General features: G+C 46.2%; 5 protein-coding genes across 21 annotated transcripts in view; 1 reads left to right on the top strand and 4 right to left on the bottom strand.

Annotated features, from left to right (window-relative positions):
- LOC140421095 (synaptojanin-2-like) overlaps positions 1-12,086 on the bottom strand; it is a 287,869-nt gene extending 275,783 nt beyond the window's left edge. The window contains 1 exon segment of the mRNA XM_072505504.1: positions 11,605-12,086. Coding sequence (XP_072361605.1) covers positions 11,605-11,728 — 124 coding nt within the window. The 5' untranslated portion in view covers positions 11,729-12,086.
- A 127,143-nt stretch (positions 12,087-139,229) lies between these two features.
- Positions 139,230-627,696, bottom strand: zdhhc14 (zDHHC palmitoyltransferase 14). Of its 11 annotated transcripts, XM_072507589.1 has the most exons (27): positions 626,350-626,497; positions 603,018-603,217; positions 602,252-602,924; positions 562,089-562,249; positions 518,327-518,482; positions 490,307-490,444; positions 486,900-486,948; positions 477,633-477,735; positions 476,433-476,542; positions 469,790-469,892; positions 296,556-296,642; positions 284,331-284,405; positions 281,338-281,490; positions 260,750-260,954; positions 242,110-242,257; positions 233,665-233,749; positions 219,687-219,812; positions 214,287-214,404; positions 208,461-208,591; positions 186,696-186,799; positions 186,380-186,483; positions 167,683-167,760; positions 166,617-166,693; positions 165,955-166,044; positions 157,282-157,396; positions 154,530-154,621; positions 139,230-140,996 (listed from the first exon to the last, which is right to left on the bottom strand). In XM_072507589.1, the coding sequence occupies exons 4-27, from the start codon at positions 562,177-562,179 to the stop codon at positions 140,946-140,948; spliced, it is 2,589 nt and encodes an 862-aa protein (XP_072363690.1). In that variant the 5' UTR covers positions 562,180-562,249; positions 602,252-602,924; positions 603,018-603,217; positions 626,350-626,497; the 3' UTR covers positions 139,230-140,945. The 11 variants fall into 11 exon arrangements, 10 of the variants coding, with proteins under 10 accessions (XP_072363690.1, XP_072363680.1, XP_072363683.1 ...); XM_072507579.1 differs by lacking the exons at positions 602,252-602,924; positions 603,018-603,217 and having other exon boundaries at positions 626,350-627,693; XM_072507582.1 differs by lacking the exons at positions 602,252-602,924; positions 603,018-603,217 and having other exon boundaries at positions 260,882-260,954; positions 626,350-627,692.
- Positions 627,697-627,866: 170 nt separating this feature from the next.
- tmem242 (transmembrane protein 242) lies at positions 627,867-679,205 on the top strand. The gene is made up of 4 exons (XM_072507641.1): positions 627,867-628,304; positions 657,106-657,206; positions 670,896-671,033; positions 679,017-679,205. Exons 1-4 carry the CDS (start codon positions 628,175-628,177, stop codon positions 679,128-679,130), a joined length of 483 nt encoding a protein of 160 aa, XP_072363742.1. The 5' UTR covers positions 627,867-628,174; the 3' UTR covers positions 679,131-679,205.
- LOC140422552 (uncharacterized) lies at positions 632,308-634,893 on the bottom strand. Its single transcript, XM_072507571.1, has 2 exons — positions 633,407-634,893; positions 632,308-632,982 (listed from the first exon to the last, which is right to left on the bottom strand). The coding sequence occupies exon 1, from the start codon at positions 634,732-634,734 to the stop codon at positions 633,517-633,519; it is 1,218 nt and encodes a 405-aa protein (XP_072363672.1). The 5' UTR covers positions 634,735-634,893; the 3' UTR covers positions 632,308-632,982; positions 633,407-633,516.
- Positions 679,206-839,288: 160,083 nt separating the features above from the next.
- The window catches only part of arid1b (AT-rich interactive domain 1B), a 717,990-nt gene continuing 403,845 nt past the window's right edge, over positions 839,289-1,153,433 (bottom strand). For 2 of the 7 annotated variants that reach the window (XM_072507646.1, XM_072507643.1), the window contains 19 exons: positions 1,078,325-1,078,565; positions 1,058,682-1,058,771; positions 1,022,573-1,022,752; positions 1,013,603-1,013,710; positions 986,816-987,155; positions 980,375-980,503; positions 925,123-925,268; positions 898,234-898,346; positions 897,544-897,702; positions 893,048-893,254; positions 890,170-890,374; positions 885,200-885,332; positions 873,510-873,682; positions 872,831-872,981; positions 868,003-868,122; positions 867,232-867,328; positions 857,133-857,916; positions 847,414-847,544; positions 839,289-842,971 (listed from right to left, as the gene is read on the bottom strand). In XM_072507646.1, coding sequence (XP_072363747.1) covers positions 841,199-842,971; positions 847,414-847,544; positions 857,133-857,916; positions 867,232-867,328; positions 868,003-868,122; positions 872,831-872,981; positions 873,510-873,682; positions 885,200-885,332; positions 890,170-890,374; positions 893,048-893,254; positions 897,544-897,702; positions 898,234-898,346; positions 925,123-925,268; positions 980,375-980,503; positions 986,816-987,155; positions 1,013,603-1,013,710; positions 1,022,573-1,022,752; positions 1,058,682-1,058,771; positions 1,078,325-1,078,565 — 5,280 coding nt within the window. In that variant the 3' untranslated portion in view covers positions 839,289-841,198. The remainder of the gene's footprint in view (positions 842,972-847,413; positions 847,545-857,132; positions 857,917-867,231; positions 867,329-868,002; positions 868,123-872,830; positions 872,982-873,509; positions 873,683-885,199; positions 885,333-890,169; positions 890,375-893,047; positions 893,255-897,543; positions 897,703-898,233; positions 898,347-925,122; positions 925,269-980,374; positions 980,504-986,815; positions 987,156-1,013,602; positions 1,013,711-1,022,572; positions 1,022,753-1,058,681; positions 1,058,772-1,078,324; positions 1,078,566-1,153,433) is intronic. The other 5 variants (XM_072507644.1, XM_072507648.1, XM_072507653.1 and 2 more) reach the window with 5 other exon arrangements.

The raw sequence follows: 1,153,433 nt of genomic DNA on the forward strand, positions 1-1,153,433 counted from the left end.
TGTCTGCTGACAGGAAGAGGAGGCCTCCCAGCCAGACCAAAGCAGCCTGGACAGAGGTCGCAAGGGGAGTGAATATCTGTAGAAGCACCTCCAGGACACGGCTGCAAGTGCTGTAAAAGGCTCAATGATCTCTTACACAGTCTGCCAGACTGAGCATACAACCATTTTTAGAAGACTGTGACATGTGTTGAGTGCGGTCAAGTACAGGATTGCCAAGTGTCTTGGCCAAGTGTCCAAGGTGGCATGAAGCGGAGATGCCATACTGCATAATAGCAGGGGAATCAGGGGCGGCATATGAATTACATCCTTGAGAATTGTTTGCCACTGACGATAAAGAATATGTGGCACACAAACTGAAAGGCTGATTCATTACAATGTCCCTTTTAATTTGCAAGAAAAAAAATTTTGATTTTAGATTTGTCACGTGTACTGAGGTACAGTGAAAAGCATTGTTCTGCATACAGTGCATAAACATAGGACATACGATAAATACACAATAAAAATACATAGACATCGGGTGAGCAGTGCTACAACAGTAGAGTAGATGGGTGGAGAGAACAGTTCAGTCCATAAGAGGGTCATTCAGGAGTCTAGTAACAGCGGGGAAGAAGCTGTTTTTGAACCCGTTAGTGCGTGTTCTCAGACTTTGTATCTTCTGTCCGATGGAAGAAGTTGGAAGAGAGAATAAGCTGGGTGGACGGGGTCTTTGATTATGCTGCCCGCTTTCCAAAGGCAGCGGGAGGTGTAGACAGAGTCAACGGGTGGGAGGCGGGTACGCGTGATCGACTGGGTTGTGTTCACAACTCTCTGTAGTTTCTTCTGGTTGTGAGCCGAGCAGTTGCCATACCAGGCTGTGACGTAGCCAGATAGGATGCTTTCTATCGTGCATCTGTAAAAATTAGTAAGAATCAATGTGAACATGTCGAATTTCCTTAGTTTTCTGAGGACGTATAGGTGCTGTTGCTTTCTTGGTCGTAGCGCAATGTGGGTGGACCAGGAGAGATTGTTGATGATATGCACACCTAGGAATTTGAAGCTGTCAATCATCTCCACCTCAATTGATGCAGGCAGGGGTGTGTACGACACTTTGCTTCCTGAAGTCAATGACCAGTTCCTTAGTTTTGATGACGTTGAGGGAGAGATTGTTGTCGTTACACCACTCCACTAGGTTCTCTATCTCCCTCCTTTGGCTCATCATTGTTCGAGATCTGATCCACTACGGTTGTCTCATCAGCAAACTTGTAGATGGACTTGGAGCCACATTTTGCCGCACAATTGTGTGGGAGAGATCTTCGATTATGCTGCCTGCTTTCCCAACACATCAGGTGGTGTAGACAGAGTCAATGGATGGGAGGCGGGTTTGCATGATGGACTGGACTGTGTTCATGACTCTCTAGTTTCTTACGGTCTTGGGCTGATGATGGAATTCGACAGAAAGAGTCCAGTCAGCCCATTGAGTCTGCACTGACCCGCTGAAAGAGCACGCTCCCTAGGCACACTTCCCCACCCTATCCTCGTAATTGATCACGGTCAATCCACCAAACCTGTGCATCTTTGGACACATAATGCCCAAGAGGGGGCCATGACAGGAGGTGGTCAATTCAACTTGGTCATTTTCACCCCTCTATAGGAGCAAGTGTTGGGGTTAGCAGCAAACCAGAGGAGTTGAACCATTAGGCAGACGACCCCGCGGTGGCAAGATTCCAAGAAACATCAGCAGCTGTAGCCACCAATGTTAACCTTGGAGAAGGACATCAAAAGTCTCACAGGGTGCACTATCACATCCTTGCTCTGCGCTTAGTGCCAGCATAGATACATGCACTTCGGTGAGGATGCGCAAGTCAACTGAAAGGGCAGCACGGTAGCATTGTGGATAGCACAATTGCTTCACAGCTCCAGGGTCCTAGGTTCGATTCCGGCTTGGGTCACTGTCTGTGCGGAGTCTGCACATCCTCCCCGTGTGTGCGTGGGTTTTCTCCGGGTGCTCCGGTTTCCTCCCACTGTCCAAAGATGTGCAGGTTAGGTGGATTGGCCATGATAAATTGCCCTTAGTGTCCAAAATTGCCCTTAGTGTTGGGTGGGGTTACTGGGTTATGGGGATAGGGTGGAGGTGTTGACCTTGGGTAGGGTGCTCTTTCCAAGAGCTGGTGCAGACTCGATGGGCCGAATGGCCTCCTCCTGCACTGTAAATTCTATGAAAGGCTTCCACATACTTATGTGAGCACATCACAGTCAAAAGCCCAGCTGTCAGAGGCCGAGATAGTGCAGGCCTCTGGCCTCTGGCAATCAGGCCTCTGGCAATCAGAGGAGTATTGGACGTGAGCTAGATACTGAGCCCTCGGCTGATGACAAGCCTCTGTAGTCATCCATCAGGCGGCACACACTGGCACATACTTTAGTCATTTGGGTAATTGCACAGTTTTATAAAATTTGATTTCTTTTACTAAAAATTTAATCTCAACTTAGGACTCCAGCTACGTTAGTGTTTCAAGTTTGTGATGTGCCGGTGTTGATTTAGATTGACTGCATGCTCTTTAGGGAGTTTGTGTTCCTGTGGGATCCTCTGATTGGTCTCATATGGTACCTCTACATTGGCACATGCACAGGCTGATGATTGGGAGATACCAAGAGAAAGTGAGAGGGGATGGTCTCGAAGATCAAATTACAGATTGCTAGTTAAGTCTTTGCCTTCGGCATTGGAAGGGTTCTGGAGAGGAGTGGCGGGAGTAATATCCCAGGTGGTGAAAGTCCGGGTCAAGCCAAGCTGGGGGCTAGCAATATTTGGAGTAGTGGGCGAGCCGGGAGCGCAGGAGGCGAAAGAGGCCGGAATTCTGGCCTTTGCGTCCCTAGTAGCCCGGCGAAGGGTCTTGCTCTTGTGGAAGGAGGCAAAGCCCCCCAGCCTGGAGGCCTGGATAAACGACATGGCGGGGTTCATAAAATTGGAGAGAATTAAGTTTGCTTTGAGAGGGTCTGCACAGGGGTTTTACAGGCGGTGGCAACCGTTCCTAGAATACCTTGTGTTGCGTTATTTTGTTACCCGGGGGGGGGGGGGGTTATTGTTTGTAAGGGGAAAAAATTGTGTTGTTAAAAAACCTTAATAAAAATATATATATATTTTTTTAAAGTCTTTGCCTTCTGGTGAACCTCATATCTCCCGAACATAAATAGCATCCTGCACAGCTAGCTGGCATTGCGCAATCTCATCATCCGAACCATTAGAGGACAGGGCTAACTCCATTATATCCTCCTCTGTCAGGCCTTTTCTTCTGTGGAGAATCGGGTTGTGCAAGATACAGTGTACCCCGATCATAAATGAGACTCAAGCAGAAGAGTATTGAAGAGTGACAGCCAACCGCTCCAAACATTAAAATTTCATTTTGAGCAGACCAATTGTCAAAGACCAATTAAGAAATGTTTTTGGCTTATCACATGGCTTCAGTGATGTAATTGTGTGGGTGGAGCTGGGCTGTGGCTCTGCGAGTTTATACTTTCGTTTTTGAGTTGGGAGCTGGCTGTGGCTCTGAGTTTTACTTTCGCTTTGAGTTTGAACTGGGTTCGTGATGCACATGTTGAAAAATAAGTATCTCTCTATCTTTATTTTAAAAGCTGTTTCCAGACTACTTGACAACTTGAAAAGAGATAATTGCTTTCTGGAAGGAATTCAAACCTGCTGTTTTGAAAAGGAACAAAGAATATCCATACCAGGTCTTGAGTGCGGTGTGTTGGGCCACACCTTTGAAATGGGGTTTCTGATTTATGGGATCTTGTTATTAAATTGGAACAGTTAAAGGGGGAAATTTTTAACGGGTGATACATATATTACTGTAGCTGCGTGGGGTATTTATGTTTGTAGTTGATAAAAATGCTTACTGTGTGTGCTTATAAATATGTAACTAAATTCGTAGAATAAAGCTCGTTTTTGATTAAAAGTGCTTAAGGCCTCTGTTGAATAACACTTGAAAGGCAGGCCCTTATGCTCATCGTAACCAAAATCTATAAACAGTTAGAGGTCTGGTGAACTCCATGATATACTTTGGAGTTTTCTAAACCCTGGCCCGTAACACAATGATCTAGCCAATGATGGCCCTGTTGGAAGAGTGGCTCTTGTTCTACCTCCCTGCATGGATTTTAAAGTGGAGTCATGAGCCGTCTCTTCAGGATATTCTTTATCACCCAGAAATCTAGCCATGGTTCTAAAGCCTCTGGCTCTCTCAGTTTGATTGCCTGTGACACAGGTAAAGGAGATAGAGTCATGGGTGTGTCTGAATATGGCATGTATAAAATTCTTGAGACAGTGATGGGCCCCAGGCTGAAAAGTCCCTGCTAAAGGTCTTCATATGATGTCTGGAATGAGTAGAAGTGAAAAAATTCAAGGTCACAGTTACTGTTAACATCACAGGCATTGGGTGGCCACCCATACAATTGGAGGCAATCTTCCTACACAGCATGTCACAGCCCTGTGGCTGTCTCCCTTGGGAGACGCAGCATTGTAAGGCATTGTCATTTGGACATCTGGAGGTACATCATCCCCACTCTGGAGACACGGTTGGCAGGGTAGTGACCTCGGCCTTCCTGTCTGACCTCCACAGCCCCTTTTGTCCAGCAGCAGATTGCCACCTTGCTGGACCATAAGGCATACCGATCCCAGGCCAGGTACTTGCCCTCCTGCTCACTGGAGGAGGAGCTTCCTATAGAATGAACAATTCCCATGGGGCACAGCGATGTCAAGCTCAAATGTTGGGATGCACAAAGGCCCCCTTCCCTGAGCAAAGCAGGCTGAAAACTATGAAAAATAAAAGCAAAATCACTATGAAACTCTCCCAACTTTAGCATCAGAGTCTTTTGCTGAATGCAGCCACAGTCCTTTGTATCCACCTCTATAACACGTCGTGATGCCTGGCATGATTCCCTCCCAATGGTTTTCACATGTGCCCAACAAAGTATGAAGCGGGAATGTAAAAGCTTAAAGACTGGTTAAAATGGCAGGCAGCTGATTTCGATCAACTTCCATATTATTGGAAGCCAGCGTGATGATGGCAGATTTGCAACCTGAAACATCACACTGGGTTTTTTTTACATACGTGGGACAGCAGCAGTCCTGATTTCTCAATGTGAAATTCACCCCCACATTTCAATTATATCCAGAACTGCTGTGTAATTATTCATTCTGTTCTGAATACACTGTACATTGGTGTACAAACTTTTCAAGTTTCAAGAAATGGCCGAGCGAGCCATTCAGTTCAAGGGTAATTAGGGATGGGTAATAAATGTTGGCCTCGTCAGCCTCATGAATGAATTTTTTTAAGTTGTTTTTTTCATTCCTCACTCATTTTTAGTAGTTATTTTTACCTCAATGTTCAATGAAATCCAATCTCTGGCCAGTCATGATATCTTTATTCCTTCTTTTACTCATTCTTAGGTTTCTGTCATTTATAGCAGATCCCTCTTCCACATTCTTAGTTTAAAGTCTTATTTAGAGCCCTAGTTATCCTTTCCATCAGGACTTTGTTCCCAGCTCTTCAGGTTCAGCCCATCCCAGCTCTACAACTCCTTACTGTTTCAAGACCGGTGCCACAAACACATTAAATGGGACTCCTCCCCACACCCCTCTTAATTACACATTGACTTTCCTAATGTTTGTCCCTACGCCAGTTTTCATGTAGATCAAATATTATCCATGATATTCTGCGTTTGAATTTACCTTCCAGCTCCTGGTACATCCAGAGCAGGACCTCTACCCCTGGACCATGGCAACTGCATCCTCTCCCTCCCAAATGTATGCATGCTGAATATTTAAAACAGCTTTTAATGTAACAAAACAGCCCAAGGCACTTTGGAAGATCATTATAAATCTAAAATTTCAAACCATAAGAAGATTTTTAAGGAATGCCATGGAGGAAAGGAAAGCAAGAGTTTAGGGATGTCAATGGCACTAATCTCACTTCACCTCTTATGTTCAGCTCTCTTGTCTCCGCTGAAATAAAACGTGAAGCTGAGCGATCGTGCCAAAAACCAAATTCAGCATCAGTTAACAGGTTGCTGCTGAGTAATTATCACTTGAAAGTACTGTTGTAGACACCTTCCGTTACTTTGCTGATGATTGAGAGTAGATTGATAGGGCAGCAATTGGCCAGATTGAATTTGTCCTGCTCACTGGGCACTTTTGCACTGCACGTTGACCCTGCACTGGAACAGCTTTGCTAGGGACACATTTAGTTATGGAGACGTTTTCAATACTACAGCCAGAATGTTGTCAGGACCCCCATAGTCCTTGCTGTATACAACACGTCTATTACACAGAGTGAATCAAATTAGCTGAAGACTGGCTTCACTGATGCAGGGGATCTCACAAGGAGGGCTAAATGGATCAACCACCAGGCATTTCTGGATGAGGACGGTTCTAAAAGCTTCAGCCTCATCTTCTACTTTGACGTACTGGGCTCCTCCAGCCAAGAGGATGAGGATAGTTGTGGAGTTAATTGTCCACACAATTTATAGCTGAATGTGGCAGGAATACAGAGCTTTGATGTGACCTATTGGTTGTGCGATCACTTGTTCTGTCCATTATATGCTGCTTCCACTGTTGAGAATAAATATGGTAGTTTTACCAGGTTTGGCAACTTGTTTTAGGAGTATGCCTGGTGGTGCTCCTGGCATGCTCCCCTGCACCCTTCATTGAACCAGTTTTGGCAATGGGAGACTGAAGCCCTGAGGTTACAGATTGTGATGAAACACAATTCGGCTGCTGCTGCTGATCCACAGCACCTCGTGAGTGCTCAGGTTAGACAGATGGTACATCTGCTCAGAATCTACTCCAGTTAGTGCCTTGGCAGTTCAGATTCTCAATGGGGAGCGACCAACAAAATAACTGCAAAAATGTACTTCATTTAATTTTCAGCCACAGTCACTGAATCCTATAACAGATACAGTGGAAAAGATCTTATTAATTGTTTAGACTCCTTGATATGAATCAGTGGATTGTCCATGTAATGAAAAACATTTCCTCCCTTCCATCACATAAATCAGGAGTATTTAGATGTATTTTTGTACACCCTTCAGTAACCGTCTCTTAATAGATTACAGGCAATTTTTAAAATAATAATAATCATTATTAGTGTCACATGTAGGCTTACATTAACACTGCAATGACGTTACTGTGAAAATCCCCTAGTCGCCACACTGCGGCGCCTGTTTGGGTACACAGAGAGAATTCAGAATGTCCAATTCACCTAACAACCACGTCTTTCAGGAATTGTGGGACAAAACTGGAGCACCCGGAGGAAACCCACGCAGACATGGGGAGAACGTGCAGACTCCGTACAGACAGTGACCCAAGCCAGGAATCGAACCCGGGTCCCTGGTGCTGTGAAGCAACAGTACTAACCACGGTGCTACAGTGCCACCCATTCTTCACTGGTTAGCACTGCTGCCTCACAGCACCAGGGACCCGGATTCAATCCCACATCAGGTGACTGGGGGGGGGGGGGGGTGGAGTTTGCACGTTCTCCCAGTGTCTGCATGGGTTTCCTGCGGGTGCTCCAGTTTCCTCCCCAGTTCAAAATGTGCAGGTTAGGTGAATTGGCCATGCTAAAGTGCCCCTTAGTGTCCAAAAGTTAGGTGGGTTCACGGGGATAGGGTGGGGATTGGGCCTAGGTAGGGTCTGTTTCGGAGGGTCGGTGCAGACTTGATGGGCCCTTTGGCCTCCTTCTGCATTGTCGGGATTTTAGGATGCTATGCCTGGTGATATTATAACACAACAAACACTGGAAATTTGGGATAGCAGGAATATATTCCATTAAAGGGAGCATGCTCAATTTTGCTTTTAAATGATTAGAGTAGCAGGCAGGTTTCCTTACAGGTAGGTTTTCCACTGCCCCTCCTCTCCTCCCCCCCTCCAAACCCCCCTCTTCTCCAACTTCTCCCACCATTCGTGAAGGGTAAAGTCTTGCCTCACAAATTTGATTCAATTCTTTGAGGAGGTAACTAAGTGTGTTGATGAAGGTAGAGCAGTTGATGTCGTATACATGGATTTTAGTAAGGCGTTCGATAAGGTTCCCCATGGTCGGCTTATGAAGAAAGTAAGGAGGTGTGGGATAGAGGGAAATTTGGCCAATTGGATAAGTAACTGGCTATTACAAAGAAGACAGAGGGTGGTGGTGGATGGAAAATTTTCAGACTGGAGACCAGTTTCCAGCAGTGCACCACAGGGATCAGTGCTGGGTCCTCTGCTATTTGTGATTTTTATAAATGACTTGGAGGAGGGGGCTGAAGGGTGGGTCAGTAAATTTGCTGATGACACCAAGGTTGGTGGAGTAGTGGATGAGGTGGAGGGCTGTTGTAGGCTGCAAAGAGACATTGATAGAATGCAGAGCTGGGCCGAAAAATGGCAGATGACATTTAACCCTGATAAGTGCGAGGTGATTCATTTTTGTAGAAAAAATTTGAATGCGGATTAGAGGTTCACCAGCAGGGTTACGAGGAATGCGGAGGACAGGGAGATATTGGGGTTCATGTCCACAGATCTTTGAAGGTTGCCACTCAAGTGGGTAGAGCCGTGAAGAAGGCCTATAGTGTGCTGGTGTTTATTAACAGGGGGTTTGAGTTTAAGAGCCATGGGGTTATGCTGCAACAGTACATGACCCTGGTAAAACCACATTTGGAGTATTGTGTGCAGTTCTGGTCACCTCACTATAGGATGTGGAGGCATTGGAAAGGGTGTAAAGGAGATTTACCAGGATGCTGCTTGGTTTGCAGGATAGGTCTTATGAGGAAAGGTTGAGGGAGCTAGGGCTTTTCTCTTTGGAGCAGAGGAGGATGAGAGGCGACTTAATAGAGGTTTATAAGATGATGAGGGGGATAGATAGAGTGGACGTTCAGAGACTATTTCCTCGGGTGGATGTAGCTGTTACAAGGGGGCATAACTAAAAGGTTCAGGGTGGGAGATATAGGAGGGATGTCCGAGATCGGTTCTTTACTCAGGGAGTAGTTAGTGTGTGGAATGGACTGCCTGCTGTGATAGTGGAGTCGGACACTTTAGGAGCTTTCAAGTGGTTATTGGATAGGCACATGGAGCACACCAGAATGACAGGGAGTGGGATAGCTTGATCTTGGCTTCGGACAAAGCTCGGCACAACATCGAGGGTCGAAGGGCCTGTTCTGTGCTGTACTGTTCGATGTTCTATGTTCTAACTCCTCACAATGCTGAGAACAGATACGTAACATTTGACCCCTTGAACCTGCTCCGTCATTCACTATCATCATGGCTGAGACTGATATAACCTCAACTCCATGTTCCCACCTATCCCTATAACCCTCCTTGTTTATCAAGAATATACCCACCTCGGCCATGAAAACATTCAAAGACTCTGCTTCCACTGCCTTTTGAGGAAGTGAGTTCCGAAGATTCTAGATTCTACCACAAGAGGAAACTTCCTCTCCACATCCACCCTGTCAATACCTTTCAGGATTTTATATGTTTCAATCAAGTTGTCTCTTACAACTAGGGTGGGGGGGGGGGGGGGGGGGGAAGTGGAGGAGCGCACACCGATTGTTGGGGAGGGGAGGTTCCCACACGGGGGGGGGGGTCAATGGGACGGCGGGGGAAGCCGGGGTCAGCAGGAGTCAGCTGACTTACAGGAGTGTTATGGGGGGAGCAAAAGAGCTAGACTCGGGTCTAGCGGGGGGGGGGGGGGGTGAAGGGGGGGGAAAATAGGGTTGCTGCTAGAAGGGCAAGGGCTGCAGATACCTGGGAACCCCACTACCTGGAGATTTCCCTCCAAGTCACTCCGACTTGGAGATAGATCACCTTTCCTTCACTGTCGCTGGAACAGCATTGTGGATGTACCTACTCCTCAGGGACTGCAGTGGTTGAAGTAGGCAGCTCATCACCACCTCTGGAGGGCAACTCGGGATGGGCAATAAATGCTGGCCTAACCAGCGATGCCCACATCCCATAAATGAATATAAAGAAAAAAAAAGGTCCCTTCATCCAAATCATTTATATCAATTGTAAAAAGTTGAGGCCCCAGCACTGAACACTGTAGCTCACCACTTGCCAACCAGAAAAAGACCGATTTATGCCAAATGTTTTCTGTTAGATAGTCAATCTTCTCTCCATGCCAATATATTGCCATGATATTTTATTTTCCACTATAATCTTTGGTGAGGCACCTTATCGAATGTCTTCTCGAAATGCAAGTACAGTATATCCACCGGTTCCCCTTTATCCACAGCAAATGTGATTCCTTCAAAGAAAGCCAATAAATTGGCTAAGCATAATTACCCTTTCACAAAACCATGTTTACTCTGCCTGATGGTCTTGAATTTTTCCAAGTGCCCTGCCATAATATCTTTAATCATGGCTTCTATCGGTTTTGCTATGTCACATTTCAAGGTAACTGGCCTGCTTTCTGTCTCCCTCCCTTCTTAAATAAAGGAGTTACATTTGCTAATTCCCAATCCAATGGCACCTTCCAGCTGCAGGTCCAGGTAAAGTTACAGATACAGCCAAATCCAAGGATATGAGTAAAGCTGCAGGTACGGTTGTGGATATGAGTCAAGCTGTGGGTGCAGGTAAAGCTGCAGATCCAGATAAAGCTGAGATTAAAGTTGTAGATGGGCATAAAGTGCAAATAGGGGTAAACTGTACAGTTGCAGGTACGAGTAAAGCTTTGGGTAAAGTTGCAGATATGGGTGAAGTTCTGGGTACAGTTATGGTGGAATAAAGCTGTGGATACAGTTGCTGGTACATGCAAGGCTATGTATATGGATAAAATTGCGGGTACAGTTGCAGGTACGGGAGTAGTTAGGGGCACGGGTACAATTGGGGGTAGAGTTACAGATAAAGTTGCACGTACGGGGCTACAGTTGCACACACAATTGTGGGGTACGGGGCTACAGTTGCACATACAGTTGGGGGTACGGGGTTACAGGTGCACATACAGGGGTACGGTTGCAGGTGTGGAACTACAGTCTGCGGGTATGCGAAGCTACAGTCCGCGGGCACGCAGGGGTACAGTGCGGGTACGCAGGGGTACAGCCGCAGGCATACGGGGGATACAGCCACAAGCACACGGGGGTTATAGTTGCAGGCACGCGGGAGGGTACAGTTGTGGGTACATGGGAGGGTACAGTTGTGGGGGTACGCACGGGTACAGTTGGGGGTACGCACGGGTACAGTTGGGGGTACGCACGGGTACAGTTGGGGGTACGCACGGGTACAGTTGGGGGTACGCACGGGTACAGTTGGGGGTACGCACGGGTACAGTTGGGGGTACGCACGGGTACAGTTGGGGGTACGCACGGGTACAGTTGGGGGTACGCACGGGTACAGTTGGGGGTACGCACGGGTACAGTTGGGGGTACGCACGGGTACAGTTGGGGGTACGCACGGGTACAGTTGGGGGTACGCACGGGTACAGTTGGGGGTACGCACGGGTACAGTTGGGGGTACGCACGGGTACAGTTGGGGGTACGCACGGGTACAGTTGGGGGTACGCACGGGTACAGTTGGGGGTACGCACGGGTACAGTTGGGGGTACGCACGGGTACAGTTGGGGGAGGCTGTACCCACGCTGGAACAATGATGTTTCTGACTATACTCACAGAGAATGGCCACAGCCCCAGCCTGGAAGAGGAGACAATCTTGCCGATTCCGGGACTCCAGCAGCACACTACAACAGCCAGGCTTCTGTTTTTCAAACACTCGGAATCCTTTCGTCAGAGCCATGCCTGAACACCAAAATTAACACCACTTAACACGGGGTTGTTGTTTTTAAATCAGGCGTTTCACTTTCAGCTGTCGGCGCCTTTCTTCATTTAGTGTAGCCGCTTCCCAAATCCGATCCAAAGTTTTGCCATTCCCCAGCCCACATCAACTTGCTCGAAACTTTCCAAAGTTATTCCATGTCGGGAAAGCTTCTGTACGCGGAGCCAACCGCGCAACTCCCAACCTCTCCTTAGGCCACCTTCCCACCCACTCTCAGGTGAAGCCAGTCCTGCTCTGAGTAACCAATAGGCAATTCAGTTTGATCCTCATTTCAATCTTGGTCCATTTACAATCAACTTGGAGCGCCATCGACAGGTCACAGCAAAACCAACAATGCTGCTCACTAACTCCAAAACCCAGGCTTTTCACTCTTCTAGGTGGAGCCAAGTAGGGCTGACACATTTTACAACATGAGTCAGGGAACTAAGTTTCAAAATACCTACCAAAATTTAAACATTTTTCCTCATGTTACTGGTATACTGTGGAAATCATCGATTCAGTTAAAATGGAGCTGCTCCAATTCCTGTTGCATTATCATCCATTTTATCACTGTTGGTTGACATGGTTGATGACGATCCCCAGCAGCCTCATTAGTAAGTGTAATTCAGGGCACCGTAACTTACACAGAACCTTTTAGTCCATTTCTGAGCTGATGTTATGTAAAGATATAAAAGCAGTAAATGCTGGCTGAACCCAGCGGGTCTGGCAGCATCTGTGGAGTGAGGTAATGTTTCGAGTCCACATGACCCTTTTACAGAACTGAGGAGGGATAGGCCTGTAAATAAGTCAGACTAGGTGACTGAAGATAATTTTTAAATTAAATCCTTAGTGATGTCCTCGGGGGTGGCATAGCGCCAGACACCCGGGTTCGATTCCAACATTGGGTGACTGTGTCAAGTTTGCACATTTTCCCCATGTCTTCATGGGTTTCCTCCAGGTGCTCTGGTTTCCTCCCACAGTCCAGGTCAGGTTGTTTGGCCATTCTAAATTGTCCCTTGGTGTCCAAAGGTTACAGGGATAAGATGGGGGAGTGGGCCTAGGTAGGATGCTCTTTCAAAGGGTCAGTGTAGACACGTTGGGTGAAATGGCCTCCTTCTGCACTGTAGGTATTCTATGATTCAATGGCTAGCAGGTTTGCCATTCCAGACCCACAAATAACGTTTGAACCTCTCCTGCCCTCGTCTTCCTGATCCACTGCTGTAAGACCCTTGCTTCCCTTCCCCCAGTCCTCCATGACATTCTGGATGCCTTCTATCATGTGAGGAAAATGCAGCAGTCAACCAGAACCATCTACTAGCCGATGGTCCAAATTGAGTGGACAATAAAGGTGCAGCATCAAATGAGGTGTCGCAGTTAAAATCTGTCAGGCTCTCTGACCCAAATGCCAGAGCAAGATTGTCATCCATTCCCACTTGCTTCCCACCACTGGTAAAAATTGGTTTCATACAAAACATTTCTGGGTCTCTCTGATTGTGGACTTTAGGATACCCATTGAAATTAATGTACCTTCCTTTCTATTCAACACCAACTCTACCGCCAGGGTCCCAGGTTCGATTCCCGGCTTGGGTCACTGCCTATGCGGAGTCTGCACATTCCCCCTGTGTCTCCGTGGGTTTCCTCCGGGTGCTCCGGTTTCCTTTGACAAGTCCTGAAAGATGTGCTGTTAGGTGAATTGGACATTCTGAATTCTTCCTCTGTGTACCCGAACAGGCGCCAGAATGGGGCGACTAGCGGCTTTTCACAGTAACTATTAAAAGATTGTATGACTGTTTATTGTTCCTATTTAGTGATGTTTTCTGACTATGAGCCAAAGGTTGCAGCTCTGTCTCCGTCTTGTTGGGCTTCTACCCATATTTTGACATTTAACATGCAAGCTGTTCGGGTTTCCCTTAAATCTAACGGTACAGGTTCATCATATAAATACTCACCATATTAGCGAAGCAGAAGTTTTCTGCTCAAAAATTGAATCAGTTGCAACAGAAGCTTGTGCAATATAATGCTCAAGTTTTCACATTAGTTCATCAAATAGCAACTTATATTGATACAGAACATTTCACAAAATAAATTCTTCCAAGGCTCTGGAGCATTATAAAGCAAAATGTGACACTGAACCACATAAAGTGAGATTAGGTCAGTGACTTAGAGCTTCGTCAAAGGGGTAGATTTTGGAGAGAGAGGTGCAGGGAGAGAATTCAGCTGAATACACAGAAACCCCCGGGCTGAAGTGGAAATGTTCAAGCAGCCAACTTGAACAGTGATGCAACAACACTGCTTTGATGTGAATTGTTTATCTTTTCAGATGAATAACCTGTTTTGCAAAACATTTTCACCAAATGGCATTTCCCCTTTAAAATCATTGCTGTGTGTAGCAACTAACATTCAAGATATACGCAACTGAATGTGTCACTTGTTGCGCAATTTACGAATGCTGTGGATGTGAGGCAATTATCGATGCAATTCGTTTGCTTTAGTTCTCTAATCCACCACTACTTTGTTGTGTGTTTTATTTTACAATTAAGTCATTAGTTGGCTATGTTAGACAAAATATTTTTGTGGTGAAATATATTGCCCAGAAGCAGAATAAAAGGTAGATCAGCATCTCTGATGCTGCACTACATTCGGCTTAGCTTAAGCCTGTGATGACAGGCCCATCACTGTAGTGGGTTCTGTAAAGCAGTGTTTTCATTTGCCAGTGCTTCTCTGCTTATCGCACACATGAACTTTGCATCCTGATTTGCATTGGCACAATTAATAAACCCATACCTCAAGTAATCATCTTGATGCTGCTTTGTTCCTCTTTTCAGCATCTTCTTCATGGGTCGTTCACCAGAGGCCCTGGAGTTCACAACAGCACTGCTGGCAGCTACAAAATGGAGGAATCTCTCTCGCGCCCAGAACACGTGACATCAGCGCACGGGGCACGTGACCTGCTCTCTGCCGCCGCTTCTGGTGGGAGGACTCTGTCTTTTGCTGGATAGAAACTGGCCCTGGTCAGCGCGCTGACGTCAGGAGAAGGTGGTCCACTCCACTGGGCTCCCGGCCTGCGCACTGCTTGATACGGCACGTGTGCGCAGGATGGCCGGCAATCTCAAAAGTCCGTCGCGGACGGCATTTTTAAAAGCCGGTCACGCCGTTTGGCGTTCGGCCCGCAATCAGATCACGTCGCGACTCTCCCGAAACCCACCCGCGACTGCTGAAAAGTGAAAATAAAATGTTGATGCATTGATACACCTTGTAATAGCTGTGTGATAACATCTATCTAAACACATTAATAATTCCGCATTTTTTATGTGAAAAGATATTGGTAATCTGCAATTAATCATTAGGAAATAGTACAATCAGTGTTTTTTTAATAATTACTGAATGAAATATACACATTTAATTCAACAATTGAAAGGGTTGGAATATGGGGCAGAATTTAATAAGGAGCACACAGCTCCTGATCGTGAAACCGGAAAAATGTGTCACTCCTACTTGTGGTGGGCATGAGAGACACATGAGACTATGCATTGAGGGCAGGTATTCACAGGTGGATCCTGCTGTCAGCTCACAATGCAGCAGGCACGGGCAGCTTATAAAAGAGCCTCCTGGACAAATGGGGTGACTTTGCATCATGGCCATGACTTTGCTGTCTATCACCATTCAATCTGTACTTACATTTCTTGTTGCAACCCGTTACCACCCTCACCCCTCGCCCTTAAAACATCTTCCCCCAACAAGGGCCCCTTATTATTCTCATGTTCTGGGCATCTCCCAAACACATCCAAACTGTACCTTTTTCTGAACCTAGACAGAGACCGGCTCCACAATTCAGCATCATCTCTTTGCAGATTCTCCTCCAGGCTCTCAGAGAACAGCAGGAGGTGCTCTTCCCCACAGTTGGGAAAGTCTGACCAATGACGATTGCATGGAGATTGCAGAAGAGAGACAGAGGTAAGAAACCGCGGCAAGGTAGCACAGTGGTTAGCACTGCTGCCTCACAGTGCCAGGGACCCGGGTTCGATTTCAGTCTTGGGTGACAATCTGTGGGGAGTTGCACTTGCCCCCCGTGACTGTGTGGGTTTCCTCTAGGTGCCCCAATCTAAACATGTGGAGATTTAGGTTTATTGGCCATGGTAAATTGTCCATCAGTGTCAAACGGTCGGATGGGGTTACAGGGATAGGGAGTAGTGTGGGCCTAGGTAGAGTGCTCTTTCGGAGCGTTGATACAGACCCAATGAGCTAAATGGCCTCTTTCTGCACTATACTGATTCTATGATTCCATGGATCAGCAAACTACTGACAGGGAATGTGTGAGACAAGGAGGTTAAGTGTCACCTGACATGTCACTAACTCTGCACGTTGTCATGCAGAAGAAGCAGACCCACAATTCGAGGGGGAGGGAAAGGGCCAGAGATGGAGTGCCTGACCTGAAGGTGCTCATCCCTACAGAGGAAGAGGCTCTGCAGATAGCAGGAGAGGTGGGTGGTCATGCGATCGCAGACAGTGAGGCTGAAATAGCTAGGCATAAGCATGAGAATGCATCGATGCTGTACTGGCATAAAGGCACACATAAGGCATGTGAGGAAATGTGATGGGATTATAGGCTGTGCCAATCCATAGTGTGGCTCTTTATACTCTCAATGCAGGTCCTCGCAATCCCTCCTCTGATCCGGAGGATGCACTGTCACCTGCCTCTTCCAAATTCTTCACCAGCGAAGTTACACCCTCACAGGTCACAGAGGATCTGTGTTTAAAATCAGAAGGACAATCTGGACAATCTATGTCCCAGATACTGGTGGAGGATGTGACAGGCAGGACTCCTGGCACTGGGAGGACTGCCAGGGACCATACTCCTGCTGAGCTCCAAGCTAATGACAGACCGCTGGTCACAGCCACAGGAAGCCTGCTGGGGATGCAACCAAAGTCAGGGGAACTTATAGGAGAGATACCAGAGGTCATGCGCAGTTTTGTACAGCTGTTCAGGAATCCATGCAAGTCATGAGTTCTGCCATGTCTCAGGTATATGAGCACCTGGCTTCCTCCATGGGGAGGTTGGTGACCGCCATGGAGATCCAGGTCCAGTTGTGCTAACTTGCATTCCTTCACTCTAGCCAAGCATGGGCTCTGTACAGCAATGACTAGGCATGAGGGGGATGAGGAACCTAGACCACCCTACAGGTGAGTGTATTTGGAATCACGAGCTTTCGGAGCGTAGCTCCTTCATCACCTGAGCTGTACTCCAAAAGCTCGTGATTCCAAATAAACCTGTTGGACTTTAACCTGGTTTTGTAAGACTTCTTATCGCTGGGAGTGTTCTGCAGGCTCCCTAACAATCCAAGAGAAATAGAAGAGCCGATATGTAGGTGTATTTCGGAAAAGTGTAAAAATAATAGGGTAGTAATAGTGGGGGATTACAACTTCCCCAACATGAATTGGGGTAGTCATAGTGTGAAAGGTTCAGAGTGAGCGGAATTCTTAAAATGCATCCAGGAGAACTTTTTAAACCAGTACTTAGAAGAGAGGTGGCAGTCCTGGACTTAATTTTCAGTAACCAAGTCAGGCAAGTGGTTGAAGTATCAGTGGGGGGCATTTTGCAGACAAAAATCGTAACTCCATTAGGTTCAATATTGATATGGCAAAGGATGGGCCGGAGACCAACGTTCTAAACTGGGGGAAGGCCGGTTTTAATTAGATCAGGAGACAAATGGAGGTTTATCGCAGAAACCGAGGGCTCAAAACAGAAGAAGCCTTATTGACGTATAGAATGTGCAAGAGGGAACTTGAAAAGCAAATTAGGAGAACGAAAAGGGGCCATGAAAGGATACTGGCAGGTAAAATAAAGGAAAATCCTAAGTTGATTTACAAATACATTAAGGGTAAAAGGATAACTAGGGAAAGATTAGGACCCATGAAGAACCACAGTGGTAATTTGTGTGTGGAGTCGGAGGAAATATGTAGGATTCTAAATGAATACTTTGTGTCGGTGTTCACTCGTGAGAGGGACGATGTGGGTATAGAAATCGGGGAAATGGACTGAGATAAAATTAAAGAAATTAACATGGAAAGAGAGAAAGTTCTGAGTGATCTGGCAGGCTTAAAAGTAGATAGATCTCCAGGGCCGGATGAAATGTATCCCAGGCTGCTGTGTGAGGCAAGGGAGGAAATAGCAGGGACACTGGCAATAATTTTCAATTCCTCTTTGGCCATAGGAGAGGTGCCGGAGGACTGGGGGATAGCCAATGTGGTACCTTTATTCAACAAAGGAGGAAGGGAGAAACCAGGAAGCTACAGGCCAGTCAGTCTGACCTCGGTGCTGGGGAAACTATTGGAAACAACTCTGAGGGAAAGATTTAATTTGCATTTGGAGAGGCAGGGATTAATCAAGAACAGTCAGCATGGTTTTGTTAAGGGGAGGTCACATCTGACCAACTTGATTGAAATTTTTGAAGAGGTAACCAGGTGTGTCGATGAGGGCAATGCATTTGACGTAGTCTACTTGTCTACAAGTACAAGGTGTTTGATAAGGTCCCACATGGGAGACTGATAGCGAAGGTAAGAGCCCATGGAATCCAAGGAAATTTGGCAAATTGGATCCAGAATTGGCTGAGTGGCAGGAAGCAGAGGGTGATGGTCGAGGGGTGTTGTTCTGCCTGGAAGACTGCATCGAGTGGGGTCCCACAGGGATCAGTGTTGGGGCCCTTGCTGTTTGTGGTTTATATAAATGATTTAGATATTAATGTAGGAGGGTTCGCGGATGATACAAAAATTGGTGGGTTGATAAATAGTGAGAAGGATATCCTTAGCTTACAGGCTGGTCAATTGGGCTGATCAGTGGCTAATGGAAATCAATCTGGTTAAGTGTGAGGTGATGCCCTTGGGCAGGACAAACAAGGCAAGGCAATATATGATGAACAGCAGGACCCTGGGAAGCACCAAGGATCAGAAGGACATTGGTGTGCACCGGTCCTTTACCTTAGCCACTGTAGATACAGTGGTTAAGGAGGCATGTGGTATACTTGCCTTTATTAGCTGAAGCATTCAGGTAAGGGGCAGGAGGCTTAGAGGGGATGTGAGGAAAATCTTTATCACCCAGAGAGTTGTCGGAATCTGGAACTCGCTGCCTGAAAGGGTGGTGAACGCAGACACCCTCATAACATTTAAGAAGTGTTTAGATGTGTAGTCAAGGCTAGTGCTGGAAAGTGGAATTAGAATAGTTAAGTGGTTATTTTTGACCGGGGGAGACACAATAGACCGAAGGGACTTTTCTGTGCTGTAGACCCCGATGACTCTATTGTCTGAGATCACATTCTTTTTTAAAAAATATATATTTATTCAAGTTTTTCAACAAAACCCTCCCCCCCCCAACAAAAAGAAAGAAACAAGAACCCAACAATCAGAAATTATACATTGGATTTCCCCCATATAACTGATAACAATAACCCCCCACATAACATTTAAAAACACAAATAGGGAAAAAAAAACACCTTCACCCAAATGCCACCCCAAAAGAACCCCCGCCCCTGGGCTGCAGCTGCTGCTGACCTCCTCCTAACGCTCCGCGAGATAGTCTAGGAATGTTTGCCACCGCCTGAGGAACCTTTGCACAGACCCTCGCAAGGCAAACTTTATCCTCTCCAGCTTGATGAACCCTGCCATGTCATTGATCCAAGCTTCCACACTAGAGGGCTTTGCATCTTTCCATAGCAGCAAAATCCTCCGCCGGGCTACCAGGGACGCAAAGGCCAGAATACTGGCCTCTATCGCCTCCTGCACTCCCGGCTCGTCCGATACCCCAAATAATGCCAATCTCCAGCTCAGCTTGACCCGGGCGTTCACCACCTTGGACATAGTCCTCGCAAAACCCCTCCAAAACTCATCCAGCGGCGGGCACGACCAGAACATATGGACGTGATTTGCCGGGCTCCCCGAGCACCTCCCACATCTGTCCTCCACCCCAAAGAACCTACTCAACCTCGCCCCTGTCATATGCACTCTGTGAGTAACTTTGAACTGTATTAGGCTGAGCCTGGCGCAAGAGGAGGAAGAATTAACCCTACTCAGGGCATCAGCCCAAGACCCTCATCTAGCTCCTCCCCAAGCTCCTCCTCCCACTTGCCCTTTAACTCCTCCACCGAGGCCTCCTCCTCTTCCTTCAGCTCCTGGTAAATCGCCGAAACGTTGCCTTCTCCAACCCATACACCCAAAATCACCCTGTCCAGAATCCCACGTGCCGGAAGCAGCGGGAATTCCCTCACCTGCCGCCTCACAAGCGCCCTCACTTGCATGTACCTGAAAGCATTTCCCGGGGGTAGTCCAAACTTCTCCTCCAGCGCCCCGAGGCTCGCAAACGTTCCATTGATGAACAGGTCCCCCATTCTTCTTATCCCTGCCGATGCCAGCTCCGAAACCCCCCATCCGTCCTTCCCGGGATGAACCGATGATTCTCCCGAATCGGGGACCAAACCGAGACTCCCACCTCGCCCCTGTGTCGCCTCCACTGCCCCCAGATCTTCAGCGTCGCCGCCACCACCAGACTCGTGGTGTATCTTGTCGGCGAGAGCGGCAGCGGTGCCGTCACCAGTGCCCTCAGGCTCGTTCCCACACAGGACGCCATCTCTAGCCTCTTCCACGCCACCCCCTCTCGCTCCATTACCCACTTACGGATCATCGCCACATTGGCTGCCCAATAATAGCCACACAAATGCGGCAGCGCCAGCCCCCCCCCCCCCCCCCCCTGTCCCTGCTATGCTCCAGAAACACTCTCTTCACCCTTGGGGTCACACAAATCCCATGATGCTCCTGCTTACCCAGTTGAAAAAGGCCTTGGGGATCATAATGGGAAGGCACTGGAACACAAAGAGAAACCTCGGGACGACTGTCATTTTGACCGAGTGCACCCTACCCGCTAGTGAGAGTGGCAGGATATCCCATCTTTTAAAATCCTCCTCCATCTGCTCCACCAACCGCACCAAATTGAGCTTGTGCAGGGCCCCCCAACTCCTAGATACTTGGATCCCCAGGTACCAAAAGCTCCTTTCTGCCCTCTTCAGCGGTAGCTCGTCTATCCCCCTCCCCTGGGTCCCTGAATGCACCACAAAGAGCTCACTCTTCCCTATGTTGAGTTTATACCCCGAAAAGACCCCAAACTCTCTAAGGATCCGCATGACCTCCGCCATCCCCTCCACTGGATCCGCAACATACAACAACAGGTCGTCAGCATACAACGACACCCGGTGTTCTCCTCCCCCCCCCGACCAGTCCCCTCCATTTCCTGGACTCCCTCAATGCCATGGCCAGCGGCTCAATAGCCAGTGCAAACAATAAGGGGGGTAAGGGGCACCCCTGCCTCGTCCCCCGGTACAGCCGAAAGTACTCCGACCTCCGCCGGTTCGTAGCCACACTCGCCACTGGGGTTCTATGTAGCAACCTGACCCAACTGATGAACCCCTCCCCGAACCCAAACCTCCGCAACACTTCCCAAAGATACTCCCACTCCACCCGTTCAAAGGCCTTCTCCGCGGCCATAGCAGCCACTAGCTCCGCGTCCCCCTCCACCGAGGGCATCATAATCACATTGAGGAGCCTCCACACATTTGTGTTTAGCTGCCTACCCTTCACAAATCCCGTCTGGTCCTCATGAATCACCCCCAGGACACAGTCCTCAATTCTCGTAGCCAGAACCTTCGCCAGCAACCTAGCATCAACATTGAGGAGCGAGATCGATCTATAAAACCCACATTCAATGGATCCTTGTCCTGCTTCAAGATCAAAGAAATCAGCGCCCTGGACATTGTCGGGGGCAAGGTCCCCCCCTCCCTCGCCTTATTAAAAGTCCTCAATAGCAACGGGCCCAGCAGGTCCACGTATTTCCTGTAGAGTCCAACCGGGAACCCATCCGGCCCCGGGGCCTTCCCCGCCTGCATGCTCCCCAATCCTTTAACCGGCTCCTCCAGCCCAATCGGCGCCCCCAAACCAGCCACCTCCTCCTCCTCCACCCTCGGGAACCTCAGATGATCCAGGAATCGTCGCATCCCCTCCTCCCCCGCTGGGTGCTCAAACCCGAACAGATCCACATAGAAGTCCCTAAATACCTCGTTTATTCTCACCGCACTCCGCACCGTATTCCCCCCTCTATCCTTAACTCCACCAATCTCCCTCGCTGCCTCCCTCTTACGAAGCTGATGTGCCAGCATCCGACTCGCCTTCTCCCCATACTCATACGTCGCCCCCTGCCCTTTCCTCCACTGTGCCTCTGCTTTCCCCATGGTCAACAGGTCAAATTCCGTCTGGAGGTTCCGTCGCTCCCCAAGTAGCCCCTCCTCGGGGGCCTCTGCATACCTCCTGTCCACCCTTAAAATCTCCCCCACCAGGGATGTTAGTGTATAAGTATAATATGTATAGGTTGTTGTTATAGGTAATTGTATACTGGACGGCTGAATTGTATTTTTTGGAGGGTATTTATTTGGGACAAGGCAGTTGCCATTTAGTTTTTTTTATAATTTTGATGTTGTTTATATATTATTTATTTCTTGTTTAAAAAACTGGCCATTGTTATTTATATTGTTATATTACTGTGTGAAAGATCACAATGTACTGTTATGGTTGGCCAAAAATTTTGAATAAAATATATATATATTTTTTAAAAATCTCCCCCACCAACCTCTCCCTCTCCCTCCCCTCTCTCTTCTCCCTGTGAGCCCTAATGGAGATTAGCTCTCCCCTGACCACCGCTTTCAACGCCTCCCAGACTACCCCCACTTGCACCTCCCCGTTGTCGTTGGCCTCCAAATATCTTTCAATGCACCCCCGCACACGCCCACACACACCCTCATCCGCCAACAGTCCCACATCAAGCCGCCACAGCGGGCGCTGGTCCCTCTCTTCCCCCAACTCCAGCACCACCCAATGTGGGACGTGGTCTGAGATGGCTATGGCCGAATATTCCGTTCCCTCCACTTTCAGGATTAGCGCCCCACTTAAAATGAAAAAATCTATCCAGCGGCCTGGAAAACCTCCATGGATCCACTTCTCCCATCTGGTCCATAAACCCCCTGAGCACCTTGGCCGCAGCCGGCCTCTTACCCGTCCTGGACCTAGAACGGTCCAGTGCTGGGTCCAACACCGTGTTGAAATCCCCCCCCATTATCAAGCTTCCTACCTCCAGATCCAGAATCCGACGCAGCATGCGTTTCATAAATCCGGCATCAGTATCAGTTCACCAGTACCACCCGCACCCCCTGCAACCTACCACTCACCATCACATATCGACCTCCATTATCCACTACAATATTCAGTGCCTCGAACGACACCCGCTTCCCCACCAGTATTGCGACCCCTCTGTTCTTCGCATCCAGCCCTGAATGAAAGACCTGCCCTACCCATCCCTTTCTCTACTCCCCCCCCCCCCCCCCGGCCAACTAGCCATCTCCTTTTCTAGGCCAGCCACGTGCCCGCGCCTCCCGCACCCTTTAGTCCTCCAGGCGGCGGACCCCCGCCCCGACTACCTCTCCTACCTCCAGCTCCCCTTTGGCCAATGCAGCAGCAACCCTATCCCCCCCCCCCCCGCTAGATCATCTAGCCATTTTGCTCCCCCCATGACAATCCCATAAATCAGCTGACTCCTGCTGACCCCGGCCTCTCCCGCCATTCCATCGACCCCCCAGTGTGAGAATCCCCCCACCCCTTGGTAGTCAGTATGCGCTCCTCTCCAGCATCGCACCCCCCCCCCCCCCCCCCCCCCGGCCCCACCCCCATCCTTGTCTGAGATCACATTCAGCGGGATCATTGAACTGCTGTCGGTGAACAAAGCCTTGTAACAGTGCTGCAGGATCTGAATTCTAGGCCATGCTAAACTGATTGATGCATGTCTAAATGTGAAACACATCATCTGGAGCAGTGTTCACTGAGAGGTTTGTGTAACAAAGGGGAGGCTGGCATTGGTTGGCAAACATCCTGAGCAGGCAATTGAGTTCTGGTGATGTAGGTGCCTCACTCTTGGGTGAATCGGGTGGTATATTAGGTTGTCCTTGGTATCCTGTGTACGTCTCTTCATTGCCCTGGCATCCAGTAAAGGCTCATTTATGTTAATGGCCTCCTCCTCAGGCACAGCAAATTCATTCTCAGCTGAGAAGGCATGCTGATCCCCCCTCTTGTCCTGTTGCCATGGTTCTCTGAACTGCGTGGCCATGTTGTGCAGCAAACGATGACGATTTGTGACTTGCTCTGTGGTGCATACTTCGGAGTCCCTCCAACCCAGTCAAGGCAGCGGAAGTGCATTTTCAGCAGGCTTTGCTCAATGGTAGAGGCATGAGCTTCATTGTATCGTTTGTTCGTTGCACAGTGGGAATGCCTCAACCATGTCCGGTCGGAATAGTTATTATCATCAGGATGCAACCGTTAACTGAGTTGAGGCCTCAAAAAGCTCTGAGACCTGTTAGTTGCGCAGAATATATGAGCTACAAGAGTTCCCTGGAAAACAAGAATAAACTTAAACGTTGTTGCAATACCAGTTGTTGTTGCAGTGACAATACCACTATGCCACCATTTCTTTAAGGGGAGTTGGCAGTGTAGTGTTGTTGTCACAGGACTCGTTATCCAGAGACCCAGGGTAATGCTCTCGGAACCCGGGTTTGAAACCCGGCAAATGGTGAAATTTGAATTCAATAAAAATCTGGAATGAAAAGTCTAATAATGACCATAAAACCATTGTCGGTTGTTGTAAAAATCCATCTGGTTCACGAGTGTCCTTTAGGGAAGAAAATCTGACATCAGTACCTGGTCTGATCCAAAATGTGACTCCAGATCTACAGCTGTGTGGTTGAGTCTTAAGTGTCCTCAAGTTCAAGGGCAATTATGGATGGGCGGAAAATGCAGGCTTTGCCAGTAACACCCATATCCCAAGACAGAATAAAGAAAGGAATATATATTCTAGCGAAGATTGGAGAGATTGGGTGGCACGGTGGCACAGTTATACGCACTGCTACCTCAGTGCCAGGAACCCGGGTTCAATTCCAGCCTCTGTTCATCGTCTGCTTGGGGTTCTCCCCGTGTGTGCGTGGGTTTCCTCCAGGTGCTCCAGTTTCCTCCCACAGCCCAAAGATGTGCAGGTTAGGTGGATTGGCCATGCTAAAATTGTCTCTTGGCGTCCAAAGGTTAGGGGGTATAATGGGTATAGGGTGGTGGAGTGGGCCTAGATGAGGTGCTCTTTCAAAGGGTCGGTGCAGACTCGATGGGCCAAATGTCCTCTGTCTATGATTCTATTCTGTGATTCTAAAGACCCCTGGGGCGGGATTCTCTGAACCCCCCCCCCCCCCCGGGCCGGGTCGGAGAATCGCCGGGGGGCGGCGTGAATTCCGACCTCGCCAGCCGCCGAATTCTCCGGCACCGGATATTCAGCGGGGGCGGGAATCACGGCGCGCCGGTCGGCGGGCCCCCCCCCCGGCGATGCTCCGGCCCGCAATGGGCCGAAGTCCCGCTGCTGTCATGCCAGTCCCGCCAGCGTGAATCATACCACCTACCTTACCGGCGGGACTGGTGGCGTGGGCGGGGCTCCGGGGTCGCGCGGGGCGATCTGGCCCCGGCTGGTGCCCCCACGGTGGCCTGGCCCGCGTCGAGGCCCACCGATCCGTGGGCGTGCCTGTGCCATGGGGGCACTCTTTTCCCTCGCCTCGGCCATAGCCTTCACCATGGCCGACGCGGAAGAGACCCCACCCCCTGCGCATGCGCGGGGATGACGTCAGCAGCCGCTGACACACCCGTGCATGCGCGGACTTCCGCCGGGCAGCGAAGTCCTTTCGGCCCCGGCTGGCATGGCGCCAAAGGCCTTCCACGCCAGCCGGTGGAGTGGAAACATTCCGGCGGGGGCCTAGCCCCTCACGGTGAAGGCTTGGCCCATAAAGGTGCAGAGAAATCCGCGTCTTTGGGGCGGCCCGACGTCGGCGTGGTTCCCGCCACTCCATCCCGCCGGGACCCCCCCGGGGTAGGGGAGAATCCCGGTCCTGGTGTCATCTAAGCCATTGGCAGTGGAAATTTGACAAAGGCCGAACCTGAGACTAAATTCCTCCTACAGCCCAAAGTGCGAGTCAAAAAGAAACTGAAAGTTTGCCAGTGTTAAAGAATGCACTGGGAGAGAGAGCACAGTGAGTCAGGGAGCGAGATTTTCCACCCTGTGATGCCGGAGAATCGGGCGTCGGCCAAAATTGAAAGAAATTACAGTTGTAACACTCACCTGGAAACATCACGTGTCCATTCCTGGAAAGAGAACAGGTGTGACCTGTGTTTAAACCCCTCAGATCCATTAGCTGCAAACCATTCTTGTTGTGGGCTGTGATTGACAGTTTCCACAAATCAGCTGTGAGCTTTGCTACATTCATCTTCTTCATGGATGAATAAGTCCAAGTGCTTAAACCACAATGTTTACAAACATCAACTACATCAGAGTGCTGTCAATTTCCATCTCAGCACTTCAAAATCACTTAAGCGTGAAGCAGCATGATTGGAATGCACTTGGTTCTCTTTGAAGTGGTTGATGATTAAAGTGGTCTATGATGTTTATAAACATCAAGCTTTGATTAACTGTTCCTGGACCACTTCAAACAGAATTAAGTGCTTTCAAATCATCTCCCTTCAAGGTTGAGTGACTTTGAAGTGACCAGCTAGAAACTGACAGCACATAACTCTGAAGTGGTCCAGGAGCTGTGTGAGGGTCAGGGTCTGGAAGGGAAGGATTGGGTTGGTGGTACATTTTGGAAGGAGGATGGCCTCCGATGGACTTTAGGGGCAACTCCCTTAATGAGTTACCACCTTGGCCCACCGTGAGATTCACTGCATTAGGGCCACGTTTGTCAGGACCAGTAGTACTTCTTGCCCACGTGATTATAGGCCCAAAGGACGGGAGAATCATGTGGGTCCGGAGAATATGTTGCCTGGCTTATGGGTCTTAATGATCCATTTGCATCCTCTGCTGGTGTGGGGCACAAATTTTGATCCCGATACATCTGGGAGCCGCAGCATAGAATCATAGAATCATAGAATTTACAGTGCAGAAGGAGGCCATTCGGCCCATTGACTCTGCACCCCACTTAAGCACACGTCCCCGTAACACCACCTAACCTAAAGGGAATTTAGCATGGCCAATCCACCTAATCTGCACATCTTTGGACTGTGGGACGAAACCGGAGCACCGGAGGAAACCCAAACAGACACAGGGCGAATGTGCAGATTCCGCACAGACTGCGTCCCAAGCCGGGATCGAACCCGGGACCCTCTAGCTGCGAAGTAACTGTGTGCTAACCACTGTGATACCGTACTATCCAGCATCGGAAATGGAAGCACTGATCCCTTCTTCTCTACCTCCTCAGTAACTCCGCGACCAGCGGCACGTCGCGGAGAATCCAGCCCAGGATTTGTATTCCTTTTTTAGCTTCTTGTGAGTGTTAATGGTTTAACCATTCACAATTTCAATAGAGGTTTCATGGTCCATTGTCCAAGCAGACTGGCAATCTCCATTAGCCAGGCATGATTTAAGTAATGTAATTGGCCCTTCTTTAATTCCCTTTAAAGTTGATCTGCAGTTCACCGTGCCATTCGCGAATCTTCAGAGATGAAGCAGTGGTCAGCATCTCTGAATGCCAGAGAGTTCAATTTGGTTAAAGTTATAACCAGCCTTGGCTTCCATCATTTTAAAGTCACTGTCCAATTTCGATCATTTTATAAATTAGTCATGGTATATATATGTATGATATAAGATAAAAATATAGAATTTACCCTCAACCCCTGACAATAGGCAAAAAGGAAAAGGAGATGGAGAGAGAGAATCAGTTTGGGTGCAGCTAGGAGAGAGCTAGGCCTCGCACACAGTGGCAGGATTTATACATGGGCCATAAAACTGTCGTGCTAATGTTTGGCACAGTATTAACCAGGAAATTACAGCTGCATGTAACCAAGGTAACAGCAATAATGGGTGACTTCAATGTACATGTAGGCTGGGTAAGCATAAGTGCCGTTCAATCTGCTAAGGGTGAGTTACTGGAATGTCTAAGAGGTGGACTTCCGGAGCAGTAGACTGAAGAATCAACTAGGGATCGGCTATTTTAAATCTAGTATTATGTAATGAGAAAGGGCTAATTAATAATCTCACTGTAAAGTAGCCTTTCGGAAAGAGTGACCAGAATATGATAGAATTTTACATTAAGTTTGAAAGTGATATAGTACATTCTGAAGCTAGGGTCTTAAATCAGAACAAAGGATACTATGAAGGCATGAGGGGGCAAGTTGGCCATGGTGCATTGGCAAAGTCACTAAATAATTTGATGGTAGACAAGCAATTGTTAGTATTTATAGACGTATTATATGGTCTACAACTAGCATAAATTCCTCTAAGAGTTAAAAACCCAACAGGAAAGGTAAATCAACTGTGGCTAACAAACGCTCAAGATTGCATCAGATCAAAGGAAGTGGCTTATAAGGTTGTGAGAAAAAAGTGGTAAGTCCAAGGGTTGGGAGTTATTTAGAATCCGGCAAAGGAGGATGTTGTAATTCTCTGTACTGCTCTTAAAGGGGCAATCACCACAGAGGACAAAGAAACTGATAAAGAAAGGGGAAAGAGAATATGAATGCGAGCTCATGGGAAACGTAAAGGCGGACTGCAAATGCTTCTTTAGGTATGTGAAACGGAAAAGATTAGCAAGGAAAAATGCATGTCCAATGCAGATGGAGACAGGGTAATTTATAATGGAGAGTAGGTAAATGGGGAGAAACCAAACAATTACTTTTGGCGCGATCTCCGCCACGCTGCGCCGGAAAAGCATCTTGCCGTAGCGCAGCGTGGCCGGTGAAAGCCAGGAGACCTCACTCCCGGGATCTACCCAGCTCGCAATGCCTCAGGAGATTCAACACAATCTTGCTAGACATTGCAAGGGGAATCCCGCCCACAATGGGCGGGATCATTTTTTAGCAATCATGCATATTAGAGCAAGGCAGTAAGCCTTACGCTAATGTGCAGATTCCTGAGGTATTGAGGCTTTGGGACTCAATCCCTTCACCTCGGAGACCTCAGGCGAGCGCTATTTGATACTGGCCCCCACAAGCAGAGACAAGACGGAACGGCACTTCAAGGTGATTGGAGGCCCCCAGCTGCAGGCCTTTTGGGCAGGATGGTGCCCTAGCACTGCTGGTGCCAGCTGGGTACCCTGGCATGCTAATCTGGTACACTGGCACTGCCAACCTGCCACCCTGGCAGTGCCAAAGTGCCTGGGTGGCACTGCCCTGGTGCCGAGCTGGCATTTTTTGTGCATGCATGATCGGGCCAATGTTGCCCACCATGGGTGCTTGGGAGGCGGTGGGACTGTCCCATGTTGCCTTCGGCTGGGGCTGAGGTCAGGGATTCTTTTTGGGGCCTCGGAGATCGGGACACCATTTAAAAATGGCATCCCGATCTCTCGCTACAATTGGGAATTCCGGAGAGCGGAGCTCCCCACTGTACAAAACGGGGCTGTGTGCGGCCTCGGCCGCCCTCTTCCCATTGAGGCACCTTATTCAAAGCGAGTCGCATTGAATAGCCACTTGCTTCTAGGTACTGTGAGTGCCGGGAAACATGTGGCTAAACGTGCTCGCTCAGGGAATTATCATAGAATGTACAGTGCAGAAGGAGGCCATTCGGCCCATCGAGTCTGCACTGGCTCTTGGAAAGGGCACCTTACCCAAGGTCCACACCTCCACCCTATCCCCATAGCCCAGTAACCCCACCCAACACGAAGGGCAATTTTGGACACTAAGGGCAATTTATCACGGCCAATCCACCTTACCTGCACATCTTTGGACTGTGGGAGGAAACCGGAGCACCCGGAGGAAACCCACGCACACATGGGGAGGACGTGCAGACTCCGCACAGACAGTGACCCAAGCCGGAATCGAACCTGGGACCCTGGAGCTGTGAAGCAATTGTGCTATCCACAATGCTACCGTGCTGCCCTAACTTTGTTCCCTTTTGGGAAGATTGCGTCCTTTGTGTCAGTCTTCACAGAGGAAGATACAGAAAATCTCCCAGAAATACTAAAGAATCAAGGGATTGTGAAAATGAAGAACTGAAAAAAATTAGTGTTAATGAAGAGGTAGAACTTGAAAATTGATTGGATTGAAGATTGATAAATTCCCTGGACCAGATGACTTTCAACCCAGAGTGTTGAAGGAGGTGGTTTTAGAGATAGTGGATATATTTGTGATCATCGTTCAATATTCTACAGATTCTAGAAAGGTTCTTGCAGACTGGATAGTAGCAAATGTAACCCCGCTATTTAAAAATGGTGGGGAGAAGAAACAGAGAACTATAGACCTGTTAGTTTGAAGTCGGTATCAGGGAAAATGTTAGAATCTATTATGAAGAGTTATGAACAGGAAAGCATTTAATTTAAAGCATCCATGAATTCACCCCAAACCTCCTGTGGGTAAACAGAAAGATGATTTTGATTTTTGATTTTCCCCTTTATAAGGTAGCCCGGCTAGCTCAATTGGTAGCTCCATGGCGAAGAATCACTGAAACGACTACACGGTGACATCAATAAGTTCCATTCAACCATCAGACTCCCCATGGACTACGCTCCAAAATCGGTTGCATTCTTGGACACACTCATCTCCGTCAAGGACGGTCACCTCAGCACTTCGCTTTACCGCAAACCCACGGATAACCGCACAATCCTCCACTTCTCCAGCTTCCACCCTAAACACATTAAAGAAGCCATCCCCTATGGACAAGCCCTCCATATACACAGGATCTGCTCAGACGAGGAGGAGCGTTACAGACATCTACAGACGCTGAAAGATGCCCTCGTACGAACGGGATATGGCGCTCGACTCATCGATCGACAGTTCCAACGCGCCACACCAAAAAACCGCACCGAGATCCTCAGAAGACAAACACGGGACACAACCAACAGAGTACCCTTCGTCGTCCAGTACTTCCCCGGAGCGGAGAAACTACGTCATCTTCTTCGCAGCCTTCAACACGTCATTGATGAAGACAAACATCTTGCCAAGGTCATGATCCCCACACCCCCACTACTTGCCTTCAAACAACCGTGCAACCTCAAACAAACCATTGTTTGCAGCAAACTACCCAGCCTTCAGAACAGCGACCACGACACCACACAACCCTGCAATGGCAATCTCTGCCAGGTCATCGATATTACACATGAGAACACCACCCACCAGGTACGCGGTACATACTCGTGTGACTCAGCCAACGTTGTCTACCTCATACGTTGCAGGAAAGGATGTCCCGAAGCATGGTACATTGGTGAGACCATGCAGACGCTGCGACAACGGATGAACGGACATCGCGTGACAATCGCCAGGCAGGAATGTTCCCTTCCAGTCGGGGACACTTCAGCAGTCAAGAGCATTCAGCCTCTGATCTCCGGGTAAGCATTCTCCAAGGCTGCCTTCAGGGCGCGCGACAATGCAGAATCGCCGAACAGAAACCTATAGCCAAGTTCCGCACACATGAGTGCGGCCTCAACCGTGACCTTGGATTCATGTCGCATTACATTCACCCACCACCATCTGGCCTGGGCTAGCAAAATCATGCAAATTACCCCTCTCTCTGAATCTGTAAAGACTTAATTACCTGCAAATGCTCGCATTCAATGCATTGTCTTGCATCTTTGACTTTGTCTATATATATGTTTCCAGAACCTATCTCTTCATTCACCTGAGGAAGGAGCAGTGCTCCGAAAGCTAGTGATTTGAAACAAACCTGTTGGATTTTCATCTGGTGTTGTAAGACTTCTTACTGTGCTCACCCCAGTCCAACACCGGCATCTCCACATCAATCGGTAGAGCTTGGGACTCTTAATCCCAGGGTTGAGGGTTTGAACCCCACGTTGGGTGCTTCAGTTTCTTTTCTTTTAGGATGGGTATAGAGGGTTACGGCACAAGGAAGTGCTGAGGGTTTTGGCCAAGGTAGGTATCAGGATCGGTACAGGCTTGGAGGGCCAAAGGGCCTGTTCCTGTGCTTTATTGTTCTTTGTTATTAGAAGTGGTGGTATACGTTTTCCAACCCTTCAGTTTTGGAGTGATCCAATTCTCCATTAATAACCCACACCAAACTTACTTGAGATAGCATAAAATCAGAGGGTTAGTTTATTTTACACACACGCAATGTGAGAGGTGGTGTCGCTGCATATCCCTCAATACAATCATGCAATAAAAGAGGATGTGGATATGGACCGTAGACAAAATAAGACTTGTTGTTTCATTGAGTCCAGAATCAAAAGTCCAATGGTGTATTCCTTCAAAGAGGTTAGCAGGTTGAAGCTAATGCAGGGTATTCCACTTTTCCAGTGGTAGTGATTTCCACAATTGGAGAAGCATGTAGAGATGAATTAGTCTTATTATAGAATCCCTACAGTGCAGAAGGAGGCCATTCAGCCCATCGAGTCTGCACCGACCCTCCAAAAGATCACCCTGCCTAGGTCTAATCCCCATTATATTCCTGTAACCCTGTTGTTGGGAAATTGTTAGAATCCATTATTGAGGACATTTGGAAAGTCAAAACGCTGTCCATCAGAGTTAGTATGGTTTAATGAAGGGCAAATCATGTTTGACTAATTTGATTGAGTTCATCGAAGATGTAACAAGCAAAATGGATAATGGGGATCCTGTAGATGTAGTGTATCTGGACTTCCGGAAAGCGTTTGATAAGGTGCCGTTAATTCACAAGGTGAGATCACATGGGATTAGGGGTAATTTATTAGCTTGGATAGAAGACTGGCTAACCGACAGAAGACAGAGAGTCAGGACAAATTGGTCTTTTTCTGATGACAAGATGTAACTAGTGGGGTGCCACAGGGTTCAGCCCTATTTACAATCTATATAAATGACTTGGATACAAGGATAGAAGGTTCTCTAGCCAAATTCGCAGACGACAAGAAAATAGGTGGGACAGTAAATTGCAATGAGGAAATACAAACCTTACAAATGGATATAGATAGGTTAGGAGAGGGGGCCAAAATGTGGCAGATAGGGTTTAACATGGATAAGTGTGAGGTCATGTATTCTGGTCGGAAAAATGGGAAGACAACTTTAATATCTAAATGGGGAGAGACTTTGGGATGCTCCATTGCAGAGTGACCTGGGTGTCCTCGTGCATGAGTCACAGAAAATTGGCACGCAGGTACAGCGGGTAATACAGAAAGCAAATGGAATGCTGGCATTTATAGCTAAAGGAATAGAGTTTAAAGGTAAGGAAGTGTTGTTGGAACTATTACACCAAGGAGCCTTGCCCCTCAAAAAAGAGGAGGTAAGATATTCCACAATAAGAATGAGTACTAAATATCCTTTCTGCATTCTAACCTCTCCCAGTAAGACTTTAACTCAAGTCCCTGCAATGGTGCTCCTCATATTTATCATGATTAAAGCACAGACCAGGGCCTTGGCTGATTGTCCAACATCTTTACAGAGTTCTCAGATATCCCATTCAGCATAGCGGGATTCAGCAGGGCATATTGCACTCCGATAGCTTTCAGCTGGTTTCTACCTTCATGGAAACCCTTGCGCCTCTGTTGTGTCGCCGCTGAGAAATCTTGGAAGGAAGAGACATTCACTCCATCATAGAGCAAGGCCCTATTATTTTTAGCTGCCTTCAAAACTCTTTGATGATCTCTGAAGTTATGAAACCGCATAATTATGGGCAGGGATGCTGATTGTCTCTAGGCCTCAAAGACAGGATACGATGTGCCCTTTCTCACTTAATACTCCCAGCTTCCATATCCATTAAAAAAAACATGGTAGGCAGCTCTCAAAGACTGGGAGCTTACCCTCAACTCCTTTTGGTAAACCGGCAACCTGGACATTTTCCGTCTGGCCTCGGTTTTCCAGATCATCCAGGAATTGTGATGTATCATGCAACTGCTTTTCCAAGGATTGCAAATGGGCCTCAACTGAGGAAGTTGCATTCTCAGCATTAAGGATTCTCTCCTCTGCTTCATTGTACCTTTTACCAGTACTCTGCAGTTCTATCGCATGAGCACTGATATTCTGCACTAACAAGCTGAGTTTCTCATCCATTGCTTTAATATATTAGCAGTCTTCAACTGTAATGCCTTCGAGAGTACCGGATCAGGAGCCTGTTCAAGGATTAAGTCGCCACGTTGAGGAGTTGGCTCCCCCCCAGTCGCTTCTGACTACTCTCTTTTGTTAATGATTATCTTAGGATTTGTTGGCACTTTGTCATCAACATTTAGCCAGAAATCTTCCAGGGTCATAACAGGGAGTTCATATTCCTGGATTAGGTAAGTATGGGCTGCATGAGCATGAATAAATGAGGGGATTAAAGAGTGAGTGGCACCAGTGCTCATGAAACAGAGCTATTCCCATGCTTGCTTCAGGTGACCGACCCTCTGCTGCTATTTTTGTTGATAGAAGGGTGCCATGTGACATATTTCCCACTTCTTCCCCTTGGTTTTGACAATGGATGTGTATTCCTGGTCTTGATTCATACGACGGTTAATGTTTCAACCATTAATAAATTGACTAGAGGTTAACTTCCGGAGGCGACATGCAGGTGGAGGTCGCACATTAGCTGGCTACTTCTAGAGCATTCATTGTTTGGCCTTTTTCACCAAGATTTTGGGGAGAGTTTTATGTGATTGATTGTTAGAAAAGTTATGGCTACCAAATAATGTTGAAATACCAGAAGAGGACTACTGGAAGAAAGGGTGCAAGCGATAGTGCGCTAGCGGACTTGAGTTCTGTGGGGAGTGCTGTGGGAGGAAAGATGGTGGGAGCAAGCTCGCCGGGTGAAGCTGCACCCATTACAGTGGATACACTGGACGAAGTGATGGCGGTTGAATTTGATCGGAAGTTTTCCAAGCATTTTGATAGGCATCAAAAGGAGCTGGTTGCCTCGCTCAAGGAGTTGGTGGATGACACACTTTCCTCAATAAAGGAGGCCTTGGGTGGTGCAGAAGCAAGCAGAGGTGTTGAAGGGGGTGGAAGAGACATTGTCGTGGCACAGCGATCAGTTCACCTCGATGCGTGAGGAGCTGCGGAAGGTGCAGGAGAGTAACAAAGGGCTGAGAGCTAATGTGGAGAACCTGGAGAACACGCCACAAAGACAGAACTTGAGGACCATCAGTTTGCCCAAGGGGCTGGAGGGCCAGAAGCAGATGGAATATTTTGTGGAGATGTTCGTCAGATTGTTGGGGTAAGTGGGGGAAGGGTTCACTGGTCGCTCTGGCCGAAGCCAAAAGTGAATGAACCATCAGGAGCTGTGCTAGTATGCTTCCACAGCTATCAGGTGAAGGAAAAGGTGCTGAGATGGGCGAAGCTGAATTGAGAGGTGACTGTGGTGTTCTTATGTTGCTAATTTTAAGATGGTTGTGTAGTGTTCACAAAGACCACAAAATAACTTTATAGTGAACAAAGCTATAAATTTATTAACACTACTTAATTGGATTTGACACTTACTCCTATATAATACACAATTGATAATAAACATATAGGGGGCGATTGTCCGATATGGAGGCAAGTGTTCGCGCCGTCGTGAACGCCGTTGCGTTTCACGACGGCGCGAATAAGGCCCGGGCACGACCTATTCTGGCCCCCACAGGGGCCAGCACTGCGCTGGAATGGTTCATGCTGCTCCAGCGTCCTTACGTGGCGCCAAATGGGCACCGCGCCAACCCGTGCATGCGCAATCGGGACAGCCCAATCCTGTGCATGCGCAGTTGGGCCGTGCCATCCTGCGCATGCGTGAGGAACGTCTCACGCATGCCGGCCCCTCACCAACATGGGGGCAGTGTTCTGGGGCCACGCGCGGAAGGAGGTTGGCCTGGGGGGGGAGGGGCCGGCCCACCGATTGGTGGGCCCCGATCGCGGGCCAGACCCCATCGGAGGCCACCCCGGTGAAGGAGCCCCCCTCCCTCCCCCACAGGCCGCCCTCCCAGCATTCCCGCAGAGTTCCCGCCGGCAGCGACCAGGGGTGGACGGCGCCGTCGGGAACCTGTCGTGTCGTAGCGGCTGCTCGGCCCATCCAGGCCGGAGAATCGCAGCTCGCCGGTTCTCTGAGCGGCCCAGTGCGAATCGCGCGCCGCTGGTTTCTGGGGGTGGGTGGGAGAATCGCGTGCGGTGGTCGGGGCGGCGTGGCGCGATCCACGCGGTGCCCCGGCGATTCTCCCACCCGGCGTGGGGGGGGGGAGAATAGCGTCCCTGATCTTCACTCATCTACTACTGATCTCTACATTATTACATTAACTATGATCTGCTCTCACTCACATTATCTTTCCTTTAATCTGTTCTTTAGCTTTCTCCTTAACCTCTCCCCACAAAGCTTAGCATCAATATCTTATATAGTTGTACATGTAGCTCCCTATAGTGGTTGATTTAGACATTACATTAACCCTTGTAGTTCTTTACATTTATGATAATGTCACTTCCACCTTTCTTTGGAACAAAAGGTTATAAATTTTGTAACATTTTTTCTTTGAACATTATAGTAGCGAGCATGAATCATTAACTTGTTTTTACATTCAGTTGCAAAACTAACTGTTAAGTCACATTGGTGATGACAGATGAATAGTTATTACAGTCATTACAAATTTAATTTGTTCTGTGGTCTCCTCGTTCTAGTGATCTTCTCAGTGGTTTTGTCAGCATGCAAGTTATCTTCCAAACTGTCTTGACACATTGGCGATAATGATGGATTAGGAAAGTCAATGTCTTTGAAGATGTCATCCTGAGCAATAATGTTCTGAGTTTGAGATGGAACATGGTTTTTTATTTGCAGTAATGCTCTTCTGTTTCTTCTAAACATTAAACCTTGTTCTGCCTGGACCAAGTACGATCTGGGCGCAACTTGTCTTAAAACTTTCGCTATGTGCTGCCATCCACCATCAAGGTTTTATATACATACGTAGTTTCCTTCTTTTAATTTTGATAAAGGTTTTGTCTGCTTGTCATAGTTCTCTTTTTGTTTCTGTTTTTGTAACCTTAGGCGGTGATGTATTTCTTGATGATCCATATTTTGAACATTGATCTCTGCTAACGTGGTGCGAAGTTTTCTTCCCATCATTTGGATTTGTTTATTGTCACGTGTACCAAGGTACAGTGAAAAGTATTTTTCTGCGAGCAGCTCAACAGATCATTAAGTACATGAAATGAAAAGGAAATAAAAGAAAATACATAATAGGGCAACACAAGGTACACAATGTAACTAGATAACACCGGCATCGGGTGAAGCATACAGGGGTGTAGTGTTAAAGAGGTCAGTACATAAGAGGGTCATTTAGGAGTCTGGTAACAGTGGGGAAGAAGCTGTTTTTGAGTCTGTTCATGTGTGTTCTCAGACTTTTGTATCTCCTGCCCGATGGAAGAAGTTGAAAGAGTGAGTAGGCCGGGTGGGAGGGGTCTTTGATTATACTGCCCGCTTTCCCCAGGCAGCGAGAGGTGTAGATGGAGTCAATGGATGGCAGGCAGGTTTGTGTGATGGACTGGGGTGTGTTCTCTGAAGTTTCCTGCGGTCCTGGGCCGAGCAGTTGCCATACCAGGCTGTGATGCAGCCCGATAGGGTGCTTTCTATGGTGCATCTGTAAAAGTTGGTAAGAGTTAATATGGACATGCCGAATTTCCTTAGTTTCCTGAGGATGTATAGGCGCTGTTGTGTTTTCTTGGTGGTAGCGTCGACATGGGTGGACCAGGACAAATTTCTGGAGATGTGTACCCCTAGGAATTTGAAACTGCTAACCATCTCCACCTTGGCCCCGTTGATGCTGACAGAGGTGTGTATAGTACTTTGCTTCCTGACGTTAATGACTAGCTCTGTAGTTCTGCTGGCATTGAGGGATAGATTGTTGTCGCTGCACCACTCCCATAGATTCTCTATCTCCCTCCTGTATTCTGACTTGTCGTTATTCGCGATCCGGCCCACTATAGCCGTATCATCCCCAAACCTGTAGATGGAGTTGGAACAAATTTTGCCACTCAGCCGTGTGTGTACACGCAGTATAGTAGGGGGCTAAGTACGCAGCCTTGCGGGGCCCCGGTATTGAGTTCTATTGTGGAGGAGGTGTTGTTCATTCTTACTGATTGTGGTCTGTGGGTTAGGCAGTCGAGGATCCAGTTGCAGAGTGAGGAGCCAAGACCTAGGTTTTGGAGCTTTGATATGAGCTTGGCTGGGATTATGGTGTTGAAGGCAGAGCTGTAGTCAATAAATAGGAGTCATGTAGGAGTCCTTCTTGGACTCTAGAGGTGAGATGTACGGCCAGGGAGATGGCGTCTGTTGTGGACTAGTTGCGACGGTTTTCTCTCGCTCCCAGCAGTTATGGATGGCCTTCTCCTGGAAGGAGGCTGCGGGGAACAGAAAATCACAGTATTAGACAGTCTGACTGGGGGGCAGGCGAATCTACCTATTATTGGAAAGAGTCAATATGGATTTATGAAAGGGAATGTTTGACAAACCTGTTGGAGTTTTTTGAGGATGTAGGATGTAGCGTAAAGGAGAACCAGTAGATGTACTGTATTTGGAATTTCAAAAGGCTATTGATCACGCTCCACACATGAGGTTAATAAAGAAAATTAGAGCACATAGAATTGCAGATGGCTGTCTTGAGAACTGGTTAACAGACAGAAAATAGAGTGTAGAAATACACGGGCTATTCTCAGGATGGCAAGCTGTTATGAGTGGGCACTGCGAGGATTGGTTCTGGGGTCACAGCCGTTCACAATCCAGATACATGATTTGGATGTGAGGATCGCATAGGGCGTGATTCAGCGAGCGTGTTGTGCCCAGCTTGGATCCGGGCGCGGTGGCTGAATAGCGGGAAAGGCTCAAATCGAGATTTGCGGCAGGTACGAAACATTTTGCAATTCACCCGGACCACTCCGGATGGTGAGTTCTGGATCTCTCCCAAAAATGGCGAGAATATCATTAACCCGCATTTGCATTAATTTCCATCTCATTAACGCAAATGAAGTTGAATGCAGCTGCCTCCCGGAATGACCAGACTCCCCAGCGAGAGGTCACGCGGGCATTGTTTAGTACTCCTTTTCAAAAATGTGAAGCTAGCGCAGAGGGGAAGTGAGGAGGTGAGTAGCCATTTCCATTTTCCGGCATGCAGCTCAAGAGCATTGGAGCTGCTGCCTAAGAGTTCGTGGGAGGGGGGGGGGGGGCAGCGGGGAACCCCTTTGGGGGGGTGAGGCTTGGTTGGGAGGCTGAAGCGTTCCAGGTCGGAGGTCGCCCTTGGGCCGGGGGGTGGGGTGAGGGGTTTTGTGTCTGTGAGGCCTTCAAGTCATTTTTAAATATTGTGGAGACCCATAACAGGGGAACCACAGCAGCAGCCTGTCTGTCCTACCAAACACTTCCAGGACAGAGCCTTGCTGGGGCTTCAATGCTGAAAGTCACTTTCACTCCCTTTGACTGTGACCAGTCTCTAACTTCACAGCTAAAGGCGATTGCAAATACTGAATTAGCCTTGTTATTTGTGAGAGCACTTCACGCTCCTCAACTCTCAAGTGCCTCCTTGAGGATGATCAGTGCATTGCATGTCCAGCAAACTGGGGCGAAATTCTCCGTTATCGGCGGAAAGTCCGCCGATCGGCGCAAAAAACGGCGCAAATCCCACTTGCGTCACGTCGGAAAAATGGGTCGATAGTCTCCGGCCCGAAATGGGCTAGCAGCGACGTAACGGGATCCGCGCTTGCGCAGTGGTTCACGCCGTGCAGCGGCATACCCGCTGCACGGCGTGACGGCTCATAAGGACGCGCTGCTCCCCCCCACCCGACCGGAACACCCGACCGCAACACCCGACTGGATGGCTGGCCGTCGCTCAGCCCCGAGGTTCGAGTCACGCGATGTGGAGGCGCTCCTGGACGCGGTGGAGCAGAGGAGGGACGCCCTGTATCCCGGGAACGGCCGCAGAATTGCCCCACGCCACAGCCGGCGTCTGTGGAGGGAAGTGGCAGAGGCCGTCACCGCTGCGGCCCTGACACCACGGACAGGCACCCAGTGCCACAAGAAGGTGAACGACCTCGTCAGAGCAGCCAGGGTGAGCCTCCCCATATCCCCACCTCCCCCATATCCCCCTCCCCCATATCCCCCATATCCCCCCTCCCCCATATCCCCCCCTCCCCCATATCCCCCCTCCCCATATCCCCCATATCCCCCCTCCCCCATATCCCCCTCCCCATATCCCCCCTCCCCCATATCCCCCCTCCCCCATATCCCCATATCCCCCCTTCCCCCATATCCCCCCTCCCCCATATCCCCCCTCCCCCATATCCCCCATGTCCCCCCTCCCCATATCCCCCCTCCCCCAAATCCCCCCTCCCCCATATCCCCCATATCCCCCCTCCCCCATATCCCCCATATCCCCCCTATCCCCCCTCCCACATATACCCCTCCCCCAAATCCCCCCCTCCCCCATATCCCCCCTTCCCCCATATCCCCCCTCCCCCATATCCCCCATATCCCCCCTCCCCCATATCCCCCTCCCCCATATCCCCCATATCCCCCCTCCCCCATATCCCCCTGCCCCATATCCCCCATATCCCCCCTCCCCCATATCCCCCCTTCCCCCATATCCCCCCTCCCCCATATCCCCCCTCCCCCATATCCCCCTCCCCCATATCCCCCATACCCCCCCTCCCCATATCCCCCCTCCCCCATATCCCCCCTCCCCATATCCCCCTCCCCATATCCCCCCTCCCCCATATCCCCCCTCCCCCATATCCCCCATATCCCCCCTCCCCATATCCCCCCTCCCCCATATCCCCCCCTCCCCATATCCCCCCTCCCCATATCCCCCCTCCCCCATATCCCCCCTCCCCCATATCCCCCATACCCCCTCCCCATATCCCCCCTCCCCCATATCCCCCATATCCCCCCTCCCCATATCCCCCTCCCCATATCCCCCATATCCCCCCTCCCCCATATCCCCCCTCCCCCATATCCCCCATATCCCCCCTCCCCATATCCCCCATATCCCCCCTCCCCCATATCCCCCCTCCCCCATATCCCCCCTCCCCCATATCCCCCCTCCCCCATATCCCCCATATCCCCAAGTGAATCCAGCCCTAACCTTAACCTCTGCAATGCACACGCAACCGATGGCGTGCATTCATATACCTGCCTAACACTGTTGCCTTTTACCCCGGCCCCCCCCCTCCCACAGGAGAAGCGCGCACACAACAATAGGGAGCATGTGAGGACTGGAGGAGGGCCCGCTGATGAGAGGCCACTGACCGTACACGAGGAAAGGGCCCTGGAACTGGCTGGCGGACCTGACGACCTGGAGGTTGCTGATGCAGAGGTCGGGGGCGTACTAGCGAGTGAGCCACCGACAGCCCGTCCCCATATCCCCCCTCCCCTATATCCCCCTCCCCGTATCACCTGATCACTGCCTGATGTCTAACCATGCATGCTTCATTGTGTATCGCAGGACCAAACGTCCAGGCACCCATCCCCGCAGATGCAGACCGCCCGCAGGATGCCCCTCGGAGACCACAGGAGACGGAGAGACCCGCACCCTCCAGCATGCGACGCCCGCAGGATGCCCCTCGGAGACCACGGGAGACGGAGAGACCCGCACCCTCCAGCATGCGACGCCCGCAGGATGCCCCTCGGAGACCACGGGAGACGGAGAGACCCGCACCCTCCAGCATGCGACGCCCGCAGGATGCCCCTCGGAGACCACGGGAGACGGAGAGACCCGCACCCTCCAGCATGCGACGCCCGCAGGATGCCCCTCGGAGACCACGGGAGACGGAGAGACCCGGACCCTCCAGCATGCGACGCCCGCAGGATGCCCCTCAGAGACCACGGGAGACGGAGAGACCCGGACCCTCCAACATGCGACGCCCGCAGGATGCCCCTCGCACACCACGGGAGACGGAGAGACCTGGAGCAACAGGGAGACGACACCCCCGTCACGTGCGGGAGCGACCACCCAGCGACGAGGGGGGCAGCCACAGGCCCCCGTCACATCCGAGCCAGGACACCACTACCCAGGACACCACTACCCAGGACACCACTACCCAGGACACCACTACCCGGGACACCACTACCCAGGACACCCCTACCCGGGACACCACTACCCAGGACACCCCTACCCGGGACAGCACTACCCAGGACACCCCTACCCGGGACAGCACTACCCAGGACACCCCTACCCGGGACAGCACTACCCAGGACACCCCTACCCGGGACAGCACTACCCAGGACACCCCTACCCGGGACAGCACTACCCAGGAAGACGAAATACCGGACAGTGACTCAGAGTGGATGGGTGGAGACGAACCCCCACCCCAAAGTGCCATGGATTCAGAGTGGGACGAAGAGCACGACACAACGCCACTGCTGTCACCAACACCCTCCACCATCGCAGAAACACTCACCACGGTTGGGCACTTTAGTGATGAGGCGTCTGGTACATTCACTGGTGCGCACAACACAGCCGTCCCGGTACAGCAGGTGGAGGTAGGAGCAGCAGAGGGACCGGGCGGTCGGAGGGCAGCCCAGCCCAAGCGAACATCTGCCGCCCAGATGGATCCCGGGTTCCTGCAGTTACCACACCCACACATAGATCCGATGCAACCACCGACCCGGAGACGAGCGAAGAGGGTGACGGGCGGCTTGCGGCGGCTGCGGTGGCAGGTGGAGGAGTCCACCCGCGTCCAGGAGCTGGGAGTGGTGCCGGTCATGCGTGCCACCCAGGCTGACACCGCACGGGTGGCGTCCGCGGTGGAGGCAATGGGTGCGACGGTGTCAGACATGGGGAACGGTTTGCAAGGCCTGAGGCCTTCCGTGCAGGCGGCGTCTGTGGCCCAGGAAATGGCTGCCCTCTCACAGGAGGCCATGAGCCAGTGCCAGCGCCAGATGGCAGAGGCGCTCAACGCCATAGCCCAGTCTCAGCAGGCCATGGCCCAGTCTCTGCAGGCCATGGCCCAGTCTCAGCAGGCCATGGCCCAGTCTCAGCAGGCCATGGCCCAGTCTCTGCAGGCCATCGCTGAGGGCATCGGCGCCAGTGGCCATGTGCGAGCCGGCGTCGCACTGTCACAGATAGGGTATGCCAACCCCTTGGGCTCCATGGCTGCAAACCTGCAGACCCCTGTCGATACCAGCACGGGCCTCCAGGACTGGCAGCGCCAGATGTCGGGGGGCGTCGGATGGCCAGTCCGTTCGCATCCCCCACCCATGTAGAGGCCTGGGGGCCATCGGGCACCCCGAGGGAGGAGGAGGTGGTGTGGTCCGTCCCGGCTCCCTCTGTAGGGGAGGTCCCGGTACACCGCGACACCTCGGACTCCCCCCCTTCCGTCCCAGGTGCATCGGGTGGGCAACGGGGAGGACAGGCTGGCAGCTCGCCATCCCAGTCACCCGGGCCGCAGCCTGGCCCATCTAGGCCAGGACGCCCCAGGAAACGGCCGCCAAAGGGATCCCGTGTCAGAGGGCAGGAATCACAGGAGTCCACCTCCAGTTCTGCTGTACCATCTGGGGAACCACGTAGACGTAGTCAAAGGGCCCGTAAGGCCAAACAATTAGACACTGAGTAAGTTGGCACGGGTGCAGGGCACAGATGAGTTTTAGGGGCTAGGGCACGTGCATGAACTCCTTTGGTTATTAAAGTCAATGTTACACCTACCGAAGCTGCCTTTGTGCTCTGTCCAAAGTGTGCGGGGGTGTCATGTACGTTGAGCGCAAGTGTGTGTGTGAGGGGTGGTCTTACCTCAGCCCCAGGTGAGTCTGCCCCCTTCCCCCTGGGCCGCCATCAACATCCCCCGGGCAGAGGACAGGACCGTGCGCTGCAGTGTCACAGCCGCATGCAGGGATGGTCCGGGTGTGTTGATTCCCAAATTTCTTTCTCTGTCAGTCTGGCCTCAATAAAAGTTGAGATGGATTCGCACGTAAAAAGAAGTTATTTATTTAGCTTGCAAGCTTAATTCATCTTACAGAAACATAAGAGACATCCAGTCTCTTACACTCCAGAAAGCGACTGAACAAAGAGACAAAAGGATCTCTGCAAAATCAATTCAAATGGTATCAAGTTTCACACACTCGACGCCCATAGGTCAGCCTATGTCCCTCCTGACCTGTTTGATCTATTCTGATTGGCTCACTTCCAATCCCTTTCTCTGGCCCCTATCAATGCAGCATCACTCTCATAGACACACCTCTTCCTGCTTTTTCCATGCGGTCTCAAATCCCTTTGTCCCTAACTGCCAGAATCAAAGTGGCTTATTTCTACATTACATTAACTAGTATCTCTAAAGTAACTATTTTATATCACATTCGTCAGGTGGATGGTGGTACTGTGGCCATGGGTCAGACATAGTCCAACGATGTAGAGCCAGGAGCTCATCGCAGGGCGGGTTGTCATCATCCTCCATGGCCTGCGATAGACACGCGTCCACCCGCAACTGTGTGAGCCCGGCCCGTTGTGCCGCAGGTGGATCGCCAATGGGGGGGAGGGGGGGGGTGGTGTGCATGCGGGTGGGGTGGGTGGGGTTGGGGAGGGGGGTGAGGGTGCTGGGTGGGTGGATGGGTGGAGGGTGTGGGTGGTCGGCTGTTGCCATGGTGTGCGGTCTGTGGCCATACTACCCGATTCCCACGCCCATCTAGTCAGTGAAGCGGGCGTCTATCAGTCTGTCCCGTGCCCGCTGGGCCAGCCGGTAACGGTGGACAGCCACCCGCCTGTGTCTACCCCGTCTGCCCTGACCATTGCCCCCATCCCCCTCATCTGGGGAGGACTGGGCCTCTTCCTGCTGCTCCTCCACTCCGCCCTCCTCTGCCTGCGGCACATCGCCCCTCTGCTGGGCTATGTTGTGCAGGACGCAGCACACCACAATGATGCGGCCGACCCTATCTGACCGATACTGGAGGGCGCCCCCAGAGAGGTCCAGGCACCTGAAACGCATCTTCAGCACACCAAAGCACCTCTCGATCACTCCCCTTGTCGCTACATTGGCATCATTGTAGCGGTTCTCCGCCTCATTGCGTGGCCTCCGTATAGGCGTCATCAGCCACGATCGCAATGGGTAGCCCCTGTCGCCCAGCAACCAGCCCCTCAGCTGGGGATGGCGTCCCTCGTACATGCCGGGGATGGATGACCGCGACAACACGAATGAGTCGTGTACACTGCCTGGGTGACGGGCGCAGACGTGCAGGATTATCATGCGGTGGTCGCAGACCACCTGTACGTTCATCGAATAGGTCCCCTTCCTATTAGTGAACACGGCCCTGTTATCTGCAGGTGGCCGCACGGCGACGTGCATCCCATCGATCGCGCCCTGGACCATGGGGAACCCGGCCACGGCAGAGAAGCCCACGGCCCGGGCATCTTGGCTGGCCCGGTCCACGGGGAAGCGGATGTAGCGGTGCGCCATGGCATATAGGGCATCTGTCACTGCCCGGATGCACCGGTGCACCGATGTCTGCGATATACCGGACAGGTCCCCACTCGGTGCCTGGAATGACCCCGTTGCATAAAAGTTCAGGGCCACCGTAACCTTGACGGACACGGGGAGAGGGTGTCCCCCGCCAGTGCCACGCGGTGACAGGTGTGCCAGCAGGTGGCAGATGTGTGCCACGGTTTCCCGGCTCATCCGGAGTCTCCTCCTGCATTCCCGGTTCGTGAGGTCCTGGTATGACTGCCGGGGCCGGTACACACGGGGCGCCCTCGGGTGCCTCCGTTGCCGTGGGGCCGCGACGTCCTCCTCCCCCTCTTCGTCCTGTCGGTCAGGTGTCCCTCCAGCCTGGGCGGCTGCCGCCTGCCCCTCTGCGGCAGCCTGCGCCGCCTCTCTGGCACGCTCCTCCTCCTCCTCCTCCTCCTCCTCCTCCTCCTCCTCCTCCTCCTCCTCCTCCTCCTCCTCCTCCTCATCCAGGGCAACATAGACATGAGCGGCTGCCACCACGGCGGCCAACATCGCTGGATGATCTGAAAACATGACGGCCTGGTGGGGGGGAGGGGAACGACGACATGTCATCATTGCCCATATCCCCTCCTCCCCCCAGCCAGGTGGCATGGACCGCATGGGTCCAACTGTTGGAGGCTGGCACCTTGCCAGGTGGACCAACTCACTTGCCCTCCCATCCCCCTCCTCGGCACGGACCCCCCCCCCAACCTCCACCCCAGCACGGACCCCCCCCCCAACCCCCAACCCCCAACCTCCACCCCGGCACGGCACGGACCCCCCCCAACCTCCACCCCGGCACGGCACGGACCCCCCCAACCTCCACCCCGGCAAGGCACGGACCCCCCCCAACCTCCACCCCAGCACAGACCCCCCCCCCAACCCCCAACCTCCACCCCGGCACGGACACCCCCCAACCGCCACCCCGGCACGGCACGGACCCCCCCCCAACCTCCACCCCGGCATGGCACGGACCCCCCCCAACCTCCACCCCAGCACAGACCCTCCCCTCACGCATTCAGACTGCGGCCACGCCATTGCCTGCCCAGAGCCAACCCCCCAGGCCGTCACTCACCTCCACGCTGGTCGGCGTGAGCCTGGAACACCGGGTCACGCCGATGAAAAGGAGGTTTGATTCACGTCGACGTGAACGGTCATCACGTCGACGGGACTTTGGCCCATCCGGAGGGAGAATATCGGCAGGCCGAAAATCGGCTGCCTTGCGCAGACCCGTGACATTCTCCGCGGCAGCGGCGCCATTAACGCCCCGCCGACTTTTCTCCCTTCGGAGACTTCGGCGGGGGCGGGGGCGGGATTCACGGCGGCCAACGGCCATTCTCCGACCCGCTGGGGGGTCGGAGAATGACGCCCCTGATTCCTGAACATTTTTCCTGTACTCTAGGAGCGTCAGCACCACAGAACCAGCTGCTAACAATCAAACAGTAAAGAGCAGGGCTTCACCACTGAGGATCCTCTTCTGGCCAAAGGGTAAGTGTGTGGATAAGTGGAGGGCAACTGAGCACAAGCTCCCTCATGTTTCCGGCCGGGGTCTTGGGCCTAGGAGCTCCTGATGTGGCCGGGGTCAGAGTGCAGAGCGAGGTTTGCCAGCACAGCTGGCTCGCTGGATGGCACTCTGAGAGAATATGAGACAGTCGTGGTAAGGGTGGGGGAGACTTGGGGGGATTTTAGGGTCCAGGGATGGAAGCCCGAACTAATTGTTGGTCTCTCTCCTTCTCCAATTCCTTCCTGATGAAACAATGTTTGCTGGTGTGGATCCCGCTGAGGCTGCCCTCGCTGTGTTGGTGGCAGTCGAGGTGGGCAGATGCCAGAGAAGGCAGCAGTGCCAGCACAGGCTGGAGGCGGCACCCCATGTTCAGGGGGCTGCCGCACACCCGGAAGACCAGGCCGCCGATCAGGCTGAGGAGAAACCCAGAAGTGCAGGCCAGCGACGGCCCAAGGTGTACAGGCGTCATTGGTCATTCCATGAGCTGATGGACGGCATATGCCTCAGAAGACTTCGTCTCAACAGAGAGACAGTGTGGCATCTGTGCCCCGCCCTGGCAGAAAAGGCACCCGTGGGGGAGGAAAATATCTGCTCCCATGAGCCATGAAGGTCACTGCAGCCCTAAGGTTTTGTGCCACGAGTCATTCCAGGTCTCAAGTGGGGACCTGTGTGGCATATCACAGTCATCCAGCCACAGGTGCATCCGGAAGGTGATGGATGCTCTATATGCCCGGACATCCAATAATATCACCTTCCAGCTGGACCAGGCCCACCAAGATTTGCCACATTGCCGGGTTGCCACAGCTCCAGGGGGTAATTGATGGCACGCATATTGTCCTGCGAGCACTGGGGCATCAGGGAGTGCCCTATATTAACAGGAAATGGTTCCAATCCCTGAATGTTCAGATCGTGTGTGAGCACTGCCTGAGGATCATGCACGTGTGTGCCCACTACCCTTGGAGCGTGCATTACAGCTACATCCTGGGGCACTTGGAGATCCCAGTGTCTTCGAGGACCACCCCAGAATGACGGGTTGACTCTTTGGGACAAGGGATACCCACTGAGGTCATGGCTGATGATGCCGGTGCAGAGGCCTGAGACCCAGGTGGAGACCTGAAACAATGATGTCCACGTTGCCACCTGTGCTGTCATTGAGCGGTGCATCGGGCTGCTGGAAATGCAGTTTCGATGCCTTGACCACTCTGGCGGTGCCCTGCAGTACACCCCCAAGAGGGTCTCCCACTTTGTGGAGGTCTGCTGGGCCCTTCACAATCTGGCACAGCAGCAAGACGACTTGATGGAGGAGGAGGAGGAGCAGAGGGGGGAGGGACATTTGGCCTTGTGAGGAGGATGAGTCGGCCCAGGAGGGGAGGGAGGATGAACCCGAGGAGGAGCTGGACGGTGGAGGACAGGCAGTGCCAAGCAGACCAGGGAGGCCCTCATCATCTCCAGATTCGCCGAGGATAAAGCTGTGTCTGTCAGCCCAACCCCACCCCCCATTTCCTTCCCCCTCATTTCCCTCCCCCACCCATTTCCCTTCCCCATTCCCCTCCCCCATTCCCCCCACCTTGCCACCATTTCCCAATTTCCCTCCCTCTCCCATTCCCACCCTCCCCCATTCCCATCCCCCCATTTCCTTCACCTGCATTTCCCTCCTATCCAATCCCAACCCCCTCCCCCGTCACACCACCCCCTCCCCGACCACCCTGTTCCACCTTCCAAGGGCCTCCAGGATGATGAGCCTGTGTCACTGTCAGCTGGTCACCATACAAGGCAGGAGAGTAATGATAGCTCACTGTGAGGAAAGATCTGGTGCTCCTCAGTTTCTGCAAAGATATGACTCCTGCCTTTGTGCTGATAGCGCACTCGCACCAATCCTCTGAACGGGTCTGCATCGGGACCTTTGATCTCGTGCCCAAGGGCAGCTAGTGGGGGGAGTGAAGGGCAACAGGGGGTGGGTGTGCGGGCAGGCCAGCTATGAAGATTAATATGACAGAGGCTTCACATGTATGAGGTGTGACATGTTTTAATTGTGAACATTTCACTGTGACAGATTTGCATTGATCCTAGTGACCCCCATCCTCAGTTCCCACTCAGTGCTCCTCATTCTTCTTGATCTTTTGTGGTCTACTGCCACGTCTAGTGTTTTATCAGGATGTACATCAGAGGTGGAGGCAGCTGCTTTCCGTGACCTGAGGCCTTTGGTGTTCTTGGCAGACATCCTCTGGAGGGCCTGGATCCGGGGGGCCCCAGCAAACTTACTGATGTAACTGGCATCACCATGCCACCATGTTCCGCCCACTGCCCTTGAGATGCACCAGTGTCAGGAAGAGGGGATTCGGAAAAATTGGAGACTGCTGTCATCTCCTTGATGGCAGGCCCTGGGTTGACCTCCAGCGCTTCCTCCTCCCTGACCATTCCCCTTGGGCTCTTGGGGATTCCATGGGATGGGGGGGGGGGCAGCTGGAGTGAGCTCCAGAGGCCTCTGAGTCATCTGGTTCTGCCAGTCCTTGTGGTTCCCCATTGTCTGCACTATGGTGTTGACGCCTTCAGCAATGTGCCTCAGTGACTGGGCCATGCTCTGCAGTGCCTCGGCAATGTCCACCTGCGTCTGGGACATGTCCCTCATCAACCGGGTCAAAATGTCAAGGCCCTCAGCCATGGTTGTCACAGACTCAGCCATGCCTTGGGGACCACCACTCAAGACACCGACGTCGTGCTCCAGGATTTCCACTGTGGTCATCACCCCAGCAGCGTTAACCTCAGTGCCACGCATTGTCGGCACCACATCCTGTCTGCGGCCTTTGGGGATTTGGACAGGTTAAGTGAATGGGAAATAACATTACAGATGGAATGTAATGTGAATAAGCATGAAGTTAACCACTTTGATAAAAAAATAAATGGGGCGAGGTTGGGAAGTGTTGATGTCTAAAGGGACCTGGGTGTCTCTGTCCCTGAGTCACTGAAAGCTGGCATTCCCGCGCAGCCAGATATTCGCAAGGCAAATGGAATGTTAGCCTTCGTTATCAGGGGATTTGAGTTCAGGAATAAGATGTCATGGTACAACTGTACAGAGCCTTGGTGAGACTGATTCTTAAGCCGTGTGTACAGTTTTAGTCTCCGTATCTGAGGAGGGATTTACTTGCTGTAGAGGGAGTGCAACAGAGACTGGCCAGACTAATTCCTGACATGCGAGATTGTCTTATGAGGAGAGATTTAGGAACCTAAGCCTGTATTCTCTAGAGTTTTGAAGAATGAGAGAATGTAGATAGGGGCGGGATTCTCAGTTGACCGATGCCAAAATCGGGAAGGACGATTGGGCAGAGAATCGGTTCTGAGGCCGAAATCGTTGGCGGGAGTCAGGTTCAGGCCAAATCGCAATTCTCCACTGCCTCGACAGCAGCGTCAATGTGCTCCACTCCGCACGTACAGTAAATGCCGTTGGCATATCATTAGTGGGTCTGAGCCAATATTCTCTGGGGCCTCCGCGATTCTCCGCCTCCACCGGGGGACTTCCCAACGGCAAGGTTCACGCGTGCTTTCAAAAATCGTGAAACAGGTGCTATGGCTGATGAGGGAGAGAGAGGGTGTACAGAAAGTGTCTAAAATCGCCACAGTGTTCTGACAGTTGTGCTGCTGGCCTGGGGGGGGGGGGGCTTCTGCCAGGGCCAGGGGCGTAGTGGGGGATGGCCAGGAGGTGGGCTGTGGGGTTGTGGTGAACGGGCACGAATCACCGTTGCCACAGCCAGCAAGGCAACCATGCAGCTGCGCACGCCACTAACTGCCCACTGTGAACTTAGTGCCACAGGTGGTATGGGGTCCCCCCCCACCCCCCCACCCCCACCCACCCACACCCACCCCCCCCACCCCCCACCCACCCCCCCACACCCACCACCCACCCCCCCCACCCCCCCACCCCCCCCCACCCCCCCACCCCCCCCACCCCCCCACCCCCCCCACCCCCCCACCCCCCCCCCACCCCCCCCCACCCCCCCCACCCCCCCACCCCCCCCACCCCCCCCCACCCCCCCCACCCCCCCCACCCCCCCACCCCCCCCACCCCCCCCACCCCCACCCCCTCACCCACCCCCCACCCCCCCCACCCCCCCCCCAACCCCCCCCCACCCCCCCCCCCCCACCCCCCCCCCAGGCCCTCCCCAGGTGCCCTCTGGCCCCAGCCGACCCATCAACGTGATGGACATGCTCCAGCCCAAACCAGCGCCATTTTGTTGGCCGAGGGTCCAGGAGGGTTAGCCATAGGGCAGCCGGTGTGGCAGCTGTGAGCTTGGGGAGTGTGACCAGGACTGGCCTCCAGAGCTGGAGGAAGGTCAATGACCTACACCGGGCAGCATGAGTCACCAACGCCCCCCACCCCCCCAACCCCCACCCCCACCCTCACCCCCCTCCCGAGACCTGTCCACCCCACGGGAGCATCTACCTCCAACTCTCCGTGCGACCCCAACCCCCCCTCCCCCTTCAACCCACCCCAACTCTCTCTCACACCGCCCCTCCCACCACTGTGAACCACGCGCGTGGCTAACGATGCCCTCTCTGTGCCGCCTCAGGAAAAGCTCTCCATAATCATCGGGGCATAAGAATCTTTATCTCCTTTGAGGAGCATGCCCTGGAGGTGACTGGTGTGGCGGGAGACAGAGCGGTCCCCGATGTGGAGGCTGGCGGATGCCATAGAGGTGAGGAACGACCGGGCTCCACCAGGGGGGGCCTGTCAAACGTGAGTTGTTATTGCCTTACTGACCGACTGACCAATCTCTCCCACTGATCACATGTCCATTCTCCCGCAGGACCTCCAGCCGATGGTGCCGGCCCATCCCGGGCGCACTCTCTCCTGCTCCCAGGAGACCACCTCAGAGGAGAGCTCCGAGGATGCAACCGTTATAGTCGCAGCACAGCTGTCATCCCCACCAGGGGCTGGTTTAGCACACCGGGCTAAATCGCTGGCTTTTAAAGCAGACCAAGGCAGGCCAGCAGCACGGGTTCAATTCCCGTAACAGCCTCCCCGAACAGGCGCCAGAATGTGGCGACTAGGGGCTTTTCACAGTAACTTCATTTGAAGCCTACTTGTGACAATAACCGATTTTAATTTCATTTCATTTCACCCTCCACCAGCGCAGAGACACACACCTCGGTGCGATATGTTAGTGGTCGGACTTCTGGGGCACAATCTGGTGAGCATCACACAGCTGCTGATGCACATCAGGCGGGGGCGGGAACCCCCAGGCGAGGCAGCAATCTAGATCCAATGGACACAGTCTCTGAATAAGGGACAGGCCATTTAAGAGAGATGAGGAGGAATTTCCTCACTCAAATGTTGTGTTTTATTCTGTTGTCTTGCTGTTGCAGTGATACATACAGAACTGTTGATGACTTACTTAGAATGATGCTTTATTAGTTAACACAGGGAAGGGTAACATACAAAATCCATGCAGATTGGGTTTCCCTGGAACTACCCGATGTGCGACTGTCCTTGTGTACGCTTTACTACCAACTGCCGGTAGCCGGATGTCACATGACTGATGTCTGACTCCACCTGCTGGAGGCCGCATTGCTGAGTGCATGCAATATTATTCACAGGCATAGCACCGCAAGATGGTGGTAAATATTTGGAATTCTCTACCCCAGAGGGCTGCAGATGCTCAATCATTGAGCATGTTCAAGACAGATATTGATAGATATCTGAATGCTAATGACATCAAGGGATATGAGGGTAGCGGAGGAAAGTGGGCATTAAGGCAGATGATCTGCCATGATGTAATTGAACGGGGTAACAGGCTCAACGGGCCAAATGTGCTACTTCTGCTCCTATGTTCCTCCCTCAGGTTTGAGCCCATCACCTTTGACTTTCCCCCCGAACATCAATAATAATCTTTATTAGTGTCACAAGCAGGCTTACATTAACAGTGCAATGAAGTGACTATGAAAATTTCCTAGTTGCCACACTCCGGTGCCTGTTCGGGTAAACAGAGGGAGAATTCAGAATGTCCAATCCACCTAACCTGCACATCTTTGGACTGTGGGAGGAAACCGGAGCACCCGGAGGAAACCCACGCGCACACGGGGAGAATGTGCAGACTCCGCACAGACAGTGACCCAAACGGGAATCGAATCTGGGACGCTGGCGCTGTGAAGCAACAGTGCTAACCACTGTGCTACCCTCATTGAGCGCCTTCCCTCTGTCATGCTTGAACTTCTCATCATCACCCCTGGCCCTTTGACAGTGGACATGCTACCTCTCCCCCTTGACACTAGCCCCTCCCCAGATCACCATAGTTATTCCTCCTAGAGTCTCTCTCTATCGACTACGTATCATTACTTGTCCTCTGAGACCTTCCATTATCCCTACCTCTGACTGGATCTGTCCTGATACTGTAATGGCCTCCCCTTATAACTGTGGACCTTTCTCATGCCACTCAGCTTCCTGACCGACATACAGGACCCAACGCTGGACAGTACAGAAATACCGTTTAAGCCGGTCATTTTGGATTTCCTGACTGCTTCCGACACCCTCGACCAGACCCAAGACTTTCCTGTTGCAAACCTCCACAGCCCAAACCACCTTCACACTTCAAAGCCCTCTTGCTCCCCTTCCTGGCCTGACCTGATCTGCTTAAAGTTCTAGACGTAACACATTCTCAGGCTTCCCCTCCATTTCTGTTGAGGAACCATCGAGGACTGATACCATGGAACGGCAAGGTTTCTTTGTTGTTTGATGGTTAGTGTGATATGTGGAATGTTACATAGTTTATTTTCAAATCTCCGTTACTGTTGACCGTTTAATAAACAACATATTCCCCTTCCCCGAAGATCTCTGACATCAAGAGATAGCTCCCCACTCCCAAATCTCTCTTGCCCCTTCTGACCCACTATCCAGGCTGCCAGTCTCCTGTTCCCTTCTTTTCACAAAACAAGTGCTCCCATCAGATCCAAATTGAGAAAGTTGACTGATACAGATACTCTATAAAGAACCGTGAAACTGGTGCCTTGATTTTCTCTTGCGTCTCTGAGTCGATCTCGAAAGTAGGACTGAATTCGAAAAATAATTTACGATCATGAGTATTCATGTTATATACTGTTATGGACCAAGGTTTAGAGAACCCCAAAGTGTATCATGGAGTTCACCTGACCCACAACTTTTAATAGATTGCGGTATGGGGAGCACACGGCCCACCCTACAGGTGTGGTACAGCAGAAATGGAAAACGTATTTTTTAAAGCAAAACAATGTTTATTCTTTGAACTCACGTTAACCTTTTTAAAACATGCAGTGAACATCTTAGCAACCATTAATTCAAATACAACCCCCAAAGAATACAACACTACGTAATCCTTTAAGCTTTCCTTTTAACATCCATAAGACTTAAAAACATAACCTTTAACAGAAACACATCAGGTTAAAGTCACTGCTGAGAGCAGTTATTAGTTTTAAATCACCAAAGGATCGATTTACAGTTTTTAGATTACAGAGAGAGACTCATACACCTTCTGGTTGTGACTGCAGCTATCCAGCTCTGAAAATGAAACTAAAAGACACACTGCAGCACACAGCCTAAAACGAAAGTAAAAAGCTGACAGACAGCCCAGGTCCACCAACACTCTGATATCACTGCAGTAATAAACACGCATTTCTTAAAGGTACATTTCTTAAATACCCATTTCTTAAAGGCACTCTCACATGACAATACAAATATAACAAAAATGGGATTCTGCCAGCAGACAGCATGAGGCCTGAGCCACCACTGCAATGACCTAGGCCTGGGGTTTCGCTTTGAAGTAGGCAGCTCGACTTGGGGTATTTCCCGACTCTCTGGAATTGCCTCAATTGAAAGACCCTGAATGGCGCCATCTTCACTCTGAGAGAATGGGTGTGGATTAGAGTTGGACTCACAATCCCCAGAAGCAGAGCTCAGGTGCCCATAGGGGCAGCCAAGTGCCACGGTGGGCTGGTTAAAAGGCCGACTTCCATTCTCCAGGACTTTGTCTCAGCTACATTGTGACATTTCATTTTTTCTTTTTAAATTTAGAGTACCCAATTCATTTTTCCAATTAAGGGGCAATCTATCAAGGCCAATCCACCTAGCCTGCACATCTTTGGGTTGTGGGGGCGAAACCCATGCAAACACAGGGAGAATGTGCAAACTCCACATGGACAGTGACCCAGGATCGAACCTGGGACCTCGATGCCGTGAGGCAGTAGGGCTAACCCAGTGCGCTATTGTGACATTTTAGCCCTCTAGGCCTCACCCTCCCCACCACCACTCACTCCCCATACCACCTCCGTGCCAGTGCATGCCAACCTAAATCCATTTCATGTCCATTCACCCAATGCACACCTTGTACAGACCATTTCTGAGCAGTTCCTCATGACATTATTACTATATGGCTCAATGATTCTGTATATAGTGTACATTGGGTGAATGGGAATGGATGGGCGAGAATTTGGAGTGAAAGCTATAAGGCACCATGGGAATGGGTGGCACTGAGTTGGAATGGGGGGGGGGGGATGGAAGGGACATGAGGGACATGACTAAGGTCTTTTGACCTTACCTTTCAAAAGGTTCCCAAATACGGATTGTGTTTCATGGCTCCTCTGAGAGGCCAAGAACCACAAGTCATGAGAAAGCTGGTCCGATTCTATGAAAATTACACGTGCTCAGAGATGCCCAACATAATGCAGCTGGCCAGCTAACTGCGCCCTTATCCCACCCAACTGAAAATTGGGTGCACCAGGAATGGAGACTGGCATCCTAAAACTGGGTCCCACCTGCCCTTTGCAAATGGCTCTAGAATCAAATCTGGGCCTTAAACTCCACATTCAACTCACCGGGAAACAAAGGTTTTGACTCCGACCTAATGAAGTTCCCGCACCCGCCAAGCTTCCCACTCTTACAGGCCCTACTAGATTCTGTACATTGTTTCTTTAGCTCATGGCACAACAGCAGGAATTATTTACACAGAGGAGAAACTTCCTTATTCGTGTAAGTACTTCCTCTGTACAAACTGTACAGGAGAAATGTTATATTCTGTGTTAAGGGCAGGAGGAGGATTAATTTAAAACAGTGCTGAGTTTTCCTCTCATTGCCCATGCATACACAGAAGGTATTTTGCATTTCCCCCTTTATAAGTGGTGGTGTATTTTACTCAACGCGCCAGTTTTGGTGTGATCCAATCCTCAATGAATAACTCCACAGCAAACGTGTGATTAGGTAAAATAAAAAGGGTTGGTTTATTTTACACATACACAAGACGTGGCAGGAAGGGATTTCACAATGTGCACATCTTTTTCACTCATACATTAAGAGGGATAAGGGAGAGAAAGGTACAGGGCAAGACCCCGATAAAAAGAAGAGTTATGGTTTCACGTGAGTCCAGAATCATAGCCTAATGGTGTATTCCTTCAGTGGTTAGCAGGCTGACTGTTGCAGGGTGATCTATCTATCCAGAAGTGAAGACTCGCACAATGGGAAAAGCCACGTAGAGATGATAGATCCCGATGCAGGACTTCCGATATTTCCAGTAGTACAGCATTTACATGAGTGCCAGGCAATTTACCTGCCTCACAGCAGGGTTCCGGCCTTGGGTGACTGTCTGTGTGGAGTTTGTACGTTCTCCCCTTGTCTGCCTGAGTTTCCTCCGGCTGACCCGTTTTCCTCCCACAGTCTAAAGATGTTCAGGTTGGGCCATGGATTGGGCATGCTAAACTGCCCCTTAGTTGTCCAGGGATGTGCAGGTTAGGTTATAGGGATAGGGAGGGTGGAGGGGGGAGTGGATCTTCGGAGGGTCGGTGCAGACTCAATAAGCCGAATGGCCTCCTTCTGCACTGTAGGATTCTATGATACTACGAGTATGTTTCCGAAAAAATAAGAATGCTGCCAACTGAGACAAATAATTGCTGACCTGCTTCTCAGGAATGGTCATACCCAAACCTTCCACACAGTCAGAAATAAACACATTCACTGCAGGTTGCAGTCAAGTGTTCGATTTCTATCAATTTAACTTACCCATTCCCCCACCTCCCAATGCTGTCCCACCTGTCATGGTTGGGGATTAAAATTACCCCCAATGTTAATAATAATAATAATAATCTTTATTATCACAAGTAAGCTTACATTAACACTGCAATGAAGTTACTGTGAAAAACCCCTCGTTGTCACCCCCCTGCTTCCCCAGCTACCTGTATATATCCCCAATCCTATCCTCCCCTTCCACATCCGGGAGCAGCAACCGCTCCAATAAGGTATACTCCAGCAGCTTAGGAAACCCTCCCCATACCTTCCGTGCAAAGTCCCTCACTTGTATATACCTTAACTCGCTTCCCTTAGGCAGCTTCACCCTCTCCCGCAACTCTTGCAGACTTGCAAACCTCTCCTCCAGACATAGATCCCTCTATATAAGAACATAAGAACTAGGAGCAGGAGTAGGCCATCTGGCCCCTCGAGCCTGCTCCGCCATTCAATGAGATCATGGCTGACCTTTTGTGGACTCAGCTCCACTTTCCGGCCCGAACACCATAACCCTTAATCCCACCATATCTGGGTGGAGTGCTCTTTCGGAGGGTTGGTGCAGACTCGACGGGTCAAATGACCTCCTTGTGCACGGTAGGGGTCCTATGACATTCTCCATGACATGTTGGTCTGTGGCCTTCATAGTGAAACAATCTAGGAATTCTTCCTGGCAGAGACTAAGCTCACTTTGCAGAAAGCAATGGAGATTGCAGTCTCCATGGAGCCGGGTGTAAACGAAACACAGCAGCTGAAAGGGTCAACCTGACTACCTAACGTGACTGTTGCGTATGTGCACAAGATAGCAAGCTGCTGGAAGTATCATTCCTCCATCCGAATGTTGGCGCAGACACCTTGAATGCCACCAGAGTGGCAAGAAGGGACACACTGTGCCTGTAAAAACAAAAGAGAAACCGGAGAAAAAGCCATCTGCAGTCAGGCGTAACAAAAATAATCTGCATACAGCAGGGACGGGAGGACCAGAGTGACACTGAGTCCAAGGAAGAAGGGCCCCTCTACATCAGTGGCAGGTAGTGTCATAATGTACACCAGTATATCATGGTGCAGACACACACACACACACACACTGGTGGACATGCAGTGGGACCAATCAGCATACACAACACCGCAGCCAATCACCAGTGAGAGCACACGCACTATAAAGACAGGGGACAGGAGAGTTCCCGCTCATTCTAGTAGCAGCCAGCTCGGAGCACAGAGCTCACAGCCTGCAACACAGACATTCACCATGTGCTGAGTGCATCACCTGGTTAGGACTAGGCAAGGGTCAACAGTTAAAGCTGGCATTGCATTTACCCACAGTTCAAGTATGTTAATATAGTTAACCTTATAATAAAATAGAGTTGCCCCACTTCCAGTGTTGGTGACCTGTTTGTGATCCAGAACACCCAACACATCATGGTACAAGGAATGGTTGCATACTCGCACTTCTGAGACCCACCTGCAACTAATCAGCATTCCGGCATCCTGAAGTATGGAGAACATCAACCCGCCGCCGCCGCTCCGCATCGCCGGCAATCTCGGGGTCAATTGGAAGATTTTTAAACAGCGCTTCCAACTCTTCCTTGAAGCCACGGACAGGGAGAACGCCTCGGACACCAGGAAGATTGTTCTGCTCCTTTCCACGGCCGGGCAACACGCCATCCACATCTTCAACTCTCTCACATTCGCAGACGACGAGGACAAGACAAAGTACAAGACGGTTCTCCTCAAATTCGATACCCACTTCAGCATAGAGGTCAATGAAAGCTTCGAAAGAGACCTGTTCCAGCAGCGCTTGCAGGGTAAGGATTAGCCTTTCCAATACTTTTTAACACACCTCCGCATCCTTGTGCAGTCCTGCGGCTACGGGCCCACCTCCGACTCCATGATACGCGACCAGATCGTATTTGGTGTTCTGTCGGAACCCCTGCGTCAGCAGCTCCTCAAAGTTAAGCAACTCACCCTAGCGACTGCCATTGAGACCTGTGTCCTGCATGAAAATGCCACCAGCCGGTACTCCCACATACAGGCAGCTGAAACGGCGCGGCAAGGTCCCCACAAGGCGGAACGGGTCCAAACAATTGAGCACCTCCAAGGCTGCAGCCTGGATGAGGGCGGCCATTTCGCGCGCTTTTCGCGGCCTCCCGCGCTTGTACGCGCCAAACAAGGGGACGGTGCCGTCTAGGGCAGCACGGTAGCATTGTGGATAGCACAATTACTTCACAGCTCCAGGGTCCCATGTTCGATTACGGCTTGGGTCACTGTCTGTGCGGAGTCTGCACATCCTCCCCGTGTGTGCGTGGATTTCCTCCGGGTGCTCCGGTTTCCTCCCACAGTCCAAAGATGTGCAGGTTAGGTGGATTGGCCATGATAAATTGCCCTTAGTGTCCAAAATTGCCCTTAGTGTTGGGTAGGGTTACTGGGTTATGGGGATAGGGTGGAGGTGTTGACCTTGGGTAGGGTGCTCTTTCCAAGAGCCGGTGTAGACCCGATGGGGCGAATGGCCTCCTTCTGCACTGTAAATTCTATGATTCTATGACTTGGAGGAACGCGATGCGCAGGCACGCACCACGCAGGACCGCACCGCGCATGCGCAGTGGCGCAACGAGCGTACTGACATCACGACGGGCGGCAAGTGTGGCTCCGCCCATTTAAAGCAGCAATGTCCTGCAAAATCGCGACAATGCCTATGGTGTGGCAGACTTGGCCATTATGCTGCCTGCTGTCGAGCAGCTCAGCCTGCCAATTTGCACCGCTTCAGCCAGCCTCGCGGGAACGTTCGGGCAATTCAACCCACGTTCACGGAGTCCGATTCCGACTTCCCGCATGAGGCACGATAAATTTGGCTGGAGACGAAGTTGAATTCAAACTGAGGCTTTATTAGTATCTGAAGTGTGGCCTCCTACAGCAGCTGACGAAATGGCTGCGAGCTGAAGGCCACGCATATTTATAACCCGGCTCCTGGGCGGAGCTAGCATGCAGGGGCCCAGGTGAACCTGTAGTGCAGGTTCTACCGTACAACCCTTAATATAGGAACACAGTGGTTTACCACATTCACCCCCTGTTAAAATTGAGCCCGGCGGGAGTGGTGGATAACTATATACAATTCGCAATGTTTAATATTTACAGAACAGTGAGAAAAAAAATGTCTCTGGTCATCCGGTGGGCTGGTCAGAGGTTCAGCCGGTCCAGCGCCTTGATCGTCCTCTGGGATCGATGAAGTGGAGCCGGCGGTGTTGATGCTGTCGTGGTCGAAGTTGACTCCGGGAGCATGCCAAAATCCTCTTCATCAACGGGGGTGGGCAGGGGGCGGACGAACAGTCCTAGTGGGGGGTGATGGGGGTGTAGCACAACAATTGCTCACTCAAGTCGAGAAGAGATTAAATCAATCGAGGCTTTATTAAGCAAGTTCCCCAGCAGCTCAGTTACAGAATGCGGCTGCGGGGAGAACTCGAGCTCTTATACTCCGCCTTCAGGGCGGAGCCAGCAGGCGGCAGATCCAACCAGGACCCGGGACCTGTCAGCCAATAGCCTCTCGGCTTCACAGGTACCATACTACCCCTAATACATACCACCACATTCACCCCTTGTTAAAAAAGAACCCGGCGGGGTGGTGGTTCCCATGGTGGTAGGAGTTTACAAGGCTGGTCCTGGAACTGATTTCGCACAGTGGCTACACATTTAGCCCAACAATTAATTATGTACAGGTTGTCAGAATTATTTACAAGCTCATTTTCCTTTTATTGTTGTGTCATGCGGATTCCATGAGTCGAGCGGGTGCCCTGGTCGTTCTTGTCGATCGCCTCAGCCCCGGTGGTGGTGCAGGTGCTGGCTCGGGCACTGTCGTCTCTGGGAGCGGTGCGCTGTTCGTCCCTGTTTCTTTACTCCTGGGCGGGCACGGGAGGAGGACCGATTCACCCGGGAAGGGAGCGGTCGCGGGGTGCGCCGGTGGCAGGGAGGGGGTGATCGGTGTTGGGAGTGTGTGTGTGTTTCCGGCGGGCGCCAGGTCCCGCAGGGAGACCATGTCCTGTCGGCCGTCGGGGTACGCCACGTAGGCGTACTGGGGGTTTGCGTGGAGAAGGTCAACCCTCTCGACCAACGGGTCCGATTTGTGCCCCCGCACATGTTTTCGGAGCAAGATGGGTCCTGTGGCTCCAGCCAGGTCGGCAGCGACGTTCCGGAGGAAGACGTCCTAGGGAAGACAAGGAGGCGCTCGTGGGGCGTTTGGTTAGTTGTGGTACACAGCAGCGATCGGATGGAGTGGAGGGCATCCGGGAGGACTGCCTGCCACCGGGAAACTGGGAGATGTCTGGACCGTAGGGCCAGTAGGACGGTCTTCCAGACCATACCGTTCTCCCTCTCTACCTGACCGTTCCCCTGGGGGTTCCCGCGAGGCTGGCTGAAGCGGTGCAAAGCTGGTCGTCCTGCTTGAGGCAATGCCCTTGCTGAGCAGGAACTGAGCAGGAACTGACGCAGCTCGTCACTCATGAAGGAGGACCCCCTATCGCTATGGATGTACGCGGGGAAACCGAAAAATGTAAAGATGGTGCTGAGGGCTTTAATGACTGTGGCCGCTGTCATGTCGGGGCAGGGGATGGCGAAGGGGAAACGGGAGGACTCGTCCACCACGTTCAGGAAGTATGCGTTGCTGTCGGTGGAGGGGAGGGAGCCTTTGAAATCCAAACTGAGGCGTTCAAAGGGACGGGAAGCCTTTATCAGGTGCGCTCTATCCAGCCTGAAAAAGTGCAGTTTGCACTCTGCGCAGATTTCGCCGTTCCTGGTGGCTGTTCGGACCTCCTCAACGGAGTAGGGGAGGTTGCGGGACTTCACAAAATGGTAGAATCGAATGACCCCCGGGTCGCAGAGGTCCTCGTGGAGGGCTTGGAGGCGGTCTACTTGCGCGTTGGCACATGTGCCGCGGGATAGGGCATCGGACGGCTCGTTCAGCTTTCCGGGACGGTACAAGATCTCATAGTTATAGGTGGCGAGCTCAATCCTCCACCTCAAGATCTTGTCATTCTTGATTTTGCCCCGCTGTGCATTATCGAACATAAAGGCTACCGACCGTTGGTCAGTGAGGAGAGTGAATCTCCTGCCGGCCAGGTAATGCCTCCAATGTCGCACAGCTTCCACTATGGCTTGGGCTTCCTTTTCCACTGAGGAGTGGCGGATTTCTGAGGCGTGGAGGGTCCGGGAGAAAAAGGCCACGGGTCTGCCCGCTTGGTTGAGAGTGACCGCCAGAGCTACATCGGATGCGTCGCTCTCGACCTGGAAGGGGAGGGACTCGTCGATGGCGCGCATCATGGCCTTTGCAATATCCGCTTTCATGCGGCTGAAGGCCTGTCGGGCCTCTGTCGACAGGGGGAAGGTAGTAGACTGGATTAGTGGGCGGGCCTTGTCCGCGTACTGGGGAACCCACTGGGCGTAATACGAAAAGAAGCCCAGGCAGCGTTTCAGGGCTTTGGAGCAGTGGGGAAGGGGAAATTCCATGAGGGGGCGCATGCGCTGGGGCTCGGGGCCTATAACTCCATTGCGCAATACGTATCCCAGGATGGCCAGATGGTTGGTGCTAAAAACGCATTTTTCCTCATTATAGGTTAGGTTCAGGGCGTTAGCGGTCTGGAGGAATTTGCGGAGGTTGGCGTCGTGGTCCTGCTGGTCATGGCCGCAGATGGTTACGTTGTCGAGATACGGGAACGTGGCCCGCAACCCATGCTGATCAACCATTCGGTCCATCTCCCGTTGGAAGACTGAGACCCCGTTTGTGACGCCGAATGGGACCCTTAAGAAGTGGTAGAGCCGCCCGTCTGCCTCGAAGGCCGTGTACTTGCGGTCACTCGGGCGGATGGGGAGCTGGTGGTATGCGGACTTGAGGTCCACGGTGGAAAAGACCTTGTACTGTGCAATCCGATTGACCATGTCGGATATGCGGGGGAGAGGGTACGCATCTAGCTGCGTGTACCTATTGATGGTCTGACTATAGTCTACGACCATCCTCTGCTTCTCCCCGGTCTTCACAACTACCACCTGGGCTCTCCAGGGACTATTGCTGGCCTGGATTATGCCTTCCTTCAGCAGCCGCTGGACTTCGGACCGGGTAAACGTCCGGTCCTGGGCGCTGTATCGTCTGCTCCTAGTGGCGACGGGTTTGCAATCCGGGGTGAGGTTCGCAAACAAGGAAGGCGGTTCAACCTTGAGGGTCGCGAGGCTGCAGATAGTGAGTGGGAGTATTGGGCCGCCGAATTGTAACGTTAGGCTCTGGAGGTTACACTGGAAATCTAACCCCAAGAGAGTGGGAGCGCAGAGTTGGGGAAGGACATAAAGCCGATAATTCTTAAACTCCCTCCCTTGCACTGTTAGGTTCACGATGCAGAACCCTTTGATCTCTACAGAATGGGACCCCGCAGCCAGGAAAATCTTTTGGGTACTCGGACGAATAGAGAGAAAACAGCGTCTTACCGTGTCCGGGTGGATAAAACATTCCGTGCTCCCAGAGTCGATTAGGCATGGTGGCTCGTACCTGTTGACCAGCACCGTTGTCGTTGCCGTTTGGAGCGTCCGGGGCCGCGATTGGTCCAGGGTCACCGAAGCCAGTCTAGGTTGCTGCACTGTGGCGTTTTCTTCCGGCCCCGTGGAGCCCTCTATGCTGGGGTCCTTGGCTATCAGCCAAGATGGCGGCGTCCATGGATCGCACGCGGTGGGTGGTGGACAAAATGGCCACCCCCATGGATCGCACGTGGCCGGGGGGGTCACAAGATGGCGTCGCCCATCCTTCCCTCGTGCTGTCCAGGGCCCAAAATGGCGGCGCCCGCGGGCCGCACATGGAGCGCTGGGGGGTTGAGTCTGCTGTCCCAGTTCTCCCCCGGGGATTGCGGTGACCCCCCGGGACTGGCACACCGCTGCGTAATGCCCCTTTTTGCCGCAGCTTTTACAAATAGCTGCGCGGGCCGGGCAGCGCTGCCGGAGGTGTTTCACCTGCCCGCAAAAATAGCAGCGGGGCCCACCGGGATGGTCTGGTGCTCTAGCCGGGCAGGCTTGCGGGGGGGGTGGGGGGTGCCGGGGAGTCGGTCGCAACGGGGGTCCACGGAGCCCAAGGGGCTGCCGCGCGGTCGGGGCCGTAGGCGCGGGCATTTTGTGAGGCCACGTCGAGGGAGGCCGCAAGGGCCCGTGCCTCTGCGAGTCCTAATGAGTCTCTTTCTAACAGTCTTTGACGAATTTGAGAAGAAGACATGCCTGCCACAAAAGCATCCCTGATTAGGAGCTCCGTGTACTCGTTTGCGCTCACCGACGGGCAGTTGCAGTTCCTTCCCAGAATCAAGAGCCCACTGTAGAACTCGTTGAGCGATTCTCCGTGGATTTGCCGTCTCGTCGCGAGTTGGTGGCTGTGGTGTTGGGTGCTCTGAGGTACAGACAAACCAACACGGTTGCGATTGGTACAACGCAGTTTTATTCCAACTAGTTATTTACACATCTGACTTGGTACTCAGCACGTGGTGACGGTGTGAGTGTCTTGTTAATGAGGTCCTGGCCTTGTCCTGTCTCCAGATGGACTGGCCAGCAGGTGTCGTGTTTCTTGTCTTATACTGTGTCTGCTCTTGTCTGTGATTGGCTGTCGTGTTATGTGTGCTAATTGGTCTGTTGGTCTGTCTATCATGATGTGTGTGTTGTGATGTGTGTTTGAATATCATAACATCCCCCCTTTTTTACAAGATTATGTGCCTACGTGGTTATAAATATAAATGTGTCCTGAGTGCAGCTAAAGGTGTGTGTGCGTGATATTTACAGCATGTACATGTGGCATAACTATATACAAGGGGCGATGTCAGGTGTGACATGCTAACGAGGTTGTACCATAACAAAAGAAGAACGTTGAAATTTGGACCGATCAAACGACGCCTGGAACGATAAAACAGTGACATGTTACAATACAGTAGTTGCTAAAAATAACGTGTGAACAGTCTCATAAGTCCAGTCTCGTAGGTGGGCGACGAATTCGGGTTGACCGCCTCAAGGGTGGGTCGTGAACCACCGGTTGAGGTGCGAGCCTGGCCACGGGCGGCGACAGAAGAGGCATTGTTTCTGGCAGCTCCACGAAGTCGCTATCAGGAACCAGTGGAGGACACGGCGTCTGTGTATGGTTCCGTTGCGAGCGTGGAAGTAGGCGAAGGGCTCGGCGATTGCGCCTACACACGGATCCATCCGGCATGCGTACCAGGAACGAGCGGGGAGCCACGCGTCGGAGAACTTCGGCAGGTGCTGACCAGCCACCGTCTGGTAGGTGAATGCAGGCGTTGTCTCCAGGGGCCAGGGAGGGAAGATCAGTTGCCCTTGTGTCGTACGATCTCGTCTGGCGATCGCGCTGCAGTTGCATCCTATGCAGTACCGGAGCATGGTCTATTGTTGGTGCCAGGATGGAAGGCACAGTGGTTCTGAGGGCACGACCCATCAGCAGCTGTGCTGGCGAGAGACCCGTGGCTAGTGGGGCCGAGCGATAGGCCAGCAGGGCGAGGTAGTAGTCCGACCCGGCAGCAGCAGCCTTGCAGAGGAGCCGCTTGGCAATGTGAACGCCCTTCTCCGCCTTTCCATTGGACTGGGGATGCAGAGGGCTGGACATCACGTGTGTGAAGCCGTACGAGGCTGCAAAGGACGACCATTCATGGCTGGCAAAACAGGGCCCATTGTCCGACATGACAGTCATCGGAATGCCGTGGCGAGCAAAGGTGTCTTTGCAGGCCCTGATGACAGCAGACGACGTCAAATCGTGCAGGCGTATGACTTCTGGGTAATTGGAGAAGTAGTCCACTATGATAACATAATCCATGCCAAGCGCGTGAAATAGGTCGACACCCACCTTCGCCCAGGGGGCGTCACCAGCTCATGGGGCAGAAGCGTCTCAGGAGGTTGCGCCGGCTGAAACCTTTGGCAGGTTGTACAGTTGATCACCATGTTGGCAATATCGTCATTGATGCCCGGCCAGGATACCGCCTCTCGGGCCCTCCGTCTGCACTTCTCGACCCCCAAGTGGCCTTCGTGTATTTGATCGAGAACCAGCTGGCACATACTGTGCGGAATCACAATCCGGTCCAGCTTCAGAAGGACACCATCAATGATGGCTAGGTCGTCTCGTACATTATAGAACTGCGGGCACTGCCCTTTGAGCCATCCTCCCGTCATGTGGCGCATCACTCGCTGTAAAAGGGGGTCGGCCGCTGTCTCTCGGCGGATGCGGGCCAGACTGGAGTCGTCAGCCAGCAGATTTGCCGCTGTCAAGGCCACCTGTGCCTCGACCTGACATACGAACCCCTCCGCATCTGGCGGCGTGCTCACTGCTCTGGATAGGGCATCCGCCATGATGAGGTCCTTCCCTGGCGTGTAGATCAGTTGGAAGTCGTACCTCCTGAGTTTAAGTAGGATGCGCTTGAGGCGAGGGGTCATCTCGTTCAGGTCCTTGTTTATTATGCTGACCAGGGGGCGGTGGTCAGTTTCGACCGTGAACCCTGGAAGACCATAGACGTAATCGTGGAACTTGTCTAAACCGGTTAGCAAGCCCAGGCATTCTTTTTCGATTTGCGCATAGCGCTGCTCTGTGTGAGTCATGGCCCGCGATCCATAGGCAACCGGGGCCCATGACGACGTGTCATCCCTCTGCAGGAGCACTGCTCCAATGCCGGATTGGCTGGCATCAGTTGAGATTTTGGTGGGACGAGACGTGTCGAAGAACGCCAACACTGGTGCCGTGGTGAGTTTGCGTTTGAGCTCCTCCCATTCCAGCTGGTGTCTGTGTTGCCATTGGACCTCTGTAGATTTTTTGACGAGGTGGCGCAGAGTCGTTGTGTGGGAGGCAAGGTTGGGAATGAATTTCCCCAGGAAGTTGACCATTCCAAGGAAGCGTAGGACAGCCTTCTTGTCGGCCGGCTGCGGTATGGCTGTGATGGCGCTCACCTTGTCTGCATCCGGACGGACCCCTGACCGGGAGATATGGTCCCCCAGGAACTTCAATTCGGTCTGGCCAAAGGCGCACTTGGCTCGGTTGAGGCGCAGGCCGTTTTCCCCGTATGCGGGCAAAAACGCGTTGGAGACGATGTATGTGCTCCTGCGGTGTGGTGGACCAGATGATGACATCGTCCACATATACGCGCATCCCTTCAATGCCTTCCATCATCTGCTCCATTATTCTGTGGAAGACCTCAGATGCCGAGATGATGCCAAATGGCATCCGGTTGTAGCAGAATCTGCCGAAAGGGGTGTTGAAGGTACTTAGCTTTCGGCTGGACGGGTCCAGTTGGATCTGCCAAAATCCTTTAGAAGCATCCAGTTTCGTGAATATCTTCGCTTGGGCCATTTCACTGGTGATCTCCTCCCGTTTGGGTATGGGTTCCCCATAATATTATTATTGAGGTCTTTGGGGTCTATACAGATGCGGAGCTCGCCGGAGGGCTTCTTGACACACACCGTGGAGCTGACCCATGGCGTGGGCTCCGTGACCCTGGATAGGACCCCTTGGTCCTGGAGATCCTGCAGCTGCAGCTTGAGGCGGTCTTTAAGTGGCGCAGGAACCCTGCGAGGTGCGTGAACGACTGGAATGGCGTCCGGTTTGAGGCGAATTCGGTAGGTGTATGGCAGTGTTCCCATGCCTTCGAATGCCTCCTGGTTGTGGGCGAGGAGCGATTGGAGCTGTGCGTTGAACTCTGCATCCGGGAAGTCAGACGTGCCGTCTGGAGAGAGAGAGAGAATTCATCGCACAAGGTGGAGAGCCTTACATGCCTGTGCGCCCAGCACGGAGTCCTTCGATGAGCAAACTATCTCGAATGAGAGTGTGGCCGTGTGTGTTTTGTGTGTCACCTGGAGCTGGCAGGATCCCATGGCCGGGATAACGTTCCCGTTGTAGTCGACCATCTTGCACCGGGATGGCTGGATTGGTGGTCTGACCTTCATGGCATAGAATGCTGACCATCCTATGAGGTTGGCGGAGGCGCCAGTGTCCAGGCGGAAAGTGATCGGCGATTGGTTGACCGTCAGGGTGGCACTCCATTCATCGGCCGGATTGATGGTGTTGACCCGGTTCACATCAATGACCGCAACCCGGAAGGCGTCTTGGTCATCTGTGTCGTCAGTTTGGATGTCGTGATGTGGAGGCTGGATGGTCCGCACGTGTCTGCGAGGTTGTCGGAGATGTGGAAGATCCACAGGTTGAGCCGCTCGACAGTAGGCAGCGTAGTGGCCCATCTTGCCACAGCGTAGGCATTGTCGGGTTTTTGCAGGACATTGCCCTTTTAAATGTGCAGCTCCACAGTTGCCGCACGTCATGACGTCATGGCGTTCGTTACGCCACTGCGCATGCGCAGTTCGGTCTTGCGTCAGTGGCGCCTGCGCAGCACGTCCCTCAGTGTTGCCGCGCACAAACGCGGGAGGCCTCAAAAAGCGCGCGAAAGGGCTGCCCTCGTCCGGGCCGCGGGCCGGAAGAAACTCGATTGCCTGGATGCGTTCGGCCTCGTGGGCGGCCTGGCTTGCCGATTCGATCGCTTGGGACCCCCTCCGTGCCGATTCGGTCGCCTGAAATTGGGCGTAGCGGCTGGTCGCATTTTCATGCAGGACACAGGCTTCAACTGCAGATGCTAAGGTCAGGCCTTTAATTTTTGGAAGCTGCTGGCGTAGGCCACTGGAGGCAACGCCAAAAACGATCTGGTCCCGGATCATGGACTCTGAGGTGGTGCCGTAACCGCAGGACTGCGCAAGTATGCGGAGGTGCGTCAGGAAGGACTGAAAGAGCTCATCCTTACCTTGTAGGCGCTGCTGAAAGATATACCTCTCAAAGCTTTCATTGACCTCAACGTTGAAGTGCTTGTCGAGCTTGAGGAGGACCGTGTCATATTTAGATTTGTTCTCGCCTTCCACGAACACCAAGGAGTTGTATACATCGATGGCGTGCTGACCTGCGGTAGTGAGGAGCATGGCAATCTTTGTTTCGTCCGAGGCGCCCTGTTTTTCGTTGGCTCGCATGAACAGTTCGAATCGCTGCTTGAAGAGCTTCCAATTGGTGCCCAGGTTCCCAGCGACTTGCAATGGCTGCGGTTTGTTGTGGGTGTCCATGGCTCAGGATGGCAGATTTGCCGGTAAGTATCGATTCACTCACTGGTACCATGTGGTGTTGGGTGCTCTGAGGTACAGACGAACCAACACGGTTGCGATTGGTACAACGCAGTTTTATTCCAACTAGTTATTTACACATCTGACTTGGTACTCAGCACGTGGTGACGGTGTGAGTGTCTTGTTGATGAGGTCCTGGCCTTGTCCTGTCTCCAGATGGACTGGCCAGCAGGTGTCGTGTTTCTTGTCTTATACTGTGTCTGCTCTTGTCTGTGATTGGCTGTCGTGTTATGTGTGCTAATTGGTCTGTTGGTCTGTTGGTCTGTCTATCATGATGTGTGTGTTGTGATGTGTGTTTGAATATCATGACAGTGGCGTGCGTAGACCTGGTTTACGGGCCGAATGTAGACAGCTTTCAGCATGGCGAGCGCCATCGGGAAATCCTCCGCGTCTTCGATGAGCGTGTAGATCTCCGGGCTCACCTTGGAATGCAGGACCTGCATTTTCTGATCTTCCGTGGTCCAGCCGGGGGCCGTTCGGAGGTAACCTTCGAAGCATGCTAGCCAGTGTTTAAACACGGCTGCCGAGTTTGCTGCATGGGGGCTGATTCGCAGACACTCCTGGGCGATCCGGAGCTCCATAGTCTTTTAAGCTCGCTTAATAAATTGTAGCGCAACAATTACTCACTCAAGTCGAAAAGAGATGAAATCAATCGAGGCTTTATTAAGCAAGACTTGTTCCCCAGCAGCTCAGTTACAGAATGCAGCTGCTGGGAGAACCCGGGCTCTTATACTCCGCCTTCAGGGTGGAGCCAGCAGGCGGCAGATCCAACCAGGACCCGGGACCTGTCAGCCAATAGCCTCTCGGCTTCACATGTACCATATTACCCCTAATACATATCACCACAGGGGGCAGGCGGGGGGGGGGGGGGGGGGGGGGAGGGTGGCAACGGAGGCGACGGGGGTGGTGTGGGGGTGGAACCTGCTGGTGCCAGGTCCCTGAGGGAGACGGTATCCTGGCGGCCGTCGGGGAACGCCATGTAGGCATACTGTGGGTTTGTGTGCAGCAGGTGCACCCTTTCCACCAATGGATCCGCCTTGTGGAGCCGCACATGTTTCCGGAGAAGCACGGTTCCCGGAGCTGTGAGCCAAGTTGGGAGTGATACCCCGGATGTGGACTTCCTGGGGAAGGCAAAAAGGCGTTCATGCGGTGTACGGTTCGTAGCAGTGCAGAGTAATGAGTGAATGGAATATAGTGCATCAGGGAGGGCCTCTTGCCAGTGGGAGGCCGGGGGATTTCTGGACCGTAGGGCCAGCTGGACAGCCCTCCATACCGTCCCATTCTCCCTTTCTACCTGTCCGTTTCCCCGGGGGTTGTAGCTCGTCGTTCTGCTGGAGGCGATACCCCTGCTGAGCAGGAACTGGCGCAGCTCATCACTCATGAATGAGGATCCCCTGTCACTGTGGATGTAGGCGGGGAAGCCGAACAGAGTGAAGATAGAATTAAGGGCTTTAATGATGGTGGCAGACGTCGTCAGGGCATGGGATGGTGAAGGGAAAACGGGAGTATTCATCGATCACACTGAGGAAATACGTGTGTCGGTCGGAGGAGGGGAGGGGGCCTTTGAAATCCACGCTGAGGCGTTCAAAGGGGCGGGAGGCCTTTACCAGGTGCGCGCGGTCCGGCTGGTAGAAGTCCAGTTTGCACTCCGCACAGACCTGGTTGTCCTTGGTGATCGTCCTTACTTCCTCGACGGAGTAGGGCAAACTTTGTGCCTTAATGAAGTGGTACAGCCGAGTGGCCCCTGGGTGACAAAGGCTGTCGTGCAGGGTCCGGAGTCGGTCTATTTGTGCGCTGGCACATGTACCTCGGGATAGCGCGTCTGGGGGCTCGTTGAGTTTGCCAGGGCGATACTTAATCTCGTAGTTGCAGGTGGAGAGCTCTATTCTCCACCGCAAGATTCTGTCATTTTTGATCTTGCCCCGCTGTGTGTTGTTGAACGTGAAGACGACAAACCATTGGTCAGTGAAGAAAGTGAATCTCCTGCCGGCCAGGTAATGCCTCCAATGTCGCACAGCCTCAACGATAGCCTGGGCCTCCTTTTCGACGGATGAGTGCCGAATTTCGGAGGCATGGAGGCTGCGGGAAAAGAATGCCATGGGCCTGCCTGCCTGGTTGAGGGTGGCGGCAAGGGCGACGGCCGATGCGTCGCTTTCTACTTGGAAAGGAAGTGTTTCGTCTGCAGCGTGCATTCCAGCTGCGTCGGGGTCCTGAAACGTCATTGGTCTCCATGTGCTGCGGGGTGGACAAGATGGCGCCGCCCAGAGGTCCTGGGGGTCACAAAATGGCGGCGCCCATGGAACGCACATTGCGGGGGTGGAGCAAGATGGCGACGCCCATGAAACGCACGTGTTGTGCGGGGGAGAATATGGCGGCGCCCGTTGCTTGGACATGGCCTGGGGAGGAGGGGTGGATAGCGCCGCCCATTGTCCATGACCGGGAGGGGGGGGGGGGTGTAGGCGTCCTAACTCAGGAGTTTTTGGGGGTGGAGACGGTCACACTCAGTACCTTACAGCCAGAGACTAAAAGCAGACTGTTAGATTTGGCAAAAACATTGCAGTTAACATTACCTGACAAAATGCGAAAAGATGAGGTAATTATGGCGGTGGCTAAGCATTTAAAGTTGCCTGAGATACAGTCTGACTCAATAGAAATGGCAAAGATCCAGTTGCAGATTAAGCAACTTGAACATGAAAAAGAATTAAAGCAGCTTGAATATGCAATGAGAGAAAAAGAAAAGGAGAGAGAGGACAGAAACAAAGAAAGAATAGCCCAAGCAGAACAAAAAGAAAAAGAAAGGGAGCTACAGATCAGGGAAAAAGATAAAGAGAGAGAGTTTGAACTTCAGGAAATGGCCATGAAACATGACAGTCAGTTAAAATTGGCAGACATAAAGGGAAACGTACAGTTGGATGATAGTGATGAGGTTAGTGAGAAAGCGGTCACAGTCGAAGGCATTGTGGGGATCTATTTAAATATGTCCAAGCATTGCCATGGTTTGACGAGAAGGAGGTGGAAGCCTTTTTCATTTCATTTGAGAAGGTAGCTAAACAAATGAAATGGCCACAGGACATGTGGGTATTACTGATTCAAACAAAGCTGGTAGGTCGGGCTAGTGAAGTGTTTGCATCACTACCGGAGGAGGTATCTAGGACGTATGAGGAGGTGAAAAAATCCATCTTGGGTGCCTGATGCCTACAGACAAAGATTTAGAAATTTAAGGAAAGAATTTGGTCAAACATACATGGAGTTTGAAAGGCTCAAACAGAGTAATTTTGATAGGTGGATAAGGGCTGTGAAAATAGACTAAACGTATGAAGCTCTCAGAGAAATTATACTTTTGGAGGAGTTTAAAAATTCAACTCCTGGTGTAGTGAGAACTCATGTAGAAGAGCAGAGGATTAAAATTGTGAGATCAGCAGCAGAAATGGCAGATGATTATGAATTAGTTCATAAATCAAAGCTTGGTTTCCGACATCAGTTTCAGCCTATGAGGGATAGAAACTGGGGACATGAGAAATACCCAAGTGGTAAAGGTAAAGGCGATCTGATGGGAGACAATAAAGAGAGTGTACCTCAGATTAAAAAGAAATCCAGGAGGGTGGAAAAGAAATGAAAAGTTTCAGATGTTTCACTGTAATAAACTAGGCCATGCAAAGCCAGTGTTGGTGGTTGAAGAAAAGCACTGGGAAGGCTGATGTGGTAAAGCAGGATAAGACAGTGGGGTTTGTTAAAGTGGTAAAGGAAAGCCCAAGTGAAGCGAAGGAGGTGCAAAAGATCATACAGCCTGATCAAGAGGTGATTGATAAGAAGGTGCCAGATCTCTTTAAAGAATTTACTTGTGTGGGTAAAGTTTACTCATGTGTCACAATTTTAAGAGTTACGGGGGCTAGTCAATCTTTAATGGTAAGCGATGAGGAGTTATGTAGTTTGGGAAGAATATTGCCAGAAAAGGTGGTAATATGTGGAATTCAGGGTGAGAGGAGTAGCGTTCCGTGATATAAGGTAAGGTTGGAAAGTCCAGTGAAGAGTGGTGAAGATGTAGTAGGAGTAATAGAGAAACTATCTTGTCCAGGAATACAGTTTATCCTGCGTAATGATATAGCTGGATCGCAGTGGGAGTGATGCCTACTGTGGTTGATAAGCCAGTGGAAAATCAGACAACTGAAGTGTCGAAGAACGAATATCCTGGGATTTTTCCGGATTCTGTGGCAACAAGGTCGTAAAGTCACAGTTTAAGACAAGAGGCAATTATCAGAAACAATATTTGATCAGATGGTTGAAAAAGAATAAGGACAGGTGGAGGATGAAGCGGATATTTTTAGTTCAGGAAAATTGGCGGAGTTACAACAGAAAGATGTAGAAATAAAACACATGTATCAGAAAGCATACATGGAAGAGGAATCTGCGTGTATACCAGAGTGTTATTGCCATACAAGTGAAGTATTGATGAGAAAATGGAGACCTTTACATATGCAGGCGGATGAAAAATGGGCAGAAGTTCATCAAGTAGTATTGCCGGTAGGGTATAGAAAGGAGGTGTTGCGAGTTGCACATGAGGTACCTGTGGGAGGCCATTTTGGGATAAGGAAAATTCAAGCTAAAGTACAAAAACATTTTTATTGGCCTGGACTACATAAAGATGTAGTTAAATTTTGTCAATCATGTCACACATGTCAAGTGATATGGAAACCTCAAGCAGTGATAAAACCAGCGTCCTTAATACTCATTCCAGCATTTGAGGAACCTTTTACAAGGGTCCTAATTCATTGCATAGGACCGCTTCCTAAAACAAAAAGTGGGAATCAATATCTTTTGACAATAATGGATATGTCTACTAGGTTTCCAGAAGCCATTCCAGTACGTAATATTACAGCTAAAAAGATTGTGGAGGAGTTACTTAAATTCTTTACTAGTTATGGACTACCCACAGAAATACAATTGGATCAAGGATCAGATTTTACCTCAAAGTTATTCAAAGAAGTTATGGATAGCTTAGGAAGAAAACAATTTAAATCAACTGCGTATCATCCAGAATCGCAGGGAGCATTAGAAAAGTGGCATCAGACATTAAAGACAATGTTGAGGGCTTATTGTCAAGATTATCCAGAGGATTGGGATAAAGGAATTCCATTCGTACTGTTTGCAATTAAGGTTGCACCTGATGAGTCTACCAAATTTAGTCCTTTTGAACTAATTTTTGGTCATGAGGTAAGATGACCACTTAAATTGATTAAGGAAAAATTGGTGGGTGAGAAATCGGAAATTACATTATTGGATTACATGTCAAATTTTAGGGAACGATTAAATAGAGCAGGTGAATTGGCGAGACAACATTTGAAAGTTGCAGAAAATGTGATGAAATGGGTCACGGACAAGAAATCCAAAGTTCGTAGTTTTGCCAGTGGGGATAAGTTTTAGTATTGTTACCAGTGGTAGGTGAACCTTTAAAAGCTAGGTTTTGTGGACCTTATCAGACTGAAAGGAAATTAAGTGAGGTGAATTATGTGGTTAAAAACACCAGATAGAAGGAAGACTCACCGAGTGTGTCATGTGAATATGCTTAAAAGGTACTTTGAAAGGGAAGGAGAGAAAAAGGAGGAGGTTTTAATGATTCTAACTCAAAGTGGCGAACCAAATCCAGATGACTGTGAATTTGATATACCTCAAATTAAATTGGATAATGAAGATGTTCTTAGAATTGGGATAGATTGTTGAGTTACCTTCCAGAGGAAAAACAAACTGACCTGAAAGAGTTATTGATATTACATGTGCAAGTTTGTGGAGATGAATTGGGAAGTACTAAAATGGCTATACATGATGTAGATGTGGGAAATGCTGTTCCAATCAAACAACATCCATATAGACTTAATTCTTTCAAATTGGCACAGGTTAACAAAGAGATTGAGAGTATGCTTAAAAATGGCATAATTGACTTGGGTTGCAGCCAATGGAGCTCACCCATAGTGATGGTACCTAAAGTATTTTTTTAAACAAAACAATGTTTATTCTGTGAACTCTTTTAAAACAAACAGTGAATATCTTAGCAACCATTAATTCAAAGATAACCCCCAAAGAATACAACACTAAGTAATCCTTTAAGCTGTCCTTTTAACATCCAAAAGACTTAACAACCTTTAAACAGAAGCACATCAGGGTTTACATTCAATACTGAAAACATTTAAATTTCTGAGTTGACCAAATGATCAAGAGATAGTCCTTCATGGCAGAGAGATCAACAGTACAGCTGCTTTGGCTGACTTCAGCTGCAACACACTGCAAAGCGAAACCAAAAAGACAGAGCCACACCCAAGCTTTTCTCAAAGTGAAACTAAAAAGCAGAACCAGAGCTCAGCTCCACCCACACTCTGACATCACTGCAGTAACATGAGCAGCTAGCCATTTAAAATTTTTAAAAAAAAATTTATTAAAATTTTCACAAAATATCAACAACAAAATGTAAAAGGAACACAGTAGAATTAAGTGCAAAACCAAACAAAACAAACCCGTACGTACCCCCCTATAAATAATAAATTAACACCCCGAATTAGCACATAGCAAACATAGCAAATATATAAACCCCCTCAGATCCCCCAGTATAGACAAACAATAATAAAATAGAACCCCCCCCCCCCCCCGGGTTGCTGCTGCTGCGGACCATTGTCTACCGTTCTGCCAGGAAGTCCAAGAACGGTTGCCACCGCCTGAAAAACCTTTGCACCGATCCCCTTAAGGCAGATTTCACCCTCTCCAATTTAATAAACCCCGCCATATCGTTGATCCAGGATTCCACGCTTGGGGGCCGCGCATCCTTTCACTGAAGAAGAATCCTTCGCCGGGCTACCAGGGACGCAAATGCCAGAATACTGGCCTCTTTTGCCTCCTGCACTCCCGGCTCCTCTGCCATCCCAAATATTGCGAGCCCCCAGCCCGGTTTGACTCTGGATCCTACCACCCTCGACACCGTCCTCGCTACACCCTTCCAAAATTCCTCCAGCGCTGGGCATGCCCAGAACATATGGGTGTGGTTTGCTGGGCTCCCTCAGCACCTAACACACCTGTCCTCACCCCGAAAAAACCGGCTCATCCTTGTCCCGGTCATGTGTGCCCTCTGCAGCACCTTAAACTGTATGAGTCTGAGCCTCGCACATGAAGAAGAATTCACCCTCCCAAGGGCATCTGCCCACATCCCCTCCTCGATCTCCTCGCCCAACTCCTCCTCCCACTTACCTTTCAGCTCCTCCACCGAGGCCTCCTCCTCCTCCTCCTGCATCACCTGGTAAGTTTCCGAGATCTTCCCCACTCCCCCCCCTCCCCGAGAGCACCCTGTCCTGTACTGTGCGTGGCAGTAGCCGTGGGAATTCCACCACCTGCCGCCAGGCAAACGCCCTTACCTGTAAGTACCTAAAGGTGTTCCCCGGGGGGGAGCCCGTACCTCTCCTCCAGCTCACCCAAGCTCGCGAACTTCCCGTCCACAAACAGGTCCCCCAACCTTCTTATCCCTGCCCTGTGCCAACCCGAAAACCCTCCATCTATTTTCCCTGGGACAAACCGGTGGTTCCCCCGTATCGGGGTCCACACCGAGGCCCCCACTTCCTCCCTGTGCCGCCTCCATTGCCCCCAGATTTTGAGGGTAGCTGCCACCACCGGGCTCGTGGTATACCGCATAGGAGGGAGTGGCAGCGGCGCCATTGCCAGTGCCTCCAGACTCGTACCCTCACAAGATGCCGTCTCCAGCCTCTTCCATGCAGCCCCCTCCCCCTCCATCACCCACTTGCGCATCATCGCCGCATTGGCGGCCCAGTAGTACCCGCAGAGGTTGGGCAGCGCCAGCCCCCCCATCCCTACTCCGCTCCAGGAACATCCTTCTCACCCTCGGAGTCCCTCGCACCCACACAAACCCAGTTATGCTCCTGTTGACCCGCCTAAAGAAGGCCTTTGGGATAAGAATGGGGAGGCACTGGAACAGGAACGAAAACCTTGGGAGCACAGTCATCTTAACTGACTGCACCTTACCCGCCAGGGACAGCGGCAACGCGTCCCACCTCTTGAACTACTCCTCCATTTGCTCCACCAGCCTCGTGAAATTAAGTCTATGCAGGGGCCCCCCAGCTCCTGGGCACCTGGGCCCCCAAATACCTGAAGGTCCTCTCCGCCCTTTTTAGTGGGAGCTCGCCAATCCTCCTCTCCTGGTCCCTGGGTGAACCATGAACAACTCGCTCTACCCATGTTGAGCTTGTACCCTGAGAAATCCCTGAACTCCCTAAGGATCCTCATTACCTCCAGCATTCCCCCCACTGGGTCCGCCACATACAGCAGCAAGTCGTCCACATAGAGTGACACCCTATGCTCCTCCCCACCCCGCACTAACCCTCTCCATTTCCTCAACTCCCTCAGTGCCATAGCCAGGGGTTCAATTGCCAGTGCGAAGAGCAGGGGGGACAGGGGACACCCCTGCCTCGTCCCTCGATGCAACTGAAAGTACTCAGACCTCCCTCCTCTAGTTCGTCGCCACAGTCACCATCGGGACCTCGTACAACAGCCTAACCCACCTGGCGAACCCCTCCCCAAACCCCCACTCTACCCTATCGAAGGCCTTCTCAGCATCCATCGCCACCACTATCTCCGCCTCCCATTCGCTCGTCGGCATCATAATAACTTTCAGGAGCCTCCGCACATTCACGTTCAACTGCCTCCCCTTCACGAACCCCGTCTGGTCTTCGTGGATAACCTGCGGCACCCAATCCTCAACTCTCGTGGCTAAGACCTTCGCCAGCACCTTGGCATCTACATTTAACAGCGAAATTGGCCTGTAAGACCCACACTGCAGGGGATCCTTGTCCCGCTTCAGGATCAAGGAGATCAGTGCCCGGGACATCGTCAGGGGCAAGGCCCGCCCCTCCCTTGCCTCCCTTGCCTCATTGAAGGTCCTAACCAGCAACGGGCCCAACAGGTCCACATATTGTTTGTAGAATTCGACCGGGAAACCATCCGGCCCCGGTGCATTCCCCGCCTGCATGCTCCCTATCCCTTTGGCCAGCTCCTCCAGCCCAATCGGGCTGGCTCCTGCTGACCACAGCCACTCCCACCTCTCCTTCGACTCCTCCCATTGTGGGACTTCCCCTCCCCCTCCATTACCCGCCAGCAGGCTCTCCGCCTCCCCCTGCCATCCTAAGCGCGGGAAAACAACCCGCGCTTCCCCGCCCCGGCCCCTCCCCCTCCAGCCTTCAGCGCGAGAAAAAGCCCGCGCTTTCCACCTGCCCGGCCCCGCCTCCTCTGGCGCAGCTCCTTTTACAGGCCCAGTCCCCTCACCCCCGACTCAGGCCTCACCCTCCCCCCCGGGCCCCAGCCCCCCTACCGGCCATCCACCCCCTACTCCGTTTACTTGCCCCCCTCCAAGAGCCCTCCCGACAGACCCAACCAAAACAGTGTCCAACCCACCCTAACCACCCACACCGAACCAAAACTAAACAAGAACAAAGAACCCCCCCCTCAAAATGTAACACAACAACAGCAATCCCCGACCATCCCCACGCCCGAAACCCCATCCCGACCCTCAGTTTGTGTCCAGCATCTCGGCCTGAACCAAGGCCCACGCCTCCTCCGGGGACTCAAAATAATGGTGTCGGTCCTTGTAGGTGACCCACAGTCGCGCCGGCTGCAGCATGCCAGACTTCACCCCCTTCCTGTGCAGCACCCCCTTCGCCCGGTTGTACCCGGCCCTCTTCTTCGCCATCTCCGCGCTCCAGTCCTGATATATTCGAACCTCCGCGTTCTCCCACCTGCTGCTCCTCTCTTTCTTGGCCCACCCGAGTACGCACTCCCGATCAGCGAATCGATGAAACCGCACCAGCACCGCCCGCGGTGGCTCGTTAGCCTTGGGCCCCCTCACCAGCACTCTATGGGCCTCTTCCAGCTTCAGGGGCCCCTGGAAGGACCCCACTCCCATCAGCGAGTTTAACATGGTGACCACATAGGCCCCCATGTCCGACCCCTCCAGCCCCTCCGGGAGGCCCAGGATCCGCAGATTCTTCTGCCTCGACCGCTTCTCCATCTCCTCGAACCGTTCCTGCCATTTCTTGTGGAGCACCTTTATCGCTAGGCCCAAGATCTCATCCTCGTTATCAGAGATCTTTTGTCGGACCGCGCGGATCACCACCCCCTGGGCTGTCTGGGTCTCCAGCAGCTTATCAATAGAAGCCTTCATCGGCTCCAGCAGGTCCGCTTTGAGCTCCCTGAAGCAGAGCTGATAACCTCCTGCTGCTCCTGCGCCCACTGAATCCACACTGCCTGGTCCCCGCCCGCCGCCACCTTGCTCTTCTTCCCTCGCACTTTCTTCGGGTTCACCACCACTTTTTTAGTCGCCCCGCTCCTGGTCAAAGCCATACACTGTCGGGGAAATGTTGCAATCTTCTTCCCACACCGGGAAATGTCTAAGAAATTCCGTTGGGGTCCCTGAAAAGAGCCCAAAAGTCCGTTCCAAGCGGGAGCTGCTGTACGTGCGACTCAGCTGTGCATAGCCGCAATCGGAAGTCAGCTAGCCATTTCTTAAAGCGACATTCTCATGACAACTGCATATTACATTATAGCTCATGTTATAAATAAACAGTAATCACGAATGGCCTCCTTCTGCACTGTAAATTCCATGAAATATGTTTACATTTACAAACCTGGTGACTGTAATTACTGGGCAGCCAAGGGCCAAAGACTTTGGGTATTTTTATAAGAATTGTTGGTTAATTCACTTCTGCTGTGACTCCAGGGCATGTGGGGCTGGAATTGACTGCGCACTAGCCCAGGGTGTCATAACAGGCCATAAAACAGGACTAGAGACTGTAACTTGAATGTATATCAGACAATGAAATAAATACCTGTTGCTCTTTTTAGCTTTAGTCTATTTGCTCTGTTTAGGTCACCTTTGCTCATGAGTCGCCAGGTATCTTTATGATACCGCCACGTGGTTCAAGTTCAGGTTATGATTAATAACACAGCACACCGCTTAGTAAGGATTAAAACAACGATCATTTATTATATACAACAAGCAATATTAATACCCTAATACTACTTTCTATATAACAAACCTATCACTACTGGCCAATACTTAACTTAGGAAGAGCCCACCAGGTCAGTGAAATGAATGGCTTGTCCAATCAAATCTGGCCCGCGGGATTCAAAAGGCTGCTACAGGTCGGTGGCTAGGTGTCTCTACCGGATAGCGATCGTTGGATTCAAACTTACTGCTACCGGTGGCTGGTGTTGCGAAGGTCTCGAGCAGGCGAAGATGAGAGAGAGAGAGATCTGAACTTGGACCTTTACTTTTATAGGGCCCAGGGGCTTCCCGCCTCCCGGGGCGGCCCTTGACCCTGAGTCCCAAGTGATTGGATTCTGTCCCTAGTCTCTGGGGTCGATGTGTCCAATGATGAGGCGATTCCTTGATCGGGGGGTGGTCGCTCACCTGTCTTTGTTTCGGCCACTGCAGGCGCCGACAGGTCTGGCCCGGTATTCAATTGCTAATATGTTGCAATTGTTCCCGGGGATAGCCGATTTAACTGTGGATGTCTGAGTTGATTAGGTGTAAACAGTCCTGAATGAAACTGCGGATATCTGGGTTGAAGGGCTGTTGATAGCCCTGAGTATCGATCTGGGCTACATTCCCAGAGCTGAATATGCGAACCTGTCTGCAGCTGCCTGCTTGTGTCTTCTTGGCTGCTTTTCCCAGCAGTCTTTCAGGTTAGCCATTTTAAACTGGGTTTTGGCCAGATTAATCGGAACGCAGCCATTTTACATGGCTACATACCACAGAGCAGTCATGTTACAGAATTAAAATTAGATGTTTTTATGATCAAGACGCTTTGGTGACCAAGAGTTCATGATGTAGCAGGTGCTGTGGAGCAGATTATTAGACAAAATAATCTCAGGACACTCAGGTATAGGAATATCATTCCTTTTCCAACCTGTTGGGAGAGCACATCTTCAAAGTATGGCTCTGAAGGAGGACCCCACCTAACTGAGAAATCCTCAGACATTTATACATGGGGAAGCATGTAGGCAGTCCATTGCTTAAATTCCAACATTGCCTGTTTTAGGTTTATATTAAACAAATACATCTGTTTGCAGATTTTCACAAGAACGGTGTCTGTATTCTCAAGCATTATTTGTTCCCCCTATCTTCCAGAGGCTCCTCCTAATCTCTTCCTTGATGCTTGCTGCTACCAGGGCCTGGCCTTGTACTGCTAAGTCAGGTCTTTGAGGAGTACAGAGGTCACCAGGCATTCAAGCTACTGATATGAGCCTTGAAGATATCTGAGGTTTATTGATGCTAGCTGGCTGTTTAACCACAAAAGCATCCAGCTAGCGGTGCCTGTGTGTCCTGAGTGTGGAATTTACTTAACCTTCCTAATACAACTACATAGTTTTAAAATCCCTCTAAAAGTCCCTGTAGTAAGTTACATAGATTCCCTAGTGCTGTTTGACGTAATCATTTAACCCCTATAAAGATCCCTTAATAAACCATACAATAATAATAATCTTTAATAATCGTTACTATTGTCACAAGTAGGCTTGCATTAACACTGCAATGAAGATACTGTGAAAATCCCCTCGTCGCCATTCTCCGGCGCCTGTTCGGGTACACAGAGGGAGAATTCAGAATGTCCAAATTACCTAACAGCTCGTCTTTCGGGACTTGTGGGAGGAAACCGGAGCACCCGGAGGAAACCCATGCAGACACGGGGAGAACATGCAGACTCTGCACAGACAATGACCCAAGCCGGGAATCGAACCTGGGACCCTGGCACTGTGAAGCAACAGTGCTAACCACTGTGCTACCATGCCGCCCGGAATCTCACCATCTGCCTAATAAATTGTAATCCATATTCATATATTCATTATTTCCCTTTAACACAGGCAACATATTTGCATTGGTACAGGATTGGTTAGCCAACAGGAATGGGTCATTTTCGGGTTGCCAAGATGTAATAGGTGGAGTTCCTCAGGGATCAGTGCTGGGCCTCAACTATTTACAATCTAGATCAATGATTTGGATAACAAGACCAAATGTGTGGTTACTAAATTTGCTGATGACACAAAGGTAGGTCGGAAAGAAAGTTGTGAAGAGGACATAGGAGTCTGCAAAGGGAAATAGATAAGCTAAGTGAGTGGGGAAAAATTGGCAGATGGAGTCTAATGTGGGAAAATGTGAACTTATCCACTTTGGCAGAAAAGCAGCATATTATTGAAATGGAGGGAGATTGCAGAATGCTTGAGGTGCTGAGAGATATGGGTGTCCTGATGCGTGAATCACCAAAAAATAACATGTGGGTGCAGGAAGCGATTAGGAAGGCAAATGGAATGTTGCCATTTATTGCAACTAGGGGTGTTTTGATACAGCTATACAGGATATTGGTAAGACCACATCCAGAGCACTGTGTCCAGTTTTGGTTTCCTTTTTAAGAAAGGACGTAATGGCATTAAAGGCAGTTCAGAGAAGGTTCACTCAACTTGATTTCAGCAAGCATGGCAAGGAAGGGGGAGGGGTGTCTAGTTGAGGAGGAGAAAAGGATGCTGGGTAACAAGAGGCCAGGGTTAAGGAATGAGAAGTGAGCCAATTAGGATGTATGGCCAGGTCAGGAGGGGTATAGGATGACCTATGGGAATCGTTTATGTGAAACTTGATGCCATTTGAATGTATTTGTAGAGATTCCTTTGTCTCCAATAGCACTCGATTCTGAAGACCCAGGAGGCAGCTTGTGTTCTGGGTTTTTGTGAAGCGAGTCAGACTTGCAAGTCGGGTAAAAATAAATAATACTATGCCTACAAATCCATCTCGAGCTTTATTGAGGCCAGTCACTGCTCCCCAGATTCAAATCATGCCAGCCTCTCCAACCCCTTCGATTGATAGCTTGTGTCCGATTACAGCATCTTCACTGTCTGTTAGAGAAGAGGAGCTCTGTTCAACAAGCCCAGTTGGCTCTAGGACCCGATCTCGGACAATGAGAGAGGGGCCTGATCCTGTCCAGAAACAATCACGCATACCACCTGGATCCCTTCAGACCGATATGGTAGGACAGAAAAGTATGAGAACGAAGAAAGAGGATGGGAATGGTTCTGAGGAGCTGGAGCTCCCCCTAGTGGCAGGGAAGGACGTCAAAGTCTTTGAAGAGCCAGAGGAATTCGCTAGAGCGCCCCCTCGTGAGACTCTGAGACAGTTGCCGATTAGGAAAATACCAAATCCTGACGCGGTAACGGCGGCTGCCCAGCCCACGATAGACGTTTATTTCCCATGGAGACCCAGTGAGATGATGGCTATTCTGGCTGCAATCCCAGACAGGAAGAAATCTGCTGCTTTTGTGGATTATCTGAGAACTACCATCTCAGTTTATCGAGCTGATTCGAGGGACCTCTGGGCCTTAGTCCAGCAGGTTTTAACCCCAGCAGAGTACAGCAATCATCTCAATCACTTGAATTATGATAGTCACACCGCACTCCAGCAAGCACATGCTTTGGACGATGATAGAGGGGCACAAATCCTGAATGCGTTGAATGTCACACTTCAAAAGTCCATAAACATTTCTGCTATCTTAGACCTCAAACCTAAAAAGACTGAAGAGCCAGAGGAATTTCTGGAACGTTTTAATGAAATCTACCGTGGGCAGTCAGGCGACTTGTCATACCAAAATGGTCAGAATTCCCCTCAATATTGTGCTATGTTAATGCATTGCCTACCACCTTCCGTGGCTACTGCTGTGAAATGAAATAACATGAATTGGACAGAGAACGACCCTTCCCAAATGGCCCGGGCAGTCAGATTTTATTGGAAGGAGGGTGTAGGCCAGGAAGGAGGCTCAGTTACAAAGATTAAGACTGAGTATGTAATGAAAAAGGATGATCTGAGACCCCAACCAGCGGCAGAAACGGTGGCTTGCCAGCTGGAACCCCAATATTGTGACCTTGGGTGGGTGGATCAACATGGGGTAGGATATCAAACCCACCCAAATGGACCTTCAGCTCCTCGTTATGGCCCACCGTATGCATCAACAGCTTCACAACTGCCGCCCCCTCTGAGGGGCCATTGGTCTACTGGGAAAAGAGGACGGGGCAGATATAGAGGGAACAATGCATGTTTTAATTGTGGCCGTACAGATCACTGGCATCAGGAATGCCCCTTTAAAAGACGGGCAGCAGAAGGAGACAACCCGACCCAAAGGAGGGGGTACCCACCAAGGGGAGGACAGACGAGATACACTGACTTCTCCCAGGCAAACCCTTTCCCAACACAGGATTGACTAGCTAATTTAGTCATAAGGACTTTCCAATCGGACAGGGAACCTATTATTTCTCTGCAGATAGGAGATCAACGCTGCCCATTTGTAATCGACACTGGAGCAGCCATGTCTTCGGTGCAATCAGAACTTCGACTGCCACTATCCAACCACACTCAGCAATTGTCGGGGTTCCAAGGACAGGTGCGTGAGTATCCTATTTCTGAACCTGTGACAGACACTTACGAGAATAAGTCTGCGGATCATCAGTTTGTGGTGACTACTGGATTGGACTGTAACTTGTTGGCCCGAGATTTACTGTGTATCTTCCAGCTACAGCTGGAGTGCAGAGACGAAGGGGTAACGGATCAATCATGGAGGATGAGACAACAGTGCTATATTTCTATCACTCCCCAGTGGTGGACGTTAGACATTGAACATTCACTGCATCACGTTACCCTGGCCTATGACAGAACCGGACAAAACAGGGAGTTGGAGGACAAATACCGGCCATTAATTGGGACCGAATGGCCAGTCAAGGTTACAGCCACAGTCACGGGAAAAGAAGGTACAGCCGATTTTGTTACAATACCACCACATTTATGGCCACAGTCAGCTTCTGTAGGCCCTCATATTACACGTCAGGTCCACGACCAGTACCATGCCAAGGATCTGGGGCCTATGGTAAGGAGGGCAGTGGATCATTCAGATCCAACAGAGTACGCACTTCAAGTCACGGCAGACGGCACTTCCTTAAAATATTTTGAGGTAGCTGAAACGATTAACACTCGACTTCAGCCAACCTACAGCTCTGGAAGAATAGGGGATTCCTTATCTCGGCCGGGCCGGAAATATCCCACCGGGGTTTAGTTAATGACCTACTGCAGGCCCCCCTTATGCCCGCGCAGATTTCCGACCCCAGTTGACGTTGGTAATGAACAAGCAGATTGTGCAGCACGGAATGCCGCGCAAATTCAGCAAGTGATGGTGCCTAAAATGTTAAGTCAGACTAAATGATCTACTATAAATATGTCTGCTTCTGACAAGCCAATGCCAACCATCTAAGATGTCATAAGGTTACAGGAGGACGTTCCTGAGAGTGATAAACAAATGTGGAAACGGTTAGGTTGTACATATGATTCTGTTTCCTCTTTATGGACCACACCAGCACATCAGACTTGTATGTCTGATGTACTGGCTTTATGGGTCACTGAATGTGTACACTTTGCAACTCATTGTGGGGCTCGGGGGACTAGTGATTTGTTGCTGGACACTTGGTGGCACCCTAAAATGCAGGGGTTGGCTCAGAGTATCAGTAATCGGTGTTTGATTTGTCAGCAATATAACACCGGAAAAGGTATCCCTTGTGGTATGGGGCAAACCCCGTTGCCCAATGGTCCCTTTGAGACGCTCCAAATGGATTACATTGAGTTAGAAAGGTGTCAATGTTATAAATATGTTTTGGTCATTGTGGATGTGTTCAGCAGATGGGTCGAGGCGTATCCGACTACCGATAATAAAGCTGCTACTGTGGTTAAAGTTCTGATGCGGGAAATCATTCCCCGGTACGGTATACCAGCTCAGTTAAGTTCTGATAACAGGCCTCATTATATTGGACAGATTAACAAGGAGTTCTGCTCCCAGTTGGACATACGCCAGCAGTTACATTGTGCGTACAGACCGCAGGCAGCCGGGTTGGTTGAGAGACACAATCAGACCCTCAAAACTAAATTGGCTAAATTAAGAGCAGACACGGGACTGACATGGCTTAAGTTGCTCCCCGTTGCCCTCTTCCAGCTGCGGGTTACACCTGCGGGACCGGCCCGGCTCTCTCCTGCCGAGGTCCTTTATGGCAGGCCACTTAGAACTCCCTGGAGCCTGCATGTTCCCAGACTGGTTCAGTTTCACCATATGACTGAAGAAATGATCACCTATGTTCTAGCCCTCACTAAGGTCCTCAAAGAGCTCCATGGCCAGGTCCGCGCGGCTCACCCGCCACCGCCCCCATTACCTAGCTCACTTTCAGTGCAGCCGGTAGTTATGACATGGTCAAAAATTGGACTCGGAAAGGGTCGGAGCCTCGATGGGAGGGGCCCTTCCAAGTTCTCCTTACCACCCCCACTGCAGTTAAAGTGGAGGGCGGAGTGCTTGGGTCCACCTCCACCACTGTAAATTGGGTCCATCTCTACCACTGTAAAAAGGTCGGGTACTAAACTGCCTCCCTTCCCCAGCGCTGTTTTACAGGTGTGAAGCATGATGGGGTGGCTGCGCACCACCTGTATATCATCTACATCTGTAACCCCAACCAAACTACAAGGACATTTCGTTTATGCAGAGGTGATGTCCTTCGCTGCCCCCATATACGAGGACATGGTATCGACTCATGGAAGGTCATCAGGTTAACGGACAATGCAGGACTCATGAAGCAACTGCACCGGTCCCGGCGATGGGAAGGGAACATTACATGGACATTGCCTTGTTTTTGGAGTACATGTAAATTTGATTTTGGATGTGTTAAGATTGGTGCCATAAAGGTAAAATCAGACCGTCAGGAGAGGGTAGGAAGAGGTTGAGAGAGAGAGAGGGGGACTAGAGAGACGACGGGGCGTGTAAGGAGGGGAGCACAACTAGAACGTAGGTTATCAGGAGATACACTTAATTCATTTAGGGCCCAGACTGAGGAAAACCCGGGTAGTATGAATCTCTTCTACCAGATTTACCACCGTTGTATGGCCAGGGACGGGTTGTCTGCTACCCGAACCCCGCAGCGGTGTCTAGGTTATTTTCTGTTTCACCGCTTTGGGGCACTCCTCAAACGGTGGTTCATTGTCAGCATTCCGAGCCACCGCCCGAGCAAGTCACTCTTCCTTACGATCCGGGTTCAGCACCACCGGCTATTTGCCTTCCCCTTCCTCGGGATAATTCCCACTCACAGTATGATAAGTTGCAATGGTGGAGGGCATACATACCTAGCCACTTCACTCCCAATAGAGACCCCCGGTCGTACGAGAATTGTTTCAGAAGTGACGGGCATGGCTATTTGCTGGTAGAGGTGGAAACAAATATAACATGTCTGTTCCCCACCTGTACGGACAGGAGGTGTCATATCACCCAGGCGTCTGGCCAATGCGTTTGTTACAACACCACCTGCGTTCCATTGAACGCCGGCCTCCAGTTCCTTTGTGGCTGGGCGAATGCCTCTCATATCACTGTTGGGACTAGGGCTTTCCACATTGCTGGGAGGCCCGAATGGGCGTTCCAAAGCTGGATAAACTGGGCTACTGGGGGATCCCTACGCAACCAATATACTGATTGTGATGCTAGCCTGTACACGGAGCAAGGATACTACTTTTTTTTAATGGCACAGCGACCAATGTTTTGTCACCCCCATTTCCCTGCCAAATTGCTATCGGGACTCTAGTCCCTACCACAGTCCCCTGCCCCTCGGCGTGGATGCTGCATAATCAGTTAGCACGCCGGGCAGTCTCAGCTGAATTCTGCGAGGACTGGAAAAAAACTCAGGTTCTCGCACCCAACCGGGGCCACTCAGCCGGGTGGGGAATTCTGAGCGTCTTGACACTGTGAGATGTGGGGGGTTCCTTGGCGGTCAGCGATAGAAATTATTTTATTTGTGGCCTTACCATCCTGGGAAACGAAACCTTGTAGCCCTCGGGGCAATAACCAAGGAATTGTCTCAGCTACGGTTGTTTGCAATGCAGAACCGGTATGCTCTTGACTATCTTCTGGCCCGTGAGGGTGGGGTATGCGCCATAGTAAAGGGCAAGTGTATCATGGGAGTTCAAGACCTAACCGCTAGCATCACTAAATTTATGGATCGCATACGGGATCACCTGGACGGAATGCAGGATCCTGGCTCTTGGGGTAACTGGGGATTTGGAGGTTGGAAGGACTGGTTGATAAATATGGCCATTATTTAGCAGTGGCACTCAGCTGCATCTTTGTGGGCCTGGCCATCCTTAAATGCGTGATGGGTAGAATGCGGGGTGCACTGGAACAGATAGACGCCCCTAGAATCTTGGCTGTTAGGATCCACGAGGGTGCAGCAGATGAAGGGGGGCTACAACAGGAATTGGAAATGCAGCGATGAATCTTTTTAGATGAGGGGCCGTAGCTATGGATTGAATAGGTAGGTTATCATGAAATGATAAAAGGAGGGAATGACGAATGTGATATAAGATAGTTAGTTTAAATATATTAGTTACAGTAATGTAGATGTAGGCCGGTCCAATTCTAGTGAGTTCACAGACAAAGGATTTCAGCAAGCATGGCAAGGAAGGGGGAGGGGTGTCTAGTTGAGGAGGAGAAAAGGATGCTGGGTAACAAGAGGCCAGGGTTAAGGAATGAGAAGTGAGCCAATTAGGATGTATGGCCAGGTCAGGAGGGGTATAGGATGACCCATGGGAATCGTGTATGTGAAACTTGGTGCCATTTGAATGTATTTGTAGAGATTCCTTTGTCTCCAAAAGCACTCAATTCTGAAGACCCAGTAGGCAGCTTGTGTTCTGGGTTTTTGTGAAGCGAGTCAAACTTGCAAGTCGGGTAAAAATAAATAATACTATGCCTACAAATCCATCTCGAGTTTTATTGAGGCCAGACTGACGGGTAAAGAATTCAACATTTGTCAGTCAAACATGATTCCCATTCATAAATCCATGTCAACTATGCCCAGTCATATCATCATTGTCCAAGTGTTTAGTTATCCTATCCCTTATTATAGATTCCAACATTTTCCCTCCACTGATGTAAGGCTAACAGGTTTGTGGTTCCCTGTTTTCTCTCTCTCCCTCCCTTCTTAAATAGTGGGGTGACATTTGTTACCTTCCAAATTTCAGGAACCATTCTAACATCTATAGAAGATGATCATCAATGCATCCACTACCTCTATAGCAACCACTTTCAACACCATGGGATGCATATCAGGTCCCGGGGACATCAACTTTCAGTTTCATTACTGTCTCCAAAATACCCTTCATATACTAATTTCCTTCAACTCTGCATTCTCCTTAATCTCTTGAGTTCACAGGGGCCCACACACCGCTCACAGATATCCTCTACCCCCTCAAACATCCGGCTCATCCTTGACTTCGTCAGATGTGCCCTGTGCATCACTTTCAGCTGTATCAGCCACAGCCTCACATCACCTCACACCACAATCCCTCTAATGCTGTCCCCAACTCCTCTTCCCACTTGACCTCAATCCCCTCCACAGACACTTTATCCTCTTCCAAAATCCTCCCATTCGTCACTGAGAAAACCTCCCCTTCCAGCCACCCCCTCCAACAAGGAGGAGGCGGGCGCTATCGGAAAAGTCAGAACAACCTTCTTCACAAAGTCCCGCACCTGCATGTACCAAATACTCACATCCCACGCCACTCCAAACTTCTCATTCGATTCCTCCAAGCTCGCAAACCACCCTCCCAGAAACAGATCCTTCATCTCCCTACCTCTCTCTCCTCCCAGCCCCAGAGCCCGCATCCATCCTTCCCCGGCTCGAATCTGCCATTTCCCCTGATCAGCATCACCCTTGACCCCCCTCCTAACCTAAAGTGCTGTCGGAATTGCCTCCAAATCCTCAGCGTGGCCACCAGCACAGGACTTCCCGAATACGTCCCTGGAGCCAACGGGAGCGGCACCATTGCCAGCGCTCACAACCCAACCCCCCGAAACGTGCCCACCTCCATCATTACCCACAAAAGCATCCCTATTCACACCCCGTATCTTCTCTGCATTCGCTGCCCAGTAACAATACATCAGATTCGGGAGGCCTAAACCTCCCCCCGCCCCCCCCCACCCCCGCTCTGACAGCCATCCCTTCTGAAGTACCACCTTCCTTATTCTGGCCACCTTCCCTGCCCAAATGACTGAATAAACCAGCCTATCCACCCCCTTGAAAAACGCCTGAGTCAAAAAGACCAGCAGAAATAGAATCAAGAACCGCAGCAAAATGTTCATCAAAATTGCCTGCACCTGACCTGCTAACGGCAGGGGACGATTCTCCCACCTCAACAAATCCGCTTTCAACATTCCCACCGAAAAATTAAAGTTCCGAAGACCTGCCCAATCCCATGCCACCTGTACCCCCAGATACCTAAAATGAGAAGCTGCCACACGGAGTGGCAACCGCGCCCCCCCCCCACGTCCCCTGGTTCTGCAGAGTGACACCGGCCGTACCGAGTCCCGGGAGTCCCCGGCACAGGCCCCATCATCTCCTCCTCCCTCTGGGTGCCCGGTGGCTACCGGACTACTCTATGGGATGGGGGTGCAAGTGGAGTCATCCGCTGAGGCTGCCCCGCCACCTGGCACTGCCAGTCCTGGAGGCCTGCTGCTGTCTCGACCAGGGAGTGCATGGAGCATGGGGAGTGGACCACCGGTGTCTGCGACTGCGCCGCACCTCACCCCTCGCACCCCACCCTCTGCTATACCCTCACCACCCAACTGGTCACCACACGGGCATCAGGCAGCCCACCCAGGGCAACACCCACAGTAGCCCCTATGGGGGCACCGGGCTGTGCCAGCCAACAGTACCCCTGGCAGCAGGGACGGTGCCAGGGTCAGAGACCCCACGGTGGCGGGCACCACGGGGCCAGTGATGCGGGATGGGGGGGGGGCGAACATGTGGGGGCGTAGAGCCCGCAGAGCCCGCAGTGCCAACATGTAGCCTGGTGGACCTGGTTGGGCACGGGGGTACACACCATGTTAACATGTTGGCCTTTCACCGCCTGTAGACAATGGATATTGGAATACAACCAGCAAAGGTGGCCTTCCTGCTATTCGCCGCAGCCCCGGTGTTTAACTTTCTGTTAACGCTACATCTAGGTGGATCCCCAGGTGGTACATCGGAAGTGGAGGCTGCCTGCTGCGATTCCTGCCCTGTGAACTAGGTGCCCTTTGGTGACCATCTTCTGGGGCGACTGGGCCTGGATGGGCCTGGCTGCTGCTCGAGTGTCCCAGGTGGTGTGGTGCCGCCCTGTTCTGCCTGTTGCCCACGAGGTGTTCCAGGGACAGGAGGGAGGGAGTCCAGGGTACTGCGGTGTTCAAGGACCTCCCATGCGGGAGTCCCCGGCACAGGCCCCATCATCTCCTCCTCCCTCTGGGTGCCCGGTGGCTACCGGACTACTCTATGGGATGGGGGTGCAAGTGGAGTAATCCGCTGAGGCTGCCCCGCCACCTGGCACTGCCAGTCCTGGAGGCCTGCTGCTGTCTCGACCAGGGAGTGCATGGAGCATGGGGAGTGGACCACCGGTGTCTGCGACTGCGCCGCACCATGCTGCGACTGTGCCACCTTCCTCTGTGTCTGTGCCTCGTTGACCAGCCCCTGGGCAATACCGCCGACATTCCCAGCCATGGCCTGCTATGACTGGCCACGCTCAGGAGCGCCGCTGCGATTTCCAGGTAGCTTGGCACATGGCTACCTGAAAGGCGGCAACCCTGTCCTGGGTCTCGGCCTGCGCCGGCATAGAAAACCCCAGGCCTTGGACATGCTGATCCATAGCCAAAACCCTTGCCCACAAGGCCTCCACTGCGGGTGCCACCTGTGCGATGTTGGCCCGGGTGGCATGCATGGTCAGCACCACCTCCCGCTCCTACACGTGGTTGGACTCCTCCAACTGCATCTGCAGGTGCTGGGTGCTCGCCGACAACCCCTCATGTAGTCCCTGGCTCTGTTACTGCATATCCACGATCGATGGGACCGTCCGTTCCAGAAGCCTGAAACCCATCTTGACGGCAGTTAGTCCCTGGGGTCGGCCCACCCGCCGAACGTCCGCCCCCTCGGGAGTTCCTATCGCCAACCTGCTGTACCAGATCAGCTGTGTGGTGCACATCAGAGAGTGCCTCTTCACTAAAGTGCCCAACCGAGGTGTCTCTGGGATGGTGGAGGATGTTGGAGGCAGCTGTTCTGGGAAGTCTGTGTCATCCTCAGACTCGAGTTCCGGGGTGTTTTGGGTCACTTATCGGGACTGCTGTCCGTGCTGTTCTGATCATCGATGGTCGGCACATGGTGGGGCTCCGGCTGTGGCACTGGCTCCGGGTGGATCACAGGTGTGTGGGACGGGGTTAGTGCTGGGGCCACAGTGCTGCCTACTCACCCTGACAGCCCTGAGGAGGTTGTGCAATTTTTTACGGCACTGCAGGCCAGTCCGGATAGTGTTGCTCGTGGCGCTGACGGCCTCTGTCACCTGTGCCCAGGCACAGCGATCGCTGGCAGCCTCCTTCCTGGGCCTGTGTACAGGGTGGTCCACCTCGCCTCCACTGCGTCTTGAACACAAACAATGTTTTCGTTTCAACTATTTCCTGTGGCACAGAATTCCACAGGCGACCACTCTCTGGGTGAAGACATTTCTCCTCAACTCTGTGCTAAATGGTCTACCCCGTACCCTCAGACTGTGGCCCCTGGTTCTGGACACACCTACCCTCAGGAACATCCTTTCTGCATCTAACCTGTCTAGTCATGTTAGAATTTTATATGTTTCTGAGATCCCCGCTCATTCTTCTGAACTCCCGCAAATAGAATCCTAACCGATTCAATTTCTCCACATACGTCAGTCCCTCCATCCCAGATATCTGTCTGGCAAACTTTCGCTGCACTCCTCGAGAGCAAGAGAGAGACGGGACAGTGAAAACAGCGTGGGAGCTGAGTGAGCCGGGACATTGAAAACAGCGCGAGAGGTGAGTGAGCCGGGACAGTGAAAACAGCGCGGGAGCTGAGTGAGCCGGGACAGTGAAAACAGCGCGGGAGCTGAGTGAGCCGGGACATTGAAAACAGCGCGAGAGGTGAGTGAGCCGGGATAGTGAAAACAGCGCGGGAGGAGAGAGAGCCGGGACAGTGAAAACAGCGCGGGAGCTGAGTGAGCCGGGACAGTGAAAACAGCGCGGGAGCTGAGTGAGCCGGGACAGTGAAAACAGCGCGGGAGCTGAGTGAGCCGGGACAGTGAAAACAGCGCGGGAGCTGAGTGAGCCGGGTCAGTGAAAACAGCGCGGGAGCTGAGTGAGCCGGGACAGTGAAAACAGCGCGGGAGCTGAGTGAGCCGGGACAGTGAAAACAGCGCGAGAGGTGAGTGATCTGGGACTTTGAAAACAGCGCGGGAGCTGAGTGAGCCGGGACTTTGAAAACAGCGCGGGAGCTGAGTGAGCCGGGACAGTGAAAACAGCGCGGGAGCTGAGTGAGCCGGGACAGTGAAAACAGCACAGGAGCTGACTGAGCCGGGACAGTGAAAACAGCGCGAGAGGTGAGTGAGCCGGGACTTTGAAAACAGTGCGAGAGGTGAGTGAGCCGGGACATTGAAAACAGCGCGCGAGATTTAAAAAGTGCAGGAGCTGCGAGTCGGAGCGGAGATTTTAAAAGATCGCGGCCTAGTTTCGGGAGCCGTTCAGAGGAGGAGGAGCAGTCTCTGTCAGGGAGAAAACCTGAGAACATCTAAGACACTCAGAAGGTAAGAAGGTAAGTAAGTGATTTTTACTCATTTTTACTTTTATACCTTTTTCAAATTGTGTGTGTCGGGGGGAAACTGAAGTGACATCACAGAAAAGCTGTGGCCTGAGTGGCTGGTTGGGAATCTACACTAAATTAAAAAATTAAGCATTGGTAACTAATTAAACATAATTACTTAATTATAATTTAGAGGGGTATCTAAGCCAGAGATCGGAGAGTACTATATTTAGCTTTCGCATTTCTATTAGAAATCTAGTGCTAGGAAACAGATAGTTAACAGTAACTTTGAAATTTAAAAAAATATATATTAAAAAACTTTAATTTTTTTATTTTTTAAATTTTAATTAATTGACGCAATGTCAATTAGAGGGGTGCAGTGCTCTGACTGTGAGATGTGGCAGGTCCGGGAGGCTTCCAGCGTCCCGGATGGCTTCATCTGCAGAAAGTGCACCCAACTGGAGCTCCTCACAGACCGCATGGTTCGGTTGGAGCAGCAATTGGATGCACTTAGGAGCATGCAGGTGGCGGAAAGCGTCATAGATCGCAGTTATGTAAATGTGATCACACCCAAGGTGCAGGCAGAGAAATGGGTGACCACCAGAAAGGGCAGGCAGTCAGTGCAGGAATCCCCTGTGGTTGTCCCCCCTCTCGAACAGGTATACCCCTTTGGATACTGTCGGGGGGGATAGCCTATCAGGGGAAAACAGCAGCAGCCAGAGCAGTGGCACCACGGCTGGCTCTGATGTTCAGAAGGGAGGGTCAAAGCGCAGAAGAGCAATAGTAATAGGGGACTCTATAGTCAGGGGCACAGATAGGCACTTCTGTGGACGTGAAAGAGACTCCAGGATGGTATGTTGACTCCCTGGTGCCAGGGTCCAGGATGTCTCCGAACGGGTAGAGGGCATCCTGAAGGGGGAGGGCAAACAGGCAGAGGTCGTTGTACATATTGGTACTAACGATATAGGCAGGAAGGGGCATGAGGTCCTGCAGCAAGAGTTCAGGGAGCTAGGCAGAAAGTTAAAAGACAGGACCTCGAGGGTTGTAATCTCGGGATTACTCCCTGTGCCACGTGCCAGTGAGGCTAGAAATAGGAAGATAGAGCAGCTAAACACGTGGCTAAACAGCTGGTGTAGGAGGGAGGGTTTCCGTTATCTGGACCACTGGGAGCTCTTCCGGGGCAGGTGTGACCTATATAAGAAGGACGGGTTGCATCTAAACCGGAGAGGCATAAATATCCTGGCCGCGAGGTTTGCTAGTGTCACAGGGGAGGGTTTAAACTAGTATGGCAGGGGGGTGGACACGGGAGCAATAGGTCAGAAGGTGAGAGCATTGAGGGAGAACTAGGGAATAGGGACAGTGGGGCTCTGAGGCAGAGCAGACAGGGAGAAGTTGCTGAACACAGCGGGTCTGGTGGCCTGAAGTGCATATGTTTTAATGCAAGAAGTATTACGGGTAAGGCAGATGAACTTAGAGCTTGGATTAGTACTTGGAACTATGATGTTGTTGCCATTACAGAGACCTGGTTGAGGGAAGGGCAGGATTGGCAGCTAAAAGTTCCAGGATTTAGATGTTTCAGGCGGGATAGAGGGGGATGTAAAAGGGGAGGCGGAGTTGCGCTACTGGTTCGGGAGAATATCACAGCTGTACTGCGAGAGGACACCTCAGAGGGCAGTGAGGCTATATGGGTAGAGATCAGGAATAAGAAGGGTGCAGTCACAATGTTGGGGGTTTACTACAGGCCTCCCAACAGCCAGCGGGAGATAGAGGAGCAGGTAGGTAGACAGATTTTGGAAAAGAGTAAAAACAACAGGGTTGTGGTGATGGGAGACTTCAACTTCCCCAATATTGACTGGGACTCACTTAGTGCCAGGGGCTTAGACGGGGCGGAGTTTGTAAGGAGCATCCAGAAGGGCTTCTTAAAACAATATGTAGACAGTCCAACTAGGGAAGGGGCGGTACTGGGCCTGGTATTGGGGAATGAGCCCTGCCAGGTGGTAGATGTTTCAGTAGGGGAGCATTTCGGTAACAGTGACCACAATTCAGTAAGTTTTAAAGTACTGGTGGACAAGGATAAGAGTGGTCCTAGGATGAATGTGCTAAACTGGGGGAAGGCTAATTATAACAATATTAGGCGGGAACTGAAGAACATAGATTGGGGGCGGATGTTTGAGGGCAAATCAACATCTGACATGTGGGAGGCTTTCAAGTGTCAGTTGAAAGGAATTCAGGACCGGCATGTTCCTGTGAGGAAGAAGGATAAATACGGCAATTTTCGGGAACCTTGGATAATGAGAGATATTGTAGGCCTCGTCAAAAAGAAAAAGGAGGCATTTGTCAGGGCTAAAAGGCTGGGAACAGACGAAGCCTGCGTGGAATATAAGGAAAGTAGGAAGGAACTTAAGCAAGGAGTCAGGAGGGCTAGAAGGGGTCACAAAAAGTCATTGGCAAATAGGGTTAAGGAAAATCCCAAGGCTTTTTACACGTACATAAAAAGCAAGAGGGTAGCCAGGGAAAGGGTTGGCCCACTGAAGGATAGGCAAGGGAATCTATGTGTGGAGCCAGAGGAAATGGGCGAGGTACTAAATGAATACTTTGCATCAGTATTCACCAAAGAGAAGAAATTGGTAGATGTTGAGTTTGGAGAAGGGTGTGTAGATAGCCTGGGTCACATTGAGATCCAAAAAGACGAGGTGTTGGGTGTCTTAAAAAATATTAAGGTAGATAAGTCCCCAGGGCCTGATGGGATCTACCGCAGAATACTGAAGGAGGCTGGAGAGGAAATTGCTGAGGCCTTGACAGAAATCTTTGGATCCTCACTGTCATCAGGGGATGTCCCGGAGGACTGGAGAATAGCCAATGTTGTTCCTCTGTTTAAGAAGGGTAGCAAGGATAATCCCGGGAACTAGAGGCCGGTAAGCCTTACTTCAGTGGTAGGGAAATTACTGGAGAGAATTCTTCGAGACAGGATCTACTCCCATTTGGAAGCAAATGGACGTATTAGTGAGAGGCAGCACGGTTTTGTGAAGGGAAGGTCGTGTCTCACTAACTTGATAGAGTTTTTCGAGGAGGTCACTAAGATGATTGATGCAGGTAGGGCAGTGGATGTTGTCTATATGGACTTCAGTAAGGCCTTTGACAAGGTCCCTCATGGTAGACTAGTACAAAAGCTGAAGTCACACGGGATCAGGGGTGAGCTGGCAAGGTGGATACAGAACTGGCTAGGTCATAGAAGGCAGAGAGTAGCAATGGAAGGATGCTTTTCTAATTGGAGGGCAGTGACCAGTGGTGTTCCACAGGGATCAGTGCTGGGACCTTTGCTGTTTGGAGTATATATAAATGATTTGGAGGAAAATGTAACTGGTCTGATTAGTAAGTTTGCAGTCGACACAAAGGTTGGTGGAATTGCGGATAGCGATGAGGACTGTCAGAGGATACAGCAGGATTTAGATTGTTTGGAGACTTGGGCAGAGAGATGGCAGATGGAGTTTAATCTGGACAAATGTGAGGTAATGCATTTTGGAAGGTCTAATGCAGCTAGGGAATATACAGTGAATGGTAGAACCCTCAAGAGTATTGAAAGTCAAAGAGATCTAGGAGTACAGGTCCACAGGTCATTGAAAGGGGCAACACAGATGGAGAAGGTAGTCAAGAAGGCATACGGCATGCTTGCCTTCATTGGCCGGGGCATTGAGTATAAGAATTGGCAAGTCATGTTGCAGCTGTACAGAATCTTAGTTAGGCCACACTTGGAGTATATTGTTCAATTCTGGTCGCCACACTACCAGAAGGATGTGGTGGCTTTAGAGAGGGTGCAGAAGAGATTTACCAGAATGTTGCCTGGTATGGAGGGCATTAGCTATGAGGAGCGGTTGAATAAACTCGGTTTGTTCTCACTGGAACGAAGGAGGTCGAGGGGAGACCTGATAGAGGTCTACAAAATTATGAGGGGCATAGACAGAGTGGATAGTCAGAGGCTTTTCCCCAGGGTAGAGGGGTCAATTACTAGGGGGCATAGGTTTAAGGTGAGAGGGGCAAGGTTTAGAGTAGATGTACGAGGCAAGTTTTTTACGCAGAGGGTAGTGGGTGCCTGGAACTCGCTACCGGAGGAGGTGGTGGAAGCAGGGACGATAGTGACATTTAAGGGGCATCTTGACAAATACATGAATAGGATGGGAATAGAGGGATACGGACCCAGGAAGTGTAGAAGATTGTAGTTTAGTCGGGCAGCATGGTCGGCCCGGGCTTGGAGGGCCGAAGGGCCTGTTCCTGTGCTGTACATTTCTTTCTTTCTTTCTTTCTTTCAAGAACATTCTTCCTCAGATAAGGAGACCAAAACTGCACACAATATTCCAGGTGTTGCCTCACCAAGGGATATAATTGTATATTGCTGTATAATTGCAGCAAGACATCCCTGCTCCTGTACTGGAATCCTCGCGCTATGAAGGCCAACATACCATTTTTTTCTTTGCTGCCTGCTGTATCTGCATGCTTATCTTCACTGACTGGTGTACGAGGACATCCAGGTCTCGTTCTTCTCTTCTCATTTATGACCATTCAGATAATAGTCTGCCGACTCGATTTTGCTACCAAAGTGAACAAACCTCGCATTTCTCCAAATTATACTGCATCTGTTATTCATTTGCCCATTCGCTCAACTTGTCCAAATCACACTGAAGGATCTCTGCATCCTCCTCACAGCTCACCCTCCCACCCAACTTGGTGTCACCTGCAAATTTGGAGATATTACATTTTGTTCCCTCATCTAAATCATTCATTTATATTGTGAATAGCTGGGGCCCTAGAACCAACTGATCTCTGCGGTACCCCACTAGTCACTGCCTGCCAATTTGAAAAAGACCCTTAATTCCTACTCTTTGTTTCCTGTCTGCGAAACAGTTTTCTATCCATCTCAACACACTACCCCTAATCCTATGCGCTTTAATTTTACACACTAATCTCTTATGGGCACTTTGTCAAAGGCTTTCTGAAAGTCCAAATAGACCACATCCATTGCCTCCCCCTCGTAAACTCTACTAGTTACATCCTTGAAGAATCCCAGTAGTTTCGTCAAGCATGATTTCCCTTTGTAAATACATTTTGATTCTGTCTGATCCTGCCACTATTTTCTAACTGCTCTACTATAAATTCTTTGATAATGGATTCTAGAATTCTCCCCACTACTGATGTCAAGCTTACTGGTCTATAGTTCCCTGTTCCCTCTCTATCTCCCTTTTTAAGTAGTGAAGTTACATTAGCTATTCTCCAATCTACAGGAATTGTTCCAGAGTCTATAGAATCCTGGAAGATGACCACCAATGCATCCGCTATTTCTAGAGCCACATCCTTAAGTACTCTTGAATGTAAATTATCAGTTCCTAGGGATTTATCAGCTTTCAATCCCTTCAATTTCCCCAACACAATTTCTCTACCAATATTGACCTCCTTCAGTTCCTCCCTCTCACTATACCCTGCATTCCCCAACATTTCTGGTACCTTACTTGTGCCCTCATTTGTGAAGACAGAACCAAAGTATGTATTTAGTTGCTCAGCCATTTCTTTATACAGACTCTAAGGGACCTACATTTGTCTTCACCAATCTTTTTCTCTTCACGTACCTCTATAAACTTTTAGTTATTTTATGTTCCCTGCAAGCTTACTCTCATACCCTATTTTCCCTTTCTTAATCAATCCCTTGGTCTTTCTTTGCTGAATTCTGAACAGCTCCCAACCCTCAGACCTGTTGTTTTTCTTGGCCAATTTGTATGCTTCTTCCTTGGATCAAATACTATCTCCAATTTCCCTTGTAAATTATGGATTAGCCACCTTTCCGGTTTACTTTTGTGCCAGGCAGGAATAAACATTTGTTCCCTCATGTGCTCCTTGAATGTTTGCCATTGCCCATCCACTGTCATCCCTTTAAGTAATGTTCTCCAATCGATCAAAGCCAACTCACACCTCATATCATCATAGTTTCCTTTATTAAGTTTCAGGTCTATAGTCTCAGAATCAACTACTTCACTCTCCATCTTGATGAAAAATTCTGTCACATTATGGTCGCTCATCCCCAAGGGGTCTCGCACAACTAATTAATAATAATGTTTGTTGTCATAAGTAGGCTTACATTAACACTGCAATGAAATTACTGTGAAAAGCCCCTGGTCGCCACATTCCAGCACCTGTTCGGGTACATGGAGGGAGAATTCAGAATGTCCAAATTACCTAACAGTACGTCTTTCAGGACTTGTGGGAGGAAACCGGAGCACCAGGAGGAAACCCACGCAGACACGGGGAGAATATGCAGACTCTGCACAGACAGTGACCCAAGCCGGGAATCGAACCCGGGACCCTGGCGCTGTGAAGCGACAGTGCTCCATGATTGACAATGATTCTGGTCTCATTACACAGTACCCAGTCTAGAATGGCCTGCTCTCTAGTTGGTTCCTCAACCAGCCAACCAATCAAACCAAGCCCCACCCCATCTCTCGGGTGGCGAAAGGTCTGGGTCTTACTGTCCAAAACTAGCAGCACCGTATACCATGCTGCAACTTTTTGAAGTCCTCATTCACTCTACTGCTTGAGTTTTTTTTAAATGTCCATTAAGCATCCATGGATCTACACATTCTCCCTGTGTCTGTGTGGATACCACACCCACAACCCAAAAGATGTGCAGGGAAGATGGTTTGGCCACGTTAAATTGCCCCTTAATTGGAAAAAAAATAACTGGATATTCTAAAATTATTTTAAAAAACATCTATGGATCAAAAATGATAATGGCAAAAATAAAAAAAAGGGGAAATAAGGGAATCAGCAGGAGGGGGACCCTTACACTATCTCCTCCTTATATCTACTCAAAAGTCCTGGCAATCACTCCACTCTGGGGTAGTGAATTCCACACATTCAAGACCCTTTGAGAGAAGTAATTTCTCCTCATCTCTGCTTTAAATCTGCTATCCCTTATCCTAAAACTAAAAATGACCTCTCATTCCAGATTTCCTCAAAAGAGGAAGCATCTGCTCTACATCTACTTTGTCAAGACATTTTTAATCATCTTATATACCGCAATCAGATCTCATTTCATTCTTCTAAACCCGAGAGAGTATAGGCCAAAACTGCTGAATTTTTCTTCATGAGGCAAACCCCTCGAGCGGGATTCTCTTTTCCCAGTCGGTCAATGGGTTTTCCCATTGTGGCCACCCCCACGCCGTCGGAAAACCTGCGGCGTGGGTACGCTGCCGGCAGACCGGAGGATCCCGCCGACGGAGAATTCCACAGCTCATCCCTGGAATCAATCTAGTGAACCTCTCCTGAACTGCCTCTAATGCAACCTCCTCAAGTAAGGGGATCAAAACTGTACACAGTACTCCAGGTGTGGCCTCACCAATGCCACAGTTGTAGAAACACTTCCCTACTTTTATATTCTATCTCTTTAGCTATAAACGCCCAAATTCCATTTGCCTTCCTTAAGGAAGTGTTGGAGATAGACCGTGTGAAGGTGAGAGAGGGGTGGAAATTAGAAGCAAAAATAGATACATTTTTCCAGGCCCAGATGAAAGCATGAAGCAGCACAGTCATTGATGTAGCGAAAAAAGAGTTGCAGGAGAGGGCCCAAGAAAAACTGGAATAAGAAATGTTCCACATACCCCACAAAAAGACAGGCATAACTGGGGCCCATGCAGGTATCCATAGCCACACCTTTTATTTGCAGGCAGTGAGACAAGTTAAAGGAGAAATTGTTGAGTAGAAAAACAAGTTCAGCTAGGCGGAGGAGAGTCGTGGTGGACAGTGATTGTTTGGACCTCTGCTCAAGAAAGAAACAGAGAGCCCTCAAACAACCCTGGTGGCGATGAGGGTGTAAAAGGAATGGATATCCATGGTGAAGAGGAGCCAGTTAGGGGAAGGGAACTGGAAATTGTTGATGTGACGAATCTCAAGATGGGGAGAGACTGGACAAGTAGAGAAAGAATGGAGTCAGGATAGGAAGAAATGAATGGGACAGGAACAGGCTGATACAATAGGTCTACTAGACCAGTCCTGTTTGTGGATTGTGGAAGGAAGTAGAAGCGGGCCGTGTGGGGTTGAGGGGGGCTGAGGTTGGAGGTTGTAGAGAGAAGATCACCACAGGAGATGAGGTCAGTGATAGTCCTGGGTTTATATGTTAGCCAATCCCTTATGCATGGTTGGTGCAACGCAATACTTTGATGAAGAACTCCAAAGTAGAGAATGTTTGAAGGGCAAAAAATATTATAAATATTACATGTTAAGTTGCTTAAGTTCCCATCCTCAAGTGATCCAAAGAACACACAGTTTGAGTGATACTTCACTGATGGGGATTCTACTGCAGCTAATTTCACAGGATTTTTGATGGATGAGAATTGGAAATTTTGTCCTTTGGCCTGAGAAGCTAAGAAAATAAAAAGGATTGTTAGAAGAACTCTAGTTGCTGAAATACCGGTTCTTGAGAAGATGCATGATATGCAATGCATCTTTGTAAATAATAGCATGTAAATGTATAATTCTTCACCTGGTTATTTGAGTTCAACCAGTGCTGAACAAAATTGCACTTAAACCTTTATGATCTTTGCTGGTGGTAATGCTGATCTTGGCCAAATTGTGTCAAAACGTACCAACATAATCAAGTAGACCATCATGCCTGTACATTTCCGATTTTGATTCCTAACGGTTAGCATCCGGATTAAAACTCCACTTTTAGCTAATAATCTTAAAATCTGATATGTGAATTAAAAGTTAAGTAAATAATAAAAGCAGGGCGGCACGGTGGTGCCCCACGGCGTCGAGGACCCGGGTTCGATCTCGGCTCCAGGTCACTGCCCAGGGGGAGTTTGTACATTCTCCCTGTGTCTATGTGGATCTCACCCTCACAACCCAAAAATATACAGGGTAGGTGGATTGGCCACGCTATATTGCCCCTTAATTGGAAAATTTAAAAAAATAAAGCTGCTAATAAGCAGATTCAAAGAGTGGGTATGAGAGCAATTTAAAAAGAACCCCTAATTTAAATTGAATAAAAGGGTGTACATGGTGTGAACAAAGAGTAATAAATTAGTACATGATAACCATAATGGGTTTGGAACTAGTGATAATTTATCAAAATTCACTAGACTCTGGGGTGGTCCCAGAGGATTGGAAAGTAGCAAACGTGACACCACTGTTTAAAAAAGGAGGTCGGCAGAAAGCGGGTAATTATAGGCCGGTAAGCTTAACTTCGGTTGTAGGGTTTGTCTTTCATTGCTAGAAGGATGGAGTTCAAGACTAGTGAGGTTATGCTGCAATTGTATAGGGTGTTGGTGAGGCCGCATCTGGAGTATTGTGTTCAGTTTTGGTCTCCTTACCTGAGAAAGGACATATTGGCACTGGAGGGAGTGCAGAGGAGATTCACTAGGTTGATCCCAGAGTTGAGGGGATTAGATTATGACGAGAGGTTGAGTAGACTGGGACTGTACTCATTGGAGTTTAGAAGGATGCGGGGGGGATCTTATTGAGACATATAAAATTATGAAGGGAATAGATAGGATAGATGCGGGCAGGTTGTTTCCATTGGTCGGGGAAAGCAGAACCAGGGGGCATAGCCTCAAAATAAGGGGAGGTAGATTTAGGACAGAGTGTAGGAGGAACTTCTTCACCCAAAGGGTTGTGAATCTCTGGAATTCCTTGCCCAGTGAAGCAGTTGAGGCTCCTTCTTTAAACGTTTTTAAGAAAAAGATAGATGCCTTTCTAAAGAATAAAGGGATTCGGGGATATGGTGTACGGGCCGGAGAGTGGAGCTGAGTCCACAAAGATCAGCCATGATCTCATTGAATGGCGGAGCAGGCTCGAAGGGCCAGATGGCCTACTCCTGTTCCTAGTTCTTGTGTTCTTGACGAATTCCAAAATTGACATCAAGAGCCTCCCACCCACCCCTGACCTGTCTGCAATTTTACAGGAGGCATGTTGGGCAGTCCGCCCACCTTAGGCCCATTGAGGCCCTTAAATGGCAAATTAGTGGCCACTTAAAGGGCTCATCCCACCCTGCCAGTATCTTACACGCAGCAGGGGGACCTCATACCATGCCAGAATGTCCAGCAGTTTTGTCTGTGAAGGCAGATATTGGGTAAGTGAGGGGGTCAAACTCCTTGAGTCTTCAGGGCCAATCAGAAACACCACCACCGCCCCCCCCCCCCCCCCCGCCCCCCCCCCCCCCCCCTTCGCGGGAGGAGAGAGCCGGGACAGTGCTGGGAGAGGTGAGTGCACAAAAGGTGTGGCAGGAGTGCCTTTAGTCACGGAGTGCTGATTGGAACAGAGTGCATCTGAGTTTAGGTGAGTGACTGAGTGCTGATTGGAACAGAGTGCATCTGACTTTAGGCGAGTGACTGAGTGCTGATTGGAACAGAGTGCATCTGAGTTTAGGTGAGTGACTGAGTTCGGGTGAGTGGCGAGAGAGGGCTGTGTTTTTGTTGGTGTTCGGGTTTATCCTTGAGGTTCTATAAATAATTTTTTTTTTTAAATATTTAAATTAATTAACTAGTTGCATATGGCTGGACAGGTGATGTGCTGTTGCTGTATGATGATGGAACTGGTGGATCCCATTGAGACCGTCAGTGACCACATCTGCAGCAAGTGTTGGCTGCTCGAGGAACTTCGGCTCAGAATTGATGAGCTGGAGACCGAGCTGCACACACTGCGGCACATCAGAGAGGGGGAACATTACCTGGACGCTTTGTTTCAGGAGGCAGTCACACCCGGTAGAATAAGTACTGTTAATTCGGACAGTGGTCAGGGACAGAGTGGTGTGACTGCAAGGGAGGCAGGTAGGGGGATCCTGAGTTTAGGAGTTGAGGAGCCTCAGCCCTTGACCTTGTCCAACAGGTATGAGGTACTTGCTCCCTGTGTGGATGAGGAAGAGGGCTGTAGGGAGGATGCGTTGACTGACCACTGCACCGTGGTACAGGAAGCCATTCAAGAGGGGGGAGCAAAAAGACAAGTGGTAGTTGTAGGGGATTCTATAATTAGGGGGATTGATGGCATCCTTTGTAAGCCAGATCGAGAGTCCCGCATGGTACGTTGCCTGCCCGGTGCCAGGGTGAGGGACATCTCTGATCGGCTTGAAAGGATTTTGGAGAGGGAGGGGGAGGATCCAGTTGTTGTGGTCCACGTTGGGACTAACAACATAGGTAAGACTAGGAAAGAGGACCTGTTTGGGGATTATCAAACACTAGGGACTAAATTAAAGAACAGGTCCTCCAGGGTTATAATCTCTGGATTACTACCCGAGCCACGTGCCAATTGGCATAGGGTTGAGAAAATTAGAGAAGTTAACTCGTGGCTAAAGGAGTGGTGCGGGAAAGAGGGATTCCATTTCATGGGGCATTGGCATCAGTACTGGGGCAGAAGGGACCTGTACCGTTGGGACGGTCTTCACCTGAACCATTCTGGGACCAGTGTTCTAGCGAATAGGATAAATAGGTTGGTCACAAGGACTTTAAACTAGCAAGTTGGGGGGAAGGGAAATGTAAAGCTATGGACAGTATAATGGTTAATGAAGATCAAGGCAGCAGGTTACGTGACAGGTTATTATGTAGAGATATGGGTTCAAAGACAAGGAAAATTAGGAGAAAGGGTAAGAGGAAAAATAAATTGCGAAAAGTTACTGATCAAGGTGTTAGGATTCATAACAAAGACATAAAAAACAGCATAAGTGTACTTTACCTGAATGCTCGTAGTATACGAAATAAGGTAAATGAGTTGATGGCGCAAATCATCGTGAATGACTATGATTTAGTGGCCATTACTGAAACATGGTTAAAAGATGGTCACGACTGGGAGTTAAATATCCAAGGGTATCAGACTATACGAAAGGATAGAATGGACGGTAAGGGCGGTGGTGTAGCTTTGTTGTTTAAGGATGGCATCCGGGCAATAGTAAGGGATGATATTGGTGCTATGGAGGACAAGGTTGAATCAATTTGGGTGGAAATCAGGAATAGTAAGGCGAAAAGGTCACTGATAGGAGTAGTCTATAGGCCACCAAATAGTAACAGGATGGTAGGGCAGTCAATAAGCAAAGAAATAACGGATGCATGTAGAAATGGTACAGCGGTTATCATGGGAGGTTTTAATCTGCATATCGATTGGTTTAACCAGGTTGGTAAAGGCAGCCTTCAGGAGGAGTTTATAGAATGTGCCCGGGATAATTTCCTGGAACAGTATGTAATGGAACCTACAAGGGAACAAGCGGCCCTAGATCTGGTCCTGTGTAATGAGGCAGGATTGATTAATGATCTCATAGTTCGGGATCCTCTTGGAAGGAGCGACCACAATATGGTGGAATTTAAAATACAGTTGGAGGATGACAAGGTAAAATCAAACACAAGTGTTTTGTGCTTAAACAAAGGCGATTACAATGGGATGAGAGAAAAACTAGCTAAGGTAGACTGGGAGCAAAGACTTCATGGTGAAGCAGTTGAGGAACAGTGGAGAACCTTCCGAGCGATCTTTCACAGTGTTCAGAAAAGGTTCATACCGACAAAAAAGAAAGACTGTATAAAGGGGAAAAATCGACCGTGGATATCTAAGGAGGTGAGGGAGAGCATCAAATTGAAGGAAAAAACATACGAAGTGGCAAAAATTAGTGGGAGACTAGAGGACTGGAAAGTCTTTAGGGGACAACAGAAAGCTACTAAAAAAGCCGTAAAGAAGAGTAAGCCCAAGGTGGAAGAGCAGGAAAGGGTGGGACTGGGAGCACAGATCGAGGTAGAAGAAGTGGTGAAAGGAATTAGGAGCATGCAGGCGGGAAAGGCCCCGGGACCGGATGGATTCCCAGTCGAATTCTATAGAAAATATGTGGACTTGCTCGCCCCGGTATTGACGAGGACCTTTAATGAGGCAAAGGAAAGGGGACAACTGCCCCCGACTATGTCTGAAGCAACGATATCGCTTCTCTTAAAGAAGGAAAAGGACCCGCTACAATGCGGATCCTATAGACCTATTTCCCTCCTAAATGTAGATGCCAAGATCCTGGCCAAGGTAATGGCAATGAGAATAGAGGAATGTGTCCCGGGGGTGGTCCACGAGGACCAAACTGGGTTTGTGAAGGGGAGACAGCTGAACACGAATATACGGAGGCTGTTAGGGGTAATGATGATGCCCCCACCAGAGGGGGAAACGGAGATAGTAGTGGCGATGGATGCCGAGAAAGCATTTGATAGAGTGGAGTGGGATTATTTGTGGGAGGTGTTGAGGAGATTTGGTTTTGGAGAGGGGTATGTTAGATGGTTGCAGCTGTTGTATAGGGCCCCGATGGCGAGCGTGGTCACGAATGGACGGGGATCTGTATATTTTCGGCTCCATAGAGGGACAAGGCAGGGATGCCCTCTGTCCCCATTATTGTTTGCACTGGCGATTGAGCCCCTGGCGATAGCGTTGAGGGGTTCCAAGAAGTGGAGGGGAGTACTTAGAGGAGGAGAAGAACACCGGGTATCTTTGTATGCGGACGATTTGCTACTATACGTGGCAGACCCGGCGGAGGGGATGCCAGAAATAATGCGGATACTTGGGGAGTTTGGGGATTTTTCAGGGTATAAATTGAACATGGGGAAAAGTGAGTTGTTTGTGGTGCATCCAGGGGAGCAGAGTAGAGAAATAGAGGACCTACCGTTGAGGAAGGTAACAAGGGACTTTTGTTACCTGGGGATCCAGATAGCCAAGAATTGGGGCACATTGCATAGGTTAAATTTAACGCGGTTGGTGGAACAAATGGAGGAGGATTTCAAGAGATGGGATATGGTATCCCTGTCACTGGCAGGGAGGGTGCAGGCGGTTAAGATGGTGGTCCTCCCGAGATTCCTCTTTATGTTTCAGTGCCTCCCGGTGGTGATCACGAAGGCTTTTTTTAAAAGGATTGAAAAGAGCATCATGGGTTTTGTGTGGGCCGGGAAGACCCCGAGAGTGAGGAAGGGATTCTTACAGCGTAGCAGGGATAGGGGGGGCTGGCACTACCGAGCCTAAGTGAGTATTATTGGGCCGCTAATATTTCAATGGTGAGTAAGTGGATGGGAGAGGAGGAGGGAGCGGCGTGGAAGAGATTAGAGAGGGCGTCCTGTAGGGGAACTAGCCTACAGGCTATGGTGACAACCCCATTGCCGTTCTCACCGAGGAACTACACCACAAGCCCGGTGGTGGTGGCTACACTGAAGATTTGGAGACAGTGGAGACAGCATAGAGGAAAGACTGGAGCCTTGGGGGGGTCCCCGATAAGAAACAACCATAGGTTTGCCCCGGGGGGAATGGATGGGGGATATGGAATGTGGCAAAGAGCAGGAATAACGCAACTGAAAGATCTGTTTGTGGATGGGAAGTTCGCGAGTCTGGGAGCGCTGACCGAGAAATATGGGTTGCCCCAAGGGAATGCATTCAGGTATATGCAATTGAGGGCTTTTGCGAGGCAACAGGTGAGGGAATTCCCGCAGCTCCCGACACAAGAGGTGCAGGACAGAGTGATCTCAAAGACATGGGTGGGGGATGGTAAGGTGTCAGATATATATAGGGAAATGAGGGACGAAGGGGAGACTATGGTAGATGAACTAAAAGGGAAATGGGAAGAAGAGCTGGGGGAGGAGATCGAGGAGGGGCTGTGGGCAGATGCCCTAAGCAGGGTAAACTCGTCGTCCTCGTGTACCAGGCTAAGCCTGATTCAGTTTAAGTTATTACACTGGGCGCATATGACTGGAGCACGGCTCAGTAAATTTTTTGGGGTGGAGGATAGGTGTGCGAGGTGCTCGAGAAGCCCAGCGAATCATACCCATATGTTTTGGTCATGCCCGGCACTACAGGGGTTTTGGAGGGGGGTGACAAAGGTGCTTTCAAAAGTAGTGGGGGTGCGGGTCGAACCAAGCTGGGGGTTGGCTATATTTGGGGTTGCACAAGAGCCGGGAGTGCAGGAGGCGAGAGAGGCCGATGTTTTGGCCTTTGCGTCCCTAGTAGCCCGGCGCAGGATATTGTTAATGTGGAAAGAAGCCAAGCCCCCGGGGGTGGAAACCTGGATAAATGACATGGCAGGGTTTATAAAGCTAGAGCGGATTAAGTTCGTTCTAAGGGGGTCGGCTCACGGGTTTACCAGGCGGTGGCAACCGTTCGTCGAATACCTCGCAGAAAGATAGATGGAATGGAAAAAGAAGGCAGCAGCAGCAGCCCAGGATCGGGGGGGGGGGGGGGGGCGGGAGGAGGAACCAGAAGGACTCTCAGGGTTGTTAATATATACTGTATAATATGTATAGGTCGTTGCTACAGATAATTATATATTGGACTGTTAAATTATATTTTGAGAGTGTTACTTGTGATAAGGCAGTTGCCAATTAGGGTTAGTTTTCATTTTTGTTATTTATTATTTATTCATTTTCTGTTTATAAAATAGGTCATTGTTATTTGTGTTGTTATAATATTGTGTAAAGGATGCACAATGTACTGTGTTGGTTGACCAAAAATTTTCAATAAAATATTTTTTTTTAAAAAGAAGAGTAAGGTAGACTATGAAAGTAAACTGGCTCAGAACATAAAAGCAGATAGTAAAAGCTTCCACAAATATATAAGACAAAAAAGAGTGGCTAAGGTAAATATTGGTCCTTTGGAAGATGAGAAGGGAGATTTAATAATAGGAGACGGGGAAATGGCTGAGGAGCTGAACAGGTTTTTTGGGTCAGTCTTCACAGTGGTGGACACAAATAACATGCCAGTGACTGATGGAAATAAAGATATGATAGGTGAGGACCTTGAGACGATTGTGATCACTAAGGAGGCAGTATTGGGCAAACTAATGGGGCTAAAGGTAGACAAGTCTCCTGGCCCTGATGGGATTAAAAGAGATGGCTAGGGAAATTGTAAACACACTAGTGATAATTTATCAAAATTCACTAGACTCTGGGGTGGTCCCAGAGGATTGGAAAGTAGCAAACGTGACACCACTGTTTAAAAAAGGAGGTCGGCAGAAAGCGGGTAATTATAGGCCGGTAAGCTTAACTTCGGTTGTAGGGAAAATGCTGGAATCTATCATTAAGGAGGAAATAGCGGGGCACCTGGAGGGAAATTGTCCCATTGGGCAGACGCAGCATGGGTTCACAAAGGGTAGGTCTTGTCTGACTAACTTGGTAGAATTCTTTGAGGACGTTACCAGTGCAGTAGATAACGGGGAGCCAATGGATGTGGTATATCTGGATTTCCAGAAAGCTTTTGACAAGGTGCCATACAAAAGGTTGCTGCATAAACTAAAGATGCATGGCATTGAGGGTAAAGTGGTAGCATGGATAGAGGATTGGTTAACTAACAGAAAGCAGAGAGTGAGGATAAATGGGTGTTTCTCTGGTTGGCAACCTGTAACTAGTGGGGTCCCTCAAGGATCAGTGTTGGGCCCGCAGTTGTTCACAATTTACATAGACGATTTGGAGTTGGGGACCAAGTGCAATGTGTCAAAGTTTGCAGACGACACTAAGATGAGTGGTAAAGCAAAAAGTGCAAAGGATACCGGAAGTCTGCAGAAGGATTTGGATAGGTTAGGTGAATGGGCTAGGGTCTGGCAGATGGAATTCAATATTGCCAAGTGTGAGGCTATCTATTTTGGGAGGAATAACAGCAGAATGGATTATTATTTAAACGGTAAGATGTTAAAACATGCTGCTGTGCAGAGGGACCTGGGTGTGCTGGTGCACGAGTCGCAAAAAGTTGGTGTGCAGGTGCAACAGGTGATTAAGAAGGCTAATCGAGTTTTGTCTTTCATTATTAGAGGGATGGAGTTCAAGACTAGTGAGGTTATGCTGCAATTGTATAGGGTGTTGGTGAGGCCGCATCTGGAGTATTGTGTTCAGTTTTGGTCTCCTTACCTGAGAAAGGACATATGGGCACTGGAGGGAGTGCAGAGGAGATTCACTAGGTTGATCCCAGAGTTGAGGGGATTAGATTATGAAGAGAGGTTGAGTAGACTGGGACTGTACTCATTGGAGTTTAGAAGGATGCGGGGGGGGTCTTATTGAGACATATAAAATTATGAAGGGAATAGATGCGGGCAGGTTGTTTCCACTGGTCGGGGAAAGCAGAACTAGGGTGCATAGCCTCAAAATAAGGGGAGGTAGATTTAGGACGGAGTGTAGGAGGAACTTCTTCACCCAAAGGGTTGTGAATCTCTGGAATTCCTTGCCCAGTGAAGCAGTTGAGGCTCCTTCTTTAAACGTTTTTAAGAAAAAGATAGATGCCTTTCTAAAGAATAAAGGGATTCGGGGATATGGTGTACGGGCCGGAGAGTGGAGCTGAGTCCACAAAGATCAGCCATGATCTCATTAAATGGTGGAGCAGGCTCGAGGGGCCAGATGGCCTACTCCTGTTCCTAGTTCTTATGTTCTTATGTTCCCCCGGTCATATTTCCCCCTTAACCTTCCCCAGCCCTCTCAAACTCAGCAGCCTCACTTCCTTTCTCCTCCTCCCCCCCCGCCCCGCCCCCACTTTCTGCGATTCTCGGCTCCTCTTTGTGAGGACTGGCTGTAGTCCCAGCTGTTGCCAACATTCCCACTTGGTGCTGCTGAGACTACAGAGACTACATCTAACTGGCTCGTGCCCTAAGGCAGGTGATAAGGGCAAAGGTCTCATTTTAAAGCAATTAATGCTGCTCCCAGCATTCAATTGCTTTTGGGAAGTTATCATCGGGAGTTTTTAATACTCATAGGAATTTAGATTAAGAGGTGGTCTTTTTGAAGCATATCAGATTCTGAGGGGTTTTGATAATATAGATGCTGGATGTTTGCTCTTGTGGGGAAACTTAAATTAGGAGGCAGAGTTTAAAAATAAGGAATCTTCCATTTCAGACAGAGCTAAGGATAGATTCTTTCTCTTAGAGGGTCACTGGTCTTTGATATTCTTTTCCACACAGAACAGTGGAGGCTGGGCCATTTAATATATTCCAAGGTCAAATTACACATATTTCTGATTGATAAGGGTTATGAGGGACAATTAAAGCCACAATCAGGAGAGTTATCATTTTATTGAATAGCGGAGCAGGCAAAAAGGGCCAAATGACTGCTCCTATTTCCTATGATCTACTATAATATTTCAATAATGTTCACTGCAAGGCCCAGTGAAATTTGCCACTCTTATAAATTGGCACGCATATTTTGGTGTGCATTGTTTAATATCCATCTCTGCGCATTTTTCAATACCACATACAACTCATCAAAATAGATATGAAATAGGCGCAGAGGTCTTTCAAGCCTGTCCCACCATTCAATAATGGATTATCTGTTTATAAGATAAGACGTAGAGGCAGAAGTAAGCCATTCAGCCCATCATCTCTGCTCCATCATTCAATGAGATCATGACTGACCTAATAATTCTCAACTCCACTTTCCCACCTTATCCCCATAACCCTCGATTCCCTTTCTGGTTAAAAATCTCTGAGCCTTGAATAGACTTAACGGCCCAGCTTCTGCAGCTCTCTGAATTCCACAACTGCACTACCCTCTGAGAGAAGAAATTCCTCCTCATCTGTCTTAAATGTGCGACCTCTTACTCTGGTCCTAGACACACCCAGAAGAGGAAACATCAAGGTGAATTCTCCACTGGCGGAATTCTCTATTCCGCCGACAGCACACCCCCACCCGGTGTGTTTCCCAGCGGTGTGGGGTGGCTACAATGGGAAATCCCATTGGCCAGCCATGGGGAACTGAGAATCCCGCTGCCAGCGATGGTGCACCGTAGAGAAACACGTGGCTGGGGAGGTGGAAAATTCAACCCATCATCTCAGTATCTACCCTGTCAAGACCCCTGAGAATTATATGTTTCAATAAGGTCACCTCTCATTCTTCTAAACTCCAATGGGCACAGGCCCAACTTACTCTATCTCTCCTTATAAGAAAGTCCCTCCATAACCGGGATCAACCTTGTGATCCTTCTCTGGACAACCTCCAAGGCAAGCATATTTTTCCTTAATCAAGGGGACCAAAAATGTTCACAGTATTGCAGGTGTGATCTAACTAGTGCCTTGTATAGTTTCAGCAAGACTTCCCTACTTTTATACTCTATTCCCTTTGAAATAAACGGTAACATTCCAGTTGACTTCCCAATTACCCCATGGTGTTGGGGATAGCAGTTACCTGAACTTGCATGCTAGCCTTTTGTAATTCATGCACGAGAACCCCCAAATCCGTCGGTGTTGCAGCTTTCTCCATTTAGTTCATATTCAGCTCCTTTATTCATCCTGCCAAAGTGTATAACTTCACATTTTCCTATATTATATTCCATCTGCCAAGTTTTGCCCACTCACTGAACTTGTCTATATCCCGCTATAGTCTCTTTGTGTCATCGACACCACATGCGTCCCCCCCTATTTTTGAGTCATCTGCAAACTTGGCAATAGAGCATTCGCTTCCCTTGACGGAGTCATTAATATATTTTGTAAACAATTGTGGCCCCAGCATTGATCCCTGAGGCATTCCACTGGTTGCAGATTGCCATCCTGAAAATACCCCTTGGATCTCAATTCTCCATCTTCAAACCTCGATCCATGTAAATATGCTATCCCCTACACCATGGGCTCTTCTTAAGTAGCATTTTGTGCAGTACATTATGCAATGCTTTTTGGAAATCCAAGTACATTATATTTACTGGTTCCTCTTTACCATCTCAAACAAATTTTAATAAATTTGTCAGGCATGATTTCCCCTTCATGAAGCCTTGCTGACTCTTTGTGATTAAATTATGTATTTCTAAATGCTCTGCCATTACACCCTACATAATGGACTCTTAACATTTTCCCAATGACAGATGTCAAGCTAACTGGCCTATAGCCACCTGTTTTTTTTCCCTCCTTCCTTTTTGAGTAAAGGTGTTACATTGGCAGTTTTCCAATCCTCTGGTACTTGATTACTACCAGTGCATCCACTATTTTCATAGCTACTTCCTTTAATATCCTAGGATGCAACCCATCAGGTCCAGGGGGCTTATCAAACTTTAGCCCCATTAGTTCCCCTAGTACTTTCTCTCTCGTGATAGCTATTGACTTTATTTCCTCTCCCTATTCCCCTTGATTATTTAGTATTTTTGGAATGCTATTAGTGTCTTCATTTGTTTAGATCTAAAGAGGCTCTTACTGTCCATTTTTATATTAATTGCTAGTTTACTCTCGTAGAACCATCGAAAAGATACAGCACAGAAGGGGGCCATTCCGCCATCCCAAAGACACTCAGGTGCCCTTTCTAATCCTCCTGCAGATGGCCAATAGCTTTGTAGCTCGTAGCACTTAAGGTGCAGGTCCAGGTACTTTTTAAACAGAGTTTAAGGTTTCTGTCTACACCAATAACTCAGACACCGAATTCCAGACCCCCACCACCCTCTGCGTAAGAAAGTCTGTCTTCATGTCCCCTCTAATCCTTCTACCATTTAGCTTGAATCTATTTTTCCCCCCTTTTTAAAAAAATGTAGAGTACCCAATTCATTTTTTCCAATTAAGGGGCAATTTTAGCATGGCCAATCTACCTAGCCTGCACATCTTTGGGTTGAGGGGGCGAAACCCACGCAAACACGGGGAGAATGTGCAAACTCCACATGGACAGTGACCCAGAGCCGGGATCGAACCTGGGACCTCGGCGCCGTGAGGCAGCAGGGCTAACCTACTGCGTCACTGTGCTGCCCTTAGCTTGAATCTATGACCCCTGGTTTTTGAACTCTTTGCCAAGTGAAACAGGTTCCTCCTGTCGACTCTATCGCTACCTCACAATTTTGTATACCTCAATCATGTCACGCCTCAGCCTTCTCTGTTCCAAGGAAAACAATCCCAACCTCTCCTCTTAACTACAATTCTCCAGCCCTGGCAACATTCCAGTAAATCTTCTCTGCACTTTCTCCAGAGCAATTACATCCTTCCTGTAATGTGGTGACCAGAACTGCACACAATACTCCAGTTGTGGCCTCACCAATATCTCATACAGTTCCATCATTATATACCTACCTTTGTATTCTATACCTCTGCCAATGAAGGAGATCATTTCATCTGCCTTCTTTACAACCATATCTACCTGAACTTCTGCCTTTCAGGACCTGTGCACTTGCACACCAAGATCTCTCACTTCATCTAACTGTTTCAGTATATTCCCATTTATTGTGTATTCCCTTTATTGTTTGACCTCCCTAAATGCATTACCTCACACTTATCAGAGTTGAACTCCATCTGCCACTTTCCTGCCCACTCCACCAACAAATCTCTATCATTTTGAAGCTTACAGCTATCCTCTACACTATCCACTACATGGCCAATTTTTGCATCATCTGCAAATTTCCCAATCATTCCCCCATGTTCAAGTCTAAATCATTAATATATCAAACAAACTCCAGCGCTAAGGACTCGGGTTCAAATCCCGGCCCTGGGTCACTGTCCGTGTCATTCTCCTCCTGTCTGGGTCATCCTCCTCGTCTCGGCATGGGTTTCACCCTCACATCCCAAAGATGTGCAGGATAAGTGAATTGGCCACACTAAATTGCTCCTTAATTGGAAAAAAATAATTGGGTATTTTAATTTATTTTAAAAATATATAAAACAGCAGGGATCCCAATACAGAGCCCTGCGGAATACCATTTGAAACAACTTTCCATTAGCAAGGGCAGCCATTGACTATTACCCTTTGTTTCCTGTTACTAAGCTAATTGTGGATCCAATTCGCCACATTATCCTGTGTCCCATGGGCTTTTACTTTTTGAGCCAGTCTGCCCTGTGGGACCTTGTCAAATGCCTTGTTAAAATCCATGGAGATGGCATCCACTGCACCACCCTCATTGATCCTACTGAGGGTCAATTAAGAATTCAATTAAATTTGTAAGGCATGACCTTCCCTTAACAAAGCTATGCTGATGTCGCCATGGATGCGGAGGCCTTCGACCGAGTGGAGTGGGAATATTTGTGGGTGGTTCTGGGGCAGTTTGGATTTGGGCAGGGGGTTGTGGATTGGGTCCGGTTATTGTACCGGGCACCAGTAGCGAGTGTGCGAACGAACAGGATGAGCTCGGAATTTTTCAGACTGCATTGGGGAACGAGCAGGGATGTCCACTCTCCCCATTGCTCTTTGCCTTGGCTATAGAGCCATTGGCAATAGCACTGAGAGCGTCAAAGGACTGGCATAGGATGTTGTTGTACGCAGACAACTTGCTGCTTTATATTTCAAATCCGTTGGAAGGTATTGGGAGGAATTATGAGTGTTTTGGAGGAATTCGGCCAGTTGTCAGGGTACAAATTGAATATGGGGAAGAGTGAGGTCTTTCCGATCCAAGATAGGGGGCAGGAGAAGAGGCTGGGGGTGTTGCCATTTAGGGTAGTGGGGCGAGCTTTCGGTATTTGGGCATTCAGGTGGCATGGGGGTGGAACAGCTGCACAAGCTGAATTTGGCTCTGTTGGTGGAACAGATGAAGGGGGATTTCACCAGGTCGGACGTACTCCCATTCTCGTTGGCGGGACGGGTGCAGTCGGTGAACGTGACGGTTCTCTCGAGGTTCTAGTTTGTATTTCCCGATCTTCTTTCCTGAGGCTTTTTTCAGGAGAGTGAATGCACAGATATCGGGGTTTGTTTGGGCAGGTAAAGCTTCGCGGGTGAAGGAGGTGCTGCTGGGGCAGGGGGGTTTTAGCTCTCCCAAATTTAATGAACTACTATTGCGTGGCGAATATAGCTATGGTTAGTGGGTAGTGGGGAGGGGCCGTTTTGGGAGCGGTTGGAGGTAGCCTCTTGTAAGGATCTGAGTTTTGGGGCACTGTTGACAGTGCCTTTGCCGTTCTCGCCAGCCAGCTTCTCCACAAGCCCGGTGGTGGTGGCGGCTCTGAGGGTGTGGGGACAGTGGCGGCAGCACCCAAGGCTTTAGGGGGCCTCACTTTGGGCACCGATCCATGGGAACTACCGGTTTGTTACGGAGAGGGTTTTTTTCGGGGATAGCAATGAGCATTGACGGCAGCTTTCCGAGCTTGGAGGCGGAATTTGAGTTGCCCGCCGGGAATGGGTTCCGGTATTTGCAGGTGAGGGATTTTGTCTGGAAGCAAGTACCGTGCTTTTCTCACCTGCCGCCCCATGGGCTACAGGACAAAGTGGTGTCAAGAACAGGGGTAGGGGAGGGACAAGTGTCAGAAATTTACAAGGAGTTGATGGATTGGGAGGGAGCCCCGATAGGGGCAGTGAAACGCAAGTGGGAGGAAGAGTTGGAGGCTGGGCTGTGGGAGGAGTCTCTGAGGAGGTTGTTTGTAATACTCGTTGCATTGAAGTATAAACAGTTCAACCCCATCAATTTACTTTGCTGGACGCTTTTTAACCCTTGTTTCTTTAGTCTTTCCGATCGCTGGCTATATCATTAACTAATGTTCTACCTCCTGTTTCCTGATCTGATCCTAATGCATTTAAGCCTATCCTTGAGTTTCCATCCACCTGCTATGCTAGTTTAAAACCTCCCCAAAAGCATTAGTAAGCGCCACCCTGAGGATATTGGTGGTTTATCTCTTCCCTCTGTATTGTGTTTTGGTCATCATTTGTTGGTTTTTACAACTTTCCCAATCCTCTGTCTTACCACTAATCTTTGCCACATTGTAGGTTTTATCTTTCAGTATAATTCTATCCTTAACTTCCTTGATTAACCATGATTGATTTATCTCCTTCCTAGAATTCTTCTTTCTATCTGTGATATATCTTTGTTGTGAGCCATGAGCAATTTTCAGAAACATCTGCCATTGCTGATGCACCGTCTTTTCTGCTAAACTCCTTTCCCAGTCCATTCCAGCCAACTCAGCCCTCATTCCTTTATAATTACCCTTATTTAAGTTTACCACAGTTGTTTCTGACCCAAGTTTCTCACTCTCAAGCTAAATTGTATGTTATGAATTCCACATTCACTTCCGGTTGTGGCTATGCGGAGCTAAGTCGCACATTCGGCAGCTCCCGCTAAAAACGGACTTTTGGGCTCTTTTCAGGGCCCCCAACGGCACTTTTTCAACATTTCCCGGTGTGGGAAGGAGATTTCAATAGTTCCCTGACAGTGTATGGCTTGGACCAGGAGCGGGGCGACTAAAAAAGTGGTGGTGAACCCAAAGAAGGTGCGAAGGAAGAAGAGCAAAATGGCGGCGGGCGGGGACCAGGCAGCGTGGATGCAGTGGGCCCAGGAGCAGCAGGAGGTTATCCAGTGTTGCTTCAGGGAGATTAAAGCGGACCTGCTGGAGCCGATGAAGGCTTCTATAGACAAGCTGCTGGAGACCCAGACAGCCCGGGGGTGGTGATCCGCGAGGTCCAACAAAAGGTCTCCGACTACGAGGACGAGATCTTAGGTTTTGCGGTAAAGGTGGAGGCGCACTAGGCGATCCACAAGGAATGGCAGGAACGGTTCGAGGAGATGGAGAATCGGTCGAGGCGGAAGAATTTGCGGATTCTGGGCGTCGCGGAAGGGCAGGAGGGGTCGGACGTGGGGGCCTATGTGGTCACCATGCTAAACTCGCTGATGGGAGCGGGGTCCTTCCAGGGGCCCCTGGAGCTGGAAGGTGCCCATAGAGTGCTGGCGAGGAGGCCCAAGGCTAACGAGCCACTGCGGGCGGTGCTGCTGCGGTTTCATTGGTTTGTTGATAATGTAGCCACCTAAAGTGGCCAACTCCCGATTTAAAATGGCGAACGGCAAAGGCTGATGGGAAAGTCAGCCAACAAGACAGAAACCAGCGGCTGCAGGTTTGCTGTGTATTTACCTCTGCAAAAAACCAGACAACATCGATAACAGCGGCCATCAGCATAACAAAGTAGCAGCCATCTGCATACTGATGAGAAATCCCCGGGAACAATAAGTAACATTTTGGACACACAGAGCAAAGCCAGACTCCTCGGCACCAGCAGGAGCCAACACAAAGGAGGTGAACGAGCACCTCAAGACCTCCCATCGATCAGGGAACCGCTCCAGTATTGGAGAAGATCGAACCAAGCGATTGGGACAAAGTCCAATCACTTGGGACCAGGTACAGGGTCCGCCCCGAAAGGCGGGAAGCCCCTGGGGACTATAAGAGTTAAGCCCCAAGTTCAAATCACTCTCTTCAGCAGCTCCTCTTCGCTCTCTTCTTCCTGCCCAGGTCACCCAGCAACACAAACCAACATTGACCATGACCGGTGCAGTGAACATCGACTGATGTAAGTCTTAATTCAACGCTCGCTACGAGATAGGCGCTCCTAGCTACCAATCCGTACCAACTTCGAAACCCGCAGACTCAGAACCCGAACGATAGGCCATTTGTTCCCCTGACCTGGTGGGCCAGTCCAAAGTTAAGTATAGGCCTGTTAGTTATAGAAGTAGCTTAGACGTAGAATTTGTGCATGAGTAGCGATTACTGTGTATAATAAATGTGCTTTGATTTAAATCTTACTAATCGGTGTATTGGGTTATTGATCATTACTCGGACTTGAACCTCGTGGCGGTATCATAAAGATACCTGGCGACTCGAGAGCAAAGGTAATAGAAACAGAGCAATTGAACCAAGGAGAAAATGAGCAACATTATTTGGCGACATCCTGATGGGACCCGATCTAGAAGTGGAAAACCACTCCGGGAGAACCCAGAATTTGAATTCGAGATCCAATTGGAAACAGAAAACCACAAGTGTTCAAGCAGTTCTGATCAATACTCATAAATTTGGAAGTGTGTGTATGCATGCGTAACTAACAGGGAAATAAGGTAAAACTGATAGATTTTGTGTTGCGACAAAACTGTCGGGAATTTGTACATCGGAAAGTAGCGAAAGCCGTACCCGTATTTACAGCACCGCCTTAATACCCCTGTCCCAAATTTGAAGAGCAGCATTTGGATAGGAAAGATGGCAATGCAGGCAATGCAGCGCCTCATGAACGCAGAGGAATTTGCGGTCGCAGCGACCAGCAGCAGTAGAGTGGGACAATGTCCCATTTGGGAGGAAGGGATCAGGAAATATCTCAAAGGGAAAGGATGGCCCCTTTGGACGGAATTCTGTGACAACGAGGAATCAGGCCCCGGGAGTATAGGACATACTTGGTGGGAGAACCGGAGCGAGATCCACAAAAAGAGCTTAGGGAAAGCTCGCAAGCCGATGACAATCGTGTCCTGTTTGGCACAATTGTGAGGCACAGAGGAGGACGTTAGGACGCTCCGGAAAGAAGTAGAGGGCATACATCGAATGAGTAAGGTCGATGTAAGCGAGGTAGAAAAGGAGAATTTGGAATTGAGAAGGAAGTTGGCAGCAAAAGATGGAGAGGTGGAGGATGCCAAAAGGGCACACCAGTCTTGTCTTGCGCACTTAAGCAGCTTCCAGTCTCAATATGAAAAGGCCTATCAGGACACGCAACGTGCAGTCCTGGTACGTGAAGGTACAGAAAAACAGGTAGAAGCATTACAGAGACAGTGTAGCAATCTAAAGGCAGCATTAAGAGCACTCCATGCAGCTACCACAGAACAAAGACAAAGCACATTAGATCACGCAAAGTGCCGGAAGCAGATTGCAGAGCTGCAATCGCTGCTTTCAGTTCAGAAAGCCTTCCAGGAAACCTTTGGAGCAAAATTAGATCAGGAAGACGGCCCTGATTGGGAAGAATTGAATGAAACAGCGCAGAGATATGTTCAGGGAACATGTGCGCAGGGAAAGCCACAAAAGAGGAAAGTGCCCCAACCCCCCACAGAGCAGATAGTTCAGGCTCCAATGAACCCAGTCACCACCTGCCGCACAGCCATAGTGGACGACGTGGAATTTCTATACTCCACCCCCTTAACAGTGACCCAATTACGGGACGCGTGCGATAAGATCACACCGTTCCTCCCCACCTCAGACCCCCACCATTTCTTTGCCACAGTAAAGCACCAGGCGACCATATACGGCCTGGATGGGCGAGAGCATGTAAAGCTCACCATTTTAAGTTTAGACCCTTCAGTAGCAGCAGCCCTTCCCGACCCACAGAATGTAGGAGGAGGCACCCTTGCAGAAATGCATACCGCGATCCTGGATGCGATCAGGTATAACCGGGGTGACCCCGTAGATGGCCTCAACAAATGCAGGCAAAAGAAATCCGAGCACCCCACAGCGTTTGCTGGACGCCTGTGGATCCACTTTGCAGCAGTCTTTGGAGACTTAGACCGCGCCCATTTGTCCCCAGACAACATGGCCAAATGGACCCGCACCCTTATCTCCCATGCCACAGAAACAGGACAGAAAGCTTGCGCGAGTTATGATCCTCAGAGGAGGCCCATAATGAGAAGTGGGTAGTGAAAAGATTGTCCCGCGCTTAACAAACCCGCAGTCAAGGGTTTACGGTTTTGGATATCAGTAATGGATTCTGGTCCATTCCATTGGTAAAGGCGTGCCAGTACAAATTTGCCTTCACTTTTAAAAATCATCAGTACACGTGGACATGCCTGCCACAAGGCTTCCACAACTCCCCTCCATTTTCCACCGACAGCTGGCAAATGGTTTAGCCAAATTCTCTCGCCCCGAACGTCTGGTTCAGTACGTAGACGACCTACTACTGCAGACAGACACCAAGGAAGAGCACATTGAGCTTCTGTCCGAACTCCTGGAACTCATACACTCAATTGGTTGTAAAGTCAACCCCAAAAAGGCCCAGATTTTGGAAGATATGGTGATATATTTGGGAACAATTATCACACATGGTAAAAGCAAGATCGAGCATAAAAGGATTGACTCGATTGCTAAATTGCCCCTTCCCCAGAACGTTTCAGCCCTCCGGTCGTTTTTAGGACGGGTTAGCTACTGCCGAAACCACATTGACGGTTTCGCCAACAAGGCAGCACCCCTCTCAGACCTCCTAAAGAAAGGAGCCCCCTGGGAATTGCTTCCGCAGCATACTGATGCTGTGGACTCGTTAAAACAGGCACTCATAGCCGCCCCCACACTACACGTTCCAGACCCGCTTTCCCCTTACGCCATAGAGGTAGCGACCACAGACCGCACCCTTTCGGCTGTACTCCTGCAGGAACGGCGCAACCAGTTAAGGCCCGTAGCTTACGCCTCCAGAATTTTAGATGCTGTGGAGCAGGGATTTTTAGCCTGCGAGAGGCACCTGCTCACAGTATTTTGGGCAGTCCAGTATTTTTCGTACATTACCGGACTGAACCCCATCACAATTCTCACCGAACACCCCCCTCACCCAACGTTTACTGGACGGACGACTCAAGGACGGTACAGTAAGCCAGATTAGAGCAGCTAGATGGACCCTTCTCTTCCGGGGACGGGACATCACTGTTAAAAGGACAAAGACGCACACCTTTTTAGCCGACAATTTACAGTATCCCGGAACCCCCCATGAATGTGAAATTATCTCTCCACACCACAACACAGGCCCCGTTATTGCTAAAACACCCCCCAGAAAGATAGGTAGTTCAACCCAGAGCCCCCAGCACACAGACACGTGTGAGCCCATAAAGATCTATGTGGATGGATCTACCACAGTCTTGGATGGGAAGCGCATAACAGGTTGCGGTATCTATGTCGAGAACGCGCGGGGACGCGGCCTCGAGGAAATATCGTTAAAACGTCCAGGCCACTTAAGCGCGCAGGCAGCAGAGCTTGCGGCCATCGCATATATAGTTGAGTACCCAAATTCCTTTCCCCAGCCCAGCAGACATATACTCGGACAGCCTCTATGTCTGCAACAGCCTCACGGAATTTCTGCCCCTGTGGAAAGCAAGAGGATTTGTTTCCGCAGACGGAAAACCCCTCCCCTCAGCCGCATTGCTCCATCATATTTTAGAGAGAGCCCAGAACAGGACTTTTGGGATAGTCAAGATTCGTAGTCACCATCGTTCCTCTCCTCCTGGAAATGTGAAAGCCGACGCACTGGCTAAAGCAGGTTCCAGGCATGGATATTTTTGGACACCCCCCGAAAGCGCACCAGTGAGTGCAGTTCAGGTCTCGCAGACAAAGATCGAGGATCTAGTGGAGGCCCAGAAGCAGGACAGCAATCTCAGGGAGATTGTAAAAGGAAAATATCCAGCACCCTATGAGAGGTTCAAAAATGCACTGACCACACATGACGGTGTGGACCACACCGTCATGTGGTTCCTGAACAGGACAGGAATCAACTGATTTGTTTGTTCCATGACGGCCATGGACATCAGGGAATCGATCCCACTACAGCCCATCTCAAGCAGCTTTGTTGGTGGCCGAATTTAAAGGATGATGTAAATCACTACATCGTGAATTGTCTTATCTGTGCCTAGAATAATCCGGACAGATATGCCAAAAAGACTCAACTCAGCCACACCCGACCCGTTAATGGCCCCTGGACAATCCTTCAGATCGATTTTATAGGACCATTGCCCCCTTGCAGGAATGGCTATAAATATGTACTCGTGGTGATTGACAGATTTACGAGATGGGTGGAAGCATTTCCAGCCCGCACAAACACTGCAAAAACCACAGCACAACCAAGATTCTGACCCACCACATCTTTACAAGATGGGGACTCCCCCGCAGCATTGAATCAGACCAAGGTTCCCATTTTACGGGATGTGTCATGCAGAATGTCCTCACAATATTTGGCATCACCCAAAAATTCCACATAGCATACCACAGTCAAGTGGTATTGTGGAGCTCAAGAATCGGACCCTAAAATCCACCCTCAGAAAAATGGTCCAGCAGAACAACACCACTTGGGACTCAGTCCTCCCTTTTGCGCTGATGTTTTTGCGTAATACAATTTCTACTTCCACAGGTTACACCCCACACCACCTCATGACCGGACGCCCCATGAAAGGCACAGAATTTTTATTAGGTTTAGACTTGACCAGCCCCGAGATGACAGCCCTCACACACGAGAACGCAGTACAGCAATTAGTGGAAAATGTTAAAACGGCTCAGCTAGCAGCCGCAGTAAAATTGGGCACCAGAAAGAAACAGAGCAAGGCTTGTTTCGACAAGACAGTGCATGCGACTGAATACAGTACAGGACAAGCAAGTCATGCTCTCCGTATATAACCCCAGCACATTCCTGTCACCAAAATACTCGGGTCCGTACTCCATTGCGGACAAAGTAAGCCCTTCCGTATATAAAATAAAGTATCCCAACGGTAAGACTGCGTGGTTCCATATCAACCAGCTGAAGGCATATGGAACACAGTCTAAACACGCACACCACGTCATGCTCGACGCAGCACACCACGCCCCGCCCACAACCAACATAACCCTACCATCCCACAACACGTCCAGCCCAGCCACGGACTCGACCTCGACTCCACCCCTGAAATATACACTCCGCCCCGGAACGCCCACCGACTGCAGCAGCAGAGACAGCGACTGTGACTTGGACGATAGCCACAGCACGTCTCCCTACTATCCCCATGCAACAGGACCCACACCCAGCGATTCGGACTACGATCCAAGTGATCGCTTCATGATCATTTTCCTAAACAAACTCCACCACCGACCACCGAACTACACTGACGACCCCGATTCTGTCCCCACACAACTAGACACCAACTACTGGCACCGAGATAACTCGGTCTGACACGTCGGCAATGACGAGAGCAACCCCACCTCACACCATGCAGCCCTGATACACTCAAGAGTTTGGCACCCGGTAGGAGATGACGACCTTGGGTCTGACTCCCAAACCGAGAACCCCTTTGCGACCCTGTTGGCAATCGAAAACTGAGGTGTCCAGATGATGTTTTAAAAGGAACCGCTTGGGAGAAGTGGTGTCCTTTCGGATGGAACCTGCCGCATGTTTAATGTTGTTTGTAAGTTTTGTTAAATGTTGTATGTCAGGCAGAATTTTTTTTTTCACGGCCCCACGCCTTTTCGGCCGAAACCTCTGAGGACTTGCCCACAGAGACTCACTATTGCCAGACACTAGTTCAGCGGAACTAGCTTGTCTGCAGAGACTTGTTCAGGTACCAGACGCCCGTTCATAACTGCCCTTCTGGTTCAAGGAAGAACCACTACGGCAGCCCCCCACGATTACTCCATTTCTTGCCCGTTCTTGGCGGTTGCTCAGGCAGTGGAGAAACGGCTTGGGACCCGCCCTGCCTGGGAACCCCCCCTCTGGTCAACTATGCTCGGGTAGGGGAGACACGGCATTGGTAGCCGTCCTACCTGGGGACTCCATCCAACTCTTACCCGTCGCGGCCCATACGCACCTCATTTTGGAAATTTTAGTTCAAAAAGTTTTGTTTTGTTTCAGGTAACCCTTAGGTTGCCAACCACATGCTATTTACATCCTGAAACATTTGGATGGTAAATTGCACAGTCTGCGAGACGGCTCGCACTGGTTCAGTAGTTGGAAGTGTGTCTTGTCCTAAAATTCGGTTTTTGAAAAAGAAATTTGGTTTCTGGAGAAAAAAAAATGAGGGAGTCACACATAGTGACCAATTATAAAGGAAGTAATTGGCACTAAAGGACAGACAGGCTATCGTACGAGATGTTAAACCAAGATAGTTACAGACACTATACTTGTTTCCACAGAACTCCAGAAGCTCCAGGACCGGAGAAGGGAAGAAAAGAAAAGAGAAGAGACATGAGGACTTCCTTCACATGGTTCATCATCATAATAATGGACATTTGGTTGCGAGTGAATGCGAACCCCATGACTTCAAGCCCCCCCAGCCGTTAATGTTTCACTTCCCCACAGTACCCAGAGCCCAGTCACCAGCGACACCGCACCATCTTGGTGTGCCAGGATTATAACCTGGTACTCCCTGTCATATGTAATAGAAACCTTACTGGTATTGGCGATACTCTGCTGCATCGTGCAGACTATGCACCTAAGAAAATGGAGAAGGAGAGCCTACCGCGCTCGCACCCCGGTATATAGGATCAGATCCCCTATTTTCGGATACGACCAGACGCCCGCGATCTATAATAAAGAGCATTAATTTGCGATTTTATTGTAAATAAAGAAATGTAAAGAACTGCTCATGAGCAAATTGTACGGTCCTGAGCTTGACTGCCAAGCCAGGAAAAATGTGTATAAACTGCTATGATTTTATTTGTATGGTTGAGGAAGGTAGAATGATGAAATGTTTAAGTGAGTGTAGTGTATTAAGAATAGTTAGCGGTTCCCATTTTATTGTTTTGTAATGCATGTCCCTGTTTGACATAGCACCCCTTAGAATTGTCAGTTAACATTTTTTTTTCATAGTTATGGTCAGTGTAGAGGCCATGAAAGAAGTGCCCCCCAGGTCAGGGAATGGAAAGCAACATAGTTATGTGATCCTTCACGCTTCACGTTAGGATCACAAGGAGGGAATGTAGCCACCTAAAGTGGCCAACTCCCGATTTAAAATGGCGAACGACAAAGGCTGATGGGGAAGTCAGCCAACAAGACAGAAACCAGCGACTGCAGGTTTGCTGTGTATTTACCTCTGCAAAAAACCAGACAACATCGATACCAGCAGCCATCAGCATAACAAAGTAGCAGTCATCTGCATACTGATGAGCAACCCCCAGGAACAATAAGTAACATTTTGGACACACACAGCAAAGCCAGACTCCTTGGCGCCAGCAGGAGCTAACACAAAGGAGGTGAACGAGCACCTCAAGACCGCCCATCGATCAGGGAACTGCTCCAGTATTGGAGAAAATCGAACCAAGCGATTGGGACAAAGTCCAATCACTTGGGACAGGTACAGGGTCCGCCCCGAAAGGCAGGAAGCCCCTGGGGACTATAAGAGTTAAGCCCCAAGTTCAAATCGCTCTCTTCAGCAGCTCCTCTTCGCTCTCTTCTTCCTGCCCGGGTCACCCAGCAACATGAACCAACATTGACCGTGACCGGTGCAGTGAACATCGACTGATGTAAGTCTTAATTCAACGCTCGCTACGAGATAGGCGCTCCTAGCTACCAATCCGTACCAACTTCGAATCCCGCAGATTCAGAACCCGAACGAAAGGCCATTTGTTCCCCTGACCTGGTGGGCCAGTCCAAGGTTAAGTATAGGCCTGTTAGTTGTAGAAGTAGCTTAGACGTAGAATTTGTGCATGAGTAGCGATTACTGCATATAATAAATGTGCTTTGATTTAAATCTTACTAATCGGTGTACTGGGTTATTGATCATTACACGGACTTGAACCTCGTGGCGGTGTCATAAAGATACCTGGCGACTCGAGAGCAAAGGTAATAAAACAGAGCAATTGAACCAAGGAGAAAATCAGCAACAGGTTCGAGGAGATGGAGAATCGGTCAAGGCGGAAGAATTTGCAGATTCTGGGCCTCCCGGAAGGGCTGGAGGGGTCGGATGTGGGGGCCTATGGGGTCACCATGCTAAACTCACTGATGGGAGCGGGGTCCTTCCAGGGGCCCCTGGAGCTGAAGGGTCCCATAGAGTGCTGGCGAGGAGGCCCAAGGCTAACGAGCCACCGCGGCGGTGCTGGTGCGGTTTCATCGGTTTGTTGATCGGGAGTGTGTGCTCAGGTGGGCCAAGAAGGAGAGGAGCAGCAGGTGGGAGAACGCAGAGGTTTGGATATACCAGGACTGGAGTGCGGAGGTGGCGAAGAAGAGGGCCGGGTACAATCGGGCGAAGGCGGTGCTGCACAGGAAGGGGGTGAAGTTTGGCATGTTGCAGCCGGCACGACGGTGGGTCACCTACAAGGACCGGCACCATTATTCTGAGTCTCCGGAGGAGGCGTGGGCCTTTATTCAGGCCGAGAAACTGGACACAAACTGAGGGTCAGGATGAGTGGTCGGGGATTGTTGTTGGGGTGTTATACTTTGAGGGGGGGGTTCTTTGCCCTTATTTCTGTTTGGTTCGATGAAGGTGGTTAGGGTGGGTTGGGCACTGATTTGGTTGGGTCTGTCGGGAGGGCTCTTGGAGGGGGGTAAGTAAATGGAGTAGGGGCAATGGCTGGTAGGGGGGTGGGGCCCCGCGGGGGAGGGTGAGGCCAGAGTCGGGGGTGAGGGGACTGGACCTGTAAAAGGAACGGCGACAGGGGTGGCGGGGCCGGGCAGGTGAAAAGCGAGGGCTTTTTCCCGTGCTGGAAGGGGAGGGGCCGGGGCGGGGAAACGAGGGTTGTTTCCCGCGCTTGGGATGGAAGGGGGAGGCGGAGAGCCTGTGGATGGGTAATGGAGGAGGAGGGTATGTTCCACAATGGGAGGAGTCGAAGGAGAGGTGGGAGTAGCTGGGGTCAGCTGACTTGCGGGAGTGCAATGGGGGGGGGAGTAAAGCAGCTAGGAGGGATCCTAGCTGGGGAGGGTGGGGGGAACCGGGTTGCTGCTGCTATGGTCAAGGGGGAGCTGGAGCGAATAGAGGGGGTTGGGAAGGGGGTCTGCCGGCGTGGGGAACGGGCCGGGTGTAGGGTGCGGGCGTGTGGCTGGCCAAGGAGGGGTTATGGCTAGTCAGCGGGGGAGGGGGCGGGTGGCCCCCCGATCCGGCTGATAACCTGGAATGTAAGGGGACTGATCGGGCCGATCAAGTAGGCCCGGGTGTTCGCGCACCTGAAGGGGCTGAAGGCGGATGTGTTCATGCTCCAGGACACACACCTGAAGGTGGCAGACCAGGTAAGATTGAGGAAAAAGGGTGGGTAGGTCAGGTGTTTCACTCAGGGTTGGATGCCAAAAATCGGGGGGTGGCGATCTTGGTGGGAAAGAGGGTGTCGTTCGAGGCGTCAAGCATTGTGACAGGCAATGGCGGCAGGTACGTAATGGTAAGTGTACGCCCCGAACTGGGATGATGCGGGTTTTATGCGGCGCATGTTGGGTCGGATCCCGGACTTGGAAGTGGGGGGCCTGATAATGGTGGGGGGAAACTTTAACACGGTGTTGGATCCGGCACTGGATCGCTCCAGGTCTAGGATGGATACGAAGCCGGTGGCGGCTAAGGTGCTGAGGGGGTTTATGGACCTGATGGGAGGGGTGGACCCTTGGAGATTTGCAAGGCCGGGGGCTAGGGAATTTTAATTCTTCTCGCATGCCCATAAGGCTTACTCTCGGATCGACTTCTTTATTATGAGTCGGGCGCTGATTGCGAAAGTAGAGGATACCGAGTACTCAGCGATAGCCATTTCGGATCACGCCCCGCATTGGGTAGACCTAGAGCTGGGGGAGGAGGGACCAGCGGCCGTTGTGGCGCTTGGAGGTGGGGTTGTTGGCGGACGAGGAGGTGAGTGAGCGGGTCCGAGGAAGCACAGAGAGATACCTGGAGGCCAATGATAACGGGGAGGTCCGAGTGGCAGGCACTGAAGGCGGTGGTTAGGGGATAGCTGATTTCCATTAGGGCCCACAAGAGAGGAGAGAGCAAAGGGAGAGGGAGAGGCTGGTGGGGGAGATGGTGAGGGTAGACAGGAGGTATGCGGAGGTGCCGGAGGAGGGACTGCTGAGGAAGAGGCGTAGCCTCCAGGCCGAATTCGACCTGTTGACCACCAGGAAGGCGGAGGTGCAGTGGAGGAAGGCCCAGGGGGCAGTCTACGAGTATGGGGAAAAGGCAAGCCGGATGCTGGCGCATCAGCTTCGGAAGCGGGACGCAGCTAGGGAGATCGGGGGAGTTAAGGACAGGGGAGGAAGTGTGGTATGGAGTGGGGTTGACATCAATGGAGTCATCAGGGACTTTTATGAGGAATTGTATCGGTCTGAGCCCCCACGGGAGGAGGGAGGGATGGGCCCCTTTCTGGACCAAGTGAGGTTTCCGAAGGTGGAGGAGGGACTGGTATCAGGATTGGGGGCCCTGAATGGGCTGGAGGAGCTGGTCAAAGAGATAAGGAGCATGCAGGCGGGGAAGGCACCAGGGTCGGACAGTTTAACAGTCAAATTCTACAAAAAATATGTGGAAAGGTTGGGCCCGTTGCTAGTTAGGACCTTCAACGAGGCAAGGGAGCGGGGGGGGGGGGGGGGGGGGGGGGGCTTTGCCCACGACGATGTCCCGGGCACTGATCTCCTTGATCCTGAAGCGGGACAAGGATCTCCTGCAGTGTGGGTCTCACAGGCCGATTTCACTGTTAAATGTAGATGCCAAGGTGCTGGCGAAGGTCTTAGCCACGGAAATTGAGGATTGTGTGCCGCAGGTGATCCACGAAGACCAGGCGGGATTCGTGAAGGGGAGGCAGTTGATCGCGAATGTGCGGAGGCTCCTGAACGTGAGTATGATGCCGGCGAGGGAGGGGGAGATAGTGGTGCCGATGGAGGCTGAGAAGGTCTTCGATAGGGTAGAGTGGGGGTACTTGTGGGAGGTGCTGAAGAGGTTCGGGTTTGGGGAGGGGTTTGTTAGGTGGGTTAGGTTGAGTACGAGGTCCCGATGGAGAGTGTGGCCACGAACAAGGAGGTCTGAGTACTTTCTGTTGCATCGAGGGACGAGGCAGGGGTGTCCCCTGTCCCCCCTGCTCTTCGCACTGGCGATTGAACCCCTGGCTATGGCACTGAGGGAGTCGAGGAACTGGAGGGGGTTGGTGCGGGGCGGGGAGGAACATAGGGTGCCACTCTATGCGGACGACTTGCTGCTATATGTGGCGGACCCGGTGGGGGGAATGCCGGAGGTAATGAGGATCCACAGGGAGTTCGGGGATTTCTCAGGGTACAAGCTCAACATGGGGAAGAGCGAGTTGTTCGTGGTTCACCCAGGGGACCAGGAGAGGGGGATTGGCGAGCTCCCACTAATAAGGGCGGAGAGGAGCTTCAGGTACTTGGGGGTCCAGGTGGCCAGGACCTGGGAGGCCCTGCATAGACTCAATTTCACGAGGCTAGTGGTGCAAATGGAGGAGGAGTTCAAGAGGTGGGACGCGCTGCCGCTGTCCCTGGCGGGTAGGGTGCAGTCAATTAAGATGACGGTGCTCCCAAGGTTTTTGTTCCTGTTCCAGTGCCTCCCCATTCTTATCCCGAGGGCCTTCTTTGGGCGGGTCAACAGGAGCATAACGGGGTTTGTGTGGGCGCGAGGGACTCCAAGGGTGAGAAGGGTGTTCCTGGAATGGAGTAGGGATGGGGCGGGGGGCTGGCGCTGCCCAACCTGTGTACACTACCGGGCCGCCAATGCGGCGATGGTGCGTAAGTGGGTGATGGAGGGGGAGGGGCTGCATGGAAGAGGCTGGAGATGGCGTCTTGTGAGGGTACGAGTCTGGAGGCGCTGGCAACGGCGCCGCTGCCGTTCCCTCCAATGAGGTATACCACGAGCCCGGTTGTGGTGGCTACCCTCAAAATCTGGGGGCAGTGGAGGCGGCACAGGGCGGAAAGTTGGGGCCTCGGTGTGGACCCCAATAAGGGGGAACCACCGGTTTGTCCCAGGGAAAATAGATGGAGGGTTTTCAGGGTGGCACAGGGCAGGGATAAGAAGGTTGGAGGACCAGTTTGAGGACGGGAAGTTCCCGAGCCTGGGTGAACTGGAGAAGTATGGGCTCCCCCCCGGGGAACGCCTTCAGATATTTACAGGTAAGGGCGTTTGCCAGGTGGCAAGTGGTGGAAGTCCCACGGCTGCTGCCACGCAGTACAGGACAGGGTGCTCTCGGGGGGGTGTGGGTTGGATTGGGGAAGATCTCGGAAATTTACCAGGTGATGCAGGAGGAGGAGGCCTTGGTGGCGAGTTGAAAGGTAAGTGGGAGGAGGAGTTGGGAGAGGAGATCGAAGAGGGGACGTGGGCAGATGCCCTAGGGCGGGTGAACTCTTCCTCTTTGTGAGCGATGCTCAGCCTCATACAGTTTAAGGTACTGCACAGGGCACACATGACCGGGACAAGGATGAGCTGGTTCTTTGGGGGGAGAGGACAGGTGTGTTAGGTGCTCAGGGAGCCCAGCAAATCACACCCATATGTTCTGGGCATGCCCAGTGCTGGAGGAATTTTGGAAGGGCGTAGCAAGGACGGTGTCGAGGGTGGTAGGATCCAGGGTCAAACCAGGCTGGGGGCTCACAATATTTGGGGTTGCAGGGGAGCCGGGAGTGCAGGAGGCGAAAGAGGCCGGTATTCCAGCCTTTGCATCCCTGGTAGCCCGGCGAATGATTCTTCTTCAGTGGAGGGATGCGAGGCCCCCAAGGGTGGAATCCTGGATCAACAATATGGCGGGGTTCATTAAATTAGAGAGGGTGAAATTCGCCTTAAGGGGATTGGTACAAGGGTTCTTTAGGCGGTGGCAACCGTTCTTATACCTCCAGGCAGAACGATAGACAATGGTCAGCAGCAGCAGCAACCCGGGGGGGGGGGGGGGGGGGGGGGGGGGGGGGTTCAACTTTATTTTTGTTTTTTTGCCCTGGGGGAATCTGAGGGGGTGTATATATTTGCTATGTTTGCTTTGTGTTAAACTCGGGGTGTTAATTTATTATTTATATGTAGGGGGGGGGGGGGGCTGTATTTAATTTTATTGGGTTTCTTTTCCATTGTGTTGTTGATATTTTGAGAAAACCCAAATAAAAATTATTTTAAAAAATAAAATAAAAAATGAATTCCACATTCCCATCTCTTCCCCCGATAACCTTTTGATACCCTTGCCTAACAAGAATCTATCTACCTCTGCCTTTAAAATATTTAATGACACCATCTCCACCGGTTGCACAACCCTCAGGGAAAATTTCTCATCTCGGTCCGAAATGGGCACCTCTAATTTTAAAACAGTGCCCCTAGTTCTGGACTTAAAAACATCCTTTCCATGTCCACCTTGTCAAGACCGTTCAGGATGTTGTCTATTGCAATCAAATCACCCCTCCCTCTTCTGAATTCAAGAGGAAACAAGCCCAATTCATCCAATCTTTCAAAAATCCTTTTCAAAATAGGTTGGCAAGATATTCCAGCCATTTGCCAAAGGTACTCTGCTACCCTAGTCAACGATTACTCATCTTTGAGAGCACGTCTTACCTTTGCTCGTCATCCTTTCAATGGTGCTGCCTGAGCGACTTGTTAACATTCAAAAAGACAGCCTTGGCTGAGCTTTATCTCAATAGTTAAAGCATGTTGAAGCAAATAGTGGTTCTCATACTGTGACCGTAGCACAACCAGACTTAACCTGGAACCTTCCTGGTCAGGTTGGTTCAATATTGTATCACATTATAGAGAGGAAGGGAGGGATGTGGACCATGATTTTTTAAAAAATAAACATTTTATTGAGGTATTTTCGGTATAGTAACAACAACAAAATAAACAATATACATGAAACCATAAACACAGTGCAAAAGCCATTTACCTCTCGTACAGGTCCAACCCATTTTGACCCCCTACTCTAATCCAAACTACTCCCCCCCCCCCCCCCCCCCCCCCCCCACCCCCACCCCATTTGCTGACGATTAATTTCCCACAAAGAAGTCGACGAAGGTTGCCACCACCGGGTGAACCCCAACAGTGACCCTCTCAAGGTGAACTTGATTTTCTCCAAACAGAGAAAGCTAGCCATGTCTGGTGTCCAACTTTGAGGGTTTGAGTCCCTCCATGCTAATAGTATCCGTCTCCGGGCTACCAGGGAAGTGATGTCCAGAACGTCTGCCTTTTTCTCCTCCTGGATTCCCAGGTCTTCTGACACCCCTAAAATCACCACCTCTGGACTCAGCGCCACCCTTGTCTTTAACACCGTGGACATGACATCTGCAAACCCCTGCCAAAATCCCCTCGACATGTCCAAAACATGTGGACATGGTTCGCCGATTCTCCCGCACATTTTGCGCACCTGTCCTCAACCCCAAACAATCTGCTCATCCAGGCGACTGTCATGTGAGCCCGGTGAACAACCTTAAATTGTATCAGGCTGAGCCTGGCACATGTTGCGGACACGTTGACTCTACTCAGCGCGTCTGCCCATTGACCATCCTCTACCTCATCTCCCAGCTCCTACTCCCACTTGCACTTCAGCCCCCCAGTCTGTGTCTCCTCAGACTCCATAAGTTCCTTGTAAATGTCCGAGACGCTCCCTTCTCCTACCCACCCTCTGGAAACTACCCTGTCCTGAATCTCCCTTAGCGGTAGGAGCGGAAAGGTTGACACCTGTTTACGGAGGAAGTCCCGTACCTGCAGATACCCGAATTTGTTTCCCCTCACCAACCCAAACTTTTCCTCCAACACCCTCACACTCGGAAAGATCCCCTCTATGAACATATCCCACATCCTCCAATCCCCTCTCTCCGCCATAACCGGAACCTCCCGTCCATACCGGTGATTATCACAGATTGGGGCCCAAACCGATGATCCCACTGCCGCCTCCACTGGCCCCAAACTCTCAGGGCCGCCACCACCCTCTCAGGGCCGCCGCCACCACTGGACTGGTGGAGTACCGTGCCAGCGGAAATGGCAGAGGCGCAGTTACCAACGCCCCCAAACTGGTGCCCTTACATGAAACCGCCTCCATGCGCACCCATGCCGACTCCTCCCCCACCACCCACTTCCTGATCATGGCTATTATTAGCCGCCCAGTAATAGTTGCTAATACTTGGCAGCACCAGCCTGCCCTCTCCCCGACTCCGCTCAATCATTACCTTCCTTACTCGCAGGGTCTTGCCCGCCCAGACAAAGCCCATGATCACTGTTGACCCGCTTAAAAAAGGACCGCGGAATACAAATAGGAATCTCGGGAGGACCGTCATCTTCACCGTTTGCATCCTCCCAGCCAAAGACAACGGAAGCGTGCCCCCTCCGAAAATCGTCCTTCACTTGGTCCACCAGCCGGGCCAGATTCAATTTGTGCAGCTGGTCCCATTCCCGCGCCACTTGGATACTGTTGCTAACTTTTGGTTGGCTCTTAATTTGGTTCTGTTTAATCACAATTGCTCAAGAGTCGGCAGGTATCTTTCGACACCGCCACAAGGTTCAGAACCGAATACTGATCAATGACTCGATACACCAGTTAGTAAGTTCAAAAACAATGCTCATTTATTTACACAGTCAAATCTACTCATGCATAAACTCTACAAACTAAACTACCACTATTACTAAAGCCTATACTTAGCTTCGGGCACCCACTCAGTCAGAGGAACAATGGCTGTTGCTCGGTTCTGAGACTGCTGGGTTGAGCTGTTTACAGGGTAGCAACTAGGAGCGTCGATCTCGTAGCGTGCGTTGACTTGGGACTTGGTCTGATGCAGCTGCTAGGCAGGTCTCGCTTCGGTGATAGCCAAAACCAAAGGCGAGCATTTCTCCTTTGGGGGATACCTTTTATACGGAAAAGGGCTTCGCGCGCTTTTGGGTGGGCCTTGAACTTGGCCTCAACTAATTGGGTCTTTCCCAATCATCTGTATAGTTTTCCTTCCAATAGAGGGGTGGTTCCCTGATCGCTGGGCGTGTCCTGGTGACTGTCAATCTGCTTTGTCTTAGCTTCTTCTGGCGCCGGGGAGTCTGCCTTAACATTGTGTATCTAAATGTTTCCCTTTTGTCCCCGGAGATGGCTCATTAGTATGTAGATTATTTGGTAGTTTCTGTCCTGTCTGAGAGTTTAAGGTTCTAATCAACAGACAGAGCTTGCACCCGCTTGTTTCTTAGCATTGTCCAATTTTCCCTGCATTCTTTGCAGGTGTCCATTTAGTAATCGGGACGTGGCCATCCCAGATGGCTACAATACCTAGGTACCTAAAGCTTCCCTTTACTAACCTAAACGGCAGCTCTCCAAGTCGCCTCTCCTGTCCCCACGCCTGGACCACAAACATCTCACTCTTTCCCATATTAAGCTCATACCCCGAACAACGGCCAAATTCCCCTAAAGCCCTCATGATTTCTTCAATCCCCTCTATTGGGTCCGAAACGTACAGAAGGAGGTCATCCGCATAGAGCTAAACCCTGTGCTCCACCCACCCCAGGACCAGTCCTCTCCAACGGCTCTATAGCCAGCGCAAACAACAGTGGGGAGAGGGGGCATCCCTGTCTCGTCCCCTGGTGCAGTCTAAAAGTCTGAAGTAGTCCTATTCTCCGTACACTTGCCACAGGAGCCTGATACAGCAACCTGACCCAGTCGAGAAAGCCCTGCCCGAATCTGAACCGTCCCAGTACCTCCTACAGGTAGTCCCATTCTACCCGATCAAAAGCCTTTTCTGCATCCATTGCGATCACTACCTCTACCTCCCTACCTTCCGGGGGCATCATGATCACATTTAACAGCCTTCTTACATTGGCCTGCCCTTCACAAATCCCATCTTATCCTCCCCAATAATGTCCAGAACACAATCCTCAATCCTGGAGGACAAGATTTTGGCCAGCAACTTGGCATCCAAATTTAACAGGGAGATCGGCCTGTAGGACCCACATATCTCCGGGTTCTTGTCCCGCTTAAGAATCAGCTAAATCATTGCCTGTCACATCGTCGGGGGCAGCACCCCTCTTTCCCTTGCCTCATTGAACATCCTCATCAACACAAGCCCCAATATCCCAGAGAACTTTTTATAGAACTCCACTGGGTACCCATCCGGCATTGGGGCTTTGCCCGACTGCATGGCCTTCAGACCCTCCACTATCTCTTCCAGCCCAATCGGAGCCCCCAGCCCTTCTACCCGCTCCCCGTCTACCTTTGGAAAATTCAGCCCCTCCAAGGAGTGCCTCATCCTCTCCGGCCCCGTAGGGAGTTCCGACCTGTACAGCCTGCTACAGAAATCCCTAAATGCCTTATTCAACCAGACTGAATCACCAACCAGGTTCGCATCTCCGTCCTTTATTTTCCCTACCTCACTAGCTGCCTCCCGCTTCCTAAGCTGCTGTGCAAGCATTCTGCTGGCCTTCTCTCCATGTTCATAGATCACCCCCCCTCGCCTTTCTCAGCTGCTCCACCGCCCTCCCGGTGATCAGCAAGATAAACTCCGCCTGTAACCTCCACCATTCCATGAAAAGCCCTGCCTCTGGGGTCCCTGCATACCTCCTATCAATCTGTAGTATCTCCTTTACCAGTCGGTCCGTCTCTGCCCTGTCAACCTTCTCCCTATGAGCCCGGATCGAAATCAGCTCCCCCGACCACCGCATTCAGTGCTTCCCACACCACGGCTGCTGAAATTTCCCCCATGTCATTGACCGGCAGGTAGCTCTGAATACATTTCCTCAGCCGCTCGCACACCCCTTCATCCGCCAAAAGTCCCACATCCAACCTCCAGTGCGGGCGCTGATTACTGTCTTTACTAACCTGCAGGTCAACCCAGTGCGGAGCGTGGTCTGAGATTGTAACCGCCGAGCACCCTATGTCCACCACCTCAGCCAGTAAGGCCCTGTTCAAAATAAAGAAATCAATCCGGGAGTACATTTTATGCACATGTGAGTAGATGGAGAACTCCTTCACCCTCGGCTGCCCAAACCTCCATGGATCCACCGCCCCCATCAGCTCCATGAACCCTCTTATTCCTTTGCCATTGCTGGCACCCTGCCGGTTTTCGAGCTTGACCAGTCCAAGCCAGGGTCCATAATTGTGTTGAAGTCCCCTCCCATGACCAACCTGTGAGAGTCCAGGTCCAGTATCTTCCCCAGCATCCTCTTTATAAACTCCACATCATCCCAATTTGGCACATATATATTTACTAATACCACCTGCTCCCCCTCTAGCTTCCCACTGATCATAATGTACCAACCTCCCACATCCAAGACTATTCTACCCACCTCAAACACCACCCGCTTATTGATCAGGATCGTGACCCCTCTAGTCTTTGGATCTAATCCCGAGTGAAAGATCTGACTGACCCAGCCTTTCCTTAGTCTAACCTGGTCCGTTACTCTAAGGTGCGTCTCCTGCAACATTACCATGTCCGCCTTCAATCCCCTAAGATGCGCGAACATACGTGCGCTTTTGACCGGCCCATTTAACCCTCGAACATTCCAGGTGATCAGCCTAGTTGGGGGGCTTATTGCCCTCCCCACTCAGCCGATCAGCCATCCCCTTTTTTAGGCCCGTGCTCCGCGCCTCCACCGGTCCATCCCCAGGCAGCCCCCGCTCAAGTTCCTCCCTCTTCAGCAGAACATTCGCCCCCCTCACCCCCCTAGAAACAACACCCTGTAACCCAACCCCTTTACTAAACCAAACATATGCACACCCCCCACTGCGCTTCTGTGAGCTAGTTCGCCCAGCTAGCTTGGTGGCTCCCATCCCCGGTGCCAGATAGTCTCCCACCTATTGTTCCCTCCCCCCTCTGTCTCCCACCTATTGTTCCCTCCCCCCTCTGTCTCCCACCTATTGTTCCCTCCCCACCCTCCCCCCCCACTCAGACAGACTCCAGCATCAAACCAATCCCCGCACAATTGCCCAACAGAAAAAACACCAAGATCAAAAACAAGCACACTTCCATTCCCCAACAGTGCAAATGAAAACTTTAACTCACTCAGAACTACCGCTGGTTCCAAATCAATGCAAACGGCATCACAAACATCTTTCATGAAACGCAAAACGAGAAACGTTTTACAAACACAGAGAAACAAAAAGAAGAAAAACCCCAAAACATGAACGTTGCAGCCAAGTTCAAAAGATCGCAGTCCTATGCCAGCCCTTTTTTTTTTGCAAAGTCCAACGCGTCCTCAGGCGACTCGAAGTAGAAGTGCTGATCCTCATGCGTGAGCCAGAAACGGGCTGGGTATAACAGTCCAAACTTCACCTTTTTCTTAAAAAGGATCGACCTAATCTGGTTGAAGCCTGCTCTCCTCCTGGCCACCGCAGGATGCAATTGTCCCACTTACAGCTCCGTGTCTGCTTGACCCACTGTAAAATGCGCTCCTTGCCCGAGAACCTGTGGAATCTCACCATCATTGCCCTCGGGAGGTCTCCCATTCGCGGCTTCCTCGCGAGTGCTCTGTGAGCCCTCTCCACCTCCGAGGGCCGGGAGAATGCCCCATCCCCCAGCAGCTTCACAAACATGTCTACAATGTATGCCCCATAGACTGCTCGGTCGACAAGCCCGAGGTCCGAACCTCCGCCATGCTGTCTTCTGTTGCAGCTACAGCCCAAGCCTTCTCTGTCTTTTTGTTTCTGCCCTTACGAACACTTCTAGTCCTTCTCTCCATGCACCGAAGTGGGAATTCAGTACACAATTGCCTCTGTCTTCAGTTTTACAGTTCAAGTCCAGTAGAAAATCGGGGGGAAAGGTCCAAAAGTCTGACCCGAGCAGGAGCCACCAAATGTGCGACTTACTCCTTCATAGACGCCACTGGAAGTCATGGACCATGATTAATATTAGTAAAACAATGCTCATGCTGACTTTGCTATTTGTTTACACACTGCTGTCTTGCAGTTCCAAGTCATAGCAGAACTGGTTCATTTGCTGAACTGAAGTCTGATGCTCGTTCGTGATGAAGTCAGTCATTAAAAACTAGCGCAACAGCTAACAAAATACTAGAATGCTTCAATGAAATAAAACTTTTTGAAAAGCAAAATGGTTGAAAAGAAACCAAAAGAGAAAGAAGGCACATGGTTTTAATGGCCAGTCACTAATGAGAGGGTGCTTTATACCTGTTGAAACCTTGCTTTTACAGAAAGGTAGAAGATGCTTTCTAGCCATCAAAACTTTTTGCAGGAGTGCTATTTTACCCATTTTATACATTTTCTTGTCAACTTAAATTAATCCACACTGAGAATTAAGATATGAGTGCCAACTGATGCAAAAAGAGTTCATGAAGCTACTTAAGATTGTTTAGATAACATTTTATTCCCTTTTTCTTATGCATTGAAGTGTTACGTCCAATCTCATTCCAGTTTGGCCCGTCTGCACACCCTCAGTTCCATAAAATTATTTCTTTGCCAAACTATTTCATTATCTGAAAGGAGAAGTTTGATGAAAAGATTTTCCCTCCTCGGAATTGTATTTTAACGGGCCACAGCAGAAATATGAATCCTTTCATAGCAGGAGTTCTGTACTCAAATGGAAGGGTCAAGAAGATAAATCTGATTTTTAATTTCAGCAAAACTTCCTTACATGGCATTTAACAAAAAATACATTAGTGATAATTTACATTATATTTTATATACATTGTGTACAGTTAGCACGCCAGAAAATATATTTCATAACCAATTAGGAAGAATTAAAGTTCACATATATCTCAATGATTTAAGATTTCCATTTTAGTGCAATTTTCATGTATCTTAACCCACGCACTGGAGGCAAATACAGTTAATGAAAGCATTTATATTTCTAAAATATCCCAGTTTAATTACTTTATGTACAGAAGTTTCTTTATCTCATCCAATGCAAATGTGTTCTCTCTTCTCCCATTACAATACATTTTCCATAGAATTTAAATTTCTTTTTCTCAAGCTTACTGCTTGTATAATATGAAGTCAAATTTCAAAATTGTATAAGCATATAACATTTATTAGTTCATAATCCAAAAATAATGAAAATACAAAATTAAATACTTATCTTTGGTGCAAACATGCTCTTATATTCCTCCTAGATTCATAAATGTATCTGTATAATTACAGAGTATCTTTGTATATTAAATTTAAATATAAGCAAAGCTATAGGCAACCAAAAAAAATACTTCTATTCAGAATGGTTTGCATATTTTTGGCAACTGCATAGAGCTCAAAGTCCCTGAAGTTCTGGGGCTAGACTCTGAAAAGAACTGGTAACCATTTGATAACAGCAATCATTCTGCCTGCAACGTTATTAACATTTAACCCTCCAAATAGCAATTTCCTCTGGCAGCTTGATAACCTAAGCAATAATAATAAGGAAGCAGTCAAAAATAATTGGGGATGTTGCAAAAAATAAAGAAATCTCACATGTACTTCAAAACAAAATACAAATTTCAAACCAACAATTTCTCAGAATGTCACCCGAGTGTAACCGTTGACACGATTTTATGAAAGCTGGCACGAAAAGGGGACAAGTGAGGTTTTGTAAGTTTAAAATTTGGTCAAGCATAAATGGAAAAGCTCAATGTTGGAATGCTTAAGACATATTTTGCGAGGGTCTGGTGCATTCTTGGTATCTTATTACAAAAATGATAACTCAGAGCAATGAGGAGTTTATGCACAATGTGAGGTTTCCCATCCAAATGTCTTCATTTTTGTGCTGGACTTCTTATATGACTGTCAGTCGACTGTGTTGATGTTTGGGAATCCTTTCTGAAATGGTCTTTTCTTCGTAATCGCCTCAATTTGGTTTTAAGATTAATCTCCTCCTTGCCCAAATCATTCACAGAATGCATCACAGACAGAATTCTTTTTACAAATTGCACAAAATAAAAGGTAGAAAAGCAAACTGAAATCACATGTCAATGTCTTCCACAAAGACTTTTCCTCAGAGAACAGAGTCATGTATCACAAAAATAAGGAACAGAAAAGGAAGGATTACAAAAATAGAAATAAATGGGTAAAGTAACAAAAAAAAGTTCACTTAGTTTATGCTCGCAGAGAGTTACAGAAGAACTTTACTAAAAGTTTCACACCATTTGCACAGAAGTAGAAAAATAACCCTTATGGTCCAAACAACTGCTTTGCAGGTTTAACATTATCTCAAACAAAACCTGATTTTGAGATGTCTTTGCTAGGCTTTTCTTTCCTGGTCATAAACACACTTCAGAGCATTGGATCCCTCCACCAAGTAGTCAGTTAAGGCTAATTGTGTTGGCATGGTTTACTGTTGTACTGTAAAATGGGTCAATGCTTGCTTCAGCTTTCCTGCAATCTAGTAGGAAACAAAAAAAACATTGGTAATTGAAACACATTTCAACACACTTGCCCTCTTTCAGAAGATCTTTCAACATGTGGGGTAATCGTTTAAATATTTCACTTGCAACCTTATTGAAAAGGTTGGTTTTCTTTTTTAAAACAGTACTTTGTACATTTCCCTCTCCCCATTCTTCACAATGATGTGCTATATAGTCAGCAGCAATCCAACATATAAATATCTACCAATACCACTTCTCTGGGTGCTAGGTTTGCAGGATGCAGGAAGGGATTTCTTCTGAGATTATTATATAGCATTACAATCACCTCCATCAAATTAGCCCTTAAATTGCCTCGGCTGCAAATGATACTGCATAAGGGTTGGGGCTGGAGAGGTGCAATTAGCAATCAATTTTCCCAACCAACGAATGTGAAACACAATCTAAATGGTGGAATTTGGAATGAAAGAAAACAGAGCATTTATCAGGCTAGCCCATGGAAATGCTGTCTCTAGTAATGGGAAAGGAACCAAACAGAATAATGCAGTAAAGGTAAAGAACACCTGTGATAGAGATCACAATATTGGAGTGAATAAGAACAGAACTAGGGAAAATAAACTGTAAAATACCCCCTCCTCTTTTACCTCCTTACCGATCTCGTCTGAAGATTCTGTATCCTGGATTATTGAGCCGACAATACTGCCCCTTTTTCAGTCATGTCTCAGTGACTGCAATGACATTATACCCCATTTATGCACTCAATTCATCTGCCTTGTTCATAAGACTCCTCACATTAAAATAAATACCATCCAATCTTGCCAAACTCCTTTGTGAGTCAACTGGTCTAGACATTCTATGCCTTCCTGACACACTTGATAGCACCTCTAATTTTGGCTATGCATTTAACCCTGCTGAACCTTCTCTCAGGGTCCCAGGCCCCTGCTAAGTTACTTTAAAACCTCCCCAACAGCACTACCAAACCTCCCTGCAAGACACTGGTCCCATTTTGGTTCAGGTACAAACTGTCCGCCTTGTACAGGTCCCACCGTCACCAAAAGCGGTCTCAATGTCCCAGAAATCTAAAGCCCTCCCTCCTGCACCATTTTTCCAGCCACGCATTCATCTGGACAAATCTCCTGTTTCTATACTCACTAGCACGTGGCACCGGAAGTAATCCAGAGATTACCACCTTCTGGGTCCTGTTTTTCAAAATCTGCTTCCGAGCTCCCTAAATTCTGCTTTCAGACCCTCATCCCTTTTTATGCCTATATCACTGGTACCAATGTGTACCATGATATCTGTCTGTTTGCCCTCACCCTTCAGTATGCCCTGTAGCCAGTGACATCCCTGACCCTGGCACCAGGGAGGCAACATACCATCCTGGAGTCTTTTTTGTGACCAGAGAAATGCCTGTTGGTTCCCCTTACAATGGAACCCGGATCACTACAGCCCTGCCATTCTTACTTCTCCCCTCATGTGCAGCAGGTCCATCCATGGTGCCATGAAGTTGGCTGTCACTGCATTCCCCTCCACAGTCATCTTCCCCAACAGTGTCCAGAACGTATATCTGTTAGAAAGGGGGATGGCCACAGAGGATTCCTGCACTATCTGCCTTCCTCCACTCTGCCTAATGGTCAACCGTGCCCTTTCTGCCTGTTCAATCTTCACCTGCAGTGTGACTACCTCACTGGACATGCTATTCACGACTTGCTCAGCATCGCGGATGCTCCACAGCGAATCCACCCTCAGCTCCAGCTCCGAAATGCGGTTAGCCATTAGCTGCAGTTGGACACGTGGTCACCAGAGAGAACTGAAGCTTCCATGATTTGCCCCGAGCACAGGAGGAGGATACGACTGGTGCAAGCCCTCGTCATGACTACTCTGAAGCCCCTTATTTCCTCGCTTTTAACAAAAGATTAAACTACATAAGAATATTATTTACTTACCTCCCTTACGCTAACTTTAACTCCTTTACCCTTTGTTTACTTGTATTACTTTATTAAAATGACCCTGACTTATTTGTGCTGTTTCCCAATTATTCCCCTGCTCCAAAAAAAAAAACACTTTTTATACTTGTGACTGTTTCACTGTGATGCTGACTGCGAAGTCAATGAGAATAGGAATCCGACCTTGATGTTTATGAAACACAGCTGTGCTCCGCTCCTGCTCAGACTGAGCTCCGCATTTAGTCTTTTCACTGAACTCCCTGTTTTCACCCAACTCCAAAAGCTCTCTTCAGTTCAGCCAAGCACGCACTGATTAGCATCTCCTTTTATAGGCCTCAAATTACAATGCTTTGGAAACTGGATTAAACCAGCTACTTGAGTGTGACTCAGCTAACTCCTGTTTCAGGATATTGCAGCTAAACTGCAATAATCAAAAGAGCAGCTTTTAATTACTCGATTAAAGAACTAATCTAATTTGCAATTAACCCGGAAAATAAGTTTAATTACTACTTACCCCAGATCCTGCCTTTATACATGTGCCAAAGGTAGCTGGATAGATGTTGAGAATAGGACCACTGGCTCTTTCTCACATGCCTGGTCTATGCAGGCTGAAATTAACTACAGCAACCGTACAGCCTCTCAGGCCAACATCATCCTACTTTTGAATTCTGATTTCGAATCCTACGAGACTGATTCATCTCTCCATGTGCCCCATCATCAACATTGTGCCCCTCCTTGTGCGGAATGTGTGTAAATAAAGTAATCGTTTGAGTTCATCCTGACGAATGTGATATAAAATAGTTACTTTAGAGATATTAGTTAATGTAATGTAGAGGTAGGCCAGTCTAATTCTGGTGAGTTCACAGACAAAGGATTTCAGACCACATGGCAAAGCAAAGGAAGAGGTGTGTCCACCAAAGGAGGAGAAAAGGATGCTGGGTAATAGGGGCCAGAGGAAGGGATTGGAAGTGAGCCAATCAGAATGTATTACCAGGTCAGCAGGGGTATAGGATGACCGATGGGAATCGTGTTTGTGAAACTTGATGCCATTTGAATGTATCAGTAGAGACTTCTTTGTTCTACAGACTCACTTGATTCCAGAGGTGTACGAAGCAAGATGTGCTTTGTGCCGCTGTGAACTGAGTAAAGCTTGCAAGCTAAATAAAATAACTAATGCTGTACCTGCAAATCCATCTCGACTTTTATTGAGGCCAGATTGACGGGTAAAGAAATTTGGGATTTGACATTTGGTGCCGAAAACCCGGGATTTCTCAAGACGGTTCTGACCAACTGCGAAATCAGAATTAGACTGATTATGACCAGGAGGATGGGAAAAAGGGCCCCACAATGTACAGCTGGAAAATGACCGCGCATTGATTTTTCCCCTCTTCTTATCGTCTGATTAGTCTGGTTACTCGCGGTTGGTACGGAAAGATCGTCTCGACGAAACCAAAGGTCAGTCTGGGGATTAGAAATTTAATTGATGGGATTTCATATTGTTGATTCGGCTTGGGTTAGGTTTTGGGCTGATGGGACTTCAGTAGTGAAGGTTCAGTCAAGTATAAGTGTTTTTAAATCTGAAGATGATTCAATTCCATGTGTGAGTGTTTTAAATCTATAGTTGATTAAGCTAAAAAATTGTACCCTTGGACTGTAGTGGCGAAAAACGCAGTTCTGAGGACTAGTTGAGATTATGGGGAATTCCTTGGATAGCACAAATGATCCAGGCATGCCACTGCAAATATTATGCGATATGTATCCGGATAAAGCAAAAGATTTCAGGAAAATGTCAGCAATGTTAAGAAGTAAAATGGGGGATGAATGGCCACTAGGGGGCACCAAAGACCTAGAGATTATTAAGAAAATTCAGGGACACATCTGGAAAAAGAGTCAAAGTATGAAAGCAAAAGAATTAATTGGATTATGGAGACAATATTGTCAAGAGGAAAGAGATAAGATCATGTTATCAAGTTGGCAGGACAATGCCCTTAAAATGAGAATTCCAATTAGTGAACAGGGTAACCAAAAAACATTACAGGTCTTGAAAAAGGAATGTGCATTCAAAAAACGCGCAAGTAGAGACAGGAAAGGCTCGGGTCAAACAAAAGATGAGCTACGTAGTTCAATGGCTGGCCTTGAATTGACAGAAAATGATCAATTTGATAATTTAAAAATGTCAGTAAAAGTTCCGACTGCACCTGTAGCACTGTCTGCACTAATTCCAGAAGCACCAGAGTATAATAATTTATATCCAGTCACTGCTCCCCAGATTCCAATCATGCCAGTAACTCCAGCCCTTTTGGTTGATAGTGTGGGTCCCGATTTACCATCTTCACGATCAGTAGAGAAAGAGGAGCTCTGTTCCGCAAGCCCAGTTAGCTCTAGGACCAGATCTCGAACAGCGAGAGAAGGGCTTGATCCTAACCAGAAACAATTAAGCATACCACCTAAATCCCTCCAGACCAAGGGGAAACCGCAAATTTCGAGAACAAAGGGAGATGCAACAGATGATTTTGAAGAGAAAGAACTCCCTCTAGTGACAGGGAGGGACGTCGAAGTCTTGGAAGAACCAGAGGAAATAGCTAGAGTGCCCCCTGGTGAGATTCGGAGACAGTTGCCGATTAGGAAGATACCAAACCCGGACGCGGTGACTGCCGGGGCGCAACCCACGATAGACGTTTACTTCCCATGGACACCCAGTGAGATGATGGCTATTATGGCTACAATCACAGATAGAAAAAAATCTCCTGCTGCTTTTGTGGATTCCTTGAGAACTACCATCTCAATTTATCACGCTGATTCTAGGGACCTCTGGGCCCTAGTCCAGCAGGTTTTAACCCCAGCAGAGTACCGCAATTATCTTAATCACTTGAATTATGCTAGCCACGCGGCACTTCAGCAAGCCCATGCGTTAGACGACGATAGACGGACACAGATCCTGAATGTGTTGAATAGCACATTTCAAAAGCCCATAAATATTTCTGCTATCTTAGACCTAAAACCTAAGAAGAGCCAGAGGAATTTCTGGAGCGTTTTAATGAAATCTACCGTGGGCAGTCAGGCGACTTGCCATATCAAAATGGTCAGAATTCCCCTCAATATTGTGCTATGTTAGTGCATTGCCTACCACCTTCTGTGGCTACTGCTGTGAAATGTAATAACATGAATTGGACAGAGAACGACCCTTCCCAGATGGCAAGGGCAGTCAGATTTTATTGGAAGGAGGGTATAGGCCAGGAAGGAGGCTCAGTTACAAAGGTTAAGACTGAGTATGTAATGAAAAAGGATGATCTGCGACCCCAACAAGCGGCAGAAATGGTAGTTTACCAGCAGGAGCCCCAATATTGTGACTTTGGGTGGGTGGATCAGCGAGGGGGAGGATATCAAACCCACCCAAAGGGACCCTCAGCTCCTTTTTATGGCCCACCGTATGCATCAACAGCTTTACAACCGCCGCCCCCTCTGAGGGGCCATTGGTCTACTGGGAGACGAGGACGGGGCAGATATAGAGGGAGCAATGCATGTTTTAATTGCGGCCGTGAAGATCACTGGCAATAGGAATGCCCCTTTAAAAGACGGGCAGCAGAAGGAGACAACCCGACCCAAAGGAGGGGGTACCCACCAAGGGAAGGACAGACGAGATACACTGACTTCTCCCAGGCAAACCCTTTCCCAACACAGGATTGACTAGCTAATTTAGTCATAAGGACTTTCCAATCGGACAGGGAACCTATTATCTCTCTGCAGATAGGAGATCAACATCACTCATTTGTAATCGACACTGGAGCAGCCATGTCTTCTGTGCAATCAGAACTTCGACTACCATTATCCGACCACACGCAGCAATTGTCGGGGTTCCAAGGACAGGTATGTGAGTATCCTATTTCTGAACCTGTGACAGTCACTTACGAGAATAAGTCTGCAGATCATCAGTTTGTAGTGACTACTGGATTGGACTGTAACTTGTTGGCTCGAGATTTACTGTGTATCTTCCAGCTACAGCTAGAGTGCGGAGACGAGGGGGTAACGGTTAAATCATGGAGGATGAGACAACAGTGCTATATTTCTATCACCCCCCAGTGGTGGACGTTAGACATTGAACATTCACTGCATCACGTTACCCTGGCCTATGACAGAACCGGACAAAACAGGGAGTTGGAGGACAAATACCGGCCATTAATTGGGACCGAATGGCCAGTCAAGGTTATAGCCACAGTCACGGGAAAAGAAGGTACAGCCGATTTTGTTACAATACCACCACATTTATGGCCACAGTCAGCTTCGGTAAGCCCTCATATTACACGTCAGGTCCACGACCAGTACCATGCCAGGGATCTGGGGCAAATGGTAAGGAGGGCAGTGGATCATTCGGATCCAATAGAGTACGCACTTCAAGTCATGCTGGACGGCACTGCCATAAAATATTTTGAGGTCCCTGAAACAATTAACACTCGACTGCAGCATCACTGGGGACATGATGTTTTGGAATAGGTCAATCCACAGGTCTGGGCGGAATACCCATCACAAGTGGGAAAGACAAATGTTACACCTATTAAGGTAACGATTAAGGATCATGTAAAGCTACCTTCCATTCGGCAATACCCCCTGAAATCCCAAGCTGCTCCGTCTATAGACAAATTAATTCAAGAGCTGTTGCAACAGGGTATTTTGGTCCCTTGCCAATCAGAATGTAACACCCCCATACTTGCTGTGCCTAAACCAGACTAGTACCGATTAGTACAGGATTTACATTCAATCAATGCCATTGTACAGCCGTTACATGCTCTCGTCCCTAACCCTGCCCACATACTGGCTCAAATTCCAGCTCAAGCCCGGGTCTTCGCCATAATTGACCTTCAGCACGCCTTCTTTGCCCTCCCACTTGCAACTGAAAGCCAATATTTGTTTGCCTTCACTTACAATGGGCAGCAGTATACCTGGACCCGACTGCCACAGGGGTTCGTCAACTCACCTACACTCTTCTCCAGATGTCTGCAGACCCAACTCCAGGCCTTGACATTGGAGCATGGTTCCACTCTAGTGCAGTATGTAGATGACATATTGGTAGCAAGTCCTGACGAGCCCAGTAATAGGGATGATGTGATCCAATTATTAAACCACCTATCCTCGTTGGGTTATGTTGTCTCACAAGCAAAGGTCTTGGTGGCTCAGAGAAAGGTTAAGTTCTTAGGAGTTTTACTTACAGCCACAGAAAGAAGTCTCGAACCCAGTAGGATTGAACCAATATGCCAATTCCCCGCCCCTACAATAGCCAAGGAGGTTCGTCATTGGCTGGGTATGGTGAATTATTGTCGGCAGTGGATACCAAACATCGCTGTCTATACAAAGCTGCTGACGCCTTACACTAGTGAAGAGGGGAACTTTACTCTCACCACCGAGGCCTTCCGTTGCCTGAAGCAGGCCTTGTTACAAGCACCGGCCCTCGGGAGGCCCTTGTACGACCGACCATTCCAGATATACTGTACTGTTCTGGAAGGATGTTCAACAGTGGTACTCACCCAGCAACATGGGGACAAGCTACCGGCCCGTAGCATATTACTCTTCCAAACTCGACCCAGTGGCGTTGGGCCACCCTGTTTGCACCCAGATCTTGGCAGCGATATACAATAGTTTGCAGGCTGCTGCCAATATCACTCTCCAACAGGATATTACGGTGTATAGCTCCCACTCGGTCATCGCACTATTGGGGCAACTGCAAACTCAGCATCTTACCGCAGCTCGTCAGAATAGGTATGAGATATACCTTTTGAACAATCCACGTCTGACATTTAAATATTGTACCACTATCAATCCAGCCTGTTTTCTTAGCGGTCCCCCTGTCCATGAGGACGCACCTGGTCACGACTGTTTAGCCTTGATTCAGGAAACTACCACAATAAGGGACGATCTGAGTGATATTCCGTTAGAACAACCTGACATGATTATGTATGTTGATGGCAGTGCATTAGTAAGCCCCACTGGCCGGAGATTGTCCGGTTATGCAATTGTAGAACAAGATGGTCTGATTCTAGAAGCGGCAGCTTTCCAGAGCCCTTATTCAGCTCAACAAGCCAAACTTTTTGCCCTCACCCGTGCATGTATACTTGGGGTAGATCGTCGGGTAAATATTTACACTGACTCCCGATATGCTTTCGGGGTAGATCATGACTTCGGATAACTCTGGAAGAATAGGGGATTCCTTACCTCGGCAGGCACGGAAATATCCCACCGGGGTTTAGTTAATGACCTACTGCAGGCCCTTCTTATGCCCACGCAGATTTCCGTTATTAAATGCGCTGCCCACACAAATGGTAAGACCCCAGTTGACGTTGGTAATGAACGAGCAGATTGTGCAGCGCGGACAGCCGCGCAAATTCAGCAAGTGATGGTGCCTAAAATGTTAAGTCAGACTAAACGATCTACTATAAATATCTCTGCTTCTGACAAGTCAATGCCAACCATCCAAGACGTCATAAGGTTACAGGAGGACGCTCCTGAAAGTGATAAACAAATGTGGAAACGGTTAGGTTGTACATATGATTCTGTTTCCTCTTTATGGACCACGCCAGCACATCAGACTTGTATGTCTGATGTACTGGCTTTATGGGTCATCGAATGTGTACACTTTGCAACTCATTGTGGGGCTCGGGGGACTAGTGATTTGTTGCTGGACACTTGGTGGCACCCTAAAATGCAGGGGTTGGCCCAGAGTATCAGTAATCGGTGTTTGATTTGTCAGCAATATAACACTGGAAAAGGTATCCCTTGTGGGATGGGGCAAACCCCGTTGCCCAGTGGTCCCTTTGAGACGCTCCAAATGGATTACATTGAGTTGGAAAGGTGTCAATGTTATAAATATGTTTTGGTCATTGTGGATGTGTTCAGCAGATAGGTCGAGGCGTATCCGACTATCGATAATAAAGCTGCTACTGTGGTTAAAGTTTTGATGCGGGAAATCATTCCCCGGTACGGTATACCAGCTCAGTTAAGTTCTGATAATGGGCCTCATTTTATTGGACAAATTAACAAGGAGTTTTGCTCCCAGTTGGGCATACGCCAGCAGTTACACTGTGCTTACAGACCGCAGACGGCCGGGTTGGTTGAGAGACACAATCAGACCCTCAAAACTAAATTGGCTAAATTAAGAGCAGACACGGGACTGACATGGCTTAAGTTGCTCCCCGTTGCCCTCTTCCAGCTGCGGGTTACACCTGCGGGACTGGCCCGGCTCTCTCCTGCCGAGATCCTTTATGGCAGGCCCCTTAGAACTCGCTGGAGCCTGCAGGTTCCCAGACTGGTTCAGTTTCACCATATGACTGAAGAGATGACCACCTATGTTCTAGCCCTCACGCAGGTGCTCAAGGAGCTCCATGGCCAGGTCCGCGCGGCTCACCAGCCATCACCCCCAGTACCAAGCTCACTTTCAGTCCAGCCCAGCAGTTATGTCATGGTCAAAAATTGGACTAGGAAGGGGTCGGAGCCGCGATGGGACGGGCCCTTCCAAGTTCTCCTTACCACCCCCACAGCAGTTAAAGTGGAGGGGCGAAGTGCTTGGGTCCACCTTCATCACTGTAAATTGGGTCCATCTCCACTACTGTAAAAGGTCGGTTACTAACCTGCCTCCCTTCTCCAGTGCTATTTTACAGGTGTGGAGCATGATGGGGTGGCTACGCACCGTCTGTGAGATATTTGGCCTCACCTCGCTTGGAGTGTTATTGGCGACGGACATGGAAAAGGGGAAGATTATCTACATTTGTAACCCCAACCAATCTACAAGGATATATCACCTTTGCAAAGGTGATGTTCTTCGCTGCCCCCATATACGAGGACATGGTATCGACTCATGGAAGGTCGTCAAAGTTAAGGAGAATGCAGGACTCATGAAGCATTTGCACCGGTCCCTACGATGGGAAGGGAACATTATATGGACATTGCCTTGTTTTTGGAATACATGTAAATTTGATTTTGGATGTGTTAAGATTGGTGCAATAAAGGTAACATCAGGCCGTCAGGAGAGCGTAGGAAGAGGCTGTGAGAGAGAGAGAGGGACTAGAGAGAGGACGGGGCATGTGAGAAGGGAAGTACAGCTAGAACGTAGGTTACCGGGAGATACACTTAATTTAGTTAAAGGCCAAACTGAGTAAAACCTGGGTAGTATGAATCTCTTCTACCAGATTTACCACCGCTTGTATGGCCACGGACGGGTTGTCTGCTACCCGAACCCCGCAGCGGTGTCTCGGTTATTTTCTGTTTCACCGCTTTGGGGCACTCCCCAAAACGGTGGTTCATTGTCAGCGTTCCGAGCCACCGCCCGAGCAAGTCACTCTTCCTTACGATCCAGGTTCAGCACCACCGGCTATTTGCCTTCCCCTTCCTCGGGATAATTCCCATTCACAGTATGATAGGCTGCAACGGTGGAGGGCGTATATACCTAGCCACTTCACTCCCAATAGGGATTCCTGGTCGTACGAGAATTGTTTCAGCAGTGAAGGATACGGCTGTTTGCTGGTAGAGGTGGACACGAATATAACATGTCTGTTCTCCACCTGTACGAACAGGAGGTGCCATATCACCCAGGCGTCTGGCCAATGCGTTTGTTACAACACCACTTGCGTTCCATTGAACGCCGGCCTCCAGCCTCCAGCTCCTATGTGGCTGGGCAAATGTCTCCCATATCACTGTTGGGACTAGGGCTTTCCGCATTGCTAGGCGGCCCGAATATGCGTTTCGAAGCTGGATAAACTGGGCTACTGGGGGGTCCTTATGCAACCGATATACTGATTGTGATGCTAGCCTGCGCACGGAGCAAGGATACTACTTTTTATTTAATGGCACAGCGACCAATGTTTTGTCACCCCCATTTCCCCGCCAAATTGCTATTAGGACTCTAGTCCCTACCACAGTCCCCTGCCCTTCGGCGTGGAAGCTGCATAATCAGTTAGCACGCCGGCAGTCTCGGCTGAATTTTGCGAGAACTGGAAAAAACCTCAGGTTCTCGCACCCAACCGGGGTCACTCAGCCAGATGGGGGATTCTGAGCGTCTTGACACTGGGAGGTGTGGGGGGTTCCTTGGCTGTCAGCAATAGGAATTATTTTATTTGTGGCCTTACCATCTTGGGAAATGAAACCTTGGGAGCCCTCGGGGCAATAACCAAGGAATTGTCTCAGCTACGGTTGTTTGCAATGCAGAACCGGTATGCTCTTGACTATCTTCTGGCCCGTGAGGGTGGGGTATGCGCCATAGTGCAGGGCAAGTGTATCATGGGAGTTCAGGACTTGACCGCTAACATCACTAAATTTATGGGTCACATACGGGATCACCTGGACGGAATGCAGGATCCTGGCTCTTGGGGTAACTGGGGATTTGGCGGTTGGAAGGACTGGTTGATAAATATGGCCATGTATTTAGTGGTGGCTATCGGCTGCATCTTTGTGGGCCTAGCCATCCTTAAATGTGTGATGGGTAGAATGCGGGGTGCACTGGAACAGATCAACGCCCCTAAAATCTTAGCTGTCAAAATCCATGAGGGTGCAGCAGGTGAAGGGGGGCTACGCCAGGAATTGGAAATGCAGCGACGGATCTTTTTAGATGAGGAACCGTAGCTATGGATTGGATAGTTAGGTTATCATGGAATGATAATAGGAGGGAATGACGAATGTGATATAAAATAGTTACTTTAGAGATATTAGTTAATGTAATGTAGAGGTAGGCCAGTCTAATTCTGGTGAGTTCACAGACAAAGGATTTCAGACCACATGGCAAAGCAAAGGAAGAGGTGTGTCCACCAAAGGAGGAGAAAAGGATGCTGGGTAATAGGGGCCAGAGGAAGGGATTGGAAGTGAGCCAATCAGAATGTATTACCAGGTCAGGAGGGGTATAGGATGACCTATGGGAATCGTGTTTGTGAAACTTGATGCCATTTGAATGTATCAGTAGAGACTTCTTTGTTCTACAGACTCACTTGATTCCAGAGGTGTACGAAGCAAGATGTGCTTTGTGCCGCTGTGAACTGAGTAAAGCTTGCAAGCTAAATAAAATAACTAATGCTGTACCTGCAAATCCATCTCGATTTTTATTGAGGCCAGACTGACGGGTAAAGACATTTGGGATTTGACAATCCTACCTCAATTTTGCTGGGGGTTATTAGGAGAAAACTGGGTCAGATCAAAACACCATTCTGGGTACGGACAGATGGCGAGAGGAGAAATTTGTGCTGTTTAACTTACCCCTCCCCCTCCTGTGCAGGACATCATGCACGAATAGTAAAAATAATAAGTATCTGCATAACAGCAATATAAAGGGCCCCTTTGATATTCAATTACGATGCTGTTCTGCAAACTTAAATAGGATGTGAAGCAAATAAATACTATTGCTCAAAAGGAGAGAAGAGGAGGGGGGTGGGGGGCAGGCCAAGAGCACATGTGAGAAGAAGACTGGCAGAAAATGTCTGGCAGAATTTTATACAAGAAAGGCCAGATATCAGGTCAGCTCTTGCTCTGTGGGTATGAACTACACAAACTCTGGAAGTGTGATTTTTACAAAAATATATATAAATTAATTAGAATTAAATATTGGTTGCTTTATAGCTTATTACTTCAAAAACATTTTCCCTCCAGTTTTTAATGCTGTATTTCAAAAAAAAAGTAACAAAGGGTCTTTTGGAAAAAGATCTATCCAGCACTGACATTCCCACATTTTGTAACTGAGTCCAGAGGAGAGGAAATGGATTGGAGAAGTTATATACAGTAAAAATTAAAAAAGGAAACACATCTCATTGGGGAGCTGAAGTACAGTCTAGCAGAAACAGAAGCAAGTGGTAAAAACAACTGACATGCACAATAATGATGAACAATATTAAGCATGTGGCGTTGCTCTGGTTAATAATTTTGACAATCAAGAAAAGACTATCACTTTACAAAACTGTTAAGAAGTTACATTTAAAAGACTCGACTTGTTCAGTTTGCAAAAATGAACCAAAATCATTTGGAGCAAAGGATAGACAGCCACGGGCAGGTATTTCCATGTAACCCACTGCGCGGAGGCAGCCACCATTTGGCTGGCGGCGGGATCTTTTGATTGTCAACCCTGTTGTCAACCGGGTTTCCCACTGAGTGCACTGTACCCATTGCCACCATGAAACCCGCAGTCGGTGATGCGCTGTTGGCGGGACTGGAAGATTCCACCGGTGTGAACGTCCGGAAAATTCCAGCCCACGTTTAGAACTAGTCTGACAGCATGCTCAGTTGATACAGTTTTTAAAATAATCCGTCAAGTTTTTATCCAATTCCCCTTTGAAAGCTACTATTTAATCTGTTTCCACCACCCCATCAGGCAATACATTACAAATCCTAGCCACGCATTGTGTAAAAAGGTTTTCCCTTATGTAACTTCTGTTTTTTGGTCAATCACTTTAATTTTGTCCCTCTAGTCAACCTTTCAGTCATTGCAAATAGTTTCTCTTTACTTACTCTGTCTAAGTCCTTCATGGATTTTAAACACCTCTAATAGATTAAATTAAATCATGTGGAGATAACAAAACATTTAATTTATATGCCTTTTGTCCCAACAGCATGTTAAAAGAAAAGCTAATCTGTTAAACAACCTACCGTTTCATAAAACTCAACTTGCTGCTGTAGGTAGTGTTGCATTACCGTATTGTAATCATAAATCCGATTACTGTGGAAGTGATTCATTTCCGCTGTAATAAAATTATAAAGTTTGAATTAATAACCCTCGTACAACTATCTTTACTCACTGAAACTTAAATTCAAAATGATAAAATAAAGCAAAGTATAGTAAAATATTCTCAATTCTCTACACTATAATCAATTTCTTTTATACCCACCTTTTCTGCTTTCAGATTTCTCCCATTCCAGGAAGATAGTGCAACCTAGACTGTGAAGGGATATGGAGCAGAAGCGGATAAATGGAATTGAGGTACAGATTACCCATAATCTAACAGAATGGTGGAACAGGTTAAAGCGGCTCCTACTCCTGTTCCTATGTTGGCTTCCTGTCAATGCACAGCAATCAGCAGCAAGGTAGCTTCTGCACAACAGGCACACTCAGATTTGCTTTTGCCTCCCAGGCTGCCATGTTTGGTGGTGTAAGGACTATCAGAATAACAATAGCAAATAAGAATATCAGAAACTCCTGGAACTGAGAGTTCTAGTTACCTTTTAACGTTGTTGGAGGTTTGGCTTAAGTGTCCAGGACAGGAAATGCTTATCTACAGGAAATATTCATTTAGGAGAGTGAATACTTCAGATTTTAAAAATCTTTCCCTTCTATCTCACACTACGCATCCCATTAAATTAGGTTATTACTGTCAGATGGAAAGTTGGCAACACAAGATGAAGTGAAGCAAATGATTTCGCACTTCAGAATAAAAAAATAAACTTAAATAAATAAATCTGCTGTTTTAAATATGAATCAAGACTTTTTTTTATTTGTGCCTATTTCGGAGGACCTGTAAAACAATTGGGTTCTTGGTCATCCTAGAATAACCGGGTGTTTTTGGAGATACGACATCTCTAAGAATGTTGCTTCCAGCTGGGAATTCAGTGATTTAAATTTCCTACCACAATGCACTGGCAACTCCAACGCCCTACACCCACCGCCATTCGCCCCTCACATCAGTCACATCACTCGTTGCAGTTAAAGCCTTAGGCTCGGTGATATCACGCGACCACCAACGCAGGGAGCCAGAACTTTGCGGCGTGCAGTGGGTAGGGAGTTAGAGTTGGGAATTAAGAGGTTAAGAAATCCATTTAAGGAATCTCTGAACTCATGAGCATGAACTCATAGGGAAGGTGGAACTGAAGAGTTGTTTATCAAGGGAGGGAGGGGAATGGCGGTTTGGGATTGAAACTAGGAACTGGGGTAAGACAGAGGCTGGGGATCAGAGATTATGGGAGAGAAGGGGGTCTTGTGTTCGGGAACTCTTGTTCAGCATGGGGGACCAGCATTTTCCACAGGGCCGGGAACAGCTGCAAGGTATTAAGTGTCAGCAGCACTGAGGGGAGTAGCCTGTGAAACATGGAGACCCTACTGTGGGTAAATTGTGAAAGATTACTTTCGCTGGTGGTGAACACAAAGATTCTCTCTAGAAGGAACAAAGGGGAAGGGAGGAGAAAAATCTTTGGATGAAGGGCTATGACAGGATGGAATACTTCCCTTCAGTGATAGAACATAGAACATAGAACGATACAGCGCAGTACAGGCCCTTCGGCCCACGATGTTGCACCGAAACAAAAGCCATCTAACCTACACTATGCCATTATCATCCATATGTTTATCCAATAAACTTTTAAATGCCCTCAATGTTGGATTAAGGTAAAGCCTAAAATTTCACTTCAAAATATTTTGGGGTGTAGTGGATTGGGTTACAGGAGAGTTGCAGCATAGCGGAATGAATGGCGATCTTATGGCTGTAATTTCTATTATATGATTGACTATTTATTTTATGGAATGCAAGATTAGGAAATGGTTTAGAATGGTTAGTCCTGAGCTGAGTTTTGGGCAATGTGTCCTGTGTCAAGTGCCCCATGTGCATCTTCCAGTTTGATGTGATTTATGACAACCAAGTAAAGACCAGCTCTGACCGAGGTTCTAAGTTCAGAGTTGTCACCTTCTCACAAACCAGAGTATAAGGCGAGTAGGGAAAGAGATGAGCGCCATTAAAATGGCTGCCCCTGGAGCCTGACCAAATCTTGGTAGAGGTTTCATGGTAAAGTCTCAGGGTGATTCTTACTACTTATTACAGGTAGGATAACAGAACATTACAACCATTGTGAGTTAAATATAGTGGCACATTTTATTGCTGTTGGTTATGAGGAAAATCTGTATGTTACCATTTACTATTATTGTTTTTAGATATCAGTGCAATTTCAGTGAATTACCATTAGCCCTGGAAGAATCAAAGTTACTTTGATTTCCCTTCTGATACTCAATCCACCATCCTCAGTTTTCTCTGGCCCGCCAGTGTCCTCCTGGTTTTTTGAACAACTGGGACAATGGGTGCTAATGTGAGACCACAAGGAGCATTACTCAGCAAAAGGGAATGCAAGCTACATAAAGTAAATGCAGAAACATCGTTAGAAGGCATGTGGTCAGAATGATGTGATCAAATGTCTAAAAATGTCTACAAATGGAGTTGGAAAACCTAACCAACAGTGGGCAAGTAGATAGGCAATCCCAAATTTCCACCAATATCTCTATGAAGCAGCTTTAAAAACATCACAGGGTTAACTGTCCTTCCAAACTGTTCTATTTCTCCATAAGAAAGAAAGAGGGTAGGACAGCATATACGAATTTAAAGTAAACAAAGTCACTTTCAAATTTTGTTTGTATGTCTACCTTGGAATGTGTAGGACATTGTTCCAATTCGATTCACCATGGTGTTCTTTTCCTGTGCTGTTACTTTATTTAAAGCAACCAACTTGTCACCTTCTTTTGCTTTCTCTATAGCTCCCTATTATGATAAAGAAATGGTAATATACATCAATCCACAACATGATCAATATAAACTATCAAAAACATTATTTCGCTTTCAATCTAAATATTATTCTTTCAGAGTTCCAGTCACTAAGTTATTACTGACTAAAATTCTGCATTCACTGATTATGAACTTAGGATCTCTGTACAAAATAGTACATCAAAAATAGAATCACATTTTAAAAGAAAATGTGTAGCTATATCTCCTTTTTATGGGCTTCCAACAAGGTTATCTATATTACATTCACAATACTTATAGGCCCTTGAGTTTCTTCTCCATTCAATACCAGTTACATGCTGAATGAAACCACGTCAACAGGAGGAAATATTAAACCAGGTACACGTACTTCCAGCATTAGATGTCACTATCATCAGATGAATATTATAGCAGAACCCAAGATATGCAAGAAGAATTCACTTTGATGTTTCACATATTTACATTTCCTGCAGTTAAGACTGCTGAATTGAGCGCAAATACAAAGCTGTTTTGGTCACAGGTTCAACTATAGTGGACCCATCAACCCATTCCATGTGGGGAAAACCATAAACAAAATTGATCAAATGTACTGAATGACCCCCAAATGAAGAAATTATTAACAAGATTTCACTTCTTGTAACTTTTAATTTCACATGAATCATAACCCAAGTAGATTAAACATGAATCAACAGGCAAAAGCTACTTCAAATGGAAAGATACATGCGCTGTTTTTTCAGGTAGAGTAGGTCAGAAGTCCTCAGTTTCACAGTTGTAATGGTCATCAGCATGGCACTCTTTTGTGTACGGTCTCTCCCTCAGGTCACAACAGTCCTGATCGCGCAGCTTTCCAACTAACCAACCAATAACAACCTGGCTCACAGTTTGGACAATTCTGGGCAAACAATCAGTTTTCTAGCCATTCACATATCTTTCCAGGGTTTAGATCATTTTAGTCACCTTGTTCTGGTCTCCTTTTCTGCCAAACAGAAAACCTGACCTCCTCCGATGAAGGATTTGTTTCATCTCCTGATAATAATTGGATGCGTCCCTCTTTCTGTCTCGGTTTGCTTTCTCTTTGTTTCTGCATCTGTGTGCTGATGACCTTCTTCCTCCAACTCACCCATCTTCTTTACAACAGTAGTTTCTTTGTCTGTCTTTCTGCCAGCCACAGCTTTCATATGTTAACTTCCTTCCTGTTGCTACTGCTTTCAGGTTACCCAGATCAAAGGTCGCCAGATCACACGGACCAGTATTTTTTATTATCCAAGAAAATTACGATCGATCCATTTTACAATTGATGCAAACTCTTAGTCTTTTTCAAACATGCTTAAAAACAATTACAGATTTCCGAGGCATTTTCAAGAAATCACAAATTTTCCTTACTCTACTGTTTCTGGATCAGAGCTTGTCACAAACCAATTTTGTTATCTGTCATCTAGTTTTCACAGGACAAACCCTTGCGAAAGGGAAACAATTTTTGATCTTTATGGGGCTGAATTCTCTGCCACCCACCACTGGTAGCAGAGTTCCCAACGTGCGGAGATTTGCACGTCAAGCAACAAATGGGCTCAGCACATCGATCCGATGCTCTGGTCCCCCAAAGGCAACGAGCTATGTACCCTGCAACAGCAGGAGGGTGCAAATGGGCCATTTGAACCTATTTTCATAGAATTAATGGGCTGGACAACAGATTATCCAAGCCTCCATGATGCTCCACCCTCATGGCTGTGATTGAAGCAATTATTTTCCAGTGTGACCCTGGCACGAAGGACCTCACAGTGGATCAAAGGGGTAGGTAGGTGCCCCCAAAGCCCACTGGAGTGCCCCTCCCACCACAATGCAAATCCTACCCACCCCTCCCCCCATCAGACCCCCATAACAGAGGCTTCCCCATCAGACACGTCCCATATCAGAGACCCCCGTATACCAAAGAGCCTCCCCTCCCTCCCCAACAGTCACCTCTGCCTGGAAGCTAAAGAGCAGTCCAGGCAGAAACAGTGAAAAACGACTGCCGTTTCACTTTTCTGTCCCTTACACCCGCTGCCTCAGACAGATATAGAAAGTAGCAGCTGTTATTTCATAGAAAGCCAAAACCTCATTATAAGGCTTTAGACCCCCTCCAATCCTTTGATCTGTGAGGCTTCAATTTACTTTCAAAGGGTAATAGCTTTCAGACAGCCAGGTATCTGGATTGTTCATTTCCGTTTTCCTTCATGCTTGAATGCATCTTAGGTACCCTGCTGTGTATCTAACCACAATGCTTATAAACATCGAGGAAATAAGTGCTTACACACTTCCACTGTTTCTCAGCAGAAAACACTTAACTGCTTTTGATGTGGTGATGACCTGTCAACAGCTAGATGTTTATCACTGCTTCCGCCTGGACTGCTCCAGGCAGGGCTAACTGATGGGGAGGGGGGTGGTTTGATATGTGGAGGAGTCTTTGATATGAGGATCTGATGGGGGGAGTCTTGTCAGCAAGGCGTGGGGGGTGCAGGATTTGTGTTGTGGGAGGGAGGGGGTGACCTGTTGTCAGATCTCAGTTTCGGCCCGCCCGCTCAAAATGACAGCCCGATTGCGGGATAACCGGGAGCTCCCCGCCATGCATAAATTTGCACGGCAAAGGAGAGGGAATCCCTCCTGGACACCGCTCTTACCGCCAATGCAGACCAGAAGTGATCTTACTCCAGCGAGAGAATATAGTCTCCAAAACGGAGAATTCTAGCTGTGACAATTGGAAGATTTTAGGAAATTGGATTATAAATGCAGTGGGAACAGACATATATGTATAATGATCCTGGTTTGTTTGAATCGTTTTTGCGTTCTTCTTTGGCTTATCTCTCACTTGTCATTTTTAATTTTTCTTTGGTTGCTTTGCTCAATACTTTGTGCGGTGATGAAACTTGTAAACTTAAAGTACATCGATACATACATAGAAGATAGGAACAGGAGGAGGCCTTTTGGCTCTTCGAGCCTGCTCCGCCATTTTATTACGATCATGGCTGATCATCCAACTCAATCGCCTAATCCTACTTTCTCCCCATAGCCTTTGATCCCATTCTCCCCAAGTGCTATATCTAGCCGCCTCTTGAATATATTCAATGTTTTAGCATCAACTACTTCCTGTGGTAATGAATTCCACAGGCTCACCACTCTTTGGGTGAAGAAATGCCTCCTCATCTCTGTCCGAAATGGTTTACCCTGAATCCTCAGTCAAAAATGTGAAAGCTAACAGAAACATTTGTTTCAATGTAGTGAGCAATTTAAGGGTTAAAAGCCTGGGGTTAGTGTGGTTTGATTGGGGGAAGTCGCTATAGAGTGAATGATTTGCAATCTTCCTGCAGAGGTATACATTTTTTTTATTCTAAGAGGTTAGATCAATGATGGACGGAGCTCAGAGAGATACAGGGCCATTTTGTGAGACGCTGTGGAGATAGGCAGTTTTGAGAAAACTGTTAGAGACAGGGTTTTGGTGAAAGGCTTTTGGAAGAGAAGTCTGATCTCTTATCTGGCAATCCTTGTTTTTCTTGAGAACACAAGTGAAGACAGAGCGGCAGTAAGTTTGGGGAAGCTTTCAGAGAAAGAGAAGCCGAGTTCCCATCTGCCTGACTCGGAGTCCACAAGTCTTTTCCAAATACGATAGTTTATGATATTATTTTAAAGGCAGAGCAAGCAACCGTGACTGGAGACAAAGGAAAGACTGAAACAAATCAAGAGAAGCAGCCATATGAAGACCTTCACATAGAGTAGGAAAGGGTTCCCATACGAGGCAAAATCTGCTTTGTTATGCACATATTACTTTAGGCCTTGCCTGTTTAAGCTGGATTGAGAGCTGTACATGTATTTTCTTGCTTTTTAATGGGAAATTGTTTTAAGTAGTTTTAAGGTGTACGTGTAAGCGGTTCTTTTCGGGTTTGAAGTTAAAAGTTTAAGATTGCAGTTATAATAAAGTTTTATTTTAAAATAACCAAGCCCTATTTGTTCATGCAATTACTCTTCAAGCAAATCGATCCTTCCACACAGTCAGTAAAATAAAATATTGGGGTTTTTGGTCCAGTGTCCTAGTCACTGTCGGGGATCGTAATACGCCCTATATTTCAGTTTCCTTTTTAGAATAATATAGAACAGAGGGAGGCCATTCAGTCAGCATGACTGCGCTGGTATTTAAAAATGCTAAATAATTAAGACTACTTCCCTGTTCTTCCTCTACAGATAATTTATTCGTCAATAAGTATTTATCCAATTCTCTTTTCAAATTTATTACCGAATCTGCTTGCACCACACTGTCAGGCAACTCATTGATACCATAACAAATTACTCCAAAACAGTTCTCAATCTGCCTGTTTTTTTTTTAAATTACTTTACTCTTCATCCCTGGTACCATTCTAGTTAATCTCCTCTTCACTCTCGCCATAACATTAATGTCCTTTTCAAAGTATGGTGTCCAGAACTGGGAGCATCACCAAATCTTATAAAGTTTAAGGATAACTTCCTTGCTTTTAATCTTTATGCCTCTATTTTGTAAACCAAGCATTCCGTATGCCTTTTTAAACAGCTTTCTCAGCTTGCCTTCAAAGAATTGTGTATGTGGGGTCCCAGTTTTCTCTCCCTGCAGCTGCTTTAAAATTGTAATGTTTAGGTTATGTTACTTACCCTCCCCCATTCTTCCTACTTAAATTAATAATTTCACCCTTGCTGGCATTAAATTTCATCTCTCAAGTGTCTGCCCATTTCACCAGTTTGCCTATGCGCTCCTGAAATGTATCGCTTTTCTCTTCATTGTCACCTGCAAACTTCAAAACCATGCCCTACACATGGGAATCCGGGCGATTAATAAATATTAAAAAGAGCAGTGATTCCACACAGACGCTGGGGATTACCACTGCAGAATCTCCCCCAGTCTGAAAAACAATCAGTTACTCTCTGCTTTCTGTCATTTGTATCCAAACTGTTACTGTCCTTTTAACCAATTTTACTAACAAACCTATAATGTGGTACTTTATCAAACACCTTTTGAAAGTTCATATATACATCAACTGTACTCATCATTTGCTTTCAACAAATATGTGCAGTTATTGGTTACCATGTTTTCCTAAATAGCAATCAATGTTGTCCTGATTATTGTCTCTAAAATTTTCACCACCGGCCTATAATTTCCACATTTCCTCTCTCTTCTTTTCTCAACATGGTGTAACATTTGTAATCCTCAGGAGCTGAAAGAAGAGGAGGCGGCCTCGGTAGAGGAGTTAAAGGGCAAGTGGGAGGAGGAGCTTGGGGAGGAGATAGATGAGGGTATGTGGGCTGGTGCCCTGAGTAGGGTTAATTCTTCCTCCTCTTGCGCCAGGCTCAGCCTAATACAATTCAAGGTTATTCACAGAGCGCATATGACAGGGGCGAGGTTGAGTAGGTTCTTTGGGGTGGAGGATAGATGTGGGAGGTGCTCAGGAAGCCTGGCGAATCTTGTCCACATGTTCTGGTCGTGCCCGGTACTGGATGGGTTTTGGAGGGGTTTCGCGAGGAAGTCCAGGTCAAGCCGAGTTGGGGGTTGGCACTATTTGGGGTAACGGACGAGCCGGGAGTGCAAGAGGCGAAAGAGGCCGGTATCCTGGCATTTGCGTCCCTGGTAGCCCGGCGGAGGATCTTGCTATTATGGAAGGATGCGAAGCCCCCCAGTGTGGAAGCCTGGATAAATGACATGGCAGGGTTCATTAAGCTGGAGAGGATAAAGTTTGCCTTATGAGGGTCTGTGCAGGGGTTCTTCAGGCGGTGGCAACCGTTCCTAGACTACCTCGCGGAGCATTAGGAGGCGGTCAGCAGCAGCAGCAACCCAAGGGGGAAGGGGGGGAGGGGGGTGGGAGAGTCTCTTTCAGGGGGGGGGGGGAAATTCGGGTGGGTGGGGGGGGGGGGCTTCCCTGCGGGTACCTTTGAATGTCATATGGGGGGGTTACTGTATATGGGGAAACCCAATGTAAAAGTTTTGTATAATTTTTGACTGTTGTGTTTGCGTTTCTTTCTTTTTGTTATGGGGGGGTGGGGGGGTGGTGGGGGTTTGGAAAATTTGAATAAACACATTTGTAACCCTCTGGTACTGTTCCTTTATTTCAGAAGGATTGGGTATTGTGGCAGTGCCTCTGTAATTTTTAACCTCACTTCCTCACAAACCTAATACCCATCTTGCCTAGACTGAGTGACTTTGCTACTTTGAATACTTCTAAGTACACCCTCTTTATCCTTATCCTATCTACTGCCTCCTTGTTCAGAGCTACATTAGCAGAATCCCTTTCTCTCGTGAAGTACTCATTTTAGTACCTCAACCATGCCCACAAGGTGATCTCATTGGTCCCTAATCAGCCCTCCCTTCCTTTCAGCTCCCTTTTGCCAATTCTGTTTATAAGAGACGTTTGGGTTCCCCTTTATGTTGGTCGCTAATCTAGACTTACACACTCACTCGTTGCCCTTTTATTCATCTTTTTAGATCCCTTCTGTACATTCTCTATTTGGTTTGGTTCACTACTGCATCATGAACCTTATAATTGTCATTGGTTTCCTTTTTCTGCCTCGTTTTGACCTCCATATCTTTTCACATGCAGGGAACACTAGCTCTGAATGTCTCTCCTTTGCCTTATTAATGTTTCTAGGCTCTATGCAATCTATGCCTCTTTGAAGGCCTCCCATTGCCCATTTACTGTTTTACCAGCAATCTTTGATTCCAATTCACCTGGGCCTGATTCTTTTCAACTCAAATAAATTAACCCTCCATGCCAGTTGGATAAACTCACATTTTCCCATATCCTTTTCTGTGAAAGAAACAAAAAGAACATGTCCATGTTATAACTAAACAAAAGGTTGGGGGGGGGGGGGGGGGGGGCAGTCATTCCCTGGTTCATTTCCCATGGCAATGCCTTGACCAATCAGAGTCAACGTGCCTGGTTTGCATTTGAACAAAAGCTTGCCAGTTAACTGATTCCTGATGCATTCTCTATGGCAAAGCCTCTACTAATCAAAATTTACTTGTCAACTAATCAGCACCTTCTTTTCAAGCAGTACAATCCCTTGAGATTTGGTTTCTTGTGAATCTATTCTGATGATTACAAGATAAAATGTTTCCACAGCATGTCTCTTTTTTCCACAATACCGAAGTTTTGTACTACCAAGCAACTATTCATTTACTAACAGTGGCCTCAGTTTTTAAAAATTTGTTTTTGGGATGTGTGCATCACAGGCTGGGCCAGCATTTGTAGCCCATCCTTAATTGCCCTTGAATTGAGTGGCTTGCTCAGCCATTTTAGTGGGGCAGTCAAGAGTCACAGCATCGCAGTGTGGGTTTGGAGTCACATGTAAGCCAGACCGAGTATGGAGGGCAGATTTCTTCCCTGAAGGACATTAGTGAACCAGATGGGTATTTCCGACAATCGGCAATGGTTTCATGGTTACCATTAGACTTTGTTTTAAGACTTCTTACTGTGTCCACCCCAGTCCAACGCCGGCATCTCCACATCATCATTGTACTTTTAATTCCAGATTTTTATTGAATTCAAATTTCACCATCTGCCTTGGTGGGATTCGAGCCCAGGACCCCAGAGCTTTACCCTGGGTCTCTGGATTACTAGTTCAGTGACAATCCCACTACACTACTGCCTCCCCTAATCAATGCTTTGTACCAGTTTCCCCATTAACTGTGATTAGGTAATCCAGGAACTCAATGTTTTAAAAATGGCTTGTTCTTCCACTTACCAATACTGGTGAATCTGAAACTATGGGTCAGAATTTCAGCCCCCGCCAAGGCATCAGTCTCTCAACCCAGGGAGGCCAGCAGTGGCTAAAAAGAAAATTGGACAGCATGCAAATTCCTTGGCTTCATCCTGGCCTTGCAAGTTGGAAAGTCTCTGAATGGCCTTCCAGCTTCAAAGGTTTGCTGCCTTCCTCATTGGATGGCAAGCCTGATTCCAGGCCAATTAAGGGAGCATCCCAGCAAAAGTCACAATCAGTGACTGCTTCCCCCCACTGGGTGCAGGACCCAGAAACAGTGCAAACCTCCAATTTCCACTCCAGGAGGAAACTTTTTTCCCCACAAGTGCCTCTGTCCCTCTACTCTGAAATATGCGTGCAGTCATGAAGTAATTCAAATTTAATCTGTGCATCATTATAAATTAATGAATCCATGATCTATTTAGATGCTGGTCTATACTGAAAAGAAACTTGTGCAAGAGAATGAGTGGTATGGTGGGCAGGCACATTAATCTGTTTTCTTTGAAACCCAGGTTCAAATCCAGCCCACAATGACTGGATAAGCATTTGTTACGTTTTCCTGCTGTCCATACATCTTTGGTCTCCTTTCCCCCCTCTATCAGCTGAGTGATCCTATGTGAATTAGTTTGGACAGTACTAATCCACAGGACACAAACCATCTGGACAGCTTTCAGATCTTTTACATAATCACTTTCAAATAATCTACATTTTGCTTTAGATTTTTCTTTGGCTTTTATTACCAAATCAAATACAAACAAATGTGTAATGGAATATTTTGATTTCACATGAAAGAGATGCTTATTTTGTACCTTGTGGACACCAATGATATCAGGGAAACATCCCAGTAATCCTTTGTACTCTTGGTTGGTTTCCATCAGATATTGCAGGTCTTTTTTGGGCTGTTGAAAACACAAGTTTATATAACATTTCTACATAACTGTACCATGCCATTATTAAAAGCAGCCTTTTCACTCTGTTTTCATCATTTAAGCTGTTATTGTAATATGATAAAGAACAATGTAAAAAAGACACACATTGTTGAAGGCAACTTCCTTTTTCAAGCCTTATTTTTCTTCCCTGATCTTTGTGTCATGCACCATCTATGGCACAAATGCAGCCAGAAATAAGTTGTTTCCCGAGACAGAAACTTGCTTCAAAGCAGTATTACCAATGTCTCAGCAGTACAGTATGCACAAGAACTGCAAATTTAAACCGCTATTCCCCCATTCATTCCTTTCACTGCTTTTTCAGTAGGCATACCTCTAATAAGCTTCACTCCCACACTCCATACAATAAAGCATGTGTCACAAGCACTGTACCCACTGCAACTTTCCCTCCTTAAATAACACACATTAAAAAAAATGATTGTTAAGTTTTAATATCACAGTTTACAGCCCCATATATTTTTTTAATGTCAGAAAGCAATTTTAAATTTTCAATAGAGCTAACCAAATTAAAAACATCTTGGCACCTGTTCTGCAAAGAGGTTCGCAATTTCTTCATATGTCTTTCCTGCTTCGGTTAAAGGATCTGTCAAAATGGATTCACCTGAAACACAAATCAATGATTGAGAATCTTTTGGCTGATTATATTGCAAATATTATGACAGATACCTTTTATTGTGAAATAATTTCTCTACAAGAAGACAACTCTCAGATGACACAGATAGAATGGATGTATTTGTTTAAAGTTTGAAAGATGCACTGGGATGATTAAAACACTATGATAGTAATGACTCCTGTGCCTTTAATTGCAGCAGGATTAAATAAATGGTGGGCAATGGTTTGCCATTTGTGTGATGTACTGTATCTTACAATAAGATTAGAGATATCCATTATTATCCAGGACCATGCGTAGCTATTCAAATATTGCTTTGCTAGGATTTTAAAAGAAATTCTAAATGGGATCTTTTCCCCTCAAAATCTGACCTTGCAGTTTTAAGAAATAACAGCCATACACAGTATCTATAAAGGAATTACAGTAATGTATGTATGTTAACAATATCACTTTCATGACTATGTGTCAAGACTATGATAGATCTATCTCTTCAAATATATGCTCATATGAGACAATACAAATCCAATGTATTTATGTGTAACTAGGAAACTGTCAGACAAAGAGCAATCTACTACTAAATCAGAGGCATTCTGCATATCAAGGAAGTTAAAGCCGCCATGGACATGCAGTACGAACCAACAGCAATATCATTTAGGCCTTCACTCTGTCCTAAATGCAGTCCAGCTACATTCATACTATTTATCCGTTCAGAGAACCATCATTAGAGAATTGGGATATGTCGTATGCCAACCATTTCAGTCAAGGAATATTGTGTAAAATAGTATTAACCAAATATGGCTCAGGGAGGGGTAGGCTGAGGACAAAATCAATGGTTTTCCAACCATCTTGATGTCAGTAGTAATTCAATCATTTTAAAAATGGGTAATTTTACTTCATAGCAGATTGCCATTATTTTCATTTGGATCTCTAACAGACTGCACCTAGAAAATGTGCACCCTGAAACATTAATAAGACATTACCTTCATAACCACTGGTTGTAAAAACCTGCGAAAGGTTTTGCAAAGCTTTTCCTATCTTCTGATACTCCTTAGGCAGTGCTTTAAGAGAACGTAGAACACAATCAGCACAGACCATCTTCATTCCTGCATCGTTAAATTAGTCAAAACCAATTGTACATAAGTGTCTCCAGTCCTTCAGGAACACAGGAACAGAAGTAGGTTATTCAGCTTCTTCAACCATTCGGTTAGATCGTAGCGGATCTGTATCTTTACTTCATCTACTCGCCCAACTCTGAATATCTTTGCCCAACAAAAATCAATCAAACTCAGTTTTGAAATTGATCCAGCCTAAACAAAGGTCTTTTGGGGAAATGTGTTCCAGACTCCACCATCCTTCGTGTGAAGAAGTACTTTCTAACTTCACCCCTGAACAGTCTAATTCTAAGGTTATGGCACCTTGGTCTGGATTTCTCCAACAGAGGAAATAGTTTCTCCTTTGATCATCATAAATACCTCAATTAGACTAGCCCTTAATCTCTAGTGAATACAAACCTAGTATATGCAACCTCTCCTCACAATTAAAACCATTTCATATTATTCTGGTGAATCTGCATTGCATCCCCTCTAAGACCAAGTTATCCTTAATGAGGTGCATTGCCCAACGGAATACAATGCTCCAGGATGGGATCCAGCCAGGCCTCCAAACATTCCATAGAATCCCTACAGTGCAGAAGGTGGCCATTTGGCCCATCAAGTCTGCACCGCCCCAGGGAAAGAGCACCCTAACCAGGCCGACACCTCCACCCTATCCCCATAAACCAACCTAAACTTTTGGACACTAAAGGGCAATTTTAGAATAGTCAATCCACCTAACCTTCACATCTTTGGACTGTGGGAGAAAACCGGAGTACCCAGAGGACACCCTCGCAAACACGGGGAGAAAGTGCAAACTCCACACAGTCACCCGAAGCCAGGACTGAACCCGGGTCCCTAGCACTCTGAGGCAGTAGTGCTAACCACTGTGCCACGTGCTACCCTTCATAGACTTGTTTGAAGTGTAGTCACTGCTCTACTGCAGGATTATTACAATCCCAGGCCAGACCCCAACAGTGGCTAGGATACTGGCAGAAACCCCAATATTTAATTTTAATTTTGTCAGACTGTGAGGAAAGGATACTTCGCCTCAGGAGTGATTTCATGAAAAATAGGGATATGGTATCATAAACAAACTTTATTACTAACACGGTATTAAAATATCTTCAACATCACACAAGAAAAGCTTACAGTTACCCCTTAAAGAATGCTGATCAATACAGTGACACAATAACCCTTAACTGCTATCTTTATTCCCACTCAAACAACAAAAACATCTCAGATCTCAATCAACTGTTAAATAGCTAGCAGACCCAGGTGCGCTTGCTTAAAAGATGTTCTTTGGAGAATGTTTTCGACCTGAATCCTGTCAGAACAATGCAAGATCTCTAGCTTAAGCCATCAGAATCTGCCTTCATAGTTTGACTTCCAGAACTAACTGCAAGCTCCTCTGTAACATAATCTTCACCCGTCTGTCTTGAATCTATCCACTAGCACTTAGCGATTTCTGTACTCGGACCCCACAATTTTTCTACTCAAACAATGTTTTTAGCTCTTTACCGGTTAGAAAACGGTCTGATCCAACTTTCCTAAAGAGATTCAAATACCGTAGGATGGACTTGGGTCAGATACACAAAACCCCCCCTTAAAACTTATAGCCTTAAATAAGTTGTATATCGATGACTGTATATCAATCAACAACCATAGAATAGTTGCGATAGAATATGAAACAGATAGTTTTAGTGCATTACCCAGATTCCATCTATCTAACTTTGGTCCTGGTCTTTATATATTACAAAGAGGAAGTGAGATTTGTTAAAATGCATTTGATCCAAGGTACAGAAGAAACTACTTGTATCAAAAGTTAGCATACAAAACTACACCTAGCAATACTTTCACAATTCATTTAACTTCAAAAAATATGAGCAAACCCTATGCATTATTTAATATGTTTTTTCTAAAATTAAAAATAACAGGTTGGCTTTGGGACGCACCCACACATTGTAAATCTCTGATTCTGACACTTTCCATTGTTCTACAGAAAATGATGAGCCAAAGGGGATGACAGTTGAGACTAATCTCTACAGCATCTACTCATGATGACAAAAATTGGCAGAAAATGGCATTATGCTCATATTCTCCCAGGAATTCAATTCCCAACCTTATTTTACATCAAAGGCAGCTGTAGAGTAGAAGTCCCAGCCGAGTAGTATCCCATCCAAAGCCACTCGTTCACCTTCCAGTAGCTGGTTTTGCAGCAGAGGATGGCAAAAGAACAAATGAACAACAAGAAGCAAAATTGGAAATAGATAAAGGTGAAGATAAATGAATGCAAAGAGAGATAAAACAGAATTAAAACATAATTATAAAAACGAAACAGACATACATCGGTATATAGGTCACAACACTGCACTCTATATGTAGTGTCTGTACTTTCGTTGTCACAAGTGCCAAGGGTGGGGATAATGCAAAGAACAGGAGATGGGAAGATCAAAAGCGATGGTGGCGAGTGGCAGCAGAGAACAGGGTAGCAACAGTGGGGGCAATGGTCAGAAGGAGGGGGAAGAGGGAGGGGGGGGAAGGCAGGGTGGATGGTGAGGGGAAAGGGTAGTGGGAAGGGCGAGATGGGGGGGGCGGGGAATAGAGGGTGGGTGAGGGTGCTGCTGGGAGGAGGTATGGCCGGGAGTCAGGTAGGCGCAATGCAGGTGGTCGGGGCAGACGGCTGTGGGGAAGGACAGCCGGAGGCAGCTGTTATATCCATGCTCCGTGAATCGTTCATTCAACTCCAGTTTGTTTGATTACAATCACAACGCTAACCTTATTCCACCTTTGTCTAATTATGGACAAAAGACTGAACAAGAGGTGAGTTGAGAGTGAATGTGCTTAACATCAAGGTAGTACTTGATCGAGCGTGGCATCAAGGACTCTAGCAAAACTGAAGTCAATGGGAACGGAGATAACTCACCACTGGCCGGAGTCATACCTCACATAGAGGAAAATAGTTGCGATTGCTGAAACCCCAGCCCCAGGAGGGTGGTGTCCTAGTCCCAGCCACTTCAGCTGCTTCAATTACCTCCCTTTCATCACAAGGCCAGGAGTGGCGATGTTCGCTCACGATTGCAAAATATTCATTCAGCCCCATTTACGACTCCTCAGATACCAAAGCTGTCCCTGTCCAATTAGAGCAAGACCTGAACAACATTCAGGCTGATAAGTGGCAATTAACATTTTTGCCTCACGAGTGCCAGGCAATGTCCAACTTCAACAAGAGAGAATCTAACCATCTCCCCATGACATTCAAGGGCATTACCGTTGCTGAAGCTCCCAATATCAATATCCTACGGGGTTGCCATTGAGCAGAAACTGAACTGGATTAGGTATATAATAACTGCAGCTGAAAAAGGTCAGAGGCTAGACTCCCCAAAGCTTGACCACCATCGAAAAACCATGAGTCGTATAATGGAATTCGCTCTACTTTCCTGGAAATGTGGCTCAACCCTATCAAGGACAAAGCAACCCACTTGATGTGCACCACAACCACCCCCTTAAACATTCACTCCCTTCATCACTGATGCAGTGGCAGCAGTACATACAATATGTACTGGGCAGGCTTCTTCAATTGCACCTCTAAACATATGACCTCCAGCATCTCGACGGATTAAGGGCAGCAGATGCATTGGAACACCATTGCCTTAAAGTTCCCATACAAGTCGCATGCCAATCTGACTTGGGATTATAATTGCCGTTCCATCACTCTCGCTGGGTCAAAATCCCGGAACTCCTTTCCTGACAGCACTCAACTCAATAATCCTCAACTCCACTTTCCGGCCTTATCCCCATAACCCTGGATTCCCTTATTGATTAAAAATCTGTCTATCTTAGCCTTGAACATATTTAACAACCTAGCCTCTACGGGGAGTAAAGAATTCCACAGATTCACTCCCCTCAGAAGATATTCTTCCGGTTTTAAATGGGCGGCCCCTTGCACTGAGATTATGCCCTCTGGTCCTGTACTCTCCCATAAGGGGAAACAACATCTCAGCATCTACCCTGTCAAGTCCCCTGAGATTCCCGAGAGTCGGCCACCACTTTCCTGTTGGAAAAGCTGGGTTCCAAGTCCTTTACTAAGTTGGAGCAAGACTCCACTATATTTAAAAACAGGCTTGCTGAATGATTAGTTAATGCACTAAGCACTTCAATGACCATACCCATGAGCTTTCTTCGGTACACCTCATGAGGACTCTGCAGCAGAATGTGCACATAACCTGTTTATGGAGCATGCACCCGGGCTATCTTTTCCCGCAGTCTGGCTACAAGTCATTCATGCCCAGTGGCTCACCACGTGCAGATCCTGCTGTTATGCCATCCTCTGAAGTACCAGTGTCAGAACTGGTGACTGCAAGTGTGGGTTTGTGTTTGTTTCGTCTCCTTTTCATATTGGTCTTACTGCTCCCAAAACTACCACGTGGGCAGGTTCTTGGGGAACTGAATGTAGAAAGGTACATTGGGTTGGGTTGTGGTGATTGGAGGGGGAGGGGAGGGGGGGGTTGAGTAAGAGGCACATGCTGATACCATTGCAGCTTGGATATCAGAAGTGTTTGGGAGGTGTGAGATGGTAGATTAGGTTGGAACATAGTATAATATTCTATATTCTCTGCCCCAGCGGTGGCCACAACCTCATTGACAGTCACTCCAATGGTGACAATCACTATCTCCATCATGGGGCTGAGGACATATAGCTGTGCTGTCCCATGTCGCTTAGTTTTTGCTGCCTCTAATTGTACGTCATCTTGACCTGCAAGAGAGACTGAAATATGTCAGTCAGTACACTGCAATCTGTTTGGGTGATGTGTCTTTCTCAATTGAATAGCAAGTAGCATGTATAAGGTCTGACGCGTCCTACATTGCTCAGTGTTTAAGGGCCAGAGGCATCAACGGATATTAGTTGTGCTTTGTAGACAAAATCTGTCGATGAGTAATGGAGGTGTGGGTGCATTCAATAAATGTGCAAGGAAACTTGCTCAAACACTGCCAGGCCATTGCCTTACTATCCTGCTATATGGATAGAATCTCCGAAAGATGCTACGTCAAAACTCTGGAATGCTTCCACCAAAGGCAACCAAGGTCCATCATGAGAATTCTCCCATCATGCTGGGCTCACCAGCATGGAGACCAACATCCAGAAAAATAAATTAGATGGGCAGGCTATATCAGTATGATGACTAGAGAATCCCCACGCTGATGTACTATGCCTTTAAGAGGTGCAGTCTGGCTTTACGAATGAAGGCTAGTGCTACTTGCACAAACTTGGGTATCGCTTGAGGGGTTCAGCCACTCCACAGCACGCTTAGTGTTGGGATGTATGCCACTATCATTCAAATGAGCAGATAGCGCAAAGTTTGCAAGTTGTCTACTTTACTTTGCACAGGCACATTACAATCTCCTTACCTGATTTCAAGTGCCAGCAAATGTTTAGCCCATTCACTTTAAAAGGGTAGTCACCCAGGCAAGAAAAACAATTTGTCTGTATCTAACACTTCTTCAGCTGCGGTTCAATTATTTTCATTGTGCTTTGTTCACACTCTCTTTGAATTGTACTTTTTTCCCTTAGGTACATTCGCTCCCAGGAGATAGATATAAGGTGTTACTGACTGAACAATAAAACAAGAACACAGACAGGGTACAGCATTGTGCCATGCTATTTGTCCGTTTGTCAGCTGTGCAAAACAGTACTGTCAAAAGTCCAAGAGCAGGTTATCAAACCACCCAAACAATGGCATATGCCATCAGCAAAACTAAAGGAACAGAGGTAAGTACTCATTGAAAGTTGAAATAAAGAACCACTTCCAATTTAATGAGCAAATAAACACCAAATTGATTACTTTTCATTTGATAAATTAAGACTGTAAAGCTTCACTTACTTTCTTGGTAGCCCCATCCTTTCTGCATCTAGCATGGCCTCATTCTACCAAGAGAACATCAATCAGTTCAACAATCCTCAGTGCTGCATGAGGACACATCAGTGGCGTCATATGTTAGAATGTGATTGTATACAGTCTTGTACACAGAAGATAATGGTAAAAAGAACCCCCTGGCCCATTAAACTGCGAGTTCCACAAGATCCTGCACAAACTAATTTCTTAGCTCTACCCCCACACACTTAACCACTTGAGTTAAGTTTTTCCTCAGTTATGCATGCATTCAAACAGTTTCTGGCCTTTAAATAAATGGCTGATACAGACAAGAATAATCTACATAACCTTTGGAAATGTTTTAATTTGCAGATGTTCTGTTACACTCTGGTATTTAATAAATATAGAAGCGACTTCCGTGTGCGGCTATGCAGAGCTAGGTCGCATGTTCGGTAGCTCCCGCTTGGAACGGACTTTTGGGCTCTTTACAGGGCCCCCACGGCATTTGTTTGACATTTCCCGGTGTGGGAAGAAGACTGCAACATTCCCCCGACAGTGTCCCCCAGGAATGGTATGTCTCTTGGTTACCAGACCCGGAAGAAACAGTAAAAGATTTGGCTGTAACTGCAGGATAAACAGAGCCTCTTCCAGCATGCAGGCAGGGGAAGGGCAAGCTTAAAGCTGCAAGCTGACTTGAGGGCCTTTATTAAAGGTGAATTCTAGCAGCAGAGGGAACAACTGTGAAAAGATCTACCAAGGCCACTGAAGAAGTGGGGACGAGGCTTCTGGTGGCAGCCATGGAAGAGTAGGTCGCGCATTCGGCAGCTCCCGTCTGGAACGGACTCTCAGACCTTTTTCAGGAGTTTCCACAGACTTTTTGGAGCAGATTGGTGAAGCGAACACTGCCAAAAGGATTCCCTCTCGAGACTTCCAGTTGCGGCTATGCGGAGCTAAGTCGCACATTCGGCGGCTCCCGCAAAAACAGACTTTTGGGCTCTTTTCAGGGCCCCCAAGGGCACTTTTCCGACGTTTCCCAGTTTGGGAAGGAGTTAATAATAGCTCTCCGTCAGTATATGGCGTTAATTAGGAGCGGGGCGACAAAAAAGGTGGTGGTGGACCAGAAGAAGGGAGGGAAGGACAAAATGGCGGCGGGCGGAGACCAGGCAGCGTGGAGGCAGTGGGCGGAGGAGCAAGAGGGTATCCAGCGCTGCCTCAGAGAGATTAAAACGGACCTGCTAGAGCCGATGAAGGCTTCTATTGATAAGCTGCTGGAGACACAGACGGCCCAGGGGGTGGCGATCCGAGAGGCTCGACAAAAGATCACTGACAATGAGGACGAGATCTTAGGCCTGGCGGTAAAGGTGGAGGCGCACGAGGCGCTCCACAAGAAATGGCAGGAGCGGTTAGAGGAGATGGAAAATTGGTCGAGGTGGAAGAATCTACGGATTCTGGGCCTCCTCCCGGAGGGTCTGGAGGGGCCGGATATGGGGGCCTATGTGGTCACCATGTTGAACTCGCTGATGGGAGCGGGGTCCTTCCAGGGGCCCCTGGAGCTGGAAGGGGCCCATAGAGTGTTGGCGAGGAGGCCCAAGGCTAACGAGCCTTCGCGGGCGGTGCTGGTGCGGTTCCATCGGTTCGTCAATCGGGAGTGTGTGCTCAGGTGGGCCAAGAAGGAGAGGAGCAGCAGGTGGGAGAACGTGGAAGTTCGGATATATCAGGACTGGAGTGCGGAGGTGGCGAAGAGGAGGGCCGGGTACAATCGAGCGAAGGGGGTGCTGCACAGGAAGGGGGTGAAGTTTGGCATGTTGCAACCGGCGACTGTGGGTTACCTATAAGGACAGGCACCATTATTTTGAGTCTCCGGAGGAGGAGTGGGCCTTTGTTCAGGCCGAGAAACTGGACACAGACTGAGGGTCGTGATGGGCGATTGGGGACTGCGTTGGATATGTTATGCCTATTTTTGGTTCGGGGCGGGGGGGGGGCCTTTGCATTGTTTTGGGTTTCTTTTTCTCTGTGTTTTTCTCTTTCGGGTTGGGGAGGGTGGATGTGGCGGGTTGGGCACTGTTTTGGTTGGTGGCGGGGCCTGGTAGGTGGAGAGCGCGGGCTTCTTTCCCGTCCTGAAGACTGGGGGAGGCAGGGCCGGGGAAGTGAGGATTGTATCCCACGCTTAGAACGGAGGGGGGTGGGGGAGAGCCTGTGGATGGGGAGCGGGAGAGGAGGGTGTGCCACACAATGGGAGGAGTTGAAGGGGAGGCGGGAGTGGCCGGGGTCAGCAGGAGTCAGCTGACTTGCGGAATTGCAATGGGGGGAGTAAACCAGCTAGGATGGGTCCTAGCCGGGGGTGGGTGGGGGAATCGAGTTGCTGATGCTAAGGTCAAGGAGGAGCTGGAGCGAGTGGGGGGGGGGGGGTCGAGACGGGGGTATGCCGCTGTGGGGAACGGGCCGGGTGTGGGGTGCGGGCGCTTGGCTGGCCGAGGAGGGGTCATGGCTAGTTGGCGGGGGAGGGGGGCTGGTAGCCCCCTAATCTGGCTGATAACCTGGAATGTAAGGGGACTGAATGGGCCGGTTAAGCGGGCCCGCGTGTTCGCGCACCTGAAGGGGCTCAAGGCAGATGTGGTTATGCTCCAGGAGACACACCTGAAGGTGGCAGACCAGGTGAGACTGAGGAAAGGGTGGGTAGGTCAGGTGTTTCATTCGGGGCTAGATGCCAAAAATCGAGGGGTGCCGATCTTGGTGGGAAAGAAGGTGTCATTCGAGGCGTCGAGCATTGTGACAGATAATGGCGGTAGGTACATAATGGTAAGTGGCAATTTGCAGGGAGAGAGGGTGGTACTGGTCAATGTGTATGCTCCAAACTGGGACGATGCGGGTTTTATGCGGCGTATGTTGGGTCGGATTCCAGACTTGGAAGTGGGGGGCCTGATAATGGGGGGAGGCTTTAACACGGTGTTGGATCCGGCACTGGATCGCTCCAGGTCTAGGACGGGTAGGAAGCCGGCGGCGGCTAGAGTGTTGAGGGGATTTATGGACTAAATGGGAGGGGTGGACCCTTGGAGATTTGCAAGGCCGGGGGCTAGGGAATTTTCATTCTTCTCACATGTCCATAAGGCTTATTCCCAAATTGACTTTTTCATTTTGAGTAGGGCGCTGATAGCGAGAGTAGAGGATACAGAGTATTCGGCAATAGCCATTTCGGACCACGCCCCGCATTGGGTGGACTTGGAGATGGGGGAGGAGAGGGACCAGCGCCCGCTGTGGCGCTAGGAGGTGAGCGAGCGGGTCCGAGGAAGTATAGAGAGGTACTTGGAGACCAACGACAACGGGGAGGTCCGAGTGGGGATGGTATGGGAGGCACTGAAGGCGGTGGTGAGGGGAGAGCTGATCTCCATTAGGGCCCACAAGGAGCGGAGGGAGCGGGGGGAGAGGCTGGTGGGGGAGATGGTGAGGGTAGACAGGAGGTATGTGGAAGAGCCCGAGGAAGGATTGTTGAGGAAGAGGCGCAACCTCCTGGCCGAATTCGACCTGGTGACCACCAGGAAGGCGGAGGTGCAGTTGAGGAAGGCCCAGGGGGCGGTCTACGACTTTGGGGAAAAGGCAAGCCGGATGCTGGCTCATCAGCTTCGGAAGCGGGACACAGCTAGGGAGATCGGGGGAGTTAAGGACAGGGGAGGAAGCGTGGTGCGGAGTGGGGTTGGCATTAATGGGGTCTTCAGGGACTTCTACGAGGAATTGTATCTATCCGAGCCCCCACGGGAGGAGGGAGGGATGGGCCGTTTCCTGGACCAATTGAGATTTCCAAAGGTGGAAAAGGGACTGGTGGCGTGATTGGGCTGGAGGAGCTGATCAAAGGAATAGGAAGCATGCAGGCGGGGAAGGCACCGGGGCCGGACGGTTTCCCGGTCGAGTTCTATAAAAAGTATATGGACCTGTTGGGCCCGCTGTTAGTCAGGACCTTTAATGAGGCAAGGGAGGGGGGGGGGGGGGGGGGCTTTACCCCCGACGATGTCCCGGGCACTGATCTCTTTGATCCTGAAGCGGGACAAGGATCCCCTGCAATGTGGGTCTTACAGACCGATTTCCTTGCTAAATGTAGATGCCAAGGTGCTGGCGAAGGTCTTAGCCACGAGGATTGAGGATTGTGTGCCACAGATCATCCATGAAGACCAGACGGGGTTTGTGAAGGGGAGACCGTTGAACGCGAATGTGCGGAGGCTTTTGAACGTTATCATGATGCCGGCGAGGGAGGGGGAGGCGGAGATAGTGGTGGCGATGGACGCTGAGAAAGCCTTCGATAGGGTAGAGTGGGGGTACCTGTGGGAGGTGCTGAAGAGGTTCGGGTTTGGGGAGGGGTTTGTCAGGTGGGTTAGGCTGTTGTATGAGGTCCCGATGGAGAGTGTGCCCACAAATAGGAGGAGGTCCGAGTACTTCCGGTTGCACCGAGGGACGAGACAGGGGTGTCCCCTGTCCCCCCTGCTCTTCGCACTGGCGATTGAACCCCTGGCTATGGCACTGAGAGGGTCGAGGAACTGGAGGGGGTTGGTGCGGGGTGGGGAGGAGCAGAGGGTGTCGCTTCGTGCGGACGATCTGCTGCTGTCGGTGGCGGACCCGGTGGGAGGAATGCCAGAGGTAATGAGAATCCTTAGGGAATTTGGGGACTTTTCGGGGTACAAGCTCAATATGGGGAAGAGAGAGCTGTTCGTAGTTCAGCTAGGGGACCAGGCGAGGGGGATTGGCGAGCTCCCACTAAAAAGGGCGGAGAGGAGCTTCAGATATTTGGGGGTCCAGGTGGCCAGGAGCTGGGGGGCCCTGCATAGGCTTAACTTTACAAGGCTGGTGGAACAAATGGAGGAGGAGTTCAAGAGGTGGGACGCCTTGCCGCTGTCCTTGGCAGGTAGGGTGCAGTCAATCAAAATGACGGTGCTCCCAAGGTTTTTGTTCCTGTTCCAGTGCCTCCCCATGTTTATCCCAAAGGCTTTTTTCAGGCGGGTTTCATAGAATTTACAATGCAGAAGGAGGCCATTCGGCCCATCGAGTCTGCACCGGCTCTTGGAAAGAGCACCCTATCCCCATAACCCAGCAACCCCACCCAACACTATGGCCAATTTTGGACACTAAGGGCAATTTAGCATGGCCAATCCACCTAACCTGCACATCTTTGGACTGTGGGAGGAAACCGGAGCACCCGGAGGAAACCCACGCACACACGGGGAGGATGTGCAGACTCCGCACAGACAGTGACCCAAGCTGGAATCGAACCTGGGACCCTGGAGCTGTGAAGCAATTGTGCTATCCACAAGGCTACCGTGCTGCCCCAGGCTACCGTGCTGCCCTGTTATGGCAGATGGCACAGAAACTGGAATGATAAGAGTCACTATTGAACAGAGCGGCATGGTGGCACACTGCTGACTCACAACACCATGGACCGGTCCCATTCCGGCCTTGGGTGACTGTCTTGTGGCGTTTTCACGTTTTCCCCATATTTGTGTGGGTTTCCTCTGGGTGCTCCAGTTTCCTCCAACAGTCCAAAGATGTGTAGGTTAGGTGGATTGGCCATGCTAAATTGTCCCTTAGTGTCCAAAAGGTATGGTGGGGTTACAGGGTTACGGGGATAGGGTGGGAGCGTGGGCCTGGGTAGAGTTCTCTTTCAGAGGGTCGGCGCAAACCCGATGGGCCAAATGACCTCCTTCTACATTATAGGAATTCACTGAAGGTCGCTAATTATCATGAGGGGGATAACATTGTGTGATTCATGTACCAGGAGTTCCAGATCGCTCTGTACCACAGATTTCTGCAATTTAAATGAGACTGAAGGATTTCTCCAGCTCTGTCTGGAGCAAGAAATTTCCAATGTAATCCTCACCATAAAAGCCAGATCAGCGATTAGAAGTTATCTGGTTGGAAAAGGAAAAGAAGGGAAAGCAAGACTTCGGGAACTAAGAATCACTTTGGATTGGTGCTGGGAGAATTGAGAGTCTACTTTAGGGACGAGGTAAAGTACAGCGATGGAGGTAGATTTTCAGGTGTTTTAAAAATTAGCAAGGGCTAATTTCTTTTTGACTTTTGACCCAACCCATCACACATCCACTCGTGTCAAAAACTCTCTCCACTTTATTTCTTAAATATCTTTCAGCAAGACCTTATAAACACCAGCTGTGGCTCAGTTGGTAGCCTCTGGCCTTTCAATCAGGTGTGGATTCAAGCCCCAATCCAGAATTTGAGCATAAAAATCAAGGCTGTAACTCCAGTGCAGTTTTGAAGGGAAGCAGCATAATTAAATAAATCATTTTTGGCTTGAGACGTTAAACCGGGGCCCTGTCTTCTCTCTCAGGTAGACACAAAGGATTCCATGACGACTTCCGGTAGCGGCCATGACCTGCTCCGTCACGCGAATGGCAGCTCCCGCCGGGATCGGTGTTTCGGGCCGCTAAAAGGAATGGCGGCGGCAGTTAACAGGAGGGACCAGCGTGGAAACAGACGTGGGTGAGCCGCCCGCAACCCCCCCCCCCCCCCCCCCCACTGGTGCATGGAGAGGACCAGGAAGACGCGCGAACCCGGGGAAGAAGGTCGAGAAGGTCCGGGAGGACAAAATGGCAGCCGGAGAGGATCGGGAGGTGTGGGCCCATTGGAGACAACAGCAGGAGCTCCTTAAAAACTGCTTCATGGAGCTGAAAACGGAGATGCTGGCCTCCATGGAGAGAATTGTGGTGACCCAGAAGGCGCAGGAGAAGGAGATCAAGGAGGCGAGGAGGAATGTGGCGGAGAACGAGGACGAGATCCTGGGCCTGGCGGTGAAAGTGGAGGCGCACCATAAGAGATGGCAGGAGAGGCTGGATGACCTTGAGTGCAGGTCTCGGAGCCACAATCTGTGGATCCTGGGGCTTTCTGAAGGAGCAGAGGGGGCGGACGCGAGCACGTACGTGGCCACAATGTTGGGGACGCTGATGGGCGCGGGGGCCTTCCCACGGCCCTTGGAGCTGGATGGGGTGCACCGGGTTCTCGCCAGAAAGCCGAGGGTAAGTGAGCCACCGAGGGCGATGGTGATATGATTTCAGCGCTTGGCAGACCGGGGGTGAGTCCTGCGGTGGGCAAAGAAAGAGCGAGCGGAGCAGTAAGTGGGAGAATGGAGAGATCCAAACTTACCAGGACCTGGGAGGAGCTGGCGAGGAGGCGTGCAGGTTTTAACCGGGCGAAGGCGGTCCTCCACGGTAAAGGGGTGAAGTTTGGGCTCCTGCACCCGGCGAGACTGTGGGTAACATACCAGGACAGGCACCACTATTTTGATACCTCAGACGAGGCGTGGTCGTTCATCAGGCAGGAGAAGCTGGATCTGAACTAAGGGACTGTTGTACGGGGGTGAAATGTGTGGATGGGGAGGGACCGAGGGGAGGACGGCGGGTAAAGCATAAGTTTATGGGCATGTCTGCTCGAGTTTGGTTGGGGGTTTAGTTGTTTGTTTTGCTTGTTTTCCAGGTGTTCAGTGCTAGGGGGTGGGAAACGCCCGGGACATGCTGTCCGGCGCACGGGGAGGTCCCAGATGGCGCTTGCCCTCCTACCCTGCGGGGGAGGGGGTGGGGTAGGGCGGCCCGAAGGAGGCAACAAGTTAAGGGTTGGTATATAGAGACGGGAGCGGCCGGGGTCAGCATGGGTGAGCTGACTCACGGAAGCACAATGGGGGGGAAGCTAGGCGGATGCTTGGCGGGGGGGGGGGGGTGCTGCTTTGCTGACTGAAGGGGAGCCAGGTGAGGGGTATGGATGGAGAGTCAGGCGAGGGAGCCGCCGGGGGGGGAAGAGCTGGAGGGGGAGGCGGTGGAACACAGTTGGCCGAAAAAGGGAGATGGCTAGTCGGCGGGATGGGGGTGGTTACCCCCCTGACCAGGCTGATCACGTGGAGCGTGAGGGGCCTGAATGGGCCAGTCAAGCGGTCCCGCGTGTTCTCACATTTAAAGGGGTTGAAGGCGAACGTGGCCATGTTGCAAGAGACGCACTTAAAGCTCGCGGACCAGACGAGGCTAAGGAAAGGATGTTGGCGCACCAGCTGCGCAGAAGGGAGGCGGCCAGAGAGATTGGGGGAGTGCGGGATAGGGAAGGCAACATGGTGCTCAGCCCAGAGACGGTCAATGAAGTCTTCAGTGAGTTCTACGGAAGGTTATAAGAGTCGGAACCCCCCGGGGAGGGGGAAGGGATGAAGCGGTTCATGGACCGGTTGAGGTTCCCAAGGGTGGAAGCAGAGCGGATGCAGGGACTGGGGGCCCCGACTGGGTTGGAGGAGGTAGTCAGGGGGCTGGCAGGCATGCAGACGGGCAAGACCCCGGGCCCGGACGGCTTCCCCGTAGAATTTTATAAGAAGTTCTCGGAGCTGTTGAGCCCGCTCCTGATCAGGACCTTCAATGAGGCAAAGGAGAAAGGGATCCTCCCTCCGACAATGTCACAGGCATTGATCTCGCTTATCCTGAAGAAGGAGAAGGATCCTCTTCAGTGTGGGTCCTACAGGCAGATATCGCTCCTGAACGTGGATGCCAAGCTTTTGGCAAAAATTCTGGCCACCAGAATAGAGGACTGTGTCCCGGGAGTGATTGGAGAGGACCAGACGGGTTTTGTTAACAGGGTGGAGTGGGAGTATCTGTGGGAGGCGCTAGGCAGGTTTGGATTTGGGGAGGGATTTATAGGGTGGGTCAAGCTACTGTATCAGGCCCCTGTAGCGAGTGTGTCCACAAACCGGCTAAGATCGGAATATTTCAGGCTGCATCGGGGGACGAGACAGGGGTGTCCCCTGTCCCCGTTGCTGTTTGCCCTGGCAATTAAGCCGTTGGCCATTGCGCTCAGGACTTTGGGGGATTGGAGGGGACTGGTGCGCGGAGGGGAGGAGCACCGGGTCTCCCTCTACGCGGATGACCTGCTGTTGTATATTGCGGACCCGTTAGTGGGGATGGGGGATGTCATGCGGATCCTGGGGGACTTCGGGAGGGGGGGGGGGGGGGGGGGGGGGGGGGGAAAGAGAGAGAGAGAGAAGAGGACTGGCTCTGCCGAACTTCTGCAGTTATTACTGGGCGGCCAATGTGGCCATGATCAGGAAATGGATGATGGAGGAGGGGGCGGTGTGGGGGCGGTTGGAGGCGTCGTCGTGTAGAGGCACCAGTCTAGGGGCACTTGTTACAGCTCCGCTGCCGTTCTCGCCGGCGCGATACACCACTAGTCCGGTGGTGACGGCGGCACTGAGGATCTGGGGGAAGTGGAGGAGAGGAGGGGGCCTCGGTGTGGACCCCGAAACGGAATAACCAGAGATTTGCTCCGGGTAGGTTGGACGGGGGATACCAAGGCTGGTATAGGGCAGGTATTAGGAGGATGGGGGACCTGTTTATAGACGGGACTTTCCCTAGCATGCAGGCGCTGGAGGAGAAGTTCGGCCTACCCCCGGGGAATGCGTTCAGGTACCTCCAGGTTCGGGACTTTCGTAGAAAACAGGTGGGGACATTTCCGCTGCTGCGCCCGCGTAGGATCCAGGACAGGGTGGTGTCTGGCATCTGGGTAGGGGAGCGGAAGGTGTCGGACATATATCAGGAGCTGCAGGAGGTGGAGGAAGCCTCAGTGGAGGAGTTGAAGGGCAAGTGGGAGGAGGAGCTGGGTGAGGAGCTGGATGAGGGCCTGTGAGCCGACGCCCTGGGCAGGGTGAACTCCTCCTCATCAAGTGCCCCTCAGTTTAATTCAGTTTGAGGTGGTGCATCAGGCGCATATAACGGCGGCAAGAATGTGTAGGTTTTCTGGGGTGGAGGACAGTTGCCAGAGATGTGCAGGGAGTCCGGCGAACCATGCCCATATGTTTTGGGCATGCCCGGCGCTTAAAGAATTCTGGCAGGGGTTTGCGAGGGTGATGTCTAGGATTTTGGACACTCGGGTGAAGGCGAGTCCAACAGTAGCGATATTTGGGGTGTCGGAGGATCCGGGAGTGCAGGAGGCGAAAGAGGCCGAGGTACTGGCCTTTGCCTCCCGGGTAGCCCAGAGACGGATCTTGCTAATGTGGAGGGACTCAAAGCCCTCGGGTGTGGAGACCTAGGTTAGCGATATGGCGGGGTTCCTCAGCCTGGAGCGAATAAAGTTCGCCTTGAGAGGGTCCTTGATAGGGTTCTCCCGGCGGTGGCAACCTTTCCTTGACTTTCTAGGGGGAGCAGTAAGTATCAGCAGCAGCAGCATTATAGGAGGGGGGGGGGGGGTTTAGGTGGGGGTACTGTTGATATAATGTGAGTTGGGCATGGAGACAAAACCCACCTTGTTCTGTTTTTAAAAAAAATTCTGTTGTGTAAGTAGTTTCACTGTAAGTTTTGGGATATGTTTACTGTTATTTTTTTATTACTATCTGTATTTCTATTTTTGTTATGTAAAAACACTCATTGGAAAAACTTTAATAAAACATTTATTTTTAAAAAAACAAAGGATTCCATGACACTACTTCAAAGAAGAACAAGGGAGATAGACTCTGTATATTGCCAATATTTATCCCTCAATTAACATCAGAAAATCAGTTACCCGTCATTATCACTTTGGTTTGTGGGATCTTATTCATTAGACATGCATCCGTCTTTTCTATATCCTTCATTTAATCACATTGCTTAATGCTCAGCTACCTATGTCTTATCAGCACCAATTCCATTCATCCAGTACTCCCATCTCTGCTGAATGACACTGCGCCTGGTCCTCTGATGCACTTGAAATTCTCATCCTGATCTCCAATGGTCACTGACCTGAAATGTTAACCCAGTTTTCTCACTTAACAGCTGCTTCCTGGCCAGAGTATTTCCAGCAACTTTTTGATTTCAGACTTTCCAGCATCATATGTAATTTGCTTTTGTAGTTAATAGAGCATATGGGATCCGAGACTTTATGAATGAGAATACAAAAAAAAAAACATGCTGAACGTTTGTAAATCACTGGTTAGGCCTCAGCATGAGTTAAAACATATAAATAGTAAAATGATAGTTAAAGGAAAGATGGGGAAAATTAGGGATTTAAGAGGAGACTGTCTTGTGGAGGCAGAAGACATGGGTTGAAATACAGAATGAATATTTCACATCTGTCTTCACAACAGATGAGGATGCTGCCAATGTCACAGTGAAGGAGAAAATCGATAAAGAGGTAATTTAAAGGTTGGTGTCACTTAATTGAAAAAGTCTAGATAAGATGCATCCTAAATTACTGAGCAAAGCAATGTTAGAAATACTTCTTAGATATGGGTAGATGTTGGCAGAGGTTTGAAGGAATTAAAAATTTTCAAAAAAGGAGAGGAATAAAAGTGCCAATTGAAGGCCAGTTAGTTTAACGCTATTGTGGAAAAATCAGACAATAATCTAAAACAAAATGAATTGTCACATGAAAAAACATACACAATAGGAGTAGGAGTAGACCATTCAGCTCCTTGAGCCTGCTCCACCATTCAAAAAGATGGTTACAGACCTGTTGGCGTTTCGAATTCCAAATTCTCATCTACCCCAATAGCCTTGATTCCCTTGCCCAACAAGAATCTATCTACCTCCACCTTAAAAATATTCAATGATCCTGCTTGTACCACCTTCCGAGGCAGAGATTCCAAAGTTGCACAACCCTTAATTTTCTTCATCTCGGTCCTAAAAGGGCGACCCTTCATTTTAAAAACAATTCTGGATGCACCTACAAGAGGAAACATCCTTTCCACATCCACCTCGTCAATACCGTTCAAGATCTTATATACTTCAAACAAGTCACCTCTCATGGATTAATTAATGACAACCAGAGTGGATTTGTTACAGGCAAATTGTATTGACCAATTTGATTAAGTACCTTCAGGAAAAAATAGGGGAGGTGGATAAAGGTTGTGCAGTTGGTGTTGTGTAAATTAGTTTTGAAAAGGTAAAGGAACACACAATAGCAAAATAGTCCATGAGATCAAAGATTGTGTCGGCATTATTTTGTCTAAGAAACAAAAGTAAAGTGTTGTGACGAGTGTGGTTTTTAAGCTTGGAGGCAAGTCTTTAAAACATAGAAGGACAAGTTAAAAAGCCTGTTTGAAAAGGAATTTGAGTGCTTGGTTTTTTCAATAGAGGGATAGAGAATAAAAGAAAAAACATTATGTTAAACCTTTATGAAATGCTGGTTATGTCCAGGTGGCGTACTGTGACATGTTTTAGGTACCGGTCTTCAAGGCCTAAGAAAGCACAGAGGAGGTTCCAAAGATGAAAGACTGGAATTATGTGGAGAGACCACCGAATCTGATGCTGTTCTCCTTAGCACAGCGAAAGTTAAGAAAAAATTGAATGGAAGCGGTCAAAATCTTGAAGGGTTTACTGGAACGTCCAAGAATAAATTATTTCCATTAGTGGAAGAATCGGTAATCAGAGGATACAGAATGAAGGTAACTGGCAAAAGAACCAGATAAGGAGAAACTGTTATAAACAGCAAGTGATGTTATGAAATGGAAAGCACTGCATTAAAGGGTGGCAAAACAGATTCAATGGCAACTTTCAAAAAATAATTGAATGTATACCTGGAAAGGAAAAAGATTACAGAGCTGAAGGGAAAGAACAGAAGGGGACTAATTGGATCATTTTCTAAGACATGCTGGGCCAAATGGCCTTTATTTCTGCGTACAATACTAAGTATTCTAAGGCTGGACAAAGCATTTTGCCACAGTAACTATTCAGAGGCTTTTAAAACAGTTCCGATATAAGCAAGCTTTTCATACCCACCTCCTGTGCACCTTTTCCAATGTTCCTGTCCCACATTCAGCAGCTCTTTAACGCCATCATCCATGGTCTTTGTAAACTTACTAAACAATTCAACCTTCTGTTCTCTGCAGGGTAAAAGGCACAATAAAAGTGACTTCATTCCTTTCCAAAGATGAATTTAAATTAACTAAAGAAAAGGCTGAGCATAGAGAAGGAAACTCAAATCAAAAGAAGCATTGGTGATGCGGAAAGGCAGATTATGGAAATTGATACTTATTGTTTTTTGCCCTGATTTTAAGTTTATTGACACTTGTAGTTTCATAAAATTAATACATACGCTTCCAGTAGGCCAATATCCTCTGCTGGTGGCTCCACTGTTGAAAAGACCATGACACCAACAATATCATCCTTTTCAGTTTTCCGCTTGCCTAATTTCCATTCCTTCAGTGAATAAAGACAGAAATTCAAATAAAAATTAAATGGGGAAGAAAATCTGAAATCCTCTCAATTGATTTCCCTTCCCCTAGCTGTGTTTAATAGCAGCTCATTCACAACACAGAGCATAGTTTGGCATTCTTCCTTCTAATCCTTGTATGTTGCAGCTGTGTAGATAGAAAATGGGCAAGGAATACAAAAATTGCAGCACTTGGTCAAAGAGATAAAGATACTCTTCAGTGAAGGCTGCCAGTAGGAATGGATGGATCAGCTTTCTAGATACAATTAGTTACTCAAAGTGCATACAGTTCTCAGCTGGCACAGTGCCATAGATCCAGTGCATTTGGCTCCCAATAATTCAAATTTCGGTTTTATACAGGAAGCACAGAAGGAACAATAAAAGGGATGTCATCATAGGCAAGTGGCCTGATAGACATAAAATCCACCTTCAGCTACTCTCATACTCAGTAATTTGTTCATTCTGAATTCAAACTTCAGATCTGAACTTTTCATTTATACACATATTTCTTCTATAACTATCTGAAAACAGTTCCGGGTGCGGCTATGCAGAGCTAGGTCGCATATTCGGTAGCTCCTGCTTGGAACGGACTTTTGGGCTCGTTACAGGGCCCCCACGGCATTTGTTTGCCATTTCCCGGTGTGGGAAGAAGGCTGCAACATTCCCCCAACAGTGTCCCCCAGGAAGGGTATGTCTCTTGGTTGCCAGACACGGCAGAAACAGTAAAAGATTTGGCTGCAACTGCAGGATAAACAAGGCCTCTTCCAGCATGCAGGCGGGGGAAGGGCAAGCTTAAAGCTGCAAGCTGACCTGAGGGCCTGTATCAAAGGTGAATTCTAGCAGCAGAGGGAACAACTATGAAAAGATCTCATCAAGGCCACTGAAGGGACTTCCGGTTGCGGTGATGCCTAGCTAGCCGCACGTTTCGGCGGCTCCAGCTCCGACGGACCTTCGGGCTCTTTTAAGAGCCCCAACGGGGAATTTTTCGACGCCGCAACCCGGTGTGGGGTGTGTGAGAAGGGAGTCCCCCCCAAACGAAGGAGGAAAAAACTGGCGGCGGCGGCTGCAGCGCGAGGAATCGTCGACCAAAGGGTCAGAAAGAGAGAAGTACAAGATGGCGGCGGAGAAAGCGCAGGCGACATGGGGGCCTGAGCAGGATGAAATTGTGAGACGGTGCGTGGAGTTGCTGAAGAGGGAGGTGCTGACCCCGATGCTACAGGCAATTGAGGGGCTCAAGGAGACACTAAAGACCCAGGAGACAGAGATCCGCGAGGTGGCGCAGAAGGTGACAGATATTGAGGACGGGATCCTGGGCCTGGCGGTTAAGACACAGACGCACGAGGCACTTCATAAAAAGTGTACTGAAAGGATCGAGGCCCTAGAAAACGGAGCGCGAAGGAAGAACCTTCGGATACTGGGTCTCCCTGAGGGTGTGGAAGGAGTGGACTGTGGAGCGTATGCAAGTACGATGCTGAGCTCACTGATGGGTGCTGAGGCCCCTACGGGCCCCTTGGAGGTGGAGTGGGCAAATCGGATTCCGGCGAGAAGACCAAAAGCGGGAGAACCACCCAGGGCGATAATCGTGCTATTTAACCGCCTTCAGGATAGAGAAGAGGCCCTGAGATGGGCTAAAAAGGTGCGGAGTAGCAGATGGGAGAATGCAGTGGTACGGGTATACCAGGATTGGAGTGCGGAGGTGGCGAGAAGGAGGGCGAGCTTCAACCAAGCCAAAGAGGTGTTGCATAAAAGGAAGGTGAAGTTCGGGATGCTGCAGCCGGCAAGACTATGGGTCACGTATCAGGAGAGACACCATTATTTCGAGACGGCGGAGGAAGCATGGACCTTCATCAAAGAAGAGAAATTGGATGGGAACTGAGGGACTGATGCTGCAGGAAATGTTATTGTTAATGTTATGGTTGAAGTTAATTGAGAAGTAAATTGGGAAGGGGGGAGACATTGGGGAAATGTGGGCGCCGGTGAGGGGGGAAAGACGGGACATAGTTGGAGAATGGGGAAGGGGAGGGGGAGGGGAAAGGGAGCTGCGCCATAAGAGGCGGGTCAGGTAAAGGGATGTTCCCACGCCAGAAAGAATAAGGCAGGAAGACAGGCGCAAGGCGGATGGGAGTTCCCCACACGGGGGGGTCGAGGAGTGAGCAGGAGTAGCTGGGGTCAGTTGAAGTCAGCTGACTTACGGAAGTAATATGGGGGGAGCAATCATGCTAGAAAGAGATCTAGCGGGGGGGGGAGACAACTGGGTTGCTGCTGCGGAAATCCAAAAGGAAATGGCTAAAGAGTGGGTGGGCGGGGATGGTGTACGACACTGGGGGAGCGAGCGGGAGCGCGGAGGCGGGATATGGGACTGGCCTAGAGAAGTAATGGCTAGTCGACACGGGAGGGGGGCAGGTAGCCCCCTAGTGAGGCTGATCACGTGGAACGTGAGAGGCCTGAACGGACCGATAAAAAGGGCCCGAGTGCTCGCGCATTTGAAAGGACTAAGGGCAGACGTGGTTATGCTCCAAGAGACGCACCTAAAGGTGGCGGACCAAGTTAGGTTAAGGAAAGGATGGGTGGGACAGGTGTTCCACTCAGGACTGGACGCAAAGAATAGAGGGGTGGCCATTTTGGTGGGGAAACGGGTAGCATTTGAAGCAAAGAACATCGTAGCAGATAGCGGAGGTAGATATGTAATGGTGAGTGGCAGGCTGGAGGGAATGGAGGTCGTGTTGGTTAATGTGTATGCCCCAAACTGGGACGATGCGGGATTTATGAGACGGATGCTGGGGCGTATACCGGACCTGGAGGTAGGAAACTTGATTTTAGGAGGGGACTCTAATACGGTGCTGGACCCGGGGCTAGATAGATCCAGCTCAAGGACCGGAAGAAGGCCGGCAGCGGCCAAGGTACTTAAGGGGTTTATGGACCAAATGGGGGGAGTGGATCCATGGCGATTTCTTAGACCTAGGGCTAGGGAGTTTTCCTTCTTCTCCCATGTCCATAAAGTGTACTCCCGGATAGATTTTTTTGTTTTGGGAAGGTCGTTCATCTCTAGGGTGGAAGAAGCTGAGTACTCCGCCATAGCGGTTTCGGATCATGCCCCACATTGGGTGGACCTGGAATTAGGAGAGGAAAGGGAGCAGAGAACACTCTGGCGATTAGATGTGGGACTGATGGCGGATGAGGGAGCGTGTGCAAGAGTGCGGGGGTGTATTGAGAGATACCTGGAGGTCAATGACGACGGCGAGGTCCCTGTGGGAGTGGTATGGGAAGCACTAAAAGCGGTGGTCAGAGGAGAGCTGATCTCCATTGGGGCCCACAAAAGGAAAACAGAGGCCAAGGAAAGGGAAAGATTACTGGGGGAGATTTTAAGGGTGGATAGGGAATTTGCAGAGACCCCGGAGGAGGAATTGTACAGGGAGAGGAGGCGACTCCAGACGGAATTTGACCTTCTGACCACCAGAAAGGCGGAGATACTGTGGAGGAAGGCACAGGGGAGGAGGTATGAATATGGGGAAAAGGCTAGTCGCCTGTTGGCTCATCAATTGCGAAAGAGGGCAGCAGCGAGGGAGATAGGAGGAATTAGAGACGAAAGGGGAGACACGGTGCGAAGGGCAGGAAAGATAAATGAGGTGTTCAAGACCTTCTATGAGGAACTGTATAGGTCTCAACCCCCAGAGGGAGAGGAGGGGATGCGGCAGTTCCTGGACCAATTGAGGTTCCCGAAAGTGGAGGAGCGGGGGGTGGTAGGCCTGGGGGCACCGATTGGGGTGGCCGAGGTTATTAAGGGACTGGGAAGCATGCAAGCAGGGAAGGCCCCGGGACCAGACGGGTTCCCGGTGGAATATTACAGAAAATATGTGGACTTGTTGGCCCCGTTGATGGTGAGGACGTTCAATGAGGCCAGGGAAGGGGGACTCTACCCCCGACGATGTCGGAGGCGACGATATCGTTAATTTTGAAGAGGGATAAAGATCCGTTGCAGTGCGGGTCCTATAGACCCATTTCATTATTGAACGTGGACGCCAAATTGTTGGCAAAGGTACTGGCATCGAGGATAGAGGACTGTGTCCCGGGGGTGGTGCACGAAGACCAGACAGGGTTCGTAAAAGGGAGACAACTGAATGTTAACGTGCGGCGACTATTAGGGGTGATAATGATGCCCCCAGTGGAGGGGGAGGCAGAGATAGTGGCGGCAATGGACGCAGAGAAGGCATTTGATAGGGTGGAGTGGGAGTATTTATGGGAAGTGTTAAGGAGGTTTGGGTTTGGGAACGGGTTTATCAGCTGGGTTAGACTTCTTTATGGGGCTCCAACGGCAAGCGTAGTTACAGGTCGACATAGATCGGAGTATTTCCGACTATATAGGGGAACAAGACAGGGATGCCCGCTGTCTCCATTGTTGTTCGCGTTGGCAATTGAACCTCTGGCCATGGCGTTGAGACTCCAGGAAACGGAGAGGGGTGATAAGAGGGGGAGAAGAACACCGAGTCTCGTTCTACGCGGATGACCTATTGTTATACGTGTCGGACCCAGCGGGGGGGGGGATGATAGAGGTTATGCGAATTTTGAGGGGGTTCGGGGATTTCTCGGGGTATAGGCTAAACATGGGGAAGAGTGAATTATTTGTGATACATCCAGGGGACCAGAGTAGAGAGATAGAAGGCTTGCCTCTAAGGAAAGAAGGCTTGCCTCTAAGGAAAGTGGAAAGAAACTTCCGATACCTGGGGATTCAGATCGCTAGGAGCTGGGGAACCTTGCACAGACTTAATCTGACACGGTTGGTAGAACAAATGGAGGAGGACTTTAAGAGGTGGGACATGCAGCCTTTATCGCTGGCGGGCAGGGTGCAAGCAATTAAGATGATGGTCCTCCCGAGGTTCTTATTTGTATTTCAATGTCTCCCTATACTAATCACCAAGACCTTTTTTAATAAAATAGACAGGAGCATCACGAGCTTAGTGTGGGCAGGGAAAGTTCCGAGAGTAAGGAGGGGATTCCTTCAGCGTAGTAGGGACAGAGGAGGATTGGCACTACCAAACTTGGGCGATTACTATTGGGCCGCCAATGTGGCAATGATACGTAAATGGATGATGGAGGGTGAGGGAGCGGCGTGGAAAAGACTGGAGAGAAAGTCCTGTAAAGGGACGGGTTTAGAGGCGCTGGTGACGGCGCCGCTACCGATCTCACCTAAAAAGTTTACCACGAACCCAGTGGTGGCGGCAACACTGAACATATGGGGACAGTGGAGGCGACAGAGAGGGGTGCGGGGAGCCCTGGTGGGGTCCCCAATCAGGAACAACCATAGGTTCGCCCCAGGAAGAATGGATGGAGGATTTCAGAGCTGGTACCAGTTGGGAATTAGGAGGGTGGGAGATTTATTTATAGATGGGACTTTTGCGAGCTTGGGAGCATTGGAGGAAAAGTACAAGTTGCCCCGGGGAAATTTCTTGAGATATATGCAGGTGAGGGCGTTTACTCGACAACAGGTGAGGGAATTTCCGTTGCTCCCGACACAGGGGATACAGGACAGGGTGCTTTCAGGGGTGTGGGTCGGAGAGGGCAAGGTGTCAGAGATTTACCGAGAGATGAGGGAAGAGGGGGAGGAGTCGGTGGGCGAACTAAAAGGAAAGTGGGAAGAAGAACTAGGGGAGGAGATAGAGGAGGGTATGTGGGCTGATGCCCTAAGCAAGGTAAATTCCTCTTCCTCATGCGCCAGGCTTAGCCTGATTCAATTTAAGGTGCTACATAGAGCACACATAACGGGAGCAAGATTGAGCAGGTTCTTTGGAGTGGAGGACAAATGTGGGAGGTGTGGCGGGAGCCCGGCAAACCACGCACATATGTTTTGGGCGTGCCCGGCACTGGAAGGGTATTGGAAGGGAGTGACGGGAGTGATTTCGCGGGTGGTGAAGGCCCGGGTCAAACCAGGCTGGGGGTTAGCTCCATTTGGAGTTGCGGAAGAGCCGGGAGTGCAGGAGGCGAAAGAGGCCGACGTTGTGGCCTTTGCGTCCCTAGTAGCCCGGCACAGGATCCTACTCATGTGGAAGGAGGCGAAACCCCCCGGACTGGAGGCCTGGGTAAATGATATGGCGGGGTTCATTAAACTGGAGCAGATAAAGTTCGCCCGGAGAGGATCGGCTCAAGGGTTCACCAAGCGGTGGCAGCCATTTCTCGACTACCTAGGGGAACGTTAGAGGGAAGACAGATGACCAGCAGCAGCAACCCAGGGGGAAGGGAGGGGGGGGGGGTTTAGTTTAGTTCAGGTCAAAGATAATGGGGTTTTGTTACTTGTGTATTGTTAAAAATTTATGTATTGTTATTGTTGCGTTTGCTTTGTAAGAGGGGAAAAATTGTTGTTTGGGAAAAAAATTTCAATAAAACATATTTTTAAAAAAACTATCTGAAAACAGACTCGATTAATGTTCTGAGGCAATGTTGGGTTCAAAACACAAGCTTTTTTCCACAATAAATTGCAGAGCAACAGCTACGATGACATTTCATAGAAATATAGAAAATAGGAGGAGGAGGCCATTGGGCCCTGCTCAGCCATTCATTACGATCATGGCTGATCATCCAACTTAATAGGGTGGCACAGACTGCTGCCTCACAGCGCCCGGGACCCAGGTTCAATTCCGGCCTTGGGTGACTGTGTGAAGTTTGCACGTTCCCCCCCCCACCCCGGTTTCCTCCCGGTGCTCTGGTTTCCTCCCATAGTCCAAAGATGTGCAGGTTAGGTGGATTGGACATGTTTTTTTTTTTTAAATGCCTTAGTGTGCAGGTTAATGAGGTTGCGGGGAGGCGTGGGCGTTGGTAGAATGCCCTTTCCGAGGGTTGGTGTAGACTCGATGAGCCGTTCTGCACTGTAGGGATTCTATGAATTGCCTGATCCCGCCTCTCCCGATATCCTTTGATTCCCTTTGCCTTGAAAACATGCAATGTTTTGGCCTCAGCTACTTTCTATGGTGGCAGATTCCACAGGCTCACCACTCTCTGGATGAAGAAATTTCTCCTCATCTCGGTCCTAAATGGCCCTGTATTCTCAAATTGTGACCCCTTGTTCTGGTCACCCCCACTATCGGGAACATCCTTCTTGCATCTACCCTCTCTAGTCCTGTTAAAATTTTACATGTTTCTATGAGATCCCCCATCATTCTTCTGAACTTCAGCGAATGCAATCCTATCCAACACAATCTCCCCTCATACACCAATACTGCATCCCAGGAATCAGTCTGGTAAACCTTCTCTGCATTCCTTCCAGACAAAGAGCATCCTTCCTCAGATAAGGAGACCAAAACTGCACACAATATTCCAGGTGTGGCCTCACCAAGGCCCTGTATAATTGCAGCAAAGACATCCCTGCTACTACACTCAAATACTCTCGATATGATGGCTAACATACCATTTGCCTTCTTTACTGCCGACTGCACCTGCATGCTTACCTTCAGCGACTAGTGTTGGTGGACAACCAGGTCTCGTCGCACATTCCCCTCTCCTAATTTATGGCCATTCAGATAATCTGCTCTCCGGATTTTGCTAGCAAAGTGGATAACCTCACATTTATCCGAATTATACTTCATCTGCCACTCATTTGTCCACTCACTCAACTCGTCCAAGTCACACTGAAAGATCTCTGCATCATCCTCATAGCTCACTCTTCTCCCAACTTTGCGTCACCTGTATTTAGTAACCTCATCTAAATCATGAATATATATATATATAGTTACCCTATTCCTATTCAAAAGAGCCATCTTCCTTAACAGAACAAAATCACCCTCTGTGACTCTGGCTCGTCTTCCTTGCGACCGAGATAGCCCATGGCCATTGAGTGCATTATGAATGCTTCTTCCTTGGCTATCAAGTCTTGGGGTGGGGCATGAACACAGAACTTCTGGCTCAGAGACTATCCACTGCATCCACAAGTCCTGCCAATACACATATATTCTTACTTAAATATGGAGACCAAAGTTGCAGACAGTATTTCAGGTGGCACAGTGACACACTGGTTAGCAGTGTTGCCTCACAACGCCAGGGACCTGGGTTCGATTCCGACCTATGTGGAGCTTACACATTCTTCCAGTGTGGGTTTCCTCCGGGAGCTCTGGCCTCCACCTTCCCCACCCGGCTCCTCCTCCCAATTCCTCTTAACATCTCCTATCGGGGTTCCCTCCCAGTCCATCAGCTCCTTATAAACCTCGGACATCTTCCCCTCCCTCGACAACACCTTATCTTGCAGCCCCAGGACCGGCAACCCGGCAATGGAAATCACGGACTTGCAAGTACCTAAAACCATTCTCCCAGGCAGCACATATTCCTCCTCCAGGTCTTCTAATTTTGCAAAGCTACCCACCTATGAACAGATCCCCACACCGCTCAATCCCCACTTACCGCCACCCCCAAAACCTCGCATCCAGTCCCCCCGGTGCAAACCTATGGTTATCACAAATCAGTGCCACACCAAAGCACCCTCCAGTCTCAAATGCTGCCTCCACTGCCCCCATACCCTCAAGACCGACACCACCACTGGGCTTAAGGAATGCCTGTCCAGAGAGAATGGCAGAGGTGCTGTTAACAATGCCCCTAAACTCGTTCCCCTGCAAGAAGCCACCTCCATCCGCCACCATACCGACTCCTCCCCCACTACCCATTTCCTGACAATAGCAATGTTAACCACCTAGTAGTAATTAAATATATTTGGCAGTTCAAGAAGGCAGCTCACCACCACCTCTCAAGAACAATAAATGTTGGGCAAGCCAGCAGCAATGCCCAGATTCCATGAATGAATTAAAAAAAGATTCACAAGGATTATGCCAGAAGTAGGGGGAAATATTAGACAGTTTAGGCTCAACAGGCAAAGGGCTCTTTGCTGTTCTGAATAAAAAGGCTCAGAGGCAACCTGATTTGCATCTTTAAGATTATGGAAGGGTTTGTTAGTACAGTTATGGAGAAGATGTTTTACCTCGTCGGGGAGACCAAATTAATGGACCATGAATATATGATAAGTCACCCATATGTCCATTAGAGAATACAGGATAAATTAGTTTATCTGTAGTGATAAGAATGTGGAACTCAGCAGCACATGTAGTAGTGGAGCAAAAAACATAGATGCATCTAAGGGAAGCTGGGTAAGTACATGAGGGAGAAATTAATAGACATTGGGTTAAATGCATTGGAGTGGGAGGAATCTTGTGGAGCATCTGCGCTGTAGGCTATATGTACCTTTAAGCATGGAGTCATTTCAGCTGCAGATACTAGCCTGAGGTTTTGATGGATAAATTGTTCTTCATTGTTTGACCTTTCAATTACAATGGGGCTAATTTTAACCAGTTGGACACTGAAGGAGATTGATCAGCTATCCATTTTACAACCTGCCCAACTTCCAATGGAAAGTTAGAATCTGGCAGAAATACAGCCGAGAAACAGTCCATTTGGCCTGATCAGTCCATGCCCTTGTTAATGTTCTACTCTGGACTTCTCCCATCCTTTCTCCCCTAAATCTATCATAACTATCTATTCTCCTCTCCCTCAAATGCTTATTTAGCTTCTCCTTAAAGGCATCATACCATTTCCTTCAACCACTCCCTAGTCGCGATTTTCACATTCTTACCACACTTTACGTAAATATATTTCCTCTACATTCCTTGGATTTCTTGGTGACTACCTTATATAGGTGACGTGTGGGCCACAACTGGAAGCATTCTCTCTCTACCTGCACTACCAAAACTTTTCATAATTTTAAACATTTGAGAGAAAATAAACCTGTCACCAGTTTCTAGATATGTATAACTACAAATTTTTGGTATCATCCTTATAAATCTTCGCAGCACCCTTTCTAGTGCACCTATATTATTTTAATAATATGGCGACCAGAACTGCATGCAGTACGTTTAAGCATGGTCTGACCAGGGTTCGATACAGGTTCAGCATAACTGCCTTTGGTTATGATCCCAGTTGATGTTATAACTAGGAGAGAAGATCCCAGAACGGAACCTTGGCTCAAAAGGCCATAACTCTGATATTTTTTCATATAGAAAATGTGCGGTGCAGAGTCACAGGATTGCAAATTAGTTTTAACAACAAGAATTTATTTTTAATATTAAACTTGAAAAGTTGTATTATTATACAATATGCACCCCTTAACTTAACAATTACACCCACCCAGGTTTTATGATCAACACAGATTACAAAAGTATATCTTAACCGACAATGCTATCATTAACACAAAGTCCCTTTTAAGTACACAAGATGAGTTTGATCAAATACACACATTCCGCTTTGAACCCAAGTTAGTGTTTGTGGCTTTTCTCTCAGAATGCCCCCAGATGAATGTCACACGAGTGTTTTCAAACTCCACTTCCAAAAACACGCTTTGAAATCTTACCTCATAATAATAATATACTTTCCCCTTAGTGAATTGAATTTTGAATAAAAATTACATTTTGTATCAAAGCTTCCGCTCTACTTTTAACAGCAAAATCAGAGCAGGATTTCACACCAACACCTTTTAGGATTTCCTTGTCTTGGCGGCTGTACAAGCTCTTCACAATTGCTAGAACTCTTAATTCCTAAGGTGTATTAAAATTACATCAAACGTTTCCTCTACTTCTGAAGTCTGTTGGCCTACTTTAAATTTAGTTACTGCAATTATCGCTTTATCTCCGGCACGTGCTGCCGGTGGAAGCAGGTGCGATAGCGATGTTTAAGAGGCATCTTGATGAATAGGATGGGAATAGAGGGATACGGACCTGGGACGTGCAGAAGGTTTTAGTTTAGACAGGCATCATGATTGGCACAGGCTTGGAGGGCCAAAAGACCTGTTCCTGTGCTGTACTCTTCTTTGTTCTAACTCGGAACACTTTGTTTACTCTTCCTGAGCAAATACCTTGGTCTCGGTTCTTTTAAATTCAGGTGTCCTAAACATTCTTTCAGTCCCAATTCCCTGGCTATGCAGCTCCTGTCCTGTCCAGTCTTTCCTCTGGCAGAGTTGAGAGATGTTCACTTCCTGAAGTCCTGTCTCCAACTGTTCTTGCTTCCAATTAAAGCCAAGAACAAAGAAAAGCCAGTCCCTCTGGAAAGTGACCTCCTGTTGCTAAGCACCGACTTACTTTTATTTGCTCTTCATGCAGTAACCCTCTCTAAGCACACTTGAGGCACAGTTGGAACTGAATCACCCCCACACATATAAACACCTTTGTCCAGCTTGAATCTAGCCATAGGTTTTACCCTTCCAAGCACAGAAACATTCAATTAAATCCACGTAAAACTATAACTATACCTTATTTTGAATGTTTACCAATACAAATCTAATTCCCTTAAACACACCTTTGTTTTCCTAACACTTTTGAAATGTACGCTCCATAAATAAAGCCTTGGTATGCTTTATTTGTTCTGATCTTGCTAACCTGTGACACACTTTATTCCCCCCCAAAGCCCCACAAGTATCTTTACCTTTCTCCCTTCAAGTATTTACCTTAATTACTTTTCAAAGTTTTCATTGAATCCGCTTCCATTGTCCTTTCAAGCACAGCATCCCAGAACATAACAGCTTGATACATAAAATAAACTCTTCTCATCACTCCACTGGCTCGTTTGTCAAATATCATAAATCTGTGTTCCCTAGTTAACCAAACATTCTGCCAGTGAAAATGGTTTCACTTTATCCAATCCAGCAAAATCTTTAACTACATTAAACAAACTGTGTCCAGTGGGATCCCGCAGGGATCAGTGTTGGGGTCCTTGCCGTTTTGTGGTTTCATATAAGCAATGTAGACTTGAATGCAGGAGGGTTGGTCAGTAAGTATGGTAATATCAGTAACGATGCTAAGAAAAGGGGTGGGGTGATAAATAGTGAGGATAGCCTTAGATTACAGGAGGATATAGATGGACTGATCAATGGCAAATGGAATTCAATCTGGATAAGTGAGGTGATGCACTTGGGCAGGACAAACAAGACAAGGGAATACATGATGAACGCCAGGACCCTGGGAAGCACAGAGGTTAAGGAGGACGCTGGTATGTATGTACACCGGTCCCTTAAGGTAACAGGGCAGGTGGATACAGTGGTTAAGGCGGCATATGGTCTGAGGCAGAGTTGAAGAGGAGGGTGGGTATGCTGGAACTGTATAAATTGTTGGTTAGGCCGCAGATAAAGCATGGGTGTGCAGTTCTACATCCACATTATAGGAGGGATGTGATAGCACTAGAAAGGTGCAGAGGAGATTTACCAGGATTTTGCCTGGGCTGGAGAGTTTTAGTTATGAAAGTTTAGAGAGATTGGAGAGAGTGGTGATGTTTTCTTTATTGCAGGGGAGATTTGCAGGAGGGCATGATTGAGATGTACACAATTATGAGGGGCATAGATAGAATAGACAGGAAGAAACCTTTCCCCTTGATGGAGGGATCAATAATCAGGGGCATACATTTAAGGTATAGGGCAGGAGGTTTAGACGGGATGTGAATAAAACCTTTTTCACCTAGAGGGTGGTGGGAGAAGGAGCTCACTGCCTGAAAGGATGGTAGAGGCAGAGACCCTCATAACATTTAAGAAGTATTTAGGTGTGCACTTGCGATGCCAGGCATACAAGGATATGGGCTGGAAAATGAGAATAGAATAGTTAGGTGGTTGTCTTTGACCAGCACAGATGTGATGGGTCGAAGGGCCTTTTCGTGCTGTAGACTTCTATGACTATAACATATTAAATCTCACTTTAACTATTTCTGCTCGAAGAACAACATTCCTAATTTCACTTATCTCTCCACATAACTGAAGTCTGTCATCCCTCGAACCATTCCAGTAAATTTGCTCAGGCCCCTCCCAAAGGCCACATCCTTCATGAAGCATGGTGCCAAGAAGGAACATGATATTCCAGCTGGGGCCCCAACCAGTGAGTCATAAACATTGAGCATAACTTCCTCACTTTCGTACGCTATGCCTCTATTTAGAAAGCCAAATGTCCCATATACTTTTTAAAACCGGTCTCATCAACTTGTCGTGCCACATTAAAATATTTGAGTACACAAACCAAAATTTCTCAGTTCCTGCAACCCCTTTAAAATTGTACAATTTTATACTGCCTCTCCCATTTTTCCTTCAAAATGCAATAATTCACACTTTACATTCATCAAAATCCTCTTTGTTTCTATTTCATTTCAATCTCTAATGTTTTTAGTCTGGCAACTTCAGCTATGAGTGTACTTTGTTTTCTCCTCATGGAACTGTGTCTAATCTGTACCAATGTTCCTCGAAATTTTCTTTGTTCTAGACAGGGAACAATCTTATTTAAACACAGTTTTTTCTGTCCATGCACACTTCACTTTCCCATAGCTGTGAGCACCTTGTTTATTTCAACATGTGGTACATTCCAGATTTCACCGGAGAGGGAACATTGATGTGCACCTATCTCATTACTGAAAGCTTTCCATTGTTCAGTTACTATCTTACCTGCCAATCTCTGATTCCAGTCCATCTAGGCCAGATCCCTTTGTAACTCAATAAAATTAACCCTTCTCCAGTGGACTATTTTAACACTTGATTTTTCCTGCTCTATGCCCACAATTAATTAATCATAGTTTTCCAAACACAGTCGTCTGCCAAAACAAGATAGCTACCAATGCCTGCCTGTGCATGGGCAGAAAACCAATTACGTATTTTGCAGGAGACACAATGCTAGCAAACCCGTTTTTAAAAACAAATTGAGGAGATTTTCAAATTAAACAATTTAAGTCCAAAAAATATAATTGTATTCAAATCTAAGAATTTATAGAATCTGTTCTTATTCACCGTCTGTGCAGAGTCTGCATGTTCTCCCCATGCCTGCGTGGGTTTCCTCCGGGTCCTCCGGTTTCCTCCTACATGTCCTGAAAGATGTGCTTGTTAGGTGGATTGGACATTCTGAATACTCCCTCAGTGTACCCAAACAGGCGCTGGTGTGTGGCAACTAGGGGCTGTTAATGTCAGCCTACTTGTGACACTAAAAGATTATAATATATCTCTGCATTATATCAGCTACCTATCCATCTGTTATTTATGTATGAACTTTCCAGAAGCCAGCACAACATTATATGTGAATTTGAGGATTGTATCTTCAATGTCTGAAGGCTTTCAAATAGATCTGTAGGTGTTTTCACATGAAAGTGCGTTATGCTTCAATATTTGAGATTACATAGAGATGCCTTACTTTACTAGATGGATGACCATGATCGTTTCAATTTAAAAACGGGCTGCATTCATTTAGTTTCCATCACAAATAGAAATCTTGTTTTAAAAATAATTAATTTAGAGTACCCAATTCATTTTTTCCAATTAAGGGGCAATTTAGTGTGGCCAATCCACCTACCCTGCATATCTTTGGGTTTTGGGGGCGAAACCCACGCAGACACAGGGTGAATGTGCAAACTCCACACGGACAGTGACCCAGAGCCGGGATCGAACCTGGGACCTTGGCGGTGTGAGGCAGTAGTGCTAACCACTGCGCCACCATGCTGCCCTTCAAAAAGAAATCTTAAGCCCATGAGTAGAAGGAATAGTATAATTGATATGAATTCTGATCACTGTCGCACGCAATGATTTCATAGAGAAAACAGTACAACTGCACATGTACATAGCAGCAAATGTGTCCTCCCAAATATTCTCCCAATGAAATATGCTTCACTTTCCCTCTTTATTTTCCAGAACAAGATCCCACACGGCTTCCTCTTTATTGTGTTGAAACCATACTGATTAAGAAATTATGCATAATTGTGTGCGATAACAGTGGTGATCATAGAAAATTACTGGCTAATGTAAGGGCCCTTCCTGTTGATTCTCTTATTTTGAATTTCTTTTACATTTCGTTATCATTTTTGGTCCATGGATATTTAATGGACATATACCTTGAAGTCGAGCAGAGGAAATCAGAAGTTGAAAAATAGCATACTGTGCTTTGGAAGATTTAGTTTTTGAACAGAAGAACTTATGGCACCAGAGAGATCAAGGCAGCATTTGTAAGAGTGTGGCACCAAGGAATCCTAGTTAATAAATGGGAATAGGAGGGAAAACACCACTAATTGGGAGTTGCAGCGAGCGCAAAGAAAGATGGTTGTGGTTGTTGGAGGCCAATCATCTCAGTCGCACAACATCTCTGCAAGAGATCCTCAAGGCAATGTCCATCTTCAGATGGTTCATCAATGACGCTCCCTCCATTATAAGGTCGGAAGTGGAGATGTTTGCTGACGTTTGCAGTCCCAGTTGTAGCTGAACTGGAAGAACTTGGATAGAGCTGCAGCTCGCCCTGCAGTCAGAGAACACAGCCTTTTTCTACGTTCCATTTGCAATTTGTCTGATAATGAAGCTGTTCAAGCCCTCTTGTGGCAAGACCTTGACAACATTTTGCTTGGGCTGATAAGTAACAAGTTACATTTATGCCATCCAAATACCAGGCATTGCCCATTTCTAACTAGGAGAATCTAACCAACTCCCCTGGACATTCAACAGCATTATCATTGTCGAAACCCCCATTCTGAGGCATACGATTGACCCGAAACCCAAGTAGAGTAGCCACAGAAATATTGTGGTTATGACAGCCATTCAGAGGCTTGGAATTCTGCATTGAATGACCCAAGTTCTGAATCCACAAAGCCTGTCCATCATCTACCAGGAACAAGTGTAGGGTGGATTCCTCTCAATTGCTTGGAAAGCTTGCACCGACAATATTCAAGAAGTCTGACACAATCCAGGACAATGCAGCCCACTTATTTGGCACCCATCCATCACCACATCAACTTGGCAGTACTGCGTACTACAAGATCCACTGTAGCAAGACATTAAGGCTCCTTCAACAGCATCTTCAAAGCCACAAGTTTTACCACTTAGAGAGCAAGAACAAAGGTAGCAGGTGCATGGAAATACCAAAGTTGCAAGTTCCCCTCAAAGTCATCCATCATTCTGGCTTGGAAATATATTCCCATTCTTTCCTCAGTGTTGAGTCAAAATCCTGGAACCCCTACCTCACAGTTTTGCGGAGTACCATCATCACACCAGTTTGTAGGGAATCATGAACAAATGGCAAGAGCAATTAGAAATGGGGGGGAAAATGATGACTTTTCCAGCAGTGTCCACACCCCATGAATGAATAGTGGGGGAAAATCCAGCACTTTTCAAAAGTGGCTTAACGAAGGATATAAATTCCTTATCTATCTATTCCCTCCCTCGCCCAAGCAATGACTGAGGCTGAACAAGACTGCTCACAACCTCAAGATGAATTTCTATGTATCTGCATCACCACCAAGACTGTTCACCTTCATCAATGTACCATCCAACTATGCCCCACCTCAGCTCATCTGCGCTGTGTCATTCATCCCATTGTTACCTGTAGGTTTGACTTGCCACATTCTACCAACGCTAAAATTGAGCCACGGTCATACAGAAATACAGTGAATGCCAGCAAGCATTGGGGTGATGAGTGAATGAGATTTCAGAATAGAATTATGGGATCTAACAGCACAGAAGGAGGTTGTTCAGCCCATCATGTCCAGGCCTGCCAAGTAGCTATCTAGCCTAATCCCAATTTACAGTCTTTGGTCCATAGCCTTGTACGACTATTCAAGTATTATTTTTAAATATTATGAAGATTTCTGCCTCCAGCACTATTTCAGGCAGTGAGTTCCAGATCCCCCCCACCCTGTGGTGAAGCAATTTCCCCTTGAATTTCCTCTAATTCCACTCTATCCTGGACCCCTCATAATTTTGTACACGTCAATCTGATCACCCCTCAGCCTCTTCGGTTTCAAATAAAACAACTCTAGCCTATAAACTTTTTCATCATAACTAAAATTCTCCAGTCCAGGCAACATAGTTGTAAATCTCCTCTGTACTCTCTTGTGTACTCACATATTCCAATAGTGCAGTGACCAGAACCATACCTGCCCAGGCACCTTCAGGGATCGGTGGACATTCACTCCAAGTTACCTCTGTTTCTCTAAATTGAACAGTATCCTACTATTTACTGTGTGCTCCCTTGCCTGGTTAGTCTTCCCCCAAATGCATGATTTTGTACTTCTCGGGATTGAACTCCATTTGCACCACTACCTGACCAGTTTATTAATACCTTCCTGCAGTTTACAGCTTTCTTCTTATCAACCACAAGTAGTGAGAATGTTTTCGCTTCTGGGGAAGAGTATAACTGCAGGCCATCAATATAATAGTCACCAAGAAATCCAATGGGGAATTTCAGAAGAAACCTCTCACCGGCACAGGGAGTGGGCTGTAATTATTTCTTAAAAATTACTTTTTACAGGATGTGGGAGGGAATTCTAGGATTTTGACCCAGCAACAGTGAAACAACAGAAAAGTGCTGCAACTCAGGATGGGATGTGGCTTGGATGGCAACTTGCAGATTGTGGTGTTCCTATACATCTGTTGCCCCTGTCTTTTGAGGTGGCAGAGGTCACAGGTTCAGAAGGTGCTGTCAAAGGAGCCTTGGTGACTTGCTGCAATGCATCTTGTAGATGGTACACACTGCTGCTATTGTGTGACGGTGGTGGAGCAGGTGGCTGCTGAAAGTGGTGGAGGGAGTGGATGCTGAAGGTGGTGGATGGGATGTCAATCGATGGGGATGCTTTGTCCTGGGTGATGTCGAGCTTCTCGAGTGTCTGGAGCTGCACCCATCCAGGCAAATGGAGGGTATTACATCACATTCGTGAGTTATGCCTTTGAGATGGTGGACAGAAAGAGTCAGAAAGTGAGTTACTCTCCCAGAATTACCAGCCTCTGACCTGCTCTTGCAACCACAGTATTTATATGACTGGTCCAGTTCAGTTTCTGGTCAATGGTCCCATTAGATTGGAAGATAGCAAATTGTAGCTCCTTTATTCAAAAAAGGAGGGAGACAGAAAGCAGGAAATTTCAGGTGAGTTAGTCTGATATCGGTCATAGGGAAAATGTTGGACACCATTATTATAGATTTGCAGCAGGGCACTTGTAAAAATTCACGTCAATTTTGTAGAGTCAACATGGTTTTATGAAAGGAGAATTAACCAATGTTTAACCAATTTATTGGATTCTTTGATGGAGGCACCTGTTCTGTGGATAAATGCAAACTGGTGGAACAGGGGCAGCACGGTAGCATTGTGGATAGCACAATTGCTTCACAGCTCCAGGGTCCCAGGTTCGATTCCGGCTTGGGTCACTGTCTGTGCGGAGTCTACACATCCTCCCTGTGTGTGCGTGGGTTTCCTCCGGGTGCTCCGGTTTCCTCCCACAGTCCAAAGATGTGCAGGTTAGGTGGATTGGCCATGATAAATTGCCCTTAGTGTTCAAAATTGCCCTTGGTGTTGGGTGGGGTTACTGGGTTATGGGGATAGGGTGGAAGTGTGGGCTTGGGTAGGGTGCTCTTTCCAAGAGCCGGTGTAGACTCGATGGGCTGAATGGCTTATATCTAATTATATATCCATTAGAGTTTAGAAGAGTAAGAGGCGACTTAATAAAAACCTTTAAGATCCTGAGGGATACTGACAGTGTGGATATGGAGAGGGTATTTCCTCATCGGAGCATCTAAAACTAGGGGTCTCTGTTTAAAAGGAAGGGGTTGCTCATTTAACCTAGATGAGGAGAAATAGTCTCTGTAACTCTCTTCCTCAAAAGACAGTGGAAGCAGAGTCTTAAATTATTTTTAAGGCAGAGCTAGATATATTCTCACGAAACAAGGGGGTGAAACGTTATCAGAGGTAAGCAGGAATGTGGGGTTGAGGTTACAATCAGACCAGCCATGAAAAATCAGACTAACCAGTCTTTTACAAAGGGTGCCACTTTCTACGACCACTCTGACAGGTACATGTTCACCTCCCTATGCCACTTTGCACAAGGCTCAGGTAATAACCCAGAAATTATAACCCTTGACGTCCTGTTCTTTAACTCAGCTCATAGTTCTTGGCACTTTCTAAACAGAGCCTTTCCCCTACTCTTCCCTACGTTGTTGGCCCCAATATGCATCATAACTGAATCTTCCTCCTCCCTAACTAATAACCATTCAAGCTGGTTCAAGATATCCCTCAAACTGGCACCAGGTCAGCAGCAATCCACGTGGTCCCAATCCTACTTACAAAGGATATTATCCCTCTAATTATTGAGTTCCTTAAGCTTCCATTCCTCAGCTGTAGTTTAGTTGGTCACCTGAGTCACAAGGTTCCGGGTCCAAGTCCCACTCTAGAATCTGTGCACAAAGATTAAGCTTGTAGTACTGTCAGAGGTGCCATCTTCTGGACGTGACATTAAACTAAGGCTGCATGTGTGTGTTCAGGTTAGTGTCAAATATCCCATTATGACAGTATTTTGAAGGAAGGGCAGTTATCCTTGTATTTGGTTATTATGACAGCTGTTTGTGGAAGTTTGATGTGCATGAATTGCCCACAGTGCTTCCTATATTCTAACAGTGACTACACTTCAAAGGCTACTTCATAGTCTGTAAAGAGCTTTGTGATGTCCAGTGGTTGTGAAAAATACAATATAAATACAAGACTCCATCTTTCCCTCTCCTTCTGCATTCCCCCTTTACTAGGCCACAAATGTGTCCGAACCGAGTTAGTAAAAAGAAACTTGGTTTATTGTAAAGCAATTATATTTACAATATACACCAGATCCCAGCCGGGTCTGGTGTGTCAGTTCCATACCTGGCTGACTTTATACAGACCTTAACCATGAATGATCTAGGGCTCCCCACTCCCTTAGCGGGGGAGCTTCTATGCAGCAAGACTCACAGGGAGTGATTGCTCCAACCCCGTAGGTCTCGTGTAGGTTATAACACCCTCCAACAACCCTTTCCACTGTTTCCTGCTCCATGGTCTGAATTCGGATTGTTGTTATTTCTACAGTCTTTACCCTTATCCTCACAGGTGGCAAGTACATTATGCCGGTTGGATAGGATAAGTCTTTGCAGGTTCTCTATCTCACCCTTATGCTGCACACTGTTGATTATACCAACCCCGTTCTGAAGTTGCCCCTCTTTATGAGACATGACTGAAGTCTGGAGCAAACTGTCCAGACACTAATCCCTCCTCACTTACTTGCCAGTGTTTCTTTAACTTGCACTCCAGCTCAATGAGTCTGAGTCACAGCAGTTCAAGACAAAAACATTCACTGCAGATGGGGACATCTTGCTGCCAAAATCTCCCACACACTGCAATCTCTGCCATATCTTAGTCTATGTTATTTGCAACTATTTTTTAGCCTGTGTAAGTTTTTTTTGTACTCATAAGTTACACTGAGCACTAAAACACTGGAAACATTTTAAAGTACCTATATTTACTAAACTACCACTTTAACTGAGCCGAATAATTAAAACGTATTCTTGATTTTGATTCAGAAAAAAACGTAAACTCCTCACCAATCAGTGCCTTTCCTTCCACAAAAGTCACTTCATGGGTGTTTTATTTTATCACGGGGTAGAGAGAGCAGAACGCATGGCAGGGATTTTACCGTCCTGTCCTCGAGCTGGAACCTGTCTCAGCTTTTCAGGAAGCCTCAAGCCTTAGACCCATCAGGCAGCTAATTAGCTGCCACTGAGGTTCCTATCCCTTTAAGGGACGAGATCCTGCCCGAAACTACTGCCAGCTCTTCAATCCCAGAAGCACCACTGGGATTTGTGGCTACCACCCTGGGCTGAGCCATCCATGGGTCACAGATTTCCCAATCAGGAGGTCCAACCCAACCACCCTAACCCTGCAGGGAGACTGCCAGGTTTTGCATGCTGGAGGGCTAACCTGCCACTGGTTAAATGCCAGCAGCAGCAGATCTTTAACTTCCCCTTAATCGGCCACTGAAAGGTCTCAGTTGGGGTGGTAGGAATCTGTCAGCAGTGGTAGGAAGGCAATGAACATGCCACAAGTATGTAAAAATTATATATAGTTAATTTTTTAATATAGAAATATCCAATTTTTTTTGCACATACCCCCTCACCCCAAAATGTTCCAGCCTATTCCTTTAGGCACCATAAAATCCCAGCCCATATTACTGATCTTCCTGTAATGCAACAGGCGGTTGCTAATCCCAAGAATGTGCACTTTTAAAACTTTAATACTGTAGAGCACAGCAGAATGCTCACTGGCATTCCTTTAAAAGAGCTACGTACGTTACTTGAATTTGAAATTCTGTGGACATGAAAAATTCACTCGAGACCTCGTAAAAGATGACCATTTCAAATGGAATATACCAGTTTTTGAGGCATCCATCCATTAGTTCAGAGGGTGGAATGTTTGTACAAATAAGAAGCTATTTTATTCAGATGTTCTGTAGTCTCCAAATAGGTCCTCTTATATCTGTGTGGCGTGGCAACATGAAGAGCAGGCTCTCTGTGCTATTTATTCACAATGATGCGTAAATCAAGTCAATCACTCCCTCACCTCAAGCCCAGCAGGACCAAATCTCCAAATTATCTTTTCACCTCACCATTCCAGAAATAAGCAGGGGAATGGCTGCAAACGTCTAGTCGCACAAGACAGCCACTGAGCTATTTAAACAAATAACTGATTGGAGATCATTCGGAAATTATCACAGCATCAAGATGCAGAGGCGAAGGAAGACAAAAGGTTTTGGAATAATCCTCAACCATTTTCTTTTCATCTTTACTTCAAGAAAATGCCACCTGCTCACTGCTAACTGTTTAGTCGTCTCATTTTTCCTACCTTTTCATCCCGGTAAGTGATGAAGAGCTGAAACACCTCACTGTTTGAAACGACAGGATGATGACACATTCTGTTCATCCAACCCTGCAACCTCTCCATCCTCATCTTGATGAATTCCTCTTCAAAGCGACCTTTATCAGATTAAACCAATTGAATACATCTCAATAATGTCAAGATTTCAAAACCAGTTTCACAGTATAAAAGCTCAGAAAGTATAGGTCAATACAAAACGGCAGTTTAAATTCTTCCCAACAATGAACAGCACACTGGGTGACTGTAATGATTATTTGGTAGAAATTTCTTTGTATTGTTCCTCAGGCTACACAATTCTATTCGAGTGTAAACCTATTTCAACAGAAATTAATCAATTTTTCATATTCAGAATTGAAAACTCTCCAATCTGGTTATTCCCATTACCTCATACCTGTGGAACTCCAATTCCTATAGTCTCTAAGACTTTCAAAACTCAAATAATAATAATAATAATAATCTTTAATATTATCACAAATAGGCTTAAATTAACACTGCAATGAAGTTACCGTGAAAAACCTCGAGTCGCTACATTCTGGCACCTGATCAGGTACACGGAGGGAGAATTCAGAATGTCCAATCCACCTAACAAGCACGTCTTTCGGGATTTGAGGGAGGAAACCAGAGCACCCGGGAGGAAACCCAAGCAGACAAGCGATGGCCTGGCATTCTCCTCCTTCATGGCCCAGAGATGGATTTTGCTGGGATGGAGGGAATCAGAACCTCCAAAGTCAGGCGTATGGGTTAGCGACATGGCAGGGTTTCTCAGTCTGGAAAAAATTAAGTCCAAAAGTTTTCGATGATAACCTCTGCCCCCATCTTGTTTCATGCTTTTCCTGCTAATGTGGTTTTCTCTTTTTTATTCCTTCATTTTTGCTTAACATGTATAACTAACCTCATTGAAAGTTTTGATGAAGTAACAGAAAAGGTTGATGAAGGCAATGTGATGGATGTTGTCTAAACGGGATTTAAGAAACTGTTCAAAAGAACCAGAAAAGATCAACACAACCTTCAAGGCCTTCTACCAACGGCTGTACACCTCAGAGCTCCCAATGGGGGAGTCTGGGATGAAACGGTTCCTTGATGGACTGGACATTCCAGTTGTGGGGGAGGGCAGAAAACAGGGCCTGGAAGCACCACTAGCACTGGGAGAGATCATGGACAGCAGTAGCTTCATGCAGGCGGGGAAGGCGCCGAGACAAGATGGGTTCCCGGCGGACTTCTACAAAGAATTTGCGACAGCACTGGCCCCGCACCTGCGGGAGATGTTCACAGACTCGTTAGCTAGGGGCACACTGCCACCCACGCTAGCACAGGCCTCAATCTCGCTGATATCTAAGAAAGACAAAGACCCAATGGAATGTGGGTCATACAGACCCATCTCACTGCTAAATGCAGATGCCAAAATACTGGCCAAAATCCTAGCCAAAAGGCTAGAAGACTGTGTATCAGAGGTGGTCGCAGATGACCAGACGGGCTTTGTCAAAGGTAGACAGCTTACCTCGAACATCGGACGCCCGCTGAACGGGATAACGACCCCTTCCGGGGAGAGAACACCAGAGGTGATCGTCTCCCTAGACGCAGAAAAGGCCTTCGACAGAGTCGAATGGAAATACCTCAAGAGGTACTGGAGCGGTTCAGGCTTGGAACAGGGTTCACCTCCTGGGTAAAGCTCCTATACAACGCTCCCATGGCGAGCGTACGGACTAACAACACCAACTTCCGATACTTCCAGCTGCACAGGGGCACCAGACAAGGATGCCCACTGCCCCTGCTGCTGTTCGCTCTAGCGATCGAACCATGAGCAATCGCGCTCAGAGCAGCAAAAAGCTGGAGGGGGATCCGAAGGGGCGGCAGAGAGCACAGAGTCTGATTCTATGCAGATGACCTGCTCCTCTACATTTCGGACCCGCAAAGCTGCATGGGCGGAATCATCGCGCTCCTGAAAGAGTTTGGCGCCTTCTCAGGCTACAAACTCAACATGAGCAAAAGCGAGATCTTCCCGGTACACCCACAAGTAGGGGAGGCAGCACTAACGGGACTGCCGTTTAAACAAGCCCGACACAAATTCCGCTACCTGGGGATCCAAATACCCATGACTGGAAAGGGATCCACAAATGGAACCTCACCAGTCTGACAGAGGAAGTAAAAAAGGACCTGCACAGATGGAACACACTCCCACTCTCCCTCGCGGGGAGAGTCCAGACGATCAAAATGAATGTACTGCCCAGGTACCTCTTCCTACTTAGATCCATTCCGATCTACATTCCAAATGGCCTTTTTCAAAGCACTGGACAAGCTAATCATGGCGTTCGTAAGGGGGGGGTGCGGGGCTAGCCCTCCCAAACCTACAATTCTACCACTGGGGGGTGACGGCCGAGCGACTAAGGGGATGGATCAAGGAGGCAGAAGCCGAGTGGGTGCGCGCGGAAGAGGCCTCCTGCATGGGACCTCCCTCCGGGCCCTCGCCACAGCAGCACTCCCATCCCCACCCAAAACAAACTCCAGCAGCCCGGTGGTGATAGCCATCCTCCAATCCTGGAAACAACTACGGCAGCAATTTGGCCTGACCAAAATGTCAGACAAAGCGCCCATCTGCAACAACCATAGGTCCACACCAGCAATGACGGACGCCACCTTCAAAAAGGTGGGGCCAGGACGGAGGGACACCGACAGTCAGGGACCTATACACCGACAGCAGGGTCGCGATACTGGACGAACTGACAGAAATTCCAGCTAGCCAGGGGGAACGAGCCAAGGTATCTACAACTCAAAAACATCCTACGACAGAAGACAAGGACGTACCCACATCCGCCACGACAGACATTACTGGAAGAGTTACTGGACGCAAGCATACCAGATAAAGGAAACTGTAGCGACATGTATGACCGACTGGTAGAAAGGGCCGACACCGTACTGGACGCAACAAGAAAGAAATGGGAGGAGGACCTGGTGATTGAAATAGGGTGGGGACTCTGGAACGAAGCACTGCACAGGGTCAACACCACCTCCACGTGCGCAAGGCTCAGCCTGACGCAGCTAAAAGTGGTACATAGAGCCCACTTAACAAGAACCCACATGAGTAGGTTCTTCCCGGAGGCGGTGCCAAGGAGGCCCGGCCAACCACACCCACATGTTCTGGTCTTGCCCCAGACTTGCGGGGTTAGAACTTCTTCGAGGCAATGTCCAAATGGTGGGGATGTGGGTGGAGCCATGCCCGAATGTGGCGGTCTTCGGGGTTTCAGACCAGCCAGATCTATTCCTGGGGAGGAAGTCGGATGTCCTTGCCTTTGCCTCCCTGATCGCCCGCCGTAGAATCCTGTTCGGCTGGCGGTCAGCAGCACCACCCAAAGCTGCAGACTGGCTGTCCGACCTCTCGGAATCTCTCCAAAAGTAGAAAATCAAATTCGCCATCAGAGGGTCAGACGACGGCTTCCACAGAACGTGGGAACCATTCACCCAATTGTTCTGAGACCTGTTTGTGGCCAACGAACAAGCAGAAGAATAGCCAGGTATCCAAGAATCAGGGGATCGTAGCCAAAGCATGAGAGGGAGGGATAGACCGGGGGAGGGGGGGGGGGGGGGAAACAACTAAACCTAAGAGGAAAGAAAGGTGAATCACAGGAGGGGGAGGGGGGAGAGAGGTATGTTTGGGTCTGCACTTCTCTTCTATATATATATATATATATATATATATATATATATATATAAATAATTTTTTTTTCTTATTCTGTGTACATAACGGTAAATATACTTTGTTCAAAAACTCAATAAAAACATTTATTAAAAAAAAGAAACTGTTCAACAAAGCACCATTTAAAAGGCTGGTAAATAAAATTGAGGCTCATGGAATAGGAGGGTCAATGTCCAATTGGATAAATAAAAAGGTTTAAGGATAAAAGATAGCGCTGTGGTAGATGGTTATTTTTATGATTGGGGATGATAAACAGTGGTGTTCCCCAAGGGTCACAGCTTGACTCACTACTTTTTTGCTATATATAAATGACTTGAATCTTGGAATATGGTGTTGAATTTCACAATTTGTCGATGATACGGAGCATGCAAGAGTCACAAGCAGAGAGGATGGTATTGTCACAACAAAGTGACAGTAAAAGATAAAATACTGTACTTTTTTTTAAAAAAAATATTTTATTGAAATTTTTTTCCCTGAGCAACATTTTTCCCGCTTACAAAACAAGCGAAACGATAACAATAACAAAACAGAATTTTAAAAAACTTTTTAACAATAATAATAATAATAGTATTCAAGTAACAAAACCTCGTACTCTATTGACCTATACTCAACTAAGCCTCCTCCCCCCTTCCCCCCTGGGTTGCTACTGCTGGTCATCTGTCTTCCCTCTAACGTTCCCCTAGGTAGTCGAGAAATGGCTGCCACCGCCTGGTGAACCCTTGAGCCGATCCTCTCAGGGCAAACTTTATCTGCTCCAGTTTGATAAAATACTGTACTGAACCACAGATTGTGTGAAGCATGTGTGCCTTCTCTGCCTCGCTCTCTCTCAGAAGTACTGTGCTCGGTTTTACAAAGTAACCATCCTTAGAAGAGAAATCTACTACAAATTGGGACCTTTTGGGGGAAAAAACATGGAAATCTGCTCCATACACCGACACCCAGGAAGACAGCTGAACAAAACGGCATAACATAGAATCACCACATCAAGACCAACCAAGGAACAGCTAACTGTATACTCGGTTTTATTTTTCATGAACTGTAAAAATCCTATAGGGATATCCTCTTTCTTTGCCATCTGTACTGTATGTGCATCTGGACCCAGATGAATTTGTGTGATGTATGAATGGTGGTTGAGATTTAGCTAGTTTTTGTTAGTTCGAAAAATAGTTTCACTAAACTTATCTTACTCTTTGTTTAACCTAAGAAAACCAGTCTGACCAAGTCTAAGTGGCGGGGTTAGGAATTAGATCATAGTTGTATTTGCTGCCTATTTAATTGTAGTTATTGTTATTAATAAAATCAATTGTGTTTAAATTTATATGCCTGGTGATTGTAGTTGTTGGACAGCCAAGGGCCAAAGACTTTGGATGTTTTTGTAAGAATTGTTTACTAATTTTATTTGTGATGCGACCCTGGGTCAAGTGGGGATGGAATTGACCGTGCACGAGCCCAGGGTGTCGTAACAGAGAGAAAACGATTAACACGGCGACAGAGTGATAGAGAGAGAAGCAACAGAGAGAGGCAGTGGGACATCAGGGAATTGCAAGAGAGCAAAAGAGAGTGAGAGGAAAGGAGGGGGAGAGAGAGCCAAAGAGAGAGAGAGAGCTGAGACAAAGGGAGTGACAGGTATGGAGACACCGAGAGAATAAGAGGCCAAGATATGGTGGAAAGGCAGCAAGAGAGGAATATAAAATCAATGAGTTGCCTGGAGGTAACAGGAAGCTGAGACCTACAGAGACCTGGAAAACATTATTTGCCACATTCTGCCAGAGTGCATTCACTTTATTTTCATTTTCTGTTTCCTAGTTCTCCATCAATTATCCATCTCTTCCACTCTACTGTGAATATGTGATGTGCCAGCTCTACACTAGGTGCCTCCCCATATGTATGCACTTTCAAGTAGTAGACTTTAAGTACAGGGAGAAATAGAAAGGCAATGGTTTGTAGGCAGGTACTACACCAAGCCTTAAGTTGCTCTCCAAACATTCCTGTATTAGGAATCATTTAAATTATTGTTAAAAAAGCAACTTTAGTTCTTGCCTTGTGAATTGTTGCAGAACATCTGACCACCATATTGTATGAGACAAAATGTTTCCAATTACCTGTAACTTGTTTATCTGGAAGTGAAGGAATTGGAATAGCCGAACCAAACTTGATGAGTAAGCGTTCATATAACCAGTCAAAATGCTTGTATCTGTGGTTGACGGATCGGTTAGTGTGCTGTTTACGAGAGACACAAAAATCAGGTCAAACCAGATCTCTGTATGCATTATAAAAAATTATACCCAATTTCATCAGCTTCACGCGTCTTCATTTGTACAAAGCACGATAAAAGTTTGGTTAATTATGATTTTGTTTTTTAAATTTAGAGTACCCAATTAATTTTTTTCCCCCAATTAAGGGGGAATTTAGCGTGGCCAATCCACCTATCTTGCACATCTTTGGGTTGTGGCGGCAAAATCCACGCAAACACGGGGAGAATGTGCAAACTCCACACAGACAGTGGCCCAGAGTTGGGATCGAACCAGAGATCTCGGCGCCGTGAGGCAGCAGTGCTAACCACTGCGCCAGCGTGCTGCCCTGGTTAATTGTGAAGCACAAATTTAGGATTAATGTATCAGTAATATACAATGAACAGCTTATTTTTAAAATTACATGGCACTAATTTTAACCAGTTTCAGACTAAACGTCCTTAGCTCAATACAAACCTTTCATCTGTACAACCCTGCAAGAGAAAAACACTCACAAATCTAATACCGTTCAATAAATGTTAAACGGTTCTTAAACTATTGAAAACAAGTAAAAGTTGTTAACTCAAAACTTGTCCGTTCTGAAAAACCCTCAGTCGGCTGTGCACAGGTGAACAGCACAACGTATACTGCTTCCAAGCACTAGGTAGTCGCCATAGTCCCAGATGACCATAGTCTGCTTTCCCCTTTGAGGGAGAGAGCTGATTGGTGGTGATTTAACCTGAGGATCACCACACCTCAGGTGAGGGGAAAGGTTGAGAAGGCGAGGCCTTCATTAATAACCTCAGCCGGTACGGAAATTGACCCCACGCTGTTTGCCTTGCTCTGCATCATAAACCAGTTGTCTAGCCAACTGATCTGAGCAACTCTTCCTGTGGCAGCATTAATCAGGTTAGAAGTTTAGTGCGCAATCCACAGTCTCCAACACACTGAGTTGGAAGTTCATTCCATTAATTACCTGCTGAACAAACCCCTGGAGGTTTAGCCAGTCAGGTCAAGATGCTGAGCTGAAGTTGGATGTTTTTCCAACAACAGAGAAGTGCTGCAACAAGAACCCACTCTTACCTCTTTTACAAAAAGGACTGCCCTGGTAGATGCTTCATGTTAAGCCTGTTCCTGTCCCACAACCTATTTCTTCCGATCTCGATCTGTGCGTCCTCCGCTTGTCCAATCTCTTCGCAACTACACCAGTGACTGCATCGATGGCCTCCATCACTTCAAAATGACCAATTTCCTGGCTTTAACTATCTCCTTTTCACCTTGGATGTCCATCCTTTACCACGATAGGTGGAAAGATGTCCATTTCTTCCTTGAATGAAGGCCCAACAGTCTCCACCCACCACTACCCTCCTCCCCTTGGTTGAACTTTTCTCACGTTGAACAACCTTTCCTTGAAATTCCACCCACTTCCCCCAAATAAAAGATGTTGTTATGGGTACCTTCATGGGTCCTAGTTATGCCTGCCTTTTTGTGGGCTTTGTGCAACATCCCTTGTTCCAGTCATATCAGGCCTCTTCCCGCACTCCTTTTTCTGTATATTGATGACTGGATCGGTGCCATTTTCTGCTCCAACCCGAAATGGAAAACGTCTTCCTTGACATTTCTACTCTTCTCACTTTCACATAGTCTATCTCTGACTCTGCCCTTCCTGGACTTCTGTCTCCATTTCCGGGATAGATAATTGACCAATATTGATCACAAGACCACGGACTCCCAAAGGTACCTCAACTGCACTTCCTCACACCCTACTTCCTGTAAGGATTCCATTCCATTCTCTCACTTTCTACATCAGGGTAGTGTCCATTCTGATGATGCGACTTATTGTACCTGCACTTCTGACATCTTTTTTCTCAACCGAGGATTCCAAATGCCTCCTCACCTTAGCTGACAAGACCCTCAGCTGAGTATTTTCCATTTCCATATTTCTACCATCACCCCATCGCCTCTCCTCCAGAACCATGATAGGGCATCCCTTGCCAATCACCCCACTACTCTCTGTATTCAAAAGATCATTCTCCACCATTTGTCACCTTCAGTGTGCTGCCACCACCAAACCACTCCCCTTTCTTCTCTGACTTGCTTCCACGCTAAAAATGAGTTCTTGGATGACTGAGGAGTCCAATGAGTAACCTACAGTCTTGGTCACAGGGAGGGCAGAGAGTGGTTGGAGAAGTGGTGGGTGGAGTGCCCGGGTCTCGAACTGCTCGTGTTGCTGTCAACAAACTTGGCTTCAACATGCTCTCGGTGATGATACTCAAGGTGTTCAGCTCCTTCCTAGATGCTTTTCTTCCCCTTTGGACAGTCTTGGGCCAGGGATTCCTGGATGTCGGTGGGGATGTTGCACGTTTCCAGAAACAAGCACTCTACAAGGAGCTTTGACACAGCAAGCGAGCCCCAGGAGGACAGAGGAAGTGCTTCAAGGACCCCCTCAAAGACCCCCCTTTCAGTGTCCTAAAGGGGGCCTTTCCTTGGCGACATCCTGGTCCACTCCTCAATCAGTCCAAGCACCCTCTTCCCTTCCCAAGGCACCTTTCCATGCAAGCACCGAATCTGCAACATCTGCCCTTTTATCTTCTTTCTTCTCATGAAAGCCCCACACACTGTCACCACGTATTTAAATGTTCTTAAGAGTCATAGAGTCATTTCTGGCAAAGAACGGCACTGTCTAGCCCTGTGAGTCCATTCCAGCTCTCCATGGAGCAATCCAGTCAAACCCACTTACCCTCTCAATCCCCATAGTCCTGAAGGATAATTTCCTTCAAGTGTCCATCCAATTTCCTTTTGAAATTGTTACTGTTTCCACTTTGATCACCCTAATAGGAAGTGAGTTACAGGTCATTAACATTGTTGTTCCTCTCATTAATCCTGCAATTCTTGCCCAAAAACTTAAATTTGTGTCCCTTAGTCGTTAAGCAAACCTGTCATAATCTTGCACATGTCTGTAAATCTCCTCTCAATCTCTATATTCCCAAGAAGAACAATGCAGATGTCCCAAGCTAACCTTGTAACTAAATTCCCTCAGCCCTGGAACTATTCTGGTAAATCTCCTTTGCACCCTCTCAAGGATCCTGATAATCATCCTAAAGCATGGTGACTATAACTGGACATCTTCCCTCTCGTCAGGTTTACTTAATGCCTCTCGTTATGAAGTCCAAGATCCCATTTGCTTTGCTAACCCCTCTCTCAATATGTCCTGCACTCTCAAACATCAATGCACATGCACCCCTGTCCCATGTCCTGCACACTCTTTAGAACTGTGCCATTACGTTTATATTGTCTCTCCCTATTCCTTCTACAAAACGCACCACGTCACACTTCTATACATTAAATTCCATTTACAACTTGCCTGACAATTCTGCTAGCCTATCTATGTATTATTGCAGACAATTTGTATCATCTTCACTGTTTGCCACTCATGCAAGTTTCATATCATCAGCAAATTTCAAAATTCTACTGTGTTTCAAGATCCAATTCATTTATGTATAGCAAAAGAAGCAGTGTCCCTAGCACTGACCCTTGGGGAACAAAGGTTTGCCATGCTTCTGTGGAAAAATAACCATTTACCATGACTTGCTGTTTTCTGACCCTCAATAAATTATTTTTAACCAGTTGGATAAAAACTGGATAAAAATATCCCATGAGCCAAAATTTTATTAACGAGCCTTTTATATGGTCCTCTGTTAAACACTTTCTAAAAATACATGACAATACCCACAGTATATTAAGGGATGATGTTTCCTCTGGTTCTGGGCCTAGAACAAGGGGTCACAGTCTCAGGTTACAGGGTAGGCCATTTAGGACTGAGATGAGGAGAAACTTCTTCACTCAGGTGGTGAACCTGTGGAATTCTCTACCACAGTAGGCTGTGGAGGTCAAGTCACTGAATATATTTAAAAAGGAAATATATAGATTTCTAGACTCTAAAGGCATCAAGAGGTATGGGGAGAGCACAGGAGTATGGCATTGAAATGGAGGATCAGTGTTGATCAAACGGAATGGCGGAGCAGGCACGAATGGCCGAATGAACTACTTCTATTTCTAGTTTCTACTCCCTTCATCAACTTTCTCTGTTACTTCATCAAAAAATAAATTACAAATCAGTTCTGGCTATCCTTAAGTAACTCAACACTCTCCAAGTGCCTGCTCATTTTTTAATTTCCCAATTATTGGGCAGCACGGTAGCATAGTCGTTAGCACAGTTGCTTCACAACTCCAGGGTCCCAGGTTCGATTCCCGGCTTGGGTCATTGTTTGTGTGGAGTCTGCATGTTCTCCCCATATCTGCGTGGGTTTCCTCCGGGTGTTCCAGTTTCCTCCCACAGTCGAAAGATGTGCAGGTTAGATGGATTGGCTATGCTAAATTGACCTTAGCGTCCAAAAAAAAAAAGGTTGGGTTCGGTGGGATTACGGGGTTAGGGTGGAGGTGTGGGTTTAGGTAGGGTGTGCTTTCTGAGGGCCTGTGCAGACTCGATGGGCTGAATGGCCTCCTTCTGCACTGTAAATTCTATGATAAAACCTTCTCCATTTTTGATGTTAAAACTTCCTGGCCAGTAGTTGCTAGGAATTTTCTTATATCCTTTCTTGACAAAGGGTGTTATATTTTCCACTTGCACATCTCCCATATCTAGGGAAAGATTATGGCAAGCCCTTCCATTATCTCCATCCCCATTTTCTTCAGCAACCATAGTCAGATCTTTTTTAACACTTCATGTTCTTGTATACTAAACGCCCAGGGCTCACCATTTTCAATCCACATTAATATTATTGCCACTAAATAATACTCCCACACAGCTATTTGGGTTTGTAGTTCTTATTCACTGCTCTTTATATATTTACATGTATGCATTATAATACTTTCTTTGAATTCCCCGGAGTCCTTCTTAGTCCGTATGGAATTACTCCCTTCTCTAGTACTGCCCAACCGTCTCTGCTTCAGAATAATAATAATCGCTTATTGTCACAAGTAGGCTTCAATGAAGTTACTGTGAAAAGCCCCTAGTCGCCACGTTCCAGCGCCTGTTCGGGGAGGCCGGTACGGGAATTGAACCCCCGCTGCTGGCACTGTTCTGCAGTACAAGCCAGCTGTTTAGCCCACTGCACCTTATTCCTCTTTTCTACTTCTTTCAAACTATACTGCATAAAATCTCAGAGTTCACATTTATTTAGGGTCAAATTAAATGAATGGTGCCAAGAGCACTAATTTTTACATATTTCAGGTTACATTTGCGTTAAGTTTTGTGAATTTGAAACTTACATTTGGTGTGACTTGATATTCGATGTAACTCTTCAATCCATACAGCTTGGATCCCTTTTTTGGGTCAGCCACCACACAACTCAGTGAGCAAGTGGGATATTCCCAAACTGGACCAACTTCTCCTTTCTAGAATAACAAAACATTTGGATTTATGTTGCTATACTATATTGAAATGTAGATCTGGGCTAAAGACAATGGGATAACATTTAAACCACTAAAATGCGCCAGTTGTGGTTGCGTGAGTTGTTAATTTTTAAAATCGCAAACAGTCCCAACATACCCAAATCCCCACTGCCCCGTTTTTCAGAGACGAACAAGGAAAAGATGCAGTCAACATGTTCCCAGGCGCCAGGTTGGTATTTAGAGCAGGTTAAATCCAAGTTTTCCCTCTTCCCTTGGATCCAACCTTCCCCTCAGCTCATACAAAGACCCCACCTTACGTTTGGGGATAAGATCCTACCTCTAGTAACTGCAGACTCCCCATCTGCAGTTTGGATTGATTTCCAGGTGGAGATCCTGTCAAAGATAAAGGTTGCACACTGGAATACCTACACTATTCCCACCTCCTGCTCCACTACTATGCAACATACCTGTCAATATTGGGGACAACAATCTGGAAATTTTGACAGGAGTAGCTAATACTGCCCATATGTTCTGACGATTCCATTTGAGCCTCCTCTGGTCTTCCCTCATCTCAATCTATCATCATAACCCTCGATGCCCTTCTCCCTTATATGGTGATGGCAAGTTGCATATTCTTACAACTCTATCAAAAAGTTTCATAATTTTAAATACCTCCATTAGGTCACCCCTCAGCCTTTTTTTCAGAGACAACAGACCCAGCCTCTTAAACATATCTGTTGGTGGGTGGCCCAATGGTGCAGTGGTTAGCACTGCTGTCTCATAGCATCGAAGACCCGGGTTCAAACACGGCCCCGGGTCACTGTCTGTGTGGAGTTGCTCATTCTCCCAGTGTCTGCGTGAGACTCAACCCCACAACCCAACGATGTGCAGGGTAGGTGGATTGGCCACGCTAAATTGCCCCGTAATTGGAAAAAAAACTGTTGGCAGGAGTATACAGATTTAGAAAGGGATGTGCAACAAATAAAGCTTAGGAACCTCTATCTTAGGGGATGCTGGCAATGACATGATTTATGGTCCTGCATCAAGCTTGGAGACCTGTGTAATTCATGAAATTGCAGGGTATCACTTCAGCAGGGAATTTTTGTCCAGGATTTAAGATCTTATCATTTGTTTTGGCAGTTTTCTTTGTGCTAGTCTTGCATTTACACTCTTTTGTTAGTTTCAGAAAGCAATTATTAGGACAATTGGCTGATTAAATCAAACAGTATGCTCCTCTGGCTGTTCATAACAAACAGAAGATATAGACCATACTCAGCCAGCCCATGCTTGCAAAACCCAAAACAAAATGTCTTTTGTTAGATTTGATTTCAAGAGTGGGCAGTATTTGCTGAACAATCCGGAGTGTGCTAATAGCTACACTAACAACCAATCGAAGATAATCAATAAAGTTTGTAACACGGAAGGCGCATTTACACTTGCTAGAAACAACATGCATTCATATGCAGGGATGCGTGCTTTGCAAACAAAAGGAATACGTTCAAGCCTTGAGCTTTATTTGAATTATCCAGAAGCATGGGGAGTCTATATTATCTCCATGGCAATGCCTCAGCCAGAGTTGACTTGCCAGCCAATTAGATCCCTTTTTCGCATGTGGTATAAATTGATGTGATTGTTTGAAATTTGGCATTCGTGCATTTGTCCTAATGAGTGAACGACAAAAGACTTCAGCAACATGTCTCACTTTTCAGTAATACGCAAGTTTTATATTACCGAGAAACTGTGGATATTTGATAGGTATGGGGCTAAAAGGCACCTGGATGGAGTTAAAATATGGATCAACCATTATCTAACTGAATGACAGAACAGGCTTGAGGGGATGACTGACCAATTCTTGGTCCTATGTTCTATACTGCATGGGTCAGAAATGGTTGGCATGATAGGTGTTTAAAAGTGTATTCAGTCATTGACTTCAAGAACCAATAAACCAATTTCCAAACACAACTGATTTGCAATGTTTTGTTCTTCTGTTTTGTCTTTTTAATCTTTTCCTTACTATTCTTTTGCCTGTTTTTTTTTTATTTATGATCTCAAGGGAGACCGGTAACTTTTTTAAAAATTCGAACTCCCGGTTATGAACTCAAAGAATTACACCATATGGTTGCTCGGATTAAACAAAAAGTTTTAATATACAAAAGTCTAACAAGGCACGTACTACTAACATAACACTATAAATTTCATAAACAATTATATTTTAAACCAAAAATTTTCAACAGGCCACTTCCGGTTCTACTTTTATTTCCACCCAAAAGTTCCCTATACTTTATGGGATCTTGATGAATCCTTCACTTTTCCTGGGACCAAACCAAGGTGTGTCACAGTTCTCAGGAAATCACCGATTCTACTCAGTGTTCTTGTTATTCTTCAAGGTATAAAATTTTGTAGAGTCTTCCCACGAACCTACATTTAGGCAAACTCATCTTAAGCACCCCATGATTGTGGACACACCCAGCTCAAGCATTTAAAAAATGTGATGTGGGCGCCACTGACAAGGCCAGCATTTGTCGATCATCCCTAACTGCCCTTGATATGAATGGCTTGCTAGTCCATTTCATAGGTCAGTTAAGAGTCACACAGATTTCCTTCTCCAAGGACATTAGTGAACCAGATGGGTTTAAAAAAATATGTTTTAAATTCTTTATTCTCCTCCTTTTTTTGCATTTTCTCCCAAATTTACACCCACCAACAATAAACAATAATCAGTAATAAACAGTAATCAGTAATAAACAATAATCAGTAACAAATGTCAATCCCCATATTTATAACAATGATCCCATCCTCCCACCCAACCCAAAACATTCGCCCACATGTTCACATAAACAACTGACAAAAAGGAATCAGGAATCACCCATGGCCACCATTAACACTCATCACCCCCCTCCGCCCCCAACCCTCCCCCCACCCCGCCTCCAACTAATGTTCGATGTTATCCAGTTCTTGAAAGTGCATAATGAATAATGCCCATGAATTGTAGAACCCCTCCATCCTTCCTCAGTTCAAACTTAACCTTCTCAAGAGTCAAGAATTCCAACAGATCCCCCCCGCCACGCCAGGGCACAGGGTGGAGAGGCTGCTCTCCAACTTATCAGGATCTGCCTTCGGGCGATCAACGAGGCGAAGGCTACAACATCTGCCTCCTCACCCGTTTCCAACCCTGACTGGTCAGACACCCCAAATATGGCCTCCCGGGGGGCCCGGTCCAGTTTCACGTGCAACACTTTAGAAATTATTCTAAAAGCCTCCTTCCAGTAATCCTCTAAGCTTTGGACAGGACCAAAACATATGGACGTGGTTAGCAGGCCACCCCCACCACCCCCACCCCGCTGCAACGTTCACACACAACTTCTACTCCTTCAAAGAATCGGCTCATCGTTGCCCTCGTGAGGTGTGCTCTGTATACCACCTTCAGCTGTATCAGCCCCAACCTTGCGCACGAGTGGAGGTATTCACTCTCCAGAGCACCTCACACCAGAACCCCTCCTCCATATCCTCTCCCAACCCTTCCTCCCACTTTGCTTTGATCCCTTCCAGTGGTGCCTTCTCCTCTTCCAAAATAGCTCCGTAGACCGCTGACACTACCCCCTTCTCCAGTACCCCTGTCGTCAGCACCTCCTCCAGCAATGTGGAGGCCGGCTCCTCCGGGAAGTTCTGCATCTCCTTTCTAGCAAATTCTCGAACCTGCATGTATCTAAACATTTCTCCCTGCTCCAGCCCATACTGCGCTTCCAGCTCCTTCAATCCTGCAAACCAACCCCTAAGAAACAAATCCTTCAGTGTCTTAATCCACATCTCCTCCCATTTCCGAAAATTTCCATCCCAACTCCCCGGCTCAAATCTGTGGTTCCCCCGAATCGGCATTTCCCTTGACCCTGCCCCCAACCCGAAGTGTTGGCGAAACTGCCTCCAAATTCTCAATGAAGCTATTATTACCGGACTCCGAGTGCTTCCCCGGGGCTATCGGGAGCGGCGCTGTTGCTAGTGCTTTCAATCCCGACACTCTGCACAAACTCTCCTCCATTCTGACCCACTGGGAATCAACTCCTCTGACCCAGCTCCGCACCTTCTCCACATTCGCCACCCAGTAGTAGTACATCAGGTTCGGGAGACCCAAACCCCCTGCCTGCCTTCCCCTCTGTAGCAGCACCTTTCTAACTCTGGCCACCTTCACTCCCCATATGAACGACGTAATCGTTACCTCAATTTCTCTGAAAAAAGTCTTTGGGAGAAAAATCGGCAGGCATTGAAAAATAAACAGAAATCGCGGCAACACATTCATTTGAATCGCCTGTACCCGACCCGCCAGTTACAGAGGGAGATCATCCCACCTTGCCATATCAGCCTTCACTCTCCCCACCAAACTAGAAATGTTGTACCTGCGAAGCACCCCCCCCCCCCCCCCCCCACTCCCAAGCAACCTGCACCCCCAGGTACCTAAAGTGAGTCTCTGCCCTATGGAATGGCAGGCCCCCCCCCACCCCCGCCCCGCCCCCACACCCAGCCGGGATACCACAAAATAGTCACTCTTGTCAAAATTCAGCTTGTACCCAGTGAAAGACCCAAACACTCGAAGCAGCTCAATATTCCCCCTAACGACACACTCGGTTCCGACACGTACAACAGCAAGTCATCGGCATATAAGGACACCCTATGCTATATCCCCCCCCGCACTATTCCTTTCCATACCCCCGGACTTCTTAATGCGATGGCCAACGGCTCAATCACGAGTGCAAACAGCAGGGGGGACATAGGACATCCCTGCCTAGTCCCACGGTGGAGAGAAAAGTATCTTGAGCTGATGTTGTTTGTGCGGACACTTGCCCTCAGGCAACATCCCCTTCCCTATCGCCTCTTCAAACATCCCCACCATCAGGGGTGCCAGCTTATCCTTGAATTTTTTATAATATTCCATCGGAAACCCATCTGGCCCTGCCACCTTCCCCGACTGCATCCTCCCAATCGCATCCTTTATCTCCTGCTCCACTATCGCTCCTTCTAATGTAGCCCTGTCCCCCTCCCCTAATCTCGGGTACTCCAACCCATCTAGAAATTCCTGCATCTCACGATCGTCAGATGGCTCTGACCTGTACAACCTCTCATAAAATTCCTCAAAAACCTTGTTAATCAGATCTAGCGCCACCACCAACTTCCCTTCCCTATCGCTCACCTGCACAATTTCCCTTGCCGCTGCTTCCCTCCGGAGCTGACCTGCTAACAGACGCCATGCCTTATCTCCATGTTCATAAACTGCCACCCCTTGCTCGTCTCAGTTGGCGCACCGCCTTCCTGGTAAGATAGTCGGTCAAAGCTCGCCTGTAGTTCCTTCCTCTTTTCCAACTTTGCTGGGTCCCCATCCTCTGCATAACTCCTATCTACCTCCAACATCTCATCTATTACTCGCTGCCGCTCCAACCTCTCCTCTCTGTCCACCCTGGCCTTAAACGAGATCACCTCCCCCCTCAACACTGCCTTTAGAGCCTCCCAGACAACCGCCTTCGACACCTCACCCGTACAGTTGAAACCTACATATTCCTTAATTACCTTTTCAATTTTCTCACAGAACACTTGGTCCCCCAAAAGTCCCACATCTAACTTCCACCCCGGCCTCTGCGCTACCCCCTTCTCCAGCACCAGATCCACCCAATGCGGAGCATGATCCGACACTGCAATTAACGAGTATTCCGACCCCTTAACCCCAGCCAACAAAGCCTTCCCCACCACGAAAAAGTCAATCCGCGAATATACCTTATGGACAGCTGAGAAAAACTAGTACTCCCGCTCCCTCGGGTGCAGAAACCTCCAAGAGTCCACTCCCCCCCATTTCCACCATTAGCCCCCAGCTAACGCCTTTGCCCCCCCTGATGGGACCAGTGAGCGCGGTCGTGACCCGTCCAACCTTGGCTCCTGCACCAAGTTCCAGTCCCCCCCCCCCCCCACTATCAGTTTATGTGTGTCCAAGACGGGGATGGCCCCAAACACCTTCTTCGCGAATCCCACATCGTCCCAATTGGGGCCATATACACTTAACAGCGCCACTAACCTCCCCTCCAGCGCCCCTGTTACAATCACATATCTACCCCCCTGATCTTCCACCATCTTCTCCATCTGGAAGCGTACTCATTTGCTGACCATTACTGCTATCCCTCGAGCCCTTCCGTCAAGTCCAGAGTGAAACACATGACTAACCCAGCCCTTTTTCAGTCTCACCTGGTCCTTCACCCTCAAGTGAGTCTCCTGCAGCATTGCTACATCTGCTTTCAAACTTTTATGATGCGCAAGCACCCTTGAATTCTTGACCGGACCTCTTAACCCCTTCACGTTCCACGTGACTATCCTAACTGGGGGTCTCTCACCCTCCCACCCTTTTTATCCACCATCATCATACCACTGGGCCCTGCCCCATAAGCCTGACCCACCCCTATCCATTATTAACATCAAACCCCTTTCCCCCCCCCTCCCAAAACCCCCCCTACATTTCCTCTCGAAAAAACATCTCCCAGCATCAATCCCTTCCCCCCCACCCGCCCCTCGCTCGCTTCGTAGGCCCATCGAAACCCGCCAACCAGGTTCCATTGTCCGTAGCCCTCCTCTCACCTCACCTCCGTTCACTAGCCTACTTTAGTTAGCTAGCGCGGGTGGCTCCCCCCACCACGCTATACTGTCCCCTCCCACCCATTCCCAGAGAAAGAAAAAACAAAATCCAACCCATACAATTCACTAAACTAAGATATAACCGTCGTAACACAGAATGCCAATCAACCCAACTAATAACTTAAACTCTGTAACAATGTGAAGAGAAGTAAATTACAATACACGTCAGTAAAAATAAAGTTATAACATTTATACGTTTTCCAGCTCCCCAATCACAGTCCAGTCTCTCTTTCAGCTCCGCTCCTCACGTCTGTCCCAAGCCTTCTGCCCTCACGAACGCCTCAGCCGCCTCCGCTGTCTCGAAATAAAAGTCTTTGGCACCATACGTCACCCTCAGCTTCGCCGGGTATACCACACCAAATGCACCCCCTTCTTGTACAGTGCCACCTTCACTCGCCTGAACGTCGCTCGTCTTTTTGCCAACTCCACCGTCGAGTCCTGGTAGATAAGAACTCCGGCACCATCTCACTGCACCTCGCGCTTCTGCTTCGCCCAGCTTAACACCTTCTCCTTCATGCAGTACTTATAGAAACAGATGATTACTGCTCTTGGCGGCTCATTCACTTTGGGCTTTGGCCTTAACGACCGATGAGCTCGGTCCAGTTCGTACTGAGAGGGGTTCTCACCCTCCCCCCATCAGCTCCGACAACCTCTTAGCGAAGTACTCTGTTGGCCTTGGACCCTCTATAACCAGATGAGTTTTTATGATAATCGACAACAGTTTCATGATTACAATTACTGAACCTAGCTTTAAATTCCGATTTTGTTGACCAAATTTAAATTTCACCAGCTACTGAGGTGGGATTGGAACACAAGTCCACAGAGCATTAGCCTGGGCCTCAGGATTACGAATCCAGGATAGGGGCCTCACACGTCACTCTTCCTTATTGACTCCACATCATAAAATATCCTTACTGTCTGACGGTCCTTTATTTTTAGTATACAGCCCCTGGCAGATTGTTCTCTCTGCTAGTCAATGCTGTTCCCAGGCTCCAACTGCAACTGCAGGCAGCTTTCTCTCTCTGCCCGTTTCCAAGCTGTTCCTGCTCCAGGCGTAAACTGCCTGTTTTCTGTGAACAATCAAACAAAAGGGTACCTCCCTGCAATGTGGCACACCTGGGATGTCCAAGCTGGATTTCAATTAATTAATTTTGCCTTCCAAAACATACTCCACAAAAGGAAAGTTAATCTTTGAGGTTTGAAAAACAGAGGCCTGTGAAAGAAAGCCAATAGACTCTGGGGAAAAATAGGGAAAGAGAGTGTGGATTCTCACTGGAAAGGATAGAGAAGGAAGATTTTTGAATTGAGGGTTATTAGAGCGCGAGTGCTTCACCACAATGGGTAATGAGATAGAAACAGGATTATTAAACACAAAATTGCAAATGAAGAATATAAAAATGATGAAAAAAGAATGCCCACATGTACAAAGTAGTAATAACCTCACGGGAAAATAAGAAAGGAAATTGAAAGACAATTATGTTCTGCATGCCATAAGGAGAAAATAACCTAGATTTCATAAGCAGAGAGAAGTGACTTTGCCCCAATCCCACTCTGACCTCTCGGTCCTCTGCCTCTTCACTATTCTGATGAAGAAGCTCCGTGCAAGCTCAAGGAACCTCTTTTTGATCAGGCACTTTCCAGCATTGTGGACTCAAATGGAGGTTACAGATTATAACTTCTCCCATTTTTTCAAACAGCAGTTGCTGGTAATAATTCTGCCTTTCATCATTTCCAGCTCGTTTTGGTACATCTTTTATTTATTTTGTTTTATTAGTATCCACTTTTGCCAAGCACCACCATTCCTTGAAACTCTGTTGCCTTCCAGCCTATCACCGACATTCCATTTTTTCTTTCCACCCCCATCTTTCCCTGTCTCCATGTTTGCTTAAAATCCATTGCAGCTGTAACTTTTTCCAATTCAGAAAAAAGGCCATACACAGGAGCCACAGGGTGGAATTAAATGTTGGCGACAGGTGCCTTGTCTGCCAGATACAGAGCAAGGGAGAGCTCCACAACACCCACCTTCTGTAAGGCCCACCAAATGAAGTGCCAATTAGACACTTTACTGGACAACATCAGTCCTTCCCAGGTTTGGAGGAAATGTAACCAATCCATCACCACGCGGCAACACCATCTCCTGGAAAAGTGGACAGCTTTTGGGGAATCAGGTGGCGAGTTACTGGCTGCAAAATTCCCAGCCTCTGACCTGCTCTTTTAGGCAGGGCTTTATGCGGCTGGTCCAGTTCAGTTTCTGGTCAATGGCAACCCCAACGATGTGGTTGCTTCAGTAACAGTAACGTCATTGAATGCCATGGGGAGGCAGTCAGATTGTTTCTTTTTGGAGTTGAATATTGCCTGGTATTTGTGCGGCACAAATGTCAGTCAGCCCCTATCTAAATATGGTTGATGCATGCAGACACAAACTACTTCAGCATTCGAGGAGCTGTGAATGATACTGAACACTGCAATTATTAATAAACACTCTCTATTATGACTCATGATGGAGGCAAAGTCATTGCTGAAACAGCTGAAGGTGGCTGTGCCAAGGACACTATCCTGAGGAATTCCTGCAACAATGTTCTGAGGCAGAGATGACTGGCCTGCAACAACCACAGTAACCTCCCTTCGTCCTAGGTATAATTCCAACCAGTGGCGAATTTCCCCAACCAGTGGAGAATTTCCCCAGAGTCATATGGTGTTCAGTTCTGTTAGAGTGTATTGGTGACACATTCAATAAAATGTCGTCCTGATGTCAAGGGCAGTCATTCTTAACTCACCTCTGGAATCAGTTCTTATGTCTATGTTTGAACCAAGACTATAATGTGGTCAGGAGCCACGTTCCCCTGGCAGAATTCAAACTGAGTATCGGTGAGCAGGATTTTGCAGTGTAATAGCATTTCCATTACTTGTCCATGGTTGGGAGTAGATGATGGGGGGGTATTGGCCAGGCTTAACTTGTCCTGCTTTTTGTGGACATACCTGAGCAAATTTCCACATTGTTGTTTAGATGCCAGTGTTGTTGCTTGTTATGATCTCCAAAGAGACCGATAATATTCAAGGAGAAATTCGAACCTGCAGTTAGCAGCTGAAAGAATGACACATCAAGATTTCATGTATTAAAACTTTTACTGACCCCCCCCCCCCGCCCCCCCTCTTCTTTACCCTAAATGTAAAGACACAGACCCAAAATCTCATAATTGTAATAAGCTGTACTGGAACAGCTTAGCCAGGGGTGGGATATGCTAGTTCTGGAACATAAGTCTTCCATATTACAGCTGGAATGTTGTTAGAGGCCAAAGCCTTTGTCACATCAAGTAACTTCAACCATTTCTTTCCCACGTGGAGTGAATCAAATTGGCTGAAAACTGTCATGCTGGGGTCTCCAGGAGGCAACTGAGCATACCCGGGAGGGTTTAAACTAGTATGGCAGGGGGGTGGGCACGGGAGCAATAGGTCAGAAGGTGAGAGCATTGAGGTAGAACTAGGGAATAGGGACAGTGGGGCTCTGAGGCAGAGCAGACAGGGAGAAGTTGCTGAACACAGCAGGTCTGGTGGCCTGAAGTGCATATGTTTTAATGCAAGAAGTATTACGGGTAAGGCAGATGAACTTAGAGCTTGGATTAGTACTTGGAACTATGATGTTGTTGCCATTACAGAGACCTGGTTGAGGGAAGGGCAGGATTGGCAGCTAAACGTTCCAGGATTTAGATGTTTCAGGCGGGATAGAGGGGGATGTAAAAGGGGTGGCGGAGTTGCGCTACTGGTTAGGGAGAATATCACAGCTGTACTGCGGGAGGACACCTCAGAGGGCAGTGAGGCTATATGGGTAGAGATCAGGAATAAGAAGGGTGCAGTCACAATGTTGGGGGTTTACTACAGGCCTCCCAACAGCCAGCGGGAGATAGAGGAGCAGATAGGTAGACAGATTTTGGAAAAAAGTAAAAACAACAGGGTTGTGGTGATGGGAGACTTCAACTTCCCCAATATTGACTGGGACTCACTTAGGCCAGGGGCTTAGACGGGGCGGAGTTTGTAAGGAGCATCCAGGAGGGCTTCTTAAAACAATATGTGGACAGTCCAACTAGGGAAGGGGCGGTACTGGACCTGGTATTGGGGAATGAGCCCGGCCAGGTGGTAGATGTTTCAGTAGGGGAGCATTTCGGGAACAGTGACCACAATTCAGTAAGTTTTAAAGTGCTGGTGGACAAGGATAAGAGTGGTCCTAGGATGAATGTGCTAAATTGGGGGAAGGCTAATTATAACAATATTAGGCGGGAACTGAAGAACATAGATTGGGGGTGGATGTTTGAGGGCAAATCAACATCTGACATGTGGGAGGCTTTCAAGTGTCAGTTGAAAGGAATTCAGGACCAGCATGTTCCTGTCAGGAAGAAGGATAAATACGGCAATTTTCGGGAACCTTGGATAACGAGAGACATTGTAGGCCTCGTCAAAAGAAAGAAGCATTTGTCAGGGCTAAAAGGCTGGGAACAGACGAAGCCTGTGTGGAATACAAGGAAAGTAGGAAGGAACTTAAGCAAGGAGTCAGGAGGGCTAGAAGGGGGTCACGAAAAGTAATTGGCAAATAGGGTTAAGGAAAATCCCAAGGCTTTTTACACGTACATAAAAAGCAAGAAGGTAGCCAGGGAAATGGTTGGCCCACTGAAGGATAGGCAAGGGAATCTATGTGTGGACCCAGAGGAAATGGGCGAGGTACTAAATGAATACTTTGCAACAGTATTCACCAAAGAGAAGAAATTGGTAGATGTTGAGTCTGGAGAAGGGTGTGTAGATAGCCTGGGTCACATTGAGATCCAAAAAGATGAGGTGTTGGGTGTCTTAAAAAAATATTAAGGTAGATAAGTCCCCAGGGCCTGATGGGATCTACCCCAGAATACTGAAGGAGGCTGGAGAGGAAATTGCTGAGGCCTTGACAGAAATCTTTGGATCCTCACTGTCTTCAGGTGATGTCCCGGAGGACTGGAGAATAGCCAATGTTGTTCCTCTGTTTAAGAAGGGTAGCAAGGATAATCCAGGGAACTACAGGCCGGTGAGCCTTACTTCAGTGGTAGGGAAATTACTGGAGAGAATTCTTCGAGACAGGATCTACTCCCATTTGGAAGCAAATGGACGTATTAGTGAGAGGAAGCATGGTTTTGTGAAGGGGAGGTCGTGTCTCACTAACTTGATAGAGTTTTTCGAGGCGGTCATGAAGATGATTGATGCAGGTAGGGCAGTGGATGTTGTCTATATGGGCTTCAGTAAGGCCTTTGACAAGGTCCCTCATGGTAGACTAGTACAAAAGGTGAAGTCACATGGGATCAGGGGTGAGCTGGCAAGGTGGATACAGAACTGGCTAGGTCATAGAAGGCAGACAGTAGCAATGGAAGGATGCTTTTCTAATTGGAGGGCTGTGACCAGTGGTGTTCCACAGGGATCAGTGCTGGGACCTTTGCTGTTTGTAGTATATATAAATGATTTGGAGGAAAATGTAACTGGTCTGATTAGTACGTTTGCAGACGACACAAAGGTTGGTGGAATTGCGGATAGCGATGAGGACTGTCAGAGGATACAGCAGGATTTCGATTGTTTGGAGACTTGGGCGGAAAGATGGCAGATGGAGTTTAATCCGGACAAATGTGAGGTAATGCATTTTGGAAGGTCTAATGCAGGTAGGGAATATACAGTGAATGGTAGAACCCTCAAGAGTATTGAAAGTCAAAGAGATCTAGGAGTACAGGTCCACAGGTCACTGAAAGGGGCAACACAGGTGGAGAAGGTAGTCAAGAAGGCATACGGCATGCTTGCCTTCATTGGCCGGGGCACGGAGTATAAGAATTGGCAAGTCATGTTGCATCTGTATAGAACCTTAGTTAGGCCACACTTGGAGTATAGTGTTCAATTCTGGTCGCCACACTACCAGAAGGATGTGGAGGCTTTAGAGAGGGTGCAGAAGAGATTTACCAGAATGTTGCCTGGTATTGAGGGCATTAGCTATGAGGAGCGGTTGAATAAACTCGGTTTGTTCTCACTGGAACGAAGGAGGTTGAGGGGCGACCTGATAGAGGTCTACAAAATTATGAGGGGCATAGACAGAGTGGATAGTCAGAGGCTTTTCCCCGGGGTAGAGGGGTCAATTACTAGGGGGCATAGGTTTAAGGTGAGAGGGGCAAGGTTTACAGTAGATGTACAAGGCAAGTTTTTTACGCAGAGGGTAGTGGGTACCTGGAACTCGCTACCGGAGGAGGTGGTGGAAGCAGGGACGATAGTGACGTTTAAGGGGCATCTTGACAAATACATGAATAGGCTGGGAATAGAGGGATACGGACCCAGGAAGTGTAGAAGATTGTAGTTTAGTCGGGCAGCATGGTCGGCACGGGCTTGGAGGGCCGAAGGGCCTGTTCCTGTGCTGTACATTTCTTTGTTCTTTGTATACTCAGCACATCTGGCTGAAGATGATGCTTTAGCCTCGTCTACCAAGCGCTAGTAAAGCATAGCTTACAAAAATGAATGATTCAGCTTCATGTGAAAAAAGACATTTGTACTATGCCTTTCACAACCCCTCAGGATGTCATATCATGTTTTACATGCAATCAAGGACTTTCTAAGTGTGGTAATTGTCGTAATGGAGGAAAGGCAGGAGCCAATCTACATAAAGCGAGGCCCCACGAACAGCAATGTGAATTTATCCAAATAATCTGCTTTTATGATGATGATTGCAAGATGAAACATTAACCAGAGTATTGGGGAGAACTCCCCGTCTCTTCTTCAAAATAGTGACACGGGATCTTTTAGATCCATCTGAGAAAACAGTCAGAGCCTCGGTTTGATGTCTCGACCCAAAAATGGCATCCTTGCCATGCAACATTCCCTCAGCATCAGCATGTATTTTTATGCTCAGATCTCTGAAGTCACCTTCTGATTCTGAGGCAAGAGCGCAACCAACTGAGCGACACTGACTCAATACCTTTGACACCAGCAAAATGAGTCATTGTGTATCAAAGTATAGACCATATCCTCACATCTTCAGTTTCTTCAATTGCTTTCCCTGTACCAAGTGGACCACTCACTATCATATTTTCAGGTACAGAATATATGTTTCAATTATTTAAAATGTCTTCTCAGCAAACTTAACAACATTTCTATAATTTCCGATAATTATCGTTTCCCTATTACCAGTGTAACATACATGGATTGTAATCTTCTCAGTCGATTTTACTAGTTGCTTTGAAAGTAAATAGACTTCAGGCCCATGTTTGGAAAAGGTTGGAAACCTATATTAAAAAAAAAAAAAATGATGAGTATGCCGATACAAGACCTTCCAGTTAATTACAACCAACAGGGTACTTTTGCACATTTTCTTGTAAACAGTTTGCATCTATGACAATGAAGGAGCAATGGGGCTAAGCTATTCTACCTATTAGGAATATTTATAATAAGAAGTGCCAACCCCACAAAATTAAGCTATTTGAAGTAAAGCAGGGATCTTCCTGACCGACATTCCTTCTTCAGTCAAAAAAATCATTAAATTGTAGTTTTTGGTGATTTGATATGCAGGAATGAACTGCTATATTTTCCTGCCTAACAATTGTGACTAAATTTCAAAAACAATCTACTGGCTCTCGGGGCCATGAGAAAATGCTCTAGAAATGCAAATTCTACCTTTCAGTTCCTCTTCAATATTTAAAACTGATCTAATAAAAGCTTACTCGGTGGAGTCATTGAGACAGAGTTGAAACGACAATTGCTGAGGCACCCAAATTGCTGATTGTCTCCAACTATTGATTAATTCTGCTTGCGCAAAATAATCTAAAGGTTAATTTAAAATGTTATCTGAATAAACAAAGCATTATCAAGTGACAGACACAGAATAGGATGTGAAACTTCAATTCTCCAAACTGTTCTTTTATCAAAAGGCATTCTAAGAATGAAAATCTTTCTTTAAAATGCTTAAATTAGTAGAAATATTGACAAGGACATTCCAGGAAGCATAGTCACATGCACTGGCACTGTTTGTACAATGATGCACTGGTTATTTAAAAGTGCACAATCTACATTAAGAAAAAAAAGCCTTTGGCATGTTCTTGGTCTGCTTGAAAATATGGTACTCAACGGAATACCTGCACTTGCAATTATTATTATTTTTTTTTTTTTTTTAAATATGTTTATTCAGGTTTTTCCAACAAAATATTTAACAAACAACCCCCCACCCCCATAACAAAAAGAAAAAAGAACACAAACACAACAATCAAAAATAATACAAAGATAATACAAAACTTACACATTGGGTTTCCCCCGTATATAGTAACCCCCCATATGACATTCAAAAGTACCCTTGGGGAAGCCCCCCCCACCCAAATACCCCCCCCAAAAGAGACCCCCCCCCCTCCCTTGGGTTGCTGCTGCTGCTGACCTCCTCCTAACGCTCCGCGAGATAGTGTAGGAACGGTTGCCACCGCCTGAAGAACCCCTGCACAGACCCTCTCAAGGCAAACTTCATCCTCTCCAGCTTGATGAACCCTGCCATGTCATTTATCCAGGCTTCCACACTGGGGGAGCTTCGCGTTCTTCCATAATAGCAAGATCCTCCGCCGGGCTACCAAGGACGCAAAGGCCAGGCTACCTCTTTCGCCTCCTGCACTCCCGGCTTGTCTGTTACCCCAAATAGTGCCAACCCCCAACTCAGCTTGACCTGGGCTTTCACCACCTTGGACATAGTCCTCGCGAAACCCCTCCAAAACCCATCCAGTGCTGGGCACGACCAGAACATGTGGACGTGATTCGCCGGGCTTCCCAAGCACATCCCACACCCCTGTCATATGCGCTCTGTGAGTAACCTTAAGTTGTATTAGGCTGAGCCTGGCGCAAGAGGAAGAGGAATTAACCCTACTCAGGGCATCTGCCCACAGACCCTCATCAATCTCCTCCCCAAGCTCCTCCTCCCACTTGCCCTTTAACTCCTCTACCGAAGCCTCCTCCTCTTCTTTCATCTCCTGATAGATCGCCGAAACCTTGCCTTCTCTGACCCATACACCCAAAATCACCCTGTCCTGAATCCCGTGCCGGGAGCAACGGGAATTCCCTCACCTGCCGCCTCACAAACGCCCTCACTTGCATATACCTGAACGCATTTCCCGGGGGTAACCCAAACTTCTCCTCCAGCGCCCCTAGGCTCGCAAACGTCTCATCTATAAACAGGCCAGGCCCCCCATTCTTCTGATCCCTGCCCGATGCCAGCTCCGAAATCCCCCATCCATCTGTCCCGGGAAGAACTGATGGTTCTCCCGAATCGGGGACCAAACCAAGGCTCCCACCTCGCCCCTATGCCGTCTCCACTGTCCCCAGATCTTCAACGTTGCCGCCACCACCGGACTAGTGGTGTACCTTGTCGGCGAGAGCGGCAGCGGTGCCGTCACCAGCGCCCTCAGGCTCGTGCCCCTGCAGGACGCCATCTCCAACCTCTTCCACGCCGCCCCCTCTCCCTCTATTACCCACTTATGGATCATCGCCACATTAGCTGCCCAATAATAGCCGCACAGATTCGGCAGCGCCAGCCCTCCCCTTTCCCTGCTACGCTCCAGAAACACCCTCTTTACCCTTGGGGTTTATTTGCCCACACAAAACCCATGATGCTCTTCCCTACCCGTTTAAAAAAGGCCTTGGTAATCATAATGGGAAGGCACTGGAACACAGAGAAACCTTGGGAGGACCATCATTTTAACCGACTGTACCCTGCCCGCTAGCGAAAGTGGCAACACATCCCATCTTTTGAAATCCTCCTCCATCTGCTCCACCAACCGCGTCAAATTAAGCTTATGCAGGGCCCCCCAGCTCCCAGCCACCTGGATCCCCAAGTACCGAAAGTTCCTTTCCGCCCTCTCCAATGGTAGGTCGTCTATCCCCCTTCCCTGGTACCCTGGATGTACCACAAAGAGCTCACTTTTCCCTACGTTGAGCTTATAGCCCGAGAAGTCCTCAAACTCCCTTAGGATCCGCATGACCTCCACCATCCCCTCCACTGGATCTACCACATACAGCAACAGGTCGTCCGCATACAGCGACACCCGATGTTCCTCTCCCCCTCGGACCAACCCCCTCCATTTCCTGGACTCCCTTAGTGCCATGGCCAAAGGCTCAATTGCCAATTCAAACAACAAGGGGGACAGGGGACACCCCTGCCTCATCCCTCGGTACAAACGAAAGTACTCCGACCTCCGCCGATTCGTCGCCACACTCGCCACCGGGGCTCTATAAAGGAGGCTGACCCAGCTGATAAACCCCTCCCCGAACCCAAACCTCCGCAACACTTCCCAAAGATACTCCCACTCCACCCGGTCGAAGGTCTTCTCCGCGTCCATAGCTGCCACTACCTCCGCTTCTCCCTCCACCGATGGCATCATAATCACATTGAGGAGCCTCCGCACATTAGTGTTCAGCTGCCTGCGCTTTACAAATCCAGTCTGATCCTCGTGGATCACTCCCGGGACACAGTCCTCAATTCTCGTAGCTAGCACTTTTGCCAGCAACTTAGCATCCGCATTGAGGAGCGAGATCGGTCTATACGACCCACATTGCAGTGGGTCCTTGTCCCGCTTCAGGATCAGAGAGATCAGCGCCCCGGACATTGTCGGGGGCAAGGTCCCCCCCTCTCTTGCCTCATTGAAAGTCCTCACTAACAACGGGCCTAGTAGGTCCACATATTTCCTATAGAACTCGACCGGGAACCCATCTGGCCCCGGGGCCTTCCCCACCTGCATGTTCCCCAATCCTTTAACCAGCTCCTCCAACCCAATTGGCGCCCCTAAACCAGCCACCTCCCGCTCCTCCACCCTCGGGAACCTCAGTTCATCCAAAGATCGTTGCATCCCCTCTTCCCCCGCTGGGGGCTCAGATCCATACAGTTCCTCATAGAAGTCCTTGAATACCTCATTTACTCTCACCGCACTCCGCACCCTATTCCCCCCCGCTATCCTTAACTCCACCTATCTCCCTTGCTGCCATCCTCTTACGAAGCTGGTGTGCCAGCATCCGGCTTGCCTTCTCCCCATACTCATACATCGCCCCCTGTGCTTTCTTCCACTGTGCCTCTGCTTTCTCTGCGGTCAACAAGTCAAACTCCATCTGGAGGCTTCGCCGTTCCCTAAGTAGTCCCTCCTCGGGGGCCCCTGCATATCTCCTGTCCACCCTTAAGATCTCCCCCACCAACCTCCCACTCTCCCTGCCCTCTCGCTTCTCCCTGTGGGCCCTAATGGAGATCAACTCTCCCCTGACCATCGCCTTCAACGCCTCCCAGACTACCTCCACCTGCACCTCTCCGTTGTCATTGGCCTCCAAGTATCTCTCAATGCACCCGCGCACCCTCCCGCACACCTCCTCATCCGCCAATAATCCCACATCAAGACGCCACAGCGGGCGCTGATCCCTCTCCTCTCCTAACTCCAGCTCCACCCAGTGCGGGGCGTGGTCTGAGATGGCTATGGCCGAATACTCCGTTCCCTCCACTTCGGGATTAGCGCCCTACTCAAAACAAAGAAATCTATCCGGGAGTAGGCTCTATCTACATGGGAAAAGAATGAGAATTCCCTGGCCAGGGGCCTGGCAAACCTCCATGGATCCACTCCCCCCATCTGGTCCATAAAACCCCTAAGCACCTTGGCCGCAGCTGGCCTCTTCCCCGTCTTGGACCTAGAGCGATCCAATGCTGGATCCAGCACCGTGTTGAAATCCCCCCCCCATTATCAAGCTTCCTACCTCCAGGTCCGGAATCCGACCCAGCATGCGCTTCATAAATCCGGCATCATCCCAGTTCGGGGTGCATAAGTTTACCAGTACCACCCGCACCCCCTGCAACCTAATGCTCACCATCACATTGGGGCAGCATGGTAGCATTGTGGATAGCGCAATTGCTTCACAGCTCCAGGGTCCCAGGTTCGATTCCAGCTTGGGTCACTGTCTGTGCGGAGTCTGCACATCCTCCCCGTGTGTGCGTGGGTTTCCTCCGGGTGCTCCGGTTTCCTCCCACAGTCCAAAGATGTGCAGGTTAGGTGGATTGGCCATGATAAATTGCCCTTAGTGTCCAAAATTACCCTTAGTGTTGGGTGGGGTTACTGGGTTATGGGGATAGGGTGGAGGTGTTGACCTTGGGTGGGGTGCTCTTTCCAAGAGCCGGTGCAGACTCGATGGGCCGAATGGCCTCCTTCTGCACTGTAAATTCTATGATATGATCACGTATCGACCTCCATTATCCACTACAATATTCTGGGCTTCAAACGACACCCGCTTCCCCACCAGTATTGCAACCCCTCTGTTCTTCGCATCCAGCCCCAAATGGAATACCTGTCCTACCCATCCCTTTCTCAGCCTGACCTAGTCTGCCACCTTCAAATGTGTCTCCTGAAGCATGACCACGTCTGCCTTCAGTCCCTTTAAGTGCGTGAACACTCGGGCCCTCTTAACTGGCCCGTTCAGGCCCCTCACATTACAAGTTATCAGCCGGATGGGGGGACTTCTCACCCCCCCCCCTTGCTGACTAGCCATCTCCTTTTCTAGGCCAGTCACGTGCCCGCGCCTCCCACACCCTCCAGTCCCCCATAACCACTAGGGGAGACTCCTTACTTTGTCACCCCACACTGGGTTTGGTCCGAAAAAATTTCCGTTGGGGCTCTCAAAAAGAGCCCAAAAGTCCGTTAGAGCGGGAGCTGCCGAAACGTGCGGCTTAGCAGTGCATCGCTGCAACCGGAAGACCCCTCCAGTCCCCCAGACGGCAGACCCCCGCCCCGACCACCTCTCCTATTTCCAGTTCCCCTTTGGCCAATGCAGCAGCAACCCTATACCGCCCCTCTTCCCCCCCCCCCCCCCCCCCGGTAGATCCATATCTAGCTCTTTTGCTCCCCCATAACACTCCCGTAAGTCAGCTGACTCCTGCTGACCCCGGCCTCTCATCGACCCTCCCAGTGTGGGAATCCCCCCCCCCTTCCCCTACACCCTAGCAGTCAGTGTGTGCTCCTCTCCAGTACCGCCCCCCCTCCCCCCCCCCCCCCCCACCACCTCCGTTCTTCCCTAGCGCGGGGAAAAGCCCGCGCTTTCCTGAGGCGGCCCCGGCCCCGCCCCCCTCTGACGCAGCTCCTTTTGCGGCCTTATCTCAATTCCCCATCCCCGGACTCCCCTCCCTCCAACACTGACGCCCACACTCTCCCATCAAATCCCTTCACCCATCCCCATCCAGCACCCAGCCAAGGGAACATGCCCTACACGTAGTTAAAACCATATATACAGCAAACATCCCACCCACAGCAACAAACCCACAATTTGAGTCCAACTTTTCAGTCTGTATAAAGCTCCAAGCCTCCTCAGGCGTTTCGAAATAATGGTGCCGATCCTGGAACGTGACCCACAATCGCGCTGGCTGCAGCATACCGAACTCCACTCCCTTCCGATGGAGCACCGCCTTAGCCCGATTAAAGCCAGCTCTCTTCTTGGCCACCTCTGCACTCCAGTCCTGGTAGATTCGGATCTCCGTGGTCTCCCACCTGCTGCTCCGCTCTTTCTTGGCCCATCTCAGGACGCACTCTCTGTCCATAAAGCGGTGAAACCTCACCACTACAGCCCTTGGCAGCTCGTTGGCCTTGGGTCTCCTTGCCAAGACCCGATGAGCCCCATCTAGCTCTAGGGGGCTCGGGAAGGCTCCCGCGCCCATCAGCGAATTGAGCATCGTGCTCACATATGCCCCGGCATCGGGCCCCTCCACTCCTTCAGGGAGACCCAGAATCCGAAGATTCTTGCTCCTCGACCTATTCTCCTGGTCCTCAAATCTTTCCGCCCACCTCTTGTGCAGCGCCTCGTGTGCCTCCACCCTCACCGCCAGGCCCAAGATCTCATCCTCGTTCTCCGAGGCTTTTTGCCGCACCTCTCAGATCACCGACCCTTGGGCCTTCTGGGTCTCCACTAGCTTCTCAATCGCCGCCTTCATTGGCGCTAGCATTTCGGTTTTCAGCTCCTCAAAACAGCGTTTAAGAAACCCCTGCTGCTCCTGCGACCATGCTGCTTGGTCTCCACCCGCCGCCATATTGCTTTTTCTCCCTCTCACTTTTCGCTGCTCCAAGATCCCTTTTTTTACCGCTCCACTCCTAGTCCAATCAATATACTGTTGGGGGGACCTTGCTGTTACCTTCCCACACTGGAAGCCGTCGAACAAGTGCCGTTGGGGGCCCTCTAGAGAGCCCAAAAGTCCGTTCTCGGCGGGAGCTGCCGAACGTGCGGCCGCAACCGAAAGTCCCACTTGCAATTATTTAAGATGTAAATTTTCACTTTCTACAATTAGAGGCTGAAAAGCAGTTTATAATGTTAGAACACCATCAAAGACAGAGTTTTATAATACTAAGAGGCCCTTTGACCCATTTTGTCTGCGCCGGCCATCAAGCACCTATCTATTCTAGTCCCATATTCCAGCACTTATATGTCAAAGAAAATCTTATCTGATGGATGCTTTCCAGAGAACAATAATTGCAAAAAATCTACTTTGGTAAGAATCAAAATTTGCCAATGAAAATTAAGTAAATCGAGTGTAGAGTAATGTTGCAGGTTACTCCTAATTAACAAATTACGCTCTTCAGTCAACAGTCATATAGAATTGCACCAGAAAGTGCATTTGCCAGATATGCTTGTGCATCATATAACAGAATCAAGAGAATTACAATCGTAAAAGGCGGATCGAATTTTGGCCTTCGTCTTGTGAGGGAGAGATTACAACAGGGGGAAATTCCTTCACTTGTCTAGAGCTTTACTTCTTCAGTGCTGCATTCAGTTTTGTGCCTCACAGCTCAGGATGGAGATATGGTCGTCGGAAGGGTGTGTAGCATAGATTCAACAAAACGATACTGGCTATTAGAAAGTCAAGTTGCATAAACCTGACACAAATGAAGATGCATAATATTATTTAAGGATACAATATGGCAGATAAAGACACATGTAATATTGGGGGGGGGGGGGAGCCTTATACTAACAGCTAGGTTACTCAACAGTGAAATCTTTCTTAAGCAAAGGCTGGAACTCTCTTCTACAAAAAGCTCGGTCAATTGAAAACTCCAAATCCAAGTTTGGTGGATTTGCGTTAGGCATGAGTGTTTAGGGATATGGGATCAAGGCAGGTAAAAGGAGTTGTTACAGATTTCCCAAAGCTAACTGAAAGGTGAAATAGAAAAAAAGGGCTGAATGTCACACTCCTATTCCTATGTCCCTCTGCTTTGTTGTAAATTCAGAATACTGTGCCATCACAAAATGCAGTATTTTTATGAAGTTTTTCTTACAATATACAAGGTTTTATGAGATATACCTTTTGAACAAAGAAAAGTAACATTGCCTCTGTTTCCCCAATTAAATAGCAAGTTTCAAAGCCGCATCTGAAATTTCATTGCTAGGTTTATGGTTTAAAAGAAAAGGGAATTTTACTCTCTTAATTATTGGCGAACATATTATACCAACATATAAGATAGCATTCTACACACAGGGCTGAAAGCTTTTAATATTACGCATTTATTTCGCCACAAATTACTTGAACAACTATTCATTTTAATCAAGGAGATATATTTTTCCCCGACTTTGCAAGAAGAACATTAAGCATACATCTGCTATTCACCTATTGAGTGACATTTTCACAGAACTGTTACGTGGAGCACCACGAGCCAAACCAGCCTCTGCTGAATCAGACTCTGCACGAGGAATAATATTTGGAGACGGTCTGGACTCATCCCAATCATCGTCCCATTCATCATCGTCTGCAGCACCTACACAATAGCAAATCTAATATTAATACAAAGAAACAGGAGTTATACAAAGGTTCACTACAAATGGAGTTTTACATGAGCACCAATTTTAAGAATATAGGAATTGTGTACAACCTTGCGTAGGAGTGTTAAAACACATCATTAGAGCAAGCAGGCTGTCAGAAACATTATTAAGGTTTTCTTGTAATGTTCATAGGTCATTGAGCAAGAACCCCAAAGGATTGAAATTAAACAAATGCAACTTCAAATATTGCTATGACACCCAGGCGAGTGTGCAGTTAATTCCAGCCCCCCAGGCTCCAGAATCCCAACACAAGTGAATGAACCAATAAATCCGTATAAGAATTCCCGAATCTTTGGCCTTTGGCTGTCCAATAATTACAGTCACTAGGTTTGTAAGTTGAAACACAAATACTGTTTATTTATAACCAAAATAAAGATGGAACATGCAGTAATTACAATGGAATAGTGTCAAACAGGCCGACTACCCTCTCCTTTAACTGTGCCACCCTCTAACCTAACCTACCCTACCCCAACCCCCCCCCCCCCCCCCCCCCCCACACACACACACACAAGACAGACAAACACAGAGGGGTGGAACGGGGCACAAATAATTAGAATTAACATGAAAAGAATAAAAGTCCTTGCTTTTGATGAGGAGTTATTTGCAGCAGGCTTTGATTGATCAAAGGCACTGGTCTACTGTCTTTTTAGCTCATTCATTGGCCACCAGCCAAGTCATCAAATCGAGTCAGCACTGATGTCAACCAATCTGCAATCACCAGCCTAAAACAACACAGCCTTCTGGATCCTGCTGTTGAAATTAAAGGCACGAGCCACTTTCCTTCAAGTCACAGGTCCACTAATCTTCCATGGATCAAAATTATAATAGCAAAAAAGAAAGAAAGGTGAAATAAGGGAATAAACAGGAAACAAATAGAGGGGAGGAACCTGGACAATATTACAAATGAAACGAAACATGAAACCAGAAAATGCAACTTCATATTTTCCAAAGTTTGATTAATTTACGATTGAATCCAAGTCTGGAGAAAATGCCAAAAAATAAAAATTCAATGCAATAATGAGAGATAAAGCAAATTACTGTGGATACTGGAATCTCAAACCAAAAGAGAAAATGCTTGAAAATCTCAGCAGGTCTGGCAGCATCAGTGAGGATGGAAAAGAGCTAATGTTTCGAGTCCAGATGACCCTTGTCAAAGGGTCAGCTGGACTCCAAACATTTGTTCTTTTCTCTCCTTCCAAATGCTGCCAAACATGCTGAGATTATCCTACAATAATATGAAGAGTTCTGTTCAAACTTTAGAATGGTTGGAAGAACACAAAGCCTGTAGCGGAGAGATTTTAGACGAAAAACATGGAACTCGCTGCCTACGAGGATGGTGAAACTGAAGATGGTAAATGACTTCAAAAGGTAATTGGATTGGCAGTTGAGCAAAATAAACTTGCAGAGCTACGGGGATAGATTAGTAGAATGGGAATGACTGGGCTGGTCTGTAGAGGGCTGGCATATATTTGATGGGTCAAATGGCCTTCCTCTGTACCATAATGACTAATGATTTAACCAATAAATCAAATCAACTGAACTTTGCAGATGGCCTAAACCTCTAGGATGAAACTCAAGAATCTTTCACTCTATTGACACTACTCAAATCAAATTGGCCAAGCTATTTAGCTTCTGGGAGTTAAATCAGATAATCCCAAACAGGGCCACAGGGATCAGAATGCGTGATTAAATCAGTGCCCATTGATTGAAATGTAAGCTGTGCTGCTGGCACGTTACCACTATTACATGCAACCAACACTCACTGCACTACTGAGTTATTGCATGCATCAGCAGAGGATACAATATTGCAAAAGCCGAGCGATACTTAAAGCTTTCCTGCATCGGTTGGAGATGCATTGTAACTACTCGAGATACTTAGGTCATTGGGCATAATGTGCTGTGCAACAATCAACAATGGTTACCAGGGTGGGGAGGGGTCACATGATGGGAGTGCAGGAGCAGCTGGATTTTGGCTCTGCTCATCTCTTACTCAGTCTTTTCATCCTAGTGCACATTTCGTATTTGTCTTTTCCTGGGTTGTACGGCTTGTGCTTTGTCCTGAGAAGTGTTTGGTCAGTGTTTTTGCAAAAGCAGAGAAAAATGCTACAGTCCTCGTTTGTCCGTGGTGGCTAGAGGCTCTGTTTTCAGTAGTGAAGTTGCTATTGAGCAGGTTCTCGCTTCAGCGGCTGCTGGCCTGAAATGTTGCCCTGGCTGAAAATGTCACCTCTGCGGCGCAGATCGTCAGGGATCACTTCCAAGAGTTGCAGGGGTACTTTGATGGAGGGGATGGAGGCATGCCAAGCACTTGAAAGAGCATTTTCTCCAGCAGAAGCCTGCATCCGTGTTAAGATCCTGCTACATAGCTTGCTATCCTGCTGGTTGGATTCGAGAGGAGAGGGGACCGAACGGGCAATACCACCGGACCTGGTCTCTGGCAAGAGTTTCCTGAGTGACTTCGGAAATTGGCTGCCATGGTTCAGTAATCTTGATTTGGAGGCTGGGCGTATCAGGTTCGATGGAGCACAATGTGTCCAGTCTTCAAGGCCGGGGGTCGGTTTGGCCTCCACCCCCCCCCCCCCCCCCCCCCGCCGCCCCCCCGCCGCCCCCCCACCCCCACACTCCTCCCCAGCCGAGGCCAAAGCTATAGACCGTCTGGGTGTTGGTGAGGCAGCATGGGAAAAGTAATGGTGTCTCTTGCATTTGTCTTCGGAATCCTTGAGAGCTCCTGAAGAATACTTGTTGATCCTGTTTTACCCTCGGCTTTTGTTTTCTTCGTGCGTCGCCTTTTCGATTTGAATTTAAGAATCTATGCTTTTATCCTTCATCGGCCCGAACAGATTTCTTGATATCCTGGGGAGGACCGAGTTCCGCCTGACTCTTCCTTCAGGTCACATTTGTCTTTTCCCTTAATCTGCGTCTCTCACTGCAGCTGTTTTTGGTATTGGAGCTAATAGAGTGTCTCGTCTGTTATCAGCGCAGACTGAAATGGAATTGGTATCCGGGGAAGAGGGTGGCCTGGGGTATTCTTTTTATGGTGGTGTTTTTTGCAAGTTAGTTTGGGTTTCCCCACCCTGGGCGATTTATTTTCTTTCCTCAGACCTAGACAAGCATTGTGCTGGTCCTGGTTCTGGTCTGGCCCAGTGGAGGGGGCTCTTGGGTGTCAGGGGAAGGGGGGTCAGCCCTTTCTCCCCAGATGCTCAATTGAGGAGTACCTTGATGGTGCTTCTTCGCCCACCTACGGTCTAACTGGGGTTAGAGCATTTCCCCTTTCCCTACTTGCGGTGAGTGGGAGTGGTGCATTCCCTGGATGGAGTTGTGCAGGTGTAGGCTCGGAGAGGTGTAGGTTTTGGGGACACAAGGTGGGAGGTCCTGGGGACATAACGTCCCAAGTATTTCTTTGAACGGTGCTGGGTTAGGGCAAGCCCGGTGTCATGGTTAGTATCCTGTTGTCCCTGAGGATTGGGGGGGTGCACGCCTTTGAGAACTCGTTGGGAAGAAGGGGGGAGTTAACTGGAGAAGCTGGGTTTAGCCCCCAGGTGCATAGAGATTTGGTGATGGGCTGAGTGCTGTACTTAGTAGATATCCTATTTCTTCCCTGGGGTAGGTGTGATGTCCCCTTGTTGATGGGTGGCTGGCTCTCCTCCTCGTTGGTGTGTATTGGGCGGCTGCCCTAGCGGTTGGCGGTCTGGGTTGCATACCAGTTCTCCATGTCATTAGTTATGATGTTCGTGCCTTTTCTTCCTTCTTTTTCTCTTCTGGGAGGCCCCGAAGGTTGGGTCCTCCACCGGCTCTCTGATCTTGCCTTTGCCTTTCCCTTAACTACTCAGAAGTGAAGTTTAGTCCTTGTGTATGTTAAGGCTGGTTGGTAGCGGTGTTCTGGCTGTTTCAGAGTGGGTCTACTGTGACGATTGGAAGATATTAGGAAAGTTGGATTATAAATGTAGTGGTCAACTTAAGGGTTAAAAACCTGGGGTTAGAATGGGTTTGTTTGAAAATAATTCTGTTCTGCAGGTGAAATTGATGAATGAATGTGATTTTCAGTCTGGGTTAATGTATACCAGTTTGCCTGGAGAAATCCCCGTAGAGTTAATTTGCTTTGCAGCCTGCAGAGATCATTTGTTTTTTTAGCTTAGGGAGATGAAGTCATAGCTGGGTGGAGCCAAGGAAGGTAGAGAGACATTTTGCAAAGCTGAGGAGAGAGGCAGTTTTGGAGAAAGCTGTTAGAGAGACAGAGTTTTGTAGAAAAGGTTTTGGAAGTGAAGTCTAATCTAGCAACCCATGTGTTTTTAGACCACACGTAAAGACAGTTTTCTTTCCCAGTAGGAGAGTTTGAAACCAAGAGTAATAATATTTTAAAAGCAGAGCAGTCTTCTCTGAAGATCAGGAAGAGGCTGAAGCAAGACTGCTGAAGCAGCTAATTGAAGATGTTCAGCCAGAGTCTGAAGGGGTTCTAACCAGAGCCAGAATATGCCCTGCTGATTTAGAAGCTGGATTGAGAGCTATATGTTTCAAAGTTTTATCTTGTTGAATTTACTGGATTGTTATTGGTTATGTCCTGTGCTGGATGTGGGTTAGATTTCATTGTGGGTACCAACGTAATGTTCCCTTAGAGATGGAGTTCACGTCAATTTTCTTCTTTTTTTAGTGCTGGGTACAATGTTTCCACTCTTGGCTTCTGCGTGGGTACAGTTGGGTTTGATATCCGAAAGAGGTGGCTATGTTGGGTTACTGACGTCGGTGATGTTGCTGGGGTTGAGGGATATGTGATGGTGTGCACCGGATCTGGCTGTGAGAAACTCAGCGCGGGAGGGTTTGCACTATCCTGTCATGTCTTTAAGACTTTATCATAGTCTTCCTTCGGTCCATGGTGGGGTCATGAGAGTAGTCTGGCTTGTCCAATGAGCCAGTTGTGATGTTGCTTTCCTGTTCCATTCTGTGCCCATGTATGTTAAGCCATTTCTTCGCTGTTCCTCACGTATGGTACTATTTTGTAACTTTGCTTTGTTGCATCAATTTCTAAAATGTTAAATCCTAATAAATATACTTATAAAAACAATGGTTACCCATGTGAGACACCAGGATCCAGGTTTCCAGATGTAACACTGAAGACCTTGATTGAAGAGGTGGAAAGGGACTTCCGGTGGCGTATGCAAGCAGGGCGGCTGCATCAAGAAGGGCTCCTGCCGGTGGCCATGATTTGCAGCGGTTTCGGGGATTTCCCCAAGTCATCGATCACCCCCCCGACTATCGTCGGCCTTTGGGGCCATCACGGGCAGCTAGCGGGGCCGGTTTAAAACCGGCGAAGAACCCCGCGCGGGTGTCGGAGGGCGGGGGCTGAGGCACTGGGCCCAGCGGGGCACGGAGTTCGGATCAGCAGGGGCGGAGCTAAAAGGAGGTCAAGGCGGCAGGCCTGGGGCCAGGGTGCGATGTAGGTTGGATGTCCCACATCGGATGGCTCCCACCTAGGATGAAGTAAGAAGGCTGAAGTCTGGTCCCAGGGGAGCTCTGGGGAATGTAAAGGAGAAGAGAAAGAAGGTTTACAGAAGTTTGGTGAAAGTTTTTTTTCCCCTTTTTTTTTGTGCGAAGGAAGAAAAATTGTTCATTTTTTTTCAAAAAAAAATAATTCAGATTGATGAAGGATAGGAGGGTGGATAAGAGAAAAAAGGAAAAACAATAAGCCGCTAAAGGATGTGAAGAGCAGCTTCGAAGAAAGGAGGAAAGGCGGGTTCGCCGCTGAATGAGAGGACGAGCAAAAGTGCTGACAAGATGGCGGAAGCCGAACCGCATGGTGGGGCCGCACTACTTACGGTGGAGAAGATGACCAAGGTGATGGCGGTGGCACTAGAAAAACAGTTCGCGAGGCACATGGAGGCCTTGAGGAAGGAGATGGCGGTCACATTGAAGTCATTGGTGGAGGAGGCACTCGCCCCGGTGAGGGTGGCTGTGGCAAAGACATCGGCCGAGATGAGAGAGCAGGGCGAGAAGATGAAGGAAGTGGAGGAGGCCGTGTCACGGCACAGCGACCAGTTCACCTCGATGGGGGACGAGCTGCAGAGGGTGGTGGAGGTTAACAGAGGACTCCGAGCAAAGCTCGAGGACTTGGAGGTGTGGCCCAAAGTGAACGAGCCGCCAAGAGCAGTAATTATCTGCTTCCATAAGTTCTGCATGAAGGAGAAGGTATTAAACTGGGCGAAGCAGAAGCGCGAGGTACAGTGGGATGGTACTGCGGTTCAGATCTACCAGGACTTGACGGCGGAGCTGGCAAAAAGACAAGCGGCGTTCGGGCAAGTGAAGGCGGCATTGTGCAAAAAGGGGGTGCGATTTGGTATGGTGTACCCGGCGAAGCTGAGGGTAACGTATAACGCCAAAGACTTTTATTTTGAGACAGCGGAGGCGGCTGAGGCGTTCGTGAGGGCAGAAGGCTTGGGACAGACGTGAGGAAGAGAGACTGTGGACTGTGTTTGGGCAGCTGGAAAATGTAGAAATGCTCCAACTTTCTTTTTACTGATTTGTATTGTAATTTACTTCTCTTTGCATTGTTACAGAGTTCAAGTTCATGGTTGGGTTGATTGGCGTTCTGTGTTGCGACGGTTAAATCTTATGTTAGTGAATTGTATGGGTTGGATTGTTGGTTTTGATTTTTCTTTCTCTGGAACTGGATGGAAGGGGACAATATATCTTGGCGGGGGGTGCCACCCACCGTAGCTAACTAAAGTCAGCTAGTGAACGGAGGTGAGGTGAGAGGAAGGCTGCGGACGTTGGAGCCTGGATAGCAGGCTTCAATGGGCCTAAGAGGCGAGCAAGAGGGGGAGAAGGGATTGACGCTGGGAGATGTTTTCTCAAGGGGAAATGTAGGGGGGGGTTCTTGGGGGGGGGGGGGGGGGCTGATGTTAACAATGGACAGGGGTGGGTCAGGCTTATGGGGCAGGACTCGGTGGTATGGTGATGGTGGATAAGAAAGGTGAGAGACCCCCCAGTTAGGATAGTCACGTGGAACGTGAGAGGGCTAGGAGGTCCGGTCAAGAGGTCAAGGGTGCTTGCGCATCTTAAAAGTTTGAAAGCCGATGTGGCAATGCTGCAGGAGACTCACTTGAGGGTGAAGGACCAGATGAGACTTAAAAAAGGGCTGGGTTAGTCAAGTGTTTCACTCTGAATTTGACGGAAGGGCTCGAGGGGTAGCGGTGCTGGTCAGCAAAAAGGTACGCTTCCAGATGGAGAAGGTGGTGGCAGATCAGGGGGGTAGATATGTGATTGTGACAGGGGTGCTGGAGGGGAGATTAGTGGCGCTGTTAAGTGTATACGGTCCCAATCGGGACGATGTGGGATTCGCAACAAAGGTGTTTGGGGCCAGCCCCGACTTGGACACACACAAACTGATTTGGGGGGGGGGGGGGGGGGGGGGGGAGACTGGAACTTGGTGCAGGAGCCAAGGTTGGACAGATCACGGCCGCGCTCGCTGGTTCCATCAGGGGGGGGGCGAAGGCACTGGCTGGGCTAATGGTGGAAATGGGAGGGGTGGACCCTTGGAGGTTCCTGCACCCAAAGGAACGGGGTACTCGTTTTTCTCAGCAGTCCATAAGGTATACTCGCGGATCAACTTTTCTGTGGTGGGAAAGGCTTTGCTGGCTGGGGTTAAGGGGTCGGAATACTCGGCAATTGCAGTGTCAGATCATGCTCCGCATTGGGTGGATATGGTACTGGAGAAGGGGGTAGCGCAGAGGCCGGGGTGGAAACTGGATGTGGGGCTTTTGGGGAACCAAGTGTTCTGTGAGAAAATTGAAAAGGTAATTAAGGAATATGTAGGTTTCAACTTTACAGGTGAGGTGTCGAAGGCAGTTGTCTGGAAGGCTCTAAAGGCGGTGGTGAGAGGTGAGGTAATTTTGTTTAAGGCAAGGATGGACAAAGAGGAGAGGTTGGAGCGGCAGAGGGTAATAGATGAGATGTTGGAGGTAGATAGGAGTTATGCAGAAGATGGGGACCCAGCGAAGCTGGAAAAAAAGGAACTACAGGCGAGCTTCGACCCACTGTCTACTAGGAAGGCGGTGCATCAACTGAGACGAGCAAGGGGTGCAGTTTATGAACATGGAGATAGGGCATATGTTAGCAGGTCAGCTCCGGAGGGAAGCAGCAGCAAGGTAAATTCTTCAGGTGAGGGATAGGGCAGGGAAGTTGGTGGTGGCTCCGGAGCTGATTAACAAGGTTTTTGAGGAATTTTATGAGAGCTTCTTCGGGAGGCAATGGAGTAGTGATATTGTCACTGGACTAGTAATCCAGAAACCCAGGGTAATATTCTGGGGACCAGAGTTCGAATACCACCGTGGCAAATGGTGAAATATGAATTCAATAAAAAGAAATCTGGACCTAAAGGTCTAATGATGACCATGAAACCATTGTTGATTGTTGGAAAAACCCATCTGGTTCACTAATTTCCTTTGGGGAAGGAAATCTGTCATCCTTGCTTGGTCTGGCCTACATGTGACACCAGATCCACAGCAATATGATTGACTCTTAACTGCCCTCTGAAGTGGCCTAGAGGCCACTCCGTTCAAGGGAAATCAAGGGTGGACAATAAATGCTGGCCCAGCCAGCGAAACCCACATCCCATGAAAGAATAGAAAAAGTTCCTTTAAAAAGATTATTTTTAATATTTCCATCATGAAATGTTTGTACGTCAGGCATTCAACTCCCTTCCTCTTTTCTACCTCTTCCCAACTGTACTCACCCGAAGCCCATCTTTCTCTGTAATAATTCTGTTCAAACTGGCGCAGAACTTGTACCAATCCTGTTTGTGGAATTCTTGAAAATCTTTTCCTCCTTGGCTTACCGTGGGTAATGCCAAGATTTGTCATAAAGGAAAGGTTACCTTTTCACTGCATGGTGTAGTAGGCTGTTTGATGCATAAATGGCCAATTTTGCCATCCCATACATTTACACAAGTGCTGCTGGATGTCACTAATGGGCAGAATTTTCTGTTTCGGCCAGCTGCAGGAAGCTTGGTGGGTGGAGTATTTAATTTGCTGTGAGGCCAAAAATCAGTTTTGCAGTTCTGTCCTTGGGACTTTAAAGGCGTTGAGGGTTGAACTTCCCGACAAACAATATCGGGAAGCTCTTTTGAATACATTAACAAAACTTGCATGCTCATTAAAAGGCCAACTCGCAGCAGGTCAGCTCCGAAGGGAGGCAGCGGCAAGGGAAATACTTCAGGTGAAGGATAGGGCAGGGAAGTTGGTGGTGGCCCCAGTGCTGATTAACAAGGTTTTTGAGGAGTTTTATGAGAGGTTGTACAAGTCGGAGCCACTCGGGGGAGACTGTGAGATGCAGGAATTTCTAGATGGGTTGGAGTACCCGAGGCTAGGGGAGGGGGACAGGGCTACATTAGAAGGAGCAATAGTGGAGCAGGAGGTAAAGGATGCAGTTGGGAGGATGCAGTCGGGGAAGGTGGCAGGGCCGGATGGGTTTCTGGTGGAATATTATAAAAAATTTAAGGATAGGTTGGCACCCCTGATGGTGGGGATGTTTGAGGAGGCGATAGGGAAGGGGATGTTGCCGCAAACCTTGGGGCAGGCATCGATTTCCCTGTTACTAAAAAAAGATAAGGATCCGACGGAGTGTGGGTCGTATAGGCCCATATCACTTCTGAATGTGGACGTAAAAGTGTTGCCGAAGGTACTGGCCGGTAGGCTGGAGGAGTGCCTCCCGAAGGTGATAGGGGAGGATCCGACGGAGTGTGGATCGTATAGGCCCATATCACTTTTGAATGTGGACGCAAAAGTATTGGCGAAGGTACTGGCCAGTAGGCTGGAGGAGTGCCTCCCGAAGGTGATAAGTGAAGATCAGACAGGGTTCGTGAGAGGGAGGCAGGTTTTTTCGAAGATTAGGAGGGTTTTGAACGTCGTTTTGGAACCGGCGGAAGGGAAGGAAACAGAGGTGGTTGTGACGTTGGATGCCGAGAAGGGGGTACTTGATGGCAGTTCTGGAGCGGTTTGGGATTGGACCAAGATTTGTGAACTGGGTAAAGCTACTATATAAGGAGCCGAAGGCGAGTGTCCGCACAAACAACATCAGCTCGAGATACTTTTCTCTCCACCGTGGGACGAGGCAGGGATGTCCTATGTCCCCCCTGCTGTTTGCACTTGCGATTGAGCTGTTGGTCATCGCATTAAGACGTTCGGGTGCATGGAAAGGAATAGTGCAGGGGGGGATAGAGCATAGGGTGTCCTTATATGCCAATGACTTGCTGTTATATGTGTCGGAACCGAGTGTGTCGATAGAGGGAATATTGGAGCTACTGCGAGTATTTGGGTCTTTCTCGGGGTGCAAGCTGAACCTGGACAAGAGTGAGTATTTTGTGGTGTCTTGGCCGGGGGTGTGGCAGGGGTGGGGGGTTGGGGGCTGCCATTCCGTAGGGCAGGGACTCACTTTAGGTATCTGAGGGTGCAGGTTGCCCGTTTGTGGGGGCAGGCTTCGCATGTACAGCATCACTAGTTTGGTGGGGAGAGTCAAAGCCGATCTGGCAAGGTGGGATGGTCTCCCTCTGTCACTGGTGGGTCTGCCTCTAGGGGGACAACATTTAATTTAGGTATTCTTCTGCTTGTTTTATACTTGTAGAAGCTCTTACAATAGACGGGAGGTCGGAGAATCGCCGGGGGGCGCCGTGAATCCCGCCCCCGCCGGCACCCGAATTCTCCGGCATCGAAAATTCGGCGGGGACGGGAATCGCGCGATGGCCGATGCGTAAGTGACCCCCCCCCTCCTGCACATGCGCGGGGATGAGGTCAGCAGCCGCTGATGCTCCTGCGCATGCGCGGACTTCCGCCGGCCGGCGGAGTCCATTCGGCCCCAGCTGGCGTGGCGCCAAAGGCCTTTCCCGCTGGCCGGTGGCCACCAACCACTCCGGCGCGGGCCTAGCCCCTCAAGGTGAGGGCTTGGCCCCTTAAGGTGCGGATTTTCCGCACCTTTGGGGCGGCCCGACGCCAGAGTGTTTCCCGCCACTCCATCCCGCCGGGACCCCCTGCCTCATCGGGTAGGGGAGAATCCCGGCCAATGTGTTTTTATATTCCAGGCTAGTTATAGGAGAATTCATTGCACCATAAGAATATTTTGATTAAAATCAGGAAAAGTTGTTAAAACCTGCAAACGTAGATTGCAAGAAACGGAATATTAAGTGAAAATTAACAAAAGCACGTATGATTAAAGCAGAAATCCAAAGGAATATTTCACCAACACTTTGGTGGTAACTGAGAAGACGAATGCAGCTGAGGAAACTAAGTGCAAACTGAGAGTTTGATGAGTGGGGGAGTTTGGTGAAGGAGAGGTGGGGAGGTGGTGTTTGTTTTCTCTTGTCATTCTATCTTTCTCACGCTGTAAGAATTGGTTCTTACTCTACTACTGGGAAAGGAGTTTGGTGAGTATATGTTGAGTATCCAGTCCTAAGCTTTAAAATAGTACGCAAATTGGCTGTAACGTCAATAAAATATATTTTAATAAGCAACCTAAATACGTGCATAATATAATAAAGATCAAAGAAAAGTACAGCACAGGAACAGGCCCTTCGGCCCTCCAAGCCTGCGCCAACCATGCTGCTGGTCTAAACTAAAATCTTCTGCACTTCCTGGGTCCGTATCCCTCTATTCCCATCCTATTCATGTATTTGTCAAGATGCCCCTTAAACATCACTATCGTCCCTGCTTCCACCACCTTCTCCGGCAGCGAGTTTCAGGCACCCACTACCCTCTGTGTAAAAAATGAATGAACCAATTAATTCAGATATCTTAAGGATGGCAGAACAGGTGATGCGTCAAAGCTGCAACATGTGGGTGCTCCTGGACAACATTGTTACCCAGAGCAAACACATTTGAAGTAAATGTTTGCAGCTCAAGGAGCTGCAGATTCTGCAACAGATCAGGGAGGAGGAAGGTTCCCTGGATATTTTTTACCAGGGGGTAGTCACACCACTTAGGATAGAGTCTTCTGACTTGGTCAGTGATCAAGGCCAAGAGGATGCGACTCCAAACAAAGCAGGTAAGGGAATGCAGAACTCAGGACAGCGAGAGTGTCAGTCTCTACAATTGTCCAATATGTTTGTGTTCTCTCATCATTTTTGGATAGGAGTGGGGGAAGCAGGGTGGATGAGCTGACTGACCATGGCACCGTGGTACAATAAGCCATTCAAGTGGGGGGAGCAAAAAGGAATGTAGTAGGGGACGGTATAATTGAGGGGGTCTGACATTTGAAAGGGCTAAAAACCAACGGGCTCACATAGGCTGCTGCGTGCTAGTTGGTAAATTCTTAAAGACAGAAAACGAATAATGAGAAACCAGTTGCTTCACCTCAGACAGTCTACAGATACAAGGACCCTTGATATAATAATTATAGAGAGGCAGGAGTCACACAGTTCGCACAAAAAATTAAATTGATTATTATACAGAAACACTGGACAATGAAAGGGGGGAGTAGGGTACACCACAGCTCAGACATATCTTTATCATACTCACGTCAAGGCACTAAGGAGGTAGTATTGGGCAAGCTAATGGGGCTAAAGGTAGACAAGTCTCCTGGCCCTGATGGGATGCATCCCAGAGTGTTAAAAGAGATGGCTAGGGAAATTGTAAACGCACTAGTGATAATTTATCAAAATTCACTAGACTCAGGGGTGGTCCCAGAGGATTGGAAAGTAGCAAGCATGACACCACTGTTTAAAAAAGGAGGTCGGCAGAAAGCGGGTAATTATAGGCCGGTAAGCTTAACTTCGGTTGTAGGGAAAATGCTGGAATCTATCATTAAGGAGGAAATAGCGGGGCACCTGGAGGGAAATTGTCCCATTGGGCAGACGCAGCATGGGTTCATAAAGGGTAGGTCGTGTCGGACTAATTTGGTAGAATTTTTGAGGACGTTACCAGTGCAGTAGATAACGGGGAGCCAATGGATGTGGTATATATGGATTTCCAGAAAGCTTTTGACAAGGTGCCACACAAAAGGTTGCTGCATAAACTAAAGATGCATGGCATTGAGGGTAAAGTGGCAGCATGGGTAGAGGATTGGTTAACTAACAGAAAGCAGAGAGTGGGGATAAATGGGTGTTTCTCTGGTTGGCAACCTGTAACTAGTGGGGTCCCTCAAGGATCAGTGTTGGGCCCGCACTTGTTCACAATTTACATAGATGATTTGGAGTTGGGGACCAAGTGAAATGTGGCAAAGTTTGCAGACAACACTAAGATGAGTGGTAAAGCAAAAAGTGCAGAGGATACCGGAAGTCTGCAGAAGGATTTGGATAGGTTAGGTGAATGGGCTAGGGTCTGGCAGATGGAATTCAATGTTGCCAAGTGTGAGGCTATCCATTTTGGGAGGAATAACAGCAGAATGGATTATTATTTAAACGGTAAGATGTTAAAACATGCTGCTGTGCAGAGGGACCTGGGTGTGCTGGTGCACGAGTCGCAAAAAGTTGGTGTGCAGGTGCAACAGGTGATTAAGAAGGCTAATCGAGTTTTGTCTTTCATTGCTAGAGGGATGGAGTTCAAGACTAGGGAGGTTATGCTGCAATTGTATAAGGTGTTGGTGAGGCCGCATCTGGAGTATTGTGTTCAGTTTTGGTCTCCTTACCTGAGAAAGGACATATTGGCACTGGAGGGAGTGCAGAGGAGATTCACTAGGTTGATCCCAGAGTTGAGGGGATTAGATTATGACGAGAGGTTGAGTAGACTGGGACTGTACTCATTGGAGTTTAGAAGGATGCATGGGGGTCTTATTGAAACATATAAAATTATGAAGGGAATAGACAGGATAGATGCGGGCAGGTTGTTTCCACTGGTCGGGGAAAGCAGAACTAGGGGGCATAGCCTCAAAAGGGGAAGTAGATTTAGGACGGAGTGTAGGAGGAACTTCTTCACCCAAAGGGTTGTGAATCTCTGGAATTCCTTGCCCAGTGAAGCAGTTGAGGCTCCTTCTTTAAACGTTTTTAAGAAAAAGATTGATACCTTTCTAAAGAATAAAGGGATTCGGGGATATGGTGCAAGGGCCGGAGAGTGGAGCTGAGTCCACAAAGATCAGCCATGATTTCATTGAATGGCGGAGCAGGCTCGAGGGGCCAGACGGCCTACTCATGTTCCTAGTTCTTATGTTCTTATGTCAATTAGTTAACAGATAAGTAGAGACAAATATGTGCTTGCCGATATAATTAAACATGCCCCATTTATGATTGGTAATTATACTCATATATGTTATACCTTATGTAATCCTAATTATTAGCTGTGAATGGACATAGATAACTTCTAAACAAATGTATTCTGTTGATTGGTGTTTGTTAATTGAAAGATAAGTAAATATATAATTACTCTGTTTTCCTATGATCGGGGAGCTGGAAAGCCATCTAGTAGATGCTTAGCCCCTGCTATAGCTGGAATAAAGTTCTTGAACTGAAACTCTAAGTGTTGTCTGGTCAGTTGGGGAGTGGGAACATTATAGTCTATTGGTGTGACACTCACGCAACAACATTGTTCTCTGCAGCAAAGAGCAAGAGTCCAGGTGACTATGTTGTGTGCCCAGTGCCAGGGTTTGGGACTTCTGCTCTGGGCTGAAGAGGAACTTGCAGTGCAAGGTGGGAGGATCCAGCTGTTGTGGTCCATGGACCAAAGAGGAAAGAGGTTCTGCATAGAGAGTATGAGGACCTGGGCACTAACATAAAGAGCAGAACCTCGATGGATTATTACCCACGCTGCATGCAAATTGGCATGGGGCACACAAAATTAATAGCTCAAAGACTGGTGTGGAAGAAGCAGATTCTGGGTTTAATGGGGACACTGGCACCAGCAGAGTAAAGTGGGGCTATGCCATTGGGATGATCTACAACTGAACCGTGCTGGGACTAGTGTTCTTTTGAGTCGTATAATTAGGGACGTGGAAAGGACCTTAAACTAAACAGTGGAGGAAAGGAATCAAATGTGGAACGATGTGCGGCCAGATTCTCTGGTCCTGAGACTAAGTGTTGACGCCGGGCAGGATTCGTGGACTTCTGCATAGCAAAACTGGCGCCACACCTGGACCAATTCACGTACTGTTGAGGGGCTAGCACCGGCGCCACATGGAACATGATCGATTCCAATGGAAAACGGTGTCAGATTCACCAGGGTCAGGATTGATACTCGAGAGGCTGATAAGCTGCAGCTGCATATTAGCATTCCACTTCCCACACATCCCAGCCAACAAGATGGCACTGGTTGCGCTGGAGTGCACCCATCCCATGACCCAAGGGTATCTAGGAGGTGTGGCCTGGGGGGCACCCATTTGACTGGTGGCGCTAGGTTCACAATGGGCAGTCAGCGGCGTGCGCAGCCGCGTGGCTGCCTGGTATAGTGTTGCAATGGTTTCCATGCCCATCCATCCTGACCCCACAGTTCACCTTCTGGCCATCCCACGCTACGCCCCGGGCCCCGACAGAAGCCCCCCCCCGGGCCAGCGGCACAACTGTCAGAATACTATGGCGATGTTAGACACTGTGTCCCCTCTCTCCCCTTTTTCACAATTTTTAAAAGCACAAGTGAATGTCGCCTTCAGGAATTAGCCACAGTGGAGGTGAAGAATCATGGAGGCCCCGAAGAATACTGGGTCAGGCTGCTCATGATATGCCAATGGCATTTACTGTACTGTGCCGAGTGGAACGCACTTTTAGTGCTGTCGGGGCACCAGAGAATTGAGATTTGGCGTGAAGCTGGCGCCGGCCACGATTTCGGCGTCAAAATCAATTATCCTCCCCATCGCATTTTGCAATTCCGTAGTCGGTGACGGAGAATCCTGCCCGTGGATATCAAAGAGTAGAGACATGGGAAGAGAAGAAAATAGTAAGAGAGGAAACGATGGTCAGAGAATGGCAGGAATGGACAGAGAAAAAAAAAACAAAGAATATACCGACAATCAAGACTAGATGTTACAAAGTTAGCAAAAAAGACAAAACAAACGTTTTGTTATGAATGCTCCGCGCATTCAGATACAAAGTAAACAAATCCATAGGAAGGAGTAACATGTGCCATGGCTGGAAAGCCTGTAGACATGCAGTGCTTGGATTTGATAAGGGTTTGATAAGGTGTACATCAAAAGTTTATTGAGGAAAATAAAAGCTCATAGTTTTGGGGGTAATATATTAGCATGGACAGAAGATTGGCTGGGTGGCAGAAAACTGAGAACATGCATAAATGGGTCTTTTCCTGATTGGCAAGATGTGACGAGTGGAGTCCCGCAGAGGTCTGTGCTAGGGCCTCAACATCTTACAATTCACATCAATGACTTTGATGAGGGGAGTGAAGGCATGGTAGCTAAATTTGCAGATGACACGGGGATAGGTAGGAAAGTATGCTGTCAAGCGGACATAAATATGCTGTGAAGAGGACATAAGGTGTTTTCAGATAGATATAGATAGGTTGAGTGAGTGAGCAAAAATCTGGCAGGTGGAATATAATGATCTTTACAATAATGATCTTTATTGTCACAAGTAGGCTTACATTAACACTGCAATGAAGTTACTGTGAAAAGCCCCTAGTCGCCACATTCCGTTGCCTGTTCGGGTACACAGAGGGAGAATTCAGAATGTCCAATTCACCTAAAAAGCACTTCTTTCGAGACTTGTGGGAGGAAACCGGAGCACCAGGAGGAAACCCACGCATACACGGGGAGAACGTGCAGACTCCACACAGACAGTGACCCAAGCCGGGAATCAAACTTAGGACCCTGCCACTGTGAAGTAACAGTGCTAACCACTGTGTTAACATGCCACTTGCGAAGTTATTCACTTTGACAGGAAGAATACAAAAGCAGAGAATTACTTTAACGGAGCACAACTGCAGAGTTCCGAGGGATCTAAATGTTATCTTGCATGAGTCGCAAAAAGCATGCAGGTCCAGCTGGTAATCAATAAGGTGAATGCAAAGTTATCCTTTATTTTAAGTGGAATTGAACATAAATGATGTTCTACTTCAGTTATACACGGTATTGACGAGACCACATCTTGAATACCATGTGCATGAAGGGTGTGAATAGTATGGAGGCGGTTCAGAGGAGGTTTGCCAGATTTGTACCTGGAATCAGCGGGTTGTCTCATGAGGAAAGATTGGACAGGCTGTGGTTGTTTCCACTGGAGTTTAGAAGAATATGGGGTGACTTGATTAAAGTAAACAAAATCCTGAATGCTCTTGTCAAGGTGGCCATGGAAAGGCTGTTTCCTCTTGGGGGAGAGTCCAGATTTAAAATTAGGGGTCGCTGTTATAGATAGAAGTGAGAATTTTATTCTCTCAGAAGGCGGTGGAAACAGGGTCAATTAAAATTTTTAAGGCAGAGGTAGATTGATTCCCATGCCTAACAAGAATCTATGGTTATTGGCCATAGATGGAACTGTGGAACTCAAAAACGTAAACTATCCAGCCATGATCTTATTGAATGCAGAGTAGGCTCGGGGGGCTGAATGGCCTAGTTCTACTGCTATTTTGTATGCTCATATGCATAAAATACATGTGAATGCCCAGGAGAAGTAATAGGCTTTGCTATTTAAAAACATATTTACATCACATCTTTTGAAGTCACAAGTTCATAATTTCCCATGATTATTCACCCCAGGCAATTACAATTAAAACACTTTTTGAAAATATTTGATTTGTTTTGGGTTTAGAAAACAATTGTGAACCTACTGACATGGTGATTTGCCAGGAACGAGACACAGCAAAAAATGCTTAAGTAGGAGCTAATGATCCTGTAAAGCAAGGGAACAGACAGAAAACATAGCAGTATACTGATTTCTAGATTTGACTATAGCACTGGACAATGTACAAAGGTACATGCAGCTCACAGGAAATAGATCAGTTCAGTTTACAACAGTTCAATTCTCTATTTTTCAGAGGAATGCTTCTAAAGAAAGTGCAGGTATGCAGAATTAAAGTATGTCCAAAGTAAGCCAGTTAGATGACAGTGAAGCTTTTGCTGACTTATCATGCAGTAACTGGAGTACTACATTCATGGTGTATGTAAGCTTCTACTAAAATACAACAGCTGAACATGTTTAAATGTTAATAATTTAGTATATTTGTTATTAAACAGCCATCCTCATTCGAGCTACATAAGCAACATACCACAGACATCAAATGGTGCAGCATTTTAGTAGAGCAATTGTTCTTCATGGATTGATGGAAATATGAAACTGCAACACAAACCCTTCATGCATCATCGCCCCACCCACCCCTCTCCGAACCACCTTACAGGTCATTATTTTCAGGCAATGCCCTTATACTATTCATCTGTTAAAGCTATCAGCAGCCTCAAACACAAATGTAAAATAATGATGCAGAAACACACAGAGCAGTGCAGCAGAAAGTCCTCAGCAACCTTGTTTAAAAACAGATGCAAGTCTGAACATTAGAGAACTGTACTATAAGTTTACTGCCACTGACCTGGGCCCTGGTAGGCCTGTGGATGACCATAACCAGTAATGTCCGAATTGTCTGCAGTGCTACTTTTCTGTGCATTTGAACTTTCTGTGTTTGTCGGCCAGTTTACCGTACTCCAGGCATTTCCACTGTTACCTGCATTATCCGCGCTCCAAGTCCCAGCTGAACTAGTATTCCAGTTGAACCAGGGATCATCTGCGTTGTTTGTCTATTAAATCAATGAAGAATCACAAGAATTACTGAATTTATAAAACATAATTAATTCATCAATATAATTATTTGCCCTATTTATAAAATAGCTGATGTCACCATCTCTCAAGCTAACAATGTAAAATATGGCAGCAGCTCCTGGCGACCACCTACATGCTGTAAAATGTCTGCGCACATGCCTATGCCATAAGTTTCTGTCCTGTTTCCCATGCTCCCCCATATTCTGGAGTACACAAGTGCCCTGTCTATAGACTTAGCATTGGAATATATCCAAGGGCATAAACGTGTGGCATTTATCTAAAAAATACACCAGAAAGAAGAGCCTGCCTATTCATATGTTAGCAATTTTTTTTAAGCAACATAAGTTTCAATTACTGTCAAACAACATTTCTGGCACTGAAAATTAAGCTCTATAACTGCAGAGGTACATTCTTTAATATTTTAATTATTGTTGGAGATTTAAAAATAATTTTCATTTGTTTTTGTCTCATCTCTCTCTTTATTCATTTTTCTTTCCCACTTTATTTCATTTTACATTGAATTAAACATTCTAACTTACACTTGCTTTAGAATCTGTGGCTCAGTGTGAATTCTACAATCAGGCTGGTTGAAAAAACACTTGTTTACCCCATTCACACAGATCCCCTGAATTGTACATTGTGCTGTTTCAGACTCCATCCCCCACCCCCTACGACAGCAAGTTGCTGCTCTGGAAATTGTCAACAGAATGAACTGTGAACTTCATTCGTGTACCATGGACCACAAAATCTGGGTGTGTCAGACATTTGCTGCTTTCAGTATAATGCAGAAAACCATAATGCTCACGATTAATAACTGCAAATAAGGTCATTCATATTTTAACATGCTTCCTCAATGATTGAGTGAGAAAATGCACTGTACAGTGAATATTAAACCACCAGAAAAACCTGGAAAGCAAATCCCAAATTCTGCGATAAGTTAATTATAACAATACAATAACAAGGTGCTACAACCGGCCTTGGTGTTCTTCAGCTTCTCTTTCCTCAACCATATTTGGTGGAATCTTCTATTCTGGAATCTAGGTTCAGTGTAAGCACTGAAGTGGGGGTGTTATGGAGGCTGGAGGATGGCTCCAAAACTTGCGCCAAGCAGCTCATTTCAGATGCACCTAAAAGGATACCCCCAGCTGAGGCTGATAGGAACTCACCTTCCCCACTGTTACCTCATGGGGTTGAAGGTCTGCGTGCCATACACAATGTGCATTCGCACAGCCTGCATTATCCCTTCCACCCTTACCCAGCCACTGCTCGACACTTCCCCACTAACCCTTCCTTGCTCATCCTCCATGAAACTTGCACTGCCACCATCTCAAGCATGGGTTGGCATTTACAGGCGCCCCCCCAAAGAGGGCAGAGCAGCAGCAACTCATCGGTAATCATGGAAGACATTGACCTCATCCCGTGCATGTGATTTATGTGTAGTTGTGAATGAGAACACCCTAATTTCTTGCTGGCGGGAAAATTAATTTGGAAGGGGAACTTAATTCTGGCGAGGTGGCCTTTTTAAAAAATATATATTTTTATTCTCCTTTTTCACATTTTCTTCCACATTTACACCCATCAACAATAAACAATACTCAGCAAGATATGTCAATCCCCATAATAAAAACGATCCCACCCGCCCACCAACCCCCAAACATCAGCCCGCATGTTTACATAAACGAAGGACAAAAAGGAATCAGGGATTACCCATAGTCACCCTTAATCTACACAGCCCGCCCCCCACCCCCCCAAACTAATGTTCGAAGTTATCCAGTTCTTGAAAGTGCATAATAAATAGTGCCCATGACTTGCAGAACCCCTCCGAGCTTCCCCTCAGTTCGAACATAACCTTCTCAAGGGTCAAGTATTCCAACAGGTCCCCCCGCCACGCCAGGGCACTGGGTGGAGAGGCTGCTCTCCATCCCAGCAGGATCCGCCTTTGGGCGATCAACGAGGCGAAGGCTATGATATCTGCCTCCGCTCCAGTTTCCAACCCTGGCTGGTCTGACACCCCGAATATGGCCTCCTGGGGACCCGGGTCCAGTTTCACACGCACCACCTTGGAAATTACCCTAAACACCTCCTTCCAGTACTCCCCTAGCTTTGGACAGGACCAAAACATATGAACGTGATTCGCGGCCCCCCCCCCCCGCAACGCTCACACACATCCTCTACTCCTTCAGAAAATCGGCTCATCCTCGCCCTAGTGAGGTGCGCTCTATATACCACCTTCAGCTGTATCAGCCCCAACCTCGCACATGAGGTGGAGGCATTCACTCTCCGGAGCACCTCACACCAGACTCCCTTCTCTATAACCTCTCCCAGCTCTTCCTCCCACTTTGTTTTGATCCCTTCCAGTGGTGCCTTATCCTCTTCCAGAATAGCTCTGTACACCGCTGACACTGCCCCCTTCTCCAGTCCCCTTGTCGTCAACACCTCCTCCAGCAATGTGGAGGCCGGTTCTGCTGGGAAGCTCTGTATCTCCTTCCTGGCAAAATCCCAAACCTGCATGTACCTAAACACTTCTCCCTGCTCTAGCCCATACTTCGCTTCCAGCTCCCTCAATCCTGCAAACCGACCCCAAAGAAACAAATCTTTTAGCGTCTTAATCCCCTTCTCTTCCCATTTCCGAAAACTTCCATCCCACCTCCCTGGCTCAAATCTGTGGTTCCCCCGAATCGGCATTTCCCTTGACCCTAAACCCAACCCGAAGTGTTGGCAAAACTGCCTCCAGATTTTCAATGAAGCTATTATTACCGGACTCCCTGAATATTTCCCCGGAGCTATCGGGAGCGGCGCTGTTGCAAGTGCCTTCAGCCCCGACCCCCTGCACAAACTCTCCTCCATTCTGACCCACTGAGAATCAACCCCTCTGACCCAGCTCCGCACTTTCTCCACGTTCGCCGCCCAGTAGTAGTACAACAGGTTCGGGAGACCCAAACTCCCTGCCTGCCTTCCCCTCTGTAGCAGCACCTTTCTCACTCTGGCCACCTTCCCTCCCCATATGAATGAGGTAATCCTTCCCTCAATCTCCCTGAAAAAAGACTTTGGCAGGCAAATCGGTAGGCATTGAAAAATAAACAGGAATCGTGGCAACACATTCATTTTAACCACCTGTAACCGACCCGCCAGTTACAGAGGAAGGCCATCCCACCTTGCCAGATCGGCTTTCACTCTCCCCACCAAACTAGTGATGTTGTACCTGCGAAGCCTCCCCCACAACCGGGCAACCTGCACCCCCAGACACCTAAAATGAGTCCCTGCTCTACGGAATGGCAGCCCCCCCCCACCCCCGGCCGAGACACCACAAAGTACTCACTCTTGTCCAGGTTCAACTTGTACCCCAAGAAAGACTCAAATACCCGCAGTAGCTCCAATATTCCTCCTATCGACGCACTCGGCTACGACACATACAGCAGCAAGTCGTCGGCATACAAGGACACCCTATGCTCTATTTCCCACCCCCCCCGCACTATTTCTTTCCATGCACCCGAACTTCTCAATGCAATGGCCAACGGCTCAATCGCAAGTGCAAACAGCAGGGGGGATATAGGACATCCCTGTCTCGTCTCACGGTGGAGAGAAAAGTATCTCGAACTGATATTATTTGTGCGGAAACTCGCCTTCAGTTCCTTATATAATAGCTTTACCCAGTTCACAAACCTTGGTCCAATCCCAAACCGCTCCAGCACTGCCATCAGGTACCCCCATTCTACCCGATCAAACGCCTTCTCGGCGTCCAATGCCACAACTACCCATTTCCTTTCTTTCCGCCGGTGCCATAACAACGTTCAAAACCCTCCTAATGTTCTAAAACAGCAGCCTCCCTTTCACGAACCCCTTCTGATCCTCCCCTCTCACCTTCGGGAGGCACTCCTCCAGCTTACCCGGCAGTACCTTCGCCAACACTTTTACGTCCACATTCAGAAGTGATATGGGCCGATACGACCCACACTCCGTCGGATCCTTATCTTTTTTTAGTAACAGGGAAATCGATGCCTGCCCCAAGGTTTGCGGCAACATCCCCTTCCCTATCGCCTCCTCAAACATCCCCACCATCAGGGGTGCCAACCTATCCTTAAATTTTTTATAATATTCCACCAGAAACCCATCCGGCCCTGCCACCTTCCCCGACTGCATCCTCCCAACCGCATCCTTTACCTCCTGCTCCACTATTGCTCCTTCTAATGTAGCCCTGTCCCCCTCCCCTAGCCTCGGGTACTCCAACCCATCTAGAAATTCCTGCATCTCAGTCTCCCCCGAGTGGCTCCAACTTGTACAACCTCTCATAAAACTCCTCAAAAACCTTGTTAATCAGCACTGGGGCCACCACCAACTTCCCTGCCCTATCCTTCACCTGAAGTATTTCCCTTGCCGCTGCCTCCCTTCGGAGCTGACCTGCTGCGAGTTGGCCTTTTAATGAGCATGCAAGTTTTGTTAATGTATTCAAAAAAGCTTCCCGATATTGTTTGTCGGGAAGTTCAACCCTCAACGCCTTTAAAGTCCCAAGGACAGAACTGCAAAACTGATTTTTGGCCTCACAGCAAATCAAATACCCCACCCACCAAGCTTCCTGCAGCTGGCCGAAACAGAAAATTCTGCCCATTAGTGACATCCAGCAGCACTTGTGTAAATGTATGGGATGGCAAAATTGGCCATTTATGCATCAAACAGCCTACTACACCATGCAGTGAAAAGGTAACCTTTCCGTTATGACAAATCTTGGCATTACCCACGGTAAGCCAAGGAGGAAAAGATTTTCAAGAATTCCACAAACAGGATTGGTACAAGTTCTGCGCCAGTTTGAACAGAATTATTACAGAGAAAGATGGGCTTCGGGTGAGTACAGTTGGGAAGAGGTAGAAAAGAGGAAGGGAGTTGAATGCCTGACGTACAAACATTTCATGATGGAAATATTAAAAATAATCTTTTTAAAGGAACTTTTTCTATTCTTTCATGGGATGTGGGTTTCGCTGGCTGGGCCAGCATTTATTGTCCACCCTTGATTTCCCTTGAACGGAGTGGCCTCTAGGCCACTTCAGAGGGCAGTTAAGAGTCAATCATATTGCTGTGGATCTGGTGTCACATGTAGGCCAGACCAAGCAAGGATGACAGATTTCCTTCCCCAAAGGAAATTAGTGAACCAGATGGGTTTTTCCAACAATCAACAATGGTTTCATGGTCATCATTAGACCTTTAGGTCCAGATTTCTTTTTATTGAATTCATATTTCACCATTTGCCACGGTGGTATTCGAACTCTGGTCCCCAGAATATTACCCTGGGTTTCTGGATTACTAGTCCAGTGACAATATCACTACTCCATTGCCTCCCGAAGAAGCTATGCTGTGCAGTCAAAGGCAAAATTTAAGATGTTTCTGTTTCAATTTTTCCATCATTCCACAAAATGCACTAGCGCAGTACCTCGTCAAGTAAAAGACTTGTGTTGATTCAACACATTTTCATGACTACCAGGTGTCTCAAAGTGCTTTACAGTTAATTAAGTACATTTGAACTTTTGTCACTGTTATAATGTAGGACATGCAGTGGCCAATTTGTGCTCAGCAAACTCCCACAAGCTACAATAATAATAATAATCTTTACTGTCACAAGTAGGCTTATATTAACACTGCATTGAAGTTACTATGAAAATCCCCTAGTCACCACACTCTGGCGCCTGTTCGGGTTCACGGAGAGTGAATTCAGAATGTCCAATTCACCTAACAACATGTCTTTCGGGATGTGTGAGAGGAAACCCACGCAGACATGGGGAGAACGTGCAGACTCCGCACAGACAGTGACCCAAGCCTGGAATCTGGAACCCTGGCACTGTGAAGCAACAGTGCTAACCACTGTGCTACCGTGATAATGTCAAAATAATCTGTTCCTTGTGATGTTGAGGATTAGAAATTGCCCAAGACGCTGAGGATAATGCCCATGCTCTTCTCCAAAAGAGTGTTATGGGGTCTTTTAGATCCACCTGAACAGGCAGACGGAGCACATTTAACATTTCATCCAAAAAACCCAACAGTGTGACATTTCCTCAGTACTGCACTGGAGTGTCAAGTCTTGATTTTTGTACTAAGTCCTGGAATGTGGCTTGAACCCAGACCGTATAACTCAGAGGTGAGGGTGTTACCAACCAAGACACAATTAATATATAGAACTTACATTTAAAGAACACCTTTAATGGAATAAAGTGTCCCAAGACACTTCACAAGGACACTATAAGACAAAATAAACTCTAAGCAGCAGAACTGAGATATTAAGGCAGATGACCCAAAGCTTGGTCAAAGAGGTAGGTTTTAAGGAGGTAAGTAAGGTAGAGAGGCAGCGAGGTTTAGAGAGAAAATTCCACAGCTTCGGGCCTAGGCAACTAAATGCATGGTCACCAGTTGAACAGTTAAAACCGGGGTGCTCATGAGGCCAGAATTATATAAGCTGTTAGCCTCACATTACTTCTACAGCAAAATCTGGCCCATTGTTCACATTTTTTTTCCCCGTACTGAATATATTTAATATCAAAAGGTGGCAGGATTGGAGGAGGTTACAGAGGCAATAAGGGATGAGGCCATAGAGGGATTGGAAATAAAAGCCTTGACTAGGCATAGTTTCAGCCAGTAGGAAAGACTTCATGAAGAATGTAATCACTCCTCAGCCAGGTTTCAGTTAAGGCCATAATATTGATGAAAACATACACAGCACATTCATGGACAGCAAGGGTCTCATTCACGTGAATTCTGGGGAAGATACGTAAAGGGGTGAGTGAGAACTCATCCACTGACAGACTCCACAGGGTCAGCAGCAGAAGGGGGGGGGGGGGCAGAGGAGATTAACAAGATTAGTCTCCAGCAAGTACAAGAGAATGTGATGGGACAGTCAGGATTATGCTTGTAATGAGCCAGCGCACAGTGCCACGATTAGCTTTTTGGAGAATGTCAAGGGGAGCACAGAGAGAAGTTATAGGTTTATCTAAGAGGGTATCTCGTCAGGAATATGGCAAAAGGGCAGCAAAGTCAAGGAGGACTGAAGGGTTAGGGTATGTAATTGGGTGGGCAGAGTACCAGGAGGGAAGAAGTGAAAGGAGGTATAACAATTGAAGAGGAAGGTTTAGGAGGAATAAAGAGAAAAAGGTAGAAAATGAGAAAAGATGGAAATAGAGTGATGTTTTCAAATCCATGGTAGTAGCCAATACGCACTCACAAATTGACTAGGGGAAATCTCAAGTTGCATAGCCCTGGTTACATAGAAATTTGTACAGGTAAAAAAATCAGATAGGAAGAAGTCCAGAGTTAAAGTCAGAAATCACGCGGTGGAATCGGCATGGAAAATGGTCCAACTTTTGTCCCATGTTCGGAGACGGATGAAGTGAATAAAGTTACAGAGTTATTTGAGGTAGAAGGTTGTTAGATGCACTGACTGAGGTATTTTTGTGGGAATGTGGATGGAGGAGGTAGACAAAGTCAGTTGCAGAATCAGAAATGTTGGCAAAGTTGGTGTCGAAACCATAACAACCAGAAACAGCAGAGCTAGCTGAGTAATTTTCCAGCTAGAAATAGACTGAAACTGAAAAAAAATCAGTATAACCAGTGGTCAATCACAGGCTTAGCAGGAGATTGATGCCTCTTGATCAGAGCAATGGTGGGGGGAGGTCAGTAAACTGGTCTGACATACTCTGATCAGACATAATTTTTAGGGGGAGATGATGGCCCAAAGGTATTCTCACTAGACTAGTAACCCCTGGGTGTCTGGGGACCTGGGTTCGAATTCCACCAGGGCAGATGGTGAAATTTGAATTCAATAAAAATCTGGAATTAAAAGTCTTAAAGATGAACATGCAATCATTGTTGATCGTCGTAAAAACCCATCTGGTTCACTAATGTCCTTTAGGGAAGGAAATCTGTCATCCCTACCTGGTCTGGCCTACACGTGACTCCAGATCCACCGCAATGTGGTTGACTCTTAAATGCCCTCAGGATGGCAATAAATGCTGGCCCAGCCAGCGACACCCACAGCCAGCGACATCCACATCTCATGAATGAATTTTTAAAATAGTACTGCCAAAGAGCAGCACTTAAGAACTTAGTGCAGTCATAACAGAAACATCTTCCAATGAAAGAAGTCTGAGAATTTAAAGCCAGGTTTGAGAAAAGATCTAGATTTGTCCATATTGTTTCCACAGTTCACCAAAAGGAGGAGCAAAAGCAGAATTGTACAGTTTATTCCAATTTAATCCAATAAAATTATTGGATTAATAATCCAGAGGCCCAGGCTAATGTTACAGGGACAGAGGTTCAAATCCCACATGGCAGCTGGAGGCCATAATTTAAATTTAATTCAAGAATTTAAATTCAATTAATTGAAACATTTAATGATTTGAAATCAAAGGTTATTCTCAGTTGTGGTGACTATGACCCTAATGATTGCTGTAAAAACTAATCTAGTTCATTTAACATTCTTTAGGGAAGAAAATCTGCCACTCTTAACTGGTCTGACCAACATGTGACTACAGACTCAGCAATATAGTTGACTCTTAACTGCTCTCTGAAACAACCCACCAAATCGTGTCAGGTCAAATATCCTTTATCTGTAAATCCAAAAACATCCAAAACCATGCTTTTTGAGGAACCGATTGACCTTTAGCATGGGAAGCCTAGTTTGGCTGCACTGTTTATCTTGTGATTTTTGTGGTAAATATGTAAAGGAGAAACGTTGTACATATATCCCTGTATTTATTATTCAGTGATACATTTCCTTTTCTAGCCATTTTATTTACGTTAGACTATAGCTAGCCCAGATTTCGGCCATTGTAATGCAAGTTTATATTCGATATCCAAAAACAGATTTAATCTGAAATCAGAAATGCAATCTGCCCCGAGGGTTTTGGATAAAAATGTCATGGACAAGACGGGGTCAATTTAAACTGCTCTGACTTCCCCACTCTACCCATTTGTAAACAGAAAGGTGTATTTTATTCTGATTTTCTCAACCCTTAAACTTGGAAATGTTCCAACACTATTAATAGCTTGCGCAGCAAACTTGACGCAAGATGAAAATAAAAGTTGTGTTAATTGTTACACACACACATATATGAGAGGGGTTATGCAATGGCCACCCATTTTTCCACACATAATAAATGGGGAATAAGGACAAAGGAAGAGGGTTCTGTAGGCAAATGGGATGGCCACTTCCAACTAGGTACAGAGAAACTCGCAAAGCCTAGCGGGTAAAATGGACAAGCCAAGACTCAGGCAGGTTCGGAGCCTGAAATGCATATTTGTAAGCAAAAAGTCCAGACGGTATCGAAACTCCGTCCAATTAGCAGTTTAATGGGGCCGATTAGCATTTGATAGCCCATCTTCACCGAGACAAAGGACTGGTACTCGAGCAACCGGGACAGTCCCAGACATTTCGGCGCCACTCCCTATTCAAGGGAAACGCAAACAACGGGGTCAGTGACCGCTTGGGACACGCACAGCTATCCAGATCCCCGCCCACTTATTGGTTAGGTATCGAATGGAGTGATTAGGGATCACCCAATTAGTAAGGCCCAAATCGAAGGACCGCCCAAAAGAGCGCGAAAACGCCCGAGTATAAGAAGAAGAGTTCGCCATATGTTCGCTCTCTCTTGGTCCTGGTACCCCGGTCACGGCCAACTCCAATTGCAGCAACACCAGAAGCAAGTACAAGTTCAACGCTCGCTACCAGACGGATGAGCCTAGCTGAGCAGCAGTTACTCCTTCGAACCCGATAGATCCAGAATTGAACAGCGACCACTGTTTCTCTGACCTAAGCCGGGTGCCCGAAGTTAAGTACAGGTTGTCTTAGTCGATAGGTGTAGTTAACTCGTAGTATTTATGTTGCATGACTAATTGTGTGTAAATAAAGTACCCTTGACCTTGAACTAACTAACTGGTGTTTGGCTCTTTGATCGCTAGCCGGTTGAAACTTGTGGTGGTATCATTTGATACCTGGCGACTCTAAGCATTAGGACATAGATAACATAGAAAGAAGGACAAATTCACTGATTGCCATAATTGGAACAGAGCCACAGAAAGGACAGGGAAAGGAGTATAGGAAAGGAAGGGCAACAGTTCAGGGCACAACCACAATGAAAATACAAGTATTTGTTTTTCATGTGTCCAGAGTGCAGAATCAGAAATCAACTGGAATGTTTATTCCGAGGGGAGGTTGGCTGATTTAGAATTCTCAGTCTTCCCAGAGCTGAGATTTGCGTAACAGGAGGCAGAAGGCACGTAAAGTGGATTAGTCAGGTGGCACGAGTTCGGAGATTCCTGGAGTTAGCAAGTTTGATGAGGTTCCACTGTTTTTCTGCTGCCACTAGTTTGAGGGTAGGCAACACAGCCTGAAGTTCTGTTCACTTTGGAAGTCAAACAGTAACTGCCGGAATTCAGTTCCAACAGACTGCATCACAGTACAGCTTGGGGAGGTCACGTAACATACTTCCTTGATGTTGGACATATAGCCAAGCCTGGAATCTAGCGGTCCTTTTGTTTTTGGAGATACTGGTGTCGGGTTAACTTAACTACCGCACTCTTTGTCAAACCACCATGTTAGGACTGTTAATGCTTCAACCATTAGCACTATTATGATTATGGGGGATTACAACTTGCAAAGTTTTTCCTTTTTTGGGAGTTAGTTGGATGAGAATCCCCATCCCCATGGCAACTTGTTACTTTGCAAGGCATCAGGTGACTGGCTGAACCATTTTCGAGCTCACCAATTTTCCATTTTCAACAGCAGAGAAAAAAAAAACATTCATAAAACAGTCCAGCTGATGAATATACATTGGCCGGGATTCTCCGAGCCCGCACCGGGTCGCAGAATCGCCGGGGGTACGGGAAATTCCCGCCACGCCGCCGGGCCGCCGACTCTCCGGTCACCGGATAGAGAGCAAGCCCTTAGCGGGAATACATATTTCTTCCGGTTGCCGGAGAATGGGCGCCAATCGATCGGGGGCCACTGAAATAGGCCCCCGCGCCGAATCTCTGCGGGCGACCAGCCAAACTCCTGCCGGCGTGGTTTACATCTGGTACCACCCGACAGGAGCTCGGACCCATGCCGCAGCGGTGGCCAGGCCCATGATCGGGGGCCACCGCGATCTGGGGGGACCTACCTTACTCCATGCAGGCCACCTGTGTGGTTCCGCCATGTCAGCGGCGCCCTCGTCGAAGTGGGCCACTGCGCGCATGCGTGGACCTGCTTGTGGCCGTCGTGCGCCTGCGCGGCCGCGCGGTCTGGACAGCTGGGCCCCGCCGGCAGCCAGAGTTGCGGGTTGCAGGCCGCGGCCCTACTAGCCCCCTGGAAAACGGAGAATCACCCCGGATTTTTGAGGAAAAAGTCTGGAGTGATTCTCGCCCGTTTTTTGGCAGGCGTGGGGACTTCGTCCCCAAAAGGGAGAATCCGGCCTGTATTTTCCCGTCTTGACTGTGCCAAAGGATACTAGACCTGTACAGAAAAAATACTAAAACAGATTAACTGCAGTGGTTCACGATAGTAGCTTACCACCACCTTCTTGAAAGCAGTTCGGGTTGGGCAACAAATATTGGCCTTGCCTGCCACAGCGTTCAACCCATCTGCCACAAGAGCAGGTTTTTGTGCTGTATCGTGCATTTCAAATATCATTAAACATTCATTCACAGTGAACATGCCATAATCGCTGGTGGGACAGCCTGTGATTCACTCACCCCGCCGTGGCCTCAGCACTGTGCACGGCATTTGCACTCTTTGCAGCTTAGAATACCTCTGCAGAACAAATTGCATCAGATGAAAGAAAGTGGCAGCATCCAAATTCAGTGACGCCTCACTGGAGAACCTATTGGGTGCAGTCAAGGCCCACTGCGATGTACTCTATCACCCGCTCTGACCCCACGACTTCTACCAAGGTGACCAATCTGACTTGGGAAGCGGTTGCAGCAGTGGTTAGAATGCCCTTCAGAAGAGGTCAGTAACCCACTGCATGAAAAGGATGAATGATCCTCCATTTCGTCAGGGCAAGTCAAATATCCTGGGATGGATTCTCCGTTCCTGAGACTAACTGTTGACACCGGGGCAGAATTTGTGGACTTTCACAACAGCAAAACCGGTGCCGAACCTTGACCGATTCAGCGACTGTGGAGGGGCTAGCACCGGCGCCACGTGGAACACAATCAATGCGGCACTCGCCGGGTCCGTCATCGGCACTCAGGAGTCTGTCAAGCTGCAGCCGTATATTGGACTGAATTTGTTTATTGTCATGTGTACCATGGTACAGTGAAAAGTATTGTTTTGCATACAGTTCAGACAGATCATTCTATACATGAAAACATATAGGGCAAACATATACAATAAAAATATATAGACACAAGCACCAGCGAACTGTGGATTCTTTGGAATGGTGTTGTATGCAGGTAATAAATGCTGATATCAATGTGGAATCCAAGTGATAAATTCCTTTGGCCTTCATAACAATCAAGTAACAATCAGTTTCCCTTCCTGTAGCTGGTGACTCCAGTTTAGTGACAAATAATCTCCAGGTCACCTTTGTTAATTTTGAAAAAAATAGTAAAGTACTCAAGCTTGGAATTTTTGTTCATCAGGCCCATGGACCTGTTGCTGCTGTGCCTGTCCAATTCCTGCCACAGATACATCTGTCCATGACAGTATCAGTACCACATTCTTTGTGGAGATGATGTCCTGTCTTCCCATCATGCCGCCTGGCACTACCACCAAGCTAAATGAGATAGATTTTGAACAGATCTAGCAACTCAAGACTGGGCATGAGGCGCTGTGGGCCATCAGCAGCAGCAGAATTGTACTCGAGCACAATTTGTAACCTTATTGCCCAACATACCCCGTACTCTACCATGACCACCAAGCCAGGGAATCAACCTTGGTTCAAATAAGAGTCAGAAGGGCATGCCAGGAGCAGCGTCAGGCATACCTAAAAATAAGCTGTCAACTTGTGTTCTCTGATTACTGGAAGAAGATTTTTAGGGTAATTTCTAAAGTGGTGCACGTGAAACTGGACCCGAGCCCCTGGGTGGCCATATTCGGGGTGTCGGACCAGCCAGGGTTGGAAACAGGTGCGGAGGCAGATGTTGTAGCCTTCGCCTCGTTGATCGCCCGAAGGCGCATCCTGATGGGTTGGAGAGCAACCTCTCCACCCTGTGCCCTGGCGTGGCGGGGGGGACCTGTTGGAATTCTTGACTCTTGAGAAGGTTAAGTTTGAACTGAGGGGAAGGATGGAGGGGTTCTGCAAGTCATGGGCATTATTCATTATGTACTTTCAAGAACTGGATAACATCGAACATTAGTTGGGAGGGTGGTGTGTGTTAATGGTGACTATGGGTGATTCCTGATTCCTTTTTGTCATTTGTTTATGTGAACATGCGGGCTAATGTTTGGGGTTTGGTGGGAGGATGGGATCGTTGTTATTGCTATGGGGATTGACATATTTGTTACTGATTATTGTTTATTGTTGGTGGGTGTAAATTTGGGAGAAAATGTGAAAAAGGAGGAGAATAAAAAATATATTTATTTTTTAAAAACTTGTGTTCTCTGATGATCGCACAATTTTCAGCACCATTCATGATTCCTCAAATACTGAAGCAGTCCATGTCTAAATGCAACAAGAACTGGACAACATCCAGGTTGACAAGTGGCAAGTAACATTCACGCTACACAAGTGCCAGGCAATAATTATTTCTGACGTCAGAATCTAACCTATTTCCCCTCGATGTTCAATGGCATTACTAATGATGAATCCCCAACTAGCCATATAAATACTGTGTCTACAAGAGGTCAGATGCTGTGAATCTTGTAGCAAGTAACTCTCCAAAGCCTGTCCACAATCTTCAAGGCACAAGTCAGGAGTGTAATGGAATACTGCCCCTTGCCTGAATGAGTACAGCTTCAACAACAATCAAGAAGCTCGACAGCACCCAGGACAAAGCAGCCCGTTCGATTGGCACTCCTTCCACAAACATTCACTCCCTCCACCACTGACGCACAGCAGCAGCAGTGTGTACATCTACAAGATGAACTTCAGGAACTCACCAAGGCTACTTGGGCAGCACCTTCCAAACATGTGGCACTACCATCTAGAAGGACAAGGGCAGCAGATACATGGGAACATCACAACATGGAAGTTCCCCTCCACACATCATCTTGACTTGGAACTATTCCCATTCCTTCACTGTCACTAGGTCAAAATCCTGGAACTCCCTCCCTCACTGTGGGTGTACCTACACCACATGGACCGTAGCGATTCAAGAAGGCAGCTCACCTTCTCAAGAGCAATTAGGGATGGGAAATGAATGTTGGCCTAGCCAGCGAAGCACACATCCCTTGAATGAATAAAAAATATATATGTTGGTGGAGCTGCATGTGTACATTATCAGGCAAGGGTAGGATTTGACTTGACACCCAAATTGCCTAACGTTCACTGCCTGTGTCATTTGTGGAAAATGTGCATCAGCTTCTGCACAACCATACTTCAGATCCAGTTCCCATTCCAGAAGGCAAATTGAAAGTTTAAGATCACAGAATCAGAGAATTCCTACAGTGCAGGAGGCCATTTGACCCATCGAGTCTACACCAACCCTCCGTAAGAGCACCCCATCTAGGCCCACTCCCCTGCCCTATCCACGTAACCCTGTAACCCCACCTGACCTTTGGACACTAAGGGCAATTTAGCATGCCAATACACCTAACCTGCTCATCTTTGGATTGTGGGAGGAAACTGGAGCACCCGGAGGAAACCCACACAGACACAGGGAGAATGTGCAAACTCCACACAGAGAATCACAAATGGTCACAATCACGCACCTGAAACTGATAGACCAGGTTAGGCAACGCAAAGGATGGGTGGGGCAGGTGTTCCATTCGGGGCTAGATGCGAAAAACAGGGGGGTGGCTATATTAGTGGGGAAGCGGGTAATGTTCGAGGCAAAGACTATAGTGGCGGATAACGGGGGCAGATACGTGATGGTGAGTGGCAAACTACAGGGGGGAGACGGTGGTTTTGGTAAACGTATATGCCCCGAACTGGGATGATGCCAATTTTATGAGGCGGATGCTAGGACGCATTCCGGACCTAGAGATGGGAAAGCTGATAATGGGGGGAGATTTTAATACGGTGTTGGAACCAGGGCTGGATAGGTCAAAGTCCAGGACTGGAAGGAGGCCGGCAGCAGCCAAGGTACTTAAAGATTTTATGGAGCAGATGGGAGGTGTAGACCCGTGGAGATTTAGCAGACCTAGGAGTAAGGAGTTCTCGTTTTTTTTCCTATGTCCATAAAGTCTACTCGCGAATAGACTTTTTTGTGCTGGGTAGGGCATTGATCCCGAAGGTGAGGGGAACGGAGTATACGGCTATAGCCATTTCGGATCACGCTCCACACTGGGTGGACTTGGAGATAGGGGAGGAAACAGGAGGGCGCCCACCCTGGAGAATGGACATGGGACTAATGGCAGATGAGGGGGGGTGTCTAAGGGTGAGGGGGTGCATTGAAAAGTACTTGGAACTCAATGATAATGGGGAGGTCCAGGTGGGAGTGGTCTGGGAGGCGTTGAAGGCGGTGGTTAGAGGGGAGCTGATATCAATAAGGGCACATAAAGGGAAGCAGGAGAGTAAGGAACGGGAGCGGTTGCTGCAAGAACTTTTGAGGGTGGACAGACAATATGCGGAAGCACCGGAGGAGGGACTGTACAGGGAAAGGCAAAGGCTACATGTAGAATTTGACTTGCTGACTACAGGCACTGCAGAGGCACAATGGAGGAAGGCACAGGGTGTACAGTACGAATATGGGGAGAAGGCGAGCAGGTTGCTGGCACACCAATTGAGGAAAAGGGGAGCAGCGAGGGAAATAGGGGGAGTGAGGGATGAGGAAGGAGAGATGGAGCGGGGAGCGGAGAGAGTGAATGGAGTGTTCAAGACATTTTATAAAAAATTATATGAAGCTCAACCCCCGGAGGGGAGGGAGAGAATGATGGGCTTCTTGGATCGGCTGGAATTTCCCAAGGTGGAAGAGCAGGAAAGGGTGGGACTGGGAGCACAGATCGAGGTAGAAGAAGTGGTGAAAGGAATTAGGAGCATGGAGGCGGGAAAGGCCCCGGGACCGGATGGATTCCCAGTCGAATTCTATAGAAAATATGTGGACTTGCTCGCCCCGGTACTGACGAGGACCTTTAATGAGGCAAAGGAAAGGGGACAACTGCCCCCGACTATGTCTGAAGCAACGATATCGCTTCTCTTAAAGAAGGAAAAGGACCCGCTACAATGCGGGTCCTATAGACCTATTTCCCTCCTAAATGTAGATGCCAAGGTCCTGGCCAAGGTAATGGCAATGAGAATAGAGGAATGTGTCCCGGGGGTGGTCCACGAGGACCAAACTGGGTTTGTGAAGGGGAGACAGCTGAACACGAATATACGGAGGTTGTTAGGGGTAATGATGATGGCCCCACCAGAGGGAGAAACGGAGATAGTAGTGGCGATGGATGCCGAGAAAGCATTTGATAGAGTGGAGTGGGATTATTTGTGGGAGGTGTTGAGGAGATTTGGTTTTGGAGAGGGGTATGTTAGATGGGTGCAGCTGTTGTATAGGGCCCCAGTGGCGAGCGTGGTCACGAATGGACGGGGATCTGCATATTTTCGGCTCCATAGAGGGACAAGGCAGGGATGCCCTCTGTCCCCATTATTGTTTGCACTGGCGATTGAGCCCCTGGCGATAGCGTTGAGGGGTTCCAAGAAGTGGAGGGGAGTACTTAGGGGAGGAGAAGAGCACCGGGTATCTTTGTATGCGGACGATTTGCTACTATACGTGGCGGACCCGGCGGAGGGGATGCCAGAAATAATGCGGATACTTGGGGAGTTTGGGGATTTTTCAGGGTATAAATTGAACATGGGGAAAAGTGAGTTGTTTGTGGTGCATCCAGGGGAGCAGAGTAGAGAAATAGAGGACCTACCGTTGAGGAAGGTAACAAGGGACTTTCGTTACCTGGGGATCCAGATAGCTAAGAATTGGGGCACATTGCATAGGTTAAATTTAACGCGGTTGGTGGAACAGATGGAGGAGGATTTCAAGAGATGGGATATGGTATCCCTGTCAATGGCAGGGAGGGTGCAGGCGGTTAAGATGGTGGTCCTCCCGAGATTCCTCTTTGTGTTTCAGTACCTCCCGGTGGTGATCACGAAGGCTTTTTTTTTTAAAAAGGATTGAAAAGAGCATCATGGGTTTTGTGTGGGCCGGGAAGACCCCGAGAGTGAGGAAGGGATTCTTACAGCGTAGCAGGGATAGGGGGGGGGCTGGCACTACCGAGCCTAAGTGAGTATTATTGGGCCGCTAATATTTCAATGGTGAGTAAGTGGATGGGAGAGGAGGAGGGAGCGGCGTGGAAGAGATTAGAGAGGGCGTCCTGTAGGGGGACTAGCCTACAGGCTATGGTGACAGCCCCATTGCCGTTCTCACCGAGGAACTACACCACAAGCCCGGTGGTGGTGGCTACACTGAAGATTTGGGGACAGTGGAGACGGCATAGGGGAAAGACTGGAGCCTTGGGGGGGTCCCCGATAAGAAACAACCATAGGTTTGCCCCGGGGGGAATGGATGGGGGATATGGAATGTGGCAAAGAGCAGAAATAACGCAACTGAAAGATCTGTTTGTGGATGGGAAGTTCGCGAGTCTGGGAGCGCTGACCGAGAAATATGGGTTGCCCCAAGGGAATGCATTCAGGTATATGCAACTGAGGGCTTTTGCGAGGCAACAGGTGAGGGAATTCCCGCAGCTCCCGACACAAGAGGTGCAGGACAGAGTGATCTCAAAGACATGGGTGGGGGATGGTAAGGTGTCAGATATATATAGGGAAATGAGGGACGAAGGGGAGACTATGGTACATGAACTAAAAGGGAAATGGGAAGAAGAGCTGGGGGAGGAGATCAAGGAGGGGCTGTGGGCAGATGCCCTAAGCAGGGTAAACTCGTCGTCCTCGTGTGCCAGGCTAAGCCTGATTCAGTTTAAGGTATTGCACAGGGTACATATGACTGGAGCACGGCTCAGTAAATTTTTTGGGGTGGAGGATAGGTGTGCGAGGTGCTCGAGAAGCCCAGCGAATCATACCCATATGTTTTGGTCATGCCCGGCACTACAGAGGTTTTGGATGGGGGTGACAAAGGTGCTTTCAAAAGTAGTAGGAGTCCGGGTCGAACCAAGCTGGGGGTTGGCTATATTTGGGGTTGCACAAGAGCCGGGAGTGCAGGAGGCGAGAGAGGCCGATGTTTTGGCCTTTGCGTCCCTAGTAGCCCGGCGCAGGATATTGCTAATGTGGAAAGAAGCCAAGCCCCCGGGGGTGGAGACCTGGATAAATGACATGGCAGGGTTTATAAAGCTAGAGCGGATTAAGTTCGTCCTAAGGGTGTCGGCTCAAGGGTTCACCAGGCGGTGGCAACCGTTCGTCGAATACCTCGCAGAAAGATAGACGGAATGGGAAAAAGAAGGCAGCAGCAGCAGCCCAGGATCGGGGGGGGAGGGGCGGGAGGAGGAGGAACCAGAAGGACTCTCAGGGTTGTTAATATATACTGTATAATATGTATAGGTCGTTGCTACAGATAATTATATATTGGACTGTTAAATTATATTTTTGGAGAGTGTTACTTGTGACAAGGCAGTTGCCAATTAGGGCTAGTTTTCATTTTTGTTATTTATTATTTATTCATTTTTTGTTTATAAAATAGGTCATTGTTATTTGTGTTGTTATCATATTGTGTAAAGGATGCACAATGTACTGTGTTGGTTGACCAAAAATTTTCAATAAAATATTTAATAAAAAAAAAACAAATGGTCACAATCAAACCCAGGTCCCTGGCGCTCAGGAAACAGTGTTAACCACTGTGCCACCATGCCGCCCATTTTTTGGAGGAGGTTCTTGATGGAAAATTTGGCAACCCCTAATCCCGCATGCCAATCGTAAATTGCGAAGGAGGACCATTTTTCCGTCTTGTTGTGTAACCCTGTCATTGCTGTGTGTGAATCTTCCATCTCTACACACCAGCCCTGCATACTACACAGACTGTAGCAAATCTCATTCCCTTCAACGTGACCACTCTGCATCTCAGTTTTTGGCCAGTCCACAAATGCGCTCATTTTGAATCAAAGTTCCCCTCCTGTGCAGTTTGATCCAAAGGCGAGCTGGTACACTGGTTAATAGAACCATTTCCAATCTCCTCGGCTTGTTTTTTAAAAAAAAGATAATGTTTCAAATCAAATTAAAATCTGCCCTTGCCCAACCCCCTCAGACACGATTGTCCTCTTTAGTTGCTGTCGGTGGTAAGGGGGGTTCAGCAGCAATTGCAACAGGAGCTCGAGTTGCGGAGGGCGAAGCTGCTGTTTCCCGGCGGAGTGAGGGGACTGACTGCCTGGCGGAGCCCATGGCATCACGGAACCCACCCACCCAGCTGGCCGGCCCCCCCGCTGGGGGCAAATCAACCCCCAAAAGATTGTACGGACTTCTTATACACCTATTAAATCTGCTCCCATCTAGGGATAGTGATTGCTATTCTACCGTTCCCACCACCGCCCAGTCCTCAGAACATTAAGCGTCACACCACTAATCACTATTTCTAGATATGGGGAAGTATTGTATCACAGGGTACAGTCTGTGATCTAGGGATCGTGAGCATCATGCCACAAGACACTGTCCTCTATCTAGGAATGATTCACCTGAGGAAGGAGCAGTGCTCCGAAAGCTAGTGTTTGAAACCAACCTGTTGGACTTTAACCTGGTGTTGTAAGACTCTTACTGTGCTCACCCCAGTCCAACGCCGGCATTTCCACATCTATCTAGGTAGACAGATTGCTATACCACATTGCTGCTTCCCTGCAATATTTCAGCCTTGAGAAGGTCTTTGGACTCTATTTTTATGAGGTTGTGCAAAGCTGCAATTTTCAGACAATTCAGGTTTTCTAGATTCAGGAGTATGGCAAATAGAGGGAGAATGAGGAATTTGAAATTGGCTGTATTCTTGCACTGTGAAAAGAACCATAAGAGCCAGTGTTTCTGATTTGTGCATAAAAGGAACCAACCGCAGGACATTTTGATTACTATACCTATTCATTCTGGAGTTCTTTTACTAAAACTTGCCAACTAACTGCACAAGTCTATTTCTACACGCATCAAATGCAAGATTCTGATTTATATTACAACAAAACACTGGTCTAAAAACAAAAATTACATTCAGAGCAGAGTTCCTACAAAGTCTATCTGTTAATTCATTAGCCTACAGTAGATTAGAGTAAACCACAGAAAGAGCTATAACCTTTTGAAGTTAGTATTGGCACGAAGCGCACAAGTGGATGTGCAGTACCTGATTGTTACTGTTTGAGGTGAATGAACTTCCGAACGCTGGGCCACCACTGGAACCAGCTTGAGTTGATGAGAAGGGGTCAAAAGCTGCCAAGTTAGTTGTCGCGCTCTGTGCTTTTCCGCCAGGTGCCAAGGGTACACTTTCTGAAATCATCTGAGAAGTAAAAGGTTTTTTTGCACCATTAACATGGGGTAAAACACCATTAAACTACGTTCAATAGTCTAGACCCTTATTTTGTTCTGCATCTTTGCAGCATTTAAAATAATTGTTGTGCACCCTTTTTACAAATCAAGTCCAAACCACAGCAACTCATGTGAACCATGTCGTGCATACTTTACAACAAGGATGATCTTTGGTACGTTTGGTGAACATTTTTGTCATTGACGAGAATTACATTCCTCTAGTTTACTATGCTTGTTTTTTTCTGCCTCATAAGCCACCCAAACTGGCAGTAAATAGATGGCTTTTTCCTATCCTAGACTTGTATCTTCCTGTTCCTTGGTAGAGCATGTTGGACTTCAATACATAATATTTTACATTAATATTTTTTCCGTTTGTCACACGTGAAAATATTCCTTCATAGGATCTACAAATTGGCTAATGGACAGGGGCGGCACGGTGGTGCAGTGGTTAGAACTGCTGCCTCACGCCGCTGAGGACCCGGGTTCGATCCCCGCCCCGGGTCATTGACCGTGTGGAGTACGCACATTTTTCCCGTGTTTGCGTGGGTCTCACCCCCACAACCCAAAGATGTGCAGGCTAGGTGAATTAGCCACACTAAATTGCTCCTTAATTGGGAAAAAAAAAGAATTGGGTGCTCTAAATTTTTTTTAAAAAATAAAATGGCCAATGGATATTCTGGTCTTTTCATCATGCTTTTGTTCATACAAGGCAACCATTTTTGACATCAGATGTCGGGGGAGGATCAGATGGGCGAGCGCCGGGTGAAGAGAAGTGAAGAGGGTTTTGAAAAATGACTGCCAGTCAACATAAAAGGGGAAGCCGAAGTCTCTTCTGCAGGCACATAAATAGTCAGAGGGTGGTAAAAAGAGTAGGGCCAATTACGGACCAAAAAGGGAATTTACACAGGGAGGAAAGGGCATGTCTGAAGTGTTAAATGAATATTTTGCAGCTATCTTTACCAAGGAAGATGCTACCTGGGCCATGGTGACAGAGGAGAAAACACATCATTAGAAGGGTTCAAAATTGATAAGGAAGAGCTATTGGATGAAGTGTCAGTAGTTAAAGTTGACAAGGCACTGGGGCGTAACGTGATGCATGCAAGGATATTGAAGGAAGTGAGAGTGAAAATTGCAAGGGCACTGATCATAACCTTTCAGCCTTGCTAGACTTAGTGGAGGTGCCAGAGGACTGGAGAATTGCAAACATTATGGCCTTTGAAAAGAAAAGGTTGCAAGGATAAGCCAAATACTCAAAGACCAGTCAGTTAAACTTCAATGGCGGAGAAACTTCAAGAAACAATTATTCGGGATAGAATTAACAATCACCGTGGAAAAATGTGGGTTTATTAGGAAGAGCCTAAGGGAAAATAATGTTTAACGAACTTGCTGGAGTTTTTTCAAGATGTAACAGAGAGAGTTGATGAGGGTAATACTGTTGATGTGGTGTACATGGACTTTCAAAGGACATTTGATAAAGTGCCACACAACAGACCTGGGAGAAAGGTTATAGCTCATGGAATAAAAGTAACAGTGGGAATGTAATATAATAATAATCTTTTATTGTAACAAGTAGGCTTACATTACAATGAAGTTACTGTGAAAAGCCCCTAGTCGCCAGATTCCGGTACACAGAGAGAGAGTTCAGAATGTCCAAATTACCTAACAGCACTTTTGGGACTAGTGGGAGGAAACCGGAGCACCCGGAGGAAACCCACGCAGACACGGGGAGAACGTGCAGACTCCGCAGAGGCAGTGACCCAGCCAGGAATCGAACCTCCTTCTGTCAGGGGCTGGTTTAGCACAGTGGCTAAACAGCTGGCTTGTAAAATAGAACAAGGCCAGCAGCGCGGGTTCAATTCCCGTACCAGCCTCCCCCAACAGGCGGCGGAATGTGGCAACTAGGGGCTTTTCACAGTAACTTCATTTGAAGCCTACTTGTGACAATAAGAGATTTTCATTTCAAGATGGATTGGCAAAACTGGGACTGTTCTCCTTGGAGAGAAGAAGGCCAAGAGGAAATTTGATAGTGATATTCAAAATCACGAGGGGGCTGTGGAATTTGCACATTCTCCCCATGTCTGCATGGGTTTCACCCCCCATCCCCCCCACCAACCCAAAGATGTGCAGGTTAGGTGGATTGGCCATGGTAAATTGCCCCTTAATTGGAAGAAAAAATAATTGGGTACTCTAAATTTATTTTAAAAAAAGAGAAATAATACAACTTTTAAATTAAATTACTGAGACCAAATTAACATAGAGTGAAAACTTCAAGTGAAGCAATAACAGTGGTTTGCTCTATCTCAGGTGAAGAACTTAAGACGAAAGATTTTTTTTTTTTTAATGTTACACGGTTAAGGGCATCAACATAAATAACAAAAAGCAAGCAGCCATAAGAATCTTAGAAGAACCGGTTTCAAGAGGAATAAAAGCAAACAAGTCTATTCTAAATTACCCTTCAACACAATTAGTTCATTTTAAAATGAGCTAAATAAAAATTAACATTTCCTCCTGTGTGTACTATTGTAACTGTTCTGACAGCAGAAGAAAGAAAACAGCCATACAAACTCTGCAAGTCCAGACTAGAGAAATTCATGTCCATGACTGCTATGCAAGGGGAAAAAAATCCAAAACAAGAGTTTGCAACTTCTCCAAATCTCCCACATTTGTGGAGGATGAATGAATCAGGAACATAGTGCATTCTGGGCACTTCCAAGTATTCAGAGTATTTAAAAACATAACTGGAGTGAAGAACTTCAGGTATAAAAAAGCCAGCATTACCATCACGATATATGTTATGAAGAAACTGCTCACCTCCACATAGTCTGCTGGAACAAGTCCAGTCATTCCCTGAGCATTTGTTGCTTCACACCATCCACCACCGACATCCTGAAAGTATGAACCAAACACTTCAGTTAAAAAAACTAATGGCGGGACTTCCGGTTGCGGCTATGCGGAGCTAAGCCGCACAAATCAGCAGCTCCCACGAAGACGGACTTTCGGGCTCGATAGAAGAGCCCCAACGGGACTTTTCACACAGCCAACCCGTGGGGAAGAGAGGAGAGAGGTCCCCCACTAACCTGTATGGACCGGACCCGCAGCGAAACGGCCAAAAAAACGGCACTGGAGCAGCGGGAGAAGGGTAAAATAAACAAAATGGCGGCGGCCGGGGACAAAGAAGAGATGCAAGAATTCATCAAGCGCTGCTTCGAGGAGCTGCGCAAGGAGATGGTGGCGCCTATGCTGGCAATAATTGAAGGACTTGGGGCAACCCAGAAAGCCCACGAGGTGAAGATCCAGGAGATCCAGGACAAAGTGAGTGAGAATGAGGACGAGCTCTTGGGCCTGGCGGTGAGAGTGGAGCGGCACGAGGCGCTACACAAGACGTGGGCGGGAAGACTTGAAGACCTGGAGAACAGGTCGAGGAGAAACAATTTGAGGATCCTGGGTCTCCCAGAAGGAGTGGAGGGGGCCAACGCCGCGGCATATGCGGGCACAATGATCGGGGCGCTGATGGGCGCGGAGGCCCCCCCGGGGCTGCTGGAGCTGGAAGGGGCGCACCGGGTGCTGGCGAGGAAGCCCAAAGCAAACGAGCCGCCAAGGGCGATGGTGGTGAGATTTCAACGGTTCACAGATAGAGAGGGTCCTGAAATGGGCCAAGAAGGAGTGGAGCAGCAAGTGGGACAATGCTGAGATTAGAATATACCCGGACTGGAGCACGGAGGTTGCCAAGCGGAGAGCGGGTTTCAACCGGGCCAAAGCGGTGCTGCATTGGAAAGGAGTGAAATTTGGAATGTTGCAGCGACTGTGGGTCACATATAACGGCCAACACCACCACTTTGAAATGCCCGAAGAGGCGTGGACCTTTATATTAACTGGACTCGAATTGAGGGTTTGTGAGGGTGGGGGGTATTTGAGGGTTGAAGTATGATGGCGGTTGTATATAGGGGGGCAAGCACGCGCAGGGAATGTTATATGGGCTGGGGACGAGAGACAAGGCCGCAACAGAAGCTGCGTCAGGGGGGGCGGGACAGGCTCTGGAAAGCGCGGGGTTTTTCTCCCGCGCACGGGAAGAAAGGTGGGAGGGGGAGCGTAGGAACGTCTACTGATGGGGAGATTCCCACACGGGGGGGGGGGGGGTGTCAAAGGGATGGCGGAGGAAGCTGGGGTCAGCAGGCGTCAGCTGACTTACGGGAGTGATATGGGGGGGGAGCAAATAAGCTAGACAGGGATCTAGCAGGGGGGGGGGGGGGGGGGGGGGACAGGGTTGCTGCTGCACTGGCCGAAAGGGAATGGGACACAGAAGAGGTGGCCGGGACGGAGGCGAGGGAGATGCGGACACGGGACTGGCCCAGAAAAGGAGATGGCTAGTCAGTGGGGGGAGAGCCCCTCCAATCCGGCTGATAACGTGGAACGTGAAGGGCCTGAACGGACCGGTGAAGAGGGCTCGAGTGTTCGCGCACTTGAAGGGACTGAAGGTAGACGTGGCTATGCTCCAAGAGACACACCTGAAGGTGGCGGACCAGGTTAGGTTAAGAAGGGGATGGGTAGGACAGGTATTTCACTCAGGACTGGACGCGAAAAACAGGGGGGTGGCAATTCTGGTGGGAAAACATGTGTCATTTGAGGTCAAGACTATCGTAGCGGACAATGGAGGGAGATACGTGATGGTGAGTGGTAGGTTGCAAGGTACGTGGGTGGCGTTGGTAAATGTATACGCCCCGAACTGGGATGATGCTGGATTTATGAAGCACATGTTGGGGCGCATACCGGACCTGGAGGTAGGAGGACTGATAATGGGAGGGGACTTTAACACCGTGCTGGACCCAGCACTAGACCGCTCCAGATCAAGGACGGGAAAGAGGCCGGAGGCGGCCAGGGTGCTCAGGGGGTTTATGGACCAGATGGGGGGAGTGGACCCATGGAGGTTTGCAAGACCGCAGGCCAGGAAATTTTCTTTCTTCTCCCACGTGCACAAGGCATACTCCCGGATAGACTTCTTTGTGCTGGGTAGGGCGCTCATCCAGAGGGTGGAGGGGACGGAGTATTCGGCCATAGCCGTTTCGGACCATGCCCCGCACTGGGTGGAAGTGGGGCTGGGAGAGGAGAGGGACCAACGCCCGCTGTGGCGGTTGGATGTGGGACTGTTGGCAGATGAGGTGGTGTGTGGTAAGGTAAGGGGGTGTATTGAAAGGTACTTGGAGGCCAACGACAACGGGGAGGTGTGAGTGGGGGTGGTATGGGAGGCGTTGAAGGCGGTGATCAGGGGAGAGCTAATCTCCATCAGGGCTCATAGGGAGAAGACAGAGGGTATGGAAAGGGAGAGGTTAGTGGGGGAGATTTTGCGAGTGGACAGGAGATACGCAGAGGCCCCGGAGGAAAGATTACTTGGGGAAAGGTGACGGCTCCAGACGGAGTTTGACCTGTTGACCACGGGGAGGGCGGAGGCACAGTGGAGGAAGGCGCAGGGGGCGACCTACGAGTACGGGGAAAAGGCCAGTCGGGTGCTGGCACACCAGCTCCGTAAGAGGGCGGCAGCGAGGGAAATAGGGGGAGTCAAAGATGGTGGGGGAGCCATGGCCCAGAGTACAACGGAAATAAACATGGTATTCAAGGCCTTCTATGAAGAGCTGTACAGATCCCAGCCCCCAGGGGGGGAAGAGGGGATGGGAAGATTCCTGGACCAACTGCGGTTCCCGAGGGTGGAGGAGCAAGAGGTGGCTGGTTTGGGGGCACCAATCGGGTTGGAGGAGCTGAGTAAGGGTTTGGGTAGCATGCAGGTGGGGAAGGCCCCGGGGCCGGACGGGTTCCCGGTGGAGTTCTATAGAAAGTATGCGGACCTGTTGGCCCCGCTACTAGTGAGGACCTTTAACGAGGCAAGAGAGGAAGGGACCCTGCCCCCGACAATGTCGGAGGCGACAATTTCCTTGATTCTGAAGCGAGACAAGGACCCACAGCAATGTGGATCGTACAGGCCGATTTCGCTCCTTAATGTGGACGCTAAGCTATTGGCAAAGGTGCTGGCCACGAGGATTGAGGACTGTGTCCCGGGGGTGATACATGAGGACCAGACGGGATTTGTAAAGGGCAGGCAATTAAAAACGAATGTGCGGCGGCTCTTAAACGTGATAATGATGCCATCGGAGGAGGGAGAGGCGGAGATAGTGGCAGCCATGGACGCGGAAAAGGCCTTTGACCGAGTTGAGTGGGAGTACCTCTGGGAGGTGTTGCGTAGGTTTGGGTTCGGGGGAGGGTTTATTAGCTGGGTTAAGCTCCTTTACAGCGCCCCGGTGGCAAGTGTGGTGACGAACCGGCGGAGGTCGGAGTACCTTCGGCTGTACCGAGGAACGAGGCAGGGGTGCCCTCTGTCCCCCTGTTGTTTGCATTGGCGATCGAACCCTTGGCCATATCACTGAGGGAGTGTAATAAACGGAGGGGGGTGGTCCGCAGGGGAGAAGAGCATCGGGTGTTGCTATACGCGGACAACCTGCTGCTGTACGTGGCGGACCCAATGGAGGGGATGGTGGAGGTCATGCAGACTTTGAGGGAGTTTGGGGAGTTCTCGGGCTATAAGCTCAATGTAGGGAAGAGCGAGCTTTTTGTACTACAGGCAGGGGACCAAGAAAGAGGGATAGGGGACCTACCGCTGAGGAGGGCGGAGGGGAGTTTTCGGTATCTAGGGATCCAGATTGCCAGGAGCTGGGGGGCCCTACACAAACTGAATCTGACGAGGTTGGTGGACCAAATGGAGGTGGACTTTAAAAGATGGGACATGTTGCCGCTCTCGTTGGCGGGTAGAGTGCAGTCGGTAAAAATGGTGGCCCTTCCGAGGTTTTTGTTTGTGTTCCAGTGCCTCCCCATCGTGATCACCAAATGCTTTTTCAAGAGAGTAGGTACGAGTATTATGGGGTTTGTGTGGGCGAACAAAACCCCAAGGGTAAGGAGAGGGTTCCTGGAGCGCAGTAGGGACCGAGGAGGGCTGGCGCTGCCAAACCTAGGGTGCTACTACTGGGCAGCAAACGTGGCGATGATCCGTAAGTGGGTTATGGAAGGAGAGGGGGCGGCATGGAAGAGGATGGAGATGGCGTCCTGCAAAGGAACGAGCTTGGGGGTGCTGGTGACGGCACCGTTGCCTCTCTCGCCATCAAGGTACACCATGAGCCCGGTGGTGGCGGCAACGTTAAGGATCTGGGGCCAGTGGAGACGGCATAGGGGTGCAGTGGGAGCCTCGGTGTGGTCCTCGATCAGGGGTAACCACCGGTTTGACCCGGGGAAGATGGACGGGGGGGGGGGGGGGTTCCAGGGCTGGCACCGGGCGGGGATTAGAAGAATGGGGGACCTGTTCATCGACGGGACATTTGCGAGCCTAGGGGCACTGGAGGAGAAGTTTGAGCTACCCCCGGGAAATGCATTCAGATATATGCAGGTGAGGGCTTTTGTGAGGAGACAGGTCAGTGAATTCCCGCTGCTCCCGACACAGGAAATTCAAGACAGGGTGATCTCGGGTTTATGGGTCGGGGAGGGCAAGGTTTCAGCAATACACCAAGGGATGAAAGAAGAGGGGGAAGCGCTAGCAGAAGAGTTGAAGGGTAAATGGGAGGAGGAGCTGGGGGAGGAGATCGAGGAAGGTTTGTGGGCTGATGCCCTGGGTAGGGTCAATTCCTCCTCCTCCTCATGTGCCAGGCTCAGCCTGATACAATTTAAGGTGGTTCACAGAGCACACTTGACGGGGGTGAGGTTGAGTAGGTTCTTTGGGGTAGAGGACAGATGTGGAAGGTGTTCAGGGAGTCCGGCGAACCATGTCCATATGTTTTGGTCATGCCCGGCACTGGAGGGGTTCTGGAGAGGAGTGGCGGGAGCAATATCTCAGGTGGTGAAAGTCCGGGTCAAGCCAAGCTGGGGGCTAGCAATATTTGGAGTAGTGGACGAGCCGGGAGTGCAGGAGGCGAAAGAGGCCGGCGAAGGATCTTGCTAATGTGGAAGGAGGCAAAGCCCCCTAGCGTGGAGGCCTGGACAATCAACATGGCTGGGTTCATAAAGTTGGAAAGGATTAAGTTTGCCTTAAGGGGGTCTGCGCAGGGGTTCTACAGACGGTGGCAACCGTTCCTAGACTACCTCACGGATCGTTAGAGGAAGGTCGGTCAGCAGCAGCAGCAACCCTGGGGGGAGGGGGAAACGAGAGATTGCTTGAGGGGACGGACGAACGGGGGATAACATGGAGGGTGGGGGAAACTGGCACGAACGGGCGAGAGCCAGTGTATAAAGCTCTGTAAATATATCATCTTACCATGTATATATCTTGCTCAGGGCGATTTTGTGTTATTTTGTTATTTGGGGGGGGGGGGGGGTTATTGTTTGTAAGGGGGAAAAATTGTTTTGTTTTGTTAAAAAACTTTAATAAATTTTTTTTTTTTTTTTAAACTAATGGCACAGATAGCGTTTTGTTTTTATTCTTACCTTGAGTGCCTAGTTTAAGTGTAGGAAATAGGTTTAATGCAAGAGAACTTTGAGCTTTAACACGTCTCTGCAGCCAGAAACTATGGATAAGCCAGAAAGCTTATGACATTTCCGGCAGTTTGTAAATTTCTAACAGCTTCATAAAGAAGACAAAAGTGTGGGAGGGAGAATCCAAATTACTGTTTAACTTTCTCATTTAATCTATTTCTTGGCACATCTAGGTTAAAATATGAACTGCTGAGGCAGTTCGGTCCACAGCATTTGCTTAACTGGTCTCAAAACAGCCCTTTACTATCGTGTTACAACACATTTCCACTGAACCTTAAATTGCAAACAAGCTAGATGACAAAGACTATTCCAGTTAATTTGAGTACCAATGTGGGTTGTCCAGATGCCTCAGCTGGTTACAAAAGCGGAACTATACAGGTCAGACCAAGAAGATCTGTACTGAACTGCTGATGGAAAATAGGGACAGAACAATTTACCTCAAGTATGTAGTTTTTCATACTTAACCACAGCACTGCTGGAAATATGCTTATGTTATTGTATTCGACCTGCAAAGTTTCCATCCCAAACTAAATGGCTTCCAGATTTAAACATCTTTGGCACAATATTTTACATGTCTAAGTTATATAACTTGGCACACAATCATTCAAGCTACAGATAAGCCAACTGCCTCCACTGCTGAAAAATTAAGGTTTCACAAATTTAAGTTGCATCTCGGAGTAATGCTACTGCACCACAGAGTGATGATGCACAGATTCAGTCCACATTGCCGAGTTCCCAGTTTCAACAAGTCTACTTTTGGGCAGCAGCAAGTAGAAGACTGGAAGTTTGCTACTGGAAATGGAAAATAATACTCAAGATAATCTTGTTCATCATCTGGCAAGTAGCTTTGGAATTAACTGGAGTGTTAAACTGTTAACCTGACCTGACAAAACTAGTGAGAAGATATGGTGACATTAGTCCAAAAAGGGAGGGGTTTTTTTTTTAAGAAAAAGGTAATCAGAATTAAATTAAACCCTGCTGAACCAGATTGTGCCACGTGGCTGTCAGACAATGATTATCTCTCAAAAAAAGAACATAATCACCTTCTCATGATAGGTTTAAAATTTGAAAGGAAATGAGGAATGCAAAAAGAGGACATGAAAAACAATATTAGCAAGCAAGATCAACCCAGAGAGATTTAATAAATACATAAAAATCACGAGAATAACAAAGAATAGAGACCAAAAAGATCGGAATCAAAAGGCTTGGTCAATGTTTTTAAATAATTTATTTTCCTCTGTCTTCACATTACAGACATTACAGTCAAGAGAAGGAGTGTGAAATATTAGATGGATTAAAATCTGCGGATGTGGGAGGTCGGTACATTATAGTCAGTGGGAAACTGGAGGGGGTGCAGGTGGTATTAGTAAATGTGTATGCGCCAAATTGGGATGATGTGGAGTTTATAAAGAGGATGCTGGGGAAGTGGCTAAGGTAAATATTGGTCCTTTGGAAGATGAGAAGGGAGATTGAATAATAGGAGACGGGGAAATGGCTGAGGAGCTGAACAGGTTTTTTAGGTCAGTCTTCAGAGTGGAGGACACAAATAACATGCCAGTGACTGATGGAAATAAAGATATGATAGGTGAGGACCTTGAGATGATTGTAATCACTAAGGAGGCAGTATTGGGCAAGCTAATGGGGCTAAAGGTAGACAAGTCTCCTGGCCCTGATGGGATGCATCCCAGAGTGTTAAAAGAGATGGCTAGGGAAATTGTAAACGCACTAGTGATAATTTATCAAAATTCACTAGACTCTGGGGTGGTCCCAGAGAATTGGAAAGTAGCAAACGTGAGACCACTGATAAAAAAAGGAGGTCAGCAGAAAGCGGGTAATTATAGGCCGGTAAGCTTAACTTCGGTTGTAGGGAAAATGCTGGAATCTATCATTAAGGAGGAAATAGCGGGGCACCTGGAGGGAAATTGTCCCATTGGGCAGACGCAGCATGGGTTCACAAAGGGTAGGTCGTGTCTGACTAATTTGGTAGAATTTTTTGAGGACGTTACCAGTGCAGTAGATAACGGGGAGCCAATGGATGTGGTATATCTGGATTTCCAGAAAGCTTTTGACAAGGTGCCACACAAACGGTTGCTGCATAAACTAAAGATGCATGGCATTTAGGGTAAAGTAGTAGCATGGGTAGAGGATTGGTTAACTAACAGAAAGCAGAGAGTGGGGATAAATGGGTGTTTCTCTGGTTGGCAACCTGTAACTAGTGGGGTCCCTCAAGGATCAGTGTTGGGCCCGCAGTAGTTCACAATTTACATAGACGATTTGGAGTTGGGGACCAAGTGCAATGTGTCAAAGTTTGCAGACGACACTAAGATGAGTGGTAAAGCAAAAAGTGCAGAGGATACCGGAAGTCTGCAGAAGGATTTGGATAGGTTAGGTGAATGGGCTAGGGTCTGGCAGATGGAATTCAATGTTGCCAAGTGTGAGGCTATCCATTTTAGGAGGAATAACAGCAGAATGGATTATTATTTAAACGGTAAGATGTTAAAACATGCTGCTGTGCAGAGGGACCTGGGTGTGCTGGTGCGCGAGTCGCAAAAAGTTGGTGTGCAGGTGCAATAGGTGATTAAGAAGGCTAATCGAGTTTTGTCTTTCGTTGCTAGAGGGATGGAGTTCAAGACTAGTGAGGTTCTGCTGCAATTGTATAGTGTGTTGGTGAGGCCGCATCTGGAGTATTGTGTTCAGTTTTGGTCTCCTTACCCGAGAAAGGACATATTGGCACTGGAGGGAGTGCAGAGGAGATTCACTAGGTTGATCCCAGAGTTGAGGGGATTAGATTATGACGAGAGGTTGAGTAGGCTGGGACTGTACTCATTGGAGTTTAGAAGGATGCGGGGGGGATCTTATTGAAACATATAAAATTATGAAGGGAATAGATAGGATAGATGCGGGCAGGTTGTTTCCACTGGTCGGGGAAAGCAGAACTAGGGGGCATAGCCTCAAAATAAGGGGAGGTAGATTTAGGACGGAGTGTAGGAGGAACTTCTTCACCCAAAGGGTTGTGAATCTCTGGAATTCCTTGCCCAGTGAAGCAGTTGAGGCTCCTTCTTTAAATGTTTTTAAGAAAAAGATTGATACCTTTCTAAAGAACAAAGGGATTCGGGGATATGGTGTAGGGGCCGGAGAGTGGAGCTGAGTCCACAAAGATCAGCCATGATCTCATTAAATGGCGGAGCAGGCTCGAGGGGCCAGATGGCCTACTCCTGTTCCTAGTTCTTATGTTCTTATACCGGACCTGGACTTGCACAGGTTGATCATGGGAGGGGACTTCAACACAGTTATTGACCCTGGCTTGGACCGGTCGAGCTCGAAAAAGGGCAGGGTGCCAGCAATAGCAAAGGAACTAAAAGGGTTCATGGAGCAGATGGGGAGGGGGTGGATCCATAGTGATTTGGGCAGCCGAGGGTGAAGTTGTTCTCCTTCTACTCACACGTGCATAAAGTGTACTCCCAGATTGGTTTCTTTATTTTGAGCAGGGCCTTACTGGCAGAGGTGGTGGACACGGGGTACTCGGCGATCACAATCTCAGACCATGCTCCGCACTGGGTTGACCTGCAGGTTAGTAAAGACAGTAACCAGCGCCCGCACTGGAGGTTAGATGTGGGACGTTTGGTGGATGAAGGGGTGTGCAAGCGGCTGAAGAAATGAATTCAGAACTACCTGCAGGTCAACGACACGGGGGAAATTTCAGCAGCGGTGGTCTGGGAAGCACTGAAGGCGGTGGTTAGAGGGGGGCTGATCTCGACACAGGCCCACATGGAGAAGGTAGACAGGGCAGAGACGGACCAACTGGTTAAGGAGATGCTACAGATTGATAGGAGGTAAGCGGAGACCCGAGGCAGGGCTTTTAAGGGAGCGGCGGAGGCTGCAGGCAGAGTTCGGTTTGTTAACCACAGGGAGGGCGGTGGAGCAGCTGAGAAAGGCGAAGGGGGCGATCTGAGTATGGAGAGAAGGCCAGCAGAATGCTTGCACAGCAGCTTAGAAAGAGAGAGGCAGCCAGGGAGATAGGGAATGTAAATGACGGAGATGGGAACCTGGTTGGAGATTCAGCAGGGGTGAATAAGGCGTTTAGAGATTTCTACAGTAGGCTGTATAGGTCGGAACCCCCTACGGGGCCGGAGGGGATGAAGCACTTCTTGGGGGGGCTGAATTTCCCAAAGGTGGACGGGGAGCTGGTAGAAGGTCTGGGGGCCCCGATCGGGTTGGAAGAGATAGTGGAGGGTCTGAAGGCCATGCAGGCAGGTAAAGCCCCAGGGCCGGACGGGTACCCAGTGGAGTTTTATAAAAATGGGTAGGAGAAGGGAGTGTCTCGGACATTTACAAGGAACTTATGGGGTCAGAGGAGACGCAGACCGAGGAGCTGAAGCGCAAGTGGGAGGAGGAACTGGGAGGTGAGATAGAGGATGGTCTATGGGCAGACATGTTGAGTAGAGTCAACGCGTCCACAACATGTGCCAGGCTCAGCCTGATACAATTTAAGGTCATTCACCGGGTTTACATGACAGTGGCCCGGATGAGCAGATTCTTTGGGGTGGAAGACAGGTGTGCAAAATGTGCGGGAGGACCAGCGAACTATGTCCACATGTTCTGGGCATGTCCGAAGCTTAGGGGATTTTGGCAGGGGCTTGCAGATGCCATGTCCACGGTGTTAAAAACAAGGGTGGCGCTGAGTCCAGAGGTGGCGATTTTCGGGGTGTCGGAAGACCCGGGAATCCAGGAGGAGAAAGAGGCAGGCGTTCTGGCTTTTGCTTCCCTGGTAGCCCGGAGACGGATGCTATTAGCTTGGAGGGACTCAAAGCCCCCGAAGTCGGAGACCTGGCTATCGGACATGGCTAGCTTTCTCGGTTTGGAGAAAATCAAGTTCGCCTTGAGAGGTCACTGTTAGGGTTCGCCCAGAGGTGGCAACCGTTCGTCGACTTCTTCGCGGAAAATTGATCGTCAGCAGAAGGGAGAGGGGGGGGGGGGGGTTTGTTTAGTTTAGAGCAGGGGGTTAATAAAGGTGCGACCTGTAAGGGAGGGAGACGGCTTTTGCACTACGATTATAGTTTCATGGACATTGTTTATTGTGTTGTTGTTATAATACCAAAAAATACCTCAATAAAATGTTTATTTAAAAAAAAAAGTTTATTTATGCTGTCTTGAATCACCACATTGATTATATCTCGCTCCCAACATCCACCCCCCCCCCCCCCCCCCCCCCCATCCCAATTCAAATTTGGTGACATCTGCAAATTTAAAAAAATATGTTTTTGGTTCTATTGTCTGCATCATTAATATACTCAACCCCAAAAATCTTGTGAGGTAATGTCAATTGAAAATCTCAAAATTGAGACAGATGTTGACAACTGTAAAATACAGAAATCTGAAACTAAAAATAGAAGCTGGAAATAATCAGCAGTCAGGTTGCATCTGTGGAAAGAGAAACATTGTTAACAATTCAGGTCAAGAAACATAGATGGAGTCGAGATACAGATTGTCCGTGACCTAACTGAATGGTTCATGGGGTTTTGTTCCCAATTGTCAGCAATAGTTTCAATTTTTAAAAATCCTTTTGTAATTGGAAAAGAATTGTCAATGCATTATATTTGCTGAAACACCAGTCATTCTTTTCACGGGTGTCAACTTTGATCCAATGGCTCAAACGTCATTCATTGTAAAATGTCAGAATGCACAATACTGGGTTTTAAATATCCATCAACCTTCCCCTTTTACAGTTACTAACCTAATTACTATTTTTGCAGGCTGTAGAAACATTTAAAAAAGGAACAGGAATAGGCCATTTGGCCCCTCTAGGCTGCTCTCCCATTCATTATGATCAATACAAAGAACAGTACAGCACAGGAACAGGCCCTTCGGCCCTCCCAGCTTGTGCCGATCACGTGTCTTATCTGGACCAGCCGCCTGTATCCTTCTGTACCCCGTCTGTTCATGTGCCAATCCAGATAAGTCTGAAAGGTCGTTAACGTATCTGCCTCAACCACCTCACTTGGCAGTGCATTCCAGGCCACCACCACCCTCTGTGTAAAAAAACTTCCCCTGCACATCTCCACTGAATCTATCCCCCCTCACCTTGAACTTGTACCCCTTGTAATCATCACTTGCGCCCTGTGAAAAAGCCTCCAACTGTTCACCCTATCTATACCCCTCATAATTTTATAAACTATCATCAAGTCGCCCCTCAGCCTCCATCTCTCTAGTGAGAACAATCCCAGTTTATTCAATCTCTCCTCATAGTTAATACCCGCCATACCAGGCAACATGCTGGTAAACCATTTTTGTACTCTCACCAAAGCATCCACACTGATCATTCAACTCAGTACCTGTTCCCGCTTCCCACCGCACTCCCCACGCCCCCTCCCCACCCCCAATATCCTTTGATTACTATTGCCCCAAGTGCTATATCTAACTCCTTCTTGAAAACACAGTATTTTGGCCTCAACTGCTTCCTGTGGTAGAGGATTCCATCGGTTCACTATCAACAATGGAAGCGGTTATCTAATTTTTTTTTAAATGAGCAATTACCCGATTGGCAATAGTGATGATCTCTCCTTCTTTAACCGTCAGCTCATCATTTCCAGGTTCGGCTGCAAAGTTGTACAAAACACGGGCCTGTTCATTGAGAATGAAAGAAAACAATTAACAGAATGCTGCCCAAGTTCATCTGTATTTAAGTGGCAGTAAAAACCACTGATCACATGTAGGATGCAACCTGCTATGGCCACAAAGCAAATTGAGCAAAACTTCCTACTATTGCTCTGGAAGCCTTCTGTTTCATGAGACAATGGTTTACACCTTGGTGGTCAACTCATTGTTAAACATACAACTCCAACTTCAACAGTAAATATTGCAACAACTACAACTTGTATTTATGGTGAGCATTTAATATATGCAATAAAATGTCCCAAGGCACTTAAGAGGCATCATACAACACAATGACACCTAGCAAGGAAATATCATGGCAAATTATCAAAAGCTTTATCAGGTAGTTTCTATAGTCACATCTGCACAGGAGAAGGCCATTTGGCCCACTGAGTCAATGCCAGCTCTCTGTAGAACAATCCAGTCAGTCCCAATTCCTTGCTCCATCCCCATAGTGCTGCAAATTTATATTCTCCAGTACCCATCCAATTTCCTTTTAAACCCATTGATCATCTGTGCTTCCATCACCCTTGTAGGGTCTGGGTTCCAGGCCATTGCTACTCACCGGGGAAAAAAGTTCTTCATCACATTCCAGCTGAATCTCTTGTCCAAAGTCTTAAATCTGTGCCCCTTACCCCAATCTTTGTTGTTGCAAGGAGACCATCCCCAACTTTTCCAATCTAATTTGGTCACTAAAGTCCCTCATCCCTCGAACCATTCTGGTTAAACTCCTCTTCACCTTCTCGTGGGCCCTCACATCCTTCTGAAAACGTATTTAGATATATATATCAAATGCAGGGTCCCAGCACTGACCCTTGAAGAATACCAGTCGTCCAGTCTGAAAAACAACTGCTCACTCCGGCCCACTGTTTTCTTGCCTTCCGCCAGTTTTTTTTAATCCAAACTGACCTGACCTTCCTATTCCATAAACCTCAAGTTTGTTAACCAGCTTTTTAAGTGTTACTTTTGGTAAGATACCCTGGGCTAGCTCCACTTGACCCGGAGTCACCACACAAGTGAACTAACCAATAATTCTTCAAAAAAAGTTTTTGGTCCTTGGCTGCCCAATAATTGCAGTCACCAGGTTTGTAAATTTAAAAATTACTTTTTTATTTATAAGAACTATAATGAAATATGCAGCTAATAGAAGAGACTGGTGAGAAGAGTACCTCACTGGAAGGTAGTTGCCATATATCCTAAGTATGGGACAAGGACAGAAACGTTTTCATTTTGCATTTTGTTGTCCTGGCTATCAGATTTAGTATTTCTACAAATATGAATAGTAAGCTGAAGGAAGTTATTTTTGATAAAATTATGGAGGAATGGATAGGGATTAACATGGGATGTCAGGAAAGTTTTTGATTGATAATGAAGATAGATTTGCTGATGAGAATATGTTCAAGAACATGATTACAGGAGCTGAGAGCCCTTTTAGTAATGGTCTTTGTGAAAGGAATCATGCTGCGATTGAGGAAATTATGCACTTTTTTTTTACTCCTTTAACTAGTTGTACATTGACAGCAACCCCAGTATGGGTCGAATAATGCAAATAATTCATTCCAAATGGCTGGAGGATATCGATCTTGCCAACTAGTCTTTGGACAAAATCCCAAATGATCTTCTGATCATTATAGCAATTCTCCTGCTCTAGAATGTACAGCCATTAGTTCAATTTTCTCTGAAAATTTAAGTGCTTTGCATGCAGCAATAAAAGCTTTTATTGAGGCTAAAGTATCCGTGAATATTCAGAGCAGAGACACTGTACAAGATTGTCTTCTGTGATGAATGCAAGAAATTGATATATATATATTACATACTATTACAGTAATTTTTTTTAAAATCCTGGTTTAGCATTCAGGCAGGCAGTGTGTCTGCAAAAGGTGCAATGAAGATGTCATAAAAGTAAAATCATCATTCATTCCAACCATATATTTGTTTACAAAGAGAGGTCCAATGGAACTTTGTTATGGTTGCTGGAGATTTCCCAGAGAGTAGATAATTTGAGACATTTAGGTAAGCAGATCATGGGGTCGGAGTGGGGTAAAGATAATGGAATTAATGGGAAGAACAAATTCTGTCCGTAGTTTTGCAGTTCGATATGGGTTTGGCAGTCTGATGGGAGTGAAGTTGAGCAGCAGTTTCTTGCCAAATGCTATCAGGTTGAGCAGTAGTCTGACAAAGACAGGAGGATCTACAGGTTCTACAAATGTTGGGGTCTGGTCCAGGATCAGAGCACTTCTTTAAAATCACAAACACGAATGAAAGCTGCTGCAAGAATGAGGTACTGCCATTTGAACTGAAATATGAACATTATCATTGAGCAAAGAGATGGGGTCAGGGAATTCCACAGATAATGTTTGAATGCATTTCTATATGAGCTCGGCGTGATGGAAGATGTGTTACTGGAACTGAAAATAGGATAATATGCAGGCAGACAACCACAAACATACAGCAGAGGAGAAATATTTTATAGGTCAATTGTGAAGACCCGACATTGATGTGGCAAATTGAAATATATAATTGAAATACCATCTCAGCATTATTGGTACAGCCATCTGCCATTCTGTCTATTAAAATCATATCCCAGCCACAAGGAGGTAGCATTACATGGCCTGCGAAGAGCAATGGCAGCACCATTTCTTGTCCAAAAGTAAAGTCCTTGGTAAATGAATCTGGTCTACGTGCCCTTCTGGACAATTGCCAGGTAAACTCCCCCCCCCCCCCCCCCCCACCCCCCCCCACCCCCCCAAATGCAATGTTGGGGAGCCAGGAAATTATGGCCCATGATTTCTCAAAGATTTGATTGTTTTTAGGAAAAAAGGTTGCATTTTGTAGGTTGCCGGTAACAGAAACGTGAATTAAGCAATGTCAACATGCAATAAAGAGTATCTACTAGTTTGCAATTCCAAAAATAAGAGTAAAGTTCCACAAACCAATTCTAAAAATACTAGCAAAAATCATACATCAGATAAAAACATTTGACTTATTCAACAGCACAACCCAGTTTTCTACTGCAGCAATAAAGAAGGAAATGGCAAATTTAAGGGTAATAAATCCTCCAAAATTGTTCCAGATATCTGCAGAGGTGTTCACCCACAAGAAAACCAAAAGTGCCTGATTTTGCACAGATTATAGCAATAAACACAACAAAACCTTTCATTTGTAAAGCATTTCAACTTGGAAAAACATCCCAAGGTGCTTCAGAAATCTGAAAAGAAATTGATGCCTAACTAATGGAGGAGATATTACAAAATGTGAACAATAGCCTGATCAAAAATTTCAGTTTTAAGGAGTCTTAAAGGAAGAGAATAGGTAGAGAGGTATTTGGGTTGAGGGAGGAATAGAAGCGAGTTAGACCTAAATGGCTGAAGCACAACGGTCAATGGGGTGGTGAAGGAAAGCAGAGGTGGAGAAGAACAAAATGTAAATGTACACTAGAGTGATGCTTGGTTTCTTTACTACAATCATTACCACTCCCTTGGCCTTTTACTTCATGACATCTTTGATATTTAATCTCTCCCGCTCTCTACCCTATCACAGACCTTCTTTTCTGTTCTAACTCGCCCTCATCCCTTCAAACAGCATAAAACCAATCACATTTCTGTCTCCCTTCAGTTACAAAGAATCATATAACTCAAATGTAACTCTCACTCTCCATAGAGGCTGCAGATCGGCTGGGTTTTTCCAGCACTTCGTCTTTATTTCGGATTTCCAACATCCGCAGTATTTTGCTTTTATATTACAGCACATGCAGATCGATGTGGGATTCTAGAAGTAATGGCATGGTGACAGGAAGATAAATCATTGCTGAAGAAGCCATGGATATAATTAGAGGCGAGAATGGAATAAAAGGACAGCAATCCCATTGGGTTGGGCAGCCGAGAAGTGGCATTGGAGGAGGGAGCATGGTCAGCTGTGAGGTGAAAATCTTTCACCCAGGTAGGACATCATTTTTATATTTGGTCGGAACCAAATCACTGCCATGGCAGGTGCAGAAACCCAATTGTTGAGATTCAAACATAGAACTAATACTAAATTATTGCTTTTGTCACAAGTAGGCTTCAATGAAGTTACTGTGAAAAAGCCCTAGTCGCCACATTACGGCACCTGTTCGGGGAGGCCGGTACAGGAATTAAACCCGCGTTCTGCATTACAAGCCAGCTGCTCAGCCCACTGTGCTAAACCAGCCCCTGTAATAAGACGTGCATGGATTTGGGCGATGACAATATATTCGAGGACGTGAGAGGAATGGGATAAATAAGAACTGAAAGGTCTGAAAGTGATTTCCATGCGAGTTTTAAAGAATGTCCTTAGGTTCTGCTGGGATAGGATATAAATTGAGAAATCTGTACCTTTTTATTTGTACTTAAAAGTCACAGCAGCAACATTCTTCTTGGACAAGATTACTTCAAATATGATATTTGTTTTTTTGTTGCAAACTTGAATTTTCAAAAACATTTATTTATCTTCAGAAGCTCCAAGTCTTCTGCAGTCAGTCCGGATGAAGCTGAAATATAGGGTTCCCAATGCAGGCCCCACCCACTGATTGGAGAACCAGTGTCTCTTTCTTGGGAGGTCAGAACAAGAGGGGTCAGGGACACAAGAGTACCAGACAATGAGGGACCACCTCTCCAGTAGGCCTTTGTCAAACCCAACAGGGTTTGCTAGGCAACCTTCATGAGGCAACGAAAGCCATGCGACTCCCACTTAATTCCTGAGCCACCATTAAAATCCGATAATTGGTCTCAATTGGCTCATTAATGAGCCTCACTGAAATCCCACCATGAGTGGTCAGGTTTCCCCACACAGGTTCTTTCCCACCTCTAACTTAATTGTGGATGATTTCCTCTCAGCAAGAGACAGCCTTTCCTGTGATTAAGTAGGACCAGCCACTATGTTCCCGCCATGAAGGGCTGAATGAAATTCTACCCATAGTGTCTGCTGCCATGCTAGCAATACCCAGTAGCAATGTTATCTAGACGGGTCCCCTTGATGTGCTCCAATCATATATACATTTTAGACATTGTGATGTCACTAATTGACATCACGAAGCAATCATGTTGCACAGTGGCTGATCGATTTGTCACAACATTTTGCACATGCCATTGCCTTTTGTCACCGGTTCATGGTGTAAACTCAATAGGACACCAGTCAAGCCCTGAGTCCTAGCTTTAAAAGAGCCTATAGTGAGAGTGTTGTTGGAGGATAAAACCTTGGACTAAAAAGTAGTAAGAAGCAGTTTAAATGTTATATAAATGTTTACAAAAGGATAACAGGTGGAGAAGGTGCGGAGCTGGGTCAGAGGGGTTGATTCTCAGTGGGTCAGAATGGAGGAGAGTTTGTGCAGGGGTCGGGGTGCAACAGCGCCGCTCCAGATAGCTCCGGGGAAATATTCAGGGAGTCCGGTAATAATAGCTTCATTGAAAATCTGGAGGCAGTTTCGCCAACACTTCGGGTTGGGGGTAGGTCAAGGGAAATGCCGATTCGGGGGAACCACAGATTTGAGCCAGGGAGGTGGGATGGAAGTTTTCGGAAATGGGAAGAGAGGGGGATTAAGACGCTAAAAGATTTGTTTCTTCGGGGTCGGTTTGCAGGATTGAGGAAGCTGGAAGCGAAGTATGGGCTGGAGCAGGGAGCAGTGTTTAGGTTCGGGATTTTGCCAGGAAGGAGATACAGAGCTTCCCAGAGGAACTGGCCTCCACATTGCTGGAGGAGGTGCTGACGACAAGGGGACTGGAGAAGAGGGCAGTGTCAGCGGTGTACGGAGCTATTTTGGAAGAGGATAAGGCACCACTGGAAGGGATCAAAGCAAAGTGGGAGGAAGAGCTGGGGGAGGTTATAGAGGAGGGGGTCTGGTGTGAGGTGCTCCGGAGAGTGAATGCCTCCACCTCATGAGAGAGGTTGGGGCTGATACAGCTGAAGGTGGTATATAGAGCGCACCTCATGAGGGCGAGGATGAGCCGATTTTTTGAAGGAGTAGAGGATGTGTGTGAGCGTGGGGGAGGGGGCTAATCACGTTCATCCAAAGCTAGGGGAGTACTGGAAGGAGGTGTTTAGGGTAGTTTCCAAGGTGGAGCGAGTTAAACTGGACCCGGGTCCCGGGAGGCCATATTCGGGGTGTCGGACCAGCCAGGGTTGGAAACGGGTGCGGAGGCAGATATCATAGCCTTCACCTCGTTGATTGCCCGAAGGCGGATCCTGCTGGGATGGAGAGCAGCCTCTTCACCCAGTGCCCTGGCGTGGCAGGGGGACCTGTTGGAATACTTGACCCTTGAGAAGGTTAAGTTCGAACTGAAGGGAAGCTCGGAGGGGTTCTACAAGTCATGGGCACTATTTATTATGCACTTTCAAGAACTGGATAACATCGAACATTAGTTGGGGGGGGGGGGGGGGGATGGAGGGGGCTGTGTATATTAAGGGTGACTATGGGTAATCCCTGATTCCTTTTTATCATTTGTTTATATAAACATGCGGGCTGATGTTTGGGGGTTGGTGGGAGGATGGGATTGTAGTTATTGTTATGGGGATTGACACATCTTGCTGATTATTGTTTATTGTTGATGGGTGTAAATGCGGGAGAAAATGTGAAAAAGGAGAATAAAAAAAATTGGTTTTTTTTAAAAGGATATCAGGTTATAGCAGTGTTCAAAAAAAGATAGCAAAACAGACTGTTCTTGAGCAGCTGTTCTTTTCTGGCTTTATACATATATGCAGGCACGCAATTCTTGTACTCCCATGATTCATAATACAACACACACTAGTAAAGCTACTTTTTAGGAATATACTGGAAAACAGAAACTATTAGGTTGGATTTCAACATGAAAGAGGTGACACAATCGCCATAGAGACCAACAACTTTTAAAAAGAAATTCCAATTTCCAGTTAACAGTTGAAAATATAACATATCACTTTTTAAGACATTAAACATCACAAAAGGCTAAAAGCACAATTGACTAAACACTATCTTTGTAGTAGGAGTCTTGTACTTTAAACCAGGCGCGATTGTGATTCCTCCAATTTGTCAGCAGCAAACAAGGTAAGAGAAAATGGTGGCTCGCGAAGGTCGGCCGGCGTGGGTCGCGAAGGTCGGCCAGTTGGTAAAAATGGGTCCCCGGAAAAAAGTTTGAAAAACAGTGCGTTAAACCACAGGACGGGTTATTGTAGAAGCCAAGATTCTAGGTTCGACTCCTGGCTGGCTCGCCTACGCCAATTATAGGAATCTTATAATTTATGGGGATCTTAACCTGTCGAACTACGCCAAGTTTGGGGGAAGCTTAGTTGATGAATCAAGTCCTGGCGCAATACGACAAGTTGTAAGATTTGTACTATTTGTAGACTATGTCAAGTTGTTCGATTCCTTGTATTATTCGACTGTGTATAGTTGAAGGAATTTATATCATCTCTACTATTCGGTTATCAGTAGCACTTTGCGAATACTGGAACTCAGCAGAAATTTGCAGTATAAACTTCTCAGGTGCCAAAAGGAATTGTTTTATTTGTAGTCGCTTGATTACAATTTGAAAGTCATTTAAAAGGCAATTCGTAGACAATTCGAAGCTTTCAGAGAATTACAGACATTATCTTTCTTTGCTTAGGCAGACAGCTCGAAAGTAACTTTTAAAAGGTCAAAGTCTGGCAATGAAACATGAAGAGAGAGAGAAAGCTAATCTTCAGCTAAACTCAAACTCAAAGTTAAAAGTGGACTAACATCACTGACACAGACTGTTAGACTGACAGAACCCCCAAAAGACATCTCTAAAATGGAGACTATAAAGGACAAAACTGACGAAACTAACAGAAAGACAACACAAAGACATCTCCTCAACACACACCCAAAGACAATACACCACAGACAATACACCCAAAGACAACACACTAAAATGGCGGGCGGAAACTTTTCAGTTATACACTTTCATATCTGTCTTAAGTCATCTAATCACACCCCAATATAATCCTAATTGGTTTGGGTTAGACTCAAACACATTTGATTTGATGGCAAGCCGTCCATCTTCAATGTGCAACATCAGCTTTTCTGACCTAGCTGTTATCTGCATTGTGAACAATGGTGCCTTCATGTTGCCGTGTAGTCAGTCCCTGTCCTTGACAATTAGCACAAGCAGTGTCAAATTATCTTGCAACTGTGCTGTTTTAATGTCACACTGTCTTTGAAAATATGCATTTGCCAGAACAACGGACTTCAGTAAAAGTGAATTATGCTGTATAAATGGGTATTTAAAACTGGGGCTCAACATTTATGCTTAAACAGCTATCTTTTACCTTTACTAGTTGTATTTGAAATACTTGGCTTCTACAGTTATCAACCCCCCTCCCTTCACAGGTATATGTCCTGTAAGCAGACATTCAATTCTCCCAGAATAAGCCAAAATGATTCTTAGCTCGCAGGAGTTTACTTCTAGTTGTTTCCTTTCTCAGCCTGGTAAATTCTAACCCCAGAACTGTCCTTCATGGTGAGAGTATTACTGGAGATCCTCCCTCTAGTGCAAGATAGTCAATTCTTCCAATTTCATTTTTTTAAACTCCTCACGAATTTAGTTTTTGCAATCCATGCGCAAGCTTCCACACAGAATCTGGTACAGTGAACCATAGTCAGTCTTTCAGGCTCTAGCTGTTCTTTTCTTTCTCATGGACCCTGGCACACTAACCTGTCTGTGATATTCACTGATATTTTAGGAAAGCCTGGTACACTCTATACATTCAATACCCTTCTCATCTCAAAGCCCATCACCATGGCAATGTGAATCACATGGGCCTTGTATCTATGGCAAGACGCTGATTAGGTTTCCTGGAGATCCAACTCTTTTACCTTAGAAGCAAATGGACAGTTTAAAGCCCAACTGTTCAGAACCTGACATTCTCAATACTTTTCTTGGACTGACATTCTCAATACTTTTCTTGGACTTTTGAGACTCCCTATTAGCACATGGACTATTGCCATTGTCTTCTTCCCAGTTAAACAACCTGGGCCCTCTTTCATCTCCAACAATCAAACCACCCAGGCTTGCTGTCAGACATGGCCCTCTCCATTTTATCTTAAACTAAAGACATAGTTCCAAAACATGACAATCTTATAAACCACATAATTGTAAATATTGTACCAATTGTAAATTGGTACTTAACAATATTCCAGAGATAAATATTTATTCAAATGGTACCAGCCATCAAATATTACAGAAAATAGCATCCTTCTCCTTTTACACTGTGTCCCATTTTGTAAGTTTTCAGTAACAGCATCCCAAACACAGCACCTTGGCACTTATTGATCCAAGTAGAAATGTAAAGAATGCAGTAAGCATAAGCGGACGAGTCACACTAAGTTGTTATAATTATATCCAGCTGTTAGCGGTCTGAAAGATGAGCACATGGCTGCTTTGGGATACCAAGCAGCACAGAGATCAATCCACAAAAAGAAAATTCATTTTCAGGGAGCAAAATCAACAATTATGCTGCAGGACTAGAACAGCATATTTTATTCAATTACAAAAATAATAAAGTAAAGAAAATCAGGTATAATCTGTATTTAAACAGAACTCCCGTCAGGAACTCACAAAAATAAAACGTGACATAGAAGTAAAGAATTTAGCCTCAGCCATTTCCACACTTACTTCCCTTAGCAACCTAAAATGCCTTTCAATCGAACCAGGTGACTTTGTTTTTTCATTTTGAGGTCTGCCAACAGTATCTCTATTTTTATCCTGTTCAATTTCTCTACCCTCGCCTCCTTTACTGCAACATTATGGCATCCAACACCTTAGTGAAAATACATGTTAAATACTCATCTGGAACCTATGCTATGCCCTATGCCCTCATGTGAAGATTGCCTTTTTGGATCCGAAATGACCCTCTTTCTTTTGCTCTTTATAGATTTCTAAAATATATATAAACTGCTATTTTTTTCGTACATGCACTTTGCACCTCAATTCCTGTTTCAATTCTTCTTTGTGTTTTTTGCATCCTGGTTGATTCTCGACTATGCAAACCTCACATTTACCACAGGTTTCATCTTTGCATAATCTCAATAGCTAGATGCTTTCAGAAACGAGAACAGCTCCTTATTTGGAATATGTTTAAATGTACATGCCAACCTCCTTTTAAAACCACCTGGAAAAGATGCATTTTCCACTCACCAAAAATAGCAGTCTCAATCGAATGTTACTTGTCGTTTTCTATAACTACAGTAATATTGTGATTACTATTTCCACATGCACCGCAGCTGAAAATGCTCCACTCACCCCTCTTTGTATTAAAGATGCATTTTTCGCTCACCCAGAATTAAATCCACCTTTCTTCCTTCCGGTTTTGGAAGCATTGATCAAAAAACTTCTCATGTTTCCAGTTCAGGAATACCTGACTCTCTTTGCACTTTGCACTGTTTTTCCCCTGTCTATATTAAGATGACTAAAGCTCCCCATTATCACCATTCAATCGTTTTTAGATCTTTGAGATTTGTCTGCAAATTTGCTTCTGCATCTCCTTCCCGCTATTTGCTACTTTATAAAATGTAAACACCTCTTCAACTTCTCAACTCGTAAATAGATCATCAAATCACACAATGATACACATGTGCCTGTTCGTTGATCAAATTAATCAATTAATCCAATTCTCCTGCTCTTCCTCAATAACCATATAAATCCCTTCAAATACTCATCCAATTATCTTTTGAGTGCAGTGAAATCGCAAATAGTCAACCGGAATTTTGTGTAATCGGAGTTTATGTCGAAGTCATTAACCAATCCTGCCAGTAGAATAGCAAATTCCATAGAACAATGCCCATCATAAGCCAAAATTCCACACTGGTAACTCCGGTCAGCCAAATTTGCCTAGCTTGTTATATGATTGTGCTGACTAATCAGAGCGGAGCTCAACTACACAAGTGCATGAATTCAGGGAGCGCTGGGCTAGTCACTTTGACATTGAGATCATCCTGTAAAAGAATAAGCAAAGCCTGAAGTACAGCTAAACCCGCGAGAAAGACAAAAGTGTTGTATTTCGGAGAGATGAAGTTGACACAGCGAATGGAAAATGTAGCGGAAAGCAGACATCGCGAAAGAGTTGAAGCACCTTGCAACAGTTCAACAAGTAGGCATTCTCTCCAGCAATGAAAAGGATGAGAATGGCTGACTATCCAGACATGGAAGAAGCTCTGCCAACGTGATTCAAAGCAGCCTGAGCAGATTGGATTCCATGGAGGTGTACGCACATTGGAATGGGGCTTCCTCAGCCATCACGAAGCTCCGCTTAACACAGATTTGTGGGCAAATCTCCTGGGATTCAACTCAGCGGGATTCTACGGTTTACTGATGAATCTGCTTCCACCACCAATAATGCATGTTGTTTCAGATCAAACAATTAACCTTTTGGGTGTACTTTGATGTGGCTCATCTGCAGGGGTTGGATTGGAAAGAAACAATGTTGGAAATGCAGAACAGGGCGGCACGGTGGCGTAATGGTTAGCACAGCTGCCTCACAGCGCAGAGGGCCCGGATTTGATCCTGGCCCCGGGTCATCATCCGTGTGGAGTTTGCACGTTCTCTCCATGTCTGCATTGGTTTCACCCCCCACAACCCAAAGATGTGCAGGGTAGGCGGATTGGCCACGCTAAATTGCCCTTTAATTGGAAACAAAATAATTTGGTACTCTAAATTTTAAAAAGAGTACATGCAGAACAATCCCAAGAGAAAAGAGAAGTTAAAGTCTTTTGGGCATGCACGCCTTTATGAAAACTGAAGTCTGATCAAGGTTCAAAACTCTAACCGGTCCTTCATCTCCACAGGCACTGGTTGGCCTACTGTGCATTTTGGCAGCTTCCTTCCATCTTCTCAAGAGGTGATCATACTTCAGATATGCACCTGCTGCTGTTCAACAATTTAAGACTTCCCAGGTGATTAGGGTGGTGGGGAGCATTTAAAATCTCATTTTGGCCGAATTCAACAGCAAAGGCAGCCCTGTTCAAAAGCGGGGTAAAGTTTGGGATGCTATCCCCAGCCAAGCTTTGGGAAATCTACCAGCACAAGGAGCACTATTTGACAGCCCCTGCAGAAGCGGGCGAGTTTGTCCAAAAGAACGGGCTGGGGAAAGCAGCAGCAGAAGCAGAGGTGAAGCAATCACCCTGGAAAGACTGAGAAACTGAGAGACAATATGCTGGGACTTTACTGCACCGCCTCATTCTAAAACCGAAAGCTAAGGCATGGGAAGAGGGGGCCAGAGCAGGAGGGTGCAAAAACAGGGGAGAAAGAGGAGGAGGGGAGAGGGAAGAAAAAGTACAGGCAAAGGGAAAACTCAGACCGACCCCAGGAGGGGGGCCACCACACGGGACGAGAGCCAGAGGGGTAGCCATACTGATAAATAAGAGGACAGTGTTTACAGCGACGAGAATGCTTACGGAACCCAGGGTGACAGTACATCATGGTCAATGGTGCCCTGGGCGGGGCACCAGTGATCCTGGTAAACGTCTGCACTCCCAACTGGGATGACAAGTAGTTTATAAAGAAAACCATGGCAGAAATCCCCAACATAGACACGCACTGACAAGCCCAAAACAAATTCTGCTATCTGGGGATCTAAATCGCCCATGACTGGACACGGATCCACAAATGAAATCCGGCCAGTCTGCTGGAGGAAGTTAGAAAGGACCTGCAGAGGTGGGTCAAACTCCCACTCTCCCTGGCTGGGAGGGTGCAGACAATCAAGATGAATGTACTGCCCAGGTTCCTCTTCAGATCCATACCGATATACATCCCCAAGGCCTTCTTCAACTCATTCGAAAAAATGATCATGGTATTTGTGTGTGGAGGAAAAAGAACCCAAGGATCCCCAAAAAGTCTTGCAAAGAATGAGAAATATGGGGGCCTGGTCCTCCCAAACCTGCAATATTACCACTGGGCAGCAACAGCGGAAAGAGTAAAGGGATGGATAAGGGAACCAGAAGCCAAATGGGTAAAAATGGAGGAGGGTTCCTGCGCAGGGCCATCCCTCCAAACCGGAAGACCACGGCAGCACTCCCATCTCCACCAGCGAAGCACTCCATAAGCCAGTGGTATTAGCCACACTCTGGTCATGGAACCAGCTAAGACAACACTTCGGTCTGACCGAAATATCCATCATAGCCCCTATCTGCAACAACCACAGGTTTGTGTCAGCCAAAATGGATGCCACCTTCAAACGGTGGAGAAAGAGCAGGGGGGCAGACAGTTAGGGACTTCTACATGGACTTACACAGACAACAGCCTGGCAACGTTAGAGGAAATGACAGAGAAGCTCCATCTGACCGGGATGGGGAGCTACGACATATGCAAATTAAAAACTTTGTATGTAGGGAAACAAAGACAGACCCACGGGCGCCGAGATGATCATTATTCAAAGAACTGCTGGACACAGACAACTTAGATTGGAGCGGGGGGAAGAGGAGAACTGCGGGGACTTGCATGGGTGACTACTGGGAGAGGTTTGCTCCCGCTGGATGAGACAAGAGAAAAATGGAAGAGCTAGGGTTTGAAATAGGGTGTGGACTCTGGAACGAAGCACTGAACGGGGTCAACTCCACCTCCACATGTGCAAGGCTAAGCCTAATGCAGCTGAAAGTGGTATGCAGAGCACACCTAACCAGAACCCGATGGGCAGGTACTGGAGGACAAATGTGAACAGTGCCAGAGAAGCCCAGCCACATGTTCTGGGCCTGCCCCAGGTTCTGGACAGCCTTCTTCAAAGCAATGTTCAAGATTGTGGGGATGAAAGTGGCAGTCTTCGGGGTATCAGACCAGCCAGAACACTTCATGGGGAGGAGGGCTGACGCCCTAGCCTTTGTCTCCCTAATCGCCCGCCGAAGTATCCTGATCGGCTGGAGATCAGCAGCACCACCTAAAGCTGCGGATTGGCTGAAATTTCTCCAGATGGAGAAAATCAAATTCACCATCAGAGGGTTGGAGGAGGACTTCCACAAGACGTGGAGGACATTCACCAACTTGTTCCAAGATCTGTTTGTAGTCAATAGGCCTAAGGGAGAGGGGACCCTCAGAGGGACCACAGTGAAAAGAGAGAGGGAGGGAGGGAATAGGGAGGCACACAAACCACACCACATGCGGGAGGTGGGCATCACTTCCCCCCCCCCCCCATACCAAAGATTTGTGAATACAGACAAACACATAAGAACAACCACAATGCAACATATGTATCGCTACACTACCCCACTATGAACATGACCAATGAACCAGCGAATAAAGGCAGTGAGGGGGCTAAATTCAACTGATGTGCACAGATTTGTTTATGTTTATTTTTGTTGTGTATTAAAAGAAACTCTAATAACATTTTCAAAAATAAAAACCTCACTTTAATAAGAGTAGATAAATATGGGGATGCATTTTCTTTCCCATCATTAAAATGTAACCATCATATGACAATTATTGAAATACTATTGTGTACAAGCAGAGATCAGCTTTCCATGAACTGACAATAGAAGAGCTGCTAATACTATACTACTATTACTACAGCTTGCATTTTATATAACATCTTAAACATGGTAAAATAACTCACAGAAGCTGAATAAAACATTTGGCACCAAGCCACCAGTCTGGTGATCAAATGTTCCCTTGTGTAAGTTATTATTGAACCTGCTACCACCACCCTTTCAGGCAGTGCATTCCAAATCACAACTCACGGCGTAAATCAAATTTCTTCTGCTACCCCTGGTCCTTCCATAAATCACCTTTAATTTGTGTCCTTTGTTTGATGACCCTTCTACCACTGTTCCTCCTTATTATTCTATCAAAGTCTTCATGATTGTGAATATTTCTACTAAAACTCCCTTTAACCTTCACTGCCATGAGAGCCGCCCTCAGCCTCTATCCTCTCCACATAAAACAAAGGTCCCACATCCTGGTACCATTCCAGTAAATGCCTTCTGTTACCCTCTTCAAGACATTAACATTCTTCTTAAAATATTGTGTCCAGAATTCAACACAATAATTCAACTGGGGCCGAAGCACTGATTTATAAAAGGTTTTCGCATAACATCCTTGTTTCTGTACCTCTATTCATAAAACCAAGGAATCAGTCTGTGGCTTGCCGTCAGGTTTTTTTTAGTAATGTTCCTATGAAGTGCTTTTCAACATTTTTTTTTTTTTTTTTTTTTTTTTTTAAACAGACAAAACACTAAAACGAAGTTATTGTCATATGCGGTTTAAAATCCAGCCGTCTCAACTTGTCCGGTCACCTATCAAGATTTGGTAAATATGCCCCAAGCCCCTCTGCTCTTGCAACCCTTTTAAAATTGTACCATTTGGGTCATATTGCCTCTCCTCATCCTTTCTACAAATCATCACAATTGTCTGCACTAAATTTCATCTGCAGTGTGTCTTCCCATTTCATAAGTCCATGTTCACCTGTAGTCTGTTACTTTCCTCCTCACTTTCTCAAGTGTTCACTCACTACATTCAAGCTTTGCGTCATCTACAGACTTTGAAATTCTGTAAGATATCCGATGCAAGATGTGTATAAGGATTCAATTTAATTTCACGTCAATTTCAGCTTATTAGAGACAGCCAGCATGGATTTATAATGGATCGTTTGATTAACCTTTTTATGATGAAGTAACTAAAGTAGTGGACAAGGGAACGTCCGTGGATTTTATTTACATTTACTTCCAGAAGATGCTTGATAAAATCCCTGATAAGAGACTGTTACCTAATATTGAAGCTCGTGGAATTGAAGGCAAATTATTGATCTAGTTGGGAAATTGATTAAGCAAAAGGATACAGCAGAGCAGGGAAAAATGGGCAGGTGCTAGAATTATCAATAAAAAACAAGGTGTTGGGAATACTCCGCAGAAAGGGCGGAGAGAGAAATAGCACATTGAGTCGAATATGATCTTCAACAAGTTCTGGGGAGGTGTCATATTCAACGCGAAACGTTAACTCTGTTACCCTCTCCACAGATATTGCAGAATTCCACTATCTACAGTATTTTGCTTTTTCTCTCATTGACAGGATGTGACTAGTAACTTCCCACAGGTACCCATATCAGGGCCTCAACTATTCAGTGTATTCTTCCAGGAGACACTTCTATGGGGCAAGTAGCTGAGTTTGAAAAACAATCCAAGGGGACAATACAGGAAAACAGCTAATTTGGTGATTGAGGAGAAGCTGTTATTAAGAATTGTGTTTAAATTCACAAGGGCTTGCGTTTTCGCGCATTTAAAGGGGCTGAAGGCAGACGTAGCAATGCTTCAGGAGATAGATCTAAAGATTACTGATCAGACGAGATTGAGAAAGGGGTGGGTTGGTCAGGTGTTCAACTCTGGGCTGGACTCAAAGACCAAGGGGGTAGCAATATTGATCAGCAAGCAGGTGGCGTTTGAGGCTGGAAAAATTGTGGCAGATAAGGGGGGTAAATATATTATGGTGAGTGGGAAGCTGGAGGGTGTATGGGTGGTGCTTGTAAACATATACGCTACAAACTGGGATGATGTGGGATTTATGAGACGGGTGTTAGGTAAAGATCCCGGACCTAGAGACTCATGGCTTGATCATGGGTGCAGAATTTAACACGGTCATTGATCCCGATCTGGACCGGTCAAAATCCAGGACTGGAATAAGGCCTGCCGCGGCAAAGGAGTTGAGGGATTTTATGGTGCAGATGTTGGGGGGGGGGGGGGGGGGGGGGGGGGTGTAGACCCGTGGAGATTCAAACGGCCGAGGGCGAAGGAGTTTTCTTTTTTTTCTCTCATGTCTAGAAGGTTTACTCCCGCATTGATTTTTTTTTGTTCTAAGCAGGTGGCTGGGATGGAATATTCGGGCACACATGACGGCGGCAAGGATGAGCAAGTTTTTTGATAGATGTGCAAGGTGTGCGGGAAGCCCAGCAAACCATGTCCACATGTTTTGGGCATGCCCGAAGCTTGGAGGATTCTGGCAGGGGTTTGCCAAGGCAATGTCCAAGGTGCTAGGTACGCGGGTGGTGCCGAATCCAGAGATGGCGATCTTTGGAGTGTCAGAAGACCCAGGTTTTCAGGAAGTGAAAGAGGCCGACGTTTTGGCCTTTGCCTCCCTGGTAGCCCAGAGACGGATCTTTTTAATGTGGAGGGACTCGAAGCCCCAAGTGTGGAGACTTGGGTCGGTGACATGGCTGGGTTTCTCTAGCTGGAGAAAATAAAGTTTGCCTTGAGGGGGTCAATGCTGGGGTTCCCTCGGAGGTGGCAGCCATTCGTCGACTTTCTCGGGGAAAATTATAATGTCAGCAGAAGCAGCATTCTGAAGGGGGGGGCGGGTAGGTGCAATATGGTCAAGGGATGTACAGAAGGGGTTGGGTGGGAAATGTCATGTTTATGTCATTATTATTTTGTTTGTTATTGTTATAAAAATTTTGCAAATGCTTCAATAAAAATATATTTTTAAAAAGAATAACTAGAAAAATGGATCATTTGTAAAGATGTAGATCCTGGAATTTCAGTAAGGAACAATAGTAATAGGGAAGTAAAGTTAAATCAAGTCAAAGTGAAATAAGGTAGTTTATTAAAAGATGATGTAGAGAGCAGAGCCGGGGAGAAAAAAGGCACGAGAAAGAGAGAGACCGAGAGCGGAGATGGGAAGACAAAGGAGCGCGAGAGAGCGAGACCGGGAGCAGAGCCAAGAGGATAGAAGAGCGTGAGAAAGACACCTACAGCGGAGTCGGGAGGTTTAAACGCAAGAAAGAGCAACACAGAGTGGAACCGGGAGGATGAAGGTCGCAAAACTGAAAGCAGAGTGCAATTTCGAATTTAGAGTTCCTGAGATGACGGAAGAATTCAAAAGTTATGTGGAGCATCTGGAAGTAGCAAATTGGGGGGAGTACAATCGGTAAGTATAAATTACTTTCATCGCTTATAGTTTGTACGGTTTATATTTTGTGGTCTATAGTTTGTACGGCTATATTCTGCAGTAACGAAGACCAGGGAAGAAAGGCTCAAGACGAATTGATAATATTTCAGTATCTTCTAAAAGGATTAATTTGAAGGGGTAAGTAATGACAAGAGAACTCAAAGCCACTGTGTGCTCCTCCTACTCTATGTGGGAAGCTGGCAACATTTCCAGTGCACAGAGCCAGCATGTGGGCAGGAGGTGCTCGCAGCTGAATTTCCTGGAAACCGGATGAGGAGAGGAGAAAGGCGCTAGAGGAGCCTTTAAGGTTGAGAGAGGTAATGGAAAGCATAAGAGGGACGAAGTCGGGGAAGGCCCCGGGGCCGGATAATTATCCGTGGAATTTAAAAGGAGTTTGTGGCGGATCTTTTTATTGTCACAAGTAGGCTTACATTAACACTCCAATAAAGTTACTGTGAAAAGCCCCTAGTCGCCACATTCCGGCACCCATTTGTATGCGGGTAACCTGCTGTTATATGTGTCAGACTTGCTGGAGAGTATGTGGAAGATTATGAGTTTATTAAAGAGGTTTGAGGCTTTCTCGGGTTATACGCTGAACATGGGGGAAAGGGAGGTGTTCCCGGTGAACGCAGCGGGTCGGGGAGCTAATTTAGTGGGTTGCCATTTAGGGTAACCAGGATAAAAGCAAATTATTGCGGATGCTGGAATCTTGAAATCAAAAGAGAAAATGCTGGAAAATCTCAGCAGATCTGGCAGCATCTGTAGGGTGCGAAAAGAGCAAAAGTGTTGAGTCCTGATGACACTTGGTCAAAGCTTGAACTTTGTGGCTAACTAAAGATAGTATCAAATTGAAAGAACAACTGGATCTGGTAGTACAGAGAAACTAGAAGCAAGAGTTGGCCATTTGGCACATCAAGCTTGTTCCATCATTCAATATGGTCATGGTTGATGCATGATCTCAATGCCATATTCTCACTTTCTCCCCATAATCCTAGATGCCATTAAAATCTAAGAAATTGGCGGTGGCATCATGTAAGGACACAAGTTTTGGGGCATTATTAACAGCACCTCTGCCGTTCACTCCAGCTCAGTACTCCACAAGCCCGGTAGAAGTGGCAGCCCTGAGAGTGTGGGGACAGTGGAGGCAGCACATGTGGTTAGAGGGGGTGTCGGTGTGGGCACCGATGTGATAACCACCGGTTCGCTCCCGAGGGAGGGGCCTGGACAGGAAGTTTCGGACATGGATCGAGAGATTTGGGGATCTCTTTATTGATGAGGGTTTACCGAGCCTGGAGGAGGATTTTGAGTTGCCAGGTGGGAACGGGTTCCGGTATCTGCAAGTGAGGGATTTTATGTGGGGGCATGTTTCGACCTTCCCGTACCTGCTGCACCGGGGACTGCTGGATAAGGTGGTGTCGAGAACAAGTGTAGGAGTGGGAGGGTCTCCGAGATCTATAAGGAACTGATGGAGTGGGAGGGAGCCCTGATAGGTGAGGTGAAGAGAAAGTGGGAATTGGAGCTGGGTGGGGAGTTGGAGGCCGGGTTATGTAAGGAGGCCGAGGAGGGTTAATGCATCCTCGTTGTGCTCCAGGCTCAGCCTGATACAGTTTAAGTGGTCCACAGAGCACACATGACTGTGGCCCGGATGAGCAGATTCTTCGAGGAGGTGGAGGATAGGTGTGGGCGCTGTGTGGGGGGTCCTGCAAACCATGTCCATATGTTTTGGGTCCGAAACCATGTCCGAATCAGAGGGGTTTCTGACAGGGGTTTGCTGACGTCATGTCAGAGGTTTTACAAGTGAGGATGATGCCAAGTCCAGAGGTGGCGATCTTTGGTGTGTCGGAAGATCCAGGAGCCCAGGGGGTGAGAGAGGCTGACGTCCTGGCCTTTGCCTCCTTGGTGGCCCAGAGGCGGATCTTACTATGATGGAGGGACTCGGAACCCCCGAAGTAGGGGGTATGGGTTAGCGACATGGTGGAGCTTCTGAGACTCGAGAAAATAAAATTTGCTTTGAGGGATTTGTTACAGGGGTTTGCTCGGAGATGGCAGCCATTCATCGACTTCTTTGAGAAAAATTAAGCTGTCAGCAGGCGGGAGCCCCCCCTCCCCTCCCCGGAGGAAAGGGGAGGTATGGGAGAGACCAGTAAGGGCAGGTGAACCAACGGAGGGGTGGCTGGAGACGGTGGCGCTGTTTGTGTAAGCCATGTTGGCTGGGATTTGTGCTCGGAGGGGTTTGTTGGTTATATTGTTGTGTTTCATTTTTGTTAAAATTTGATGTTGAAAATTCTTAAACTTATAAATGCCTCAATAAAATATTTTCTAAAAACAATTTAAGAAATTATCTCTTTCTTGAATCCATTCACTGACTTGGCTTCCACAGCCTTTTGTGATAGGGAATTCCACAAGTTCAGTACCCTTTGAGCGAAGACATTGTTTTCCTCATCTCAGTGCTAAATGTTCCACCCCGTATCCTGAGACAGTGTACTCTGGTTCTAGATTCCCCAACTTGAGAAAACATCCTCCCTCCATTTAGTCTGTCCAGCTGTGTTAGGGTTTTATGCGTTTCCATCAGATCCCTTCTCATCCTTCTAAACTCTAGTAAATACAGGAATACAGGCCTAACCTCTCCTCACAGGACAGTCCCGCCAACCCCTGTCATCAGCCTAGTGAACCTCGGCTGCTTCCCCCCATGGCAAGTATATACTTTTAGATAGGAGTCCAAAGGTGCACACAACACACACGGTGTGGTCTCACCAAGGTCCTGTTTAACTGAAGCAAGACATTTCTACTTCTGAACTGAAATCCTCTTGCAATGAAGGCTAACGTACCATTTTTCTTTCTAATTGCTTGCTGCTGCTGCCTCTCCACTTTCATTGACTAGCGTACAAAGACACTGTGTAATGAGACAGGATTGATTAATGACTTTATAATAAATGCACCCTAGGTAGCAGTGATCATAATACGATTGATTTTCACATTCAATTTGTGGGAGAGGAGTGAATATTTTAAACTTAAATAAGGGTAATTAAAAGGGCATGAAGACAGAACGGACTAAAGTGAACTATGAAATTAGGTTAAGGGGTAGTTCAGTAGCGTGGCAGTGGTAAATATTTAAGGAGATATTTCAGAATACTCAGAAATTATACATTCTAGAAAGAAAGACAGACTCTAAGAGCACACCCATCTGTGGCTAAATAAAGATAGTATCAAATTGAAAGAAAAAGCAAAGGTGAGCGGCTGGTTAGAATATAATGAACAGCAAAGAAAGATTAATAAGCAGGGAGAAATTAAGAGTACAAGAGAAAGTTAACTAGAAATCTAAAACCAGATGAATTCCTAAAGTAAAGCAAAAAGAATGGAATGGGAGTTAATGGAAAATAGGGAAATGGTGAATGAATTGAACATTAATAATAATTTTTTTTAAACGAAATTTAGAGTCCCCAATTCATTTTTTCCAATTAAGGGGCAATTTAGTGTGGCCAATCCACCTACACTGCACTTCCTTTGGATTGTGGGGGCGAAACCCACTCAAACACGGGGAGAATGTGCAAACTCCACACGGATAGTGATCCAGAGCCGGGGTCGAACCTGGGACCTTGGCGCCGTGAGGCAGCAGTGCTAGCCACTGCATCACCGTGCTGCCCTTGAACATGAATAATAATTGAAAATTATTTCGAATTTTTCTTCGCTGAAGAGGATACAAATAACATCCCAGAAATAATTGTGATTCAGGAGGGGAAAGGGAGGAAGAAGCTTAAAACAATTACTATCACCAGGAAAAGGTACGGAGAAAATTATTAGAACTAAAAGCTGACAAATCCCCGGTCCTGATGGACTTCATTCTAGAATCTTAAGAAGTGGTTGCTGAGATAGTGTTGCATTGGTTTTAATTTCCTAAAATTCCCCAGATTCTGGAAAGGTTCCATCGGATTAGAAAATAGTGAATGTGACTCCTCTATTCAAGAAATGAGAGAAACAGAAAGAAGGAAACCACAGGCCAGTTTGCCTAATGTCTGTCCTAGGGAGGTTGTGGAAATCTATTATTAAGGAAGTTATAGCAGCGCACTTGGAAAATCTCAATGCAGTCAGGCAGACTCAACATGGTTTGGTGAAAGGGAAATCATGTTTGATTAATTTATTTGAGTTTGTTGAGGAAGTAACAGTAACATGGATAAAGGGGAACTTATGGATGTATTGTATTTCGATTTCTAGAAGACATCTGACAAGGTGCCACATCAAATGTTGCTACGCAAATTGAGCTCATGGCGTAGGGGGTAATACATTAGCACAAATAGAGAATTTGGTTAGCTAACAGGAAACAAAGTAGACATAAATGGGTCAGTTTCAGGTTGGCAGGATGTGACGAATGGAGTACAACAGGGATCAGTCCTGTTGGGGCCTCAGTTATTTATATCAATTGCTCAGAAGAAGGGACCAAATGTATGGTTGTTAAATTTGCTGAGAACATAAAGAGAGGGAGGAAAATAAATTGTGAAGAGAACAGAAGGAGTTTGCAAAGGGACATGGAAAGGTTAGGCGAGTGGGCAAAAATTTGACAGATGTAAACTTGTCCATTTTGGCAGGAAGGAAAAAAAGTCATATGATCTAAATGGTGAAAGATTGCAGAGCTCTGAGATTCAGAGGTATCTGGGTCTCCTACGACACGAATCAGGGAAAGTTAGTACGCAGGTACAGCAAGTTATCAGGAAGGCAAATGGAATATTATTGTTTATTGCAAGAGGAATAGAATATACAGTATGGGTGTCTTGCTCCAGTTGGTGAGATCACATATTGAAATGCTGTGTAAAGTTTTGATCTCCTTATTTAAGAAAGGATATAAACACATTAGCAGTTCAGCGACTGTTCACTCAACTGGTAACTGGGATTGGGGTTGGGGGGGGGGGGAACGTGTTTATTTTATGAGGACTGTTTGGGCAGGCTGCACGGGCCTGTGCCCATTGCAGTTTAGAAGACAGAAGTGATCTTATAGAAACATGTGAAATTCTGAGAGGATGTTTGCCCTTGTGGGGCAGCCTATAACTAGGGTACACAGTTTAAATACAAGGGGTTTTCCATTTAAGACGGAGATGAGAAGAATTTTTTCGCAAGAGGGTTGTGAACCTATTGAACTCTCTTCCCCATAGAGCAGCGGAGGCAAGGTCAATGAATATTTTTAAGGTTGAGGTCGATGGATTCTTGACAAACAAGGGAGTCAAAGGTTAACAGGGGATAGGCAGAATATGGAGTTGAGGCCACAGTCAGATCAACCATGATCTTTTTAAATGGCAGAGCAGGCTCGAGGGACTAAATGGCCTACTCCTGCTCTTAATTTGTATGTTCATAAGAGAGGGGTGCTAATTCAGGTTTAAAAGGAGAGAAAACTATTAACAATATCGCATGGGGACCAGGAAGGGAAGTTCTTTGGTCAGCAGGCTTGTGGGAATAGGGTCAAAGGTGCAGGAGGTTGGTCAGATGGATAAAGTGAACCGAAAAAGAGCATCAGAGAAATAAGGGAAAATAGAAAAAAATATGTGAATTTAGAACTAGGAGTGGGAGGTACCTTTCGAGAGACGTTTATTCTGGTGGGCTAGTGTAAAATTGGAAAGTGGAAGAGGCAGCAAATTAAATGGTCTCAATCTTAGTGACAAAAAAGTGCATGAGTTACTCACACTTATTGTTGGAGAAGGCAGGGTTAGGCTGGTTTACAGCAGAAAAAGCCAGGGGTTATCTTTGTATTCCAACATGACCCAATAGTGCTGTGTGTGTGTTTAGCTGGATCAAATGGTGACTGCCAAACAAGAAATCTGTCTTATCAGTTAAATCTGTGTCCCTTGATCTTATTAGGGCAGAGATAAGGGCCATACTGGGTGAATGCCTGCAGTTAGAGAGAGCTTATGGTTTTATTAGGGACAAGGGCATCACAGGTGAGGGTGCAACTCAGCAAATGAATAGCTGAAGAAATGTGAGAGGGTCAAAGGCCTGATAGCTCAGATTTTGAAAGTGAATTGGGGGATAGTTTTTTTTCCCCAGGACTGGATAGAGAAGGAAATAGGTTTGGGGCATAGAAAGGGTGTGTGAATGGAGTGTGATAGGAGCAAATGCTGACCTTACCTGTAATTGTTACAATGGAAATAGCAAGACCAGTTGAGAGGACAAGTTTAAGGGGGTGGCAATGCATTTAGGTGCCGAGTTCACATGAGAGGCAAGATCAAGGGAGAATAAGAGGGCAGTAAACTTAAGAGATAGGGCATTATGAGTCGAGATGGAAATTGAAATCAAGGATAAGAAATTTTTTGTTAAAAAAGCGGAGAGAGAAAAGCAGCAAGGATTGTTCAGCGAGAACATTTTTTATCATGCTTGGGTAGACAGTAGATAATGCATTAATGCACACAGATTGCTCTCGAACTGGTGTCAGGAATAATTTTCTTTTCCAGCTGCTAAAAGTAGACATTATTCAAAGGGAAAGAATAACATTTCCAACTTCCAAATTTGAAAAAGATACAAAGTTTGCAGGATACCAAACTTAAACTATGAGGATCTAAACTCAATCAAATCAAGAGCAGATTCTGATAGTGGAAGCCTTCAACAAGTTATCTAAGTGTTTTTAATATAATGAAACATACCAAAGTGCCTCACAGGAATATTAGAAAACAAAGTATGACACCGAGCCACATGAGAAGACATTAGGTCAAATGGCCAAAATGTCCTTGGTAAAAAGGGTAGGTTTGAAGGAATATCCTAAAGGACCAAAGCAAAGTAGAGAGACAGAGCGCATAGGATACATCAGAGCTTGGAGCCCTAGGCAACTGAAGGCAAGTCCACCAATGATGGAAAATTATTAGCTGGAGAAGATTACAGAGATAGAGAGGGACAAGTCCATAAGGATGAGAATATTAAAATCAATCCCATTTGTTATTTGCTGTGTTGTGTTCTTGTCATACATAACATTGGCTACCTACCACATTTCATATTTTACAAAAGCAACTACACTTAAAAATCCTTTTGGAGTTTATGAAATGTGCTACATAAACGCACATAAAAGTCCTGATATACACTTTTGATTTGTTTTCACAAATTGAATGTGAATGCTGTATTGTTATATCCAGCCATACTTACATAATACAAATCAACAAATTCAGCTTATTCAGCTATGAAAAAATGGAATTGCGTTAATTATCTAGTCAAAGAGACAGAACAGAACAGCCCATCGAGTCTGAACCGACGCAACTGCACTCAATCTACACGAATCTCACTTTCCAGCACTGGCCCATAGCCTTGAATGTTATGACATTCCAGTGCTCATCCAGGTACTTTAAGGTTGTGAGGTTTCACACCTCTACTACCCTCCTAGGCACTGTATTCCAGACATCCACCATCCTCTGGGTGAAACATTTTTCCTCTAAACCTCCTGCTCCTCATCGTAAAATTATGTCCCCTCGTTATTGACCCTTCAACTAAGGGGAAAAGCTTCTTCCTAATCACTGTGTCCATACCCCTCATAATCTTATACACCTCAGTCAGGTCCCCCCTCAGCCTTCTCTACTCTAAATTAAACAACCCATGCCTATCCATTTTCTCTTCATAGCTCAAATACGCCATCCCAGGCAAAATCAGGGTGAATCTCCTCTGCCCCCTCTCCAGTACATCTTTCCTATAGTGAGGCAATCAGAACTGCACACAGTACGCAAGCTATGGCCTAACCAAAGTTTTGTACAGCTCCAACATAACTTCCCTGCTCTTATGATCTATACCATGACTGATGAAGGCACGTGTCTAATATGCCTTTTTAACTACTCTATTCACCTGTCCTTTCGCTTTCAGGGGTCCGTGGGCAAGCATCCGGAGATCCCTCTGATCCTCTGAGCTTCCTAGTGACCTGCCATTCATTTAGTATTCCCTGGTTTTGTTACCCTTTCCAAAGTGCATCATCTCGTACTTTTCAGGGTTAAATTCCACTGCCACAGATCTGTTCATCTGACCATCCCATCTCGATCTTCCAGCAACCCGAGACCTTCTTCCTCACTATTAACCACCCTCCCAATCTTGGCAATGTCCATGCCCACCTCAATGTCAGGATGAATGTTCATCCCACAACACTCCAGAAGCTTGACACCATCCAGGACAAATCAATCCGCATGGTTGGCCCCAATCCACCACGTTTGACCACCACTGCACTGCTGTAGCAACGTGAACCATCTGCAAGATGTACTGAAATAACTCACCGAGGCTAGTCGGCAGCACCTTCCAAACCTGCGACCTCTACCATTGGACGGCAGGGTCGCACAGTGGTTAGCACTGTTGCTTCACAGCTCCGGGGTCCCAGGTTCGAAACCCAGCTTGGGTCACTGTCTGTGCAGAGTCTACATGTTCTCTCCATGTCTGAATGGGTTTCCTTCGGGGGCTCCGGTTTCCTCCCACAAGTCCCGAAAGACGTGCTGTTCGGTGAATTGGACATTCTGAATTCTCCCTCTGTGGACCCGAAAAAGCACCAGAGTGTGGCGACTAGGGGATTTTCACAGTGGCTTCATTGCAGTGTTAATGTAAGCCTACTTGTGACATTAATGAAGATTATTATTATTATATGGCTCGTCCAGTTCAGTTTCTGGTCAATGGTAATCTCGTGATATTCACGTTGGGGGATAAAGCAATGTAATGCAATTGAATGTCATGGGGAGGTGGTTAGATTCTCTCTTGTTGAAGCACACTAGTGTGATGCAAATGTTATTTGCCACTTATCAGCCCAGTTTGAATTCGTTATCCAGCATTAACAATAACCTTGCGATTTGTAACTTTCCCCATACCAAGTTCTCTCTAGTTTCCATACCGGGAACACAGAGCGGCGGCAGTTTCCATACCGGGAACACAGAGCGGCGACTGTTTAAATACCGGGAACACAGAGCGGCGACTGTTTAAATACCGGGAACACAGAGCGGCGGCAGTTTCCTTACCGGGAACACAGAGTGGCGACAGACCGGGAACACAGAACAACAGTAGTTTATATACCGGGAACACAGAGTGGTGGCAGTTTACATACCGGGATCACAGAGCGGCGGAAAGAAGGGAAGTAAGTAAGTAGTATTCTTACATAGCTTAATTCCTTGTTAAAAAGGGAGGAAACAAGGAGCTTAAGGGTAGTCAGGGCAGGAGAGCTTGCACCCGTGATATGCTCCTCCTGGGCTATGTGGCCAATCATGGAAGCTTCAGTTGTCCCTGGCGACCACGTGTGCCAAAGTGTGTCCAACTGCACCTACTGGCTAACTGCATTTCAGAGCTGGTGCTGAGGGTGGATTCACTGTGGAACATAGAGCTATGCGGAGCAGGTCGTGGATAGCATGTTCAGTAAGGTAGTCACACCGCAGGTGAGGGATTGAACAGGCAGAAAGGGCATGGGGGACCACCAAACAAAGTAGTAGAAGGCAGGTAGTGCAGGAGTCCCTTGTGGCCATCCCCTTTCTGACAGATATAGTGTTTGGATACTGTTGGGGGAGATGACTGTGTAGGGGAAAGCAGTGACAATCAACTTCAGTGCACCATTGGGCAGGTCTGCTGCACAAGAGGGGAGGAAGAACGGCAGGGCTACAGTAATAGGGGATTCAACTATAGGGGAACAGTCAGGCGTTTTGGTGGCTGCAAAAGAGACGCCAAGATGGGATGTTGCTTCCCTGATGCCAGGGATGTCACTAAATGGCTGCAGGGCATACAGAAGGGGGAGGGCAAACAGACCGATATCATGGTACACATTGGTACCAACGGTATCGGCAGAAAAAGAAATGTCCTTCGGCAGGATTTAGGGTACCAGGAAATAGATTTTACAGGACCCAGACAATAGTATTCTCTGGATTACTTCTGGTGTGACTTGCTAGTGAGTATAGAAATAAGACGTTAGCTCAGCTTAATGCATGGATGGAGAAATGATGCATGAGGGAAGGCTTTAGATTTCTGAGACATTGGGATTGTTTATGGGGACTGTGGGACATGTACAAGGCAGACGGTTTACACCTGAACCAAAATGGGACCAGTCTCCTGGCAGGGAAGTTACCTACTGATATTGGGGAGAGTTTAAACTAACTTGGTAGGGTTGGGATCCTGAGAAAAGGTTCAGCAGTGATAGATACACAGCCAAAATTACAAGAAAAATTAAGTGAGTTAGGAAAGTATAGAAAGTCTAGACCAGTTAACTCACAAAGGAATTTGGCAAGATTGGATGGTATTTATTTAAATGCAAGGAGACTGATAAACAAGGCAGATGAATTAAGGTTACAAATGGGGGTGTGATGTAACTGCTGTCACTGAGACATGGTTGAGAGGGGCAGGATTGGCAGTTAAGTATGCCTCTTGAAACCATTTAATTTAATTTTTTTTGTGAATTTGTTTTATTTAAAACAGATTTGTAACATTTACAGAGAGAAAATGGCCCTATGCAAAGAGCCTTAACTTAGTGAAAACGAACAGTGGGAAAGAATAAACGTGTTAATAAGGCGCTTCACCTGTCAGCTCTGTTTGCCCATGCCACACGTGTTCAACTAAACTAACGTGGCTCTAAACCCCCCCCAGCCCCGGGTGCTGCTGCTGTCGGTTTCCTACGCTGCTCCCTGAGAGTCTGCAAGCGACTTTCTCCCCCGGGGGATCCCTGGTCATCCCTCCCTTGCCCACTTAAGTCTCCTCTGTTCTACTTCTCAGCTCCCCCCCCCACCCCCCGACCTCCCCTGCACCCCCCCCCTCCCCCGGGGGCCTGACCTGCCAGGTCAGCCCTGCGCCTGGCCCTAGCCCGCCCCTCGTCCTACTCTCCCTGGGGCCCCCTGACCTGCGCTAGCTACGCTGACCTCTGCCCTTAGCACCTGATTGTCTCCGGCCCGAGCGCTCGGGCCCTCCCCCCACACACCAAGGACCCATTAATCTGATTGTAACTCACCGTGCCCTTTCAAGTCCCTTAACCAGCCCCTAGCCCATCCCCCTATCGGAGGCCTCGATCTCCTGCCCAAAGGTACCAAGTGCAGGGCGCCGCCCCCCCCCCCCCCCCCCCCCCCCCCATTGCAATCTCCCAAAAACACCCTAAGCAGTGCACCCACCAGCCCCCGCTCTCTGTCCAGGCTGAAAATAATCTTGGATAAAACATTACAGTACAGGATAATTTAAGGCTGCTGCCTTCTTCTTTTCCATTCCCTCTATCTTTCTGTGAGGTATTCGACGAACGGTTGCAACCGCCTGGTGAACCCTTGAGCCGATCCCCTTAGGACGAACTTAATCCGTTCCAGCTTTATAAACCCTGCCATGTCATTTATCCAGGTCTCCACCCCCGGGGGCTTGGCTTCCTGCCACATCAACAGTATCCTGCGCCGGGCTACTAGGGACGCAAAGGCCAAAACATCGGCCTCTCTCGCCTCCTGCACTCCCGGCTCTTGTGCAACCCCAAATATAGCCAACCCCCAGCTTGGTTCGACCTGGACCCCCACTACTTTCGAAAGCACCTTTGTCACCCCCACCCAGAACCCCTGTAGTGCTGGACATTACCAGAACATGTGGGTGTGATTCGCTGGGCTTCTCGAGCATCTCGCACACCTATCCTCTACCCCAAAAAATTTACTGAGCCGTGCTCCAGTCATATGCGCCCTGTGTAACACCTTAAATTGAATCAGGCTTAGCCTGGCACACAAGGACGATGAGTTTACCCTACTCAGGGCATCCGCCCACAGCCCCTCCTCAATCTCCTCCCCCAGCTCTTCTTCCCATTTCCCTTTCAGCTCATCTACCATAATCTCCCCCTCGTCCCTCATTTCCCTATATATATCTGACACCTTACCGTCCCCCACCCATGTCTTTGAGATCACTCTGTCCTGCACCTCATGCGTCGGGAGCTGCGGGAATTCCCTCACCTGTTGCCTCGCAAAAGCCCTCAGTTGCATATACCGGAATGCATTCCCTTGGGGCAACCCATATTTCTCGGTCAGCGCTCCCAGACTTGCGAACTTCCCATCCACAAACAGATCTTTCAGTTGCGTTACTCCTGCTCTTTGCCATATTCCAAATCCCCCATCCATTCTCCCCGGGGCAAACCTATGGTTATTTCTTATCGGGGACCCCACCAAGGCTCCAGTCTTTCCCCTATGCCGTCTCCACTGTCCCCAAATTTTCAAAGTCGCCACCACCACCGGGCTTGTGGTGTATTTCTTCGGTGAGAACGGCAATGGGGCCGTCACCATAGCTTGTAGGCTAGTCCCCCTACAGGACGCCCTCTCCAATCTCTTCCACGCCGCTCCCTCCTCTTCTCCCATCCACTTACTCACCATTGAGATATTGGCGGCCCAGTAGTACTCACTTAGGCTCGGTAGTGCCAGCCCCCCCCTATCCCTACTACGCTGTAAGAATCCCTTCCTCACTCTCGGGGTCTTCCCGGCCCACACAAAACTCATGATACTCTTTTCGATCCTTTTGAAAAAAGCCTTCGTGATCACCACCGGGAGGCACTGAAACATAAAGAGGAATCTCGGGAGGACTACCATTTTAACCGCCTGCACCCTCCCTGCCAGTGACAGGGATACCATGTCCCATCTCTTGAAGTCCTCCTCCATTTGTTCCACCAATCGCGTTAAATTTAACCTATGCAATGTACCCCAATTCTTGGCTATCTGGATCCCCAAGTAACGAAAGTCCCTTGTTACCTTCCTCAGCGGAAAGTCCTCTATTTCTCTGCTCTGCTCCCCTGGATGCACCACAAACAACTCACTTTTCCCCATGTTCAGTTTATATCCTGAGAATTCTCCAAACTCCCGAATATCTATCTCTGTCTTAAAGACACTCAGTGATTTGGCCTCCACACCCTTCAGCGGCAAAGAATTCCACAGATTCACCACCCTCTGGTTGAAAAAAATTCCTCCTCATCTGTTTAAATGATCGTCCCTTTAGTCTGAGGCTGTGGGTTCTAGTTTTTCCAACTAGTGGAAACATCCTCTTCAAGTGCACTCTATCCAGGCCTCTCAGTATCCTGTAAGTTTCAATAAGATCCCCGCCCCAACCTTCTAAACTCCAACGAGTACAGACCTAGAGTCTTCAACCGCTCCCCATATGGCAAGCTCTTCATTCCAGGGATCATTCTTGTGAACCTCCACTGGACCCTTTCCAAGATCAGCACATCCTTCCTTAGATACGGGGCACAAAACTGCTCACAGTTTTGCTATGTTATACTCTGTCCCTGCTTGCAGATCATTTATTTGTAGGTTGGCTGGGGTTAGTTTCCTTAGAGCAGAGAAGACTGAGGGGGGACATGATTGAGATGTATAAAATTATATGAGGGGTATAGATAAAGTAGACAGGAAAAACCTTTTCCCCATGGTGGAGGGTTCAATAACCAGGGGCATAGTTTCAAGATAAGGGGCAGGAGGTTTAGAGGAGGTGCAAGGAAAAACTTATTCACCGAGAGGGTGGCGAGAGGGTGTAAATCACTGCCTAAAAGGGTAGTGGCAGAAACCCTCATAACATTTAAGTAGTATTTCTATGTGCACTTGAGATCCCATGGCATACAAGGCCATGGGTCAAGTGCTGGAAAATGGGATTGTTTTTGACCGGCGCAGACACAATGACTTGAATAAGGAGTTTTACAGAATGGAAAAAAGCTCTTTGGCACATCAAGCATCACGCCGGCCATCAAGCACCTAACTATTCTCATCCCATTTTCCAGCACTTGGCCCGTAGTCTGGTGGCATTTCAAGTGCTCATCAAAATATTTCTTAAAGTTGTGAGAGTTCCCGCCTCCACCACCATTTCAGACAGTGAGTTCCAGATTCTCACCACCCTCTGGGTGAAAATGTATTTCCTCACATTTCCTTTAAACCTCATGCCCCTGAATGTAAATCGATGCCCCCTGGTTATTGACACACCCCCCCCCCTTCCACGAAGGGGAAACATTCCTTCCTATCCACCCAGCTGTCCCTCATAAATTGATACACCTTAAACAGGTCCCCCCTCAGTCTTCTCTGCTCCAGGGAAAACAACCACAGCCTATCTTGATAGCTGAAACGCTCCAGCCCAGGCAACATCCTGGTGAATCTCCTCTGCACCCTCTCCAGTGCAATCATTTCATTTCTATTGTGTGGTGAGCAGAACTGCACACAGTACGCCAGCTGGGGCCGAACCAGTGTTTTATACCGCTCCATCATAACCTCCCTGCTCTCATATTCAATGCCTGTTAACAACGGCAAGAAGCCATTAGCCTTCTTAACCACCTTGTCTACCTGTCCTGCTATCTTCAGAGATCTGTGGACATGCACATGAAGGTCCCCTTAATCCTCTGTACTTCCTGGGTTCCAACCATTCATTGTATATTTCCTTGCTTTGTTAGTCCTCCCAAAATGCATTACCTCACACTTAAATTCCACCTGTCACTCTACTGCTCATCTAACCAGTCTGTCTATATCGTCCTGTAATCGAAGGTTTTGCTCCTCACCATTCATCACATCACCAATTTTTGTGCCATCTCTGAACTTGCTGATCTCCTACATTCATGTCCTATCCCTGCGGAACACCATTGGACACAGGCTTCCAGTCTCTTTATCCAAGAAAGGATATACTTGTTGTAGAGGGAGTGTGGTGAATGTTCACCAAACTGATTCCAGGAATAGTGGGGTTGTCGTAGAAGGAGAGATTGGGTTCGCTAGGTTTGTATTCACTGGAATTTAGAAGAATGAGAGGGGATCTCACTGAACTTTAACATTCTGACAGGGCTGGACAGATTGGATGCAGGAACGTTGGTTCCTCTGGTTGGAGGGTCAAGAACAAGGGGTCACAATTCTTCACTCAGAGGGCGATGAACCAGTAGAATTCTCGACCACAGAAGGCTGTGGAGGCCAAGTCAAGAAAGAAATAGATTTCTAGACTTTACAGGTGTCAAGGGTATGGGGAGTGTGCTGGAGTATAGTGCAGCACGGTAGCACAGTGATTAGCGCTGTTGTTTCACAGTGCCAGGGTCCCGGGTTCGATTCCCCGCTTGGGTCACTGTCTGCCCGTTCCCCCCATGTCGGAGTGGGTTTTCCTCCCGGTGCTCCAGTTTTCTCCCACAAGTCCCAAAAGACATGCTATTAGATAATTTGGACATTCTGAATTCTCCCTCAGTGTACCCGAACAGGCACCGGAATGTGGTGACTAGGGAATTTTCACAGTAACTTCATTGCAGTTTTAATGCAAGCTTACGTGTGACATAAAGATTATTATTATAAATGGTGGAGCAGGCTGAAAGGGCCGAATGGCCTAGTCCTGCTCCCATTCTCTGTTTCTAACGTTGCAAAAGCAGGATGAGAGCAAAATGCAGATTGTAACTATTTCATAAATACCTAAGTTTCAGAAAGACATGGGTAAGAAATAACAAAAAACCTAAACAAGAAAGTCAAGGTGTGACATATTTTTTAAAATGAGAATATGTGGCGAGCCAGGATTGGATTAATTCTGGATAAAAATTAACTTGGTACAAGACTTAAAACTTGCAAATTAGAAGAAGCATAAATCCAGCTTTACGTGTACAACATTAATTGCAATCACTGGCGTCTGGTTGAAAACTGGATATGATTGGGTTAAGAAGATAATTACATCATTAGAATATGGCTGAGTCAGCAGTAAAAACATTCTGGATAGAGGAGGATACAAAACTTCTTTGGGAGTTGTCCAAGAACTGCAATAGCATGCAAAGATTTAAGAAGCTTGTCACAAAAGCAGAGTGTTTATGGTGGGACAAATTCATTTTTCCCATACACTGACTGGAGAAGCAAAATAGTTCATGTCTCAAAGGCAGAAAATTTCTTGAGTGTTATCAACACACTTCCAGATCAATGATCTTTTGAAATAAGAAGATCGACCCTACTAGGTCTAGTGATGAGAAAGTTAGCCAGAATAAGTCATCAATCTAAATGGTAAGGAAACAAACGCCTGGTCAGCACTGACAGCAACCTAAATTATAACATGACTGGGGATTAGGGAGAAGAGCGAGTCACAAAATGAAGTTTTAAGTTTAGACCATAAGACCATAAGACATCGGAGCGGAAGTAAGGCCATTCGGCCCATTGAGTCCACTCCACCATTCAATCATGGCTGATTTCAACTCCATTTACCCGCTCTCTCCATAGCCCTTAATTCCTCGAGAAATCAAGAATTTATCAACTTCTGTCTTAAAGACACCCAACGTCCCGGCCTCAACCGCCCTCTGTGGCAATGAATTCCACAGACCCACCACTCTCTGGCTGAAGAAATTTCTTCTCATCTCTGTTCTAAAGTGACTCCCTTTTATTCTAAGGCTGTGCCCCCGGGTCCTAGTCTCCCCTGCTAATGGAAACAACTTCCCTACGTCCACCCTATCTAAGCCATTCATTATCTTGTAAGTTTCTATTAGATCTCCCCTCAACCTCCTAAACTCCAATGAATATAATCCCAGGATCCTCAGACGTTCATCGTATGTTAGGCCTACCATTCCTGGGATCATCCGTGTGAATCTCCGCTGGACCCGCTCCAGTGCCAGTATGTCCTTCCTGAGGCGTGGGGCCCAAAATTGCTCACCGTATTCTAAATGGGGCCTAACTAGTGCTTTATAAAGCTTCAGAAGTACATCCCTGCTTTTATATTCCAAGCCTCTTGAGATAAATGACAACATTGCATTTGCTTTCTTAATTACGGACTCAACCTGCAAGTTTACCTTTAGAGAATCCTGGACTCGGACTCCCAAGTCCCTTTGCACTTCAGCATTATGAATTTTGTCACCGTTTAGAAAATAGTCCATGCCTCTATTCTTTTTTCCAAAGTGCAAGACCTCACACTTGCCCACGTTGAATTTCATCGGCCATTTCTTGGACCACTCTCCTAAACTGTCTAAATCTTTCTGCAGCCTCCCCACCTCCTCAATACTACCTGCCCCTCCACCTATCTTTGTATCATCGGCAAACTTAGCCAGAATGCCCCCGGTCCCATCATCTAGATCGTTAATATATAAAGAGAACAGCTGTGGCCCCAACACTGAACCCTGTGGGACACCACTCGTCACCGGTTGCCATTCTGAAAAAGAAGCTTTTATCCCAACTCTCTGCCTTCTGCCTGACAGCCAATCGTCAATCCATCGCCAATCCACCTTGCCTCGAATACCATGGGCCCTTATTTTACTCAGCAGTCTCCCGTGAGGCACCTTATCAAAGGCCTTTTGGAAGTCAAGATAGATAACATCCATTGGCTCTCCTTGGTCTAACCTATTTGTTATCTCTTCAAAGAACTCTAACAGGTTTGTCAGGCACGACCTTCCCTTACTAAATCCATGCTGACTTGTCCTAATCCGACCCTGCACTTCCAAGAATTTATAAATCTCATCCTTGACGATGGATTCTAGAATCTTGCCAACAACCGAGGTTAGGCTAATTGGCCTATAACTTTCCATCTTTTTTCTTGTTCCCTTCTTGAACAGGGGGTTACAATAGCGATTTTCCAATCCTCTGGCATTTTCCCTGACTCCAGTGACTTTTGAAAGATCATAACTAACGCCTCCACTATTTCTTCAGCTATCTCCTTTAGAACTCTAGGATGTAGCCCATCTGGGCCCGGAGATTTATCAATTTTTAGACCTCTTAGTTTCTCTAGCACTTTCTCCTTTGTGATGGCTACCATATTCAACTCTGCCCCCTGACTCTCCTGAATTGTTTGGATATTACTCATGTCTTCCACTGTGAAGACTGATGCAAAGGGACTTCCAGTTGCGGCGATGCACTGCTAAGCCACACGTTTCGGCAGCTCCCGCTCCAACGGACTTTTTGGCTCTTTTTGGGAGCCCCAACAGAATTTTGTTTGGACCAAACCCAGTGTGGGGTGACGAAGTAAGGAGCCCCCCTAGTGTGTATGGAAAAGATCGGTGGTAGTGGCCAAATTGCGAAGGATCCTCTGGAGAAGCGGCAGAGAAGAGAAGAAAGAAGCAAGATGGCGACGGATGGAGGCCAGGCGACATGGGGGCCGGATCAGCAGGAATTCCTTAGACGGTGTGTGGAGGAATTAAAGAAGGAGGTGCTGGCGCCGATGTTGCTGGCAATTGAAGGGCTAAAAGAAACGCAAAAGGCCCAGGCGATAGAGCTCCGTGGGGTGAAGCAGAAGGCAGCTGAGAACGAGGATGAGATTCTGGGCCTAGCGGTAAAAATGGAGACGCGCGAGGCGCTACACAAGAGGTGTATCGAAAGACTCAAAGTCCTGGAGAACAGATCGAGGAGGAAGAACCTCCGGATGCTGAGTCTCCCCGAGGGAGCTGACGTTGGGGCTTATGTGAGCACGATGCTCCATTCGCTAATGGGAGCTGAGGCCCCCTCGGGCCTCCTGGAGGTGGAAGGGGCTCACCGGGTCCTTGCGAGGAGACCCAAGGCTGGAGAACCACCAAGGGCGATAGTGGTGAGATTTCACCGCTTCACTGACAGAGAGGCTGTTTTGAGCTGGGCCAAGAAGGTACGGAGTAGCAAGTGGGAGAATGCGGTAATACGAGTGTATCAGGACTGGAGGGCGGAGGTGGCGAGAAGGAGGGCGAGCTTTAATCGGGCCAAGGCGGCACTTCACAAGAAGAAAGTAAAGTTTGGGGTGCTGCAGCCGGCGCGATTGTGGATCACGTACCAGGATAGACACTATTATTTTGAAACGGCGGAAGAGGCATGGACCTTCATCCAAAAAGAGAAATTGGACCAGAACGATGTTGATGTACAGAAATGTAAATTGGGGAATGGGAGGTTCACCGTATCGGGACGAGGGGAAAGGGAAGAGAAGAACCCCTGTTTTCTTGGACGGGGGGGACACTGAGAAATGTGGGCGCCGGTGGAAAAAGGGACATAGGGGGGGGAATGGGAACGGGGCTGTAGGGGGAGCTGCGCCATAGGGGGCGCTGCGCCATAGGGGGCGGGGCTGATCTAGGAAAGCGCGGGTTTTTTCCCACGCTAGGGAGATGATGGCGGGAAGATAGGCGCAAGGAGGATGAGAGCTCCACACACGGGGGGGGGGGGGGGGGTCAAGGAGAGAGCGGGGGAAGCCAGGGTCAGTTGGAGTCAGCTGACTTTCGGAAGCATCATGGGGGGAGTAACCATGCTAGATGGGGATCTAGCGGGGGGGGGGGGGGAAAGAGATAACTGGGTAGGTGCTGCTGGGATCGAGAGGGAGCTGGCAAGGGAAGAGGTGGTCGGGACGGGAATGCGCTGCCTGGAGGACTGGTGGGTGCATGGGACCTGGACGTGGGACAGGCCCAGAGTGGGTGATGGCTAGTCGGCGGGGAGGGGGGTGGGGGTGCGGGCAGCCCCCCAATCCGGCTGATCACGTGGAATGTGAGAGGCCTAAATGGGCCGATTAAGAGGGCCCGAGTGTTCGCGCACTTAAACGGACTGAAGGCAAATGTGGTCATGCTTCAGGAGACGCATCTGAAGGTGGCGGATCAGGTTAGGTTACGGAAAGGATGGGTGGGACAGGTGTTCCACTCAGAGCTGGACGCAAAGAATAGAGGGGTGGCTATATTGGTGGGGAAACGGGTGTCGTTTGAGGCTAGGAATATAGTAGTGGACAACGGTGGCAGATATGTGATGGTGAGTGGCAGACTGCAGGGAATGGAGGTCGTGTTGGTTAACGTATATGCCCCGAATTGGGATGATGCGGGATATATGAAGCGGATGCTGGGACGTATCCCGGACCTGGAGGTAGGAAGCCTGGTAATGAGGGGGCGATTTCAACACTGTGCTGGATCCAGGGTTAGATCGGTCTAGATCCAGGACCGGAAGGCGGCCGGCAGCGGCCAAGGTGCTCAGGGGGTTTATGGAGCAAATGGGGGGAGTGGATCCGTGGAGATTTTCTAGGCCGTTGGCCAAAAAGAGTTTTCCTTTTTCTCCCATGTTCATAAGGCTTACTCCCGGATAGATTTCTTTGTTTTGAGTAGGGCACTGATTTCGAGGGTGGAAGGAACGGAGTACTCGGCCATAGCCATTTCAGATCATGCCCCGCACTGGGTGGATCTGGAACTAGGAGAGGAGAGGGAACAGCGCCCACTGTGGCGACTGGATGTGGGACTATTGGCGGAGGAGGGAGTCTGTGGAAGGGTGTGGGGATGTATTGAAAGGTACCTGGAGGCCAACAATGATGGTGAGGTCCAGGTGGGAGTAGTATGGGAAGCGCTGAAAGCGGTGGTTAGGGGAGAGTTGATCTCCATTAGGGCTTACAAGGAGAAAAAAGAGGGTAAAGAAAGGGAGAGATTAGTGGGGGAGATTCTGAGTGTGGACAAAAGATATGCGGAGGCCCCGGACGAACGACTATATAGGGAGAGGCGAAGACTTCAGACGGAGTTTGACCTGCTGACCACAGGGAAGGCAGAGGCACAGTGGATGAGATACGAATATGGGGAAAAGGCGAGTCGGCTGCTGGCCCACCAGCTTCGGAAGAGGATAGCGGCGAGGGAAATAGGGGGAGTTAGAGATGAAACGGGAACTACGGAGCGGAGAGCAGGGAAGGTAAATTAGGTTTTTAAGACCTTTTATGAGAGGCTACATAGGTCCAAACCCCCGGAGGGGAAAGAGGGGATGCAACAGTTTTTGGACCAACTAAGGTTCCCGAAGGTGGAGGAGCAGGAGGTGGCAGGTCTGGGGTCGCCAATCGGGGTGGACGAGGTGACTAAAGGGTTGGGGAACATGCAGGCAGGGAAGGCCCCGGGACCAGACGGGTTCCCGGTGGAATTTTATAGGAAGTACATGGACTTGTTGGCCCCGCTGTTGGCAAGAACCTTTAACGAGGCCAGAGAAGGGGGAACTCTACCCCCGACAATGTCGGAGGCGACGATATCATTAATCCTGAAGCGAGATAAAGACCCGCTGCAATGCGGGTCATACAGGCCTATCTCACTCCTGAATGTAAACGCCAAGTTGCTGGCAAAAGTGCTGGCGATGAGGATCGAGGATTGTGTCCCTGGGGGGGTGCATGAGGACCAGACAGGGTTTGTAAAGGGGAGACAACTGAATGTTAATGTGCGACGGCTGTTGGGGGTGATAATGATGCCCCCAGTGGAGGGGGAGGCAGGGATAGTGTCAGCGATGGATGCAGAGAAGGCATTTGATAGGGTAGAGTGGGAGTATTTATGGGATGTGCTGAGGAGGTTTGGGTTCGGGGAGGGGTTTGTCAGTTGGGGTTAAACTCCTCTATGGGGCCCCAGTGGCAAGTGTAGTCACAAATCGGCAGAGATCGGAGTATTTTCGGTTACACAGGGGAACAAGGCAGGGGTGTCCTCTGTCCCCATTACTGTTCGCGCTGGCAACTGAACCACTGGCCATAGCGTTGAGAGACTCTAGGAAATGGAGGGGGGTGGTTAGAGGGGGAGAGGAACACCGAGTGTCACTCTACGCAGATGACCTACTGCTGTATGTGGCGGATCCTGTGGAGGGGATGACAGAGGTTATGCAGATATTGAGGGAGTTTGGAGATTTTTCGGGATATAGGCTTAATATGGGGAAGAGTGAGCTTTTCGTGGTACACCCCGGGGATCAGGGAAGAGGGATAGACGGCCTGCCGCTAAGGAGAGCGGAAAGGAGCTTCCGATACCTGGGGATTCAGGTAGCCAGGAGCTGGGGAACTTAACACAAACTCAATCTGATGCGGCTGGTGGAGCAGGTGGAGGAGGATTTCAAGAGGTGGGATATGCTGCCGCTCTCATTGGCGGGCAGAGTGCAGGCGGTCAAGATGATGGTCCTTCCAAGGTTTCTTTTTGTGTTTCAATGTCTCCCCATTTTGATCACGAAGGCCTTTTTTAAGAAAATAGATAGGAGTGTTATGAGTTTCGTGTGGGCAGGGAAGACCCCGAGGGTAAGGAGGGGGTTCCTGCAGCGCAGCAGGGACAGAGGGGGACTGGCGTTGCCGAATCTGGATGACTATTACTGGGCCGCCAATGTGGCGATGGTTCGCAAGTGGATGGGGGAGAGAGAGGGGGCGGCGTGGAAGAGGCTGGAGATGGCGTCCTGTAAAGGAACGAGCCTAAAGGCGCTGGTGACGGCGCCGCTACCGCTCTCCCCGAAAAGGTATACCACGAACCCAGTGGTGGCGGCAACCTTAAGGATCTGGGGGCAATGGAGGCGACATAGGGGTGTGACGGGTGCCTCAGTGTGGGCCCTGATCAGGAACAACCATAGGTTTGTCCCAGGAAGGATGGACGGAGGGTTCCAGAGCTGGCATCGGGCAGGAATTAGGAGATTGAGAGATTTGTTTATTGACGGGACGTTTGCGAGCCTGGGAGCGCTGGAGGAAAAGTATGAGTTGCCCCCGGGGAATATCTTTAGATACATGCAAGTGAGGGTGTTTACAAGGCAACAGGTGAGGGAATTTCCGCAGCTCCAGACACAGGGGATCCAGGACAGAGTGATTTCGGGGGTATGGGTCGGGGAGGGCAAAGTGTCCGAAATATATCAGGAGATGAGAGACGAGGGGGAGGCGCTGGTAGAGGAGCTGAAGGGAAAATGGGAAGAAGAGCTGGGGGAGGAGATTGAGGAGGGTCTGTGGGCTGATGCCCTAAGTAGGGTAAATTCCTCTTCCTCGTGTGCCAGGTTTAGCCTGATACAATTCAAGGTTTTGCACAGAGCACACATGACAGGAGCGAGGCTGAGCAGGTTCTTCGGGGTGGAGGACAGGTGCGGGAGGTGCTTGGGAAGCCCGGCAAACCACACACACATGTTTTGGTCGTGTCCGGCACTGGATGAGTACTGGAGGGGAGTGGCAAGAGTGATTTCAAAAGGTGGTGAAGGTCCGGGTCAAGCCAGGTTGGGGGTTAGCTATATATGGGGTAGCGGAGGAGCCGGGAGTGCAGGAGGCGAAAGAGGCCGATAGTCTGGCCTTTGCGTCCCTGGTAGCCCGGCGAAGGATCTTACTCATGTGGAAGGAAGCGAACCCCCCCCCCCCCCCGGTGTGGCGGCCTGGACAAACGATATGGCAGGGTTCATAAAACTGGAATGGATGAAGTTTGCGTTTAGAGGATCGGTTCAGGGGTTCTCCAGGTGGCAACCGTTCCTTGACTATCCCGCGGAACGTTGAGGGAAAATAGATCGTCAGCAGCAGCAGCCCGGGGGGGGGGGGGGGGGGGGGGGGGGTAAACCTGTTCTGTTCTGGTTGGAGTGGGGGGGGGAGCACTATTTTGTGTTACTTTGTTAGTTAGTTATTGTGTTATCTTTTTTGATTGATTTGTAAGGTGGACAAATTGTGTTTGAAAACTTAAATAAAATATATATATATTTTTTTTTTTAAAAGACTGATGCAAAGTACTTATTTTGTTCCTCAGCTATTTCCTGGTCTCCCATCACTAGATTACCAGCGTCATTTTGAAGCGGCCCAATGTCTACTTTTGCCTCCCGTTTGTTTTTAATGTATTTAAAGAAACTTTTGCTATCATTCCTAATGTTACTGGCTAGCCTACCTTCATATTTGATCCTCTCCTTCCTTATTTCTCTCTTTGTTATCCTCGGTTTGTTTTATAGCCTTCCCAATCTTCTGACTTCCCACTACTCTTTGCCACATTATAGGCTTTCTCTTTTGCTTTGATGCATTCCCTAACTTCCTTTGTCAGCCATGGCTGCCTAATCCCCCCTCTGATAACCTTTCTTTTCTTTGGGATGAACCTCTGTACTGTGTCCTCAATTACTCCCAGAAACTCCTGTTGTTCTACTGTCTTTCCCACTAGGCTCTGCTCCCAGTTGATTTTCATCAGTTCCTCCCTCATGCCCCTGTAGTTACCTTTATTTAACTGTAACACCTTTACATCTGATTCTACCTTCTTTCTTTCAAATTGGAGATTGAATTCTACCATATTATGATCACTGCCTCCTAAGTGTTCCCTTACTTTAAGATCTTTTATCAAGTCTGGCTCATTACATAACACTGAGTCCAGAATGGCCTGTTCCCTCGTGGGCTCCATCACAAGCTGTTCCAAAAAGCCGTCCTGTAAACATTCAATGAATTCCCTTTCTTTGGGTCCACTGGCAACATTATTTACCCAGTCCACCTGAAAATTGAAGTCCCCCATGATCACTGTGACCTTGCCTTTCTGACATGCCCTTTCTATTTCATGGTGTATTTTTTGCCCCTGGTCCTGACCACTGTTAGGAGGCCTGTACATAATTCCCATTATGGTTTTTTTGCCTTTGTGGTTCCTCAACTCTACCCACACAGTCTCCACATCATCTGACCCTATGTCGTTTAGTGCTATTGATTTAATTTCATTCCTAATTAACAAGGTAACCCCGCCCCTCTGCCCACCTCTCTGTCTTTTCGATAGGTTGTGAATCCCTGGATGTTTAAATGCCAGTCCTGAACCCCCTGCAACCATGTCTCTGTGATGCCTACCACATCATACCTGCCAGTCACAATCTGGGCCACAAGCTCATCTACCTTGTTCCGTACACTGCGCGCATTTAAATATAGCACCTTTAATTCTCTATTGACCGTCCCTTTTTGTTTTCTTAGTGTGGTGGACCTTGGTTTACTGAGCCTTTCCATACACTGTGTCATATTTTGTGAGATGGGGACTATCGTAACCTCTCCTGAGTTCTGTCTTTTTGTGCTTTTTTGTATTCCGAAGCAGCTACACTTCCCACTGATTACTTCACCTCTTGGTTCCCTGACTTTCCCTTCCCCCCAATCTCTAGTTTAAAGTCCTATTGACCACCCTATTTACTCTTTTCGCCAGAACACTGGTCCCAGCTCGGTTCTGGTGAAGACCATCCCAACGGTATGGATCTCCCCCGTCCCAAAACTGATGCCAGCGTCCCATGAAAAGGAACCCCTCTTTCCCACACCACTCTTTCAGCCACGTGTTAACTTCCCTTATTCTTGCCTCCCTATGCCAATTTGCACGTGGCTCGGGCAGTAATCCGGAGATTATGACCCTTGAGGACCTGTTTTTTTAATTTGAATCCTAGCTCTTTATAATCTCTAAACAGGTCCTCTTTCCTAGACTTGCCTATGTTGTTGGTACCGACATGGACCACAACAACTGGATCCTCCCCCTCCCTCTCCAGTATCCTTTCAAGCCAGTCAGAGATGTCCCGCACCCTAGCACCTGGCAGGCAACATACCATGCGGGACTCTTTATCCTGCTCACAAAGGATACTATCTATCCCCCTGATAATAGAATCCCCTACAACTACAGATTGTAGATAAGGTTTCGATGGAAATTGACCAATATGAACTGGGAAGGAAGAACTAGTGGGCAGTGTTCAAGTAAGTATTTTGTACAAACAAGACTTGCTGGATTGGATTTGGTTGTCACGTGTACCAAGATACAGTGAAAACTATTGTTCTGCTTACAGCTCAGATAGTTCATTCCGTACATGAAAAGAAAATACACAGGGCAAACATAAAATACACAATGTAAATACATAGACACAGGCATCAGGTGAAGCATACAGGAGTGTAATACGACTCAGTAGAGAAGATGTGTGAAGAGATCAGGTCAGTCCATAAAAGGCCGTTTAAGAGTCTGGTAACGGCGGAGAAGAAGCTGTTTTTGAATCTGTTAGTGCGTGTTCTCAGACTTTTGGATCTCCTGCCCGATGGAAGAAGTTGGAAGAGTGTGTAAGCTGGGTGGGAGGGATCTTTGATTATGCTGCCCGCTTTCCCAAGGCAGCGAGAGGTGTGGACAGAATCAATGGATGGAAGGCAGGTTCGTGTGATTGAGTGGACGGTGTTCACGATTCTGTAATTTCTTAGTTTTGGGCCGAGCAGTTGCCATACCAGACTGTGTTGCAGCCAGATAGGATGCTCCCTATGGTGCATTTGTAAAAGTTGGCAAGAGTCAATGTGGATATGTTGAATTTCCTTAGTTTCCTGAGAAAGTATAGGTGCTGTTGTGCTTTCTTGGTCGTAGCGTCAACGTGGGGGGACCAGGACAAATTGCTGGTGATGTGTACCCCGAGGAATTTGAAGCTGTCAACCATCTCCACCTCAGCCCCGTTGATGCAGACAGGGGTGTGTACAATTACTTTGCTTCCTGAAGTCAATGACCAGCTCTTTAGTTTTGCTGACATTGAGGGAGAGACTGTTGTTGGCACAACACTAGGTTCTCTATCTCCCTGCTGTATTCTGAATCATTGTTGTTTGAGATCCGACCCACTACGGCCGTGACGTCAGCAAACGTGTAGATGGAGTTGGAGCCAAATGTTGCCACAGTCGTGTGTGTATGCACCCTTAAAGATCTACTTGTGTAATTCCGACAAGGTCAACAAATGCGGGGTCGTACACGAAATGAAAACAAAAGGTTTAGATAAATAAAAATTTTGTTTTTAAAATTTGTTTGTGGAATGTGGGTGTCGCTGGCTGTGCTAGCATTTATTGTGCATTTCACAGGACTTTGAGAGTCAACCACATTGCTGTGTACCTGGAGTCACATGTCCTTCCCTAAAGGACATTAGTGAGCGAGATGGGTATTTACAACAATCAACAACTTTTTCATAGCCATAATTAGACTTTTAATTCCAGGTTTGTATTGAATTCAAATCCCACCATCTGTCATGGTGGAATTGAACCCAGATTCCCAAATCTTGTCCTGGGTCTCTGGATTACTGGTCCAGTGACAATACCACTTGTGTCACCGCCTCCCCTAAGGAACAAGAACGGAATATGAAGTACAAAGGACGACAAGAAGGGAACTGGAGAAAAAGATCTGCAAAGGGCTGCACTAAAGGTGCTTACAAATGATTAAAATTAAGGGGTAATCTATGAGATGTTCAAAGTGATGAAGTGATTTGATTGGGTGAAGAGAAACTATTTCCTATAGTGTGAGAATCCAGAACAAAGGGTTACATTTAGATCCGAGCCATTCAGGGATAATGTTGAGGGACACTACTTCACACAAAGTAGTGGAAATCCAGAACTCTCCCTCAAAAAGCTGCTCAGGTAGGTCAATTGAAAATTTCAGACGAGATGATAGTCAAAAAAGATATGAAATGAAGGTGGTGATCTAACTGAAACAGGCCAGAAATGCTGAATAGCTTACCCATGTTCAAGGACTGGCATATAGGTTCCACACAGTGCAGCCACCTGTAAATTATCTCAATGCAATCAGGCATAGACAATAAGTGCAATCTTGTCTCAGAGTTGCCCATATCTCAGGAAGGAATATTTTTTTAAAAACTGACCCAATGAAACCCGCGTGTGAGTTGTCAAAATGCAATGACTCAAGTAGTCACTGCCAGTTCATCACAAAGCAGATTACCAGAGGAGCTGGTAGTTATCCAAATTTAAATGCAAATCTTTTATGAGCTTAAGAAATTTACAGTGTGCAAACTGGGGTCGTACTGAAATCAACGTTATTTCATTGACAGTGAAATGCAGAGTACATACTGTGCTGGAACACTGCTCAAAGTACTTGCAAGACAAAATGTTTCAAACAAATTGATTGTTTGAATCTACCCTGTGCATCAGATGAGTCACTGTATTATTTTTATACCGAATATTAAACAAGTTATGTGAACAATCCATATAATACTTCCTTAAACACTTGGCTGCACCCAAAATAAATCACTGGGATTTTGAACTCTTCCCAGTATATTTTTTCCTGACACGCCCTTATCGCACTAAAATGCCAGGTCCACTGGACGCTGAGGTGGGAATTGTGGTGATTTTTTTTGTGGCCTGTGACCATGTTTAATGATCTTTTATACACTGTCTCGGTGTGTGTGTGTGTGTGTATGTATATACACTGTCTCGGTGTGTGTGTGTGTGTGTATATACACTGTCTCGGTGTGTGTGTGTGTGTGTATATACACTGTCTCGGTGTGTGTGTGTGTGTGTGTATATACACTGTCTCGGTGTGTGTGTGTATATACACTGTCTCGGTGTGTGTGTGTGTATATACACTGTCTCGGTGTGTGTGTGTGTATATACACTGTCTCGGTGTGTGTGTGTGTATATACACTGTCTCGGTGTGTGTGTGTGTATATACACTGTCTCGGTGTGTGTGTGTGTATATACACTGTCTCGGTGTGTGTGTGTGTATATACACTGTCTCGGTGTGTGTGTGTGTATATACACTGTCTCGGTGTGTGTGTGTGTATATACACTGTCTCGGTGTGTGTGTGTGTATATACACTGTCTCGGTGTGTGTGTGTGTATATACACTGTCTCGGTGTGTGTGTGTGTATATACACTGTCTCGGTGTGTGTGTGTGTATATACACTGTCTCGGTGTGTGTGTGTGTGTGTGTGTGTATACACTGTCTCGGTGTGTGTGTGTGTGTGTGTGTGTATACACTGTCTCGGTGTGTGTGTGTGTGTGTGTGTGTGTGTGTATACACTGTCTCGGTGTGTGTGTGTATACACTGTCTCGGTGTGTGTGTGTGTGTGTGTATACACTGTCTCGGTTTGTGTGTGTGTGTGTATATACACTGTCTCGGTGTGTGTGTGTGTGTGTATATATACACTGTCTCGGTGTGTGTGTGTGTATATATACACTGTCTCGGTGTGTGTGTGTATATATACACTGTCTCGGTGTGTGTGTGTATATATACACTGTCTCGGTGTGTGTGTGTATATATACACTGTCTCGGTGTGTGTGTGTGTGTATATACACTGTCTCGGTGTGTGTGTGTATATAGACTGTCTCGGGGTGTGTGTGTGTATATAGACTGTCTCGGGGGGTGTGTGTGTGTGTATATATACACTGTGTGTGTGTGTGTGTGTGTGTGTGTGTATACACTGTCTCGGTGTGTGTATGTGTGTATACACTGTCTCTGTGTGTGTGTATATACACTGTCTCGGGGTGTGTGTGTGTATATACACTGTCTCGGTGTGTGTATACACTGTCTCTGTGTGTGTGTATATACACTGTCTCGGGGTGTGTGTGTGTATATATACACTGTGTGTGTGTGTGTGTATACACTGTCTCGGTGTGTGTGTATATACACTGTCTCGGTGTGTGTGTATACACTGTCTCGGTGTGTGTGTATACACTGTCTCGGTGTGTGTGTGTGTATATATATATATATATACACTGTCTCGGTGTGTGTACACTATCACGGATTTGTACCGCGCTCTCTCGCCACCTTCGTCTGAACCTATTCACCGGCTCGGGGTGGAATTTCATTCACATCGTTTCACAGTAAAATTGGGTGAGAAAAATAAACTCCGCCGAGCGACTGGACAGCAGCCGTCTGCCTCCACCTCCCGCCAGAGTGTCTGCTGCCGGCGGCCTTCAGCCGGCGGCATCCTAGTCGCCCGGGCCGGGCCGGGCCGCTGCCGCCAACACCGCCCCCCCCCCCCCCGGCCGAATTATCCGGTCCCGCCCGAGCCCGGGAACCATGAACCGGGCACGGAAGCAACCGGGCTCCGGGCTCACTCAGCCGGGCTCCGGGCTCACTCAGCCGGGCCCCCCTCTCCCCTTTACCTTGGCCATTCCGCCGCTTGGATCTGCGCTGCTCTCGCTTCCTCGGGTGGGCGAAGGAGGCCGGCCCCGCTGGGCAGGGCTGTCGCTGCTCGGTGAGGGAGGCCCGCTGGGCAGGGCTGTCGCTGCTCGGTGAGGGAGGCCCCGCTGGGCAGGGCTGTCGCTGCTCGGTGAGGGAGGCCCGCTGGGCTGGGCTGCTCGGTGAGGGAGGCCCGCTGGGCTGGGCTGTCGGTGAGGGAGGCCCGCTGGGCAGGGCTGTCGGTGAGGGAGGCCCCGCTGGGCTGGGCTGTCGCTGCTCGGTGAGGGAGGCCCGCTGGGCAGGGCTGTCGGTGAGGGAGGCCCGCTGGGCTGTCGCTGCTCGGTGAGGGAGGCCCGCTGGGCTGGGCTGTCGGTGAGGGAGGCCCGCTGGGCTGGGCTGTCGGTGAGGGAGGCCCGCTGGGCAGGGCTGTCGGTGAGGGAGGCCCCGCTGGGCTGTCGCTGCTCGGTGAGGGAGGCCCGCTGGGCAGGGCTGTCGGTGAGGGAGGCCCCGCTGGGCTGGGCTGTCGCTGCTCGGTGAGGGAGGCCCGCTGGGCAGGGCTGTCGGTGAGGGAGGCCCGCTGGGCTGTCGCTGCTCGGTGAGGGAGGCCCCGCTGGGCTGGGCTGTCGCTGCTCGGTGAGGGAGGCCCGCTGGGCTGGGCTGCTCGGTGAGGGAGGCCCGCTGGGCTGGGCTGTCGCTGCTCGGTGAGGGAGGCCCCGCTGGGCTGTCCTGTCGCTGCTCCGGCACCAGGCGGGGAATATTTAATAAATCACTAATACACTAATGGCCTTTGACCTCAACAAACTCTTGATTTGCACAACTTCAAACAGGCGAAACTGGGGAAAAAGTTAAGCTGGTGACCTTCCTAAAATAAATAATTTGCGATATTTTACTGTCTGTCTTGTTTAGATATACGTCTTATTAGGCTGGGCTCCGTAACACTTGTCAGCATGACGTTTTTACACGGCCGCTTCTGCTTTTGATAACAAATATATTTGCAAATACTATGGAAAACCAACTGTGAGGAGGGACGAGGCAGCGCAGCTCCAGTTACTCAATCCTACCGCACACAGGTCGAACATAATTCTCAGACTGAGGGGTTGACAGGGGGTAAGCAAGAGGGGGGGAGCGGGGTGGGCAAGAGGGGGGGAGCGGGGTGGGCAAGAGGGGGGGAGCGGGGTGGGCAAGAGGGGGGAGCGGGGTGGGCAAGAGGGGGGGAGCGGGGTGGGCAAGAGGGGGGGGAGCGGGGTGGGCAAGAGGGGGGGGAGCGGGGTGGGCAAGAGGGGGGGGAGCGGGGTGGGCAAGAGGGGGGGGAGCGGGGTGGGCAAGAGGGGGGGGAGCGGGGTGGGCAAGAGGGGGGGGAGCGGGGTGGGCAAGAGGGGGGGGAGCGGGGTGGGCAAGAGGGGGGGGAGCGGGGTGGGCAAGAGGGGGGGGAGCGGGGTGGGCAAGAGGGGGGGGAGCGGGGTGGGCAAGAGGGGGGGGAGCGGGGTGGGCAAGAGGGGGGGAGCGGGGTGGGCAAGAGGGGGGGAGCGGGGTGGGCAAGAGGGGGGGAGCGGGGTGGGCAAGAGGGGGGGGAGCGGGGTGGGCAAGAGGGGGGGAGCAGGGTGGGCAAGAGGGGGGGGAGCGGGGTGGGCAAGAGGGGGGGGAGCGGGGTGGGCAAGAGGGGGGGGAGCGGGGTGGGCAAGAGGGGGGGAGCGGGGTGGGCAAGAGGGGGGGAGCGGGGTGGGCAAGAGGGGGGGGAGCGGGGTGGGAAAGAGGGGGGAGCAGGGTGGGCAAGAGGGGGGGAGCGGGGTGGGCACGAGGGGGCAACGGGGGGCAGATTGGGCAAGGGGGGCGGGGTGGGCAAGAGGGGGAGGCGGGTGGGCAAGAGGGGGGAGTGGGGTGGATGGGGTAGTTGAGGAGAGGAATGTTGGAGGGCTGGGGGATGAGGAGGATGTTGGGGGTAGGGGAATATGGGGGGTTTGGATGAGGGGAGTTGGGAGGGGAATGTGAGAAGGTGGGGGGGATACGAGGGGTGTGGGGTGGTTAGGGGTGTGGGGATGGGAGTGAGAGGGGGGATGGGAGTGAGAGAGGGTATGGGGGTGGGGGTGGGAGTGGTGGGATGGGAGTGAGTGTGGGTGGGTGTGGGGATGGGAGTGAGGGGGGATGGGTGTGGGGATGGGAGTGAGAGAGTGGGGTTGGGAGTGAGAGAGGGGATGGGAGTGAGAGAGGGGGGGGGATGGATGTGGGTTGGTGGGAGAGGGACATGATGGGGGTGTGAACTATGATTGGGGTTGGGGATGAAGGGTGTGAGAATGAGGGAATTGGCAGGACGGGGAAGAGGGAATTGGGAGGGTGGAGAAGAGGGAATTGGGAGGCTGGGGAAGAGGGAATGGGGAGGGTGGGGACGAGGGAATTGGACGGGTGGGGGGGGGGGGAGGGAATTGTGGGGGTGGGAGTGTGGGATGGTGTGAGGAAGAGGGAATTGGGAGGGTGGGGAAGAGGGAATGGAGAGGGTGAGGAAGAGGGAATTGGGAGTGTGGGGAAGAGGGAATGGAGAGGGTGGGGAAGAGGGAATGGGGAGGGTGGGGAAGAGGGAATAGGGTGGGTGGGGTTGGAATGGGAGGGTTGGGCGATGGTGTGAGGTTGGATATGGCAGGTGGGTTTGGCGGGATGATTGAGGGGAACTGAGGGATGGAGGGTGGGCTGAGGGGGTATCGAGGAGGCGATATGGTGCGGTAGGGGGTAACCAAAGGGGATATGGGGGAGGAAGGTGGGAATGGGTGGGTGGGGGAGTGGAGTGTGGGGGTGGAGGGTGGGGTTGGAAGACATGGAGATTGGGGTGCAGGATGAGGGATTGGAGGAAGGAGATGGTAGGGGGAGGTTGGAATGAGGGGGCGGAAGGAAGTAAAGGGGTGGAATTTGGAGGTGCTGGGGGAAAGGGGGTGAACGGGGAAGTGGGAAGTAGGGGTGTGGGAGGAGAGGGATGCACATAGAATGGGGTGGTGGGGGAGGGGGTAGATGAAGGGGTCGGTAGGGGGAGTGGGTAGATGAAGGGGATGGGAGGGGGAGGGGCAGAGGATCGGGAGTTGTGGGGTGGAAGAAGCGCGGAATGGGGGGCAGAAGGATGGGGGGTTGGAGGAATGGGGGTTGGGGTGGTGAATGGGGTTGGAGGAAGTGTAGTGGGGGGAGAGCAATGTGCGGAGGGGGAATGGGGAGGGAAGGTGGAATGTGGAGTTTTGGGGGAAGAGAGGAGGAATGAGTGAGTGGAGGGGCTTTGTGGAGGGAGTGGGTGAGAGGAGAGGGGAGTCACAGCAAAATTGTGGGGGAGGAATGTGGGGACATCAGGTGAAGGAGTCTGAATGAGAGGAGTAATCGGAGTGGTGAATGTGGGGGAAGGAAGCTGACAGGGCAAGGTGGGGTTGGTGTGTCAAGTCATTAAGGGGTGTGGAAGGCATCAGGGAGGGTACTGTGGGAGAAGGGAGTTATTTTCGACTGCAGTATCGGGGGAGGGTAGTTAACTGTAAGGTGTTCGGAATTAGGAAGCTTCTTTTATGGAGCAGCAGCAGGATACAAAGGGGAGTGGCATCAATGTTCAGGTGTTTGTAGGCGAGACCAGGATGAAATCCATAAGGAGACTCGGATGAGGGATCTGGCAGACTCATTCCAGGAGCTCTGCTTGTGGCAGTCATTGATTTGCTGTCAGTCTGGCATGCTTATCAACACCTGATACCTATGCACACCATCCACTGCAACACAGGTGCCATAACAGAGGTAGTTATAGGCAATAGTGAAAAGTAATTGTAACTTACATAACTCTCCGAACATATATTCATTAAGCACTTAGTTTGGAGAAGCACATGCAAATACTATGGAAAACTACTTGTGAACAGAGACGGGATGAAGCAACACCAACACCTTATTTCCCCATCGGTTTTACTGCACAAAGGTCAAACAGTGTTCTCAGATTGAAGGGCTGACAGGGTGTGGGAGGTAGGGAGTGGTTGGGTGGTGGTGTGAGTGGTTGGGTGGGAGAGGAAGATGTTAAAGAATTCAAAAGTGAAAAAATTCCTCCTCATCTCCGTCTTAAAAGTGTGGCTCTTTATTCTTAAACTAAGTACCCCACTTCTAGCTAACCTCACAAGGGAAAACATCTGATCAGCATTTACCCTGACACGTCCTCTCAGAATCTTACCTGTTCAACCAATCCTCATAAGACAAACTCTTCACATATCAAGGGAGGCACCACTACTTTGAGACGGCGGATGAGACGTGGACTTTTATTGTGGAAGAAAAACTGGAATAAGCGGGTTACTAAAAAAGAACGTTTGAAACAAAGTGGTGGGGCGAAGAGGGGGGAAAAAGGGGGGGAAAGATGAGTTTTATGTTATTAATCCTGCGATGCGGTAACTTTTCTCTCTTCCACAGGTGGTGGTGGAGGGAGGAAGGGAGGTGGAGGAGATGGGGCGTTGGCCATGGGGGGCGGGGCCAAAAGGGAAGCGCGGGCTTTGTTCCTGCGCTATGAAAATCATGGCGGGAATAGGGAAGCAGGAAGGTGCGAGCCGAGGTCACGGGGGGAAGCCGAGGTCGGCCAGAGTTTGCTGACTTCTGGGAGCAACATGGGGGGTGTAACTACGCTAGTGGGGGATCTAGTTGGGGGGGGGATGGGAGGGGGGAGTTACTGGGTTGCTGCTGCTGGGGAGAGGGGGGAGCCGGAATGGGGTGGGGTGGGCGGGGGGGCGCCACCTGGGGGGGACACAGCTGCGTGGGAACCGGGTGAGGAGCTGGAAAAAGGGGATGGCTAATCGACGGGGGGGGGGGGGTAAAACGCCCCCCAACCTGGTTGATCACGTGGAATGTGAGAGGGCTGAACGGGCCGATAAACACACCTTAAGAAACTTAAGGCAGACGTGGTTATGTTACAAGAGATGCACTTGAAACTTATAGACCAGGTTAGACTACGCAATGGATGGGTGGGGCAGGTGTTTCATTTGGGGCTAGATGCGAAAAACAGGGGGGTGGCTATACTAGTGGGGAAGCGGGTTATGTTTGAGGCAAAGACCATAGTGGCGGATAGCGGGGGCAGATACGTGATGGTGAGTGGCAAATTACAGGGGGAGGCGGTGGTCTTGGTAAAAGTATATGTCCCGAACTGGGATGATGCCAATTTTATGAGGCGCATGCTAGGACGCATCCCGGACCTAGAGGTGGGAAAGTTGGTAATGGGGGGAGATTTTAATACGGTGCTGGAGCCAGGGCTGGACAGGTCGAGATCCAGGACTGGAAGGAGGCCGGCTGCAGCCAAGGTGCTTAAAGATTTTATGGAGCAGATCGGAGGAGTAGACCCGTGGAGATTTAGCAGACCTAGGAGTAAGGAGTTTTCGTTTTTCTCCTATGTCCACAAAGTTTATTCGCGAATAGACTTTTTTGTTTTGGGAAGGGCGTTGATCCCGAAGGTGAGGGGGACGGAGTATACGGCTATAGCCATTTTGGATCACCCTGGAGAATGGACATGGGACTAATGGCAGATAAAGGGGTGTGTCTAAGGGTGAGGGGGTGCATTGAAAAATACTTGGAACTCAATGATAACGGGGAGGTCTAGGTGGGAGTGGTCTGGGAGGTGCTGAAGGCAGTGGTTAGAGGGGAGCTGATATCAATAAGGGCACATAAAGGAAAGCAGGAGAGTAGGGAACGGGAGCGGTTGCTGCAAGAACTTCTGAGGGTGGACAGACAATATGCGGAGGCACCGGAGGAGGGACTGTACAGGGAAAGGCAAAGGTTACACGTAGAATTTGACTTGCTGTCAACGGGTACTGCAGAAGCACAGTGGAGGAAGGCACAGGGTGTACAGTATGAGTATGGGGAGAAGGCGGGCAGGTTGCTGGCCCATCAATTGAGGAAAAGGGGAGCAGCGAGGGAAATAGGGGGAGTGAGGGATGAGGAAGGAGAGATAGAGCGGGGAGCGGAGAGAGTGAATGGAGTGTTCAAGGCATTCTATAAAAGATTATACGAAGCTCGGCCCCCGGATGGGAAGGAGAGAATGATGTGCTTCCTGGACCGGCTGGAATTTCCTAAGGTGGAGGAGCAGGAGAGGGTGGGACTGGGAGCACAGGTCGAGATAGAGGAAGTAGTGAAAGGAATTAGGAGTATGCAGGCGGGGAAGGCTCCGGGCCGGAATGGATTTTCAGTCGAATTTTATAGGAAATATCTGGACTTGCTTGCCCCGATACTGATACTGATGAGAACCTTTAATGAGGCGAAGGAAAGGGGACAGCTGCCCCCGACTATGTCGGAGGCAACGATATCGCTTCTCCTAAAGAAGGAAAAAGACCCGCTGCAATGCGGGTCCTATAGACCTATTTCCCTCCTAAATGTAGACGCTAAGATTCTGGCCAAGGTAATGGCAATGAGGATAGAGGATTGTGTCCCGGGGGTAGTCCATGAGGACCAAACTGGGTTTGTGAAGGGGAGACAGCTGAATACGAATATACGGAGGCTGCTAGGGGTAATGATGATGCCCCCACCAGAGGGGGAAGCGGAGATAGTGGTGGCGATGGATGCCGAGAAAGCATTTGATAGAGTGGAGTGGGATTATTTGTGGGAGGTGTTGAGGAGATTTGGCTTTGGAGATGAGTATATTAGATGGGTACAGCTGCTGTATAGGGCCCCGATGGCGAGCGTGGTCACGAATGGACGGGGGTCTGCGTATTTTCGGCTCCATAGGGGCACGAGGCAGGGATGTCCTCTGTCCCCATTATTGTTTGCACTGGCGATTGAGCCCCTGGCAATAGCATTGAGGGGTTCCAGGAAGTGGAGGGGAGTACTCAGGGGAGGAGAGGAACACCGGGTATCTCTTTACGCGGACGATTTATTGGTGTATGTGGCGAACCCGGCGGAGGGGATGCCAGAGATAATGCGGATACTTGGGGAGTTTGGAGAATTTTCAGGATATAAGCTGAACATGGGGAAAAGTGAGCTGTTTGTGGTGCATCCAGGGGAGCAGAGCAGAGAAATAGAGGACTTACCGCTGAGGAAGGTAACAAGGGACTTTCGCTACTTGGGGATCCAGATAGCCAAGAATTGGGGTACATTGCATAGGTTAAACTTAACGCGGTTGGTGGAACAGATGGAGGAGGACTTCAAGAGATGGGACATGGTATCCCTGTCACTGGCAGGGAGGGTACAAGCGGTTAAAATGGTGGTCCTCCCGAGATTCCTCTTTGTGTTTCAGTGCCTCCCGGTGGTGATCACGAAGGCTTTTTTCAAAAGGATTGAGAAGAGTATCATGAGTTTTGTGTGGGCCGGGAAGACCCCGAGAGTGAGGAAGGGATTTTTGCAGCGTAGTAGGGATAGGGGGGGCTGGCGCTACCGAGCCTGAGTGAGTACTACTGGGCCGCCAACATCTCAATGGTATGTAAGTGGATGGGAGAAGAGGAGGGAGCGGCGTGGAAGAGATTGGAGAGGGCGTCCTGTAGGGGGACTTGCCTACAAGCCATGGTGACGGCGTCGTTGCCGTTCTCACCGAAGAAATACACCACAAGCCCGGTGGTGGTGGCTACTCTGAAAATTTTGGGGCAATGGAGACGGCATAGGGGAAAGACGGGAGCCTCGGTGTGGTCCCCGATAAGAAATAATCATAGGTTTGCTCCGGGGAGAATGGATGGGGGATTTGGAACATGGCAAAGAGCAGGAGTAACACAATTGAGAGATCTGTTTGTGGATGGGAAGTTCGCGAGTCTGGGAGCGCTGAACGAGAAATATGGGTTGCCCCAAGGGAATGCATTCCGGTATATGCAACTGAGGGCTTTTGCGAGGCAACAGGTGAGGGAATTCCCGCAGCTCCCGACGCAAGAGGTGCAGGACAGAGTGATCTCAAAGACATGGGTGGGGGACGGTAAGGTATCAGACATATATAGGGAAATGAGGGACGAGGGGGAGAGTATGGTAGATGAGCTGAAAGGGAAATGGGAAGAAGAGCTGGGGGAGGAGATTGAGGAGGGGCTGTGCGCTGATGCCCTAAGTAGGGTAAACTCATCGTCCTCGTGTGCCAGGCTAAGCCTGATACAATTTAAGGTGTTACACAGGGCGCATATGACTGGAGCACGGCTCAGTAAATTTTTTGGAGTAGAGGATAGGTGTGCGAGATGCTCGAAAAGCCCAGCGAATCACACCCACATGTTCTGGTCATGTCCGGCACTACAGGGGTTTTGGGTGGGGGTGACAAAGGTGCTTTGTAAGGTAGTGGGGGTCCAGGTCGAACCAAGCTGGGGGTTGGCTATATTTGGGGTTGCAGAAGAGCCGGGAGTGCAGGAGGCGAGAGAGGCTGATGTTTTGGCCTTTGCGCTCCTAGTAGCCCGGCGCAGAATACTGTTGATGTGGAAGGAAGCCAAGCCCCCGGGTGTGGAGACCTGGATAAATTATATGGCAGGGTTTATAAAGCTGGAACAGATTAAGTTCGTCCTAAGGGGATCGCTCAAGGGTTCACCAGGCGGTGGCAACCGTTCGTCGAATACCTCACAGAAAGATAGAGGGAATGGAAAAGAAGAAGACAGCAGCAGCAACCCAGTGGGGGGGGTGGGGGGGGGGGGGAGGAACCAGAGGGATTCTCAGGGATGTTAATATATAAGTCTAATATGTACAGGTTGTTTTTATAGATAATTGTATATTGGACTGTTAAAACATATTTTTGGAGAATATTTATCTGGGACAAGGCAGTTGCCATTTAGTTTTGTTTTTGTTTTGGTTTATATATTATTTATTTCTTGTTTATAAAACTGGCCATTGTTATTTATATTGTTATATTACTGTGTAAAGGATACACAATGTACTGCGATGGTTGGCCAAAAATTTTCAATAAAATATGTTTTTAAAAAATAAGACAAACTCTTCATCCCAGGAATCAACCTTCTCTAAACTGCCTCTAATGCAAATATATCCCTCCTTAAATACGGAGATCGACCACTTTAGGTTTCACCAATGCCCTGCACAGTTCATAGAATTTACAGTGCAGAAGGAGGCCATTCAACCCATCAAGTCTGCAGCAGCCCTTAGAAAGAGCACCCTACCTAAGCCCACACCCAGTAACCACACCTAAACTTTTTGGACACTAAGGGCAATTTAGCATGGCCAATCCACCGAACCTGCACATCTTTGGTCTGTGGGAGGTGTAGCCACCGAAATTGGCCAACTCCCGATTTAAAATGGCGAACGGCAAAGGCTGATGGGAAAGTCAGCCAACAAGACAGAAACCAGCGGCTGCAGGTTTGCTGTGTATTTACCGCTGCAAAAAAACAGACAACATCGATACCAGCGGCCAACAGCATAACAAAGTAGCAGCCATCTGCATACTGATGAGCAATCCCCGGGAACAATAAATAACATTTTGGACACACAAAGCAAAGCCAGACTCCTCGGCACCAGCAGGAGCCAACACAAAAGAGGTGAACGAGCACCTCAAGACCACCCATCGATCAGGGAACCACTCCAATATTGGAGAAAATCGAACCAAGCGATTGGGACAAAGTCCAATCACTTGGGACCAGGTACAGGGTCCGCCCCGAAAGGCGGGAAGCCCCTGGGGACTACAAGAGTTGAGCCCCAAGTTCAAATCGCGCTCTTCTTCATCTCTGCGTCCTGCCCGGCTCACCCAGCAACACAAACCAACATTGACCGTGACCGGTGCAGTGACGACCGACAGAAGTAAGTCTTAATTCAACGCTCGCTATGAGATAGGCGCTCCTAGCTACCAATCCGTACCAACTTTGAATCCCTCAGACTCAGAACCCGAACGAAAGGCCATTTGTTCCCCTGACCTGGTGGGCCAGTCCGAAGTTAAGTATAGGCCTGTTAGTTGTAGAAGTAGCTTAGACGTAGAATTTGTGCATGAGTAGCGATTACTGTGTATAATAAATGTGCTTTGATTTAAATCTTACTAATCGGTGTATTGGGTCATTGATCATTACTCGGGCTTGAACCTCGTGGCGGTATCATAAAGCTACCTGGCGACTCGAGAGCAAAGGTAATAAAACAGAGCAATTGAACCAAGGAGAAAATCAGCAACATTATTTGGCGACATCTGACGGGACCCGATCTAGAAGTGGCAAAACCACTCCGGGAGAACCCAGAATTTGAATTAGAGATCCAATTGGAAACAGAAAACCACAAGTGTTCAAGCAGTTCTGATCAATACTCAGAATTCGGAAGTGTGTGTATGCATGCGTAACTAACAGGGTGATAAGGTAAAACTGATAGATTTTTTGTTGCGACAAAACTGTTGGAAGTTTGTATATCGGAAAGTAGCGAAAGCCGTACCCGTATTTACAGCATCGCCTTAATACCCCAGTCCCAAATTTGAAGAGCAGCATACGGATAGGAAATATGGCAATGCAGGCAATGCAACGCCGCATGAACCCAAAGGAATTTGCGGTCGCACCGATCAGCAGCAGTAGAGTGGGACAATGTCCCATTTGGGAGGAAGAGATCAGGAAATATCTCAAAGGGAAGGGATGGCCCCTTTGGAATGAATTCTGTGACAACGAGGAATCAGGCCCCGGGAGTATAGGCCATACTTGGTGAGAGAACCTGAGTGAGATCCACAAAAAGAGCTTAGGGAAAGCTCGCAAGCCGATGGCAATCGTGTCCTGCTTGGCACAATTGCGAGGCACAGAGGAGGTCATTAGGACGCTCCGGAAAGAAGTAGAGGGCATACATCGAATGAGTAAGGCCGATGTAAGCGAGGCAGTAAAGGAGAATTTAGAATTGAGAAGGAAATTGGCAGCAAAAGATGGAGAGGTGGAGGATGCCAAAAGGGCACACCAGTATTGTCTGGCGCACTTAAGCAGCTTCCAGTCTCAATATGAAAAGGCCTATCAGGACACGCACATGCAGTCCTGGTACGTTAAGAAACAGAAAAGCAGGTAGAAGCGTTGCAGAGACAGTGCAGCGATCTAAAGGCAGCATTAAGAGCACTCCATGCTGCCACAACAGAACAAAGACAAAGCACATTAGATCACGCAAAGTGCCGGAAGCAGATTGCAGAGCTGTAATCGCTGCTTTCTGTTCAGAAAGGCTTCCAGGAAACCTTTGGAGCGAAATTAGATCAGGAAGACGGCCCTGATTGGGAAGAATTGAATGAAACAGCGCAGAGATATGTTCAGGGAACATGTGCGCAGGGAAAGCCACAAAAGAGGAAAGTGCCCCAACCCCCCACAGAACAGATAGTTCAGGCTCCAATGAACCCTGTAACCACCCGCCGCACAGCCATAGTGGACGATACGGAATTTCTATACTACACCCCCTTAACAGTGACCCAATTACAGGAGGCGTGCGATAAGATCACATCATTCCTCCCCACCTCAGACCCCCACCATTTCTTTGCCACAGTCAAGCATCAGGCGACCATGTACGGCCTGGATGAGCGAGAGCATGTAAAGCTCACAGTTTTAAGTTTAGACCCTTCAGTAGCAGCAGCCCTTCCCGACCCACAGAATGTAGGAGAAGGCACCCTTGCAGAAATGGGTATAACCGGGGTGACCCCGTAGATGGCCTCAACAAATGCAGGCAAAAGAAATCCGAGCATCCCACAGCGTTTGCTGGACGCCTGTGGATCCACTTTGCAGCAGTCTTTGGAGACTTAGACTGTGCCCATTTGTCCCCAGACAACATGGCCAAATGGACCCGCACCCTTATCTCCCATGCCACCGAAACAGGACAGAAAGCTTGCGCGAGTTATGATCCCTCAGAGGAGGCCCATAACGAGAAGTGGGTAGTGAAAAGATTGTCCTGCGCTTGGGAGCAATCTATACAAAGTAAACCCCCAGTCAAGAATCCCGAGGAAAAGCAGGCCGCCACAGATATACAGGCAGTTACAACACACCAGAACCCCGCATGGGTAAATGAAGGAAAGAACAGCCCCCCACCCACGTCACAGGAATGTTACAACTGCGGACAGTTGGGACACTTCGCAAGAGAGTGCAATGCCCCTAAAAAGCCACAGAGAGCCCAGGAGACAGGCACTCTGAGTAATAAGAAGACAGAGCCCATTTATAGCGATAGCGCCCGTTCAGATCAGACGGACCTGACCGGAACGGACTGACAGTGTTCGGGCTCCCCCAGTTGGGTCTGTGACACCCTTTGGGATAGGTCCGGACGACCGGTAGTTGCAGCGAAAATTCGGGGACAGCCCATCGAATTTCTCTGGGACACAGGAGGGTCCCGCACCACAATAAATTCCTCCACCATGTTTCAAAAAGACACGTGGCCCACTACAGCCACTATCATCCTCAGCGGCTTTACAGGCCACTCACAGCAGGGACACATCACAGCCCCTGTACCCATTCAAATCGGCAACATCACCACCAAGCACCCCGTAGTCTTAGTTGACCTGCCCCACACAGCAGAACACATTCTGGGAATCGATTTCATGAATTCCCACAATCTTTCATTTGATCCAGTCAACCAGTGTGTCTGGAAAATGGCAAAGTCTGCAAGAGGCCCCGCAACGCTCAACATAGGAGAATACGCGAACAAAATTAGCGCCGTAGGCGAATTTTGGTTCAACGCGACAACGCTTAGCACGGACAAGCAGGTTAGGGCAGTTCTGCAAAAGAACAGGGCAGCATTCGCGACCCACAAGCACGACTGGCCGAATGACTGGCTCCGTACAAGTAACAGGACCTGACCCTAGACCCCCAAAACAATATGGATTTCCCCAAGAGGCAGAGGGAGAAATCTCCAAGGTAATAGAAAACTTATTAGAGCAGGGCGTACTTAGATCAGTAGCCTCCACTAATAATGCCCCGATTTGGCCAGTGAGAAAGCCCGATGGATCATGGCGACTGACCATCGATTACCGGGAACTCAACAAAATCACCCCCGCAGCAGCCCCCACAGTAGCCACAAGTCCCGAGACCATGCTCAAGCAGGGACTCAATTCCCGATTCTTTACGGTTTTGGATGTCAGTAATGGATTCTGGTCCATTCCATTGGCAAAGGCATGCCAGTACAAATTTGTCTTCACCTTTAAAGCACAGCAGTACACGTGGACATGCCTGCCACAAGGATTCCACAACTCCCCCTCCATTTTCCACCGACAGCTGGCAAATGGTTTAGCCAAATTCTTTCGCCCCGAATGTCTGGTCCAGTATGTAGACAACCTACTACTGCAGACAGACACCAAGGAGAGCACATTGAACTTCTGTCCGAACTCCTGGAACACTTACACTCAATTGGTTGTAAAGTCAACCCCAAAAAGGCCCAGATTTTGGAAGATAAGGTGATATATTTGGGAACAATTATCACACATGGTAAACGCGAGATCGAGCATAAAAGGATTGACTCGATTGCGAAATTACCCCTTCCCCAGAATGTTTCAGCCCTCCGGTCGTTTTTAGGACTGGTTGGCTACTGCCGAAACCACATTGACGGTTTCGCCAGCAAGGCAGCACCCCTCTCAGACCTCCTAAAGAAAGGAGCCCCCTGGGAATGGCTTCCGCAGCATACGGATGCTGTGGATGCGTTGAAGCAATCACTCATAGCAGCCCCTGCACTACAAGTTCCAGACCCGCTTTCCCCTTACGCTATAGAGGTAGCAACCACAGACCGCACTCTTTCGGCCGTGCTCCTCCAGGAACGGCACGAACAGTTAAGGCCCGTAGCTTACGCCTCCAGACTTTTAGATGCTGTGGAGCAGGGATTTTCAGCCTGTGAGAGGCACCTGCTCGCAGTATTTTGGGCAGTTCAGTATTTTTCGTATATTACCGGACTGAACCCCATCACAATTCTCACCGAACACACCCCCACCCAACTTTTACTGGACGGAAGACTCAAGGATGGTACAGTAAGCCAGATAAGAGCAGCTAGGTGGACCCTTCTCTTGCAGGGACGGGACATCACTGTTAAACGGACAAAGGCGCACACTTTCTTAGCCGACAACTTACAGTACCCCGGAACCCCCCATGAATGTGAAATTATCTCTCCACACCACAACACAGGCCCCTTTATTGCGAAAACACCCCCCAGAAAGATAGGTAGTTCAACCCAGAGCCCCAGCACACAGACGCGTGTGAGCCCATAAAGATCTATGTGGATGGATCTTCCACAGTCTTGGATGGGAAGCGCATAACAGGTTGCGGCATTTATGTCGAGGACACACAGGGACGCGCCCTAGAGGAGATAGCAATAAAACTTCCAGGCCACTTAGGTGCGCAGGCAGCAGAGCTTGCGGCCATTGCATATATAGTGGAACACCCAGATTCCTTCCCCAGCCCAGCAGACATATACTCGGATAGCCTCTATGTCTGCAACAGCCTCACGGAATTCCTGCCCCTGTGGAAAGCAAGAGGATTTGTTTCCGCAGACGGAAAAACCCTCCCCTCAGCCCCATTGCTCCATCACATTTTGAGAGAGCACAGAACAGGACTTTTGGGATAGTCAAAGTTCGTAGTCACCATCGTTCCTCCCCACCTGGAAATGTGAAAGCTGACGCACTGGCTAAAGCAGGTTCCAGGCATGGATATTTTTGGACACCCCCCGAAAGCACCCCAGTGAATGCAGTTCAGGTCTCGCAGACAAAGATCGAGGATCTAGTGGAGGCCCAGAAACAGGACAGCAATCTCAGGGAGATTTTAAAAGGAAAATATCCAGCACCCTACGAGAGATTTAAAAATGCTCTGACCACACACGACGGTGTGGTGTTAAAAGACACCCTTTATGTGGTTCCTGAACAGGACAGGAATCAACTGATTTGTTTATTCCATGATGGTCATGGGCATCAGGGAATCGATCCCACTACAGCCCACCTCAAGCAGCTTTGACGGTGGCCGAATTTAAAGGAGGATGTAAATCACTACATCGAGAATTGTCTTATCTGTGCATAGAATAATCCGGACAGATATGCCAAAAAGGCTGAATTCAGCCACACCTGACCCGTTAATGGCCCCTGGACTAACCTCCAGATTGATTTTATAGTACCATTGCCCCCTTGCAGGAATGGTTATAAATATGTACTCGTGGTGATAGACACGTTTACGAAATGGGTGGAAGCATTCCCAGCCAGAACAAACACTGCAATAACCACAGCCAAGATTCTGACCCACCACATCTTTACGAGATGGGGACTCCCCCGCATCATTGAATCCGACCAAGGTTCTCATTTTACGGGACGTGTCATGCAGAACGTCCTCACGATATTTGGCATCACACAAAAATTCCACATAGCATACCACCCACAGTCGAGTGGTATCGTGGAGCGCATGAATCGGACCCTAAAATCCACCCTCAGAAAAATGGTCCAGCAAAACAACATTGTCCAGCAACAACAACAACACCGTGGGCAGCACGGTAGCATTGTGGATAGCACAATTGCTTCACAGCTCCAGGGTCCCAGGTTCGATTCCGGCTTGGGTCACTGTCTGTGCGGAGTCTGCACATCCTCCCCGTGTGTGCGTGGGTTTCCTCCGGGTGCTCCGGTTTCCTCCCACAGTCCAAAGATGTGCAGCTTAGGTGGATTGGCCATGATAAATTGCCCTTAGTGTCCAAAATTGCCTTTAGTGTTGGGTGGGTTTACTGGGTTATGGGGATAGGGTGGAGGTGTTGACCTTGGGTAGGGTGCTCTTTCCAAGAGCCGGTGCAGACTCGATGGGCCGAATGGCCTCCTTCTGCACTGTAAATTCTATGATAATCTATGATAAACCACTTGGGACTCAGTCCTCCCTTTTGCGCTGATGTTTTTGCATAATACAATTTCAACTTCCACAGGTTACACCCCACACACCCTCATGACCGGACGCCCCATGAAAGGCACAGAATTTTTATTAGGTTTAGACTTGACCAGCCCCGAGGTGACAGCCCTCACACACGAGAAAGCAGTAGAGCAATTAGTGGAAAATGTTAAAACGGCTCAGCTAGCAGGCACAGTGAAATTGGGCACCAGGAAGAAACAGAGCAAGGCTTGTTTCGACAAGACAGTGCATGCGACTGAGTACAGTATAGGACAGCAAGTCATGCTCTCCGTATACAACCCCAGCACATTTGTGTCACCAAAGTACTCGGGTCCATACTCCATTGCGGACAAAATAAGCCCTTCCGTATACAAGATAAAGTACCCCAACGGTAAGACTGCGTGGTTCCATATCAACCAGCCGAAGGCATATGGAACACAGTCTAACCACGCACACCACGTCATGCTCGACGCAGCACACCACACCCCGCCCACAGCCAACGTAACCCTACCATCCCCCAACACGTCCAGCCCAGCCACGGACTCGACCTCGACTCCACCCCCTAAATATACACTCCGCCCCGGAACGCCCACCGACTGCAGCAGCAGCGACAGCGACTGTGACTCGGCCAATAGCCACAGCACGCCTCCCTACTATCCCCAAGCAACAGGACCCACACCCAGTGAATCCGACTACGATTCGAGTGATCCCTTCATGATCACTTTCCTGAACAAACCCCACCACCGACCACCGAACTACACTGACGACCCCGATTCTGTCCCCACAGAACTAGACACCACCTATTGGCAGAGACAACTCATACAGACTCGTCCGAAACGACGAGAGCGACCCCAGGTCACACCATGCAGCCCTATCAACCTTAATACATTCAAGAGTTTGGCACCTGGGAGAAGATGACGACCTTGAGTCTGACTCCCAAAACGAGAACCCCTTTGCGACCCTGTTCGCAAGCGAGAACTGAGGTGTCTAGATGATGTTTTAAAGGAACCGCTTGGGAGAAGTGGTGTCCTTTCTGATGGAACCTGCAGCATGTTTTACGTTGTTTGTAAGTTTGTTAAATGTTGTTTGTCAGACCGCAACATTTTTTTTCACAGCCCCACGCCTTTTCGGCCGAAACCTCTGAGGACTTGCCCACAGAGATTCGCTATTGGCCAGACGCTAGTTCAGCGGAACTAGTTTGTCTGCAGAGACTTGTAAAGTCCCAGACGCCAGTTCAGTGGAACTCGTCTGTCGGCAGACCCCCGTTCTTAACTGCCTTTCTGGTTCGAAGGTAGAACCACTACGGCAGCCCCCCACGATGACTACATTTCTTGCCCATTCTTGTTGGTTGCTCAGGCAGTGGAGAAATCCAAATACACCACACCTACAGGTTCCCCTTAATCCATCCTGCTTGTTACATCCTCAAAGAACTCGAATAATTATAGCAAGCACAACTTACCTTTCATTAAACCATGTTGACTACCTGTTTATATAATGAGTTCCTATATGTCAGCTACTACTTCCTTAATAATAGATTCCAGCAGTTTCCCAATCATAGATGGTTAGGCTAACTTTCCTACAGCTCCCTGATTTCTGTCTCCTACTTCTCTTGAATAGAGGTGTTATATTTACAGTCACTGTGATGCATCTGCAAAGCTGAGAGCTACACAGATGGCACAGTTCAGGAGATGGTCATGCTGTAGCATTAGAGTGTACAGGCAGAGAGGGAGTGGCTCACTAACAGACAGACAGGGACACACAGCAGGCGAACATCTTGCTCACTATCGGGTGTTCAGTTCTGAATACTGGTGAGGGCATGATTTCTCCAGAAGTACAGCCAGAGTCAATCCCAGCTGTACCTGGAATTGGTGCGTGGGGGTGGGAGGAGGTGGTGGGGTTGAAGCAGAGGAAGATAGGGAATGCTATAGTGCTGAGATCCAATAGTTAGGAGAACAGGCATTTCTGTGGCCACAGATATGATTCTAGAATTAGATGTTACCCCCCGGTGTCAGGGTCCAGGATGTTACTAAGCAGCTGTCGAGCATTCTGAAGTTTGTTAACAACCAGATGCCATTGTCCATATTCTTTCCCAACAACACAGATGGAAAGAAGATGAGGCGTAGAGGCAGATTTTATGGACCTCAAGGGTACTGATAGTCTCAGGATTATTGCTGGTAACACACGCGAGTATGGATATAGCACATGTATGTATAGCTGGAGAGATGCAACAGGAGGAAGGTCTTTAGATTCCAGGGGAAGGTGGTACTATACAACCTATATGGGTTGCACCTCAACAGAGCTGGGACCAGCGTTCTTGCAGTGTGTTTCACTGGGGCTAAAGGGGATTGTTTTTTAAACTACTTTGACATGGGGAAGAGCACCAATGTCCCGCATTAGAAATGAGAAATAAACCTGCAACTCAGAAACTTCCTACGAAAGGAGACAAGGACATACCCACAACCGCTACGACAGACATTACTAGAAGAGTTACTGGACGCAAGCATACTAGAGAAAGGAAACTGTAGCGACATGTACGACCGACTGGTAGAAGGGGCCGACACCGTACTGGACGCAACAAGAATGAAATGGGAGGAGGACCTGGGGATCGAAATAGGGTGGGGACTCTGGAGCGAAGCACTGCGCAGGGTCAACTCCACCTCCATGTGCGCAAGGCTCAGCCTGACGCAGCTAAAAGTGGTACATAGAGCCCACTTAACAAGAACCCGTATGAGTAGGTTCTTCCCGGAGGTGGAGGACAGATGTGAGCGGTGCCAAGGAGGCCCGGCCAACCACGCCCACATGTTCTGGTCTTGCCCCAGACATGTGGTACTGGACAGCCATCTTCGAGGCAATGTCCAAAGTGGTGGGGGTGAGGGTGGAGCCATGCCCGAAAGTGGCAGTCTTCGGGGTTTCAGACCAGCCAGATCTATTCTTGGGGGGGGGAGGGCAGACGCCCTTGCCTTTGCCTCCCTGATTGCCCGCCATAGAATCCTGTTCGGCTGGCGGTCAGCAGCACCACCCAAAGCTGCAGACTGGCTGTCCGACCTCTCGGAATCTCTCCAAATGGAGAAAATCAAATTCGCCATCCGACGGTTAGACGACGGCTTCCACAGAACGTGGGAACCATTCACCCAATTGTTCCGGGACCTGTTTGTGGCCAACAAACAAGCAGAAGAATAGCCAGGTAGACAAGAACCAGGGGAAAGTAGCCAAAGCATGAGAGGCAGAGATAGACCGGGAGAGGGGGGGGGGGGCGGACAGCTAAACCTAAGAGTAAAGAAAGGCAAACCACCGCGGGGGGGGGGGAAGAGGGAAGAGACAGGGAACTATAGAGGCGAGCCAGGGAGGTAGATGGGGGGGGGGGGGGGGGGGCGGGGGGGGGGGGGGGGGGGGAGGCAGGGAAACGTTAACAAACTTGGCATCCACAGGAACAGAGAAAAAGGAGAATACAGGCAGAACATACGAGACGACAACGGCAGCGAAATACGTCCGGGAGATGCAAGGGGCAACACCAGCACCAGACCCATTTGAGGATTGCCCTCCGGAATTGTGTCTCCGGCACCCAAATGTATATCTACCCCCAGTCTCCACCTCCCCCCCCTCCCCCATAAACAGATGGTTACTTATGTGTGTAAATAATTTTGCCAAGTATACAGAGTTGCTGCGGTTGGGCGGGTGCATAATATCCTACCAGTTACATTATTTGATTTTGTATTTCTCTCGTGTTGTTACTTTTTTTTTCTCCTCTCCCTTTGTGGTTTGTGTGTGTGTGCCCTTCTCTTCTTCTATATACATATATATATATATATATGGGCAGCACGGTAGCATTGTGGATAGCACAATTGTTTCACACCTCCAGGGTCCCAGGTTCGATTCCGGCTTGAGTCACTGTCTGTGCGGAGTCTGCACATCCTCCCCGTGTGTGCGTGGGTTTCCTCCGGGTGCTCCGGTTTCCTCCCACGGTCCAAAAATGTGCAGGTTAGGTGGATTGGCCATGATAAATTGCCCTTAGTGTCCAAAATTGCCCTTAGTGTTGGGTGGGGTTACTGGGTTATGGGAATCGGGTGGAGGTGTTGACCTTGGGTAGGGTGCTCTTTCCAAGAGCCGGTGCAGTCTCGATGGGCCGAATGGCCTCCTTCTGCACTGTTAATGTTAATATATATATATCATATCCTGTGTACATAACGGCAAATATACTTTGTTCAAAAACCCAATAAAAAACATTTATTGAAAAAAAGAAATGAGAAATAAGGTGAACAACGAATTCAGGTGGTGCTAGAGAAATGAATAGTCCAGTATTTTATGGGATAAGATTAAGAAAGAATATTGTACGGTCCAGTATATGTTTCCAGGGCATGTGTGTGTGAAGTAGAACATAATAAAGGGGCTTTCCACGGTAACTTCATTTGAAGCCTACTTGTAACAATAAGCGATTTTCATTTCATTTCATAAGGTTGGTGAAGTGTGTGGTAGTCACCACTAGCAGTATTATATGTATTACGGTAAGACACATATACTAGAGGTACATGGGTAAATTCCTGCCTGCTGGCTCCACCCAGTAGGTGGCGTATAAATGTGTGTGCTCGCCAGTGCTGCAGCCATTCTGGTAGCAGCGACAGGAGGCACAACATCTTTGCTCAATAAAGCCTCGATTATTCCACTACTCTCGTCTTTGTGGTTATTGATAATGCATCAAGGTGCAGGTGCAAATGTCTTAGTGGGATATGATGACAGTGTGAAAATGTAGGCCTAGTTCCAAAAAGGTGAGGATTAGATGCTAAATATTCCTGGATGCAACAATACAGGAAGATAGAGAAGGAAAGAAAGGAAGAGGGGTAGAAATATTGATTGAAGAGATTATTGCAATGCTGGAGAATGCAGATGTTCCTGAAGGATCAATGACAGAATCTATGTGGTCATATTTAAGAAACAAGGTGCCATTACACTACTGGTTTTGTTCTGTAGGCCATCAGCAAGAGGGAAAGATATAGAGGAGCAAATGTGCAGGGAAATTACAGAGAACAACAAGAATTATAGAGTAAAGCCATGACCACATAAAAGGTGGTTCCTCAATCTGTCCATAAGCTAAGAATTTGCATGTATGTAGCCCCTTTTTAATTTGTGAGTGGTTTGATTTAAAAATAGATCAACAGGCAAACTTTAGTCTTAAATAAGATAAAGGCTAGTTTATTACAAAACTACCGCGGAAGTTAATTAAAATAATAAAGTTATTAACTGAAATACAGACAAAAGATTAAAATGCAGATAAGGAAAAAATATACTTAAACATGAGATTCCAAATCAGTCCCTATGGGACATCATTGGGGACCTATTGCTTGAATTCCTTCTTTCAGAAGAGAAGGGGTTGAACTTGAGGTTTCGTTGAGCAGCTGCGATGGCTTGCAAATTCAAATATGCACAATTATCCTTTGTCGGGGGTTTCATTAGGTCGAGCAGCTTTGGGAGTAAGTGAAAATCCCTTTTCTTTCCTGGTTCTGCAGGTACGATGCTTGAAGACTGATTGGATTCCTGTCTCATCAGAACAATGATGATTTCTGGACAACTGCCTCTCTAACTGACAGTGACAATGAAACCCAGCTCTCACATGTTGTTAACAATTAATTATGCTGCGAGCTATTCACTGCCAGACTTTATGGCTGCTATCCCAAAGTGTTGAATCCTGCTTCTCTCCTTGGCATTGAGTCAGTCCAGGTTTGGGAAATTGAACCTCCATTGTCTTCTTCCACGAGATAGATAGGAAATAGTTATTCACACCTCCAGGGAAGCCATTGTCAATGAGCTTCTGCTTACCCTATGGAAATATGCATTAAATTTCAAATCCCTTCATATGTCTGGATATGCCTACTTGTAATACACATGGAGCTTTCTAGAAACTTGACATATTATTGCAGTTGTAAAAAGGGGAGGTGAATTTTGCCAGCTGTTTTTGAAGCTCCTTATGTCCATTTAAAAGATTAGGTGTTGTCAGGTGGTATACACCGGCGTCAACTGGCCTCCTGGCCCAGAAATTCACCGGTCTTCAGGGGGCTAGCACAGCGTCGGAGTGCTGCGCGCCGCTCTGGCGCCGAAAGGTGGCCCTGCACGGTGGCGCGGGTCCGCACATGCACACGCCGGCTGTCTCCGCGCCAGCACGTTTTCGTGGTTGTCATCTCCGCGCCAGCGCATGCGCGTGGTTGCTGTTTCCGCAGTGGCGAGACGCAACATGTCGGGGACGTAACAGCGGGCTGCGCAGAAGGGGGTAGGCCCCCTCCAGAGAGCGGCCACCCGCCGATTGGATGCCCCCGATCGCAGGCCTGGACCCCGTGGAATCCCCCCCGGAGTCAGATCCCCCCGCCCCCCCACCAGGACGTCCACCGCTGCTGCGGTTCCGACCTCCCGTCGGGTGGTACCAGGTTGGAACCACGGTGGCGGGACTCGGTGGAACATGGTGGGAGTTCGGCCAGTAGCCCGCGGAGAATCGCCGCAGAGGCCTATTTTAGCGGCCCACAACCGGCGCGGCGGCGGCCGTGTGGGCACGATTGCCGCCGATTCTCCGGTCACCGGAGAATTGCGGCCCGGCATCAGAGCGACGTGGCAGGAATTTCCCGCACCACCGCCGATTCTCCACCCCCTGTGCGGACTCAGAGAATCCCGGCCCCGCTCTTTACGAAATTTATAATGTCGCAGCTATAGATTCATGACAGTAGTGATATTAGGGCTTTCAATTATCCTAATATAAACAGGAATAATAGTAGAAAGGACAGAGAGGGAGAAGAACTTCTGAAGAATTTCTGTGTTCAGGAGACCATTCTTGATTCGTACCTCTCCCTCAAGGAGATTTTACTGGATCTGGTTCTGAGTAATGAGTTAACTTAAGTGGGAGAGGTGTCAGTAAGGAAGCATTTCGGAAACAGTGATCATAATATGTGAAGACTTATTTACCGATGGAAAAGGACAAGGAACAATCTAAAACTACTTAATTGAAGAAGGACCAATTTCAGCAGATTCTGAATGAATTTCAACCTGATCAATTAAAATTTAAAAATAGGCCTCTTTAAAGAGGAAATGATTTGTCCACTAATCCAGATTAGCAAATTTGCAGATGATACCAAGATTGCAGGAGTTGCGGATAATGATGAAGATTGTCAGGGAATACAGCAGGGTATAGATAGGCTGGGTGGGGAAATAGTAGATGGAATTTAACCCGGACAAATGCGAGGTGAAGCATTTTTGTAGATTCAATTCAGGTGGGAGCTATAAAATAAATGGCAGAACCATCAGGAGCAGAGACACGGAGAGATCTGGGCGTGCAGGTCCATAGATCCTTAAAAGTGGCAACACATGTGGAAATGGTGGTAAAGAAAGCATATGGCATGCTTGCCTTCATTGGACGGGGAATCAATTATAAAATTTCGCAAATTATGTTACAGTTATATAGAACGTTGCTTAGGTCACATTTGGACTACTGATTCCAATTCTGGTCACCACACTACCAGAAGGTCGTGGAGGCTTTGGAGAGAGAGTACAGAAAAGGTTTACCAGGATGTTGCCTGGTTATGGAGGATATTAGCTATGAGGAGAGGTTCAATAAACTGGGATTGTTCTCCTTAGGGAGACGAAGGCTGAGAGGCGACCTTGTAGAAGTTTATAAAATTATGAGGGGTATAGATAGGGTGAAAAGTTGGAGGCTTTTTCCCAGGGTGGAAATGACAATTACAAGGGGGCCCAAATTCATGGTGATGGGGGGTAGGTTCAGTGGAGATGTACGAGGCAAGTTTTTTACACAGAGGGTGGTGGTGGCCTGGAATGCACTGCCAAGTGAGGTGGTTGAGGCAGATACGTTAGTGACCTTTAAGACTTATTGTTATAACCTGCCTTCTTACCATTGGCTGGGGACTATTGACAATCCCACAATCCTGTGGGAGTATGAGCTTCCCCAATGAGGGGGGTGGGGCGGAGAAACCATTAGTAAACTCCATGTATAAATAAAGCTGGCCAGTTTGGAACCAGCAGGAAGGAGTGAGCAGCAAGGGAAATTGTTGCTGCAATATATATGTTATTGTAAATAAATGTTATTACTTTGTATCCTTAAAACTCGTGCTGGATCTCCGTGGCCCTCACGAAACTGGCGACGAGGGTTAAAATGAATAGCTGTCTATACTGCTGAAGCCACCTCCCTGGATTTTTGTTGGATACAGGTTGGAAGTTGTTTTCTATTACACCATGCCTCTGTATGGACGTTTGGATGTTTTTGATGCTGCGCTGGAAAGCTGGAACCAGTACGCACAACGGATGCATTACTATTTCCGGGCAAACAATCTCACCGAAAATGAGCGCCAGGTGGTCATATTGCTCACCGCCTGCGGCCCGCATACGTTTGGGGTGATTAGGAGCCTTACGTACCCAGCTGCGCCGGACACCAAAACGTTTGATGAACTTGTGAATTTAATGGGGCAACATTTTAACCCAACCCCATCCACGATAGTCCAGCGTTACCGGTTTAATACCGCTGAGAGGACCCCAGGAGAATCCCTTGCCGACTTTCTATCCAGGCTCCGCAGGATTGCGGAGTACTATGACTATGGTGAGACCTTGTCAGAAATGTTACGCGACCGTTTGGTTTGCGGTATTAAAAATGCGGCCACCCAGAGAAAGTTGTTAGCTGAGCCAACGTTGACTTTTCAACAGGCCATTCAAATAGTATTGTCTCGAGAGAGCGCAGAACGAGGAGTGCAGGAGCTACAGGGAATGGAGGTGCATGCCTTGGGGCGCAACCCCTTCCGTCCGAAAACGTCCGCCCGCACTCCTGCGGTACCTTGGGCGAGGCAACGTCCGGATCGACGGCAGTGGCCGTCGGACATTCCTCCCCGAAGGCAGCCTTCTCCAGAACCAATGGATGAGGAGCCATGTCCGTGTCAGACTTGTAGGCACCGACCCCATCGCGGACGCCGGTCCTGGGGGCGCCAGAGGCGCCGTTGTTCCGACCGAAACTGGGACCAGCCCAGGGGCCGTACCTTCCATGTGGATGAACCTGCGGAGACTACCCCTGAGGACGTGGAGACGGAGGACGACTTCCTGCAGCTGCATTGTGTGGCAGCTCCCCGTGTGGCCTCCATTAAGGTGACAGTACGCGTCAATGGTCACCCGCTTGAGATGGAGTTGGACACTGGCGCAGCGGTCTCCATGATCGCCCAGAGAACATTCGACCGCATCAAGCAGGGTATACAGACCCTTACATTAACCGACACACAGGCCAGGTTGGCCACCTACACGGGGGAACCATTGGACATTGCAGGAACTACAATGACCCCTGTTGTTTATGGACACCAGGAGGGGCGTTTCCCACTTATCGTGGTGCGCGGCCACGGGCCCAGCCTGTTGGGTCGGGACTGGTTGCGCCATTTGCGGTTGCAATGGCAGCACATCCTCCAAACAGTTTCTGGAGGGTTGACTGAGGTGTTAGGACGATACCCAGATGTATTCCAGCCTGGTTTGGGGAAAATAAAAGGGGCCGTAGCCCATATCCAAGTTGAACCAGGAGCCACGCCACGCTATTTCCGGGCACGCCCGGTGCCTTACACCTTGCTCAAGTGTTAAGTAATGGACTAAGAGACATTGCAATTAGTTGTCTCATTTATGTTAACTATCCATTAATTGACACTGATATGTAAAGGGGCTTCAGGTGGCCTCTGCCTGGTGGTGTGTTGTTAAGAGTTTTGTGCAGAGGCTGTGGAAGTGAAATAAAGGGTGTTTGGTGAAAAGGAACAAGAACTTTAAACTCTTCATATCACAGCAACTAAAACGTCTAACAATTGGTAGCAGAGGATGGTTGCTGTGTAAATGTGAAGGGTTGAAAGATACAACTTTTCCAGATCAAACCAAGGAGTGAGTGAGAAAAGGAAAAAAGGGATATATGGCTGAACCGAGGATAAAGATGGCTGGATATGACTATCCTCCCTTATTTTCTGAAAGGGAATCGTACGACCAATGGAGAAGCGCAGTAGTTATGTGGACTAAGGTAACTGCTTTGGGAAAGAGAAAACAAGGTATGGCATTGGCTCTTTCTCTACCATATGGCAGTAAAATCCAAAACAAAGTGCTTTCTGAGCTGGAATTGGAAGAGTTAGACTCAGAAGAAGGTCTGGAGACTTTAATACATTATATGGATAAGATTTATAAGAAGGGTGACTTGTTAAGTGCGTATGAAGCATGGTTGGATTTTGATAAGTTCCGGAAAATGGAGGATATCTCCATGGAAGACTATATAATGGAATTTGGCAGACTATATAAAAGGCTGCAGAAACACAATCTGGAATTTCCACAGTCTGTGTTGGCCTTTAAATTACTTGACTGTGCTAGAGTGAGCAACATGGATATGCTCCTGGTTTTGACAGGAGTTCAGTTTACTGATAAGGATACCTTATTCGAACAGATGACAAAAGCTTTACAAAAGTTTCTGGGGAAACATTCGATTCCGATGGCTCTGATGACCCAAATAGGTCAGCCTGCAATAAGGCAGAATATGGAAGATACACTAGTAACAGGATGGCAAAATCGTATGGCTATGAACAGGGCTCAAGACTATAGACGGAGACCGAGACAAGGAAATTATGAAGACAGAAACCCAGTTAGAACCTACAATAGGAAGATGAACCCCAGAAATGCACAGGGCATGATAAATCGATGTTTTCGATGTGACTCTCAATACCATTATGCTTTCAACGTCTAACTCGTTATGACAGAGTGTTTGAAGCGACACATGACACGGAAGAGTCAGAAGAGGAAAAAGATCGTGACCAGAAAGAAGGTCCTATTGACAAACAGTTTTACGCCGGTAATGAGGGTGTTGGTTGCAGAATCCTTCAACTGTGCTGTATTGGACAGTGGCTGCACATCTACTGTGTGTGGAATTGACTGGTTAAAATGTTACCTGGACTCTTTGAATGCTGAAAATCGTAACAAGGTTAAGAAATTTGAAAGTTCCACAAGTTTCAGGTTTGGGGATGATAATACTCTGAAGTCGCTGAAAAGAGTGGTGATCCCTTGCAATATTGCCGGAGTGAATCATTTCATTAGCACGGATATTGTATCAAGTGAGATACCTTTGCTTCTGAGCAGACCGTCGATGAAGAAAGCACACATGAAACTGGATATGGAACAGGATAAGGCAACAGTTTTTGGAAAGACGGTGGACTTACAATTTACACAGTCGGGACACTATTGTATTCCATTACTGCCAAATCATTTTTCAAGTAGAGTGGTTAAGGATGTGTTAATGGCAGTTGAAAATGGGACTTTAGCTGATAAAAAGCTTGTGGTATTAAAACTGCATAGGCAATTTGCACATCTGTCTCCTCGGAGGCTGAAAATTTATTAAAGAATGCAGGGGTAAGGGATGACGACTATACTAAACTGATAGAACAGGTTAGTGACCGCTGTGAAGTTTGTAGGAAGTACAGAAGGACACCAGCATGACCGATAGTAATCCTACCTTTGGCCAGGGATTTAACAACATTGTGGCCATGGACCTTAAGATCTGGGATAAAGCAAATAATATATTTATTTTGCATTTTGTAGATTTAGCAACCAGATTTAGTCAATCAACGATTGTACGAAGTAAAGAAAAGAGAGTAATTCTGGATCAAATCGTGGAAAAATGGATAGGGACAGGAATGGGCCCACCGGCAAAATTCCTTACGGACAATGAGGGAGAATTTGCTAATGATGAGTTTCATGTGTGAAAACATGAATATCAGAGTTATGAGTACAGCTGCAGAAAGCCCATTTAGTAATGGTGCCTGTGAAAGAAATCATGCTGTCATCGATGACATGCTTAGGAAAATTTGGCAGATTGACCAAATTGCAGGCTAAATTCAGCTTTAGCATGGGCAGTACATGCAAATAATTCATTGCAGATGGTTGGGGGCTATATCCTTATCAATTAGTGTTTGGTAGAAATCCTAAAATTCCGTCCATTTTGGATGACCAGTCTCCAGCTTGGGAGGGGACTACAATTAGCTCTGGTTTTGCTGAACATTTAAATGCATTACATAGCAGTAGAAAAGCTTTTTTGGAAGCAGAATTCTCTGAAAGAATTCGCAGAGCTTTAAGATATAACGTATGGCCATCAGATGCCGTTTTTCAGCAAGGAGGCATGGTATACTATAAGAGAGACAATTCTAATGAATGGAAAGGCCCAAGGAAGATCATAGGCATAGATGGCAAAACAATTATTTTGCAACATGGTAATCAAACTGTTAGGGTACATTCATCAAGGATAATGTGTGCAGATTACAAATTTTCAAATTTAGACAGAGCAGACAGACATGACGAGGAACCAGAATCATCTGGTACGCATGTGTTACAGAACTATGAGGACCAATTAACTGATATAGGCAGGGTTTCTGTGGAGGAACACAACACTTCTGGTGAATTAGAACAGGCCATTTTTCCGAAAGGGCAACTGCCAAAAGTTGGTACAAAAGTGACATACTTGCCTGAAGGGTCTAGTCAATGGAAAGATGCAACTGTTATGAGTAGAGCAGGGAAGGCCACTGCAAAGTATAAACACTGGTTGAATGTACAGCATTCAGGTGAAGGAGTTAAGACAATGGATTGGGAAAACAAAGTTCAAAAATGGAGGGCACAGAAACGCAGTGCCAGTTCAGATAGTACATCAGATAGCAAACAGGTCCACAGGAAACGGTCGAGAACTATTGAAAGGACATCCCACAGCAGAAGGGAAAGATCAAGCAGTCGCAGTACAGAACGAGATACCAGGCGGGAAAGGGGACGTAGTTTATCAAGATCTCGGAACTATGAATACTAATAGGAGTAGAAGCCTACATGCACGTGAAATTTTGGTGGCTTCAAATAAATTAGATGAAAAAGTTATCAAAGAAGCTAAACAGCAAGAATTGCATAGTTGGAGTGAATTTGGGGTATACATGGAAGTACCGGATAGGGGACAAAGAGCTCTATCCCACAGATAGATTTGCACGGAAAAGGTTCTTCCGGATGGAACTTATAAAGCAAAGGCCAGGCTTGTGGCAAGGGGATTTGAAGAAAACTTAGAAGATCAGGATTTAAGGGTAGATTCACCTACAGCAGGAAAGGTTATTTTAAAGATCTTCTTGGCTCTATTAGCCACAAAGGCACGGGAATGCAAATCTATAGATATAAAAGCTGCCTTTTTGCAGGGGCATCAGCTCCAGAGAGACATTTTTCGCCGTCCTCCTAAAGGAGCAGCTAACACAGAAGGGGTACTCTGGAAGTTGAACAAATGTGTATATGGATTAACTGATGCATCTAGAGTCTGGTATTTTTCGGTAAGGTCAGTTTTGTTAAAGTTAGGCTGTTGCCAGTTGAAAGCAGATCCTGCAATGTTTTACTGGCACTATAAAGGAAATCTTTCTGGCATTTTTATGATGCATGTCGATGATTTTTTGTGGGGTGACGTGTGATTTTGAAGCAATTGTAATCTCTGGTTTGAGGAAAGAATTCAGGGTTGGAAGTCAGGCCTCCGGTGCATTTAAATATATTGGACTGGAAATTGGACAGACTAAGTTAGGGGCAACTTTACGTCAGCAATCTTATTTGGAAAGCATCACCCCAATAGCAATTAGTCGTGGCCGTGTTTCACAAAAAGACGCAATGGTTTCAAAGATAGAAAAAGAGCAACTGCGAAGTTTAATTGGGCAACTGAACTGGCTAGGTAGACAGACTAGACCGGATGTGAGTTTTGATGTCTTAGAGTTGAGTACAAAAATGAATGATCCCAAAGTGGAAGGCATAATAAGAGCAAATAAAGCGTTGGCCAAACTAAAAATGCAGGAGTGTGTTTTGAAGTTCCCAGTTTTAGGTGATTTTAGGCACTTGAAACTCATAGTTTATAGTGATGCGTCTTACACAAATTTACGTGATGGGGTTTCAAGCGCAGGAGGATTTATAATTTTCCTTTTGGGGAACAATGGTAAATGTTGCCCACTTGTGTGGGAAACAAAGAAAATAAGGAGAGTGGTAAAAAGCACGTTGGCTGCTGAGACGTTAAGCCTTGTAGAGGCGGTGGATATGGCTTTTTATATAAGTATGATATTGACAGAAATTTGGGGATTTGGGTAATATACCTATTGACTGTCACATTGACAATAAATCCCTGTGGGAAAATGTGCACTTTACAAAAAGTGTCAATGAACAGAGGTTACGGATAGACATCGCAAGTTTGAAGCAGATGTTGGGCAGAGGGGAAATAACAAAAATTAAATGGGTCGACAGGAGCTATCAACTGTCAGGCTGTTTTACAAAAAGAGGGGCGAGTTCACAGAAACTTTTGGATATTGTTAATGAAGGGCGCTTGTTTCTGTGACTGTTTTTTTTTTCTTTCTCGCCCAAACAAAAAAAAAGGGGGGGGGAAATCATGTGTGTGTTTTTGAGTTCCTTGAAATTTTGTTTTCACCTAATTTTTTTTTTTCTCCAAGGAATGGGAGACTGTTAAGTAATGGGTTAAGAGACATTGCAATTAGTTGTCTCATTTATGTTAAGTATCCATTAATTGACACTGATATGTAAAGGGACTTCAGGTGGCCTCTGCCAGGTGGTGTGTTGTTAAGAGTTTTGTGCAGAGGCTGTGGAAGTGAAATAAAGGGTGTTTGGTGAAAAGGAACAAGAACTTTAGACTCTTCATATCACAGCAACTAAAACGGCTAACATCGAGAAGGTAGAAGGGGAGCTCACTCATTTGGAGACTTTGGGTATTATCAGGCCCGTCCGTTTCACTGACTGGGCAGCACCAATTGTACCTGTAATGAAGCCAGATGCCACAGTTCGTTTGTGTGGCGACTATAAACTTACAGTGAATACGGCTTCCCGACTCGACCGATATCCAATGCCTCGCATAGAGGATCTCTACGCAAAGCTTGCAGGCGGACTCTCATTCACAAAATTAGATATGAGTCACGCCTACCTACAGTTGGAGCTGGACCCTGCCTCCCGACCATATGTACCGATTAATACACACCGGGGCCTGTATGAATATACACGTTTGCCTTTTGGAGTATCCTCTGCCTGCCCTATTTTTCAACACGTTATGGAGGGCATTTTGAGAGGTTTACTGCGTGTCGCTGTCTACTTAGATGACGTTTTGATTACAGGGACGTTGGAGCAGGAACATTTGGAAAATCTGGAGGCTGTCCTTAGACACTTTTCGGAGGCTGGAGTGCATATTTCAGGCAAAGGAAGTAGTCTACCTAGGTTATCGGGTGGACTGCGAAGGTTTGCACCCCGCCGCAGAGAAGGTGGGCGCGATTCAACAGGCCCCCGACTGACACTTCGCATCTTCGTTCTTTTCTCGGTCTCGTAAACTATTACGGGAAGTTTCTCCCCAATCTGGCAACTACGCTGGCCCCGTTGCACCTTCTGCTAAAGAAAAATCACACCTGGGTTTGGGGTCAGCCGCAAGAAACCGCTTTCCGGCGGGTAAAACAACAATTGTCGTCGTCTGGGTTACTAACCCACTATGATCCTGGAAAGCCTTTGCTCATCACATGTGATGCATCCCCATATGGTATTGGGGCCGTCCTGTCCCACAAGATGGAGAACGGGGCCGAGCGGCCGATAGCTTTTGCCTCCTGCAAGACTGCAGCGGAGAAAAAGTACGTACAGATCGAGAAGGAGGGCCTGGCAGTGGTCTTTGCGGTGAAACACTTCCACCAGTACGTGTATGGCCGCCATTTCACTACCGTGACTGATCATAAGTCTCTGCTGGGACTTTTCAGAGAGGATAAGCCAATACCGCCCATTGCTTCCACACGGATCCAGCACTGGGCTTTGTTGCTTGCTGCATACAAGTATTCTCTGGAGCACAAATCAGGAACGCAGATCGCGAATGCCGACGCACTGAGCCGATTGCCTTTATCAACCGGCCCCATGTCGATCCCCACGACCGGTGAGGTGGCTGCAACCCTATATTTTATGGACACCTTGCCTGTCACGGCATCACAGGTCCGTGAGTGGATCCAGACGGAGCCAGTCCTGTCAAAGGTTCGGCACATAGTCCTGTATGGTGGGCAGCATAGACAGCTCCCAGGCGAGTTGCGGGCATTTTCCTACAAGCTTTCAGAATTCAGCGTGGAAGATGGCATCCTCTTGTGGGGGACGCGTGTGATTGTCCCGGAAAAAGGACAGGAGCTGATACTAAGAGACTTGCACAATGGGCATCCAGGTGTGACCAAAATGAAAATGTTGGCCCGGAGTTATTTCTGGTGGCCAGGCCTCGACACAGACATTGAGAAGGTGGCCCAAAACTGCTCCATTTGCCAGGAGCATCAGAAGCTTCCGCCGGCCGCGCCCCTACATCACTGGGAATGGCCAGGCTTGGGCGCGCTTGCATGCGGATTTCGCAGGCCCTTTTCAAGGATCCATGTTCCTTCCATTAATCAACGCCCAGTCTAAATGGCTAGAGGTGCATAAGATGCGAGGCACAACGTCCTGCGCAACAATTGAGAAGATGCGTTTGCCTTTTAGTACGTATGGCCTCCCCGAGGTGCTGGTCACGGATAACGGCACTCCATTCACGAGTGAGGAGTTTGCGAGGTTCATGAAGATGAACGGCATACGCCATATCCGCACTGCCCCTTACCACCCGGCTTCAAATGGGTTGGCAGAGCGCGCAGTGCAGACATTCAAACGAGACCTAAAGAAGCAGACTTCCGGGTCAATGGTCATGAGACAGGCTCGCTTTTTGTTTTCGTATAGGACCACCGCCCATGCGGTGACTGGGGTAGCTCCCGCAGAACTCCTAATGGGCCGGAGACTTCGCACCCGCCTTAGTATGGTTTTCTCGGACATTGGCGCAAAAGTACACCGCACACAAGAACGGCAGCGACAGCGTTTTTTTCGGCATCGGCCGATTCGGCAGTTTGCGCCCGGTGACCCAGTGTTCGTTTGAAATTTTGCTGGTGGTGCCCAGTGGGTTCCTGGCATAATCTTTCGCCAAACGGGCCCTATATCTTACCAAGTGCAAGCCCAGGGTCGTCTCCAGCACAAGCACGTAGACCACGTTCGGTCCGAAAGACTATCCCTTCCAAAGATTCCCCACCCCCGGAGCTCATTTCTACAGCCGCAGAGACCAGAGACAAGGGAAGGTAGTCCTCACAATCTTCCTCTGGTGCCTCACTCAAAGCATGCGCAGGTCGTTACAGAACCGCATTGAGATAGAGACGCTGAAATGACGGAGGCAGCAGACTCTGACTCCGAGATGGAGACACAGGACGCATCAGAGGGGGAATCCACGGGCCCACGGGCCATGGATGTACAACCGTTACGCCGTTCATCACGGAAGCGCTGGTCTCCGTCTCGTTACAAGCCACCCGTTCCAGTGCCTCGTGCAAATGGTGTCCGGCCTGCGGCAAAACGAGTCCGACGCCCTCCTTCGCCAGGGTCTTCGGTGGATTCCTTGGACTTTGGGGGGGAGGGATGTTATAACCTGCCTGCTTACCATTGGCTGGGGACTAATGACAATCCCACAATCCTGTGGGAGTATGAGCTTCCCCAATGAGGGGGGCGGAGAAACCATTAGTAAACTCCATGTCTAAATAAAGCTGGCCAGTTTGGAACCAGCAGGAAGGAATGTGCAGCAAGGGAAGTTGCTGCTGATGTTATATATATATATGTTATTGTAAATAAATATTATTACTTTGATTCCTTAAAACTCGTGCTGGATTCTTTGTGGCCCTCACAAAACTTATCTAGATAGACACATGAACAGATGGGATATAGAAGGATACAGGCGCATTGGTCTAGATAGGACAAGTGATCGGCACAGGCCTGGAGGGCCGAAGGGCCTGTTCCTCTGCTGTACTGTTCTTTGTTCTCATGAAAGGGAAAACCCAAAACAAGAGCTCCCTGAGTGACAGATGTAATAACAATGTAACAATAAGAGGGGGTGGATTCAATTTTTTCATAGTTAAATACTGCGAGAAATCTGAAATAAAAAGAGGAAACGGTGGCAATACTCAGCAGGTCAAACATGGGATGAGGCGCCATCTGATTTCTTACGTGGAAACAAAAGATCCCGTGGCATTATTTCGAAGATGAGCATGGGTGTGATCCCCAGTGTCTTCAGCTAATGTTTATCCCTCAATCAACAGCACCAAGAAAAAGTGATTTGTTCATTATCACATTGCTGTTTATGTATGTGCTGTGCACCAGCTGGCTATTTTGTTTCCTATCTTATCTTAAAACAGTAACCACACTTCAAAAAGTACTTCATTGTCTCTAAAGCACTTCGAGATATTCAGTGGTCATGAATGACGCTGTATACATGCAGGTCTCTCTTTCTAACATGGAGGGAATCTACAAGTCTTCAATCGGCATATAATTAATATTCAGTGGCAAGAGATTACGTGACCTCCATGGTGGGGGTTGGGGGCTGTTAGGTTTCAGTACTTAACGGGGCACCCTTGAATGATGCCGCTCTGGTCTTTGCCGGCTCTATAAGGTCCCACACCACCAGAGTGAACCATGAACCATACCCATTCATTTTTTTCTTTAAAGAGGCTCAAGATCTGGAGGGAAAACTGGTCTGTGGACCTGGAGAGATACAAGCCAGTTTTCAGTCTAGCCTGACACTTTGCCAAATTCTGGTAAGATTCAGCTTGAGGAGTGAGACTGATTAGAGACCTAAAAGGAGACCTACACATGGAAATAAGGGGCATGAATGAGGTAATAAAATAATACTTGCATCTATTTCTCCCAAGGATAAATCACAATAAAAGAAGAGGAGATACTGGAAAAGTTGACTTTGTTAAGTACTTTGCTCACTTCATGATTTGTGTGTCTTGAGGTGACTCAGCAGACAAATCCTGACAGCCCAGGTTTTTAGACAGAGAGGTCAGGAATTACCCTGGGCATGGGGAGGAGAGGGTTTTCAAGCTGGGGTCTTTACCTGGTCAGTTTCCAACTGTTTTGAGGCTCGTTGGATGAGGAGCTGGCGCATGGTACCATGTGTGGCCGTGTGCATCCTATGCACTAATGACAGTTTGTCCTTGTTATATTTTTTAATTGCCGCAAAGAGGAAAAGTATGGAGGTGCCACACACTTCAAAACACGATGCATGGGTTGTCTGGAGATGTTGCTCATATAAATCTAAGAGGAGAATTGAAGCCCGTGGAAAATACTCTGCTGACGTCACTCCAGATCGTGTGATGTTCCACCAGCAGGGATGTGTTACTTAAACACTGAACACTTCTCCCCCTTTATTTCTTCAGTACAAACGACAACTTTTCTTAACGCTTAAACATCAGACCCAATTAAACATTAGATATATATGTAATAATAATTGTATATTATTACAGATATACAATTTAGTAAGACAGTCGCTCAGGTGGACGTCTATTTATTTTGGGTTGTACTCGACGTTCTGGAACCTGGCTACTTGAGACCTTTGAAGAGTCTTCTTTTTCTTCTGTTGGTAGAACTTTCTGTGAAGTGTAGTGTCCGTCTCCATTGGTGTTGAAGATTCTTCAGAAGCAGAATGTAAATTTGTCTCGGTGGTTGGCCTTTGTTCAGAAGTGGCGCTGTCAAATTTTTCCGATAGAAACACAACTTGAGAAGTTTCAGCGATTTCACTTTGTGAAGCCACTTTGGGGAAGACATGACCACCATTCCCAACACCTTAGACAATGTATCAGTGACTCCCCTTCAGAACCCCACCAACTTCGGGCAGCAGGAGACCCAGCACATCATATGCAAAGGTTGACTACTTCTGGAAAGAATCAGCTCAGCCTTGCCAGTGTCATATATGCTCTACGTACAACTTTAAACTGAATAAGACTAAGGTTGACACATGACGAGGACACATTAATCATACGCAGCATTTCATCCAAAATCTCTCCTTGGAATGCCCCCCCACAAATTCCTCCTCCCATTTTTGTCGAATAGCCACCATTGAAGCTTCCTCCTTCTTGGCCAGCTCAGCATATATCTCAGAGATTTTGCTATTCCCAATTTCATTCTCCGATAGCAGCCTATCCTGTTTAGAATTTGGCAAGGAGAACTAAGAGTGTAATTAAGAAGGGGAAATAGAATATGAGGGTAAACTTGCGGGGAACATAAAGACTGCCTGTAAAAGTTTCTATAGGTATGAGAAGAGAAAAAGTTTAGTGAAAACAAATGTTGGTCCCTTACAGTCAGAAACAAGGGAATTTATAGGTAGTGGCATTGGAGAAGGAGGTGAGACTCTTGGGGGATCTTTGTAAGTCGGTAAGAGCAATGGTAGAGGAGCAGGAGAACAGGTCTAGAAGGCAGAACCTGTGTATCGCGGACTGTCTTAAGGTGTGGAAGGCACGAGTGCTTTGAGATACGTCTCGAGAATGCTGGCGGGACTGGTGGCAGAGGGGATGTTGGACTAGGCCCCAGAAGTGGATAGGGTGCACAGGTCTCAAAGGCAGAAGACAAGAGAAGGACAGCCACGCGGGCGGTGAATATGAGGCTCCACACATTTGTGGAGAAGGAAAAGATCCGGCAGTGGGCCAGGGGGAAAGGGAACTGTGAATGGGAGGGGAACAGGATCAGAATATACCAGGACATTGGAGCGGAGCTGGTGAAAAGGTGTGCTGTGTTCAACAGGGGCAAGGCACTCTCTATCGGCGGCAGATCAGGATTCGGGGTGCGGTACCCGGCAAAGCTGTGGGGGCTTCCAAAGGCCGGGAGAACTATTTTGTAACCCTGAGGTGGCCAACAACTTTATTGAAGAGCATGAACTGGGGAAGAACTGAACCTTGATGGGAGATGGAGGAGTTGGCATAGCGGAGGCGGAGTTTGGAGGATACTGGTAGTTTGGGGGTTGGAAGGTGGAGGGGGCTTTTCTTTCTTCTCGGGTGGGGAGATTTCATTGGGATGATCATTTGTTAAGGGGTAATAAGTTTGTAAGGGGCAATTGACCCCCCCCCCCCCCTCCCCCTGTGGTGGTATTTATTTTTTGGAGGAGGTGACCTGTGGTTATGGATGTTTCTTTGTTTGGTGGGAAGGGTGAGGCCCACAGGGAGCCATTTGCATAAATCAAGGAGGAAGGGGTGGGGGAGAGGCAAAACGGAGGGGCAAATAGCCTTCGGGCATGAGCTGCCATGCTGGCAAGTAATGCTGGTGAACGGAAGTGAGGTGGGGAGATAGTCGCGAGGGATGGCCGAGGGGGAAAGGGGAGTGGGGAAGGGAGGGGACGGAGATGCGACGTGGCAGTATTGGGGGAAAAGTGTGGTCATGGGCGGAGAAGGGGACCATCCTGGATGGGCCTGGTTCAGGGTGAACTTAAAGGGGACAGAATTGGTAGAGGAGGACCCCAAAGCTGATCTAAAACTAGGATCCACTGAGGTGTGTGCCTCTGTGCTTGTGGAGGGTATGGGAGAGCATTTTGACGGTTCTTCCACTTCAGGCTCGCTGAGTTCCTGCTCTGTGCTGCTCTTGGGAGACTGGAGTCAAGGACCTGGCTGGTGGACTCCACGGGTTGCTGCCCAGAAGTGAAAGAGCAGAGAGGTCATTAATGCATGGCAGGTGCCTGAGAAACATAGAATCGTAGAATGCCGACAGTGCAGAAGGAAGCCATTCAGCCCATCGAGTCAGCACTGACTCTCTGAAAGAGTGCTCTACCTAGGCTCAATCACCCACCCTATCCTGTTATCTCCACCTAGGGGCAATCTAGTACAATCTAGTACAAAATCTGGCATCCCTCCACCCATTTTGGATCTCTCTCTCTTGTGTGAGCCAACTTGTCCAACACAAAGATAGATAGAGAGTGTAAACAGGACATATTCCAGGGCAGCTGATGAGGGTGCCTTTCATGTGGGGATGGTGAGTGGGACCACCAAGGTGATGGGGACAAGACCTGCAGGGGAAAGGGAGAGCGAGTGATGGTGTCCATTGAGCTGGCAGTGGGTGAGATTCCTCGGGTGTGTAATGGGTCTGTCAGTGTGTGAATTGTGAGTGATGAGAGGAGTAACTTACCCTGGCAGAACAGAGATTATTCATCTTGTTTCGGTACTGGATGAGTGTCCTCTTCTGCAGGGCATTGGCACTGACCGCCCCTGCCACCACCTCCCTTGCTGGCAGGTTTTCGATAAGAGCGCGGATAGAAAACATCATGGCGACTACCTATGGGAAGTGTTGAAGAGATTTGGTTTTGGAGAGGGGTTTATTGGATGGGTACAGCTGCTATATAGGGCCCCGGTGGCAAGTGTGATCACGAACAGGCAGAGGTCCGATTACTTCCGTCTTTATAGAGGGGCGAGGCAGGGGTGTCCCCTGTCTCCGTTACTGTTTGCATTGGCAATTGAGCTGCTGGCCATAGCACTGAGGGGCTCTAGGAAGTGGAGGGGAGTATTCAGGGGAGGAGAAGAACACCGGGTATCATTGTATGCAGATGATCTATTGCTGTATGTTGCGGACCCAGAGGAGGGGATGCCTGAGATAATGTGGACACTCAGGGAGTTTGGGGAATTTTCGGGGTATAAATTGAATATGGGGAAGAGTGAGTTGTTTGTGGTGCATCCGGGGGAGCAGAGCAGGGGAATAGATGATCTACCGCTGAGGAGGGTAACAAGAGATTTCCGGTACTTAGGGATCCAGATAGCCAGATACTGGGGAACCCTACATAGGCTTAATTTAACACGATTGGTGGAACAGATGGAGAAGGATTTTAAGAGATGGGACATGGTGTCCCTGTCACTGGTGGGCAGGCTGCAGGCGGTCAAAATGGTAGTCCTCCCGAGATTTCTTTTTGTGTTCCAGTGCCTTCCGGTGATGGTTACGAGGGCTTTTTCAAAAAAATTGAGAAGAGTGTTATGAGCTTTGTGTGGGCTGGGAAGACCCCGAGAGTGAGGAGGTTTTTTTTGCAGAGTAGCAGGGATAGGGGGGGCTGGCACTGCCGAGCTTAAGTGATTATTATTGGGCCGCCAATATCTCAATGGTGTGTAAGTTGATGGGAGAAGGGAAGGGAGCGGCGTGGAAGAGACTGGAAATGGCGTCCTGTAAAGGAACCAGCCTACAAGCATTGGCGACGGCGCCGTTGCCGTTCTCCCCGAAGAAATACACCACAAGTCCAGTGGTGGTGGCAACACTGAAAATTTGGGGGCAGTGGAGACGGCATAAGGGAATGACGGGTGCCTCGGTGCGGTCCCCGATAAGGAATAATAATAGGTTTGTCCCGGGGAGAATAGATGGGGGATTTAGAACATGGCAGAGAGCAGGGATTGTGCAACTGAGGGATCTGTTCCTAGACGGGACGTTTGCGAGTCTGGGAGCGCTGACGGAGAAATACGGGTTGCCCCAGGGGAATGCATTTCGGTATATGCAATTGAGGGCTTTTGTGAGGCAACAGGTGAGGGAATTTCCGCAGCTCCCGACGCAGGAGATTCAGGATAGAGTGATTTCGGGGACATGGGTGGGGGATGGTAGGGTGTCAGATATATACAGGGAAATGAGAGACGAGGGGGAGATCATGGTGGATGAGTTGAAGGGAAAATGGGAAGAAGAGCTGGGGGAAGAGATCGAAGAGGGGCTGTGGGCAGATGCCCTACGCAGAGTAAACTCTTCGTCCTCGTGTGCCAGGCTTAGCCTGATACAATTCAAGGTCTTGCACATGACCGGAGCAAGGCTCAGTAAATTTTTCGGGGTAGAGGATAGGTGCGGGAGATGCGCGAGAAGCCCAGCGAACCACACCCACATGTTTTGGTCATGCTCGGCACTGCATGGGTTCTGGGTGGGGGTGGCAAATGTACTTTCGAAGGTGGTGGGGGTCCGGGTCGAGCCAAGCTGGGGGTTGGCTATTTTCGGGGTTGCAGAAGAGCCGGGAGTGCAGGGGGCGAGAGAGGCTGATGTTTTGGCCTTTGCGTTCCTAGTCGCCCGGCGAAGGATATTGTTAATGTGGAAGGAAGCTAAACCCCCGGGCGTGGAGGCCTGGATAAACAACATGGCAGGGTTTATAAAACTGGAACGGATAAAGTTCGCACTAAGAGGTTCGGCTCAAGGGTTCACCAGGCGGTGGCAACCTTTCATTGACTATCTCGCAGAACGATAAAGGAACTGGGAAAGTAGCAGCAGCAACCCGGGGGGGGGGGGGGAGGGGGGGAGGGCTCGGGTGGGTCCTCAGGGGTGTTTTTGTATGGATATTTTTACTTGGATATGTATATTGGCTTGTTTGACTTTATTATTTGGGAGTTAATATTTTGTTATGGCAGTTGCCATTTAGTTTATATATTATTTATTTATTTATTAAAAAACGGTCACTATTATTTATATTGTTTTATTGTTGTAAAAGGGAAACATTTTTGTACTGTTTTGTTTGGCCGAAAAATTTGAATAAAATATATTTTTTTAAAAAAGAAAACATCATGGCAGACCTCCGCAACTTCAAGCAGTCTCTCCAGGGAAGCTTTGAAGAACTTCAGAGCAAATTTCCTGACAGCCATCACTTCAATGGGGCAATTTTGTAATATGGTGCCCCGATGATTAAAGTGTTGAGGTGACGACGGAGTGGATGAATCAGAGGCTGCTCACTAACATTACAACGTGGGGCCCATGCATGAAAATCTTTGACACTAAGTGCTGCACTGTTTGGTGTGAAAAGCTGCCATTGCTGTCGTTGGGTTCAACCTTCCCATCCAATATCGGCCTTTGCCGATAGCGGAGAAAATCACGGCCAAGGAAACCTGAGGACACAGACTTAAGGTGAGTATGGTTTAGCACAAGGCTTAAGAGCTGGCTTTTAAAGCAGACCAAGGCAGGCCAGTAGCACGGTTCAATTCCTGTACCAGCCTCCCTGAACAGGTGCTGGAATGTGGCGACTAGGGGCTTTTCACAGTAACTTCATTTGAAGCCTACTTGTGACAATAAGCGATTTTCATTTCATTTCATTTTCATTTGCAAAAAAACCAAAATCTACTCGAGGAAAAATGTTTTTATGCAGTGAGTGATTATGATCTGGAATGGATTACCCTGAGAGTGTGATGGAGGCAGAGTCAGCCATCGTTTGCAAAAGGCAATTCCATGAGTACTTGAAGGAGAAATATTTCCCAGGGTTACAGGGAAAGGGTGGGCGTGGGACTAGCTGGATTGTTCTTTGAGAGAATCAGCACAAATAGTCTCTTTTTATGCTGTAAGCAGTTTATGCTTCTATTCAATGATTCCATGCAAAGAAAACTCACATTCTTTGCAGATAAGCCCAGTAGTGGATCCAGTGACAAGTTTAAGGATTGTGGCATTTCAATCTCAATTTTCTCAGTTATTCACAACTTCAGTGCTAATTTTTTTTGGTTATGACAATTGTGATCATTGATAAGAAACTCTTCCTGACTGCAATTGATATGGAAATATTTACAGTTGCCAATGTTTCAAGATAGTCCAAAGAAGCTTTGCAGATACCTCAGTTGAACGTGAAATTTGTTGGCAGCTCAATGACTCAGATACTATACAAGATTGCTGCCAGATTCAGAAGTGTTAACTCTAAGGTCTCAGATAAAGAAGCCACTCAGTCCAGAGTGCATGTTACGACAGCTCTAGTTCTCCAAGATTACACCACAATCTTCATTCCTTGAAATGTCCCATGTCCCTTTTATTATATGAAAAAATATATCTGTTTATCTTTGCAATCCTATTGTAGCCTCTCTCTAACCACTTGTAGTATAGTTTAATATCAAGCGAAAATGGGGCATGGTTGATGTGCCTGTGAGGTGCAATGTCAGCAGCAGATAAAATCCATGCTGCCTGCTGGCTGAACTGATTGTTGCAAGAAAGATAGCAGCCATTTATGTCCTTTTTAAGGAGTTAACGCCATCAGCTGGTAGTGGGTTTAGGTTAGGTTTAGTATTTGAGCTAATTATGGGTTGTGTGTTTGTGTTTTACCGTTATATTTGATTGTGTTATTTTTTCATTTGTATTCTTTTGTTCTGGTTTGTATTGATTGTTATGGAAAAAAAATTATGAATATATTTTTGAAAAAGATTTCTGATGCATCTAAAATTTGAAAAACTGGTCCCGGAGTTGCCAAATGACTCATGTACTAAAAAACCCTTATAATTATTTGATGTCATTTGCTCGTGTTATATATTGCTCATCATTTTGTCAGCTATTTTTATATTGTCTATTGAAATTATATGCGTACATAAGCAAATAAGAAGGTAATACTTAGATCATTATTTAATAAACTATAGGGGTTCTTCACAAAACCCCAGAAAGACAAGGCAGATACCCTGGACAGAATTTCAATTCCAGTGTTGGGACCCTGGCATCGTGATGACCCCTTGCTGACATGAAAATGCATGTACACTGAAATTTCCAAATGTAAATCACTTAATTGCTCATGAGCCACCTTTACCACTTGATTAGTTGTGACGAAAGAAGCAGGGTTACTGGACCGATATAGAAGCAGGCCTGATTTATAGCACAAACAACAGCCATTGCTGACTGCCATTCATCCACAAAATGGAGGCACAAGCAGATCAGAGGGCAGTGGCAGGAAAGGCCCCTGTGCCTGGGCAGCCCATTGTTTTTCAGATGATTCATTGCAGGACCTGCTAGAAGAAGTATGTACAGCTAGCAACATTCTCTTCCCTAACAGATGGGCTCCCATGACTGACCAAGTGTTTGGGTGGAGACGGCACATGAAGTCAGCAGCAGACAAGTAGTGAGAGACTTGACTGCAGTGCGAGAAACACTTCAAAGACCTTATTGGATCTGGCATGGTGAATGGTGAGAGAGATCCAGCTGGTTTGCCTCCTGGTTAGCAGTCATCAGAGTGCCAAGGAGAGGGGCACTTTGCGGACGAATATATGGCTACCTATCCTAAGAGAGGACTGTGCTGCAGTGCCTCGCTGACCCTTAAGCATAGGTCAGGAGGCTGGAGTGTAGGCTGCTATATTATCAGCATATGAGAGGCGGCAAGTGGAGTGGGAGGGAGTGATGTGTTAGGCAGGTAGGTTCGATGTGGACTGCACTCGATGCAGGGAAGCTAGAAACAGACGTCTAACACTGGAGAAGATCCAACACTGTTTTATTCAACGATAGAACTGATATACATATTCAGCTGTGGGTCGACACTATCCTGAACTGACTGGAGACCTTGTAGTAGCCTGACCAAACTTACTGGCTGTGATGAACGGTTACTGCCTTATCATCATGTAAGGTGATGTCCCCTTTAAGACCGGGCTTGGAACCCTGGGGACTCCGCCTCTGGCTCCGCCCATCTGGGAGCCATACATAAAGGCCTGCCTCATGGTCTGTGTAACAGTCAGCTCTCGTCCAAATCTGTAGCATAGTTATTAGTCTAATAAAGCCTTCTTTACAGTTTAATCTCTAAGCATCATTATTGAGGGTACCTCACTGGCTACCGCATGGTGTTTGCACTGTGCTAGCTCGTGGACTCTGACTGTCTCAGTGGCTGGGTCCAGAGAGAGCGGGAAACCTAGTGCCCTCTGGCTGTATAGTGGTGGTGTCCTGCCTGGTGATTGGCTGCACTGTGCTGTGTGCTTACTGGTCATCCTGTGTGTCAATCACTGCCTGTCTGCATCTCATTATATACATGAGTGGATATTATGACAGGGAGGACTTGCAGCATCTGCCATAATGGAGAAGAATTCTTTAGAGATTGAGAGGGCAAACTTGGTACATCTGGTACATCTTTCCATTTCCAGATGGTTTAAGGAACAAGTACTTGAATGTTGATAGGGAAGATATCTCAACATTTCCAGGTTAAGGGGATCCTTGTCAATGCTCCCTATGCATCCGGCTACCATTGCAGGAGCTGTGGCTCCATTGTTTTAAACAGCTGAAGCACCTGTTGATTGTGTAGATCTGTCTTCACTATCTTTTCTGATGTCTCTCACAGCGTCAGCTGAGGAGGAACAGCAGTCTATACACAGGATTCAGAGGAAGACACTCAGAGGCTGTACCATCACGTCTTACCAGTTCACCGTGTACCAACGCATACTCGCAACTCCGTGGGTCCAAATGCATTAGTAGGCAAAGTTTATGATGATCCTGGGTGAAGCATACGTCACTTCAGAGCTGGAGAATTTGGGGTAAAGTCCTGCCACATCCAGCCGTGAATAATGGTGGACAATTAAGGAGGCTCCACAAATATTCCCATCCACAATGATGGAGGAGCTCAGCACATCAATGCAAAAAATAAGGCTGAAGCATTTGCAACAATCTTCAGCCAGGATAGCTGAGTAAATGATCCACCTCAGCCTCCTCCGGAGATGCCAGTCAATTCAGTCAATTCGATTCACTCCACGCGATATCAAGAAACGGCTGAAGGCACTGGATTCTGCAAAGGCTATGGTCCCTGACAATATTTCCGCAATAGTACTGAAGACTTGTGCTCCAGATCTTGTCATGCCCTTAGCCAAGCTGTTCCAGTACAGCTAAAACACTGACATCTACCCAGCAATGCGGAAAATTGCCCAGGTGTGTCCTGTACACAAGAAGCAGGACAAATACAACCCAGCCAACCATCGCCCCTTCAGTCACCTCTCAATGATCAGCAAAGTGATGGAAGGGGATATGAACGGTGCTATCAAACAGAACGTACTCAGCAGTAACCTGCTTGCTGACTCTGGGTTCCGCCAGGCCAGCTCCTGACCTCATTGCAGCCTTGGTTCAAACATGGACAAAAGAGCTGATGGCCAAAGGTGAGGTGAATGACTGCGGTAAACATCAAGGTAGCATTTGACCCAGTATGACATAAAGAAGCCCTCGCAAAATGGGAGTCGATTGCAATGAGGGAGGAGGGTGGAAACTCTCTGTTGTGTTGGGCGCTCTGGATCCGTGGAACACATACAGGTCACCAACACTTGAAATAGTGCAACACTATTTTATCGAGTCATTAACTGTTTTAACATACTCTCACTGTGGGTTAACACGATACTAGCTTTAACTAAAGACCTTTGCCTTGTCCTAACCAGTCGATGCACTCAGCACATAGTGAATGTCTGTGCTGCAGGCTGTGAGCTGTCCTACTATCTAGCTGCAGCTCGAATGAGTGGGAACTCTGATGCCCCCTGTCTTTATAGTGCGTGTGCTCTAACTGGTGATTGGTTGTGGTGTTGTGTATGCTGATTGGTCCCACTGTGTGTCCATCAGTGTGTGTCTGCACCATGATATACTGGTGTATATTATGACATCCCCCCTTTTATAAAAGAATGTACATGTGTGGCAACAAAATAGTGTATGGTGAGAATGACCCTGACTACGTGTGTGCGAAAGACATATTTACAGGACTATGTACATGAGAACTAAGCTATTTATATGGGAAGGTGCCTGGTGCAGAAAAACAGTATGCAACAAGAATAACGAGATGAACACCATATACAAACCATGTAAACGATCAAACGGAAGAACAGAACAATTCAGAAAGTCTATAAGTCCACAAAGTTCACAAATTAAGTCTCTGAGGTAGGTGACGAATTCTGGTTGACCGCCTCAAGGGTGGGTCGGGAGCCGCCAGCTGAGGAACGGGCTGGACTGCGTCAGAGTGAGAAGGATGCTGAGTGACCAGGATCTCTGCATAGTCCATGGCAGGGTCAGCAGGAGGGCGAGGCGACAGTGGAGGATAACGTAGCGAGTATGGAACGAGACGAAGGACTTGTCAATTGCTGCGCATAATGGAGCCATCCGGTAGACGAACCAGGAACGAGCGGGGGGCCACCTGCCGAAGGACAACAGCGGTTGCAGACCAGCCACCATCCGGAAGATGGATGCGGACATTGTCATCTGGAGCTAGAGCAGGGAGATCAGCTGCATGGGAGTCATGAGCCGCCTTGTGCTGTGCACGAGACAGCTGCATCCGTCGAAGGACCGGAACTTGGTCGAGGTCTGGGACATGAATGGACAGCACCGTCGTCCTCAGGGTACGACCTGAGGCTGGGCTGGCGACAGGCCAGTGGACAGTGGGGCGGAACTATAGGCCAGCAAGGCGAGGTAGAAATCGGACCCAGCATCGGCAGCCTTGCAGAGGAGCCATTTGACTACGTGGACGCCCTTCTCTGCTTTGCCATTGGATTGGAGGTACAGGGGACTGGATGTCACATGTGCAAAATTGTACCGCCTGGCAAAGTTGGACCATTCCTGGCTTGCGAAGCAGGGGCCATTGTCCGACATAACCGTGAGTGGGATGCCGTGTCGAGCAAAGGTGTCCTTACAGGCACGGATGACTGCAGACGATGTGATATTGTGCAACCGTATCACCTCCGGGCAATTTGAAAAGTAGTCCACGATCAGGACATAGTCTCTACCCAGCGTGTGGAACAGGTCGATGCCCACCTTGGTCCAAGGTGACGTGACCAACTCATGGGGCTGCAGGGTCTCACGTGGTTGGGCCGGCTGGACGCGCTGACAAGTGGGGCAGTTGAGCACTGTGTTGGCTATGTCTTCATTAATGCCGGGCCAGTACACTGCCTCTCGGGCCCATCGGCGGCACTTTCCCATGCAAGATGGCCCTCGTTTAGCTGTTCCAGGACGAGCTGGCGCATGCTATGCGGGATGACAATGCGGTCCAGTTTCAGAAGAACCCCGTCTATTACCGCCAGATCATCTCTGACATTATAGAACTGAGGGCATTGGCCCTTGAGCCACCCGTCTGTTAGGTGGCGCGTGACACGCAGTAGCAAAGGGTCAGCCGCCGTCTCGCGGCGAATTTGGATGAGGCGTTCATCCGTGGCAGGTAGATTGGAGGCCACGAATGCCACATGGGCGTCAACCTGGCAGATGAATCCCGCTGGGTCACATGGAGTGTTGACTGCCCTGGAGAGAGCGTCAGCAATGATGACGTCTTTGCCTAGGATGTATACCAGCTGGAAGTCATATCGCCGGAGCTTGAGAAGTATACGCTGGAGGCGAGGCGTCATGTCGTTCAAGTCTTTCTGTATTATATTGACCAGCGGGTGATGGTCGGTCTCGATGGTGAATTGAGGAAGTCCGTACACATAATCGTGAAATTTAACCACACCGGTCAGAAGGCCCAGGCACTCCTTTTCTATCTGCGCGTAGCGCTGTTCCGTGGGGGTCATGGCGCGTGACGCATATGCAACGGGGGCCCATGATGAGGCCTCATCGCGTTGCAGGAGCACTGCCCCAATGCCGGATTGGCTGGCATCGGTCGAAATTTTGGTCTCTTTTGCTGGATCAAAAAAGCCAAGACTGGGGCCGTGGTAAGTTTGGTTTCAAGTTCTCTCCATTCGCGCTCGTGGGCAGGGAGCCATTGGAAGTCTGTCGTCTTCCTGACCAGGTTCCTGAGAGCCGTGGTATGAGAGGCGAGGTTAGGGATGGACTTCCCTAAAAAGTTGACCATGCCCAGAAATCGGAGGACCGCCTTCTTGTCCTCTGGTGTTTTCATAGCTGTGATGGCAGCCACCTTGTCCGCATCCGGCTGCACACCCAACTGGGAGATGTGGTCCCTAAGGAACTTGAGTTCCGTCTGACCAAAAGAGCATTTGGCCCTGTTGAGGCGTAGGCCCTGCTCATGTATGCGTTTGAATATGCGCTGGAGGCGACTGACATGCTCCTGCGGGGTGGTGGACCAAATGATTATGTCGTCGACATAGACGCGAACACCTTCAATGCCTTCCATCATTTGTTCCATAATCCGATGGAACACTTCTGAAGCAGATATGATCCCAAACGGCATCCTGTTGTAACAATATCTGCCAAAGGGGGTATTGAATGCACACAGTTTCCTGCTGGATTTGTCGAGCTGGATTTGTCAGAATCCTTTTGAGGCGTCGAGTTTGGTGAAGAGCTTGGCACGAGCCATCACACATGTGATCTCTTCGTGCTTGGGAATTGGATAATGCTCCCTCATGATATTGCGATTTAGATCCTTGGGATCAATGCAAATTCTCAATTCGCCGGAAGACATTTTTACACATACCATGGAACTGACCCAGTCGGTTGGTTCCGTGACTCTGGAAATCCCCCCTTGGTCCTGGAGGTCCTGCAGCTGCTGCTTGAGGCGGTCCTTAAGGTGTGCTGGGACCCTGCGAGGTGCGTGCACCACAGGCGTGGCATTCTGTTTTAATAAGATCTTGTAGGTGTACGGGAGCGTGCCCATGCCCTCGAAGACGTCGTGGTGCTGGTTGATGATGGCGTCGAGTTGCGCCCTGAAGTCAGTGTCCTGAAAGGCAGACGTGTCATCAGGAGAGAGAGAGTGAACTCTCTGAACTAGGTTCAACAGCTTGCATGCCTGCATGCCAAGCAGGGAGGCTTTCGAGGAGCCCACAATTTCAAAAGGAAGGATGGCTTTGCCTGACCTGTGCGTCACTTCAAGTTGGCACGAGCCGCTGGCATCAATGGCATTGCCATTGTAATCCAATAGCTGACAGGTTGATGGAAGGATGGCTGGTTTGACACGAAGGCTTTGGATGTCAGACCGCGCAATGAGATTGGCGGAGGCACCAGTGTCCAGGCGGAATCGTATTTGGGACTGGTTGACCGTCAGGGTGGCACACCACTCATCGTCTGGATCGATGCTGTATACCGACAGCGGCTGGTGTCTTTGCTTCAGGGCACCCTGTTTTTTATCACGACACCAACTCGAAAAGGCGCCTTCGGGTCCTCGGTGTCACTGCTGTGTGGGAGGTCGGAATCGGACTCGGTGACCGTGGGTTGAATTGCCAGGACATTCCTGCGAGCCTGGCTGAAGCGATATGAAGTGGCAGGCTGAGCTGCTCGGCAGAAGGCAGCATAGTGGCCAAGTCTGCCACATCTTAGGCATTGTCGAAATTTGGCAGGGCATTGCTGTTTTAAATGGGCGGAGCCACAGTTGCCGCACGTCGTAGCGTCAGCACGTTCGCTGCGCCACCGCGCATATGCGGTGCGGTCGTGCGTGGTGCGCGCCTGCGCATTACGTTCTTCTACTTCGCCGTCCCCTCTTTTGGTGCGCACAAGCGCGGGAGTCCGCGAAAAGAGCGCAAAATGGCCGTCCTGATCCAGGCTGAGGCCCTGGAGTTGCTCAATCACTTGGACCCGTTCCGTCTTGTGGGGACCTTGCCGCGCCGTTTCAGCCGCTTGGATGTGGGAAAACCGACTCGTGGCATTTTCGTGTAGGTCTCAATGGCGGTTGCTAGGGTGAGCTGCTTTACTTTGAGGAGCTGCTGTCGTAGGGGGTCCAACTGAACACGGAAAACGATCTGGTCGCATATCATGGAGTCGGAGGTGGGCCCGTAGCTGCAAGACTGCGCAAGGATGCGGAGGTGCATGAGAAAGGATTGGAAAGGTTCATCCTTACCCTGCAAACGCTGTTGGAACACGTAGTGCTCAAAACTTTCATTCACCTCTCTGCTGCAGTGAGTGTCAAACTTGAGGAGGACCGTCTTGAACTTTGTTTTATCTTCATCATCCGCAAAGGTGAGAGAATTGAAAATATGGATGGCATGGTCCCTGGCCGTGGAGGGGAGGAGAGCAATCTTCCTGGTATCCGAGGCGTCCTCTCTGTCTGTGGCCTCAAGGAAGAGCTGGAAGCGCTGTTTGAATATCTTCCAGTTGGCCCCTAGGTTGCCGGCGATGTGGAGCGGCGGCGGCGGGCAGATGTTGTCCATGTTGCAGGATGACGGAATGCTGGCGGAAGCCAGATCACTTGCAGGTAGGTCTAAGAAGTGCTAATAGCCCTCAACGCCTGGTATCATGTTGTGTTGGGCGCTCTGGATCCGTGGAACACATACAGGTCACCAACACTTGAAATAGTGCAACACTATTTTATTGAATCATTAACTGTTTAACATACTCTCACTGTGGGTTAACATGATGCTAGCTTTAACTAAAGACCTTTGCCTTGTCCTAACCAGTCGATGCACTCAGCACATGGTGAATGTCTGTGCTGCAGGCTGTGAGCTCTGTCCTCCTAGCTAGCTGCAGCTCGAATGAGCGGGAACTCTGATGCCCCCTGTCTTTATAGTGCGTGTGCTCTAACTGGTGATTGGCTGCGGTGTTGTGTGTGTTGATTGGTCCCACTGTGTGTCCATCAGTGTGTGTCTGCACCATGATATACTGGTGTATATTATGACATTCTCCATTGGTTGCAATCATACCTAACACAAAGGAAGACGATTGCGGTGGTTGGAGGTCAATCATCTCAGCCCCAGGACATCTGGGGTTCCTCAGGGTAGTGTCCTAGGCCCAATTGTCTTCAGTTGCTTCATCAATGACCTTCCTTTCATTATAATGTCAGAAATGGGAATGTTCGCTGATGATTGCACAATCTTTAGGACCATTCATGACTCCTCAGATACTGAAGTTCTTGTCCAAATGCAGCAAGACCTGGACAATATCCAGGCTTGAGCTGACAAGTGGCAAGTTACATTCGTTCCCCACGAGTATCAGGCAATGACCATCTCCAACAAAAGAAGATCTAACCAGCGCCCCTTGACATTCAATGGCATTACCATCACCCCTTCCACAAACATTCAAACCCTTCATCAACAACAAATAGTGGCAGTGGTGTGTACCTTCTACAAGATGCACTGCAGGAACCCCACCAAGATTCCATAGGCAGCACCTTCCAAACCAACAACCACTACTATGTAGAAGGACAAGAGCAGCAGATACATGGGAACAACACTACCTGGCTTTTCCCTTCCAAGTCACTCACTATCATGACTAGGAAAATATATCACCGTTCCTTCACTGTCGCTGGTCCTCTCCAGCGACCAAAGGCATGATGAAAAGGCTGAGATGGTGACAGATGGTGTTGAGGGGCCAATTCTATGATTATTATATGTGAGGAAATCTATGTTGTTGGGCTTTCTGTGAGTTTTTCAGGCCGAAGTCAATGACTATAACTTGCCGCATGTCCGGAAACACAGAGTGGCAGGAGGTCAGGCTGCACTTGCTCAATCGATGGATGCCCTTTAACAGCCTACATGTGAAAATATGACCACAGGACTGGGGTTTTTGGATGCAATTCAGGTGCGAGGCTGAAGAAGCAGCCACTGAAGTGCTATTGCTAGTTCCATGCACCATGTTAGGCCTGGTCAGTTCTCAGCAGTAGCTAAGATACTGGACCAGAACCATAATGTTTCAAAGTTTTTTTTTAGAAAACATTCTATTGAGGCATTTATAATTTTAACATTTTAACATATCAACATTCTAAATAGCAAAGCGAAAGAGGCCGAGGTACTGGCCTTTGCCTCCCTGGTAGCTCGGAGACAGATTCTGTTAATGTGGAGGGACTCGAAACCCCCGAGTGTGGAGACCTGGGTTAGCGATATGGCGGGGTTCCTCAGCCTGGAGCGAATAAAGTTCGCCTTGAGAGGGTCCTTGATGGGGTTCTCCCGGCGGTGGCAACCTTTCCTTGATTTTCTAGGGGGAGCAATAAGTATCAGCAGCAGCAGCATTATGGGGGGGGGGTTCAGGTGCGGGGAGGTACTGTTGATATAATGCGAGTTGGGCATGGAGACAAAACCCACCTTGTTCTGTTTAAAAAAAAATGTTTTTCTGTTGTGTAAGTAGTTTCATTCATTGTAAGCTTTGGGATATGTTTATTGTTATTTTTTATGACTATCTGTATTTCTATTTTTGTTATGTAAAAACACTCATTGGAAAAACTTTAATAAAAAATTTATTTAAGAAAAACATTCTAAATAGCAGAGTGGTCCGACACATGCAAAAACCCCACAGTAACATACCCAACTTCCCCCGCCCTAACTTCTAGCTACCCCTATACTAGATTCCCTGCCCTTATTCTCCACTTCCACGTCTCGCCTTTCCCCGCCGCCCCCCATTCCCCCCCGCTTCTGCTGACGGTCAGTTTTCCTTCAAGAAGTCGATGAACAGCTGCCACCTCCGAGCGAACCCCTGTATTGAACCCCTTAAGGCGAACGTAATCTTCTCTAGCCTGAGAAACCCCGCCATGTCACTGACCCACACCCCTGGCTTTGGAGGCTCCGAGTCCCTCCATCCTAGCAAAATCCATCTCTGGGCCACCAGGGAGGCAAAGGCCAAAATGTTGGCCTTTCTTCTCCCCCCCCCCCCCCCCCCCCCCCCCCCCCCCCCCCCCAAGGCTCCCGGATCTTCCAACACTCCAAATATTGCCACCTCTGGACTCGGAGTCACCCTCCCTTCCAGGGCGTCAGACATGACATCTGCGAATCCCTGCCAAAATCCCCTCATGTTTTAAAGTTTTAATGCGATGCAGAAAGATCGATTCGTTCCAGGTGAGATAATATAAGAAAAAGGGCTTGGTTACTTTATAAACAAACTTTATTAAAACAAAAGAAAAACAATATTTAAGCTTTTAAACTTCGCCCTAACAATAACAGATTATATGTAGTTTCTTAACCCTAACGCACGAGTTCCCATTAAACAGCACTTCAAAGGAACATGCAGCTCTCAACCCACTTACACAGACAGGTAAAGGTGATAACTGCATTTACGAAGCAATTTATTTTCTGTTAGCGAAGTTACTTCCGAACCCTTTTCGAAAGTCTGTCTCTGGAACAGCTTTCTATGATATCTCTCTGTGGCTTTTAAAATATCCCATTTCTCACATGTTCAAAACAGAACTCTTTAGCTCTCTCTCCGAACTCCGCCCAGCCCCTCAAACAAACGTTTTCTCCTGGGGTGTCCAGACTTGAACCCATCAGCATTACTTTGGCTGTTTGATTTCCCACTCCCATTTATACAAAAGAACAGAGCCATGTTGTTGATATGCAACTAACCTCCCATTGAAGGACAAAATAGGCTATTATACTCTGTAATAGGCTAATAGCTGGTCAAACAAGAGTATCCGAAGGACAATGGACCTCGAGTATATTACCCTGGCTGAACAGGGGCATCCTGTGTATTCCCACTAATGAGTTAAAGTCTGAATGGGACAATGTAACTCAGGCCAGGCGTGGGCATATCCCCCTGACTCTGTGCTTTACCCTCAGACTGTTAAGCCCTAATTTGATTGATTTGATATGATTTGATTTATTGTCACATGTACCGAAGTACAGTGAAAAGTATTTTTCTGGGGCCAAGGGAATGTGCACAGTACGTACATAGTAGACAAAAGAATAATTGACAGAGTACATTGACAAATGGTACTTCGACAGTGATTGGTTACAGTGCGGAACAAGCGGCCAAACAAAGCAATTACATGAGCAAGAGCAGCATAGGGCGTCATGAATAGTGTTCTTACAGGGAACAGATCAGTCCGAGGGGGAGTCGTTGAGTCTAGTAGCTGTGGGGAAGAAGCTGCTCCTATGTCTGGATGTGCGGGTCTTCAGACGTCTGTACCTTCTGCCTGATGGAAGGGTCTGGAAGAAGGCAATGCCTGGGTGGGAGGGGTCTCTGATAATGCTGTCTGCCTTCCTGAGGCAGCAGGAGGTGTATACAAAATCAATGTGGGGGTGGCAAGCTTGTGTGAAGCGTTGGGCTGAGTTCACCATACTCTGCAGTTTCTTGCGATCTTGGGCTGAGCAATTGCCATACCAGGCTGTGATGCAGCGGGATAGGATGCTCTCTATGGAACATCTGTAGAAGTTTGTGAGACATTCCGAATTTCCTTAGCTTCCATAAGAAGTAGAGACGTTGTTGGGCTTTCTTGACTGTTGCATCAATGTGAGTGGACCAGGACAGACTGTTGGTGATGGTGACCCCCAGGTCAATTCCAGCCCCACAGGGGGGAGGAGGTGTCATGCTACGCTTCCTGAAGTCGATGATCAGTTCCTTGGTCTTTCCGACATTTAGAAAGAGGTTGTTTTCGATACACCATGCAACCAATTGATTTATCTCCCTCCTGTAGTCTGATTCGTCGTTGTTTGAGATGCACCCCACCACTGTCATATCATCCGCAAACTTATAGATTGAGTTGCCTACTATATTGCCCACTATATCTTCGATCCTATTTCTGGACCCAATTTCCGCATAAATCCCTCTGGTAAAAATCTGGAGCTCAGAGAAGCCCACAGGAAGTTGGGACTCAGAGAAGCCCCCAGGCGCAATTGTCAGCTCAGTAAAGCTGGTAGGTGAGGCAAAGAGAAGGTTGTGGTGAGCAGTGATATTGGTACAGCTAGAGAGCTGGGATTGTGCAGGGGGTTATATGCTTGAGGTTAGCCTCTCCAAGCCCAGTGGGACACACTCTTGGACAAAGTCATCGAGTGGCTGGGAGGCGAGCGGTCGTTGGGGCACTCTAAGCTGTTGTTCAGTTGCCTAATGACTCATTGCAGACAGAGGAAGCAAGAGAGCTTCCAGGATGAGTTGGAGCTGCTTTTGAGGGAAATCAGGGGCTGGATTCTCCGATTTTGCGGCTATGTCTGGAAGAAGTGTCTGGTGTTACGACGAAAAAGCTGGCGCCGCCCCCGCATAGAGGCTCTGGCCAGTGAGGAGCTAGCAGCCGCGCCACGTAAAACGCACGACCATCCCGATATAAATGGGCGGAGAACTGCTGGGACCATGGCTGCTCATGCGCACGGCGACGACCTGCAGTGGTCGTGCCATACAACATGGCGTCAACCGCGCACAGATCTGACCTGCCAGATAGTGACCCCCTGGACACCCCCTCACCTCCCCCGGGCCACCCCCCCCACCAGTCCCCCCAGCCCTCACCAAAGCCACCCCGGCCAGCAGGATGGCTCCCGCCCGACTGTGACGGCGCTGGACACAGTCCGCAGCCACCAGGACGGGTTCCCGAAAACTGTGAGCCCACGTGTGCCGCGCGGTCGGTAACTCGGCCCATCAGGGCAGAGCATCGGGGGAGGGCCTTCAGGTAATGTCTTGAGGGAGTGCCAACTGCATGCGGCGTACTCCTCGATGATGCTGTTTTGGAGGGGGCAGAGCATCCGAAAACAGGCGCCGCCCCCGATTCGGTCGTAAAGAGGGATTCTCCACTCGATCGCCGATTACGATATCGGCATTGGGCAACGGAGAATCTGGCCCCACAGGTTTTGTCCTTGAAGGAAAAGAGCTGACATTTCTTATGAGCAAGATAGTGTTTGTTTTTATTGTGACTCACAGTAATCACGGATGTCTGGGTGGATCGCTGAGAAATTATAGAATGTGCTTTGGCCGTGTATGCCATTTAATCACAGAATCTATACAGTGTAGAAGGAGGACATTAGGCTCGTTGTGTCTACGCTAGCTCTCTGAAAGAGCATTCTACCTAGTCCCACTCCCCTGTCCTATCCCCGTAACCTTGCACATTCTTTCTTTTCAGATAGCAACCCAATTCCCTTTTGAATACTTTGTGTCCACAATCCTCCCAGAAAGTTAATTCCAGATTCCAACTACACTTTGGGTTATTTTATATTCTCACATTATTTTTACTTTGTTTGCCAATTTCTTTGATTCTATGCCCTCGAGTTTTGATGCTCTCTTGAGTGGGAACAGTTTCTCACTATTTACCCTGTCCATAGCCTTCAGGATCTTGAAAACCTATATCAAGCCTCCTCTCAGGCTTCTTTTGTCCACTGGAAACAGATCCAATCTCTCCGAACTATCCTCATAGCAACAATTCTGCATCCCTGGAATCATTCTTGTAAATCGCCTCTGTACTCTCTCCAATGCCGGCACATCCTTCCTCAAATATGGTGCCCAGAACCGGTTGCAGTTCTCCAAATGAGGCTTGACTAGTGTCTTTTACAAATTCAGTGTGACCTCCTTACTTTTGTACTCAATGTCCCTATTAATAAAATCTAGGATACCATGTGCTTTATTAGCTGCTCTCTCACCTGCCCTGCCACCTTCAATGACTTATGCACTTATGCACTGAGGTCCCTCTGACCCTGCTCCTTTAGAGTTTCTCCCTTTATTTTATACCATCTCCACATTCTGCCTGCCAAAATGAATCACCTCACAATTCTCTGCATTGAACTTCATCTGCCACTTGGCTCCCCAATCCAGCAACATGTCCTTTCGAAATTCAAGACCATCACAATTCAAGGCATCACAATTAGTATCTAAAGGTGGTTCCCTGTGGTGCAGATAATTTATGGGGGGTGGTGCTTAGTCCTAGTTGAGCAGGTCATGGAACATATTAGTGGGATACAGATGATGTAATTAATGGGACAAGCCAGGTTTGCCTATGGTTTTGCCAGTTTTGCCATAGGATTTGAGTATGACAAGACAGATGGATTTTCAGGTTGTTACTGAAAGGGTCTCTCTCTAAAGGTCTATACAGAGAACAGCAAGTAACCGTGATTTTCTGACTTTATTTATGAGTGGATTTTGAACTGTATTGGGTTGCTTTGTTGGAATATATAGTGGCAGATGCAGATAGCGAGTAAATGTTTTTTCTTTTATTTAAAAACTCTTTAACTCTTAATTGTAAAGATATTTCTTTGCTGTTAATGTGGTTCATTCTGTGTTTAAATTTGTTTTAATATAAAAGCTATAAATATAAAAGATTGATCAGAGTCATCACTCCTGAGGTGAGTATCATTTCCTCACAGTTTTACTAATTTGCTAATTATATGGGGTTTCTCATCCGGTATCCAAACAAAAATTGGGGGTCTGGTCTGGTATCCTAACTTTGGGTAGCGTAATCTTCCTTAGTAAAGACAGAAGACCTTAAGATTCCCCTCTCTGTTAGCTGCCATTCTCTTTTCATGCTCTCTCCTTGCTTTTGTTACAACACCCTGGGCTAGTGCATGGTCAATTCCAGCCCCATTTGACCTGGAGACAAAACACAATTGAAATTAACTTTTAATCTTTAGAAAATATCCAAATATTATATTTGCTGTATAATCATTACAGTCACCAGGTTTGTAAATCTCTCTCGATGCCAGAAAGTCTGAGTTCTTCTGTTAAAATTCTAAATCTTTATAGCACAGTGTACTATTTTGCAACTTTTGTGTTCCTCACTTCCTTTGCTCAGCTTAAAGGTATATGTCCATTAAATATCCATTAATCAAAAATGATAACGACAAAGTAAAGAAATGGGATATATGGGAATCAACAGGAAGGGTCCTTACATTTTGCTTATTAGTTTTTTCACTTCCCCTCTGGCCCTATATCTTCTCCTCCTTAAGCAGTCCCTCAGAGTCAAGGATGGCTTGCCTCCACATTAAAAATGAGCTCTTGGGTGACTGAGGAGTCCAATGCGTGACCTAGTCTCTGTCACAGGTGGGCAGACGGTGGTTGGAGGAGTGAGTCGTCAGCCCGGGTTGTCCATTGTTCCTTTTGCTGTTGACACTTGGCTTCAGCTTGTTCTCGACGATGAAACACGAGGTGTTCAGCTCTTTCCCAGATGCTTTTCCTCCACTTCAGGGAGTCTTAGGCCAGAAATTTCCAGTGCATATGTTGTACTTTTGCAAGGAGGCTTTGAGGGTATTCTTGAAGTGTTTTCTCTGCCCTCCTAGGGCTTGCTTGCTGTGTCAAAATTCCAAGTAGATCTCTTGTTTCGGGAGTCTCATGGGAGGCATGCGGAAAATGTGGCCAGCCCAGCGGAGCTGATCGAGGGTGGCCTGAGCAAAGACACTGACAACGGTGCACCTATCCTACCAATGGATTTGCAGGACTTTTTGGAGGCAGCGCTGGTGGTATTTCTCCAGGGTTTTGATGTACACAGTATGTGTCTCTGAGTCATAGAAAAAGAGATGAGTGTCATGATATGCAGACACATGCACACACATAATGATATACAGACAAGCAGCTAATGGACACAGAGAACAGGACATGACCAATAAGCAGGCAGGACATTCAGGGGTGGGATTTGACTATAAAAGGTACAAGGCACTCGCACTCTGTCTCTTTCCACTGTTGAACATCTAGAGAGTCAGTCGAGGGTGTTGTTACAATCTCACACCTCCACCATGTGGCTAAGAGCTAGTCTGGTTCAGTCAGACAGAGTAACCACACTTAAGTTAGCAGAGAGTCGAACTCACAGAGAACTGTGCTAACTGTGCTATTAGTTCAATAAACCTGATTGAACTAACTTCAAGGTCTGGAGTATCTTTCTGATCTAAGCTGCATCCAGTTGCAGCCAGTGTTACACCAGTGTACCTAACACGACAATGAGGTCCTAAAATCAGAATGTAGGCAGTTAGGAAGTACATTGAAAAGTAGAACTTCAAAGGTAGTGATCCCAGGATTACTACCAGTGCCGTGTGCTAGTCAGAGCAGAAATAGCCGGATATATCTGATTAATACATGGCTGAAGAGGTGGTGTGGAGAGTGGGGGGGGGGGTTCAGATTCCTGGGATGTTGGGACCAGTTCTGGCAGGTTACACCTGGACAGGATCGGGACTGGTGTCAAGGGGAAGTGGTTGGGGAAGGTTTAAACTAAAATGGCAGGGATATGGGAACCTATGCAAGGGGTCAGAGAAGGGGGAATCAAGGACAAAACAAAAGACAGAAAGGGGAATAAGAAAAGTGATTGGCCGAGAAATCAAGGATGAGAATCAAAGTGGGCCATAGGGAAAAATAATGGGAAACGGAGCATTCACAATAAAATGAATGAATTAATCTTGCAAATAGATGTAAAGAGGTATGATAGAGTCGCGATTCAGGGAAATTGATGTATTTAGGAAGGACAGACAAACAGGAAATGGTGGTGGAGTTTCTTTGCTGGTTAGAAAAAATTAATGCAATAGCGCTGAGACAGGCTCGAGGGGCTGAATGGCCTACTCCTGTTCCTTTATTCCAAAATGCTCATTTAAACATGCTAATCTGGCTCACGCCCGGAGAGGGTGTGTGCAGAGTCCAAGAGGACGCTTACCTCCACACTCCCGTCCCCAACTCCCCTCCCAGCAATCGGAGATGCAAAATCTCCGATTTTGGGGCTATGTCCGGAAGAAGTGTGTAGTTTTACAATGAAAAAGTCGGCGCTGCCCCCGCACCGATGCTCCACCCGATGGGGGGGGGATCAACGCCGCCACTGGCTTTACCGACAGATACGGATGGAGAATTGCCGGTCCGTGGATGCGCATGCACACGTCGGTCACCTGCGGCGGCCGCGCCGTACAAAATGGCGCCGGCTGCGCATGGACCCGGCCTGCCAGATAGTGCCCCCCATAACCCCACTCCCCACCGCCGGGCCAACCCCCTCCCCAGCCCCCCAGCCCTCGCCGAAGCCCCCCCCCCTCAGCCAGCGGAACGGCTCCCCCCTCGACAGTGGCGCGCTGGACAAAGTGCGCAGCCGCCACGCAAGGTTCCCGAAATCTGGGAGGACACGGGACCAATGCCGTCGGGATGTCTGCCCATCGGGGGCGGAGCATCGGGGAGGGCCTCAGGTGACGTCCTGAGGCCGTCCCAACGGCGTGTGGCGTACTCAGCGATTACAACGTTTTTGAGGGGGTGGAGCATCCGAAAAACGGCGCCAACCCCGATTTTGGTGTTTAAACGGATTCGCCGGCCATTTGCCAAATGCGATTTTGGTGTCGGCAATCGGAGAATCCCGCCTTAAGTGTTGTCGCCAATTCAAAATTCGTGGACTTTCATGACAGCAAAACTGGCACCGCACCTGGACCAATTCTGCTACTGCTAAGGGGCTAGCACCGGCGCCACATGGAACACAATCGATCCAATGAGAAACGGTGCCAGATTCACTGGTTTCGTGATTGATGCTCAGGAGGCTGACAAGCTGCAGCCGCATATTCACACTTCACTCCCCACACACACCATCCCAGCCAACAAGATGGCAGCGAGGATAGCGGCCAAGGGTTCACGGACGCTGAGCTGGGACGCTCTTGGAAGCCGTGCAGGAGAGGAGGGTGACCCTGTACCCGGGCCCGGGAAGAAGGCTGCCACCCGCCGCTGTTTGCCGTGCCTGGGCGCAAATGGCTGAGGCGGTCAGCGCTGTGGGCAACGTGGTCAGGACTGCAGTGCCCCAAAAAACAGCATGACCTCCTCAGGGCTGCTGGTGTGAGTACGCAGCACTGTGCCCCCATCACTAACCACTGCCCCACACACCCGTAACTCTACAACCCCCCCCACACTCAGTGCCGGCGAACCTCCACCGTGCACCACATGCCGGAACCATACCGGCCAGCACGGCCGGGTGCCCTGACCACTGAGACCACCAGCTACCCACCGGCATGCATCGGAGTCTCTAATATTGTCATTTTCTGATTCCTCCCCCCCCATAGAAGGCTGCGCACAACCACCGGGAGTGGGTGAAGACAGGACCTGAGACCCCTCACTGTGGCTGAGCAGAACACCCTGGACGTGGTCGGCAGCCCAGAGGAAAGGGAGATCATCGAGGTGGAGTTCGGCCGCAGGAGAGGGTGAGACCCCGCTTAGTTGCAATTTCCCGTGACACGTGTGTCAACACCCCCCAACACCACCACCCTCACTCCCGCACCCCTCTCACCCCCACACAACTTTCACCCCCACACCACCCTCACCTTACACCACCCCTACCCCACCATCGCCCACCTCCACCACACGATCAGCCCCCCCCCCCCCACCCCAGCCTGTGGTCTAATCATGTGTTGTGTCTTACAGGACCTGCTGGTTATTGCCGGGTCCATCTGGGGTCACCCGCCCCCAGTCAGTGCCACAGCCAGAGCTCCCCCATGAGCCGAACAGTGATGGAAGCAGCTCGGACACCAGCCCTCTGCCCCTGACTCAGGAGAGTCCGGAGCTCGAGTTGGAGGATGACAGTGATTTCCCTCGCAGAGGCTGAGCGCCAACTCTGATACTTCCTCCTACCTCCCCCTAGTCCATGACCAGGCCACTGAACATCAAGCCATTATCTCCAATCCTGTTCGCAACCTCATTTCCTCTAAATGTCTTCCCCCGCCTGCTTCCAGCCTCATAGTCTCCCAACCCCAGACATCCCGCTTTTACCTACTTCCCAAAATCCACAAAAAGGACTGTCCCGGCAGGCCCATTGTGTCAGCATGCTCCTGCCCCACCAAACTTATTTCCTCCTATCTTGACTCCATCCTCACTCCTCTGGTCCATTCCCTCCCCACCTACATCCGGGATTCCTCTGATGCCCTGGGTCATATTGACAGCTTCCAGGTCGCGGGCCCTAACGGCCTCCTATTCTCCATGGATGTGCGATCCCTCTACACCTCCATCCCACAGCAGGATGGCCTGAGAGCTCTTTGTTTCTTTCTCAAAAAGAAGCCTTACAATTCCCATCCACCACCACTCTCCTCCGCCTGGCTGAACTCGTTCTATCTCTCAACAAATTCTCCTTTAACTCATCTCACTTTCTCCAAATCAAAGGTGTAGCAATGGGTACCCGCATGGGTCCTAGCTACACTTGCCTTTTTATGGGGTATGTGGAACATTCCTTGTTCAAGGCCTACCCAGGTCCCCTCCCAAAACTCCTTTACCATTACATTGATGACTATTTTGGTGCGTCATGCTCTCGTCCGGACCTGGAAAAACTCATCAACTTCGTGTCCAGTTTCCACCCCGCCATCACTTTCACCTGGTCCATCTCAGACACTCCCCTTCCCTTCCTTCACCTATCTGTCTCGATTTCCGACAACAGACTATCTACTAATATCCACTATAAGCCCACTGACTCCCACAGCTATCTGGATTACAGCTCTCTGTACCTTACACCCTGTAAGGACTCCATCCCTTTCTCTCAGTTCCTTCGCCTCCGTCGCATTTGTTCCGATGATGTAACTTTCCACTTTCCACATACAGTTGTTGACAGGGCCCTCAACAGCGTGCGGTCCATCTCCCGCCCCATTACCCACGCCCTCTCCCCTCCCTCCCAGAACAAGGATAGAGTTCCCCTCATTCTCACATTTCTCCTCACCAGCCTCCATACCCTCCGCCATTTTCGGCAACTCCAGCGTGATGCCACCACCAAGCACGTCTTCCCTTCACTCCCTCTGTCAGCATTCCGCAGAGACCGTTCCCTCCAAGACAATCTAGTCCACTCCTCCACCATACCCAACTCCTCTCCCATCACCCATGGCACCTTCCCATGCAATCGCAGAAGGTGTAACACCTGCCCCTTTAACTCTTCCATGCTTAACATCCGAGGCCCAAAACACTCATTCCAGGTTAAGCAGCGTTTCACTTGCACCTTTCAATTTTGTCTACTGCATTCGCTGCTCCCAATGTGGTCTCCTCTATATTGGAGAGACCAAACGCAGACTGGGTGATCGCTTTGCTGAGCAACTTCGGTCTGTGCGCATTCAGAACCCTGACCTTCCCGTTGCTTGACATTTTAATACAAGACCCTGCTCCCATGCCCACATGTCTGTTCTTGGCCTGCTGCAATGTTCCAGTGAAGCTCAGCGCAAACTGGAGGAACAACATCTCATCTTCCGGTTAGGCACGCTACAGCCTTCCGGTCTCAACATCGAGTTCAACAACTTCAGATGATTAGCTCTACCCCACCTCGACCCATTTGTTTTCATCCCATTTCATTTTAACTGTCTTATTCCTTTTATTTCTTTCTTGTCTTTCTTTCTATATATATTTCCCTCCCCCCCCCCATCTTATCCCCGCTCCCTCGGTTGCAGGAACCTCCATGGGTCCACTCCTCCCATCTCTCTCATGCTCCCAGCCAGCGCCTTCGCCCGCCTGACTGGGGCAGCGAACACGGAACCTAATCACTTTCAGCTCTTGCACCATATTCCAGCCCCGCCAACAAGTAACTAGTGGGTGTTCAGATCCGGGATGGCACCCAGCACCCTCTTTGCAAACCCTGCATCATCCCAGTTGGGTCCATATACGCTCGTCAGTGCCACCAACCTCCCCTCTAAAGTATCCGTCACAATCGCGTACCTACCCCCTTGGTCCGCCACCACGTTCTCCATGTGAAACCTCACCCTCTTGCCCACCAATACCGCAACCCCCAGAGCCCTGCTATCAAACCCCGAGTTGAAACCCTGGCTCATCCAATTCTTCCTAAGACTCACCTGATCTTTCACCCTCAGATGGGTGTCCTGCAGCATCACCGCGTCAGCCTTTAGACTCTTTAAATTTGCAAAAATCCTCGACCTCTTCACCGGTACCCCTATCCCCCTCACTGTTCCTATCCTGACCAGGGGTCTCATGCTTCCGCCCCTCCTATCTGCCATCATCATAACCCTGGGCCCTGTCCGCTGGGCAAGACCCACCCCGTCCCTTTGTTGCCGTCGAACCCTTCTCCACCTCCGTCCTAGAATCCATCATCCATTGCCACTTGAAAACACCTCTCCCAGTATCGATCCCATCCCCCCACTTTTCACTCCTCCCAGGCCCATCGAAACCTGTTCGACCAGGTTCCAATGACTGTGGCCGCTCCCCCCACCACTCTCCCGTTCACTAGCTAACCTTCGCCTGCTCGTGTGGAGACACCTTCCCAGGCCCCCCTCTTCCCAGTCCCCTCCCTCATGACCCAATCCTTGGAAAACAAAGATAATCAAACATAGCCTGTGCACAAGAACCGTGTCCCAGGAAAACTGCCATATCCCCAAACCTCAGTATTTTCATACCCATAGCAGAAGGTACACTATCCTTCCCCATCAACCAACCCAAAAACCAAACCCCTAACTGGTCCCCCACATATACAGAACAAATACACAACCTGAAACAAGACACAACATTTTGTCCCATCCTTTCTTCAGTCTGGAACCAGACCCCAGTCCCATCTTTCATTTTAATCCCAGTCCTTCAGCCTTCACGAACGCCTCCGCCACCTCCACCATCTCAAAATAGAAGTCCCTCGAATTATTGGTTACCCTCAACATCGCCAGGTAGATCTCGCCGAACCTCACACTATTACTGTAGAGTGCCGCCATCACCCGACCAAAGGCTGCCCCCGCCTTCTCGCCAGCTCCACAGTTAAGTCCTGGTATGTACAAATACCAGCTCCTTCCCACTTCACCTCATGCCTTTGTTTCACACAACTCAGGACCTTCTCTTGACATGGAATTTATGGATATAAATTATGACCGCCCTTGGCGTTTCGTTTGTCTTCAGCCAGGGCCTGAGCGACCGATGAGCCCTGTCCAGTTCATGCCCTCCTACAACAACTTTGTTAACATCTTCACAAAGTACTCTGGCGGCATCAGGCCTTCCACCCCTCCGGCAAGCCCACAACTCTCAAATTCTGCTGCCTCGACCTGTTCTCCAGGTGCTCCACCTTGGCTCTAAGTCCTTTATTGGCCTCCACCACCCTCTGCAGCTCCTCATCCATCAAGGTGAACTGGTCACTACGTCGCGACAGAGTTTCCTCCACCCCCTTCAAAATCTCTCCTTGCTCCCATACCTCAGCCGATGTCTTCAACACTGCCGATGTCTTCACCGGGGCCATAGCCTCCTCCACCCGCTACTTCATCGCAGCCATCATCTCCTGACGCATCACCTCCATGTGTTTGGCGAACTGCCTCTCAAACCCTCCAGCCATCACCTTGGTCAAGGTCTCTACTGTGGAAGGCGCGGCCCCACCCAGCGATCCATCCTCCGCCATCTTTCCTGGAGCCATCGGCTTGGAGAAGAAGCGGGGCACACTGTACCCCTGAGGGTGTAAGAATCCCAGAAGTATGATGACAAATGCTGACTGGGAGACAGTGGCAGCTGTAGTGAGTGCAGACAGTATGACCAAATGGACTACCACCCAATGTAGGAAGAAGATGAACAACCTCCTGTGAGCTACCAGAGTAAGTTACTACCTCGCTCCTCCTGGCATCAGTCCCACCCGAAACCCTTCAATTCCCCCCCACCTCCCCCGCCAATCCCCTGGCTGACACCTCGCACCCTCTCCATATCTGACCTCCAATCTTGTTCCTCAGAACCCTCTGGCACTCACCATCACAGCCCTTTCATATCTAAGTGCAGTGCCCACACATGCCACCTGCTATAGACCGCTGACCCATCAAACTTGTTCACAATGTCCTCTCTTTGTCCCCAGAGGAGAAGATAGCCCATAATAAGAAAGAAAGGGAAAATATAGAGAATGAAATTCCAGAGTTGCAAGTCCTCACCACAATGAGGAATGGGCCCTGGAGATCGCGGGATTGCCTGAGGAGAGAGAAGTGACTGACAGTGAGTTTGGCCTATACCAGAGAAGTGAGGATCCACTACACCTTCATCCAGATGGCCTGTCTCAAGTGAGTTGATGTCCCACACAATTATTCTTCCTTTTCACTGACCACATGTCCATTGTCTCGCAGGATCTCCAACTGATGAGGCCGGGCCATCTGGAGTCGCTGCCCTCCCTGCCATCCAAGAGACCACCTCAGGGGAGAGCTCTGAGGAGGACACTGACAAGGTGTCACAGCTATCGCCTGTACCTTCCACCATCACAAAGACACACACTTCGGTGGGCGGGATTAACAGACAGGCTTCAGAGTCACATTCTGGTACACACTACACAGTTGCTGATGTACATGAGGTGCAGGCAGGAGCATCCAAGGGAGACAGCAGTCGGAGATCTGCTAGATCCCCGGACTTAGCCAGGTTCCAGCCAGGGCTAAAGAGCTGGCTTTTAAAGCAGACCAAGGCAGGCCAGCAGCACGGTTCAATTCCCGTACCAGCCTCCCCGAACAGGTGCCGGAATGTGGCGACTAAGGGCTTTTCACAGAAACTTCATTGGTAGCCTACTTGTGACATAGAACATAGAACAGTACAGCACAGAACAGGCCCTTCGACCCTCGATGTTGTGCCGAGCATTGTCCGAAACCAAGATCAAGCTATCCCACTCCCTGTCATTCTGTTGTGCTCCATGTGCCTATCCAATAACCGCTTGAAAGTTCCTAAAGTGTCCGACTCCACTATCACAGCAGGCAGTCCATTCCACACCCTAACCACTCTCTGAGTAAAGAACCTACCTCGGACATCCCTCCTATATCTCCCACCCTGAATCTTATAGTTATGCCCCCTTGTAACAGCTACATCCACCCGAGGAAATAGTCTCTGAACGTCCACTCTATCTATCCCCCTCGTTATCTTATAAACCTCTATTAAGTCGCCTCTCATCCTCCTCCGCTCCAAAGCGAAAAGCCCTGGCTCCCTTAACCTTTCCTCATAAGACCTATACTGCAAACCAGGCAGCATTCTGGTAAATCTCCTTTGCACCCTTTCCAATGCTTCCACATCCTTCTTATAATGAGATGACCAGAACTGCACACAATACTCCAAATGTGGTCTCACCAGGGTCATGTACAGTTGCAGCATAACCCCGCGGCCCTGTTAATAAACGCTAATACACTATAAGCCTTCTTCACGGCTCTATCCACTTGAGTGCCAACCTTCAGAGATCTGTGGACATGCCCCAAGATCTCTTGGTTCCTCCACATTCCTCAGAACCAGGCCGTTGAACCTGTAATCCGCATTCAAATTTTTTCTACCAAAATGAATCACCTCGCACTTATCAGGGTTAAACTCCATCTGCCATTTTTTGGCCCAGCTCTGCATCCTATCAATGTCACTTTGCAGCCTACAACAGCCCTCCACCTCATCCACTACTCCACCAATCTTGGTGTCATCAGCAAATTTTCTGACCCACCCTTCAGCCCCCTCCTGCAAGTCATTGATAAAAATCACAAATAGCAGAGGACTCAGCACTGATCCCTGTGGTACACCGCTGGTAACTGGTCTCCAGTCTGAAAATTTTCCATCCACCACCACCCTCTGAATTCTATGTGATAGCCAGTTACTTATCCAATTGGCCAAATTTCCCTCTATCCCACACCTCCTTACTTTCTTCATGAGCCGACCATGGGGAACCTTATCAAACGCCTTACTAAAATCCATGTATACGACATCAACTGCTCTACCTTCATCTACACACTTAGTTACCTCCTCAAAGAAATCAATCAAATTTGTGAGGCAAGACCTACCCTTCACGAATCCGTGTTGACTATCCCGGATTAAGCTGCATCTTTCCAAATGGTCATAAATCCTATCCTTCAGGACCTTTTCCATTATCTTCCCGACCACCGAAGTAAGATTAACTGGCCTATAATTACCAGGGTCATTCCTATTCCCTTTCTTGAACAGAGGAACAACATTCGCCACTCTCCAGTCCTCTGACACTATCCCTGTGGACAGCGAGGACCCAACGATCAAAGCCAAAGGCTCTGCAATCTCATCCCTTGCCTCCCAAAGAATCCTTGGGTATATCCCATCTGGCCCAGGGGACTTGTCGACCCTCAGGTTTTTCAAAATTGCTAATACATCCTTCCTCAGAACATCTACTTCCTCCAGCCTACCCGCCTGAATCACACTATCGTCCTCAAAAACATGGCCCCTCTCCTTTGTGAACACTGAAGAAAAGTATTCATTCAACGCCTCTCCTATTTCTTCTGACTCCATGCACGTTCCCACTACTGTCCTTGACCGGCCCCACCCTCACCCTGGTCATTCTTTTATTTCTCACATAAGAGTAAAAAGCCTTGGGGTTTCCTTGATCCAACCCGCCAAGGACTTCTCATGCCCCCTCCTAGCTCTTCTAAGCCCTTTTTTCAGCTCATTCCTTGTTACCTTGTAACCCTCAAGCGACCCACCTGAACCTTGTTTTCTCATCCTTACATACTCTTCCCTTTTCCTCTTGACAAGACATTCAACCTTTTTTGTGAACCATGGTTCCCTCACATGACCATTTCCTCCCTGCCTGACAGGGACATGCCTATCAAGGACACGGAGTATTCATTCCTTGAACAAGCTCCACTTTTCATTTGTGCCTTTCCCTGACAGTTTCTGTTCCCATCTTATGCTCCCTAATTCTTGCCTAATCGCATCATAATTACCCCTCCCCCAATTATAAACCTTGCCCTGCCATATGGCCCTATCCCTCTCCATTGCAATAGTGAAAGACACCGAATTGTGGTCACTATCTCCAAAGTGCTCTCCCACAAACAAATCTAACACTTGGCCCGGTTCATTACCCAGTACCAAATCCAATGTGGCCCCCCCCCCCCTCTTGTCGGCCTATCCACATATTGTGTCAGGAAACCCTCCTGCACATACTGTACAAAATCTGCCCCATCCGAACTGTTCGACCTATAGAGGTTCCAATCAATATTTGGAAAGTTAAAGTCACCCATGACAACTACCCTGAGACCTCCACACCTATCCATAATCTGTTTTGCTATTTCTTCCTCCACATCTCTATTACTATTTGGGGGCCTATAGAAAACTCCTAACAATGTGACCGCTCCTTTCCTATTTCTAACTTCGGCCCATATTACCTCAGTAGGCAGATCCCCTTCAAATTGCCTTTCTGCAGTCATTAAACTATCCTTGATTAACAATGCTACGCCTCCACATCTTTTACCACTTTCCCTAGTCTTACTGAAACATCTATACCCCGGAACTTCCAACAACCATTCCTGTCCCTGTTCTAACGATGTCTCCGTAATGGCCACAACATCGTAGTCCCAAGTACCAATCCACGCTCCAAGTTCACCTACCTTATTCCGGATGCTCCTTGCATTGAAGTAGACACACTTCAACCCACCTTTCTGTCTGCCAGTACACTCCTGCGACCTTGATACCCTCCTCAGTACCTCACTACTCTCGACACTGGCTTCTGGACTGCAGCTCGTTTTCCCAGCCCCCTGACAAATTAGTCTAAACCCCCCCGAATAGCTGCAGCAAATTTCCATCCCAGGATATTGGTGCCCCTCTGGTTCAGGTGCAAACCGTCCTGTCTGTACAGGTCCCACCTTCCCCAGAATGTGCTCCAATTATCCACGTACCTGAAACCCTCCCTCCTACACCATCCCTGCAGCCACGTGTTTATCTGCACTCTCTCCCTGTTCCTCACCTCACTAGCACATGGCACCGGCAACAAACCAGAGATGACAACATGGTTTGTCCTGGCTCTCAGCTTCCACCCTAGCTCCCTAAATTCCTGTTTTAAATCCCCGTCCCTTCTCTTACCTATGTCATTGGTACCGATGTGTACCACGACTTGTGACTGCTCCCCCTCCCCTTTAAGGATTCTGAAAACACGGTCCGAGACGTCACGGACCCTGGCACCCGGGAGGCAACATACCATCCGTGAGTCTCTTTCGCTGCCACAGAACCGTCTATCTATCCCTCTAACTATCGAGTCCCCAATAACTATTGCTCTCCTGCTCTCCCTCCTTCCCTTCTGAGCCACAGGGACGGACTCAGTGCTGGAGATCCGTTCACCGTGGCTTACCCATGTATGTCATGGATCCGGAGGACTGAATGGATAGGATTATGGGGGTATTGACAGAGTTTGGGTCGTTTTCAGGGTATAAGCCTAATGTGTGAAAGAGCAAGTTGTTCCTGGTCAATGCTCAGATGCAGGGGAGGGGTTTGGACAAGTTGCCATTTTGGCTGTTCAATCGCGTTTTCGATACATCAGAATAAGGGTGGCACTTAGTTGGGCTCAGTTACATAAATTGAATTTGGCTAATTTGTTAGAGAGGGTGAAGGAGGACTTCAGAAGATGGGATGTTCTTCACTTTCATTGGCAGGAGGTCCAGACATTGAAGATGAACGGTTCTACCAAAGTTTCTGTTCGCTTTTCAAAATCTCCCGATTTCTGTGCCTGAATGTTTTTTTGGGAGGTTAAATAAGTTGATTTTGGATTCTATCTGGGCGGGTGAGGAGCCTCGGGTTAGGAGGGTGTTTCTGGGGAGGGACAGGTGGAGGGGAGGGTTGGCCGTGCCGAATAATTACTGGGCGGCGAACATGGAGAAGGTTTGGAAGTGGGTCGTGGAGGAAGGATCGGTGTGGGGGCGGATGGAGGGGGCTTTGTGTAGCGGGCTGAGTTTGAGGGCACAGGGCGGCATTGTGGTGCAGGGCTTAACACTGCTTTCTCACGGCCCTGGGTCACTGTCCATGTGGAGTTTGCACATTCTCCCCGTGTTTGCGTGGCTTTCACCCCCACAACCCAAAGATGTGCAGGGTAGGTTGATTGGCCACACTAAATTCCCCTTAATTGGAAAAATGAATTGGGTATTTTAAATTTATATAAAAAAAGAGTTTGAGGGCGCTGGTGCTAGCACCTCTTCCGTTTTGCCGGTTAAATACTCCATGAGCCCGGTGGTGGTTGTATCGCTCAAGAGTATGGAATCAGTGCATGCAATATTTTCAGATTGAGAGCATGTCGCTGTGGGCGCCAATTTGTGATAATCATACATTTATTTCAGCAGGGTTGGCTCAACGTTCAGGTGTGGGAGCAGAAGGTTCAGAGATTTGTTTGTGGAAGGGAGCTTTTCAAAATTGGGAGAGTTAGTGGAAAAGCTTCAGTTACCGAGGGGTAATGGGTTTCGATATTTTCAAATCAGGGACTTTCAGAGGAAGGGGCTGGCCGCGTTTCCAAGGTTCCCATACCCGTCGCTGCTTGAAAAGATCATGGGCTGGATTCTCGCAAAATAGGACAATGTCCCCACGCCGGCGTAAAAACGCTGGAGTTTTCCTCCAGAGATTCCTGTAAAAAAGTACAGCTAATTCAATGCCCTGCAGGGGGCTGGCAGGGACCCGGAGTAAATCCCGCATTTTAGCTGCGGATACGGGCCCCCGCACCTCCGGTTTGGAGTCCAGCGGCCGCGCCGAGCTCCATGGCAGACTCGTACCGAGGGGCCAGACGCAAAAATGTGACCCCAACGATCGGCCGCGCGCCCGAGCATCTAACCGCACGGATCTAACCCCCGGCCACCAAAAAGCACCCCCCTCCCCCAACCCCCCGGTGTATGATCCCTCCGCCCCCTCACCAGGGCGGAGTCCACAGCCGCCACGCCAGCATCCCGACCGACAATACCAGGTTAGTTCCACGCCGTCGGGAACTCGGCTGGTCAGGAGCTGAGGATCGCTGGGCGGGCCTCTGTCAATGGGCCCCCAGCCGTGTGGCATACTCAGCAATCATACTGATTCTCAGGTCCCAGGGAATCGCCAGACCGGCGGCGGGCCCGATTTCGGTGTGAAAGCGGATTCCCTGCCCCCGCGTCAAACGCGATTTTGGCGTGTGGCTGCGGAGAATCCAGCTCTATGTCTGAGGATGAGATAAAGGAGGGTAGGCCATCTGATAGCTATGGAGAGGGCTTCGGTGGAGGAGGTAAAACGGAAGCGGGAGGAGGAGCTGGGGGGGGTGGGTATTCGAAGCGGGGGTATGGAGCGGTGGATAAATTTAACCCCCTCTTGTGCAAGATTGAGCCTAACTCAAGTTAAAGTGGTGCGTAGAGTGCATGTGACAGTATCACGCTTTCTTCCAGAGGCGGAGGATAAATGTGGGCACTGATTGTGGTGAACCACTGTATTATATTGTACATACTGTTCTTCCTTATTGTACTTACTGTTCTTACTGTTTGTTACATATCTGGGTTTGTCCCTGCTGGCGCCGCCCCTGGGGCTCAAGTATATAGGTAGCTAACCTGCAGCCCTGCCCTCATTCTGGGACCGGCTGCCAGCAGGTATCTTTTAGCTGATTAAAGCCACAGTTTACTCTTCCAACTCTCGTCTGTCATCATTGATGGTACATCAATTTAATCAGCTAAAATTTTAAGATGGATCCATCGCTCAAGCCTGATCGCCTGGGTCTGGACCCCCAAGCAGCCGACGCCACTGCCACGTTTGAACACTGGCTAAGCTGCTTTGAATCTTACATTGATTCCTCCGCCGCCACCGTCGCTGAGACCCACAAGCTGCCACAAGCTGCGAGTCCTCAACTCCTGGATGAGCCCGCAAGTTTTCCTTCTTATCAGGGACGCTACCTCATACGAGGATGCGGTAACGCTGTTGAAAGGGCAGTATGTTAAGGAAGTCAACGAGGTGTACACTAGTCATCTCCTTGCCACGAGGCGACAGCGCCCCGGACAATCGCAAGCTGAATTTCTGCACGCCTTGCGGGTACTCGGCCGGAATTGCAGTTGTAAGGTGGTATCGACTGTCAAGCACACCGAATTGCTGATCCGGGACGCCTATGTCGCAGGCATAAAATCTAATTACAACCACCAGCGCCTAGTAGAAGGGGGTACACTCGACTTCCAAGACACAGTATAACTCTCGGACTCGTTGGAAATGGCCTTCCACAACATGGATGCCTACACCTCCGACCTCGCGGCACCCTCGTGGACGTCGTGGGCGCCGCCATCACCCGACCCAGGGGCGCCGCAAGCCTGTGCCGCGCAGCGACCCGCCAACATCGGACGCCCGAAATGTTACTTCTGTGGCCAGGGTAAGCACCCCAGACAACTCTGCCCAGCGAGGAGCGCGATCTGAAACGGGTGCGGAAAGAAGGGCCACTTCTCTAAAGTCTGCCAGGCCCGACCTGTTTCTAAACCCAGCAGCTTTGCATGTAGCCCGTGGGGACCGCCCCCACCTTCCACGTCATCCGCCACGTGCGACCCGTGGGGACCGCCATCTTGGTCGCCACCCACCACGTGCGACCCGTGGGGGCCGCCATCTTCGACGCCATCCACCACGTGTGACACGTGGGGGCCGCCATCTTGGAATCACCCCGCCGCCTCCCAGAACCCCTGCTCACCAGATCGTACGCTGGCCTCCGCTACCCTCGATCAGCCCACTCACCTTCCGAAGCTCGCCTCCATCACCCACGACCAATCTCGACCTCATCACCTCACTAAACCCATGATGGCCATCCGGATCAATGGCCACGATATGACCTGCCTCTTCGACTCCGGGAGCATGGAGAGTTTCATTCACCCAGATACGGTACGGTGCTGCTCCCTCCCAATTTTACCCATTGACCCAGAAAATCTCCCTGGCTTCCGAATCACATTCCGTGGAAGTCCGTGGGTACTGTGTCGCAACCCTTACAGTACGGGGCGTCGAGTACAAAAATTTCAAGCTCTACGTCCTCCCCCAACTCTGCACTGCACTACTACTAGGTCTAGATTTCCAATGCCACCTCAAAAGTCTTACCTTGGAGTTCGATGGACCCCTGCTCCCTCTCACCGTCTGTAGCCTCTTGATCCTTAAGGTCGCCCCACCCCCGCTCTTTGCTAACCTCACCCCGGACTGTAAGCCCGTCGCCACCAGGAGCAGGCGATACCGTGCTTGGGACAAGGCCTTTATCAGGTCGGAGTTCCAGTGACTCCTGCGGGAAGGGATCATAGAGGCCAGTACTAGGCCCTGGAGAGCCCAAGTGGTTGTCGTCAAAACTGGGGAGAAGCACTGGATGGTCACCGACTACAGTCAGGCCATCAATCGGTACACGCAGCTCGATACGTACCCTCTCCCTTGCATATCTGACATGGTTAATCAGATTGCGCAGTACCGAATCTTCTCCACTATTGACTTGAAGTCCGCGTACCACCAGCTCCCGATCCGCCCGGAGGACCGCCAATACACTGCCTTCGAGGCAGATGGCCCCTCTACCACTTCCTCAGGGTCCCCTTCAGCGTCACCAATGGGGTCTCGGTCTTCCAACGGGAGATGGACCGAAATGGTTGACCAGTACAGGCTGTGGGCTGGACACGCAGGCCTCAACACTTCATCCGACACCAGTGTCCTCACCACATCCGGGGCATACTGTTCTTACTTATTGTACTTACTGTTCTTACTGTTTGTTACATATCTGGGTTTGTCCCTGCTGGCTCTGCCCCTCGGGCTCAAGTATAAAGGTAGCTAACCTCCAGCCCTGCCCTCATTCTGGGACTCGCTGCCAGCAGGTATCTTTTAGCTGATTAAAGCCACAGTTTACTCTTCCGTCTCTAGTCTGTCGTCATTGATGGTACATCACTGATCAAGGGGGCTGGCAAATCCCACTCACTGTTCTAGTCCTGCTGAAAGTTATTAGGAGTTTTGGGAGGCCTTTTCGGGGTTATGTCGGAGATTTTGGGGTGAAGGTAGCCCCACATCATGGGTCGCACTATTTGGGGTGTCGGAGGATCCGGGAGTGCAGGTGGGGGAGAGAGGCTGATGTATTGGATTCCGGAGGCGGATCTTATTAGGGTGGTGGGCTCCGGAGCTGCCTAGGTGGCAGGATGAGTGAGTGAGCTGGTGGAATTCCTACATCTGGAAAATAAATGTTTGCATTATGGGGTCAGAGAATGGGTTCTTCTCAAGCTGGAGGTTGTTCATCGCCTTCTTTAAGGAGGGGTAGACTTCAGTGGAGGGGGCATGGAGGGAGTGTGTGTTTTGTTATGGGGTATCTTTTGTTTACATTATAATTATAAAGTGGGGTATGGAGGGGTTTTTAGTATTGTAGCAAAAGGATAAAGATGAATGTTTCCTGTGTTTTGTATATAAATTGAAAATGCCTTGAATTAAAATATTGTTAAAAAAGGCTGAGATAGACAGCTTTTTAATCAGTAAGGGCATCATGGGTTATGGGGATAAGGCAGGAAAGTGGAGTTGAGGATTATATTAGATCAGCCGTGATCTCATTGAATGGCATAGCAAACACAATATGCTGAATGGCCCACTTCTGCTTCTATGTCTTATGGTCTAAAAGGAAAGATTGAAAAAGAGCTCCAGAATTTAGCTCCTTCGTCCATAATTTGGACAAAGGCTGCCCACGAGGTTTGGAGCTGAGTGACCCTAGCGGAACCCAACCTATGCCTCCGTGATTAGCTTATTGCTCAGTAAATGCCAAATTGTAGCATTCTGAACATTTCCCATCAACCACCACCCTCTGTCTTCTTTCAGCTAGCCAATTTCTGATCCACATCTCTAAATCACCCTCAATCCCCAGCCTCCGTATTTTCTGCAATAGCCTACAGTGGGGAACCTTATCAAACGCTTTACTGAAATCCATATACACCACATCAACTGCTCTACCCTCGTCTACCTGTTCAGTCACCTTCTCAAAGAACTCGATAAGGTTTGTGAGGCATGACCTACCCTTCACAAAGCCATGCTGACTATCCCTAATCATATTATTCCTATCTAGGTGATTATAAATCTTGTCTCTTATAATCCCCCCCAAGACTTCACCCACAACAGACGTGAGGCTCACCGGTCTATAGTTGCCGGGGTTGTCTCTACCCCCCTTCTTGAACAAAGGGACCACATTTGCTATCCTCCAGTCCTCTGGCACTATTCCTGTAGCCAATGATGACATAAAAATCAAAGCCAAAGGTCCAGCAATCTCTTCCCTGGCTTCCCAGAGAATCCTAGGATAAATCCCATCAGGCCCCGGGGACTTATCTATTTTAGCCTGTCCAGAATTGCCAACACCTCTTCCCTACGTACCTCAATGCCATCTATTCTAATAGCCTGAGTCTCAGCATTCTCCTCCACAACATTCTCTTTTTCTTGAGTGAATACTGACGAAAAATATTCATTTAGTATCTCGCCTATCTCTTCAGACTCCACACACAACTTCCCATCCCTGTCCTTGACTGGCCCTACTCTTACCCTAGTCATTCTTTTATTCCTGACATACCTATAGAAAGCTTTTGGGTTTTCCTTGATCCTACCTGCCAAATACTTCTCATGTCCCCTCCTTGCTCATCTTAGCTCTCTCTTTAGATCCTTCCTCGCTACCTTGTAACTATCAAGCGCCCCAACTGAAACTTCACACCTCATCTTCACATAGGCCTCCTTCTTCCTCTTAACAAGAGATTCCACTTCTTTGGTAAACCACGGTTCCCTCGCTCAACGCCTTCCTCTCTGCCTGACCGGTACGTACTTACCAAGAACACGCAGTAGCTGTTCCTTGAACAAGCTCCACATATCCAGTGTGCCCAACACTTGCAGCCTACTTCTCCAACCTATCCCCCCCAAGTCATGTCTAATGGCATCATAATTGCCCTTCCCCCAGCTATAACTCTTGCCCTGCGGGGTATACTTATCCCTTTCCATCACTAACGTAAACATCACCGAATTGTGGTCACTGCCCCCAAAGTGCTCACCTACCTCCAAATCTAACACCTGGCCTGGTTCATTACCCAAAACCAAATCCAATGTGGCCTCTCCTCTTGTTGGCCTGTCAACATATTGTGTCAGGAAACCCTCCTGCACACATTGTACAAAAAACAACCCATCTAATGTACTCGAACTATATCTTTTCCAGTCAATATTTGGAAAGTTAAAGTCTCCCATAATAACTACCCTGTTACTTTCTCTCTTATCCAGAATCATCTTCGCCATCCTTTCCTCTACATCCCTAGAACTATTTGGAGGCCTATAGAAAACTCCCAACAGGGTGACCTCTCCTTTCCTGTTTCTAACCTCAGCCCATACTACCTCGGAAGAAGAGTCCCCATCTAGCATCCTCTCCGCCACCGTAATACTGTTTTTGACTAGCAGCACCACACCTCCCCCTCTTTTGCCTCCTTCTCTGAGCTTACTAAAACACCTAAACCCCGGAACCTGCAACAACCATTCCTGTCCCTGCTCTATCCATGTCTCCGAAATGGCCACAACATCGAAGTCCCAGGTACCAACCCATGCTGCCAGTTCCCCTACCTTATTTCGTATACTCCTGGCATTGAAGTAGACACACTTCAAACCACCTACCTGAACACTGGCCCCCTCCTGCAAAGTCAAATCTGTGCTCCTGACCTCTATACTCTCAATCTCTCATACCCTAAAACTACAATCCAGGTTCCCATGCCCTTGCTGCATTAGTTTAAAGGGGTACCTGCCTCCACCAGCCTTTCAGGCAGCGAGTTCCAGATTCCCACCATCCTCTGGGTGAAAACGTTTTTCCACAAATCCCCTCTAAATCTCCTGCCCCTTACCTTAACTCTAAGCCCCCTGGTTATTAATCCCTCTAATAAGGGGAAAGGTATTGTCTTACCTACCCTATCTATGTTCCACATAATTTTGTACACCTCAATCAGGTCCCCCCGAAGTCTTCTCTGCTTTAACGAAAACAACCTCAGCCTACCAGCCTCTCTTCACTGCTGAAACGCTCCAGCCCAGATGAATCTCCTCTGCACCCTCCCTAGTGCAAACACATCCTTCCTATAGTGTGGCGATCAGAACTGCACACGGTACTGTCGCTGTGGCCTAACAAGTGTTTTAAACAGCTTCATCATGACCTACCGTAACTTCTTCATCCATGACTATCATGAATCTTACCAAATTCATTGAAATGCTCCCCACTGACACTTCTATCACCTCCCCGGCTTCATTCCTAAAATTGGGTTAAGTACCACGCCCTCTCTTTTAAGACTTTCTACGTGCTGGCTCAAAAAGCTCTCCTGGATGCACTTTAAGAATTCCGCCCCCTCTAAGCCTTTCATACTTTGCCTATCCCATTTAATATTGGGGAATTTGAAATCCCCTACGAATATTACCCTGTTGTTTTTACACTTCACGGAGATTTACCTATGTATCTTCTCTTCTACATCTTCCTGATTGTTTGTGGCCCTATATTACACTCCCAGCAATGTGATTGCCACTTATTGTTTAAAGTTCCACCCATATGGCCTCAATTGAGGAGCCTGCCAAGATATCATCTCTCCTCACTGCAGTAATTGACTCTTTGATCAATATTGCGACACCACCTCCTATTTTAACATATCTCTCCTTGCTCTACCTTCCAGGCTGAACTTGTTTTTTCTGAGTGGAATGGATATAGCAAAGGCTATGGGCTATAACATACTGGCTGCAGAGTTGAATACTTGTGCTTCAGAGCTGCATAACATGGGCACCTATATGATAACATGCATCAAATGTTATTGATTTTTTCGAGGAAGTGACTTGGTGGGTTGATGAGGGCAGTGCAGGCGATGTAGTCCAGTCATTTTCAAAGTCAGGGTTTCAACCAGTGGGTGAGTCGCAGGCGGGTGTCAGAATGGTTGCGGGGCCATTGGTCGCGGCGTTCCCGATCACGGAAGGAAGTGCCCAACTTTTTAAAATGCCGGCCGTCCAGCGCATGCATGCCCTATCAGCAGTGCGCAGGCCCGGAGCCCAGCGAGGCAGACCGCCTCCTCCTGACGTCAGCGCGCTGACTCAGGAGCAGATTCTTTTTTTTAAATCATGATGTGGAGATGCCGGCGTTGGACTGGGGTGAGCACAGTACGAAGTCTTACAACACCAGGTTAAAGTCCAACAGGTTTGTTTCGAATCACTAGCTTTTGGAGCACAGCTCCTTCACCAAGTGATTTTTTAAAAAAAATCAATGGAGAATTCCTGCCTATAATAATCTTTATTGTCACAAGTAAGCTTACATTAACACTGCAATGAAGTTACTGTGAAAAGCCCCTGGTCGTCAGAGGGAGAATTCAGAATGTCCAATTCACCTATCAGCACGTCTTTCAGCACTTGTGGGAGGAAATTGGAGCACTTGGAGGAAACGCACGCAGACAGTGACCCAATCGGTCAGGAATCGAACCTGGGACTCTGCCGCTGTTAGGTCATAGTGCTAACCACTATGCTCCCATGCTGCCCTGGAGCAGCAGCAGAGCAGGTCACATACCCGGACACTGATGTCACGTATTCTGGGCGTGAGAGAGATTCCTCCATTTTGTAGCTGCCAGTAGTGCTGGTTTGAACTCCAGGGCCTCTGGTGAACAACCCATGAAGAAGAAGCTGAAAACAGGAACAAAGTAGTATAAAGATGATTACTTGAGGTATGGGTTATTTATTGTTACACTGAAAATCAGGATGCAAACTTCATGTGTGTTATGTGCAGGGAAGTATTGTCAAATGAAAGTTTAAAACCCTCAAAACTTCAAAGGTCTTTCAAGACAAAGCTTGGCGAGTTTGAGGACAACCTCTTGATTTTTTTCGACGGATGAAGTGAGATCTTAAATCATCAGCTGAAGTCCTTAACAGAAATCTAACATTAAATGACAAAGCAAGTGAGATCGTGAGGACCAAGCAGGTTCACCTGTCACATTAAAGTTAAGTGAAAATGATGGGTCGCGAAAGTCGGGTGGGGTAGGTCAAGAAGGTCGGCAGGCATGGATGCTGAAGGATGGCGGTTTGTAAAAATGGGTCTCGGCAAAAAAAGTTTGAAAAACACTGATGTAGTCTAGTCTTCAAGTAAGGATTTTGAAACGGATCTGAATGGGGGCTGGTCAAGAAGAGCCCATGGAATCCCGGGTAATTTGAGAAATTGGATCCAAAATTGACTTAGTGGCAAAGATTTGTTTTAAGAACATAAGAACTAGGAGCAGGAGTAGGCCATCTGGCCCCTCGAGCCTGCTCCACCATTCAATGAGATCATGGCTGATCTTTTGTGGACTCAGCTCCACTTTCCGGCACGAACACCATAACCCTTAATCCCTTTATTCTTCAAAAAACTATCTATCTTTATCTTAAAAACATTTAATGAAGGAGCCTCTACAGCTTCACTGGGCAAGGAATTCCATAGATTCACAACCCTTTGGGTGAAGAAGTTCCTCCTAAACTCAGTCCTAAATCTACTTCCCCTTATTTTGAGGCTAGGCCCCCTAGTTCTGCTTTCACCCGCCAGTGGAAACAACCTGCCCGCATCTATCCTATCTATTCCCTTCATAATCTTATATGTTTCGAGAAGATCCCCCCTCAACCTTCTAAATTCCAACGAGTACAGTCCCAGTCTACTCAACCTCTCCTCGTAATCCAACCCCTTCAGCTCTGGGATTAACCTAGTGAATCTCCTCTGCACACCCTCCAGTGCCAGTACGTCCTTTCTCAAGCAAGGAGACCAAAACTGAACGCAATACTCCAGGTGTGGCCTCACTAACACCTTATACAATTGCAGCAGAACCTCCCTAGTCTTAAACTCCATCCCTCTAGCAATGAAGGACAAAATTTCATTTGCCTTCTTAATCACCTGTTGCACCTGAAAACCAACTTTCTGCGACTCATGCACTAGCACACCCAGGTCTCTCTGCACAGCAGAATGTTTTAATATTTTATCATTTAAATAATAATCCCTTTTGCTGTTATTCCTACCAAAATGGATAACCTCACATGTGTCAACATTGTATTCCACCTGCCAGACCCTAGCCCATTCACTTAGCCTATCCAAATCCCTCTGCAGACTTCCAGTATCCTCTGCACTTTTTGCTTTACCACTTATCTTAGTGTCGTCTGCAAACTTGGACACATTGCCCTTGGTCCCCAACTCCAAATCATCTATGTAAATTGTGAACAGTTGTGGGCCCAACAGTGATCCCTGAGGGACACCACTAGCTACTGATTGCCAACCAGAGAAACACCCATTAATCCCCACTCTTTGCTTTCTATTAATTAACCAATCCTCTATCCATGCTACTACTTTCCCCTTAATGCCATGCATCTTTATCTTATGCAACAACCTTTTGTGTGGCACCTTGTCAAAGGCTTTCTGGAAATCCAGATATACCACAACCATTGGCTCCCCGTTATCTAGCGCACTGTTAATGTCCTCAAAAAATTCCACTAAATTAGTTAGGCACGACCTGCCCTTTATGAACCCATGCTGCGTCTGTCCAATGGGACAATTTCCATCCAGGTGCCTCGCAATTTCTTCCTTGATGATAGATTCCAGCATCTTCCCGACTACCGAAGTTAAGCTCACTGGCCTATAATTACCCGCTTTCTGCCTACCTCCTTTTTTAAACAGTGGTGTCACGTTTGCTAATTTCCAATCCGCCAGGACCACCCCAGAGTCTAGTGAATTTTGGTAAATTATCACTAGTGCATTTGCAATTTCCCAAGTCATCTCTTTTAGCACTCTGGGATGCATTCCATCAGGGCCAGGAGACTTGTCTACCTTTAGCCCCATTAGCTTGCCTATCACTACCTCCTTGGTGATAACAATCCTCTCAAGGTCCTCACCTGTCATAGCCTCATTTCCATCAGTCACTGGCATGTTATTTGTGTCTTCCACTGTGAAGACCGACCCAAAAAACCTGTTCAGTTCCTCAGCCATTTCCTCATCTCCCATTATTAAATCTCCCTTCTCATCCTCTAAAGGACCTTAGCCACTCTTTTTTGTTTTATGTATTTGTAGAAACTTTTACTATCTGTTTTTATATTCTGAGCAAGTTTACTCTCATAATCTATCTTACTCTTCTTTATAGCTTTTTTAGTAGCTTTCTGTTGCCCCCTAAAGATTTCCCAGTCCTCTAGTCTCCCACTGATCTTTGCTACTTTGTATGTTTTTTCCTTCAATTTGATACTCTCCCTAATTTCCTTAGATATCCACGGTCGATTTTCCCTCATTTTACCGTCCTTCCTTTTTGCTGGGCACTGTGAAAAATCACTTGGAAGGTTCTCCACTGTTCCTCAACTGTTTCACCATAAAGTCTTTGCTCCCAGTCTACCTTAGCCTGTTATTCTCTCATCCCATTGTAATCTCCTTTGTTTAAACACAACACACTAGTGCTTGATTTTACCTTCTCACCCTCCATCTGTATTTTAAATTCCACCATATTGTGATCGCTCCTTCCGAGAGGATCCCTAACTATGAGATCCTGAATCAATCAATCAGTTTTGCGACTGAACGCCTGTGTCAAGTGTGTACCGGAGGAATCAGTTTTGGATCTCCTGCTGTTTGTAGTGTACATTAATGATACAGACGTGAATACGTGGAGTGTGATCAGAAGTTTGCAAATGACACGAATAGTGGTGGTGTGGTAAATAGCGAGGAGATAAGTCTTAGATTACAGCACGTTATAGATGGGCTGGCCAGATTGCAGAGCAGCGGCAAATGGAATTTAACGCAGCAAAATGTGAGTTGTAGCATTTTGGTAGGACTGGCAAGGGAATACACAATGAACAGTAGGAAGTACTGAGGACCAGAGGGACCTTGGGGTGCATGTCCAAAGATTCCTGAAGGCAAGGCAGGTAGATAAGGTGGTGAAGAAGCGACCTGCGATACTTGCATTTATTAGCTGAGGCATAGAATATAAGAGCAGGGAGGTCATGGCAGAGCTGTAAAAAGCTCATTAGGCCGCAGCTGGTGTACTTTGTGCAGTTCTGGTCGCCACACTATAGGAAGGATGTGATTGCACTTGAAAGAGTGCAGAGGAAATTCTGGGGTTGTTTTCCTTAGAGCAAAGAAGGCTAAGGGGGTCTTGATTGAGGTGTACAAAATTATGAGGGATGTAGATAGGAATAACCTTTTCCCCTTAGTAGAGAGGTCAATAACCAGGGGCCAAAGATTTAAGGTAAGGGGAAAGAGATTTAGAGGTGATTTGTGGAAAATCTTTTTCACCAGAGGGTAGGAATCTGGAACTCTCTGCCTGAAAGGGTGGTGGAGGCGGGAACCCTCACAACATTGAAGAAACACTTAGATGAGCACTCGAAATGCCATAGCATACAAGGCTACTGACCAAGTGTTGGAAAATGGGATTAGATAGGTGCTTGATGGCTGGTGCAGACACAATGGGCCGAAGGGCCTCTTTCTGTGCTGTAAAACTCTATGACCTTATGTGGTTGGTGGTAGCCAAAAAGTTATCCCTTTATCTATGCTTGATCTGATCCCAGAAGACTTTATGGGGTCCAGAGTCAATGTTGATGACTTCCAGGATCACTCCATCCCGACCTTGGGCTGCCACCTCTCGTTGGTCTGTCCTGCTGGTGAGATAGTACATACCTAGGGCTGATGATAAAGGAATCTGGGAAATTGGATCGAAGGTGAGTATGACTATGTTAGGCAGTTGCTTGACTATTTCGTGGCTCAGATTGTCTGTCTTTGTCCTGTCCAAACCCAATGCTCAGGTTGATTGTGTTATTGAAGTATTTTATTCTTATTGTACTTGGTTGTTGTGGTTTGATACAACTGGTTGGCTTTCTCAACCATTTCACTTGTACTCATATGGATCGAATCTGGTTAAGCCGACATCCATTTGGTATATGGGCACCAATATTGATCCATTAATTCTAGGCTTATATAACCAGATTTTATATTTCCCAGTGAAAAAGTGGGAATCCATGTCTCTGGATCTTTCTTATGAAACATTAGTCGAATAACATTAACTATTATGCGAGCTTAGGCTTTATGAACACAGGCATAGAATACAAGTGCAGGACACGGATGAGTAACCTGTATAAAAACTGGTTATGGCTTAGCTGGAGTACTGTGCCCTATTCTGGGAATCATACTTTCAGAAGGATTTCAAGGCCTTGGAGGAGCAGCATAAATTTAGAGAGTTGAGGGAAACATAAGGGAAGCTGGGATTTTTCCCCTTCCAGCAAAATAAAGTAAAGGGGAGATTTAATAGGAGCTCAACATTTTGAATAGCTTTGAAAGAGTCAATAGGTTCCCACTGGAAGGAGGACTGGTAACCAGAGATCACAGGTTTAAGACAATATCCAAAAGAATCAGCAGGTTGGCAGCACTGTGGCTTCACGGCACCGAGGTCCCAGGTTCAATCCTGGCCCCGGGTCACTGTCTGTGTAGAGTTTGCACATTCTCCTCGTGTCTGCGTGGATCTCACCCTCACAACCCAAAGATGTGCAGATAGGTGGATTGGCCCCTTAATTGGAAAAAAAGAAAGGAATTGGGCATTCTAAATTAACAAAATAAAAAAAAGAACTAGCAGGGAAGATGAGAATTTTCTACCTTGAGTAATGATGATCTGGAATGCACCGCCTGAAATGGTGGTCAAAGCATATTTAATCTCAAAAAGCAACTGAATAAATATTCAAAAATAATGGGCTGAGTTCTCTGCTGTTGGGATTCTCCATTTTGCTGACAGCCCGGGGGTTTCCCGACGGCGTGGGGCTTGAAGCCATCTGGGATGGCCACTTACAAAGGGAAATATGGCCACTTGCAAAGAATCACGGGAAATATGGCCAATGCAGGATCCAGACGAACTCAGAGCTTAAGTATATATTTGCCACTAGATAACCAGACACGATCGAAACCCGCAGCCAATTTGCATTCTAATGGCCCATTTCACCAGAAAAAACTCGTACTCAGGTATCAGATAGATACAGACTCATCGACGCCACTCCCTCCACCCAGGAAGCCCAAACAGCCAAGGTCAATGACCGCTCAGGACACGCCCAGCCATCAAGGCACCCGCCCCTTTATTGGCTAAAATCGAAGTCAGTAATCGAAGCCTGCCGAATTATTGGGTCCAAAGCTAAGGACCACCCAAAAGAGCGTGGAACCCCCGAAGGATAAAAAGAGACACTGCTATGTGTTCGGTCTCTTTTGGCCCCGGCGCACCGGCACTCCCTTGGCCCCAGCTTACGCCTAAAACCAATTGCAGCATCACGACCAGAAGCAAGTTCAAGACCAACGGTCACGACCAGACGGATGAGCCCAGCAGAAACGAAGTCACTTCTCCTGACCCAGCCATGCAAGATCTGAACAAAGGCCTTTTTCCTCTGCATAAAGCCGGGTGCCTGAAGTTAAGTACAGGTTGTTGTAATGTTAGGTGTAATTTAGCTTGTAGTGTTTTATGTTGCATGTCAAAGTAATTCTTGTGTGTAAATAAACTATCATTGAACTTGAACTAACTAACTGGTTGTTTGGTCTTTGATCGATATCCGGTAAAGCCTTGTGGTGGTATCATTTGATAACTGGTGACTCTGAAAAGCAATATCATCATTAATAACTATCAGTATCCAGTTAAATAGAGCAACATTATTGGCATCTCCAGTGCGAATTGGCAACATTATTGGTGACTCTGATGGGTTTCGAACCCGCATGGGTAAATGAGGGTAGAAATGAAGGACAGCACCCCAGAGCACAGGCACCACGAGGATACTATAATTGTGGACAGCAGGGACATTATGCCCGCGAATGCAACGCCCCCCCGAACCAGCAACGGAACCAGCAATCGAACGCCCCACCTAGGAACAATGTTAGTTAGCGCCCGATCAGATAATGCAGCGACCAATAGCACAGATTGACGGTGTTTGGACTCCCCAACTTGGGTCTGCGACACACTGTGGGACAAATCAGGCAGACCAGTAGTCACAGGCACAGTCCGGGAACATCCAGTAGAGTTCCTTTGGGACACAGGAGGGTCCTGTACCACTTTAAACTCCTCCAATGTTTCAGCACGACAAATGGCCCACCACAGACGCCATCACGCTTAGTGGATTTACAGGACCATGTACAGAAGGGATACATTACAGCCCCCGTAGATATTCAAATCGGCAACATAAATACCAAGCACCCCGTTGTTTTAGTGGACTTGCCCCAAACAGCAGAGCACATTTTAGGAATCGACTTTGTGAGCTCACACAACCTTTCCTTTGACCCCGTGAATAAGTGTGTTTGGAAAATGGCCAGAACAGCGAGAGCCCCCGCCACGGTCACAGTAGGAGACTATGAACACAGAATATGCTCAGTGGGAGATTATTGGTTTGACCCACAAGCGATTCCCACAGATAAGGTGATTAGAGAGGTCCTAAGAAGTCATAAAATGAAATGAAATGAAAATCGTTTATTGTCACAAGTAGGCTTCAAATGAAGTTACTGTGAAAAGCCCCGACTCACCACATTCCGGTGCCTGTTCGGGGAGGCTGGTACGGGAATTGAACCGTGCTGCTGGCCTGCCTTGGTCTGCTTTCAAAGCCAGCGATTTAGCCCAGTGCTAAACAGCCCCTGGGAATCATCCTTTGCCCAGCACAAGCACGATTGCGGAAAGATTCCAGGAACAGTCGCCATTACAGGTCCCGATCCCAAGCCCCAGAAGCAATACGGTTTCCCACAGCAAGCCGAGGGCGAGATTGCAAAAGTAATACAAAGCTTGCTAGATCAAGGTGTAATTCGGCCCGTAGCCTCAACAAACAATGCCTCAATTTGGCCCGGAAAAAACCAGACGGTTCATGGAGACTAACCATAGATTACAGAGAACTCAATAAAGTAACCCCATTAGCAGCCCCCACCGTTGCCACGAGTCCTGAAGCAATGCTAAAGCAGGGAGTACATGCCAAGTACTTTACTGTGCTGGACATTAGCAATGGTTTTTGGCCGTTCCTTTAGATAAGAATTGCCAATACAAATTCGCCTTCACGTTCCAAGGACAGCAATATACATGAATATGCCTTCCGCAAGGTTTCCACAACTCCCCCTCCATTTTTCATTGACAATTGGCAAACGGACTATCCAAATTTTCCCGAGCTGAATGCCTCATTCAGTATGTGGACAACTTGCTCCTACAAACTGACACAAAGGAAGAGCATGTTAAGCTTCTTTCCGAATTACTAGGTCTCCTACACTCAATTGGATGTAAAGTTAACCCGAAAAAAGCCGAGATCCTAAAAGAAAAGGTCCTTTACTTAGGCACCATTATCACACACGGAAAAAGAGAGATAGAACAGAAACGGATTGAATTGATAGTTAAATTGCCCTTGCCCCACAATGTCACTACAGTCTGATCATTTTTAGGATTAGTTGGGTATTGTATGAACCATAGAGATGGTTTTGCCACAAAGGCAGCCCCACTTTCCGAGCTCCTTAAAAAGAACGCCCCATGGGAATGGCTTCCACAGCACACGGTTGTCATTAAAACGCGCCCTAGGTACAGCCCCCGCTTTGCAGGTACCAGACCCACACTCTTCATACGCCATAGAAGTAGCGACCACCGACCGAACCCTATCGGCCGTACTACTCCAAGAAAGGCACGATCGTTTAGGACCTGTAGCCGATGCCTCACGAGTTTTGGATCCAGTGGAGCAAGGATTTACAGCCTGCGAACGGCACTTGCTCACAGTTTTTTGGGCAGTTCAATACTTTGCATATATCACTGGCCTCAACCCCGTAACGATTTTAACCAAGCACACCCCAACGCAGCTACTGTTAGATGGTAGGTTAAAAGACAGTTCAGTTAGCCAGATCAGAGCAGTTCGCTGGACACTGTTATTACAAGGAAGGGACATCACTGTTAAATGGACAAAGACCCACACATTTGTAGCGGAAAATTTACAGTATGAAGGAACCCCACGAGTGCCAGATCATTGCAGCCAAACACCACACAGGATCCTTTATTCCAAAATCGCTACACCCAGGTGTAGGTAGTAAAGCACAGAATCCCCCAACCACGGATAACTCTTAAAACATTTATGTAGCTGGTTCCTCCACCATTGATAATGGAAAAAGAATAACAGGATGCAGTATTTATGTGGAAGACGCGCAGGGACGCGCATTAGAGGAGATATCGCTAAAATTGCCAGGTCACTTAGGATCACAGGCAGCTGAATTGGCAGCAATTGCATATATAGTGCAGCACGAAGATTCATCCCGACCCCCGCAGATATATATTCGGACAGTTTATATGTCTGTAACAGTTTGACGGAATTCCTGCCCCTGTGGGTATCTAGAGCATTTAGATCCGCTGACGGTAAACCCTTACCCTCAGCCCCATTATTGAAGCACATTCTTGAAACAGCTAAAGACCGCACATATGGCATAATAAAACTCAGAAGCCATCATCGTTCGTCCCCACCCGGTAACGTAAAGGCAGATGCCCTAGCAAAGGCAGGATCACGACACGGTCACTTTTGGCAACCCCCCACCCCACCCCAACAGCCAAGATTTTAACGCAGCAGATATTTACACGCTGGGACTCCCCCGCAGCATTGAGTCCTGACAATTTTCGGCATAAAACAGAAGTTCCGTATTGCTCATCACCCACAATCCAGTGGCACTGTGGAACGTATGAATCGGACCCTGAAAGCTACTATTAGGAAAATGGTGCAACCACGTGGGGCACGGTTCTCCTATTCGCCCTTATGTTTAATCGGAACACAGCATCAAGTTCCACAGGATTCACGCCCCCACACCCTCATGGCCGGACGACCCATAAAAGGAACTGAATATTTATTAGGACTTGATTTGGCCAGCCCCACAGTCACCACCCTCACCCACGAAAAAGTCCAACAGGTCACGGAAAATATTAAAGCAGCCCAGCTCGCTGCATCTGTCCGACTAGGCGCTAGGAAAAAGCAGAGTAAGGCCTGCTTTGATAAAACAGTCCACCCAGTAGAGTATACAGTCGGTCAGCAAGTTTGTTTCTCTCCCCTAAATTCGCAGGACTCTACTCCATTTCGGATAAAGTGAGCCCCTCTGTATACAAAATAACGTACCCTAATGGAAAATCAGGTTGGTTCCATATCATCCAGCTTAAAGTTAATGGAACCCAATGCAGTCACTCACACCACGTCTCCCTGGCAATGGCAGACGAGTACGCCCCGCCCACTGACAACCTAGACCGACTCTCCCCAGCCAGGACAGCACATCCACAGATCCGACCGTGTCTCCGCCCACAGGAACGACTTTCCACCTTGAACTTGATTTAGACGCTAGCGAGAGCACTCCAGACTTATTTGAAATCAACGACCAATGGCACAACCGCCCAGACTCCAGTCGCTCCAGCCCCTGGAACCACGACCAAGACATATTTGGCCCCCTATACCCACCTTTATTGCCACAACCAGAGCCAGAGCCACTGCCCGACGAGATAAATTTGCCCTTGGCAGCTACCACCCCTCACATGACCAAAGAATTCCCCATTGGCACCATGATAACTCTTGTCGACTGGTACGGAATGACGGCTCGGATCCCACGACGGCCCACGCGGCCACGGCACAAAAACACCAGACACGAGTTTGGCAACCGGGAGATGGGGATGACTCAGAGTCTGACTCCCGTTACAGTAACCCTTTCTGATACTGAACCAAGGTGTCCAGATGATGAGAAAAATGAACCGACTGAGATTTACGGTGTCCTATTTTCTGATGGAGCCTGCCCGCTTTCTTTCTTTTTTATTGCCACATGTTTTAATTAATGGCGCCCATTTACTAAATTTCTTGATGCAGTCATGATTACTCTTCTGCACATTGTCGGAGTCCATACGTTACAAATTATTTCCGCTCGTGTAAGGTCACCCAGGCAGTGGAGTAACGGCACTAATCCCCGCCCTGCCTGAGGCCCTCCTATGTATTCGGTCAACCAAGCTTGGGCAGTGGAGCAACGACACTGATCACCGCCCTACCCGGGGAATTCCACCCATTCTTGCCCTGCCGTGGCTCACACTCACCCATGTTCCCGTCATTGCGAGTAATTTGGAAAAGTTCTTAACACTCCTTACTGTCCTTGGCAGGTCTTTGTTTCCCCTTATCTGTTCTTTTTGCGTGTGGTTTAAAGAATGCTTTTTGTCACAGTCTGTGCATTCAATTCTTTACTTTCAGCAACTCTTTGGTCGCTACCCCAACTGCTATTTACATGTTCAACACACTTGGTTGTAACAAGATTTGCTGCTATACGCAAGCTACGAGATTCCTTGCACTTTAACAGAATTTTTTTTTCCGAATGTCTTGCCTCCAAAATGGTTATTTCAAAAAAAATAAATGAGAGAGTCACACATGGTGATGATTCTAATGGGTAATTAAAGTTCAGAAGAGAAAGACAAACGAGATATTAACCAAGGGTAATAACAGATATTATGCTTGTACCCCCAGGAATATACGAAGAATGAAGAACAAAAAGACAAGATGAAGACAGAACTGCTGACCCCCATTATGATCATCGCTGGGACTCCTACAACTGCGCACGTTACAAGTTTTTGTACCCTACACCACACCAGCCCTGAACATGACCACACAACATGATACCCCTAGCCTGGACACCACACCACACATAGAGATACACACTGATACCCCCACATGGTGCGAAAACAGTGTAAAGTGGTATTCCCTCTCCTATACAGTAGAAGCCCTCTTGGTAATAGCAATAATCTGCAGTGTTGTTCAGACACTTAGACTCCGCAAATGGCGAAGGAGAGCCTCCCGCTCCCCGATATATACACTCTGAGCCCCTTTCCTTGGAATCCACCAAACCCCACAAACCTTTTTTCTGATGAAATAAAGATTGTATTTTTCTATGATAGTAATGAATTAAGTAGAGATGTGATGCTGCTGTTCTTTAAAATTTTGTATTGTACATAAGTTCCGTTTGATATTTGCCAGCAGCGTGAGTGTAGCTTAGTAATGATAGTTAGAGGTTCCCTTATGTAAATAAGTTAAATGTATGATTAAATATTTATAGTGGCCCCTTCCAATTTATGAATGTGTGATGTATTAAAAACTTAGGTAAATGCTCCAAAAACATAGGACAGAGTAGTGTAGAGCCTGTCCTTGACCAAGGGTAACCGGCACACCAAAGACGGATTAGGGATCAATAGTGTGATCCACCACCCTTCGCGTTCAGGATCAAAAGGACGGGATGTAGACATCTGGGATGGCCACTTACAAAGGGAAATATGGCCACTTGCATAGAATCAGGGGGAATATGGCCAATGAAGAATCCAGACGAACTCAGAGCTTAAGTGTATATTTGCCACTAGATAACCAGACACGATCGAAACCCCCAGCCAATTTGCATTCTAATGGGTTATTTCCCCAGAACAAAAGACTTGTACTCAGGTATCAGATACAGATACAGACTCACCGGCGCCACTCCCTTCACCCAGGAAGCCCAAACAGCCAAGGTCAATGACCGCTCAGGACACGCCCAGCCATCAAGGCGCTCGCCCCTTTATTGGCTAAAATCGAAGGCAGTAATCAAAGCCTGCCGAATTATTGGGTCCAAAGCTAAGGACCACCCAAAAGAGCGCGGAACCCCCGAAGGGTAAAAAGTGACACTGCCATGTGTTCGGTCTCTTTTGGCCCCGGTGCACCGGCACTCCCTTGGCCCCAGCTTACGCCTAAAACCAATTGCAGCATCACGACCAGAAGCAAGTTCAAGACCAACGATCGCGACCAGACGGATGAGCCCAGCAGAAACGAAGTCACTTCTCCTGACCCAGCCACGCAAGATCCGAACAAAGGCCTTTTTCCTCTGCATAAAGCCAGGTGCCTGAAGTTAAGTACAGGTTGTTGTAATGTTAGGTGTAATTTAGCTTGTAGTGTTTTATGTTGCATGTCAAAGTAATTCTTGTGTGTAAATAAACTATCACTGAACTTGAACTAACTAACTGGTTGTTTGGTCTTTGATCGCTATCCGGTAAAGGCTTGTGGTGGTAGTATTTGATACCTGGCGACTCTGAAAAGCAATATCATTAATAACTATCAGTATCCAGTTAAAAAGAGCAACATTATTGGCATCTCCAGTGCGAATTGGCAACAGGCTGCCCCACACTACCCCATTGACTAGCCAGCAAAACGGAGAATCCCGACAGTGTGCCACACCAGAGCGGGGCGGAGAAACCCACCAAATATTTGCAGGTTATTGGGAAAAGAGCAGTGAAATGGGATTCATTTGACAGCTCTTTCAAAGAACCAGCACAATCACAACGGGCCGAATAGCCTCCTTCTGTCCTGTATAATTCTGAGTTTAACAAGTAAAGATTTATATTAACTAAACCTTCATGCAGTGAGAGATGGGAGATTTTGCAAAACAAAACTGAAATGGAGTTTGTGTTTTGGATGAGCCTAATAATTCCATTATACACAAGTACCAAGGATTTAAAGAATAAAAGGTGAAATCAATTTATTAATGTCCACAGGAAATAAATATCACCAGTTTTAAACGGTGACATGGCACAGAACATCTCCTTCTCAAATACTTCACATAAAGAGATAAATGATTTGCTGTGAGACAATAGGCCCTCAATATTCTAGGTCCTACCAACCAAAAAAACAAAATTAATACAATGAAGGCTAATAGATTGCATTTGTTCAGTTCTTTGCATTCCTTTTGCCCTTATTTATACTCATTGGAAAACAAAGATCACCAATGTAGTCAGCATTTTTTACACTGGTCTGTAACACTTGTTTACAATATGGCACAGTATCCTAGATTACAGTTCAAACAGGCTTCAGCAACATCTTTCAATTACTTACTCTAAACCATCTATTCAAGAGTTGAGACACTCGTGTTTAGATGACAAAGGCTTTTCATGCTGGGTTTAATAATTCATTCACTCAAGTCTTCTCAATTTTTAATCCAACTGCCTGACAGGTCACGGATTTTTCCTACTAATCTCCACTGCGTCCCAAATTTTCAAAATATAGCACAATAGAAATTACACTGTAGTACAATATCTGAGTGCAGCTGAAAGTCTTTTTGCCATGGCTTCACAGATAAAACAAACGTCAGTGAAGTGTTTTGCTCCTTAGTCTGAATCACTTGTGAGCACGGATTTTATTTTCTTCACACAATGGCACATATTCTCCACTGCAGGCTAGAAGTCATCACCAGTGATTTCATGTCAATTTGTGACGGGAATATAGTGGCATTTCCTGATACGGCTTTTGATTCTTCCAGCAAACATCTGGAATTGGGAAATATTAAAATGGACACATAAGGTGTCAAACTGAACTGAGCTTGACAAGACCACGAACTGAATCCTCGTGCATTGAATCCTGGGTGACTGCATTCAGGACATGCATCGTGTGGCTATGGGTGAGAGGGGTACCTGGGGTGAGCATTCCTGGAGGTGATGGAGTCTCTTCCGGCGTAAGAAAGTGGTGACCTTCACATGCTTCCTTTAGTGGCATTGTATCTGTTAATATGGCTTCTGTTGCAAGGTTTGATGTAGACGGTGGAGGTGTTGGCTGCCCAAGAGTTAACGTGGCACACGGAGAAGAAATTGTCATTTTCCCAGGGAGATGGGACTCTTCATTAGTTGGACTTGTCTCACTCTGTAACAGCGGCGTGGCTGCAGCCTGCAAAACGAATTTAGTGCTCTGAATGCATTGGTCCTGATCACACTGCAGCATAAATGAAGATCAGACATACAGAGCATCAGAAAAATGGAAGACGTACAATAGTGACATATAATGAGAAAAGGATGGAGGAAAAGAATGGGAAGAAAATTAGTAATTATCCTGAATACATGTGAAGCATCGCAAAATTAGGTAAACATACAGAACCTCAGACTTCATTCAACAACTTATTCGCTCTATTTTTAAATCAGAAAGCAACTAATACAATACGTTGCACTGCCAACACGAAGACATGCTGTGGAGCAGAAACTACGTGGCTTTCCTAGAAGTGGATTACTTCCACTGGCGTAGATAGTTCCAGGACGAATGTAGTATAAGGGTCCTTCCTGTTGATTCCCTTATTTCCCCATTTCTTTTAATAATATTATTTATTACTGTCACAAGTAGGCTTACATTAACACTGCAATGAAGTTACTGTGAAAATCTCCTAGTCGCCACACTCCAGCACCTGTTCGGGTACACAGAGGGAGAATTCAGAATGTCCAATTGACCTAACAAGCATGTCTTTCGGGATTTGTGGGAGGAAACCCACGCAGACACATGGAGAACGTGCAGACTCTGCACAGACAGTGACCCAAGCCAGGAATCGAACCTGAGTCCGTGGCGCTGTGAAAGGGTCTTGGGAGTCCTTGTTCAAGATTCTCTTAAGGTTAACGTGCAGGTTCAGTCGGCAGTCAGGAAGGCAAATGCAATGTTGGCATTCATGCTGAGAGGGCTAGAATACAAGAGAAGGGATGTACTTCTGAGGCTATATAAGGCTCTGGTCAGACCCCATTTGGGGTAGTGTGAGCAGTTTTGGGCCCCGTATCCAAGGAAGGATGTGCTGGCCTCGGAAAAGGTCCAGCGGAGGTTCACAAGAATGATCCCTGGAATGAAGAGCTTGTCGTATGAGGAGCAGTGAGGACTCTGTACTCGTTGGAGTTTAGAAGGATGAGGGGGGATCTTATTGAAACTTACAGGATACTGCGAAGCCTGGATGGAGTGGACGTGGAGAGGATGTTTCCACTTGTAAGAAAAACTAGAACCAGAGGACACAATCTCAGACTAAATGGACGATCCTTTAAAACAGAGACGAGGAGGAATTTCTTCAGCCAGAGGGTGGTGAATCTGTGGAACTCATTGCCACAGAAGGCTGTGGAGGCCAAATCACTGAGTGTCCTTAAGACAGAGATAGATAGGTACTTGATTAATAAGATCAGGTTTTATGGGGAGAAGGCAGGAGAATGGAGATGAGAAAAATATCAGCCATGATTGAATAGCGGAGCAGACTTGATGGGCTGAGTGGCCTAATTCTGCTCCTTTGTCTTATGGGCTTGTGGTGAAGCAACACTGCTAACCACTGGGCTACCATGCCGCCCTACTTTGTCATCATATTTTGATCCATGAATATTAAATGGACGTATATCTAAGTCGAGCAGAGAAAGCGAGGAACTCAAAAGTTTAAAAATACTACACTGTGCTATTGGAGATTTTGCTTTTGAACAGAAGAATTCAGTTTTTCTGCCACCTGAGAGATCGGAGGGATTCGGTTCGATTGGTTAGCTGACGGCCAATGAATTGGCCAAAGGCCGTATTCTGCCCGGCAACATTGACTGGATCCTACCAATGTGGGATGGTTTTCAGAGAACCCAGGGACAGTTGGATCCTGGATGCAGAGATGAGAAGCTGTGAGCTGCCAACTGTCTCTCTCTCTCCCTTCAGAAATGCTAGCTGTCTGCTGTATCCTGAACCTGCAGAGACATTCTTGCGACCTGAATGAATCTACAGTGAAAACCACCATCTGAAGTTATAACTTGAAGAAAGGTATAGTAGACAATATTCTTCTGAAAATATACTTTTATCCTTTTTACTTATTATGTTTCTTCCCCTCTGCATTTGTCTGTTTTGGTGTTTATAGAGGGCGCATTGTGTTAAAGAGGGTGGGGGGTGGTTTAGTAACCAGATAATAGTTGACCAGTTATATTTGCTGCCTATTTACACATAGTTATTGCTATTAGTAAAAAAATAATCGTGCTTAAATTTATAAACCTAGTGACTGTAGTTATTGGGCAGCCAAAATCCAAAGACTTTGGGAACTTTTCCAAGAATTATTTGTTAAGTTCAATTGTGTTGCGACTCCGGGTCAAGTGAGGCTGGAGTTGACCGCGCACTAGCCCAGGGTGTCGTAACAATAGAAACACTATAAGAGTTATTGTGCCTATTGACCTGTATGCCTCAACAGTGAGTGAAACCAATTTCATTTTTAACATGGCATGACTCGGTCAAGTGGATCTATCAACATTCAATTAAAGCACTGGTGAAGTATTGGAATTCATCTCCAATATCTAAAACCTACTGTGTATGCACACCTGTTTTTACATCAAACCTATTTGCAGGAATAACTTGACTCTCTGGATGTTTAATGTGATAGTATTGCTGGTCACTTATACAATTATCTTTGACAAACATATAAATCGGACACCCAGCAAATGCATGGATTACAGAATGTGTGGTTACCTGTTTTAGGTATTTGATTCCTAATTCTTTGATCATTGTTTAACCTCCATACATAACAAAACAGGCCATATCCAATCAACATTGTCTGGGATATGGTTCCTTTAAGAGTCTAAAGTCAGATCAGTCATGTAAAATTAAATTCTAATCTGCTCCGACTGATCCAAATAGGTTTCTATGAGAGTTAAAACAGCAGTGCATCATTTATTGCCTTAAGGACACAGGTGATACAGGTGCCCACCTGTATTAGATGGCAACATTATTTAAATTGAGATCCTTATAATACGGATAAGGCGTCTGTAGTGATTTTAGGAGGTCACAGCAAAACAGGTGCTGAATCCAGTCCTCGCCAGGAGTCTGAGTAGTACGTGAAGCAAGAAAATATTTAAAGGAACACTCTTGATTTTTTTTGATCTATCTGAAAACAAACCAAACTTATTCCATTAGCAAAGTGTTTTTGAAGCATACAACCATCTCTAATTTGCAACTATTCCTGACAATGGAAGCAGTTGTTACAACACCTAAAGCTGTTGAATGGGCATGTAATTGGAGCATGAATTTCAATAAAACAAGTGTGAGATGTGACATTTTAATAGAAAGAATAAGGAGACCTAATACTGATCGGATAATAGTATTAAAGGGATGGAGAAATAAAAGGCTTTCGAGGTACAAATCACTAAAAGTAGCAACGTAGGTTAATCCAGCCACAAGAGAAAATGCTAACCAAACAGCAGGGTTCACTTCTAGATGGATTGAAAAACAGAGAAGATATGCTAGACTTGTATTGGACCTTGATTAGACCACACTGTGATACTGTATACAGTTCTAGCCTTTATATTATGAAAAGAATATAGAAGCGCTAGAGAAAGGGCAAAACAATTGACATATAATGCATGTGACTTGCACATGCCAGTTGGGCAGACCTCTAGCCAAGAGGAGATGGATGAGGGGAAGATGCTGGTCAGCAACTCAAACCTAATATTTCACTTGAAACATAGTCTCCCAACTCTGCCAAGACCTCTCCTCCCTAATGTCCAAAGCCGATCCGTCCACTCTCAGAAGACAAGTGACACCTGGTAATGTTGAGCCAATATGCACACAATCACAAAGGCCTATTTTTCTTTAATAAGCTCACTAAACAAATAAATATTAAACCAGGTATGAGTCTGTTTCTGTTTGAATGCACTTCTATTTCTAGAGCTTCTTCTTGCCGTTACCCCTGTGGTCTTTCTCAGACAGTGTAGGTACTGAATAAGTCTGACAATGGCACAAATTATTAGTTTTTCTTCATGAATGTGGGTTAAGGCAGAGCCAGCATTTGTTGCCCATTCCTAACTTCCCATAACCGAGTGGCTTAGGAGACCATTTCAGAGGGCAGTTAAGAGTCAACCACATTGCTGTGGATCTGAAGTCACGTGTAAGCCAGATCGGGCAAGGGTGGAAGATTTTCCTTCCTAATGGATATTAATGAAGTAGATAGGTTTTTATGACGTCCGCTGATAGTTTCATGGTCACAATTACTGAGACTCATTTTCCAATTCCAGAAATTCCACCAGCTGCCATTGAGGGATTTGAATCTGTGCCTCGATGGTGTGAGCCTGGGCCTCTGCTCCCATCTCCCCTAATGCACTGCCCTTCTGAGAGAGAGCAGAATGTTAAACCCCCACTGCCACCAGAAATGATGCCCATCAGAAGCTGTGTTTCCTATTTGGGATGCATATTGGCAGACTGAAGCCTAGTTCTGATCAATAAAGAGTCTTCCTTCACTTAGGCTGTATGGGGTCCACCAAATATAGAGTTGAGCTGGTGAACAATGCTGTCTCAAGGTGAAAATGGGAGAAGGTTTCCCCATCAAAGAAATCTAATTTAACGCTGCAGTTCAATTGTCTTGGCTGCCACAGTGCCGCATTTGCCCTGAAATCTTCCTGTCAACAGTGACACCGGGTTAAAGATACTTTCCAAACTGATACTTTACTTTTTTTCTGTGTATTTCACTTCTCAATTTTAAATGTGTGCATCCTTGAAAGTCTATGGCTGTTGGTTTTGCTCCAAAGTATTTCCATCTTAAAATTATTAACCGAAAGAGTTTCCGAGAGGCAGGCCAGGAGGCAGACTGGCTGTCCACTGAACTGAGGCAGGCAGCCACTTTAAATAATTAAGGCCTGAATTAGGGATGATTTAGAGGACCAGCAGGCATTTTGCCAATGGCAGAGCGAACCTGCCATATAGGAAGGTCACCAACTCAATGGAGCTGGGAAGCCATCGCAGTCAGAGGCACCATCCCCCAAAGAGGGAGCCCACTGGCAGCAAAGTCCTCACTCGCAGCCATTCGAGTTTACCCTTTCATCTGTGGGACCTGCCCACCTAGTTCCTCTGATTTGATTTGACCTCTGCATGGAAGCCTCTATTTTGAGTTACCCTTGCAGTTGCTGACCTACCTCAGCAATGCCCAGCTCTCCTGGTGGGGCTGCCAGGCCTCTGATGCTGCTGTCGCTCTGACTGCACCAGCAGTATCAGGAGTCCGCTCTGTCCTTAATTGAACAGCGAGTGTAGAGGCGACAAATTAAAAGACTGCCTCTGGAAAAATACTTCCCCAGAATCATGCTCCTGGGAAATGCAGGCTTGGGTCCTTCATCTGGTTCTGACACCGGGGTCCCGAAGCCCGTGGCATAATCCTGCTCCAATCTCAACACAGGCAGCAGTATGGCTGCACTTGTTTCAGTGCAACTTAAAAAGGAGAAAAATGAGCTTGGCTTGCTCAGACTGAGTGGGTAAAAGCAAATTGCTGCGGATGGTGGAATCTGAAACCAAACAGAAAATGCTGGAAAATCTCAGCAGGTCTGTCTGCATCTGTGGCTTTGAGAAAGGGTCATCTGGTCTTGAAACGTTAGCTCTTTTCTCTCCCTACAGATGCTGCCAGACCTGCTGAGATTTTCCAGCATTTTCTTTTTGGTTTCAGGCTGAGTGGGTGTGTGTGGACAGGATTTAGCTCAACTGTGATGCCATTATTTGCTGAATATTCTTCCTAAATGCACTGTAATGATTCACATAAGACTTACCTGGTTGTGGTACCAGACAGCAACTAGTGGACAAGGTAAGAAGTCAGTGGCAACAAGGGAAGAGAGGAAGGAACAAAATTATGTTTTTGATGTTCCTATCTTACATGAAGAGTGGCATAACACCCCAAGACTTTTGCTATGGAGAAAGGAAAGCAATGCTCTCTGCATCATACTCATAGATTCCCTACAATAGATACCCTAAAACAGGGGCTGGTTTAGCACAGTGGGCTAAATAGCTGGCTTGTAAAGCAGGCCAAGGCCAACAGCGCGGGTTCAATTCCCGTACCAGCCTCCCCGAACAGGCGCCGGAATGTGGCAACTCGGGGCTTTTCACAGTAACTTCATTTGAAGCCTACTGGTGACAAAAAACGATTTTCATCTTTCATTTCACAATGCAGAAGGAGGTCATTCAGCCCATCAAGTCCGGGAACGCACCCTACTGAGGCCCACACCCTCTCCCTGTAACTCCATCTAACCTTTGGACACCAAGCGACAATTTAGCATTGCCAATCCACCTAACCTGCACATCTTTGGACTGTGGGAGAAAACTGGAGCACCCGGAGGAAACTCACTCAGATACGTGGAGAACGTGCAAACTCCAGTCACCCTTCGGTCGGAATTGAACCCGCGTCCCTGGCGCTGTGAGACAGCAGTGCTAACCACTGTGCCACCGTGTCACCTCTCGAAGCACAATTCCTGAACAGAAACCTCAGTGTGATTGCGACAGAACTATCTCCTTCACTGTCAATTGAATAGAGCTGGGTGAATTTCCCAGTGCTGGAGCCGACAGCCGAAGGCGACTCTGCTAGACCGCAGTGTGACCTGGGGCGGAATATTGCCGGTGGTGGCCAGTTAAGTGGCTGCCACCAGAGCTGCCATCCAATTAAGGACAGTGGCCGCCCCAAGAGTTAAAACCCAGAAGACTGCAAATCAACAGCCTCTGGAGCACCAGCACTAGCAATAGTCATTGCTCAGACTACAGTTGCAGGGAACGGACGTCTCATTGGCCGGGACCCCTCAAAGACAATTCAGGAAGGTTGAGGGGAAGCCAGGGTCTGGTAGGCAAACCCCAGTGATCATAGTCTGGTGGGAGGGGCAGGGGCGGGGGGGAGAGAGAGAGAAAGAGAGAGAGAGAGAGAGAGAGATATCTGGTCTCACTGGGCTGTCTCCCATTCTCAATATTCACCCCACCCACTGCCCAGCTCCCATTCAGGATGGGCACTCCCTCAGCGGTGATTTGGCCACAAGTTCAGCAAGGAGGACATCGGAATCTACGCCTGCATGCCAGCCTCCAGGCCTCCTTAAAGCAAGATGCACCCCAAAGTGAATAGAAGGGAAGGCCTGCAAGCGACCCCTCCCTGAGAATGAGTGACTGACCCAGAGTTGAACTTCTGTGTTCCCCCACATCCTCTCCGGTGCACCCTGAGCAGTGAAGAGCCTGGAGAACCATAACTGCCAGAGGGTTCACCTCTGATATCCCTCTCGGAGGGGAGGCCACCAGGTTCACACTTCTGTAGACTTGTTGTAAATGACGCCAGTGTAATGTCAGCCCAGAATCCGATGAATATTCCGTGAAGGGGAAGGTCTGGAGAGTGCGCTCGCCAATGACATGCTAATGCATTAAAATGCGGTTCCTGGGCTCCAGCGCCACGATTCGCACTACGCCACCAGGGTGGGGGGTGAAAATTCCAAAACCAAAACACGCTCTCCAGATTTTGAGCCCACGCCAAATTTCTCATGGGCGGAGAATGCGGGTTCAAAATTGCCCCCTACATCTTACTTGAGTTGCAGTGCACAAAATTAAACAAAATAACCCAGAAAGCTTTAACCAGAGCTTTATAGAGCTGTAACATAGCTGCTGCCCATTGTATACAGACATCTCAAGATAAAAGTTAACATTCAATGAACCTGTTAAATGTTTTCAACTTTTCGTGCCTACTGTACTTGGACCTGTAAATTGCTCTGCTCATCCACAGTTGTCAGATTCTCACCCTTTAGAAGAAACTTTGATTTATCTTTCTTAGTTCCCAAATAGATCACTTCCCACTTTTCCCACAATTAACTTCATCTGCCATAACTTTCCCCACTCAATCTATCAATGCGCCGTTATAACATTGAGTGGTCAGACATCCAGGTCACCACAAAAATTAGTATGATGGCGAATAAGGTTGTGGCACAGATTGAATAGGCCAGTAGTGTTGTTCTTGTTATATTTTAAACCATTATTAGTGGCAGTGTTATTAGAAGAGAAACACTTTCCATTAACGGCACTGCAAAAGACTGGATCTATAACAGTCCAGCTTTGTAGTTTTTGTAAGTAGAATCATGTCTCAAAAACACATTGATGTAGGTGAGCCCATAATTAATGATTTGCCCAACTTTATCAAGAAATGTTGAAGGCAAATGATATAAAAACAATTGTTGAGAATAATCTGTATGGACCCCACTGCACCAGGTACATCTAGTATGGGGGTAACTATGACGTCGACATTTTCAAGGCTTGATTGATCTAGAGGAATAGAGGAAGAGGAGTGGCCCATTCAATTAGATCATGGTTCATCTGCATCTCAACTCCATTTATCCACCCTGCCTCCATATTTCTTGGTACGTTTAAGTGACAGAAATCAGGATGGCAGGGGGTCACAGTGGCTAGCACTGCTGCCTCACGGTGGTGAGGACCCCGGTTCGGTCCCGGCTCCGGGTCACTGTCTGTGTGAAGTTTGCCCATGTCCGCGTGGGCCTCACCCCCACAACCCAAAGATGTGCAGGATAGGTGGATTGGCCACGCTAAATTACCCCTTAATTGGAAAAAAAAATAATTGTGTGCTCTAAAAAAAATAAGTGACAAAAATCTGCCAATGTCAGTCTTGAATACTTCAATTGGCCCAGTATCCATTTAGACTTGACCTATATGAAGTTGATAATTATGAGGCACATTTGTAGAAACAGAGGGCAGAATTTACCGGCTGTTGACGGTGGAGGGATATTCCGGTCCCACCAATGGCGCACTCCCGCCTCTGGTTTCCTGGTGACAAGAGGTGCATTCAGCAGGAAATCCTATTGGCACGGAGGGACCAGAAAATCCCACCAGCGGGGCGCTTCCGTCGCTGTAAAATATGCAGTGGGCTGCTCGGTAAATCCCGCCCAGAATATCTTTCAAGGCTTGGTAAAAACAATGTGGGGCAGTTAAAAAATGTATCTAAGTAAAGAACAGTACAGCACAGGAACTGGCCCTTCAGCCCTATAAGCTTGCGTCGATCATGATGCTCGTCTAAACTAAAATCTTCTGCGCTTTCGGGGTCCGTTTCCCTCTATACCCGCCCTATTCATGTATTCGTCAAAATACCTCTTAAACGCCGCTATCATATCTGCTTCCACCGCCTCCCCTGGCAGAGAGTTCCAGGCACCCAACACCCTCTGTGTAAAAGACTTGCATCGCACATCTCCTCTAAACCTTCCCCCTTGGACCTTAAACCTATGTCCCCTAGTAATTGACTTTTCCACCCGAGGAAAAAGCATCTGTGCTGGGCAGCACAGTAGCTTCACAGCTCCAGGGTCCCATGTTCGATTCCCGGCTTGCCTCACTGTGCGGAGTTTGCACGTTCTCTCGGTATCAGCGTGGGTTTCCTCTGGGTTCTCCAGTTTCCTCCCACAGTCCAAAGATGTGCAGGTTAGGTGGCTTGGTCATGCTAAATTGCCCTTAGTGTCCAAAAATGTTAGGTGAGGTTACTGCGTTGTGGGGATGGAGTAGAGATGTGGGCTTAGGTGGGGTGCTCTTTCCAAGGGCTGGTGCAGTCTCGATGGGCTGAATGGCCTCCTTCTGCACTGTAAATTCTATGTTTCTATCCATTCTGTCTATGCCACTCATAATTTTGTAAACCTCCTATCAGGTCACCCCTCAACCTCAGTTATTCCAGTGAAAACAATCCCAGCCAGTTCTGTATCCATCTTGCCAGCTCAGCTCTGATCCCAAGTGACTTCACCTTTTGTAACAGTCTGCCATGAGGGACATTGTCAAAGGCTTTACTGAAGTCCATGCAGACAACATCCACTTCCCTTCCCTCATCAATCATCTTCATCGCTTCTTCAAAAGACTCAATCAAATTAGTGAGGCACAACCTTCCCGTCACAAAAGAAAATGCTGCTTATCGCTAATAAGTCCATTTGTTTTCAAATGTGAGTAAATCCTGTCCCTAAGAATCTTTTCCAATAATTTCCCTACCACCGACGTAAGGCTCACCAGTTTATAATTTCCTGTATTTTCTCTTTTTAAACAAAGGAACAACATTGGCTATTCTCCAGTCCTCTGGGATCTCATCTGTAGCCAATGAGGATACTTTTGTCATGGGCCCAGCAATTTCCTCCCTTGCCTCCTTCAGTATTTTGCTGTAGATCCCGTCAGGCCTTGGGGACTTATACACCGTAATGCTTTTTAAGTCACCCAACACATCCTCCTTTTTGATATCTACATTTTACAAATTCATTTTCAGATGTGGGCGTCGCTGGTTAGGCCAGCATTAGCAATCAAGCGAGCTGTTTTGTCCTGCATGGTGTCGAGCTTCTTCAGTGTTGTTGGAGCTGCACTCATCCAGGCAAGTGGAAAGTATTCCATTACACTCCTGACTTGCGCCTTGTAGATGGTGGACAGGCTCTAAGGTGTCAGGAAGTGACTTACTCGCTGAAGGACTCCTAGCCTTTGACCTGCCCTGGTAGCCACAGTATTAATATGGCTAGTCCAGTTCAGTTTCTGATCAATGGTAACCCCCAGGATGACCCAGAATATCTACACACCCTTCCCTAGACTCATCATCCACCAAGTCCTTCTCTTTGGTGAACACGGATGCAAAGTACACATTTAGTAGCTTGCCATTTCCTCTGCATCCACATAGATTCCCTCCTCTGTCCTTGAGTGTGCCAACCCTTTCCCTGGCTACCCTCTTGCTCTTTAGGTATGTACAAAATACCTTGAGATTCTCTTTAATCCCGTTTGCCAAGGACTTTACATGATCCTTTTTAGCCCTCCTAACTCCTTGCTTAAGTTCCCTTTCTAATTTCTTTATATTCTTCGAGGGCTTTGTCTGTCCCCAGCCTTCTAGACCTCAGGAATGTTTCCTTTTTCTTTTTGACTCGGTTCACAATATCCCTTGGTATCTAAGGTTCCCAAAACTTGACACACTTCTCCTTCATCTTCACAGGAACATGCCAGCCCTGAATTCTAATCAACTGACATTTGAGACTCCCATATTTCAGATGTGTACCCTCAAACAGCCGCCCCACAATCTAAATTCTTCAGTTCCTGCCTAATATTGTTGTAATTAGCCTGTCCCCCATTTAGCACTTTCACTCGAGGACTACTCTTACACTTATCCATCAGTACCTTAAAACTTGCGGAATTATGGTCACTGTTCCTGAAATGCTCCCCTACTGAAACTTCGATCAGCTGGCTGGGTTCATTCCCCAATACCAAGTTCAATACCAGGAAGCTAAAGAAACTTGGTATGTCTGCATCGACTCTCAGAAAAGTCTACAGATGTGCGATAGAGAGCATCCTATCCGGCTAACTCAGCCCAACGTATCACACAAGCTTGCCACCCCCACATTGATTCTGTATACACCTCTCGCTGCCTCAGGAAGGCAGACAGCATTATCAGAGACTCCTCCCACCCAGGTATTGCCTTCTTCCAGACTCTCCATTAGGCAGAAGGTACAGAAGTCTGAAGACCCGCACATCCAGTCGTAGGAACAGCTTCTTCACCACAGCTACAAGACTGCTCAACGATTCCCCCTCGGACTGATCTGTTCCCTGTAAGAACACTATTCATGAAGCCCTGTGCTGCTCTTGCTCGTGTATTTGGTTTGTTTGGTCCCTTGTTCCTCTCTGCAACCAATCACGGTTTGTCGATGTACCATTCGTCAATGTTCTCTGTTGATTATTCTTTTTGTCTACTATGTACGTACTGTGTACGTTCCCTTAGTCACAGAAAAATACTTTTCACAGTACTTCGGTACATGTGACAAGAAATCAAATCAAATCAAATCAAAATCAAAACAGTATGGCCCCTTCCCTAGTTGGACTATTTACATATTGTTTCAAGAAAGCCTCCTGAATGCTCTTCACAAATTCTGCCCCATCAAGTCTCTAGTACTAAGTGAGTCTAGGTCAATATAGGGGAAGTTAAAATTACCCACCACAACAACGGCAAATTCATTACCATCTCTAAAATCAAAAAAGAAACATCCTTTTCGGTTAAGCGTCTGGCATGTGTTTTAAAAAAAAAAATTATTACAAACTTGTATCAAAGCAGATTACAGCAAATAAACACCCCGGGAAACATACTTCCCAACAATCAACTATAGTCTGTACAGATTGTTCCCCTTTTTCACCCCCCCCCCCCCCCCCCCCCCCCCCTGCGACGAACAGCTCCTCAAACAAGGTCACAAACATCCCCCATCTTTTCTCAAACTCCCCTGCTGAGCCCCTAACTCAAACTTTATCTTCTCTAACCGCAGGAAGTTGTACAGGTCACCCAACCATGCCGCTACCCCCGGTGGCGATGCTGACCGCCACTCTAGCAAAATTCGCCGCCGTGCAATCAGAGAGGCGAAGGCCACGACATCGGCCTTCCCCCTCTCCCCGAGCTCCGGCTTCTCTGAAACCCCAAATATCGGTACCAAAGGGTTCGCGTCCATCTCCTCCTCCACTATCCTGTCTAAGACCGCAAACACTCCCGCCCAGAACCTTCCCAATTTTTCACAACCCCAAAACAGTGCGTGTAATTCGCTGGCCCCCGCCCACACCTCTCACACTCATCTGCTACCCCCTGAAAGAACCCACTCATTCTCGCCCAAGTCATATGCACCCTGTGCACCACCTTAAACTGTATGAGGCTAATCCTTGCACAAGAGGTCCCGTTTACCCTTCGCAGTGCCTCACTCCATACCCCACAATTGATCTCCCCTCCCAACTCTGCTTCCCATTTCATCCTTGATCTTCACCACCCGCTCATCTCCCTGCTCCCCCAGCCATTTGTATATATCCCCAATTCTTCCCTCCCTTCCCACATCCGGAAGCAGCAGTCGCTTCAGCAGGGTGTATCCCGGCAACTTTTCTCCCCGTGTGTGCGTGGGTTTCCTCCGGGTGCTCCGGTTTCCTCCCACAGTCCAAAGATGTGCAGGTTAAGTGGATTGGCCATGCTAAATTGTCCTTTGTGTTCAAAATTGCCTGTAGTGTTGGGTAGGGTAACTGGGTTATGGGGATAGGGTGGAGGTGTGGGCTTGGGTAGGGTGCTCTTTCCAAGAGCCGGCGCAGACTCGATGGGCCGAATGGCCTCCTTCTGTCAATAAAACATCTAACAGTGTAATAGGATTATCCAAATTTACTGCAATTTAGAATACACAGAAATTGAAAAATAACAGTGAGAAAGGCAGATAATTATAGGGGTTTGTCGGGAGAGAAAGGCATTGAGTTGAGAGTAGGGAAACTAAAGAGGTGAAGAATGTGCTTAAGAATAAGGGAGTGTAACTGAGAACATGAGAGCAAGGGAAACAATGGGAATTAAGACAGGAAACAAGTGAGAAGAGATCTATGTTTACAGGGAAAAAGACAGAACTGAGAGGCAGGAAGAAGCAAAAAAAAATTTAGAGTACCCAATTAATTTTTTCCAATTAAGGGGCAATTTAGCACGTCCAATCCACCTACCTAGCGCATCTTTGTTGTGGGGGCGAAACCTACGCAAACACGGGGAGAATGTGCGAACTCCACACGGACAGTGACCCAGAGCCGGGATCAAAACCTGGGACCTCAGCGCCGTGAGACTGCAGTGCTAACCACTGCGAAGCCCCTTAAAAGCTTATTTTTTTCTAATGGTGGCCATGGCCTAACAGGCAGGTCTTGAGGCTGTACAAAAGGCAGAGAAAAGCTAGATTTTTGTCAGAAAACAGCGTGCAATTTAAACACTTCCTGCCACACTCAACCTAACTCCCACCTTGCACAAAAGTTGAAGGCCAACCTCTCCGCTCCTCATCCCAATTTTTTACTCTGGGGTGAAGTGAAGTCTTGGGGCATTAAAATGGTGTCACTTCGGGAAAGGTTTGTGAAGCAGTGCCATATGCCCCTTTAACCCCTTTCTTAACCTGCCCTGCCAACCTCAATGATTTGTGCACAAATACCCCCACAGGACCCTCCGCTCCTGGATCCCCTTCAGATTTGTTCTTTGTTTCATATTAGCTTTAATAGGTCACTTTGCAATGAGAAGCAGTTCTGAGAAGGTTCACAAGATTGATTCCGAGGATGAAGGGGTTATCTTAAAAGGAACGGTTGGACATGTTGGGTCTGTATCCATTGGAGTTAGGGGAAAGAGGTGATCGTATTGAAGCATATAGGACCCTGAGGGGACTTGACAGGGTGGATGCTGAGAGGATGTTTCCTTTTTTGAGAGAGACTACAACTAGGGGGCACAGTTTAAAAATCTGGGGCTGGAGGCTCCATTATTCAGACTATGTCCCCACGCCGGCGTCAAAACAGTGAAGCCTTACTCCTGAAAATTCTGGGAAAAAATGAAACAAATTCATGGCTAGCAGGGACCCTGAGTAAATCTTGCAGCTTTTGCTGCAGATACAGGCCCCTGCACTTCCGGGTCAGAGGCCGCGCATGCGCACGGTGGTGGTCTCCAGCACCGTGCTCCATGGCGCTCTAGGACTGGGAGATAGACCCACAAATGAGATCCCCCGATTGGGTCGCACGCCCGGCCCTCAAACCCCGCACATTAATTTCCCGGCCGCGTACAACGGCCCCCCTGGCCTCCGATCCCCCCCCCCTCCCCCAACCAGGGCGGCCTCGGACTGAGTCCGCAGCCGCCACGCGTGCATCCCGACCGGCAATAGCAGGTTAGTTCCACACAGTCAAGGGGGGGGGGGGAAAGAGAGAGAATGTTGGAGCAGACCTCTGGCAATGGCCCCCGGCAGCATGGCATAGTCCGAAGTGGGTCTCTGGCAATGGACACCGGAGGCCTGGCATACTCCCCGGTGATGCCAATTTTAGGTGCCTGGAGAATCGCCGCACAGGCGGCAGGCCCAATTACGGCGTCAAACTGGATTCTCTGCCCCGGCCGCGATTTCGCCGCTGGGGTGCGGATAATCCAGCCCAAGGTATCTCCCGCTTGAGAGAGGAGAACTTTTTTCTTTCAGTGGGTCATTAATCTGTGGAACTCTCTTCCCCAGAAAGCAGTGGAAAGCAGGGTCACTGATAGATTGACTAATGATTGACAAGGGAGTTCTCAGGATATGGGGTAGACAGGACATTGGAGGCCACAATCAGTTCAGCCCTGATTTTATCAATTGGCAGAGCAGGCTCAAGGGGCCAAATGGACTTCTCCTGCTCCTAATTTGTATGCATGTATGTATGTTCATAATTCTGTATTAAATTTTATCTGCCACTTATCGGCCCATTGCACACGCCTGTCTAAGTCCTCATGAAGCTGATTACTATTGTCCTCACTTGTCAAAATACTTTGAAGTTTTGTATCTTCTGCAAATTTAGAAATTGCGCCCTGCACACTCAAGTTTTAGGTCATTAATATAGATCAAGCAAAGCAGTGTTCCTGATGGAATCTCCAGTCTGAACTGGAGTAGGTCTGGTCCGGTTGCTTTGAAATAAACCAGTAAATTTATGTATATCTTTGTGAGTAATAAAACTGCTGTTAGAAAGGTGTAAACAAGCCATGCAAATAAAACAAAACAACATTTAATTCAACAAACATGCAGATTTATTGCTAGAAAATACATGCAATTTTCATGCAAAAGTTACAACTTGTTAAACAAAAACTGTGCATCATAAATATTTGCCGTCATTGTTCCTAACTTTAGAATGTTCTCAATGGCACTAAACTATTGTCTGCAGGCACATAAACAACAGCTAAATAAATGGATGGTGTGGCTACCCACTCCTTACTCTTTGTTTAAAAAAAAATCCTCTTTACTCTATCACCAATTATGTTCATTCCTTCTTGGAGCAGTATCATATGTGGCAGCTGCCCTCTAGTGCCTACTTAAATAGCCACGATTCAAATGTGAGCCTCAAAGATACGTGTTGGCTGGTTATATAATTGTAAGAGGTAGGCTATTCTTTAGTTCTAGATAAGGATGCTGAATCCAATTTTAGTGATCAGATCTCTACCCTGGCTAAGATCAGCAAACAGAACATGTTTGGGATTGATTTGTGACCTTCCTGGTCTGTTAGACTCAGGTACTGATTGGAAAAACTCGAGAAAGTCAATATTCTAAAATCTATCCTTCAGTTTTCTTGCATCTTTCAGATTCATCACTCCCAGTTGATCCTTTGAACATAAAATTATAGCTTTAATATGAGGTGGGGGCGGGTTCAATCGAGGCATTTAACGGGGAATTAGATAGTTATATCAAAAGGAAGAATGTAGAGGGCTACGGGCAGAAGGCAGGTGAGTGGCACTAGATACTGCTGCTATGTAGAACTGACACAAATGGCCTCCTTCTGTGCTGTAATGATTCTGTGAAGAATTCAATGAATCATATTGTAATACATATGATGAAGGAATGATTTTGAATTAAATTTGGCATGTAGATGTATATTGCTTACAAAATAGCATTTTACATTGGCTGATATATGCAGATTATACAAAACCTGGCAAAGCAGGACGTAGTAATGAGTTTATGAATGACACAGAAAAGATGGTGAAATGGGCAGAAATGTGGCAGGAAGAGTTTAACGTGGAGAAGAGTGAAGCAGAGCACTTTGGAAGGACTAATATGGAAAGACAGTGTATGCGTAGGTGTAGGTGAACAGAGAGACTTTGGTGTCCATATATACAAATTCTTAAAAATGGCAGGGAAGATTGATAAGATGGTTAAAGAAGAATCTGGGTTATTTGTATTTATAAAGAGGATAGAATATAAAAGTGCAAAGATTATGCTAGAACTGGTTGAGCCTCAGCTGGAGTATTATGGATAATTCTAGGCACCAAACTTCAGGCAAGATGTAAAGGCCTTAGAAAGGGTACAGAGGCTTATGAGGCTATTAACAGAGCTTAGAGGTTTCAGTTATGAGGAGTGGTTGGAAAAGTTAGATATGCTCTCTTTGGCACAGAGAAGGCACAGACAGGGGTCTAACAGAGTTTTTCAAGATGATGAGAGGTTTAGATAGAGAAATATTATGCCCTTGGCAAGTGTTCAATAACCTGAGATCAGATTCAGAATGAGTTAGACAGGTGCTTGGGATGTGGCACTTAGTAATACAGACAAAATGTGGGGATTTGGGACTAAGCATGACTGCATTTTTAAGGAACCAGCACAGGAATGGTGGACCGAATGGCCTTCTTCAGTGCTGTAAGTTTCCACATAGTTATATTTTTAAATTAAGGGCAGGTAAAGCTTCAATTGTTTACCACCAAAGTACGGTTGTTTCAACTAAATTTAGATTATAATTTTTAAAATGGCACTGATAATACTGGTTCCCCAACAATCCAGAATTTGCCACCGTTTTTTACATTTTCCATGTACTGTCAGGTCCTTGTAATGTTTAGTATTTGAAGATTACTAGTGTACAATTTGATACGTATTTTTTCAAAACACTTGTCATAATACCTATCTTGGAAATGAATGGAAGCAACAATAGAAGATAAATGCCTCCAAAAAAAATTAAACATTTCAGCTAAAACATCCCCCTAGGGATACAGTGTCCAAAGATAAAACACCACTTCTCTCGTGGTTCCATGTCCCTTCCAATAATGAGTACATGTCTTCACTAGTTGCTGAATCACCATTCCTGCTGACCAGTTTGACTGCCCTGGTGTTCATAGCTGTATTTCTCACAAGGAAGTCAAGTTAGGGTGCGGGATGATTTCCAAAATTATTTGAAGAAAACACACATCCTGGGAAATTAGATACATTGCACTCCCTCAAACTGCACACCCCAAATTCAGCTACTAGCCACAGCACTGGGCAAGACCATCAAATCCAAGTCCAAGCTTTTGAGAACGGCTGAGGCCTTCAGGTAAAGTCTTTAAAGAAGGCATTAAAAGAAATGTCAATAAATGTGTCTCTGCCCCTCTCGGAAATTATTCATCAACAAAACTCCTGCTTTCACTTCAGAGTCAAAGCAGAGGATGCTGAAATTACCTGACCCCAAGCAGTGTTGATTCACAGTCAGAACACGGGAATGATACAATATCTTCAAGAACTATATTGTGAACCTATCAAACATGGTGAGATGCAGTGTAAAGGTTTATGAGGTAGACTTTCTACAGGAATTACCCAATCTCCCTCAGTAAACAAAATCCAGAAAAATAGTGTTATTTGAATACAATTTGCGCAAGATTTATGACAGGAAATCGGAAGAACTACCAAGGTGAATACAGGATGTCTGTGACAAACACAGTGAATCTTACAATTTAAGCGTTAGAGCAAAGCAACATTTTCATCTAGCAATAACACTATATTCTTCTATTTTGATCAAATTCAATCAAATGCACAATACTGTATTTTCTGTGAATAGGGAAAAAGTCAATTGTACTACACGTTATTTCTTATTTATATGTAGCTCTCACCAGTCATGTATATAGTTTAAAACAATATGGGTGCGATCTACTGGCCACGTTACGTCCAATGGGAGCGCAGCGCAGCCGCCGGTAGATGCCAGAAGCCTTCCGCGGGCTACCTGGCAACCAGTACACTTCATGAGATCTATCCAGACCTGGCGAGGTGGCGCGATCAGGACCCCGCCCACAATAGGAGTGACCAAGCCACACCCACCAAAGTAGGTTTTAAACCTACTTAGGCGTACACACCCGCGATCTACCGGCCTCCCAGCATACAACAGTCTGCCCAGGGAATCACCAGGAGGGCGCCGTTCAGTACCGTCCCACACAAACATGGACCAGGTGAACGACACCGCGGGGGTCTCCGGGGCCATCTGTGGCCTCTAGGTGGTCAGGGACAGGGCAGAGCGGCCCCATGGCTCTCCTCTTGTAATGCGGGCACAGACACCGCCAGGCTGGCACCGTGACCCTGGCATTACCAAGGTGCTCGGGTGACTGCAAAGCCGGCAAGAGCATTACCAGGGTGCCAGTGCCAGGGTGCCACTGTCAAGAGTCGGGGACTGTGGGGAGCCATCCCATGAAAAGAGGGTGGAATGATGGATGGGGGTGCGCAGGGCAGATGTGAAGGGTTCTGGGACGCGGGGGGGGGGGGGGAGGAACCCTAAGCAACCCTAGTGGGGTGTCATCACTTTGGGGGGGGGCTGGTGGAGCAGGGATGTGGGGTAATGCCCATATGTGTGTGTGTGTGTGTGGGGGGGCACATTGCCCATGTGTGGGGTGGACCCATGCACTCATTGAGAGATCGGGGCACCTTCCAAAATGGCGGCTCGATCTCCGAGGGGCCGGACTGGCCAGTGAGTTCGGCTCCCAGTGATGAAAATACTTCTAAGTCTGGGTGTTACCGGGGAGAAACTCCCCAGGGCCCAAGAAAGTGGCTAAGGTTGCGGTGGGGAATGTGCCAGCAGAAATCACCCAGCAAAACACACTCCAAATGACACTTCAGAAACCTTTCTGTTAGATCTTGCCCAACGACTATTGTGAAAAACTTTGGTTCTTCTCTGGATACAAATTTAATTTAGGGAAGAGTGAGTTCTTTGTGGTCAGCATCTCGGGGAGGGGAGCAGGTCTGGGGAGGCTACCTTTCCACCTGGCAGGTGCTAGTTTGCGGTATTTGAGAGTCCAGGTGGTGCAGGATTGGGTGTGACTACGTAGATTGAACTTTTACCAGCCTAGCGGGTAATGTTAAGCCTGACATGCAAAGATGAGAACCTCCCATTGTCCTTGAGAGCTGGGTTCAATCCATCAAGATGAACATCTTACCGAGGTTCTTGTGCTTTCAGTGCCGTGCGGTATTTTTACGCAGGTCATTTTCTCAGGGAATTGAGCAGCCTATATCAGGTTTCATATGGGAGGTGAAAATCTCGAGGATTCAAAGGGGGGGTCCTACAGAGGAATAAACAGTGGGGTAGGCTGGCACTGCCAAATTTGATGTTTGATGTTTTACTATTGGGCTGCCAACGCCGAAAAGGTGTTGCGGTGAAGTGATCCGGGGTCTACCTTGATAGTGAGAGGTAGTCCGGTCCAGTTTAGGGGTGCTGGTGACAGCGTCTCTGCCTTTTGCTTCAGCAAAGTACCCTTCAAACTCAGTGGTTGTCTCCACTTTAAAAATATGGAGGCAACTCCATCAGCACTTCAAGCTGGGGTCAGCACCAGTAGGCCCCTATTTGTATGAACCACTTATTTGAACCGGCAAGTTGGATGCCACATCTGGGGGATTGAATCGGAAGGGGTTGGGAGTGATTGATTTCTGGAAGAGCGGTTTGCCAGTCTAGAGGAGCTGAAAAAGAAAGTTAGGCTCTGTGCGCGGATGCATTTATGTACCTCCAGGTTCGAATATTTGCTTGACGGATATTTCCAACATTTCCGGTGGCACCGCCTTCAACCTGAGTTTCTTCTCTGCGTGGAGTTGGAAGAGGGTAGTTCGTCCGGCATATATGGGTGGATTTTGGGGGAAGAGTTGGTCTCAGTGGAGGAGGTGAAGACCAAATAGGAGGAGGAGCTGGGACCCATACTGGAGGAGGAAGTGTGGAGTGAGTTCCTCCGCAGGGTGAACACCACGTCATCCTGTGCGAGGCAGAGTCTGATCCTGCTCAAGATTGTGTTTAGGATGCACCTCGCCAAGGTCAGCATAAGTCGTTTCTTTTGAGAGGGTTGAGGATAGGTGAGAGGGTTGTTCGAGAGGGCATGCGATCCACACGCACATGTTCTGGTCCTGTCCCAAGTTGGTTGGTTTTGGAGTCTTTTTTCAGCGCCATATCGGCAATCCTGAATATTGCGCTGGTGCCTGCCCTTTCGTGGCTATATTTGATGTATTGGACCTGCCGGAGCTGTGGACAGGGGTGTGGGCAGATACCCTGGCATTTGCCTCATTGGTTGCTTTGAGGTGAATCCTTCTGAGTTGGAGAGTGGTGATGCCACTGAGTGCCGCGGCATGGCTGGGTGACTTAATGGAATTTTTGCACCTCGAGAAGGTCAAATATACCGTAAGTGAATCAATTGTTTTACCTTGGATGGCAACCGTTCATATTGTCCTTTAAGGAATTGGTCAGTTAGCTTTGGGGGCGGGGGCTACTAGGTTACTATTCTTATTATTTGGTTTACTGATGTTGTTTGTCATTTTTGTACTGTTTGTATTTCTGTGGGTATAAAATGATAAAAGTTTAATATATTCATAAAAGGATTTAGGACTCCAGATCAATCACCATCAATGTGCTGCTGGTGAACTGTAAGAAAAGAATTGATACCAAGAGAAGGAGGGCCATGAATGGGCTGCTTGGTTGTTTGCAGGACAGTTTTGTTTTTGGGATGGAGGGGCGCAGAGAATGCCGTTTGCATATGACTGTCAGATGGGTGAACTGGTGGAATCTAAGTGAATCTCACAATAACAAGGTTATTCCAGGTAGAAATTTGCGCGGCTACAGCCGTGACCATATCAGGTTCAGCCTCCTCCTTGGAATCATCCAATGAAGCTTTCTGCTCTGTCCTCCGGCAAGTACAAATCTTGCTGCTGTGCAACGTTGTGCAGAATCTGGAGATTTTGGCACCTCCAGAACAGTCCAGACACAAAAAGATGTTCAGAAGCAGGAGTGCAAAATGTTCCTGGACAGCTACCAAGATACTTTTAGCTTGTGGTAGATCACATCCATAATCTCTTCACACCTCAAAAGTAAATTTACTGACTGGCTGCTGGAGACGAGGGATACTCCACTTAAAATGTGACTGGTGACACCCACAACAAACCCAAACAATGAGGCCCAGGAGGAATACACTGAAAGCCATGGGGCATTCAGAAGCATCATTGACCAAGCCATTGGCATCCTAAAGATGCATTCCAGGTTCTGGACAGATGTGGAGGACCAGCTAGTCCCAGTGTGTTCTACAGAAGTGAGGTTTGGGCCCACAGGAGGAACAAGGCACAGCGCTCAGAGCTTTTCCATGTGACTCGGAGGAGGAGGTGGGATGCAATATCGTCAAGGCACCAGCTGTAGTGCACACTGCTGCTTGGGAAGCTCTCATTATTGCAAGGTTCACTTAGTTCCACCAATGCACCCATCCGACAGCCACATGCAAAAGCCACTTTCTCATCACTGTTTTCCCTAACATAAAGCAATCCTTCAAACAACAAACTATCCATTTCACAGCCCTCTGATGCTCAGTGGCAATTTTGATCTTACCATTCATTAGAAATGAAAAGACCACTTGTCAAGCTGCAATCAAAATGGGCAACATGGGAAAGTGGTGCAAACCAATAATAAACCAAAAATAAAACAGAAAAATAACCATCCAATCTTACGGGGCAGATAGTCGGATGGTGATAATATCACTGGACTGGTAATCCAGAGGCCCAGGATAATACTCTGGGGACATGAGTTCAAATCCAATTGTAGTTGTTGGTGGAAAGTAAATTCAGTTAATAAATTTTGAATTTGTTATGTTAGTCTGGTGACCGTAACAACTATCATCAATTATAAAAATCAATCTGGTTCACTAATGTCCTTTCGGGAAGGAAATCTGCTGTCTTACACTTTCTGGCCTTTGGGCTGTCCAACTTTCATATCCTCTTTCACCATCACCCTTCAATGGTCCATCTGCACTTTCTTGCGAGAATTGAGCTGGAGAACTTTGCTGCAGAACAATGGGGATATGAATATGTATCCTCTTTAAGGAGGTATTCATTGCATGCAAGCCATTAGTGAAGGTCTGCATGCACACATTTGATTGCTATGTTTGATGCCCCCTGCTGGCTCTTTCCATGGAAAAGACAATCACAGTAGCCCACATCATGTCGCTCATACTTGTGACGGATTCTTCCAATCTCTCTTCAAGCATGGATTGTGCGCTTGAAAACTCTGCCATTCACTGCACATTCTGTGCTGCAAGCTTTGAAAGCCCTCAGGTACAGCATTTACATCCAGCTAAACAGAGGCAGGATACTTCTGTGCTTTGCCTGACTCCATCATCTGCTTTTGTTTGCTTGTTATATGTGAGCCACCAGGTGAAAACTCAAATCTATTCCTTAACAATTGTACCAAAGTGTGAGTATCTGAGCTGGTGCATGGTTTGCATGAATCCTGTGACGGTGCATCCTCAGAATGAGACCCTCCTTTGTCGAATTATAATCGTCTTCTTGCACCTCATCCTGTGGCTCACTTGAGAACCTTGTGAAAAATTAAAGACATGAATTAGAAGAGTCACAGCAAGAATATTTTGACTGATCATTTTGCACATGATCATGTTTCACTCTCTGCTGGCATCAAGACAATGAGGCATATGCCGTGTGGCTGTCAGATATTTAATTCTGTTACCAGATAAATGGGAGGCTCTCACCTGCAATTGCCAAGTATATTGAAACTTTGCTGAAGTCCAATGCCGCCTCCTCTGAACTCCCCAAGCAAGCCAATTTGTTATAATATAAAAGCACTTCTCACTAAGGTTCAAGAGTGATTTTACATAGCAGCAATAATGGTAGAGATTGTAAAATATATTCTTCTTGCTGCAACAGTAACATACACTTAAAAGCATAAAAATAACCAGTTAGAAAACATTTAGATCTAGTACTCATTTTTATTTCCCTAACTTGCTACTGTAAGGGCCCTTCCTGTTCATTCCTTGTATCCCATTTCTTTTGTTTTGCTGTTATTATTTTGATCCCTGGATGATTAATGGACATGTGTCTTTAAGGCAAGTAGCAGAATTCAGATATTACAGACGAGAACACTTTGCTACTCTCTGCTGGTTTGAACAGGAGCTGCAGACCCATCGGCACCAGAGAGAGAGATGCAATGGGGTGAAACTCGGTTTGATTGATTGGTACAAGAGGCCGTATTCGGCCTGATAATAGGTGGTGATTTCATCCAATCCCAATGGAACGATTTTCAGAGACGCAAGGAGGTTCAGTTTGACTCCTGGTAGCACAATGACAAGAACCTTCTCTCTTTCTCCAGAAAAAACGAGTGTTGTATTCTGAACTTGCAGAGAACCTGAATGAATCTATCTACAGGAAAACCATTACAGGCTGCAAACAAAGACCAGAACCTGATATCTCTCTCCAGAAAGGCCTGTGAGTGCTGTATTTCTAAAACTATAGAGACCTGAGTGAACCTACAATAACACCACAAACTGAAAACAAAGTTTGAAGAGGATACGGTGCTGGAAACCACCATCTGAAACAAAGCCTCTTTTTTTCCTTTTACTTATGATCTTTTACCCCTTCCTTCCATTCTGTGTTTGTCTGCCTTGCGTGTGTGAGTGTAGAGGGGGGCAAGTTAAAGTGAAGATTAGGAATTAGTTAATAGTTATAACATGTTGTATTTGCTGCATATTTCATTACAGTTCTTGCTATAGATAAACAGTAATTGTGTTTACATTTACAAACCTGGTGACTGTAATTATTGGGCAGCTAAGGGCCAAAGACTTCAGGTATTTTTCTGCAAATTGTTAGTTAATTCACTTGTGTTGAGACTCTGGGTCAAGTGGAGCTGGAATTGGCTGCGCACTAGCCCAGGGTTTTGTAACACTACATTATTAAATTGTTCACAAAATAACTTATTTTGTTTACTGCTATCCTTAGTCTAATTTGAGGTACTTTCTATTTCTGAAACCAAGGTTACTTCTATAAAAATTGTTTTTTGACTGGTAGAAGTACACTTGTTCAGGCAGTCAGAAGGTACTTTAGCAAACATTAATCGGATGTTATCATTAAAGGACATGCTTGTTAATATATATAGCAATTCTTGGAAGCTGACGTACAGGGCAAGAGAATTAATTAATTGTCTCTCAAGATGACATTACAAAACAAATGATCTTGTTGGTGTCGCCAGGGTAGAGCTGTCGGAACTTCAAGATACACATTTAATTTTCTTATCTTTTGTAACCCCTCCCTAATACATCCAATGATCTACAGAAGTCAAATTTTTGTGATGTCATAATGAGTTTTGCATGGCTATAAATATTAAATGACATAGCTCAAATATATCTTCAAGAAACTGGGAATAAAGGTTCAGTAACCTCATCAAATGCAGTACTAAAACAGAGTGCCCATAGATGACTGGTAGAATATATTTTCCCACATTTTTCTCATATAAAGCCAATTCATGACTGAATATAAAAGATCTAAAAGATGGACTTTGTTTCTAAATAACAGTTTGCATAGGTCCACTTTGGAAAATTCTTTCAAAAAGAGCTAAATAACAATAAAAAGAGTATGCATGATGCAAAAGCTGACAATACACATGTTAGGTATTAGGAACATGGACTTAGGAGCAGGAATAGGTCATTCGATAAAATCATGGTTGATTTGATTGTGCTCTCAACTTCACCTTCCTGTCTGTTCCCATAACCCACGACTCCCTTGCCTATCAAAAAACAATCTAATTTGGCCTGGAACAAATTCAATGAACCAGCCTCCATTGCTCTCTCTTGCAGAGAATTCCACAAACTAATGACCGTTATTTCCATCTTAACATTCTTAAATTCCTCCCCCAGTTTTAGTCTCTCCCCCAAGAGGAAACCTCCTATCGCATGAACTTTCTCTAAGCTGCTTATAACGCAATTTTTTCCTGTTTCAAATAAGGAAACTTAAACTCCACAATACTCCAGATGTGGTCTCACCAAGGCCCTGTACATCTGCAGTAAAATGTCCCTCCTTCTGTACTTGATTCCCCTTGCAGTAAATACTAATATTCCATTTGCCTTCCCAATCACTTACGTTACCTGAACACTTTTGTGATTTATGTTCCAGGACACCCAGATCCCTCTGTACTGAGTTCTGCAATCTCTCTCTATTTAAATAGTATACTGCTTTTCCATTCTTCCTGCCAAAGGGATAAGTTTACATTTTTCCATATTATACTCCATCTGACAAATTTTTGCCCACACTCTTAACCTATCTATATTCGTCTGTAGACTCTTTACCACCTCTTGACAACTTACTTTCTTACCTATCTTGGTGTCTGTCATAGGAAAATCTAGCTATCATACATTTGGCCCTTCATCCAAGTCATTGATATAGATTGTAAAAATATTGTAAATAGTGTTGTCTGATTGCATATATCTCACTATCAATTTAACTCCACTGATGCAGTTGTATTGCATCAAAGCAAGCTGCATTAAGAGGAAAGTTGGTATTCAGTTTTCAGCCAATTCAAGGTATTGCAGTAAAATGTCATAAACATCTACCACATAAATGGTTAACGTGCCTGTACAAATAGATGTACAGATTCCAAATGGCATACTTATGATGAAATACTGTCAACATTATAGAAGCTTGATACAATGAGATCAAACTTGCATATCAAAGAAATGCATGATGTTTTGATTCCCTGTCACTGATTTGGGTGAAGTTTCCATGGGGTTTACCCAAAATTTATTCTCCAACTTTGGGTGAAACCCTGGAAAAATAGGTGCTGACAGCTATTTACTGGTTTCTCCCAGTTTTTGGTCCTACATTGAATTACTACAGGTGGTTGCGAGAACCCCTGCGGAAATTCCTCTGGAAAGTTGATTTATAGCATAAGCGAACCAAGTTTCAGGAAATATAAATTTAGCTGGTTGAAACCAGCGCACAGGGCACATCATATTAGTCTCCAAATTAAATGATCAATACGTGAGAAAATTATAATGAGAAACTGCTGTTAAAAGTCACATAATTGCACAGCAAAACACAAATTAGCACTTGTTTTTAAAGCTCACCAACCAAAGGTTTTGCAAAGCAGATGTTCTCCATTGCAAATAATACCACTAAAGCAAATTATCTGGTTAACATCAGATTTTGGTCTGTGGGACCTTGTGTGCCAATTATCTATGTTACAATAGTGATGTTACCTCAAAACTATTTCTTTGGCTGCAAAGCACTTTGGGACATCCTTAGGTCATAAAAGGTATGATATAAATGCAAGATTGTCTTTTTTCTTACTTGCCTGCACTTGAACGTACTACTAATTTCATTATTTTGCTACCTTCGTGGTATATTCAAAATTCTTTCTGCGCCTAAAAAAATCATAAGATATTTATAATAAATAAATTTCTCCCGCTATCATAATTCTCCTTCAGTTTGTAGGATGGATAGTCTTTGTGGGTAACTTCTCTGTTGGTAATGCTGCACCATATTAGCAAAAATAAATGTTGGTCTTGTTGACTTTGGTTTCCTCATCTCAGAGATTCAAGAAGCTCATTCCATGAATTACTTTTTCCACAAAATAAACTTTGTTCAAATATTGGTCAAGTTTGAAATTGAACTCTAGCCTCCAAATATTGTTTGGAGACACCCCTAACATTCCTGAAATGTTCCTAGCTGCTTCAGTATTAAATTGGATTGAGCTTGTCTTTTAAGTCAACATTACCTACAGCAATATATATAGTTATTTATATTGTTCAGCAATAGCCTTGGATAGAATGTTGCAAGACATTCTATCAATTGAAGCTAAACGTAGCTTTTCTAAGCAGTATTGGTAAAATAATAGTGAAGCAATCTAATTTCTACATATTCTCTTTTTTTTTTTAAATTTAGTGTGCCCAATACATTTTCCAATTAAGGGGCAATTTAGCATGGCCAATCCACCTACCCTGCACATCTTTGGGTTGTGGGGGCGAAACCCACACAAACAAGGAGGGGGAAAGTGCCCCCTCCACACGCACAGCGACCGTGGTGCCGTGAGGCAACAGTGCTAACCACTGCGCCTCCGTGCTGCCCCTTAATTCTACATATTGCTGGACCTTTGGCTTTGATTTTTATGTCATCATTGGCTACAGGAATAGTGCCAGAGGACTGGAGGACAGCAAATGTGGTCCCTTTGTTCAAAAAGGGGAGCAGAGACAACCCCGGCAACTATAGACCGGTGAGCCTCACGTCTGTAGTGGGTAAAGTCTTGGAGGGGATTATAAGAGACAAGATTTATAATCATCTAGATAGGAATAATATGATCAGGGATAGTCAGCATGGCTTTGTGAAGGGTAGGTCATGCCTCACAAACCTTATTGAGTTCTTTGAGAAGGTGACTGAACAGGTAGATGAGGGTAGAGCAGTTGATGTGGTGTATATGGATTTCAGTAAAGCGTTTGATAAGGTTCCCCACGGTAGGCTATTGCAGAAAATACGGAGGCTGGGGATTGAGGGTGATTTAGAGATGTGGATCAGAAATTGGCTAGCTGAAAGAAGACAGAGGGTGGTGGTTGATGGGAAATGTTCAGAATGGAGTACAGTCACAAGTGGAGTACCACAAGGATCTGTTCTGGGGCCGTTGCTGTATGTCATTTTTATAAATGACCTAGAGGAACGCGCAGAAGGGTGGGTGAGTAAATTTGCAGACGATACTAAAGTCGGTGGTGTTGTCGATAGTGTGGAAGGATGTAGCAGGTTACAGAGGGATATAGATAAGCTGCAGAGCTGGGCTGAGGGGTGGCAAATGGAGTTTAATGTAGAGAAGTGTGAGGTGATTCACTTTGGAAGGAATAACAGGAATGCGGAATATTTGGCTAATGGCAAAGTTCTTGAAAGTGTGGATGAGCAGAGGGATCTAGGTGTCCATGTACATAGATCCCGGAAAGTTGCCACCCAGGTTGATAGGGTTGTGAAGAAGGCCTATGGAGTGTTGGCCTTTATTGGTAGAGGGATTGAGTTCCGGAGTCGGGAGGTCATGTTGCAGCTGTACAGAACTCTGGTACGGCCGTATTTGGAGTATTGCGTACAGTTCTGGTCACCGCATTATAGGAAGGACATGGAGGCTTTGGAGCGGGTGCAGAGGAGATTCACCAGGATGTTGCCTGGTATGGAGGGAAAATCTTATGAGGAAAGGCTGATGGACTTGAGGTTGTTTTCGTTGGAGAGAAGAAGGTTAAGAGGAGACTTAATAGAGGCATACAAAATGATCAGGGGGTTGGATAGGGTGGACAGGGAGAGCCTTCTCCCGCGGATGGAAATGGCTGGCACGAGGGGACATAACTTTAAACTGAGGGGTAATAGATATAGGACAGAGGTAGGTTCTTTACGCAAAGAGTAGTGAGGCCGTGGAATGCCCTACCTGCTACAGTAGTGAACTCGCCAACATTGAGGGCATTTAAAAGTTTATTGGATAAACATATGGATGATAATGGCATAGTGTAGGTTAGATGGCTTTTGTTTCGGTGCAACATCGTGGGCCGAAGGGCCTGTACTGCGCTGTATTGTTCTATGTTCTATGTTCTATATTTGATTGTGAAAGATCTGCTCATGTGTAGAAAAAAAAAGCATCATGTTAAACTTTAATTTGCCTGAAAGGTTTGTATCCAACTTCAAAAAATTTCTCTTCCCTAAACTATAAGGTAGGAGTTGAAAAATATATGCCAATTGGGCACACATGGTAAGAAACTAGATCAGAAATCTGCAGCCATTTAGTTACTGTGTTATGCATTAACAAAGACTTTGAACAATCCAATGCCCAGATTTAAAAGGATTTATGATTCAAGAACAATTTATGATGCTTCTATGGCTTGAGATTCCATCAAATAAGTTGAATGTGCAAATAAAAGGGAAATGTAATTATCAACTGTTTAAAATGATTGTACTAAAGCTTCTGAATTGGAACTCAGAGATTGGAGATCATCCTTTGGATCCAGATCTAATACCCGTCCACCCTTACTACAGAGTGAAAGCCATTACCAAGAGCAGTTAGAATTTCTCAGATGTTATGATGAAAAGGATAAATAGAATTTTAAACCAAGGGCAGAAATTTCTGGTGGCAATAACATAAGCCTGAAGATAAAATAGGTGATGAGAGTAAAGGCTAGACCAAAGTTGAAAATAAGAGTATTGTAAATGGGCAGGAAACACAGTTATAAAATGTAAATATAAAATGACAGTTAAGAATAAGTGGGCGGAATGCTAATAAACAAATTACCTATGCAACAATGTGCAAGGCATCCAAAACAAAATGTGGTAACTGCAGACAATAGCATAGAACAAGGAGACAGATTTAACAGGAATAATTGAAACACGGTCAGATAAGGAAGAGGACTGGCAGTCCTCGGACCGAGACTGGGAACACCACCTGCAGGGACCCCTCCAAGCCGTACATCATCCTGAATGGGACTACATCGCCATTCCTTCACTGTCGCTGGGTCAAAATCCTGAAACTCCCTTCCTAACAGCACTGTGGGTGTACCTACACCAAACAGACTTCAGCAAACTAGAAACTAGCTCACCATCACCTTTTCAAGGGCAACTGGGGGTGGGCAATAAATGCTGGCCTAGCCAGCAAGATCCACATGCCGTGAAATAATTTTTTTTTTTTTTTTAAAAGCTACATATTACAGGGATGACAGATTTAGAAAGGATAGAGATGGGACGGTGGGGTAGCAATACTCATCGGCAGTAGAAAAAAGGAACATAACTGACATTAAGATAGAAAGATCCATATGGACTGAGATAACGGATAAGAAGGAATTGATCGACCTAATAGGGGAAAACCACCTAATGGTGTACGGAAACTGCTAGATCTAGTAATGGGATAGTAATAGAACAGAGCAAAGTAAATGTAGAGGAGCATCTATACACTAATGATCACAACATAATAAGGTTTAAAATAATCACTGTAAAAGACTTAACATGCAACAAAGACCAAAGAAATAGATCGGAAATTATTTAAAAAGGTGATCAGTCAACTTCAGGAGGAATATATTGGCTGAAAAATCAAGAAAAAGCTAACCAATAATGAAAAACCATAATGAATAGAGATGAGGGCAAAATTAAAACTAAAGACAAATACATACAGTAAGTGCATAGACAATAATGAAGAGGATGGAATAAAAACATATGATGAAGTTATTAAAGAAGTCTAAAAAACAGTAGGAAAGCAAAGAAGTGCTATAAAATTTAACAATCAAGGAATATAAAAAAGTAAAGTATTCAACACACATGTAAATAACCAAATGAAAACCAGGATAGAGATTGCGCCATGAAGTAAAGCATAACAAACTCTCAGATGTTGAAAGTGAAATAGTAGAAATGCTAAATAATTACTTTCCCTCATTTATTTACCAGTAAGACCAACAATCAAAGAAGAGATCAAAATAGGTATCAAGACTTTGAAATTAAAAAGGGTGCGAGATAATTCATAAACTGTTTAAACTTTGGTGAGGATAAAACACTGGATGGATTATACCACAGCTACTAAAAGAAAGTAGGGAAAAGATTGTTACGTATTAAATTCTGGCTGGAATTTTCTGGTCATTCTCGCTGGTGGATCTTCTGGTCCCGCCGACGCGGGTTTCCCGATGGCAGAGGATGCATAGAACGGGAAATCCCATTGACAGAAGTGGGATCAGAAGATCCTGTCGCCGCCTCTGCCGCCATGAAACACACTGTGGATGGTGCAGAAAATTCCACCCATTGTAATTATAACAATTCATTAGAAAACAGTATGTGCTGGAGGACTGAATGGCAGATAATTTTAAAAGGGATGCAGAACAAGTCCAGGGAATTATAAACTTATAGTATAATGTTGTTGGTAGGGAAGATAAGGAAAGACAATGAACTTTTATTCAAAGTTAAACTCAAAGGCAATATATGTTAAATAGTTTAAAATTCAGAAGATTAATGTAGATAACTCCTTGAAGGTGGCAAAACAAGTTAATCAGGCAGTTGATAAATCATGTGGGATAATTTATAAGTAGAGGCATAGAATACAAAAGCAAGGAAGTTATGGGAAACCTTTATAAATCAATGGTTAGGCCTCAATCCAATTCTGGCCGTTGCCTTTTAGGGAGAATTAGACGGGGAGAGTAGAAAAGCCGGGGTCGTTCTCCTTTAGAGCAGAGGAGGCTAGACGGAGATTTAATAGAAGTGTTAAAACAAAGCAAGTTGTTAAAAGCTGGTAGGAGCAAATTCAATAATATACATTAAAAGGGAATTGGATAAATATTTTAAACATAAATTTTTGCAGGCTTATTAGAAAAGAACAGAGTGAGTGGGACTAATTGCATTATTTCAAAGAGCCAACATAGGCCTGATGGGCCAAATGGCCTTTTTTTGTGATGAATTTTTCTATGATGATGTAATGAAAATATATCCAGAAGGACTAGTCAACATGGAAGTCAAAACGGAAGGACATGCTTATTGATCAACCGTATGAATTTCTTTGAAGAAGTAACAGAAGCAGTACACAAAGGTAGTGGACTATACTTGGATTTCCAAAAGGCTTTCAATGAGATAGGGAATAATAAAGTCATGATTAAGGTCAGAGCACACGGAGTCAGATGACAAATAGTGGGATGGGTAGCAAGCTAAAGGACAAAAACAGAGAGATGGGATAAAGGTAGTTAAGTGCACTGGCATAAGAGATTTGGGCTGAGATTATTACTGTTCTTCAGCTATCTAAATAGTTTGGAGGCAGAAATACACTTTAGAAATTTACAGATGGCACCAAATAGGGGTATTGGTAATTCTGTGGAAAACTGCAACAAAAAGCAGAACAACCTTAATAAACCTATAGATTGGTAATAAATGGCAAGTTAATTGGGGCCAGTTAGCTCACTTGGCTAGACAGTAGGTTTGTGATGCAGAGCAAGGCCAGCAGCGCGGGTTCAATTCCCGTACCGGCTGAGGTTATTCATGAAGGCCTGCCTTCTCAACTTTGCCCCTCGCCTGAGATGTGGTGATCCTCAACTTAAATCACCACCAATCAGTTCAACCCCTCAAAGCGGAAAGCAGCCTATGGTCATCTGGGACTGTGGCAACTTTACCTTTACCTTAATTTCAAAATAAATAAATGCAAGGTGATATATTTTGGTAGGAGGAATAAGGAGATGATATGCTCCTTGTAAAATAATAATTTGAATAGGGTAGATAGAGGAGCAAAATAATCTAGTACACATTGGCAAATCATTAAAGCAACAACACAAGTTAAAAAGTCATGAAAATGCGAATAAAGGACAGGGGTTAATTTAGGAGGAATAGAATTGAAGAGCAGTTATGTTAAACTTTATCGAACCTTGTTTACACTGCATTTTAATACTTTGTATAGTTCTAGCCTCCATTTTACCACATAACAGAGGCACTGAAGCAGATGCAAAAAAAATCTAGAAGGATAATACCAGAACTAAGGTGAAAGTAATCAGGAAAAACTGATTTTCTCAAACAAAGAGACGCCTAAGTCTAATAGAGTCTTTTAAATTATGATGGATTTACTGGCTAGAAGAGGATGCTTCTCTACTCATGGGAATATTCAAAACAAAGGACTATACATTTAACATAATCACCAATAAATCCAATAGGTAATCCAGGAAAAAAATCTTTACCCAGAGAGTGGTTACAATGTAGAATTTACTATCTCTTGGGAGTGGTTGAGGCAAATAGCATAGGTGCCTGCAAAAAGAAGCTAGATAAGTGCATGCAGGAGAAAGTAATAGAAGGAAAAATGCACACAGGGTTAGATGAATTATGGTGGAAGGCTTCATTGGAACATAAACACCAGCACAAGCCAGTGGGGCTGAATGGTCTCATTCTGTGTTGTAACTTCTATGTCAATCAGAGTCAAGGCTGTACTTGTGGAGACTCAAATAACCGAGTTTGGACCACTAGAAGGCATTTATCTGGGTGCTAAAGTGGCCTGAAATTCACCCTATAAATCCACCTGAAATATAGTTCTGCCACTTCTGCAAAAAATGCAAATGGCATTTCATATTATTCTCTCTCTCACAGGTTATATTTAGCCACAGATGCAAGCATTTGTCTTTCTAAATATATAATATATGTATAATAGTTTCAATGCAGCTGAAAACTGACTTCAAACTACTAAACTTGAATGTTGGAAATGGTTTAATACTTTGCATGGCTGCACCGATTGTTGTTTGGTCGCATTTCTTTATTCTCTCAAACAGAGGGACTAGAGAGGCTCCATGACATTCACATTCGCCATTCTTCAGTATTCTTTACTCAAACTGCATATGACACATTTTTGTGAAGCAATAAGGTTGTTCATGTGTTCAGGGCACCTCTTTAAATCACAGTAGCTTGGGATGGTTGTTCTTACTAAACTCGGCTTTTCTGGGATAGGTGAAATGTACTACTGAAACAGATGGAAGAAGGGCGATGCAAAGAAACAATGACAGGATCTCAGTGGGCAACATTATGGTACGGCTCCTACCATGTTGCTCTGAGATTGTGTGGCCCCATATGTGGTGATCCCATTTGGTGCTGCAACTGACTGTGGCGTATCTGACTGGATCGCTCCTCTTCGGTCAATTAAGCTATTAAAAAATATGAAAGTATGGTTAGTAATTGACTGCAAAAGTCTACTTAGACTAAGATGAACAAAACCTTTTCATGGTTATGTCATAGGTTTAGAACAGTAACATGACCAGTCTTTTATGACATTAGAATAAATCAAAGAGTTATGGTTTAATGTCATTTTCCTTTGTTTCCTTCAGTCCATCAATTGTCTTTTTAAAAATAATCATTTAATGCAAATGCCATCATTAGTGTATGACCTGCAAGTGTTAGTGAACCTGGTGGAATTAAATCTAATCTAATTGTTCGCTGACTAATGTGAGCAGAGCAAGGCACTATTTAAAAAAAGGCCGATAACCAACATTCATTTGGATAAATTACCCACAAGTTAATATAAAGACAAAACCTTAAATATGACTAAAACTAGAAATTCTTTACAACCGTTCTTTTTTTTAGAAAAAAGGAAAATCTTTAAAATTAATGAAACTTCATTAGTGCCATCGAAGAGTGGCATTTTTGATTCACAAGAGTAATTTGCCAGAATAGAATTCCTAGCATTAGCTATGCTTCCATGAGTGTGGTGGTTGAGTATCAGATAAACGGCAGGCGATTCCCATGTGGGTTGGTAGGAAAATCAAGCATTCCTGAGCTTCTCTTTCTTGCACCATCTACTTGCTAGTCTTAAATGATTCTCTCCACGTTGTCCTAGTGAATGCAAGTTTATGAAAATAGGCAGAATGGGCTGAACTTTCATGAGTGTGAGATGCATTTTAGTGTGCGAATAGTCACACTTAGATTTATTTTTGGAGCAAACTCATTTTCCTCAGCACCCTCAAGCCTGCGCCATTTTCCTTTTTGGAGGTTGGCAATGTCTTGTACTCAAAATGCCAACCCACCCCCATTGAGGCCAGGTTTCCCCTTTTTAAATAGGGGAAGAAATTCAGATTTCCTGGTGTGGGGTTTTGGAAGCACACTAAAAGCATACTAGGTTGTTTTGTGAAGAAAGCAAAAAGCCTGCTGAGGAGTCAGTCAGGAGCTTTCTGAAAGATAATTGCAAAATGTTCTGACACCTTCAAAAGTCAGCATTAAGTACTGTATTGAAATGTACATGTGTTTTAATGTGGTGATTCATCAGACAGCTTTGTCTTGCAAAGGTAAGTTGGTCTGACATTGGCCAGCATGCATTACCGTATTATTTCAATGAAGAAAGTATCAATGTATGAAGGTGAAAAAAGCCCTCTGCGGTCATGCTTTTACACTGTAATTTGATTGAACTGGCAAATTTGGCTTTTAAAAAATACCCTGATTCGGAAGGTAGGACAAATGGTCTGAACCTGTTCGCCCTCATTGTGATGAATGTAGGAATTTCAGCTATGTTGTGTTATCGTTATTTGGTGCAGTAAGGGTTAAAAGTCTGAGTTAGCATTTGATTGCTGTAGGCATGTTTTAAAAGAAATCTTAGTTTGAAAGACAACAAAGGTTTTGGGAGCCAGGGTGCAATTAGCCCAAGCTTTGTGAAAAGCTTGGGCTAATTCAGGTTTGTTTGGATTATGGAGATTCTCTGTTGACTTTTTAAAAAAGATTTCAGCTTGGTAAGATGATGCCATTACTGGGTGCATTTCAGCTGTGAACAGAAGTCAAGCAGTTTTCTCTCTGCAGTTCAGTTAAAGATACGTCTGTGGACGTTTTAGCAGTCCTTCAAGCAGTTCAGACTTGTCTGATTAGGTGAGCAGAGCAGCTTCTGAAGAAGTTTTTGCTTGGTTCTGACAGGATTCAGAGCTTTTCTTTAAAGCAGTGTCAAAAGGTCAAATAACATCTCTGTAAAGCAGGTATTCCTGAATGCTAAGGGTATTTTAACAGTGGATTGAAAGCAGAGATGGTTCTTCTTGTTGTTGAGTGGGAATAAAGATAGCAGTTAAGGGTATTGTATTCACTGTATTGAGTAGCATTGTTTAAAGGGTAATTTTAAGCTATTTTCTGGTGTTTTGTTAAAGATATTTCAATACCGTGTTACCAATAACGTTAGTTTTAAAATACCATATCCCTATTTCTTCGTGTAATCACTCCTGGAGCGAGGTTTCCTTTTCCTCATAGTCTTATAAAATTAAAATATAATATTGCGGTTTCTGTGCAGTATCCTAGGCACTGTTGGTGCCTGGGCTGGGATCATAATATCACTGACTAACAGGCATTTCGCTTTGAAATAGAAATGCATACCTGTTTTGTCAGTGCAGCTGGAACCTTTTGATATGACATGCGTAGCCATTATGAATCCTTGGCTAGGTTTCAATGCTTCAACTCAGCGGGTGGTCTTATTGATGCAAGGAAAACGGAAACCTTTATCAGTCTATAATAGCAGATATAGGCTGGAATGTTCCATTTTGGAGACTAAATGCAATGGTGTGCAGGCAAGAGGCTGCCCGTCTTGCCGTTACCTCATAGGATAAAGGCCACCAGGACAGACTCATTGCAGGCCAGGTCGTATGAGGAGCGGTTGAGGACTCTGGGACTGTATTCATTGGAGTTAAGAAGGATGAGCGGGGGGGGGGATCTTATTGAGACTTACAGGATACAAGGGCAGCACGGTGGTGCAGTGGTTAGCACTACTGCCTCACGGCGCTGAGGTCCCAGGTTCGATCATGGCCCTGGGTCACTGTCTCTGTGTAGTTTGCACATTCTCCCAGGGTTTGCGTGGGTTTCACCCCCACAACGCAAAGATGTGCAGTGTAGGTGGATTGGCCATGCTAAATTGCCTCTTAATTGGAAGAAATGAATGGAGTACTCTAAAGTTTATAAGAAAAAATAAATTTTTAAAAACTGACAGGATACTGAGGGGCCTACATAAAGTGGACGTGGAAAAGATGTTTCCACTAGTAGGAAAAACTAGAACCAGGGGGCACATCCTCAGACAGAAGATACAATCCTTTAAAACAGAGATGAGGAGGACTTTCTTCAGTCGGAGGGTGGTGAATCTGGAGAACTCTTTGCTGCAGAAGGCTGTGGAGGCCAAATCACTGAGTGTCTTTAAGACAGAGATAGATAGGTTCTTGATTAATAAGTGGATCAGGGGTTATAGGGAGAAGGCAGGAGAATGGGGATGAGAAAAATGTCAGCAGCCATGATTGAATGGCGGCGCAGACTCGATGGGCCGAGTGATCTAATTCTACTCCTATGTCTTATGGTCTAAGGAACTTCGCATTACTCCTCCAGAGTCCTTGCAGCCACAACTCACATTGGGGAAGCTTGCAGATGTGAACAACGACATCCCGGGACATACAGGGGTACTTCTGGCAATGCCTCTTGCCCATCTCCAGATAAGAGCATTGCTATGATACATTCATGGTTGGGCAAATGCTCACCGTTGCAGTTGTCCAGGTTCATCTGCCTCTCAACTTTTATAGAAACCCTGCTTTTTGGGGGCTCAGGCCCTTGTTCCTCATGTACTGTGCCAACAGGCAACAGGCCTTCCTTCTCTACATCTGGATAGGAGCCATTTCCAAACAGGGCTGCCTGCAGCCTGCATCACAGATGCCTCAGTGGATGTGTGAACAAATTTAAACGAGCATGTCCTTTACAGGTTTCCCTCCACCTTAAAGCCAGCAGGCAAGGGCTAAGCTCTTCACCTGGTCTACGCCTAGAAAGAGCATCCTCAAGCCCAGTCTGAATCTGCCCATATCCCAGCAACCTGTCTTGCCCAACTCTGTGACCCACCCAATGAGACCTAAACATACCAGATTCCCACACTGCACTTGGCACCCAGCTTCACCCCAGTTCCCCCTCTGTCTGTGATTATTCCCTCCTACCACCAAGGAGTAGGGTATTGAACTTGATGATCAGCTGTGATCATAATGTCGAAGGGCCGAAAGGCCTTCTTCTGCTTCTATGTATGTTTACTAAGCTCTCCCCCGCAGGACCCCACTTTCGACAACACTGTTGCCATTCCCCCTCCCCGGGCACTCCTCACACGCTCCCCCCTGTCCCCTCATACTCCGGAAACTCTGCCCTTTCATACACCCTTCCTCCCACATGGACACTCTTCCATTTTCACTCTCCTGGCAGGATGGGTGAACAGGAAAAGTGGGGTGGGGGGCAGCGGGAAAGGCGCGGTGGGGGCAGCAGGAAAGGCGTGGTGGTGGGGCAGCAGGAAAGGCGTGGTGGGGGGGCAGCAGGAAAGGCGTGGTGGGGGGGCAGCAGGAAAGGCAGGGTGGGGGGGCAGCGAAAAAGGAGGTGCGGAGGGCCAGCAGGAAAGATGGCATGGGGGGCAGCGGGAAAGGTGGGGGGGGCAGCGGGAAAGGTGGTGGGTGCAGCGGGAAAGGTGGTGGGGGGCAGCGGGAAAGGTGGTGGGGGCAGCGGGAAAGGAGGTGCGGATGGCCAGCGGGAATGACAGCATGGGGAGCAGGAAAGGCTGGGTGGGGGGGCGGGAAAGGCTGGGTGGGGGGCAGTGGGAAAGGCAGGGTGGGGGACAGCGGGAAAGGCTGGGTGGGGGGGAGCAGGAAAGTCGTGGTGGGGGGCAGTGGGAGTGGCGGGTGGGGGCAGCAGGAAAGGTGGGGGGCAGCGGGAAGAGTGGGGGGCAGCAGGAAGAGTGGGGGGAAAGTAGGAAGGGTGGGCGGCAGTGGGAAAGTGGGATGGGGGCAGAGGGAAAGGCGGAGTGGGGGCAGAGGGAAAGGCGGGGCAGGGGCAGCGGGAAAGGTGGGGCGGAGGCAGCGGGAAAGGCGGGATGGAGGCAGCGGGAAAGGCGGGGTGGAGGCAGCGGGAAAGGCGGGGTGGAGGCAGCGGGAAAGGCGGGGTGGAGGCAGCGGGAAAGGCGGGGTGGAGGCAGCGGGAAAGGCGGGGTGGAGGCAGCGGGAAAGGCGGGGTGGAGGCAGCGGGAAAGGCGGGGTGGAGGCAGCGGGAAAGGCGGGGTGGAGGCAGCGGGAAAGGCGGGGTGGAGGCAGCGGGAAAGGCGGGGTGGGGGCAGAGGGAAAGGTGGGTGGAGGCAGCGGGAAAGGCGGGGTGGAGGCAGCGGGAAAGGCGGGGTGGAGGCAGCGGGAAAGGCGGGGTGGAGGCAGCGGGAAAGGCGGGGTGGAGGCAGCGGGAAAGGCGGGGTGGAGGCAGCGGGAAAGGCGGGGTGGAGGCAGCAGGAAAGGCAGGGTGGAGGCAGCGGGAAAGGCAGGGTGGAGGCAGCGGGAAAGGCGGGGTGGAGGCAGCGGGAAAGGCGGGGTGGAGGCAGCGGGAAAGGCGGGGTGGAGGCAGCGGGAAAGGCGGGGTGGAGGCAGCGGGAAAGGCGGGGTGGAGGCAGCGGGAAAGGCGGGGTGGAGGCAGCGGGAAAGGCGGGTGGAGGCAGCGGGAAAGGCGGGGTGGAGGCAGCGGGAAAGGCTGGGTGGAGGCAGCGGGAAAGGCTGGGTGGAGGCAGCGGGAAATGTGGGTGGGGGCAGCGGGAAAGGTGGGTGGGGGCAGCGGGAAAGGCGGGGCAGGGGCAGTTTGAAAGGAGGGGTGGAGGCAGCGGGAAAGGCGGGACGGGGCAGCGGGAAAGGCTGGGTGGAGGCAGCGGGAAAAGCGGGGTGGGGCAGCGGGAAAGGCTGGGTGGAGGCAGCGGGAAAGGCGGGGTGAGGGCAGCGGGAATGGCGGGGTGGGGGCAGCGGGAAAGTTGGGTCGGGGAAAGGTGAATGCTGGGTGGAAGAAGAGATAATGCTGGGGACACAGGGGCTCAATGAGATGAATTGGTACAGCATCATGGATGGTGGGCAGCGAAGGGTTGAGAGGTGTGGTTTAAAATCATGTTTGGAGCAGGACTGCTGTGTTGGAAAACTGAGAAGGGCCTTCTAGTCAGCGCAACTCCACACCCACACTTCTTAGGCACTCCCTCGCCGCTGCAAATGCACTGTGAACCCAATCCGTGTGTGAATAGACAACATTCCCTTGTAAAGATACACCGCATCAGGTGTGCATTTTGCAGATCTTGAAATGCAAAACGTTGGATTTCCCACACCCAGGTGAACATTTAGCCCCAAAATTTAGATCAGCTGTACGCTAGTTGCACACACACATAAAATAGCTGACATCTTAACAACAATTTTATTCTTTTAAAAAGTTGACATACATTTGTCAAACTAACTTAACTCTAAATGGTTATTAACCATTGATCCAACATGTACAAAATATGAAAAATATCATTGCAGTTTTTGAATTAATTCATTGACTTTTAAAAATAGACATTTCTTGTGTGAACCTAACTTTTATCCAAGTACAGGGTTTAAAATTTTTTTTAGAGTACCCAATTCATTTTTTCCAATTAAGGGGCAATTTAGCATGACCAATCTACCTAGCCTGCACATCTTTGGGTTGTGGGGGCAAAACCCACGCAGACACGGGGAGAATGTGCAACCTCCACACAGATAGTGACGCAGAGCCGGGATCAAACCTAGGACCTCGGCGCCATGAGGCTACAGGGCTAACCCACTGCGCCACCATGCAGCCCAATCCAAGTATAGGGTTAATAAACTATTTCTTTTTGTGTCAAATGGAAAACTGGAAGGATATCCCTGAACAGTGATTTATTGCCCACGACAATCATTTCCCACCTTGGTGGCAACGGCCCACAGAGAGCTGCACAACAATTTGTGAAGATATTCCCATAGCTATATGGATTGTAATTGTCTTTGCTTCTTTTGTTTGACCAGGATCCTTTAATCTGTAAGAACAACATTAAAATCAACCATATATGTAGTTCATATAAACAAAACATATAACTTCCACATATTAGATTAAATCACTTAAATACACAACCAGTACCCTGCAGTTTTCATGTTTAATAAAACATGAAAATTACCATTATAAATGAATCAATAAATTATAGCTATTGCTGTCTACTATAAAATTAGTCTGCCGTACCAATATTAAACCAGTTTGGACAATGTCTTACAGCTCACACAGGGGAATCAGCCTGTAAATAACATACAAAACTACGACAGAAACTGTTGAAGCAAATAAATGCAGAATCAACACAACTGCTAATCTAAAAAAGCAAATTTCAAGTTGTGTGCTGCAACCCTTAATACTACTGAAAAACCAATAACTACTTTTGGTTTTAACTGATACCTTTCTTATTAGTTTCAATTTTGCCTAACATCTTGTCTTATTCATTAGTAGTTTGAGAGTGTAAGTATTAAACAGATTTTCTGTTCTCCATCAAATCTTGTACAGATATATAAATATGCATTTGCGTTTCTTGCCGAAAAGAACACGGGCACATTTACAATCAAGCTTCAACCAATACTCTCCCACCTTTTTTATATTCTCTTCCTTTCGTCACAGGACATATGTAACATAACACCGTGTGCTTTCACTCTGAATAAGTCATACAGACTTGAAACGTTAACTCTGTTTCTCTCTCCACAGATGCTGCCAGACCTGCTGAGTTTTTCCAGCATTTTCTGCTTTTATATATACCATGAGCTATTCCCCATTTCTATAAATTTAGAAACTGAATTTGGCCACATCTATGCTAGACTGCAGGCCTCATCTTTCATCTCAAGGTTGTTAATTTCAGAACATTTCATTAGGTTTTGGCTGAACTGTCTTTTGAACAGCACTTCAATTATCTAAATTACAGCCTTTCATTGCCAATGTCAGTTAAACATTTTTCTTATCTATAGTTAGCTTTTTATTATGTTGGTACTTAAAGTATTAAATTCATATGTTGTAATGTAATCTATTTTACTATGAATTCTTCATTTTAACTTGCATCGTGTTTCTTGTATGAAATAATCCAAAATACTTACATCTTCATTTGTGGTCTGATTTGAGCTGATCAGATATGTATGAAATCCTGACAGGCCAAGAATTGACCACACAGAGAAGAAACAAACAACCGCCTCCAGCACAGTAATAATTGAGTCAAGGAGTGACAATTGAATACAACTGAGAAAAAACATAACAAGGTACATTCTGGAATTCAACCATTTGTGTATGTGAAATGTATCACAACTTGTATTTACACTGTGCACGTAACATAATCAATTATCTCAACGTACTCCAGAAGAAAGTTAACAAAATTTGACACAGCCACTTAAGATTATATTAGAGCAGATTGGTCAAAGAGTTAGGTTTTAAGGCGTGTATGAAAGAAAGACGGGTAGAAAGGTGAAGTTTTAGGGAAAAAAATCTCAGAACTTGAGGCAGATGAAAGCATGGCTGTCAATGAGGATGCTTATAAGACCAGAATTGGAGAAATGCCGATATCTGAGACAACTGAAGAGTACAGAAATAGGGTGAGGTAAGCTCATGGAGGGATATGAAAACAGGAATGAGAATTTAAAAATCAAAGTATTACTTAACTAGGAGACGACGTAAGTCAGTACAGGGTGATGGATGAACAAATGTGGTGTGAGTTAGGACGTGGCCAGCAGAACTTTGGATGACCTTAAATTTACGTTAGACTGCAAGAGGTCGGCGAGGTGTTGGAATAGTAAAGACTAGAGATAACAGAGACTTGGAGAGGAGGGCTTCAGCAGGAGACAAGTTGCAGTGGGGCAGAGCGAGATGATGTTATAGAGGTCGAAACAGGTGGTTTTAGTGACAGTGTGAATATGTGGCCGGGAACTCAGTCCCACCACCCCAGGAAACAGTCTGGTAAACCTTCGCTGCACTCACCCTATAGCAAGAATAACCTTCCTCAGATAAGGAGGGCAAAACTGCAAATATTCCAGATGTGGCCTCACCAATGCTGTGTAAAATTACAGCAAGACATCCCTGTCCCTGTATTTGCTATGAAGGCTAACATACCATTTGCCTTCTTTACTGCCTGCTGCACCTGCATGCTTGTATTCAGCAACTGGTGTACAAGGACACCAAGGTCTCATTTGCACATTCCCCTCTCTCAATTTATTGCCATTCAGGCAACAGTCTGCCTTCCTGTTTTTGCTGTCAAAGTGGATAATCTCACATTTATGCACATTATCCTGCATCTGCCATCCATTTCCCTACTCACTCAGCTTGTCCAAATCACACTGAAGGATCTATGCATCCTCCTCACAGCTCACCCTCCCACCCAGTTTTGTGTCACCTGCAGATTTGGAGATATTACATTTAATTTCCTCATCTAAATCATTAATATATATTGTGAATAGCTGGGGTCCTAGCACCGATCGTTACGGTACTCCACTAGTCACTGCCTGCCAGTTTATTTCTACTCTTTGTTTCTTGTCTGCCAACCAATTTTCTATCCCTCTCAATACACTACCCACAATCCCATACACTTTCATTTTACACACTAAAATGTTGGAAATAGTTCAATGACATGGACAACAATCTCTAGACATTATCTGACAATAATCCTTTGTCACAAATGCAAGGTAGGCATTAAAAAGATAGTTGTTGTTTTATTTCAAATGATTAATTCAATCTGGATTAGTGACGACTGGTATAAAATAGTTTTCAGTGACTGTTCATTTAATATGAACATCCACCCAAGCTCATTGCTCTCAACACAATTCATGTTGCACGCTGTCACTAAACACATATTTTTGGCCAATTTACACATTTTTACTGATAATTAAATTGGAATCACAGGAAATGTTCCAAAATGTTTGTTGAACAAACAAATCGTTTAAGTCAGATCTAAAGTAAAATTTCCCAAAAAGGAGTAGTTATATTGCAATATTGTATGTAACATAACTAACATTACAATAAAATAAATCTGTACCATTTCTGACCAGGTGAGTGGGCAGACAAAGTCTCTCCCAACAGCACGCATACATTTCAGGGATCTGCATAATGTGCATAAGTGACTCACTTACTGATTTGATCCAATCTATACTGTTCTGGCTGAAATCAGAAGGCAATTATAGAAAACTAAAGAAGTGAACACACAACATGGTGCAGATTCTTGGCACACCAATCAATGTATTAGGCCTACAAGTTTATTATAATTTGATTTTAACCTGTAATAGTAGGATCATCTTTGGTTATTTCAAACAAGCATCTGAAAACACATTACCATTTCTGAAAGTTAAGTGTGCTCTGGTATGCAAACTGGAAAAACATGCCTGGATTACACTAGTAATGAAGGATCCATGTTTGTTTTGTACTGTCAGAAATGTCAGCATGATGCAGAATGAGAAAGTTTTTTTCTAAATATTTTTATTCGCCATATTTTCATTATTGTCGCCGTACAAAAAAAAACAGAACAGCCCCAACAATATAAAACCTAAAACATAGAATCATAAAACAAAAACAAATCCCGCCCCCCTCCCAAGCATTCAACAGCAACCAACTCCCAAAAGTGCATAATAAACAAACCCCAAGAATTGTAGAACCCCTCCTTCGATCCCCTCAACTCAACATTTACCTTCACCAGGGTCAAAAACTCCATCAGGCCCCCCCTGCCACTCCAAGTCACAAGGCGGAGAAGCTGACCTCCACCCGAACAAGACTCACATATGAGCGATCTGCAACGCTCCCGGCTGCAACTCGCGCCGGTCCGACACCACAAAAATGGTTTCTAGGGGACCAGGCTCCAAATCCATATGTAAAACACCCGAGATAGTGCTAAATACCTCCCGCCAATACCTCTCCAGCTTTCGGCAGGACCAAAACATATGTACATGATTTGTGGGACCACTTGCACATCACTCAGACACCCTCCACCCCATCAAATAACCGGCTCAACTTTGATTTTCTTTCTTTTTTAGTTACTAATTTAGAGTACCCAATCATTTTTTTTCCAATTAAGGGGCAATTTAGTGTGGCCAATCCACCTAACCAGCACATCTTTGGGTTGTGGGGGTGAAACCCACGCAGACATGGGGAGAATGTGCAAACTCCACACGGACAGTGACCCAGGGCCGGGACTGAACCTGGAACTTCAGCGCCGTAGTCTCAGTGCTAACCACTGTGCCGCATGCCGCCTCAACTTTGATTTTCTGAGGTGCGCCCTATACCAACCTTCAATTGTATCAGCCCCAACCTCGTTCATAAGGTTGAGGCATTCAACCTTCGCAGCACCTCACTGCCGTCGCACCCCCCCCCCCCCCCCCGCCCCCCAGCTCTTCTTCCCACTTCACCTTATACCCCTCCACAGATACACTATCCTGCTCCTGCATCCTCCCATAGATCACCGACACAACATCCTTCTCCAATGCCCCCCCCCCCTTCCACAGATACCCTATCCTGCTCCTGGATCCTCCCATAGATCACCGACACAACATCCTTCTCCAATGCCCCCCCCCCGCCCCCTCCTGACAGTACCACCTCCAATAACGAGGAGGCCGGCGTTACCTGGAAAATCGGGAAGACCTTCCTTGCAAAATCTTGAACCTAAGCCCTTCTCCCTCCACCAACCCGTACTTCATTTCCAACTCCTCCAATCTCGCGAATCGTCCCCCCCAAGTAAAAGATCCTTTATTTCCTTAATCCCCCTCCTGTCCCATCTCAGAAACCGCTCATCCATCCTCCTCGGCTTGAACCCATGATTACCCCTAATCAGCATCCCCCCTGATAGGCCTCCAGCTTAAAATGTTTCCTGAGCTGCCTCCAGATCTTCAGAGTGGCCACCACCACCAGACTCGCCAAATACTTACCCGGCAACATCGGGAGCGGTGCCGTTGCCAGCGTTTGCAATCCCAACCGCCTACATGAACCCTCCTCCATCTTAACCCATTGGGCCACCCCCTCCTTAACCCAGCCTCACACCTTCTCCACATTTTCCGGCCAGTAATAGTACAGTAAGTTTGGGAAGCCTAGCCCCCCACCTGTCGCCCTCTCTGCAAGACTATTCTCCTAACCCTGGCCACCTTCCCCCCTCCCTCCCCCAAATTAACGAGAAGATCAATTTGTCAACCTCCTTAAAGAAGGATTTTGGTAGGAAGACCACAGGCACTGAAATAGGCACAAAAATCGCGGTAACACATTCAATTTAACTACTTGCACCTGGCCTGCCAATGACAGAGGGAGGTTGTCCCACCTGGCCAAATTGGCCTTCACCCTCCCCACCAAACTAGTAAAATTATACCTTCGGAGCCTACCCCAATCCCACGCCACCTGCACTCCCAAGTACCTAAAGTACTACTGGTTGCCTCCAGATGAAATGGCAGCCTCCCACCCCAGGCTGGGAGACCATAAAGTACTTGCTCTTGACTAGGTTTAATTTATACCAAGATAACAGCCCAAATTTTTGGAGCAGCCCCATTACAATCCCCACCGACGTGCTCAGCTCTAAAATATACAGTAACAGATCATCAGCATGTAAGGATATGCTCCACCACCCCCCCCCCCTTCCAGAGTCCTTACTATCCCCTTCCACAACCCCGAGCTCCTTAGCGCGATAGCCAAAGGCTCTATTGCTAGTACAAAAGGGGGGGAAATAGGACATCCCTGCCCCGTACCCCCAGTAGAGCGCAAAGTACCCCAAATTCATATTCTTGGTGCAAACACTCGCCTCGGCTCCTTATACAACAGCCATACCCACGCCGCAAACCTCAGCCCAATTCCAAACCTTTCTAATACCGCCATCAAATAACCCCACTCTAGCCGATCATAGCGCCTTCTCTGCGTCCAGTGCCACCATCACCTCCGTCTCCTTTCCCTCTGCCGCAGACATGATCACGGTTAACAACCTTCTCACGTTGGGTGACACAGTAGCAGAGTGGTTAGTACTGTTGCTTCACAGTTCCAGGGTCCCAGGTTTGATTCCCGACTTGGTTCACTTCTGTGCAGAGTCTGCATGTTCTCCCCGTGTCTGCGTGGGTTTCTTCCAGGTGCTCTGGTTTCCTCCCACAGTCCAAAGATGTGCCGATTAGGTGGATTGGCCATGGTAAATTGCCCTTAGTGTCCAAAAAAGTTAGGTGGGGTTGCTGGGTTGGGGTGGAGGTGTGGGCTGAGGTAGGGTGCTCTTTACAAGAGCCAATGCAGACTCGATGGGCCGAATGGCCTCCTTCTGCACTGTAAATTCTATGATTCGAAAACAGCTGCCTTCCCTTTACGAACCTCGTCTGATCCTCTCCTATCATCTTCATGATACACCCCTCCAGCTTTGCCGCCATATGTTGGCATCTATATTTAATAGTGATATTGGCCCATACCACCCACACTCCACCAGGTCCTAATCCTTCTTTAACAGCAGGGAAATCGAAGCCTGCCCCAATGTCTGCAGCAAGACCCCCCATACCTATCGCATCCTCAAACATTCCCACCATCAGCGACGCCAACTTATCCTTAAACTTCTTATAATACTCCACTGGGAACCCATCCAGCCCCGCCACCTTCCCTGACTGCATTCTCCCAATTACCTCCTTCACCTCCTGCTCCCCCACCGGCCCCTACAACCCTGCCCTGTCCTCTTTCCACAACCTTGCGTACTCCAACCCATCCAAGAACTCCCTCATCTCCCAGTGGCTCCGACCTATACAACCTCTTGTATAACTCTTCAAAAACTTTATTGATCTGCTCTGGGGCCATCACCAGCTTCCCCATCTATACTGCATCTGAACTATCTCCCTCGCCGCTGCCTCCTTCCGGAGCTGGTCGGCCAACATACGCCTTGCCTTCGCCCCATGTTCATAGACTGTCACCTTTGCCCTTCTCAACTGGCACGCCGCTTTCCCGTGTACAACTGGTCGAACCTGTGGGCTTCCAGGTCCAGGATGGCACCCAGCACCCTCTTCGCAAACTATGCATCATCTCAGTTGGGGCCATATATGCTCGCCAGGACCACCAACATCCCCTCTAAAGCACCCATCGAAATCACATTCCTGCCCCCCCCCCGGTCTGTCACCACCTTCTCCATCAGAAACCGTACCAACTTGCCCACCAACACCGCTACCCGCCGAGCCCTGATTTCGAACCCCCAGTGGAAAACCTGGATCACCCAACTCTTGCTGAACCTCACCTGATCTTTCACCCTCAGATGGGTGTCCTGCAGCATCACCTCGTGAGCCTTTAGACTCTTTAAATGTGCAAATACCCGCGGCCTCTTCACCGATCCCCCTAGCCCCCTTATGTTCCACGTTACTATTCCGACCAGGGGTCTCTCACCTCCCACCCATCCTATCCACCATCATTGTAATCCCGGGCACTGTCCACTGGGCTTGACCAGCCCCGTCCCTTTGATGCCAGCGAATTCCACCCTCCCAGAATCCCCCATTCACTTCCTCTTGAAAACACCTCTCCCAGTAATGATCCCACCCCCCACCTTTCACGCCTCCCAGACACATCAAAACATGTTCGACCAGGTTCCAATGACTGTGGCCCCTCCCCCCACCACACTCCTGTTCACGAGCTAACCTTCGCTTGCTAGTGTGGAGAGTCCTGCCCAGGCCCCCCTCTTTCCAATCCTCTCTCCCGTAACCCAATCCCTGGAAAACAAAGATACTCAAACACAACCAGTGCGCAAAAAAGCCCCCAGAAAAAAACAGCACTACCCCAAAAGTCCAATATTCTCCCACCCACTGTAACCCATAACAGAGGGTACATACCCTTCCCTATCAACCAACCCAAAAACCAAACCCCCAACTCTTCCCCCCACAATTAAAAACAAATAAACATCCTGAAATAAGAAACAAGAAATGGGGCTGCACACAGAGTTTCACCCACCCTTCCTTCAGTCCAGAACCAAACTCCAGTCCCATCTCTCATTTTAACCCCAGCCCTTCAGCCTTCACGAATATCTCCACCGCCTCAAAGTAGAAGTCACCCAAAATATTTGTCACCCTCAACTTTGCCAGGTAGACCTGGCCGAACCTCACGCCATTGCTGAAGAGTGCCGCCTTCACCCGACCAAAGGCTGCCCGCCTTCTCGCCAGCTCCACTGTTAAGTCCTGGTATATACAAATACTAGCTCCTTCCCACTTCACCCCACGCCTTTGTTTTGCCCAACTCAGGATCTTCATCTTGACATGGACTTTGTGAAAACAAATTATGGCCACCCTTGGCGGCTCGTTTTTCTTCGGCTTGGGCCTGAGTGACCGATGAGCCTTTTCCAGTTCATAACTGGAGGGTTCTTCCCCCTCCCACAACAACCCATTAACATCTTTGCAAAGTACTCTGTCGACAGCAGGCCTTCAACCCCTCCGGCAAGCCCACAATTCTCCAATTCTGACGCCTCGACCTGTTCTCCAGGTACTCCACCTGGGCTCCAAATCCTTTGTTGGCCTCCACCACCCTCCGCAGCTTCTCACCCATCGAGGTGAACTGGTCACTACGTCGCGACAGAGCTTCCTCCACCCCCTTCAGTTTCTCTCCTTGCTCCCGTACCTCGGCCGATGTCTTCGACACTGCCCCATTCTCAGGGGCCATTGCCTCCTTCATCGCCGCCATCATCTCTTTACGCATCACCTCCATGTGTTTGGTGAACTGCCTCTCTCACTCTCTAGCCATCACCTCAATCAAAGTCTCGAAGGTTAATTGCCCGGCCCCACCCAGAGATCCAGCCTTCGCCATCTTACTGATGCCGGTCTGGCCCGTTCATTCGACAGTGACCTTTCACTCACCCCCTTCTTCCTAGTGGTTTTTTTTTTCTGGGTCTTCGACATTCCCCACCTTCCCTGTGTTTTCCTGCACCAGCTTATCCAAAAGCTGTTCCCCGAACTGGGCATTAAATTCCAAAAACCAGAGCCACGAGCAGAAGCCACCCAATGTGTGACTTCCACCTACATGCCGCCACCGAAGTCCATGAGAAACATGGACTACTTCCGACTGTTCCTCCTTTGAAACCAAACAACAGTGAGGTACTGTAATCAGTGAAATATCAGATTTTAAAAAATCAACTTAAGAAATTTTAAAAAGAATTACCGTCACGACTGGAGAAACCTTCAATGTGAAACTGTAAGCAGCACACCTAGAATTTTCATCAGAGTTCAGTTGTGTTGTTTTTGTTTGAACAGATCTTTGATATTGTTTCACAGACCACTGTGTTTCACATTGTTCATTACCACTAGAGTGGTATTGTTGGAAAAGCTTAAGGATGAATTCATCACTGGTTTAAACTTTAATATCTATTATTGTTGGAATTTTATTTGAAGGAATGTTAATTTTGCTTGAAAACATACATTTCCAAGAATGCAGCACGACTTCACCTGACATTTTTCATTTAATTCATCCCTAAAATAACCTTAGACAATTACACAGCAGGGTTTTATTACCATTTATTTAAAGCTCCTTTGACTAGACTTACATTAGCTGGAAAAGATCAGGGTGGTATTCTCATTGTTCGATTCATCACAATGGGCTGAATTTTGCTGGAAAAATAATGGTGTGTTGACAATGTATGGTATTATTAATGTGCAAATCGGCCAGCAAGTTCATGGGATCAAGAGACCCGTCATGCGTTACAAATCTCCAGAATTTGTTGGTCAACGTACACTGTTCACTTTTTAAAATCATTGCCTCCCAATTGCTTGCTTTACCTGCATGCTAACATTCTGTACGATTACCCCACTTTGAACTGTTTCGCCCTTTTCCTGCATCTAGTAAATCCTTTTCAGAGATTTAAAACAAATTTTTTTTTTCTTTCTCTCTTGATCCAATCTTTATTTTCCTCACTTTACTTCTCTTCCTGCATCTAATATGAATGTAAATACCATTCCTTTGCTGTCATTCCTCTGTTTCTTTCTGAAACTTCTACCTTGGTTAACAAATGTGTCAGATTTCCTGTTGTTTCACTATGCCACTGTCTGCTGCCACGTGCAGCAAATTATGCCACAAAAATAGTTTGAGCAGAAGGAAAAAAAATGTTACAACTAGTATACACTGCAAGGTGTCTCATTCAACAAGATTATTAAACAGGATTGCAAACATGAGGTAGTTCATTCAACATGGACAAAACTCAATACTATCCCTAAATAAAAAGCTAATTTTAGTGCAGCATAGGCACATCTATGTTAGGTTCTTACTGAACCTTAGTTTAATATCTACAGATTGAAAAGATTCAGCAAATAATAAGTATTTTGGACAGTGTATCTCTGCAGAAATGCACTTGGCACTTGACATGACTACACACTCTCAAATAAGTCAATCTCCTCAAGATCTGCTTCAAATGTGACAGGAAAGGATATCTTGCAGGGCTGTCCTTTAGTGCATTTAGAAATCCGGTTTTCTGAGATCCTACATAAAATTGTTGAAATATATGTTAGATTAAAACAAAACCAAAGCTCACGTCATTCTGATCATGGCAACACATCTATAATGATCTTGTCATAGCATAAACATTACAGTAAAATCAATAAGAAATGGTCTGCAAGCTCATACATTCTATCCCAGGTGCTTTGGTGCAGATGTCCTTCCAGACAAACTACAATTTAGTGCAAAGATGTTCAATCTTCTGTCTTTATGGGAACATCATTCAAATCAATGCTCCTATTAATCTGGGTATAATCAAGTTTCTAGAATAAAACCTTTGTTTTTGGGGCATTAAGAACAGCCCCTTCTGAACAGGACTAAACAGCAAATATGAAATACAAGAAGAAATGGATTGATTTGCCTGAGATTTCAGACCCAGATACCGGGATCTGGGATCCGGCCCTGATTTCGGGTACTTCTCAGTCCTCTTCTCTAGTTTGCAGGCTCAACGTTCCAGAATGATGCTAAATGTGTAAGTTTCAACTAAAGAATCCTGCTATGTTTATAGATAGTGATATCAATGTTCTCTGTGCAATGAAAACAATAGATATGAATGTCAATAAGGTGATAAAACTGGCGGTGAAGTCCTTATCCAGGTAATTGAAGGAACAAGTTAACCAAAAAAAAGAAGAAATATTGCATTTAAAAGGGATCAAAGAATTGTTGCAGCACAGGCAGCCATATGACCCATTGCGTCTGTGCCGATTCTCCATAGGAGTAATTTACCTAGTACCACTCCCCTGCTTTCTGCCCATAGCCCTGTCATTCTTCCTTTTAATATAACCATTCAATTCTTTCTTGAATGCCTCAATTAAACCTGCCTCCACCACAATCTCAGGCAGTGCATTCAGATCCCAGTCAGCTTAAAATTAAAACAATAGTCTGTTTGAGTTACAATTAAAACATACCCACTCAGGGGACTGGGTTAGCGGCCATTCACTTCCAGGACTGAGTTCAAATTTAGACCTTATCGATGAATAATTGTCTCCTCTTTGCATCAGTATTCACCAAAGAGAAGGAATTGGTAGATGTTGAGCCTGGAGAAGGGTGTGTAGTCACACTGAGATCCAAAAAGACGAGGTGTTGGGCGTCTTAAAAAATATTAAAGTAGATAAGTCCCCAGGGCCTGATGGGATCTACCCCAGAATACTGAAGGAGGCTGGAGAGGAAATTGCTGAGGCCTTGACAGAAATCTTTGGATCCTCACTGTCTTCAGGTGATGTCCTGGAGGACTGGAGAATAGCCAATGTTGTTCCTCTGTTTAAGAAGGGTAGCAAGGATAATCCAGGGAATTACAGGCCGGTGAGCCTTACTTCAGTGGTAGGGAAATTACTGGAGAGAATTCTTCGAGACAGGATCTACTCCCATTTGGAAGCAAATGGACGTATTAGTGAGAGGCAGCATGGTTTTGTGAAGGGGAGGTCGTGTCTCACTAACTTGATAAGAGTTTTTCGAGAAGGTCACAAAGATGATTGATGCAGGTAGGGCAGTGGATGTTGTCTATATGGACTTCAGGAAGGCCTTTGACAAGGTCCCTCATGGTAGACTAGTACAAAAGGTGAAGTCACACAGACTCGGGTGAGCTGGCAAGGTGGATACAGATCTGGCTAGGTCATAGAAGGCAGAGAGTAACAATGGAAGGATGCTTTTCTAATTGGAGGGCTGTGACCAGTGGTGTTCCGCAGGGACCGTTGCTGTTTGTAGTATATATAAATGATCTGGAGGAAAATGTAACTGGTCTGATTAGTAAGTTTGCAGATGACACAAAGGTTAGTGGAATTGCGGATAGCGATGAGGACTGTCAAAGGATACAGCAGGATTTAGATTGTTTGGAGTCTTGGGCGGAGAGATGGCAGATGGAGTTTAATCCGGACAAATGTGAGGTAATGCATTTTGGAAGGTCTAATGCAGGTAGGGAATCTACAGTGAATGGTAGAACCCTCAAGAGTATTGAAAGTCAGAGAGATCTAGGTGTACAGGTCCACAGGTCACTGAAAGGGGCAACACAGATGGAGAAGGTAGTCAAGAAGGCATACGGCATGCTTGCCTTCATTGGCCGGGGCATTGAGTATAAGAATTGGCAAGTCATGTTGCAGCTGTATAGAACCTTAGTTAGGCCATACTTGGAGTATAGTGTTCAATTCTGGTCGCCACACTACCAGAAGGATGTGGAGGCTTTAGAGAGGGTGCAGGAGAGATTTACCAGAATGTTGCCTGGTATGGAGGGCATTAGCTATGAGGAGCGGTTGAATAAACTCGGTTTGTTCTCACTGGAACGACGGAGGTTGAGGGGCGACCTGATAGAGGTCTACAAAATGATGAGGGGCATAGACAGAGTGGATAGTCAGAGGCTTTTCCCCAGGGTAGAGAGGTCAATTACTAGGGGGCATAGGTTTAAGGTGAGAGGGGCAAGGTTTAGAGTAGATGTATGAGGCACGTTTTTTTTACACAGAGGGTAGTGGGTGCCTGGAACTCACTACCGGAGGAGGTGGTGGAAGCAGGGACGATAGTGACATTTAAGGGGCATCTTGACAAATACATGAATAGGATGGGAATAGAGGGATACGGACCCAGGAAGTGTAGAAGATTGTAGTTTAGTCGGGCAGCATGGTCGGCACGGGCTTGGAGAGCCGAAGGGCCTGTTCCTGTGCTGTACATTTCTTTGTTCTTTGTTGTTCTGTTTGTGGGCTATGCCTTTCTGAATTGAATTTTGGCTATCATAATCCTGCTCCCACAGTACACATGCTCACAGGACAAAACTCAATTTGCCTATATTGCAAGAGGCCATAAGATGGCTGATGTGAGAAATAAATCTTCTGACTATGAAATGCTCTTTTAGCTGAAGAGCAGAAACATTTAGTAACAAAATTCTTAAAATGTGCAGTCACTCAATTACAATGAGATTTGGTTCAAAGATCATGTGACAGTGAAAAAGCATCACGTTATCAAATGAAAACAAACATTAAGCTCTCTCACATTCATGTTAATTTCTCCATTTTTCTCCATTAAATATTAATCTATTAAGTCTTTCCTTAGGAAAAAAGGTAACATTGATTTTCACTGAATATACACCAAAATATTGTTGTTTCAGTAGGATCTATAAACTAATGATCCAGTGAATACCTTTTCATTTATATTTACAGCCCTGATCTCATTACCTGAAAATTAGAGGCATTCCAGGTACATGGGTCTCAATCATTCTGAACTGATCCCAACTGCAGACAACCCCAAGATGGTTTTCACTGAATCATCAGATAGTGCAATTGGTTTCATTTTAGAATACCACGAGAGATGAGCACACTAAATTGCTGCAGCAAACATTCTAACCTAAAGCAGTACTTACGGAGAATGACATGTGTGATGACGAAAGCGAAGATGAAGACTGTCAGAAATGACAGTGACAAAATAAACATGTAAAAAAATCTGTAGTTCCTTTTTCCCACGCAGTTGCCTACCCAGGGGCAGTGGTGATCAAATCGTTCTGAAGGAGGAAAAAAATTATAGGATCAGGTTATAAACCACCCTTTCACTTAATTTGTTTTGTTGTTTAAAAAAAAAGATTTGCCTAGTTTCGATTTTTAACCTGGGACAATTTTAATTAACTTAAACCTCTACCAATATCCGAGATATATTTTGGATTACAAGTCTGTTTATCATTCAATTAAATTGCATCCCATTCCATACCCTTTGAGAAAACGAAACCAACAGGTTATTTTAATTGATCCGTCAAATATCACCTTCATTCTTAATTTAGCTTGCCATATAAAAAGTAACTTGGGAGAAAATAAACTTGCAAATAGAGACAAGTGATCTTCTTTTCTATGTGTGTGATAATATATTCTCATAAAAATACTAAAACGCGCAACATTTAAGATTATAAAATGACTAGATTAGGTTTGAAGTACCCTAGACAGCCCCATTAAAAATAATGTAATGATAAAATTAAAATATATGAGACAATGGAGAAGAACTGCGATGTTGCCAACATTAAGTACTTGCCTATTGTCCTGAATAATTAAAAATATAGTTTACTCATTCCATGGTATGATAAGTCTTTGCTTCTTGAACTAAGATGTGCTCCACATACAATAGATTAGGCTATTATACCAACATCAAAAATCACTGCATACCTGTCCCTTCAAGGTTAATTTTGGGAAGAAGCACGTGCCAAGAAGAAATGCAAAGCTTACTCACATTCAATATGGAAGATGTATGGATTATAATTACTGTAAATACCCTAACAAATACACTCTCACACACATTTTTTGTGATTAAAGTGCTTATGACAAAATAGGCAATCCTATTTTGATTAACTGTTTATGAAAGTTATTCTTTTGGATACGATTAATGTGAGAGTTCTATATTTCTATTGACCTAATCACATTGATGCAACTCTAAATTTGCATCCTCATTAGAATGCATCAAGTACCGTTGATTCCAGAGCAAGCTCTTGATTTTTGCAGAGTCGCGATCCTGAAAAATTATTAGTGGACTCCGATCAGAAGTCCCCTCCCCATTTCTCGCAGATCAAACATTTGATGGCTGAGGAAGGGGTCAGGATGTGATTTGTACAGGAAGGAAACCCAAAATCATCAGGACATTTTAACGACAGCTGAATTCTAATAGGCCCCAATTTTGTGAGGGCTTTAAAATATAATGTGAGAGTTACAAATTGATAGAGCTCTTAAAGGGCAGATAAGATCTGTGTAACTATCATAACCTGAAGTTTTTAAAAAATGTCACGATCTTAAAGCTTGAAAATAAACAGGCTGCAGCTGTCAATGAGGGTTTAAAATAAAACCTCTGCTGGACTGTTTTGACCGACAGGTGAGGTTAGAGAAAAAAGGTTGTGCAGTTTCATGAGTATTTTTGATATTTCTCATTATGCCATCATGATAATTTGACTGTTTCAAAAGCTACAATTATCTTAGCAGGAAGTTTGGAGTTCACAATTTGATTGACATTTTAAAGAGTCTATTCAAGAATTAGATGTCTTTAATGTATGGTCTGAATAGAAGTTTATTTTCCCCCCAATATGTTTATTAGAATTTTCCAATTTTAACAATTAGACATATAAAACACATAATATTTACAGAACAAGACGTTTCTTATGTACAATTTACATGTAGCCCTTTCATCAGCCCTCCCGTTTTCCTTGCCCCCCGCCCCCTAGTCGGGTTCCGTCTTGGCCCGTTCTTCTGCCAGGGGTGTTGTATTGCTATATTCTTTCTTTCATTATGTGATTCTTGCTGTTACCTCTGCCCCCTTGCTCTTTTCCCATGTACCTTCTTGATACGTCCCTGGGTTCCTTCCTTGTCGCCCCCCCCCCCACTCCACTTGTTCCTATCTGCTCTGTGGGGTCTTGTCTGCCCTCATTGGTCCCCCCTCCCCACTTTCTTCCTCATCAGTATTGGCTTTGAACAGATCTCGAAACAGGCTGATGAGGAGCCCCCACAGTTCGTCAAGGCCCTCGGATGGTGTATTTTATCTTCTCCAGGTGGCGAAATTCCGGCAGATCGGCCAGCCAGTCTGCAGCTGCGGGTGGTGCTGCTGATCGCCAGCCGAACCGGATTCTCCAGCGTGCAACTGCTCAGCACATGACCGCCACCGGAAGTCCCTGAATAGAAGTTGATTAATTCTTCTAAGAGATGAACCACTTAAAAATTTATAATTGGTTCTACGAATGGAAGTTGTTTTGCTCACTTTCAACTATATTGGAATGAGAGTTGTATAAAAGGGTTAGAAGTTTTTTAAATCTCTGCATAGTCCCTGAGGTCTGCCCATCGTGAGTGGCAGCGGCGGTAGAATGAAACGTATGAGGGACCTCAGCAGCAGCAGTGGTGGTGGTGGTTGGAGGGGTGGTATTGGATGGGGTTATGAGCAGTGAGCTTTAGAGGACCTAACAATTTTATCAAAATCCCAGAGAACCAGCACATTTCAGCACTCACTTGCCCCATGGCCATTTACAATTTTCTTCCTTGGTTGGCATGCCCAACTGCATCTCCATCACCCCAACCCCATAATTGGCAATTTGGGGTATTTTTTAACCAGGCAGGTCCAGTGAATTAGGAAGTTTCCTGACTCTAGCTACCCGCCTTGGTAGCCATGGTCCAGGCCTATATAATGTATAGCATCACAGAAGATTACATTAAATGGTGGGCTCCATTTATTATATTCCAAGTACATTGGCAAAGATATATTTTTAACGCTGTTTTCAGAAGTTTGATTCCAGAAGAACCTGAACCCAAGTCAAAAGATTGCTGCTTCAAGCCCTCATCAGAGACTTGAGCACATAATCTTGGCCGACAGTCCTGTTATTCCTAGGAGTCCTGCATGGTCAGATATGCCATCCTAACTTTTAGGGTGAACATAATTCTACCTCAGAGAATATCAGGGATTTTCTCTCCAGTGTCCTGACAAATGTTTATCCCTCAACCCAATCTGGTTATCAGATTATTGAAGGTGATATGTTTCCACCAAAAGGAAAGGTTATAATTTACTTTTGAAAATTGCAAAATTTACAGATTGAGAATGCATATGCACTTTTATAAATACTCAAAATTATTTGGCCATTATGTCATACGTGAGACCTTGTGATGCTTCCCATATTAAAATAGTGACAACACTTCAAAAAAGGACTTAATTAGCTGCCAAGTGCTTTGGGACCTCTTGAGGTCATGAATGGTGCTATATAAATGTAGGCCTTTCTTCTATTTAACTTAAAATTTTAGTTTATGCCATGATTCAACAAACCTTCCGGATTGCCTTGTCTGGTTCAAACTGCATATCCCCATGCTCCCTCATAACCCTACACGCCCTCTATACTCCCTGTGCATATACCATAGCCACTCATCCAGTATCCATTATGTTTCAGACTTCAGAATTTCTTTGAAATAGACATTTTAAGAACAAAACTTCGAACAGTCAAATCTCATTAAAATATATCATACAAAAAAAAACTTTCAAAAAACAGCCATACCAAATATAATCTCAAGTGGTCAGTTTGTTGTGAAACCAAACATCTATTTTACTAACTGCATAAAAGACAATTAATCCTTTAATAACCTCTTAAAACTATCAGCAAGCCTATATAACCACCTGCTGCTCAGATAAGATGTACCAAACTTTTCAAAGTTTAGCCAAGCATTCACAGTAACTTATAATAACGCATTCTATTTCACAGATAACATTTGTTTTTGCAAATATATATGACAAATGTTTTTAAGCTACACCAAATAACCTGTCAATCAAAGCAGGCCAGGAATAATTGGGCCTTTTTTCCCCTGACAGCTCATGAAGGTAACTTTTATTTCAAAAGAACAAATAAATAACTTCAGATTATTACACTAGAGAATTCAATCACTACAGTAAAACACACCTAACTTACAATATGACATCTAACTAGGGAAACTGAAAGAACATTTTTTTGTATTTGTAAGCTTGCCATGAACGAATTCCAGAAGCAGGCAGGTTTGTTTTTTTTGCGGGGGGGGGGGGGGGGGGGTCCATTTGGGGCTGGGGCTCACCCCTGGTTCACATTTCTTCTGAAAAGCTGTAAATCATGCCTACTTATTCAAGGAGCCCAGCTCCTCTAAAATTGCTAGTTTAAATTGCCAACGCCTGCAATGGAGCTAGGAAGTGAAAGAGTGCTGTGTGCACTCCACACCATTATCTAATGCCGTTAAAAATTGCTGGAAACAGAAATGAGGGCAGGAATCCTGAAATTGGTTCCCATCTGCCATTTTTAAGTGCTCCTGAGTCGTCCTAATTCGGTAAAAATCAGGACCAGCATCTCCAACAATGCAACACTCTGCAGAACTGCATGAAGTGTAACAATAACAATTCGTACTTATATAGCAAATAAAATATTCTAAAATACTTCACAAAAGTGATAGAAAGCAAAGTAATGAAACACCAAACCACATTAAGTGGCACTAGAGCAGATATCTAGAAACTTGCTTAGTTTTGGATTTTAAGGAACGTCATAAAGGATGGGATGAAGACAAACACTTTCATTTATATAGCACTTTTCATGACCACTGGATGGATCACAATGCTTTGGAGTCAATGAATAATGTTTTTGAAGTGTAGTTATATGTTGTAATGTAGGAAATGTGGGAGACAATTTGCCCTCAGCAACCTCCCACAAACAGCAATGTGATGGTGACCAGGTGATCTGCTTTATGTGATGTTGATTGAGGGATAAATATTGTCCGGGACACTGGGGATAACTCCCCTGTTCTTCACTGAAATAGTGCTTTGGAATCTTTTACATCCAAACAAGCAGGCATATGGTTGCAATTTTATCCAAAAGATAGCACTTCAAACAGTGCTGTACTCACTCAGCACTGAACTGCACTGGAGTGTCAACCTTGATCTTTCAGCTCAAGTCCTGCTGTGGGGCTTGAACCAGGTACCTTCAATTCAGAGGCAAGGGTGCTATCCACTGATTCATGTCTGGGCAGAGGGATTTAGGGAGAAAACTCTAGAGCTTAGGCCCAAGATAGCTGAGTGGTCACCAATTATGGAGTGATTAAAATTGGGGATATTCAAGAAGCCGTAATTGAATCAGTGCAGTTATCTTGGAGGGTTATGGAACTGGAGGAGATTACAGTGATAGGTGGAAAAAGGTGCTCACATTCTTCCTCCCTCTTGGAGTTCATGGCGCCTGGTTCGTGTTTTTATAATTAAGTTAGCTCGTTAGCTGTGGACGCAAATCCAATCATGGCTGCAAAATATCACAAGAGGCCAAAAATGGGATTTGCATTGGTGAGATTTTCGAATGCGATGTTCCCAGACCCTCCCAGGTGATGTGATCAGGTTCACGGCAGGAAAGGCTCGAACCTTATTTGCACCAATTTGAATGCATTCCATTGTATTTAGCGAGGTTAAAATAACATTTTCAGATCTCATTGAATCTTCCTACTCATGGGCGCAAATTACTACTGGTTTTTAAAAATGGAAACTAGGCATCGTGACCTCCAAAAGGGAGAAAGGATGTGAGCTCCCCTCAGCACCTAGTACCGCCTAGGGACGGCATGGTGGCACAATGGTCAGCACTATTGCCTCACAATACCAGGAACCCGGGTTCGATTCATGCCATGGGTGATGAGCTTGCATGTTTTCCCTGTGTCTCCGTGGATTTCCTTCAGGTGCTCTGGTTTCCTCCCACAGTCCAAAAATGTGCAGGTTAGGTGGATTGGCCACGCTAAATTACCCTTTAGTGTCCAGGGTGTGCAACTTAGGTTATGGGGATACGGGGGATCAGGCTGTGTGGGCGGGGGAGTGGGCCTAGGTGGGGTGCTCTTTTTGAGGGTTGGTGCAGACATGATGGGCTGAATGGCCTCCTTCTGCATTGTAGGGATTCTTTGAGGGCTCAAAACCAGGGAGTCCAAGAAGGCAGATTCCGCTGCCCAACTCCAGGGGGGCAAGTTGGGAGCCTCCAGAATGGGGATCGCAGCTGGTGTATGTTGCCATGAAGCCTGCTGTCTGTTGTTTAAACATTTTTTTTTAGAGCACTGTGTCAATCTGCAGCCTGTGGAGTCCAGAAAGTTGAGCGAGCACTGTGCCGATCTGCTGCCTGTGTTGTTAGTAAAGTTTAATGAGCACCAAATTAGTCAGCTGTTAGTGGCATGGTGGTATGTGCACCTGTGGGTGTGGGGCTCATGAGGTCGGGGGGCGGAAGAAGGGGAAGTGTGGTACAACTGAAAGAGGTGGGCCTAAAGGGCTGGGTGGACCCCGAAAGAGAAGGAACCATGGTGCCTAGTGGGGGCACAATTTTAAAAAATGAATGAAGTGCTGTCCAGGCATCTGAAGGTAAAGGCCTGACAACAATGAGATATCGAGATGATGTAGCCGGAGTAAGAAAGGTGCTAATTAGCCTTGCCTACCCCTGATGCAGAAAGTAATTGTGCCCTCTAACATTTCTGAGACTATGCTTGTTAAACCAATTGGCCCTCATGAGTTAACCCTTAACAATTTCAGCTGCCCACACTCTCAAAGTCAAGGAAAGAGGTGATAACTCCTGGCTCAAGGATAAATGCTTGGGTACACGAGATATTGAGGGATTGTGTCTGCATAAGTGCTGGAACCCAGTCACTGAGGATCCATTAGCCCTCACAGTGGACTTGAATCAATAATGCAATAATGGCATCCCTGAGCCACAGCTGACACTGGTAGTTTGTAGATGACACTGATAGATTATGTTTTGCATTAGGAGTTTCGGAGTTTTCAAAGATTGTGAGCTATCAAAGTTAGAGGACAGAAATAGAGAGACATCAGATGATGTTAGTGGTGAGGGACAGATATTTTTAGGCACAGCATCAAAGTTGGATGACTGAAGGGAGATAATGTGAGCATGAATAAAAGATCATGTAGCTGTTTTGGATTTAAGTTAGGAGTAGAAAAATTAAAGATCAGGGGCGAAATTCTCCCCCAACGGCGGGATGCCCGCCGACTGGCGCCAAAGCCGGCGCAAATCAGACGGGCATCGCGCCGGCAAAAAGGTGCGGAAGTCTCCGCATCTTTGGCGGCCTAGCCCCAACATTGAGGGGCTAGGCCGACGCCGGAGGGATTTCCGCCCCGCCAGCTGGCGGAAATGGCGTTTGTTGCCCCGCCAGCTGGCGCGGAAATGCGGCGCATGCGCGGGAGCGTCAGCGGCCGCTGTCAGTTTCCCCGCGCATGCGCGGGAGCGTCAGCGGCCGCTGAAAGTTTCCCGCGCATGCGCAGTGGGGAGAGTCTCTTCCGCCTCCGCCATGGTGGAGGCCGTAGCGGAGGCGGAAGGGAAAGAGTGCCCCCACGGCACAGGCCCGCCCGCGGATCGGTGGGCCCCGATCGCGGGCCAGGCCACCGTGGGGGCACCCCCCGGGGTCAGATCGCCCCGCGCCCCCCCCCAGGACCCCGGAGCCCGCCCACGCTGCCTGGTCCCGCCGGTAAATACCAGGTTTGATTTACGTTGGCGGGACAGGCAATTCCTGGGCGGGACTTCGGCCCATCCGGGCCGGAGAATCCAGCGGGGGGTCCCGCCAACCGGCGCGGCTGGATTCCCGCCCCCGCCCAATCTCCGGGAGCGGAGACTTCGGCGGGGGCGGGGGCGGGATTCACGGCGGCCAACGGCCATTCTCCGACCCGGCGGGGGGTCGGAGAATGACGCCCCAGGAGTCAGACAGATTTGAAATTCGATGATGAACAATACTTGTGAGCAGGTCAAAAATGGAAAGGATCAAGATGCTATATATGTTGGAGTGTCAGGTCAAGCAAGATGCAGCAGATAAGATTTTGATTATCTCAGAAGCTGCAGTCGATTTGAATCGTCAGCTTGATCTTGCAAATTGATGATTGTGTCCATGGAATGAGAAACGGCAGAAGATGAGACCAAGCCCGTCATAGCATAATGTAAGGGAGAGCAGGCACATCCCCCATGATGTGCCATTTGACTGGTTAACAATGCATTCCTTCTGATCTCGACATAGCTGCACATTAAAACATAGTAATTGCAGGATGAGAGCAAAATGCAAAGGCTAGTAAGTGCATAGTGATGGGACAGGAAATCAAAAGTAGGTGGAATATTTTATATATGGAGTATATAAATATATTAGACAGGAAGGAAAATGGGCAGTTCGGAAAATCAGTGTTTACAAGTGAGGAATTATAGCATCATATAACATGCAGTGGGATCATTCCACTTAATGCACCTGAAGGAGCTACGGAATTATTCACATCATTAGGAAATACAGCCGGTTTAAACAATTTATATTTGTATTAATTTGTATTAGAAATAAGGTATCAGTTGAAGCTTAATCCATGTTTCTGTATTTGTCTTGTTATGGGCGAGGCGTTTTCAGAACCCCAAAATGTATCATGGAGTTCAACGAACCTCTCCCTTTAATGGATTTGTTGCTTTTCCTAGCACAAGGCTTTTTTCCCTTGGTGTGAGATTATGGACACGTGGGTTTTTAAACACAAAACACTGTTTATTCCATGAACTCAACTTAACATCTTAAATAAACATTGGATCTCCTAACACCCCTTACTTCAAAGATAACTCAGAAAATATTGCAACAGTAAATAATTCCTTAAGCTTTCAAAGCCAGCGATTTAGCCCCGTGCTAAAACAGCCCCTTCTTAACAATTCATCCCAATTTTTAAGAACATCCTCATTTTCCAATTTAATTTGAGGTATGTCAAATTCACAGTCATCTGGATTTGGTTCGTCACTTTGAGTTAGAATCATTAAAACCTCCTTTTTCTCTCCTTCCCTTTCAAAGTACCTTTTAAGCATATTCACATGAATATGAGAAGTGGCAGCTGGAGTTTAACCCTGAAAAGTGTGAGGTTGTCCATTTTGGAAGGACAAATATGAATGCGGAATACAGGGTTAACGGTAGAGTTCTTGGCAATGTGGAGGAGCAGAGAGATCTTGGGGTCTATGTTCATACATCTTTGAAAGTTGCCACTCAAGTGGATAGAGCTGTGAAGAAGGCCTATGGTAACAGAGGGATTTAAGAGCCGTGAGGTGATGATGCAGCTGTACAAAACTTTGGTGAGGCCACATTTGGAGTACTGTATACAGTTCTGGTCGCCTCATTTTAGGAAGGATGTGGAAGCTTTGGAAAAGGTGCAAAGGAGATTTACCAGGGTGTTGCCTGGAATGGAGAGTAGGTCTTACGAGGAAAGGTTGAGGGTGCTAGGCCTTTTCTCATTAGAACGGAGAAGGATGAGGGGCGACTTGATAGAGGTTTATAAGATGATCAGGGGAATAGATAGAGTAGACAGTCAGAGACTTTTTCCCCGGGTGGAACAAACCATTACAAGGGGACATAAATTCAAGGTGAATGGTGGAAGATATAGGGGGGATGTCAGAGGTAGGTTCTTTACCCAGAGAGTAGTGGGGGCATGGAATGCACTGCCTGTGGAAGTAGTTGAGTCGGAAACATTAGGGACCTTCAAGCAGCTATTGGATAGGTACATGGATTACGGTAGAATGCTATAGTGTAGATTAATTTGTACTTAAGGGCAGCATGGTAGCATTGTGGATAGCACAATTGCTTCACAGCTACAGGGTCCCAGGTTCGATTCCGGCTTGGGTCACTGTCTGTGCGGAGTCTGCACATCCTCCCCATGTGTGCGTGGGTTTCCTCCGGGTGCTCCGGTTTCCTCCCACAGTCCAAAGATGTGCAGGTTAGGTGGATTGACCATGATAAATTGTCCTTTGTGTTCAAAATTGCCCATAGTGTTGGGTGGGGTTACTGGGATAGGCTGGAGGTGTTGACCTTGGGTAGGATGCTCTTTCCAAGAGCCGGTGCAGACTCGATGGGCCGAATGTCCTACTTCTGCACTGTAAATTCTATGATAATCTATGATTAATCTAGGACAAAGGTTCGGCACAACATTGTGGGCCGAAGGGCCTGTTCTGTGCTGTATTTTCTATGTTCTATGACACACTCGGTGATTCTTCCTTCTATCTGGTGTTTTTAACCACATAATTCACTTCACTTAATTTCCTTTCAATCTGATACGGTCCACAAAACCTAGCTTTTAAAGGCTCCCCTACCACTGGTAACAACACAAAAATTTTATCCCCTCGAGCAAAACTACGAACTTTAGATTTCTTGTCCACTATCCGTTTCATCACATTTTGTGCAACTTTCAAATGTTGTCTCGCCAATTCACCTGCTCTATTTAATCGCTCCCTAAAATTTGACACGTAATCCAATAGTGTAATTTCCGATTTCTCACCCACCAATTTTTCCTGAATCAATTTAAGTGGTCCTCTTACCTCATGACCAAAAAGTAGTTCAAAAGGACTAAATTTGGTAGACTCATTAGGTGAATCCCTAATTGCAAACAATATAAATGGGATTCCTTTATCCCAATCCTCTGGATAATCGTGACAATACATCCTCAACATTGTCTTTAATGTCTGATGCCACCTTTCTAACGCTCCCTGCGATTCTGGATGGTACGCAGTTGATTTAAATTGTTTTATTCCTAAGCTATCCATAACTTCTTTGAATAACTCCTAAGCTATCCATAACTTCTTTGAATAACTTTGAAGTAAAATTCGTTCCTTGATCCGATTGAATTTCTGTGGGTAGTCCATATCTAGTAAAGAATTTAAGTAACTCCTCCACAATCCTTTTAGCTGTAATATTACGTACTGGAATGGCCTCTGAAAACCTAGTAGACACATCCATTACAGTCAAAAGATATTGATTCCCACTTTTTGTTTTAGGAAGCGGTCCTACACAATCGATTAGGACCCTTGTAAAAGGTTCCTCAAATGCTGGAATGGGTATTAAGGGCGCTGGTTTTATCACTGCTTGAGGTTTCCCTATCACTTGACATGTGTGACATGATCGGCAAAATTTAACCACATCTTTATGTAGTCCAGGCCAATAAAATGTTTCTGGATTTTAGCTTGAGTTTTCCTTATTCCCAAATGACATCCCACTGGTACCTCATGTGCAACTCGCAACACTTCCTTTCTATACCCTACCGGCAATACTACTTGATGATCTTCTGCCCACTTTTCATCCGCCTACATATGTACAGGTCTCCATTTTCTCATCAAGACAACATTTTTACGGTAATAACACTCTGGTATGCTCTCAGATTCCTCTTCCGTATATGCTTTCTGATATATCCATTTTATTTCTACAGCTTTCTGTTGTAACTCCGCCAATTTTCCTGAACTAAAAATATCCGCCCCATCCTCCACCTGTTCTTGTTCTTTTTGAACCATCTGATCAAAAATAGTTTCTGATAATTGCACTTCAACTTCATCTTCACTCTTTGATTTCTCCTCTTGTCTTAACCTGTGACTTTGCGACCTTGTTACTACACAATCCAGAAAAATCCCAGGATATTCGTCCTTCAACACTTCAGTTGTCTGATTTTCCACTGGCTTATCAACCACAGTGGGCATCACTCCCACCTGAGATCCAGCTATATCATTACCCAAGATAAACTGTATTCCTGGACAAGATAGTTTCTCTATTTCTCCTACTACCACTTCACCACTCTTCACTGGACTTTCCAAACTTACCTTATAAAATGGAACACTACTCCTCTCGCCCTGAATTCCACATATTACCACCTTTTCTGGCAACATTTTTCCCAAACTACATAATTCCTCATTTCTTACCAGAAAAGATTGACTAGCCTCGGTATCTCTTAAAATTGTGACTTCTATACCTGCTCCTCCTGATACACATGAGTAAACTTTACCCACACAAGTCAATTCTTTAAAGACATCTGGCACCTTCTGAACAATTACTTCTTGAACAGGCTGTACAATCGTTTGCACCTCCTTCGCTTCCCTTGGGCTTTCCTTTACCACTCTAACAAACCCCACTGTCTTATCTTGTTTTACCACATCAGCCTCCCCAGTGCTTTTCTTCAACCACCAACACTGACTTTGCATGGCCTAGTTTATTACAGTGAAAACATCTGAAACTTTTCATTTCTTTTCCACCCTCCTGGATTTCTTTTTAATCTGAGGTACACTCTCTTTATTGTCTCCCATCAGATCACCTTTACCTTTACCACTTGAGTATTTCTCATGTCCCCAGTTTCTATCCCTCACCGGCTGAAACTGATGTCGGAAACCAATCTTTGATTTATGAACTAATTCATAATCATCTGCCATTTCTGCTGCTAATCTCGCAGTTTTAACCCTCTGTTCTTCCACACGAGTTCTCACTACATCAGGAATTGAAGTTTTAAACTCCTCCAAAAGTATAATTTCTCTGAGAGCTTCATACGTTTGGTCTATTTTCAAAGCCCTTATCCACCTATCAAAATTACTCTGTTTGAGCCTTTCAAACTCCATGTAAGTTTGACCAAATTATTTCCTTAAATTTCTAAACCTTTGTCTGTAAGCTTCAGGCACTAGCTCATATGCACTCAAGATGGATTTCTTCACCTCCTCATACGTCCCAGATACTTCCTCCGGTAGTGATGCAAACACTTCACTAGCTCTACCTACCAGCTTTGTTTGAATCAGTAACACCCACATGTCCTGTGGCCATTTCATTTGTTTAGCTACCTTCTCAAATGAAATGAAAAAGGCTTCCACTTCCTTCTTGTCAAACCTTGGCAATGCTTGGACATATTTAAATAGATTCCCACCAAGCCTTCGACTATGACGCTCTTTCTCACTATCCTCATCACTATCATCCAACTCTACGTTTCCCTTTATGTCTGACAATTTTAACTGATTGTCATGTTCCATGGCCATTTTCTGAAGTTCAAACTCCCTCTCTATCTTTTTCCCTGATCTGTATTTCCCTTTCTTGTTCTTTTTGTTCTGCTCGGGCTATTCTTTCTTTTCTCCTTTCTTCTCTCTCCTTTTCTTTTTCCTCTCTCTCTCTTTCTCTTTCCTCTCTCTCTCTTTCTCTTTCCTCTCTCTCTCTTTCTCTTTCCTCTCTCTCTCTTTCTCTTTCCTCTCTCTCTCTCTCTCTTTCCTCTCTCTCTCTCTCTCTTTCCTCTCTCTCTCTCTCTTTCCTCTCTCTCACTCTCGTATTCAAGCCGCTTTCGTTCTTTCTCATGTCCCATTTGTTTAATTTGCAACTGAATTTTTGCCATTTCCAATGAGTCAAACTCTATCTCAGGCAACTTTAAATACTTAACCACCGCCATAATTACCTCATCTTTTCGCATTTTGTCAGGTTATGTTAACTGCAATGTTCTTGCCAAATCTAACAGTCTGCCTTTCGTTTCTGTCTGTAAAGTACACCTTCCAGCAAATCACAGCAAACCAGAACTTCTCAAGCTGCTGTCTCAAACTGGCTTTCGACTTTTAAACTGCTCTCAGCAAAAACAGCCAGGCACTTTTTAAACTGCACAATCAAACTACAAAATGGCTGAGCTGAGCTCAACCCACTCTATGACATCACTGTTTTCTTAAAGGTACATTGCTTAAACATCCATGTCTTAAAGGTACTCTCACATGACAGTGTGCTAAGAAAGGTTTCAACTTTAGTTACCTTCCTGCTGAACATGGGTGCCAGCATGTAAATCGGTTTTATAGAATCACAGAATTTACAGTGCAGAAGGAGACTATTCGGCCCATCGAGTCTGCCCCAGCCCTTGGAAAGAGCACCCTACTTAAGTACACACTTCAACCCTATCCCCGTAACCTAACCTAACCTTTTAGGCACTAAGGGGCAATTTAGCATGGTCAATCCACCTAACCTGCACATCTTTTGATGGTGGGAGGAAACCTGAACACCCAGAGGAAACCCATGTAGACACGGGGAGAACGTCACCAGAGGCCGGAATTGAACCAGGTCCCTGGAGTGTGAGGCAGCAGTGCGAACAATTGTGCCTTCATGCTGCCCTTAAGTTTCACTTTAAACTGTGCCTGCGTTGCAATTAAATGTTTACGAGGTAAAAGCAATTTATAGAGGGGAAAAATGTAATTGTTGCTAAGCAACCAGAGGCCCACACTAAAAAGTGTCTGTGCAGAGTCTGCATGTTCTCCCTGCATCTGCAAGGGTTTCCTCTGGCTGCTCAGGTTTCCTCCCACGAGTCCCGAAAAACACGCTATTAGGTAATGTGGACATTCTGAATTCTCTCTCCGTGTACCTGAACAGGCACTGGAATGTGACGACTAGGGGCTTTTCACAGTAACTTCACTGCAGTGTTAATGTAAGCCTACTTGTGACAATAAAGATTATGATCACTTGGCATGTCATAACATTCAAGGCGATAGGCCAAGTGCTGTTAAATGGGATTAGGTAGGTCAAGTGGTTTTGACGTGTCTGTGCAGACTGAATGTGCTGAAGGGCCTCTTCTGCACTGTGAGATTCTGTGACTTGTGTAAACTTTACAAATCTGTATATACCTGTAAAGGTATAGTGGGGTGAATAGTAGTGCATTATAGTTAATCGTTTTTTGTTTAATAAATGTTAAAAGTCAATTGGCAGTCCTGTGACTCTGTCCATCCACAGCTTTGACAAAGAGTCATTCAGACTCAAAACGTTCTTCCTTCTCTCTCCACAGATGCTGTCAGACCTGCTGAGATTGTCAGTATTTTCTGTTTTTGCTCCTCTCAACCTTCTCTTCTGGAAGAAGGAGAACAGCCCCAGCTTCATAACTGAAGTCCACCATCCCTGGAACCAGTCCGGTAAATCTCTTCTTCACACCCTTCCTAAAATGTGGGGTCCACAATTGGACCCAGTGGAGGTCAAACCAGTGTTTAATAAAAGTTCATCATAACCTCCTTGCTTTTGCACTCCATAAAGTTCAAGGTCCTGAATGACCTATCGAAATGATTTCCGAACCTGCCGTCAGCTTCAATGATTTGTGCACATAGACCCTCCCAGGCTCCATTCCACTCCTGCATTTCCTTTAGAATTGTACCCTTTATTTTGTATTGCCTCTCCTTGTTCTTCCACCCAAAATGTATTACTTCACACTTCTCTGCCTGAAATCTCATTTATCACATGTCAGTCCATTCCAATAGCCTACGCCCCCTGGTTGTCTATCTCTAGCTCCTCACAGCTAACATACATACACGTTTTGTGCCATCTGCATATTGTGTCCTGCACACCCAACTCAAAAATAAGCAAAATATTGTGAATGCCGGAATCTGAAACAAGAACAGAGGATGCTAGAAAGACTCAGTAGGTCTGCCAGGATCTATTAGGAGAGAAACAGAGGGCAGCACGGTGGCACAGTGGGTTAGCCCTGCTGCCTCACGGCGCCGAGGTCCCAGGTTCGACCACGGCTCTGGGTCACTGTCCGTGTGGAGTTTGCACATTCCCCCCCGTGTTTGCGTGGGTTTCGCCCCCGCAACCCAAAAATGTGCAAGCTAGGTGGATTGGCCACACTAAATTGCCCCTTAATTGGAAAAAAATAATTGGGTACTCTAAATTTATTTTAAAAAAGGAGAGAAACAGAATTAACGATTAAAGTCATAGATTCTTCATCGGAACTGAAAGGAGGGACAATGTAGAAGCTGCAATAAAAAAGTAACAACTTTTAAGAACAAAAGACAGATAGATAGCTTGGTGTGAGAGGGAGAGGGGGCGTGTTTTGTATTGAGGCAAAACATATATGGAATATTTAAGATGGAGGAGTAAAGTCAAAATCTAAAGTTATTGCACACAATGTTGAGTCCCAAGGGCTGCAACGTGCCCAACTGGAAGATGAGATGCTGCTCGTCCATCTTGTGACGGGCTTCACAGGAGCATTGCAACAGGCCAAGGACCCAAGTCTAGGTCATGATCAATAAAATCAGTGGTTCTCATAATAATCTGTGGGAAACCCCATGACAAACCTTCCTTCAGTCCAAAAAAACAGCGACCACGATTCTCTGTTCCTTGTCACTCAGTCAACTCTTTTTTATTCCATGGGATTTAACTTTATTGATGAGCCACTTTGGCCATGTGGCACTTTGGTCTCTTAGAAACCATGGTGCACCGCATCAACTGTAATAAGTTCATCGATCCTGCCTGTTACCTCATAAAAAACATTTAATCGAGTTATTTAAACACAATGTGTCCATACAAATCCATGTTGGTTTTCTTTAATTAATTCATATTTGTCCAAGTGACTGCTAATTGTGTACCAGATTTATCATTTCTAGAAGCTTTCCCACCACTGAGGTTAAGCTGACTGTCCTGTAGGTGCTCAGTTTTGCCTGACACCCTTTTTGAAAAAGGGTATTACATTTGCAATTTCCAGTTCACTGGAATCACCTCTGTATCCAAGCAGAATGAGAAGATTATGGCCAGTACCTCCACAATTTCCAAATTTACTTCTCTCAATATCCTTCGATGTATCTGAACTTTCATCACAAAAGCACAGACAGCTTGCACTATTATATGACACCAAGAGATTATATACAATTGAAACCACTTCTAAGGCAACAGAGACAGAGGAGATGTGCAGAAGTGAACCGGGCAGAGGATTTTTTTCTCACACTTTATAAATGTTCAGAAGGCAGTTTCACCAATTTGAGCAAGCAATTATGAAAACTCAAAGGACATGAAATTTAGCTGTCGAATATTAGCACCAAGGGTTGTAAACTGTATGAAAATGTTCACTTTGAAAATTACAAGAGTGCAGGTTCAAGGAGGGGAAAACAGCCTAGAGAAGGTAAAGAAACATCATCAAACTCACAGATTAAGGGAATTTATCTTGGTTTCAGTAGCTGGAGGCTCAATGGAGACCTGAGTCAGTTTGAAGATATGGTTTTACAATGTGCCTCCACCCTTAAGAAATGAAAAGTCATCCCCAAAAGCACTTCATTACAAAGTGTACAGAAAAAGAGATAGACGATATGTATAAAATAAAATTTAACCTTGCACTCACTCAGTTATTCACTCCTTAAACCGATTCTGTACAGTTTTCTCTCATTTTCCCGGCTTCAAGGTTATAATTACATTCTTGAAAATGTATCAGCAATTATATTATCCTTTCAGTAACATGAACAATCATTAAGTTATAAGACTGTTTCAGTAAGCTCATCGGGAAAATCCATAATTCTGGACCTCAAAATGTTCCACCAAGGCCAGGGTATACTAATTTCTCTTTACTGCCATGATGGGTATATCCACAAAATGTTTCAGAGCCAGTGACAATCGCATGGTTTTCGTTTTGACCGTAGCAAAGCTCTTTTGATACTGATGAACCTTTTTGGAAAAATGCCCTACTGACCTCTCTATGCCTGATGCAATAAGATCGCACTACCCACAAGTCACTGGTATTGAATACCACCTTGAACGGTTTAGAGAAATTAGGGGCAGCAAACACCGATTTATTAGTTAGGATTGTCTTCAGCTTCTCAAAAGCTGTCTGGCATTCTCTTGACAATACCACCGTTGCCTTCTTTTGCTATAAATCAGTTAGTGAAGCAGTTTGTGGGCAGAACGATAACACAATGGTTAGCACAGTTTCTTCACAGCTCCAGGGTCCCAGTTCGATTCCCGACTTGGGTCATTGTCTGTGCCGAGTATGCTCGTTCTCCCCGTGTCTGCGTGGGTTTCCTCCGGGTGCTCCGGTTTCCTCCCACAGTCCAAGGATGTGCAAGTTAGGTGGATTGGCTATGCTAACTTGCCCTTAAGTGTGCAAAAACGGTTGGGTGGGGTTACTGGATTATAAAAATAATAATAATAACAATCGCTTATTGTCACAAGTAGGCTTCAATGAAGTTATTGTGAAAAGCCACCAGTCGCCACATTCCGGCGCCTGTTCGGGGAGGCCGGTATGGGAAATGAACCCGCGCTGCTGGCCTTGTTCTGTATTACAGGCCAGCTGTTTAGCCCACTGTGTTATTACAGGGATAGGGTGGACGTGTGGGCTTGGGTATGGTGCTCTTTCCAAGGGCTGGTGCAGACTCGATGGGCCGAATAACCTCTTTCTGCACTGTAAATTCTATGATTATATGATGCTGAAGTTTGTCATAAACTTACGATCAAATCTGCACATCCCCAAAAATCTCATCAATTCCGGTTTAGTGACAGGGAATTCAATCAAAGCCTGTACTTTCACTGTTCTTGGCAATATGCCCTGGATGAGTTAATCGCACTTTTGTGAACTCACTCATGGCAAGATTTATTACTAGATCCACTAACTATATAATTGTTAAAGACTTCCAATTGTTTCACATGATCTTACTTGTTGCTGTAAATCAGTACACCATCCAATTAAATTACACCATTAGGAACACTAGTTGCAACTTGATTCATTAGCCTTTGGAAAGCGTTTGCAGCATTTTTTAGCCCGGATGGAACACTTTGCAATGATACAGCCCATTTGGCATGACAAAAGCCGATATCTCCTGGAATATTTTACCCCAAGCCTCGAGTCTGCACCAACCCTCTGAAAGAACACCCTACCTAGGCCCACTCTCCCACCCTATCCCTGCAACCCCATAACCTCACCTAACATGTCCACCTTTTGGACACTAAGGGGCAATTTAGCATGACCAAACCACCTAACCTGCACATCTTTAGATTGTGGGAGGAAACCGGAGCACCTGGAGGTAACCCATGCAGGTATGGGGGGAACGCGGAAACTCCACAAAGTCACCCAAGGCCAGAATTGTACCTGGGTCCCTGCTGCAGTGAGGCAGCAGTGCTGACCCATATGTCACCATGCTGACTGATGTCCGGAGGGAGGGCTACTTTTAGAGCGGTTGAGGAGGGTTGGGAATCTATGTAAGGATTCAGAGCAGGGGGAATCAAGAACAAGAGAAAAAAGACAGCAAGGAGAATAACAAAAGTGATAGGCAGAGAAATTAAGGGCCTGCATCAGATAATGACACTATGAAAAATAGTAGGGACGGGGTAAGGAACGTTAAAAGGACTAGCCTTTAGGTTTTGTACCTGAACGCGTGAAGCATTTGAAACAATATGGCTGCATTAGTTGCACCGATAGATGTAAAGGGGTATGATATATTTTCAATTAAGGACCCATGGCTCCAAGTTGACCAAGGATGGGAACTAAACATTGAGGGCTATTTTGTTTTTAGGAAGGATAGTCAGAAAGGAAAATATGGTGGAATTGCAACAAAGATATTGATACAGTATTGAGGAAAAATATTAGCACAGATGATGTGGAATCTGTATGGGTCGAGTTAAGAAACACCAACGGGCAAAGTTTTTTCATAGGGATGGTATTCAGACCACCAAACTGCAGTGGTATTGTTGGGAATAGCATTAGATAGGAAATCAGAGATGTACGTGATAAAGGAACATCGGTGATTATGGGTGACTTTAATCTGCATATAGATTGGGTGAATCAAATTATTCACTGTACAATAGAGGAATTATTTCTGGAGTGTGTATGGGATAGTTTTCTGGACCAATACATTGAGGAACCAAGGGAACAGGCCATCTTGGACTGGGTGATGTGCAATGAGAAAGGATTAGTTGGCAATCTAGTTGTGATAGAACCCTTGGGGATGAGTGACCATAATATGTTAGAATTCTTTAACAAGGTGGATAGTGAGGTAGTTGATTCAGAGAGCATTGTTGTGAATCTCAATTCAGGTAACTATGATGGTTTGAGGCATGAGCTGGCAATGATGGACTGGGAAGCATTACTCAAAGGAAGGACAGTCGACAGGCATGGCAGGTATTCAAGGAACTAATATGTGAACTCCAAAAGATGTTTATTCCTATTTGGCACAAGAGTAGAAAGGGAACCGTGGCAAACCATGGCTTACAAAGGAAATTAGAAATAGTATTAGATTCAAAGAAAGGGCATACAAATTAGCAAGAAAAAGTAATAGACCCGAGGATTGGGAAAGGTTTAAAATTCAGCACAGGCCGAACAAGGAATTGATTAAGAAGAGGAAAATACAATATGAAAGTTAGCCAGCAGAGAACATAAAAACTGACTGCAGAAGTTTCTATAGGTATGTAAAGAGAAAAAGACTGATAAAATCTAATGTAGGCCCCTTACAGTCAGAAACAGGGGAATTCATAATAGGGAACAAAGAAGTGGCTCAGGAACTAAATTCGTACTTTGCTTCCGTCTTCACAAAGGAATACATGAATAATGTACCGGAAGTTCTGAGAAACAAAAGGTTTCAGTGAAGAGCTGAAGAAAATTAGTATTAGTAAAGACATGGGTTGGGGGAAATTAATGGGACTGAAGGTGGATAAATCTCCAGGGCCTGACAATCTTCATTCCAGAGTACTTAAGGAAGTGGCCCTAGAAATAGTAGATCCACTGGTGGTCATTTTCCAAAATTCTTTAGACTCTGGAATGGTTCCTAGAGCTAATATAACCCCGCTATTCAAAAATGGAGGTAGAGAGAAGACAGGGAACACAGAACAGTGAGCCTAACATCGGTAGTAGGGAAGTTGCTAGAGTCCATTATCAAGGATTTCATAGCACAGCATTTAGAAAGCAGTGGTATGATCAAAGTCAGCTTGGATTTAGGAAAGGGAAATCATGCTTGACAAATCTATTGGAATTCTTTGAAGATATAATTAGTAGAGTTGACCAGGGAGAACCGGTAGATGAGGATTATTTGGACTTTCAGAAGGCTTTCGACAAGGTCTCACATAGCAGATTACTATGTAAAGTTAAAGCGCATGTGATTGTGGGTAGTGTGTGGAGATGTATAGAAAGTCGATTAGTAGACATAAAGCAAATGTTGGAATAAATGGGTCTTTTTCTGATTGGCAGGCAGTATTGGGAGAACTGTAGGGATCTGTGCTAGGACCCCAACTGTTCACATTGTATATTAATGATTTAGATGAGGGAGCTAAATGTATTATCTCCACATTTGCAGATGTTACAAAGTTGGGTGGGAGGGTGAGCTGTGAGGAGGATGCAGAGATTCTTCAGTGGGATTTGGACAGGATGAGTGAGTGGGCATGGCAGATTCAGTATAATGTGGATAAATGTGAGGTTATCCACTTTGGTAGTCGAGTATTATTTGAATGGGTGTAAATTGAAAGAGGTAGATACTCAGCGAGACCTTGGGTGTCCTCGTACATCAGTTGCTGCAGGTTCAGCAGGCAGTAAAGAGGGTATATGGTATGCTGGCCTTGACTGCGAGAGGATTAGAGTACAGGAGCAGGGATGTCATGCTGCAATTATACAGGGCATTGCTGAAGCCACACCTGGAATATTGATTGTGGTTTTGGTCTCCTTATCTGGGGAAGGGTGTTCTTGCTATAGGAGGGAATGCAGCGAAGATTTACCAGACTGGATCCTGGGATGGCGGGGCTGATGTAAGAGGAGAGATTGAGTCGGTTAGGATTGCATTTCCCGGAGTTCAGACGCATGAGGGGGGATCCCACAGAAATCTATAAGCTTTTAACTGGCCTAGACAGGGTAGATGCAAGAAGGAGGTTACCGATGGTCGGGGTGTCCAGAACCAGGGGTCACAATCTGGGGATACGAGGTAGACCATTTAGGAAGAGATGAAGAGACATTTCCTCACCCAGAGCGTGGTGAGCGAGTGGAATTCATTACCACGGAAGTAGTTGAAGTCAAAACATTGTATGTTTCCAAGAAGCAGTTCGATGTAGCACTTGGCGAAGGGGACCAAAGGATACGGTGGGGTAGAAACGGGATTAGGCTATTGAGTTGGATGATCAGCCATGATCATAATCAATGGTGAAGTAGGCTCGAAGGGCCAAATGGCCTCCTCTTGCTCCTATTTTCTATGTTTCTATGTAACCACTGTGCCACCAGGTCGCCCCAGGTTGAGAGCACATCCTTACATCTTAGTTCAAATTTTTAGGTTTAGTTATCTAAAGAACATAACTGATCAACAAGAAATGCTTGGCACACTGTGATAACAGTTTATATCAACTTGGTCCATTTTGTACATCTTTTGTACTCAGATGCATTCTGAGTCTCGACACAAGTGATCACATAGCACAACAGTTAGGGGAATAATGAATCAGGCATGGCAGCTTCAGCTAAATAGTAGTCAAATTAGTGGAAATAGCTGGTGGTGGAACCAGAGATAATGATCTAATTGAAGATGCATTTGTTTTGTTTTGAAAGATTTCTGTGAGATCCTCCCTCATTCGTCTGAACTCCAGTGAATGCAATCCTAATCGACTAAATCTCTCCTTGTTTTGAAACATACTCTAATTTTCAAAATATTTCTTTGTGGAAGATTACGGATTGTAATGTACTGTAACGTGTTCAACGTGTTCACAAGGTTGCCTTCTTCAATGTATCAGGATCAAGATCAATGGGAGGCCGTGGTAAGGTCACTGGACTAATAATCCAGAGGCTCAGGCTAATCTGTTGCAATTAAAATCCCACCACTGCATTCAATTCATAGATCTGGAATTAAAAGCTATTCTCAGTATTGGTGACCATGAAACCATTGTTAATAATCTTAAAAAAACAAGCTAGGTACCTGGTCTGGCCTACACGTGATTCCAGATCCACAGCAATGTGGCTGACTCTGAAATACCCTCTGGAATTGCCTAACAAGCCACTTACTTGCATCAAACTGCTACAAAGTCTAAAAGGAATGAAACTAGATGGACCACCTGGCATCAACCTCGGCTCTGGAAATGATAAAGCAAGTCCAGCCCTATCAAACCTGCAAACGTTCTCCTACTAATATTTGGGTGTTTTGTGCCAAAATTGGGAGAGCTGCCCCATAGGTTGATCAAGCAACAAATTGACATTGTAGTCATACGTTACAGACAACGTCCCAGATGCCACCGTCACCATTGCTGGGTATGTCCTGTCCTACTAGCAGGACAGACTCACCAGAGGTGGTAGCACAGTGGTATGTATATTCAGGAGGGAATTGACCACGGAGTCCTCAGCATTGATAATTTGCTTGGATTAACTGAAGGTGGCTCAACAAATATCTGCCTCTCAATGACCATCAGCAGGGTACAAATGGGGATGTATGATTGCACAATGCTCAGCACCATTTGTGACTCTTCAGATACTGGAGCAGTCCATGTCCATATGCATCAAGACCTGGACAGTATTCAGGTTTGGGCTGACAAGTGCAAGTAACATTTGCACCACACAAATGTCAGGCAATGGCCATCTCCAACAAGAGAGAATACAACCATCTCCCCACGCCATTCAATGGCATTATCATTGTTGAATTCCCCACCCTCAACATCTGGGGTTGCCAGTGACCAGAAACTGACCAGCCACATAACTACTGTGGCTACAAGAACAGGTCAGAGGTTCGAAATTATGTGATGATTAACTCACCTCCTGACTCCCCAAAGCCTATCTGCCATCTACAAGGCACAATACAGAGTCGGATAGAATACTCTCCACCTGCCTGTGTGATGAATGTAAGAAATTGTCATATTTTATATTTTGGGGTTTTTGCAGTAATGTTATTAAAACCTAGACTAGAATGCATACATACTCTGACTGTTAGAGTTGTGATTAAAAGTAAGGTCATCAATGATTTTGCAGCGGGAGTGTTCTGTTAATAGATATTAAAAGCCATTTTACCTGTTTGCAGGTAGCTAGCTAATGGAATGTTGTAACAGTTTGAGCCTGGCTAAACAAGTCAAGACATATCTTGTAACAAGAGACAAAAGAATGCTGTGTGCTTTGAGTGCAGCTGGTAGAGCGAATGGGAGGGCCAGGTCTGCCTGTAAAAGGCAATTGCCTACAGGACTCGAAGCTGAGCAGAAGTGTTTTCAGTTTGATTCCAAAACGTTTCTCTCCCCAAGGACTCTATACCAAGATAAGCAAGTAAAACCTGATTGTTAACTTTAAACATAAGTGGTATTTGAAATACATGGATTTGCTAAATTGGAATGTAGAGGCAGGTATCAGGAAGCAAGTTAAGATATTTTAACTGTTAACTGTAAAGCTATTTTCTATGTTGCTAATGTGATTAATTCAGTGTTCAAATTTAAGTTTGTTTTAACATGAAACCTATCTAGTTGACAGTGTTACCACTCCTGTGGTGCAGTAACATTTCCTCAGTTTTATCAAATGCAAATAGTTGGGCTTTAGTCCAGGATCTTAACGATAATTGGGTTCTGGTTCAGACCCATAACACCTGTATGTGTAAGTTCTATCAACTCTCAAGATGTTTAACACATCCAGGACAAAGTAACCATCTAGATTGACATCGCATCCACTACCTTCAACCTTCACTCCCTTCAACACCGATACAGAGGCAGCAGCATGCACTATTGGCAAAATATACTGCAGCAATTCACCAAAGCTCCTTCAACAGCACTTGCTAAGCCCATGACCTCTACTACCTTGAAGGACAAGGGCAACAGATGCATGGAAACACATGGAGGTTCACCTACAAGCCACATAGAATCCTGACATGGGATTACTTAATAAGAATCTTTTTCTTGTCACAAGTAGGCTTACAGTGACACTGCAATGAAATTACTATGAAAAGCCCCTTGCTGTTCCATCACTGCTGCTGGGTCAAAATGCTGGAGTTCCTTTTGTAACAGCACTGTGGGTGTTCCTACAACACATGGACTGTAGAGGTTCAAGAAGGCAGTTCACCACCACCTTCTCATGGACAACTAGGAAGGGCAATAAAGGCTGGTCTAGCCAATGACAGCCACATTCCACGATCGAATAAAAAAAAAAGGCTAACCTCAGAGGTAGATGAGTCATCTCTACCTATGCAGGTTGCTTGACAAGTGGTTAACAAGAGAGGCCTAGATAGAGTGGATGTGGAGGAGATGTTCCCACCAGTAGGAGAGACTAGAACCCGAGGCACAGCCTCAGACTCAAGGGACGAACCTTTAAAATTGAGATGAGAGGAATTTCTTCAGCCAGAGGGTGGTAAATTTGCCAAACGCATTGCCACAGAAGACTGTGGAGACCAAGTCACTGAGTGCCTTTAAGACAGAGATAGATAGGTTCTTGGTTATTAAGGCCATCAGGGGTTATGGAGAGAAGGCAGGATAATGGGGATGAGAAACATTCTGCACTGTAAATTCTATGATAATCTATGATCTATGAAACGTATCAGCCATGATCGAATGACGGAGCAAACCTGATGGCTCCTATATCTTAGCGTCTCATCTTATGGTAGAAACTGTTGATATTGATTACTGTATCATCAAATGTTTATGCTTCTTTGCAACAGTCACTTTAAAGAGGGCTTGGCCTTGTCCCGAAAAGGCGGGTGGGGGCGATTACTGTCAGAAATGTCCTTATCGTTTGCGCCTCTGATTTCTGATAATCTATTTTGACTAACAACTGTGTAAACAGGAGATGGATATAAAGTTGACAAACAATCTCAATCAGTACCGTTTCACTGTACTGCTATATGGTTGAAGGAAAATGGAGAATTCTTGAGATTGTTTTGCTCTAATAAAAGGATACAAGTTATGTGCTGCTGGGAAATGCTTTGATTTATATTGCTTTGAAAGCATGCCAGTAAAGTAACATATTCAACAGTGACATTTGCTATAATTTACACAAAGCTGGGTGGGAGGGTGAGCTGTGAGGAGGATGCAGAGATCCTTCAGTGTGATTTAAGGGAGTGGGCAAATGAATGACAGACGCATAATCATTTGGATAAATGTTAAGTTATTCACTTTGGTAGCAAAAACGGGAAGTCGGATTATTATCCGAATGGCCATAAATTAGGATAGGAAAATATGCAACGAGACCTGGGTGCCCTCTTACACTAGTCACTGCCAGAATGCAGGTACAGCAGGCGGTAAAAAAGGCAAGGCTTTCATAGCGAGAGGATTAGAGTACAGGAGCAGGGATGTCTTGCTGCAATTATATAGGGCATTGGTGAAGCCTGGAATATTGTGTGCAGTTTTAGTCTCTTTATCTGAGGAAGGATGTTCTTGCTATAGAGGGAGTGCAGCGAAGGTTTACCAGATTGATTCCTGGGATGGCAGGACAGGTATGAGAAGAGATTGAGTCGGTTCGGATTGTATTCACTGGAGTGCATTTTGAGGCAGCTTCAGATTTCTATGGGGACTTTTCTAGAATGATTTTTCTAGGAAGACACCTGCGACATCAGAGAACTGAACTTTGGATGTGCAAAGAAATGGAGCTGTAACATGTTAATCACAACAAAGCAGCATTTTGAAATTAAGCACCCAATAATATTGGCATACCATTTTTACAATAACAGCTTTATTTATTTGCAGGAACAATGCCAGTCTAAGTGAAGAAAGAGGCAGTTATAAATTCAAGCAATAGTGCAACAGTCACTACGATAATGCCTTATTTGAAGCATCACATTTTTCCACTGTACTAACTAGCTCCAATACATAAGCGAAGCCTTACTCACAATCCTGTCTGAATGGTTTCCTGATATATAGCTAACATGTACCTCATTGGTAAAGAGATTAAACCTCCTATGAAAGCACCTGTTCTGTTCGGCCTGAGAAACAAGTCCAGAGTATCTACTACAGATTCCTAGTCAGTGGCTTACTCCTGGAAAATCCACAATCTCTTGAAGAATGCAAGAGTACCAATACCCTAATTCATCTCTCTGGAAACAAGCCATTTTCTAGCAATAAAGTATTTTCCCCAATTATTGGTCTGCTTCTTTAAAAAAAGGCACATATTTTCAGTCCAGAAAAAGAATAGTGTCAGACATAGTCCAATGTTTAACACTTAATTTGGTATTCTTAATAAACAACAATACCAGTTTTAAAACTCACCAATCTAGATGTCTATTCCTCCAATGTTGACAGTGAACAATTGCTCCAGTCATTTTAATTAAAATTACAAGAGCAACATTTCATGAGCTTATGTTGAAACTACACTACAAATCTGGAATCTAATGTAGTTGTTTACAATGTAAAAAAAAATCCCTGCAGCATTACAATAAAAATATTGAGCAAATATTGCTGACACGATGCTTTATGGTCCAGTAACCTTGCAGCCCCATATGCTCAATATAGACTACCAGCACGAACTGCACTAATTTTCCATTCCATACCTCCATTGCAACAAGAACACACCAAGTGCCATGCGAGTATATTACATTGCTGTTAATGTATTATTGCATCAATCACAAAATTTGTTTTAATGGATAACATTCACGTTTAAAGAAATTATCTTAAATCACATAAAATGGGAATAGAGGGATACGGACCCCGGAAGTGTAGAAGATTTTAGTTTAGATGGGCAGCATGGTCGGCGCAGGCTTGGAGGGCCAAAGGGCCTGTTTCTGTGCTGTACTTTTTTTTGTTCTTTCTTGTTTTTTGTTAAAACACTGGTTATAAATACGATCCCATGACAGTATTCAGCTAATTACCAAATAATACATTTCCCAGAATCTGGCCACCTCACAATTTACAACCTTTACATCTATTTTCAAAGATTTTATATTTAAAATAAGTCACAATTTCAGTTCAAAAAAGAATGTCACAAAAGGCTCAATGTTTAATATTATCCTTTTCACTGTAAGTAACTCAGAGTATTAGTTTCAAAATTTCTGACTACAAAATCTCAAACCCATTAGCCCAATAACGGATGAATTGACTGCGTTTTAGTTATTTTAAAATGCCAATAATTGCACCGGCATATAATGTACAACTGGTTAAAAAGATGACCAGCAATATACCTTAGAAAAATTAGGTTGAGGCATTTTTGGAAATTCCAGGCTGCAAAATACATTGTAGTACACTTTTCTACTCAGAATTAGTGCATAAAACTATTAAATATTTCAAGCCTGTAAATAATGACATAATAGAGATTTTGAAGCAACAATGGGTTAAAGTGGTTTTAATCAATCTTATTTTACGTATAATTGTGCAGAAATGTGAACATTAGAGAATTATAATTGTACAACTCATCAAATTCAAATGATCTGCAACAAAATGGCATTTTTCTTTTAATGACAACATTTCAGTACAATTGGGGTCTAAAGCCCAATGTATTAGTATTCTTTTTTATCTTGCTCTGAGACAATTTTTTAATCACTTACCTACACAATTATCACAAAGGCTACAGTGAGAGGCACGCGGTGGCCGGAAGATCTTACAGGTAAAGCAATACTTTAACTTGACCGTCTGCCCGTTAATGATCACTTCTTTTGTTCTGGGGGGAGGTCGATAACTACCTCCTGAACCATTAGCGATATCTAAAAAAGAAAAAAGAAAATTTTAAAACTTATAAAAGTATAGGATTATTTTATTGGAACCACTTGGTGTGTATTTAATTTATTTTAAAATGTAAAATTACATCCTTTCTTCAAAAGTAACGGCAAAAAGCTATCGATAATCGATTGTAAAACTTAAAAGTTGATTCAGTCTTAATGTTTACATAACCAAAATGATGCTGAACTTTCAAATCTAAAGCAAATATAGAAATGAGCTATTTAAACATAATATTTTGTCCAGCAACAATTTATAGTGCAGTTTTGGCTGTCTAACATAAAATGAATCAGTAATAGGCTTTTCAAACAGGATTACCTTCAATTATAGGAACAATAAAAGATAAGACATTTAGCCAAATGGCCCCTCGAATCTGGTCTGCCATTCAAAATCATCCTCGATATGATCTTGGCCTTAAACCCAGTTTCCTGCCTGTTTCCCATAACCCTTAACTTTCATTTAGTTCAAAAACACGTCCATCTCAACTCTGAACATATTCACTGAGCCAGCCTTCACTGCTCTTTGAGGTGGAGTATTCAAGATTCAGACCGTCTCAGAGAAGTTCCTCTTCAATTCCATCTTAAATGAGAGACAATCAAACTGAAACTCTGCCCCCTAGTCTAATCTCCCTCTTTAGAGGAAAAAACCTCTTAGCATCTCCTCCCCCCCCCCCCCCCCCCCCCGCCCCCAGAATTTTATATTTTTCAATAAGATCACTTCTCATTTTGGTAAGCCCAAGAGAATATAGGCCCAACCTGCTCAATCTTTCTTCATAAGACAACCCCTTCATACTGGGAATCTACCTTATGAACTGTCTCTGAGCTGCCTCCAATTCAAGTATATTCCTTCGTAACTAAGGAGACCAAAGTTGTATGCAGAACTGTAGCTATCTCACCAACTCTCTGTACAGGCCAACATTCCATTTATCATCCTAATTACAGTGCTAGGTTTTTGACATCTAGATCCTTTGTACCTGCAGCATTCTGTAGTCTTTCCATTTAAATATTTCGATCTCCTCGCCCTAACAAGTTGAATCTTGCAATTGCCCACATGATACTCCATCTGTCAAATCTTTGTCCCCTATCTTAACCCATCTATACCCCTTGCAGATTCATTGTACCTTTCTTGCAACTTACTTTACCACATATGTGTATCATCAGCAAATTTCATTACAACACACTCAGCCCATTTATCCAAATAATATAAATTGTAAATTGTGGAGGCCCCAGCATTGACCCCTGTGGCAGCTCAATAGTTGTAGCTTGCTAATCTGAAAATTACCAATAAATTTCTGTTCTCCATTATTTAGCTATTCTTTTATCCATGCAAATGTTGCCTACAATCCATGTCAGGGGATGATAGATTGTGTCCAATGTGTATGTCACTTCAGGATTGAATTTCCTATGTTGGGACTCTTGATTTGCTGGCAACTCAAGGCAGGTGAGACTTCTGCCCAAGTGGTCCTTGATCCCGGGAAATGCCAGCCGTGGTCAAGTGTCTGATAAAAGTGCTTTCCTTCAAAGTGACGATGTAGGGCTCATGCTGACTCTCCAGCAAGCAGGCAAGAACCCCTTCATTCATTAAATACCATCCTTCATACCTTTATAATTAATTTTATTTCGTTCCCTTCACATCTTTACAATTGACTTTATTTACCATACTTTTATTATTGACTTCAATTACGTTTGACACAATGGTATCAGACCCAGGTGTCTCACCCTCAAACTGTATGGGAAATTCTACACTGTTAAGATCACTTTTGCCAAGAGGGCTCTTTCCTCTTTAAAACTTCATTTTACAGGATGCAGGTGCCACTGGCAAGGCCAGCATTCATTACCTGTCCCTAGGTCTCCTTGAAAAGGTGGTGGGTGAGCTGCTTTCTTGTACCACTGCAGTCCCTTAAGTGTAGTTACACCCATAGTGCTGTTAGTGAGGGAATTCTAGGATTTTCACCCAGCGACAGTGAAGGAAGGGCAACATATTTCTAAGGATGGGAGTAACTTGGAGGGGAACCTCCAGGTGGTAGTGTTCCCAGGTATCTGTTGCCCTCGTCCTTCGAGATGGTAGTGGCTGTGGGTTTGAAACATATTGTTAAAGGAACCTTGGTTAGTTCCTGCAATGCATCTTGTAGATGGTACACACTGCTGTCACTGTTCGTTGGTGGTGGAGGGATTGAATGCTTTGTCCGGGATAGTGTTAAACTTCTTGAGTGTTGTTGGAGCTGTACTCATCCAGGCAGAGAATATTCCATCACACTCCTTTTTGAAAAGATTTTCCAATTATGGGGGAATGTCGTGGGACCAAGCGACGTACCCAGCTCATCTTTGGGTTGTGGGGGTGAGATCCACGCCGACACAGGGAGAATGTGCAAACTAAACATGGACAGTGGACAGTGAACCGGGACTGGGATCGAACATGGGTCCTCGGCACCGTAAGACAGTAGTGCTAGCCACTGCGCCACCCTTTCCATAACACTCCTGACTTGCGCCTTGTAGATGGTGGGCAGGCTTTGGGGAGTCAGATGGGGAGTTACTCGCTGCAGGATTCCTAGCATTTGACCTGCTCTTGTAGCCACAGCATTTATATGGTTAATCCAGTTCAGATTCTGGTCAATGACAACTTCCAGGATGTTGAGTGGGGGATTCAACCATGGTAAATGCCATTGAATGTAATGCAATGATGCTTAGGTGTTCTCTTGCTGGAGATGTTCAATACCTGGCACTTGTGTGCCACGAATGTTACTTGCCACTTGTCAGTCCAAGTCTGGATATTGCGCAGATCCTGTTGCATTTGGACATGGACTGCTTCAGAATCTGAGTCATTGCGAATGGTGCTGAACATTGTGCAGTCATCAGTGAACATCCCCTCTCCAGACATAATGATGGAAGGAAGGTAACTGAAGAAGCAGCTAAGATAGTTGAGCCTAGGACACTCCCCCAAGGAACTCCTGCGGTGATGTCCTGGAGCCGAGATGATTGAGCTCCAAACACCGCAACCATCTTCCTTTGTGCTAGGTATGCATCCAACCAGGGGAGGGTTTTCTCCCCGATTCCCATCGACTCCCGTTTGGGTAGGGTTCCTTGATGAAATGCTTGGCCAAAAGCTGCCTTGGTGTCAAGGATAGTCACCCTCACTTCACTTCTTGAGTATGTTTTCCCATGTTGAATCACGGCTGTAATGAGATCATGATCTGAGTGATCCTGACAGAACCTAAACTGAGCGTCAGTGTGCAGGCTATTCATCATAGAAGAATGGAATCATCGAATCCCTACTGTGCAGAAGGATCCCATTTGGCCCATCGAGTCTGCATCGACCCTTGGAAAGGGCAACCTACCAAGGCCCTAGCCCCCACACTATCCCTATAACCCAGTAACCACACCTAAGTTTTTGGACTCTTGAGGGGTAATTTATCATGGTCAATCCACATAACCTGCACATCTTTGGACTGTGGGAGGAAACCGAAGCAGAAATGGGGAGAATGTGCAAACTCCACACACCAGCCACCCAAGGCCAGAATTGAATCCGGGGCGCTATTGCTGTGATGCAGCAGTGCTAACCACTGTGCCACCCGTTATTACGGAGGATAGCACTGCTGATGACCCCTTCTAGCATTTTCCTGGTGATCGATAGTAGACTGATGGGGTGATAATTGGCCGGATTGGATTGTTCAGTTTCATGTGTACAGGACATACCTGCGCAATTTTCACATTACTAGGTATATGCCAGTATTGTAGATACAATGGACCAGCTTGGCCAAGGGTGCAGCAAGTTCTGGAGCACAAGTCTTCGGTACTATTGCCAGAATATTGCCAGAGCTCAAAGCATTTGCAGTATCCAGTGCCTTTAGCCGTTTATTGATATTACGTGGAGTGAATCAATTTGGTTGAAGACTTGCATATGTGACCCTGTGATCTCCAGAGAAGATCAAAATGGATCATCCACTCGGCATTTTTGGCGGAAGATTGTTGCGAATGCTTCAGCCATATCTTTTGCACTGATGTGCTGGGCTCCTCCATCATTGAAGCTGGGAATATTTGTGGAGCCTCCGAGTTTTTTAATTGCCCACCACCATTCACGGCTGGATGTGGTAAGACTCCAGAGCTTTGATCTGATTCAATGGCTGTGGAATTTCTTAGCTTTGTCTACTGTGTACTGCTAATACAGTTTGGCATGCAAGTATCCGGTGTCGTGGCTTCACCAGGTTGACACTTTTGGATCTGCCTGATCTTGCTCTTGGCCCTCTGCACTCTTCATTGAACCAATGTTGATCCTCTGCTTGCTGGTAATGGTTGAGTGGGGGATATGCCAGACCATGAGGTTACAGATTGTGGTTGAGTACAACTCTGTTGCTGATGGCTCACAGTGTCTCATGGAAGCCCATCCTTAGAAATCTTCCAGAGTGGAGTTGCTAGATCTGTTTGAAGTATAAGGGTCCTTCTTGTTTGTTTCTGTTTATTCCCTGTTCATTCCCTTATTTCCCCTATCTTTTATTTTTGCCATTACATTTTTGATCCATGAATGTTTAATGCACCTATGATTTTAAGGCAAAGCAGCCTCTAAGCCACCTTTAATTCAAACACGCAGATTCAAGAAGGCTGTGCTGTCTTAGGCGGATGATTGCAGATTGGCTGGTCCCAGTGATGACTCAGTTTGATTGATGTAGCTGGTGGCCAATGAATTGGCCCAAAAGGCTGTATTCTGCCCGGTAGCATGTGGTGATTGGATATGATCCCACTGTAATGTTTTCAGAGCTACCAGGTTCCATTTTAGTTTCACTTTTGGTTCTGCAGCTGGGATGGAAGGTTCAAATTATTTCCCTCCCAAAATATCCAGCTAAATTCTCTCCACAAAGTCACTGTGAGGACTTGCTCTCTCTCCAGTAAGTCTGGGTGCCATTTTCTTGGAACTGCAAAGACTCAAGGTCAAACCACGAGCTGAAGGCAAGGTTTGTTTTGAGATGAAGTGTCTTAAAAAAGAAAGAGGCCTGGAAATAGACCACAAACTAAAAGCAGAATCTAATGTGAAGCCAAGAGGCCTCTCCAGGAAAAGCTGTGAGTAATACATTTCTAAATTATGTCAAGGATGATTACTGGCTGTAAACCAGAGGCTGTGATCAACCAGTGTGCTGTGAGGAAAGCTTGCTGCAAGGACCCATCATTTGAACCAAAGACACTTTTCTCTTTCATTTACATTCATCACTCCCCTTGTTTGTCTGTCTTGTGTGTGTGTGTAGAGGGAAGGGGAGGCAAGTTACAGTAGGGGTTAGGTACTTATTAATATTTAACCAACTGTATCTGCTGCGTATTTCACCATTAATCTTATTTATAATAAAGTTACTGTGTTTCAACTTACAAACCTGGTGACTGTAATTATTGAGCAGCCAATGACCAAAGTTTTCCAGAATTTTTACAAGAATTATTGGTTAATTCACTTGTGTTGCGACACTGGGGCACGTGGGGCTGGAATTGACCGCACACTTGCCCATGGTGGCATAACAGAAGTCAATCCCATTTAGCACAAAAGCAGTGTCATATAACACATCAAACATGATTTTCCTTTCATAAAGCCATGCTGATTCTCCTTAATTGTGTTATGATTTTCTAATTGGCCAACTACTACTTCCTTAATAATGAATTCCAGCATTTTTCAAATAACAGATGTTAGGCTAACTGGCTTATAGGTTCCTGCTTTCTTTCTCCAATAGGGATCTCCTTCCATTCTGAATTGTCATAACTCTATGAAAACTCTCCTTTACGGAGACTGAATCCAGCAAGTAGTTTAGAAATGTTGGTGCTGACTCAGTTTAGGTCAATTTATTCAAACACTGACTATACTGCCCTTTGCGTGATTTCTCAATTTGGTTCAGTGGGTTTGTGCTGTCTGATTTTGACCTGTTAAGTCCATGATCAGCTGTACCTGAGATTTGCCATTCAGAGTTGTCACCTTCACACAGAACCAGAGTTCAAGTAAATAGGAGGGAGATTACGTTAATAGTCCTCAGGCTCCTTTTGCTACGCATACATCAATATTCATACATCAACTATCCCAGCTATCCAACAAGTTTTTGAGCTCAGGTCAGAAAGGTACACTGAAAGCAGCGATGATCAGGAGGAAATTGTTGCACACGGAGGCTGACATGTCAGTGTTCTTAAAAATGTAAAGCAGATGAGTGTATTTCTTCCTTAAAGGTGAAATTTGCTGTTATCTTCAAATGTTATTTCGCCTTTGAACTTAGTAGATTTCTGTGACCTTTCTGTGACCTATGGTGTATTCTTGGGTTTGAGTTCAGATAAGGCAGTGAACCCACCTTAACCATGTACATTGACGTAGCTTTCACAATTTCATTTAAATACTGGCCAATCAAACCAACCTGGTCACCTTTGGACTGTGGGAGGAAACCGGAACACCCAAAGGAACCCCATGTGTCGTGTTGGCTGTCCTGATACACAAATGAGCCAACGCGGCTGTTGATGGTACAACTTGATATTATTATGTTCGCTAACAGATGCAACTAACTATAGACTTGGGTACGTTCGCTACCAGCTAACCTATGGACCTAGCCCTATCACTAATGTTGGTGAGGCACTCAGCACATGGTCTTTGTCTGAGTGTCACGCTGCAAGCTCTGTGTCCCGAGCTGTCTCCTACCAGAATGAGCGGGAACTCTCGTGTTCCCCCTTTTATAGTGCGTGTGCTCTTACTAGTGATTGGCTGCGATGTTGTGTGTGTGCTGGTTGGTCCAAATGCCTGTCCATCAGTGTGTGTGTGACTGCATCATGATATGCTGATCTGGCTATCATGACATCCCCCCTTTTCACAAGAAATGTGTGCCTGCATGATAATAAATAAGATTGTGTACTGGGTGCAACTAAATATGTGCGTGTGAGATTAACTACAAAAGGTACAGGAGGCTAACTATATACATAGGAAGATGTCAGGTGCAACATAAGAACAAAAGTGTACCAAGAACGGAACAAATGCAAACTCTCAAACACAGAACGATAATAGAAACATGTCAACAGTACTGTAAACCAGTTAAGTAAGTCCTATGGAACAAAAGAAACCAAAACAGGCTCATAAGTTCAGTCTCTCAGGTGGGCGACGAATTCGGGTTGACCGCCTCAAGGGTGGGTCAGGAGCCACCGCCTGAGGAATAGGCCTATCGACGGGCGAGAGAGGAAAATGCATCGTGGCAGGAAGCTCAATAAAGACGACATCAGGGGCAACAGGAGGGCATGGCACCAGTGCAGAGTGTCGTAGCGAGCGCGGAGCCAAACGAAGGGCCCGCCGATTGTGGCGGCGAACACAGCCATCCGACATGCGAACGACGAAATGATCGGGGAGCTACCTGGCGGAGAACCTCAGCCGTTGCTGACCAGCCACCGTCCGGAAGGTGTATGCAGACATTGTCGCCAGGCTCCAGGGCAGGAAGATCAATCGCCCGAGCATCATGTGCCACCTTCTGCTGATCGCGCTGTTGCTGCATCTTCCGCAAAACCGGGCCATGATCGAGGTCAGGAACATGAATGGACGGAACAGTTGTCCTGATGATGCGACCCATCAACAGCTGAGCCGACGACAGGCTCGTGGACAGTGGGGCCGAGCGATAAGCCAGCAAAGCTAGACAAAAGTCAGACCCGGCATCAGCAGCCTTGCAGAGAAGCCTCTTAACAATATGGCGCTCTTCTCCGCCTTGCCATTCGATTGAGGATACAACGGACTGGACGTCACATGCGTGAAGTTGTAGGCAGTGGCAAAGGAAGACTATTCCTGACTCGCAAAGCAAGGTCCGTTATCAGACATGACGGTGAGCGGGATGCCATGGCGAGCGAAGGTCTCCTTGCATGCCCGGATGACAGCAGATGATGAAGTGTCGTGCAGGCGTATGACCTCCGGGTAACTCGAGAAATAGTCAATGATAATAACGTAGTCCCTGCCGAGCGTGTGAAAGAGGTCGACACCGACCTTCGACCAGGGGGAAGTGACCAATTCGTGGGGCTGAAGGGTCTCACGAGGTTGCGCCGGCTGAAACCTCTGGCAGGTGGGGCAGTTGAGCACCATGTTGGCAATGTCGTCGCTGATGCCCGGCCAGTACATAGCCTCTCGGGCCCTCCGTCTGCACTTCTCGAGTCCGAGATGGCCTTCGTGCAGTTGCTCGAGGACAAGCTGGAGCATACTGTGTGGTATCACAATCCGATCCAATTTTAAGAGGATGCCATCAACGGCGGCCAAGTCGTCCCGGACATTGTAAAATTGTGGGCACTGCCCCTTTAGCCACCCTTCTGTCATGTGGCACATCACACGTTGTAGCAGGGGGTCAGCCGCAGTCTCACGTCGAATGTGGGGAGTTTGATGTCCATCACAACAGACCGAGCTGGCTGGGTCCCAATCAATAGAACTATTAGACTGGGAATGCAGCAGGAGGTGAGGGAACCAACAAGAGGGAAAAACATACTCGACCTCATCCTCACCTACCACAGACGCACCTGTCCATGACAGTATTGGTAGGAGTCACCACCGCACAGTACTTGTGGAAGCAAAGTCCCATCTTCACATTGAGAATACCCTCCATCATCTTGTGTGGCACTACAACTGTGTTCAATTGGGTAGGTTTCGAACAGATCCAGCAACTCAAGCCTGAGCATCCATGAGGTGCTGTGGGCCATCAGCAGCAGCAGAACTGTACTCAACCACGATCTGAAACCTCATTGCCCAGCATATTCCCCCACTCTACAAATACCTCCAAGCAAGCGGATCAATCCTGGTTCAATAAAGAGTGCAGGAACGTTGGGATCCTAGACCAGATCCCAACATTTGTTAGGATACCGGATAAGAACCCCAACAAATTGTTTTAATCTGTAAAACGGAGATGGAAGGATACTTCACCCCAGGAGTGATGATGCTGACCAATAGGTACCTTTTATATTAAAACAAACAATAATTTAAACACCGAATTAACCACATTAATAGCAAAGAAAATAGCATTACAATTATCAGTTAAGTAGTTCTTAAACAAAAGGAAAATCTCAAACTCCAATTAAGCATCCAATAAAGTTCAAGTGCCACTTTTACATAAAAGTTAACACAATAGATTTACTTGCTTAGCTATGCAGACTTTAGTTCCTTTCAAGAGCATATTCAGTGCACTTTGACTCAACCTAACAGCATTTGGCAAACTGTTGTTCAACTTGAAATCCTCCTATCTCGTCAGACTCAAATCTTATGGCAAACTGCAAAATTACAGACAGACCTGGCTCCTCCCATTAATTACATCATCTGTATCTCACTAAGTTCCATGACTTGTTTAGCGAAGACTAATATACATTATCTACTCTCCAGGGACACTCCAGGATTCATAACAATGTTCCATTAGAAATCTATATGTAAGCGGGTAAATGGTTAGAATCAACCGTGATCTCACCTTTTATGACCTTTAATTGCAACTTTAGCAGACACAATCTGGATACTTTAACCTAGGTTCTTTAATAATATTACTGCAACAAATATATACCTTAACTGAAGCTTTTAAAAATGTTACTGCAACACAATACAATATATATAATTTCTTACATTCATCACAGGGAACATGCCAGGGGAAACACCAGACATATGTAAAAATGAGGCAGCAAATTGATGAAGCTACAAGACAGGACTACATGAATGCCAAACATCATAAGCAATAAGTAACAGACAGAGATGTGCAATTCGACAACCATCAGATCACATCTCAGCTCTGCAGTCCTGCCACATCCAACCATGAATAGTGAACAATTAAATAACTCACTGCAGGAGAAGTTCCACAAATATCCCCATCTTCAATGATGGAGGATCCCAGCACATTGGTGCAAATCATAAGGCTGAAGGATCCAGAACAATCTTCAGCCAGAAGTGCCGGGTGGACAGTCCATCTTGGCCTCGTCCGCTGTTCCCCACCATCACAGATGTCAATCTGCAGCCAATACAATTCACTCGATATCAAGAAACGGTTGAAGGCATGGGATACAAAGGCTCTGGGCTCCAACAATATTCTGGCAATCGTACTGAAGATATGTGTTCCCGATCCTGCCGTGCCTAATGCCAATTGGTTGCAGTACAGCTACAACATTGGAATCTACCCAGCAATGTGGACAATTGCACATGTATGTCCTGTATGCAAGAAACAGAACAAATCCAACCTGGCCAACACTGCCCTATCAGTCTACTCTTGATCATTAGTAAAGTAATGGAAGGGATCATCAACGTTCCTATCAAACGGCATTTACTCAGCAATAAACTGCTCAGTGATGCCCGGTTTGGGTTGTGTCAGATCACTCATCCCCTGACCTCATTATAGCCTTAGTTCAAACATGGACAAAAGAGGTGAACTCCAGGGGAGAGGTCAAAGTGACTGTCCTTGAATTCAAGACCGTATTTGACCGGTGGCATCAAGGAACTCTACCAAAACTGGAGTCAATGGGAATCAGGGGATAAGGCTCCACTGGTTGGAGTCATACCTGGCACAAAGAGGGGCAGCATGGTGGCGCAGTGGGTTAGCCCTGCTGCCTCACGGCGCCGAGGTCCCAGGTTCGATCCTGGCTCGGGGGTCACTGTCCGTGTGGAGTTTTCACATTCTCCCAGTGTTTGCGTGGGTCTCGCCCCACAACCCAAAGGTGTGCAGGGTAGGTGAATTGGCCACGCTAAATTGCCCCTTAATTGGAAAAATGAATTGGGTACTCTAAATTTATATATATTTTTTTAAACTGCCACAAAGTAAGATGGTTAAGGTGGTTGGAGGTCAAACATCTCAGCACCAGGACAGCACTGCAGGCTAGAGGGCCAGACAATATTCCGGCAATTGTACTGAAGACATGTGCACCCAAACCTGCCATGCCCCATGCCAAGCGATTGCAGTACAACTATAACACTGGCATCTACCCAGCAACATGGGTAATGTCCTAGGCCCAACCATTTTCAGTTCCTTCATCAATGACCTTCATAAGATCAGAAGTGGAGATATTTGTGGATGACTGCACAATGTTCAGTACCATTTGCATATCCTCAGATGCTTAAACAGTTTGTGTCCAAATACAGCAAGATCTGGATAATATTCAGGCTTGGGCTGTTAAGTGGCCAAATAACATCCGTGCCGCACAAGTGTCAGGTGATGGCCTTCTCCAACCAGAGAGGATCGAACTGTTGCCCCATGACAGTTAATGGCATGATTATCACTGAATTCCTCACTGTCAATATCCTGGAGGGTACCATTGACCAGAAACTGAAATAGACGAGTCATATAAATACGTTTGCTACAAGAGCAAATCAAAGACTAGGAATACTGCAGCGAATAACTCATCTCCTGACTCACCTACCTTTGCATCCCAGGGTATTTGTGGAATAGGGAGCAGTTTTGTTGAATATGAGAGTAAGACCTGATCAAAGTGGCCCAGAGAACTGGCAGTGAAGGGCTAAGCCAGTTTCCTGACATATCCATTTAAATCTGTATGCCTTGGATATAATAGAATAGACTTGAGGGTTTGTGGCACGGTAGGACAGTGGTTAGCAATGTTGCTTTACAGCACCAGGGTCCCAGGTTCGATTCCCGCTTGGGCCAGTGTGTGGAGTCTGCACGTTCTCCCTGTGTCTGCGTGGGTTTCCTCTGGGTGGTCCGGTTTCCTCCCACAAGTCCCAAAAGATGTGCTATTAGGTAATTTGGACATTCTGTGTACCCGAACAGGCGCCAAAATGTGGCGACTAAGGGATTTTCACAGTAACTTCATTGGGATGTTAATGTAAGCCTACTTGTGACAATAAAGATTATTATATCAGGGAAATGGCCAGAATGAGGGAAAGGAATGGTTTTAATTGAGACTACTGCATTGAAGGTGAATGTGCAGACGTGGTTGAACAGATCAATAGCTGCTGAACGGAGAGTCAATGCATAACTCAGTCAATTCTTGCTTTTCAGCTGAACATGACAAAAGAATTGAATTCCAGAGATGAGTTGAGAGCGATTGTCCTTGACATCAAGTCCTTGAGAAAAATGGAATCGGGGGAAAGCCCCCACTGTTTGGACTTATACGTAGAACAAATAAAGTTGCTTGTTGTTGGAGGCCAGTCATCTCAACCCCAGGATATCACTGCGGGAGCTCCTCAGCATACTGTCCTAGGTCTAATCATTTTCAGCTACTTTTTCAATCAGTTTCCATTCATTGGAAGATTTGAAGTGGGCTTGTTTGCTGACACAGTGGGGGATTCTCCAGTCTCGTTCATGGTGGACCCGTTGAGAGCAAAAACAGAAAATTTGGAGTTCCTGCAAAAAGGTCATTCACTTTCAGCGGCACCAGAAAATCCCAGAATGGAAGATTTTGGCTAGTGATTGAACAATATTCAGTACCATTCACAACTCCTCAGATACCTGACGGGGTTGATGCTGAGAGGATGTTTCCCCTCATGGCAGAGTGTGGGACCAAAGGGCATAGTCTCAGAATAAAGAGGTGCCAGACTAAGACTCAGGTGAGGAGGAATTTCTTCTTTCAGAGGGTTCAGTCTTTGGAACACCTCGCCACAGAGAGCCGTGGGGGTAGAATCCTTGTACATATTTATGGCTGAGATAGGTAGATTCTTGTTGAGTAAAGGAAGCAAGGGTTATGGGGATAGGGCAGAAAAGTGTACATGATCCTATTGAATGGTGGAGCAGGCTCGAGCGGCTGAACAAACTATTCCTGCTTCTATTTCTTGTGGTTTTATACTGAAGCAGTCCATGCCCATATGCAGCAAGACTTGGACAACATTCAGGCTTGAGCTGATAAATAGCAAGCAACATTCTCACCAGACAAGTGACAGGCAATGATCATCTCCAACAAGAGAGAATTGATGTTCAATGGCATTACCATGGTTGAACCCCCCAACATCAAAATCCTGGTGTTACCATTGACCAGCCCTATAAATATGGTGATTACAAGAGAAGGTCAGAGGCATAGCATATACAGTGCAGAAGGAGGCCATTCGGCCCATCAAGTCTGCACCAGCTCTTGGAAAGAGCACCCCACCCAAGGTCAACACCTCCACCCAACACTAAGGACAATGTTGGACACTAAGGGCAATTTATCATGGCCAATCCACCTATAACCTGCACATCTTTGGACTGTGGGAGGAAATCGGAGCACCCGGAGGAAACCCACGCTCACACGGGGAGGATGTGCAGACTCCGCACAGACAGTGACCCAAGCCGGAATCGAACCTGGGACCCTGGAGCTGTGAAGCAATTGTGCTATCCACAATGCTACCGTGCTGCCCAAGGCAAGTAATTCACCTCCCAAATTCTGACAACCATCTACATGGGTCAAGTCGGAACTGTGATGGAATACTCTATTTTGCTGGATGAGTGCAGCTCCTATAACACTTAAGGTCACCACCATCCAGAACAAAGCAGCCCACTTGACTGGCATCCCATCCACCACTTTGAACATTCACCACTCACGCACAGTGGCAGCAGTATGTGTGTGATCTACAAGGTACATGCAGTAATTTGCCAAGCTTCGTTCCACAGCACTTTCCAAGCGCCTGACTCTATCACCTAAAAAGGGCACGGACAGCAGACACATGGGAACACCACAACCTGCAAGTTACCTTCCAAGCCACACAGTACTCTGACTTTGATGTATATCTCCCCTCTCTCAATGTCACTGGGTCAAAAATAGCTCCCGAAAAGCACTGTCATTGTACCTATATCACATGGTACGTAGTTCAAAATGTCATCTCCCCATCACGTACTCAAGAGTAATTAGAGATGAGCAACAAATGCGGGCCTTGCCAGCAACGCCTACATCCCATGGAAAAATATATATTTAAAATGGTTACAGAGCCCACAAGAGCTAGGGACCAGGCAGGTGAATGCAACCATGAAAACAACTTTGATCATTTAATGTGCAGTTCCATTTTAATCTAATGGCCAGCAATAGACCAAAACTTTGTAGGTTATTTATTACTCATTTACTTTATTGAGCATCAGTAGTCAAATAATTTCCACATCTCGGAAAAATGCATTATTCTTTAACTATTGTATGAATACAAATTATATTTTGCATAAACTCGTGATTTATGGAACTTAAATAATTTATATTGCTGCTGACGTAGCAAGATTGAAAATGGAGCCTGTGAATTATCCATCAGGTGCTATTAGTAATTTTTTTTTAACAAACCACTGAGGCCGTTTCTGGTTTCATGTTTCTGGTTTGACAAATGAAGAAGGAGCCACGATGAAGAATTAGAGTAGTTTCATCCAGACCCCCACCACAAGGTCTGGGATTTTGGGGGATGTGGTTCAGGAAATATAACAGCAGCTTTTGAAGAGCAGAAAATGCTTCAATTCCTACGCACACTGCTCCATGCTTTTCATGCAAATCCCAGCAGTGCCACCTGCTGGTGTTACTCCCACCTAATCTTACAAAATGCTCTCAACATGTGCACAAAAAATCTTAATACAGATTGTGAAACTCTTCCAAGTATTTCAAGGGGCAAAGCATAAAGCAAGAAAAATCTCCTCCTTATATTCAAAATTCAAATCAACTGGGAAACAGATGTCGATTTACAGAATAATAATAATTAATAATAATCTGTATTGTCCCAAGTAGGCTTACATTAACACTGCAATGAAGTTACTGTGTAAAGCCCCGAGTCGCCACATTCCAGCGCCTGTTCGGGTACACAGAGGGAGAATTCAGAATGTCCAATTCACCTAACAAAGCACGTCTTTCAGGACTTGTGGGAGGAAACCGGAGCACCCAGAAGAAACCCACACAGAAACAGGGAGAACATGCAGACTCCACACAGACAGTGACCCAAGCCGGGAATCGAACCTGGGACCCTGGCGCTATGAAGCCATAGTGCTAACCACCATATCCCCTACAGTCCCAAATCATTCAAATATTCCACTATAATAAACTCATCATAAATCTGACCTGCATATGTTGTAATATAATTATCTGTAACTATATTTTCCACATCGTGGCAAATAATGGCAAGGATTTTGCAGAGATAATAACAATGTGTTCCCTTGAGATTATGGTTTGAAAAATGATGCAGCACCATTCACCACTCCTCAGTTACTGTGCAAATGCAGCAACCTGGACAAAGTCCATGCCTGGGCTGACAAGTGGCAAGTAACATTCGCGCCACACAGGTACCAGGCAATAAGAGAGACTTAAACCATCGCCTCTTGACATCCAATGGCATTACCCCATTGCTGAATCTCCCACTATCAACATCCCTGGGGTTACAATTAATCAGAAACAGAACCGGAATAGCCATATAAATACTGTGGCTACAAGAGCAGGTCAGAGGCTAGGAATCCTGTAGCGAGTAACTCACCACCCGACTTCCCCAAGTCTACCATTTACAAGGCATAAGTCAGGAGTGTGATGGAATACTCTACATTTGCCTGGTGAGTGCAACTCCAACAACACCCAAGAAGCTCGACACCATCCAGGACAAAGCAGCCCGCTTGATTGGCACCCCTTCCACAAACATTCACTCCCTCCATCACCGATGCACAGTAGCTACGGTGTGTACCATCTACAAGATGCACTGCAGGAACGCACCAAGACTTCTTAGGCCAAAGAGAAAATACTGGAAAATCTCAGCAGGTGTGGCAGCATCTGTAGGGAGAGAAAAGAGCTTACATTTCGAGTCCAGATGACCTTTTGTCAAAGCTTTGGATTCAGACGCCAGCATCCGCAGTAATCTGCTTTTAAGACTTTTTAGGCAGCACCTTCCAAACCCATGACCATCCAGAAGGACATGGGCAGCAGATACGTGGGAACACCACCATCTGGAAGTTCCCTGCCAAATCACTCCTGACTTGGAAATATAATTGCCATTCCTTCACAGTCGCTGGGGCAAAATTCAAAACTCACTCACTAATAGCACAGTGGGTGCACCAACACCACATGGATGGCAGCGGTTTGAGAAAGCAGCTCGCCACCACCCGCTCAAGGGCAATTAGGGATGGGCAACAAATCTTGGCCTAGATAGCGAAGCCCACATCCTGTAAAAATGAATTTGAAAACATTTGATGTTTTTCACTTCACAGATGCCATTTAACCTGCTGAGTGTTTCCTGCATTTTCTGTTTTTACACCTGATTATAGTATTCTTTTACATAAATTTAGAGTACCCAATTCTTTGTTTCCAATTAAGGGGCAATTTAGCATGGCCAGTCCATCTACCCTGCACATCTTTGGGTTGTGGGGGTGAGACCCACGCAGACACGGGGAGAATGTGCAAACTCCACACGGAAAGTGATTGAACACGGGTCCTCGGTCCTGTGAGACACCTGATTGTAATAGCTTGTTGCTCAAAATCCCTATAAAGTCTGTGGTAGCTCGCAGCAGTGAGCAGTGAACACCATTCCTTTGCCTCTGACTTCAAAATCTGGGCCATTAATTTAACATACTTGCGAACAACAGAATGCCACCGTGAGTAGATTTGACATTCAGACAACTCGCACAGTGATTAATACTGAAGAAAAGGTTTCATCAAAAAAATGTAAAAGTGGAGGCATTTGCAACAGATGTGGTCAATCTCAGGCATATTGCAATAAACAAATTAATTCAGACTAGATGAGAATCAGAGGCCAAGTGCATGTTAACACGTATTCAAACATGGCTTGTACCAAATACTGGGGCTGTTTAGCACAGGGCTAAATCGGTGGCTTTGAAAGCAGACCAAGGCAGGCCAGCAGCACAGTTCAATTCCCGTAACAGCCTCCCCGAACAGGCGCCGGAATGTGGTGACTAGGGGCTTTTCACAATAACTTCATTTGAAGCCTACTCGTGACAATAAGCAATTTTCATTTCATTTCAAAATGTATCACATTTACTTACTGGACTACTTAAATCAAATCTGAAGATATTTGCACTTTAAAAAAAACGATTGGCAAACATGGAGTGTCAAACTTGATACATTTAAAATACAGTTGAGAAATAATAGGAATCCAATTCAAAAGTAAAAGATCACTGCCAATGAATATTGTTGTTTTTTTCCTGTGTGTTTAATGGAATGAAAATCAGGCGGATTCTAAACAGACTGGCAATCCACTCCTCCAGATTATCGTTAATTTGAGCATTTCAATACATTAATACGGAGAGAAGTATATTTATAACCTGATAGCCAACAGCAAGATCTTGGTTTAGTGAGCATTTTTAGGTTAGCTGTATGGTTACTTTGATTGTTGCCTGCATTATTTAATAAAATAGACTGAAATTCAGCCAAGTGTTTGATTCACACATAAAGCAACATCTTTCTTATCCGGAACTCAAGAGAGCTCAAAGTCTATACTGGAAATTTGGATATTTAGCCTGCTGCATTATATTACTTGCCGCTATTAATCCTGATTCAAACAAGTGAAGAGTGGTCAGCACTGCTGCCTCACAGCTCCAGGGACCAGGATTCAACTCCAGTCTTGGGTAACTGTCTGTGTGGAGTTTGCACTTTCACTCCGTGTCTGCGTGGGTTTCCTCCGGGTGCTCCGGTTTCCTCCCACAAGTCCCGAAAGATGTGCTGTTAGGTGAATTGGACATTCTGAATTCTCCCTCAGTGTATCCGAACAGGCGCCGTAGTGTGGCACTAGGGGATTTTCACAGTAACTTCATTAGTGTTAATGTAAGCCTACACGTGACACTAATAAAGATCATTATGTTGCTCATGGAACCTCACACATAGGATTGTCAAGCTCAATTTCAAAAGGAAGTAATGAAAGAAAATGGACGTCATTTGCATCTTTCTAAGATTAAAGCGACCTTTAAGACTTATCTTTGCGACCTTTAAGACTTATCTCGATAAGCACATGAACAGATGGGGTATAGAAGGACACAGGAAGTTGGTCTAGATAAGACACATGATCGGCGTAGGCTTGGAGGGCCGAAGAGCCTGTTCCTATGCTGTATTGTTCTTTGTTCTTTTTTGTTATTACCCTCGAGTGGAGTCCAAGACAATAGCTACCTGGAGCAGGGTCATTAATATAGGTAATTAATACGCCAGAGGCTAATGGTTGGGACATCATAAGCCACCAACGAAAGCCTGATCCAGATCCAAGATAAACATCCCTTTATGGATCCATTGTGAAGGAAGGAGGTCACATGACCATTTTAAAATCTCACTTTCCAGTTGAGAACTCAGAAGCAGAGCTGTTCTACTGATTTAGCTCAAACCTACAAACATCTGACAGCGGGACCTCAGGCAGCCTGCAACAAGGCCTCCTCAAAGACTTTTTATGTGCAAGGCATTGGTCACTGCTTGCTAAGCAGACCAAAGCCAGGATTGAGCGGCTTGGTGGCAAGAGCGGAAAATATTGCAAGAAGGTCTAAGTCGCAATTCATGTCAACATAAAAGCAGGAAGCGATCATCCGTCTCCCACCTGCCCTGCCCCACCGTAAGTTTCCTGCAGTTCAATATCGGAAACTATACCCCTTCCCTCCCTCAAATGATGCATCATTGATGGCATGATGCGAGAACGGCGAGATGCACGACTGGTCTCAGAAGGTGTATCTGGCGAGCAGTAATCAGAGGGGAGTTTGGAGGTGAGCACAGAGCTTGTGGTGCGGTTCTGTGCTGAGCGGGGTGAGGTGGTGCCAGAGTGCTGCCAGGTGGGTGCGCTTGGGTGAAGAATATTTCCTGGTGTGCTCACTGTGCGCCTTTAAATATTATCAAAACGCTGAGTTGATGACAAGGTGGACGAATTAGAGATCGCCTGCCATCGATACAGATATGGCACCCATGCCTGCCTTTCTTTCAGCCAAGTCCTGTAATATATGGCGTAAAAAGCGCCATTGACATCACCGGACTCAATGTTGCTTTTCCTGCCCGTTATTGGAGAAAATCCTGGCCCAAGTCTCTGAATATCAACCTCCTCTCGTACTGCATCACCATTATCCAAAAAGAAGTCTGCACCTCTGTCGTCAGCCAGGAACCTGCCAGAACTGGAACTTCCCATAAAGGAATAGGTAACAATTGTTTAAGGAGATACTCAATTCCTCATACTTAAAATATATCCCAGTGAAGGAGATGGTAAGAGGGGACAAAAAACATCCATGGCTAAACAAAGAGGCCCAAGACAATATAAAGACAAAAACTGAGGTACATCGTATTGCAAAGGCCAGTGGCAGGTTGAAAGATTGGGAAAATTTCAAACATAAACAAAGGGATACTAAAAATATAATAAAATGAGCCAAGGTAAATTACAAAAGAAAACTAGCGCAAAATATCAAATAAGATAGCAAAGCTTCTACAGGTACAAAAAAGGGAAGAGAGTCGCTAAGGTGAATGTTGGTCCCTTGGAAGATGAAACTGGTGAGTTAATGGTGAGGAACACAGAAATGGCAAAGATGCTAAATCAATCATTTGCCTCAGTTTTCACAGTGGAGAACACGAGTACCATTCCTATAGGAACGAGCAATTCAGAGGTAATAGAAAGGGTGGAACTTGGAACAATGAGCATCAATCGGGAAACGGTACTCAACAAACTATTGGGATTGAGGGCAGACAGTCTGATAGCCTCCATCCTAGGGTGTGAAAGGAAGTGGCAGCAAAAATAGTGCATCCATTGGTTATAATATTCCAAAATTCCCTGGACACAGGAAAGGTTCCAGTGGATTGGAAAAATGGTACGGTAACATCCTTATTCAAAAAAGGAGGCAGAATGTAGGAAATTACAGACCAGTTAGTTTAACATCTGTTGTTGGGGAATTGTTAGAATTAATTATCAAGGAAGTAATATCAGGACATTTGGAAAATCAAAATGCTATCCATCAGAGTCAGCATGGTTTTATGAAGGGCAAATCATGTTTGACTAATTTGCTTGAGTTCTTCAAAGGTGTAACAAGCAAAATTGGTAATGAGGATCCTGTAGATGTAATATATCTGGACTTCCGGAAGGTGTTTGATAAAGTGTCGCACAGAAGGTTAATTCACAAGATGAGATCACATGGGATTATGCGTAATTTATTAGCTTGGATAAAAGATGGAAGACGACAGAGAGTCGGGATAATAAGGTCTTTTTCTGAATGGCAGGATGTAACTAGTAGGGTTCGGTCCTTGGGCCCCAGCTATTTACAATCTATATTAACGACTTGGATATAGGGATAGAAGGTTGTATAGACAAATTTGCAGACAACACAAAAATTGGTGGGACAGTAAGTTGCAATGAGGAAATAAGAACCTTACAAATGGATGTAGATAGAGTGGGCCAAAATGTGGCAGATGGAGGTTAACACGGATAAGTGTGATGTCATGCATTTTGGTCGGCAAAATGGGAAGGCAACTTATTGTCTAAATGGAGAGAGACTTCAGGGTGCTCCGTTGCAGAGGGATCTGGGGTTCCTCATTCATGAGTCACAGAAAACGAGCATGCAGGTATAGCAGATAATAAAGAAAGCGAATGGAATGTTGGCATCTATAGCTGAAGGAATAGAGTATAAAGGTAAGGAAGTGTTGTTGCAACTATACCAAGCATTGATGAGACCACACCTGGAGTATTGTGCACAGTTTTGGTCCCCATATTTGAGGAAAGATGTAATGGCATTGGAGGCGGATCGGAGGAGGTTCACTAGGTTGGTTCCAGAGATGAGGGGTTTGTCGTATGAAGAGAGATTGAACAGTTTAGGCCTATACTCTCGAGAGAGTTTAGAAGAATGAGGTAGGTCAAATTGAGGTGTACGAGTTGCTAAAAGGTATGGATAGACGTGGAGCGGATGGTTCCTCTTGTGGGGCATTCTAGAACGCGAGATAATAGTCTTAGAATAATAGGTAGCAAATTTAAAACGGAGTTGAGGAGAAACTACTTCTCCCAAAGGGTTGTGAATCTGTGGAATTCACTACCCCAGAGTACGGTGGATACTGGGACAGTGAGTAAATTTAAGGAGGAGTTAGACAGATTTTTAATTGATAACCAGTTGAAGGTTATGGAGAACAGGCAGGACAGTGGAGTTAAGGCCAGGATGAGATCAGCATGATCGAATGGCGGGGCGACTCGATGGGCCAGATAGTCCAATTCTGCTCCTATCTCTTATGAATTTATAAATCCCCCCTCTGGATTTGGACTTTCTGGACTCTGGAAATCACGTGAACCTATATCCATTTTTGTGGTTCATTTTACTGTAAAGTTATTCATAGTTGTAAAATGTCTCTTTTCTATCCTCTTACAGTATACCTGTGCGGGTGAATTTGCGATCATCTCACCCCTGGGTTTGAATGTGTGAATAAACTAAACTTCTGATGTAATCCAGGAGCTAGCTGTGAGTCATTTTGAAAAATTGACTACAAAAACAAAGAGTTTTTGAAATAAGCATCATAGCCTATTTTTAAAACAAAAAAAACCTCTGCTTCCAGACGTTGAGAGAATAATGGAAATCTGTTTTTTCCCTTTATTCTTCTGTCTATAACACTATTTATAGTTTTCCTCCACAGGTACGACCTAACCTACAGAGTGATAAATGAGGAAGTAATAAATTACACCAAATGTCCACACACTCACTCTTTTCTTCATTGCTTGCTGCGCCTGCATGTTAGCCTTCAATGACTAATTGATGAGAATACCCAGGACCCTTTATACATCAACACTTTCTAACGTCCTGCGATTTAAGAAAACCTCTGTACCCCCTACCACATCTGGAGTACTGACTACTGTATTGGTCTCCTTATTTAAGGTTGGATTAGAAGCAATTCAGAGAAGATTTAGTAGACTAATACCAACGGGCAGTTGTCTTATGAGCAAATGTTTCACAGGCCAGGCTCATATCCACTGGGGTTCAGAAGAGTAAGAGGTGTCTTGGTTGAAACATACAACAGTCCAAAGATGTGCAGGTTAGGTGGGTTGGCCATGATAAATTGCCCTTAAGTGTCCAAAATTGCCCTTAGTGTTGGGTGGGGTTACTGGGTTATGGGGATAGGGGGGAGGTGTTGACCTTGGGTAGGATGCTCTTTCCAAGAGCCGGTGCAGACTCGATGGGCCGAATGGCCTCCTTCTGCACTGTAAATTCTATGATTAACATCCTGAGGCATCTGGACAGGGTGGATGTGGAGATGATGCATTCCCTTGTGGGACAGTCTAGAACTAGGGGTCACTGTTTAAAAATAAGGGGTCACCTATTTTAGAGATGATAAAACATTTTTTCTCTCAGAAGGATGTGAGCCTTTGGAACTCTCTTCCTCAAACGACAGCAAGGAAGCAGAGTTTTTGAATGTTTTCAAGGCAGATGTAGGTAGACTCTTGATAAACAAGGTAGTGAAAGGTTATTGGGGTAGGCAGGAGGTTGCAGTTAGATCAGCCATGATCATATTTAATGTCAGAGCAGAGTGGAAGGGCCGATTGACCTACTCCTGCTCCTAATTCGTATGTTCATTTGAGGAGAATGTTTTTACTCAGAGGGTTGTAAATCTTCAGAACTCTCTACCCCAGAGGGCTGTGGAAGCTCAGTCATTGGGGATCTTTAAAGTAGACATTGGCAGATTTCTAAATGGCAATATCATAACAGGGTATGGGGATAGTGTGGGTAAAAACATTAATGTGAATAATCAACCATGATTGTACTGAATGGCAGAGCAGGTTCAACAGGCTGAATGGCCTCCTCCTGTTCCTATATTCCTGTGAAAGATACACAGGTTCAAAATAATGAATGGAAAACTTAAGCCTGATATAGAACATAGAACATAGTAAAATACAGCACAGAACAGGCCCTTCAGCCCACGATGTTGTGCCGAACCTTTGTCCTAGATTAATCATAGACTATCATTAAATTTACAGTGCAGAAGGAGGCCATTCGGCCCATTGAGTCTGCACCGGCTCTTGGAAAGAGCACCCTACCCAAAGTCAACACCTCCACCCAACACTAAGGGCAATTTTGGACACTAAAGGCAATTTATCATGGCCAATCCACCTAACCTGCACATCTTTGGACTGTGGGAGGAAACCGGAGCACCCGGAGGAAACCCACGGAGACACGGGGAGGATGTGCAGACTCTGCACAGACAGTGACCCAAGCCGGAATCGAACCTGGGACCCTGGAGCTGCGAAGCAATTGTGCTATCCACAATGCTACCATGCTGCCCTTAAATACAAATTAATCTACACTACATCATTTTACCGTAATCCATGTACCTATCCAATAGCTGCTTGAAGGTCCCTAATGTTTCAGACTCAACTACTTCCACAGGCAGTGCATTCCATGCCCCCACTACTCTCTGGGTAAAGAACCTACCTCTGACATCCCCCCTATATCTTCCACCATTCACCTTAAATTTATGTCCCCTTGTAATGGTTTGTTCCACCCGGGGAAAAAGTCTCTGACTGTCTACTCTATCTATTCCCCTGATCATCTTATAAACCTCTATCAAGTCGCCCCTCATCCTTCTCCGTTCTAATGAGAAAAGGCCTAGCACCCTCAACCTTTCCTCGCAAGACCTATTCTCCATTCCAGGCAACATCCTGGTAAATCTCCTTTGCACCTTTTCCAAAGCTTCCACATCCTTCCTAAAATGAGGCGACCAGAACTGTACACAGTACTCCAAATGTGGCCTCACCAAAGTTTTGTACAGCTGCATCATCACCTCATGGCTCTTAAATTCAATCCCTCTGTTAATGAACGCTAGCACACCATAGGCCTTCTTCACAGCTCTATCCACTTGAGTGGCAACTTTCAAAGATGTATGAACATAGACCCCAAGATCTCTCTGCTCCTCCACATTGCCAAGAACTCTACCGTTAACCCTGTATTCCGCATTCATATTTGTCCTTCCAAATGGACAACCTCACACTTTTCAGGGTTAAACTCTATCTGCCACTTCTCAGCCCAGCTCTGCATTCTATCTATGTCTCTTTGCAGCCGACAACAGCCCTCCTCACTACCCACAACTCCACCAATCTTCGTATCGTCTGCAAATTTACTGACCCACCCTTCAACTCCCTCATCCAAGTCATTCATGAAAATCACAAACAGCAGAGGACACAAAACTGATCCCTGCGGAACGCCACTGGTAACTGGGATCCAGGCTGAATATTTGCCATCCACCACCACTCTCTGACTTCTATCGGTTAGCCAGTTCGTTATCCAACTAGCCAAATTTCCCACTATCCCATGCCTCCTTACTTTCTGCAGAAGCCTAACATGGGGAACCTTATCAAATGCCTTACTAAAATCCATGTACACTACATCCACTGCTTTACCTTCATCCACATGCTTGGTCACCTCCTCAAAGAATTCAATAAGACTTGTAAGGCAAGATCTACCCCTCACAAATCCGTGCTGACTATCCCTAATCAAGCAGTATCTTTCCAGATGCTCAGAAATCCTATCCTTCAGTACCCTTTCCATGACTTTGCCTACCACCGAAGTAAGACTAACTAGCCTGTAATTCCCAGGGTTATCCCTAGTCCCTTTTATGAACAGGGGCACGACATTCGCCACTCTCCAATCCCCTGGTACCATCCCTGTTGACAGTGAGGACGAAAAGATCATTGCCAATGGCTCTGCAATTTCAACTCTTTCTTCCCATAGAATCCTTGAATATATCCCGTCAGGCCCGGGGGACTTGTCTATCCTCAAGTTTTTCAAAATGCCCAACACATCTTCCTTCCTAACAAGTATTTCCTCGAGCTTACCAGTCTGTTTCACACTGTCCTCGCCAACAATATGGCCCCTCTCATTTGTAAATACAGAAGAAAAGTACTCGTTCAAAGACCTCTCCTATCTCTTCAGACTCAATACACAATCTCCCGCTACTGTCCTTGATCGGACCTACCCTCGCTCTAGTCATTCTCATATTTCTCACATATGTGTAAAAGGCCTTGGGGTTTTCCTTGATCCTACCCGCCAAAGATTGTTCATGCCCTCTCTTAGCGCTCCTAATCCCTTTCTTCAGTTCCCTCCTGGCTATCTTGTATCCCTCCAATGCCCTGTCTGAACCTCGTTTCCTCAGCCTTACATAAATCTCCTTTTTCCTCTTAACAAGACATTCAACCTCTCTTGTCAACCATGGTTCCCTCACTCGACCATCTCTTCCCTGCCTGACAGGGACATACATATCAAGGACACCTAGTACCTGTTCCTTGAACAAGTTCCACATTTCACTTGTGTCCTTCCCTGACAGCCTATGTTCCCAACTTATGCACTTCAATTCTTGTCTGACAACGTCGTATTTACCCTTCCCCCAATTGTAAACCTTGCCCTGTTGCACGCACCTATCCCTCTCCATTACTAAAGTGAAAGTCACAGAATTGTGGTCACTATCTCCAAAATGCTCCCCCACTAACAAATCTATCACTTGCCCTGGTTCATTACCAAGTACTAAATCCAATATTGCCCCTCCTCTGGTTGGACAATCTACATACTGTGTTAGAAAAGCTTCAAAAAGATATCAAAAAGTTCTTCTTCACACAGTCATAAAGGGGTCTGGATAGTTCGTGGAGATGAAAAATCTAGAATTACTCATAAGCAGCTCAATGCTGTGATAGCGAACCATCGGATATTTTGGATGGCTAAGCTAAGATCGGTCAAATGGCCTTCTGAGCTGCATTAAAGTTGTGCAAGTTACACTGTTAGCTAAAAAGAGAGCAATACTATATACTGCAACAGCATTTTCAAAGATCCAGGCTAAATTATATGTAAATTATATTTCTGCTGTGATTGAACTGCCATTTATTAATATATCCACAGTCTCTGCACCGTATGATTTTCAGTCAGACAAAATTGCTTAGCCAGACCGTATGTAAATAATAAACTAAGAAAGGGAGGTCACAGATAATCTTTTTGAACACCTACTGGAATATATACTGAAATAGATTCTAAATATTTTTCTATCTCCCTCTAAATTTAACATTTAAACCTTACATTGAAATGAAAATCGCTTATTGTCACAAGTAGGCTTCAAATGAAGTTACTATGAAAAGCCCCTAGTCGCCACATTCCGGCGCCTGTTTGGGGAGGCTGGTACGGGAATTGAATAGTGCTGCTGGCCTGCTTTGGTCTGCTTTAAAAGACAGCTCTTTAGCACTGTGCTAAACCTAACGACCACGTGCAAGGAACATATTTTTTAAAAATTAATAACTTATTTCACTTTTTAAAAAGTGTCTTCGTTTTAAAGAAGTTTATATGGCTGGTCTTCATTCATTTCAGATAACCCACGGATTGAGAAATGACAAAGTACTATTTTGTCAACTCCTTGTGACTTGTTGAAATAACTGGAAACATAACCCATGATGTTTGGAGATATCCTGAGAATGACCACATTAGTGGAAAACCATGGGTTAGCCAGAGGGAATTCTAGAAATAGTTGTGTATTAGACTATTTATGAAACAAATTTTTATTTTGTTAAACTTGATACAATCAGTTAGCCACTATAAGATCACTTCTGGGAACTAAGTTTGAATCCAGTCTAAACTAACGGTTGAAAAAGGTATACTTTTTTCATTGACATTAGTGATCAGATAGGAAATGGACAACAAAATGTTGGAAAATGTCTCCGGAACATTTATGAGCACTGTCACTTATCTATATGAACTTGCATCTCTTACAGTTGGTCTTTCCAACCTCTACATCTTCCTTCTTCCGAGTTTATCAATTTCTAGTGTCATGAGAATAATCAGAAAAATTGTGTATTCCATGAAACGTTCAACCATTTATACATATTGAAATCAAAACGTGAACCTCACACTGACTTCGGTGGTATATTGCATCCATCTTTTCTCTAGTCCAAGCAACACCCCTTAATCCAACTTGTCTCCTGTTCAACTTCAAATCCATGTTGCTACATTTCCTCGTATGCTATGGAACAACACTTGTGGGAAGATGACAGAACAACAGAAAAACCACATTACCAACATCAGCCCAATTAAAAAAAAAACATTAAACTGGTCAAACACGGCTTGCCTTGAATAAATCAATGCTGTTATTGATTAACCCATGCACTTCTCTAATCTTCAATTATGGACCCTACTTCAGCTAGGCCATAGTCCAATGTCAGCTAGCCAACAGCAAGCTCTTGCCAACTAAGCATGTACCCAGGCCTCCAGCCTGCTTCCAGGTGCTAAACCGGACTACAAACTTACCACATTGCCAGTAGTGTTGTTTCATGTTAAACCTATAAACTGTTTGCTAGATTTTCTCTGAAATAATGGTCACATCCTTCCTGAAGATGATTGATTCTTCTCAATGTGGTTGATGAATTGAAATTATCAGTTATCCTCGTGCTTTAACTCATGAGGCATATATCTCAAGTGCCATAATTTCTAACTGCAAAAAAATGCCATCTTTCATTTTCTGCTGCAAGTCAAATTGTTAAAATATCGAATGCCACAAGCTTAATGTAGCTGCAGTTTCAAAAATTAAGAGGGCAGAATCACATTGCAATAGAATAGCGAAACTCTTGTTAGAAATCTCATTAGGCATTAATGAGATTATTTCATTAATTGAAATCGATGGAGTCATCTGGTGGATACAATGGTAGATAGAATATTTATTCCTTTTCATTCTCAGTTTTCAACTATAGAATAATCTTTAAATTCAGCCAGCAGAGAATTTGACAAGTTGGGCAATTATCACTCAAGCCAGTTAATCAATCTGCGGTAATATACTTCGACAAATGAACCAGCATGATGAATATGAGGTTGTTGCTGGCCATTTTAACATTGCTTCAATGACTGCAGAGTTGTAAAGAGTTTGTAAGGCCGTTCAAAGTTAATGCCAACATCAAGAAAAATTGGGGGGGGGACACCTGAATTTGGAACAAAGAACAAACAAGTTTGAACCCACATCTTCTAATTCTCAAGATGTGAGTGCAACCACTAAACCAAACATTCTTGGTTGACACCAGTGCCGTTTCCTATCGCATATCTACTCCAGGTATTGAAAAAAAGCACATTCTGGCTGAAGATTAAAATGATGGGAATCATCCCTACTGTTTTGCTCCATACCAGAGCAATGAAAGACTTGAAATCCTGTAACACAGGATTATGCCAATAGGATTTCTGAAAGCATTTCAGAACCAATTAACTACTTTTGAAAAAAGGTTACTTGTTTTCAAAAATACAAATATGGAAGACAATCGGCACAAGCACCAGGAGACATGAATACACAGCTATTTGAATTTTTGTGATGTTGTCAAAGGCAGGATTGCTGGCCAAGACTCCAGATCACCTATAGCTCTAATTCAAATAATGATACAGGATCTCTTCAATCCTACAGGATCTGAAGACAACAGGCTCTCCATTTAACATTTCTTTTTTTAATTGTTTATAAATTTAGAGTACCCAATTATTTATTTTTTCCAATTTAAGGGGCAATTTCGTGTGGCCAATCAACCTAACCTGCACAACTTTGGGTTGTGGGGGTGAAGCCCACGCAGACATGGGTAGAATGTGCAAACTCCACACGGACAGTGACCCAGGCCTGGGATTCGAACCCGGGTCCTCAGCGCCGCAGTCCCAATACTAACCACTGTGCCGCATGCTGCCCAGTTTAACATTTCTAGCACCTTCAACAACCCATACTTACTTGAAACCATAATGAAGTGTAAGCCTAGCTCAAGTTCTGGAACGGGACTTAAATTTCTGTCATCTAGAATTAAGGTGCAAATATTACAAACTGAGCCAAGGCAACGCTGTGACAATGGCACTTGACCCAAAATTCAACGGAACTGGATCTTATTCGTGCAACTCGTCTGAAAACAGATTAAATATAGAAAGATAAATATTAACCACAAATATGTTCTAAGAGATTTTTTTGCTTTGTTAGAAAAGGACTTTTTCTTTACCATACATTATTTGAGCTACTTTGGGTGTGAATCTCTGGCTGCGTTGCGCTCAAGCGAGAGCACAACAAAGCTCGAGAATCCCGAGAAAGCCTTCCAGCGAGCCTCCCGACAGCCTCGCGAGATTTCCCAGAGTCCCGCGAGACGTCGGGAGTTCCGCCCTAAATGGGCGGGATTGAATCACTCTCGCGGAAGTAGGTCGTAAACCCAGGGTGGTCAGGGAAGTACAGGTGGCCCCCTGGCCCTCCCCCTGGAATGTGGGCACCTTGGCACCCAGACTGGCATCTTGCCACTGCCAAGTTGCCCAGATGGCACTTCCAAGCCAGCAGGAGCACTGCCCAGCTGCCAGTGCAAGGGTGCCCGAGTATCAGGGTGGCACTGCCAAGGGTCAGGAGGCATGGGGGGTGATGCCCACGATATGAGGGTGGGGGAGTGCAGGGCAGGTAAGTAGAGGACTCCGGGAGTTTAGAGGGGTGATGAGTGGGGGTCCTAGAAGAGAGGACGTGCTGTAAGGGGGCTTATGGGTACCTGAAGAGATGGCATCCAAGGGACCCCGTAGCAGGGTGTGCTCACTTTGGGGGGGGGGGGGGGGGTAAGTTTCCATTTTTGGGGGGACGGGGCGGGGTATGGGGGACCCACAGCTCACGGGATTGGGGCATTGTTTCAAAATGGCAGCCCGATCTCGAGTTCAGCTCCTCAGTGCTAAACAAAATTGTAAGTGTGGGCTTATCCGGTGGGAAACTCCCCAGGGCCCAAAAAAGTGATTACGTGTCATTGAATAGCGGTGGGGATCTTCCTGAAAAACCCTCAACAAATTTTTGGGAGAATCGCATCCTATATTGCTCAATGAAGGATCCTTTAAAGAAAGATTGATTGTTGAAAAGAAGAAAAGCATCTCACAAATAAACACATGTTCCTACTGCTTTCAACAAAATAGTACATTGTCAAAAAGCTAATTATTTACATGCAGATGGATTTTAAGTGCAAGATAAATCAGGTACTGTTTATTTGGTTTGTGCCCATTGCTTTTTAAAAAACAAGATTTGTGTCCCCAGCTTCCATGTTCACATAAGAGAAAATCATAAAGAAAATATTCAAATTTATGCACAAGGACAAATATGAAGCCACTTGCATAAAGCATTTTAATGTAAATTCTCAAACTGTCCAGAATTCAATGAAACACAGGGTCTGTCATCCAGACCAATTCAGAAACAGAGCACAGTTATATATGTGTGACACCTTAATCTTCTCTATATAATCGATTTTCATGCTTTCTAACTATCCTTGGCTACTGCTTGTTCTTAATATTTCTGGCACTTATTTAGGCATCAGAGTAGCTAAGTTGCTACAAGGGTGTGAGAATAATTTTCATTTACAACCTAACAAACAAAAGAAATATCAATAAAAGACCAATGGTTCTATAAGCTGACGGTTGCAAGACTAAGTCAAATATTTCCACAAGAAATTCTATGCAGTCAGTTTCACAGTAGTTTAAGAAATGACATAATTTTACAGCAGAGAACAATTGTATTTATGCTCCACATGAGCTTCTTCCTACCTTGCTTCTTCACTTGCGAGCAATATATCCTTCTACCTCATGTATTTATCTCAGTTCATCTTAAATGCATCTATGCTATTCACTCCATGTTGGGGTCGTGAGTTTCCCATTCTCTTCACTCGCTGAGTAAAGATGTGTTTTCCAGAATTCCTTACTGGATTTATTGGTGACAATCATATATTTGTAGCTCCTAGTTTATCTCAAAATGTCTCTTTGATATTGTGGATATGTTTTTGTCTTGAACACTTTTTCAACCTTCTAGGGCAACACGGTAGCATTGTGGATAGCACAATTGCTTCACAGCTCCAGGGTCCCAGGTTCGATTCCGGCTTGGGTCACTTGGCTTGTCTGTGCGGAGTCTGCACATCCTCCCTGTGTGTGCATGGGTTTCCTCCGGGTGCTCCGGTTTCCTCCCACAGTCCAAAGATGTGCAGGTTAGGTGGATTGGCCATGATAAATTGCCCTTAGTGTCCAACATTGTCCTTAGTGTTGGGTGGGGTTACTGGGTTATGGGGATAGGGTGGAGGTGTTGACCTTGGATAGGGTGCTCTTTCCAAGAGCCGGTGCAGACTCGATGGGCCGAATGGCCTCCTTCTGCACTGTAAATTCTATTAAATTCTTAAATGGTAGTGAAACATTCAAGTCAAATCAGAGAATCAGCGCAAAATCCCAACATCGCAGGAGGCCATTCGGCCCATTGAGTGTGTACCAATACTCCAAAAGAGCACCCTACCTAGGCCCACTCCCCCGTCCTATCCCTGTAACCCCACCTAACCTTTGGATGCTAAGGGGCAATTTAGCACTTGCAATCCACCTAACCTGCACATCTTTGGACTGTGGGAGGAAAGCGGAACACCCGGAGGAAACCCACACAGACAGGGGAGAACTTGCAAACTCCACACAGACAGCCACCCAAGGCTGGAATTGAACCCCTGACACTGAGACAGCATGCTAACCACTCTGCCACTGTGATGCTCCTCCTTCTGCCACTGAATCTAGTTAAGCTCCCTCAAAAGTACTTAATTGACTGTAAAACACTTTAGGACATTCAAAGTGATGAATTGCGCTAAATAAATCCAATTTCTCGCTCTCTTCCTTCTCTTTATTTAGTAATTTCAAATTCTGCTTATAGCATATAACTCCATTGATATATCTCTTTCTGATTGATAAAGGTAAGAATTCAGTGGTTAAGTGATGCAGTCATTGTACCAATGTGCTGAACTATAGTCTTAAAAAATTTGGCTGCTCAGCATTTCCTTTTCAGAAGCTAACCAGCTTGCTATGTCCCAATATGCTGGGAAGCATATGTACATTTCTGACCAAAAGTACAACCTGCCATATTTATAGATCAAGAAAAGGTCATATTCTGAAATATTATCCGTCAGCCCTCTGTATTGCAATAGAAAGTGAAAAGAAAACAATGGACAGGTCACACAAGATCACTCATGTGTTACACCAAGAAACAACTAACAAAGATCAAGGGAGCAGACCTTCAATGCATTAATAGTAGGTAGAAAAGCAGATTGAAAAGAATTATATGCAGCACAGAAGGAGGTGGTGCGGTTTAACACTTTTGAAAAAAAAACATCCAATTAATCCCACTTGCTGGTTTCCTGTAAACAAGTGAATGTTTCCTTCTGAAATAAAAATCCAATGCCCTTTTGGAAGTTATTACTTAATCTGCTTTTCACTCTTTCGTGCAATGCATTCCAGAGCATAACATATCATTGCATGAGAATCATCTGCAATGATTTCTTCTCCTGCTCCTGCGTTGCTACTTCTGATGTCTCCCAATCATAGAATTTACAGTGCAGAAGGAGGCCATTCAGCACATCGAGTCTGCACCAGACCCTGGAAAGAGCACCCTACTTAAGCACACACCTCCACCCTATCCCCGTAACTCAGTAACCCCACCTAACCTTTTGGGACACTAAGGGCAATTTAGCACAGCCAATCCATCTAACGTGCACATCTTTGGACTGTGGGAGGAAACCGGAGCACCCAGAGGAATCCCACACAGACACGAGGAGAATGTGCAAACTCACACAGACAATGACCCAAGTTGGAATCAAGCCTGTAAGCCAGGAGCTGTGATGCAACAGTGCTAACCATTGTGCTACCGTGCCACCCAAGGATCTGCTTATGAATCCTTCCTAATCCTCAGCTACATATTACCTCTTGGCGATATCATCCAAAAGAATGTCAATCTGTACATGCATGCTCATGATATTTAGCTGCTGTCTCGATCCATCGCATCTTTTCTGACATCCAGTACTGGATGTGCGGAAATTTCCTCAAACAAAATATGTTGTAACCTCTCCAATCCAGAAGTTTATTTTTCAAAACATGAGTTCTCTGGCAATATTTTGACCAGTCCCAAGCTGCATTTCAGTACAGTAATTTAGGAGTGGAAACATGGAAGATATACTTTTTAGATCAGCAAAACAATTTCATTACGGTTTTATGATTTATCATTAATTTTATGTTTCAGTTAAATATTTATATCTACGCTGTTTTTCATTTCACACACTTGTGGTTAGGCTACAATCCAGGAAATTCCAAAATCCAGAAATGACTTGATCCCAAGTCTTTATGACTGAGTGCCTAAATCACGGCGTCGTGCACCCAGGTTCAATCCCAGCCCTGGGTCACTGTCCATCTGGAGTTTGCACATTCTCCCTGTATCTGCCTGGATCTTACCCTCACAGCCCAAAGATGTGCAGGGTAGGTGGATTGGTCACGCTAAATTGCCCTTTGATTGGAAAAGAAATGAATTGGGTACTTTAAATTTGTTTTTAAATTACTGAGTGCCTAAGAAAGAAATCAGGAAATGTGTTGAAATTTGTGAAATCCCTGAGAATTATGTACAACAATTACATGTACAAGAATTACCAGTAAGAGTAAAGCAATGTGGGTGAGAGTGGGAGTTTTTGAAGCTAAAGTTGGATTTCACCAAGGATCACAAGCTATTTCCACTCCCTGATTGTCATGGATATTCCAACTGAGCAACTGAGATGGGAAGTGCCCTGATCAATGATGCTTGCAGATGACATTATGCTATACGGTCAAGATGATATCTCAAGAACTGGAGAAAAGCACTTGAAGACAGGGGTATGAAGTCAGCAGACAACATAGCGAATTTATGTATCGTCAGTTTGTCCTAGGGAAGAGGATCAAAGTGAAGGTATAAAGGTTGTGGTTGAAACCTAGAGACCATTAGTAGTTTCAAGTGCAAATTTCAGGTCAGTGGTGGCAGAAAATGGAGATAGGGAAATGGAAATTAGGGAATGGATTAGTTCTGGTTGGAATCGGAAGAAGTGCAGTAGACAATTATTCATTTATTTTTTAAAAATTTATTTGTTCAAATTTTTCAACAAATTTTCAACAACCCCCCCCCCCCCCTCAACAAAAAGAAACAAGAACACAACAATCAGAGATTATACATTGGATTTCCCCCATATACAATAACCCCCCATATAACATTTAAAAACCCAAATAGGGGAAAAAAAACACCTTCACCCAAACGCCACCCCAAAAGAACTCCCCCCCCCCCCCCCCCACTTGGGCTGCTGCTGCTGACCGCCTTCTAACGCTCCGCGAGATAGTCTAGGAACGGTTGCCACCGCCTGAGGAACCCCTGCACAGACCCTTGCAAGGCAAACTTTTTCCTCTCCAGCTTGATGAACTCTGCCATGTCATTGATCCAAGCTCCCACACGAGGGGGCTTCGCATCTTTCCACAGTGGCAAACTCCTCCGCCGGGCTACCAGGGACGCAAAGGCCAGAATACCAGCCTCTTTCGCCTCCTGCACTCGTGGCTCGTCCGATACACCAAATAATGCCAAACCCCAGCTCGGCTTGACCGGGCGTTCACCACCTTGGACATAGTCCTCACAAAACCCCTCCAAAACCCATCCAGCGCCAGGCACGATCAGAACATATGGATGTGATTTGCCGGGCTCCCCGAGCACCTCCCACATCTGTCCTCCACCCCAAAGAACCTACTCAACCTCGCCCCGGTCATATGCGCTCTGTGAGTAACTTTGAACTGTATTAGGCTGAGCCTGGCGCAAGAGGAGGAAGAATTAACCCTACTCAGGGCATCAGCCAACAGACCCTTATCTATCTCCTCCCCAAGCTCCTCCTCCCACTAGCCCTTTAACTCCTCCACCAAGGCCTCCTTCTCTTCCTTCAGCTCCTGGTAAATCGCCAAAACCTTGCCTTCTCCAACCCATACACCGGAAATCACCGTGTCCTGAATCCCACGTGCCGGAAGCAGCGGGAATTCCCTCACCTGCCGCCTCACAAACGCCCTCACTTGCATGTACCTGAAAACGTTTCCCGGGGGTAGCCCAAACCTCTCCTCCAGCGCCCCGAGGCTCGCAAACGTCCCATCGATGAACAGGTCCCCATTCTTCTAATCCCTGCTCGATGCCAGCTCCGAAACCCCCCATCCATCCTTCCCGGGACGAACCGGTGATTCTCCCGAATCGGGGACCAAACCGAGGCTCCCACCTCGCCCCTGTGTCGCCTCCACTGCCCCCAGATCTTCAGCGTCACCGCCACCACCGGACTCACGGTGTACCTTGTCGGCGAGAGCGGCAGCGGTGCCGTTACCAGCGCCCTCAGGCTCGTGCCCACACAGGATGCCATCTCAAGCCTCTTCCATGCCGCCCCCTCTCCCTCCATTACCCACTTACGGATCATCGCCACATTGGCTGCCCAATAATAGCCACACAAATTCGGAAGCGGCAGCACCCCCCCTGTCCCTGCTACGCTCCAGAAACACACTCTTCACCCTCGGGGTCTTATTCGCCCACACAAAACCCATGATGCTCCTACTTACCCATTTGAAAAAGGCCTTGGGGATCATAATGGGAAGGCACTGGAACACAAAGAGAAACCTCGGGAGGACCGTCATTTTGACCGGCTGCACCCTACCCGCTAGTGAGAGTGGCAGCACATCCCACCTTTTAAAATCCTCCTCCATCTGCTCCACCAACCGCGTCTTAGCTACTTGGATCCCTAGGTACCGAAAGCTCCTTTCCGCCCTTTTCAGCGGTAGCTCGTCGATCCCCCTTCCCTGGTCCCCTGAATGCACCACAAAGAGCTCACTCTTCCCTACGTTGAGTTTATACCCCGAAAAGTCCCCAAACTCCGTAAGGATCCGCATGACCTCCGCCATCCCCTCTACTGGATCCGCCACATACAGCAACAGGTCGTCGGCATACAACGACACCCGGTGTTCTCCCCCCACCCCCCCCCACCAGTCCCATCCATTTCCAGGACTCCCTCAGTGCCATGGCCAGCGGCTCAATTGCCAGTGCAAACAACAAGGGGGATAAGGGGCACCCGTGCCTCGTCCGCCAGTACAGCCGAAAGTACTCCGACCTCCGCCGGTTTGTAGCCACACTCGCCACTGGGGCTCTATATAGCAGCCTGACCCAACTGATGAACCCCTCCCCGAACCCAAACCTCCGCAACAGTTCCCAAAGATACTGCCACTCCACCCGATCAATGGCCTTCCCCGTGTCCATAGCTGCCACTACCTCCGCTTCCCCTCCACCGAGGGCATCATAATCACATTGAGGAGCCTCCGCACATTTGTATTTAACTACCTACCCTTCACAAATCCCGTCTGGTCCTCATGAATCACCCCCGGGACACAGTCCTCAATTCTGGTAGCCAGCACCTTCGCCAGCAACTTAGCGTCAACATTGAGGAGCGAGATCGGTCTATACGACCCACATTCCAATGGATCCTTGTCCCACTTCAAGATCAAAGAAATCAGCGCCCTGGACATTGTTGGTGGCAAGGACCCCCCTCCCTCGCCTTATTAAAAGTCCTCACTAGCAACGGGCCCAGCAAGTCCACGTATTTCCTGTAGTATTCAACCGGGAACCCATCCGGCCCCGGGGCCTTCCCCGCCTGCATGCTCCCCAATCCTTTAACCAGCTCGTCCAGCCTAATCGGCGCCCCAAACAGCCACCTCCTCCCCTTCCACCCTCGGGAACCTCAGCTGATCTAGGAATCATCGCATCCCCTCCTCCCCGCTGGGGGCTCAGACCTGTACAGATCCCCATAGAAGTCCCTTAATGCCTCGTTTATTCTCACCGCACTCCGCACCGTTTCCCCCCTCTATCCTTAACTCCACCAATCTCCCTCGCTGCCTCCCTGTTCCGAAGCTGATGTGCCAGCATCTGACTCGCCTTCTCCCCATACTCATACGTCGCCCCCTGCCCTTTCCTCCACTGTGCCTCTGCTTTCCCCGTGGTCAACAGGTCGAATTCCGTCTGGAGGTTCCGTCGCTCCCTAAGTAGCCCCTCCTCGGGGGGCCTCTGCATACCTCCTGTCCACCCTTAAAATCTCCCCCACCAACCTCTCCCTCTCCCTCCCCTCTCTCTTCTCCCTGTGGGCCCTAATGGAGATTAGCTCTCCCCTGACCACTGCCTTCAACGCCTCCCAGACTACCCCCACCTGCACCTCCCCGTTGTCGTTGGCCTCCAAATATCTTTCAATACACCCTCGCACCCGCCCGCACACCCCCTCATCCGCCAACAGTCCCACATCAAGGCGAAACAGCGGGCGCTGGTCCCTCTCCTCCCCCAACTCCAGCTCCACCCAATGCAGGGCGTGGTCCGAGATGACTATGGCCGAATATTCAGTTTCCTCCACTTTCGAGATTAACGCCCTACTCAAAATGAAAAAAATCTATCCGGGAGTAGGCTCTATGGACGTGGGAAAAGAAGGAAAATTCCCCGGCCAGCGGCCTGGCAAACCTCAATGGATCCACTCCCCCCATCCGGTCCATAAACCCCCTCAGCACCTTGGCCGCAGCCGGCGTCTTACCCGTCCTGGACATAGAACGGTCCAGTGCTGGGTCCAGCAGCGTGTTGAAGTCCCCCCCCCATTATCAAGCTTCCTATCTCCAGATCCGGAAACCGACCCAGCATGCGTTTCATAAATCCGGCATTACCCTAATTCGGGGCATATACGTTCACCAGTACCACCCGCACCCCCTGCAACCTACCACTCACCATCACATATCGACCTCCATTATCCACTACAATATTCAGTGCCTCGAACGACACCCGCTTCCCCACCAGTATTGCCACCCCTCTGTTCTTCGCATCCAGCCCTGAATGAACGACCTGCCCTACCCATCCCTTTCTCAGCCTAACCTGATCTGCCACCTTCAGATGTGTCTCCTGGAGCATAACCACGTCTGCCTTCAGTCCCTGTAAGTGGGCGACACCCGGGCCCTCTTGACCGGCCCATTCAGGCCCCTCACATTCCAAGTTATCAGCCAGATCGGGGAGGGGCTACTCTTTCTCTCTTCCCCCCACCCCCCCCCCCCCCAGCCGACTAGCCATCTTCTTTTCTAGGCCAGGCACGTGCCCGCGCCTCCCACACCCTCCAGTCCCCCAGGCGACGGACCCCCGCCCTGACTACCTCTCCTACTTCCAGCTCCCCTTTGGCCAATGCAGCAGCAACCCAATTTCACCCCCCCCCCCCCCCCACACTAGATCCTCATCTAGCCATTTTGCTCCCCCCATGACACTCCTGTAAGTCAGCTGACTCCTGCTGACCCCGGCCTCTCCTGCCATTCCATCCACCCCCAGTGTGAGAATCCCCCGACCCCTTGGCAGTCAGTGTGCGCTCCTCTCCAGCACCGCCCTTCTCCTCCCAGCCCAGCCCCCATCCTTCCCTAACACTGGAAAAAGCCCGCGCTTTCCTGAGCCGGCCCCGCCCCCCTCAGGCGCAGCTCCTTTTTGTGGCCTTACCCCAACTCCCTATCCCCGAGCCAACTCCCCATCCCCGGGCCTCCACCCCACCCCTCTTCCTCCGTGGGGCCCTGCCCCTCCAACACCGACGCCCACACTCTCCCACAGTCCCCACACCAAATCCATTCACCCATCCCCACCCAGCACTCAAACAAAAAGGACATTCCCCAAACGCAGTGAACACAGTAAACATCCCCCCACGACAAACCCTCAATTAGTGTCCAACGTTTCAGTCTGTATAAAGTTCCATGCCTCATCAGGCGTTTCAAAATAGTGGTGCCGATCTTGGAACGTGACCCACAATCGCGCTGGCTGCAGCATCCCGAACTTCACCCCGTTCCGATGGAGCACCGCCTTAGCCCGGTTAAAACGAGCCCTCTTCTTAGCCACCTCCGCACTCCAGTCCTGATAAATTCGGATCTCCGTGTTCTCCCACCTGCTGCTCCGCTCTTTTTTGGCCCATCTCAGGACACACTCTCTGTCCATGAAGCGGTGGAACCTCACCACTACAGCCCTTGGTGGCTCGTTGGCTTTGGGTCTCCTTGCCAAGACCCGATGAACCCCATCCAGCTCCAGGGGCCTCGGGAAAGCTCCCGCGCCCATCAGCGAATTGAGCATTGTGCTCATATATGCCCCGGCATCGGGCCCCTCCACTCCTTCAGGGAGACCCAGAATCCGAAGATTCTTCCTCCTCGACCTATTCTCCAGGTCCTCGAATCTTTCCGCCCACCTCTTGTGCAGCGCCTCGTGCGCCTCCACCTTGACCGCCAGGCTCAAGATCTCGTTCTTGTTCTCAGAGGCTTTTTGCTGCACCTCCCGGATCGCTGCCCCTTGGGCCTTCTGGATCTCCACAAGCTTCTCAATCGGCACCTTCATTGGCGCCAGCATTTCTGTCTTCAGCTCCTCAAAGCAGCGTTCAAGAAACTCCTGCTGCTCCTGTGACCACTGCGCCCACGCTGCTTGGTCTCCACCCGCCACCATTTTGCTTTTCCTCCCTCGCACTTTTCGCTGCACCAGGATCACTTTTTTAACCGCTCCACTCCTGGTCCAATCCATATAATGTCGGGGGGGACCTTGCTGTCACCTTCCCACACTGGAAGCCGTCGAACAATTGCCGTTGGGGCCCCTCGGAAGAGCCCAAAAGTCCGTTCCCGGCGGGAGCTGCCGAACGTGCAACTTACCTAGGCATAACCGCAACCGGAAGTCTGCAGTAGATAATAATAAATCTTTATTACTGTCACAAGTGGGCTTACATTAACACTGCAATGAAGTTACTGTGAAAATCCCCGAGTGGCCACACACCGGCGCCTGTTCGGGTACACAGAGGGAGAATTCAGAATGTCCAATTCACCTAACAGCTTGTCTTTCGGGACTTGTGGGAGGAAAGCGGAGCACCCGAAGGACACCCACGCAGACATGGGGAGAACGTGCAGACTCCGCACAGACAGTGATCCAAGCCGGGAATCGGACCTCGGTCCCTGGCACTGCGAAGCAACCGTGCTAACCACTATGCTACCATGCCACCCACTATGTGCAAACTCCACACGGACAGTGGCCTGAGGCCGGGATCGAACCTGGGACCTCGGCGCCGTGAGGCAGCAATGCTAACTACTGTGCCGCCGTGTTCTTGTGTGTTTGTAAGGCAACACCTCAAAGTTAAAATTCTCACCTTGGTTTGCAAATCATTCCATGACCTCACCTCTCCCCATCTCTATAATGTCCACCAGCATCACAGCCTTCTGAGATATCTGCACTGCTCTAATTTTGACTTCCTGTGCATTCTCAATTCTGTGCATTCGGCTGCCTGAGCCTTAAGTTCCGAAATTTTGTTCCTAAACCTTCCACCTCCCCAGCCCCCTTTAAGACACTCCCTTACAACCCACCTCTTTGACCAAGCTTTAAGGTTATCTGCTCTACGATCTCATGTGACTTGGTGTTATATTTTGCTTCATAGGGCAGCACGGTGGCGCAGTGGTTAGCACTGCTGCCTCACAGCGCCGAGGTCCCATGTTCGATCCCGGCTCTGGGTCACTGTCCGTGTGGAGTTTGCACATTCTCCCCGTGTTTGTGTGGGTTTCGCCCCCACAACCCAAAACATGTGCCGGGTAGGTGAATTGGTCACTGTAAATTGACCCTTAATTGGAAAAATGAATTGGGCACGCTAAACTAAAGAAAATATATATTTTGCCTCTTGCTTCATGATGTTTCAGTTTTATTACATTAAAGGCACTATAAAAATACACGTTGTGTAAAAAAATCCTCAGCTCCCACTAGCCCATCCACCAGATTTTTACTGACCTTCTTGCCTGTGAAAACAGCTTCTCACCATTATCTGCAAAAACATTAACAGCTTCCACATGGGCAACGACAACATCCAGCATTAATTCTCCTGACCCCTCCACCTCCGAGATTAAACATGGTGCTTGCTCGATATCCTGTATTGAATGAGCAGCAATTTTCTATGAATAAATACTGGGATACCAAAGGCATGGTCTTCAGGCCTGTCACAATTCATTGCCTATTGACTCCACCATGAAACAGACTGTTAAAAACCTTGTTGTCCTAGAGACCTGCGCTTAGCTTGTATCCTCACCTCGCAAAGACTGCGGACTTCTACTTCCATAACAACATCCATCTCCACCCTTGTCCCAGCTCTTCCATGACTGACACCTTTATCCATGTCTTTGTTACCTCTAAACGTAACTATCCACTGGCCCTCCTGGCCAGCCTCCCACCTTGCACCCTCCATAAACTTGGCTTTTGGTTGTCTGTCCATATTTTTGAAAAAGGTATCTATATCTACATCTGAAGTGCTACAACCCACAAAGCTGTGGACCAGTTGCTGGAAAGTGGGATTAAAATGAGCAGATAGTTTCTTTTTTGGCTTTGTTCTGCACCATAATTTGTCTATGGTTCCATACTGGCTTATGTGGTTCAGTGCCAACATTTGGTTAACATTCAAGTGAAACACGCTGAAAAGTTTTACTACATTGACATTCTGCAATAGCATGGTTAAGATCATGAGGAAATCACATGACAGAAGCACTTGTCTTACTCCTATGACAATATGTTGAGTTACATCATTGCCCTGGTGAGATTGCTCACTTTTGCAGAGATCCACTAAAAGCGTTGACACACTTCTTCTGTTTCAAATTTTTATAAATATAAATTTAGAGTACTCAATTCATTTTTTTTTCCAATTAAGGGGCAACTAGGGGCTTTTCACAGTAACTTCATTGAAGCCTACTTGTGACATTAAGTGATTATTATTATATTATTTTAGCATGGCCAATCTACCTACGCTGCACATCTTTGGGTTTGTGGGGGTGAGACCCATGCAAACATGGGGAGAATGTGCAAACTCCACACGGACAGTGACCTGGGGCTGGAATTGAACCCGGGTCCTCGGCCACTGTGCTGCCCCAGTGTTTACACACTTCACTCTGAAGTTTATAATCTGTGCCTATAAAAGAAAAAATGTATGATTTTAAGTGGAAAATGTTTTTTTTCCTCCAGTGAAAAATGTACATGATTACTCCCGCAGCACCCCACCGCATTTTATTTTCACATGACATCAGTTCAGACTGATAGGAATATAAGATACTAATCATTCCTCACCCACATTTTGATCTCTGCATCAATGTGCTGAAATCTAAATTGAAGATCAGCAGTGGGTCACACTACAACTGGCCTAAATCACTTTGGGTGAAGATGAAGAAAACCAACATTCTCATTCCTGACTGCTGTGTCGTGACCACTAACAAAGTGCAGGCAGAGGTTTTCATAACGAATAAGGTAGAATTTGTTCTCGACTTCTGCCAGTTTGGAAGGGGCTACGAATCTGAGGTTCTCCCCAAAAGTTGAATAAATCTGATTCTGCTCACAATCTTTCTCTGCTATATGCAACTACTTTGGATTTAGATAATGAATTCACAAGGGCAGTCAATTCAAATGGTTCTCTATTACAGTCAAACAATCAGTTCACAAGAATGATCCCTGATCCCTGGAATGAAGAACTTGTCATATGAGGAACGTTTGAGGACTCTGGGTCTGTACTCGTTGGAGTTTAGAAGGATGAGAGGGAATCTTATTGAAACTTACAGGATACTGCGAGGCCTGGATAGAGTGGACGTGGAGAGGATGTTTCCACTTGTAGGAAAAACTAGAACCAGAGGACACCATCTCAGACTAAAGGGACGATCCTTTAAAACAGTTGAGGAGGAATTTCTTCAGCCAGAGGGTGATGAATCTGTGGAACTCTTTGCCGCAGAAGGCTGTGGAGGCCAAATCACTGAGTGTATTTAAGACAGAGGTAGATAGGTTCTTGATAAGGGGGTCAGGGGTTATGGGAAGAAGGCAGGAGAATGGGGATGAAAAAATATCAGCCAGGATTGAATGGCGGAGCAGACTCGATGGGCCAAGAAGGGGCTGTTTAGCACAGGGCTAAATCGCTGGCTTTGAAAGCAGACCAAGGCAGGCCAGCAGCACGGTTCAATTCACGTAACAGCCTCCCCGAACAGGTGCCGGAATGTGGCGACTAGGGGCTTTTCACAGTAACTCCATTGAAGCCTACTTGTGACAATAAGCGATTTTCATTTCATTTCAAGTGGCCTAATTCTGCTCCTATGTCTTATGGTCTATGGTCTAACTAGATGACCTCTCATTGAAGACAGCATCCCCCAAGTTAATGAAATTGCCAATTAAGCATACAAAACAGGGATACACACCAATTTAGAATTATGGAATAGGTGCAATTTCTTGAAGCAAGGCTGTCACCATGTAGCATTTGCTTCCTTAAAAAAGTTATCAACCGCATATACATCAGCACTTGTGAATGATTATCAATGCACAGAATAAAAGCTTTATTTGTGATTTTAAAATATCATATTCAAAAATATACAGACACCTGAAAGTTATGTTAAAAGATTATAAATACATATTTCATGAAAGGAATAAAAAACGTCTATTTCCACTGAAAGGTGTTATGTATGCAATTTTTTCGGTAGAAATATGACCGTCACAGAATAATACAGCTTTGGTAATCAGCAGTATATCTTTAATGTAAATTATTGTTCACTGACAAAATGAAAATCTCAGATGTTCAACATACCTTAAATGTACCGCATACCTCATAACGGTTTACTGCTGCAGACTTAATGAAGCCCAAGTTTTCACTTCATATTTCACTTTAGTGGGGGTGGAATATATTACTAACTCTTTCGTGTGGGAGGATACTTACAACCAAATATTTTCTCTAGTTCACTAGCACAGATTCCAACAGTATACAACAACAATTTTGAATTGCACTTCAGTGACATTTAAACATGGAACTAAGAAAACCATGCTGCCGGGTATCAAGGAGCCAGCGTTTTCCACAGCTCTACGTTCCTAACAAAATGCTCAAGTTTTGAAAGATGAACTTTGTTAGAGAAAGTGAGAATAGTAAAGTCGGAGAGAGACTGTCCTTCACTGTTACCTATCTGTCTTTCCAGGTCTGCTGCTTCATCTTGCGTAGCACGAGGTAGAACTCCTGGATCACTGAAGCTTGTACGGAGCAACGTCCCCATCACAAAAAAGAACAAAACTCCTGCTATCGCTGGTATCACAGGTGTGATGGTAACTGATAGGAATGGACAGCTGTTAAAAATATAAATAAAAAAATTAAAACTGGTTTCTAGTAGGGCACACAACACAGTGTAAATTTTCGGGGCAGTGAACAAAATTCCTATGATAAAGGACTTTGTAGTAATTGGGTTCAGAGTCGGGACCAACCAATGAAGAGCTAAGCATTGTGATAGATATTCTAATTCCTACCAAAAGGATGCCCTGCAACAAACAATCCCTACTCCTTAAATTTTCAAATCAGTGAGAATAGTTAATTTTCTGGAAGAGCTCATCAAGCCCTTAAATTTCACATATCTGATTTGTAACATCATCTGAATCTCACCATAACTAAATTACTATTTGTCATCAAACAACAAAGTAACTAAGAAAAGATAAAAAGAATGGCAACAACTGCTGACCAGCTTTTGGAAAAAAGATTATGTTCTTGCCCTTTGTGTGCTTAATTGCACAGAAATCTACTACTAAAGCCCAAAGCAATGAGGCACATCGCAATGTCACAAGGGACTTACTCATCCTTTTTCAATGATTTCAGTAAAAGCTTTTGTACTGAGATATGAAAAAGAATAAAATAGATCTCGCCAGCTTCGCCCCAGGAAACAATTGCCCTTTTACCCTACTGGATTTTCAGCTGCTTCAGATAAGCAGACAAGCTCCAAACAAATTGTTCAAATTCAGGTTTACATTGCAAACTTCCAGGTATTCACTGTAAAAGTGCTTACTGTATAATAACTCTTACTTGAAATATCTGAAAATGCCTTTCATGGCCTGTTCAAATGCAGTCTAGGCCATTTAGGTCGCTGCTCCACACCCAAGGCAACAAATATGAACTTGAATCATGTCCAATTGTGGAAAAAGACAACAAAACGTCAAGTATAAAAATACTCAACCGAAGAAAGGTTAATATCAGCGAATTGTAAAGGGATCTGGGGACGTAGGTGGATTGCAATCAAAGATTGACCAGTAACACAGCAAATTAGGTCTTCAAAGAGGAACTAGTTTAGGTTCAGAAAAGACACAATAGGGAAAGATAGGGCATCAAAACTGCAGTTCCCTGGATAAAGAAAGAAAGACTAAAATGAAAAAGAAAAAAAGCTTTCATGAATGCGGTGTTGGTAATATAGTTTGTAGGATTATAGGGCAGTGACAGCAGGGGTATGACATTTGCTGAAGGACAGACAGCAGAGTAGTGGAGAAACATTGCTCTTCAGACTATTGGTAAGTATACAGTGGTGATTCCACCACCCTCTCCCCACCCCCAGATGTGTTGGGACCACTGTTCTTTCGGATATATATTAACAATCTGGATTTGTATATAAAAGGGCATAATTTAAGAGTTTGCAGATGACCCAAATATAAAATGTAGTAAATAGTGAGGAGAATGGCAGCAGATTTCAAGGGGACATAGACTAGTGAAATGAGCAGACGAAATTTAATGCAGAGTGTATGAAGTGATTCACTGACGTAGAAAAAATGCCGAGAAGCAATAGAAACAAAATGTTTCAGATTCCAGCAGTCATTTGCTTTTATCATAATTCTATGTCCTTCGCTACCGACCCTCCTGCCACTGGATACTGTTTCTCCTTATTTACTATCAAAACCATTCAAGGCTGGAGAAACAACTATTAAATTTCACCTTAACACTTTACTCACAGAGTAATCCCACATTCTCTGGCCTCCCATTCCTGATACCACTCAATTAAATCTCCTCTGCACCCTCACCAAGGCCTTGGTCTCCTTCCTGATGTGCGGTGCCACAATATCCAGTTAAAGCTTAATCAGTGATTTATAATGCTTTAGTATAACTTCATTGGTTTTGTACACAATGCCTCTATTTATGAAATGCTGGAGCCCATATGCTTTACTGTAAACCAGTCTTTTCCGTTTGTCACGCAACCTTCAAAGGTTTGTTTGTATATATCTCGGGTCTCTATGTTCCTGCACCCGCATTAAAATTGCACTCTTTAATTTATATTGTGTTGCCTCTTGCTTCTTTCCAAAATGCATCAATTCACACTTTTCTACATCTAAGTTCATCTGACATGCACCTGGCCATTTTACCAGACTATATCTTCCTGAAATCTATTATCCTCCTCACTGTTTACTACATTTCACAGTTTTGTCTCATCTGAAAACAAATTTTGCCATCTATAGCTCAGCCTAGGTCAAAAAGAGCAATATTCCCATTACTGCTAATTTGCATAATCTATTCTAATTTACTCTCATATTAAAGGTTAAAGAGAAATATTTTACAGATTATAAAGACTAAAAACCAGCTGGAAATGTAAATAAAAAACTAATTAAAAACTAATTAAATTAAATAGAACTGCAGGGCCAAGCGACGTGTTGCCCGACAGCCAGAGAGAAGTAATGTGAGAACCACGGCCTACTTTGATAACCGTTGATCCTTGTTTTGAAATAAACTCCATGCTCTCTCCAAAGACTATGGATGAGCCTGCAAAATGCAGAATTGCTTTTGTCAGGCGGGGCTGGTTCATTATCAAACATTGTATTGTGGCGTGGATACTGTTGCAAACATCTAGCTTATAAATCATACGTTCTAGAAATTAAAGTTAACTGTACAAAATGGGACCACCTGTTGAGAAACAGATGAGCAATCCTGAAGTAAATGCAATTCAAACAAGCTTTGGAGTCAATTAAAATTAAAACTAACTTGTGTTTTCTTACAAAGTTGGAGTTGATGATGAAAAAAATTCGAAAACTAGATGACCTCTTGGTATAGTCAGTGCATCTTATTTTTATCCTCACAAAATTCTGGTAATAAGGGTCGTAAAACTCTATTAGAGACAAAATGATTTGTATAGTTTCCCAGAACCCACCGTGAAATCCTGTGACATAGTTCTGTCGGTTAATTGCTGGGTGTTCCGATTGGTTCTTTAGATATTAACAATCGCCAACAGCATCGTGACAAAACTCACAAGATTGCAAAATGTATGAACTCAGTTGAGGGGTGCATCATAGATTACGACTATGGAATCTTGGAGTTTGTATCCAGGCGCAAGTTGGTGCAAGATCTCGGAAAGGCTAAAGCATACTAAGGTTTGGACAAAGCGGTAAACAAGCAGCTGATGTTTTCCAGAGGATATGTGTTATGAGAACACAATCGTTGGCAGAGAAGAATTCACTTAGTAATAAAAACAGAAAGTGCTGGAAAAACACAGCATCTGTGGCGAGGGAAACAGAGTTAATGTTTTCATCTTCAGAAAAGCAGTTCTGAAAAATAAGTTATATTGGAATTGAAACAATAACTCTATTTCTCCATCCACAGATGCTGCCAGGCCTGTTGAGTTACTCCACTACTTTGTTTTGTATTTCGGATCTCCAGCATCCGCAATATTTTACTTTCATTTAAGAGTTTACTTCATAGTTGTTCTCTGATCATAATCTGAATGACAAATTGAAATGTGTTACTTTACTATATTGTAGCACGAGACCAAAATAATTAGACTAATGTCTAACCGTTTGAAAGGACTAAAGAACAAAGACCAGCACAGCACAGGAACAGGAACTTCAGCCCTCTAAGCCTGTGCCGATCATGATGCCAGTCTAAACTTAAACCTTCTGCACTTCCGAGGTCCTTATCCTTCTTTCTCATCTTATTCATGTATTCGTCAAAATGCCTCTTAAACGCCGCTATCGTATCTGCTTCCAACACCTCCCACTGCCAGCTGCACTTTCCAGGCACTCACCCCCCCTCGTGTAAAAAACGTGTCGCGCTCATATCCTCCTCCTCGCACCTTAAACCTATGTCCCAAAGCCATTACAGAACATAAGAATATAAGAATACATGGGTGGCATGGTGGTCAGCACTGCTGCCTCACAGCTCCAGGGATTCGATTCCCGGCTTGGGTCACTGTCTGTGCGGAGTTTGCACTTCCTCCCCCTATCTGCGTGAGTTTCCTCCGGGTGGACTCAGATCCACTTTCCTCTATCCATGCTAATACATTATCTGTAACTCAGTCATCTTTTATTCCTTTCCTGTTCAAAAAGCTATCTCGCTATATCCTATCTATCTATATCCTGCTGTACCTCTGATAATTCTCTTCACTATCTGCAACTCCACCAATCTTTGTGTCGTCTGCAAACTTACTAATCAGACCAGCTACATTCCCCTCCAAATAATTTATATATACTACAAACAACAAAGGACCACCACTAATCAAAGCCTTCCATTCCGAAAAGCACTCTTCCACCGCTACCGTCTGTCTTCTATGATCAAGCCAGTTCTGTATCCATCTTGCCAGCACACCTCTGATCCTGTGTGACTTCATCTTTTGTACCAGTCTGCCATGATGGACCTTGTCAAAGGCTTTACTGAAGTCCATATAGATGCTTTTGAAATAAAACAGGCTTTGAGGAGTTGAGAGATGTTGGCTGGCTGCTTTGACAGCTGGGAGACTGCTGGATGGGAATAACCCAGGAATTCAAGCAGAAGCAGTGTTGCAGATTAGGAAAACACATAGCCTCAGTACCGCCACATCTTAATTAATGTATAACTGCTGTAAAGTTACCTGTGCAGTTGAATAATCTGCTAACACCCCGATGATACCCACTGTTTAGGTGTGCATGAAGAATAGCTACTTAGTCAAAGTATTGGAGGGCACAAGGTACACGGGCATGAGTAACCGCATTTGGGGAGATAAGGGGATAAACATGACTACAGATCATAGAATCATAGAATTTACATTGCAGAAGGAGGCCATTCGGCCCATCGAGTCTGCACCGGCTCTTTGAAAGAGCACCCTACCCAAGCCCACACCACCACCCTATCGCCATAACCCAGTAACTCCACCCAACATGAAGGGCAATTTTGGACCCTAAGGGCAATTTAGCATGGCCAATCCACCTAACCTGCACATCTTTGGACTTAGATCAGGAGAATGCAAGTTAGAGGATCAGTACCTCATCTATTAGGTATTCTATTAGGCTTGCTGCATACTATTACAATCTATTGATGATGTCCATTCCAATGCCCATGTGGAAAACTCTTTAGCCTCAGTCGCGTTTATTCCAAACGTAAACTGAGCATGATAAATGTAGCTGATCTATAGTTTGAGGATGACTTCAGTGTATTGTCCATTCAGTGCCAGACTTGCAAGCCACCCTTGCTTTCTTCAATTCAACAAACAAGAACCCAGAACTATTATTTAATGTAGCTGAAGCAAAACTCATCACACCTGTTCAGTTAAATATTCCACCTCCCACATATGTTGAAATGTTGAAAGAGGCACTTTGGATCATGTTCAGCATGGCAACCACTTACTCAAATGGCCACTCTTGACAGGAGATCTAACACCAGATTTTGTTGCACCAACTCAACCTTCTACAAACTATGGCAGCAAGTATTTGACAAAAAAGCACATGTCGTCACCATACTTCTATATTTTAGTGAGACCGGGACTGTTCATCAGCGACACATAAGAAAGCTAGACAAGTTCCATCAGCAAGGTGTCATGCCCCTAAAACATGAAAGGGTCCGGAAACTGTTTAAATCAAACCTATTTTAAAACGGACTTCCGCTGAACCAAAAGATGGCTGCTATATGTCACATGATTCAAAATTAGCCATATGTTCTGGAAGCTTCCACCAGAGAGAGAGCAAGAACAAAAGAGTTCCACTCTCAGCCTTGTGAAATCTCATACCTCATACAGAACACATTTAAATCATGAAACCATAAAACCAGATGAACTGCCTTGCCTCCCCCTAGCCGGAACAATTACAAAGGCAGAGACATTAAAATGTACACTTAGAGAGGTGGTATCAGTCACCATTTCACTCCTACAGGTAACAAAGCACAGAAATTGTTTGTGAGACTGCAATTAACTCATTAATGGGCCACATCACTGACCCCAAAATATTTTGCCCTTTGGACAGTTTTAACATTACATTCCAGCCCCACAGCTCAGTCTGCTGATTTATCATTGACCGGAAAGAATTCCGGCAGGTCTCCCGGCTGACCAAACAGCCAGCCACTGTGTGTCTGAGTGTGTGCTCTTCCCGCCTCCCTCATCCCCAAGCGCAGCTTTGAATGCGAAATAAACTAACCTTCTGGGTTAATCAGAGAGTTTTCTGCATGTTAATAAAATAAATTTGGACCACACAAGTGGAGGGTTTGGAGAAACATGCAATAGTCTACTTTAAAAATAATTTTAAAACAGCTTCACTTACAGACAGACAGTGAGAGGATTCAGTTTCCCTCTCCTGTTCATAACGAATGCCTCTGGCATGTCCTCCCAACTCAATGGGCGGACCATTGAACAAATGTTAATGCCCATCTTGAAGCCAAGTCCACAGCAGATGGTAACATTTCTGCAAAATCAAGTTTGATGGACTGGCAACTGGTTTCTAAATGACAAACTTTCTTGCCAGCCAGGTCCCGTTTCTCAACTCTCAAATGGTCAATGTTTCAGTAGAGGGCAAAGAAAACACTTCAAAGACACTTTCATAGAATCCCTACAAAGACACTTTCATAGAATCCCTACAGTGCAGAGGGAGGCCTTTCAGCCCATCGAGTCTCCACCGACCCTTCGAAAAAGAACACCGAAGCTCGGCCCACCCTATTCATATAACTCCATCCAACCTAACGGACACTAGCGGGCAATTTGGCATGGTCAATTCACCTAACCTGCACATCTTTGGATGGTGGGAGAAAACCAGAGTACACGGGAAACCCATGCGGACACGGGGAGAACATGCAAACTTCACAGAAACAGTCCCCCAAAGTCAGAATCAAACTTGGGATCCTGTCACTGTGAGGCAGCAGCGCTAACCGCTGTGCCGCCCTTTGAAGAAACTATGAAGAAGCTCAGCAGCATTGACATTAATGACTAGGAGGAGCTTGCTATGAATTGTTAAGAATGGTCACAACTTGTCCATCAAGTTTCAACATGCTTTGAATTCCAATTCCTTAATGATAAGGCAGCATTGAAGGATAAAGGAAACAAACCGTAGACTCTGCATCCCACTACCTTGTGGGACGTCCTGCCAAATGTATCTAAAGATCTGCGAGGTCAAGAATTGGCCTGCCCAGTCACATGAAAATTCATAGCATAAGCTCGTGACCCCACATAGACACCATTCTCGATTCAAGGGACAGCCATGATCGATTCCCTCGCACACACCACTGGTAAGGTGGTCTGAACACTAATGCTCTACCTGCCTTTCCCCAACAATCTTGGGCCATGGAAACATTCTCCACTTTGACAGTTTCTTCATGCTTTACTCTCTGCAACTGTTCTGCAGTACAGAACCACCTTCTGTTTCCTTGTCTGATTAGCATGTCCTTTTGTCTTGCACCTTCATCCCCTTTATCACTTAACTTCTCTGCCTTCCACCCCATCACTGACCGTTTGTTCCTTTTCAGCCACCATTTTACTCTAGCTATGCATTGGAAAAGCTATAACATCTTCCAGTTCTGGTGAAAGATCATTGACCTGAACTGTTCACTCTTCTCACAACAGAGACAGCCTGGCGTACTGAGTATTTCCAGCATTTACTGCTTTCATTTCAGATTTCCTGCGTTTACTGTACTTGTGTTTTTGCACAGTTCAATCACTCAGACTGAGATACTTGAACTCCTCCAATTCTGACTGGTTTGAACATCCCTGATTTTAACTGTTCAACCACTGCATCATTCCTTTGATTGCCAAGGCCCTAAACTATGGAATAGCTTCCTTAAAACTTATTACCTCCATTTCTCCTTGAAAACTCCCCATAAAAGCAAACCTGTCATCATACCTCATATAGCTCCATGGCAAATTTTGTTTGAAATGCCGCTTTGAAACACTTTGAGAATTTTACTATGTTAAAGCTGCGATACAAATACAAGCTGTTTTTGTTGTTGTCAGGAAGCTATGAATAGGTCTCTTTTCCAGAGGTATTAAGTGCAAAAGCAAGGAAATTATAAAACACTGGTTTGGCCTCAAATGGAGTGCTGTGTCCAATTCTGAGCACTACATTTTAGGAAAGATGCAAAGGCATTATAGAGAGAGATTAGCAGAATTGTTCTTGCAGAGAAACCCTTAATGGGTCAAATGGCCTCCTTCTGTGCTGTAAACATTCTGATTCTAAAATGCAGTGTAGCATGGTAGCATTGTGGATAGCACAATTGCTTCACAGCTCCAGGGTCCCAGGTTCGATTCCGGCTTGGGTCACTGTCTGTGCGGAGTCTGCACATCCTCCCAGTGTGTGCTCCGGTTTCCTCCCACAGTCCAAAGATGTGCAGGTTCGCTGGATTGGCCATGATAAATTGCCCTTTGTGTCCAAAATTACCCTTAGTGTTGGGTGGGGTTACTGGGTAATGGGGATAGGGTGGAGGTGTGGATCTTGGTAGGGTGGTCTTTCCAAGAGCCGGTGCAGACTCGATGGGCCGAATGGCCTCCTTCTGCGCTGTAGATTCTATGAAATCTATGAACGATGGAGATTAGAAGTTGCTACTCCACCCAAATTGCAGGCTAATGTACTCCAAAACTATACCACGGTGTCTTTTTTAAATTCAATTCAACAGATTTCTTAGTTTTATATTCTTTAGATTTGCTTATAAGCGAATGTTAACATGAATATTATGGCAAAATTTCTCATCCTAATCAGTCTGAATCTTAGTCTGTGTACCACCATGCAGAAGACATTTAATCATGTATTGCAAACTTATTTGATTAAATGATCCCTTGTCAAATGGATCAGTAATCACGCCCCCCCCCCCCCCCCCCCCAACTAAATTATAATACTATAACTCCTAAAACATTCAATCTTTGTGAGGATCAAGTTCATCAGTGTCCTTCTACTGGGACATGAAATGTTACTAGGCTGGTGTACTGTAGTGAACAAATTGATGTAATTGGTGATATGAAAACCTTTATCATCCTTGTTCAACAACATTGAATACTTTACCACCGAACAAATTTCTGGGTTTTTTGGTGTAGATTAGACTCAGTGACTCCAAATGGGAACACTGATACCAATTCAGGTGTGACCCTCCATCATCCACCTACTCACTGCACAGGTGCAGTTTCTATTTCTCTCTCCCTGTGGTGTTCAGGAAAGAAGATTTATAACGTGGCTAAACAGGTTACTTATCAACCTGCAAGTTGTCCCCAACACACAGCAATGGTAGGTGTTAGGAATGGGAAAGAAGGGCAGCACGGTGGCACAGTGGTTAGCACTGCTGCCTCACGGCGCCGAGGTCCCAGGTTCGATTCCGGCTCTGGGTCACTGCCCGTGTGGAGTTTGCACATTCTCCCCGTGTTTACGTGGGTTTCAGACCCACAACCCAAAGATGTGCAGGGTAGATGGATTGGTCACACTAAATTCCCCTTAATTGGAAAAAATGAATTGGGTACTCTAAATTTATAAAAAAAAGAATGGGAAAGATTCCTGGTCAACCACTTGTTGGAAAGAAAGTTGGACCCTACCATCATGGTTCATAGCTCCAGGCTGCAACATGTATGTAAAAGTGCTTTTGCCACAGCAACTCTGACTCCCCAAGTGATCAGCAACATACCAACATCACTGCCATTTACCAATATGTCTATACTGGGATATCGTTTATATGTTACCTGTTTTGCAGTATTTCTGCCATTGAGGCACCATCATTATGGTGAAGGTGCGTGTTCAATTTTAGGAGCAAATGTTTTTGCTCATTTTTGTTATCCATCATGCACTCACAGGGTAGATAACCACAGCTTTAGTCCAGATCCATCTGCCTTAATTAGTACACAAAGCCCAGCTTGATGATTATTCCCGACTCTAGACAAGGATAATGTAATGGCAACTTCATTCCTTCCGCTTTCCCCAGCTTTACAAATCTATGCTGGTGTCTCCCGGCCTCTCATCTCCTCTCTCAGGTTTCTCAAGTCAGTTTCTGGGCCTGCAAATGCAGCAACGTGTATCTGCCCCCATGTGTCCACCCAGTGTCCGATTACCGGTGTTACCAAAGCACACCCAAGCCCCAAGCTGTGTTGCTCAGGTGGACAAAGGAAACCGCAAGCCCAACCCTCTGCTATCTCAGCAACGGATCCCAATCACATTATTTAATGGACGCCCTGAAAAGTCTCTTTGAACCGCCAGGTGGTCTGCAGAGACTGGTTTTGAGAATCACTGACCTAATGAATGATTCAAAACTAAAAATAGGTGCTGATCCTTTAATGCTTTAAGTTTTTCAAAAACAAATATTGCTAGACCAGCTGCATTAACAAATACAATTAACTTCATATCCTGTTTCCTTGTATGAAGGTCACAACTGAGGTTTTGTATTGAGAGTAAATACTGGAATGGAGAGCTCAATCAATGCTTTTATAAACAACCAAAAATTTTAGTGACTGAAGCAACAAGTGTTCAGATAACAGACATTTTGGAAAATTTTGTAACAGGATACAACTTATAATTTTAACTATCACAACATTTGACCTGTATGCTTTGTGCTCACACTACCGTACACATTTCAGAAAGGTTCTCAGCTTTAAAATTCCATTGTGGTGAAGGTAGTGTATATAATGCAATAGTGTACATTTTCAGGTTTAGAGTAAATCCAACGGAAGTGCTACAGTGTGAAAAGAGCACAAAAGCACAGTTCATCAGTAATGAACTGATCCCTTATATATTTCTATGGTCATTTTCCATATATTGTGTAACTCCATCAAAGAGAAACCTCTCACCCATTGCTGGGAAGGTATTGTGTGCCATGACAACAATTGGAGTTCAGGACGGTAGCATTGTGGATAGCACAATTGCTTCACAGCTCCAGGGTCCCAGGTTCGATTCCGGCTTGGGTCACTGTCTGTGCGGAGTCTGCACATCCTCCCAGTGTGTGCATGGGTTTCCTCCGGGTGCTCCGGTTTCCTCCCACAGTCCAAAGATGTGCAGGTTAGGTGGATTGGCCATGATAAATTGCCCTTAGTGTCCAACATTGCCCTTAAGTGTTAGGTGGGGTTGCTGGGTTGTGGGGATAGGGTGGAGGTGTTGACCTTGGGTAGGATGCTCTTTCCAAGAGCCGGTGCAGACTTGATGGGCCGAATGGCCTCCTTCTGCTGTAAATTCTATGATAAAAGTGTACGTCATTTGATCAACCTTATGAATGCTGCAAAAATATGATGTGCTTCAGAATTTTTGCAAAATATTCAGTTTACCTAAGAATACGAACATTCTCAACAAAGACCTTTGGGCTAAATTTTTATTTCAAGGCAACGGCAGGTTTGGAGGTGGCAATCGCAAGTTCCCAGTCAGTGGGCGAGTATGTCACTCATTTTCTCCACCAGCATGCCAATATTTTCCCACCTCCAGCCTATTTTCAGGGAGACTGCTTCTGGGTGGTGACAACTACCCACCCATCAGCAGCGAACAGCCAATTAAAGTGCCAACTGAGGGCACTTGACATACTGATGGACTGAAGCCTCCTTTGATTTATGGCGGAGTCCCTCAAAACAGCCCATTCCCGCATAGCTCCATTGGGTTGCGAGGGCCACAGCAGTGTTCTGTGAAACGGAACCCCCTCTGCAATGATGGCGTGTCTACTGTGGCCACAGTAGGTTTTGCAAGATTTACAAGTCTTCAGAACCCTCTTCATTTCCCAAGTACAGTGGCAATGTCCACTTTTCCAGGTGGGATTGCTTGGTCCTCAGGCTGCAGAACCTGCCCGCTGTTCTTAATTGAATGATGTCAATTAACCACTTGCTTGAAAATCTCCTCCAGGATCCCACCACAACCACTTCTGGTTCCTGGCCTGCAATTCAGTTTGTCAGGATTGGGACAATGGAATTAAAATTCAGTCCCATTTTTCACCAAGCAGTTCCTAAAAACCCATAATGCACATTTTATATGAAAAGGTAATGGGAATAACACTAAATCAGTGATGTTCCAAAAAAAAGTGAAGCTTAGAGCCTATTAATACCTCTGTGTCAGCGAATAAATTGAAGGCAGTGCCAAGATAGATTCTCAGTTTATTTCCTCATCAAACAACAAAGCAAACAAAATGTATTTGCTCGGCAAACAGAGTTTATTTAAATAGCGACGGGCAGCAAGCAGTCCATAGACTCCATTTTCAAGAAAATCTCAGAAGGACCAGACAGACAGAGTCATTGGACTCGAAATGTTAGCTCTTTTCTCTCCCTACAGATGCTGCCAAACCTGCTGAGATTTTCCAGCATTTTCTCTTTCGTTTCAGAAATTACACCAGTCTCCAATGAAAACCAGGGGCTGGTTTAACAGGGCTAAATAGCTGGTTTTTAAAGCAGACCCAGGCAGGCCAGCAGCGCGGGTTTAATTCCCGTACCAGTCTCCCCGAACAGGCGCCGGACTGTGGTGACTAGAGAATTTTCACAGTAACTTCATTTGAAGTCTACTTGTGACAATAAGCGATTCTCATTTCATTTCATTTCAAAAAGAGGTGGTTTTTCCAGGTGATTAGTTACACAAATTATGTACATTTAATCAATTCCAGTCAGTCCAATCGCCAAAAATGATTAATGGGAGAATTACCCAATCATCTCCATTCTGAGCAGGAATTGGTGAGTTACTAAGATGCAGTCACACAAGATCAATTTATTTTTACCTACAACTGCAAACAGAATGACAAGCACTTGCTTGGATCTCTGAAATGTGGTGCTGTGATAAACAGGCAGAGATCTTTACAAACTGGCCGAAATACTTCGGCTAAAATGCCAGTCAACTCACATCCCCAATATTTCACATTGCTGCTCACAATGTGGTTTCAGAGACTGGGTGACCTATTCTGCGGAACACCTCCGCTCAGTCTGCAATTATGCCCTGATCTTCTGGCCGCTTGCCATTTTAATTCAATTCACCACATTATCCTGATATTCACATTTCTGTTAGAATGAAGCTCAATGCAAGTGAGAGGAACAGCATGTCTGTCATCTCCCAATTAGGTACTCTACAGCCTTCTGGACTCAACATTGAGTTCAACAACTTCAGACTGTGAACTCTGCCTTCTATTTTGATTCTGCATTTTTCTTGGCCAGGTGCCATTCTGTATCTGGTTGCCATGTTTTTGTTTTCAACCGAGCTCTCCTTTATTCTGTCATTAACACTTACCATTGTGTTGTTTCTTTGCTACAACCATTACCACCTCCTTTGCCTTTTGTTCTCGGATACCTTTGTCATTTAATCTTTCCAGCTCTCTAATCTTATCCCTAATCTTTTTGTTCTACCTGATGTACCCGCTGCCATTTTCAACAGCATAAAACCCATCATATTTCTACCTCTCTTCAGTTCCAAAGAGTCAGATTAAATTTGAATCATTGAATCGTTTCCCTCCCTCTCCAGGGATGCTGCTAGGTCTGAGTTTTTCCAGTACTTTCAGATTTAATTTTGAATCGATATTCCTTTTAACTTAACTGTTCAAAATTCATCAAATTTACATGAAGCTGAGTTGCAACTTATTACAACACTTATTTTAAATGTGTGTACAATTAAGGCATTTTTATGAACATTGGGACTCCAGGAAAGTTGGTGTGATGGAAGATCATCCTCATCATGAAATCATAAATGCACAGAAGGAAGCCATATAGCCTGTGCCAGCTCTCCAAAAACTATTGCCAAAACATCCCAATTTGCTTCCCTTCGTCATGGCCCTGCATTGTTTTCCTTTTCAACTACCGATTAAATGTCCATTTGAATGTTACTACTGAATCTGCTCCCACCACCCTTTCATGGTGTCCATTCCTGATCAGTACACTTAAACAGGACATTTTTCATCCTCCCTCTGATTCTTTCGTCAAATTAATTTGGAATGGTAAGTACCAATCGTCCTGCCAGTAGGAACAGTTTCCCCCTATTTACTCTATTGAAAACCTCCAACTTCTCTGATCTGAGGAGAGCAATCCCAACCTCTCTGGTCCCTCCACATAACTAAAGTGCCTCATCCTTCATATCATTCCAGTAAATTGTTTGACCTTTATATTCTCCATGTGGTGCCTAGAATTGGACATGATGGTCCAGATGAGCCATACCATTGGTTTAGTCTAATTCTCTTTATGGCCATTCTGCCTGGTAACAGGTGGTGATTGGATCCTGCCTGAATGGGATTCCAGAAACCTAAGGAAAGCCGAGTCGGGTCCCATATATATTTATATTTCATTGCTATTAATAGACTTAGTTGTGCTTAAATTTACAAACCTGGTGACTGTAATTGTTGAGCAGCTAAGGGCCAAACACTTTGGGGATTTTTCTAAGAAGTAGCTGTTAATTCAATTGTGTTGTGACTCCGAATCGAGGAGTCGTGGAATTGACTGCACCCTAGCCCAGGGTATTGTAACATAATTTGGGGGCTCGTCAGGGATCTTTAGTACAGTATAAATGTTAAAAAAGACACGAGGTTCGCAGTGATATAATAGGATAGCTCTGGAAGCTAAGATTTTTCGTCAGGTAAATTACTTGTCTTGGTTTATTTAAAAGGGCTTCAAAAAGACAAGCTTGTCAAATTGGCAGGTGAATTAAAAATAGAGGTGCCAGCTAAAGCTAAGAAAGTAGAGATAATTGAAGCAATTGATCAGCATTTAAATTCAAAAGAATTGTAAAAATCACTGCCTGGGCCATAGCACCCATCAGCAGAATTAGTTAAAATCTAGTTACAAATGAAACTTTTAAGAGATGCAGCAGAAAGAAAAAGGAATGGAGGCGCAGAAAAAGAAAAAGCTTTCAAATGGAAATTGAAATAAGGAGGTTGGAATTAGAGAGAGAGGAAAATGCAAAAGAGAGAGTTCCAGCTTAAAGCATTGGAAATTAAAAGGGAGCCATCAGGAACTAGAGCAGAGCTTAATCCTAGAACGGAACCAAATGATGATATGCTGAAATGTATACAGGCCCTCCCAAAATTCGAACAGAAGGAGGTAGAAACCTTTTTTAGAGCTTTTGAGAAAATAGCAATCCAAATGGAGTGGCCAAACGAAAAGTGGACATTACCCATGCAAAGTAAATTTACGGGGCGTGCACAGGAAGTTTACGCTTTGCTGTCAGAGAGGGTGTCTAAGAATTATGATGAGCTAAAAAGGCTATTCTGGATGCATATGAATTGGTTCCCAAAGAGTACAGGCAAAAGTTTCAGAATTTAAGGAGCCAGCTGGGACAGACATATGAAGAATTCAAAAGGGTTAAGCAGAACAATTTTGATCAATGGGTACAAACATTGGGAGTTGCAACTACCTAGGAGGCTCAGAGAGATCCTACTATTAGAGGAATTGAAACATTCCCTACCTTCTATGATAAGAACCCATGTTGAAGACCAATGGGTGACTCCTGCGAGACAAGCAGCATTTATGGCTGACAATTATGAACTGATCGAAAAATTTAAACCTTTGTTCCATCACCCCCATAATTTTGAAAAGGGAATTTATGAAGTGGGAAAGTGAAAGGAAAGGAATGGAAGTGGGGGCAGTGAAAGGAAGGCAGGTAGCCAAGGTAAAGAATGGACGGGTGGGAATGCTCCGAGATCTCCTTCTCAGATCAAGAAGGAAGGTACTGAGGGTGATGATGTGACTCGAACGCCTAGGTGTTACCACTGTAATAAGGTGGGAATCATTCGATCAGCATATTGGAAGTTGCGAAGAAAGCCCATGGGACCTGTAGGAGTACATAAGGAGGACTCTGAAAAGGGAACAAGATACTACAGGGCAGACTGTAGCTCTAACTGTATCAGGAGACCCGAGATTAGGGCAGCACGGTAGCCTTGTGGATAGCACAATTGCTTCATAGCTCCAGGGTCCCAGGTTCGATTCTGGCTTGGGTCACTGTCTGTGCGGAGTCTGCGCATCCTCCCAGTGTGTGCGTGGGTTTCCTCCGGGTGCTCCGGTTTCCTCCCACAGTCCAAAGATGTGCAGGTTAGGTGGATTGGCCATGATAAATTGCCCTTAGTGTCCAAAATTGCCTTTAGTGTTGGGTGGGTTTACTGGGTTATGGGGATAGGGTGGAGGTGTTGACCTTGGGTAGGGTGCTCTTTCCAAGAGCCGGTGCAGACCCGATGGGCTGAATGGCCTCCTTCAGCACTGTAAATTCTATGATCTATGATAAACACTGTTGGGGAGAAGGTGCGATGAATGAGGTATTGTCTAAGGGGAGGATTACCCCATTTTCCTCAACTGATGTAACCAAATCCATAACTATTTTAAGGGACCATTCAAACTCTCTTACTCGAGAAGGGTTTGTGTTTCCTTCCAGAGAGCTCAATGAAAGTTAAGGAAGTAGTGAATAGGATAAGTGGAGATTATATCCCAGTTCCATTGTATAATGTACAACTGGAGTGTGATTTAATGTCGTGTCCTGTAGTTGTTCGGGTGGTTAAGAAATTCCCAGCGGACAGAGTACACTTACTTTTGGGGAATGATTTGGCAGGAGAAGATTGTAGCTTCACCCATAATTACAGAGAGCATGAGGGGAGTACTGCAGATAGTGCATGAGAGACCAATGGCAGAGCAGGTGGGAATTAGGAAAACTTATTGGGCATTAAATGATTCTGAGAAAGAAATGTTGAAACACATATCAAATGACAATGGTTGTGAATCTGATTCGATTGATACTGATGAAATTATCTCTACTAGAATGGTCCCTCACAGAAACTTGTCAAAGATAAAATCTAGTAGAGAACCAGGCTCTGCAAACTCCAAGCCTGAAGATGATCCAAAGACGAGAAGTCCGAATCGAATAGAAATAACAGTGATGAAGATTCAGACCAAAGTTTGGAATCCAATTTGGGATCCGATTATGAAGAAATGATAAACAACTGCTACTAAATAGACCTGTCACTAATTGATCCTGAACAGATGGCAAATAATTCTTCCAAGCTAGGAAAGACAGAAAATCGGAAGCAGAGTGTGAATTGGACTTTTCTAAAAGTAATGTGTTACAGCCTCTTACAGTAAACCCACTGCCATTTACTACAGGTGCAAATATTTCCCAGAGCATGCCTGTTTTAAAGAAAAATATATACAGATGAATGGAATTAGGTATTCAGGAAAAGGACAGCAATGATTGTGAAATGACACCAAGCAATCGGCTGATTAGCCCACATCCTGTTAAAGGCCCATGGTGTCACTTAAAAGTAAAGGAAGCAAATAGCAAAGCAGGTGAAATAATCAGTTATCAATTCATTTTGAAAATGAGGAGATGGATGAAGATCCATACAGTGATTCTGCGACCACATGGGTGAACAAAAAACGGGAAGGTCATGGAACCAACAATGTGCAACCCTCTGATTCTGAAAGAACAGTTGAAATCTGGATGCACAAATTGTATAAATCCAGACTAAATGGAGACGATAAGAGCTGTGATTACGAAGACTCCGGCGAGGAGGTGAAAGCTGTAAAACAAAGAATGGTGCATATAAAGCCAACCGATTCTGTGAAGATTGAACCCCAGCTTTACTTGTTGTTGAAAGTAACCATGTGAAGGAAAAGAGAGGATGTAAAGCTGGAGGGGTTCAAGGGTATTGACTGATTGAAAATGAACCAAATATTTCCCTCCGCATTGACCATACTGCTTGTAGTTTAGCTGCAAAAGATGCTCAAAATTAGGATAAACATTCATTGAACAATCAGAAAAGACTGGCTGCATTACACAAGTGAAAGAAATGCAGAAACTCATTCAGGGGGTCCTCTCCAATTTGGACAGTCAGAAACCTGACAAAGGGGAGCACGTTGTCTTTGATTTTAAAGAAGAAAGTGAAAACAAGGCACTGCTTGAAGATATCAGATGACTTCTAAAACCAAATATGCAAACTATCAGCAGAAGAAGAACAGAGAGAAGATCTAATGAAGATACTGGAAAAAAAATATAGACAGAGTTGTAGGGAAACATCAGGGTGCACTATGGTAACTAGTCATGATGCAGACATAGGAAACTTTGAACCAATAAAGCCACATCTGCCTCGACTAAAATCACGGAGACTGGCTCAGTTAGGTACTGAAATACAGTGAATGTTGGATATGTTGCGGAAACAAGCAAAAACGCCGTGAATCACAGAATACCAAATAGAGTTTGGGAGGTTGAAGGCCATGTTAGTGGAGGAACCGGTGCAGGCCGCCCCATACTTTTCAGATAATTTGAAATGGCCACAGAGGCCAGTGACCTGGAGATAGGGGCAGTGCTACTAGCCCTTCTGCACAAATGTATGTCTGGGTGACAATAAACAACGTTTATTTTATACGGACCATGATCCACTTGAGTTAATAGAAAAGCACAAAAACCCAGAATTCAAGATTATTTTGTTTATTATTACAACAGTTCAACGTTAAAATTGTACACATTCCCAGAAAGGATAATGTGATTTTGGATGCTTTGTCAAGGGTTTAAGGACTGACTAGTTACCAATGTAGAGACTGGGAAGGGAACTTATATAATGAGAATGTGCAGATGTTTATGATTGATATCTTCCATACCTCAATTAAATATCTGTGCCCGGATGTCAAATCACTTTTAGGGAGGGAGGTGTGCAAGGGTACTTCCTGATGATTCTCTTATTTCCCTTTCTTTTTCTTTTTGCTATTATCATTTTGATCCATGGATGATTAATGGACATGTACCCTTAAGTCAAGCAGAAGAAAGAATGAGGAATTCAAAAAGTTGCAACATTAGCTTATGGTGCTGGTCTTTGAGCAATAGAACTCAAACTTCATGGCGCCCGTGAGAAGGGGTGGAACTCGGTTCGAGTGGTGGCCAATGAATTTGCCAAAAGGCCATATTCAGCCTGATGACAGGTGGTGATTGGATCCTGCCTCAATGGGATGATTTCCAGAAACCTGAGGAAAGCAGAGTCGGGTCCATGGGTACTCCGGGGAAAAGACCGGCTCGCTCTCTCGTTCACGTTTTCTCCAGAAAAGCTGCTGTATTTCTGAAACAGTAGGGACCCGAATGAGTCTACAATGAAAGCTATCACAGACTGGAAAATAAAAATCTCGACCAGCACAGCGGTGAGCACAGTTGCTTCCAGGGTCCCAGGTTCGATTCCCGGCTTGGGTCACTGTCTGTGCGGAGTTTGCACGTTCTCCCCGTGTCTGCGTGGGTTTCCTCCGGGTGCTCCGGTTTCCTCCCACAGTCCAAAGACGTGCAGGTTAGGTGGGTTGTCCAAAAATGTTAGGTGGGATAGGTTGGAAGTCTGGGCTTAAGTGGGGTGCTCTTTCCAAGGGCCGGTGTAGGCGTGATGGGCCGAATGGCCTCCTTCTACTCTGCTATGATTCTATGAAAGCCTGGTTTGAAGTGTGCTGGAAACTACCATCTGAAACAAAGATTCTTATCTTTTACTTATTATTTTCACCCCTCTCTTCCACTGTGTTTGTCTGTTGTGTGTGTGTACAAGTTTATCAAGTTTGCAAGGTGAGAGGCTGGCCAGGACGCAAATTCAAAATGCAGCATCATCAAATTACCGGGCAGCTAAGGGTGCTCTTTCAGAGGGCCGGTGCAGATTTGATGGGCCGAATGGCCTCCTTCTGCACTGTAGGGTTTCTACAGATTCTATGGATACTTGTTTAGAGGCAGATTCTATGGATACTTGTTTAGAGGCTCAATAGCTTGGGTGAAAATTCATGGAGTCAACAGTTTTTTCTCACCCTTCTTTCCATAAGAGTTTTAGGAGAAAGTCTCAAGCATAACACCCAATTCATTCTGCTGCACGTCGTATCTTGCCAAAGTGACCAGACATTAATGGGAAGAAAGTAAAAGGATCTACACTCTTAAGATTTGAGTACAGGACTCCTCCAGCAGGCGCTGTTTAGCACAGGGCTAAATCGCTGGCTTTGAAAGCAGACCAAGGTAGGCCAGCAGCACGGTTCAATTCCCGTACCAGCCTCCCCGAACAGGTGCCGGAATGTGGCGACTCGGGGCTTTTCACAGTAACTTCATTTGAAGCCTACTTGTGACAATAAGTGATTTTCATTTTCATTTCATTCATAGTGGCTCAGCTGATTAAAACAGTCAATAGTTTAGCCAGACAGTCTCTGCTGAATTTAGTAAGGATAGTGATAGCGTGCAACAATTGCCCTCGGTCAGCAAACACAAAGGTAATGAGTGAATGGAGCTTTGTGCAAATCATTATACCAAAAACAGAGTTTTGAATAAGCTCAAGTTTATCAAGGGTGCAAGATGGCCAAGACACAAATTCAAAATGCTGCAGCAGCATCAAATCGTACAATGACAGGCACTTTCCCCTCTGCTAAATTCCCAACCTGTCGAATTACAGTGGCCCACTAGAGAGGGGTTCCCCATTTCATCAAGAAATAGTTTTCAGGGTGTCTTTCAGAAGTCCCTGACACCTGGTTGCTGCAGAATTGGTAGACGTCTGGGCAGGTGGTGGACTGTTCACAGCTAGCAGAGGAAAAATAACTAGTGGGAAATAAATAATCTAAAGGAAACAAATTAAAATTTCAGTGGAATTCAAGCATGTGGAATCCAAGCATGAATCTTAGTTTTGGTGGTTTAGACTTTGCAGCCCAGCATATTTCCACTAATAACTAACACTTACTAAGGTTCACAGAAGCTGATGCAACATAGAGCAGGAATTGAGGTTAGAGGATATACCAGAGGAGTGATTGAAGTAGCTTCCAGAAAATTGCTGTGGATGGAAAGAAAGACAAGCAAGGCAAAGCAATTCAAGGAGTGAATCTCCTACTTCATGATGCCCGACAGCCTGACCACCAATTCTGAAGCCAGTGAGAGGAAAGAAAATATAGTGGTTCAAATTCAATACGGAAGCTAGAATGAGCCAAGTTATGGAGATGGAGAAGAATTTTTTTTAAAAGGATGAATGTTTTGAAATCATTGCACTGCAGACATTAAGGCACAGAATGCAAATGATTACTGAAATAGATGTGGTTGTCAGAGTTCTTGCTAAATGGAGTTTCATAGAATCCCTTCAGTGCAGGAGGCCATTCAGCCCGTTGAATCTGTGTCAACCTAGTAATCCCACCTATCCGCACATCTTTAGACACTTGAGGGCAACTTAGCATTGCCAATCCAACTAACCTGCACATCTTTGGACTGTGGGAGGAAACCGGAGAACCCGGGGGAAACCCACGCCAATACGGGGAGAAAGTGAAAACTCCAGTCACCCAAGGCCAGAATTGAACCCAGGTCCCTGGCGCTGTGAGACTGCTAACTGTGCCACCCTCGAGAGCCCAACTTGGTAGAATTTTCCAAAAGCCGAGCATTGATCAGAGTTTCAGCGGCTGTCAACGTGATGTGGCAGGCAATGATTTGGAAGTGAATCTAAGTGACCTTGACGAGACATTGGATGTGTCCAAGCTAAGGGTTACTGTTGGGTTTAAATCGGCACAAATAACTCAATAAATGAAATGAAATTGAGTGAGGAGATTTTGGTGAGAAGCAAATAAGACCTCTTTGTTTATGCACATTTAAAATTGGAGCAAGTTTTGGCTAACTTGCTTGCTATCAGGCAAGCTAAATAGAATTGGAATAGCCATACTATTGGGATCGCTGGCAAGATTGTAAAGTCATCAGCAAACTAAAGATACCATAGCACATATTGGGAGGAGGTTTGTGTGGAGCAAAAATAAACAGAATGGACCTGTTGGGCTGAATGCTTTTTTCTGTGTTGTGAATACTATGTGATACTATTTGAGGAAGTGCATTGTTTGAGGTCTCATTTCCTCCTTCACCAAAAATTGATTAGTCATTCATCTTATTGTTCTTTTCGATCTTCTTAGACAGTAACCGGTACACTTCAAAGTAATTACTTTTACTTGATGATCTTTCCGAGAAATAGGATATAAATGTAAAAGTCTTTATGCTCAGCACATTACATAAAACAGATGAGTACGCACTTGCAACAATTTTATTCACCTGGTCATCATTAACCATCTGTAGCACAATATGGCTAAGAAAGCATCCAATACAAACACTTTGGCATTCAATCTTAAGTCAACAGAATGGCGATTTAAAAAATTATCCATTTGCTTTTTAAGCATAAAACTTAAAGCTTCGATAAATGTTCTTGCACTAATTTAGGAGCACTTTATTGATTTCTTTCCCCCTCAAAATATTTTTTAAAAACATTTTATAGCAGCTACGAGGCCTTTCCTGAAAGTCTCAAGGCAGAATCATTCTTCAGAAATGACAATCTCACTTTACGTCATTTATTTACAACGTCAATTACCGAACAACAATGATGTACATCCCACATAAATGATTGATGAAAGGTAGTAGTTTACATTATAATAATACAATTGTTTGCAGCAGGCAGCAGGTAATCAAAGAGCTTTGAGCATACCAAAAGGTTTGACGAAAGGAATGTGAGGAAGAGAAAATAAGGTGAGAATGTGGAATGTAATAATATTTATTAGTGTCACAAGTAGGCTTACATTAACACTACAATGAAGTTACTGTGAAAATACTGTATACTGCTGGAAATTGGAAATAAAAACAGAAAATGCTAGAAATACTGAGAAAGTCGAGCAACATCTCTAGAGACAGAAACAGAGTTAACAGGTCAGATTTTCAAAGTGGGGTCAGGAACTTGACACATATCATTCCGAGTCCCAAACCCCTGCTATGACCTGTGCTATTTTGAAACATCCAATTAGTGCCCAGTGTCTCCAAGATGTGTTGCCTGTAGAGTGAGAGCAGCGAAGGCAGCCAGTAGAGAGAGCAGGCTGCCTAGCTGTGCTTGAAAGTGACTATATGTCTAAATGAGGAGTAATGCGGACGATCCGGCATAAAATCCCCCCCCCCCCCGCCCCCACCTCAATACTTTTCATTGTATATAAAAAGACCTTCTCCCTGCTTTGAGCCCATTGGTTGTAAACAAAGGTGCACCAGACTGTTTGGGTTTACCGAATACACATTTAGAATTTAGATTCTCACCCTTCCTGGTCAGTTAACAAGCTCCTCAAAGAGCAGGATGGGCTGTTAATTTTTAAAGTGGTGTGCATCCTGATCCATAGGTGCCATCTGGGAATGCGATTTCTAAATCACACTAATCTCCGTTCCTGACCCTGCCAGGGCATTTCAGATCAACCATTAATTCTGTCTCTCCCAGGTGCTGTCAGGGCCCAGAATTTTCTGTTTGTATTTTGGTAAGAATGTGGACACATACAGACACTAATAACAGATCACCTGGTCACATAATTCATCATTGTTTGCGGTACTTTGCTGTACCGATGCTGCATTTACCTATATTACAGCATAGATAGCACATTATTCACTGTAAAGCACTTGGGGAATCCTCGGATCACAAAAATATTAACTCACAATCAATTTGATTCATTGTACAGCATTGTTTTACACTTCTATCGCTCCTCATTCTATTCAGGACAATGACAAAGTCTTACAATAATTAGCAAACTATTGTGGAAACCAGTATACTGTTATACAAAAGCTGTGCAAATAGATCAGTGATGCAAATGCACTATTAACCACATTGTCTGACAATTCACACAATGTTACACTATACTGCGCATTAATGACTTGTAACATTCACATAATTTTTGGTCAGAGTACATCATTCTCATTCACTGTGTAGTACTCTCTGTATCTGTTGGTACAAAGCCATCCTAAATTTTCCATGTTAAAATTTGAACGCTGTGTTGCCAGTGAAGGTGATGGAGACAGACACGATAGTAACATTTAAGATGCATCTTGATAGCTCGACTTCCGGTGGCGGCCGTGGAGGAATAGGTTGCACATTTGACAGCTCCCGCCAGTGACGGACCTTTGGACCTTTTTCCCCGTTTTTCCCCGTATTTTATGGGATAAATCGGTGAAGAGTGAGACAGTAAGGAGAAATCCCCCTCCGGTGTATGGAGAATTGGACCAGAAGTGGCCGTGTGAGAAGACAAAGTCCTACAAGGGAGACGCAAGTAGAGCTGGTAACACGGGACAGCATGGCGGGGCAGCAGGGCCGTGGGGAGACGACACAGTGGTCGACAGATCAGCTGGTGAAGTTTTTTGAGGATTGCTTCACCAAGCTGAAGGACCCGATTAAGGCTTCGATTGATCAAGTGGTTCAGAATCAGGAAACCCACGGGAGAGCGATCCAGGAGGTGGAACAAAAGTTGTCCGAGCACGAGGAGTACATAACCGCGCTGGAAAGCAAGGTGGGGATGATGAATGACCGCCAGAAAAGAATGCAGGAGAAGCTGGAGGACCTGGAGAATAGGTACAGGAGGCAGAATCTCAAGAATTGTCAGCCTCCCTGAAGGCAGTGAGGGATCGGATGCGAGGGCTTATGTGACGGTCATGTCGGAGAAGTTGATGGGGGCTGGGATGTTCCCTCGGCCCCTGGAATTGGACAGAGCGCACAGAGCCCTCGCGAGGAAGCCCCGAGCGAACGAGCCGCCGAGGGCCATGGTGGTACGTTTTCACCGTTTCATGGACAAGGAACACGTTTTGCGGTGGGCCAAGAAAGAACGGAGCAGCAAGTGGGAGAACTGTGAGTTGCGCATCTATCGGGACCTGGGAGCGGATTTGGCCAAGAGGTGAGCTGGGTACAATCGGGCAAAAATTATCCTCTTTAAAAAGGGGGTGAAGTTCGGGATGCTGTACCCAGCCCATCTGTGGGTCGCACAGGAGGAACGGGCCTTCTACTTTGAAACACCAGACAAAGTATGGACTTTAATTGAAGAAATGAAGCTGGAGGCGAATTGAAAGACACTGAAGCCTTGGAGAAGTACTGTGGCGGCAATTTGCTGTCCTGGATTGTATTAATTTAAGTAGCGCTATGTGAAATAAGGGGCTGTGTGGATGGTTAAAGGTTGCTTTGTCTTGCAGGGTGGTGAGAGGGTGGGGGTGGGGGGGGGCTTTGAATTTGGTTCTGCTTTTTGGGTGATTATTTTTCTAAAGTGACTGTTTCTTCACTGGTGTTTTTCTGATGTTTGTTTATTGGGGAATGTGATGCTTTTAAAATGTTTATTCATGTGGGGGGGAGAGGGGAGAGAACAATAGGGAAACAGATTGCTTGCTGCCAGGGGTGGGCGCTATCAAGTCAGCATGGGTCAGCTGACTCTCAGAAGTCGGGGGTGAGCAGGTGTTAAGCTGGAGCTTGACTTGAGGGGGATTGGGTTTCTAGTGTTTGTTGCTGGGGGGGGGGGGGGGGGGGGTGGAGCTGCTTTGCTGACAGGGGAGGAACTGTTACTAGGGGACAAATGGGAGGTCGGGAACGGCGACGGCCCGAGTGGGGGCTGGAAGCGGAGGGCACGAGCTCAAGGCTGGCCTAAAAAGGGTGATGGCTAGTCGGCGGGGGGGGGGGGGGGGGGGGGGGGGGCTGCGTGCGCGCGTTGCTGGAAGCCCCCCGACCAGGCTGATCACATGGAACATTAGAGGATTGAATGGGCCGTTCAAGAGGGCTCGCATGTTCACGCATTTTTGGGGGCTGAAGGCGGACATGGCAATGCTGCTACATGAGACACACCTAAAGGTTACAGACCAGACGAGATTGAGGAAGGGGTGGGTCAGCCAAGTGTTCCACTCAGGACTGGACTCAAAGACCAGGGGGGTAGAGATCTTGATCAGCAAACAAGTGGCATTCGAGGCAGGGAGAATCATGTCAGACAAGGGGGGTAGGTAGATAATGGTGATTGGGGAGCTGGAGGGGGTGCGAGTGGTACTTGTGAACATATATGCTCCGAATTGGGACGACATGGAATTTATGAGGCGGGTTTTAGGTAAGATCCCAGACTTAGAGTCATATAACCTGATCATGGGAAGGGACTTCAATACAGTCATTGATCCGGAATTGGACCGGTCAAAATCCAGGACAAAGAGTAGGCCGGCTGCGGCAAAGGATGCAAGGGGTTTTATGGAACAGATGGGGGGGAATAGACCCACGGAGGTTTGCATGGCTGAGGACGAAGGAGTTTTCCTTTTTCCTCACATATCCACAAGGTATACTCTCGCATCGACTTTTTTGTTCTGAGCAGGGCGCTAATACCGAAGGTGGTGGATACGGAGTCCTCGGCAATCGAGTGTCGGATCATGCCCACATTGGGTGGATCTACGGGTTAGTGTGGAGAGAGAACAACGCCCGCTTTGGAGAATGGATGTGGGGTTGTTGGCGGACAAAGCGAGCTGTGGGCGGGTTAACAAGTCCATCCACAACTACCTGGAAACAAATGATACGGGGGAGGTCTCTGCAGCGACGGTCTGGGAAGCTTTGAAGGCAGTAGTCAGAGGGGAATTAATCTTGATACGGGCCCACAGTGAAAAAGTGAAACGGGCTGAGAGGGAGGTTAGTTGAGGAGATACTCCAGGTGGACAGGAGATATTCGGAGGCCACAGACGCGGGGCTACTGAGGGAGCGGCGGAGGTTACAGGTGGAGTTTGGGCTGTTGACCACAGGGAAAGTGGTGGAACAGTTGAGGAAGGCAAGGGGGGAGATTTAGGAGTACGAGGAAAAGGCAAGCAGAATGTTGGTGCACCTGCTCAAGAAAAGGGAGGGGGCTAGGGAGATAGGGAAAGTAAAAAGAGTAGAGACGGTAATACTGTCCTGGACCCATCGGGGGTAAACGAGGTGTTTAAGGACTTCTATAGTAAACTATATGAGTCTGAACCCCTGGCAGGGGTGAAGGGGATGAGGCAGTTTTTGGATCAGTTGAGATTCCCAAGGGTGGAGGAGGACCTGGTGGAAGGGCTGAGAGCCCCAATTGAGATTGAGGAAATAATCAATGGGCTGGAGGGCATGCAGTCGGGCAAGGCCCCAGGGCCTGACGGCTACCCGGTGGAATTCTATAATAAGTTTTTAGAGATATTGAGCCCACTGCTGGTGAGGATATTTAACGAAGCAAGAGAGAAGGGAGTCCCCCCAACAATGACGCAGGCCTCGATTTCATTGACCCTGAAATGGGAGAAGACCTTGAGCGGGTCATACAGGCCAATTTCTCTACTGAATGTGGATGCCAAACTGCTGGCTAAGATACTGGCCACAAGGATAGAGGACTGTCCCGTGGAAGGTAGGGGAAGACCAGATGGGATTTGTTAAGGGCAGGCAACTCAAGGCCAATGTTCGAAGGCTTCTAAATGTTATTATGATGCCCTCAGATGGAGAGGTGGCAGAGGTGGTGGTAGCGATAGATGCGGAGAAGGCTTTTTTAAAAAAAAATTCTTTATTCTCCTCCTTTTTCACATTTTCTCTCAAATTTACACCCACCAACAATAAATAATAATCAGTAATAAACAATAATCAGTAACAAATGTCAATCCCCATATCGATAACAACGATCCCATCCTCCCACCAAACCCAAAACATTCGCCCACATGTTCACATAAACAACTGACAAAAAGGAATCAGGAATCACCCATGGCCACCATTAACACTCCTCCCCCCCACCCCCCCAACACTCCCACCCACCCCGCCTCCAACTACTGTTCGATGTTATCCAGTTCTTGAAAGTGCATAATGAATAATGCCCATGAATTGTAGAACCCCTCCATCCTTCCCCTCAGTTCAAATTTAACCTTCTCAAGAGTCAGGAATTCCAACAGGTCCCCCCGCCACGCCAGGGCACAGGGTGGAGAGGTTTCTCTCCAACCCATCAGGATCCACCTTCGGGCGATCAACGAGGCGAAGGCTACATCTGCCTCTGCACCAGTTTCCAACCCTGGCTGGTCCGACACACCGAATATGGCCTCCTGGGGACCCAGGTCCAGTTTCACGCGCACCACTTTAGAAATGACCCTAAAAACCTCCTTCCAGTAATCCTCTAGCTTTGGACAGGACCAAAACATATGAACCCCGCCCCCCACCCTCCGCAACGTTCACACACATCTTCTACTCCTTCAAAGAATCGGCTCATCCTCGCCCTCGTGAGGTGTTCTCTGTATACCACCTTCAGCTGTATCAGCACCAACCTCGCGCACGAGTGGAGGCATTCACTCTCCGGAGCACCCCACACCAGAACCCCTCCTCCATATATATCCTCTCCCAACTCTTCCTCCCACTTTGCTTTGATCCCTTCCAGTGGTGTCTTCTCCTCCTCCAAAATAGCTCCATAGACCGCTAACACTACCCCCTTCTCCAGTCCCCCTGTCGTCAGCACCTCCTCCAGCAATGTGGAGACCGGCTCCTACGGGAAGTTCTGTATCTCCTTTCTGTCAAAATCCCGAAACTGCATGTATCTAAACATTTCCCCCCGCTCCAGCCCATACTTCGCTTCCAGCTCCTTCAATCCTGCAAACCGACCCCCAAGAAACAAATCTTTCAGTGTCTTAATTCCCTTCTCCTCCCATTTCTGAAAATTTCCATCCACATCCCTGGCGCAAATCTGTGGTTCCCCCGAATCGGCATTTCCCTTGACCCTGCCCCCAACCCGAAGTGTTGGCGAAACTGCCTCCAAATTCTATTCATGAAGCTATTATTACCGGACTCCCTGAGTACTTCCCCGGGGCCATCGGGAGCGGCACTGTTGCCAGTGCTTTCAATCCCGACCCCCAGCACCATCTCTGCGCCATTCTGACCCACTGAGAATCAAACCCTCTTACCCAGCTCCGCACCTTCTCCATATTCGCCGCCCAGTAGTAATACATCAGGTTCGGAAGGCCCAAACCCCCTGCCTGCCTTCCCCTCTGTAGCAGCACCTTTCGAACTCTGGCCACCTTCCCCTATGCGGAGAAGGCTTTTGATCGGGTGGAGTGGAATTACCTGTGAGAGGCGCTGAGAAGGTTTGGGTTTGGTGCGGGCTTTATCGACTGGGTGCGGTTGCTCTATCAGGCACCAGTAGCGAGTGTGCGTACGAACCGGCTGAGGTTGGGGTATTTTAAACTACACCGAGGGACGAGGCAAGGGTGCCCCCTCTCCCTGTTTGCTCTGGCCATAGAGCCATTGGCCATGGCGTTAAGAGCCTCTAGGAACTGGAAAGGGCTGGTTCGGGGGGGGGGGGGGGGGACACACCGGGTCTCGCTCTACGCAGATGACCTGCTCTTGTACATTTCGGACCCGCAGGAGGGGAGGGGATTGGTGAAGTAATGCGAATCTTGGGGGAATTTGGCAATTTTTCGGGGTATAAATTGAACATGGGGAAAAGCGAGATGTTTTCGATCCAGGCAAGAGGACAGGAGAAGAAACTGGGAGAGCTGCCGCTTAGAATGGTAGGGAAGAGCTTTCGATATCTGGGAACTCAGTTGGCCCGGGAATGGGAGGTACTGCACAAGTTAAACATGCCCCGGTTGATAGAACAAATGGAAGGGGACTTTAAGAGAAGTGACAAACCGTGGTACAAACCGTGAAAATGACGGTCCTCCCCAGATTTCTGTTCGTCTTTCAGTGCCTCCCCATCTTCATCCCCAAGGCCTTTTTCAAGAGGGTGAATAAGATTATTTGGGGCTTTATGTGGGCGAGCAAAACCCCGCGAGTGAAGAAAGTGTTGCTGGAGTGCAGTCGGGGGGAGGGTGGGTTGGCGCTGCCAAACTTCTGCAACTACTACTGGGCGGCTAATATAGCCATGATTAGGAAGTAAGTAGTGGGGGAGGGGGAGGCATGGGAGCGGATGGAGGTGGCGTCATGTAAAGACACCAGTTTGGGAGCACTGGTAACAACACCTCTGCCGTTCTCGCTGGCCCGATACTCCACAAGTCCGGTGGTAATGGCGGCTCTGAGGGCAATGGAGGAGATATAAGAGAGTTTAGGAAGCATCGATTTGGACCCCGATTTATAATAACCACAGGTTTGTACCGGGTAGGCTAGATGTTCTGGAGTTGGCAGAGGGGAGGAATTGGAAGGATGGGGGATCTACTTATAGACTGGAGCGTTCCCAGCTTGAAAGCTTTGGAAGATAAATTTAAATTGCCAGCAGGGAATGGTTTTAGGTATTTGCAGGTGCGAGATTTCCTGAGAAAACAGGTGCCGGCCTTTCCGCTGCTGCCGCCACAGGGGATACAGGATAGAGTAGTTTCCAGTACCTGGGTGGGAGAGGGGAAGATATCGGATATTTACCAGGAGCTTTCGGAGGCGGAGGAAACCCCGGTGGAGGAGCTTAAGGGCAAGTGGGAGGACGAGCTCGGAGGAGAGATAGAGGTAGATATATGGGCGGATGCCCGAAACAGGGTTAATACCTCCCCATCATGTGCCAGGCTTAGCCTGATACAATTTAAAGTAGTCCACCGGGCACACATGACAGCAGCTAGGATGAGTAAGTTCTTTGGGGTAGAGGATAGGTGTGCAAATCACGTCCACATGTTTTGGGCATGCCCGAAGCTTAGAGGGTTTTGGCAGGATTTTGCTAAGGCAATGTCCACGGTACTAAAAATACGGGTGGTGCCGACTACGGAGGTAACGATCTTTAGAGCGTCGGAAGATCCGTGAGTTCAGGGGGCAAAAGAGGTTGACGCCTTGGCCTTTGCCTCCCTGGTAGCCCGGAGACGGATCTTGTTAATGTGGAGAGACTCGAAGCCCCCGAGTGTAGAGACCTGGGTTAGTGACATGGCTGGGTTTCTCAGCCTCGAGAAAATAAAGCTCGCCTTAAGAGGGTCAATGTTAGGGTTCACCCGGAGGTGGCAGCCGTTCGTCGACTTTCTCGGGGCAAATTAAAATGTCAGCAGAAGCAGTATTCCAAAGTGGGGGGGGATTGGGGATTGTTGTTGTGTGGTTGAGGTGTGTGAAGATTGGGGTGGGGAGGGGGGAGAAATGTTTATTTTACCATGTTGATGTCATTGTTTATGTTACTGTTATAAAAATTTTCAAATATCTCAATAAAATATTCTTAAAAAAGAGATGCATCTTGATAGACACATGAACGGGCAGGTAATGGAGGAATACAGATTGTTTGGGCAATAAGTAGTAGGTCTAAATAAAGAATCTAGATCGGTGCGCCGAAGAGCCTGTTCCGGTGATGTACTTTGTTCTCTTTAAGTCACCAAACTTAATTGTTTGTTCATAATTGCTCAATCTTCTTACAAGGACAGGGCAATTATTTTAGTGAAAATGGAATCAAATGAAAAAGCACAGCGATCCAAAAGTATCCCAAGTCACATTGAATTAGAAAAATAATATTGTGTCAATTATGAAAGAACAGGAAAGCTCTATAAAGAACAAGATTTAGTCCTGAAATGATTCAGAAGCAAGGTTTCAGAAGGGATGTGAAACAGTTGCGTACTTCTAGACTCAAAGATGCTGGGGCCAAACGTATTGAATGGACAACATAGCATGTGCCAAAAATATCCCAATGCAAATGTTATTGGAAAATATTGTCAAAATTGCAGAAGAAATTAGATTCAGCATGTCTCTAAAGAGAACAAGGACTGAATCATCGATGGGAACTATTTGTGCGATTGATGGTCAGAACAATGAAACAAACCCCAAAATAACAAATGAATCACTGGGAACTATGCCCTCATTATGTCGCCTTAGGATACATTCAACATCAGGCAGCTTTTTCCACATGCCACATTTTAGCACGATGCTAAGGCCTTAGGAGGGTGCATAGTAAATTTCCAAGTATGTTGTCAGGGGTATAGAACTTCAGTGACATGGAGGAACTGAATAAGTTGGAGTTCTTCTCAGAGAAGATAAAGGGAAGATTTAATATAGGTTTCAAAACCATGAAGGGTTCTGAAAGCATAAATAAGGGGAAACTGTTTCCTTGCAGATCAAAAAACCACGTAGCATTAACTATTCTTGCTCTTTTCATTGGTTCTTCCTTCCCCTATTATTTTCTCGGTTAGAGGAAGACCAGAATGCCTGTCAGCTGCTCTAATTCCATGCTCTTTATCACTTCCAGTTTGAATCCTAGAGTCTAAAACCATTTTGGTTCTGTACTCTTGAGTTTGTACCAGAGACAATAAAAAGATTATTATTATTTTACAGAAATCCACAACAAACTAATTACTCAGAACATCTGCTAATGGTCTGTGTAACCGGAAGCACCTTTGATACTTGGATTTTCAAAAGGCATTTAAGAAGGTAACACATGAAAGTTTAATACAAAAAATAAGGGCTCATAGCATGGATACAGGATTGGCTAATAGACAGGAAGCAGAGGGCAAGGATAAAAGGGGCATTTTCAAGTTGCCAAACTGTCAGAGGAGTGGGCAGGGTGTGTGGACAGTCTGAGATCACGTTAACATCAAAAAGGATGAGGTATTGGGTCATTCAAAAGATATTAATGCAGCTCCGTCTCCTGGGCAATGGGATTTACGCTAGAACACTGAATGAAGCAAGGGAGGCAATTGCTGGGGCCTTGACTGACATCTTTGTATCCTCATTGGCCACAGGTGACATACCAGAGGACTGGAGAATAGCTAACGGTAGCAGGGATAATTCTGGAAACTATAGGCCGATGAGCCTCCCATCGGTAGCAGGTAAATTATTGGAGAGAATTCACGGGGACAGGATTTATACCCATTTGGAAACAAATGGACTCATAAGCGATCGGCAGCATGGTTTTGTGAAGGGGAGGTCGTGCCTCACCAACTTGAGTGAGTTTTTTGAGGAGGTGACAAAGATGATTGATATGGGGAGGGCGATGGGTGTTGTTTACGTGGACTTCAGTAAAGCCTTTGACAAGGTGCCTCATGGCAGACTGGTACAAAAGGTGAAGTCACACGGGATCAGAGGTGAGGTGATAAGATGGATACAGAACTGGCTCGGTCACAGAAGGCAAAGGGTAGCAGTGGAAGGGTGTTTTTCTGAATGGAAGTTTGTGACTAGTGGTGTTCCACAGGGATCCGCGCTTGGGCTTCTGTTGTTTGTAGTGTACATAAACGATTTGGAGGAAAATGTAGCTGGTCTGATTAGTAAGTTCGCAGATGACAACAAGGTGGTAGAGTGGCAGATAGTGTTGAGGATTGTCAGAAGATACAACAGGACACAGATAGGTTGGAGACTTGGGCAGAGAAATGGCAAATGGAGTTTAATCCAGACAAATGTGAGGTAATGCATTTTGGTAGGTCTAACATAGAGGGGAAATATACCGTAAATGGCAAAACTCTTAGGAATATAGAAAGTCAGAGTGATCTGGGTATGCAGGTGCGCAGATCTTTGAAGGTGGCAACACAAGTGGACACGGTAGTCAAAAAAAGCATACAGAATGCTTGCCTTCATTGCACGGAGCATCGAGTATAAAAACTGGCAAGTCATGCTGCAGTTGTATAGAATCTTGGTACGGCCGCACTTGGAATAGTGCACACAATTCTGTTCGCCACACTACGAGAAGAATGTGGAGGCTTTGGAGAGGGTGTGGAGGAGGTTTACAAGGATGGTGAGTCGTCTGGAGGGTGTTAACTACGTGGAGAGGCTGAAAAGACTTGGACCATTTTCAGCAGAAATATGGAGGTTGAGGTGTGACCTGATAGAGATCTACAAGATTATGAGGGGCATGGATAGAGTGGATGGGCAGGCACTCTTTCCCTGGGTGGAGGGGTCAGTCACCAGGGGGCATTGTTTAAGGTCTGTGGGGCAAAGTTTAGAGGAGATGTGCGAGGCAGGTTTTTACGCAGAGGGTGGGGAGTGCCTGGAACACATTTCCAGGGGAGGTTGTGGAAGCAGATTCATTAACGGCGTTCAAAAGGCACTTGACAAACACATGGATAGGATGGATATAGAAGGATAGGCACAAGGAGTGCTGAGGGTTTTAGGAAAGGTTGGTATCATGACAGGCCTGGAGGGCCGAAGGGCCTGTGCTGTATTGTTCTTTGTGTGCCACAAGGATCAGTGTTGCGGCCACAACTATTTACAATCTAGATTAATGACTGAAAGGGACCAAGAGTAATATATCAAAGTTTTCTGACAATACAAAGCTAAATTGGGAAGATAAACTGAGAAAGGCAAAAAAATAGCCTACAGAGAGATATAGACAGGATAAATGGCAGCAGATGGAATATAATGTGGGCAAGTCACTTTTGTGATAAGAACAGAAAAACAGGATTTTGAGATACTTGGGTGTGCTTGTACAAGGAAATCAAAGTTAGCATGCAAGTTCAGCATGCAATTAGGAAGGCAAATGGTATGTTGGCCTTTATTGCAATGGGAATGGATTACAGCAATAAAGAAGCATTGCTACAATTGCACAGGGTTTTGTGAGTCAGTTTTGGTCTCCATATTTAACGAGGGATATACTAGTATTGAAGGAAGAATCACAAGATTGGTCCCTGGGATTAGAGATGTCTTATGATGAGAGGCTAAGTAGATTGGGCCTAGGCTCTCTGGAATTTATAATAATAATTATTATTATTACTATTGTCACAAGTAGGCTTCAATGAAGTTCCTGTGAAAAACCCCTAGTCGCCACATTCCGGCGCTTGTTCGGGGGGGCTGGTACGGGAATTGAACCCGCGCTGCTGGCATTGTTCTGTATTACAAGCCAGCGATTTAGCCCACTGTGCTAAACCAGCCCCTGGAAGGAGAGCTGATTTCAACAAAACATACAAGTTCTGAAGGGACTTAACAGGCTAATCACAAAGGTTGCTACGCGTGCTTGGAGAATCTAGAAAACAGGCAAAGTCTCAGGATAAGGAGTCAATAAATTAGAGATGAGGAGAAATTTCTTCATTCAGAAGGTCGTGTACTTCATTATGGCATATATTGAACATTATTTTGCCAGATGTTTGGTCTGTCATGAATTAAGGGTTATGGGGCATTGGTGGCAAAGTGGAGTTCAAGCAGATGGTCAGCTATTTTCGCATTGAACTGGGCAGCAGGCATGAGAGGCAGTATTCTTCCTATTTTTATGTAATGTTCATATACGCTCCGATATTTAATATTATATGTGCTGCTCATCTAATGACTTTTTTATTTATGGATCACTCATGAATCAATTGAAGATTTAAGTTCAAAAACGTATTTGTTAACGACAATCCTTAATACAGTGGGGGTAAAAAATTTGGGGAGGGATTCTCTGTCCCACCGCATCCATTTTCAGGTGCAGCGCGCCCCCGCCAGCAGCAGGATTCTCTGTCCCGACAGCCGGCCAACGGGGTTTCCCATTGTGGGCACCCCCACGCCGTCGGGAAATTCACGGGCATGAGTGCGCTGCCGGTGAAACGGAGGATCCTACCGACGGAGAATGCAGCCCTTGATTTTACATTTTTTCTGATGTAAAATGCCTTCAATAGTCTAAAACAGGCTTGCCCAACCTTCGGCCCACAGGTAGGATGAAGCCCCTCAATGCATTTTGATCCAGCCCACCAGCTCATTGGACAGATTCATTGCAGATGTCATTGCCAGAATTTTGAAAACTGCTGCGAGCCTGCTGATCCAATGATGGAATGGTTTGTCCAGGCACTGGCTGTTGAATAGTACCCAGGACAAGCAACACGTAGTCAGTTTCCAGGTAAATTTAAATTCTTGGAGCTCAGAGCGACAGGTAAATACAACAGGGAACAACTGCAACAGGCTGGAGCTGGAGGAGGAGATGGTAGAAATTAGCTGGCGGGCCGGGCCTTGGGAGGTCTCGGGCGGCATCTACTTTAATTTTCTGCAGGGGATGGTTGGACAACAATTGGCTGGATCTCAGGGGAACTCTTATTTACTCCAGGGAGGTGGTCGAGCGTGTGAGGCTTGGCCTTGGGAAGCATATGGTAGATGCAGAGAGGGCCAAAGTTGTGGTAGGCATCGAGAGGGGCAGCGAACGTAAGCCGTACTCCTGGTCTCAGGCTTCTCACCATCCCACACCAGCACATCCCACTCACAGTGGGTGAGGCGAGTGAGCACCCCGAGGCTAGGACTGAGGCAGATGCACACACATTGACCTGCTCACGTACGTGGTCATTTTTATTAATTACTCTTTTTTAACTCATCAATAACTGGTATGACGTTGCTTTACTTTTGCTCAGCAATTATTTATTTCCTTAATAACGACATCGGAGGATTCACTACTTCAAAAAGCAAGTCTGGAATCAGCGTGAATTTGAAAAATATTTTTTTAAACCCTGCAATAAAAGACAATGGTGTTTTAAAATTTGGCCTCATATGGCAACCAATTTCAAATTAATTATGCATTAAAATTTTACATCTGTTTTTTCTAAGCAAAGGACCTCCTCTCATTCACAAATAATGAGGTACAGAAATGTTTTCATTTTTGATTTTGTAAAATGGTCTACTGAAAATATAATTTTCCCACGTATTTTTTCTGCTGCAGCCATTTCCTTCCAGTTCATTTTTAATATGCAGTGACTGTAAACCATACCCACAACTGCATGCAGTTTACACCCACACTAATCCAAGTTTCAATGCAGCCCGTAGTCAGGAGCGAATCTTCGTCAAGGCAACTAACGTTCTTGATACCAAGATCGCGGTAAACTAGTGGGGATGTTTTTTCAATGTTAGCATGCGAGCTCAACCACAACACTACTGACTTCAAAATCCTGTATCTTGTTGCAGTGGCATTTGCACAGGTTTTGCAACTGTGCTATACAACTTATAAGGAAAAAGTAGTCACTAAAACAGACGTCTTACTCAGGAAGGTGACATGGTTGACAAGTAAAAACTAAACTCCATATTAATTATTTTCGCTCTCTACAGATGCTGCCAGATCTGCTGAGTTATTCCAGCATTTTCTGTTTTTGTTCCATATCATCAGTCAAGACTTGACCAACAACAACTGACCAACTCCTGGCATGTATCATTGCTCTTCAGACAATAATTAAAATATCAAATATGACAGAGCTTTTAAATACCAAGGGAGGCAAGCAAAACATTAATAAGTTAGAAATAACAAACCAATGTTGTTTTCCTTCCCCCCGCAATAAAAGACAATGATGTTTTAAAATAAAGTTAAAGGACATAGGTGAGGTGAAGTTAATCAGAAATAGGTAGTTATTGGACCAAGATGTTTTTTCTGTGGCTAAGAAGCATTTTGTTATGTTAGTTGTGGTTTCTTGGCACAATTGTGCAAGACATCTGCATAAACTAATTGCATTAAAAGTCTAGATTTCATTGGATTTGCCTGAACAAACCATGTGCCACCAGATTCAAGCCAGGAGGTAACGAAGTTGAGATCCTGAACAATGCAGATTTTCTTGCAGCGAAAGCTACCAAACATTTTTAGAAAATCTTGTTTTCTCTAATGACAGCGAGAATCCATCGTGCAGTTGGAAGCACAAAGCCAAAAGGGAGACAGGAATAATGTCCCTTCTAACCTCTATTTACTGTGCATGGTTTGCTTGAAGCCCTGCGCTGACTGACACATGGTCACACATCCTAAAGGGAATGTTTGGGCACAGCCAGTTTGTTCCCTGCATGCACATATCTGATTGCTGCATGGCAACACATGTGTGCAGTTTAGAGTGCGCACTGGGCAAGGGGGCACACTACATCTTATTATTCAATCATAACTTTAAATGTCTAGTTTCATAGTTAGCCCGTTTGGTTACAACAGACACAAAGCAGAAGCAGCAATAATTCTGCAATTTATTTGCACTTTAATTTTCAAAGGCATGTTAAATCCAGAGGTGATAAATTACGCGACAGAAACACCATACTTTCATAACAGCAATATCTTTCTTCGCATTGAATTTGCAGTAAAATGATTGCCAAGGAACAACAATTCCCAGCTTTTTCTATAGCATTACTTTATTTAATATTAGCGTTAAACTTAGGACAGACTTTAGCTGGCTTTGAAACATTACAGCTCATTAAAAGTAATTAGATAACTCAGAATAAATATTTTAACAAATTATATTGCTATCATTGGCAGGTTATGGCAAGATTAGATATATAATGCTAAGGGAGTAGAGCAGCAATAATTTCATCGAATGATGAAACAGAGTCGAGGGGCTAAATGGTCTAACTCCTGCTGCTACATTCTTGATCCTGTATTAGAACACTGCTCAAATGTTAGTCTTCTAAAGCTCCTGTATACAAATGAAGTCTAGGCGCTGCACATTTCTGAACTCAGGAGCATCAGCGTCACATAATCCCAGAACATGAAAGCTTGAACACCGATTGTTCTCTGGAGTCAATTGTGTTTGCGCTGTGCGTCCTTTGAAATTAGTGTGCATGCTGCATGTTCTCTGATCTTGATACGCACAGTGCTGTATGCTGTCTAAACTCAGAAGTATTGGTATTGTGCATTTTCTGAACATTGGAGTGAGGACTGTGCATTCTCGGAAATGGTACCACAAATGCTGTGGGTTCTCTGGACTCCAGTCAGAGCTATACGTGTGCTCCTGATCCATGATTGTTAGCCCTCACTGTTCTCTGATAGCAGCAACACGTCTGTGTTCAGGAACCTGCCTGTGACAATAAAGGAATCAAATTACTATTGCAGGAACCTTATTCTGCAGCAGACAGGATCAAGTATATTTCTTTTTAAACTGCTCAGTTGTCAGATAAAACATGATCTTTGTATCTCTCGCCACTGAACTACCAGATCGGAGTATTTCCAACATTTTCTGTTTTTATATTAAGCTTTGGATTTGGCTCGTCTTCCAAGAGGACCAATCAGAAATCTGGTTCAACAAACATGGTGCAAATAACCGAGGCTTTTAAAAAACCCACTGCCACATAAAAGGGATATCATTTGAAACAGGGTTAAGTGCATTCTTATTGCAAAGTGGAAGTGGTTGGCTGCAGACAGTAACACCACTATTCCCAACCAGCTCAGTTGGCTGGACAGCTGGTTTGTGATGCAGGGCGAGGCCAACAGCACAAGCTCAATTCCCATACCTACTGAGGTTATTCATGAAAGCCCTGCCTTCTCAACCTTGCCCCTCGTCGAAGGTGTGGTTAAGGGCAGCACAGTAGCACAGTGGTTAGCACTGTTGCTTCACATCGCCAGGGGCCCAGGTTCGATTCCCGGCTTGGGTCACTGTCTGTGCGGAGTCTGCACGTTCTCTCCGTGTCTGCGTGGGTTTCCTCTGGGTGCTCCAGTTTCCTCCCACACGTCCCGAAAGATGCGCTGTTAGATGAATTGGACATTCTTAATTCTCCCCCCCAGTGTACCCAAACAGGCACCGGAATGTGGCGACTAAGGGATTTTCACAGTAATTTGGTGACACTAATAACAATTACTTTTAAAATCATCACCAGTCAGCTCTCCCCTTCAAAAGGAGAAAGCAGCCTTTGGTCACCTGGGGCAACGGCGACTGTACTTACTTACTGCCAATCACAACGGAGCTACGGTAAGCCCTTATTTCAAGTTACAGCTGTGGCCTTGAAACGTGCAACTTTACGTGAAACAACATCAGGCAAATCAGATTTCTCCATTACAATAAAAGCTGTAGTTGCATTCTGTGGAACTGAAATAATTAAATACTGTACACAGATGAATTCCTACATTTGTAACTGAAAAAGCTTATTTTTTAATTTAGAAATGTAAAAGAAACATGCTAATTCTTTCTAGTTACCTCGCGCTCACCACTTCCCCAGTTGCTGCCGTCCAGCCTCGCCAAATCTACCGCTTGCCACACAGCCTGCTTATTGACCCTCCGTCGCATCAATCCTCCCGCTCACCGTTTTCCTATCTTGAGCCCATGCTCAAAATAAAGGCTTGGGAAATGAGTGGCGTGGAGCAGGAATAAGTTTTGGAGCAAGAACATGTGTTGCAGAGTTGCGAAAGTGAGCCACAAGCTGGATAGGCAGCGAGTGGGAAGATTGGCAAGCAAGAGAGGACGCTTCAAAATGGTGATTGGGTCATGTAATCCACATTAGACCTGGCATGGCACAACATTAAAACTCTCAACGCAAAACACAAACAACTGCCCTATTAACTGCATGACATTGAAGTCATTAAAGGGGGCAATTAAAATGGGGACATCTTGTAGTTGAGTAATTCCTCCACCAATCACACCTGCAGACTATCGTGTAGATTATGGTTAGCACAATAGGCTAAACAGCTGGTTTGTAATGCGGAACAAGGCAGCAGCACGGGTTCAATTCGGGTACCGACCTCCCCAAACAGGCGCCGGAATGTGGCGACTAGGGGCTTTTCACAGTAACTTCACTGAAGCCTACTTTTGTGACAATCAACAATTATTATATTATTATTATTAAATCAGTGTTTTTCAAACATTTCTTCGGAGGACCCATTTTTACCAACTGCCCAACCTTCGGGACCCATGCCGGCCTACCTTCGCAACCCACGCCGGATGACATTCGCGGCCACCATTTTCTCATACCTTTAATGCGAGAGGTCAGCCTGCTTGGTCCTCACGATCTCACTCCAATCACAGGAGGAGGGGGCTATGCACATATCGGGTGTAGGATTGAGCCGGTTCCTTTGTGCCGTCTTCATCTTTGTGAGGACGGAAAATCGAACCTCGCACATGTAGGTCATTGTGAAGGGCAAAAGCAACAAAATGCTTGTTTTACTCAGCTCCGGATACTCCTCAGAGACGCTACTCCAGAATGCTGACAGCCTCATTGACTTATGCCCCGTTTCTAATATGCTGTCACAGCTGAGGCGCAATTCAGTTTCTTCATTTGGAGTCAGCTGCAAGTTAACAACTGATTCTGGGGTCTCAAACTCAAAGGGATTTTTCACCCACCTCTACTCTCTCAAAATCTTAAACTTCTCCTCTGGAAAGTAGCGACCAAAATTGTTGATCAGCACAGCCAGATACAACTGAATAAGGCTTGCCAGTCCATTTACAGTTTCCTTACTAATGCTGTTTTCTTTGATGTGTCGAAGTAGTGTGGGAAACATGTAGTAGTTTTGGCTCTGCACTCATAATTGCCAAACTTTCAATGTATTTTGGAAAGCTTCGATTTCTTCACAATGCCGAAAGCAATCATCATCCATCCCTTACACTTGCAATTTGAGGTTCAGTTCATTTAGAATTGAAAAGATGTCTGCAAGATAAGACATAGTTAGCATCCAAGTTTCATCAGCAAATGAATCAGCGAGAGGACAATTTCTCAAGGAGGAAAGCGTGGATTTCGTACCTCAGTTCGTAATCTGAGTAGCACCCAATTCCTTGACAGCCAACGTACTTCTGTGTGGAACAATAAATCTGTGTGCTCAACCCCCATATCGGAACGCAGTGTCAAAATGTTTGTGGGCTGAGTTTAATAAAATTCACAACTTTCACAATTCCTTTCAACACCACTTCAAGATCGGATGGATTTTTTTTCGACGCCAGTGCCTAACGGTGAATAAAACAATGATTTCAAAAAGGTCCTGAGCAGCTGCCTCCTTAATCCTTACTATAGCTCCGCTGTTTTTCACAGTCATGTTGACTGCTCCATCACTTGTGATTCCTCTGCAACAAACTCAGTCAAGCTCGTACTTTCCAACCACAAAACTATTCAATGCTTCAAAAATCTCTGCTCCAGTCGTGTGGGTTTGTAAAGTCAGGTAGCACAGCAAATCCTCAACATATTCATTGTGCTAAAACATGTCCAACGTAAACTAGCAAGATTGCACAATCTGAAAAATTTGTACTTAGTTGTACTGAGAACTCCTGTGCTGATTTTAAACGAGAAATAAGCTGGGCTTCTAAATTCTCAGCAATATCACAAATTCGGCGAGCCACTGTAGTGGGATGCATTTCACTTTTCCAACAAACCTCTCATCTTAGACTGTACAAACTACATCTAATGCTACAGGGGGAATTAATCTCTCTGCTACAGTGTGGGGCATTTTCTCTTTAGCTACACGGTAAGCAAACATGCAAGAGGCTAATTGTACTTTGTCGTTCAATGTAATATTTCAGAGGACTTCAGCCGACGATTTAAGCTCTTGTTGCATCCTTTGAAAAAAATCAAGAGGTTTGTCCTCAAACTCACCATGCTTAGTCTTCAAATGCCTTTGAAGTTTTGAGGGTTTTAAACTTTCATTTGCCAGCACTTTCCTGCATATAACACACATAGGCCTTTCATCCTGATTTGCATTGGCACAATTAATAAATCCATACCTTAAAAAATCATATTTATACTGCTCTGTGCCTGATTTCAGCTGCTTCTTAATGAACTGCTCACCAGAGGTCCTGGAGCTCACACCAGTACTGCTTTGTCCTGTTTTGGACCCTTCTGAACAGCTCACACCAGCACTGCTTTGTCCTGCTGTGGATTCTCTGGAGCCGTTCTCTCCAGTAGGTTTAGTTGTGAGATCCTGGCCTGTTTGTGTCTCTTCCTCATTACAAAACAATCCATTTTAAAATTTTACTTGTTTGCTGCTAACAAAATGGAGGAATCGCAATCGTGCCCAAAGCACGTGACATCAGCGTTCGGGGTGCGTGACCTGCTCTCTGCCTCGCTTCAAGCAGGAAGATTACATTGAATTTAAATCTTCTCCGGTGTCAGCGCGCTGACGTCAGGAGGAGGCAGTTCTTCTCGCTGGGTTCTGCGCATGTGCACTGATTAGCAGGCACGCATGCGCAGTGCTCCCGCATTTTTCTATCCGATCGGAGGCATCATTTTTAAAGCTGCTCGCAACCCCCACATTGAAAATGCCTGCTGTAAATGACTGGGATTTTACTTTATTTGGAAGAACTATCTTCTACCCACTTACTTTTGCAGGAGGAATAATCAATTTGTAATATGTGTTATGGGCCAGGGTTTAGAGAAGCCCAAAGTGTATCATGGGATTCACCTGACCCGCAACTTTTAATAGATTGTGGTATGGTGAGCATGGCCCACTCTACAGGTGTGATACAGCAGAAATGGTAAAGTATTTTTTAAAGCAAAACAATGTTTATTCTATGAACTCACGTTAACCTTTTTAAAAGATACAGTGAACATCTTAGCAACCATCAATTCAAATACAACCGTCAAAGAATACAACACTAAGTAATCCCACTTCCCAAACAACATCCAGAAGACAAAAGATTCACCTTTAAATAGAAGCACATTAGGTTTACATTCACTACTGAGAACATTTATAATTCTGAATTCACCAAATGATCAAGAGATAGTCTTTTCATGGCAGAGAGATCAACAGTGCACCTGCTCTGTCTGGCTTCAGCTCCAACACTGAAAACGAAACTAAAACACACCCTGCAGCAAACAGCCTAAAACGAAAGTAAAAAGCTGACAAGACAGTCCAGCTCCACCCACTCTCTGACATCACTGCAGTGGTAAACACCCATTTCTTAAAGGTACTCTCACATGACATATGTAACACTTCTCCGCTCATTGCGTTTGGTCGCTTTTATAAGACGATTCTGCAGTTTCGGCAACAGACACATCTAAAAATAGATAACTGAATAAACTTGCTGTTTACCGAGTAAATAAGACTACCACGATCCAGATCTTCCAGTCTCTGAAATGGTTGTACCCCGGAAGTACACAAGAGGATACAATGGGCTCCCCTCAGAAGTCCCAACACAAGGACTCCACAATAATTGCCTGGGAAATTTCATCTTCCAATGGGCAATTCCCCTGCATCCCGAACCCTCCGAAGAAGTCGCCAACATTGAGTTAGAGCCGGAGACTTTGGGGGTTCTGACTCACTTTTTTAATAATAATCTTTATTGTCATAAGTAGGCTTACTTAACACTGCAATGAAGTTACTGTGAAAAGCCCCTAGTCACCACATTTCATTGCCTGTTCGGGTACACAGAGGGAGAATTCAGAATGTCCAATTCACCTAACAGCACATCTTTGGGGACTTGTGGGAGGAAACTAGAGCACCCGGAGGAAACCCACGCACACACGGAGAGAACGTGCAGACTCCGCACAGACAGTGACCCAAGCAGGTATCGAACCAGGGACCCTGGCGCTGTGAATGCTAGCCACTCCGCAACCGTGCCGCCCATCTGAATAGTTACCCAGGAAATTTTACACTGGAAAAAAAAAAAAATCGACATCTAACTCCTGTACAACTGATCCCAACTCCCCACTGACCACACATCTCACCCCTTCCCCTCCCACCCGACCATCCCAATTTCCCACTGACCCTACAATTGCCATCACCCCCCTCTCCCGTGATCCTAGGAGCACCCCCCCCCCCCCCAAACAATCCTCCGATCCCCTCAATCCTCCGATTTTCCTGACCCAAACTCACCAACATACCCAGCTGGCACAACTACCGTACCCATTTATCTCACACAGACTCAATCACTATTTAAATGTCCAACCGCTTTCTATTACATTGGTGAATGAAGACTTAGCAAAATACAGCAACTGGTGCCATAAAAGGTGCATGGGACTTGACAATCCTACCTGATACAGGACTCCTAGAACTGGTATGCTCCACTTTTCTTTTTGTTTATAATTTAAAGTGCCCAATTTTTTTTTTGTCCAATTAAGGATAATTTAGCATGGCCAATTCACTTACCCTGCACATCCTTGGGTTGTAAAGGGGAGACCCATGCAGACATGAGGAGAATGTGGAAACTCCATACGGAGAGTGACCCGGGGCCGAGATCGAACCTGGGTCCTCTGCGCCATGAGGCAGTAGTGCTAACCACTGCGCCACCATGCCGTACATGCTCCACTTTTCTGAAGAGGCTTTGTTTGGAAGTCTGGGCCAGAAATGCAGAGCATAGGCACTGTGTAAAAGAAAAGGAGTAGAGTGGCAACCTGATGGTGATTCAGAGATCAGCCAACTCTACTTTTCCTGAAAATACAATTTCTGCTGTATTTTCTTTCACAGGACGTAGGTGTTGCTGGCTAACTCAGCATTTATATTTCCCATCCCTAGTTGCCCTAGAGAGAGATGATGGTGGCGAGTTGGCTTACTGAACCACTGCAGTCCATGTGGCATAGGTACACTCAGAGTGGTGTTAGCTATCTATAAGTCTCATTATTACCCACTGGAGTTGGAAAACAATACTGCACAGAAGGTTGTTTGGTCAGGTAGGCAGCATAATTTATTTCAAAAAGCAATCCAATCTTTTCTGTTTCCCTCTCCCCCCCTACCATTCTTTCCCTATATCCCAGCAATTTTTCTTCAAGTATTTATCCAAATTCCTTTTGAAAGCCGATATTGAATCTGTACCCACTTTCACAGGAGCTGTACATTCCTAATGCTAACCATATTATGTGTAATAAAGTTTCCCCTCGGGATGCCTCCAGTTCTTTCGTAAAATACTTAAATTTGTGCCCTCAATATGATCCTTCAGTGACTGGAAAGGTTATTTTACTCCCATCATGATTTTAAATACCCCTGAAAAATCTCTCCTCATCTGCCCTGCTCTAAAGAGAACAGCCCATTTCTCTGACCATTGTCCAACACAGTGGTGTCAATAGGAATTGTACTCTAAACTGAGCCATATCCTAACCTAATGGAGAGTGTTGAAGAAAATGGTAAAGTCCTGCATTCCACAGGGCTGGCATCATCTACGGCGAACAACATTCACAAGAAATTAGGTTACATTTTCAAGGATTTTGACCATTAAAATGTAACTTTCAATAACATATTAAAATAATTATCTGATTGAATACAATGAATAATAAACGTGAAGTGAAACCACGAGTGTTCTGCAAAACCGCAGACTCCAGCAGCTCAACTAGCTTCTAGATATTACAGAATCAAGGCTATGAGCAATACTTAGTACTGAAAAACAAACATTAAATTATTTCAATGACATCTTTTACATTATTGATGGTTTCATAGTGGGAAATGCCCCAGAATAACTTTAAACTAACCTCTCAAAACCAGTTTTATTTAAAATAAGCTGGTTCATTTTGAAGGCTCAAAGAATATCACCTAAAAATTGGGCACACCACGATTGCAGATTGTAGCTTTTATGTTTGGATGATGAAGTCTGTGGCCACTCCAACACTAGAGCTCAGGCCCCATTTTCATCAAGCTAATTTGCTGCATATGACCTATGGTGAACCATTATTGTAGGCTGGATCACTGCCCACATTGTAGCAGCCCTCAGGTAAGTAAGAAAGGGCCAATCAAGCCAAGATCACAGAAAGAATACAGGCTTTGGGAGGAGAGATCAGGCCTTGGACAGAGATCATAGTTGCAATGGCCCAAATTCTTGCAGTATGGGAGAGCACGTATATATTCATTCAGATAAGCATAGTGGTGTTTCTGCTAATTAGTGAATGAAACATCAGGCTGCACCAAAACTGAAAAGATTCCAAATATACACTCCTGCCATTAGTGCCGCCACCTGGTCCATTTTGGGAGGGTGGCGGGGTAGCACTGCTGAGAACCACACTTCTGGATGCAACTGTGCACATTTCCTGCTCAAAACACTGAATGTTTGGGAAACCATTTTGCAGATATCCGTAGGTCTTGATAAACTGCTGAGCCTGAAAGAATGTTAAAACGGATATCCTTTGCACAATATTGGGAAAACCGTTCTGCAGTGTTTCTTTCCTGCATTAAAACCACTGACTAGAGGTTGGAAGTTCCCCTTCCTGCAATTTATTCTGTTTCTGCACGTATTGTATGTTGCTTAAATATAACTAATTTTAACAAACGTAGGACCTTAATTTCTCATTTAATGACGATTGATAAACAAGTGGTACTTCAACAGGATTCCTTGGAATTCTGTTCAGCTCAACAGAGCAAAATTGTCAAGCATAAATTGTACATATATCAGGAAACAATAACACAAGTTCACAAATGTTCGTCAAATTGACTTAGCAGATTTGACAAGTGCTGGGTGGGCCTTCATCATTTCTTCATTCAATGTCAAGTGGTTTATTCAGTTTTGTTGATCTTACACTTTGTAGCAACTTACCATAACCATTTGGCTTGATCGGTCACTTCAGAAGCTTTTGGCGAACTGACCTAATATTTTCTTATGTGGCTGATTAGGTAAAATCATAGAAAAGTCACAGTGGCAAAAAAAAAAAGGCCATTCAGCCCATCGTGTATCAATGGCCAAAAAAAAAAGAAACTTACCGCTAATTTTATTCCACCTTTCAGCACCTGGTCCAGCACTTCAGGCACAGATCCAGGTACCTTTTAAATGAGTTGTGCGTTTGAGCCTCAATCACCAATTCAGGCAATGAATTTCAGATGCCCATCACTCTCTAGGTGAAAAGATTTTTCCTATTGTCCCCTATCAATCACCGTAAGGGGCTTTTCACAGTAATTTCATTGAAGCCTACTTGTGACAATAAGCGATTATTATTAATAAACTCCTCAGCTAGGGGAAACGAGCCTTTCTCGTCTACCCTATCTAAGCCCCTCATAATTTTATACACCAATTCAGTCACCCCTCAGCCTCTCTGCTTGAAGGCAAACAAACCCAGATTATTCCATGTTTCCTCATAGCTACAATTTTCAAGCACTGGCAAAACCAGAGTACCAATAATAATAATAATAATATTTTATTGTCACAAGTATGAAGTTACTGTGAAAAGCCCCTAGTCGCCACATTCCGGCGCCTGTTTGGGTAAGCTGGTACGGGAATTGAAACCATGCTGCTGGCCTTGTTCTGCATCACAAATCAGCTGTCTAGCCAACTGAGCTAATGCAAGTTGAATGGAAGTTGAATGGAAATAAAATCAATGTGGCAGGTAAGAAAACTTTTGTTTGAAAACACAGAGCATGGTTAGGATCTAGAGGACCTGAGAGTGTAGTGAAGGCAGATTCAATTGTTGCTTTCAAAAGAGAATTCAATAAGCATCTGAAGATAAAAAAAAAGTGCGGCGATACTGGGAAGGGCCAGGTAATGGTACTGGGATTAAAATGACCCTATTTGCTCTTGCTAAGAGCTGGGACAGACAATAGGCCAAACAACCCCATTCTGTTGTGAGCAAGTTCTGTTCTATAAAATACTTAAAATCTTTAAATTCAGCTAGATATCTTTTGAGGAAGCAATTTTATTTAGATTTATTTTCCTATAAAAATACTGAAGAAAGCACAAAATGATTTACCAGACACCTAAACAAGATTCAAAAGTTAACAGATTACAAATACGTTTAAATATTGTGGTCAAACTCAACCCACTCACTGACAGAATATTTACGTTGATATTTTGACAGACATGATATAGTAATTACATTAATGGACCTGTGTGTCATGTGAAATTAATCAGATAATTAGATTTCAACAGGTTATTGCATTTGTACGCAGACACAAACTGTATTCCTTTTGTTGAAAAACTGGAACGTCAGAGGGAGAAAGGGTAACTTCAGCGTCCATGTTTCAAATTACTGAGTATTTCCTATTTCTACTAAAGTATCAAGCCCTTCTGCTAATTAATGAGAATGTTCTTTTGATGTTACATTTTCAAATTGCAATGAATCCAAAATTTCATTTTAACCATTATGCTTAGTTTATTTTCAATAGCACGATTCACAGGCAGAAATTGTTTTTTGAAATAATTTGTGGCACATGGTAAGCAGGAAAGAAATATACACTTATCAATGTGTCTGACCAGGTATGGGATGGGTGCTGGCAGCAAGGTTGGGACAAGACCAGAGGAGCCTGACACTCAGATAATACATTACTTGTCACATGGTTAGCAGGACTCCTATTCAGATGCCAGAATGATGTAGGCACAGATAATATTTCATGATTTATTAAATGTATCTTGTGTATTTGTCAAGCTTCATCAAATTATACATTTCTACAGCCACATTCATGGAAATTGCCCATATAACTTGTCCGATTTTTTAATTTGTTCATCATGCACTTATTGCCCATCCCTGAGAACATACAAGGGTCAATGCATTGCTGTGGATCTGGAGTCACATGTAGACCAGACCAGGTAAGGAAGACAGATTTCCTTCCCAGAGGACATTAGTAGACAGGTGAATTTTTACAAGTGACAATAGTTTCATGGTCATCATTAGACTTTTAATTCCTGATTTTATTGAATTCAATTTCACATCTGCCATGGTGGGATTAAAGCCCAAATCTCCAGAACATTACCCTGGGTCTCTGGATTACTAATCTAGCAACAATATCAATACATCACCACCTTCCCCAATAGCTCCTTTTATCCAGCAGTGACAATGAAGCACCAGTTTTGACTCTCCCAGGTCCTCAGCCTGTAATCCATTGAAATTTCTATGTTCCAACCAGTTCCTCTTGTTAGTTAACTACGCACAAGTCCAACATATTAAGTAAAAACAAGAACATAATGAGCGATTTTAGAATAAGTATTGAATTATATCTGCATGCCTGAGTCCAGTTATACTCCACTCTCCAACCCTGCTTCATCTGAAGGTGATATGCAAACATGCAGGAGTAGGTTACTTCTTCAGCCCCTCGAGCCTGCTCCACCATTCGATAAGATCATGGCTGATTTGATTGTAACTTCAATCCCACATTTCTGCCTATTCCCAAAAACCTTTTACTCTTTGTTAATCAAGAATCTACCTAGCTCTTCTTAGAAATATTCAAAGCCTCTGCTCCCACTGCCTTTGAGGAAGAGAAATAAATTCTCCTCATCTCGGTCTCGCTTCCTTTTTGAATGAAGGAATTCCAATTTTCTACCTTCCTAATGGAACCGAACCTACGGAAGGGGCTGGTTTAGCACAGGGCTAAAGAACTGGCTTTTAAAGCAGACCAAGGCAGGCCAGCAGCACGGTTCAATTCCGTACCAGCCTCCCCGAACAGGCGCCAGAATGTGGCGACGAGGGGCTTTTCACAGTAACTTCATTTGAAGCCTACTTGTGACAATGAGCGATTTTCATTTTCACTTTTCATTTTGGAAAATTAAAGCCAATACATCAACTATCGCATTAATCCCTTCTTTCAAGACATTAGGGTGAAGTCCATCTGGACAGGGGATGTGCCAGTCCGCAGACCAAACAATTTACTCCATACCACTTCCCTGGCGATTGTGATTTTCCTGAGTCCATCTCCAAGTTCCATTTCCTGATTTACAATTATGTCTGGGATGTTACTGGTGTCCTCTATAGTGAAGACAGATGCAAAATACCTATTTAATTCATTTGCATACCCTACTTTCCATGATCAATTCCTCAAACGTGTTTTCTATGGGGCCAATGCTCACTTTGTTAACTCTTTTCTTATTTAAATATCGATAGAAACTCTTAATGTCTGTCTTTATATTGTATTGATCTTTGAAGAAGGTGTAACTAGTAGAGTTGACCAGGGAGAACCAGTGGATGTGGTTTATTTAGATTTTCAGAAGGCTTTCGGCAATGTCTCACATAGCAGATTAATAGGCTAAGTTAAAGTGCATGGAATTGCGGGTAGTGTCCGGAGATGGATAGAAAGCTGGTTAGCAGACAGGAAGCAAAACGTTGGAATAAATGGGTCTTTATCTGATTGACAGGCTGTGACTAGTGGGGTACCGCATGGATCTGTGCTAGGATCTCAACTGTTCACGTTGTATATTAATCATTTGGACGAGGGATCAAAACGTATTATCTCCAAAGTCACAGATGATACGAAGTTAGGTGGGAGGGTAAGCTGTGAGAAGGATGCAGAGATGCTTTGGCAGGGTTTAGACAGGCTGAATGAGTGGGTGCATGCATGGCAGATGCAGGAAAATGTGGTTAAATGTGAAGTTATCTGCTTTGGTAGCAAGAATCGGAAGGCAGATTATTATTTGAATGGGTGTAAATTGAGAGAGATGGGTGCTGAGTGAGACCTTGGTGTCTTCGTACATCAGTCGCTAAAAGCGCACAGGTACAGCAGGCAGTAAAGAAGGCAAATGGTATGTTGGCCTTCATAGCAAGAGGATTTGAGTATAAGAATAAAGATGTTTTACTGCAATTGTATAGGGCATTGATGAGGCCACACCTGGAATAGTGTGCAGTTTTGGTGTCCTTATCTGAAGAAGGATGTTCTTGCTATGGAGGGAGTGCGGTGTAGGTTTGCCAGGCTGTATCCAGGGATGGCGGGACTGTCATATGAGAAGAGACTAAATCACTTAGCGCTATATTCATTGGAATTTCGAAGAGCGAGAGGGGATCTCATAGAAACTTATAAAATTCTAACAGGATTAGACAGGGAAGATTCAGAAAGAATGTTCCCAATGGTGGGGGATCCAGAACTAGGGGTCATAGTTTGAGGATAAGGGGTAAACCTTTTAGGATTGAGGCAAGGAGAACTTTCATCACCCAGAGAGTGGCAAATCTGTGGAATTCACGACCACAGAAAGTAGTTGAGGCCAAAAGTAGTTAAGGGCAGCACGGTAGCATTGTGGATAGCACAATTGCTTCACAGCTCCAGGGTCCCAGGTTCGATTCCGGCTTGGATCACTGTCTGTGCGGAGTCTGCACATCCTCCCCATGTGTGCGTGGGTTTCCTCCGGGTGCTCCGGTTTCCTCCCACAGTCCAAAAATGTGCAGGTTAGGTGGATTGGCCATGATAAATTGCCCTTAGTGTCCAAAATTGCCCTTAGTGTTGGGTGGGGTTACTGGGTTATGGGGACAGGGTGGAGGTGTTGACCTTGGGTAGGGTGCTCTTTCCAAGAGCCGGTGCAGACTCGATGGGCCGAATGGCCTCCTTCTGCACTGTAAATTCTATGAAAACGTTGTGTAATTTCAAGGAGGAATTAGATAAAGCTTTTGGGGCTAAAGGGATATGGGGGGGAAGGAGGGATCAGGGTATTGAACTTGATGATCAGCCATGATCATAATGTATAGCGGAGCAGGCTCTAAGGGCCAAATGGCCTCCTCCTGCTTCCATTTTCTATGTTTCTATGAAGACAGAGTTGGCTGAAGTGGACTAAGAAAATAGGTTAAAAAGATGGAACAATAGAGAAGCAGTGGCTCATGACAAGAGCTCATGGTGTTGGGGATAACATATTAACATTGTTAGATGATTGGTTAGAGAACAGGAAGGAGAGAGTCAGGATATATCGATAGTTTGAGGGTTGGCAAACAAGTGGTGTGCCACAGGGATCAGTCCTGGGGCCTCAACTACTCACAATCTATATTAAAGACTTGGATGAAGGGACTGAATATATGGTAGGTAAATCTGCTGATGCACAAAGAGGTAGGAGAGCAAGGTGTGAAGAGGACATAAGGACTCTGAAAAGAAACATAGATAGGTTAAGTGAGTGAAGAAAATAACTGGTACATCAGATAATGTGGGAAAATATGTGGCTGTCCACTTTGGTAGGAAGAATAGAAAAGCAGAATATTATTTAAATGGAGCGAGACAGCAGATTTGGTGCACAAATCACAAACGTTCATCTGCATGCAGAGCAAGTGTTTAGGAAGGCAAATAGAATGTTGGCCTTTATTATAAGGAGAATGTTGCACAAAAGTAGGGAAGCATTGCTACAGCTGCACAGGGCCTTAAATGAGACCGCATCTGTCGTACTGTGTACAGTTTGAGTCTCCTTCCTTCAGGAAGGATATAATTTTATTGGAAACAGTTCAGAAAATGATCACTCAGCTGATGCTGGTGAAAGGTTTAACAGGTTAGGCTTACACACACTGGAGACGAGAAGAATGAGACATGAGAATGAGGGGGCTTGACAGGGGCTGCTGGAACGTTTTTCCCTTTGTGGGGGAAATCTAGAGTTAGAGGCACAATTTAAAAATAAGGGATCCCACATACAAGGCTAAGATGAGTAGGAATATTTTTCTCTCAGATAGTTGCTAAACTTTGGAATTATGTTCCCCTGAGAGGAGTGGAGGTTGAGTCATTGAATATACTCAAGGTGGAGTCAGACAGATATTTGATTAAGGGAGTCACAGATTATGTGGGACAGGCAGGAATGAAGGGAGGGGGCCAGTGGCACCCAGGGGGCAACAGGAGATGGCACCCAGGGAGAGGTAGCACCCAGCGGGCGACGGGAGACAGTACCCAGCGAGCAACAGGAGGGTAACACAAAGGGAGCGTCGGGGGCATGACACAAAGGGAACAAAGGGGGTGGCACAGGAGTGTTGATGGCTAGACAGCCTGACCATCATGCATACAACTGGGCCACTGTCCAGTTCTGGTGTGCCAGGCCTGATCTCCTGCCTCCATTGCTGCTTAGAACTTGCCTTGGGATGCAGCGTCCTTTCCTCAATCCTGTGTTCGCCACCTTAGGATGAAAATACAGTGGGGTCTGCCAGGACAGAGGCCGAATTGGATAGCCATGAAAATTGACAACTCCCAAATCTCACCTCAAAAGGCGAACATTTTGTCCGATACACGTTGTTTGTTTATCCTACTCATTCAATATTTTTGGTAGTGTAAGGGAATGAAACAGAGATTCTTTTCAATACAGAAGTATATTTAAATTTCAACAAATCACTTTGCCTTTCAAGGAGTTTGAGGATGAAGCCCAGGAGGTGCCTCTAGCATCTTCCACAGATGGTTCAGATGTGCCCAACCCAAAATTGTGACCCTGTATATATGTTATACACTTACTGTAAAAAAAAAATGTTTGCTTCGCGTTTCAATATATAACATAATTATTTCTACAGATTACATTCAAGATTATATCTTCATGTATTTCAATAATTTTCCACAAAGCACAGCAAGTTGAAATATTGTCGCAATGAAGTTTTGCCATGCAACAAAGTTAGTCCGATGCTTTTGTAAGCTTCAATAATAAGAAAATAAAAATATTATGGAGGACAGATGTCAAACAAGCAAATCAATAAATTGACACTCTTTTCAGAAATTTGCCACAATGTGCATCATGTCTTAAGCCATTTTCACACTTCTTCAGTTTGTTATTTAAGGCCCTTGTTTCAGCGATCACAAGCAAAACCCAGGAATTCGCACTACATCATCTGCATCCCACTACGTAGAACACGTTTGGTATAAACAAAAGTGAAAACATAAGTTAATTAATTTTCCTTCCAGTTTTCCCCACAACTGAAACTCCACACTTTTCAACATGCACTAACAGCAAATTAAGGTTATTTTGCATACTTCAACAGTGGGCCAAAATTCTGTAATTTCCTCCAACTTCCACAGCATAAAAATACAATTGTGTGCTAATCATTCATGACTTTAACAACATTCTTATTTCTACAGATTACACCCAGGATTACAGTTTAGTCATGTACTGTAATCATTTTCCACAAGGTACAGCAAGTTAGAATATCGTAGCACTCACTCCTGAAATATTTTCCAAGAAATTGAACAAAAGATCACACACACACACCCTCTGCATCAATAGAACAGAATCAGGAATTGTGGTTCAGTTGTTACTGGTGGCAACTGTCATTAGGTTAATATTTCATTTGTTAATTGCACAAATTTGCATAATTCACACAATCAAATTTGTTTTATTTACATGTAATATAATCATTTAACAAACAACTGTTAAAACATATAGTCCAGTATGATTTTCATAAGAACATGTGATTTAGGATCAAACGTCATCCATTTAGCCCCTCAAACCATTCGATTAGATCATGGCTGATCTTATGGTGGCCCCAACTCCTTTCCTATACATTTTGATTCCCTTGTCAATCAAGAATCAAACTTAGCCTTAAAAACATTAAATGACCCTACCTTAACCACCCTCTGGGGAATAGAGTTCCACAATTCAACCCTCCGATCTGAAGTGGGAGATTCCTTGTTTTTGAACCGTGTCCCCTAGTTCTCATATCTCCCACAACAGGAAACAGCCTTCAGCAACCAACCTGTCAAATCCCCTCAGGATTTTGTATTTCAATAAGATTGCCTCTCTAAACACTTTCACTCAATGTAATATTAGCAACATAGAAACTTTAGTACAATAATGGCAATACCTCACCCCCTCCCTCTTTCGGCTTCATCTTCTCCCTCATCCATGCTATGCATCAATCTCCAGCTGACATGCTCCAACTTCCCTATTCAAAGAAAATTTTGGATAGCATACCAGCATAGAGACAAATTTAGCCACTCGCCTTTTCTTGCTGCCTTCTCTCCTAGAAACTGCACTACTCAATAGCATGGCATGTTGGTAAAAGAGCCCAGCATGCCTGGATAGTCTGAGCAAAAGAAATCGTGAACATTTTTATTTTCCCACATATTCTGCCAAATTCATACTTTGTTCAAGAAGAACAGTACAATGTGATACTTCAAAATTTACCTGGTGCCATTCCCATGCCTTCCCAAAGTAACTCTTTACATTCCTCCTTTTCAGGCAATAATCCACTTTCTTCTTGAATGTCTATATTGAACCTGCCTCTACCTGGGCAGTACATTCCAGGTCTTAACCACTCGCTACAAAGAAATGTACAGCACAGGAACAGGCCCTTCGGCCCTCCAAGCCCGTGCCGGGCTAAAACGTTTCTACTTACATCTCCATTGCTTCATTTACCAATTATCTTAAATCGGTGCTCTTTCATTCTAATGTTACAACACCCTGGGATAGTGAGTGTTCAATTCCAGCCCCACATGCCTCAGAATCACAACACAAGTGAATTAACCAATAATTCTTTTTAAAGTACCTGAAGTTCGGGCAGCACCTGACACAGTGGTTAGCACTACTGCCTAAGGCGCTGAGGACCCGGGTTCGAACCCCAGCCCTGGGTCACTGTCCATGTGGAGTTTGCACATTCTCCCTGTGTCTGCGTGGGTTTCAACCCCACAACCCAAAGATGTGCAGGTGAGGTGGATTGACCATGCTAAATTGCCCCTTAATTGGGAAAAAAAATAATTGGGTACTCTTAAAAAAAATGTTTTAACATACCCAAAGTTTTTAGTCATGGCTGCCCAATAATTACAATCACCAGATTTGTAAATTGAAACACATTTACTGCTTATTTATAATAAGGACTATTGTGAAATATGCAGTAAATTCAACTGGTTAATGACAAGCTAATACCTACTATCCACCCTAACTGTCCCACTCTATCCACTCCACACACACACACACAAGACAAACACAGGGAGGGGGGGGGTGAAAAATGACAAGGATGAAAGTCAGAAGTTAAGAGTCTTCACTTCATATGGCAGTTCTTCTAGCACACTTTCTTCACAGCAAGTTTGCAGATTAGAGCCTTTGGTTTTCAGCCAGTAATGGTCTTCCAGAGACACACGTGGGGCGACATTCTACGACCCCCCGCCGGGTCGGAGAATCGCCGGGTCTGGCGTGAATCCCGCCCCCGCTGGTTGCCGAAGTCTCCGGCACTGGATATTCGGCGGGGGCGGGAATCGCACCGCGCCGGTTGGCGGGCCCCCCTGCTCGATTCTCCGGCCCGGATGGGCCGAAGTCCCGCCGATAAATTGCCTGTCCCGCCAGCGTAAATTAAATCACCTACCTTACCGGCGGGACAAGGCGGCGTGGGCGGGCTCCGGGGTCCTGGGGGGGGGGGCGATCTGACCCCGGGGGGTGCCCCCACGGTGGCCTGGCCCGCGATCGGGGCCCACCGATCCGCGGGCGGGCCTGTGCCGTAGGGGCACTCTTTCCCTTCCGCCTCCGCCACGGTCTCCACCATGGCGGAGGTGGAAGAGACTCCCTCCACTGCGCATGCGTGGGAAACTGTCAGCGGCCGCTGACGCTCCCGCGCATGCGCCGCCCGGAGATGTCATTTCCGCGCCAACTGGCAGGGCACCAAAGGCCGTTTCCGCCAGCTGGCGGGGCGGAAATTCCTCCGGCGTCGGCCTAGCCCCTCAATGTTGGGGCTCGGCCCCCAAAGATGCGGAGCATTCCGCACCTATGGGGCGGCGCGATGCCCGTCTGATTGGCGCCGTTTTGGGCGCCAGTCAGCGGACATCGCGCCGTTTCCGGAGAATTTTGCCCCTTATTTCTCAAACTGGGCCTTCAGCTTGAGGTTCGCATTCAGTCCTCTATCTTTTAGTCGAGACACTTTATTTCACATCAAACCTTGCTTCCAGATCGTGGTTAGACTTCAGGCCTCTGTAGTCTCAAGAGAACATCACCCAGAGTTGCTGGAGAGTCAGCCCTCAAGTGTCCTTCTGGAGAGAATTAGTTGGATCTTTTTGTCGAGAGTTAGTTAGATCTCTTCATCAGGCTGCCAGAATCAAAACTGAAACCAAACTGGAACCTCGGGACTCCGAAAAAGCCTTACAGGTGGAATAATATCCAATCACCATCTCTTACCAGGCAGAGCACAGCCCTCAGGCCACCAGCCGAATCAATCAAACCGAGTCCCAACCAATTTCTGTTATCGATGCCGATCAGTCTACAACTCCAGTTTAAACATGGACAGTGATCTCTCCTGCTGCTGAATTTTCCTGCTTGAATTAAAAGGTACAGGCCACTTGCCTTAAAGGCCCATGTCCATTAATCATCCATGAATCAAAAATGTAATGGCAAAGATAAAACAAAAGGGAGAAAAAGGGAATAAGCAGCGAATTACACGAAGTACTGACTGCCATCTACAAAACTGAGGTTTAAAACTCAGCTCAGTTTTTTTTTGGGGGGGTGGGGGAGTGCTTAAGAGAACTGTTAACACCATTACTCACGTAGACGCGGGTCACAGTCACCAGAGGCTGGAATTGGACCAGTGTGTCTGGCACTGTAAGGCAGCGGTGCTAACCACTGTTCCGCCCTTATCTACCCCCCCTTTACCTTCACACAATTCTCCACCTTGAAGGGAACATTTATTATTGACCAAAATTGCTACTCCCCTCTCACTGATTGAGAACGAGGTGAAAAAAACCTGCACCTCCCTGTCCCACTTTAACCTTAAGTTCTCCTTGTCATTAAAATGAGTTGCCTGTAACAAGGTTATGTCCACTTTCTCCTTTTTAGAAAGGACAGGACTTTTTTTTACTTTTGATAGGATAATGAATTCTCCACACATTCCAGGAGCATAGTTTTAAATTAGCTACCGCCATTGCACAATACATCAGAAGAAACATCGGGTACAATTTTTGCACCAAATTCCGGAGTACACCAAACCCCCCCATCTTACAAACCGCAACACAACAAAAATACAAAATAAATCATTTATTTGTTTATATTAAGGGGTAATTTTGGCATGGTCAATCCACCACCTACCCTGCACATCTTTTGGGTTGCGGGGGTGAGACGCACAATACGAAAGAAAGCATGACTATGATCGTTCTATGGGGACATTGCTCAACACAAGTGAGGTCCCTATGGCCAAACCATCATTATCATCAGGAGACAAATCCTCGAAAAGAAGAAGAGATGAAGTCAAAAAGAAAATGGGAGCACCTGCATTTTGGGCCCACCCAGTTAGACCTAAATCTTCCATCCCCATCTCCTGACAATAGAGCCATTCAATTCTATCATGATTAAAGAAAGGACACCAAAGAAAGAAAGGACACCCAACAACCAGTAATACTATCATAAAGTTACGGATAAGAAGAAAAAATAATATATGACTAACACAGGGCACAGCTACCATAAATGAAGGTCTCTGAGATTCTGAAGGATAAAGCATTCAATATAATGCTCAACTGTTAACACCTCCCTCCCAATAAACAGGATATATAACAATATAAATATAAAAGGCATTACAACAGGGAAAATCTCCAAATATTTCAACGAGCTGCAGACTGTCAGTCCAAATCCACGCCATCTATGGACTTTGCGCTAGTCAAGGCCAGATTATCGCATGGCTTAACGGAGCTGTCGGATATCACTCTCGGGGTCGCAGGGCATAATTCACTCCAGCTGCCTTGAGCTGTTTTCTGACTTTATGCTTCGGTTGAGTCGGCACAAAACCCTGCAAAAATGAGATCCATGCCCCCTCATGGAGCCAGGTCCCACCACGCCTTGCCGCCTCCAGAACCTTCTGGTGGTCTTGGAAGTTGTGAAAAAGAATGATTATGGGCCTGGGACGTTGATTGCCCCTAGGCCTCAAAGACAGGCGATGACGTGCCCTTTCCAGCTTGAAATGCCCAGCCTTCGGAATGTGGTAGCCAACTCTCAAAAAACCCAACAGGGATCTTACCCTCCACTCCTTCTGGTAGAATGATGACCTGACATTCTTCCTCCAGGACTTCTGGCATACTATGCAGCTAGTGTTCCAAGGATTAAATGTAAGCTTCGGCTGAGGAAGCAACATTTCCAGCGTTCAGAATTCATTCCTCAGTTTCATCCAAACATTTATTAGTATCCTGCAGCTCGGTCTCATGAGCACTTATATCCTGCATCAACAAGCCAGGTTTTCTTCTATACTCTGATAATGCTCACACAGTCATCATTCGCAGTGCCTTCAAAATATCTGGGTCAAGAGACAGCTCGAGGGTCAGGTCGCTATATTGAGAAGACGGGTCCACCCCCACTGCATCTGTCTACTCCTTTTTAAATCGCCAGCTTTCTTAGGATTCCAACGCTCGGCCAAAATTCTTCTAGGGGCACACTATGGAGTATTAACTCCCAGATTAGGCAAACAGGATAAAATGAGGATTTTTAAAAATAGTGCCAGAGCCCACGAAAGCTGCTATTCCTGCACCAGCATCACATGATCCCCTCAGGATGGATTTTTATAATAGATACAGAGAATGTCCCGTACTCTTGTGTTCTTTCAAGTTGGTAACAACTATAACCAACCACCAATAAAGGTTATGGGAAAGAAAACGTACAGGATTAAAAAAAACAATAGGATACCTACTGTAATTTTCAGAATCCAATTTGCATTTTCCTGAAAACATATCTAGAATTATACATGGTAACAAATCATAATAGGATATTTTGCAGCCAGTTAAGAACATCTTTTCCAGACTTGTTTTGAATAATAATGCATAACGGTATTATTAATGGCGGTACGGTAGCACAGTAGTTAGCACTGTTACATCACAGCACCAGCATCCCGGCTCTGATTCCCAGCTTAGGTCACTGTCTGTGTGGAGTCTGCACGGGTTTTCTCCGGATGCTATGGTTTCCTCCTACAAGTCCCGAAAGACGTGCTGTTTGGTCAATTGGACATTCTGAATTCTCCCTCGGTGTACCCGATCAGGTGCCGGAATGTGGCAACTAGGGGTTTTTCACAGTAACTTCATTGCAGTGTTAATGTAAGTCTACTTGTGACAATAATAAAAATTATAACCACTGGAAATTTTGCATTTCTTGTGAATTGGTATTTCTTGTGAATTATTCCTGTTTTGAGGGCATAAATCAAAACGGTCAGTTGTTTTCAGCATTTATAAACTTAATCTTTGGAAGAAATGATCAGGAAGCTAAGTTTTGAGATTTTTTACACTTTTTTTTTTTACAGCGCTCGAAAACAAAAACAAGTTCACGCTGTATTTCTTATTCAACGCTACAAATAGTTTTTTGATTTCATAGAAATGGCATCACCGTAAATGGCATCACAGTACACATCCTCTTTATTTTCATTATCCTCTACAGCAGCATCGTAATCCAGAGGATGTCTTCTGAACCCTCTGCATTTGTGAGACAACACTTCCTAAAGCCATTCTGAATCAGGGAAAGGTTAATGGCATCTCAGGCTTTTTTGTTTCAACAATTAGTGAGCAAAATGATTGGTGGCTTCTGATTGTCCGATACTGCATACATACATGCTCCAAAGTAGAGCCACTTGTTCCACTTTGCATTTTCTATTTAAATGGTTGGTTGCAGGTGGTAATTTGTAACTGGTCTGTCATGCCCCCAAGAATAATGACAAGATATGTGTGATTATCATCTAGGATATCTTCATTGCATGACATTTGGTGACACCTAAAATCATCAAGGGCCAGCAGATGATAGTCCCAAGTAGCATCTTTGCACATATTACAAAACCAATCCACGGTAAAGCCTTCAACTATCCAACCGTTTTCATGTGGTAGTGTTTTCAGTTTGAAGATAATATTTAATGGCATCCTTGCATCATCTCCATATGTTCGAAGTATCATGGTGAAATTATTACTTTTGCTGCCAGTCGATATTGGGGTATTCTGATTTTTCTCCTTTGATAGCCATGGTTTGACTGCACAGAATGTCAAATGCTTGGGGAGTCTAATCTACACTGGTAATGTTGCTTTCTCAGCGTTATGATTTGATGCTGGTACTCCAATGGGTTAATATGATCAGACTTGTTACAAGATTAAAATGCATCGCATATGTCTTTGCATGAAGCAGTCAAACTGTTTTAGAGATGCGTTAAAGATGTTATTGGGGTCAAAGCCTTTCAGGATATGAAGGGCTTTTCAACAAATTTTTACAAAGTGCTGACTACACATCCATTTGTTCAACATTGGTGAACATATTCCAGGAATTGCTGCTTGAGCTGCAGGTGCTGAGCCTTTCTTCCACATCCACAAGCCATGGACTTTAGCTTGTCCTCTTGAGTTTTATCAAACTCTAGTGTTTGTCTTGTTAACATAGAATTCCCCTGTTGAAACTTTGTTACCGTGGTTTTCAGTGACTTCCCACACCTTAACTTTCAAGGTTTCCATGTAACTTGTTCTTTTCTCTGCCACGCTGACAGCTTAAATTTTAAACTCAAAACATTAATATGAAGAATTCTGTCTTATGCATACCACATTGTACATTTGATCGATCGATAAGCACTGTGGTCTCATTCGGCCCAATTGATTATTGCACGGTGTGTAGATGTGGGAGCCGACCACAAGCTGTGATGGAAATGGGCCCCTTAAGCTTCAATCAGGCTTGTTCACTACTTTTGTCAATAAAGAGTCATTTTGATCAGAGGACTCTGCATGGTGACACGGCAAATTTGCCTCTGCATTCACAAAAATCAGACTGTGTATATACTGGAGGGTGTATTATATTCAGTAAGTTATGGTATTAGCAACACTGGGAGAGCTGTGCATAAGTTGCTTGGATACAACTTCCAGGCACTATCATTAAACCTGTGGAGAAAGAAGTTTAAAAAAAATAAAGTGTTTTATTCCCTCTTCTCTTTAGAGATAAACAAGCAGATCGGCATCCAAATCTGGATCACCAGCACTTTATCAAATCTTCATAAGGCCAATACAAAAACAAAGGGTGGCCTCACAGCTCCAGGGACCTGGGTTCAATTCCAGCCTCGGGTGACTGTCTGTGCGGAGTTTGCACTTCCTCCCAGTGTTTCCTCCGGATGCTCCGGTTTCCTCCCACAATCCAAAGATGTGCAGGTTAGGTGGATTGGCCATGCTAAATTGCCCCTTAGGTGTCCAAAAGGTGAGGTGGGGTTACGGGGATAGGATGGAGGTGTGGGCTTACGTAGGGTGCTGTTTCCAAGATCCGGTGCAGATTGGATGGGCCGAACGGCCTCCTTCTGCACTGTAAATTCTATAATTCTAGAACTGTACTAAATCTTGTTTCACTGGGTACTTATGCTAGACGAAAGAAGCACTGCTTAATGGTGGGGATAAGGCTGCCTTTGGTTTAGGGTCAAGATATTTTTCTTTGAAGATGCTTTTTTCATTAATGGGGAAGATTTCATTTGAAAGTTTATGAGGGGAATATATTAGAGGATTTAATATATTTCATGGAACTACCTGCCATCCATGGTTGCCTTCTACACCACCATTATCAAACATTGTGGTGGGTAAGTTCAAAGGTTCTGGACAGGCCAATTATTGCAGGGATAGTACCATCTTTTAAATTCCATTTTAACCACAAACTCACAACAATTTCAATGGGGGACTGATGCATACTCCTGCTTACCAAAAATGTTCTTGTAGCACAAAGGAAAACAAGAGTTTCTAATAGACAATTTTTTTTTCTGCAGCAGCATATCAAATGTCATTTGTTCTTTGTTGGACTTCCCCTTGCACACAAGGAAATCCCTATATGAATCTTCTTAATAAGTAAGGAGTGTTAACTTAAAATCTTCTCAGCATTTTTAAATTAGAGCTTTCACCATTTGTGGTATAATGCTTATACTCAACTATATTTTGATCATATTCTGGTCAGAAATGGCTGAACCGTGAAATGATGGGAAATTGTGGTGCAGTCCTTCATTAACCAAGTGTTTTATTGATCCCAAATGGTCAAAAGGAACTAAACTGTACGAATGTAAACTTGAGCTAAAATTCAAGCAGAGCATGAAAACAGACTGGTTGCTCTGAACGATCAACACTGTAGTAGAATCGAGAAGCTCAGGCAGAGGCAGGAAAAACATTAGTGCCTTGAATCCTAAATGCGACATCAGGGTGTCAAGGTCACCATGTTTTCCATGCTTTCACCAGGCACTAGCCTTGAAATGGCACATGCTGATAAGGATCAGAGAGTAGAAAAAAACAAGAACCATGACACACTGCTTGGGCAGGCAGATGGGTACTTAACACTCTTGCAGCTCAAATCATAGCAATGTAATGATCAGGTTAAATCAGTCTCCATAGACTTTGATATTTAGCAGGGGTGCTCTAAGCACTTAAGGTCTTAGGGGTATTTTGACTATTGACAAATACAATGGTCCCTGAGGCACGGCAATTGGCGGTAGTCATATGGAAATCACCCTTCTACCCAGGATTGTTGTACTTTGATAATACATAATCATATGTCATGCTCTACCCGTGCAGAATAAAATGTAACTACTGTCACCAATGAGGGTATCACTTAAAATCATTTCAGAACTTGAGAGTGAAGGGGTTAAAGGCTCAATTAATTCGGACATCCCCTAATTCTAACAACATTTAGGTTTCATGCTTTCTGCATTGCAAGTTGCTCAGTGCAAGCTGGCAATGGTGCAAATGCAATCCAGGCATCCAAGTCTGAGCGAATAAGGCAAGGAAGTGATAAATTGTGAAATTAATAATGCAAGAACAGAGGAAGAAATGTAAACTGGAGTGGGTGAATTCAATGTCAAATCAAGTACAGAGAAATAAAGGGAATGCAAGAATGGATTAAAGGAGAGGGGAAAAAAACAAAGGAAAAATGAAAGCATTTTAATTTGAAATTTGGCATGTTTTTTCATTTTTAGTGATAACTAAGGAATGAGACTCTACAACCTACAAAGTCAGAGAGGTTTCTTGGCAGTAATTAATACTAATCACATCATTGAAAGGGCACTTAGATGGGGATGTACAAGACAAAACTTTATATGGCCAACTTAATTTGTATCTACAAAGCAGAGCAACTTTACACAGCTCAATGTATTTCAACCATGAGCCAGTCAGCCACATGTAGTTTACTATAAGCTAACGGCAGGGCAGCACAATGGGGACAACCAATTTTGGATCTTTGAGTTTAACCGTATTTCTGTCCCCTCGTCTGAAGCAGCAAAACTAGATGCACATAAATAAAGGCCAGTGGCATTGCTTTGATGCATAATTAGGGCATTTTCTACTCTAAAGGAGACCATATGCACTTTTTCAACCTCATCGCAGAGCTGATCAGAAAACTTTGGAAAAAAAAGTTTATGCCATGATCATTAATTAATGTACACATCAGGCTAGAAGGCAATATACACTTTTTACACCCTACAGAATACAACGTGCAACGGTGACACTCAAAAACATTAAACAACCTGCTTGCGTGATATTTTATCAGATTGAAACATACTTTATATATTTAATATCGTTCCATACCCATCAGAAAATTAGATTAAGCGTTTGAAAAACAATTAAAGCAAACAAGTGAACTTATTATGAATCAATCTTACTTACTCGAATGCAAAGAAAAGTCCAGTGGTGACCACAATTAAGACAAGTGTCAGATAGAAGACTCCAGTTTGCCTAGCCATCATGATCCTGCCATCGCAGTGAAATTTATTTCTTCCCGGGAAAACTTCCCATTTCTTGCGCGGAATTTTCTTCTTTTTGGGAGACTCCATGGGAGACGAGCTCTGCGTAGTGATCTGACTGTATTCGCACTGTTTCATTGGGGGCGGCATCAATGCGTGGACTGTTATCCCTCAGTCCCGAAAGAAAGACAATGATTTAAAAGAAGTGGAGCTCGGCAACACGACAGTATCCCAACCCTGGACATGTACGGATTGCCTCGCTGTCTGTGTCCACTCGCATGTTAACATTAAGCACAATTTACAGGTTGGCATTCATTTTCCTCCGGTCTCACCTTTCGCTGTTTATCCCCATTACATTCCGGCTCCGAACGATGACTAGAACAAATAAAACCTGACCGGCGTCCAAAAGGGACAGATGGTCAGAGTTGAATCTCCTGCCGAGATCTGGCGCACCTGATGGGAGTCCTCCTTTAAATCAATCTGATTTTCTGAATAAAAAAAAATATATATATTTTAAACTCCCACATGAAATCGTCCCAATGTCTCGCCCATGTGATTCAATAGCCTGCAGACATACACACACCGGTCCCACTCCAGAGCCTTTTTCGAATTTAAATTTCAAAAATAGACCTGACGTCGAGTCCCCGGGGAAGGGGGGGGGGGGGGGGGGGGTGACTGAACCACTTTCCTCAATGTTTATAAATAATCGGGTCGTCTCAAAACAGCCGCTTCACAATTCGGTGTCCATGTGTGCGCCGATTGATGAATCGCTTCTCGGTGTTTCTCGCCCATGGGCTTGGCTTCCGCCCGCCTTGAAACTTGGGGGTGCCTTGTGCAGCCAAGACGTTAACTGGCTCCGACAGGAAAACAGGCAGCCCTCGAACCGGCGTCGTTTGCAGTTCGCCGCATTTCCGAAGCGGGTTTTCAGCACGGAAAATGGCTCCCGGAGAACCGTGTGTATGTGTGGGGGTGGGTGGAAGATGTTGGATGGCTGCTGCCTCCCGCACACGGACACCCGCACTGTAAACAAGTCCCCTTCTCGCCGCAGCGATCCACACCCCCGGGCGCTGAGTGTCTTTCGGTTTGAAAACGAGACCGACAAAATAAAAAAGGGGGAAGCCTCTTCGACTGGAGCCAACAGCTGCCTCTCCGTGAGTGACCAATGGGAAGAGGGCGCACTGTGCACAGGACGGAAACCTGCGTCGAGGGAGGGGAAACGGCCGCCAGTGAAACCCAGAAAGGAGACGGCGCCTGCCTCGCAGGAGAACAGAGAATCCGGCCCGGTCGGCCGGCACAACAAGGCAACCCGGTCACCTACCCACAGCGCACTGCCCCCTGCTGCATTCTGGGGCATGTAGTCCACCAAAGATGGCGCCAGTCTGAAGTAATCAGCCAGAAAACGAGCGGAGGAACTACTATTCCCATGGTGCAGTGAGGCCGGTCATGTGATTTGGTTTCAGCGGCTCAGTTCACCTCATCGGCGTGTTTGCCCGGCCCGGGGTTCTTCCCGATCCGGTGTTAACGTCGGTGTGCCCAGTCTCTGTGTGTCAGTGACCGAAGTCATCGTCCTTGGGATTGATGGAAATGTAAAGTGGGGTGTTGCTGCAATAATAAACGCGGCGAGGATTTGTTCTTGGGTCGTCAAGGAATGCGGACTCGAAGCTGTCAGATTGCATTCGAGGTTTTCCTGTTAAAGTGAACGGGCAAAGAGTTCATGTTGGATTTGGTCAACCGGGGGAGATTTAGCAATGGCGTCTGATAAAAGCACGGTCATTCTGGGAGAGATTAAATGTGGTTGTGTCCTGAGAGACCCCGTTCTACAGGCCCACAGCGAGGCACTCGGGTCTACTACAGAAAGTAAAGTGCAACTGATTAAAGGTAAGTATGTTATCCCAGCACAGCTAAGTACTTCCTTTCTCTTTTTAGGGATCGCCTAAATTGTAAATGTTGAGAATTTTCACATGGCCACGGCTTGAGTACTGTGTATAGTTTTGGTCACCTCATTACAAAAAGGATGTAATTACATTGGAGAGATCATAAGACATACAAGCAGAAGTAGGCCATTTAACCCATCCAGTACGCACCACCGTACAATGAGACAGACAGTGGTTGATCTGGTATAACTCTGATCTAAACTTTACTCCGAGAATGCCAAACTCTGCCAAAATGAGTAACATGGGGTTAGATGAAGAAATGCGGAAGGCAGCCCGTGGAACATTAAATCGCAGCATGGACCTGCTGAGCTGAATGGTTTGCTTCTCTACTGTACATATGGTAGAATGGTGGCAGTGGCGCGTCCCTCACAGCGCCAGGGACCTGGGTTCAATTCCAGCCTCCGGTGACTGGATTTTGCACTTTCTCCCCGTGTGTGCGTGGGTTTCCTCCGGGTGCTCCGTGTTTCCTCCCACAGTCCAAAGATGTGCAGGTTAGGTGGATTGGCCACTGTTTTGAGGTCAACCAAATAGATAAAGCAAAAAGGGCCGGTCCTGTTAGAGGCACTGCCCGAACATAAAGATCAACAGAAAATTAAGAACATCAAATGAGAATGCAATTAAAGAGATCAATAAAGCACTCCAACCCCTGTGGTGTCCACCGGGTATGGAAGGCCTCGATGGTGTCCGTGAATATGACATGCTCAATTTCGAGGGACACCCGGCTGTGAATGTAGCCGTGGAAGAGGGACAGACAGTCTGGTCAGACAGCCCCCTCGGTCGCCCACTGCCTGGACTTCTAAATGGCACACTTTGCCAGGCCCAGGAGCAGGTTAGCAAGGAGGTCCTCCGCCTTTCTGCACCGGTTGCCTGTAGATCAGGAGCATGGGGCTGAAGTGTAAACAAAACTTCAACAAATTTTGTCAGAAAACTAAAATGAGAATGCAGCCGATAACACATAACATAGATGTGGTCCACGGACACCACAAGGTCGTAAAAATGGCAGGCTTCTTGGTAGTCTGGAAACCAGTTCAATCGGTGATTGTACGGCACTGCTGCATGGAATATTCAGGTCTCCCAAGATGAGGGCAAGGAGGTGAAGGGTGTGCATCAGCAGCCCGTACAGGAAACCCCGCGGCGCAGTGCGGAAAGGCACAAAGGGTATTTCCGTTCCGTGGTGGCTAGGATTGTGGCGCACCAACCCCCGAGGGAGGTTTTGGGGCTTGGGGCCAATGTGGAATTCTGTCCAAGCAGGGGTTCTGTCAGACAGAATACCACCGCACACCTGCGCGTCCTCCAGACCACGAGTGCCATCGGGTCCTCATATCCCCACTCTATTTAGTTTAAAGCCCTCTCTACTTACCTGGTTATGTGGTTTGCAAGAACACTGGTCCCAGCATAGTTCAGATGTAGGCCATCCCAACAGTACAGCCCCCACTTTCCCCAGTTCTGATGCCAGTGCCCCACAAACCGAAACACACTTCTTCCATACCAGTCTTTGAGCCACATATTCATCTTTATAATTTTATGTACTTTATGTCAATTTGCCTGCGGCTCAGGTAATAATCCAGAGATTATAACCGTGAAGGTTCTGTTATTTCATTTAGTTGCCTAGCTCCTCAGATTTTCCCTGCAGAACCTCATTTCGTGTTCTATCTATGTTGTTGACACCTACATGGACCACTGCAACGGGATTTTCCCCCTCCCACTGCAAGTTCCTCTCTAACCCGGAGCAGATGTCCTGAATCATGGCACCGGTCAGGCAACAAAGCCTGCGGGACTCTCGATTTTGGGTACAGAAATAGTGTCTATTCCCCTAACTATGCTATCCTCGACTACAACTACATTTCTCTTTTCTCTCCCCCACTTGAATGGCTCCCTGTACAACGATGCTATGGTAGTTTGCTCATCCTCCCTACAGTCCCCGCTCTTGTCCCCACACACAACAAAAATCTCAAACTTATTGGACAAGGTTAGGGGCTGAGGCTCCTGCAGTGCTACGTCTTGGATCCCTCTACCTGCCTCACTTGCAGTCACACGCTCTTGTTCCTGACCACCCAACAAATTCAAGGTAGTTAATTTAAGGGGTGTGACTGCTGTTATGGACTCTCAACAGTGCCTAAGAGACATGACCAGGACCATAACATTAAAGTTTTAAGACGGTGCTAAAAAATCGATTTGTTCCAGGATGGATAAGATAAGAAATAGGGCTGGGTTATTTTATAAACAAACTTTGCTAAAAAAAAAAAAAAACAATATTAAAATTTTTACTTCAGCTCTAACACTAACAGATGACATACAGTTTCTTAATGTTCACACACTAGTTCCCATTAAACATCACTTTTAAATAAAAATGCAGCTCTCATGCCACTTACCTACCCTGACAGGCAATGACAATGCTTGCATTTATAAAACAATTTTTCTTCTTATGTGGAGACTTGTTCAGAACGCTTGTCCAAAGCCTGCCTCGGTGGCAACTTCCATGTCCTCGCTGATCGATTTCCAAAGCCTTCTCCCTGTAACTTCAAAACAGGATTCTTTCTCTCTAAGCTCGCCCAGCCCCTCAAACAAAGGTTCTCTAGATTTTTCAGACTTGAACCTATTATTGTTATCTTGGCTGATTGCCCACTTCTGTTCATTCAAAAGAAGAGTCATGCTATTAATAGCAACTAATCTTCCATTGATGGACAAAGAGTCCATTAGACTCTGTAATGGTCTAATAGCTGGTCGGGCAGGATGGTCCCGAAGAACAATGGATCTGACACATCCTGTATATTCCCACTAATGAAGTCGGACAGGGACAATGTAACTTGGCACGGTGTGGGCATTTCCCTCTGACTCTGTGCTAGCAGGGGTTTTTCCCTCAGTCTGTTTAACCCCTAAATTGACTGCTACATTGGGGTCTCATTTCTGGACCCAGTTTTCTAATATCTCCCTCGTGTGACACTGCCTCCTGAAATACAGTGTCCAGATAAATCTTCCCCCTCGCTGATGTGTCGCAGTATATGAGAGGGTGCAGAGGAGATTTATGATGATTTTGCCAGGACTGGAACGGTTGGAGAGACTGGATTGTTCTTATTGGATGAGGCTGAGAGGAGACTTGATTGAGATGATGTACAAAATTGTGAGGGATCTGGATAGGGTCTGGGAAGAACTTATTTACATTATCAGAGAGGTCAGTGACTAGGGGAATAGATATAAAGTGATTGGTAGAATGTTTGGGGGGGTTGTTGACCAGGGATTGTTGGGGTTTGGCACTCACTGCCTGAAAGGGTAGTAGAGGCAAAAACCTTCAATTCATTTAAAAGCTGTTGAGTGATGCCCCACAAGTCCCGTTACATACAGGACAAACCAAATGCTGGGAAGTGGGATTAGACTGGGTGGCTCACTTTTTTGGATAGAACAGATGCAATGGACCAAATGGCTGCTTTCTGTGCCATAAACATTCTGAGATTCTCTAAATGTACTGAAAAAACTAAGCACTGTAGAGTATTAAATTAAATGCTTTGATCTCCCTTTCCTTGTACGTTGACTGTCACAACCAAGTATTTGGGTGTAACAGGATTGGTAGGTGGAGATAGTTGAACTAGGGCTTACACTTCCAATTTTGTAATATTCTTTCCTTGGTCTCCTCACAGTTTCATCTATTGGGTTCTGCTTGTGATTCTGCTCCCAATTTTAAATGCTCCTTGCCATTCACCTGTATTCCTGGTACAAGCTGTTTACCTTTGTCTCTATCTTTGGCTCAATATCGTTCACTGTTTCGGGGTTCTTGTGTTCAATTGTTCGAATTGAATTGGGCCTGTCTGTTGACTGCTCACTGTGTTGTCAGTGAAGCCTGTGGGTGTAGTTACTGAAGTTGAAACTTAACAGTAAGCATGAGGCAGCATGCATTTTGTGTATTGAAATAAAGAGCATAGTAATGTTGATCTCCAAATTTCTTTCCCTGTCAGTCTGGCCTCAATAAAAGTTGAGACGGATTCGCACGTAAACAGAAGTTATTTATTTAGCTTGCAAGCTTGAATCATCTTACAGAAATGTAAGAGACATCCAGCTTCTTACATTCCAGAAAACGACTGAACTAAAAGACAAAGGGATCTCTGCAAAATCAATTCAAATGGTATCAAGTTTCACATACTCGACGGACATAGGTCAGCCTATGTCCCTCCTGACCTGTTCGATCTATTCTGATTGGCTCACTTCCAATCCCTTTCTCTGGCCCCTATCAATGAAGCATCACTCTCATAGACACACCTCTTCCTGCTTTTTCCATGCGGTCTCAAATTCCTTTGTCCCTAACTGCAAGAATCAAAGTGGCTTATTTCTACATTACATTAACTAGTAACTCTAAAGTAACTATTTTATATCACATTCGTCATTCCCTCCTTTTATCATTCCATGATAACCGAACTATCCAATCTATAGCTACGGTTCCTCATCTAAAAAGATCCGTCGCTGCATTTCCAATTCCTGTCTTAGCCCCCCTTCATCTGCCTCACCCTCATGGATTTTAACAGTTAAATTTTTTTTCTCGGTGATTGGGGCGGTGATCTGATCCAGTGCACCCCGCATTCTACCCATCACACATTTAAGGATGGCCAGGCCCACAAAGATGCAGCCGATAGCTACCACTAGATACATGGCCATATTTATCAACCAGTCCTTCCATCCTCCAGATCCCCAGTTACCCCAAGAGTCAGGATCCTGCATCCCGTCCAAGTGATCCCGTATGCGATCCATAAATGTAGTAATGTTAGCGGTCAAGTCCTGAACACCCATGATCCACTTGCCCTGTACTATGGCGCATACCCCACCCTCACGGGCCAGAAGATAGTCAAGAGCATACCGGTTCTGCATTGCAAACAACCGTAGCTGAGACAACTCCTTGGTTATTGCCCCAAGGGCTCCCAAGGTTTCATTTCCCAAGATGGTAAGGCCGCAAATAAAATAATTCCGATCACTAACAGCCAAGGAACCCCCCACACCTCCCAGTGTCAATACGCTCAGAATGCCCCACCCGGCTGAGTGGCCCCGGTTGGGTGCAAGAACCTGAGGTTTTTTCCAGTTCTCGCAAAATTCAGCAGAGACTGCCCGGCATGCTAACTGATTATGCAGGTTCCACGCCGAAGGGCAGGGGACTGTGGTAGGGACTAGAGTCCCTATAGCAATTCGGCGGGGAAATGGGGTGACAAAACGTTGGTCGCCGTACCATTAAATAAAAAGTAGTATCCTTGTTCCGTGTGGAGACTAGCATCACAATCAGCATATCGGTTGCGTAAGGACCTCCCAGTAGCCCAGTTTATCCAATTTTGAAATGCCCATTCGGGCCGCCCAGCAATGCAGAAAGCCCTATTCCCAACAGTGATATGAGAGACATTCGCCCAGCCACAAAGGAGCTGGAGGCCAGCGTTCAATGGAACGCAAGTGATGTTGTAACAAACGCATTGGCCAGACGCCTGGGTGATATGGCACCTCCTGTCCGTACAGGTGGGAAACAGACATGTTATATTTGTGTCCACCTCTACCAGCAAACAGCCATATCCTTCACTGCTGAAGCAATTCTCGTACGACCGGGAATCCCTATTGGGAGTGAAGTGGCTAGGTATGTACGCCCTCCACCGTCGCAGCCTATCGTACTGTGAATGGGAATTATCCCGAGGGAGGGGAAGGCAAATAGCCGGTGGTGCTGAATCTGGATCGTAAGGAAGAGTGACGTGCTCGGGCAATGGCTCGGAACGCTGACAATGAACCACCGTTTGGGGAGTGCCCCAAAGCGGTGAAACAGAAAATAACCTAGACACCGCTGCGGGGTTTGGGTAGCAGACAACCCGTCCCTGGCCATACAGACGGTGGTAAATCTGGTAGAAGAGATTCATACTACCCGGGTTTTCCTCAGTTTGGCCTTTAATTAACTTAAGTGCATCTCCCGGTAACCTACGTTCTAGCTGTACTTCCCTTCTCACACGCCCCGTCCTCTCTCTAGTCCCTTTCTCTTTCTCATGGTCTCTTCCTACACTCTTCTGACAGCCTGATGTTACATTTATTGTACCACTTTTAACACATCCAAAATCAAATTTACATGTATTCCAAAAACAAGGCAATGTCCATATAATGTTCCCTTCCCATCGCCGGGACCGGTGCAGCTGCTTCATGACTCCCGCATTCTCCTTAACTTTGATGACCTTCCATGAGTCGATACCATGTCCTCGTATATGGGGGCAGTGAAGAACATCACCTTTGCATAGGTGATGTATCCTTGTAGATTGGTTGGGGCTACACAGATACATAATATTCCCCTTTTCCATGTCCATCGCCAATAACACGCCAAGCGAAGTGAGGCCAAATATCAGACAGACGATGCGTAGCCACTCCATCATGCTCCACACCTGTAAAATAGCACTGGAGAAGGGAGGCAGGTTAGTATCCGACCTTTTACAGTAGTGGAGATGGACTCAATTTACAGTGATGTAGGTGGACCCAAGCACTTCGCCCCTCCACTTTAACTGCTGTGGGGGTGGTAAGGAGAACTTGGAAGGGCCCGTCCCATCGCGGCTCCGACCCCTTCCTAGTCCAATTTTTGACCATGACATAACTACCGGGCTGGACTGAAAGTGAGCTAGGTACTGGGGCAATGGCTGGTGAGCCGCACGGACTGGGCCATGGAGTTCCTTGAGCACTTGCGTAAGGGCTAGAACATAGGTGGTCATTTCTTCAGTCATCTGATGAAACTGAACCCGTCTGGGAACCTGCAGGCTCCAAGGAATTCTAAGAGGCCTGCCATAAAGAATCTCGGCGGGAGAGAGCCGGGCTGGTCCCACAGGTGTAACCCGCAGCTGGAAGAGGGCAACGGGGAGCAACTTAAGCCATGTCAGTCCCGTGTCTGCTCTTAATTTAGCCAATTTAGTTTTGAGGGTCTGATTGTGTCTCTCAACCACCCCGGCTGCCTGCGGTCTGTAAGCACAGTGTAACTGCTGGCGTATGCCCAACTGGGAGCAAAACTCCTTGTTAATTTGTCCAATAAAATGAGGCCCATTATCAGAACTTAACTGAGCTGGTATACCGTACCGGGGAATGATTTCCCTCATCAAGACTTTAACCACAGTAGCAGCTTTACTATAGATAGTCGGATACGCCTCGACCCATCTGCTGAACACATCCACAATGACCAAAACATATTTGTAACATTGACACCTTTCCAACTCAATGTAATCCATTTGGAGCGTCTCAAAGGGACCACTGGGCAACGGGGTTTGCCCCTTCCCACAAGGGATACCTTTTCCGGTGTTATATTGCTGACAAATCAAACACCGATTACTGATACTTTGGGCCAACCCCTGCATTTTAGGGTGCCACCAAGTGTCCAGCAACAAATCACTAGTCCCTCGAGCCCCACAATGAGTTGCAAAGTGTACACATTCGATGACCCATAAAGCCAGTACATCAGACATACAAGTCTGATGTGCAGGCGTGGTCCATAAAGAGGAAACAGAATCATATGTACAACCTAACCGTTTCCACATTTGTTTATCACTCTCAGGAGCGTCCTCCTGTAACCTTATGACGTCTGGCATTGGCTTGTCAGAAGCAGACACATTCATAGTAGATCGTTTAGTCTGACTTAACATTTTAGGCACCATCACTTGCTGAATTTGTGCGGCTGTGCGCGCTGCACAATCTGCTCGTTCATTACCAACGTCAACTGGGGTTGTACCATTCGTGTGGGCAGCGCATTTAATAACGGAAATCTGCGCTGGCAGAAGGAGGGCCTGCAGTAGGTCATTAACTAAACCCCGGTGGGATATTTGACCACACATAATCATGTCAGGTTGTTCTGACGAAATGTCACTCAAATCGCCCCTTATTGTGGTAGTTTCCTGAATCAAGGCTAAACAGTCGTGGCCAGGTGCGTCTTCATGGACAGGGGGACCACTAAGAAAACAGGCTGGATTGATAGTGGTACAGTGTTTAAATGTCAGACGTGGATTGTTCAAAAGGTATATCTCATACCTATTCTGACGAGCTGCGGTAAGATGCTGACCATTCGCCCCATATCCCTGGCATGGTACTGGTCATGGACCTGACGTGTAATATGAGGGCTTACCGAAGCTGACTGTGGCCATAAATGTGGTGATATTGTAACAAAATCGGCTGTACCTTCTTTTCCCGTGACTGTGGCTGTAACCTTGACTGGCCATTCGGTCTCAAGTAATGGCCGGTATTTGTCCTCCAACTCCCTGTTTCGTCCAGTTCTGTCATAGGCCAGGGTAACGTGATGGAGTGACTGTTCAATGTCTAACGTCCACCACTGGGGGGTGATAGAAATATAGCACTGTTGTCTCATCCTCCTCTTCGCTGATCCACCCACCCAAAGTCACTATATTGGAGCTCCTGCTGGTAAACTACCATTTCTGCCGCTTGTTGGGATCGCAGATCATCCTTTTTCATTACATACTCAGTCTTAACCTTTGTAACTGAGCCTCCTTCTTGGCCTACACCCTCCTTCCAGTAAAATCTGACTGCCCTTGCCATCTGGGAAGGGTCGTTCTCTGTCCAATTCATGTTATTACATTTCACAGCAGTAACCACAGAAGGTGGTAGGCAATGCATTAACATAGCACAGTATTGAGGGGAATTCTGACCATTTTGATACAGCAAATCGCCTGACTGCCCCCGGTAGATTTCATTAAAACGCCCCAGACATTCCTATGGCTCGTCAATCTTCCTAGGTTTTAGGTCTAAGATAACAGAAAGATTTATGGGCCTTTGAAATGTGCTATTCAACGCATTCAAGATCTGTGTCCTTCTTTTCTCTATTTGCTCTCTTTTTTTTTAAAACTTAAAAATGTTTGAAAATTCAAATTGAATTACTGCAACTTGCAAGCTTAGCTCTGATCTCAACTCAGAACTAAATTTACAATTTGCTTAACACAAACTTGTATAACATTTACAACTTAATTATTTCTTTATCTTAACAATTTTTCTTTTAACAAGTTTTTTTCTGTTACATACACATAAGTATTAGCAAAATCAACTATCATAAGTATTAGCAAAATCAATTATCATCTCCAGATTGACACTTTTTAAAATGGTGTCCATGATCTTCTTTAAGTTTCTATTAATCTCCAGATAAAATGAGATAAACCTTATTTCAAGTAAGTAAAATTTAAGATTCTGGCAATTTCAATCAATTGCTTTCGAAAATAATAACTTTTATCAAAGAGGTGGAGAAACCCACTGGTTTCCTTTAATTAATTCAAAACGTAACTTTGCTGGTGTTCACTGACTCAAAGGAAATGTATCCGATTACACTGCAGACTGGTGCTGTTATCTCAAGGCCTGAGTGAGAAGCACTGTCTGTTTTCAACTCCGCCTGCTGCTGTTAACCCTTTGAGAGACTTCTGCTTCAACCTCACAATCTCAACTAGACCTCGGAACTTTACAGTCCAAGGAGACAATTTTAGCTTAATCAACTATATATTTAAAACACTCACACATAGAGTTGAACCATCTTCAGATTTAAAAACAGTTATACTGGACTGAACCTTCATTAATTAAGTCACATCAGCCTCTGAACCCTGATAATAGACTGAACCTTTATTATTTAAGTCACATCAGCCTCTGAACCCTGATAATAGACTGAACCTTTATTATTTAAGTCACATCAGCCTCTGAACCCTGATAATAGACTGAACCTTTATTATTTAAGTCACATCAGCCTCTGAACCCTGATAATAGACTGAACCTTTATTATTTAAAGTCCCATCAGCCCAAAACCCTAACCCAAGCCGAAACAACAATATGAAATCCCATCAATTAAAGTGCTAATCCCCAGACTGACCTGTGATTTCGTCGAGGCGGTCTTTCTGTGCCAACCGCGAGTGACCAGACTAATCAGACGATAAGAAGAGGGGAACAATCAATGCTGGTCGTTTTCCATTTCTACATTGAGGGCCCTTTGTTCCCGTCCTCCTGTTCATAATCAGTCTAATTCTGATTTCGCAGTTGGATCAGGATCGCCCAGAGAAATCCCGGTTTTCGGCACCAAATGTTGATCTCCAAATTTCTTTCCCTGTCAGTCTGGCCTCAATAAAAGTTGAGACGGATTCGCACGTAAACAGAAGTTATTTATTTAGCTTGCAAGCTTGAATCATCTTACAGAAATGTAAGAGACATCCAGCTTCTTACATTCCAGAAAACGACTGAACTAAAAGACAAAGGGATCTCTGCAAAATCAATTCAAATGGTATCAAGTTTCACATACTCGACGGACATAGGTCAGCCTATGTCCCTCCTGACCTGTTCGATCTATTCTGATTGGCTCACTTCCAATCCCTTTCTCTGGCCCCTATCAATGAAGCATCACTCTCATAGACACACCTCTTCCTGCTTTTTCCATGCGGTCTCAAATTCCTTTGTCCCTAACTGCAAGAATCAAAGTGGCTTATTTCTACATTACATTAACTAGTAACTCTAAAGTAACTATTTTATATCACATTCGTCAGTGAGTGTCATCTCTGCATGTCTACGAGGCACCAAACTATCATAAACATCAAACATATGTATATCCAGTCATTTCTTAGAGTCAGTGAGTCTGTTTTCTCAAACTACAAAAATACTCTTTGATATATGAAAATCGTTAATGACAGCACTGAGATTTATGAACTTTAGGGTTTATTTGCATGTGGTCACCTTGATGAGACGCATACAGAACATCAGTTGTTAATCGGAAAATTAAATATATCCTCATAAATCACTGTTCTCAATCTCCTGATCTGCTGGCTATCGAGGCTCTTGTTGTCCACTTTCTGTTGTGATTCAACAGAAAGTGGAACCACGTGATCTGCTTTGAGACTGATAGAGGTGATGTGAGCTTGTGGTCATGATTTGCCCGTTTAGGGCGGTGTGCAGCACAATGGTTAGCACTGGGACTACGGCGCTGAGGACCCGGGTTCGAATCCCGGCCCTGGGCCACTGTCCGTATGGAGTTTGCAGATTCTCCCCATGTCTGCGTGGGTTTCACCCCATAACCCAAAGATGTGCAGGTTAGGTGGATTGGCCACACTAAATTGCACTTAATTGGAGAAAGAATGATTGGGTAACTAAATTAAAAAAAAAAAAAAAAAATGATTTGGCCGTTTGATGCAAATCCAATCGCTAACTTCAAATCCTGGCTGCCTTGATTTGTTTGTTTGCTTGACATGTTTGCTTGTCAAAGTACAGTTTTGCTTTACCTTGTCGCTTTTGCTATTCTGATTTTGTTCTGACATTCTCGTTGGTTGATGGAAAGAGCCCAAAAGTCCATTCCAAGCGGGAGCTGCCGAACGTGCGACTTAGCTCTGCATAGCCGCAACCGGAAGTCCTTTTGTTAATCTGAGGTACACTCCTTATTATCTCCCATCAGATCACCTTGGCCTCTACCACTTGAGTATTTCTCATGTCCCCAGTTTCTATCCCTCACAGGCTGAAACTGATGTCAGAAACCAAGCTTTGATTTATGAACTAATTCATAATCATCTGCCATTTCTGCAGCTAGTCTCGCAGTTTTAACCCTCTGTTCTTCCACATGAGTTCTCACTACATCAGGAATTGAATTTTTAAACTCTTCCAAATGTATAATTTCTCTGAGAGCTTCATATGTTTGGTCTATTTTCAAAGCCCTTATCCATCTATCAAAATTACTCTGATCCTTTCAAACTCCATGTAAGTTTGACCAAATTCTTTCCTTAAATTTCTAAATCTTTGTCTGTCGGCTTCAGGCACTAGTTCATATGCACCTAAGATGGATTTTTTCACCTCATACGTCTCAGATACCTCCTCCGGTAGTGATGCAAACACTTCACTAGCCCTAGCCCTACCTATCAGCTTTGTTTGAATCAGTAATACCCAAATGTCCTGTGGCCATTTCATTTGTTTAGCTACCTTCTCAAATGAAATGAAAAAGGCTTCCACCTCCTTCTCGTCAAACCTTGGCAATGATTGGACATATTTAAATAGATTCCCACCAAGCCTTCGACTTTGACACTCTTTCTCACTATCCTCATCAGTATCCTACTGTATGTTTCATGGCCATTTCCTGAAGTACAAACTCTCTCTCTCTCTCTTTATCTTTTTCCCTGATCTGTATCTCCCTTTCTCTTTCTTTTTGTCCTGCTAGGGCTATTCTTTCTGTTTTCCTTTCTTCTCTCTCTATTTCCTCTCTCTCTCTTTCGTATTCGAGCTGCTTTAATGCTTTCTCATGTTCCATTTGTTTAATTTGTAACTGGATTTTTGCCATTTCCAATGAGTCAAACTGTAACTCGGGCAACTTTAAATGCTTAGCCACCGCCATAATTACCTAATCTTTTCGCATTTTGTCAGGTCATGTTAACTGCAATGTTTTTGCCAAATCTAACAGTCTGCTTTTAGTCTCTGTCTGTAAGGTACTGCGTGTGACCGTCTCCACCCCCAAAAACTTCAGAGCCTCTGAAAGAACCATTGTTCACAACACATTCCCTACTTAAATACAATCCACACCTGAAAGGCACCCATAATATGCTTATCCCTCACTGTCTTTAAGTTTACTAAGCCAATCCAATTAGATAGACTTTTATCCCCCTCGTGCCCCCAATTTGTTATGGGCCAGGGTTTAGAGAACCCCAAAGTGTATCATGGAGTTCACCTGACCCACAACTTTTAATAGATTGTGGTATGGGGAGCACACGGCCCACTCTGCTGGTGTGGTAGAGCAGAAATGGAAAAGTATTTTTTTAAGAAAACAATGTTTATTCTATGAATTCAAGTTAACCTTTTTAAAACAGTGAACATCTTGGCAACCATTAATTCATATACAACCCCCAAAGAATACAACACTAAGTAATCCGTAAGTTGTTCTTTTAACATCCAGAAGACTTGGAAAAAAAACTTTAAACAGAAGCACATTAGGTTTACATTCACTACTGAGAACATTTAGAATTCTGAATTCACCAAATGATCAAGAGATATCTTTTCATGGCAGAGAGATCAACAGTGCACCTGCTCTGTCTCGTTTCAGCTCCAACACTGAAAACAAAATTAAAACCCACCCTGCCGCAAACAGCCTAAAACGACAGTAAAAAGCTGACAGGCAGCCCAGCTCCACCCACACTCTGACATCACTGCAGTAATATGAGCAGCCAAACATTTCTTAAAGCGCCATTCTCATGACAATGGTGACACTTAAAAAATGGTCAGCGGCATACAAAAATCACCAACTGGTCATGAGTTCACCTGGTGTCTTTCCAGTTGGAGTCCACGTGGGTGAATCAATTATGTGCGAAAGTAGGATACAAATGGATTGTTCAGATGTTTTCCCCTCCAAAATGCGAGCTCTCAGACACGCAGTGGCAGAATAGTTATTACACAGGAGACCAATCAGCCCATGTGTGACGATTCCCTGAAGGAGCAGTTTATCTGGTGTCACTCCCTGTCTTCTCTCCGAAACCCTGCAAATTCTTCCTTTTCAGATAAGAATCCAATTTCCTCTTGCATGCCTTAATTGAACCTGCTTTCACCACACACCTAGATAGTACATTCCACTTCCTAACCACTCACTGTGTGAAAAAGTTTTCCTCCTATCTCCATTGCTTTTGGCAATCATTGTGGGCGGCACAGTGGTTAGCACTGCTGCCTCACAGCTCCAGGGACCCGGGTTCAATTCCGCCTGGGGTAACTGTCTGTGTGGAGTTTGCACTTTCTCCCCATGTCTGCACGGGTTTCCCCCGGGTGCTCTGGTTTCCTCCCACAGTTCAAAGATGTGCAGGTTAGGTGGATTGGCCATGCTAAATTGCCCCTTAGTGTCCTAAAGGTTAGGTTGAATTACGGGTATAGGGTGGAGTCATGGGCTTAAATAGGGTGTTGTTTCCAAGGGCCGGTGCTGACTTGATGTGCCAAATGGTCTCCTTCTGCACTGTAAATTCCATGAAATCTTACACTATTGCCCTCTTGTTCTTCATCCTTCCATGATTGGAAATTTTTTCCTTCTATCCTCTGTCCACGCCCCTCATGATTTTGAGTGCCTTTACCTTTGGCAGCACGGTAACACAATAGGTAGCACTGTTGCTTCTCAGCTCCAGGGTCCAAGGTTCGCTTCCCGGCTTGGATCGCTGTCTGTGTGGAGTCTGCACATTCTCCCTGTGCCTGCGTGGGTTTCCTCCGACAAGTCTCGAAAGACTTGCTGTTAGGTGAATTGGACATTCTGAATTCTCCCTCTGTGTACCCGAACAGGTGCCGGAATGTAGCGACTAGGGGCTTTTCATAGTAACTTCATTGCAGTTAATGTAAGCCGAGTTGTGACAATAAAGGTTATTTATTAAAAAATGAAAAACCTTTTTTAATCTTCTCTCAACTTTCTCTTCAAAGAAAACTGCCCCAACTTCATCAACCAATCTACCTAACTGATGGTCCTATCCCTGGGACCATTCGCCATAGAATTCCTACAGCGCAGAAGAAGGCCATTCGGTCCATCGAGTCTGCATTAATCCTCTGAAAGTGCACCCCTACCTAGGCCCACTCCCCCATAACCCCACCCAACCTGCCCATCTTTGGACACGAAGGGGCAATTAAGCATGGCCAATCCACCTGACCTTAACGTCTTTGAACTGAGAGGAAACAGGTCAGTCTCTCAAATGCCTTAAATTTGGTGCCCAGAACTGGATGCAATCTTCCATTTGAGGTCAAACCAGTGTTTATACAACTTTAAAATTACTTCCTTGCTTTTGTACACTATGCCCCTATTAATAAAGTTGAGGATACATTATGCTTTATTAACTGCAGTGTTAACCTTCCTGTCACATTCAATTATTTATGCACATTTACACTCACGTCTGTTTGCTCCTTCAGAATTCTATCCTTTGTTTTATATTGCGCCTTTTTTTTCTTTCTACCAAAATGAATTGCTTCACACTTCTCTACATTGAATTTCATCTGTCTCTTGTCCGCCTATTTCTTGTCTATGTTCTTTTTTGAAGTCCTATATTATCTTCCTCACAGTTCTCAATGCTTCCAAGTTTAGTAGCATCTGAAAAATATTGAAATTGCGTCCTGTAAGTTAAGGTCCCTACACTGACTCCTGGAGAATTTCACTACAGAATATCCTCCAGTCTGACAAACTATTCTAATCACTATTCTGATTCCTATTACTCAGCCAATTATCTATGTTCCCCATGTCCCTTTTATTCCATGAGGACTCTGCTGTCTAGTCTGTTGTGTGGCATTGTATCAAATGTCTTCTGGAAGTCCATGAACACCACATCAACACAATTTCCCTTATCAATTCTCTTTGCTATCTCATCAAAAAAACCTCCAGCAAGTTTGTTAAACACTATTTGTCCTTAACAAATCTGTTCACATTTGCCCAAGTGACTACGAATTTTGTCCTGAATTATTGTTTCTAGAAGCTCCCCCAGCACCACCACTGACTGCTGAGCTTATCTTTACATCCTTTTCTGAGCAAGCGTGCAACATTTGTAATTCTCCAGTCCTCTGGCACCATTCCTGAGTCTTAAGGGAGACTGGAAATTTATGGCCAGTGCATCTGCAATTTTCACACTCCACCGTATCCTTCGATGCATCTCATCTGGTCTTAGCATCTTATCAACTTTGATTACAGACAGCCAATCCAATGCTTTCTCCTTACCACTTTTGAATCCTTTAAATGTCTGAACTGTCTTTTCTTTCACCATGACCTGTGCAGCAATTTCTTCCTTGGTAATGTTATGGGCCAGGACTTAAAAACTCAAATGTATTATGGAGTTCACCTGACCTGCAACGTTTTGTTGAATTTGGCTGGGATGAGCACAAAAGCCTTCAGTTGAGGTGTGATTCAATAGTCTTCCCAACACTTCAATCAAAACAAGCTTTAGAGAACTGAGTTAACATTCATATAAAAACAAACCGGAATCATTTTTATCAATTACAAACATAAAGACACCCCACAGCTACAGTAGTCTATGTATAGCACTTAATGAATTCGCACTTAATGAATTCCCCCTTAACTGTTCCAATTCAAAAACAAAATCCCATCACCAAAAACTCCTTTTCAAGGGCGTGGCCCAGCACTCTGCATTCTCACTTGAATAAGACTGGCTTTTCCTGAGATTCTGACCCCGTCTCACGAGCAGGTTTAAACCCGACCGGAAAGCAAACAATATCTAATGCCACCACTAAGGTAATTTTCACTGGAACAGATATTTAAAATGAAAATAGAGAGACAGGCCAAAACACTTATGTTCTCTGTCTGAGTCCACAGCAGCCACAGCCTAGCTCCACCCACACAATGGCCGCTGAAGCCATGTGATAAGACAAAAATCTTTCTTAAAGGGACACTCCCATGACAGTAATGACATATGCATTGTCATCAGATCTGGCACCTGCCTCCATGCATAAATCCCCTTTTTGGATCCTAATCAACCCCTGGCCTTTTAACCACCCTCCTACTATTTAAATACCTATAGAAGACTTTGGGATTCCCCGTTATATTAGCTGTCAGTGTCTTTTCAAACATGGCCTTTGCTTTTTCACTTCCCCTCTAAACGTTCTGTATTCAGCCTAGTTCTTGGTTGTATTATCCGCCAGATATCCGTGATAAGTACACCAACTTAATCTTAATCACTTATCTCTTCCATTATCTATGGAGCTTTGGATTTAAATGTTATATTCTTCCTCTTCATGGGAATACACCTTGACTGTACCTGAACTGAATAGTTACTTTGTATCAGTCTTCACGGTGGAAGACAGTGGGATCCCAGAGCTCCAGGAGAATCGGGGGGCAGAGGTGAGTGCAGTGACCATCACTAAGGAGAAGGTTCTGGGGAAACTGAAAGGTCTGAAGGTAGATAAGTCACCTGGACCAGATGAACTACACCCCAGAGTTCTAAAAGAGATAGCTGCGGAGATCGTGGAGGCATTGGTGGTGATCTTTCAGGAATCACTGGAGGCAGGAAGGGACCCAGAGGACTGGAAAGTGGCTAATGTAACATCACTGTTTATGAAGGGAGGGAGGCAGAAATTATAGGCCGGTTAGCCTGACTTCTGTCATTGGTAAGATTTTAGAGTCCATTATTAAAGATGAGATTGTGGAATACTTGGAAGTGCATAATAAAATAGGACTGAGTCAGCACGGCTTTGTCATAGGGAGTTCATGTCTGACAAATCTGTTAAGAGTTCTTTGAGGAGGTAACAAGGAAGTTAGACAAAGGAGAACCAGTGGGCGTGATTTATTTAGATTTCCAGAAGGCCTTTGACAAGATGCCGCATAGGAGATTGTTAAATAAGTTAAGAGCCCATGGTATTAAGGGTAAGATCCTGGCATGGATAGAGGATTGGCTGACTGGCAGAAGGCAGTGTGTGGGGATAAAGGGGTCTTTTTCAGGATGGCAGTCGATGACTAGTGATGTGCCTCAGGGGTCTGTGCTGGGACCACAACCTTTCACAATATACATTAATGATCTGGAAGAAGGAACTGAAGGCACTATTGTTAAGTTTGCGGGACAAGTAGTATTGAGGAAGCAAGGGGGCTGCAGAAGGATTTGGACAGGCTAGGAGAATGGGCAATGAAGTGGCAGATGAAATACAATGTGGAAAAGTGTGAGGTTCTGCACTTTGGAAGGAGAAATTTAGGCATAGAAAATTTTCTAAATGGGGAAATGCTTAGGAAATCAGAAGCACAAAGGGACTTGGGAGTCCTTGTTCATGATTCTCTTAAGGTTAACGTGCAGATTCAGTCGGCTGTTCGGAAGGCAAATGCAATGTTAGCATTCATGTCAAGTGAGCTAGAATACAAGACCATGGACATACTTTTGAGGCGATATGAGGCTCTGGTCAGACCCCATTTGGAGTATTGTGAGCAGTTTTGAGCCCCGTCTCTAAGGAAGGATGTGCTGGCCTTGGAAAGGGTCCGGAGGAGGTTCACAAGAATGATCCCTGGAATGAAGAGCTTGTCGTATGAGGAATGGTTGGGTCTGTACTCGTTTGAGTTCAGAAGGATGAGGGGGATCTTATTGAAACTTACAGGATACTGCGAGGCCTGGATAGAGTGGACGTGGAGAGGATGTTTCCACTTGTAGGAAAAACTAGAACCAGAGGACATAATCTCAGACTAATAGGATGATCCTTTAAAACAGAAATGAGTTGGAATTTCTTCAGCCAGAGCGTGGTGAATCTGTTGAACTCGTTGCCGCAGAAGGTTGTGGAGGCCAAATCACTGAGTGTCTTTAAGACAGAGATAGATAGGTTCTTGATTAATAAGGGGATCAGGGATTATTGGGAGAAGGCAGGAGAATGGGGATGAGAAAAATATCAGCCATGATTGAACGGCGGAGCAGACCCGATGGGCCGAGTGGCCTAATTCTGCTTCTATGACTTATGGTCTTATTAACCTTCTTAATTACTTGCTGTACCTGAATACTAACTTTTTGTGACTGACCCACCTCTTTGGCCCAGGTCCATTCTTCTTCCATTAAAGTTTGCTTCCCCCTCCAGTTAGTTATTCTTTGTCCTTCCTTGTCCTTTTCCATTGTCAAACTAAATCTTCTGATACAATGATCACTGACACCTAAATGTTCTCCCATTGACAGTTGATCCACCCAGCCCACCTCGTTGCCAATAACTAGGTCTACCAGTACCTCTTTATTCAACTGTCCATGGTTATCCTGTTGATTGTTTGATGCCACCATTCGATTGTGGGTTGTATCACAATATCAGATGGTGATGAATTCCAAGGCTTGCTGGGAACTCCTTGAACTGACTGGAAACAAACTGTGACTCATTGCTTGTAATGGTAGTCTCCGGCAAACCCCATTTTGTAAACAAGTTGTTGAGAATGTCAGTGACCAAAGTGGTGGTTATGGTATTTGTAGCGATTTCCAGATGTTTGCAACATAGATCATGAACAACAAGCAAAAAATGTTGATTGCTGGGGACTGCTTGCACTTCTCCAAAAATGTCTACTTGGAGTTATTACAATGGTTTTGTTGGAATGGTGTTGGTTGTAGAGATGCAGGACACAGTTTAACAGATTTTCCGCTGAGTGTACATGTTTACGCAGTTTTTAATGAACTATTTTATGCTGCAAACTATTACTGGCCACCAGACTGCTTCACAGGATTGTTTTTTATTCTTAACGATACCTGGATGTCTTTTATGGGCAAGAAGTTGTGGTAGCACTTTCGAGATAACCACTTTGGTTCTGCGCACATTATAGTTATTTAAAAAGGGGTGGCAGGCTTCTATATTGTAAATCAAAGGTTTGCTCCATGGTTGTGAACTCTATGTTAAGCATTGTCTGGTGTGGCTCAGGATTTCCATTCTGGTATGGCTGTCTCTGCCACATTTTCTGCAGAGGAATGCAGTGGCTGAAGAGGTTCATGATCGCTGGCCTGTTTTCTCTGAACCCTCTTCTCAGCCAACTGAGCTTTTAGTTTCTGCTTTCAACCTCCTTCCAAACAGCCAGCCTCCAGAAGTCACAGCGGTCAACATAAGTCTCCCTGTTTTCACTGTCAATGTCCATGACTTTGGTATCTTGATTGCAGTTGTCCTTGTAGCAGAAGTATGGACCCCGGTGGCTAATTCATGCTGCAAAGGTCTTTTGGGATATGGCTGTCATCCATGCAGTGAACATGGTCAATACACCGCAGATGTTACTGGCTTAGCAATGAGTGTATGCTGATGTGAGATGCGTTCAGCCAGGATCTGCAGTCTGACAGGGGGAACACAGGCAACTATTTTTCCTGACTTCTCAGCAGGGAGCTGTCTCTATATTTGTTTGGGCGCTGCAGCTGCCTTTTGTTCTTGTACTGGATCACAATCCACCCATCTCCTAGGATCCTGACCCTTTCCACCAGCAGAGCCAGAGATGTTAATACAACTGCTGCAGAGAGCCAGCTTTCATGTTTGATGAGTATCCGCACCTGGAGCTTTCCCCATGAGTAGCATGTCAGTAGCTTTGCTGTGCACTGTGGTTTCGCTAGTCAACCATGACAGGCAGGAGACTTCCGGTGGCGGCTATGAACGAGTAAGTTGCACATTTGGTGGCTCCCACTCGGGTCAGACTTTTGGACCTTTTCCCCCGATTTTTTACCGGACTTGATTTGAAAAATTGATGACAGAGGCAATTGTGAACTGAATTCCCACATCTGTGCATGGAGAGGAGGACTAGGAGTGCTCACAAAGGCAGAAACAGAAGGACAGAGAAGGCTTGGGCTTAAGCTGCACCGGGAGGAAGCATGGCGGAGGACTGGACCTCTGGCTTGTCGACCCAGCGGTCAATGGAGCAGTTGATGCAAGTTATCCAGGAGGGCTTCGCGAAGCAGAACATCAAACAGCGGTGGAGTTGGAGGTGGGGATGCTGTGTAGTTGGAGGTGGGGATGCTAAGAGACCAGCAGAAAAGGTTCCTGGAGAAGGTGGAGGACCTAGAGAACCGGTCCCACCGGCAGAGCTTGAAGATCGTTGGGCTCCCAGAAAGATCCGAAGGAGCGGATGCTGGGGCATATATAGCGGCCATGTTCGAGAAGCTGCTGGGGGATGGGGCATTCCACCGACCCTTGGAGGTGGACAGGGCTCACAGAGCGCTTGCGAGGAAACCGCGAATGGGAAACCCCACGAGGGCAATGGTGGTGAGATTCTACAGATATCTGGATAAGGAGCGTGTTTTACAGTGGGCCAAGCAGACACAGAGCTGCAAATGGGACAACAGTATCCTGCGGATCTATCAAGACCTGAGTGTGGAGGTGGCCAGGAGAAGAGCGGGGTTTAACCAGATCAGGTTGACCGTTGTCAAGAAAAAGGTGAAGTTCGGGCAGTTGTACCCGGCCTGCCTTGAGTCACATACGAGGAACAACATTTCTATTTCGAGTCGCCTGAGGAAGCTCTGGACTTCGCGAAAAGGAAAGGACTGGTGTTGGACTGAGAACTTTGAACTTTCAATTTTGCTGTAGCAATTATGTTTTTTTTTTTTTAAATGTTTCTTGTTTCTTGCTTTTTCGGACGTTATTTGTAATGCCTGCTGTATGGATCTGGGGCAGGCTGCAGAGCTGAGTGAGGTTAAGTTTGCATTTTCACTGTTGGGGAATGTTTGCTTGATTTTTTTGTTGTTGTTTGAGTTCAACTTGGTCTTTTAAAAAATCTCTGTCGGACAATTGTGTTGGGGTTGGGATTGTTTTTCATTTGAATACGTATGTATGAGTGGGGGTGGGGAGGGAACAACAGGTGGGAGATTGTCTGACGCCAGGGGCGAGGGCCACCAAGCTAGCTGGGCGGGCTAGTTTACGGAAATGTAGTGGGGGGTTAACAGATGCTAGGCTTATCAAAGCGGTTGATTTATTTTGTGCTGTTACTAGGGTGGGGGGGAAATGTCCTGCTGACGAGGGAGGGACTTTTGCTGAGGGACAGAGAGGGGGCCGGGGGCAGAGGCTGCCTGGGGGCGGGCTGGTGGAGGCATGGGATGAGGACTGGCGACTGGCCCAAGAGAGGGGATGGCTGATCGGCGAAGGGGGGGGGACGATGAGCCCCCCAACTAGACTGATCACCTGGGATGTAAGAGGGCTCAATGGGCCGGTCAAGAGGGCACATGTGTTCGCGCACTCGAGAGGACTGAAGGCGGACGTGGTAATGCTGCAGGAGACACTCCTTAGAGTAGCTGATCAGATTAGGTTAAGGAAAGGTTGGGTCGGACAGGTTGTTCACTCGGGACTGGACTCAAAGACCAGAGGGGTCGCGATCCTGATCAACAAGCGAGTGGTGTTTGAATGGGAAGAATAGTTTCAGATGGGGGAGGCCGGTACATTATGATCCGAGGGAAGTTGTAGGGGGTGCAGGTGGTACTAGTAAAATGTATAAACGGCAAACTGGGACGATGTGGAGTTTATAAAGAGGATGCTGGGAAAGATACCAGACCTAGATTCGCATAAGCTGGTCATGAGAGGGGACTTCAATACACTTATTGACCCTGGTTTAGACCGGTCAAGCTCAAAACCAGGCAGGGTGCCAGCAATGGCTAAAGAGCTAAAAGGGTTAATGGAGCAAATGGGGGAGGGGTGGACCCATGGATATTTGGGCAGCCAAGAGTAAAGGAGTTCTCCTACTCACACGTGCATAAAGTGTACTCCCGGATTGATTTCTTTATTCCGAGCAGTGCTCTACTGACGGGTGTGGTGGACGCTGGGTACTCGGCGATCACAATCTCAGACCATGCCCCGCACTGGGTTGACCTACAGGTTAATAAAGACAGTAATCAGCGCCCGCACTGGAGGCTAGATGTGGGGCTTTTAGCGGGCGAGGAGGTGTATTCAGAATTACCTGGAGGTCAATGACATGGGGGAAATTTCGGCAGCGGTGGTCTGGGAGGCATTGAAGGCGGTGGTTAGAGGGGAGCTGACCTCGATACGGGCCCACAGGGAGAAGGTAGACAGGACAGAGACGGACCGAATGGTAAAGGAGATACTACAGGTCGACAGGAGGTATACGGAGACCCCAGAGGCAGGGCTTCAAAGGGAACGGCGGAGGCTACAGGCGGAGTTCGCCTTGTTAACCACAGGGAGGGCGGTGGAGCAGCTGAGAAAGGCGAGGGGAGCGATTTATGAGCTTGGTGAGAATGCCAGCAGAATGCTTGCACAGCAGCTTAGAAAGAGGGAGGCAGCCAGAAAGATAGGGAAAGTAAAGGATGGAGACGGGAGCCTGGTGGGAGACTCAGCAGGGATGAATAAGGCATTTAAGGATTTTTATAGTAGGCTGTATGGGTCGGAACCCCCACCAGGACCAGAAGGGATGAGGCACTTCCGAGGGGGGCTGAATTTCCTGAAGGTGGATGGGGAGCTGGTAAAAGGGCTGGGGGCCCCGATCAGGATCGAAGAGATAGCGGAGGGTTTGAAGGCCATGCAGTCGGGTAAAGCCCTGGGGCCGGACAGGTACCCAGCGGAGTTCTATAAAAGGTTTGCTGGAATATTGGGGCCACTGTTGATGAGGACATTCAGTGAGGCAAGGGAGAGAGGGGTGCTTCCCCCGACGATGTCACAGGCCACGATCTCACTGATTCTGAAGCTTGATAAGGATCCGGAGGTGTGTGGCTCCTACAGGCCGATGTCCCTATTGAATGTGGATGCCAAAATTTTGTCACGAGGATTGAAGACTGTGTTCTGGATGTGATTGGGGAGGACCAGACGGGGTTCGTTAAGGGAAGGCTGTTGTTGTCCAGTGTAAGAAGGTTGCTAAATGCGATCATGATGCCCCCAGAAGGTAGGGAGGTGGAGGTAGTCTTCACAATGGACGCAGAGAAGGCATTTGATCGAGTAGAATGGAAATATCTGCGTGAGGTACTGGGACGGTTCGGATTTGGACGGGGCTTTATTGACTGGGTCAGGTTGCTGTATCAGGCTCCTGTGCTGAGTGTGCAGACAAATAAGACGACATCAGACTATTTTAGGCTACATTGGGGGACGAGACGGTGGTGCCCCCTCTCCCTACTCTTGTTCGCGCTAGCTATAGAACCGCTAGCAATTGCACTGAGAGCCTCAAGGGGCTGGAAGGGGTTGGTCCCGGGGGGAAGTGGAACACACAGTCTCACTTTACGCAGCCGACCTTCTTCTGTATGTATCAGACCCAGTGGAGGGGATGGAAGAAATCATGAGGGTTCTGGGCGATATTGGCCGATTTTTGGGGTACAAACTAAATATGGGGAAAAGCGAGATGTTTGCGATCCAGGCAAGGGGACAGGAGAGGCGGCTGGGGGAACTGCCGTTTAGAGTGGTAGAGAGAAGTTTTAGGTATCTAGACATCCAAGTGGCACGGGAATGGGAATGGTTACACAAACTTAATCTGGCCCGTCTGGTGGACCAAATGAAGGACGATTTCCGGAGGTGAGACGCACTCCTGTTGTCACTAGCTGGGAGGGTCCAGAGGGTGAAGATGACGGTCCTTCCAAGATTCCTGTTTGTGTTCCAGTGTCTCCCCATCTTTATTCCGCGGACCTTTTTTAAATGGGTTTACCAAGTTATCACTGGCTTTGTATGGACGGGCAAGACCCCGCAAGTAAAAAAGGGGATCATTGAGCAGAGCCGGGGAGAGGGTGGGCTGGCACTGCCAAACTTCAGTAACTATTATTGGGCGGCGAATATAGCCAGGATCAGGAAGTGGTTGGTGGAGGGAGGGTCGGCATGGGAGTGTATGGAGGCAGCTTCATGTAAGGGCGCCAGTTTGGGGGCGTTGGTAATGCCTCTGCCGTTCCCGCAGGCACAGTACTCCACCAGCCCTGTGGTGGCAGCCCTGAGAGTCTGGGGCAATGGAGGAAGCATGTGGGAGCAGAGGGAGCATCGGTCTGGTCACCAATCTGCAATAACCACCGTTTCGCCCTGGGGAGGATGGACGGGGGGTTTCGGAGATGGCAGAGGGCAGGAATTGAGAGGATGTGGGTTATATTTATAGAGGGGTGCTTCCCTAGCTTGAGGGAGCTGGAGGAGAAATTTGGATTGATGAGGGGAAACAAATTTAGGTACCTGCAGGTGCGGGAATTCCTACGTAGACTGGTCTCAACCTTCCCACTCCTACCACCAAGGGGGATTCAGGATAGGATAGTTTCCAGAGTGGGGGTGGGAGAAGGGAAGGTCTCCGACATCTATCAGGAGCTCATGGGGTCAGAGGACACGCAGACTGAGGAGCTGAAGTGCAAATGGAAAGAGGAGTTAGGAGCAGAGATAGAGGATGGTCTCTGGGCAGATGCGTTGTGTAGAGTCAACGCGTCCACAACATGTGCCAGGCTCAGCCTGATACAGTTCAAGGTCGTTCACCGGGCTCACATTGGCCATTGTCACTAGCTGGGAGGATCCAGACAGTGAAGATGACGGTCCTTCCGAGATTCCTGTTTGTGTTCCAGTGCCTCCCCATCTTTATTCCGCGGACCTTTTTTGAACGGGTTAACAAAGTTATCACGGGCTTTGTATGGGCGGGCACCGGACAGTGGCTCGGATGAGCAGGTTCTTCTGTGTTGAAGACAGGTGTGCGGGGGGGCCAGCGAACCATACCCATATGTTCTGGGCATGCCCGAAACTTAGGGGATTCTGGCAGGGGTTTGCAGACGTCATGTCCACGGTGTTAAAAACAAGGGTGGCACCGAGTCCAGAGGTGGCGATTTTCGGGGTGTCGGAAGATCCAGGAATCCAGGAGGAGAAAGAGGCAGACGTTCTGGCCTTTGCTTCCCTGGTAGCCCGGAGACTGACACGCTCAGCTTGGAGGGAGTCAAAGCCCCCGAAGTCGGAGACCTGGCTATCGGACATGGCTAGCTTTCTCTGTTTGGAGAAAAGCAAGTTCGCCTTGAGAGGGTCATGATTAGGGTCCGCCTCCGCGGAGGTGGTAACCGTTCGTTGACTTCTTTGCAGAAAATTAATCGTCAGCAGAAGGAGGGGGGAGGGGTTAGTTTAGTTTCGAGTAGGGGGTTAATAAAGGTGGGACCTGTAAGGGAGGAAGCAGGCTTTTTGCACTATGTTTATAGACTTATATTGTTTATTTTGTCGTTGTAAAACCAAAAATACCTCAATAAAATGTTTATTTTTTAAAAAACCATGACGGGCAGATGTTCTATGATATCCAGAGCTTTCTCATTGGCAGTGTTCTTGCTAGGGTACAATGCAAGATAACGTTCTACTCCTCTCTAACTGTTAATTGCAGTTGGTGATGAGCTTCCCGCCTTTCTTTTCAATTGAGTCATTTTGTTTGCTGATGGATTTGTTGCCTATTTGAGCATTCCCTGGGTCAAAGGACATCTGGATGTTCTAGCAAAGTTGTAGTTATTGACACACTGCCTAGCAGTCTGCTGGACTTTACTTGAGTGGCTATTGGTGCATTTGGATCTTTTCTGATCTTTTCTAATTAATGAGTGGATCGCATAGTTTCAATGACCCGTTCCATCACAGTGATAGTCTTAAACCAGTCAATATTTTTATGATCTTACTTCCCCGATATTGGGAGTGCAGTCTTGTAGATAATGTCTCAAAGCATATTCCATTTCATTTCTGCACACTGTGCCATAAAGTGCTTGGTCAATGAGGAACTGATGATTTTTATTTAGGTAGGCAGTATGGCTGATGTTGACATGAGCTGGTGGATCTATTTTGAATGCAGAACCTTGAAGGCATCCTAACCTTTGTGCACACCAGGGAGTGGTATGTTTTACAGTCAGTGCTGTGGTAGCTGTAGGTGTTGAGAATGTTGGTCAGAGAGTTAGCGTCCAGGACACCTTGTGGTATGGTGTGTTCTGAAAGAAGGTGTTTCTTACACAAGGCTTGTGATAGCAACAAAGCTCAAGCAGTCACTGGCTGTTCTCATTTATCTTCCCCAGGCCACGTACGAGTCAGAAGGTCATGCCTTGTGATCCATGCTCACCCATGTGTTGAAATCCCCTAGTCGGTAAAGATGCTCTGATTTTGAAATTCAATTGATAGCAGTGTCAAGCTCCCTAGAACTGATCTTTTTGCCCTAGTGGAGAACAGCGTTGGAGCATAGATACACGAGCTTAACTGGACCAATCTCCCTGAGTTGAGAGATAAATTGAGAGAATGTATTCTGAACCATTTGCGTGTGTGCGGGGAGGGGAGGCAGGCAGAAGGTTCTATAATTGAGAGTGACTAGTTCCTTACCACGAAGCTCACATATTTTCTCTGAATTCTTTCCTCCCAGTTCAAAGTGTAATGTTTTACTTTCAGTGATCCACTCTCAGCCTGCTCTCTTGAAGAGATGCTGAATCAGTCATAACTGTCTTCACAGCTCCAGGGTCCCAGGTTCGATACCCAGCTTGGATCACTGTTTGTGCAGAGTCTGCATGTTCTCCTGTGTCTGCATGGATTTCCTCAGGATAGAATTTACAGTGCAGAAGGAGGCCATTCGGCCCATCGAGTCTGCACCGGCTCTTGGAAAGAGCACCCTACCCAAGGTCAACACCTCCACCCTATCCCCATAACCCAGTAACCCCACCCAACACTAAGGGCAATTTTGGACACTAAGGGCAATTTATCATGGCCAATCCACCTAACCTGCACATCTTTGGACTGTGGGAGGAAACCGGAGCACCCGGAGGAAACCCACGCACACACGGGGAGGATGTGCAGACTCCGCACAGACAGTGACCCAAGCCGGAATCGAACCTGGGACCCTGGAGCTGTGAAGCAATTGTGCTATCCACAATGCTACCGTGCTGCACCCGGTATGGTCCGGAAACCGGATGGTCCGGTTTCCTCCCACAAATCTCGAAAGACGTGCTGTTAGATAATTTGGACATTCTGAATTCTCCCTGTGTACCGGAACAGGTGCCGGGATGTGGCAACTAGGGGCTTTTCACAGTAACTTCATTGCAGTGTTAATGTAAGCCTACTTGTAACAATAAAGATTATTATTATACATGGTCTTGAAGTTCCAGTTTATCAATGGAAGAGTTGGCATCTTCACTCTTTTTATTTGTTTGCCTGGTGTGATGAAATCTGTCCAATTGTTGAGCAGAGACTCTTAAACTCCAAGAGCCCATTGAAGTGGATGAACCTTGGAAGATCACCTTGTTAGTCAGGGGCAGCCCAACGTGAGGTGGGTGATGACTGACCAGTGGGACACAATGGACCCTCTCACAGAGAAGAGACAGCCTTTACAACCCATTTTATAGAGTTGGGTGCAGCACTTGGAACTGCTTTCTCCCGTGTTGTGTTAATGCTTTTCAGTAAAACTGGAGTGTCGTCTCCTGGGCAAACTTTATGGAGATCCTGGGCTGTCAATACGTCAGCGTCCCTCCCTTGACCTCCCTGGTTGAGTGCAGATGAATGCAAAGTACTATGTTTGAGACCGGCTTGCTTGCAGCAAGGTGACATGTTTATCCTTTAGGCTCCACTCAAGATTTTTTTTATCAGGGTTTATTCCCTTAGCGTTCCACTCTGCTGAGGTATCCACAAGACAGTGGAGCTATTCGCGCATAGCTGGGAGTGTATCTCAGGAAGGCATACCCGCTGCTGGTAGGCCTGCACACTGCATGTCTCAGGCCAAAACTCCTCCGAGTTTCTCTGAAGCTTTAGCCTGGGGCAGAGAAGGACCTAGTTTCCATTTGTGAGCATGAGTAGGCACAACTGAGTACTTGCTGATGAAGAGGCTGTGTATCGATAGGGAGAGACCTGCACATTTAGCTTTCTTTTTTTTGTTTTGCATTGTTGCTAGCTGGCCATGTAGGTTGAAAATGAGAAACAAACTAGCACACAAAAGTGGACAGCCGGCCATCGCTTCACCCACTCATTAGATTCATTACAATGCACTGATATTCCTTCTAATGCGTGGTGCCCAGAAATGTTTGCAGTACTCTAGGTGTTTTCTAACCATGGCTTTGTGTAACTAGTGTGACTTCTACCCGTCCCTTGTATTTTTGCAATCTAAGTGAAGTGATTCCATCTCTAATTGGAAGTATTTCCATCGCTGTCACAATTTAATTTGGGACCGCCCTCGTCTCTCATTAGCTTAGTAACCGGGGAGTGCATTTACCGGCTTGAGTTATTTGGAATGTACTGAATAGTCTAAATAGTTTCTGTGAAATTTAGTATGCAGACTGCCTGAATGATTTATAATTCAGTATCACAGTATTAGAAAATACATTTCATTGCAATTCTTGTGGGCTGTACAGGTCAGATACTCAGAATTGTCCTTTCTGTTCTCCATTCAATATTCTCCAAAATGCACGGCATGGGAAAATGATCTTAAATATTTTATGGTATTTTGTTAGGTGGTCTTTTCCTTGGTTCTGTCGCTACAGCTGGGATGCTGGCAGGTTTTGGCACAACTCTTGCAACGGCAAAAAAGAAAAATCCTGGATGGTTCAACAAGGTAAGCTAACGTATCCAATATTTTAGGTTTTACAGATTGTAACATACAGTTGCTGCAGGATCGGTAACTGACAAAATTAACCAAATTTGCTGGGCTGATTTGGTGACTCATATTCCTGATTTAATGAATTTTAGGATGTCAATGTCATTTAAGCTAAGCTCAATCCATTTTTGTATATTTATAGCCTCTTTCATTCGTTGGGTAATAAGTTGTAGTATGCCTGAATCCTACCTAATGGTAAGTTCATGGTAAGAAGACATAGCATTTGAATACAGGAACTTCATCCTTCAGTTACTGTCTTCTGATCACTGAACCATAATAACTTTCTATTTTTCTTCATTTAATTTCCAAATTGTCAGCGCAGAGTGGCTGGGTTGCTTTTTGGATGACGTGCAGCATTTTCTTTACTTTGTGCAAAGTTGGGATATTTTTACATATCGAGATTGCCAGTTTTACAAATACATTGTTTTTGGAAATCAAGGAAGAGTTTCAAATAAAATTTGCATCTTGAATTAAGTATTTTAGCTGTTAATAACAAAATGAATTGTGTCTATTAGAAGAGAAGTATGTGAAGGGCGGACTGGGGGGATTATACATTTCTCACAGCTTCACTCTCCCTCACCGCGTTATTTGAATGTGTTCCTTATCCTTCCCCTCTGCGTTCTGAACTCTTGTCCGCGGATTTTGCAGGCCAGCGGGAAAGGAGGGGTTAAGAGGGAGACAGCCGACTTTCAGTGAAAGTGATGTGGCCGGAGTGCTGGGGGAGTGGGGAGGGGATGGGGGTGAGGAGAGGGAACGGGGTGGTGAGGAGGGGGGTCAGGAGAGGGGAGGGGGAGGAGAGTGGCGGGAGGGGGAGGAGAGTGGCGGGAGTGGGGGGGAGGAGAGGGGCGGGAGTGGGGGTGAGGAGAGAGGAGGGAGAGGTGGGGGGTGGGTGTGGGGGTGAGGAGAGGGGAGGGAGAGGTGGGGGTGAGGAGAGGGGGTAGTTGGGGGGGAGGAGAGGGGGTAGTGGGGGGGAGGAGAGGGGGTAGTGGGGGTGAGGAGAAGGGGGTAGTGGGGGGAGGAGAGTGGAGGGGAGGAGAGGGGGGTAATGGGGGTGAGGGGAGGGGTGGTCAGGAGGGGAGAGGGAGTTGGGGGTGAGGGAACTGGGGGAGGAAAAAAAAAAGAAGAGAAGTATGTTTGCTTTAAACCATCAGCTGTCTCCAAGGCTCCAATTGTCAATCAATGTGAAAACAGTTAAGTTTAAACTAGACTGATTTTTAAAAATGTAATATTCACGAGCATTAAGTACTCTGGCAAAGCGAGGATATTATCAATTGTTGAAAACCGTTTCCCAAATTATTTTTTTTTCCCTTTCCGGTATAAAGTTCTAAGATGTGACATTCTGTTCCTGTGGTGATGTTGCTGACTAGTAATCCAGAGGCCTGGATTATTGCTCTGGAGTCATGAGTCCAAATCCAACAATGACAGCTGGGGAAATTTAAATTCAATTACTTTATAAACCTGGAATAAAATGTTAATCTCATTGTCACGAACCATGCTGATGGTATCTGCAAGGGCATCCCAACTTGGAGCACCAGTTTTGTGGGGGGGTGTATAGTTTTGTTTTTGGAATGGTGTTGTCATAATATGCACCCATGCACATCATGAGGTAAAAGCAGGCAGTGACGGACACCCAGGTGAGCCAATCAACATACAGAACACAACACAACCAATCACCAAACAGAACACCAGAGGGAGGCTTCCAACTATAAAACACACGAGGCATCAGCACTCTGTTTTTTTTCACTGGTGACAGTCAGGGTGTACAAATCATTCAACACCTCCTACACGTGGATCAGAGCTAGCCTGGTCTAGACCGTTAATGTTAGTTTACTTAGAGCAGGAGAGAGTCAACCCACAGGCAGCTGTGTGCTTCGTTACTGAAGTTCAATAAATCTTATTGAACCAACGCCTACATTTGGTGTATGCTTGATCATTTAACTGCATCATGTTGCAGTCCGTGTTACCCCAGGGTGAACAACACGACAGGTGTGAGGAGTCAGGTGAAACCCCAGTGAAAATAACCAGCCAAGTCACCCGATAACAATTATTAAAGACTATTTATTAATTATTTAAAAAACAACTACACATGAACAGGACTGCAGTACTCTAGGACAATAGAGTATATCAATCACTAAGCACGCACACAGTTTATGTAAATTTACCCCCTGTTCCAAAATATATCTAAGATCTCTGAACTCCTTCAGACTTCCATTTCCCCAAACAACATCCAAATGAAATACATCTATTACTCAAATCCATCTGATAGTTACCACACAATACAGGGCTGAAAATCAAGTCAAGTCCAGCAAAGATATTTTAACTGCCTTGGCTCTAAGACTTGGATGATAAACTGGCTTCTCAGGCTGTTAGATACAAACTGGCCTGCCTCTGAGGGCGCTTGCAATTATATCATGTTTACCCTTTGATTCTTCATTCTATGCATTTGTCTGCCTCAAAATCCTTGACTCTAAACATGACCATGTGTATACCCCCACTGACCTCACTGTCATTTAGATAAGCTGTTTCTACTGCCTATCTAAATGTCTACTAATCTCGTTACTAGGAAAGTTGCATCACACCATGTCTTTTGAATGTTTACTACTGCTGTCACTAGGCAGATTTCTACCTATTGCTGAGCAGATTGCATCCTATCAGGCCTTGTTAAATTTGTTTTACTGCTGTTTCTCAGCAGATTCATGACATTCATTAATGATGATCATGAAATTACTGAATTGTCATTAAAACTCCATCTAGTTTACTAATGTCCTTTGGAAAATAGAATCTGCTATCCATACCCAGTCTGACCTACTTGTGATCCCAGACCCACACAATGTGGTTGACTCTTTATTTCCTTTTGAAATGGCCGAGCAAGCCTCTCCATATCAAACCAAGAAAAGTTGAATTGCCCTGCTGCCTCGCGGTGCCGAGGTCCCAGGTTCAATCCCGGCTCTGGGTCATCGTCCGTGTGGAGTTTGCACATTCTCCCTGTATTTGTGTGGCTTTCGCCCCCAAAACCCCAAAATGTGCAGACTAGGTGGATTGGCCACGCTAAATTGCCCCTTAATTGGAAAAAATGAATTGGGTACTCTAAATTTTTTTTTTTTAAAGAAAAGTTGAAACCACCGTTGAGTGCACCTATACCATATTGACTACAACGTCTCAAGAAGGTAGCTCACCACCTCCTTCTCTAGGACAATTAGGAATGCTTTCCATCAGTGCTCAAACCCCAAGGATGAGGTTCAAAAAGCTTGTGAACAAGGCCGTTGATATCAGTGAAATTGTGGGTAATTGCTTCAACTTCATAGCCTTAACGGAAACTTGATTGAGGGATGATGACACCTTCCCTTGCCAAAATGAATCCTCCCCGCCTGGCTAAACTTTCTCTGCCTAGCCATTCAAACCATTGCTTTGGCAATGTGGTCCTTCTCACAAACTCATGTCCTAGTCTTGTCAGCCTGCTCCTCTGGGACTTTCTTCTCCTTTAAACAACTTGTTACGCCATCTCGTGTCTCATTTAAAATCCTCATTATCTACTGTCCACCTAAGTCCTAGAACCATTGAATGACACCAGCACAGAAGGAGGCCATTTGATATGTTGTGTCCATGCTGGCTTTCTGCAAGAGTCACTCAGCTGGTCCCACTTTCCTGCCTTTTTCTATTCAGATAATTATCTGATACCCATTGCATTTGCATTCACCACCCACACTCTTGGGCACTATGGGCTGTTTGTTACTACACCCTGGGCTAGTCCATGGTCAATTACACACCCACTTGACCCAGAGTCGCAACTCGGGTGAAATTAGATTTAATATTAATACCCGTAACTTTGGATGAGTTAAATTGATTACAGTCACCAGGGTTGTAAATTTAAAGATGTGGGGGAGGGCAGAAAACGGGCCTTAAAACACCACTAGCACTAGGAGAGATCATGGACAGCATTAGCTCCATGCAGGCGGGGAAGGCGCCGGGACGAGACGGTTTCCCGGCGGACTTCTACAAGAAATGTGCGACAGCACTGGCCCCGCACCTGCGGGAGATGTTCACAGACTCGCGAGCTAGGGGCACACTGCCACCCACGCTAGGACAGGCCTCAATCTCGCTGATACCTAAGAACGACAAAGACCCAACGGAATGTGGATCATACAGACCCATACAGGGCAGCACGGTAGCATTGTGGATAGCACAAATGCTTCACAGCTCCAGGGTCCCAGGTTCGATTCCGGCTTGGGTCACTGTCTGTGCGGAGTCTGCACATCCTCCCCGTGTGTGCGTGGGTTTCCTCCGGGTGCTCCGGTTTCCTCCCACAGTCCAAAGATGTGCGGGTTAGGTGGATTGGCTATGCTAAATTGCCCATAGTGGCCAAAATTGCCCTTGTGTTGGGTGGGGTTACTGGGTTATGGGGATAGGGTGGAGGTGTGGATCCTGGGTAGGGTGCTCTTTCCAAGAGCCGGTGCAGACTCGATGGGCCCAATGGCCTCCTTCTGCACTGTAAATTCTATGATTCTATCTCTCCGCTGAACGCAGATGCCAAAATGCTGGCCAAAATCCTAGCCAAAAGGCTAGAAGACTGTACCAGAGGTGGTCGCAGAGGACCAGATGGGCTTTGTCAAAGGTAGACAGCTTACCTCGAACATCAGGCACCTGCTGAACATGGTAATGACCCCCTCCGGGGAGAGAACACCAGAAGTGATCGTCTCCCTTGACGCAGAAAAGGCCTTCGACAGAGTCGAATGGAAATACCTCAAGAGGTACTGGAGCGGTTCGGGCTTGGAACAGGGTTCACCTCCTGGGTAAAGCTCCTATACAAGGCTCCCATGGCGAGCATACGGACCAACAATACCAACTCCCGATACTTCCAGCTGCACAGGGGCACCAGACAAGGATGCCCGCTGCTGTTCATTCTAGCGATCGAACCATTAGCAATCGCGCTCAGAGCAGCAAAAAGCTGGAGGGGGATCCGAAGGGGTGGCAGAGAGCACAGAGTCTCACTCTATGTAGATGACCTGCTCCTCTACATTTCGGACCCACAAAGCAGCATGAACGGAATCATCGCGCTTCTGAAAGAGTTTGGCGCCTTCTCGGGCTACAAACTCAACATGAGCAAAAGCGAGATCTTCCTGGTACACCCACAAGTAGGTGGGGCAGCCCGAACGGGACTGGTGTTTAAACAAGCCCGACACAAATTCCGCTACCTGGGGATCCAAATAGCCCATGACTGGAAAGGGATCCACAAATGGAACCTCACCAGTCTGACGGAGGAAGTAAAAAAGGATCTGCAAAGATGGAACACACTCCCACTCTCCCTCGCGGTGAGAGTCCAGATGATCAAATGAACGTACTGCCCAAGTACCTCTTCCTACTTGGATCCATTCCGATCTACATCCCCAAGGCCTTTTTCAAAGCACTGGACAAACTAATCATGGCGTTCGTATGGGAGGGGAAGAATGCTAGGATCCCAAAGAAGGTCCTACAAAAAACAAAATCCGGGGAGGGCTAGGCCTCCCAAACCTACAATTCTTCCACTGGGCGGCGACGGCCGAGCGAATAAGGGGATGGATCAAGGAGCCAGAAGCCGAATGGGTGCGCGCGGAAGAGGCCTCCTGCATGAAGACCTCCCTCCGGGCCCTCGCCATGGCAGCACTCCCATCCCCATCCAAAAAACACTCCAGCATCCCGGTGGTGATAGCCACCCTCCAATCCTGGAACCAACTACGGCAGCAATTTGGCCTGACCAAAATGTCGGACAAAGCTCCCACCTGCAACAACCATAGGTTCACACCAGCGCTGACTGACGCCACCTTCAAAAAGTGGGGGCAGGACGGAGGGACACTGACAGTCAAGGACCTATACACGGACAGCAGGATCGCAACACTGGATGAACTGACAGAGAAATTCCAACTAGCCAGGGTTGAGTTAACTAGCCAGAATGAGTTAAGGTATCTACAACTCAAAACACTTCCTACGAAAAGAGACAAGGACGTACCCACAACCGCCACAACAGACATTACTGGAAGAGTTACTGGACGCAAGCATACCAGATAAAGGAAACTGTAGCGACATGTATGACCGACTGGTAGAGAGGGCCGACACCGTACTGGACGCGAACAAGAAAGAAATGGGAGGAGGACCTGGGGATTGAAATAGGGTGGGGACTCTGGAGCGAAGCATTGCACAGGATCAACACCACCTCCACGTGCACAAGGCTCAGCCTGACGCAGCTAAAAGTGGTACATAGAGCCCACTTAAGAACCCATATGAGTAGGTTATTCCCGGAGGTGGAGGATAGATGTGAACGGTGCCAAGGAGGCCTGGCCAACCACGCCCACATGTTCTGGTCTTGCCCCAGACTTGCGGGGTACTGGCCAGCCTTCTTCGAGGCCATGTCCAAAGTGGTGGGGATGAGGGTGGAGCCATGCCCGAAAGTGGTGGTCTTCGGGGTTTCAGACCAGCCAGATCTATTCCTGGGGAGGAGGGCGGATGCCCTTGCCTTTGCCTCCCTGATTACCCGCTGTAGAATCCTGTTCGGCTGGCGGTCAGCAGCACCACCCAAAGCTGCAGACTGGCTGTCCGACATCTCAGAATCTTTCCAAATGGAGAAAATCAAATTTTCCTTTCTTCTGATTGTTATCCATGCAGGATGGTTGAAGTGTCTAATCGTCACGGGCATGATAAATAGAAAAACAAGAGGCTAATAGTAAAGGAAGTAGCTACACAACATTAAAGATTAGCTTAACCAGAACTCCCAATAACAAGGTCATCCAATGTTGCTATGATCGGAAAGTTTGGAAGACCATGGTTGCCTCTGTCGCTTAACATGGCATTTGGATGACACCAATGAGTTTATTTAGTTTATTATTAATGGAGTGTGCACAATGTTATTATGCTGTGATTTCTATCAACCCTTTTTTCTTAAATACTGTTTTTAAAATAAAATGAAGCACCAGAAAAAAAATGCCTGGCCTGCCTTCAGAAACTATGAATAATGATACCTATGTTAGTCCAATACACTCTGCATTCAAGAAGAAAGTCTCAAGGAACCAACTGAAAATTGGTGAAAACCATGAGGGAAATTATTTGTTATTTCTTTCTCACAAAAAAGAAAAAATAACTGGTGAACAGGTATTGTTGCATTGAACTATGAGAAGATGCAGGCGACGTTGCAGTATACAGCAAGCAGATAATTATTCAAAGCAGAACCTTCCAACCATTGAACTCATGCCCAGAAGATCTGTATCTGCATGTGATTTGATTTGCATTGTGTGATGAATCTGTGACGGACAGCAGAGTCTTGTGGCACAGAGTGTAGCATCCCTATCTCTGATCCAGAAGCTCTGGATTTGAGTCCCACTCCAGACTTAATATCCCAGAAGATGCATTAATGCTGTGATGTGCCCAATCAGGTAGATTAACAACCTACAAATCATTTCCTGGCATCTGCCTCCGCCTGATGTGCATCAGCAACTGTGTAGTGCTCACCAGATTGTGCCCAAGAAGCCTGTCCACTAATGTCGCCCACCAAGGCGTGTGTCTCTGCGTTGGTGGAAGGTGGGGGTTACAGCTACAGTGTCTTGATGGTGGTCTCCTCGCAGCTCTCCTCCAAGGTGGTCTTTTGAGGGGAGGGGGGAGAAATGGCTCCAGATGGCCTAGCCTCATCAAATGCAGATCCTGTGAGACAATGGACATGTGGCCAGCGCTCCTACTTGTCATGCTGCCCGAACTGACAGCTGCTACCACTGCCTCCCAGGCATCATTGTTGACCTTGCTGCTGATCCTCTGATCCCCTCAGGGGAAAGGATGCCCCGTCTCTCATCCACAGCGTCGCGAAGCCTGGCCAGGTCGGCATCCCCAAAGCAAGGAGCAGGTCTGTGTGCTGCCCTGTTTGTGTGTTGACTGGGAGTGAGTTGTGAGGGACCATTTTAAAAACAGCTCCCTCTTGTTAGCAGCAGAAGCTGCGGCACAAGTCCAACTAATCAGACGGCGAGACAGCCAGTAATAGCGAGAATCTCGTGGAGGCTCATTTCCAGCAATAATACCGTTAAATACGGTTCGCGATCTCACCAACGTGGCCGGCGAGGGACACCCCGCCAATGGCGCCTAAAATTACACTTTTTCCATTAAATCGTGCCCACTATGTGCAGTTTTGGCCTCCATATTACTGGAGGATATACTTGCATTGGAGGCGGCTTAGCAAAGGTCCATTAAATTGGTCATTAGGATGAAGGGTTTGTCGTATGACGAGAGGCTGAGTAAATTGGGCCTATATCTTTTGTGTTTAGAAGAATGAGAGGTGATCTCAAAACAGACAAGAGTCTGAACGGCTTGACAGGGTAGATGCTGAGAGATTGTTTCCGTTGTTCAGGTAATCCAGAATAAGTGGGCACAGTCTCAGGATTAATGGCTGAGCAGTTCGCACTGCTGCCTCACAATGCCAGGGACCCAGGTTCAATTCCGGCCTTGGGTGACTGGAGTTTGCACATTCTCCCCGTGTCTGTGTGGGTTTCCTATGGGGCTTCGGTTTTCTCCCACACTCCGAAGATGTGCGGGTTAGGTGAATTGGCCATGCTAAATTGCCCCTTAGTGTCCAACGGTTAGGTGGGGTTCAGGTAGGATGGTCGGTGCAGACTTGATGGGCCGAATGGGAGTTAACAGTCGGAGGGTCTGCTGGATACCAGGACTCTGCTGAGTCCCAATCAGATGCTGAACCTCTGGACAAGGTTATCCCAGAGCTGAAGCAGATGATAAGACACAGCAGTGACCTTCAGGAGCTGTTGTCAGTGAGTGAATAGCCGATTGGAGAAGTGCCAAAGGTTACAGGCACAGGAGGTGATGTCAACAATATGTTGCACAGAGGCCAATGCTGCTAGGGTGGCAACCGCGGTGCAAATCCTGGAGCACAACATCCGCGTCTTGAGTGGTGGTCCTAAGGCATGACTCAGTCTGTGATGACCGTGGCTGAGGGCCTCAACAACATGTCTCAGTCGCTGAGGGACATGTCCCATAAGCAGGTGGACATTGGCGAGGCACTCCAGAGCATGGCCCAGTCACTGAGGACCATCACTGAGGATGTCAACGCAATGGTGCAGACAGTTGGGAGCCACCAGGACTAACAGTGCCACATGACTCCAAGACCTCTGGAACCCACTCCAGCCCCCTCCCCACCCTCCCCCCTTTGAGTTCCCCAGGGCCCAATGGTCATCATTGGGAAGGGGGAAGCGCTGGAGGCCAACCCATGACCTGTCACCAGTGAGATTATAACGGTCTCCAGTAAGGTGGTTCGGGGCCCTATGGCTCCAGGCCCTCCAGATGACATCCACCAAGGGCATTTAAAGCCCCAGGGCTTGCAAAGCAGCAGGCTGCCTCCACTTCTGATGTGGGGGCACACCTAAACGTAGCACTGCACCACAAAACATCAAGAAGAGTGAGGAACACTGAGTGGGCAGTCGGGTAGGGCGTCACTATCTGTAGCTAGGGGGAGTGGAAATGTCAAATGTTAACTATAAATTATGTTGCACCTCGTACGTGTGGAACCTCTGTCATGTCTATCTTCACAGTGGGCATGTCTGCCCCCCCCCCCCCCCCCCCCCCCCCCCCCCCCTCCGATGCAGGCTCCGTTCAGAGGATGGGTGTGAGCATGTGCACTGTCAGCAGAAAGACAGGAGTCAACATTTGACATACATTGAGGAGCACCAGGGCTTCCCTCACAGCGAGTTATCATCCTGCCTTGTAGAGTGACCCGCTGACTGTACCGCCACAGGCTAATCACCCTGGAGTGATGTTACACAGATCTTTAGAAGGTGGAACAGGGTGGGTGGGGAAGGGGGGTGGGGTAGAGAGACTGGAAATGGGGCGGGGGGACGAGAGGGAATTGGGGGGGGGGGGGGTTGGCGGGGATTGAAGGAGGGATTGGGGGGGGGGGAGGAAATGGGGGGGTGGGGGGGGTGAGTGGAATTGGGAAGGGGTTGGCGGGGATTGAATGAGAGATTGGGGAGGAGGAAAATGGGAGGGTAGGGAAATTGTGGGGGGTGGTGAGCTGACGGACACAGCCTCGTCCGATGAGAAACTGGTGAGGATGAGCGCCTCCCTGGTCCTCCAGGTGTGTGCGTCAGACCCTTGCTGCCTGTCCTCCAACCTCCAGCTCCTCCCTGGGCTTGTCCTCCAGCCCCTCAGACAAGGCCGCGTGTTCTTCCTCCTCCAGCATGTTGCACCGCTGCTGTGCCAGGTTGTGGAGGGCACAGCAAACCACCAGAAAACGTGGGGGGGGGGGGCTGGTTTGCAGGGCACCACCAGTCCGATACACCGCTCAGTGACTGCACGGGTGGCAGCCACAACCTCAGCAGGAATCCCTTGTCCCCCACAAGTCAACCCGTCAACCTGGGATGGTCCTCGAAGACACCGAGGATCTCTGAGTGCCCCAGGATGTAGCTGTCATGCACACTCCCCAGATAGTGGGCACACATGTGCATGACACAGAGGTGGTGGGCGCATACAATCTGAATATTAAGGGAGTGAATAAAGGGCACTTCCTGATACCCCAGTGCGTGTAACACGATATGTGTGCTATCTATTGCCCCTGGACAATGGTGGAGAATCCTGCAACTCTAGCATCTTGGTGAGCCTGGACCAGCATAAGGGTGATGTAGTTTGATGCCGGGCATACAGGATATCTGTGACTTTCACGGATGCACCTGAAGACTGTGGCTTGTTAAATGTAGCTCAAGCCCTGGAATGAGCCGGTTACATAAAGGTCTACGGCTGCAGTGACCTTCACGTTCACCAGGAGTGGGTGTCCTCAGCCTCCACTGGGTGGGACATCCGCGAGAACGTAATGTCTCTTTGTTCAGACAGAGTCTCATCGAAAGACCAATGACACCTGTACACCTTGGGCCATCGCTGGCCTCCCCCTATGGGTTCCTCCTCAGCCTGACTGGCAACCAGGTCTTCAGGGTCTGCGCCTCCTGCCTGCGTTATCACTGATGCCGCCTTCCTTAGCGTCTGGCTGCCTGGGCTTCCACCAGCAACGCAATAGAAACTGCTACGGGACCAAGCACCATCCATTTTGGTATTTGTAGGGAATTGGAAAAGAAGAGAGACTAACAATCAGTTCAAGCCTCCACCATCCTTATGTGTCCCACCTTCTCTGAGTGCCATCCACCAAACCAGTTGTGCAAACACACGTTACCCCCGCACACTTACCCCTGGCCACATCAGGGGCCCTAAACACATGCTGGGAACATTAGGGAGACCGTGCTCCGGTGCATCCACACATTTACCCTTTGGCTGCGAGAAGATCCCCAGTGCTGAAGCCCTGCTCTTGGGTTACACAGTGGTTAGCACTATGGCATCACAGCGCCAAGGTCCCAGGTTCGATTCCCGGCTTGGGTCACTTTCTGCGGAGTCTGCATGTTCTCCCCGTGTCTGCATGGGTTTCCTCCGGGTGCCCCGTTTTCCTCCCACAAGTCCCAAAAGACGTGCTATTAGGTAATTTGGACATTCTGAATTCTCCCTCAGTGTACCCGAACAGGCGCCAGAATGTGGCGACTACGGGCTTTTCACAGTAACTTCATTGCAGTGTTAATGTAAGCCTACTTGTGACAATAAAAGTTTATTATTATTTAGTGTTTGATTATTGGCTACTGCCTCTATGGTGCTGACACTCCTAGCATTCAGGCACATTGTTCAGCTTCAAAGTTTGATTGATGTACTTACTAATCATCCTCTGAGACGTGGCACGTGTGCCCTCAAGAAGCCACTCCAGAGTTGAGAATATTTTGTTTATTAAATGATCAACAATAACAAAAGATTTGAAAATCAACTATGTAACATGTCATACTAACCATTAAAGAACAAGGAAACGTTGCCCTTCCATATTGGTACCAATACAAAGCTATATCAGCTCATAGTCACACAAAACCACACGGTATCACCCCTCATAGATTCCTCAACAGAAACTGACGATAAGCCTGAGAATGTGTTATGTCCAGAACTTTGTTCAAGAAATGGCCTGTCTACCAATGTGTTACCTGTCCCATGTAACAGTGCCATTCTCTGCCCAGGAGCCACAGCTGTGCAGGCCCTCCCACATGGCCCAATATCACCGGTACCAAATCCTGGCATCCACATATTCCACCGGCACTCAAGGTGTAGTTGAACACCTTGCCTTTCAGTGTGTTTCACCCGTGGTGATGTGCCAGGTACATGTAGCACTTGCCACACCAGCAACAAAAGCATCAGCAATCTGCAAAAGCATTTCTTAACAGCGTTAGCAGATGGCCCATTTTGAACAATGTGGAACACCAAGTCCCGCAGCATCTTCTTCTTCAAACTAATTGCCTTCTGGATTCATACACCCCCCCTGAGCTCGATGTTCCAGGACCCAGGTATCTTTGAAAAATTGTCATTCTTTCCGGCTGCAAAAAGGAAGGAAACAGCAATAGCAACCTCCAGGCTTCTGCAGCCACCAGCAGGAGCAAGCAGCAAACATAACCTGCAGCTGTGAAGTGCTCTCACAACTAACGAGGCCAATTCCTCATTTGCAATAGTTTTCAGCTGTGAAGCTAGAGGCTGCTCGCCGTCAAAGGGAGTTAACGTGACTTTCAGCATAGAACCAAGAGCAAGGCTCTCTCCTGGAAGTGTTTGATAGGACAGGCTACAGCTGTGGTTGCCCCTGTTACGGATCTCCACAATATATAAAGATAGCTTGAAAGCCTCACAAAGATGAAACCCCTCACCACTGCCACCACCCCCCTCTCCACCACTCTCCTCTCAGCCCAAACCAACCCCCAACCTAGAAATCTTTAGCCCCCAAAACAAGCCGAAGCCTCCTGAGGGGTACCCAAGTGGGTTTTTATGAAAATGTTGTTCGGTTTCATTTTTATTTGTTTATTCACAAAGTTTATGCCCACTTTCCTGTGTTCTTGCCTGCAGAATGCCAACTCCAGTTTTCTGTTGCTTGGTGCCGGATATGAAGACATGAACTGACTAAGATCGATTGGTGCATATGCAATGGATGAATAATTGGTTACAGGACTCTTTTGTGTCACTGTGACTGAGGCGATGGAGGGAATGGGGATGTGATAACTATTGTGTCAGTATATGATGATATGAATTATTGGGGCATCCCTAGTATCTCAGCCAGCAATGTACACTTTAGTTTGCTTTCAGGCCCATCCTCCGCTTTCTCCTCTCCTCTTCCATGGAATCCTCAACAGGTGTAGAGCGCTAAGTAGTTTGTTCCCCTGCTGTGCTTTGTTGTGCAGAACAAATTACACCTGAATTATCTTAAAATTGCCATTGGCTAGCACTGAAGTGCACCTCTAGACTTGTTCAGACAACTGAACATGTTTTCTGAGCTTGATGGCTGGCGCATCTGTTTGATATATGATTTGTGTTGTAGCATTCGTGGTATTTTATTGATGTGGTTCCTCAGAGATGTTATCAGCCAGATTTAAAGGTGGTTCCAGCTATTAAGCGGTCAGGGATATTGTACCACTGCAATGTGAAAATACCTTGGCGGTTCCCGGGTGTGGTTAAAATTCTTCCTTTGGAACAGTGACTACATGTCAAAAGTACTTAAATGTCAGTAAAGAGCTTTGGATCACCTGAGCTTGTGAACAAAACTATATAAATGCAAGTCTTTTTATATTCTAGGGAATGAATGCAACCGTTACTATTCCTGAGAGTGGGGCATCACTAGCCTTGAGGGCCCTTGGCTGGGGTTCTCTTTATGCCTGGTGTGGAGTTGGTTTGCTTAGCCTTACGATCTGGAAGGTTTTAGGAGTCCACAGTGTAAGTATCTCATTACTTTTAATTTCATGAGTCAACCAAGGTGAAGATTTACATCATAGCGCAGTCCAATGAATGTAATATGTCACGGCAATAAGTTTTCACCATAACAAATTTTTACTTAATTGTCATGACTAATTGACTTCCTCTCTTCAGGCTCCTTTGCCATGGTTTAAAATAGAAGGGCATGTAGGAAGTGGGAAGGCATGGCTAATAATTTCCATACATTTTGCTAGACTCCTGCCCAGATCCGCTTCTCAGTTGGTGGACAGGAGCAGGAATTGGGTGAATCAAAACAGGAGAAATGGGCCCTGTCAATAAGTTGAGGTGGGAAAGCTGTGATGGTGATTGGTATGAAGGGGTAGGCCCAAGACTTCCTTGAGACAGGGAAGAAAGGTTGTTCCTCCACATGGCCTACCAGGAAACCTAAAGTTTAATTTTGAAACTACCTCGCTGGCCCTGTTCTGATCCACTCTCTGACTCCTGACAAATCTAGCCCAACTGGGAAGTTGTCACTACTCTCATTCTCACATCTGCTCAAGCCTCAGATTAGTATTGCAATCTTGCCCCAATGATATTATTAGACCCAATCTGCACAGGTCAGTATCGCAGAAAGACAGGACAAACACCTCAATTTGAATTGAATAGAATGCATCAGATAGTTGATCCTATCTGGGGATATACTTCTTTGATTCATTGAAGTGATGGCAGATAAGAAACTACTGTTATGAGACTAGATTTGAAAAACAGGCGCTGAGGAGGTGAAACGATTTAATAGAGGTGTTAAGGTTTTTGTTAGATATTAAGACTATTTCCTCTGATTGATGAGTTATTTTGTAAAATGACCTAAGAGCCTTCTTCATCCAAGACCAACCTTATGATTTATGATTTGTAGCAAAAAAGACTACAAACCTAAGATTTTTTTACTTGTTACGCAATGTATTAATGGATAATTCTTCTGTACTGTATCCTTTTGAGTTTAATTGATCGCATTGGGATTTTAAAATCTGATTAAAAGACCCGTCATAACAATAAACTTCCGGTTACTCTTAATGGCACTTTATTCCTGATCCTTTCATTTCCCTAGCCCACCGCAGGATCTTTACCTTCTCCACAAACTTATGGAGCCTCACAATCATCGCCCTCGGCAGCTTCCCCGCTCTCGGCTTCTGCCTTAGGGACCTGTTTGCCTTATCCACCTCTGGGGCCTTGTCCCGCACCCTCTTCGTCACCAGCCCCGCCAGCATCCTCGAAACATATTCCGTGGCGCTTGTACCTTCCACACCCTCCGACAGGCCAATGATACATAGGTTCTGCACCTGGACCTGTTCTTCTGCTCCTCTACCTTTGCCTCAGCAACTTGCAAAGGTCTCTCAAGATTCCCACCTCTGCCTCCAATGACACCATCCGATCACTCTGATCGGACATCACCCTCTCCATCTCACCTATCTGCGATCCCTGTGCCTCGAGGCATTTCTCCACTCGCTCCATCGATCCTTCATTCACCTGATGAAGGAGCTGCGCACCGAAAGCTAGTGATTTGAAACAAGCCTGTTGGACTTTAACCTGGTCTTGTAAGACTTCTTACTATGCTCACCTCAGTCCAACGCCGGCATCTCCACATCATGACTTCCATCGATCCTCTTAGGGGTGTGACTGCTTCGACCAGTCTTGTGCATCTACTTTCTTTGCTGGTGAGCTCTTCTCTGATAAACGCCATCAACTGCTCCATCTTGGGCTTTCCCACTTGTGACAACCCTTCCCCCTCCGCCATCTTCACAATTGTTCCGCATGCGCCACAGGTCTCCTCCAGTTTCTTGGCCAGATCCTTGACTGTTTCTTGCATGGTCTGGTAACCAGTAGACATGCCACTCACAGGGGGAACTTCTCTTCCACGTCTTCTGCTACACTTTCCTGCCGAAACTACCCCGCTTTTGGGTAAAAAGAGGTCAAGCCAATCCCTTTGAGCCAGAACTGCCCTGTGAGCAACCACTCACTCCATGTCCACCACTGGAAGTCCAGGAGTGCAGGTTAATAATGAGGTGGGTTGTTACCAGAAAATAAAAGATGGAAACCGAATGTGTGAACAGCATACTGCACCAAGGAATCAGACAAGAGTAGGGAAATTTGATAATAGAAGAAACTTAAAGTCTTTGTATCTGAATGCATGAAGCATTCCGAACAAAATTAATAAGTTAACAGCGCAAAAAGAGACAAACGAGTATGATTTGGTGGTGATTACTGAGACATGGTTACAGGGAGACCAGGTCTGGGAGATGAATATCCAACGGTACTCAGTATTTTGGAAGGATAGACAGAAAGGTAAAGGAGGTGGTGTAGCTTTGCTGGTAAAGGAAGGATCAGTCTGTAGTGAGAAATAATATTGGCACTGGAAACTAAGATGTGGAAGCAGTCTGGGTAGAAATAAATAGCAAAGGAAAGAAGTCCTGAGTGGGAGTAATCTATAGATCCCCAAACGGTAGTTGCACAGTATAAGCCAGGAAATATTGGAGGCTTTTAAGAAAGGTACAACAATAATTATGGGAGATTTTAATATGCATATAGACTGGGTTAATCAAATTGGCAAGGGTAGCCTCAAGGGAGAGTTCATTGAATATGTTAGAGATTGTTTCTTGGGAAACTAACCAGGGGGCAGGCTATTCTGAATTTGGTAATGTGCAATGAGGAGGGATTAATTAATAACCTCTAGGAAAGAATAATCAGAGCATGATAAGAATTTTAAATTCAGTTTGAGGGTGAGAAACGGAAATCCTACACTAGCATTCTGGAGTCGAACAAAGGTAATTACATCAGCATGAGGACGGATTTGGCAGGAAGACTAAAAGGTAGGACAGTTGATGAGCAGCAGCAGTTGTGCAAGGAGATATTAAATTCCCCCCAACTAAACTATATTCCAGAGAGGAAGAAAGATTATAAGAGGGAAAAAATATCCATGGCTAAGCAAAGAACTTCGATACATGAAGACAAAAACTAAGGCATACCATATTGCAAAGGCCAGTAGCAGGCTGGACGATTGGGAAACTTTTAAAGATCAACAAGAGTTACTAACAAAGTAATAAAAAGAGCAAAAGAAAATTGTGAAAGAAAACTAGCGCAAATATAAAAAATGGATAGCAAAAGCCTCTATAAGTATATAAAAGGGAACCGAGTAGCTAAAGTGAATGTTGGTCGCCAGACGGATGAGACTGGGGAGTTTTTTTTTAATATTTTTATTCTCCTTCATTTTCACATTTTCTCCCAAATTTACACCCACCAACAATAAACAATAATTAGTAACGAATACAATGTCAATCCCCATATCAACAAAAACAATCTCATCCTCCCACCAAACCCCCAAACAAGCAGCCCACATGTTAATATAAACAAATAATAAAAAGGAATCTGGAAGCGCCCATAGTCACCATTAACACATACAGCCCCCCCTCCCCCTAATGTTCGATGTTATCCAATTCTTGAAAGTGCATAATGAATAACGCCCATGATTTGTAGAACCCCTCCATCCTTCCCCTCATTTCAAACTTAACCTTCTCAAGAGTTAAGAATGACAACAGGTTCCCCCGCCACGCCAGAACACAGGCTGGAGAGGTTGATCTCCATTCCAACAGGATCCGCTTTCGGGAATTAACGAGGCGAAGGCTACATCTGCGTCCGCACCCGTTTCCAACCCTGGCTGGTCAGAAACCCCGAATATGGCCTCCCGAGACCCCGGGTCCAGTTTCACATGCACCACTTTAGAGATTACCCTAAAAACCTCCTTCCAGTAATCCTCCAGCTTTGGACAGGATCAAAACATATGCTCGTGATTTACACCCCCCTCCGCAATGTTCACACACATCTTCTACCCCCTCGAAGAACCGGCTCATCCTCGCCACTGTGAGGTGTGCTCTATATACCACCTTCAGCTGTATCAGCCCCAACCTCGCGCACAAGTTGGAGGCGTTCACTCTCCGTAGCACCTCACACCAGAACCCCTCCTCCATACCCTCTCCCAACTCTTCCTCCCACTTTGCCGTGATCTCTTCCAGCGGTGTCTTCTCCTCTTCCAAAATAGCCCCGTAAACCACCGACACTACCCCCTTCTCCAGTCCCCCTGTCGTCAGCATCACCTCCAGCAATGTGGAGGCCGGCTCCACCGGGAAGCTCTGTATTTCCTTCCTGGCAAAATCTCGAACCTGCATGTATCTAAACATTTCCCCCTGCTCCAGCCCATACTTCACTCCCAGCTCCTTCAATCCTGCAAACCGACCCCCAAGAAACAAATCTTTTAGTGTCTTAATCCCCATCTCCGAAAATTTCCGTTCCACTTTCCTGGCTCAAATCTGTGGTTCCCCCGAATCGGCAATTCCCTTGACCCTGTCCCCAACCCGAAGTGTTGGCGAAACTGCCTCCAAATTCTCAATGAAGCTAATATTACCGTACTCCCTGAGTATTGAGACCGGGGAGTTAATAGTGGGAGAACCGAAATGGCAAAGATGCTAAATCAATATTTTGCTTTGGTTTTCAATGTGGAGGACATGGTACTGTAAATTCGCCATAGTTCAAGATGACCATAGGCAGCTTTCCCTTTTGAGGGGGAGAGCTGACTGGTGGTGATTTAACCTGAAGGTCACGACACCTTAGGCCAGGGGCAAGGTTGAAAAGGCGGACCTTCATGAATAACCTCAGTCAGTACGTGTACCATCCCAACAGTAACAGGTAGTGCAGAAGTAATAGAAAGGGAGGAACTTAAAACAATCATGAATAAAGGGAAAAGCTACTGAATAAACTATTGGGATTGAAGACAAACACGTCCCCAGGGCACGGTGGCCTACATCCTTGGGTGTTAAATTAAGTGGCAATGGAGCTAGTAGATCCATTGGTTATAGTATTCCCTCGATGCGGGAAAGGTTCAGTAGATTGGAAAAATGTAATGCCCTCATTCAAAAAGTACGAAACTATAGACCAGTTAGTTTAACATCTGTCATTGGGAAATTGTTGGAGTCCATTATTCAGGAAATAATAACAGGACATTTGGAAAGTCATAACTCAATCCATCAGAATCATCATGGTTTTATGAAGGGTAAATCGTGTTGACTAATTTGCTCGAGTTCTTTGAAGAACAGGCCAAGTGGATAATGGACATCCTGCAGATGTAGTATATCTGGACTTCGAGAAGGCATTTGATAAGGTGCTGCACAAAAGGTTAATGCATAAGGATTAGGGGTAATTTATTAGCTTGGATAGAGGATTGGCTAACTGACACAGGGCAGAAAGTTGGGATAAATCAGTCTTTTTCTGGTTGGGAAGGTGTAAATAGTGGGATGCCACCGGGTTCAGTCCTCACCCCCCAACTATTTATAATATATGGATGTAGGGACAGAAGGTACTATAACCAAATTTGCAGATGGCACTAAAGTAGTTGGAATAGTAAATTGCAATGAGGAAATAAGAAATTTACAAATAGATATAATTGGGATAAGCGATGGGGCCAAGATTTGGCAGATGGAGTTTAACGTGGATAAGTGTGAGGTTATCCATTTTGGTCGGAAAAATGGGAAGGCAACTTATTATTTAAATGGCGAGAAACCTCAGAGTGCTTTGGTGCAGAGAATCTGGATGTCCTCATGCCTGAATCTCAGAAAACTAGTATGCAGGTAAAACAGGTAAGGTAATAAGAATTTTGGGCTTTATAGCCAAAGGGATAGAGTATAAAAGTAGGGAAGTGTTGCTGCAATTATTCAAGGGATTGGTAAAACCGCATCTGGAGTACTGTGTACAGTTTTGGTCCGTTTATTTGAGGAGTAATGTAGTTGCAGATATTGAGCAGTTTAGGCCTGTACTCTCAGAGTTTAGGAGAATGGGAGGAGGTATATAAGATGATAAAAGTAAGAAGTCGTACAACACCAGGTTAAAGTCTAAATGGTTTGTTTCGAATCACTAGCTTTCGGAGCACTGCTCCTTCCTCAGGTGAATGGAGAGGTAGATTCCAGAAACATGTATATAGACAAAGTCAAAGATGCAAGACATTGCTTTGAATGCGAGCATTTGCAAGTAATTAAGGCTTTACAGATCCAGACAGAGGGGTAATTCCAGGTTAAAAAGGTGTGAATTGTCTCAAGCCAGGACAGTTGGTAGGATTTTGCAAGCTCAGGCCAGATGGTGGAGGGGTGAATGTAATGCGACATGAATCCAAGGTCCCGGTTGAGGCCATATTCATGTGTTCGGAACTTGGCTATAAATTTCTGTTCGGCGATTCTGCGTTGTTGCCCGTCCTGAAGGCCGCCTTGGAGAACTCTTACCCGGAGATCAGAGGCTGAATACCCTTGACTGCTGAAGTGTTCCCCAACTGGGAGGGAACATTCCTGCCTGGCGATTGTCGCGCAATGTCCGTTCATCCATTGTCGTAGCGTCTGCATGGTCTTGCCAATGTACCACGCTTCGGGACATCCTTTCCTGCAGCGTATGAGGAAGACAACATTAGTCAAGTCGCATGAGTATGTACCGCGTACCTTGTGGGTGGTGTTCTCCCATCTAATGGTGGTACCCATGTTGATCTGCCACGTCTTGCAGAGATTGCCATGACAGGGTTGTGTGGTGTCGTGGTCGCTGTTCTGAAGGCTGGGTAGTTTGCTGCAAACAATGGTTTGTTTGAGGTTGCACGGTTGTTTGAAAGCAAGTAGTGGGGGTGTGGGGATGACCTTGGCAAGATGTTTGTCATCATCGATGACGTGTTGAATCCTACCAACTGTCCTGGCTTGAAACAATTCACACCTCTTTAACCTGGGATTACCCTTCTCTCTGGATCTGTAAAGACTTAATTACCTGCAAATGCTCATATTCAAAGTATCGTCTTGCATCTTTGATTTTGTCTATATACATGTTTCTGGAATCTACCTCTTCATTCACCTGAGGAAGGAGCAGTGCTCCAAAAGCTAGTGATTTGAAACAAATCTGTTGGACTTTAACCTGGTGTTGTAAGACTTCTAACTGTGCTCACCCCAGTCCAACGCCGGCATCTCCACATCAAGATGATAAAAGGTATTGACAAAGTAGACGTAAAGTGGATGCTTCCTCTTGTGGGGCAATCTAGAATAGGATTCATAGTTTTAGGATAAGGGGCAGCAGATTTAAAACATGATCAGAAGAAATTACTTTTCTCAAAGGGTCTTGAATCAGTGGAATTCACTGCCCCAGAGTGCGGTGGATGCCGGGACATTGAGTAAATTTAAGGAGGAGATAGACAGATTTTTAATTTGTAATGGGTTGAAGAATTATGGAGAATGGGCAGGAAAATGGAGTTGCAGCCAAGAGGAGATTAGCCATCATCGTTTTGAATGGTGGAGTGCGCTCAAGGAGCTGAATTGCCCAATCCTGTTCCTAGTTCTTATGTTCACTGTCAAGTCTCCCCACCCCTTCAAAGGCATTGGATCTTCCCCACGATGCGCACACAGCATCCCCCCACCAAATATAGTGGAAACCCTCCCCAAAGGTCCTGCCATGTTGGCAGCCCCAACCCGTATCATATCATTGCTAGGCTGTACCTGGCGTCCCAAGTAGGATGCTCTCGCCTGAACCCCTCTTCTGAAGCTGTTGTACTTTGAATATCTAATGAGGGGAGATCATGTGATGGGATGACCCATCAATAAATGGATTTTTACAAATTTGAATATTAAATGAGGGTGTTACATCACCAGCAAATGACAGGGAAAATTGGGAAATGTGATCTCGCCAGCATGAATCTTGTTTGCCAACTCGCCCAGGATTTTGTGCTGTTTACGCTCGTGGCAAATGCAGGTGCAAAATCACCGCCTATCCGCAGATTTCAACAAATGACAAATTCTTCTCCTTCCCCATTTCCATAGATCCTGACTGCAAAATAATTTAATGAAGCAAAAATTACATTTATATGTTTTTGTATTCAAATGTTGTATTATTGTGATTTTCACTTTCAATAATAGAAATTTTTTCTCCCTGCCTTTTTTGCAGCTGAAAGAATTCAGAGAAAAGATGCAATCGGTATCTCCTGAAATTCCAAAAAATATGGACACAACACAGACCACTGAGCAGTTCAGTTGGGAAAACCTCTTCAAGTCGAAGTAGTATAATTCTGATTTAAAGAGTACACTTGTAAATCCACTGTTTTCCCCAAACTGAAATAAACAAATCTGTCTTTTATATATTATGGAATATTATTGTATTTATTTAAATTATATTGACTGTTTAAAAATTCTGAGTCTCACTCCACTCTCACCCCTGAGTATTGCAGCATACAGTAGTTTTTCCACTGGAATTATCCATTAACTATATTACATGATTATTTGATTCAATGCAGCTTTGAGTCACAAGGCGACCTGTGGTAATTTGAGGCCACAAAGAAGATAGTCGAAGGCATTAATTAAACTTCTTTATATATAACTAAATAAGGTAAAGTTGCCATAGTCCCAGATGAACCATAGGCTGCTCTTTTCCCCTTCGAGGGGGAGAGCTGACTGGTGGTGATGTAACCTGAGGATCACCAAACCTCAGGCGAGGGGCAAGGTTGATAAGGCGGAGCCTTCATGAATAACCTCAGCTGGAATTGAACCCGTGCTGCTGGCCTTGCTCTGCATTACGAACCAGCTGTCTAGCCAAATGTGGTAACCCCCCCCCCCACTTATAAATTAATAACGAGGTTGAGCAATGAACAGTAGTAACAGTAATAACTGTGAAAACAGGAGCTCTGGTGTCATGCTTACAGGTCACCCTCTTGCAGACTGAAAAATGTACCCAAGTCTGCACATGCTCAGAACCTCAACAGATGTCAGTAAAACGATTGCATCGGAGAAAAGCTTATAAGAACACTCTATATTCAAAATGACGCAGTGTGACACTACCTAATATACTTATTTTGCGTCTTAAATTTGGATTGGCTATTTATTGTGGATTGTATGTTTCAATAATTGATTAAAGAGCATGTTTTGGAAATTGGATTCTTAAAATGTTAACTTGTTTATTTTAAACCAGTCAATGTTATTATTTTATTTTTTTTGTTTGTTTGTTTTTATAAATTTAGAGTACCCAATTCATTTTTTCCAATTAAGGGGCAATTTAGCTTGTTCAATCCACCTACCTTGCACATCTTTGGGTTGTGGGGGCGAAATTCACCCAAACACTGGGAGAATGTGCAAACTCCACACGGACAGTGACCCAGAGCCGGTATCGAACCTGGGACCTTGGCGCCGTGAGACTGCAATGCTACCACTGCGCCACCGTGCTGCCCGTCAGTGTTATTATTAAAGGAATTCCACAAAAATGTGGTAAGTATACGTGAAGTACTTGATTTCAAAGCATGTTACAACATTTTTCTTGCAATTATTTATAACTGGTTTACATTTATGAAATGTGTTCTGTTTATATGTACAGATGTCTAGATTTTGTTTTTGTAAAAGCCATTGATCCAAGCGTATCATGAGGATTATACAAGTCTGTGCTCTCGTGCCACTCAAAGGCAATGAGACTCTTAATTACCTGGAGAGGGTGTTGTAATTCCAACAGTGAATTAAATGTAGCATTTCTCATGCACAGTGCCTGTAACTCATGGTGCTGCTTAAATCACCACTAGAAAATACTTTCAACCACTTGATTATATTTGAATCTAAACAATCTGATTACTTTTTGCTTTGCCTGCATTAAACCGATTGAAGCAATTAATATACTTTCCAACATGTCAAAAAACTACATGACGTTTGCTTACAAATTTGTAGATCCAACAAACATCACGTGTACACATGTTCATTGAGTTAGACCATTTATAGTTGTTATTTTGGAATTTGTAATAATCATCTTGGAACCGCGGATGACTTCCACTTCATTTTGATGAATTTGGAGATGGCTGATGAGTCCAAAGCACGTTCTACAGACTCTGCTACATGTGGCGTCGGTGGTTCTTGGAAGGTCAGGGAGATGGATTGTTTGGAGGTTTGTCCGCTATTTCTGACACCATGGGCTGGATTCTCCGCAGCCGCGCCAAAATCTCGTTTGGCGCGGGGGCGGAGAATGGACGTTTAGGCGAGAATCGGGCCTGGCGCCCCTCCCGCTCGCGCGCGGCAGGGGGGCCATTGCCAGAAGTCCTCCCAGTGATACTCTGGTCCCGACCGGCCAAATTCCCGACGCCGTGGTTCTAACCAAGTCTGGCCGGTCAGGACTCGCATGGCGGCTGCAGACTCAGCCGCTGGAGGCCGCCGCCATGCGCATGCGCGGACTCTGAACCGGAAGTGCGGGGCCCGTATCCACAGCCAAAGCTGCGTGAAGCTCCCCGGGTCCCTGCCAGGCCCCTGCAGGTAGGTGAATTGGTCTTTATGTTTTGTAGGAAAGTCGAGTGAAACGCTCGGATCCCCCCCCCCCCCCCCGCCGCCCCTCCAGGACGGCCCCTGCAGACACACCTTCCAGGTCCCGCCGTGTGGGACCTGAGTAACCCATGCCGGCGGAACACGGCGGCCCAGAGAACGCTGGGGGACCGCTGGCATGGCAGCGATCCTGCGGGCGTCCGAGAATCGGTGCCGGAGAATAGCTAAGCCGGCGGCATGGCGCGATTCTCTGGTCCCTCTGAGGATTCTCTGACCCGGCGCAGGGTTGGATAATTGGGCATTCTGAATTCTCCCTCCCAAACAGGCACCGGAATGTGGCGACTAGGGGCTTTTCACAGTAACTTGCAGTGTTGTTGTAAGCCTACTTGTGACAATAAAGGTTAATATTATTATGTTCATACGGTTATTCATGTGTTTTGTATATAGTTTGCCCACAGTTAATGTTAATAAATCATTTATAGCTTTAGCTACAAGTGTTCTTGTCATATACATCAGGCTATCCAACATGAACACTACAGTGTTGAACTTCTCGAGTGTTGTTGGTACTGCACCTATCCAGGCAATTTGACAGTATTTCATCACACTCCTGGTTTGTGCCCTGTAGATGATCAACAAGCTTTGGAGAGTCAGGAAGTGAATTGTTCACTGCAGAATTCTCAGCCTCTGAGCTGTTCTTGTAGTCATGGTATATATATGCTAGTCCAGTTCAGTTTCTGGTCAATGATAATCTCCTGTTGATAGGAGAGGTGGGGGGGGAATTCCGCAATGGTAATACCATTGAATATCGGGAGTGACGGTTAGAGTTTCTCTTGCCTGGCACTTGTGTGGTGTTGCTAACTTTGCCTTAGTTCAATTGCTCTGTTTTATCACCTTTGCTCTTGAGTCGCCAGGCATTTTTATGATACCGCCACGTGGTTCAAGTCTGAGTAATGATCAATAATCCAATACACCGATTAGTAAGGTTTAAATCAAAGCACATTTATTATACACAGTAATCGCTACTCATGCACAATTATACTTAACTTGGAACTGGCCCACCAGGTCAGGGAAACAAATGGCCTTTCGTTCGGGTTCTGAGCCTGCGGGATTCGAAGTTGGTACAGATTGGTAGCTAGGAGCGCCTATCTCGTAGCGAGCGTTGAATTAAAACTTACGAGTTCGATCTTCACTGCTCCGGTCACGGTCAATGTTGGTTCGTTGTTGCTGGGTGACCCGGGCAGGAAGAAGAGCTGAAGAGGAGCTGCTGAAGAGTGAAGAGCTGGAGAAGAGAGCAATTTGAACTTGGGGCTCAATTCTTATAGTCCCCAGGGGCTTCCTGCCTTTCGGGGCAGACCCTGTACCTGGTCCCAAATGATTGGACTTTGTCCCAATCGCTTGGTTCGATTTTCTCCAATGCTGGAGCGGTTCCTTGATCGATGGGCGGTCTTGAGGTGCTCGTTCACCTCCTTTTGTGTAGGCTCCTGCTGGCGCCGAAGAGTCTGGTTTTGATTTGTGTGTCTAAATGTTGCTTATTGTTCCCGGGGATTGTTCATTAGTATGCAGATGGCTGGTGTTTTGTTATGCTGATGGTTGCTGGTATCGATAGTGTCTGGCCTTTCCAGAGGTAAATACACAGCCAACCTGCAGCTGCTCGTTTTTGTCTTGTTGGCTGACTGTCCCATCAGCCTTTGCCGTTCGCCATTTTGAATCGGGAGTTGGCCATTTTAAGTGGCTACATTCCCTCCATGTGATCCTAATGCGAAGCGTGAAGGATCACATAACTATGTTGCTTTCCATTCCCTGACCTGGGGGGGGGGGGGGCACTTCCTTCATGGTCTCTGCACTGACCATAGCTATGCAAAAATTTTTTTTACTGACAATTCTAAGGGCGCTTTGTCAAACAGGGACATGCATTACAAAACAATAAAATGGGAACCTCTAACTATTCTTAATACACTACACTCACTTAAACATTTCATCATTCTACCTTCCTCAACCATACAAATAAAATCATAGTAGTTTATACATATTTTTCCTGGCTTGGCAGTCAAGCTCAGGATCGTACAATTTGCTCATGAACAGTTCTTTATTTACAATAAAACCGCAAATGAATGCTCTTTATTATAGATCACGGGGGTCGGGGGTCTGGTCGTATCAGAAAATAGGGGATCTGATCCTATATACCGGGGTTCGAGCGCGGTAGGCTCTCCTCCATTTCCTTAGAGGCATAGTCTGCACGATGCAGCACAGTATCGCCAATACCAGTAAGGTTTCTATTACATATGACAGAGAGTACCAGGTTATAAACCTGTCACACCAAGATGATGTGGTGTCGCTGGTGACTGGGCTCTGGGTACTGTGGGGAAGTGAAACATTAACGGCTGGGGGGCTTGAAGTCATGGGGTTCGCATTCACTTGCAACCAAATGTCCATTATTATGAGGATGATCCATGTGGAGGAAGTCCTCGTGTCTCTTCTCTTTCCTTTTCTTTTCTTCTCCGGTCGTGGAGCTTCTGGAGTTCTGTGGAAACAAGCATAGTGTCTGTAACTATCTTTGTTTAACATCTCGTACGATAGTCTGTCTGTCCTTTAGTGCCGATTACTCCCTTTATAATTGGTCACGATGTGTGACTCCCTCTTTTTTTTCAAAAATCGAATTTTAGGACAAGACACACTTCCAAATAATGAACCAGTGCGAGCCGTCTCGCAGACTGCGCAATTTACCATCCAAATGTTTCAGGACGTAAATAGCATGTGGTTGGCAACCTAAGGGTTACCTGAAACAAAACAAAACAACTTTTTGAACGAAAATCTCCAAAATGAGGTACGTATGGGCCGCGACGGGTAAGAGTTGGATGGAGTCCCCGGGTAGGACGGCTACCAATGCCGTGTCTCCCCTACCCGAGCGTATTTGACAAGAGGGGGGGTTCCCAGGCAGGGCGGGTCCCAAGCCGTTTCTCCACTGCCTGAGCAACCAACAAGAACGGGCAAGAAATGTAGTCATCGTGGTGGGACTGCCTTAGTGGTTCTTTCCTTCGAACCAGAAAGGCAGTTACAAACGGGCGTGTGGTAATCTGTCGACAGACGAGTTCCGCTGAACTGGCGTCTGGGACCTTAACAAGTCTCTGTGGGCAAGTCCTCAGAGGTTTCTGCTGAAAAGGCGTGCGGACAAGTTCTCAGAGGTTTCGGCCGAAAAGGCGTGGGGCCGTGAAATTTTTTTTTTCCTGTCTGACAAACAACATTTAACAAACTTACAAACAACTTAAAACATACGGCAGGTTCCATCAGAAAGGACACCACTTCTCCCAAGCGGTTCCTTTTAAACATCATCTGGACACCTCAGTTCTCGGTTGCGAACAGGGTCGCAAAGGGGTTCTCGGTTTGGTAGTCAGGCCCAAGATCGTCATCTTCTCCCGGGTGCCAAACTCTTGAGCGTATCAGGGCTGAAAGGGCTGCATGGTGTGAGGTGGGGTCGCTCTCGTCGTTGCGGATGAGTCGGAACGAGTTATCTCGGTGCCAATAGTTGGTGTATAGTTGTGTGGGGACAGAATCAGGGTCATCAGTGTAGTTTGGTGGTTGGTGGTGGGGTTTATTTAGGAAAGTGACCATGAAGGGATCACTCGGATTGTAGTCGGAATCGCTGGGTGTGGGTCCTGTTGCATGGGGATAGTAGGGAGGCGTGCTGTGGCTATCGTCCGAGTCACAGTCGCTGTCTCTGCTGCTGCAGTCTGTGGGCTTTCCGGGGCGGAGTGTATATTTTGGGGGTGGAGTCGAGTCCGTGGCTGGGCTGGACGTGTTGGGGGATGGTAGGGTTACGTTGGCTGTGGGCGGGGCGTGGTGTGCTGCGTCGGGCTGGGGTTATATACAGAGAGCATAACTTGCTGTCCTATACTGTACTCAGTCGCATGCACTGTCTTGTCGAAACAAGCCTTGCTCTGTTTCTTTCTGGTGCCCAATTTTACTGCGGCTGCTAGCTGAGCCGTTTTAACATTTTCAACGAATTGCTGTACTGCGTTCTCGTGTGTGAGGGCCGTCACTGCGGGGCTGGTCAAGTCTAAACCTAACAAATAATCTGTGCCTTTCATGTGGCGTCCGGTCATGAGTGTGTGGGGTGTAACCTGTGGAAGTAGAAATTGTGTTACGCAAAAACATCAGCGCAAAAGGGAGGACTGAGTCCCAAGTGGTGTTGTTCTGCTGGACCATTTTTCTGAGGGTGGATTTTAGGGTCCGATTCATGCACTCCACGATACCACTCGACTGTGGGTGGTATGCTATGTGGAATTTTTGGGTGATGCCAAATATCGTGAGGACGTTCTGCATGACACGTCCCGTAAAATGGGAACCTTGGTCTGATTCAATGCTGCGGTGAATTCCCCATCTTGTAAAGATGTGGTGGGTCAAAATCTTGGCTGTGGTTTTTGCCGTGTTTGTGCGGGCTGGGAATGATTCCATCCATTTCGTAAATGTGTCAATTACCACAAGTACATATTTATAGCCATTCCTGCAAGGGGGCAATGGTCCTATAAAATCAATCTGGAGGTTAGTCCAGGGGCCATTGTTGCTCTTTCTAGCTTTAGTCTATTTGCTCTGTTTAGGTCACCTTTGCTCATGAGTCACCAGGTATCTTTATGATACCGCCACGTGGTTCAAGTTCAGGTTATGATTAATAACACAGCACACCGCTTAGTAAGGATTAAAACAACGGTCATTTATTATATACAGCAAGCAATATTAATACCCTAATACTACTTTCTATATAACAAACCTATCACTACTGGCCAATACTTAACTTAGGAAGAGCCCACCAGGTCAGGGAAACGAATGGCTTGTCCAATCAAATCTGGCCCGCGGGATTCAAAAGGCTGCTACAGGTCTGTGGCTAGGTGCCTCTACCGGATAGCGATCGTTGGATTCAAACTTATGATACACGGTGGCTGGTCTTGCGAAGGTCTTGAGCAGGCGAAAATGAGAGACAGAGAGAGATCTGAACTTGGACCTTCACTTTTATAGGGCCCAGGGGCTTCCCGCCTCCCGGGGCGGCCCTTGACCCTGAGTCCCAAGTGATTGGATTCTGTCCCCAGTCTCTGGGGTCGATGTGTCCAATGGTGAGGCGATTCCTCTATCGGGGGGTGGTCGCTCACCTGTCTTTGTTTCGGCCACTGCAGGCGCCGAAAGGTCTGGCCCGGTATTCAATTGCTAATATGTTGCAATTGTTCCCGGGGATAGCCGATTTAACTGTGGATGTCGGAGTTGATTAGGTGTAAACAGTCCTGAATGAAACGGCGGATACCTGGGTTGAAGGGCTGTTGAAAGCCCTGAGTAGCGATCTGGGCTACGTTCCCAGAGCTGAATATGCAAACCTGTCTGCAGCTGCCTGCCTGTGTCTTCTTGGCTGCTTTTCCCAGCAGTCTTTCGGGTTAGCCATTTTAAACTGGGTTTTGGCCAGATTAATCGGAACGCAGCCATTTTACATGGCTACACCATTAACGGGTCGGGTGTGGCTGAGTTGAGCCTTTTTGGCATATCTGTCCGGATTATTCTGGGCACAGATAAGACAATTCTCGATGTAGCAGTTTACATCTTCCTTTAAATTCGGCCACCAACAAAGCTGCTTGAGATGGGCTGTAGTGGGATCGATTCCCTGATGTCCATGACCGTCATGGAACAAACAAATCAGTTGATTCCTGTCCTGTTCAGGAACCACATAAAGGGTGTCTTTTAACACCTCACCGTCATGTGTGGTCAGTGCATTTTTGAACACCTCATAGGGTGCTGGATATTTTCCTTTTACAATCTCCTTGAGATTGCTGTCCTGCTTCTGGGCCTCTACTAGATCCTCGATCTTTGTCTGTGAGACCTGAACTGCACTCACTGGTGCGCTTTCGGGGGGTGACCAAAAATATCCATGCCTGGAACCTGCTTTAGCCAGTGCGTCGGCTTTTACATTTCCAGGGGGGGAGGAACGATGGTGACTGCGAACTTTGATTATTCCAAAAGTCCTGTTCTGGGCTCTCTGTAAAATATGACGGAGCAATGGGGCTGAGGGGAGGGGTTTTCCGTCTGCGGAAACAAATCCTCTTGCTTCCCACAGGGGCAGAAATTCCATGAGGCTGTTGCATACATAGAGGCTGTCCAAGTATATGTCTGCTGGGCTGGGGAAGGAATCTGGGTGTTCCACTATATACGCGATGGCCACGAACTCTGCTGCCTGCGCGCCTAAGTGGCCTGGAAGTTGTAACGCTATTTCCTCAAGGATGCGTCCCTGCCCGTCCTCGACATAGATACCGCAACCTGTTATGCGCTTCCCATCCAAGACTGGAAGATCCATCCACATAGATCTTTATGGGCTCACACGTGTCTGTGTGCTGGGGGCTCTGGGTTGAACTACCTATCTTTCTGGGGGGTGTTTTAGCAATAAAGGGGCCTGTGTTGTGGTGTGGAGAGAGAATTTCGCATTCATGGGGGGGTTCCAGAGTACTGTAAGTTGTCGGCTAAATAGGTGTGCGTCTTTGTCCGTTTAAAAGTGATGGACCCTTCTCTTGCAGGGATGGGACATCTAGCTGCTCTAATCTGGCTTACTGTACCGTCCTTGAGTCGTCCGTCCAGTAAAAGTTGGGTGGGGGTGTGTTCGGTGAGAATTGTGATGGGGTTCAGTCCGGTAATATATGAAAAATACTGCACTGCCCAGAATACTGCGAGCAGGTGCCTCTCACAGGCTGAAAATCCTTGCTCCACAGCATCTAAAATTCTGGAGGCGTAAGCTACGGGCCTCAACTGGTCATGCCGTTCCTGGAGGAGCACGGCCGAAAGAGTGCGGTCTGTGGTCGCTACCTCTGTGGCATAAGGGGAAAGCGGGTCTGGAACTTGTAGTGCGGGGGCTGCTATGAGTGCCTGTTTGAAAGAGTCCACAGCATCCGTATGCTGCGGAAGCCATTCCCAGGGGGCTCCCTTCTTTAGGAGGTCTGAGAGGGGTGCTGCCTTGCTGGCGAAACCGTCAATGTGGTTTCGGCAGTAGCCAACCAGTCCTAAAAACGACCGGAGAGCTGAAACGTTCTGGGGAAGGGGCAATTTAGCAATCGAGTCAATCCTTTTATGCTCGATCTCGCGTTTACCATGTGTGATAATTGTTCCCAAATATATCACTTTATCTTCCAAAATCTGGGCCTTTTTGGGGTTGACTTTACAACCGATTGAGTGTAAGAGTTCCAGGAGTTCGGACAGAAGCTCAATGTGCTCTTCCTTGGTGTCTGTCTGCAGTAATAGGTCATCTACATACTGTACCAGACATTTGGGGCGAGAGAATTTTTCTAAACCATTTGCCAGCTGTCGGTGGAAAATGGAGGGGGAGTTGTGGAAGCCTTGTGGCAGGCATGTCCACGTGTACTGCTGTGCTTTAAAGGTGAAGGCAAATTTGTACTGGCACGCCTTTGCCAATTGAATGGACCAGAATCCATTACTGACGTCCAAAACCGTAAAGAATCGGGAATTGAGTCCCTGCTTGAGCATGGACTCGGGACTTGTTGCTACTGTGGGGGCTGCTGCGGATTTTGTTGAGTTCCCGGTAATCGATGGTCAGTCGCCATGATCCATCGGGCTTTCTCACTGGCCAAATCGGGGCATTATTAGTGGAGGCTACTGATCTAAGTACGCCCTGCTCTAATAAGTTTTCTATTACCTTGGAGATTTCTCCCTCTGCCTCTTGGGGAAATCCGTACTGTTTTTGGGGTCTAGGGTCAGGTCCTATTATTTGTACGGAGCCAGTCATCCGTCCACAGTCGTGCTTGTGGGTCGCGAATGCTGCCCTGTTCTTTTGCATAACTGCCCTAACCTGCTTGTCCGTACTAAGCGTGGTCGGGTTGAACCAAAATTCGCCTACGACGCTAATTTTGTTCGTGTACTCTCCTATGTTGAGCATTGCGGGGGCTCTTGCAGATTTTGCCATCTTCCAGACACACTGGTTGACTGGATCAAATGAATATTGTGGGAATTCATGAAATCGATTCCCAGAATGTGTTCTGCTGTGTGGGGCTGGTCAACTAAAACTACGGGGTGCTTGGTGGTGATGTTACCGATTTGAATGGGTACAGGGGCTGTGATGTGTCCCTGCTGTGAGTGGCCTGGAAAGCCGCTGAGGGTGATAGTGGCTGTCGTGGGCCACGTGTCCTTTTGGAACATGGTGGAGGAATTTATTGTGGTGCAGGACCCTCCTGCGTCCCATAGAAATTCAATGGGCTGTCCCCGAATCTTTGCTGCAACTACCGGTCGTCCGGACCTATCCCAAAGGGTGTCGCAGACCCAACTGGGGGAGCCCGTACACCGTCAGTCCGTTCCGGTCAAGTCCGTCTGATCTGAACAGGCGCTAACGCTATGAATGGGCTCTGTCTTTTTCTTAATCAGAGTGCCCGTCTGCTGGGCTCTCTGTGGCTTTTTAGGGGCATTGCACTCTCTTGCGAAGTGTCCCAACTGTCCGCAGTTGTAACACTCCTGTGACTTGGGTGGGGAGCTGTTCTTTCCTTCATTCACCCATGCGGGGTTCTGGTGTGTTTTTACTGCCTGTATATCTGCTCCGGCCTGCTTTTCCTCGGGATTCTTGACTGGGGGTTTACTTTGTATAGATTGCTCCCAAGCGCAGGACAATCTTTTCACTACCCACTTCTCGTTATGGGCCTCCTCTGAGGGATCATAACTCGTGCAGGCTTTCTGTCCTGTTTCTGTGGCATGGGAGATAAGGGTGCGGGTCCATTTGGCCATGTTGTCTGGGGACAAATGGGCGCGGTCTAAGTCTCCAAAGACTACTGCAAAGTGGATCCACAGGCGTCCAGCGAACGCTGTGGGGTGCTCGGATTTCTTTTGCCTACATTTGTTGAGGCCATCTACGGGGTCACCCCGGTTATACCCGATCGCATCCAGGATCGTGGTATGCATTTCTGCAAGGGTGTCTCCTCCTACATTCTGTGGGTCGGGAAGGGCTGCTGCTACTGAAGGGTCTAAACTTAAATCGGTGAGCTTTACATGCTCTCGCTCATCCAGGCCATACATGGTCACCTGATGCTTGACTGTTGCAAAGAAATGGTGGGGAGGAACGGTGTGATCTTATCGCACGCGTCCCGTAATTGGGTCACTGTTAAGGGGGTGGGGTATAGAAATTCTGCATCGTCCGATGTGGCTGTGCAGTGGGTGGTTACTGGGTTCATTGGAGCTTGAACTATCTGCTGTGTGGGGGGTTGGGGCGCTTTCCTTTTTTTGTGGCTTTCCCTGCGCACATGTTCCCTGAACATACCTCTGCGCTGTTTCGTTCAAATCTTCCCAATCAGGGCCGTCTTCCTGATCTAATTTTTCTCCAAAGGTTTCCTGGAAACCTTTCTGAACTGAAAGCAGCGATTGCAGCTCTGCAATCTGTTTCCGGCACTTTGCGTGATCTAATGTGCTTTGTCTTTGTTCTGTGGTGGCAGCATGGAGTGCTCTTAATGCTGCTTTGAGGTCACTACACTGTCTCTGTAATGCTTCTACCTGCTTTTCCGTTTCTTCACGTACCAGGACTGCACGTTGCGTGTCCTGATAGGCCTTTTCGTATTGAGACTGGAAGCTGCTTAAGTGCGCCAGACAAGACTGGTGTGCCCTTTTGACATCCTCCACCTCTCCAACTTTTGCTGCCAACTTCCTTCTCAATTCCAAATTCTCCTTTTCTACCTCGCTTACATCGACCTTACTCATTCGATGTATGCCCTCTACTTCTTTCCGGAGCGTCCTAACGACCTCCTCTGTGCCTCGCAATTGTGCCAAGCAGGACACGATTGCCATCGGCTTGCAAGCTTTCTCCAAGCTCTTTTTGTGGATCTCGCTCAGGTTCTCCCACCAAGTATGTCCTATACTCCCGGGGCCTGATTCCTCGTTGTCACAGAATTCATTCCAAAGGGGCCATCCTTTCCCTTTGAGATATTTCCTGATCTCTTCCTCCCAAATGGGACATTGTCCCACTCTACTGCTGCTGGTCGCTGCGACCGCAAATTCCTCGGGGTTCATTAGGCGCTGCATTGCCTGCATTGCCATCTTTCCTATCCGAATGCTGCTCTTCAAATTTTGGACAGGGGTATTAAGGCGGTGCTGTAAATATGGGTACGGCTTTCGCTACTTTCCGAAATACAAACTTCCGGCAGTTTTGTCGCAACAAAAAATCTATCAGTTTTACCTTATAGCCCTGTTAGTTACGCATGCATACACAAACTTCCGAATTATGAGTATTGATCAGAACTGCTTGAACACTTGTGGTTTTCTGTTTCCAATTGGATCTCTAGTTCAAATTCTGGGTTCTCCCGGAGTGGTTTTCCACTTCTAGATCGGGCCCCATCAGGATGTCGCCAAATAATGTTGCTAACTTTGCCTTAGTTCAATTGCCCTGTTTTATCACCTTTGCTCTTGAGTCGCCAGGTATCTTTATGATACCGCCATGTGGTTCAAGTCCGAGTAATGATCAATAATCCAATACACCGATTAGTAAGATTTAAATCAAAGCACATTTATTATACACAGTAATCGCTACTCATGCACAAATTCTACGTCTAAGCTACTTCTACAACTAACAGGCCTATACTTAACTTGGAACTGGCCCACCAGGTCAGGGAAACAAATGGCCTTTCGTTCGGGTTCTGAGCCTGCGGGATTCGAAGTTGGTACAGACTGGTAGCTAGGAGCGCCTATCTCGTAGCGAGCGTTGAATTAAAACTTACGAGTTCGATCTTAACCGCTCCGGTCACGGTCAATGTTGGTTCGGTGTTGCTGGGTGACCCGGGCAGGAAGAAGAGCTGAAGAGGAGCTGCTGAAGAGTGAAGAGCTGGAGAAGAGAGCAATTTGAACTTGGGGCTCAATTCTTATAGTCCCTAGGGGCTTCCCACCTTTCGGGGCGGACCCTGTACCTGGTCCCAAGTGATTGGACTTTGTCCCAATCGCTTGGTTCGATTTTCTCCAATGCTGGAGCGGTTCCCTGATCTATGGGCAGTCTTGAGATGCTCGTTCACCTCCTTTTGTGTAGGCTCCTGCTGGCGCCGAAGAGTTTGGTTTTGCTTTGTGTGTCTAAATGTTGCTTATTGTTCCTGGGGATTGCTCATTAGTATGCAGATGGCTGGTGTTTTGTTATGCTGATGGTTGTTGGTATCGATAGTGTCTGGCCTTTCCAGAGGTAAATACACAGCCACCCGGCAGCTGCTCGTTTTTGTCTTGTTGGCTGACTTTCCCATCAGCCTTTGCCGTTCGCCATTTTGAATCGGGAGTTGGCCATTTTAAGTGGCTACAGTGGCTCCAATGTTACTTGCCACTAATGAGTTATCCTGATCTTACTGCAGATGTAGATGCGGTGCGCTTGGATTTCCAAAAGGCATGTAATAAGGGGCCGTATCAGAGGGTAGTACACAAAATTAAAGAACATGTTGTAGGGATGCATATTAGTATGGATAAAGAATTGGTTAGATAACAGGAAGCAGAAAGTAGGGTGAAATGTATCTTTCTCGGGTTGGCAAGCTGTAACTAGTGGAGTGCCATAGGGATCAGTGCTGGGGACTCAACTGTTTACAATCCAAACCAATTGTGTGGTAGCTACATTTGCTAATGATACCACGATAGGTAGGAAAGTAAGTTGTCAGGAGGTCGAGAGCCTGCAAAATGATATAAATATAATGAACAAGTGGGTGAAAATTTGGCAGATGGTGTAGAATGTGGGAAAATGTGAACTTTCCCACTTTGGCAGAAAGAATAGAAGCACAGTATACTATTTACATGAAAAGAGATTGCAGAATCCATACAGAGGGACGTGGGTGTCTTGGTACATGATTCACAAAACATTAGTATGCAGGTATAGCAAATGATTCAGAAGGCAAATGAAATATTGGCATTTATTGCAAGGGGAGTTGAATATAAAAGTGGGGAAGTTTGACTGGAGTTTGCAGGACCTTGGTGAGGCCACATCTGGAATACTGGAATTCTCTGGCAGCACGATTCGCAGGTCTCATTGTTAAAGTAATTGAAGGACACAGATTGTGTTTTTGAAAGGGAAGATGCAGAGTGTTTAGACTCTGGGGCAATGAAAACCTACAACCTAAACTACATCGGGTAGACCCTGCAACACCAGAGAGGTGCGAGGGATGGATTTTGTCAACAGCATTCCGTTCCTGACAGCGTAACAGAAGGTATGTGCCATTTCCCCTCTCTTACATTTTGGCCATTTCCAATACGATTACAATTAACATTAAGTGCCAACACATGCAGGAAAAACACATGGGATCATGTGGCAGGAATGGTTATCCGTGGCAAAACCTGAAAATACGCAGGTACAGGCGAACTATAAAAGAGTCTCCTAGTCAAACAAAGTGAATCACGGCCAAAGTTGCCTGGCAAACTACATTGCCGTTGACACAAGACTTGAGAACACAAAGCTGGCAACGGGCGTTTGTCAAAATCAAATTTCACTTGTCATTATATTTTCTGTGTAGTTAAAGAAACCTATGTGTGAGACCAGGGTTAATTGAACAGGTTGCTAGAGTCATGTTTTCTGTGAGACCCAAGATATTAAAGGTGTTGGGCTTGTGCATTTGTATTGAGAAGTTATGGTGAATTTAAGTTACAAGTTAGGTTAGATCTAAAATTTGCATTGTGAAATAAGCAGGAATTTGTTTTTTCAGATCTTAAAATTTCAAAAGGGAGTTCAGAGGTGACAAAGAACATTTGCATCTTACAGGAGTTCCATGAGTAAACAGGGGAAGGTATATTACATTTTAATGGCCCCAAAATAGAGGCAAAATAGAAAATATGAAATAATATTGTATTTAGAGAAGTTGAGTTTAAAGAGCTGTTCAAGGACAATGGAGCCTGAGATGAAAGGAGAAGAAGATATTTAAGAAAAGGGATGTTTAATTGAGTTGAGTTGCTGTGGGGGAATGCCCTGAAGACCAGCTCCTTTATGTGGGATGCTAAGGAGCTGTGAAAGTTTTGAATTGGAGGAAGCCACTCGGTGTTAAGCCAGGAGAGCCTGTTTTAGAAACAATTTGTTTCTGAACCTACTTTTGGAATTCCACACCAGAATGGAAGTGTTTGAGAAGCTGTGAGGTGTACCTTTATTAAAGTGACAACAGTTCCTTGACGAGGGTAATATTTATTGATTTATTTGTAGTTAAAATCTATAAGGGGTTGTTACCAAAAAGGCTGTTTACTTTTGACAAGCATGTGTGTTTTTTTTTTTGAGGGGGGAGTGAGGTGGAGGGAATGTTCTGTAAGATTGTTTTAACTAAGTAACTTTTATCTTTTTATTTCCTTTTTTAATAATTATTTCAATTTTTAAAATTCTAAAGCTGTCACTGGAGTCCTATGCTTTTGAGGTCAGTAGCTTTTCCTCATTTTCACTTAAAGGATTTACGATCAGCGAGACAGACTTTACTTTGGGCGGCTCAGCAATAACATCTGTTGTGGTCATAACACAGGAGATTGGAACATTTCCTTTATTGTGGGAGAAAGAATTTAACCAAAAAACTTTGAAGTGTGATTTTGGGCGAGTATAGTGGAGTGTTTGCCATTATACTCGCACTTTCCCATTTTGGTGATATCACACAGGTATTCACTCGCACTGCCAAGCTGACAGCTGCCACAAATTACACTTTGAAACTGCATTCCTACTCTTTCCTGTTCCCTCCTTTACACTCCCTTTCACATTGGTGCCATGGTCTGGTTGACACTCCTTGAATGTGTCATCGGGCGGGATTCCCGACCCCCCGGAGAATCGCCGGGGGGGGTGGCGTGAATCCCGCCCCCGCCAGCTGCCGAATTCTCCGGCGCCGGGGTTTTGGTGGGGGTGGGAATCGCGCGGCGCTGGTCGGGGGCCATTGTCAGCGCCCCCCCGGCGGTTCTCCGGTCCGCGATGGGCCGAGTGGCCGCCCATTTTCGGACGGTCCCACCGGCGTAAATCACAACAGATCCTTACCAGCGGGACCTGGCTCCACGGGCGGCCTGCAGAGTCCTTGGCGGGGAGGGGGGGGGGGGGGGGGGGGGGATCGGGATCTGGCCCCAAGAGGCCCTGTGCCGTGGGGGCACTCTTACCCGCCACAGCGGCCGCTGTCAACCTCCGCCATGGCCAGTGCGGAGAAGAACCCCCCTGCGCATGCGCTGGGATCACGCCAGCACACGCTGGCGCTCCCGTGCATGCACCAACTCGCGCCGGCCGGCGGAGGCCTTTTGGCGCAGGTTGGCATGGCGCCAAGCCCTTCTGCGCCGGCTGGCGCGACGCCAAACACTCCGGTGCCGGCGTAGCCCCTGAAGATGCTGAGGATTCCGCACCTTTGGGGCAGCCCGATGCCGGAGTGGTTCACGCCACACCTCAGCGCCGGAGTGGCCCGTCCCGCCTGTTCGCGGAGAAACCCGCCCAATCATTCCTAGCAATCTTCGATGTTGAGTACTGGCTTCAGAGTGGCACAAAACCCAAAGACTTCTGCACTCTCTGCCTTGTTTTACTCTTCTAGACAGTCACCCATCTACTATTCTGAGCTTTTACTGCTTCTGGGTGACCACCTCCTGAAATGTACAATCACAGAAAATCTCACCCTTCCTAATTCTCCATCATGACTCAATGCTCCTTCGGTTCGAAAATCCTGAACTCAAGCTCAAAAAACTGGAGAAACTTCCTACAGATGTGATCCTCCAAGACCCATGAAATGTCTTAATGCTTACGTAGTGCAGGAATTGTAGACAATAGGCCTCCGCTTCCCATCCATGATCTAATGACAATCTCCAATTCTCTTTTAGAACCTAGTTAGTACCTTGTTTAAACATTGAATTCATCCCTCCAGATCTCAGAATACTTCCATTATTAATTCATTTCTAGTTGCAAATTTCCCGATTGAAGTTTTGGAGTCCCAGTTTGGGACCTCTGCAGACAGGATGGTCTACATCTGAACCTGAGGGGCACAAATATCCTGGGGGGGAGATTTGTTAGTGCTCTTTGGGGGGGTTTAAACTAATGCAGCAGGGGCATGGGAACCTGGATTGTAGTTTTAGGGTAAGGGAGAATGAGAGTATAGAGGTCAGGAGCACAAATTTGACGTCGCAGGAGGGGGCCAGTGTTCAGGTAGGTGGTTTGAAGTGTGTCTACTTCAATGCCAGGAGTATACGAAATAAGGTAGGGGAACTGGCAGCATGGGTTGGTACCTGGGACTTCGATGTTGTGGCCATTTCGGAGACATGGATAGAGCAGGGACAGGACTGGATGTTGCAGGTTCCGGGGTTTAGGTGTTTTAGTAAGCTCAGAGAAGGAGGCAAAAGAGGGGGAGGTGTGGCGCTGCTAGTCAAGAGCAGTATTACGGTGGCGGAGAGGATGCTAGATGGGAACTCCTCTTCCGAGGTAGTATGGGCTGAGGTTAGAAACATGAAAGGAGAGGTCACACTGTTGGGAGTCTTCTATAGGCCTCCAAATAGTTCTAGGGATGTAGAGGAAAGGATGGCGAGGATGATCCTGGATAAGAGAGAAAGTAACAGGGTAGTTATTATGGGAGACTTTAACTTTCCAAATATTGACTGGAAAAGATATAGTTCAAGTACATTAGATAGGTCGTTTTTTGTACAGTGTGTGCAGGAGGGTTTCCTGACACAATATGTTGACAGGCCAACAAGAGGCGAGGCCACGTTGGATTTGGTTTTGGGTAATGAACCAGGCCAGGTGTTGGATTTGGAGGTAGGAGAGCACTTTGGGGACAGTGACCACAATTCGGTGACGTTTACGTTAATGATGGAAAGGGATAAGTATACACCGCAGGGCAAGAGTTATAGCTGGGGGAAGGGCAATTATGATGCCATTAGACGTGACTTGGGGGGGATAAGGTGGAGATGTAGGCTGCAAGTGTTGGGCACACTGGATAAGTGGAGCTTGTTCAAGGATCAGCTACTGCGTGTTCTTGATAAGTATGTACCAGTCAGGCAGGGAGGAAGGCGTCGAGCGAGGGAACCGTGGTTTACCAAAGAAGTGGAGTCTCTTGTTAAGAGGAAGAAGGAGGCCTATGTGAAGATGAGGTGTGAAGTTTCAGTTGGGGCGATGGATAGTTACAAGGTAGCGAGGAAGGATCTAAAGAGAGAGCTAAGACGAGCAAGGAGGGGACATGAGAAGTATTTGGCAGGAAGGATCAAGGAAAACCCAAAAGCTTTCTATAGGTATGTCAGGAATAAGCGAATGACTAGGGTAAGAGTAGGACCAGTCAAGGACAGGGATGGGAAGTTGTGTGTGGAGTCTGAAGAGATAGGCGAGATACTAAATGAATATTTTTCGTCAGTATTCACTCAGGAAAAAGATAATGTTGTGGAGGAGAATGCTGAGACCCAGGCTAATAGAATAGATGGCATTGAGGTACGTAGGGAAGAGGTGTTGGCAATTCTGGACAGGCTGAAAATAGATAAGTCCTCGGGTCCTGATGGGATTTATCCTAGGATTCTCTGGGAGGCCAGGGAAGAGATTGCTGGACCTTTGGCTTTGATTTTTATGTCATCATTGGCTACAGGAATAGTGCCAGAGGACTGGAGGATAGCAAATGTGGTCCCTTTGTTCAAAAAGGGGAGCAGAGACAACCCCGGCAACTATAGACCGGTGAGCCTCACGTCTGTAGTGGGTAAAGTCTTGGAGGGGATTATAAGAGACAAGATTTATAATCATCTAGATAGGAATAATATGATCAGGGATAGTCAGCATGGCTTTGTGAAGGGTAGGTCATGCCTCACAAACCTTATCAAGTTCTTTGAGAAGGTGACTGAACAGGTAGACGAGGGTAGAGCAGTTGATGTGGTGTATATGGATTTCAGCAAAGCGTTTGATAAAGTTCCCCACGGTAGGCTATTGCAGAAAATACGGAGGCTGGTGATTGAGGGTGATTTAGAGATGTGGATCAGAAATTGGCTAGCTGAAAGAAGACAGAGGGTGGTGGTTGATGGGAAATGTTCAGAATGGAGTTCAGTTACAAGTGGAGTACCACAAGGATCTGTTCTGGGGCCGTTGCTGTTTGTCATTTTTATCAATGACCTAGAGGAAGGCGCAGAAGGGTGGGTGAGTAAATTTGCAGACGATACTAAAGTCGGTGGTGTTGTCGATAGTGTGGAAGGATGTAGCAGGTTACAGAGGGATATAGATAAGCTGCAGAGCTGGGCTGAGAGGTGGCAAATGGAGTTTAATGTAGAGAAGTGTGAGGTGATTCACTTTGGAAGGAATAACAGGAATGCGGAATATTTGGCTAATGGTAAAGTTCTTGGAAGTGTGGATGAGCAGAGGGATCTAGGTGTCCATGTACATAGATCCCTGAAAGTTGCCACCCAGGTTGATAGGGTTGTGAAGAAGGCCTATGGAGTGTTGGCCTTTATTGGTAGAGGGATTGAGTTCCGGAGTCAGGAGGTCATGTTGCAGCTGTACAGAGCTCTGGTACGGCCGCATTTGGAGTATTGCGTACAGTTCTGGTCACCGCATTATAGGAAGGACGTGGAGGCTTTGGAGCGGGTGCAGAGGAGATTTACCAGGATGTTGCCTGGTATGGAGGGAAAATCGTATGAGGAAAGGCTGATGGACTTGAGGTTGTTTTCGTTGGAGAGAAGAAGGTTAAGAGGAGACTTAATAGAGGCATACAAAATGATCAGGGGGTTAGATAGGGTGGACAGTGAGAGCCTTCTCCCGCGGATGGAAATGGCTGGCATGAGGGGACATAGCTTTAAACTGAGGGGTAATAGATATAGGACAGAGGTCAGAGGTGGGTTCTTTACGCAAAGAGTAGTGAGGCCGTGGAATGCCCTACCTGCTACAGTAGTGAACTCGCCAACATTGAGGGCATTTAAAAGTTTATTGGATAAACATATGGATGATAATGGCATAGTGTAGGTTAGATGGCTTTTGTTTCGGTGCAACATCGTTGGCCGAAGGGCCTGTACTGCGCTGTATCGTTCTATGTTCTATGTTCTAAGGTGCAGAGACTGCAGGGAATCAGGGAGGGGGAAAGTTACCTAAACGCTTTGATCCAGGAAACAGTCACACTCTTTGGTGAAGTAGTGGTGCAGATCTGGTTAGCAATCGTGGACAGGCAGGTGTGACCATATTGTAGATGCTTTGCTTTTTGCCTTTATCCACCAGTATGAGATACCTGCTGCCTATGTGGATGAGGCTAAAGCCCCATGAATGGATGAACACAATGACCATGGCACTATGGAAAGGGTTCAGGCTGAAGAAGAATTTGTGGTGGAAAGTGGACCTCTCCTGTCATGCTCCACATAGGAATCAATGACATTGTTACAACTTGGAAGGAGATACTCCTGAGAGAGTTTGAAGAGCAGTGGCAGAGCTCCCCAAACTGTGGGACTGAGGGCAGTCAGATGAGATTTTGGGATCACAAACTGCAAGATGACATGGTTACCACGAAACTCGGACTAATTTCTGACAGCTGCGATGCCCCTTTAAACTTTTGGGTTTTTTTGTCGGTGAGGATGAATTATAAACTTACATTTGTCCTTTGTTCATCTCACAAATAAGGGTACCTGAGTAAAACATTTGTATAATAAACTGTTTGAAGTGTGTGAAGTTTTACAGACCAGTTGTTGAAAAATGACATGACTGAAATGAAAATCAAGAACTTTGATGGTCAAGAAAAGGTTTAACAGTTGCAAGAGAAAGTAAAAGTTCACGCAAAGGAGCATGAAGGAGTCTCAGGAAAGAAGAGAATAAGTAACATTTTTAAAATGTGAACTAGAAGGATAGCACAGAGGAATTGGGCTTTGCTCAGAAGGAATTGTTCAGGGGAAGATCCAATTTTCACACATGGAAGATGAGTTTGCTCGTGAAAAATTAGAACTTGATGATCTTTAAGTATCAGCAGTCTCTATTAATTATTGCAGAGAGGCCTGGAACAGGAGAAAGAATGTCTGATGAATGTGGAAATAACAGCCAAAATCTATAACGTTCTTGAACTTTGGTCCAATCTGAAAAACATGAAAGAGATGTTTCATGAAAGCAGTATGGAAGCACAAATCCAGTCTTTAAAAGTAGAAATGGAACATTCTATGAAACAGATTCCAGGTTCGATTCCGGCTTGGGTCACTGTCTGTGCAGAGTCTGCACATCCTCCCCGTGTGTGCGTGGGTTTCCTACGGGTACTCCGGTTTCTTCCCACAGTTCAAAGATGTGCAGGTTAGGTGGATTGGCCATGATAAATTGCCCTTAGTGTCCAAAATTGCCCTTAGTGTTGGGGGGGGGTTACTGAGTTATGGGGATAGGGTGGAGGTGTTGACCTTGGGTAGGGTGCTCTTTCCAAGAGCCGGCGCAGACTCGATGGGCCGAATGGCCTCCTTCTGCACTGTAAATTCTATGATAATCTAAGATTGAGGATCTAATGGCTGAATTGAAAGAGGCGAAGGACAAGTCAGTGACCATGGAAGAAAGGCTTTGAAAGGAATTGAATGCCCAGATGAAGTTGTTACATTCTATAGATAACTCTCAAACAAAGACAACCAAATGCACCAGAGTAATGGCTGAGCTGATTGAAAAGATTAATAAACTGAAAAATAAGAGTAAACAAATGTTTGGGGTGAAATTGTGAAACAAGTGGAAATTAATGTTCCATTTTGAAATATCAACTTCTTAGAAGAACATGGTGAATCACACTCTGTGAGTAAAGGGAACAAACATTTCCTTCAGAAAGAATGGGATGAGCAAATGGTATCTGACTACTGACGGTTGATAAAGAGAAATTCAACACTAAAGAGCACAAGAAGTGAACCAGTGTTGAAACCCAAATATTTGAAACACCGAGTACTACAATTTTAACTCCTAACCAATAAAGACTGCCCAAAGTAACTGAGACTACCACTTCTCCGAATGGAAAGGGATTGAAATCTGGACGAGCCGTAAAGCCTCCAGGCGATCTGGTCTTACAAAGTCAGAGACTTGAAGAGGGGAGAAGAGGTAGCACGGAAAGAAAGAATGCACTGTAAATATATTGGATATAGATTTGGAGGGAGGTGTAATATAAGAGTGTTTGGCATAGCAAGGTTTAATGTGGGACTTGAGAATTGCACCTCCCACAGTATGATGTAGAGAGACACACAGGAGTCAGTGGTGCAGATAGAGTCTGAGTGAAGTCGGCATGATGAAGGCACCTAGATAAGGCTATACCTTGAAGATATGTGCATTGTTGCGTGTTAACAATAATCGGTATATTTTCAGCCACACAAGTCGCCAGACCTCTTGGAGAGAAACCAAACAATGTTATAACAGCCTGAAGCCAACTGACTGGCAGAGAAGGCACAAGAGACAGAATGGTCTTTTCCTGTTCTTAATGTTCCAAAACTTCCATTTTTCCCTACTCCAGTTTTTCCCCATAATGTGATTTTTGACACTTGGCTCCAAAGTAGATGACCTCACAAAGTCACCTGTTGATCATTTGGTAGCACTCTTGCTTCTGAATCACAAGATTGTAGGTTCAGGTCCAGGGAGCAGTGGCTGCTGCCGATAATGCACTTGGGCCTTCATTTTGTGATCATAGAATCATAGAATCCCTACAATGCAGAAGGAGGCCCTTCGGCCCTTCGAGTCTGCACTAACCCTCTGAAAGAGCACCCTACCTAGGCCCACAACCTATCCCCGTAATCCAGTAACTTCACCTAACCTTTTTAGATGAGGCCTTTAAGTGGGCATTAATTGTTTTGTATGCGTCTCAATTGGCATTCAGCTGGAAAGGCCATCATCCAGCTTTCCCACCCTGGACTTAATCGGGGGGAGGGAATGGAGTCCCCATCTCACCTTCCTGCATGATCAAATGACCCTCTTGCCTCTGAGGGGGAGGAAGCCATTAGATTCTGCCTTTTGTCAACATCCTCCAAATCAATTTATAACACAAGTTAAAAGGCTGCCTTTAATTCTGTATACTTTCATGTATTGAATTCCTTCTAAATAACTATCCAGAAAACATCCATAGGCGCTCCCTTATTAATAACCTCGTGAAAAAAAATCAACTAAACTAGTGATGATTTATCCTTAACAAAGCCTCGTTGGCGCTCTGAAATTAATTGCTTAACTTATCAGTAGCTTTTTTCCTAATGGCAGATTCCAGTAGCTTTCTCACTATTAATGTTAAACTGACAGGCCTGGAGTTACTAGATTTTTCTTTCCCGCCTTTTCGAAATATTGGAATGACGGGCGCGATTTAACAAAAACATTTCTAATTGTCATTTTGGGCGTAATTTGCGGAGTGTTTCTTGACGGCCGCATTGGTGAAATCGCGGCCCATATTTAACAGCACTTACTGCCGAAAACAAGCCCCGCGAGCTTCTTGCCAATATTGGCTGCTTCGCCGTCTGATTCACCAGATTCGTGCCTCAACTTCTCGCCTCTAACAAAGGGGAGATGCTTTTAAACGTTCCCTCACCACTCACTCCCAGTCAACAAACAAGCATGACAGCGTGCAGATCTGCACCTCACTTTGGGGATGCCAACCTGGACAGGCTTCTCGATGCCATTGATGCGTGATGGGACATCATGTTCCCCTGATGGGCTCGGAGGACCAGCAGCAGGGTCACCAATACCTCCTGGGAGGCAGTGGCAGCACCAGCGGCGGCGGCTGTCAGTCCGGCAGCATGACAAGGTGGCCAGCTGTCCAATGCCGCAAGAAGACAAACTTCTTCCACTGAACTGCAAGGGCAAGTTACCACCTCTCTCCTAGCATCAGTTCTGCCTCAAATTCCCAACCACCAACCCCCCCCCCCCCCACCCCCCCCATTCCCAACACCGACCCAGGGGTAACCCCCAACCTGGAATGCTTCAGCCCCCTGACCAAACCCAATCCCTGTGAGGGCCCCCCCCCCCCCCCCCCCCCGAGCACTGGGTCAGCAGCTTCAGTGCCATTGAGCTACATGTCCAAAAATGGCAATGGCTACTCACCTCCTCAGTTCCCCACAGCAGCCTTGACGCCAGCTTCACATTTTTGAAAAGGAGTACTAATCGACGGCCGTGTGATTTCTCGCTGGGGAACTGATTAATCCCAGGATGCTGTCACTAATGAGATATAAAAGAATGCAAATGCGGGTTAATGATATTCTCGCCATATTCGGTTTGGGTGTGATCTGGAACTTGCCATCAGGAAAAGGTCGGTTAGATAGCAAACTGATTCGGCCAGGCACGAATCTCGATTTTGGCCTTTCCAGCTATTTAACCAGTGGGTCCAGATCCGCACCATTGGTTAAATTGCGCCTGGGATTCGCAAATTTCCAATCTAAAAGCACAATTCCCCAAGAAAGAAAGTTTTGAAAGATTATGCCTAATGGTTCTAAAATGTCCTCATCCACTTCTTCAACACAGAGGTGGAACCAGTCAGGTCCTGAAGAGTTATGTAATTTAAGTTCCATTGTGGACTTCCGGTGGCGGCCATGGAGGAGTAGGTCGCACATTTGATAGCTCTCACCTGTGACGGACTTTTGGACCATTTACTCCTGTTTTTTCCTGGATTTTATTGGATAAATCGGTGAAGAGTGAGACAGTGAGGAGAAAGCCCCCTCCAGAGGATGGAGAATTGGACCAGAAGTGGCCGTGTGACAAGACAAAGTTCCACAAGGAAGACGCGAGCAGAGCTGGCAATGCAGGAAAGCATAGCGGAGAAGCAGGGCCACGGGGAGATGGCACAGCGGTCGACGGAGCAGCTGGTGAAGATTTTTGAAGATTGCTTCGCCAAGCTTAAGAAGGACACGCTAGACCCAATCAAGGCTTCGAGTGATCAGGTGGTGCAGAATCAAGAAATCCACGGACGTGCGACCCAGGAGGTGGAGAAAAAGGTGTCCGAGCACGAGGAATACCTAACCGTGTTGGAGACCAAGGTGGAGATGAATGAATGACCACCAGAAAAGAATGCAGGAGAAACTGGAGGACCTGGAGAACAGGTCCAGGAGGCAGAATCTGAGAATCGTCGGCCTCGCTGAAGGCAGTGAGGGATTGGATACGAAGGCCTATGTGACGAACAGCCTGGAGAAGTTGAATGGGCTGAGGCGTTACCTCGATCCCTGGAAGTGGATAGAGCGCACAGAGCCCTCCCGAAGAAGCCCCGAGCGAACGAGCCGCCGAGGGCGATGGTGGTGCGTTTGCGCCGATTCCTGGACAAGGAACACGTTCTGCGGTGGGCCAAGAAAAAACGGAGCAGCAAGTGGGAGAATTGTGAGCTGCACATTTATCAGGACCTGGGCGCGGATTTGGCCAAGAGGCGAACTGGGTTTAATCGGGCAAAAACGGCCCTCTTTAAGAAGGGGGGGAAGTTCGGGATGTTGTACCCAGCACATCTGTGGGTCACATATGAGGAATGGGATTTTTACTTCGAAACACCAGATGATGTATGGACTTTTATCAAGGAAAAAAGACTGGAGGTGAACTAAAAACACTGAATCCTTGGAGAGTATTGTAGTGGTGATTTGGTGAAAATCACTTTTGTGCTGGTTTGAATAAGCAGTGTTATGTGCAAAAAGGGGCTGTTTTGATGGCTAAAGTTAACTTTGACTTACTGGGAGCTGGTTGGAGGGGGGGCGGGGGGTGTTTCTGTGGTTGTTTTTTCTGTGGCTGTTTTTTCACTGTGTTTTCTGATATTTGTTTACTGGGGAATGTGATGCTTTGAATATGCTTGTCCAAGTTGGGGGGGCGGGGAACAATGGGAAGACAGACTGCTTGGTGCCATGGGTGGGAGATATCAAGTCAGCTTGGTCAGCTGACTCACGGAAGCGCAGTGGGGGGGCGAGCAGGTGTTAAGCTGGAGCTTGATATGGGGGGTTGGGTTTCTAGTGGTATTACCAGGGGGGGGAGGGAGCAGGGGGACAGGGTGGGGAGCTGCTTTGCTGACCGGGGAGGAACTGTTACTAGGGGACAAATTGGAGGTCAGGGACAGCAAATGCCCGAGGGGGGGCTCGAGGAGGCCGGGGGCACGAGCTGAAGGCTCGCCTAAAAAGGGTGATGGCTAGTCGGCAGGGGTAGGTGGGGTGGGAAGCCCCCCCGACCAGGCTGATTACATGGAACGTTTGAGGGTTGAATGGGCCGGTCAAGAGGGCTCACGTGTTTGCGCATTTGAGGGGGCTGAAGACGGACGTGGCAATGCTACAAGAGACACACCTAAAGGTTACAGACCAGACGAGATTAAGAAAGGGGTGGGTTGGCCAAGTATTCCACTCAGGGCTGGACTCAAAGACCAGGGGGATAGCGATCTTGATCAATAAATGAGTGGCATTCGAGGCAGGGAGAATAATGTCAGACATGAGGGGTAGGTACATAATGATTGTGAGTGGGAAGCTGGAGGGGGTGCGGGTGGTACTCGTGAACGTGTATGCTCCGAATTGGGACGATGTGGAATTTATGAGGCGGGTGTCAGGTAAGATCCCAGACTTAGTCACATAACTTGATCATGGGGAGAGATTTTAATACAGTCATTGATCCGGAATTGGACCGGTCAAAATTCAGGACCGGAAGGGTGCCAACCGCGGCAAAGGAATTGAAGGGGTTTATGGAACAGATGGGAGGAGTAGACCCATGGAGGTTTGCACGGCCAAGGGCGAAGGAGTTTTCTTTTTTCTCCCATGTCCACAAGGTATACCCTCGCATCGGCTTTTTTGTTCTGAGTAGGGCTCTAATACCGGGGGTGGTGGATACTGAGTACTCTGCAATCGCAGTGTCATCATGCCCCGTATTGGGTGGATCTACGAGTTAGTCTGGAGAGAGGGCAACGCCCGCTGTGGAGACTGGATGTGGGGTTGCTAGCAGACGAAGCAGTCTGTGGGCGGGTTAACAAGTCCATCCAGAACTACCTGGAAACTAATGATACGGAGGAGGTCTCTGCAGCGAAGGTCTGGGAAGCTTTGAAGGCAGTAGTCAGAGGGGATTTTAATCTCGATACAGGCCCACAGAGAAAAGGCGGAATGGGCTTAGAGAGATAGACTAGTGAAGGAGATACTCCAGGTGGACAGGAGACACTCTGAGGCCCCGGACGCGGGGCTACTGAGGGCGCAGCAGAGGTTACAGGCGGAGTTTAGGCTGTTGACTACAGGGAAAGCAGTGGAACAGCTGAGGAAGGCAAGGGGGGCGATTTATGAGTATGGAAAAAAGGCAAGCAGAATGTTAGCGCACCAGCTCAGAAAAAGGGAGGCGGCCAGGGAGATAGGGAGAGTAAAGAGTAGAGGTGGTGTGGTGAATGTATTTCACCTAATGCATGAACTGTCTGTATAATGATGTGACCCATGACCTGGATGTGATGATACGGGCTACTTCCAGGTACTGTACTGGAACCCCGGTGGGCTCCGCCTCTGGCTCCGCCCTCACCGGGGCCATATATAGTCCAGCCATCTGTGGGTGGCACTCATTTGTACAGCCGACTCTGGCAGGTGAGTTCATGTATATTAAAGCCTAATGTTCGCTCGTTCTCACGGTCTCACAGTGAATTGACGGTAGAACAATTTAATATCCAGAGACAGCATCATGGAGGCCGCTCTAAAGCCAGATAAGCTCGAACTCGATGCGCGCACGTCGGAAGCCAAGGAGATCTTCGAACATTGGCTTCGCTGCTTCGAGGCCTACCTCGACTCCTCCACAACGCCTCCCAACTGAAACCCTCAAGCTGCGTCTCCTCCACGCTCGGATGAGCCATCGAATCTCCGTGATGATCGAGAAAGCGGCCACGTATGAGGCGGCAGTCGCAACCCTCGAGGCGCATTTCGTGAAGCCTGTAAATGAGGTGTACGTCCAACATCTCCTCACGACTCGCCGTCAACGCGCTGGGGAATCGCTAGATGAGTACCTGGAAAAACTGACCCTATGCGCGAGGAACTACGGCTACCAGGATGCGACGGCGGAGGAACACATGAACCTACAGATCCGGGACACCTACGTGGCTGGGGTCCGATCGAACTACATCAGGCAGTGCTTGCTGGAAAACGGGACCACTGACCTGTGGGACACGGTAAAGCTCGCTACCTCGTTAGAGGTGGCCTACCAGAACCTCAGTGCGTTCCCGCGCACCCAGCAAACCCCTCGTGGACGCCATCGTCGCGACCCCCATCGGACCCGACTATGTCGCAGGCCTGTGCCGCGCGGCTGCCAGTCCAGCCCGGGGAACCGCAGTGCTACTTCTGCGGTCAAGGTCAACACCCCTGGCAGCGTTGCCCAGCCCGCACAGCGATGTGCAGCGACTGTGGGAAAAAGGGACACTTCGCCAGAGTCTGTCTGGGCCGACCTAAAGCCCAGAAATCGAACACTCACCAGGCCCGACCCATGGACTCACAGGCCCGCAGTCCCCGCAACGTGGCTGCATGCCTGCCCGGAACACCCCCTTCAGACGCGTCATCAGCCTCGTGCGACTCGTGGGGACCACCATCTTGCCCGCTGGCTCCAACACCGACCCATGCGGGCGGCCACCTTGGTCGCCATCTTCGACCCAGCCCGACACGTGCGACTCATGGGGGCTGCCATTTTGTGACCACGACACCAACTTACCCGCAGCTGGGTGCAGTCATCCTCGACCAGTCGCAGCTGAAGTACATGAAAAACACAATGATGGTCATCTGGGTCAACGGGCACGAGACCCCCTGCCTTTTCGACTCTGGGAGCACGGAGAGCTTTGTTCACCCTGACACGGTAAGGCGCTGCTCCCTTCCCATATACCCCACATCCCAAACTATCTCCCTTGCCTCCCGATCCCATTCAGTCCAGATCCGGGGGTACTGTATCGCTAACCTCGCGATGCAGGGCGCCGAGTACGCCCGTTTTAAGTTGTACGTCTTCCCTCACCTCTGCGCCCCCCTCCTGCTTGGATTAGACTTCCAGTGCAGTCACCAAAGCCTGACCCTACAGTTCGGCGGACCCTTACCCCCCTCACGGTATGCAGCCTCGCGGCCCTCAAGGTCTCTCCCCCTTCGCTCTTTGCGACCCTCACTCCCGACTGTAAGCCCTTTGCCACCAGGAGCAGGCGGTACAGTTCCCAAGATATGGCTTTTATCAAGTCGGAGGTCCAGCGACTGCAGAGTGAAGGGATCATCGAGGCCAGCAACAGCCCCTGGAGAGCGCAAGTGGTGGGAGAGCGCAAGTGGTGGTCGTCCGGACCGGGGAAAAGAACCGGATGGTTGTAGACTGCAGCCAGACTATTAACCGGTTCACGCAACTGGATGCGTACCCCCTCCCCCACATAGCAGAGATGGTCAATCAGATCGCACAGTACCGTGTGTTCACAACGGTCGATCTGAAGTCGGCCTACCACCAGCTCCCAATCCGCCCGGAAGAGCGCCACTACACGGCTTTTGAAGCAGCCGGCCGACTCTTCCACTTCCTCAGGGTCCCCTTCGGCGTCATTAACGGAGTCTCAGTCTTTCAGAGAACGATGGACCGAATGGTGGACCAGTACGATTTGTGGGCTACATACCCGTACTTGGACAATGTGACCATCTGCGGCCATGATCAGCAGGACCATGACGCCAACCTTCAGAGGTTCCTCCAGGCCGCCCAATCCCTCAACCTCACGCACAACAAAGAGAAGTGCGTTTTCCGCACAACCCGGCTAGTCATCCTCGGCTATGTCGTGGAGAACGGAGTCCTAGGGCCCGACCCCGACCGTATGTGCTCCCTCACGGAACTCCCCCCTCCCCACAGACTCAAGGCCCTCAAACGATGCCTGGAGCTGTTCTCCTACTATGCCCAGTGGGTCCGCTTATTCAAACCACCATTTTTCCCCTCACGGCTGAGGCCCGCTCGGCCTTCAGCCGCATCAAGGCCGATATCACTAAGGCCGCAATGCATGCAGTGGATGAGTCCGTCCCCTTCCAGGTAGAGAGCGATGCGTCAGACGTCGCACTGGCCGCCACACTCAACCAGGCGGGCAGGCCAGTAGCATTCTCTTCAAGAACCCTCCATGCTTCTGAAATCCGACACTCCTCGGTCGAGAAGGAAGCACAAGCCATAGTGGAAGCTGTGCGGCACTGGAGGCACTACCTAGCCGGTAGGAGGTTCACCCTCGTCACCAACCAGCGGTCGGTCGCCTTCATGTTAGATAACGCACAATGGGGCAAAATAAAAAATGACAAAATCCTGAGGTGGAGGATCGAACTCTCCATCTACAATTACGATATCAAGTATCGTCCTGGGAAGCTCAAGGAACCCCCAGATGCCCTGTCCCGCGGCACATGCGCCAGCGTGCGAGATGATCGACTTCGGGCTATCCACGATGACCTCTGCCACCCGGGGGTCACCCAGCTTACCCACTTTATTAAGGCCCGCAATCTGCCCTTCTCCACCGAGGAGGTCAAGGCCATGACCAGAGACTGTCAGGTCTGCGCGGAGTGCAAACCGCACTTCTACCGGCCAGACAAGACCCGCCTGGTAAAGGCCTCCTAGCCCTTTGAGCACCTAAGTATGGACTTCAAAGGGCCCCTCCCTTCCACCAACCGTAATATATACTTTCTAACCATCGTCGACGAGTACTCCCGCTTCCCCTTCGCTGTCCCCTGCCCCAACATGACTGTGATAAAGGCACTGCACAGCATCTGCACACTGTTCGGTTTCCCTGCTTACGTCCACAGCGACCGGGGCACATCGTTCATGAGCGATGAGCTGCTTCAGTACCTGCTCAGCAAAGTCGTCGCCTCGAGCAGGACTACAAGCTATAACCCGCAGGGAAACGGGCAGGTGGAGAGGGAGAAGGTGACGGTATGGAAGGCCGTCCTTCTGGCCCTCCGGTCTAGAAGTCTCCCAACCCCCCCCGCTGGCAGGAGGTCCTCCCTGACGCCCTCCACTCCATTAGATCACTCCTCTGCACAGCCACGAACGAGACCCCTCACGACCGCTTGTTTCTCTTCCCTAGGAAGTCCATCTCTGGGGTCTCGCTTCCACCTTGGCTGACAACTCCGGGACTTGTCCTTTACTGGAGACACATGAGGAGCCATAAGCCCCTGGTCGAGACGGTCCAGCTGCTGCACGCCAACCCCCAGTACGCCTACATCGCGCACCAGGATGGACGGCACGATACGGTCTCCCTACGAAATCTGGCGCCAGCTGGTTCCCCTGCCAATGCGCCCCACTGCCTACAGCCACCCCCTGCGCCCCTTACGCCCCCCTGGGTCTCCGGTCTTGGCCCGCGCCGGCGCTGCTGCAACCCCCCACCCCCACCTCCCCTTGCCTACCCCCACCCCCCAACCTTCTCCGACACGCTCGGACTGAGGCTCAAGCTCCAGACACGTGCCCCCGTTCTCACGGTCTCACAGTGAATTGACAGTATAACAGGTGGGAATACGGTCCTGAACCCATTGGGGGTGAATGAGGTGTTTAAGGACTTTTACAGCAAATTATATGAGTCGGAACCCCCGGCTGCAGTGGAATGGATGAGGCAGTTTTTGGGTCAGTTGAGGTTCCCGAGGATGGATGAGGATCCGGTGAAAGGGCTGGGAGCCCCAATTGAAATTGAGGAAATAATTGAGGGGCTGGAGGGCATGCAGTCGGGCAAGGGCCCGGGGCCTGACGGCTACCCGGTGGAATTCTGTAAGACATTTTCAGAGATATTGAGCCCACTGCTGGTGAGGACATTTAACGAAGCAAGAGAGAAGGGAGTCATCCCCCCCAACAATTTCACAGCCTTGATTTCATTGATCCTGAAACGGGAGAAGGATCCGGAGCAATGCGGGTCATACAGGCCAATTTCCCGACTGAATGTGGACGCCAATCTGCTGGCTAAGATACTGGCCACAAGGATAGAATATTGTGTCCCGGGGGTGATAGGGGAAGACCAGACGGGATTTGTAAAGGGCAGCCAACTCCAGGCCAATGTTCGAAGGCTTTTAAATGTTATTATGATGCCCTCAGAAGGAGGGGAGACGCAGGTGATGGTAGCGATGGATGCAGAGAAGGCTTTTGATCAGGTGGAGTGGGATTACCTGTGGGGGGCTGCTGGGATGGTATGGGTTTGGTGAGGGCTTCATTGACTGGGTGCGGTTGCTCTATCAGGCACCAGTAGCGAGTGTGCATATGAACCGGCTGAGGTCGAGGTATTTTAAACTACACCAAGGGATGAGGCGAGGGTGCCCCCTCTCCCCGCTACTGTTTGCTCTGACCATTGGCCATGGCAATAAGAGCCTCGGAACTGGAAAGGGCTGGTTCGGGGTGGGGTGGGGGGAGCACCGGGCCTCGCTCTACGCAGATGACCTGCTCTTGTAGCATTTAGGAGTGAGGTGAGGAAATATTTCTTCACTCAACAGGTGGAAAATCTTGGGAATTCTCTGTTCACCCATTGAGTATGTTCAAGACTGAGGTTGACAGATTTCTAGATAGAAGAGACATCATGGGTTCATAGAATCTACGGCACGGAGACAGGTTATGGGGACAATGCAGGGAAATGGCATTAAGGTAGAAGATTACCCATGATGCAATTAAATGGCTTTGTGCAGGCTTGAGGGGCCGAATAGTCTGTGCCTGCTCCTAGTTCTTCCATCCCTATCACATTAATGACTAACATGTAGAATGGACTAACAGCATCTGTGGAGAGAGAAGGGAGCTAACGTTTTTAGTCTCGATGACTGTCAAAGCGCTCCACAGATGCTGTCAGACCTGCTGAGATTGTTCAGTATTTTCTGTTTTTGTTTCAGATTTCAGCATCTGCAGTACTTTGCTCTGATGTAGAATGGACTCCCAGGTAGATTAATGAAGGAGAAAGTTTCAATTTTTGCCTGATTACCCGACCATGAATGATTCCTTATGTTAAAGGCACCACATAAATACAAGTTGTTGTTGTGGTTAAGACAACATCACCACAGTCTTGTTTCTGATAAGTCAGTGAATTCTACTGGCAACCTTGTCTTAAATGTACTTTGGCCTTTAATGAACGGACATCGCGCAACAATCACCAGGCAGGAATGTTCCCTTCCAGTCGGGGAACACTTCAGCAGTCAAGGACATTCAGCCTCTGATCTCCGGGTAAGCGTTCTCCAAGGCGGCCTTCAGGACCCGCGACAACGCAGAATCGCCGAGCAGAAACTTATAGCCAAGTTCCGCACACATGAGTGCGGCCTCAACCAGGACCTGGGATTCATGTCGCATTACATTCATCCCCCACCATGTGGCCTGCGAAATCCTACCAACTGTCCTGGCTTGGTACAATTCACACCTCTTTAACGTGGGGTTACCCCATCTCTGGATCTGTAAAGATTTAATCACCTGCTAATGCTCGCATTCCTAGCATTGTTTGGCATCTTTGAATTTGTCTATATATGTGTTTCTGGAACAGACCTCTTCATTCACCTGAGGAAGGAGCAGCGCTCCGAAAGCTAGTGACATCGAAACAAACCTGTTGGACTTTAACCTGGTGTTGTAAGACTTCGTACTGTGCTCACCCCAGTCCAACGCCGGCATCTCCACATCACTTTAATTACTCAGTATTGTTGTAGTACATAACTCCAACCCTTGGGTGGCAGTATGGAGTATATGGAAATGAACTTTGCACAGTGACATCCAGTGGCCAGAAAAATATAATCCAGAAAGAATATGGCTAGCCATAAAATCAACACTGCTATACCATAAATGGACATATATATATATATATTACATATTAATTTGTTTTATTTATTACATTTAAAGATTTTTAACTCAATGAAATACCTTAAATGAGAATTTTTAACAAAGAAAATCAATGGAAGATGCCTTCAAATGCTATAAAGGCCTTCTCATATCTTTATTTGGAATTCATATGTGTCCCCAGGTGTTAGAGACAGTTTTCAGGGAGGATACCCTGGCTGATTTCCCATACTAATCCAATGGCACAGAGACAACTGTATATTTGCTATTAATTCTTCCATGAGTTCATGACTTTTCTCCTTTTTTATATATAGATACCCAGCAGGGTGGCCATTAGTCTAGTTTTACTGTCAGACTGTTCAGTTTACAGCTGTCCAGTGTTAGATTTTTATTTTGAAACAACTCTAAATAACCCTTGTTTCTCTAAGAACACTTAATTATCTTCATTACAACCTGTGATTCCCCACATAGTCAAAGCTCTCAGTGTATGTTATTCTCACCATGACTGGCGAATCCCCTGGCCTGTACCTGTCTGGCTCACAGCCCCAAAGCCCCCCTGATCCCATCCTCAGATCTGTTCTTGGCCCCCGTCTCAGTCTCGGTCTTAGCCTCAGGCCCCACCTCTGCCACTGCCAACCCACCTTATACTGAGAGAAGCTCTGCCTCACCCCCGAACACTGACCATGGCACAGGTCCCATCCCCATATACGTCCTGGGGCAGAGTAAAGAGTCAGCATCTTGATCTTAAAGGAGCAGAGTCCTGGGAGAGAAAGAACACTGGAGTCGGAGGAGGTTTTATTTATTACATCCAGCATTCTGAAGGTCTGTCAGTGATGCTATAATCCAGAAAGAATATGGCTAGCCATAAAATCAACACTGCTATACCATAAATGTATATATATTACACATTTATTTGTTTTATTTATTACATTTAAAGATTTTTAACTCAATAAAATACCTTTTAATGAGAATTTTTAACAAAGAAAGTCAATGGAAGATGCCTTCAAATGCTACCCTATTACCCCCACCAAGCACAAATTGTACCCGGATTTGATACCTGCGCTTAGATTTCTGCCACTTCCTACTTTGTAAGCAGCTGCTGGCAGAAGCAGGGGAATTGCATTCATCAAAAGTGCATACATTTTCTTTCTCTCCCTTCCTGTGGTGAAATACCTGCAATTGGTAACAGCCACAGTATGTTACAGCTAAATTACTGTTAAAGAAGGACATTGAGGAGTCATCTCAAAGTCCAAACTACTCTTTGGATAGCAGATTTTATTTCTAATATTTTATGGCTTATAAAGTGAAAGGTATCAGTGTGGCAATTGTGTAAGAACATTTCCTGTTGATTCCCTTACTCCCCCTTTCTTTATTTTTGCTGCTGTCATTTTGATCCATGGATGCTTAATGGACATGTATCTTTAAGTCGAGCGGGACTTGAGAAACTCAAAAGTTACAACATAACACTGTGCCAGCTTTTGACAGCAGAACTCAGACTTTTCACCACCCAAGAGATTGTTGGGACTCTGTTCAATTGGTTGGCTAGTGGGCAATGAATTGGCCAAATGGCTGTATTCTGCCCCGTAACAGGTGGTGATTGGGTCCTGCTTGACTTTCAAAGAGCCAGGGAAAGGCACTTGGAGACCTGGATGTTGAGAGACAAGAACCTGCTCTCTCCGTCTCTCTCTCTCTCTGTCTCTCCCTCTGCCTCTCTGTGTGTCTCTCTCTCTTCTCATTCTCTCTCTCTGTCTGTCTCCCTGGGGCAAGTTTAAGTGGGGGTGGGCTAGGAATTGGATAATAGTTAAACTTTTGTATTTGCTGCATATTTAATTAGTTACTGTTATTAATAAACTTAATTGCATTTAATTTACAAACCTGGTGACAGTAGTTATTGCCAAAGACTTTGAGTGTTTTTGTAAGAATTATTTACTAATTTCAATTGTGTTGTGACTCCGAGAGGTCAAGTGGGCTGGAATTGACCGCACACTAATCCAGGGGTCGTAAAAATTGCAACACTTTATGTATGCAGTGTTAGAATCAAACTCTCCCAGATCATTCATAATATGCTGAAATGTATTATAAGCTCCTAGCTTGCTTTCACATTATAAAGCTCCTAGCTTGCTTTCACAATGTGCCTTCAAACCTGAATCTGAAGAGCATCCCAAATGCTGGGGCTGGTTTAGCTCTGGGGCTGGTTTAGCACGGAGGGGCTAAACAGCTGGCTTGTAATGCAGAAAAAGGCCAGCAGCATGGGTTCAATTCCCGTACCGGCCTTTCCGAATAGGCGCCGGAATGTGGCAACCAGGGGCTTTTCACAATAACTTCATTGAAGCCTACTTGTGACAATAAGTGATTATTATTATTATGCTCCCTGGATTGTTCCATAATGAATGTCAATTTAAAACAATTTTTGCTGTGAACTAACATTCATCAAAAATAGATTGACACTATCTAAACGTGTTGCACAGGGACTTTCAGGCAGAATAGACCTTGATCTATCAGTCTAGATTAGATTTAAATTCAGATCTCTAATGTAAAATGTTTGATGCACTGTGCCACTGAGTACACTGAGATTTGAATTGTTTATGCACCTTGTATTTCTGGTCTGTTTAATAAACTACAATCTGACCTCAATTCTGAAAGCAAGCTGTATTATTAAACCATCAGGAATGACTAAATAATTGCTGTTGTAATGCAGAAATGTTGCTTAAAAATGGGTTCTGTTTTAAAAATAAAACACACATTGTAAGCACAAGTTTGTGAAAATCTGTTAAACCTGACTTTTCTAAAAACATTTCCATTTTGTTGCAGATAATTGAATCTCCATCATTAGTAAATCACTGGTAGACAGGTCAGCAACTTCAGAATTTCCAATTTTAATTCAATACGAACATCAGCTTGTCACTGGACCTAGAGGGGTAAATATTTCCAACATAATTTTAAAAATGGAACAGAACTAAAAAAAATTGACATTTTCAATAACTGAAACAAACTGCTTTATGGATTAAGTAGGATTAAAAGCAGTTTTCTCCATAATTTTCTGCAACTGTTTCCTTGAAAACACTTGCTGCAGTTCCACATGAGTTGGGCTACCGCCACTGCCTGACTTGTATGTGACTAGAACATTCGTGCCAATAGGCTATTTGCAGCTGAGAATTGTAATAACATGTATAATGTAAGGAATGTGAAGGGTTAACAAGATGATGTTCATGTATCTCAACACTAGATGGCACCACAGAGTAGTCATATAAAAGCCAGTGTCTCCAGGAGTTCTGGGAGAAGGTTGTGAAGAAGGTTAGTGAGAAGTTGAGATAGAGTGTTGGTTGTACTAGAATGATATTATAGATTTCTGTAGCATAGATTCAATAGGTGTTTTATTAGCTATTACTTAGTAAAGTGTGCGAACCATTTGAAGTAGTGTAAAATAAACTAGCTTTGTTTCAAATACATAGCTTGATGTTCTTTGTCAACACTACGACCTTTAGCCATCTTGAAGGACTATACAAGATCATCACAAGAATAACCTTGTGTTCATCCACCATTAACCTATAAATACCCCCATCTGCAATACCAGCTGGTTTGGACGCAATGCTAAAACCTGGGAGGGGAAGGGTCTGGTGAGATTTGGGGATCTGTTCGTGGAGGGGAGGTTTGTCAGTTTTAAGGAGTTGGCTAAGAAATTCCAACTGCCTGGAACTAGTCTTTTTAGATATTTCCAAATTTGCAATTTTCACGCATGTCTTTCCCCTCCTTTCCTTTGGCACCACTCTCCTCATAATTGGAAACAATTTTGACTCTGGCTAGGTCAGACAGACTATTTCAGACATATATGGTCATATCCTTTCAACGGATTTTATTCTGTTGTTTGTGAGGTGAGGACAAAATGGGTCCCATTCTTAATGGTGAGGTCAGGAGCGGGGGCAGCACGATAGCACAATGGTTAGCACTGTTGCTTCACAGCACTAGAGTTCCACGTTCGATTCCCGGCTTGTGCCACTGTCTGTGTGGAGTCTGCACGTTTTCCGGGTGTCTGCGTGGGTTTCCTCCGGGTGCTTCGGTTTCTTCCCACAAGTCCCGAAAGACATGCTTGTTAGGTGAATTTGACATTCGGAATTCTCCCTCTGTGTACCTGAACAGGTGCTGGAATGTGTCAACTAGGGGATTTTCACAGTAACTTCATTGCAGTGTTAGTGTAAGCGTACTTGTGACAATGAAGATTATTATTATTACAGGAGTGGGGCCCTCCACAGAGTGCTGGGCTAAGCTGGATTCAATTTAAGGTCTTGCACAGGACGCACCTAACCAGTGCTAGGGTGAGCGGCTTCTACTCCTCCTGACCCTGTCCCAAGTTGATAAGCTTCTGGGCCTCTTTTGTTAACACCATGCCGGAGTTACTCTGGGTAGATTTGGATCCATGTCTACTGGTGGCCATATTTCGGGTGTCGGATTCGCCGATGCTTCAGTGTGGGGTGAAGGTGGATGTCCTCGCCTTCGCCTCATTGGTAGCCCAGAGGAAAATTCTGCTTGGGTGGTGGTCTCCTACTCCACCTAGTGCCTCGGCTTGGGGGGTGACCTCAGCTTTTTTCTACATTTGGAGCAGGTCAAATACACGTTAGAATCATAGAATTTACAGTGCAGAAGGAGGCCATTCGGCCCATCATGTCTGCATCAGCCCTTGGAAAGAGCACCCCACTTAAGCCCACGCCTCCGCCCTATCCCCGTAACCTCACCCAACCTTTTAGCACACTGAGGGCAAATTATCATGGCCAATCCACCTAATCTGCACATCTTTGGACTATGGGAGGAAACTGGAGCACCCGGAGGAAACCCACGCACACACGGGGAGAACGTGCAGACTCTGCACAGACAATGACCCAACCAGGAATCGAACCTGGGACCCTGGATCTGTGAAGCAACTGTGCTAACCACTGTGCTGCCATGCTGCCCGCCTTCAGGGGGAATGTGATGGGGTTTTACCCGAGATGGCAACCATTCATTTCCTTTTTTAACAGGTTAGTCACCGTCAGCTGTTAGAGGGTTTTGTTCAGATTTTCTGTCAAAGTTAATGTGTGTTTTTGCTTTTTCTCTTTATTTCTCTCTTCTATAATGTCTTCATGTTTGGTCATTTGGGGTGGTTTTGTTTAATATGAATTATTTTAATTAACATAGATATTTTTAAAACTGACAAATAGTTATCGGGGTAGAGTTCCCTCTTAACTGAAATACCCAAAAGAAAAAATAAAGATAAGACAGCATTGAGTAGAAGCTCGTCGACAGAGCCTGAAGCTTCTCAGGGCCCAATGGCAAGTAAGATGACAAAGTCAGATTCTATCTCTCCGACCACTCCACTACCGGCCGAGGTCCTCACGAATATCTTTGCAAGAGAAGTTGGGAATCACCGACAAATCGTGTCAGCAGAGCTTAGAAGATCAATCGATGAGGCCTTGGCCCCCATTTGTGCGGCTCTGAGAAAAGCTAACAAGATCATCGAAGTCCAGGGAGCCATGATCAGGGATATAGAGGTGGCTTTGTCAGTCTATTGTGATCAGAAAGCTGCTCTGGAGTCCGAACTGACTTCAATAGCTGATATGAATAAATCACTGACAGCCAAGCTGAATGACCTGGAAATAAGGTACAGGAGGCAGAACATTCTGGTTGTGGGGTTACCGGAGATGATTTAGGGCCACGGATTACTTTTCAGACGTGTTCTGCAAGATGGTGGGTGAGGGTGAATTCACATCCCTACCTGAATTGGACTCGGCCCATCGCTCGATCTGAAGATCCACCGTGGGCGGTGATTGTGAGATTCCACAGTGTTAAGGAAGAGTGGGTTCTGCGATGTGTGAGGGAACACCGCAATTTTAAGTGGGAAGGCCACTCCATTAGGTTGTATCAGGACATGGGCGTGGAGTTGGCGAAGAAAAGAGCCGAGTTCAATGGAGTGAAGGCTGTCCCATTGTTATGGGCCAGGGTTTAAAGAACCCCAAAGTGTATCATGGAGTTCATCTGACCCACAACTTTTAATAGATTGTGGTATCGGGAGCACACGACCCACTCTACAGGTGTGGTACAGCAGAAATCGAAAAGTATTTTTTAAAGCAAAACCATGTTTATTCTATGAACTCAAGTTAACCTTTTTAAAACATCAGTGAACATTTCAGCAATCATTAATTCAAATACAACCCCCAAAGAATACAACACTAAGTAATCCTTAATAACTTCCCAAACAACATCCAGAAGACAAAAGCAACACCTTTTAACAGAAGCACATTCACTACTGAGAACATTTATAATTCTGAATTCACCAAATGATCAAGTGATAGTGTTTTCATGGCAGAGGGAACAGCAGTATACCTGCTTTGTCTGTCTTCAGCTCCAACACTGAAAACGAAACTAAAACACACCCTGCAGCAAACAGCCTAAAACGGAAGTAAAAAGCTGACAGACAGCCGAGCTCCATCCACACTTCTTTGACATCGCTGATAAACGCCCATTCCTTAAAGGTACATTTCTTAAACACCCATTTCTTAAAGGTACCCATCAACTTCAAGATGGTTTCATTTTTCACCTTTTCACTATCCTTTAAGAAATGCACACAGTAAATATACTTTTTTGTTTCAAACAACAACACACACAAGCAGGTATACAAAGAACAAAGAAATGTACAGCACAGGAACAGGCCCTTCGGCCCTCCAAGCCCGTGCCGACCATGCTGCCCGACTAAACTACAATCTTCTACACTTCCTGGGTCCGTATCCCTCTATTCCCATCCTATTCATGTATTTGTCAAGATGCCCCTTAAATGTCACTATCGTCCCTGCTTCCACCACCTCCTCCGGTAGCGAGTTCCAGGCACCCACTACCCTCTGCGTAAAAAACTTGCCTCGTACATCTACTCTAAACCTTGCCCCTCTCACCTTAAACCTATGCCCCCTAGTAATTTACCCCTCTGCCCCGGGGAAAAGCCTCTGACTATCCACTCTGTCTATGCCCCTTATAATTTTGTAGACCTCTATCAGGTCGCCCCTCAACCTCCTTCGTTCCAGTGAGAACAAACCGAGTTTATTCAACCGCTCCTCATAGCTAATGCTAATAATATAGTCCATTTTCTTTTCGTTCTTCTTCCTCCAACTGAAATCCTTCTTGATTGACAGTCTCTTTGAACAAGAAGGTCTCTGCATGATCCACCCATTCATAGAATTTATAGTGCCGAAGGAGGCCATTCGGCCCATCGAGTCTGCACCAGCCCTTGGAAAGAGCACCCTACCCAAGGTCCACATCTCCACCCTATCCCCATAACCTAGTAACCCCACCCAACACTAAGGGCAATTTTGGACACTAAGGGCAATTTAGCATGGCCAATCCACCTAATCTGCACATCTTTGAACTGTGGGAGGAAACTGGAGCACCCGGAGGAAACCCACGCACACACGGGGAGAATGTGCAGACTCCGCACAGACAGTGACCCAAGCCGGAATCGAACCTGGGACCCTGGAGCTGTGAAACCATTGTGCTATCCACAATGCTACCGTGCTGCCCCAACATTCCTCTACGCCTCGGCATTTCTCTTTAAAGTCAGATACTTTAGTTCAATCTGACCACAGAGCCCCTTGTAATTCTCCAACACAGGATCATTGGTTATCACAGCTTTCAGGCCGTCAAATGCCTGTTGAAAGTCCGCTGTCCACTGAAATTTTTAAACGTTTCTTCAGCAAGTCCATCAGTGGAGCAACCACGCTATAAAAATGTTTTCACAAATGTTCGGTCAAATCCATTCATGCCAAGAAATCGCATTATTTCCCGTCATCTTGACGGTATCGGAAACTCCTCAATAACTGTTGTCTTCACATCCCGTGGGATCATTCGGCCCTGTCCGATTGTATAGCCAAGGAAAGTGACTTGGGCCTTTCCAAATTCACTTTTGGCTAGGGTTTTCACCAAACCGCCTCCTGAAGTCGATTGAATAACTCCATCAGATGTTTCAAATGTTCTGCCCATGTCTGCCTGAAAATGACCAGATCGTCGATGTATACCACACAATTGGGTAATCCTGAAACAAATTTGTTAGTTAACCGTTGAAATGTGGCTGGTGCATTTTTCATGCCAAATGGCATAACTTTGAATTGGTATATACCATCTGGAGTCACAAAAGCTGAAATCTCCTTCACCCTTTCGGATAAAGGTACCTGCCAGTAACCTTTAAGTAAATCCAATTTGGAAATAAAAGCTGATTGTCCCACTTTCGCAATGCAATCCTCCAAACGTGGGATAGGATAAGAGTCCGTTCTTGTAACTGCATTAACCGTTGGCACCATCACTATGCGTGAGCTCCATTGGCTGCAACCCACTTCAATTATGCCATTTTTTAGCATACTCTCAATCTCTTTGTTAACCTGTGCCAATTTTAACGGGTTAAGTCTATATAGATGTTGTTTGATTTGAACAGCATTTCCCACATCTACATCATGTATACCCATTTTAGTACTTCCCAATTTATCTCTATAAACTTGCCCACGTGATATCAATAACTCTTTCAGGTCAGTTTGTTTTTCCTCTGGAAGGTAACTCTACAATTTATCCCAATTTTTAAGAACATCCTCGTTTTCCAATTTAATTTGAGGTGTGTCAAATTCCAAGTCATATGGATTTGGTTCGTCACTTTGAGTTAGAATCATTAAAACCTCCTCCTTTTTCTCTCCTTCCCTTTCAAAGTACCTTTTAAGCATATTCACATGACACACTCGGTGAGTCTTCCTTCTATCTGGTGTTTTTATCACATAATTCACCTCACTTAATTTCCTTTCAATCTGATAAGGTCCACAAAACCTTGCTTTTAAAGGTTCACCTACCACTGGTAACAATACTAAAACTTTATCTCCACTGGCAAAACTACGAACTTTGGAGTTCTTGTCCGCTACCTGTTTCATCACATTTTGTGCAACTTTTAAATGTTGTCTAGCCAATTCACCTGCTCTATTTAATCGTTCCCTAAAATTTGACACGTAATCCAATAATGTAAGTTCTGATTTCTCACTCAACAATCTTTCCTTAATCAATTTAAGTGGTCCTCTTACTTCATGACCAAAAATTAGTTCAAAAGGACTAAATTTGGTTGACTCATTAGGTGCATCCCTAATTGCAAACAGTACGAATGGAATTCTTTTATCCCAATCCTCTGGATAATCTTGACAATAAGCCCTCAACATTGTCTTTAATGTCTGATGCCACCTTTCTAACGCTCCCTGCGATTCTGGATGGTACGCAGTTGATTTACATTGTTTTATTCCTAAGCTATCCATAACGTCTTTGAATAACCTGGAGGTAAAATTTGATCCTTGATCCAATTGTATTTCTGTGGGTAGTCCATATCTAGTAAAGAATTTAAGTAATTCCTCCACAATCTTTTTAGCTGTAATATTACGTACTGGAATGGCCTCTGGAAACCTAGTAGACACATCCATTATAGTCAAAAGATATTGATTCCCACTTTTTGTTTTAAGAAGCGGTCCTACGCAATCAATTAGGAAACTTGGAAAAGGTTCCTCAAATGCTGGAATGGATATTAAGGGTGCTGGTTTTATCACTGCTTGAGGATTCCCTATCACTTGATATGTGTGACATGATTGACAAAATCTAACTACATCTTTATGTAGTCCAGGCCAATATTAGCTTTAGCTTGAGTTTTCCTTATTCCCAAATGACCTCCCACTGGTACCTCATGTGCAACTCGCAATACCTCCTTTCTATACCCTACTGGCAATACTACTTGATGAACTTCTGCCCACTTTTCATCTGCCTGCATATGTAAAGGTCTCCATTTTCTCATCAAGACATTACTTTTATGGTAATAACACTCTGGTATACACTCAGATTCCTCTTCCGTATATGTTTTCTGATACAACCGTTTTATTTCTACATCTTTCTGTTGTAACTCCGCCAATTTACCTGAACTAAAAATATCCGCCTGATCCTCCACCTGTTCTTGTTCTTTTTCAACCATCTGATCAAAAATCATTTCTGATAATTGCACTTCAACGTCATCTTCACTCTTTGATTTCTCCTCTTGTCTTAACCTGTGACTTTGCGACCTTGTTACCACACAATCCGGAAAAATCCCAGGATATTCTTCCTTCAACACTTCAGTTGTCTGATTTTCCACTGGCTTATCAACCGCAGTAGGCATCACTCCCACCTGCGACCCAGCTATATCATTACTCAAGATAAACTGTATTCCTGGGCAAGATAGTTTCTCTATTACTCCTATACCACTTCACCACTCTTCACTGGACTTTCCAACCTTACGTTATATAATGGAACACTACTCCTCTCACCCTGAATTTCACATATTACCACTTTTCTGGCAACATTCTTCCCAAACTACATAATTCCTCATCTCTTACCATTAAAGACTGACTAGCTCCTGTATCTCTTAAAATTGTGACTTCTTTACCTGCTCCTCCTGATACACATGAGTAAACTTTACCCACACAAGTAAATTCTTTGAAGAGATCTGGCACCTTCTTATCAATCACCTCTTGATCAGGCTGTACAATCTTTTGCACCTCCTTCGCTTCACTTGGGCTTCCCTTTACCACTTTAACAAACCCCATTGTCTTATCCTGTTTTACCACATCAGCCTTCCCAGTGGTTTTCTTCAACCACCAACACTGTGACTTTACATGGCCTAGTTTATTACAGTGAAAACATTTGAAACTTTTCATTTCTTTTCCACCCTCCTGGATTTCTTCTTTAATCTGAGGTACACTCTCCTTATTATCTCCCATCAGATCACCTTTACTTCTACCACTTGATTATTTCTCATGTCCCCGGTTTCTATCCCTCACAGACTGAAACTGATGTCGGAAACCAAGCTTTGATTTATAAACTAATTCATAATCATCTGCCATTTCTGCTGCTAATCTCGCAGTTTTAACCCTCTGCTCTTCCACATGAGTTCTCACGACAGCCGGAGTTGAATTTTTAAACTCCTCCAAATGCATAATTTCTCTGAGAGCTTCATACATTTGGTCTATTTTCAAAGCCCTTATCCACCTATCAAAATTACTCTGTTTGAGCCTTTCAAACTCCATGTATGTTTGACCAAATTCTTTCCTTACATTTCTAAACCTTTGTCTGTAGGCTTCAGGCACTAGTTCATATGCACCTAAGATGGATTTCTTCACCTCCTCATACGTCCCAGATACCTCCTCCGGTAGTGATGCAAACACTTCACTAGCCCTACCTACCAGCTTTGTTTGAATCAGTAATACCCACATGTCCTGTGGCCATTTCATTTGTTTAGCTACCTTCTCAAATGAAATGAAAAAGGCTTCCACCACCTTCTCGTGCTTGGACATATTTAAATAGATCCCCACCAAGCCTTCGATTTTGATGCTCTTTCTCACTATCCTCATCACTATCATCCAATTGTGCGTTTCCCTTTACGTCTGCCAGTTTTAACTGATTGTCATGTTTCATGGCCATTTTCTGAAATTCAAACTCTCTTTATCTTTTTCCCTGATCTGTATCTCCCTTTCTCTTTCTTTTTGTTCTGCTAGGGCTATTCTTTCTTTTCTCCTTTTTCTCTCTCCTTTCCTTTTTCCTCTCTCTCTTTCTTTTTCCTCTCTATCACTTTCTCTTTCTTTTGCCGCTCTCTTTCTTTTTCCTCTCTTTTGTATTCAAGCTGCTTTAATTCTTTCTCATGTTCCATTTGTTTAATTTGTAACTGAATTTTTGCCATTTCCAATTAGTCAAACTGTATCTCAGGCAACTTTAAATGCTTAGCCCCCGCCATAATTACCTCATCTTTTCGCATTTTGTCAGGTAATGTTAACTGCAATGTTTTTGCAAAATCTAACAGTCTGCTTTTAGTCTCTGTCCGTAAGGTACTGTGTGTGACCGTCTCCACCCCCAAAAACTTCAGAGCCTCTGAAAGAGCCATTGTCCACAATACACACCCCACTTAGAATACCACACCTGATAAGCAACCACAATATGCTCACCCCTCACTGTCTTTAAGTCACTAAGCCAATCCAATAGATAGACTTTTATCCTGGATGAGCCTCCAATTTGTTATGGGCCAGGGTTTAGAGACCCCCAAAGTGTATCATGGAGTTCACCTGACCCACTACTTTTAATAGATTGTGGTATGGGGAGTACATGGCCCACTCTACAGGTGCGGTACAGCAGAAATCGAAAAGGATTTTTTAAAGGAAAACAATGTTTATCTATGAACTCAAGTTAACCTTTTTAAAACATACAGTGAACATCTTAGCAACCATTATTTCAAATACAACCCCCAAAGAATACAACACTAAGTAATCCTTAATAACTTCCCAAGCAACATCCAGAAGACAAAAGAAACACGTTTTAACAGAAGCACATTAGGTTTAGATTCACTACTGAGAACATTTATATTTCTGAATTCACAAAATGATCAAGAGATAGTCTTTTCATGGCAGAGAGATCAACAGTGCACCTGCTCTGTCTGGCTTCAGCTCCAACACTGAAAACAAAACTAAAACACACCCTGCAGCAAACAGCCTAAAACGAAAGTAAAAAGCTGACCAACAGCCCAGCTCCACCCTCACTCTGACATCACTGATAAACACCCATTTCTTAAAGGTACTCTCACATGGCACCATATAAAAGTGGAGTCAGGTTCGGGATGGCCCCTCTTGGAGTAACATTCGAGGCAAGAGATTATTTTTTGATATGCCAGAGGATGCAGACGCATTTGTTAAAAGGCATACGTTGTGTTATGGTGTAATGTGATTAATGGCTCTGTCAAGGGGCATGTTAAATTGTTTGTGTTTATTGTTCTTGCTTTTTTTAAAAACTTGTTCTTGTTGGGTTTGTGTTCTTTATATTGATATTAGATTTTCTTGCATTCCTTTATTTAAAAAAAAGAAAAGAAGAAAAAGAAAGGTTGCTGTTTGTCGTGACTTGAGTCGCTGGTGGGTCGTGCACATGTCAATTCCAGCTCCACGTGCCCGGAGCCACAACAAAAGTGAATTGACCAATAATTCTTCTTAAAATCTCCGAAATTTTGAGATGGACACCGAGATCTCTCTGCTCACCCACACTGCCAAGAATCTTACCATTAGCCCAGTACTCTGTCTTCCTGTTATTCCTTCCAAAATGAATCACCTCACACTTTTCTGCATTAAATTCCATTTGCCACCTCTCAGCCCAGCGCTGCAGCTTATCTATGTCCCACTGTAACTTGTAACATCCGTCCGCACTGTCCACAACTCCACCGACTTTAGTGTCACTCTTGTCAAATTATTTCCCAGAAGTAAGTCTACTCCTTTCATGGTTGGCCGGACCCCTCCCAAAACGCTTACACTTGTCCTCGACTCTGGACTCCCCTTTGTTGATTTTAAACACTAAATCTCCCGACTCGCTGATTTTAAACAGTGAACCTCCCAACTGCCTCCTCGCTGATTTTAAGCAGTGAATCTCCTGACTCCCTCCTCGCTGATTTTGTACAGTGAAACTCCTGACTCCCTCCTCGCTGATTTTAAACAGTGAATCTCCTGACTCCCTCCTCGCTGATTTTAAACAGTGAATCTCCCGACTCCCTTCTCGCAGATTTTAAACAGTGAATCTCCTGACTCCCTCCTCGCTGATTTTAAACAGTGAATCTCCTGACTTCCTCCTTGCTGATTTTAAACAGTGAATCTCCTGACTCCCTCCTCGCTGATTTTAAACAGTGAATCTCCTGACTTCCTCCTCGCTGATTTTAAACAGTGAATCTGCTGACTCCCTCCTCGCTGATTTTAAACAGTGAATCTCCTGACTTCCTCCTCGCTGATTTTAAACAGTGAATCTCCTGACTTCCTCCTCGCTGATTTTGAACAGTGAATCTCCTGACTCCTACCTCGCTGATTTTAAACAGTGAATCTCCCGACTCCCTCCTCGTTGATTTTAAACAGTGAATCTGCCGACTCCCTCCTCGCTGATTTTAAACAGTGACTCTCCCGACTCCCTCCTCGCTGATTTTAAACAGTGAATCTCCCGACTCCCTCCTCGCTGATTTTAAACAGTGAATCTCCCGACTCCCTCCTCGCTGATTTTAAACAGTGAATCTCCCGACTCCCTCCTCGCTGATTTTAAAGAGTGAATCTCCCGGTTCCCACCTTTCTTATTTTAAACAGTGAATCTCCCAACTCCAACCTCACAGATTTTAATCTGTGAATCTCCCGACCCCATGCTCACTCATTTTAAACAGTGAATCTCCTAACGCTCACCTCATGGACTTTAAAAAGTGAATTTGTCAATTCCCTCCTCACTGATTTTAAACAGTGAATCTCCCGGTTCCCTCCTCGTTGATTTTAAACAGTAAATCTCCGACTCCCACCTCAAAGATTTTAAACAGTGAATCTCCTGACTCCCTCCTCGCTGATTTTAAACAGTGACTCTCCCGACTCCCTCCTCGCTGATTTTAAACAGTGAATCTGCCGACTCCCTCCTCGCTGATTTTAAACAGTGAATCTGCCGACTCCTGCCTCGCTGATTTTAAACAGTGAATCTCCTGACTCCCCCCTCGCTGATTTTAAACAGTGAATCTCCTGACTTCCTCCTCGCTGATTTTGAACTATGAATCTGCAGCCTCCACCTCGCTGATTTAAAAGAGTGAATCTCCTCGTTCCCATCTTTCTTATTTTAAACCGTGAATCTCCCAACTCCAACCTCACAGATTTTAATCTGTGAATCTCCCGACCCCATGCTCACTCATTTTAAACAGTGAATCTCCTAACGCTCACCTCATGGACTTTAAAAAGTGAATTTGTCAATTCCCTCCTCACTGATTTTAAACAGCGAATCTCCCGGTTCCCTCCTCGTTGATTTTAAACAGTAAATCTCCGACTCCCACCTCAGAGATTTTAAACTGTGAATCGCCTGACCCCATGCTCAATCATTTTAAACATTGAATCTCCCGACTCTCACCTCACGGACTTTAAAAAGTGAATTTGTCAATTCCCTCCTCACTGATTTTAAACAGTGAATCTCCTGACTCCCACCTCGCTGATTTTATGCAATGAATCCCCCAACTCCCTACTCACTGGTTTGAAACAGTGAATCTTCCAACACCCTCCTTGTTGAGTTTAAACAGTTAATTTCCTGACTCCCTCCTCGCTAATTTTAAAAAGTGAATTTCCCGACTACTCCTCGCTGATTTAAAACAATGAATCCCCGGATTTCTACCGTGTTGATTTTAAACAGTGAATCTCCCAACTCCCTCCTCATTCATTAAAAAATAAATATTTTTATTAGAATTTTCCAATTTTAACAATTTAACAATTCGATGTACAAAACAGACAATATTTAAAGAATAAGATGTTTTTTTATGTACAATTTACATGTACCCTTTTCATCAGCCCTCCTCCTTCCCACCCCCCTCCCCACTCCTCCACCCGTTGATAGTCGGGCTCCATCTTAGCCCCATCTTCCGCCATGGGTGTTGAATTGTTATATTCTTTCTTTCATTTTTTTTATCATAGTATTTACAGTGCAGAAGGAGGCCATTCGGCCCATCGAGTCAGCACCGGCTCTTGGAAAGAGCACCTTACCCAAGGTCAACACCTCCACCCCATCCCCATAACCCAGTAATCCCATCCAATAGTAAGGGCAATTTTGGACACTAAGGGCAATTTAGCATGGCCAATCCACCCAACCTGCACATCCCTGGACCGTGAGAGGAAACCGGAGCACCCGGAGGAAACCCACGCACACACTGGGAGGGTGTGCAGACTCCGCACAGACAGTGACCCAAGCCGGAATCGAACCTGGGACCCTGGAGCTGTGAAGCAATTGTGCCATCCACAATGCTACCGTGCTTTTATGTTCTTGTCGCAAAAATCTATCAATCTGCCACTTAAAATGATGAATTGAGCTTGACCAATGGCTGAACTGGGAGAGTTTCACAAAAAGGGCGGCGAAAGTGTGAAGAAATATTTCCTAATTTCACCCCAGAAAGGCCTGACTGACATTAAGGTTATGAACAGGAGGCAGTGACGCAGTGGTATTGTCACTGGACTAGTAATTCAGAGACCCAGAGTCATGCTTAGGGGACCCGGCTTCAAATCCCACCATGGGTGAAATTTGAATTCAACAAAAATCTGCAATTAAACGCCATGATCATTGGGCAGCACGGCGGCGCAGTGATTAGCACTACTGCTTCACGGCGCCGAGGACCTGCTCGGCCCCGGGTCACTGTCCGTGTGGAGTCCGCACATTCTCCCCGTGTCTGCATGGGCCTCGCCTCCACAACCCAAAGATGTGCACGTTAGGTGGACTGGCCACGCCAAACTGCCCCTTAATTGGACATTTGTTAAAAAGTCAAGATCATGAAACCATTGTCGATTATCATAAAAACCCATCTGGTTCACCAATATCCTTTAGGGAAGGAAATCTGCCGTCTTTACCCGGTCTGGCCTACAGATCCACCGCAATGTGGTGGACTCGCTAGCCCAGCTAGTGATACCCACATTCCACGAACGAATAAAAAAAAACAGTACGACAAACAATTCCGTTCTGAATTGAAGGGCCTGTTATCTAATTCTGAGCACTGGTTGTTTAGACAGATTTAAGCGAGCTCTAATCAGAGAAAATCAGTTTGGAACATTGATCGATTGGGTCGAGATCTTACACTGGCGCGGGTTATCATTTGTTTGAAATGTGAATTGAAAAGGAAAATAATTTAGTAGTAACAGCAATTTTCATTTCATACAAACATATATTAGAATAGACATCAACTTCTTTGAGAACAGTTAAGATGTCAGCGATGGGGGGGGGTAAAAAAGGAGGTAGGAGTTGGGCAGCGGGAGGCAGAGTGTCAGGTATTTTAGTTGGTTTAGTTATTTGCAAGTCCTGATGCCTTGTTTTGTTTTATGGTTGAGTTTGATGTGTAAATATATAAATGCCTCAATAAAATATTTTTATAAAAAAACATATTAGAGTAGGAAACCAAAGTTGCACCAAACTACCGCAGTGGCTGAAGGCAGCGACCCAGCAACTTGCCATTTTGTAATTGTTACCCCTATGGCTTCGTGGGAGGGGGCTCTCTGCCCCTCCCACTCTTTTCCCATGTCCCTTCCTAATACTTCCCTGGGTTCCTTCCTTGCCCCCCCCCCCAACCTTGTGGGATCTTGTCTGCCCTCATTGGTCCCCCCTCACCCCTTTCTTCCTAATCACTATTGGCCTTGAACAGGTCTTGAAACAGGCTGATGAATGGTCCCCATGGTTTGTGGAAGCCCTCGTACGACCCTCGGATGGTGTATTTGATCTTCTGCAGGTGGAGAAATTCCAACAGGTCTGCCAGCCAGTCTGCAGCTGTGGTTGGTGCTGCTGATCGGCAGCTGAGCAGGATTCTCCGGCGTGCGATTAAGGACAGCGAATTGGCCCCCTTCCCCATATGTAGTTTTGGCTTGTCCGACACCCTGAAGACTGACACTCTCGGGCACGACTCCACCCTCACCCCCACAGCCTTGGACATCGCCTCGAAGGAGGCTGTCCACAACCCGACAAGTCTGGCGCAAGCCCAGAACATGTGGGTGTGGTTGACCGGACCTCCCTGGCAATGTTCACATTTATCCTCCACCTCCAGGAAGAACCTGGTCATTTGGGTTCTGGTTACGTGCGCTCTGTGCACCACTTTAAACTGCATGAGGCTTAGCCTTGCGTAGGAGGAGGTGGAGTTGGCCCTACTTAGTGCTTCGCTCCAGAGTCCGCACCCTACTTCCGTCCCACATTCGTTCTCCCATTTCTGTCTTGCTCCGTCTTATGGCATTTTCACTCTTTCTAAAAGGCGTCCGTAAATATCCCCACATTTCCCCTTCTCCAAACTGTTCATACTTCTCCAGAAGTTCCTCCAGCATTGTGTCTCTCGGGGACCTAGGGTATCTCGTAATCTCCAAACGGAGAGAAATTTTGATTTGTGATTGTCGGAGCTCCTGCCCATTCGGTAGCTCCAGTCTTTCCGTCAGCTCCTCCAGGGTTGTGAGTCTGTTCCTCATATAAAAGTCTCTGACTGCTAGCGTCCCCCCATCCTGTCTCCATTTTGTAAAAGTGGCATCTAGCCTGGCTGGTGGGAATTTGTGGTTACCATAAATGGGGGCCATGGTGAACATCTCGGTTAAGCCGATGTGTTGTCTTATCTGGTTCCATGGTTTCAACATGGCTACCACCACTGGGCTGTACATGTACCTTGCCGGAGGGGATGGGAGCGCTGCCGTGGCGAGGGCTCGGCGGGTCGTTCCCTTACTGGAGTACTCCTCCAACCTCACCCATTCCGTACTTGGTTCCCTTACCCATCACCTCACTCTCTCGGCTGTGGCTACCCAGTGATAGTATTTCAAGTTCGGAAGGGCCAGGCTGCCCATGTTTTTTCTCTTCTATAGTGTAGCCTTCGGAATTCTTGATTCTTCTTCCCCCAAGATCATTTTATCTTTTCCTTGGAAAAAGGCCTTGGGGATTAAGATGGGTATGGATCTAAACAAGAAGAGGAACCTTGACAATATGTTCATCTTGATCATCTGCACCCTCCCCACCAGGGAAAGCGGGAGTGCATCTAATCTCTGTAGGTCCTTTTTAGCTTCCTCTGCCAGACTCCACTTGTCGATCCATGTCCAGTCGTGGGCTATCTGGGTGTCCAGGTAGTGGAATTTGCTTTGGGCTAGATTGAATGAAAGCCCCTCCAGCTCCATCCCCCCCCCCCCCCGTTCAGGTTCACTGGGAATGCCCCGCTTTTGCCCAGGTTGAGTTTGTAGCCCGAGAAGGCTCCGAACTCTCTCAGAAGTTGCATGATTGCTTTCAGACCATTCTGCATGTTCGAGATGTAGAGGTGCAGGTCATCCTCATAGAGCGACACTCTGTGCTCTGACTCCTCTTTGGATGCCCTTCCAGCCTCTCGCGTCTCGCAGGGCGATTGGCAGGGGTTTGATTGCCAGGGCAAATAGGGGCTGGTTTAGCACAGGGCTAAATCGCTGGCTTTTAAAGCAGACCATTGCAGGCCAGCAGCGCGGGTTCAATTCCCTTACCAGCCTCCCCGAACAGGCGCCGGAATGTGGCGACTAGGGGCTTTTCACAGTAACTTCATTTGAAGCCTACTTGTGACAATAAGCGATTTTCATTTAATTTCAGGAGCGGGGACAGAGGGCAACCCTGCCTGGTGCCTCTGTGCAACTGGAAGTATTCAGAGCTTTTATGAGGTAGACCCAGGAGGAGAGGAGGGAGACATGGGGTGGTTTCTGGACGAGCTGGAATTTCCCCAGGTGGAGGGAGCAAAGAAGCAGGCGTTGGAGGAGCCCCTGGGGCTGAGGGAGGTGCTGGATAGTATCAGGGGTATGAAGTCGGGGAAGGCCCCTGGGCCGGATGGGTACCCGGCAGAATTTTATAAGGAATTTGCGCCGGATCTGGCACCACATCTGTTGGGGGCGTTTAATGAAACACTGGAGAAGGGGAAGTTGCCGGAGACGATGAAGCAGGCAGTAATCACACTAATCCCCAAAAAAGGGAAGGATCCGGTGGAATGTGGGTCATATAGACCCATATCACTATTGAACATGGATGTGAAAGTATTGGCTAAGTTATTGACGGGGAGGATGGAGGATTGTGTCCCAGGGATGGTTGCAGAAGATCAAACAGGCTTCGTGAAGGGGAGGCAGCTTGCGAGTAATATAAGACGGCTGTTGAATGTGGTGATGAATCCGTCGAGAGCTCTGGTACCGGAGGTGGTGGTGTCCATGGACCCGGAGAAAGCATTTGATTGGGTGGAGTGGCGGTACTTGTTCGAAGATTTAGGAAGGTTTGGGTTTGGGCCAAGATTTGTTGCTGTATGTGGCGCTAAGATCGAGGGTGAGGATGAATGATATGAGCTCATGAAGCTTTGACTTACACAGGGGTACGAGGCAGGGGTGCCCGCTCTCGCCGCTGCTGTTTGCGCTGGCCATAGAGCCATTGGCGATGGCTCTCAGGGGGTGTGCAGAGTGGCAGGGGATAATGAGGGGACAGAGGGAGCATCGGGTGTCGCTCTGTGCCGATGACCTCTTGCTGTATGTTTCGGATCCGTTGGCAAGTATGGGAAGGATTATGGGCCTGTTGGGGAGGTTTGGAGGGTTCTCGGGATATAAGCTGAATGTAGGGAAAAGCGAGGTATTCCCGGTGAATGAGCTGGCACAGCGGGCTAATTTAGGGGGGATGCCATTTACGGTAGCGAGGGATAGGTTTAGGTACTTGGGGATTCAGGTCGCGAGGGAATGGACGGGGCTCCATAAGTGGAACTTAGCGAAGCTGGTGGAGGAGGACAGGGATGATTTTAAGAGGTGGGACACACTGCACTTAACATTGGCGGGGAGGGTCCAAGTGGTGAAAATGAATATTCTGCCGAGGTTCTTGTTTATCTTTCAGACCCTTCCGATCTTTATACCAAAGGCCTTTTTTCGGAAAGGGGACACAATCACCTCTGACTTTGTATGGGCGGGGATGGTGCCGAGGGTGGGGAGGACCCTGCTACAGAGGCAGCAGGAGGGGTTGGTGTTGTCAAACGTGCTTCATTATTATTGGGTGCGGCGGTGGTGGGAAGGAGAAGGGGTAGACTGGATTAGGATGGAGGAGGAATCTTGTAAGGGGTCTAGTTTGAGGGCTATGGTGATGGCAGCATTGCCAATGGCTCTGAGTAGGTATTCAGGGAGCCCAGTGGTGCAGTCCACAGTGAAGATATGGAATCAGCTGAGGAGGCATTTTAGGGTGGAAGGGATGTCGGTGCTAACGCCGCTGTGCGGGAATCATGGGTTTGAGCCGGGGGGTATGGATAGTGTATACAGGAGGTGGAAGGAAGTGGGGCTTGTCAAGGTGAGGGATTTGTATTTGGAGGAAGGGTTTGCCAGTCTGGAGGAGCTAAGGGAGACGGTAAAGCTGTCGAGGGGGAGTGAGTTTAGGTATCTACAGGTTAGGGACTTTGCGCGACAGGCCTGGAAGGGGTTCCCTAGGTTGCTGGGATACACCCTGCTGGAGCGACTGCTGCTTCCGGATGTAGAAGGGGAGGGAAGAATTGGGGATATATATAAGTGGCTGGGGGAGCAGGGAGGCGAGCGGGTGGTGAAGATCAAGGAGAAATGGGAAGCGGAGTTGGGAATGGAGATCAATTTGGGAGTATGGAGTGAGGCACTGCGAAGGGTAAACGGAACTTCCTCTTGTGCAAGGATGAGCCTGATACAGTTTAAGGTGGTGCACTGGGTGCATATGACTCGGGCGAGAATGAGTGGGTTCTTTCAGGGGGTAGCAGATGAGTGTGAGAGGTGTGGGTGTGGGCCAATGAATCATGGGCACATGTTTTGGGTTTGTGACAAATTGGGAAGATTCTGGGCGGGATTGTTCCCGGTCTTAGTGGACCCGGACCCTTTGGTGGCGATATTTGGGGTTTCAGAGAAGCCGGAGCTCAAAGAGAGGAGGAAGGCCAAAACAAAGAACAAAGAAATGTACAGCACAGGAACAGGCCCTTCGGCCCTCCAAGCCCGTGCCGACCATGCTGCCCGACTAAACTACAATCTTCTACACTTCCTGGGTCCGTATCCCTCTATCCCCATCCTATTCATGTATTTGTCAAGATGCCCCTTAAATGTCACTATCGTCCCTGCTTCCACCACCTCCTCCGGTAGAGAGTTCCAGGCACCCACTACCCTCTGCGTAAAAAACTTGCCTCGTACATCTACTCTAAACCTTGCCCCCCTCACCTTAAACTTATGCCCCCTAGTAATTGACCCCTCTACCCTGGGGAAAAGCCTCTGACTATCCACTCTGTCTATGCCCCTCATAATTTTGTAGACCTCTATCAGGTCGCTCCTCAACCTCCTTCGTTCCAGTGAGAACAAACCGAGTTTATTCAACCGCTCCTCATAGCTAATGCCCTCCATACCAGGCAACATTCTGGTAAATCTCTTCTGCACCCTCTCTAAAGCCTCCACATCCTTCTGGTAGTGTGGCGACCAGAATTGAACACTATACTCCAAGTATGGCCTAACTAAGGTTCTATACAGCTGCAACATGACTTGCCAATTCTTATACTCAATGCCCCGGCCAATGAAGGCAAGCATGCCGTATGCCTTCTTGACTACCTTCTCCACCTGTGTTGCCCCTTTCAGTGACCTGTGGACCTGTACTCCTAGATCTCTTTGACTTTCAATACTCTTGACGGTTCTACCATTCACTGTATATTCCCTACCTGCATTAGACCTTCCAAAATGCATTACCTCACATGTGTCCGGTTTAAACTCCATCTGCCATCTCTCCGCCCAAGTCTCCAAACATTCTAAATCCTGCTGTATCCTCTGACAGTCCTCATCGCTATCCGCAATTCCACCAACCTTTGTGTCGTCTGCAAACTTACTAATCAGACCAGTTACATTTTCATCCAAATCATTTATATATACTACAAACAGCAAAGGTCCCAGCACTGATCCCTGTGGAACACCACTGGTCACAGCCCTCCAATTAGAAAAGCATCCTTCCATTGCTACTCTCTGCCTTCTATGACCTAGCCAGTTCTGTATCCCCCTACCAGCTCACCCCTGATCCCGTGTGACTTCACCTTTTGTACTAGTCTACCATGAGGGACCTTGTCAAAGGCCTTACTGAAGTCCATATAGACAACATCCACTGCCCTACCTGCATCAATCATCTTAGTGACCTCCTCGAAAAACTCTATCAAGTTAGTGAGACACGACCTCCCCTTCACAAAACCGTGCTGCCTCTCACTAATACGTCCATTTGCTTCCAAATGGGAGTAGATCCTGTCTCGAAGAATTCTCTCCAGTAACTTCCCTACCACTGAAGTAAGGCTCACCGGCCTGTAGTTCCCTGGATTATCCTTGCTACCCTTCTTAAACAGAGGAACAACATTGGCTATTCTCCAGTCCTCCGGGACATCACCTGAAGACAGTGAGGATCCAAAGATTTCTGTCAAGGCCTCAACAATTTCCTCTCCAGCCTCCTTCAGTATTCTGGGGTAGATCCCATCAGGCCCTGGGGACTTATCTACCTTAATATTTTTTAAGACACCCAACACCTCGTCTTTTTGGATCTCAATGTGACCCAGGCTATCTACACACCCTTCTCCAGACTCAACATCTACCAATTTCTTCTCTTTGGTGAATACTGATGCAAAGTATTCATTTAGTACCTCGCCCATTTCCTCTGGCTCCACACATAGGTTCCCTTGCCTATCCTTCAGTGGGCCAACCCTTTCCCTGGCTACCCTCTTGCTTTTTATTGGCCTTCGCCTCTCTGATTACACGGTGACAAATTTTGCTGGAGTGGCGGTCGGCATCGCCACCGGGGGTAGCAGCATGATTGGGTGACTGTATGACTTCCTGCGGTTAGAGAAGATAAAGTATGAGTTAAGGGGCTCAGCAGGGGAGTTTGAGAAAAGGTGGGGGATGTTTGTGACCGTGTTTGAGGAGCTGTTTGTCATGGTGGGGGTGAGGGGGTGGGTAATGGGGTGGGGAGGGGGGGGTGAAATAGGAGAAAAATCTGTACAAACTGTATAATTGATAGTTGGGAAGAATGTTTCCCGGGGTGTTTATTTGCTGTAACCTACTTTGATACAAGTTTAAATAAAATGCGTTTAAAAAAAAAGGACGTTTTCAGAGCTGTTGTATGTCCGAGTGCTCATCTTTGAATGTTGTACAGGAGTTTCACCCACAAGGTGAACACTGTCCCCAGCCCAAACCGCTCCAGACCTCTGAGGTACTTCCATTCGACTCTGTCAAAGGTCTTTTCTGCGTCCAGGGAGACGATCACCTCTGGTGTTCTCTCCCCGGATGGGGTTAGTATCAAATTCAACAGCCATCTGATGTTCGCAGTTAACTGTCTAGCCCGTCTGGCCCTCTGCGATCACTTCTGGTACGCTTTTTTTTAGTCTCGTGGCCAGGACTTTCACAAGTATTTTCACGTCTACGTTGAGCAGTCAAATGGGTCTATACGATCTGCATTCTGTCTAGTTTTAGTCTTTCCTGGGTAATCAATAATAAAGTGGGTTGTGTTGGCATTGGAGGCAGGGTGCCCCTCACTACCGAATCTACGAACATCTCCCGTAGGTGGGGCCAGGGCTGGTGTGAATCTTTTATAGAGGCCTGCTGGGAAAACATTGGGTCCCGGCCCTTCCCCGCCTGCATGGAGTTGATACTCTCCATGACCTCTCCCAGTCCTATTGCTAGTTCCAGCTCCCTCCATCTATCGTCCCCCATGACTGGCATGTCCAGTCCATCGAGGGACCGTTGTGGGGCTCGGAGATAGACAGTCCCTGGTAGAAGGCCTCAAACGCTTGGTTGACCTTTTTTGGTCGGTTACCAGTCCGCCTGTGCTATCTCCCTCGTGGCTGCCTGCTTTCTCAGCTGGTGAGTCAACAGGCGTCTAGCCTTCTCTCCATTGCTCATAAAAGGTCCCACGTGTCTGGCAGAGTTGGTGCCTTCCTGGTGGATAGCAGGTTAAAGTCCATTTGTAGCTTTTTCCTCTCCGCCAGAAGCTCTACGGTCGGGGCCTTGCCGTATTTTCTGTCGACTTCCAGGATGGAGTCGATCAGTTGCTGGCTGGCCACCCTCTCTTCCCTGTCTCTATGATCCTTATAGGCTATAATCTCTCCCCTAATCACAACTGTCAGTGCCTCCCAGAACGTGGAAGGTGAGACTTCCCCGTTCCGGTTGTTTGTAACGTACTCGCCTATGGCCTGTGATGTTTTCTGGCGAAGACGTTGTCGGCCAAGAGGGTCATGTCCAATTTCCATGTGGGGTATTGGGCTCAACCTATCTCCAACCTCACATCCATATATGTGGAGCGTGGTCGTAGATGACTATTGCGAGGTGTTCCGTTCGGACTATTTCTGGAAGCACCGATTTCTCCACTGCAAAGAAGTCGATACGGGTATATACCTTGTCGGTGAGAAGAATGTGAATTCCCTCTCACCGGGGTGTAGAAATCGCCATGGGTCTACAGCCCCCATCTGTTCCATGAATGCTCCCAGTTCCCTAGCGATGCCTGTCTTTTTACCCATTCTGGGGTTTGATTGGTCTGTCAATGGGGCAGCACGGTAGCCTTGTGGATAGCACAATTGCTTCACAGCTCCAGGGTCCCAGGTTCGATTCTGGCTTGGGTCACTGTCTGTGCGGAGTCTGCACATCCTCCCCGTGTGTGCGTGGGTTTCCTCCGGGTGCTCCGGTTTCCTCCCACAGTCCAAAGATGTGCGGGTTAGGTGGATTGGCCATGATAAATTGCCCTTAGTGTCCAAAATTGCCCTTAGTGTTGGGTGGGGTTACTGGGTTATGGGGATAGGGTGGCGGTGTTGACCTTGGGTAGGGTGCTCTTTCCAAGAGCCGGTGCAGACTCGATGGGCTGAATGGCCTCATCTGCACTGTAAATTCTATGATAATCTATGATAATCAATGGGACCTGTACACAGCTAAAGCCCCCCCCATGATCAGTCGGTGTGTGTCGATGTCGGGGATTTCCGCCATGGTCTTCTTTATGAAATCCGTGTCGTCCCAGTTGGGCACGTTTACCAGGACTATTGGTGCCAAGTCTAGGACACCGCCGACCATGACGTACCGTCCCCCTGGGTCCCTAACCGTCTTTGTCGCCATAAACACTGTCCTCTACTTTGCGGATCTGGGGCCAATGGAGAAGGCATGTGGGGGAATGGGAGCATCGGCTTGGTCCCCAATCTGCGACAATCACCGGTTTGCCCCGGGGAATATGGACGGTGGGTTCCGAGCATGGCGGGAGGGTTTGGATTGAGAGGATGGGGGATTTGTTCTTAGAAGGGAGCTTCCCGAGCTTGAGGGCGTTAGAGGAGAAATATGGGCTGGCGAGAGGGAATGAGTTCAGGTACTTGCAGGTATGGGACTTTCTACGCAGACAGATTCCGTCCTTCTCACGCCTGCCACTCAGGGGGATCCAGGACAGGGTAGTGTCCAGTGGATGGGTGGGGGAGGGGAGGGTTTCGGATATATAGAAAGAACATGGGAGCGGAGAAGTCACAGACCGAGGAGCTGAAGCTTAACTGGGAAGAGGAGCTCGGAGGTGAGATAGAAGAGGGCTTATGGGCGGAGGCGTTGAGCAGGGTAAACGCGACCGCAACATGCGCTAGGCTCAGCCTGATGCAATTCCAGGACGTCCACCGGGCCCACATGACAGTGGCCCAGATGAGTAAATTTTTCGGATTGGAGGACAGGTGCGCCAGATGTTCGGGTAGACCTGTGAATCACGTCCACATGTTTTGGGCATGTCCAAAACTCAGGGGGGTACTGGCAGGGGTTTGCGGATGTTATGTCCCAGATACTGAAAACAGGGGCGGTGATGAGTCCTGAGGTGGCGATTTTTGGGGTTTCGGAGGACCCGGGAGTCCAGGAGGAGAAAGAGGCTGATGTTTTGGCCTTTGCTTCCGAATTCTGCTACAAATTCTGCTGGCATGGAGGGACTCAAAACCTCCGAAGTCGGAGGCCTGGCTATCGGATATGGTGAGCTTTCTTGGTATCGAGAAGATTAAGTTCGCTTTGAGAGGGTCACTGTATGGGTTCACCCGGAGGTGGCAACCATTTATCGACTTCTTCGCGGAAAATTAATCGTCAGCAGGGGGTAGGGGGGGGGGGGGGGGTCGGGTAACGTAGGTTAGGGGGTAGTTAGGCTGGTCCTTGTGGGAGGGGAGCTGGGTTTCTTGCACTATCAAATTGTTTATCAAAAAAAAAAATACTGTCCTCTTGCTAATCAGGATGGCTGCCCCCCTAGCCCTCGTCCCAAAACATTAATGATATGTCTGTCCCACCCAGCCCTTCCTTACCCGCAGTCGGTCCTTCTTCCTTAGGTGGACCTCTTGGAGGAAGACTATGTCGGCTTTCAAACTGCTCAAATGGGTGAGGACATTTCATTGGGCCATTAAGTCCTCTGACATTCCAGGTAACAATCCAGGTGGGGGCTTTTTGTCCCCCACTTCCTGAAGATCAACCATACTTATGTGGTGGACGTGCCCCTGCACTCCGGGGTTTCCCTTTGTTAGGGGGCCATCCGAAATGGCCACGGTCGCCGTTCTCACCGTGAGGCGGGGCCCCTGTGCTCTGGGGTTTCCCGTTGTCCAGGGGGCACCCAACATGGCCGCCAACTGTGTACACCATGTGGGTGCGCCCCTGCACTCCAGGGTTTCCCTTTGCCCAGAGACCCTTTCAAGTGGCTACTTGCGGTGCCATCTTGTTCCCTCAACCTGCACCTTACCCGCCGAAGCCAATCTGAAAACCAACCGTTTCTTATTCTTGTGTCCCCCCCTTCCCCACTCTGTCCTCCCTGTTGCCTACTCCCCCATCCCCTGTCCCCCCTTCCCTATCTCCCCACCCCCTTAAATTTCCCATCCCTCCCCTATGGTCCCCCTGCCCTGCCAGACACTCCCTCCCTGCCACAGACCCCCTTGTTTTCATAATTCCTGCACTAGCTTTCCCCACTAGTGGAGTGGCTCCCTCCCGGGGCTGATCTTACCCCTTTGAGTTGCCGTTTCCTCTTCCTGCTCTCCTACATTCTGCTGTCCTCGCCCATTTCTGTTCCAAGCGAGGCAGTACTATCCCGCGCAAACATGGTTACAAGTCTATCATAGTTCTTTTTCTTTCTCTCTTTCTTTCCTTCATCTGTTTCACCCTCAGCATTGTCTCATCTGCCCCTTGTCCAGGCCATTTATCCGCACAAACTCGTCCGTCTCTACCAGGATGTTGAAATAATGTTCTTTATTTTGGAACATGATCTAGAGTCTGGCTGGGAACAACATTTCAAACTTAACTCCGCTCTTTTTTTAAATATAGAATTTACAGTGCAGAAGGAGGTCATTCGGCCCATCAAGTCTTCACCGAAGGAGCACCCTACCGAGGCCCATGCTTCCACCCTATCCCCGTAACCCCACCTAACCTTTTTGGACACTGAGCGCAATTTAGCATGGCCAATCCACCTAACCTGCACACCTTTGGACTGTGGGAGAAAACTGGAACTCCTGGAGGAAACCCACGCAGACCAGGGGGAGAATAGTGCAAACTCCACACAGACAGTCGCCTGAGGCTGGAATTGAAACTGGGACCCTGAAGCTGTGAGGCGGCAGTGCTAACCACTGTGCCACCGTGCTCTTGTACAGGGCCGATTTCGCCTTGTTGAATTCGGCCCTGCGCTTTGCCAGATCTGCCCCAATGTCCTGGTGGACCCGGATTCTGTGTCCTTCCCAGTTGCTCACCTTTGTCTCATGCCCACCACAGGATCCTCTCCTGGTCCTGATACTGATGCAATTTGGCAATGCCTTTGGCTGCTCCCCCGCTTTGGGCTTCGGTAGGAGTGATCTGTCTGCCCTGTCAATCTCCGGCGGATTGGGGAAGCTGGCCCTCCCAACCAGTTTGCCCAGCATCTGGGCCATGTAGTCTGTCGGGTCACTGCCCTTGATCCCCTCTGGCAGACCCACGAACCATATATTTTGGCGCCGGGACAGGTTCTCCTGGTCCTTGACCTTCCCCTTTAGGCTCCCCTGGGTTGTCAAGAATCTTTCAATTTCAGCCTCCATAGCAACAATCTTATCATCCATGTCCGTTGATGCCTTTTCAAGCACCTGGATCATTTTCCCTTGAGCTTTCAGCTTCTTCCCCAGACCCTCGAGCGCCGTCTGCATGACGACCAATGCCTCGGTCACTGCCACTTTGACCGCCACCTGGATCTCCACCTTTATCGCCTCCCTCATCGGCAACAGTTCCTTGGTCAGGGACGTCTTCCATTCATCTCCAGGCAGTGGGTGTGGGGTTTCTGTTCTGGAGGAGGGCCACCTGATTTTCAATTCCTGCCTCACTGATTTTAGACAGCAAATCTCTGAAATCTGTCTCTGTTGATTTTAAACAGTGAATTTCTGGGGTCGTTCCTTGCTGCTATTAATAGGCAAATCTCCCAACTCCCTCCTCGCTGGCAGTGCATCTTATGGCTGGCACACACCACTGCCACTGTGCGTCAATGGTGAAGGAAGTTCACCATTGACGCTAGTTTTTAAAAATAAATTTAGAGTACCCAATTCATTAATTTGTTCCAATTAAGGGGTATTTTAGCGTGGCCAATCCATCTTTTAAAAAATGTGTTCATGGGCCATGGGCAGCACAGGCTGTGCCAGCATTTATTTCCAATCCCTAATTGCCCTTGAGGGGGCAGTTAATAGTCAACCACATTGCTGTGGTTCTGGAATCACATGTAGGCCAGACCAGGTAAGGACAGCAGATTTCCTTCCCTAAGGGACATTAGTGAACCAGATGGGTTTTCACGACAATCGACAATGGTTTCATGGTCATCATTAGACTTTTAATTCCAGATTTTTATTGAATTCAAATTTCACCATCTGCAGTGGCGGGATTTGAACCTGTGTCCCCAGAAAACAACTCTGGGTCTCTGGTTAACCAGTCCAGTGACAATACCACCATGCCACCGCCTCCCCACCTACTCTGCACATCTTTGGGTTGTGGGGGTGAGACACACGCAGAAACGAGGAGAATGTGCAAACTCCACACGATCAGTGACCCGGATCGAACCCCGATCCTCAGCGCTATGAAGCAGCAGTGCTAACCACTGCACCACCGTGCTGCGCTAAGGGAGTGAATTGTTCAGGCAGTAGATTAGATGCCACTCAAGTGGTTTTGAGCTTCTTGTGTGCTGTTGGATCTGCACTCATCCCGGCAGGTGAAGAGTATTCCATCACATTTATTGTGCCTTGTAGATGGTGGACAGATTTGGGGAAATCAGAAGGTAAGTCACTTGCTGCAGAATTCACAGCTTTTGACTTGCTCTCATCATGCTGGCAACACAAAGATAGCTGAGTGAATAAGAACAGAAAGGAAAATATTGAACTATGAAAATGAAAGGTTCCTGCAGAAGGGACATAAGATTTGAAACGTTGGCTGATGGATTAACTAAGTATTTCCATTATTTTGCTTCCGCTATCCTCAAGGAGGTACATGAGAATGACTCAAGGTATTCCTCCCAGTCAGAGATTATCAGACCCCTGGCCAGCACATCCCCACATCAGGGTGTTCGAGATCACTAATCCACCAGCTGGGAAATTGTAGGCACAAACATGTGTTTTTTTGGTTTTGAAATGCTGCATTTCAGCATTCCAACATGCTGCACTAGAATACTGCTTCTGATAACTTCTCTTATTGAATGTCCAGATATACTTGTGGACGATGAGAAACCCCCGAAAAGGTGAGTAAAGAGTAGTTTAATTCTTCACAGCTAAGAAACACAACAAGAAAGCAACACTCCAAGTCACAGCCGGACCATCCTGAGGTGCCGGCTCTCTCCTGGGCCAGCCTTTATCTCGGGGAATTAAGGAGCCGGCTGTTGGGCCTCTGCCCCTCAATGGGAAGTTCATACTCTAAAAGCCCCACAGGGAGATCGATCGAGTTGTCCACGTGGGTCTCGTGGGGGTTATGACACCCCCCCACCCCTAAAGTCTGTAGGTCCCTCTGTTATAGGGAATGGGGGAAGTTGTTGTTTCCACTTTGCCGGAGGTTGCACCTCCGGCTGTTTGGGGCTGGGCCGGGAGGGGCATGTAGTGTGTCAGGGAACGTCATTTTTGCATCGACCATCTGGGGGGCACCGTTCCCTGGCGAGGCTATCGTCCGAAGGCCCGGATCCCCGAGTCTCCATGTTGGACACCGGATCCTCCGGCAAATCTGCATGAAGGCACACTTGGCCCAGCCATTCCAATGGGTGGAGAGGTGCAGCTGGCGGAAGCTTCTGATGCTCCTGGACCGTGGTGTGTAGCTGGGCCAGTCCCTCAATTTTACCATCCAGGCCTGGCCGCCATGCTCCTGGCCAGCATTTCATCATTTTTTAAAAATGAATTCAAAGTGTCCAATTATTTTGTTTCCAATTAAGGGGCAATTCTCTGTAATCAATCACGGCCCAGTACTGTTGTCAAAAGCAACCTGATGGACTGCTGTCTGTAAGCAACTGGGGTCATTGTTGTGCCCACGATGGCTAGTGGTTCCCCGTGTATGTTGCTAACCTCGCCTCGGTGTTCCTCAAGTTCAAATGTTGGATTCCCGTCCTGATCCTTTTGAATATCTGCCATCCTATCACTGAGATTGCAGCCCCGTGTCCAGTCCCATTTCTAGTGGTTGACAATTCACCTGCACGCTGACTTTGATGGGGGCAACCCGCGGCGCAGCAATGCAATTCAACTGCATGCACTCATCTTCGTCGGGCTGCCCTAGATAGATGGTCCTACTCAAGATGGGTGCCTCCTTCAACTAGGGTGATACTTTTGTTGGCTGACCTGGTATCGCCGGTCCCTGATGTATCTCTGGCCACAGGTTCAGGGGAGATGTCTCACCTGGCTGCAGCGGCCCTCAGCCAACGGGCTTGGCCCCAACAGTGTTCAGGCAAGGGCAGGATCCCAGTGGTTCCACTCCTAGGGGATGCCACCCGTCTGAATGGGGAGGTGTCCTGTACTATGCAACTCCCTGTGACGTACCCTGGAGATCCTGGACTTCCTTCTCCACATTCTCCCGCGAGAGGGAGATCTCAATTGCCCTTTTTAGGTCCAAAGATTGTTCGGCCAGCAATTTCCACTGGGTTGCCATGTTGTTTACTCCACACACAAGGTGGTCTTGTTGCATCTCGTGTAGTTGCAGTGTTTTACCAAATTGCGTAAATGTGTCTGTAACTCAGTAACAGGCTCCCCTAGGGTTCTCTTGGTCGTATTGAATTGGTAACTTTGGACAATGACGATCGACTCGGGGTCATAGCAGTTCGTTACGAGCGCCACCAATTCCTCAAATGTCTTGGAGTCTTGGGCCACAGGTTGGGTTAGGCTCTTTATGAGGCTGAAAGTGGGGGTCCCACAGGCAATCAAAAGAAACACCTTCAGGCCGTCCTCCTCAGTAATACCATTCACTCTGAAAATATAGGGCGTTTACTCTGTGTATTGAGCCCAGACTTCAACACTCATGTCAAACATGTTGAATCTACCGAAAAGCAGCATTTTGGAAACAGTACTAACTTTGCTCCTTTACATTGAGAAGTAGCCGTAATTTGAGTGGACAGTCTGTAGATTTGGATTTATTGTCAAGTATACCAAGGTACAGTGAAAAGTATTGTTCTGCGTACAGTCTAGGCAGATCGTTCCATGCATGAAAAACATAAGACACACGATAAACACACAATGTAAATACATAAACATAGACATCGGGTGAAGCATACAAGAGTGTAGCGCTACTCAGTAGTAAAGATGCTTAGAGTGATCAGTTCAGTCCATAAGAAGGTCATTCAGGAGTCTGGTAACAGCGGGGAAGAAGCTATTTTTTAAACTGTTAGTGCATCTTCCCAGACTTTTATATTTTCTGCCCAATGGAAGAGGTTGGAAGAGAGAATAACCCGGGTGGGAGGGGTCTTTGATTATACTGCCTGCTTTCCCAAGGCAGCAGGAGGTGTAGACAGAGTCAATGGATGGGAGGCGGGTTCCCTGATGGACTGGGCTGTGTTCACAACTCTCTGTAGTTTCTTACGGTCTAGGGCCGAGCAGTTGCCATACCAGGCTGTGATGCAGCCAGATAGGATGCTTTCTATGGTGCATCTGTAAAAGTTGTTAAGAGTCAATATGGACATGCCGAATTTCCTTAGTTTCCTGAGGAAGTATAGGCGCTGTTGTGCTTTCTTGGTTGTAGCATCGACGTGGGTGGACCAGGACAGATTGTTGGTGTGCGGACCTCGGAATTTGAAGCTATCAACGATCTCCACCTCGGTACCATTGATGCAGACAGGAGTGTGTATGATACTTCGCTTCCTGAAGTCGATGAGAAGCTCCTTAGTTTTGCTGACATTGAGGGAAGATTGTTGGCATTGCGCCAATCAACTAGATTCCCTATCTTCCTCCTGTACTCTGACTCATCGTTGTTTGAGGTCCAACCCACTATGGTTGTATCATCAGCAAACTTGTAGATAGAGTTGGAGCCGAATTTTGCCACACAGTCGTGTGTGTATAGGGAGTATAGTAGGGGGCTACGTATGTAGCCATGCGGGGCCCCGGTATTGAGAATTATCATGGAGGAGGTGTTGTTGTTTATCCTTACTGATTGTGGTCTGTGGGACAGGAACTCAAAGATCCAGTTGCAGAGGGAGGAGCCATGTCCTAGGTTTTGGAGTTTTGATATGAGCTTGGCTGGGATTATGCCACTGAAGGCAGAGCTGTAGTCAATGAATAGGAGTCCTTGTTGTTGAGATGCTCCAGGGATGAGTATAGGGTCAGGGAGATGGCGTCTGCTGTGGACTAATTGTGGCGGTATGTGAATTGCAGTGGATCAAGGCATTCTGGGAGTATGGAGTTGGTGTGTCTCATGACCAACCTCTCGAAGCACTTCATAATGATCGATGTCAAGACCACCGGACGGTAGTCATTGAGGCACATTGCCTGGTTCTTCTTTGGCACCGGTATGATGGTGGTCTTCTTGAAACAGGTGAGAACCTCGGAATGGAGTAGGGAGAGGTTGAAGATGTCCGTGAACACACCCACCAGTTGGTCCATGCAGGATCTGAGTGCATGACCAGGGACTCCGTCAGGAACCATTGCTTTCCGTGGGTTCACTTTCAAGAAGGCCGATCTAACTTCTGAGGCTGTGATGGTAGGTATGGGTGTGTCCGAGGCTGCTGGGGTTGTTGACAACCGTTTGTTGGATTTTTGTTTGATATGAGCACAGAATGCATTGAGTTCATTGGAGAGGGGTGCAATGTTGGGGCTGATACAGCTGAAGGTGGAATATAGGGCACACCTCACAAAGGCGAGGATGAGCCGACACTTTGAGGGGGGTAGAGGATGTTTGTGAGCGATGCGGGGGGAGGGGGGCCCGCAAACCACGTTCAGATATTTTGGTCCTGTCCAAAGCTGGAGGGGCATTGGAGAGAGGTGTTCAGGGTAAATGTTGAAGGTGGTATATGTGAGGCTTGAGCCTCTGGAGGTCATATTCGGGGTATTGGATTGGCCGGGGTTGGAAGTGGGTGCGAAGACAGATGTTTTAGCCTTTGCCTCACTGATTGCCTGAAGGCGGATCATGGGGTGGTGGTCAGTTTCTCCACCCTGTGCCCTGACGTGGCGGGGTATCTGTTGGAGTTTTTAACACTCAAGAAGGTGATGTTTGAGTTGAGGGGAAGGGTGGAAGGGTTCTACAATTCATGGGCTTTGTTCATCGTGCACTTTCAAGAATTGGATGACATCGAACATTGGGGGAGGGGGTTGGACTGTGTTTGTTGTTGGTGACTATGTATGGGTGGAAGGTGGATTCCTGATTCCTTTTCTTTGATGTTTGTATTTAAAATGTTGGGGGTTGTTTGGGGGTTGGTGGGAGTAGGGGAATGTTGACCAGGGGATTGATATTGTATTTGTTACTGTTGATTGTTTGTTGGTGGTTTTAAATTTGGATGAAAATGTGAAAAAGGAGGAGAATAAAAATATTTTTAAAAAAATATGTTTTTTTAAAATGAACTCACGTGGAAGGTAGTATGAGCGGTACTTCACAGTCAGATAGTCCAGGGTCGGGGAGCAGTCTTTCGCTAGGGCCACCATGCCTGAGCACAAGGAGGAGTTGACGAGGAGGCAAACCCCTCCACTTTTCGCCTTGCTCACAGTGGGTATATTCGGTGAATTGAGAAGCCCTCAGGTTGTATGGCACAGTCCGCTGAGGCAGGGGTGAGCCATGTCTCTGTGAAACAGAGCACACAGCAGTCTCTCACTTCCCTCTGTGAGGTAAGTCTAGCGGTGAACTCATCCAGCTTGTTTGTGATCACTTGGACGTTTACCAGGTGTATGCTGGGAGAGGAGACTTGAACCCACGTTGTTTTAGTCTCACTTGAAGACCGCCGCATTTCCCTCGCTTCTCTGGTCAGCGACTGCTTCCTGATGATCCCGGGATCTGACGGGAGAAGTCTGACCTTGTGGAAGGTAAGTGGTTGCATCTGGCGAGGTCCCGGGCATGGTTGTGATTTCAGGGTCGCTGGGGGGGGGGGAGGCGGGATGCATGTTCATGATCTGATCACGCCTGGGCGTACAGCGAGGACGGGTCGACCTTTCGGCATGTTCGGGTCCTTGCGTGGGGTCTTCGCTGTTAACGGGGTGTTAAGTCCAGGAGTGGGTCACTGGCAGGGTCTTCCTGGGTTCTGTTTTATCCTTGATGTCAATATTGTGATCAATGAGGAGCTACGAAAAGGTGAGTCAAAAGTAGTTTATTTCCTACTCAGCTAGGAAATACAGCAACACTCCAAGTCCTAGCCAGGGCCATCAAGAGATCCGTCTCCCTCCTGGGCTGACTTTTAACTCAGGGAAATTACAAGCCCAATATTGGGCCCCTCAACGGGGGAGATCATACTCTATGGACCTCACGGGGAGATCGATGGAGTTGTCCCCGTGGGCCTCGTGGGGTTAGAACAATACTCCAAATCAAAGCATCTTTAGTACTTGCATTAAAAGGAGTGCCATTGGCAAGTAGCCAGTGCATTGTCAACTGAAGTGGGAGTGACTTTTTAAGCAGAGCTCTCGGACGTCTGTTGCTATCTTTTCCCTACTGTACTGCTTTGAATTACAATGATGCTGTGCAGATTATCACTCACACCGTGTCTCTCAGGAGTCCACTTACCTGCACTGTGCCCCCTATCAGAATGATTGATGAAAAACATATTATATCTTAACAAAGAAAAATGAACAAAGTCATTATTAAATATTTTAGGTGCTAAAACAGTTTCATTTAACATGCAAGAATGACCTAATGTGTGCAGAACGATGACATTATAGGTAACACTTGCAATTACTCATCAAGCATTGAAACTGCAGAAAAAATTGCTGTTCATTTATATTTAAGTGATAAATGAAAATTTACTCCTTCAGCATTACCTTGCTAATTCAGTTTCAATTTCAACCTCAGAAATGTCTCGGCATGCTGCATTAGATATGGTTCCTACAGCATCTCACATAAATTATGTTTATGTCTGAGATTGCAGCAACTGACAACTGGCCAAATAAATGTAATCAGTTCTATCTGCATATTCAAGACCACTGGGCCTGAATTGAGTGCAGCCATTGACAACTCCGAGGGACTGTTTTATTAATCAAATGCGCAAACTCTTCTGGCTGACTGCATCAGAGGGACTGTGCTTCCACCTCAGCAATAAAGGAACAGGACAAGGTAGCAGATTTCCATCCATCATTGGGACAGTAAGCTTATTGTGAAGGGCTGTAATTCAAAACCTGCATACAGATAGCATTATTGTACAAAATCAATTAAAAACTGAACTAAACGGATACATCATACAGCCCCTCACACACACACAGACACACATCCACACAAAGACACACACAGACAGACACACACAGATCTTTTTCGGTGCACTGACATGAATGAAATGTTCTCTGCAAATTTCAAGTGAGGCAACTGCTTTAGAAGTGGATAAATTGAACAATGCAATATTGCACTGTACAGTGAGATCATTTGAATATTTTTACTGAAACATGCACAGTGAATTGGATAGATTGTAGAATTAAATTTATATACTGTAGCATGGCAGTAAATTACATTCATTCTGTATGCATCAGGTAGTAAATTGCAAATGTAGGTTATTTCATTTTTATAGCTAACTTTTAGTGGGGGGTCCATTGGGAGTTTGTATATGCGATTGTCCCGTGCGAGGCCCAGCCTGGGTGTTTCAATAATTACTCTGGAGTTAAAAGTGATTGTTTTTCCTTCTAACTCTTTCAGAGTAACTACCAGGGTAAAACTGGCAGAACCACCCGAAGTTAGCGAATTTAATCGCTTCTGTCGGATGGTTCCCAGCGCAGAGGAAGTTGGCCCTTCTGGATAATTGCTGGGTAACCCTTACCTGAGAACTTCCAAGAGAGTTTCCCCAGCATATCATTGGGTAACCACCTAAATGCGATGCTGGGGAACCAGGAAGTTATGAGCCTAAATGGTGGTTGAAGAGGGAAGTGGATTCCTGATTGGCATTGTATGAGTAATCGCAGAATTCTCATTCAAAACAATAGAGTAAGAAAATGATGGCAACTAATCCAACTCTTCTGGATAGTAGACAGGTCAAGCTAGAGCTGATAGTGAGAGGGAGTGGATGAGGAAGTCCATATAATCCAAAAGTCATTTGTCGCACCGGGTGAAACCATTCGGCCCATCAAGTCTCTTCCAGCTCTTTACAGAGCAATCCAGCCAGTCCGTGCATTCACCTGCGCAATTCCTAAAGGAAGTGGATGTAAGGCAGGAAAGGTAGTAGCAGGTGGGTCAGGTGTTCAGACTACCTGGGGACACAAAGAGCTGAAAATTGAGCTATTTTGTCGTACTTGCCTCTTTGTAATGTGTTTCTAGGATTGAGTGTAGAAATTCAGGATGAAGTTGGCTGGGAACTGTTTTGGCCTTTCTGCTTATTTATTGGTAATCTAGTCACCATGGCTACCATACTAAACCACGCGACTGACCTGGACAAATCAGAAAGGAAAGAGAAAATCTACATGCTACATTCATGTAAAGAAAGTTTACATGTATAAATATGTTGAAATAAAAGGAGATACACATCATGAATAAACACAGTAACACTAGTCACCTGCTGGTGGTGCTGCTGGGCTGTACCTGATTCCAGTGTTGACAGAAACTCACAGCTAACTGCAGCCCATAGAATTATAAAACCTCAGAATGCTAACAGCATAGAAGGAGGCCCTTTGGCCCATTGTGTGTGTGGTGACCCTCTGAAGGAGAAGTTCACCTTGTGTCACACCCCTGTCTTTTCCTTGAAGCCTCACAGATTTTACCTTTTCAGATAATGATCCAATTTCAATCTTGAAAACCTCAACGGACCCTGCCTCCACCACTCTCTCAAAGTGTATTCCAGATCCTAACCACTCGCTGTGTGAACCTGCCTCCACCACTCTCTCAAAGTGTATTCCAGATCCTAATCACTCACTGTGTGAACCTGCCTCCACACTCTCAAACAGTGTATTCTAGATCCTAACCACTCACTGTGTGAACCTGCCTCCACACTCTCAAACAGTGTATTCTAGATCCTAATCACTCACTGTGTGAACCTGCCTCCACCACTCTCAAACAGTGTATTCTAGGTCCTAATCACTCACTGTGTGAACCTGCCTCCACCACTCTCTCAGTGTATTCTAGGTCCTAACCACTCGCTGTGTGAACCTGCCTCCACCACTCTCTCAAAGTGTATTCCAGATCCTAACCACTCGCTGTGTGAACCTGCCTCCACACTCTCAAACAGTGTATTCTAGATCCTAACCACTCACTGTGTGAACCTGCCTCCACACTCTCAAACAGTGTATTCTAGATCCTAATCACTCACTGTGTGAACCTGCCTCCACACTCTCAAACAGTGTATTCTAGGTCCTAATCACTCACTGTGTGAACCTGCCTCCACACTCTCAAACAGTGTATTCTAGATCCTAACCACTCACTGTGTGAACCTGCCTCCACACTCTCAAACAGTGTATTCTAGATCCTAATCACTCACTGTGTGAACCTGCCTCCACACTCTCAAACAGTGTATTCTAGATCCTAATCACTCACTGTGTGAACCTGCCTCCACCACTCTCTCAAAGTGTATTCCAGATCCTAACCACTCGCTGTGTGAACCTGCCTCCACACTCTCAAACAGTGTATTCTAGATCCTAACCACTCACTGTGTGAACCTGCCTCCACACTCTCAAACAGTGTATTCTAGATCCTAATCACTCACTGTGTGAACCTGCCTCCACACTCTCAAACAGTGTATTCTAGGTCCTAATCACTCACTGTGTGAACCTGCCTCCACACTCTCAAACAGTGTATTCTAGATCCTAACCACTCACTGTGTGAACCTGCCTCCACACTCTCAAACAGTGTATTCTAGATCCTAATCACTCACTGTGTGAACCTGCCTCCACCACTCTCAAACAGTGTATTCTAGATCCTAACCACTCACTGTGTGAACCTGCCTCCACCACTCTCTCAGTGTATTCTAGGTCCTAATCACTCACTGTGTGAACCTGCCTCCACCACTCTCTCAAAGTGTATTCCAGATCCTAACCACTCGCTGTGTGAACCTGCCTCCACCACTCTCTCAGTGTATTCTAGGTCCTAATCACTCACTGTGTGAACCTGCCTCCACCACTCTCTCAAAGTGTATTCCAGATCCTAATCACTCACTGTGTGAACCTGCCTCCACCACTCTCTCAGTGTATTCTAGATCCTAACCACTCGCTGTGTGAACCTGCCTCCACCACTCTCTCAAACAGTGTATTCTAGATCCTAACCACTCACTGTGTGAACCTGCCTCCACCACTCTCTCAGTGTATTCTAGGTCCTAATCACTCACTGTGTGAACCTGCCTCCACACTCTCTCAGTGTATTCTAGGTCCTAATCACTCACTGTGTGAACCTGCCTCCACCACTCTCTCAGTGTATTCTAGGTCCTAATCACTCACTGTGTGAACCTGCCTCCACCACTCTCAAACAGTGTATTCTCGATCCTAACCACTCGCTGTGTGAACCTGCCTCCACCACTCACTCAAACAGTGTATTCTAGATCCTAATCACTCACTGCGTGAACCTGCCTCCACCACTCTCTTAAACAGTGTATTCTAGATCCTAACCACTCACTGTGTGAACCTGCCTCCACACTCTCAGTGTATTCTAGGTCCTAATCACTCACTGTGTGAACCTGCCTCCACCACTCTCAAACAGTGTATTCTAGATCCTAACCACTCGCTGTGTGAACCTGCCTCCACTCTCTCAAACAGTGTATTCTAGATCCTAATCACTCACTGTGTGAACCTGCCTCCACCACTCTCTCAAACAGTGTATTCTAGATCCTAACCACTCGCTGTGTGAACCTGCCTCCACCACTCACTCAAACAGTGTATTCTAGATCCTAATCACTCACTGTGTGAACCTGCCTCCACCACTCTTTCAAACAGTGTATTCTAGATCCTAACCACTCACTGTGTGAACCTGCCTCCACACTCTCAAACAGTGTATTCTAGTCCCCAACCACTCGCTGTGTGAACCTGCCTCCACACTCTCAAACAGTGTATTCTAGATCCTAATCACTCACTGTGTGAACCTGCCTCCACCACTCTCTCAAACAGTGTATTCTAGATCCTAACCACTCGCTGTGTGAACCTGCCTCCACACTCTCAAACAGTGTATTCTAGATCCTAATCACTCACTGTGTGAACCTGCCTCCACCACTCTCTCAAACAGTGTATTCCAGATCCTAATCACTCACTGTGTGAACCTGCCTCCACACTCTCAAACAGTGTATTCTAGGTCCTAATCACTCACTGTGTGAACCTGCCTCCACACTCTCAAACAGTGTATTCTAGATCCTAATCACTCACTGTGTGAACCTGCCTCCACCACTCTCTCAGTGTATTCTAGATCCTAATCACTCACTGTGTGAACCTTCCTCCACCACACTCTCAAACAGTGTATTCTAGATCCTAATCACTCACTGTGTGAACCTGCCTCCACCACTCTCTCAGTGTATTCTAAGTCCTAACCACTCGCTGTGTGAACCTGCCTCCACACTCTCAAACAATGTATTCTAGATCCTAATCACTCACTGTGTGAACCTGCCTCCACCACTCTCTCAGTGTATTCTAAGTCCTAACCACTCGCTGTGTGAACCTGCCTCCACCACACTCTCAAACAGTGTATTCTAGATCCTAATCACTCACTGTGTGAACCTGCCTCCACCACTCTCTCAGTGTATTCTAAGTCCTAACCACTCGCTGTGTGAACCTGCCTCCACTCTCTCAAACAGTGTATTCCAGATCCTAATCACTCACTGTGTGAACCTGCCTCCACCACACTCTCAAACAGTGCATTCTAGATCCTAATCACTCACTGTGTGAACCTGCCTCCACCACTCTCTCAGTGTATTCTAAGTCCTAACCACTCGCTGTGTGAACCTGCCTCCACCACTCTCTCAAACAGTGTATTCTAGATCCTACCCACTCGCTGTGTGAACCTGCCTCCACACTCTCAAACAGTGTATTCTAGATCCTAATCACTCACTGTGTGAACCTGCCTCCACACTCTCAAACCGTGTATTCTAGGTCCTAATCACTCACTGTGTGAAGCTGCCTCCACACTCTCAAACAGTGTATTCTAGATCCTAACCACTCGCTGTGTGAACCTGCCTCCACACTCTCAAACAGTGTATTCTAGATCCTAATCACTCACAGTGTGAACCTGCCTCCACCACTCTCTCAGTGTATTCTAGGTCCTAATCACTCACTGTGTGAACCTGCCTCCACACTCTTCAAACAGTGCATTCTAGATCCTAATCACTCACTGTGTGAACCTGCCTCCACCACTCTCTCAGTGTATTCTAGTCCCCAACCACTCACTGTGTGAACCTGCCTCCACACTCTCAAACAGTGTATTCTAGTCCCCAACCACTCGCTGTGTGAACCTGCCTCCACACTCTCAAACAGTGTATTCTAGATCCTAATCACTCACTGTGTGAACCTGCCTCCACCACTCTCTCAAACAGTGTATTCTAGATCCTAACCACTCGCTGTGTGAACCTGCCTCCACACTCTCAAACAGTGTATTCTAGATCCTAATCACTCACTGTGTGAACCTGCCTCCACCACTCTCTCAAACAGTGTATTCCAGATCCTAATCACTCACTGTGTGAACCTGCCTCCACACTCTCAAACAGTGTATTCTAGGTCCTAATCACTCACTGTGTGAACCTGCCTCCACACTCTCAAACAGTGTATTCTAGATCCTAATCACTCACTGTGTGAACCTGCCTCCACCACTCTCTCAGTGTATTCTAGATCCTAATCACTCACTGTGTGAACCTTCCTCCACCACACTCTCAAACAGTGTATTCTAGATCCTAATCACTCACTGTGTGAACCTGCCTCCACCACTCTCTCAGTGTATTCTAAGTCCTAACCACTCGCTGTGTGAACCTGCCTCCACACTCTCAAACAATGTATTCTAGATCCTAATCACTCACTGTGTGAACCTGCCTCCACCACTCTCTCAGTGTATTCTAAGTCCTAACCACTCGCTGTGTGAACCTGCCTCCACCACACTCTCAAACAGTGTATTCTAGATCCTAATCACTCACTGTGTGAACCTGCCTCCACCACTCTCTCAGTGTATTCTAAGTCCTAACCACTCGCTGTGTGAACCTGCCTCCACTCTCTCAAACAGTGTATTCCAGATCCTAATCACTCACTGTGTGAACCTGCCTCCACCACACTCTCAAACAGTGCATTCTAGATCCTAATCACTCACTGTGTGAACCTGCCTCCACCACTCTCTCAGTGTATTCTAAGTCCTAACCACTCGCTGTGTGAACCTGCCTCCACCACTCTCTCAAACAGTGTATTCTAGATCCTACCCACTCGCTGTGTGAACCTGCCTCCACACTCTCAAACAGTGTATTCTAGATCCTAATCACTCACTGTGTGAACCTGCCTCCACACTCTCAAACCGTGTATTCTAGGTCCTAATCACTCACTGTGTGAAGCTGCCTCCACACTCTCAAACAGTGTATTCTAGATCCTAACCACTCGCTGTGTGAACCTGCCTCCACACTCTCAAACAGTGTATTCTAGATCCTAATCACTCACAGTGTGAACCTGCCTCCACCACTCTCTCAGTGTATTCTAGGTCCTAATCACTCACTGTGTGAACCTGCCTCCACACTCTTCAAACAGTGCATTCTAGATCCTAATCACTCACTGTGTGAACCTGCCTCCACCACTCTCTCAGTGTATTCTAGTCCCCAACCACTCACTGTGTGAACCTGCCTCCACACTCTCAAACAGTGTATTCTAGATCCTAATCACTCACTGTGTGAACCTGCCTCCACACTCTTCAAACAGTGCATTCTAGATCCTAATCACTCACTGTGTGAACCTGCCTCCACACTCTCAAACAGTGCATTCTAGGTCCTAATCACTCACTGTGTGAACCTGCCTCCACACTCTCAAACAGTGCATTCTAGATCCTAATCACTCACTGTGTGAACCTGCCTCCACCACTCTCTCAAACAGTGTATTCTAGATCCTAATCGCTCACTGTGTGGACCTGCCTCCACACTCTCAAACAGTGTATTCTAGGTCCTAATCACTCACTGTGTGAACCTGCCTCCACCACTCTCTCAGTGTATTCTAGGTCCTAATCACTCACTGTGTGAACCTGCCTCCACACTCTCAAACAGTGCATTCTAGATCCTAATCACTCACTGTGTGAACCTGCCTCCACCACTCTCTCAAACAGTGTATTCTAGATCCTAATCGCTCACTGTGTGGACCTGCCTCCACACTCTCAAACAGTGTATTCTAGGTCCTAATCACTCACTGTGTGAACCTGCCTCCACCACTCTCTCAGTGTATTCTAGGTCCTAATCACTCACTGTGTGAACCTGCCTCCACCACTCTCTCAAACAGTGTGTTCTAGATCCTAACCACTCGCTGTGTGAACCTGCCTCACACTCTCAAACAGTGTATTCTAGATCCTAATCACTCACAGTGTGAACCTGCCTCCACCACTCTCTCAGTGTATTCTAGGTCCTAATCACTCACTGTGTGAACCTGCCTCCACCACTCTCTCAGTGTATTCTAGGTCCTAATCACTCACTGTGTGAACCTGCCTCCACCACTCTCTCAGTGTATTCTAGATCCTAACCACTCGCTGTGTGAACCTGCCTCCACCACTCACTCAAACAGTGTATTCTAGATCCTAATCACTCACTGTGTGAACCTGCCTCCACACTCTCAAACAGTGTATTCTAGGTCCTAATCACTCACTGTGTGAACCTGCCTCCACACTCTCTCAGTGTATTCTAGGTCCTAATCACTCACTGTGTGAACCTGCCTCCACCACTCTCTCAAACAGTGTGTTCTAGATCCTAACCACTCGCTGTGTGAACCTGCCTCACACTCTCAAACAGTGTATTCTAGATCCTAATCACTCACTGTGTGAACCTGCCTCCACTCTCTCAAACAGTGTATTCTAGATCCTAATCACTCACTGTGTGAACCTGCCTCCACCACTCTCTCAAACAGTGTATTCTAGGTCCTAATCACTCACTGTGTGAACCTGCCTCCACCACTCTCAAACAGTGTATTCTAGGTCCTAATCACTCACTGTGTGAACCTGCCTCCACACTCTCTCAGTGTATTCTAGATCCTAACCACTCACTGTGTGAACCTGCCTCCACCACTCACTCAAACAGTGTATTCTAGATCCTAACCACTCGCTGTGTGAACCTGCCTCCACCACTCACTCAAACAGTGTATTCTAGATCCTAACCACTCGCTGTGTGAACCTGCCTCCACCACTCTCTCAAACAGTGTATTCTAGATCCTAATCACTCACTGTGTGAACCATCTCCACCACACTCTCATGCAGTACATTCTAGTCCAAAACCACTCGCTGTGTGAACCGGCCTCCACCACTCTCTCAGACAGTGTATTCCAGATCTTAACCACTCGCTGTGTGAACCTGCCTCCACCACACTCAAACAGTGTATTCTAGATCCTAACCACTCACTGTGTGAACCATCTCCACCACACTCTCATGCAGTACATTCTAGTCCAAAACCACTCGCTGTGTGAACCGGCCTCCACCACTCTCTCAGACAGTGTATTCCAGATCTTAACCACTCGCTGTGTGAACCTGCCTCCACCACTCTCATGCAGTACATTCTAGTCCCCAACCACTCGCTGTGTGAACCTGCCTCCACCACTCTCTCAGACAGTGCATTCCAGTCCCCAACCACTCGCTGTGTAAACCTGTCTCCAACACACTCTCAGACTGTGCATTCCAGATCGTAACTGCTCGCTGTGTGAGACTGCTCCAATGACTTACAGATAACAGATTTGTAAGTAAAAACACAATAACAGTTTATTTACAACAAGAAAATAGTTAAAACAAGCAATAATTAAACTAGATAATGACCAACTAATCTAGACCATGCCAAATAACATTGATACTGGGTTATCCAGAGGCCAAACCAAAGAGCACATCTGCGGGGGGGGGGGCAATAACAGCAAAGGACAACAGAAAAATAAAGGAATACATAAGGAAAATCAGGTTAAAATAGGAGGATCCTTGCAAACCTCTGAAAGGAGAATATGGTCGGTGTCATGATATTCAAGTGAACATCACAGCACATACATACATACATAATGATGGACAGATCAACGGACCAATTAGCACACACAACATGACAGCCAATCACAGACAAGAGCATACACCATACAAAACAAGGAACACGACACTTCCTGGGCAGTCCAGCAGGAGACAGCTCAGGGCACAGACCTCATTGCCAGCCACTCAGACAGTCACCATGTGCTGAGCACCAGAGTTTACTATGTCAATAGTTAAATGAAATAAAACTGCGTTGTACCATTCGCAACCGTGTTGGTTCGTCTGTGTCTCAGAGCACCCAACACTTCATGGTACCAGAAGTGAATTAATACCTACCCACAAATCTGCCATCCTGTGCCATGGACACCGTCAACACACCGCAGCCGCTGCAAGTCACTGGGAACCTTGGCGTAAATTGGAAGTTGTTCAAACAGCGTTTCGAACTCTTTCTGGAAGCCAACAAAAAAGATTGCGCCTCGGACAAAAGAAAGATCGCCGTCCTCCTCACCACCGCAGGGCAGCACGCCATCCATGTCTACAACTCCCTGGTGTTCGCGGAAGGGGTGGACAAATCTAAATACAAGACGGTCCTCCTCAAGCTCGACCAACACTTCAACGTCGAGGTCAATGAGAGCTTTGAGAGGTATGTCTTCCAGCAGCGAAGGATGAGCTCTTTCAGTCATTCCTTACCCATCTCCGCATACCCGCGCAGTCCTGCAGTTACGACACCACCTCAGAGTCCATGATCCGGGACCAGATCGTTTTTGGGGTTGCCTCGGGCACCCTACGCCAGCAGCTTTTAAAAATAAAAGGCCTCACCTTAGCCTCTGCAATCGAAGCCTGTGTCCTGCACGAGAACGCGACTAGCCGCTATGCCCAATTTCAGGCGACCGAATCGGCGCGGAGGGGGTCCTACGCGACTGGATCGGCGAGCCAGGTGCCCCACGAGGCCGAACGGGTCCAGACGATCGGGTTCCTCCCGGCCCGCGGCCCGGACGAGGGCGGCTGTTTTGCACGCTTTTCGAGGCCTCCCGTGCTTGTGCGCGCCAAAACGTTCGGCAACACTGAGGGACGTGATGCGCAGGCGCGCTCGACGCGAACTGCGCGTGCACAGTGGCGTAACAAACGCCATGACGTCACGACGTGCGGCAACTGTGGAGCTGCACATTTAAAAGGGCAATGTCCTGCAAGAACCCGACAATGCCTACGCTGTGGCAAGGTGGGCCACTACGCTGCTTACTGTCGAGCAGCTCAACCTGTCAATCTTCCACATCTCCGACAACCTCGCAGGGACGTGCGGACCATCCAGCCTCCCCATTACGAATCGGGCCCAGACAACATCCAGACCAGTGACACAGATGACCGAGACGCCTTCCGGGTTGCGGTCATTGATGGGAACCCAGTCAACATGATCAATCCGGGTGATAAATGGTGTGCCACCCTGACGGTCAACCGATCGCCGATCACTTTCCGCCTGGACACTGGCGTCTCCGCCAACCTCATAGCATGGTCAGCCTTCTACGCCATGAAGGTCAGACCACCAATCCGGCCGTCCCGGTGCAGGATGGTCGACTACAACGGGAACGTTATCCCGGCCATGGGATCCTGCCAGCTCTAGGTGACACACAACACACACACGGCCACACTCTCGTTCGAGATAGTCGGCTCATCGAAGGACTCCCTGCTAGGCGCACAGGGCTGCAAGACTCTCCACCTCGTGCAACGAGTCCACGCTCTCTCTCCAGATGGCATATCTGACTTCCCGGATGCAGAGTTCAACGCACAGCTCCAATCGCTCCTTGCCCACAACCAGGAGGCATTCGTGGGCATGGGAACACTGCCCTACACCTACCGAATTCGCCTCAAACCGGACGCCATCCCGGTCATTCACGCACCTCGCAGAGTCCCTGCGCCACTCAAAGACCGCCTCAAGCAGCAGCTGCAGGATCTCCAGGACCAAGGGGTCCTATCCAGGGTCACGGAGCCCACGCCGTGGGTCAGCTCCATGGTGTGTGTCAAGAAGCCCTCCGGCGAGCTCCGGATATGTTTGACCCAAAAGACCTCAATAACAATATCATGAGGGAACATTATCCCATACCCAAACGGGAGGAGATCACGAGCGAAATGGCCAAGGCGAAAATATTTACGAAACTGGATGCCTCTAAGGGCTTTTGGCAGATCCAACGGCGAGCGGCGATTCTCCGGCCCGGATGGGCCGAGTGGCCGCGCGTAAACTGCCTACTCCTGTCGGCACCATCCACACCTGGTCGCTGCCGGCGGAAAAGCTTCCCGTAACAGCCTCCCCGAACAGGCGCCGGAAGGTGGCGACTAGGGGCTTTTCACAGTAACTTCACGTGACAATAAGCGATTTTCATTTCATTTCATTTCACAAGCGGCGGAAAGAGAGAATCCCGCTGCCAGCGAACGATACGTTGCCAAGAAACCCAGGCTGGGGGATCGGAGAATCCCGCCCAATATACAGCTTGTGTAAGGAAGAAAAGATAAGGGGAGTTTACTTTTCTTTAAAATCCTAAGAGCTAAAGTAAAGCAATTAATTTATTCAATTCTGTGAGAAAGCATTTCTAAAGAGAGTGGGTGAGACAATGGAGAGATGAGGGGAAAGAATATATTTAAGGAAATTGTAACATTTATGTGAGGGGGTAGCTGTTTAGATCTCCCAGCAGACAGCAGGAATAGCTGGTCAGAACTCCCAGAAAGCAGTGTGGTCAAAGACGGAGCTGAAGAACCAACTGTTTCCAACCTCAGCGGACACTAAAAAGCAAAGATATTATGTAGTTAAATAAAATTACTGGGATTCTATAGATTTTGAAATCTATAGGGGGTTGCTACACCGAAAAGGGAACGGTTAGCTTTGAAAGTTATGATCTCAAGTTAATGTCATGCGATGGTAGCCATGAGGTAAGCGGTCGCACACAAGGTGGCTCCAGCTTGGAGACTTGCTTTTTGGCTCTTTTTACCGGGTAAATGGGTGTCGTAGTGGGAAGAGAACGGAAATAATTGAAGCTTGGGGTTTCTCCTCTGGTATGGAATGTCTGCAGGATATAACACAAGGCGAAAATCGAAGGCCCCGTTCCAGATTCAGAGGACCCTCGTGGTGAAGCGAAAGAGAACATGGCGAACCTCGCTGTGTCGTCGACGCCATCCCAATTGCCGATGTAGAAGCTAATGGATTTCATCATGGGAGAATTCTAGCAGTATAGACAACAATGCGGAAAGACCTGGCTAAGGTGATTGAGGTGGCCGTAGCTCCCCTTTGCGTGCTGATGGAAAAGGTGGAGTGGCATATGGAGTTGCAGAGTGCGACGATTCGGGAACTGGAGAAACGATCTCGGACCACAGCGACCGGATTGTCTCCTCAGCAGTAGAAGTACCAATGTTGGCGGAGGCCCACAAAGTCTTGAAGGTCAGGGTGGACGACCAGGGGAACCGGTCCAGACGTCAGAACCTACAGATAGTCGGGCTACAGGAGGGCATTGAGGGTACAAGCATCACCGAGTATGTGGCTGAGATGTTAGGGAAATTGGTCGGGGTGGGGGTCTTCATGAAGCCCAAGGTGGACCGGGCCGGGCAGCAGGGTGGCGCAAGTGGTTAGCACAGTTGCCTCACAGCGCTGAGGTCCCATGTTCCACCCTGGCTCAGGGTCACTGTCTGTGTGGAGTTTGCACATTCTCCCTGTGTTTGCGTGGGTTTCGCCCCCACAACCCAAAACATGTGCAGGATAGGTGGATTGGCCACGCTAAATTGCCCCTTAATTGGAAAAAATGAATTGGATACTCTAAATTTATTTTTTAAAATAAAAAAAAAAGTGGACCGGGTCCACCTGTCGCTGCGCGAGATTCAGGGATCTGCTGCAGGCAATAATTGCCCATCTACCAACAAGTATTTGGACAAGGAACAAATTTTAAAGCGGTCAAAGGCCACACGAGAGTGTAGCTGGGAGGGCACTCCATTCAAATTTATCAGGGCTGATCTGGCTAAACATCAATCTGTGCACTTGAAGAGGGTGCTCTTCAAGTTCAAAGTACAGTTCGCAATGCTGTACCCAGCGCAACTGTGGGTCAGGTTTAAGCGCAGAGACCATTATTTCAATATGCCGGAGGAGGTGAATGGCTTTGTGAGGATGAATGGTCTGGGCAAGAACTGACTCTGGTTATGAGAAGTTATGGAGTTTTTGAATTTTTACATGTTCATATGTCTGTTTCTGACACTTTTCGATGGGCTACTGGCCGTGTTGCCTCCGAACGGTGATGCAGCGCGACTGGTAGGTGCCAGGAAATCCCTCTTCTGAGATCTCTCCGGCTCGCCGTACCTCGAGAGTGTCACAATCTGAATCCCGCCCATTGGATTTTGCTAATCTGTATATTAGAGTGAGGCAGCTAGTCTCACTCTAATATGCAGCTCGCCTGATATACCGAGGCTCTGAGATCTAAACCCTGTCACCTCGGAGCCCTCAGGCGAGTGCCATTCAGTGCTAGTCCCCACAAATGGGGAGCAGATGAAACAGCACTTGGAGGAGGGCTCCCAGGGGATAAAAGACCCCCCCTCTGGGCAGGGTGGCACTCTGGCACTGCTGGTGCCACCTTGGCATAGCTAGTCTGGCACCACCACCTGGGTACCAGCCTGGCACTGCCAAGGTGCCCAGTAGGCACTGCCAGCTGGCAGGGATGATGCAAGGCTGGCATTTTCCAGTGGTGGGAATTGGGCTGGGGCGTGCCCTGTCCATGTGGCTGCAGCCACCCCCCCCCCCCCCCCCCCACCCCGAGGACCCTCTTCTAGGTGAGTTGGGGCTTTGGGGCATCTGGAGGTTGCGTCAGAGGTTGAGAGATTAGGAAACCTCAGTGCAGGAGACGGGACTAAGTGCGTCCTAGGCGGGGCGTGAAGGGCCGACAATTGTCGACGAATATCAGGAGACTTTTGAATGTGGCCATGTCCCCAAAAAGGGAGAAGATAACTGAAGTAATCATCATGGATGCAGAGAAGGTTTTTGATCAGGTGTGTGGAGGTACCTCTTCATGGTTCTGGGACGATTTGGGTTTGTGCCAAAATGTATCTCCTGGGTGTGACTGTTGTATTGTGCTCCCACAGCGAGTGTCCGGGAGAGGGGGCAAGGAGCATAGGGTGTCCCTCTATGCAGACCCTCGGTCTAGTGTGGGAAAGATAATGGAGTTGCTGAGGGAATTTGGATCCTTCTCAGGGTACAAACTGAATGTGAGCAAGAGCAAAATCTTCCCGATGAACCCCCTGGAGGAAGACGACGTTTCGATATTTTGGGATTCAGGTGTCTCATGACTGGGCCCTGTTGCAAAAATTGAACTTAACCAGTCTGGTGGAGGAGGTGAAGGGGAAGCTGAAGAGATTGGATGCCCTCCCATTGTCCTTGGCGGGTAGAGTGCAGACTAAAATGAACATTCTGCCAAGATTATTATTTGTGTTCTGGTCTCTCTCGTGATCTTCCTCTTTATCCGTTGGAGGAGGCCTCCTGTATCTATGGGCGTTGGTTAAGGCCCCTCTCCTGTCCTCTCCAGCCAGATTCACAACAAACCCAGCAGTGGCGGCGTCTCCAAAATCTGAAACCAGTTTAGGCAGCATTTTAGAGTGGGGGCCATGTCATTATTGTCACCAATCTGTGGGAACCATAGGTTTGCACCATTGGGGATTGATTTAATGTAAAAGGTTTGGAAGAGGGAGGGGGTTGAGAGGTTTAGGAATCTGTTTGTGGAAGGTAGGTTCGCGGGACTGGAGGAGATGATGGAAAAATTTAAACTCCCAACGCTGAGTTTGTTCAGGTATCTGCAGTGGTGGAATTTTGTGCACAAAGAACTCTCTTCATTCCCTCAGTTACCGAGACGTACACCAATGGACAGGATGTTATCTCGAGAGGAGGTAGCATAAGGGAAGATATCTTATATATATGGGTGGTTGCTGGAGACAGGGAAGGCTCCATTAGAGGAAATAAAAGGGAAGTTGGATTGGGCTTGGGGCTGGTGGGAGGTTGCACCTGATACAATTTAAAGTGGCCCATAGGAGGCACCTGACTAGAGCGCACATGAGTGGGTTCTTCCCCAGTGGAGAGGACAGGTGTGAACCTTGTTTAAGGGGGCCAGCGAACCACTCGCAGATGTTCAGATCCTGCCCAAATTGGTTGCATTCTGGGTCTTGTTCTTTGAGACCATGTCAGGGACAGCACCTTCCTCCTTATGCAGCACCTTCTAAACCCACGACCACTACCATCTAGAAGGACAAGAGCAGCCGATACCTGGGAACCCCACCACCTGGAGGTTCCCCTCCAAGCCACTTACCACACTGACTTGGAACTGTATCACCATTCCTTCACTGCCGCTGGGGCAAAATCGGGAACCCCTACCCAGCACAGTGGGTGTACCGACACCTCAGGGACTGCAGCGGTTCAAGAAGGCAACTTGCCACCACCTTCAGAAGGGCAACTAGGGATGGGCAATAAATGCTGGCCTAACCAGTGAAGCTCACATCCCGTAAATTAATTTTTTAAAAAGATCATGGGAGTTAGGTTGGGGCCGTTGCCATTGGTGGCAATTATTGGGGTGTTGGTCTTGCTGGAGATTCTTAGCCTTCGCCTCTCATTGCCCGGCAATTAATCCTACTTGGATGGACATCGGCGGTGCCACCTCGGGCCTCGGCATGGCTGGGGGACTTGGCAGAATATCCAAGATTGGAAAAGATTAAGTATACCATCAGAGGGTCGGAGGAAGGGTTCTACTTCAGGTGGAAGCTGTTCATCACCTTCTTCAAGGATCTGTTTGTGGCCAGCAGCTTGGTGGGGGGAGGGGTACGGGGGGGGGGGAGGGAGTTATCACTATTAGTTCGCTAAAACAAAAAAATGATCAGTTGTATTATATTTGAGTGTTTTTTATGTGTATGTGGGATTTTTGCAATGTTTGGAATAAAAATATATTTTTAAGTCAAGATCTTTTCGAACAATTTTAAAATTCTGCTTGCAGTGTGAAATCATTTTTTTAATGTTTAAGTGTATTTCTATTTTGTTTATTGCTTAATAAACATCTACTTTATTACAAAATCATCACAAGTAGTCTGGGATATCATTTCTGGAATTCAGAACCTCTCCTCATACGATACAAATTGCAAAATAAACTTGTGGCAGCTGTTTAAAGTTTCCGTTCTGGGATTTGGGCCAGTTCATCATTTACTATCAGTTGTGCCATAACACCAAGAGCAGCACGGTGGTTAGCACTGCCACCTCAAGGCACCGAGGTCCCAGGTTCGATCCCAGCTCTGGGTCACTGTCCATGTGGAGTTTGCACATTCTCCCCGTGTTTGCGTGGTTTTGATGTGTTATGTACACTGGGGTAACACAGGCTGCAACTGGATGCAACTTTAACTAAAAGATACTCCAGACCTTGAAGTTAGTTCAATCTGATTTAATGAACCAGTAGCACAGTTAGCACAGTTCTCTATGTGTTCGACTCTCTGCTAACCTAAATGTGGTTACTCTGTCTGACTGAACCAGACTAGCTCTTAGCCACGTGCTGGAGGTGTGATACTGTACATACACCCTGACTCACTCTGTAGATGTTCATCACTGGAAAGAGGCGGAGTGTGAGTGCCTCGTGCCTTTTATAGTGAGATACCACCCGAGTGTCCTGCCTGCTCATTGGTCATGTCCTGTTCTCTGTGTTCATTAGCTGCCTGTCTGTATATCATTATCTGCATGGCTGCATATCATGACATCTCTCCTTTTTTTAAATGTTTTGTTGGCACATGGGAACGTACTTACATGTGGTGGCACATTTTAACATATTTACAAGCGGTGGCATTTGTGAACGTATTTACATGTGAAGACAGCTGTCTAATGTGAGGAAACAGAACATAGCAAACAAAACAAAAGTTCATAAGTCCAGTCTCTGGGGCTTGCGTCTGATCCTTGTCGACCGCCGGAGAGGGGGTGGTGGGCACGACGGCGCCTTGACAGGTGGGATGGAAGCCTGACTGGTGGCCTCATAGTTCGAGGTATCAGGAGGTGGCAAAACAACGGACGGAAACGGAGAAGAAAGCGGTTGCGGGCAGGCAACTTTGCTCAGTGCCCGTCTGTTTCGTCGCACAACAGAACCATCAGCCATACGTACAACATACGAGCGGGGCACAGCCTGTTGAACAACGACAGCTGGAGCAGACCAGCCACCAACAGGTATCTTGATCCTGACAGTGTCTGCCGGGGATAACACGGGCAAATCGGTGGCATGAGCATCATAGTCCTGCTTTTGCTGGTTTCGGCGCTGCTGCACCTTCTGCAGCACCGGGAGGTGATCCAGGTTGGGCAGGTGTATGGCTGGAAGTGTTGTCCGCAGGTCCCTGTTCATCAGGAGTTGAGCCGGCGACATGCCAATGGAGAGTGGGGTCGCCCTGTACGCAAGCAGCGCGAGGTAGATGTCAGAAGCAGAATCCGCGGCCTTGCAGATCAGCTGTTTCACAATGTGCACCCCTTTTTCAACCTTCCCATTGGACTGTGGATAATGTGGGCTGGAAGTGACATGTTTGAAATGGTATGACTTGGCAAACATAGACCACTCGTGGCTGTTGAAGCACGGGCCATTGTCACTCACGACAGTGGGTGGGATACCATGCCTGGAGAATGTATCCTTACAGGCCTTGATGACGGTCTGAGATGTGAGGTCTGAGAGCTTCACGACTTCAGGGTAATTGGAGAAATACTCAATAATCAACACATAGTCACGACCATTCGCACGAAAGAGGTCGATGCCAGCCTTGGACCACGGGGAGGTCTCGATTTCATGCTGCTGGAGCGTCTCCTTGCTCTGCGCTGGCTGGAAGCGTTGATAGGTCGCACAGTTGAGGACCATGTTCGAGATGTTCTGGCTAATACCGGGACAGTTAACAGCCTGCCTGGCTCTGCATCTGCACTTCTCGACGCCCAGATATCCCTCATGGATTTGGCGGAGCACCAAGCTCTGGAGACTGAGTGGAATTACAATCCGGTCCAGCTTGAGGAGGATACCATCAATCACCGTCAGGTCGTCCTTTACATTGTAAAATTGAGGGCACTGCCCTTTCTGCCAGCCATTGGCGAGGTGCTGCAAGACACGCTGCAAGAGGGGGTCTTTGGCTGTCTCCTCGCAGATACGAACCACCTTCTCATCAGACGCTGGGAGGGTGCTCGCACACAACTGCACCTGTGATTCAATTTGCCGGATGATGAGCTCCTTGCCAGGCGTGTACACTAAGTCAAAGTCGTACCTTCAGAGTTTGAGGAGGATGCGCTGCAACAGAGACGTCATGTCGTTCAGGTTTGTGGATAATGTGGACCAGAGGCCTATGATCCCTCTCGACAGTGAATGTCGGCAGGCCGTAGACATCGTCGTGAAACTTGAGAATGCCAGTGAGAAGACCCAGGCATTCCTTCTCTATTTGCGCATACCTTGTTTCGGTGGGCGTCATGGCCCTCGATGCTACCGGTGCCCAGGATGAAGTGTCATCGTGTTGAAGCAACACCGCACCAATGCCATCCTGGCTCGCATCTATCGAGATCTTCGTCTCCCTGTCTGGGTCGGAAAATGCCAAGACGGGTGCAATGGTGAGCTTGGCTTTCAGCTCCAACCACTCTGCCGGATGTGTTGCCTTCCACTCAAAGGCAGTGGACTTTTTCAACAGGTTTCGTAGGACCGAGGTGTGTGAGGCCAGGTTTGGGATGAACTTGCCCAGAAAATTGACCATGCCCACGAAGCACAACACCGCCTTCTTGTCTTCAGGGACCTTCATGGCTTTGATGGCCTTGACCTTGCCTGTGTCCGGGCGCACGCCCTGCTGAGAGATCTGGTCACCAAGGAACTTGAGTGTCGACATGCCAAAGCAACATTTGGACCTGTTCAGCTTTAGGCCATTGGCATGGACAGGGCGGAATACCTGCTGGAGACGGGAAACATGCTCCTCAGGGGTCGTGGACCATATGATGATGTCGTCCACGTACACATGAACTCGTTCAATGCCCTCCATCATCTGCTCCATGATGCGATGGAAGATCTCCGATGCTGAGACAATGCCAAACGGCATGCGATTATAGCAGTACCTGTCAAATGGTGTGTTGAAGGTGCAGAGCCTTCTGCTGGACTCATCCAGCTGGATTTGCCAAAATCCATGTGACGCATCTAACTTGGTGAAAAAACGTGCGTGTGCCATCTCACTGGTGAGTTCCTCCCGCTTCGGGATGGGGTAGTGTTCACGCATTATATTCTTATTGAGATCCTTGAGATCAATGCAGATGCGCAGGTCTCCCGAAGGCTTTCTAACACATACCATCGAGCTGACCCAGTCAGTCAGTTCGGTTACCTTGGAAATGATGCCCTGTTGCAGAAGCTCCTTGAGCTGTGGCTTCAGACGCTCCCTCAGCGGAGCCGGGAGCCGTCGTGGTGCGTGGATCACTGGCTTGGCATCAGGTCGTAGCAGAATCTTGTATCAATATGGCAGTGTGCCCATCCCGTTGAACACATCCGGATATGGAGTGAGGATGTCGTCAATGCCGGCCTGAAGATCCACATTGGAGGATGTCGTTGTGTAAACCCGCTGCACGAGGTTCAGCTGCTTGCAGGCATGCGCGCCAAGTAGGGATGCCCTGTCTGGCTTGACAATTTCAAAATGTAACCGTGCATGGGTGCTCCGGTTGGAGACGAGTCGATGGCAGGATCCCAGTGCCGTGATGGCATTTCCATTGTAGTCCAGGAGCCTGCAGGCTGCTGGAAGGACCTTGGGGGGTTTCTTGATGCGTTTGAAATCTGCCTATGAGACGAGATTGGCAGAAACACCTGTGTCCAGTTTAAACTGGATGGAGCAGTGGTTGACCTGCATCACCGCACACCATTCGTCCACAGAATCCACAGCGAGGATGGATTGAAGTTGTGATGAGTTGGATGTGGCATATTCACATTTGGTAATGATGCCCACACAGTAGGCGGAGTCCAGGCATTCTTCCTCTGGATCCGTTGTGCTGCCAGGATCAGAATCCTGTAAGCGTTGTTGCACACTCTGAACGCGCTGTCGTCGGAATTGGGAGCGCTGGCCCCTGACTGGTGGTGCAGACCTGCACAAGGCTGCATAGTGTCCTGGCTTCCCGCAGTTCAAACATCGCCTGCCTCTTGCAGGGCAGTGTTTCTTTAAGTGGGCGTTGCCGCAGTTCGAGCACATCATGCCGTCGGCGTCCTGACGCTCCGCCCATCATTGCACATGCGCAGTGCGGGTGTCGGCCGCTTTGTTATCCCGTTCGCATCGCGCATGCGTGGGGCCCCGGGTCCACTTTCATCAATGCTGAGGCGCTGCATCCGGGAGATGGCTTGCACTCTCTGCCTCGTGGGAGGCAAGTTTCTCATTTTCAGCCGATTTGTACCGGGCATAGCAATTTTTGGCGTGCTCATGCACTGTGCATGTTTCAATCGCGACTGGCAAGGTCGTATGCTTGATTTTCAGTAGCTGCTCTCTCAGAGGATCAGAATGAACTCCAAAAACGATTTGGTCTCTGATCATGGAGTCAGCAATGGAAAAAAGAATTGGGCAATCTAAATTTTAAAAAAGGTTGTCCCATAACACCTGAGGAGAGAAAACCATTTACAATATTAGCTAATTACCTTGTTTCTCTCTTCCTACCAGCCCTCATCACATCCAGGGCTCCAGACATTCCCTCTTGAATTCCTCCATGCCCCAACCCAACTCCACAACCATCCTCACCACTGATTCAGCCACTTCCTTCTCGCGCAATCTTACCAAACAAAAACAGAATCTGTTCTGGGCCGGATTAGAGGGGTCATTCCCAGCACGAGCTATCTAACGGCACTCGGGGGTTTTGTTTGGACCGCAGTGGGGAACGCCCCCAGAGACTGCACATAGCTTAATTTCCTGCACTGAGGAGCTCAGGCCATTTTTAAATGGTGCCCCACACTCTCGACCCCCCCAACATGCTCCCCAGACTCCCCCCGCCCCCCCCCCCCCATGCCCCAACTCACCTGTCGGCGGTTCTCAAGACATGGCACATGGGCAGAGAACCCCTGGGCCCGATCCCTGGTGTGGCCAAAATGCCACCTGGGCACCCTGGCACTGCCAATGTGACACCTGGGTGGCACTGCTATGCCACCCAGGTGGCATTGTCAGGCTGCCAGCCAGGCTGGCAGTGCCAAGATGCCTGGGTGGCATCAGCAGTGGCAGGGTGCCATCATGTCCAGATTTGGGCAGCATGTTAGCACAGTGGTTAGCACTGTTGCTTCACAGCACCAGGGTCCCAAGTTTGATTCCTGCTTGGGTCACTGTCTGTGCGGAGTCTGCATGTTCTCCCCTTGTCTGCGTGGGTTTCCTCCGGATGCTCCAGTTTCCTCCCACAAGTCCCGAAAGATGTGCTGTTAGGTAATTTGGACATTCTGAATTCTGCCTCTGTGTACCCGAACAGGCGCCGGAATGTGGCGACTAGGGGATTTTCACAATGACTTAATTGCAGTGTTAATGTAGCCTACTTGTGACAATCAAGATTATTATTATTATAACAGCCACCTGGGAGATGCCCTCCAAGTGCCATTCCACCTAGTCGCTGTTTATGGGGACCAGTGCTCAAGTGGGGTCTCCTTGGTAAGACCCCTGGAGCCAGTTCCGCCTGGCATCGGCAGAGTTAAGCGAGTTTTTAAACACTTAAACTCACTTAATTCTGCAAGTCTGTGTCCCGCCTATTGTGGGTAGGATCCAGATCCAACCAAATCTCGCGAGACGTAATGACCATCGGGAATCCCGGGAGAGACTTCCCGGGATCTGCTGGCCGAGTCCCGCTCTGATTCCGGGCAGGGCATGGCTGGTAAATCCCACCTTTTATCTCTGCATCTCAACCTGCCATTGGGAAATCAAAATTTGGCATCCCGCAAAGTCACCTGACATGTCACACTTCCTGCTCTTGTGGGCTGCATAAAATCCCTCCCTTAGTGCTGAAGGTGAGGGTGGAGGGGACAAGGGAGAGAAACACAGAAAATAGGAGCAGGAGGAGGCCAATCGACCCTGCTCCTCCATTCATCATGATCATGGCATAAAGGGGTTCCCACCTTCCCGCCATATTCTTTGATCCCTTTTGCTCCTTGTGCAACATCTAACTGCTTCTTGAAAACATACAATGAGATTGATTCTCTAATGGAATTCTGTCACAATCCTGGTATCGGGCCGCTCGCTCAAAATGGCAAAAAGCCAAGTACTTCCTGCTGTGTAGTAGAGAAAGTCAAACACTTAGCTACTTTTTTTGTTTTTTTAAATAATATTTTATTAAGGTATTTGAAAATCCTTATAACAGTAACAAAAACAATGACATCAACATGGTAAAATAAACATTCCCCCCCCCAGCCCAATCTTCATACACCTCAACCACACAACAACAATCCCCCCCTCCCCCCTTTGGAATACTGCATCTGCTGACATTTTTCATTTTCCTCGAGAAAGACGACGAACGACTGCCACCTCCGGGTGAACCCTAACATTGACCCACTTAAGGCAAACTTTATTTTCTCAAGACTGAGAATCCCAGCCATGTCACTAACCCAGGTCTCTACGCTCGGGGGCTTCAAGTCCCTCCATATTAATAAGGTCCGTCTCCGGGCTACCAGGGAGGCAAAGACCAAGTCGTCGGCTTCTTTCGCCCCCTGAACTCCCGGATCTTCCGACACTCCAAAGATCGCTACCTCCGGACTCGGCACCACCCGTGTTTTTAGCACCGTGGACATTGCCTTAGCAAAACCCTGCCAAAACCCTCTAAGCTTCGGGCATGCCCAAAACATGTGGACATGATTTGCTGGGCTTCCCGTGCACCTCGCACACCTATCCTCTACCCCGAAAAACTTGCTCATCCTAGCCACTGTCATGTGTGCCTGGTGGACTAACTTAGCTACTTGTGACGTGGTGAGGGGCTATCAACCAAAGCAGGAATCTTTATAGACATTCTGGTTAGCATCAAAATAGGGTAATGGAGATGCATTTAAGCATGAAGGGAATAAAAAATAAACAATCCACCTAACAGCTGTCTCTGGAATAATAAAACTGTCAATCACTGGCTAATGCAATGTATTGCTGTGTGAAATTGAATGGAAGACTTGCATTTCAAAGGCTGTCAAGGTGCTTCATGCCCTTTGAAGTGTACTGGCTTTTGAGGAAGCCTCTGCCACTTGTAACACCTGGTGCTTTAAACACTTCTGTCTGAGGCAGCAGACAGTACAAAAGGGTGAGTGAAAATGAAGAGATTTTGCAAACTATTGCCTGGACTGCTCTTCCATTTTTAGGTTGGGGTCTCTGATGGGGGGGCCTTGGAGGGGTCTGATGGGGGAGCAGTCATGTGGGGGGGGGGCAAGATTTGCATTGGGAGGGGGCAAGGAATCTTCTGATGGACCTTGGGGCACCCCCATTATGCACTGACCCCGTTGATCCACCACAGGGTCCACCATGTCAGGGCCAGACTTGAAAATACCTTCACCAATTCATGTCTGCGTGAATCCCAGCTGAGAGGCCTGGGCCATCACAGGGGCCTGGAGAATCAGGCTTCCAGCCTGTTAATTGGATGTAAATTACCCATTTGCATATTTCCATCAGCGTGGGGCGTGTAGGTTGATACCGCCGGTGGCGGCGGACTGGAGCATCAGAATGGGATCGACGCTACTGATGGCAGGCACTCGAGAATCCACCCTAATGTTTTGGCCTTAACTACTTCCTGAGGTACCAAATTCCACAGGCTTACCACTCTCTGGGTGAAGAAAGTTCTCCTCATCTTAGTCCTAAATGGTCTACCTCATATCCTCAGACTGTGACCCCTGGTTGTGGACACCCCCACCATCAGGAACATCCTTCCTGAATCTACCCTGTCTAGTCCTGTTGGAATTTTACAGGTTTCTATGAGATCCCCCCTAATTCTTCTGAACTCCAGCGAATATAATCTTAACCAACTCAATCTCTCCTCAAATGTCAGCCCTGTCATCACAGGAATCAGTCTACCATTTGCCTTCTTTACTGCCTGTTACGCCTGCATGCTTACCTACAGTGACTGGTGTACGAGGACACCCAGGTCTTGCTGCACATTTTCCTCTCTCAATCTATAACGATTCAGATAATAATCTGCCTTCCTGTTTTTGCTACCAAAGTGGATAACCTCATGTTTATCCACATTATACTGAATCTGTTATGCATTTGCTCACTACTCAACTTGACCAAATCACATTGAAGGGTCTCTGCATCCTCCTTACAGCTCACCCTCCACCCAGCTTTGTGTCATCTGCAAATTTGGAAATATTATATTCAGTAATAAAATGGAAATATTACATTCAGTTCCCTCATCTAAACAATGAATATATATTGTGAATAGCTGGGGTCCCAGGACTGATCCCTGCGGACTTTAAGAAGATGATTAGCAGTAGAGAAAAGAAGCAGGGGGTTATCTTTGCATTCCAGGATGATCTGGTGTGGATAGTTAAACCAGTTCCCTGCCATATCATTCCAAGTCTATGTTCCTTGAACTTATGTCTGTGGAGTTGAGAGTTACGCCATTAGGAATGGCACCAAAAGTGGAGGTGAAAGAACTCAGGTGGTTGAGCAACTCAGTAGCTACAGAAATGCTGTGATAAACATAGGGTTTAGGCTGGACAGTTTGTATTTTGAAAGTACAGCTGTAAGTGAATTTGGGGATGGTATTTTCTGGGACTGGATACAAAAGGAGTTAGGGCTGAGGTGTGGAAGGAGGATTATGGGTGGCGAGTAACACATGAAAGTGCTCAGTGATAGTTTTGTCTGTAATTGATATACAAAGAGGTCGCAGATGGCAAGGTCAAGGGCGTGACCACGAGTTTGGGTTGGGGAGTTTACTTGGAGAGGGAGCCTTAGGGAAGATAAGAAGACAGTGAACTTGGAAGAGAAAGAATATGATGAGTTGAGATGTTGTTGAAATCGCAAAAGATGAGAAGTCATTCAAAGCAGAGGTTGAGGAGGGAAAACAGTGAAGATATCTCCGTGATGAAATAAATCACCATTGAGGGGAACAAAAAAAAATCTAAACAGTAAAGGCCAGTCAAAGGAAGGATGGGACCAATTAGGGACCAAAAAGGAAATCTCCCTGGCTGGTAGATGGCATAACTGAGGTAGTAAATGTGCACTATGCACTTGTCTTCATTAAAGAATAGGATGCTGCCATGGTCACAGTGGAGGAGGTAGTAGAGACATTGGATAGGATAGAAATAGATAAAGACGAGGTGCTTAAAAGGTGGCAGTGCTCAAAGTGGAAACATCACTTGGTTTGGATGGGACTCTTCCGAGGTTGCTATGGGAAATGAGGGCGGAATTGGCTATGGCTTCCACCACAGTCTGCCAATCCTCCTTCGCTATGGAAACAGTGCCAGGCGACTGAATGATTCCAAATGTTCAAACAAAGGAGAGAGATAAACCTGGCAATCCACAGGCCAAAACACTTAATGTCAGGGAAGAAGAAACTTTTAGAGACAATAATCCTAACGAAAATTAATATTCACGAGGAAAAAGTTGGTTCAATAAATGCCAACTTGTACAGGTTTGTTAAAGACGAATCATGATTCACTCACTTGATTGGATTAATTGATGAAATAATGGAGATTGTTGGAGAGGGTAGTGCAGTTAATGTCCTGCAGATGGCCTTTCAAAACATGTTTGATATATAGCAACATATGAATCTAGGAACAGGAATAGGCAATTTAGTCCCTGAACCCTGCCAACCATTCGATGGGAACAGGGCTGATCTGTGACCTAACTCCATATACCTGCCTTTGCACCATATTTCTTCATACCTTTGGTTAGCAATTGGTTTATCAAAATCAACTTTAAATTTATCAATTGATCCAACATCAATTGGCATTTGTGGAAGACAGTTCCAGACTTCTATCACCCTGGTGTCGAGGTGTTTCAGAATTTCATTCCTGAAAAGCCTGGTTCTAAATTTTAGACCATGCCCCCAGTCGTAGACTCTGCTACTAGTACAAATAGTTTCTCACTATCTACCTTCTCTGTTCCCTTGATTTTTTGAAAACTTCAACCTATCCCCCCCTTGACCTTCTAAATACCAGGAATTAATATTTAGTTTAATTCCCTCTCATAATTTAACCTTAGGAGTCCAGATATTGTTCTAGTAAATGTACGCTGTGCTCCCTACAACTCCAATTCATCCTTCTTATGCTTTAGTGCCCGGACCTGCTCACAGTATTCCAGGTGTGGTCTAACTAAGGCTTTGTATAGATAAAGCACGACTTCCACTTCCTTGTATTCTAGTTTGTTCGATATGAAGTCCAGGATTCCATTAGACTTGTTAACTACTTTCTGTATTTGTTCATGACATTTTAATGGTCTCTATCTGAAATATCTTCAGACCTCCACTTCTTTTAGTTTTTCATCATTCAGAAAGTATATTCGATTCTTTAGTAGGTCGAAAGTAGATGATTTCACATTTGCCTACATTTAAATCCACAGTTTTGCCCATTCACTGTCCTCTGCTTATAATGCCGCCTACCTTCCTGTCACTAGAAAATTCGAATATGTGGCTTTGGATTCCATCATCTACATAGCTAATAAATAGTGAATAGTTGAGGCTGCAATACAGATCCTCGATAGACACCACTAACCACATTCGACCACCCCTTTTTTAACAGGGGGTGAATGTGGCAGTATCAGGTATTGCGGTACCAAAGAGGCTGATGACCATTGGTTAAACCCAGGAGTTTACCATTGGCTGTTGATACGTAGCTCCGCCCTGACAGGCAGAGTATAAGAAAGGGTGCCATCCCAGCAGCCTTCACTTTCTGTACCGAAGCTGCTGGGGAACAAGTTCTAGTCGATTAAAGCCTTCAGTTATGAAATCACTTCGTCGAGTGTAATTAAAAAAAATAAATGTTTATTCAAAGTTTTTCCAACAAAGATTTTCAACCAATTAAACCCCCCCCCCCCCCCCCCGCCGTAACAGAAAAGAAAAAGAAAAGGAACAGAACAAAACATAAACATATCAATCCAACATAATACAGAACTTGTACAATGGGTTCCTCCCGCACATATTGACTCTCCCATATGTTTATGTTTTTCCTTTTTCAAGTGCCCCTAGGTAAACCCTCTTCCCCACCTACCCATATACCTCCCCCCCGAAAGAGACCCCCCACCCCCTCCCTGGGTTGCTGCTGCTGCTGACCGACCTCCTCCTAACGCTCCGTGAGATAGTCCAGGAACGGTTGCCACCGCCTGAAGAACCCCTGCACAGACCCTCTCAAGGCAAACTTTATCCTCTCCAGCTTGATGAACCCTGCCATGTCATTCATCCAGGCTTCCACACTAGGGAGGCTTCGCGACTTTCCATAATAGCAAGATCCTCCGCCGGGCTACCAGGGACGCAAAGGCCAGAATACCGGCCTCTTTCACCTCCTGCACTCCCGGCTCGTCCGCCACCCCAAATAGTGCCAGCCCCCAACTTGGCTTGACCTGGACTTTCACCACCTTAGACATAGTCCTCGCGAAACCCCTCCAGAACCCATCCAGTGCCTGGCACGACCAGAACATATGGGTGTGATTCGCCGGGCTTCCTGAGCACCTCCCACATCTGTCCCCCACCCCAAAGAACCTACTCAGCCTCACCCCTGTCATATGCGCTCTGTGAATAACCTTAAACTGTATCAGGCTAAGCCTGGCACACGAGGAAGAGGAATTAATCCTACTCAGGGCATCAGCCCACAGACCCTCTTCAATCTCCTCCCCCAACTCCTCCTCCCATTTGCCCTTCAGCTCCTCTACCAAAACGTCCCCCTCTTCTTTTATCTCCTGATATATCGGCGAAACCTTGCCTTCTCCAACCCATACGCCCGAGATCACCCTGTCCTGAATCCCCTGTGCCGGGAGCAACGGGAATTCCCTCATCTGCCACCTCACAAACGCCCTCACCTGCATGTACCTGAACGCATTTCCCGGGGGTATCCCAAAATTCTCCTCCAGCGCCCCTAGGCTCGCAAACGTCCCATCTATAAACAGGTCCCCCAGCCTTCTGATCCCTGCCCGATGCCAGCTCTGAAACCCCCCGTCCATCCTTCCTGGGACAAACCGATGGTTACCCCTGATCAGGGACCACACCAAGGCTCCCATCTCACCCGTGTCATCTCCACTGTCCCCAGATCTTTAGCATTGCCGCCACCACCGGACTCGTGGTGTACCTTGTCGGCGAGAGCGGCAGCGGTGCCGTCACCAGCCCTCAGGCTCGTTCCTTTGCAGGACGCCATCTCCAACCTCTTCCATGCCGCCCCCTCTCCCTCTATTACCCACTTACGGATCATCGCCACGTTGGCTGCCCAATAGTAGCCACCCAGATTCGGCAACGCCAGCCTTCCTCTGTCCCTACTACGCTCCAGAAACCCCCTCCTTACCCTCGGGGTCTTGTTTGCCCACACGAAACCCATGATGCTCCTACCTACCCGCTTAAAAAAGGCCTTGGTAATCATAATAGGAAGGCACTAGAACACAAAAAGAAACCTCGGGAGGACCATCATTTTAATCGACTGTACCTTGCCCGCTAGTGAGAGTGGCAACACATCCCATCGTTTGAAGTCCTCCTCCATCTGCTCCACCAGCCGCGTCAAATTAAGTTTGTGCAGGGCCCCCCAACTCCTAGCTACCTGGATCCCCAAGTACCGAAAGCTCCTTTCCGCCCTCCTCAACGGTAGGTCGTCTATCCCTCTTCCCTGGTCACCTCGATGCACCACAAAGAGCTCACTTTTCCCTACATTGAGCTTATAGCCCAAGATGTCCTCAAACTCCCTTAGGATCCGCATGACCTCCACCATCCCCTCCACTGGATCTGCCACATACAGCAACAGGTCGTCCGCATACAGCGACACCCGATGCTCCTCTCCCCCTCGGACCACCCCCCTCCATTTCCTGGACTCCCTTAATGCCATGGCCAAAGGCTCAATTGCTAATGCAAACAACTGGGGGGACAGGGGGCACCCCTGCCTCGTCCCTCGGTCTTGAGTGTAATTGATCATGCATCAATTTAATCGACGAGACTTAAGCTGGAAGGATGCATCTCCGAATCAAACCGGAGTGCCTACAACTCAGCCCCCACACGGAGAACTCGGCTGCAATATTTAAACACTGGCTGGCGTGCTTTAAAGACCTCGAGACGGCCGGCGGCATCCCCTCAGCAGGACAGAAAATGCACCTCCTGCGCTCAAGGGTCAGTCCTGGGATCTACCCCCTTATCGAGGAGGCGGAGGACTATGATGCCGCGATCGAACTGCTAAAAGGACATTATATCCACCCTGTAAATCAGGTCTACGCACGTCACCTGCTGGATAAAGCCCCGGGTAATCGTTGGAGGATTTCTACCGGGCGCTACTGGTGCTGGGCCGAAACTGTGGCTGCCCGCAAGTTTCGGGGAGCGAGCACACGGAATTTTTAATCAGGGATGCTTTCGTAGCAGGTATGAACTCCCCAGATATCCGCCTAAGACTCCTGGAAAAGGACACCCTGGGACTCAGAGAGGCACGGGCCCTGGCAGGGTCCATGGAAGAAGCCTACCAAAACGCGCAGTCCTATGCGCCCGACCGCGCGGCGGCCCCCTGGGCTGCGTGGCACCCGCAGCGGCAGCCCCACAGACCTTCCCCTGACCTTCTTCTGCGGGCAGGCGAATCATCCCCGCCCGCGCGGCCTGGCCCACACCGCCGCCTGCAAAGGGTGCTGCGGCAAGAAGGGTCACTTTGTGGGGGTCTGCCAGGCCCGCGCCGTGGCCGCGGTCTCCAGCGACTCCGGACCGCCACGGCAACCCCCCCTTCAGGCCCCGACCGGCCAGCGCTCACCGCCACCCCGCGGTCTCCAGCGACTCCGGACCGCCGCGGCAACTCCCCCTTCAGGCCCCAACCGGCCAGCGTTCACCGCCACCCCCCCTATCCCGTGCCGTGGCCACGGTCTCCAGTTAAGGGGCAATTTAACATGGCCAATCCACTTAGCCTGCACATCTTTAGGTTGTGGGGGCGAAACGCACGCAAACACAGGGAGAATATGCAAACTCCACACGGATAGTGGACCTGGACACTGTGTTTCAGGAGGCAGTCACACCTGTCAGAGTAAGTAGTTTAAATCCGGCCAGGGACAGCAGGGTGTGACTGCAAGTCAGGCAGGTAAAGGGAACCAGCAGTCAGGAACTCAGGAGCCTCAGCCCTTGACTCTGTCCAACAGGTATGAGGCACTTGCTCCCTGTGTGGATGGCGAACAGGGTTGCAGGAAGGATGAGTCAGCTGACCAAGGCACCATGGTTCAGCAGGCCATTCAAGGGGAGGGAGTAAATAGGCAAGTTGTAGTTGTAGGGGATTCTATTATCAGGGGGATAGATAGTATCCTTTGTGAGCAGGATAAAGAGTCCCGCATGGTATGTTGCCTGCCCGGTGCTCGGGTGCGGGACATCTCTGACCGGCTTGAAAGGATACTGGAGAGGGAGGGGGAGGATCCAGTTGTTGTGGTCCATGTCGGTACCAACAACATAGGCAAGTCTAGGAAAGAGGACCTGTTTAGAGATTATAAAGAGCTAGGATTCAAATTAAAAAACAGGTCCTCAAGGGTCATAATCTCCGGATTACTGCCCGAGCCACGTGCAAATTGGCATAGGGAGGCAAGAATAAGGGAAGTTACACGTGGCTGAAAGAGTGGTGTGGGAAAGAGGGGTTCCTTTTCATGGGACACTGGCATCAGTTTTGGGACAGGGGGGACCTATACCGTTGGGATGGTCTCCACCTGAACCGAGCTGGGACCAGTGTTCCGGCGAAAAGAGTAAATAGGGTGGTCAATAGGACTTTAAACTAAAGATTGGGGGGGAAGGGAAAGTCAGGGAACCAAGAGGTGAAGTAATCAGTGGGAAGTGAAGCTGCTTAGGAATACAAAAAAACACAAACAGACAAAACTCAAGAGTGGTTACGATTGTCCTCATCCCACAAAATATGACACAGTGTATGGAAAGGCTCAGTAAACCAAGGTCCACCACACTAAGAAAACAAAAAGGGACGGTCAATAGAGAATTAAAGGTGCTATATTTAAATGCGCGCAGTGTACGGAACAAGGTAGATGAGCTTGTGGCCCAGATTGTGACTGGCAGGTATGATGTGGTAGGCATCACAGAGACCGGGTTGCAGGGGGTTCAGGACTGGCATTTAAACATCCAGGGATTCACAACCTATCGAAAAGACAGAGAGGTGGAAGAGGGGGCGGGGTTGCCTTATTAATTAGGAATGAAATTAAATCAATAGCACTAAACGATATAGGGTCAGATGATGTGGAGTCTGTGTGGGTAGAGTTGAGGAACCACAAAGGCAAAAAAACCATAATGGGAGTTATGTACAGGCCTCCTAACAGTGGTCAGGACCGGGGGCACAAAATGCACCACAAAATAGAAAGTGCATGTCAGAAAGGCAAGGTCACAGTGATCATGGGGGACTTCAATATGCAGGTGGACTGGGTAAATAATGCTGCCAGTGGACCCAAGGAAAGGGAATTCATTGAATGCTTACAGGAGGGCTTTTTGGAACAGCTTGTGATGGAGCCCACGAGGGAACAGGCCATTCTGGACTTAGTGTTATGTAATGAGCCAGACTTGATTAAAGATCTTAAAGTAAGGGAGCACTTAGGAGGCAGTGATCATAATATGGTTGAATTCAATCTCCAATTTGAAAGAAAGAAGGTAGAATCAGATGTAAAGGTGTTACAGTTAAATAAAGGTAACTACAGGGGCATGAGGGAGGAACTGACGAAAATCAACTGGGAGCAGAGCCTAGTGGGAAAGACAGTAGAACAGCAATGGCAGGAGTTTCTGGGAGTAATTGAGGACACAGTACAGAGGTTCATCCGAAAGAAAAGAAAGGTTATCAGAGGGGGGATTAGGTAGCCATGGCTGACGAAGGAAGTTAGGGAATGCATCAAAGCAAAAGAGAAAGCCTATAATGTGGCAAAGAGTAGTGGGAAGTCAGAAGATTGGGAAGACTACAAAAACAAACAGAGGATAACAAAGAGAGAAATAAGGAAAGAGAGGATCAAATTTGAAGGTAGGTTAGCCAGTAACATTAGGAATGATAGTAAAAGTTTCTTTAAATACATTAAAAACAAACGGGAGGCAAAAGTTGACATTGGGCCGCTCCAAAATGACGCTGGTAATTTTGTGATGGGAGACAAGGAACTAGCTGAGGAACTGAATAAGTACTTTGCGTCAGTCTTCACAGTAGAAGACATGAGTAATATCCCAACAATTCCGGAGAGTCAGGGGGCAGAGTTGAATATGGTAGCCATCACACAGGAGAAAGTGCTAGAGAAACTAAGAGGTCTAAAAATTGATAAATCCCCAGGCCCAGATGGGCTACATCCTAGAGTTCTAAAGGAGATAGCTGAAGAAATAGTGGAGGCGTTAGTTATGATCTTTCAAAAGTCACTAGAGTCAGGGAAAGTCCCAGAGGATTGGAAAATCGCTGTTGTAACCCCCTGTTCAAGAAGGGAACAAGGAAAAAGATGGAAAATTATAGGCCAATTAGCCTAACCTCGGTTGTTGGCAAGATTCTAGAATCCATTGTTAAGAATGAGATTTCTAAATTCTTGGAAGTGCAGGGTCGGATTAGGACAAGTCAGCATGGATTTAGTAAGGGGAGGTCGTGCCTGACAAACCTGTTAGAGTTCTTTGAAGAGATAACAAATAGGTTAGACCAAGGAGAGCCAATGGATGTTATCTATCTTGACTTCCAAAAGGCCTTTGATAAGGTGCCTCACGGGAGACTGCTGAGTAAAATAAGGGCTCATGGTATTCGAGGCAAGGTACTAACATGGATTGACGATTGGATGTCAGGCAGAAGGCAGAGAGTTGGGATAAAAGGTTCTTTTTCGGAATGGCAACCGGTGACGAATGGTGTCCCGCAGGGTTCAGTGTTGGGGCCACAGCTGTTCTCTTTATATATTAACGATCTAGATGACGGGACTGGGGGCATTCTGGCTAAGTTTGCCGATGATACAAAGATACGTGGAGGGGCAGGTAGTATGGAGGAGGTGGAGAGGCTGCAGAAAAATTTAGACAGTTTAGGAGAGTGGTCCAAGAAATGGCTGATGAAATTCAACGTGGGCAAGTGCGAGGTCTTGCACTTTGGAAAAAAGAATAGAGGCATGGACTATTTTCTAAACGGTGACAAAATTCATAATGCTGAAGTGCAAAGGGACTTGGGAGTCCTAGTCCAGGATTCTCTAAAGGTAAACTTGCAGGTTGAGTCCGTAATTAAGAAAGCAAATGCAATGTTGTCATTCATCTCAAGAGGCTTGGAATATAAAAGCAGGGATGTACTTCTGAAGCTTTATAAAGCATTAGTTAGGCCCCATTTAGAATACTGTGAGCAATTTTGGGCCCCACACCTCAGGAAGGACATACTGGCACTGGAGCGGGTCCAGCGGAGATTCACACGGATGATCCCAGGAATGGTAGGCCTAACATACGATGAACGTCTGAGGATCCTGGGATTATATTCATTGGAGTTTAGGAGGTTGAGGGGAGATCTAATAGAAACTTACAAGATAATGAATGGCTTAGATAGGGTGGATGTAGGGAAGTTGTTTCCATTAACAGGGGAGACTAGGACCCGGGGGCACAGCCTTAGAATAAAAGGGAGTCACTTTAGAACAGAGATGAGGAGAAATTTCTTCAGCCAGAGAGTGGTGGGTCTGTGGAATTCATTGCCACAGAGGGCGGTGGAGGCCGGGACGTTGAGTGTCTTTAAGACAGAAGTTGATAAATTCTTGATTTCTCAAGGAATTAAGGGCTATGGCGAGAGAGCGGGTAAATGGAGTTGAAATCAGCCATGATTGAATGGTGGAGTGGACTCGATGGGCCGAATGGCCTTACTTCCGCTCCTATGTCTTATGGTCTTATGGCCTCCGGGTCACACTCGGTGGAGATAAAGGGGTTCTGCCTAGCGAACCTCACTATCCAAGGCAAGAAATTCGACAATTTCCGCCTGTATGTCCTGCCGCACCTCTGCGCGGCTACCCTCCTGGGGCTGGACTTCCAATTCAATTTGCAAAGCCGGACCTTAAAATTCGGCGGCCCTATAGCCCCCCTTACTGTCTGCGGCCTCGCGACCCTTAAGGTCGACCCGCCTTCCCTGTTTGCGAACCTCACCCCGGATGGCAAACCCATCGCCACCAGGAGCAGGCGGTACAGTGCCCAGGACCGGACCTTCATCAGGTCAGAGGTCCAAAGGCTGCTAGGGGAAGGGGTCATCGAAGCGAGCAACAGTCCCTGGAGAGCTCAAGTAGTGGTGGTAAAGACCAGAGAGAAACATAGGATGGTCATTGACTACAGTCAGACCATCAACAGGTTTACGCAGCTGGACGCGTACCCTCTCCCCCGTATAGCCAACCTGGTAAACAGGATCGCACAATACAAGGTCTTCTCCATGGTGGATCTCAAGTCCGCCTACCACCAGCTACCCCTCCGTAATAGTGACCGCAAGTACACTGCCTTCGAAGCAGATGGGCGGCTCTATCAATTTTTAAGAGTTCCCTTTGGTGTCACTAATGGGGTCTCGGTCTTCCAGCGGGAGATGGACCGAATGGTTGACCGGTACGGCTTACGCGCAATGTTCCCGTATCTGGATAACGTCACCATCTGCGGCCATGACCAGCAGGACCACGACACCAACCTCTGCAAATTCCTCCAGATCGCGAAAATCCTTAACCTGACATACAATAAGGATAAATGTGTATTTAGCACCGACCGTCTAGCCATTCTGGGCTACGTAGTGCGTAATGGAGTTATAGGCCCCGACCCTGAGCGCATGCCCCCCTTATGGAGTTCCCCCTCTCTCACTGCCCCAAGGCCCTGAAGCGCTGCCTCGGGCTTTTCAGCTATTACACACAGTGGGCCCCCAACTACGCAGCCAAAGCCCGACCCCTAATCCAGCCCACAACCTTTCCCCTGTCGACGGAGGCCCGCCAGGCCTTCAGCCGCATCAAAGCAGACATTGCAAAGGCCACGATGCGCGCCATCGACGACTCCCTCCCCTTCCAGGTCGAGAGCGATGCGTCCAACGTAGCTCTGGCGGCCACCCTCAACCAAGCGGGCAGGCCCGTGGCCTTCTTCTCCCGTACCCTCCATGCTTCCGAAATTCGCCATTCCTCGGTTGAAAAAGAGGCACAAGCCATAGTAGAAGCTGTGAGACATTGGAGGCATTACCTGGCCGGCAGGAGATTCACTCTCCTCACGGAACAACGGTCGGTTGCCTTCATGTTCGATAATGCACAGCAGGGCAAGATTAAAAACGACAAGACCTTGTGGTGGAGGATAGACCTCTCCACCTTCAAGTACGAGATCTTGTACCGTCCGGGGAAGCTAAACAAGCCTCCTGATGCCCTGTCCCATGGCACTTGTGCCACCGCACAAGTGGACCGCCTCCGAGCCCTCCACGAGGACCTCTGCCACCCGGGGGTCACTCGTTTCTTTCACTTCATCAAGTCCCGCAACCTGCCCTGCTCCATCGAGGAGGTCAGGACAGTCACCAGGGACTGCCAAATCTGTGCAGAGTGCAAACCGCACTTTTACCGACCAGAGAGGGCGCACCTGATAAAGGCTTCCCGTCCCTTTGAACGCCTCAACATGGATTTCGAAGGCCCCCTCCCCTCCACCGACCGCAACACGTATTCCCTGAACGTGATTGACGAGTACTCCCGGTTCCCATTCGCCATCCCCTGCCCAGGCATGACCACAACCACCATCATCAAGGCCCTCCAGGGTATCTTTACACTGTTCGGTTTCCCCGCGTACATACACAGTGATAGGGGGTCCTCCTTCATGAGCGACGAACTGCGTCAATTCCTGCTCAGCAAGGGTATCGCCTCGAGCAGGACGACCAGTTACAACCCCCAGGGAAATGGACAGGTGGAGAGGGAGAACGGAACAGTCTGGAAGACTGTTCTACTGGCCCTACAGTCCAGGAATCTCCCAGTCTCCCGCTGGCAAGAAGTCCTCCCGGTGGCCCTCCACACCATCCGGTCGCCGCTCTGTACAACCACAAATCAGACACCTCACGAACGTCTCCTTGTTTTCCCCAGGAAGTCCTCCTCCGGGACCTCGCTCCCGACACCCGGACTCACCCTGCTTCGGAAGGACGTGCGGGAGCACAAGTCGGACCCTCTGGTCGAGAGGGTCCACCTGCTGCATGCTAACCCCCAGTACGCCTACGTGGCGTTCCCTGACGGCCGGCAAGATACGGTCTCCCTACGGGATCTGGTGCCCGCCGGAACCCCATGCGCTCCCGAGCCATTACCCCCACCCCCCCCCCCCCCCCCCCCCCACAGCACCTCACTGGAGGGTCAGTACTCCCGTCGCTCCTGCCTAGGCCCGCCCACACACCAACGCCCCCCTCTGTGTCAACCGTTTGCCCCAACAGCGCCGCCCAGGGGTGACGAAGCTGCCAGGGAAGGGGGGGGGATGGGGTGGCTGGGTAGTCAGTGGAGAGGATAAACTGGTCAGGAATGGTGGTTGGATGGAGAACAGTTGGTAGGGGGGGCATGCTAGGTGAGGGTAACCAGGAGAATGGGGATAGACAGGAGGATGAAAGGGCTGTCAGGTGGATGATGGATAGTCAGGGGGTCTGGAGGGCAGTGGGGGTGGGGAGCAGTTGGGAGCTTGGGAGGGCACTCAGGGGGTGGGGAGGCATCAGGAGGGCAGTCGGGGGGGTGGGGAGGGATCAGGAGGGCAGTCGGGGGGTCGGAAGGGCAATCGAGAGGGTGGGAGGGTTGTTGGGAAATCAGAAATGTAGTCGGAGATTGGGGTTAGGGATTTAGTCTGGGGTGAGAGTTTAGTCAGGAGAGTAGTTCTAGGTTGGGGAGTGGGTGGGAAGGTAGTTGGGGATCAGGGAGGCAGTCAGAGGTTAGGGGGTCCAATGGGATGGGAGGGTGATAGTCAGGGGGTTAATACCGTATTTACCCAGGAGTTAGAATAGGTTTGCATTCTTCTATATACAATCTATACTAACGACTAAGCAGATGTGGAGGAGATGCTTCCTCTTGTGGGGCATTCTAGAACAAGAGGTCATAGTTTCAGGATAAGAGGTAGCAGATTTAAAACAGAGCTGAGAAGAAACCACTTCTCCCAAAGACTTGTGAATTTGTGGAATTCACTACCCCAGCGTGTGGTGGACGCAGGGACAGTGGGTAAATTTGAGGAGTTTCACAGATTTTTAATTAGTAATGTATTGTCTAATTCCACCTTCCAGCTCTTGGTCTGTAGACCTGTCGGTAACAGCATCTCAAGCACAAGCCTGGGTTTCTTGATTAATAAGGGGATCAGGGGTTATAGGGAGAAGGCAGGAGAATGGGGATGAGAAAAATATGAGCCATGATTGAATGGTGGAGCAGACTCGATGGGCTGAATGACCTAATTCTGCTCCAATATCTTATGGTCTTAGGGTGTGTGGGCTGCAGTGGTACAAGAATGCATCTCACCACCATCTTCTCAAGGGCGATTAGCGGTGGCAATGAATGCTGGCCTAGCCAGCGAAGCCCACATCCCTAATTTTTAAAAAACTTTCTGGAGGAAATATATTTTTTTTAAATGAGGATTGGTTGAGGAGGGCGACATGTGGTATTGTTGCCTATGTGGGAGGATGGTTTAGGAGCGACCTGGTAGTGATTTCAATCACTAGTGTGAGACTGAGAGTATTTCGTGCATATTGTTTTGCGATGGATGCTTACTCAGTTGTCCTGGGAACTGAACTGCTGCTCTTGCACTGTTCAATTTAATGTTTTGCCATTATAAGCATTTATTGCAATGCATCGTGGCTGTCATTTGTTTTCCAGTGCACTTATCTTTCAACATCAGATTTAATGATTGAAGAATCAGTGCTGGTTGGAACAGAGTAGGGGGCCTTCCAGTTAGATTTATTTCTCAGAGTGTAAAGGATTTGAATGCTCCTGTGAAATGCTTTAGAATCTTCTCCCAACTCAAACATTTAAAAACGGATCTTTTTTTTAAAACAAGAAGCTCATTTGCGAGTAGTGGATCATATCAGACTCTGTAAATTCTGGGTTGAGCAAGTTTTTCATTTGAGTTGTACTGTTAAAGCTCGTGGGGTTGCTTTTTAATTAACAAAAAATATAATGATCTCTGATTCCATGGGCCATTATGTTTTTGTCACAGTTTCCCTATTCCAAACACCTGTACCTTTAGTCAATCTTTATGCACCTAATTGGGACAGTGTGGATTTTGCTAACACGCTGTTGCCTTCTCCCTAGATTAAATTCCCACCATCTGATACTTCGGGGCAATCATAATAGTGTTATGGGTCCAAAGCTAAACCAAGCGCGGGAGGTGAGTGAGCTGGGACATTGAAAACAGCGCGAGAGCTGAGTGAGCCGGGAAATTGAAAACAGCGCGGGAGGTGAGTGAGCCGGGAAATTGAAAACAGCGCGGGAGCTGAGTGAGCCGGGACATTGAAAACAGCGCGGGAGCTGAGTGAGCCGGGACATTGAAAACAGCACGAGAGCTGAGTGAGCCGGGACAGTGAAAACAGCGCGAGAGGTGAGTGAGCCGGGACATTGAAAACAGCGCGAGAGGTGGGTGAGCCGGGACACTGAAAACAGCGCGGGAGCTGAGTGAGCCGGGACATTGAAAACAGCGCGGGAGGTGAGTGAGCCGGGACAGTGAAAACAGCGCGAGAGGTGAGTGAGCCGGGACATTGAAAACAGCGCGGGAGCTCAGTGAGCCGGGACATTGAAAACAGCGCGAGAGGTGAGTGAGCCGGGAAATTGAAACAGCGCGAGAGGTGAGTGAGCCGGGAAATTGAAATCAGCGCAGGAACTGAGTGAGCCGTGACATTGAAAACAGCGCGAGAGGTGAGTGAGCCGGGACATTGAAAACAGCGCGCGAGGTGAGTGAGCCGGGACATTGAAAACAGCACGAGAGCTGAGTGAGCCGGGACAGTGAAAACAGCGCGAGAGGTGAGTGAGCCGGGACATTGAAAACAGCGCGGGAGGTGAGTGAGCCGGGACAGTGAAAACAGCGCGGGAGCTGAGTGAGCCGGGACATTGAAAACAGCGTGAGAGGTGAGTGAGCCGGGACAGTGAAAACAGCGCGGGAGCTCAGTGAGCCGGGACATTGAAAACAGCGCGAGAGGTGAGTGAGCCGGGACATTGAAAACAGCGCGGGAGCTCAGTGAGCCGGGACATTGAAAACAGCGCGAGAGGTGAGTGAGCCGGGACATTGAAAACAGCGCGAGAGGTGAGTGAGCCGGGACATTGAAAACAGCGCGAGAGGTGAGTGAGCCGGGACATTGAAAACAGCGCGCGAGGTGAGTGAGCCGGGACATTGAAAACAGCGCGAGAGGTGAGTGAGCCGGGACATTGAAAACAGCGCGAGAGGTGGGTGAGCCGGGACACTGAAAACAGCGCGGGAGCTGAGTGAGCCGGGACATTGAAAACAGCGCGGGAGGTGAGTGAGCCGGGACAGTGAAAACAGCGCGAGAGGTGAGTGAGCCGGGACATTGAAAACAGCGCGGGAGCTCAGTGAGCCGGGACATTGAAAACAGCGCGAGAGGTGAGTGAGCCGGGAAATTGAAACAGCGCGAGAGGTGAGTGAGCCGGGAAATTGAAATCAGCGCAGGAACTGAGTGAGCCGTGACATTGAAAACAGCGCGAGAGGTGAGTGAGCCGGGACATTGAAAACAGCGCGCGAGGTGAGTGAGCCGGGACATTGAAAACAGCACGAGAGCTGAGTGAGCCGGGACAGTGAAAACAGCGCGAGAGGTGAGTGAGCCGGGACATTGAAAACAGCGCGGGAGGTGAGTGAGCCGGGACAGTGAAAACAGCGCGGGAGCTGAGTGAGCCGGGACATTGAAAACAGCGTGAGAGGTGAGTGAGCCGGGACAGTGAAAACAGCGCGGGAGCTCAGTGAGCCGGGACATTGAAAACAGCGCGAGAGGTGAGTGAGCCGGGACATTGAAAACAGCGCGGGAGCTCAGTGAGCCGGGACATTGAAAACAGCGCGAGAGGTGAGTGAGCCGGGACATTGAAAACAGCGCGAGAGGTGAGTGAGCCGGGACATTGAAAACAGCGCGAGAGGTGAGTGAGCCGGGACATTGAAAACAGCGCGCGAGGTGAGTGAGCCGGGACATTGAAAACAGCGTGGGAGCTGAGTGAGCCGGGACAGTGAAAACAGCACGGGAGCTCAGTGAGCCGGGACATTGAAAACAGCGCGAGAGGTGAGTGAGCCGGGACATTGAAAACAGCGCGAGAGGTGAGTGAGCCGGGACATTGAAAACAGCGCGAGAGGTGAGTGAGCCGGAACATTGAAAACAGCGCGGGAGCTCAGTGAGCCGGGACATTGAAAACAGCGCGAGAGGTGAGTGAGCCGGGACATTGAAAACAGCGCGAGAGGTGAGTGAGCCGGGACATTGAAAACAGCGCGGGAGCTCAGTGAGCCGGGACATTGAAAACAGCGCGGGAGATCAGTGAGCCGGGACAGTGAAAACAGCGCGAGAGGTGAGTGAGCCGGGAAATTGAAAACAGCGTGAGAGGCGAGTGAGCCGGGAAATTGAAAACAGCGCGAGAGCTGAGTGAGCCGGGACAGTGAAAACAGCGTGGGAGGTGAGTGAGCCGGGAAATTGAAAACAGCGCGGGAGCTGAGTGAGCCGGGACAGTGAAAACAGCGCAAGAGGTGAGTGAGCCGGGACAGTGAAAGCAGCGCGAGAGGTGAGTGAGCCGGGACAGTGAAAACAGCGCGAGAGGTGAGTGAGCCGGGACAGTGAAAACAGCGCGGGAGATTTAAAAAGCGCAGGAGCTGCGAGTCAGAGCGGAGATTTTAAAAGAACGCGGCCTAGTTTCGGGAGCTGTTCGGAGGAGGAGGAGCAGTCTCTGTCAGGGAGAAAACCTGAGAACATCTAAGACACTCAGAAGGTAAGAAGGTAAGTAAGTGATTTTTACTCATTTTTACTTTTATACCTTTTTCAAATTGTGTGTGTCGGGGGGAAACTGAAGTGACATCACAGAAAAGCTGTGACCTGAGTGGCTGGTTGGGAATCTACACTAAATTTAAAAAAATTAAGCATTGGTAACTAATTAAACATAATTACTTTATCATAATTTAGAGGGGTATCTAAGCCAGAGATCGGAGAGTACTATATTTAGCTTTCGCATTTATATTAGAAATCTAGTGCTAGGAAACAGATAGTTAACAGTAACTTTGAAAATTTTTTAAAAATATATAATTTAAAAAAAAAACTTTTAATTTTAATTAATTGACGCAATGTCAGTTAGAGGGGTGCAGTGCTCTGACTGTGAGATGTGGCAGGTCCGGGAGGCTTCCAGTGTCCCAGATGGCTTCATCTGCAGAAAGTGCACCCAGCTGGAGCTCCTCACAGACCGCATGGTTCAGTTGGAGCAGCAATTGGATGCACTTAGGAGCATGCAGGTGGCGGAAAATGTCATAGATTGCAGTTATATAAATGTGGTCACACCCAAGGTGCAGGCAGAGAAATGGGTGACCACCAGAAAGGGCAAGCAGTCAGTGCAGGAATCCCCTGTGGTTGTCCCCCTCTCGAACAGGTATACCCCTTTGGATACTGTCGGGGGGGATAGCCTATCAGGGGAAAACAGCAGCAGCCAGAGCAGTGGCACCACGGCTGGCTCTGATGTTCAGAAGGGAAGGTCAAAACCGCAGACGAGCAATAGTAATAGGGGACTCTATAGTCAGGGGCACAGATAGGCGCTTCTATGAACGTGAAAGAGACTCCAGGATGGTATGTTGCCTCCCTGGTGCCAGGGTCCAGGATGTCTCCGAACGGGTAGAGGGCATCCTGAAAGGGGAGGGCAAACAGGCAGAAGTCGTTGTACATATTGGTACTAACGACATAGGCAGGAAGGGGCATGAGGTCCTGCAGCAGGAGTTCAGGGAGCTAGGCAGAAAATTAAAAGACAGGACCTCATGGGTTGTAATCTCGGGATTACTCCCTGTGCCACGTGCCAGTGAAGCTAGAAATAGGAAGATAGAGCAGCTAAACACGTGGCTAAACAGCTGGTGTAGGAGGGAGGGTTTCCGTTATCTGGACCACTGGGAGCTCTTCCGGGGCAGGTGTGACCTATATAAGGACGGGTTGCATCTAAACCGGAGAAGCATAAATATCCTGGCCGCGAGGTTTGCTAGTGTCACACGGGAGGGTTTAAACGAGTGTGGCAGGGGGGTGGGCACGGGAGCAATAGGTCAGAAGGTGAGAGCATTGAGGGAGTACTAGGGAATAGGGACAGTGGGGCTCTGAGGCAGAGCAGACAGGGAGAAGTTGCTGAACACAGCGGGTCTGGTGGCCTGAAGTGCATATGTTTTAATGCAAGAAGTATTACGGGTAAGGCAGATGAACTTAGAGCTTGGATTAGTACTTGGAACTATGATGTTGTTGCCATTACAGAGACCTGGTTGAGGGAAGGGCAGGATTGGCAGGTAAACGATCCAGGATTTAGATGTTTCAGGCGGGATAGAGGGGGATGTAAAAGGGGAGGTGGAGTTGCGCCTCTGGTTAGGGAGAATATCACAGCTGTACTGCGGGAGGACACCTCAGAGGGCAGTGAGGCTATATGGGTAGAGATCAGGAATAAGAAGGGTGCAGTCACAATGTTGGGGGTTTACTACAGGCCTCCCAACAGCCAGCGGGAGATAGAGGAGCAGATAGGTAGACAGATTTTGGAAAAGAGTAAAAACAACAGGGTTGTGGTGATGGGAGACTTCAACTTCCCCAATATTGACTGGGACTCACTTAGTGCCAGGGGCTTAGACGGGGCTGAGTTTGTAAGGAGCATCCACGAGGGCTTCTTAAAACAATATGTAGACAGTCCAACTAGGGAAGGGGCGGTACTGGACCTGGTATTGGGGAATGAGCCCGGCCAGGTGGTAGATGTTTCAGTAGGGGAGCATTTCGGGAACAGTGACCACAATTCAGTAAGTTTTAAAGTGCTGGTGGACAAGGATAAGAGTGGTCCCTAGGATGAATGTACTAAATCGGGGGAAGGCTAATTATAACAATATTAGGCGGGAACTGAAGAACATAGATTGGGGGCGGAAGTTTGAGGGCAAATCAACATCTGACATGTGGGAGGCTTTCAAGTGTCAGTTGAAAGAAATTCAGGACCGGCATGTTCCTGAGAGGAAGAAGGATAAATACGGCAATTTTCGGGAACCTTGGACAACGAGAGATATTGTAGGCCTCATCAAAAAGAAAAAGGAGGCATTTGTCAGGGCTAAAAGGCTGGGAACAAATGAAGCCTGCGTGGAATACAAGGAAAGTAGGAAGGAACTTAAGCAAGGAGTCAGGAGGGCTAGAAGGGGTCACGAAAAGTCATTGGCAAATAGGGTTAAGTAAAATTCCAAGGCTTTTCACACGTACATAAAAAGCAAGAGGGTAGCCAGGGAAAGGGTTGGCCCACTGAAGGATAGGCAAGGGAATCTATGTGTGGAGCCAGAGGAAATGGGCGAGGTACTAAATGAATACTTTGCATCAGTATTCACCAAAGAGAAGAAATTGGTAGATGTTGAGTCTGGAGAAGGGTGTGTAGATAGCCTGGGTCACATTGAGATCCAAAAAGACGATGTGTTGGGTGTCTTAAAAAATATTAAGGTAGCTAAGTTCCCAGGGCCTGATGGGATCTACCCCAGAATACTGAAGGAGGCTGGAGAGGAAATTGCTGAGGCCTTGACAGAAATCTTTGGATCCTCACTGTCTTCAGGTGATGTCCCGGAGGACTGGAGAATAGCCAATGTTGTTCCTCTGTTCAAGTAGGGTAGCAAGGATAATCCAGGGAACTACAGGCCGGTGAGCCTTATTTCAGTGGTAGGGAAATTACTGGAGAGAATTCTTTGAGACAGGGTCTACTCCCATTTGGAAGCAAATGGACATATTAGTGAGAGGCAGCATGGTTTTGTGAAGGGGAGGTCGTGTCTCACTAACTTGATAGAGTTTTTCGAGGAGATCACTAAGATGATTGATGCAGGTAGGGCAGTGGATGTTGTCTATATGGACTTCAGTAAGGCCTTTGACAAGGTCCCTCATGGTAGACTAGTACAAAAGGTGAAGTCACACGGGATCAGGGGTGAGCTAGCAAGGTGGATACAGAACTGGCTAGGTCATAGAAGGCAGAGAGTAGCAATGGAAGGATGCTTTTCTAATTGGAGGGCTGTGACCAGTGGTGTTCCACAGGGATCAGTGCTGGGACCTTTGCTGTTTATAGTATATATAAATGATTTGGAGGAAAATGTAACTGGTCTGATAGTACGTTTGCAGACGACACAAAGGTTGGAGGAATTGCGGATAGCGATGAGGACTGTCAGAGGATACAGCAGGATTTAGATTGTTTGGAGACTTGGGCGGAGAGATGGCAGATGGAGTTTAAACTGGACAAATAAAGTTGGGTGGGGTTACTAGGTTATGGGCATAGGGTGGAGGTGTGCGGTTGGGTAGGGTGCTCTTTCAGAGAGCCGGTGCAGACTCGATGGGCCGAATGGCCTCCTTCTGCACTGTTAATTCTATAATCTATAATCTAAATGTGAGGTAATGCATTTTGGAAGGTCTAATGCAGGTAGGGAATATACAGTGAATGGTAGAACCCTCAAGGGTATTGAAAGTCAAAGAGATCTAGGAGTACAGGTCCACAAGTCACTGAAAGGGGCAACACAGGTGGAGAAGGTAGTCAAGAAGGCATACGGCATGCTTGCCTTCATTGGCCGGGGCATTGAGTATAAGAATTGGCAAGTCATGTTGCAGCTGTATAGAACCTTAGTTAGGCCACACTTGGAGTATAGTGTTCAATTCTGGTCGCCACACTACCAGAAGGATGTGGAGGCTTTAGAGAGGGTGCAGAAGAGATTTACCAGAATGTTGCCTGGTATGGAGGGCATTAGCTATGAGGAGCGGTTGAATAAACTCGCTTTGTTCTCACTGGAACGAAGGAGGTTGAGGGGCGACCTGATAGAGGTCTACAAAATTATGAGGGGCATAGACAGAGTGGATAGTCAGAGGCTTTTACCCGGGGTAGAGGGGTCAATTACTAGGGGGCATAGGTTTAAGGTGAGAGGGGCAAGGTTTAGAGTAGATGTACGAGGCACGTTTTTTACGCAGAGGGTAGTGGGTGCCTGGAACTCGCTACCGGAGGAAGTGGTGGAAGCAGGGACGATAGTGACATTTAAGGGGCATCTTGACAAATACATGAATAGGATGGGAATAGAGGGATATGGACCCAGGAAGTGTAGAAGATTGTAGTTTAGTCGGGCAGCATGGTCGGCGCGGGCTTGGAGGGCCGAAGGGCCTGTTCCTGTGCTGTACATTTCTTTGTTCTTTGTTCAAACTTATCCAAAACCTCTCTTTCTAAAATATCGAAAGCTCTGTCCGTGTTTGTGAATCAAAATGGGGATGTGGACCCCCTGGAGGTTTTCTTTTCCTAAGGCCAAGGAGTGTTTTGTTTGTCATGTCCATCATGCTTTTTCTAGAATTGACCATTTTGTCTTCGATAAACAACTCCTACCTTTAGTTAGTCAGTGGGATGTTTAGCTATAGTTATATTAGATCATGTCCCTTTTAAAATGTACCTTTCTTCTCTCTCAAACCTGGATAGTTAATTCTCTTTTGCCCTCTGATAACAAGTTCTATGATTATATTTCTGAGACCATTACTTCATTTTTTTGAAAACTGATGAGGTTTCATTTTCAACATTATGAGCGCTTTAAAAGCTTTACTGTGAGGTCAGATCATTTCTTATTCAGCTCACGTCAGTACAAAAAGCAGTGCAAACTCAAGCAGCTGGGGTTAATAGATTCTATTGTTGATATTGACCACCAATATTTTACTGCTCCCACTCCAGAGTTACACAAGAAGCGATTAGACCTCCAAACCCAGTTTGACTCACTGTTTACTGGCAGAGCTAAATATTTTCTGTTCCAATTCCCCGGTACCTTCTATAATTATGGGGAAAAGGCAATTAGGCTCCTTGCATACCCAACTCAGACACAGAACAGCGTCACAACTCGTAACTCAGGTTGGTAATTCATCAGGTAACTTGATTATTCATCCCTTTGTAATAAACTCAACCTCTCCTTCTTATTCTAACTTTTATACTTCTGAATCCCCTACTGTCAAATCAAATATAAATATATGCAAGTTTTAAATAGTTCAATTGTTGCTATGGTTAACCAATCTGTCGTTCAGTCATTGGAACTTGATGAAATAAAGGTTGATGCAGAGTGGGAAAACTCCAGGCCTGGATAATTACCCCCTTGCATTTTATAGATGTGGTGATATGCCTGTGAATAATATTGTATATAGTTAGCAATGCGACCTCCAACCAGCTGGTGGCGTCAGATTTTGGTCATGTGACATCCAACTCTCGATAGTTGGTATTAAGGTGTACAACAGGTCAGTCGCACATTGGGTAGTTCCAGGAGAGTTAACGAAACTCAAATAGTAACATTCCGTGTGAAATGTCATATTTTACAGCAGAAGTCTTTACAGATGAAACTGACTCTGAAGATGAGTACTCCGATGATGAGTACAATGATGATATCTACAAAGACCAGGAATACGATGAAGAAAGTGAAGGCTCGGAGTGTGAGCTAGATGAGGACGATGATGAAACGCTCGTAAGATTGTTTCATGGGAGTGATGAGGTAATCACAATGGATGCCCAGTCTGTGCAGGACACCGAGAAGTGTAAAAGCTCTAAGATAGCGTATGCAGAGACTGACAGTCAGATTGCAGCAGCAGACACTTCGGATGAAAACGATTTAGCCCAATAACGAAAGACACAAAGCCCATTTTAGAGAAACTAGCTCCAGAGGCATAGAGTGAATCGTCTCAGGCCTATGAAAAGATTCCAGTAGTGGCCCCCCCATCTTGAGGCCACTCCACCGACAGATGAGTTAGAGGAGCAGATGGCTGTTTCAATATACAGTTCTACGACGACGGAAGATACGTATTTTGTATTACAGAATGAGGATGAGCCATTATATATCGTTTCACAAGACAAGGATGAATCACCGCTTGGTTCTTTATTAACAGGTGACTTATGCATTGTAATTTAGAGTGACGAGGAGCCATTACTTGGTACTGAAACACATGATGCAGGGACAGCACCCAACACTGGGGGTGTGGATCCAACCCCGACACCAGAGTGCAAGGCTCTGCAGCCACCCATTGAAGGTGCAGACTTGACCACGACCACACAGTCCCTCAGAAGCACGGCAACATGAGATGTCTCAGCAGACGATCCACAAAGTACTGCTCCCATGGCGCTGGCCAGCGGCAAGATGGGTGCTACCAAACCCAAGCGAAAAAAGAGAAGTCACAAAGTGGGCAGCATGATAGCACACTAGTTAGCACAGTGGTTTCACAGCTCTAGGGTCCCAGGTTCGATTCCTGGCTTGGGTCACTGTCTGTGCGGAGTCTGCATGTTCTCCCCTTGTCTGCGTGGGTTTCCTCCGGGTGCTCCGGTTTCCTCCCACAGTCCAAAGGTTAGGTGGATTGGCCATGCTAAATTGCCCTTGTGTCCAAAAAGGTTCGTAGGGGTTACTGGGTTACGGGGATAGGTTGGAAGTGGCGGCTTGGGTGGGCAGACTCGATAGGCCAAATGACCTCCTTCTGCACTGTAAATTCTATGATTCTGTGATACGTCAGTCACAAAATCGATCTCAAAACAAAAAAGAGGAAGAGAAGGAGAGTGGAGGCTGCCTTGAGTCCACTGATGACACCAAGCACGAAGACATCGGCAATGTGGCCGACAGGCCAGAGAATGCACAACGACGCAGCAGCAAAAAGCATTGCCTAATGACACAAAAGAAGCTGGTGACGCTAGAGAGTACGTAACAACTCAGTAGCAAAAAGCATCGCGTAAAGTCATGAAAGAAGCTGGTGACACAGGCATGGCCAGCAAGGACACCGGCCTTCAGGATGCATCACGTCAAAAGGCTAAGGCATGGGGACTTCCAGTGGCGGCTATGAAGGAGTAAGTTGCACATTTGGTGGCTCCCACTCGGGTCGGACTTTTGGACCTTTCCCCCCGATTTTTTACGGGACTGGATTTGAAAAATTGATGACAGAGGCAATTGTGAACTGAATTCCCACATCAGTGCATGGAGAGGAGGACTAGGAGTGCTCGCAAAGGCAGAAACAGAAGGACAGAGAAGGCTTGGGCTGAAGCTGTACCGGGAGGAATCATGGCGGAGGACCGTACCTCTGGCTTGTCGACCCAGCGGTCAACGGAGCAGTTGATGCAAGTTATCCAGGTGGGCTTCGATTAAAGAAGCAATTTCGCGGCTGGAGCTTAGATTGGATGCCCAAGATCGGGCGATCCAGAAAGTAGAGAAGGCGCTGGCTGACCAGGAGGAACATCAAACAGCGGTGGAGTTGGAGGTGGGGATGCTAAGAGACCAGCAGAAAAGGCTCCCGGAGAAGGTGGAGGACCTAGAGTATAGGTCCCGCCGGCAGAACTTGAGGATCGTTGGGCTCCCGGAGGGGTCCGAAGGAGCGGACGCTGGGGCATACATAGCGGCCATATTCGAGAAGCTGCTGGGGGATGGGGCATTCCGCCGACCTTTGGAGGTGGACAGGGCTCACAGAGCGCTCACGAAGAAGCCGCGAAGGGGAGACCCCCCCCCCTCCCCCCGAGGGCAATGGTGGTGCGATTCCATGGATATCTGGATAAGGAGCGCGTTCCACAGTGGGACAAGCAGACATGGAGCTGCAAATGGGACAACAGTATCCTGCAGATCTATCAAGACCGGAGTGCGGAGGTGGCCAGGAGAAGAGTGGGGTTTAGGTCGACTGTTTTCAAGAAAAAGGTGAAGTTCAGACTGTTGTATCCAGCCCGCCTCTGGGTCACACACGAGGAGCAACATTTCTATTTCGAGTCGCCTGAGGAAGCGCTGGACTTCGCGAAAAGGAAAGGACTGGTGTTGGACTGAGAACTTTGAACTTTGAATTTTGCTATAGCGTTTATGGTTTAAAAAAAAAAAAAGTTTCTTACTTCTTCGGACGTTATTTGTTATGCCTGCTGCATCAATCTGGGGCCAGCTGCAGAGCTGAGTGAGGTAAAGTTTGCATTTGCACTGTCGGGGGATGGAGCTGTGTTTGTTCAGATGCTGGATCTTTCGCTTGATTTTTAAAAAATTATGTGTTCAACTTGGGTTTTTTTTAAAAATCTCGCGGTATCATAAAGATACCTGGCGACTCTAGAGCAAAGGTTATAGAAACAGAGCAAATTAAGTAAAGACACAACGAGTAACATTTAAGTGCCAACTAAAAGTTAGCAACATTTACTGGCGACTCTGGTGGGATCCGACTTAGAAGTGGCCTAACCACTCCGGGAGAACCCAAAATTTGAATTGAGAATCCAATTGGGAACAGAAACATTCACAAGTGTTCAAGCAGTTCTGATCAATCCTCATAATTCGGAAGCATGTTAATGCATGCGTAACTAACAGGGCTATAAGGTAAAACTGATCGATTTTGTTGTGAAAAACTGTCGGGAGTTTGTATTCCGGAAAATAGCGAACGCCGTACCCGTGTTTACAGCACCGCCTTTGTACCCCTCGTTCCAAATTTTAAAAGAGAGCATTCCGATAGGAAAAATGGCAATGAAGGCAATGGAACGCCTCATGAACCCTCAAGAATTCATGGTCGCAGCGACCAGCAACAGAGTAGCACAGTGTCCCGTTTGGGAAGAAGAGATCAAAAAATATCTCAAAGGGAAAGGATGGCCCCTTTGGAGTGAATTCTGTGATAATGAGGAAACAGGACCCGGGAGTATAGGACATACTTGGTGGGAGAACCTGTCAGAGATCTACAAGAAGAGCTTGGGAAAAGCTCGCAAACCGATGGCAATCGTGTCCTGTCTGGCACAATTGCGAGGCACACAGGAGGTCGTTCGGACGCTCCGCAAAGAGATAGAAGAGAGCCATCGAATGAGCAAGGTCGATGTTAGTGAGATCGAGAGAGAGAATATAGAATTAAGAAGGAAGTTGGCAGCAAAGGACGGAGAGGTGGATGATGCCAAGTGGGCACACCAGTCTTGTCTAGCGCATCTGAGCAGCTTCCAAACTCAATACGATAAGGCCTATCAGGACACGCAACATGCAGTCCTGGTAAGAGAAGAGACAGAGAAACAGGTAGAGGCATTGCAAAGGCAGTGCAGCGATCTAAAAGCAGCATTAAGAGCACTCCATGCTGCCACCACAGAGCACAGACAAAGCTCAGTGGATCATGCAAAATGCCGGAAGCAGATTGCGGAACTGCAGTCTGCTTTCAGTTCAAAATGGGTTTCAAAGCACCTTTGGATCCCAATTAGATGAAGAAGACGGCCCTGATTGGCAAGAACTAAATGAAACCGCGCAGAGATATGTACAGGGAACATGCGCGCAAGGAAATCTCCAAAGGAGAAAAGCACCCCAACCCCCCACAGAACAGATAGATCTGGCACCCATGAATCCAGTAACTACCCACCGCACAGTCACATCGGAAGGAGACGCGGAATTCCTTTACACCACCCCCTTAGCCGTGACCCAATTACGGGACGCGTGCGAAAACCCCCTTAACCGTTCCTCCCCACCTCAGACCCCCACCACTTCTTTGCCAGAGTGAAGCAGCAGGCGACCATGTACGGCCTGGATGAGTGTGAGCAAGTGAAGCTCACAGTTTTAAGCCTAGGCCCTTCTGTTGTAGCAGCCCTTCCGGACCCACAGAATGTAGGAGGAGGCACCCTTGCAGAGATGCACACGGTGATCCTAGACACGATCGGTTATAACAGAGGTGACCCAGTAGAAGGCCTGAATAAGTGCAGGCAGAAGAAGACAGAACATCCCACAGCGTTTGCTGGACGCCTGTGGATCCATTTTACAGCCGTTTCCGGAAACTTAGACCGCGCCCATTTGTCCCCAGACAACATGGCCAAATGGACCCGCACCCTTATCTCCCATGCCACAGAGGCAGGACAAAAAGCTTGTACTAATTATGACCCCCCCCCCGGAAGAAGCGCACAACAAAAAGTGGGTTTTAAAAAGGTTGTCCCGCACCTGGGAGCAATCTGTCCACAACAAACCCGCGATTTGAAAACCCGAGGAACAGCAGGCAGAGGCAGATATCCAAGCAGTTAAAGTGCACCAGAACCCCGCATGGGTGAATGAAGGCATGAACAGCCACCCACAGAAACCACAGGAGTGTTACAACTGTGGACAATTAGGTCACTTTGCACGAGAGTGCAATGCCCCACGAAAGCCACGGAGAGCCCAGCAGGCAGGCACTATGAATAATAACAGGACAAAGCCCATATAGTGTAAGCACCCGTTTAGACCAGACAGACATGAACGGAACTGACTGACGGTGTTCGGGCTCCCCCACCTGGGTCTGCGGCACCCTTTGGGATAGGTCCGGCCGACCAGTTGTTGCAGCGAAAATATGGGGATAACCCATCGAATTTCCCTGGGACACAGGAGGGTCCCGCACCACAATTAATTCCTCCACCATGTTCCAAAAAGACACGTGACCCACTACAGCAACAATCACCCTCAGCGGCTTCACAGGCCACTCACAACAGGGACACATCACAGCCCATGTACCCATTCAAATTGGCAACATTACAACAAAACACCCCATAGTTTTGGTCGATCTGGACCACACAGCAGAACACATTTTGGGCATCGATTTCATGAACTCCCACAACCTTTCACGTGACCCAGTAAATCAATGTGTCTGGAAAATGACAAAGTCAGCAAGAGCCCCCGCAACGCTCACAGTAGGTGAGTATGCTGATAAGATTAGCGCAGTCGGCGATTTGTGGTTTGACCCGACCACGATTAGCGCAGCCAAACAGGTTAGGGCAGTTCTCCAGAAGAACCGGACCGCATTTGCAAGTCATAAACATGGCTGGTTCGGTTCAAATAACAGGACCTGACCCTAGACCCCAGAAGCAATATGGATTTCCCCAAGAGGCAGAGGGAGAAATCTCAAAGGTTATTGATAGCTTATTAGAACAAGGTGTACTTAGATCAGTAGCCTCTACTAATAATGCCCCGATTTGGCCAGTGAGAAAGCCCGATGGATCATGGCGACTGACCATCGATTACCGGGAACTCAACAAAATCACCCCCGCAGCAGCCCCCATGGTAGCCACAAGTCCTGAGACGATGCTCAAACAGGGACTCAACTCACGATATTTTACGGTTTTGGACATCAGTAACGGATTCGGGTCCATTCCATTGGCAAAAGTGTGCCAGTACAAATTTGCCTTCACCTTTAAAGGTCAACAGTACACGTGGACATGCCTTCCACAAGGATTCCACAACTCCCCCTCCATTTTCCACCGACAGCTGGCCAATGGTTTATCAAAGTTTTCTCGCCCCGAATGTCTGGTCCAGTATGTAGACGACCTATTACTGCAGACAGACACCAAGGCAGAGCACATCGCGCTTCTGTCCGAACTCCTGGAACTCCTACAGCAAATCGGATGTAAAGTGAACCCCAAGAAGGCCCAAATTTTGGAAAACAAGGTGCTATACTTGAGAACGATTATCAGGCATGGTAAACGCGAGATTGAGCATAAAATAATTGACTCGATTGTCAAATTGCCCCTTCCCCAGAATGTTTCCGTCCTCGGTCGTTTTTAGGACTGGTTGGCTATTGCCGAAACCATATTGACGGTTTCGCCACGAAAGCAGCACCCCTCTCGGATCTCCTAAGGAAAGGAGTCCCTTGGGAATGGCTTCCGCAGCACACGGATGTCGTAGATGCTTTAAAGCGCGCACTCATTGCAGCCCCCGCACTACAGGTTCAAGACCCGCTTTCCCCCTATGCTATAGAGATAGCTAGCACAGCTCGTACCCTTTCGGCCGTGCTCCTCCAGGAACGGCGCGAACAGTTAAGACCCGTGGCTTACGCCTCCAGAGTTTTAGATCCTATGGAGCAGGGATTTTCAGCCTGTGAAAGGCACCTGCTCGCAGTTTTCTGGGCAGTTCAATACTTTTCACATATCACCGGACTAAACCCCTCACAATCCTCATGGAACACACCCCCACCCAACTTTTACTAGACGGACGACTTAAGGACGGTACAGTAAGCCAGATCAGAGCAGCCAGATGGACCCTTCTTTTGCAGGGATGGGACATCACTGTTAAAAGGACCAAAACCCACACTTTCCTAGCCAACAACCTTCAGTACCCAGGCACCCCCCACGAATGTGAAATCATCTCACCGCACCACAACACAGGCCCCTTTATCGCAAATCCCCCCCCAAAAAGATAGGTAGTTCACCCCAGAGCCCCCAGCACACAGACACGTGCGCACCCTTGAGAATATATGTGGATGGTTCTTCCACTATATTAAACAGGAAGCGCATTACAGGATGCGGCATCTATGTCAAGGACGCGCAGGGAGGCGCCCTAGAAGAAATCTCCTTAAAACTGCCAGGACACTTAGGCGCACAGACGGCAGAACTAGCAGCCATTGCATATATTGTTGATCACCCAAATTCCTTCCCCAGCCCAGCAGACATCTACTCGGACAGCCTCTATGTTTGTAACAGCCTCACAGAATTCCTACCCTGTGGAAAGCAAGAGGATTTGTTTCCGCGGACGGAAAACCCCTCCCTTCAACCCCATTGCTCCGGCACATTTTGGACAAAGCACAGGACAGGATATTTGGTATTATTAAAGTACGAAGTCACCGCCGTTCCTCCCTACCTGGAAATGTAAAAGCTGACGCACTGGCTAAAGGAGGTTCCAGACATGGACATTTTTGGAACCCTCCCGAAAGCGCCCCAGTGAATGCAGTTCAGGTCTCACAGACAAATATCGAAGATTTAGTGCAGGCCCAGAAGCAAGACAGTAATCTCAGGCAGATTTTAAAAGGAAACTTTCCAGCCCCATACGATAGGTTTAAAAATGCACTGACCACACATGACGGTGTGGTCATAAAAGACACCCTTTATGTGGTTCCTGAACAGGACAGGAATCAGCTTATTTGTTTGTTCCATGATAGTCATGGGCATCAGGGAATTGACCCCACTACAGCCCACCTCAGGCAGCTCTGTTGGTGGCCGAATTTAAAGGAAGACGTCAAGCACTATGCAGAGAATTGCCTTATCTGTGCCCAAAACAATCTGGACAGATATGCGAAGAAATCTCAGCTTAGCCACACCCGCCCCGTTAATGGCCCCTGGACTAACCTCCAGATTGATTTTATAGGACCATTGCCCCCTAGCAGGAATGGTCACAAGTATGTGTTAGTTGTGATAGACACGTTTACGAAATGGGTAGAAGCATTCCCATCTAGAACAAACACGGCACAGACTACAGCTAACATTTTAACCCACCACATCTTTACGAGATGGGAACTTCCCCGCAGCATTGAATCCGACCAAGGTTCCCATTTTACGGGACGTGTCATGAAGAACGTCCTCACGATATTTGGCATTACCCAAAAATTCCACATCGCATATCACCCCCAGTCAAGTGGTATCGTGGAGCGAATGAATCGGACCCTAAAAGCCACCCTCAGGAAAATGGTCCAACAAAACAGCACCACTTGGGATTCAGTCCTCCCTTTTGCACTAATGTTTTTGCGTAACACTGTTTCGACACCCACAGGATACACCCCACACACTCTCATGACCGGACGCCCCATGAAAGGCACAGAATTTTTATTAGGACTTGACTTGACCAGCCCCGAAGTGACGGCCCTCACACATGAGAATGCAGTGAAACAATTAGTAGAGAATGTAAAAACGGCTCAGCTAGCAGCCGCAGTAAAATTAGGCACCAGGAAGAAACAGAGCAAGGCCTGTTTCGACAAGAGAGTGCGACTGAGTTTGTTGTAGGACAGCAGGTCATGCTCTCCATCTACAACCCCAGCACGTTCCTGTCACCTAAGTATTCGGGTCCGTACTCCGTTGCGGACAAAGTAAGCCTCTCCGTTTATAAGATTAGGTACCCCAACGGGAAGACCGCGTGATTTCATATTAACCAGCTCAAGGCATATGGCTCGCAGTCTAACCACGCACACGTCATGCTCGACGCAGCAGACCACGCCCCGCCCACAGCCAACGTATCCCTACCCTCCCCCAACAGGTCCATCCCATCCACGGACTCGACCATGACTCCACCCCCGAACTCTAGACTCCGCCCCAGAACGCCCACAGACAGCCACAGCACACCTCCTACTATCCCCATGCAACAGGCCCCACACCCAGTGAATCTGAACACGATTCGAGTGATCCCTTCCTGATCACATTCCTTAACAAATCTCACCAAAGACCACCGCCCTACGATGACGACCCCGACTCCATCCCCACAGAATTAGACACGACTATTTGGCACCGTGACAATTCGTACAGGCTCGTCCGAAACGACGAGATGGACCCTAAGTCACACCATGCAGCTTTAGCAACCCTCATCCATTCAAGAGTATGGCATCCGGGAGAAGATGATGACATTGAGGCTGGCTCCCAAAACGAGAACCCCTTTGCGACCCTGTTCGCAACTGATAACTGAGGTGTCCAGATGATGTTTAAAAGGAACCGCTTGGGAGAAACGGTATCCTTTCTGATGGAACCTGCAGCATGTTTGTTTAATGTTTGTTCGTTAATGTTATCGTTAAGTGTGGTGTGTAAACTCGAAAGTTTTCATGGCCCCACGTCACCACCCCCTTTGACGGCCAATGGCTATTAGAGGATCTAGTTTGTCCCAGCCAACAGTTCAGAGGAACTAGTCTGTCGACAGAAAATTGTTAAAGGTACAAGTTTGTCCCAGACAATAGTTCAGAGGAACTAGTCTGTCGGCAGACAACAATCATAACTACTCTCCTGATTCGAAGGTAATCACGAGAGGCAGCCCCCACGACGACCACATTCTTACCCGTTCTTGCCGGTTGCTCAGGCAGTGGAGAAACGGCATTGATCCCCGCCCTGCCTGAGGACCCCCCTCTGGTCAGCTACGCTCGGGGAGAGCACATACGGCATTGATCACCGTCCGACCCGGGGATTCCATCCAAATCTTACTCGCTGCGGCCCATACGCACCACATTTTGGCTCGATTACGTTCAGAATTCTTTTGTTTGGTTTTAGCAACCCTTAGGATTGCTTCCCTATGCTATTTACATCCTCTTTTAAAAAAATATATATATTTTATTAAAGTTTTCAAACACAATTTTTTCCCTTACAAATCAACAAAAATGGTAACATGATAACTGCTATATAACATTGTTTAACTAACATAGTAAACTAACCAAATGACACGAAGTAATGCTCCTCCCACCCCCTCTCCCCCTCCAAAAACACAAACAATTTACCCCCCCCCCCCGGGTTGCTGCTGCTGGCCATCTATCTTCCACCTAACGTTCCGCTAGGTAGTCGAGGAACGGTTGCCACCGCCTGGTGAACCCTTGAGCCGATCCTATCAGCGCAAACTTCATCCGCTCCAGTTTTATGAACCCCGCCATATCGTTTATCCAGGCCTCCAGTCCGGGAGGTTTTGCTTCCTTCCACATGAGTAAAATCCTACGCCGGGCTACTAGGGACGCAAAGGCCACAACATCGGCCTCTTTCGCCTCCTGCACCCCGGCTCATCCGCTACTCCAAATATAGCTAACCCCCAGCCTGGCTTGACCCGGACCTTCACCAACTTGTAGATCACTCCCGTCACTCCCCTCCAGTGCCGGACACAACCAAAACATGTGTGTGTGGTTCGCCGGGCTTCCCCCGCACCTCCCACACTTGTCCTCCACTCCGAAGAACCTGCTCAACCTTGCTCCCGTTATGTGTGCTCTATGCAGCACCTTAAATTGTATCAGGCTAAGCCTGGCACACGAGGAAGAGGAATTTACCCTGCTTAGGGCATCAGCCCACAAACCCTCCTCAATCTCCTCCCCGAGCTCTTCTTCCCATTTTCCCTTCAGTTCGCCCACCAGCTCCTCCCCCTCTTCTCTCATCTCCCGGTATATCTCTGACACTTTGCCCTCCCCGACCCACATCCCCGAAAGCACACTATCCTGGATCCCCTGTGTCGGGAGCAGCGGAAATTCCCTCACCAGTTGTCTCGTGAACGCTCTCATCTGCATACATCTAAAGAAATTTCCCAGGGACAGCTCATACTTTTCCTCAAGCGCTCCCAAGCTCGCAAACGTCCCATCTATAAATAAATCTCCCACTTTCCTGATTCCTGCCCGGTGCCAGCTCTGGAATCCTCCGTCCAGCCTCCCTGGGGCAAACCTATGGTTGTTCTTGATCGGGGACCACACCGAGGCTCCCAGCACACCCCTCTGTCGCCTCCATTGCCCCAGATACTTAATGTTGCCGCCACCACTGGGTTTGTGGTAAATTTTTTTGGGGAGAGCGGTAGTGGCGCCGTCACCAGCGCTTTTAAGCTCGTTCCTTTGCAGGACGCCATCTCCAGCCTTTTCCACGCTGCTCCCTCTCCCTCCATCATCCACCTACGAATCATCGCCACGTTGGCGGCCCAATAGTAATCGCCCAAATTCGGCAACGCCAGTCCCCCCCCTGACTCTGCTATGTTGTAGGAACCCCCTCCTTACCCTCGGGGCCTTCCCTGCCCACACAAAGCTCGTGATGTTTCTATCTATTTTTTTGAAAAAGGCCTTAGTGATCAATATAGGGAGACATTGGAACACAAATAGGAACCTCGGGAGGACCACCATCTTAATCGCCTGCACTCTGCCCGCCAGTGACAGCGGCTGCATATCCCACCTTTTGAAATCCTCTTCCATTTGTTCCACCAGCCGAGTCAGATTGAGTCTGTGTAAGGTTCCCCTACTCCTGGCTATCTGAATCCCCAGGTATTGGAAGTTTCTTTCCACTCTCCTTAGCGGCAGGCCATCTATCCCTCTACTCTGGTCCCCAGGGTGTATCACAAAAAGCTCACTCTTTCCCATGTTAAGCCTATATCCCGAGAAATCTCCAAACTCCCTCAATATTTGCATGACCTCTGTCATCCCCCCCACTGGGTCCGTCACATACAGCAGTAGGTCATCCGCGTAGAGTGACACTCGGTGTTCCTCTCCCCCTCTAATCACCCCTCTCCATTTTCTGGAGTCTCTCAGCGCTATAGCCAGTGGTTCAATTGCCAGCACGAACAGTAATGGGGACAACGGGCATCCCTGTCTTGTTCCCCTGTGTAGTCGAAAATACTCCGATCTTTGCCGATTTGTGACTACACTTGCCATTGGGGCCCCATATAGGAGTTTAACCCAGCTGACAAACCCCTCCCCGAACCCGAACCTCCTCAGCACCTCCCATAGATACTCCCACTCCACCCTATCAAATGCCTTCTCTGCATCCATTGCCGCCACTATCTCTGCCTCCCCCTCTGCTGGGGGCATCATTATCACCCCTAATAGCCGTCGCACGTTGACATTTAATTGTCTCCCCTTTACGAACACTGTCTGGTCTTCGTGCACCACCCCTGGGACACAATCCTCTATCCTCGTTGCCAGCACCTTTGCCAGCAACTTGGCGTCCACATTTAGCAGTGAGATAGGCCTATAGGACCCGCACTGCAGCGGATCTTTATCTCGCTTCAAGATTAGCGATATCGTCGCCTCCGACATTGTCGGGGGTAGGGTCCCCCCTTCTCTGGCCTCGTTAAAGGTCCTTACCAGCAGCGGGGCCAACAAGTCCACATATTTTCGATAGAATTCCACCGGGAACCCATCTGGTCCCGGGGCCTTTCCTGCCTGCATGTTCCCCAGCCCCTTGGTAACCTCGTCCACCCCAATTGGCGCCCCCAGGCCTTCCACCTCCTGTTCCTCCACCCTCGGGAACCTTAATTGGTCCAAAAACTGCTGCATCCCCTCTTTTCCCTCCGGGGGTTGGGACCTATATAGTCTCTCGTAAAAGGTCTTAAACACCTCGTTTATCTTCCCTGCTCTCCGCACCGTGGCTCCCATTTCATCCCTAATTCCCCCTATCTCCCTCGCCGCTGTCCTCTTTCGCAGCTGGTGGGCCAAGAGGCGACTCGCCTTTTCCCCATATTCATATCTCATCCCCTGTGCCTTCCTCCACTGTGCCTCTGCCCTCCCTGTGGTCAACAGGTCGAACTCCGTCTGGAGTCGTCGCCTCACCCTGTATAGTCCTTCATCCGGGGCCTCCGCATATTTTTTTATCTACCCTCAAAATCTCCCCAAGTAGTCTTTCCCTTTCCTTGGCCTCTGTTTTCCCCTTGTGGGCCCTGATGGAGATCAGCTCTCCTCTGACCACCGCCTTTAGTGCTTCCCATACTACTCCCACTCAGACCTCCCTGTCGTCATTGGCCTCCAGGTACCTTTCGATACATCCCCGCACCCTTCCACAGACTCCCTCATCTGCCAATAATCCCACATTCAGTCGCCAGAGTGGACGCTGCTCCCTCTCCTCTCCTAACTCCCATCCACCTTGGGCCTATCTTCCCGCCATCATCTTTCTGGCGCGGGAATGAGAAAAATAAACCCCGTGTTCTCTAGAGCCGTCCCGCCCCTCGTGGCGCAGCTCCCTCTGCCGCCCCACTCCCATTCCCCATCCCCCGCCTATGTCTCTTCTTCTTCCCCCCCACCGGCGCCCACATTTCTCAGTGTCCCCCCCTCCCCAATTTACATCTCTATATACATCAGCATTGTCGTTTCCCCTCCAACATCAGTCCCTCAGTTCTGATCCAGTTTCTCGTTTTTAATGAACGTCCATGCTTCTTCCGCCGTTTCGAAGTAGTGATGCCTCTCCTGGTGCGTGACCCATAGTCGCGCCGGCTGCAACATCCCAAACTTCACCTTCTTCTTGTGTAGCACCTCCTTGGCTCGATTAAAACTCGCTATCCTTCTCGCCACCTCCGCACTCCAATCCTGGTACACTCGTACCACTGCATTCTCCCATCTACTACTCCGTACCTTTTTGGCACATCTCAGAACCACCTCTCTGTCATTGAAACGGTGAAATCGCACGATCATCGCCCTAGGTGGTTATCCCGCCTTTGGTCTCCTCGCAGGGACCCGATGAGCCCCTTCCACTTCCAAAGGGCCCGAGGGGGGCTCCGCTCCCATTAGCGAGCGTAGCTCGTGCTCACGTAAGCCCCGCCGTCCGCTCCTTCCACTCCCTCGGGGAGACCCAGGATCCGGAGATTCTTTCTCCATGATCGGTTTTCTAGGACTTCAATCCTTTCAATGCACTTTTTGTGGAGCGCCTCTTGCGTCTGCATTTTGACCGCCAGGCCCAGGATCTCGTCCTCGTTGTCCGTCACCTCCTGCTCCACCACACGGAGCTCCATCTCCTGGGTCTTTTGTGTCTCCTTAAGCCCCTCAATTGCCTGTAGCATTGGGGCCAGCACCTCCTTTTTAAGCAGCTCCACACACCGTCTTAAAAATTCATCTTGGTCCGGCCCCCATGTCGCCTGGGCTCCCTCCGCCTTCATCTTGCTCCTTTTTTCCTTCTGTACCTATCCTCGAGGATTCTTCGCGATCTGGCTGCCGCCGCCGATATTTTTCTTTTTCGCTGGGGGGGGAGGACTCCCTGTTGTCTCACCCCTCACCGGGTTTCGTGCCGAAAAAGTTCCACGTTGGGGCTCTTAAAAGAGCCCGAAGGTCCGTTCGAGCTGGAGCCGCCGAAACGTGCGGCTTAGCTGGTCATCGCCGCAACCGGAAGTCGCTATTTACATCCTCAAACACTAGGATGGTAAATCACACAGGCTGCAAGACGGCTCGCAGTACGGCAGTATTCTCTTAGATGTCTAGTCCAAATATTCGGTTTAAAAAAAAATGAGGGAGTCACACATGGTGACCAATTATAAAGGGAAATTGGCACTAAAAGACAGACATGCTGACGTACAAGATATTAAACAAGATACTAGCGGAAACTATGCTTGATTCACAGAATTCCTGAAGGTCCAGGAAGAGAGAAGAGACGAAAAGAGAAGAGAAGAAGAGAACAAGGAAGACATCATACGTGTTTTTCGTTATCATTGTAATTTGTATTCGGTTACGCGCGAACGCGAATGCGAACCACCTGACCCCAAAGCCCCAGACCCCAACCCCCAAACCCCCCGGCCGTCAATGATTCACTTCCCCATAGCACCCAGAGCGCAGTGACAAGTAACAACACACCATCATGGTGTGATAGGTTTATAACATGGTACTCCCTTTCATACGTAATTGAATCCCTTTTAGTATTGGCGAGATTCTGCAGCATCGTGCAGACTATCCGCATGAGAAAATGGCGAAGGAGAGCCTAACGCTCTCGCACCCCGGTATACAGGATGAGATCCCCTATTTTCGGTTTTCACCAGGCCCCCGAACCCCTTGATCTACAATAAAGGACATTCGTTCGGCGTCATTTGTGAATAAAGACAACTGAGAGATTGTACAACTCTGAACTTGACCGCCAAGCCAGAGGGAAATGTGAATGCTTCTATTATTTTTGTATTGTTAGGAAGTTAGTATGATTGGATGTTTAAGTGAGTGTAGTTTATGGATCACAGTTAGAGGTACCGTTTTAAAAAATATATTGTACTGCATGTCCCTGTTGTAACATAGCGCCACTTAGAATTGTCAGTTAAAAATTTCTTACATAGTTATGGTCAGTGTAGAGGCCATGGAAGAGTGCTCGCTGGGTCAGGGAGTGAAGACGGCGCAGTTATGTGATCCTTCATGCTTCGTGTTAGGGATCACAAGGAGGGTGTGTGGCCACCTGGGTTGGCCACTTCCCGACTTAAAATGGAGGTCCGCAAAGAATGCAGGGAAATTCAGTCAAGCCAGGAAAAACAAGCAGGTGCAAAGTTTCCTGTGTATTAGAACTTGCAGCAACCCAGACAGCACTGAAACCAACAACCATCTGCATATTAATGAGCGATCCCCGGGAACAATTGGAAACATTTAAGGTAAACAAGGCCAAGCCAGACTCCTCGGTGCCAGCAGGAGCCAAGACAAAGGAAGGCCAACGGACACATAGGAACCGCCCAACGATCAGGGAACAGCTCCAGTATTGGAGAAATCGATCCAAGTGATCAGAACGTAGTCCAATCACTTGGAATCAGGTACGGGGTCCGCCCCGAACGGCGCGAAGCCCCTGGGGACTATAAAATAGAGTCCCCAAGTTCAATTCGTCCTTCTTGGCAGGGTCTCTCAGCAGCTCGAAACAACCCTTGACAGTGACCTGCCTAGCCGCTACATCAACCAAGTAAGTCTCCAGTCAACGCACGCTACGAGATAGGCGCTCCTAGCTACCAGTCCATACCAGCTTTGAAGCCTGCAGACTCAGAATCGAACAAAAGGCCATTTGTTCCCCTGACCTGGTGGGCCAGTTCCAAAGCTAAGTATAGGCCTTTTAGTGATAGAGATAGTCTAGTAAGTAGAGTTTATGCATGAGTAGTGATTGATTGTTTATAATAAATGTGTTTTGATTTGAAGCTTACTAACTGGTGTATTGAGTTATTGATCAGCACTTGAACTTGAACCTCGTGGCGGTATCATAAAGATACCTGGCGACTCTAGAGCAAAGGTTACAGAAACAGAGCAAATTAAGTAAAGACACAACGAGCAACATTTAAGAGCCAACCAAAAGTTAGCAACAGGACCCATGGAGATTTGGGCAGCCAAGAGTAAAGGAGTTCTCCTACTCACACGTGGATTGATTTTTAAATTCGGAGTAGGGCTCTACTGACGGGGGTGGTGGACACGGGGTACTCGGCGATCACAATCTCAGACCATGCTCTGCACTGGGTTGACCTACAGGTTAGTAAAGACAGTAATCAGTGCCCGCACTGGAGGTTAGACGTGGGGCTTTTAGCGGATGAGGTGGTGTACAGGCGGTTGAGGAAATGTATTTAGAATTACCTGGAGGTCAATGACAGGGGGGAAATTTCGGCAGTGGTGGTCTGGGAGGCATTGAAGGCGGTGGTTAGAGGGGAGCTGACCTCGATACGGGCCCACGGGGAGAAGGTAGAACAGGACAGAGACGGACCGACTGGTAAAGGAGATACTACAGGTCGACTGGAGGTATGCGGAGACCCCTGAGGCAGGGCTTTTAAGGGAACAGCGGAGGCTACAGGCGGAGTTCGGCTTGTTAACCACAGGTAGGGCGGTGGATAAGCTGAGAAAGGCGAGGGGAGCGATTTATGAGCATGGAGAGAAGGCCAGCTGAATGCTTGCACAGCAGCTTAGAAAGAGGGAGGCAGCCAGGGAGATAGGGAAAGTAAAGGATGGAGATGGGAACCTGGTGGGAGACTCAGCAGAGGTGAATAAGACATTTAAGGAGTTTTATAGTAGGCTGTATGGGTCGGAGCCCCCACCGGGGCCAGAGGGGATGAGGCACTTCCTAGGGGGGCTGAATTTCCCAAAGGTGGACGGGGAGCTGGTAGAAGGGCTGGGGGCCCCGATCGGGTTGGAAGAGATAGCGGAGGGGCTGAAGGCCATGCAGTCGGGTAAAGCCCCGGGGCCGGATGGGTACCCAGTGGAGTTTTATAAAACGTTCGCTGGGATATTAGGGCTGCTGTTGATGAGGATATTCAATGAGGCAAGGGAGAGAGAGGTACTTCCCCCGACGAAGTCACAGACCACGATCTCGCTGATTCTGAAGCGGGATAAGGATCCGGAGCTGTGTGGCTCCTACAGGCCAATATCCCTATTCAATGTGGATGCCAAACTGTTGGCCCAAATTTTATCCTCTAGGCTTGAAGACTGTGTTCCGGATGTGATTGGGGAGGACCAGGCGGGGTTCGTTAAGGGAAGGTTGTTGTTGTCCAGTGTAAGAAGGTTGCTAAATGCGATCATGATGCCCCCAGAAGGTAGGGAGGTGGAGGTAGTCTTCACAATGGACGCAGAGAAGGCATTTGATCGAGTAGAATGGAAATATCTGCGTGAGGTACTGGGACGGTTCAGATTTGGGCGGGGCTTTATTGACTGGGTCAGGTTGCTGTATCAGGCTCCTGTGGCGAGCGTACGGACGAATAGGACGACATTGGACTATTTTAGGCTACACCGGGGGACGAGACAGGGGTGCCTCCTCTCCCCACTCTTCTTCGCGCTGGCTATAGAGCCACTGGCAATTGCGCTGAGAGCCTCAAGGGGCTGGAACGGATTGGTCCGGGGGGAAAGTGGAACACACAGTCTCACTTTACGCAGATGACCTGCTCCTGTATGTATCGGACCCAGCAGAGGGAATGGAAGAAATCATGAGGGTTCTGGGCGATATTGGCCGATTTTCGGGGTACAAACTAAATATGGGGAAAAGCGAGATGTTTGCGATCCAGGCAAGGGGACAGGAGAGGTGGCTGGGGGAACTGCCGTTTAGAGTGGTAGGGGGAAGTTTTAGGTATCTAGGCATCCAAGTGGCACGGGAATGGGAACGGTTACACAAACTTAATCTGGCCCGTCTGGTGGACCAAATGAAGGACGATTTCCGGAGGTGAGACGCACTCCTGTTGTCACTAGCTGGGAGGGTCCAGAGGGTGAAGATGACGGTCCTTCCGAGATTCCTGTTTGTGTTCCAGTGTCTCCCCATCTTTATTCCGCGGACCTTTTTTAAATGGGTTTATAAAGTTATCACTGGCTTTGTATGGACGGGCAAGACCCCGCAAGTAAAAAAGGGGATCATTTGAGTGGAGCCGGGGAGAGGGCGGGCTGGCACTGCCAAACTTCAGTAACTATTATTGGGCGGCGAATATAGCGATGATTAGGAAGTGGGTGGTGGGGGGAGTGTTGGCATGGGAGTGTATGGAGGCGGCATCATGTAAGGGCACCAGTTGGGGGACAATGATAACGGCGCCTCTGCCGTTCCCGCCAGCACGGTACTCCACCAGCCCCGTGGTGGTGGCAGCCCTGAGAGACTGGAGGCAATGGAGGAAGCACGTGGGAGCAGAGGGAGCATCGGACTGGTCTCCAATCTGTAATAATCACCGGTTTGCCCCGGGAAGGATGGACAGGGGGTTTCGGAGATGGCAGAAGGCAGGAATTGAGAGGATGGGGGATATGTTTATAGAGGGGAGCTTTCCTAGCTTGAGGTTGCTGGAGGAGAAATTTGGATTGGCGAGTGGAAACAAATTTAGATATCTGCAGGTGCAGGACTTCCTATCTAGACAGGTCTCAACCTTCCCACTCCTACCACCAAGGGGGATTCAGGATAGGGTAGTTTCCAGAGTGTGGTTGGGAAAAGGGAAGGTCTCCGACATCTATAAGGAGCTCATGGGGCCAGAGGACACGCAGACTGAGGAGCTGAAGCGCAAGTGGGAGGAGGAGTTAGGAGGAGAGATAGAGGATGGTCTCTGGGCAGATGCGTTGAGTAGAGTCAACACGTCCACAACATGCGCCAGGTTCAGCGTGATACAGTTTAAGGTTGTTCACTGGGCTCACATGACAGTGGCCCAGATGAGCAGGTTCTTTAGGGCAGAAGATAGGTGCGCAAGGTGTGCGGCGGGGCCAGCGAACCATATCCACATGTTTTGGACATGCCCAAAGCTCAGGGGATTCTGGCAGGGGTTTGCAGACGACATGTCCATGGTATTAAAAACAAGGAATTAAAGTCCGGAGGTGGTGATTTTCGGGGTGTCGGAAGATCCGGGAATCCAGGAGGAGAAAGAGGCAGACGTTATGGTCTTTGCTTCCTTGGTGGCCCGGAGTCGGATATTATTAGCTTGGAGGGACTCAAAACCCCCAAAGTCGGAGACCTGACTATCTGATATGGCTAGCTTTCTCTGTTTGGAGAAAATTAAGTTCGCCCTGAGAGGGTCACTGTTCGGGTTTGTCCGGAGGTGGCAACCGTTTGTCGACTTCTTTGCAGAAAATTAAACGTCAGCAGAATGGGGTGGGGGGGGGGGGGGGGGGGGGGTTTAGTTTAGATTAGATAGGGGGTTAATAAAGGTGGGACCTGTAAGGGAGGAAGCAGGCTTTTTGCACTATGTTTATAGACATATGTTGTTTATTTTGTCATTGTTGTAAAACCAAAAACACCTCAATAAAATGTTTATTAAAAAAAAAGGCTCAGGCACAAAAGACCGGCACGGAAACCAGTCTTCCAGAGAGCTGACAAGAGCCCTGCCGATCAGCGGGGTGATCCTGTCGGAGGCACAATGAGCTGTGCACAAAAGCCACATTTAGCAGGCATATCATGTGAACTAAAACACAGTTAAACTTGTATATGCATGCCACATCTGTTAAATAATGGTACCAATCATGTTTTGTATATAAATGTTAACATCTCCAAAGGAAGGGGGATGTGATGATATGCCTGTGAATGATATTTTACATAGTTAGCAATACGACCTCCAACCAGCTGGTGGTGTCAGACATCGGTCATGTGACACTCGACTCTCGCCAGTTGGTAGTAAGGCGTACAACAGAACTGTCGCACATTGGGGAGTTCCAGGAGAGTTCACGAAACTCAAATAGTAGCTTAGTCTGTGTAGTAGTCCGGTTGTTATCTTTCCACAGGTTAACCAATAAATCATCATTCTAGTTAAGTCACCAACAGTTCTCTATCAATCATTGCAACGGCATGGTCACAGAATACAACAATAAAGATTACGCTGACCAGCTTCCCCCTTCTTTCTACTATGTTTGAGGAATCATTGGACTTTGTTCCCTGCCTCCCTCTCTTCAGCAAGCATCTATTTCACTGCTTTTAAGGAGCATAATGATCCTGCTCAGTGTAGATCATACTGGTCAATTTCACTTCTTAACGCAAATGTAAATATGCTGGCTAGGGTGTTGGCATTCTGCTTAGAAACTGCTCTCCCACCTGTAATATCTCAAACTAGACCGATATTCTCAAATATCCGCACACTACTTAATATAATACATTCTCCATCAACCTTGAAGGTTCCACAGGCGATTATTTCCCCAGACGCTGAAAAAGCATTTGATATTTACAATCCACAAACAGGACTGGTCTGGTCGTCCCATCCTATCAGCCTGTCCCTGTCCCATTCATTTCTTCCTATCCTGACTCCATTCTTTCTATCCTTGTCCAGTCTCTTCCCACCTACATTTATGATTCCTCTGATGCCGTATCAACAATTTCCAGCTCCCTGGCCCTAACTGCCTCCTCTTCACTATTGATGTCCAATCCCAGTACACCTCCAGCCCCCAACCAGGAGGGCCTGAGAGCTCTCCACTTCTTCCCCGAGCGGAGGCCCAAACAATCCCTGTTCGCCACTCCTCTCCTCCGCCTGGCTGAACTTGCTCTGATACTTGTCTCGCTTCCTGCAAATTAAAGATGGCGTGATGGATATCCACATGGGCCCCAGCTGTGCCTGTCTTTTTGTGGATAATGTGGAACATTCCTTGTTCCAATCTTGCTCGGGCCCTCTCCCGCAACTCTTTTCCCGTTACATCGATGATTGCATCCGTGCTGCTTCATACTCTCGTCTGCACTTGGAAAAATGTATCGATTTTGCTTCCAATTTCCACCCTTCTCTCACCGTCGAGTGCAGACCCAGAGTCCTCAACTGCTCCTCGTATGACAAGCTCTTCATTCCAGGGATCATTCTTGTGAACTTCCTCTGGACTCTGAGATCAAGGAAAGTATTCACAACGAATTGTACATATACATGCTTGAGGAGACCCATAAAGGAGGCGAACCCAAGATATAAATTTAGCGGCAAATCCAAATCTAGTCAAAACAGTAGATAAGTAAAATAAGCAAAATACTGCAGGTGCTGGAATCTGGAACAAACAGAAAATTCTGGAAAAGCATGTCTGGCAGCATCTGTAGGGAGAGAGAAAGCAGAGTTAACATTTTGAGTCCATCTGGCTCTTCATCAGAACTGCAAAAGTGGGAAAATCTGGAGCTGGAAGAGATTGCAACAAAAGTGTCATAAACTAAAGAATAATAGATAAATTACCAGGTGCAGGTGGGGGTGGGGAGAGGAGTGCTTTTGTGTTGAGCCAGAAATGTGTGGGATATTAAAAAAGGGATTGAGATGAAGGCGAAAGGTCACAGTCTAAAGTTGTTGAACTCAATGTTGGGTCTTAAAGACTGTAATGGCCTAATCAGAAGATGCTGCTCCTCCAGCTTGCATTAGACTTCACTGGAGCATTGCAACAGGCCAAGGACAAGCCGGAAAGCAAGGTACTGAGTCATGCTATTGACTGAGCGAAGGTATTTCACTAAGTGGTCACCCTGTCTACGCTTAGTCTCCCCGGTGGAGAGGAGACTGCACTGGGAGCAGCGATTACTGCAGTCTAAATTGAAAGAGGTGCAAATGAAATGTTGCTTAACCCTAAAGGGGATATTGGGGGCCTTGGGCATTAAGGAGGAAAAGGGGCAGGTGTTGCACCTTTTGCGATTGTAAGGGAAGGTGCTGTGGGAAAGAGATGAGGAGTTGGTGAGGTTGTGGAGGAGTGTCATCCCATTTGTGTTACTAAATCATTTTCTTACTCACTTTATCAGTTTATTACTTCCTTCATCTGGAGGAGGTTTCTTACAGAGCATTAGGACTGACTGAGGGCTGGTCCTCCCTAATTTTATGTTGTATTACAGGGCTGCTAGTATCCATAAAATAACGGACTGGCTTCAACTCAAGGCACATTCCTGCCATTCGTCATCTCTCTGTCCTGGATTGTGTCTCTCTTCTTCTGATCTCCTCCTGCTGTACATCTAATCCAATTGTACTTTCAACTCTTAAAATGTGGTCTCAGTTTAGATTACATTTTAAATTGAAAGCCTCTTCTGTTTTAGGACCAATTTCTGGTAAACATCTATTTCCCCCATCTTGGTTTGATTAAAATTTCTCTCTGTGGAAAAGGCGAAGGCTGGAACGCTTTCAGGACTTATATGAGAATGATAATTTTGCTAGTTTTGACTGCCTACCTGACAAATTCTCTGCATCACTCACGTTTTTTTCCAAACTATCTGCAAATCAGGCATTTTACATGTACCAGGTTTCCTATTCCATCTGTACCAGCATTGGACATTTTCTTCCTGTAGCGCACAATGACTTACGAGAGAGACGAGAAGTGATGAAGTCGATCCAGGCTTTATTAAGCGATGCTTGTCCCCAGCAGCTCAGCAACAGAATGAAGCTGCGGGGAGAAGCTCGGGTTCTTATACTCCGCCTTCAGGGCGGAGCCAGGAGTCGGCAGCCAACCAGGACCCGGGATCTGTCAGCCAATAGCATCTCGGCTTCACAGTCCCACATGACCCCTAATACATACCACCACACTTCCTAATAAAAAAGGACTATTTCTCAAATTTGCAACTCTTGGATAAGATCGGATTGGGAGAGAGAATTGGGAGTAGAACTTTCAGACAATAGTGAAGAGGGCTCTTTGCCGTGTGAACTCCACATCGTCCTGTGGATAGAGCTTAATGTCCAACACTGAATTAATCTTTCCAAGGCTAGACTTGCCAGGGTCTGATGAGAGGGGCGAGAGGACTGCTTACTCTCCAGCTGACCTAACCCATGTGTTTTGGTCTTGTCCTAAGTTTTCTGGGTTTTGTCATTCATGTTTGCTACGTTTTCAGAAGTGTTTGAAATGAATTTAGAGCCGTGCCCACTTTTGGCTATTTTGAGTTTCCCCTGAGGATATGATTTTACAAAATGGATGGGCTACACTCATGTGAGGATATTGCTTGGCTTGAAATCTCCTCACACCACCTTGTGTTTCTTGCTGGGTAAGATATTACACATGACCTAAAACCTGAAAAAATAAAATTTACATTGAGGGGTTCAGTTGACAAATATTACTCGATTTGGCAACCTTTTATTTCACAAATTGAGAAATGAGCAGTTTTCCTACCTGCTTAGAGGATATTTGTGTATAGGCCTCAGGGAGGTATTCTGCTGAATATATAATGATGCTTTCTTCATATTATTTCACCAAAGGTAAACCTCTCGTTTTACTTTTTCTCTCTTTTCTTTGCATATTTGTATTGTCTAAGGTGAGATGGCAGGGATAGGGAGGGGGTGGAGGGATGGAGGATGGGGAGTGGGGGTAGAGGGTTGGAGGAGATGGGGAAGTGATAGGGAGGGTTGGAGGAGGATGGGGAGGGTTGGAGGAAGGTGGGTAGGGAGTGGTGGGGAGGGTTGGAGGATGGGATTTGGAGGAGAGTGGACATTGAGGGATTGTTGGGGAGGGTGGGGATTGGGGTGGAGGGTTGGAGGAGGGCAGGGATTATGGGAGGAGGGCTGGAGGAGGATGGTGAGTGGGGGGAAGGTTAGAGGATGGGGTGGAGGAGAATGGGGAGTGGGGAGGCTAGAGGATGGGGATTGAGGTGGAGGAGGATGGGGATTGAGGTGGAGGAGGATGGTGAGTTGGGGGCGAGGTTGAAGGAGGGTGGGGTTGGAGGATGGGGAGAAAGTTGGAGGAGGGTGGGGATTGGGGATGGATGGCTGGAGGAGGTTGCGGAATGGAGAGAACGTTGGAGGAGAATGGGGAGTGGGGAAGGTTGGAGGAGTATAGCGAGCGAGGGTGGAAAGTTGGGGAGTGGGATGAAGTTTGGAGGAGGGTGGGGATTGGGGGTGGAGGGCTGGAGGGGGTTGGAGAATAAGGGGAAAGTTGGAGGAGATGGGGAGTGGGGAGATTCTGGAGGAGGTTGGAGAATTGGGGGAATCGTTAGAGGAGGTTGGGGAGTGGGGGGATTGTTGGAGGAGGTTGGGGAGTGGGGGGATTGTTGGAGGAGGTTGGGGAGTGGGGGGATTGTTGGAGGAGGTTGGGGAGTGGGGGGATTGGTTGGAGGAGGTTGGGGAGTGGGGGGATTGTTGGAGGAGGTTGGGGAGTGGGGGGATTGTTGGAGGAGGTTGGGGAGTGGGGGGATTGTTGGAGGAGGTTGGGGAGTGGGGGGATTGTTGGAGGAGGTTGGGGAGTGGGGGGATTGTTGGAGGAGGTTGGGGAGTGGGGGGATTGTTGGAGGAGGTTGGGGAGTGGGGGGATTGTTGGAGGAGGTTGGGGAGTGGGGGGATTGTTGGAGGAGGTTGGGGAGTGGGGGGATTGTTGGAGGAGGTTGGGGAGTGGGGGGATTGTTGGAGGAGGTTGGGGAGTGGGGGGATTGTTGGAGGAGGTTGGGGAGTGGGGGGATTGTTGGAGGAGGTTGGGGAGTGGGGGGATTGTTCGAGGAGGTTGGGGAGTGGGGGGGATTGTTGGAGGAGGTTGGGGAGTGGGGGGATTGTTGGAGGAGGTTGGGGAGTGGGGGGATTGTTGGAGGAGGTTGGGGAGTGGGGGGATTGTTGGAGGAGGTTGGGGAGTGGGGGGATTGTTGGAGGAGGTTGGGGAGTGGGGGGATTGTTGGAGGAGGTTGGGGAGTGGGGGGATTGTTGGAGGAGATTGGTGAGTGGGGGAATTGTTGGAGATTGGTGAGTGGGGGGATTGTTGGAGAATGGGGAGAAGTTGGAGGAGAAGGGGATGGGGAAGGTTGGAGAGTGGGAGGATGTTTGGAGGAGGGGGTGGATTGGGGGTGGAGGGTTGCAGGAGGTTGGAGAATAGGGAGGAAGGTTGGAGGAGATGGGGAGTGGGGCGATTGTGGAGGACGTCGGGGAGTGGGGGGATTGTTGAAGGAGGGTAGGGATTGGGCGTGGAGGGTGGTGCTGAATTAATAATTGGAAAAATGGAAGAGTAAGTGATTATCTTGTATAATGGTGTCATTATATTTTTCAATAAGCAAAAAAAAAAAAGAGTGCTAAAGAAAGAAAGTTATGTGTAATGTAGATGATCATCGGTGAGACTATGCAAAAGGGATTAGTTGGGAGCTTATACAGGGGGCTGACACAGGTCTGTTGGGCCAAATTTAAGGCTGAGATACACAGATTTTGTGTCTGAGAGGATCAGGGAATATGGGGACTGGACGGAAAAGTGGAGTTAAAGCTCAAGATCAGCTGTGATGGTGTAGAATGGCGGAGCAGACTCGATGCATCCTCTGGTATTCATTCTCCTGCCCGATTTTGTGTTTACGTAAGAGACATGGCAAAGCTAACGTCACATAGAATTAAGGCAAATAGATTCACAGAGAAATAGCTGGGGAGCTGCAAGTAAATGGTACAAGGAAGTACCTTAGACTGGAAACATACTTAGTATTACTTTGTAGGGATCTCGGAGTTGCTATTCTTTACTATATAATTAATTGAGCAGTGTTTCAGAAAAGATGATCAGTTGAATTAAACTTATGATTTAGCAAATTGTGACAGGTATAATGACATACTCGTGCGACTCGGCCAACGTTGTCTACCTCATACGCTGCAGGAAAGGATGTCCCGAAGCGTGGTACATTGGCGAGACCATGCAGACACTGCGACAACGAATGAACGGACATCAAGTGACAATCACCAGGCAGGAATGTTCCCTTCCAGTCGGGGAACACTTCAGCAGTCAAGGGCATTCAGCCTCTGATCTCCGGGTAAGCGTTCTCCAAGGCGGCCTACAGGACGCGCGACAACGCAGAATCGCCGAGCAGAAATTTATAGCCAAGTTCCGCACACGAGTGCGGCCTCAACCGGGACCTGGGATTCATGTCACATTACATTCATCCCCCACCATCTGGCCTGCGAAATCCTGCCAACTGTCCTGGCTTGACACAATTCACACCTCTTTAACCTGGGGTTACCCCATCTCTGGATCTGTAAAGATTTAATCACCTGCTAATGCTCGCATTCCAAGCATTGTCTGGCATCTTTGAATCTGTCTATATGTTTCTGGAACATCCGTCTTCATTCACCTGAGGAAGGAGCAGCCCTCCGAAAGCTAGTGACATCGAAACAAACCTGTTGGACTTTAACCTGTTGTAAGACTTCTTACTGTGCTCACCCCAGTCCAACGCCGGCATCTCCACATCATATAAAATAGGAGCCTCAAGTCTGCTCTGCCATTCAATAAGATCATGGCTGATCTGTTTGTGTTTTGAATTCCACAGTCCCCATCTACCCCAGATAATCTTCGATTCCCTTACCCAACAAGAATCTATCTACCTCTGCCTTAAAAATATTCCATGACCCTGCTTCCATCGCATTCTAAGGCAGAGAGTTTCAAAGTTGCACAATCCTCAGAGAACATATTTCTCCTCATCTTTGTCCTAAAAGGGTGACCCCTGATTTTATAACAGTTCTGGACTCATCCTCAAGAGGAAACATCCTTTCAACATTCACCTTATCAATACCATTCAGGACCAGAACTCCAATGATGATGATAAAGCACAAGAACACAGTAGGAGCAGCTGTAGGCCACATAACCAGTGAGCCTGCTCCACCATTCAGTACGATCATGACTTACCTTGGACTCTATTTTCTTGCCTGTTCCCCAGAGTTTCCTGAGACACCAAATATCTGTCTATCCCAGCTTTAAACTTCTTCAATGATGGAGCATGCACAACCCTCTGAGCCAGATTTTACACTGACCCCCACCTCTCCCCAGTGGATTCTGAGGTTTGGGGGAGGGGGTGTAAAATTGCACGAATGGGATTTCCTCCAAGTTCCTGTCCACCCTGAGCTCACAGATGAGGGGCAGAGCCTCTATTGGGAATTAGGTCTGCACCAATTAGGTCTGTTCAGTAGCTACTTAATGGCCACTTCTGGGTGTTTCTCACCCAGCTTCAATTTCTAGGCTGGAGGGCAGATGTCAGCTCATGGGGGAACCTGGAAATGAATGGAGTTGGATCTTGGGTGGGAATGGGGGGAGTTGGGGTATGCCTCCATCAGAAGCCCCCTTCTAACCAGATACCTTCTCTACTTAAGGCCCAGTGGTATCCCAGACCTCCCTCCCCCAAGATCCCAATTGCCCCCCTGGACTTTCCTACCCATCCCAGTTAAGAGATGTCATTCATGACTTTAATAAGGATCTTTTCAGTGCAGCGGTATAGGTGGACATCTGATTGGAGGGGTTCAAACATGAAGGGAAAATGGACATGAATTTAGGAAGCAGCAACATATTCTAGAGTTTTGCAGAAGAAAGATTTGTTATTGTTCAGTTGATTTGGAGGATTTTGGGTACCTTATTCAAGAGATCTGACCGGAGGCAAAGATCTTTTCTCACAAGTATTTTTATTAACATAACTGTTATAGAAGAGGACAGGTCTATATTGCTTCTCTAAAACTGTCACTCATCTCTTCTGTGTGACATCATTATGACTTAGCTCCACATGCACATGCTCAGTAGGAATACTGCAGATGCTGGAAATCTGAAATAAGGGACAAAATTCTCCCGAAACGGCGCGACGTCCGCCAACTGGCGCCCAAAACGGCGCCAATCAGACGGGCATCGCGCCGCCCCAAAGGTGCGGAATGCTCCGCATCTTTGGGGGCCGAGCCCCAACATTGAGGGGCTAGGCCGGCGCCGGAGGAATTTCCGCCCCGCCAGCTGGCGGAAACGGCCTTTGTTGCCCTGCCAGCTGGCGCGGAAATGACATCCCCGGGCGGCGCATGCGCGGGAGCGTCAGCGGCCGCTGACAGATTCCCACGCATGCGCAGTGGAGGGAGTCTCTTCCGCCTCCGCCATGGTGGAGACCGTGGCGGAGGCGGAAGGGAAAGAGTGCCCCCACGGCACAGGCCCGCCCGCGGATCAGTGGGTCCCGATCGCGGGCCAGGCCACCGTGGGGGCACCCCCCGGGGCCAGATCGCCCCGCGCCCCCCCCAGGACCCCGGAGCCCGCCCACGCCGCCATGTCCCGCCGTTCAAAAGGTGGTTTAATCCACGCCGGCGGGACAGGCAATTTATTGGCGGGACTTCGGCCCACCCGGGCCGGAGAATCGAGCGGGGGGGCCCGCCAACCGGCGCGGCCCGATTCCCGCCCCCGACGAATATCCGGTACCGGAGACTTCAGCAACCGGCGGGGGCGGGATTCACGGCAGCCCCCGGCGATTCTCCAACCCGGCGGGGGGTCAGAAAATGACGCCCAAGAACAGAAAATGTTGGGAAAGCTCAGCATGTTTGGCAGCATCTGTGGAGAGAGAAACAGAATTATTATTTTCAGTTCGATATAACTCTTCTTTGGAACTCTTTTTTAAACACCTTATCTTTTTTTTTAATTAAATATTTTATTGAAAATTTTTGGTCAACCAACACAGTACATTGTGCATCCTTTACACAATATTATAACAACACAAATAACAATGACCTATTTTATAAACAAAAAATGAATAAATAATAAATAACAAAAATGAAAACTAGACCTAATTGGCAACTGCCTTGTCACAAGTAACACTCTCCAAAAATATAATTTAACAGTCCAATATATAATTATCTGTCGCAACGACCTATACATACTATACAGTATATATTAACAACCCTAAGAGTCCTTCTGGTTCCTCCCCCCCCCCCGCCCCCCGATCCTGGGCTGCTGCTGCTGCCTTCTTTTTTCCATTCCGTCTATCTTTCTGCGAGGTATTCGACGAACGGTTGCCACCGCCTGGTGAACCCTTGAGCCGACCCCCTTAGGACGAACTTAATCCGCTCTAGCTTTATAAACCCCGCCATGTCATTTATCCAGGTGTCCACCCCCGGGGGCTTGGCTTCTTTCCACATTAGCAATATCCTGCTGCGGCTACTAGGGACGCAAATGCCAAAACATCGGCCTCTCTCGCCTCCTGCGCTCCCGGCTCTTGTGCAACCCCAAATATAGCCAACCCCCAGCTTGGTTCGACCCGGACTCCTACTACTTTTGAAAGCACCTTTGTCACCCCCATCCAAAACCCCTGTAGTGCCGGGCATGACCAAAACATATGGGTATGATTCGCTGGGCTTCTCGAGCACCTCGCACACCTATCCTCCACCCCAAAAAATTTACTGAGCCGTGCTCCAGTCATATGCGTCCTGTGTAATACCTTAAACTGAATCAGGCTTAGCCTGGCACATGAGGACGACGAGTTTACCCTGCTTAGGGCATCTGCCCACAGCCCCTCCTCGATCTCCTCCCCCAGCTCTTCTTCCCATTTCCCTTTTAGTTCATCTACCATAGTCTCCCCTTCGTCCCTCATTTCCCTATATATATCTGACACCTTACCATCCCCCACCCATGTCTTTGAGATCTGTCCTGCACCTCTTGTGTCGGGAGCTGCGGGAATTCCCTCACCTGTTGCCTCGCAAAAGCCCTCAGTTGCATATACCTGAATGCATTCCCTTGGGGCAACCCATATTTCTCGGTCAGCGCTCCCAGACTTGCGAACTTCCCATCCACAAACAGATCTTTCAGTTGCGTTATTCCTGCTCTTTGCCACATTCCATATCCCCCATCCATTCCCCCCCGGGGCAAACCTATGATTGTTTCTTATTGGGGACCCCCCCAAGGCTCCAGTCTTTCCCCTATGCCATCTCCACTGTCCCCAAATCTTCAGTGTAGCCACCACCACCGGGCTTGTGGTGTAGTTCCTCGGTGAGAACGGCAATGGGGCTGTCACCATAGCCTGTAGGCTAGTCCCCCTACAGGACGCCCTCTCTAATCTCTTCCACGCCGCTCCCTCCTCCTCTCCCATCCACTTACTCACCATTGAAATATTAGCGGCCCAATAATACTCACTTAGGTTCGGTAGTGCCAGCCCCCCCTATCCCTGCTACGCTGTAAGAATCCCTTCCTCACTCTCGGGGTCTTCCCGGCCCACACAAAACCCATGATGCTCTTTTCAATCCTTTTAAAAAAAGCCTTTGTGATCACCACCGGGAGGCACTGAAACACAAAGAGGAATCTCGGGAGGACCGCCATCTTAACCGCCTGCACCCTCCCTGCCAGTGACAGGGATACCATATCCCATCTCTTGAAATCCTCCTCCATCTGTTCCACCAACCGCGTTAAATTTAACCTATGCAATGTGCCCCAATTCTTAGCTATCTGGATCCCCAGGTAACGAAAGTCCCTCGTTACCTTCCTCAACGGTAGGTCCTCTATTTCTCTACTCTGCTCCCCTGGATGCACCACAAACAACTCACTTTTCCCCATGTTCAATTTATACCCTTAAAAATCCCCAAACTCCCCAAGTATCCGCATTATTTCTGGCATCACCTCCGCCGGGTCTGCCACGTATAGTAGCAAATCGTCCGCATAAAAAGATACCCGGTGTTCTTCTCCTCCCCTAAGTACTCCCCTCCACTTCTTGGAACCCCTCAACGCTATCGCCAGGGGCTCAATCGCCAGTGCAAACAATAATGGGGACAGAGGGCATCCCTGCCTTGTCCCTCTATGGAGCCGAAAATATGCAGATCCCCGTCCATTCGTGACCACGCTCGCCACTGGGGCCCTATACAACAGCTGCACCCATCTAACATACCCCTCTCCAAAACCAAATCTCCTCAACACCTCCCACAAATAATCCCACTCCACTCTATCAAATGCTTTCTCGGCATCCATCGTCACTACTATCTCCGTTTCTCCCTCTGGTGGGGCCATCATCATTACCCCTAACAACCTCCGTATATTCGTGTTCAGCTGTCTCCCCTTCACAAACCCAGTTTGGTCCTCGTGGACCACCCCCGGGACACATTCCTCTATTCTCATTGCCATTACCTTGGCCAGGATCTTGGCATCTACATTTAGGAGGGAAATAGGTCTATAGGACCCGCATTGTAGCGGGTCCTTTTCCTTCTTTAAGAGAAGCGATATCGTTGCTTCAGACATAGTCGGGGGCAGTTGTCCCCTTTCCTTTGCCTCGTTAAAGGTCCTCGTCAGTACCGGGGCGAGCAAGTCCACATATTTTCTATAGAATTCGACTGGGAATCCATCCGGTCCCGGGGCCTTTCCCGCCTCCATGCTCCTAATTCCTTTCACCACTTCTTCTACCTCGATCTGTGCTCCCAGTCCCACCCTTTCCTGCTCTTCCACCTTGGGAAATTCCAGCCGATCCAAGAAGCCCATCATTCTCTCCCTCCCATTCGGGGGTTGAGCTTCATATAGTTTTTTATAAAATGTCTTGAACACTCCATTCACTCTCTCCGCTCCCCGCTCCATCTCTCCTTCCTCATCCCTCACTCCCCCTATTTCCCTCGCTGCTCCCCTTTTCCTCAATTGGTGTGCCAGCAACCTGCTCGCCTTCTCCCCATATTCGTACTGTACACCCTGTGCCTTCCTCCATTGTGCCTCTGCAGTGCCCGTAGTCAGCAAGTCAAATTCTACATGTAGCCTTTGCCTTTCCCTGTACAGGCCCTCCTCCGTGCTTCCGCATATTGTCTGTCCACCCTCAAAAGTTCTTGCAGCAACCGCTCCCGTTCCTTACTCTCCTGCTTCCCTTTATGTGCCCTTATTGATATCAGCTCCCCTCTAACCACCGCCTTCAACACCTCCCAGACCACTCCCACCTGGACCTCCCCATTATCATTGAGTTCCAAGTACTTTTCAATGCACCCCCTCACCCTTAGACACACCCCCTCATCTGCCATTAGTCCCATGTCCATTCTCCAGGGTGGGCGCCCTCCTGTTTCCTCCCCTATCTCCAAGTCCACCCAGTGTGGAGCGTGATCCGAAATGGCTATAGCCGTATACTCCGTTCCCCTCACCTTCGGGATCAATGCCCTACCCAGCACAAAAAAGTCTATTCGCGAGTAGACTTTATGGACATAGGAGAAAAACGAGAACTCCTTACTCCTAGGTCTGCTAAATCTCCACGGGTCTACACCTCCCATCTGCTCCATAAAATCTTTAAGTACCTTGGCTGCTGCCGGCCTCCTTCCAGTCCTGGACTTCGACCTATCCAGCCCTGGTTCCAACACCGTATTAAAATCTCCCCCCATTATCAGCTTTCCCATCTCTAGGTCGGAATGCGTCCTAGCATCCGCCTCATAAAATTGGCATCATCCCAGTTCGGGGCATATACGTTTACCAAAACCACCGTCTCCCCCTGTAGTTTGCCACTCACCATCACGTATCTGCCCCCGTTATCCGCCACTATAGTCTTTGCCTCGAACATTACCCGCTTCCCCACTAATATAGCCACCCCCCTGTTTTTCGCATCTAGCCCCGAATGGAACACCTGCCCCACCCATCCTTTGCGTAGCCTAACCTGGTCTATCATTTTCAGGTGCGTTTCCTGTAACATAACCACATCTGCCTTAAGTTTCTTAAGGTGTGCGAGTACCCGTGCCCTCTTTATCGGCCCGTTCAGCCCTCTCACGTTCCACGTGATCAGCCGAGTTGGGGGGCTTCCTACCCCCCCCCCTTGTCGATTAGCCATCACCTTTTTCCAGCTCCTCACCCGGTTCCCAAGCAGCTGTATCTCCCCCAGGCGGTGCCCCCCCACCCATCCTCCCCCATACCAGCTCCCCCCTCTCCCCAGCAGCAGCAACCCAGTAATTCCCCCCTCCCACCCCCCCGCTAGATCCCCCGCTAGCGTAATTACTCCCCCCATGTTGCTCCCAGAAGTCAGCAAACTCTGGCCGACCTCGGCTTCCCCCCGTCACCTCGGCTCGCACCGTGCGACGCCCCCTCCTTAATGCTTCTCTATTCCCGCCATGATTATCATAGCGCGGGAACCAAGCCCGCGCTTCTCCCTTGGCCCCGCCCCCAATGGCCAACGCCCCATCTCCTCCACCTCCCCTCCTCCCCCCATCACCACCTGTGGGAGAGAGAAAAGTTACCACATCGCAGGATTAGTACATAAAACTCCTCTTTCCCCCCTTTTTAACCCCCCTCTTTGCCCCCCACATTCGCCCCACCACTTTGTTCAAACGTTCTTTTTAATAACCCACTCATTCCAGTTTTTCTTCCACAATAAAAGTCCACGCTTCATCCGCCGTCTCAAAGTAGTGGTGCCTCCCTCGATATGTGACCCACAGTCTTGCCGGTTGCAGCATTCCAAATTTTATCTTCTTTTTATGAAGCACCGCCTTGGCCCGATTAAAGCTCGCCCTCCTTCTCGCCACCTCCGCACTCCAGTCTTGATAAACGCGGATCACCGCGTTCTCTCATTTACTGCTCCGAGTTTTCTTCGCCCATCTAAGGACCATTTCTCTATCCTTAAAACGGAGGAATCTCACCACTATGGCTCTGGGAATTTCTCCTGCTCTCGGTCCTCGCGCCATCACTCGGTATGCTCCCTCCACCTCCAACGGACCCGCCGGGGCCTCCGCTCCCATTAACGAGTGCAGCATCGTGCTCACATATGCCCCGACGTCCGCTCCCTCCACACCTTCAGGAAGACCAAGAATCCTCAGGTTGTTCCTCCTTGCGTTGTTTTCCAGTGCCTCCAACCTTTCCACACATCGTTTCTGATGTGCCTCCTGCGTCTCCGTCTTCACCACCAGGCCCTGTATGTCGTCCTCATTCTCGGCTGCCTTTGCCTTCACGACCCGAAGCTCCCGCTCCTGGGTCTTTTGTTCCTCCTTTAGCCCTTCGATCGCCTGTAGTATCGGGGCCAACAGCTCTTTCTTCATTTCCTTTTTGATCTCTTCCACACAGCATTTCAAGAACTCTTGTTGTTCAGGGCCCCATGTTAAACTGCCACCTTCCGACGCCATCTTGGTTTTTGCTTGCCTTCCTTGCTGCTGTTCTAAAGGATCCACTGCAATCCGGCCACTTTCTCCTCCTTTTTCCATCCGTATCCAGGGGGGATTCCCTTCTGGTTTACCACACAGTGTTTTTAGCCGTCAAAATTGCCGTTGGGGCTCCTATCAAGAGCCCAAAAGTCCGTTTCACCGGGAGCTGCCGAAACGTGCGACTCAGCTGGTCATCGCCACACCCGGAAGTCCTTAAACACCTTATCAAACATCAGGAGGGCAGCATGGTGGTTAGCACTGCTGCCTCACAGCAACAGATACCCGTGTTCAACTCCAGCCTTTGAGTTTGCACATTCTCCCCGTGTCTGGATGGGTTTCCTCCCACAGTCCAAAGATGTGCAAGGTAGGTGGATTGGCCATGATCAACACGCGGCGGTATAGGGATAGGGTGGGAGAGTGGGCCGAGGTAGAATGCTCTTTCAGAGGGTCGGTTTAGACTCGATAGGCCGACTGACCTCCGTCTGCACTGCAGGGATTCTATGGAAGTGAAAAGGAATGATAGTGAACAAAGTGAGTCAAACTGAAATCCTGTCGAAGAGAGGAGCAGAATTCTTCAAGATAGCCAATATTGGAAAAGTGGGAGTGAAATAAAGACTAAAATAAAAAGCAAAATACAACGGTTGCTGGAAACCTGAATTTAAAACAGAAAATGCTGGAAACACTCAGCAGGCCCGGCAGCATCTGTGGAGAAGGAAACTGAGCTCAACGTGACTCTTCTTCAGTAGGATGTTGGAGTTGGGGTATAGTGCCTTTTCATGATCTTCAGATGCTTTGCAGTCAGGGAGGTACTTTTGAAGTGTAATTACTGTTATAATGTAGGAAACACAGCATCCAATTTGCAAGGCCCCATAAATAAATAATTAAATAAACTGTTTTTGGTGGTGTTGATTGGTAGACAAATGTTGGTCAGAACATGGAGATCTCTCCAGCTCTTTTTTGAAATAATGTCATGGGATCTATTACATCCACCCGAGGTAGCCAGTGGAGCTTGAGTTTAGCATCCCCAATTGTTCAGCACTTCCTTGAGACGGCACTGAAAAGAGGTTACCAAGGACTGACAATAAAGTAGCACTGCAGTTCAATGTACACAAACATGAAGAAATGCATCTTGGAAGTAAGATAGGGGTGAGGGAGCATACTTTCACAAATAAAGTTTAAAAATTTTGGTCAAGAGACAAAGATTTATGGAGTGGCTGGGATGGTCACTGACAATTGAGGAGGTTTTGGGTGTAATGGAGGAGAGGAATGGAAGATCAATGGGTGCGGGGGGATCCCTTGAGGGATCATGGGGGGGGGGGGGGGGGGTGTCTAACTGATTGTGAAGTATGTGAGAAATATCAAGGATCGGTTAGTTCATGGTGTGGAAGGAAGAAATTGAGGCACGTGCTCCTGAGATTTCCCTGCTGAACCTGTCAGCTCGTCTCCTTTAAGCTGCTGGGTTGGCAGCCATGAAAACCCAACTCACAGCCATTAAACTGGTTCTGAAATTGCTCACGAAATCTAAAGTATAAAGCCTCGCTTAATTACCATTATTGAACTGTCTCTTCAGAGCAGCTTACTCAGCTAGCCACAAACCCGCTAGATAAATCAAAAATAAGCACATCTGCAATGGGTTGGGATACATTATCCTTACCCTCTTATGCCCTTTATGGGTTAAGTGTTAAAATTAATCTGAGCTTTTGTCACTCCATTACAGAAAATATATAAAAGGAATGAATTGAAAATCAATTTCCAGGACATTGCTGTGTTGGACAAGTTTGCAGTCTGTCCATTTAGCTACATATTTACATCATTACAGCCCCTCAACAGCGCTACTTCTCCGATATATGTTTATAGTGTTGTCTTTGAGGGTTTTAAGGCAATATGTCATTGTTTCCCTTGGTAAACAGTTTCTGGGACCAACAGAATGGCTGCGACAGTGCCCACCTCTAGTTTCACAGGCTGTCCATCCAGTAAAGGAGTAACCCAGGAACGGCTGGTTGCACCAGCAAGAGAACATAGAACAGTACAGCACAGAACAAGCCCTTCGACCCTCGATGTTGTGCCGAGCTTTGTCCAAAACCAAGATCAAGCTATCCCACTCCCTGTCATTCTGGTGTGCTCCATGTGCCTATCCAATAACCGCTTGAAAGTTCCTAAAGTGTCCAATTCCACTATCACAGCAGGCAGTCCATTCCACACCCTAACCACTCTAATACTCCTATATCTCCCACCCCGAACCTTATAGTTATGCCCCCTTGTAACAGCTACATCTACCTGAGGAAATAGTCTCTGAACGTCCACTCTATCTATCCCGCTCATCATCTTATAAAACTCTATTAAGTCGCCTCTCATTCTCCTCCGCTCCAAAGAGAAAAGCCCTAGCTCCCTCAACCTTTCCTCATAAGACCTACCCTCCAAACCAGGCAGCAGCCTGGTAAATCTCCTTTGCACCCTTTCCAATGCTTCCACATCCCTCCTATAGTGAGGTGACCAGAACTGCACACAATACTCCAAATGTAGTCTCACCAGGGTCCTGTACAGTTGCAGCATAACCCCACGGCTCTTAAACTCAAGCCCCCTGTTAATAAACGCTAACACACTACAGGCCTTCTTCACGGCTCTATCCACTTGTGTGGCAACTTTCAGAGATCTGTGGACATGAACCCCAAGATCTCTGTTCCTCCACATTCCTCAGAACCCTGCCGTTGACCCTGTAATCCGCATTCAAATTTGTCCTACCCAAATGAATCACCTCGCACTTATCAGGGTTAAACGCCATCTGCCATTTTTCGGCCCAGCTCTCCATCCTATCAATGTCTCTTTGCAGCCTACAACAGCCCTCCACCTCATCCACTACTCCACCAATCTTCGTGTCATCAGCAAATTTACTGACCCACCCATCAGCCCCCTCCGCCAAGTCATTTATAAAAATCACAAATAGCAGAGGACCCAGCACTGATCCCTGTGGTGCACCGCTGGTAACTGGTCTCCAGTCTGAAAATTTTCCATCCACCACGACCCTCTGTCTTCTCTGTGATAGCCAGTTACTTATCCAATTGGCCAAATTACCCTCTATCCCAAACCTCCTTACTTTCTTCATGAGCCGAACATGGCAAACCTTATCAAACGCCTTACTGAAATCCATGTATACGACATCAACTGCTCTACCTTCATCTAGAAAGTATATTCAATGAGAGCTCCTCACCTGACTGCGACTCTGGTTGTGCCTTTTTTGGATCATGTGGATACTTCTCCCTCTATTCAATTTTTCAGTTGGAGTATTTGGTTCTTGCTTTTTATAATTCTTGTTTGAAACTTGTTGTTTCTTCCTCCAACAGACATGTTCGATGTGCCCCTTTCAACCACAATTCCCGCATTTTACATCTATTCCAACAATCAGTTGCTGTCTGCCCGTTTTTGCACATTGATTGCAATTTCAATCTGTGTCTATGTTTGGGCTTCAGCTGATACCTTATGGACTTTAGTGCTCGAGCTCAATTGTTGGGTTTCCTTAGCTGCTAGTTTCATAGAGATCGCGACTTCTCAAGCCTTCTTTAGGGGTTTTGATTGGGGCACTGCTGCCTCACATTACCAGGGACCCGGGTTCAATTCCGGCCTTGGGTGACTGTGTGGAGTTTGCATGTTCTCCCTGTGTATGCTCCAGTTTCCTCCCGCAGTCCAAAGATGTGCAGGTTAGGTGGATTGGCCATGGTAAATTGCCCCTTGGTGTCCAAAATGGAGATAGGGTGGGGGCTTGTGCCTAGGTAGGGTGTTCTTTCAGAGTTTCGGTGCAGACTCGATTGGCCAAATGGCCTCCTTCTTTACTGTAGGGATTCTATGATTCTAAGTTGCTTTCTGTTAACAGCCTTTTCTGGATAGCTTTGTTTCTTAACCCACACAAGTCTGTCTCTATTGGTGTCACTCAAGATCTCCAAATTCACAGTATTCAGCTAACTTCTTCAAAGTAGCTGCAAACTGTGTGACTGATTCACCTTCTTGCTAGTTATGTTTGTGGAACCTGAACCTCTTGGAGATAACCAAAGGTTTAGGTGAGAAGTGGCTCTGCAATGTCTCCACTATTTCACCATGTTTTCGATCCTGTTTTTTTGGTTGAAAAACCAAAGGAGGTTGAAGCCCCCCCGCCCTCAGGAAGGTCGGGGCTACTATTACACCACAATTTGGTTTACCTAGACAAAGTATACAAATATTTCAGTGCAATAGCTCCCATACTTGGTGCTCTCATCATTCAGTCCCAAGGTGCAAAAAATCTTTTTACTATGGGAAGGCCTGTGTTAAGCACAAATGTGCCACAAAGCTTTTTAGCACTGTCCTGCCTTTTTGTTTCCTTTCAAATAAAGTAATACCACAAGGTAATATCACAGGTATTAGGGAGATAGGGAAAAGTATTAAATAGTGATTTTGTTTTTGCCCTTTACCAGGGCAATTAAGCAGGTAAACATGACATTGAATGATGCAATAAGTGTATTTAAAATAATAAAAGGCAACATATTGAACAGGTTAATCAAAAACAAAAAGGGTAAAACTCCACATCTGGATGGATGTTGCAGTTGTTACCACTGCTGCCTCTCAGCACCAGGGACCTGGGTTCAACTGTGGCCTTGAATGACTTTCCCCGTGTCTGCATGGGTTCCCTCCCACATCCAAAGATATGCAGATTAGGTGGATTGGCTATGCTAAATTGCCCCTTAGTGTCCAAAGATATGCAGGTTAGGTGGGGTTATTGGGATAGGGTGCTGTTTCAGAGGGTCAGCATAGGCTCAATGGGCCGAATGGCCTCCTTCTGCACTGTAGAGATTCTATAGTTCTATCCATATATTTTAAAGTAATCCATGGGGGAGATAGGAGAGGCATTACCACACGTTTTGAATAATTTGTTAGAACAAATCTTCATGCTGGAAGACTGAAGGATAGGAAATGTTGACTGCTGCTTTATAAACAGCAGTGGGCTTTTCAGAAAATTTAGCTTTACATTCACTTTCCAGTGTATTCATCATTCTGCGTTCCATTGGTTGCTGCATTGTCTTTTTGAATGTAATATTTTCACCACACCTACCCATTGCTTACAAATCAAAACACATAGGCTTTCTATTCATTCCCACAAAAATACTTCACACAGTCACCCAAGGCCAGAATTAAACCCGGATCCCTGGTGCTGTGAGGCAGCAGTGCTAACCCACTGCACCACCGTGTTGTTGTAGTAATTGATTTCTCACAAATCAATTGGTAGCATTGCTTTCTCGGAGCCAAAATAACTTTTATTTTGAAATTAAAATTTGGAAGATTTAGGCTTATCATTGCCATTAGTCAAGGATTGAAATAATAAGATTTAAGCATTTGTTTTTCGAAGATTTAAAACTGCAACCACCAAGACAGTTTCTCTCCATTCTCACCTACCAGCTCTTAATCATAAGCCATAATTGTATAGCTGTAACAAAATCACTGAAATATCAGCATTTTTCCCCAAAGTTTTTACCACAAGTATAACTCCAGCGCCGTGTAGTAATTATTTGCTGAGTTTTCTGCTTTAATCTCTCTGGATTGTGTTTCAAACATTAGCTTCATTGGGTTACGAGGCCCAAGTTTCTTCAGCTCAGCCTATTCTGGATGATCGTACTTTACAAACTCAACAGTTTCTCTTCCTACTCTTCTAATTCAAACAAAAAGAGAAGGGCTTAGGAATGTAGAATTTATATCTGGAGCTAACAAGACACAATTCAGAACAAAGGCTTCAATAACATTTTAAGCAGGCTATGCAGAATTGTCATGCTCAAGAAATAAAAACCGAATCAGTTTCCCACATTAACTTTTTTAGAAAGATATTCAATCTATCACTCTATTCTTCCAAAAGTTTAGAGTGCAATGCTCTTCAAAATATGATTAATATATTACTTATTTAACAATATCTCTGGCAACTGGCCAACCAATCTCCTCTCATACCCCATTTCTCATTTGTTTCCCAGGGTGCTGATTGGCCTGAGCAAGGACTCAGAATAGCTCAGATGGAAGAGTCAAGCCCAGGTTGTTTCTGAGTCTTTTTGTCCTAAGATACCAGCTGTTGGAATGGGGATGGGACTCCTCCCCAACTTGGCATGAATGGTGGTGGTTGAAGCTTGAGATGAGCTTCCCCACATGAGTGAGAATCCTGTTTCCCAAACATCACTAATTTCTCAGTAAAGGTCACTCATCCCTTCACAGGGTACTCCTCTCTTGGCTCTGGTCCCACTCCGTCGGCTACTGCTCCTCTCCACCACAAATACCCTTGCACAAAACCAAATCCCTGCGGTCCCTAATCTTCTCTCTCCTCAAGCAATGTCTCATACCCAACTATATTTCCAAATCTAGACTTCACTCCTAATCCCCAGTCCTTTAAATTGCTCCCACACTTCAATTTCCCGAGCACCAATTGCTCAAAGCCCAATGTCTGGACTGCCTGCAAATTCCAATCTCATACAGCCTCACGAATCCCAATTACTTGAAAGTCCCACTAACCCAATATCCTGACATCCCATTAAAACCTGACCATCATCACAACCCAATCTCCTGTCCTCTACTTCACAGTCTCTCAACCACCCCAAACCCTCCTCCCTCTCTCAAATTCCATAATCCCGTGACCGTCCCCCAGAATTTCAAAGTCACTCCTCCGAATACCAGTCTTCTGACCCTCCATTCTTGAATCCAAATATTCCAACTCTTCCCCCCTTCCCCAAAATCCCAATCTTCTGCCTCCCCCTCCACCCATCCCAATCCTCTCCCAATCCAAATCTCCTGACTAATCACTTTGCTGGCCCAATGTTCTCCCATCCCCCATTACACTGTATCCCAATTTCCTTCCCTCTAGTCACTATTCGACCTCTCCCTTGCACCAGCTGGCCCCATCTCCAGTCAGACCTCAGCAAACAACAGTGGGGGGGAGTGCATGGTGGAAATGTGTCCTCTTCCATGAGACTTGGTTCAGCACAGATGACAGATGAAAGATATCACCCAGACTACAGTCACAAATGAAGACTGGAACATATTGGAAAGCCGTTTGACTAGTGAACAGCACTCGAGTATAAGTCACCACATTTAGAAGAGGGAAGAAACAGTGGGGCGGTAATTTTGAGAGGATGTTGAGAATTCAATATAAAACAATTTTAAAATGCATCTTTTGTGCTACAAAAGTACTTTTATTTACAGGCTCTAATCTGAACCAGATCAAGCAGGATTTGTATCCTGCCCTATACTGATAAAATGTTACATCAGTCCTGCATTTATACATTAAAAAGACAGTATGAAATGTTGATATTAAAAGGCAATTTAAGTGTGAATATTGTTAAAAATAACACTTTCCTACTCCAGTGCAACATGAGACTCAGCCACACTAGGACCAAATCAGCCCTCTAATGTGTACCATTTGAATGCCATTTACTCAGTTCCTTGAAGAGGTTTTTGGACTATATTTGAGCTGCCACTAGAGGTCTCCAGCACAGTACCAAACAACCAACATTGAACAACAAAAGTCACTGCATAAATGTCAGCACTATTTCAATAATACATGTGGCGTGTTATCTGATCCTTCAAACTCTCCCTGCTTCATCCAAGTACAGGAAATAACCAGACCAGCTTTCATATTTAAAAAAATAAGTAGAAATGCTTGAGCACCAATTCTGGTTTATGTTCTTTTTGAAGATTAATGGGCAGTGCTACTTTGGTCACCTATGACCAAGAGGTTCTTGAACGGTTTTGAAAGCTTTTATTTGTTTGTGGGTGACCTTTGTGCAAATGCTGTGGTTTTAAAGTTTCTCCTAATGCTTCAACTTTCAAGAAAAAGATCGCCAAGAACACCAATCAAGATGTAAATCAGCATGGATTTCTTAAGGAAACATCATGTTTAATTAACTTGCTGGGGTTTTTTGAAGATGTAACATAGAGGGTTGATGTGGTGTTCATGGACTTCCAAAAGGCATTTGATACAGTGCCACACCACAGTGAGAAAAATTATGGCTCTTGGAATAAAAAGGGCAGTAGCAATGTGGATACAGAACTGGCTGAATGGCAGGAAACAAAGAATAGTGGTTAATGGATGTTTTTTGTACTGGAGGAAGGTTTGTAATGGAGTTTCTCAGGGATCAATGTTGAGACACTTGCTTTTCTTGATGTACACCATGTCATGTGAGAATACCTTTAAGAAATGGGTGTTTAAGAAATGTATCTTTAAGAAATGGGTGTTTATCAGTGATGTCAGAGTGTGGGTGGCGCTGGGCTGTCTGTCAGCTTTTTTACTTTCGTTTTAGGCTGTTTGCTGCAGGGTGTGTTTTAGTTTCGTTTTCAGTGTTGGAGCTGAAGCCAGACAGAGCAGGTGTACTGTTGATCTCTCCGCCATGAAAAGACTATCTCTTGATCATTTGGTGAATTCAGAATTATAAATGTTCTCAGTAGTGAATGTAAACCTAATATGCTTCTGTTAAAAGGTGTTTCTTTTGTCTTCTGGATGTTGTTTGGGAAGTTATTAAGCATTACTTAGTGCTGTGTTCTTTGGGGGTTGTATTTGAATTGATGGTTGCTAAGATGCTCACTGTATGTTTTAAAAAGGTTAACTTGAGTTCACAGAATAAACATTGTTTTGCTTCAAAAAATACTTTTCCATTGCTGCTGTACCACACCTGTAGAGTGGGCCGTGTGCTCCCCATACCACAATCTAGTAAAAGTTGTGGGTCAGGTGAACTCCATGATACACTTTGGGGTTCTCTAAACCCTGTCCCATAACAATTAAATGATCTAGTCCTTGGTGTGCAGGGCACAATTTCCAAGTTTATGTATGATACAAAATTTGGAAGCATTTCAAACTGATGTAATGGTGTAGAACTTCAAAGGACATAGACAAGTTGGTGGAATTGCTGGACTGGTGGAAGATGGTGTTCAATGCAGAGAAAGGTGAAGCAATTCTCATTTTGGTAGAAAGAGCAATATAAAATTAAGGATACAACTCTGCATGTGGGTAAGTCCTTGAAGGTGGCAGGACAGGTTGGCCAAGCAGTTGATGAAGCAGTATCCTTGGCTTTATTAATAGGGGCATGGAGTACAAGAGCAAGGAAGTTATGTTGAACTTGTATAAGTTACTAGTTCGGCCTCAGCTAGAGTACTGTGTCCAATTCTGGTGCCTCATTTTAGGAAGGATGTGAAGGTATTAGAGAGTGCTCAAAAGATTAATGAGAATGGTTCCAGGGATGAGGAACTTCAGGCATGACGATAGGCTGGAGAATCTAGGACAGTTTCCTTAAAGAAAAGGTTGAGAGGAGATTTGATGGAGGAATTCAAATTCATGAGGGGTCTGGACAGAGTAGATTGAGAACGAGATGGCACAGATTTAAAGTAATTAGTAAAAGAACTAAAAGTGATATGAGGAAAAACATTTTGATCCAGCGAGTGGTTATATCTGGAATGCACTGCCAGAGAGTGTGCTGGAAGCAGGTTCAACTGAAGCATTCAAAAGGGACGAATGCGCACATTATGGGGAGAAGGTGGAGGAATGCCACTTGGTGAGTTATTCATTTGGAGAACTGATGTAGACATGATGGGCCAAATGGCCACCTTCTTCACCATAACAAAAAATTCTGTGAAGATATCATTCACTTCGATAATTGTTCTTAATGGGGGAACTGGGAGAAATACAGAATTTTGGTTGCCCATGAAAAAGAATATTCAAACTATTAATTTACTTAAAGGAATCTTATTTAATGCAATGCGAAGTTAAACTCACTAAGATTGATTATAGTCAAGCTTGGCAAGCACAAATTAATCCTGACAATCCCTTGTTGTTAGTGAACCCTCATCCCGATGGAATGTCAGGACATTTTATATACTATACATATGATGCTGAACTGCCCAATGTCCCACTACTTAGTAATATCTTCCAACCAAATGAAAGATCAATATGTTATTTTGTCTTATGCACAGACTTGTGACATATGCACTCACATACAGCAGAAAGATGAGGCATCTGTGAATGTAAAACTTGATGCAAGTCATTGCAAACTAAAAACTTCCATAAATAATTCAAAGCTGTACATCAGGTAAAATAAAAACATACAGTTGAAAGACAGGCTGCACCACAGTTCAGACAATACGTGGTCAGATGAAGGTCTATTGTGCTGCTATGCATCTCCTTTTACAGCATCCATGACATCTGTATTTTAAACATATCCTTTTTCTGGGATCTGTAATGCATCAGGGTCTGCAGGGAGTTACAGCATTGACAGAAAATAAGTTTCTAGCCTAGGCGACTAGTCTTTTCTGCCATACGGTTACATTTTTCCACTATAAGATTAAATTCCTGGCAGTGCTGATGGAACCTTTCAAAGCACTTGCATCCTTTAAAAAAAATATTCAAGAACAATCATCACAGCACTTAAGATTTAATGTACATTTATTCTTAACATGTGGAACATATAGTATAAAGATTTTATACTGAATAAATGATATTCATTAAGCCAGAGGAAAAGGAGGAATTTACATCAAGTTTTTAACTACATTATCTGAAATACAAATATGCTGATTCGCACTGAAAAATTTCTGAAATTGTGTTTCTTCATTTTTTAAATTTCTGATCATTACCTGTACTTAACCTTTTCCACACCTTGATTATGAAGCAAAATGTGATCAGCTGCTCTCCTTGAAATAGAGCACGACTTTATACATACAGAAACTTGTACATCACCCTCATTGGAGATATGGCCAAAATATATAATAAAAAATAATAATTAAAATCCACCACTTTCTTTAAACCTTACCACATCATGGAGAAAGAAAAACTGTAAACCTCATTCTAAAAGAAACAAAAAACAAACAAACACAACAGAAATAGTTTGAGGGTATGTGCAATGTACAACTTCTATATACATGACAGCCCTTTGGCTGCAGGAAAACATATCAAAAGATGAAGTGAGTGAACTAAGAGATGGCGGAGGACTGTCATACTGCGGAAGGTCAAGGAAGGTATGACTATGACAGTAATGTGAGGAAGCAATTTGTGTTTATTATCGCTTTCTCTCCCATCCCACCCCCCAACCCAGATCAACTGTTTATTTGCTGCTAGACTAATGCGTTTTTAATTTCTTCTGTGTTTGGACTATGCACACCTGTTTTTTGATCCCCTACACCTAGATCACTAAGTTCTATTGCACAGCGCTTTCTGTGGTGTGTATGCACTTCAAAATTATTCTGGTGCTTTTTTTTTTTTCCTTTTTCTTTTTTTTTAAGTGGTAAAGAATATTTAATTGTACAATGTTTGCCACATTTCAAAATTCACCTTTTTTCGCTTCCAAAAATATCATACAAACATGAAAGAAACATCCAAAGGGAATCTAGGGATAAAGATAACCCCAACTGTACTAGACAGCAACTTTGGTTAAAAAAATGTTTTAAAAAGTACTTACACATAGACAGCAAATATTTATTTCCATCTTATATTTGACCAAATTATCTACCTTTTTTTAAAGCCCAATTTCTTTAGTAAATGGGGCAGAGGAGCAAAGATTATTTTTGTTGTTGGATAAATAACAGAAACAGCCAATCAAATGCAACTCCTTTGTCTCCACTCACACATGCTTGGCTTCCCACTTCTGTCATAACTGACCAATTATGAACAGTGTATCACAAATGACAGATGCAACCATAGAGTTCAGAACAGATGATATAGAAATATCTAGCAAGCGACCCTCATATAAAACAAATTCTGAGCGGTTCTCTTCTATTCTAGCCATGGCAAGCAAAGCCTTGGCTGCTCGACACATCATGTGCACACTGGTTGGCTCAATGGGCGGAGGCTGCATGTGCATCAAATTAGGCTGGCTGTGCTGAAGTTGGGCCACAGTTAGGCCGTCCTCAAGGAAGCTGATCAGGTTGCTGATGCTTCCTTTTTGCACAGCAATAGCTCTAGCCACCAACGTGTCCCCTTGGGCAAAGTTTGACAACAGGGCAACAGACATTTCTCGGCAGACTGAAATTCTCCGGTCTCCCACGTGCCTAACCAAAGTGGCATAGAGTTTCTCCTGACGGCTGAAAGGGGGAGTTGCCAGGATGAGATCCACATTATTGTCCTGAATGCTGAGTTTACATAAGGTCTCCAATACAAGTCTCTGTGGTGACAGGATTGAATTAAGTCCCACTGTTGGGAAATGATCCTGGGCTTCTGCTGAAGCACATACCATCCAGTGTAGCAAGCCATCCAAAATTGGCAAACAAATGCTTTCTGGGTATACAGACAGGTCTAGCTGCCCAGAAATGTTGGCTAATGTAACTAAGGTGTTCTCCCGTAAAACCTCAAGGCAATCCCACCACCATTCATCTTTGTTGCAGGCCACCCCTTCGTCCTCTTCTTCCTCTTTCTCATAAGTTCGTGGTGTTCGCTTTCTTTCTGGATGCTCATGTTGAAACAAAATCAGCTTCCCCAAAATGAGTAATAGGCCTGAGTGTTTTGACATTTCAGCGTCATTCCCAGGCACAAAAGACAAGCTACGAACTATATTTGACACACAAATACAACGCTTTGCCAAAGAGTCCCGCCAGTCAGAGATTGTGCACAATGGTGTCTCATCACGGCTACAAGGCTCATCCTCTAATAATTTTATAATTCTGTGTGCTTCTGCTTGGTGGATGCCAAAAAGAAACTTACTGCTGTCTGTCTCAGAAGCTGAACCATTGGAGTGGTCTTCTGGCAGAGCTCCTGGCCGAGCTGACAATACATCATCTATCGTTGCTGTGATACTCTTTTCTGGCTGCTCTTCTGTATTGATGCTTTCAATGTTCTCATGTTCTTTTGTTTTTTTCTCTTTACATGGAACACTTAAACACCCCATCACCCTCTTGCGTGATAACATTTCCATTTTGCTCTCAAAATGGGTCTGAATGTGCTCTGTTGTGTCACCGCCGCCAATTTTCCAATGCAACAATCCACTGTCAAATTCCTGAACTCGGCCAAGTTTACTTGTACGATCAATCACAAAAAGGTCTTTTTTCTTCACAATCTTCAATGGCAGCCTGTCAAATTTACTGGCTTGTTTTGGCTTTTCATCGCCAACTTGTGAATCATTTTCTGGAAAGTTACCTCGGTTATCTTCACTTTCCGACTGTTCACCTTCCTCTTCCTCTTGGTCAATGTCATCACCACTATCATCATCGTCGTCGTTGTCGTCGTCATCATCATCAATTTCTTCTTCTTCAGTCTCCTCCTTTTTAATATGATCTTCGGTATGGTTAACATCATCTTTCTTAAATGTACCTGGATCAAGGAGAGCCTTCTGGCCTGGATCTCCAACCTCATACTCTTTTAAAATTCCAAATATTTCTATCAAGCATCTTCTAAAATATTCTACCAGGAGCTCCAAGAAACCAGACAGCTGTAAGAAAACAGAAATAAAAGGACTTAATTTCAGAGTTCCAAGCATATTCTCTTCAGTTACTTAATTTACTTATCAACAACATTTTATTTTAAAATACAGGCTCTCAAATAAGACTATGTGATCAGCATTGGGATTCAAGAGTGTTCATGAGGTCACTAGGTTTCGATGTTATCTTCATATAAACCAGGGGCTGGTTTAGCTCAGTGGGCTAAACAGCTGGCTTGTAATGCGGGTTCAATTCCCGTACCAGCCTCCTCGAACAGGTGCTGGAATGTGGCGACTAGTGTCAAATCACAGTAACTTCATTGATGCCTACTTGTGACAATAAGCGATTATTATTTCTTCTTATTATTATTTATATATCGAGCCGGGTAAAGTCTGTAGTGTTTGAATATTCTGTAAATTGTTTTCTATCTGTCAATACATTTTAACATTAGTAGTATGTTATCTTATTGCTTTATTTATAGAAATAAAACTAGTTTTGCAGCCATAGCACTTTTTGGGTAGCTGGCATGGTCTTCCAGAAATTAGAACTGAAGTGTAATAAGTTCTCGTTTTAAGTTGCCTCGTTCAGTGTCAGCATCATGGACATAATAGGTAAGTGCATGCACTTAGTGTCAGGATTTCTGCTTTCGCACCGCTTTGAGCCGGGCTGATGTAGTGTGCAGTGTTGCATGACCCTATTGGCACCATTTGGCATCTCCCACTCGCTGACTCTTTCCCACTTGCTGACTCTCTCTCTTACCGTTTCTTTACCTTGTTTCCTACACTGAGCTTCCAGCATGCAGTTTACTTCCTGGATCCTCCTGCTCATCACTTCCTTTCTGACTCTCTCGCAACTGCTCTCCTGAAGCCTCACTTACAGCGATGATTCAGGAGAGGGAAACGGGAGTTGAAGAGACACTTTTTCACCCGGAGGGTGGTGGGAGTCTGGAACTCACTGCCTGAACTCAGCAACTCTCACAGTATTTAACATGTATTTAGATGTTCACTTGCACTGCCATAACCTCCAGGGTTATGGGCCAAGCGCTAGAAAATGGGATGAGTGTAGTCAGATCTTTGTTGACTGGCATGGACATGATGGGCTGAATGGCCTCCTTCTATTCTGTAAATGGCTATGAATCTAAAATGTTTATAAAGTTAACCTGCTGAAAACTATTCATGAAGTTGAGCTGATAGAAAACAGATGAAAAAACACTGACAGAATTTGGAACATATCAGGTTAAAAACACATTGTATACTGTTTGCACAATTAGCTTGAAGTGAACTTTGAAGAAAAGGTTCGAGGGGCTTGTTAATAATCATGAGAAAAAGTGAGTGTTTTGTTGTGTCTCCTTCACAAGATTGGAGGGGTTGCCATTTAGGATGCCGTCAGCTCACTTTAGGTCCTTGGGGTGCAGGTAGCGTAGGACTGGGTACTGCTCTGTAAGCTGAATTTCACAAGCCTGGTTGGGAAAGTGAAGGAGGATCTGGGGAGGTGGGATGGGCTCCCTTTGTCGATGGCTGGCTGGGTGCAGGCAGTCAAAGTTAATATTTAGCTGCGGTTTTTGTTCCGATTCCAGTGTCTACCGGTCTTTTTGCCAAAGGCATTTTCTTGAGGGGTGGCTAGGCTGGTCTCGTTATTTGTGTGGGCAGGGAAGGTGGCGAGGATAAGGAAGGCGGTGCTCCAAAGGGGGCGGCAGTCAGGGGGCTTGGCTCTCCCGAATCTACTGAATTATTGTTGGGCAGCGAACGCGGAGAAAGTGCGGGGCTGGAGGAAGGAGTCGGAGGCTTTGTGGGTGCGGATGGAGGCGGGGTCCTGTAAGGGGTTGGGGTTGCGCTGCTACCACTGGCCCCAGGGACGTATTCTGGGAATCCGATAATGGTAGCCACACTTAGGATTTGGGGGCAATTCCGACAGCACTTCAAGTGAGGTCAGGGTCAAGGGTGATACCGTTAAAGGGGAATCACAGGTTTCAGCCAGGGAGGATGGAGGTTCGGTTCGGAGAATGGGAGGAGAAAGGGGTGAAAGGGATGAAGGATCTATTCCTGGAGGGGAGATTTGCAAGTTTAGAGGAGTTGGGGGTGAGGTATGGGCTGCAGTGTGAGGAGGGCATTAGGTATACGCAGGTGCGGAATTTTGCAAGAAAGATCTTTTCGAAATTCCCTAGTGGTGCCGCCCTCCTTGTTGTTGGAGGAGGCACTGTCAGTGGGGTGGGGGGGCTGGAGAGTGGGGGTTGTCTCAGCGATTTATGGTAGGATTATGGAGGAGAGGAAAGAGTCATGGAGGGGATCAAGGCTAAGTGGGAGGAAGAGTTGGGGATCGTGCTGGAGGAAGGACTATGGTGTGAAGTGCTGTGAAGAGTCAATGCCTCGACCTCTTGTGTGAGGCTGGGGTTGATTCAGCTAAAAGTGGTGTACAGGGTGCATTTAACCAGGGCAAGGATGAGCCGGTTGTTTGAGGGGGTGGAGGATAGGTGTGAGTGGTGTGGGAGGGGCCCAGCCAACCATGTTCATATGTTCTGGTCCTGCCTGAAGATGGCGAGGTATTGAGGGTCAGTGATCAGCACCATGCCCAAAGTTTTGCATGTGGATCTGGAGCCGGGTCCCCCGGACACCATATTTGGGGTGTCGGACCTGCTAAAGTTACAGACGGAATGGGGGCAGATATCTACGGATAGGGGGGTGGTGAGTTTATTTTGAATGTGTAAAAATGTCAAAATGTTTAAATGTTGAATAAAAATATTTTTCAATAAAAAAAAGTGTGAGAAAAGCCACTTTAGGAATAATTTACAAAATTGGCTAATACATCTGTACCAGCCACTTCCACACAGCCAGTATGTAAGAACAATGTTTTTAGTGAGGCTTTATTACCATGTTTCTGGTACTGTTGCTGCTGTACTGGTACTTGCTACTGTACATTTCCCAATAGTTGGGTAAGATATTTACAGGCAGTTATTGCAAAACTACTTCATTAACCCACACAGGTCAGCTCAGTCATTGAACCCACTAATGACTGTTGGCATGTTTATTTTAATACATGTGGGTGCATAGTTTAATAGTTGATGCCCTATTAAACTGTAATAGAAATATCAAATGCTGGAAATGAAAACTATGCCACTTAGCATCTAAAAAAAGAAAAGACAGGTTGTCATTTTGCATCAGACTCATGAGAAGAACGTTCCCAATTCCCAACATGTGCAGCATTTCCCTTTATCTGTGCTACAAACTGTTCATGCACCAGGCAGTGTTTTTCAACTTGTAGCACGAGTGAAAAGGTATCTTCCCCCATGGACATTGCTGGCTCTAGGAGCAAACCAGACTAGGATGTATGGAGATGACATGAGTGAAGAAATATATTTTAAATAATATTTTAAGTAGTAATACACTGGGTTTATAAAGCATTCATTTCATTATGATAATTCAATTGATTACTGAAATAATTAACTGAGTATTTACATACATTAAATTATAGAAATTCAGTCTATTGTTGCAAATCCATTTGAGCACCAGCCTACTGAAATGCTCAATGACCAGAGGTTAGTAGGCAACATAAAAGGGAAGACTAAAGACTTTCATCGACACATTTCTAGGGAAACAAACTACAACCTGTTTAGCTGTTGGGTTGCCACTCTACTTTTTTTCCCCGCCAAGTTTCTGCATTTCTGCCTGGGACTTCCAATCCCAGATCCTCCAGTTCCTTCTTCGTAACACTAGAGAGTCAGGGGAAGACAAGCCATGCCCCCTTTTTACAGCACTATCACAGAATATTTACAGTGCAGAAGGATGCCATTCGGCCCATCGAGTCTGCATTGGTTCTCTGAAAGAGCAGCTGTATTCTGTAGGTAAAGAATTTAAATGTCCCAAAGGTTCTCAATAATTAAGAAATTGATACAGCCTTAATGTTACAGCACTACCATTATCATGGCTTCAACCCCAAGGCTGTACAATGTTTCACATTTATTGCCGTATTCTGCAGCTTCCTCTAGTTCCCTCATGCATCTTAACAGAATGAAGAATACTACCATTTGACACCCTTCCTAACAGCACCTACACTGTGGAAGTAACTACACCACATAGACTGCAGCGGTTCAAGAAATGGGCTCACCACCACCACCTCCTCAAGGGCCATTAGTTGGGCAAGCAAATGCGGACTTATCCAGTGATGCCCACATCCTGTGAAAGAATTTAGAAAATGGAAACTGCAATTATCATCACTGCAAAACCCAACTAGCTCATCTGATTCCTTCAGCAGGACGGGGCTTGCAAATTATAACGGTTGCAGAAGAAACGCAGAAAACAAAAGTTTACCTAAAGAGATAAATATGTAGTTGGAGGTGGAAGTAATGCTGGAGTCAGTAATAGTAAACATCAGGCTTTAAGTGAAACAGGCAGTCTCAGATCACAGGATCTTTAAAATTGTACAACAGAAAATCTTAATTATGGGGAAAATCACTTACTTGGGAGAGGTTGAATGTGGCTACAGTGCTGTCATCATAAAGTAAGATGTTGATCGTGTCCAGAGCCCAAGTGCTTTCAGCCAACAGACCAGATTTGAGAGACATCATAACTCTCCATGCCTCTGGGGCTCCTGAAAAAAAGTTAATAACAGATCAACAATCATTCATTCGGAAGGTCATACTTGAAATTTCTGAATGAATCAAACTAACCAATCATAGAAGAGCTAACACATCAACATAAGAATTAGATTCATGTTTAACAAAAGTTGTGTAAATCCATGAAGTATTGAGGACAGCCTTTCAAAGATCACAAGTGCCGTGGAATTTGGAAATGTAGTAAACATTGAGGAGGATAATAACAGATTTCAGAAAACGGATGGATTGGTGAAATGGGCAGACACACAGCAGATGATATTTAAAGTGGAGAAGTGAGAAGTGATCAAGTTTGAAGAATGAGAAGCAATATAAACTAAATGGAGGAGCTGGAAAAAAGACCCAGGGCTGTACGTACACAAGTCTTTGACAGTGGTAGGACAAGTTGAGAAGGCCGTTAGGAACAAAGTAACAGCAACAGGTCATTGAGCCCCTTGAGGCGTCCCACCAATCACCAATCAATGAGATCATGGCTGATCTGGGGCATAGCTCCGTATCTTTGCTCCAGATCCCTCAATACATTTGGTTAACAAAAATCTTATCAATCTCAATTTTTATTTTAACAGTTAATCTATCATTAATTACCATTTGTGGAAGAGTTTCAAGCTTCTACAATCCTTTTCATAAAGAAGTATTTCCTGATTTCATCCTGTAAAGTCTGGCTCTAATCATAGGATCATAGAATCCCTACAGTGCAGAAGGAGGCCATTCGGCCCATCGAGTTGGCACTGATCCTCTGAAAGAGCACCCTACGTAGGCCAACTCCCCCGTCAACCCGTAACCCACCTAGCCTTTGAGCACGAAGAGACAATTTAACATGGCCAATCCACTTAACCTGCGCATCTCTTTTCGCTGCGGGAGGAAATTGGAGCATCCAGGGAAACCCATGCAGGCATGGGGAGAAAGTGTAACCTTCATACAGACAGTTACCCGAGGCTGGAATTGAACCTGGCTCTCTGGTGCTGCGAGGCAGCAGTGCTAACCACTGTACCGCCCAAATGTTTAGGCTATGATCCTAGTCCTACAATCTTCAGCCCATTCCCCTTAATATCTTGAAAACTGATCAAATTACATCTTAACCTTTTAAATTCAATGGAACAGACCTCCAGTTGGTTAATCTTTCCTCATGGCTTAAACTTTTGGAGTTCAGGTATCATTCCAGTAAATCTCTGCTGCAAGGCCAATATACCCTTCCTAATGTGTGGTGTCCATAGAATTCTAGGTTTGGTCTAACGAGGGCCTTGTATAACTGAATCTTGACTTATATGTAAAGGTCAGATCCTATTAACCCTTTATTGTTTTCTGATTGTTCATGCCATTTTAACAATCTATGTACCTGGACCCCCAAGTAATTTTGGACCTCCACTATTTCGATCTGTTCACCATTTGTAATTTGTAATCAGAGAGCACAGATTTAAGGCCAAGGAGCAAGAGGCAACATTAAGAAACTGTTTTTTAAACATAGTAGGTTATTGTTAATTTGGTGAAAGAAGATTCAATTGTAACTTTCAAAGAGGAATTGAATAATTACTTGAAAAAGAAAGATTTGCAGGGTTGTGGGGAAAGAGCAGGGGAATGGGTCTAATTGAACAGTATTTTCAAAAAGGTTAAAGTGGGTCAAATTACCTCTCTCCGAGCTGTATTATTCTAAGTTTAAAAAAAATAAAAGGACACACATCAGATCGGTCACTTATTTACAACAAATGGAATCCCCAGTTGGTCAGACTAAAAAAGTTACAATTTTCTTTTAAATGGGCCACAAACAATACTATATTTTCTTAAGACAGGGTACACTGAGGCTTTTGGTGTTTTGAGTTTTCATTACAGGAGAAGATCTATCTAATTTGTAGGAGCTCTTTTTGGATATCAGAAAAGCAGCAGTTGGGCAATATTGTATTAAATATGGGAAGTGGTAAATACTTCATTAAATAAGTAGCAAATACTGCTATAGGAGGAACAGGGACCCAAACTGAGCATGTGCACATTTTAAGTTATGATGGATAACTTTACTTCCAATTGTAGTTGAGGAATGTGCATATGTTTTACTGGTCATTATGGGCAGCCAAAGTCACTGCACTGGTCACAAAAGATTGTTACTGCTTGATGGCAAACTGTATCTGGGAACACCTGCAGAAACATAGGGCACGGTTCAATTTAAAAGAATCACAATCTGCCCTGGGCAGGAATAGCAGGGTCATTGCCAGTGCAAACTCACTATCTAACGGCACTTTTGTTGCTATTTCGGTCGCCGAGGCTGCACTCAATGAAATTTCCTGCACTGAGGAGCTCCGGGCGCTCGTCGGGGGTAAAATGATGCCCCGATCTCTTGACCCAGACACCACCCCTCCTCCCCCCACCAAGGCCCCAACTCACCTTTGAGGGTCCTTGAGACCCCCCCGCCTCCCAACTCACACGGGCAGGGCATCCCCGGGTCTAATCCCCGGCATGGGCAAAATACCATTCTGGCACCTTGGCACTGCCCATGTCAGCTTGGCCGACATGGCACCGACAGTGCCAGGGTGCCAGCCTGGCTGCTAGAGGCAGACCATCCTTACACTGTGCAGACCACCCGAGAGCCACCGATCACCTGAACAGTTCCGCCGAGTCCCATTTGTGGGGACCAGTGCTAAACGCCGCCCGGCTGGGGTCTCTCGGCAAGGCCGACATAGCCCAGGCGCTGGTTCAATCTGACATCGGCAAAGTTAAGTGACTTTTAAAATTCACTTCACTGTGCGGGTCTGGGTCCTGCCCATTGTGGGCAGGATTCCAATCGTGACGTCTCGCGAGATCTGGTTAAATTTCACGAGATGTAACAATCGTCGGGAATCCTGGAGAGGTCTCTCCCGGCCGTGTCCCGTCCTGATTCCGAGGGGATGCGGCTGGTAAATGGCGCCCATAATCTCAGTGAATGGCAGCCAGACTTGTGAGACTGAATGGTCTACTTTACCAAGAACAACAGAAAAGTGGAACTCTCTCCCACAAATAGCAGCAGGTACTTGCTCAATTAATCAGTTTAAATCCGAGATGGATTAATTTTTGTTTGTAAGGGGCATTACAAGATATGTAGCTAAATTGAGTCAATGGAGTCAGGAAACAGATCAATCAGAATCTCACTGATTGGCAGAAAGGTTCAAGGGATTGAACGGTCTTCTTCTGTTCCTATGAGAGGATTGTGAAAGTCAGCTATCACATTGTTGGTTTAAACCATCAGGCTCAGATGCCAGCCTGCTCAAGGTAACATCTAATCTCAGGGTTAGCAACAACAGGTATTTATCAGCTGACCCAACAACCGAGAAATAAAATGAAAGATTTTTGCAACTGAAGTTACTGGTGTCAGATTGTTGATAGCATTGTCTCTAAAAGCAAGAGTGTTATTGGAACCGACTCTATAAAATAAATAGGGTAGGAATTTAGGTGCCACTATTGCCCAATTGAGAGTGCTTTTGTTTAGACTAAGCATGTAATTAAGCTATTGGGTTGAGCAATTTAGACAGGGTTGCAGAAAATCAGATAATAGGCCTAAACAGGCTGTGAAAATTTGGTCTTTAAAAAGCTCTAGAGCCTAAGGCCAATTCTGATGAAGATGCATGTTTTGTGTATAAATTCTTTGCTATTTACAGAAATAGATACATGAGTAATCAAACACAATTGTTTTTTGTTTAAGCAAGCTTGATTAGGCCATGGCCATTTAACATTAAGGCCTACATCCTTCAGAGACCCATCCGTTAATTAACTAGCTACATGAACAGAGTATTCAATGCCATGAACAGCAGTGCAAGTTAATATCGGAAACACTGAGGCCGTTATTGCTTAGATTTGTTTGGGCAATGGTATTCAAAGTTGCTCTACACTTAAGCAATTAACTGAGTGTTACCTTTTCCATTCTGATTGTTCAAACAGAGTTTTTAAGTTGAGATATGGGATGTTATATACTAAAGGATATCAGATTGCATCCTCATGGTGATGAAACACGTTTTTTGGTAATCTAATGCAAGAGAAAATTGCTCTGAAAAAAGCAAAAGCAGTTTCAAAGGAATATGAGATTTAGTGATGCTGTTCTCCATACTCTTGCAGTTAGAGGGAAGTCATGAATTAGCCTCAAATGGGGATATGGAATCATCAGGAATCTTGGGAGAGACCTCTCCCGGATTCCACCGGCCGCACCCCGTCCTGATTCCGGCGGGACGCGGCTGGTAAACTGCGCCCATAATCTCATTGAAAGTATGGGAGTAGATCATAAAGTGGCATTGTGCATTTGAATGCCATTGAAGGGGTGTTCAACGTAAAAACTGCATGGCTACCAAGGGATATTACTGCAAATTCCTCAACTACGTTTTACAGATAGGAGAGATAGCAATACCTAACATACCTCTATAAATACCATTATTTTAACAACATTTATGAATTGAAGTGTTCCATGAGAATTTCAAAGAAAATAAAGGACAGCAATGACTAGTAAAAAAGACCTGATGTAAGAATTATCACATGCAATTTCTTTACAAGGAATCAGTTATATTCAAAGCATTGCATATACCTTCCAGTAATCGAATGGTATATGGGAGGAAGAGGTGAGCAATATACATTAAACAAGCCTGAAATCCACCATAAATAATCATGCACAAAGTATCTGTTGTCACAATATGGACTGGCAAGAGGATAGGCATTAATTTGGTAGTGGTTCAGCAACTAAGGACAATATTGCACCATCTACCATGGCAGAGGCATTGGGCAGATTCCATCTCCACTACTGGACACTGAGTATTGCCTGAATAGATTTAAATGATAAAAAATGGAAAGAGGCTCGAGTCAAGCATAAAGCATGGCTTGGTTGGGTCTAAACTCCGGTTTCTGTGTCGTATATCCTATTTAATCCTGTAGGTAGACTGTAGAAAGGAAGATCGACATGAAATATTGCACGTTGATAATACAGACTGCTTCATTTTCTATCCATTTAGGTGTGGAGAGAAGACAGGAAATACAGAACGGTGCTATCTTGAGCAGATCCTTTCTTCTCCGTACAGTTATATGCATAATATGATCTTGAGAACTCAAGTGTCCGATATTATCGTGAAATGTGTTACTGTGCAAAATTTCACAAAGCAACTGTAACTTGCTTTTACTGATGTCACAAGCTGAACCTTGCAGAACTTGCAGTGTGTAGAAGGCTGGAGAAGCAGTGTCCGAAATTATAAGTACTTAGCATGATTATCAAAAGATATTCAGCATCAACACTTGATTTGTGAAGGTGATAAATTCTTGCACAGTAATGTAATTCAGTCCCATTTTAAAGTCATACATTCAATCCTCATTTTTATGCATTACCACTATAAATTCCTATATCCAAATTTATAATAGCATCGCTCATATAAACTTACATCCTCTGTCAGTGGCAACGTTGCAGCACTTCCATTGGTTGGAGAGTGGAACTACAATACAACAATGAGATACATGACCAAGCAATGTTTCAGAGATGTGGACAAACTCGCCTTCTCTTCTTCAAATAGTGCATGTGATATTTTATGAATGCCTGAGGAGCAGATGGACCCCAGTTGAAGCATCCCATCCAAAAGACTGCACCTCCGACGGTACAGTACTCTTTCAGCTCTGAATTGGAGCATTAACCTGGATTATGTGTTCATGTCTTGAGAGTGGGACTTGAACACACAACCTTTAGACTTGAGAGATGACGGTGCTATTACTATAGATTTTGGCATAGACATTTATAATGAAAAAAAGCTGACAAAAAGTATGTGCAATATCAAGATAGCAAATATATTGATATAAAAAGGTACAGGGAGAGTTAATTCTGACAGAGATCTCTTACAGTCAAAGCTAAATTATTAACCATTGTTAACAGGGAATCCATTCTAATGCTTTTCCCAAACAGTAACTAGCCCCAGGCTCCTCCCGATACCACTTCATATCAGAGCACTAAATCTTAGATGCCAAGTTTTCAATCATATACACGAGGTGTTGTCTTGTGGTAAGGCTAAAAACAGAAAACTGCATCAGTCACATGAACGATAAGTGGTACGGGTACATTCTCACTCTCTGCCTTTTTCTTCCTCTTTTCACAAACGTAGGATTTGCAAATTTTAACTTGTGATGTCTAGAGAAAGACAGCTACGGAGGCAAGTGCTCTTATTTTTACGCTCAGATTTTCTATCTCATATATTCATTGCAGTGAACTTTGGCAATATTTCCAAATTGAGAAACTTATATTTATATAGTACTTTTATGTCTCAAAACCTGACATCACTTCATATACAATTAATTACTTTGAAATACAATGACAATGATTATGCAGCCAAATGTGGCAGCAACGTTTGCACAAATATTCCACAAGCACACAAAACGAATCACCAACTCTTTTGAGTGCCATTGATTAAAGGAGAAATATTGGCTAGGATGCCAGGACATTTACTGTTCTTCTCGAGTATTGTCTTGAAACTTTTATCTTTAGCAAAGACAAACACGGTCTCTGGTTAATACCTCTGTCAAAGGAAACCGGTTGAATGTCGTACGTGCTGAATCCTCTAGCATAGGATGTCAGGCCATAGCCGCTTGATGGAGAGGTGAGAGTGAAACCATCTGAATGCACTAAAACTACAATGTTCATGCATGAGAGGATGGTTCTGCCGACAATATAAAACTGGTGATTGCAGCAAACTTACATTTTCAGGGTCACTCCAATTGCAGTTTCTTAAAAAGTAAGACTTTTTGACCAGCTTTCACAAATGAATAACAAGTACAGGTGAGTGTTACATGAAAGCTGCTGCTATTCATTTGAGGACCATTCTCTCATGATACATATATTAAACATAAAAGTGCCTTTCTAGTGCCAGAGAATGCTAACATAGATGCTGTAGGCACTAAGTATTTATTTGAAAGCCGCAGCTGCTTGTGTGGAAAGGAGGGAAAGACCAAAGGGTGGAATTCTGCATTTAAATTATTTCAAGCCATGAATTTCTAAGGATTCTGAAAACATACATTTCAAAACAAGTACAGTTACATAAAATTACGTTAGCAGTCACAATTAGAGCATATGAAAGGTCAGGATGAGAAAGGTCTGAAGAAGTCATATGCAACATGAAACGTTAACTCTGTTTCTCTCCCCACAGATGCTGCCAGACATGCTAAGTATTTCCAGCACTTTTCTGTTTATGTATGTGAACAAGTCAGTCAGTTACTCAATGCTCATCCCTGTACTGTAGCTGATATTTTGACCACATTTTTTTTCAACACTAAGTCAGTTCTGGGGAATCTTGCTGAAATGTTTGACTTCACAAGTATTGCGAGTTGGGACAATTTCATTTGGGGTTCAGGAGAGTATTTAACAACTCCCAAAGATTTAAGAAAGAAAGACTCTTTGAGAAGAATACATGATCTGTGGCTGAATAAATACGTTCAGGATGGTATCAAATTGAAAGAAACACTGTACAAATCTGCAAAGAATAGTGGTAGATCAGAAGGCTGGTGAAATTTTAACGAGCAAAGAATGATTAAAAAAAGTGAGGGAGAAAGAAGAGTACTAGAGAAAGCTAGTTACTAATATAAAAACAGATAGCAAAGTTTCTACAAATATTTAAATAGGACAGCAAGTGTTGATGCTCAGGAGAGAGAGTCTGGGGAATTGATAATGATAAACAAAAAATGGCAGAGGCGCTGAACAGGTATTATCATCACTGTAAAAGACTTGGAAAACTTCCTTAAGATTGTTGCAAGTCAAAGAGGGGAGGAACTTAAATCAATCAGATCACTAAGGGAAAGCTATTACACTTAAAGGGTGGCAAGTCCCCAGGATCATATGGTCTGCAATCTCGGGTCTTAAAAGAAGTGGCTGCAGAGTGGCAGATGCATTGGTTATAATCTTCCAAAATTTCTTGGATTCTGAAAGGGTTCCAGTGGATTGAAAAATAGCTAACGTAACAACTTTATTAAAAAAAGGCAGAAGACAGAAAGCAGGAAACTACAGGCCAGTTAGTCTAACATCTGCGCGAATCTATTATTAAGCAAGTCATAGCAGGATTCTTAGAAAATCATAATTTGATCAGGTAGAGTCAACATGGGTTTAAGGGAGATAATATTTAACTTAATAATTAAAGTTTTCTGAAGAAGTAACAAGGTGGATAAAGGGGAACCTGCAGATGTGGTGTACTTAAATTTCCACAAAAAAAACATTTCATAAGTTGCTACACCGACGGACATGTGTAGAGGATATCTTGTCAGCATGGATACAGGATTGATTAGCTAACAGGAAACAGAGAGCAGGGATAAAAGGCACTTTTTTCACGTTGGCAAGCTGGAATTAGTGGAGTGCCACTGGGCTCAATGCTGGGGCCTCAATTATTTACAATCTACATCAATGATTTGGAGGAAGGGACTGAACATATGATAGCTATATTTGTCAAGATTGGTAAGAAAGTAAATTGTCAAGAGGAGGTAGAGAGTCTGCAAAGGGATATGGACAGGTTAAATAAGTGGGTGAAAATTTGGCAGATGGAGTATTATGTGGGAAAATATAAAGTTGTTCATTTTGGCAGAAAGAATTCAAAAAATAATATACTTTTAAAATGGAAGGAGATTGCAGTGATACAGAGGGGTTGTCTTCCTACATGAATCATAAAATGTTAGTCTGCAGGTGCAGCAAGTGATTAGGAAGGCAAATCAAATGTTGTCGTTTATTGCAAGGGCAATGGAATATAGAAGTAGGGAAGTTTTACAGCAGTTGTACATGACATTGGTGAGGCCACGTTTGGAATACTGCATGCAGTTTTGGCCTCATTTGAAAAAAATATATATTTGCATTTCAAGCTGTACAGAGAACGTTCACTTGAGTCATTCCTGGGGTGAAGGGCTTACTTGATGAAGAAAGATTGAACAGGTAGGGCTTATACCCATTGGAATTTAGAAGAATGAGAGGTGAACTTATTGAAGCATACAATATCCTGATGGGACTGGTAGGATAGATCCCGGGAAGATGTCCTCATTTGTTGGGGAGACTATAACTAGGGGGATATAGTTAAGATTAAGAGGTTCCCTTTAAGACTGAGATTACGAGGAATTTTCTCTCTTTGGGGTCGTTAATATATGCAATTCTCTTCTCCAGAGAGCAGTGGAGGCTGGATCATTGAATTTATTTAAGGCAGAATTAGACAGATTTCTGATTGACAAGGGAGTCAAGGATTATCGGGGGTAGGCAGGAGAGTTGAATTGAGACCACAACCAGATCAGCCAGGACCTTATTGAATGATGGATCAGGCTTGAAGGGCCAAATGGCTTACTGCTCTTTCTAAGTCCTATGTTCCATATGTTAAGCAGAAATTTCAGTACACAGTATACGTAGAATCCACCTGGCACATTTTCCTAAATTTTATGATTTGACAACAAAACATTCATTGCATGTCCTGCTTAAAACAAATCACAATGTTATATCACTTGCAAAATTCTCCAAATCCACCAATTGAATATCTAGTGTGTTTTAACATCCAGTCAATGAAAAGTACTGGTAATATGTACTGAAGTCAAACTTAATTCAAATGGACAAGTGTTCTCAGTTTACCTACCAGTGTCTTTTGAGGTAAGTTTTCGTCTTGCTTTTAAGACTGGTTGTGACGCTTCCACTGAACCGGGAGGGAATGTAATTTCCCGCCTGACTGGAGGTGGATGATGTTGTGGAACAGCGACCTGAGAGGCTGGAACTGGAGGGCCAACTTTTTGCATCTTCATGGCTGACAGGTAAGGGGACTTGTTGGGTGACATTCGGTTTTCTAGAGAACGCTGAAAGGGAGCTGGACTGGGAGCCCTGGAAATGTGGTTTGGCATTGAAGGGTGGCTCGGATAGGATGGCTGAGAAGGTCGTGTGATAGGAGCCGTGGGAGCTGAAGACATGTATGAAGGCTGACGCTGGTTAACATGAGAAGGCCATTGACTTTCATGATTCATTCTCTGGTCAGGTAATATCATTTCATCAGTGCGATTCATCCCTGCATATGGCGATGCCTGCGGAGGTGCACCAGCACCTTGCCTATTTGGGTATGGGTATGGTACATCATTCCGTGATTGCCACATGCCCTGCTGTGGCACTTCAGTGGAGGGTACTTGCATTGGTCCTCCCATCATTTGTGGTGGTATTCCATGCTGCTGCATTGGACCTGGGCCCTGCATTCTGTCTCTATTGTACGTTAATGGATACTGGTTTTGCATTGGTCTCCTGTCTGGTCCAGAATAAGTATTTCCATATTGGTTGTACATTTCCTGCTGTTGATTGCCATATTGCATGTTGTACACGTCACTCTCATGGCGCTTTGGTGGGGGACCATACATGCCATCCATGGGTCGTTTATAATTCTGCGTGTCAAGACAAAAACAATGATGAATACTGGCAAATGCAGGACTATCACTTTACTCATTAAAGGAATGTTGCACCCTACAAATCAATCTAATGTTTGCTAGGAATAAAATCTAAATTCTGACCATGATGCACATTTAGAAAAAGGGTATTTCCTTAAGTATCATAGAAATGGGAACCCTGTAGCTCAAAGAAAACTAGCCACTTTGCAAGTCAGTTTAAAACAACCAGAAGGATGTGTAAGGGTTCAAAAACTCATCAAATCAAAGTTGCTGAACTTCAAGAGATAAACATCCTATTTTCTTTGCTGTCAAATTGGAGAGCGTACTGTATACTGAAGAGAAACCCTACAACAATTAATCTCGATGCCTGTCAGAGTCATTACAGCACAGAAGGAGGTCATTTGGCCCATCATGTCCATGCTGGCTCATTGTAGAGCAATCCAATCAGTCCCATTACCCCATCATCCAAGTTAACAATCAAATCCAAATGGGATGCAAGTTTAGAGGGAGAACTTTTGATTCAAAATCCCACATTCCCATTATGGATAGCAAGATGATAAGGATAAAAAGATACGAGTTTCAGGTTGGGTCTGATCATTACTATGTTATCCAGATGATGGGTGTAATTGGGGGTTTGTTCAATTGAACATGTAGTAATTTCCAATATAGAACTGTCCAACACAAAGAAAATTTGCTGGTCTTCTGAGTTCAGTTGTTTCCATAGCAGTTCCCAAATGTTATGGGCCAGGGTTTAGAGAACCCCAAAGTGTATCATGGAGTTCACCTGACCCACAACTTTTAATAGATTGTGGTATGGGGAGCACACGGCCCACTCTACAGGTATGGTACAGCAGAAATGGAAAAGTATTTTTTAAAGCAAAACAATGTTTATTCTATGAACTCAAGTTAACCTTTTTAAAACATAGTGAACATCTTAGCAACCATTAATTCAAATACAACCCCCAAAGATTACAACACTAAGTAAACCTTTCAGCTTTCCTTTTTAACATCCATACGACTTAAAAACAAAACCTTTATCAGAAGCACATCAGGTTAAAGTCACTATTGAAAACATTTATAATTCTGAATTCACCAAATGATAAAGAGATAGTCTTTTGATGGCAGAGAGAACAGCAGTACACCTGCTTGGTCTGGCTTCAGCTCCAACACTGAAAACAAAACTAAAACACACCCTGCAGCCTGCTCAAAAACGAAAGTAAAAAGCTGACAGACAGCCCAGCTCCACCCACTCTCTGACATCACTGCAGTAGTAAACACCCATTTCTTAACGGTACTCTCACTAGATATTTATATACACACCCATTTATAAACACCCATTTCTTAAAGGTACTCTCACATGACACCTCATTCAAGAAAAAAACCCCCATCAACCTCAAGATGGTTTCATTTTTCACCTTGTCACTATCCTTAAGAAATGCACACAGTAAATATACTTTTTTGTTTAAAGAAAAACAACACATGCAAACAGGTACAATAATATAGTCCATTTTTGTTCTCCTTCCTCCAACTTAAATCCTTCTCGATTGACAGTCTCGTTGAACAAGAAGGTCTCTGCACGATCTGTCCATTTCTCTACGTCTCGGCATTTCTCTTTAAAGTCAGATACTTTAGTTCAATCTGATCACAGAGTCCCTTGTAATTCTCCAACACATGAGCATTGGTTATCACAGCTTTCAGGCAGTCAAATGCCTGTTGAAACTCCGCTGTCCATTGAGATTTTCGACGTTTCTTCAGCAAGTTCATCAGTGGAGCAATCACGCTACAAACCTTTTGCACAAATGTTCGATCAAATTCACTCATGCCAAGAAATCCCGTTATTTCCCTTCGTCTTCAGGGTATCTGAAACGCCTCAATAACTGTTGCTTTCACATCCCGTGTGACCGTTCGACCCTGTCCATTTGTATGGCCAAGGAAAGTGACTTGGGCTTTTCCAAATTCACTTTCGGCTAGGTTTATCACCAAACCGCCTCCTGAAGTCGATCAAATAACTCCATCAGATGTTTTAAATGTTCTTTCCATGTCTGGCTGAAAATTACCAGATCGTCGACGTATACCGCACAATTGGGTAATCCTGAAACAACTTTGTTACTTAACCGTTGAAATGTGGCATAACTTCAAATTGGTATATACCATCTGGAGTCACAAAAACTGAAATCTCCTTCGCCCTTTCGGATAAAGGTACCTGCCAGTAACCTTTAAGTAAATCCAGTTTGGAAATAAAAGCTGATTGTGCCACTTTCTCAATGCAATCCTCCCACGTGGGATAGGATAAGAGTCCGTTCTTGTAACTGCATTAACCGTTCTATAGTCCACACACAACTGTTGGGTACCGTCTGGTTTAGGCACCATCACTATGGGTGAGCTCCATTGGCTGCAACCCACTTCAATTATGCCATACGCCGCCCCGACCCCCGCACGCGTTTCTCCCACCCCCCCGAAGCCAGCGGCGCGCGAATCGCACCGGGCCGCACGGAGAATCACCGCAAACGGCAATTCTCCGGCCCGGATGGGCCGAGTGGCCGCGCGTAAACTGCCTACTCCTGCCGTCACCATCCACACCTGGTCGCTGCCGGCGGAAAAGCTTCCCGTAACAGCCTCCCCGAACAGGCGCCGGAAGGTGGTGACTAGGGGCTTTTCACAGAAACTTCATTGAAGCCTACTTGTGACAATAAGCGATTTTCATTTCATTTCATTTCATCGCGAAGGCTTGGGGGGCGGCCTGTGGGGGTGGGGATGGGGCTCCATTCCCGGGGGGGGGGGGGGGGGGCGGGCCTCTGGAGTGGCCTGGGTATGCAATCGGGACCAACCGATCGGCGGGCCGGCCACTCTGTCGGCGGGTCTCCTTTCTTCCGCCGGCGAGCCTGGATCCATCCACCATGTTTGTGCAGGGTAGCCTGGGGAGGACAGCCACCGCGCATGCGCTAGTTGCCGCCAGCCCAACTGCGCATGCGTGGGACCTAAGGCGCCGCATCTTTTACGCGCCGCGGGGTCTCTGATACCGCGCCTAGGCCCCGCCCCCGTAAATCGCACGATGCCCCTCCTAGCCCCACGGAGGGGAGAGAATAGGGGTCTTGGAATGGCCGCCGACTCCGGAGTACAATACTCAGGTTTTTACTCCGGCGTCGGCACTTAGACCCCCGTTGGGAGAATCCCACCCTTTATCTCCACTGGCAAAACTACGAACTTTGGATTTCCTGTCCGCTATCCGTTTCATCACATTTTGTGCAACTTTTACATGTTGTCTAGCCAATTCACCTGCTCTATTTACTCGTTCCCTAAAATCTGACACGTAATCCAATAGTGGAATTTGCGATTTCTCACTCACCAATCTTTCCTTAATCAATTTAAGTGGTCCTCTTACCTCATGACCAAAAATTAGTTCAAAAGGACAAAATTTGGTTGATTCATTAGGTGCATCCCTAATTGCAAACAGTACAAATGGAATTCCTTTATCCCAATCCTCTGGATAATCGTGACAATAAGCCCTCAACGTTATCTTTAATGTCTGATGCCACCTTTCTAACGTTCCCTGCGATTCTGGATATTACGCAGTTGATTTAAATTGTTTTATTCCTAAGCTATCCATAACATCTTTGAATAACATCGAAGTAAAATTTGATCCTTGATCCGATTGTATTTCTGTGGGTAGTCCATATCTAGTAAAGAATTTAAGTAACTCCTCCACAATCTTTTTAGCTGTAATATTACGTACTGGAATGGCCTCTGGAAACCTAGTTGTCACATCCATTATAGTCAAAAGATATTGATTCCCACTTTTCATTGTAGGAAGCGGTCCTACGCAATCAATTAGGATCCTTGTAAAAGGTTCCTCAAATGCTGGAATGGGTATTAAGGGCGCTGGTTTTATCACTGCTTGAGGTTTCCCTATCACTTGACATGTGTGACATGATTGACAAAATTTAACTACATCTTTATGTAGTCGGGGCCAATAAAAATGTATTTGTATTTTAGCTCGAGTCTTCCTTATTCCCAAATGACCTCCCACTGGTACCTCATGTGCAACTCGCAACACCTCCTTTCTATACCCTACTGGCAATACTACTTGATGAACTTCTGCCCACTTTTCATCTGCCTGCATATGTAAAGGTCTCCATTTTCTCATCAAGGCATTACTTTTACGGTAATAACACTCTGGTATACACTCAGATTCCTCTTTGTATATGCTTTCTGATACATCCATATTATTTCTATATCTTTCGGTTGTAACTCCACCAATTTTCCTGAACTAAAAATATCCGCCTCATCCTCCACCTATTCTTGTTCTTTTTCAACCATCTGATCAAAAATCGTTTCTGATAATTGCACTTCAACTTCATCTTCACTCTTTGATTTCTCCTCTTGTCTTAACCTGCGACTTCTTTCTCTATTACTCCTACTACCACTTCACCACTCTTCACTGGACTTTCCAACCTTACCTTATATAATTGAACACTACTCCTCTCATCCTGAATTCCACATATTACCACCTTTTCTGGCAACATTCTTCCCATAACTCCTCATCTCTTACCATTAAAGATTGACTAGCTCCCGTATCTCTTAAAATTGTGACTTCTTTACCTGCTCCTCCTGATACACACGAGTAAACTTCACCCACACAAGTAAATTCTTTAAAGAGATCTAACACCTTCTTATCAATCACCTCTTGATCAAGCTGTACAATCTTTTTCACCTCCTTCGCTTCACTTGGGCTTTCCTTTACCACTTTAACAAACCCCACTGTCTTATCCTGTTTTACCACATCAGCCTTCCCAGTGCTTTTCTTCAACCACCAACACTGACTTTACATGGCCTAGTTTATTACAGTGAAAGCATTTGAAACTTTTCACGTCTCTTCCACCCTCCTGGATTTCTTTTTTAATCTGAGGTACACTCTCTTTATTATCTCCCATCAGATCACCTTTGCCCCTGCCACTTGAGTATCTCTCATGTCCCCAGTTTCTATTCCTCACAGGCTGAAACTGATGTCGGAAACCAAACTTTGATTTATGAACTAATTCATAATCATCTGCCATTTCTGCTGCTAATCTCGCAGTTTTAACCCTCTGCTCTTCTACATGAGTTCTCACTACATCAGGAATTGAATTTTTAAACTCCTTCAAAAGTAAAATTTCTCTGAGAGCTTCGTACGTTTGGTCTATTTTCAAAGCCCTTATCCACCTATCAAAATTACTCCGTTTGAGCCTTTCAAACTTCATGTATGTTTGACCAAATTCTTTCCTTAAATTTCTAAACCTTTGTCTGTAGGCTTCAGGCACTATTCATATGCATCTAAGATGGATTTTTTCACCTCCTCATACGTCCCAGATACTTCCTCCGGTAGTGATGCAAACACTTCACTAGCTCTACCTACCAGCTTTGTTTGAATCAGTAATACCCACATGTTCTGTGGCCATTTCATTTGTTTAGCTACCTTCTCAAATTAGATGAAAAAGGCTTCTACCTCCTTCTGATCAAACCTTGGCAATGATTGGACATATTTAAATAGATTCCCACCAAGCCTTCGACTTTGACGCTCTTTCTCACTATCCTCATCACATTCATCCAATTATACATTTCCCTTTATGTCTGCCACTTTTAACTGACTGTCATGTTTCATGGCCATTTTCTGAAGTTCAAACTCTCTCTATTTTTTTCCCTGATCTGTATCTCCCTTTCTCTTTCTTTTTGTTCTGCTCGGGCTATTCTTTCTTTTCTCCTTTCTTCTCTCTCCTTTTCTTTTTCCTGTCTCTCATTATGCTCTATCTCTTTCTTTTTCCACTCTCTCTCTCTTTCTTTTTCCTCTCTTTCATATTCAAGCTGGTTTAATTCTTTCTCATGTTCCATTTGTTTAAGTTGTAATTGAATTTTTGCCATTTCCAACGAGTCAAACTGTATCTCAGGCAACTTTAAATGCTTAGCCACCGCCATAATTACCTCATCTTTTTGCATTTTGTCAGGTAATGTTAACTGCAATGCTTTTGCCAAATCTAACAGTCTGCTTTTAGTCTTTGTCCGTAAGGTACTGCGTGTGACCGTCTCCACCTCCAAAAACATCTGAGCCTCTGAAAGAGCCATTATCCACAACACACTCCCCACTTAAACTAGAATACCACACCTGAAAAGCAACCACAATATGCTTACCCCTCACTGTCTTTAAGTTCACTAAGCCAATCCAATAGATAGACTTTTATCCCCCTCAAGCCCCCAATTTGTTATGGGCCAGGGTTTAGAGAACCCCAAAGTGCATCATGGAGTTCACCTGACCCACAACTTTTACTAGATTGTGGTATGGGGAGCACATGGCCCACTCTACAGGTGTGGTACAGCAGAAATGGAAAAGTATTTTTTTAAATCAAAACAATGCTTATTCTATGAACTCAAGTTAACCTTTTTAAAACATACAGTGAACATCTTAGCAACCATTAATTCAAATATAACCCCCAAAAACTACAACACTAATTAAACCTTTAAGCTTTCCTTTTTAACATCCATATAACTTAAAAACAAAACCTTTATCAGAAGCACATCAGGTTGAAGTCACTACTGAAAACATTTATAATTCTGAATTCACCAAATGATCAAGAGATAGTCTTTTGATGGCAGAGAGAACAGCAGTACACCTGCTTGGTCTGGCTTCAGCTCCAACACTGAAAACTAAACAAAAACACACCCTGCAGCCTGCTCAAAAACGAAAGTAAAAAGCTGACAGACAGCCCAGCTCCACTAACTCTCTGACATCACTGAAGTAGTAAACACCCATTTCTTAAAGGTACTCTCACTACAGATATATATATATATATATATATATATATACACACACCAATTTATAAACACCGATTTCTTAAAGGTACTCTCACATGACACCAAGTGGATATCATGTCCCTCATGGTATTCAAAGAACTTAACCTGGAGTAACTATCCATCAGTGACATCATGTAATACAAAAGGGATCCAATAGAAACTTTTTTTTGTGCATGAGAGAAAATTGGCATTTTATAGACAGTGGTTTCTGCAAACATTCCCTCCTCTTTAAGGAGAAACATTTTGTTACTTAAAGGGGAACTAAGGGACCTAGAGGGTTCATGTACATAGATTTTTGAAGATGGAAAGATATTGAGAAAGTAGTTAGCAAAGCATATGGGATCCTGGGTTTTATCAACTAGAGGCATTGAGTACAAAAGCAGGATAGTTATGTTGAATCTTTGTATAGCTTGTTTGGTCTCAACTAGAGTATTGCAACCAGTTCTGGTCATCATTCTTTAGGAAGGATGTGAGGGCCCTTGAAAAGGTGCAGAGGAGTTTTGCAAGAACGATTCCAAGGATTAGGTAACTACAAGATCAGGTTGGAGAAAGTGGAATCGTTTCCTTGGAGCGAAGGTTCACTAAGTTGGTCCCTATAATGAGATGATTGTCCGACGAAGAGAGGCTGAGTAAATTGGGCTCACATTATCTAGCTTAAAATAAAGATAGGTAATTTCATTGATCCAAAAAGGAGTTGATCGGGTTCACGCTGGAGGATTTTTTCCACAGTTGGAGAGTCTAAAACACGGGCACAGTCTCAGGATAAGGGGCCAATTGTTTCGGACTGGTTGAGGACAAATTACTTCACTCAAAGGGTTGTGAATCATAGAATACCTACAGTGTAGAAGGAAGCCATTCAGCCCATAAGTTTGCAACGACCCTCCAAAAGAGCACCCCACCCATGCATGCTCCCCGAACTAGCCCCGCAACCCTGTAACCCCACCTAACCTGCACATCTTTGGACACTAAGGGGCAATTTAGCATGGTCAATCCACCGAACCAACATATCTTTGGACTGTGGGAGGAAACTGCAACACCTGGAGGAAAACCACCCAGACACGGGGAGAACGTGCAAACTCCACACAACCAGTCACAAGGGCCCGAATTGAACTCAGGTACCTGGCGCAGTGATGCAGCAGCAGTGCTGAACACGGTGCCACCGTGCTGTGAACCATTGGAATTCTCCACCACAGAAGGTTGTGGATGCTCCATTGTTAAATACACCCTAAATTTGGGATAGACAGATTTCTGGTCTCTCAGAGAATTAAGGGATATGGGGCGTGGGTGGGAAAATGGACTTGAAGCCCAAGATCAGCAATGGTCTGACTAAATGGTGGAGTAGGCTTGATGGACCATATGGTCTATTCCTGCTTCTATTTCTGTGAGCAAAGGAGGTATAGAGGAAATTTAATATCGGTGTACAAGATCATGACAGGTTTAGATAAGATAGATAAAGAAAAGCCGCTCTCATTCGGGCACCTGTTCCAATTAAGTCACCACACTTTAAAATTGATGTGCAGGCAATAGAGAGAATGCAAACAAGATAAACAAGAGTTGTTCCAGGAGAGAGAGACTTCAATTATGAGGATAGATTTATGAAGCTAGGCTGTTCTCCTGAGGAGAACTGAAGAAAAGGCCGAGAGGAAATTTATTTGATGTGCTCAAAATAGTGAGGAGGCTGGGCAGAGTAGATAGAGAGAAACTGTTCCCATTGGCAAAATGTTTAAGAACCAAAGGACACTGATTTAAATTGAATGGCAAAAGAACCAGAGGTGACATGAGGAATAACTTTTTCAGTCACTGAGTGGTTAGGATCTGGAATGTGCAGCCTGAGAGTGTGGTGCAGGCAGGATCAATCGTGACTTTCTGCAATGCTGTGGGGGAAAAGAAGGGGAGTAAGATTAGCTGACTAGCTCTTACAGAGAGATAATACAGGCATGACAGGCCAAATGGCCTCCTCCTGTATTAGGTAACAGTGCAAGGAATCGGAAACACAGATCTAAGGTTTTGGGCAATAGATACTGGGAAGATGTCAGGAAGAACTTTTTTATGCAACAAATATTAATGACCGACAACTCACTGGCACCATGGGTGTGATCAATGATTTGAAGTTAAATTGGATTGGTACTTGAGGGAAATAAACTTGCAGAGCTATGGGGGTAGAATGGGGGAATGGGACTGACTGGATTGTTCCACCGAAAACCAGCAAGGACTTGTTGGGCTGAATTGACCTCCTCTGTGCCATAATTACTCTATAATAATTCTGCAAAAGATCATTCAAATTTAATGGGTAATTTATTTAGGAGAAGGTGTTTTTGTGAACAGGCAGCTTTCATAACACGTAAATATCATGCAATTTGATAATATTAAAACACAGCAGCTGTAAGATAATAAAGAAGGAAATGTAATAATGTCTCACAATCATTTAATTTATTTTAAGTATGAACTTCATGGTTTTATTTTTGCTTTGTACAACTATGACAACTTCACCTGCTGCTGTGGATACATTCCAGCCTGATGACCTCCATATGCTGCCTGTCCTGAAGGGGGACCTTGCCCTGGGTATTGTTGCCCATAAGGATCGTGCCTGTAACAGAAATGTATTAATACAGAGTTCTGCATATTTTCACCTTGGGAAAGAGATACTATTCCTAGCTGATAAAGTAAATTAATTTGATTGCAGACCAAAAATTGGCATCCATAATTTTAACAAAAAGTTTGCTATTCATAATTTCAGTTAAGGGGGTAGTTCTGGCTCAGAGAAGATAAACATGAAAATTCTAATCTTCATAGTAAATTGAAAAGACTATTTATACTTACCAAAAGGTTAGCAGATAAAATATGTACTTAGATAAAGAGAATTCATATCAGCAGTCAAGCAACTTGATGTTAACTGTTGATGCAGCATGAACACCTCCAATTAACACCAAATGTTTTAGCATGATGAGCAAGGTGCAAAATTCTTATCTTGCGATCACCTATAGTTATTTACACTGAGATGTTATAAGCAGCATGTGCATGCAGTGAGAGTTTCAACACGTCACCAAATTAAAACAATTAGCCTGGGTGAAAATGGTGTTTTGTACAAACTTAGATTTAAAACCCTCAGAATGGATGGGTCAAACAGACACTCCAGCAACAATGCTGATCCACAATATGTTCATGGCTGGCAAGTGGAATGAAAATGGCCCCTTTCTCATAGGACTACACCTCAAATGTCACAGATGTTTTAACAATCAGTTCAATTAATACCAAATTTACCTTTGTTGTGCAGGGTAGCGGTTTGGGGAGTACATGCTTGGGTCACTGTTTGATGGCATCATGTTAGACTGACCTCCTGGAGGTCCCATACTGCCTTCAGGACCCATCCCATGTTCAGGCCTAGAAAGAAAACAAGATAATTTGTTTTTCTTGCTTTCAGTTTTAGTTACAGGGTAACAAGTCGGATATTCTCTGTTACTAGTCCATGTGAAAAGTAATAAGTTACAGAATAAATTCTATTTCAATGAATACAATACAAATAATTTTTTGTGATACTATACTCAGCATTCAACCAAGACACTTCCATCAGATAAACCTTCTTATAATTTGAATCCGTTCAACTTTCAGCCTTCAATTCTTGGGCTCCCTCTGTCTCTAAGGTACTTGGGTACTTTTTCCATCAGCCTGACTCTTTTTCTTACTCTGCAAACTTCTGATACTTTCTAAACTGCATTGGTTTGCATTTATACAGTCCCTTTAACATAGGCGTACAACTCAAAACCCTCCACAGAAGCTTTGGATGTTTCTCAATGACTCCCTTATTCTTACTTCTTATCAATGGCTTTATCAAGAAAATCACTGCCCTTCATGGTGACAAATGCTGAAATACTGGCCAATCTCCAATAGTATTGCTCAAGAGCTACTGAGGGACTAATCAAATAGAGGGAGAAGCAGGCCTGGGCAGAAGTCATTACCGAAACTTAAAACAACGGTAGATTGTGGATTCAATTTTGGGATGCAGAGGTAGCAGGGCTAGATGTTGGGGTGACATACTGATTTGTAAAAGGAAAGAAAAGAAATCTAGGCCTGGAAGTGACATGCATGATGAGATTTGGGATTGGAGTGCCAGTAGGTAGGGTGGAAAGTCCTAGGGTAGGTTTTGGATCCCCCCGTTTGTTCCTGCATCACTTTGATGAAGTAGTTGATCACATGAGCATTTTATTCGTTGGAACATATACTAATTAACTTACTACAGAAACTGCCACATTCAAAGAAATATCATCAACAAAGGTCCAGGACAGCGGTATCTTTTGCTGCAAAATGACAGTATTGAATGTTTTGGGGCAATGCCACTAAGGAGAAAATTAAAATTAAGGAGAAACGACTTTTGCAGTTTGACAGGCGAATAAAGCACAAAACAACAAATTAAAGAGATAACTAATGAAAAATAAAACTAACACCTAAACTCAGTGGTCATGACACTGACAACAGGCACTGGAACCAAGTAGACACCAAACTACTTGAACATATATATTCTAATCATCAAAATGAGGTAAGAGCAGTCACCGTCACTGACAAACACAATCACTGCCCAAGACAATCAACTAGAAGGGATTTATGTAATATAGGAAATTAGGACATATTCTTTTAGTCTGGCACACGGGTTCAAATCCAGCCCACTTGAACGGATTTTTAAAAAATCTGTCAGCCACAAGGGTGATACAGTAAATATACTTAAGCATTCAAAACCCCCTAGTGCATGAGGATCCACATGAAAAGAATAGAGATTTCACTCATGTCAAGAAACTTTATAATCTAGTAAATGGAAAATTTTAGCCTGTTCTATTAAGTGGTGTTCTTGAGACTAAATCACTAAGTAGCTGACTTTGCTATATCATCATGCAGGCTAAACAGCAAAAGCAGCATGCTACAGACAAAGTTAAATGAGCCCACAACCAAGGGATCAGGTCAATCCTCGGCAGCCCTACATCATCCAGATGTTAATGGGGGTGGAAAATTATACAACAGGAAAACGCTCACCTGCCATCTCCATCTTTAACCATGGAGAAATCATATAATCATAGAAATTACAGTGCAGAAGGAGGCCATTCGGCCCATTGAGTCTGCACCTTCCCTTGGAAAGAGCACCTACCTAAGCCCACATCTCCACCCTATCCCCGTAACCCCACCCAACCATTTTGGATACTAAGGGCAATTTAGCATAGCCAAGCCACCTAACCTGCACATCTTTGGACTGGGGCTTTGTATAGCTGAAGCATGACTTCTACTCTCTTGTATTCTAGTTTGTTAGATATAAAGGCCAGCATTCATTAGCCTTTGTGATTATTTTCTGTAGTTGTTCATGATGTTTTAATGACCTACGTACATGGGATCTCCAAATATCTTCGGACCTCCACCATTTCTAATTGCTAACCATATAGAAAGTATGTCAAGGCCTGGATTCCATTAGCCTTTCTGATTATTTTTTGTACCAGTTGATACTAAAAAGGTTATGGGCCCTGACAACATTCTGGCAATAGCACCAAAACCTATGGTACAGAAGTTGCAGTATCGATAGCCAGGCTGTACCAGTAGAGCTACAACACAGGGGTCTAACCGATAACGTAGAAAATTACTCAGGTATGTCGTGTCCACAAAAAGCAGTACAAATCCATTTGACCAACTATTAACCCATCACCGCCTCTTGATCATCAAAGTGATGGAAGGTGCCACTGAAATTGACATCAAGCGGCACTTACTAATTAATAATTAATAATCTTTATTGTCACAAATAGGCTTACATTAACACTGCAATGAAGTTACTGTGAAAAGCCCCGAGTCGCCACACTCCGGCACCTGTTCGGGTACACAGAGGGAGAATTCAGAATGTCCAAAATACTTAACTGCACGTCTTTCAGAACTTGTGGGAGGAAACAGGAGCACCCGGAGGAAACTCACGCAGACACGGAGAGAACGTGCAAACTCCGCACAGACAGTGACCAAAGCCAGGAATCGAACCAGGGACCCTGGAGCTGTGAAGCAACTGTGCTAACCACTGTGCTATCGTGCCCTGCACAGGAACTCAGCTTGAGTTCAAAGGAGTTTGCAACCATCTTCTGCCAGAAGTGCTGAATGAATGGTCCTTTTCTTCTTCCTCCTCTGGTCTCTTATCACGGATGCCGTTCTGCAGCCAATGTGAATCGTGCCACATGGCATCAAGAAACAGCTAAGTGCACTGGCCCCAGCAAAAGCTATTGGCTTTGAAAATGTCCTGTTTGTATTGTTGAAGATCTGTGCTTGGAAACATTACTGGAACCTTGACCAAACAGTTTCATTGCAGTTACATGACAATGGGAAATTTGGTTGGTAATGTTCTATCCTTAAAAAGCAGGACAAATCCAATCAGCCAATTACTGCCATATTAACTACTCCCAAATAACAGGAGGAGTCAAGATTGAGGGGAAGGTTCACAGGTTATGTTGAACTTATACAAGACACTAGTTACACCTCAGCTGGAGTATTGTGTACAGTGTTGGTGCCACACTATTGGAAGAATGTTGACGCATTGGAGAACATGCAGAAGAGGTTTACAAGAATGACAAACCTCAGTCATGAGGAAAGATTGAAGAGGTTAGGCCTGTTCTCCTTGGAAAGAAGAAGGCTAAGAGGAGATTTGCTATAGATGTTCAAAATCATGAGGAGGCTGGACAGAGTAGGTAGGGAGAAACTGTTTTCATTTGTAAATGGATGAAGAGAGGGCACAGGTTTAAAGTGATTTACAAAAGAAGCAAAGTGATGTGAGAAAAACTTTTTCACACAGTGAGTGGTTTGGGTCTGGAATGCACTGCCTGGAAGTGTGGTGGAGGCAGGTTCAATCGAGACATTCAAGAGGGCATTAGATGATTGTTTGAATAGAAACAATGTGGAGGGGTACGGAGAAAAGGCAGGGGAATGGCACTCAGTCATCATGGACAGCCAGTGCAGACACGATGGGCCAAATGGCCTCCTTCTTCACCGTTCTGTTTGCTGATTTGTAGTCTTCAGCTTGACTCACAATGCCTCAGATAAAATGCTGTCATGTGGCAAGACCTGGACAACATCCAGGCTTGAGCTTATAAGTGACAAGTGAAAAATGAAATGAAAATCGTTTATTGTCACAAGTAGGCTTCAAATGAAGTTACTGTGAAAAGCCCCTCATTGCCACATTCCGGCGCCTGTTCGGGGAGGCTGGTACGGGAATTGAACACGTGCTGCAGGCCTTGGTCTGCTTTACAAGCCAGGTATTTAACCCATTGTGCTAAACCAGCCCCATGTCAAGTAATCAAGGCACACGTGTTGGGCAGTGACCATCTCCAACCATCTCTGATTACATTTAATGGCATTACCATCACTGAACCCCCATCAGCAACATCCTGGGGTCACTAGTGATCAGAAAGTGAACTGGGCCAGTCACAAAAATGACTTGGCTACTAAAGCAAGTGTGAGGCCAAGTATTCTGCAGCCCACCTCCTGACTTTATACACTCCCTCCATCATCTACAAGGCATGTGAGGAGTGTGCCGAAATATTCTCCACTTGCCTGATGGTACACAGCTGTAGCAACAATCAAGCAGCTCACTATTGAAGGCGAAGCAGTCTGCTTCATCAATTAGCCAAACACCCAGCTGCTCCATCACTAGTCTCCTGGGAATACAACATGTATTATCTACAATTTGTCAAGGGGTCTTCGACAGCACCCCTCAAAGGCTATAAATGCATGGGGATACCATCACCTCCAAGTGCTGTGCATACACACCATCCTGAATTGTTGCTTCATCATTGCTGGGTCCAAATCCTGGAAATCCCTACACAGCAGCATTGTGGGAGCACCTTCACCATATAGACTGCAGCGGTTCAAAAGGATAGCCCATTACCATGTTCTCGTATCGGTTGGGGAAAGCAATAAATGTTGGTCTTGCCAATGACGTGAATATCAAGAGAATGCATTAAAAAAAAATTCTTGTTGCTTACACGGGGAACAAAAAGATGTTTCATTCCTAGCTTTGGGATACTTCACCTTGTCAAAGTAGAATTATTATTTTGATTCAAAAATTCTCACAAAGGTTTACCTTCTCTCATAGCCAGATCCATAAGCATACTGCTGCCGCTGACCCATATTCAAGTTAGCCATTCCTCCTGATGGAGTACGGTTGTACAGATCCTGAATCCCACTATTAGGCATTACTCCAGGAGGCATAAAAGGATCATTACTTCCAGGCACTATGGTGAAATACGTACCGTTAGTTTAAAAACAGTTCATGATGGCAGAAATACTAAATTAGTTAAAATACTGCTCATGTAAAATTGATTATAAATTAGTTCAGCTAATTTGTCTCCATATATCCCATATACAATAAATAATTATCTGATACACAGAATAGTTTTAGAACAGACAGAACTGTTATCTTTTAAAAGTCATGATAATATTGATTACTACAGCAGCCTAATTTAGTTCCTTTGTGGTTTTTGATCTTAAGTTGTATAAGGTACACTTCACCAACCACTTCACCAACTAACACAGGAACAAGTAACAACTGATTTCACTTGTCTATCATACTGATTTGTTGAAATGTGGAGGATCTTATTATTTCAATCTCTGATGCATTGTCATGAGAGCATTTAGATATTATATATAAATATATAGCAATTATTTTTTGAAGTGCAATGGACAGAACAATAGCTGTGTTTATGAAAGTGTTCGAGGGCAATGACAAGCTGGAAAAGGAATTTTTAATAAAAATTAGCTACCTTTCCTCATACCACCAAAGGGATCCTTATTAGGTTCATATGACATTCGACCCATCATTTCAGGCATATTCATGCTCGGTTGATATGGTGTATTCGGCGTCATGGAACCCCATTTCTGGAAACCTGGGTCACTAACATCCGAGAAGGGATCCTGTACACTGATTGCATTATTCCTGTTCAGGTTAAATATAAGAGAAGCTGATAATTGTAAACTAATACAGGCCAATAATTTCAGACAAACAAATTAAGTTAAAATAAAAACTGTTTTTATTTCCAATGTTTCTAATCCCTTATAAAGCTCTGACCCCATGAAGCGTACTGTGGTCAGTTCGGGCAGCACACCTCAGGAAGGTTATATTTGGTTTGGATGGGTGCAGCAGATTCATCATACTGAGGCTAATGATGAGAGCAGGTTGCAGGGTCCAGGCTTGTATTCTCTTTAGAGGTGATCTACAGGAGGCATTTTGGATGATTAAAGGAATTGATAAGAGAAGATGGAGAGAAACCATTTCCTTCGTAGTGAGAGAGTCCAGTACAAGGGTCATTACAATTAAAGTTGGAGGTAGGTGGTTTGGCAGTAACTTTAGGATGCACATCTTCGCACAAAGGTATTAAAAATATGAAATTCTCTGAAATTCATATTAGGTCAATTGAGGTTAGGTCAATTAAAAACATCAGAACTGAGATTGATAGATTTTTGTCAGGCAAGGATATTAAAGGTCAAGGAAACAAGGCAAATATATGGAATTAAGATTCCTATCTGCTATGATCTAAGTGAATGGTTGAACAGGTTCAAGAGGATGAATGGCCTAGTCTTGTTGTCTTTATCCTATGTTCTTTTGGTATATCAAATACAAGTCAACTACAATTAGATGCAATCCTGCTTTCTGAAGAGGGATCCGAAATGTGACCTGCAGGGAACATGAAGCTCAAATGAGCTTAGTTCAATTAAGCTGGTTTTGCCAGCTTGCCTGTGGGGAGGCAGTGGTTTAGTGGTATTATCGCTGGGCTAGTAATCCAGAGACCCAGAGTCATGCTCTGGGGGCCAGGTTTGAATCCCGCCATGGGAGATGGTGAAGTTTGAACTTAATAAAAATCTGGAACTAAAAACCTAAAAGTTGACCATAAAACCATTGTCGATTGTCGTAAAAACCCATCTGTTCACTAATGTCATTGAGGGAAAGAAATCTGCCTTCCTTACCTGGTGTGGCCTACATGTGACTCCAGACACACAGCAATGTGGTTGATTCTTTAAAGAAAAGTGCCTTCAGGGGTGGGCAATAAATGCAGGCCCAGCCAGCGATGCCCACATCCCATGAACGAAGATGCCCACATCCCATGAACGAAGAAAAAAAGACACCAAGTGGAACTAATGGGCAGGAATTAGGGTAATTGTTACGGAAAAAATATAGAACTCTATTAATTCTGATAAAACTATGTATTATGTTGGGCAATTATTCTGTAGCTTTGATTGAAACTGTGGAAAGGTTCAAAGCTGAGACTATTGCACCCTTTCAACCGAAGGTGATTGAATGGACATGAGCAACAGTCATAAAAGATAACACAGTGAGATAATGTGCAACACAATGAATCTCTGTCAGAGATCCAGTAGTCCTTTGCACCCTTGGTGTGGTAGACAACTGCTGAAATTGGCCTGACCTGGGCTTAATAATACCCTACGCTTGTTACAGTCAGTTATCAATGCCTCAAGGAGCTGAAAAAAATGTTGTTACACAGCTTAACAACTAGATAGAGACAAACTGCTTGTTGAGATGAGGAGAAATTTCTTTACCCAGAGAATGGTGAGCCTATGGAATTCCCTAGCACAGAAAGCAGTTGAGGCCAAAATATAGTGATCTACTGGGCATGCTGTGCCCGAAAAACAGCGCGCCGCAGCGAACGTGGCCAGTAATGCTGGGAGACCCACTCCTGGGATCTACCCGGCTCGCCACATCTCGCGAGATTTAACATGATCTCACGAGACGTTGCGATGTGAAACCCGCCCATTATGGGTGGGATAACTTTTTGACAAATATACAAGTTAGAGCGAGACAGCTAGTCTCACTCTAATATGCAGATAACCAAGGCATTGGAATCTATCACCTTCACCTTGGAGACCTCGGGCGAGCGCCATTCAGTACTGGTCTCCACAAACGGGGTCCAGACGGAACGGCACAGCTGGGTGTCTCCCAGAGGATGGGCGGCCCCAAGATGCATGCCCTTTGGTTAGGGTGGTACCCTGGAACTGCTGGTGCCACCTAGGCAACTTGGCACTGCCAGCCAGGCTAGCACTGCCAAGGTGCAAATGCTGGCATTTTGTTTACAAGGTGGTGACTGGGCTGAGGGTGCCTTGTGCGGGTGCGAGGGGCCCAGGGACCCCCTTACATTGAATTGGGATTTCAGGGGGTGGGAGGTTTGTGGGTCGCTTGGGGGCTTGAGAGGTTGGGATGAAGGAAATGTATCTAAGTTCAGCCTTGCCGCGCGTTTTCCGCTGATGCCCTGTATCTAACTGGAGCCACGTTAGATAGCATTGTGTTTCTCACCGCTGTGGGTGCCGGGAAACACGCGGCTAAACACACTCGCTATGGAACATAGTTCTCATTTGGTTCGATTACGCCTAGAATGATTTCAAGAGAGAGTTAGATACAGCTCTTGGAGTTAAAGGGATGAAAGGATCTTGGGGAAAACGTGAACCGGTTACTTGATTGGATGATCGGCCATGATCATAATTAATGTCGGAGCAGGTTCAAAGAGCCAAATGGCCTAATCCTGCTCTTATTTTCTATGTTTCTATGAGAGATTATTTCACCTGTATTTATAGAAGGGATCCAGTGACCCCCACCAATACAGGGGTCACAGACAATTAAAGTCCAAAGTCCGACTGCACTGCTCCAATTAGTACCGAGAGATGACACACATTACAAACCATAATAGTCAAACTTTAAAAAGGGAAATACCTATGAATTTTGTAGGGCATGACATACTTATGTATGTTCTTGGGTACTGCTTATTAACACTTTTGGGTAGAAAATGTTTTTTAAATAAGGTGGCAGGACTATTTAATTTGATTTTCTATGTATATTACATTTCCTATGTTATCCTACGCAAGGTAGCAAAACATGTCCAACCTGCCAAGTTAAGTGTGCAAAATATTCTTCAATAGTCAGTCTACACCTTAATGATTTTTAATATTATTCTAATATTTTGGCTTACTTGATGAATAAAATCTTTGGCTTGCCAGGTTTCATCCATTTATTTGGATAATTCAGATATTTTTTTAACATTAATTACAATTTGACAAGTTTACACCATCAGTTTCTATTATAAATGTGCACATAGAGGCAGCACGGTAGCAGTTAGCATTGCTGCCTCATGGCGCTGAGGTCCCAGGTTCGATCCCGGCTCTGGGTCACTGTCCGTGTGGAGTTTGCACATTCTCCCCGTGTTTGCGTGGGATTCGCCCCTACAACCCAAAGATGTGCAGAGTAGGTGGATTGGCCACGCTAAATTGCCCCTTAATTGGAAAAAAATGAATTGGGTACTCTAAATATTTTTTTAAATGTGCACATAGGAATTTATTATGGAAGAATTGACAGGGAGTGCTATCAGACATAGATAGATCTTTGAATAAACCATTTAGTGCTCCAGATTCAGTAAATTCAAACCTCTTTGGATTGGGTCTTTTTCTTTAAGAAAATCGCAGCTCAATTATGCTGGAAAATTTCCTTTTACCCCTATTTGCTCTCATCTCCTCCTTCGAGTTTTTATAAACTAATACAATTTACTAACTAGTGGCAAAACATTTCTTGTGTAAAGAAATTAGCCCAATCTCTCTCCTCACTCTCAGTGACAGTTTTAAATGGCGTATTTGCCATTGAATTCTCAATTAGAATCATAATGTGCGATTCAGTGGATTTGAGTTAAAGTCCGTCTAGTGGCACGTTTAACAGGTGTTTCTCATCGCCAGCAACTGAAGCTCGCCGGCAGGAAAGACTCCTCGCCAATTGGGGCACCATTTTGACCGGCTGCCCCGATCTTGCCTCCCCCCCCACTCACGCTTTCAGGTCCCCCCAACCTTGTGGAGGCCCTCCCAGGAACTCTCCTCAACCTGGTAATATCCCACAGGCCTGATACCTGGCACCCGGGCATCCTGACACCGTACCCAGGTATCCTGGCAGTGCCAAGGTGCCCAAGTGCCAGAGGGAGTGCTAGGGTACCTCCTTACTCTGTCTCCGACCACCCGGGGATCTCCAATGGCCTGGGAGACCCACTCCTGCCAGATGCCATTACGCCTGGTTCAAGTTTGTGCGGACCAGTATTAAACGGCACCCTGGCAAGGTCTCCCAGGCGTGGACGTCGAATCCCAGGTGCTGTGTGAATCCGGCAAATGGATTGTTTAAATATGCTGATCTGGACCACGCCCAATGAGGACGAGATCCAGATCGCAACTTCTCAAGAATCTCATGAAACTTTGAGCTTCGCAAATCTCACGAGATTCAATGGCCTTTTCCCGACACCAAGTTGGGCGTAACAAGGCTGCTGAATCACGCCCATAGTCTATTACAGAGTAAGATGTTATTCAATACATCATATCTATGCTAGCTCTTTGAAAGGACTAACCAATTAGTCACACTCACCTGTTCTTTCCCCCGAGCCCTGCAAATTGCTTCTTTTCAAGTATATGTCCAATTGCCTCAGAAAACTATGATTAAATCTGCTTCCACCACCCTATACTCTGTATGAACATAGAACATAACAGTGCAGTACAGGCCCTTTGGCCCTCGATGTTGCGCCGACCTGTGAAACCACTCTAAAGCCCATCTACACTATTCCCTTATCATCCATATGTCTATCCAATGACCATTTGAATGCCCTTAGTGTTGGCGAGTCCACTACTGTTGCAGGCAGGGCATTCCACGCCCTTACTACTCTGAGTAAAGAACCTACCTCTGACATCTGTCCTATATATATCTCCCCTCAATTTAAAGCTATGTCCCCTCGTGCTAGACATCACCATCCGAGGAAAAAGGCTCTCACTGTCCATCCTATCCAATCCTCTGATCATCTTGTACGCCTCAATTAAGTCACCTCTTAACCTTCTTCTCTCTAACGAAAACAGCCTCAAGTCCCTCAGCCTTTCCTCATAAGATCTTCCCTCCATACCAGGCAACATTCTGGTAAATCTCCTCTGCACCCTTTCCAATGCTTCCACATCCTTCCTATAATGCGGCGACCAGAATTGCACGCAATACTCCAAATGCGGCCACACCAGAGTTTTGTACAGCTGCAACATGACCTCATGGCTCCGAAACTCAATCCCTCTACCAATAAAGGCTAACATACGCCTTCTTAACAACCCTCTCAACCTGGGTGGCAACTTTCAGGGATCTATGTACATGGACACTGAGATCTCTCTGCTCATCCACACTGCCAAGAATCTTACCATTAGCCCAGTACTCTGTCTTCCTGTTATTCCTTCCAAAATGAATTACCTCATACTTTTCTGCATTAAACTCCAGTTGCCACCTCTCAGCCCAATGCTGCAGCTTATCTATGTCGCTCTGTAACTTGTAACATCCTTCCGCACTGTCCACAACTCCACCGACTTTAGTGTCATCTGCAAATTTACTCACCCATCCTTCTACGCCCTCCTCCAGGTCATTTATAAAAATGACAAAGAGCAGTGGCCCCAAAACAGATCATTGTGGTACACCATTAGTAACTGGACTCCAGTCTGAACATTTCCCATCAGCCACCACCCTTTGTCTTCTTCCAGCTAGCCAATTTCTGATCCAAACTGCTAAATCACCCTGAATCCCATGCCTCTGTATTTTCTGCAGTAGCCTACCGTGGGGAACCTTATCAAACGCTTTACTGAAATCCATATACACCACATCAACTGCTTTACCCTCATCCACCTGTTTGGTCGCCTTCTCAAAGAACTCAATAAGGTTTGTGAGGCACGACCTACCATTCACAAAACCGTGTTGACTATCTCTAATCAAATTATTCCTTTCCAGATGATTATACATCCTATCTCTTATCAACCTTTCCAAGATTTTGCCCACAACAGAAGTAAGGCTACTGGTCTATAGTTACCGGGGTATGCTGCACCCGATGTCTATGTTTATATATTTACATCATGTACATAGTGTATTTATCCTATGTTCTATGTTTTCATGTGTGCTTTCATGTATGGAGCGATCTGCCTGGACTGTATGCAGAACAATACTTTACTCTGTACCTCAGTACACATGGCAATAAATCTAAATCTTTCAGCCAGTGAATTCCAGATTATAACAACTTGCAACAATTAGAGGAAACAGTTTTCTCCCAGTCACTCGATAAAACTCTTCATAATTTGAAGAATTTATATCAAGACTCCTTATTCTTTTCTGCTGCAGTGTAAATAGATCTTTCATCCCAGTCTCCTTTCAGAACTGATGGTAAATCTATATTTTTATGTTCTCTATATTAACAATTTATTTTAGAAATGTTTGAATACCTTCAGTGGGAATGGCAGCTGGTGAGACGGGCATTCGTATTCAATTAATTAACTAAATCTGGAATGATACGTAATGGTGACCAAGTAATGTCCTTTAGGGAAAGAAATCTGCAGTACTCAGAGAGTCTGGCCTACATGTGGCTCCAGACCCAGAGTAATTCTTAACTGCCCTCCGAAATGGTCTAACAGGCAATTACCACAGAAAAGAACTCAGGACTGACCGCCCAGTATCAGCCTAGGGCATTGAATATGACAAAGGTGCACCCAGTTCAATCAACGCTGCAAAGCCCTCCTCACTAACATTCGAGGACTTGTGCCAGAATTGAGGAACTGTCCCTACTCTACTCAAATCTGACATAGTCAAACTCACAGAATTATTCCTTGTCCTAGACACCACCTTCTCTATTCCTGGGTATTTCCAGTCCAACCAGGACAATAGACGGTGTGCTTTCATGTATGCAGAGGTGGCAGCAAACAAAAGAGTGGTTGGGCCTCGGAGTCCTCAACATTGACTCTGGACACTACGAAGTCTCGTGGCATCAGGTGAAACATGGGTAAGGAAACCTTGAGCTGATTACCATCTACTTCCCTCCCTCAACCGATAAATCAGCATTCCTCCATGTTGAACATCACTTGGAAGAACTGAGGGTAGCAAGGACACAGAATGTACCCTGGGTGGAGGATCAAGGTCCATCACCTATGCTGGCTGGTGGCACCACAACTGACCGAGCTGGCCGAGAGACTTATCAGCCAGACTGGGTTTGTAGAAGGTGGTGAGAGAACCAGCAAGGCGGAGAGGAAAAACTCGACTAAACCTTGCCCTGACTAATCTGCCTGTTGTATATGCATCGGTCCATGAGTACTAAAATTGAGGCATCAACCTAGTGAAGCACAGGACTACTTGCATGCTGAACAGTGAATCTAGTATGCTGTAGACAGAGCTAAGCAATCCCAGAACTACTGGTTCAGATCAAAGATCTGTAGATGAGGGTAGTTCAGTTGATGTAGTAAATATGGACAAGGTCCCACATGGGTGATGTATAAAAAAGGCAAATGCAAATGGGATACAGGGTAATTTGATAAGATTGAGATTGATTGAAGATTGACTTAGCTGTAGGAAACAGAGGGTGATGATAGATGGCTGCTTTAGTGACTGGAAGCCAGTTTCCAGTGGCGTACCACAGGGACCTGTGCTATTATTCATAATTTGCATAAACAGCATAAATGACTTTGTGGGGGTAGGATGAGTAAGTTTGTGGATGACACAAAGATTGGCTGGGTGGTTAACAGAGGTGTGGAGTGTCTTGGGTTACAGGAAGATTTAGTTGGGATGGTCAAATGGGCGGATAAGTGGCAGATGGAAGTTAACCCTGAAAAATGTGAAGTGATACACTTTGGAAGGAGAAATTTAACAAGGAAGTATTCAATGAATGGTCTGACACTGGGAAGTTCTGAGGAACAAAGGGACGTTAGCGTGTTTGTCCATAGATCTCGGAAAGTGGGAGGGCAGGTTAGTAGGATGGTGAGAAAGGCATATGGGGACACTTGCCTTTATCAATCAAGGCATAGATTGCAAAAGTAGGGAGGTCATGTTGGAGTTGTATAAAAGTTTGGTGGGGCCACAGCTGGAGTACTGTGTGCAGTTTTGGTCGCCACATTATAGGAAGGATATGATTGCACTGGAAGGGGTGCAGAGGAGATTCACTAGGATGTTGCCTGGGATGGATCATTTAAGTTATGAAGAGAGGTTGGATAGGCTTGGGTTGTTTTCGCTGGAGCAGAGAAGACTGAAGGGCGACCTGATCAAGATGTACACGATTAGGAGGGGTATGGACAGGGTGGATTGGGAGCAGCTGTTCCCCGGAGTTGAAGGATCAGTTACGAGGGGACACAAGTTCAAGGTGAGGGCCAGGAGGTTTGGGGGGGGATGTGAGGAAAAGCATTTTACCCAGATGGTGGTGACTGCCTGGAATACACTGTCTGGGAGGGTGGTAGAGGCGGGATGCCTCACATCCTTTAAGTAGTACCTGGATGAGCACTTGGCAAGTCATAACATTCAAGGCTATGGGCCAAGTGCTGGCAAATGGGATTAGGTAGATAGGTCAAGTGTTTTTCACGTGTCGGTGCAGACTCGATGGGCTGAAGGGACTTTTCTCCATTGTATTTTCTGTGATTCTGTGTGAAAGCTCTGCAGTCCTGCCACATCCAGTCACAAGCGCTGGTGGACAATTAAACAACCAACACGAGGAGAAGGCTCCACAAACATCTCCATCTTCAACCAAAGAAAAAATGCTGGAAAATCTCAGCAGGTCTGGCAACATCTGTAGGGTGGGAAAAGAGCTAACGTTTCAAGTCCAGATGACTCTTTGTCAAAGCTAAAGAGAGAGAAAGTGGGAAATATTTTACTGTGGAGTGAGAATGAAAGATGAGTCATAGCCACAGAAACCCAGGGAAACCGGGTGCTGATGGCCACAGAAACCAAGGGGAAAGAGAGCTAATGGCAGTCCCCAGAGAGAACAAAAGGTGTGAAAGGCCAAACAGCAGACAAACTAACATCAGTGGGTAAACCGTGACAGATGTGGATGGTGGGGAAAGAGGAAGGGGGAACAAAGGGGAGAAAGGGTAAGGAAAGATGGATAAGCTGGGGGTAGGTTAAATATATATAAAGAAAGACAAGAACGAAAGAAATGGTAAAAGACAGTTAAAATGAAATGGGATGAAAACAAATGGGTCGAGGTGGGGTAGAGCTAATCACCTGAAGTTGTTGAACTCGATGTTGAGACCAGAAGGCTGTAGCGTGCCTAATTGGAAGATGAGATGTTCCTCCAGTTTGCGCTGAGCTTCACTGGAACATTGCAGCAGCCAAGAACAGACATGTGGGCATGGGAGCAGGGTCTTGTGTTAAATTGGCAAGCAACCCGAAGGTCAGGGTGCTGAATGCACACAGACCGAAGATGCTCAGCAAAGCGATCACCCAGTCTGCGTTTGGTCTCGCCGATATAGAGGAGACCACATTGGGAGCTGTGAATGCAGTAGACCAAATTGAAAGAGATGCAAGTGAAACGCTGCTTAACCTGGAATGAGTGTTTTGGGCCTGGAATGTTAAGCACGGATTTCTGTGGCTATGGGTTTCTGTGGCTATTAGCACCCCGTTTCCCTGGGTTTCTATGGCTATGACTCATCTTTCATTCTCACAGTACAAATATTTCCCACTTTCTCTGTCTTCTTGCTTTGACAAAGGGTCGTCTGGACTCAAAACATTAGTTCTTTTCCCACCCTACAGATGCTGCCAGACCTGCTGAGATTTTCCAGCATTTTCTCTTTGGTTTCAGATTCCAGCATCCTCAGTAATTTGCTTTTATCTCCATCTTCAATGATGGCAGTGTTCAGCACATCTTTCCAATAATGAGGCTTAAATGTTTTCAGCCATCTTCAACCAGAAGTGCTGAGTGGATGATCCATCTTGGCCTTCTTAAATCCCCCAGCATCACAGTTGTCAGACTTTAGTCAGTACAATTCACACCACATGATTTCAATAGAAGTCTGAGCAACAGCCTATGGGCCCCCAATTGAATCCCAGGTATAAAACTGAAGAGTTGTGCTCCAAAACCAGTCACATTGCTTACCAAGCCATTCCAGTAGTGCTACAATACTGCCATGCAGCTGACACAGTGAAAACAATTGCTCAGATGTCCATTCCACAAAAAACATGACAAATGCAATCTGGTTAATTATTGCCCCATCAATCTACAAAGGGACAGAAGGTGTTGCTACACAAAATAGTTGGAAGGTGTTGCTGGCAGTGCAATCAAGCAGCACTTACTTCGCAGTAACCTGCTCACCAATGTTCAGTTTAGGTTCCGCCAGGACCATTTGGCTCCAGATCTTATTTGCAGCCTTGGTTCAAATTTGAGCAAAAGATTTGAATTCAAGTGGTGAGTTGAGAGTGTCTGCCCTTGACATTAAGGCAGCCTTTGACCAAATGTGGCATCATGGAGTCCGAGTAACACTGAAGTCAATGGAAAACTGGAGGAAAACATCCCACTAGTTGGAATCATACATAGCACAAAGGAAAATGGTTGTGGTTTTTGGAGGACAATTACCTCAATCCCAAGACATTGCTGCAGGAGTTCCTCATGGCAGTGCTCTAGGCTCAAACAACTTCCACTGTTGTATTGGTGTCCTTCCTTCCATCATAAGGTCATAAATGGGATTATTTGCTGTTGATTGCAGTGTTCAGTTCTTTTTGTAACTATTCAGATATTGAAGCAGTCCATGCCCATATGCAGCAAGACCAGGACAACATTCAAGCTTGGGCAAGTAATATTTTGTGCCACAGAAGAACCAGGCAATGACCATCTCTGACAAAAGAGAATCTCACCATCTCCTCTTGACTTTCAATGGATTGCAATTGCTGAATCCCCCACCATTAACGTCTTGGGGGTTACTATTGAACAGAAACCAGTCACATAATTACTGAGGCTACAAGAACAGGTCAAAGGCTGGGAATAAGTAACTAATCACCTATTTACCTCTCTACCATTGCAAGGCACATGTCAGGACTGTGGTGGAATACCCCTCTCTTGGCTGGATAATACAGGTCCATTAACACTCAAGAAGCTTTACATCATTCCACTTGACTGACACCCATCCACCACCTTAACCAATCACTCCCTCTGCCACTGGTGCAGAGTGGCTGCAGTGTGCACCATCGACCAGATTCAATGTGGCAACTCGCCAAGGCTCCTTTGACAACAGGCACAGTTGAATACCACAACCTGCAAGTTCCCCTCCAATTCACACACCATCTTGACTTGGAACGACATTGCCGTTCCTTCACTGTCAGGGAATCAAAATTCTGGTCCCTCCCTATCAGCACTGTGTACGTATCTACACCACAATGACAGCAGTGGTTAAGTAGGCAACTCACCACCGCCTCAAGAGCAATTAGGGATGGTCTTCCCAGTGATGCTCACATTCCATGAACAAATTTAAAAAACTACTATAAGGCTATCTAGTGCATGACATTAGCAATTCAAATTGATGATTTGATTTGTCTGCACATCTCTTAAGGTCAGCCTAAAACTTAGATCAATTTTTCCACCTTTTCTATCTTGGCAAAAGTAATCAATTCTCCATTAGACAATACCAACAAAAAAGTTTTGATGTTTTGCTTTCTCCATACCTGTTACCCTGAATGGGTGTCATTTGTCCATGTGGTGTTGATACAGGTGTTGGTGGCTTCAAATCTCCACCTTCTGCCACTGAACTGCTGGTAGATTGTGGAGTCTGCGGTCCTTGCAAGGAACCTGAACCAGCTATAAAATGAGAAGAGTTAGTTCTATTCTTTATAATGCTTACGAGCCTATTAATTGATTTGAATGGAGATTTACTGGTGCTAAGCAATACCGTCTAATCTTCGTTAAATTATTCAGGTACTTTATTACTGAAAATGTTCAGTGTAAAACCAGTACACTGCATAATGAAATGCTACATTCTGCATCTAACATCGCCCACACAAATGATCAAGTCGACTAGGAGATTTGTGGTTGAACACCTGCCCTACAGACAACAATTCTAAAATTGATCTCTGAAGCTGCAAAAAGATTTAGAGTTTAGACACTGCCTTCTGCAACATCACACAGAGGGAGAAATTTCCACTGATTAGTAGGAAACAACTAACATGTCCTTTTTCCACTATCTCTCCTATTGTCCAATCAGCAATGTGCTGTCAGTGGTCAAGCAACTATTCTCCACTCAGACGTTATGACAACTGACCCCTGCAGCAAACCATTGTTACAGAGAGAAAAATACTCTCAGGAAATACACAAAGAGAAAGTGTAGTAATACAAGGATCAATTCCCTTTTACAGCACACATTTATTAACTTACTGCAAGAAAAATGCTGCAATTAGAGGTGACAATTTCATGACTTGTATGTGCTCGAAGGACGGAAAGAAAAACAGAAGACAGATGAATTTAGGAAAATCTAAACTCAACATGTCTTCATACTAAAAATGATTTTCTCCAGTTCAATTTTGTAATGTCATGTTGACATGTTTTGCTGAAAATCATTAGATTTTGAACTGGATATTAGTTACCCAACCACACAAATGAAGTAATCAATTTCTCACCAAATGAAATATGTAAAAATATTTTGAATTTTACTATTTATCTTTTTTTCTTATATGCAATAACTGTACAAATTCATTCCACACTGTAGCAAAAACTAGAGCAAGAAATATGCAACAGTATAACCCTTTTGCCAGAAGTGACAATGTGTTCACTGATGTAAACAAAGGAAAGGATACCGGAGGTTAAGTATGTTCACATACTTCACACTATTTAACCAACTATCATACTGAGAAGATAATTTACACAATATGAAGTCACGGCCCCAATTTCAGAAGTCCAATGTCACGGGACTAGTAGCTAATCTACATTGATCAGAGATCATTTGGATGTAATATCTGTTTATATTCAAAACTCCTCCCATCTAATCTATTTAGCTATGGGAAGTTCCCATCTCAATGGATGGCATTTCAATGACATCACCTGTCAGTAAACAAGAGGCAGTGTTTGGGAAGCTTGCTGCTGAAGAAAGACATATTCTGTTGCAATTCATGCTGCCAGGCAGCAACAGAGATATGACAATTGACGGCAGAGTTAAGTCGGAGAGAAACAACCGTATTACCCCTCCTGATCATGATGCAGAAGCATTTGGGAAAGTACATGATGACCATTGGATGAGAACAGAATTAACAAACTTGCTAGCAAGTTTGCACATGAAGTATGGCCACTTGGGCAAGTAATCAGAGTGTCATGGTAGTTCAAGTGCCATGAGTTCTAGTAGCCATGGAAGCAAAACTCAGTAAGAGCTGGCAGCTTTAGTGGGAAAGGAGGTGTCAGGAAAGAAAATTACTACCAGCAACTAATGCGTCCACTGTGTGCATTATACTGCACAGCCTCTTTAAGATTACCGCATATGCGCACATCTTAAAGGGACTGTTTCTTGTACGCAGCCGGTTGTCCCGTGCAGCAAATTCTGCACTGCAATGCAGCCACATACCTATTCAGCTTGAAGGGAACATTGGCAGAAATGTGGATTTTGGGTAATCAAATGAACCATTTGCCACAAGGCAAATAGAGAAAAGATGAGAGAAAAGAATGGCAGTATATGTGAATCAGTGTGACAGTCATCATTTCAAAATAGCCCAGTGAGTGAGAGAGCGCGCAGTGAAACAGAGAGAGGAGAGAGCGAGCAGTGAAAGAGAGAGGAGAGAAAGAGAGAGAAGTGAAAGAGAGAGAGACAGAGACAGAGAGAGAAGGTGAAAAAATATAGAGTCAAATTGTAAATAGGGCACAAAGATAGAGGAACATAGGAATATAGAGCATTTAGCCCCTTGAGCCTGTTCTGCTATTCAATGAGTTCATGCCTGATCAGTGATTGAACTACCTGCCTTTGTCCCGTAACTCTTAATACCTTGGGTTAACAAAAATGTATCAGTCTCAGTTTTAAATTTATCAATTGATTTAGCATCAACTGGCATTGGTGGAAGATAGTTCCAGACTTCAATCACCCTGTGTGTAGAGGTGTTTCAGAATTTTATTCCTGAAAGGCTTGCTTCTAAATTTTAGACCATGCCCCCTAGTTCTAGAATCCCTAACAAGCAGAAATAGTTTCTCACTATCTTACCTATCTGTTCTCCTTGATATCTTGAACATTTCAACCTATCCACCCCTTAACATTCTAAATACCAGGGAATTAATACTTAGTTTAATTTCCTCTCAGAGTTTAACCTTTGGAGTCCATATATTGTTCTAGTAAATGTAACAATGTTTGTTTAATTTCCGATCATAATTTAACCTTTGGAGTCCAGATATTGTTCTAGTAAATCTACGCTGCACTTCCTACAAGTCCAATACATCCTTCTTACAGTTTAGTGCCCTAATTACACTAAATTTAATTAGTGTAAATTAATTTTAGACTAATTAATGTCTAATCTTTCTTTCAGAGGGTCCGTGCAGACTCAATGGGCCTTCGGTACTGTAGTGAGTCTATGATTCTATATCTGCATGAAATTTAAAGGAATACATTTTACCATGGGGTTTTCTCTGAAAATTTGAATTTTTTCTGCCAAGTGTTGTTGACCAATAATTTTTAAACTGTGAAACCCTAGCAATATGTAACATGCATGATTCTTGGCTGAAAGAGAAACTTACTACAGACAGCTATCAATGCTGATCTGTAAGCAGCTGCAATGAGGTGCACAACAGCTATCTTGGGTGACTGCTCGCCCTTGCTATGGCATGGGACTGATAGCAAAATCATTCAAATAAACATTTGATCAAATTGCACAGGTATTGAAACAATGTGAATGGGGAAAAATGAATATTAATAAGCGAGAATTCACATCCATTACTGTTGTTTATTGAATCCAATGTTTACATGCAGCTGATTTTACATAGTCTTCCTCTTATGAGGGATATGTTGAAAAGATGCTCAAAAGTGGTTCAAAGAGAAGAACTTGTGGATTGCAGCTCGTGTGTGACCTGTTTTCTGTAGAGAAAATAGGCTCGTTTCAAATGAAGAGCCACTACGAATTGCATGAAAACACCAGCTATTGTTTCATTACATTCATCTCATTGAATATGAATTCCACGTGTGTTTTGAAGCAAGGCCAGATCAGCAGGTGTCATGTTGTTAACAAGGAAACAAAGTACACATTTATCATTCTCCTGTGACTCCACAGCAGGAAACCCTTTCATGGTGCCAAAATAACCTAGCCTACTACTGCACCTGCAACTCGTAACATATGAACCTGCTTCCAATCAAAAATATTTGTAGAGCACAGACTGCCGTTCATCACAGCCTCTAAACACTGTTCCCACTGGGGACGGGGAGACACATATATACACAGTGACATTCTGAATCTTTGTTCAAATCGAATTAATTCAACTTCTGGGATGATATGAGCCCCAAATGGAATATAGTTTATAAATATTTCATTATCATTTTCTTGTTTGAAGTCTGAGAAAAATGTAAGTGTGCTGAGAACTGTGGTTCTCTCTCTTCAGGTACTGTTCCCCTCTTCAAATTGGATGTCATCTCCACTCTCCTGAAAAAGAACAACCCTTAACCCACTGCCTTTGGGTTTTTAACCTTCCTTTCCTCTACAAACGCCTTGAACATACTGTTGCCTCCCAAATCTATGTCCATTGTTCTCGGAGCTCCATGTCTGAATCCCTTTGTTCGGCTTTCCGTCCTGCCACAGTTAATGTAATAGTTCTTAACAAAATTACAAGTCGCACTCTTCGTGACTGTAAACTGGCCCTCTTGACCTATCGGCAGCCTTTGACAGGATGGACTGCACCAACCTCCTTCACCACTACTCTGCTGCCTTCCAGTTGAGTGAGAACTGCACTCGCCTGATTTCATACTTTTCGATGAACATTACCCTTGCCTAAGCTCATTTACAGCTAAAACTCTCATTGATGCCTTTACTGCCTCCAGACTTGACTTTCCAATACACTTGCTTGGCATCCTACAATCTACCCAACTTATCCAAACCTCTGCTGTCCATGTCCTTACTGACCACATTACATTCACCCATTATACCTGTGCTCATGGACTACATTGGCTCCTCTTTAAACAATACATGATTTTAAAATTCTCATCCTTCAAATCCCTTCACGCTTCCCATTTCTGTAATCACCTCAGCCCCATAACTCTTTGAGATATCGGTGATCCTCTAATTCTGGCCTCCTGAGCATCTCCAATTGTAATCGCTGCATCACTGGTAACCTTACCTTCGCAGTCTAGGCCTTAAATTCTGGAATAACATCCCTAAACCCCTCTGCCTCCTTCCTACTTTAAGATTGCCCTTAAAATCTACCTTTCCGACTAAGCCTTTGGACATCTATTTATGTGGCTCAGTGTCAACTTTGTTTTATAATGCTCATGAAGCACCTTGAGACACTGGATTACATTAACGGGACTATATAAATCCAAGTTGTCAATAAAAATGTAAGCAAGAGCTATGAGAAGCTGTCAGCTCAAATGCATTTTCTCTTTGTGGTTTGCAAGCAACTTGTGTTTAAGCCAACACAGTGAAAACACTAACTTTACCAGAACCAGGTGCAAACTGATACTCACCAGGAGAAGGTGGCTGTATCTTGGGTTGCTTTTTGGATTCGGCAGAACTGAATATCTCAGGAGGAGGCTCCTCTCCACGTTCAATCTTACATTCAAAGGTAAACAGGTACTGTATGTACTGTTTCTTTAGTGAGCTGGCTGCACTGCTTGACGTACCTACACTCAGGGTCGTTGCCAGTTCACGCCATTTTTTGTTTTTGTTAACCTAGTGAGAGATTATGTTAAAATCAATGAGAATCAGATTGAATATTGTCAAATACTTCCGACATACCTCCACGATAAATCATTTAGTAGAATCTGAAAGACAATATTCAGTGATAAGCTTTGTGTACTTCAGTTTTCTTAACTAGATTTTCTCAGTTTGAGGGTCCAAAGCATCTTCAAAGTAGGAACGCTCAGGATTGGGCTGGGGCTCAGAGGAAGTGGGGAACAGAAGGTGTAGAAAGAATATAAAGTTCAATTGAATTGCAAACTCCAGCTGCCAAAAACTTTGACTCACCTAAATGAGTACAATCCTATTTAATCAGACTAACTAGTTGGCATGCTGTAAGCAAGAGGTTCCCTACTTTCTGGATAGAAGGAAACAGGCAACTCAGTTGATGTTCTCTTGAATTAGTTCAGATGCCCAAAAATGACAGACAATTTGCCCGTCACAGTTTATAGAGGGAGCGGTGTTCCTTTCCAGCTTTATCTTTGTATTATAATTTTTTCCTCAATACGTTTTTAATTAGTACACCTGGTAGATCTTTAAGAATTTCATTAAAAAAGGCATTTTGGCCAGATGTTTCTGTGTATTTCTGCCCAGATACACACAAAATAGCACTGAAGGTCATGGAATTTTAAGTATAATAATTTGCACCTAGAACCAATTTATGCTGGAGTATCTATCCATGATTGTTTACGTTGAATTTAAAAATCTGGATGACTGAAGTAATCAGTTATTCCCTACAAAATTAGCCATGCCCCAAAGTTGAAATTCTGAATTTCTGCCAACTGCAACTAACTGTTTGGGGTGTTTGTTACTTTGTGTGCAGAATGTAAGGGGTGTGGGCACCTGTGGTCACATTAAGTCAGCAGTATTCACCTGACCTGCAGTGACCAGCTGTCAGCTGAAGAATGACCCAAGTCCTTTACTCCTGCAATTTATTTAACATATCTTAAATTCATGTCAACTGATCTGCTCTTGGTACAGGAAAGACCTGTGACCAGTAGGCAAATAAAGCCACAGTGTGTCCTGCCCTGTTGCAGTAGTTTGTTAATTGAAGACAGCATGACAGTACTCAATTGTTAAATGCATTACATCACCATTTTCAGTTTTAATCTGAAGGGTTCTTGCTTTTTATGTCACCACCTCACAACTCCTGCAACCCCAGTAACATTGAGGCCCCACTAACCCAGTTCCTATCATGATTTTGTATGTTTAATTACGCTTCTCATTTGTGCAGGAGAGATTTTACACTTGAGGGCTTATGCTAGTGAGTTTGTGCAGAATCTTCAGCATAACTTCATCATGGCAAAGTCAATGAAAATTGGGTGGAATATCGTCAAATACTGTGTGTCCAGCTCATCCTGCGTGTATTTTACCAGTTGTGCCCCAAGCAGAAATACCATGCCATAATTCTCAAGGACATTGTTGGAGTGAGGCTCAACAGCCTCACTCCAACTAGTTAGTCTGATTAAATAGGATTGTACTCATTTAGGTGAGTCAAAGTTTTTGGCAGCTGGAGTTTGCAATTCAATTGAACTTTATATTCTTTCTACACCTTCTGTTCCCCACTTCCTCTGATAAATTTGTACATTTATTAATGTACAAATTAATAAAAAACATGATAATACCTAAACTCTAGAGAATCCAATATTATGAGATATATTATGGAAAGTAGCAAAGGACACATTTTACAAAACAAGTAACAATAATTGGTCATTCTTAGTAGGCACAGATGCACAACAAAAATAATGGCAAAGCTATAATTTTCAAAATGCCTTTTTTATTTCATAGATTCAGCGACGTTTACAGCACAGAAGGAAGCCATTCAGCCCATCGTATCCATGCTGGTCAACAAAGATCTGACACTACGCTAATCCCATTTTCCAGCAGTTGGCCCATAGTCCTGGAGGTTGTGGCAACGGAGATGAATATCCAAATACTTATTAAATGTTATGAGAGTTTTTGACTTAACCACCGTTTCAGGCAGTGAGTTCCAGACCTCAACTCCCCTCTTAGCCTTCCACCTCATCCCTTCTAAATCTATGCTCCCTGGTTAAATCTATGCCCCTTCTACTAATCAAAAAATAGCTTTCCCTCATCCCTATCTATACCCCTCCTAATCTTATACACCTCTATCAGGTCCCCTCTCAACATTCGCTCCTTTAAGGCAAACAGCCCTAGCCTATTTAATCTTTTCTCATAGCTCAGATCCTCCAGCCGAGGCAGCATCCTGGTAAATCTCCTCTGCACCATCTCCAGTACAATCACATCCTTCCTATAATGTGATGACCAAAAGTGCATGCATAATTCCAGTTATGGCCTAATCAGCATTTTACACAGTTATACAGTAAGATGCAAGAACGCTGTGATACCTTCCTACATATACAGATACTAATGCAGTGGTCAAGCAGCCAGGCAACATTGTCAAAACAAACCTTTAATGCGGAGTTTATACCTTGCCCCTTTCCTACACTGTAGCAAGATTCTTTGAAACATTTTGAATGTTTTACTGATGCATTATTAATTAATTAGGGTTCAAATTAATGGACACCTATTTTTGCACAAGTTTAATTTGCATCATTTCGCAAAAAAGCATCTTGCGTAGCAAAAAGGCCCAAATGTCAGCCAAAACCTAGCCAACAAATAATTACTGTGTTGCTCTGTGCCTACCTGCGCCAGGCCACCAATTTCCTTAACGCAGATGTAAAGTCGGTAAAGGTCTAATGGTTTCTTGCCCACAGCAGGTAAATTGGCCACCGGTGTTCCTCTTTCCTCCATGAAGGACAGATAACGGTCTATCCACATCTTGCGTTCCTGTTCGCTCCCCAGCTCGTACAGCTTGGTTATCTTCTCGCCAGTTGTGGAAGAGTTTGATTTCTGCAATAAGCAGGCACAATCAAGCAGGAAATACGAAGAGCCATTTTTCTAATTACAAAAAGTGGTCTAACTTCTTGAAAAAACAAACGGAAAGGAATGAAGGTTACAAGTTCAGGCAGACATCAAGCAAATATCCATTATTGTGTTTCCATTCTAATACTCAAAGCTCTCAGTGTAGCAATCGGAACTTTAGCTCAGTAATTCAGGTGTGTGGCCACAGGCAGAACAAACACCTCAAATACTTATATGTCGATAACTGTTCATTACCCAATAATATACCGTTAACATCAAAAACAGTTACAAATTTAACCATCTCAGTCTTGCTCACATACATCTCCAAACTGCTTCAGACCACAACAGAAAATTCTACTTAAAATTATTAAAATCTAACTTCCTTTGTCACTGAGCTGAAGTTCTGATCTGCCAGGTCAATTAAGGCAAATGCAATGTTGATTTTTTTTGCCAGGCATACACTGTGGCCACCTGATCTAATAAGAGTGACAAACTATGATTTGGAAATGGATTACATAGAACATAGAACGATACAGCGCAGTACAGGCCCTTCGGCCCACGATGTTGCACCGAAACAAAAGCCATCTAACCTACACTATAGAACATAGAACATCACCATTCTAGATGAAATGGAAACGTAATCCTGTTGTACTACAGTTTTTCAACTTGGGCCTCTTTACTCAGGTCTATTTTCGGCATCACCTATTTTTGGCTAAATTTATTAATCACTGGAGGTTCTTATGATTGCATGAGTCACTTGTGAGTCTAATGCACTTCTTTGGTATGGCACAACTTGTATTTTCCCCCCAAATAAAACCAGATCTGTGCTATCAGCTTGCTGCAAGATACTTCACAGACTCATCAGGTATCAAAAAAGCAATTGTCTAATAATGGAGTACTTGAATGCAGGCAAAATTGCATAAATTAAAGGTATAAAAGAGTGAAGAATCATGCACGATTAAACTAAGTTATGATTTCATTTTGCACTGAAAATTACGACAGCTAAAAATACCACTCTTCAGAGTAGCAGAAAAGGGGTGAAAGTGAAGTTAATTCAATAAAGAAATTAGGCGGTGTAAGGACTGCCAATTCACTGTCGCTTATTTTATGCCACCTCTGAAAACCAATTTCACCTCTGCCATCTCACTTAGACTCACAATATTAGTGACGAACAAGAAATAAAATGGCGATTGATGCTCTCATATAAACTGCAATAGAATATTGGACTAATCACAACCAGTTAAACGGACAGAAAATAAAATGCATATCCGTCCTTTGCTTTCAGGTAATTTTAGCTGGTGAAGAGATTAATCCAAGATGTAGGCCAAAAACATTCTTCAATTCTTGGGGCAGCACGGTAGCATTGTGGATAGCACAATTGCTTCACAGCTTCAGGGTCCCAGGTTCGATTCCGGCTTGGGTCACTGTCTGTGCGGAGTCTGCACATCCTCCCCGTGTGTGCGTGGGTTTTCTCCGGGTGCTCCGGTTTCCTCCCACAGTCCAAAGATGTGCAGGTTAGGTGGATTGGCCATGATAAATTGCCCTTAGTGTCCAAAATTGCCCTTAGTGTCGGGTGGGTTGCTGGGTTATTGGGATAGGGTGGCGGTGTTGACCTTGGGTAGGGAGCTCTTTCCAAGAGCCGGTGCAGACTCGATGGGCCGAATGGCCTCCTTCTGCACCGTAAATTATATGATATGATATATGATGATATGATATATATATGATAATGTGTTTTTACTGTTGAGTGCTTTTTTTTATTTCATAGAGAGCTGCACCATCAAAACCATTATTTTTAAAAACATGTAATAATAATCTTTATTGTCACAAGTAGGCTTACATTAACACTGCAATGAAGTTACTATGAAAATCCCCTAGTCGCCACATTCCGGCGCCTGTTCGGGTACACAGAGAGAGAATTCAGAATGTCCAATACACCTAACAAGCACGTCTTTTGTGACTTGTGGGAGGAAACCGGAGCACCCGGAGGAAACCCACGCAGACAGAGGGAGAACGTGCAGACTCCACACAGACAGTGACCCAAGATGGGAATTGAACCCGGGCCCTGGCGCTGTGAAGCAACAGTGCTAACCACTGTGCTACCGGGCCGCCCACTCAAACTATTGGAGTTTTGAAGCTGATTATACAATAATCTGGACACAGAATAATATACATCTACTTTAAAAACTGAAAGCTCAACACACATCTTTGTATAAACACACATTATAATACACTTTAATCATCATAACCTTTTCCATAAGAATTCTCTCTCAATGGCATATAGGCTTTTCTCCAAAACAAAGGACTGTCTCAGTTCACCCTGAACATTTTTATACACTGCAAAATTTAGACCTGAACAAAATTGATTCCCCTCTTCTCCAGAAGGCACCAACTTAATTAAACTTCTGCAGGAATTCATTTCAAATGGTAGTACCTCATTCAAGTGCCTATTCTATAAGTGAGGTCAGGTGAGGATCGGGAGGGTATGTTAGCCTGGAAAGTACTTTAGCTAAGACTAACTCAAATTATTTTTCATGTATAAATGTGCACTTTCCAGTGGGCATCACTAACCAACTGTGCAGCAGAAACCCTGGCTGTTAAACTAGAGCCTTCCTCTAGTTTAACAGGCTAAGTACAATTGTGGTGTCCAAATTGCAGCCAAGGCTGAGATCCACTATCACAGTGCAGATAGGGAAATCAAAACTCTATTCTGTCAGGTTCAGTGTCAGATTAGGAAGTATTTTTACTTAATTAGCCACTGCCGTTCCAAGAGTAATTTAACATTCATTATGGACAGCCAGAAGGAATCAACAGGGTTTCACAAAAGACACTTAACAAGAATGGAATTGGACACAACCTACTGGTTTGGATGGGAAATTTGTTTGGAGGTAGGAGTGGGAGCAGAGATAATAGATATGTGCTCAATTGGCAGGATACCCAAGGGAACTTAAATTTTCACTGTAAGTAACTTGGATGAAGGAAGAGAGTGTTGTGTACTAGGTTTGCTGACAACGCATCACAGTAAATAATGCAGATGGGAGCAAAATGTTCCAATGAAACATTGATAGATCACTTGAGTAGACAAAATAGTGGGAGATGGAAGTTCAATGTGGGTAAGTGTCAGGTAATCTGCTTTGGATGTAGACAGATAGATCAAAGTATTTTCTAAATTATAAGAAGCTGGGGACATAGGATGATCAGAGGGGTTCAGAGATCAATAAAAGCTCGAGAGTGGGTATCAAAATAATTGAAAAGGCTAACAAAATGTTGGCCTTTATCTCAAGAGAGCTGGAATATAAAAGGGTTGGAGGTTACAATAAAGTTGTACAGTCCTCAGCTTAGACCGCAGCTGGAGCATTCAATACTTTTTGCTTTGCATGCCAGGAAGGATATACTGGCCTCAGAGAGAGAGAGCTTGCAGATTCACCAGAATGATGCTGGGGGTTCAAAGTATGAGGGCAGGGTGTATATCCTAGGCTTGTATCCCACACCCCTGCCCACCAACAAATATAGAAGATTAATGTTTGACCTAATTTAAGTGTACGATAATCAAAGATGCTGATTGGGTAGATAGAGAAAATATGTCCTCCAGTAGGGGAGCCCAGAATAAAGGGGCACAATCTGATAATTATATCTAGGTTGTTCAGGGATGATGTCAGAAAGCACATCTTCACAGAAACGCCAGTGAAATCTGCAATACTCTGCCCTAAAGGCTGTTGAGGCAAAAGTAACTGAAAATTTCAAAACTAAGATTGATAGTTCTAGTTAGGCAAAGTTTTAAGGGTTGTGGAATCAAGATGGGTAGATGGAGTTAAAATGCAGAACCATGTTCTAACTGAATGGTGAAACGGGAAGGAGGCTTGATGATAATATGGAAGAAAATAATCACTTTTATATATTTTCATTTATTACATCTATAAATAATTACGTTAAATAAATGATGAAATGGGTTTAATTTTTTTTTTTTAATGTGGAATTTTAGGTCGTTTGAACATTTACAATTTTATGTGTAGTCAAAAAGCCTCCAGTTTGTGCACCTTGGGTAAATCACTAAATATATGGCGGTGCATGGTTGATATTATGACTGACTGCCATTCTCTCCTGGGAAGGAACTATATACAGCACCATTCATCATGAAAGCTAATCGCTAATCAGCTGTTACCACATTTAGAACGTTACAAGGGGATTTCAAACACATGTTTTTTTGTTTTTAAAATGATTTTCCAACATAACACACAAACATTACAAAACATACAGGTTAATAAAACAGCACCACTTACAGGGCTTGACGGAGTCTTTGGCCAGCCTGGGCTGCTAATGCTATCACTTTCATCTCCATGCAATGAGGAGATGCTAGTAGAGCTTGGGGACATGGGGGAAAGAATTGGAAGGTTGCCTGAGGTAGGGGGCTGAGAAATACTCTGAGAGCTGTGGCTATCCTGTGGTAGCGGGACAAAAATACAAGGAGGGCAGGGCAAGGTTCATTCAAAAGAAGAAAAAATGTTAAATCAACTTTTAACTTACAGGTATAAACAGTCACATAACATTTATAATTGGTATAAATTTGGAAAATGTTTGGAGCCACCATGCTTAATTTTAAGCTTAAATGAGATGCTTAGCGCATGAGATTTCCCCACGAAGGAAGTAATTTACCCAGTTTTACAAAAAAGCCAGAAAAGCAAAATACCAAGTCCCTTTGCTGCTGCAGCAAGGAAGCCATGACAAAGAGGCAGAGAAAACAGCTGCAGTTCCTAAACCCAGGCAAGTGTCTCTCTAACACCTTAAAGCCAAATCTACCACACATTTAAGTGCCTTTAGAACCAATAACTTTCAGATCCATTTGGAATGGAGGAATAGGACACTTAAATGGAAATGGCATGCAGAAGGTAGAGAACAGAGGCTGAAAACCAAATGATATAACAGAGCAGACCTGTTCAGCCAAACCAACACCATCCGTACTGGAGAAATACCTTAGGCTTGGTCTCAGTTGGAGGAGGCCCTTCTTCTTTGATGTCCAATTTCTGAGGTAAGTGAAGTTTGGAATCGCCCTGTGTCATCATGTCTGCTCCGAGACCCATTGAAGCTATGCACATAAACAATTTGCGGAACTAAAATTAATCCTAAAATGCATATACAATTCTCATTCAACTTTAATATGGGAAACTAACGGGCAAACACACAGTTGTTGCTTCCAATATATCAATGCCGTTGTCTTTAGAACTGAGACTATAAAAGGATGGAAAATTATTTTTAAAAGAAATCTGCCAAGGTAGTTTTATTGCTCCTTGTACATGTTTCCTTATCTCTTGAAAATCCCATTCCAATCTATTCAGGGATTTACAGAATGCACATATACAATATACGCGAATTGTAAATTTGAGTCAGTTTTTTTAAACCATGTTTATGTTCTATACTCAGTGTAACCATGTTGGCCCAGATATTCATCACTGAGGCTAGTAGGGAGTTGGGAAAGTTCCTGGTTCTGTCTGCCAGTCTAAGGAGAATATGCCCGCAAATGCTGCGGAATTTCATTGCCGTGGGGCTGGTGTGGGCTGCAGAGAGACCAGCCAAGGAAAGAGGTTGGATGCAGCAACGAGTGCTGCCAAGTGCCGAGATGGCTGTTTAAAAGGCACGCCATGGTGTTGTGCAACTTTGTTCCAGTTGAATCAAAAGAGAAAAGCCCTACAGCTGTTATATATTCCCCATGCCCTGTCTATGCCACCTCATGACCTCCATATCAAACTATGAACCCCCACCTCACTCCCCTTCCATGATCTGTTATGAATGCTATGCTAAGCTATGGCTGTTCCATGCCCTTTCACCTGCCATTCAACTTTTAGAACCAATGAACTCTATAGCGAGGATAGGATGTGTAAAAAACAGTTTTAAAGAAAAAGTAATTTATTCATTACTTCCCACCCCTTTTCCTATGGCCCAATAAAAATTTCAATTATCCAGACCCTTGAAACTATCAACAACAAACTGCAGGTACATAAAACCTATTGACCCTATGTAAATAAACATTGTGAAATTCCATGTAAAGTTCAAAATTGACAGCAGAGCCAAAGCTGTCGATAAAGCAATGTTTTCCCTGGGGCTCAGGTATTTTAAAACTCCAATAGATGTTTGTCTTTCAGCCAAGAATACATAATATGGCTTGATTGAGAGCCCAGACATCATTCAAGTGCCTGTTGTTTCTGCTATTGATAATTTAAAAGGTCTCGGAGGTACAATGAACCACGACTCATTGATAAGCTGGCCTGACTCTATGAAAATTGCGGAGGACTTGGACATGCCTATCCCCGTAATGAAGCTGGCCAGGTCGGGCGTGTAGGAAGTGGGATTTTGACCCTAACCAGCTTGTGCCCCTAAAACACACTCCTGAAAATCAAACACACCTAGGAATAGGACCGGGAGTCCTAGGATTGGATCAGGTGGCCATTTTTCCAAGGTTCTATAGTCCATCCCAACTTGGTGAAAATCCAGGCCCTTGGGAAAGGGAAAAGGTTGGCCCACTGAAGGATAGGCAAGAGAATCTATGTGTGGAGCCAGCGGAAATGGGCGAGGTACTAAATGAATACTTTGCATCAGTATTCACCAAAGAGAAGGAATTGGTGGATGTTGAGTCTGGAGAAGGATGTGTAGATAGCCTGGGTCACATTGAGATCCAAAAGGACCAGGGGCGTCATTCTCCGACCCCCCGTCGGGTCGGAGAATGGCCGTTGGCCGCCGTGAATCCCTCCCCCGCCCCCACCGAAGTCTCCGCTCCCGGAGATTGGACGGGGGCGGGAATCCGGCCGCGCCGATTGGCGGGACCCCCCGCTGGATTCTCCGGCCCGGATGGGCCGAAGTCCCGCCCAGGAATTGCCTGTCCCGCCGACGTAAATCAAACCTGGTATTTACCGGCGGGACCAGGCGGCGTGGGCGGGCTCCGGGGTCCTGGGGGGGGGGGCGCGGGGCGATCTGACCCCGGGGGGTGCCCCCACGGTGGCCTGGCCCGCGATCGGGGCCCACCGATCCGCGGGCGGGCCTGTGCCGTGGGGGCACTCTTTCCCTTCCGCCTCCGCTACGGCCTCCACCATGGCGGAGGCGGAAGAGACTCTCCCCACTGCGCATGCGCGGGAAACTGACAGCGGCCGCTGACGCTCCCGCGCATGCGCTGGGAAACTGACAGCGGCAGCTGACGCTCCCGCGCATGCGCCGCATTTCCGCGCCAGCTGGCGGGGCAACAAACGCCATTTCCGCCAGCTGGCGGGGCGGAAATCCCTCCGCCGTCGGCCTAGCCCCTCAATGTTGGGGCTAGGCCGCCAAAGATGCGGAGACTTCCGCACCTTTGGGCCGGCGCGATGCCCGTCTGATTGGCGCCGGCTTTGGCGCCAGTCGGCGGGCATCCCGCCGTTGGGGGAGAATTTCGCCCCAGGTGTTGGGCGTCTTGAAAAATATTAAGGTAGATAAGTCCCCAGGGCCTGATGGGATCTACCCTAGAATACTGAAGGAGGCTAGAGAGGAAATTGCTGAGGCCTTGACAGAAATCTTTGGATCCTCACTGTCTTCAGGTGATGTCCTAGAGGACTGGAGAATAGCCAATGTTGTTCCTTTGTTTTAGAAGGGTAGCAAGGATAATCCAGGAAACTTCAGGCCGGTGAGCCTTAAGTGAGTGGTAGGGAAATTACTGGAGAGAATTCTTCGAGGCAGGATCGACTCCCATTTGGAAGCAAATGGACCTATTAGCGAGAGGCAGCATGGTTTTGTGAAGGGGAGGTCGTGTCTCACTAACTTGATAGAGTTTTTCGAAGAGGTCACAAAGATGATTGATGCAGGTAGGGCAGTGGATGCTGGCTATATGGACTTCAGTAAGGTGTTTGACAAGGTCCCTCATGACAGACTGGTACAAAAGGTGAAGTCACACGGGATCAGGGGTGAGCTGGCAAGATGGATACAGAACTGGCTAGGTCATAGAAGGCAGAGAGTAGCAATGGAAGGGTGCTTTTCTGATTGGACGGCTGTGACTAGTGGTGTTCCGCAGGGATCAGTGCAGGGACCTTTGCTGTTCGTAGTATATATAAATGATTTGGAGGAAAATGTAATTGGTCTGATTAGTAAGTTTGCAGACGATACAAAGGTTGGTGGAATTGCGGATAGCGATGAGGACTATCAGAGGATACAGCAGGATTTAGATTGTTTGGAGACATCGGCGGAGAGATGGCAGATGGAGTTTAATCCGGACAAATGTGAGGTAATGCATTTTGGAAGGTCTAATGAAGGTCGGGAATATACAGTGAATGGTAGAACCCTCAAGAGTATTGACAGTCAGAAAGATCTAGGTGTACAGGTCCACAGGTCACTGAAAGGGGCAACACAGGTGGAGAAGGTGGTCAAGAAGGCATACGGCATGCTTGCCTTCATTGGCCGGGGCATTGAGTATAAGAATTGGCAAGTCATGTTGCAGCTGTATAGAACCTTAGTTAGGCCACACTTGGAGTATAGTGTTCAATTCTGGTCGCCACACTACCAGAAGGATGTGGAGGCTTTAGAGAGGGTGCAGAAGAGATTTACCAGGATGTTGCCTGGTACGGAGGGCATTAGCTATGAGGAGCGGTTGAATAAACTCGGTTTGTTCTCACTGGAACGACGGAGGTTGAGGGGCGACCTGATAGAGGTCTACAAAATTATGAGGGGCATAGACAGAGTGGATAGTCAGAGGCTTTTTCCCAGGGTAGAGGGGTCAATTACTAGGGGGCATAGGTTTAAGGTGCGAGGGGCAAGGTTTAGAGGAGATGTACGAGGCAAGTTTTTTTACACAGAGGGTAGTGGGTGCCTGGAACTCGCTGCCGGAGGAGGTGGTGGAAGCGGGGACGATAGTGACATTTAAGGGGCATCTTGACAAATACATGAATAGGATGGGAATAGAGGGATACGGACCCAGGAAGTGAAGAAGATTTCAATTTAGTCGGGCAGCATGGTCGGCACAGGCTTGGAGGACCGAAGGGCCTGTTCCTGTGCTATACTTTTCTTTGTTCTGTTTCCCCACACAATTGGAGAAAAATCAACTATACTACAAAATTGAGCTTGAAATATCCTTTTTTAAATAGATTTATTTAAAAAATATTAAAAAATTTAAATATTCCTGCTTGTAAGTTAAGAATGGTCATCATTTGGTGAGGTACAGCCTACATATATGACCATACTGATGATATCACTCCATTTGGGCCTAACCACTGAACCTTTTAAAAAAATTGAACTTTCATCTCACCAGGGAGCGATATGGATTAAGTAAACCAAAATTTACGGTCTCAGTGTTCAGTGAGCAAATGTTTTAATTCCAAATATGATCCTGATTGTAGTTTGAGAGAACCGTATTGAAGTATGAAGGCTGTCGGTTCATTGTGCATAAACAGCAGAGCTGGACTATCAGTTTTTACAAAGTATTGTGTTCTAAAGATATGATCTAGTTTGGAATATATAAACTTGGTTAATGGCTTAATTCTTATTATACTTGTTTATTCAATTTGGTTTCCAGAATTTCTAGGGCGGGGTCTTTGAAAGAGTGGTTGTGCTTAGTCCAACGTTGCCACCTTATTTTGTTCATACCTGTACAAGCTTTCCATCCTCAAGAACCTGTCAAACTCCCTTAAAAATTATTTACGTAATCGGCCTCCACCACCTTTTCAGGTAGGGTGTCCTCAATTATCTGAGTCAAACTAATTCTCATCTGTTGCCTAGGAATTCTGCCATTGTACGAGTTTGTCAGTGAATAACTGGCATCATCAGTAGCAGTTGACATTCCCAGGGCAAGTCAAGCCACTATTTTGGATTAAGGAGACGAAGTTGTATGGAAGAATTCAGGATTTTAAAAAATGTCTGACGGTTTTCACGAGAATGCTCAATGCCATCGCTGAAACAATCCATAAGTCAGCACTTCTTCTAGTTACATTTAGATGGTCAAGATGGTAATGATTTGAACAGATCAGGTCTCACTGAAGATTTTGCATCAGATATTGAATACTATTTGATTACTTGGCAGAATAATCTTGATTGAAAAAATTAAAATTTATAGGAAGATGACTATGCTTAAGTTAGCCGAGAGGTGGCACAGAGTCAGTGTGACATGTGAATGGCAGTGAAACGAGGCCTTTAAGTTTGGACAGCATATTTTGTATATTTTTAAAACATACACACACACAACTGCAAACAGAGTTATGCCAGCAACAATTCCCTTGTAACTGGGACTGCATTATGATGACAAGACAGACTCCTGAATGTTAGGAGGTGAATTAAATGTTGACATATCAGACATGTATTATATATTAATATTGGCTTCTACATTACAAATATTTCAGCTGTAATTTGGAAAGAGGGTGTGTACTTTTAAGCAACGTACATAAAGACAAGCCTAAAGTTTCAATTAAGGCACTGCCATAAAGAGGTAGCGCACAAAATAATTTACAACTGGTTCAAAACTCAAATACAACTGCAGAGAACACAGGTAAGAGACAGTGTGGTTTTGGCAGTCTGCATCCTGGATCTCATGGGATGTTATAGTATTGGCAAACTGATGCCACAGATCATGCCAGCTTATTCACCAGAGTCTTGCTCTCTGGCTGATGTAATTAAAATGAATCATTTTGCAAAACATGTTCCTACATGGGTGCATTGTGTAATCATTTTGTAGTGCCTAAGCTGTGAATGGATTTTGCATTAGTTTTATTTGCTCTTCCTTTCAGATTTTGGCGGAAGGTTGTGTTTGTTTCTCATCTAATGTAAGCACATCAAACTAGGATGAAGTTGTTTCCTCGGTTGCATTGTAGGAAATAAGTCTGCTACATCTGTGAATCAAACAAATTGCATTAAACCCATACAGTGGAATCCTGAAAAACCTGCTGCAGAACCTAAACCAGGGCTGTACCAATCAATCCACAATGAGTTGAAATGCTCACAAACAGGAAAGTCTTGGTTTTAATTAAGAATCGCACCATTGCAAAAGAAAAATTAAATAAAAGCAAAATATTTAGGATGCTGGAAATCTGAAATGAAAACAGAAAATACTAGCAAGTCTTAGCAGGTCTGGTTGCATCTGTGGAGCAAGAAACAAAATTAACGTTTCAAATTTGTATGACTCTGCTTCAGAACTTAATCTGATTCAGTACCTTACGCCAAACACAAGTAATACGTATTATCATCAAAATTTGAAGAACTGTGCCATTTTGTTGGAGGAGCTCAGTGTTTTAGAAATTATCGCAAAAGTAAGTTGCTAGCAAATTGAAATCTCATGGACATACAAGTATAAACTGCAGACTATGTAACATATAATAAGCCTTCTTTTAAAAAAAAAAGAGTACCCAATTCTTTGTTTCCAATTAAGGGGCAATTTAGTGTAGCCAATCCACTTACCCTGCACATCTTTTTGGGTTGTGGGGGGTGAGACCTATGCAGACTCGGTGTGAATGTACAAACTTTGCACGGACAGTGACCTGGGGTCAGGATCGAACCCAGGTCCTCAGCGCCGTCAGGCAGCAATGATAACCACTGCACCATTGTGCTGCCTTCTTTCGTTGTTCATGTTTCGTGAGAACAATTTTTTTTCATGTACAGATTTTACCATTTTGATGCAATCAAAAATGATGCAATCATCATTTCATCTCTGAAGCAAGCGTTCTTTGTTAAAAAGAAACATTTCTTGGCAGCACGATGGCGCAGTAGTTAGCACTGCTGCCTCATGGTGCCGTGGACCCGGGTTCAAACCGGCCCCAGGTCACTGTCCGTGTGGAGTTTGCACATTCTCCCTGTATCTGCCTGGGTCTTACTCCCACAACCCAAAAATGCGCAGAGTAGGTGGATTGACCACGCTAAATGTCCCCTTAATTGGAAATGTAAAAAATAAAATTCTATGTAAATGTTGCAAAGGTAAGGTAACCAGGATTACTGTAGGAGTTTACCAGTAAACGTTCAAATTGGCATGATTAGTAATTTATTAATTTTTCCACTAAAGCATATGGCTCAATGATAACATTTTTCCAAATGAGCAGATCCATGATCAATCAGTAATATTATTGATGATTGTAATTCCTGATTTAAGGTTGCTACAGGCAAGGTTACTCATTGGCAAATTGAACCTGGTCTCAACAAGAATCGGCCTAATAATTAAATCAGCATAGACACCATACAACTTCTGATTTTAAGATATGCTTAGTGCTATACATAGTAACATTCCATTCATAGCAACGTACCAATTTTATGTGAAAGGTACCGAAACCGATTTTGCTATTTCCTTTAATTTAGTATCTCTACTTCATTAGAAGTTAATTTACTTTTACTTTGTGGGGGTGTCAACCTGGCCCACAACCTTTTTTCAACCTGACTTGGGACTGCGTCGTCTAATTTACGGCCAATTCTGGTGGTACGTAATAATAATGGGAAAAATAAATCAGACAAGGATTCTACCCATCAGTTATCAAGTAGCCTCTGCTGGTTTGTTTTTATCATTAGTATGGTTGACCTAAATAGAATTGGTGTATTTGGCGACTGCTTTCATGCCTTCAGAGATGGCGTGTTCGGTCAGTTACCCCAGCACCGTAAGAAGAATGCTGCTCTGGGTCTCCCTGGCTGCGATGGCATGGCACTTGTAGTGAATGAGATGCAAAGCCTCAGAGGCATGCGCTCAAAAATGTTGATAATGAAGGAGTTCATGACACTCATGGATTTGGACGGAATTGGAAGGGTGAACCTGGCTCAGCACTCTGGACATATAAGTAGAGTAACTTTGCTTCCGCGTTTTCCTCTGCTTCTTGGGCAATTTCTTGGTGACTTTCATAAGTGACTGCTTCGATGTCTTGCGGGAGACACAGTTCCTAGCTGCAGATGCCACCTCAGGTACTCAATTCAACTTTGGCAACTCAAATATGCACACGAGACCTTAGCAGAGAACAGGTGCACAGTCCACAGCTAAACTTAGCCAATAATCACTGATATTGTTCACCAAAAAAAAATAAAGATATAGCTCCGACATAAAGAATGGCCAGGTGGGCAAGGACCTGTAGTATGGACTATGGAACTGCCTCCAGCAAAGAGTCCATTCCTGCAGGATAGAATACTGGAATAAAAAACTGGATGAAAAGTCCAATATGTGTTATAAAATATACAATGTTTGTGTTCTGTTACAGCAATCTCAGCAGTATTTTGAATGACCTGGTCAGATATATATTATATACATTTGTGTAATGCGAACCGGTTCTATTGAAAATTACTGCAGAATTTCTACCTTTTTAATTCAAACTCATAATTAATGAACACCATCTTACTTAAAACTGAGTCAGAATAGCAGAGATTCATTTAGTACCAACAAATACCTTCCTTTCCTGGAGCATCCACTGGGACTTGTGAAACTCTGCTATGTATTTTACGCTCCCTCCTTCCTTCCTTTAAATAGTTATGTGAATAGAAATTCACCACAAAAATAAACCCTTAATTGAATTGGGAAAAATTAAGGTTTGAATGAAAAGTTAATCTGGTAAATTTCTGCAACCTGTTACACATATTCCATCGAAGGATGCAGGAATCTGTTTTTTTTTTTAAAAAGCGTAAGCTTCTGTCCTTACAGAAAAAAAACCTGAGCCTTGTGTGCAGAATGTAAGCAGCTTTGTCAGCAAAACATGCTGCCTTTAAGTTCAGATGTCCTTCAGCATAGGTTAATCTCAGGCTCAGTAAAGTAAGAAAGAATAAGAAAACAAATAGCAAATCACTGAGAGGATTTGACAGCCAGTTTTCACAAACCTGAATCTAAACTATGTTGGTCAGCCTGAAAATTATCTGAGCCCGAAACTGGGAGGTCATAGGTTCAATAGCCAGAACTGATGATTGCTCAGATCTTGCTCCTTTTAGTTGGCTTTTAATCAGCTGATAAGATTGCTTGGGTGCATGGTCAGCAGTACCAGGCGTTTCATCATTTTTTGATGGAAGAATTGGGTTATGAAAGCCAAATTCCTTACTTCTCCACTGACCAATCACAGGATTGCTACAGCACAGGAGGCCAATTCGGTCCATTGCGTCTGCACCAGCTCTCCGAATGAGCACTTCACCTAGTACCATTCCCCTGCCTTCTCCCTGCAACCCCGCACATTCTCCCTTTTCAGATAGCAGTCAAATTCCCTTTTGAATGCCTTGATTAAACCTGCCTCCACCACACTCTCAGGCAGTGCATTCCAGGCCTGACCCACTTGCTGTGTGAAAGGGTTTCCCTCATGAGACTTTTGCTTCCTTTGCCAATTACTTCAAATTTGTCTCTTCTCATTCTTGATCCTTTCATGAGTGGAACAGTTTCTCCCCATCTGCTCTGTACAGACTCCTCATGATTTTGAACACCTCTATCAAATCTCCTCTCAGTCTTCTCTTCTCCATGGAAAACAGATTCAACTTCTCCAATCAACCTACTGAACTGAAGTTCCTCACTCCTGGAATCATTCTCCTGAATCTTTTCTGCATTCTCTCCAATGCCATCATATTTTTTCCAAAAGGGCAGCGTCCAGAACTGAACACAAAACTCCAGTTGAGGCCGGACTAGAGTCTTAACCAAGTTCAACACAACCTCCTTGCTCTTGTACTCAATGTATCTATTAATAAGGCCTAGGATACTGTATGCTTTATTAATCACTCTCTCAACCTGCCCTGCCACCTTCAATGACTTATGCATTTATACACCTAGGTCCCTTTGCTTCTGCGCCCCCTTCAGAGTTGTATCCTTTATTTTATATCTTGTCTCCATTTTCTTTCTACCAAATGTGATATAATACTGACAGGAAACATGGTGAAGTTCATCAAACCAACGTAAGCTTATTTGTCCTATCTTTTTAAAAAATAAATTTAAGAGTACCAAATTCATTTTTTCCAATTAAGGGGCAATTTAGCGTGGCCGATCCACCTACCCTGCACATCTTTGGGTTGTTGGGGCGAAACCCACGCAAACACGGGGAGAATGTGCAAACTCCACATGGACAGTGACCCAGAGCCGGGATCGAACCTGGGACCTCAGCGCCGTGAGGCAGCAGGGCTAACCACTGCGCCACCGTGCTGCCTTTTATTTGTCCTATCTGACTGATGGAGAATGTATAAAGGCAAACTGGAAGCTGGAATGTCAAATTGGTAAGGGTGGGTGAGGAGTTAAAATACAATAATGCAAAGTGTTATCCTATTTCAATCAAATGTGTGAAAAATTTAAATCAATTCCACATATGGAAAATCAATCTATCCATGATCTTCACATACTGTGGGCAATTAAGAAGCAGAACATCAGTAAAAAGGTTACTGTCCCCTTCTACAGATAAATGATTGCCATGAGATATCGCTGAATCTTTATTAGTGCGTAACTAATTTCTTACTTATTTCAGAGTTTTACCACAAGAAAAGGAAATGGGATGCTACATCACAGATTTTTTCAAGCTTTTAATGTAATTATGGTGTTCAAACAAGGTCGAGCATCAACATGCTTTTAACAATGGGTCCATACAGCTTTAAGAGAAAGGTAGCTTTCTCCATATTATGATAACCAGCATAAAATCCAAACTGGATCACCTAGTATTGCTCAAGTTGATGTATTAAGTCCACGTTATAAGTTGCCCCGTTCAGCATCCTTCAGTTTTCGTGTCACAGCTATAATGGGGTCAGTATGTACACTTAAGTGTCAGAATTTCTATTTTAGTGTTGTTTTGTGCCGGGGCTATTGTAGCATCCATGTCATTTTAGAGTAGCCTCTTCTGCCTGACTTTCTCTTGCTCCCTGACTCTCTCCCACTCCCTGTCCATCCTGTTCACTGCTTCCCTTCCTGCCTGTCCTCCTCACAGATCCTTCTGCTTCCAATCCTGACACTCCCACTCGCCGCTTCCCTCCATGAGCCTCTTGCTCGCAATTCCTCTTGCTTCCTTCCTCCCTCCTGTTGCCCTCTCAAACCTTCGCTCATAGCGTGGGAGAGAGAAGTGACGAACAGTGATGAGCAAATGGGAGAGTCAGCCAGCAGCTGAGGTGGCTTGCGGGCAACAAGTCGAAAGTTTGCATATTTCTCCCATGCTTTTAAATCGGTTTTATTTTAGAAGTTATTGCATTTACAAATATAGGAATGAGAAGTATTTTAATTTACAGGTTTCGATGTCACAGTTATTTTTATCTGATGAGAAAGGCCCAACAGACATTGGTTGCAGTGGGAAAAATTGATTTGCTGAAAGTTGTTCCACTTAAACTTGCCATCTTCATGAATGCAATGGCAACGTTAAACAAGGAATGACTACATTGGTTTATTTAAATCAAAGCGTTGTTTCAAACATAATTAAATAATTCATAGATGTTACTACACAGACAAGGTAATTTTTCTTTCCACATTTAAGCAATTTATTTTTTGACAGGACTTTAAACCATCAAAATGCACATCTTTGCTACTGTTAAAAACTTGCAAACATGAACAAAAAGGTTACCTGAGGAAATCCTAGAAACATTTGGAAACTTGAATCTTGTAAGAAAATTGCTTAGGAATCTGCACAGATTCAAGACTTTAAAAAAATTTAGTGTACTCAATTCTTTTTCTTCCAATTAAGGGGCAACTTAGCATGGCCAATCCACCTAACCTGCACATCTTTGGGTTGTGGGGGTGAGACCCACGGGGAGAATGTGCAAACTCCACACGGAGTGACCTGGGGCCGGGTTGCATAGATTCAATATTAAGAACATTTCTAATGGAATCGGAACCCACAGAAGCTGTTGAGCTGGATTTTCATCCTTGATGCAGCTAGCGGGAATCAGGAAAATTCCCAGTTTAACTTTCCCACCTAGGGAGAAATTACCCGCAGTGACAGGATTTCTGAGGGCGGCAGGTAAGTTCTGTTGACAGGCCAACTGACATGGGAAAACTGTCAGAGGGGCTGGGTGTGGAGGCAGACTGCTTAAAATGCCTACCTCAGTGCTGCGAGACTATGTCCAAGTTATAATAAAAACAGAAAAGCCCTCCAACCCACTGTCCATACCACCGCATGCTCCCCCCCCCCCCTCCTCTGGCCCCTCATGCCAATGTATGACCCCCCCCCCCCCCCCCACACACACACATACACAAACAATCCCTCTGAAAACTGGAAACCACGGGAATGGGGTCAGGGATCCTGCAATCGGGACCTACCTGCCATTTTTAAAGGACACCCAAGTCATCCCGACTCGGTGAAAATTTAGCCCAGTACATCTCTAAACAACGTACATTCGGCATTGTCAAATATGAACAAGTTGCTATTCAAACCAAGCTGTCACAGAGCCTACAAATTACCATCAAATACTGTGCTTGTGAGGGAAATTTTCTCTTGGTTAAAGGAACTAACAAGCAAGTGCTACAGTGATCTGCAGCTTGCGGCCTGGCATACAGCATTTCCTGTATGATACCAGTGAGTGGTAATTTTAGTACTTGGTCATCCCGATGCGCTTCCTTCTCCCCCCCACAGACTGCATGGCAGTTTGCTTACCTCACACTCTGGGTCAAACTGAAAACAACTGCTGAGCATGGTAATCTAATGCAGCAATATCCAACTATAACTGACAGTTCACAAGAATGACATTTAAAGCAAAGCATTTCCCCAAACCTTCGTCACTAACACTACAGATGAGATATTCGCGTTTACCAAGCACATACAAGAGTAAACACTGAAAAAACTCTCACTTTATTAGAAGTGTTGCCAACAAAGATTGTGGCAATTTTAGAAAAAAAGTTACACTGTGACAAGGAAAAACATTAAACATTCTGGTATTTTTGGTCCGAAGAAGTCATATGGACTTGAAAAGCTAGCTCTATGAGCTCGCTCCAGGTTCCAGACCTGTTGGGTTTTTCTAGCATTTTCTGTTTTTGTTTCTGGTGTTTGGGGCTGGCCTTAATTTAGTACAGAGAGGCTGCACCCGAGTGCCGTTCAGTACAAACGTAGACCAGGTGGAACGGCACCCGGGCCATCGGAGACCCCTGGGTTGTCAGGGCAGGACGGCTTGCTGGCCCTTCCACTGGAACACAGGCACCTTGGCACTGCTGGTCAAGGGGTGTTGATCCCCTCTCCATGGCACTCACCCACCCTCCGGCAGTGGACATGTCCTTGGAGCTGTGCCCCATCCTCTGGGTGTTCGGGTGTTGGCTGCTGCGTGTGCGGTGTTGGTCACCTCATCCACTCTGTTAGTGAAAGTCATCTCTCAACATAGGGATTCTGTGAACTCCCTCCAGTATCAAACTTTTACCATGTACTCCAGCGATTACTCTTTTCACGGATCTCACAGATCGGTTAGCGAGGGACGCATATCGACACTCATTCTCTCATGGACACTTTCACATCACCACCATCCCATCTATTATGTTGCTCAAACTCTACCTAACCTCTACTCCATCCTCTCTGATCACTTGCCTTTCTTTCCTCTTCATATTGGCCAAGCTGGCAACATAAAATGTGAGCGAGTCCAGATCAAGGGAAGGTTGGCTGAGATCATTGCACCATCCGAATTCGAGGTTGCAGCTGATCTTGTTGGAGAGGACAGGCATCGCTCCTGTGGGAAGGGGAGATTGGCTTTCCCCACATACCAAGGATGGATCACAGCTCCATCATTTCATTAAATCCTGACAATCACAGTGAGTCCTTTACCAAAACTCTATCCTCTGTTTTTAGACACCAGTAGATCGATCCCTCCTCGAACACAGAAACAAATATCTTGGTGGGGTGTAGCTCTTAATTAGACTCAGGATCAATTTCTGGAGAACACCTCCCCACAGCAATCAGAGGAGGGGACAGCCCAGGTGTCTGGCACTTGAAGGTACATGCACTAAGTCCTAGTCAGATGCTGAGCCTTCGGAAGTGGCTGCCAACTTAATGGTGGTGGTGCAACGACATTTGGGGGAACATCAGATCGAGATTAGAGTCACAGCAGACTAGAGCAAACAATGGAGGAGTCCGCCCACGTCTGTCTGATGTCGTAGCTTTGACATGTGAGCACCTCGAGATCATCACAGGAAAGTTGGCAACCAAGCTTTGTCCAGCAGGCCTTGTTGGATGTGCTCGGCACTGCACTCCATGGTCACACAGCCTAGTAGGCACTATCAGCGTGTCGGCAAAATGGAGATGAATCACCTTGACTTGCAGCATCTCCTGTATGAGTCAGGTCAGGGCCCTCTGACACCCACAAGGAAGATGAGCATCAATCGGACACTCCAGGGGCCTCCTCTCGGGCCACCCCAAGGGCATGCAGCCACTCATAGTCCCCTCTGCCCGTTCCTGCACCCACTCCAGAAGCATTGGCTACTGAGGCCACTTCTGCCACCGAGCAGGAGACATTTATGAGGCTGGGCCCTCGAGACCTCTGGTCACCAGAGATAGTCCATCAAGGTCATCACAGACATCAGGATGTAGCCATCAGCAGCTGCCTCCACCTCTGCTGCAGATCTCGGGACTACATCTAGGCATAGTGGTTGGGGTAAAACAGGTATGCAATCACTGTACTTTAGTGAAATAATTTGATTAAGTATGTGAAAGTTCTAGTAAACTGAAGGCATTCTAAATTTCTACATTGGAATACTCTTAAGTTGAGGTTTAGCAATCCTCCCACTCAGTGATGGTGCCCCTCTGTGAGATTGACATTTATGTGATGTCAACCTCAGTTGAACTAGTCTTCGTACTCATGTGTGTTGTCAGGAAGATGTATTTAAATCTTTATTAGAAGTGTAGGATGGAATGGTTTATAACTTCTCCCTCAAGGAACACAATTGTGTGAGGGCAGCTTATCAGCATTGTTACTCTGGTGGCATGCGTCTCCTCAGTGGTAGTGCCTGAACACAAGACATACACTTTTGGAGGGGACCCCATGGCAGGTCCTCATCTCAGTCACAGCATTATTTGCATCATTAGATGCTGGTGAAAGATCAAATATTCTTTCACACCATTGGGCGTTCCTCAGTGGACTCAGTTCACAGAGTGAGCACATTCTCAGGGCACTGCAGACCAAAGCTGGGATCATGGCCTAACGAGTCATGAGGCCAGAACACACAGATAGAATTCAGATTCTCTCAGCGATTGGTTGGAAATCCTCCGAGATGCCAGGGAATGGCTTTGAGGGCTAGGAAAAATGTGGCCAAATAAACTCACTTAACTTTACGCTTCTTTGAACTTGTCAACAATTAAAGTAAAGTGATCGCAATGGATGCAGAAAAGGCTTTTGATCGGGTAGAATGGGATTATCTGTGGGAGGTACTGGGGCGGTTCGTATTCGGGTGGGGCTTTATTGACTGGGTTAGGTTACTGTATCAGGCTCCTGTGGCAAGTGTATGGATGAACAGGACAACTTCGGACTATTTTAGACTGCACCGGGGGACGAGACGGGGATGCCTCCTCTCCCCACTGTTGGCAATAGAGCCGTTGGCAATTGCTCGGAGAGCTTCAAAGGGGGGTGGGGAACGGGGGATGGAGCACAGGGTTTCGCTGAAAATCGCTTGTCACAAGTAGGCTTCAAATGAAGTTACTGTGAAAAGCCCCTAGTCGCCACATTCCGGCGCCTGTTTGGGGAGGCTGGTACGGGATGCTGGTATGCGGATGATCTACTTCTGTACATTTCGGACCCAGTAGAGGGGATGGAAGAAATCATGAAGATTTTGGGGGAATTCGGCCAGTTTTCGGGGTATAAGCAAAATAAGTGAATTGTTTGTGGTTCAGGAGAGGGGACAGGAGGGGCGACTGGGGGAGCTGCCGCTTAGGTCAGTAGGGGGTAGTTTTAGGTAACTGGACATCCAAGTGGCGTGGGAATGGGACCGGCTGCATAAATTGAATCTGGCCCGGCTAGTGGACCAAATGAAGGACGACTTTCGGAGATGGGACGCGCTGTCGTTGTCTCTGGCCGGGAGGGTACAAACGGTGAAAATGGCGGTCCTCCCGAGATTCCTATTTGTATTTCAGTGTCTCCCCATCTTTATTCTGCGGTCCTTTGTTAGGTAGATCAACAGAGTGATCACGGGCTTCGTTTGGGCGGGGAAGACCCCGCGAGTAAGGAAGGTAATGCTTGAGCGTGGTCGGGGAGAGGGCGGGCTGGCGCTGCCAAATTTTAGCAACTATTACTGGCGGCTAATATAGCCATGATCAGGAAGTGGGTGGTGGGGGAGGGGTCGGCATGAGTGTGTATGGAGGCGGCTTCTTGTAAGGGTGACCAGTCTGGGGGCATTGGTAACTGCGCCTCTGTACCTCCCGCCGGCACGGTACTCCACCAGCCCCGTGGTGGTGCCGGCCCTGAGAGTTTGGGGCCAGTGGAGGTGGCATGTGGGAGCAGTGGGAGCATCGGTCTGGGCCCCAATTTGTGATAATTACCGGTTTGCCCTGGGGAGTAGGGATGGGGGGTTCCAGTTATGGCTGAGAGCAAGGATTGAGAGGATGGGGGATGTGTTCATAGAGGGGAGCTTTCCGACTATGAGGGCGTTGGAGGAAGTTTGGGCTGGCGAGGGGAAACAAATTCAGGTATCTGCAGGTACGAGACTTCCTTCGTAAACAGGTGTCAAACTTCCCGCTCCTACCGCTGAGGGGGATTCAGGACAGGGTAATTTCCAGAGGGTTGGTAGGGGAGAGGAGCATCTTGGACAGCTATAAGGAGCTTATGGGGTCGGAGGAGACGCAGACTGAGGAGCTGAAGCGCAAGTGAGAGGAGGAGCTCGGAGGTGAGATAGAGGATGGTCTATGGGCAGACGCAATGAGTAGAGTCAACGCATCCGCAACATGTGCCAGGCTCAGCCTGATACAATTTAAGGTTGTGCACCGGGCTCACATGACAGTGACCCGGATGAGCAGATACTTTGGGGTGGAGGACAGGTGCACAAAATGCGCGGGAGGACCAGCGAACCATGTCCACATGTTCTGGGCATGTCCAAAGCTTAGGGGATTTTGGCAGGGGTTTGCGGACATCATGTCCAAGATTTTAAAAACAAGGGTGGCGCCGAGTCCAGAGGTGGCGATTTTCGGGGTGTCGGAAGATCCGGGAATCCATGAGAAAGAGGCAGATCTTTTGGCCTTTGCTTCCATGGTAGCCCGGAGACGGATAATATTGGCATGGAGGGACTCAAGGCCCCCAAAGTCGGAGACCTGGCTAGCTTTCTCTGTATGGAGAAAATTAAGTTCGCCTTAAGAGGTTCACTGTTAGGGTTCACCCGGAGGTGGCAACCGTTCGTCGACTTCTTTGCGGAAAATTAATCGTCAGCAGACCGGGGGGGGGGGGGGGGGGGGGGTGAGTAGTAGTTTAGGTTAGAGTAGGGTGGTAATAAGGGTGGGACCCGTAGGAAAGGTAAATGGTTTTTGCACTATGTTTATGGTTTCATGTATATTGTTTATTTCGTTGTTGTTACTATACCAAAAATACCTCAATAAAATGTGTTTAAAAAATAAACAATCAAAGTATCATTGGCCATCTCCCACGTCTTCCTTCCTCCAGAGCAATATTGCCCTCATTCTGACCCACAGCAGTCCCTTGAGCTTCCTGGGTCTCCAGATCTTCATCTTCCAATGCGCTCTCATCCTTCTTCAGTTCAACCTCTGGGAAGGGCTCACCTCTTTGCATAGACCGATTGTGTTGGGCACAATACACTGCGATCATAGAAGAAACTCTATCCAGTGTTGCAGTGAGTCACCTGAGCGATCCAAGCATCTGAAGCATATCTTCAGAAATCCTGTGGTCTGTTCATTACACAGTACCCAGTTAGCATAACCTGTTCTCTGGTTGGTTCCTCAATATATTAGTCTATAAAAACTAATATTAGTCTAAAAAACACTTCAGGAACTCCTCCTCCACTAACCAGTGCTGGTTTGGTTTGTCTGATCTATATGTAAATTATAGTCATCCATGATTACAGTTACACCCTTATTGCATGCATGGGTATGTCCAGAACCAGCGGTCACAGCCTGAGGATTCAGGGTAGACCATTTTGGACAGAGATGAGGAGACATTTCTTGACTCAAAGAGTGGTGAGCCTGTGGAATTCATTACCACAGGAAGTAGTTGATGCTAAAACATTGAATATATTCAAGAGGCAGCTAGATATAGCACTTGGGGAGAATGGGATCAAAGGCTATGGGGAGAAAGCAGGATTAGGCTATTGAGTTGGATGATCAGCCATAATCATGATGAATGGCAGGGCAGGCTCGAAGGCCAAAAAGCCTCCTCCTGCTCCTATCTTCTATGTATCTATGTATGTATCTCTGATTTCTTGTCTAATACTTTCTATCTCTGCCAATGTTTGGAGGCCTATAGACAACCCCCAACAATGTTTTCTGGCCCTTGGTATTTTGTACCTCCACTCATGCAGATTCCACATCATGATTTTCTGAGCCAATATCCTGAATTATTGCATTGATTTCTTCCTTTACTATGGCTGGGTTAGCACAGTGGGCTAAATAGCTGGCTTGCAATGCAGAACAATGCCAGCAGCACGAGTTCAATTCCCGTACCGGCCTCCCCGAACAGGCGCCGGAATGTGGCGACTAGGGGCTTTTCACAGTAATTTCATTGAAGCCTACTTGTGACAATAAGCGATTATTATTATTATGCTACTCCATCTCCTTTCCCTTTTTGTCTGTCCTTCCTAAATAATCAATACCCCTGAATGTTTAGTTCCCATCCTTGATATTCCTGCAGCCATGTCTCTGTAATTGCAACCAAATCATACCTGTTTATATCTATTTGCACTGTTAAATCATCTAATATTGAAGGCAAGAATGACTAACGGGTCGAGAAAGTGAAGCTCTGAATTAGAAACTGATGGGAAATGTTGGGCTCCACAGCTTTTGCTGCCATACTTGCACGCTAGTTAATCCCGGGGACGGTAGCACACTCATTGAGGTGATCAAGTTGATATTCCAGAAATGTGACATCTGGAGTTCTCTGTGGTATAAGATATAAATGAGATGAGTTATCCAAAGTAGCTTCATGCTCCATTCTCTGAAGTGGAATAATAATGACCTATTATTCCTCATCAATGATTCAAAGCTGTTTGGCCAGTTCTGAATGACATGTATGGTGAACACGTGACTGGCCTTCATTGATGGAATGTCATATGTGATGCTGCCATGCCCTTCACTATTGCCTGCATTCACCAAGTCTACGTTCCTACCTCATATTCATAGAATCATAGAATTTACATTGCAGAAGGAGGCCATTTGGCCCATTGAGTCTGCACTGGCCCTTGGAAAGAGCATCCTACCCAAGCCCACACCTCCACCCTATCCCTGTAACCCAGTAACCCCACCCCATCTTTTTTGGGGACTCTAAGGGCAATTGATCATGGCCAATCCACCTAACCTGCACATCTTTGGACTGTGGGAGGAAACCGGAGCACCCGGAAGAAGCCCATGCAGGCATGGGGAGAATGTGCAGACTCCACACAGAGTCACCCAAGGCCGGGAATCGAACCTGGGACCCTGGAGCTGTGAAGCAACTGTGCTAACCACTGAGCTACCCTGCGGCCTACTCTTTTAATGATGTGACCGGATGTAAGCCAGTGAGTTATATGCATCCCTTTAACAGCACTAATGAAAGGATTGGCTTTCAGTTGCTTCTTGCCAAGGGGATCTTCCTCATTTGTAACTAACCTGAATACTGTCCATTTTTGTTGCAGCAAAAAGTGAGACTGCATCCCAAGGAGCGCCATAGCTCAGCATAGTGGTCCTGCATCTTAACACTCCCAGACAGGATCACTGGTACCTTCATATTCAGTGAACATCACTCTGCGGCATGATGACACTACAACTCTGCTTCAGGACAGAATTCGAAGCTCATTCCCTCATTTTCCGTGACCTGAGATTTACCTCGAACCTCACAATGTGAAGGTAGAGCTACCTCCTGTTGTTCACCTTCCTTCCCCAATAATACTGTGTCTCATCATTGTGGTGGCCATTCCTATCCCCCCCTCCCAATTCCATCACCTGTAAACTTCCTATGCCACATGTGGATCTCTAACCACCCTGTCTAGCTGCTTTGTCACCTATCAAGATGATCCCACTATGAAAGCTTCACATTCCACCCCCCCCATCCCATCTTTATTATATCTTCCCAATCTACAGGCAGTGGATGTCTACAGTGACCATCACCATTCCCCCTACAGTTAGTAGAGCCGACCAAGCCGAGGGACGTGGACTGTAGGACAGTCCTGCACACAAAGCTGTGCTTTTTTCCTGTGGAGCACATAGCCCCTCTTGCAGATGTGGTATACAATGCTCTCAATGATTGCTCCTGCTGCATGGATGTTGCTCTTCTGCACTGTCTCCTATCTCTGGCTTCCGACGGAGGCCTACATAGCCCCTAGACTGCCTGTCATCTGTGACCCAGTTCAACTTCGTAACAGGAGTGTCTGCGCTCTGATTCCTGTCAGCAAGCCCCAGGCTAAAGAATTCAACCTTCACAGAGTTCCCCAATTCCATGAGAACTAAGACGACCATCTCAAACCATACACCTCCCGGCTTCTGAGACCACGTGCGAACATCCTTAATATGCCACAGTAACAACATTCCCCTCCCTCCCCCGACCAACCTATTTCAAAGTCTGTGTGCATCCTCTTCCAGTGAAAGATGTGATATCTCTTTGACCCCTTTGTTTATCAGCGTTTCATACACTTTTCCATCCTTCCCAGCCCTTGGTTTCCCATCTGCCTTCCTTTGTTCATCATTCACCTCCACCTCCCTGCCCTTCTGCCTAACATCATGCCCCCTTGACGTTTCTCCTCAGTCTTTCTTTCCCATTGGCCCCCTTGCATTCAATGTCCCATCCTACTCTTGCATCCTGCCCTCAGTCAAAATCCGAGTCTGTAAGAGTGTAGTTCTGCATGAGTCCCACAGCAGTGGAGTCCTTGTGGACAATGGTGTTAGCCATGGGGAGCAGAAGACTCCTGCACTCCCCAACCCCAGGTACAGTACTGATCAGTGTCTGAAAGTGGAGGCTGCATGGGTCCCACAGAGCAGTGGTGTCCTTGCAGACGTTGGCAAAGATGAGAGAACCGACCCTCTCACACCAGCAGTTTGGTGTCAAACGCAACAAAAGCAGAGCACTACGGCAGGTAGGCCATGTATGTTGCACTCACCTTGAAGTCAAGAGGTCCGACTTATGAACGGCACACATTTTAAAACTTTGAAGCTGACATGTTTTCCCACTAGCGCGATGCTAAAAAGGCGCGAGGAGATTCCGGTGAGCAGCTGGTTCAATGAACATTAATGTGATGCAAATGAATGAAAATGGAGTTAACGGCACCAGGCAGCGAGATAACTGAACCGCCAGTGAGAGAATTGCAAACTGTTTTTATGCCGACGGGTTTAGGATTTCTTTGCCTGCCACTAGATTCTCTGCTCCCGCCTGACACGAAACATGCTGTGGGCTGGATGGGAAGATTCCACCCATAGGCTGCAGGGTGGAATTTTCCATTCTGGAGACTCTGGTGGCAGGCGGGAAAGTTGGCGTGATTCAATAAAACCGTACAAAAGTTGTGTTACAGTGAGAGGCCATTCAGCCCACCATGTCTGCACCAGCTGAAGGAAAAAGACAACCTAGCTGCCCATTCTAATCCCACCTTCCAACACCCGGTCCGTATCCTTGCAGGTTCCAGAACTTTGAATGCAGATCCAGGTACCTTTTAAATGAGTTGAGGCTTTCTTCCTCCACCATCAAACCAGGCAGTGAATTCCAGACACCCACCACCTTCTAGGTGAAAAACTTTTCTCATGTTCCCTCTAATCCTTCTACCAATCACTCAGTAATGGACCTCTCCGTTCGAGGAAACAGGTTGTTCCTGTCTACTCTATCAAGGTCCCTCTTAATTACGTTACCCATCAGACTCCTCGGTTTCAAGGAAAACAACTCCAGTCTATCCAATCTTTCCTTATAGTTGCAGGTTTCAAGCCCCAACAACATTCTTGCAATTCGCCTCTGCACTCTCTCAAGAGCAATTTTGTCTTTCCTGTAATGTGGTGACCAGAACTATGCACAAAATTCCACCTGTGGCCTAACTAATGTTTTATCAAGTTCCAGGATTACATCCCTGTTTTTTGTATTCAATACCTCATTCAATAAAGGAAAGCATTCTACATGCCTTCTTCACCACCTTATCCACCTGTCCTGCCACCCTATCTGTGGCCATGCGTTCCAACATCTCTCACTTCCTTAACCCCTCTCAATATCTTCCCTTTTGCTGAGTATTCCATTGTTGTGTTTGCCCGCCCAAATGCATCACCTCACACTTTTCTGAACTGAATTCCATTTGCCAATTTTTTGCCCACTCAACCAAACCATTGTTATTCTGGAGTCAACAGCTATCTTCTTCACTATCAACTACAAGGCAAATGTTGGTGTCAGCTGCAAATTTCCCAATCATGCCTCCAATGTTAAGTCCAAATCATTAATATGTACAACAAACAGCAAAGTACTTAATACTGTGGAACGCCACTGGAAACCACTTTCCATTTGTAAAAACGACAATCAACCATTACGCCTTTGTTTCCTGTTGCTGAGCCAATTTTGGATCCAACTCGTCACATTCCCCTGCATCCCATGGGCTTTTACTTTTCTGACCGGTCTGCTATGTGGAACCTTGTCAAATGCCTTACTAAAATCATATAGACAGCATCCACTACACCACCCTCATCAATTTTCCTTGTCACGTCCTCGAAAAATTTGATTTAGTCAGACATTTCCGTTCATACATGTCTGCATCTGGAGACATTAATCTGTGACCAGGGTGATGACAGCCCTGTGCTAGAAGTCTATCTCTGATACTATTCTACTTGTCAACACTACACTCGAAACTGTATAGAGAGAGCATTGCAGTGGCAGCACAGAAAGATAAACTGCATGATCCCTTGTCAGCCAAGATCATTCACCTGGGAGGATGGATGTTTGGAGTTGCGGCTTGGTTTGCCGTCCACATGCAGTGCTCCTTGACAGCATCCACCTCCCTCGCTGTGTCACTCTCTCATCCTGCCTCTGATTGCAGCCGCTGGCAAATGGCACAGGATTAACTTCAGCTCCAGATATTGCTGGGATCTCAATATTGTGACCCATGCGCCAGAATAAAACCTGCTGCAATGTGGGCTTCACCAGAGAGAATAACACAACTGAGCATTGTTGACATCCAGCTGCCTTATAATTATTAAGGTATTCCTTTCGCCAGCTGCATGTGCTGACCTTGACCTCCAACCGTCAGAAATGACCCTCGTCCCACTTTGAGGGATCTCACTGACAGACTAACTAACTGCGTGGTCAAGGTCAGATTGGAAAAATGGTGCACATTACCCTTCAAACTTGCTCCACCACCTTCTATCCTCCCTGTCATCCTACATCCATCACTTATTACCATTCCTCCCACCTAATCCACTGAACAGGAGCCCATTTGCTTTGTTAACTAGACTCTCAATATGTCCTGACATCGTCAAAGATTGTTGTATATGTATGTACAGGTTACTCTGTTCCTGCCCACTGTTTAAAACTGTACAATCAAGTTGAGATCGCCTTTCGTACCGTTGCAGGTTCAATCACTGGCTCTGGTAGTTCATGGAGGGCTGCCTCCTTGCCTAGTCCCATGCTTGATGCAGAGTGAGTACTATAACAGCATCCGTCTCTCTATAACAGAGAGAGATGCCCATGGTCCCTTGTGGACTACGATTAATTACCAAGTTACCAGTATTATTTAGGTTGAATAGGTGAAGTACTGAGGCACTTCTACATTGTTAGGCACAACATCCTCTAGATGAGATTAAATTGACTCATCTACCTGTTCTACTGCTTCATGTATTTAGCCAAGAGGAGTTTTGTGTCCTAGACAACATTCTTACCTCAATACTGAAAAGCAATTACTCATCTAATGGCTGTTAGTAGGATGCTTTTGTACATCTGCTGTATTTGTCTGCTTAATCGGTTCTCCACTTTAAAGAATATCTGATGCTGTTTTCTGACTTAACAGGAAAAGGTGCTGTAAATGCTATTAAGTTACAAGTCTGTGTTTGAGAATGTTACACAAACACACAAGTATAATGTATGACTTCCCCTTCTTTTACTATCTAAAGCAGTCTTATGACAGCATGTTGCTCGTCATGTTTGAACTTCCACAATGGCTTTATGTCTCTGAAGTGACAAGGTGGTATGCAGGTAGATTACTCAACCTTGAGGTAATGTAGTCTTCACTTTTCAGTTTAAGTATTCTTCATGTGTCATGGATACAAGATGTAATCCAGAGGAAAGATTAATGGAAATACACAACGACTTAATAGGTTTTCATTCTGTATTGCATTATCTATGTGCTTAATGCAAACATTCTTAAATCGGTAGATACAAATGAAGATTCCTACCAAGTTATTTTCATCAAACTCCGTTTGGGGAGAGAAAGTAATTTAGAAGTGTAAAATTTAATGATGTTTTCAATTTACCAGAGTCAAAAGTGTTTTTCAGTAGATGCATCAACATCACTAAGCGAGCTCCTATATGCTTCTGTGCTCCAATATGGGACTTCTCCAACTGTAATGATGCACAAACGATCTAACTGGCTCCTTTCTGGAAGCTGCTCTTGTTAGCCTATTGTCTGATAGTGGGTAGATATGCAGATCCCCAGTTGCAGGTGCGCTGCCTTGCTTGACATATGGGGTATTGATGATCCAAGGACGAAGGTTAGACTAAAGACAAGAATCTTCATTGTTAGGATGTGCTTGAACTGTGGGACTTCCAAAACATTTAACATTTTGTATTCACATTTAGGGGTAGAACCCCCAGAATCCAAGACAAAGCAGGCCACTTCATTGGCACCACGTTCATCACTGGCACACTGTGGCTGCAGCGTATACCAGCTGCAAGATGTCCTGCAGCAACTCGTCAAGGCTTCTTCTTCAACAAACTTTCCAAAAATGCAACCTCCACCACCTAACATCTAGAAGAGAAAGGGCAGCAGGTGCATGAAAACACTACCATTTGAAAGTTCCCTTGCAAGTCACACAATCCCAACTTGGAAACATATCACCATTACCTCATCATTGCTAGGTCAAATTTCTGGATCTCATTCCCCAACAGCACTGTGGGTTACTTACATCACATCCACTCAATTGGTTCAATATGGTGGCTCACTCAAGGCAATTAGGGATGGGAAATAAATGCAAGCTTCACCTGCAACGGCTATATCCCAAGAACGAAAAGAAAATCACTGACATCAGAGGTGAAGATAGTTAACTTCAGAATATTTTTTGCAGCTATCTTACTTCTAAGTTGTTTAAATCTGGTGACATGGTACATTTATGGATCATTCTTCCTTATCGTGGTTTAACTACACACACCTTCACAGAGTAGGATAACCCAGAGATCCAAATTAGCCCAACACCAGTGCCATTTTAAATGTTTTAAACCAAGCATCCTCGCTGAGAGCCAAGTCCTGACTGTAAAATTTGAAGCACATTTCCCATTCAGCATTTCCACCCACAACACCTTGTTAACCTCAGTAAGATGCAGACTTTAATGGAAAATGCCTGCCTCTAGCAGCTACTGTTTTATTCCTTCATTTAAGATGCTGAAGCCTTTTGCAATGTATATGGGCATAACGGTGTTTACATAAGGGACTGAAGTACACCACATCCATAGTTTCTCAACTCTGAGTCAGAAGGATTTGGCTTCAAATCACACTTCAGGACCGGAGCACAAGAATCTAGGCTGACATTCCAGTGCATGACTGAGGAAGTGCTGTACTATTAGAGAAGCTGTCTTTCAGATGTTCCATCAACCCTCTCACTTAGCTGTAAAAGATCCCATGGCACTATTTGAAGAGGAGCAAGGGAGCTATCTCTGGTATCCTGGCCAATATTTACTCCTCATTCCACCGAAGGAAAAAAAATCATCCAGTAATGTTTACATTGTTGTTTGTGGGAGCTTGCTGCATACAAATTGGCTGCTGTGCTGCCTACATTAGAACAATGTCTACATTTCATAAGTAAATACATTGGCTGTATTCTGAGGATTTGAAATGTGAAATGCAATTATTTATTTTTTTTTCCTTCCTGGTTCTTTTGAGGAAATTATTGGAAGCTGGTAACCCTGAGATATCCATTATAGTTCCTTTTAAAAAGGCTATGAAAAATAACGACAGTGAGGAGTAAAGAGAGTAAAGTAGGGAATTAAATAGAGCCAATTCTTGCTCAACTAGTTAAACTGAATCACACAGTCCAGTAATGTGCCAAGTTCATTTCAGTGTGTGCCAAGTTAATTGATTTGAGTCAGAGTACTGCCAGAGAGCCTACAACTGGCCTAATGCCCCTGGGTAAAGACCGGAGAAAAAAAAGTCAGTCAGCTTTCTGTTCCTGATCATGACCCAGTGAGCACCATTATTGTACATGAACATCAGGTAAGGGCAGCTTTGGGCATAGCTGGCGTAAAATAGCACGTCACATCTGTCTCCTGGCTCACACATGAAAACGGTCTCTTGGAATAGGTGCCAGACTGGAAAACATCAGTGAACTATACTCCGAGCAAAAAATTTATTCCTTTCAAAGAGAAATGAAAGGAATAAAAATCTGTAAAAGGAGGAAAATTCTCAAATTGTTGGGTCAATAAAATTAGATTTGCAGAAATAATAAGTTTGCAATTTGCTAATGGGAGGAGTCTTTGATCAGTGCATTTTTTGTGCCCATTCCTGTAACTTTGAAAATTAATTTTTGTGAATTTTGTTGATTTACCTACTAAAAACACCTGTGAATTGTCAGAATACAGAACGATTGGGCAAACATTTATTTTATTATGCTTCGTTAAAATGAATCGTCTTTTTTTGTTTTAGAAAGAACACAGATGTGCTTTTCAAAAATATAATTCTGCCCACTTTAAATGTATATTACCTGAGGAGCTGTTCACCATGCTGGATGCCATGTTGTAAGTAGTAGTCTGAGGGTTCATCATTACAGAGCTGTTATTCACAGACTGGCTGTAGGGGGGGCTAGAGCCCATCATACCACTTTGGTTCATTCCAGTGTATCCAGCTTGCCTAAAAAGAGACAGTGTACACATAGTTGTTTGTCTAAAACATGACACAGATTTACCAAGAACGTAAAATAAATGACACAGGTGAATACTTGACATCAGGAGCATGCTCTGTGATCAGTTTATGTGGGGAGGACTCCAGGACTGGAGACAGGTGTTGGATTTTTAAAAAAAGGCAATAGTGTGGTAAGCAGTAAGGAGAAAGAGAAAGAAACAAAAAAGGTCAGGTGTTAAGCAACAGCAAGCACATCACTGGAACAGCATTAGTTCAAACAGACTGATTGCCATTAAGCCTGCTACACATCACTCATAATTCTAGAAGCTATCTTCAGACATATTTACAGCACAGAATTTGGGTTGTAAACTTTTGGGTTTGATCATTGATGTCCCCGGGTACAGTATTTTAATGTTGTTTATATACATGACTATCCATGTAAAAGTATTCTCTAACATGCATAAAACACTGATAATCTAAATGTCACTGTTCCACACATGAACACAGCTTTCAAAGAACACTTGTCTTCTGTCATTTTTAGTTTATTTTGTAGCTGTAAAATGTACAAACATCTGTAAGTAAAATTCCTCTAGAACCGAGAACAAGACAATCACATGCAGCAGAGGAACGATAATATTTGAAATGTGACTAATGCAATGCCTGATGGGATGCCAAGAAATTGTTTCAAGTTTAATAATTGAAATGAAAAGGAGTTGGAATGAAGTCAGGAAAGAGGAATTGAATTAACACAACAGGATTAGAGGAATGGAACACTGTCAGCAGTTGCTCTGCCGTACTCCTTTAGCAATGTAATATGTAAATACAAACTCTCACTCCATATCCTACGTCTGACTCCTTTTGTTGATTTTAACCACTGACTATATTGACAGTGCTTTCAATTTAAAATTTAAAAAATAATTCACACTAGTCTTTTGTTTATAGCCAAAAGCATGCAAAAAATGAAATTCTGCATCAAAAACTGTTAGTCAAGCAAACTGCTGGTCCAAATGTTGTTTGGTCCTGAATTGTTCGGACAAGCAGTGTTTCACTATACAAGATTAAAACAGATTAAACCTGTACTCTTTTGTATGTATGATTGGGACATTAACCATCAAATAAATTTGTTTGTTTTTTGAGCCAATATTCTAAGAATAATCCAGCAGTTCCATAAATGTAGATTCTTAAACCAACTTCAATATAAGGTTGGTATAAAATGCTCAGCCATAACAAAGGTGAGTGTTTAAGATTGTATTGATTGAACTTCTTGGTGGTTCCTAGTTAAGGAATTCCTTGCTGCCTAAGGCGGAGTTCTTTATTTGCACAAGAGTACATAATCCTATTTTCAGCTCTCTAGGTGTACAGACAGCATTAAGTCTTCCTTTTCTGGGTTGCTTTTGGAAGTGTGGATAAAAGTCCACACTAAATTCTGAAGCACACTAATCCTTCTATACCATACCTGTGCAGCAACTACTCTTCTCCCATGCCTTCAAACTCTCCTCATTTCCTCGATTGTACCAGTGTAGTTCACAGAATAATAGTGCAGAAGAAGCCCTTTGGCCCACCAGGTCTGCACTGATGCATGAAAAACACCTGATCTGCCTACCTAATCACATTTGCCAACACTGGGCCTTGAATGTTATGACGTGCCAAGTGCTCATCCAGATTAAAGGCATCCATATCCTACCTCAATGGCCCAACTTGCACTGCCCAACCTACTACTAGCCACTCACACCAGAAGGTTTCAAGTTTGATTCTTGCTGAGGTCGGTCATTATCATAGTTGGGAGGCTACAATTGACCTCAACATACCTAAAATCTATGGCACCTGATCTACGGCACCTGGTGTGGAGTGGGGCAGGGAAGGAGGAAAGTCGCCCTGTGAACTTGCTCCTGGCAAAACTTGCCATCAACAGACCCAGGCAGCAGGCGTGAGGGGGCAATCCCATCCGACTGTCTGCCCCTCTACTGTGGCTACATTCATGGCCGGGTGTCCCACTGGGACCCTCAAGACCTTCCATCCCCATTGGGCGCCACAGAGGCTGGGATGCCTTATTGCCCCCTCTAATCACATTTGGGTTTGATGTTTCAAGTCTCATTTGTGATTCACTTTTTGTTTCCCTTTAAGGAACTGTCCCCTTAATTTGTCCCTCAGTTTATTCGATTTAGTTTACTTGGTTATTTATGTTGACCAAAATAGTTGGACTGAACTTAAGTGCTGTATCATTCTACGATTGTCAAAATTTTATATGGTTACAAAGGTTGCCACATCTTATGGAACAAACTTATTTTTTGTTAGGGCACACAAAACGGTAAGAGAATAAAGATCGGAAATATTAGTATTAGGAAAATTTGAAACATTGTTCCATGCAAGTTTTGCTGAATAACGTGAAAGTGTTTGATTCCATAACAATATACTTTTCCATGACTTACCACCGGACTGCCAAAATAACTAAAAAGGCAGCTTTAACTAACAATACCATTCAAAGTTACAGTCATGTAGATAAAGGTTTATGCTTAAACTTTAAAGAGAATACGTTGGATTGGGAGGAAAAAGCTGCTTTTAAAAAGCCATGATTAGTTATCTTGAATAATCAGTCAAAGCATATTTTGTCTCACTTATGTGCATAAATGAACAAAGAACAAAGAATACAGCACAAGAACAGGTTCTTCGGCCCTCCAAGTCTGTACGAGTCATGATACCATCCTTGGTCAAAACCCTCAGCACGTCCTTGTTTTGTATCCCTCTATACCCATCCACTATGGTTTCACAGCACCAGGGTCCTAGGTTCGATTCCCTGCTGAGTCACTGTCTGTGCGGAGTCTGCATGTTCTCCCCGTGTCTGTGTGGGTTTCCTCCGGGTGCTCCGGTTTTCCTCCCACAAGTCCAAAGATGTGCAGGTTAGGTGGATTGGCCATGCTAAATTGTCCTTAGTGTCCATAAAGGTTAAGAGGGGTTATTGGGTTAAGGGGCTAGGGTTGAAGTGAGGGCTTAAGTGGGTCGGTGCAGACTCGATGGGCCGAATGGCCTCCTTCTGAACTGTATGTTCTATGTTCCTATCCATGTATTTGTCGAGATGATAGTGTTTTAAAGTGCAGAACTGTTGAAATATCTAAATTAATCACTAATTAATTTCCATGAAAGTCACTTTAGGTTTAAGGAGATAAATTGTTGATAGTTGTTGCTGATAGTTTTTCAGTTTCCACCATATTCCCATCACTGTAGAAATCGAACCGAACTAAAAATCACAAATGCTGGAAATGCTCAGCAGGTCAGGCAGCACCTAGCAGAGAAACAGAGTTAACGTTTCTGGTCAATTACCTCTCATCAATACTGGGAAAAGTAAGAAATGTAATAGGTTTTAAGCAGGTGAAATGGGGGATTGGGAATAAAGAACAAAAAGGTAGGCCTGTAATAAGGAAGGAAGGTTGAATGACAAAAGAATATGTGGTGCAGTCAAAGGGACAAGTAAAGAAAGAAAAGAAGTGTCTCGAAGAGTTGTGGATAGTAGAATAATGAACAGCTCCTGCTCAAATCCAAAAGCAAGAGAAAGCATGCAATGGAAAGTTTCTGAAGTGCATGAACAAAAGATGAGGCACTGTTTATTGAGATTAATTGGAGCCCTGCAGGAGGCAGAGGGCAGAATGAAAGTAAAGTGGGGATTAAAATGACAGGTGACTAAATGGAGGTGTTCCACAAAGTGGTCATCCAATATGAATTTGATCTCTTGGGAGCAGTGAATACAGTGCACTAAACTGAAAGAAGTACACATAAATCACTGTTTCATCTAGGAGTGTTTGTGCCATTGGATGGCAAGGAAGGTAAAAGGGCAGTTGTTGCATTTCCCACACTTTTATGTGAAAAAAAAGGGTGTTGGGGATATCCGAGGAGTGGATCAAGCTGCTGCGACAGTCTTCCTTTGGAATGCAGGCAGGGAAGGGAAGATTTGTCTGGTGGCGGCATCACACTGAAGTTGGCAGAAATGGCGGAGGAGGGTTTGGTGAATGCGGTGGGGTGGAAGATGAGGACAAGGGGAACTCTATTGTGGCTTAGGGAGAAATGGGAAGAAGTGAGAGCAGAACTATGGGAAATTGGTTGGATATGTTGGAGGGCCTCGTCATACATTGTAGCCTAGATTCCTCAGTTGAGGAAAAAGGAAGTGCTATCAGAAGGACTGGTATGGAAAGCTGCATCAGCAGAACAGAATGGAAATGAAGAAACGTGGAGAATTGGAATGAAATTCTTCCAGGAAGCAATTGTCCTCAAGTAGCTGTGGGAGTTAGGGGGCTTATAGTTAATATTTGTTGATAGTCAACTCCCAAAAACAGAGAACACCAGGGATGGGAAGTGAAGGTTTTGAGATGGACCATGTGAAGGTGTGAATAGGTATGAAATCAGAAGCAAGCTGGAAGAGGGTCTTCAGTTCTGGACAAGAGCAGGAAGCAGCATCAATACGGTCAATAGTGTACTGGATAAAGAGGTAAGGGAGGGGGCCTGAGTAGGACCAGAACAAGGAATGTTCTACATATCACATAAAAGGGCAGGCATACCTGAAACCATTGTGGGCATCCATTGACACAAATCTTTTATTTGGGAGTGAGTGGAGTTAAAAGGAGAAGTTGTGCAATGTGTGAGCAAGTTCAGTCAAGTGGAGTAGGTTGGTGGTGGATGGAGACTGGTTGAACTTCTGTTCAAGGAAGATGTGGAGATGCCCAAGACCATCCTGGTGGAGGACGGGGCTTAGGATGTCCATGGTGAAGAGGAGATGGTAGGGATCAGGAAACAGGTAATTGCTGGAGTGACTGACAGCATCGGAAGAGTCATGAATAGATCTGAACACTACTTTAGACTCAAACAACTATGAAAGTACTCAATTCTTGTAAACAAAACCTAGCTTTGTTTGGAAAAATCTAAGCTTTTGTATTCTTGCATACATTACATTTCCTCATTAAAGTGCACTTGTATTCATAATATTATGCATAACGTTTTGAGGAGACTTACACAATTACATCTATCATATTTCAGGATTTTATGGCATTTTTCCTGAGACACAATTTGGAAATTTGAATTAGCTTCATTATTACCAGATAAAAAATTTTTTAAATGCTGAACGGAAGTTGTTTCTCCACTGGGTGAAGAATAATCGCATCCTTTGCTTGTCTGTATAACTTTAAAAAACTCTTCACACTAGTTGGAAATCCTCCATTTCTGAAGGTAAAGGCTTGTAAAACGACATTAAATCTTTGATGCTTACATAGAGTCGTAATACAAATATAAGGTTACAAAAAGATATAGATGAGTGGGCAAAGATCTGGCAAATGAAGTGTATGGGAAAATGTGAAATTGTCCATTTTAACAGGAAGGATAAAAGCGAAGCATATAATCTAAAAGGTGAGCGATTGCAGAACTCTGCAATGCAGAGGGACCTGGGTGTCTTAGTGCATGAATTGCAAACGGTACATACAGCAAGTAATTAGGAAAGTTAATGGAACATTATCAGTTATTGTAAGGGGATTTGAATACAGAAGTTATACAGAGCACGAGTGAGACCACAACTGGAGTACTGTGTACAGTTGGTCTCCTTATTGAAGGAAGTATGTAATTACATTGGAAGCAGTTCAGAGAAGATTTACCAGACTAATACCTGGAATGGGTGGGCTGTCTTATGAGAAAAGGCTGGACAGGCTAGGCTTGCATTCACAGGAGTTTAGAAGAAAAGAGGCAACTTGATTGAAACATACAAGATCCTGAGGAGTTTTGGCAGGATGGATGTGGAGAGGGTGTTTCCTCTTGTGGGAGAATCTAGAACTAGAGGTCACTGTTTAAAAATAAGGGGTTGCCTACTTACAATGGAGGTAAAGCAAAAACTTTTCTTTCAGAGGGTTATGAGCCCTCCAACTCTTTCTGAAAGGGTGGTGAGCGGAGCTCCCCATTGTAAAAGATGGGGCTATGTACCGCCTTGGCCGCGCGTTCCCTGTTTAGGCCCCTTATTCAAAGCGAGTTGCGTTGAATAGCCACGTATTTCTTGACACTGCGAATGCCGGGAAACATGCGGCTAAACGCGCTCGCTCAGGGACTTTGTTCCCTTTTGGGAAGATAGCGCCCTAAATCTCTGTCCCCTTAATCCTTGAACTATCAGCTAATAGTAACAGTATTTTTTGTCTACCTTATCTAAACATGTCTTAATCTTGCATACCTCCAGAAAATCTTCCCTCCATCCTCTTTACTCCATGGAGAATAACCCTAGCTTCTCCAATCTAAGCTTCTGGCTAAAATACCTCATCCTGGAAAATAATCTGTTAAATCTCCTCTGCACCGTTTCAAGGACCCACACATCCTTCAAGTGTGGTGATTAGAACTGGATGCAATACTCTAGTTGTGGCCTAGCCAGAGTTTTATAGAGTTTCAGTATAATTTCCCTGCTTTTCTACTCACTACTTCTATTTATGAAGACCAAGATCCAGATGCTTTGCTACCTATTCTCTCAGTATGTCCTGACATCTTCAAAGATCCATGCACATGAACCCTCAGTCCATTGTCCCTGTACACTCCTTTAAACTGTGCCAGTTAGTCTATATTGCCTTTCCCTGTTGCTCCTGCCAAATTGCAGTGCCTCACACTTCTCCTCACAATTAAATTCTACCTGCCACTCTTCTGACCTAAATCCTGTTGCAGTTCATTGGTATCAGTCTCATTGTCAGCCACAACACCAAGTGTGGAATCATTGATAAATTTGAAATGTTACTCTTTATTCCGCTATCCAAGTCATTTATGGATATCAGAAAGCAGTGGTCATAGCACCACTGTCTACCACCCTCCAGTCTGAGAATTAACCATTTACCACGGTTGATTGCTTTCTGCCCTTAAGTCATTTGTTAATCCAGGTTGACACTGGCCCTCCTATTCCATGAGCCTTAATTTTGTCAACTATGTGGTGCTTTGTCAAACAAATTCTTAAAAGTCCTGTCGATAACATCCATTGCTTTTCTTTCATAAATTTTCTCTGTTATTTCATCAAAATATTGTATTAGTCAGGCATGATCTGCCGTTTACAAATCTATGCTGGCTATCCTTAATTAACACAAACCTCTCCAAGCACCTGTTGACTTTTCTTTCCTTATTATTGTTTCTAAAACCTTCCCCGCAACTGACTGACCAGCAAGTAGTTATCTGGAAAGTTCTTACATCTTTTCTTGAATACAAGTGTTACATTTGCCACTCTCCAATTCTCTCGGGAAAATTGGAAGATCATGGCAAGCTCTTCTGCTACCTCCACTCCCTTTAGTAACCTGTGACAAATGTTGAATTCTTTACCCGTCAGTCTGGCCTCAATAAAACTCGAGATGGAGATGGCACTTCTATAAAATATTTTGAGGTCCCTGAAACGATTAACACTCAACTTCAGCATCACCGGGGACGTGACGTTTTGGAATATGTCAATCCACAGGTCTGGGCGGAATACCCATCACAAATGGGAAAGACAAATGTTACACCTATTAAGGTAACGATTAAGGATCATGTAAAGCTACCTTCCATTCGGCAATACCCCCTGAAACCCCAAGCTGCCCCGTCTATAGACAAATTAATCCGAGAGCTGTTGCAACAGGGCATTTTGGTCCCTTGCCAATCAGAACGTAACACCCCCATACTTGCTGTGCCTAAACCAGCCAAACCAGACCAGTACCGATTAGTACAGGAGTTACGTTCAATCAATGCCATCGCACAGCCGTTACATGCTCTTGTCCCTAATCCTGCCCACATACTGGCTCAAATTCCAGCTCGAGCCCGAGTCTTCGCCATAATTGACCTTCAGCACGCCTTCTTTGCCCTTCCACTCGCATCTGAAAGCCAATATTTGTTTGCCTTCACTTACAATGGACAGCAGTATACCTGGACCCGATTGCCTCAGGGGTTCGTCAACTCACCTACGCTCTTCTCCAGATGTCTGCAGACCCAACTCCAGGCCTTGACATTGGAGCATGGTTCCACTCTAGTGCAGTATGTAGATGACATATTGGTAGCGAGTCCTGACGAGCCCAGTAACAGGGATGATGTGATCCAGTTATTAAACCACCTATCCTCGTGGGTTATGTTGTTTCACAATCAAAGGTCCTGATGGCTCAGACAAAGGTCAAGTTCTTCGGAGTTTTACTTACAGCCACAGAAAGAAGTCTCGAACCCAGTAGGATTGAACCAATATGCCAAATCCCTGCCCCAACCACAGCCAAGGAGGTCCGTCATTGGCTGGATATGGTGAATTATTGTAGGCAGTGGATACCAAACATCGCTGTCTATACAAAGCTGATGACGCCTTACACTAGTGAAGGGGGGAATTTTACTCTCACCACCGAGGCACTCGAAGCCTTCCGTTGCCTGAAGCAGGCCTTGTTACAAGCACCGGCCCTAGGTATGCCCTTGTACGACCGACCGTTCCAGATATACTGTACTGTTCTGGAAGGATGTTCAACAGCGGTACTCACCCAGCAACATGGGGACAAGCAGCGGCCCGTAGCATATTACTCTTCCAAACTTGATCCAGTGGCGTTGGGCAACCCTGTTTGCACCCAGACCTTGGCAGCGATATACAATAGTTTGCAGGCTGCTGCCAATATAACTCTCCAACAGGATATTACAGTGTATAGCTCCCACTCGGTCATCGCACTACTGGGGCAACTGCAGACTCAGCATCTTACCACAGCTCGTCAGAATAGGTATGAAATATACCTTTTGAACAATCCACGTCTGACATTTAAATACTGTACCACTATCAATCCAGCCTGTTTTCTTAGCGGTCCACCTGTCCATGAAGACGTGCCCGGCCACGACTGTTTAGCCTTGATTCAGGAAACTACCACAATAAGGGACGATCTGAGTGATATTCCGTTAGAACAACCTGACATGATTATGTATGTTGATGGCAGTGCATTAATAAGCCCCACTGGCCGGAGACTGGCCGGTTATGCAATAGTAGATCAGGATGGTCTGATCCTAGAAATGGCCGCTTTTCAGACCCCTTATTCAGCCCAACAAGCCGAACATTTTGCCCTTACCCGTGCATGTATACTTGGGGTCGATCGTCGGGTAAATATTTACACTGACTCCCGATACGCCTTCGGGGTAGTTCATGACTTCGGACAGCTCTGGAAGAATAGGGGATTCCTTACCTTGGCCGGCACAGAAATATCCCACCGGGGTTTAGTTAATGACCTACTGCAGGCCCTCCTTATGCCCGCACAGATTTCCGTTATTTAATGCGCTGCCCATACAAACGGTAAGACCCCAGTTGACGTTGGTAATGAACAAGCAGATTGTGCAGCGCGGACAGCCGCGCAAATTCAGCAAGTGATGGTGCCTAAAATGTTAAGTCAGACTAAACGATCTGCTATAAATAGGTCTGCTTCTGACAAGTCAATGCCAACCACCCAAGACGTCATAAGGTTACAGGAGGACGCTCCGGAGAGTGATAAACAAATGTGGAAATGGTTAGGTTGTACATATGATTCCGTTTCCTCTTTATGGACCACACCAGCACATCAGACTTGTATGTCTGATGTACTGGCTTTATGGGTCATCGAATGTGTACACTTTGCAACTCATTGTGGGGCTCGGGGGACTAGTGATTTGTTGCTGGACACTTGGTGGTACCCTAAAATGCAGGGGTTGGCCCAGAGTATCAGTAATCGGTGTTTGATTTGTCAGCAATATAACACCGGCAAAGGCATCCCTTGTGGTATGGGGCAAACCCCGTTGCCCAATGGTCCCTTTGAGACGCTCCAAATGGATGACATTGAGTTAGAAAGGTGTCAATGTTATAAATATGTTTTGGTCATTGTGGATGTGTTCAGCAGATGGGTCGAGGCGTATCCGACTACCGATAATAAAGCTGCTACCGTGGTTAAAGTTCTGATGCGGGAAATCATTCCCCGGTACGGTATACCAGCTCAGTTAAGTTCTGATAACGGGCCTCACTTTATTGGACAGATTAACAAGGAGTTCTGCTCCCAGTTGGGCATACGCCAGCAGTTACACTGTGCGTACAGACCGCAGGCAGCCGGGTTGGTTGAGAGACACAATCAGACCCTCAAAACTAAATTGGCTAAATTAAGAGCAGACACGGGACTGACATGGCTTAAGTTGCTCCCCGTTGCCCTCTTCCAGCTGCGGGTTACACCTGCGGGACCGGCCCGGCTCTCTCCTGCCGAGGTCCTTTATGGCAGGCCTCTTAGAACTCCCTGGAGCCTGCAGGTTCCCAGGCTGGCTCAGTTTCACCATATGACTGAAGAAATGATCACCTATGTTCTAGCCCTCACTAAGGTCCTCAAGGAGCTCCATGGTCAGGTGGGCGCGGCTCACCCGCCACCGCCCCCATTACCTAGCTCACTTTCAGTGCAGCTGGTAGTTATGTCATGGTCAAAAATTGGACTCGGAAAGGGTCGGAGCCGCGATGGGAGGGGCCCTTCCAAGTTCTCCTTACCACCCCCACTGCAGTTAAAGTGGAGGGTGGAGTGCTTGGGTCCACCTCCACCACTGTAAATTGGGTCCATCTCCACTACTGTAAAAAGGTCGGCTACTAACCTGCCTCCCTTCCCCAGCGCTGTTTCACAGGTGTGAAGCATGATGGGGTGGCTGCGCACCACCTGTGTGATCTTCGGCCTCACCTCGCTTGGAGAGTCATCGGCGACGGACATGGAAAAGGGAAATATCATCTACATCTGTAACCCCAACCAAACTACAAGGACATTTCGTTTATGCAGAGGTGATGTCCTTCGCTGCCCCCATATACGAGGACATGGTATCAACTCATGGAAGGTCATCAGGTTAACGGACAATGCAGGACTCATGAAGCAATTGCACCGGTCCCGGTGGGAAGGGAACATTACATGGACATTGCCTTGTTTTTGGAGTACATGTAAATTTGATTTTGGATGTGTTAAGATTGGTGCCATAAAGGTAAAATCAGACCGTCAGGAGAGGGTAGGAAGAGGTTGTGAGAGAGAGAGGGGGACTAGAGAGAGGACGGGGCGTGTAAGGAGGGGAGTACAACTAGAACGTAGGTTATCAGGAGATACACTTAATTCATTTAGGGCCCAGACTGAGGAAAACCCGGGTAATATGAATCTCTTCTACCAGATTTACCACCGTTGTATGGCCAGGGATGGGTTGTCTGCTACCCGAACCCCGCAGCGGTGTCTAGGTTATTTTCTGTTTTACCGCTTTGTGGCACACCTCAAATGGTGGTTCATTGTCAGCGTTCCAAATCACCGCCCGAGCAAGTCTCTCTTCCTTACGATCCGGGTTCAGCACCACCGGCTATTTGCCTTCCCCTGCCTAGGGATAATTCCCACTCACAGTATGATAGGCTGTTCCCCACCTGTATGGACAGGAGGTGTCACATCACTCAGGCGTCTGGCTAATGCGTTTGTTACAACACCACCTGCGTTCCATTGAACGCCGGCCTCCAGCTCCTTTGTGGCTGGGCGAATGTCTCTCATATCACTGCTGGGACTAGGGCCTTCCGCATTGCTGGGAGGCCCGAATGGGCATTCCAAAGCTGGATAAACTGGGGGATCCCTACTCAACCGATATACTGATTGTGATGCTAGCCTGTACACGGAGCAAGGATACTACTTTTTTTTTTAATGGCACAGCGACCAATGTTTTGTCACCCCCATTTCCCCGCCAAATTGCTATCGGGACTCTAGTCCCTACCACAGTCCCCTGCCCCTCGGCGTGGATGCTGCATAATCAGTTAGCACGCCGGGCAGTCTCAACTGAATTCTGCGAGAACTGGAAAAAACCTCAAGTTCTCGCACCCAACCGGGGCCACTCAGCCGGATGGGGAATTCTGAGCATCTTGACACTGGGGGGTGTGGGGGGATTCCTTGGCTGTCAGCGATAGAAATTATTTTATTTGTGGCCTTACCATCCTGGGAAACTAAACCTTGGGAGCCCTCGGGGCAATAACCAAGGAATTGTCTCAGGTGCTGTTGTTTGCAATGCAGAATCGGTACTATTCTGCTGGCCATCTTCTGGCCCGTGAGGGTGGGGTATGCGCCATAGTGCAGGGCAAGTGTATCATGGGAGTTCAAGACCTAACCGCTAACATCACTAAATTTATGGATCGCATATGGGATCACCTGGACGGAATGCAGGACCCTGGCTCTTGGGGTAACTGGGGATTTGGAGGTTGGAAGGACTGGTTGATAAATATGGCCATGTATTTAGCAGTGGCACCCGGCTGCATCTTTGTGGGCCTGGCCATCCTTAAATGCGTGATGGGTAGAATGCGGGTGCACTGGAACAGATAGACGCCCCTAGAATCTTGGCTGTTAGGATCCACGAGGGTGCAGCGGATGAAGGGGAGCTACAACAGGAATTGGAAATGCAGCGACAAATCTTTTTAGATGAGGGGCCGTAGCTACGGATTGAATAGATAGGTTATCATGAAATGATAAAAGGAGGGAATGACGAATGTGATATAAGATAGTTAGTTTAAATATATTAGTTACAGTAATGTAGATGTAGGCCGGTCTAATTCTAGTGAGCTCACAGATAAAGGATTTCAGAAAGCATGGCAAGGAAGGGGGAGGGGTGTCTAGTTGAGGAGGAGAAAAGGATGCTGGGTAACAAGAGGCTAGGGTTAAGGAATGAGAAGTGAGCCAATTAGGATGTATGGCCAGGTCAGGAGGGGTATAGGATGACCTATGGGAATCGTTTATGTGAAACTTGATGCCATTTGAATGTATTTGTAGAGATTCCTTTGTCTCCAATAGCACTCGATTCTGAAGACCCAGGAGGCAGCTTGTGTTCCGGGTTTTTGTGAAGCGAGTCAGACTTGCAAGTTGGGTAAAAATAAATAATACTATGCCTACAAATTCATCTAGAGTTTTATTGAGGCCAGACTGACGGGTAAAGAATTCAACATTTGTCACCTGGGATGCAAGCCATACAGACTAGGTGACTTTTCTTGCCGAAGCATAGATAGCCTTTCCAGTACATCCTTACCATTAATTTTCACTCCATCCAGTACCTCTACCATCTTTACTTCGACTGGTATTTTTACAGCATCCTTCTCCTGAGTAAACTCCGATACAAAGTATTCATTAAGTATTCCAGTATTGCTCTGTGCCTCTAATTTGGAGGTGTTTGGTCTCTTAGTGAGTCAGGGTAAATGGGCAGTGATGGGAAAGTGAAAATAAAACCAAAGATCAGGTGATTGTACTGAATGGCGAAGCAGGCTAAATGGGCCGTATAGTCTACTCCTGCTCCTATTTTTTTAATGGTATTCAGTTATAAGTATATGACACCCACTTCATCCCAAATAGCCCACCCCACCTCTTACTACCCACTTTCTATTACACGCCAGCGTAACATTTGGGGGATTTTCTTCTTTGCTAACTACCATTCTAGTCTCATATCCTCTTTTTACCAGTCTTTTTTTCCTTTTAACTTCCACCCAACTTAAATTTGGCCTGGTTCCCATTTGAAGAACATACACCTCTAACTCTCAGTATTTGGAGACTTATACAATACTCCTATAGCATGATTATCCCCTTTTTGCTTCCCCAAATTGATTCTGCCTTTGTCCCCAAGATATCCTTCTTCCCCTAATCAGTATAGAATCGTAGAATCCCTACAGTGCAGAAGGTGGCCATTCAGCCCATTAAGTCTGCACGGAACCTCTGAATGAGTACCCTACCTTGGTCCATTACCTTCCCCCATCCCTGTAACCCCATCTAACGTTTGGATACTCGGACAATTTAGCATGGCCAATCCACCTAACCCGCACATCTTTGGATTGTGGGAGGAAACCGGAGCATCTGGAGGAAACCCGGGGAGAACTTGCAAACTCCACACAGACAGTCGCCCAAGGCTAGAATTGAACCCGGGTCCCTGGCGCTGTGAGGCAATGGTGCTAACCACTGTGCCACCATGCCACATCCCTTTTTTCCTTCCCTATCTTTTTTGAACACTTTGTATCCTTGAATATTAACTGCCTGTCATCACCATTCTTAACTTACATTTCTGTTATTGCCACTACATCATATTCCCACACAGCTAATGTGTTTGTGGTTTACCAATCTTAGTGACCACAATTTGTGTGTTTACATACATGCTATGCATACATGCATAGAATACCCTAATTAAAAGTTGTCATCCATCTTGCGCCATTACGAGGCATCTTGGGTACATTAAAACTCTGGCTTTCTTTCAATTACAAACATTAAATTAACAGTCAGAGAGTTTTACAGCACAAAACGCAGCCCTTTGCCCATTGTGAATTAGGTGAATTAATCCCTCTGGTCTCAGTCTTGCACTCTTTCCTCCTGCTCGTTCACCCACTTTTGTAAGAAATGTTTATCCCATTTCCATCAGTGCCTCGCACCCTTTCCAAACTAATGTCAAATAAAAAAAGATTTACATCATTATTCATGAATTAATTTAAAAGTGAATAGGATTTTTTTTTAAATCACGATGGCTGTTTGCAATGCTATTCCGAGGTGCAGGCAACAGTGTAGATTGTAGCATGTTCTAATTTTCTCACTTTCCTTTAATAGAAATTTCACACATCCTCCAGCAAGGCTGCTGAAGATTAAGATCACACTGCATGGGGAATTGTGAACTCACATTCCAACACTGACACAACAAAGTCACAGCTGGAGTATTGGTCTCACCGCCATGTTGTTCCAGTTGGGAGATCACAATTTAAAAGTGTCCCATTGCAAGAATTGCAAGTTTGCAAACCAATGGCCCACAAATTACTGCCAAATATGACAGCAGGAAAGATAGCCTGCAATAATTTGGAAAAGTTACAAAAAAGCTGTCTTCAGATAGAAACCCATGAGTCGGATAGCTAGGAAATAGTTCAGGACTGGTGGCACGGCCAGTGGTTAGCACTGCTGCCTCACGGTGCTGAGGTCCCAGGTTCGATCCCGGCCCTGGGTCACTGTCCATGTGGAGTTTGCACATTCTCCCCGTGTCTGTGTGGGTTGCACCCCCACAACCCAAAGATGTGCAGCGCAGATGGATTGTCCGCTCTAAATTGCCCCTTAATTGGAAAAAATAATTGGGTACTCTAAATTTAAAGAAAAGGAAATAGTTCAAGACTTCCCTAAAGTTGGCACTTTTCAGGATCCTTTGTTTCCATAAAGTCTTTCTGGCCGACAACACAAGACTGTGCACCACTCTTAAACATTCCCTCTTAATCATGACATTAATTTCTCCCTTCCTTAGCTATTTGCTAGCTGCAGTCAAATGTTAAGTTTCTCTCCTAATAGATGCTGCCAGGCCTGCTGAGTTTTTCCAGTAGCCTCTGTTCTTGTTTCAGATTCCAACACCTGCAGTACTTTGCTTATTTTCCTCCAAAATTTCATAATGCTGGCTTAGGAAGTAAGGAAATGATCCATGAAGCATGCAGAGCTGCTAGCTGCTTGAAAACCTATTCTGCCGCATGAAATTGGCAACTGATGACTCACCATCGGATCCTCCTTATCTTTGGGATAAAATTGGCTGCTCTAAAACAGTTGGCTGAGATTAGGAACTCATGATAGGGAAACTGTGGGCGAGAACCTCCATTCATCCAAACATGTTCCGAACAATGCAATATACATGAGGAAATTCACAACATATGCTTCAGGACATTATACCAAAAGCTGAAATGATGGTACACTTAGTTAAGTTCACATGATTATTCTGGCAGTCACTGAGCTTCCTAAAATTCTCTCATCATTAAATTCACTGATGCTTAGATGATGAAATCATTGTGGAAATGTGACAACTGGCAAAATAAAAGAAGCATGTTTAAATATCTTAAATTATTAACCTAACTCCTGCTTTGAAGCACTCAAAACAACTCTCTAGTTAGTGAAAGAAACCATGCACCCTGAGGTCCAGAATATATAAAATCGGTGGTGGGAGTGCCCCTGAATTGTTACCCTTTTTCATGAGGCTTCGATCCTAACAGTCCATAACTGGAACATTTTTTATATTTTCAATTTCACACAAATTAAACTAAAATTTCCAACAATATGATTTAACAAAATTATGACTGTTTTACCGCTGCCGGTGGTGGCGGTGGAGCTTGGAGGGAATCTTCACATTTTCAAGTCAGTTTCACACATCAGAAGTCCATCTAGTTTTCAAAGCCTACTGAAAGCAACTTGGATTGGTAAATAGCTGAATAAAAAATCCATATGCTTTCACCATATACTTGCTTGAAATACTTGAATAAATACTCAAATTAATACACAAAAAGGAACAGTACCATCCTAAGAAAGCCCACTTTACCTGAGGTGACAACTGGTCACCTATCACTGTATAACTCAATTAGCTAAGGTCGTTCGCGTTTTTCTCAAAGCAACTGTGTGAATAAGTTTACTTTTTAAAAAATGTTTATTAAAGATTTTCCATAATTAACAAAATCATACAACATAATTAACCAAAGGTACACAACAAAGGAAAGAGACTAACATGCAAAATCACATATTAACTTTACCCCCCAAAACTAAACTAAACACCCTAACAGCTGACGGTGACTAGTTCCTTAAAGAAGGAAATGAATGGCTGCCATCTTAGATATAACTCTTCCCCCGACTCTCTAATGGTGCATTTAACCGTCTCCAAATGTAAAAAAGGCATGAGGTCACCCAACCAAGCTGAGGCACTGGGTGGAGCAGGAGACCTCCACCCAAGCAGAACTCATCTCCAGGCTATCAATGAGGCAAAGGCGAGGACGTTGTCTTTACCCCCCTCTGAAGCACCGCAAGTCTGATGCCCCAGAAATGGCCACCAGCGGACATGGATCCAAATCAATATTGAGTATCTCTGACATGGTGAAGAATGTGGCCCAAAAGCTTACCAACTTGAGATAAGACCAGGACAAATGAGTGTGATTAGCCGTCCCCTGAGACAACGCTCACAGTTGTCCTCCACCCCAGAGAAAAATCCATTCATCCTCGCTTTAGTCAGTTGCGCCCTGTGCACCACTTTGAATTGGATCAGAGTTAGCCAAACACATGAAGAAGTAGAGTTGACCTTGTGAAGGGCCTCACTCCATATCTCACCATCCAGAATGGGACCCAATTCACCCTCTCATTTCGCCCTTATCTCACTCAGCGGAGTCGATAGGGTCATATATTCCTGAAATAGTCTCCCCCATCAAACTCGGCCAAAAACAAAATCTTCTTCGACAGGAAAGAGGGTGGAGCCAAGGGAAAGGAGAGAAAAACCCTTGTGCAAAAAAATCACAAATCTAAAAGCATCTGAAAAGACTGGAACCAGACAATTGGAATTTCTCCACCAGCTCCTTAAAACTGGCAATTTAGCATGGCCAATCCACCTACCCTGCACATCTTTGGGTTGTGGGATGAAACCCACGCAGACACGGGGCGAATGTGCAAATTCCATACAGACAGTGACCCGGGGCCGGGATCGAATCCGCGTCCTCAGCGCCATAGGCAGCAGTGTTAACCATTGCACCACTCCATCCCTCCCATGACTTAAACATTGAGTCCAAATCCGTTGGCAGGAAAAGGTGGTTGTTGCAGATGGGGGCGAGTGAAGACGAACAACAGAGCTTAAAATGCTGCATGAATTGTTTCCAAATTCTCAAGGTGGACACCAGCACTGGATTCAGGGAAATCCTTACCAGAGAGAAAGGCAACGATGTGTTACTATTGCAATAAGGCTAGAAACAGGACAGGATCTTGTGGGGGCTGGTTTAGCACAGTGGGCTGAACAGCTGACTTGTAATGCAGAACAAGGCCAGCAGTGCGGGTTCAATTCCCGTACCGGCCGCCCCGAACATGTGGCAACTAGGGGCTTTTCACAGTAACTTCATTGAAGCCTACTTGTGACAATAAGAGATTATTATTATTTGTCCCCATATAGAACCAAGATCACTGAACCATAACAATATCTTCGAAATCTTGGCTGCCCAATAGTAAAACAATAAATTGTGACGCCCAATTCTGGACCAACCGAATCCCCAGATAACGACAGCTAGACTTCGCAAGATGGAAAATCAGCGACCCCAGTTGGGCTCTCCACACCGGGGGTTGGTGAGATATTGAAAAAGAAATAAAACTCTCGCGAGTACATTCACTTTAATCATTTGAACTCTGCCCACCAAGGACAGGGGGAGGTTATCCCACCTCTGTAAGTCTGACTTGACATGATCAACCAGGCTGGTATAATTTAATTTATGAAGCGACGCCCAATTCTGGGCCACCCGGTCCCCCAGATAACGACAGCTAGACTTGGCAAGATGGAAAATCAGCGACCCTAGTTGGGCTCTCTACACCGGGGGTTGACAGGGAAGCATTCACTTTTGCCCAAGTTCAACTTGTACCCAAAAAAGGAGCCAAAACTCCTAAGCAGCTTCATTATCTCATCCATGGAGAATACTGGGTCAGTAATATAGAGAAGTAGGTCACCCGCATAAAGGGACACCCAATGCTCCACCCCTCCCCGATTCATCCCCCTCCACTTAACAGTAGACCTCAGTGGGATAGCAAGCGGTTCTATTGCCAAAGCAAAGGTGAGTTGAGAGAGTGGACACCCCTGATTGTGCCCCTATTCAACGGGAAGTAGCCAGAGTTCAGAGCATTCATACGAATACTAGCAGTGGGGGCCCTATACAGTAATCGAACACAGGAGTTTGTGTCCAAATCCGAACCTCAAATCAGAATCTCAAACAAATATTCCCACTTCATTCTATCAAATGCCCTTTCAGCATCTAGGGAAACAATATCCTCTGGTTCGGGCACCGAGGAGGGGAAAAGGGCAACATTTAACAGCTGATGTATATTGGCCGACAATTGCTGACTCTTAGCTATCCTGTCTGATCCTCAGAGATCACCTCTGGAAGGCAGGGCTCCAGCTGCAGCACCAGCACTTTGGTAAGTAACTTGACATCCACACTGACGAGTGAGATAGGTCGATACGACCCACACTCTGTTGGGCCTTTGTCTTTCTGAAGAATCAAGGAAATAGAAGCCTGCGTGAGGGTAGAGGGCAACGAACCCCAGGATAAGAAATCATTAAACATATCCAGGATTAAAGATATCAATTGCTCCTCAAACCTCTTCTAAAGTTCAATGGGGAAGCCATCTGGTACAGGGGCTTTACCAGTCTGCATCAACTCAATGCATTTCATGATTTCCTCTGGCCCAACGGAGATTCCAACTCCTCTCCATAGCTGGGATGAATAAGCTGTCCAAAAAGTCAGTCATAACTGATCCCTCAGCCGGAGGCTCCGATCTATAGAGACCATAAGGGTCCTTCCTGTTCATTCCTCATCTATTCCCTTGTATTCCCCTTTCTTTGCCGTTATATTTTTGATCTGTGGTAACCTGGCAGTGCCTAGTTTTGAGCCGTTTTAATTGGATATCCTAAATTAAAGAATTGAACACTTTAAATTAAACTACCGTCCAAACCTCAAGCAGGCTGATGGAATTTTTGACTTGACCAAATACACAACAGGCCAACTACCAGAACATCACCCGCCTGTTAATCACCCATCAGCAGATCATCACACCCTATTGATATGCACCAGCCTGTTGTCAGTAGCCCAGACCGAGCCAGACTCTCGGACGCCCAGAATTCCCACTGTGACCTTATATGGACGGGGTGTGTTCAGACCACACCACTGGAGATGGACACCTGGGGCGGGCTCAGGTGTCCTGTCAAATGGCCATCAACTGGATCATTGGAAGTTGGTACCCCCTCCCGAGGCCTCATTGGCAGAACATCTGGATGATTTATGGGCATGTGCCTTTAAGGAAACCTGCCATTTTAATTCAAGCAGAAGGAAGTTGTGGTGTGCACCTTTAATTCAAACAGCAAGATCCAGAAGGCTGTATTGCTTTAGTCTAGTGACTGGAGATTGGCTGACAACAAGCGATGACTTGGGTTGACTGATTTGGCTGATGCCAATGAATTGGCCCAAAAGGCTATGTTCTACCTGGTAACAAGTGGTGATTGGATCTGAACCCACTGAAATGGTACTGAGACCTAAAGAACTTTCAGTTTCGTTTTGGTACCCTAGAGGGAAGACCAACTCTCTTTCCACTCCATTTTCCTCCAGAAAGACAGTGGGCGGGATTCTCTAATCCCACGGCAGAGTGTCCACGCCGTTGTAAATGCCGTCGCGTTTTACGACGGCGTGAACGGGCCAACTCGCCGACTAATTCTGGCCCACAAAAGGGGCCAGCACGGCACTGATGCGGTTCACGCCGCTCCAACTGCTGATCCCGGCGCGAACTGGGCGCCCCGGGATCCGCGGATGCGCAGTGGCACCAACGCGTGCATGCGCAGTGGCTTCCTTCCAACACGCCGGCCCCGCGCAACATGGCGCAGGACTACAGGGACTGCCGCGGAGGAAAGGAGGCCCCTAGCCAGAGAGGCCGGCCCGCCAAGCGGTGGGTCCCAATCGCGGGCCAGGCCACATCAGAGGTCCCCCCCCCCCCGGGGTCGGACTCCTCCTCCCCCCCATACAGGCCGCCCCTCGACCCTTCCACGCTGAGGTCCCGCCGGCTGAGAGCAGGTGTGGACGATGCCGGCGGAACTGGGCCGAGAATCGGCAGGCCAGCCGCGTAGAGTGGCTCGCAACCGGCGCCGCGCCAATGGTGAAAATTGTCCGCTCTGTGGAGAATCGGGTGCCGGCGTCGGGGCTGCGCGGCGCAATTCGTGCCGGTTGTGGGGATTCTCCGGCTCGACCCCGGAGAATGTTTCTGACCTGATAGAAAGCCTGGAGAATTGGTTTACAGGAGAACCATTACAAGCTGTGCAGGAAAGGTTAAGAAGCTGATAATCATCTCCAGAAATATCCAACTATTCTCACCAAAAGGCCACTGTGGGAATCTCTCTGCTGAAAAGGCTGATGTGAACTGACCAATTCTTTCTCCAGAAAAGGGAGAGGCTTGGAAGTAAAGTTTGATGGTGAAGCAAGAGGCCTCTCCAGGAGAAGCTGTGAGTAATATTGCTAAACTGCAAGGAAGATTATTGCAGGCTGTACACCAGAGACTTTAATCCATAAGCATACTGTGAAGACAGCATGCTGTAAACCACCACTTGAAGTACTTCTTTTGACCTTCAACCGTATTATTTCTCCCCCCCCCCCCCCCGTTTGTCTGTCATGTGTGTGGGGGTAGAGGGTGGGGCAGCTAAAGTGTTAATTTGCTGTTATTCAGTTGTAATTACTGCGTATTTCGTATTTGTTCTTGTCATAAATAAACAGTAATTGTGTTTAAACTTGCAAACCTGATGACTGTCATTATTGGGCAGCCAAAGATTTCGGGAATTATTACACAAATTATTGGTTAATGCACTTGTGTTTCAACTCTAGGGTATGTGGGCCTAGGATTGACCGCGCACTTGCACAGGGTGTCGTAACAAGACCCCAATAGAACGATTTAAGAGCCACATTAACTGGAGTAGGGGCAGAAAGCAAGCTGCGCTAGAGTTATGTACCTGTACGGTCTCCCGGGAAGTCACCCGTTGCTTCAGGTTCGATCCCGGCTCTGGGTCACTGTCCGTGTGGAGTTTGCACATTCTCCCTGTGTTTGTGTGGGTTTCGCCCCCACAACCCAAAAATGTGCAGGCTAGGTGGATTGGCCACGCTAAATTGCCCCTTAATTGGAAAAAATTTATTGGGTACTCTAAATTTATTTTAAAAAAGATTAGACGCCTCTTGAATATATTTACTCTAGCGGGCGCCACATCATCCCCTTAGATTATACCATTGGAAGTCAGGCAATTGTTTTCTTAACAGCATCTAAAGATGCAATAGGAGGCAAGATGTGTAAGATGGTAATACCAACCTGTGGGAATGTCTGGGTAGGTAACTCATGTCATCAGTCATTGAGAGACTATCATGGATGTGATTATTTTTGTCCAATGAACTGTACATTTCAACTATATTGATTATTATCTTCTTTTGTATTGCTTGATGAGCAGAAGATGTCATCACAGTTTAATGTCAGGTTCCCTAACCAGTTTGATACCCGGCTGGAGAGCAAATGTAATGCCAGAATGTCACCCTCAAGCTTTAGTAGGCGGCAAGATGTTTATGTGCTCCTTGGTTTGGTCAGGGTTTCCGCCGTTGCAGCCAGTTGGGTTTTGAAGTCCCACTTGTACATCACGTGGCCACATCGGCCATGTCCGTATTCTGAGGGCTGCCGCATGCTCTGGGGGAGATTAAGGCCCGGTGGTTGAGATGCCGGGTCGGAGACAATATGTTTATATAGGAGGCTGTTTCCAAGCAGTGTATCATCAGTGTTATGGAGATGTTTGATTTGTGTCCAGAAGGGGTTTCATTCAACGATGTGGCAAACTGGGGGAGGGGGTCTTGTTGGTTTCTAGAAATGGGGAGGTCCAAGTTCCTGTGTATTACCGAGTCTGTCGAACGGAGGGAGGGGCAATATTTGAGAGGAATGGTAGCTATTGAACTGGAGTTGATCTCAAGAGTTCTCGTAATGGAACAATTTTTGTAGTCATTCTCAAGACATCACTGGTAGTAACGTCCTCACTTAGGTTTCACTCTATGAAGACCCGTAGCTGAAGTTTCATCTCCCAATCAAGGTACAAATTGGGTTGCAAAATGCTGAATTTAGTTTTTTGGAAAAAACATTTTTTCTGTGCCTTTTCGGCCCCACACTACATTTGGCGGGTTGACAAAGCCTTGGATAAGAAAAATGAACACGCACCTCTTCCGAGGTCAGGATTCCCAAAGGAAAGTTATATTTCCTCCCGCACACTATTTGTGTGTGCAAGTTGTGGGTTTTGGAAGCCGGAAAAAACACACACCCTCAAAAGTTTTTGACCACTGGGGAGCTTGTTGATAAATCGTGAATATTCTGAAAGGCAAGTGTAATATGTTTTGGCAGGTTCAAATGTCACTAATAGATGCTGTACAGCAATGGAAGTGTATTTTCAATACAATGATTCATCATAGAGATCTGTCCTGAAAAGGTAAATTGATCCTTACCAGCACAGTGTAATTGTTGTCTTGCATTCGGTAACTTTTCAGATTGTCAAGTGTCATAATGCATTAAAAATGTCGTGTCAGCTCCGCTGTTGTGTTGTGCGCTGTGATTTAAAATCAAGCTATGGATGTTAAATAAAACCCTGCTTTTTAAAGTTGTAAAAATCTCTGCTCTTGCTCCCATCCATTGATTGACAGGTACTCTGCTTTGAAATGGAACACCATCTGTTGGAAATAGTACACCATCTGTTCTGTCAGTTTTCAGGCAATGTAGCATAACTATTTTGTTATGACAGCTGTAGGTATTATGAATGCTTGGCTGGGTTTCAAAGCCGATAATGGCTTCAGCTCAGCAGATGGTCTATTGATCCAAGAATGATTGAAACTTTTAAGAGACTGTAATAATAGAATATGTCTTTGACGTGGTTTCATGTTAGTTTGCAAACATAATAGGCACTTAAAAGATGACTTTTTTGCACTGGAGTAGATATATTTACTTTCCAGTATCAATGATGATATGTTTGAATTCAGGGGTTTCTTGATTGTTAGAAGATTCATTTTTTAAAAAATGATTTAAAAATAATTTCCATAGTTATGGCATGGTTCCTGAGGACTGTATGTGGTTCATACTGGGTGTGCAGCTAAGGAGGATGCACAGGGATCATGGAGGTTGAATGGGCGATCTGAGGTGGCATGGAAGGGTTGCAAGGGCCACCTGAGGGGGTATGGGTGGCTGGGTAGGGTGAGAGGTGAGGGTAAGGGTGCCTTAAGTGATGCTGGGAGATGGGATGCGGTGCTGGAGAACGACCCGCCTTCGCACCCACACTACTGTCCCTTGTGGAAACACAAAATCCTGGGCAAATTACACACGAGTTAGGTGTGCAGGTTGGGTTTTCCCAAGCCCAAAGGAAAATCGCCCCCTGGTTTGCAATTGGCACCATTAAGGAGGAATGAACTAGGATCCAATACTGAAAAATCGCAAGTAATTTTGTGCTTTTAATATATGAACTTTTATTAAGAATTTTTTGAGTGATGAAGCGTGATCCTCTCATGTTTTGACTTGGCGAGCCAAAATTGGAAGCTGTAAATCAAACTTTTCTCATTTGTGAGGGGAAAGGGGTGAGATATAGCAACGAAGTGAAGAGGACTACGAATAAAGATGTTATCATATGACTTTAGTGAAGTCAATCATAATGCATTTCCACTGAGGTTGTCCGAAATGGTTAAGAAGAGCTCTGAAAGCACACAGGGGCCTAATTACACTAAAAGATTAAGCTTTTAACACAGTACTTCCAACACCTTTTCCCACTGTGACCCCATTTTGAAGCTTGAAAACTGTTGTGAGAGGACGGATGGGGAGACTGAGTATGGTGGTAAGTGCTTAAATTGCAAGGTTTTAAAAACAACTACCTTTCACAGGTTTCTTGTGCAGCAGGAATCAGGCCTCAAAGATGTCTCTCTTAGGCTGCACCCCAAATAGAAAAAATGCTGCAGCTCAAATAGAAAAAATGCAAGATTTAAAGGGGCTTCACAGTTGCTAGCACTCAATTCGAGCTTCACGGCAGCCATTGTTACCTCAGAGGTCACTACCCCAAAATTCTATGTTGCGACCCGCCCCCCCCCCAGTTTTGTTTTAACCTCGTAAATAAATTGATCCTTATGTAATGATGTTGAAATGCATACTGCATGTAATGCTCTCCCTAATTTACTTTTCTTCTTGCTTGCCACTCCAGATCAAAGTCAATGAAAACAATTTCCACAGATGAAAAAGAAATGAGCCAGCTCTGTGCCTTTAACACAGATTGGGCTCAATTTTAGCTCAGAAGACCCACAAATATGTGGATCTCTGATGCTGAGTATCTTTGATAGTCAAGGCATTTATATTAAGATCCTGTTGACTGGCAATGTTCTGGATTGGCAGTTAATAATTCATTAACAAGAAATTACCTGAAATGTTTAGGCCCAGTAGCTCTTCTAATTGAGAAATAAGAAAACAGGGCACTCGGGAGGCAGTGGCGTAGTGGTATTGTCACTGGACTAGTAAACCAGAGACCCCAGGGCAAGATTTGGGTCCCTGGTTCGAATCCTGCCACGGCATATGGCAAAATTTAATTCAATAAAAATCTGGAATTTAAAATAAAGTCTAATGACAACAAATGACAACAATACAACCATTACAGATTGTCGTAAAAATCTATCTGGTTTACTAGAAATCTGCCGTCCTTACCTGGTCTGGCCTACATGTGACTCCAGGCCCACAACAATGACTCTCAAATGTCCTCTGAAATGGAGAGCAGTTAGGGATGGGCAATAAAGGGTGGAATGGTGGTGCAGTGCTTAGCACTGCTGCCTCACAGCACTGAGGACCCGGGTTCGATCTTGGCCCTGGGTCACTGTGTGTGTGTAGTTTGCACATTCTCCCGGTGTCTGCCTGGGCCTCACTCCTACACCCCAAAGATGTGCAGGGTAGGTGAATTGGCCAGGCTAAATCGCCCTAACTTAAATTTATATAAAAAAAGAAATGGGCAATAAATGCTAGCCAAAAATAAATATTTAAAAATTCTAACTGCTGGGATAGGCAGAATTGAAATTTTAGTGTTGTATCATTTGTAACAAATACCAATTTGCTCTAAAATCAACATGTGGTTTGGAAGGAGCAACAAAGTTTCTACACAGTGTACACAGCAAGCTCAAAAGTCTTGAATCACAAGGCTTCTATTTTTTGAGATAGCTAGAAAATTGGCCTTTGGGGACAATACTGATAATATGAATACATGAACACACATCTTGGGCTGGATTCTCCGTTTGGCAGACTAAGTGCTGAAGCCAGCAGAGTATGTGTAGACTTTCACAACCGGAAATCGTTGTAAAACCGTCACCGAGTCCGGTACCGGTGAGGGGCTAGCACCGGCGCCGACTGAAACACCCGCAGAACGCGGCAAAAATGGCCGGAGAATGGCCAGGTCCCATGCCACGCATTTGCACGTCTGACATGCACCAGTAACACTGTAAACATGGCGCTGGCTATGCGCGAACCCAAACCGCCAACCGCAACCCCACAGCCCACCAGTCCCCCCAGCCCAAGAAGGAGCCCCCCCTCCCCACCCCCGGCCAGCGGCATGAATCCCAGCCGAGTATGGTAGTGCTGGACATAGGCCGCATGCTGGGTTCCCGCAGGATTAGGACCACACGGCCCGCGCCGTCGGGAACTCGGTCCCTCGGAGGCGGACCATCGAAGGTGGGCTGGCCGATGGCGCGGCAACATCGTTGAAACTGCGCGCCAGTTTGGAGGGGGGGAGGGGCATGGCGAACTGACGTCAAACCGGGACCGATTTCGGCATGGGAATCCATTCTCCGCCCGATCATGATTTCATTGTCGGGCTACGGAGAATCCTGCCCCTTGTCTCTAATCTGCTTGCAGGCATTATGAGTGAGCATTGTTTCACCAATCGGCCATTTCAATGGTTAAAACAATGCTTTTGAAGCAATTCCAAAGGAAAAGTTCTGATGAACCATTCAGCTTCTATCATGTGTGATTTACCTGTCTTTCTATCTCGTCAGCATATTTTCTGATTGGTTATCATAATTGCCAAGGTCTGAAATGTTGCCATGAAGTTGTTGTGAGCTAATGCTAGTCAAGCACAAAAACCCCTCAGTAATACAAACACTAAAATAATGTGCCTGAACAATCCTGCTTTTTAGGAGTAATCTTGTACAGGAATGGAACAATCTGATAGAGAGAAATGTGGACTAACTAAGGATTAGCTAGCTCCAAGGTCCAGAATGAGCAGCAACACAGCAACTTTATCAACCAGAAACACATGGGGCAGAATCTTGTTAAGATGTCAAGGGTTAAGATGCTGGCTGGAAGGCTAGTGAGAGTCCCGCGCTGACTCTGGGGTTGGCCACTGAATCACTTGACAATCAAATTGTGGTGAGGCCAGCAGTGGGCCTTCCACTAAAATCAAGAACCCGGGGCGGAAAAGCTGTTGGCCAATCGTTCAGAAGCTGGGAGAGTAGTGATGGGAGTCGTGGTGGGGTTTGTGAGGTCAAATCGGCAGCAGGGGCATGGGCTGGCTCTCAGCAAGCCTCCCCTTCCTAATGTCAAGTCCCTCAGTAAGGCACTAAGTGCCTTTAAGTGAGGGACCCCACTGGCTGCATGGTTTTGGCTGTGCATGGTGACTAGCCCGGCTGCAGCTTGGTCAATACCAGCAATGGTGGGATAAGGCTTTTAAGTAGTCATTAATTGGCCACTAAGGGCCTTATTTGGCAGTTGGGCAGCAAGGTCAGCCATGGGCCTTCTGCCCATAACTTAATTCTGGCAGAGTCGATCAAGAAAGCTGCCGGGTTCAGGTATGCAAGCTTCCTGCCTAATTAAATGTCCTACCTGCCTCCAAGCTCGCCACCGAGAGCAGAAGATTCTGCTCATCATGTGTTGTGTATCACTTTCACAAACCCAACCAATGAGCATCATTTCATTTCAGTGTCAAATTCATGCCAACAACCTAGCCCTTTTCCCTTTTAGGTTTAAAGGAACAGCCCACGTGCAGACTAGAGAAAAAGTAGGCTTGTAAACCATTTTTATGTGTACATAATTGCAGATCCTGTTTTTATTTCTACAAAATTAATTACCTTTCTTTTTAAATACAGATTTGAGTTAGATACTGAACCTCTGAAATGACAAATTATGGTTTGCAAGCCCATACTTGTAACCCTCAATGAAATATTTACACATTACTGAGAAACAGAGCAGTAAACATTGAGAACCTCTAGCCCAATTCAGATTATAAATTAGAACTGCAACTGTATAGTTTAGTGGTGCTCAACTAGAAATATGGGAATTGAAAAAAATGTTTCCTACATATTTAGTTGCTGAAGTAAATATTTTCATTTTAATGAGAGGCTCTTCAGCCTTACATTAAGTTACTTTCAGTATTTCCTGATTACGGTACTGCTCACCAATACATCAATGCATTGAGTCCCCATGGAAAATCATTTCTCTCTCAAAGAAAGAAATGCAATCCCTACTCAAAATGTTTTCAACCAAGTTTACTATACACAAATATTTAAGAAAGTTGTTCTGGATCCCATCACAAACTCTCAACTGAGGCAACTTTGGACGACAGTTTAGTTGTTATAAGGTTCCAAAACACAAAGGCCCTGATATTCCACAGGTCCTGTCAGGATTATACACATCAGTAGTAGCATTTGCAGGCTGTTACAGGACACCTTGCTTACATAGGACAAGCAGGTACACGGACCTCTTCAGGTGCATCTCTGGCACCAACACACATGTAGGATGGGGAAAGCTGCCCAAGCCCTCCAACCAGGATCCTGAACTCAGCCCCTTTACCAACTTCAAGGGTCCACACTGCTGTGGTTGCTCACTCGCATCATCACCTGGCTTTTACTTGCACTGCTAATCATGATTTCTAGATATGGCACAACTGATTAATTAGGTTAATCCCAGAGCTGAAGGAGTTGGATTATGAGGAGAGGTTGAGTAGACTGGAACTGTACTCGTTGGAATTTAGAAGGATGCGGGGGGGATCTTATAGAAATATATAAAATTATGAAGAGAATATATAGGATAGATGCAGGCAGGTTGTTTCCACTGGCGGGTGAAAGCAGAACTCGGGGGCATAGCCTCAAAATAAGGGGAAGTAGATTTAGGACTGAGTTTAGGGGGAACTTCTTCACCAAAGGGTTGTGAATCTATGGAATTCCTTGCCCAGTGAAGCAGTAGAGGCTCCTTCATTAAATATTTTTAAGATAAAGATAGATAGTTTTTTGAAGAATAAAGGGATTAAGGGTTAAGGTGTTCGGCCAGAAAGTGGAGCTGAGTCCACAAAAGATCAGCCATGATCTCACTGAATTGCAGAGCAGGCTCGAGGGGCCAGATGGCCTACTCCTGTTCCTAGTTCTTATGATCTTGGCTCATTTCGTCGGGACACTGTGCCACTGGACTTATGACCATGAGGAAATCCAGAGCCAGCAATCATTTGGTTAAGTCAAACTATTTTAAATAAATTAAATTCGCCCAGGTGTACACACTAGCATTGGCTAATTGATTCACTTTTAACAGGAATTAAATCTCATAAAACCCCATGTGAACAGTTGTTATAACTTTTGCAGTGATAAGCTAACATTTAAGGTCAGCATATTTACAGGCATAAAGCTGGTCATGCTACAGGCTTCCAGTGCAGCTATTTTCAGAAGGAACCAAAGGCTAATTTGGAGGGGAGACAACAACTTATATTTATATAGTGTCTTTAGTGTGGTAGAATGTCCCAAGGCACATCATAGAAGTGTTATCACACAAAATTTGACACTGAGCCACATAAGGAGATATTGGAGTGATGGACAAACATTAGCCAAAGAGGCAGGTTTAATGAGCAACTAAAGAGAGGCCGAGAGGTTTTACAGAGGGAATTATACAGCATAGGACCGAGGCAGTTGCTAGTGAAGCATTTACATTGGGAATGTTCAAGAGGCCAGAATTACAGGAGCTCAGCTTGTGGGCTGGATTTGAGGCAGGAATAGAATATTATGGAGGTGAAATGGATCTGTTGGTGAGAAATTGGTGATGGCATGGATCTGTGGTGAGAATTTCTTGGGTCCATATACAACAGCATAAATGTCTGATTCAGTGATTCGGGCCCACAGATACCCAAGATAGGCAATTGGCAATTTATAAGTAATTTTAAGTTAGTTTATTAAGAAGCAACAGTGTAGATAGGATGTATGAACTAATTAGACATTAGAGGTATGAGAGATGACAGTGGTTTACTGATCCCAGAGGGCAATTAGACAATTGGGACAATATGTGTCTTGATTTCAGTAGCTGTGAAAACAGCATTCGGCTCTCTAGTCACAGTATAGAACATAGAACATAGAACAATACAGCGCAGTACAGGCCCTTCGGCCCACGATGCTGCACCGAAACAAAAGCCATCTAACCTACACTATGCCATTATCATCCATATGTTTATCCAATAAACTTTTAAATGCCCTCAATGTTGGCGAGTTCACTACTGTAGCAGGTAGGGCATTCCACGGCCTCACTACTCTTTGCGTAAAGAACCTACCTCTGACCTCTGTCCTATATCTATTACCCCTCAGTTTAAAGTTATGTCCCCTCATGCCAGCCATATCCATCCGCGGGAGAAGGCTCTCACTGTCCACCCTATCTAACCCCCTGATCATTTTGTATGCCTCTATTAAGTCTCCTCTTAACCTTCGTCTCTCCAACGATAACAACCTCAAGTCCATCAGCCTTTCCTCATAAGATTTTCCCTCCATACCAGGCAACATCCTGGTAAATCTCCTCTGCACCCGCTCCAAAGCCTCCACGTCCTTCCTATAATGCGGTGACCAGAACTGTACGCAATACTCCAAATGCGGCCGTACCAGAGTTCTGTACAGCTGCAACATGACCTCCCGACTCCGGAACTCAATCCCTCTACCAATAAAGGCCAACACTCCATAGGCCTTCTTCACAACCCTATCAACCTGGGTGGCAACTTTCAGGGATCTATGTACATGGACACCTAGATCCCTCTGCTCATCCACACTTTCAAGAACTTTACCATTAGCCAAATATTCCGGGGGATAAGGGGATGCTTCCTCCGATCTTGTCGTCCTTCTCACCCATCCGAAGAAGGCAGCTGCTGACAAGCACTGCCACCTCACCAGAGCCCAGCCCCTGTGCCTGAGCACTGTTCATCTATCCTTTTTCTGGGGTCTGGTACATTACCCAGTGTCAATGATTTCAACCCTTCTGACCAATGCGTACAGGACATGTAGCCAAACTAACAGGGGTTCTTTCCCCTCCACCCCCACCCAAGGTCATATTTTTAGTTTAAATCATGCTGTGGGTCATATCCTGGTCCATGCCAACCATTTGTGTCATGCAAGTGTCCCTTTAAGAAAGGTTTAGTCTCTTATCATGTGACTTGTAGCACATTGGGCTGTGGCTGTCAGGTGAGGGTTTTTTTTTAAAGGTTTCAGTTTCAGTTTGACTGCTTTTGGACTGCAGAAGGAGAAAGAAGTGTTTTCCCCGTTTTCATTTTAAAAGCTGTTCCAGTAAAAAGCACATTGGTTGTGGCTAACTGCCTTGGTAACGTTAAAGATAAAGTTGCGTTCCGGAAGGAGTTTGAATCTGCTGGTTGTAACTGGTCCAGAATTTCAGGAAAAGGACCAGTCCCATTCAATTGAGAATACAGTGTGCTGGGCCCCACCCTTAAATAGAGGCGTTGGTTTATTGGAATTTGTTATTGAATTGGAACAGCAAAGGGGGAATTAATTAAGTGTTATAAATAGATTACTGTAGCTGTGTGGTGTCTTTATTTTAGTAATTGATAAAAATTCTTGTCTTTCTTTTATATATAAATATATGTTAACTACATTCTTAGAATAAACCTGGTTTTGATTAAAACATCGAGGAAGTCTGATGAAAAACACCTATAGTGAAGGTTTTTGTGCTAATCCTAGCCAAATTCAACATAAAGGTTGTAGGTTAGGTGAACTCCATAGTACACTTTGGAGTTTCGAAGCCCTGGACAATAGCACTTGCATAGATAAGGGGGCATACTAGGCACCATCCTACCAGTTTAGAGGTCAAAGTATTTATAAATCTTCTTTCCAGAGGGAGAATCAACATTGTTTAGCAAATCCGATAAAGATTTTATACTCTGCAGAAAATGACTGTTTATTCAAGAGCCCAATTTCTTACAGGGTGTAGTTGGTGGCCAGGGAACTGTGAAGTTGAAGACAATAGCTTCAGTCTTTCCAATATTTAGTTGGACAAAACTTCTGCTCATCTAGCACTGGATGTTGGACAAGCAATCTGATAACTTATGGTATGGGGGTTGAGAGTGGTGGAATTGGGTACCGTCAGTGTACATGTGGAACCTGACATTATGTTTTCACTGATGATCTTGCCAAGGTAGACGAATAAAATGAAGGAGCGTGTTAGTTGTACATTAATTGTGGTTAACTATATGCAGGTGGAGGGAATTGATTTGGTTGTTACTTGGCCACATACAAAGAGATATATATTGGCACTGAGGTGGGGTTAAGATATGAAGTATATACTTCTAATGTTTCACTCTGAATTAATCTAAACTGAGTAAGCTGGTGGTGTGGGGAGGGGCGGGGAGAAGAGGAGCCACAGCAGCTGATTTTCTGGCTACAACTAGATAGATTTATGAGAATAGAACCAGGCAAGTGCAATCCCACACAACTAGATGATAGCAGATAGGCATTGGAAGATATGGAGTAGTCAGCTGTGTTAAGAACTGCAGACAAGTCAAAGAGGGCGAGAAGGGCTAGTTTACCTTTGTTGCAGTCACATAGGATACCATTTATGACTTTAATGCTGGCTGTTTTGGTACTGTGACTAGTGTGAACAAAAATTACTAACACTTGTTATAATTTTCAGAGGGACAAATGTAACACATTGTCATGTGAGAGTATCTTTAAGAATTGGGTGTTTATTACTGCAGTGATGTCAGAGAGTGGGTGGCGCTGGGCTGTTGTCAGCTTTTTACTTTCGTTTTAGACTGTTTGCTGCAGGGTGTGTTTTTGGTTTCGTTTTCAGAGCTGGATAGCTGCAGTCACAGGCAGAAGCTGTATGAATCTCTCTCTGTAATCTAAAGACTGTAAATCGATCCTGGTGATTTAAAACTAACAAGAGTAGCTGGAGAGGATAAAGTTTGCCTTGAGAGGGTCTGCGCAGGGGTTCTTCAGGCGGTGGCAACCGTTCCTAGACTATCTTGCGAAGTGTTAGAATGAGGTCGGTCAACAGCAGCAGTAACCCAGGGAGGGAGGGAGGGAGGGGAGGGGGGTGTTTCTTTCGGGGGGGCGGGGTATTTGGGCGGGCGGGGAGGGGGTTTTCCCTAGGGGTACTTGTAAAAAAGCATATGGGAGGGTTATTATGTGCGGGAGAAACCCATTGCATATGTTCTGTAGTATGTTTGATTGATATGTTTATGTTCTGTTCTGTTCTTTTTTATTTCTCTTTTCTGTTACGGGAGGGGGGGGGTTTAATTGGTTGAAAATTTGTGTTGGAAAAACTTTGAATAAACATACTTTTTAAAAAAAACTAACAAGAGTAGTGACTTTAACCTGATGTGCTTCTGATAAAGGTTTTGTTTGAGGTATGTCAAATTCACAGTCATTTGGATTTGGTCCGTCACTTTGAGTTAGAATCATTAAAACCTTTTTCTCTCCTTCCCTTTCAAAGTACCTTTTAAACATATTCACATGTCACACTCGGGTGAGTCTTCCTTCTTTCTGGTGTTTTTATCACATAATTCACCTCACTTAATTTCCTTTCAATCTGATAAGGTCCACGACCCGTTACATCACATTTCTTGTCCGCGACCCGTTACATCACATTTTGTGCAACTTTTAAATGTTGTCCAGCCAATTCACCTGCTCTATTTAATCGTTCCCTAAAATATAACATGTAATCCAATAATGTAATTTCCGATTTCTCACCCAACAATTTTTCCTTAATCAATTTAAGTGGTCATCTTACCTCATGACCAAAAATTAGTTCAAAAGGACTAAATTTGGTTGACTCATTATGTGCATCCCTAATTGCAAACAGTACGAATGGAATTCCTTTATCCCAATCCTCTGGATAATCTTGACAATAAGCCCTCAACATTGTCTTTAATGTCTGATGCCACCTTTCTAACGCTTCCTGCGATTCTGGATGGTACGCAGTTGATTTAAATTGTTTATTCCTAAGCTATCCATAACTTCTTTGAATAACTTGGGAGGTACAATTTGATCCTTGATCCGATTGTATTTCTGTGGGTAGTCCATATCTAGTAAAGAATTTTAGTAATTCCTCCACAATCTTTTTAGCTGTAATATTACATACTGGAATGGCCTCTGGAAACCTAGAAGACACATCCATTATCGTCAAAAGATATTGATTCCCACTTTTTGTGTTCGGAAGCGGTCCTACGCAATTAATTAGGACCCTTGTAAAAGGTTCTTCAAATGCTGGAATGGGTATTAAGGGAGCTGGTTTTATTACTGCTTGAGGTTTCCCTATCACTTGACATGTGTGACATGATTGACAAAATTTAACTACATCTTTATGAAGTCCAGGCCAATAAAAATGTTTTGGGATTTTAGCTTGAGTTTTCCTTATTCCCAAATGACCTCCCACTGGTACCTCATGTGCAACTCGCAACACCACCTTTCTATACCCTACCGGCAACACTACTTGATGAACTTCTGCCCACTTTTCATCCGTCTGCATATGTAAAGGTTTCCATTTTCTCATCAACACATCACTTTTACGGTAATAACTCTCTGGTATACACTCAGATTCCTCTTCCGTGTATGTTTTCTGATACATCCGTTTTATTTCTACATCTTTCTGTTGTAACTCTGCCAACTTTCCTGAACTAAAAATATCTGCCTAATCCTCCACCTATTCTTGTTCTTTTTCAACCATCTGATCAAAATCGTTTCTGTTAATTGCACTTCAACTTCATCTTCACTCTTTCATTTCTCCTCTTGTCTTAACCTGTGACTTTGCGACCTTGTTACTACACAATCCGGAAAAATCCCAGGATATTCGTCCTTCAACACTTCAGTAGTCTGATATTGCACTGGCTTATCAACCACAGTAGGCATCACTCCCACTTGCGATCCAGCTATGTCATTACCCAAGATAAACTGTATTCCTGGAAAAGATAGTTTCTCTATTACTCTTACTACCACTTCATCACTCTTCACTGGACTTTCCAACCTTACCTTATATAACTGAACGCTACTCCTCTCACCCTGAATTCCACATATTACCACCTTTTCTGGCAACATTCGTCCCAAACTACGTAACTCCTCATCTCTTACCATTAAAGATTGACTAGCTCCCGTATCTCTTAAAAGTGTGACTTCTTTGCCTGCTCCTCCTGATACACATGAGCAAACTTTACCCGCACAAGTAAATTCTTTAAAGACATCTGGCACCTTCTTATCAATCAGCTCTTGATCTTGATCTGGCTGTACAATTGTTTGCACCTCCTTCGCTTCACTTGGGCTTTCCTTTACCACTTCAACAAACTCCAGTCTTATCCTGTTTTACCACATCAGCCTTCCCAGTGCTTTTCTTCAACCACAAACACTGTGACTTTACATGGCCTAGTTTATTACAGTGAAAACATTTGAAACTTTTCATTTCTTTTCCACCCTCCTGGATTTCCTTTTTAATCTGAGGTACACTCTCCTTATTATCTCCCATCAGATCACCTTTACCACTTGAGTATTTCTCATGTCCCCAGTTTCTATCCCTCACAGGCTGAAACTAATGTCGGAAACCAAGCTGTGATTTATGAACTAATTCATAATCATCTGCCATTTCTGCTGCTAACCTCGCAGTTTTAACCCTCTGCTCTTCTACACGAGTTCTCACTACATCAGGAATTGAATTTTTAAACACCTCCAAAAGTATAATTTCTCGGAGAGCTTCATGGGTTTGATCCATTTTCAAAGCCCTTATCCACCTATCAAAATTACTCTGTTTGATCCTTTCAAACTCCATGTATGTTTGACGAAATTCTTTCCTTAAATTTCTAAACCTTTGTCTGTAGGCTTCAGGCACTAGTTCATACGCACCAAAGATGTTTTTTTCACCTCCTCATACGTCCCAGATACCTCCTCCGGTTGTGATGCAAACACTTCACTAGCTCTACCTACCAGCTTTGTTTGAATCAGTAATACCCACATGTCCTGTGGCCATTTCATTTGTTTAGCTGCCTCCTCAAATGTAATAAAAAAGGCTTCCACCTCCTTCTCGTCAAACCTTGGCAATGCTTGGACATATTTAAATAGATTCCAACCAAGCCTTCGACTTTGACGCTCTTTCTCACTATCCTCATCATTATCATCCAACTGTACGTTTCCGTTTGCGCCTGCCAATTTTAACTGACTGTCATGTTTCATGGCCATTTTCTGAAGTTCAAACTCGCTCTCTTTATCCTTTTCACTGATCTGTATCTCCCTCTCTCTTTCTTTTTGTTCTACTCGGGCTATTCTTTCTTTCCTCCTTTCTTCTCTCTCCTTTTCTTTTTCCTCTCTCTCTCTTTCGTATTCAAGCTGCTTTAATTCTTTCTCATGTTCCATTTGTTTAATTTGCAACTGAATTTTTGTCATTTCCAATGAGTCAAACTGTATCTCAGGCAACTTTAAATGCTTAGCCCCCGCCATAATTACCTCATCTTTTCGCATTTTGTCAGGTAATGTTAACTGCAATGTTTTTGCCAAATCTAACAGTCTGCTTTTAGTCTCGGTCCGTAAGGTACTGCGTGTGAGTTATGGGCCCTGGTTTAGAGAACCCCAAAGTCTATCACGGAGTTCACCTGACCCACAACTTTTAATAGATTGTGGTATGAGGAGCACACGGCTTACTCTACAGGTATGGTACAGCAGAAAATGGACCAGTGTTTTTTAAAACAAAACAATGTTTATTCTATGAACTCAAGTTAACCTTTCTAAAACAAACAGTGAACATCTTAGCAACCAGTAAATCAAATACACCCCCCAAAGAATAAAACACTAAGTAACCTGTATGCTTTCTTTTTATCATCCAAAAGACTTAACAAACCTTCAAACAGGAACACATTAGGGTTACATTTAATACTGAGATCTTTTTACAATTCTGAGTTCGCCAAATGATCCATAGATAGTCTTTGCGTGGCAGAGAGTGCAGCTCACTGAAAGAACAGACACACCCAAGCTCTTCTCAAACTGAAACTAAAAAAGCAGAAGTGGAGCTTAGCTCCACCCACTCTCTGACATCACTCCAGTAACATGAGCAGTTCCATTTCTTATAAACACCCATTTCTTAAAGGGTACTCTCACATGACAAGGAGCTTTCAATACCCTCAAGGCAAAGGGAAATAATGCGATTTCTTGGCTTGAGTGGATTTGATCGAACATTTGTGCAAAGCTTTTGTAGCGTGATTGCTCCACTGATGGACTTGCTGAAGAAACGTTGAAAATTTCAGTGGACAGCGGAGTTTCAACAGGCATTTGACTGTCTGACAGCTGTGATAACCCATGCTCCTTTGTTGGAGAATTACAAGGGACTCTGTGATCAGATTGAACTAAAGTATCTGACTTTAAAGAGAAATGCCGAGGCGTAGAGAAATGGATGGATCGTGCAGAGACCTTCTTGTTCAAAGAGACTGTCAATTGATAAGGATTTCAGTTGGAGGAAGAAGAAAAAAAAAAGGACTATATTATTATACCCGTTTGCGTGTGTTGTTTTTTGAAACAAAAACGTATATTTACTGTGTGCATTTCTTAAAGGATAGTGAAAAGGTGAAAAATGAAACCATCTTGAAGTTGATGGTCTATTCTTTTTTCTTGGGGGGAGATGTCATGTGAGAGTACCTTTAAGAAACGGGTGTGTATATAAGTATCTGTAGTGAGAGTTTGTTTAAGAAATGGGTGTTTATTACTGCAGTGATGTCAGAGAGTGGGTGGAGCTGGGCTGTATCAGCTTTTTACTTTCGTTTTAGGCCATTTGCTGCAGGGTGTGTTTTTGGTTTCATTTTCAGAGCTGGATAACTGCAGTCACAGGCAGAAGGCGTATGAATCTCTCTCTGTAATCTAAAGACTGTAAATCGATCCTGGTGATTTAAAACTAATAACAGTAGTGACTTTAACCTGATGTGCTTCTGATAAAGGTTTTCTTTCTAAGTTGTATGGATGTTAAAAAGGAAAGCTTAAAGGTTTACTTAGTGTTGTAGTCTTTGGGGGTTGTATTTGAATTAATGGTTGCTAAGATGTTCACTGTATGTTTTAAAAAGGTTAACTTGAGTTCATAGGATAAACATGGTTTTGTTTTAAAAAATACATTTCCATTTCTGCTGTATCATACCTGTAGAGTGGGCCGTGTGCTCCCCATACCACAATCTATTAAAAGTTGTGCGTCAGATGAACTCCATGATACACTTTAGGGTTCTCTAAACCCTGGCCCATAACAACATTCTCAGCAAGTCCATTTCAAGAAATAATACAAAGTTTGTCCAGAGAAAACCACTGAAGATATGAGGAGTAAACTAAGTGAAGTTGCCATAGTCCCAGGTGACCTTAGTCTGCTTTCCCCTTTGAGGGGGAGAGCCGACTGGGGATCAGACGAGGGGCAATGTTGAGAAGTTGGCCCATCATGAATAACCTTAGTTGGTACAGGTCCCCATACGAGGAGCATAAAGTACAACTCTAAGCTTACAGAGATGAAAGCTAGTGTCGAAGATAAATGTAAAGTCAGTGCAAATGATAATTTTCTAATCCATAAAACAATTCAGACTGTATGACAATACAGTAATAACAAGTCTCAAATTTAAAAAAATTAATAAATTTAGTGAACCAATTCATTTATCGGATTAAGGGGCAATTTAGCATGGCCAATCCACCTACCCTGCACATCTTTTGGGTTGTGGGGGCGAACCCATGCAAACACGGGGAGAATGTGCAAACTCCATACGGACAGTGACCCAGAGACGGGATCGAACCCGGGACCTCGCTGCCGTGAGGCAGCAATGCTAACCACTGCGCCACCGTGCTGCCCTACAAAGTCTCAAATTTAATTGGAATGGGTTTAAAGACAATTTTTGTTTACATTAAACTCAAAGTGTTATAAAAAAACTCTCTAAATGTAACTCATTCAGTGAAGACCCAGATATAGATGCAATTATTAAATGCTGTTGGTAAATACCTTTTTGCTTTTGACATTTTATTAATTTAATTTAAAGCTTCCAGCAACTTTCAGCCCTTCATTACTTCCCCACTACCAGGGTTCAGAGAAAATAAGAGGACAAATAATGCACTGCTGGCACTCTCGAGCCTTAGTAGATTGTCAGGCTGCTTTAATACAACACTTTCATCCATTGCAGTTAATCTATGACCCTCGGTCAACCTCAAAGTTTAAAAAAAACTACAGAAGATTGCCTTCAAAGACAATAATGTAAAACATGTTCTCGTGTACAGATTATTTTTCATCATTAATTCCCACTGCTGATGTCAGATCATGTGACACAAAGTAAATCAGTTGATAGCTCAAGTTGGGAAATTTCCCAACTCAGCAGGCTTGCCTTAATTTAAAGGGTGCCGGATAGTGTCATTTTTGCTTCAGGGAGGATTGTTGGGCCACTGACTCTGGAAACAGATCATGAACAACCAGAGGAGTGCTAAGGCAGTCTGGCTAGAAGTCATGCTTCAGTGCTCTAGGACCGTGTCCTGGTTGCAATAAAAGCAGTTAGGCCATCTTGCCCTCACCAACTTTTCATGGCCCCACATACTCTCTCCATGCCAACTCATGCCTCCCAATACAGGCGAAAACCCAGATGGCACTATTGTTATTATTCATGCTTTGCTGAGAGCCCAGGTCAATAAAAGCATTAGCTCAGGGGGGATTCTGTTTTGACAAGTGAAGTTAATTGTTGACTTTGCTTGATTCACATCTTTAGTGGTTACAATAAGCTTTTCTTTCTGTGATCTCTTTTGTCAATGTCTCAATGTTTACTTGGACAGCATTAAGGGGTGTGAAGTAAATGAAGCCTCTGCTACTGATACTTAAATGGTCTGTCTGATGGACACTTTTATAGGATTGGAGGAACAGCAGGTTTAGAACTAGAACTTACAGTGCAGGAGGCGGCTATTCGGCCCATCGAGTCTGCACCGACCCACTTAAACCCTCACTTCCACCCTATCCCCACTACCAGGGTTCAGAGAAAATAAGAGGACAAATAATGCACTGCTGGCACTGCTGGAGAAAACCCACGCAGACACAGGGAGGACGTGCAGACTCCGCACAGACAGTGACCCAGCGGGGAATCGAACCTGGGATCCTCCTATTTCATTGTCCAACAGTTGCAACAAAGACCATTACAAGGCCGAGGCCTCAATACACTTCAAACAAACAATCTTACAATCACACAAGGACAATTGCAAGGCTTGGCGCTGTGAAGCCACAGTGCTAGCCACTTGTGCTACCGTGCTGCCAAATGGATCCATTTTGGATGGGTTTTTCTTTTTCAGCAGTTCCACACTTACCATTGTTATTATATGGCTCATTGGTTATGTACATAGACGTAGAAAAGGATTAGGTTAGCAAGGAGAGTATGAGGGACTATGGGAAATGGCTGTGGGCATGACTTGGAATGTTGTTGGCATTGGGGTATGTGGGACCATGTGAAGTGGCTTTTGAACATGCCTTTCAAAAGTTTTTCGAATTCAGTTATGGCTCATCTGAAGAGTTGTGAATCGCAAGTCATGGAGAAGCTGTCTCAAATCTAAGACAATTATGGAGGTGCTAGGAGATACCTAGCCTGGTAATGGAGCGGTCTAGGTTGGGAGCGTTCAGGGTGTAGGCTTCCCTTCTATATCCTTATCCATGCTGGCTAAAAGTGCCAGTGCTGGGACTCCTGGAATCAGGTCCCACCCGCCATTTTTAAGTGGACTAGAGCTGTCCTAACTCTGTGAAAAGCTGGCCCAAAAGGCACTACCGTCTTGCTTCCTATTTCTGAAACATTTCTTGCTCCAAAAGTACTTTACCAGTCCCAATTTTTGGAATCTGCAGCCTCTGGAGATAACTGAACAAAAAAGGTGCTGGGAGAAGGGGACAGGGAAGAGTAAGAAATTATCTCAAGACATGCCTGGTTTTCATAAATCCACGGGTGTAAAAACAGGTTTCGAAATATCAGTGTGCTTAATTTCTATCCCTGTATTTTCAGAGCAAATTTATAATTAACTAAATGCACACAGCTTTATTTAGTACGTTGTTTCAGGAAGCTTATTGCATTTTATCTCTAATTATATTACTCAGTTAAATATATTTTGCAACGGTTTTTCAGAAATGTAAAGAAACAAAAAGAATTCAATTAATGCCAATTGTAAGAGTTTTGTTGCTTGTCCAATGGCCCAGTCACAGAATCACAGAATAATAGTGTAGAAGAGACTCTTCGGCTCATCGAGTCTGCACCGATACATGAAAAACACCTGACCTGCCTACCTAATCCCATTTGCCAGCACTTGGCCTTGAATGCTATGATGTGCCAAGTGCTCATCCAGGTACATTTTAAAGGATGTGAGGCAAACAGCCTCGACCACCCTCCCAGGCAGTGCTTGCAGACTGTCACCACTCTCTGGGTAAAAAAGCTTTTCCTCAAATCCTCCCTCAACCTCCTGCCCCTCACTCTGAACTTGTGTCCCCTCGTAACTGACCCTTCAACTAAGGGGAAGAGCTGCTCCCTATCACTCTGTCCATGCCCCTCATAATCTTGTACATCTCGATCAGTCGCCCCTCAGTCTTCTCTGCTTCAGCAAAAACAACCCATGTGAATGACACCACACCATCTCCTGGTCAGAATGGTTAGGGTTCTACCATCCATCACGGGGCAATATAACTATCAATTCTGTCGTGGAGTAGTATTCCTTCAGCTGCAAGATTTATAATTATCTATTAAAATAATTTCAATATGCAGACATCCAAAGTCAAATCATTTTTAAAAGTTCAATTCTCCTAGAGTAGGGAGGTCAATCTGCTAATGTTCTTGCCAGCAAATTTCAAGTTTAAAAAAAATACAGTAAATTGTTTGATTATTACAGATATGTTAAGAGTATATTTAACATTAGTCGGGGAGAGGGATTTTGCTCTCTGCTTTGTTTCTATGGCAGAATTAGCTGGAAGAAATTAGCTCATGAAAGCAGAAAAATAAATCTCGACACTATTGCTAAACTAATTGTGATTCTATCACGGGAATTAATTTTCACATCCTTCCTTATTATGGCAAAAACAGTAACAGATCAGTCGGTGGTATGTTCCAAGGCACGAAGAAATCATGGATCAAGGTTACACTAATGAACTTTTGTCATGTCAAACTTGTGGTGAGTTACTGGTTTAGAATAAATCCCAGACTATGTATTGTCATATATGAATGAAATATCTGCCCAGCTGTGGATCTGGATCAGATACTTCAAACTTCATTAAAAAGAAATTAATACTTCAGAGCTCAATAGATGACAACTGGTGTTGCAGAAAGAACATTCTCCTTCTGTGTTGCTAAACCACAGTTTAACAAGATTCAGTCACAGTAACAAAATGAAAACTGTGGGAACGTTTTGTTTAGAACAAATGTAGGAGTGAATTTCTCTGTAACACAGCTATAGAAAGAAGCAGATTAATCTATACAAGCGTTATTTTGCTGCAAACCAGTAGACTAGATGAAAAAAGGTTATATCTCTGGGAAATGGTGTAGCCCCTTCATCATTGTCTAAGTCTCATTCAAAATGCATTGTTTCATAAAGTAAAAATCCCGTTCTTTCAATTGCCAATAGGGAAAACAATCATCAGTACAAAGTGGAGTAGGTAGCAACAATAATGGAAAATTGAAACTCAGGTGATAAAACTTGAAGAGGCGGTGTTTTTTACAACCAGGAAGATTACTAAGTTGCTGCACTTGGCTATAAATAATTCAAGGTTGTGCATATGCTATCAGGAACTACTCTCATTTTTTGTTGCATCATTCAAATGTAGACTGTGCAATGTAAACCCAGACATCTGTTCTCCTTAATGCGAATAAAAGATCTTCTTCACATTAGAGTGGAGTTGTGAGTCCTTCAAACACTATGGAAATGTGAAGCAGCAGCCTTTCAGTACCGTACAAGGTTTCAAGTTCAAGACTATGAGATATTTAGCCAGAGAGTTGGATCATAGAGGTTGTAATGAACTTTTCTCTGTGGTCCTGGTTCAGTCCAATCTAGAATGCCATGTGCAATTTTGGTCACTGCTATAGGGTAAATGCCAATGTCCCTGCTGGTCAGCCTGAAAGATAGGGTGGCACAGTGGTTAGCAGTGCTGCATCACAGCGCCAGCGACTCGGGTTTGATTCCAGCCTTGGGTGACTGCCTGTGTGGAGTTTGCACGTTGTCCCCATGGCCACACGGGTTTCCCCCGGGTGCTCTGGTTTCTTCCCTCAGTTCAAAGATGTGTAGGTTAGGTGGGGTTACGGGAAAAGGGCAGGGAGTGCTAGGTAGGGTGCTCTTTCAGAGGGTTGCTGCAGACTTGATGGGCCTAATGGCCAACTTCTGCACTGTGGGGATTCTATGGATATACCATGTCGGCCTTATTTTATGATCAATAATGCATGCGTGCGGCTGCGCAAAAAAAATTAAAAAACTTTTAAGGAGAACATTGGTGGAGACATCCTGACCGGAGTAGCTACAGAGAAGGGCAACTGGGCTGAAATTAAATGTTAGCATTGAGAGCTAAGAGGAGAGACTCAGTAACCTGAAAATGTTGAGATTGGGGGTGGTGGGGGGAGAACCACAAAGCTTTCCAAGATTCTACGGGTTATAGATAAACAGAACCTTAATAAACAGATTGATAAAATTATAAATTGTGATCAAAATATGGATTCAAGCTCAGAAAAAGGAGAAGTAAACAGTTTAGATTTAATTAATTCAGTTTGATGAATGTTTGGGTGACATTTCACATGGAGTCGGAACTGAGAGTGCGAGCAAGTTTAAGAGGAAGTTAGATGTATTTTTCACGTGAAAGAGATAGGAGATATATGATCTACAACATAGAATCATATTTTATTATTTTTTTAAGACTGGCCAATAAGTGGTCTTTTCCAGCCTTCAACATTCCAAAAACCTGCAGATGCTGGAAATCTGATGTAAAAGCCAGGTCCTACGCCCAATATTTTCCTGTTTTTATGTTGACTTTCCCTTATTCCTGCAGATATTGATGAAGAAGACTAGTGTTTGAAAATACTACTCAGCTACTCAAACCAAACCTACAATCCTCACATTTCAGCACCCAAATGTTTCTCAAATAATGTCATGGCTCTTGTCTCTACCACTCAATACAGAAGTCAGTTTCAAGTGTTATTTACTTCCTGAATAAAAATAAAGACTCATATTTATATAGCATCTTTCACAATCTCAGGGCACTCCAAAATGTTTTACAGCTGACAAAGTACTTTGAAGTGCGGGCTTTTTTGTAGTTTAGGAAGTATGGCAGCCAATTTATGTACAGCAAGATTGTAACAGGACAATGTGATAATGAGCCAATAGGGTGTTAGTTCCAGGATTATAGGAGAACTTAATGTTACAGATTTTTTATATTTATGCCCTCATTCCACTTTTCATGGTTTAATTAGAAGATGTTTGAATGATTGGTAATAATAATAATCTTTATTGTCACAAGTAGGCTTACATTAACACTGCAATGAAGTTACTGTGAAAAGCCTCTAGTCAACACATTCCGGCGCCTGTTCGGGTACACAGAGGGAGAATTCAGAATGTCCAATTCACCTAACAAGCACGTCTTTCAAGACTTGTGGGAGGAAACCGGAGCACCCGGAGGAATCCCACACAGACAGGGGAGAACGTGCGGACTCCGCACGGACAATGACCCAAGCCGGGAATCGAACCTAGGTCACTGGTGCTGTGAAGCAACAGTGCTAACCACTGTGCTACCGTGCCGCAGCTCAGTAAATGAATTTATCCAACACCTAAGTTCAAACTGGTTAAACAGAACTGCTTCTCTTCATGCCCTGTGGATATTTCAGTAACTAATCAGGGACAACTGCATTCAAAACATGGATTTCAGGTGAGATTTATTATAAATAACGGAAACTATAGAAATATGCAGATTAATCAGCATCTGAAAAAGGGAGATTGTAGTTGGAGCTCGTTCTGTTGACGGGTTCATCCTAAATATTCACCCATTTTTCTTTTGCAAGTATCATCTTGATATTATTTTCAGCAATTTCTGTTCCCTTTTCAGATTTCTAGTATTTGCTTTGCCAAGTTGAGCTGAGGGCACAGACAGACAATTGGAAGTATGATATCACAGGTATTACTTATTCCATGGCTTAAAGAAGGGCAGGAATGGCAGCTCAACGTCCCTGGTTACAAGGTTTTCCAACGGAAAGAAGGCTAATAAAGAGGAGGGCGGGGAGGTCACATTATTTGTTAAAAAGATAATCACAGCTGTTAGGAGGAATGATATTATAGGAGCATCATATGGGCCCATTTGAATTGACCCAAGGAACAACCATGCTGCCTGGTGTTTATTATAAACTCCCAGTCAGAGGTAGATAAAAGAGCAAATATGTAGGCAAATTGCTAAGAAGAGCAGAAACAATACGGCAGTAATAATAGGGGATTTTAACGACTAACATTGACAGGGATAAATTCAGGGCAATATAGGGCACAGAGTTCTTGAATGCATTCACGAGAACTTTTGTAGCCAATACATACACAGCAAACCCAAAAAGAGAAGGGACAGTATAAATGCAAAATATTATGGATGACAGAAATCTGAAATAAAAACAGAAAATGCTGGAATTACTCAGCAGAACAGAGAGCATCGGTAGAGATGGAAACAATGTTAAAGTTTCAGGTCAATGATCTTTAATTAGAATTGGTAAAAAGTTAGAAATGAATAGGTTTTAAGCAACTGAAGAGGGGACGGGTAGGAAGATGAGAAACAAAGCAAACAGCAGGGAATAAATGACAAAAGGGTTATTTTCTGAAAGGCCAGAGGGAAGGGTAATGGGAAAAGTAAAGAAATAAAAGATATATCTAGAGATGGTATGAATAGGGGGATGACGAACAGCTATTGTCAAAAAGCAAAAACAAGAGAACGACAAGAGGCAGCATGGTAGCACAGGTGGTTAGCACAATTGTTTCACAACTCAAGGGTCCCATGTTTGATTCCCGGCTTAGGTCACTGTCTGTGTGGAGTCCGCACGTTCTCCCAGTGTTTGCGTGGGTTTCCTCCGAGTGCTCCGGTTTCCTCCCGCAGTCCAAAGATATGCAGGTTAGGTGGATTGGCCATGCTAAATTGCCCTTAGTGTCCAAAATTGCCCTTAGTGTTGGGTGGGGTTGCTGGGTTATGGGGATGGGGTGGAGGTGTGGGCTTGGGTAGGGTGCTCGCTCTGGAGGCTGGTGCAGACTCGATGGGCTGAATGGCCTCCTTCTGCATTGTAAATTCTATGATAACAAGTTAAAACCAAAATCTGCAAAGAATAAGGCACAGAATTGTTGAATTCAATGTTGAGTGTGGAAGGCTGTATCAAAACATGAGGTGCTATTCTTTGAACTCATATCGACCTTCGTTGGAACGCAGGTTAGTGCAACAACAAGGTGGAGAATTAAAATTACTGCCGACCAGAAATGCAGCATTACCCTAGCGAATGGGCTGGACGAAGATGTTCTGCAAAATTGCTATCCTATTTACATTTAATCATTTGGGCAGTTCTTAGTTTTAGCAAATGAAGCTGGGCAGGTGAAGAGTTATCTGTGGGAGATCATGTTAATGATAATGATCATTATTCAGTTAGATTTAGAGTAGTAATGGAAAGAGTGAGCTTTGCACACAAGCAGTGGGAACCCCACATCCGGAGTGAGTCACAGCCAGAGTGCGTTTGAAACTCAGGAATTTGAAGCAGAGTGGGAATGTGGTGCAGAGTGAGATTTTTTCCTTGCTTTATAACTTTTTAAATCTTCAGTTAGTGGTCTTGCCCTGCTGCAGCAGTTGAGGCTACAAGGGAAGGAGTTGATTGGTAAGTAGTGGGTAAGGTCATGTAAGTCTTTACTACTTTTATCACTTATAGTTTGAAAATACTTGTTGTGATTTTTAATCTGTAAGGGCTATAATTGGTAGTAACAAGAACAAGTAAATAAGGGCCATAGAGAATTGGATATAATTTAATATCAAGCATCTTCAAAAAGTTTACTTTAAAGGGGTAAGTCATGGCAGGAGAGTTCAAAGCCTTGGTTTGTTCCTCTTGCGCCCTGTGGGGACCCGGGAACAATTCCAGTGCCTGAGACCAGCATGTGTGCAGGAAGTGTCTCCAGCTACAGCTCCTGGAAGCCCGTGTTTTGGAGGTGCAGCGGCGGCTGGGGACATTGTGGAGCATCCACAAAGTGGAGAGTGTTGTGGACAGCAAGTATAGAGAGGTGGTCACAGCACAGGCTCAGACTCCACAGGCAGGAAGGGAATGGGTGACCACCAGGCAGAACAAGAGAGCTAGGTAGGCAGTGCAGGAACCTCATGTGGCCATTCCCCTGCAAAACAGATAGATTGCTTTGGATACTGTTGACAGGAATTACCTCTCAGGGGAAAGCAGCAATAACCAAATTTGTTGCACCACGGTTAGTTCTGCTGCAGAGGGGAGGAGTAAAAAGTGTGGGAATGCAATAGTTATAAGGGATTCAATTGTAAGGGGAATAGATAGGCATTTCTGTGGGCACAAACGAGACTCTAGGATGGTATGTTGCCTCTCTGGTGCTAGGGCTAAGGATGTCTCGGAGCGGTTACAGGACATTCTGGTGGGCAAGGGTGAACAGCCAGTGGTTGTGGTATGCTTCGGTGCCGAAGACATAGGTTAAAAAAAGAATATAGGAACTTAGGAAGACAGTTGAGAAATTGGACCTCAAAAGTAGTGATCTCAGGATTTCTACCAGTCCAACATGCTAATCAGAGTAGAAAAAGCATATTGGATGAGTACGTGGCTGAAGAGATGGTGTGAGGGGGAGGGTTTCCGATTCATGGGGCATTGGGACCAGTTCTGGGGAAGGTGGGACCAGTACAAACTGGACGGGTTACATCTGGGCAGGACCGGGACAGATGTACTAGGGGGAGTATTAAACTAAAAAGGCAGGAGGAGGAAACAAGGACAATAATAAAAGACAGAAAAGTGAATAAGATAAGAGATAGGCAGAGAAACCAAGGGTCAGATTGAAACAGGGCCACATTGAAATATATAGGAAGTGGGACATGTAATGTTAAAAATACAAACTTAAAGGCTTTGTGCTTAACGCACGGAGCATTCGCAATAAAACGGATGAACTAATCACACAAATAGTTGTACACAGGCATGACAAAATTGGGATTACGGAGACATGGTTGCAGGGTGACCAGGGATGGGAGCTGAATGTCCAAGGGTATTCAGTATTTAGGAAGGACAGACAAAAAAGGAAACGGCTGTGGAGATGCAGTGCTTGTTAAAGAGCGAATTAATGCAATAGTGGGGAAGGATATTAGCTCCGACAAGGTGGAATCTGTGTGGGTAGAGCTGAGAAACACCAAGGCGCAAAAAAACATTAGTGGGCATCGTATGTAGACTCTCAAACTGTAGTGATAATGTTGAGAATGGCATTAAACAGGAAATAAGAGACACATGCGATAAAGGAACATCTGTAATTATGGGTGATTTTAATCTGCAAGTAGATTGGGCAAATTAAATTAGCCACAATACCGTAGAGTAGGAATTCCTGGAGTGCACACGGGATAGTTTGTTGGACCAATACGCTGAGGAACTAGAGAACAGGCCATCCAACACTGGATTTTGTGCAATGACAACGGAATCATTGACAATCTAGTTGTGCAAGACCCCTTGGGGATGAGCCACCATAATGATAGAATTTTTCATCAAGATGGAGAGTGAAGTAGTTGATTTTCAGACTAGGGTCCTGAATCTTAATAAAGGAAACTACAATGATATGAGGTGTGAGTTGACTATGTTGGAATGAAAAACATTACTTAAAGGGATAATGGTGGACAGGCAATGGCAAACATTCAAGGGGCGCATGGAGGAACGGCAACAATTCTTTCTTCTTGTTGGCACAAAAGTAAAATGGGAAAGGTAGCCAATCCATGACTTACAAGGGAAATTGGAGACAGTATTCGATCCAAGGAAGAAGCATACAAATTGGCCAAGAAAAACAACATGTCTGAGGATTGAGAGCTGTTTAGAATTCAGCAAAGATGGACCAAGGGATTGATTAAGAAAGGGAAAATAGAATACGAAAGTAAGCTTGCAGGGAACATAAAAACTGGCTGTAAAAGTTTCAATAGGTATGTGAAAAGAAAAAGATTGGTGAAGACAAATGTAACTCCCTTACAGTCAGAAACAGAGGAATGTATGACAGGGCACAATGAAATGGCTGAGCAACTAAATACATACTTTGTTTCTGTCTTCACAAATGAGGACACAAATAAGATACCAGAAATGTTGGGGAATGCAGGGTTTAATGAGAGGGAGGAAGTGAAGGAGATCAATATTGGTAGAAAAATGGTGTTGGAGAAATTGATGGATTGAAGGCTGATAAATCTCCAGGGCCTGATAATCTACATTCCAGAGTGCTTAAAGTGGCTTTAGAAATAGTGAATGCAGTTGTGGTCACCTTCCAGAATTCTATAGACTCTGGAACAGTTCCTGCAGATTGGAGGGTAGCTAATGTAACTCCACTATTTAAAAAAGGAGATAGAGAGAAAACAGGGAATAATAGACCAGTAAGCTGGACGTCTGTAGTGGGGAGAATTCTAGAATCCATGATCAAAGATTTTATAGCAGAGCACTAAACAGTGGCAGGATCGGACAGAGTCAGTATGGATTTATGAAGGGAAAATCATGCTTGACAAATCCACTGGAATTCTTCAAAAATGTAATAGAGTTGATGAGGGGGAGCAGGTGGATGTGGTTTATTTGGAATTGCAGAAGGCAAAAGAGGTTAGCATGTAAAATTAAAGCGCATGGGATTAGGGTATTGTATTGAGATGGATAGAAAATTGGTCGGTAGACAGGAAACAAAGGGTAGGAATTAACGGGTCTTTTTCAAAATGGCAGGCAGTGACTAGTGGGGTACCGGAGGGATCGGTGCTCGGACCCCAGCTATTCACAATTTATATTAATGATTTAGATGGGGGAACAAGATGTAATAGCTCCAAATTTGCAGATGACACCAAGTTCGATGGGAGGATAAGCTGTGCGGAGGATGCAGAGATCCTTTAGTGTGATTTGGAAAAGTTTTTTAAAAAACTGAGTCCCCTGTTTTTTTTCTATTTATTTAGCGTGGCCAATCCACCTAGCCTGGGTTGTGGGAGTGATACCCACACAAACACAGGGAGAATGTGCTAACTCCACACAGCAGTGACCCGGGACTGGGATCGAACCCGGGTCCTGTGTTATGGGCAGCAGTGCTAACCACTGCACCACTGTGCGGCCCAGTGTGATTTGGAAAAGTTGAGTGAGTGGGCAAATGAATGGCAGATGCAGTTGGATTTGGATAAGTGCGAGGTTATCCATTTTCGTAGCAAAAATAAGAAGTCACGGTATTATCTGAATGGCCATAAATTAAGAGAGGGGAATATGCAATGAGTTCTGGGTATCCTCGTACACCAGTCACTGAAGGTAAGCATGCAGGTACAGCAGGCGATAAAGAAGGCAAATGGTATACTTGCCTTCATTGCCAGGGGATTAGAGTACAGGAGCAGGGATGTCTTGCTGTAATTATAGGGCCTTGGTGAGGCCACACCTGGAATATTGTGGGCAGTTTTCGTCTCCTTATCTGAGGAAGGATGTTCCTGCTACAGAGGGAGTTCTGCGAAGGTTTACCAGTTTGATTCTTGGGATGCGGGACTGACGTATGAGGAGAAATTGAGTTGGTTAGGATCGTATTCGCTGGAGTTCAGAAGAATGAGGGGCGATCTCAGAAACCTATAAATTCCTAACGGGACAAGACAGGGTAGATGAAAGAAGGATGTTCCCGATGTTGGGGGTGTCCAGAAACCAGGGGCACAGTCTGAGGGTACGGGGTAGACCATTTACGACAGAGATAAGGAGCAATTCCTTCAGCCATAGAGCGGTGAGCCTATGGAATTTGTTACCACAGAAAGTAGTTGAGGCCAAAACTTTGTATGTTTTCAAGAAGCAGTTAGATATAGTATTTGGGGCGAAGGGGATTGAAGGATATGGGTGGAAAGCGGGACCAGGCTATCGAGTTGGATGATCAGCCATGATCATAATGAATGGCAAAGCAGGCTCAAAGGGCTAAATGCTCCTATTTTGCATGTTTCTGAGAGGAAATCTTTCCAATTTGGGAAAAGCTAATTTTTGCCAAGTTGAAATGTGATTTGGCAAAAGTGGACTGGGAACAGCGACTTGAATATAAATCAGTGATATTGCAGTGGGAAGAACCCAAGGGTGAGAGGGTTCAGAGCAAATATATTCCTACAAAGAAGGAATCTAAGACCTTTCAGCCAGAGTGAATTGAAGGGAGTGGAATTGTATAGAACCTCCCATTGAATGTGAATATTACATGTATCACAATTGTATGGAAACACCTCAAGAGTACAACCTTATACACGTAGGCAACTTAAATACCTTTGCACCGTTTGTAATGGCCATTTTGAAATGTTTGTAACGTTCTTTCAGATATTTAACGAATAAAGTATATTTATGCAAAATAAAAATATTCATACAAAGAAAAAGTGATGTCAAAGACCACAAGACTGGATTTTACATGTGACCATATTCCCCGAGTTAAGTTGGTGGGGAACCAGCCCACTAAAAACCCAGCTATCCTACAGCCATTTTACACTGGAAGCAGCATTAATTGCTTACAGTCAAGATTTCTGCCCCCATCCGGGCTAGGCCTGGAGGCTGCCTTGGGTCGGGGGCGGGGGGGGGGGGGGAAAAGAGTATTCGGGTCGGGTCGGGGGGGGGGGGGGGGTAGGTAGGGGGAGTCCCATGTGGGTGTCGGGTAGTATGGGGAAGGAGGGGGGGGGGAAAGAAAGAGTCCCATGGGTAGCGTGGGGAGATTAGTTGGGTTGTGGGGAGTCCTGTGGGTAGTCAGGGGACCTATTGTATGACGGTCAGAACCATCCGAAGTTTACGATTTAAATTGAGGGGGGCGTTTCTGGTGTATCTTTAAGCTATGCCTCAGGTACACTGCTCCAGATTTCATAAGTTACGAGCATTGCTTTCCGCATTTTTTCTACCAAAATGAATCACTTCACATACACTGTATTAAATTCCATCTGCCACTCGCCTACCCATTCCCATCTATGATCTTTTGACGTTTAACACTATCCTCATCACAGTTCACAAGCCTTCCTAGTCTCATGTCACCTGCAAACTTTGAAATTATATTAGCGTACAGCAGGAAGAGCAGGGATTCCAACACCGGCCCCTGGGGAACTCCACCATAAATCTTCCTCCAGTCTGAACAACTATTCACCACTACTCTTTGTTTCCTGTCACTTTGTCAATTTTGTACCCATGTTGCTACTGTCCCTTTTATTCCTAGAGCTCCAACTTTGCTCACAAGTCTGTGGTGTGTCATTTAATCAATGGCATTACCCTCATCAACTCTCTCTATTTCTACATCAAAAAAAAATCAAGCAAGTTAGTTAAATGCAAGTTAGTTAAACATGATATGCCCTTAACAAATCTGTGCTGACTTTCCTTAATTAACCCACATTTGTGCAGGTGACTATTAATTTTATCCCAATTATGATTTCTAAAAGCTTTCCTACCACTAAGCTCTAAGGTTAATGGGATTTCTGGCAAAATTTCCAAAATAAACATCTGTGGGTAGAAAATAATACAAGAACAAGCTGAATGCTTTTTTCTACCCTTTCAAATCTAATACTTTTTCCACAGATCTGTGCATTGCTTCAGTCTCCAAGATTCACCTCAGGACTATAGATCATAAACAGCAGCATTAGGGCATGCCCTATATCTGAAAAGATACAGGAATAGAAATTAATCCTGAGTGGTAATACTAGAGGTGATATTTCATCAACCTTGCTTAAAGTTCAGTCCTACTGACTTCAATAAAACTGAATTTTGGGGGTGGGGGGGGGAGCAGAATAAAACAGGCAGCCCACAATATACCACCCATTTCTACCCTACAGTTCTGGACTCCATATTAAAAAATGGATGTATAGGCACTGAAGAAAGTGCTAAAGACTTGCAAAGATAATAATAGAAGTGAAAGTGTATAATTATCAGGAAAGACTAAACATGACATGGGGTATTTATTTTAGAGAAGAAAGATTGAGAGGTGATCTGTCAAGAGTTCTTCAAAAATTGTGAAGGGGTTTATTAGGGTGGTTGTAGAAAGATATTTCAATTTGGGGGAGGGGGGTTAAGACTAACTGATAAATTCAGTAAGATATTTCTTTACTCAGAGGATGATGAGAATGTGGAACTTGTTACCAAATGGAATGATTCAAGTGACTAGAATAAATGCATTTAAAGGGAAGCTAGATAAGTACATCAGGGTGAAAGGAACAGAAGGATATGGTGATACGGTGAGATGAAGTAAAACGAGAGAAGATATGTTCCACTCATCTGTAAAGTGTTGAGTTTAAACCCTGGCAAGGACCGGATGGGATCAGTGGCTTGTGTTGATGCTGTAACTTTTATGTACCTGTATATATCTAGATTTTACAATATTTGGCATGAAAAATCTTAGAATGGTAATTTTGTGATGCTTATAAAATAAGATTTAAATTTTTTTTCTGCGCCAAAGAGTCAGTCTGTCACATACGAGGTATTGTTTACTTGAGCAGGGTTCTTTAACATATATATCACATATAATTAAGAAGCTTAGTATAGATCTAAGGATTTTGCCACAAATGGCACAATTTGGATTCAGACTGTTTTTTGTTAACATGTGCAATAGATTCATACATGTTAAAAGAATTTTGCAGTGCTACAAATATGCATCTAAATTCATTTATTTCATATAAGTACTGGACCAACCTTTCTTAAAGAGCAGGTTTTGCCATTTGTACTCTTGGTAAAAATTCAAAGCTTACTAAGAATTGTAACAACTTTGCTGTGCTATGTCTTAAGCTTTCTCTTCAAAAGGAATTTTCAAAAAAATTGAATGCGGATTACCTCACCGGCAAAGAAAAGATTCACTGTGCGAGACAGTGGCACGGAGAGGGCTGATTTGGCAGTAGAAATGGCACTATTACTCAGACACCCTGAGTCAACAGGTTTAACTCTCAGACTGACGGGTTGAGTAACTACTTCCAAATAGTTTCCCCAATTACTTATTCAGCATTTACTACTTTAAACAAAAACATTCTTCAATGAAACAAAAATAAAACATGTTGGTCATAGTACTTTATGTTTGAATGAAAAGACAGTGCTAGGTGGTTCATTCTTGCTTAGTCACTGATCCTGGAGAAGTGCTGAACAGAGGCCAGATTCCTTCCAGAGTGGGAGATAAAAAGCCTGGGACACATCGCTAGACTATTCTGCAGTCAACTCAAAGTGATACTGATTGAAACCAGGGAGCATCCTGTCTCTAATAGAGAGGTCAACAGACCCATCTGTGAACAGGGGGGGTAAACAATGTCAGTCCCCCAACACGCCCCTCATTCTTTAATAAGAAGTTTTACAACACCAGGTTAAAGTCCAACAGGTTTGTTTCGATATCACTAGCTTTCGGAGCGCTGCTCCTTCCTCAGGTGAATGAAGAGGTATGTTCCAGAAACATATATATTGACACAATTCACACCTCTTTAACCTGGGGTTACCCCATCTCTGGATCTGTAAAGATTTAATCACCTGCTAATGCTCGCATTCCAAGCATTGTCTGGCATCTTTGAATCTGTCTATATATATGTTTCTGGAACATACCTCTTCATTCATCTGAGGAAGGAGCAGCGCTCCGAAAGCTAGTGACATCGAAACAAATCTGTTGGACTTTAACCTGGTGTTGTAAAACTTCTTACTGTGCTCATCCCAGTCCAACGCCGGCATCGCCACCTCATTCTTTAGGTCAGTATTTTTTTACAGTTGTTGCCATGCAAATGAGCTGGACATTTTTTCAACACATTGTAACTACAGCTGTTCAGTTAATTCCCTGTTCAATCCAGTGCCTGAAGGAATCAGAAGGTTGGACCTGTTTGAGTCAGATATAACTTTCTACAGTTTTTCAATGTTCAGGCTTACAAATTGGACATTGAGATGGCCTTTTGTGAGTTGACGTTTCAATTTAGCAACGCACTAAAGTTCCTGGTTTTGATAATGTAATAGCTCTGCACTGCAGTTTACAACTTCCCCATTAGACAGGAAGAGGAACAGCCATGCCAGAAGCCATGCAGGTGTGAGGCATGCAGTTTTTTTTCATTCTTTCATAGCTCTGGTTAGTACAAAACAAAGCTTAACAGAACCAAGAAAAAAAAACACAAAACAGCAATCCTTTTTCTGTAGTCAGGTTACAAGTCCTGCCAGGAAGCGCCATGTCCCATAGCAGATTCAATCACACAACAACTACCTACCCGTACTGGTCAGGCTGGTACATCATGGGAGCCTGAGTGTTGCCATAGTTGGGATGTTGTGGTGGAAACACAGGACGTCCACCAGGCCCAGTCTGACTGGGAAAACCAGGCGACCTAATATACGGTGGCCTAAATCAGGAAAGAAATAGCTCCTTTGTTTTTATTCTGTGTCAGTTCTGTGTTTAGTTAAAATTCATGAAACATCCAACAATACCCATCTACTTCAAGAATTAAACTGAAATCTGAAAACTTAACCTGTTAAAGCAAGACGGGTTTTTAGTTTTGCCCATTTATAACCAATACAGTAATGTGTGTTGTTTTTAAAATGACTAGCATTTCAAAGTTGAAGTATTGGATTCTTGAACATTTCAACCCATTACCAAAATTAATCATGAAAGTAGATAGGATCCTAAGTTAGTTTTTATCTCTTAAAGCAGATTCTCTCGTCACACACTGTTCCCCCATCATTCGCACCCCAACTCTTCTTATCTGAAGATGCAAACAGTTGCTGGGGTTCAGTTTCAAAGATGGCATCAATTCTCCGATTCCTTGACTGGTTGGCAATTCAACTGGGATTGAGTGCTCCCAGACTATTCCACTGCAGATTGATTCACTGCAGAGCCCAATCATCTTTTATATATAATATATAATCTTTATTATTTCATCAAATGTACACACATGTAGGTTTCAGCAGGCGTCACTAAATACTGAGAAGTGTGTGGCACTGAGGCCAACTGCAATGTTACACCTATTTTTCTCGTTGAAGGCAGATAACTTGGCATTGACCAAGATTCCTGGGGACATTCTGGCTTGTATGACTTCATGGGTGTACCTTCATCCATGTTATTAATGATTAATCTGTTAATGCTCTTAAAATTTAATTTGTTCCCAAGCTGTTTCAGTTCAGCACAGGTAATTCAAAGGAAACCTGACCATAGAAGGTTTTCTGAGTGCATGCTGCTGCAACCCAAGGTACATTCCAGTTTAGTTTTGTTTAAAGCATGGATTATTCCATTTAAAATACAGGACATTAATTTTCCAATTCCAAATTGATGTTATATACACCACATTCAAACAGATTTATGGTGCAATCACATCTATGCAATATTCTCCTTAAATGAAATTATTGATACCGTAGATTATTAAATGCATGATGTGCCAGTGCTAAGCTATCCAGCGACAAAGATCGCAGCTCAATTTCTTCTTGTTGTTGATTGAAATACACTGGGATGGTACAAATGACAATCAGCTGGGTTGGCCTAATACGATTGCTACCCTATGGTTCCTGTTGTGACGTACACCAGTGAACATTGGGCAAGGACAGTTTGGGATTTGCTGAAATTCAATCATCTATTATCCTCTTTCCTTCCCTCCTGGATGGCACTCCCGGTTAGACTCAATTCATGAAGAATTAGGAAATCTGAGTAAGACATATGAACACCGTTAGGACCCAGGGCAGTCACCACCTTTGTAGAGGAGAATAATAAGGGCAGAAAGTTTAAGAAAGCACACACACACACACACACACATACATATAGCATAGATAACAACTGATACCTATCCTTCCAACTATCCACAAACGCAAAGTAAATAAGTTAATACCCTGCAACACTGTGCATTTCATATGCCAGCCAGAGTACCCCGTACTATATAGAATAATGTGCAGCTTGCTGTACTTTGGGAATGGGTTTGATTTTTCAAGATGGGTGGACGCTAGTTAACTCAGTTACACGATAATATTAAACATCTTTAATTTTATGACAAAAGCTTCTGAATTATAACTTGACATTTCTTCAATTAAGAATATGTAACAATATAAATAATGTCTTTTATACCCATTTCCTCCAAAAGAATCCAATACTCAAACTTTAAAATAGATCAACAAAATCAGTTAGAACATGACTCATGAAACAATAAATCCAAAATATGTACATAAATGGGTTTACAGTTTAGCTAGATGCAACTTACGAACAGTGCAAAATATACAATTTCTTGCCAGTAACCTATACACAAACCCACAGAACCTTTTAAGCTGCTTGACTCACTAAACTGTAACAATCCAGGGCTTTTCCTGTAAGATGACAAGACTCACGGTCATGTACAGTTCCGAGCAATCCACTTAAACAGCAATTCAACTAAATCTAATATTCAAATTAAAAGGCTCACATAAAATATGTAACATTTCTGAGGTACACTGCAACTTCACAAATTTTTCAACCAGAAAAGTTGTTTATCTTAATTTTATTCACTTCACTGCACAGTTTAACATTTTTGATTAATTTTTATTTGCTGATTTAATGCTCCGGTGCTTTCATGGAAGTACAATTTGCTTAATTTGTGAAAACTGCAAATTGCACATTTACAGACATCAATAAATAGTATTTTAAAATGTGAAATAGTTAACATAAGAGAATTCAATACGTTTAATGTTAACTCAATTTATAAGATGTGTATTCAAATATGAATAATGACAATTTAAAGAGGATTAAGTTATGGAAAAAGCAACTCTTACACTTTTTACAGTGGTATGGCACCAGGATTGTTTCGGATCTGCAATGGCGGAATGTCAACTTTTTGTTTGTTAATTTAATATTTTTTCAGCCCTCACAACGCCAGCTGAGCCACTAACCTACACAGCTCATAGTTGAAAGGGAACCATAAGACAGTCACAATCTAAAACTGTCCAATAGGAGACACAACAAAAAATTAGCAATGAATCACTGGCCATAATAGAGCCCCAAATGAGATTTAAACTCGCATGTGATTAATTGACCTGTTTAGCTCCCAAATTACACTGTTCATTATTTAAAATTCCATTTTTTAACACTGAATGCTAACCAGTGATCCAGGATGCAGCAAACATCTTCAAAAAACACATTTTGGACAAATCAAACAATGCAGTACCTTAATTACTGATACATTGTACCATCTCCATTAAACGTAAGTAACTTATATTGTTATGTACATCAATAGTCAGCTCATTAAACATTCAAACCAATGCTGCTAATAATCATAAAACTGCATAACTGTGGGAGCAAAATGGTGCACTAATAGTTACAAATCATTTCTCACATGGAAAACAATTGTTCAATGTAACTGCAAAAAAACACCATGGACATGATCCAATGCAAAGCAACATCTTCCAACAGAATTGGAACTATATTGAAGGGCTGTTTCAAGCAAACAACTGTGCTCATGAAACCACTTTAGTAACAACATTTCCATATTGCTGAAGACAATTATTTTAATCTTCTGTCACTGAATAATGACCAACCCCAAAAATTGTGTTTCAGAGAAGTGTTATTCCTACTCTTTCGACTCTCTTTATTAGAACTGAACCCCTTCTTGGTAAAAAACAGCATCAAATTGATTGCAGACCTACTAAATTGATACTATTTGGTTATATTTCAGCCATTATGTAGCTGTACTGATACCATTAGTTCTTACAATTCAGAAGATCAAGATTTTGTGGTGATCTGAATTTTGACATGGTGCACTATTTGGGAAAGGGAAAAAGGGTTATGCTTCCTGCCTTGCACAGTCCCTATGAGCCAACAAGTAGATTGTACAAGCCCACAGTCTGACATCATTCAACAAATAACAGTGTAGAAGTAGAAAGCTGGTGAAAAGGGGATGAAATAATATTTAAAATGTTAAACCAAAAAGGGTACGGAGGTTATCAGTGTCCATTATAATGCATTTTACTTACAACACAATGTGAGACCAACAAAATTTGCAAGTGAGACAGCTACCTTCAATTGAGCTAAGTGTCAAGGAGTGGTGGTGATGGTGGTGTTGGGGGGGGGGGGGGGGGGGGGGGGGGCGTTGGCAGGGTAGGGTTTGTCAATTTTCTGCTAATTTAAGATTTGTTGTTTGAACACAGAAGTTATTTAGTGTCATGCATTCCAATGTAAGTGGAATACAGGGTCATCACAACCTACTTCAATTGCATTCCTTGTCTGCTCCTGCATGGAGAACAATTTGAAGTCCAATTTGGCTCCCACCTACCCAATGAAATTCCATGTTCATCAAGCGGCAGGACGGGAAATTAATGATTAACAATGATTAACAACTGTTTGAGCTTTGTCAGCTATCCAATCTCATCTGATATTAAGCTATTCATTTCTTTGGATTAAATGGTAACTGAACACAGTTCATCCTTGTAACTAAATAGATGTTGACATCCTCAGAATAGGATTTTTGTTCCCAAATCATTCCAAGTTTGCTGTTTACCTCATTAAAAACAAAAAACAAATAGCTTGGAAATCCAGGTTATTGGAAATATTTTGAATATGGAAGGAGGGTGGCACAGTAGCACAGAGCGGAGCACTGCTGCCTCATGGCGCCGAGGACCCAGGTTCAATCCTGGCCCCGGGTCACTGTCCGTGTGGAGTTTGCACATTCTCCTCGTGTCTGCATGGGTCTCACCCTCACAACCCAAAGGTGTGCAGGGGAGGTGGATTGGCCACGCTAAATTGCCCCTTAATTGGAAATTTTAAAAAATATATATGGGGGCTGGAGTGGCTCAGTGGATGGCTCTGAGCTGGAAGGCCCCAAGTTCACGTCCCACTTCAGAACCTGTTGGCTATGAGAGGTCAGTGGTTTGGGGCAAGCCAGAGTCTATCGGTCCCCAGCCTGGATTTTTGGGTTGGGGTTGGCAGCAGGAAGAACATCTGGCCATAAAACCACCTGCACATCCTCCCAGTGTGTGCTCCGGTTTCCTCCCACAGTCCAAAGATGTGCAGGTTAGGTGGATTGGCCATGATAAATTGCCCTTAGTGTCCAAAATTGCCCTTAAGTGTTGGGTGGGATTACTGGGTTATGGGGATATGGGGGAGGTGTTGACCATGGGTAGGGTGCTCTTTCCAAGAGCCGGTGCAGACTCGATGGGCCGAATGGCCTCCTTCTGCACTGTAAATTCTATGATAAATCCAAAATAAATGGTGGTTGATATGAAGGTGAAGGACCATGATTATGGCGACCCTCTGCAAAACATGGGGGGGGGAAAGTCAAAGAGAAAGGAAAGGGAGCAAACAAGTGTAACAAGTGAATGTTACATCTTCCATAATGATCTAAGTTATTTCCTTGCACAAAGATAAGAGTTGAAGGTGAAGCAAAATTTTATGGAAAAGGCTTTTAATGTGAAAATTAACATTTCCTGGGGTTTTGTGGTTACTGGGTTGCTTCTAATCAGATATTCTGAGCTGGAAGTCCCATGGTTGCTTTTTGTTCAAATCTATCAGACTGTATGTAAGCATGTGCTTATCCAAGAGTCTAGTACAAATGGTTTAAAACAGTTTCTAAGCAGAGAACATTTCTGGTCAACAATGAATCATGGGAAATGCTTAGGAGATTCTGCGACCATTTGCCAGAATGGATATATTTTTAAGAAGCACATATCTGCATTTGTAACACTTACAAAGCAAATGGAAATAGCAGTTAAGATAAGGGAATTTTCATTATGCTGAGGATGACAAAAAGGAGAGTCTGGTGTGTATATGTTATAAAGAGCAACAAATGGAGGTGAGTGACCTACAACACAAAAAGTTTCTGCAACGTTATCTTTTGGTTCAGAAAACACCCAGTCGAAAATGTAAACTACATGCCCGACTATTTGAATGGAATGTCACAACACAGTGGGACATAATTTTTGTGGCATTACTGCATATAGTCAAAAAATAATTTTTAATCAGTCACTATTAATGTTGTTGAGACAAATTTATTTGGAGGGCAAACAAGTTGCCCGTGCAAAGTTCCTTGCAACTTTCTTTCAAATGTCAACCTTCCTCAGAAGTTCAAGGCACCAGGAGAACAAAGTAAATCAAGGCAAATTATGACTTTGGGTTTATATTTTCAGTCTCCCTTTTCCTACCCAAAGCTGTGAAATCAAGTTTCTAAAATAACAATATTGTTCTAGGAACACCAGAGAGAGAGAATAACTTAAATGCATGGCATACTAGATCTGATTTTCCTTCCAAGTAAAGTATCTCAAATACACTGCACAGTGTACCAGTTGGGAGCTGATAAAACAGAGAAACATTGTGCAAATAATGGATTGCATGGAGACAAACATTCGCAATCTTCTGTTTGGAGCTGAGATCGGAAATACTTGAGTGACCAAACCAACTTAAATCAGCCCATTTGTATATTTTACAACACTATTAAATTGTTTCCCCAATCCATGGTTAGACATGATATTTAGTCAAATTTAATAGCTAATGAAGTACATTTAAATGATCATTCTTTTAAAATTAAAGTAAGTTTTTCAATGTACTACCAAATGTCATTTTGACTAAACAAAATCAGCCACATATATAGGAATTGGTATTCTTAAGACAGAATTTATCTGAAAGTTTGACAATACTGTTTTCATTAACGCCGACTTCATTAGAACAATTATGTAAAAAGTATACAGATTCTGGTTCTAGTATTTTTGCATACCTGTTTTGAGCAGAGTTTGCTGCAGCCTGCATCACTGCAGCAGCAGCCTCCTGTGCTTTGCGATTTACGGTTGCCATCGGTGGACCCATCCCTGCGCCAACCTGCTGTGACATGTTTGGAGAGTTTGGGGTCATGTTACCCATGTTGCCAGAGTACGGCCAGTTCGACATCCCTGATGATGGCATCTTCCCCACTGTCATGTTACTGCAAGGCTGAGCTGGACCCTGACCATGCATCTGGTTGCTCACATTCATACTCATGCTGTTACCAATGCCTGGACCTGGACCACTGTAGTTGGTGTTCGGAACGGCACCATAATTTGGCGGTCTGGGATAATTACCTAAAACAAAAAAAAAATTGAAACAAGTTGTTCTCGCTCCAGCCTGTTATGAAGTGTCTCTATGCTTGAAAAAACGGAGATGTATAACTGATCTCCATTTAAATCAGCTTTGACTCTTTTACAACCTTTCTTTACATTACAATCAACTGACGTGATAACTATTAATGCGTTGGGCAACTGTGACTTCGAAACAGAATAAAGACTTTAAATCTTGAAACAAAACTTGAAATATCAGAGCTTTAAAGCTGCAGATACTTAACCACTTAATTATTAATTTCAAATTACTACTTTTGTTGCTTTTCTTTAAAGGAGGCACTTAAAGAACACATATATAGGAAGAAATTCCAAAAGTGCAAGATCCCTCAAGTGAAGAAAATTTGTTAAATCTCTGTGAATTGAACTAACATGCTTTGCGACTAGTTTTCAGTCACAAAGTTGAGCTCTACTTGCATGCTACATTGAGAGCTTCCATTGGCAGAAACAGAGTACTTACCACAAAATCTGCAACAACTTCACTGTCAGCAGGTTTATGAAAATTTTATCGTCTAATCGGATAATTTATATTTGCATGTCTAATCAAATATCCAAAATGAAATCTAGATTCCCTAACTAGGAAATCTAGAGCATGGGGTCAAAATCTCAGAATATGAAGTAGGCCATTTAAGACTGAGATGAGGAGCAATTTCATTTCACAAAGGGTTGTGAATTTTTGGAATTTTCCATTCCCAAAAACTGTGGAAGCTTCGAAGTTGAGAATATTCAAGATAAAGGTTGATAATATTTTAGGTACAAAGGGAATTAAGGGATATGGGGATAGTGCAGGAAGGGAAATTGAGATAGAAAATCAGCCATAATCTTGTTGAATGGTGGGGCAACTCTGAAACCCAAATGGCCTACTCCAACAACTATTTATATCATGATTTTTAAAAATATGACAGGGATGTTTCTCTACTAACAGGTTAAAATATGGACATCGACTTAAAAAATACCCAGGAATCTGATGCATTTTGACGTTTGGTTTGTTCCTGCCAAAATTGGTGTCCAGACTGAAAACCAAAAATCTTTCTTGCCAGTACAAATTAATATATTAAATTAATGTCAAATGCTATGTTTATCATCGGGAGACAACAACCTGCATAATATAAAACATTTCACCTTGCAGGAATGTTTACACGTCAGGATTTGTTATGGATATAGATTGGACACCAATATGCTGGGTTCATTAGTTGGGGGTGGGGTGGACGGAACTCAAATTAAACTTGAACAGTTACTGAGATATGGCAGAAGCTTAAGCACTTATTAGGAGCTAAAATCACAGCATCTGACTTCAGCCAAGTTAATAAATCTGAAAAGCTGGTGTAAAATGATAAAAAAATGAGCATATAAATTGCAACAAATTTCAATGATTTCATCGTAGCATTTTCCCCCAATCCATGGTTAAACACAATGGGGAAGAAACTTGCTTGGGTATCTCTGCCTCTTGCCTTGTGTCCGATCTGCCCCTGAGGAATCGACTTAAGTCTGCGATACTGCATAAACAAATTTCTTCCCTAATGAGTAATGGTGATTTATTCTGCTTGGGCAGTTTAGTATAAGCAAAGATTACTTAACCACCACAATGCTATAGTCTTCAACACAATTCCCTTGAATGTGTGTAAAAACGCTACCTGCCTCTGGCATTAAGGCACTATTGTATTTACCTCTATTAATAATAAATAAATATTAAATACACCCTGATAAATACTTCAGATGTCTGTAATTTTTCCAGAGTTGTACTGCAGAACCATTTCCATTAAGTGCTCTTTCTCTTAAGATTTTCACTTTAAGATTGTCTAGGCTACAAAATGCTAGGCAATCTCTTGCATCACCTTGAGTGAAAGTTGGATTATTCATAAAACTTTACAAGTTTTGTCAACCCTCTGTCAGTAATTGCCTGTGCAGTATTTTAGGAGATCTTCCCAACATACTGTCAAGTTAAGAGAGCACCTCCCCAATATCTTCAGTGTAATGGTATCCACTTAAAAAGTAGAAAATGAACACTGCAATATGTATATGTCTTACAAAGAAACAACTTTTAAGAACATTATTGATCCTCCCTCAGTTGGAATATTGTGGAAAAATATGGGCACTACATTTCACGAAAGACATAAAGGCTTTAAAAAGTAACTGAGGAGATTTACCAGGGAAGAGGGACTTTAATTATGGCGAGGGGGTTGAGGTCGGTGCTAAAGTTGGAATTATTCTCCATTAAACAGAAATGGTTACAACATGACTCAATACATTACAGAGTTTTCAGATGATGTTAAGTTTTAATCGATTAGATAAATAAATCTATTCCCATCTGGTGCATGGGTCAATAGCCAAAACCATTAGCAATCTTTCAGGATTGTTGGAGTCTGGAATGTTCTGGTTGAAAAGAGGATAGAAGCTGATACCATAAATAATTTCAAAGGTAGCTGGACAGATATCCAATATGAAATACTTAAGAGGGTTATGGCTAAAAAGTGGTGATATGGGGCTAAGAATGACTGCTCGAAGAGGCATGAAGGGCTGAATGACTGCCTGTGCTGCAAATTTTCTATGAGTTTGTGATTATATAAACCTGCATACATATTATTATTTTTTTTTTAAATAGTACCCAATTCATTTTTTCCAATTAAGGGGCAATTTAGCCTGTTCAATCCACCTACCTTGCACATCTTTGGGTTGGGGCGAAACCCATGCAAACACGGGGAGAATGTGCAAACTCCACACGGGCAGTGACCCAGAGTCGGGATCGAACCTGGGACCTCAGCGTCGTGAGACTGCAGTGCTACCACTGCGCCACCGTGCTGCCCTTAACTTGCATACATATATGGAGGAGCTTATACTGTCTGCACATTTGGGTATCAAAACATCTCAGCAAGATTAATAGGATGCTTAGGCTGAGCATCCAGGATAGGGCTTGGACTACAAAGAGTAAACAGGTCATTGTAATTTCACATGAAGCTTTGATAACTTTAAAAAAAAAAAAATAAAAAAAAATAAATAATAATAATAATAATAATAATAATAATAATAATAATAATAATAATAATCGCTTATTGCCACAAGTAGGCTTCAATGAAGTTACTGTGAAAAGCCTCTAGTCGCCACATTCCGGCGTCTGTTCGGGGAGGTACGGGAATTGAACCCACGCTGCTGCCTCGTTCTGCATTACAAGCCAACTGTTTAGCCCACTGTGCTAAGCCAGCCCCATAGGGGTTAAAAAATAAGATAGTTAATTTTCTAGTGCTAAAAGTAATTAAATATTATTTCTGCTTTTCGGTTTCCCACTACACCACACTCAACTTTAAAGATGCTGATTGTCATATATAGCAGTTTCCCTTCATGGGCCATTCCAATCTCATTGTTTTACAACTGTGAGCTGATATGCTTACTACCAGAACAATTGAAGGATGCCATCTGAAATGTACAACAGTTTATCTGCACAAACATCAAAGTTCCTTAATTACTACAACCAGTGGAGCTTAATCTTAAGTCTTTTCATAGATCCTAGAATTTACTGTGCTGAAGGAGGCCATTCGGCCCATCGAGTCTGCACCAGCCCTTGGAAAGAGCACCCTACTTAAGCCCACGCCTCCACCCTATCCCCGTAATCCAACCTAACCTTTCTGGACACTGAGGGGCAATTAAGCATGGCCAATCCACCTAATCTGCACATTTTGGACTGTGGGAGGCACCCGGAGGTGACCCACGCAGACACGGGGAGAACGTGCAAACTCCACAAGGACAGTCACCCGAGGCCGGAATTGAACCTGGGACCCTGGAGCTGTGAGGCAGCAGTGCGAACCACTGTGCCACCATGCCGCCCTTCAATAATTGTATTGTTATAAGTAAACCTTCAGTTTACTCAGATAATGGCTTTTTTGTAAACACTTGCATTTGAAGAGAAGTTGATATTATTTGTATCACCATAACAACACTACTTACAGACTAGCTTCAAATAAAAATGGATGTATGTTAGATTAGAGCAAAGTAAAATGCAAGCTTCAAATGGCTGAATTACCACAAAGATTAAAATGGAAAGTATTTCACTGGGGTGAACCAGAGTTATCTGTTAAATTCCTAGATGCTCTATACAATTAATAACCGTGGAATCGCTCTCCATGATAATTTTCCCACAGCATGCCTTTTCTAATTGTGCAGTGTTTTAACATTCTGAACTAAGTGTGTGGAATTATTACATTTTTCCATAAATCTTTACAGGATATACCCAACTAAATTAAATATTTTGACAAGTTATATTTAATCCCCGTTGATGGCAGCTTACACAAAGCAGAAAAGGCAACATTTTTTGAAGTTGCAACATTTTAGTTGTGGATTCATTTACTTTACATAAGAAGTGCCATTTTAAGACTTCAATAGCATTTTGGTTGCAGCAGTAAAAATGTGATGCCCCGATGGCTTAATGAATAAAGGCACTGTCGGTGTAGTGCTAAGCTATACATACCAGAAGACACCCTTTTTTGATTCTCTGATCTATGTTGGCTACATGACCTCAGCTGGGACAAGAGTTGGGAAACAAGATTTGTCCTCAGCAGGAAAAAAGATTCACCAGGGCTCCAAGTCTTGATTGCTATTCAGTGATCCCCGCTGGAAAGCACAGGAAAGTAGACGTTGGTGAATGAAGGATTTGCCTTGGCTCTGATGCTCTCCCTGGGTAACTAGCCTGTTGACACTCAATATTCAGGCGCTCACAAAAAGATAGAAATACTGGAGGTTTGCTGGCAATTATAGAAACGTATGACAGCATGAATCAGCATCTCCACCAAGAAGAGAGAAAACAAGGAAAATAAATGGAACAAGATCACTACATATCTTTGTGGACATATGTAGTGCATGATTTGGGACACACATGTCTATAATATTCTGGCATGGCCCTAGAATCAACTGACCTCAACATAAGTCTAACCTACTTACAGTTTTTGAATTGCGGGGGACTAATCGGCAAGCAGCTCTGACTATAATCTATTAACTTCTATTTAAAGATAAAATTGATCTTCCTAGTGATACCCCAACATTCAGACCACGCTCATATATGGAGAATCCCTTTTTGAAAGCAAGGAAACAACTTTATTTAATAATATAAAATAATATGGTGTCTTTTCATTCTTTGTATCGTCCCAAACCACTTCACAACCAACTGATTACTTTTCAAGTGCAATCTCTGTTCCTTTGCCAAATGTGGAGACCAATTCTCATACAGCAACTGAATGAATGAAGATTTGATATGGTGGCACCTTACGGAGGGGGAGGGGGTGGCAGGGTGTACAACAGTTGCCAAGCAAAACAATCTTTTATGCCCAATTTAACAGGTGGATGGAGCCTCAATTTAAATCCTCATCCAAAATATGCACCACTGACAATGCAGCATTCTCAGTATTGTACTGAATTGTCAGCCTAGAGCACACATAGTCCTGCATTGAAGTTAGGAACATTCATAGAATGGCATCTCAATATAAGTCATGAATTTTGGGAGAGAAGAGAAATAAGAATTTTTTTAATTCACTCAGTGATTCCTTGCACTTCAAAATGGTTGCAGGTTTTCATTGTAGTTTGCATTATCTAGCGTGGCAAGTACAGATTACATGGTGGAAAGTGCACGGTTTCTTTGGATTTTTTTTTAACAGCAAGGATCGTTTTAGTTCGATTGAAGACACAAAAAGTTGGAATATCTATGATTGTTGCAGGCAGTCACATACTGGTAAAACTGGAAATAGTTTACAGTTGTTTACAATATGGTAAGAATACTATAACAATTCTTAAAACAATATACAAGTAACATGAAGAAACTGCACTCCAAGAAAGTGGTGTGTAATTAATTGTACTTTCACGTTGGGTAGATTTGCAACCTTGGAGTGAGTGGCGGGATCTGGGAAACTTCTAGTTCGTCCCACTCACCTTGGGGAAAATGTCCACAAGGAAGGAATTTTCATTGTGCAGGGTAAGTGGGGGGAGAAGGCAGGGCAGCAGTCCAACCAGCCGACCTGGGAAAAAGTTTGTGTTGGAAGCGGTGCAGTGGAACTTTGTCCTAGTTATAATAAAAACAGAAAGTCCTCCAACCCTCACTCGTCACACCCACCCACACTCCATCCATGCCACCTTGTGCCCCACCACACCCCCCATGGCACCTCACGTTCCCAAGCCAAGGTATGCCGCCGCCCCCCCCCGCCCCATATAAACCTTAGGCGCCTCTTGCCAAGGAAAAGATTAGTAAAAACAAACGTGGGTCCAAAACAAGCAAAGTTTATAAGGAGGAGCAAGGTAAAGGCAGAGAAAATGAACAAATGCCCTGTGTTTATATTCAAGGAGGAAAATGATAAAAAATCTCTCGGAAATGATGGAGAATCAAGGGACTAGTGCAAATGAGGAACTGCAAGATATTAATATTAATTTTAAAAAGTTAAATTTATGGGACTTAGAATAGATAAATCCCCTCGACCTGATGATCCGGAGTGCTGAAAGAGATAGCTGCAGAGATTTCCTCACCTGAGGAAGGAGCAGTGCTCCGAAAGCTAGTGATTCGAAACAAACCTGTCGGACTTTAACCTGGTTGTATGACTTCTTACTGTGCAGAGATAATGGATGCATTGGTGGACATCTTTCAAAATTCTATCAACTCTGGAATGGTTCTTGTAGGTTGGAAGGTGACAAATGTACCACTTATGAAAGGAGAGAGCGTGAAAGGGAAGAACTGAAGATCTGTTAGCCTGATGTCAGTAGTAGGATAAATGATACATCTATAATAAAGGATGTGATAACAGGACACTTAGAAAAATAGTGATAGGATTACACAGATGGCATGGATCCATGGCAAACTGTCGGAGTTTTCTGAGGATGTAACGAGCAGAACTGATGAGGGCGAACCGGTGAATGTAGTATATTTAGATTTTCAAAAAGCTTTTGATACGTTCCCTTGCAAGACAGTTAGTAAACAAAATCAGAGAACATGGGATACAGGAGAACATACTAGTTTGGAGAACTGGTTAATGGATAGAAAATAGAGAGTAGGAATAAATGGGTTATTTTCAGGTTAGCAGGCTGTGACTTGTGCTTGGGCCCCAACTATTCACAATCGATATCAATGGTTCGGGTGTGGGGATTAAATATAATATTTCCAAGTTTACAGATGACACTAAAATAGGTGGAAGTGAGAGTTGTGAGGAGGATGCAAAGACACTTCGGATTTGGAAAGGCTAAATGAATGGGCAAATATTTGGCAGATAGAAACAATGCGGAGAAATGTGAAGTTATCCACTATGGAAGGAAAAGCAGAAATACAGAGTATTTCTTAAATGATGAGAAGCTGGGTATTGTTGAAGTTCAAAGGGACTCGTGTCCTAATTCATGAGTCACTGAAAGCTAACATGCAGGAACAGCAAACAATTGAGGTATTGGTAGGCAAATGGTATGTGAGCCTTTATTACAGGAGGATTTGAGATAAGAATAATGTCTTACTGCAATTATATAGTCCCTTGATGAGACCACACGTGGAGCATTTTGTGCAGTTTTGGTCTCCTTACTGAAGGAAAGATATACTTCCCATAGAGGGAGTGCAACGAATGTTCACTAAATTAATTCCTGGAATGGAGAGATTGTCCTGAGAGGAAAGAGTAAATAGATTGGACCTTCATTCTGTGGAGCTTATAAAAATGAGATTTGACCTCATTCAAACATACAAAATTCTAAAAGGGCTTGACAGGGTAGATGCAGGGTGTTTCTCCTGGTGGGGTGTCTAGAATCAGGAGAGACAGTCTCAGATTAAGGGGCAAGCCATTTACGACTGAGATCAGGAGGAATTATTTCACTCAGTGGGTGGAGAATCTTTTGAATTCTCTTCCCTAGAGTATTGTGGAGATTTGTCTTTTGGGTATGTTCAATATAGAGATCAACCGATTTCTACATACTAAAAACATCAAGGGATGCAGGGATAGTGCTGGGATATAATACTGAAGTAGATCAGCTGTGAGCTCCTTGAATGGCAAAGTGGGTTCAAACGGCTGAATGGCATACTCGTGATCCAATTTCTTATGTTCTTATGTATGCCCCCAACTACCCCTATAGCCCCTCAGGCCAAAGCATACCCCCACACACCCCATAGGTCCTCCCAAGTCCAGGTATGCCTCCAACACAGCCTCTACAGCCCCTCATGGCCCGCTGCCAAGCTATGGCATTTCCATTCCCCCACTATACAGTGTATGGAAGCAATTAATTATAGAGTGATGGTAGGTTGTGTAAAAAAACATTTCAGAAAGTTATTCATTGATAACTTTCCATTTTCTCAAGAATTGTTGTTCCAAGAAACCAATAAGTGTATCAATCATCCAAATCATTTAAAGTAACAACAACAGAAACTGCAAGTGCTTGAAACCTCATGTATAAATAAACATTGTAAATTGATAACATAGAGTCCAATATGTCAATGAATCCTGGGGCTCAGGTGTTTTAGTACTCTAATGGATCTCTGGGCTCTCAGCCAAGAATTCATATTGTGGCCATGACTCTTTGAAAACTGGCCTGACTCCATTAAAATTGTGAAGGACGAGGGCATACCTATCCCCATAATGGAGCCAGCCCGGGTCGGTAGTGCAAGGCTTCGGCTCACAACTTGAACCTGCCTGCACTCCTAGAAATGGGAAATCTTGGGAACGGGGTCTGCAATCTGGGAATCGGAACCCATATGCCAGTTTTAAAGGACTCCCAAGTTATCCTAACTTGGCGAAAATCCAGCCCATTGCTTTAATTGGTTCATAATTTGCTGGCATAAAACCTGATGAGTAGCAGATGGTTAAGTGATTAAACTAAATCAATTGAACAGATGCCTGGCCAACACAGGTCAACTTGATACACAGAACACTCAATTTTCTCTCAATGCATTAATAAAAGCTTCTATAGTAATGAGCTTCTCGCAGGAAAATCAGCTTTGAAGGCTATCAGGAACTGAAGGGGAGGTTCTCTTTTTTTGCTCATCAAACAGGACTGAGTAATATTTAATAAGAATGAACAGTAAAAGGCACTGAACTATGGACTTTGGATTTAACAAAAGGCAACATTTAGGTTATACCATATTTAAAGAGATTCTGATGCTTATAAATCAAGATAAATATAATTCAGACCCCTGCAGCATGCAATCAACTTTTAGTGCACAATAGTTAGTTTTAAAAATAACTGTTCCAAGCACAAGAGTGGCTCACTGACTTAATGTACTGCTCCTCTGGGACACAAATTCAAACCAACCCTAAATATCAGGTTGGCAATCTCCGTCTTCTCTATCTATAAAGTTACTTTTACATTGGCACTATTTTAATTTAAACTGCTAGATGTAAATAGTTTGTCCCAGAGGCAACTACTAGAGCCACTAAAGACAAAGAGCACAGAGAAACAAACTTTATAGATATGCAAATTGACTGACTCAGACCGTTTCCTAAATTCCACTGACGCTGTCATTTGCATTGCCACTTGCAACGGATTTAATCATCGGAAGGTAGAATAAGAAACTGAGTTACAATGGTACAGGAGGCCATTGGCCCATCTGGAGAGCCATCTAATCAGTTTCATTTCTTCCTTCTATCCGTGTAGCCCTGTAAGTTTATTTCCCACAAATGCTCATCCAGTTTACTTTTGAAACCACTGATCGTCCATCACCCTTATAGGAGGCGAATTCCAGATTACCACCACTCACTGTGCAAAAAGGTTCTTCCTCACATCTTCCCTGTATCTCTTTGTCAAAATTCTTAAGTCATTATACCATCTGCTAACAGGAATAGCTTTTCTTTATCTCCCTTATCTAAACCAATAACAATCTCGAACATCTCTTTAAGGTCTCCCCTTAACCTCCTTTCCTTCAAAGAGAACAATCCAGATTTTTCAAACTAATCTTGTAGCTAAAATCCCTCATACCTGCAACCATTCTGGTAAATCTCCTCTCCACTCTCGCAGGGATCCTCACATCCTTCAAATGTGGTGATCAGAATTGTTTCAATACTCTAATTGTGGTTTGACCAGACTTTCTAAATGTTCAGCATAACTTCCCTGTTTTTGTTCTCAATACCTTCATTTATAAAGCCCAGGATCTATAATATTTTGCTGATTACTCTCTCAATATAGCCTGCCTCCTTCAAATATCTATGTACGTGACCCCCATGTCCCCATCCCTGTGCACTCTTTAAGAGCTATGCCATTGGGCTGATTTTTCACTTTGTGTTGGGAAACAGGAGGTGGAATTCTTTCTGGGTCCCAAACACACCCCTGGGGTTTTTGGGGAGCATGCAACCAATTCTGACAGGGACTAGCCCTAACCCTAATTGACACGGAAGCAAGTTACCTCTCGAAGCAGGTTGGCCAATCAAAGGCCTTCCTGATTTAGAGGTGCAACAAGCTGCAAAGAATGGAAAGTAACAGAGAGCACTTAAACATGAAGCACCTATGTCAAAAACTCAAATAAAAAATAGAAAAAGCAGATCACCACTGTTTGGCAGAGGAAATCGCTTTAATAGGAAGTCATTGGTCGCATTTATGTGTAGGGCTGCTCGGCCTACCTAGAGAGCTGGCATGCCAGCCTGGCCATATGTACCTGCCTCCAGGCTGTTGATCTGTCACCTGTAATGTCAGAAAACTGGAGGTTAACCAGTTGGACTCCATTACCAACCCTTAACAAGGGTCTTAGTGAGCCTAATTGGCTGCTGTACTGAGGCATGAAGTCCTGCTGGGATCAACCCACCTTGACCAAAATGGTCATGCCAGAAATGGGATTGGGTAACTGGCACTCTGGTCTGAGCTGGTACCTTTGGGCTCCATTTGTCTCGGTTTATAACCTCGGTTCAGCATGAGGCTTTTGCCCATTTAGTCCACGTTACCTTTCCCTATCCCTTCTGCCAAAATGCATCATTTCACACTTCTCTGCATTGAATTCCATGTGCCACTTGTCTGCCCATTCTGCCACATCCTAATTATGCTCTGTTGCAGTCAATTCATAGATTTCATAGAATTTACAGTGGAGGCCATTCGGCCCATCGAGTCTGCACCGGCTCTTGGAAAGAGCAACCTACCCAAGGTCCACACCTCCACCCTATCCCAATAACCTAGCAACCCCACCCAACACTATGGGCAATTTTGGATACTAAGGGCAATTTATCATGGCCAATCCACCTATGCACATCTTTGGACTGTGGGTGGAAACCGCAGCACCCGGAGGAAACCCACACACACACGGGGAGGATACGCAGACTCCGCACAGACAGTGACCCAATCCGGAATCGAACCTGGGACCCTGGAGCTGTGAAGCAATTGTGCTATCCACAATGCTACCGTGTCATCCAGTTTGCCATCTACAAATTTTGAAATTTGACTTTGTATTCTAATATCCAAGTCGTTTTATATTTATTTTTAAAAAGTGGTCCAAGAGGAACTCCTGTGTTTACCACACTCCAACCTGAAAAACAACCATTTACCATGACCTGTTGTTTCCTGTCCATAAGCCAAAAGTTTATTCCAGCTGACACTTCTATTCCAAGAGCCTCAATTCTGGTAACCAGTCTTTTATTTGGTACTTTGCCAAATACTTTCTTTAAATCCATATAGAAAACAGGATTTGAGCGGGGGAATAAGGTCAGTTTTCTTTGCAGAGAGCAGGCATGAACTAATAAGAACATAAGAACTAGGAGCAGGAGTAGGCAATTCAGCTCTCGGGCACGCTCCGCCATTCAATATCATGGCTGATCTCCTCTTGGCCTCAACTCCACTTTCCTGCCTGTTCTCCATGACCCTTCAACCCATTACTAATTTAAAATGTACATAGCTTCTCCTTAAATTTTAAACAACATCCCAGCATCCACCGCACTCTTGCATAATGAATTCCAGATTCACAACCCTTTGACTCTCTGGGCAGAATAACCAACTGTGGTGGCGTAAGTGATTCCATGGGAATATCCATGCATTCTTTTCATCAACCATCTCTGTTAATTCACCAAAAGTTCAATTATATTAGTCAACACAATCTGCCTTTTACAAATCTGTGCTGGCTCTCCTTAATTAACTCAAACCTTATCAAGTGCGTGTTAATTCTTTTGTTAATCATCAAGATGTTAAACTGACCAGCCTGTAGTTTCTAGGAATATCTTTACACCATTTTTGAACAAGGGTGTTACAGTTGCCACTTTCTAATCTTGTGACTCCTCCTCCATTTCTAGGGAAGTTTGGAAGATTAAGGCAAGCACTTCCACTATTTCCACTCCATTCAAATCTGGGATGCAAACCATCCAGACTAGGCGACTTATCCACTCTTAAGAATCACCTGCCTTTCCATTACATCCTGCTTATCGATTTTCACTCCATCTATCACTTCTACTGATAATGTCAGCATCCTCTTCCTTTGTAAACACAAATACAAAGCACACATTATGTATTCTAGTCTTGCCCTGTCCTTCTAAACATATATTATCTTCTTTGTCTCTAATAGGTCCCAGCCCACCTCTTACTACCCACTTACTATTTGCATGCTGGTTGTAATAATCCACAGGAGGCAGGGGTTCCGTCACTACACCAGTATTTATTTGCAATAACCTATATACAAGAGCAGCTCCAAACAGTGCTGCTAGCATTCCAGTTAACTTAAGACTGCTTCAAAAAGCCTACACAGGTGCTTATATGGGGCATACTCCAATTGGCCAACCGATAACGCCAATTGGAGGTCATTACACTCACCCCCCCCCCGCCAAAGGTCCGAGGAATTCCTGCCAGCTGACATTCCTCTGAGCTTCTTCCTGCTCCTCCTGTCTGGGTCTGTCACCTCTGTGTCGTCCGCCGGGTCATTCTCCGACGTGGGTGGGGTGTACCTTATAGACACCCGTCTTTTCCTTGACGACCTCCTTGGAAGTTGTACTTCCTCATCCTCGGGGAGAGGTGTCGCGGCGGCCTCGTCGAACGTTTCCATCTCCGACTCTTAATGACTGGGTCTGGAGAAATTGCTCGGGGCTGGGGTGTGGGTATCTTTCCCGTCTGAGGTATCCCAGCTTGAGGTGGTCCTGCTTTGACTGCCTCCAGGTGTGGTTCCGCTGCCCTTATTTGGTCTCGGTGTTTCTTCAGCACCTTACCTCCTATCGAAACTTTATATGATATGGGCCCTGTTTGGGACTCTACCGTGCCTTTGACCCACGTTGGTCCATTCCCATAATTCTTGACCCAAACCGGTGCCCCCACCTGGAAATGTCTCTGCTGCCGACTATTATCATGCCCCCTGTGTTAGACCTCCTGTTGTTTCTCCACGTTCCCCATTAAATTTGGGAAAAGGAGACTCAGCCTTGTTCTCAGCCGCTTTCCCATTAAGAGTTCAGCTGGCGGTATGCCCGTTGTGGAATGCGGTGTGGTCCTGTAATCAAACAGCCAGCGGGAGAGCTTTGTGTCCATTGACGCTGCTGGCTGCTTCTTGAGTCCCGCTTTTAGAGTCTGGACCGCTCTCTCTGCCCAGGCCATTGGACGCTGGATGGTAAGGGGCCGTTTTGATGTGGCGGACTCAGTTTCCCTTTAGGAATTTTCCAAATTCCCCACTTGTGAATGCCGTTCCGTTGTCCGATACCAATACCTCCGGAAGCCCATGTGTTGCAAACGAGGCCCTGAGCTTTTCAATTGTCGATGCTGTGCTTGCCGTGTTTACCTGGTGGACGTCCAACCATTTGAAGTGGGCGTCCACTATCACCAAAAACATTGAGCCCATGAAAGGGCCGGCGTGGTCAATATGCAGGTGGGTCCACGGTCTGCCTGGCCATTCCCACGGGTGCAATGGCGCAGCTGGTGGCACTCTTTGCCCCTGTTGGCACTCCTGGCACCGACGTACCAAGGCTGCTATATCTGTGTCCAATCCTGGCCACCAAACGTAGCTTCGAGCTAGCATCTTCATTTTAGACAGCCCTGGGTGTCCGTGATGTAACTCGGTTAAGATTGCCCGACGGCCCTGAGCTGGGACTATTACCCGGACTCCCCATAATAGGATACCATCTTCTACGGTTATTTGGTCCCTTCTGCTCCAGTATGGGTGCATCTGGGGCTCCACTGGTCTCTCCAGTTCCCCTGTTAGCAGTAAATGCTTCATCTTGGCTAAAACTGGGTCGTTTTGAGTCCACAACCGAATATGTTGTGCGTCCACTGGTAAGGTGTCCAAAAAATTTAGAGTCATTACTGTCTCCTCTACTTTCGGTATTAGCGGCGGGGTGTCTGGGAGGGGAAGTCTGCTCAAAGCATCTGCATTTGCTACTCGCGTTCCCGCTCTGTGCTCCAGAACGTACCTATACGCCGCCAGTAGCAACGCGCAGCGTTGGATTCTAGCTGATGCAATCGGGGGTATTGACTTGTCTTCTTTTAATAACCCTAATAACGGCTTATGGTCCGTCACTATGGTGAATTTCCGCCCGTACAGATACTGGTGACATTTTTTTACTGCAAATATCACCGCCAGTCCTTCCTTCTCGATTTGGGCGTACTTTCTCTCAGCCATCGCCAAGGTCCTCGAAGCATAGGCTATTGGCCGTTCTTCCCCATTCCTTCCTCTATGGGCTAAGACGGCTCCTACACCGTAAGGTGATGCGTCACACGTGACCATCAACTCCTTCCTTGGGTCATAATGCTCTAGGACATTTTCGGATGACAGCTGTTCCTTAATGTCCCTAAATGCTCAGTTTTGGCGGGCGGACCATTTCCATTCTTGTCCCTTTTTAGTAGCTGTTGGAGGGGTTCTAGGATGGATGCCCTATTTTCAATAAATTTGCCATGTTACCAATCCTAGAAATGATCGTAGCTCCTGGACCGTGGTGGGAGCTGGGGCTTCTTTTATTGCCCTTACTTGGTCTTCCAATGGGTGTAAGCCCGACTCGTCTACTTTATATCCCAGGTACGTCACTTGTGGGGCCAGAAAAACACATTTTTCTCTTTTCAGCCGTACGCCTGCCTTTGCGAAACGCCTGAGCACTTCCTCCAGGTTCCTTAAGTGTTCCCTGTTTGTCCTACCCGTGATCAAGACATCGTCCAAATAAATCGCCATCTGCGGTAGTCCCTGCAGAATAATTTCCATCGTACGCTGGAATATAGCGCAGGCTGATAACACTCCGAAGGGTAGCCCAGTATAACGAAAAAGTCCCTTCAGGGTGTTGATCGTCGCGAACTTCTGGGAGTCCTTGTCCAGTTTTAACTGTGGTTAGGCGTGGCTCATATCCAGTTTCGTGAACAAAAGCCCACCTGCCAATTTGGCATATAGCTCGTCTATTTTCGGGATCGGGTATTTGTCCAGCAGTGCGTATTTGTTTACCATCTGTTTGAAATCTCCACAGAGACGTATCGAGCCGTCTGGCTTCAAAATTGGTACCACCGGCGCTGTCCATTCCGAGAACTGTACTGGTCTGATAATGCCGTCGCACCGTAACCTTTCTAGTTCGATATCTACTTTCTTCCTTCATGCAAAAGGTACCGGCCTGGCCTTACAAAATTTCAGAAGGGCTTCTGGGTCCACATGCAATGTTGCTTTGGCGCCTATAATTTCCCCCAAACCTTCTTGGAAGACCTCCGGGTATTTTTGGAGTACTCCACTCAACTGCCCGCTTCCACTCTGGAAGATTTTCATCCAATCTAAGTTTAGGTCTTTCAGCCAGTTCCGTCCTATTAAGTTCGGTCTGGAGCCCTCTACTATCGTCAATGGTAATCTGAGCAATTGTTTGTCATATTCCACGGGTCCATGAGTCGTGCCTAGAACTTCCAGGGGTTCCCCCGTGTAGGTTTTAAGTTTTGGCGATGTTTTTGTTCGGGTTCGTGGCTGGAGTCCATCTTTGATTTTTTAAAATGCTGCCACTCCCATTGCTGATACGGCCGCACCCGTGTCTATTTCCATTATTGTCGCCCGACCATTCACCCGTGGGGTAATCTTAATAGGTTCTGCTTTCTTCGTCGCAATATTATATAACTGTTCCCTTCGGAGGATGGGGCATCTAGGTTGTGTACTTCCCTGCATCCCCACCTGCTATTCCTCTTTTGCCACCTCCTTCTAGGGTTTCTGTCGCTGTTACCCCACTCTGTCTGGTGCTAGAAACGGTCCTTCTCTGTTGGGGGAGCCTTAGCCGGAAGTTCCCTCTGTCTCCAGTTAGTCCTAGCAGACTTGGGGGCAGTTCTGGGTTTTTCCTTTGGCTGTTTCTGTTCCTCAGGCTTTTCCTGAGGGTGGCTATCTGGTAGCTGGACCCATTGTGGTGGTCCCTCTCCCAGGTATCTACCTCCATTGGCGTGCCCTGTAGTTCCTGCGCCCCACTTGTTGCCTTTTCTAGGGACAGTGCGAGCTGTAATGCCCGCCTGCAGTCTAGCTGCGTTTCCGCCAACAGGCCCTTCTGTATTTGGAGGTCATTTATGCCACACACTAATCGGTCCCGAAGCATTTCATTTAGCGTTGGGCCGAACTCACATTTTTCCGCCAGCCTTTTCAGGCGGGTCAAGAAATTCGTGACTGACTCTCTGTCTTCCCGCTTCATTGTGTAGAATCTGTATCTACGCAAAATAAGGGGTGGTTTTGGGTCATAGTGCTCTTCCACCAATTTTGTTAATTCTTGGAAAGGTATCGTGTCCGGCGTATCGGGATAAGTTAGACTACGTATAATGGCGAGGCTGAGGGTCCACACACCGACAGCAGTATAACCCGTTTCCTCCCGTCCTCTGTTATTTCATTGGCCTGGAAAAAGTAACACATTCCACATACTGGGACCAGTCCTCAACAGTCGGGTCGAATGCATCCAACTTCCCAAAAAGAGGCATTTTTGAAAGGGCAAGGCTTACCCTCCGAGTGCGGCAGCTGGTCTCCGCAAAGTTCTTTGTTTACCTCATCGCCACTGTAATAATCCACAGGAGGCAGGGGTTCCGTCACCACACCAGTATTTATTTGCAATAACTTATATACAAGAGCAGCTCCAAACAGTGCTGCTAGCATTCCAGTCAACTTAAGACTGCCTCACAAAGCCTACACAGGTGCTTATATGGGGCCCCTAAATGAGCTATCATTGAGGGAGCTTATACTCCAATTGGCCAACCAATAATGCCAATTGGAGGTCATTACACTGGTAGAAGATTTTTCAGTTATCTTTTACATGAACTGCCATTTTATTTTCATATTCTCTCTTTGCTAGTCTTATTCTTTTCACTTCCTCTGTCAACTTACTGTATTTGCCAGGTTCTTGATTGACGAATTCAGCGGACATGCATCATATATTCTTTTTCTTTTGTTTCATCTTATTCTCCATCTCCCTTGTCATCGAAATAATCCTGGCTTTGGTTCCTCTACCTTTCCCTCTTGTTGGAATGTACCTAGCTTGTACCAGAAACTTCTCCTTCTTAAATAAAAATCTCCAGTTTTTCCTGTCAGTCTTTGGTTCAATTTTACCTTGGCTAGATCCCCTTATATCCCATTGAGGTTAGTCCTCTTCCAAGTTAGAAATTCTATTTTTGATTGTTCCTTACTCTTCCTATTACTGATCTAAACTTTATGATACAATGATTACTTTTACCCAAATGCTCCCCCAACGACATTTGATCCATTATCCTGCACCAGATCCAGCAATGCCTCTTTCCTGGTTGGATCAGGTACATACTGGTCAAGGATGATTTCCTGAAAATATTTCAGACATTCCCGCTCCTCCTTTCCTCCACTATAACAATCGATATTTGGGTAATTAAAGTTACCCATTACTACCGGACTATTGTTCTTACACATCTTTGTAATTTTCCTCTACATTTTGCTCCTCTATCTCTCTCACTACCATTAGTAGGCCTAAAGAAAACATCCTTTTTTTATACCTTTTTTGCTTCTCAACTCTTAACCAAATGGATTCTGTCCAAGTCCTCTCAAGGGCATCCCCTTTTCCCAACACTACAATGACTTCCCGAATCAGTACTGCCACTTCTCATCCCTTTTCTCCTTCCCTACCTTTCCTGAACACCTTGTATCTGTGAGTATTAAGTGCCAAGTCCTCACAATTTTTAAGCCATGTTTCTGCTACTACTACAACAACATACTTCCACATTGCTATTTGTCCTTGTAGCTCACAACATTACTCACCATACTTTGTGCTTTTACATACATGTATTCTAAACCTACCTTTGTATTCCTTATAATCTTTCTTAGTCTGCTCCCATGTAATATTCTACAACTTCATTCTCAAGTACTATTGACCACTCATATGCCTTTATGAACCGTATTCCTCTTTTCTATTTCTAGAGACAGATGGCTCTTCACCCTGCCAATTTAGTTTAAACTGTCAAAATGACATTAGTGAACCTCCACTTGAGGACATTAATTCCAGTACTGCTGAGGTGTAACCCACCCTTTGTGAACTGGTGTCTCCTGTCCCTGAACTGGCCCCATTGCCCCAAGAATCTGAACTCCCCTCTCCTGAACCATGCCTCAAGCCACTCATTGATCCTCCCGATCTTCCCATTTCTACTCTTACTCGTGCATAGCACAGGGAGTAATTTAGCAATTACTATCTTCAAGGCCATACGTAGAACCTCAATACCTGCTCTCTCTATGTTTTTGGTACAGTGTGTGTTGACAACCTGCATCCTCTCTGTGACCTCCTCTACTCTGGCACCAGAGAACTCATGATGGCAGTTACAGAAATCCCCATTTATCTCCTAACTACACATTAATTGTGCATTAATGAGTGTATTTTTATGCTTTGTTGGTTCTCAGTGTGCCATTCCTCACATGTTGGTGCCATGGTCTCGACTGCACTTTCAAGATGTTGTCACTCCTAGCAGTCTCCAGAGCTGAGAACCAGTTTAGGAGTGTCACATACCCCAAATACTGATTCTGCCTCTTTCTAATCTTCTGGATGTCCTCCTATCCAGTATCCTGAACTTTCTTGCCTATGTGTCAGCCGCCTCATAGACTCCTTGGTGACTCCAGCTGCCCCTCAAGCTCAGAAACCCTAAACTCAAGCTCAACCGGCAAGGACACTTCCTACACACATGGTCACCTAAGCCACATGAAGTGATCTGAAGTTCCAACATGGCACAGGGATTTCAAGCAAATGGTCTCAGCCGCTCTGCTAGAAGTTCGAGGATCTTGTCAGACTAATGAACTTTGGTTACTTCCACAATCCTCAGCTTCCGACAGATTAATAAGCTCAGTGGATAAAGGAAATCGCCGTCGTGAAGCTTCTGTGATTTTACCAAAAACCTTAAAAAGAATTTCTTTGCCAGCTCTTAGCTGACAAAAGCTCCACTGAGTCGTCACATTTTGTGATGTTTTGGCTATTAGTCCAGAGAAAGGATTTGCTTAAAAAGTCTGTCACATTAAAGGGTTGTATTTTCTCCAGGTCTAGGGCGGGTAGGAAGCCGGCGGCGGCTAGAGTGTTGAGGGGATTTATGGACCAAATGGAGGGGTGGACCCTTGGAGATTTGCAAGGCCGGGGGCTAGGGAATTTTCATTCTTCTCACATGTCCATAAGGCTTATTCTCGAATCGACTTTTTCATTTTGAGTAGGGCGCTGATAGCGAGAGTAGAGGATACTGAGTATTCGGCAACAGCCATTTCGGACCACGTCCCGCATTGGGTGGACTTGGGAGATGGGGGAGGAGAGGGACCAGCGCCCGCTGTGGCGCTTGGAGGTGGGGCTGTTGGCGGACGAGGAGGTGAGCGAGCAGGTCCGAGGAAGTATAGAGAGGTACTTGGAGACCAACGACAACGGGGAGGTCCAAGTAGGGATGGTATGGGAGGCACTGAAGGCGGTGGTGAGGGGAGAGCTGATCTCCATCAGGGCCCACAAGGAGCGGGGGGAGAGGGAGAGGCTGGTGGGGGAGATGGTGAGGGTAGACAGGAGGTATGCGGAAGAACCTGAGGAAGGACTGTTGAGGAAGAAGTGCAGCCTCCAGGCCGAATTCGACCTGGTGACCACCAGGAAGGCGGAGGTGCAGTGGAGGAAGGCCCAGGGGGCGGTCTACGAGTATGGGGAAAAGGCAAGCCGGATGCTGGCGCATCAGCTTCGGAAGCGGGACGCAGCTAGGGAGATCGGGGGAGTTAAGGACAGGGGAGAGAGCGTTGTGCAGAGTGGGGTTGGCATCAATGGGGTCTTCAGGGACTTCTACGAGGAATTGTACCGATCCGAGCCCCCACAGGAGGAGGGAGGGATGGGCCATTTCCTGGGCCAATTGAGGTTTCCAAAGGTGGAAGAGGGACTGGTGGCGGGACTGGGGGCCCCGATTGGGCTGGAGGAGCTGATCAAAGGGATAGGAAGCATGCAGGCGGGGAAGGCACCGGGGCCGGATGGTTTCCCGGTCAAGTTCTATGAAAAATATATGGACCTGTTGGGCCCGCTGTTAGTTAGGACCGTCAATGAGGCAAGGGAGGGGGGGGCTTTACCCCCGACGATGTCCCGGGCACTGATCTCCTTGATCCTGAAGCGGGACAAGGATCCCCCGCAATGTGGGTCTTACAGACCGATTTCCTTGCTAAATGTAGATGCCAAGGTGCTGGCGAAGGTCTTAGCCACGTGGATTGAGGATTGTGCGCTGCAGGTCATCCACGAAGACCAGACGGGGTTTGTGAAGGGGAGACAGTTGAACGCGAATGTGCGGAGGCTTTTGAACGTTATCATGATGAGGGAGGGGGAGGCGGAGATAGTGGTGGCGATGAACGCAGAGAAAGCCTTCGATAGGGTAGAGTGGGGGTGCCTGTGGGAGGTGCTGAAGAGGTTCGGGTTTGGGGAGGGGTTTGTCAGGTGGGTTAGGCTGTTGTACGAGGTCCCGATGGCGAGTGTGGCCACAAATAGGAGGAGGTCCGAGTACTTTCGGTTGCACCGAGGGACGAGACAGGGGTGTTCCCTGTCCCCCCTGCTCTTCGCACTGGCGATTGAACCCCTGGTTATGGCACTGAGAGAGTCGAGGAACTGGAGGGGGTTGGTGCGGGGTGGGGAGGAGCATAGGGTGTCGCTTTATGTGGACGACCTGCTGCTGTATGTGGCGGACCCGGTGGGAGGAATGCCAGAGGTAATGAGGATGCTTAGGGAATTCGGGGACTTTTCGGGGTACAAGCTCAATATGGGGAAGAGCGAGCTGTTCGTAGTTCAGCTAGGGGACCAGGAGAGGGGGATTGGCGAGCTCCCACTAAAAAGGGCGGAGAGGAGTTTATTTGGGGGTCAAGGTGGCCAGGAGCTGGGGGCCCTGCATAGGCTTAACTTTACAAGGCTGGTGGAGCAAATGGAGGAGGAGTTCAAGAGGTGGGACGCGTTGCCGCTGTCCCTGGTGGGTAGGGTGCAGTCAATCAAAATGACGGTGCTCCCAAGGTTTTTGTTCCTGTTCCAGTGCCTCCCCGTGTTTATCCCGAAGGCTTTTTTCAGGCGGGTTAACAGGAGTATAATGGGGTTTGTGTGGGCGCGAGGGACTCAGAGGGTGAGAAGGGTGTTCCTGGAGCGGAGTAGAGATAGGGGGGGGGTGGCGCTGCCCAACCTCTGTGGGTACTACTGGGCCGCCAATGCGACAATGGTGCGCAAGTGGGTGATGGAGGGGGAGGGGGCTGCATGGAAGAGGCTGGAGACGGCGTCCTGTGTGGGTACGAGTCTGGGGGCGCTGGCAACGGCACCGTTGCCACTCCCTCCAAGGAGGTATACCACGAGCCCGGTGGTGGTGGCTGCCCTCAAAATTTGGGGGCAGTGGAGGCGGCATAGGGGGGAAGTTAGGGCCTCGGCGTGGCCCCATTACGGGGGAACCACCGGTTCGCCCCAGGAAGAACAGGTGGAGGGTTTTCGGGATGGCACAGGGCAGGCCTACGAAAGTTGGGGGACCTGTTTGTGGACGGGAAGTTCGCGAGCTTGGGTGAGCTGGAGAAGTACGGACTCCCCCCGGGGAACACCTTCAGGTACTTACAGGTAAGGGCGTTTGCCAGACGGCAGGTGGTGGAATTCCCATGGCTACTGCCACACACAGTACAGGACAGGGTGCTCTCGGGGGGGTGGGTGGGAGTGGGGAAGATCTCGGAAACTTACCAGGTGATGCAGGAGGAGGAGGAGGCCTCGGTGGTGGAGTTGAAAGGTAAGTGGGAGGAGGAGTTAGAAGAGGAGATCGAAGAGGGGACGTGGGACAGATGCCCTAGGGAGGGTGAACTCTTCCTCTTCGTGCGCGAGGCTCAGCCTCATACAGTTTAAGGTGCTGCACAGGGCACACATGACCGGGACAAGGATGAGCAGGTTCTTTGGGGGTGAGGACAGGTGTGTTAGGTGCTCAGGGAGCCCAGCAAATCACACCCATATGTTCTGGGCTTGCCCAGCGCTGGAGGAATTTTGGAAGGGCGTAGCGAGGATGGTGTCGAGGGTGCTAGGATCCAGGGTCAAACCGGGCTGGGGGCTCGCAATATTTGGGGTGGCAGAGGAACCGGGAGTGCAGGAGGCGAAAGAGGCCGGAATTCTGGCCTTTGCGTCCCTGGTAGCCCGGCGAAGGATTCTCCTTCAGTGGAAAGATACGAGGCCCCCAAGCGTGGAATCCTGGATCAGCGATATGGCAGGGTTCATTAAATCGGAGAGGGTGAAATTCGCCTTGAGAGGGTCGGTACAAGGGTTCTTTAGGCGGTGGCAACCGTTCTTAGACTTTCTGGCAGAACGCTAGACATTGATCAATGGCAGCAGCAGCTCGGGTGGTGGGGGGGGGTTTACTTTATTTTTGTTTATGTTATTTACACTGGAAGGGTCTGAGGGGGTGTATACACCTGTTGTCTTAAGTTGGGGTGTTAATGTTAATTTATTATTTAGGTACGGGGGGGAGGGGTTTGGGGGGCTGCTTTTTTAGATTGTGTTTTGCACTTAACCCTGTTGGGTTCTTTTTTCTTTCTCATTTTGTTATTGATATTTTATGAAAACCTTTAATAAAAATTATTTAAAAAATAAAAATAAAAAAAGGGTTGTATTTTTTTAAACAAGTCTGTTACAAATGTGTGGTTTTATAAGCGGGTTCGGTTTTAAATTGGCTCTTTAATTTAAACTAAAATGGAATGATGAAGGGAGTTGTATGATTTGCTATGAGTTCCGTCCGACAAACCTGTGGATTTGGTTAAAATGGAGACCCGGGGCCCAGGGTGTGTAACATTGAAATGTCCATCCCAGTTTAACAGCTGAAAACAAAGGTACAGGTTTTTGTTATTATAGACAATCGTCTCAGTGACTTTGAACAGAAACAGAGAGAAAACGCTTTGGAAAGTTGGCCCATTGGTCAAAGAGAAGGAACCTGCTGCAATTTAAGGATATTGGAAGATTTGCCCAGGAGAAAGAATCATGTAAGTAGGCCTTACTGCTGAATGTTGGTTTGAGAATTTTCAGAGGACTGAGGGAGAGGACCATTGATAGTCGTTGGACCCAGTAGAAGCTGGGAGTGGCTGTGGACTGTCAGTGTGGCTTTTGGTTTGTTTGTTACAGAACAAGTCTAAAAACTTTAAATCTCATTGTGCAGTTGATCACTGGGAATTCAAATCTCATTTAAAATGATCGGTCTCCGGGGAGTCGAACTGTAATGGAAGGTGATTGAAATTGTATGAGTTAGTATTTTATGTTGCTTCCTCAAAGAGTATAAATATTTAAAAAATTGTTAACCTGTCTCCACAATCAATAAACAGCTCAAACTATTGGGACGAGCCTGTTCCCAAGTGATTAGAAGAGATTGTATGGTATAGGCTTTCATCTTGAGAACGTAAACATAAGGACATTTTTAAAAAAGTGATAGGGGCTTGAGGAATCTGCTGAACATTGTTAACAGAAATCTGCCAGGGCATATCTTTCCAGGATCAGAATGAGAATTAAAAATTTTAATTAGGAAATTATTTGAAGTCAAGCAAAATATCATAGCATATTTTGTTATATTACATAAAGACAAATTGCACTGACTGACTTAAGCATATCCTATCACAATTATTCCTCTGTTCTCATGCCATGTGGCGGCACGGTAGCACAGTAGTCAGCACTACCTGCCTCACAGCTCCAGGGTCCTGGGTTCAATTCCGGCCTCGGGTGACTCTCCTTATGGAGTTTGCACATTCTCCCCGTGTCTGCGTGGGTATCCTCCGGGTGCTCCAGTTTCCTCCCACAGTCCAAAAATGTGCAGGTTAGGTGGATTGGCCATGCTAAATTGCCCTTCGTGTCCAAAAAGGTTAGGCTGGGTTACTGGAATAGGGTGGAGGCATGGGCTTGGGTAGGGTGCTCTTTCCAAGGGCCGGTGCAGACATGATGGGCTGAATGGCCTCCTTCTGCACTGTAAATCTATGATTCTATGGTGAAGTAAAGCAACTTGCTTAGTGCCTGGTCATGCCTCATCAAATACTTTCTCAGCCTGTCTTAAAAACTCGAGATATGTGTGAAATACGTGGACATCCGGTCCAGATCATGAGGGGATACAGTTGTTATGTCAGTAGAGTACTGTCTATCATATAATTAGATATTGGAAGGTAAAGACACACCTCTAAATATAAAATGCTTAGGCTACACAGTGGAGTAACTGGCACTGCTCTACCTGATAGAATTTATAAAATGCAAGACCCTAAATTTGTAAGGAGTAACCCAGAAACTCCTCCAGAAATATCAGGGCAGCACAGTAACATTGTGGTTAGCACAATTGCTTCACAGCTCCAGGGTCCCAGGTTCGATTCCGGCTTGGGTCACTGTCTGCGCGGAGTCTGCACGTTCTCCCCGTGTGTGCGTGGGTTTCCTCCGGGTGCTCCGGTTTCCTCCCACAGTCCAAAGATGCGCAGGTTAGGTGGATTGGCCATGCTAAATTGCCCTTAGTGTCCAAAATTGCCCTTAGTGTTGGGTGGGGTTACTGGGTTATGGGGATAGGGTGGAGGTGTGGGCTTGGGTAGGGTGCTCTTTCTAAGAGCCGGTGCAGACTCGATGGGCCGAATGGCCTCCTTCGGCACTGTAAACTCTATGAAATCTATAAGTCAATGTAGGGAGTTGGGTGGAAGGTTTGTCTGCTTGTCTCCCCACCTGGGTGGGATTCAAACCAAGAAGTGGAATAGAGTGGAACTCATTTCTGCCCATGTTTACGTACCCTTTGGGTAATCCATCCAATTTAAACCTAATTTCTAATAGAAATTGTGCCCAAGGCTTAAATCCACCAAGGGTATTCAAAAGGTCATTGGATAGACATATGGACGATAATGGAATAGTGTAGATGGGCTTTAGAGTGGTTTCACAGGTCGGCGCAACATCGAGGGCCGAAGGGCCCGTCCTGCGCTGTAATGTTCTATGTTCTAATGCAGTAAACACTGGGAAACAGTTCGCAGTTGCTGGTCTCCAAACTAAAACTAGCCTTAGCTACTCACATGGCTTGTGTAAAGTGAGTCTGGGCAGTCTCAACTCAGTCCTTAGCCATATACATACACTCAATGTGACTAGGAACAAATATGCTAGGAAGGGTATGTACTAGCACAGCTCTACATTATGCCAGCCAATCAAAAGCAGCTGCAAGCAATAGAATTTTTATTTTTAAAAATTTGTTTTTAAAATTTAGAGTACCAATTCATTTTTTCCAATTAAGGGGCAATTTAGTGTGGCCAATCCACCTACCGTGCACATCTTTTGAGTTGTGGGGGCCAAACCCACGCAAACACGGGGAGAATGTGCAAACTCCACACGGACAGTGACCCAGAGCCGGGATCGAACCTGGGACCTCGGCGCCGTGAGGCAGCAGTGCTAACCCACTGCGTCACCGTGCTGCGCTAGCAATAGAATTTATAATATGAAATTCTTCCCAGATCTTAGATATATGCCAGAGAATGTGTATTTGCTCACTAGCTTCAATCTACTCCTAATATTTTAAAACTATTTTCTACAATGAAAAATTTAACTATCTAATAATTTGAATTCATCGTAAGGTGACAAAATTCAAATTTTGGGGCAAAAAAAAATCATATAATTTGAATTAATCACCTTTGAGTTGAGCACAGTCGATAGCATACCTACCGGTCATTTATGCCAAACTTTGTCGGCTAAGGTCCAGTAATTTGTTGCTGGCTCTCTTAGTACACAAGATTTATTTTATAATCTTAAAAGAACCTGGGTTAATGTTCCTGAAAATTTGGTTCTTTGACACTGCATTTTTCAGCAATGTGAAGTAGACACAATTGTCTGGTCACTGACTAGAAAATTCAACCCATAATGGCGGATTTTGCATTGGGTAGTCTAGTAATAGCAAAATAATATATTTGTTTCAAAATTATAGTTTCAAGTTAGTTCTGGTCTCCAGGTTGTTTGCCAAATTCTCCATTTCTTTTAATTCCTCCCCCCACCGTGAATCTAATTTGCTTTCTTTGGTCAATGGCTGCCCATCTTCTCTTTCTTTGTTCTACATTCTATTTTTAGCAATTGTTCAACTCCTCTCTTCTGTGTTTTTCTCCTTCAGAGTCTTACCTCCAATGTTTCCGTCGACGATCTTTACTACTTCGAGACCGACAGTGCCTCTGTCCTTTCCTTCTGCTCCATGAGTGCTGCCATTTCTTTTAACTGTCATGGTACAACCTGCTCCGGGAGAATCCACAGTAAACACAAGGGCCATGGCATTGTCTCCTTCACAACTCAGTTGCCAAATCATTAATCATTTTCTTCCATTCTCCTCTTGCTATATTCAAATGGGGAAGGAGGTCAGGAGTCGGAAAATCCAGACTCAGTCTTTCCTTCTTTTTTCTTCTGTACTTGGCCCTCATTATGTTTTGACTATCCTTTTCCAACACCTCTCTATTTGTCTCTGCTACACTTCTCTCCTGGACTTCATACAGCATTCGTTCTGCCCCCGTAGTGACAGGGGACTGAATGGGTCATTGAAACCCACACTTCTTAGCAACTGAGTGAATTTCATTGGGCGTGATTTAACACCTAAACAAAGTCCCGTTTTGGGTGCATATAGTGGGGTCTTTTCTCAGCGCCTGCAACGCCAAGAATGACCCCGCTATCAAACGGGACTCTTTTTTTCGGCCTCAGTCGAGATCGCCCCGCCGAGGCCGGATTTACCTCATTTCGTGCACAGATGAGGTGGTGAGATTGTCAGTTAAGTTCAGTTATTATTTGAAGTTGGCTATTAAGTGTCTCTATGTTTTTTGTTTCGCAGAATTAACAAACTGCCATCTTGAGAGTGGAGCTGTTTTGTGCTGACTTGTCTTATTTATCTAGAAGGAATCTTAAACATTCAAAACTTTCGATTTCACCTACGGAGTTTCCATGGGGTTGTTTACAGTGTTTCGGAGGAGATATTGTTTTAACCAACCTACCTGTTAGGGGGTCCTCAAGCACCCCCCATCACAAGGGCAGGGCACCCCCAGGCATGGGAAACTTGGTACCCTGGGTGGCCCTGCCAAGGTTCCCAGGTGGCAGTGCCAAGGTGTCAGACTTGCAGTGCCATGGTGCCTGCGTGGCAGAAGTGCCAGGGTACCACCCTGTTCAGAACCCGACCATTGGGGGGGCGTCTGATGGTCAGGGAGACCCTCCCAGGTGCCATTACATCTGGTCCACGTTTGTGTGGATGAGATCCAGATTGTGACATCTCGTAAGATCTCAATAGATCTTGCAAGGCATTCCGAGCGTCGTAAATTTCGCAAGAAGCCTTTCCTGTCATTTAACGGCTTTGTCGAATCACCAAGTCGGGTGTGACGAGGCCGTTTGATCGCAAATATTGTGTCCACAAGCAGAAGGTGGGTTGGAGACCACATCAGGCACAAATTAATTTCCACAGGATGTGGGAGAGACAAATTCTCATGCTGAAATCATCAAACAGAAATCACCACTGAACACTGAGCGGGATGTCAACGTTGGCTCCTCTGCCTCGTCATGCCTGGTAAGACATTTCATAGACAATAATTTATAATGTGCTAATGATACAGGTTGTGGGTAGTAGCAGGCCGTACATACTTAACTGGAATTCTAAGAAGGTGATCTTACGTGATCTCTCGGGTCAAATACTGAATTCCAGGCCTTAGAACTACTGTTAAGGTTAATCAGGACTTCCTAAGCCTTAAGAGTACCCAATTATTTTCTTTTCCAATTAAGGGGCAATTTAGCATGGCCAACCCTGCGCATCTTTGGCTGTGGAGGTGAGACCCAAGCAGACACTGGGAGAATGTGCAAGCTCTACATGAACAGTGACCCTGGGCCGGGATCGAATCCGTGTCCTCGGCGCCGTTAGGCAGCAGTGCTAAAATCTGCGCCACCTTGGCATCCCAGGACTTCCTAAGCAGATATCTACCTTCTCACAGGGAAATTACTTCAAGTCCCTTCTGTCTTGGCAGTATAGAAAAATGCATGTAAAGCAGTTTGAAGGCAAAGTGACTAAGACAATCGCCGTGATTTAACGGCCTTGTCACATGGCGAGAATCCGTGCCACCCGGTTCAATCATGGGAGCAGCCTAAATCGCAAAGCACGTCAGGCGCCAAGTGGTTTGCGATTGAACCGGCTTTCTCCCATTCCAGAACTCGGCTAGGCACAGTGAGAATCCACTGATCACCACTTAAAGGCCAACCTACATCTCATCAACAAGATGTCGTTGTATCCAACGGCTTCCTGAGATCGAACCGACTCGCCAACGAGAGGTCCCGTGAGCGACGATTAATGCTGGCCCACACAAACGAGGACCAAACGGAATAGAACCTGGAGGGTCTCCCAGGCCATGGCGGCCCTTGGGTAGTCAGGGACAGGGCAAGGTGGTACAGGTTCTCCACAACACCCAGACACTTTGGCGCCGCTCGGCTGGCACTATGGTACTGTCAAAGTGCTAGGGTGGTACTGCCAGGCTGGCAGGAGCACTGCTGGGATGTCAGGACAGCAGTACATGGGTGCCCAGGTGGCACCGCCATGGGTCAGGGCCTGAGTGGAGCGATGCCAGTGAAGGGTGGAATGAGGGGGATATTATGGAGGGTGGGGGCGAAGGGCAGGTATGGGGGGGGCCTCCGGAAGGTTGGAGGGGTGAAGGGTGGAGGTCCGGGCAAATATGGGGGCCCTGGAAAGGGGTGTGGGACGGCCTGCCATGGGGGGGGTCTCAGTGACCCCATAGCGGGGTGTCCGCACTAAAGTGTATGTGGGATATTGCCCATGTGTGTGGCGGTGACATTGTTCATGGGTGGGTTGCGGGGGCGGGGGGGGGGTGGGGGGGGTGGGAGAGATTGTGAGGGACCCACAAGCTCACCTAGAGATCGGACACCCTTTCAGAATGGCAGCCCCATCTCGGGGAACCAGTAATGAAAATAATGGGCGAGGAACCTCAAGAGCCCGAAGAAATGACTCACCAAAGTTCAATAGTGGTCAGGAGCTTGCCAACGCAGCCATTGAGGAGCTCACAGGAAACAACGCTCGCTACAGCACTTAGAACCTGTCCCGTTAAAATTGCGCCCAATGCCTTTCACAAACTCGGAACATAACAGTCAATGAAGTACTTTTGAAGTGCAATCACTATTGTGGTGTAGGGAAACACAGCAGTCAATTTGCGCACAGCTAGGTGTCACAAATAGCAATGAGATAAACGATCAGATGATCTGTTTTGGTGATGTTGGTTGGGAGATAAAGATCAACTAAGATACCAGGAGGATTCTCCAGCTCTTCTTCAAATAGTGCCGAGGGATCTTTTATGTCTATCTAAGACAGAGCCTTGGTTTAACTTTGGATCTGAAAGATGACACTTCTGACAATGCAGCACTCCCCAAGTAATATATTACTCAATGTACTCAAGGCCCTGGAATGGGACTTGAACACACAACCATCTGATTCGAAGGCAACAGGGCTACCTCTGAGCCAAAGCTGACACTTAATTGACAAAATTTGGCATTAAATAAATATATTTCCTTCTTTCTTGGATTATGTATTTTGATAACCACAAAGAGGTATATTTACTTTCTTGTTGACCATCTAACAGCATAGGAGATCTTATGATAACTTAATGTCATGGCAGCGGCATCCCTGCTTCAGCTCAGTACTCCTGGTTTTGGAAATACTGAGGCCCACTATAATCAGAGAATCATCCAGCTGTAGGTTGAATTTGACCTATCGTGCTTGTGCCAAATCTTTGAAAGAGCTATCCAAATCACCTCATTTTTTTTCCTGCTGTTTTTTGATAGCAAATCTTTCTTTTCAAGTATATACTTATTTTCCTTTTTGAAAGTACTATTAAATTTACTTCCACCACCCTTTCAGGCGTTGTATTCTTGATCATAAAAACTCATTGTAGAGGGCAGCACGGTGGCACAGTGGTTAGCATTGCTGCCTCATGGCGCTGAGGTCCCAGGTTCGATCCCGGCTCTGGGTCACTGTGCGTGTGGAGTTTGCACATTCTCCCCGTGTTTGCGTGGGTTTCGCCCCCACAACCCAACGATGGGCAGGGTAGGTGGATTGGCCATGCTAAATTACCTCTTAATTGGAAAAAATTAATTGGGTACTCTAAAATTAAAAAAAAAACTCACTGTTTAAAAAGTCTCCTTATCTTCCCTTTGGTCCTTTTATAAATTACCTTCAACCTGTGCCCTCTGGCCACGGACCCTCCTGCCACAGAACATAGTTTCCCCCTATCTGCTATAACAAAACATTTCAATTTTGACCAACTCTATCAAATCTCCCATCAACCCTCTCTGCTTTAAGGAGAGTTTCAGCTTCTCTTGTCTCTCTACATAACTGAAGTCCCTCAACCTAGATATCATTATATTGTAAATATATTGTACAATAATATATTAAAATATGGCCCACTTCAGCAATGCTATTAGTCTCTCTGGGTACGAAAAGAAACTTTGTACAATACACATAAGAGCTTTTCAATAATGTTCTCCAAATTACATTTTACTTGAAAGGTTGTGAATAAACTGAATTGATTTAAATGTGAATAGCAAAGCTTCATCAGTTGCCACAGTTACACAAATCCCAGGATTATTTAAACACATGTCCAAATTATTTAAATAATCTAATAGTTAATTGTGTTGGTCTTCCAAGAGTTTTCAAATTAGATGTTAATCTGAATTATTTTAATATCCAATTTGGAAAACCATCGCCAGTATACAACTGAAGCGTACAAAGCTGGTTCCACATACAAATCCTTGGTCTGAACCTACATGGCTGCTCCGATCCCCTGAGGCAGGGAGGAGGATTAAAAAAAGGCAGGATTTCTGCTCTTGTTTACTATCCACTGGCTCCTGATTAAAGTTGAGTGCATATGGATAACATTTTTGTGGGAATACTTTCCACAACAGCCTGTTGATATTTGCTGTGTAGGCTTATATATGATGCCAATTGGATGAGGAATCAAACAGCCGCCAGTCTGCATGGCAAATGGTAGCATAGTGGTTAGCACTGTTGCTTCACAGCACCAGGGTCCCAGGTTCGATTCCCACTTGGGTACTGTCTGTGCGGAGTCTGCACATTCTCCCCGTGTCTGCATGGGATTCCTCCGGGTGCTCTGGTTTCCTCCCACAAGGTCCTGAAAGATGTGCTTGATAAGTGAATTGGACATTCTGAATTCTCACTCAGTGTACCCGAACAGGCGCTGGAATGTTGCGACTAGGGGATTTTCACAGTAACTTCATTGCCGTGTTAATGTAAGCCTACTTGTGTCAATAATAAAGATGATTATTATTATTAATAAATGTAAACGAAAGACTAGGGAAATGTATGGTTGGAATAGCATGTCTCTCATCATTTCAATTTTTAGAAGGGTAACTATACCTCACAGCTAGGAGAGTGGTGGTGAGTGGTTAATAGAAATGGCAACAGTGTAGTAAGGAGTGCAGGAAGATGTGAATGTACAAGAAGAGCTGTTCTAGAAATAGTCTTCTTACAATTGCACAGATTTATTTGCATATTGGTGTGCACTCAAGTCAGCAACACAATGTTTCAGATGTCTATTGTTCAATATTTAAACATTTCTGAGAAATTCTCTGTTTATAACAGATCGAAAGGTTAAGAGTTGAGGCGGTGCGGAGCTGGTGAGAAGAAGGTTAATTTGTGTTCGGCAAATTCTGCCCCTGCAGTGGATGTTATGAAGAGCGTCAACAAATAACAGGCTCCCTTAGCCAAAATACAGTGCAGCTCTCTAGGATGCAGCACGAGGTTTGCTCCATATTAGCGAAATAGCATGTGCTGCATTTTCTAGCACGCATTATTGAACTGTATGGGATTTTGTACCCAAGGCCCTAGAACAATACATAGTGCGAGAAAGAAAATGAACATTGAAACAGTAGCCTTTGGAAGAGGTCCTAGGAGGTAGTACAAAAGGAATCACAACTAAAAGCTGCATGGTAGCTAAAAATAAAATCTGTTGCCCTCTTGCCACCCAACATAAAATCAGAATGAAGATTATTATCCCCAAGTGATTTTGTGTTCATGATGTGTAATTGCAACTCCTATGGCTTTCTTAAAAAAAGAATTGTACATACTAACCCCCACTCCCAATGTATGTATAGTAGCACAGTGGTTAGCACTGCTGCTTCACAGCACCAGTGTCCCAGGTTCGATTCCCGTCTTGGGTCACTTTCTGTGAGGAGTCTGCATGGGTTTCCTCCGGGAGCTCTGGTTTCCTCCCACAAGTCCCGAAAGACGAGTGTTAGGTAATTTGGACATTGTGAATTCTCCCTCAGCGTACCCGAACAGGTGCCGGAGTGTGGCAACTAGGGGAATTTCACAGTAACTTCATTGCAGTGTTTAAAAAAAATAAATTTAGAGTACCTAATTCATTTTTTCCAATTAAGGGGAAATTTAACGTGGCCAATCCACCTACCTTGCAAATCTTTTGGATTGTGGGGCGAAACCCAAGCAAACACGGGGAGAATGTGCAAACTCCACATGGGCAGTGACCCAGTGCCGGGATCGAACCTGGGGCCTCGGAACCATGAGGCAGCAGTGCTAACCACTGCATCACTGTGCTGCCCTGTTCATTGCAGTGTTAAGCCTACTTGTGACAATAATAATTAAGATTCTTCTAGTTCTTTCTTCCTTCATGTATAATCAACCCTCACTTTTGAAGGGTTTTTCAGTTTAATAACAAAAATTGAGGAGAAACAACTATTTAGTAATTGAGGTGTTTTTTCTTTTCATCTGGGAAATATTTACCTTATGGTGAAAAGGTAAAAGATTTATTACAATTAAAATATAGTATTCCAGCCAAATTGTTGTGACATTAAAGCACTACAGATATTGCCAATATAGTTTGTTGATTCACTGAGGAAAACTGCACTTCTGGCTCCTGTAGTGAACTTGGTCCAGGCAATGTTGAGCTGTTAAGAGCAGAGCCTTCCTCAACTAATTTAGTGTGATCTGGAGACTGCAATGTAAATAGTCTTTCTGAGCATCACTTAAATTCAAAAACAGATCAGAAACCAAGCTGGAATTTGGTGGTAGCTTAAATTTACTCTATATATCTAAATCACTTAACTGCAATGAATCTTTAATGTTAAGCTCTAATGCTAAAAAAACTACTTCTTACCTTCACACAATGTAAGAGGATTCATTCAAATATTTTTAAAAAGCAAGTTGCATTTACATCCTTTCCCCTCACCAAGTCCATTAGTCAACTATCTACTTCACCCATTTATTATTCTGAAGTCAATGCCAGTTTGACCTTCTGTGAATCAGAATCCACATTGCTCAGTTCTACCACCTGCCACTTTTACTTGATGTTATACCTGTCCTGTGGAATGGAATTCTGCTGATGCCAGTGGACAGAAATTCCTATGATGGCTTTGTCAAATCAGAAATTCACTCTCACAATTCATAGCAAAATTACATTACCCAGAGCTACAACAACTTCAGGTAGGAGTTGGCGAGGGGGGAAAAAGGAAGAAGCTTAAACTTGAGGGAAAGGCGTACCAGCAAATGTTTTGGGGAATGGGATGAGAAATGGGGGAGGGGAGAAATAGTGCCTCTCGATCACTGTCACAAGCATCAAAAACAATTAATCCAAATTGATGTCTTCATAATCTTTCCACAACAAAAATGGATAAATCCCTTCGTTTTTGCCATACAAATACTTCATATATATTAAAAGCCTGTGTGCCACTGCACTTCTAGTGTAACTATTTATGTAATTGAGCTACATTCAATATGGTTGGAGTTGTCACCTTTTGTGAAATTGAGGGTCAGTTTTCACTGGTTTCCTTGGTTGGCATGTCTGCAGCTACTCTTCACAGATTCATACAATGCAGATGGAGGCCATTTGTCCCACAGGTGCTAGTGCCGGCTCTTTGAAAGAATTATTCAATTCATCCTACTGCTCTGCTCTTTCCCAATAACCCTGCAATAGTTTACTCTTCAAGTATATATCCAATTGCCCTTTGAAAGTTACTGATGTATCGGCTTTCACCAGACTTTCTGATAGTGCCTTCCAGATCACAACAACCTTCTGGAACTTATTATTCCCCAGCTGAAGGTAAGCAGTCAATATACCTGAATAAATGCTGCTCTGTCGCCTACCAGAAGGTGCTTGAAAAAAATCTGGCCTGACTGTCCCTCAATGGTCCCTACCTCCAGCTCTGCTGGTTTCTAATGACAGTTATACTTTGAAGACCTAACATGTCATGAGATTGACTCTGTCAAGCTTAAGACTTGTGTAAAAAAAACATCAGAAACAGATGTGCTGGTATTCAATGATGATATATTGAGCTACTTTATATTGATTTTTAAAATCAGATTCCAGGAGCTCAGTGTCAATGAACTCGTTGCCAGTGTTTATGGTCAGTTTTATTCGGGTCCACAAATGTGTCACCACATAATATAAACGCTAGAAGTCAGCTCCTGGATGCCAGGTTTCCAATTATTCCGCAAAGGTTCTGTAGTTTAACACATTTTATGACAGCACGTGTTAAAACATTGGACTGTACTCAAGCATTTCTAGACTTAATGAGGAGTTTTGTTTTTTAAATTTGGGTCGAACGGCAAATAAAATAATTTATTGAATGGATCTGCCCACCAAATATGGTATCAAATCGTTAAATCTGTAAAACAGGATGTTCACTTGCATCCCTTAAGTAACAGTCAATAAATCTTCCATGTTTGATATCACAGATAGCAGCATTATGTTTAATACATAAAAAATAATGTGCAAGTGAATTCCACACGCCATACTGTGATAATAAAGGTCAGCTACTAAAATAGCAGGGTTTCCCATTTCAATCATTCATACATCAGCATGAAATATCTTTGAGGTTTGCCCAAGGTAAAAGTAGATGAATGAAGCTGCTCTTTGCTACATGCTGTTTTTTGTGAGCACACAGATTCCATCATTTGTCTCAAGTTGCTTTCCAATGAACCTATGTACAGTTGATGAGTTACCCAAAGACCCTCTTTGTTATTATTTATAGCTCAACATTTTATATCAGTCTCTACTGACTTTGACTATTTTGAATTAGTTTGTCTTTTCTTACCTTGTGGTCCATATTGCCCACTTTGGGGACCATAAGTGCTGCTGGAGTTGCTCTGCTGGTAAGGACCCATGCCAGGATGCATCTGTCCTCCAGGTGATGGATGTGGAGAAATAGGAGGACCAGTTTGCTGAGATCCATACTGAGATATTTGAGTGTTTCTTTGCATACCTGGCATAAAACCTACACAGAGAGAGAGAGAGAAAAAGACTTAGAGAAAGACACACACAGAGATACAGAGAGAGGAAGAGCCATAGAATCCTTACAGTGCAGAAGGAGCCAATCAGCCCTTCGAGTCTGCACCGACCCTCTGAAAGAGCATCCTACCTGGACCCACACCCCAACCCAATCGCTGTAACCCAACTGAACCTTTGAGACACTAAGAGGCAATTTTAGTATGGCCAATCCATCTACCCTGCACATCTTTAGACTGTGGGAGGAAACTGGAGCACCTGGAGGAAACCCATGCAGACACGGGGAGAAAGTGCAAACATACAAGGACAGTCACCGAAGGTTGAAATCAAACCTGGGTCCCTGGCGTTGTGAGGTAGCAGTGCTTTTTTTTTTTTTTAAACGCATTTTATTCAAACTTGTGTGAAAGTAGGTGACAGCAAATAAACACCCCAGGGTAACATTCTTCCCAACAGATTTTTCTCCTTTTTCACCCCCCCCTCCCCGGATGAAGTCATACAGGACACCCAACCATGCTGCTACCCCCGGTGGCGATGCCGACCGCTACTCCAGCAAAAATTCGTCGTCGTACAATCAGAGAGGCGAAGGCCAAGACATCAGCCTTCCTCCTCTCCATGAGCTCCGGCTTCTCTGAAATCCCAAATATCGCCACCAAAGGGTCCGGGTCCACTCTCTTTAGTGCAGTGGGCTAAACAACTGGCTTGTAATGCAGAACAAGGCAGCAGCGCATGTTCAATTCCCGTACCGGCCTCCCGAACAGGCGCTGGAATGTGGCGACTAGGGGCTTTTCCCAGTAACTTAATTGAAGCCTACGTGTGACAATAAGTGATTATTACTTTATTATTATTGCTATCCTGGCTAAGACAGCGAACACTCCCGCCCAGAAACGTCCCAATTTTTCACAACCCCAAAACATGTGCGCATGATTCGTTGGCCCCCGCCCACACCTCTCACACACATCTGCTACCCCCTGAAAGAACCCACTCATTCTCGCCCGAATCATATGCACCCTGTGCACCACATTAAACTGTATCAGGCTCATCCTTGCACAAGAGGAAGTCCCGTTTACCCTTCAGAGTGCCTCACTCCATACACCCCAATTGATCTCCATTCCCAACTCCGCTTCCCATTTCTCCTTGATCTTCACCACCCGCTCACCATCCTGCTCCCCCAGCCACTTATATATATTCCCAATTCTTCCCTCCCCTTCCACATCCGGAAGTAGCAGTCGCTTCAGCAGGGTGTATCCCGGCAATCTAGGGAACCCCTTCCAGACTTTTCGTGCAAAGTCCCTAACCTGTAGATACCTGAACTCACTACCCCTCAGCAGCTCTACCCTCACCCTTAGCTCCTCCAGACTGGCGAACCCTTCCTCCAAATACAAATCCCTCACCTTGACCAGCCCCACTTCCCTCCACCTCCTGTGTACACTGTCCATCCCCCCTGGCTCAAACCCATGATTCTCGCACAGCGGCGTTAGCACCGACATCCCTTCCACCGTAAAATGCCTCCTCAGCTGATTCCATATCTTCACCGTGGACTGCACCACTGGGCTCCCTGAATACCTACTCGGAGCCATTGGCAATGCTGCCGTCACCATAGCCCTCAAACTAGACCCCTTACAAGATTCCTCCTCCATCCTAATCCATTCTACCCCTTCTCCTTCCCACCATGCTGCACCTTGTCCACATTCGCCGCCCAATAATAATGAAGCAAGTTTGGCAACGCCAACCCCCCCTGCTGCCTCTGCCTCTGTAGCAGGGTCCTCCCCACTCTCGGCACCTTCCCCGCCCAGACAAAATCAGAGATGATTGTGTCCACTTTCCAAAAAAAGGCCTTTGTTTTAAGATTGGGAGAGCCTGAAAGATAAACAAGAACCTTGGCAGAATATTCATTTTCACCACTTGGACCCTCCCCGCCAACATTAAGTGCAGTGTATCCCACCTCTTAAGATCCTCCCTGGCCTCCTCCACCAGCTTTGTTAAGTTCCACTTATGGAGCCCCGTCCATTCCCTCGCGACCTGAATCCTCAAGTATCTAAACCGATCCCTCGCTACTGTAAATGGCATCCCCCCTAAATTAGCCCGCTGTGCCAGCTCATTCACCGGGAATACCTCGCTTTTCCCTACGTTCAGCTTGTATCCAGGGTACCCTCCAAACCTCCCCAACAGGCCCATAATCCTTCCCATACTCTCCAATGGATCCGAAACATACAGCAAGAGGTCATCGGCATAGAGCGACATCCGATGCTCCCTCTGTCCACTCATTATCCCCTGCCCTCTGCCGACCCCCTGAGAGCCATCGCCAATGGCTCTATGGCCAGCGCAAACAGCAGTAGCGAAAGCGGGCACCCCTGCCTCGTACCCCTGTGTAAGTCAAAGCTTCGTGAGCTCATATCATTCGTCCTCACCCTCGCTCTTGGCGCCACATACAGCAACCGCACCCATGCCACAAATCTCGGCCCAAACCCAAACCTTCCTAAAACTTCGAACAAGTACCGCCACTCCACCCGATCAAATGCTTTCTCCGGGTCCATGGACACCACCACCTCCGGTACCAGAGCTCTCGACGGATTCATCACCACATTCAACAGCCATCTTATATTACTCGCGAGCTGCCTGCCCTTCACGAAGCCTGTTTGATCTTCTGCAACCACCCCCGGGACACAATCCTCCATCAACCCCGCCAACAACTTAGCCAATACTTTCACATCCATGTTCAATAGTGATATAGGTCTATTCGACCCACATTCCACCGGATCTTCCCTTTTTTGGGGATTAGTGTGATTACTGCCTGCTTCATCGTCTCCGGCAACTCCCCCTTCTCCAGTGTTTCATTAAACGCCCCCAACAGATGTGGTGCCAGGTCCGGCGCAAATTCCTTATAAAATTCTGCCGGGTACCCATCCGGCCCAGGGGTCTTCCCCGACTTCATACCCCTGATACTATCCAGCACCTCCCTCAGCCCCAGGGGCTCCTCCAACGCCTGCCTCTTTGCTTCCTCCACCTGGGGAAATTCCAGCTCGTCCAGAAACCACCCCATGTCTCCCTCCTCTCCTCCTGGGTCTGCCTCATAAAGTCCCTGGTAATACTCTCTAAATGCTTCATTTATCTTCCCTGGCTCTGACACCACATCCCCAGCCTGGATCTTGAATATTTCCTGGACGCAGCCTGCCTCCGCAGCTGATGCGCCAGCATGCGGTTCGCCTTCTCCCCATACTCGTATTGCACCCCTCTTGCCCTACGCAGTTGCCCTCACACCCTCCCCGTTGTCAGCCTGTCAAATTGCCCCTGCAACTTTTTTCTCCTCGCCAATTCCTCCACGGTGGCCACACTCGAATATTCCCTGTCCCCCTCCACTATCTCGCTCAATGGATGTCATGTTCCGCCCTCCTTTCCTTATTTGCACGAACCGTAAATGAGATAATTTCTGCCCGGACCACTGCCTTCAGTGCTTCCCAAAAAATGCCCGCCGACACCTCCCCATTCTGATTGAACTCCACATAATCCCTGATCGGCAACCGCATCTTATCACAAAAACCTCCATCCGCCAACAACCCCGAGTCAAACCTCCACCCTGGCCTCTGCTCTCGTCCCGTACTGAACAAAAAATATCCAGCCAGTGGGGTGCATGGTCCGAAATAACTATCCCTGCATACTCCGCCCCCTCCACCCCAACCAAAATATCCCGAATCACCACAAAGTAATCAATCCTCAAATACACCTTATAGATGTGTGAAAAGAAGGAATACTCCCTTCCCTCTGTGTTCTGAAATCGCCATAGATCCACCATACGATCCTCTCCATAAACCCCCCAGCTCCCTTGCCATTCGTACCCTACCCATCGACCTGGGGCTCGATCTATCCACCCTCGGCTCCAGGACACAGTTAAAATCTCCTCCATGATCAACTGGTAAGTCGCCAAATCCGGGATTGCTGCCAGCAACCCCCTCATAAAACCCACATCATCCTAATTTGAGGCATACACATTTACCAACACTACCGATGCCCCTTCCAATCCCCCACTCACAATCACATATCTCCCCCCTGGATTCCTCACCTCCTTCACACTCACAAATCCCATTTTTTTGTTAATTAAAATCACCACACCCCTCGATTTCAAATCAAACCCAGAGTGAAAAACCTGCCCGCCCCACCCCTTCCTTTACCTAACCTAGTCCTTCACACAGAGGTGTGTCTCCTGCAAAAAGACAACCCCCGCTTTCAAGCACCTGAGGTGCGCGAACACCCACGACCTTTTAACCGGCCCATTCAGTCCCCGGACGTTCCACGTTACCAACCTTACCGGAGGCTTGGGCCTCCAATCCCTCTACCGTCCGTCATCTTCCCCACTTAACTCCTGCCCCTTTAATTCCACTCTGTACCCAGATGGCCCCTTTCTTCGCCCTTCACCATGTCATCTCTCACCCCCTGCCGCGTCGCAGAACCCCCCTTTTTTCCCCTTCCCCTTCTCCCCACACTTCCCCTTTCTCCCCTCCCCCCGGCCACCCCTCTTGGCCTTCTCCCCAACCACCTCACTTCCGTTCACCAGCATAACCTGTTAGCGCGTCTGCCCCTGCCCAAAGGCACATCCTAATGACCTGCCCCTCCCTCTCCCGCCCCATTCCTCAGCTCAAAGAAGAAGGCCTCCTGCTGGCCTTATCCTCCCCCAAGGACTTCTCCTGAACTCCAGGTAGCCTTCTCCAAAAGCAAACAAACAGATGTTAAACACAAGCAGTCCTATAAAACAGGAGGGGGGATGGGAACGTCCATCCTCACATAAACGTTTCACCCCTACAACTCCTTACAATCTCAACATTGAACAGAACCCCCCCACCCACAAAAAAGGCGTGATGTAGCAGTGCTAACCACTGTGCCACCGTAGAGAAAGCACATTTTAACTGCAAATTACAGACAGAGTTTGAGGCCTAATAATATCTCCGGATATTCAGCTTTTTTGAACATTAAAGCACCAAGGACTGCCTTAGCCAAGTGTGATAGTCACCATTGTTGTATATATCACATACGAGATGTAATACGGTAACGCTCCTATACTACAGGTACGGGGGTAGATCCCTGCCTGCTGGCTCCGCCCAGTAGGCGGAGTATAAATGTGTGTGCTCACCGAGCTGCAGCCATTTCGGCAGCAGCTGCAGGAGGCTACACCTCTTTGCTTAATAAAGCTTTGATTACACTCTACTCTCGTCTCGTCGTAATTGATAGTGCATCAATTTATTAAGCAGAGATGTGTAGCCTCCTGCAGCTGCTGCCGAAAAGCAGACAACGCCAAGTCGGCCTTCGCACATTGGCCAGCTTGCTTTGAAGCCTACATCGGATCTGCGAGAGAACCACCCTTAAGAGGCACAGAAGCTCCAGATCATGTGTACGCGGCTGAGCTCCGATATCTTTCCCCTCATTCGGGACGCGCCTACCTACGCCGAGGCCATGGCGCTACTGAAAGAGAACTGAAAGGGTACTGAAAGCAGACCAACAGGCTCTACGCCAGGCACCTCCTGTCCACGTGGCATCAACTCCCCGGTGAGTCTGTGGAAGAATTCTGGCATGCCCTGCACACCCTGGCGAGGGACTGCGATTGCCAGCTGTTTCGGCCGTTGAACATTCCGAACTCCTAATTAGGGACGCTTTCGTTATGGGCAAAGGGTTGGCGTACATCCGCCAGCGCCTCTTAGAAGGGGCTACCCTCGACCTCGCGGCGACCAAGAAACTCGCGATCTCACTAACGGTCGCCTCCCGTAATGTACAAGCGTACACCCCCGACCGCACGGCACCCCCCTCCTGGACATCGTGGACTCCACCAGCGAACACCCCATCGTGGACGCCTTCAGCGACCACCCCCAGCCAACCCCAAGCCTGCGCCACGCGGCAGCCAGCCAACCCCGGGGGACCCAAGTGCTACTTCTGCGGACCGACAAAAGCACCCCCGGCAGCGCTGCCCGGCGCGGAGTGCACTCTGCAAGGCCTGTGGGAAGGACATTTCGCTGCTGTGTGCTAGGCCCGCTCGATCGCCGCTTTAACCAGGCCCATTGTTCCTTCACCTCCTACGTGCGACCCGTGGGCACCGCCATTTTCGCCCCCGCAGCCATGTGCGGCCCGTGGGCGCTGCCATCTTGCTTGCCTCAGGACACGTGCAGCCCGTGGGCACCGCCATCTTCCCCCATCAGGCCTCGTGCGGCCCGTGGGCGCTGCCATCTTTAATGCTGCCCACCACGTGTGCCCATGGGCGCCGCCATCTTCCCCGCCTCAGGACCCCTGCTTGTCGGGGACCTCATCGGGCCGCTCATCGCCTGCCGACCAGCCAGGGGTCTTCCAACACCAGCTACAGCTCGCCTTCATCACGATCGACCAGTCCCGGCCGCACAACCTCGCAACCGCATCGACAACTGTAAAGGTCGATGGGCACAAGACATCATCTCTTCTAGACTCCGGGAACACAGAGAGCTTCATCCACCCCGATACGGTGAGGTGCTGCTCCCTCGCGGTGCACCCCATTAACAAGAGAATCTCCCTGGCCTCCGGATCCCACTCCGTGGAGATCCGGGGGTACATAGAACATAGAAAATACAGCACAGAACAGGCCCTTCGGCCCACGCTGTTGTGCCGAACCTTTGTCCTAGATTAATCATAGATTATCATTGAATTTACAGTGCAGAAGGAGGCCATTCAGCCCTTTTGAGTCTGCACCGGCTCTTGGAAAGAGCACCCTACCCAAACTCAACACCTCCACCCAACACCAAGGGCAATTTATCATGGCCAATCCACCTAACCTGCACATCTTTAGACTGTGGGAGGAAACCGGAGCACCCGGAGGAAACCCACGCAGACACAGGGAGGATGTGCAGACTCCGTACAGACAGTGATCCAAGCCGGAATCGAACCTGGGACCCTGGAGCTGTGAAGCAATTGTGCTATCCACAATGCTACCGTGCTGCCCTTAGGAACAAATAAATCTACACTATATCATTTTACCGTAATCCATGCACCTATCCAATAGCTGCTTGAAGGTCCCTAATGTTTCCGACTCAACTACTTCCACAGGCAGTGCATTCCATGCCCCCACTACTCTCTGGGTAAAGAACCTACCTCTGACATCCCCCCTATATCTTCCACCTTTCACCTTAAATTTATGTCCCCTTGTAATGATTTGTTCCACCCGGGGAAAAAGTCTCTGACTGTCTATTCCCCTGATCATCTTATAAACCTCTATCAAGTCGCCCCTCATCCTTCTCCGTTCTAATGAGAAAGGGCCTAGCACCCTCAACCTTTCCTCGTAAGACCTACTCTCCATTCCAGGCAACATCCTGGTAAATCTCCTTTGCACCTTTTCCAAAGCTTCCACATCCTTCCTAAAATGAGGCGACCAGAACTGTACACAGTACAGCTGTATCATCACCTCACGGCTCTTAAATTCAATCCCTCTGTTAATGAACGCGAGCACACCATAGGCCTTCTTCACAGCTCTATCCACTTGAGTGGCAACTTTCAAAGATGTATGAACATCGACCCCAAGATCTCTCTGCTCCTCCACATTGCCAAGAACTCTACCGTTAACCCTGTATTCCGCATTCATATTTGTTCTTCCAAAATGGACAACCTCACACTTTTCAGGGTTAAACTCCATCTGCCACTTCTCAGCCCAGCTCTGCATCCTATCTATGTCTCCGCCACCCTCACCATCCGTAGGGCGTAGAGTTCAGCAACTTCCGGCTCTACATCCTCCCCAACCTCTGCGCTGCCTTGCTACTCGGCCTAGACTTCCAGTGCAACCTCCAAAGTTTAACCCTGAAATTCGGCGGGCCCCTACCACCCCTTACTGTATGCCGTCTCACGACCCTTAAGGTTGACCTGCCTTCTCGGTTTGCAAACCCGTCGCCACCAGGAGCAGACGGTACAGTGCCCAGGACAGGACCTTCATCAGGTTCGAGATCCAGCGGCTGCTGCGGGAAGGCATTATCGAGGCCAGCAACAGCCCCTGGAGAGCCCAAGTGGCAGTTGTGAAAACTGGGGAGAAAAACAGGATGGTCGTTGATTACAGTCAGACCATCAATCGGTACACGCAGCTCGACGCGTACCCCCTCCCACTCATATCCGATATGATCAATCAGATTGCACAGTACCGGGTCTTCTCGACAGTGGACCTAAAATCTGCCTACCACCAGCTCCCCCATTCGCAAGGCGGACCGCCCATACACCGCGTTTGAAGAGGACGGCCGCCTTTACCACTTCCTTAGGGTTCCCTTCGGTGTCACTAATGGGGTCTCGGTCTTCCAATGGGAGATGGACCGAATGGTTGGCCGGTACAGGCTGCGGGCCACCTTCCTGTACCTGGATAACGTTGCCACCTGCGGCCACGACCAGCAGGACCACGACGCTAACCTTTCCAAATTCCTCCACACCGCCAAACTCCTCAATCTAACATATAACAAGGAGAGGTGCGTGTTCAGCACCAACCGCTTAGCCATCCTCGGCTATGTGGTGCAAAATGGAGTTCTAGTGCCCGACCTCAATTGCATGCGCCCTCTCATGGAACTCTCCCTCCCCCACTGCCCCAAGGCCCTCAAACGATGCCTGGGGTTCTTCTCATACTACCCCCAGTGGGTCCCTAACCATGCGGACAAGGTCCGCCCACTCATTCACTGCACTGTTTTCCCCGACGGCCGAGGCTCACCAGGCCTTCAACCGTATCAAGGCCGACATCACCAAGGCCGCGATGCACGCGGTCGACGAGACGCTCCCTTTCCAAGTCGAGAGCGATGCATCAGACGTCGCTCTGGCCGCCACCCTCAACCAGGCAGGCAGGCCCGTGGCATTCTTTTCACGCACCCTCCATGCCTCCGAAATTCGGCACTCCTCCGTCGAGAAGGAGGCCCAAGCCATCGTAGAAGCTGTGCGGCATTGGAGGCATTGCCTGGCCGGCAAGAGATTCACTCTCCTCACTGACCAACGGTCGCTTGCCTTCATGTTCAATAACACGCAGCGGGGCAAGATCAAAAATGATAAAATCTTGAGGGGAAGGTTCGAGCTCTCCACCTACAATTACGAGATTTTGTATCGCCCCGGTAAGCTCAACGAGCCCCCCGATGCCCTACCCCGAGGTACATGTGCCAACGCACAAGTGGACCGACTCCGGTCACTACATGACGCTCTGTCACCCAGGGGTCACCCGGTTCCTTCACTTCATAAAGGCCCGCAATCTGCTCTACTCCATTGAGGAGGTCAGGGCTATCACCAGGGACTGCCAGGTCTGCGCGGAGTGCAAACCACACTTCTACTGGCCAGACTGTGCGCACCTGGTGAAGGCCTCCCGCCCCTTTGAACGCCTCAGTGTGGATTTCAAAGGGCCCCTTCCCTCCACCGACCGAAACACGTACTTCCTGAACGTGGTCGACGAATACTCCAGATTCCCCTTCGCCGTCCCATGCCCCGAAATGACGTCTGCCACCATCATCAAAGCACTCAACACCATCTTCGCCCTGTTGGGTTTCCCCGCCTACATCCACAGCGACCGGGGATCCTCCTTTATGAGTGATGAGCTGCGTCAGTACCTGCTCAGCAGGGGCATCACCTCGAGCAGTATGACCAGCTACAATCCCCGGGGAAACGGGCAGGTGGAGCGGGAGAATGGGACGGTCTGGAAGGCCGTCCAGCTGGCGCTACGGTCCAAAGATCTCCCGGTCTCCCGCTGGCAGGAGGTCCTCCCCGACGCCCTTGACTCCATGCGATCGCTACTTTGCATTTCGACTAATGCAACCCCCCATAAACGTCTCCTTGCCTTCCCCAGGAAGTCCACCTCCGGGGTTTCGCTCCCAACGTGGCTGGCAGCTCCAGGAGCCGTTCTCCTCCACACGCATGTGCAGCTCCACAAGGCACACCTGGTGCTACTCCATGCAAACCCGCAGTACGCTTACGTGGTGTACCCCGACGGCCGCCAAGAATAGTCTCCCTCAGGAACCTGGCCCAAGCTGGGTCTCCACCCCGCCCCCCCCTCCCCCTCTTCTGCCCTGGCACCACCCTTCCTCCCCCCAGCGCACCTCACCACAGCCCCGGCTCCAGGACGATCCGTCCTTCCCTTGGTCCCACCCGGGTATGAAGATGAGGTCTACACGCTCCCGGAGTCACCGGAGACCGAGCCGACACCTGCAGCGCCACCGGGACTGCGCCGCTCACAACGGAGGATCAAGGCACACGATCGGCTGAATTTGTGAACTTTCTCCAAAATGTTAACCTTAAAATGCATGTAAATAGTTTTCCACCACCCCCGCTGGACTCTTTTTTTAACAGGGGATGAATGTGGTAGTCACCACTGTTGTATATATCACATACGAGGGTATTACGGTAAGGCCCCTGTACTACAGGTACGGGGGTAGATCCCTGCCTGCTGGCTCCGCCCAGTAGGCAGAGTATAAATGTGTGTGCTCACCAAGCTGCAGCCATTTCGGCAGCAGCTGCAGGAGGCTACACATCTCTGCTTAATAAAGGCTTGATTACACTCTACTCTCCTCTCATCGTAATTGATAGTGCATCACCAAGTTCGACAGCATGGAACTCTTATCATCCCTTCTTTCTACGGGGATGGCATGATGGCACAGTGATTCGCACTGCTGCCTCACAGTGCCAGGGACCCTGCTTTAACTCTGGCCTTGGGTGACTGTGTGGTGTTTGCACATTCTCCTCATGTCTGCGTGGGTTGCCTCCGGGTGCTCCGGTTTCCTCCCATAGTCCAAAGATGTGAAGGTTAGGTAATGGATTGGCCAAGCTAAATTGCCCCTTAATGTCCAAAGATGTGCAGATTAGGTGGAGTTACAGGGATAGGGCGGGGGAATGCGCTTGGGTGGAGTGTTCTTTCAAGGGGTCGGAGCAGACTCAATGGACTGAATGGCCTCGTACTGCACTGTAGGAATTCTACCAAAACTAAGTTTCATTGAGTCACAGTGCTAAAACCAATCAAGTAATACTGCAATACTGCAAACTAGTTTATAAAATGAAATTCATGGGTAACCTGCATTGCCATTATGCTCACTAAAGTTTACACTAAAAACTGGCTTTCAGCAACTTGGGTACATGGTGATTATGTTTGAAGTGTAACTCAAAGGACGGGGTAAGAGGATTTAGTTGTCCAAGAAAGAATGTGTTATGAATATATAATTAAAAAGTTTAAGTCCTTGAATTCTTAGTGCAGCCCAGTTCCTGAAGAAACTAATGTCAAATGTCAACAGAGATAAGGACGCCTTTCATGGCTTTGTGCTAACATCATGCACTCCGAGTCACTTTAATGTCACCTGCAGATATTTATAAAAGTTCCTTATTATAACTCTTAATTCCTTCACCAATTCATCTGTACAAAGGTCATGGAGAATACTTGTTTGTTTAAATTCTAGCTATCTTTGTTTTCTCGGTATAAAAAAATTGATCTGTTGTATACTGCAATTTTATCATAACCAAATTCTATTTGCACAGGAAAAGAACTTCTGAAAAGAGTTGAAATGTGCCTGTAGCTTAACTGGCAACCAGAAAGCTGCAAATCGCAGAAGAATGTTCATCACTCAACAAGACGAAGTAAATGTTCAACCACGCTGCCTTGTAGATGAGGCTTTCCATGGGAAAATCATCATCCAATTGGAAGACAGTGAATACATAGTTACAGATAATTTGTAGCCCAGACCATGTAGGACATGATCAATAACAAAAAAGTCATAATCCTTGAAATCTTTTACACATTAATCATTTTACTCACCTAAAGAAGCAAGTTAACTTTATTCTATTTATGGTTAACGATATGCAATGCAGACATAAATACTTTTGTTGGTTCACCTAATATTGAATTATTTCCACTCATTGGCCTTCCATAATCTATTATTGGTGTGAAAGAAAGGCAAGGCATAGAGTTTTTTTTTAAACTGCATGTTATTAGCATGTAGGAGGAAACTAAAGTAATCTGGAAGTTGCTCGTCTGAAGCTGCCTCAGCATTGCAAACATTCCCACCTCCAAACCATGTAGTGATCGTGGACGTGATCTAACCAAATCTAAACAGAGCATTCAGCCGGTTGTACCCAGCGTTCGCAGCACCAAGAAACACCACACTGTCTATCGGGACTCTGTTGTAATTCTGGGCCCTCAGTGGAGAATTTCCTGATAAGGCTACACTTAGACCCGTTTTCTACACTAAGGAGCTCCGCACGCTGGAACTCCTCAATGCAGGAAGAGATGGGACTTCCAATTTTAAATGGCTTCCTGATCTCTCAACCTCCCGACACGACCCCCGAATAGCCCCACCCACCTGTAAGGGGGTCCTTGGGACCCCCGCACCGCACATGTGCAGCCCCCCCTCCCCCACCCACTTGGCCTGATCCCTGCCGTGGGAAAAATGGCATCCTGGCACCATTCTGCCCAGGGAGAAACCAACTGGGGGCCTCCAATCCCCAACAGACCACCGCCCACACCTCCCCCTCCACTGTGTCATTCCGTCTGTCGGGACCAGCACTGAATAGCGCTAGCCTGAGGTGTCTGAAGCAAAGGGGTTAGATCTCAGGACCTTGGTAGATCCAGCGAGTGCATATTAGAGTGAGACTAGTTAGCGTTAGGCAGCAGAGTTGCACTAAGGTCAATTAATTTTACGATATTGTGATTAATACAGCATAGGCAGAATGTCAAACTGCCCCATTATTGTTGGGTTTGCAGGCTCATGGCCTCCCAGTTGCCTTCTCGCCCGACCTGCAATTTTACGGGGCGCTGGCAAGGTCTAGGCAGGCTTGCCCATCCTCATCCCAGTTCAAGCCACCAATTATTGGTCACTTAGGGGTCACTTCCCTCCCGGATCTCAATTTTATAGCTGGTGGGAGCAGTTCAGAGGTGATATCCAACGGTCACCCCATTCAAATGGTGGGGGGTAGCCTTCTTCAAGAGCTCTCCGTCCACAGCAGGCGCAGACAAAGGGTGCTTCCTTCCTCCCAGCCTCTCCATCAAGATGCCCCCCCCCCCCCCCCTGCACTTCCTGGTCTTCGACCTCAGGACTGAGAATCTAGGAGCTGCTTGGAGTGCCAGTCTTGGCTGCTGCTGTGCTAATGGGGTGACAGAGCTGATTGACAGGTGGCTCTGTGGGGCGGAGGTCCATACTCTAGCCAATTACTGCTTCTTTAAATATTAACTAGCTGCTGGGCTGCTGTGAATCGCAGGGATGCATTCCTTGCTGACTCTTTAGATTGCGAGGTGCAAAACGTCACCACTTAGAAAATCCTGCCCCATGGTCACCTCCTTCTCACACAGAATGAATGTGGGTCTCATAGACAAGATGAGGTCGGAGACAACATTACAAGGAAAGTAATAGAATCTAGAGAAAGATACGAGTTCAAAGCTACAAACATACAAATTAGGAGTAGGCCACTCGGCCCCTTGAGCCTGCTCTGCCATTGAATAAGATCATATCTGATCTGATTGTAACATCAACCCCACATTCCTGTCTAGCTCCGATAATCTTTCACCCCTTTGTTAATCAAGAATCTATCCAGCTCTCCTTAAAAATATTCAAAGACTTTGCTTCCATTGCCTTTTGAAGAAGGGTTCCAGAGACTCGACCCGTTGCAGGGGGCAACATTAAAACAATTCTCCGCACCGTGGTCTCAAATGACCCTTATTTTTAAACAGTGACACCCAGTTCTAGATTCTCTGACAAGAGGAAACACCCTGTCAATATCCCTCAGGATTTTAAGGGTTTCAATCAAGTCACCTCTTACTCTTCTAAACTAGTGAATACAAACCTAACCTCTCCAGCTTTTCCTCATAAGACAACCTGCCTATCCTGGTATTAGCCTAGTAAACCTTCTCAGAACTTCTAACGCATTTACACATTTCCTTAAAAATGGAGACCAAAATTGTACACAATACTTCAGATGCGGTCTCACCAATTCCCTGTGCAACTGAAGCATAACCTCCCTTCTTTAGTAATCAATTCCACTCATAATAACAATAACATTCTATTAACGTTCCTAATTACTTGCTGTACCTGTAAACTAGCCTTTTGCGATTCATGCACTAGGACACCCAGATCCCTCTGCATTTCAGAGCTCTGCAATCTCTTACCATTTAGATGATGTGTTTTTTATTCTTCCTGCTAAAATGGACAATTTCACATTTGCCAAAATTATACTCCTTTTGCTATATTTTGCCTACTCATTTAACCTATCTATGGCCTTTTGTAACCCCCTTACGTCCTCTTCACAATTTACTTTCCTACTTATCATTGTCTCATCAGCAAATTTAGCAACAAAAACATTAGTCCTTTTGTCCATGTAGTTTATATAAGTTGTAAAAAGTTGAGGTCCCAGCACTGATCCCTGCAGCACACCACTCATCACATCCTGCACACTAGAAAAATAACCATTGATGCCAACTCTGTTTCCTGTTAGCTAGCCAGTCTTCAATCCATGCCAATTTGTTACCCCCTGCAACATGAGCTTTTATTTTACGCAATAATCTTGGATGTGACATCTTACCAAATGCCTTCTGGAAATCTAAGTACAGTACATCCACCTGTTCCCCTTTATCCTCAGCACATGTGACTCCTTCAAAGAACTCCAATGAATTGGTTAAACATGATTCACAAAACATGTCAACTCTGCCTGATCGTTTTGAATCTTTCCAAGTACTCTCTTATAACATCTTTAATAATGGCTTCTAACATTTTCCCTATGACACATATTAGGCTAACTGGCCTATAGTTTCTTGCTTTCCGTCTCCCCACTTTGTAAATAAAGGAGTTGCATTTGCAATTTTACAATCTAATGATACCTTCCCAGAATCTAGGGAATCTTAGAAAATGAAAACCAATACATCAACTATCTCAATAGCCACTTCTTTTCAAGAGCTTAGGGTGAAGTCCATCTGACGAATGTGATATAAAATAGTTAGTTTAAATATTAGTTACAGTAATGTAGATGTAGGCCAGTTTAATTCTAGTGAGTTCACAAAAGACAAAGGATTTCAGCAAGCATGGCAAGGAAGGGGGAGGGGTGTCTGGTAGAGGAGGGCAAAAGGATGCTGGGTAACAAGAGGCCCAGGGTGAAGGAATGAGAAGTGAGCCAATTAGGATGTATGGCCAGGTCAGGAGGGGTATAGGATGACCTATGGGAATCTGTATGTGAAACTTGATGCCATTTGAATGTATTTGCAGAGATCCTTTTGACTCGGACCTCATTCGTTTCCAAGGGGTCCAGGAGACTGGTTCTGTGTTCTGTGTCCCTGAGAAACGAGTCAGACTTGCAAGTTGGTTAAAAATAAATAATACTATGCCTACAAATCCATCTCGCGTTTTATTGAGGCCAGACTGACGGGTAAAGAATTCAACATTTGTCACATCCGGACCCAAGGATTTGTTAGCCCACAGATCCAACAATTTGCTCAATACCACTTTCCTGCTGATTGTAATTTTCCTGAGTTCCTCTCTTCAATTTCCTGATTTAGAATTATTTCTGGGATGTTACTAATATCCGCTATAGTAAAGGCAGATGTTAAATACCTGCTTAATTCATTTGCCAAGACTCTATTTTCCAATATCAATTCTCCAGAAGTCATTTCTATAGAATCAATGCTCATTTAACTCTTTTCTTATTTAAAGATCTATAGAAATTCTTACTGTCCATATTACCAGACAGGGCACATTTTGGAAAGTTTGCCCAAATATGCAAGAAATGCAGTAAAGCTCATCGGGAGAGTGGAAAATTTAAAAACATTGTGGGAATTATTGGCCGCTTTCAAACCAAGTGTTTCTGAAAACGGAGGGGAGTAAGAGTGTGATGTCACAGGAAGACAGGTAAGTGATTGATTGGTGAGTATTTTTCCCCCCTGAAACCAAGGGCATTAGTTTAAAGAGTTCAATCAGGGAAAGGAAAAAAAAGTAATGAATATAAGAAGGCTATGAGCACAGAGCTTCACTCGAGTACAGACTTTTCCTTGGTTGCAAAGGAATTTGGTGAGCATTGGAATGCAGTGAGGTGGGCAAAGAAGTGCTGCTTAATATATAGAAATTAAATATAACAGAGGATTAAATTAGTAAGTTATAGTAAAGACCCAATGTTAATAACTAAATTTAATAAATTAAACAAGGTTAATACCGAGGTTATAAACAATAAATAGACAAGTGAATTTTATTTCAAAACTTGAAAACTCCTAATTAATTAAATAAAATGCAACAGAGTTGACATGGCAGGTGCTGTGTTGCAGCTTTAACACGTGGGAGCTGGTGGACACCAGTGTGACCCATAGCGAACACATCTGCAGTAAATGTCTGCAGCTCAAAGAACTTTGGCTCAGAGTTGAGGAACTAGCATTCGAGCTTCAGCCATGCAATATATCAGGAAAGAAGTAACTTTCCTGGATACTGTGCCAGGAGGCAGTTACACCACTTAGGCCAAGTATTTCAGATTTGACCTGTTGTCAGGGTCTGGAAAGTATGATTGCAAGTGAGGCAGAAGTGGGGATTCAGAAGATAATATTGAAGGAGCCTAAGACCTCGCACTTGTCCAAAAGGGACAATGTTCTTGCAATTTTGTGTTGATGAGAGCAGGACTACAGTGTCGATGAGCAAACTAACAACAGGACCGTGCTACAGGGGGCCATTCAAGTAGGGAAATTAAAAAGGAATATGCTAATTATAGGGAACAATATATTTAGAGTGGTAGACACTGTTCTCTACAACCGAGAGAGTGAGCATTGCTTACCTGATGCCAAGGACATTTCCTCAGTGCTGGAGAGGAACTTGGGAATTTGAGGGAAAAGATACAGTTGTCGTGGTGTACGTGGGTACCAGTGACATAGATAAGACTCAGAAAATGGTTCTGCTCAAAGAGCTTGGGCAGCTCAGGTCTAAATTAAAAAACAGAACCACAACGGTAATAATCTCTGGATTACTACTTGAGCCATGAGAAAATTGGTAAATAAGATCAGAGAGTTGAATGTGGGGCTCAAAGATCAGTACAGGAGAAATGGGTTTCTCACTATTGTATTTATCTCATACTTGTTTAACAGAGCTACCCCAACTTTCTGTTGCCTATTCTTCTGAAATGTTAAGTACTTCTGAATATTCAATTCCCAGCCTTGCCCAACTTGGGCTCACTGGGCACTGGCACGAGTGGTGCAGAATGAGGGAGTTATTCCATTGAGGCAGACATCATCTGAACTGTGGGACCAACCTCCTGCCGAATTAAATATCTAGGGCTGTGGATAGGGCTTTAAACTAAATAGTGAGAGTGGGGAGGATTCAGTTGAGGAGAAATTTAGAAATTGAAAAATTAAGGACAAAGTAATAGTGCTGGGTAGCAATATGAGTAATGATAAGGACAGAGTGGCCAAGCATAAGAACATTTCAGTAAATAAGGTCAGAGTAGAGAAGACAGAATTAACATCTCTTCATCTCGATGCACAAAGTATTTGTAACAAGGAGGATGGATTGATGGCACAAATAGAAATAAACAGGTAGAATCTCATAAATGTGACATAGATGTGGTTGCAAGTTGGGCAAGGCTGGGAACTGAGTATTCAGAGGTACTTAAAATTTCAGAAGAATAGGCACAAAAAAAAGTTGGGGTCACTCTGTTAAAAAAGTATGAGATAAGTACAGTAGCGAGAAATGGTCTTGGTCTGAAGATCAAAATGTAGAACCAGCTTGTTTGGAGATCAGAAATAGCAAGGGAACAAGTCACTGGTAGGAATAATCTATAAGCCCCCTAATTGTAGCTGCACTGTAGGATATGTTATAAATGAAGAAATAATGAGGACTTGTAAAAAAGGCATTGCAATATTTGTGAGAAACTGTCATTTTCATATAGATTGGAGTAGTTTGCTAACGGTGCAGGTTCTTTTGTTTCTGAACTGGTTGGATGGGGGTGATGACAGCCATCTTGGGTGGGCCTGGACCTGGCACTGTCCTGTCGGACTGACTTCCGGGAGGAATATAACTAATCCTGGGAGGGGCCTGTCCGGTTGGTTACATGGAATGTGAGGCAGTTAAGTGGACGAGTGAAAAGATCCCGGGTTTTTGCCCATTTCAAAATATGAGGGCTGATGTGGTCTTTTTAGAAGAGACCCATTTGAGAGTTAGGGGTCAGACAAGGCTGCAAAAGCGATGGGTTGGATAGGTGCTTCATCCTTGCTTTGATGCCAGGACTCGGGGGACTATGGTATTGATTAAGAGGAGGGTGGCTTTTTCGACAGTCAACATCATGGCAGATTCAGGAGGGAGATAAGGAATAGCAAATGGGTTGTTAGCGGGCATATTGGTGGTTTTGGTTAACTTTTATGCGCTGAATTGGAATGACATGGATTTTATTCAGAGGGTGCTGGTGTCTATTCTTGATCTTGATACTCAACAGTTAATTATTGGGTATTGGGAGGAGGGGGTCTTCAACTGTCTGGACAGTTCGGGGGGGGGGGGGGAGGGGCAGAGGGGTAGACACATGGAGAGTTAGGAGTTTTCTTTCTTTTCCTCGGTTCATTGGGTTTACTCCCAGATTGCTGTTTTTTGTGTTGGGTAGGTCTTTGATTCCTGGGGTCGGGGCATGGGGTGGGATAGTGATATCAGATCCTGCCCCATTGTGTGGATCTGTCATTGGAGTCAGGCCACTCTTAGTGACCCCCACTGAAGGTGGACACAGCGTGGCTTGCAGAGATGGGTTTCTGCGAGCGGATATCCTCTGCCATTAGGTTGTACGTGGGGTTGAATAAGAATGGAGAGGTCTAGCCCTCCACACTCTAGGAAGCATTGAAGGCAGTTATTAGGTGGTTGGGGGGGGGAGATAACTTCATATAAGTCATATAGGGATAAATCTGAGAGGGCGGAGAGTCAGAGACTGGTAGACTCTAATTTGGAGGTGGACCACCCAAATTTGCATACCGCAACGCCGGAGATTTTGGCAGAGAGAAAGAAATTATAGATGGACTTGAGTTGTTGTTAACTGGGAAGGAGGGGGGGAGCCCGTTTTGTCGCACCAGGAGGACGTTTTATGATTTGTTAGCTCAGCAATGAGGCGGCAGGCTGCCTCTTGGGAGATAGCTCAGATCAGGAACTCAAATAGGGGGTTGGTTTCTGCCCCAGAGAAGCTCAAAGAAGGTGTTTGAGACCTTTTAGTGTGGGCTATATCAGTCTGAGCCTCCGGAGGAGGAATCAACAATGGTAAATTTTTTAGATGAGTTGACATTTCCGGAGGTGGAGCAGGATAGGAGGCAGGAGTTGGAGACACAAATTGGGCTGGAGGAGATTTTGAGCTGCATTCATCTAATGCAGACAGAAATGGCACCCGGTCCGGATGGATTCCCTGTCGAGTTTTATAAGCAGTTTACTGGGCTGTTGGTTCCGCTTATGTTAGTTAGAGATGGTTGACACGGTAACACAGTGGTTAACACTGCTGCCTCACAGCATCAGGGACCCGGATTCAATTCCGGTGATTGTCTGTGTGGAGTTTGTACGTTCTCCCCGTGACTGCATGGGCTTCCTCCAGGTGCTCCGGGCCTAGGTAGTGTGCTCTTTCAGAGGGCCGGTACAGACCTGATGGGCCGAATGGCCTCCTCCTACACTGTAGGGATTCTATGGCCCTTAGTCTCGGGGGGTGGGGGGTCACTGCCGACCACGCTGGCGCAGGTGTCGATCTCCTTGATCTTGAAAAAAGACAAGGATCCAACGGAGTGTGAGTCGTACCGTGCTATTTCTCTAAAAATGTGGATGTGAAACTGTTGGCTAATGTTCTGCCAATTCGTTTGGAGCCTTGTCTGCCGGGGGTGGTTTCGGAGGAGTAGACGGGGTTTGTTAAGGGCCAGAAACTGTCAGCCAATAATAGGAGATCCTTGAATGTGGTACAATCGGCTCCTCAAATGGCCGCAGAGAAGGCATTTGATCGGGTTGAGTGGAGGTACCCTTTTGAGGTTATGGAGCGATTTGGTTTTGGGCCGACATGTATATCCTGGGTTAGACTCTTGCATAGGGCGCCAAGTGTGAGTATCCATACCAATGCCCTGAACTTGGGGTACTTTTGGTTGTGTGGTACTGAAAACAGGCTGAAAAGATACATACAGGCCAGGAACAGAAACCGTCTCATGAGGCCCCAGCTGGAATCGATACTGGCCATCTGCAAAAGCACTCAAGTCAATGCATAAATATGTTATCGCTACATGGACTTTGTGATTACCCACTCCAAAGAACAAGACCATGCTATGAATATGTAACAAAACTTCCAGACACAGGTGATCAACTTTGCAGCAGGATGAAGAACAGACAGAAGAAGCCATCAGACTCCATAGTGAGCTGATGTCTGGTCAGACAAGGGTGTTTCAGGGTCCTGAATTATCATGGATAAACAGGAATATCCTGTATTTTCCATTAACAAGTTGGGGCTTGGATGGAACAAGGGCCAGTTGTGGGCTTATATCTGTAACATAATCTTAGCATACTAGTATAAAGAAAGGAACATCAAATAGATCTTCACCGATAACCTGGGAGTCCCCAGGCACAACCATCGCAAGATGGGATCCTGGGTTTTGAAGCCCAGAGAAGACATCCACATCGAGTGATCGTAGCCTGGCCAACTTCCTTCACTAATTGCGGGTAAAACCTGAAGCTCAGATGTGAGTCTGAGTCATATTTTGTTGAGTGAGGGAATTGTGAATAAAATTGCATTAACCCTGAACCTGTTTTGTCCTTTCTGTTCATCTCGCAAATAAGGGCACCTGGGTAAAACATTTGAGTAAGTAAACTGGTTGAAAGTATCTGAGGTTTTACAGGTGCAACACTTGAATAGGGGTACGAGGCACTGTTGTTTGCTTTAGCAATCGAGCCGCTGGCCATTGCGCTTAGACCATTTTCTCAGTGGAGGGGGATAGATCAGGGAGGGAGGGATCATAGGGTGTCACCGTATGCAGACGATTTGTTGCTGTATATGGAGATCCCACTCCTGACATTCCCCTTCTGAGCGGCACGGTAGAAGTGGTTAGCACTGTTGCTTCACAGCACCAGGGCCCGGGTTCAATTCCCGCATGGGTCACTGTCTGTGTGGAGTCTGCACGTTCTCCCCGTGTCTGCCTACGTTTCCTCCGGGTGCTCCAGTTTCCTCCCACAAGTCCCAAAACATGAGTTTGTTAGGTGAATTGGACATTCTGAATTCTCCCACTGTGTTCCCGAACAGGTGCCAGAATGTGGCGACTAGGGGCTTTTCACAGTAACTTCATTACAGTGTTAATATAAGCCTACTTGGCACAATAAAGATTATTACTATAGATACTCTCTCCAATGTGGGGAAGATAATGGAGATGCTCAGGAAGTTTGGTTCGTTCGCTGGGTATAAGTTAAACCGAGATAAAAGTGATTTTTTCCCCCGGTGAATTACCCAGGGAGGGGAGCTGATTTGGGGAGGCTAGCGTTTCGTCCATCCAGGACTAATTTCTGGGAATTCGGGTGGTTTATGATTGGGCCTCGCACTTTGTCAGTCTGGTTGATGGGGTGAAGACGGATTTGAAGAGGAGGGATGACCTTCCTTTGACTTTGGCGGGAAGTGCCCAGACTGCGAAAATGAATATTCTTCCGAGGTTTTAATTTCAGTGTCTCCCAGTCTTTCTTTCGAAGGCTTTCTTTTGTAGGGTCAGTAAGTTAATATCTTATTTTATTTGGGCGGGAAAGACCCACCAGGTGCATAGGGCTTTTATGCAGAGGGATAGACAGTTGTGGGAGGTTGGCACTACTTAATCTGCTGTGTTATTACTGTGCAGCAAACGTTGATAAGTTAGGGGGGTAGTTTAAGGATCTGGACGCTTCCTGGATCTGGACGGTCCACTGGATGGATGGAGGAGGCATCATGTACAGGGATGAGCTTGAGGACTCTTGTTGCCGCCCTCTCCCGTTCTCTTCAGTGAAATGGTCATCGAGCCCAGTGGTAAAAGCCTCTTTGAGAATTTGGAACCAATTTAAGCAGTATTTTAAATTAGGCACGAAGTTGCTGTTGGTGCCGATCTGTAAGAATTATAGGTTTATGCCATCTGGTCTTGATTCAACTTCCAGGGCATGGGAGAGGGAGGGGTAAGAGAGGTTTAGAGACCTGGGCCGGGATTCTCCCCTACCCGACGGGGCGGGGGGTCCCGGCGGGATGGAGTGGTGGGAACCACTCCGGCGTCAGGCCACCCCAAAGGTGAGGATTTCTCCGCACCTTTAGGGGCCAAGCCCTCACCTTGAGGGGCAAGGCCCGCGCCAGAGTGGTTGACACGCCGCCGGCCGGCGGGAAAGGCCTTTGGCGCCACGCCAGCCGGAGCCGAAGGGACTCCGCCGGCCGGCGGAAGTCCGCGCATGCGCGGGAGCGTCAGCTGACGTCATCCCCGCGCATGCTCAGGGGATGGCGGAGGCTATGGCTGAGGCGGAAGGAAAAGAGTGCCCCATGGCGGGCCGGAGATTTGCCGGGGGGGTGGGGACCGACCGACGCGATTCCAGCCCCCGCCGAATTCCGAATTTTCAGTGCCGGAGAATTCAGCGGCTGGCGGGGGCGGGATTCACGCCCCCCCCCCCCCCCCCCCCCCCCCAATTCGCCAACCCAGCGGGGGGGTCGGAGAATCCTGCCCCTGTTTTTGCAGGGTGAGAAGAGATTTCAGAGAAGTTCCAGCTTCCGATGGGGAATGTGCTTAGATATCTGCAGGTGCAAGACTTTGTGCATAAGGAGCTTTCTGCAATTCTCCTGGTGCCAGCGCCTTTGCTTTTGGATAGGCTTCTGTCTTTAGACAAGCTAGAGGAGGGAAGAATCTCAGACATTTATGGAAATTTGTTGGCGACGAAGCTGGCTTCTTTAGAAGAAGAGGAAGTGAAAGGAAGAGTTCGGGGTGGTCTTGGAGTGGGGGGGTGGCGTGCCGAGTGAAGCTCTGCATAGGGTTAACTTCACCTCCTCTTGTGCGAGGTTATGTTCGATACAGTTTAAGGTGGTGCATAGGTCACACTTGACTAGGGTGCATATGAGCGGGTTCTTCTCGGGGGCTGAAGCCTGGATGTGAGAGATGTTCCAGGAGGCCGGCGAATCATATGCGCATGTTTTGATCTTGCTCCAGGCTTGCTGATCTTTGGGACTCCTTTTTCCAAACAATATCGGGGATTCTAGGGGTTACGGTGGAACCGTGCCCAATGGTGGCGATCTTTGGAGTTTCAGACTTGCTGGAGCTGCAGGAGGGGAAGGCGGCAGGTGTTTTGGCCTTCGCCTCTCTAATAGCCTGCAGGTGGATCTTGCTTGGGTGGAGGACCCCGGCTTTGGCTTGGTTCGGGACTAGGTGGATTGTCTGCACCTGGAGAAGAGTCAGTATACCATGAGAGGATCAGTGAATGGGTTTTACTCAAGCTGGTGGCTGTTAGTTACCCTTTTCAAGGATTATCATAGATTATCATAGAATTTACAGTGCAGAAGGAGGCCATTCGGCCCATCAAGTCTGCACCGGCTCTTGGAAAGAGCACCCTACCCAAGGTCAACACCTCCACCCTATCCCCATAACCCAGTAACCCTACCCAACACTAAGGGCAATTTTGGACAGTAAGGGCAATTTATCATGGCCAATCCACCTAACCTGCACATCTTTGGACTGTGGGAGGAAACCAGAGCACCCGGAGGAAACCCACGCACACACGGGGAGAATGTGCAGACTCCGCACAGACAGTGACCCAAGCCGGAATCGAACCTGGGACCCTGGAGCTGTGAAGCATTGTGCTATCCACAATGCTACTGTGCTGCCCTGGAGCGGGGTACATTTAGGCATTGGGGCAGATGGAGGTGTCAGGTTTGTAGGGTCTTCTTTTTGGTGGGTAATGTGGGGTGGGTTAGTCAAGGTACGAGATAGGGCTAGATGGAAGGGGTGGTGTTGGGGATTTTTTTTGTGATATATGTAAAATTTGTTGGAATGGTTTGAATACTTTATATGTTATAAATTATAATTTTTGAATAAACTATTTTTAAAGAAAGGCATGACGGTGGATAGACAATGGTTAATATTTAAGAATGAATGCATGCATTGCAACAGATATACATTCCTTTCTGGTGCAAAGGTACCAACCGGAAAATTGGCCCAACCGCAGCTAACAAAAGAAATTAAGCATAGTATTAGATCCAAAGAGGAGTCATATAAAGTTGCTAGAAAAAACAGCAAGCTGAGGATTGGGAACAGTTTAGAATTCAGCAAAGGAGGATAAAGAGACTGGTCAAGAGGGGAAAGCATTTGAGGGTAAACTTGAAAGGGACATAAAAGTGGACTATAAAAGCTTATAAGTACATAAAAAGAGTAGTAGTGAAGACAAATGTCCAAAACGGGAGAACAAGGAAATAGCAGAGCAATTAAACAACTACTTTAGTTCGGTCTTCATGGAAGACACAAATAGTTTCCCAGAAATGCTACGGAACCAAGGGTCTAGTGAGAAGGTAGAATTGAAGGAAATTAGTATTAGCAAAAAAAATAAGTGCTGGAGAAATTACTAGGACTGAAAGCCAATAAATCCCCAGGGCGTGATAATCTACATCCCACGGTGGGACGTGCCATGGAAATAGTGGATGAGTTGCTTGTCATCTTCCTTGGAACAGTCCCGACAGATTGGAGGATGGCAAATGTAACCCCATTATTTAACAAAGTAAGGAGTGTAATATTCCGCACGGCACCCAAGGGTGGAAATGATCATCTACCCATGGTCCCTGCAGAGTACAAAATCCCCCATTAGAGACGGGGGAACTCTAATTACCAGTGTATAAAAGGTCGGCAGCAAGGTAACAACCTGGAGATAGGAACCCGACTGGGCTGTGTATATACTGGGCTATTGTCAAAAATGTAGTTCTTTGCTTTACAGCCCTGATATTTTGTGCCGCCCAGTTCCCTATGCTTTGCTCGAGAAAGTGGAGACTGAACTTTATCACACATCAAGGATCTTTATGCTACATTGGCCTGTGGCTGCACATTTACGAAATTGGACTTGAGCAACGTTTACCTACAGTTGGAGCTCGGCAAGTCTTCACGGAAGTACGTCACGATCAATACGAACAAGGGACTCTATGAGTACACCCCGTTTCCGTTCGGAGTAACCTCGCCGTACACAGTCTTCCAGTGCATCATGGAGAATATCCTGCGCAAATTGCTGCGCGTTATGATTTATTTAGACAAAGTACTAGTCACAGGAACCACAGAGCAAGAATATTTGCAGAACCTCGAGGTGGTGCTGAAGCGTTTTTTGGAGTATAGGGTCCGCCTGCGCCACGTGAAGTGCATGTTTCATGTGAGATAAGTTGTATATTTGGGATATCAGGTGCCGAGAAAGTGAAAGCCATCAAAATGGTCCCAGCCCCACGAGATGCCGCAGAGCGTCATTCTTTTCTTGGATTACTATGGGCGGTTCATCCCTAATTTGGAAACCGTCCTGGCCCCCCTTCACTTGCTCTTGAAGAAGGTTCAGCCTTGGGAATGGTGCAAGGCTCAAGATGAGGTGTTTAAGAAGGTGAAATGCAGGGCAGCACGGTGGTGCTGTGGTGAGCACTGCAGCCTACGCGCTGAGGACCCAGGTTCGAATCCCGGCCCTGGATCACTTTCTGTGTGGCGTTTGCACATTCTCCCAGTGTCTGCATGGGTTTCACCCCCACAACCCAAAGATGTGCAGGTTAGATGGATTAGCCACGCTAAATTGCCCCTTAATTTAAAATAAAGAATAATTGGGTACTTTTTTTTGAAAAAAGGGAAAAAAAAGGTGAAACGCTGGTTCTCCTCTTTGGGGATGTTGAAACATTTTGACTCTTTGAAACATTATACATCACGTGCGACGCATCACAATATGGGATTGGGGCAGTTCTGTCTCATCGGATGGGCGATGGCCATGAATGTGTTTCCCTCACCGACGCTGGCTGCAACGGAGAGAAAATACGCTCAGATAGAGAAAGAAGGACTGGCGGCCGTATTTGGTGTAAAACCTGGGCCTCTTCCGTGAAGACAAAGCGATCCCGCCAATAGTTTCCGCAAGGATTCAGTGCTGGGCTTTGTGAATGGCAGCTTACGAATATGCTTTTGAGCACCACCCAGGGACCCAGATTGCGCATACTGATGCATTGAGCCGACTTCCCCTGCAGACCAAATCCACAGACCCCAGCGGACAAAGTGGTCGCTGTCCTGAATTTTATTGACTGCTTGCCTATCACTGCATTGTGTATTCGTGACTGGATGCAAACCGACCCCGTACTTGCCAAGGTGTGGCATCTGCTACTCCACGGGGGTCAGCATCGACAGCTAAGAGGAGAGTCAATGGCTTTCTCCTCAAAGTTCTTGGAGCTGACTCTGGAAGATGGTATCTTCGTGTGGGGCACGAGGATTTGTTCCGGTGAAGACCAGATCTTCACAATGGACACCCCGGCGTGCTCAAAATGAAGATGCTGGCGAGAAGCTACGTCTGGTGGTCAGGTTTGGACACGGATATCAAGATGTTGGCCTAACAGTGCTCCATCTGTCTGGACAACCAGAAGCTCCCCACGGTGGCACTTCTACATCCGCAGCGGCACCCCTTCATCCTTGGGAGTGGCCAGGGTGCCCTTGCGCTTGCGTACATGCTGATTTCGCCGGTCCATTCCTGGGTTCAATGTATCTCGTCCTGGTGGACGGCCACACAAAGTGACTGGAGGTCCACAAGATGGCATCAACCACCTCCCGAGCGACCGTCGACTGATTGCACATTTGTTTTTTCACCCACAGAATCCCTGAGGTACTCATGACAGATAACTGGGCTTCTTTCACAAGTGAAGAATCTGCTGCATTTGTGAAAAGCAACGGGATTCGACATGTCAGCATTGTCCCATCCAGCATCGAATGGTTTGGCAGAAAGGGCTATGCAGACGGTTAAATAGGGACTAAAGAAACAAACTTCGGGCTCGATGGGCACCCTAAGGGTGCAGAAAAGAAAGGAGCCATGATTGAGGAAAGGGACCAGCTAAGGATGGCATTAGTGAACTAGATGGGTTTTTATGACAATCGACATGGGAGTTTAGAAGATGAAGGGGGGTATCTCATGGTTTCATGGTCATCATTAGACTTTTAATTCCAGATTTTTATTGAATTCAATCAAATTTCACCATCTGCTATGGTGGGATTCGATCCAAGGTCCCCAGAGCATGACCCTGGATTACTAGTACTGTGAGAATATGGCTGCGCCACTGCCTCCAGCCCTCTTTCCCCTTCATGTGCTTATCCAGTTTATTTCTAAAGAGTTGATTGTATCTACTAGTGCACCTGCTGCTCACAAACTTTATTTTCCATGCTTTGTGCGTTTACACACATGCACTATAAACCTAATTTAGACCTTCTTATATTCTCTCTTAACCTAACCCTCATATAATACCTGACTATTTCTTGCTCTAGTACTGTCAATGTCTCCTAATTCTTTGTGCACCATAATCTTATTTCTAATACCGCACACCATCCTGTCAAATTAGTTTAAATCCACTCCAACAGCACTAGCAAACTGCCTCACAACGATATTAGTCCTTTTGAGGTGTGGATTATTTGCTGTGAATTTTCAACATCCTTGTACCTGCTTTGGAAGAATTTATGGTTCTCAAGAGATTATCGCATCTCAAGCGTGATGTGTTGTGTACTCTGCTACACAGACGAACCAACACGGTTGCGAATGGTACAACTCAGTTTTATTACGAACATTTATTTACAGTGGTAAACTGGTTACTGAGGTTCGATCAGAACCCTAGAATCTGTGGACCTATTCCTAATACTATCTTGGAGTGGCACTCAGCACATGGTGGATGTCTGAGTGGCTTGCTGTGAGCTCTGTGCCCTGAGCTGTCTCCTTCTGGAATGCCCGGGAAGTGTCATGTTCCCTGTTTTGTAGTGTGTATGCTCTTGCCTGTGATTGGCTGTGGTGTTGTGGGTGTGTTGATTGGTCCGTTGATCTGTCCATCAGTATGTATGTATGTTTTTCGATTTCGGCGGGAGAATCAGCTGGTGAGTCAGTTTCAGCGGGAGCAGTGCGGAAGTGGCTGCTGGGAGGTAAGTCTGTCCTTTAAAAGCACTTGTCTTTGCAGGGGCAGGCCAGTCGATTTCGGCGGGAGAATCAGCTGGTGAGTCAGTTTCAGCAGGAGCAGTGCGGAAGTGGCTGCTGGGAGGTAAGTCTGTCCTTTAAAAGCAGTTGTCTTTGCAGGGGCAGGCCAGTCGATTTCGGCGGGAGAATCAGCTGGTGAGTCAGTTTCAGTGGGAGCAGTGCGGAAGTGGCTGCTGGGAGGTAAGTCTGTCCTTTAAAAGCACTTGTCTTTGCAGGGGCAGGCCAGTCGATTTCGGCGGGAGAATCAGCTGGTGAGTCAGTTTCAGCGTGAGCAGTGCGGAAGTGGCTGCTGGGAAGTAAGTCTGTCCTTTAAAAGCACTTGTCTTTGCAGGGGCAGGCCAGTCGATTTCGGCGGGAGTGGAGCTGGCTGGTTAGTCAATTTCAGCAGGAGCTGAGAATTTTTAAAAAAAAAATTAGTGTTTTAGGCGGGAACAGGAAGTCGACCCGCAGACGCCTGGGAAGACCCTCACCAATAAATTCTGGTGGAGAGGAAACCCATTGGTCTGAGGTAAGTACCATATTTTATTATATTATTATTTTTTACAAAAAATTTAATTTAGTTGTTAGCCAGATCTTGGTAGAAAGTTAGAGGAATGGCAGGGAAGGGAGTGCAATGTTCCTCTTGCAGGATGTTTGAGGTGAGGGATGCAGTTGGTGTCCCTGCTGATTTTACCTGCAGGAAGTGCTGCCATCTCCAGCTCCTCCAAGACCGAGTTAGGGAACTGGAGCTGGAGTTGGAAGAACTTTGGATCATTCGGGAGGCAGAAGGGGTCATAGATAGCAGCTTCAGGGAATTAGTTACACCAAAGATTGGAGATAGGTGGGTAACTGTAAGAGGGATTGGGAAAAAGCAGTCAGTGCAGGGATCCCCTGCGGTTGTTCCCCTGAGAAACAAGTATACCGCTTTGGATACTTGTGGGGGGGACAACTTACCAGGGGTAAGCCATGGGGTACGGGCCTCTGGCACGGAGTCTGTCCCTGTTGCTCAGAAGGGAAGGGGGGAGAGGAGCAGAGCATTAGTAATTGGGGACTCTATAGTCAGGGGCACAGATAGGAGATTTTGTGGGAGCGTGAGAGACTCACGTTTGGTATGTTGCCTCCCAGGTGCAAGGGTACGTGATGTCTCGGATCGTGTTTTCCGGGTCCTTAGGGGGGAGGGGGAGCAGCCCCAAGTCGTGGTCCACATTGGCACTAACAACATAGGTAGGAAAGGGGACAAGGATGTCAGGCAGGCTTTCAGGGAGCTAGGATGGAAGCTCAGAACTAAAACAAACAGGGTTGTTATCTCTGGGTTGTTGCCCGTGCCACGTGATAGTGAGATGAGGAATAGGGAGAGAGAGCATTTAAACACGTGGCTACAGGGATGGTGCAGGCGGGAGGGATTCAGATTTCTGGATAACTGGGGCTCTTTCTGGGGAAGGTGGGACTTCTACAGGCAGGATGGTCTACATCTGAACCTGAGGGGCACAAATATCCTGGGGGGGAGATTTGTTAGTGCTCTTTGGGGGGGTTTAAACTAATGCAGCAGGGGCATGGGAACCTGGATTGTAGTTTTAGGGTAAGGGAGAATGAGAGTATAGAGGTCAGGAGCACAGATTTGACGTCGCAGGAGGGGGCCAGTGTTCAGGTAGGTGGTTTGAAGTGTGTCTACTTCAATCCCAGGAGTATACGAAACAAGGTAGGGGAACTGGCAGCATGGTTGGTACCTGGGACTTCGATGTTGTGGCCATTTCGGAGACATGGATAGAGCAGGGACAGGAATGGATGTTGCAGGTTCCGGGGTTTAGGTGTTTTAGTAAGCTCAGAGAAGGAGGCAAAAGAGGGGGAGGTGTGGCGCTGCTAGTCAAGAGCAGTATTACGGTGGCGGAGAGGATGCTAGATGGGGACTCTTCTTCCGAGGTAGTATGGGCTGGAGTTAGAAACAGGAAAGGAGAGGTCACCCTGTTGGGAGTTTTTTATAGGCCTCCTAATAGTTCTAGGGATGTAGAGGAAAGGATGGCGAAGATGATTCTGGATAAGAGCGAAAGTAACAGGGTAGTTATTATGGGAGACTTTAACTTTCCAAATATTGACTGGAAAAGATATAGTTCGAGTACAATAGATGGGTCGTTTTTTGTACAGTGTGTGCAGGAGGGTTTCCTGAAACAATATGTTGACAGGCCAACAAGAGGCGAGGCCACGTTGGATTTGGTTTTGGGTAATGAACCAGGCCAGGTGTTGGATTTGGAGGTAGGAGAGCACTTTGGGGACAGTGACCACAATTCGGTGACGTTTATGTTAATGATGGAAAGGGATAAGTATACACCGCAGGGCAAGAGTTATAGCTGGGGGAAGGGCAATTATGATGCCATTAGACGTGACTTGGGGGGATAAGGTGGAGAAGTAGGCTGCAAGTGTTGGGCACACTGGATAAATGGGGCTTGTTCAAGGATCAGCTACTGCGTGTTCTTGATAAGTATGTACCGGTCAGGCAGGGAGGAAGGCGTCGAGCGAGGGAACCGTGGTTTACCAAGGAAGTGGAATCTCTTGTTAAGAGGAAGAAGGAGGCCTATGTGAAGATGAGGTGTGAAGTTTCAGTTGGGGCGATGGATAGTTACAAGGTAGCGAGGAAGGATCTAAAGAGAGAGCTAAGACGAGCAAGGAGGGGACATGAGAAGTATTTGGCAGGAAGGATCAAGGGAAACCCAAAAGCTTTCTATAGGTATGTCAGGAATAAGCAAATGACTAGGGAAAGAGTAGGACCAGTCAAGGACAGGGATGGGAAATTGTGTGTGGAGTCTGAAGAGATAGGCGAGATACTAAGTGAATATTTTTCGTCAGTATTCACTCAGGAAAAAGATAATGTTATGGAGGAGAATGCTGAGCCGCAGGCTAATAGAATAGATGGCATTGAGGTACGTAGGGAAGAGGTGTTGGCAATTCTGGACAGGCTGAAAATAGATAAGTCCCCGGGACCTGATGGGATTTATCCTAGGATTCTCTGGGAGGCCAGGGAAGAGATTGCTGGACCTTTGGCTTTGATTTTTATGTCATCATTGGCTACAGGAATAGTGCCAGAGGACTGGAGGACAGCAAATGTGGTCCCTTTGTTCAAAAAGGGGAGCAGAGACTACCCCGGCAACTATAGACCGGTGAGCCTCACGTCTGTAGTGGGTAAAGTCTTGGAGGGGATTATAAGAGACAAGATTTATAATCATCTAGATAGGAATAATATGATCAGGGATAGTCAGCATGGCTTTGTGAAGGGTAGGTCATGCCTCACAAACCTTATTGAGTTCTTTGAGAAGGTGACTGAACAGGTAGATGAGGGTAGAGCAGTTGATGTGGTGTATATGGATTTCAGCAAAGTGTTTGATAAGGTTCCCCACGGTAGGCTATTGCAGAAAATACGGAGGCTGGGGATTGAGGGTGATTTAGAGATGTGGATCAGAAATTGGCTAGCTGAAAGAAGACAGAGGGTGGTGGTTGATGGGAAATGTTCAGAATGGAGTACAGTCACAAGTGGAGTACCACAAGGATCTGTTCTGGGGCCGTTGCTGTTTGTCATTTTTATCAATGACCTAGAGGAAGGCGCAGAAGGGTGGGTGAGTAAATTTGCAGACGATACTAAAGTCGGTGGTGTTGTCGATAGTGTGGAAGGATGTAGCAGGTTACAGAGGGATATAGATAAGCTGCAGAGCTGGGCTGAGAGGTGGCAAATGGAGTTTAATGTAGAGAAGTGTGAGGTGATTCACTTTGGAAGGAATAACAGGAATGCGGAATATTTGGCTAATGGTAAAGTTCTTGAAAGTGTGGATGAGCAGAGGGATCTAGGTGTCCATGTACATAGATCCCTGAAAGTTGCCACCCAGGTTGATAGGGTTGTGAAGAAGGCCTATGGAGTGTTGGCCTTTATTGGTAGAGGGATTGAGTTCCGGAGTCAGGAGGTCATGTTGCAGCTGTACAGAACTCTGGTTCGGCCGCATTTGGAGTATTGCGTACAGTTCTGGTCACCGCATTATAGGAAGGACGTGGAGGCTTTGGAGCGGGTGCAGAGGAGATTTACCAGTATGTTGCCTGGTATGGAGGGAAAATCTTATGAGGAAAGGCTGATGGACTTGAGGTTGTTTTCGTTGGAGAGAAGAAGGTTAAGAGGAGACTTAATAGAGGCATACAAAATGATCAGGGGGTTAGATAGGGTGGACAGTGAGAGCCTTCTCCCGCGGATGGAAATGGCTGGCACGAGGGGACATAACTTTAAACTGAGGGGTAATAGATATAGGACAGAGGTTAGAGGTAGGTTCTTTACGCAAAGAGTAGTGAGGCCGTGGAATGCCCTACCTGCTACAGTAGTGAACTCGCCAACATTGAGGGCATTTAAAAGTTTATTGGATAAACATATGGATGATAATGGCATAGTGTAGGTTAGATGGCTTTTGTTTCGGTGCAACATCGTGGGCCGAAGGGCCTGTACTGCGCTGTATTGTTCTATGTTCTATGTTTGTACCATGGTGTTTACCTGAATATCATGACATCCCCCTTTTTTACAAGAACATGTGCCTATGTGGTTATAAATAGAGATGTGTACTGAGTGCAGCTGGATGTGTGTGTGTGCAATATCTACGGCATGTACATGGGGCTAAACTATATACAAGGGGTGATGTCGGGTGCGACATAGCAACGAGGTTGTACCACAAACAAAGAACGGGGAAATGTTGAACGACAAAACGAACTCCTGTAACGACAAGGAAGAACAGAAACATATTAACACAGTGGTATTATGAGTTCAATGTACAAACAGGCTCATAAGTCCAGTCTAGTAGGTGGGCGACGAATTCGGGTTGACCGTTAGGGTGGCACACCATTCATCACCCAGATTGACAGTGTTCACTAGCAACGGCTGGTGGGTCCTGGCTTGAGACATCCGGTTCCCATCAATGACCGCAACACGGAAGGCATCCCGGTCGTCTGTGTCACTGGTCTGGATATCATCTGGACACGACTCGTAGTAAGGAGGCTGAATGGTCCGCACGTCCCTGCGAGGTTGTCGGAATTGGGGAACATTGGCAGATTGAGCTGCTCGACAGCAGGCAGCGTAGTGGCCCATCTTGCCACAGCGGAGGCATTGTCGGTTTCTTGCCGGACATGCCGCTTTAAATGTGCGGCTCCGCAGTTGCCACACGTCATGACGTCATGGCATTCGTTGCGCCACCGAACTTGCGCAGTTCGGTCTTGCGTTGAGCGCGCCTGCGCATCACGTCCCACTGTGTCGCCGTCTTTTTTGGCACGCACAAACGCGGGAGGCCCTGGAAAGCGCGCGAAATGGCCGCCCTCGTCCGGGCCGCGAGGAACTCGATCGCCTGGACCCGTTCGGCCTCGTAGGACGCCTGCCTCGCTGATCCGGCCGCGTAGGACCCCTGCCGCGCCGATTCGGCCGCTTGAAATTGGGAGTAGCGGCTGGTCGCGTTTTCATGCAGGACACAGGCTTCGATTGCGGAGGCTAGGGTGAGGCCTTTTATTTTTAAGAGCTGCTGGCGTAGGGTGCCCGAGGTGACCCCAAAAACAATCTGGTCCAGACTCATTGAATCGGAGGTGGTGCCGTAACCGCAGGATTGCGTGAGGATACGGAGGTGCGTAAGGAAGGATTGAAAGGGCTCATCCTTACCCTGCAGACGCTGCTGGAAGAGATACCTCTCGAAACTCTCGTTGACCTCGACGTTGAAGTGTTGGTCGAGTTTGAGAAGGAACGTCTTGTACTTGGTCTTGTCTTCACCTTCCGCGAACACCAGGGAGTTGTAGACATGGATGGCGTGTTGACCTGCCGTGGAGAGGAGGATGGCGATCTTTCTGGTGTCCGAAGCGCTCTCCTTTTCGTTGGCTTCCTGGAAGAGCTGGAAGCGCTATTTGAACAGCTTCCAATTGACGCCGAAGATTCCAGCGACTTGTAGCGGCTGCAGCGTGCTGACGGTGTCCATGGCGCAGGATGGCAGATTCCGGAGGATTCGTAGGTGGGTCCCACAGTTACTCCTGGTACTATGATGTGTTGGGTACTCTGCTACACAGACGAACCAACATGGTTGCGAATGGTGCAACTCAATTTTATTACTAACATTTATTTACAGTGGTAAACTAGTTACTGAGGTTCGATCATAACCCTAGAATCTGTGGACCTATTCCTAATACTATCTTGGAGTGGCACTCAGCACATGGTGGATGTCTGAGTGGCTTGCTGTGAGCTCTGTGTCCTGAGCTGTCTCCTGCTGGAATGCCCGGGAAGTGTCGTGTTCCCTGTTTTGTAGTGTATATGCTCTTGCCTGTGATTGGCTGTGGTGTTGTGTGTGTGTTGATTGGTCCGTTGATCTGTCCATCAGTATGTATGTATGTTTGTACCATGATGTTTACCTGAGTATCATGACAAAGCTCAGTGAGGTAAAGAATATCAGAACATTTGTGAAGCGAACAGTTCTTATTCATTCCAGTGACCTAAAAATCAGTACAACCTTGCAAATCATACCTCCTGCACATTTTGTCCAAAACTTTCTAAACATTGAGGCACTCTAGTTAGGAGTTAAATTTTGGACAATCATCATGATGACCTTGTGTATCTTTGATTTTTATTTCACAAGCTTTCCAAAGTGACCGTGCCAACCTTTACAAGTGCGAGAAAGTGACACTAGCATTTGATCCATCCTTACAGTGGCAACGTAATTCATATTTTAAAGTGAATGCACAGAATTTTAACATTAAATTCATTAAGTCTGAATAACACTAGATACATCTACAGTGGTGAGGGTGGCAGAAGAAAATATAACAAATTCAAGGCCTAGTCATTTCTGATGAACAGTCTGGATGTTAACCTTCAGTTTACAAAACAGAAGGCAGAACTGAAGGGGAAAACTAGAATTACAGTTCATGGAACAGTGGTGGAAGTAGATTAAATAGAAACTTTGAGAAAAGAATTGGATAAATACATGAAAGAGAGAAAATTGCAGGGCTATGGGAGCATGGGACTAATTTTCAAGGAGCAGGCAAGTGCGCAATGGGCCCAATGCCTTCCCTTTGTACCGCAAGATTCTATCAACACATTGATTTTGATCAAGTTGGTGAGGTTTGCATTTCTGTGGCCGACAATGGTATCAGAACATAAAAAGGTAATAAAATTGTAATTTTGTGTTTAAATGGAACGGTTGGCTACGATTGCTAATGGTGTAGACATTTCCAGAATTTGAAAAACAGTATCAAACATGCAAACCTTTTAGATCATCAACAGAACACCATGACTGGAGAGCTTTCCGAGATATTTCCTCATTATATTAGACTATATTCAGCTTCACAAATATACAGAAAAAATAGTTTTATTGGAAAATTGTGCCAATTAGGATTTAGAACTTGGAAAGCAAGTGCTTCCAATTTGGCAAGATTAAAAAGCATTTAGCACGTCTCAAAGTTAATTACTTTAAGGTGTAGTAGTTGTTGCTGTACAAAAGAGGATTAATTTGTACACTGACTCTTAATTTTGCTTTATCTCATACGTGTGGTCCACCAAGATGTAGGCTATAATTTATTTTTATTTATTTCAAAACTGTAAAATCTGTTGTCACACTGAAAAAATTCAACTGGCACTTGCCAAAGTGTTAATTTGTAAAATGCATGTGCTCCATAGTTGCCAACTTGCTGTTAAGCTTTGCCCAAGGTGATTTTTTTTCCTTCAAAATGAAAAAAATGTTTGCTGTTTATTATATGCACTGCCTGACTGGATATGTTTAGTTTAAATTGATACTGTCTTAATTTATTCAATCGATTGAAAAGGAGCTGCTGCCATTTAAAAACAGAAATCACATTAAAGCAACCAACCTCGATCCTGTGACATAGGTGACTGACTCATGACGGGATGAGAGCTGGCATCTGATTGGCTATTGGAAGGTTGAGCTGGCATCTGAGGTCCTGCATTGTGAAGAAGGTACAAATAAATGCAACAATATTGTAGTTTATTAGCTGCATAATAAAAGACAAAAGAAAGTCTATAATTTACTGATTAGAAATTTCTAGGAAGCAAAAAACAGTCACTTAATTATAATGTAAACTGCAGTTTTTCTCTTTTGTTTTCTGTGGTGGAAAACCCCTTCTCTGAAGTAACACAGATTAAGATATGAACTTTTCTTGTAAGTCAACATTTATTTGCAAGTTTGTGTTACTAAACTGATTCACATCTCCTTCTACAGCAGAATTCCAGGTCAAAGATATATTAACCTACTACTAAGTCACCATGAATGAATAAAAGCTTCAGAAAAAAATGAAAGTAAGGAAAGACACATACACTAAGTACACGGACAGCAGGGGAGAGTATGACTTTGGAATCTAAAACACAATTTCTAAATTTTCAGATGACTCCAAATTTGGAGAGGGGGTCATCAATACTATGGGGAATATAACAAGGCGATTTCAACAACCTTATAGAATGAACATAGATAATAATTGGCAAACAGATTTCAACAGACGAAAATGTGCAGTATTACATTTTAGCAAGAAAAATAAAGTTGCATGTTACTTAGTAAAAGAGGAGAAAAGGGGATCGGGGAGTGCAAACACACATCACTAAATGTAGTGGCACAGGTTGACAAGACACAAAACTTGCAGCTTTAATTCTGGAAGGATAGAATTGAAAAATAAACAAGTTATGCTAATCTTGTATCAAACATCAGTTAAACCACACCTGGAGTACTGTGAACAATTAAGTGAACGATATTATAAAATAGAGATAGAGGCACTGGAAAGGGTGCAAATCAATTAAAAAGGCAAACTCAGAAATACAGGAATGTGCCTATCAGGATAGGATGAACAAGCTGGATCTCTTAACTTGAAAGAAGGTGGATGAAGGGTGACTTAAAAGAGGTCTTTAAAATTCTGAAAGATTTTGATAGAGTAGACACAAAGAATATTTCCACTTGTGGGGAAGAACAAAACTAGAGGCTATCAATCTAAGATAGTGACCAAGAAATCCAATAGAAAATTCAGAAAACCTTTACCCAAGGAGTGGCTGGAATATGAAACTCACGACCATAAGTACTGGCCCAACATCAGTACCATTGCATTCAATAGAAAAGGCCATAAGTTCTGACATTTCCTCCCCAAATCCCTCGGGCTCTCTTTCCTCCATTAATACACTCCTTAAAATTTACCATTTTTGACCAAGCTTTTTGGTCATCTGCCTTAATATTTGCTTTTTAAAATTAATTTACTGGACGTTGTCGTGTTGGGTGTTCCGATGCACAAATGAACCAACACGGTTGTAGATGGTACAACTCTGTTTTATTGTTCTGTACAATAATAACTACTAACTTCTGGCTGAGGTTCATACTTCACCAGCTAACCTGTGGACCCAGCCCTTGCACTATCTTGGTGAGGCACTCAGCACATGGTGTATGTCTGAGTGGCACGCTGTGAGCTCTGTGCTCGGAGCTGTCTCCTGGTAGATTGAGCGGGAACTGTGGTGTTCCCTGTTTTATAGTGCGTGTGCTCTCACTGGTGATTGGCTGTGATGTTGTGTGTGTGTTGGTTGGTCCAACTACCTGTCCGTCAGTGTGTGTGTGTGATTGCACCATGATATGTTAATGTGGATATCATGACAGATGTGACCATCGCTGGCGAGACCAGCATTATATGCCCATCTCCAATTTCCCAAAGGTGGTGGTGAGCAGCTTTCTTAAATCACTGCAGTCGGTGTGATGCAGGTACACCCACAACTCCAAAACCTAGGACTTGGCTCTTCCCTCTGCAATTGGATCTTCGACTTTCTGACCAATAGACCACAGTTAGAATAAATAACAACACCTCCTCTACGATAGTCCTAAATACCTGGGCCCTGCAAGGGTGCAAACTTAGCCCCCTACTATACCCCCTATACACAGACACTCCAACTCCATCTGCACATTTGCTGATGTCACGACCGTAGTGGGTCGGATCTCAAATAAGGATGAGTCAGAGTACAGGAGGGAGATAGAGAACCTAGTGGCATGGTGTAACGACAACAATCTCTCCCTCAACGTAAGAAATACTAAGGAGTTGCTCCTTGACTTCAGGAAGCAAAGTGTCATAATATTGCATCAATGGTGCCAAGGTGGAGATGGTTGACAACTTCAAATTCCAAGGTGTGCAGATCACCAACAATCTGTCCTGGACCACCCACGTCAACGATACGACCAAGAAAGCACAACAGCACCAATACTTCCTCAGGAAACTAAGGAAATTTGGCATGTCCACATTGATTCTTACCAATTTTTACAGGTGCACAATAGGAAGCATCCTATCTGGTTGCATCACAGCCTGGTATGGCAACTGCTCGGCCCAAGTCCGTAAGAAACTACAGAGATTCGTGAACACAGCCCAGTCCATCACGCAAAACCGCCTTACATCTATTGACTCTGTCTACACCTCCCGCTGCCTCGGGAAAGGGGACAGCATAATCAAAGATCCCTCCCACCTGGCTTATTCTCGCTTCTAACCTCTTCCATCGGGCAGGAGGTACAAAAATCTGAGAACACACACGAACAGGTTCAATGACAGTTTCTTCCCCGCTGTTACCAGACTTCTGAATGACCCTCTTATGGAATGAACTGATCTCTTCACACATCTTCTCTATGAGTAGTACTACACTCCGTTTGCTTCACCCGATGCCTGTGTCAATGTATTTACATTGTGTATTTATGTATTTACATTGTGTATTTATGTATGTCCTATGTTTTTTCATGCATGGAACGATCTGTCTGGAATATACGCTGTCAATACTTTTCACTGTACCTCAGTACACATGACAATAAATCAAATCAGGAGCGACAGTGAAGGAATGGCAATATATTTTCAAGTCAGGATCATGAGAGGCTTTGAGGAGAACTTCCAGGTGGTAGTGTTCCCTGGAGTAGTTTGGAAGGTGATGTCTAAGGAGCCTTGGTGAGTTCCTGCAGTGAATCTTGTAGATGGTACACACTGCTGCTGACACTGAGCATTGGTGGTGGAGGGAGTGATTATTTGTGGATGGGGTGCCAATCAAGTGGCCTGCTTTGTCCTGGATGGTGTCGAACCTCTTGAGCGTTGTTGGAGCTCCATTCATCCAGGCAAGCGGGGAGCATTCTATCAAACTCCTGACTTGTGCCTTGTAGATGGTGGACAAATGTAGGGGAGCCAGGATGAGTTACTCACCACAGGATTCCTAGCCTATGACCTGCTCTTGTAGCCACAGTGCTTAAATGGCTAATCCAGTTCAGTATCTGGTCAATGGCAATCCCCAGGATGTTGATAATGGGGGATTCAGCGATGGTAATGCCGGTGAATGTCAAGGGGCAATGGTTAGATTCTCTCTTGTTTGAGGTGACATTGCCTGGCACTTACGTGAAGCGGCACAAAAATAGGTGGGACAGTAAGTTGCAACGTGGAAATAAGAACCTTACAATATAGGTAGGTTAGGAGAGTGAGGCAAAATGTGACAGATGGAATTTGACATGGATAAGTGTCATGCATTTTGGCAGGAACAATGGGAAGGCAACTTACTATCTAAATGGGGAAGAGATTTCAGGGTGTTCCGTTACAAAGGGATCTGGGGGGCCCTCGTGCATGAGTCACAGAAAACTAGCATGCAGATACAGCAGATAATAAAGAAAACAAATGGATTGTTGGCATTTATGGCTAAAGGAATAGAGTATAAAGATAAGGACATGTTGTTGCAACTATACAAGGCAAAACCACACCTTTACTATTGTGCACAGTTTTGATCCCCTTATTTGAGGATGGATCTCGTGGCATTGGAGGCAGTTCAGAGGAGGTTCACTAGATTGATTCCAGAGGGGTTTGTCGAATGAGGAGAGATTGAACAGTTTAGGCCTAAACTCTCTAGAGTTTGGAAGAATGAGGGAAGATCAAATTGAGCTATACAAGATGATAAAAGGTATGGATAAAGTAGACGTGGAGTGGATGCTTCCTCTTGTAGGGGATTCTAGAACAAGATGGCATAGTCTTAGGATAAGAGGTAGCAAATTTAAAACAGAGTTGAGGAGAAACTACTTCTTTCAAAGGGTTGTGAATCTGTGGAATTCGCTACCCTAAAGTGCGGTGGATGCAGGGACAGTGAGTAAATTTAAGGAGGAGTTAAACAGATTTTTAAATTGATAATGGGTTGAGGGTTATGGAAAACAGGCAGGACGGTGGAGTTAAGACCAGGATGAGATCAGCCATGATCGTATTGAACTGTGAAGCAGGCTCGAGAGGCTAAATTGCCTACTCCTGCTTCGCGTTCATGTGTTCTGAGACCTCTGGCTGATTTCACCATCTAGACTTGGTCTGTGGCACTTTAGGTAACAGCACCCCAAGCACAAATATGGTGCTCATGATCAATAAGGGACTTTCTTGACCAATATGAAGATCAGGGTTTACGGGGAGAAGGCAGGAGAATGGCGATGAGGCACACATCAGCCATGATCAAATGGCAGAACTGATTTGATGGGCCTAATTATTCACCTAAATCTTCTGAATGTTACTTTCCACAAGTCAGCCCGAACGTGGACATTATCAGGTCTTCCTGCATTTGGATTTGGTCGAGGTAGAGGCATTGACCCTTCGCAGCACTTCACATCATAATCCTTCATCCACCCCATCCAACTCTTCCTCCCACTTGCCCTTAATCCCTTCCATGGACTCCTTATTCTCTTCCATAATCCTGCTGTAGATCGCTGAGACGACCCCACTCTCTAACCCCCCAACAACCGTCAGCACCTCAAGGATGGTGCCAACAAGAAGCTCGGGAAAACAGTTCTTGCAAAATTCCGCACCTGGATACACCTGAAGTCCTCCTCACACTGGAGCCCATACCTCACTCTAAGCTCCTCCAAACTTGCAAATCGCCCATCCAGAAATAAATCCGTAATTTATTTTACCGCCTTTCTCCTTCCATCCCCGGAACTTCCCATTCATCCTCTCTGGCGCAAACCCGTGATTCCCTCTTATCGGCATCAACCTCGACCATGCCTTTAACTTGAAGCGCTGCAAAAATTTCCCCAAATCTTCAGCATGGCTACGACTACAGGATTACCCGAACACCTCCCCAGAAGGATAGTGACCCTTTACAAGAACATGCATCCATCCGAACCAACAGAGCCTCCATCTTCTTACTCCAGCCCTACACATTCTCTGCATTTGCTGCCCAGTAATAGTGCAACAACAAAGGGAGACTGTCCTATCTTCCCAAAACCTCATTCACCCTCCCCACCAGGCCGTGAAATTTAGCTTACGAAGGTGTGCCCAGTCCCGCGCCACTTGCACCCCAAATACCTAAAGTGAGTTGTCGCTACCCGAAATGGCAATCCCCCTACTCCCACCCTTGCACCTGGGGAAGACACCATAAAAACTCACTCTTTTCTGAATTCAATTTATACCCCAAAAATGCCCCAAATGTTCCTAGCAACCCCATTATGCCCCTCGAGCCCCAGTCTGAAACGTACAGCAGCAGATCATCTGAGTACAGAGACACCCTATGCTCCACCCCAACCTTCGCTATTCCCCTCCATAGGTCCGAACCTCTCAGTGCAATAGCCAAGGGCTCAACCGCCAACGTAAACAGAAAGGGTAACATGAGGCATCCCTGCCTTGTTCCTTGGAATACTGGTAAGTACTCCAAATTTGTGTCATTTGTCATTTGTGTCATACATGCTGCTGAATCCTTGTTTAACAATTTCACCCAAGCCACAAATTTAGACCCAATCCCAAACTTCTCCAGCACAGCTTACAAATAATTCCATTCTGTCAAATCCTTTCTCTGCATCTAATGCCACCACCACCTCTAACTCCCTTCCCTCTGCCGGTGAAAGCACCACATTCAGCAGCCACCGCATGTTGAACGACACTTGCCTGCCCTTGACGAATCCTGTCTGATCCGTCCCCACCACCTTCCAAAGACACCCCTCCAGCTTCACCGCCAACACCTTCGCCAGCATCATAGCATCCAAGTTCAGTAGAGAAATGGGCCTATACAACCCACCTCCACCGGATCCTTCTCCTTTTTAAGTAACAATGAAATGGATGCCTGCCTCATTGTCTCCGGCAACCCTCCCTTTACCATTGCATCCTCAAACATTTCCACCATCAGCGGCACCAACTTACCCTTAAACGTCTTGTAAAACTTGACCGGGAACCCATCCGACCCCAGTGCCTTGCCCGACTGCATCTTCCCTATCGCTGTCTGCACTTATAATAATAATAGTCTTTATTGTCACAAGTAGGGTTACATTGCAATGAAGTTACTGGTTCCTCCAACGGGGCCCTCTCTTCCTCTCCCACCTCTCGCCACTCCAGAAACTCCCTCATCTCCGACTCATCCTCTGACGGCTCCGAATTATTCAGGCCCCTATAAAAACCCTCAAACACCTTATCCAACTGCTTCGGCGCCACCATCACCCCATCCATTCCTAATTCCCTAATCCACACGATCTCCCTCGCTGCTGCCTGCCAACAGAGCTGGTCCGCCAGCAATTGACTGGCCTCTCACTATACTGTACACCCCCCCCAAGCTCGCCTCAACTGCCGAACCACTTTCCCCATGGACAGGAGATCAAACTTCATCTGTAACACCTTCCTCCTCACCAATAGCCTCGGCTCTGAGTCCTCCGCACATTTTCCATAAATCTCCAAAATCTCCTCTATAAGACCATAAGACATAGGAGCAGAATTAGGCCACTTGGCCCATCGAGTCTGCTCCGCCATTCAATCATGGCTGATATTTTCTCATCCCCATTCTCCTGTCTTCTCCCCAGAACCCCTGATCCCCTATCAGTCGCTGCCTTCAGCCATTTCTTGATATAACGTGGAGTGATCTGAATTGTCTTATGACTGACATCTGTGATGTTGGGGACCTCCAGAGCAGGCCTAGATGGATCAACCACTCAGCACATCTGGCTGAAGATTATTGCAAATGCTTCAGCTTTCTCTTTTACACTCATGTGCTGGGTACCTCCATCATTGAGGATGGAGGTAGTTATGAAGCCTCCTCCCCCAATAAGTTGTTTAATTGTCCACCACTATTCACGGCTGGGTGTGGCTAAACTTCAAAGCTTAGTTCTGATCCATTGTCTATGGGATCGCTTAGCTATATCTATTCCATGCTGCCTTCGCTGTTTGGCAAGCTAGTAGTTCTTTATTTTAGCTTCATCAGGTTAACACCTCATTTTTAGATATGCCTTGTGCTGCTACTGGCATTCCCTCCTGCACTCTTCATTGATCAAGGGCTGATCCCTGGCTTGGTGGTAATAGGATATATGCTGGGCCATGAGGTTACAGATTGTGGTCGAGTACAATTCTGCTTCTGCTGTTGGCCCACAGCGCCTCATGGTTGTGCAGTCTTAAATTGCTAGATCAGTTCGGAATCTTCCAATTGGACACAGTGGTAGTGCCACACAACACAATGGAAGGTATCCCCAATGTGAAGACGGGACCTATCTCCACAAGGACTGTGCAGTAATCATTCCCACCGATAGTGCCATGGACAGATGCACTTGCAACAGACAGGTTGGTGAGGAGGAGGTCAGGTAGGTTTTACCTCTGCTGGGGCAGTAAAATAATGTTCTTTGCCCATATATGTTACCCAGAGCCTGGCTGGAATAACATCCCGAATCTGACCTTTCCCTTGTACAGGGCCGCCTTTGCATGGTTAAATTCGACCCTGCACTTTGCCAGGTCTGCCTCAATGTCCTGGCAGACTCTTATTTTATGTCCCGCCCAGTTGCACGTCTTCATCTGTCGAGCCCAACGGAGGATCCTTTCTCGGTCCTGGCATTTGTGCAGCTAGGCCATTATCGCCCTTGGCTGTTCTCCGGGTCTGGGCACTGGTCGGAGCGACCTGTGAACTGGTCGGAGCGACCTGTGAGCCTGTCGTTCTCCGGCAGTTTGGGGAAGCTGTCCCTCCCAACCAGGTTGTCCAGCATTTGGGCCACATAGTCGGTTGGGTCCCTGCCCTCGATCCCCTCTGACAGGGCCACTATCAGAATGTTCTGCCTCGACTTCCGGGTGCGGCGACGACCAGCTGAGTCGCACGTTTCGGCAGCTCCCTGTGAAACGGACTTTTGGGCTCTTGATAGGAGCCCCAACGGCAATTTTGACGGCTAAAAACACTGTGCGGTAAACCAGAAGGGAATCCTCCCTGGATACGGATGGAAAAAGGAGGAGAGAGTGGCCAGATTGCAGTGGATCCTTTAGAACAGCGGCAAGGAAGGCAAGCAAAAACCAAGATGTTGTCGGAAGGTGGCAGTTGAACATGGGGCCCTGAACACCAAGAGTTCTTGAAATGCTGTGTGGAAGAGATCAAAAAGGAAATGAAGAAAGAGCTGTTGGCCCCGATACTACAGGCGATCGAAGGGCTAAAGGAGGAACAAAAGACCCAGGAGCGGGAGCTTCGGGTCGTGAAGGCAAAGGCAGCCGAGAATGAGGACGATATACAGGGCCTGGTGGTGAAGACGGAGACGCAGGAGGCACATCAGAAACGATGTGTGGAAAGGTTGGAGGCACTGGAAAACAACGCAAGGAGGAACAACCTGAGGATTCTTGGTCTTCCTGAAGGTGTGGAGGGAGCGGACGTCGGGGCATATGTGAGCACGATGCTGCACTCGTTAATGGGAGCGGAGGCCCCGGCGGGTCCGTTGGAGGTGGAGGGAGCATACAGAGTATGGCGCGAGGACCGAGAGCAGGAGAAATTCCCAGAGCGGTGGTGAGTGGTGAGATTCCTCCGTTTTAAGGATAGAGAAATGGTCCTTAGATGGGCGAAGAAAACTCGGAGCAGTAAATGGGAGAACGCGGTGATCCGCGTTTATCAAGACTGGAGTGCGGAGGTGGCGAGAAGGAGGGCGAGCTTTAATCGGGCCAAGGCGGTGCTTCATAAAAAGAAGATAAAATTTGGAATGCTGCAACCGGCAAGACTGTGGGTCACATATCGAGGGAGGCACCACTACTTTGAGACGGCGGATGAAGCGTGGACTTTTATTGTGGAAGAAAAACTGGAATGAGCGGGTTATTAAAAAGAACGTTCGAACAAAGTGGTGGGGCGAATGTGGGGGGCAAAGAGGGGTTTTATGTACTAATCCTGCGATGTGGTAACTTTTCTCTCTCCCACAGGTGGTGATGGGGGGAGGAGGGGAGGTGGAGGAGATGGGGCGTTGGCCATTGGGGGCGGGGCCAAGGGAGAAGCGCGGGCTTGGTTCCCGCGCTATGATAATCATGGCGGGAATAGAGAAGCAGGAAGGAGGGGGCGTCGCACGGTGCGAGCCGAGGTCACGGGGGGAAGCAGAGGTCAGCCAGAGTTTGCTGACTTCTGGGAGCAACATGGGGGGAGTAATTACGCTAGCGGGGGATCTAGCGGGGGGGGGTGGGAGGGGGGGAATTACCGGGTTGCTGCTGCTGGGGAGAGGGGGGAGCTGGTATGGGAGAGGATGGGCGGGGGGGGGCACCGCCTGGGGGAGATACAGCTGCGTGGGAACCGGGTGAGGAGCTGGAAAAAGGTGATGGCTAATCGACAAGGGGGGGGGGGGTAGGAAGCCCCCCAACTCGGCTGATCACGTGGAACGTGAGAGGGCTGAACGGGCCGATAAAGAGGGCACGGGTACTCGCACACCTTAAGAAACTTAAGGCAGATGTGGTTATGTTACAGGAAACGCACCTGAAACTGATAGACCAGGTTAGGCTACGCAAAGGATGGGTGGGGCAGGTGTTCCATTCGGGGCTAGATGCGAAAAACAGGGGGGTGGCTATATTAGTGGGGAAGCGGGTAATGTTCGAGGCAAAGACTATAGTGGCGGATAACGGGGGCAGATACGTGATGGTGAGTGGCAAACTACAGGGGGAGACGGTGGTTTTGGTAAACGTATATGCCCCGAACTGGGATGATGCCAATTTTATGAGGCGGATGCTAGGACGCATTCCGGACCTAGAGATGGGAAAGCTGATAATGGGGGGAGATTTTAATACGGTGTTGGAACCAGGGCTGGATAGGTCGAAGTCCAGGACTGGAAGGAGGCCGGCAGCAGCCAAGGTACTTAAAGATTTTATGGAGCAGATGGGAGGTGTAGACCCGTGGAGATTTAGCAGACCTAGGAGTAAGGAGTTCTCGTTTTTCTCCTATGTCCATAAAGTCTACTCGCGAATAGACTTTTTTGTGCTGGGTAGGGCATTGATCCCGAAGGTGAGGGGAACGGAGTATACGGCTATAGCCATTTCGGATCACGCTCCACACTGGGTGGACTTGGAGATAGGGGAGGAAACAGGAGGGCGCCCACCCTGGAGAATGGACATGGGACTAATGGCAGATGAGGGGGTGTGTCTAAGGGTGAGGGGGTGCATTGAAAAGTACTTGGAACTCAATGATAATGGGGAGGTCCAGGTGGGAGTGGACTGGGAGGTGTTGAAGGCGGTGGTTAGAGGGGAGCTGATATCAATAAGGGCACATAAAGGGAAGCAGGAGAGTAAGGAACGGGAGCGGTTGCTGCAAGAACTTTTGAGGGTGGACAGACAATATGCGGAAGCACCGGAGGAGGGACTGTACAGGGAAAGGCAAAGGCTACATGTAGAATTTGACTTGCTGACTACAGGCACTGCAGAGGCACAATGGAGGAAGGCACAGGGTGTACAGTACGAATATGGGGAGAAGGCGAGCAGGTTGTTGGCACACCAATTGAGGAAAAGGGGAGCAGCGAGGGAAATAGGGGGAGTGAGGGATGAGGAAGGAGAGATGGAGCGGGGAGCGGAGAGAGTGAATGGAGTGTTCAAGACATTTTATAAAAAATTATATGAAGCTCAACCCCCGGATGGGAGGGAGAGAATGATGGGCTTCTTGGATCGGCTGGAATTTCCCAAGGTGGAAGAGCAGGAAAGGGTGGGACTGGGAGCACAGATCGAGGTAGAAGAAGTGGTGAAAGGAATTAGGAGCATGCAGGCGGGAAAGGCCCCGGGACCGGATGGATTCCCAGTCGAATTCTATAGAAAATATGTGGACTTGCTCGCCCCGGTACTGACGAGGACCTTTAATGAGGCAAAGGAAAGGGGACAACTGCCCCCGACTATGTCTGAAGCAACGATATCGCTTCTCTTAAAGAAGGAAAAGGACCCGCTACAATGCGGGTCCTATAGACCTATTTCCCTCCTAAATGTAGATGCCAAGGTCCTGGCCAAGGTAATGGCAATGAGAATAGAGGAATGTGTCCCGGGGGTGGTCCACGAGGACCAAACTGGGTTTGTGAAGGGGAGACAGCTGAACACGAATATACGGAGGTTGTTAGGGGTAATGATGATGGCCCCACCAGAGGGAGAAACGGAGATAGTAGTGGCGATGGATGCCGAGAAAGCATTTGATAGAGTGGAGTGGGATTATTTGTGGGAGGTGTTGAGGAGATTTGGTTTTGGAGAGGGGTATGTTAGATGGGTGCAGCTGTTGTATAGGGCCCCAGTGGCGAGCGTGGTCACGAATGGACGGGGATCTGCATATTTTCGGCTCCATAGAGGGACAAGGCAGGGATGCCCTCTGTCCCCATTATTGTTTGCACTGGCGATTGAGCCCCTGGCGATAGCGTTGAGGGGTTCCAAGAAGTGGAGGGGAGTACTTAGGGGAGGAGAAGAGCACCGGGTATCTTTGTATGCGGACGATTTGCTACTATACGTGGCGGACCCGGCGGAGGGGATGCCAGAAATAATGCGGATACTTGGGGAGTTTGGGGATTTTTCAGGGTATAAATTGAACATGGGGAAAAGTGAGTTGTTTGTGGTGCATCCAGGGGAGCAGAGTAGAGAAATAGAGGACCTACCGTTGAGGAAGGTAACAAGGGACTTTCGTTACCTGGGGATCCAGATAGCTAAGAATTGGGGCACATTGCATAGGTTAAATTTAACGCGGTTGGTGGAACAGATGGAGGAGGATTTCAAGAGATGGGATATGGTATCCCTGTCAATGGCAGGGAGGGTGCAGGCGGTTAAGATGGTGGTCCTCCCGAGATTCCTCTTTGTGTTTCAATGCCTCCCGGTGGTGATCACGAAGGCTTTTTTAAAAAGGATTGAAAAGAGCATCATGGGTTTTGTGGGGGCCGGGAAGACCCCGAGAGTGAGGAAGGGATTCTTACAGCGTAGCAGGGATAGGGGGGGGCTGGCACTACCGAGCCTAAGTGAGTATTATTGGGCCGCTAATATTTCAATGGTGAGTAAGTGGATGGGAGAGGAGGAGGGAGCGGCGTGGAAGAGATTAGAGAGGGCGTCCTGTAGGGGGACTAGCCTACAGGCTATGGTGACAGCCCCATTGCCGTTCTCACCGAGGAACTACACCACAAGCCCGGTGGTGGTGGCTACACTGAAGATTTGGGGACAGTGGAGACGGCATAGGGGAAAGACTGGAGCCTTGGGGGGGTCCCCGATAAGAAACAACCATAGGTTTGCCCCGGGGGGAATGGATTGGGGATATGGAATGTGGCAAAGAGCAGGAATAACGCAACTGAAAGATCTGTTTGTGGATGGGAAGTTCGCGAGTCTGGGAGCGCTGACCGAGAAATATGGGTTGCCCCAAGGGAATGCATTCAGGTATATGCAACTGAGGGCTTTTGCGAGGCAACAGGTGAGGGAATTCCCGCAGCTCCCGACACAAGAGGTGCAGGACAGAGTGATTTCAAAGACATGGGTGGGGGATGGTAAGGTGTCAGATATATATAGGGAAATGAGGGACGAAGGGGAGACTATGGTAGATGAACTAAAAGGGAAATGGGAAGAAGAGCTGGGGGAGGAGATCGAGGAGGGGCTGTGGGCAGATGCCCTAAGCAGGGTAAACTCGTCGTCCTCGTGTGCCAGGCTAAGCCTGATTCAGTTTAAGGTATTACACAGGGCACATATGACTAGAGCACGGCTCAGTAAATTGTTTGGGGGTGGAGGATAGGTGTGCGAGGTGCTCGAGAAGCCCAGCGAATCATACCCATATGTTTTGGTCATGCCCGGCACTACAGGGGTTTTGGATGGGGGTGACAAAGGTTGCATTGTTGAAAGGGTTGAGTTTTCCGTTGTTTCCTGAGCCTTGGTCAATGTTGGCTGGTCCGTTTGGTTTCATTCTTTATGATTGAAATGTTAGTAGTTTGATACAGCTGAGTGACTTGCCAGGCCATTTCAGAGGGCAGTTAAGAGTCAACCACATTTTTGTGGATCTGGAGTCACATGTAGGCCAGGTAATAACGGAAGATTTCCTTCCCAAAAGGACATTAGTGACAATGGTTTTTGGTCATCATTGGACTTTTTATTGAATTCAACTTCCACGATCGGCTGTGATGGTTTTCAAATCTGAGCGCCAGAGCATTACCCAGGTATCTGGATTACTAGCCCAGTGACAATGCCACTACGCCATTGCCTCCCCCTCATGGCACAGTGAAATATTTAATTTTTTAATGTCCTCTGGAATGTCTTGGAGTGTTTTATTATGTTAAAAGCACCATATAAATATAAGTAGTTGTTCTCATTGTTGCAGTACAAATCACTTACTTGGAAAAAGGCTGAACAATGAAACAATATGGGAAAGATAATGTTCCTAGGTTCTTGGATGCTTACTAGAAGGAGAGGTGGAGAGATTCAAAGGAGGAAAGAAATGCTGTATCCAGAGGTAGTCAGAATGGCATTATGAAGTGCTGAGAAGGCAGTGGAAGTGGATAGCTGTAACTGTCAATGCTAGGAGTCAGGCCTGAAGGATGTGGATGCAGTGCCACAAAAGCTCAATGACCTCACACAAATGGTCAAGGTCAATGAGGCAGCTTCAATTTCAAGGGTAGTACAGATGCCAGCTTGCTCAAGGGCGAGGTCACATACAAGTTCTGCTGCAGAAGATTCAGATGAGCACATTAATGGGTTGGTCGACAGAAGGAGGCTGATGGGTATGCACAATTAAACATTTAGTGCATTAAAGGCCTGGAGAAGGTATTCTAAGAGACAGGATCTACATACATTTAGAGAGGCAAGGACTGATTAGGCTTTGAGAGTGGAAAATCATGTATCATGAATTTGATTGAGTTTTTTGAAGGGGTAACCAATAAGGTAGATGAGGGCAGTGCAGTCGACGTTGTCTACATGGACTTTGACAAGATACCGCATGGTAGATTGCTGCAAAAGGTTAAATCTCACTGGATCCAGGGTGAGGTCGGCAATTAAATACAAAATTGGTTTGACGACAAAAGACAAAGGGTGATTGTGCAGGGTTTTTTCAAACTGGAGGCCTGTGACCAGTGGTGTGCCTCAAGGATCAGTGCTGGGTGCACTGTTATTTGTTATTTATATTAATAATTTGGATGAGAATTTAGAAACATGGTTAGTAAGTTTGCAGATGACACCAAGATTGGTGTCATGGTGGACTGTGAAGAAGGTTATCCAGGATTGCAACGTGAGCTTGATGAATTGGGCCAGTGGGCCGATGAATGGCAGATGGAGTTTAATTTAGATAAATGTGAGGTGATGAATTTTGGTGGGTCAAATTGGAGCAGGTTAATGGTAAGGTGTTGGGGAGAGTTACAGAACAAAGAGGTCTAGGAGTACAGGTTCATAGCTCCTTGAAATTGCAGTTACATGTGGACAATGTGGTGAAGAAGGCATTCGGCATGCTTGGTTTCATTGGCCAGAACATTGAATTCAGGAGTTGGGACGTCTTGTTGAAGTTGTACAAGACATTAGTAAGTTCTGGTCATCCTTTTATAGAAAGGGTATTATTAAACTAGAAAGAGTGCAGAAATGATTTACTAGGATGATACCGAATCTTGATGGTTTGAGTTAAAAGGAGAGGCTGGATAGACTGGGACTTTTTTCCCTGCAGCATAGGAGGCTTTGGGGTGATCTTATAGAGGTCTATAAAATAATATGGGGCAGAAAAGTAGGGGAGTCTAAAACTAGAGGGCATAGGTTTAAGGTGAGAGGGGAGAGATACAAAAGGGTCCAGAGGGGCAGTTTTTTCACACAGAGGGCAGTGAGTGTCTGGAATGAGCTGCCAGAGGTAGTGGTAGAGGGAGGTACAGTTTTGACTTTTGAAAAGCATTTAGACAGTTATATGGGTAAGATGGGTATAGAGGGTTATGGGTCTAATGCAGGCAATTGGGACTAGCTTATTGGTAAATCTGGGCGGCATGGACAAGTTGGGTCGAAGGGCCTATAATCCTCTATGACTCTATGAGAAAGCAGGCATTCAGTGTCAAGGAGCACAGAGGGAGTCCGGTGCAAGTCTAGCACCAACTTTGTCCAGAGCTTTTCACAGAGCGTGAAGTACATCCTTTTCAGCATGGAAGTGGTGGCCAACTCAACTTGCACACTTGTAGACTCAACCATGATGTAGCATCTGAAGGCTCGGTTTCCAGCGCAGCATAAAAAGCCACCTAATACATAGATGTTGCAGTGGAAATTGAGGCTTCTATCATGAAAGTTCTGTATGCTGTCTGATAGCTGCAGATACCAGTGTCCAAATGTATTTGCTGGGTGCAAAAGAAGTCCAGCAACCTGGCCTCCAAACGAGCTGTTTGCTGTCTAGCTGGTGGCAATGACTATGCCCTCATGGTGCTGAGGTTATGCAGGATGCAGACCACCAGGAATCTTGATACCCTCTCTGCTAAGTACTACAGGGCTCCATCAGAGGGGTAAAGCCAGTTGAAATGTTGTTTCGGCCTGCCAACAGTCTGCTCCATCACATTTCATTGTATGCATGCAGCCCACATGTGTATCTTGTCAACCATCAACAAAAATCAACAACCATGTGGTCAATGGGTTGCCTCGTCACCCAAGTGATACATACTGCTGCAGTTGCTCAAATGCAGATGGCACAGTGGACTGGCGCAGAATTAAGGCATCGTGACTGCTGCCAGGATACCTTGTACTGACCTGCATAATTTGTTGTGTACGGTCACACATTAACTAGATTTAAAGGAGTGAAGCCCCTTCCAGTTTGCAGAACATCCCAGGGTTGACATGTAATACCTGCAAAGTGAAATGTGCAATCAATGGCACTCTGCATTGTCGGAAAGGCCCGATCCAAACAAACTCTATGCTAGCTCCGCCTGTTGCCCTTGTACAAGTGAGAAACATAGCCAGCTTTCTTTGCATATAGAGTCTCACTGACTTCCATCAGATGAAGATGTGTGAAGAGATCAGTTCATTCCATAAGAGGGTCATTCAGATGTCTGGTAACAGCAGGGAAGAAGCTGCCGTCGAACCACTACCCACAAGGCTCATGTCAGGAGTGTGAGGGAATATTCCCCACTTGTCTGAACGAACACGGCTCCAACAAAACTCAAGAAGCTTGACACCATCTAGGATTTGCTCCTCATCCACCATTTTAAATGTTCATTCCCTCCACCCCTTGCATAGAGTGGCAGCAGTGCGTACAACCTAAATCATGCACTATTGCAACTCAAAAAGCCTCTCCTTCAACAGCATCTTCCAAACCTGTGCCATCTCCACCACCTGGAAGAGCACGGGCAGATGACAAATGAGACCACCTACAACCTCACCTCCAAATCATACAGTACCCTGACTTGGAACTATTTAGCCATTCCTTCAATGTCACTTGATCAAAATCCTGGAACTCCCTTTATAACTCTCTTCTAGGTGAACCTACACCAGATAAACTGCAGTGGTTCAAGAAAGCATCTCTTCACCACCCTCTCAACAAATATTGTCCTTGCCAGCGACATGCACTCACTCCATTGACAAATAAAAACACAAGACTTTCAAACCTATAAATGTCAAGTCATGCTTTAATGAGAATTTCCTTCCCCTTAGGGTTGACATTGATTTTTTAAAAAATGTGGCACTTTTCACTGTTGTTGATAATTCTCTTGATGGTAGTTTCCCTTTGCGATGAACGGTTACTGCCTTATCATCATGTAAGGTGATGTCCCCTTTAAGACCAGGCTTGGAACCCTGGGGACTCCGCCTCTGGCTCCGCCCATCTGGAAGCCAGACATAAAGGCCTGCCTCATGGTCTGTATAGCAGTCAGCTCTCGTCCAAATCTGTAGCATAGTTATTAGCCTAATAAAGCCTTCTTTACAGTTTAATCTCTAAGCATCATTATTGAGGGTACCTCACCCTTGTGTCCATTGCAGTGTTTTTAATTAATTAAAGAAAATATATTTTAGCACCACGATCTTTTGGAAGTCAGTTTTTAAGAGATTAGTCTCTTAAAGCTTGAAGGTCAGATTCCGAGTGTCTTAGAGTTCAGTGTCTTAAGGACAGAAAACAGCAAATCATAGCAAATGATCATTTTTCAGACTGGAGGATGGAAGACAGTGGTGTTCTCCAAGAATCACTGTTTTTTTGATATATTTATAAATGACCTGGGTATTGAAATACAGAGTATAATTTCAAATTCTGTCAATGATGCCAAACTTAGAGGTGTGGCAAACAGCTACAAATTGATTGCAACCGGCTATAGACAGGCTAACAGAAAGTGGCAGATTAAATTTAATAGAGAAGTATAAGGTGATGCATTTTGATAGAAGGGATGAGAAGAGGCAATAAAGCCTTAACGGCACTGTTCTAAAGAATGTGAATGGACAAGGGACTGGGGATTCATGTACATAGATCTTTGAAGGTGGCAGGCCATATTGAAAGAGTAGTTAGCAAAGTGTATGGATTCTTGACACCAGACTCCTGAAGCAACTGCTCTACTCAGAACATAGTCGTGGTAGGGAACTTTCCTGGAGGATAGCAGAAAGACTTTAAGGGAGTCCTCAAAGCATGCTCGAAGAGGTCAAACACACCAGTTGACTCATGGGAGACCCTGGCTTGTGACTGACTTTGTCAAGATCGTGCAGAGGTGAAGTTGAGGTGTTGGAAGGAGTGCACAAACCTCCGAACAACCCATTTACCCAGCCCTTTAAGCACCACCTTGCCTTGCACGTGACAGAATCTGCAGATCGTACATTGGATTTATCAGCCATCTCAGAATGCATTGAACTAGATTGGATGCAAATCATTCTCAATCCAGAGTGACCTTCGAAGAAAGAGGAGGATGGTGCTGGGAATTGGGTAGTGTTGAATCTGGTCTTCTGACTGAAGTACGGTCAATGGAATGTGTTACAGTAGTTCATCTAATTAACAGTAGCCATAACATAATTCAGTTTGGAGTATTATAGAAAGAGACCAGAAAATATCAAAATAAAATAGTTAAATAGGGAACAGCTACAGTGATTTAAGAAGCGATCTCATACAGGTTAAGTGGGAAAAGGCGATTTCAGGACAAACAGTATTAGATCAATGGAAGGAATTCAGAACAAAGATACGGGACGCCCAAACTAGGCATATTCCTTTGAAAGAAAAAGGTAGACAAAGGAAGACAAAGAAAATGAAAGTTAAAACAAAACAGAAAAAGGCAGCTAGTGACATATGATTTGGTCTCAGGGTATCATGTAAAAGATAAACGCGAATTAAGGTCCAGCATTTCAAATTAATCTGTTTTGTTAAAAATGCTGCAAGAAATATCAAATAGAATTTGCACAGATATTTTTAAGGTTCAATAAATTTATCATTTTAGAAAAATCATATGCTTTTTTGAGTGTAAGTATGATTTTGTAATAAATTCTCCAGGCTCCAGTAAAAGATTTCTACCTTTAAAGCAACTGAATGCTGTCTAATTTGGCATTAATTAAATCACTGACATTTCTGTGAGAACCTCAGGCACATTGTAAAAACAGACGGCAGGAAAACTGATAACTATAAAAACAGGCATTAAAAACTGAATGGATGCATTTTTAGAAGTAAGACTAATAAAAAAGGAAACACAGGGTGGAGGAGCAGAGGGGTCTTGGTGTACAGATCATCAAAGGTGGTAGCATAAGTAGATAAGGTATTAGGAAAACAAACAATCTTGGTGTTTTATTTAGAGGCATTGAAGGCAATAGGAAGGAAGTAATATTGACACATCAATCATGCTGCGGTTGGGAGCATTGTATATAATTTTGGGCATTCCATATAGGAAGGATGCAAAAGAAATAGTACACTGTGCATTTACTAGGATTTTACTTGGACGATTTTGAGCTAAGAGGAGAGAGTCGGGAAGTTTTTTTGGTACAGGTGAAAAAGTTGAGTGGTCTGATATATGTCTTCAAGATTATACAGGATTATTATAATGTTAACAGAGATATAACATGTCCCCTAGTTGGTAAACTGGTGAAGAAATGGTACAAAATTAAGATATTCATAAGGATTTAAGATTAAAAATTTACTTGGAATATGTCAAGATTGTGTAATTTGTTTTTGAAAGGAACTGTTGCTGAAAAACAGTCCAAACATACTTTGAAAGAGAATTTAGATAGCTGTATGAAAAAGAGAAATATGAAAACAAGGAGAGTGAAATTGGACTAAGTGGGTGGATCATGTAGAGAAAAACAATGCACAAACTTAATGGGCCAAATGGCCTGTTTCTGTGTAGTAAGATTCTATCATCGTAGACCATTTACCCAAAAGGAAAATATAAAATTACCTGGTACACCTGCTGGGGAGAGGGGTCCAGACCTGGACTGGTTGCTTCCAACAGGAGAACCAACAGGGGATGGGGAAGGGCCCCGGATACCAGTGAGGTGAGGGGAAGCATGAGGGGAGAAGGGAGATTGTGCAGGATTACTCTGTTCTCCTTGACCACTTGAGGATCCTGAAGCACTAACTCCAGAACTTAGTGTACCTTCTGTCCCCGTTGGCAAGTCATCAATGGATCCAGATAAATCCTAGCCAAAAGATAAAAGTCACAATTAGGTGCTTATTTATATCATAATATGACGCATGAACTTCAATTACCCAACAGTAGATGAGAAATTGCATGTTCAGTGAAGACCTTACTACTCTCGTGACCTTTTACATGATCACAGTAAAGTGGCAGGTCCTTTACAAAAATTGGTTCTTTTGAGTTTATTTTCAATAAATCACTGAGATACTTATTTACTGTTTCCCAATGAAACGAATGATTAAAACATTTTATTTATTATACCCGTGATGTTGCAGCTCAAACACAATGGTAGTAAGGTCAAGACAAGTGAAACCAAGTTTTTTTAATTGCTTGCCTGATTTGAAACTCTGTTTAGGCTGTTTAAATCCACAACCCATACACCACATGTGGGCCATCTTCAGTAAAGTAAATGAATAATAAAACAATTGTGGAATCAGATTTCATTCCATAATCATTTCATTCGTCTAATTCTGAAACTTGACAAAATTATTTAGAAACAATATCACTGTTTAAATTCATAAATCCAAAGTTTGACCTGTGGAGAATATCAACATTTTTATCCAATGAAATGAAACAGAGCATTCTCATCCCCATCGAAATGCAATTATTAGATGTTAGTACAAAGGAAAAACTCAACTGCTCACAGGAGTTGCAAAAGACCAGCTACATTTGCAGAACAAACACAACTCAAATCACAATTCTCATCTTGATTTACTTAAGGCCATATGTTGAATTTCTACATATTTTTGAAAATCAGGGATTGTGGGAATTCAATGTATTGGGCACAAGTCAATTCCCAGCCTGCTATTGTGTCAGATACTTCATTTGAACTATAAATATCAACAGTCAGGTTTCATGTTCAGTCCTTGCGTCTTCATTACACTGGCCAAGAAAGCCAAGTGCTGAACATCTTTAGCACAGATTAAGCAGTTCAAGATCTTTACCCTGCATACTGCACATGACTCCATAACTACTATATGCTGTAAATAGTATAGTAACATTTCTTATTCTGAAGATGGAACAGGACCTGTTTAGTAGTAACAGGGAGTCTTACAACTATGAGTGCAGCTTGTGAAAAATCCATCAATCAAGTCATTTCAGTAGTTATCATTTTACTAATCCCTGCAGGGAGGAAGGAATGACAGGTCATGGGGCATGTCTTTCAGTGATTTCCTCATAAGCCTGACGTAACTCATACAGGCAAGTTTTGCACATGACCTCTTCCTTATCATTGTCCACCATGAACTGTACTATATCAAACTAAATTAGCGCAGGTAGATTTCAACAACTGCAGAAAGCTTCAACTTAGAAGGAATGCAGGAATGGTGTAGGAGGGAGGGCTTCAGGTATTTGGATAATTGGAGCGCATTCTGGGGAAGGTGGGACCTGTACAAGCAGGACGGGTTGCATCTGAACCAGAGGGGCACCAATATCCTGGGAGGGAGGTTTTCTAGTACTCTTCGGGAGGGTTTAAACTAATTTGGCAGGGGAATGGGAACCGGATTTGTAGTCCAGCAACTAAGGTAGCCGATATTCAGGACGCCAAAGCGTGTAATGAGGCAGTGGGGAAGGGAACACTGACAAAGGAGAGTACTTGCAGGCACGGAGAGGGGTTGAAGTGTGTATACTTCAACGCAAGAAGCATCAGGAATAAGGTGGGTGAACTTAAGGCATGGATCGGTACTTGGGACTACGATGTGGTGGCCATCACGGAAACTTGGATAGAAGAGGGGCAGAAATGGTTGTTGGAGGTCCCTGGTTATAGATGTTTCAATAAGATTAGGGAGGGTGGTAAAAGAGGTGGGGGGGGGGTGGCATTATTAATTAGAGATAGTATAACAGCTGCAGAAAGGCAGTTCGAGGAGTATTAGCCTACTGAGGTAGTATGGGTTGAAGTCAGAAATAGGAAAGGAGCAGTCACCTTGTTAGGAGTTTTCTATAGGCCCCCCAATAGTAGCAGAGATGTGGAGGAACAGATTGGGAAACAGATTTTGGAAAGGTGCAGAAGTCATAGGGTAGTAGTCATGGGCGACTTTAACTTCCCAAATATTGAGTGGAAACTCTTTAGGTCAAATAGTTTGGATGGGGTGGTGTTTGTGCAGTGTGTCCAGGAAGCTTTTCTAACGCAGTATGTAGATTGTCCGACCAGAGGAGGGGCAATATTGGATTTAGTACTGGGTAATGAGCCAGGGCAAGTGATAGATTTGTTAGTGGGGGAGCAGTTTGGAGATAGTGACCACAATTCTGTGACTTTCACTTTAGTAATGGAGAGGGATAGGTATGTGCAACAGGGCAAGGTTTACAAATGGGGGAAGGGTAAATACGATGTTGTCAGACAAGAATTGAAGTGCATAAGTTGGGAACATAGGCTGGCAGGGAAGGACACAAGTGAAATGTGGAACTTGTTCAAGGAACAGGTGCTACGTGTCCTTGATATGTATGTCCCTGTCAGGCAGGGAAGAGATGGTCGAGTGAGGGAACCATGGTTGACAAGAGAGGTTGAATGTCTTGTTAAGAGGAAAAAGGTGACTTATGTAAGGCTGAGGAAACAAGGTTCAGACAGGGCATTGGAGGGATACAAGATAGCCAGGAGGGAACTGAAGAAAGGGATTAGGAGAGCTAAGAGAGGGCATGAACAATCTTTGGCGGGTAGGATCAAGGAAAACCCCAAGGCCTTTTACACATATGTGAGAAATATGAGAATGACTAGAGCGAGGGTAGGTCCGATCAAGGACAGTAGCGGGAGATTGTGTATTGAGTCTGAAGAGATAGGAGAGGTCTTGAACGAGTACTTTTCTTCTGTATTTACAAATGAGAGGGGCGATATTGTTGGAGAGGACAGTGTGAAACAGATTGGTAAGCTCGAGGAAATACTTGTTAGGAAGGAAGATGTGTTGGGCATTTTGAAAAACTTGAGGATAGACAAGTCCCCCGGGCCTGACGGGATATATCCAAGGATTCTATGGGAAGCAAGAGATGAAATTGCAGAGCCGTTGGCAATGATCTTTTCGTCCTCACTGTCAGCAGGGGTGGTACCAGGGGATTGGAGAGTGGCGAATGTCGTGCCCCTGTTCAAAAAAGGGACTAGGGATAACCCTGGGAATTACAGGCCAGTTAGTCTTACTTCGGTGGTAGGCAAAGTAATGGAAAAGGGTACTGAAGGATAGGATTTCTGAGCATCTGGAAAGACACTGCTTGATTAGGGATAGTCAGCACGGATTTGTGAGGGGTAGGTCTTGCCTTACAAATCTTATTGAATTCTTTGAGGAGGTGACCAAGCATGTGGATGAAGGTAAAGCAGTGGATGTAGTGTACATGGATTTTAGTAAGGCATTTGATAAAGTTCCCCATGGTAGGCTTATGCAGAAAGTAAGGAGGCATGGGATAGTGGGAAATTTGGCCAGTTGGATAACGAACTGGCTAACCGATAGAAGTCAGAGAGTGGTGGTGGATGGCAAATATTCAGCCTGGATCCCAGTTACCAGTGGCGTACCGCAGGGATCAGTTCTGGGTCCTCTGCTGTTTGTGATTTTCATTAATGACTTGGATGAGGGAGTTGAAGGGCGGGTCAGTAAATTTGCAGACGATACGAAGATTGGTGGAGTTGTGGATAGTAAGGAGGGCTGTTGTCGGCTGCAAAGAGACATAGATAGGATGCAGAGCTGGGCTGAGAAGTGGCAGATGGAGTTTAACCCTGAAAAGTGTGAGGTTGTCCATTTTGGAAGGACAAATATGAATGCAAAATACAGGGTTAACGGTAGAGTTCTTGGCAATGTGGAGGAGCAGAGAGATCTTGGGGTCTATGTTCATACATCTTTGAAAGTTGCCACTCAAGTGGATAGAGCTGTGAAGAAGGCCTATGGTGTGCTCGCGTTCATTAACAGAGGGATTGAATTTAAGAGCCGTGGGGTGATGATGCAGCTGTACAAAACTTTGGTAAGGCCACATTTGGAGTACTGTGTACAGTTCTGGTCGCCTCATTTTAGGAAGGATGTGGAAGCTTTGGAAAAGGTGCAAAGAAGATTTACCAGGATGTTGCCTGGAATGGAGAGTAGGTCTTACGAGGAAAGGTTGAGGGTGCTAGGCCTTTTCTCATTAGAACGGAGAAGGATGAGGGGCGACTTGATAGAGGTTTATAAGATGATCAGGGGAATAGATAGAGTAGACAGTCAGAGACTTTTTCCCCGGGTGGAACAAACCATTACAAGGGGACATAAATTTAAGGTGAAAGGTGGAAGATATAGGAGGGATATCAGAGGTAGGTTCTTTACCCAGAGAGTAGTGGGGGCATGGAATGCACTGCCTGTGGAAGTAGTTGAGTCGGAAACATTAGGGACCTTCAAGCAGCTATTGGATAGGTACATGGATTACGGTTAAATGATATAGTGTAGATTTCTTTGTTCTCAAGGGCAGCACGGTAGCATTGTGGATAGCACAATTGCTTCACAGCTCCAGGGTCCCAGGTTCGATTCCGGCTTGGGTCACTGACTGTGCGGAGTCTGCACGTCCTCCCCGTGTCTGCGTGGGTTTCCTCCGGGTGCTCCGGTTTCCTCCCACAATCCAAAGATGTGCAGGTTAGGTGAATTGGCCAATGATAAATTGCCCTTAATGTCCAAATTGCCCTTGGTGTTGGGTGAAGGTGTTGAGTTTGGGTGGGGTGCTCTTTCCAGGAGACGGTGCAGACTCAAAGGGCCGAATGGCCTCCTTCTGCACTGTAAATTCAATGATAATCTATGATTAATCTAGGACAAAGGTTCGGCACAACATCGTGGGCCGAAGGGCCTGTTCTGTGCTGTATTTTCTATGTTCTATGTTATTCTCCGTGACCGCTGACCTTTGTCACTTTAAAAATAATATGATTTGCATGATTCACCAGGCTCTAAGGCTCTACAATTTACAAGAATCTATCATTAGTACTGCCCACCTCCATGGGTTGACTTTCTGTTTCTTTGGAAGTTCCTTCATTTTTATAAGTCTGGTTGGGTTTCTGCCAATAGAAATTCACAGGCCACTTGTCGTATCAAAGCATAGCATTTCTTTGGAGCTAAATGTTTCTATCCGAGCAGCTTTTTTCCCCGCCCGACTCCAAACAACACACTTAAACAGAATTTCAACCTGAGCTTCAAATTGAAGCTTAGCAACCACATCCCCACTCACAGTTTATAGAATACCCCAATGGACTGTCTTTAATTAGCAAACTGCACACTGAACCATGTCAACCTGTTGCAGTTTCTTCTGGATATTGCAGACCTTTTGCAATCTCTTGTGTGTAAAGCCAGGCTTTAAGAATGGCTTTCAGTTGCATTTATTCTGATTGATTACTGCAGGATTGATATGAGCTCTGTAATTATTGGTAAACCTATTAAATTGCTATTAGGATAAGATATAGAAACATGCAGAGGAAATCCAAACTGTTGAGAATCAAACAATTGTTGAGAAACCTAGGCTTACAAAAGTTGCTCCTGCATATATCGAGTACCAAAAAGATATTGATCATTAAGTTTCGGCTTAGTTCAGTTACTGGCACTCTTACCCTGACTCGCAGTCTTGTGGGTTCAAGTACCACTCAAGGGCCTAATCATAACATCTGGGAAAACACTTCAATGTTATACTGAGGAGCGCTATATTCTTGTAAATGTTCTGTTTTGGATAAGATATTGACCTGTTCAGATGGATGTAAAAAATCACTTGGCACTATTTGAAAAATAGCAAGGCATTTATTCTTTGTCTGCCTTTAACCAACGTGCCAAAACTTGATTAGCGGGTCATTATTTGCAGTTCATTTGCTTGTGGCATACAAATAGGCTGCTAGGTTTGCCGACTTAACAGGGACTGCACTTCAGGAGCAACCTATTCATTGTTGAGTACTTAGAAAATCTTTAGAATAAAAAGCAAGTTTTCTTCTATGCCAGTAAAGTAATTACCATCTATTGATTCATCTACATTAAAAGTTAAATGTGCAACACACTTTAAATGGGCTTGCAGCACAAAATATTATGTTTTCGTAACTAACTTAATTCCGGTTAATCCAAAAACAAGCACTTCATTTCCATTAAGCACAACACTATTCTCCAAACCTCTGCTTGTGAATCCTGCTTTTCCTGCTCCTATAGATAGTAAAGTCACACTTCCTGCTTTTCTTGTTATTATATATACTAAATTTACACTATATCCTGCAACTCACTATGAGCAACACAACAGGAGAGTTGCTGCTTATGGCATAAAAATCAAGACAGAAGAAGGGCTAGTCACTGAGTTTAGTTCCATTAGTCACAGAGTGTAGTTCTACTTCGCAGAGTTGCACTGAAAGGAAAAATATACTTTATTGAATCGGCAGTGGGGGGCTGGGGGGGGGCTCCAGCTTATTTCACATGGTTCCCCATATACCTCTGAAATTTACCACAATAAAATAGAAGTGTTACTATTTTTCTGACGGGCTGTGTAAATCTTGTACACTAACATTCTGTGGTCTAATGTCTTATTAAGTCCTCAGTTCAGTTTACAAATGAAGCAATTCACTCTCAGAGGTGCACTTTCATCCATGGCATTCATGGCCAGAGGCCACGAAAACAATCAGATTCTGGGCAGCTATGTGCAAGATATTCTAGCTCTGCAGAACATATTCATTGAAATTTATAGGCAACAATTTTATTATCATCATGTATCACCTACCGTATGATATTTTCTTTTCCAGCAGCAGCAACAATCGAGGCTGCATGCCCTCTCAGGCAGATGTAACAGATTGCATGGCATTATTCGAAGAACAGTAGGGAACATAATGGTGTCCCAACCAACATTTCTCCTTTGACCAATAAATTAAAAATATTAACTGATCATTAATGTCATGCACTGATGTTAGGCTTTAGCTGGTTTAGCTCAGTGGGCTAGACAGCTGGTTTGTGATGCAGAACAAGGCCAGCAGCGCGGGTTCAATTCCCATACCAGCTTATCCGAACAGGCGCCGGAATGTGACGACCAGGGGCTTTTCACAGTAACTTCATACTTGTGACAATAAAAGGTTATTATTATTATCTTGGTGCACAAACTATCAGCTGTATTTACCTACAGTAATTATGAATACAGGAAAGTACGAGAACCAGAAAGACTACACAATCCCTCTGACAGGTCCAAAAGTGATGGATCGCAATCACCAAAGTATTTAAATCATTAGTCCATTCTTTTTTAATATTTCCATACATGCACCATCCTTGGTGTAAAATTGTTCAATTTAAATGGCCTTTACAGCTTCCCTCTTTCTAAGCCTGAATGCATGTTCCTGGTTTACTGTTTGTGGTATTTGTAAACAAATTGAGATTCAATTTTTCTGTACCAACCTTGAAGAAGAATCTTGCGTGTCTCTTCTTCAACTTCTCATGGCTCAGATGCTTCAAGCTAGATACCGTTCCCCATTACGAAGTACCTGGATAGCCTTTTGGAATATAGCTACGGGATTTGCACAATTCCCCAGGTGTGGGTCAACACAGATTTGTTATCTCCTAGGATCAGTGTTATATACTTCTATCTTTACATCCTAAGATCTAGTGACCTATGCTTAGTGTTGCCATCGACTGGACATTTTAGCAATGGCATTGGACAATCTGTTCTGACCCTTATTACCAGTTAACCAAATATGACCATTGGGGACATGCACCAAATTTTACAATAGCCCACTTCCCCCTTTTATGAACCCTAATTATTTTTTTCTAATACAGTTCATATACTTTGAAGTAATAGACAAAGTCTGACAACTTTTTTAAATAATTGTAAATATCAATTGTTGAAGTTTTCACTCAACTATTCTTTTTTTAAAAAAAAAAATTTATTAAAGTTTTTTAAACACAATTTTTCTCCCTTACAAACAATAACCCCTCGTAACAAAAAAACAAGAAATCGCGCAGAGCAAGATATATACATGGCAAAATGATATATTTACACAGCTTTGTACACTGGCCCTCACCCGTACATGCCAGTTTCCCCAGCCCTTCGTGTTACCGCTTGCTCATCCACCCTCCCAGGCAGTCCCCCCTTTCCCTCCCTCCCTCCCAGGACGTCCCCCCCCCCCCCCTCCGTTGCTGCTGCTGCTGACCGACCTTCCTCTAACGCTCCGCGAGATAGTCTAGGAACGGTTGCCACCGCCTGTAGAACCCCTGCGCAGACCCTCTCAAGGCGAACTTAATCCTCTCCAACTTTATGAACCCAGCCATATCATTTATCCAGTCCTCCAGGCTGGGGGGCTTCGCCTCCTTCCACATTAACAAGATCCTTCGCCGGGCTACTAAGGACGCAAAGGCCAGAATGCCGGCCTATTTCGCCTCCTGCACTCCCGGTTCGTCCAGTACTCCAAATATTGCTAGCCCCCAGCTTGGCTTGACCCGGACTTTCACCACCTGAGATATTGCTCCCGCCACTCCTCTCCAGAACCCCTCCAGTGCCGGGCATGACCAAAACATATGGACATGGTTCGCCGGGCTCCCTGAGCACCTTCCACATCTGTCCTCTACCCCAAAGAACCTACTCAACCTTGCCCCCGTCAAGTGCACTCTGTGGACCACCTTAAATTGTATCAGGCTGAGCCTGGCACACGAGGAGGAGGAATTAACCCTACCTAGGGCATCAGCCCACAGACCTTCCTCGATCTCCTCCCCCAGCTCCTCCTCCCATTTACCCTTCAACTCTTCTACCAGCGCTTCCCCCTCTTCTTTCAACTCCTGGTGTATTTCCGACACCTTGCCCTCCCCGACCCATACACCCGAGATCACCCTATCTTGAACTTCTTGTGCCAGGAGCAACGGGAATTCCTTCACCTGTCGCCTCACAAAAGCCCTCACCTGCATATATCTAAAGGCATTTCCCGGGGGTAACTCGAACTTCTCCTCCAGTGCCCCACGGCTCGCAAACGTCCCGTCGATGAACAGGTCCCCCATTCTTCCAATCCCCGCCCGATGCCAGCTCTGGAACCCCCCGTCCATCTTCCCCGGGACAAACCGGTGGTTACCCCTGATCGGGGACCACACCGATGCTCCCATTGCACCCCGGTGCCGTCTCCACTGGCCCCAGATCCTTAGCGTTGCCGCCACCACCGGGCTAGTGGTATACTTTGTCGGCGAGAGCGGCAGCGGTGCCGTCACCAACGCCCCCAGGCTCGTTCCTTTACAGGACGCCATCTCCATCCTCTTCCATGCCACCCCCTCTCCCTCCATAACCCACTTGCGGATCATCGCCACATTTGCTGCCCAGTAGTAGCTCCCCAGGTTTGGCAGCGCCAACCGTCCTCGGTCCCTACTGCATTCCAGGAACCCTCTCCTTACTCTCGAGGTCTTATTCGCCCACACAAACCCCATAATAGTCCTGCCTACTCTCTTAAAAAAGGCCTTAGTGATCACGATGGGAAGGCACTGAAACACAAACAGAAACCTCGGAAGGACCACCATTTTGACCGACTGCACTCTACCTGCCAGCGAGAGCGGTAACATGTCCCATCTTTTGAAATCCTCCTCCATTTGCTCCACCAACCTCGTCAGATTCAGTTTATGTAGGGTCCCCCAACTCCTGGCTATCTGGATCCCCAGATACCAAAAGCTCCCCTCCGCCCTCCTCAGCGGTAGGTCCCCTATCTCTCTTTCTTGGTCCCCCGCCTGTAATACAAAGAGCTCACTCTTCCCTACATTGAGCTTATAGCCCGAAAACTCCCCAAACTCCCTTAGAGTCTGCATGACCTCCACCATCCCCTCCATTGGATCCGCCACGTACAGCAACAGGTCATCCGCATATAGCGACACCCAATGCTCTTCTGCCCCTCGGACCACCCCCCTCCATTTATTAGACTCCCTCAATGACATGGCCAATGGTTCGATCGCCAATGCGAACAGGGGGGACAGGGGGCACCCCTGCCTCGTCCCTCGGTACAGTTGAAAGTACTCCGACCTCCGCCGGTTCGCCACTACACTCGCCATTGGGGCTCTGTAAAGGAGCTTAACCCAATTGATAAACCCTACCCCGAACCCAAACCTACGCAGAACCTCCCAGAGGTACTCCCACTCTACTCGGTCAAAGGCCTCCTCCACGTCCATAGCTGCCACTATCTCCGCCTCTCCCTCCTCCGTTGGCATCATTATCACGTTTAAGAGCCGCCGCACATTGGTGTTTAGTTGCCTGCCCTTTACAAATCCCGTCTGGTCCTCGTGGATTACCCCCGGGACACAGTCCTCGATCCTCGTGGCCAGCACTTTTGCCAGCAACTTTGCATCCACATTGAGGAGCGAGATCGGCCTGTACGATCCACATTGCAGTGGGTCCTTGTCCCGCTTTAGGATCAAATAAATTGTCGGGGGCAGGGTCCCCTCCTCTCTTGCCTCATTAAAGGTCCTCACCAGTAGCGGGGCCAACAGGTCTGCGTACTTCCTGTAGAACTCCACCGGGAATCCGTTCGGTCCCGGGGCCTTCCCCGCCTGCATGCTCCCCAAACCCTTGCTCAGCTCCTCCAACCCAATTGCTGCCCCCAAACCAGCCACCTCTTGCTCCTCCACCCTCGGGAATCTCAGCTGATCTAGGAATCGTCTCATCCCCTCTTCCCCCGCTGGGGGCTGGGATCTGTACAGCTCTTCATAAAAGGCCTTGAATACCTCGTTTATTTTCGTCGCACTCCGAACCGTGGCTCCCCTTCCATCTTTGACTCCCCCTATTTCCCTCGCTGCCATCCTCTTACGGAGCTGGTGTGCCAGCATCCGACTAGCCTTTTCCCCATACTCGTAGGTCGCCCCCTGCGCTTTCCTCCACTGTGCCTCCGCCTTCCCTGTGGTCAACAGGTCAAACTCCGTCTGGAGCCGTCGTCTTTCCCCAAGTAATCTTTCCTCCGGGGCCTCTGCGTATCTCCTGTCCACTCTGAAAATCTCCCCCACTAACCTCTCCCTTTCCATACCCTCTGTCTTCTCCCTATGAGCCCTAATGGAAATTAGCTCTCCCCTGATCACCGCCTTCAACGCCTCCCATACCACCCCTATCCGCACCTCCCCGTTGTCGTTGGCCTCCAAGTACCTTTCGATACACCCCCTCACCTTCCCACACACCACCTCGTCCGCCAGCAGTCCCACATCCAGCCGCCACAACGGGCGTTGGTCCCTCTCCTTCACTCAACTATTCAATCACTTTTGCGACTTAAGTGCTTCTAACATGACATGAAGACAGATAGAAAATATACAGTAAATAACAAATGATGATTAATTGGCAACTTGATGAATACATATTTTGTCAGTCTTTACTGCAGAGGAAAAGTATAAATATAAGGAAAACTAGAACTAAATCAAGTAGAGTAACTTAGAAGATTTAATATAAAGATAAACAAAATGGTAAAGAAGAAAATAACAGGACTCAAAATAAATAAATCTCCATCCAAGGTCTGGCTGTTTTCCACCCCAAGATATAAAAAATATGAGGAAATTGTTGGTGCCCGAAGCATAATCTTTCAAAACTCGCTTGATTGTTCTCATGGATTGGAAAATTGTCAATGCCACTGCATTAATTAAGAAGGATAGGAGAGGTAAATCAGAAATCAGTCTAGCTTTGTTATTGTGATATTACTAAAATTTGTAATTCGGTGCAGAGGGACTCAGCACTAGATCAAGTATAAACTAATCAGAGAGGTAGCATGAATTTTGTAAAAGGTAAGTGGGCTCAAACAAATTTCCGAGAATCTTTTGATGAGGTAACTAAAGTGAGAGACAATGGAGTGTCTATTGATTTACAAAAGGCATCAAGGCATCCAAAGATGTGCAGGTTAGGTGGGTTGGCCATGCTAAATTGCCCTGAGTGTCCAAAATTGCCCTTAGTGTTGGGTGGGATTACTGGGTTATGGGGATAGGGTGGAGGTGTGCGGTTGGGTAGGGTGCTCTTTCAGAGAGCCGGTGCAGACTCGATGGGCTGAATGGCCTACTTCTGCACTGTAAATTCTATGATTCTATGATTTTCCCGCAAGAACTGCTAATAAAAATGAGGAATTGGAGGTAACCATTTACACGGGAGGGAAATGGTCAGGAGGAAGGCCCCAACAGCAAGTCGGGTTACTCAAATTGGTAGGATCTGACTGGTTGTGCCCTGCCCGCCCCCTGTGGATCTACAATGGGGCCTCAACTTTCCACAATATTTAGAAATGACTTAAAGAAATAGAACCATACATCCAAGCTCGTTGATGATACTAAGTTACGTAAAACAGTAAATAGTGTAATAGAGAGCAGAAAGTTGCAAAGGGATATCGACATATTAAGTGAGTGGGCAAAAGCTGTGGCAGATGAGTTTAATGTGGGCATCTATCAAAGATCAATCAGAGTATTTTTTAATTGGCATGTAATTAGAAACTGTGGAAGGGTCAAGATATTTGGAAGTTCAAGTACAGAAATCAAAATAAATAAACTGGACAGGTCCGTGCAATGTGCAAACTCCAGTTACTCAAGGCTGGAACAAAAATCAGAACTAGGCTGTTCAGAGTTGATGCCAGAAAGGACTGCTTCAAAGGAAAATGAAAATCTGGAATTCCCTCCTCAAAAGGCTGTGGAAGTTAATTCAATTGAAAACTTAATAACTGAGAATGATAGATGTTAGTTAGGGATTAAGGGGCGCATGGTGGCACAGTGGTTGGCACAGTGGTTAGCACTGCCGCATCACAGCACCAGGGACCCAGGTTCAATTCCGGCTTTGGTGACTGCTTGTGTGGAGTTTTCACTTTCTCCATTTGTCCGTGTGGGTTTCCTCCGGGTGCTCCGGTTTCCTCCCACAGTCCAAAGATGTGCAGGTTAGGTGGATTGGCCATGATAAATTGCTCCTTAAAGATGTGCAGGCTAACTAGGGTTATAGGGATAGGGTGGTGGGCCTACGTGGGGTGCACTTGATGGGCTGAATAGTCTCCTTCTGTGCTGTAAGTATCTAAGGATTATGGAACCAAGGCAGATAAACAGAATTAAGATACAGATCAACTATCATCTAATTGATTGACAGAGCATGGTCAAGGAGGTAATTGGCTATTCCTATTAAGTTTATCTCTGTTAGGGCAGCACGGTGGCGCAGTGGTAGCACTGCAGCTTCACGGCGCTGAGGTCCCAGGTTCGATCCTGGCTCTGGGTCACTGTCCGTGTGGAGTTTGCACATTCTCCCCGTGTTGGCGTGGGTTTCGCCCCCACAACCCAAAAGATGTGCAGGGTAGGTGGATTGATCACGCTAAATTGCCTCTTAATTGGAAAAATGAATTGGGTACATTAAATTTATAAAAAAATGTTTATTTCTGTTTCTGTGGGTTTTATCATAATATTCCAACCGATCCTTCTAAAAGATCACCTAATATTGCAAAAAAAATTTTGGCAAATACTGGAGGAATAAAACAATTGCATTTATTGTATCTTTTGGTTTGCTAGTTTTTATTTTGAAAAGCACTTGAATAGTCGAAACTTCAAATGGTCCCTAGTCTGTCAAATTTTGATATAAATACTGTCCAGGTGTTTTCTTACATGTTATAATGTTTGAGCATTCATAACGTGTATCAAGGGAGAAGAAAGAATAGTTAATATTCATATTTACTCCTCTTGCTGCTCCCAAACAATTACTTACTCCCTAGTGCTCTCCAAATCGAAAGGGACATGAAGTCGCTTTTATTTTGATCAGGCAGGTATCAAAGCTACAAATGACAGCCTGCATTTTGCATGGAGAGTCAGCATTTGGATTCAGCATCTTCACTGAGAGATGCAGTCAGCACAAGCCGATCAGCTGAAGATGACAGGGGCACATGCGTGGAGAGGGCAAACAGCCTGAGGTTGGTCAGAGGTAGCAGCGGCAGCCACCTGTATTTGTCATTGTCCTGGGGCTCAACAACACTTGCCGACCAGCAAATTATATTGCAAGGCGGGTATTGTTTGGGGTTTGGGTGATCATGTAATCCGGACTGTGGGATTTAGAACAAGCTCATACAACCTCAGCTGAGGCAAAACAGGCCCATGTGAAAGCTGCTGCTGGAAGGAGAAGAGGAAGCTGAAAGAAGGTGAACACGAAGGCTGGATCAAGGAGCGGAGATGAGAAAAAATAAGGTTACTATCACTGCTTTGGTTATTCCAAAAGAACTGATTCACACGGGTGTTACTGAGGAATCGAATAAAGGTGCTTCTGGTGGGTCCACACCATCAAATGTTGTAAGCAGAGATGAGAAGGTTCTGCAGAAGTGTGCCAGTTTGGTGAAGATCATGATCTTGGAGCGCGGGGTCACTGGGAGCTTCTATTGGTGCGGATCAGTGTTAAAGAAAACTATAAAAAGTGAAATCTTGTCCATTGTTTTTTGTCGGGGTCGTTCATTAAATTTGGTTCTTTTGGTTTGTTGGGTCCCCACAGCGATTATAACTGTCGATGCTTGTGGCTTGAAATCAAATAGAACCAACATTTCTGCACTCTTCCGAGCTCTCCCCATAAACGTGTGCACGTGTGACATGCTACATATTTCTTGTATGAGGTTGATAGGTAACACAGAGCAGGTCAAAGAAACAGACTACTGCTCACACCTGGGCTCTGCAAATGACCTGAGTAGGACTCTGAAGCATGTCCCAAACGAGCGTTACTGAAACTGTTGAGTTATTTACCCGCATCAGTAAAGTGCTGAAGCAAAAAGGCATGTCCAAAAGATGGGGGAAACAATTCTGAGATTTGGATCTCACAGAGGGCCACACAGTAAATTAGAATCATTGTAATAATAAAAGGCAACCACGAGGCACAGATAAACTCTGTAGGAGATTAATAAACAATTGATTTATCTGAAACCAGGGTTTGGAAAGTAGATATAGGATCAGGCATCTGGATAAGGATGGAAAAACGTCAGAAATCCACTCTCATAATAGTCTTCATAAACTAGAGACAGGCAGTAAATATTTAGATTGCAACAGAAAGAGATATTATGGGACAACAGCTCTTTCCTTGTATTCTATTAAGAAAGCGAGAAATGTGCTAGAAGAATCCAATTTAAATGTGTTCACTGTGGAAGTCACTGGCAAGGGCAGGATTTATTGCCCATCCCTTAATACCCTCAAGAAAGTGATGGTGAGCCACCTTGTTGGCAGTGGTTTACTAGGTCATTTCAGAGGACAGCTAAGAGTCATTGTTTGTGGATCTGTAGCAGATTTCCTTCCCTAAAGGATATCAGTGAACAAGATAAATGTTCTCTGGCATCCGGCAAATTATGTTCACCATAACGGATGCCAACTTTTTACTCCAGATTTAATTAATTGAATGTAAATTCCCCAGCTGCGGAATAACAGTAACAGGACTCCTATTCTACCATTCCTGATTTTAAAAAATTGTGGCTGCTCAATTTGTACCTCAACCTAGTTGATTTGGCAACCTGAGGTTTGCTGTCATTATTGGACATGAATCACCCTCTATCCAGCTGTTTTTGTACCAAAAGAGAACAAGTAACACATTCCCTCAACCTCCACTCCAAGCTATCACTTCACTTGCAACACTGTAGTTATCAAATAATACAAAGTGAGATTAAAGGCTCCATGTTAAGAATTGCTAGCAGATTTAGCAATTTATTCTCAGCCTTTGAGGCTTCTCAAACCAAGCCACTGTTGTGTTCATTAAAAAAGGTGAACCATAAACACATTTCCTGCGTTGATCACCTAGTTAGAAAGTCCCATAACATCACATTGCCAGCGTCTCATAGGATTCTCAGTTTAATCTTATCTATACGGCAGCTACCAATGCAGCACTCTCTCCACTGAAACTGCCAAAATTCTGACTGTTTATTCTGACCGTTTACCTTGCTGGTTGCTAAGGAACCACATCAGTAGATAGGCACTATATTTGTGACTCAAATTACAAACCATGAGCTCGTCATACAGGCCTGTACTCCAGGGGGAAGAGTATGCACTAAAATATGAAAAACATCTAGACTATTAAATTATGTTCAAGTATAGAATCATACTCTAAGGTGATAATCTGCTGCTCGCATCTCGAAAAGTAACAGTATTCAACCTAACTAATAACAATCTACTTATATCCTGACGTTTAGTCGAGGAAATCAGAAAGATCAAAATATAAAACATCCATGTTATTTTAGGAAATGGATAGATAAGATAAATATAATGTCATCTTTTTCAGTGAGGTCATGTCTAAATATCTTTCTCATAACTATTCCAGTTCCAGTTTGAAGGTTATTTTCAAAAGTGTTTCCAACTTGTGTACTGATAAATCATGTTCCTGTTGACAAGGGAACTCCAAAGCTTAACCTTTCACATTTCTGGCGTACGCAGAACATCTCACTCAACAGAAACATGCGACGGAGGCACACAAACATTACTAGCTATTAAGTTCCAAGCCTGACATTTTTCGAAAAGGGCTTTTCCGAATGAAGAGTCATGAGAAAATGTTTGATATTGTTTCTGGAATGTTGTCATACAAGAACTTACTATGAATCAGAATAGGTGGGGTAATGATGTAAGTATTAAAGAAAAAAAAACTTGCATGTATATATATTTTTTTCAGTATCTTTCATGATCACAGGATGCTCCGAAGTGTTTAACAATCAATTAAATGATTTAAATGTTGCAACTAATGTAAGGAAATTACATCTGAAAATACAAATTGGGAGGAGTAGGCCATTCGGCCCCTCGAGCCTGCTCTACCACTTAATAAGATCATGGCTGATCTGATGTAACTTCAACTCCACAATCCCACCTAGCCCAGATAACCTTTCACTTTTCTTATCAAGAATCTATCTAGTTCTGTCTTGTAGGGGTGGCACGGTGGTTAGCAATGCTGCCTCGCAGCACCAGGAACCTGGGTTCGATTCCGACCTCGGGTGACTGTGTGGGGTTTGCACTTTCTCCCCGCATCTGTGTAGGTTTCCTCCGGGTGCTCAGGTTTCTTCCCACAGTTCAAAGATGTGCAGGTTAGGTGGATTGGCCATATTTGTGCCCCTTACTGTCCAAAGGTTGGGTGGGGATGCAGGGCTTGGGTGGGGATACAGGGCTTGGGTGGGGATACAGGGCTTGGGTGGGGATACAGGGCTTGGGTGGGGATACAGGGCTTGGGTGGGGATTGGGCCTAGGTAGGGTGCTCTTTCGAGGGGTTGGTGCAGACTCGATGGCCTTGAATGACCGCCTTCTGCACTGTAGGGATTCTATGAAAAATATTTAAAAACTCTGTTTCCACATATAAAGACTCACTACTCTCTCAGAAAATAACTTCTCCTGATCTCTGTCCTAAATGGGCAACTCCTTATTTTTAAACAGTGACCCTTAGGACTAGATTCTCCGACAAGAGGAAACATCCTCTCTAAATCTACTTTGTCGAGACCCTCAGGATCCTGTATATTTCAATCAAGTCGCCTCTTACTCTTCTAAACTCCAATGCATAGAAACCTAACCTGTGAAACCTTTCCTCATAACACATCTGCCCATTCCAGATATTAGTCTAGTTAACCTTCTCTGAACTGCTTCCAACACAATTGCATCCTTCTTTAAATAAGGAGACTAACACTTGCACACAGTACTTCAGATGTTGTTTCACCAATGCCTTGGATAACTGAAGCATAACCTCCCTACTTTTGCATTCAATCCCCTTGCAATAAATAATAACATTCTATTAGCTTTCCTCATTACTTGCTGTAGCTGCACATTAACCTCTTGCGATACATGCACTAGGACACCCAGATCCCTCTGCACCTCAGAGCTCTACAATCTCTCACAATTTAAAAAATGTTCATTTTATATTTTTCCTGCCAAAATGGACAAATTCACATTTCCCCTCATTAATAATAATCTTTATTATTGTCGCAAGTAGGCTTACATTAACACTACAATGAAGTGACTGTAAAAAGCCCCTCGTCGCCATACTCCGGCGCCTGTTTGGGTACACTGAGGGAGAATTCAGAATGTCCAATTCACCTAACAGCACGTCTTTCGGGACTTGAGAGGAAACCGGAGCACCTGGAGGAAACCCAAGTAGACACGGGGAAAATGTGCAGATTCCGTATAGACAGCGACCCAAGCCAGTAATAGAACCTGGGACCCTGGCACTGTGAAGCAACAGTACTAACCACTGTGCTACCATGCAACTGTTGCTAGCCACTGTGCTACCGTGCCATCCACTTCCATTCTCCATTTGCCAGATCTTTGCCCCACTCACCTATCTATATCGCTTTCTAGCTTCCTTATGTCAACTTGACAACTTACTTTCCAACCTACCTTTGTGTCATCAGCAAATTAGCAACCATACCTTTAGTCCATTCATCCAAGTGATTTATATCAATTGCAACAAGTTGCGGCACCAGCATTGACCCTTGTGGCACACCACTCATAGCATCTTGCCAACCAGAAAATGATCCATTTATACCTATTGTTTGCTGTTAGTGAGACAACCTTCATTTCATGCCATTATGTTACCTCCTGCATCATGAGTTTTTATTTTCCACAATAACCTTTGCTCTGGCACTTTATCAGATGTCTTCTGGAAATTGAAATACAGTACATTCACCGGTTCCCTCTATCCACAGCTCATGTGACTCCTTCAAAGAGCGTAATAAATTGGTTAAACATGGCTTCCCATTCACAAAACCATGTTAACTCTGCCTGATTGCTATGAATTTTTACAAGTGCCCTGTAATAATATCTTTAATAATGGCTTCTAACATTTTCCCTTCGAGAGATGTTAGGCTAACTGGCCTGTAGTTTCCCGTGTTCTGTCTCCTTCCTTTTTTGAATAACGGAGTTACATTTGCTATCTTTCAATTTATTGAGACCGTTCCCGAATCTAGGGTATTTTGAAATATTAAAACCAACTCTCATAAATTGGACTTGAACACTTTTTACTTCCCCCATCTCGCTCTTCTGATTTTTCTATCTGACTTCAGATTTTCCCCTGGTTATACGGGTCCTTCTTGGTGATTCCCTGTTTATTCCCTTATTTCCCCTTTCTTTTATTTGACTTATTATTTTGATCCATGGATGGTAGTTTGTTTCTTTCATTTAAGCGGAGAATCCACAGCTGAAGAAGCTACAGGAGAGACCACTTGTTGGTTTAAACTGGAGTTGCAGACTTTTCGGCATCAAAGAGAAGATGGGTTGGGACTTGGTTTGATCGATGGGCTAGTGGTCAATGAATTGGGCCAAACGGCTGTGCTCTGCCTGGTAACATGTGATGATTTGATCTGATCTCACTGGTATGCTTTTCAGAGTTTCAAAGTTTCAGTTTTATCTTGACAGCCCAAAGAAAGTCCTGCTATCCTCTCCCCTTTATTTTTCTGCAGAAAAGCTATTTTCGTAACTACGGGGGAATCATTGTAGGTTGTGCAAGAAAAGTCCAGAGAGTCTGCTGTGGGTGCTATCTCTCTCCAAAAGGCCTGAGTGCTGTTTTCCTGAAACTACAGAAGCCTGAAACCTCGAACTTAAAGGAAGGTTTGAACAGAAATTAGGTGCCTCTCCAGAAAACGCTGTGAGTAATGCATTTCTAAACTACAGAGAACCCGAATGAATGAATCTACAAAGAAGATCATTACAGGCTGCATACCAAAGACTTTAATCTGCAAGCTTTCTGTGACTAAAAGTGTGCTGAAAACCATCATCCGAAACAAAGACTCATTCTTCCTTTCACTTATGATTTCTACCCCTTCCCCACCCCTCTCCGTTTGTCATGTGTTTGTGTTTAGAGGGTGGGGGCATGTTAAAGTGGGAATTAGGTAGTAGTTAAGAGTTAACCTGTTACATTTGCAGCATATTATATTATATTTCTTGTTATAAACAGTAATTGTGTCTATATTTACAAACCCGGTGACTGTAATTATCGGGCAGCCAAGAGCCAAAGACTTTGGGTATTTTTATAAGAATTATTGGTTAATTCACTTGTGTTGGTGACTCTGGGGCGCGTGAGATTGGAATTGACTGCGCACGCGCCCAGGGTGTCTTAGAATGATCTATTAGGACAGCATGGTAGCACAGTGATTCGCACTGTTGCTTCTCAGCGCCAGTGACCCAGGTTAGATTCACGGCTAGGGTCACTGTCTGTGCGGAGTCTGCACGTTCTCCCCATGTCCGCGTGAGTTTCCTCTGGGTGCTTCGGTTTCCTCCCACAAGTCCCAAAAGACATGCTTGTTAGGTGAATTGAACATTCTAAACTCTCCCTCGGTGTACCCGAACAGGTGCCGTAGTGTGGCGCCTAGGGGATTTTCACAGTAACTGCAGTGTTAATGCAAGCCTACTTATGACACTAATAAAGATTATTATTGTTGGGTGCAGTATTGCTATATTGCGTAACTGAGGCATCTGTGCCAGTTTTGGGAGGTATGGCCATGCGCTGTCCTTGTGGAACAAAGTCCGTTATTTGCACTGAGAATACCCTCCATTGTCTTGTGTGGCGTTACCACCGTGCTGAATGCACTCAGAACAGATCCAGGATTCCCATGAGGCACTGTGAGCCATCAGAAGCTGCACAATTCTTTTCAACTACAATCGGTAATCTCATGGTCTGGCAGACCTCTCACTCTACCATTAGCTTCAAGCCAGGGAGTCAACACTATTCTATGGGAGCATGTCAGGAGCAACACCACATGGATGCAAAACTGTAAATGTAGCATGCGACAGACAGAGCAAAGCAATCCCACCACCAACGGATTATTTAAAGCTCTGCAGTCTTACCATATCCAGTTGTGAATGATGGTAGAAACTTAAACTAATGGGAGGAGGGGACTGCATCAATACAGGAAAGCCCAGCATAACTGTGCAAAGGTCAAGGCTGAGACAACCACCTTTGCTGGAGGTCCCACCATAACAGATGCCAGCTTTCAGCCAAAACAAATCAATTCGTATCTTATCAAAGAATAGCTGAAGGTACTGGATACAGCAAAGGCTATGGATCCTGACAATGTTTGAGCAATAGTGCTGAAGACGTGTGCTCCAGAACTAGCTATGCCTTTAAGTTTCTCCTGTACAGCTACAGCACTGGCATCTACCTGATAATGTGAAAAATTTCCCAGATATGTCTTGCCCACAGAAAGCAGAACAAATTCAATCTGGTCAATTATTACCCCACCAGTCTACTCTGAATCACAAAGTGATGGAAGGTGTTGTCAACAGTACAGCCAAGCAGAATTTACTCAGAAATAACCTGCCACTTACATTCAGATTGGGTTCTGCAAGGGACATTCAGCTCTTGGCCTCATTACAGCATTGATCTGAGCATGTACAGAACAGCTGAACGCCAGAGGTGATGCAAGAGCGACTGCCCTTGAAATCAAGGCAGCATTTTGATCAAATGTGGCATCAAGGGGCCCAAGCAAAATTTAGTTGATTAGAAAACTCTCCACTGGTTGCAGGCATACTTAGCACAAAGGAATATGGCTGTGGTGTTGGAAGCCAATCATCTCTGTTCCAGGAAACCACTGCAGGAGTTCCTCAATATAGTGTCGTAGGCCCAACCATCTTCAGCTGCTTCATAAATAACCATCCTGCCACCATAAGGTCAGCATTTGAATTGTTCTACAATTGCTGTGTGGACATTTTTCTCTATTCACTTTTGCTCCTTTTGCCAATTCCTTTAAATCTGTGCACTCTCATTCTTGATCCTCTAGTGCTGCAGAAACAGGTTTTTTGATGATTCCACAGTGATCAGTACCATTCGTGCCTCACCAGATACCGACGCTGCAAGACGTGGACAACATTCAGGTTTAAACTGTTAACTGGCAAGTAACATTTGCAGCAAACAAATGGCAGGCAATGACCACCTCCACCAAAAGAGAATCTAACAATTTCCCCTGTAGCTTTAACGTTCAAGTTACCATGGTTGAATCCCCCTCAGCCAATATACTGGGACTACCATTGACCAGAAACTGAACTGGGCCAACTTTATAATTACTGTGGTATCAGTAGCAGATCAGAGGCTGGGAGTTCTGCAGTGAGTAAGTTACCTCCTGATTGTTCAAAGTTTATCTACCATCTACAAAGTACAAGTCCAAAACATCAGCCCCAAAATGAAGTGTGTTCCTCTGGACAGCGCTGTACATATTTAAGTGGGTTCTAAGCAGTTGGATGTGAGGCTCTTAAGCAAGGCTGCATGTAGTAAGACACCTGAATGGTCTTGAGCGCACTCTATCCAATGATGAGAGCGGTGGGGTAGTGGTCCAGGGGAGGCATTATTTATAAACGGATGTCTTCATAAAATGTTTGTTCCAACACACATTCAGAATCACAGAATTGTTAGTTACAGTGCAGAAGGAGGCCCTTCAGCCCATTGTGTCTACACCTGCTCTCCGAATGAGCAATTCACAGTGCTATTCTCCTGTCTTCTCCCTGTAACCCTGCACATTCTTCCTTTTCAGCTAACAGACTAATTCCCTTTGAATGCTATGATTGAAGCTGCCTCCTTCCAGGTGGTGCAGAGAGGAGCCTGAGCTGTCTTTGAGGGCCTCTGGCCCACTGTGGAACCATGATGTCTCTCCCCCTGTTTATCTGTACAACCAAGGCTTCCTGCACCACATTTATGATCCTGGGAACCCTTCCTCAGTGCTGATAATCCATCTTGTTTACACTTTCAGCAATAGTATTCAGCAGCAGCCATCTTTAATTCCGAGCAGGCTGGCTGCACCACATGCTGTTATAACACGTTGTTCAACTCCCTGTTGAGCGCAGGTAAATGAGATGGCAGCACCAAATCTGCATGCTGCCTACCTCCAGCTCAATGCGATCCCTACTCCCAAAAGACAACACAATCCAATTTTTAACCCTATACTTCTTAAATATCCCCAATGCACTGGGCAAACAATTCAGTTCCTGTTCATGGGACAAAACAGAGCAAGACTTAACAAATTATTCACGAAAATTAGCTGCAATATTTTTATTAAAACCCTCATTATGCTTTTGAACAAAATGTCTATTATAGGATGAGGTAGAACATAGATTTCATTCATACAATTCCCTAATCTTAGCTGTTCCACCAGTTTGGGAACCATGGAAGCGGAAGAGGTAAATATATAGAAACAAGTGACCTTAATTTACTCTTATTCATCACCCAAAAGTAGCCTAGTGCTTTGTCAAGACTCCATTACCATTGGAATTGTAAATCTTGTTTTTCAAGACCCGTCTAAAACGCAAGTTTTTTATCTATATAAAAATTAGTTATACAATTACAAAGGCATGCATTCTTATATACTTCACGGCTAGAATTCAATATCTGCAATTTGGAGTGTTTCAAAGCTACAACAGGCAGTAATTGTCCACAAATTACATACCCCAGTTGAGGTATATTTCCACTTCCGGAGTAAACAGAAACTTTTACATTTCCCTAATTTTACAGGGTTAATGGTTTTTTGTATTTTACTCACACCCACTATTTCTTTACTGTTTTTCAGCTCTTAAAGTTGAATTTGATGAAGGAAGTTCTGTACTGTATCATCAATTTTGTTCTTTCAAACTGATGGTCATATCAGAAACTTATCCATACTGGCATTTACTATGTGCGATTACAACAATTTTTCCTGTTCTTTGTACCTTATCTTGCTCCCAATGAAATAGCTCTATTATACCTTGCATAAAGAGTGTGCATATTTTAGCACATAATAAACATGCAGCATTGAGGAATGGACATAAATGCCAACCTTGCCTACATTCTAAAATTCTATATATATTAAATGAATCCTCACCCGAAGGATCAGTAAAGCTTCATGCCCAAATCTCCTACGGGCAAGTATAGTATCGGAGAATGTGGGAGGGTGAAGAATGCAACTTGAATTATTAGCTGCCAGCGTCATTCTCACAGGCCTGAGAGGAACTGGGATTAACCCAGAAGTCATGGTTTTACTGTCCCAAGTGAGTTGCTTGGACAGGTGTTTCTGTCCGTCACAAGGTGCATCTTTCAGCTCCAAACACTGCTTTTTTATGACTTACTGTTTTCAATTTTAAAAAAATTTGTTCATGGGCGTCCAGAATTTATTGCCCATCCTAATTGCCCTAATTGTTAAGAGTGAACCACATTGGATAAGGGTGGCAAATTTCCTGCCTTAAAGGACCTTGGTGAACCAGTTTTTGGAGTTTTTACAATGGTTTCATGGTCATCACTGGACTTTTTAATTCCAGATTTTTATTGAATTCACATTTGCAGCGGGATTCGAACCTGGGTCCCCAGAACATTACCCTGAGTCTCTGGTTTACCAGTCCAGTGACAATACCACTATGCCACCCCCTGCTGATGGATTCCAACTGCCATCTACATTCCAGTAATCACATTATATATGCACTGTGGGGCTGAGCTGATTTGAGAATGGGTGTCATCATACTTTATTAGTGCAAAGGAAAAAATATACTTTGCTCACAGATTGGCAAAGCACATGAAACCTTCTTGTGGAATCCTGATTGAAAACTTCTGATTGAGAACATTGTGCCACAAAATGTCTGATATGGGCTTGCAGCCCTATGATTCCGAACACAATTAAATCTCCATCCTAAAAGTATCCCATTTGGTGAAGGGAAGGTAATTTCAAGCAATAATTGGTTGCTACACAACATCAAGGATTGGATATGTGATGTCAATCTTAACCAATTATTGGGGTCTTCATCAGCTGATTTCAGCATTGGGCCTGAGGTATGTTAACTGCACCATCTTAATCAGATATTAATACATTAATGAGCAGAGACAAAAGCCAAAAGACATTTGTAAAAGCAAGAAAAATGTTCTTCTTATTCTGAACACATAGGAAAAAGTTAAAATATAAGCACTTTGTGCAACAGCAAACCAAGAGCTATCTTCAGCTGAATTGCAGAGTGGATGATCCATCTCAACCTCCTCCTGAGGTCCCCAGCATCACAGATGCCAGTCTTCAGCCAATTCGATTCACTCCACATGAAATCAAGAACTGGCTGAAGGCACCGGATACTGCAAAGGCCCTGACAACATAGAACCATAAAATCCCTAGTGCAGAAGGAGGCCATTCAGCCCATCAAGTCTGCACTGGCTCTTGGAAAGATCACCACGCCTCTACACTATACTCGTAACCCCACCTAACCTTTTGGACACTAAGGGGCAATTTAGTAAGCCCAATCTATCTAACCTGCACACCTTTGGGTTGTAGGAGGAAACCGGAGCACCCGGAGGAAACCACGCAGACACGGGGAGAACGTGCAAGCTCCACAGACAGTCACCCAAAGATGGAATTGAACCCCGGTCCCTGGAGTTGTGAGGTAGCAGTGCTAACCACTGTGCCACCATCCAGTAGTAGAACATAGAACATACAGTGCAGAAGGAGGCCATTCGGCCCATCGAGTCTGCACCGACCCACTTAAGCCCTCAGTTCCACCCTATCCCCGTAACCTAATAACTCCTCCTAAACTATTGGTCACTAAGGGCAATTTATCTTGGCCAATCCACCTAATCTGCACGTTTTTGGACTATGGGAGGAAACCGGAGCACCCGGAGGAAACCCACGCAGACACGGGAAGAACGTGCAGACTCCGCACAGACAGTGACCCAGCGGGGAATCGAACCTGGGACCCGCGGGCTTGTGCTCCAGAACTATCAGTGTCCCTAGCTAAGCTGTTCCAGTACAGCTACAACATTGGCATCTACCAACAATGCAGAAAATAGCCCAGGTGTGCCCTGTTCACAAAAAGCAGGACAAATCCAACTCAGCTAATCACTGCTCCAACAGCCACCTTTCGATCATCAGCAAAGAGATGGAAGGGACATGGACATGGCTATAAATTTAATAATGAATTGCTCAGTGACACTCAGCTTCGGTATCATCTCATTTCAGCTTTTGTCCAAACATGGAGAAAAGAGCTCAACTCAAGAGGAGAGTTGAGAGCAAGTACTATGGCATCAAGACAGCATTTGACTGAGTGTAGTATCATGGAGCCCTGGCAATAACTAATGGCAACGGGAATCAGGGGAGAACTCTACACTGGTTGGAGGCATAACCGGTGCAAAGGAAGATGGTTGTGGTTGATGGGAGACCAATCATCTCAGTACCAGGACATCACTGCAGAAGTTCCTCACGGTAGTGTCCTAAGCCCAACCATCTTCAGCTGCTTCATCAATAACCTTTCCTCCATCATAACGTCACAAGTAGGGATAAAGAGGGCAATTTGGGCATCTGTAGATATCACACTGCAGCCAGTTTAAAAACTCTAGTTCCATTATTTACTGGAGAAGTTAAAATCTTCAGTTCTGAGAGACAAGCTGCCAAATTGTAAAAAGACATCACAAGGATAATCTGTAAATTGGGGCTATCTTCCAGGCATAAAAGTTGCAGGTGTTAAAAACTCAAGGTCTATTCTACAATGTAGGACACTGTGCCAGTTGCTACGGCACCAGGATGTCTGCCAATAAAGGCATGGTGGGGTGTTGGATAGCATCCATGCCTCGAGAGGAGCCATTAAAAAGCAGGGAGGATGGTGATTGATAACTACACCCCAGATATCGGACCACTGATATCACTCATTACAAGACAACATATATGCCTTTGTAATGATTGGATAATTTAATTAAGCATGCGGACCTTTGATGTGATTGGTTAATTATTCTCATATACTATGCATGATGCAACCTTAATCAATAGTCATAAGTGGACATAGATAATTAGCAGCAAATGATTGGTATATGCTAATTTCTTGAAACCGAATCTCGAACTGTAACTGTCTGTACCATTCTTGAATCTGGGCTCTCTGATGTCCCAATTTGGAATGCCAGGGGGCTGGTTTAGCATAGTGGGCTAAATAGCTGGCTTGTAAAGCAGACCAAGGCCAGCAGCGTGGGTTCAATTCCCGTACCAGCCTCCCCGAACAGGCGGCGGAATGTGGCGACTAGGGGCTTTTCACAGTAACTTCATTTGAAGCCTACTTGTGACAATAAGCGATTTTCATTTCAATAGTACTTGCAACAGCTTTTAATAAAGGACTAGTTGTTTACTCCAAGTGTCCTTGTCTGTCTCTCGTGAGTTGGGGGTGAAGTACACTATAGTTGAATAGCTGTACAATTGTCCTCACTACAAGGATTTCGCTAATGACTGCGCAATGTTCAGAACCATTCACACCTCCTCAGAAAGTCGAGCAATTGTGTCCATATGCAGCAAGACCTGGACAATATCCAGGCTTGGGTGATAAGTTGGAATGCCAGGCAATGACCATCCCCAAAGAGACAGTATCTAACCATCCCCCCCTTGACATTCAATGGCGTTACCATCACTGAATTCCCAACGTCATGGGGTTTACCATTGACCAGAAACTGAATTGGACAGGCCATATAAATACTCTGGGTACAACAGATCAGAAACTGAGAATTCTGAAGCCAGTAACTCACCTCCTGATTCCCAAAGCCTATCCATCACCCACAAGGCACAAGTCAGGAGTATGATGAAATACTGTAAACGTGTTTGAATGAGTAAGGAATAATACTAAAGAAGCTCAACATTATTCTGGGCAAAGCAGCCCGACTGATTGACACCCCATCCACCAACTCACACAATCATTCTCCCCACCACCAATGAACAGTGACAACAGTGTGTGTATATACATATACTGCTATATACATGATGCACTTCCGAATTCACAAATGTTCTTCAACATCACCTTCCAAACCCATGACCTCTACCACCTAGATGTACAAGGGCAGGGGCACATGGGAGCACAACCACCTGCAGAATCCCTCCAAGTCACGCACCATCCTGATTTGGAACTGTATCGCTGTTCTGCAATATCACCCGATCAAAATCCTGTAATTATCTTCCTAACAGCATTCGAGGTGTATCTACAGCAGGTGGAATGCAACAGTTGGCTGGCTCACCTCCACCTTCTGATATCCTAGGGGGGGTACTTGCTAGAGTGGTGGGGAGGGTTTAAACCAATATGGCAGAGGGATGGGAACCTATGTAAGGATTCAGAGCAAGGGGAATCAAGAACAAGAGAAAAAGACAGATAGGAGAATAAGAAAAGTGATAGGCAGCGAAATCAACAGCCTGTATCAGATAATAACACTGTAAAAAATAGTAGGGACGGGACAAGGAACATTAAAAAGACTAGCCTTAAGGTTTTGTACCTGAACGTGCAGAGCATTCAAAATAAAATGGATTAATTAGTTGCGCAGATAGATGTAAAGGGATAAGATATAGTTGGGATTATGGAGACATGGCTCCAAAGTGACCAAGGATGGGAACTAAACATTGAGGGCTATTCAGTTTTTAGGAAGGACAGACTGAAAATAAAAAGTGGCGGAGTTGCATTGTTGATTAAAGAAGATATTGATACAATATTGAGGAAAGTTAAGAAACATCATGGGGCAAAAAACATTCGTAGGGGTGATATAGAGACCACCAAACTGCAGTGGTAATGTTGTGAATAGCATTAGACAGGAAATCAGAAATGGATGTGATAAAGGAACATCTGCGATTACGGGTGACTTTAATCTGCATATAGATTGGGTGAGTCAAATTAGTCACAGTACAATAGACGAGGAATTTCTGAAGTGTATTCGGGATGGTTCTTTGGACCAACACATTGAGGAACTAACAATGGAACAGGCCATCTTGCGTGTTGTGCAATGAGAAAGGATTAATTGGCAAACTAGTTGTGAGAGAACCCTTGGGGATGAGTGACCATAATATTGTAGAATTCTTTATCAAGGTGAAAAGTGAGGTAGTTAATTCAATAAAGGTAACCTCAATAAAGGTAATTATGATGGTATGAGGCATGAGCTGGCAATGACAGACTGGAAAACATTACCGAAAGGAAGGACAACAGACAGGCAATAGCGCGCATTCAAGAAACAAATAGGCGAACTCCAAAAGTTGTTTATTCCTATTTGGCGCAAGAGTAGAAAGGGAACTGTGGCCAAATTATGGCTTACAAGGGAAATTAGAAATAGTATTAGATTCAAAGAAGGGGCATGCAAGTTAGCAAGAAAAAGCAATAGACATGAGGATTGGGAACAGTTTAAAATTCAGCAAAGGCAGACCAAGGGATTGATTAAGAAGGAGAAAATACTTTTGGATGTAAGCTAGCAAGGAACATAAAAACTGACTGTAAAAGTTTCTATAGGTATGTAAAGAGAAAAAGATTAATTAAAAACTAATGTAGGCCCCTTACAGTCAGAAACGGGGGCATCCATAACAGGGAACAAAGAAATGGCTGAGGAACTAAATTTGTATTTTGCTTCTGTCTTCACAAAGGAAGACATGAATAATGTGCCGGAAGTTCTGAGAAGCACAAGTTTTAGTGAGGAATTTAAGGAAATAGTATTAGTAAAGAAGTGGTTTGGGGGAAATTAATGGGATTGAAGGCAGATAAATCTCTAGGGCCTGATAATCTTCACCCCCGAGTACTTAAGGAAGTGGTCCCAGAAATAGTATTTCCATTGGTAGTCATTTTCCAAAATTCTTTGGACTCTGGAATGGTCCCTACAGATTGGAGGATAGCGAATGTAACCCCGCTATTCAAAAAGAGTTGAGGGAGAAAAGGGAAAGATAGACCAGTGAGCCTAACGTCAGTAGTAGGGATGTTGCTGGAGTCCATTATCAAGGATACCATAGCACAGCATTTGAAAAGCAGTGATGTAATCAGACAAAGTCAGAACGGATTTACAAAAGGAAAATCATGCTTGACATATTTACTAGATTTCTTTGGAGATGTAACTAGGGAGAACCGGTGGATGTTGTTTATTTAAACTTTCAGAAGGCTTTCGACATAGCAGATTAATATGTAAAGTTAAAGCGCATGGGATAACACATAGTGTCTTGAGATGGATAAAAAGCTGGTTAGCAGACAGGAAGCAAAAAGATTAAATAAATGGGTCTTTTTCTGATTGGCAGGCAGTGACTAGTGGGGTACCACAGGGATCTGTGCTAAGACTCCAACTGTTCACATTATATATTAATGATTTGGACGAGGGAATTAAATGTATTATCTCCAAATTTGCAGATAATACAAAGTTAGGTGGGATAGTGAGCTGTGAGGAAGATGCAGAGATGCTTCAGCGGGATTTGCAAAGGCTGAGTGAGTGGGCTATTACATGACATTTGCAGTAGAATGTGGATAAATGTGAGGTTATCCGCTTTGGTTAAAAAATAGGGAGGCAAATTAGTATTTGAATGGGTGTAAATTGAGAGAGGTGGATACTTAGCGAGACCTTGGTGTCCTCGTGTAAAGTAAGCGCGCTGGTACAGCAGGCAGTAATGAAGGCAAATGGTATGTTGGCCTTCATAGCAAGGGGATTTGAGTACAGGAATAGAGATGTTTTACTGCAATTGTATAGGTCATTGGTGAGGCCACACCTGGAGCACTGTGTGCAGTTTTGATGTCCTTATCTGAGGAAGGATGTTCTTGCTATGGAGGGAGTGCAGCAAAGGTTTATCAGGCTGATTCCTGGGATGGCGGGACTGTCATATGAGGAGAGACTAAATCAGTTAGGATTATATTCATTGGAGTTTAGAAGAGTGAGAGGGGGTGTCATAGGAACATACAAAATTCTAACAGGATTAGTTAGGGCAGATTCAGAAAGAATGTTCTCGATGGTGGGGGAGTCCAGAACTAGGGGTCATCGTTTGAGGATAAAGTGTAAACCATTTAGGACTGAGGTGAGGAGAAATTTCTTCACCCAGAGAGTGGTGAATCTGTGGAATTCGCTACCACAGAAAGTAGTTGAGGTCAAAATGTGGTGTAATTTCAAGAGGGAATTTGATATAGCTCTTGGGGATCAAGGGATATGGGGGAAGGGGAGAAGGCTGGATCAGGGTATGAACTTGATGATCAGCCATGATCATAATGAATGGTGGAGAAGGGTCGAAGGGCCAAATGGCCTCCACCTGCTTCTATTTTTTATGAAGGGCAATTAGGCAGGGGCAACAAATGGTGGCCTTAGACAGCGATGCTTCATCCAAAGAAAGAATAAAAACATTTACCATCAATGCTAAGAACATGGATTCAGCAAAATTGTATAACTTTGGTTTGTCAAAGAAAGCACAAAATAAGAAGCAACTTGCATTTATATCACATAGAAGAACTTCCCAAGATGTTTCACAGAGGTGTAACCAGAAATAATCAGCCAGCCACATATTAAAAGATGGTGAACAAATGAGGTGGGCTTTTAGGATGACACTGCAAAGATTGGGGCTTAGATGGCTGAGAATAGCTGACAACGGTGGGGTGAAGGGAGAGTGATGCTCAAAAGGTCATTGCCAGAGGGTTGGGAATAGTCATCAACCTTAAACAATGACCCTGTTCCTCACTCCACTGATGTGCCTGACCTGCTGAATCTTTCCAGCAATTTTTGCTTTCATGTCAGATTTCCAGCTTTTTCAGTGTTTTGCTTTTGTTTTTCTGTCTGTAGCTTGTTTAGTATTCACTGTTTAGTATTCATGTGGTGTTGCATTTTAGTGTCACCAGGTTAGAAATTATTTTCAGGTGTGCGTGGCACTGCTGGTGGCATGCTCTCTTGTGAAACGGTTCACTTTGACTTGTAGCCAGTCAAATATCCTTGAAACGTATCTCAATACTTGATTAGCTTTGCTCATCAGGCAGTAAATGGTTAGCGAATAGCAATATTCACACACATCCTTATCAATCTTTCTAACAAGCTAGAACATATTTCATACTCTAACCTTGGAGGCCCGAGGAAATATTTAGAAGGTAACATTTAATAAGTTGGGTAACGTTCGTGACAGGGCTATTCGTAGTAGGTCTGTGCAATAAGCCAACTCAGTTGAACAATTTTTTTTCTTTAACTTATAGCCTTATGTGTTGTCCTGTGATGGGAAAGCTTCATAAAAGTAGATTGAGTATTCAAGGATGAGGCACCATAATGAGAACTACAGTAGGTCTGTCATAATGAAGAGCACAGATTACAATTCAAGACTTCAGTTATCAGTTTGGACTATTCATGAACAAGTGGGCAGCACCAGGGACCCGAGTTCAATTCCGGCCTCGGTCACTGTCTGTGTGGAGTTTCCACTTTCTCCCCGTGTCTGCGTGGGTTTCCTCCGGGTGCACCGGTTTCCTCCCGCAGCCCAAAGATGTGCAGGTTAGGTGGACTGGCCTTGCTAAAATTTCCCCCTTTGTGTCCAAAAGGTTAGGTGGGGTTACTGGGTTATGGGGATAGGATGGAGGCGTGAGCTTAAGTAGTCAGTGTCAACATGGATTTATGGAAGAGAAATCGTGTTTCACTAATTTATTAAAGTTTCTTGAAGAAGTAACAAGCAAATTAGATAAAGGGGAACCTGCAGATGCGGTGTCCTTGAGTTTGCAAGAAATATTCATAAGATGCCACACCAGAGGTTACTAAGCTAGATGAGGAAACATGGTGTAGCATGGATAATAATTTTTATTATTGTCACAAGTAGGCTTACATTAACACTGCAATGAAGTTACTGTGAAAAGCCCCTAGTCGCCACACTCCTGCACCTGTTCGGGTACACAGAGGGAGAAAACTGGAGCGGTTAGCTAACAGGAAACAGAGAGCAGGGATAAAAGGCTCTTTTTTCACGTTGGCAAGCTGGAATTATGGAGTGTCACTGGGCTCAATGCTGGGCCTCAATTATTTACAATCTACATCAATGATTGGGAGGAAGGGACTGCACATATGATAGCTATATTTGCTGATGACACAAGATAAGTAGGAAAGTAAGTTGTCAAGAGGAAGCAGAGAGACTGCAAAGGGATATGGACAGGTTAAATAAGTGGATGAGAATTTGGCAGATGGAGTATTATATGGAATATGTAAACTTGTCCACTTTGGTGGGAAGAATTAAAAAAGCAATATACTATTTAAATGGAGAGATTGCAGAACTCAGTGGTACGGAGGGATCAGGGTGTCCTGGCACATAGAAACTTAGAAAATAGAAGCCGGAGGATGCCATTCGGCCCATCGAGCCTGCTCTGCTTTTCATTATGATCATGGTTGTTTCTATGAGATCCCCTCTCACTCTTCTAAACTTCAATGATTATAATCCTAATCGATTTAGTCTAGCCTCATATGACAGTCCCACCATCTCAGGAATCAGCCTGGTAAACCTTCGCTGAATTCCCTCCACAGCAAAAACATCCTCCTCAGATAAGGACACCAAAACTGGACACATTGGTGTGGCCTCACCAATACCCTATCCAATATCCCATAGACTTTACTAACAGCTTTCTCAATGTGTCCTGTTACCTTCAAAGGTCTGTGCATGAATTCCAAGGTTCCTTTATCCCTGCACACTGATTGGAACTGCACCATTACATCTAAATTGCTTCTCCCTATCCATTCTGTCAAAAGGTATTCCCTTCGATTTATTTGTATTCCATTTAATCTGCCACTTGTTTGTCCATTCTTCTAGCCTATGATCTGCTGAAGTCAACTGGTCATCCTCACTGTGCCACACCTCCCCAGGTTTCGTATCAATGACAAATTTTGCTCTGTATTCCAATATCAAAGCCATGTGAAAAAAGCAGTGGTCCCACTGTCTACCATTCTCCAGACTGAAAAACAATTTACTACAACTCTGTATTCTGTCCTCAAGCCAATTTATTATCAAAGCTGACACTGACCCTCATATCCCTTGAGCTTCAATTTTGTTAATCAGATTTTATGTAATACTTGTTCAAATGGGTTCTTAAAATTCATAAGTTAATATCCATTGCATTCCCTTCAGCAATCACCTTTATTTAATTAGAACAACTGCCTAATTCAGCCTTTCATCTCTAAGACAGGACACCACAAAGTCAAAAATAATGGACAATGGAACTAAATGAACAGCGATGTCAATGTTGAGAGCTGAGAACATTAAAGGCGTGTCCTATTATCCACTCTCAACTTTTCTTCTTTGTACTGCCATTTTTCACTTCAATCGTTGGTGTTACAAATTGAAAACTGGGAAACATGGGGTGGTTATCAATGTAGAGAACAGCCCACAAAAATATATAATTAATGGAATCAGAAATAATCCTGGCGTATAAGACTTACCCAAAACATACTTTTGTATATACTTGGTCCTCTTTTCAAGCACATTATGCTATACTCACATTAGTGGTCAGCTTCTGTTTTTCACCCCACAAATTCATGTTTTAAAATATCAGTACCTTAAAACTGGGTGTAAGGATCAGGCTGGCAATATCATAGAATCCCTAAAGTGCAGAAATGGCCACCTGGCCCATCCAGTCTACACCAACCCTCTGAAAGAGCACCCCACCTAGACCCTCTCCCCACCCTATCCCCCAAACCCCACTTAACCTTTGGACATCAAGGGAACATTTAGCATGGCCAATCCACGTAACCTGCATACCTTTGGACTGTGGGAGGAAACCAGAGCACCCGTAGGAACCCATGTAGGCACGGGAAAAAGTGCAAACTCCACACAGTCACCCAAGACCGGAATAGAACCCGGGTCCCTGAGGCAGCAGTGCTAACCACTGTGCCACCATGCTGCCCCATAGTGGTTTTGTTGTGAAGATGCGTGGGAGTTTAAGACATGCCCACTGTGGCATTGGATGCTGATGACATTTCAAAACAGCGGCCACCCACACCTACACAGGTGGTTCACTTTTATGCTCTGTGTCATGTGGGAGTACCTTTAAGAAATGGGTGTTTATAAATGGGTGTGTATATAAATATCTGTAGTGAGAGTACCTTTAAGCAATGGGTGTTTACTACTGCAGTGATGTGAGAGAGTGGGTGGAGCTGGGCTGTCGGTCAGCTTTTTACTTTCGTTTTAGGCTGTTTGCTGCAGGGCGTGTTTTAGTTTTGTTTTCAGTGTTGGAGCTGAAGGCAGACCAAGCAGGTGTACTGCTGTTCTCTCTGCCATCAAAAGACTATCTCTTGATCATTTGGTGAATTCAGAATTATAAATGTTCTCAGTAGTGAATGTAAACCTAATGTGCTTCTGTTGTTGTTTCTTCTGGATGTTGTTTGGGAAGTTAAGATTACTTAGTGTTGTATTCTTTGGGGGTTGTATTTGAATTCATGGTTGCTAAGATGTTCACTGTATGTTTTAAAAAGGTAACTTGAGTTCATAGAATAAACATTGTTTTGTTTTAAAAAAAAAACCTTTTCCATTGCTGTTGTACCACACCTGTAGAGTGGGCCGTGTGCTCCCCATACCACAATCTATTAAAAGTTGTGGGTCAGGGGAACTCCAGGATACACTTTGGGGTTCTCTAAACCCTGGCCCATAACATCTGTATAAGGCTTCATGTATTTTATATATTTACATCTATGGTAGTTTGTGTGGAAATTTACAGATATGGCCCTCATAGCTTCCTTGGTGGTATTACAAAGATTCCAGTTGTTCATATAATTGTACAATACAGGAAGAGGGCATTTGACCCATCATGCCAGCTCACAGAAAGAACTATTCTCTCAGTCCCACCCCTCTGCTTTTTCTACACAGCCCTGTATATCCTTCTTTGTCAAATATATACCCATTTTCCTTTTGAAAGTTACTATTGAATCTAATTCACAAACCTTTAAGGGCCTGATCATCATAACAAATAATAATTCTCTTCACCTTCCCTATGGATCTGCTGTCAATCTGAGGCCTCTGGTTATCGATTCTCCTTTCACTGGAAATACCTTTCCTTATTTAATCTAATAAAACCTTTCATATTTTTAAAATCATCTGTTAAAACTTGCCTCAATCTTCTCCGTTCTAAGAACAATCTCAGTTCTTCAGATCGCATCACTTAACTGAAGTACCTCATGCCTGGAACTATTCTAGAAATTTCCTCCCACTCTTTCCTAAAATGTGCTGTCCAGAAGTTAACACAATAGCATAGGCTGAAGCATAACCAGATATTTACAAAGGTTACCATGATTTCCTTCTTTTTGTACTCTATTGCCTCTATTTATGAAGGGCAGTATCCCACATACTTTCATAATAACCTTATCACCTTGATGTTTGGAAGAGCCATAAAAGTCGAAGGTCGTGGTGACCTCCATTTCAACTGTTAATGTCCTGCAGGATTTAAGGCATGGTTGGAGCTTAACGTGAAACATGCCATGGCTTCCTTAATAAACTGCAAATACAGATGGATATTTAGTCTGACATTTTCTGAAATGGTCTGAACAGTCTCTGGAAACAACATGTAAAATACATGAAACATGGTAATTATTCTGCAGGTGCAGAAATGTGGGAATATGACATTGTGACGTTTATGGGAAAGAAAGGAGGAGAATATTACAATGCTGGAGAGTGAGAGCAGAATTTAGTTGGTTAGAATCGAGAAATATTTGCAAGACCAATGTTTCACTGGGTGTATTCTTTAGGCCATCAAATGTGGGAATAGTTGCAAGGAATTAAAATGAGGTGCATAAATTATAGTGCTGATATTGGGGGAATTTAATTATGCCAGTCTATAAAATGGAAAGATAGAGAGGGAGAAGAGTTTCTGAAGGGCATTCAGGAGAACATCATTGATTAATATAGTTAGGGCAGCACGGTGGTTAGCATTGCTGCCTCACGGCACCGAGGACCCGCCCGGGTCACTGTTTGTGTGGAGTTTGCACATTCTCCCCGTGTCTGCATGGGTCTCACCCCCCACAACCCAAAAAGATGTGCAGGGTAGGTGAATTGACCATGCTAAATTGCCCCTTAATAGGAAAAAAAAGAATTGGGTACGCTAATTTTTTAAAAATTGATTAAGATAATTCCAGACAAACAGGAAGGATGTATTGCTGAAACTGGTTCTGAGAACGTGCTAAATCAAGTGGATCAAGTGTCAGTAGGAGAATATTAAAGGATTAGAGTATCATAAGGTTTAGGTTATTTGTGGAAAATGACCAGGAGCAATCTAGAGTAAAAAAACTTAAATGGAGTGCGGGGGGAGCGATATCAATGGGATAAGAACAGATCTGGTGCAGATAAATTGGAATCAAAGATTGACAGGCAAAATGGTGAAGGAACATTTGGCTGTCTTTAACCAGTCAATGGTTCAGATACCATTGGGCATCAGTTTAGCTCAGTTGACTGGATAGTTGGTTCGGGATGCAGAGCGAGAACCACAGTGTGGGTTCTATTCCCCTACCAGCTGAGGTTATTCATGAATGCCCCGGTTTTCCCAACCTTGCTCTTTGCCTGAGCTGTGGGGATCCCAAGGTTAAATCACCTTCAGTCAGTTCCCTTGAGGGTGAGAGCCATCTATGGTCGTCTGGGAATATGGTGACTTTAATTTATGGTTCAAATACAGGCGAGGCACATTCCTACATTGAGGAACGATAGGGCAACCACAGCCAGATCGCCCTCGATAACAATAAGGTGGAGAATAAATTAAAGCAGAAAGAGGCATATGACAGATATCAGATTGATAATACAAGTGAAAGTCAGGCTGCATACATAAAGTTCAGAGGGGATGTGAGAAAAGAAATCAGAGAGGCAAAGACAGAGTATGAGAAGAGATTGACAGTTTACTCAAAAGGGAACCTAAAAGGTCTTCCACAGGCATATAAATAGTAAAAGGATAGTAAGAAAATGAGAGAGATGGATTAGGAAGCAAAAACGGGACATATGTGTGGAGGCAAAGGGAATGGCTGAGGTACTAAATGAGTACCTTGCATTTATCTTTTCCAAGGAAGATACTGCTGACATCATTGTAAAAGAAATAGTACTTGAGATACTGGATGGGCTAAAAATTGACTGAGAAATGGAAGGAAGGCTGGCTGTACTTCAAGTGGATATGTCACCAGGACATGATGGAATGTATCTGAGGATGCTGAGGGACATAAGGGTGCACACTGCCCAGACATTGGGCATAATCTTTCAATGCTCCTTCGATACGGAGGTCATGCCAGAGGGCAGCACGGTAGCATTGTGGATAGCACAATTGCTTCACAGCTCCAGGGTCCCAGGTTCGATTCCGGCTTGGGTCACTGTCTGTGCGGAGTCTGCACATCCTCCCCGTGTGTGCGTGGGTTTCCTCCGGGTGCTTCGGTTTCCTCCCACAGTCCAAAGATGTGCAGGTTAGGTTGATTGGCCATGATAAATTGCCCTTAGTGTCCAAAATTGCCCTTAGTGTTGGGTGGGGTTACTAGGTTATGGGGATAGGGTGGAGGTGTTGACCTTGGGTAGGGTGCTCTTTCCAAGAGCCGGTGCAGACTCAATGGGCCGAATGGCCTCCTTCTGCACTGTAAATCCTATGATATTCTATGACTATAAAATTGCAAATTTAAATCCTTATTCCAAAAGGAGTGTAAAATGATAACTCAAAAAGACCCAGTAACTATTGGCTAGGTGATTTATCCTTGGTGGTGTGAAAGCTGTTAGAAACAATAAGCCAGGAGAAGAATAACAATCACTTCAACATGCTTTCTTGGTCTATATTAATGATCTAAATTTGGATGAACACTGCACAATTTCAAAATTTGCAGATATAAAACTTGTGAGCTGTGAGGAAAATCATGAGAGACTTCAGGACAACAGGCAGGTTGGTGGAATGGGCAAGCACACGGCAGCTGAAACTTAATGCAAGGAAGTGTGAAGCGATACATTTTGATAAGAAGAACGAGGAGAGGCAATATAATATAAAGGGTACAATTCGAAAGGGGGTACAGGAAGGTCTGAGAGCATATGTGCACAAGTTGTTGACGGTAGCAGGGTAGGTTGAGAAAGTGAGTTAACACTTATGGGATTCTGGGCATTATAAATAGAAGCAAAGGATACAAAAGCAAGGATATTATGGTTATCATTTATAAAATACATGGTTTGGATGTGAAGACATTAAGACAGGGTGCAGAAGAGATTTACGAGGATGGTTCCAGAGTGAGAGACATCTGGTACATGGATAGATTGGAGAAACTGGGTTGTTTTCTTACAGACGGTCAATAGGAGCGTTGATAAAGACGCTCAAAATCATGCAGGGTCTAGACAGAGTAGATAGGCAGAAAGGTCAGAAACTAAAGGACACCAATTTAAGGTGATTGACTAAAGAAGAAACGGGAACATGAGGAAACACAAGATGTGGTAGGCCTTCCCGAAAAGAGGCGACACTAAATCCCAATGGCTCTGCAGCCACCAGCTAACACCCCGGCCACCCCCACAAGATTCCACTCACTATGTATTGTTTGGGTTTTTTTTACCTACGGAAGGACATACTTACCAAGAGGTTCACTAGACTGGTTCCTGGGATGGGAAGACTGGTCTTGGGGGAAAAGATTGAGTAAAGTAATCTCATATTCCCTGGAGTTAAGAATGAAAGGTAATCTCATTGCACGATAAAAACATTCTTAAAGGGCTTGGCAGGGTAAATGGGGAGAAGATCTTCCCTCTGGCTGGAGAACCTAGAAAACAGTATACAGTCTCAGAATAAAAGCAATTTGTGGAACAGTGGCTACTCTGCAAATCAGAGTGCCTCAAGTTCACAAATTTAGAGAGAGGGTTGGGTTTGAAGTTGTAAAGAAGATTGTTCTCTCCCGACATCATACAAACATTACCAACTAAACTGAAGTGATTATTTGGGACACTTAAGATACAAATACTGTATTATCAAAGAAAATTAAATATAAAAATCATTAAATATGGTTGAATTGAAACTGTGCCAAACATTGGCCTCAGGGTTTAGCGGGATCCTCTGCACAGTGTCAAAGCACAATTATATTATGTTTAGACAAAAAAATTCTCACAAGAGCTGACAAAAGCTTAAGGTCATAAATAAACACAGCAGGATTGTCTTGTCAGTTCTCATTATTAGCACTCGGAGTTGTTTTTCTGGTTCATTTCTCACAGGTTTAGCTAACCATGGGAACGCCATCTCATAATTCTGTGTCTGATCAAAAGTCCACTGGGGCAGCAGAATTACAGTTAAAGCTGATTGGAGCCAACAGATGGGTTTCTTTTATCTGTGTGCCGCCGAGCCAAAGTGGTTTATTTTAACCCGCCGACAAACAACAGCACCCAGGATGGTACCTATCCAATATGTAAATAAATAGCTTCATCAAAAATATCAGTTATTCAAATATACATTAAACAAGTGAAATGGTATTCCTTCCATGTTAGATAAATAGCTGGTGTTCTGTTCAGTTGAAATACTGTCTTACAAGTTTGCTGAATGAAGCACTGCATATTCATATTGCATTTTATAGTCATTACACATTATACGGCAGTTTATGAGCCAAATACTCCGAATGACTGAAAACCTTCTGCAGCTAACCTGCAAAATTATTTGCCAACTTCAATCAATTATTACAAATTGGGTTTGCAGAGCTGCAATAAAACGGCTTAGTCATTTGGGAGTTTAAAAATACACACATTTTTATGTTGCAGTTTGTTGCTGCAATACTAAACTTTCTCTCGGTGTTCAAAGAAAAGTTCCATATATAATTTTGTATCAGTTCCTCCGTATTGTTACATAACTTCCATAGAACATTTACAATCAAAATTACGTTCCATTTACTGGAAGGGCTAGCTCTGATCGCAACAATCCAGAAGATAAGTACATCATATAAAGATTCCAAGAATTCCCTTCAGAGGGGATAGTCCTTCCTCCAACAGCTGCTATCCAAAAGTACAAAATATAAACAACGACCACTGGAAGGCACCAAGGCAAATCTGTCATTTGATGTCTGACTAAGTATGAATGGAGGGGATATATATTCATTTCTGTAATTTCTTTATATAACCATCCTGTGATACTGGGGAAAGTCCCAGTCAGACTGGCAATGCCTCAAAAGTTACTTTCACAACTATGTTACAGCTAGAAGTTCACTATTGCCACGGCCGATGCTACTTGCACTTATAATGCCTTTAACTAGAAAAACAGACTAAGATACTTCACAAGAATGTATGGAAAATAAGCATTAATCTAAAGCAAAGATTAGGTGCAGCTGAGGAAGGTCATAAAGGAGGAGACGTGAAGTTGCAGAGGGGTTCAGGGAGAGAACGCTAGAATGCCAACCATTGGAGGCTGAAAGCATGGTCACCAATGAGGGGGTGAAAGGAGGTAGAGAAACAGGAGAGACTGGAGCAGAAAATCACATCCACGGCAGCTCTAGTTATAACCAGACTCCAGCTCTAGTTACAACCAGACTCCAGCTCCAGTTATAACCAGCCTCCAGCTCTAGTTATAACCAGACCCCATCTACAACTCCAAACCAGCTGCAGCAAGTTTGCCTCAGTCGTAGCACCCTAGCCTGAGTCAGTAAGTCATGGGTGGAGTTTTAACCATGGTGTGCCATTCCGACGGGGAACAGGAAGTGGGCACCACTTTTGCGCTCTTGCTTTTTGCTGGTTCCCACACGATTCCAATTCAGATTTAAAGTGCTGGTAAAGCACAGGACTCGCGGGTGATCATGCGGTGGGGAAACTTTTACAGTGGCAAAGCCTGCTCTCAGCTGTCAATGCAGCAGGTACAGGCAGCCAATAAGACAGCCGCATGGACAAGCAGAGAGGCTCTTCACCAATGCTACAACTTTTCCCGCAAACCCCATTGTCGTTAACAAATATAATGGTGAGCTCAAAGTGAGGCAAGTGTGTTTTTCAAATTTGAATTTCAGTTGTAAATATCTCATTACATTGGTTTCAATTCATTCATATGTGCATCTTTGTTATTTGTTGAGACTAGCCGAGTCAGAGAACAGAATGTATTCATATGCCTCATGATTTGCACACACTGGCGGTTAGGGGGGAGTTTGGAACATTTCTTTATTGTGGAAGAAATGGTGTCGTGTTTTTATTTTTCTTTATTGACTGTGATCGGTTTTTACCTTCTCTTCAATTAATGTATGTTTGTGTCCAGAATTGTGTTCGCCACTCTGTGGGACATGGCTGAACTTGCAGGTGAACTGGTCCTCCCTTCTGTGCATTGTTCAAGACATTGTCCAAGATCATTCTCCGTGGGGATAATGGAAACGTTTTAGGTGAACTCCCAGAAAACCCGCAAGAACTTTAACAGCCAACACCCTGAAATGGACCCACATATGGACAGTACCGACACCTTCTTTTAGGCCTCTAATTTTCTTATTTCGACTGCATTCCCACCACATCCAGGATATCAAGCCCTTCCCCACTCCATTCTCCCATGCCACCAATCCCACCCTCTATTCTGTCTTGCATCCCTCATCCACTCTTCCAACCCCCCCCCCCCCCCCCCCCCCCCCCCCTCCCCCCCAAACCTCACTCTATAAATTCATTCCTCCTTCATCGTTGGCTCATCCTTTCCGGTCCTGAGCCTTCATGCAAGCTGCCACTCTCCTGCTCCCCTCCCTGGTGCCAGAGTTCAACAAGCAAAACTGCTGAGCTTAGACACAACTGCACAAAAGGATCTGTTGTACACCACCTTACTATAAACATGAACTGGGTTCCACAAGATTCTCGTGCGCCGCTGACTTTATCATGAAGGTAGGACACAATTACAAAAAGTTTCAATATGATGAGTATTCATCTCATGCAAATATAAACCCTTCGCCCCAGAAAAGTGAGCTTTCTCTGAACTGCTTCTAATGCAATTACATTTTTATATCCAAGGTGACCAAAAATGTACACAGTACTCCAGATGTGGCCTGTCAAGGCACTGTTTTGTTGCAGTAAAAATTCCCTACTTTTATATTCCATTTTCCTTGCAATAAACACCGTCATTTCCTTTTTTGGCCAAATCACTTGTATACTAACATTTCTTGTGATTAATGTACCAGGACACCAAGATCCCTCTGTACTACCAAGTTCTACAATCTCTCTCCATTTAAATACTAAACTGCTTTTCTATTATTCCTGCCAAAGTGGACAAGGTTACATTTTCCCACATTGAACCCTATCTGCCAAATATTTGCCCACTCACTTAACCCATCTTTATCTTTCTGTTGATACTCTACCTCCTCATGACAACTTACTTTCCTACTTATCTTGGTGTTATCAACAAATTTAGCTTTCATGCATTTGGCACATTCTTCCAAGACATTGATGTAGGTTGTCACAAAGAACAACGAACAAAGAAAAAGTACAGCACAGGAACAGGCCCTTCGGCCCTCCAAGCCCGTGCCAACCATGCTGCCCGACTAAACTACAATCTTCTACACTTCCTGGGTACGTATCCCTCTATTCCCATCCTAGTCATTTATTTGTCAAGATGCCCCTTAAATGTCACTATTGTGTCAATAGCTAAAGCCCCAGCACTGATCCACGGTGGCACTCCACTAGCTTGCCAACCCCCAGAAAAGCCCAATGTTAAGTGCCAAATTAAGCTTCTAATCTCTCTTTCAACATGTTCAAGTTCCTATTCGTTTCATTCCAATTCCAGATCTCTTGGCAATTTCCTCAATTTGTAGTAGAAGGGCATTCGGCATAGTAGAGGTTAATGTAGGACTAGAGAACAGTAGTGCCCATATTATGATGTCGAGAGCCATATGATTGAAGACTATGTTGACTTCTTTCAGACACACAAAGATAGTACCTAGATAGGGCAATACCTTGGAAATATGTATATAATTGTGAGTTAACAATGAACAGTTTGTGTTCAACTACACAAGCCACCAGGCCGTTCAGTGAGATATCAAACAACCTTACAACATGGTAGCAGCTAACAAATGAACCCAGAACCCTGGAGAATTTGGCAAAGGACCTGAAAAACGAAAGGAACAGCAACCTGACCTGAATGGTGTGCACCTGAATGGAAGCACAGCTGGAGGTCACCTTAAAAGCTTTATTGCAGATGTGGAGGTTGGTGGAAGCCCATTGTGAATCCCCATCGATTGCAGAGGCAAAGGACCTAGCCAAATTGCAAGGGTGAGTAAAAAAAAGTACAAAAGCTGAAGTAGCCTTTAACGGTATTCGGGGCATTGATCAAGCAGAGCAATTGTTCCGTTAATCAATGCAGCCAACTCGGGTCCAGGGTCAGCGCCATACCATGTGGCAGCCTAGCTCCATTAGAGGAAAAATAAACAAAAGGAAGTTTTAAAACTTCAACGAGAGCCAGGGATCGCCTTTCAATCAGCCTAAAGTACTCTGAGAATGTTCTAAAGTACCCAAACCTTCGACTTAAAAGATTTCCTTCAAAAAACGGATCCAGTGATTATTATTATTTTAAAATCAGGCCTCAAATCTCAGTGAGAACTTGCAAAATCCCGACGAGCAAGGAGAGGGGGAAAAACGGAACTGCAGCACCAAATTTAAAACAGAGACAACATTTAAAGCTGTACTCCCCTATGCTGATAAACACTCATGGATAATAAATCAATCCTACCAGATCAATTTGGGCTGATACAAGAGTCAGACTAGGTGCAAAATTGGGGGCTTTGTCAAAATAGATTTTTTAAGATACATAAGACCATAAGACATAGGAGCAGAATTAGGCCACTTGGTCCATCGAGTCTGCCCCGCTATTCAATCATGGCTGATCTTTTTCTTCTCCCCATAACGCCTGATCCCCTTATTAATCAAGAACCTATCTAACTCTAGCATGATAGCTTCAAGATCATAAAAGACACCAGGGGCTGAACAAGTGAATACACCACAGTACTCAGTAGGTCCGATAACCGATGACATCATTACGAGGCAAGGAATAAATTAATCTTTAGACAAGTTTGAAGAGGCTCTGAAATCCTTTAATACCTTAAAAGTGAGCAAAATTTAACAGGCGAGTCCAGCAGCCCGGATAACCTGTTTACTCTTTCAATAATTCTTTGGCTGATGGCTCTGACTATGGCAACATTTAAGCAATGCTCATAACAGATCAAATAGTAGTTGGAGTAGCTGATGGTGTCTTTTCTACAGGAAAAAGATCTGACCTTTGGAAAAGTCATTCAAATAGTCGGGCAGTTTAAATCTGCCGACGACACCAATCCATTTGATGTGGTGAGGTTAAACCATGGTACAAATGAGCAACCTCAACTTCAGCTCTGAATTGTTGTCACTCTTTGCAGAGTTGGTGAGTCCGTCTTCTTTGGAGATGGCTGCAAAAGCTCCTCTTGGCCAGCCAAACCTTCAAATGAGTACCAACATGCTCAGAGTAGAAGATGCACAGGTGCTGTTAAAGCAGCAAAAGAGCAGAGGGTCTCCAGGCCAAGGAAGAAGACAATACCCAAAAAGACCACAAGATGGTGTCCGCGTTGTGGAGCTGAAAGACCTGAGGTGAGAGCAATGACTCGCAATCCCTGCTCAGTGCTTCAACTGCAACCGGCTGGGACAATTTGGAAAGTTGTGCAAGTCTAGGACCCCGGGATGTGCAGAGGATCCCAAAACAGGCCACAAGATTGAGGGACCACACCAGGAAGATGTCCAACTATGTTGTTTGGGTGAGATCAAGGTCGCCGTACTTTCCTTTTGAAATGATGACATCTCTGTAAAGTCACCTCAGCCACACCACTCTGAGGTCCTGAAGGAACCTGACTTCCGGTTATAGTCATGATCCCAGAACCACTCCGGTATGGCAACAAGCAAATATTCAAGATTTTGTGCGTAATTAGAAACAAATCTTTTTCTCACTTGAACAGGGATGCTTATGTTGCCCTTAACTTGGCAGAAGAGTCAAAACAACCTCTGTTGTCAACTACACGTAACGGCAGGCTCATGCGAGGTCCAATCGTGCAGATATTCTTGATTGGAACTTCAGCCCTGAATTGTCGTCACTCTTTGCAGAGTTGGTGAGTTTGACTCCTTTGGAGATAGCAACAAAATCTCCTCTTGGACCAGCCAAACCTTCAAATGAGTACCAACATGATCTGAACAGAAGGTGCACAGGAGAACGATGAGCTCCAACTCAGAGATGAATAGCTGTTGTCACAAAACCAGCAGAAATCAAGGCAATGATGCTGTAGTTTTCACCTGAAACACGGAGCAGCAAGTTGATGCTGGAGCAGAAGAGCAGCGACCACCAACTCATCAAAGCGTACCTCAGCGAGCCATAAATGCACAGAAAATAACATGGTATGGCAATGGAAGCCAAACTGCAGTTTTAGCTTGTGGACGAAGAATGTTCAAACATGAGGGAGATACATCTTTAACTCCCAAGGGCATAGCAGACACCACGGGAAAGAATCCCATGTTCACAACCCACATTGTGATGTAAAAGGTCACATGGCAGTAAACTGTGTGTACAGAGAGTCTGAGAGAAGTCAACATGAAGATAGCACCTATATAGGGCTATATCTTGGGAGATATGCATATAGTTGCGTGTTAATAATAAAGATTCAAAACAATTGACAAAAGGAGTAAATGTGATATTAGTGTTCTAGAAGAAGCAGGGATTAATGTTATAGAATGTTATAGAAGGGCAGCATGGTGGCACAGTGGTTAGCACTGCTGTCTCACAGTGCCAGGGACCTTGCGTGACTGTCTATGTGGAGTTTGCACGTTCTCCCCGTGTCGGCGTGGATTTCCTCTGGGTGCTCTGGTTTCCTCCCACAGTCCAAAGATGTGTAGGTTAGGTGGATTGGCAATGCTAAAATTGCCCTTTAGTGTCGAAAATGCTAGGTGGGATTATTGGGTTACGGGGATAGGGTGGGGGCGTGGGCCTAGGTAGGGTGCTCTTTCAGGGTGCAGACTCGATGGGCTGAATAGCCTCTTTCTGCACTGTAAAGATTTATGTTCAACCACACAAGCCTCCAGACCATGGGTTACTTGCCTTTTATCTACTAGATTGTTACTTTAACCAAAGGATTCGGTTATCCTCCATTATTACACGTGTACATTAAAAGATTCCAGCTGAGAGATATTAGCCAAATTATCAATTGTTGATAGCACAGCTCTTCCACATATTTTGATTTTGCACGTAAAAAATTTGGTAGCTGAGTGCTTTGGTTAAATTCCCTTCCCTGGAACATTTTTATTCGTACTAAGTATGAGGATAGAGATAAGCTTTTGCTGCAACATTAACCAGAGAGAGGGATCAACAAATGAAGTTAAAAAATTACCCCTTAGTTAAATAGTGAGGCAAAGCATGAACAAATTTAATATTCCATTTATCTTGCAGCACTATAACAACTTGCATTTATATAGTGTTCACAGTAGCTCAGCAGATAGCAGCCCAGCTTTGACAACTGTGCACTAAAGTGAATAAGTTTCAAATCATAGAATTTACAGTGCAGAAGGAGACCATTTGGCCCAACGAGTCTGCACCGGCCCTTGGAAAGAGCACCCTATCTAAACTCACACCTCCACCTTATTCCCGTAACCCAGTAACCCCACCCAACCGTTATGACCTCTAAGGGCAATTGATCATGGTCAATCCACCTAACCTGCACATCTTTGGACTGTGGGAGGAAACCGGAGCATCCGGAGGAAACCCACGCAGACACGGGGAGAATGTGCAGACTCCGCACAGACAGTGACCCAAGCCGGGAATCGAACCTGGGACCCTGGAGCTGTGAAGCAACAGTGCTAATCACTGTGCTTCCGTGCCGCCCATCTAGTGGCAGAAATGTCCGGGATTCATCTAAAAGATAGTTATATAAGTTGCACTTGTATAGCCATGCTGTATATATATTGTTAACTCAGCTGTACAAATACTTATCCCTATCATGGGCGGTAACATTAACTTTAAGGCAGCGTTTATTTGCAACATAAGTGAGCTGGGCCAAATTTCTGAATGGTCCCTGTCGTGTTGGGTGTTCCGCGACACAGACGAACCAACACGGTTGTAGATGGTACAACTCTGTTTCATTACTCTTGATAACAACATCTGTAAACTTATGACTGTGTTTCGTAATTTACCCGTTAACCTGTGGACCTAGCCCTAACACTATCTCAGAGAGGCACTCAGCACATGGTGTATGTCTGAGTGGCTTGCTGTGAGCTCTGTGCCCTGAGCTGTCTCCTGCTGGAATGAGCGGGAACTGTGGTGTTCCCCGTTTTATAGTGCGTGTGCTCTCACTGGTGATTGGCTGTGATGTTGCGTGTGTGTTGATTGGTCCGTTGATCTGTCCATCAGTGTGTATGTGTGTTTGCACCATGATATGTTTATCTGAATATCATGACAGTCCCCTTGGAAGAAAAGACATATCCAACAGTTAGTCTGGAATGTGTAATCTGACCCTGCCTGCCTTCTGTGGAATAATTCAAGGTCTCTGCATTGCATACAGTATTTCCTTGCTTAACGTTGACACACTTACAATTGTTTCACTTTAACGATGTTAATAAAGCAGTGTCAGTATATCAATTTAACATTGCCAGTTTCACTTGACATCATTTACCACTGACTTCCTCTTCTGTCGTCTGCCTGCTCACATGATCTTTTTCCCAGTGCTCCCAATCTCACCATCTGCCCCTCCTTCCCACTGCTGGCCTCCCAGCATTGCTTCTCAGCTTCGCCTTCACACAGCCTTGCCTCTGATCCGGCCTTGTCTTCCACTGTTGCTCTCAGGCCTCTACTCTTGGCCTCTGTTCTCACCTTAGTCTCCGTTCTTGCTGCTTCACTCCCAGCTTCGCTCCTGGCTACGTTGGTGAGCTCGCACTGAAATGCTGGTCTCCATCTAGTGGCAGAAATTGGTCGGTACAGGTAACAGCATTTCAGCAGCTACCTGCACTAATGAACTTCTGCCTCCAGATGGAGCCTGCTCAAAGTACTGTTATGTGAGTGTACTCTAATTATTTTAAATATTTTACATTATACAGTTTTGTTTATTGTACAGTATTAATTATTATATTTTTTATATTTTGTGATCCACATATTTAGTTTCCCTATGTACACCCATGATTCCTGTCTTTACCTCACCACGTCTCTCAATCCTTCCGAACTCTCTAAATCATCAAACTGCTTTAGGGGAGGCACAGTGACAGTGGGTAGCACTGCTGCCTCACAGTGCCAAGGACCCGGGTTTACTTCTGGACTTAGGTGAATATCTGTGTGGAGTTTGCACATTCTCCCCGGGTCTGCGTGGGTTTCCTCTGGGTGCTCCGGTTTTCTCCCACAATTCAAAGATGCACAGGTTAAATGGATTGGCTGTGCTAAAATTGCCCCTTACTGTCCTAAAGGTTAGATGGGAATAGTGTGGGTGTGTGAGCCTAGGTAGGATGCTCTTTCGGAGGGTCGGTGCAGACTCAATGGGCTGAATGGCCTCCTTCTGCACTGTAGGGATTCTATGATTCTGTGCTGCTTCTCTGGCATCCAAGGCAGAATGAGCAGAAATTTCCACCAATCAAATATTGGGAAGACCAAAGTCCCTGTCACAGCTCTGTTTCTTGGCTACTGACACCATCTCTCTTCCTATTTGAGGCTGGAAGAGACAAACAGGTCTGCAACCTCAGTTATACCTGACCCAGAGATGAGCTTTCAACCACATACCAACGCTGTCACTAAGACTGTTGCCGCCTTTTTCCATCCCTGTAATATAACCTGTCTCTTTAGTTCTTCTGCTGCTGAACCCTCATCCATGCCTTTGTGTTTTTCAGACTTCACTATTCTATGCTGCCCATGTCCTAACTTGCACCAAATCCCGTTCACTCATCAGCCCTACTCACTGTGTTACAATAACAGCTGGTTAAACAATGCCTTGATGTTTAATTTATTTTCAATGATATTATTGCCAACACAGAGACATGGTTAAGGGAGGGGCAGGACTGGCAGCTCAATATTCCGGGATATAGAATCTTCAGGAGAAACGGGGATTGCATTATTGATCAAGGAGTCAATTACCGCAGTGTGGAGGGATGATATCTCAGCAGGCTCCTCGGCCATATGGCTGGAACATATGGGGCAACCACATTGCTGGGAGTGTACTATCGGCACCCAAACAGTCAGGGAGAGATAGAAGAGCAGATATGCAGACAAATCTCAGGGATGTATAAAAATAATAAGGTAATAACCGTATGGGACTTCAAACCCCAATATTAAGTGGACTGGGAGCAGAAGATCCACATCAGAGAAATGGGAGTCATTCAAAAAAGGAAATAGAGAGTGTACAGGGCCAATATGTTCCTGTAAAGGGTGAGACTAACAAGTACAGAGACTCCTGGGTGTCAAGGGATATACAGCATTGGATAAGGAAAAAAAGGAAGCTTATGGCAGATTCAGGGGGCTCAAAATGGTGGATGCTCCAGAGGACTATAGAAAGTGAAAGGGGATACCTAAAAAAGAATTTAGGAGTGCAAAGAGGCAGCATGTTTAAAATAACACTGACAGGCAAAATAAAGGAAAATCCCAAAGTATTTTATAAGTGTATTAAGTGCAAGAGGGTAACCAGGGAAAGAGTATTTGGGACCAAAGTGGAAACCTGCGCGTGGAGCCAAAAGACGTAGGTGAGGTGTAAATGAATATTTTGCAACTGTGGAGAAGGATATAGGTATAGAAAGCAAGGAGGAGGACTGTGATATAATTGAACAGATTGGCATTGAAGAGGGATGGTGAGAGTGGTTTTAGCAGGCTAAATGTGGATAAATCCCCAGGCCCAGATGAGATGTATCATAGGCTATGTGTCATGCAAGGGAAGGGATTGCAAGGGCTCGGATGCTAATTTTCAAATCCTCTCTGGCCACAAGAAAGGTGCCGGAGGACAGCTAATGTGGTACCATTATTCAAGAAGGGAAGTAGGGAAAAGCTAGGTAATTACAGACCAGGGAGGGAAATTATTGAAAAATATTCTGAGGGATAGAATTAATCGCCACTTGGAGAGGCAAGGATTAATGAAGGATAGTCAGCATGGCTTTCTCAGGGGAAGGTCATGTCTAACAAATTTGATTGAACTTTTGGAGAAGGTGACTTGGTGGGTAGATGAGGGCAGTGCAGTTGATGTAGTCCACATAAGAGTTCAGTAAGGCTTCTGACAAGGTCCTGCCTGGGAGACAGATCGAGAAGGTAAGAGACCATTGGATCCAGGACAATTTTGCAAATTGGATCCAAAACTGGCTTTGTGGCAGGAGGCAGAATGTAATAGTAGAAGGTTTTTTTTGGTACTGGAAACCTGTGTCCAGTGATGTACCAGAGGGATCATTGCTGGGTCCCTTGTTGTTTGTAGTATACATTAAATGTCTAGACGTGAATGTGGGGGGGGCGTCAGTAAGTTTGCAGGTGACACAAAAATTGGTGGTGTGATAAATAGTGAGGAGCCTTAGAATACAGGATGAGAGACATGGCCTGGACAGATGGGCAGAACAGTGGCAAATAGAATTTCACCCTGAAAAGTGTGAGATGACGCATTCTGGGAGGACTTACAAGGCAAGAGAATACACAATAAACAGTAGTACGCTAGGAAGTACAGAGGACCAGGGGGATCTTGGGGTGAATGTCCAAAGATTCTTGAAGGCAGAAGGACAGGGAGATGAGGAGGTTCAGAAGCCATATGGGGTACTTGCCTTTATTAGCTGAGGCGTAGAATATAAGAGCAGGGAGGTCATAATGGAGCTGTATAAAATTCTCATTAGGCCACAGCTGGAGTACTGTTCTAGTGCAGTTCTAGTCACCACACAATAAGAAGGATGTGATTGTACTTGAGACGATGCAGAGGAAATTCACCAGGACGTTGCCTGGACTGCCAGCTATGAAAAGAGGCTGGTTGGGCTGGGGTTATTTTCCTTAGAGCAGAGAAGGCTGAAGGGGGACCAGATTGAGGTGTACAAAATTATGAGGGACAGATAGGGTAGGTAGGAAGAAGCCTTTCCCCTTAGTAGAGGGGTCAATAACCATAGGGCATAGATTTATGGTAAAGAGGAGACATACATGGGATTTGATGAAAAATGTTTTCCCCAGAGGGTAGTGGGAATCTGGGACTCGCTGCTTGGAAGGGTGGTGGAGGTGGGAACTCTCACAAAATTTCAGAAGCATTTAGATAAGCATTTGAAACACATAGCACACAAGACTACAGGGCATATGGACCAAGTGTGCAAAAATGGGATTAGAATAGATAGGGGTTTGATGGTCGGCACAGACCTGATGGGCCAAAAGGCTTCTTTCTGTGCTGTAAAACTCTATGACTCAAATTCTTCCATGGTCCTCGCACCTCCCTATATCTGTAATCTCCTCCAGCCCTACAACTCTCTAAGATTGGCCTTTTAAGGGCAACACGATGGCGCAGTGGATAGCACTGCTGCCTCACGGTGCCGAGGTCCCAGGTTCGATCCCGGCTCTGGGTCACTGTCTGTTTGGAGTTTCCACATTCTCCCCGTGTTTGCGTGGGTTTCGCCCCCACAACCCAAAAGATATGCAGGCTAGGTGGATTGGCCATGCTAAATTGCCCCTTAATTGGAAAAAATTAATTGGGGACTCTAAATTTATCAAAATTTAAAAAAAAAACTTTTAAAAAAAAGATTGGCCTTTTAAGTATTCCCAATTTTAACCACTCCACCATTATCTACCTAGCTATCTATATCCTCTGCCGCTTTTACCAAACTTTTGGTCCTCTGCCCTTATAACTCCTTACAACAGGAATATAACAATTTAATTGGCTGGTGAATAATGAGGTGTTATACTGTTTAATTTCGATAAAGAATTAACCAATTAGCATTTGCAAAGGAGTGAAGTGGGACAATTAACCTGCTATTTAAGTGTGCACGTTACAGAAACCAAACACAAGGTAACAATTCTTCTACACTTTGACACAGTCGGTTGTCGCAGACAAGGAGGAAAGGGAATGAATACCTTAACTTTCAACTTAGATTAATTTTTCTTTATAAAACTTGTGGTACTTGTGAACATTTCAAGCAATACCTGTAACTCAATGGATATGCATTTAAATTTACATCAAGCACCAAACACTGTAATACATTAGTTACAAAGTCAATTTACATGATCACCTAATTCAGTAGCCTGGTACTTTGTGTGGCCAACAGGATCTGAGGAAAGGAGTATTTGAGGGGGATGATCTCAAACCCAAGACTACGGTCATGGTTTACCGTAGAACAGTGATCCCTGCGCTCCTAAAAGCTTCAGAGACATTCATACATACAACTTAGAACAAGAGTAGGTCATTTGGCTCTTTGAGCTTGCTCCACCATTCAATAAGATTGTGGCCTTAATTCCACATTCTGTTGCTGCCCCGATAACCTTCAACTCCCTTGTAAATCAAGAATCTACCTACCTCTGCCTGAAAAATACTAACTGAGCTCGTCTGTACCGCTCTCTGGGGAAGAGAGTTCCAAAGACTCTCAATCCTCTGAGAGAGAACATTTCTCATCTCCATCCCTCCCACAAGGGAACCTTTCAGCATCCATTCTATCAAGTTCCTTCATGATCTTAAATGTTCCAATAAGATCAACTTTTTTCTAAACTCCAACGGATGCAGGCCTTGCCTGTCCAACCTTTCCACGATGTGGAGATGCCGGCGTTGGACTGGGGTGAGCACAACCTTTCCACATAAGGTAACCCCTAGCCCATCACAGGTGTCAGTCGAATGAACTGCTTCTAATGCATTTATAAGACCAAGCCTACACGGTAATCCAAAAGTGGTCTCGCCAACTGTAGCAAAACATCCCTACTTTTATACACTCTCCTTGCAATAAACAACATTCCATTTGCCTTCCTAATCACTTGCTGTATCTACATACTAATTTTTCCTGATTCATCTACCAGAACACCCAGATCCCTCTGTACCATTGAGTTCCACAATCTCTCTCTCCATTTAAATAATTTACTGCTTTTCCATTCTTCCTACCAAAATGGACAAGTTCACATTTTCCCACATCATATGCCCATCAGCCAAATTCTTTTCCCACTCACTCAATCTTTGCAGACTCACGTCCTCCTCACAACTAACTTTCCCACCTATCTTTAGGTCTTCAGCAATAGAAAGCATACATTCAGTCTCTTCATCCAAGTCATTGGTATTAAGTGTAAATAGTCAAGGGCCCAGCACTGATCCCTGTGGTACTCAGTATCTTGCCAACCCAAAAATAATCCAATTATTCCTACTCTCTGTTTCCTGTTAGTTAATCAATGCTAATATTTTACCCCTAAACCATGAGCTCTTATTCTGATTCATAACCTTTGATGTGGCACTTTGTCAAATGCCTGCTGGAAATCTATGTACAGCATATCCACAGGTTTCCCCTTTAACCACTTGTTACTTCCTCAAAGAACTTCAATACATTCATCAAACATGATTTTCCTTTCATAAAACCATGTTGACTCTGTCTGATTGCACTGAGATTTTCTAAGTGTTCCTCCATAACCTAACCTGCTTGATAACAGACTCCAGAGTTCTGTCCATGACAGATGTTAAGCCAACCCAGCTTTCTGTTTCCATTCAGATTCACTATTTTCCAACCTGATGGGACCTTTCCAGAATTTAGGGAATTTTCAAAAATTAAAATCAATTCATTTATTATCTCAGCAGCATTTATTTTTAGATTCTAGAAAGAAGTACATCAAGACCTGGGGCCTTGTCAGATTTTAGTACTTTAAAAAAATATTTTTTTTCCAATTGAGGGGCAATTTAGCGTGGCCAATCCACTCGCCCTGCACATCTTTGGATTGTAGGAGCGAAACCCACACAAGCACGGGGATAATGTGCAAACTCCACACAGACAGTGACCCAGAGCCGGGATCAAACCTGGGACCTCGGCGTAGTGAAGCAGCAGTGCTAACCACTGACTTTTTATTATCTTTGTAACTTTGAGACTTATCTACTGCTGCGCTCTTAGGTTTGTACACTCGGTACACTTCTGATTAACATTACCCTTATTGCTACCTTGCTCTCTTGCCTGGTCTTCTCTATCCATGCAAACGTGATCACTCTCCTCCACTATTGAGCTTAAAGCCCTGGATAAGTCTGACATTTAAAGGCTTGGACAAACTACAGTAGGCACCTCAAAGCACTGGAGAAGTAGCACCAGTAATGCCGTTGCAAGATCCTCCTGGTGGCAAAATGAGGGTCCAAAAGCAGTACCCTTTCTCAAGCCAACTGGCCCAGCATCATTCAGAACCAACTCAACTGGGCAAGACATATAGATTTTATGCCTACCAGCAGACTCCCAAAGCACCTACTCTACTTGAAACCTGGTCATGGGGCTTCTGGGATGTCCATAAAGCATCTGCAAAGAGGTTAAACATTCCTATTGACTCATGCGGGGTCCTTGGCATGTGGCCGACCCAACTGGAGAAAGGCTCATCCGCGAAGGCACTGAATACATCGTGGGACTTCATTGGCAGTGTGCAGCGGTGAAGGCAAAGCATCAGACGAACGCACACACTTCGAATCAATCCAACTACCCAACTGTTTAAATACCGTCTGTCCCGTATGTGGCAGAGACTGTAGACCACGCATTGGATCATCAGCCATCTGAGAACCCATCAAATTAGAGTGGAATCAAGTCCCCCTGATCCGAAGGGGTGAATTGGTGAAGGCTACAAACAGCATGTTATTTGAATACATTCGGACAGATGCCTGCCCATTTCTTGGGTGTAAAATGGGTGGAAAGCATAGCAATTCCTGGAGCAATATCCTGTATGTAATGTTTGCAGCAGAGTATTAAATCCAATTTGTACAAATATGCAATGGTCCTTTTTGGTTTTTTTTAGATGCACCTGACTGTGACTGCCTGAAATCTGTTGGATCAATCTCCACAAAAATGGATCCTGTGCTTGTAGAACAAGAAAAGTTCAGTGGAGCATGCACCGTTAACTCCAACTAGTTTTTCCAGTTCTATGATGGTATCAACTGTACTGCTCAAAGGGACTGTTGCAGGATGTTGAGGAACAGTAGGAAACCTTGAACACTTTCCCTTCTGTGGAGTAACAGGACCACTTGCATCTAACACTTCCATGTACATCAGGACCTATTGGACCCCATTTGGAGAGAATCTCAATTTCTGCACTCTTGTTCCCAATTTGCCCACCAGTAAAATTATTAAAATAAGCAAATGTGGGTTCCCAGGTTAGATTTATCCCTTTACTGGCTGCTGCCCTCACCAAATTGTTCCTACTCATCGTGTTGTTGCTGTTCTCCCAGGACTGTAGAAAATGCTGGATGCATGTCCACCCTACCCCACATGAGTCCTCAAATCTCCCAATCCCCATTATTCCTCCTTCCCCTCAAATACCCCGAATATTAACACTGCTGTTCCCTCTCTTGAGCTCCCATTTCCGTTTCATCGTCCTCTGCGCCTGTCTCTTACCTGTCAACTTCTCAGTGATCGCCAAGGATCTGCCACCAGTGCCTTATTTTCTCCTCTTTGCCAAGCCTTTATCTCTTAAATCTCCTCCTAGAATTCTTTCTCCCCATCACAAGACCCCCATCCTGATATCCTAATTGATCTTCCCCTCCCTCCCGCTTGCCTAACGCCCCCGCCAATTCCAATTTGCCAACTACCAATCTCCTGCTGTGTAGTCTCTGGTCAACCCACCATTTCACCTTGTGCTGTCTCTAGCCCTCCACCAATTGAATCGTTTTCTAGCCTTCCCTAAGTAGGTGTCAGCAATGTGCTGAAATGCAGATGGCATCAGAGTGGAGGCAGTGCTAATACATAATATTTAAAAGCATTGATCCCTCAGCTGTGACTTGTCAGAAGCCAGGAGATTGAGCACAGCACGGTGGAACTGTTCCATGGGACAGATTCAACCCACAGTTCATACTTTTACATCCCCCATCCCTGTTGTATCTGTGGATATTTTCCATCTCTGGGGCAACGTCAGAAAGTTTCCCAGTCTATGGACCACCTCGAGTGCCTAAAATCACGCACAGTCACTCTCACCTCTGGCGTTCAGCCCTTTTGTCCATGTTTGAACCAAGGCTGTAATGAGGTCAGGAGCTGAGTGGCCCTGGTGGAATCCAAATTGAGCGTCCGTGAGAAAGTTATTGTTAAGTAAATGCCGCTTGATAGTGCTGTTCATGGCCCTTTCCATCACTTTACTAATGATTGAGAGTAGAGTGATGGGTAGTAATTGGTTGGTTTGGATTTGTCCTGCTTTTTTGTGGACAGGACATACCTGGGTCGTTTCCATATTTGGAGGGTAGATACCAGAGTTGTAGTTAATTGGAACAGCTTGGCGAGGGGCGTGACAAGTCTTGGAGCACATGTGTTCAGTGATATTGCTAGAATATTGTTGGAGCCCATTGCCTTTGCAGTATCCAGTGCCTTCAGCCATTTCTTGATATCATGTGGAGTGAATCGAATTGGCTGAAGGCTGGCATCTGTGATGCTGGGGACCTCTGGAGGAGGCGTAGATGGATCATCCACTCAGCACTAATGGTTGAAGATTGTTGCAAATGCTTTAACCTGGTCTTTTGCACAGATGTGCTGGGCTCCTCCATCATTGACGATGGAGATATTTGTTGAGCATCCTCCCCCAGTGAGTTGTTTAATTGTCCACCACCATTCATGACTGAATGTAGTAGGAGTGCAAAGGTTAGATCTGATCCGTTTCATAGAATTTACAGTGCAGAAGGAGGCCATTCGGCCCATCGAGTCTGCACCGGCCCTTGGAAAGAGCACCCCACTCAAGCACACACCTCCTCCACCCCATCCCCTTAACCCAGTATCCCCAATTAACCTTTTCGGACACTAAGGGCAATTTAGCATGGCCAATCCACCTAACCCGCACATCTTTGGACTGTGGGAGGAAACCCACGCACACATGGGGAGAATGTGCACACTCCATACAGACAGTGACCCAGGAATCGAACCTGGGATCCTGGAGCTGTGAAGCAACTGTGCTAACCACCAAGCTACCATGCTGCCCTGTGTAATTGCTTAGCTCTGTCTATCACTTGCTGCTCATGTTGTTTGGCATGCAAATAGTCCTGTGTTGTAGCATCACCAGGTTGACACCTCATTTTTAAGCATGCCTAGTGCTGTGCCTGGCATTCCCTCCTATACAGTTCAATGAACAAGGGTTGATCTCTAGGCTTATTGGCAATGGTCGAGTGGGGAATATGTTGGGCCATGAGGTAAAAGATTGTGGTTGACTATAATTCTGCAGTTGCTGATGGCCTACAGCACCTCATGGTTGCCCAGTCTTGAGTTGCTTGATCTGTTCAAAATCTATCCCATTTAGCATGGTGCCACATAACACGATGGAGGCCATCTTCAATGTGAAACGACGGGACTTCATCTATACAAGGTGGTCACTCCTACTGATACCATCATGGACAAATACATCTGTGGCAGGTAGGTTGGTGAGGATGAGGTCAAGTATGTTTTTCCCTCTTGTTGGTTCCCTTACCTCCTGCCACAGAACCAGTCTGGCAGTTATGTTCTTTAGGACTTAGTCAGCTCGGTCTGTGGTGGAACTACCAAGCATGCTTGATGGTGACATTGAAATCATCCACCCAGAGTACATTTTGCACCCTTGCAGCCTTCAGTGCTTCCTCCAAGTGATATACAACAAGGAAGAGTACTGATTCATTAGCTGAGGGATGGGAGGGACTGTACATGGTAATCAGTAGAAGGCTTCCCTGCCCATGTTTGATCTGATGCTATGAAACTTCATGTGGTCTGGAGCAATGTGGAGGGCTCCCAGGGTAACTCCCTCCCGACTGTGTACCATTGTCCCACCACTTCTACTGGGTCTGACCTGTCGGTGGTATAGGGCATATCCAGGAAGGGTGATCTCGGCCTCTGGGAAATTATGATTCAGCGAGTATGATTATGTTGAACAGTTGCTCGATTTAGTCTGTGAGACAGCTCTCCCAATTTTGGCACAAGCCCCCAGATGTTACTAAGGAGGACTTTACAGGGTCAACAAGACTGAGATTGCCTTTGTCGTTTTAAGTATGTAGCACGATGATAGGTGGTCCATCCGGTTTCATTTCTTTTTATTAAGAGTTTTTAGCGGTTTGATGCAACTGAGTGGTTTATTAGCTCACTTCAGAAAAGACATTGAAGAGTCAACCAAATTGCTGTGGATCTGGAGTCACATGTAGGCCAGACCAGTTACATACGGCAGAACAGCAGATTTCCTTCCCTAAAGGACAATATATTCAATGATGGCGTTTTCACAACTCTGTCATAGAGAATTCCAAAGTGTGAAGAAATGGTTCCTCATCTCAGTCCTAAATAATTGACCCTTCAAGCCTGTGAGACTAAGGCCCCATGTTCTTAATTTTTCAGCCAGCGAAAATAACCTCTCAGTATCTACCCTGTTGCCTGGACACTTTGTTCAAGGAGGCAGTCACACCCCTTAGATTTGTCACAACTTTAGAGATGGTGAATGATCAAGGACAGGAGAGTGTGACAGTGAGTTAGGCACTTATGAGGATGTAGTTTTAATGGAGGTTCATCGACCTGGAACGCAAACTCTATTTCCCTCCATAGATGCTCCATGACCTGCTAAGTATAATAATCTTTGTCACCATCATCGACCTCCGATTTGTCTCCAAGCGCCAGTCCCTCCCCTGTCAGCAGAAAACTCCCCCCCACAATAACAAAATAGTAATCCCAACCCCCCACCCCATAATAAAATAGCAATCCCAATCTCCCACAACAAACTTATCATCTGCTCGCTCCCCCATGGCGCTTCCATGAGCTAGTCCGCCCAGGTAGCCTGGTAGCCCCCGCCCATGGCACCAAGCAACCTACCCAGGTAGACGAGGGTAGAGCAGTTGATGTGGTGTATATGGATTTCAGCAAAGCATTTGATAAGGTTCCCCACGGTAGGCTATTGCAAAAAATACGGAGGCTGGGGATTGAGGGTGATTTAGAGATGTGGATCAGAAATTGGCTAGCTGAAAGAAGACAGAGGGTGGTGGTTGATGGGAAATGTTCAGAATGGAGTACAGTCACAAGTGGAGTACCACAAGGATCTGTTCTGGGGCCGTTGCTGTTTGTCATTTTTATCAATGACCTAGAGGAAGGCGCAGAAGGGTGGGTGAGTAAATTTGCAGACGACACTAAAGTCGGTGGTGTTGTCGATAGTGTGGAAGGATGTAGCAGGTTACAGAGGGATATAGATAAGCTGCAGAGCTGGGCTGAGAGGTGGCAAATGGAGTTTAATGTAGAGAAGTGTGAGGTGATTCACTTTGGAAGGAATAACAGGAATGCGGAATATTTGGCTAATGGTAAAGTTCTTGAAAGTGTGGATGAGCAGAGGGATCTAGGTGTCCATGTACATAGATCCCTGAAAGTTGCCACCCAGGTTGATAGGGTTGTGAAGAAGGCCTATGGAGTGTTGGCCTTTATTGGTAGAGGGATTGAGTTCCGGAGTCAGGAGGTCATGTTGCAGCTGTACAGAACTCTGGTACGGCCGCATTTGGAGTATTGCGTACAGTTCTGGTCACCGCATTACAGGAAGGACGTGGAGGCTTTGGAGCGGGTGCAGAGGAGATTTACCAGGATGTTGCCTGGTATGGAGGGAAAATCTTATGAGGAAAGGCTGATGGACTTGAGGTTGTTTTCGTTGGAGAGAAGAAGGTTAAGAGGAGACTTAATAGAGGCATACAAAATGATCAGGGGGTTGGATAGGGTGGACAGTGAGAGCCTTCTCCCGCGGATGGATATGGCTGGCACGAGGGGACATAACTTTAAACTGAGGGGTAATGGATATAGGACAGAGGTCAGAGGTAGGTTCTTTACGCAAAGAGTAGTGAGGCCGTGGAATGCTGTACCTGCTACAGTAGTGAACTCGCCAACATTGAGGGCATTTAAAAGTTGATTGGATAAACATATGGATGATAATGGCATAGTGTAGGTTAGATGGCTTTTGTTTCGGTGCAACATCGTGGGCCGTAGGGCCTGTACTGCGCTGTATTGTTCTATGTACCCCCCCCCCCCCAACAAACACAGAAGAAAATTCCACCCACCATCCCCCATTAAGAATAATGTTCACCTGCATACAAATATTGGTACAAAGAAGACAGTAAACACAGAACCCAAAAAGAAAAGAAATTTAGCAGCACAGATTCAGAATTACTCGCCCCCAAGTTCAATGTCCTCCATCACCTGCCAGTCCCATGTTCTTAATAAAGTTCATCGCCTCCTCCGGCAATCCAAAATAAAGTTCTTGGCCATCGTGAGTGATCCACAAACGAGCTGGATACAGCATACCAAACTTCACCCCATTCTTAAAGAGGGCCGATTAAGCTTTATTGAAGCTCACCCATCTTTTGGCCAGTTCCGCACCCAAGTCCTGGTAAATACGCAGCTCTTTATCTTCCCATTTGCAGCTCCTCGTCTGCCTGGTCCACCTCAAGATCTGTTCCTTGTCCAGAAACGGTGCATTCGTGCCGCCATCGCCCTCGACAGCACATTCATCCGCGGCTTCCTTATAAGCGCTCTGCGCACCCTGTCCACCTCCAAGGGCCGAGTAAACGCGCCTTCCCCCAGCAGCTTCTCGAACATACGCGCTGCATATGCCTCTGTGGCCAATCCCTTTCTGCCCTCCGGGAGGCCAACGATCCTCAGGTTTGTATGCATGACCTGTTCTCCAGATCTTCTGCTTTCTCTTGCAGACGTTTTTGATGGTCCCTCATCAGTCCCATCTCCGCCGCCATCGCGGTTAGCTGGTCCTTGCGCTCAGCCACCGCCTCTTCCACCTTCTGGATCGCCTGGCCCTGGGTTTCCAATCTTTGCTCCACCCGTCTTAATCGGGTCCAGGTACTCTCGTCTTTGCTTAGCAAAGCTCCCCTGGTGGAAGATCACCAGCTGCTCCATTGACCACTGGGCCGGCAATCGTAGTCCTTGAGCTTCCGCCTTATTTTTCCGTGCTGCAGACTCCACTCCCTTCTTTGGCCAACGATCTCTCCTTTTCAGACCACTTCTGGTCCACGAATCCATACACTGGTGCGGAATTCTTCTCCTCTACCTCAACAATCTCCTATTTTGTCAATCAAATCCCCCATAAGTCAGGGGAAAAGGTCTCAATGGTCCACCACGAGCGGGAGCTACCAAATAAGCGACCATTCACTCCAAGGCCGCCACCGGAAGTCATCCATGATGCAACTTCGATGGTCAGTCTGATGGCATGGAAGTATAGAGCTGACCATGCCATCAAAAATGCAGATGAATCACTGAGGGGCTGGATCCAGATAAATTCTCTGGTGACTCCAAGAGACAGATAGAAATCAATTCAAGAGATGTGCAGACTGTGTTCAGATGACTGCCATGCTACATCTTATGTTTCCATCTGTGGGCAATGCCAGGAGATCCAAAGGTTTTGACAAAGTATAGAGCAGAGCAACCAGGAAATGAATAATTTGTAAACAAAATGCTACGGTCGGGAATTTGGTACAGAGGGAGAAGGAAGTGGTCCTTTTTTATCGGATTGCTGGGTCTGAGAACTCACCAGGATGGGGCTGAGTCAAGAAACACAAACAAATTCTGTGGACAGGCTGTAAGTTGCTGTCAATTTCAGGAGGAGTAACGACAGAAAAATTAAGCTGAACATATGAACAGGAGTAGGCCTTTCAGCCCATCAAGCCTGCACCGCCATTCAATACGATCGTGGCTGATGGGACACTTCAATGCCTTTTACACCCAATAATCAGAAATTTAGAAATCTCCGCTTTAAACATATATGAAGACTGAGCTTCCACAGTAGAGACTTCCAAAGATTCACAACCCATCATGTAAAGAAATTTCTCTTATCTCAGCACTAAGTGGAATCCCCTTTATCTTTAAATTGTGCCCCCAGTTCTAGACACCCCAACCAAGGGAAACATCTTATCTGTATCTACCCTGTCTATTCCTTTAAGTATTTTGTAGGTTTCAATGAAATCACCTCTCATTCTTCGAAACTCGAGAGAATACAGGCCCAGTTTGCCCAATCTCTCTTCATAAGACAGACATGCCATCCCTGGAAAAAGTCTGGTGAACTTTCGTTGCACTCCCTCTGTGGCAATAATAATCTTTCTGAGGTAAAGGGACCAAAACTGGACACAGTACTCCATTGAAGCAAGACCTCGCTACTCCTGTACTCAAATCCTCTTGTGATAAAGGCTAACAATCTATTAGCCTTCCTAATAGCTTTCTGCATGCTAGCCTTCAGTGACTTATGGAAGGACACCCAGATCTCTTCGTACATCTACACTTCCTAATTTCATACCATTTAGGAAATATTCTGCACATCTTGTTCCTTCTATCAAAATGGATTACCTCACATTTTTCCACATTATATTCCTTCTGCCATATTCTTGCCTTCTCACTAAGTCGGTCCAAATACTCCTGTAGCCACTTTAAATCTTCCTCATAACACATATTCCCGCCTAGCCTATCATCCAAAAACTTGGAAATATTGATATATAGTGAATATTTGGGGCCCCAAGTACTGATCCTTGGGGTACCCCACTATCCACTTTCCGTCAACATGAGAATGACCTTTTTATTCCGACTGCCCGTTAGACAATCCTCAATCCATGACTTTATCAAAAGCCTTCTGAAAGTCCAAATATATAACATCCATTGATTCTCCTTTATCAATTTTGTTCGTAGCATCTTCAAAAAATTCCCAGTTTGTCAGGCATGATTTCCTATTTGTGAATCCATGCTGACTATGCCCAATCAGATTATGATTGTCCAAGTTCTAGTTATCACATCCTTTATAATAGATTCCAGCATTTCCCTACCACTAACAGGTCTGTAATTCCCTGTTTTCTCTCTCCCCCCCCTTCTTAAATAGTGGGGTGATATTTCCTATATTCCAATCTTCAGGAACCATTCTAGCATCTGTAGAATTTTGGAAGGTGATCACCAATGCATCCATTATCTCTATAGCATCCTCTTTCAACACTGAGATGTATTATATCAGATGCCGGACACTTATCAACTTTCAGTCCCATTATTTTTTCCAAAATAACCTTCTTATACTAATTTCCTTCAACTCTGCATTCTCCCTAGTCCCTTGGATCTATACATCTTGGAGATTTCCTGTATCTTCCTTAGTGAAAACAGGCACAAAATAATCATTTAGTTTTTCTGCCATTTGTCTAATCCCCCTTATGAATTCTCCTGACTCTACCTGTAATGGATCCATATTTGTCTTAGGCAAACACTTCCTTTTTACATACCTATAGAGGTTCCTGCAGTCCCTTTTTGATTTTTGCTAGATTGCATTCATATTCTGTTCTTCCTTTATCAATTTCTTGGTCTCCCTTTGCTGTATTCTAAAAACCTCCTCAACCTCAAGTTTACTACTATTTCTGGCAAATTTTTAAGCCTTTTCTTTTAATCTTATATAATCCTAAATGCCCTTTGTGAGCCATGGTTGACTGGCGTTTTGCACCTTGAAGGAATGTAGATGCTGTAATAGCTCTTTGAAGACTATCTATTGGAAAAGCTATTAAGGAAAAAAAAAGCAAAGCCAACATTAAACAAACTGGGAGAATTGAAGACAAAAAGCAACGGCATGGCTGGGTTTAGAACAAAAGTATAGTTTCTTTGATGATCTGAAGATGCTTAATAGTCAATGAAGTACTTTGAAGCTTAATCACGTCTGTATTATATGAAAATGAGGCAGCCAATTTATGCACAGCAAGGTAAATAGTCAGATAATGGGCAGCACGGCAGCATTGTGGATAGCACAATTGCTTCACAGCTCCAGGATCCCAGGTTCGATTCCGGCTTGGGTCACTGTCTGCGCGGAGTCTGCACGTCCTCCCAGTGTGTGCGTGGGTTTCCTCCGGGTGCTCCGGTTTCCTCCCACAGTCCAAAGATGTGCAGGTTAGGTGGATTGGCCGTGATAAATTGCCCTTAGTGTCCAAAATTGCCTTTAGTGTTGGGTGGGGTTGCTGGGTTGTGGGGATAGGGTGGAGGTGTTGACCTTGGGTAGGGTGCTCTTTCCAAGAGCCGGTGCAGACTCGATGGGCTGAATGGCCTCCTTCTGCACTGTAAATTCTATGATAATCTATGATAATCTATGATAATTCAATCATTTTGGTTGAGGGATATGTATTAGCCAGGACACCAGGAGGCTTCTTGTTTGAATAATGCCATGGCATCTTTTATACCAACCTAAAGTGCAACTAACTAATTATGTACTCAGCTCTGTGGAGTGGAACATCCTCTGCCTCAGAGACGAGAGTTTTAACCACTGAGCTATGTTAATATGGCCAGATGGTCAAGCTTTTAAATAGCTATTCACTCAGAAAGGTTATTTTGTTCTTCAAATCAATTGTGATACCTCTTCTCTTTCAGCCTCCTCATACCATGTTTAACTCAAATGGCATCTCAGAAACAGGCAATTTCTCCCAAGTACCTGCCAATTGTGCTGAAGCTCTCCTCAAAAAGTTACACAATTTGATTCATTAGATGTTTGCAATTTTTGGGGAAGGGAATAGCTTTACGTCTAATCCCGTTATCATCACAATCTTTATTATTGTCACAAGTAGGCTTACACATTAACACTGCAATGAAATTACTGTGAAAATCCCCTAGTTGCCACATTCCGGCACCTGTTCGGGTACACGGAGGGAGAATTCAGAATGTCCAATTCACCTAACAAGCACGTATTTCCAGACTTTGAGTGGGAGGAAACTGGAGCGCCTGGAGGAAACCCACGCACACATGGGAAGAACGTGCAAACTCCTCACAGACAGTGACCCAAACCGGGAATCAAACCCAGGTCCCTGGTGATGTGAAGCAGCAATGCTAACCACTGTGCTACTGTGTCGCCCAGGGAGTGGGGATAAATGTGACAGAAACTGCGATGCAATTTCTGTTCAACAGCATTGTGAAATCCTAGCATCTGAAGCAAAACTACTAAACAAAGAGGAGCCATCCAGGCACAGGCACCAACACAGCAAACATGATAATAAAAATTGCATTAAAAAATTTTTTTACATCCATTATATTATATCTTTTTTACCAAGCAATTATAAAAACAGAAATGATCTGGGCCAATATTTGTGTGCCCGAGTAAGAGAAAAATAACTACATTAACAAAAATAAATAAGGCACATTTGTCATTCTGTTTTGAGCAAATAAATGTATACAAAATAGTGAATATGGGTTCAGTTGTTACTTTGTTTATGGGAATTGGCTTTTCTGATGGACAATTGAACAGCAATTCTTTAAAATGAAGTTCAAAGATGTAAAGCCTCTGCCATGAGTTCTAGTTTTAACTGCTTATGATGTAATGCCACTTTACAATAGACGTGCATGGTATTTGCTGGTGCTGCATTTCTCTTTTCCCCAAAAGCTTTTGTAACACTGCTTTGATTAAATTTGGTTCCCAATTCACATGCCTGACGTCTAGGCAGCAGAATAATGTTTAATATAGGACTAATCATTGTTGGGTGTTTTTAGTTATGATTTCCAATTGCATGCAGATTTATGAAAGTTTTGTTTTCTGCAGGACTATGAAAAAAAACTCATTTCCAATTCATCCCTTCCCTCAGCTTAACCTCTTCTCAGCAATTAAAGCACTCTGAGCATCTCTCATCTATCACACAGCTAGCTAAATAATGCATTGCATCCTCCACTCATCCTTTATCATCCCAAATGACAGGCATTAGCATATCTCCCCAGTCAATTACAGTGCGATAGAATAATCACAGCATAATTGGGCAAAAGCTGCACTAATCACAAACCTTCTTGCAGGATAAAACCTGAGTGTCAGATCATATAAACCATGCTCTTGTCCGTAATTTGGAGTCAGAGGCTTGCACCCTATTTAGCAGGCTTTCTTCCAGCTTTGAAAAACATGTCATGCATTTTATTTTTAAAGTAAAAAGCAAGTAGCAAGTAGTTTTCTCTTTCTGAGGGAATGAGAGGCAAAGATACTTCATTCCAGCCAAAATGCTCCAGGTTAATATTGTGCTCCCAAGGAAAATCTCATCATCGAAATTCTGCTAACGTAAGGAGCTGAACGCTGCCTTCATTAACTATGTAGCACACAAACTGCTGACACAAAGTGATAGTCTGCTCACATGGGGGAAGGAGGGAGAAAATAGCAGCCCTTCAACAGTAGCTAGTTCCGAATAGCCTTATTTTATTCTGTACTCAAAATATATTTGCTTTATTCTTTGGCATAATTGAAATCAACTCCTGTGTTCTGTTTAGTCCCAGAAGCACATTATTTAGCCAAAATCATGTGATTTTTTTTGTGCAATTTAAAACCATGTCTTTCTTATTGATCTTTTAAGTAGAAATAAAACAGTGTTGTATCTTACAGAATTTTCAAAGTTCAAAGATGCCATGTTAATTCAACAAGAAAAGCTTACTCGTGGTTTGGTAGAAAATCATAATTTGGAGCTATTTTATAGAAAGAAATGGCATCAGCACTTTGAATATTATATGCATGCATCAAATGCAAGCCTTGGCACACAGCTAAAAGCGTTGCTCTTCCCTCTAAACATGCAGAGGTGGAAGAAATGAACTAGAAAACAAAACTGGAAGATCAGTATTGTAATTGCCCGATTGTTCAGTGGGTGGCAGAAGAAAACGCTGTCAGCAAATAATTAATAGGCTTCACAATACTGTTTAATTTAAAAAAAGATGCATTACAATCAAAACAAGTGGAATTCTACTATATTACTTTCCGCATCTCCCCTTCAGGCCACATGTAAACCCTTCATCTGTCACCACATGCACGTTTACACCAAGACAGGCTATCCATGATCACGTATCAGCTACAGGTGCATAAATCCATGCAGGAGGTTGATTGACTCTTATGTTACAGAGTCTGCTACTTAGCTATTGGCATTTCAGGCATTTATACCTTTAATGATGTAAATAAAAATTAATAGTCCCAGTAAATTTGTTTTCTGATAAAAATTGAGTAGTACACTTCACTAGATAAATTCTTAACTTTTGCAAAACGCCTAACTGCAGTGACTGCACTTCAAAGGTACTTCATTGTTGTAAAGAGCGTTGGGATGTCCAAAGTAGTGAAAAGTACTATATAAATGCAAGTCTTTCTGTCGGGCTGGCAGCTTCTGACTTCAGCAGTGTGAGAAGCCAGGAGCCTGTACGTAGCACTAATGGGATGCGTTTAAAACACATACTGCAGCAATGACAGTCTGAGCCAGGTCACCTCGATCCAGAGGGAGACACCCCAAGTCCAAGGACCTGGCACCAAATTGTTCCCCGATACTGCCCCCGGCCCGGGAAGCCATCCACCCAGCAAGCTCGACAATTTGTGAGGCTTTTATCAAAGCTTTTTGAGCCGCCTGTCCCCCCTCTGCACCCATGGTGCCCAGGCCCCGCTTGCAAATAATTGCACAAATTTGTTCCCACGAGACTTCTGCACAAGAGGGCATGAGAACCATGGAGGGGTGGAACATAAAATGTCCAAGCTGCTAATGATACAAAAATTCATGCAATGTTTTGCATGGATCTGCTGGCGCTGGGCACAAACTTCAATATTGCTGCCAGAGCATGGTGCGGGCGCAAAACAGATTTTTCCATTTTGTGTGATTCTCTAATATTTCCACGCATAATAATCACACATACTTTGGGCTGCAGATGCAGGAAGAAATTTATTCCAGAGGTTCTACCAATTAAAATGTTAAACAATCACATTGTACCCTTCGCAAATTTGAGGTCGCCAAAAACCTTGCATCTATCACTCCTATGCTCACTAATCTACAATGGCTCATGCCGAATTTTAAAATGTTCATCCTTGTTTTCTAATCCTTTCATGGCCTTGTTCCTCCCCATCTCTGTAATCTCCTTCAGCCTCACAGGCCTGCATGATATCTACACTCCTTTAATACTGGGCACTTGAACATCACTGCTTTTAACTGTTCACCATTGGTGGCCATACCTTCAGCTGCACAGGCCCCAACCTCTGGAATTCCATCACTAAACCTTTCTAACTCTCTACCTCTTTTCTCCTTTAAGATGTTTCTTAAAGCCTACTCTGACAATATGCCTTAATAATGTCCAGTGGGCTAGTGTCAAATTTTACTTGATAATGTTTCTGTGAAGTGCCTTGAGAATGTTTTATTAAGTTAAATGTGCTAAATAGTTATAAATACTGCAGCTGCTATAAAGTGAACAATATGTTAAATTTAGCTTGAAACATTATTGCAATACTGGTTTCTGCCACCAAGTTTCACTGATACATTCAATAAATGTATACACGATATGTTGCAGGTATCTAAAGGTACAGCATCCATAGTGTGCCAACTTAGATTTCAACTTTCTGAATATACACTAAACTTCTGAAAACCTGCCTGAAAGTCTGAAGACACTCCCAAGTTTCAGAACCTCATTTCCTTTTGTTGTCCTGCATCTACATATCTCTGGCTACACTAAAGTGAGCAGCCTCCCAGGCAGGGTGCAGATTTTAAAGGTTACCTAGCCAGAAGATGACTAAAACAGCTTCACTAGAAAATTTGGACATTTTTGCAGCCCCAGAGACTGTAAAAAGACAGCACCTACAGAATTACAGTTTAATGAGCATTTCTGGCAATGCTCCTTTGCTCTCAAAGAATGGGATGAAGTACACCTGATTGCACAGAGTTATAGTTCATGACTAACACTGGACTGTTTGGCTCGTACCATAAAAAGTCATGATGGGCCAGTGAAAGTGTAAGCTTTTTAGGGACATTAATGAACCGCTATTAATTTGAAGCAGGCCCAACAAATTTAAGCCAGTTATTAGCCCTATGCCCTCACATGAAGTTGTCTATTTAACTTAAATCAGAAAAAACAAAGTATATATGAAAGTGAAACCGATTGTTGTATCACAGCACTGTACTACAATATGGAATTTCTTGCCAGTCTACTTCTACATTGCTTCCAGCTCTCCTGCCAGCACAGTATGAAAGATTATGGAAATTAATTTGCCAGCGCTGACCTTCTACTTTCATTAGCTATTCAGAAATTAAATGCATTAAGGGAGAAAGCAGCGTTTTCCAACATCTATCACACTCAGCTTGAAAACACACAACTTCAAATGCTGAAACAAAAAAGCTTTGCAAGCAGCAGCACTAACCCTAACCTAGCCAGTCTTTCCCCGCCCCCCCCCCCCCCCCACCTCAATGCTCATTCATTATGTTCTGTTCATGACAAAACGAGTTGTTTCTTTCATGCACAGGAACTAGTGCAGCTCAAGGACAAGACTGGAAAAAGAGCAACTTGACACCTTATTGGGGATTGGTTGGATTTCTTCCACAAGGATAACTCCACTATTCTTAGGTTTTGGCACCTACAAAAGAAAAGCATGGTGAATTGCAACATTTTTGTGCAAGATACCATTACAACATTGCACAGCCGGAGAGAAATATAACGAGGACAGATGTTTCACTTACATTCGCCTGGTACCATATTACTTTGAAACTTCTAGCAATAAATTTCTGTTATTTCGCAGGCAAAATGTTACAATCGTTCTGTGCGCAAATAAGATGAATGACAAAACTGATCTGCTTTTTGGTGATGCTAACTGAGGAGTGTTTGCCAAAACACTCCATGTTCGTCTTCAAACAATGGGATGGTTATGTTCGTTCAATCACTGGAACAGGCCGACCCGGTTTAATTTCTCAACCTAAGGTCAGAACCTTTCACAATACAGTACTCCCTGGATTTACTAGTGTTGAAGCTTATATCCACAACATTATAAGATGGATACAAGAGTGCTAACAATTGAGCCAACCTGGCACACTGTGATTCCGCAATAAGAAATTGCTTACTGATTTCATTGTTTTTGAGATACTATTCGTCACTCAGGTGATTCATTACTTTTCACAGGTGGGTAGTTTAGTTAGGTGGTCAGGTTAGAAAGATGGCTGCAAAACAGAAAAGAGAGTTCAGGGTAGTTATTCTGACTGGCAAAAAGGTAGGAAGTGGTGCTCCACAGGAATGGATGCTGGAAACACTTGTGCACCATATACATACACAGTTTGACTCAGGGGTTAGAAGCACAATTTCAAAATTTGTGGATGACATCAAACTGATGAGTATCGCTATAACAAAATACAAGACATGAATAAACTTGTGGAATGGGAATTTCATGTATAAGGTGGTGCATTTTCTAAGGAAGAATAAAGAGGCCAGATACTCTTTGGGGAATTAAAGTCTAAATGAGGTAAAGGAACAAAGGAATTGGGGGTCCAAATTCAGAAATCGCTAAAAGTAGCAATGCAGGTTTAAAAAGCCATAGAAAAAGCAAACAAAGCACTAGTGATAATTTCTAAAGACGCAGAACTAAAAAACAGAGAGGTTATGCTACATTTTTGTGGAATCTTGATTAGACCATATTAAGATTAGTATACACAGTTCCATTCTCCACATCATCAAACGATATAGGAGGCATTGAAGGAGATGCAAAAAAGATTTATAGGGCTGAAGAGAGAACTGCAAATTTACACCCAACAAAAAGATTGAATAGGCTGGGGTTATTTTCTCCAGAAAAGTGAAGCCTGAGGAATGGCCCAATAAAAGTATTCGGAAAGTTGTTGGGTAGACAGAGAGAAGATGTTTCCACTTGTGGCAGAATGGACCATTCTATATTATGAAGTTCTTGAACCCTTTCATATGGATGGTCCCTACGCAGATATTGCAAAATTAAAAGCCGGTGGAGCAGGGTTACAGCAGGATGACCGTCTCCATTGTGCTGGTGTGGAGGACTGCAGCAGGATGACCGTCTCCATTGAGCTGGTGTGGAGGACTGCAGAAGGATGACCATCTCCATTGAGCTGGTGTGGAGGACTGCAGCAGGACCACTGTCTATATTGAGCTGGTGTGGAGGACTGCAGCAGGACCACCGTCTCCATTGAGCTGGTGTGGAGGACTGCAGCAGGATGACCGTCTCCATTGAGCTGGTGTGGAGGACTGCAGAAGGATGACCATCTCCATTGAGCTGGTGTGGAGGACTGCAGCAGGACCACTGTCTATATTGAGCTGGTGTGGAGGACTGCAGCAGGACCACCGTCTCCATTGAGCTGGTGTGGAGGACAGCAGAAGGATGACCGTCTCCATTGAGCTGGTGTGGAGGACTGCAGCAGGACCACCGTCTCCATTGAGCTGGTGTGGAGGACTGCAGAAGGATGACCGTCTCCATTGAGCTGGTGTGGAGGACTGCAGCAGGACCACCGTCTCCATTGAGCTGGTGTGGAGGACTGCAGCAGGACCACCGTCTCCATTGAGCTGGTGTGGAGGACTGCAGAAGGATGACCATCTCCACTGAGCGGTGTGGAGGACTGCAGAAGGATGACCATCTCCATTGAGCTGGTGTGGAGGACTGCAGAAGGATGACCATCTCCATTGAGCTGGTGTGGAGGACTGCAGAAGGATGACCATCTCCACTGAGCGGTGTGGAGGACTGCAGCAGGACGACCGTCTCCATTGAGCTGGTGTGGAGGACTGCAGAAGGATGACCATCTCCATTGAGCTGGTGTGGAGGACTGCAGAAGGATGACCGTCTCCATTGAGCTGGTGTGGAGGACTGCAGCAGGACCACCGTCTCCATTGAGCTGGTGTGGAGGACTGCAGAAGGATGACCGTCTCCATTGAGCTGGTGTGGAGGACTGCAGCAGGACCACCGTCTCCATTGAGCTGGTGTGGAGGACTGCAGCAGGACCACCGTCTCCATTGAGCTGGTGTGGAGGACTGCAGAAGGACCACCGTCTCCATTGTGCTGGTGTGGAGGACTGCAGCAGGACGACCGTCTCCATTGAGCTGGTGTGGAGGACTGCAGAAGGATGACCGTCTCCATTGAGCTGGTGTGGAGGACTGCAGAAGGATGACCATCTCCATTGAGCTGGTGTGGAGGACTGCAGAAGGATGACCATCTCCACTGAGCGGTGTGGAGGACTGCAGAAGGATGACCATCTCCACTGAGCTGGTGTGGAGGACTGCAGAAGGATGACCGTCTCCATTGAGCTGGTGTGGAGGACTGCAGAAGGATGACCGTCTCCACTGAGCTGGTGTGGAGGACTGCAGCAGGACCACCGTCTCCACTGAGCTGGTGTGGAGGACTGCAGCAGGACCACCGTCTCCACTGAGCTGGTGTGGAGGACTGCAGCAGGATGACCGTCTCCACTGAGCTGGTGTGGAGGACTGCAGCAGGACCACCGTCTCCATTGAGCTGGTGTGGAGGACTGCAGCAGGACGACCGTCTCCATTGAGCTGGTGTGAAGGACTGCAGCAGGACCACCGTCTACCATTGAGCTGGTGTGGAGGACTGCAGAAGGATGACCATCTCCATTGAGCTGGTGTGGAGGACTGCAGAAGGATGACCATCTCCATTGAGCTGGTGTGGAGGACTGCAGCAGGATGACCATCTCCATTGAGCTGGTGTGGAGGACAGCAGAAGGATGACAGTCTCCATTGAGCTGGTGTGGAGAACTGCAGCAGGACGACCGTCTCCACTGAGCTGGTGTGGAGAACTGCAGCAGGACGACCGTCTCCACTGAGCTGGTGTGGAGAACTGCAGCAGGATGACCGTCTCCATTGAGCTGGTGTGGAGGACTGCAGCAGGACCACCGTCTCCACTGAGCTGGTGTGGAGGACTGCAGAAGGATGACCATCTCCACTGAGCGGTGTGGAGGACTGCAGAAGGATGACCATCTCCATTGAGCTGGTGTGGAGGACTGCAGAAGGATGACCATCTCCATTGAGCTGGTGTGGAGGACTGCAGAAGGATGACCATCTCCACTGAGCGGTGTGGAGGACTGCAGAAGGATGACCATCTCCATTGAGCTGGTGTGGAGGACTGCAGAAGGATGACCGTCTCCATTGAGCTGGTGTGGAGGACTGCAGCAGGACCACCGTCTCCATTGAGCTGGTGTGGAGGACTGCAGCAGGACCACCGTCTCCATTGAGCTGGTGTGGAGGACTGCAGAAGGATGACCGTCTCCATTGAGCTGGTGTGGAGGACTGCAGAAGGATGACCATCTCCATTGAGCTGGTGTGGAGGACTGCAGAAGGATGACCATCTCCACTGAGCGGTGTGGAGGACTGCAGAAGGATGACCATCTCCATTGAGCTGGTGTGGAGGACTGCAGAAGGATGACCGTCTCCACTGAGCTGGTGTGGTGGACTGCAGCAGGATGACAGTCTCCATTGAGCTGGTGTGGAGGACTGCAGAAGGATGACCATCTCCACTGAGCTGGTGTGGAGGACTGCAGAAGGATGACCGTCTCCATTGAGCTGGTGTGGAGGACTGCAGAAGGATGACCGTCTCCACTGAGCTGGTGTGGAGGACTGCAGAAGGATGACCGTCTCCATTGAGCTGGTGTGGAGGACTGCAGCAGGACCACCGTCTCCATTGAGCTGGTGTGGAGGACTGCAGCAGGACGACCGTCTCCATTGAGCTGGTGTGAAGGACTGCAGAAGGATGACCGTCTCCATTGAGCTGGTGTGGAGGACTGCAGAAGGATGACCATCTCCATTGAGCTGGTGTGGAGGACTGCAGAAGGATGACCATCTCCACTGAGCTGGTGTGGAGGACTGCAGAAGGATGACCGTCTCCACTGAGCTGGTGTGGAGGACTGCAGAAGGATGACCGTCTCCATTGAGCTGGTGTGGAGGACTGCAGCAGGACCACCGTCTCCATTGAGCTGGTGTGGAGGACTGCAGAAGGATGACCATCTCCACTGAGCTGGTGTGGAGGACTGCAGAAGGATGACCGTCTCCACTGAGCTGGTGTGGAGGACTGCAGAAGGATGACCGTCTCCATTGAGCTGGTGTGGAGGACTGCAGCAGGACCACCGTCTCCATTGAGCTGGTGTGGAGGACTGCAGCAGGACGACCGTCTCCATTGAGCTGGTGTGGAGGACTGCAGCAGGACCACCGTCTCCATTGAGCTGGTGTGGAGGACTGCAGCAGGATGACCATCTCCATTGAGCTGGTGTGGAGGACAGCAGAAGGATGACAGTCTCCATTGAGCTGGTGTGGAGGACTGCAGAAGGATGACCGTCTCCATTGTGCTGGTGTGGAGGACTGCAGCAGGACCACCGTCTCCATTGAGCTGGTGTGGAGGACTGCAGCAGGACGACCGTCTCCATTGAGCTGGTGTGAAGGACTGCAGCAGGACCACCGTCTACCATTGAGCTGGTGTGGAGGACTGCAGAAGGATGACCATCTCCATTGAGCTGGTGTGGAGGACTGCAGAAGGATGACCATCTCCATTGAGCTGGTGTGGAGGACTGCAGCAGGATGACCATCTCCATTGAGCTGGTGTGGAGAACTGCAGCAGGACGACCGTCTCCACTGAGCTGGTGTGGAGAACTGCAGCAG

The sequence above is a fragment of the Scyliorhinus torazame genome, chromosome 1 (genome assembly GCF_047496885.1).
Source record: "Scyliorhinus torazame isolate Kashiwa2021f chromosome 1, sScyTor2.1, whole genome shotgun sequence".
Taxonomy (NCBI): domain Eukaryota; kingdom Metazoa; phylum Chordata; class Chondrichthyes; order Carcharhiniformes; family Scyliorhinidae; genus Scyliorhinus; species Scyliorhinus torazame.

Excerpts from the sequence above, each read along its gene's own strand:
- zdhhc14 (XM_072507579.1), bottom strand. The coding sequence starts at position 626,576 with ATGCCGCCCCCAATGAAACAGTGCGAATACAGTCAGATCACTACGCAG. Across the intron at positions 477,736-486,899 it reads CTAAAGGACAGCCCTGCAAG|TGTGCTGGAGGCGGTTGTTT; the intron begins ATATCCTTTCCT and ends CTCAATTATTAC. Across the intron at positions 166,045-166,616 it reads CGAACCTCTTTGCAGAACAG|CCCAAAAAAGACCTGCAATA; the intron begins GTGCCAAGATGT and ends TGTTTTCAACAG.
- tmem242 (XM_072507641.1), top strand. The coding sequence starts at position 628,175 with ATGGCGTCTGATAAAAGCACGGTCATTCTGGGAGAGATTAAATGTGGT. Across the intron at positions 628,305-657,105 it reads TAAAGTGCAACTGATTAAAG|GTGGTCTTTTCCTTGGTTCT; the intron begins GTAAGTATGTTA and ends GTATTTTGTTAG. Across the intron at positions 657,207-670,895 it reads ATCCTGGATGGTTCAACAAG|GGAATGAATGCAACCGTTAC; the intron begins GTAAGCTAACGT and ends TTTATATTCTAG.
- LOC140422552 (XM_072507571.1), bottom strand. The coding sequence starts at position 634,734 with ATGATGGAGTGGCTACGCATCGTCTGTCTGATATTTGGCCTCACTTCG.